General features: G+C 43.8%; 2 protein-coding genes, 1 non-coding gene and 1 pseudogene across 3 annotated transcripts in view; 2 read left to right on the top strand and 2 right to left on the bottom strand.

Annotated features, from left to right (window-relative positions):
* The window catches only part of LOC126277955 (uncharacterized), a 1,123,821-nt gene extending 1,069,484 nt beyond the window's left edge, over positions 1-54,337 (top strand). The window contains exons 4-6 of the mRNA XM_049977570.1: positions 13,548-13,708; positions 36,212-36,358; positions 52,159-54,337. Of these exons, the coding sequence (XP_049833527.1) occupies positions 13,548-13,708; positions 36,212-36,358; positions 52,159-52,294 (444 nt within the window). The 3' untranslated portion in view covers positions 52,295-54,337. The remainder of the gene's footprint in view (positions 1-13,547; positions 13,709-36,211; positions 36,359-52,158) is intronic.
* A 259,345-nt stretch (positions 54,338-313,682) lies between these two features.
* LOC126277956 (uncharacterized) lies at positions 313,683-877,945 on the bottom strand. Its single transcript, XM_049977571.1, has 6 exons — positions 876,292-877,945; positions 629,220-629,340; positions 547,797-548,026; positions 327,188-327,357; positions 323,134-323,280; positions 313,683-316,410 (listed from the first exon to the last, which is right to left on the bottom strand). The coding sequence occupies exons 1-6, from the start codon at positions 876,565-876,567 to the stop codon at positions 316,290-316,292; spliced, it is 1,065 nt and encodes a 354-aa protein (XP_049833528.1). The 5' UTR covers positions 876,568-877,945; the 3' UTR covers positions 313,683-316,289.
* LOC126279286 (5S ribosomal RNA) lies at positions 393,746-393,863 on the bottom strand (annotated as a pseudogene).
* Trnat-ugu (transfer RNA threonine (anticodon UGU)) lies at positions 671,536-671,610 on the top strand. Its single transcript has one exon. It is a non-coding gene; the product is annotated as a tRNA-Thr (tRNA).
* Positions 877,946-1,153,433: the final 275,488 nt, after the last annotated feature.

A 1,153,433-nucleotide genomic window follows, 5' to 3' on the forward strand; every position in this document is an offset into this window, starting at 1 on the left:
TGCACGTGATGAAAGCTCAAAAAGTAGTAAGACTCCTTCACATAGTGAAAGTATAATTATGTTCTACTACAATTTCAAAAGAACAATATCAAATACGTACTGAAACCTGTGAAAAAATATAATATAAACTAAACAGATCGGCACTCATTAGTGACATTTTGAAATCGATATACCACTGTATCGGAAGAGAATGATCGCCATTGCATTTCGATATTTTCTGGGAGAAATGATATATCGATATTTTTCCAGCAGCCCTAGTGGAATACGTATCTTGCTCCAAATAATCCATTTCCTGACTGAAGGTGCTTGACGTACGATCCTGGACGCCATTATGTATATCCTATCGGGTGCTAGGTGCGTGGAGTCATTTACAGGTAGATTCTGTACGGTGTTGAATATGGACAACCCGAACCCATCTTCCCCTACATGCAGAATGTAGATCTCGTTACTCCCATCCCCTTTGTGCAGTTCCACCAACACTAACCATTTGCATAGCCCGGAATGGAGTACAGTTAATGTCAATTTGACTTTTGTTGCATGTCTCCTTCATGATGTTTCAATATCCTGTGGTGACAAAAGCCATGGGTTACTTTCTAATATCGTGCCTGACCTCCTTTTTACCGTAATAATGCAGGAACTCGACGCGGCATAGACTCAACAAAGTGTTGGAACTCCCCTGCAGAAATACTGAGCCAGGCCGCTTCTATAGCCGTCCATATTTGCGAGAACGTTGCCGGTGCAAGATATTTTACACTAATTGACCTCTCAGTTGTGTCCCATAAATGTTCGATGGTATTCATGTCGGACGATCTGGGTGGCCAGACCATTCGGTTGAACTGTCCAGAACGTTCTTGAAGCCAGTCACGAACAATTTTGGCCCGGTGGCATGGCGCATAGTCAGATAAAATTCCATCATAGTTTGGGAACACGTCGTCCATGAATGGCTGCGAATGGTCTACAAGTAGCCGAACGTAACCATCTCTAGCCAACGCTCGTTCAAGTGTATCATTTCATTCCGCTTAAAGACAGCCCACACCATTATGGAGCCACCACCAGATTGCACAGTGCCTTGTTGACAACTTGGGATCATGGCTTCGCAGGGTCGGCACCGCACTAGAACCCTACCATCAGCTCTCACCAACTGAAGTCGGGACTCATCTGACCAGGCCACGGTGTTCCAGTCGTTTAGAGTCCAGCCGATATGGTCAGAAGCCCAGGAGAAGTGCTGCAAGTGCTGTCGTGCTGTTAGCTACGCGTCGGTGCTGCCACAGCCCATTGACGCCTAATTTGGACGCACTGTCCTAATGGATGTGTTCGTCATACATCCCGCAATGATAACTGCGGTTATTTCACGCTGTGTTGTATGATAGCACGCAAACGCCGCTGCTCTCAGACGTTAAGTGAAGACCATCAGCAACTGCGTTGGCCGTGGTGAAAGGTAACGCCTGAAGTTCCGTATTCTCAGCGCGCTCTTGATACTGTGGATCATGAAGTACTAATTTCCTAACAAGTTCCGAAATGGAATATGTGCCGTGCTCCAACTACCACTGCGCGTTCAAAGTCTGTTAACTCCCATCGTGTGTCCACAATCCCATTGGGAACCTCTGCATATGAATCACGTGAGTAAAAACGACAGCCCCACCAACGCACTGCCCTTTTATGCCTAGTGTACGCGATACTACCGTCATCTACCTATGTGCATATCCCTACACCATGGCCATTGTCTCCACTGAACGTTAATAGGTGGTAAGACGACGTGCGCCGCTGTGCGTAAAGAAATTTACTTTTTAAAAATGTGTCTCATATTCCTCCTGGTCAAATTTAGCAGATAAATTCCATATGTCCGGAAACCAATATCTGCTGGGATATGGACCACTCCGTCATCCCACGTAGAAGCAGACACTAGTATACACAGTGTTTCATGTAGTTACCATGTGTCGTGACACATTCTTCAGCCCTTCTTTGCAAGCAATAGCCGCGCAGGATCAGCCGAGCGGTCTAGGGCGCTGCAGTCATGGACTGTGCGGCTGGTCCCGGAGGAAGTTCGAGTCCTCCCTCGGGCATGGGTGTGTGTGTTTGTCCTTAGGATAATTTAGGTTAAGTAGTGTGTAAGCTTAGGGACTGATGACCTTAGCGGTTAAGTCCCATAAGATTTCATAAACATTTTAACTTTTTTTTTTTTTTTTTTTTTTTTTTTTTTTTTTTTTTTTTTTTGCAAGGAATGTCGCAAATACACGTAGACCTGGCTCTACTCAGATTCCGTCACTTGCATTGATCACACGCCCCTGTAATGTATGCACTTTGTCGGTAGGTTGAGCATACACCATTGGTTTTAAATGTGCCCGTCGCCAGAAATACAACGGTTTCAGGTTCGGTCAACGGGAAGGCCATGTTACCGTAGCTCCACGACCCGTCCGTCGCCTACAAAACGCTCTAGTGAGGTGGGTGATGCACAATGCGTCGAAAATTGTCATTTGCCCTATCGCACGTAAAACACTGTCTTCTTGCAAGGTCAACGTTTTCCAATATTGATGGAAATTCGTTGGTCAGAAATGACTGATACACAGCACCTGTTAATCTGTTTGGTATAGTGCACGGTCGTTACCAGTCTGTCACCAACTCTTCTTGCTCATACATCATTACTGAAGTGATCTTGAGGTTCCACCTTCATGGCTGCTCAATGGTGTGCGTATGCCTAAAGGTGCTACCTCTTGTAAATCATGGGATATCTGTAAATAAAAAGCAGCCAGTGAACTACGTGTCTTCAACGTCCCATAACTCGAAACATACTGGTTTCTGAACGTATACACACACATGAAAAAAGTTTTTTATCACCCGGTTCCCAAAACTCCTGAAGACAGACGTTGACTGTGGATATTGTATCACAGATACAATCCCTTTGACTGTTCAGAGATGTCACTAAATCCGCCCAAAGATGTAAACAACCATGCATGAGGAGCGCTTATTAGACGGAGGAGGTCCAACAGCCAATCAGTTCCAGCCATTACACCAGGAAAGAGATACATGGCTCGTTGTCTGTAGTTCAACCATGCCTAGTTGGTCAACACCGTGGATCAATCATGTCCTCATTGTTACTTGCCGGGAAGGGCTCTCAACAGGGGAAGTGTTCAGGCGTCTCAGAGTGAACCAAAGCAATGTTTTTCGGACATGTAGGTGATACAGAGGCAGAAATTGTGAATGACATGCCTCGCTCAGGCCGCCCAAGGGCTACTACTGCAGTCGATGACCGCTACCACGGATTATGGTCCGGAGGAAACATGACAGCAGCGGCATCGTGTTGAATAATGCTTTTCGTGCAGCCACAGGACGTCGTGTCACGATTCAAACTGTGTTCAATAAGCTGCATGATGTGCAACTTCACTACCGACGTCCCCATCTTTGCAACCAGGACACCATGCAGAGCGGTACAGATAAGTCCACCAACACGCACAAAGGACTGCTCAGGAATGGCATCTCGTTCTCTTCACCGATGAGTATTGCATATGCCATCAACCAGACAATCGTCGGAGACGTGTTTGGAGGCAACTCGGTCAGGCTGAACGCCTTAGACACACTGTCCAGCGAGTGTAGCAAGGTGGAGGGTCCCTGCTGTTTTGGGGTGGCGTTATGTGGGGCCGACGTACGCCGCTGGTGGTCTTGGAAGGCGCCGTAATGGCTGTACGATACATGACTGCCATCCTCCGACCGATAGTGCAACCATATCGGCAGCATATTGGAAAGACATCCGTCTTCATGGATGACAATTTGTGCCCCCATCGTGCCCATCATATGAATGACTTCCTTCAGGATAACGACGTCGCTCGACTAGAGTGGCCAGGATGTTCTCCAGACAAGAACCCTATCGAATATGCCTGGGATGGATTGAAAAGGGCTGTTTATGGACGACGTGACCCACAAACCGAATCGCCGTTGAGGAGTGGGACAATCTGTACCAACAGTGCCTTGATGAACTTGTGGATAGTATGCCACGACAAATACAGGCATGCACCAATGCAAGAGGACGTGCTACTGGTTACTAGAGGTACCGGTGCCAGCAATGTGGACCACCACCTCTGAAGCTCTCGCTGTGTGTTGGTACAACATGGAATGTGTGGTCTTCATTACCAATAAAAAAGGGTGGAAATGATGTTTATGTTGATCTCTATTCCAATGTCCGCGGCTCGTGGTCTTGCGGTAGCGTTCTCGCTCCCCGCGCACGGGGTCCCGGGTTCGATTTCCGTCGGGGTCAGGGATTTTCTCTACCTCGAGATGAGTGGGTGGTGTGTGTCTTTCAGCATCATTTCATCCTCATTTACTCGCAAGTCGCCGTAGTGGCGTTAAAGAATTTGTGGAGCGGCGGGCGAACCGCCCCACGAAGGGTCTCCCGGCCACCAATGCCCTACGCTCATTATTATTCTATTCCAATTTTCTTTACAGGTTCTGAACTCTTGGAAAAAAGGTGGTACAAAACTTTTTTTCGATGTGTGTAATTACCAGAACTTTTTTTTTCAAGTTTTCATAAGTACTACCAACTGCAGCAATATGTGACAATGGTTTCAGACACTGTATAGTATCGTAACTGTAGGAAATATTACAATGTGCTTATCAGCTCATTGCGGTACCAGTTACGAAATCTTTAAATAAACTTAGAAATGCACGGACGACCCCGGCCGCGGCTACGATCTGTAGCGTAGTGCTTAACAGCCTACACCGTGTCCTTACGCTGCACACAGGAGGTGTGGCGACGCAACAGTGTGTGGGGTCGGTGCTTCTCTTTTCAGCGTAGCCGTGGAGCACCGGTGTTTACGTCACTCTTGTTGCTGTTGGGGGTAATTGAGATGCGCCCGCTCGTGACTGGGTAATTGTTGCTGCTCTGTGGGGGCCCCGCGCCCCTTCCAAAACGTTGTTGTGAAAGGGAAGGGACTGGTGGAGGGGAGAGGTGGTGTGCTACCGGAGCTTCTACCGCCGAGGAGGTGAGTGGCAGATACACCGTGGCTATAAAGACCCCGAAACTAACTGGCTGCCCGGCTCGTTGTAGAAATCGTCCGCAGCCTTCTTCGGAACTTGTACAGCCGAACGTTACACAACATGCGGTAGGCTGGAAGTGACGATTGAAAACCTGTGCCGGCAACAAGACTCGAACCAGGATGTCCTTTCCGCGAGTAGGCAGCTGAAGTTTTTGGTTCAAATGGCTCTGAGCACTATGGAACTTAACTTCTCAGGTCATCAGTCACCTAGAACTTAGAATTACTTAAGCCTAACTACCTTGAGGACATCACACACATACATGCAGGATTCGAAGCTGCGACCGTAGCGGCCGCGCGGTTCCAGCCCGTAGCACCTAGAACCGCTCGGCCACACGGCCGGCTTGATGTTTTTACTGTAGGGTTAAAATATTTTCATGCCCCTATCTTAGAGACATTCTTATCAGTTGCAGATAAACTATAAAGCAGCAGCTGTAGTGCAGAATACAGACAACAATACCAACAGCAATATGATTATCATGTCCCATAAAAGGTGCTACAAAGCTGTGACAAATTGCAAGAATGGCGTTCTAACTAACACGTCCAGCTATTCGGTTAAACAGCTTCAGTCGGCGTCAGTCGACATGTTATATACGCAAGCGACTGTAGAATGTATGCCTGACGTTACACCGAACTAACGGAATCGCTTTTCTATCCTATTCTGTTCGCGTGCCGACCGAAGGAACAATTACTCTCCGTTTGCTTCTGTATGTGCCATAATTTCTCTTATTTTTATTCTCACGCCTCCACGCGAGATACACAATGGTGTTAGAGATTGCTTGCGCAGTTCCCTTCAAAGTGAGAATCTCTTCATTTTATCATTTGCCCCAGTAATATAACATGCCTGGCAGATAGCATAACAAGTTTTAAATTTTCCTGGACATTTACTTCTACTGCGTTGAGGAATTTATATTTTGAAATTGGTAACCTCTAAAACAAAACAAAAAAGAAAATGGTTTTTAAGTGTAGGTACATGAATAGCACTAAAAATGCATTCATTAATGTTAACATTCATCATGTATACATATCGTGTATCAGAATAAATGAGTAACTGCCCAAAGGCTTTCGCGAAAACTGCGTTGTCTTCCTTCCACGGTTTCTCATTTAATTTCCCGAACATTTTTGTTTGAACTTATACCTACCCCTTACAACCATAACATTGTATTTCGGAATTCTTTTGCTGTCTGTAGTGATATGTACTAAATAAGGGTTCCAGACACAGTCTACATGACCGTGCTAAGGTACTAAAGTAGAAATTCGTATTTGTGTGTCAGTAGTATATCATAGTCAAAGGCAGATTACAATATACTACTAAGTTTCACGTTTGCAATAGTAGTATACTAACTAAACTGCATTATATGGTTCTGTACAGTACATTCAGTGCATTATTATTGTACGTACTGAAGCTTACTAATTGATTACAACCAGCATGTAACAATGGTGTACAAATTATACACAGATATGGATTTCAAGTTTTGTATCTGAAGACGGTAACAGAGCAGTGGAGGATAAACCAGTACAGGATCGATTTAATTCAGTAGCTGAGACTCTTAGTTACCATATGATACCAAAATTATGTGTTACCAAGTATTATTTAATTATTTACTCAATATGTTCCGTTACATTGTAGTATTACATGTTAGGAGACTAACTTAAATCTGTACAACTTTCGATTATTACTAATCACACTCGTACATCATATTCCTTGATGTTTCAAATACAAAATTAGAATATATCATGACCTACCTACTACCTTATACTCTCACATTTATATCAGCATTTAAGTTATTTCAGTTTCATTTAGCATGGAATTTTCTTACGTGATACAGTGCAATAAATGACAGTGATTGTATGAATTGCAAATACACTCCTGGAAATTGAAATAAGAACACCGTGAATTCATTGTCCCAGGAAGGGGAAACTTTATTGACACATTCCTGGGGTCAGATACATCACATGATCACACTGACACAACCACAGGCACATAGACACAGGCAACAGAGCATGCACAATGTCGGCACTAGTACAGTGTATATCCACCTTTCGCAGCAATGCAGGCTGCTATCTCCCATGGAGACGATCGTAGAGATGCTGGATGTAGTCCTGTGGAACGGCTTGCCATGCCATTTCCACCTGGCGCCTCAGTTGGACCAGCGTTCGTGCTGGACGTGCAGACCGCGTGAGACGACGCTTCATCCAGTCCCAAACATGTTCAATGGGGGACAGATCCGGAGATCTTGCTGGCCAGGGTAGTTGACTTACACCTCCTAGAGCACGTTGGGTGGCACGGGATACATGCGGACGTGCATTGTCCTGTTGGAACAGCAAGTTCCCTTGCCGGTCTAGGAATGGTAGAACGATGGGTTCGATAACGGTTTGGATGTACCGTGCACTATTCAGTGTCCCCTCGACGATCACCAGAGGTGTACGGCCAGTGTAGGAGATCGCTCCCCACACCATGATGCCGGGTGTTGGCCCTGTGCGCCTCGGTCGTATGCAGTCCTGATTGTGGCGCTCACCTGCACGGCGCCAAACACGCATACGACCATCATTGGCACCAAGACAGAAGCGACTCTCATCGCTGAAGACGACACGTCTCCATTCGTCCCTCCATTCACGCCTGTCGCGACACCACTGGAGGCGGGCTACACGATGTTGGGGCGTGAGCGGAAGACGGCCCAGCGGTGTGCGGGACCATAGCCCAGCTTCATGGAGACGGTTGCGAATGGTCCTCGCCGATACCCCAGGAGCAACAGTGTCCCTAATTTGCTGGGAAGTGGCGGTGCGGTCCCCTACGGCACTGCGTAGGATCCTATGGTCTTGGCGTGCATCCGTGCGTCACTGCGGTCCGGTCCCAGGTCGACGGGCACGTGCACCTTCCGCCGACCACTGGCGACAACATCGATGTACTGTGGAGACCTCACGCCCCACGTGTTGAGCAATTCGGCGGTACGTCCACCCGGCCTCCCGCATGCCCACTATACGCCCTCGCTCAAAGTCCGTCAACTGCACATACGGTTCACGTCCACGCTGTCGCGGCATGCTACCAGTGTTAAAGACTGCGATGGAGCTCCGTATGCCACGGCAAACTGGCTGACACTGACGGCGGCGGTGCACAAATGCTGCGCAGCTATCGCCATTCGACGGCCAACACCGCGGTTCCTGGTGTGTCCGCTGTGCCGTGCGTGTGATCATTGCTTGTACAGCCCTCTCGCAGTGTCTGGAGCAAGTATGGTGGGTCTGACACACCGGTGTCAATGTGTTGTTTTTTCCATTTCCAGGAGTGTATGTTGGCATTCTTGCATGCGACCCAGTTATTCAAGATATGTATGAAGTTACCATTCCACCAGAGAACTGTCATACAACTGAGAATCTTATCGATTAGCAAAGGTTGTAAACATCAATTGTCGCTTTACGATTTATTAATGGGTCATTCTCCTCGTTTCCCTAAAGCGTCCTTCGCTTTCATTAAATTACCACAGGATACTAGGGGCTTGTCAATATTTTGGTCTCCTCCTTTACATGTGCACAAGATGGCATTTGTTCTCTTGATCCAGATTAGCATCGTTGTAAAGGTCAGTGACACTGGTAACTACATTGTTATTTTACTATGGTAGTTACTTTTTTGAACATTTTGAGTGTCATAAGCTCAATCCCAAACTATATATTTTCTCAGGTACCAATTATTGGTTGTTCGACAGGAAAGGAAAACTCACTGATGTTACTGACACACGGGTGAAGAAAAACAAAATTATATTCTGCTCAAGGCAGAGTATTTGTAAACATAGAAGCATTATCTAGAATGAAATTTTCACTCTACAGCGCAGTGTGTGCTGATATGAAACTTCCTGGCAGAAGAAAACTGTGTGCCGGACTGAGACTCTAACAGATCGGTTGCCACATTTTTGCGTGTTTCTCGCTGTTGTGGTGTGATATTATTGGGGACCATTTTTGCACAAATCTTTCTCATACCAAGCTCTTTAGTTATTATTGGACGAACCGTTTCTCGATTGATGTTCAGCTCTTCTTCAGTCATTTTCATGGATAATCTTTGATCAGATCGTACGAGTTCACGCGTCCTGGCCAAGTAGACCTCCGTCTGTGAGGTTGATGGTCGTCCACTGCGGTCTTCATCTTCAACATTCGTTCTGCCTTCACTAAACATTTTATGCCAACGAAAAACTTGAGCTCCTGCACAGCCTCGTCTCCAAAGGCCTTCTGAAGCTTACCGTAAGTTGTCGTCGCGTTTTCATCCAATATAACGCAAAAAGAAATGGCATACCGTTGCGCATTATTATGCGGTTCCATTTCTGTGAAGAGATACACAAACACATGTTAACGTATTACAGCACAACCCACGACTGAGCAGTTGCATCGATGTGTCGCGCTTGGACTATAAGCAGCTTATAGACCAAGGTCAAAGATATTGTGCCTACGCAAGCCTGCAGGGTTGCCACATCTTGCAAAGAAAATCAGTCTCATTACTTTATTGTCGCACCACGTATGCTCATAGTAGAGTATTGCTCATACCGACTGCAGCTGCTACAGAATCGCCCATTTGATGGGATTAGATTAGATAAGTTTTCCGTTCCATATATCCATGCTGAGGAGGTCCTCGTGGATGTGGAACATCTCATTTTTTTAAGCTGAAATAACAATACTAGTAGTGTGAATATATACAATACATCATTTGTTTCTATTAAAAAATTCGTCAATGGAGTAAAAGAAGTTGGCCACTAGTAAGTATTTCAGGCTCCTGTTAAACTGATCTCTATTTGTAACTAAATTTTTTATGTTTGCTGGCAAATTATTGAAGATGAGTGTTCCTGAGTAGTGGACCCCTTTTTGAACTAAAGTAAGTGCTTTTAAGTCCTTGTGCAGATCATTTTTGTTCCTGGTATTGTATGTAAGATTGGTTGGTTGGTTGTTTGGGGAAGGAGACCAGACAGCGTGGTCATCGGTCTCATCGGTGTACGGAAGGATGGGGAAGGAAGTCGGCTGTGGCCTTTCAGAGGAACCATCCCGGCATTTGCCTGCAGTGATTTAGGGAAATCACGGAAAACCTAAATCAGGATGGCCGGACGCGGGGATTGAACCGTCGTCCTCCCAATGCGAGTCCAGTGTTCTAACCACTGCGCCACCTCGCTCGGTGTATGTATGAGCTGAGCTGTTTGTTGCAAAAAGAGATATATTATTTAGGACAAATTTCATTAAGGAGTAAATATACTGAGAGGTTTCTATAGGACATCCGTAAATTTACTCCACAAATAATACGTATTACACGCTTTTGGTCTCTGAAAACCTTTGTTTGACTTGAAGAGTTACTCCAAAATATTATACCTTATGACATTATGGAATGAAAGAAGACAAAGTATGCAATATTTTTCATTTTTATGTCACCTATGTCTGCTAACACTCGAATTGCAAGTACATATTTCTTAAGGCGTTTCTGCAGTTCTATGGTGTGCTCCTCCGAACTGAATTTATTATCAAGTTGAAATCCCAGGAATTTAAGACTGTCAACCTCTTCATCATACTTTATGCATATGCTGGGTGGAAACCTCTTACAGGTTCTGAATTGCATATAGTGAGTCTTTTCGAAGTTTAATGTCAGTGAGTTGGCTTTAAACCACTTATTAATATCCATGAAAGTATTATTAGCAGATCTTTCTAGAACTACACTCGACATACTATTTATTGCAATACTTGTGCCATCTCCAAACAAAACGAACTCTGCTTCTGGCAGTGTAACTGATGAGAGATCATTAATGCACACAAGAAAAAGCAATGGCCCCAAGATGGATCCTTGTGGGACACCACATGTAATTTCTTCCCATTCTGATGATGACTGACTACGTAATTCACTAGTCGCTTGCACTTACACCCTTTGTTTCTGGTTAGCGAGGTACGACTAACCATTTTGCAGCACTGCCCGTGGCACCATAGAATCCTAATTTATTTAACCTTTTCATGGATAAAATTCATTTTTTACAGATTTTTAAAATATTCAGGTGACAACGTTTTCATTTCAGTCCCATAATTAAATTTTCACCACCAAAATATTTTTTAAGCTCTCCATTTTTTCATAACAGGAAGTGGGACACATATGTCCTACTAACCAATGCGAGATACCTTTTCTGCTGACTGACTGATTTTGTAATTTTTTTTTAGCCACAAACTGGAATTTGTGGAGAATAAAATAACTACAAATTATACATGCATGTAATCTTTTTATTTGTGTAGAGCCAGTGTAAAAAATATTCATTACATTTCAGCTTTCATGATACATGACCAATACTTACAAAACTTTACATTCCATGAACCTTGGAAAAACATGGAGTGGCACAATGTGGTACACCACAAGCCGTGCAAACAACTTTTGTTCTCAGACTGAGATTTTCACTCTGCAGCGGAGTGTGCGCTTATATGAAACTTCCTGGAAGATTAAAACTGTGTGCCGGACCGAGACTCTAACTCGGGACCTTTGCCTTTCGCAGGCAAGTGCTCTAACAACTGAGCTACCCAAGTACGACTCACGCCCCATCCTCACAGCGTTACTTCTGCCTGTATCTCGTCTACTACCTTCCAAACTTTACAGAAGCTCTTCTGCGAACCTTGCAGAACTAGCACTCCTGCCTTTGCAGTGCAATTCCGATTTTTTTCTCAGGTTCAGTACAGTCGTCCCTAGATGGCAGTACCGTGCATAGCTGGGTAACATGTATCCCGACACTCGAACTGGCGCTCAAAGTTAGTGGGACATGTATGACCCATCAACCACGAAAGGGTTAAAAGGATGTTGTGGTTCACACAATCGAATGCCTTTGACAAATCACAAAAAATACCTGCTGCTTGTAACTTGTTATTTAACGAATTAAGTGTATTTTCACTGTAGGTGTAAATAGCCTTTTCGATATAAGAACCTGTAAGGTGTCAGGCAAATTCAACACCTTCCATGAAAACCCTGACACATTAAGCAAATCCAGAAGTATGTCACATAGCTCCGAATAAATCGTGACATTAAATTAACCAAAGTAATACGAGTAACGAGTGAGCAAATGGAATACCACACACTAACATAAGAATGCCTAAATGCATGTCATAATCTTCCCACCGTGAGACAGACGTAGTTCCGAGGGGAGAAACGAGAACAAAAGCGAGAGCAGAACCGTGTTTAGCTTGAAGGCTCTACGATACGGGACGGACTCGACATCCACATCGCCAGCTAACCATTATGACGACACCACCCGCAAGTTTTAGCGGGAGACTTTTTCGCGACTCTGTTACGTAGCAAGCTATAAAAACATTGCCCCACCACGAAAAGTATAACGTTTCTCATTGGATAGACAGAATTTTTGTAGGCGGAGCTTAATGTTAACATTGAGGCCCTGATTGGTCTGATTAATACACAGCCAGATAGTTTTTCTTTTAAACCAACGTCGGTAAATTGTAGTAAGGAGAAGTTAGGAGAGGAGTTAGTTCCGAGATGGCGAGGTGAGCGGAGCTGTGCTGCCCGCCGCCCCCTGACGAACACCGACAAGGTAATGAACGCACGCGATGCCGCATTTTTGAACGCATAAAGCTTCACTCAGAACTGCAGAAGTCTCATCTGTTACACACTCTTTTTGCGTAATACTAGTGTCGATCGTCAATTAAAGCTCATGGTGTTCACATTTGCCACTTGAAGTAAAAGTCTGAAACGCGATGATTTTTCTGTTATATAGTTATTGAGAAGCCACATCAGCCACTGTCATTTACGACAAGTTAGATAAGTAATTAAAGATAATTGAGGGTCACTGTAGACCGTTTTGATAGTTTTCTCTTTTGTGAAACCTAATTTAAACCTATATTATAGATGTGATAGAGCATAGGTCATACTTCGATCGATTGTAGAACTTGGAAACCCATTTAGGGAATATTCGTTCACATTTTTGTTGAACGCAGTTGCTTTTTACCATCCTGTATTAAAACACTTCCTTTTATCAATAGTGCAATTTATAAACAATGTTTTGTGAGTAGAATAAAATTTCCAATGGTAAGCTTAACTGCTTTTTCGACGTTATTTTACCAGCTAACGAAAAATAGGAAAAGCCTTGAACCCCTTCTACTACATTTAGTTAGTATTAAGATTCTTTTACAGGGAGTGCAGTGGAGCTGACGCTGAGATCATTAAGTATTTGGTTATATCATCGCTAGTCTCATTGAACTCTTCTGAATTCTACATGTCATGTGTGGTCTGGCGTCTCCTTGCCAGCAACAGGTCTCAGGTTCAAAGTAGTCAATTCCCTTAAAAACACGCTCAGAGCGTCGTTGCGCGAAAGTGGTAGGGAGACACGATATAGAACAAACAGACACCACCATGAATGTTAGAAACCCTTCAGAAATCCAAACTGTTTCTTGATAATACGTTATTTGTGGTCAGATGATTGACAAGCTACCTGTACATTACTTTTTCTAAAATTTCTAAAAAAACGCTGGCTGTGTGAGCAGTGTGTTTTGACCCTCCTCTGTGTGGTGTGCTTGCAGTCGACGACGCTGGGCTCCGGCGCGGGCTACGTGGTGGAGAAGCTGACCTTCTACAACCACACCGAGTGCCGGTGCGAGGACAAGCTGGACGCCCAGATGCCGCGGGACATGGCGCTGCCGCTGCACACGTCGCGGCTGCAGCCGCCGGAGAACAGGCGCAGGTGTGTAGAGAGACCGGCCCCTTAGGCGCAATGTCCTCTTTAATTTTTTCTTCATCACCGTGTTCTGCACATACGAGGGCTATCCACAAAGTACCTTACGTTTTGGAATTTAAAATAAATAAAGTATTGGAATTTTTTTATTATATGCAGATGAAAGCCACACTTAAATACTACTTTTCTACATAGTTGCCATTTAAATTATGGCACTTATCGTAGCGATGGAGGAACTCCGAAATTCCTTCGTCGTAAAATTCGGCCGCCTGCGCCTTCAACCACGTGGTTACCTCTTCTTGAAGCTGTGCGTCGAAATCAAAACGCTGCACAGCCAACCACTTCTTCATTGCTGGGAATAAGTGGAAGTCGATCGGTGCCAGATCGAGACTGTACGGCGGATGAGGAAACAACTCCCACTTAAAAGATTCGAGAACTTCACGAGTGGCATTTGCCGTGTGCGCCCGGGCGTTGTCGTGAATCAGCAAGATCTTTGAGCCCAACTTTCCCCTGCGCTTGTTTTGTATTGCTCTTCTAAGGTTGTGCAGAGTTTGGCAATACCTTTGAGAGTTTATTGTATTGCCTCTTTCCAGGAAATCCACCTTTTCTGTCCCAAAAGACAGTCGCCATCACCTTCCTTGCCGACATTGTCTCCCTGTATTTCTTTGGTTTTGGGGGGGAATTTGTGTGCCCCCACTGCACTGACTGCAATTTTGTCTTGCAGTTCACATGCTTAACCCATGTTTCGTCACCAGTAACGATGCGATCCAGTAATGAGTCGCCATCTTTCTCGTAAGCGTCCAAAAACGTTAACGCTGTAGCCATTCGCAGATTTTTGTGAATCTCTGTCAAGATTTTTGGTGTCCATCTTGCACAAAACTTGTGGTAACCAAGCATTTCGGTAATGATTTCGTGCAACAAACTTCGTGAAATTTGTGGAAAATTCATAGAGAGTTTTCACGGACCGCGGCATCGACTTTTTTGACAAGTTCGGCAGTCACTATGCTGGGACTTCCACTTCGCTCATCGCTCGAACGCTGGTTCGGTCATTTTTAAATTTTATGGCCCATTGACGCACTCCACCTTCAGTGATTATGTTGTCCCCATACACTTCACAAAGCTGCCGATAGATTTCTATCGGTGTACAGTTTTTTGCAGTCAGAAACCTTATTCCAGGACGCACTTCACACTTCGCGGCATTTTCAATTAACGCTCACATTTCAAACTGTCACAGTAACTCAGCGGAGTACAGCACGAACCTCTCACTAGCACGGCAGGATGCCGACTGAGCGGCGGAATGCCATGACACCAAGATGGCCGCGCTAGCCCCGCCCCTAATGGACACAAACGAAAACGTAATGTACTTTGTGGATAGCCCTCATATTAGGCTTTGCCTGTTCTATGCGCTAATCGTACAACAACACACGTTAGCAAGAGATCTGGCAGAGAGCCCGAGAAAGTTCTGGGGGTTGGTTGGGGTTGTTTCGGGGAAGCAGACCAGACAGCGAAGTCATCGGTCTCATCAGATTATGGAAGGATGGGGAAGGATGTCGGCCGTGCCCTTTCAAAAGAACCATCCCAGCATTTGCCTGGAGCGATTTAGGGAAATCACGGAAAACCTAAATCAGGTTGGCCAGACGCGGGATTGAACGGTCGTCCTTCCGAATACGAGTCCAGTATGCTAACCACTGCGCCATCTCACTCGGTGAAAGTGCTGGTCATAGGTAAAATCGCTAAGCGGGTCTAAGGCTTCCATTCAGTCTTCTGTTGACCAATCTGGTGCGGCAGGTGAAGGTCACAAAATGAAGATAACAAAACGAAAGCTGGAGTTTTGGATTTCACGATCGAAAAACCGTTCACGCTGGAGAATGGTACAAACATACCAGCGTTTCAAGGTCGGACAGGCCCCTATTTGGACGACATAGGAAAAGCATCCGTGGCGTAGAGAAACAGCTGAAAGTTTTGAAAGCAACTAGATCACCAAGTCCGGATGGAATCCCCGTCCAGTTTTACGGCATTGGCACCTTGCATAGGTTGCATTTATCGTGAATCTCTCGCCGAGCACAAAGTCTCAAACGACTGGGAAAATAAACACGCAGGTGACTCCAGTAAATAGGAAGGGTAAAAATACAGACACGCGATATCCCTAGCTTCTTTTTGCTACAGAATCCTTGAACATATTGTCAGTTCGAATACAATAGACTTTGTTGAGACTGGGAAGCTTATGTCCACCAATTAGCATGGTTTTAGAGAGCATCGCTCGTGCAGAACTCAGCTTCCCGTTTTCTCCCATACGGAGGAATATGGATGAAAAATAATAGCCAGATTTCGTATTTCTAGATTCCGGAAAGCACTTTACACGGTGGCCCATTGCAGGCTGTTACCGAAGGTACGACAAGCGTATGTTCACAGATATGTGAGTGGCTCGAAGACTTATTAAATAATAGCACCCAGTATGTTGTTCTCGACAGCGAGTGTTCACCAGAGACGATACTTATTAAATAATAGCACCCAATATGTTGTTCTCGACGGCTCGTGTTCATCAGAGACCAGGGTATCGTCAGGAGTGCCTCAGGAAGTGTGGTAGGACTGTTGTTGTTTTCTATATACACAAATGATTTGGCGGACAGCGTGCGCAGCAATCTGCGGTTGTTTGCTGATGATGCCGCTGTGTACGGTAAGGTGTCGAAGTTGAGTGGCTCTAGGAAGATACAAGACGACTTAGACGAAATTTCCAGTCGGTCTGATGAATGACAGCTAGCCCTAAATGTGCAAAAATGTAAGTTAATGCGGATGAGTATGAAGATCAAGCCTGTAATGTTCGGATACAGTTTTACTAATGTCCTGCTTGACATAGTCATGTCGTTTAAATATCTGGGCGTGACGTTGCAGAGCGATATGAGGTGGACGAACGTATGAGAACTGTGGTCGATTTCGGTTATTTGGGAAAATTTTTAGGGAAGGGTGGTTCACCTGTACAGGAGACCGCATGTAGGATACTGGTGCGACCTATTCTTGAGTGTTACTAGGCTGGGATCCGCACCAGGTTGGACTGAAGGAAGACGTCGAAGAAATTCAGAGGCCCGCTGCTAGATTTGTTAGAGGTAGGTTCGAGGAACACGTAAGTGTTACAGAGATGCTTTATGAACTCAAATTGGAATCCATGAGGAAAGGAGATCATCTTTTCGAGAAACACTATTGAGAAATTTAGAGAAGGGGCATTTGAAGCTGAGTGCGAAACGATTCTACTGCCGCCAACATACACTGCGCGTAAGGGCGACGAAGATATGAGAAATTAGAGCTCATACAGATGTATATATACAGTCGTCTTCCCTCTCTCTATTTGTAAGTAGAACAGGAAAGGAAACAACAAGTAGTGGTACGGGGTACTCTTCGCCATGCACCATACGGTGGCGTGCCGAGTATCTATGCAGATGTAGATGTAGGTTATCAAAACATAATAACCTGGCCCTTATCTCCGCAGATGTCGCAGTGATGGTCAAGACAACGGTAATGATGGGGACCCCGTTGTAAACAGCCACCGCGAGACAGGGTAGATGTGTTTCGACAGCTGAAGCCTATACACCAAAGTCTACCTAGTGTAATTCTTACGTTACAGCTAGGAAGTCTATAAGCTATCAACGTCAATACCATCTCACTATAGGAAAACAAAATCAGCCACAGCAAAACAAATCTGACCACAGGCTGCCAGAATGAAACCTCACGAAACAAAAAAATGTTTAAAAAATGTGGATTAGCAGACAACGTCGGTGACTGTGATACTGCCACTGTAAAATAAAGAACATGCGTTAGTCTGGTCACAATTATGTGTCGATCCCCTGAGCACCTGTTCACCAATATTAACTACAATGAAATTTTCTTGCCGGTCGGGATGGCCGAGCGGTTCTAGGCGCTACAGTCTGGAATCGCGCGACCGCTACGGTCGCAGATTCGAATCCTGCCTGGGGCATGGATGCGTGTGATGTCCTTAGGTTAGTTAGATTTAACTAGTTCTAAGCTCTAGGGGACCTCAGAAGTCAAGTCCCATAGTGCTCAGAGCCATTTCAACCATTTGAAATTTTCTTGGCCTTTTTTTCTATTTCCAAAGCTCTTCGTAAAAGCAGAATAAGCTGATAGAATATGAACTTCAAGCAAGAAATTTACTGAGTGACTTACATCACCTCCTATCTCTCATATGCCCTGCAGGGACATAATTGTCATAAAGATACGAAGATCTCACAGAAAAATGTCATTCCTTACCTCTCTGCTGTTGAATCGACACTGTTGTGAAGCTTCTTGACAGGTAAAATGTTGTGCAGGCTTGACTCGAACCCGCACCCTTGTTTTTATCGGGCCATGACTGGGCTGTGTAGAGAAGATTTACGACGTAATTTCGCAGTTGCATTTCTTACAATGCATGTCTCCTACTGTCCACATGACTCAGAAGCCCTTCTCTATACCTTGCCGCTCTAAAGACTGCTCGGGAAAATGGCTTAATACCATCCTAAGCTTCCTATCCACAAAACTGAGCGCTCCATCATTATGGATGGAATTGTCGCTAAATGAAAGCACAATTACATTGAATTGAAATCAGTTGCATAGTCTATTCTGCAGGTCGTGCATAAATGTGTCTCAAATACGTCTAGAAAATCAAGGTTTATCTTCACTATTGTATTGTTATTGAACATCATCAGCAACAAGGGCTTCTTTAACACGGAATCTGTGAGGATGGACACATGACGTTCCGTCCCAATCTACGTTACGTCAAAAACACGATCTGGACACCGGAACGCAACACAAAAAGTTTAAACATTGATCAGAAGATCCATTGTCTTGGTAACGTAATAGTAATCAGCACCGAATCTGTGGAGACAATTGTTTATTGTTAACGTTCTGAACCACGACTACTAAGCCGATATTGTTGTCATAATTGGCATTGCCGCAACAACAGACAAACCCACAAGTTTGTACTTTGGAAGTGATGTCCCTAAATGACTGAAAAGATTACTAGGTCATCCAGTTCCAGTTCAGGTAGCCTATCTAACGGCTTCCATGGAGAAAAAACTGATTGTCAGTATTTGATAGAATTATTAACCGAATTTTAATGTTTCAGAAAGCTATCATAACCAATTTACTAAGAGGTGTCATCTTACTTTAAAGGTTTAACACTTACAGCGTTAAACCTTTAAAGTAAGATAAGTAAAGTATTTAAGTAAGAAACTGTGCATACACCTTGAGACAGTGTAAAACACACACACACACACACACACACACACACACACACACACACACACACACTGAGCACAGTTTGCTTATACTCCAGGATTTGAGAATGACAGCGCTTGGCGTCTTCGAACTAAATATACGTGTACATAATTTCACACCTCTATAAAACTTTCACTCCTCGATTTCCCCCACGAAATAATTGAAGGAAAAGAGTTCTTCCCTTAGCACATTTTCGCTGTTCACATAGTAAGATTTCAGCATCCCGTACAACGTTTTAATTTATTATTTTTTCTCTTCTAGCTCCATTTGATACACATTTTGCAGACGCTACCCGCATATACTACTAAATCTACTTGCAAAATTATATCATTGTACGATACGTAGTTCACGAAATACGCCATCCTAAAAATTGAACTGCGTCAAAAACTAGTTTCTTTATGCAAGGGAAATTGGTGCTTTTAGTAATCAGGGAGGGGGGATTTACTGGTACTGGTCTTCTGAACAACCTTTAAACACTGTGTATTGAGTTCTGTTGTCCAGTTCATGTTTTTGACGTTAATTAGGCTGAGACGGACGTCACACATGTTCTGTTATTGACAAACTACTTGTGGCTAATGATGTCATGTAACAGCCGAAACAGATAGCAATAGTAGAGGTTTTCGTAGCAGCTGACGGTGGTGCAACATGATTTCTGACAAATACCCGAAAGTGTGAGGTACCACCTGTTGTAAACATTTCAAACATTGCTCTTCTTATTGGAAAGTTAGGCTAGGCTGCGGCAAGCTGACACCTTTACCCGCCAGATCTATGATGCGTCCGTAGTAACCACACTGTAGAACGGACGCAAAATTCCAACCTTATTTCCTCTCGACGACGAGAACCTGCGGAGGTAGAACAAAGTGCCCTCTGACGCGCCTGACGAATGGGACATTCTATTCCGATCCTGAGTGAACACTAAGCGTTCCTCAGTCTACAGAGCCTCTCGTGTACTGGAATGCTGCATCGAAGGTTCTGCCACCCATCACAGTCAGCACGTACGTCCATTAAGGCTGCTTCACGGTCGTGAGTGGAGACGATTAACTAGGAGTGTTCGACGCATTCGGCAGGTTGGCCTATGCAATTCCAGAATATAATGCAGAGGCTACCAGCCGTGTTCCAAACAAGGCCATGAACAATTTATTCCGTTAAATAGAAGTGGACGGAGAAGGACATAGCATAGCGTAACCTCGCCAAAAGGAGAAGTTGCTGCCTATAGTATTGCTTTGTGTGAACCATTAGTCTTTTCGTAAACGTCCTCCCTGTTCCCACGAATTAGCTCTTTTCTTTTGCTGGATGCCTGTGATGAGTCATGGCATATTATCAGTAAATATAAATCCGCCAATAGGTAGGTTACAGCTAAACTTGTCCTGCTCTGTCTCCTAATCCCTAGTGTTGCCTTTAGTTCTTGATAAGATATTTCTTTCCCGGGAGATGGAAAGAATGTATAAAATGACTTTAAAAAACGAAAAAAAAATTAAAGCAATATTATGCAATGACAAGATGAAGTAGATGATGTGATGGTTGATATGCTAATGCGAAAAGTCGAAACGCGGCACTTCGAGTGGATATTTCCTCAGTATTATTGAGGTCTTACTTTCCCTAAGTAAGACATGGCAACAGTGCTCCAGCTGGAGTGCAAGATATATGAGACGCGGAAAGTACCCTTTGGCTTCAAGAAGAATGTAATTATTCCACTTCTAAAGAAGGCGGTCACTGACAGGTATGGTTGTTGCCGAACCGTAAGTTCAATAAGTTATTGCTTGCAAAACACCGACACAAACTACACTCCTGGAAATGGAAAAAAGAACACATTGACACCGGTGTGTCAGACCCACCATACTTGCTCCGGACAATGCGAGAGGGCTGTACAAGCAATGATCACACGCACGGCACAGCGGACACACCAGGAACCGCGGTGTTGGCCGTCGAATGGCGCTAGCTGCGCAGCATTTGTGCACCGCCGCCGTCAGTGTCAGCCAGTTTGCCGTGGCATACGGAGCTCCATCGCAGTCTTTAACACTGGTAGCATGCCGCGACAGCGTGGACGTGAACCGTATGTGCAGTTGACAGACTTTGAGCGAGGGCGTATAGTGGGCATGCGGGAGGCCGGGTGGACGTACCGCCGAATTGCTCAACACGTGGGGCTTGAGGTCTCTACAGTACATCGATGTTGTCGCCAGTGGTCGGCGGAAGGTGCACGTGCCCGTCGACCTGGGACCGCACCGCAGCGAAGCACGGATGCACGCCAAGACCGTAGGATCCTACGCAGTGCCGTAGGGGACCGCACCGCCACTTCCCAGCAAATTAGGGACACTGTTGCTCCTGGGGTATCGGCGAGGACCATTCGCAACCGTCTCCATGAAGCTGGGCTACGGTCCCGTACACCGTTAGGCCGTCTTCCGCTCACGCCCCAACATCGTGCAGCCCGCCTCCAGTGGTGTCGCGACAGGCGTGAATGGAGGGACGAATGGAGACGTGTCGTCTTCAGCGATGAGAGTCGCTTCTGCCTTGGTGCCAATGATGGTCGTATGCGTGTTTGGCGCCGTGCAGGTGAGCGCCACAATCAGGACTGCATACGACCGAGGCACACAGGGCCAACACCCGACATCATGATGTGGGGATCGATCTCCTACACTGACCGTACACCTCTGGTGATCGTCGAGGGGACACTGAATAGTGCACGGTACATCCAAACCGTCATCGAACCCATCGTTCTACCATTCCTAGACCGGCAAGGGAACTTGCTGTTCCCACAGGACAATGCACGTCCGCATGTATCCTGTGCCACCCAACGTGCTCTAGAATGTGTAAGTCAACTACCCTGGCCAGCAAGATCTCCGGATCTGTCCCCCATTGAGCATGTTTGGGACTGGATGAAGCGTCGTCTCACGCGGTCTGCACGTCCAGCACGAACGCTGGTCCAACTGAGGCGCCAGGTGGAAATGGCATGGCAAGCCGTTCCACAGGACTACATCCAGCATCTCTACGATCGTCTCCATGGGAGAATAGCAGCCTGCATTGCTGCGAAAGGTGGATATACACTGTGCATGCTCTGTTGCCTGTGTCTATGTGCCTGTGATTCTGTCAGTGTGATCATGTGACGTATCTGACCCCAGGAATGTGTCAATAAAGTTTCCCCTTCCTGGGACAATGAATTCACGGTGTTCTTATTTCAATTTCCAGGAGTGTATTTTCCAAAGGGTGGAGAAACTGATACAGGCCGACATAGGAGAATATATACTTATATGGAAATGTTGTCTGTTCTTTCGGACATGTCCGATAGAACACACATAATTGATGACCTGCAGCCGTCTAGAACGAAATTAGAATTACATATTAATACCTTTAGCTGCTGACGTAGTCTTTACGTAGAGGGACAAGTAAAGAAAATCAAGAAGAAATTTTGTGAAAGGGGTTAAACTTCAGGTAGAAGAAATAAAAACTTTGAGGTTTGCACATGACATTGTAGTAATGTGAGACACGGCATATACATCAACGCCCGTCTGCATCTGAAGGTATTAATATATTATTATAATATCGTTCTAGACGGCTGCAGGTCATCAGTGATGTCTGTTCTTTCGGACACGTCCGAAAGAACAGACACCATATTCATTTAAGTATATAGTTCTGGCAGTACCGGCCATGACCTTCTTCTACTGTGCACAGGCACACATATTCCCCGAACTCTTACGGGACTTGGTAAGAATGTCTTCCACGAGTAATGAGTGTGCTGGGTAGGGACACTACGAATATAGTGTGTCGACATATAAGGCGAGAATGTGCAAGGCAAAGCCACATTTATGTGTGTTGCGATGTGTGTGGACATACAAGGTGGGAATGTGGGTCTCGCGGGAGGCGTGCGCGAGATAGTCCCTGCAGTCGCACTATACTCTGTGCCCCCAGTGGCTCAGATGGATAGCCGGCACGGTAGCTCAGCGTGTTCGGCCAGAGGGTTACCTATCCTCTGTAATAAAAAACTGAGTGAACGTATCAACGAACAACCTGAACGAATGTCATCGGACGTCCGCCACGAACAAGGTCAACGAACAATATAGAACAAAATTAGATTTAAAAAAAAGTGTGGATGGAGCGTCTGCATGTAAGCAGGCGATCCCAGGTTCGAGTTCCTGTCGGGGCACACAGTTTCACCTGTTCCCGTTGATATACATCGACGCCCGTCAGCAGCTGAAGGTATTAATATATAATTTTAATTTTAATAGGAGAATATAAGTTTCCGTTCCGGAGAGAAATAGAAACACACTAAACAATAGTGATCTCAGGACTTATTTTAGAAAGGCAAAGCCACATTTATGGTAGCTATTCAGGGAACGAAGGACTGCAACTTTCAAAGGAACCAGAGTGTAGTCATAACGCCGAAGGACGTAAAATGAAGGCACTGGTTGAGAAGGCAGTGAAACAGGGCTGCTACTTATCCCTGCGTTACTCAGTCTGTACATAGGGCGAGTAGTAAAGGAAATCAAGGAGAAATTTTGAGAAAGGAGTTAAACTTCAGGTAGAAGAAACAGAAACTTTGAGGTTTGCATATGACATTGTAGTTATGTCAGACACGGCAAAATGCTTGGAGGATTATTTGAACGGAATGGATAGAGTTTCGGAAAGATTTCACAAAATAAACGCAGACAAAACGAAAAGAAGAATATTGGAGCGTAGTCGTATTATGTCAGACAATGCTGACCTAATTTGATTAGGAAAGGAGGCACTAAAATAAGTAGATTGCTGTTTGCACAGCGAAGAGAGAGCTGATTGCTGAAGCGTATTCGCTTGTTTTGTTCTTCGATAAGAGCACCTTTCCGCTGGTTCCATTCTTTTCCCTGGGCCCGCATCTCGTGGTCGTGCTGTAGCGTTCTCGCTTCCCACGCACGAGTTCCCGGGTTAGATTCCCGGCGGGGTCAGGGATTTTCTCTGCCTCATGATGGCTGGGTGTTGTGTGCTGTCATTAGGTTAGTTAGGTTTAAGTAGTTCTAAGTTCTAGAGGACTGATGACCATAGATGTTAAGTCCCATAGTGCTCAGAGCCATTTGAACCATTCTTTTCCCCGCTAAAGCATAGCTTCTCACGAATATGGAAAGAACTTTATGGGCCAATAAAATTTTGATTGTTTACTTAAGCGAAACTAAAATAACGCAAAACTAATTTTACACGTCAGACCAGATTTTACGCGAACAAAAATTGTTCATGCGCCTCAGTACTTCCGATGATAATGGTGATATTTTACAAAACATTTCTCGGTCACTTTGTAAGATACGTTATCGCCACACACTGAATCGTACGTACGAATTTTACGTGTGCAAGTTGGGTAATTTTGAGCCACTGTATATCGGAAACGGATAAAGGTATCAGCAAAAATCTCAGGGTTGTTCGAGATCGGGATCTTATGAATATGATACAAAAATTTCAGACTTTTGTTGTGCATAACCGTCTTGGGATCAGAGCCTCGGTTTTGGTACCCAAAATCCATGTTTTTGGAATGATTATCTATAATGGACAAAGATTTTTGATAACGGGAAGATGGCATTTATAGATGATTGCTTAGAGAATATATCGTTAAAAGTGATCAATTTGCTGCAGTTAGTCGTTTAGATAGCTGATACTGATGGCGAAAATATGGGGAAAAACGCTTTTTTCGGGTATCCTCAGCAACTGCTCATAAATGAAGTGGTGCCTCCGTGAGCCCCTTAAGGCGAACCGTAGCTCACATCAAATGCAAAAAGGACCGTTGCCTAAGCAACAGGAAGTGTGTAATATATATATATTGACACAAAGACTATACTTCTTTTGGGCATATAAGTGGTCCATAGCCCAAGGACTATCCACAACACTTCATCCTGCTATTCTATCACCAATAGGATCCGACTATTGAGTTTCGGAATCATATTGTTTTTATGCACGGTGTTTTGGAACACATTTGTAACGCATGCTGTCGCATGTATACCGATTGTCGGTAAATATTATTGTGGAATTGTAAATAAGAAGTTGCTGGCGTATGACCAGTTTCTGACTGCGTAGTGATACATTCGTGTACGCCAGTTAGCCAGTGTTATACATGGTAAATTACTTTCTTTATAGGCGACCGAGTTTGTATTACATATTTCGGAAGAATTTGTGATTTGTTTCGTGTGAAGTACAGCACGAACTAAATTTCATAGCGCTAATTTTTATTAAATGAATGTGGTTCCACCCAGTATTTTAGAGCAAAAATTGCCGTAGCGCTACGCTCCAAAGGGGTCTGATAACGTACAAAGAGATTACAGGCTCACAACGTCCTTAGATCAGGGTGAATTATAAGAACACAGTCCTGCTGTGTTCGAACACGAAATGTGTGTCACTCAAACCTGCAAGCCACCCTTAAGGCCACCTCTTGAAGGGTCGATTTTGATAGACCGTGTAAAATGTCGTCCTTGGCCACTCGTAAGAAAACCGCGTAATTGCCACACTACGTGGCGCGGTTATGACCTCCATGGCAAATGCGTTGAAAGATTAGGTGAAACGAGGGTAAGAGGGGGCCTAACAAATAGGTCTGAGCGCTATGGGACTTAATTTCTGAGGTCATCAGCCCCCTAGAACTTTGAACTACTTAAACCTAACTAACCTAAGGCGATCACACACATCCATGCCCGAGACAGGATTCGAACCTGCGACGTAGCGGTCGCGCGGTTTCAGACTGAAGCGCCTAGAACCGCTCGGCCACTCCGGCCGGCAAGGGGGCCTAACGACCTACCCATTGTGTGGTATGTCCACGATGGCGTTCGGTAGAATTGTGGTGAAATTTGGTGCCAATGTGACGTCATTAACACGTCTTGCACGTCACATGAACTTCTGAGCTGTGGTATTTCTTCCTCATTCGCAGACACGTTACTCTCTCAAGCTTCGCCGTGCCTGGGGGTGATATCGCAGGGTTCCACGCTTTTTCTTCCCAGTACAGAGGAAGGTTTCAGGCACCTTCGAGCCAAGTTTCAAACTTACATGTCGAAATGGGAGACAACTACAGGGTTTCGAAACCGTGTTCTTTTTTCGTACTGTACTTCGTTGTGACCATAGACCACTTTATTGCAGTCAGTTTGAGCCATAAAATTGTTTCCCAGTTAGATTTAGTACCTCCTCATTTGTTACTCAGTCCTCAGCTTTTTCTGTAGCACCACCTTTCAAAAGCATCTATTCTCTTCTTGTCTGCACTATCATTCCCATCAAACTTCTCGACTTAACCGCGCGGCATGGACGTAGATTGGCCGCCATATTCTCCGGGTCTGAACACAGGTGACTCCTTTTAGTGGGACTACATTAAAGACAAGGTGTACAGCAATAACCCCAAAACAATCGCTGAGCTAATAACAGCCATTTAGGAGGTCATCGCCAGCATTGATGTTCCGACACTTCAGCGGGTCATGTAGAATTTCGCTATTCGTCTGCGCCACATCGTCGCCAATGATGGCAGGCGCATAGAACATGTCATTACCTGAAATCCAATATCTGTAGTGACGTTTACATGTTTTTGTTGTGGTCTTCAGTCCAGAGACTGGTTTGATGCAGCTCTTCATGCTACTCTATCCTGTGAAAGCTGCTTCATCTCCCAGTACCTACTGCAACCTACATCCTTCTGAATCTGTTTAGTGTATTCATCTCTTGGTCTCCTTCTACGATTTCTACCCTCCACGCTGCCCTCCAATACTAAATTGGTGATACCTTGATGCCTCAGAATATGTCCTACCAAACAATCCTTTCTTCTAGTCAAGTTGTGCCACACATTTCTCTTCTCCCCAATTATGTTCAATACCTCCTCATTAGTTATGTGAACTACCCATCTAATCTTCAGAATTCTTCGGTAGCACCATATTTCGAAAGCTTCTATTCTCTTCTTGTCCAAACTAACTATTGTCCACGTTTCGGCCAATCGTGTGGCCGAGCGGTTCTAGGCGCTTCAGTCTGGAACAGCACGACCGCTACGGTCGCGGTTCGAATCCTGCCTTCGGCATGGATGTGTGTGATGTCCTTAGGTTTGTTAGGTTTATCTAGTTCTACGTTCTAGGGGACTGATGACCTAAGATGTTAAGTCCCATAGTGCTCAGACCCATTTTTTTGTCCACGTTTCACTTCCATACATGGCTACACTCCATACAAATATTTACAGAAACGACTTCCTGACACTTAAATCTGCAGTCCATGTTAACAAATTTCTCTTGTTCAGAAACGCTTTCCTTGCCATTGCCATTCGACATTTTATATCCTCACTATTTTGACCATCATCAGTAAATTTGTTCCCCAAATAGCGAAACTTATTTACTACTTTAGGGATCTCATTTCTTAATCTCATTCCTTCAGCATCACCCGATTTAATTCGACTACATTCCATATCCTCGTTTTGCTTTTGTTGATGTTCATCTTATATCTTCCTTTCAAGACACTGACAATCATGTTCATCTGCTCTTCCAGGTCCTTTGCTGTCTCTGACAGAATTACAGTGTCATCTGCGAACCTCAAAGTTTTCTTTTTTTTTCATATACACTACTGGCCATTAACATTGCTACACCAAGAAGAAATGCAGATGATAAACGGGTATTCATTGGACAAATATTATACTAAAACTGACATGTGATTACATTTTCACGAAATTTGGGTGCATAGATCCTGAGAAATTAGTACCCAGAACAGCCACCTCTGGCCGTAATAACGACCTTCATACGCCTGGGCATTGAGTGAAACAGACCTTGGATGGCGTGTACAGGTACAGCTGCTCATACAGCTTCAACACGATACCACAGTTCATCACGAGTAGTGACTGGCGTATTGTGACGAGCCAGTTGCTCGGCCACGATTGACCAGACGTTTTCAGTTGGTGAGACATCTGGAGAATGTGTTGGCCAGGTCAGCAGTCGAGCATTTTCTGTATCCAGGAGGCCCGTACAGGACCCTGCTGAAATGAAGGGTTTCGCTGGGATCGAATGAAGGGTAGAGCCACGGGTCGTAACACACCTGAAATGTAACGTCCACTGTTAAAAGTGCCGTCAATGCGAACAAGAGGTGACCGAAACGTTTAACCAGTGGCACGCCATACCATCACGCCGGGTGATACGCCAGTATGTCGATGACGAATACACTCTTCCAATGTGCGTTCACCGCAATGTCGGCAAACATGGATGCGACCATCATGATCCTGTAAACAGAACCTGGATTCATACGAAAACTTGACGTTTGGCCATTCGTGCACCCAGCTTCGTCGTTGAGTACATCATCGCAGGCGCTCCTGTCTGTTATGCAGCGTCAAGGGTAACCGCAGCCACGGTCTCCGAGCTGATAGTCCATGCTGCTGCAAACGTCGTCGAAGTGTTCGTGCACATGGTTGTTGTCTTGCTAACGTCCCCATCTGTTGATTCAGGGATCGAGTCGTGGCTGCACGATGCGTTACAGCCATGCGGATAATATGCCTGTCATCTCGACTGCTAGTGATACGAGGCCGTTGGGATCCAGCACGGCATTCCGTATTACCCTCCTGAACCCACCGATTCCATATTCTGCCAACAGTCATTGGATCTCGACCAGCGCGAGCAGCAATGTCGCGATACGATAAACTGCAATCGCGATAGGCTACAATCCGATCTTTATCAAAGTCGGGAACGCGATGGTACGCATTTCTCCTCATTACACGAGGCATCAGAACAACGTTTCACCAGGCAACGCCGGTCAACTGCTGTTTGTGTATGAGAAATCGGTTTGGAAACTTTCGTCATGTCAGCACGTTGTAGGTGTCGCCACCGGCGCCAACCTTGTGTGAATGCTCTGAAAAGCTAATCATTTACATATCACAGCATCTTCTTCCTGTCGGTTAAATTTCGCGTCTGTAGCACGTCATCTTCGTGGTGTAGCAATTTTAATGGCCAGTAGCGTATTTCAGTAATTGTCATCCTGTATCATAGTCGTGTTTTAGGAGCAAGGCAAAGATGGCGCTGGGTGTTGCACGAAACGGCTCCGCTGGCCGTGGTTTGCAGGTCACTGTCGCACACGGTAACGGGTGCGCCATAGTTGGCAATAGTGGGGCGGGCGCAGTGGGCAACGAGGGCGGCCAGAGTATTTCTGGGTCCTGGCCGCCGTTCGTCGCGTCGCGTCATCGCGCTCGGCGACCCCGCGAACTGGGTGCGCTTTATTTCCGACTGCGAGACACCGGCGGACACCTGTCGCGTGTTCATAACGTCTTCGCAGCGTTGCATTTAATTGCACCGCCGTTCCTCACACATGTTTCCTATTTCTAGAGCTCCGCCGACAGTGGGGTGTCTGCAGCACGGAGAAGCTCTATTTCTGCTTCTTAACGAGGTCAGGGTGTGACTTGTTTATGTCACGACGTTTCATATACTGCTGTTTAAAGAATTTTTAACTGTACTGTGTCGCCGCATAGCCGCAAGAAGCACGTTGTAACGTACTGGGTTCATGTGGATGGAGCTCAATTACACTGGTGTCAAAAAAGTAAAGCAACAAACGGTTATTTCCCCGTCCTAGTCTAATTCACGATATAATCGTACAAACTGTCAACAGATGCCCGTATGACCGTGTTCTGCACGGAAGATGGTATATGAATCGACGAACCATTTTTTTTCAAGGTGGTAATACGCCAACTGTGACGTGAGGGTAACTGTCGAACGGACAGGGTAGACCCACATCCACATTACATTTGCTGTGTGCGCAGACACAGACGGTGCAATACGGCACAGAGAAGATACATACCAGACTCTCTGAAGTGGAGGCCATGGGAAGAATAGAAGCAGGACAGTCGAAAACTCATGTGCTCCTATGGCTTAATGTGAACTGTTTTGTCATTTTTCGGATGTGGAGACTGTTTACATATACCGAAACTAAAGCCAAAGTCAGCGCGACGGCTACGGTCGTAGGTTCGAATCCTGCCTTGGGCATGGATGTGTGTGACGGCCTTAGGTTAGATAGGTTTAAGTAGTTCTAAGTTCTAGGGGACTAATGACCACCGATGTTAAGTCCCATAGTGCTCAGAGCCATTTGAACCATTTAATCCGAAAGTCCGGGGCAGGAACGATCACGCGAGACTTCAGAAAGAGAGGACCGTTATGTGACTGTAAGGGGACGACGGTACCGCCTTAGTACTGCACAGCAACTGGCATCTGATGCCGCAGCATCCGCTGAGCGTGTTTTATAGAGGCAAACGGTGTAGAGAAGGCTTCGACAGAGTGGCTTTTATTGTTGGATACTTGCTGTATGTGTGATTCAGACGCGTCTTCACAGAAGCGAGGGTCTGGAGTGGAGCCGTCAACATGCCACATGGACAGTGAAATAGTGGATCAATGTTCTTTTCACAGATGAGTCTCGAACTGCTCTGAAGAGTGGTTCTCGACGGATTCGGATCTGGGGGGAACGTGGAACACGATTTCGGAACCCAAACATTGTGGAAAGAGACCGATATCGAGGAGGATTGCTAATGTTATGGGCAGCGATTATGTTGATAGCTCGAAATTGTATGGGTGAATTGGCAAGGTTTAACTGCTGTCAGATAGCTTGAAGAGGTGTTGGGACCTCGTGTACGACTGTTGCGAAGTGCTGTGTGCTATGCGCCTACACTTCGTACTGATGGACGATAATGCACGATAGAAATGTTGAAATGTGTGTGAAATCTTATGGGACTTAACTGCTAAGGTTACCAGTTCCTAAGCTTACACACTAAGGAACCTAAATTATCTTAAGGACAAATACACACACACCCATGCCTGAGGGAGGACTCGAACCTCCGCCTAGACCAGCCGCACAGTCCATGACTGCAGCGCCTGAGACCGCATACAGGATAGAGCACGAGCGGCTGATGTTTTCTTGGAAAGGGAAGATACTGCACGCATGGCGTGGCCTGGACGCTCTCCCGATTTGAATCCCATACAGAATGTCTGGAACGCACTAGCCAGACGGATTGCGTCACGTCAACATCCACCAACCACTCTCCAAGATTTGCGAGCAGCCTCAGCATGTTGACGACGCTATTCACAGCATGCTCCGTTGTTGTCAGGCCTGTATTGCTGCGAGAGATGGCCACACACCATAGCGAGCGCATTAACCAGTTGTTGGAATGCGTGTGCAAATCTGTTGGAAAAAACGAAGAACATTTTCGTCTACTGCTATGCAAGTTGCAGTTGTTTAAGCCGTGTATTCTTTACATCGTTCATACTTTGCTATCACTCGTTTATACCACGTTGTGGCAAAATAAATGCAACGTTGCAAAATTTCTGTTTGTTGCTTGTATTTACATCATTTGTACACGTATTAGTATGGGTCACGGGTAATAAATTTCACACTTTACACGTAGCAATGCATGTTTTTTTCATTATGTGTACAGTATAGGAACGAACATTAATTTATAACTATTATGGAGAGAGAACACAAATTTTGGGACAAGAAGGAAAACATACTTTCCTTCATTTTTAACTTACGACATGTGTTAGTAACAAAAAAAGTTGGCGACGTTAGATAACTCATTTTTTCTTTCATTCACTGATGCCAAAAAAAATCGCAACACCTAGAAGGAGTTGTGCGACGTAAGCGAAAGTTGGTAAGCGTGTTCCTACACCTGATACTTGACGTCTGTTCCAAGTCGCGTAAGAGAGGCGGTAGTAGCGCCGCTAAGAGGATGAAAATCCGGTGTGCTTAAAATGCACATTGTAATGGTCGTGAGCGTTACTTATCTTTGAGATTGGACGTGGAGAGTTGATGGTAGTCAAGAGTGTCTTTAAGGTCACGCAGACGTCGTTATCAGAACACTACTGTGTTTGAACGAGGTAGAGTAACATGACTACGAGAAGCTTAATGTTCCTTCTGGCAAGAATGTAGCCATTGCATATTGCGCATCACGCAGCGGTAGACACGCGGACGTACGGTCGCAAGAACACCGGACGCAGCGCTGCCACCAGGCACAACCGAGAGGGAACACTATCGTGCTCAGCATATCGCTCTGCCGCACCGAAATGCATTTGCAGCAGCAATTTGATCAGCATTTGGTACCGCAGTGACACAACGAACTGTTACAAATCGCGGACAGCTCCGAGTCAATTGACCTGTTGCGTGCATTCCACTGACCCCAAATCGCGGCTATTTGTGACTTCACTGGTGTCAACGGGGAACTCATTGGAGGGTAGGGTAGAGGTCTGATGAAAGCTGGTTCTCCTTCGGTGCCACTGACAGCCGTGTGTTGGAAGGATGAGGCGAGTCGAGGCCCTGCTACCAACATGTCTGCATGCTACACACACTGGGCTTACACTTTATGGTCTGGAGTGCGATTTCGTATGAGTGCAGGTGCACTCCCGTGACTTTCCCACACACCCTGACTGAAAATTTGTACGCCAGTCTCTTGACTGGCTGCCATTCGTGGATATCATTCCAGGGTTTTTTTCCCCAACAGAATAACTGTTGTTATAACGCAACATGCTCTACAGAATGGTCGATCGTCAGATCTGTCTCCAGCCGAGCACACATGTGACATCATCGGACGACAACTCCGGAATCATCCGCATCCCTCATTAACCGCCTGTGTATTGCCCGACCAAGTGTAACAGGCATGGAACTCATCCCACAAGCTGACCTCAGGCACCCGTGCAACACGATGCACGCACGTCTGTTCAACATTCTCGCGGTTACACCTGTTATTTATGTATCAGCATTTCACACATATTCGATTAAAACAACAGTCGAGATCGCAATAACATTCCTTTATTACAACCGTTTTCGGCTAGTGCTAAAGCCATCTTCAGATTTCTTAGGCCCCCCTCTGGCTTCTGCTGGCGGCTATTCGGTTGCTCACGTGATACCGCGATCGTACACTGTCGTGCTATCACGTGAAGAACCGAGTAGCCACCAGCAGCAGCCACAGGGGGCCTAAGGAACCTGAAGATGGCTTTAACACAAGCCGAAACCGGCAATAATAAACGAATGTTTTGCGATGACTGGCGGTCAACGGCTTGAAGAAACCATTCCGAGGTATTCACCGTCAGTCACATTCGGTGGTGGCCCTAACAAATCTCTCCTCTATCCTATCTTTTTATATTCTTCTTAAAAAACAACAAAATCTTATTTATATTTCAACCTTAAATTATTGTTATTTTGAAAAGTATCAGTCTGTAAATGTTGTAGATTAAACAGTAGAAACGAAAACTGTAAAAGAGATGAAAAACGAAAATTGTAAGATGTACGACCTGTTTTAAACATCAGGTAACAGGTCTATAATTTGGCAATATATGGCCGCGCGGTTTGAGGTGCCATGTCACGGACTGTGCGGCCCCTCCCGTAGGAGGTTCGAGTCCTCCCTCGGGCATGGCTCTGTTTGTCTGTTTTGTTCTTAGCATAAGTTAGTATAAGTAGTGTGTAAGCCTAGAGACCGATGACCTTAGCAGTTCGTTCCCTTAGGAGTTAATACACACTTTTTTTTGCGATGTCAACTATTGTTCTATAGACAATGTTGTCTAAATTTATGATTTCACATTTCTGTCGCATACGTTAACCTGTGCTCTTGCAAACTTATTTGCTGAAATATGTTACCTAGACAAATGTATTCCAGAGATTTCGTTATACTACATTAATTATTTTTTAGTGCTGCGATTTTTTTTCCGTCACAGCAGTTACGCTGAGTGCCATGGTTATAATGGGTTAAAAAATCCTAATTTATCAATTTTAGTGGCTGTTGAGCTACGTGGCTGTAGGTTATAAAGTAATAAATAAACGGTTATAGGTTGCTAACTCTGAGTACGGCCACAGTCGCGAGCAGTCGAATTAGATGGTTGGTTGTTTGGGGGAAGAGACCAAACAGGGAGGTCATCGGTCTCATAGGATTAGGGAAGTACGGGGAAGGAAGTCGGCCGTGCCCTTTCAAAGGAACCATCCCGGCACTTGCCTAGAGCGATTTAGGGACATCACGGAAAACCTAAATCAGAATGGCCGGACGCGGGACTGAACCGTTGTCCCACGAATGCGAGTCCAGTGTGCTAAACACTGCGCCACCTCGCTCGGTGTCGAATTAAATGTAAAGCACTTGCTAGAGAGGAAGAACGGTCGGGTCGCCATACATAACACAATAATCTGAATGACCACAGTCTGTCCTGTCCTGTCCCCTCCCCCCCCCCCCCCCCCCCAACGGCTGTGATTAGTTTGGATTCTCCACTGCTGCAAAGTTCCGGCGAGTGTAGCGTAACCGTCAAACAGGCAGATGCGGGTTACATACAAAGCATTCGTCTAGTCGTACACTGGTAACTCCTCCATTTCCGATTCTTTAAAGAATGGAACTTCCATGTAATGTGAGGAGGGCCATGCGAGAGGCGTTCAATGAATTCGAAAGTAAAGTTCTATGTACTGACTTGGCAGAAAATCCTAAGAAATTTTGGTGTTATGTCAAAGCGGTAGGTGGATCAAAAGAAAATGTCCAGACGCTCTGTGACCAAAATGGTACTGAAACAGAGGATGACAGACTAAAGACCTGAATACTAAATGTCTTTTTCTAAAGCTGTTTCACAGAGGAAGACTGCACTGTGCTTCCTACTCTAGATTGTCGCACAGTTGTCAAAATGGTAGATATCGAAATAGACGACAGAGGGATAGAGAAACAATTAAAATCGCTCAAAAGAGGAAAGGCCGCTGGACCTAATGGGATACGAGTTCGATTTTACACAGATTACGCGAAGGAACTTGTCCCCCTTCTTGCAGCGGTGTACCGTAGGTCTCCAGAAGAGCGTAGCGTTCCAAAGGATTGGAAAAGGGCACAGCTCATCCCCATTTTCAAGAAGGGACGTAGAACAGATGTGCAGAACTGTAAACCTATATCTCTAACGTCGATCAGTTGTAGAATTTTGGAACACGTATTATGTTAGAGTATAATGACTTTTCTGGAAACTAGAAATCTACTCTGTAGGAATCACCATGGGTTTCGAAATAGACGATCGTGTGAAACACAGCTCGCTCTATTCGTCCACGAGACTCAGAGGGCCATTGACACGGGTTCCCAGGTAGATTCAGTGTTTCTTGACTTCCGCAAGGCGTTCGATACAGTTCTCCACAGTCGTTTAATGAACATAGTAAGAGCATATGGACTATCAGACCAATAGTGTGATTGGATTGAAGAGTTCCTAGATAACAGAACGCAGAACGTCATGCTCAATGGAGAGACGTCTTCCGAAAAAAGAGTGATTTCAGGTGTGTCACAGGGAAGTGTGATAGGACCGTTGCTATTCATAATATACGTAAATGACCTGGTGGATGACATCGTAAGTTCACTGAGGCTTTTTGCGGATGATACTGTGGTGTATCGAGAGGTTCTAACAATGGAAAATTGTACTGAAATGCAGGAGGATCTGCAGCGAATTGACGCATGGTGCACGGATTGGCAATGTAGACAAGTGTAATGTGATGCGAATACATAGAAAGATAGATACCTTATCATTTAGCTACAAAATAGCAGGCAGCAACTGGAAGCAGTTCATTCCATAAATGATCTGGGAGTACGCATTAGGAGTGATTTAAAATGGAATGACTATATAAACTTGATCGTCGGTAAAGCAGATGCCAGACTGAGATTCATTGGAAGTATCCTAAGGAAACGCAATCCGAAAACAAAGGAAGTAGGTTACAGTACACTTGTCCGCCTACTGCTTGAATACTGCTCAGCAGTGTGGGATCCGTACCAGATTGGGTTGATAGAAGAGATAGAGAAGATCCAACGGCGAGCAGCGCGCTTTGTTACAGGATCATTTAGTAATCGCGAAAGCGTTACGGAGATGACAGATAAACTCCAGTGGAAGTCTCTGCAAGAGAGACGCTCAGTAGCTCGGTACGGGCTTTTGTTGAAATTTCGAGAATGTAAATTCACCGAGGAGTCAAGCAGTATTTTGCTCCCTCCTACGTATATCTCGAGAAGAGACCATGAGGATAAAATCAGAGAGATTAGGGTCCACACACAAGCATACCGACAATCCTTATTTCCACGAACAATACGAGACTGGAATTGAAGGCAGAACCGATAGAGGTACTCAAGGTAGCTTCCGCCACACACAATGTCAGGTGGCCTGCGGAGTATGGATGTAGATGTAAAATGTATTGGGCGTCGCTAAGGGATCTCATTCTCAAACACTGGATGAGTATAGACTGATGTAGTTTTAAGGATAGCTACTTTTTCGTAAATCTCAATGTTTACCATGTGACTGTGTGTCATACAGTGTTATAATTTTGTTGTTGTTGTTGTTGTTGTTGCAGCGTGCTGGGCTCGTGCCGCTGCCCGTCTCACTTTGCGGCCCGCCGCCTGAGCGCCGGCGCCGTCTGCCTCTGCGAGTGCTTCGGCGGCCACCACTACTGTCTGCGCCAGCGTCGGGGCAAGGAGTACTTCTCGCAGGCCGACAAGCAGTCAGTACTCACACTGCCTCTCCTCTCTTCTTATACACTCTACTGGCCATTAAAATTGCTACACCAAGAAGAAATGCAGATGATAAACCGGTGTTCAGTCGACAAATATATTATACTACAACTGACACGAGATTACATTTTCACGCAATTTGGGTGCATAGATCCAGAGAAATCAGTACCCAGAACAACAACCTCTGGCCGTAATAACGGCCTTGATACGCCTGGGCATTGAGTCAAACAGAGCTTGGATGGCGTGTACAGGTACAGCTGCCCATGCAGCTTCAACACGATACCACAGTTCATCAAGAATAGCAACTGGCGTATTGTGACGAGCCAGTTGCTCAGCCACCATTGACGTTTTCAGTTGGTGAGAGATCTGGAGAATGTGCTGGCCAGGGCAGCAGTCGAACATTTTCTGTATCCAGAAAGAACCTGCAACATGAGGCCGTGCATTATCCTGCTAAAATGTAGGGTTTCGCAGGGATCGAATGAAGGGTAGAGCCACGGGTCGTAACACATGTGAAATGTAACGTCCGCTGTTCAAAGTGTCGTAAATGCGAACAGAAGTGACCGAGACGTGTAACCAATGGCACCACATATCATCACGCCGGGTGATACGCCAGTATGGCGATGACGAATACACGCTTCCAATGTGCGTTCACCGCGATTTCACCAAACACGGATGCGACGATTATGATGCTGTAAACAGAACCTGGATTCATCCGAAAAAATGACGTTTTGCCATTCGTGCACACAGGCTCGTTGTTGAGTACACCATCGCAGGCGCTCCTGTCTGTGATGCAGCGTCAAGGGTAACCGAAGCCACGGTCTCCTAGCTGATAGTCCACGCTCCTGCAAACATCGTCGAACTGTTTGCGCACATGGTTCTTCTCTTGCGAACGTCCCCATCTGTTGACTCAGGGATCGACACGAGGCTGCACGATCCGTTACAGACATGCGGATAAGATGCCTGTCATCTCGACTGCTAGTGATTCTAGGTCGTTGGGATCGAGCACAGCATTCCGTATTACCCTCCTGAACCCACCGATTCCATATTCTGCTAACAGTCATTGGATATCGACCAACGCGAGCAGCAATGTCGCGATTAGATAAACCGCAACCGCGATACGCTACAATCTGACCTTTATCAAAGTCGGAAACGTGATCGTAGGCATTTCTCCTCCTCACAAGAGGCATCACAACAACGTTTCACCAGGCAACGCCGATCAGTTGCTGTTTGTGTATGAGAAATCGGTTGGAAACTTTCCTCATGTCAGAACGCTGTAGGTGTCGCCAATGGCGCCAACCTTGTATGAATGCTCTGAAAAGCTAATCATTTGCATATCACAGCAACTTCTTCCTGTCGGTTAAATTTCGCGTCTGTAGCATGTCATCTTCGTGGTGTAGCATTTTTAATGGCCAGTAGTGTAGTTCCTCTGTGTGTTTCTTCTGTACTACTGGTATTGTGCCTGTGATCTACCCCACACACTGCCCACACATCTGAAACCGTATAGAGCCACTAGTTTTGCCGCAAAGGGAAATCGCCAGAGGTACACTTTCGAGCAACATTAATGTAACCTCTGGTCAATAACAACCATTCGTCGCGGGCACCATTGTGAGACGTGCAGTAAGGGTGTCAATGAGGTTGTGTAAGGTACACACAGTGCCTTGGGACATGGCAACCCCTGTGCCTTGGCCAGCTGAGAGAGGGTTTTCGGTTGAGAATCTGTCGTAAACATCCCAAAGATTTTCTACTGTATTTTAATTCGGGGAGTTTGATGGCCAGGGGAGTGTGAGTAGCACAGCTCCGCCCATCAGGATAGCGTTCCAGATAGTTAACAACATTCGGCTTTCCACCATCTGGCCGCCGCCTTAACAATAGGAGATAAAAGGATGGCCACCTCACGTGCAACTTGTCCGTCTAAAGCAGGGATCCCCAAACTATTTTGGACAAGTGACCCCTTTTCCAAAATGAACTGTTACCTCAGACCCCCATGGCCAAATTACCTACTTTTAAGATCAACCCCCTTATTCATAATGGTCCGTTAACTTAAAACAGCTGCTACAGAGTGTTATTTTTCATTCTGACTTAGGTCAATAGAAGAGGACAGAGGGAGAATTAGCAATGCTTTAAGTTAGCAGACAATTATGAATAAGGGGGCCTAGCTTTAGTTTTTTCTTATTGATAAAAATATCTAGGTACTAAGGTACAAATTGGAAATTTTGCATTTGGTTAAGTGAGTAAAGTTGATTTCATTTTCTCATCAAAATTTAACAAAATAAAAAACTTGTGTTAATTTAATAGTGGTCGATTTTTAGACCTCGTCGACCCCGAAAATCAGTTTCGTTTATGTCGACGTCTATGAAACCGATATCGACCCCAAGGGGTCGATATCTACCACTCTGGGAATCCTTGGTCTAAAGTATAGCGACACAGCCGCCAATAATGGTTAGGGAGAGTACATGCAGCGGTGATCTCATACAGACTAGGTAGCCCCCCAAAATCTCCTATACGTCTCTCTTTCTGTGATGGAAAACACTTTTATTTGACGTCAACGCGTCTGTAATCAAGCCTGTATTTTAAAAAAGGAGGACACAATTGCGACCACGAAAATAGGCTAACTCCATTTTCTTTTAGTTTTATGAGCAAAATCGGTACAGTTTTTACTTTAGAATGTAAGATACAATTCGCATATCATTATTTTGTAACATCCAATGAAGTGCACCACCACCAATCACGAATGATCAGCAGAGACATGTCCACCATGTGTGAAAATCAGGAAAAAAAACTTCGATTGTATTGCTGCGAAAATTACCGATCACCAAAGATTGTTTTAGTTGTCTCAAAACCATCATTGGACTAAAGAAAAAGCGGGAATATAAGCTCCAAAGAAAAAAATCTATATTTAGCAATTTATTTCAACTCGTTGAACAAATTACACGACCTCAGAGCGTGTCTCGCGTTGTGTTTGCAAATAAACTGTCATGCAAGTGTGTATTACAAACATTTCAGACAACCTTCTACACAATTGGCTCACATGTCAGAAGAAAAAACACATTCATTTTACGTCTGACAACAATAAGCTATAATTCAAGAGAACGTAGCTGTTTTGTACACTATGACAGGTCGCCTTTTACCAACGCAGCGCTATATCATACTAGCGTTTACGAAACAAATCGTGAGAGCCTGTCTCGCCCTGTGTAGGTGGGAGATTAAAATTTAGTTAAAAGTGGGCAGCCAATAACAATTTCCTGTGACATTCTTGTTGCTATGTTTCCCCTTTCCTTAGGTTTTACTTTTTTATGTAACATTTTCCTTCTTTTCCTGCTTTCTTTGAGTGTGTGCTTTAGTTTTCTTAGGTCTGTCCACGTTCGTTCCTTTTAATGTGTGTCAGGGCGCTGATGACCTCGATGTTGAGCGCCCATAAGCCCCAACACACCACCACCACCACGAAAAAAAAAGAAACACCTGTCAACAATCATTCCGCCGTGCCCTAGCCATCTCCTGCACACACTAGGCGGTACGTCATTGGTATCAGTATGATAGGCTAAGTAATTAAGTTGATCATGAAAGTCTGTTTGGATGGCGAATTTTATTTATTTATTTTACTTCGGATTACACTCACCAGGCAGGTCAAATGGGAATCTGTGGAGGGAATACGATGTTCCTTTCAAGGAACACTGTTGAGAAATGACATTTGAAGCTGACCGCAGAGGGATTCTACAGTCCACACCAAACATTTCGCATAAGAAATGCGTTATTAAATAATGATCATAGTGACTATGTTACCGTCACCGTGCACAAAAAGCGGTCTTGAGTCTACACGCACTCACATGAGTTGCTGACAGTGTTACGCTTTCGGGAAGAAATGCTGTCTGCGATTTGGAATGAAGTCTATCCATTCTACCACGTACTTGTATCTTGTAGAGACGCCTTTTAATGATTACAGCCACTGGTGAATCATATTCGTGCCACTCTCATATCTCGAAACGAGTCACCTTTTTCGAACCATGACTTAGAGATCCGTGTCAGCTGCTGCTAAACTGTCATTAACACGTTCAAATCCTCTGGCTCTAACACAAAGCTGAACATTACATGGCATTAACTGTACAGCTACCACAACACAGGCTGGTAGAAATAAAACACAGAGGAGACGTCTCTCATTGACAAAAATGTGGAAGACAACACAATATATGGAAACTGAAAGAGTTTGTGGTGTTGTAGTGCCCTTCCAACAGCTATTCGAAGGTGAAGACCTGTACAATTAATCTCATCTTCCCCATTGACAGGGTAGCGGATGTCTTTGTGTTCCATTTCGAAAAGCATTGTTCCTTCATTTTGTATTCATGTACATGATGTTGGGCCGAGGCGCTTCAGTCTGGAACCGCGCGACTGCTGCGGTCGCAGGTTCGAGTCCTCCCTCGGGCATGGATGTTTGTGATGTCCTTAGGTGAGTTCGGTTTAAGTAGTTCTAAATTCTAGGGGACTGATGACGTCAGATGTTAGGTCCCATAGCGCTCTGAGCCAATTGAACCATTTTTGTTATGTCGTTGACCATCAGCGGAAGGTGCTGTTCACAACACTCGTGGGGTAGTACAAATAAAGAGGTACTGTCACCTTATGGGTGAAAAAAAAGAACCAAGTGTAGGGCATAGCAGCATATGGAAATAGGACCAGTCTGTAGCACTGAGAAACGCTACCAAACAACTGTATGGAGGTGATGACCTCTACATTTATTCCATACTCCTCGGCGACGAGTAGCAGATATGCAGTGTTCTGCCAAGGTTCCTTCCATCTCAGTCGAGTGGCGTCAGTCAATCATAATGTGGTAATCATAAGGATACCCAATAGACGGTCGGGATGAGAAAGCCATGATTGATATGGAGTGATGTACTATAATACACAACCGCAGTTCATTGCGAGATCAATTATACCCAGAAGTCGGAGAGAGCTATATCTACCACATGCTGCAACCCTTGTAGAAACAGAGCGAGCTGAGTCAATGCCATAGGAACGTGTTTTTACCACTTGGTGGAATGGGAACATGTTTTCGTAGCTCCGCCACCCGTGTACCATGTGTAAGGTCAGTGTCAAACGAAGCCTCCTCCTGTAACGTAGTATAAAAGACAGTACGAACAGTTACGGTGGTGTCTCTTATTGGGAAAATCAGGAAGACTCAACATCATACAGATACTGCAGTCCGAAGCAGATCCACGTCCCTCAGGGTCCATTCACGCCCGTCAGCCAAACATTCTATCATCTTTTTAATGTACTATCCAACAGTGAAAATTTACGAACTATAAAAGCCCCGCTAACTTCATCCAGTAGATTTTTACTGTATCTCTTATTCCGATATATCGAAAACGAATACCGCCTGCATACGCGGCGGTCCTTTTAAATATACAGGTTTGACAGTGAACGACGTCGCTTGCACAGACTGGTGTAAGGTTTCATCACCTCAATTGCACGAGAACCACCTCCCACAGATTATCAGTTGCAGGGGAGGCTCCTTGTTTCGTTGTTTGATACACCACTTTCCCTGCTGTAAAACGCTTTTTACACTGCCATACACTTTTTTTCTGCCATGACTTCAACATCTGTGTCAGGTTCTAAACTGACACTAACACGTCTTAGTCCATTGGCTCCCCAGAAAACTAGACATCGCATGGTGTAAATCATGTTGGTGCTGCTGATCACGCAACACATCCACACATTGGGTGATTGAAATAAAAGACAGTCGCAACGTAAGGGAACTGGAGTGTTTCCAAACAGCTCTCCAAAGGTGACTGCCGACCTCTACCTTTAAACTCATCATTCACAGTGATGGGATAGCTGATGGCGCTGTGTTCAGTTTGATTGATTCCTCATATTGCTGCCATGCACGCGATCACTGTTTCAGTATTAACCACCCCTGGAAGGTGTTGCATCCTCCACCAAGACTCTTTATCCATCTCAAAAAAGCGATGTCAGTCAACAGCGTACCAGTGGACTGTTTGGATGGAAAGGACACCCTCGATGTACTGTAATAATGACCATCATAGTTGATGGTGCGATCAATTTTAGCAATTTTATTGTAATTCCAACATGCGGCAGCATGCGTACCAATTTCTGTATCATCGCTAAACAGCCTCTGCACTACTTTGCGAGTACCATCGCGAGTGGAAATAGATGACTGTGCGGTATGTTCATTCATTGTTAATTCTCAAACATACACACCTTAGTATACCAGACAGCGACCTAGATATCTCTAGCACCTCGATCATAGTGCATATTTACGATCTTTCTCTATATGGATGGGAGTCATAGGGCATTCTCGCATTCTTATGGTAAAGTTGGAGACCAAAAGATGTCTTCGCATTGTCTTTGACTATTGCTCCTTACAGCACTGGAACCGATTTGATATGCAGCTGACCAGAAGGAGACCGCTACATTCCACGTTTCGTGTAGGAACAGTGATTACCAAGGCTGTAACTGCTGTCCCACACCCATCCGGGAGCACAAGCTTTCTCCAAAAGTGCCGCCCGCGGTGGTCTCGCGGTTCTAGGCGCGCATTCCGGAACCGTGCGACTGCTACGGTGGCAGGTTTGAATCCTGCCTCGGGCATGGATGTGTGTGATGTCCTTAGGTTAGTTAGGTTTAAGTAGTTCTAGGTTGTAGGGGACTGATGACCACAGCCGTTGAGTCCCATAGTGCTCAGAGCCATTTGAACCATTTTTTTCTCCAAAAGCGCGAATGTCGAGGAGGTTAGCGCCCTTTATCAGTGTATGGTCGATATGAATCTGTTGTGATTATATAATTGACTGTTAGGAAAACGAAAGGGGTGGCTTTTATGCATGATGGGTCCCCAGACGAACGGAGTTTGTTGCATTTTACGTTAATCAATTGCCCTACCAATTCTAATGTATTGTTCTTCTGTCTGGGGTCATTACTAAGAAGGTATTGGAAAAAGAGAGAACGTAAACACATGCACTTCTAAGTCTGCAAGGTTATTCACTTAAAACACACTATAATGTTAGATCGTTGCGGTTTCTGACCTATTAGTCATATGGAATGCAACGCTATTGCTATCTCAATGTAAGAAATATATTTTCAGCGCATGACATGCATTCTCCTTGCAGGTTTCTCTACGATAAACTATGGTGATAAACTGCAAAATGAAAAACTACTTCCTTAAAACATCGGTTCCTTGTGATACATCTACAGTATAGCTTTCCAGAGGTGTACAGCCCCCACTACTCACATGCGATCATGGTTCAGAAATTTTACTTGTAGTACCGATTTATGTGACTTACTCCATCCCCCTGTACCTCACAATCACCTGTTGCTAACTTAGAATCACCGCAGTTATTCGGCGGGCAAGTCGCCGAAGTAGCGTCAAATCGAAAGACTTGCACTCGGCGAATGGTCTACCCGACGGGAGGCCCTAGTCACACATTTCCAAGCCACAGTTATGAAACTGAAGACCCGATTTTATGCCCAAGATACAACGCTATCAGCGACTTGTGTGTGTGCCTGTAGACTCAAGACCGCTTTTTATGCACGGTGACGGTAACATAGTCCCTACGATCGTGTTTTTAATAGCGCAGTTCTTAAACGAAATGTATGGTGTTGGTCATAGAAACCCTTTACGGTCAGCTTCAGATGTCGTTTTGTCGTATCTCAATAGTGCTCCTGGAGAGGAACATCGTCTTCCCTCCACGGATTCCTATTTGACCTAACTGATGAGTAATCGGACTACTGAAAAAAAAATCTTCATCGAAACTGTCTTTCATGATCGATTTAATTGCTTAGCCTATCAAATTGATATCAATGACGTGTCGCATACAGTGTGCAGGAGATGACTTGGGCACCACGGAATGATTATTGACAGATTTTTTTTTCTTTCATTGAGACGAAATCTTTTAAGGAAATTTCAATCTCCCATCTACACAGGGCGACACAGGCTCTCACAATTTGTTTCGTAAACGGTAGTATGATATAGCATTGCGCTGGTAAAAGGGGACCTGTCATAGTTTACAAAACACCTACGTTCTCTTGAATTATAGCTTGTTATTGTCAGATGTAAAATGAATGTGTTTCTATTTCTGCGACATGTGAGCCAATGGTGTGAAAGATTTAAGACAATGTCTGTATTACACACGTGCATGACAGTTTATTTACAGACACGGAATTCAAGAGACGCTCTCAGGCCACGTAATTTGTTCAACAAGCTGAAAGAAATTGCTTAGTGTGTCCCAGCTATCTTGTCCACCCAAAATATCTCTGGAACAATAACAGCTATTGGAAAACGACTTTCACCGGTATCAATGTAGAGCTGGGGCCCATGAAAGTACATATTTGGAAATATTCTAAAACGAAAGCATATGTGTTTTATAACACAAACTTATGTTTTTTTAAATAGACCTATATTTTTTCTTCAGCAATCCATAGCATCACAAATCACAAACACAATGGCGTTGATTGCATCGCAATATTCCCATTACATCCCGAGATATTAAGATGCGAAGTTGACGCTTGAAACATCCGACATGCGCTGCTAACGCACGTCTTGAGGCTCAGGCGTGAACCCCATGCTGCCCGTAATCGCGATATGATTGACATGCGTAATCACACTTCTATACTTATCAAGAGGTCCGAAACGAATAATACGGTCTGATGCCATCCTGCTGCGATTACGGGCACCCTATATATATTTATATTCTCGCCTATTCTTTACTCCGATGATGGTTTTGAGTAACAAAAAACGTTCTGCGGTGATGACCATTTTTGGCAGCAAAGTAGTCAAAGATCTTCTTTCTGATTTTACACATGATGGACACGACTCTGCTGATTATTTGTGATCGCTGGTGGTGTACTTCGTTGGACGTCACAAAATTATGAAGTGAGAATTGTATCCTGCAGCCGAACGTAAAAACCATACCCAATTTGCTCAAAAACTAAAAAAATGGACTTTGCCTGTTTTTGTGGAAAGAAGATATTTATTACTATTGCAATTTTGTCTTCCTTTTTTTTAATACTAGGGGCGCCTATGTCATTATACTTAAGATGAACGCCGAGCGGTTCTAGGCGCTAGAGTCTGGAACCGCGCGACCTCTACGGTCGCAGGTTCGAATCCTGCCTCGGACATGGATGTGTGTGATGTCCTTAGGTTAGTTAGGTTTAAGTAGTTCTAAGTTCTAGGGGACTGATGCCTCAGTAGTTAAGTCCCACAGTGCTCAGTGCCACAAGTTGCACTTGAGGCAGCTGTAATTCTAGCTACTGTTGTTTAGTTGACTATACACACTATTGTCTCAAGGCAGTTGTCATATGGTGGAAAGCTGTGTGCTGTAGACAATCTGGTGCATACTCCAGATGGTCGAAGTTGTGCTACTAAATTTCCCTTCTGTGTTGTCTAGGACCGTTACCTCAAGCCATGCTCATGCTCTGGCTGTTTGGAGAGACATGTGTCCTTCCCATAGATGGATGGATGAAAGGAGGCTGGGGAGAGGGAGGGAGGGAGGGGAGACGGCCTCAGTGTTCAGCAGTTTGTGTATCTACATCGAGGAGAACGCACGTTCAACTACCGCCCCCTCTGCAGTCTTTCAGGACGACGATTTTCCCCAGTACATGTGCTGTATTATGACACTTTCATTATGAGTGCTGTTTTTTTCACACAATTTTGAATTATAATTACAACAATGATGTATTTTTGTATCATCCTTTGTGGTAGCGTGTATTGGCTTTGATTAACTGGGCTGCAGGGTGGTTTTTGAGCTGGCATTTGTAGCGAAGTCTAATGTCAAACAGCGATAGATACTGTATGCTTACAGGTAACGCACTTTTTAAACTCCTCTCTGTCCAACACCAGCATCTCCTCAGTTGAATGCATCTCCCGCCAAAAAGTATAAAGGTAGTATCTTACACCCCTGCCTTTTTCCCACCAGCTTGTAGGTGAAGGGTAGAGCTAGAATGTGCCTGTCACTACTTTCAAGTGGTATTGCGGATAACACCAGTTGTATGGTGTCGTCAATTTTTGAGTTGTGTTGCGCTTCTATGCCGTTCTTGTGTAGCACTATGCATGTAGTTGAGTAATTAGGCCCAATTTTTGTGATTAATTACGTAATTCGGATCGACCTTTGTGTTAGTTTCCGTACCAAAATAAATGAAGTACTCTAACATAACCCTCCTCGCCCGCATCTGGACAGTTTCCAGATTCTCCCCGGTGGCTCCCGCGAGGAAAGTCTCTAGTTCGATCCCCAGAGGTAAGTGCTTCACCACGCCCTGCCCCACTTCACCCTGGACATGAAGAGTCTACATTAGCACTCAGGTGATGAATCCCAAAAACATTTCCTCTCATTACTTGGATCATGAATCTACGAGCCAGTCACCTGAAGCTACTACTAAGATTTTCTGGAGGTTTCCGTTTCCCCTCATACATCTTCAGCAATCCACCAATCAAATATGTGTCACTGCTTCGTGGCGGAAGGCATGGCCTGGTGCTTCCTATGAAAAGGTTTCTTGGAGGTCAGCTTGCAACCTTCGTTTGTGACACACACTATCCTTCCCACTAAATGGCTGTCTTTTCACCTTGTCCCACTCCAGACACCCTTTCTCCAGGCACACTGTTCTGAAATCTTTTCCGTTCCACCTGAGTCCCACTTGCATTGTTCATACTATAGGGCTTCTGTGGCCTCCAGCATTCTAGACTGCCGCCTACTCCCTCTGCTCTCTCTCAGGGCAGTAAATGTCCACACCTTTAGAACATGACAAGACTCTTGCCCTCTTTAACTGATAGCAGCTTCTGAGGAATGCATAACCAACATCACCCTTTCTGTCAGTTTCTTTGGAACCATCAGACTTCTGACTGATTTTATGCAACCCTCCACGAATTCCTCTCCTGTGCCAACCTTTTCATCTCAGAGTAGCACTTGCAACCTACGTCCTCAATTATTTGCTTGACGTATTCCAATCTCTGTCCTCCTCTACAGTTTTTGCCCTCTACAGCTCCCTTTAGTACCACGAAAGTCATTAGCTGATGCCTTAACAGATGTTCTGTCATCCTGTCCCGTTTCCTTGTCATTTTTTCCAGATATTCCTTTTTTCTCCGATTCTGCGCAGAACCTCCTTATTCCTTACCTTATCCGTCCACCTAATTTCCATGATTCATCTGTAACACCAGATTCGATTCTCTTCAGTCCCAGTTTTCCCACAGTCCATATTTCCCAACTGCTGTGCTTTTCAGAAATTTCATTCTGAAATTAAAGCCTATGTTTGATACTAGCAGACTTCTCCTAGCCCTGTTTTTCAGTGCTAGTCTGCTTTTGATGTCTATCTTGCTCCATACACCGTTGGTCATTTTGCTGCTAGGTAACAGAATCCCTTAATTTCATCTACTTCGTGACCATCAATCCTGATGTTAAGTATCTCGCTGTTTTCATTTCTGATAATTCTCGTTACTTTCATCTTTCTTCAATTTACTCTCAATCCATATTCTGTACATATTAGACTGTTCTTTCTATTCAGCAGATCATGTAATTCTTCTTCACTTTCACTCATGATAGCACTACGTCAGCACAGTGTCAGTACTGAGTTCTAATTAACTTCAGACATGCTGTTCTACATAAATTGTTGAAACGTGGTACTAACCATTATCAGCTAGTAAAATGATTAATAATCGGAGTGTGCATCATAAACAATGATCTGCTTCACAAGCTGAGACATGGTCGCGAATTGAACAGTAATAAGAAAATAAAATAAATTTCCTTTACTTCACGTCTTGGTCACAAATTTTTATGTCATCGGATTGCCGGTTCCGGTCAGTAATGACCCTCTTCAGATCTAAATTAGCTGACGGGTGATGATAAATATCAACGAGGTCAGGTGAAACTGTGTGCATCGACTGGGACCGGGATTCCTGCTTACATGGAAGACGCTCTATCCATCTGAGCTACCGAAAGCACAGAGGATAGTGCGACTGCAGGGAATATCCCGAGCACGCCTCCCGCGAGACCCACATTCTCACCTTATATGTCCACACACAACACTCGTAGTGTCCCTACCCAACACACTCATTACTCGTGGAAGACATTCTTACCAAGTCCCGTAAGAGTTCGGGTAATATGTGTGCATCCGCACAGGAGAGGAAGGTCATGGCCGGTATTGCCAGAACTACATACTTATATGGATATGGTGTCTGTTCTTTCGGACATGTCCCAAAGAACAGACACTATATCCATATAAGTATATACTCTTCAGATCTTTTTTATAAAAGCAATGATCTAATTTAAATATAAATCGAAATAATATAGAGAATATTAAATTATGGTGACAAAATGTTTCTGCCTTACAGGGGAATGCCGTGGCTCCATTTGGTAGAATATTTGCGTATTATACATATTTTTGGTAATCCAAATTACACACATCAAAAAAGGTTTTGCATCACCTCGGTTCCGACAATTCCGGAACCTGTACAGAAAATTGGAATAGAGATCAAAATAAACACAATTTCCGCCCTTTTTATTGCTCGTGAAAACCACACATGCATGTTGTACCACCATACAGCGAGACCTTCAGAGGTGGTGGTCCAGATTTCAGCGCATACCGGTACCTCTAATACCCAGTAGCATGTCCTCTTGCAATGATGCATGCCCGTATTCGTCGTGGCATACTATCCACAAGTTCATCAAGGCACTGTTGGTCCAGATTGTCCCACTCCTCAACGACGATTCTCCGCAGATCTCTGAGTGATTCGTGGGTTACGTCGTCCGTAAAGAGCCGTTTTCAATCCATCCCAGGCATATTCGATAGGTTTCATGTCTGGAGAACATGCTGGCCACTCTAGTCGAACGATGTCGTTATGCTGAAGGAAGTCATTCACAAGATACGCACGATGGGGGCGCGAATTGTCGCCCACGAAGACGAATGCCTCGCCAATATGCTGCCAATATGGTTGTACTATTGGTCGGAGGATGGCATTCACGTATCGTGCAGCCGTTACGGCGCCTACTGTGACCACCAGCGGCGTACGTCGGCTCCATGTAATGCCATCCGAAAACAGGAGGGAACCTCCACCTTGCTGCACTCGCTGGACAGTGTGTTTAAGGCGTTCAGCCTGACCGGGTTGCCTCCAAACACGTCTCCGGCAATTGCGACACTCATCGGTGAAGTGAATATGATGACAATCCTGAGCGGTCCGTTCGGCATGTTGTTGGGCCCGTCTGTACCGCGCTGCATGGTGTCGTAGTTGCAAAGATGGATCTCGCCATGGACGTTGGGAATGAAGTTGAGCATGATGCAGCCTATTGCGCACAGTTTGATTCGTAACACCATGTCCTGTGGCTGCACAAAAAGCATTATTCAACATGGTGGCGTTGCTGTCAGGGTTCCTCCGAGCCATAATCCATAGGTAGCCCTTAGGCGGCCTGAGCGAGGCATGTCATCGACAGTTCCTGTCTATCTCTTCCGTGTCCGACAACATCGCTTTGGTTCACTCTGAGACAGCTGGCCGTTGTGGCCAAGCGGTTGTAGGTGCATCAGTCCGGAACCGCTCTGCTGCTACGGCCGCAGGTTCGAATCCTGCCTCGGGCATGGATGTGTGTGATGTCCCTATGTGAGTTAGGTTTAAGTAGTTCCAAGTCTAGAGGACTGATGACGTCAAATGTTAAGCCCCATAGTGCTCAGAGACATTTGAACCATTTATCACTCCGAGACGCCTGGACACTTCCCTTGTTGAGAGCTGTTCCTGGCACAAAGGAACAATGCGGACTCGATCGAACCGCGGTATTGGCCGAGTAGGCATGGTTTAACTACAGACAACACGAGGCGTGTACCTCCTTCGTGGTGAAAGGACGGGAACTGATCGGCTGTCGGACACCCTCCGTCAAAGGGACTGTGTCTGTGATAACAATACCCACAGTCGACGTTTATCTTCAGGAGATCTGGGAACTGGGGTGACGCAAAAGTCCTTCTGATGTGTGTACATCAAGTCCCACCGAGTCCAGATAAGCGAGATTCTTGTGTAATTGTTTGCAGTGTAGTAAGATTTTTGGAGCGGTAACATTGGCTGCATGGATTTTGATTCCAGTTGGAGAGGTGTCTACAGGGTGTCACAAAAAGGTACGGCCAAACTTTCAGGAAACATTCCTCATACACAAATAAAGAAAAAATGTTATGTGGACACGCCCTGGAAACGCTTAATTTCCATGTTAGAGCTCATTTTACTTTCGTCAGTTATGTACTGTACTTCCTCGATTCACCGCGAGTTGGCCCGATTGAAGGAAGGTAATGTTGACTTCGGTGCTTGTGTTGACATGCGACTCATTGCTCTACAGTACTATCGTCAAGCACACCAGTACGTAGCATCAGCAGGTCAGTGTTAATCACGAACGTGGTTTTGCAGTCAGTGCAATGTTTACAAATGCGGAGTTGGCAGATGCCCATTTGATGTATGGATTAGCACGGGGCAATAGCCGTGGCGCGGTACGTTTGTATCGAGACAGATTTCTAGAACGAAGGTGTCCCGACAGGAAGAAGCAATTGATCGGCGTCTTAGGGAGCATGGAAGATTCCAGCCTATGACTCGCGACTGGAGAAGACCTAGAACGACGAGGACACCTGAATGGACGAGGCATTTCTTCGTGCAGTTGACGATAACCCTAATGACAGCGTCAGAGAAGTTGCTGCTGTACGAGGTAACGTTGACCACGTCACTGTATGGAGAGTGCTACGGGAGAACCAGTTGTTTCCGTACCATGTACAGCGTGTGCAGGCACTATCAGGAGCTGATTGGCCTCCACGGGTACACTTCTGCGAATGGTTCATCCAACAATGTGTCATTTCAGTGCAAATGTTCAGTGCAAGTGTTCAAATTGTAAATTTTCACAATCAACATGTGTGGGCTGACGAATATCCGCACGCAGGTGTGCAATCGCGTCATCAACACAGATTTTCTGTGAACGTTTGGGCAGGCAATGTTGGTGACGTCTTCATTGGGCCCTATGTTCTTCCACCTACGCTCAATGAAGCACGTTATCATCACTTCATACTGGATACTCTACCTGTGCTGCTAGAACATGTGCCTTTACAAATACGAGACGTTATTCATGCACGATGGAGCTCCTGCAGATTTCAGTCGAAGTGTTCGTGCGCTTCTCAACAACAGATTCGGTGACCGATGTATTGGTAGAGGCTGACCAGTTCCATGGCCTCCACTCTCTCCTGACCTCAACCCTCTTCACTTTCATTTATAGGGGCATTTGAAAGCTCTTGTCTACGCAACCCCGGTACCAAATGTGGAGATTCTTCGTGCTCGTACTGCGGACGGCTGTGATACAATACGCCATTCTCCAGGGCTGCATCAGCGCATCAGGGATTCCATGCGACGGAGGGTGGATGCATGTATCCTCATTAACGGAGTACATTTTGAACATTTCCTGTAACAAAGTGTTTGAAGTCACGCTGGTACGTTCTGTTGATGTGTGTTTCCATTCCATGATTAATGTGATTTGAAGAGAAGTAATAAAATGAGCTCTAACATGGAAAGTAAGGGTTTCCGGACACATGTCCACATAACATATTTTCTTTCTTTGTGTGTGAGGAACGTTTCCTGAAAGTTTGGCCCTACTTTTTTGTGACACCCTGTATAGTCACGTTGGTAGATGTCTTTCGTGATTATTGTGTGTGTGTGTGTGTGTGTGTGTGTGTGTGTGTGGTGTGTGTGTGTGTGTGTGTGTGTGTGTGGGCAACATGTGTCCGCCATTGTACGATGTACAGACTCGAATGGTCTGGTGTATGTTGAGTGGCTGTTGCGTTGTGCTTGCAGTTGTATCCAGAGTGGGGAGTGCGCGCTGCCCGGCTGTGAGTACGGCCAGTACCTGCGCAAGGCGGGGCGGTGTCCGCGCAAGAGGGAGCGCTTGACCGCCTGGAACGCGATGCACCACCGGCTGTATAACCACTAGGGGACGCCGTCGCCGGCTGACACCTCCGTCGAAGAGGTCCGCCGCCGTGGGACCAAACACTGCCCGAGCCGGAGACGCCGCCGTGCGCGTGAGGCTCTGCTCGGTGCTCTCATGGACATGAGAAGCTACCTAGCTGCGCATCTGCCTCACCTTCCCGCCTGTCTACTGCAAGATGACGCCACCTGCCACCGAGATACGCGGTGTAATAAGCGGGCAACGTCACAGAGCAAACGCCCATTTGCAAGTCAAAGACGACCACACAGTTTTTTAACCGTTTACAGAGACCATCAATATGTATTTTATTGATCTACAAATTTCTTAAATAGCGAGTAGAAATGAGGTGCTCAAGTGTATTGTTTCTCCTTGAAAAGAATCTGTCTCAGAGTCTGCAGCAAATCTGCATAATCCTTTATCGAGTGCTGTTTCAGTAACAACAGCACACCAGGAACATCAAAATACCTCTCGAAAGTAATTTAGTCTCTTCCTTGACAAAGAATTACAATTATTTTCCACCAACGACTATCCAATATCACTCCTTTTTAAACTGATAGCTTCATAATCCAACGTCCATTTCTACTTGCTGTACCAGAGACAAACGAGCTAAAAATATTCTATGTTTTGCGCAATTATTCTCGGTTATATATAGCCCATCAGAGAAGTGCTTTGACTAATAGTTCAAAGACTCCAGCTCACAATTTCCTGGAGCTCAGTTATAGTCATTTGTTACATTCGCGAAACGCTTAGCACTCTAGCAATGTCTTAGTGTGTGACTTAGAACGTAGAATGCAAATTGTGCGAGTGGAAAAGCTCAACGTAAAGTGCTTATGTGAGCGAAACTTTTTTTTACGAAAGTGCATTTTTTTAGGAGGAACGTAACGCTGTTCCATGAACAAGACACATTGTGATATAGTACTTAATTCTTAGTTTCTGCGTGTGTAAGTGTGCTTGTGAATGTGTGTGTAGTGGAAGAAGGAAGCTGTGTGAAATTAGCAAACCCACACGGCTTCTCAGTAATATTTACTAGTCTTTTATATGGTTTTTAGGCTTCAAGTTGTAGGTGATACAGCCATTTATTTAAATACCTCAGTTCTCTAGATTTGTAGCTTTTAGGAAAGCATACTTTTTCGTTTGTTGAAATACTAAAGCAGCTTACCGTAACCGCTAGTCTAACACAGTTTCACAAAGGTGCTGTAAACCATACGTTATTCGGCACTTGCAAAGAGCTTACCTAAATTATATCACTACCAAAAAACGATCGAGGAAAAAAAAATTGCTGCTGTGTGAAAATATGGTGCCATTATTGCAATAATCATAAATGTATTAACACTTTATATTACCATGTATGTAATTAACCCTTGTACAAAGCACAGTTTTGTATATCACTATGCATTTATAGAGGACAGATTAACAAGTCAATTCAACACATCGTAAGTTATAACAAAAAAAAATCTATGATACCTAACAATTAAGCTTACAATTATTAACGTATCACTATTTACAGAGAAAGAGAAAATTTCATGACGAAAATGTAAACAATAACACAGTAATACAAACGTAATACAGAACAGAAGTGGCCAGTGCCAGTAATGGAAAACTACCTCAAAAATATTTGCATAGATCCAGTTTCATAAGATTATTCAAACTCTCAGCTCGTGCAGATTTGTTTTTAATGCTACTCACCTTTAAGGTGAGGGGTAGAACCAGTTAGGTCTGGTATTGTTACAAAACATGTATGGAGATTAATACCATGTAGACTGCTGCAGGAAAGAGATCTATTATCATCTTAGATCTCATACTTCTTTTTATATTTGTAAAAACAAAAATTTACAAGTTTTTCTACATATTTATAGGCTTGGTTTATATATAGATAAAATCCGAACGAGATATGAAATCAAAATAAATGAACATTTAAAAATACCAAAACATTTTTATCGTCTGTAAGAAGTTTCAGTTTAAGCAATTACATTACTTTAAATTTGTACTGTTTGTTGTAATCAGTGAACTGTAAAACACAAAATATATTACAGCATTATGTAAAAAATGTTTTATCTGTCTTACTCTAGCTCGATAACTTCCTCACTTTGCAGCTTACAACAGACTTTTACTGTGTGTACTCTTTTTGGCAATACTTTAAAACACATTCGTTATAATTAAATTTTCCCTGGTATACTGAAGTCTCATCTTTATCTACGATAATGCTAAAAGCTGAATAAATTAATTAAAATTTATGCTCCAGCCGGGACCTCTTGCTTTAAGGCAGAAATGCTGACCATTATAAGACTGTAGCACTACCTCAATGATTGCTGCATAAACTAGCCAACTAAACTGCCCTCCCCAATACAAACTTCAATTCATATCTTCACCTTATTTTCCCCGTAAATTTCAATATTGCCAGGGCTCTCCGGCATTGGAATAGCACTCCAGCGTTAGAAAGTAATGGGGAAGTCCTGTACCACAGGTAATCATATGGATTGTATAATTAGAGAAGGAAAGTTGCTACTCACCATATAGTGGAGATGCTGTTTCGCGACAGGCACAACAAAAGAAGTCACACAACTATGGCTTTCGGTCATTAAGGCCTTTATCAGCAGTAGACACACACACACACACACACACACACACACACACACACACACACAAGCAAACGCAACTTGCACACACGTCTGCAGTCTCAGAGCTGTTGTGCCTATCGCGACTCAGCATCTCCCCTGTATGGTGAGCAGCAACTTTCCTTGTCTGGTATTGTTAGATACTATCCTGGAGTTTCCATTGTTGGATCATATGATTAAATTTTTCCCGAAGCGTTTAAGTCGTAGATGATGAGTCAGCGTTTCTGTCTAGTAAGCAAAAAAAGCCGGTATCGAGTCCCGGTCGTGGCACAAATTTTAATTCATTTCTTCAGCTTCCAGCATTATCGTAGATAAAGATGAGACTTAAATGTCTCGGGGAAAACTTAATTTCAAGATTTATACGATCGCCTGTGATAAAGGACTTCCTCATTCCGTCCAACGCTGGGGTGCTGTTCCAATGTCGGAGAGTCTTGGCAACAGTGACGATTTAGGAGCAAAATAAGCTCAAGATATGAAGTTTGTGTTCGGGAGGGCACTGGACTTGCATATTTCGCGCAGAAATATCGACCATAGTGCTGCGGTGGTGTAATGATCAGCATTTTTGTCCAGTCTACAAGGAGACCTCGGTTCGAGTCCTGGCCACGATACAAATATTAATTCATTTCTTCGTCTCTCAGCACTACCTTCATTAGTATTATGGATTATGTGAGTTTTCTTCAAAATACATTACAATTTTGTTTCCCAAACCTCCCATTAAGAGAAAACAATATTCAAACCGTCTTCCAGCTAAAAACATATTTAAAAAAAGTGAAATGGGTATACTTCATCAACTACCTCAACAATTACAGAATGCAACTGCAACAAATGGTGAAAGACACCTTGTTAAAACAAGTTCATTAAACAAAGTCATAAATCTTCAAAGTATCCATGCATGGAAAAATACTACTGTGACATGAATGGTCTTTAATCTCAATAAGGTAAGAAAATTAAAACATTCTTTCCACAAGCAACCATCTTCACAGAAAATAAAATTTTTAGCTGCCTATCCTCAAAATGAGCTCCAAGTAAATATAACACCCGATAAGGCTGGAGCCACAGCAGCCATAAACTTAAGACAGCCATCTTGCGTTTCCCCAGCCAGACCTACGGTGTCCTCAGTCACGACCAGAGCCTTTGTGGATAGCAAACAAATCACCCAGCACTTCTGGGCATGCAACGAGGTACGCCACGGTTCACGACCCCGGGATATGCGGCCATTAGCAAACTGGATTACTCGTTGCAAGACGACGCTGTTGACGGTACTGAGCCCTCAAAACAAACATATCCAGCGGGGACTCCTAGGTGCCCATTACGTGCCTAGTGTCGGAGCACCCAATTACCAGTAATCCCACCCACTGTGAATGCCCAGAACCTGCAGACCAAGAGGATTCCACTGGAACGAGGCGAGTGATTGCATCTGGACCAGGGACTTCGTCAGCCACAGGTAGTCCCTGAAACCTGTTTGCCAGACAAACCATGGAGGCCCTTTCATCGTCCCCTCGGGGAGTGTTTGACTGCCGGCCGCACCTTGGAACGACCTCCTCCTGGACCCTGGATGAGGGATCAAGCTTACGGTGGGCAGCAGCCACAGTAGTACAGCGATCGGGGGACACATGGGTCGTACTGGACGTACATCGAATCTCCATTTCCGCAACTATCCCCCCCCCCTCCTCCCGCAGCCCTCCAGCACAGGGAAGCCCATTGGAAGCAGCCTCAAGTTACGTGATCGAAGCCAACACAGTCTGAACCTGTGAGTGATGGAACCCGGGCTGGCTTTCTTATAGGTGATGGAGCTGGAGTCGGTAAGGGCAGGACAATAGCTGGAATAATCTTTGAGAACTACTTGAAGGGAAGAAAAAGGGCTATCTGGGTTTCTGTATCAAATGATCTGAAATATGATGCAGAGAGGGATCTGAGAGATATCGGAGCCAACAAAATAGAAGTGCACGCACTTAACAAAGTAAATATATTACAATATATTATTGTATGTTGTTATGTGTGTGTACAGAAAAATCTGTGAAGTTAAAATGTGCATGTAACAGTGAAACACAATTTATGATTAATCCAATATTTGGAACAGCTTATAAATAAGCACCAAGAAAATTAGAATAGTTGAGATTAACCCCTACAATACCTACTAGCTCCAAGCAGTGTGGGAAAGGAATCTCAGTACAGGTTTTTTTTTTTGACAAGTACTATCAACAATACAAACACTGCACTGGCAAAAGAGGTCATTGTAAAGGAGATTTATGGTTTTATAATATGACAACTCGTAATTCAGTTCATTGTAATATTGTTCTGTGTCTGTATTAGTTTATATATATCTCTCTTTTCAGTAGTTTCCTTCCATTGTTTTGCATTGTATATGTTTTCAGTAGACGAAGTTAGTAGATTAGCTGAAGGCCCTCACCAGCCACTTTACACTATGATAAAGTAAATGTGACAGCACCACTTTTTCAGCACCAAACAATAGCCAGAGTCCTGTTGTGGTTTGAAGATATTCCAGGAGTGAGAAGCATCTGAAGACCTCCAACACAATGTGGGGGCTATACTTTATCATAGCAAAATTTTACGAGTGGATTGAACAATTCAAAAGTGTTGGTTAAATGGGAAGGTTGATGGTGGTGATGTGTTTGCATGGGCTCAGAACGGCAAAGTTTTTAGTGCCCTTTTTAAAATTTTATGAGATGACTATGGGTTATAGAATATTAAAACCTTAATAACATTAAAATATAAAAGATAGTTATGGCTGGGCGATCACTGGAATAAAATATTTAAGCTAGCCACTCTGTAAAACACTAGCCACCAATCTAAAAATTTAGGCTGGGTTCCAGACACCACACACAATTTCAAAAGCCTTACTACTTAGGAGACTGCCTGTCCTCTTTTAGAATGCTGATGCGCAGTATGGGATCCTTAGCAGATAGGACTGACAGATTACATCGAAAAAGTTTATAGAAGGGCAAAATGTTTTGTATTATTGCCAAATATGGGAGATAGTGTCACTGAAATGATACGGGGTTGGGACTGGACATCATTAAAAGAAAAGCGTTTTTCTTTGCGACGGAATCTTCTCATGAAATTCCAATCACAAACTTTCTCCTCCAAATGCGAAAATATTTTTTTGGCACTGACCTACATAGGGAGAAATGATCACCACAATAAAATAACGGAAATCAGAGCTCGCACGGAAAGATATAGGTGTTTGTTCTTTCCACACGCTGTGCGAGATTGGAATAATAGAGAATTGTGAAGGTGGTTTGATGAACCCTCTGCCAGGCACTTAAATGTGATTTGCAGAGTATCCATGTAGATGAAGTGTCACCACCAACTCGACTCGCATCTGAACATACCAACAACAGTTCCTGTTCATACTAAAGATGGCCGGATAAATACGCAGACGCACGGAACATAGAAGTTGAAGCTAAAGATCGCCGACGAAATTTAAAGTAACTCGTTTCTTATGAGAAGCTGCGTCACCTCACAGTATTCTGTTGAGCTGCTACTGCTACTATGAGAGCTATCACTCCACTGGGGGATCTAGTTACTACAAGTGGCTCTTGTAAAACAATGACTGGGTGTTGTGTGATGTCCTTAGGTTAGTTAGGTTTAAGTAGTTCTAAGTTCTATGGGACTGATGACCATAGATGTTAAGTTCCATAGTGCTCAGAGCCATTTGAACCATTTGTTTTCCTTGTAAAACAAAACAAATGCCTGGCGCTACGAAAATACAGTCATGATCAGAAGAAACACAACACATTGAAACCCTAGAGATACGAGAGCTATCCACAAAGTACATTACGTTTTGGAATTAAAAATAAATAAAGTACTGAATTTTTTTAATTATATACAGATGAAAGCCACACTTAAATACTACTTTTCTACATAGCTGCCATTTAAATTAAGGCACTTATCGTAGCGATTGACGAGCTTGGAAATTCCTTCGTCGTAAAGTTCGGCCGCCAGCGCCTTCAACCAAGTGGTTACCTCTTTTGGGACAGAAAAGGTGTGATTTTTGTGGATTTCCTGGAAAGAGGCACTACAATAAACTCTCAAAGATATTGCCAAACTCTTCACAACCTGAGAAGAGCAATACAAAACAAGCGCAGGGGAAAGTTGGGCTCAAAGATCTTGTTGAGTCACGACAACGCCCGGGCCCACACGGTAAATGCCACTCGTGAAGTTCTCGAATCTTTTAAGTGGGAGTTGTTTCCTCATCCGCCGTACAGTCCCGACCTGGCACCGAGCGACTTCCACTTATTCCCAGCAATGAAGAAGTGGTTGGCTATGCAGCGTTTTGATGACGACGCACAGCTTCAAGAAGAGGTAACCACGCAGTTGAAGGCGCAGGCGGCCGAATTTTACGACGAAGGAATTTCAAGCTCGTCCATTGCTACGATAAGTGCCTTAATTTAAATGGCAACTACGTAGAAAAGTAGTATTTAAGTGTGGCTTTCATCTGTATATAATAAAAAAAAATTCCAATACTTTTTTATTTTTCATTCCAAAACGTAATGTAATTTGCGGATAGCCCTTGTATAACGATCACATTCACAGGACAAGTACATTACTATGTTCTGCAGAAATGATTAGCATTTCACTCACCTTTGTTGCACATGTGTCCTGTTACCTAGCAGGAACAGAGTTCGTCATCAGCCCTGATAGCTTATTCCATGCCTGATGGCATCGATGTGTATGATATGCGAATGGCATTCTGTGGTATAGGCATCCATGCTGCATTCACATGGTTCCGAAGGTCATTGGTGATGGTTGACGTTGCGTCACAGCGCTCCACCCATTATTTGACCATATCCAATACACTTTCGATTGGTGGCAGGTCTGGTAATCTGGCGGCCAGGGAAAAATTCTGACATCCTGTGACATCAAGAAGGCACGTGTTCGTGCAGCAGCATGTGGTCGTGTATTGTCTTGCTGAAAAATGTCGTCTGGGGTGTTGTGCAGTAAGGGTATGGCTACAAGACATTTACGTAGGTCACACTTGTGACAGTGCCATTAACACAGGCCAACTGTGATTTGTGATTGTACCCAACAGCAGACCCTCCGTACGTCCTTGAGTTGGCGCTGTATGTCTTCTGCCAAAGCAGTCACTTTGATGCAGCTTCCCTGCCTGCGAAGCAAATTGCGGCGTCTATTTCAAAGAAACAGAACCCGGATTCGTCAGAAAACGCTATCTAATGCCATTCCTGTTCCTAGTGACGTCTTTTCATACATCATTGCCGTCTAACATATTTCTGCACATAAGTCAAAGGTAGGCGGAGAAGTGGACGAAGCGCACCTAATCCATGCCGTAATAAACGACGACGCACTGTCACCCCTGACAGTCTACGATGTGTCACACTGTTCCATTGATGCGCCAGAGCCGAGGAGAGCGCAGGTATGTCCTGCAATACCATTCGGATGAGTTGTCGATCTTGTCGGGGGTGGTCTCGGTGGTGCGACCTGACCATCTCGTTGTGTTCTACGGCCTTCCTTGCACCGTTCTACACACACCCGTTGCACTGCCAAAACACTTCGTTCCACACGAACAGCGGATGGAAGCATCACCTTCTGTCATGCTAATAATGCGCGCACTTTCAAATTCATTGATTTGACGGTACGGTTCGCGCATTCGTCTGCGAGGCAGCCTGGACGTGTGCTCAAGTCACACTGATTCATTACCTTCGGTTTACAGCGAAAACGAGAGCAGCACACACATTTTACCGGTAGGCGGTGTTGGGCCGCGACATCGATGTTAACCTCGAATCGGAGGGCTGACATGTGACAAATGTGAATCATTTCTGCAGAAATCACTTAATAAAGGCAAGGCCTCCGGTCCAGATTGTATACCAGTCAGGTTCCTCTCAGAGTATGCTGCTAAAAAAGCTCCATATTTAGCAATTATATACAACCACTCGCTCACAGAAACATACATAACTAAAGACTGGAAAATTGCTCAAGACATACCAATACCCAAAAAGGGAAGTGCGAGTAATCCGCTGAATTACAGCCCTATATCACTAACATCGATTTGCAGTATGGTTTTAGAACATATACTGTATTCGAACATTATGAAGTAGCTCGAAGGAAACGATTTATTGACATTTAGTCAGCACGGATTCAGAACATATCGTTCTTGCGAAACACTACTAGCTCTTTATACTCATGAACTAATAAGTGCTACCGACAGGGGATGCCAAATTTATTCCATATTTTTAGATTTCCAGAATTCTTTCGACACCGTTCCTCATAAGCGTCTTCTAACCAAACTGCGTGCCTACGGAGTGGCCGAGCGGTGCTAGGGGCTTCAGTCTGGAACCGTGCCACCCCTGCGGTCGCAGGTTCGAGTCCTGCCTCGGGCACGGATGTGTGTGTTGTCCTTAGGTTAGTTAGGTTAAAGTAGTTCTAAGTTCTAGGGGACTGATGACCTCAGATGTTAAGTCCCATAGTGCTCAGAACCATTTTACGGAGTATCGCCTCAATTGTGCGACTGGTTTCTTGATTTCCTGTCAGAAAGGTCACAGTTCGTAGTGATAGACGGAAAGTCATCGAGAAAAACAGATGTAATATCCAGCGCTCCCCAAGGAAGTGTTAAACGCACTCTATTGTTCCTAATCTGTATTAACGACATAGGATACAATCTGAGTAGCCGTCTTAGATTGTTTGCAGATGATGCTGTCATTTACCGTCTTGTAAAGTTATCAGATGATCAAAACTACTTGCAAAATGATTTAGATAAGATATCTGTATGGTGCGAAAAGTGGCAATTGACCCTGAATAAAGAAAAGTGTGAAGTTATTCACATGAGTACTAAAAGAAAGCAGCTAAATTTCGATTACGCGATAAGTCACACAAATTTGAGGGCTGTGAATTCAACTAAATTCTTAGGGATTACAATTACAAATAACCTAAACTGGAACGATCACATCGATAATATTGTGGGTAGAGCAAACGAAAGACTGCGATGCACTGGCAGAGCACTTAGAAGGTGCAACAGGTTTACCAAAGAGAGTGCTTTCACTACACTTGCCCCCCCCCCCCCTATTCTGGAGTACTGCTGTGCGCTGTGGGATCCGCATCAAGTGGGACTGACGGATGACATCGAGAAAGTACAAAGAAGGGCAGCTTGTTTTGTATTATCGCGAAATAGGGGAGATAGTGTCACAGACTTGATACGTGAATTGGAGTGGCAATTATTAAAACAAAGGCGTTTTTCGTTGCGACGGGATCTTCTCATGAATTTTCAATCACCAGTTTTCTCCTCTGATTGCAAAAACATTCTGTTGGCACCCACCTACATAGGGAGAAATGATGATCACGATAAAATAAGAAAAATCAAGGCTCGCACTGAAAAATTCAAGTGCTCGTTTTTCCCGCGTCCCGTTCCATAGTGGAACGGTAGAGAGACAGCATGAAGGTGTTTCATTGAACCCTCTGCCAGGCAGTTTATTGTGAATAGAAGAGTAATCACGTAGATGTAGGTAGATGTAGATGTAGAACATACTAATGTACATGTTCTGAGAATATGAACGTCCTATCCCAAGTCGTTCAGGGTGTTCTGTTTTCTTACCGAACATGAGATCAGTTTTAATAACGCTCTGGGAGTCAGACACGATTAACATCCTTGAGAAGGGAGTTGAAGATACAAACTTGACGGCTTCCATAACAGCCACTGTCTCTACCGTAAAAACAGGAGCGCTTTTAAGCAATCTGAAGGGTGCGTCGACTTGGAGCTGAGGGCATCGACAAGCAGTACACTCCTCTTGCAGAATTTTGGACCTGTCGGTATCAATACATACATAATCAGGACACTGAGCTGCAACGAGACTAATAAGGCTGCAGTTGACATCAACACTGTCAGAGATGTTTTTATGTAAATAATTGACTGGAATCTGGTAGCTGAGCATGTCGAGATAACATTGTAATATAGGTAACGCGAACATCATCGGATAGAAGGTGTGACAGGAGTGCAGGTGTCAAAGCTGGTACAGACATTGGGAAGTATATTTCATCTGTAGAACGTAGTTCATATACGGGAAATGTACTCGATATTTATAGGCAGGACTGCCCACGAAGGCCATGTCCTGAATGCAAAATTTATCTGACAAAATTTGGCCTCTCTCCTGCCTCTACTACAAGGGAATTTGTGGTCGTCGATCGCATGGCTCCAAGACAATAAAAAATGGCTCTCTATTGAAGAGTATCTAATTTGGAGAGATAAACCTGAGCTACGGTAGACAGCTGCAGTCTATTCGAGACCAAATAATCCCTCGGTAGTACTGAGTAAGGTACTCTGATGCCCTCCCCATTACTCACGGGAGAGTTAGCGCATTACATCTACATCGGCATCTACGTTTATACTCAGCAAGCCACCCAACTGTGTGTGCTGGAGGACACTTTACATGCTACTGTCATTACCTCCCTTTCCTGTTCCAGTCGCGTATGGTTCGTGGGAAGAACGACTGCCGGAAAGCCTCCGTGTGCGCTCGAATCTCTCTAATTTTACATTCGTGATCTCCTCGAGAGGTATACGTAGGGGGAAGCAATATATTCTATTCCTCATCCAGAAACGCACCCTCTCGAAACCTGGACAGCAAGATACACCGCGATGCAGAGCAATTCTCTTGGTGTTAAACATCTCCGTAACACAATCACGGTTACCAAATAACCCTGTGACGAAACGCGCCGCTTCTTTTGACTTCTTAATGGTAGCTCGAATGAGAGGTGTCCACTTTAACTCGAGAATGCGATTCTGGCCAGAAAGCTTGCTTTCCTCACGTGGCACGACTATAAATGCGAAGAGCGTTCGATTTGTAGAAAAGGGACGATCACTGATTTCTCAGCCGAAAATTCCAGCTCGTTAGCAAACACTCATTTATCGATGTGCGCTGTGGAAGCGAGTAACGCCATGTTGGTCTTAAGATACGAGTAGGCAGTTGGATAAACATATACATAGTTCGCATACTGCAATATCTTAGTGGAGGGAGGTGACGTACATTCCAAATCGTGAGTATATATATTATACAAGAGAGGGCTTAAAACTGCATCTACACTCCTGGAAATGGAAAAAAGAACACATTGACACCGGTGTGTCAGACCCACCATACTTGCTCCGGACACTGCGAGAGGGCTGTACAAGCACTGATCACACGCACGGCACAGCGGACACACCAGGAACCGCGGTGTTGGCCGTCGAATGGCGCTAGCTGCGCAGCATTTGTGCACCGCCGTCGTCAGTGTCAGCCAGTTTGCCGTGGCATACGGAGCTCCATCGCAGTCTTTAACACTGGTAGCATGCCGCGACAGCGTGGACGTGAACCGTATGTGCAGTTGACGGACTTTGAGCGAGGGCGTATAGTGAGCATGCGGGAGGCTGGGTGGACGTATCGCCGAATTGCTCAACACGTGGGGCGTGAGGTCTCCACAGTACATCGATGTTGTCGCCAGTGGTCGGCGGAAGGTGCACGTGCCCGTCGACCTGGGACCGGACCGCAGCGACGCACGGATGCACGCCAAGACCGTAGGATCCTACGCAGTGCCGTAGGGGACCGCACCGCCACTTTCCAGCAAATTAGGGACACTGTTGCTCCTGGGGTATCGGCGAGGACCATTCGCAACCGTCTCCATGAAGCTGGGCTACGGTCCCGCACACCGTTAGGCCGTCTTCCGCTCACGCTCCCAACATCGTGCAGCCCGCCTCCAGTGGTGTCCCGACAGGCGTGAATGGAGGGACGAATGGAGACGTGTCGTCTTCAGCGATGAGAGTCGCTTCTGCCTTGGTGCCAATGATGGTCGTATGCGTGTTTGGCGCCGTGCAGGTGAGCGCCACAATCAGGACTGCATAAGACCGAGGCACACAGGGCCAACACCCGGCATCGTGGTGTGGGGAGCGATGTCCTACACTGGCCGTACACCTCTGGTGATCGTCGAGGGGACACTGGATAGTGCACGGTACATCCAAACCGTCATCGAACGCATCGTTCTACCATTCCTAGACCGGCAAGGGAACTTGCTGTTCCAACAGGACAATGCACGTCCGCATGTATCCCGTGCCACCCAACGTGCTCTAGAAGGTGTAAGTCAACTACCCTGGCCAGCAAGATCTCCGGATCTGTCGCCCATTGAGCATGTTTGGGACTGGATGAAGCGTCGTCTCACGCGGTCTGCACGTCCAGCACGAACGCTGGTCCAACTGAGGCGCCAGGTGGAAATGGCATGGCAAGCCGTTCCACAGGACTACATCCAGCATCTCTACGATCGTCTCCATGGGAGAATAGCAGCCTGCATTGCTGCGAAAGGTGGATATACAGTGTACTAGTGCCGACATTGTGCATGCTCTGTTGCCTGTGTCTATGTGCCTGTGGTTCTGTCAGTGTGATCATGTGATGTATCTGACCCCAGGAATGTGTCAATAAAGTTTCCCCTTCCTGGGACAATGAATTCACGGTGTTCTTATTTCAATTTCCAGGAGTGTATGTCAAGCCCTGGGTGACGAGAATAGATGTGAACAAGCTGCCTCTGAGCACAAGGGTACTGACAGCATTAAGCATCCTTCAAGAAATTCCGAATTCCACCAGCTTGTTTAAGAGAATCGGTATATGTTCGTGATCATAAGCTTCTCTAAGGTCAAGAAAAGTGGCGGCGACTCTGTTTCATTTAAAAGGCAGACACGATTGCATAGCACTCGAATTCAGATTATCCATAGTACCCTTGGCATTTCTGAATCAGCACTGACTGTGAATCATCAAATTACTGTATTCAAACCACCATTCTAATATCCTTTTATACCATTCGCTCTAGTATTTTTGCGACACATAACGACAACGCGATCGGTCGGTAGTTAGAGGCCGTATTTGGATCTTCGTTACTCGCTTATTCCACGTCAAGATCAGCGTCAGACCGAACCTAATTTGTTTTGTGCATTCCGAGCTTTCTTGTTTACTGCAGATGAGGGTGCAGTCTACGATCTAACAGAACCTGACTATATGTTGCTCCATAACATCAGCAACTTTATGTACAGTATGTAGCATTCACCCCTACATCTTCGAACGTTTCTAGCTCCGTAACTGATATTTGTAGAAATTTCATTTAAACTGATTCTGACGCAGTAATTTTAAATAAATCAGCTACATGATAGACAAAATAGTGTTTCATTTAAAGTATTTAAACGCTTTGCTGTAACTGGAAAATAATTACATGAACTGTGTTCACAACTCTGTACAAAGAGCAATATATATAATAAACATACTTCGTACTGCAACGTAACCTTCCAGTACTGGTGGTGGTAAAACTCTACCTGATAAGGAAGATTACCGTCGCTTTGTCGTGACCTACCGCTCCTGCAAGCTACCGTCTGTAGCAAGTGGTTTCTTAAATTCGTGTGGTCCACGAATTACGGACCCCTGCTGGTTATTGCCGGGTATTAATAATTTCTAGCGGAAGGTTTCAACTAACCGGTAAAAATTTGAACGCAACGGATAACGAAATATTTTTTTAACCACTACAGAAGGCACCTATGCATGGCTTAATAGACAGTATATAGGTTTTATTTGCTTTCATGACCCACGATTCGACTTAGGTACTGACTTCCACCTATTCTTTATAATTGAGGGAGGAAATAATGTCGAAGCTATAGATTAAATGTGTTTATTCAGTACCGATGGGATTTAAACAGCTAGCCGTGTTTCTCTTGCAATATGCATCATCACAACTTGTCTCTTTAGTTAAAATGGTTCAGTATTGCCACGTAATTATGGAATGGGACAGGGGAGCGCAGACCTGGCTCAATGTAATTTTATACAAACACACAATTATACCTAAACTCATTCTTATTAAATATAATGGCTATAGGTGACTCAGAACGAGTTCAAGAAACACAAACAAAGCAGGTCAGGGAGGAAGAGTATTTCACAATTCTTTATCAAATCAATGGGATTGGAAATCGAGCAGAAGGGTATGAAAAGGTTATGGGTAAACTTGGAGAGGATATGGAGGCCAACAGAAACGGGAAACAACTATTGGATTTCTGTGCCAGTATGGCCTTAGTAATCACAAACTCCTTTGAGAAGGCAGGGGAACCAGATCTGTCATTGACTATATAATAACAGATCAGGAATTTTTTTAGGAAGGCTGTGAGGGACACAGGGTATTCTTTGATGACACTGATCTTTATTTAATCTGCAGTGAAATTGGGATTGTGAGGCCGAAAGTGCAGGAGGTCAGGTCCATATGTAGGAGGATAAGAGTGGAGAAACTTCAGGATAAAGAAATCAGGTACAAGTACATAACAGCAATCTCAGAAAGGTACCAGTTAGTTGAATGTAGTCAATTACAGTCATTGGAAAAGGAATGGACAAGGTACAGGGACATAGTACTAGAAGTGGCTAAGGAATGTCTTGGAACAATAGTGTGTAAAAGTAGGATGAAGCAAACAGATTGGTGGAATGACACAGTCAAGGCGGCCTGTAAAAGGAAAAAGAAGGCGTATCAAAAATGGCTACGTACTAGAACTCAGGTAGACAGAGAAAGTTATGTTGAAGAAAGAAACAAAGCCAAACAGATAATTGCAGCATCCAAGAAGAAATCTTGGGAAGACTTTGGAAACAGGTTGGAGGCTATGAGTCAAGCTGCTGGAAAAACTTTCTGGAGTGTAATTAGCAGTCTTCGAAAGGGAGGTAAGAAGGAAATGACAAGTATTTTGGACAGGTCAAAAAAACTGCTGGTGAATCTTGTGGATGCCTTGGGCAGATGGAGGGAATATTTTGAAGAGTTGCTCAATGTAGGTGAAAAAAGGATAAGTAATGTTTCTGATTTCGTGGTAGAATGGGATAGGAATGATGATGGAAATAGGATCACATTTGAGAAAGTGGAGAAAATGGTCAATAGTTTGCAGTGCAATAAAGCAGCTAGGGTGGATGAAATTAAGTCGGAACTCATCAAATACGTTGTAATGTCAGGTCTTAAATGGCTGCACAGGATAATTGAAATGGCCTGGGTGTCGGGAGAGGTTCCATCAGACTGGACAAAAGAAGTAGTCACACCAATCTTTAAACATGGAAACAGAAAATATTGTAACATCTACAGAGGTACCTCTTTAATCAGCGTTGTGGGTAAAATCTTCTCAGGTATTGTTGAAAGGAAAGTGCGAGTATTAGTTAAGGACCAGTTGTATGAAAATCAGTGTGGGTTAGGGCTCTTGGAGGTTGTCAGGACCAGATCTTTAGCTTACGTCAAATAATGGAGAAGTGTTATGAGTGGAACAGGGAATTGTATCTATGCTTTATAGACCCAAAAAGGGCATATGACCGCGTTCCTAGGAGGAAGTTATTGTCTGTTCTACGAGATTATGGAATAGGAGGCAAACTTTTGCAAGCAATTAAAGGTCTTTACATGGATAGTCAGGCAGCAGTTAGAGTTGACGGTAAATTGAGTTCATAGTTCAGAGTAGTTTCAGGGGTAAGACAAGGCTGCAACCTGTCTCAACTGTTGTTCATATTATTTATGGATCATATGTTGAAAACAATAGACTGGCTGGGTGAGATTAAGATATGTGAACACAAAATAAGCAGTATTGCATATGCGGATGACTTAATTGTGATGGCAGATTCGATTGAAAGTTTGCAAAGTAATATTTCAGAGCTAGATCAGAAATGCAATGACTATGGTATGAAGATTAGCATCCCCAAAACGAAAGTAATGTCAGTGGGAAAGAAATATATACGGATTGAGTGCCAAAGAGGAGGAACAAAGTTAGAACAGGTGGACAGTTTCAAGTACTTAGGATGCATATTCTCACAGGATGGCAACATAGTGAAAGAACTGGAAGCGAGGTGTAGCAAAGCTAATGCAGTGAGCGCTCAGCTACGATCTACTCTCTTATGCAAGAAGGAAGTCAGTACCAAGACTAAGTTATCTGTGACCCGTTCAATCTTTCGACGAACTTTGTTGTTTGGAAGCGAAAGCTGGGTAGATTCAGGTTACCTTATCAACAAGGTCGAGGTTACGGATATGAAAGTGGCTAGAATGATTGCAGGTACTAGTAGATGGGAACAATGGCAGGAGGGTGTCCACAATGAGGAAATCAGAGAAAAACTGGGAATGAGCTCTATAGATGTAGCAGTCAGGGCGAACAGGCTCAGATGGTGGGCTCATGTTACACGCATGGGAGAAGCAAGGTTACCCAAGAGACTCATGGGTTCAGCAGTACAGGGTAGGAGGAGTCGGGGCAGACCAAGTAGAAGGTACCTGGATTCGGTTGAGAAAGATTTTGAAGTAATAGGTTATCAATGGAGAGACGTCAACAGACGTTAAAGTAACGTCTGGCGTGCCACAGGAGAGTGTTACGGGACCATTGCTCTTCACAATATATATAAATGACCTAGTAGATAGTGTCGGAAGTCCCATGCGGCTTTTCGCGGATGATTCTGTGGTATACAGAGAAGTTGCAGCATTAGAAAATTGCAGCGAAATGCAGGAAGATCTGCAGCGGAAAGGCACTTGGTGCAGGGAGTGGCAACTGACCCTTAACATAGACAAATGTAATGTATTGCGAATACATAGAAAGAAGGATCCTTTATTGTATGATTATATGATAGCGGAACAAACACTGGTAGCAGTTACTTCTGTAAAATATCTGGGAGTATGCGTGCGGAACGATTTGAAGTGGAATGATCATCTAAAATTAATTGTTAGTAATGCGGGTAACAGGTTGAGATTCATTGGGAGAGTCCTCAGAAAAAGTAGTCCATCAACAAAGGAGGTGGCTTACAAAACACTCGTTCGACCTGTATTTGGATATTGCTCATCAGTGTGAGATCTGTACCAGGTCGGGTTGACGGAGGAGATAGAGAAGATCCAAAGAAGAGCGGCGCGTTTCGTCACAGGATTATTTGGTAAGCGTGATAGCGTTACGGAGATGTTTAGCAAACACAAGTGGCAGACTCTCCAAGAAAGGCGCTCTGCATCGCGGTGTAGCTTGCTGTCCAGGTTTCGAGAGGGTGCGTTTCTGGATGAGGTATCGAATATATTGCTTCCCCCTACTTATACCTTCCGAGGAGATCACGAATGTAAAATTAGAGAGATTGGAGCGCGCACGGAGGCTTTCAGACAGTCGTTCTTCCCGCGAACCATACGCGACTGGAACAGAAAAGGGAGGTAATGACAGTGGCATGTGAAGTGCCCTCCGCCACACACCGTTGGGTGGCTTGCGGAGTATAAATGTAGATGTAGATGTAGCGTTGAGGCGACATATTCTGATACTTTTTTAGTAGTACAGCTCGGCCACCGGAGCAGTGTGAAGCCCGCCCTTCCATGGCGCTAGAGGACAATGGGAGGTCCTGAGGGCACAGCGGCCTCCGCGCCCTTTTCCTGCGCTGACCTCCCCAGCGCCTGACCACGGAGTGACGGCCGCTTTCAGCGCAGCCTGCGGGCCGAATCCCGGCCCTTTGAGGCCCTAATGAAGCGACACAGGCGTCGGCCAGCCCTGCCTGTGACGTCCAGCCGCCGTCTCCGCGCCTGACAACAAAAATAAACATGGACGCAGATGGGACCGTACCGTCTCTCTGTTCTGGGGTTGCTCAGGTTCGGTGGCCGACGTCGAGGTAAAGTACAGTGAGGGTGGTACTTGGGTGCCTTTCACCGTTGTCTACAACCTACGCCTCCGACGTTCCTTCATGACACCACGTGACTGCGCAGAGTTTACAGGTAGGTAAAGTAGTCCACATTCACTAAACAATCAGGGAAATCAATGGACGACACACGTTTGTACTAGGTTAGATATACCTTTCGCATAGATCCATGTTAGGAAATCCTCAAGTATGTACAGCATCTCAGATAGATGAACGCACAATACATATTTACAGAAAAACGATGAAATTGTCCTCATGGATGTAGAATCAGTCAAAAACATCTTATAAGTATATTCTTTCGTAACGTAACAAGCTTGTCATTAGGAATGTAAATTTAAAATACAGTGAAACACATGAGACAGTTTTCGGGCTACTGTAGCCACAAAGAATCCTACTTACATTCATCACATTACTGTACCAGAGGACCACAGGACACAAGTCACCTTTTACGTAATAATATGATTTTATTAATAGCGTATGTACACACTAGTCGGCTGCACTAACTAATTCGTCAATGAAGCAGAAATCAGGCACCAATAAATCCCTTAGGCTCCTCTTAAACTGAACTTTATTAGAAGTCATTGTTGTGTTGGTACTGTGGGAGTCATCACAGACACAAACAAGGAAGAAGAGAAACTGCGATGGCCGGTAGCAGGAATACAAAATGATCTGTACATTAAACTTGAATTTTAATATAACACTTTATTCCCTCATGAACCATGGACCTTGCCGTTGGTGGGGAGGCTTGCGTGTCTCAGCGGCACAGATAGCTGTGCTGTGGGTGCAATTACAACGGAGGGGTATCTGTTGAGGGCCCAGACAAACGTGTGGTTCCTGAAGAGGGGCAGCAGCCTTTTCAGTAGTTGCAGGGGCAACAGTCTGAATGATTGACTGATCTGGCCTTATACACAACCAAAACGGCCTTGCTGTGTTGGTACTGCGAACGGTTGAAAGCAACGGGAAACTACTGCCGTAATCTTTTCCGAGTGCATGCAGCTTTACTGTGTGGGTAAATGATGATGACGTCCTCTTGGGTAAATTATTCCGGAGGTAAAATAGTCCCCCATTCGGATCTCTGGGTGGGGACTACTCAGGAGGACGTCGTCAACAGGAGAAAGAAAACTGGCGTTCTACGGATCGGAGCGTGGAATGTTAGACCCCTTAATCGGGCAGGTAGGTTAGAAAATTTAAAATTGGAAATTGATAGGTTAAAGTTAGATATAGTGGGAATTAGTGAAGTTCGGTGGCAGTAGGAACAAGACTTTTGGTCAGGTGAATACAGGGTTATAAATACAGAATCAAATAGGGGCAATGCAGGGTGGGTTTGATAATGAACAAAAAATAGGATTGGGGGTAAGCTACTACAGACAGCATAGTGAACGCATTATTATGGTCAAGATATACACGAAGCTCACGCCTTCTACAGTAGTACAAGTTTATATGCGAACTAGCTCTGCAGGTGACGAAGAAATTGATGAAATGTATGATCAAATAAGAGAAATTATTCAGATAGTGAAGGAAGACGAATATTTAATAGTCATGGGTGACTGGAATTCGATAGTAGGAAAAGGGAGAGAAGGAATCGTAGTAGGTGAATATGGATTGGAGGTAAGAAATGAAAGAGGAAGCCGCTTGGTAGAATCCTAAATAGAAGATAACCATTGCTTGTTATGCCTGCTACATGCAAGTACAATGACAATCTACACTGAACAGCCAAAGAAACTGGTACACCTGCCTAAAATCATGTGGGGCCCCCGCGAGCACATAGAAGTGCCGCAAGAGGACGTGCCATGGACTGGATTAATGTCTGAAGTAGTGCTGGAGGGAACTGACACCATGAATCGTGCAGGGATGTCCATAAACCCGTAAGAGTACGACGGTGTGGAGATCTCTTCAGAACAGCGCGTTGCAAGGCATCCCAGATATGCTCAATAATGTTCATGTCTCGGGAGTTTGGTGTCTAGCGGAAGTGTTTAAAACCGGAAGAGTGTCCCTGGACCCACTGTGTAGCGATTATGAACATGTGGCGTCTCGCATTGTCTTGCTAGAATTTCTCAAGTCCGTCGGAATGCACAATGGACATGAATGGATGCAGGTGATCAGACAGGATGTATATGTACGTGTCACCTGTCAGAGTCGCATCTAGATGTATCAGTGGTCCCACATCACTTCAACTGCACACGCCCCACATCAACACAGAGCCTCCACCAATTTGCAGACTCCTGCTGACATGCAGGGCCCATAGATTCATGAGGTTCTCTCCATACCCGTGCACGTGCATCCCCTGAGGCTCGTCCCACCAGGCAACATGTTTCCAGTCATCAACAGTCCAATGTCGGTGTTGACGGGGCCAGGCCAGACGTACTGCTGCGTGTACACGAGTGGGCCTTCGGCTCCGAAAGCACATATCGATTATGTTTTGTTGAATGGTTCGCACGCTGATACTCGTTGATGGTCCAGCACAGAAATAGGTAGCAATTTGGGGAAGGACTGCACTTCTGTCTCGTTGAACGAGTCTCTTCCGTTGTTGTTGGTCCCGTTTCTGCAGGTTCTTTTTTCGGCCGTAGCTATGTCGGAGATTTGTTGTTTAACCGCATTCCTGATATTCAGGCTACACTCGTGAAATGGTCGTACGGGAATATCTCCACTTCATCACTATCTCGTTGATGCTGTGTCCCATAGCTCGTGCGCTGACTATAACACAATATTCAAACTCACATTTTTATAACCCGCCATTGTAACAGCAGTAACCGATCTAACAACTGCGCCAGACAGTTGTATTATACAGGGTGTTACAAAAAGGTACCGCCAAACTTTCAGGAAACATTCCTCACACACAAAGAAAGAAAATATGTGGACATGTGTCCGGAAACACTTACTTTCCATGTTAGAGCTCATTTTATAACTCCTCTTCAAATCACATTAATCATGGAATGGAAACACACATCAACAGAACGTACCAGCGTGACTTCAAACACTTTGTTGCAGGAAATGTTCAAAATGTCCTCGGTTAGCGAGTATTCATACATCCACCCGCCGTCGCATGGAATCCCTGATGCGCTGATGCAGCTCTGGAGAATGGCGTATTGTATCACAGCCGTCCACAATACGAGCATGAAGAGTCTCTACATTTGGTACCGAGGTTGCGTAGACAATAGCTTTCAAATGCCCCCATAAGTGAAAGTCAAGAGGGTTGAGGTCAGGAGAGCGTGGACCGCCTCTACCAATCCATCGGTCACCGACTCTGTTGTTGAGAAGCATACGAACACTTCGACTGAAATGTGCAGGAGCTCCATCGTGCATGAACCACATGTTGTGTCGTACTTGCAAAGGCACATGTTATAGCAGCACAGGTAGAGTATCCCGTATGAAATCATGGCGGTGAATCGATTAAGTACAGTACATACTGACGAAACTAAAAGGAGCTCTAACATGGAAATTAAGCGTTTCCGGGCACATGTCCACATAACATCTTTTCTTTATTTGTGTGTGGGGAATGTTTCCTGAAAGTTTGGCCGTACCTTTTGTAACACCCTGTATAGGCGTTGCCGACCGCAGCGCCGTATTGTCTGTCTGTTTACATACACTCCTGGAAATGGAAAAAAGAACACATTGACACCGGTGTGTCAGACCCACCATACTTGCTACGGACACTGCGAGAGGGCTGTACAAGCAATGATCACACGCACGGCACAGCGGACACACCAGAAACCGCGGTGTTGGCCGTCGAATGGCGCTAGCTGCGCAGCGTTTGTGCACCGCCGCCGTCAGTGTCAGCCAGTTTGCCGTGGCATACGGAGCTCCATCACAGTCTTTAACACTGGTAGCATGCCGCGACAGCGTGGACGTGAACCGTATGTGCAGTTGATGGACTTTGAGCGAGGGCGTATAGTGGGCATGCGGGAGGCCGGGTGGACGTACCACCGAATTGCTCAACACGTGGGGCGTGAGGTCTCCACAGTACATCGATGTTGTCGCCAGTGGTCGGCGGAAGGTGCACGTGCCTGTCGACCTGGGACCGGATCGCAGCGACGCACGGATTCACGCCAAGACCGTAGGATCCTACGCAGTGCCGTAGGGGACCGCACCGCCACTTCCCAGCAAATTAGGGTCACTGTTGCTCCTGGGGTATCGGCGAGGACCATTCGCAACCGTCTCCATGAAGCTGGGCTACGGTCCCGCACACCGTTAGGCCGTCTTCCGCTCACGCCCCAACATCGTGCAGCCCGCCTCCAGTGGTGTCACGACAGGCGTGAATGGAGGGACGAATGGAGACGTGTCGTCTTCAGCGATGAGAGTCGCTTATGCCTTGGTGCCAATGATGGTCGTATGCGTGTTTGGCGCCACAATCAGGACTGCATACGACCGAGGAACACAGGGCCAACACCCGGCATCATGGTGTGGGGAGCGATCTCCTATACTGGCCGTACACCTCTGGTGATCGTCGAGGGGACACTGAATAGTGCACGGTACATCCAAACCGTCATCGAACCCATCGTTCTACCATTCCTAGACCGGCAATGGAACTTGCGGTTCCAACAGGACAATGCACGTCCGCATGTATCCCGTGCCACCCAACGTGCTCTAGAAGGTGTAAGTCAACTACCCTGGCCAGCAAGATCTCCGGATCTGTCCCCCATTGAGCATGTTTGAGACTGGATGAAGCGTCGTCTCACGCGGTCTGCACGTCCAGCACGAACGCTGGTCCAACTGAGGCGCCAGGTGGAAATGGCATGGCAAGCCGTTCCACAGGACTACATCCAGCACCTCTACGATCGTCTCCATGGGAGAATAGCAGCCTGCATTGCTGCGAAAGGTGGATATACAGTGTAGTAGTGCCGACATTGTGCATGCTCTGTTGCCTGTGTCTATGTGCCTGTGGTTGAAAACGCTTGCCTATACCAGTTTCTTTGGCGCTTGAGTGTATTACTGCTTGCAGATGGTAGGCTGCGTAACGTCTTCCTATGACTCAGTACTGGTGCTGTCAGAAAGACTGCGACCGAACTGGCCGATAAGCGACAGGCGACTGGTTAAATCAGCGTTGGCAGCGACGCTGAACTCTGTCTTCCTGGAGCGGTAGCGCTGCCCGGTGTGTCCATTGGCGCGCGGGTCAGCTCCTTCTTGATGCCGTTTCAAGACACTGCGCTGGTCGGTGCGCAGTCGATGCCTTAGGACTGCACAGTTAAGCTTTTTACAGCTGCTGGCAAGTTATTGAAAATGTGTACCCCTGAATAATGGGCACCTTTCTCGATCAAAGTACATGGCTAAATCTTTGTGCAGATTGTTTCTAATATTGATTCCACGAGCTGTGCTGTAGGTTTGAGATTTCATCATGGAATAATATATTGGGAAGCAGTAGCTGGTGTCAGCCGCACGTTCTTGAGTTCGCAACGGTAGTAATTCGTAGTGAATGCCTTTAGAAAATGATTCAAATAGCTCTGAGCTCTATGGGACTTATCAGCTAAGGTCATCAGTTCGCTAGAACTTAGAACTACTTAAACCTAACTAACCATAGGACGTGACACACATCCATGCCCGAGGCAGGTTCGAACCTGCGACCGTAGCAGCAGCGCGGTTCCAGACTGAAGCGCCTAGAAGCGCTGAGCCACACCGGCCGGCCACGCCTGTAGACTCGGAAAATTTTACCCTGCACTGATGAGTTGCCCTAAAAAGCCCATATTAGATTGTAAAATTATATAAGTTGATCGAGGACTAACAAAGAAAAAACGGTTGATGTAATACTTCAAGGGTCATACTTCTTCTGTCTATGCATCTCTCCTGCACAGTCTGAGATACGGCACGCCAGACACTGACATAATAATCGGTAGTACACTCAGTTACGATCCTATTAGAAATGTAACCAGGTTTATAACAGGATTGATAATCAAACTAAATGAAGGACGCAGCGTGTTTCTCTGTATGTACTGTCATCTACAGGCACCGCCATAATTTCTGTATTGCTCCAGGTAAGTGTAATTACATTACTGTTCGAGTTTTTCATTAATGGCTTGGCGGACATAATCAATTGCATCCACGGACTTCTCGAAGATGATGCAGCTATGAACAAATTATACCCAGCATCCAACTAGACGTTAACGGAATATATGCTTAGTGCGAAGACTGCCAACTATACGGTATCTTTGAGCGGTAGCTGCCGTACAACGTTACGTACACGTGAGGTGGCTCAGTTGAACTGGAGGCTCACGTGTGGTGTAGGTATTAGATCTGGAGCGGGTTGTACAAAGTAAAACTGGCCCAGAAAATACACGGCGCCACAGATGTAAGGATCAGTTCTTCGAACCCCCGTTATTGCCTCCCACTTCGACGCCTAAGTCTGAAATTCGGTTCAAAGCTGTCTACAGCCTTCCTCCGTAGTGATGCAAAAGCGTGACACCCTGCAACGTCATGCTTGGGGTCGACGACACTTGAAACTACAAGGTTTTGACACATGCTAGAAAAACGCCACAGCTGAGAAGTTAGCGTGACGTGTAAAATCTGTAAATGACGCCACACTGGCACCAAATTTCAGCACAATTCTGCACAACGCCTTCGTGGAAGTGTCACACGACTGGAAGGTGGTCACAGCATCTTTGCCCACATTTCAGCCTCTGCAATGGAGGCCAGGACCGCGAAGTGCAGCTTTAAAGTCACGCGATTTTCTTACGAGTGGCTGAGGACACACAGTCACTTAGAATCTAAACAGCCTCGGGCGTCAGTGAAACCAGCCCTTTCTCTTGGACGTTGATTCCCAAACATTTCGATGTCGGAAACAATAGTTCGCAGTGCAATTAGCAATAGGACAACGTTAATGTCAGTCTTTGGCATTGTTGACTCTTCCTGGGTGATACAACGCTTCTCGACGAACAACACGGGGCTACAAACCCACTGAACACGATCTGTCCCCACTGGAGTGCGGTGCTACCACAATTGTTGCTCTGGGGTACAGGATAGAACCACTAGAGACTGTTCAAAACCATTCGTCGTAATTTGAGTGTGATCTGAAGCAGTAAAGGGTCCTCATGTTTTTTCAGTGCTCCTGTTCCGTACCCTACTATGACTCGACCATGGAGGGATATGATTTGACACATGCGTTCACAGAGAATACCTGCGTAGTAGTATGAGGCACCTGCAGATAAGCAACTTCTTGGCACACCTCTGAGGTCAGTTGCCTGCCTGCAGGTGTCTAGGTGTACTTCACAGGTTCTCTCTGCGAAGGCACATTTTTAAAATACTAAATAAACGTGTGCGGGTGCCACCGGGGATGTTAGCGAGAGACTTTGCTGTTTTAATCACGTATGTGTCAGTGTCGCATTGTGTTTCTAGCTAGGCACACATACCAAAGGCTGAAACGTTTTTATTTTATTTCTCGACTTGAGCATATTTGCACTAAATTCTGACCACTGCTTTCTCGCAATGCAATTTTAAGGTTACTCAAAATTTCAGAATGATGACGACATCCACAATGATGCCGAAATGTAGGTCAGTGTACCAAACATTGATTTGCACCCGGTTGGCTGTATAATCCTACGTCGATGTAGAGAAGTCAAAACAACCTTAAGAGAAATTAAAAGCAAGGGTTGTAACATTAAGGTTACAATAGGAATTACACTGTTAAATGCCGAGGAGAGAGCGGATGGGTGGAAACAGTACATCCACGTTCCCCACAAGAATAATATACAGAAGAATGGGCAAGAAAATAGATGATGTTTTAGATGACGATTAGTTTGTCTTTAATAGAGATAAAGACACCATAGAGGCCGTTCTGACGTTCTGGTTGATAATGGACGCAAGACTGACGAAACGTTCACAGGATTTGTAAAATTGGAAAAAGAGTTAGACGTTGTCAAATAGTGCAAGTTGTCTGAAATTCTGAGAAAAATAGGGGTAATCTACAACGAAGGACGGGTAATGTACAATAAGTACAAGAATCAAGAAGGAACAATAAGACTGGGAGACTAAGAACGAAGTACTCGGATTAAAAAGGGTATAAAACAGGGATATACACTTTCGCCCATACTGTCCAGTCTGTACATTGAAGAATCAATTACGAAAGTAAAAGAAAGGTTCAAGAGTGTAAGTTAAATTCTAAGTGATTCGATATGAATTATGGGATTCACTGATGACATTGTTATCGTCAGTGAAAGTGAGGAAGAATTACAAGATCTGACGAATGGGATGAACAGTCTAACGAGTACGCAGAAACGAGAACTGCGTGATCACCAAGTGTATGGAGCTACCTAGGCTGCAAAGTAACTAATGACGGACGTGGCAAGGAGGACAGAAAACGCTGACTAGCACTGGCAAAAAGTGCATTCCTGGCCAAAAGAAACGAAGTAATGTTACACAGCCCTTATTTTGAGGAAGAAATTTCTGAGAGTTTTCGTTTGGAGCCTACCATTGTGTGTATGGTAGTGAAACATGGAACGTGGGGGAAATCGGAAAAGATGAGAATAGACATCTGAAACGTGGTTCTACAGAAGAATGTTGAAAATTAAGTGGACTGATAAGGTAAGGAATGAGGAAGTTCTGCGAAGAATCGGCGAGGGAAGGAGTATATGGAACACGCTGACTAGAAGAAGGGACAGTATGGTGGAATAACTTCCAAGGTACTAGTGGGAGCTGTAAGGAGTAAAAACTGTAGAAGACAGAGATTAGAGTACATCCAAAAATAATAGAGGACGTAGGTTGCAAGGGCCAGTCCTTGATGAGGAGGTTGGCACAGGAGAGGTATTCGTGGCGGGGTGCATCAAACAGTCAGAAGACGGATAACAAAAAAACAGTATTTGATTTGCCAAAATGTATGTACCCCAGAGTCGGTAATTTAGTTCTCTGTACCACAGTTAGCGCCCAAATACAAATGTTGCATTCAATTCTAGTGCCAGATTCCACCCGTCGGCTTTGAGCAACGGCGTCATGGCAAAGACGATACACAGAGGCAAAGAGGCAATCTTTAACAAGCAATAGACCATATTCGTAAACAAACAAATGCAGTATACGAAAAAAATTACTGCCACAGTTCGCGTAATTACACTCATGCTCATAAATTAAGGATAATTGAAGAATGTGGTACCACACAACGTGGCACTACACAAAACTGGCTCTAATAGCATAGGCACACAGGGAACACACACGACAATATCAGTAAGTCCACGTTATTGGTGAAGTTGAGAAAACCGCCCCGAAACACATGTGCTACAAAACGACACTGTTTCCTGCACATGTACCCCGACATCAATAAGGGATATGATCACCATATGCACGTACACAGGCCACACAACGGGTTGGCATACTCTGGATCAGATGGTCGAGCAGCTGCACCAGCGCCTGTCGGAGATCCTGTAGTGCCATAGGGGTCTGAAGACGTGCAGCGGTAAGTCAACCGAGAGCGTCCCAGACGTGCTCGATGGGGTTTAGGTCTGGAGAACAGGCAGGCCACTCCATTCGCCTGATATCTCCGGTTTCAGTGTACTCCTCCACGACAGCAGTTCGATGGGGCCGTGCGTTATCATCCATCAGGATGAAGGTGGGACCCACTGCAACCCTGGAAGGCGGACATACTGGTGCAAAATGACGTCCCGATACACCTGACCTGTTAAAGTTCCTCTGTCAAAGACATGCAGGGGTGTACGCGCATCAATCATAATCCCACCCCACACCATCAAATCACGACCTCCACACAGGTCCCTTTGAGGGACACTAAGGGATTGGTATCTGGTTCCTGGTTCACGCCAGATGAAAACCCGGCGAGAATTACTGTTCAAACTATTCCTGGATTCGTCCGTGAACGTTGCCTGGGACCACCGTTCCAATGACCATGTAGTGTGTTCCTGAGACCAGGCTTTACGGGCTCTCGTGTGATCAGGGGTCAGTGGAATGCGCCTTGCAGGTCTCCGGCCGAATAAACCATGTCTGTTCAGTCGTCTGTAGACTGCGTGTCTGGAGACAACTGTTCCAGTGGCTGCGGTAAGGTCGCGAGCAAGGCTACCTGCAGTACTCCGTGGCCGTCTGCGGGCACTGATGGTGAGATATCAGTCTTCTTGTGGTGTTGTACACTGTGGACATCCAGTACTGTAGCGCCTGGACACGTTTCCGGTCTGCTGGAATCGTTGCCATAATCTTGAGATCATACTTTGTGGCACACGGGGGGCCCGTATTACGACCTGCTGTATTTGACCAGTCTCCAGTCGTCCTGGTATCCTACCCATCATAACGTCATCAATATGTGTTCTTTGAGCCATTTTCAACACACAGTCGTTATTAGCACGTCTGAAAACGGCTGCACACTTACTCGCTGCGCCGTACTCTGACATGCACCAACACGCCTCTGCGTATGTAGACTGCTCCCAGCGCCACCGTGCAACTACCGCAGGTCAAATGCACCGCACGGCCATACCCCAAGGTGATTTAAGCCCGCAAACAGCCCACCAGAGCGTTGTTTCACCATGTATCAGCATTGTCCTTAATTTATGAGCATGAGTGTAATTACTTATGCATGTATTATATCGAAAAAAGGAAGGTAACGAAAACATATAAGAACATAAAAAAGAAATATACGTGACTGAAATAAATTAGTACCTTAATTTATGCGAATAAGAAAGCACAGAGAGCCTCTAAATCCGTTACAGTATGGCACATGGTGAAGTCGTAATATTGTGAAATAGTGTTAATTTGTAACAATAATTACTGAATTAACGGGACTGCCGCAGGAAAGTGGGGGTTTTGGACAGGGAGAGACTAAAATGTAACACAACAACGGGAAAATGAAAGTGGAAGAATTAAATTAATAATAACGTATATGAAACAGTAACATGAAATGTGGAGATACCGGCAGAGAACCCTAAGAGAAACCCAGTACACAAGTAACGAAAATTCACGAAAAGTAACACATACTGGAATCAGTAACGAGAATTATTCTATGTACATCAACCCTAGTTATCGATTCCAATCAGTTCATAATTCATTATTCAGATCGTTTTTCCAGCTACTGTGTGTACTTCTGTGATTGTAACTGCTCTCTGAATTATCGCGAAAATGTGACAAAATATTGTAATCGGTAAATAGAATTGTATATAGGTTAATTCTAGTTACCGATTTCGGCTATTCGACAGTTTGTTATTCTTACCGTTTTTGCAACAGGTGTGTGCACTACATTGCTACAGGATTTCTCCATTTCATATTACTCTCTTCACTACTGTTGTTGTTGTGGTCTTCAGTCCTGAGACTCGTTTGATGCAGCTCTCCACGCTACTCTATCCTGTGCAAGCTTCTTCATCTCCCAGTACATACTGCAGCCTACATCCCTCTGAATCTGCTTAGTGTATTCATCCTATGGTCCCTTGGTCTCCAACTACCATGAAAAAGAGAAAACAATTGATGTTAGTACCTATAATATTTGTTACTTTTTCGCAGTAATTCACAGAGCAGCAGGAACTCTGGAAATCCTACAAAAACCCAGTTCACACACTTACTGCAAACATGTCCAAAATAATGAAGCATCGAATGGTTGGCATAGATAACTAGAATTGACCTCCTATATAGTTCAGTTCTATTTACTGATTCCAACGTTTCCATGATTCATTATTTAGATCGTTTTTCCGCCAGATCCGTATACTGAAATGTAATAGTATTTCTGCATTTATAACTCCTCTCTAAACTATTGGTAAAAATGACAACTATTGTGATCGGTAACTAAAATTAAGCCGTATAACAGGTCAATTCTAGTTACGGATTCCAACCATTGCACAGTTCATTATTCAGATCATTTTTACAATAGGTATGTGCGGTGAAATGAAATGAGATTTTTTTACTTGTAATTACTCTCTGAACTGCTGCGAAAAAGTAACTGATATTGGAATCGGTAACTAGAATTAACGTACATAGGTCAATTCTAGTTATAGATTCCAATATTTTTGGTTTTTGTTAATTTTCGTTATTTGTGTTCCGGCTTCTTTTAGGGTTTCTCTAAATTTCATGCTATTTTTTCATATACGTTATTATTTATATCATTTTCCCGTTGTCGTGTTACATTTTACTTTCTTTCCGGCTAAAACCCCCACTTTCCCGGGGTAGTCCCTTTAGATTCAATAATTATTATAATAATTTAACGCTATGTTATAATATTGCGAATTCGCCATGCGCTATACTGTTGTGATTTTACAGATTATCCATGCTTTCCTTCCTCTCATAGATTATGACAGTAATTTATTTCACGTGTTTATATTTCTGTTTTGTTTTGTTCTTATTTATTTCCATTATCTTCAATTAGTATTGGTGTAATTCGTGCCTAAGTAACTAATCGTGTGAATTGTGATCGTAATTTTATCTTATGCTACATTCCTTCGTTTAGGACTATCAAAGTTTGCCTCTATGTATCGTGTAGCGTCCTTGCTTCTGCTATGAGGTCACTGCTCAAAGCCGACCAGTGGAACAGACTCTAGAATTAATCCCAACTCTTCTTCGATCTTCGAGTCCCACTTAGTGCAAGGCAGAGTTGGACGATAAAATTAAACATCAAAATGTTATTTCCACGTCTGAAGTATCTATACTACTGTTATATAACAGTGAAAAATACATGTAGCTCCTTTATAAGGATTACTGATATAAGTTACATTTTACGGTACATTTGGCGATAACTACAGTTCGTCCTTTGTGCCAAAGTAAAACCGACTTTCATCATCTGATGATTTTTTTTTAGATATTTTGCGGTAATTATCTCACTAAACAAAATTTTAGAACAGGAAGAAAATAATGGATCTCGTTATACACTAGACAAATATGATTGACGTTATTTACTGGGTTTATGTTTAATGTACGTTGTGAAGCCTCTGACGAAGCTTTATGTTTGAACAGGTACGGGTCACTATTATATGTCCTTCTCATCTTCAACTACTAAGTAACGCCAAGACCAAATTAAAAAATATCTGTTACATATTTAGCCACCGACATCATATTTATCAACACGTTAGCGAAATACACTGCACTAAAAGCGACACATTTAGGACAGATGTTCAACATGGTACATCACATAACTGCATATTTTTCGTAATACACAAGTATAACTGCGAAAAGCACCAAATACGACATGTGAGCTTCTTACAAACCTAGATCCACGTTGTGGTCCCTCGGTTTGTGTGAAAGTATTGTTCTATTACTACGAGTCTCAAGATACCAATGTCTTTGAAAAAGATTCCACAAGGAGGAAAATTCAGTCTCTGATCGCAAACGAAAATTTGTTCTTTTCACCGATGTAAAATAACTTTTTAATGAAAATTTTCTGTGTTATTGATCAAATTACTGGTTAAGGTACGCTGCCCAACAACCGTAGTTCGATTTTATACCCAGTCTGTGCAACGCAGCAAGAACCCTCAAAATAAATGGGACAGTGATAAGCCCACATCTAAACTGTACTACTGTTCTATAACAGGATAAAACACATAAGGCCGACTTATTTGGTACTACTGGTGTAATTTACAGGATAACGTACCCTGGGTGACACCTAATATTCATAACTATTATCAAAGTAAGGCAGCACTTTTAAGATAACAAAAAAGTGGTTCTATTATTTGTCGAAACACGTAAATGTTTGTTTTATAATAGCACAAAATACACATGTTCCACTTAGCAGAACTGCTAAGGTAGCTAAGGTACACTTGGTTATAACTGACGTATGCTGTTGCACAGAGGAAACGACAAGACACTTAAAATGAAATAATGTACTGTAGAGTAGTTATAACATCTGAATTTAATACTCTTTCATGTAAATGAGAAACAAAGACTGCCATATTTTCAGCTGCCAAATGTCAGTTACTTTTTAGAGTCATTCAGACATTACAGTGACCCCACGCCAAGGTTTTAGATTTGTATTGTAGCAGATAACGTTTGTCAACTTCTGACGATAATACTAACTTCAGCTGTCGCACAGTAGAGGCTGTACGCTGTTTGAATCGCATTACATAGCGATCGGTTGATTTATTAACATTTTTAGCACACATTCGTGTAGTCAAGAAACGAGGGATGCAATGTTTTTAACTCCTGGCTTTTAAGTAATTTTCAGAGTCACCCAAGCATTATAATGAGCCCCATGCTAGGGTATTTTCTTTAACAAGCAGTTCAAACATTTTTGTCTTCTTCTGCTAACAAGTGCTATCAGACAGTGGAATTTGAGGTCTAACATACAGTATTTCATAGTTAGCCTCCTTGCACACACAAATAATGATTTGATGTTATCATACTTAACGATTTTTCAATATTCCCACTATAATCATGCGTTAAATCCTGATCCGTTAACATTTCAGACCATTCCTTAATTGTTCTTGGTAGTCTGGTAGGACACAGATGCCTACCTCTGAAAGCAGCTTCATACACGTGTAGCCCACATCACTGTGACGTGATAAATAAGCTATATGCAAGACTAACACACTATCCTTTCTGCAGTTACAAAATATGGCTTCCAGTCTGGTAATAGCATGTTCTTTACCCAAGGAAGAAGTAAAAGTTTCTCATTGGCGCATAGAAGGGAGACTATACTAATATCATTATTCACTCCTGCACTTGTGATTTGATGTATAAATTCGTTACACCTCCTTATTCGACAACTGGAGCTCACCCACATTAAACAGTTTATTCCAACTGCCTTGCCGTTGTTAACAATAATATTACTGTTTCATAGTTAGTCTACGTGCACACGCAAATGATGATTTGATGTTAAGTAACCACACTTAACGATTTTGAAAAAAATCCCAGTGTAATCTTACGTTAAATCTTGATCCGTTAACATTTCAGATCATTCCTTAATTGTTCTTGGTAGTCTGGTAGGACACACCTGTCTTCCTCTGACAGCGGCTTGATACACGTGTAGCCCACATTGGTGTAACGTGATTAACAAGCTATGTGCAAGACTGAATTCCTGACTAACCATATGTACACAGTTTAGCGGAGTACTCCTCACACCACATGCGAGCTGCTCCCTCCGACTCATCCCTCTCCCTCCTCACCATATGCATACGATGTCTGTGGGACTGTGATAAGGATTGTAAGTATGCTAATTCAGCAAGGTCTCAGACAAGCTGAGACATACTGACACATGTGCATGTGTCTTATTTCTCGTACTACAGAGATGTGGGCTGCACATTTGACTGGTTGCTGTCAGAGGTAAGTAGATGTGTACCAGTGGACTGCCAAGAACAAGTGACAAGATGATGGCCTCTAGTGTTAAAGAAGAAAACGTTAGTGTATTTAACAGTTATCTGCTGTGGTGACGTTTCTAAGATCAGCTACCTGGGATATTGTAACAATTCCATGTAGATGACTAGTAACTTAAGGATCTGGATGTAATGGAAGATATTGTTGGGATTTACAACAAAATTGAAATGTATGATTGTCTTACATTAAAGCATGATTTCTGTGTGAAGAAGACTGCCATGGAAACAGCAATGTGATCGTTAACAACGATAGGACACTTAGAACACACAGTTTAATGTGGATGAGCTAAAACTGTAGAATAAAGAAGTATAGCAAATATATGTGTCAAACCAAAACTCCAATTACAAACAATTACATTAGTAATTTTGCTATCAATTTGATAGAGTTTCCCTGATACACAATATGATACATAATACATGTGTCATTTTTGGCGTAGGAGCTGTCTGATTCATTTCCAAGGAGAAGATGTGACAAAAGATGAGAATCTGCTTGAGAGATCAAAATATGTTTCTCTCTCTGTCTATCTGCCCCCCCCCCTATCTCTCTCTCTCTCTCTCTCTCTCTCTCTCTCTCTCTCTCTCTCTGTCTGTGTGTGTGTGTGTGTGTGTGTGTGTGTGTGTGTGTGTGTGTTTGTGTGTGTGTGTGTATGTGACTTAGCAGGGAAATGACAGATGTGGTTGGGAGAGCAAAATATACGTGTGTGCACATGCACCAACTCCCCTCTCCCACTTCTGCCCTTACCTGCTAACCAGCCCCTGCATGTGGACAACCACGCCATGGGCTTTCACAAGGACAGTACTACGGATACTGCAGCAGTGAGAACATTTATTGTGGACAAGATGTCTCATAGATACACCACTGATGCGGTCAGTGGTAGTGACTGTCATTACTGTCTCTGATCTGTTATAAAAACCAGTCTACAGTAAATGGGCATAGAGCGGACGACTGCAATGACCACTTGTGGAGTAAGTGTTCTGTTATGTTTGTATGGGCAAGTATGGATTTTGTATTCCAGTCATAAGTATAGTTAAAGTTCTATACATAATTCTTAGCTGCGTTGCAGTAAAATAAGTTGAACAAATATCAGACGAGTGAGTGAGTGACAGAGAGAGAGAGAGAGAGAGAGAGAGAGAGAGAGAGAGAGAGAGAGAGGGAGAGAGGGAGAGAGACATACGCACAAGGAAATAAGATGGAATAATATGTAAACTTTTATAAGATCATTGGATTTAAATACTCAGGGACAAGCAAATAAATAGAGGCTTAAACAGAACCACTTTAAATTCCTCAGTGAATTACTATTCAACCGGCAATATGCTGTATCTACACTACTGGCCATTAAAATTGCTACACCACTAAAATGACGTGCTACAGAGGCGAAATTGAACCGACAGGAAGAAGATGCCGTGATATGCAAATGATTAGCTTTTCAGAGCATTCACACAAGGTTGGCGCCGGTGGCGACACCTACAACGTGCTGACACCAGGAAAGTTTCCACTCGATTTCTCATACACAAACAGCATTTGACCGGTGTTGCCTGGTGAAACGTTGTTGTGATGCCTCGTGTAAGGAGAAGAAATGCGTACCATTACGTTTCCGTCTTTGATAAAGGTCGGATTGTAGCCTATCGCTAATGCGGTTTATCGTATCGCTACATTGCTGCTCGCGTTGGTCGAGATCCAATGACTGTTAGCAGAATAAGGAATCGTTGGGTTGAGGAGGGTAATACGGAACGCCGTGTTGGATCCCAACGGCCTCGTATCATTAGCAGTCGAGATGACAGGCATCTTATCCGCATGGCTGTAACGGATGGTGCATCCAAATCTCGATCGCTGAGTCAACAAATGGGGACGTTTGCAGGACAACAAGCATCTGCAGGAACAGTTCGACGACGTTTCCAGAAACATGGACTAACAGCTCGGGAACCATGGCTGCGGTTACCCTTGACCCTACATCACAGACAGGAGCGCCTGCGATGGTGTACTCAACGACGAACCTGGGTGCACGAATGGCAAAACGCCATTTTTTCGGATGAATCCACGTTCTGTTTACAGCATCATGACGGTCGCATCCGTGTTTGGTGACATAGCGGTGAATGCACATTGGAAGCGTGTATTCCTCATCGCCATACTGGCGTATAACCCGGCGTGATGGTATGGGATGCCATTGGTTACACGTCTCGGTCACTCTTGTTCGCACTGACGGCACTTTGAACAGTGGATGTTACATTTCACATGTGTTACGACCCGTGGCTCTACCGTTCATTAGATCCCTGCGAAACCCTACATTTCAGCAGGATAATGCACGGCCGCATGTTGCAGGTCCTGTACGGTTCTTTCTGGATACAGAAAATGTTCGACTGCTGCCCTGGCCAGCACATTCTCCAGATCTCTCACCAATTGAAAACGTCCTGTCAATGGTGGCTGAGCAACTGGCTCGTCACAGTACGCCAGTCACTACTCTTGATGAACTGTAGTATCGTGTTGAAGCTGCGTGGGCACCTGTACCTGTACACGCCATCCAAGCTCTGTTTGACTCAATTCCCAGGCGTATGAAGGCCGTCAACGGGTTCTACACAACGCTGGTGACTACTTGGAAGGACCGTAACAGGTGCAAACATGTAACTCTTTTGTATCGGTTATGAATAAATAGTTGCCACTATTTAAGTTCCAACCCTCTTAGTTTCCGTTTGATATCGTGAGTGACAAGAAGAGCAAGGGAGCAAAGGTGTAATGGCTGCAGGCTGTAGGAAAAATGCTGTGAAATCTGGGGAAAAATTTGTTGTCGGTACGACACAGTCAGGATGAAGCAAAGTTAAAATAAATTTTCAGGGAATTAAAAAAAATGTTGTCAACACAAAAGGTGCAAAAAGTGATTTCAGCATTAAACAATATGGAGGAGAGAGAGAGGGAGAGAGAGAGAGAAGAGAGAAAGGGGGAGAATGGAGGAGGTTGATGGAAAAAAGATACATTGAGCAACTGTACTGGGAAGAAGACGTCATTGAAAAAGAAACATGTATCGGTTTCTAAGTAACATGTAATTCGGTTTTGGAGCAGAGCTTCACAGAGCTTTGAAAGACAAGGTAAAAGGCTGAATTCATAAAGTCATCGAGGTAAGTTGTACTCAAACAACTGTTTAAGTTAACCGGTGTAAAATCTAATAGACTGGAGACATCCAAACAGGCACTCGGAAAAAAGAAACAACACATTAATGTGATAACTAACTCACAGTCAGCTTAGCAGCACAGGAGTCCAAGGTCCTGAAAAGAATTGTACACAGGAGAATGGAAAGAGAAACTTGGGATTTGTTACATGATTACATTGGTTTTAGGAAGCGTAACGGCACCTGATACACCTTTCTGATGTTGCGCTTGATAATGTGAAACGTTTCCGTTTCCATGCCTGGGAACTTCGATGGCCTCATACTCGCGGCTGCGGCCGGAACTCGCGCACTCTCGGCAGTCTGTGGCATGAGCAACAAACTATGTGATGCATTGCTCCTCCACTGGAGGGGCATTACGTTCATTACTGGAAATAATGATTTATTTTTTTGAGGAGCCAACCTAGGAAAATGAGCTGTGGTATCGATAGCTACGATGCCACAACGTAGATGCGCTCTCGTAGGTTGGCACTACGAGAGAGGACGAACGAGGCCGACCACAGCGCCCTCTTGCCGACGCTTTGGAGCTCGGCGAACCCCGATCCACATTCAGCCCATCTGATCACGCGTAGACGACCAAGCAACATTGGTACTATTTCATGGTGGGCGAGGCTCTACAGATTTTGCCTTGGTTTCTTCCAGTAGCTGTTAGCTTTGATACCTGTACGGCTTCGCATCTACGTGCTCATCTCAGCCAAAGTTAAGTAACTATTTATGTACGCATATTTGTGCCTATAGTAAACTTGTAAAATGTACAAGTAGTACCGAAGTACTTCACCTTTTCCTGCTCCTACTCGCGTCCTTCACTTTCGGCCTATTTTTCAGAACGAGTTCACAGGAGCAGATGCACGCGCCGCCTATCCAGGCGGGATACAAAATGTGCAATATGTTTTCAATTATCGAAAAATTCTTATAGGTTATAGGGAAAAAACGTGTTGTATACAAAGTACACAATCTGTACAAGAACAGGTACGATAAAAAGAAGTTCTTAGATGGAAGTTTAAAAAGGTGTATGACAGACATGAACCTCACTGCTTTACTTTTCAATCTGTAGTGGAGAGTGTTCTGCTTAGACGCTAGTCTGCCAAGGAACTTCAGTGCAGTGTATGATTTTAAAGTTGTGTGAAGAAATGCGCACTACAGACTGCCACAAGCAGTCTCCGCCATTTCCTACAATTTTTATTGTTGCTGGACATCATGTTGTGTTTTGTGCAGCATTTGCAAATATTTCCCCGTCTACATATTTAACTGCTGTATAAGCTCGTTAATTCTTCAATTAAAGCAAAATATGTGGATGGTTAAGCCAAGCTCCATCAGTCGTGCACCAGCTTGCACCTTAAAACAAAAGGTCTTTTACCGTGAACATGTGATATTTGAGAATTAACTGAGTTCCTTTAATGATTAACAATTTCACGTATCTTGAAAATGGATATTTCTGTTCGTTTGGAATAGCTTCAATTCCAAAACGTTTTTAACTTATAATTGACTTTTGACAATCGTATGTCTTAGTTTGATTTCACTCATCGATTTCTGGCATGTAGTAGAGTAATCAAATTACAGACAGACAAATAAATACAGGACAAGCAAGAGCTTGTCGTTTGCAAGGATTTTAAATTGAAACAGAATATTTATTCCTAAGTTTATCACTGTGTTGTACTTTGGAATATGTTTTCATATTTAGAAAAACCACAATTTTCCAGAGTAATATTTGTAACCTACGAACGTAAAAAGTGAGCGCCATCATTTAAAAAGAGAATAAGTAAATATATCAAACTTCTGTTACAGGGTCGGCTATGGCGCAAGTTTCAAAAGTGTTCCACTCTCTGTGAAAATGAAGAGGAATAACGGGAACTAATGAATTGACTAAACAGCTCACTGAGCGCAGAATATGGATTGAGTGAACCCAAAGAGACCTTAAATTATTGACCAGTAGCAGAACTGCGTAAAAAATGTAACCTAAGACTTAGGTATCACGCTTAGACGAAGTGAAAGAATTTTTGCTAGCATATAAGTAAGGATAATTCCAAACAAGTGACAAAATATGTCATGAAAAATGTGCACAGTAATGATATACATCAATAAACCATTTTTAAACGACACATAAAAATATAGAAAGTTCTGAATCAGAAGAAAACTATACCTAAGGCATAACAACACCATCTAGTTTAGTATACACAAAATAAGTAGAACAGATTTTATGGGTAAGGAAGGCCAACGGCTGAAATTCACATGTTGTTGTTGTTGTAGTCTTTAGTCCTGAGACTGGTTTGATGCAGCTCTCCATGCTACTCTATCCTATGCAAGGTTCTTCAGCTCCCAGTACCTACTGCAACCTACATCCTTCTGAATCTGCTTAATGTATTCATCTCTTGGTCTCCCTCTACGATTTTTACCCTCCACGCTGCCCTCCAATACTAAATTGGTGATCCCTTGATGCCTCAGAACATATCCTACCAACCGATCCCTTTTGTTCTGGTGAAGTTGTGCCACAAACTTCTCTTCTCCCCAATCCTATTCAACACCTCCTCATTAGTTATGTGATCTACCCATCTAATCTTCAGCATTCTTCTGTAGCACCACATTTCGAAAGCTTATATTCTCTTCTTGTCCACTCTATTTATCGTCCATGTTTCACTTCCATACATGGCTACACTCCATACAAATACTTTCAGAAAAGACTTCCTAACACTTAAATCTATACTCGATGTTAACAAATTTCTCTTCTTCAGAAACGCTTTCCTTGCCATTGCCAGTCTACATTTTATTTCCTCTCTGCTTCGACCATAATCAGTTATTTTGCTCCCCACATAGCAAAACTCCTTTACTACTTTAAGTGTCTCATTTCCTAATCTAATTCCCTCACCATCACTCGACTTAATTCGACTACATTCCATTATTGAGGTTTTGCTTTTGTTGATGTTCGTCTTATATACTGCTCTCAAGACACTGTCCATTCCATTCAACTGCTCTTCCAAGTCCTTTGCTGTCTCTGACAGAATTACAATGTCATCGGTGAACCTCAAAGTTTTTATTTCTTCTCCATGGATTTTAATACCTATTCCGAATTTTTCTTTTGTTTCCTTCACTGCTTGCTCAATATACAGATTAAATAACATCGGGGAGAGGCTGCAACCCTGTCTTACTACCTTCCCAACCACTGCTTTCCTTTCATGTCCCTCGACTCTTGTAACTGCCATCTGGTTTCTGTACAAATTGTAAATAGCCTTTCGCTCCCTTTATTTTACCCCTGCCACCTTTAGAAATTGAAAAAGAGTATTCCAGTCAACTTTGTTAAAGAAATTCACATAACAGTAATTAATCTCCACAAACAACAGAATTATATCTGAAATTACAATTAAATGAATACCATTACCTGCAGATGTGAATCAATGGAGACAGTTGAAAATGTGGGCCCCGACTAGGACTTGAACCCGGGATCTGCTGCTTGTATGGCAGAAGCTCTATCCATCCGAACCACTGAGGGCACAGCAGACACCTCGACTGCAGGGGCTTATCTCTGGCACGCTCCCCGTGAGACCCACGTTTCCAACTTACAGGCCTGACACCACATTGGTAGTGCCCCTGCCACAATACCCATTACTTGCGGCAGACGATCCACCGAGTCCCGTAAGAGTTCAGGCAAGTCGTGTGCATCCGCGCTGAAGAAGGTTACTAGCCGGTTAGCCATAACTATATGGAGATGGCATCTCTTCTTTGGGACATGTCAGAAAGAACAGATGCCATTGGTGACCGTGCAGCTCTCTAGAATGAAATTACAGTTAAATCAATACCATTAGCTGCTGACAAGTGTTCATATACATCAACGGGGACAATTGAAAATGTGTGCCCCGATCGTTTAGCACACAGTTGGCCACACAATGGGCAGACACAAACGAACAGTCTCTCACAGCCCAAGACGCCATCTCTGACTGTGATCTCTAGCAACAGCAATGAACAGACTACTCGTACACCAAGACAAGACTGGTCAGTCAGTCTGGAACGTCTCCTTAGAAAAATTAATGAATTACTGTGCTGGTAAACACCTTACGTTATTTGATTCTGAAACAGCTGAGCAAAACTGAACGTACTCTGACATTTCTCTCCTTACTTACTCTGATCATCATTAAACTGACACAACATATTTTTAGCGCAGCGGAATCTGACTTTCAATAATCCCTACAAAAGAATGGCTCTGACTAACAGTAACCTATACCTTTCATGAATCACTTACCTCACAAAAATCTTCGTTACTCGAACTACTGCAATACAGCGAGCACCACTACTGCCAGCTAAATAAAAGATTCAAACTACTGAAGGCACTAATTACTGATAGGCATAGTTAGCAAATGAAAGATTATGATAGAGAACAAACAATGTATTTACCTTCATAGCGTTCAAAAGTCATAATATATATATATATATATATATATATATATATATATATATATATATATATATATATATATATCAGTTCATGACATCCAGTCTTACAACTTTACTGTCTCTGATGGGCACATGTCCAGATCATCCGCTCTCAAAACTCCGCCATCTCTCTCCTCACATCCGCCACTGCTGGCGGCTCACCTCCAACTGCGCAACGCTACGCGCAGTTCACATCAAACTGCCCAACACTATAATACAGAATATTTCAACAATGCCAACCAGCCACAGACTGCACACAGCACAGTCAGTGATTTTAATACAGAGCGCTACGTGGCGTTACCAATATAAAAACCTAAACAGCCTACTTAGATGTCCTCCTTAGCACCACTCACTCATGTCATCAGTCGCCAAATGCGTCTCAGCTGCACAAGTGTAAATATCAGGGTTCCACTGTTCCAGAGCAGACTCCAGCCATCACAGCCACTTCCTTGTTGATCACGGAAACACGGCGCACTATTGTGTGCTGTCAGTGAGAAACTGTCCACAGCCCCAGATCCAAGTACTATCTGTTCCACTGCTCCACTGCTCGCAGCAAGCCTCCAGGAGAAGACAACGTGGGAACCAAGAGAACACTGGACTGCCCCCCTCCCCCCCCCCCCCCCCCCCAGTGCATTCGAGGTCCCTATCACTGAACTGGCAGCCAGAGAGCGCCAGTTGCCTTACCCGGCGGTGGTTTCATGTTTCGACGAATTCTCTGCCCGATTCAAGACGCTGGATCCACCTACTCGGGAGCAGAGAAACATCGGTTGGCGCATCATATATTCGGTGGCGTTCTTGCTGTGTTCTCAACAAGCAGCGACACATCGGCTTCCTCCGTGCTGGCTCCTAGTTTGGGCTGTTCCGCTGCCGCACACAATCCTTGTTAACCACTGCCAGACTTGCTAGCAGCTGACACCTGTGGTGCTCTCCACAGCTGCTTTGATTCGCCCTCTAGCGCAGCGAGGTTGACGCCACATGAAGAGCGAGGCAGGATTTAAACTGTGCCACAAAATCATGGTACACCATCTGCGTCAAAATTTCTCGCATAAGAAATGTTACCAGGAACCCATAGAATCCTCATCCCTGTAGTTTTCAAAGCGACGCACATCCTGGTTGTTGATACTGAAGCGCATCTCCCAGCTCTGTGGATGACTCGTTTCATGTGATAACAATTTGCGTTAGTCAGGCAACAGGACAAAATATGGAAGTCGTGAAGGAACAGAGACATTTACTCTAGATCAACACCACTTCTTCCGACTGTAAGGCATGAGCAGTTTCATGAGTCGTTACGAAAGAAACATGTTTTCAACACTTTTGTCGACGATTGGCTTCAGCCGAACTGTGGACAGTTGGCGGCCGTTTGTATGGTTATGCCAAGGGTAACAATATGCACTACCCAGCAACGTGTGCTAATTCCACAAGCCCTGTGAAAAGACGATGGGAGAGAGCCACCGTCCAGCGGTGTCTCTGGGGGTACCTCTTACAATAGGTAGTTTGTTGCGTTTCCACATTCTTTGGAGTGAGGAGGTCCGTAAAACAAATACAAATGCTTCAGCCAGTGAGCTGTTCGGTGCCAGAGAGATGTGAATCAGATTACGGAAAGCCTCGTCGTTTCGTATGTAATAGGATTACAAATCTTGGAATTGTTTCCTCGATGACTGTTTCACATGTTACGACTTGGTCGTGGACTATAACAGTAATCCAGGAAGTTTAAAATTGATTTATTTTATTTCCGCCAATGATCACAAACCCTTTTGGTACTTAGTCTACCGGTTTCGGTCAGCAATGATCACCTTCAGATCTGGTTTATAACATTTCAGGACATTTTTTCAAAGCAAATTCCACACTGGCTGTATGAATGATTTTTATTTAATCTGCGACCGGTTTTGCACCACTTATCGCTGCTTCCTCAGGCAATATACGCTATTTATAACACAGACACTCCCCACCATTCACGTCCAATATACTGTCATCTGGTGAAAGCGGTAGTCAAAATTTAAAAATCTGTTTTAAAATTTTTTAAATGATGGGAGCAGCAATGATCGTGCAAAGTGAGAGGAGCCGCGCGGCAGCGGAAACGGCCCGTCAGACTAGCACTTTCACCAGATGACGGTATGTTGGAGGTCAATGGTGGGGAGTTGCTACAGGGCAATGTTCAACATTACTATGTTATAAGTAGTGTATATTGCCTGAGGATGCACCGATAAATGTGCGAAACCGGTCGCAGATTTAATAAAACTCATTCATACATCCAGTGCGGAATTATCTTTGAAAAAATGTCGAAGTTTGGCTGTGGTTTCCCGCCCTACAAAACAACATTTTAGGACATGTTTTAAAAACAGATCTGTACATGATTATTGGTGATCGAAACCGGCAGTCTAAGGACCAAACGTTTTGTGATCATTGTCGGGAATAAAAGAAATTTATTCTGGATGACAGTTTTAATCCGATAGCATAGCGCAGCTTGTGTTTACAAAGTGTAAGTAGGCTGTTTAGGTTTTTATGTTGGTAACGTCACGTAGTACTCTGTATGAAAATCACTGGCTGTGCTGTGTGCAGTCTGTGGCTGTTTGGCATTGTTGTAATATTCGCTATTGTAGTGTGGGGTAGTTGGTTGTTAACAGCGCACAGCGTTGCGCAGTTGGAGGTGAGCGGCCAGCAGTGGTGGATGTGGGGAGAGAAATGGCAGAGTTTTGAGAGCGGATGATCTGGACATGTGTCCATCAGAGACAGTAAATTTGTAAGACTGGATGTCATGAACTGATATATATATATATATATATATATATATATATATATATATATATATATATATATATATATATTACGACTTTTGAACACTATTAAGGTAAATACATTGCTTGTTCTCTATCAAAATCTTTCATTTGCTAACTATGCCTATCAGTAGTTAGTGCCTTCAGTAGTTAGAATCTTTTATTTAGCTGGCAGTATTGGCGCTCGCTTTATTGCAGTAGTTCGAGTAACGAAGATTTTGTGAGGTGAGTGATTCATGAAAGGTATAGGTTATTGTTAGTCAGTGCCATTCTTTTGTAGAGATTATTGAAAGTCAGATTGCGTTGCGCTAAAAATATTTTGTGTCAGTTTATTGATGATCTGAATAAGTAAAGGGAGAAATGTCTGAGTACATTCAGTACTGCTCAGCTGTTTGAAAGAGGAAATTAACCCTCTCTGATGGACACACGTCCAGATCATCCGCTCTCAAAACTCCGCCATCTCTCTCCTCACATCCACCCCTGCTGGCGGCTCACCTCCAACTGAGCAACGGTACACGCTGTTCGCATCCAACTGCCCAACACTACAATAGCAAATATTGCAACAATGCCAACCAGCCACAGACTGCACACAGCACAGCCAGTGATTTTCATACATAGTGCTACGTGACGTTACCAACATAAAAGCCTAAACAGCCTATTTACAAAAGTATTATGTCGAGACCGGCCGGGACCACAGTGTGTTAGCTAGTTTCTCCGTCTTTGTATGGACACGCCAAGGTATGGCTTTGAATAGCTAGAGTACTGGACACAACTCTCACCGAAACGAGAACTAATCTTTCATGTCAAGGTAGACGCGTTTCCTGGTGGTGGCGAGAAGTCAGCCGTGTCGGGGGTTTGAAAATCTTTTTCGTTTTAGCCAACACAAATGGATAATGGAATGTTAACGCTTTGGGTAGACCAGAAAGCCGAGGCATCCTGACACCATATCGGCTGTTAAAATAACTTTCTAGCTCTCTTTCCTTGCGTGGAAATTTCCACTGGGACATTTTTCTTAAAATTTAGCTAGAAGGATTAAAAGTCACGAGCTCTTCTCGTCATTGGCTTATCAGTTTCCGTTGTCTAAGGAAGTTTCTGGTGGTGCTACTGTTTCACGAAATGCCCAGAGCGATACAGGAGCAACTTTTTGTAGTGACTCTGTAGTAGTTTTCGAGGAGAGAAGAATTCCAGCCTTCAGAATAGTATCCAAGGAGGGAATACTTCCAACACTTAGGTACTTGATTCCGGTACTTGATTCTGGTACCAGACTCCGATGGGAGCGAACTTCGCCTCCAGCACGAGATCTTGATGAATGCAGACTTTGCCTTCAGACCGCTGAAGGCGTCTCATCATTGGTGAGCGCTCTCTGGATTACATAGACTTGTAGAAGAGTTATGAATCGCAGTTGGTACTGCACATTCCATGAGGGATTTTATAGGGGCACGTGATTGTTCGTAGTACCGCGATAATGTTTGCCTTTCCACTTTTAAATATCCAGTTATACTTCTCCTAGTCGATCTTTGTCTATGTATTTCTTGGTAAAGTTGCCCATACTTTGCCTAGCGCAAACAATCAACTCATTGGGTGATTGGTTAATTTTATCACATAGCATGACTGGTGAACTGTTCCATCAAAATCTGTAGAGGTGACCACTTTTTCATGTTTTCCCAGTTTCATGCGGCCTACACGGTATTTTTTAAAGTGTAATCAGGTAATTTCTCATTGTGTTTAGTAATCCTTTCTTTTTCCTGTCTGCTCTGTTCCACAGGTAAAAACTTTTTATGTTTCTTTCTCATCTGTGTGCTCATGAGAGCAAATAAAGTGGGCAACCTGGACCTATTGCGCCTGTTCATAGCTTAAAAAATCTCTACCTCTCTTCTTAATTAAATGGTTGTGCAACATTGGCAGCCATGTTACATTGACAGTCATGTTACATGCGTTGTTCATCGCAAAACATTTTCCTCACGTTACGTATCTGAACTCATGGGAAGCGATTTCCGGTAATGTCTGGACGGGATCAGGTACCAAGTTGGCTAGTTCAAGATAAGGGTCCACTACCGGCTTCTTGCAAAATTATTCCAGACTGGTGGAAGGCATGTTGGACCGCTGCCAGCGCGGCCTCTGTTGGGGAAATGTAGTTAAGAAATAAATAAAATGTGGATAAGAGTTCACCAGACGCTGCGTTCCTAGCCACTGATACTGGAATACACGGTAGGGGTCACACGGAGCCGGACTGTGAACTGTGACGTCACCGTGAACCCTCCCGCCACCCTGGACTGTACTGAAGCTTACTAGGCACTCGGCGCACACGTGTCTTAACTCAGATGCAGGTACGAGTGTAATGGAGGTTTCCCAGGTTTTACTACATTATTATCGAGCTTTATACTAGTCATACTATTTTTTTATGGTCAGTAAAAATGTTAATGTCAAGCCTTCGAACTACGTCTTTCTTAAATTTTGTTAACAATTGATTTTTGAAAACACTATAGCTTCTGTCAATAAAGCTAGTGGAACACTATACTGCCTGGGGCTTCTTATTAATAGTGACATCAGTAAGTAGAGAATACTTCAATATGTCTCTGACAGAAGATACTGCTTTATAATGTGGCAACGTAAACTTGCAGCCCTTTTCGGTATCTTCAGATGATCACTTAGCACAGCGTCCTTTCATAACTACTCGTTGTTAACAGGAAAAGAGCCCCGAATCACTTCTTGAACATGTTTTAATTTTATGTAACGCAGCACTACATCGAGAAGAGACGAACTCGTGAATCTGCATTCCTTTGTCGAAGATCTTTCACTTCTGTTACCATAATTTCTAATTGTTGATGTAAGCATACGTTGCCGCATTTACAGCAGAGTTTGTTTTCACAGTTAAGGTTTTGTCTAGTAGTAACTTCTTCATTAGTTGGTAATATCGTAGCAGAACCACTGTTTAGGATAGGGAAAGTTAGTTTTGTGTGATATTCTGAGCACAAGTTACAGCCAGGTGCTGCCGGATTGCAGTAAGTTACGCCTACCAGCGGTTGCGAAGTGGAATGGAGACCACAGGGCCTATTGAAAAGAGTAAACGCAGTGGTTTGCATGTCGCAAGTTACAGGAAGAAGGGGCCTACTAGTGTAACCATGGTGTGGGGCATATGTGACTCGGAGCGATGCGTTAGCGAAACAGAGGCACGCAGCTGAGTGTAAATAGGAGTTGTTTTCTAAGCAGAAAAGTGTGGCAGCTCTGCTGGACAGCGGCACGTGTCACACTGCTGGGCTATACGCAGCAACAGATGGGGCAACAGCATCCCAGTCCACGGCAGGTTGTTGGTTCGACCCTCTGAGGACGATGCGGTGTCCGCAGCCAGCCAGGGTGAGCCACTCTTTGGGGTTGCTACTGCGGGCAGTCGTCTCGTCTCCCGACACACGCCAGAGAGTTACAAGGCGAGAGCCACAGGTTTAGACGCCGAAATGGGGGCAGTCGCTGCCGCCGCATTCTCAGTTATGCCAACCAAGGAAGAAGCAGCAGTGGGGCCAGCCTACTGCTCCTGGCAGAGCAGCGGGGAGTCAATGGGGACGGTGGCCGCTGAGTCGGCTGCTGGCGAAGCCATCCCGTCGTAATCGGAACTCTACATCTGGCGAACAAGGCCGGCACGACACACCGTTGCATTGCACAGGCCACTGGGGGTGCTACCGCAGCATTGCGGGGCTTGTGACGCAGACCGAGGTGAACGGAGCCCTGTAGAGGAAACGAATAAATCATTTGAAAAGCTCGGACAAGTTTTAATACCCCACATTCTGACACCATACACTACATTTGGTGTCAGAATAGCGGACGTCATATGTCCAGGACGACGTTCGAGCTCACCGCCGATAGTACACTCACAAGATGTGGTGAGTGCTGTCAAAATTATTCTTTTGAGTGTAGGACGTTTTCTTTCTTGTTGGTGTTTTGAGTATGGCTTGCCAGAAGCCACATTTTAGATGTATTGCATTAGCATATTATTTATTTTGTCAGAATAAGTGTTAGTGCTTTTGGGACAGTAAGATGTTGTTTTTCGTGGCATTTAATTACTTTTGTATTGGTTTATGATGATACTACTATGATACGAAGTTGTAAGAAGTCAGAATACATTTAGCCGTAAAGTATCTTCTACTTCTTCACCGTACCTTTGTTTTTGTGCCCATATATTTCTTTCACTATTACGCTCATTACTATGCCCTCAAGCTGCAATAGATGATTGTAGATTTATCTTTGGTACAGCATCAGTTTTCAGCTTGCGTTTCGGAGGAATATTCAACAGTTCACTCTTCAAATGCCTTTCACAATCCGAATCAGTAAAATGTACTGAGCTAACAGGAGCATTTTCAACTGAAAATGAACCTGCACGTTTATAAGTATTTATCCATTATCTTTTCGTCTCATTGTTTTTAGAAAATATATTAAACTTAATTCATAAACTACTTAGTTGTCTGCTATGGGTAGTACAACTGGCGATTGCTCAACAAGCCATTATTTTTTACTTAAAAACTTATTATAAGAAATCCCTCAGTATATTCACGATTATGGCTTAACTCTGTTTTCAATCCCCAGTCACTAATAGAAATTCAAACTGCTGTAAACAGCCTCGTTTTTGCTCGTAAATGCAATTACAACGCAACACGTTATGGCAGTTGCGTGCTACTGAGCTCTGGGAGGGTGCACTCTGACGTCAGGGCCGCGTCTTGCTACTGCGCATGCGCCTCGTGATGGCTGTCGTATATTCCAGTATCTGTGCTGTTGCTGGCCAGTCAGCTCGCTATTGAGACACGCCCCGAGAGGCGACTGCCTAGCCGCCGGCCACTCCCTCGTCATTAGCAGCGGCTGGCGAGCCGATGGCAGCCATTAGTCTCCCACGCAGAGGTCGCGCGGATTCCATTAATCGCGCGGAACTGCTGGCGGAGGTCTCCCCTTCACTCGTGCTGCGAGGTGCGGCACGGAAAGGCGCGGACTGGACCGCGCTTAGCCGCTGACTTGTGGCGCTCGTTTCCCGTAATGCCGCCACAGTTCACTCTCACCGCACACGTCAAACCGGTGCAGGAACTATCGCACGATCAGCTCGACAGCTCAAGGAGGTGACAAGAAAACTGTACAGGAGAATGGATGAAATTACTGAAGACATACTTTCATCAGCCAAAACATTATGACCACCTGCTTGACAGCGTGTTGATCCAGTTTTGGAACGCAAGACACCTGCGATTTCGTGTTGCTTGGCTTTGACAAGTTCTTGGTACGTTTCCCGAGGCATGTGCCACCATATGTCAACATAAGTCACGCAGGTTCCTGAAACTAAGGTCGGTAGCTTGTGGACCGGAGTTGGCGTTCAGTAGCGTCAGCCCCGATGTTTTCCATCGGATGAAAATCAGGTGAGTTTGGTAATTTGGTAGTCATCAACATGCTTTCGACTGCACGTGGTCTCGGTGGAGAGTCTTTGAGCAGTAATCAAAACGTCTGGCATAAGAAGTCACCCTCACTGTGCCAATACTCATGTCAAGGAGAGCGGAGGAGCGGAAAGAGGTTCAGGACACTCTGTTGTCCTTGGTGTGGGAAACCGGCCCTAAAGTCGGAAGACACAACAGTGATGAACGGCATAAGGATGCAGAAGGCAATAGAAACCACTGCATCAAAGACACGCAACGTCTGTCCACAGGCCATGTGACCTGTAATTCTGAAAGCGTCACGATAATCTCTCCAATGGAAAAAGATTCCGGAATAGTCCGGTATCTTGATCGCTGGCAGAGAACTGCCAAGGAGGATATGACCATAAGAAAAAGATAGTGTAAAAAACGAAATGATAACGTTGTACAAGTCGGGGTGTGGAATGTCAGAGTTTTGAACGTGGTTTAGGTTCCCTCAGCTAGAATCTCTGAAAGGGGAAACGCTAAAGATGAGTCCAGATATAGTGGGGGAGAGTGAGGTGAAATGGAACTAAAAGACTTCTTGTCAGATGAGTGTAGGGTAATATCAACAGCAGCAAAACACGGTGTAAGAGGAGTAGGATTTGTTATGAATCGGACAGAGAGCGCAGGACTGAGATGTGAACGGTTTAGTGGCACGGCTGCTCTCATCAGAATCGACAGCCAGCCAGCACCGATAACGATAGTTCTGGTATATATGCTCTCACAAGCTGAAGATGAGGAGACAGAGAAAGTATGTGAGGACAATGAGCGGGTGCAACTGAACTTTTATTTGTGAAAGATTATTAGAACGATGATAACACTGACAATACACCACATATTTAACAACATTTTACGATGCAATATGTGTCGTACTCATCGGATCCTGTGGGACTCTCGCAGTCAAAATACTGCATTTTGACTACGACATGTACTCATGTCAGATACTCTTATATTCCGACAGAATGTAACTTTTGCGGTGTTACTTGAAAATGGCCCTAAGGCCAAAATTGCAGTCGGAATGATATATATTTCATACACTCAACGGCGACTATGATGTCTTTGAAGAAATATCGTATGACTGTGTATCCCAGCCATGAGAAGTTAATCCTTATTGTCTGGCTACAGCAAAAACAAGGTGTACAGCAATAACCCAAATCATTTCTGAGCTGAAAACAGCCATTCAGGACGTCACAGACCGATGCTCCGACACTTCAGCGGGTCATGCAGAATAAAGCTATTCGTCTGCGCCACATTATCGCCAATTCTGGCAGACACATCGAACATGTCATTACCCAAACCTGAATATATGTAGTGACGTGTTACATGTTGGATAAAGTGCGCGCACGCCGCATTTTGTAACTAATTTAGTTTCATTTCATATACACTCCTGGAAATTGAAATAAGAACACCGTGAATTCATTGTCCCAGGAAGGGGAAACTTTATTGACACATTCCTGGGGTCGGATACGTCACATGATCACACTGACAGAACCACAGGCACATAGACACAGGCAACAGAGCATGCACAATGTAGGCACTAGTACAGTGTATATCCACCTTTCGCAGCAATGCAGGCTCCTATTCTCCCATGGAGACGATCGTAGAGATGCTGGCTGTAGTCCTGTGGAACGGCTTGCCATGCCATTTCCACCTGGCGCCTCAGTTGGACCAGCGTTCATGCTGGACGTGCAGACCGCGTGAGACGACGCTTCATCCAGTCACAAACATGCACAGTGGGGGACAGATCCGGAGATCTTGCTGGCCAGGGTAGTTGACTTACACCTTCTAGAGCACGTTGGGTGGCACGGGATACATGCGGACGTGCATTGTCCTGTTGGAACAGCAAGTTCCCTTGCCGGTCTAGGAATGGTAGAACGATGGGTTCGATGACGGTTTGGATATACCGTGCACTATTCAGTGTCCCCTCGACGATCACCAGAGGTGTACGGCCAGTGTAGGAGATCGCTCCCCACACCATGATGCCGGGTGTTGGCCCTGTGTGCCTCGGTCGTATGCAGTCCTGATTGTGGCGCTCACCTGCACGGCGCCAAACACGCATACGACCATCATTGGCACCAAGGCAGAAGCGACTCTCATCGCTGAAGACGACACGTCTCCATTCGTCCCTCCATTCACGCCTGTCGCGACACCACTGGAGGCGGGCTGCACGATGTTGGGGCGTGAGCGGAAGACGGACTAACTGTGTGCGGGACCGTAGCCCAGCTTCATGGAGACGGTTGCGAATGGTCTTCGCCGATACCCCAGGAGCAACAGTGTCCCTAATTTGCTGGGAAGTGGCGGTGCGGTCCCCTACGGCACTGCGTAGGATCCTACGGTCTTGGCGTGCATCCTTGCGTTGCTGCGGTCCGGTCCCAGGTCGACGGGCACGTGCACCTTCCGCCGACCACTGGCGACAACATCGATGTACTGTGGAGACCTCACGCCCCATGTGTTGAGCAATTCGGCGATACGTCCACCCGGCCTCCCGCATGCTCACTATACGCCCTCGCTCAAAGTCCGTCAACTGCACATACGGTTCACATCCACGCTGTCGCGACATGCTACCAGTGTTAAAGACTGCGATGGAGCTCCGTATGCCACGGCAAACTGGCTGACACTGACGGCGGCGGTACACAAATGCTGCGCAGCTAGCGCCATTCGACGGCCAACACCGTGGTTCCTGATGTGTCCGCTGTGCCGTGCGTGTGATCATTGCTTGTACAGTCCTCTCGCAGTGTCCGGAGCAAGTATGGTGGGTCTGACACACCGGTGTCAATGTGTTCTTTTTTCCATTTCCAGGAGTGTAGATCATGAATAGTCGATCTATAGAAACATGTTGCAAATTAGATTTGTTAAGACATCATGGTGCTAGAGGAAGTTACGGGTGATAAAAACTGCAGACGGAGGCAGAGATTGAAATACATCCTGGAAATAATTGAGGAGTTTGGGTGCAAGTGATTCTTTGAGGTGAGGAGACCAGCGCAGGAGAGAGGAATTCGTGGCGGGCAGCATAAAACCAGTCAGATGAATGACAGCTCAAAACAAAAATCGGTACAGCGAGAGTTTACTCTGCACCTCCGTTGTGGTTGGACTACTCGAGTACTCATTCAACGACTGTCCATTTCGTGCAGTTAGTTGAACCGCTGGACAACTCAGATGCACCTGTACAGTAACTTTAGTCAATTTCTGGGGTATTCCCAAGCGACTCGTGTCGTGGTAATTGTTTTAAAACAAAGTTGTAAACGCAGAATGAATTTTCATTCCGCAGTGGAGCGTGCGTGGATTTGAAACGTCGTGGCGTATGAAACATGTCCTTGAATAGCTTAGGCGGTATCCACAAAAGGCGAAGGTCCCTGATTCGAGTCTCGGTCCGGCGCACAGTTTTAATCAGCTGCAAAACTGCGAAGTTTTGAGTAACAAAAAAAAGTAAGGTGAACAATGCTCAGCACAAGGTTGATTTGAACAACATAGTGCTTTAGTGGACAGGCTCCACTTAGAGAAAGTGTGCATGTGCACTTACAGGGTGTTTAAAAAATGGCCGGTATATTTGAAACGGCAATAAAAACTAAACGAGCATCGATAGAAATACACCGTTTGTTGCAATATGCTTGGGACAACAGTACATTTTCAGCCGGACAAACTTTCGAAATTACAGTAGTTACAATTTTCAACAACAGATGGCGCTGCAAGTTATGTGAAAGATATAGAAGACAACGCAGTCTGTGGGTGCGCCATTCTGTACGTCGTCTTTCTGCTGTAAGCGTGTGCTGTTCACAAGGTGCAAGTGTGCTGTGGACAACATGGTTTATTCCTTAGAACAGAGGATTTTTCTGGTGTTGGAATTCCACCGCCTAGAACACAGTGTTGTTGCAACAAGACGAAGTTTTCAACGGAGGTTTAATGTAACCAAAGGACCGAAAAGCGATACAATAAAGGATCTGTTTGAAAAATTTCAACGGACTGGGAATGTGACGGATGAACGTGCTGGAAAGGTAGGGCGACCGCGTACGGCAACCTCAGAGGGCAATACGCAGCTAGTGCAGCAGGTGATCCAACAGCGGCCTCGGGTTTCCGTTCGCTGTGTTGCAGCTGCGGTCCAAATGACGCCAACGTCCACGTATCGTCTCATGCGCCAGAGTTTACACCTCTATCCATACAAAATTCAAACCCGGCAACCCCTCAGCGCCGCTACCATTGCTGCACGAGAGACATTCGCTAACGATATAGTGCACAGGATTGATGACGGCGATATGCTTGTGGGCAGCATTTGGTTTACTGACGAAGCTTATTTTTACCTGGACGGCTTCGTCAATAAACAGAACTGGCGCATATGGGGAACCGAAAAGCCCCATGTTGCAGTCCCATCGTCCCTGCATCCTGAAAAAGTACTGGTCTGGGCCGCCATTTCTTCCAAAGTAATCATTGGCCCATTTTTTAGATCCGAAACGATTACTGCATCACGCTATCTGGACATTCTTCGTGAATTTGTGACGGTACAAACTGCCTTAGACGGCACTGCGAACACCTCGTGGTTTATGCAAGATGGTGCCGACCACATCGCACGGCCGACGTCTTTAATTTCCTGAATGAATATTTCGATGATCGTGTGATTGCTTTAGGCTATCCGAAACATACAGGAGGTGGCGTGGATTGGCCTCCCTATTCGCCAGACATAAACCCCTGTGACTTCTTTCTGTGGGGACACTTGAAAGACCAGATGTACCCCCAGAATCCAGAAACAATTGAACAGCTGAAGCAGTATATCTCATCTGCATGTGAAGCCATTCCGCCAGACACGTTCTCAAAGGTTTCGGGTAATTTCATTCAGAGACTACGCCATATTATTGCTACGCATGGTGGATATGTGGAAAATATCGTACTATAGAGTTTCCCAGACCGCACCGCCATCTGTTGTTGAAAATTGTAACTACTGTAATTTCGAAAGTTTGTCCGCCTGAAAATGTACTGTTGTCCCAAGCATATTGAAACAAACGGTGTATTTCTATCGCTGCTCATTTAGTTTGTATTGCCGTTTCAAATATACCGGTCATTTTTGAAACACCCTGTACCTAACCCGGTCTCTGTACTGACTTTTACAGCTACTTACCATGGAGTTTACAGTTACACGTGAACACGCAAACTGGGTGTATGTCGCCATTTTCAAATACACGAATCGTTCCCACAAGCGTAAGAAGCGGTAAGTGAAACCCTAGGACCTACTGTGTACCGAACTCCAAATATGTAAATCTGTTGTCCGTCACGTAGCCACCCAGCCACGCTGTGATTAAGCGTAATGGACAATCTTCCTAGGTGAACCGGAGATAATGACTTCTAGTTCACTCTGAATCCCACTGCCTGCTTGGAATGGTTACCGTAAGGCACGCAGCCAACTGGTTTACCTTGCGAAATCCGCCAAACTCGCCACTCTCTGTTATTTATCCTGCAGCTGCAACCTAATCTGAAAACCATAAAAAACTTTAATCGACCAATAAATGTAATATTGGGTAGTGGAAAACGTGTTTGAAAATTTTCATCGACTATAATACACAATGCATAATGGAATGTAGTCGAATTAAGTCGGCTGATGCTGAGGGTATTAGATTAGGAAATGAGACACTTAAAGTAGTAAAAGAGTTTTGCTATTTGGGGAGCAAAATAACTGATAGTGGTCGAAGTAGAGAGGATATAAAATGTAGACTGGTAATGGCAAGGAAAGCGTTTCTGAAGAAGAGACATTTGTTAACACCGAGTATAGATTTAAGTGTCAGGAAGTCATTTCTGAAAGTATTTGTGTGGAGTGTAGCCATGTATGGAAGTCAAACATGGACGATAAATAGTTTAGACAAGAAGAGAATAGAGGCTTTCGAAATGTGATGCTACAGAAGAATGCTGAAGATTAGATGGGTAGATCACATAACTAATGAGGAGGTGTTGAAGAGGATAGGGAAGAAGAGAAGTTTGTGGACATGTTCTGAGGCATCAAGGGATCACACATTTAGTATTGGAGGGCAGTGTGGAGGGTAAAAATCGTAGAGGGAGACCAAGAGGTTAATACACTAAGCAGATTCAGAAGGATGTAGGTTGCAGTAGTTACTGGGAGATGAAGAGGCTTGCACAGGGTAGAGTAGCATGGAGAGCTGCACCAAACCAGTCTCAGGACTGAAGACCACAACAAAAACATGATACACAAAATGAGCTTCCAAATTAAAATGGGGGATTAGAGTACCTAGAAACAAATGATGTTTCCTGCTCGGTTTTTCAAACTGGTAATCTATTGTAAAGTCACATGTGAAGGTCTTATTTCAATAGTGGTACAAAGCAATTTTCTTCATTCTGAGATACAGAGTCCTAAAGTTAAAAGAGCGCTGAAAAATCTGCAGTTGAGATGCCAGAAATATTCAAGTATATATATTTGAATAATTATGGTATCTCAACCCTGCCTATTGTGTAAGTAGGCTGTTTAGGTTTTTTTATTGGTAACGCCACGTACCGCTCTGTATGAAAATCACTGGCTGTGCTGTGTGCAGTCTGTGGCTAGTTTGCATTGTTGTTTGCCATTGTAGTATTGGGCAGTTCCCTGTTAACAGCGCGTAGCGTTACTCAGTTAGAGGTGAGCCGCCAGCAGTGGTGGATGTGGGGAGAGAGATTGCGGATTTGTGAGAGCGGATGATCTGGACAGAGACAGTAACTTTGTAAGACTGGATGTCATGAACTGATATACACTCCTGGAAATGGAAAAAAAACCATTGACACCGGTGTGTCAGACCCACCATACTTGCTCCGGACACTGCGAGAGGGCTGTACAAGCAATGATCACACGCACGGCACAGCGGACACACCAGGAACCGCGGTGTTGGCCGTCGAATGGCGCTAGCTGCACAGCATTTGTGCACCGCCGCCGTCAGTGTCAGCCAGTTTGCCGTGGCATACGGAGCTCCATCGCAGTCTTTAACACTGGTAGCATGCCGCGACAGCGTGGACGTGAACCGTATGTGCAGTTGACGGACTTTGAGCGAGGGCGTATAGTAGGCATGCGGGAGGCCGGGTGGACGTACCGCCGAATTGCTCAACACGTGGGGCGTGAGGTCTCCACAGTACATCGATGTGGTCGCCAGTGGTCGGCGGAGGGTGCACGTGCCCGTCGACTTGGGACCGGACCGCAGCGACGCACGGATGCACGCCAAGACCGAAGGATCCTACGCAGTGCCGTAGGGGACCGCACCGCCACTTCCCAGCAAATTAGGGACACTGTTACTCCTGGGGTATCGGTGAGGACCATTCGCAACCGTCTCCATGAAGCTGGGCTACGGTCCCGCACACCGTTAGACCGTCTTCCGCTCACGCCCCAACATCGTGCAGCCCGCCTCCAGTGGTGTCGCGACAGGCGTGAATGGAGGGACGTCTTCAGCGTCTTCAGCGATGAGAGTCGATTCTGCCTTGGTGCCAATGATGGTCGTATGCGTGTTTGGCGCCGTGCAGGTGAGCGCCACAATCAGGACTGCATACGACTGAGGCACACAGGGCCAACACCCGGCATCATGGTGTGGGGAGCGATCTCCTACACTGGCCGTACACCTCTGGTGATCGTCGAGGGGACACTGAATAGTGCACGGTACATCCAAACCGTCATCGAACCCATCGTTCTACCATTTCTAGACCGGCAAGGGAACTTGCTGTTCCAACAGGACAATGCACGTCCGCATGTATCCCGTGCCACCCAACGTGCTCTAGAAGGTGTAAGTCAACTACCCTGGCCAGCAAGATCTCCGGATCTGTGCCCCATTGAGCATGTTTGGGACTGGATGAAGCGTCGTCTCACGCGGTCTGCACGTCCAGCACGAACGCTGGTCCAACTGAGGCGCCAGGTGGAAATGGCATGGCAAGCCGTTCCACAGGACTACATCCAGCATCTCTACGATCGTCTCCATGGGAGAATAGCAGCCTGCATTGCTGCGAAAGGTGGATATACACTGTACTAGTGCCGACATTGTGCATGCTCTGTTGCCCGTGGTTCTGTCAGTGTGATCATGTGATGTATCTGACCCCAGGAATGTGTCAATAAAGTGTCCCCTTCCTGGGACAATGAATTCACGGTGTTCTTATTTCAATTTCCAGGAGTGTATAAAATATGACTTTTGAATATTAGTAAGGTAAATACATTTTTTGTTCTCTATTAAAATCTTTCGTTTGCTAACTATGCCTATCAGTAGTTAGTGCCTTCAGTAGTTAGAATCTTTTATTTAGCTGGCAGTAGTGGCGCTCGCTGTATTGCAGTAGTTCAAGTAATGACGATTTTTGTGAGGTATGTGATTTCTGAAACGTATAGGTTAATGTTAGTCAGGACCATTCTTTTGTAGGGATTTTTGAAAGTCAGATTGCGTTGCGCTAAAAATATTGTGTGTCAGTTTAAGCACAGTCATGTATAATTTTTCTAAGGGGACGTTTCAATCGATCTGAATGGAGAAAAATTGCGACGAAAGCTCTAGTGTACTCCAATGAACTGTGGCATTACCGTAGCTTTTCATGGTACGTACATGACCTGGAAGATAACATAGGAAGATCCATGAGACTGCTGAAGCCACAACGCCAAAAAAATTGTATTGAAATGCATGTAAACGTTCTGAGGGTCAACTATTACAGGAAGATTTTCGTCATAAAACGAGAATATATTGAACATAAACAGGTAGAAACATCCTTTAATGTTCTCTATTCCATTATCGATCATTCACTACAAAAATAACAGCAAATACAAACGAGCATCTTTTCGAGGAGGGTTAATATGGAACGACGACACAAAGTTGTTGTAAGAAAGGCATGTAATCAATTCCACCTGGTCATTAATGTTTATGTACTATTTTTTAGCAGATAGGTAAAAAGGTACAAAATGTGCAACGTCTCCGTGGAAAAGATCGTTCTGCAGCTGTAACTGGAAGAATAATAGGCCCTTGCAATCTAGCAGCACAGTGGAACCACCTGATATTTTTCTGGAGATTAATCCCTATACAGTCGCGGCAACCTGGTAAGTCTCATCCGCCTTATCGGATCTGTTCTTCGTCTAAAGTAGCGCTCCGAATTGCAGCACATATGCAGTTATTGAATAAAATGATGGGTCTGTGTAGAAGGTGGTTGGACAAAAAATAAGTACCCCACGCGTCTAGTCAAATCAGACTATATTGTCGAAGCACTATGTTCTCCAATTAAGGAGGTAACCTTCTCAGAATGCAAGACAGATGAGTGAGTTTCCTGAATTTTTTTCAATTAAAATGAAAATTAATGCCAAATCTGATGACATTCCTTACACTCCTGAGTTTAAGAAATCATTTTTCTGACCATATCATACGCTCCCTGTAACCGATGCACCAGGTGGAATGATAACTGAACTGTAGCCGGATCATTGATCATTGGTAGGAATTCCCAAAGCCCAACTACTGGACCCGTAACAAAATTGTTTTGTATAAGTCATTTTCAGTATATTTTCTATCAGCATACGTAGGACAACTGAATTGAGTTCTAACAAAATGGTGATTTGTTGAAACAAATGTCATTTTTTTCGCCCACAAAATCGAGACAAAAGCGTGCTCCGAAACTAGACTTTTGAAGAGATCGCCGAACGGCTACAAACGCTAACAGAGAATTCAATTTAGAATGTATGTATAGTTTACATGTCATGTTTCCCACCAATTCGAAAAATACGCCTTCGAGGAAAACACATTTAAAGCTTTGAGTTACACTTTAGTTATGCTAAACATACCTCTAGTTAGCAATCTCTGGACTACACAACAATTCGTCCAGATCCAAAAGTAGGTTTCTCTCCGTCTTCGTAGCCACGGTTGTCCCTTAGACCTTGTAGGACGCCCCTCGATAGATCAGGGGTGCTCTACACACTGGAAGCAGCTACACGGATAGCACAGTACTTTTTTTTTTGTAGATTAGGTTCCTCCCCACGGGAAACAAATTGTTGGCCTGAAAACTTGCCAGTTCATGACACTGATGTCGGTTTTCCAACTGTAAAAATTTTCAGCACACCTAGACAGATCATTCCAAAGAATTTAAATATGCAATATCTCATTTTAGTAAATTTTCGAAGTGTCTGTAGCAAGATCCCCGAGTTACTCTCCGAAATAGACAGTAGTAATGCGAATATTGTATTAGGTACAGAAAGCTGGTTGAAACCATACAAAAATAGCAGTGAAATTTTGAACTCGGGTTGGACAATGTTTCGGAAAAATAGGACATGCTATGGGAGGTGGTGAGTTCATTGCAATTAAATGCTGTTTAAACGCAGTTGAGATCGATACTGGGTCGGACTGTGAAATAGTCTGGCTAAAGCAGTCTATCAGACAAGCAGTGACCATTGTATCAGGATGTTTTCATATACCACCAGCATCCGCAACAAACGTCGCAGAACGTTTTAGGGAAAGTCTTGAGTACATAGGAAATAAATATCCAAATTATCCATTAGTTATCGGTGGAGACTTTAATCTGTCGTCCATTGGTTGCAAAAATTACGCGTTTATCACAGGGGTAGAAGCAAAGACTCGTGTGAAGTTATTCTAGGAGCGCTTCAACATACAACCTTGAGCAACTGGTTAGAAAACCATCTTGAGATGGGTACATATTAGATATCTTGGTGACAAACAGACCTGATCTTTTTGAGGAAGTTAATCTAGAAGAAGGTATTAGTGACCATAATATCGTTGTGGCTCCTATGTCAATGGAAGTTGCAAAAGAAAAAAAAAGAAAACAGCGTATAGTTTTCTTGTTAGGGAAAGCAAATAAAAGTGTCATTAATGAATATCTTCATAGTCAGCTCCAAACATTCACTCCGGTACGCAAAGACATTGAGCATCTACTGTCGGAATTAAAGGTATTGTCCAACACGTGCTAGATAAATATGTGCCTAGCAGAAATATAGGAGAAGGGAAATATCCACCTTGGTTCGACAAAGACATTAGGAAGTATTTGAGAATGCAGAGAATTTTGCACAGTCGTTTTAAACGTAGTCACTGCTCCGATGACAAACAGAAATTATGCGAAATGAAAGCAGCCGTCAAAAAGTCAATCAGAGATTCTTTTAACGAATTTGAAAGCAATATTTTAACTGCAGATTCTAAAAATAACCCCAAAAAATTTTGGTCGTTCGTGAAAGCTACAAATAATTCAATTCCTTACCGGGAAATGTAACGGATGATGATAAACAGAGGGCCGACATTCTAAACCTAGCTTTCAAAGACTACGGTAGAGCACCATTCCCCCTTTAAACTGTCGAACAAACGCAAGGAATACTGACATAGTGTTTAGTGTATCTGAGATTGTCAAACATTTAAGATCCTTAGACGCCGGGAAGGCATCTGGCCCAGACGGTATCCCCGTAAGATTTTATGTTGTCTATGCTACAGATATAGCACCATTCTTATCCATCCTATACCAGAGGTCCTTGGAACAGCGGAAAATTCCACGGGACTGGAAGAAGGCCCAGGTCAAAGCAGTCTATAAAAAGGGTAGAAAATCGGATGCACATAATTACCGGCAAATTTCACTGACATCGATTTGTTGTGGAACATATTTTGTGTTCAGACATAATGACCATTCTAGACTCTGAGAAGCTCATCTGCAGAAACCCTCACGGTTTTAGGAAGCAGCGGTCATGATAGACACAGCTGGCCCTCTTTGTGCATGATATACAACAGGCTCTAGATACCGGCTCCCAGGTATCTGGACTTCCTAAAGGCGTTTGACTCAGTTCCGCACTGTCGCTCGCTATGGTCGCAGGTTCGAATCCTGCCTCGGGCATAGATGTGTGTGATGTCCTTAGGTTAGTTGGGTTTAAGTAGTTCTAAGTTCTAGGGGACTGATGACCACAGATGTTAAGTCCCATAGTGCTCAGAGCCATTTGAACCATTTTTAAGTTTGTCTTTTCCTCAAAGAAAGTTAGATTCGCATGGCGCAGGCACTGATGTTCACCGAAAGAATCGTAAACGTCGGTTAATTCATCCACAAATGAAGCAGCACACAATTCCTAATGTGATTGATTGTCGAGTCTAGGACCCATACCAGTGTAACGAACTGCTGAGCAACGACCGCTATCGAGAAGTCCACCTGAGCATTGTGGGTTCGAAGGGTTGGCGAGGCTACAGCAGAGAGTCGGAGAAGTAAACATGCTGTAGAAAGACAGACTCAGTTAATGGAAAATCTTTACTATTCCAACAAGTTTAGAGCAGGTACAGACGCACGCCCATATCTGGTGGCACATTTTGCCGTTGGTCCATGGAATCTCCATTCTGGAGACGTAGTCATGCGTTGATCTCTGGCTCACAAGTGATCTGTGCGGATGCATGGTTTCTCTATGTGCTAACACATCGGAAGCAGAGATGGCGGCTGGTGTTCATTGGTCCACCACAATATTATTGCAGTGGACTGAGGTCGCTTCCGTCAACTTATCGCGAGCTTTTCATGGACCCGCCTAACTACTTTGTAGTATATGCATAACTGACCTGTTAACAATGTGATGCGTCTTCCTTAGTATCGTTGTGCTTGTTTACTGTAATGCCTGGTAAGGTCTGTTTCCGATAATGCCCACGGGAGGGCGAGTACCACAATAGCATGGTCTACTGAGGCTAGGCTACCATGGCCGCTGGGCTTAGCACAGTGACATGTGGACCTCGCTACGTCTGCGTACTTCGGGAAATGCGCTTTGCATGCAAGAATGTGGCTGGGGGAGGGGGGGGGGCGCAAGGTGGGTGGTACTGCTGGGCTTGATCGCAATGCAGGGATAACTAATTATAGGCCTTTGAGAGGTTGTGGGAGCATTTCAGGTACGAAGACTGGAACCGCATCTGGTTGGCGGCGACTGGTGCTGGCGGGCGCCTCACTGACTTGGAGGGTAGGAGCATCTCAGCTAGACTTCCCGTCCATCAGGTGGCAGCTGGATGTCCTTGGCGGGCGTTGCACTGTGCTTGACTGCAGACTGGCAGTGACACTCAGAGGAGGCCGACATAATGTAGGACTTTTATAAAGGAAGGCCAGGTAGTGACAGTGGGTGGACCAGGAAATAATCTTGATAGGGACAGGGAATATGATTGAGGTGGTGACCTGTTGAAGATAGCTTCTCAAACTGGTGGCAATAATGTGCATTTCGTTCAACTGTTTCAGCGTCATCTTAATGCGGCTGTTAGGCGCGTTAATGTGGGACTGGAGGAGGCACCGACGGCAGAGGGCGTGGGTCACATCCCAATGGTGCCAGTTGGGTCTATTAGTAGATCGGGATTCACTAGGTATGGCCTGCACCTCAATAGGTATTGGAAGGGGAGGCTGGCAAAGCTTATAGGTGACAGTGTGGTGGGTGGTGGTGGTATCACTCATGGAAAAAATTCCTGTATTTGTTGGTGTTAGAGCTGAACCTTTTCTAGATTGAAGTCAGCTGATATGTATAGCTGCTTAAAGGAAGTCCCTCGAACTAAAGGCTCATCTTCTGAGGATGTAATGTTTCCAAGTAGAGAAGGAATTAGCATATTTCATCAAAATATAAGAGATGTTAGAGATAAAGTTAGTGAACTCCTTACAGATGTTGACTCGAAAATTATTGGTACATCGGAACACCACTTGAATAATTTGACAATTGAGAGGCTTCCTCTACCAGGATTCAGATTAGCTGGCTTTTTTGAAGGAGTTCCTTGGAGAGTGGGGGAGTTGCCATGTACATAAAAAAATAGTTTTCCATCTGAGTCCATAGACGTATCACAGCACTGCTCTGAACAGATATTTGAATGTTGTGCAGGGGCAGCTGCATTTAGTGAAATTAAACTTCTAATTTTTGTTGTTTATAGGTCCCCTAACTCCGACTTCAGAGCATTTCTACTGAAGCTAGAGAGGGTTCTCGATTAACTTTATATTAAGTACCAGAAATTAGTTTTATGTGGTGACTTCAGTATTAATTTTGTATATGATTTTCCAAGAAAAAGAATGTTGGTAGATCTCATAAATTCATATGATCTGATGCAGACTGTGTTTTTTCCAACTACAGTGCATGGGAACAGTAGCACAGTCATACACAATATTTGCATTCATTCTTCATCACTAGATGGGCATTCTGTTAGTAATGGCCTTTCAGACCATGATGCACAAACTTTAACAAGCTTTTGTACTCAAACAAATGTCACATATGCAGGAAAGTTAATCCAAGGGCAATAGACAGTGTTTTAAACCTCGTCAAGGGACAAGAGTGGCAAGATGTTTATAGTACCGATAGTACAGATGACAAATATAATGCTTTCTTAACACATTTCTCTTGCTCTTTGAGAGTTGCTTTCCATTTTACGTTATAAACGGGGTATTAGCAGTAACAGGCAGCGTGGGATAAGGATATCAGGTAGAACAAAGCGGAAATTATATCAAAATGTTAGAAGTAGTCACAATCAATCTCAACAGCCCATTACGTTGGAAGGTACTTAAAAATGTTATTAGGAAGGCAAAGAGTATGAGGTACGCAAATAGAATAGCTAATTCACAAGATAATATTAAAACCATATCGTCAGGTGTGAAGGAAGTGTCTGGTCAGCAGCACAGAGGTGAGGATATAAAATAAGCTCGTATGTTAAAAAAATTTCTGTTTCTGATAAATGAGATATATGTACAGTATTTAACAATCATTGTCTGACCATTGCTGGTGAATTAAATAAAAATTTAGTTTCTACAGGGAATCATATAACTCTCTTGGAAAATTTCTTTCCTAGATAGGTGTCTGAAATACTCTTCTGTGATATTGACAACGAGTCAATAATTAAATCACTGAAGACTAAGGACTCTGGTGGATATGATGGAGTACCTAGAAGAATATTAAACGACTCTGCTGCACATTTTAGCCCAGTGCTTAGCTGTATTTGTAATTTTTCCTTTAGGTATAGTCAGTTTCCTGAAGGATTAAAGTACTCAGTGATAAAGCCACTTTATACAAAGGGAGAAAGGGGTAATGTAAACGATTTTAGACCTATTTCTATGCCATCAGTGTTTGTAAAGTTATTGAGAAGGCTCTGTATGTAAGGATAATTGATTATTTTATACCACACAATTTGCTATCAAACATACAGTTCGTCTTTAGAAGTCGTTTAAAAACTGTAAGTGCCATATTCTCTTTCCTCTACGAGGTACGGGATGAGTTAAATAAAAGGTTTCGAACGCTTGGCATTTTTTAAATTTTAGTTAAGACGTTTGATTGTGTTCATCCCAAAATATTGCTCCAGAAGTTAGACCATTAGTGAATATGGGGAGTAGCTCACAGTTGGTTCACCTCTTACCTTAACAACAGAGAGCAAAAGGTTATATTCACAGTGTTGAGAGTGGCAGTGATGTGGGGTCTGAGTGGTGTACAGTCAATTGGGGGTGCCCCAGGGATCAGTGTTGAGGCCACTCCTTTCCTTATTTATATAAATGATGCGCCCTCTAGTATTAAAGGTAACTCCAGTATTTCTGTTTGCTGATGACACTAGCTTGGAAGTAAAGATTGTTATGTACAATATTGGCTTGTTTCAAATAGTGCAGTTCATGACATACGTTCATGGCTTGTAGAAAATAAACTAACGCTAAATCACAGTAAGACCCAGTTTTACAGTTGCTAACACACAATTGAACAAAATCCGACGTTTTAATTTCACAGAATGGGCGTATGATTAGTGAAACAGAACAGTTCAAATTTGTAGATGTCGTGGAAAGCCCACGTTCAGGGTCTTGTTCAAAGACTGAGTGCTTCCATTTTTACTGTTCGTACGGTATCAGAAGAAAGTGATAGTTCAGCACGAAAATTTGTCTACTTTGGTTATTTTTATTCGCTTATGTAGTATGGAATTATATTTTGGTATAAGCCTTCACATTCTAAAAGGATATTTTTGGCCCAGAAACTGGCGGTTCGGACGAACCTTGTCGTCCCCTGTTCACGAGTATGGGTATCTTGACATTGGCATATATATCTATACACCAATGTCAATATATATATATATCGTATCTTGTTAACAATATCAGATTATTCCCAAGAATAAGTAGCTTTCACTCAGTTAACAGTCGGCAGAAATCCATTCTGCATTTGGATCGGACTTCCTTAACTCTTGTGGGGAAAGGTGTGCAGTATACTGCCGCGTCCATTTTCAGAAAGCTACCACAAGAATTCAAAAATCTTAGATGTAATCCTCGCGCTTCCAAATCGAAACTGAAGAAGAGTTTCCTTATGAGTCACTCCTTCTATTCTGTTAAGGAGTTCCTTGAAAATTTAAACTGATTCTTATGTTATATTGTTGACTGAGTTTACATAAACTTATAGCTTGAATTTTTTGGGTTTATAAACATTTTATTCTTATCTGTCATTACTTTTATGTTGTAATTTCATGTACTGACACGTTCCATGACCTTGGAGATTTGGCCGGCCGCGGTGGTCTCGCGGTTCTAGGCGCGCAGTCCGGAACCGTGCGACTGCTACGGTCGCAGGTTCGAATCCTGCCTCGGGCATGGATGTGTGTGATGTCCTTAGGTTAGTTAGGTTTAAGTAGTTCTAAGTTTTGGGGACTAATGACCACAGCAGTTGAGTCCCATAATGCTCAGAGCCATTTGAACCATTTGAACCTTGGAGATTTGCTCCTCAATTTGGTACTACGTAAGTCGACGTGTAAATAAAAGGAAGATAAATAAAAATGACAGTTGGCAACTGGATGACTGGCTGCCTCTACGACTGCACAGGCTGGGTTGACGGCCAGAAATTATTCGCTCCGAAACGGGTTTATTGTGGTTGTAGAAGTCCTGCATACCGTGGAAAACATTGTCCCTGATTACGGTAACTGTTCGCACGCTGAGTGCCATGCAAACAGCGATGGGGAGCAATTTTGGGTCTGCATATCGCCATAAGTGTATGCTTTACGGCATCAGGCCCACCTGCCAAGGCTCGAGTCATCACACCAGGTAGAATTTAGAGAGATGACCGTAAGAAGAACTGGGTGCGTCGTCATTGGTTCGTTTAATAAGCATGAGAGAATCACAAAGGTGCAGAGCTAATTCCATTGACAGACTCTACAAAAGAAACATCACTTGTTACGAATAATCTGACACTTAAGTTTTTAAAAGCGCACACCCATGTTAAAATATTATGTCTTCAAACATGTTATACCTCAAAGAAGGTAGGTGTTGACAGATGTGAAAATTACCGATCTATCAGTTTAATAAGCCACGGCCGCAAAACACTAACTCGAATTCTTTACACACGAATGGAAATCTGGTAGAAGCCGACCTCGGGGAAGATCAGTTTGGATTCCGTAGAAATGATCGAACACGTGAGGCAATACTGATCCTACGACTTATCTTAGAAAATAGATTAAGAAAAGGCAAAACCACGTTTCTAGCATTTGTAGACATAGAGAAAGCTGTTGACAACGTGAACTGGAATAACTCTCTTTCGAATTCTGAAGGTGGCAAGGGTTAAATACAGAGAGCGAAAGACTATTTACAATTTGTACAGAAACCAGATGGCAATTACAAGAGTCTAGGGGCATGAAAGGAAAGCGGTGGTTGGGAATTGAATGGGACAGGGTTGTAGCCTATCCCCAACGTTATTCAATCTGTATATTGAGCAGGCAGTAAAGGAAACGAAAGAAAAATTCGGAGTAGGTATTAAAATCCATGGAGAAGAAATAAAAACTTTGAGGTTCGTCGATGACATTGTAATTCTGTCAGACACAGAAAAGGACCTGGAAGAGCAGTTGAACGGAATGGACAGTGTCTTGAAAGGAGGATATAAGATGAACACCAACAAAAGCAAAACGAGGATAATGGAATTTCGTCGAATTAGATAGGGTGATGCTGCAGGAATTAGATTAGGAGCTGAGACGCTTAAAGTAGTAAATGAGTTTTGCTATTTGGGAAGCAAAATAACTGATGATCTTTGAAGTAGCGACGATATAAAATGTAGACTGGCAATAGCAAGGGAAGCGTTTCTGAAGAAGAGAATTTTGTTAACATCGAGTATAAATTTAAGGATCAGGAAGTCGTTTCTGAAAGTATTTGTATGGACTGTAGTCATGTATGGAAGTGAAACGCGGACGATAAACAGTTTAGACAACAAAAGAACAAAAGGTTTCGAAATGTGGTGCTAAGGAAGAATGCTGAAGATTAGATGGGTAGATCACATTACTGTTGTTGTTGTTGTTGTTGTCTTCAGTCCTGAGACTGGTTTGATGCAGCTCTCCATGCTACCTTATCCTGTGCAAGCTTCTTCATCTCTCAGTACCTACTGCAACCTACATCCTTCTGAATTTGCTTAGTGTAGTCATCTCTTGGTCTCCCTCTACGATTTTTACCCTCCACGCTGCCCTCCAATACCAAATTGGTGATCCCTTGATGCCTCATAACATGTCCTACTAACCGATCCCTTCTTCTAATCAAGTTGTGCCACAAAAGTCTCTTCTCCCCAATCCTATTCAATACTTCCTCATTAGTTATGTGATCTACCCATCTAATATTCAGCATTCTTCTGTAGCACCACATTTCGAAAGCTTCTATTCTCTTCATGTCCAAACTATTTATCGTCCATGTTTCACTTCCATACAAGGCTACACTCCACACAAATACTTTCAGAAAAGACTTCCTGACACTTAAATCTATACTCGATGTTAACAAATTTCTCTTCTTCAGAAACGCTTTCCTTGCCATTGCCAGTCTACATTTTATATAGAGTAGCATGCAGAGCTGCATCAAACCAGTCTCAGGACTGAAGACCACAACAACAACAACAACAACAACAACAACAGTAACCGTTTCATGCTACCTCTGATTGTTTTTGAGTTAGCCGCCAAGCAGAACTCTATCATTTTTTACTAAAATTCGTGCCTGCGTAGCAACCTTGATTATCGTCGGCGTATATATAAGCCGCATGTACGAGCGTGCAGAATATATGTGACGCCAGCAGCATATCAAATATCCTTTACCTTTTTTTTTTCAACAATGCCGAATACATTTTAAGTTAATAAATGGAAGAATACTCAAAAAAGGAAGAGAGAGAGAGAAAGAGCCGAGACGAAATATGCTGTAGAGGGTAGCAACTGTAAAGGAAGACAGAGATTGGAATACATCCAGCTAATAATTAAGGACGAAGGTTGCAAGTGCTGCTCTGAGGTGAAGATGTTGACGTGGGAGAGGAAGTCGTGGCAGGTCAAATCAAATCAGTCAGAAGACTGATGACTCAAGAAAAAGGAATTAATCAGTCCGGATGATAAACCAATTTCCATGGAGAAACTCTTACCCCAACAGATGAAGCCTATTTCCTTGAGTATCTTGTTTCTAGAGGCGAAACAACTTTGGTTCTGATTAGGCAAATTAGACCAATTTTGGATTCCTAAAACAAGAACGTTAATTCAGCATTCTCTTGCACCAGCCCGAAATTAAATTTTACGTGGTTCTTCCCTCACGACCAGTTAACCCTTCTCTACAGTGGTCATACAGTTACAGATCCTTGTTAATGAAGGGAAAAAATGACGTCGTACAACAAAGTCATGGCACTGATCCTATTTTGTCTACAACTGACATGGTAAGACCGTGGCTGCGTACAACTAATGTAGGTTGATTCTTACAAAGAAGAAGACAGCAACCAGCCTCTATTAATACTGCTATTATATAAGTAAATAGCGCTGTAACCGCTTTCGAACTGCCAAGTTCATCATCAGACTGCTGTTCACAAGATTCACAAGATGCACTTTACATAATTGTCAGTTTTCGATCTTTATTCTTCCACTGTAGCGAAATATTCTTGTTGTGTTGGTGCACTACGGTACAAAACAATGTTAGAAGCGCCCTATGTGATCACAACTAACCTCCAAACGATGCAATACAGAATAAAGAAGCATGTGAGGATAAGTGATTATAGTACTTACATCGAAAATTCTGCGAAATTTTGTTGCGAAGTCGCAGGATTGTATTTTTGAAGTATTGATAAGTATATGCAGCACTTACGTGATTTCCATATCACCATATTGTTCAAAGCACCACACACGCACGCACACACACACACACACACACACACACACACACACACACACACACACACACACACACACCAAAAAGTATTTGCCACATGTGAAGTGACACAAAGATTTCGGTTTCACAAATACAACAGTGTCAGAGATGTTCTCTCTCAGTGATATTACAATATACAGATTACTTTGATTTCACAGTATAAATGTTTATAAAGAAGAACAAATAAAACATAAAGATAAACCTTACATTATGAGTATATATTGCTACAGATCAAGTTGACAGACACAGTAACCAGTTTGTGTGAATGCTACTTCCCGTATTATGTAAATACTGTGCTATATATAGGGAACAACATAGAGATGAGATAAAATGAATAATGTGACAATAGCAATCATATTAACATCGTGTGGCGCACGGAAATTTTGAATCAGTTTTATAGTTGCAATAATGTGTGACTGAGCAGGCAGCTATATTTTGGTGTAAAGCAGTGCCAAAGGAGTTCATGTATTAAAATATATACATTGCTTTGATTTGACAGTGGAATTTCTTGCAAAGAATCAAGGTAACATTACAAGCATTTATATTACAAATTACAAAGAATAAACGTTACATTGTGAGCATACAATACTCAGTGAGCATTAATTACAAATAAATTCGGAAAATGTGCCACAAACAGACAATAACATAGAGACGGGAGAAAAAGAATAATATGACAGTAGAAATTATATTAATGTGGTATGGCTAACGAATTATTTTTCAGTTGCAGTAATGTGTGACTGAGCAGGCAGCCATATTATGATGTAATATTTTGTTTGGATTATTAATTGCATGTTGTTGTTAAAATAGGTAGTCTTTATTTATGTTTTAAACTGAAAAATATATGAATGAAATTTTGTAGAAAGGTTGAATTGGCTAGCTCTGTCTGTTCGTTGAGGATATGGTGTGGTGATTTACTTTTATGTGTATACATTTCTTTCTCTTCAAGCAGATCATGAGTCTACATTTCTCAGTATGATGCAATATTTGGGTGTGGTCTTCAGTGTCTTTACTCCATGTTTACTGAGAGTTGTGTGCATTGCAAATGCAGATTTTGAAGGATTGTTCAAACGGATGGCATCTAAATGTTCTTTGAATTGAATCTCAAAGTTTCTCCCAGTCTGTCCGATATAGAAGGAAGGGCAATTTTGGCATCAGCGTTTATATATACCTGATCTTTTGTATGGGGAGGGGGTGATTGTTATTCTGGGTGTTATGAATGGTTAGCTTCTGAAGTTTATGGTTTGTGTGGAAGCTTATATTTATGTTTGTGCTTTTGAAAAGATTTCTTAATTTATGGGGTATGCTCCCTAGAAAAGGAAGTGAGAGATGTTTCCTGCTGCTTTCTATTGTCTTTTGTGTTGACTGCATAAGTGTCTGGCGTGTGGCTTTGTTGTCTGCTGTTTTTTGGATTTTTGTGATAATTTGTCAATCATGTGAGGGTTGTATCCATTGTTTAGAGCTATGACTTTGATGATATTGGTTTCTTTATATTGTTCAATTGGTTGAAGTGGAATTTTAAGCATTCGATTCAGCATGTACCTGAAGCATGCCATCTTGTGTTGGTTTGGATGGTAAGATGAACTGTTGATACTTGGCTGTTTGCTTTCTGTAAATTTCAAAGTAATGTTTCTGCTGATTGCTGGAAATTTTTAAATCTTCATTATACTTCCAGTTTTCTGCTTTCTTTGTTGAAAGCTCATCTAATATTTCACTCTTTAAACTATACCTTATACGAAGCGTGCCACTTATTTATTCCAGTTGACCATGTCTACTATCTTCAATATATTACTTGAAAGCTAGTTTTTTTCCTTGATGAGGCATAATAATATTGCATTTCCATTTTTTCCTTAAGTTCTGATGCATCAAGCAGTTTATCTATAGTCTTAGTAAAGCATGGTAAATAATTTTTGCTGAATATTTGTTTCAGCTGAACTGACCAAACAGTTGACAATACATTATGTGAAGGTCGCATCCCAAGAGTTCGTAAATGTTTGAAAAACGACATAGTTCAACGTTCAATAACTGCTGCTAAGTATTCCTTTCTTACAACCAGTGTGAGCCCTCAGATAATCATCAGGAACTGTAAGACGTTTCAAACATCTTACGTGGCGATATAAAAGGTGTGGTGTCCAAAAGAAAAAAAATCCATCATACCTGACACCAATGACTTATGACGAATGTTATGCTATTTAACAACATAGGATTTATATGGCCATGTAAAATGTTTTAAATGTCTTAAAATATCTGATGATGTTACGGACATTGAAACCGGTTGCGATAAGGAAGCTCTTGACGCAGAACTTTTATGTTAATTAACTAATGTTGACACTCTAGACCAGTGATTCCCAACAGGTGGTCCGCGGACACCCAGGGGTCCGCGAGCTATGCCAGAGGGATCCGCAAGATGCTACTAGAATAAAAAATATATTAAATAAATTTCGTATTATAACAGGTTATTAGTTTTGGCCGCTTCCTGGATGAGCAGAGCTTTAACGAACGCTAACTTCTGCGTCTAGCGTCTTCCTAGAACCAAAACTAGAATTAGAGAGATGCAAATAGTTCTGCTGTATGCCGTTAGACTACGCCCGCTGCCACTTTGCAGCTGACAACTGACAGTCTCTTTACACAGAAACTCGCATTTCAGACGACAAGCTGCCATTGTTAATTTATTTCCAGCGCTTTCACAGACAGTATTGTTTACATATTCAATGCTCTGTATTAAAACAGTAGCGTTTGTAAAGCGTTGTTTCTGGGGGAAGTTACAGTTCGCGTAGTTAAAAATGGTGGTTCGTTAAAACGAGAAGGCCTACAGATGAAGAGGAAGATAATGCATTTGTTATACTAAACACCCAGATTTGAAGACAAAGATCTTGAGCAATAATCCAAAATTTAACCATAACAGTGATGGCTAAATTGAAAAAGTTTTAAGCTGAATATTTTTTCAATAATATGTCAATGTTTTTTCTAAATACCAAAACTAGATAACGTATAAAAAGACTCTTAATTTGGCTTTTGTAGGTACTTGATACTGTGATATGACAAGGTACCAATCATGCTCGATACAGGGGTCCTCGAGAAAATTTTGTTGGGAACCCCTGTTCTAGACTGTTCCAGATACTAAACGAGATCCCGGAATGAAATCCATTCGATTTTCTTCTAACGATAATCTTGTGGACCTTGCTTTCTAGAGAGGATCACTATACTAAACAGGCATTCCAATTTCATCCTAAAGGTGCCGATCCGATTCTTAACAAACTTCTACGAAATGATCTTCGCTCGGCGGACAGAGACATTACCATGCTGGTACATGGAAAAGACATCCATACGATGATACTACCTTCATCAAATATTCTCCATAACTGTCTCAAGTAACACCATTTTCTCTTATAGCAACGAAATATGCTTCTGTTGGTATGGAACATAACGGTTAAAAACGAAAGTTGTTATATTGAGAATGTAGAGTATTTTCAGACTTACAGATACCGACCAGCTGTTCCTGCGATTGTTTGACAAACTGCTGTGGCATTTCATTTCTGAAAGCATTCCTTGCTGAAACAGAATAACGCCTTTCAGATTCATATTTTACAACTCAATGACTTTTTCTGAATGTTGTTGTTGTCTTCAGTTCTGAGACTGGTTTGATGCAGCTCTCCATGCTACTCTATCTTGTGCAAGCTTTTTCATCTCCCAGTACCTACTGCAACCCACATCCTTATGAATCTGCTTAGTGTATTCATCTCTTGGTCTTCCTCTACGATTTTTACCCTCCACGCTGCCCTCCAATACTAAATTGGTGATCCGTTGATGCCTCATGACATGTTCTACCAACCGATCCCTTCTTCTGGTCAAGTTGTGCCACAAAGTTCTCTTCTCCCCAATCCTATTCAATACTTCCTCATTAGAGGTCTAATTTAAATGGCCAACTTCAACACTTTATTTAATTCTTAAATAGGTTCTGTCTTCATCTAGAGGAAAAAGTTAAGTGTCTTTAATCGAATAAAAATAAGCAAGTGATTTACTAAGCCTTTGTTAAGGAATATTAATGCTCCTTGTACAATAAAAAAAGAAACAGTTGAATTAACAACATCGTTCTCTTGTCAGAATAGCTTAGATAAGCTGGAGCATTTCAAGTACGTGCATGTAAACTGCTGCATTATTGATGAAACTAAGAGGCAAATTCGTATAAACGAAAATCTGAGAAAAATTGTTAAGTATGACAAATAGGAAAAGAAGTCAGATTCTCATTACGATAACTCTTCAGTAACCATGAAATTTTAATGGTGTCCGTGCTTTAATTTCATTATCTTTCCAGAAACATTTACGTAATTTCTAATTTCCTTGTGAACACATCAGTCCCCTGCAGCAAGATGTTAGTAACCAAAGAATTTACGGGGCAATAAAGGAAACGGCGAACGCAAGAAGTAATTACTGTTATACATGCACAAGAGTGCTTATTAAACACGTTCATAAACGAGAAACCGTCGGCAGTGTGATTAGGAGTTGAGAACTAGATGTTTGCTATAACAGATGATGTCTAAGTATAGTTCTACCTGTCAGAAAGTAGTTGATCAAGAACAAAAAATCTTGTAAATATGCATGTGATGACAAAGCTTTTGGTTTATGGTCAGATTATGCTACATTTATAAAATCTGGCGAAGAAACAAAACATCGCGTTAATTTTTTTTTAAATGAGAATCATATCATAATGCAGTCCCAAAATGAAAGAAAGTATTACAACACGAGTGTACGAGTGGTACAGATGCGCATTGTAACTTCGCACTCTAAAGATGTGCCAAGAAACTGACATAAGGTCAGGTAGAGCAGGAGTTCTACTAACATTTCTCTAATCGAAACTGTATTATCCACAGTATCTTCCATCATATTAGTTTAACAAAATTAAATGAACGACTTAGAGATATACAGGTATTACATGATGAACAGAATTCGACAACTGATTTATGCTATTGAAGAGCGCGAGGTTTTTCTGGTAGAGATGACCTGTAGGTCCCCTCTAGTAACTGTAACATCAAATGACACTGAAATTAGGCAAACTGTCCTGACAAACAAAATGTTTCTGTCTCTTTTTATCTCTGTCATAAAATTGTTTCACGTGAACATTATGTAAATTAATATCAGCAGAATTTTATAAAAAAATATCGTCTGTTGATAAAATCGAGTTTTTATTTTTTATTGTTAACACATATATCTGATGAATTTTCCAGGCTGAATTTTAAAAAGAGTGTACATTGGATACAAAAGTTTCCGTCCAGGCAATATTAATAGTTTTAATCTAGTATTTTAAGAATCCTTCATTAAACAGCCAATGAAAATTTTCTATTCGTTCCAAGATCCCAGTCTGGAAACACTAGAGTCCCATCTAATGTTAAATGTGAGAAGACGACTTTGATAAATCAATATGAACAGAGAATTCGCTTTTTAATGTGTTGAAACATTTCTGCCTTTGTCAATGTAAGCTGAAGAATATGTACAGTAAAGTGGATGAGTAAAGGATCAAATCCTGGTCTCAGTGAAAACATAATTCCAACGTACAAAGCTACAGTCACAATACGGTACCACACAAAATCAGTTAGACATAACATTTGATGTAGAATATGTAAGATTTTGTGTAAAAACGTTCAGAACGGTTTTACAATATTGTTTCAAAATTCAGGCTAGATATATTTGGCTGCAGCAGATGTGGAGTGTACGTACATGTTTCATATTAGCGTTTCAATTTTAAGGTCAATTCTGTGAGTAGGGAAACATCAAAGTTGGCATTCACATTCTAAAAGTTCTGGTCGTACCATTATTTAATTTTAATTGCTATGTCAGGTGTGAAATAGAGTAAGGAGAGGCAACCTTACAATATTTTCTACAGGTACGATGTAATGAAGTACTGAAAAATGTAACGTGAGAAATTTCATTCCAAATTAGCATCACAGAAGCTGGAAACGTTGTTTATAATGAAGTAATTAGAAGAGAAAAACCTTAAAATAGGTTTGTATATGTACAATGACGATTGTAGACTACATGATTTGATGAGGATGTGACCAGAGATTTTTATGCTGTACACATACCTCTGAAAACAATGTGCACTTATTCAGAAGAAGAGATTTGTTCTACAGCGTCGAAGATGAAGAAGTACTCATATCTCTTAATGTAAAAACACACAGGAAACGGCGGGCAGCGGTCGAACGATCTTCTCGATGGTTGGCGATATTTCTGGATCACATACAGAGCGCTGTCTATGTAAAAGGATGATTTGCAGTACTGATTTGCACAGTTAAAGTGTTTTGTAGGTTATTCTTGGAAAAAGAGTTGCCACTATTGTGTTCTGCCCACTCGTCTAATATAGGGTGCCTAGGACATTAATGGATTTATTACAGTAAGTTAAATTGACAGTACTTAACTTTGTATTTTCACAAAGGTGTGTCACAAACAAATGGCGATATGCAAATAACCAACGTCCTTCGGTATACAGGGTATTACAAAAACGTAAGGCCAAACTTTCAGGAAACATTCGTCACACACAAACAAAGAAAAGATGTTATGTGGACACGTGTCCGGAAACGCTTAATTTCCATGTTAGAGCTCATTTTAGAGTCATCAGTATGTAATGTACTTCTTTGATTACCCGCCAGTTGGCCCAATTGAAGGAAGGTAATGTTGACTTCGGTGCTTGTGTTGACATGTGACGCATTGCTCTACAGTACTAGCATCAAGCACATCAGTACGTAGCATCAACAGGTTAGTGTTCATCACGAACGTGGTTTTGCAGTCAGTGCAATGTTTACAAATGCGGAGTTGGCAGATGCCCATTTGATGTATGGATTAGCACGGGGCAATAGCCGTGCCGCGGTACGGTTGTATCGAGACAGATTTCCAGAACGAAGGTTTCCCGACAGGAATACATTCGAAGCACTTGATCGGCGTCTTAGGGAGCACGGAACATTCCAGCCTATGACTCGCGACTGGGGAAGACCTAGAACGACGAGGACACCTGCAATGGACGAAGCAATTCTTCGTGAGCTGACGATAATCCTAATGTTACAAGGTAACGTTGACCACGTCACTATATGGAGAGTGCTACGGGAGAACCAGTTGTTTCCGTACCATGTACAGCGTGTGCAGGCACTATCAGCAGCTGGTTGGCCTTCACGGGTACACTTCTGCGAATGGTTCGTCCAACAATGTGTCAATCCTCATTTCAGTGCAAATGTTCTCTTTACGGATGAGGCTTCATTCCAACGTGATCAAATTGTGAATTTTCACAGTCAACGTGTGTGGGCTGAAGAGAATCCGCACGCAATTGTGCAATCACGTCATCAACACAGATTTTCTGTGAACGTTTGGGCAGACATTGTTGGTTATGTATAGATTGGGCCCCATGTTCTTCCACCTAGGCTCAATGGAGCACGATATTATGATTTCATACGGAATACTCTACCTGTGCTGCTAAAACATGTCCCTTTACAAGTAGGACACAACATGTGGTTCATGCACGATGGAGCTCCTGCACATTTCAGTCGAAGTGTTCGTACGCTTCTCAACAACAGATTCGGTGACCGATGGATTGGTAGAGGCGGACCAATTCCATGTCCTCCATGCTCTCCTGACCTCAACCCTCTTGACTTTCATTTAGGGGGGCATTTGAAAGCTCTTGTCTACACAACTCCGGTACCAAATGTAGAGACTCTTCGTGCTCGTATTGTGGACGGCTGTGATAAAATACGCCATTCTCCTGGGCTGCATCGGTGCATCAGGGAGTCCATGCGACGGATGGTGGATGCATGTGTCCTCGCTAACGGAGGACATTTTGAACATTTCCTGTAACGAAGTGTTTGGAGTCACGCTGGTACTTTCTGTTGCTGTGTGCTTCCATTCTATGATTAATGTGATTTGAAGATAAGTAATAAAATGAGCTCTAACATGGAAATTAAGCGTTCCCGGACACATGTCCACACAAAATATTTCCTTTGTTTATGTGTGAGGAATGTTTCCTGAAAGTTTGGCCGTACCTTTTTGTAACATCCTGTATACAACTTCAGTGCAAGCAGAACAATATAGTTCATAAGTCACTGCTGTAGCGTTTGTATGACGGCTCGTCTTAGACTCCACCAGCGGCTAGGCGGCGCCGTGCTGATATTCTCTTCGTGTAGAGATCCTCTCTTGGTGTCATCCTATAGAGGGGTTCGTCGGCGTACTCTTTGCTGACGTCATCTCACAGCCCTCTCTGCTGTTCGGATCTTGATCGTCGGGCGGGTGCCTGTCGTTACGCTGGAACAGTTCTGACGAGAAGCAACCCATTCTTCTTTATCGCTACCGTACAGGTGCATTCAGTCGACGCAAAACAGAAGAACTTTGTGAATATCACAATCACTGAAAGAACCAAGACGGATTTTTTGTCTATTTCTGCATGTCAATATAAAGTTTTGAGGAACTACACAACCTACTGCGGAAGATCGTTCAGAAGATCGCTATGAAATGCAGAGGTCCTATTGTAACTAGGAAAACATTAGCCGTTTGTCTGAGGTAAGTTAATCAAAATGTACTCAGATCTGTATTATTTATTAACACACATCAAAACAGTTTTGTATCACCTCGGTTCCGAGAGTTTCGGAACATGTACAGAGAACTGCAGTAGAGATCAACATAAACATCATTTCCTCCCTCTTTATTGCTCAAGAAAACCACACACTGCATGTTGTACCACCATACAGCGAGACCGTGAGAGGTGATGATTCAGACTACTGTACACACCGGTACCTCTAATACCCAGTAGCACGTCCTCTTGCGTTGATGCATGCCTGTATTCGTCGTGCCATACTATACTCAAGTCCATCAAAGCACTGTTGGTCCAGATTGTCTCACTCCTCAACAGCGATTCGGCGTGGATCCTTCAGAGTGGATGGTACGTCATGTCGCCCATAAACAGCCCTTTCCAATCCATCCCAGGCGTGTTCGATAGGGTTCTTGTCTGGAGGACATGCTGGCCACTGTAGTCGAGCGATGTCGTTTTCCTGAAAGAAGCCGTTCACAAGAAGCGCGCGATGGGGCCGCTAATTGTCGTCCATGAATGCCTCGCCAGTGTCCTCCCAATATGGCTGCACTATCTGTCGGAGAATGGCATTTACGTATCGTACAGCCGTTACGAAGCCTTCCACGTCCACCAGCGGCGTACGTCGGCCCCACAGAATGCCACCGCGAAACAGCAGGGAACCTCCACCATGCTGCACTCGCTGGGCAGTGTGTCTAAGGCGTTAAGACTGACCGTGTTGCCTCCAAACACGTCTCCTACGATTGTCTGGCTGAAGGCATATGCAACACTGATCAGTGAAGTGAACATGATGCCAAACCTGATATGGTTGGGCCCATCTGTACCGCGCTGTACGGTGTCGTGGTTGCAAAGATGGACCTCGCCTTGAGCGACGGAAGTGAAGTTGCGCATCACGCAGCCAGTTGCTCTCAGTTTGAGTCGTAACACGGCGTCCTGCGGCTACACGAAAAGCATTATTCAACATGGTGGTGTTGCTGTCACGGTTCCTCCGAGCCATAATCCGTAGGTAGCGGTCATTCATTGCAGTAGTAGCCCTCCGGCGGCCTGAGAGAGGCATGTCATCGACAGTTCCTGTCTCGCATTATCTCCTCCATGTCCGAACCACGTCGCTTTGATTCACTCCGAGACGAGTGGACACTTACCTTGTAGAGAGCCCTTCCTGGCACAAAGTAACAATTTGAGTGCGATCGAACCGTGGTATTGACCGTCTAGGCGTGGTTGAATTACAGACAACACGAGCCGTGTACCTTCTTCCTGGTGGAATGACTGGAACTGATCTGCTGTTGGAACCCCTCCGTCTAATAGGCGCTGCTCATGCATGGTTGTTTACGTCTTTGTGAGGGTTTTGTGACATCTCTGAACAGTCAAAGGGACTGTGGGACTGTGTCTGTGATACAATACAAACAGTCAGCGTCCACCTTCAGGAGTTCTGGGAACCTGGGTGATACAAAACTTGTTTTGATGTGTGTATTTCAGTACGTCAGATAGCATTACAAATATAACTTACAAACATTATTTATTATAAACAAAAGCTTTTAACTAATCTGACTGAAACACTATTATAACAGCTGGTGTACAAAATCCATCTCACAATCAGCATACTATTAACACAGATGGTATACACAATTCATATCACAATAAGAACATTTCTCATCTCTTAAATCTATTTGTGTCATTATAAATTCTAATACAAGCGACGTGTGTTTTCATACGAATGGTTGGTTAATGAGCTATTAGGATTCATGCTCTGGTGAACTGTGGACGTGTCTCCTGAGCCAAATGCTGTCAGTAGTTGAGGAATGGGAAGAATTATTATTGGAGTGCAATGGAGAGTGTGGGTTGTCTAGGGCCGGCCGCAGTGGCCGAGCGGTTCTAGGCGCTTGAGTCCGGAACCGCGCGACTGCTACGGTCGCAGGTTCGAATCCTGTCTCGGGCATGGATGTGTGTGATGTCCTTAGGTTAGTTCGGTTTAAGTAGTTCTAAGTTCTATGGGACTGATGACCTCAGATGTTAAGTCCCATAGTGCTCAGAGCCGTGTGAACCATTTTTGATTGTCCAGGTGAGTGTAATGGTGTACCAGGCTCTCTCATTTCTGTTCTTGCAGAGAGTTTAACTAGTGACACTGCATTGCTTGTGGTGGCAGCTAGAATTTTTTGATCGTGTTAGCGTAACTAAAACACGTTATTTTTGTTATTAAACTCACATTTAGCAGGTCTGTTCTGGAAATGATCAATGACTTTGTTAACTGCAGGGTTTTGGGTTGGGTCATCTTGGGCTGTAGATCTAACTTTTGTTTTTTTTCATAGGACGCTGGAGCCACTTACGTTTCATACTCCTCAGTTTCATTTTGAGGTTCAGAAATTTCGTTATCAAGCGATGTGGAATCTTGAATTCCAAGATTCTGTATATTTCTGTTCGTGGAATGCGCTCAAAGTGAATCATCCATTAAAAAATTGCAAGTGTTAATTTCATAGCCACTTGTACTTTTTTACCTGTCCCTTTACACATTTTAAGCTTTTCCTGTACCTCAAATTAATGTCCCGTAAATTTTTATATTTTGTTTTAGTTACATCATCTAAAACAAATTTTAATCTAAATTCCATGATTATTATTATTAAACCATTTTATGGCTCAGGAATAAATAATAATGTAAAACATCAGTAACAATTAAATTTAAAAACAATGGATGAATGAGTGCGACTACACAGATTTTACAATTTATTGAAGTACATTTTCTTTCTTGATATGTACCTACGTATGTAGCTTTCATCTTCAACCATTTTGTCCTTTTTCTTTTATATGTATAGTAGATTGCATTTGTCTATATCTTTCCAGTATTTGGATGTATGCGTTAGTCACCAGACCACTTCTTTCCATCTGGGACGATGAACGTTTCCAAGACAGTGGGAGAAGTTTACGTAGAAACATGGAATACTTGAAGACCAATTTGTTTGCCTTCTCATGCGACACAAACATGAAAAAAAAAATCGGAGGATCGTTTTCAGCACTGTGGTGCTCTCTAAACTAGGCTGGAAGCGTAGATGGAAAACAAATCGAATTCTTAAATCGAAAGTATAGTGGATGTGAATAGTGTTGTTATCTCTAGCGTTTTTACCCTCTACAGCTCCCTCTGTTGCCATGGTGTCTATTTCCTAACATCGTAACACGTGTCTTATCATGCTGTCCCTTCTTCATGTTAGTGTTTCCCGTATGTTTCCGCCAATTTGGCGAAGAAGCTGCTCGTTCTTTATTTTATCAGTCTTTTCGCCAATTCTGCAGAGTGCCGGCCCAGTTTTTATTTTACCGGTCCACCTAATTCTCAACATTCTTCTGTATCACCAAATCTCAACGATTTCATTCTCTTCCGGTCCGGATATCCCATAGTCCATGTTTCACTACCATGCAATGCTGTGCCTCAAACGAAAATTCTCAGAAGTTTGTTCCTCAAATTAAGGCTTATGTTTGAATTAGCAAACTTCTCTTGGCCAAGAATACTCTTTTTTCCAGTGCTAGTCTGCTTTTTGTGCCCTCTCAGTTACGTCTGTCATGGATTATTTTGCTACCTAGGTAGCATAATACCTTAATTTGATCTACTCCGTGATCACCAATTCTGATATTAACCTTCCCGCTATTCTCATTTCTACTACTTCTCATTACTTTCGTCATTCTTCTATTTACTCTGAACAGCAGTTTCATCATTGAATCTGATTATTGATATATTTTCACCTTGAATTTTAGTTCCACTCTTAAACCTTTCTTTTATTTCCGTAATTCCGTCTTCGATGTATAGACTGGACCGTAAGGGCGAAAGCCTACATCCCTGTTTACACCCTTTTTAATGTGAGCATTTTGTTCTTGATATTCCAGTCTTATTCTCTTTTGGTTCTTGTACACATTGTGTAGTACCCGTCCCTCCCTATAGATTATCCCAATTTTTCTCATAATTTCGATCATCTTGCGCCGTTTTAAGTTGTCGAGAATTTTTCTATGTCGAGCGTATCTTGATAATCCTTTCGTCTTGCTTCCATTATGAAACGCCTCGTTAGAACGTCCTTTCTTAGGCCCTTAGCTTTCCGAAAGCCATACTGATCGTCATCTAACACATCCTCAATTTTCTTTTACATTTTAATTGAGGCATCTGTGGATTCTTGGTGAAACATTGTACATTAACTAAACAACTTTTACATTCTCGTGTTGTTATTGTTGTCAGTAGTGTAGATGCATAAGCTGTTAAGCTGAACGTGGAATAGTTTTCACACTTACCTGTCATCGCTATCTTCAACAACTGTGGGGTGATATTTTGCCGAAAGTCTGATGGTACGTGGCCATTCTCATAGATCCCACACATCAACTTGAATAATCATTTGGTTTCCACTTCCTCCAATAATTTCAGAAATTCTGATGGAATATTGTCTGTCCCTTCTGTCTTATTTGATCTCAAGTCTTACAGAGCTCTTCTAAATTATGACTCTAATACTAGATCCCCTATCGGGTCCCTATCCATTCGAATTTCTTCTTCATTCATACCGTCACCCAAGTCCTCCCCCTGACAGAGGCCTTCAGTGCACTCTTTCCACGTATCCGCTCTCTCTTCAGTGTTTACCAGTTGAATTCCACCTGTGCTCTTCATGATATCAATATTTTTTTTAATTTCACCGTATGTTGTTGAGACTTTTCTGTATGCTAAGTCCGTCGTCACGATCATTGTTTCCTTTTCGATTTCTAGTTGATATCGAAGCTTATACGTTATCGCTGGTGACGAAGGCTTTGTATTTCAGACGTACCTAATTAGACTACACCCAAAAGCCGGAATGATCTCCGATCCAAAAAAAAAAGCGATTCAATGTACAATTCTCTCGAGCACGTCGTGTCGTGGAGTACACGTTTGGTATGTTTGTTATGAAATAGCGTGTATTTTTGAGAGCCATAGAAACAGATGAGTTAAGACTTCAGATTGCATAGTTAAGGCAGCGTGCTGTTTGTATAACGTCGTTATAATAAAGAATTACAGGGACTGTTTAACAAATTATTAGAATCAAGAAGTTCAGAAAGGGTTCAAATGCACGGAGCACTATAGGACTTAACCTCTGAGCTCATCAATCCCATAGAACTTAGAGCTACTTAAACCTAACTAACCTAAGAACATCACACACATCCATGCCCGAGTCAGGATTCGAACCTGCGACCGCAGCGGTCGCACGGTGCCAGATTGTAGCGCCTAGAACCGCCCGGCCACCCCGGCCGGCAGAGTCAGGAAGTCATACAGCCTATGGGAGCGCTGTTGTCAAAGCATGCTACCAACCGAAGGTCAACAACTGCTGCAATACAAGTCAGCGAATAGTTTGATAATTTTTTTTTCACTGGGACATAACGTCAATATACATTATTAATAATGATTTTTGAACTACCTAACAATAAATGATAAACATCTAATAAAATCATTTTGTGAAATAAAAAGCTATTCGAATTATCTAGTAATGTTCAGACCTTCTGTTATTGCGATTCACTTTTTGCCTTTTTCACCGCATTCTTGTGGAACTGATAGGAAGTGTCATACAAATACAAGTCCCTTCTCAGGTTTTATATCGACGGTTCCATTTCTTCTTTAACTTCAAATTCAAAAAGGCTTTTCAACGAACTGATATGGATCGCCAGGGTCGCGCGATAATTTTGAGGTTTTGTGCAAGCCTGTCGCCTGTCGCCGCAGTCAAAAATTATCGCTTCGTGTGTGAAAGGGAGATGCGGTGTTGTCTCATACAACCATATCGCCTCTGATTGACAGAGATGATGCAGTTTTGCGTCATACAACAATATTTCCGGATTGTGGCAGACAGCTATCGCTACCCGCTGCGACAGACTGCATCCTGTGTGCCACAGCATTTTGGAGGTATGCATTTTAGAGGCAATGTTTACTGAGACTTTTTTGGTGGTTGGTTGATTTGGGAGAAGGTACATAACAGGGGCAGCGCGGGACTAGCCGAGCGGTCTGGGCGCTAAAGTCATGGACTGTGCGGCTGATTCCGGCGGAGGTTCGAGTCCTCCCTCGGGCGCGGGTGTGTGTGTTTGTCCTTAGGATAATTTAGGTTAAGTAGTGTGTAAGCTTAGGGACTGATGACCATAGCAGTTAAGTCCCATAAGATTCCACACACATTTGAACATTGAACCAAACAGGGAAGTCATCAGTCCCATCGGATTAGGGAAGCATGTGGAAGGAAGTCGGCTGTGCCCGTTCAAAGGGACCATCACGGCATTTGCCTGAAGCGATTTACGGAAACTACGGAAAATCTAAATCAGGATGGCCGCACGGGGTTTGAACCGTCGTCCTCCCGAATGCGAGTCCAGCGTGTTCATCACTGTGCCACCTCCCCGGTGGACTGTTTTGCTTCTAGTACTGCGGACGTACTTTTGATGTATGCGTTTGCTCCATTAACATTAATTACACTGAGGTGACAAAAGTTTTTTTTTTTTTTTTTTTTTTTTTTTTTTTTTTTTTTTTTTTTTTTTTTTTAAGGCATCAGTCTACTGACTGGTTTGATGCGGCCCGCCACGAATTCCTTTCCTGTGCTAACCTCTTCATCTCAGAGTAGTACTTGCAACCTACGTCCTCAATTATTTGCTTGACGTATTCCAATCTCTGTCTTCCTCTACAGTTTTTGCCCTCTACAGCTCCCTCTAGTACCATGGAAGTCATTCCCTCATGTCTTAGCAGACGTCCTATCATCCTGTCTCTTCTCCTTATCAGTGTTTTCCACATATTCCTTTCCTCTCCGATTCTGCGTAGAACCACCTCATTCTTTACCTTATCAGTCCACCTAATTTTCAACATTCGTCTATAGCACCACATCTTAAATGCTTCGATTCTCTTCTGCCTCTATAGCCGTTCATAACTGCGAAAGTGTTACGGTTGAGGGATGTTGTGCACGAACTGTAATTTCAGTCATGTCCTATGAATGTTCGATAGGATTCATGAAGGGCGATCTGTGTGGCCAAAACATTGTTCGACTTGTCCAGAACGTTCTTCAAACCAATCACCAACAACTGTGGCCCGGTGAGATGACATCATTTTTTGGAAACGTGAATCCCATGAACGGCTGCAAATGGTCTCCCAGTGGCCGAACATAGCCATTTCCAGTCAATGAAGTCAATGATCGGTTCGGTTCGACCATACGACCCAATCCATGCCATGTAAACACAGCCCTCGCCATTATAGAGCCACGACCAGCTTTCACAATCCGTTGTTGACAACTTGGGTCCATGGCTTCGTGGATGTGAACCCAACCATTAGCTCTTTCCAACTGAAATCTGGCCTCGTCTGACCAGACATCGGATTCCCAATAGTCTAGGGTTCAATCGACATCGTAACGTGCCTAGGAGAGCCGATGCAGGCCATGTCGTGTTGTTTTCAAAGGCACTCGCGTCGGTCGTCTGCCGCCATCGCCCATTGACGGCAAATTTCGCAGCATTGTTCTAACGGATACAGTCGCCAAACGTCCCACATTGATTTCTGTGGTTGTTTAATGCAGTGTTGCTTGTCTGTTAGCACCGACAACTCTACGCAAACGCCTCTGCCTTCGGTCATTAAGTGAAGGCCGTCGGCCCAGGCGTTTCCGTTTTGAGAGGTAATACCTGAAATTTTGCATAGTCCCAGCACACTCAAGACCCTGTGGCTCTCGGAATACTGAATTAACTAACGATTTCCGAAACGGAATGTCCCATGCATCTACACTCCTGGAAATGGAAAAAAGAACACATTGACACCGGTGTGTAAGACCCACCATACCTGCTCCGGACACTGCGAGAGAGCTGTACAAGCAATGATCACACGCACGGCACAGCGGACACACCAGGAACCGCGGTGTTGGCCGTCGAATGGCGCTCAGCTGCGCAGCATTTGTGCACCGCCGCCGTCAGTGTCAGCCAGTTTGCCGTGGCATACGGAGCTCCATCGCAGTCTTTAGCACTGGTAACATGCAGCGACAGCGTGGACGTGCACCGTATGTGCAGTTGACGGACTTTGAGCGAGGGCGTATAGTGGGCATGCGGGAGGCCGGGTGGACGTACCGCCGAATTGCTCAACACGTGGGGCATGAGGTCTCCACAGTACATCGATGTTGTCGCCAGTGGTCGGCGGAAGGTGCTCGTGCCCGTCGATCTGGGACCGGACCCCAGCGACGCACGGATGCACGCCAAGACCGTAGGATTCTACGCAGTGCCGTAGGGGACCGCACCGCCACTTCCGAGCAAATTAGGGACACTGTTGCTCCTGGGGTATCGGCGAGGACCATTCGCAACCGTCTCCATGAAGCTGGGCTACGGTCCCGCACACCGTTAGGCCGTCTTCCGCTCACGCCCCAACATCGTGCAGCCCGCCTCCAGTGGTGTCGCGACAGGCGTGAATGGGGGGACGAATGGAGACGTGTCGTCTTCAGCGATGAGAGTCGCTTCTGCTTTGGTGCCAATGATGGTCGTATGCGTGTTTGGCGCCGTGCAGGTGAGCGCCACAATCAGGACTGCATACGACCGAGGCACACAGGGCCAACACCCGGCATCATGGTGTGGGGAGCGATCTCCTACACTGGCCGTACACCACTGGTGGTCGTCGAGGGGACACTGAATAGTGCACGGTACATCCAAACCGTCATCGAACCCATCGTTCTACCATTCCTAGACCGGCAAGAGAACTTGCTGTTCCAACAGGACAATGCACGTCCGCATGTATCCCGTGCCACCCAACGTGCTCTAGAAGGTGTAAGTCAACTACCCTGGCCAGCAAGATCTCCGGATCTGTCCCCATTGAGCATGTTTGGGACTGGATGAAGCGTCGTCTCACGCGGTCTGCACGTCCAGCACGAACTCTGGTCCAACTGAGGCTCCAGGTGGAAATGGCATGGCAAGCCGTTCCACAGGACTACATCCAGCATCTCTACGATTGTCTCCATGGGAGAATAGCAGCCTGCATTGCTGCGAAAGGTGGATATACACTGTACTAGTGCCGACATTGTGCATGCTCTGTTGCCTGTGGTTCTATCAGTGTGATCATGTGATGTATCTGACCCCAGGAATGTGTCAATAAAGTTTCCCCTTCCTGGGACAATGAATTCACGGTGTTCTTATTTCAATTTCCAGGAGTGTAGCTTCAACTACCATTCCTCGTTCAAAATCTGTTAATTCCCATTGTGCGGCTATAATCACGACGGAAATCTTTTCACATGTATCACGTGAGTACAATGCACTCCGCCAATGCACTGTCTACTGCCATCAGTGTATGTGCACATCACTACCGATGACTTTTGTCACCTCAGTGTATGATACACCATATTTCTTAATGTTTTTTTAATCACTCTGCACCATCAAAGAAGTGTTTTGTGAACATCTTTCAGTGTGCACCTATTGGTAAAATAAATAGAGAATATAATTTATGAAGTTAAAATCTCCTGGGTTATTAGGCAGCGTCATGTTTCTTCTAAAATGATCGCCGTTTCTACCCCTTTGCTTGGATCTTCCTCAGGATCTTCTGATCTCCATTGCTGCTAGAGTGTTCTAGCAGTAGTGAACACCAGAAGATCCTGAGGAAGATCCCAGCAGAGGGGTCGAAACGCCGATCATTTTAGAAGAAACATGACGCGGCCTAATAACCCAGGAGATTTTAACTTCAGTGACAACGGCCACGAAAGCCTGCAGACTAACATAATACAGTTTATCATTATCTGCATACTCACTCTCCCATAAGCAAAAATGATAGAGAAGCTTTGCGTGGAAGCCGTAAGTTAGTTGAATAAAGTATTCTCGTTTACTGAGATTCTATGCTTTCTTAGAAACTTCACGGTTTTAAGCCATTACTAATGTTATGAGTGCGGTTGCAGGGAGTCACTAAAAGTCGAAAGCATTACTGTACATCCTCTCGTCGTCATCTTCCGGGAAGACGTCAACTGTCTTTCAAATAACATCCCAAATCGGTAATAACCGTTGTTATTATTATTATTGTTGTTGTTGTTGTTGTTGTTGTAGTTTTTGGTCTAATGATTGGTTCAAATGGCTCTGAGCACTATGGAACTTAACTTCTGAGGTCATCAGTCCCCTAGAACTTAGAACTGCTTAAATCTCACTAACGTAAGAACATCACACACATCCATTAGATTAGATTAGATTAGTACTTGTTCCATAGATCATGAATACGACACTTCGTAATGATGTGGAACGTGTCAAGTTAATAAAAGGTGTCTATACAAGATATTACGGCACACAAAATATTACATCACACACAATATTTTTAATTTTTTTATTTTAAATTTTTTGTAGGGTTGGGAAATTACCAACTTACTATATCCAAAAATTCATCTAATGAGTAGAAGCAGCCCGAGGCAGGATTCGAACCTCTGATCGTAGCGGTCGCGTGGCTCCAGACTACAGCGCCTAGAACCGCACGGCCACTCCGGCCGGCGCTGTCTGTATTCACTACGCTCTATATGTCCTAGAAGAATGTAAAGGGAATTTCCGACCACCCTGTATATTCGTAAGTGATTATTGCCTGATTTTTTATTAGAGTTGACTCTCCAGATGCGTGTATGTTAACAGTGTGCACTCACTGAATGAAAGAAAACATTGACAGGACAATATCACCTTGCACACATGATTCATAGATTGTCAACGAACTGACGCCATTCAGATCACCACTCACGCAAGCGACGTAAATGGTGACTTGTTTTCGTATCTGAATATCTTTTATTTTATGTATTTTTCAGCTGCAGTCCCCGGATGTGCATCACAGAGAGCGGTTATATACAGAGCGCTCGTGAGTCCCCGATCTGAAGCAGTATCGTCGGCGGCTGCATAAAGTGCTGCTGCCGGAAGACACGAATTGAGGCGCGGCGTGATTAAGCGGAAGGTGAAGCTCGCGCAGAGTTTGGCGTGCTCGCTGATTGCGGTTTACGACGCGGCCCCGCAGCCTGGCACCCCAGGGGCGGTGAACACGCCAGCGCTCACTCCCCTCTGTCAGCAGCCTCTGTGATTTACGCCCGCCCTGCAGCTGGCTGCGGGTGCTGACTGCCTGCGTAGGCAGCTGCGGGGGTGTTGGCAGCTTCGGGGGTGTTGGCAGGTGCGGGTGGGCGGCGGGGGAGGACAACACGGCGGAAGCAAGGAGGGAGAGAGAGTCTGGCAGCGCGAACTGTGCTGTGCCTCCGTTACGACGGGTTCTGCAAGGGCCTTGAAGTTACAGAGCTGAAGTGAGTGATTTTATTAACATGTAACTCTTCACACAAAGTTATTGGACACTGCCAAATGGAAATGGGGTTTTAAATAACCCAACATAAACACGTGAGGCAATACTGACCCTACAACGTACCTTAGAAGCTAGATTAAGGAAAGGCAAACCTACATTTCTACCATTTGTAGACTTAGAGTAGGCTTTTGGCAATGTTGACTGAAATACTCTCTTTCAAATTCTGAACATGGCAGGGGAAAAATACAGTGAGTGAAAGGCTATTTACAATTTCTACAGAAACCAAATGGCAGTTATAAGAGTCGAGGGGCATGAAAGAGAAGCAGTGGTCGGGAAGGGAGTAAGACAGGGTTGTAGCCTCTCCCCGATGTTATTCAATCTATAAATTGAGCAAGCAATAAAGGAAGCAAAAGAAAAGTTCAGAGTAAGCATTAAAATCCATGGAGAAGAAACAAAAACGTTGAGGTTCGCCGATGACATTGTAATTATGTCAGAGACAGCAAAGGACTTGGAAGAGTAGTTGAACGGAATGGATAGTGTCTTGAAAGGAGGGTATAAGATGGACATCAACAAAAGGAAAACGAGGATAACGGAATGTAGTCGAATTAAGTCGGGTGATGTTGAGGGAATTAAGTTAGGGAATGAGACACTTAAAGTAGTAAAGGAGTTTAGCTATTTGGGGAGCAAAATAACTAATGATGGTCGAAGTAGAGAGGATATAAAATGTAGACTGGCAATCGCAGAGAAAGTGTTTCTGAAGAAGAGAAATTTGTTAACATCGAGTATAGATTTAAGTGTCAGGAAGTCGTTTCTGAAAGTATTTGTATGGAGTGTAGCCATGTATGGAAGTGAAACATGGACGATAAATAGTTTGAACAAGAAGAGAATAGAAGCTTTCGAAATGTGGTGCTACAGAAGAATGCTGAAGATTAGATGGGTAGATCATATTACTAATGAGGAGGTATTGAATAGGATTGGGGAGAAGAGGAGTTTGTGGTACAGCTTGACTAGAAGAAGGGATCGATTGGTAGGACATTTTCTGAGGCATCAAGGGATCACCAATTTAGTATTGGAGGGCAGCGTGGAGGGTAAGAATCGTAATGATGTACGTTGGTACTGAGAGATGAAGCAGCTTGCACAGGATAGAGTAGCATGGAGAGCTGCATCAAACCAGTCTCAGGACTGAAGTCCGCAACAACAACAACATAAACGATGTAAGCGAACTGAAGTTGGCTAGTAACCGTGACGTTATTTTTACTGTCTTTAACCATGTAATTATACTGATGATCAAATAAAAATGACAACTAATTTCTCCATTTGTGTGGCCATAGTGTCCGTATTTCCTTTATAGTTCATGAGGCTATTTTTCATTCAGCTATAAAAGTGAGTAATTTTTCACCACACGCGTTTCGCTTTACTGACGTAAAGCATCATCAGTGGTCTGTAATTAAGTCTCTTTAAATGTTTATTTGCTTTTCAGATCGAAAAACCGTTCGTTAAGAATGGGTTGGTTTGTACTTACGGTGATTTTTTGCCTGATTTTTTGCTCTTACGTCGGGAAACGCCGTCTGCTTAGACACTATAGGACTTTGCAGTCCCATCAGTCAAACAAATCAGTAATAGCTTGCATCGTACGTGCTTTAGCATTGTCCTCCAAAATGATGGCAAGGACTTGCAGAAAGTGTCATCACTTCTGTCTCTAAGCTGGTCGTAGGTTGTGTTCCAAAAATGCATAGATCTGCAGAACATGTAAAAAGTAGACGAAAATTTGTGTCTAACACAGAAAAACGATGTGCTAAGGAGACGCCATTTCCCGATGTAAGCGAGAAATGAGCAGAATAACCACCGTAAGTACAAGCCAACACATTCTTAACGTTCGGTTTTTCGATCTAAAAAGCAAATCAAAATGTAAAAAGACTTAATTGCTGACCACTGATGATGCTTTACCTCAATGAAGCGAAACGCTTGTGGTGAAAAAAATCACGCATTTTTGTAGTTGCAACGACGGATGAAAAACACCCTCATGTATGAAAGAAATGACAACTACAACTATCTTTAACCAATACACTCAAAATTTACAAATATGTGCCATTTATAATAACCAATATTCTTGTCGCTCATATGACATGAGGTTATGCCAAGGTTACAGACCTAACGTTTCTACAATCTGCATTGAAATATTAACTTGAAAATAATTGGATGAGTAGAAAATGAGCTGAAAAAGTTCCGAAATTAGTCATTAGTTAATGAAACCAAACTTATGAGCACCTTCGGTGGTTTTTACAATTTTGTTGGAAAATAAAGATACACCTGCAAATGAAAAATAGAAGTGAAGTTTTAATGCGGAGAACGTAAGACTCATTTGGGCGCTCCATAAGTACAACATTATTAGCACTTTGTGAATGAAATCAGTGCCATTTAGAATGTACAGTTTATTATTCATATACTTCTCTACCACGATTTCGCCTGTAGTATAGTTGTCTAGCGATAGATGAAAACTAAAGCCAATGAAACGTATGCATCACAAAGTGCTAGGCATAATGCGATAATACATTAAATGTAGTGGCAACTGCGAATATGGACAACCGTCAGCTGTAAAATGAAATGACTATGAAAATTTGTTCTGGACAAGTACTCGAACCTGGATTTTCCGCTTGTCGCGAGCGTTCACGTTACATTTCATTACACGTGCATGACTCATGGCTAGACCCAAACTTCCATATGTCGTCAAACATGTGTCTTCAGCCCGTACTCGTACATCCATTATGTATATTCTCGCACAGGCGAGACATTTTACTTGAAAGTCGCATGCCCGGTGTTCGCTGATAAATACAATATTGCAGTGCTTGTTATGGAGCACAGGAAATGCATTCGCAATTGCGGATACGGACAACCATTAGCTATAAATGGAATGAAAATTTTGTGCTGGACCTGCACTCCACCCGGTTACCTCTCTTACCTTTAGGCTACTCGAGCACTACTTACGGCTCCACTCATTCTTCCACATACTGTCAACCACATGTCGCGCGATCACAGTCACTGCAGCATCATCTTAACATACAAGGTGTCCATCGAAACACTGTACAAAGAGAACCACTCCTCAGAATGACGTGCACGACTCATGACCATCCGTGCATGTCCAAAGGACCATGCATCGTTATTCGGAGTAACACTGCGCTGCAGTATCGTATTTCTCCGCCAACACCGGGCACGCGACTGTCAAGCAAAGTGTCCCGCCTGTACGGGAATATACGCAATGAATGAACGAATACAGTTTGTAGACATAGGTTTGACGACATATGGAATTTGTCAAATGGCAAGGCGACCGCTCACGACAAACGAGAAATCCGGGTTCAAGTGCCGTCCGGCACAAATTTTCATTGTCGTCGTTCCATTCTACAGCTGATGTTTGTCCACATTCGCAATTACGAATACGTTTAATGTATTTTATTATACATTAGTGTATTGTTATCCACGGTGGCAGTATGTGCACAAAATATTAATTGCCTCTTCCTTATACACTCCTGGAAATGGAAAAAAGAACACATTGACACCGGTGTGTCAGACCCACCATACTTGCTCCGGACACTGCGAGAGGGCTGTTCAAGCAATGATCACACGCACGGCACAGCGGACACACCAGGAACCGCGGTGTTGGCCGTCGAATGGCGCTCAGCTGCGCAGCATTTGTGCACCGCCGCCGTCAGTGTCAGCCAGTTTGCCGTGGCATACGGAGCTCCATCGCAGTCTTTAACACTGGTAACATGCCGCGACAGCGTGGACGCGAACCGTATGAGCAGTTGACGGACTTTGAGCGAGGGCGTATAGTGGGCATGCGGGAGGCCGGGTGGACGTACCGCAGAATTGCTCAACACGTGGGGCGTGAGGTCTCCACAGTACATCGATGTTGTCGCCAGTGGTCGGCGGAAGGTGCACGTGCCCGTCGACCTGGGACCGGACCGCAGCGACGCACAGATGCACGCCAAGACCGTAGGATCCTGCGCAGTGCTGTAGGGGACCGCATCGCCACTTCCCAGCAAATTAGTGACACTGTTGCTCCTGGGGTATCGGCGAGGACCATTCGCAACCGTCTCCATGAAGCTGGGCTACGGTCCCGCACACCGTTAGGCCGTCTTCCGCTCACGCCCCAACATCGTGCAGCCCGCCTCCAGTGGTGTCGCGACAGGCGTGAATGGAGGGACCAATGGAGACTTGTCGTCTTCAGCGATGAGAGTCGCTTCTGCCTTGGTGCCAATGATGGTCGTATGCGTGTTTGGCGCCGTGCAGGTGAGCGCCACAATCAGGACTGCATACGACCGAGGCACACAGGGCCAACACCCGGCATCATGGTGTGGGGAGCGATCTCCTACACTGGCCGTACACCTCTGGTGATCGTCGAGGGGACACTGAATAGTGCACGGTACATCCAAACCGTCATCGAACCCATCGTTCTACCATTCCTAGACGAGCAAGGGAACTTGCTGTTCCAACAGGACAATGCACGTCCGCATGTATCCCGTGCCACCCAACGTGCTCTAGAAGGTGTAAGTCAACTACGCTGGCCAGCAAGATCTCCGGATCTGTCCCCCATTGAGTATGTTTGGGACTGGATGAAGAGTCGTCTAACGCGGTCTGCACGTCCAGCACGAACGCTGGCCCAACTGAGGCGCCAGGTGGAAATGGCATGGCAAGCCGTTCCACAGGACTACATCCAGCATCTCTACGATCGTCTCCATGGGAGAATAGCAGCCTGCATTGCTGCGAAAGGTGGATATACACTGTACAAGTGCCGACATTGTGCATGCTCTGTTGCCTGTGTCTATGTGCCTGTGGTTCTGTCAGTGTGATCATGTGATGTATCTGACCCCAGGAATGTGTCAATAAAGTTTCCCCTTCCTGGGACAATGAATTCACGGTGTTCTTATTTCAATTTGCAGGAGTGTAGTTGTAGTGGCCACAGTGCCTTTTTCTTTGGATATGCATGCAGTTCTAAAGGAACACTTCGTCGAAATTCGGAATAACATAGACACTGCAGCATCGTATAATGCGATAACATTTGATAAAGACAGTTTTGATGGATATTACTTAAAAAGTCAGTAAACATCAAACATATCTAAATGTTAAAAATGTTCAAATGTGCGTGAAGTCCTAATAGACCAAACTGCTTAGGTCATCGGTCCCTAGACTTACAACTACTTAAACTAACTTAAACTACCTTATGCTAAGAACAACACACACGCTCATGCACGAGGGAGGACTCGAACCTCCGGATGGAGGGGCCGCGCAGTTCATGACATGACGCCTCAAACCGCGCGGCCACTACGCTTGGCCATATCTGAATGGTATGTCGTCGTCGAAATATTACAGAACGAATGTGGACATATTGTAAGATAAGCATGTCATTGTGATTTTTGTAAGTTATCGATCTTTACGTCAGTGAGCGAGCAAGTTGTGTTACTGTTAAAGAATCTTTGGTCTTTTCGGGCACAGTCTTCGCCTCTGCGCAGTCTGATAAATTCTTAGTTGAAGTGTCGTAGGTGATGGACGTATTCATTTGTGCTATGTTGACTTGTGTTTGTATCTGTTTGATGAAAAAAAATTTACTATAAATGACAGCAAGGATGAATATGATGTCTATACTGAAAGGTGAAAAGAATATTTATAATAACTTTAAAAAAACTTTTCTTTTGCTCAGAGCTGAGAGAGGAAACACCACAATTCCATGACTCATGTATTAACACATCAGTTGATTATGCCGTGTGGTTTTTATAGAAATTTTCGGTTAACATCGTACCCATTTTAAGCATTGGTGTGTACAGACCAAAGCTAGGGGTGAAAGTCACACGAAGTTGTTCTCTGTCCAATGGTTCTGAGCACCATGGGACTTAACATCTGAGGTCATCACTCCCCTAGAACTTAGAACTACTTAAACCTAACCAACCTAAGGACATCACACACATCCACGCCCGAAGCAGGATTCGAATCTGCGACCGTAGCAGTCCCGCGGATCCGGACTAAAGCGCCTAGAACCGCTCGGCCACCACGCCCAGCTGTTCTCTGTCTCTTTGAATAGATACTACATGCAAAAATCGTTGTCCTGGTATTTCTTTTCATAAGAGTAGTTACTTTCTCCATCCCACTGTTTAAAGAAGGTTTATAATCACCGATTACCACAATGCATCATACGGTATGCAACAGTTTGAATATAGTTTGGAAATTTTATTTAAAAATAAAATCTAGCTTAGCCGCTACTGCTCGCCATTTGCTGTTGTGATTTCGAGAAATCTGCAACAATGTTGCCAGTCGCTGTGGCCAAGCCGTTCTAGGCGCTTTAGTCCGGAACCGTGCTGCTGTTACGATCGCAGGTTCGAATCCTGCCTCGGGCATGGATGTGTGTGATGTCTTTAGGTTAGCTACGTTTAAGTAGTTCTAAGTCTAGGGGACTGATGACCTCAGATGTTAAGTCCTATAGGGCGTAGAACCATTTGAACCTTTTTTTTCAAAAATATTGTCAAGACGCGAGGTAAGTGGAAATTTTGATAACAGCCAGATAATTTTTTACTTTTGTTGCTCATTTAATATAAAGACAACTTCCATTCAGATTAGTTCAAATTAGGTTGTGTTTAGTCAAAGGTGAGCGTTGGAGCGTAAGTTGGATAACTGCTAGTGGGTACATAGTTCTGATAATACATAGACTTTGTTCGAGTGGAAGGTAAATTTGGGCTAAATTTCGTACAGAAACAGGTAGTGGGGAACTTATAATAAATACCAATCGCCTCGTCATAAGATAGGAGTGCGAATTAGCAACGGGAATTGCAGTTAATATTATACTTGACAGACACACTTCAACGTACTATGTTGTGATAATGCTAGCCAACACAGAGCTGTAGTAAGCATATATGAAATAAACAAATCTCAGTACCTAAACAGTATGCCCACATAAAATGCTGCCCTTGCAGTATCGGCGCCTGTTGCACTTCGTGCTGCTCTTCTTCTTCCGTTTATGGCAGCCAATCGGCTTATAGTATACAGTAACCAAAGAGAGTCGCCGAATCTAATGAGTTGTTTCTCCGGAACATACGAGTTGATTACTTTTGTTTTCGACAAAGATAGCGCCAGACTGAAATTACTGATATAGCCAATTTAGAGTATGCATTTCGTATGCATTTCTTGTGTTGTATGTTTCTAGAACTAGAACGATGACAAGATATCTTGTTCGATCAGTTGTAGAATTTTGGAACACGTATTATGTTCGAGTATGACTTTTCTGGAAACTAGAAATCTACTCTGTAGGAATCAGCATGGGTTTCGAAAAAGACGGTCGTGTGAAACCCAGATCGCGCTATTCGTCCACTAGACTCAGAGGGCCATAGACACGGGTTCCCAGGTAGATTCCGTGTTTCTTAACTTCCGCAAGGCGTTCGGTACAGTTCCCCACAGTCGTTTAATGAACAAAGTAAGAGCATATGGACTGTCAGACCAATTGTGTGATTGGATTGAAGAGTTCCTAGATAACAGAACGCAGCATGTCATTCTCAATGGAGAGAAGTCTTCCGAAGTAAGAGTGATTTCAGGTGTGCCGCAGGGGAGTGTCGTAGGACCGTTGTTATTCACAGTATACATAAATGACCTTGTGGATGACATCGGAAGTTCACTGAGGCTTTTGGCGGATGATGCTGTGGTATATCGAGAGGTTGTAATAATGGAAAATTGTATTGAAATGCTGGAGGATCTGCAGCGAATTGACCCATGGTGCAGAAAATTGCAACTGAATCACAATGTAGACAAGTGTAATGTGCTTCGAATACAAGGAAAGAAAGATCACTTATCATTTAGGTACAATATAGCAGGTTAGCAACTGGAAGCAGTTAATGCCATAAATTATCTGGGAGTACGCATTAGGAGTGATTGAAAATGGAATGATCATATAAAGTTGATCGTCGGTAAAGCAGATGCCAGACTGATATTCATTGGAAGAATCCTAAGGAAACGCAATCCGAAAACAAAGGAAGTAGGTTACAGTACGCTTGTTCGCCCACTGCTTGAATACTGCTCAGCAGTGTGGGATCCGTACAGATACGGTTGATAGAAGAGATAGAGAAGATCCAACGGAGAGCAGCGCACTACGTTACAGGATCATCTAGTAATCGGGAAAGCGCTACGGAGATGATAGATAAACTCCAGTGGAAGACTCTGCAGGAGAGACGCTCAGTAGCTCGGTACGGACTTTTGTTGAAGTTTCGTGAACATACCTTCACCGAAGAGTCAAGCAGTATATTGCTCGTTCCTACGTATATCTCGCGAAGAGACCATGAGGATAAAATCAGAGAGATTAGAGGACACACAGAGGCACACGGACAATACTTCTTTCCACGGACAATACGAGACTGGAATAGAAGGGAGAACCAATGGAGGTACTCAAGGTACCCTCCGTCACACACCGTCAGGTGGCTTGCGGTGAATGGATGTAGATGTAGATGTAGATACTGTTTCACATTCCAGTGTTTAAGTTTGGCTGCGAGTTGGTGAAACCGACGTGTGTGATTGGACAAAAAATGGCTGTTGTGACGGACTGATCCGTAGCGTAACCAAGCATCATTTTCGAAAACTCTTTTGTGTATTTTCGAAATGTCTCGATTTCCGTGCTTCTCGTTATGAGGGGAACTAAGAGTACAGTTTCAGTTTTACAAAATTCTTCGTTTTATCTGACATCGTTCTGCACAGTAAAGTGATCAGCCAGAACTTTATTACCAACGACCTACTGTCTATACAAACACGTCCAGGCGACAGCAGCATGCACTGTGCATGTACCGTAGTATCAATTGAGAGGCACCCATATGCCTTGCTCATACTGTGGCAGCAAGCAGTCAGGCCTGCAAGATGGGTGGTCTGCCAAGCGAGTGGATTCATTCTTATTTATCGCAAAAAAATCAATGACTGATTATGAGCTCTAGTACCCACAATTAAGCTATAAATTATTCTCTTTTTTGAATATTACGCAACGGAAACCGATAACGTTCATCTGACTATTAGGAATTTACACAACTCTGATCGTTCACTACGCTCTGGCAATACCACATATTCTTTCTTATCCAACGGCTTTGATCTACACGTGGCCATCGAATTGAATATGAATGGCGCACACATTATAAATTCTGGATATCATGACTACTCACTATTCGAAGAACAAGGCCACCAATCTTTTTCTTTTCACTATTTTTTTTATTCCGATAAATTCTATTATGATTCAAAGATAACCTAAACACACCATTACATTTTATACAACAATTACACATGAGAAACTCCGCCCAGTGGGTATGGCTTTACATTAGTGATTCTCTATCTTATGGTCACGTAATTATCTAACGCTATAGTGCACTTTCTGGATAGGATGGTGGCTCTTTTGCTGTATCTCAAACTTCGACTGTCACACCCATCATCTCGGAAATTTACTCCAGACCGAGCTGTACAAAAAGGGACATGCATAACCCACTGCCTCTGAACCTATCTTGCTACTCTCCCATGCCAACCACACACACTTAAATTACATGAAATACATCACACTGGCAACATAGAATACATCACAAAGAATAGTCACAACGTTAGAATCACTTCACTTTCAGCTTTCCCACTTCAATTAGTATTCATCCCAGTTCCACACGATACTGCACCACTTCGTAACTTTTCTTTCCTACTACGAACTCTGGAGGATATATGCACGTCTTCCTGTGCAATGCAAGCCATGTGGCGTTGCTTGATAGACTGCTGACTCATCTTGCTTCTCTCTCAGAGTATTAGAGTTTGAATCTAGCGTCGCACGGAAACATAACACGCAAAGTAATATTAAGAACGTATTCGTCACACACGCGAGTCCTCAACTGATACCTCTGACGAGTACTTCTCTTTATCCTTTGTCTCATACACAGATTGAGACTCACACAGTACTCACCACGTGGAAGTGCTCATTTCAAGTCCTCCACACGACATTTCTTAAATGTTTCCAACTTATGGTATACACGCCAGTAATTCAGCTTAACCTTAGCGCTAGCAAGTATTTCAACTTATTGCTTCACGTGGTTTCATTGTGACCGTTGGTCACTTCCGAAGATTACTACGATCCCGTTAAAATTACCTGCCTGTCATTTAATTATCCCCCCAAAAGTTCCTGAAATAGAGAAATAATTATTCCAAACTAGTCTTAAGTATTTCACATGCATACCATTCTCTCCACTCATTTGTCTTTACGGAGCACACCTAAGACAGGTCTTACCAACACAAGATCCAGCGCCAGAGTGCTGAAACATGGCCGTTCTTCAGGTCATCTCGCACCTTCGCCAAGGTGGGGGAGCACCATGCTACCGTATTGTTCAGTCACATTTCAGGCGCTCAAAGCTCAGGTAAAATTCATCTCCTTGGTTCCGCCAAAGGTGACCAAAGGACCGTCTCAAGGATGATCATATATTGCACATTCAGTATTTGCGGTTAGCAGATGACCTTACATTCATTCATTTCACAGATCTCACCAAACTGGATGTAGGGATTTATTTTGTGGGAGTGCACATGTGATCAATTAAATAAATAAATTGTCCTTCTTTCCTACAATGGTATCCGGCTTTGGTCTATTAAGTGAAATTTAGTTAATATCACAAAAAATATGTTGTTCTGACAAGAATAACGAAGAATGTTGTTCCTGTTTTCAATGTTGGGTGGTACTGTACCCTTTCACAGTGAGCGTGCCGTCCGTGTGTACAATGGGGAAGCCGCGTGATCTCTTAGATTTCGACCGAGGGCAGATTGTGGTGGCCCGCAGGTTCGGCACGAGCACCACGGAAACTCCACGACTTATTATGTATTCCCTGAGTGCTGTGGCGAGTGTCTTCAACACATGCTGAAAACAAGGTGACGGAAGCAAGCTTGCGGCAGCTCAGTTATGTTCTGGGGAACATTCACGTGGTCATCCATGGGTCCAGTGGAGCTCGTGCAAGGCACCACGACGGCCAAGGAGTATCGTACACAGGTTGCAGACCACCTAAGGCAGTGGCATTTTTCAGCAAGATAATGGGCTATGTCACAAGGCCAGGAGTGTGACGGAGTGGTTCGTGGAACACAGTGACGAGTTCCAATTGATGTGCTGGCCCCCAATCTCGCCACAACTGAACCCGATGGAACACATCTGCGATGTGATTGAACGTAGCGTCTGAGCTCAACTCTTCCCTCCCTGGCATTTACGGGACTTGTGCGTTCAGATGTGGTGCCAGCTCCCTCCAGCGACCTACCAAGCCTCATTGCTTCCATGCCACGCTGCGTCACCGCCGTTATCCGTGCTGAAGTTGAGCATACCGGTTCTTAGATAGGTGGTCATAATGTTCTGACTGATCAGTGCATATTGAATTATGCTGCCACGAAGTTTGATACTATCGACGGCCGGCCGGATTGGCCGAGCGGTTCTAGGCGTTACCGTCTGGAACTGTGAGACAGCTACGGTCTCAGGTTCGAATCCTGCCTCGGACATGGATGTGTGTGATGTCCTTAGGTTAGTTAGGTTTCAGTAGTTCCAAGTCCTACAGGACTGATGACCTCAGAAGTTAAGTCCCATAGTGCTCAGAGCCCTTTGAACCATTTGATACTATCGTTCCGCCATCTTTTCTAATCAACCGATTCATTTTGCGCTGACTTTCCATCATTCACAGCCAAACAATTACCAACTGTAACAGAAAATGCAAGTGCCGCCGACAAATCATGTGCACTTTCACTCGTAAAAGCGAGGACACGTGTACTACGCACACACGCACACACACACACACACACACACACCCACACACACACACACACACACACACACACACACACACACACACACACACACACACACACATGCACGTGCACGCGACGAAAACAACAGAATACACCGTACTGTTATCTATACGTTTTACTGGTTCAAGTTTCCATCTTTGCACTTGAAAATGGCTCGCCAACCGAAATGGCGACAGTAAATAAATAAGCAAAAACTAACAATGCAGTGGTGACAGTAACTCCATTATGACTGTGGTCGCTACCAAAGAGGAATTTAAAAAAAAAATTGATCAAATGGCTCTGAGGACTATGGGACTTAACTGTTGAGGTCATCAGTCTGCTAGGACTTAGAACTACTTAAACCTAACTAACCTAAGGAAATCACACACATCCATGCCCGATTCACGATTCGAACCTGCGACCGCAGCGGTCGCTCGGTTCCAGACTGTAGCGCCTATAACCGCTCGGCCACTCCTGCCTGCCAAACAGGACCCCAACAGTTATGGGCAGTATCGAAGCACTACCACACCAAGTGACTTTTGCTGGCACCAGGAAACGAAACCGACGGGCACTGTTGGTGTCCAGTCGGCTCCACGATCACTTTGCTGTCCTCCTCCCCCACCGGGCTGCCCCGTGCCCGCCCACCTGCAGGATGGGCCCCGAGGAGAGAAGCGTCCTCCACCGCGCTGACCCAGTCTTCACGCCTCGCTGCCACAGGTTTCTTGCTTCGCCCGGTGCCCCAGGCTTCAGTCGACTGGCCGCTAAGGTCGCTCCCTCGTTGACTTACGTAGACCAAACTGTGACCTCTACTCGAAAAGGTCTGAGTATGGGAAGGTTGGCCATCTTCTGCGATGACACTTGCCGCCTTCTGCTGTTCGTGATTGATTGAAACCGACTCACAATTCAGTAGGAAGATTGTGCTATACCTGCGTAAGGTATCTCAGCTCACATCTTTAATTTAGGAAAAAGCAGATAAATTCTAGCTCACGATTCCACCCGTCATCTTTGACCCTGTCACCTCATACCGGACCTAAAGTTCTTAAAATACACACACACACACACACACACACACACACACACACACAAGATTTCAAAACAACGAAGATTATTCGTAAACAAACGAATCCTCCACAGAAACGAAAGGTAATATACACTCCTGGAAATGGAAAAAAGAACACATTGACACCGGTGTGTCAGACCCACCATACTTGCTCCGGACACTGCGAGAGGGCTGTACAAGCAATGATCACACGCACGGCACAGCGGACACACCAGGAACCGCGGTGTTGGCCGTCGAATGGCGCTAGCTGCGCAGCATTTGTGCACCGCCGCCGTCGGTGTCAGCCAGTTTGCCGTGGCATACGGAGTTCCATCGCAGTCTTTAACACTGGTAGCATGCCGTGACAGCGTGGACGTGAACCGTATGTGCAGTTGACGGACTTTGAGCGAGGGCGTATAGTGGGCATGCGGGAGGCCGGGTGGACGTACCGCCGAATTGCTCAACACGTGGGGCGTGAGGTCTCCACAGTACATCGATGTTGTCGCCAGTGGTCGGCGGAAGGTGCACGTGCCCGTCGACCTGGGACCGGACCGCAGCGACGCACGTATGCACGCCAAGACCGTAGGATCCTACACAGTGCCGTAGGGGACCGCACCGCCACTTCCCAGCAAATTAGGGACGCTGTTGCTCCTGGCGTATCGGCGAGGACCATTCGCAACCGTCTCCATGAACCTGGGCTACGGTTCCGCACACCGTTAGGCCGTCTTCCGCTCATGCCCCAACATCGTGCAGCCCGCCTGCAGTTGTGTCGCGACAGGCGTGAATGGAGGGACGAATGGAGACGTGTCGTCTTCAGCGATGAGAGTCGCTTCTGCCTTGGTGCCAATGATGGTCGTATGCGTGTTTGGCGCCGTGCATGTGAGCGCCACAATCAGGACTGCATACGACCGAGGCACACAGGGCCAACACCCGGCATCATGGTGTGGGGAGCGATCTCCTACACTGGCCGTACACCTCTGGTGATCGTCGAGGGGACACTGAATAGTGCACGGTACATCCAAACCGTCATCGAACCCATCGTTCTACCATTCCTAGACGAGCAAGGGAACTTGCTGTTCCAACAGGACAATGCACGTCCGCATGTATCCCGTGCCACCCAACGTGCTCTAGAAGGTGTAAGTCAACTACCCTGGCCAGCAAGATCTCCGGATCTGTCCCCCATTGAGCATGTTTGCGACTGGATGGAGCGTCGTCTCACGCGGTCTGCATGTCCAGCACGAACGCTGGTCCAACTGAGGCGCCAGGTGGAAATGGCATGGCAAGCCGTTCCACAGGACAACATCCAGCATCTCTACGATCGTCTCCATGGGAGAATAGCAGCCTGCATTGCTGCGAAAGGTGGATATACACTGTACTAGTGCCGACATTGTGCATGCTCTGTTGCCTGTGTCTTTGTGCCTGTGGTTCTGTCAGTGTGATCATGTGATGTATCTGACCCCAGGAATGTGTCAATAAAGTTTCCCCTTCCTGGGACAATGAATTCTCGGTGTTCTTATTTCAATTTTCAGGAGTGTACATACATGCCATGAGTTACAATGTATTTCCAACAATACTACACGCGAATAACTATTTAACTATGAATTATACTGCAAACAAAATACGATAAACAGGAAAAGAGGTAAATTACCTCACAAAGAAAAGGAAATATACATTCGTCAAGTACATTATAATCATAGTTTATGTTAGTAACTGAAACAACCAGAGATAGACTTTAAATTCCAATACAATACTCCACATTATAAACTCATGACATTAAGGAATCGCTGCACTTCTTACTAACGAACAGGCTCTTGCTCTAACGGAATTTGCGCGGGAAAGGGGTTTTTTGGGTGGGCACAAACTAAAATCTAACAGAAGAAAATCCAAATCAAATGAAGCGTAATACACGCACAACGCAGAAACGTCAGAACAGGAAATAGCAGATAATCAACCCAGAAATCTTAAAAGAAATCGCACTAAATACGTAACGAAAAAACACGAAATATAACGGAACTTTGAGTGGATTTCTAGGATTCACATACATAAGTGTACTGTAGTGATGGATTTTCTTAGGCGTCAGGTTGGTCGTCACTTATCGAGTGATGGCCATGCATTTAGTCATGGTTATATCTTCTAATTAAGCTTCAACTGCAACTTAATTTGAACTTGCAGAACAGTGATAAGTAATTGGACTGCATGCGCCAGCTGCAGAAATTTGAATATATTCCGACAATATATTATTACAACGTTTATTTTCACTCAAGGTGTTTTGTACCTCTGCTATTTACATACAGGTAGTGTACTCGAATTTGTGAATATCGACGACCATCAGCTGTATAATATCATCCCGGATATCTTGCTTATCGCTCCACAAACAACGGCGGTTCACGCATGTTGAGGTACGGTCAGCAATGGCATTGTTGACGATTCCAGGCGACAGTTTGGGTACGCGCATGCGCCTGCTTTCCGCTTGAAGAAAGCGTATATCCTGCAAAGTATGTCTCTCGCTTGCTTATGCAGAATTTATCACTTACTACCACCGTCTGCAATGACAACTCGCAACATAGGAAATATAAATTCACTACACAACTCGCTACAATCACGTTTCATGCTCGCATCAGGTACGACATTCAGAGCAGAGCGCTCGGAACGCTACTGAACGGTCATTGGCTGTCAGAATATGCGTCACGTAGGTGCGCGAACAAGCATAAACTCAACCGCCATCGTTCGTGGCTTCAGCTATAGTGGTTTTTTTTGTGTAGATGGAGCAAGTGAAAAACGACTGTTTACATGCTTCCCTATGGAGGCTGCCCTTACGCGGAATATACATAGGAGGCAATAGGATCGTTATGCATTAGAATCGTTCAGCTGAAAATTCCAGTTCTCTAAATTTCCTCACTAGTGTTTCGCAAAATGGTCTTCGTCTTCCCTCCAGGGCTTCACATTTCAATTTACAAAGCATCTCCGAAGCACACGCGTGTTGATCGAATCTCCAGGTGACACATCTAGTACCTTGCTTCTGAATTGCATCCATGCCTTCCTTTAACCCTACCTGATGGCGATCCCAAACACTCGAGGAGTATTCAAAGGTGGATCACACAAGTGTTCTGTGCTCTGTCTCCTTAGCAGATGAGCTACACATTCCTAAAAGCCTCCCAATTAATTCCTTACCACAGTTCTCACATGCTCGTTTCATTTCATATCGCTTTGCAACGATACGCCCAGATATTTAATCGATGTGACTGTGTCAAGCAGGACACTACTAACGCTATATCACTGCTTTTCCTACTCATCTACATTAACTTACAAGTTCCTATGTCAGAGCAAGCTGCAATTCAACACCAAATAAAAACTTACTCTATGGCATTCCACACTACTGACCATTCAAATTGCTACACCACGAAGATGACGTTCTACAGACGAGAAACTTAACTGAAAGGAAGAACATGCGGTGATATGCAAATGATTAGCGTTTCAGAGCATTCATACAAGGTTGGCGCCAGTGGCGACACCTACAACGTGCTGACATGAGGGAAGTCTCCAACCGATTTCTCATACACAAAGAGCAGTTGACCGGCGTTGCCTGGTGAAACGTTGTTATGATGCCTCGTGTAAGGAGGAAAAATGCGTACCATCACGTTTCCGACTTTGATAAAGGTCGGATTGTAGCCTATCGCAATTGCGGTTTATCGTATCGCAGCATTGCTGCTCGCGTTGGTCGAGATCCAGTGACTGTTGATAGAATACGGAATCGGTGGGTTCAGGAGGGTAATACGGAACGCCGTGCTGGATCCCAACGGCCTCGTATCACTAGCAGTCGAGATGACAGTCATCTTATCCGCATGGCTGTAACGGATCGTGCAGCCACGTCTCGATCCCTGAGTCAACAAGTGAGGACGTTTGCAAGACAACAACCATCTGCACGAACAGTTCGACGACGTTTGCAGCAGTATGGATTATAAGCTCGGAGACCATGGCTGCGGTTACCCTTGACGCTGCGTCACAGACAGTTGCGCTTGCGACGGTGTACTCAAGACGAACCTGGCTGCACGAATGGCAAAACGTCATTTTTCGGATGAATCCAGGTTCTGTTTACGGCATCATGATGGTGGCATCCGTGTTTGGCGATATCAGGGTGAACGCACATTGGAAGCGTGTATTCGACATTGCCATACTGGCGTATCACCCGGGGTGATTGTATGGGGTGCCATTGGTTACACGTCTCGGTCACCTCTTGTTGGTATTAACGGAACTTTCAACAGTGGACGTTAAATTTCAGATGTGTTACGCCCCGTCGCTCTACCCTTTATTCGTTCCCCGCGAAACCCTACACTTCAGCAGGATAACGCACGACCGCATGCTGCAGGTCCTGTACGGGCCTTTCTGGATACAGAAAATGTTCGACTGCTGTCCTTGCCAGCACATTCTCCGGATCTCGCACCATATGAAAACGTCTTGTCGATGGTGGCCGGGCAACTGGCTCGTCACAATACGCCAGTCACTACTCTTGATGACCTGTGGTATCGTGTTGAAGGTGCATGGGCAGCTGTACCTGTACACGCCACTCAAGGTCTGTTTGACTCAATGCCCAGGCGTATGAAGGCCGTTATTACGGCAGAGGTGGTTGTTCTGGGTACTGATTTCTCAGGATCTATGCACCCCAACTGCGTAAAAATGTAATCACGTGTCAGTTGTAGTACAATATATTTATTTGTCCACTGAATACCCGTTTATGATTCGCATTTCTTCTTGGTGTAGCAGTTTTAATGGGCAGTAGTGTATATCTTCCTACAGTCAGTCCATAAAGACAGTTTTCAGTAAACCACAGCACCATCAGCGAACAGATGCAGACTGCTGCTCACCCTGTCCTCCAGATTATTTATGTATATAGTGAATAATGAAGTCTTGTGAAACTTCTCTGGAACACTCCTCACAACACCCTTGTGTATGGTAAACACCCCCCCCCCCCCCCCCCCCCCCCATCATGGACAGCTTACTGTGTTCTGAAACTTCCTGGCAGACTAACACTGTGTGCCCGACCGAGACTCGAACTCGGGACCTTTGCCTTTCGTGGGCAAGTGCTCTACCATCTGAGCTACCGAAGCACGACTCTCGCCCGGTACTCACAGCTTTACTTCTGCCAGTATCTCGTCTCCTACCTTCCAAACCGTACAAAAACTGTCCTGCGAACCATGCAGAACTAGCACTCCTGAAAGAAAGGATACTGTGGAGACATGGCTTAGCCACAGCCTGGGGGATGTTTCCAGAATGAGATTTTCACTCTGCAGTGCGCTGATATGACACTTCCTGGCAGATTAAAACTGTGTGCCCGACTGAGACTCGAACTCGGGGCCTTTACCTTTCGCGGGCAGGTGCTCTACCATCTTTTTTTATTTATTTTTTTATTGTTAAATTTGCAAACAGTTAAATCTCCGACCCAGCCGGGAATCGAACTCGGGCCCTTAGGATTGACAGTCTGTCGCGCTGACCCCCCCTTTTTTTTCTACTCACCACCACCGAGCCTGTGGTGCTTAGGGAAATTGGTGACACAGGAATCAACAGTAGTTGAAGGCGTTGTTATTTATTTATTGCATGTGTTTTTGTAAGATTCACTAATATCATGAAATTATGGGAATACGTCGGCGAAAGAGAAAAGAAATATAAATTCTGGTTAAAGAAAAATCAAGGAAAAAGGAAAAGCAAAAAGAAATAAAATCCGCGCAATCTGCGACGCGCTCTCCCATCCGCGGAGGTCAGAAGTAGAATAGACCGTAGGCGGTTGAAACTCAGACACCGCCGGGGGAGGAGGGATGCGTGCCCTCTGAGCCAGTCACCCCCCAACTCACTGGAGGTCTAACAAAGACCGCTCGAGAGCTGCATGGGCTGTTCGTAAATAGGTCCAGAAGTCGAGGCGGGATTTAGGTCCCTTATGAAAGAGATAAGCGACCGCCCACCCTTTGATCCACGTAACAGCGTGACATTTGGCGGCGGGAAAATTACGGTCCTCCGGGTATAGAAACATTCGAGGTTCGATTGTGTCTGGTGGCACCCGGATATAGCAGGTAATGATTTGCTGCACGAAGCGCCATACATCTTGCGATATGGCGCGTGTCAGACGTTGTTCATCAGTGTCCAGTTGCTGGCAAAGGAGACAAAGAGGGGATTCTGACAAGCCAATGTTGTGCAGGCGCTGCTTCGTGGCAAATTTCCTGTTGACTATGTGATACCACAGTGCCCGGACGTTCGTAGGGAGGAAGGGCTGGTGGACGGTAGTCCACACTATGGGTCACTGGATGGAGGGATGTTTGGTCTCCATCACATTCCGGGAAACACAACGCAGCAACAGGCTGTAAAAATCCTTAGTCCTAGGTGGGCGTGTATCTGGGAGACTTGTATGTATGTAACTGTAGTCGACGAAAAAGGTCGAAATATGGGACAAATAAGGCACGACGTGGCCGACAGACACCGGTGGTGAGGTGGAAGCAGGTAGGAGGACTCAAGCAAGCTGCGTGTTAGACTGTACCCTGGCCCATCCACTGTTTACTCATGGTACTCATGTACAAGGCTGCAGCTCGTATACGGACATTGACAAGCCCGACGCCACCATACCGTGAGGGCAGGGTAAGTGTCTCATAACGGACTTTAAACAATGAACCAGCCGTGAGATAATAGCCAAAAACCGCCTGAAGGTTGCGCCCAATTGCAGTTGGCAGAGGGAGAACTTACGCGATGTGAACCAATTTTGATGCCACATAAAGATTAAGAAACTCAACCTGTTGAAGTGTGTCCTGGCGGCGCAAGAGGTTCTGGCGGACGTCGTTGCGGACGACGTGTAACAGGCGACGGAAATTCGTTGCAGCTGTGCCTGTGACCTTGGGGGTAAAGGTAATGCCCAGGTACAGGAAAGTCCACACAAGCGGCAGGGGTGTCACTTCACCCTCCTGGAGGCCTCGTCCAATGTGCGTTGCAGAAGATTTGGCGACTTTCATGGCACTGCCAGCGGCAGCCCCATAACGGGTAATCAATTCGAGGACTTCACGAATCTCAGAGCCTGAGCGAATGAGGAGGAGGAGGTCATCAGCATATGCCCGACAGCGAATAGTGTGTTGGCGTAGGGTGAGGCCAGAGAGCTTGGTCGTCAAGCCACCAATAATAGGCTCAAGGGCAATGGCATACAGGAGGGTAGAGAGGGGGCACCCCTGCCGTATCGAACGGCAGATAGGTACCGGCCCTGCTAAACGTCCATTGACTTGGCCATCTGAGCTACCGAAGCACGACTCACGCCCAGTCCTCACAGCTTTACTTCTGTCAGTATCTCGTCTCCTACCTTCCAAACTTTACAGAAGCTCTCCTGTGTTCTGTTACATAAGGAGCATTCGAACCACTCACGTATCTCTTCCAGATGCTATCAACGGTCTGCATTGGGAGTCGTTTCAATCGATTTTCAGAAAGCTGGGAATATGGGATCTGCTGTTAACTTTCGTTTCCAGGATATCGTACTGGAAAAGAGCAACCTGAGTCACGCAAGAGCGATCCTCTCTAAATCCGTGCTGATTTGTGGACAGAAGATTTTCTGCCTCAAGGAAACTTATTACATTCGAACTTAGAACAAGGCCAAGAACAAAGGGTCTGTAATTTTGCAGGTCCATTGTTTTGTCCTTCTTACACACAGGAGTCATCTGCGCTTATTTACAGTATCTTGGGACATTGCGCTGGGCGATGTTCGCGATAAATACAATCTAAGTAAGGAGCCAGTGGCATAGAGTACTCTCCGTAAAAACGAACTCGGAATCCGTCCGGACCTGGCGACTTATCTGAAGAGGTTATCCTTATCAATTCAGTATTGGAAATAACAATCTCCAGCCATTTACGTGGAAGAGCCGCATTCCAGAGGTAAGTGTGGCGGGGAACTTTGGTATTTTCTCGAAGAGTGTCTCACGCTTGTAGCCGTAAGTGGGTGCGTTGGCGCAGATATGCTTGCTCCCTGCTGTGCTAGTCGAGTGGCCGTATCTTATGAACGGAGCGAAGCTGAAAGCATATCCGAACGGCACGGGAGGCCCCTGTCGCCTTTGTCGACGTACCAGTCGTCACATCTGCTTGGCGCCATTTACTTTTATACGACTTTCGTTATTTGTCGCTTTAGTTCATACGGGGTATTTCCGTTGTAAGGTGTCAGGCAAATCCAACACCTTCCATGAAAACCCTGACATGATAAGCAAATCCAGTAGTATGTCACATAGCTCCGAATAAATCGTGACATTAAATTAACCAAAGTAATACGAGTAACGAGTGAGCAAATGGAATACTACAGACTAACACAATAATGCCTAAATGCATATCATAACTTCCCACCGTGATACAGACGCAGTTCCGAGGGGAGAAACGAGAACAGAAGCCGAGAGCAGAACCGTGTTAAGCTAGAAGGCCCTACGATAACGGACGGACACCCACGTCGCCAGCTAACCACTAGGACCACCCCTCAGCCCATGTTAAAAGCTAGAGCCCTCCAGAAGAACAGTATAGTCTTACGATAACACTAAAAGTGACACACCAGCCGCAAGTTTTAGCGTGAGACCTTTTCGCGTCTCCGTTACGTTGCAAACGTTAAAAACATTGCCCCACCACGAAAAGTAACCGACAGGACCAGCCCCCAGCCCATGGTACAAGATAGAGCCCTCCAGAAGAACAGTATAGATCTTACGATAACACTAAAAGGGCCACACCAGCTGCAAGTTTTAGCGTGAGACTTTTACGCGTCTCTGTCACATTGCAAACTTTAAAAACATTGTCCCACCACGAAAAGTATAACGTTCTTCACTGGATAGACAGAATTTTTGTAGGCGGAGCTTAAGGTTAACATTGAGACCCTGATTAGTCAGATGAAAACACAGCCAGAATTTTATTTTCAAACAACTTCGGTATATTGTAGTAAGGAGAAGTTAGAAGAGAGTTACTTCCGAGACGGCGAGCTGTATGGAGCTGCGCCGGCCGCCGCCCCCTGATAAATACCGACAAGGTAATGAACGCACGCGATGCCACATAAGAGCGCATAAGGCTTCACTCAGAACTGCAGAAGTCTCATCTGTTACACCCCCTTTCTGCGTAATACTAGTGTCGATCGTCAATTGAAGCTCATGTTTTTCACATTTGCTACGCAAGTTAAAATCTGAAACGCGATGATTTCTCTGTTATATAATTATGGAGAACCCACATGAGCCACTGTAATTTACGACAAGTTAGATAAGTAATTAAAGATAATTGAGGGTCACTGTAGACTATTTTGATAGTTTTCTGTTTAGTGAAACTAAATTTAAACCTAGATTATAGATGATATATGGCATAGGTCAACTTCAATCCATTGGAGAACTTGGAAACCCACTCAGGGAATATTCGTTCACATTTTTGTTGAACGCAGTTGGTTTTTATCATCCTGTATTAAAATATTTCCTTTTATCAATAGTGCAATTTATAAGTAATGTTTTGTGAGTAGAATAAAATTTCCAGTGGTAAACTTAACTGCTTTTTTGACGTTATTTTACCAGCTACCTAAAAATAGGAAAACCTTGAACTCCTTCCACTCAATTTAGTTGGTATTAATATTCTTTTACAGGAAGTGCAGTGCAGCTGACGCTGAAATCATTAACTATTTGGTTATATCATCGCTAGTCTCTGAACTCTTCTGAACTCCACATTTCATGTGTGGTCTGGCGTCTCCGTACCAGCAACAGGTCTCAGGTTCAAACTAGTCAATTCCCTAAAAAACACGCTCAGAGTGTCGTTGCGCGAAAGTGGTAGGAAGACACGACTTAGAACAGACAGACACCACGCAGAATATTAGACTGTAAGAGCGTGAAAAAATTTAACAGGACATAGAGCATGCTCCACTGATCAACCCGGGCCGGAGAAGCCAGCTTAAGGAGGTAATAGAAATAAAATCAGATTACTGCGTACTTTTTCATTTAAATTAGTCAGTTGCAGTTAGCTGCCAATACCATTGTTGATACAGTGAACGTACCATTTGTACAGTATCTTACAAAATGTGCTGTAAGTGAGGGCTATCAACCTCAATGCAAGCATGACATCGGCGAACAAGATTCTGACTCACCCTGACAAATATCCTTGGTGTGTTTCAAATCACATCACTGGCAGCTACAATTGTGCCAACTAATTCCATCTCTGTATCCACTAGTGTCTCGTACAGGACTTTAGGTGTCCCCACAGGAAACAATCAAGAGGATTCAGGTCAGGTGACCTCGCACGTCATAGAATAGGACTTCCCCTTCTAATCCAGCGCCCAGGAAATACAGCACTGAGATGGTTGCGCTCACCCACACTGAAGTGAGACGGTGCACCGTCATGTCGCATCCACGTCTTCTCACGAACAGCCAAGGGAACGTTTTCCAACAACTCAGGTAGCACTCCTTGCATAAACCTCAAGTACAGATGACTATTCAGGCGGCTCGTTAGGATATATGGCCCAATGAGCCTGTGCTTTTTTCCTTACAGGAAATAATGTATGTCCATCCCAATCAACAGCACAGTACGTGTAAACTTGTACGGATTTTAGTTGTACGTAAGACAAAGCTAGGCAAAGCGGTAGACAAGTTTACTTTCATATCTCCTTAAGCTGGCTTCTCCAACCCCTGGTTCCCTACCTCAAATTGTTCACTGGAGCATCCTCTACGCCCTGTTAAATGTTTGCACGCTCTTACCGAAATACCCTGTATATCTTTGGCACCTTCTCATGAACTTAGCTGTTTAGCAGCAGTACTACAAAGGTCATTCAATGCATACGCCATCCAATTTTTTTCTTAGAACAATTTTATTCTTAAGAGTTAGAAATGGACGACCAGGTCAGTCACAATTCTAAGCGCTTATGACAGCATCGTGTAAGGGTATGTATTCCCAATTGATAATAAATCTCATCCTATGCTCGTAGCCACGTTTCCACTGCATGAATCATGCTGTCGTCTTCAAATTGCGTCCAACAAAGAGAATCCATAAGTCGTCCAGCAGATGGAAGTCACTCCAGAAATTTCATAATTTGTTTCTGGCTCAAAGCGATGCACCTACATTTCGTTGCCTATAACGATTCTTCACAGAGTGGCCTCTATGCTGTCCTCCAAGTGCTCCAGTAGTTCGGATGAACTGACTTATTTGAACCTTGCGGCATGTTACGAGCAGCCGTTGAACCCATCTTGAGCTCACCTTTGAATGTCTAAAAGTCTCAGTCATTACATACGTTCTTCAAATGTTCTTCGACACCTTTTGAGCCAATCCTCGAGTTCGCGAGCCTACTCGAATAACGGCATCCGTGCGACTCAGCCTGTGATGAGCAGTGGCTGCATAGGGCGTTACGAATGTGGCCCATCATGGAGATCACGTTCTGCCCTTCCTGATGCCTTAACTCTCCTTACCCATCGTCCATCAGTATTCCTACCAACAGCACCAGTAACATTCATTGCATACAAACGTTTATGGACGTTCACCAAGAATTCAACTACACATTCTTGAAACGAATGTCTTGCATAGGCGCCATTTTGATGATTCACTGTGTCTCAAACATCTGTCAGAATTGCTTGAAATTTCGCACAGGTGCAGAACAAACATCACTTTTTAAGTACGTAACTCAATGCTTTCCACGTATATTAACGGTCGTCATTCACTGAACTACCGTTGTATTTATGCTTGCATGATCCTCATGTTGTTTTATGGCTTTATTGTCCTGCAACTGATTTAATGGAATATTTCTTTAAAATTTGATGTAACTTGTACTTTAATGATTGGATTTACTTCTATCGTTAGCTATTTGTTGCATATTTCTGTAATAGTTGTTGTAATCTTCTCAACCCTGCACAGGACACTGCAGGTGCAAGAACTTGTATTAATATGTTGTTTTCAGAGAATTCAGAGTGACAATTTGTAGTTTACTATATTTGCTGAGCTAACAATTGTATAGTACATTGTGTAACTCTTATCTTATATGTTTTACTTACTGAATTTTTCCTGCTATTTTTCTTTATCTGGAATCATTATTCCAGAAGAAGACCGCAAATTTTCGTTCAAACTAGTCACCTTGAAAGTAGTTAAGAACTTTTAGCTATAGTAACAGAAAACTAAGTGTGACAAAACCTTTCGTCAGTAATGTGAAAGCAAGTACTTTTGAATTCTGGTTATAGTTTGTGATCTAGAATTGCCTTTGCTACCCTACATTTAAGTAGAAACTTAACCGTGCAAATAACTTTTGATGTGTGTCGTACCAGTTAAGCTAAACAGCATCTGACTATCTGTTAATGTATGTAAAGACTGTTAATCTACTATTCTTTCTTATGAAACATTTAAACACAATGGTTATCTGTTACCCAACGAAAACTGTGCCCTAATAGAGACACGCGTCTGTTGAACTTATACGAAATTTTGTTCATGACAGTAGCGTCTAAATTTCTCCCAAAGCTTCGTTTCGGTCCCAACAATTTTTTCTTACCTCTTAACGGAGTTGAATAAATTGGCTTTGTTTTTCCAGCACTGCAAGAATGATAAACCGAATCATGACCTGTAATAAATCACTGCGAGGAAATTCACCTTATGTTTTTAATTGTGCTGTTTAAGCAGAAGACATATTCTGGTTCTCATTCAAAAACACTAATAACTTTTCACACAATAGTGGAAGGCGTGGAAGTGCAGTTTTTACCAAACATATATTTCATTTAAACTGTGCGGCTTTCAGCTGTGGCCCAGCGGTTCTAGGCGCTTCAGTCCGGAACCACGCAACTGCTACGGTCGCAGGTACCAATACTGCCACGGGCATGGACGTGTGTGATGTCCTTAGATTAGTTAGGTTTAAGTAGTTCTGACTCTAGGGGGATGATGACCTCAGATGTAAAGTCCCATAGTGGTTAGAGCCATTTGAACCATAAACTGTGCGGATAAACTTCAGTGAAATGTTTTATAAATTGTATGAGGGTATTTTGCAATTAGACTGAAACCTTTTAATACCACAGAAAAAACTGGAACTAACATGAAATATTAATCTTTCTGGCCGCTGTTTTTCTCAGCATTATTGTACACCATATTGAACACTTCTAACATACACCCTTTTACATCTGGTAAAATTTTACACATTTAGATTCCTAATGAAAAATCTTTAAGTTAAACTTTATGGGGGTAACTAATTATAATACTCAAGACATGACTGATAATTCTGCCTGGATACGAACTCGTAGATAATTGCTAACCTAATGTTAGCAGCAAAATAAATTCAATGCAATTATCTGTTCCCAAATTAACTCCATCTCTACAAAACCCTTTCTAAAAGACATGATTTGCCCTTAATCCTGTGTTAAATCATCTCAAATAACAAATTCCTTCTCTGTGCGGCACATCCGTGATCCCGGGTCCTGACCCTGCCATGACGCAACTCTCTCACCCTGTCTCTCTCTCTCTCTCTCTCTCTCTCTCTCTCTCTCTCTCTCTCTCTGTCCTCGACTTCACTCCTTCGCACCAACCGCCGTTAGGCAAAGACTACGTATCACTCGTGTGTTTCATCTACATCTACATCCATACTCCTCAAGCCACCTGATGGTGTGTGGCGGAGGGCACTTTGAGTACCTCTATCGGTTCTCCCTTCTATACCAGTCTCGTATTGTTCGTGGAAAGAAAGATTTTCGGTATGCCTCTGTGTGAACTCTCTGATTTTATCCTCATGGTCTCTTCGCGAGATATACGTAGGAGGGAGCATTATACTGCTTGACTCTTCGGTGAAGGTATGTTCTCGAAACTTCAACAAAAGCCCGTACCGAGCTACTGAGCGTCTCTCCTGCAGAGTCTTCCACTGGAGTTTATCTAGCATCTCCGAAACGCTTTCGCGATTACTAAATGATCCTGTAACGAAGCGCGCTGCTCTCCGTTGGATTTCCTCAATCTCTTGTATCAACCCTATCTGGTACGGATCCCACACTGGTGAGCAATATTCAAGCAGTGGGCGAACAATTGTACTGTAACCTACTTCCATTTCCTTAGGATTCATCCAATGAATCTCAGTCTAGCATCTTCTTCACCGACGATCAACTTTATATGATCATTCCATTTTAAATCACTCCTAATGCGTACTCCCAAATAATTTATGGCATTAACTGCTTCCAGTTGCTGACCTGCTATATTGTAGCTAAATAATATTGATGTACAAAGAAAGTCAAATTGGTAAAAATTCTAAAAAAACTGTCAAATATATCAAAAAATTACATTTGTCACTACATACGCCTGTTTCATATCCATTCCTCCTGATATATATGCCTTTGATTACCATTTCTCTTTATGTGTAGACGCATTCAATAATTGTTTCTCTTAATCTATACACCTTGCGACCATATCTGATGAATGTGTAGCAATCTAGACATTTTAACAAGAACGATTGTATATATCATGAGATCGATAGTAAAGACAAAAGTCGCTTGTTGTTGAAATGATAACAACAATTACGGGGCAGGAAGAACAACTGCTCAAATGCGGCTTTGCATGGGAGAGACGAGTGCACGACGGAGTACAAATGGACTAAAAAGGTAGGGAGAGGGAAGGAAAAGAGAAGAAAGGCTGCGAGAGCTTTACAAAAGGACGAGTCATTTAAATCCAATTACAGCGCATCAGGTGCGAAATGAAGGGCGTCTCTTGAAGTACGTCGTAATGAAGAGACACGGCCCCCGAGTGACCAGTGAAAAGGAGCAGAACGACATGAGTCTCAATGAGTTGCCTGTATTCTACAGTCGAGTCGTGGCTCCCAAAACGAAGTGTTCTCCTCGAAAGCTGGGAGTAGCCCGAGGGAGAAGAGGCCGCAACAGTCGAAAGAAGTCGGTGCGGCGAAAGACAAACAAGAAGGATGGTGACAAGTGGAGAAGAGGGGGAGAGAGAGGAAGAGGGGAGCTTAGCAGACGACGTGTGGACGCGTAATGATGGCGGCTGCAATTAGGGCTGTGCAGTGCGTGTCGGCACCGCCCCGCCTTCGTGGCGCCACTGGAGTTAATTTGTGGCGTAATTAGGTCGCAGCTCCGAGCACGCGAAGACTCCTCCCAGCGGAGTGATGCGAGAGGTGGTAAAGGTCGTTCTCATCAGCACAGGCGTCGGAGGCCAGTGCAGAACAGACGGTCAACTGCTTGGTACCCGTGCGAATCGTCGCGCGAAGAATTATCTGCTAGAAAGGCTGCTGTTCAAGCGTACACTAATAAACTTTTGTCACTCAGCTCTTACTAATTCAGCAAAGAAACTAAGTGGGTTAAAACAGAGGTATTCATTTCTCCGGTGTAGTTCATCTGGGAAACTAACATCAGCTTCCGTTGGCGGAAACACAGGTCGACATCTACATATACGTGATTACTCTGCTATTCACAATATAGTGCCTGGCAGAGATTTCAATGAACCACCTTCAAGCTGTCTCTCTACCGCTCCACTCACGAACGGCGCGCGGGAAAAACGAGCACTTACATTTTTCTGTGCGAGCCCTAATTTCCCTTATTTTATCGTGATGATCATTTCTCCCTATGTAGGTGGGTGCCCACTGAATCTTTTCGCAATCGGAGGAGAAAACTGTTGATTGAAATTTCATAAGAAGATCCCGTCGCAACGGAAAACACTTTTGTTTTAATGACTGCCACTCCAATTCATCTATCATGCCTGTGACGCTATCTCCCTATTTCACGATAATACAAAGCGAGCTGCTCTTCTTTGTACTTTTTCGATGTTATCCGTCACTCCCACCTGATGAGAATCGCACAGTAAACTCCAGAATAAGGCGGACAAGCGTGGTGTAAGCAGTCTCTTTAGCACACCTGTTGCACCTTCTAAGTATTCTGCCAATGAACAGCAGTCTTTGATTTGCTCTACCCACAACATCATCTATGTGATCGTTCCAATTTAGGTTATTTGTAATTGTAACCCCTAAGTATTTACAGCCTTCAGATTTGTGTGACTTATCGCGTAATCGAAATTCAGCAGATTTCTTTTAGTACTAATGTGAATAACTTCACACTTTTCTCTATTCAGGGTCAACTGAAATTTTCGCACCACACAGATATCTTATCTAAATCATTTTGCAAGACGGCTTGATCATCTGATGACTTTACAAGACGGTAAATGGTTCAAATGGCTCTGAGCACTATGGGACTTAACATCTATGGTCATCAGTCCCCTAGAACTTAGAACTACTTAAACCTAACTAACTTAAGGACATCACACAACACCCAGCCATCACGAGGCAGAAAAAATCCCTGACCCCGCTGGGAATCGAACCCGGTAACCAGGGCGTGGGAAGCGAGAACGCTACGGCACGACCACGAGATGCGGGCCAAGACGGTAAATGACAATATCATCTGCAAACAATCTAAGACGGCTACTCAGATTGTCTCCCACGCCGTTAATATACACTCCTGGAAATTGAAATAAGAACACCGTGAATTCATTGTCCCAGGAAGGGGAAACTTTATTGACACATTCCTGGGGTCAGATACATCACATGATCACACTGACAGAACCACAGGCACATAGACACAGGCAACATAGCATGCACAATGTCGGCACTAGTACAGTGTATATCCACCTTTCGCAGCAATGCAGGCTGCTATTCGCCCATGGAGACGATCGTAGAGATGCTGGATGTAGTCCTGTGGAACGGCTTGCCATGCCATTTCCACCTGGCGCCTCAGTTGGACCAGCGTTCGTGCTGGACGTGCAGACCGCGTGAGACGACACTTCATCCAGTCCCAAACATGCTCAATGGGGGACAGATCCGGAGATCTTGCTGGCCAGGGTAGTTGACTTACAACTTCTAGAGCACGTTGGGTGGCACGGGATACATGCGGACGTGCATTGTCCTGTTGGAACAGCAAGTTCCCTTGCCGGTCTAGGAATGGTAGAACGATGGGTTCGATGGCGGTTTGGATGTACCGTGCACTATTCAGTGTCCCCTCGACGATCACCAGAGGTGTACGGCCAGTGTAGGAGATCGCTCCCCACACCTTGATGCCGGGTGTTGGCCCTGTGTGCCTTGGTCTTATGCAGTCCTGATTGTGGCGCTCACCTGCACGGCGCCAAACACGCATACGACCATCATTGGCACCAAGGCAGAAGCGACTCTCATCGCTGAAGACGACACGTCTCCATTCGTCCCTCCATTCACGCCTGTCGCGACACCACTGGAGGCGGGCTGCACGCTGTTGGGGCGTGAGCGGAAGACGGCCTAACGGTGTACGGGACCGTAGCCCAGCTTCATGGAGACGGTTGCGAATGGTCCTCGCCGATACCCCAGGAGCAACAGTGTCCCTAATTTGCTGGGAAGTGGCGGTGCGGTCCCCTACGGCACTGCATAGGATCCTACGGTCTTGGCGTGCATCTGTGCGCCGCTGCGGTCCGGTCCCAGGTCGACGGGCACGTGCACCTTCCGCCGACCACTGGCGACAACATCGATGTACTGTGGAGACCTCACGCCCCACGTGTTGAGCAATTCGGCGGTACGTCCACCCGGCCTCCCGCATGCCCACTATACGCCCTCGCTCAAAGTCCGTCAACTGCACATACGGTTCACGTCCACGCTGTCTCGGCATGCTACCAGTGTTAAAGACTGCGATGGAGCTCCGTATGCCACGGCAAACTGGCTGACACTGACGGCGGCGGTGCACAAATGCTGCGCAGCTAGCGCCATTCGACGGCCAACACCGCGGTTCCTGGTGTGTCCGCTGTGCCGTGCGTGTGATCATTGCTTGTACAGCCCTCTCGCAGTGTCCGGAGCAAGTATGGTGGGTCTGACACACCTGTGTCAGTGTGTTCTTTTTTCCATTTCCAGGAGTGTATCTAAAATAAAAGATATTTTTCTTGTTTGGGGAATTTGTGGGTGCAAAAATTTTGCTTCATTCGTATTCAAGAAGAAATATTCTAAGCTGTTGGCGGTACTACTATCCATGACTGCTCCCCATAATTCGCAGTTGTATTACTGTTGAATTCAAAGTAATTTTGTGCTGTAACTAAACGAAGTAGGGCCATTCTTACTTGTATGCCTGCTATTGAAATTTTTCTATATTTTGAGAGGTTATTCTGTATGATCAAAAATACTTCTTGGAGTGGTATATTTGTATACAGATTGGTTCAAATGGCTCTGAGCACTATGGGAGTTAACATCTGAGGTCAACAGTCCGCTTGAACTTATAACTACTTAAACCTAATTAACCTAAGGACATCACACACAACCATGTCCGAGGTAGCGGTCACGTGGCTCCGGACTGAGGGCATAGAACCGATCGGCCACCGCGGCCAGCGTATACAGATTGATAATATGAAAGTATACTAGTGCGCCATTAGGTGGAATTTTGATGTTCTTTATTTTTGTACCACTGTACTGGAGCCTTTATAGTGAATGTAAAGTAAGGTGAGAGAAGTCATGGAATCTTCGTGTGTCCATCTCGTCACACATGGTTCTGGGATCTTGGCTGTTCTGTATAGAACGCCAAATCAAATACGTTTCAGCCATCTAAATTGCCAAATTTTATTGGGCTACCTGTTTCAGCGACATATTACGCCATCTTCTTGTTCCAGTCGGCAGGTGATGTTTGAAATGATTGCTGTCTCAAAAATCTACAGATACCAGCCACTGAAAGCTGGTCCCTACTTTAACTGGACCAAAGGTGGAAATCTCCCTACAAGTCCGTCATTGGGCCTGAAGATGGCGTAACATATCGCTGAAACTGGTAGTCCAACAATTTGGAAATTTAGGCGGCTGGAAGGTGCTTGTTTTGACACTCGTAAGTCATGGAATAGAGATATGCACATACACAGACGGTGGCAGTATAGCGTAAGGTAACAAAGGGCAATGCATAGGCGGAGCTGTCGTTTGTACTTTACTGATTCACGTGAAAAGTTTTCCGACGTGATTATGTCCTCACGACGGATATTAACAGACTCTGAACGCGGAATGGTAGTTGGAGCTAGATGCATGGGGCATTCCATTTCGGAAATCGTTAGGAAAATCAACATTCCGAGATACACAATGTCAAAATTGATCGATGGCCCTCACTTAACGACTGAGAGCAGCGTCGTCTGTGTAGATCTGTAAGTGCTAATAGACAAGAAAAACTGCGTGAAGTAACGGCAGAAATCAATGTGGGACGTAATGCGAAAGTATCCATGAGGATAGTGAGGCAGAATTTGAGTATAATTGTCTATGGCAGCAGACAACCTACGCGAGTGCCTTAGCTAACAGCATGACATTGCCCTGCAACACTTCTTGTGGGCTCTTGTCGACTGGATGCTAGGAGGCTGATAAACAGTGGCCTGGTCAGATGAATTCCAATTTCAGTTGATAAGAATTGATGATAGGCATCTAGTGTGGTTCAGATGCCACGATGCCATGGAGTCAAGTTGTCAACAGGGTGCTAAGCAAGCTGTGTTTACACGGAATGGGCTAGGTCCTCTGTTTCAGCTGAACCGATCGTTGACCCAAGCTGTCGACAAGGCACTGTGCAAGCCGGTGCCGGCCCAAGTGCCCGAGCGGTTCTAGGCGCTACAGTCTGGAACCGCGCGACCGCTACGGTCGTAGGTTCGAATCCTGCCTCGGGCAGGGATGTGTGTGATGTCCTTAGGTTAGCTAGTTTTAAGTAGTTCTAAGTTTTAGGGGACAGGTGACCTCAGACGTTAAGTCCCGTAGTGCTCAGAGCCCTCTGAGTCATCATAGTAAATGCTTCATTAAACTACTATAGCAGCAATCTGGACTTTGTTGCACAATATGACAGTGAGTTTTTCTTCCTATCTATGCTCAGTAGTTTATATTTGTTTATGTGGAGATAGGTGAGTGGAGCCTTGTGTTAAACTTTTTAAATTACTTTTTCACGTTTTGACGTGCACCTTTTGTTGATATTTTCCTACTGACTGTTTCATTGTTTAACGGTGTCGCGAAACAGTCACTAGGCCGGCGCACGGCGACTCCCATTGACATTCGGTTGCAGGTCCAAACAGCAAGTAACAAATCTGATATCGACACCTCGACAAAAGCGACTAATGACGTCGTCGAGACATAGTGTTATGAGACAAGTAAAAATTTGGCTGCAAATCCAGAAACTAGTAAGCAATCCATTTCTCCGAGAAAGCCAGAAGGATGGTGCTGCCCGTACAGCACGTTAGCAGGAGCGAGCCCATTGTCTGCCGCTGTTCACCGCTGGCCAGACACCCCAGCGATTACGCCTCCCACCAAAGTACACGGCCTCGCGTTCCCGCCGGACATTATCTGCACACAGTAAAAACCGATGCTCCGCAGATTTACCGATACTTATTCTGGGGGGCGGAGTTTTGGGCGGCGGTTTTTACTGCGGCCGATTGAGCCGTAAAGCTGCGTTCTGCGGCCGAAGTTCCTCCCTCCGGCTCTGTCTCGGGGCCACGTCTAGGGCGTCGTCTTCAGCGCCGCTGTCTCTTCCTGGCAGACTACGGGGCGCTGAGTGTCTTGCACCGCCTTTGTCTGATTATCGAGGAGGATCCAGGGCGCCTGCTGAAGGCCGAGAAAGGTCTTCCAGATAAGGCATCAACTCTGTGTACTCAGGTGGTTTCGCCCTGTACTGTTTTTTATGCTTTGGTAAGATTCATTGAAGGTGTGGGTCGTAAATATTACGAACGATCTGAACCAGAACTTCTAAAACAAGTTCAGCATTTTACTACCGTCAGGTACAATGCGGTTTGTACGGTCTTTTGCACGTCGGTTGCTTGGATATATTTCAATGGAAGACTTGTGAGGAAGCAAATAATTCCTTCTTGTGCACCAAGGAGATGCTAATTGGTCTCGAGTACGTTGTGAGGAGGATGTTCCCAGACTCGATGCAGCATCCCGCTCTAGGGGTGGTGTACTACGTCGGTGTATAAATCAGAGTCCTATTTACGTTTAAAATTTTACAGCAGGGCGAGCCATTGTACAAGCCGTCACACTGCGTTTAACTATCTTCCTGTTGCGCTGCTACTCCAGTACATCTACTGTCCAGTATTACAGTGATTATAATACAAAATTCCTTAAATCGTTATGCCTAATTTTTCATGTTAGATTCAGGATTGCTGAGAGCCCTAACAGTTTCTTAATGAAAAGTGAAATAATACGCAAAACTCACTTTTAATGCCTGTGTATTTTGTTTGTTGTTATTGGTTGTGGTCTTCAGTCCAGAGACTGGTTTGATGCAACTCTCCATGCTACTCTATCCTGTGCAAGCTTCTTCATCTCCCACTACCTACTGCAACCTACATCCTTCTAAATCTGCTTAGTGTAATCATCTCTTGGGCTCCCCCTACGGTTTCTACCCTCCACACTGCCCTCCAATACTAAAATGGTGATAACTTGATGCCTCAGAAAATGTCCTACCAACCGATCCCTACTTCTGGTCAAGTTGTGCCACAAACTTCTCTTCTCCCCACTCCTATTCAATACTACCTCATAAGATTCTCGATCTACCCATCTAATCTTCAGCATTCTTCTGTAGCACACATTTCGAAAGCTTCTATTCTCTTCTTGTCCAAACTATTCATAGCCCATGTTTCACTTCCATACATGGCTAAACTCAATACAAATACTTTCAGAAAAGACTTCCTGACACTTAAATCTATACTCGATGTTAACAAATTTCTCTTCTTCAGAAACGCTTTCCTGGCCATTGCCATTCTACACTTTATATCCTCCCTACTTCGACAATCATCAGTTATTTTGCTCCCCAAATAGCAGTAGTGTCAGTGTCATCCTAACCGCCGTCTGCTTCACGCCTGCTGTGCAGCGAGCTACCTTAATTTAAGTATTAACTGTATTTTTCTTACTTCTACTTTGTGCTTTAGCTTTTAGGAAGCTTTAATTGTCTAGTGCTAGTAATAGTGTTCCATAGATCTCGTGTTTTGAATAGTCCCTTTAGTCATCCACAGTGCCAGTAGTGTCAGTGTCGCCCTAACCGCCGTCTGCTTCACGCCTGCTGTGCAGCGAGCTACCTTAATTTAAGTATTAACTGTATTTTTCTTACTTCTACTTTGTGCTTTAGCTTTTAGGAAGCTTTAATTGTCTAGTGCTAGTAATAGTGTTCCATAGATCTCGTGTTTTGAATAGTCCCTTTAGTCAGCCACAGTGCCAGTAGTGTCAGTGTCGCCCTAACCGCCGTCTGCTTCACGCCTGCTGTGCAGCGAGCTACCTTAATTTAAGTATTAACTGTATTTTTCTTACTTCTACTTTGTGCTTTAGCTTTTAGGAAGCTTTAATTGTCTAGTGCTAGTAATAGTGTTCCATAGATCTCGTGTTTTGAATAGTCCCTTTAGTCAGCCACAGTGCCAGTAGTGTCAGTGTCGCCCTAACCGCCGTCTGCTTCACGCCTGCTGTGCAGCGAGCTACCTTAATTTAAGTATTAACTGTATTTTTCTTAATTCTTCGGTGTGTTTTAGCCTTTAGGAAGCTTTAATTGTCGACTGCTAGTAATAGTGTTCCATAGATATCGTGTTCTGAATAGTCCCTTTAGTCAGCCATAGTGCCAGTAGTGTCAGTGTCGCCCTAACCGCTGTCTGCTTCACACCTGCTGTGCAGCGAGCTACCTTAATTTAAGTATTAACTGTATTTTTCTTACTTCTACTTTGTGCTTTAGCTTTTAGGAAGCTTTAATTGTCTAGTGCTAGTAATAGTGTTCCATAGATCTCGTGTTTTGAATAGTCCCTTTAGTCAGCCACAGTGCCAGTAGTGTCAGTGTCGCCCTAACCGCCGTCTGCTTCACGCCTGCTGTGCAGCGAGCTACCTTAATTTAAGTATTAACTGTATTTTTCTTACTTCTTCGGTGTGCTTTAGCTTTTAGGATGCTTTAATTGTCTAGTGCTAGTAATAGTGTTCCATAGATCTCGTGTTTTGAATAGTCCCTTTAGTCAGCCACAGTGCCAGTAGTGTCAGTGTCGCCCTAACCGCCGTCTGCTTCACGCCTGCTGTGCAGCGAGCTACCTTAATTTAAGTATTAACTGTATTTTTCTTACTTCTACTTTGTGCTTTAGCTTTTAGGAAGCTTTAATTGTCTAGTGCTAGTAATAGTGTTCCATAGATCTCGTGTTTTGAATAGTCCCTTTAGTCAGCCACAGTGCCAGTAGTGTCAGTGTCGCCCTAACCGCCGTCTGCTTCACGCCTGCTGTGCAGCGAGCTACCTTAATTTAAGTATTAACTGTATTTTTCTTACTTCTACTTTGTGCTTTAGCTTTTAGGAAGCTTTAATTGTCTAGTGCTAGTAATAGTGTTCCATAGATCTCGTGTTTTGAATAGTCCCTTTAGTCAGCCACAGTGCCAGTAGTGTCAGTGTCGCCCTAACGGCCGTCTGCTTCACGCCTGCTGTGCAGCGAGCTACCTTAATTTAAGTATTAACTGTATTTTTCTTACTTCTACTTTGTGCTTTAGCTTTTAGGAAGCTTTAATTGTCTAGTGCTAGTAATAGTGTTCCATAGATCTCGTGTTTTGAATAGTCCCTTTAGTCAGCCACAGTGCCAGTAGTGTCAGTGTAGCCCTAACCGCTGTCTGCTTCACGCCTGCTGTGCAGCGAGCTACCTTAATTTAAGTATTAACTGTATTTTTCTTACTTCTTCGGTGTGCTTTAGCTTTTAGGATGCTTTAATTGTCTAGTGCTAGTAATAGTGTTCCATAGATCTCGTGTTTTGAATAGTCCCTTTAGTCAGCCACAGTGCCAGTAGTGTCAGTGTCGCCCTAACGGCCGTCTGCTTCACGCCTGCTGTGCAGCGAGCTACCTTAATTTAAGTATTAACTGTATTTTTCTTACTTCTACTTTGTGCTTTAGCTTTTAGGAAGCTTTAATTGTCTAGTGCTAGTAATAGTGTTCCATAGGTCTCGTGTTTTGAATAGTCCCTTTAGTCAGCCACAGTGCCAGTAGTGTCAGTGTCGCCCTAACGGCCGTCTGCTTCACGCCTGCTGTGCAGCGAGCTACCTTAATTTAAGTATTAACTGTATTTTTCTTACTTCTTCGGTGTGCTTTAGCTTTTAGGAAGCTTTAATTGTCTAGTGCTAGTAATAGTGTTCCATAGATCTCGTGTTTTGAATAGTCCCTTTAGTCAGCCACAGTGCCAGTAGTGTCAGTGTCGCCCTAACGGCCGTCTGCTTCACGCCTGCTGTGCAGCGAGCTACCTTAATTTAAGTATTAACTGTATTTTTCTTACTTCTTCGGTGTGCTTTAGCTTTTAGGATGCTTTAATTGTCTAGTGCTAGTAATAGTGTTCCATAGATCTCGTGTTTTGAATAGTCCCTTTAGTCAGCCACAGTGCCAGTAGTGTCAGTGTCGCCCTAACGGCCGTCTGCTTCACGCCTGCTGTGCAGCGAGCTACCTTAATTTAAGTATTAACTGTATTTTTCTTACTTCTACTTTGTGCTTTAGCTTTTAGGATGCTTTAATTGTCTAGTGCTAGTAATAGTGTTCCATAGATCTCGTGTTTTGAATAGTCCCTTTAGTCAGCCACAGTGCCAGTAGTGTCAGTGTCGCCCTAACCGCCGTCTGCTTCACGCCTGCTGTGCAGCGAGCTACCTTAATTTAAGTATTAACTGTATTTTTCTTACTTCTTCGGTGTGCTTTAGCTTTTAGGAAGCTTTAATTGTCTAGTGCTAGTAATAGTGTTCCATAGATCTCGTGTTTTGAATAGTCCCTTTAGTCAGCCACAGTGCCAGTAGTGTCAGTGTCGCCCTAACCGCCGTCTGCTTCACGCCTGCTGTGCAGCGAGCTACCTTAATTTAACTATTAACTGTATTTTTCTTACTTCTTCGGTGTGCTTTAGCTTTTAGGATGCTTTAATTGTCTAGTGCTAGTAATAGTGTTCCATAGATCTCGTGTTTTGAATAGTCCCTTTAGTCAGCCACAGTGCCAGTAGTGTCAGTGTCGCCCTAACCGCCGTCTGCTTCACGCCTGCTGTGCAGCGAGCTACCTTAATTTAAGTATTAACTGTATTTTTCTTACTTCTTCGGTGTGCTTTAGCTTTTAGGAAGCTTTAATTGTCTAGTGCTAGTAATAGTGTTCCATAGATCTCGTGTTTTGAATAGTCCCTTTAGTCAGCCACAGTGCCAGTAGTGTCAGTGTCGCCCTAACCGCCGTCTGCTTCACGCCTGCTGTGCAGCGAGCTACCTTAATTTAACTATTAACTGTATTTTTCTTACTTCTACTTTGTGCTTTAGCTTTTAGGAAGCTTTAATTGTCTAGTGCTAGTAATAGTGTTCCATAGATCTCGTGTTTTGAATAGTCCCTTTAGTCAGCCACAGTGCCAGTAGTGTCAGTGTCGCCCTAACCGCCGTCTGCTTCACGCCTGCTGTGCAGCGAGCTACCTTAATTTAAGTATTAACTGTATTTTTCTTACTTCTACTTTGTGCTTTAGCTTTTAGGAAGCTTTAATTGTCTAGTGCTAGTAATAGTGTTCCATAGATCTCGTGTTTTGAATAGTCCCTTTAGTCAGCCACAGTGCCAGTAGTGTCAGTGTCGCCCTAACGGCCGTCTGCTTCACGCCTGCTGTGCAGCGAGCTACCTTAATTTAAGTATTAACTGTATTTTTCTTACTTCTACTTTGTGCTTTAGCTTTTAGGAAGCTTTAATTGTCTAGTGCTAGTAATAGTGTTCCATAGATCTCGTGTTTTGAATAGTCCCTTTAGTCAGCCACAGTGCCAGTAGTGTCAGTGTAGCCCTAACCGCTGTCTGCTTCACGCCTGCTGTGCAGCGAGCTACCTTAATTTAAGTATTAACTGTATTTTTCTTACTTCTTCGGTGTGCTTTAGCTTTTAGGATGCTTTAATTGTCTAGTGCTAGTAATAGTGTTCCATAGATCTCGTGTTTTGAATAGTCCCTTTAGTCAGCCACAGTGCCAGTAGTGTCAGTGTCGCCCTAACCGCCGTCTGCTTCACGCCTGCTGTGCAGCGAGCTACCTTAATTTAAGTATTAACTGTATTTTTCTTACTTCTTCGGTGTGCTTTAGCTTTTAGGAAGCTTTAATTGTCTAGTGCTAGTAATAGTGTTCCATAGATCTCGTGTTTTGAATAGTCCCTTTAGTCAGCCACAGTGCCAGTAGTGCTAGTGCTTGTTTTCAATGCAGGCCAGTGATGGGTAGTGCTATTTTCCTTGTTTTCTACAAGAAGTTATCGGTCACAGTTTCATCAATCAGCCGTCTTTAGTGAATTAGCAGTCTAGTTAAGTCTAAGTAAAATGATTCCTTTTGATGGATAGGATGTGACTGCTGTGTACAGACGCAGGAGCTGGCCACTGTTTGCGAACAGCTGAAGGTGTTGATGGCAGTCTTCAGGCTGCCGTCTCGGAGTGTGGCGGCAGTGGGGAGTCTGGTGCGTCGCATGGTACACCCCAGGTGTTACATGGTTTACCCACTGTCGCTGCTGTCGAGACATCTTCGCGGGTACTGGGCGCGGTTGGGCCACCCTCTCCCCAAGGGGAGTGGCGGGTTCAGCGGCGTTCGCGGCGCACGAGGCGGAGGGTCAATGTGGAGGCTGGCCGTGTGGCATCGCCCGCTCTGCCTGTGAGTGGACATGTGGCTGCTCCTTCAGCAAGGTCCGAGCAGGCACACGGGGGGGGAGAGGGGTTTATTAGTTATTGGGAGCTCCAACGTTAGGCGGATGATGGAGCCCCCTTAGGGAAATAGCGGAAATGTCGGGGAAGAATGCCAGTGTTCACTGTCTGCTTGCCCGGGGGTCTCATCCGAGATGTAGAGGCCCTACCGGCGGCGATAAAGACCACTGGGTGCACCTGACTGCAAATCGTTGATCATGTCAGCACCAATGACTCCTGCCGTCGGGGTTCAGAGGTCATCCTCAGTTCGTACAGGCGGTTGGCGGAGTTGAAGGCGGAAAGCCTCGCTCGCAGGGTTGAATCAGAGCTAACTATTTGTAGTATCGTTCCCAGAACCGATCCTCTGGTGTGGAGCCGAGTGGAAGGCTTAAACCAGAGGCTCTGACAGATTCTGCGGAGAGATGGGGTGCAAATTTCTCGACCTCCGCTATCGGGTGGAGAAATGTACGGTCCCCCTGAATAGGTCATGTGTGCACTACACGACGGAAGCGGCTACGAGGGTAGCGGAGTACGTGTGGAGTGCACATGGTTTTTTTTAGGTTAGAGAATTTTCTCCCCATGCCCGACAAGACGTCTCCTGAGACGACGCAAGGCAGGAGTAGGCAAAATGCAACAGGGACTAACAATATTAATGTAATAGTAAACTGCAGGAGCGTCAATAGAAAGGCCCCAGAACTGCTCCCATTAATAAAGTGTGATAACGCCCATACAGTACTAGGGACAGAAAGTTGGCTGAAACCACATGTAAACAGTAATGAAATTCTAAACTCAGGTTGGAATGTATACCGCAGACACAGGCTGGACAGTGAAGGGGGATGCGTGTTTATAGCGATAAGTGCAATACTATCGAAGTAAATTGACGGAGATTCGAATTGTGAAATGATTTGGGTGAAGGTCACGGTTAAAGCAGGCTCAGACATGGTAATTGGATGTCTCTATAGGCCCCTGGGTTCAGCAGCTATTGTGGCTCAGCACCTGAAGAATAATTTGGAAAATATTTCGAGTAGATTTCCCCACCATGTTATAGTTCTGGGTGGAGATTTTAATTTGCTGGATATAGACTGGGAGACTCAAACGTTCATAACGGGTGGCAGGGACAAAGAATCTAGTGAAATATTTTTAAGTGCTTTATCTGAAAACTACCTTGAGCAGTTAAACAGAGAACCGACTCGTGGCGATAACATATTAGACCTTCTGGTGACAGACCCGAACTATTTGAATCAGTTAATGCAGAACAGGGAATCGACAATCATAAAGCGGTTACTGCATCGATGATTTCAGCCGTAAATAGAAATATTAAAAAAAGGTTGAAAGATTTTTCTGTTTAGGAAAAGTGACAAAACAGATTAGAGTACCTGACGGCTCAACACAAAAGTTTTGTCTCAAGTACAGATAGTGTTGAGGATCAGTGGACAAAGTTCAAAACCATCGTACAATATGCGATAGATGAGTATGTGCCAAGCAAGATCGTAAGAGATGGGAAAGAGCCACCGTGGTACAACAACCGAGTTAGAAAACTGCTGCGGAAGCAAAGGGAACTTCACAGCAAACATAAACATAGCCAAAGCCTTGCAGACAAATAAAAATTACGCGAAGCGAAATGTAGTGTGAGGAGGGCTATGCGAGAGGCGTTCAATGAATTCGAAAGTAAAGTTCTATGTACTGACTTGGCAGAAAATCGTAAGAAATTTTGGTCCTATGTTAAAGCGGTAGGTGGATCAAAACAAAATGTCCAGACACTCTGTGACCAAAATGGTACTGAAACAGAGGATGACACACTAAAGGCCGAAATACTAAATGTCTTCTTCCAAAGCTGTTTCACAGAGGAAGACTTCACTGTGCTTCCTTCTCTAGATTGTCGCACAGTTGACAAAATGGTAGATATCGAAATAGACGATAGAGGGATAGAGAAACAATTAAAATCGCTCAAAAGAGGAAAGGCCGCTGGTCCTGATGGGATACAAGTTCGATTTTACACAGAGTACGCGAAGGAACTTGGCCCCCTCTTGCAGCGGTGTACCGGAGGTCTCTAGAAGAGCGAAGCGTTCCAAAGGACTGGAAAAGGGCACAGGTCATCCCCGTTTTCAAGAAGGGACGTCGAACAGATGTGCAGAACTATAGACCTATATCTCTAACGTCGATCAGTTGTAGAATTTTGGAACACGTATTATGTTCGAGTATAATGTCTTTTCTGGAGACTAGAAATACTCTGTAGGAATCGGCATGGGTTTCGAAAAAGACGGTCGTGTGAAACCCCGCTCGCGCTATTCGTCCACGAGACTCCGAGGGCCTTAGACACGGGTTCACAGGTAGATGCCGTGTTTCTTGACTTCCGCAAGGCGTTTGACACAGTTCCCCACAGTCGTTTAATGAACAAAGAGCATACGGACTATCAGATCAATTGTGTGATTGGATTGAGGAGTCCCTAGATAACAGAACGCAGCATGTCATTCTCAATGGAGAGAAGTCTTGCGAAGTAAGAGTGCTTTCAGGTGTGCCGCAGGGGAGTGTGATAGCAACGGTCCTATTCACAATATACATGAATGACCTGGTGGATGACATCCGAAGTTCACTGAGGCTTTTTGCAGATGTTGTGGTGTATCGAGAGGTTGCAATAATGGAAAATTGTACTGAAATACAGGAGGATCTGCAGCGAATTGACGCATGGTGCACGGAATGGCAATTAATCTCAATGTAGACAAGTGTAATGTGCTGCGAATACATAGAAAGATAGGTCCCTTATCATTTAGCTACAAAATAGGTCAGCAACTGGAAGCAGTTAATTCCATAAATTATCTGGGAGTACGCATTAGGAGTGATTTAAAATGGAATGATCATATTAAGTTGAACGTCGATAAAGCAGATGCCAGACTGATATTCATTGGAAGAATCCTAAGGAAATGCAACCCGAAAACAAAGGAAGTAGGTTACAGTAAGCTTGTTTGCCCACGGCTTGAATACGGCTCAGCAGTGTGGGATCCGCACCAGATAGGGTCGATGGAAGAGAGAGAACATCCAACGGAGAGCAGTGCGCTTCGTTACAGGATCATTTAGTAATCGCGAAAACGTTACGTAGATGATAGATAAACTCCAGTGGAAGACTCTGCAGGAGAGACGCTCAGTAGCTCGGTACGGGCTCTTGTTAAAGTTTCGAGAACATACCTTCACCGAAGAGTCAAGCAGAATATTGCTCCCTCCTACGTATATCTCGCGAAGAGTCCATGAGGATAAAATCAGATTAGAGCCCACACAGCATACCGACAATCCTTTCCATGTACAATACGAGACTGGAATAGAAGGGAGAACCGATAGAGGTACTCAGGGTACCCTCCGCCACACACCATCAGGTGGCTTGCGGAGTATGGATGTAGATATAGAAAACTCCTTTACTACTTCAAGCGTCTCATTTCATAATCTTATTCCCGTATTTTGTTTATATATATACACGCTGTACCTTTCAATATTCAAGGCAGCCTTAAACGACTTACATCAACTCAGTTACCGCAGGTCCTAATCGAGACTAACAAACAACTAACAAATCGGCTCAGTTCAGACTAATATTAACAGGAAACACATTTATTAGCAAACATTTACTTACCAGCAAAAAACTTCGATAACAATCTTCAAAAATGTTACTTAAATGGCTCTGAGAACGATGTGACTTAAAATCGGTCATCAGTCCCCTAGAACTTAGAACTACTTAAAGCTAATTAACGTAAGGACATCACACACATCCATGCCCGAGGCAGGATTCGAACCTGCGGCCGTAGCAGTCGCGCCGTTCCTACTGAAGCGCCTAGAACCGCTCGGTCACTGCGGCCGACTAAAAATCTTCCAACAAAACATGTAAAATGGCTGTCTCTCTTGTATATAGAGATATTCAATTACGGCAAATAAATTATATACCAAAATTCATTCTGGCCACATCCCCTAGGACGTGGCTTAGCCTGGTCTTCGCAATGTCTTTTCTTCCAGTAGTGCTAGTTCTGCTAGTTTCGCAGAAGAGCTTCTGTGAAGTTTGAAAAGTAGGAGACGAGGTACTGCCACAACTGAAGCTGTGAAGACGGGCCGTGTGTAGTACTTGGGTAGCTCTGATGGTGGCGGCTCGCTAACTCAGCATGTTCGGTCAGAGGGTTTGCTGTCCTCTGTTATAAAAAAAAAAACCTGGGTTAATACATCAACGACGAACTGAAACGGATGTCTTGCGACGTCCGTAGACGAACAAAATGAGATTAAAAAAATATATGGTAGAGCACTTGCCCGCGAAAGGCAAAGGTCCCGAGTTCGTCTCGATTCGGCACACAATTTAAATCTATCAAGAAGTTTAATAAATTATATATTTGGGCCTTTGGTCTCGGATAATTCTCATCTGCCACAGAGTTTGGGCAGTATTCCCACAAGTATTCGATAATAGCTCATACTTGTATAAACATGAATGTGTGCACCATGTAAAGCATAGAATAACTAATAGAAAAGTAAATCATTTTGAAGTCAAAATGTCGACGACCGCATGATCGGCTATCGAATTTCGTTAGCATTCGATAAGGACCTCTCAAAAGATTTCATGCGCACGTGCTGGAGATTTACAAAAACATTCTTGGAATGATTTATCATAGTTATTGTCATAACACAGACAGTGTAATGATTTATCGACGGTTAATGCCTTCGCATAACAGTGCTCTCTTAGGCGTGAGTTATTGTCAATTTATAATCTAAGAATGAAACTTACTTGTATTATAATATGCAGTAAGCTGTTTCAGTGTAACGGAACATTGAAAATTTATCATAAACGCACCACCATTATAATAAAATGTCACTTAATAACGCATCAACGGTGCAAGCCTTCAAGATAGAATATTATAACCAAGGCCGGAATTAGACATAGCTTGGTTAAGCCGTGTTTTCTGGAGTCGAAAGATGTTGGTACGCATCCAGTAACATCTTTTTCATGTTAGCATTCTTGACGCTTTGTGTTACTTGATTATGAACGAAATAAAAGTATGTTCTGCAATACTGGATGTTGTTCACACTGTCTGAGAACGAAGGATGAAATAAATATTTGGAGATATCCGGGTGTGTGGTTAGGCAGGAACCTAAAAAAAGTTTAAATGGATACGACTGAAACGAGTAGCATTAACACTTATATTCATCATTATGACAAACATTTCGCTGTTTACGAATGTGTGGCGTTTTCGGAGGGTGTGATTGGGCAGGAACCTAAGAGCACAGGTTTAATTGTTGCGACTGAAAGGATAAGCTGTAGAATTTATATTCTACTTTTTCACTGATATCTAGGTCTGTGTTTCCGAACATGAGGCGGTTTCTGAGTGTTGTTTTCTTAATTTATAAATTATTAACAATAATAGCTAACTTTTAAGAGAGCTCTCTGATATAAAGGCATTCACCATCGATAAATCAATGCATTGTCGTTGTCATGGCAATTATAAAAATCATTCCAATTATGAATTTTTGTAAATCTACGGTACGCGCACAGTAAATCTTGAAAGAGGTCCGTATCGAATGCTAACGTAAGTTGATAGCCGATCGTGCTGTCGTCGATACTGTGTGACGCCAAAATGACGTCACGTTTGCGCGAATTGTTGTGAAACGAGTGTTATTCTTGAAACTGCCACTGCGCGAAAGGTTTGCGCTACTGTACATCTGCAAGGACAAAAAGCCAAAACAGGTCAGTACAGGAGTATTGGCGATTTATTCGATGAGACTTGTTTTTCTCTTAATACTGGTGTGGGAAATTGATTTCTTTCTTTATCATACAATATAACTAAGATCGTACGGAAATATTTTCTTTTGTTGGAAAAATGTCTATCCTTAATTCGGAATACCTATGAATTTGTTAGCTGGTCGGAACGTATCCCCGTGTGGGATAGCGTGGCGGTAAGACGAAGGTTCAAACGCGCGTCCCTCCATCCTGATTTAGCTTTACCGTGATTTCCCTAAATCGCTTAAGGCAAATGCCAGGACGGTTCCTTCGAAAGGGCGCAGCCGCTTTCCTTCCCTGATCCGAGCTTGTGGTCCATCTCTAGTGACATCGTAGTCGACGGACGTAAAACATCAATCTCCTCCTCCTCCTTTTAACGCATCGCAGCGATAACGCAGCCCCTGAATACTCTAACTTCTTTTCAATAATCACGGAAAAGAATTACGTGAACAAATATTTGTTTTCTAAAAGAAAACTCAAATGATTTCAGTTTTTTCCTTCAACTTTATTCTTTTTCAGTTAATAATTAACAATCTTTTCTCCCCTGCTTTAATTAAAATAGTCGCAAATACACTACCAAGTGACCTTTCCCCCTCAAAATGTATGAATACCTTTCCCTTGGCATCAAGCATTTATTTTCCATATAGGTTTTCTCCACTGTTAACGAAATTACCTCATCAGTAATAGCCATATCAAAACATTTCGATCAGAGACCAGAAATGTCACTGTCTACTCAAGTGAGCACTTAATACAAATTCTTTATTTTAGTTTACTTTCCTTTGAACTTCTGATTTCATTGAAATAGATGAAGTTAAAAGTAGCTAGTATGCGACTGCCAGCAATAAAACTAGAAATTCCCTCCACAAACGGTAAGGAAACACAAAAGAAACAAGTTGTCTACATCTACATCTAAGTGATGTGCCTCGCAGGGGGTTAATGAACCACCTTCATGCTGTCTCTCTACCGTTCCACTCTAGAACGGCACGCAGCAAAAACGAGCACTTAAATTTTTCTTTGCGAGCCCTGATTTCTCTTTTATTATCGTGATCATTTCTCCCTATGTAGGCGGGTGCCAACAGAATGTTTTCGTAATCGGAGGAGAAAACGTGACTGAAATTTCATAAGATCCCGTCATTTTAATGATTGCCAGTCCAATTTACGTGTAATGACTGTCGCATTATCTCCCCTATTTCTGGATAATACATATCTGCTCTTCTTTGTACTTTTTCGATGTCATCCGTCAGTCCCACCTGATATGAATCACACCGCTCAGCAATACTCAACAATACGGTGGACAAGTGTAGTGTAAGCAGTCTCTGCACTTTGTAAATGTTCTGCCAATGAATCGCAGTCTTTCGTGGCTCTACACACAACATTATCTAAGTGATCGTTCCGATTTAGGTTATTTGTAATTGTAATCCCTAAGTATTTAGTTGAATTTACAGCGCTCAGATTGGTTTGACTTATCGCGTAATTGAAATTTAGCTGGTTTCTTTCAGTACTCATGTGAATAACTTCATACTTTTCTTTATCCAGAGTCAATTTCCACTTTTCGCACCATACAGATATCTTACGTAAATCATTCTGCAAGTCGTTTTGATAATCTGATGACTTTACAAGACGGTAAGTGACAGCATCATTTGCAAACAATCTAAGACGGCTGCTCAGATTGTCTCATGTCGTTAATATAGATCAGGAACAATAGAGGGTCTATAACACTTCCTTGGGGAACCCCGGATATTACTTCTGTTTTATTCGATGACTTTCCGTCTATTGCTACGAACTGTGACCTTTATGACAGGAAGTCACGAATCCAGTGGCACAAGAAATTCTGGTCGTATGTAAAGTACACAAGCGGCAAGACGCAGTCAATACCTTCTCTGCGCAGTGCCGATGGTACTGTTATCGACGACTGTGCCGCTAAAGCGGAGTTATTGAACGCAGTTTACCGAAATTCCTTCACCAGGGAAGACGAATGGAATATTCCAGAATTTGAAACACGAACATCTGCTAGCATGAGTTTCTTAGAAGTAGATACCTTAGGGGTTGCGAAGCAACTCAAATCGCTTGATACGGGCAAGTCTTCAGGTCCAGATTGTATACCGATTAGGTTCCTTTCAGATTACGCTGATAATATAGCTCCCTACTTAGCACTCATATACAACCGCTCGCTCACCGATAGATCTGTACCTACAGATTGGAAAATTGCGCAGGTGGCACCAGTGTTCAAGAAGGGTAGTAGGAGTAATCCATCTAACTACAGACCTATATCATTGACGTCGGTTTTCAGTAGGGTTTTGTAGCATATACTGTATTCAAACATTATGAACCACCTCGAAGGGAACGATCTATTGACACGTAATCAGCATGGCTTCAGAAAACATCGCTCTTGTGCAACGCAGCCAGCTCTTTATTCGCACGAAGTAATGGCCGCTATCGACAGGGGATCTCAAGTTGATTCCGTATTTCTAGATTTCCGGAAAGCTTTTGACACCGTTCCTCACAAGCGACTTCTAATCAAGCTGCGGAGCTATGGGGTATCGTCTCAGTTGTTCGACTGGGTTCGTGATTTCCTGTCAGGAAGGTCGCAGTTCGTAGTAATAGACGGCAAATCATCGAGTAAAACTGAAGTGATATCAGGTGTCCCCCAGGGAAGCGTCCTGGGACCTCTGCTGTTCCTGATCTATATCAATGACCTGGGTGACAATCTGAGCAGTTCTCTTAGACTGTTCGCAGATGATGCTGTAATTTACCGTCTAGTAAGGTCATCCGAAGACCAGTATCAGCTGCAAAGCGATTTAGAAAAGATTGCTGTATGGTGTGTCAGGTGGCAGTTGACGATAAATAACGAAAAGTGTGAGATGATCCACATGAGTTCCAAAAGAAATCCGTTGGAATTCGATTACTCGATAAATAGTACAATTCTCAAGGCTGTCAATTCAACTAAGTACCTGGGTGTTAAAATTACGAACAACTTCAGTTGGAAGGATCACATATATAATATTGTGGGGAAGGCGAGTCAAAGGTTGCGTTTCATTGGCAGGACACTTAGAAGATGCAACAAGTCCACTAAAGAGACAGCTTACACTACACTCGTTCGTCCTCTGTTAGAATATTGCTGCGCGGTGTGGGGTCCTTAGCAGGTGGGATTGACGGTGGACATCGAACGGGTGCAAAAAAGGGCAGCTCGTTTTGTATTATCGCGTTATAGGGGAGAGAGTGTGGCAGATATGATACACGAGTTGGGATGGAAGTCATTACAGCATAGACGTTTTTCGTCGCGGCGAGACCTTTTTACGAAATTTGTCACCAACTTTCTCTTCCGAATGCGAAAATATTTTGTTGAGCCCAACCTACATAGGTAGGAATGATCATCAAAATAAAACAGAAATCAGAGCTCGAACAGAAAGGTTTAGGTGTTCGTTTTTCCCGCTCGCTGTTCGGGAGTGGAATAGTAGAGAGATAGTATGATTGTGGTTCAATGAACCCTCTGCCAAGCACTTAAATGTGAATTGCAGAGTAGTCATGTAGATGTAGATGTAGACAACTAAGACGATTCTCGGTAGGCACGCAGTTTGGTTAGAAGATGCCTACGGGGAACGATGTCGAAAGCCTTCTGGAAATCTAAAAATATGGAATGAATTTGACATTGCCTGTATATAGGACTTATTACTTAATGAGTATAAAGAGTTGTTTCACAAGAACGATGTTCTTAATCCGTGCTGACTGTCACTAAATAGTTTTCTTCCAGGTACGTCATAATGTTCGAATACAGTATATATATGTTCTAAAACCCTACTGCAAATCGACGTTAGTAATACAGGCCTGTAATTCAGCGGATTACTCCTACTTCGCTTTTTGGGCATTGGTGTGACTTGAGCAATTTCCTTGTCTTTAGGTACGGATCTTTCTGTGAGCTAGTGGTTGTATATAGTTCCTAAATATGGAGCTATTTCATCAGCATACTCTGAGAGGAACCTGACTGGTATACAATCTAGACCGGAGGCCTTGCCTCTATTAAGTGATTTCAGCTGCTTTGTTACACTGATGATATATACTTCTATGTTTCTCATCTTGGCAGTTGTTGATTGGAATTCAGGAATATTTACTTAATCTTCTTTGGTGAAAGTTTCGAAAACCCATGTTTAATAACTCTGCTTTAGTGGAACTGTCATCGGTGACTTCACCGTTGTTATCGCACAGTGAAGGTACTGACTGCGTCTTGCCGCTGGTGTGCTTTATGTATGACCAGGGTTTGCTGCCAACGCCTCTTTGGTCCCTGAAACTTACTCAATTAATGAAATTTCTGTCTTTCTAGGCGTTGGCGATTTGCGACCTGCCACAGTTCCTTAAATGAAATTTGGCGACTAGTCTTTAATAGCTAATCTAGTCTGAGTAGTTCTGGTTAGAAAGTCTGACCCCCACACGACCGCAAATCAGACCTCAACCAAAACGGACTATGATCTGCCGTCTTTTGACGAAGTGACGCCCACGAATCTCATCGTGGACTGCCTGACTTTCTCAAGTCAGTCATTTGGAACCAGCATTGTGAACAAACGCGTAGAGCCATCTCCACTTTTGTCATTGATTTCATCATCATCATCATCATCATCATCATCATCATCGTCAGTCTTCGGCGAGCTCGAGCGGTGACCAGCTACTCCGCAGTGTTGTTGCAGCTCTGGTTTCTGAGGCGACCTGTGGCTACCTCGGTGCTATTTCGTGAGTCATTCTCCGTTTGGCCACAAACGAACTGTGTATGTAGAATGTTGTTACAACAAACATACACAATACATAATACACACATTTTTGCAAATACAAACCTTGTTTCCAGACTCATATGCACACGAATGCCGAGCAAGTGTAAAGGCGAACCTGCCCTGTGCCCAAGGCACATGAAGTGACGTGTTGTCTTTGGGAGGTTTGTGAAATAATACAGCAACAAAAAATGGCGCTGACCACTATGGGACTTAACATCTGAGGTCATCAGTCCCCTAGAACTTAGAACTACTTAAACCTAACTAACCTAAGGACATCACACACATCCATGCCCGATGCAGGGTTCAAACCTGCGACCGTAGCCGTCGCGCGGTTCCAGACTGAAGAGCCTAGAACCGCTCGGCAACACAGCAACAGAATGATTAATATAAACCCAAATAAATTTTATGACATTTGATTCAGGTGTGAATGTCAATAACACACAATTACATTTTACTTGCTACGTAAAGTTTAGGGGTGCTGTAAACGAGTTCGCCATATTTTCATTGTTTTTCATTTATTGAGAAAATTGGGACTATAAAATATAAAAGCATGGTAGTTCAACTACCCTTTGGAATTGGAACTTAAAAGTTTCAGCGCAATTTTCAGTTGGCGAATTCGTAAAATTTCACCAATTGTCGTATCTGTATATACTATATTTTGGGGCTCGGTGAATGTTTATTGAAGCGCAGGATTGACAATTCTTTCCGCTTCACTGTGAAACAGCTCTCTATGAGAATCAAATACATTTAGCATAACGGAGTTGAGATGTAGCTTGAACAGTTATATGAAAAACTAGAATTTCATAGCCGTGGCTTTGCACCGAGCTTCTGATGTGTGCCCATTATCCCTTCCGCGCTTCGGTAAGTCCGTAAGAGAGTATGTAAACATTATAAATGTCAGTGCTGGAAAACCTCTACGGTATTTGATTTTCAAACAGTTGAGCAAAACTGAACGTACTAAGACATTTACATTTTACTTATTCTGATCACCACTAAACTGACACGATATTTTTAGCGCAACGCAGTCTGACTTCCAATAATCCATACAAAATAATGGCCCTGACTAACAATAACCTATACCTTTCATGAATCACTTATCTCACAAAAATCTTCGTTACTCGAACTACTGCAATACAGTGAGCGCCAGTTCTGCCAGCTAAATAAAAGATTCAAACTACGGAAGGCACTAACTACTGATAGGCATAGTTATCAAATGAAAGATTTTAATGGAGAACAAACGATGTATTTGTCTTAACAATGTTCAAAACTCATGATATATATTAATTCATGATATCCAGTGTTACAAATTTACTCTTTCTGGTAGACACTCGTCCAGATAGTTCGCTCTCAAAATTCTGCCATTTTTCTCCCCACATCCACCACTGCTCGGGATCACCTCCAACTGCGCAACGCTACGCGCTGTTCACATCCAACTGCCCAACGCTACAATAGCAAATATTCCAACCATGCAAACCAGCCATAGACTGCACACAGCACAGCCAGTTATTTTCATACAGAGCGCTACGTGGCATTACCAACACAAAAACCTAAACAGCCTACTTACAGTGTAAGTAGGCTGTTTAGGTTTTCTTATTGGTGACGCCACATAGCGCTCTGTATGAAAAATCACTGGCTGTGCTGTGCGCCATCTGTGGCTAGTTTGCATTGTTGTCTGCCATTGTAGTGTCGGGCAGTGGCGGTTTGATGCTAACAGCGCGTAGCGTTGCGCAGTTGGAGGTGAGCCGCCAGCAGTGGTGGACGTGGGGAGAGAGACGGCGGAGTTTTGAGATTCGTAAGAATTGATATCAACTGATATATGACTATAAACGTAAATACATTGTTCGTTCTGTATTAAAATCTTTCATTTGCTAACTATGCCTATCAGTAATTAGTGCCTTCAGTAGTTTGAATCTTTTATTTAGCTGGCAGTAGTGGCGCTCGCTGTATTGCAGTAGCTTGAGTAACGAAGATTTTTGTGAGCTAAGTGATTTGTGAAACGTATAAGCTAATGTTAGGCAGGGCCATTCTATCGTAGGGATTTTTGGAAGTCAGATTGCGTTGCGCTAAAAATATTGTCAGAAAAATTATACAGGACTGTGCTTAAACTAAGGGGATGTTTCATATGTCGACCCTTAGCCAAGGATACCTCACTGGAATCTTCTGATTTTTTGTGTAGTTTGTGTAGTTTGTGTAGTTTGTGTAGTTTGTGTAGTTTGTGTAGTTTGTGTAGTTTGTGTAGTTTGTGTAGTTTGTGTAGTTTGTGTAGTTTGTGTAGTTTGTGTAGTTTGTGTAGTTTGTGTAGTAATCATAGAATTTCCTTTGTAGTTGCAGTCTTTCATTGTTGTACAGTAAAACAGTTGTGGCATGCATGTAGACTTACACCAAGTATTTCGCAGCTTCGCTTGCAAGTAACTAGATGTTATTTTCAGTGCTATGTAAATGTGTTCCATTATTTTTGCTCTTCAAATTGTGCTTTCATGTGTTACCGTGTGAAATGTTGTGACAATAATGGTGTGTGAAAAACGTAACACTGGGCTCCAAAGTAAACTGAGAAATAATAGTGACGACGAGCGTCGCTTATCAGCACCACTGTGTAGTGAATTAAGACATTCGAAGTAGTAATTTGGTAATTGAGCATAGGGAAATGCAGCGGGCGGCAAATAATAGTGTAGGCAATGAAACAAGTAGTGAACAGGGAACAATAATCGATCGATCAGTCGGCAACAGCTCGCCTCAGGAATCCAAAATGACAGAACACAACATTGCAAATACTGTAGACTTAGGTTATGGGTCCTCACCGTTTTCTCAAATGAGTCAAGACAAATTTTCTGCCTGTCAAAATGTAAATGTTGCCGGTGAAAATGAACTGCCAAAAAGCATAGAAAAACAGATTCCAGACACTAATACATTATTATTGCAATTAATCCAACAAATGGAACAAAATCAGACACACTGCAAAAGCTTCAAAAGTTAGACACAATGGAACAAAAGCTTCAAATCTTAGACACCACAATTGAACAAACACGTGAAGATTTAACTAATAAGTTACATAACATAAAATCTAAATGTCTAAAAGTCTGTAATGACGTAAAAATAAATTTGTGAGCATTTCCAACCTATTTTTTCGCGGCATGAAAATGCATTACAGAATCACGAAGCAGCCATAAAAGAACTGCAAACTATTGTTCATTAAAATTTTTGGTTCCCATGTTGTCTATCAAGGGAGACAGAAGCAATGGTCTAGCTCGCAGATACGATTCAGAGAAATTCTCCACCACGTGACCGACAAGAAAGAAACTATGGAATCTACCGACATTACGACAGACGATATGATCGTAACGACAGACCTGAATTGCAGCAGAACTGGCGGGAATCAAACAGAGCAGGGCCCTCTCGACAAGGTGAATTTGTAGAAGTTAAGTCTCCAAATCCCAATAACGACGTGCGCTAACAAAGACACAATAGGCAATGACTCATACAGCTGGCAGCCACAAAACGTACTCATGAAACTGACGACGCAGCTGTCGTAGATTTTAATTATGTTAAAGTGGAAGACATTAGGGACATATTACTCCAGGAACACGACGTAAAACATAACATTGCATATCCTGTGATTCACATTACTGTAAATGACGTAAAATTTACTGCAGTACTTGACTCAGGTAGTCCCATTTCAGTAATTAGTGAAACAGCTTGGAGCAAATGCAACAAATCGAAAGATTGCCCCCCCCCCCCCCCACACACACACACACTTCCGTTACGCAAGATTAAATTAAAAGGTGCAGTCATTGGAAAAAGTGTAGATGTACGCCAACAAACCAACTTAGAATTCTTTTGTCAAAGCCACAGCTTCTCTATGAACTCTTATTGTTCCATTATTGTCGACGGAAATTATACTGGGAGTAGACTTTCTGAATGAATACAAAGCAATCTTAAACTTTCACGATGCTGAAATAAGTTAATAGAAAGAAGGTAATTCAATAGCTTTGAAATTTGAAGATTGGCTCTCAAACCATGACGAGGAAATTAATCGGCCTTAGCTTCTGTTAGACAACAGTTCGGAATTTTCTACGGAACTAGACACTAACAGTAGCTCTGCAAGTACTGACAGGGATGATATCAACGGCACATTTGAAACTAATGAGTTAATTCACAATAAAATTCAAACAATTGAGAATTGTAATGACACTGATAGGAAGGACCTTTTTGAGATTTTACAAGCACATTCCACAGTTTTTATTCACAAAACAGGAACAATCAAGGGATTTCAATACCAATTTTATGTTCTTGAGCATACTAAATTTTTAGACCATACGTAATTCCAGCACATTATAGGGACCGTGTTAGAACAGAAATACAATCTATGCTTGACGCAGGCATTATTGAGCCTGCAGTAAGCTCATACAACAATCCATTATATGTTGTTGAGAAGAAAAATGGATCGATCAGGCTTGTCTTTGATTCGAGACAAATCAATACTATCATTATTCCTGAAACAGACAGGCCGCAAACGTTGGAAGAACTTCTTCAAAATTTTAATGGTGTAAAAGTGTTCCATTGATCTCAGATCCAGCTTTTTATGAGATCGAACATTTATCCAGAATGTAGAAAATACACACCTTTCCTTTGTTTCGGCGTTTATCAGATTCGGAAACTTCCTTTTGGTTTGAACATTTGCTCGGCAGCGTTCATTCGTGGGCTACATTCCATATTACCTGTGGTCTTAAAACGTCACATCACCTTATATGTGGACGATATTCTGACAGCAGGAGCCTCATGGAACAACATACACGCATCCTTAACAGTGTGTTACATATTTTTTGCAGAATCTGGAATTACAGTTAACTTGAAAAGTCTGAATTTGGTAGGACAAAAGTGAAGTTTTTGGGACATATTTCTTCTGAAGGCATTCAGCCGGATCCTGAAAAAGTTAGAAGCAACCAGAGCCTTTCCAGTTCCTTGCACAAAAAAAGTCCGCAGTTTTCTAGGTCTCGTAAATTATTACTGCCGTTTTCTGAATATGCAAATTCTAGTTCCACCAAAACTGTTCTCACAAACACACAACTTGGAATTCAATTCTTTGAAAGAATCGCTACTTAACGCGCCAATACTACCTCATCCAGATCTGTCACAAGATTTCTGCCTTAGCACGGATTCTTCTAAAGTCGGTCTTGGTGCCCATTTATTTCAAGAAGCCATAGAAAATGACACCGTTCAGGAAACCATTGCTTTTGCTAGCCGAGTGCTAACAAAATCTGAAAAAAAATTATTCCGTTACTGAATTAGAAGCTTTAGCTATCGTTTGGGCATTAACAAATTCCGTTTCTTTCCTTATGGTAAGCATGTAAAAGTATACAGTAATCATCGTGCATTACAATTTCTTATCTCTTCAAAATTAAATCATGACAGGTTAAAACGTTGGGCATTGTTTCTGCAAGAATTCCACTTCACAATAGTCTACATTCCCGGCAAGGAGAACATCGTTGCGGACGCACTGTCACGCGCGCCGGCTGGGCTTGAGAAAAGTAACACAGAAAGCAACCTCGAGAAAAATTTGTCCTTACATTCAGAAAGTCGCCTTTGAAAACTTCATCACCACATCTTTAAAGGACATTGCTCATGATAAAGATCTGATTTGGAAAGACATCAAAAGTAAATGGCGTGGAAACACACACAGACAGAGAGAGAGAGAGAGAGAGAGAGAGAGAGAGAGAGAGAGAGAGAGAGAGAGAGACGGCATTATCTGGTTAGAAACAACATACTGTTCAAACGATGCACTGTTGACAAGCTATGGGTACTTTGCATTCCAAACGATTTTCTTAATAAGCTCATTTGGTACATTCATTTCAGCTATGCACATTTTGGCGGAAATGTTATATTTTTCGAACGACTTGTTATTTTAACAATATGGAAAAGAGAATCCGAAGAGTCTTGCTTATTTGTAAACTTTGTCAAAAGGCGAAACCATCTACTGTCTCTCATCGTGCTCCATTGTTTCCTAACATTCCTTCGAAATTAAAAGAATTTGCTGCTGCTGCTGATATCTTGGGACCGCTTGTCAGAATATCTAATGGATTTTTGTACGTTCTAGTTGCTGTTGAACTTACTTCAAAATTTATTTCTTTCACTCTGTTACGTAAAGCCACTGGACGGTCTGTATCCATCGCCTTTGTTAAAAATTTCTTACGTGAAGTTGGACACGTTAGTAAAGTCAATTCAGATAACGGACCGCAATACAGATCTGCTGTTTGGTCACGCATGCTTCGTAACCATAAAATCAAATCTGTTTTTATGTCATTGTACTCACCACATTGTAACCCGTCTGAACGGATTATGAAAGAAATCAATAAGCTTTGCAGACTTTATTGTCACAGAAAACATCAGCATTGGGACAGATATTTACACTTATTTCAAAACGTGCTGAATGGAATGCCTCATGACTCCACTGCTTTGCCACCTGTTCTTGGACTGAAGAATAAAGAACCACCGAACAGAATCAGAGAGCTTGTACTTTTTCCGAATACGCGTAAACTTCGACACAGACACAGACATTGACTTGGCTATTAAAAATTTAAATTCTGCTGCAGACAAAAGGAGAAAATTACACGGTATAGCAAATGCAAAGAAATTATATATTGGTCAGAAAGTTGCCATTAAAGCTCATTCATTGTCACATAAGAAGAAACACTTGAGTCACAAATTCTTTCTAGTTTACAATGGACCTTACCGAATTCGACGTATACCACATAATTGCGTTGAAGTTGAAGCTCTGCGTACTAAGAAGAGTAAAGGTTTACACTACATTTCACGTGTAAAACCGTTTATTGAAATATAATCTGCTTTTTAACTTAGTCCTTGCTATAAAACTTTTCACTTTACATTACTAGTACGCTTTGTCAGACTTAAAAACTATTAACATGCAACAATGTTGTGAGGTTAAGTATCTAGTCTAGAACCTGGGAACATTTTTTAAACACATACTACGAATGCATTGTTGTAGTGAACAGACGACACAGTGTTGTTATTTGTACATTCTTGCTTGTTAGTTACACGATTACGTAACGACTATTAGGCTTACATACTTAGAACATATATTGTTAACGAGGTTTTAATGCAACATTTTGCTTTAGTCGAAGAGACATTCTTTATTTGAAGTACTTTCTGTGAGATTAAAGATGACTTAGCATTTGGTTTCTTAGATAGCTACACGATTATATCGCGACGCTACTGTGACACTATTTACATTGTGCTTTTGCGGTGTGTATCTGTTTTATATCTGCACAGTTTTTCTGAATTCTTCTGGAAAGGAAAACATGTTTTAGTAGTAACGTTTGTGGTATAGCTACAATGAGACAGCCTTTCCTGTAGCACAACAATACGTTACAGTACTTACTTCATCACAGCAATAAGCGTAGTAACTACGATATCTATAAGCAAAGCATTTCACTTTCGTTTATCATCAGGTAAGTACATTGACTTCTGCAGAACTTAGCTTTCAGAGGACGATAACTACAATTCCACAGCACAGAGATTATCTTACAAGACGCAGAGTTTAGCGCTACAGTACATGTATTTGACTGATTAATTTTGTACTTTAAACATTTATTTTTAAAGATACTTGAAGTACAATGATACAAAGGTTTTCCGTCATACAGATTACAGCAATGGAATGAAATGTAACACCTGAGGATATAATTACATTAATCCTCAGGGTGTACAAGCTTACTTTGTGTTCCATGTGTTTGGCAAGCACAAGGAGCCCTAGCTAATATGGTATTTGCCTATACAACTTTACACATCGGTACCATATTTCTCTAACACACAAATTACACAGCTATCTGATCATTTAACTGAGAGACAAACATTTTTTTTTTTTACTACGTCAGTGACAGATATTTACGTAATTACACAGCTGAATAACTTCAGACTAATGAAATTGTATTTTGTCTGTACTTTGTGAAATGTTCATATTTTTCAGAACCATTGTGATACTATGAGAGCTTTGAATGATGTGTTTGGTATGGGATCATGATTGTTAAAGTACGTTTGAGGTAGATGATACTTTTGAAATGAACTGAGAATTTATTTTTAGGTTTTGAAATTATTGCAGAAAGCTACGACGATTTTGAGATGAGGCTGAGATTTCATGATAGGATGACGATGTGTATTGCGCTGTTGCGGTATGTTTATGATCAATAAGCTGATGCTATGAGTTATTTGATTATGCTATGCATCTGCCATGATGAAATATTGAAGTGTCGACGAATATGTATATATGTATATATGTAATAAGGTAAGGAATAATGAGTAGTGGTTAGGGACTCTGGTTTGTGAAAAAGGATGTTGGAAACAGAGAGTCGTACTTCAAAAGTTAGAAATGTGTGTGTGTGTGTGTGTGTGTGTGTGTGTGTGTGTGTGTGTATGCGTGAATGTATCACTATGCTGGCGAAAATTTTTTGGACACTATTATATTTAAAGGATTTTGTTTCTACAGATTAGTAACGCAAATTCTTGACCTGTGAAAATATTTTTACATGAGACTGTCACTGTAGCGGAAACTGCTGTCTTAAATATTTCGATAAGAAAGGTAGGTGACCGTGACGTAATGCGTTGCGAGCGGCCAGGTGTGCCAGCCGCCTTGACAAAGTCATTAGTGTGTACCTTACAGAGGCACAGGTGGAGAAAAAAAAGGCCATTAACCTCGCTATTGACATTCCTTTGTAGAAAGCATCGCAAATACAACACGTCCATACTTGAAAACAAATGATTACACTGTGAAGCTCTTAATTTGATATTTACTGAAATGAGAAACATTTTCTATTGTCTTTCTAGCTGAGAGAGATTGCTTATTTTGTTTAATATCCAGTTTCTATCTGCACTGCAGTATTGGTTAAAATAAAATTTAATAGATGTACTAATATCACTATTTTGTCTGCAGACCCAGTAAGGAATAATTTTATGATGTACTTTCATAGGAAAGAGAGCACGAAAAGAAATTTCTCTTCACAAGAATTGCAATTTTTTTTTTTTTCCGATTTGGTAACTTATCTGCTAGCATTTGTTGTGATGCATCACTCCAGTGTTAAGATGTGACATAGGTATTAAACATTTTTACTGTAATATTTTTTCTGCTTCAGCTTTGTTTAGGTGTAAGTTATTAGTTATTACATTTATTGCTGCTGCATTGCGTCGTCCCTTAGTTGAGCATCTGAGCTCAGTAGATTTTAAGTTAGCTTAAGAGGGGGTAGACTATATAAGAAACTATGAGGAGTTGGAAGAAATGCATTGAGAAGCTATAAGAAAATTATGTGAACATAATAAGCATGCTTGGATAGGATATTTTTGGTGGAAACAAATGTTGAGATAAGACGAAAGACCTACAGAATGACGTTTTGGATTGGACTGCAGTACCAAATGTTACACTGATCCCACTGTGTGTTTGTGTACCCTTGTGTATTTATGTTCTACCGGTGTTTATATGTTTATCTGATAAGACTTATGTTGCAGAATTTTTCTAATACTAAGCTACATTCACTATGATGAGGAATACTGTTATTCTCAAACATAATTTGCATTAATAACATGTTATTTACTTTGTAAAGATGTCTACACATTTATTCTACTGCTCATGTGTGAGGTTGATGTTTCAAGTTTGTTCTGATCTTGTATGTATGTATGTATGTACCTACAATTTTTGTAACACTGATGTATTTGCTATTTCGATTCTCTTGTAAAGCCTGTACTACTGCAAATGTTATCTGTATTGTTATGTTCTTTAAAGATGTATTTTGTACCTTTGTTATTATGTTATAAAATTGTAATTGACACCAGTTCATCAAATTAAGTAACTTGTAAATTACATTTCACTGCACACGTTTCTGTTTGTCATAGTATATGGACAATATGTGAGAAGTAGGGACTGATAGTGTTTGCACGTGTGTTACTAATTCAGTAAGGGACTCGATAACAGCATTGCTGGTTCTAAGGACATTACAAAAACAATTTTTGTGAGTGCACAAGTGGTGGTTATGGACTTGCTATATTATCCGCAAGATCCTTCAATGGTGATTGTGCGCCTGCACAGTCAAACAGATGGCTGCTGGCCATCTCTACAAGGACTACAGTGGGTCTGCTCTGTGATGACCTACCTACCGATAGTCTTCACCGTTGACTGACTCTGCTGTGGCCCATTACCTGTCTGCATGTCAAGAGTCAGCACTGTCTTTCGTTGGAAGGACAACACTACTTCTTCAAGACTGCTTAGAAATCCAATACTTCCAAGTGCAATTTCTTTTATTGCTCAGACTTTTAAAAAAAAAAAACAGTCACGACACCACTGGAGGCGGGCTGCACGATCAGGACTGTCTTTATGGACTGTAAGAAAATTTTATCTTTTGACCAAGATTGTATCAATAAGTGTGTGCATTTGATATCTTTGTTATAGTTATTATGAAAAACTTTACCAAATCATAATTGGCCACTGCCCACAACAACCAAAAAATTTTTTTGTGGTGAGAATGGGGGCTATGTAAGTAGGCTGTTTAGGTTTTCTTATCGGTAACGCCACGTAGCGCTCTGTATGAAAAATCACTGGCTGTGCTGTGTGCAGGCTGTGGCTAGTTCGCATTGTTGTCTGCCATTGTAATGTCGGGCAGCGGCAGCTGGATGCTAACAGCGCGTAGCGTTGCGCAATTGCAGGTGAGCCACCAGCAGTGGTGGACGTGGGGAGAGAGATGACGGAGTTTTGAAATTTGTAAGAATTGGTGCCACGAACTGATATATACACTCCTGGCAATTGAAATAAGAACACCGTGAATTCATTGTCCCAGGAAGGGGAAACTTTATACATCACATGATCACACTAACAGAACCACAGGCACATAGACACAGGCAACAGAGCATGTACAATGTCGGCACTAGTACAGTGTATATCCACCTTTCGCAACAATGCAGGCTGCTATTCTCCCGTGGAGACGATCGTAGAGATGCTGGATGTAGTCCTGTGGAATGGCTTGCCATGCCATTTCCTCCTGGTGCCTCAGTTGGAGCAGCGTTCGTGCTGGACGTACAGACCGCGTGAGACGACGCTTCATCCAGTCCCAAACATGCTCAATGGGGGACAGATCCGGAGATCTTGCTGGCCAGGGTAGTTGACTTACACCTTCTAGAGCACGTTGAGTGGCACGGGATACATGCGGACGTGCATTGTCCTGTTGGAACAGCAAGTTCCCTTGCCGGTCTAGGAATGGTAGAACGATGGGTTCGATGACGGTTTGGATGTATCGTGCACTATTCAGTGTCCTCTCGACGATCACCAGAGGTGTACGGCCAGTGTAGGAGATCGCTCCCCACACCATGATGCCGGGTGTTGGCCCTGTGTGCCTCGCTCGTATGCAGTCCTGATTGTGATGCTCACCTGCACGGTGCCAAACACGCATACGACCATCCTTGACACCAAGGCAGAAGCGACTCTCATCGCTGAAGACGACACGTCTCCATTAGTCCCTCCATTCACGCCTGTCACGACACCACTGGAGGCGGGCTGCACGATGTTGGAGCGTGAGCGGAAGACGGCCTAACGGTGTGCGGGACCGTAGCCCAGCTTCATGGAGACGGTTGCGAATGGTCCTCGCCGATACCCCAGGAGCAACAGTGTCCCTAATTTGCTGGGAAGTGGCGGTTCGGTCCCCTACGGCACTGCGTAGGATCCTACGGTCTTGGCGTGCATCCGTGCGTCGCTGCGGTCCGGGCCCAGGTCGACAGGCACGTGCACCTTCCGCCGACCACTGGCGACAACATCGATGTACTGTGGAGACCTCACGCCCCATGTGTTGAGCAATTCGGCGGTACGTCCACCCGGCCTCCCGCATGCCCACTATACGCCCTCGCTCAAAGTCCGTCAACTGCATATACGGTTCACGTCCACGCTGTTGCGGCATGCTACCAGTGTTAAAGACTGCGATGGAGCTCCGTATGCCACGGCAAACTGGCTGACACTGACGGCGGCGGTGCACAAATGCTGCGCAGCTAGCGCCATTCGACGGCCAACACCGCGGTTCCTGGTGTGTCCGCAGTGCCATGCGTGTGATCATTGCTTGTACAGCCCTCTCGCAGTGTCCGGAGCAAGTATGGTGGGTCTGACACACCGGTGTCAATGTGTTCTTTTTCCATTTCCAGGAGTGTATATTATGACTATAAAGGTAAATACGTTGTTTGTTCTCCATTAAAATCTTTCATTTGTTAACTGTGCCTATCAGTAGTGGCGCTCGCTGTATTGCAGTAGCTAGAGTAACGAAGATTTTTGTGAGGTAAGTGGTTTGTGAAACGTATAGGTTAATGTTAGTCAGGGCCATTCTTTCGTAGGGATTTTTGGGAAGTCAGATTGCGTTGCGCTAAAAATGTTGTCAGTTTAAGCACAGTCGTGTAGAATTTTTCTAAGGGAGCGTTTCAACACTATTTTGTCTGAATAAACTCTCAATCACTGCTTCTTCCTGCCCCGTTCATCCTGTACATAATATTGGATTCGACGTTGTGATATCGTCCTCCGAATTTTATGTCTGTGTCTGGTCTATGGCTTTCTCGTGTAACATATTTTAGGCTCAAAGAATTTCTCTTCGCTGGGGAGAACCATTGCCAATGTGTGTCCAGTCAGGCTGCTGTAATCCGAAGCTGAGAGCCGCTAAGCGACTTATCGCGAAGTCTTAACACGCGAAAGTCCATACAAATTACATACACTGCCCAGAGGAGTACAGACTTCTCTCTGCGATATGAAGCTACTGTTGCAGAAAATGGTGAATTAAATAATTCTTATTCGCGGTTTGCATTATTTCATGGCTTTCTTGCTGATACTAGTTATGTTTGTAGTTTGTATCAGAACTGCAGCCTACAAGGAAGTCACGTCTTAACTGGGTTAGTTCTACATGTGTAACTTCAGTTCTCTGGCGTATCTTCTCACTCATGACAAACTCTCCTGAGGGAAGAGAGCCTTAGTAACGTATTTAAACTTGTCGATTTATATTTTTGTAACGTTTTTTAACATAGATGAAAAGCATGAAAACATCAAATGTCTCTATGGAAACGAACCACCTTTAGCCTTAGCTTGAAGGAATAACAGGTGCACGTGACCTTGCTGTACAGATACTTATATGGATGTGGTATCTGTTCTTTTGGACATGTTCGAAAGAACAGACACCATATCCATATAAGTATATAGTTCTGGCAGTACCAGCCCTGGCCCTCTGCTGCGCGGGTGCAGACATATTCACCGAACTCTCACGGGACTTGGTAAGAATGTCTTCCACCAGTAATGAGTGTGTTGGGGTGGGACACTACGAATGTAATGTGTGGACATACAAGGTAAGACTATGGGTCTCACGGGGGCGTGCGCGAGATAGTCCGTGCAGTCGCACTATCCTCTGTGCCCTCGGTGGCTCAGATGGGCGTCTGCTTTCGGCTGCGGTGGGGCGAGGACGTTCGCTGCGCCCCGCCGTGCGCGACCGTGAGCGCTTGTTTGTTTACCTTCTCGCGGCGCGAGTTGTATTAGTTCCATGTTCAGTGCAACTATGGCACACACATGGAGCCACGATACGATCAAAATTACTTTCCACCCAGATCACGCGCGTTCTCGAGCCTATGAAATAGAACAGTTCATACGCGACGATCTACGTTTAGATCCGGCGACTGTCGCCGGAATACATTTTTCTGTAACGGCGAGCGTGTTTTATGTTAAAATGACCAGTGCAGAGGTCTGCGCGACGGTGGTGTCTCAATCTGAGAGAGTTCTAGTATTTAAACATTCTGACGGACATATCGGTGCAGTGACGGTGGATCATGCAGGCATGGGCCTAAGGACTGTAAGGGTTTTTGAGCTCCCCTTCGAGGTCCCAGACGAAGTTCTCAAGGGCGCCTTCCGACCATATGGCCATGTTATCAGCCACGTTGCCGAAAGGTTGCAAACTTTCTCGACGTATAAGGTCTACAATGGTGTGCGCCAAATTAAAATTGAGCTCAAGAAACATGTGCCGTCCTATTTGAACATCGGTGGCTGTCGTGCAATCATGTAAGACGGTCAACCGCGTACCTGTTCCGGATGTGGGCAGGAAGGCCACGTTCGATCGAGCTGCTTACAACGTCGAATTACGCAGATGCCAGTGGGAGACTCAGTTTGCCCGACGGGGACGACAATCCTGCCCCCCCCCCCCCCCCCTCACGTACGCCCAGACGACGATGCGCACCATAGTTGAGGATGAAACGGGCGATCAGACAGACCCATCGACGTCAGAAGTACCAAGGGAGGAAGAGGAAGGACCCCCGATGCCAACCCATGTCACCTCCTCCACAGCAGCAACAGTCCCACGGACTCGAGATGCAACGTAAAATTCAGAATGACATGAACATTGTCACGACCGCGGCTTTCCTAGCGGAAGGTGATACGACGTTGGATTGCCTCCCACATTCGGATACGGATGTCCACGTTCGAAAGCAACGGTCGCCTCGACGACGGAAGCGACGTCAGCGGACCCCTTCTGACAACTTATTCTTACACACGGCCGGTCAGGAAGGTGACATCTTATCAGACGGCATGGATGCTGCGCCTGCTGAGGATCTAAGTGGTGTAGACGGTTCACTTGCCCATACCACGAGTGCCAAGTTACTTCTTGCACCACGGATTCAGCAGATCGTGTCGATTGATGGCGCTCCGTCTACCTGTACCAAAGACGACGTCCGTACGGGAGATTTAGGTGCTGATCAGCTACACAGTATCGTGTTGCACCCACTGTAGTCGGACGATGTTGAACTTCCTGAAGAGGGCACGGGTGACAGGGGAGGAGGTGGCATTGGAGATGCCACACCTAGCGTGAAAGACTCATAATTTGTAACGGGTTTGCTGAGTGCGACATATCTGGCGGTTAGCTTTGATTGCCATGGCGTCTACCCTAGGTGAAGAGGCTAGGCAGCACACCTTTCGCCTTGTCACAATCAATATCAACGCGATGAGGCACCACACATACTGACGATACAACACATGCTTGATGCGGCGGTCGTCGACGTGGCCCTCTTACAGGAAGTATGTGTCGCTAGATTCCCTGACTTCTACGGATATACCGCCCACATCTCCCTCGCCTCTTCTACCGATTGTGGTGTGGATGTTCTGCTACGGGACGGTTTGGCGGCCACGCACGTACTGTACTTACCGAGTGCAAGAGCCATGGCAGTAACTGTCAACGGTGTAAGATTCATCAATGTATATGCCCCTTCAGGATCAGGGAGACGGAGAGATCGGGCCCGCTTTTTTTATTTTTCGGAAGATATTACGCGTCTATTTATGCGCCGCATAGACGATATGGTGATCGGAGGAGATTTAAACTGTAGATCTCCGTCTGATCAGCAGCCACATCACGTCCCGTGTGCGGAATTGGAAATGCTAGTGCGTGACCTCCACCTGATTGACATGTGGCGCCATATCCGTGGCCCAGCTCCTGGATACACCCACTATATAAGTCATTTATCAAGTCGGTTAGACAGGATTTACGTCACAAGCACCCTTTCGTCGGCGACGAGAGGAGCAGAGCTCTGGCCCACTGCATTCACCGACCACACAGCCTATATTTGCACCATTGCCCTCCAACCTGCACGTGTGTGGCGCAGTAGGCCCCCCTGGAAACTGAACGTCGCCCATCTGGACGAGCCGGCATGTAAAGGTGCTATCGAAGAGTCGTGGAACGCGTCCTTACAGCGTCGTGTTCGTTAACGAGCGACCCACAGTTGGTAGATTGAATGTGCGAAGCCTGCTCTTAGGCGCACCTTCATGGCTTACGGCCGGGAAGCGGCGGCATGGAGGAGAAGCACGGAAAACTTTTATTACACCGCCCTATGGGAATGTATTGCTATGGAGTCCTCAACTGACCGCCAGATCAGTCAATCACGCGAAAGCGCAGCTCATCTCCTTAGCACGCCATCATGTGCAAGGCGCTGTTATATGGTCGCGTGCTCCAGACATAATACAATCAGAAAGGCCATCTATGCACCACGTGCTCCTAGAACGCAGGAGGCGCCGTAGGGCAATGGTAACCGACATAACGGACGACGGAACACGTCGCAGAACAAGCAGAAGCCTTCTATGGGCATTACGCTCAACTTTATTCAGCAGTGCTCCCTGATATGGCGACGGTAGACACCGTTTCAGCACGTGTCCACGGTACAGTTCCACCAGACATGGTACCGACTTTACTGGGAGAAGTGACAGAAGAGGAAGTGCTCGACCCCATTGGTAAAGGTGGTCTCCATAAGTCACCAGGAATCGATGGATTACCATTAGAGTTCTATCGAGCATTTAAACAACTGTTGGTACCGTGTTGGGTTCAAATTGGTCAGGAATTGATGTCCCCGGATATACCGTTGCCTGCACCGTTCTTGGAAGGACTTAACGTTATTGAACAGCGACTTCAAGATCTTTTCGAGGCTGCTATTATAACGTCTTCGCGGCACACTATTGCACGCCCTGTCCAGCGATCAGATGTCCTTGGGGGACCCAATAACATCAGAACTGCGTTATGTCGTCACAGAGATCTTATCTCCCTTGCACGGGTGAGACTTTTCCTGCACCCCTGGCGTCTATTGACTTTAGCCAGGCTTTTGACCGTGTGTTCCACACTTCCCTCTCGGCCGTTCTACGGCGCATGGAATATCCCGACCCCTTTATCACAGTGTTGACACGTATTCTGCATGGGGCTACTTCTCGAGTTCTTGTTCATGGAAGACTGACGGCACCCATGCCGATCCGCCGATCAGTACGACAGGGATGTCCATTATCAACATTGTTATTTGCATTGGCCTTAGCACCTTTGTTGTGTGGCCTCCGAGACAGGCTCACTGGGATACAGTTCGGCGGCTCCATCTATAGCTGCACCGCATATGCGGATGATTTGATGATCGTCATACGAGGAGCTGACGATATGGCCGCGGCGTTGGACTGGATTGCAACCTACGGTACAGCTTCTGGTAGCCAAATCAAGTCTGTCGCCTTGAGCATCGGGATTCGGCTACCGCAGGAACACATTGCCCCTTTACGCTTCAGTGATACTGTCCGCTGCTTGGGCTTAAATTTCATGAACGACGCTCAATTATCGACGCTTTCTTCACCAACTTAGGGCCGAAACTGCAAATCAGCGCTTGCGATCCCTCAACATCGTTCAGCGGGCGTATTATGCCAATGTATACCTTGCGTCCCGCATACCGCATGTCTCCCAAACGCTACCCATTCCGAAACCCTTGGCTCGTAGCATTATGGCAGCGCTGGGACACTTCGTCTCCGCTGGTATGTTACTGAAGATCAGATACGTATCTCTTAACCTCCCCAAGGAAAAAAAAAGTGGTCTCGGCCTAGTCAACGTCCATGATAGGGCCATTGCCCTCTATGTTATCTCACATTTGTCTGCTGCGCCGTTGTCCTACGAGCCTCACGAGTCTGCTTCTGACGGCGCTACGACCTGCTTCACTAAGAGCGCCGGTGCCACTACAGGACATCCCAGCGCCCCTCTTTTATATAGGACGTTTCTATTTAGAACAAAGTTATTGCAGTGTAGCGCTCACGACACGACAAATGGCCACGACTCGAGGCCTATATCACGACATGCTGCAACGCCGCCCCCTAAATGTGGTCGAACTAAAATATCCTGACGTACGGTGGCGCGTGTTGTGGAAGACTGTACACGATGCCATGCTCGATTCCGATGTTGTTTCCCAATGGTACGTAGTCGTTCATGGGAAGCTGGTGACGCAAGAACGTCTCTACAATATCCACATGGCAGAATCTCCCAATTGTGTGGGTTGTATCACAGATTCTGACGAGCACCGCCTCAGCTGTGGAGAGGACGAACCTGTTTGGCACCTAGTGCGGCAGATGCTGGCTTATCTCGTGCGAGTTAGGCCGGAGCACATATCTGCAAGCACGTTATTGTTTCTGGATTAGACAGTTTACCCCAAGACTCTAACCAACTCAGTCACCTGGACACCTGGACATGCGGTCCATTACGGACACAAGAATTTCCTTGACTTCTGGCTCTATTTGCAAGCAAGACATCATGCTATTTCCGGGCATACCAGATAGCGACAATGCTTCGCAAACTACCTATGGAATGCCTTTCACAGCCCGCCGTGCAGCTGGAATGTTCCAGGCAGTGGCAGTGGCAGATGCAGTCAGAACGAACTGCAAACGAGCATGTATTGAAAAATCTTTATCAGTGGACGCAGTCGCTGGGAAGCCTAACTACGACATGGTATCTTTCTTTTCATGTTATTTATGTTTAATATCTTCGATGGTGTCTTCATTCTGTTTTAGTTTTCCAGGCTTGATTAACTATGACTGTTCGCACATTGATAAACAAAAAAATAAAAAAAGGATGGATAGACCGTCTGCCGTACAAGCAGGAGATATCAGGTTCGAGTCCTGGTCGGGACACACATTTTCACCTCTCCCCGTTGATATACATCAACGCCAGTCAGCAGCTGAAGGTATTAATATAATTCTAATTTTGCTGTGCAGGGTACCTATCTGCCTGAGGCTTCTTGGAACTCGATCCAGGTCATTACCGCTGGAACCTCTCAAAATCCTACCTACCTTTCTTGGTCTCCACACGTCATGACGTTTCACTTCAACTGCTGGCGCAAGTTTGAGTAAAAACAGCGATTGACTGGCCAGCAAATAAGTAACCAACGTGTGTTGTAAAAACAGACTATGTCATCGAGGACCTGTGTCCTCTAAGTTGGTACACACAAATCAAGGACAAATGTGCAGCGCACCAAATTCACTGAAGCCACTTCTTCCTAGTACTCGTTCATTCGACGCAACTTTGACGAACTAACGACCCCAGAGGAAAAACAAAATACATGTATGCTTGCTCATATGCAAAACACTGCGATACTTCTGTTATTGCTTAGCACTTAGGCACAATGACTCTCACTTCTATTAAAATTCAGCACCCAAAAGGTACCAGCATACCGTCTGTTAGGTCATCAATTTTGTCCTACTGGAAATACGACATGTATGCTGATGACCTCCACTAAATCTAAGTGCAAAACCAATGAACCTGTAGATATCTATCAAGAATCTCAATACCGACTAGTGTGCACTATCAAAATGGGTGCCGAATGTAGAGTTAAAGCTCGACACATTCAAAACCCAAGCGGTACTGGCTGGTCATTGTAGCTTATGAGGCCGAAATATCTGGAATCCCTTCACTATTTAACGCTAAATAGGACAAATATCAACTTCTCTCCTTCAGGAAAGCGTCTAGGAGCAATAACAGAGGAAAATCAGTATTGGACTCATCACTTAACCGAAACGTGCAAGAAAGCATCAGTATGCCTATCCAGGCCCTACCAAAATGCTCTTCCCTTTTGACCTGGAATGAAACTTCTACAAACGCTTATACTTCCAATTCTTGATTACAGTGATGTTACGCTGCAAGGCCTTCCTTCAGGAAAGCTTACGTCGCCTGTAAATGGTAACGTATGCCTGTGTTCGTTACATCTTTGATGTTCGACTCCTTGATTATGTTTTTCCGTCATATGCACAGCCATCGTAGTTGCGTGCATACAAGCCCAGAGTTTTCCATACAATCGAACACTGTCCCTCATTTCTCTTTTCGACCTTAACGCGCTTCTCTGAACAACCTGAGAAAAAAAACGCGTTCCCAGCACAGAATAGTCCTTCCTGTTCCACTCCATCGTTCAGCCACTTTTTCGAAGTCCTTCTCTGTAACAGTACCTGGCGCACTACATTAGAGAACTTAATAACATCTCCAGCTTCAAAACAGAGTTAATGACATAACTATTAAAGAACCAATATTAATTATTATTGTCTCTGAATGCACACGTTACCCTTGTACATCCTTCTTTTCAAGCAGAACATTCCTCTGTTACCACTATTCTCAGCTGTTGCAGTATCCTTAACTTCTGTTTTCCCAGAACTCACTATATCAGAGAACACACCTTCCCGTACACGTAGAAATTCTTTTATATATGCCACTGTCATTACTGTTATCATTATTACGATTACCATCATTAGTGGCAGCAGCTGCAGTAGTACAGGTACTGCCAATATTAACTTTATTGCTTCATAGTCAGCATTATTTACTCACACTGCCACTTCAGACACTCAAATCATCTAAATACTAGTTGCCATATTAAAATTATTTTTTTAGGAAATTACGATGTAAAAAATACTGTATCTGTGAAACACTGATCCGATGTAAGAGAAGAGGTTAAATAAATAAAACAAAGAAATAAATCGGCGATTACCTTACACAACACTGACTATACAAAGATAACAACCGTAATTCTACTTACCTGTACTAATGTCAGAGATGACATAATTGCATGATATGAGCTTTGTTCATCTCGTCTAACCACGTCCAAAGCTGTAGTTTATCTTACAGTAAAAAAATGTAACTTTAAAACACCATTAAAAGTCACGTCTCTTTATACTTCTACTTCTCTAGCATCAAGTGGACTAACAAAAAGTTTATTGTGTAGCTCACGTTTAGTTGGCATCAGCTACAGGTATGTCCTCAGCCAACACGTGTCGCAATGTGCCGGAAACTTGGAGATGTGGTCCCTGTTTGTAACTTTTTAGCAGACTGTGGTATCAGACATGTCACTTTCCGTAATACGCCTAATTCTGATGCTGCGTACTTCACGCGTAGACTCATTTGTGACCTTTCTTTGTAACAATTTAGTGATTGCTCTGTCTAATGCAAAACGTGTTTTTATGGAAGCACTGACCACTCTGTTCCTGTCCCCCTTCACGGCCACCCGAATCCATCCAGCTATTAACGGAAGTACACCTATGCCAAACTTTCTGAATATTCGAGACGCCTCACTTGTTCCTCTCCTCGGGAACTAGCTTCAGTCCACCTGGATGACTCATGTCTTTAGCAGTTGAACCTCTCAGACCGGTGTGACAAAGGTCGATTATTTTTGTATGTCCAGCCTTTTAACTGGAGGTCTTGGGGACCACGGCCGTTCATTACTGTAAGAAAATGAGACACGTGAAGTCGTCCTTTTGATCTGATGTATCGTGCAGCCACCAGTTTCGGAGCTTCAATGAGCCATTTCAGGTCTTTGTTGATGCGGAAGGGGTTAACACTATCCGTATATACACCGCATCAGTGGCCAACATAAATGGTTTACGCAGACCACTTGTAAACTTTGGAGTCAACACTCCAACCGTCACCTCGCAGTTGATGGTTGGAGCGGTGACACCAAAGTTTACAGATAAGCTGCCTAAACCAATTATGTTGGCCACTGATGCCTTATACAGGGTGTTTCAAAAATGACCGGTATATTTGAAACGGAAATACAAACTATACGAGCAGAGATAGAAATACACCGTTTGTTGCAATATGCTTGGGACAACAGTACATTTTCAGGCAGACAAACTTTCGAAATTACAGTAGTTACAATTGTCAACAACAGATGGCGCTGCGGTCTGGGAAACTCTATAGTACGATATTTTCCACATATCCACCATGCGTAACAATAATATGGCGTAGTCTCTGAATGAAATTACCCGAAACCTTTGACAACGTGTCTGGCGGAATGGCTTCACATGCAGATGAGATGTACTGCTTCAGCTGTTCAATTGTTTCTGGATTCTGGCGGTACACCTGGTCTTTCAAGTGTCCCCACAGAAAGAAGTCACAGGGGTTCATGTCTGGCGAATAGGGAGGCCAATCCACGCCGCCTCCTGTATGTTTCGGATAGCCCAAAGCAATCACACGATCATCGAAATAGTCATTCAGGAAATTAAAGACGTCAGCCGTGCGATGTGGCCGGGCACCATCTTGCATAAACCACGAGGTGTTCGCAGTGTCGTCTAAGGCAGTTTGTACCGCCACAAATTCACGAAGAATGTCCGGATAGCGTGATGCAGTAATCGTTTCGGATCTGAAAAATGGGCCAATGAGTCCTTTGGAAGAAATGGCGGCCCAGACCAGTACTTTTTGAGGATGCAGGGACGATGGGACTGCAACATGGGGCTTTTCGGTTCCCCATATGCGCCAGTTCTGTTTATTGACGAAGCCGTCCAGGTAAAAATAAGCTTCGTCAGTAAACCAAATGTGCCCACATGCATATCGCCCTCATCAATCCTGTGCACTATATCGTTAGCGAATGTCTCTCGTGCAGCAATGGTAGCGGCGCTGAGGGGTTGCCGCGTTTGGATTTTGTATGGATGGAGGTGTAAACTCTGGCGCATGAGACGATACGTGGACGTTGGCGTCATTTGAACGGCAGCTGCAACACGGCTATCGGAAACCCGAGGCCGCTGTTGGATCACCTGCTGCACTAGCTGCGCGTTGCCCTCTGTGGTTGCAGTACGTGGTCGCCCTACCTTTCCAGCACGTTCATCCGTCACGTTCCCAGTCCGTTGAAATTTTTCAAACAGATCCTTTATTGTATCGCTTTTCGGTCCTTTGGTTACATTAAACCTCCATTGAAAACTTTGTCTTCTTGCAACAACACTGTGTTCTAGGCGGTGGAATTCCAACACCAGAAAAATCCTCTGTTCTAAGGAATAAACCATGTTGTCCACAGCACACTTGCACGTTGTGAAGAGCACACGCTTACAGCAGAAAGACGACGAACAGAATGGCGCACCCACAGACTGCGTTGTCTTCTATATCTTTCACATCACTTGCAGCGCCATCTGTTGTTGAAAATTGTAACTACTGTAATTTCGAAAGTTTGTCCGCCTGAAAATGTACTCTTGTCCCAAGCATACTGCAGCAAACGGTGTATTTCTATCGCTGCTCGTTTAGTTTTTATTGCCGTTTCAAATATACCGGTCATTTTTGAAACACCCTGTATATATGGATCGTGTTAAATCGTGTTAACTCCTTCAGCATCAAGTACGGGCTGCATTTGGCGCATTGAAGCACTGAATCTGGTAGCTGCACAATAAATAAGATCAAAAGGACGACTTTAGGTGTCTCATTTTCTTACAGAAGATCGAATATGGCTGCTATGCACCGTCCCGAATTCTGATGCTCTCTTCGATCAAAATTCACATGGAAGAAATACGTAACTTAACCTGTAGTCGCTATGTTTTATGTTGCCAATTGACTACCGGTTTCGATACACAGATCAATCCTCAGATACACAGAAGGTAATACGCAAAATTCACATAACAAGTGAGCGGAACGGCATATTTTAAACCGATCTTCAGCAGTCGGTTGTAAAATACATATATTTAAAATGTGTTGTACCACAATTTATTCTTTTCCTCAACCTAACAGATAACGTAACATCACCTTAGTGAAATGAGCATGCTCTGCTAAATTGCATATCACTGTCACCTTTCACCATGATAAATTTTGTCTTATTTTATCCGTAGAACGTAAGGTTTTTTTACTCTTATTATTAAAGTCTGAAAGTCGTTAAAATAATTTATCATATTTCTGCTTTCAGATATGTGGTTTCAATCACATCAAATAGCCATCTTCATTTAAATATGCTAATTACTTGCACCATGTGTGAAAATGTCAATCAGAAAACTCAAATGTGGTGTGTCTGAGAGCAAAAATTAAAGGAACATGACAATGATGGTCATTTCCAAATCATAATAAAAGCTACTTAAAATTGGTAGTGTCAGTATTGCTATTAATATTTGTTTCAATAAGAATTGTTATTCCAGTCGTTCATATCGTCCTTACACTTCCATTGTTGGAGTTATTATCAATGATAATACAATCTTTTTTTATTTTATAAAGCCATAATGAAAACTTTTACGTATATAAATCATGATCTGTGTAAGACAGCCTAGTGTGATAAGGTTAAATTAATAAACATAAATAAAAGACTTTTGTAAAGCCGTCCATGCTGTTGCCGATCATACTGTGTTACTTCATGCTTGCATGTTTGTAACTGTCAGTCTTGCACCTGATTACTTGTTCTTTAGAGTTATCTCAATGATTGTTTCCTTCTTCATTTACTGAAAACATTCCTCATTCTGCTCATTCATCATTCCTGTTCTCATCTTACCATGCTCTGTGTACTGGGTATCAGAGCTCATCAAAACGCAACTTGGCACTGTGCGTTTGTGACACTTGAGATTTTTTATACTCTTACTTATTCGAATACTGACATCGACATTGTTTCGTAAAATTTTGGTTTGACTTATTTTCTAATTTTTATTCGCAAAATTATTTTTATTTTTTTATGAAAGATATTTTAGTAAAAATAGTAGAAAACGTTATATTTTACAATGAAGTTTATCAGGACAGCAACAAGTCCTCATAAACTAAATTTCAACAGTCACTGTTCCCCTGCAGGCAATGCTTTCTCTTGCCAGACTAACTTTCTCTGTACGAGGAACGAAAAAGAAATTGAGTCGTGTTAAATGACGATCGGTTTGGCTTCAGAAGTAAAAGCACCAGAGAGGCAGTTCTTCGTTGCGGTTTATAACGGAGACAAGACTGAAGAAAAATAAAGACACGCTGATAGGGTCTGTCGACCTAGAAAAAGCGTTCGACATTTCTGACGAATCTATGGGTAAACTGTAGATGATGTGCAAGAAACAAGAGGGGAAAACTAAAACTCGAAAGTCAAGAACGAAGTGCTCGAATTAGAAAGGGTGTAAGAAAGAGATGTACTCTTTCGCCCATGCTATTCACTGTATAACTTGGAGCAATTATGGAAATAAAAGAAAGGTTCAAGGGTGAAATTAAACTTCAACGTGAAAGGATATCAATGACAAGATTCACTGATGACGTTTCTATCTCTAGTGAAAGTGAAGAAGTACTGCAGGATCTACTGAATGGAACGACCAGTCTAATTAGCACAGAATAATCTTTGAGAGTAAATCGAAGACAGAAACTAATGATAAGTAGCAGAAATGAAAACAGCGAGAAACGTATAATAAAAATTGGGGATCACGAAGTAGATGAAGTTAATGAATTCTGCTACCTACACAGCAAAATACCTCGTGACAAATGGAGCAAAGAGGACATGAAAAAGCTTATCAGCACTGGTAAACATGGCATACCCGGCCAAGAGAAGTCTACTGGTATCAAATATAGGCCTTAATTTGGTGAAATAATTTCTGAGAATGTACGTTTGGAGCACAGTTGTTTGTGTTTGAGAAATGGGTTGGAAACATTCCTCATGTCAGCACGTTGTAGGTGTCGCCACCGGCGCCAACCTTGTGGGAATGCTCTGAAAAACTAATCATTTGCATATCACAGCATCTTCTTTATGTCGGTTTAATTTCGCGTCTGTATCACGTGATCTTCGTTATGTAGCAATTGTAATGACCAGTAGTGTATTTTCGGAATACTGTAATTAAGTCATGGAGACCCAGAGTCCAGAGTATCTCAGGAACCCCGTTACCAAATACTCTGCAACGCTACATTCCCTCAAAGAGCGTGTGTAACAGAGATATGGAAACAGCAAGACATCACACGTCTAGTCAACACTCCTTGAGTGACTCACCGACACGCGGGAGGAGTCTTCTGGGAAGGTGATCGCCAGACAAGACGACAGACAAGCCGCAGGCAGCGCTCTACAACCCACACCACACTGAAACCCCACGCTGCCATCAAAGCGCGCCACGCGGCCCCCAGCTGCCGCGGTTGTCGATCTGGAGGCAGATCAGCTTTGCGCCAGACGTCAAAGTGTCGGCCGGGAGCACCGAATCAACACGTGTCTCCCGTCCAGCTGCCTACTCCGGAGCACGTGCGCGCCGTGCGAGAACAACAGTTCTCTCTCTCTCTCTCTCTCTCTCTCTCTCTCTCTCTCTCTCTCTCTCTCTCTCTCTCTCTCTCACACACACACACACACACACACACACACACACACACACACACACAAAGGATAATTGTATTCAAATGTGGCGGCTGACCGAGGCACACGACGGCTTAAGACACCGCCGCCTCCCATGTATATTCATTTACGTGACCTAGATACCTTCGTATAACTGTCATCACACCGCTACGGTGTTACATGGCCTTGAAAATTACTTGTTGTGGTGGTACAAAATCACGAGTATCGAAAATATCACACAGGAGCTATATGTTTTGCCTTCCTACAACGGAAACTCTCCATCGCATCCCCGTGAGATGTAGTGGTAAAATGGCACAGTGAGTGGCAATAAAATGTCCAAGCTCAAGATGTGCCGCATGGAGTGAACTTCAAAAATCAGTGTTGTGGTTATGGGGTCACGGTGTTGAACTACGAAGTAGGAGATCTGTGTTCAAATCTCCCTCGTTAACCTTGTTTTTTTTTCGGAAAATTAAGTCTTCTGGTCGAGACAATATACCAGTTAGGTTGCTTTCGGAGAATGTTTACGCATTAGCTCCATACTTAACAATCATATACAACCGTTCGCTCGACGAAGGATCCGTATCCAAAGACCGTTCAAAAAATGGTTCAGATGGCTCTGAGCACTATGGGACTTAACATCTATGGTCATCAGGCCCCTAGAACTTAAAACTACTTAAACCTAACGAACCTAAGGACATCACACACATCCATGCCCGAGGCAGTATTCGAACCTGCGACGGTAGCAGTCACGCGGTTCCGGACTGAGCGCCTAGAACCGGGAGACCACCGCGGCTTTGACGGCGTCATTAGCCTGGATGAAACATGGTTGTTTTTGTCCGAACCTGAGAGCAAAACCTAATCCATGGAGTGACGTCATCCGGGTTCCCCTCTGAAGAATAAACCAGCAGGCTGGAAAATAATGGCCTTCTTCTTCTGAGATCAGTGTGGTGTCATTTTCATTGACGTTTTGGAGCCTGTCTCCACAATTAACAGGGACCGTCACGGTTTGCAGCCGGAGAAGCTGCGACGTGCCACCAAGACCCACAGACCACAGCTATGCCAAACCCCATACAGCCCTTATTACGCAGGAACTTAGAACTATTTAAACCTAACTAACCTAAGGACATCACACACATCCATGCCCGAGGCAGAATTCGAACCTGTGACCGTAGCGGTCGCGTGGTTCCAGACTAACGCCTAGAACCGATCGGCCATGTCAAGAACGTCCAAGAAATGATAGATAAAGATTCGACCTTAAGTTTTGGCCGTGTAAGTGCCACTGTAGCGGTTCCTCAATTAAAGTTATGGCGACTGCTTCAGAGACAATAATTCCATCCATTTCAGAAGGTAATGCAACTGACAGCTGTAGACTATCGTAGAGGTGAAAATTTCTGTCAGTCGTTGATGGAGCGCCATGTTGCACATCCACTGTTCAGTCGTCGAGTACTGTCTACAGCTGAGAGTCTCTTTGCCAGTGAGAGAATTGCGAATGCTCAAACCATGCATATGTTGGCGTAAGAGAATTCTCGCATTAATACATTTCGAAGATATCAACATCGTTTTGCAACGAGTATTTGGTGTGGTATAGTGGACAATCAGTTACTCGGACCGTCTGTTATTCCACAGCACCTGACGGCGGAGTGTATTGACAGTTGGAACAAGAACTGGGTGGCTTCCTTCACGATGTCCCACCCTCTACACGAACCAATTTATAGTTTAAGCATGACGGTGCCCATGCACATTTGAAGCAGGAGGAAATGGGTTATCTCATTGTTACTCATCTCAATAAATGGATAGGTCGCGCAGGACCAGTTGCTTGGCCCGCCACATCTTAACTCCCTGGACTTCTTCATTAGCCGTCTTTACAAGGAGCTAGTGAATGTTGTTGCAATTGAGAATGTAGCACAACTACAAAAGGGAATTTGAAAATGGCTGTGTAGCTGTGCATAAAATGTGCATTCTTATAGGACAACTGTCCAAGGAGTTCCACCCAAAATATCCAAACAGTAGACTCTGTACACAAGTTATTAAATTACCAATAATAAACTCATTTAAATAACAACAAATTCATTTAACTTATAAAACGTAACAACTGGTTAAAGAGTGAGCTTTAAAAAAACAATAACGGCTGCTTGCCACCAGAAATCGCGAACCTTTTACAATTGTGCTTTTACAGTTTATCCAAAAGACAAAATGCAATAATAAATTAACTTGGCATTACAATTTAAAATCATTTATATAAAAAACTTTAAGATAATGGTGCTTGGCACCATAAAATGAAAGAAACGCAACACACAACCAATAAATATACTAACAAAATAATTTGATACAACCAAAGAGCGCGGGCAACACCCAACGCAATCACAGCAGAGCGAGCTCTCAACACTTCGGAGCCTTCCCACTAGAAGCGGTCCCAGAAATAAACCGCTGAGAGATCCCCGGCATGCCTCCCACAACTGCCCATCACTTACGCACCTTAGTTATGTTCTGTAACACACGACAGATAATATAAACACAAGATAAAATACAGTATAAAATCCCGGCAGCACATGATAACCACAGCCCCGTTAACTCGGGCGCTCTTAAGTACCAGAAGCCAACACACACATCTCAAACAATCCTCGCTTCCTAAAACGAAACAATAAAAGCCAAGCGCACATGAATAGTCAAACCACAGTCTTATAAGTGCCTTAACGACACCAAACGCGACTATTTCACCAAGTTAATAATAACACAACAAAAAATACAGAACATACCAGGAACTTGCGACATTCCGAGAGTGGTGAGCCATCGAGTACGTCACTGCCTTTGTCTACGTGGATAGTACACTACTGGCTATTAAAATTGCTACACCCAGAAGAAATGCAGATGATAAACGGGTTTTCATTGGACAAATATATTGTACTAGAACTGAGCTGTGATTACATTTTCACGCAATTTGGGTGCATAGATACTGAGAAATCACTACACAGAACAACCACCTCTGGCCGCAATAACGGCCGTGATCCGCCTGGGCATTGAGTCAAACAGAGCTTGGATGGCGTGTACAGGTACAGCTGCCCATGCAGCTTCCACACGATACCACAGTTCATCAAGAGTAGCGACTGGCGTATTGTGACGAGCCAGTTGCTCGGCCACCATTGACCAGACCTTTTCAATTGGTGAGAGATCTGGAGACTGTGCTGGGTGGTGCAGCAGTCGATCATTTTCTGTATCCAGAAAGGCCCGTACAGGACCTACAACATGCGGTCGTGCATTATCCTCCTGAAATGTAGGGTTTCGCAGGGATCGAATAAAGGGTAGAGCCACGGGTCGTAACACATGTGAAATGTAACGTCCACTGTTCAAAGTGCTGTCAATGCCAACAAGAGGTGACCGAGATGTGTAACCAATGGCACCCCATACCATCACGCCGGGTGATACGCCAGTGTGGCGATGACGAATACACGCTTCCAATGCGGATGCGACCATCATGATGCTGTAAACAGAACCTAGATTCACCCGAAAAAAATTCCTTTTGTCATTCGTGCACCCAGGTTTGTCGTTGAGTACACCACCGCAGGCGGTCCTGTCTGTGATACAGCGTCAAAGATAACGGCAGCCATGGTCTCCGAGCTGATACTCCACGCTGCTACAAACGTCGTCGAACTCTTCGTGCAGATGGTTGTTGTCTGTGAAACGTCCCCATCTGTTCACTCAGGGATGGAGACGTAGCTGCAGTATCCGTTACAGCCATGCGGATAAGATGCCTGTCATCTTCACTGCTAGTGATACGAGGCCGTTGGTATCAAGCACGGCGTTCCATATTACCCTCCTGAAGCCACTGAGTCCATATTCTGCTAACAATCATTGGATCTCGAGCAACGCGGGCAGCAATGTCGCGATGCGATAAACTGCAGTCTTGATAGGCTACAATCCAACCTTTATCAAAGTCGGAAACGTGATGGGACGTATTTCTCCTCCTTACACGAGGCATCACAAAAACGTGTCACCAGGCAACGCCGGTCAACTGCTGTTTTTGTATGAGAAATCGGTTGGAAACTTTCCTCGTGTCAGCACGTCGTAGGTGTCGCCACCGTCGCCAACCTTGTGTGAACGCTCTGAAAAGCTAATCGTTTGCATATCACAGCATCTTCTTCCTGTCTGCTAAATTTCGCGTCTGTAACACGTCATCTTCGTGGTGCAGTAATTTTAATGGCCGGTAGTGCATTTTGAACATGTCATGGGGTAATTGGACAGTAAGTAATTATTTTGAATTTTGGGTCTATTCATGTAGTTGCTTTCTGGGAGGAATTAATTTTGTATATATGCAAACTGAAGCGACGAATGAAAACTTGTACCAAAGCTGGGATTCGAATCTGGGTCTCCTGAGCAGTAGGAAGATACGCCAATCACTACGCCATCCTGGCACAGTCACTTTGCACAACTCTACGAACTACCTTAGCACACCTCGTTCCTCAATGCAGATTCCAGCACAACCTAGCATTCCTCATTCCTCAATCCAAATCCCAGTTCACATTTCAGCCCTCTCGTATTCCATTAACTAGAACAGAACTGCAGAGGCTCTATCTGTATTGAATGAGCACCTCATCTTCAAACAAAACAGGGGATTCTGCCTGTAACCCAGATGAGTGCCTTAATGAAATGAAACTATGTGTTTCCGGGGGACACGCAGACTAAAGCAACGAATGACAATTTGTAGCAAGACAGCGGGCAGGGATTCGAACCCAGGTCTCCTGGTAACTAGGCAGATGCGCTAACCACTATTCCACCCTGTCACAGTGATTTTACATAATTACAAGGGTTACCCTAGCATGAAACCCTCCTCAATCCAAATTCCTATTCATGCCTGAGCCCACTTGATATTTCCTTAACTCGAACAGTATTGCAGAGGCTCCCCAAATGTGTTCGAATAGCATCTCAGCATCGAACGAAATGGAAGATCCTGCCTGAAACCCAGAAATGAGTGCTTTAACCAAATGAAATCTCGTATATGGTTCCAGAGACCTTTCCAAGTCTCAACCGTGTATCATGTATATACGCAGGCCGAAGCAAAGAATGAAAATTTGTGCCAATGCTGGGACTCAAATTCGGGTCTCCTGCTGAATAGGCAGTCAGGATAACCATTACGCAACCCTTGCACAGTGGGTTTGCGCTACTGTATTGCCTGCTTTAGCAGCCTTGTCAAAAAGCTTAATTACTGATGAAGCAGCACTCTACACATTTTATTCATATTTTTATGCTCTAATAGTTGTTCCTTCCATAATTTGTATTACTACTTGCAAAAGGCATATGTAACTCCACATATGACTGACACACACAGTGGTTACGGTTACTACAAGCCAAACCACAAGTTGAGAAACGGGTCCCCTTAGAACAATTATACATGACTGTGCTCAAACTGACACACAATATTTTTAGCGCAACGCAATCTGACTTTCAAAAATCCCTACAAAAGGATAGCCCTGACTAACTTTAACCTATACGTTTCACAAATCACCTCACAAAAATCTTCCTTAATCGAACTACTGCAATACAGCGAGCGCCACTACTGCCAGCTAAATAAAAGATTCAAACTACTGAAGGCACTAACTACTGATAGGCACAGTTAGCAAATGCAAGGTTTTGATAGAGAACAAACAATGTATTTACCTTAATAGTGTTTACAGGTCATAATATATATAGCAGTTCATGACATCCATTCTTACAAATTTACTGTCTCTGTCCAGACCATCCGCTCTCAAAAACCCGCCATCTCACTCCCCACATCCACCACTTCTGGCGGCTCACCTCAAACTGCGCAACGCTACGCGCTGTTAACAGCCAACTGCCCAACACTGCAATAGCCAACAACAATTCAATCCAGCCTCAGACTGCACACCGCACAGTCAGTGATTTTCATACAGAGCGCTACGTGGCATTACCAATAAAAAAACCTAAACAACCTACTTACATAGCCCCCACGCTCCCCACAAAAAATTTTACCAATTGTTTTGGGCACTGGCCAATACATATTTGTTAAATTTTTTTTTACAATTACAATTACAATAACAAAGAAATCAAATGCACACACTTATTGATACAATCTTGGTCAAAACAAAATTTTCTCACAGTCCATAAAGACAGTCCTGATCGTTCATCACAGTAAAATAGCAGTCTTTTTCTCAAAGTCTGAGCAGTAAAAGAAAATGCACACAGAAGTAGCGGATTTCCATGCAGTCTTGAAGAAGTAGTGTTGTCCTTCCAACGGAAAGACGGTGCTGACTCTCGACATGCAGATAGGTAATGGGCCACAACAGAGCAAACCCACAGCAGAGTCAGTCGAAGTTTTGAAGAATATTGGTAGGTAGGTCATCACAGAGTAGATCCACTGCAGTCCTTGTAGAGACGGCCAGCAGCCATCTGTTGCGACTGTGCAGGTGCACAATCACCATCGAAGAGTCTTGTGGAGAATGTAGCAAGTCCATAAACCACCACCTGTGCACTCACGAAGTTTTTGGAATTGTCCTTAGAACCAGCAATGCTGTTAACCAGTCCCTTGCTGAATTATCAACAAATGTGGGAGCACTAACAGTCCTCTTTTTTCACATATTGTGGATATACTATGACCAACAGATACATGTGCAGTGAAATGATACTTAATTTGAAGAACTGGTGTCTATACAATTATAAATTTACAACATAAGAATGCAATTACAAATGTACAAAATACATCATTAAAGAACATAACAGAATAGGTAACATTTGTAGTAATAGGGGCTTTACAAAAGAATATAAATAAACAGATACATCAATGTTACAGGAATTATAAGTAAATACATAAAAGATCAGAATGACTTTAGAAACATCAACTTCACACATGAGCATTAAAACAGAACAGAATAAATAATGTCTAAACATCTTTACAAAGAAAATAACATATTATTAGAAAAATTCCACAACATAAATTTTATCAGCTAAACACATAAAGACAGGAAAAACACAAATATACAAGAGTACACAAAACATAGCATAATACCACAAGAGGAAAGGGAAGGGTTTGTTTTCATTGTAACATTTGGTACTGCAGTCCAACCCAAAACTTCATTCCATGGATCTTTCATCTTATTTCAACATTTGTTTCCACCAAATAAATCCAATCCAAGCATGCTTTCTCTGTTTATATGTTCACATATTTCTTACATCATTATTTATTTTCCGTTATTTTACCTCATCATTTATTTCCAAGAAAATCCTACTTATACCTGCTTTCTGTACTTTTTTCGTATAACTTCTCAATGCATTTCTTCGAATTCGACGCAACTCATTCTCTTATATAGTCTACCCCCTCTTAAGCTAACTTAAATCTACTGAGCTCAGATGCTAAACTAAGGGACGAGGCAATGCAGCAGCACAAAAACATAACCCAAACAGCAATGAAAAAATGCAAATTGGCAAAGCTAGCAGCAGTAAATGTAATAACTTATTCCTAAACATGACAAACCCACAAGCTGAAAAAAAAAGTACACTAAAGACAAGAACGCAGATACGGGAAATGTATATTCACATCTTAATGTCTATGTAATTAAAGTGGTGCACCACAAGAAGTTATTGTACCAAAAAAATTACCAAGTAGTTGAAAAGAAAATTATGTATGCAGTAACTGTTTTTAATCCCTTCTTATTGTTATTTCCTTTCCAAGTGCTCCTTTTTCGATGAATGTGGATCATAAAATTATTTAATAGATCTGTTGACAGAAAGTGTTCACATTAGCAAATGCATTTAATTTTATTTTATAAAACCAATGATGCAACACAGCTGGAAACCAGATATTAAATGAAATGAGCAATCCCTCAACTAGAAAGACAACAGATGTAAAATGTTTCTCATCATTTCATTAGGAATTTTAGGAAATATCATAAATTAAGAGCTCCACAGTATAATCATATTTTTTCAAGTTTGAGCGTGTCGTATTTGCGATGCTTTCTACAAAGAAATGTCACTAGCGAGGATAATGGCCTCTTTTTTTCTCTCCACCTAATGGCTTTCTTTTGTCAGACGACAATCTCTCAGCTGGGCGCCCAAAACTCATTACGTCAAGGTCACTTACCTTTCTTAAGGAAATATTTACGTCAGCAGTTTCCGCTACAGTGACAGTCTCATAAAAATTTCACAGGTCGCGAATTAGCGTTACAAATGTGTAGAAACAAAATTCTATAAATATAACAGTGTCCAAAAAATTTTCGTCAGCATTGTGGTACATTCACGCATTTACACATTTAATAACTCTTAAAGTACGATTCTTGGTTTCCAACATCCTTTTTACAAGTCAGAGTCCCTAACCATTATTCCTTACCTTGTTAAACATATAAATATTCGTCGACACTTCTTCAATATTTCATCATAGTAAATAAGTAGCATAATCAAATTCCTCATATAGCACCAGCTTATTGATCATAAAGATACGTCAACAGCATAATACACATTGTCATCGTAATAACAACATCATAACATATCAATCACATCTCAGAATCGTCACAGCTTCTTTCAATAATTTCAAGACCTTCAATAAAGTCATCTACCTCAAACGTACTTCAAAAATCATGATCCCTTACCAAATACATCATTCAAAGCTCTCATAGTATCACAATGGTTCCGAAAAAATATGAACTGTTTACAAAGTACAGACAAAATACAATTTCATAATTGTGAAGTTATCCAACTGTGTAATTACGTAAACATCTGTCACTGATTTAGTAAAATTAATGTTTGTCTCTCCCAGTTAAATGATCAGATAGCTGTGTAAGTTATGTGTCAGAGAAATATGGTACCGATGTGTAAAGTTGTATAAGCAAATACCATATTAGCTAGGGCTCCTTGTGCTTGCTGCAGTCCGGAACCGCGGGACTGCTACGGTCGCAGGTTCGAATCCTGCCTCGGGCATGGATGTGTGTGATGTCCTTAGGCTAGTTAGGTTTAAGTAGTTCTAAGTTCTAGGGGACTGATGACCTAAGATGTTAAGTCCCATAGTGCTCAGAGCCATTTGAACCATTTTTTCTTTGTGCTTGAAACACATGGTACACAAAGTAGGCGTGTTCCCACAGAGGGTTAATGTAATTATACCCTCAGGTGTTACAGATTACAGCAATGCAATGAAATGTATCATGTAAAACTTTCTTTGTATGTCAAAAATTTTGAAAAATAAATGATTTAAGTACAAAATTAATCACTCAAATGCGTGTCCTGTAGCGCTAAGTTGTGACTCTTGTTGTAACATAATCTCTGTCATTACTTAATGGTAAAAAATGTGCCAAGTGTCGTAATTATCGTCGTCCGTAAGCAAAGTTCTGTGGAAGTCAATGCACTTACCTCGTAATAAACAAAAGCGAAATGCTATGCGTATAGATATCGTAGTTATTACGTACAGTACTGTGATCAAGAAAGTACTACACTGTAACGTATTGTTGTGCTACAAAAAAGGCTGTCTTATTGTAGCTATACCACAAAGTTACCACTAAAACATGTTTTACTTTCCAGGTGAATTCAGAAAAAATCTGTGTAGATATAAAGCGGATACAGCACAAAAACAACAATGTAAATTGTGTCACACATTAGTAGCGTCATGATATAATCGTGTAGCTGTCAAAGAAACCAAATGCTAAGTCATCTTTAATCATACAGAAAGTACTTCAAATAAAGAATGTCTTTTCAAGTAAACCAAAATATTGCATGAAAATCTCATTAGCAGTGCTGGTATATGTTCTAAGTATGTGATCCTTATAGTCGTTACGTGATCGTGCAACTAGCAAGCAAGAATGTACAAATAACACTGTGTCGTCTGTTCACTATAACAATGCATTCGTAATTTCTGTTAAAATAAGTTCTCTTGGTTCTTGACTGGATATTTAACTTCAAACATTGCAGATTATCTTTCAATAAACGGTTTTACATGTGAAATGTGGTGCAAACTTTTACCCTTTCTAGTGCGCTGAGTTTCAAATTAAAGCAATTATGTTGTAAACGTCGGTAAGGAATGCTGGAATTGTTCTCAAGGTTAGTGCCTATGTTATTTCTCTGAGCGAGCCGGCGCACGTGGCTGCCTGTGGTGCGAATCAGTGTCTGTTTCTTTGTTGGCGCGCGCCGTTATTGGGATTTGGAGACGTAACTTCTACAAATTCACCTTGTCGAGAGGACCCTGCCCTGTTTGAATCCCGCCAGTTCTGATGCAATTCAGGTCTGTCGTTACGCTCATGTCGTCTGTCGTTATGTCGGTTTCCATAGTTTCTTTCTTCTCGGTCAAATGGTGGAGAATTTCTCCCTGAATCGTAACTGCGCGCTGGACCGTTGCGTCTAAAGTTATTCTGTCTCCCTTGATAATAATTATTTTGGTTCCCATATTGTCTGTTTCTCTGATTGTCTCTGTGATAGTCAGTACCGCGGAGAGGTGATCTCTCCCTGTAATTATTACTACTCTGCCAACGGTTGTCATACGAGTGGTGTCTGTTTTGGTCACGAATTGTGTTGTGAGAATAGCTTTGTCGTGTCCAGTTATTATTTCTTTCATGGCGGAATTGTGACGGATGTGACCTGTAATTGTTGTGTTCCTGTTTTCGCGTTCCGTGAATGTCAGTGTCAATTTCCAATTCTTGTAACAGTCCCTGAAAAGCGTCAATGTCGTCTTTGCAACGTCCTGCCAAAATAATATGTCGTAAATGTCCAGGTAGTTTGATTAGGCAAATGTGAGTTCTGAGTGGCTGTATGGGTTTGACAGGTACTGATTCCTGTGCAACACGTCTTCAAAATATTTCAAAAGACTAGAAAATTCAGATTGTTCGAAATGTTTCATCATGATGATGCTATGTTTTACTCGGTCTTGTGTAGCTTGAGACCAATATGCTGAGAGGAAGGCATGATAAAATTCTCCTTCACTGTGACAATCGTGAATGACCGATCGCATTCTTTCAGCTGGTCCATTCTCTAAGTAGCCACAAATAAATTCTAATCTGTGTTCTAATGACCAGTTGGGAGGAAAGCAATGAGAGAATCGATGGAGCCACGCTTGTGGATGAATGTCGCTGCAGGAATTCTGAAATGTTTTGAGTTTACGTATAGTAATGAACAGCTTATAGTCAAAATCATCGTGTCGGCGAGTAGCATATCGGTCATTGTTACGTCGTGTCAACGGTTCCATCTCAAAATTCGGTGCACCTTGCCAATTCTTTTCGTAATTTCCGAAATGCCCTGTTTTGTTACTTTGTGGCTTTTCCGTATTTCTAAGTCTCTCTTCCCGTGTTGGAGGGCGAGTGTTCTCGGAAATATGTAATTTTTGTATTACTTGTGCCAACTGATCTTGTACTTCCCAGATTTATCTTTTGTGTATGGGTATTAATTTGATTGTGATTTTGTTTGAATTTCTTAATTTGTTCATACTCTTCTGTGTCAGTGATGGCCACAGGTCTTGTGTCATTCCGATCATCATCTACGTTTGCAGATAAGTTAGTGAACTGATCCGAAAGTTCGGCTACTTTCTCTGATAGTGTACTTATTTCCTCAGTATGTTTTTCTGAACCACGTTTCAGAGTATCCATTTGTGTTGAAATCGTGTCTACTGTGTCCTTTAAGTTTTCCTGAGTTTTTGCAAGTTGCGTAACCGAATCGGTAGATGCAATTGAGTCAGTTTTAGCTTGCAAGGTCTCATGATTTTGATGAACAACAGTTTGCAGTTTTCTTATGGCTGCTTCGTAATGTGTTTCCATGCCGCGAAAAAATAGGTTGGAAATGCTCACAAATGTCTGTTTTTACATCATTATAAACTTTTTGACATTTCGTTTCGATTTCATGTAACTCAGTAGTTAAATCTTCATGAGTTTGTTCAAGCATATGTTCCACTGAGTCTAACTTTTGAAGCTTTTGTTCCGTTGCGTCTAACTGTTGCTGTGTTTGTCTCTGGCGTTTTTCCATTGGGTCTAACTTTTGAAGATTTTGTTCCGTTTGTTTCTGATTTTGTTCAAGGGTTGTGTCTAAATTTTGTAGCCTTTGTCCCATTTGTTGCATTAACCTGAATCTACAGTATTTGCAAGATTGTGTCCTGTCATTTCGCATTCCTGAGGCAAGCTGTTGCCGACCGATCGATCGATAATGCTTCCCTGTTCACTAATTGTTTCACTGTCTACACCATTGTTTGCCGCCGGCTCCATTTCCCTATGCACAGTTACCAAATTACTATGTTGAACATTAGTTAATTCATTACTCGGTGGCGCTAACACACTGCTTTCGTATTCACTGTCATTTCTCAGTTTCTTTTGGAGCCTAGTATTACGCTTTTCACACGCCATAATTGTCACAATATTTAACACGATAACACAGAAAACCACAATTTGAAGTGCAAAAATAAGAGAACACATAACATAGCACTGAAAATAATATCTAGTTAATCGTAAGCGCAGCTGCAAAATACTTGGTGCAAATCTACATGCATGCCACAACTGTTTTACTGTACAACAATGAAAGACTGCAACTACAAAGGAGATTCTCTCTACAATTGCGCGCTAGCAATAAACAAAAGCTACACTAATTACTCAAACTACAAGAAAAATCAGAAGATTCCAGTGAGGTATCCTCGGCTAAGGGTCGACATATGAAACATCCCCTTTGAAAAATTATTGAATTACTGTGCTGATAAATATCTTACATTATTTGATTTTCAAACAGCTGAGCAATACTGAACGTATTCAGACATTTCGCTCTTTACCTATTCTGATCAACACTAAACTGACACACAATATTTTTTAGCGCAACGCAATCTGACTTTCAAAAAACCCTACAAAAGAATGGCCCTGACTAACATTAACCTATACCTTTCACAAATCACTTACCTCACTAAAATCTTCGTTACTCGAACTACTGCAACACAGCGGGCGCCATTACTGCCAGCTAAATAAAAGATTCAAACTACTGAAGGCACTAACTACTGATAGGCATAGTTAGCAAATGAAAGATTTTAATGGAGAACAAAGGATGTATTTACCTTAATAGTGTTTACAGGTCATAATATATATAGCAGTTCATGACATCCATTCTTACAAATTTACTGTCTCTGTCCAGATCATCCGCTCTCAAAAATCCGCCATCTCACTTCCCCCATCAACCACTGCTGGCGGCTCACCTCCAACTGTGCAACGCTACGCACTGTTAACAGCCAACTGGCCAACACTACAACAGCGACTATTGCAACAATACCGACCAGCCTCAGACTGCACACAGCACAGTCAGTGATTTTCACATACAGAGCGCTACGTGGCGTTACCAACATAAAAACCTAAACAGCCTACTTACAAGTTTACGGGCGAGTTGAGATTTTCATACACAAATGTTTTATTAATATCTTACAGAAACTAGCAGTACGGCGATAAACAGCCTTTTAAACACGCCGCTAACGGCAATCAAGTAATTTATAACAATACAACAGTTTAAAAATGTAAAGGACATTAGTAGCCTGTTTACTAAAGTAAATACAGAACTTTGTTAATAAAGTACAATGAGGTATTGAAGCTACCAACACCGCTCTTTAAAAAAAAAAATCAAAGATCTCAGCAACCACACGATTAATGGCAATAAAGAAATGGAGGAATTTAAAAAACGTTTTTGAACAAAAGTGTCCTGGAATATCATTAGAACGTAAATTTGTAGTAAGATGGCTTAACTTGCTGACAGAATTAGAGCTAACATGATGCAAGGAAACATTACACCACACAGTCCTGAATGAGCGACCACATGATCAACCAACAAGAAGCGTGAATTTACTCATAACACACGACAGAATAGCGAAACAAACTGCCAAAACTACACCTCCCATCGGACAGTATCGAGAGGAAGAGGAAAGATCACTGTCTTCAATTACACCGGTTCCAGGGACAGGAAACCCCGTTCGTCGGAGGCCACAAGACAGAAGAGGCGCTGGTTACACAAAATTACTATTTAATGATTAGACTTTCCACGAACTCAACTTGAAGTTATGCTCGAACAGGCAGTACACGACCTCCGATGGCAAGGATCCACACATCCGACCGCGTACGCGTCGCCAGCGTACCCAACACGCCACGGTCACGCAACAACACGCTCTGTCACCGGAGTTCACGTCTTCTCTGCAACGTTGACGGATAGTGACCGCTCCTTCACGTTAGGTGTCTCCTTTTTAAACTCCTGTGTTGAAACGGAGGACTTAAAGAATCTTGTTAACGTCCCAACAAGGTGAAATGAACAGCAACTACTCGTGGAGCGATTCTGCACACAGTCAACACGCGGGGAGTTCTTCCGTCAACTTCACCCGCTCGTTACACACAACCGACATACATCACGTGGCGACTCGGTACAACCGACCACGCCTGGTCCGATCTGGCAAGCCACATTGCCCTTGCGTGTCCACCAGACACGCCCCTACTCCAAAGCCACCACACGAAGTTAACCACCGGTCAAACATATGAGTTCCTCCATAGCAGTTTCCCGGAAGCAAGAACGCAGATATCGATAGCCGAGGGAAAAGACAAACAAGCAGCCACTTAATGACAGACAACATATCAAACAAACATCCCAGGGGAAGAAAAAGGAAAACCAATGCAATCTAAACACAAGCTGTAGCACGAGTCTATACACGGCTCAGTTACTTACAGTCAAAGCAGGTACTGGAACTTGCTGTTCTCTTAGGTTTGTGAGAAGCTGCATTTTTCCGTTTGTTCGGCACAACAGCGTAGCAGAGAGAGACGGCGTAGGGACGGAAGCATCCGACCTTTGCCCTAGCCATAAAAGTGTAGCTTTAAGGGAACTTCAAGGGACGATGGTGCCTCCATCCTTACTGGTTCCCCGGAGTCGAGGCTAGCCATGTTAATGCAAAGGAAGGTGAAGCGCTGGGCGGCTATGAAGTGCTCAATGAAAGGCACGATATCTACGTGGAGGAATGTCTCCTTTACTTTCAGAAAGTAGCAGGTGGAAGTTTTCCTTGGGAACCGCAAGACAGAGTGTCAATGTCTGCACTGGAACATGGTTAGAAAGGTGGTTAGCTTCTGCCAGTTTCCCTGTGCATAAAGTAAACAGAGTCTCACTCTTGATGGCACTTGTCGAAATCTTGAAATTTCATTGGGGCAGTGGTCGCGGTCTCGGCAAAACTTGGCTAGGGATTAGACGGTGCTCAGAATCATTACCGTCATTCGTGGAGACTTGAAGCTTTTCCAAAACTTGAGAGAGAATTTAGAATTTCTGTTTTGACTCGCTCTGCTTTCTGCCACCACGAATGACGGTCTTGCACCACCTCAAAGGCCGCATACGCGAAGATGCCGCAAGTACGCTATTAACTGGCGCTCACAAGCAAAGTACTGGAAGTTTATTTGGTGAGATTCGTCCAGCAATGCTTTTCTGTGCTATAGCTAAGGAGGCGCGGTAGTTGTCAGCCTCGTAGAGCTAGTAGTTCCGGTAACTGATGAACGCTCTTAGTTGTCTGATTTGCAGGATACAATTTGCATTGTGGACCATGTTTGTTCTTCCGAGTTCAGTTTTCGTTAGCCTTTTTCTGATATGCTTTTCGTTTGACCATTGGAAATATTCATTAATCAATCCTTAAATTGGTACCGAGATTGTAATTAAACATAATTGTTTCCTATCTTTGCGTTCATTGCTATATTGTTGAAGGTTTTCCCACCTGAATGATCGTTAAGGGAAATAAATAGCATCGTTTATAAGCGAGCATTTTCTATTAATAGTTAGATACCTCACTAACTAAACCGTGCTGTCGTTTGGTGGTTGACCTCTCTCTTTCACGCATTACTATTAACTTTTAAAGGTGGGCCCTACCCCTGTTCAATTCAGACTTGATAAGACACTATATGTCGTGCAATATGTTTCATTTGCTTTTAAAAGTAAATTCGCGTGATTCCATAGGGAGCTTTACTCAGATTCCAGTAACGGGGACTTCAATTGTGCATCTCAGGGGTGTGCACTACTACAAACATAACCACCCCACTTCACAGTCTCCCTTCTCAATCGAGATTTGCATTCACACGTCAGCCCAGCTCGAACGGCGATTTTTCATTCGTCGCTTCAGTCTTCTCATATACATAATCGATTGTTGGGACCTATAAAGGCTTCTGGAGCCATGTAGTTTCATGTAATTAAGTCTGTGTTGTTCGTGTCGCACTTGTAACCCCCACTCTTATGAATCACGCTGAAATGCAGCATTTTAAGGCAACACTTTATTTAACATTTTATGCTTATTTTGATTCCTACATTACACCCACGAAGTGTGTACAGTTACTTCTGAATTACCAAGAATTAATTTTGTGTTTGTGGTGCACTTTTGATCCCTGCTCTACCCCAACTTCAGTCAAAACTTTGTTTAACATTTTACTCTTATTTTCAAGCACCCATTAAGAGTGGTACACCGAGCGAGGTGGCGCAGTGCTTAGCACACTGGACTCGCATTCGGGAGGACGACGGTTCAATCCCGTCTACAGCCATCCTGATTCAGGTTTTCCGTGATTTCCCTAAATCGTTTCAGGCAAATGCCGGGATGGTTCCTTTGAAAGGGCATGGCCGATTTCCTTCCCAATCCTTCCCTAACCCGCGCTTGCGCTTCATCTCTAGTGACCTCGTTGTCGACGGGACATTAAACACTAACAACCACCACCACCACCAAGTGTGGTACAGCGTTACTATATAAAGCATATCAAATTTTATTGTGAATGAATCTCTTTTGTGTAATATTAATATATTATATTTTATGGCTTATCCAGTGAAGTACTATGCTGATTGATTTGTAATTATTATCTATGTTCTGCAAATAAAAGAGAAGATAATTGAGAGTGGATAGATAGTGTGAGATCGTGACAGTACGATAATGGAGGAGCAGTTTGTTTAATGGGGAAGTAGAAGTGGTTTGGGTCAAGGTTTAGTTTCTGATGTGTGGAGAAGAATGTTGGAGAGAATAATGTACCAAGAACAAGTTGCAGTGGAGCTGTTATGGTAACACTGAAGACGTAATGAATAATGTTGTGCGGATAGAAAAGGCATCATGTTAGTACGAGTGACGAGGTGTGAGCTGAGACACTACATATGTATAACTTATTCCAGTACTCTTTAGTCGTATAAAGAAAAGGGAGCAGCCGATTGCAATACAGAAGAAGGGGCAGAATTAATTGTCTGATGAAGATTGAGAAGAGGAGAAGAGATCCGGAACAGCTAAGTCGCGTTCCAACATTCAGAGTGCCTACTTGAACTCTGATTAAAAACTAGTTAGCATATGAAGAAAAAAACAATGTAAACGCAAGTGCAGGCACAAAGAGAACGTCATTTATCGGGAAAGTAGAGATGGTGTGTGGGCTGTGTCGTGCAGATGTACTGTATCAAATGAACGAATTGTTTATAGGATTCAATGACAGTTGTTTGGACTGTAGTAAACGGACACTTTAGGGGTGTTTGGTTGTTTGTGAGGGCATAGTGCATGTTCTGCAAATATGAAATTTTGGAACAAAAATTCATTTCATCTCACAATTATATAGACTGTGAGAGTGAGCTGTTGCCATTAAAGAGTGTGTATTTCCCACACATATACCTCATCTGCAACCCATCCTGAAATTTTCAGTGGACTGATTACAACAGTTCATGTCGTTGAGTTTGCCTCCCGTAGCTTTATTTTGGAGAAAATGATTTTTAGAAGATTTGTTAAATTCCAAGTGCACCTAGAACTACCGCTGTTTTGCAGCAGTCTGAGCAGTGACTGAGCGGTTCAGTGGCGCTCTACTAAAACAGCTAGCTGTATGCAACCAGAGGTAGGACTTCTCGGAATACATCTTGGACGGCATCAATAACTATAATACGAAAATATTCACGACGACCCAGAAAGCCAACCGCCATTGAATCAGTGCAAATCTTGTTTCAATCCTATATTATTTTAAACGAGTCAGAGAGTTCTTTCTTCATTGCACTTCTTCATGAAATATATACCGTGTATAAAGATGAGCACGGAAGGATAAGGACTGCTGTGAGGGCGGGTTGGTCCCTCACTGTCCTTTAAAGTATAAGTCCACCTACATGGAGATGTTTCAGATTGTCTACCCTTCACTCGGCTGTGGTAAATGCAGAGCAGGAGAAAACTAGGCTAAATACCTACCAGTCCGCTGACAGTAGCTGAGAGATAAAATACTGAGCGTTTGAAAAAAGGTCTAAAATTTCCTTTAAGTCGGTTTATTCTCTTTAAAACACGATTTTGGATGTCAAGTCCGTATTTAATATCCCGACATCAACTCTGCAATGTTACTGCCTGTCTTTGTTACAAGTTCACACCCGGAAGCAGCCAGAAGATATTTAGTTCGACCCGATATTTTCAAAGTCCTAAACAGTCACTGAGCCACGACTCCTTGCGAGTTAACACAGTCAATCGTTCAGTAGGCTTCTTGTGAAGAAGTGCTCGCCATAATGTCTCGTAATCTGCGTGACACACGCCCGTTTAACATAGGTGTTTACCGAAAGACTGCTCCCGAACGACTCTCTCGACTGATTGATCTGAGGCACAAAGCCCCAGATCACAGCTGCTGGTAGTCGGGTCACTTGGCGAGTGACACTGAGGTTGGTACCACACCGCTGTACGGACGGAGAGGAGGGTCTCGAGACACGTGTTCGACCTGGAGTCTCACTGAGTAGAATTGTCTTCAGTGAAGAGCCCCGATGATCAGCGAAGATGTGTCTGGAGACATCCTGGACACCGGTGGGACACCAACCTGGTCGCGCGAGGTAGCCGCGCAGTCTTAGGCGCCTTGTGACGGTTCGCGCGACTCCCTCTGTCGGAGGTTCGAGTCCTCCGTCGGGCATGGGTGTGTGTGTGTTGTCCTTAGCTGTAGTCAGTTTAAGTTGCATTAAGTAGTGTGTGAGCTTAGGGACTGATAACTTCAGCAGTTTGGCCCCATAGGATCTTACCGCAAATTTCCTAAACACGAACCTGAGTGTTGACCGCCAAACGGCCCGACAACCAAAAGTGATGGTCTGGGGTGCCACTCCGTTTCGTAGCAGAAGCCCTTTGGTTGCTATCCTCGGCATTCTTACAGCAACTCTGTACATCGACGATATTCTGCGCCCCCTTTTGTTGCCCTTCACGGCAAGACATCCTGGGCTCAGATTTCAGCAAGAGAGTGCCCGCAGACTGTGAGTTTCTACTGATTGTTCGCCAAACACAAACATAAACAGTTGTAATCGGAGCAATATATTTATGTTTATCTTTTTACATAATACTTATATATTTGGCATGTCGATATGTACTGATTTTCACTGTAGTGGAAAGTGCATATGCAGTATCAAGTGACTTGCAACACTGATGGACAATATCGTGTAAAAGTTTTAACGTATAATATCCGATGATGACAGCATAGTTCTGTCGACACCGGTTATCGAATAAAATGGGTTTTCAGCGATCTTGGATTATAAAGTATTCTTGAGATTTGTTTTGGATAAAATAATTCTACATTAAAACAGTTAAACTACCGACATTTCGAACGACTTACTAAGGTCCTCTTCAGGGCCTTTCACTGCCTATTATTTGTTTGTCTGTACATGAATATTACATCGAACGACTTCCGACGCGAGCTGGAAACCTGTGAATGACATCCTGCCTGGTTAAATAGGGCTCCACAGCCGGGGCAACACACCACAAAATCGCTTGCAAAGCGTTACCAAGAAGCCAGCGATTCGATTTTCGCATTGGCAAGAGATCTGAGCTGCGTCGTGTCCTCGACTATAGCTCTTACTCGTTTAATTCGTAAATGAACTAGCAAATTGTGAACATTAGCTTTGTACAGGTAGGGGAAAGAACATCACATCTTATACAAAATTCCAAAGTACTGTATGAGGCATTTGACAGAGAAAGCCTAGTTTAAAGTGTGAAAAGATGTTTGTATGACAAGTACTATCGTTTAAAGTGGAAGGAAATGTACGAAAAAAAAGTACATCACACCGAGAGTGTTCTTTTGTGTGACAAACAGCGCATGTGTCGTTCTGTAAAATTACATTTTCGTATGCAAATGGAAAGTGAGAACGGAATGAAAACGATAAAGAAGCCACGAATCTCCAATAGCGGTACGCGCAAGGAAAATGATTTAAGCTGCACAAACCAGCATCACATTTCCGTTTGTATAAATCTCACGAGATCGGGGGTTTCAAAAGAAATCAATGGTTCAGATGGCTCTAAGCATTATGGGACTTAACATTTGAGATGATCAGTCCCCTAGACTTAGAACCTAACTAACCTAAGCACATCACACACATCCATGCCCGTGGCAGGATTCGAACCTGCGACTGTATCAGCAGCGCGGTTCCGGACTGAAGCGCCTAGAACCGCTCGGCCACAGCGGCCGGCCAGGATGAAATCAGCTGTTCCAAGTCATTGTAACACTGTTTATTCTTCCTATAAGAAGCTATTAACTTCGGAACTGTGTGTTAAAGTTCATTGGTTCTTGCAGCCTGCAATTTATGTTTCTCTGGATGTACGGATGAATCCAGTACTTTTTCTTTTTGTTTTCTCATCTTCCTCTGAGCTTCAGTCTGTACCGGCAAGCCAAGAGTAAAATACACGGGTGAAACAAACAATACTTCTCCCACACGTTCGCACACGGCAACTGCAGTTTCTAATTTCATGCGGCGGCGCGGTTCTTTCTTTCCCTTTACGACGAACCTGCACCTACCTGTAAACATTATCTCAGGAGATTATCAGAAGGGAAGCCGAGCGAAACCTACTGTATTTCGACGTGAACCAGGCTGCAATTAAAGTCACTAATCTACGTTTTGGGAGAAAGTTTTCATACGAAATGAAAGGTTGGAAATTTTGTCCTCAATTAATATATTCTGAAACTTAGGTGAACAAGTATCACTGCCAAACCTGTGCTAGTCTTAACGTAGTCACTCACTATCCCTTTCACTCACGTTAGCAAGCTTATAGTGTTGCATTGCCCGAAAACGTAACAGCCACAAGAATACGTATTGTTTTTGGTTGAGAATGCTCGCCAAATATTAAGTCTGTCGGTACGTAATGCAGTCACAGTTTTTAGCCACCGACCTGCCCAATACGCCACGCGAAATTTATGTCTTTTCTCGTCACAAAAATTTACTTAAAAATTCCGAAATTTGAACACTTTTGATGTATGAAACACTGCTGGATCCGGCAACTTATAATTTCCATCGGAACTACTACTACACACGTCCGAACTGTTTCATGGCTAGGTTCCGACTCCTCTCTAGAATACTTTAAGTCTTCTCTACCAGCAGAGAAAGGCGCGCGAAGAATATTGCTCTACCATTGGTCAGTTTACTCAACAGCCAATAGCAAAACAACATTCTCCTCCCGCATCAGTAACCAATCGCAAAATAGTGAACCCAACTACTGCACTTTTTACCGACGTAATTATCTAACATGTTGAAGCTTTGTTTATGCATAAGTTATTTACAATTGTTATTTACACGTGAATTAACGTTCCCTTTACCATAAACTTACTTTACAAATCTATTCTACAGAAATCTTCTTTGTCCATATCCATACTTCTCCGAAATGTTCCCACACTAAATCCTACTACAGAACTCGTTAAACAGTTATCTTCATATTAACCTTAAACCACACTCACGCATCATTCATACTGCTAAAACACATTTATAACATTTTACATACACAAAAAGACACAATAACACTTTATAGAAATACTAGAACAGTTTATGAAAAACATTCTATTACTTTAGTGCACCCTAGTGGGCACAATCGCAACTAAAATCACAGTCCCCCTATCCCATACTGTCCTCTGTCGGCTGATACATAAACTACGTGGGCGTCCAGTCTCGCGTCGCCATCTGTCACTATCCAGCTCTGAGACACATCTCCCACTTAACCGCCTCCAAGGCAGGATCGGTATACGGCGCTATGCCTCAAGAACTGTGCAGTGTGCGTCACAGCGCTGCAAGCCGGTCAATTAAGATCACCTACCTGCTGCGTTCCTTTTCAGTCGTTCGTGTGTGGACGGCCTGAGTGTCCATGACCTATGCATTTCATATTCACAATGGACCATTTTAATATTTCCCCATTTGCTGCCGGATCTTCAAGTCGATATGATATTTCGCAGTGCACTTCACCATAATCTTCTGGTAAGACGAGGCGAAATTTGTGACTGGACAGGACTTTGTTTTCATTTTTGTAGGGAGCACGCAGCATATGGTTTTGGATGGATCGTCGTCGTCGTCAGATGTAGAAGTAACTTCGGATGTGCCCCAGGGATGTGTGTTGGAACCCTTGCTGTTCATGTTGTATATCAATGACCTTGCGGATAATATTGATAACAAACTCCGACTTTTTTTGCAGATGACGCGGTTATCTACAGTATTGTCGGAAAGAAGCTCCTTAAATGTTTACTCAGATCTCGGTAAGATTCTAAAACGGTGCAAAGGTTGGCAACTTGCTTTAAATGTTCAGAAATGTAAAACAGCGCACTTCGCAATGTTGAAAAATAATGTACCCCATGATTTTAATATCAACGAGCCGCAGTTGGAATCTACCAACTGTTACAGACACTGTGTGTAACACTTAGTGGGGACGTGAAGTGGTGACGATCATCTACTGTAGTGGGTAAAGCAGGTAGCAAATTTCTGTTTATCGGTAGAATACTTGGGAAATGCAATCAGTCTACAAGGAGACTGCCCACAAATCACTCGTGCGACCCATCTTGGAATACTACTCAAGTGCGTGAGACCTGCACCATACAGGACTAAGAGATGTTCAACATACACAGAGAAGTGCAGCACAAACGGTCACGTGTTTGTTTCATCCGAGGAATAGTTCGCAGAGATGCAGAAGAAACTGAAATGGCATTCCATTGACTGGTTGGTTGGTTGATATGGGGCAGGGGTCCAGCCGGAGGGAGTGGCCGTGCGGTTCTAGGCGCTCCATTCTGGAACCGAGCGACCGCTACGGTCGCAGGTTCGAATCCTGCCTCGGGCATGGATGTGTGTGATGTCCTTAGGTTAGTTAGGTTTCAGTAGTTCTAAGTTCTAGGGGATTGATGACCTCAGAAGTTAAGTCGCATAGTGCTCAGAACCATTTGAACCATTTTGATGTGTCCAAACAGCGAGGTCACCAGTTCCATCGGGTTAGGGAAGGGTGAGGAAGAAAGCGGGCTGTGCCCTTTCAAAGGAACCATCCCGGCATCTGCCTGAAGCGATTTAGGTTGTTTAGTTAGGGACCAAAATACAGGGTAATGAGCCTCAGCGATTTCGGGAAATCACGGAAAACCTAAATCAATATTGTCGGACGGGGTTTGAAGCGCCGTCCTCCCGAATGCGAGTCCAATGTGCAAACTATTGCGCCACCTCGTTCGGTAGCATATCAATGAAGACAGCCACAAACTATACCAAGAACTACATACAAAGTTTCAACAATAGGCTTTAAATGGTGATTCTAGAAATATACTACAACCCCCTGTTCATCGCTCACATACGGATCATGAGGACAATATCAAATTAATTATAGCACACAGAAAGCCAGTTAAGCAATCAATCTTCCCGCCCTCTACACGTGAATGGAATGGGAAGAAACCCTAACAACTGCTACGATGGAACGAAGTATCCTCTGCCATGCACTTCACACTGATTTGCAGATTGATGTAGATGTAGAGCTGCTTCTGTTGAGTTCCATCGAAATGCTACTACTGAGACGTCCCGTATAGCACAGTAGAGAGCACACAGCGCACAGACCTCAATACATCAAACATTTCCTAATATGTATTTGGAACACTCGAATTGTCTGGACAGAGCGTCCACAACCACTGCCTAATCGGAAGTTAGCGCCTGTCAAACAGTCGGTAGTTCGAATTGTTTCATCAGTTGCTTCCGTACTTCTTTCGTCATTACCTTCCGCGATACTCCTTCTTTTGCTCAAAAATGCAGAATACATAAATCAGTCGTGAATATTGAAACGTCCTATTTGAACAATTATATACGAATGTGCTTAAACTGACACACAATATTTTTAGCGCAACGCAATCTGACTTTCAAAAATCCCTACAAAAGAGTGGCCCTGACTAATATTAACCTATACGTTTCACAAATCACCTCACAAAAATCTTCGTTACTCGAGCTACTGCAGTACAGCGAGCGCCACTACTGCCAGCTAAATAAAAGATTCTAACTACTGAAGGCATTAACTACTGATAGGCATAGTTAGCAAATGAAAGATTTTGATACAGAACAAACAATGTATTTACCTCAATAGTGTTCAAAAGTCATAATGTATATAGCAGTTCATGACATCCAGTCTTACAAAGTTTCAAAACTCCGCCATCTCTCTCCCCACACCCACCACTGCTGGCGGCTCACCTCCAACTGCGCAACGCTACGCGCTGTTCCCATCCAGCTGCCCAACACTACAATGGCGAGTATTACAATAATGCCAACCAGCCACTGACTGCACACAGCACAGCCAGTGATTTTTTTATACAGAGCACTATGTGGCGTTACCAATAAAAAAACCTAAACAGCCTACTTACAATATGACTTCAAGGAAGGCTTTGACTCTCGCAGAAAACAAGCAGGTTACTGAGACTGTAGAACTTTTCGTGAAAAAATGTATGAAGAGATAACTTTAGGAACTCTTCCGCCGACGCTGAGCCAACCCCGAAGCAGTATGGCAGACAGGACTGCTAAAAGCGTTTCATGCAGAGGAGAGGAGGGATTTGGCGAGGCGAGTTCCCACCCTTGAAGAATATTTATTGAAATAGCATAGTCAATTTAAAGGACTAAATATACCTATCGGACGTTATGTGCTTTAAGGAAAAGATATCATTCGCTGTTAATCTCGGCGTAGGAGGGTTCGCCTCTCATTATGATGACTCGCTCAAAGAAAGTCATAAGAGTGTGTTTAAGAGAGTTTGCAGAAAAAATGCCATCGTTAATAATACAAGTTGTTTGGTATGAAAAATGAACTACCTATCCCGCTAATTCTTAATTCCTCCTTCACCTGTCAAACATTTTTAAATCGATCTCACAGTTATCCTAAGTACAGTTTCGTTATAATTTCGCTACTTGAGCCAGCGTACATTCAAATATGCAGTTGTGTGTGAAATCTTATGGGACTTAACAGCTAAGGTCATCAGTTCCTAAGCGTACACATTACGTAACCTAAATTATCCTAAGAACAAACACACACACCCATGCCCGAGGGAGGAATCGATCCTCCGCCAGGACCAGCCGCACAATCCAGGACTGCAGCGCCTTAGAGTGCTCGGCTTATCCCGCGCGGTAGCGTAGATTAAAACCTGTTTACCGTACAGGTAACCAACGTACTAGGAATAGTATTCACTCTGTTCGTTGCAGGATTCGTGTTGTTAGTAGTGTTAGTGATACGACTTGCTGTTAGGCGCCGGTAGTGGTTCGACGATGTAGGGTTGTAACACAAGCATCAGTCTGTACAACAGTTTCAGATAGTCAACATGGGTCTGGAGCAGGTCTCATGTTGGTTGTAACACATAAGCACTTGTCTCCCCTCTCTCGACCTGGACAACACACTCAAGTTATGCAATTCTGGGACTTGTCTAGTGTATCTGATACGGGTGCTTACGACATATAAACTTCAACATAAAAGTTAGATCGCAGAGAGCTGCAAGCATTTGGCGTTATTCACATGGTTAGAATCAGCGAGAGCGCTGAAATTTAAAATTGTGTTTTTTTCCGTGACAGTTCGCATTTGGACTTGCCGTAGATAGTGTTGTGAATTTTTTCTAGTTTTATGTTGTGTCAGAAAATGTGAAGGTCGGTATCTGTCTGTAAGTTAACTATCTGTAAAATCCAGTGACTTACAAAGAGATTCCATCACTCGCAGCCGGCCCGGGTGGCCGAGCGCTTCTAGGCACTGCAGTCTGCAACCACGCGACCGCTACGGTCGCAGGTTCGAATCCTGTCTCGGGCATGGATGTGTGTGATGTCCTTAGATTAGTTAGGTTTAAGTAGTTCTAAGTTCTAGGGGACTGATGACCTCAGAAGTTAAGTTTCATAATGCTCAGAGCCATTTGAACCATTTGGAGGGGTCCAAACAGCGATGTCACCAGTTCCATCGAGTTAGGGAAGGATGGGGAAGAAAACGGGCTGTGCCCTTTCAAAGGAACCATCCCGGCATCTGCCGAAGCGATTTAGGTTGTTTAGTTAGGGACCAAAATACAGGGTCATCAGTCTCAGCGATTTAGGGAGATCACGGAAAACCTAAATCAGTATTGTTGGACGGGTCTGAAGCGTCGTCCTCCCGGATGACCCATAGTGCTCAGAGGCATCACTCCCAAGGCTGTTTTCAACAAATGGTTCAAATGGCTCTGAACACTATGGGTCTTACCTTCTGAGGTCCTCCGTTCCCTAGAACTTAGAACTACTTAAACCTAACTAGCCTAAGGACAACACACATATCCATGCCCGAGGCAGGATTCGAACCTGCGACCGTAGCGGTCTCGCGGTTCCAGACTGTAGCGTCTACAACCGCTCGGCCACTCCGGCCGGCCTATTTTTCAACAGATTCTAAACGATTCGATACTCTGTATATCAGATTTATTCAGCATTATACTGGACGTTTCGTATATTTGGTCCGCGAATTCGTAGCCCTACACTTATCTTTTCTTCAAAAATTCTACCGCGTGTACATTACCTCTATGTTTGAATGTTTAATTTTTGTTTCATACTTCATTCACCCTGAACTCGCATGCGACAGGACGACGTTTCAAACCCACGGCCGGCATCCTCATTTAGGTTTTCCGTGATTTCCCTAAATCGCTTCGGGCCAATGCCGGGATGCTTCCTTTGAAAGAGCACAGTCGACTTAATTCCCCATCCTTCCCTAATCCGATAGGACCGATGACCTCGCTGTCTGGTCCCCTCCTCAAGTCAACCAACCAACATTACTCGACGGCTGTGCTGCACATGTTTGCAATATCTGCATTCATCTCCCTCAAGAAATTTTCGACAAGGTGGATAAAGCATTGCTAATACAGTTCTTCGAGCTGTGTGGCAATGGAGACGCCGGTATCGCAAATTATTGCGTACACCACATAAGTTCTGTATTTGCATAACGAATTAAAGAGTGCCTGCCCTTTTGAAAGTACACAATTACAGTTTCGCTTTAGTACCCAAACATGCTTCTTCAGTAATTTTTTTTCTTGAAATGCATACAAAACAATAATAGTGTGCTCGTAAAAACTTGGATCTTCTTTAATTCATTAACATTTTTCTGGAAGCACGGGAACAGAGCTTGAAACTCAAATATGTGTTTTCAGTTTATTAAAGTCTAGACAGCTGTTGACAAAAACATTTGTCCCGCACAAATCGAGAGTATAAGGCCTTATTTTAATACGGTTTGAGGCCTTCTTTTATGAGGCCTCCAGTTGGTGTTCTAGTTCAATACTAAATTCTATTACTGTATTTCCAAATAACCTCCCTTATATGGCACTCTGCGTAAGCTTTGCCATCTCGGGAACACAGATATCGAATTCAGACTGCGATTTTAATGAGTCACATTCAATGTGTGAAGGTATATTTCAGGGCAGGCTTAGGACATCTACCCCCGTTCTCTTCAAACAACTGAAGTGCATGGCAGGTGCACGTCCTGTTGCGCCACATATTTAGAATTTACTTCCACTCTATACGGAGCTTGAGAAGAGTGATTGTTTAAATACCGTCCCGACTTGAGCGATACATCTGTGATACGTTTCTCGATTCTTCACTTAAATACAGATTCTTGAAACTTTATAAGTAGGTTTTTGTGGGAAAATCGGTATCTCTAATTCAGATTTTTCAGCATCTACGTGACTTTCTCTCTTGAGTCAAACAAACCAGTGAACATTTGAGCTGCCCTTCTTCGTATACATTCAGTATCCCCCGTTAATCTATTTGGTATGAGCCCACACCCACACATCTAGGACCTGCAGGCCTGAACCGCGCTGGTGCTACGGTCGCAGGTTCGAATCCTCCGTCAGGCATGGATGTGTGTGATGTCCTTAGGTTAGTTAGGTTTAAGTAGTTCTACGTCTAGGGGACTGATGACCTCTGATGTTAAGTCCCATAATGCTCAGAGCCATTTGAACCATTTGTTTGTTGAGTGTTTCATAAACGGTGTCCCTTGTAGGCTGACTGCATTTTCCCAGTATCCTAACAATGACCCGAAGTGCGCCATCTCCCTTACGATTCAGCCTTTATGACCGTTCTATTTTATATCTCCGGAAATTGTTATAATCGTATATTTTTACGAAATTATTGCTTCAAACTGTGACTCATTCACGTTGTAGTCATACGCTGCTACTCTTCTACGTTTTGTGAAGAGAACAGATTTGCGTTTCTGAAAATTTAAAACAAGTGCCAGTCTCTGTACCACTTTGAAATCTTATGAGGATCTGACCGGGCATTTGTGCATTCCCTTACGGGTTACATGTCAGTGTGGAAATACGTCTAACACAAAGTAACGCCACATTTAAAACCCAGCCCACTTCCCATATCGGTCTCCTTCACCTCCCCTTCCTAGTTAGCAACGATACCTCGAAAAACACTGAGAACGACTTCATGAAATCTGGTCTCACGTAGAGAAAGTCGGCACCTTCAATGGCTTCCCAGAGCTGGGAGCAGCTGGCGCAGACCGCGAGTGACCTCACACAGGCGCTTCCAGTGCCAGCAAGTCTCCGCCGTACATGGAATTGTAATTAGCTGCAACTGATCAGCCATGCCTCACATACTCATTCCGAGAAACCCACAGCTACTTGATTTCACGGCAAATAATACTTCGTCGAAAGTCCGACAAACAAGTACAACCTAAATGTGACGTCATCATCCGTTCGAGGAACTTTTTTCTGGAAAAAAAAAAAAAAACGTATTACTTGCACCCTTCGGCCATACAGAGCTTCTTAGCTGCCTCTGAAAATAACATTTGAGCATTAACTTCTGTATCTATCTGTTCATGAAATGTAATTTACGAGATTAATTACCTCGTTCGTAAATCATCTCCAGTATCGCAACCTATGTTTCATCGAAAAATCTCATCTATTAATGTCTCTTTCAACAACGTTGCTCAATTCATTGATACTGTTACAGTTGTATCTTTAGATTTAATTTGGAAACGGTAGATTAGTTAGATTTTAACAACAAGACCACACTGTTTGCGTCAGATACGACTCGTCGAGTACGAGACAGAGCGATCCGTAACGCCCCCTCCCCCTCACCTCCCCCGGAGATTCTAACAGCGTGGGGTAGCGACAAACAAACGATTATTTAGATTAGTGTATACAATCTGGAAACACACAGTCACTAACAGAAGGTGATTATTGGGAGAATTATCGCACAATCAGCCTTACAGCTGATGCATCCAAGTTACAGACGAGTTTAATACATAGAAGAAAAATTTTTAAAAATGGACGGTGTGTTAGGTGGCCTTCAGTTTGCTTTAGCAAAGTCTAACACGATGCATATCGCATAGCATATCGTGTAGCACTGTTCGCTGGGATATCCCAAGGAGTGGGTTCAGCCGTCTGTCAGAAATTATGTTGTTATGGCCCCTTTCCTTGCGGGAATACCTACAGCATTAGTAAGTCTGCAGGCTTTCGTGGCCGTTGTCACTGAAGTTAAAATCTTCCGGGTTGTTAGGCCGCTTCATGTTTCTTCTAAAATGATCGACGTTTATACCCCTCTGCTGGGAGCTTCCTCTGGATCTTCTAGTGTCCACTACTGCTAGAACACTGTCAGAGACGAGTGTCGCTTCCTCTTATAAAGGGGGAGTTTTCACGCGTTCGTGGTGGGCCATAGTCATAGACTAATATTCCCGTTCTGATGCAGAAGAAGGGGCGTTGGTAGCTCATCTCCTGTGGATACCATTGGCGGCCCATCGTCATTGGATAGAAAGGCACTATTCTACACGTATGCTCGAGAAGATCCCAGCAGAGGGGTCGAACCGTCGACCATTTTAGAAGAAACATGACGCGGCCTAATAACCCAGAAGATTCAGTGCAACGGCCACGAAACCCTCCAGCCTTACATAAAACTTGTATGGGCAAGAGGTTTATACCACCATCAGAAGACTGGAGAACCTTCGCAGAAGAAGAGGTAAACTACCAAGCGATTTGGCCTGTTTATCCCGGTGCCGTGATAATGATGTTATTCCCAGATTTGCCAGAATTAGCCCCCATGTGCAGACAGTGAAAGCCAGGAGAATCTACCAAACGGCCAGCCAAGCACTTCTCCGTGAAAGAATCCAGCAAATACGCCGAGACTTGAATAATGTTAGCTCCGTGTTAATTGATGTGCATTTCTCACTGGCGGCAACTCTCTGTAGTTTCCAAACAGTTGCGCTCTTCCAAAGCACGTGAGCTCGATGATATGCTGTTGTCACGGTACACCTGACAGGCTCTCTGGGTATATTCTCTTCAAAGAAGAACGAACTGAGAATAAAAGTGCTTGTGAACCCACACCGTGCAGCCACATACGGCGAGTGCAAGGGCTGTTCGAGCACAACAAGACCTCAAATTCGGCAGTTCTGTGTATTCACAACACCATGTAATGTAAAATGCGCGCTGTCGCTCCATAGAATTGCCGGGCCACGTGTCATCAACTTCGATCTGTGCGAGAAACCAAAGAGCAATTTCAGAACATTACTACGTGCCATTGGATTTCAGTTTGCTGCACCAGTTGCTGAACCTGGTCTATTTCGTGATTCCCAGTTCTGGTGTTTAGTTACTCGCTGTTCTCATTTCTGCTGATTCTCATTACCTCCATCTTTCTTCGGCGTACACTCGGTGCATATCCTGTACTCGTTAGACTTTTTACAGGTCCTGTAACTCTCTTACACCTCCACTCAGTATAGTAAGTAGTGTCATGCAAGAATTTCATTTATCTTCGTTCAGCATAAATTTTAATCCTGCTGCCGAACCTTTCTTTTATTTCCGTCATTACTTCAATTACTGACTGAACAGTACAGGAGAAAGACAGCACCGTGTTTAAAACGTGTTGTTCGTTGTTGGTCTCACATTCTTATTTCTCCCTCTTCGTTCTCACACACTTGAATTTCCGTATACCTTGTTCCTATTCTTTATGAGAATAATTGAGGGAGTGCGCCATTTTATACTGTTCAGCATTTTTCTTACATCAACATAAAAATGTGTCGATTCTTGTTTAGTCTGTCCTCCATTATCAAGAAAGAAGAGTAGCGATACAAAAACCAGTATTTAACTTCACTATTGTGTGCAGTGAATGAGATATTTTGTGCGCGGCAAAGAATGAAAGCCTGAGCTAAACTTCATTCGGTCTTCGTTCCATCTGGAGTTTTCCCGACGGAATAATTACCTGTAGGGTTCGGGGGTGCGATCCGGGTAACGTGGAATCTGCACAATATTTTCACGATAGATTCGGTTCAAAACCGCGTCTGCCCATCCAAATTTAGGTTTTCCGTGAGTTCCCTAAATCGCTCCAGGCAAATGCCGGGATGGTTCCTTTGAAAGGGCACGCCCGATTTCCCTCCCCACTTCCCCGTCATTGCTATCATTGCTACCATCAGAGTATATGCCCCGTCTCTAATGACACCATTGTCGACAGCACGTTGAATCCAGCCTCCCTCGCTTCCTTTCTACGAGGTAGCAGCATCTTCGGATGCGACTATGGGAAGTTGAAGTGACTCGCCAGTTTATTTATTGATTCGCTACGGAAGTACAGGAATCAAAAGGCGGGGCTCTAATGTTACCGCAGCCAGATCTAAGACTACTAGGAGTATACAAAATCCCGTGTCAGTGCGGGAAACCATACATTAGCCACACGTGGTGCACTCTTAACGACAGGTGCGTTGAATAGGCTATGTCAAACGGAAAATCCTGCTGGTTCTGGCCGTTATCTTAGATACAGTTTGAACATATGAAGGACCAAGATCATCTTGTCCTCCCACTGGGATTCCATCATCAGAGAAGCAAACGAGTCACTCAACAGACATATAGGTTTTCAGCGTAGTAAAGTGCGCACATGCGCTTTTCCTCACAAAAGCATCGTCGGTCGCAGAGAAAAGAATTCAACGGGATCACACTGATAGGGGTCGAAACCAGCCAGCAAGGCCGAATACTAACAGGTTGCCTCCACGCATACGCTGGGTTCGAGGGTTTGCAGCGGCGATTTCCTGCTGCGCACTTGCGGTGGGCCGCTAGTTTTTCCGGCAGCGGATTCTGGATATTGACGTGCACCAAGGCTCATGGGAAATATGTGACGTCACATTAGTTGCCTCACCAGACATTTACTGTGTACGCCTGGTTACATCCATAGCCAGAGGGGAATCAGTATGTGGATGAAAAGGTAACCACTGAAGTCCCTAACTTCATCATGTGCTACAGAGAACTTGAATGATTTAAAAAAAAATAGTTAAACCATCAGCAACGGCGGTCGAAGAGTCGCAGCAGAATAAGTCACCCTTGATATGCCAACGGCCTTGTCAATGAGAATGGAGTGGACAAAGGCACTCTCTTGCCCTTCGGTTGGGAGATTGTTTTTTAAAGGCAGAAGATTCAACAGTGATCATCTGCTTGAGGATGCAGAAGGCAATGGAAAACACTGCATTAGAGAAAGATAAGTGCTCCCATGGGCATAGGGCGAGTAGTTGGAAAGGTATCAGGATGATCTCTCCATTGCCAAAAATTTCGAGAATAGTCCCCCATTCGGATCTTTTGGAGGGGACTGCCAAGGGGGAGGTGACTGTGAGAAAAAGATTGAATAACCAACTAAAGGATAACGTTCTACTAGTCGGGGTGTGGGATGTCAGAAGCTTGGATGTGGTAGGGAAGCTAGAAAATCTGAAAAAGAAAATGCAAAGCCTCAATCTAGATATTGTAGGTGTCAGTGAAGCGAAATGGAAAGCAGACAAGGGTTTCTGTGCAGACTAGTATAAGGTAATATCAACAGCAGCAGAAAATAGTGTAATGGCAACAGGATTCGTTACGAATAGGAAGGTAGGCCGGATAGTGAGTTACTGGTGAACAGTTCAGTACAGGGTTGTTCTCATCAGAATCGACAGCAAACCAACGCAGACAACGATAATTCAGATATACATGCTGATGTCGCCAGCCGATGATGAAGAGATGGAGAAAGCATATAATGGTTTTGAACAGGGAATTCAGTACCTGAAGGGAGATAAAAACTGAAATGTCATGTGGGATTGCATTCGGTTGTCGGTGAAGGAGTAGAAGAAAGGGTTACGGGAGAATGTAGGCTTGGTACTAGGAATGAGAGAGGAGAAAGATTGAGTTCTGCAATAAATTTCAGCTAATAACAGGTAATACTCTGTTCAAGACTCGCAAGAGGAGAAGGTTCACATGGCTCTGAGCACTAGGGGACTTAACATCTATGGCCATCAGTCCCTTAGAACTTACAACTACTTAAACCTAACTAACCGAAGGACATCACACAACACCCAGTCATCACGAGGCAGAGAAAATCCCTGACCCCGAGAGGAGAAAGTATACTTGGAAAAGGCCGAGTGGTGGAGGAAGATTTCATTTAGATTACATCATTGTCACACAGAGATACCATAAGCAGATACGGGATTGTATGGCATACCCAAGAACAAATATAGACTCAGATCACAATTTAGTAGTAATGAAGAGTAGGCTGAGACTAGTCAGGAAGAAATAGGATAAGAAAGTACTAAGGGATGAAGACATACGTATGAGGTGCTCTAAGGGTATAGATACTGCTGTAACGAAAGGCTCAGTGGGCATATTATTTGAAAATGAATTGGCACATTTATAAAAGCCAGTCACAGAAGTTGGGAAGAAGAACATAGGTGCAAATAAGATAACTGCGAAGAAACCCAGGATATCAGAAGAAATAATTCATCTCACTGACAAAAGAGTAACAAAGACGTGGAGGGAAATTCAAGAATTCAGAAATGCAACTCACTTAGGAACGAAAAAAATAAAAAGTGCAGCGAAGCTAAAGCAAAAAGACTGCATAAAAAATGTGAAGAAACGGGAAAAAATTGAAAGCGAGAAGGACTGCCTCCGCATTCAGAAAAGTCAAAACAACCTTTGGTGAGATTAAAAGTAAGGTCGGTAGTATTAAGCGTACAATCGGAATTCCTCGGTTAAATGCAGAGGAGAGAGAGGATAGGTGGAAAGGGTACACTGAAGGCCTCCATCAGGGAGTGGACTTGACGTGATGGAAGAAGATGCGGCGTTCGGTATTAGTGATGCGACACTCCTCTGCTTCCGTTTCCGCAACAGCAGAAGTTCCGCACATGTTTTCACATTCGCTTCAGCATCCGGTTCCGCATTTATACGTCATAAGTTTATCGGAACTTTCAACAATGGCGAAATCGACGTTGCGCTCGTTGATTGGTTCAACGCGCCGGCTGCTCGCAGTCAGGAGTTCATTGGGTGGGGCTTGTAGCAAGCCGACACGTGCGCTTAGAGATTGTAGCGTTTATTGGATTATTATGCAAGAGCGCAATAATAAAACAAAAAGAAGTCTTATCTGGAACTATTTCGTTGATATTAATGATTTGAGTGACGAATGCAAAATCTGTGACGAAGTATGTTCGCGTAAAACGGCGCACGACCACCGATCTGAAGAGTCATCTTAAATCATTACATGCTGAGAATTTTGCAGATTTTGAGAAGTTAGATGAAACTGCCAAACTTACAGTGGAGTCGAAAAAACAGAAGGTTAGTCATTATTTATATAATAATGTAGTCTGTACTAATAATATACTTCTGTTATTACAGGGTGAGCTCTGTACACTTCTTGTGCAAAGCTGTTTTCTGCTTTTTCTGAATGATTCACAATACGATAACATTTTAAAGCGATCACCTCACACTTAGTTGTGGTCGGGTCGTGTTGGTACAAGCCGATAGATTATGTGCCTTTTCTCGTTGTTGCCAGCACTCAACGGTATAAGCTTACAGTCTGTGGCACGGAATAAATACACCACTGTAGTACGTAATCTGCACACGAATGTATGTTGCAAGCACTGCTCGAAATTTAAACTGGTTTTACGTCCCTGCCCCTCATCCAATCTGAGGTGATCACTTTAAAAAGTTATCACACTATATAAAAACGTTTCTAAGAATCTGATCTTCCATATATCTATAGAAGAGTGATTGTACTCACGTAACAGTTCTACAGTCTGGAACCGCGTGACCGCTACGGTCGCAGGTTCGAATCCTGCCTCGGGCATGGATGTGTGTGATGTCCTTAGGTTAGTTAGGTTTAAGTAGTTCTAAGTTATAGGGGACTGATGATCACAGCAGTTAAGTCCCATAGTGCTCAGAGCCATCTGAACCATTTGAACGTAACAGTTTATAATTTGAACCAATACCAATCACGCTGCAATTGCTCAATAGAATGTTAATTTATTTATTGCATTTTATTCTCGATAATGCATACCAGATGTCGATAACTTCTTTACCGTCATCAGTTTTAAAATAAACACTAGTGATGGTAAATAAGTTAGCAACACCTTGTATGGAATATGAAGAACAAAATCCAATATTTATAAATTATCACCCTATTGAGAAACTGCAGCGTGATTTATAAACTGGTTCAAAAGGTTTATTTTACAATTGCTGCTTTAGGTGGGCACGCAGCAAATTACTGACTTGTACTACTTAACAAGTTGGAATTTCGTTTTTGTATTACTTCCTACGTATTTAATTTCTTCGGGTATTTTAGTATTTTTATTGTATCGTTGTTATAGGTTTCTTTTACTGTGGCCACAGGTGCTAAACAGATGGTTCAAATGGCTCTGAGCACTATGGGACTTAACATGTATGGTCATCAGTCCCCTAGAACTTAGAACTAATTAAACCTAAATAACCTAAGGACATCACACACATCCATGCGTGAGGCAGGATTCGAACCTGCGACCGTAGTAATCACGCGGTACCGAACTGAGCGCCTTAACCACGAGACCATCGCGGCCGGCTTGAAACATTGTAATTGTCTGTCTTTGATGATGTGAATTGTTAGACAAGTTTGTATTCGATCTGCTATGGAATCACAGGAGTGGCTCCTACAGCTTACTGCTAAATTGAAAAAAATTCCTATACACTTCAATCAGTCCTTTTTCGCACAAAGTGTAGCGCTACGAGTGTAGTTGCAGCTACCAAGCTGAGAGGACGCGCAGCAGCACTTGTGTTATAAGCTGTAAATTAATTTAGTCTCTGTTTTTGTTCACATGCTTCTGCAAAGAAGTGAACTGTACGTCTGTATTTTACTGTGTAGACTAGTGGTTAGAAAAGTAATCGTAGTTTTCGTTTTTGCATAAGTCTTGTGAATATACTTGTATAGGGTGGCTTCTTAGTGTAAATTTTTTGTGTAGAGAAATTTATTTCGCTTAAGGGGGGTAGGACGTCAAACGAGCCGACTTCGAGAAGGGTACCACAGGACATTTTAATTTTCGCTGTCTATACTTTTACAAATAAATTCAAAAAACTTTGTCAGCATGACCACGAAAGATTCAGGATTCACACTCATAGCAGTGGAAGTTCAAAAACACGAAAAAATATTTTTTATATGTGAAATTTCATGATTTTTTCACTTACTGATGGCTGCATTTGTTGCTATAGGTACACCTTTCTTCATAAGTAAGAGAGGTTCTTCGATGGATTTTGCACCGCTTAGAAACCATACTTGCAGGTGTATGAAACTCTAGAATTTATTTAATCAATGGGGAAATGAATGGGCTGCTACGTTTTAAACATCGTGTTTAGAAAAAACTCGAATTTTATAGTTAAGTATCTCAATTTTTACTGCAGTTTTTAACAGATGTGGGATATTCTAGAGTTTCATACACCTGTAAGTATGGTTTGTATGCTGTGCAAAATTCATCGAAGAATGTCTCTTACTTATGAAGAAAAGTGTACCTACAGAAACAAATGCAGCCAATACCAAGTGAAAAAATGATAAAATTTCGCATCTAAAAAAAATGTTTTGTTATGTTTTTGAACTTCCTCTGCTATGAGTGTGAATCCTGAATCCTTCCTGGTCATGCTAACAAAGTTTTCTGAATTTATTTGTAAAAGTATAGACAGTGTAAATTAAAATGTACTGTGGTGCCTCTCCTGCTCCAAGTTGGCCTGTTTCACGTCCTACCCCCCTTAATAGCTTGCGCTCTCATGGTACAGTGAGAAATCTGCACACCCACTTTTAGTGTTACTTTACCCTCCTTTGGTATATTTTCAAACTCGGTAGCGCCGTTTGAGACCTTCTACCTATTTTATACACAGTACGTTATGGCTAGGGACTGTGCTTTTTGTGACCGGACACAAGGAGAGTTGGCTGCTGTCCGTAAACAGCTGGAAGCTGCGTTGGGTACCGTCGACAAGCTTCTGGCCAATGTTCGAAGTTGCGGTGACGTCGGGGCGCCAGTGACGAGACCTTCGACACCTTTGGTGGCACTGGAATCCCTGGTGACACGGATGTCACTGCGGCTTCCGATACTCAACGTCTAGTTGGTCCTTCCTCACTCCAGAGTGGGAGACAGACAGTGGTGGGTTTGCGTGTCACTGGGCGTAAAGCGAAAGAGGGAGCAGGGCGTGCGGCTGACTCCATACGTCTTAGCAATGGGTACGAGGTGCTTCCCAGTGTTGATGGTAACTCGGACAGCACTGGATACCACTCCTATTTGGTCAGTGGTCGATTTTCCTGCCCAATCCGGAAAAGTACAGAGGGTGGGTATGCTAGGCATTGGGAGGTCCAGTTTTATGCGGGTGATGGAGCCCCTCAAGGAGATAGCAGGCAAGGTGGGAAAGAATTCCAGTGTGCATTTGGTGTGTTTTCCGGGATGTCTCATCCATGATGTGGAGGAGGCCGTGCCGGCGGCTATCGAGCGCACTGGGTGCAACTGGCTGCATGTAATGGCACATTTCGGCACGAATGACGCCTGCCGCTTGGGTTCTGAGGCCATCCTCGGCTCCTTTCGGCGGCTGGCTGGGTGAAGGAGACTAGCAACGCACTCGGAGTGCAGGATAAGCTGTCTATTTGTAACATGGTGCCCAGAGTTGATCGCGGTCTTCTGTTTTGGAGCAGAGTGGAAGGTCTAAACCAGAGGCTCAGTCAGCTCTGCGACGGTATCAGATGCGAATTTCTCGACCTCTGTTACGGGGGCTGAATTGTAGGATTCCACTTAATGGGTCAGGCGTGCGCTACTTTGGTAGCGGAGTACGTCTTTTTTTTTAGGTTAGAGGACACCCCCCACCCCCCACCCCCTCTTGGGAGCAAAGACGATTTTCCTGTTAAATCAGCCATACCGACCTCAGAGGATCTTGGTCCTCGCAGGTCAGAGATAGAAAAGATTAATATGATTTTAGTACACTGCAGAAGCATCCAAGGAAAGCTCCCAGAATTAGTATCGCTTACTGAAGGTTACAATGCACAGATAGTACTGGAAACAGAAAGCTGGTTGAAGCCAGACGTCAATGACAACGAAATCCTAAGTTCAGACTCAAATGCTTATCGTAGGGATAGGTTAGTCGCCAATGGTGGTAGCGTGTATATTGCAGTAAAAAATTCGATCAAATCTAGGGAGGTGATCAGGGATTCCGAATGTGAATTAATCTGTGTGAAGTTGAGTATCAAAGGACGGTCAAAAAGGTGATCGGATGCTTTTAAAGACCACCTGAGTCAGGAGTCACCTGGTTCTGTAGTTGCCGAGCGCTTCAGACAGAACTGGCATAATATCGTTAGTCTCGTTGTAATAGGGGGTGACTTAAACTTGCCAGGTATAGATTGGGAGTATTATGCCATGAAAACTGGCGCCAGAGACAGGGAATCGTCTGGATGTCTTGTCTGAAAATTACCTTGAGCAGGTAGTTATAGAACCAACTCGTGAGGGTAACGTCTTAGTCCTTTCGGCAACAAACAGACCTGAACTTATCGAATCGGTTAACGTGGAGGAAGGTATCAGCGTTCATAAGGCTGTGGCAGGATCTATGACGACGGATCCTGCAAGGAATGTTATGAAAAGTAGGAAGATATGTTTGCTCGGCAAGGGTGAGAGGATGCAAATTTCAGAATATCTCAGCAGTGAGCATTAAAGATTCGGTGATGTGGAGAACAAATGGAAAAATTCAGAGGCATCGTTCAATATGCCATGGGCAAGAATGTTCCGAGTAAGCTGTGCGGTCAGCGAAGTGGATTGCTAATCGAAGGAACCGGGTTCGGTTCCTGGCGGGGTAGGAGACTTTCTCCGTCTTTGGATTGGGTGTTACGTTGTTCTCATATTCGTATCGTCAGAACTGACACTCCACTACTGAGATGGCTGTAACGGTACGTCCCGGAAGCCATTAAATTGAAAAAAAAAAAAAAAGTTCCATCTGGTAGATACAGGTTCTGACATTGTCCCGAAGGTACGTTACCGAGAAGCACCTAGTGTGAAACCGTTGCAACAGTCATTTCCAGCATTTCACGGAAGTTAATGTTGGGCTTCTCTTGACCGAATTCATTTCTTAATTAACTTCTGTTGACCATCGTAATGATGCTTAATCGTACCTAAGTTAGCCTACGAAGGACTTGCTTGGGTACTATTTGACAGTACATGTGCGTACTGTCAGCTGTCCCAAGTGTCACCGAAGATTGGTTCTGTGTCTGAAATCAGGTGCCAAGCATTGTGCTGCAATATGTTAGACTCGATGTGTTCCTTTTACTTTAAGATTCAAAGGGAGTGGTAATAATAATTTGCGTGCTCCTGTCAGATAATTTACACTGTGAACACCGCTGCCTGGGTGGGATCTTGAAGCAGACTTCATCTTCATTTGCTAATTTGGTGTATGCTGTTGAGATGTGGAAAATTTGCTACTATGATGCTACCGTAGCTCGACGAATGTGAGCAGTCTGTAGTGGTTTGCGTTTTATGTATTCCGTTTAACAAATTTTGTGACCGAAGCTTTATCGCTTGATTTATTATTATTATTATTATTATTATTATATTTTTTTTAATACGTGACACGCCAACTTTTAGAGTTTAATTTCTGATGCAGGCACTCATAGCAATGCCGAAACCTGGGTCAAAAGACTTCTCTTTTGCGACCGAGGGCTGATATTGCTGTTAATTTTACTTTGTAAATGGTCGCTGACCACGGAGCCATGTTCAAAACTTTGAAACTCCCGTATTTTCCCTTGTTTCATATGTGGAGTAAAATTGGGCTGAGTTGGGTTGTTTTTGGGGAGGAGACCAGACAGCGAGGTCATCGGTCTCATCGGATTAGGGAAGGAATTCGGCTGTGCCCTTTCAAAGGAACCATCCTGGCATTTTCCTGGAACTATTCAGGGAAATCACCGAAAACCTAAATCAGGATGGCCAGACGCGGGATTGAACCGTCGTCTTCCCGAATGCGAGTCCAGTGTACTAGCCACTGCGCCACCTCGCTCGGTAAAACTGGGCTGATTTAGGGCTCTGAAACTTAATGTTTTATTATACCTGTTTATGTCTTGTGGGAGCTGTGTCTAATATATAATGCCTCTGTCAGTTTCCTTGACGGCCTTTAACGGCTATTACATTCAACTTTTGGAACTGTAAATGAGTTGTGGGTTGTAATTTAACTTTTTTTATTGGAATTCTGTCAGTTATGTTTAAGCCACAGATACCCTTTTTTTAAAGGAACGTTTTAGGATGTTTATATTGTCTGTTTAACTCGCTGGCAACTTTAAGACTATTTTGATGATCACAGTAACTTATTTATTGCTGTTTTTAAACAATTCAGTAAGCACTTGCATGTGATTAACTTAACAATCAAGAATGCTAAAGTCATCAGCGTATGCCTTGTGACTTGATGGTGTTAAATAATTGTAAAAATTTTCTGGTAAATGTAGGCTCAATCACTTGCCACCCTCGGCTCTCCGAATCCTTACCATTTCAAACTGATTATTACGAGGCGATCCAGATTATTCTGCGGTGAAGTGTAACCTCGTGAGGCCAAATGGAAAACTCCTTGAGAGAATAAATAGCACCAGTGACATGACAGCGGCCAACTGTGCTCCAAATCGATACTGAAGCCACACGACACACATAATGACGTCCTGCTACAATTAGGTTCCGATACAAAGACTGAGATGTGTCCTGGCCCCGATCGCCGGCAGATGAGGTGGCGCCAGCCTTCGCAGGCAGAGTTGTAATAGAAGCCCACGTGTCCGGAGACACGTGCCTGTGCTACCTGCTGTGGGATGGCGGACTGCTTTCCAAGTGAGGAGGCGGACAGACGCCTGCAGAGAACACGGAGCCCACGTGGAGATGGCGGCTGGATATTGTTTCTAGGACTGCAGCTGAACTCGCCGCCCACAGGACGTCACCATCAGAGGAAGGGCGTCTCCCCACAGGGAACAGTGCACCTCTCTTCAGACGCCGGACAACCCCCGCAACTGTCTGGAGAGAAGTTTATTTAGGAGGATGCTCCGATGACCATATACGATTCGTGAGGAAGCGCGAGACAAAGAGTGTTGGCGCCTACTTCAGTGGAGTACTCCATCTGTCTTTCCTTTGTTGCATAAAGAAGCACAATTGACTGAATTCGTAGTCTGAAATACTCCCACTATCATAAAAAAATGTGACTAGGGCCTCCCGTCGGGTAGACCGTTCGTCTGGTGCAAGTCTTACGATTTGACGCCACTTCGGCGACTTGCGGGTCTATGGAGATGAAATGATAATGATTAGGACAACACAACACCCAGTCCCTGAGTGGCGAAAATTTCTGACCCAGCCGGGAATCGAATCCGGGCCATTAGGATCGACATTCTGTCGCGGTGACCACTCAGCTACCGGGGGCACACTATCATAAAAAGTACTGAACCAGCAAAAAGAGTAAAGCGAGAAATTTAGCATCAGTAGGCGAAGTTAAAGAATTCTGCTGCCTAGACACTATACTAACCCACGATGGAAGGAGCAAGGAGGACATAAGAAGAGTAGTACTGGCAAAAAGCCCATTCCTGGCTCTAGACAAGTATACTAGTCTCAAATATAGGCCTTAATTTCGCCGGCCGCTGTGGCCCAGCGGTTCTAGGCTCTTCAGTCTAGAACCGCGCGACCGCTACGGTCACAATTTCGAATCCTGCCTCGGGCATGGATGTGTGTGATGTCCTTAGGTTTAAGTAGTTCTAAGTTCTAGGGGCTGATGACCCCAGATGTTAAGCCCCACAGTTTGCACCATTTTGAAGGCCTTAATTTGAAGAAGACATTTCTAGGAATTTTCACTTGAAGCACAGAATTGTATGGTAGTGAAACATGGACCCCGGGGAAACTGGAACAGGAGAGCATCGAAGCGTTTGAGCTGTGGCGCTGCAGAAGAATGTTGAATGTCAGGTGGGCTGATAACGTAATGAATAAGGATGCTCTCGGCAGAATCGGCGAGGAAGGAATATATGAAAAACAAGGCTGGCACTGGATGGGAAAAAGACCGGTTGAAGTAATGTTAAAAAAAGAACTGTGAAGACGAAATTAGCCACAGTGGTCAAACCTAAAGGAGACGGGAAGCTGCGTGTTTGAAATGTTGTGCACTTTAAACTACACTATACAACGCAACGACCTAGGAAATTTCAGCATTAGCCCACTTATTAAAATATCACTACTGCGATAATATGATTTTCTTCGCAGGAACTTAACACTTCAAACCACGTAACCGGAATATGCACATAACAATGGAGAAATTCACACTGTTAAATCCAGCCAATGTGTGGTGTCTAGGAAACCTGCTTTCTCGGATCGCTAGACAACTTTCAAACAATTCGTATTGTTGTTGTTGTGGTCTTCAGTCCTGAGACTGGTTTGATGCAGCTCTCCATGCTACTCTATCCTGTGCAAGCTTCTTCATCTCCCAGTACCTACTGCAGCCTACATCTTTCTGAATCTGTTTAGTGCATTCATCTCTTGGTCTCCCTCTACGATTTTTACCCTCCACGCTGCCCTCCAATACTAAACTGGTGATCCCTTGGTGCCTCAGAATATGCCTTACCAACCGATCCTTTCATCTAGTCAAGTTGTGCCACAAATTTCTCTTCTAATTCTATTCAGTGCCTCCTCATTATTTATGTGATCTACCCATCTAATCTTCAGCATTCTTCTGTAGAACCACATTTCAAAAGCTTCTATTCTCTTCTTGTCTAAACTATTTATCGTCCACGTTTCACTTCCATACATGGCTACACTACATACAAATAATTCCTGACACTTAAATCTATACTCGCTTCTTCAGAAACGCTTTCCTTGCCATTGCCAGTCTACGGTTTATGTCCTCTCTACTTCAACCATCATCAGTTATTTTGCTCCCCAAATAGCAAAACTCCTTTACTACTTTAAGTGTCTCATTTCCTAATCTAATTCCCCTAGCTTCACCCGACTTAATTCGACTACATTCCATGATTCTCGTTTTGCTTTTGTTGATCGTCTTATACCCTCCTTTTAAGACACTATCCATTCCGTTCAACTTCTCTTCCAAGTCCTTTGCTGTCTCTGACAGAATTACAATGTCATCGGCGAACCTCAACGTTTTTCTTTCTTCTCCATAGATTTTAATACCTACCCCGAATTTTTCATTTGTTTCCTTTACTGCTTGCTCAATATACAGATTGAATAACATCGGGGATAGGCTACAACCCAGTCTTACTCCCTTCCCAACCACTGCTTCCCTTTCATGTCCCTCGTCTCTTATAACTGCCATCTGGTTTCTGTACAAATTGTAAATAGCCTTTCGCTCCCTGTATTAATAAATTTTATTACAAAATGAAAGAAGACAATACTTAACTTCGTGTTACACAGATTTGTCGCAAGTAAAGGGTGACAAACAAAATGAGAAATCTCTTCAGTCTAACAGTTCCTAAGTCCGTGTTACGCAGACAGTGCAAGCAACTGATTGCAATTGACACTTCTATCCAAGTTGCTAGTCTTAAAGCTGCTCTTCAACTGGGACTTCGCCAGTCGGTCGCCACGCTATGTCCCCTTCACATAGGGGCCCCTACTGTCGCGTTGTCGTCCTGGAGATGGTTCGGTCAGCGTGCGATTGGCTGAAGTCTGCTCACAGCCATCTCTGCTCTATCGCTCCCGACTGACGTGCTGACGGTCGACTTTACGCAGTAACACACACTGACTTGGAGTATAACCCTGTCATAAATGATTGAAGTTTACCGTCCATGTTTAATGAAACGATTATTTCCTCCACAGCAGGATGATTTCTGTGACGCTGTGACATGCAATTTCACTTTACGAAGCATTCACGTACTCGTCAAGTCAAATGTCGGGAAAGTCAACGAATACAATACAACGTCGTCTTGTAAAGAGACATCCTCCTCTAGCATTACTTTTCCTCAACAGTAGTACTCGATACCAGAAATATTTTTCGAATTTTGGACACATCAATATTATCCCAGCCGTTTTTCTGAAAAAAATTGCATGTAAGTTTATACACAATATGTTACACTACTGGCTAATAAACATGCTTCACCAAGAAGAAATGCAGATGATAAACGGGTATTCATTAGACAAATAAATTATACTAGAACTGACGTGTGATTCCATTTTCACGACCCAATGTGGGTACATAGATCCTGAGAAGTAAGTACCCAGAGCAACCACCTCTGGATCTAATAACGGCCTTGATACGCCTGGGCATTGAGTCAAACAGAGCTTCGATGGCGTGTACAGTTACAGCTGCCCATGCAGCTTCAACACTATACCACAGTTCATCAAGAGTAGTGACTGGCGTATTGTGAGGAGCCAGTTGCTCGGCCACCATTGACCACACGTTTTCTATTGGTGAGAGATCTGGAAAATGTGCTACCAGGGCAGCAGTCTAACACTCTCTGTATCCAGAAAGGCCCGTAAAGGACCTACAACATGCGGTCGTGCATTATCTGCTGAAATGTAGGGTTCCGCAGGGATCGAATGAAGGGTAGAGCCACGGGTCGGAACACACCTGCAATGTAACGTCCACTATTCAAAGTGCCGTCAATGCGAACAAGAGGTGACCGATACGTGTAACCAATAGCACTCCATACCATCACGCCGCGTGATACGCCAGTATGGCGATGACGAATACACGCTTCCAATGTGCGTTCACCGCGATGACGCCAAACACGGATGGGACCATCATGATGCTGTAAACATAACTTGGATTCATCCGAAAAAATGACGTTTTGCCATTCGTGCACCCAGGTTCGTCGTTGAGTACACCACCGCAGGTACTCGTGTCTGTGATGCAGCGTCAAGGGTAACCGCAGCCATGGTCTCCGAGCTGATAATCCATGTTGCAGCAAACGTCGTCGAACTGTTCGTGGAGATGTTTGTTGTCTTGCAAAAGTACCTATCTGTTGACTCAGGGATCGAGACGTGGCTGCACGATCCGTTACAGCCATGAGGTTAAGATGGCTGTCATCTCGACAGCTAATGTTATGTGGCCGTTGGGATCCAGCACGGCATTCCATATTACCCTCCTGAACCCACCGATTCCATATTCTGCTAAAAGTCATTGGATCTCGACCAACGCGAGCAGCAATGTCGCGATACGATAAACCGCAATCGCGATAGGCCACAATCCGACCTTTATCAAAGTCGGAAACGTGATGGTATGCATTTCTCCTCCTTACACGAGGCATCACAACAACGTTTCACCATGCAACGCCGGTCAACTACTGTTTGTGTATGAGAAATCGGTTGGAAACTTTCCTCATGTCAGCACGTTGTAGGTGTCGCCACCGGCGCCAACGTTGTGTGAATGCTCCGAAAAGCTAATCATTTGAATATCACAGCATCTTCTTACTGTCGGTTAAATTTCGCGTCTATAGCACGTCATCTTCGTGCTGTAGCAATTTTAGTGGCCATTAGTGTGAATATAATTTATTATCAGCAAGTTTAATTCGAGTATGTGGTTTTGACAACAAATTAAAGAAACTAGAGAACGATTGGTAGCTGGTGTTATATGGTTTTGGTCCATAAAACTTTGTCTGTGCCGACGTATCGTTCAGACACCTTTAGAGGTGTTCCAGGTTCCACTAAATCTTGTCGGCTGACGTGTCACACGTTGAAGAGCGACATAAGTACTGTGAATAGGGATCGCCGTAGAAGTTTACAGGTGATCAGCAGAGAGTTCTTGTCAAAGAAACAACTATCGTCTACCAAAGACCTTATCTATCAACAACATATCACTACGTTTCATGCCTTCTTTTCTGTTAAGACTGTCGCCGTGTTTATATGGAGAGTATTTTTTGAGTAATCTCCGTTTGTGAATGAGAGGAGAATGACGAGCCATCGCCGAAGTGCTTACGTGCGTCTGCTCGCAGCATGCTTTATGCGCCGTTAGACGCTACTGGAGCCATTCCGTCTGCTGTTGTTAACCAAATTGGAAATTTTTCTGCCCAAAAGTGAAATCATATATTCAAATTGTAATCATTTACTAATGGAGTGACATTCACCTGTAATTTCGCTGAGCTTGAAATATTATACAGCGTCGTGTTGTATACGTTAAATTGCTTGCCTGTACTTGCCCTTTACTGGCGTGAAATTTTTTATAATTTAATAATTTAAAATTCCTTCCCTACCGTAAATTGTGACATTTGTTAAATGATTGTTGGTTTTTTTAAATATCGTAAAGTCTTGCACCAGATTTGAATAAAGAGTTTTACTGAAAATTGAATGTAATTCCACTAGTTATTCCTTGGCACCTACTTCCACTTTACATTTTGTGTATTAATTGAGATTTATAACCTTTGGTGAACTTGCAACGATTATTTCGCGTTCTCGTCAATACGGTACCAGAACGTTTAAGCTCCACCATTGTAAAGACGGAAGATCGGCGATTCGGAATGTTAGAACGGTGTAGTAGGTAGGAACACCACCACAAAATTACGCAGCACTAACACTCCAAAACCGTCGACTCTCTGAGAGAGATTTTAACCGTATTCAACCTAATGGTAAAGTATCAAAGCATTTTTCTCCGAATCATACAGTTTTGGGGGAAAAGCAGTGAGAATAATTACTTTTGGAAACCATTTATCAGACAAAGCCTGTTACAACAATAAACTGTTTCGCTCAATAAAACGGCCGCCAGCCCAAATGGGGATCAGTGTCTACACAAAAAGATGAAGTCAGTTTTCGACCCTGAATAAATAACTACTTTCACTTGCTACGGTCACTTGGCAGTAAATACTATTAATCCCACTTTCTGTTACTTATGGGATTTATCACTATACTTCAGTAATTATTTAAAGAAGACACATAATGTGCAACAAGGATACAAAAATATATTAAACTTATAGCTGTCATTCATATGACCAAAACTATTATGTAACACGGCTAAATTTCATTTCTTTAGGACCGTTATTTGTTAACGTTTTACTAACACCAATATTTGTCTGGCTTTCTTTGACACACGAAAAATTACTGTTAACATTGTTGCAGTTAAACAATTATATTACTTTACTTTCGGAAATACTGTTGAAAACCTATCCTCATGGTCACGCGAAGCGGTGGCCCTAAAACTGATACATGCAAACTTTAGTATTTAATAATGATTTTCAGAATTTACTTCCAAAACAGTACTCTTGCCAGTAATTTACTATTATTCAAGCTTCAATAAACATCAGGATACTCGGAATAAATTCGTTTAGGTAATGACCCTACTGAGGAACATGACGTAGGAAAATCACGGATAAACACAAAGGTGCATTTAACACTTATATTCCACTGATTCAAGATGGATGGTTCACACTGTGACACACCTCTAAATAAACTAATTTGCCTGTTACTGATGTCGAAGGTGGCGTTAGGCGGTGCTGCGTAGTAACATTGCGGAGGTACGGCTCTTGATGTACGTAGCTCTGTCTTCCTCATGGTGGCGACGATAAAATTACAAATTTCGGAGCTATTATTTTATGCCTTACAGCGCCAATCATGTAGAACACGTCAGAGGCCAAAGCCCAGTCTAGCAGGTAAATTCGGGGCCTCCAGTACTTGACCAACGTAATGCGTGTTCACCACTTGCAGGGCAGCTACCCACTGTCTGAGCCACTTGCGTGCCGAATCTCACTCGCGCGCGCCTCATTACCCTATCCATTCCACTACACAACGGAGTTCCGTTCTACCTATGATCACTACATCTTTTCAATTTACACTTCTGCTTGCAAAAACCCTAAGTATGAACCATCTACAATTGCATGACAGGATGTACATACAAAATTGACATAATTACAGTTGTACTTAAAATATTACATAATTATTTACAAAATATGTTTTAATGCCCTTATTCCACATACGTGAAAGAGGTTATTTTAAACAGATAAACTATACTTAACAAAAGCTTGCTCTCGTTATAGTATTTTCTTAATTTTCGAAAATTATAATTTATTTATTTAACGTGGCAAGATTAGGGCCATCAGGCCCTTTCTTACATCTAACCAGGCATTCTACTTATTTTACATCCATATGTTTCAGTAGGCATGTTAAACTACATCTAGTACAAAAAGTGAAATAAACAATTAGAAAGGTACACTGAAACGTCCCCTTAGAACAATTATATACACGACTGTGCTTGAACTGACACAATATTTTTAGCGCAACGCAATCTGACTTCCAAAAATCCTTACGAAAGAATGCTCCTGACTAACATTAACCTATACGTTTCACAAATCACTTACCTCACAAAAATCTTCGTTACTCAAGCTACTGCAATACCGCGAGCGCCACTACTGCCAGCTAAATAAAAGATTCAAACTACTGAAGGCACTAACTACTGATAGGCATAGTTAGCAAATGAAAGATTTTAATACAGAACAAACAATGTATTTACCTTGATAGTCATATCAGTTGATGATATCAATTCTTACGAATCTCAAAACTCCGCCGTCTCTCTCCCCACGTCCACCACTGCTGGCGGCTCACCTCCAACTTCGCAACGCTACGCGCTGTTAGCATCCAGCTGCCGCTGCCCGACACTACAATGGCAGACAACAATGCAAACTAAACAGACTGCGCACAGCACAGCCAGTGATTTTTCATACCGAGCACTAAGCGGCGTTACCAATAAGAAAACCTAAACAGCCCCATGCTCCTCACAAAAAATTTTTACAAATTGTTTTGGGCAGTGGCCAATAATGATTTGATAAAATTTTTCATAATTACTATGACAAAGAAATGAAATGCACACACTTATCGATACAATGTTGGTCAAAAGTTAAAATTTTCTCACAGTCCATAAAGACAGTCCTGATCATTCATCAAAGTAAAATTGCAGTGTTTTTCTCAAAGTCTGAGTAGTAAAAGAAAATGCACACGGAAGTAAAGGATTTCCATGCAGTCTTGAAGAAGTAGTGTTGTCCTTCCAACAGAAAGACAGTGCTGACTCGTGACATGCTGACAGGTAATGGGCCACAACAGAGCAAACCCACAGCAGAGTCAGTCCAAGTTTTGAAGAATATTGGTAGGTAGGTCGTCACAGAATAGGCCCATTGTAGTCCTGGTAGAGATTACGGTATTGGTGGGCCACCAGAGGTGCAGACCCATTGCAGTCCTTGTAGAAATAATGGTATTGGTGGTTCGTCAAAGGTGTAGACCCACTGTAGTCCTTGTAGAGATGGCCAGCAGCCATCTGTTTGACTGTGCAGGTGCACAATCACCATTGAAGAATCTTGCGGATAATATAGCAAGTCCATAACCACCACTTGTGCACTCACAAAAATTGTTTTTGAAATGTCCTTAGAACCAGCAATGCTGTTATCCAGTCCCTTACTGAATTATTAACACACGTGCAAACACTATCAGTCCCTACTTCTCACATATTGTCCATATACTATGACCAACAGAAACGTGTGCAGTTAAATGTAATTTACAAGTTACTCAATTTGAGGAACTGGTGTCAATTACAATTTTATAACATAAGAATACAATAACAAAGGTACAAAATACATCATTAAAGAATATAACAATACAGATAAAATTAGCGGTAGTACAGGCTTTACAGAAGAATCGGAATAGCAAATACATCAGTGTTACAAAAATTACGACATAAGTACATACATAAAGATCAGAATAACTTTTGAAACATCAACTTCACACAGAGCATTAAAACAAAACACAATAAATAATGTCTGAATATATTTACAAAGAAAATAACATAGTATTTGAAAAATTCTACAACATAAATCTTATTAGCTAAACACATAAAGACAGGAAAAAGACAAATACACAAGGGTACATAAACACATAGAGGGATAATACGAAAGGAAAGGACAGGGTTTGTTTTACTGCAGTATTTTGCATAGAGATCTCCCTTAGTTCATCATTATTCCTAAAAAGTCCTATCTAAACCTGCTTTCTGTATTCTGTTCACATCCTCTTTCAAAAATAGTTTTTCTCCACTGTACACTGCTTTTTTGGCCAAACCATTTTCTTATAGCTTCTCAATGCTTTTCTTTCAATTCATCATAGTTAGTTTCTTATATAGTCTACCCCCTCTTAAGCTAACTTAAATCTACTGAGCTCAGATGCTAAACTAAGGGACGAGGCAATGCAGCAATGATAAAAAAATGGACATTGGCAAAAAAAGGCAGCAATATTACAACTAATATAAGGCAATGCGCAGCAAACAAGAAAAATAAATCAGTAATAAAATTGGCTTAACCTAGTAATACAAAGTGACATTCAGTAGCACTATGAATGGCAAACAGCCACAGCAAATGCTATAACTTATACCTAAACATAACAAAGCTCAATCAGAAAAAATGTTATACTAAAGACAACAATGCAGATAAGGACAATGTCTATTCACATCTTAATGTCTATGCAATTAAAATGGTGCACCAAAAAAATTTATTGTAAAAAAAATATTACCATGTACTTGAAAAGACAATTCTGTATGCAATTTATGTGAAGGGAAATGTCTTTTTGTGCTACTTCGTTTTTTTTAAGTACATCATAAAGTTATTATTTACTGGATCTGTAGGCATAAAATATTTATATTAGTACATCCATAAAATTTATTTTAACCAATGCTTCAGTGCAGTTAGAAACTAGATATTAAACAAAATGAGTAAATAAGTGCATAAAGCAAGCCACATGGCATTTCTCTCAACTAGCAGGACAATAGCCATGAAATGTTTCTCGTCGTTTCATTAGGCATTTTAGTAAATATCATAAATTAAGAGCTCCACAGTGTAATCATGTGTTTTCAAGTTTGGGCGTGTAGTATTTGCGATGCTTTCCACAAAGGAATCTCAATAGCGGGGATAATGGCCTCTTTTTTTTTCTCCACCTGTGCCTCTGTCAGGCACACACTAATGGCTTTCTTTTGTCAGGTGGTTGTCGCGCAGCTGGGTGCCCACGACGCATTACATGCAGGTGGTCACTTAACTGTCTTATCGAAATATTTACGACACCAGTTTCCGGTACAGTGGCAGTCTCATATAAAAAAAAATTCACAGGTCAAGAATTTGCGTTACAAATCTGTAGAAATAAAAATCATTAAAATATAATTGTGTCCAAAAAATTTTCGCCAGCATAGTGATACATTCACGCATATACACTCATTTCATAACTCAAAGTACGATTCTCGGTTTCCAACATCCTTTTTCACAAATCAGAGTCCCTCACCACTACTCATTATTTCTTACCTTATTACACATATATATATTCGTCGACACTTCTTCAATATTTCATCATAACAGACACATAGCATAACCAAATAACTCATATAGCATCAGCTTAAACATACCTCAGCAGCATAATTCACATCGTCGTCGTAATAATAACATCATAACACCTCAGTCAAATCTCAAAAACGTCATAGCTTCCTTCAATAATTTCAAAACGTAAAAAAACTCTGCTCATATCAAAAGTGTCATCTGCCTCAAACGTACTTAAAAAATCATGATCCCATACCAAATATGTCATTCGAAGCTCTCATAGTATCACAATGGTTCTGATAAAAATATGAACAGTTCACAAAGTACAGACAAAATACAACTTTGTAAGTGTGAAGTTATCCAATGGTGTAATTACGTAAACATCTGTCACTGATGTAGTAAAGTAAATGTTTGTCTCTCTCTCAGTTAAATTATCAGATAGCTGTGTAATTTATGTGTTAGAGAAATATGGTACCGATGTGTAAAGTTGTATAAACAAATACCATATTAGCTAGGGCTCCTTGTGCTTGCCAAACACATGGTACACAAAGTAAGCGTGTACCCCCCTGAGGATTAATGTAATTATATCCTCAGATGTTACAGATTACAGCAATGGAATGAAATGTTTCACGGAAAATCTTTGTATCATTGTATTTCAAATATCTTTAAAAATAAATGCTTTAAGTACAAAATTAGTCAAATACGCGTACTGTAGCGCTAAACTGTGCGTCGTGTTGTAAGAATCTCTGTGGAAGTGTCGTAGTTATCGTCCTCCGAAAGCTAAGTTCTACAGAAGTCAATATACTTACCTCATGATAAACAAAAGTGAAATGCTTTGCGTATAGATATCGTAGTTACTACGCTTATTGCCGTGATGAAGTAAGTACTGTACTGTAACGTATTGTTGTGCTACAGAAAAGCCTGTCTCATTGTAGCTATACCACAAAGTTACTACTAAAACAGGTTTTACTTTCCAGAAAAATTCAGAAAAACTGTGCAGATATAAAACAGATGAACTGCAAAAGCAACATTGTAAATTGTCTCATTAGTAGCGTCGTGATAAAATCGTGTAGCTGTCACATAAACTAACCACTGTGTCATCTGGTATCTCACAGAAAGTACTTTAAATCCAGAATTTATTTTCAAGTAAACCAAAATGTTGCATTAAAATCTCATTAGCAGTACTGGTAACTGTTCTAAATATGTCAGCCTTATAGTCGTTACGTAATCGTGCAACTAACAAGCAAGAATGTACATGCACAATAACACTGTGACGTCTGTTCACTATAACACTGCATTCGTAATTTCTGTTTAAATAAGTTCTCTTGGTTCTTGACTGGATATTTAGCTTCAAACATGGTTGCATGTTAATAGATTCTAAGTCTGACAAATTGTACTAGTAGCGAGAAGTGAAAAATTTTATGGCAAAGACAAAGTTAAAAAGCAGATTATCTTTCAATAAACGGTTTTACATGTGAAATCTGGTGTAAACCTTTACTCTTCCTAGTACGCAGACTGTCAACTGAAAAGCAATTATGTGATTACGTCGGTAAGGAACACTGGTATTTTGCTCAAGGTTAGCTTATGTTATTTTTCTCTGAGCCAGCCGGCGCACGCGGCTGCCTGCGGTGCGAGTCATTGTCTGTTTCTTTGTTGGCGCGCGTCGTAATTGGGATTAGGAGACCTAACTTCTACAAATTCACTTTGTCGAGAGGGCCCTGCTCTGTTTGAATCCCGCCAGTTCTGCTGCAATTCAGGTCTGTCGTTACGATCATACCGTGTGTCGTCATGTCGGTAGATTCCATAGTTTCTTTCTTGTCGGTCACGTGGTGGAGAATTTCTCCCTGAATCGTAACTGCGCGCTGGACCGTTGCGTCTTAAGTTATTCCATCTCCCTTGATAATAATTATTTTGGTTTCCATATTGTCTGTTTCTCTGATTGCTCTGTGATAGTCATTACCGTGGAGAGGTGACCTTTCCCTGTAATAATTACTACTCTGCCAACGATTGTCATACGGGTGGTGTCTGCTTTGGTCACGATTTACGTTGAACTAATAGCCTTGTCGTGTATTATTTCTGTCATCGCGGAATTGTGACAGGTGTGACCTGTAATTGTTGTGCTCCTGTTTTCGCGTTCCGCGATTGTCAGTGTCAATTTCCAGTTCTTGTAACAGTCCCTGAAAAGCTTCAATGTTGTCTTTGCATCGTCCTGCTAAAATAATCTGTCGTAAATGTTCAGGTAATTTGATTAAGCAAATGCGGATGAGTTCTGAGGGGCTGTATGGGTTTGAAAGATACTGATTCTTATGTAACATGTCTTCAAAATATTTGACAAGACTGGAAAATTCAGATTGTTCGAAATGTTTCATCATTATGATGCTATGTTTTACTCAGTCTTGTGTAGCTTAAGACCAATATGCTGAGAGGAAGGCATGATAAAATTCTCCTTCACTATGACAATCGTGAATGACCGATCGCATTCTTACAGCTGGTTCATTCTCCAAGTAGCCACACATAAATTCTAATCTGTGCTCTAATGACCAGTTGGGAGGAAAACAATGAGAGAATTGATGGAGCCACGCTTGTGGATGAATGTCGTTGCCAGAATTCTTAAATGTTTTGAATTTACGTGCAGTAATGAACAGCTTATAGTCAAAATCATCGTGTCGGCGGGTAGCATATCGTTCATTGTTACGTCGTGTCGGCAGTTCCATCTCAAAATTCGGTGCACGTTGCCAATTTCTTTCACAATTTCCGAAATGCCCTGTGTTATTATTTTGTGGCTTTTCCGTATTTATAAGTCCCTCTTCCCGTGTTGGAGCGCGACTGTCCTCTGAAATACGTAATTCTTGTATTTCCTGTGTCAGCTGATCTTGCACTTCCCGGATTTCTCTTTGGTGTTGTGTATTAATTTGATTCTGATTTTGTTTGAATTTCCTAATTTGTACGCACTCTTCTGTATCATTCAGATCATCATTTACCTTTGTAGATAAGTTAGTGAACTGATCCGAAAGTTCGGCTACTTTCTCCGATAGTGAACACATTTCCTCAATGTGTTTTTCTGAACCAAGTTTCAGAGTGTCCATTTGTGTTGAAATCGAATCTACTGTGACCTTTAAGTTTTCCTGAGTTCTTGCAAGTTGCGTAACCGAATCGGTGGATGCAACTGAGTCCATTTTAGCTTGCAAGGTGTCGTGATTTTCACGAACAACAGTTTGCAATTCTTTTATGGCTGCTTCGTGATTCTGTAATGAGTTTTCAAGCCGCGAAAAAATAGGTTGAAAATGCTCACAAATTTGTGTTTTTACGTCATTACGGATTTGACATTTCGATTCAATGTTATGTAACTCAGTAGTTAAATCTTCACGTGTTTGTTCAAGTGTGGTGTCTAACTTCCGAAGATTTTGTTCCATTGTGTCTAACATTTGTAGCCTTTGTCCCATTTGTTGCATTAACTTTAATAACAGTGCACTGGTGTCTGAAACATGTTCCTCAGTGCTTTTCGGCAGTGCATTTGAACCGGCAATATTCGCATTTTGAAAAGCAGAAAATGTGTCTTGATTTATTTGAGAAAACGGTGAGGACGCAAAATCTGAATCTACAGTATTTGCAAGATTGTGTCCTGTCATTTCGGAATCCTGAGGCGAGCTGTTGCCGACCGATCGGTCGATAATGCTTCCCTGTTCACTAATTGTTTCACTGCCTACACCATTATTTGCAGCCCGCTCCATTTCCCTATGCGCTATTACCAAATTACTACTTTGAACGTTAGTGAATTCATTACATGGTGACGCTAACACATTGCTTTCGTCTTCACTGTCATTTCTCAGTTTACTTTGGAGCCTAGTGTTACGTTTTTCACATGCTATTATTGTCACAATTTTTCACACGACAACACAGAAAAACACAATTTGAAGAACAAAATAAGAGAACACATTAACATAGCACTGAAAATAATATCTAGTTAATTGCAAGCACAGCTGCAAAATACTTGGTACAAATCTACATGCATGCCACAACTGTTTTACTGTACAACAATGAAAGACTGCAACTACAAAGGAAATTCTCTCCACGATTACGCGCTAGCAATAAACAAAGGCTACACTAACTACACAAATACAAGAAAAAATCAGATGATTCCAGTGAGGTATCCTGGCAGGGTCGCCATATGAAATGTCCCCTTAGAACAATTATATACACGACTGTGCTTAAACTGACACAATATTTTTAGCGCAACGCAATCTGACTTCCAAAAATCCCTACGAAAGAATGCTCCTGACTAACATTAACCTATACGTTGCACAAATCTCTTACCTCACAAAAATCTTTGTTACTGAAGCTACTGCAATACCGCGAGCGCCACTACTGCCAGCTAAATAAAAGATTCAAACTACTGAAGGCACTAACTACTGATAGGCATAGTTAGCAAATGAAAGATTTTAATACAGAACAAACAATGTATTTACCTCACTAGTCATAATATATATAGCAGTTCGTGACACCAATTCTTACAAATTTCAAAACTCCGTCATCTCTCTCCCCACGTCCACCACTGCTGGCGGCTCACCTCCAACTGCGCAACGCTACACGCTGTTAGCATCCAGCTGCCGCTGCCCGACACTACAATGGCAGACAACAATGCAAACTAAACACAGACTCCGCACAGCACAGCCAGTGATTTTTCATACCGAGCGCTAAGCGGCGTTACCAATAAGAAAACCTAAACAGCCTACTTACAACACCTGGAAAAATACATACATATAGTGTTTATATTCTTAGATCATAAGTACTGTTATAATTAGACATTACTGAAGACACAGATTATAGACAGGCGTGCTGGCAGCAGGGAGTATGAGGGAAACTCATGGTGAAAGGAGGAGAAGAATAGAGAGACATGATGAAACATAATTAAGGAAATATAAAGTAAAAGAAGATTGCGTCGCTAATATAGATGAGGAGGAATGCATCTCAGGAGCAAGATAGGAGACTCTAGCTTTGCTGTATGAGCGATGAGAGGGTTGGCCTTGTACATTAATTTTGTGGAGAACTTTATGAGGATGATAGTAGGAAATGCTTCAACTTCTTCTTAAAAGCAGCAGGAGATTGAATTTTGCGCAAGGTAAGGGGCAGTTTGTTCCATAGGCGGACAGCGGCAACTGAGAATGAGTTTACAAAAGTTTTTGTTTTGTGAGTGGGCACAATTAGGATGCCAAATAAGAGTGACCTAGTGTTTCGATTATGATGGAATGACAGGTTTTTAATCTCGGAAGCTAGGTACTGGGGTGCTTGCGCGACGAGGAGTCGGTGAAGTAGACAGACTGTGGTAGTCACGCAATTTGTCCGGTTTCAGCCACCCTAGCTCGGAGTATGAAGCACTAACATGATCATATCGGCGAATGTTGCAGGTGTAACGCACACAGGTATTCATGGTTAGCTCTAGCTGTCTTTTGTTTTCACTACTCATGCCTTGTTGAATCACATCACAATAGTCGAGGTTCGGTAGGACTAGTGCTTGCACGAGCTGGCGTTTCAAGTCCTGTGGAAATATGTTCCGAAACTTTTTGAGAGCATAGAGACAAGCAGACGTCTTTCGGCACACTGCGACTGTATTCTCCGTCCAGTTGAGATGCTCATCCAAAGTTACACCCAAGTTCTTCGCTGTTTTCTGATATGGTATTGGAGTACCGTCGAGCAGAATAGGAGGTAGCCGTTCGCGGAAATCTGAACTTATTAATTTTTGATGGGCTATTAAGATTACGTGCGTCTTTTTGCATTTAGTTTACGCCCCAGGTTTTTCGCCCATGTCACTACTGAAGACAGATCATCATTCATCTGAGCGATTGCAGTGTTTATATCTTCAGGTCTGACGCTTAGGTAGAGCTGAAGGTCGTCGGCATAGAAATGACATTTACAGGAGGACAGAACCGACGAAATATCGTTGACAAATAAAGAAAACAAAAGTGCTCCTAAGACTGATCCTTGTGGCACTCCGAGGAAACATGTTTCCAGGAAGATTTTTCATTTACGCAGACAACACATTGCTGTCTGTATTATAAGTAGCTTTCAAACCATCTCATTGCACTATCAGAGAAATTAAGCTGTTGCATTTTCTGAGCAATATTTGCTGAACTTCAGTAGCGTCAATATTGTTGCCTTTACATTGTAGATGGCATATTTCAGGTCATCAGTTATTTTAATTAGAACAGTGTTTGGGCTGTGATGTTTACGGAAACCGGATTGAAATTTGTCATATAGGCTGAATTCATGCAAGTGTTCAGTGATTTGGTCATGAACAATATATTATTACGGAACAAAAAAATTTTAATATACAGATTAATCGCAGTATAATATTTAGAATAGCATTACAAACTGATGGTTTACCTGCAGAGCGCAGTACGCTACACGCTCCACGCGAGACAGAACGCAGGCGGCTCTGCATCGCCTGCCGGTGACGCGTCGCTCTGGCCGGTGTAGGCAGTACATGGTCGAAGCGGCTGGCTCCGAGGAACGCAGCGGTGACGTCATGACGTCACGCTGTGGGAGCACGGCGCTACAAGTGCAACGCCTCTTGCATCCCGCAGGGGGGCGGCTGAGGGCCAAGGACACGTGCCAGCCACCCAGCAGCACGTGCGGTCGTCTGCCGCACTGTCTGTGCTCTTGCCGGCAAGTAGCCAGTTAGCTTGCCGTAAATCATCGCCACGACACATCGTATTCCTGAGGAATACTGGCTACCTGCTTTCCATGAGTGCGTGCTGCACATTCACAGATGACTATGTACGAGGGCGTGCTGAAAAGTAACAGCTCTGAACTTTGTATTCTGTTGCCGGTATCAGTTAAGATATTACATGTCATGCACATTACTCGATCAATGTTGGCGTTTCGTTGACGCAAGATGCAACCCTTTGCGGCTAAAGCTGTCGGCACACGGACCGTGCTGCCGAACGTTAACGTTGAGCGTTCAACGTGCTGCTGAACGCTCAGGAGCGGTGCGACATGTGCATACGGTACGCGGGCCCCAACGTTGTACACGCGATCGCAACGCACTCTAGCGGCAGTTGAGGGATGTTTCTAGTTTGTAAATTCCCACGTTGGCTGTGTTAAAATGCACATTTCCTCCATCGTCCATGAAAAAGAAAGTACCATGTCCAATCAATAAGGACACAGTCTTATAAAAGTTCCATGACAAACAGTGCGGTACAAATTTGAAATACTTCTTCGCATAAGGTAAACATTATTTCATCATTTCCACATTTTAGTAAAACCCCAAGGTCAGTCTTACTTGATCACTGTTCCTACCCAGTAGCAGAATTTTTGCAACATGTGAATTACGAAGCGTAAAAGGAAAGGAGCAAATTATCTTTATACAAGTAGCGCAAGCTGCACTGTAGATTAAGCCAATCGAACAGTCACCCCTCAAAAAAAAGCTGAGTTATATTTACATAACATCAAATATTATCGCATATACTTATATTAAACTAATAATAAAGTATCAGAACCTAATAAAAACGCAAATGTTAGGAATAAAATTGGAAGTGTTACGACGCGAACCACAGCCCCAGCTAAAACACTTTACTGGATAGGTCGGCCAGTGTGGCCGAGTGGTTCTAGGCGCTTCAGTCTGGAACCGCGCGACCGCTACGGTCGCAGGTTGGAATCCTGCCTTGGGCATGGATGTGAGTGATGTCCTTAGGTTAGTTAGGTTCTAAGTTCTAGGGGACTGATGACCTCAGCAGTTAAGTCCCATACCGCTGAGAGCCATTTTTTCTTTACTTGGTAGCCACGCTACTCCTTACGCTAAACCAAAAACAGGCTCCCTGTGCTCAATCATATTGTGTTATCCATAGCTAAAAACGTTAATCGTAGATATTTATGTTACTAATTGAAATTTAACTATAACAATTTCTACCAAGAACAATGCGTTTTGGGTGGATCTTCAGTGAGTCGAGCCTAATCTGATAATACGCAAGTTACAATAATTCTTTTGTCATGAATATGATGCTTCTCATTATTCTATTGGAACGAATCACACAACTAACAACGGGTTTTCCAGTGATTCTCAGTTTGTTGCTGCTCAGAAACGGCATATCCACATATAAGCTTGAAATGAATGCCAATATGGCGCCTCGCAACTCTGCACTGTAGGGAGACGGCGTGCGTGTGACGTAGGTGGCGACACATCTCATTGGTCAACGCTCAGACGCACGCTCATAATATCTGACTTGCCAGACATTGCTCTGCACGTTCGGAAAGACTCCCGAACGCGCTATTCCATGCTATGACGTCGGGAACTCGGCACCCTCAACGCTCAACGTTCGGATACACGGTCCGTGTGCCGACGGCTTAAGGGCTGCGAATTGGCGGTGTGTAACGTAACTTTGTAGGTGCGTCACAAGAGCGTGCTGTAATCGAGTTTTTAACCGCAGAAAACGCGCAACTAATTACAATTCGTAGAATAATGTATGGTGCTGATTGTATCGACATTAATAATGTGCGACGTTGGCACGTTCATGCTCGTAATGAAGGAAACTGTAGTGCCAATCTGAATGTGTGTGACGGAGATCGATGGAGACGACCCCGTACGGCAAATGACGAGACTCATCGGAATCGGGGTGATGAATTCATAAGAGGATTTTTTTTTTTTTTTTGGAAATTTGTGGTAAGATCTTATAGGATGAAACTGCTTAGGTCATCGGTCCCTGAACTTATACACTACTTAACCTAACCAACTTACGCTAAGGATAACACACCCACACCCATCCCCGAGGAAGGACTCGAACCTCCGACCTCCGACAGGGGGGGGGGGGGGGGGGGAGCTGCGCGAGCCGTGACAAGACGCCTAAGACCACACAGCTACGTCACGCGGCTCATGAGAGGAAATCGTCGGATAACACAGACACAATTGTCAGGTAAGTGTGACATATCACGACAGAGTGTAGAGGCTTTCACTTCAGAACTCGAAACTCAGGAGATTGGACATATGTTGACAAATTACTTTACGTTTTGAGCATGAGGGTGATGGTTTCCTGAACAACACTACGACCGGTGATGAAACCTGGGTTCACATTTTGGCCCCAAAAACGAGAGAGCATCAGTGGAGTTCCGCCACAAAGGATCTGACCATGACATCAGCAAGCAAACTCACCCTCACGTCATTCTCGGATGTTCGTGATGTGCTGCATTTTGGATTCATGACTAAAGGCGCATCAATGAAATCTGCAAGATTCTGTGAAATCCCCAGAAAACTGGTAGCACGGATCTAAGAGTTCCTCCAGACATGGATCACCTCCTCCTTCAGCATGGTTCAAATAGCTCTAAGAGCATTGGGAGATCATCAGTCCCCTAGAACTTGGAACTACTTAAACCTAACTAACTTAAGGACATCACACACATCCATGCCCGAGACAGGATTCGAACCTGCGACCGTAGCGGTCACGCGGTTCCAGACTGTAGCGCCTTCAGCACGACAATGCCGTGCCACACACACACGCGCGCTGCGAAATCTGTAACAATCCAATTTTTTGGATTCACTGTGGTCGACCATTCTCCAAATTGTCGCGACTCCGACCACTACGATTTTCATCTGCTCCGTCAAGATGGTCAAACATTCTACCTGACGGTATGAACAAACTGGTCTCTCCTTGAGAGAAATATGTTAGTCACCGGGGTCACCATGTTGAGAAATAAATATGTAGATGTGAGGAATGAAGATGTAGCATGTTAAAATGTATGTTTTGCGAGGGCTGTTCAATAAAGAATGATCATAATTTTTTTGACAATATACCTTTACGCATCCTCACAATTCTGATGGCCCTTCTCAAAGTAGTCTTCCATTAATGCGATACACTTGTCCCAGAGTTTCTCCCACTCTTCAAATACATGGTGGAAACCATTTTTTGGGAAGTCCTTCAAAATCGCCTCCGCAGCCTTCACCACTGTTTCTGATGATTGATAATGGCTCCCACGAAGGCGTTTCTTCATGTTACGGAATAGAAAAAAGTCACATGGAACTAAATCGGGATTATAGGGAGAGCAAGGGATGCACTTCACGTTGATTTTTGAAAGATATTCAGCAACAACACTGACAAAATGCGGCCGCGCTTTATCTTTATGCAGTATCCAGCCTGCTCCACGGAAATGTGATCTTTTGCGCCAGATATGGACTTGCAATGTTTTCAGGACATCCCTGTAGTATTGTCCAGTTACTGATGTGTGTGAAAATACAACATGCTGATAAACCATTCCATGAATATCAAAGATTGTGATGACCATAACTTTCACAGCAAAAGCAACCACATTTGCTTTTGCAGGGGTTGGTGATGAAGGAGATTTCCACACTGTGTTTTGCTGTTTGCTCTCATGATCAAAATTATGCAACCAGGTTTCACCAGCAGTTATTACATTTGAAAGGTACTCCGGATCCTCCCATAACACGAATTTTAACTACATACAGACTTGCACGCGGATGTCCTTTTGTTCGGGAATCAACAGTGTTGGAATCCGTCGCACACAAGCACGTGTCGAGTGTACCCAACGAAATGTTCAGTATTACAGTAACTGATCTTAATTCGTCGATCCTCTCTCACAATTACAGCAGCAGTGTTGATGTTTTCTTCCGTAAGAGCAGTAACTGGAGCACTGGGTCCACCTTCCTTTGAAATTGATTGTCTCCCCTATCTAAACATTTTAAACAACCTTCGAGCTGTGCTGTAGGGAAGTACAGCCTCTAAATGGACCTCCTGTAACATAGTATAGGCCTCAGCTGAAGATTTCTTGAAACGAAAGCAGAATTTCAAAGCCGCATATTGTTCCTCGTGTGTTACCTCCATCGCTGTAGGCCATACTGAACATGTCTGACCTTGCCTGCCTCTCACAGGTGGGAGCCAGAAATCCCAACAATGAAACCACTACGGCGTGTTTGTTGCACATTAAGCTAACAGAATATCATAAGATTAAATTTTAAAGAGAGAAATTATGAGCATAAAGAGTATGATCATTCTTTATTGAACAGCTGTAAGGTGTCAGGCAAATCCAACACCTTCCATGAAAACCCTGACATGATAAGCAAATCCAGTAGTATGTCACATAGCTCCGAATAAATCGTGTCATTAAATTAACCAAAGAAATACGAGTAACGAGTGAGCAAATGGAATACCACAGACTAACACACGAATGCCTAAATGCATGTCGTACCTTCCCACCGTGAGACCGACGCAGTTCCGAGGGGAGGAACGAGAACAGAAGCCGGGAGCAGAACCGTGTTAAGCTAGAAGGCCCTACGATAAGGGACGGACTGGACACTCACGTCGCCAGCCTACCGCTAAGACCACACCACTTGCACGTTTTAGAGTGATACTTTTTCGCATCTCTGTTACATCAAGCACCCCCCACCCCCCACCCCCAAGCACATGTTAAAAGCTAGAGCCCTCCAGAAGAACAGTATAGATCTTACGATAAAGCTAAAAGGACCATACCAGCTGCAGGTTTTAGCGTGAGACTTTTTCGCATCTCTGTTACGTTGCAAACTTTAAAAACATTGCCCCACCACGAAAAGTATAACGTTTCTCATTGGATACACAGAATTTTTGTAGGCGGAGCTTAAGGTTAACATTGAGATCGTGATTAGTCAGTTTAAAACACAGCCATATAGTTTTTTTTAAACCAACTTCGGTAAATTGTAGTAAGGAGAAAAAAAAGTTGTTCCGAGACGGCGAGCTGGATGGCTGCTGCTCTGGCCGCCGACGCCCTGACGAACACCGACAAGGTAATGAACGCACGCGATGCCGCATAACAGCGCATAAAGCTTCACTCAGAACTGCAGAAGTCTCATCTGTTACGCACTCTTTTTGCGTAATACTAGTGCCGATCGTCAATTAAAGCTCATGGTGTTCACATTTGCCACTTGAAGTAAAAATCTGAAACGCGATGATTTTTCTGTTATATAGTTATTGAGAAGCCACATCAGCCACTGTAATTTACGACAAGTTAGATAAGAAATTAAAGATAATTGGGGGTCACTGTAGACCATTTTGATAGTTTTCTGTTTAGTGAAACTAAATTTAAACCTAGATTATAGATGATATATGGCATAGGTCACCTTCAATCCATTGTAGAACTTGGAAAACCACTCAGGAAATATTCGTTCACATTTTTGTTGAACGCAGTTGGTTTTTATCATCCTGTATTAAAGTATTTCCTTTTATCAATAGTGCAATTTATAAACAATGTTTTGTGAGTAGAATAAAATTTTCAACGGTAAACTTAACTGCTTTTTCGACGTTATTTTACCAGCTAACTAAAAATAGGAAAGCCTTGAACCCCTTCCACTAAATTTAGTTAGTATTAAGATTGTTTTACAGGGAGTGGAGCTGACGCTGAGATCATTAAGTATTTGGTTATATCATTGCTAGTCTCACTGAACTCTTCTGAATTCTACATGTCATGTGTGTTCTGGCGTCTCCTTACCAGCAACTGGTCCCAGGTTCAAACTAGTCAATTCCGTAAAAAACACGCACAGAGTGTCATTGCGCGAAAGTGGTAGGGAGACACGATATACAACAATCAGACACACCATGAATGTTTAGACATCCCTCTATTTAAAAAGCTTTAAGAGGTTTCGCATTATAAATTTGGAGGAATTACTTTGCAACACGCCCTCCTACAGGGGTGAAAATACGAATAATGTAGTTGAAAATGGCAAGGCTCTGTAATAATTATGTTTAGTGTAGTATGACAACGAGCATATGAATACCGCATGATTGTGCTGACACCATTGCTATTGTGAGTGTATTTGTATTGTCTTGATCTTACAGGTAAGTTTCATCAGCTGTGATATTGCTGCGTTGTGAGTAAATCAGCGTTTCAAGGACTTATGCTCAATTACATTTTTATAAAAGATGCTCCCCAAAATTTGTTTTCTTTGTTTTATACGTTTTGTGTGCAATATTTTTTTGGAAAGTATATTTTTATATGGGTAGTGACAAAAGTGAGCGCCACAACCAGACTAGGATGCTTGATTGTATTCAACAATTAAATTTTTAGGTAAGACATGGAATCAAATATGACTCATTGCACTCCAATATTCGTCGTTCTAGGAATTTCTCCCTATGTATACGTTGAGCGCCACGACCGCTGCCATTTGTAAATCCGTATAGGAAATGGGACTATGGCAACTCCGCATTTGAGTATACTTGCATTGCAATATGTTGTTGTTGTTGTGGTCTTCAGTCCTGAGACTGGTTTGATGCAGCTCTCCATGCTACTCTATCCTGTGCAAGCTTCATCTCCTAGTACCTACTGCAACCTACATCCTTCTGAATCTGCTTAGTGTATTCATCTCTTGGTCTCCCTCTACGATTTTTACCCTCCACCTGCCCTCCAACACTAAACTGGTGATCCCTTGATGCTTGATGCCTTAGAACATGTCCTACCAACCGATCCCTTCTTCTAGTCAAGTTGTGCCACAAACTCCTCCCCAATTCTGTTCCATACCTCCTCGTTAGTTATGTGATCTGCCCATCTAATCTTCAGCATTCTTCTGTAGCACCCCATGTCGAAAGCTTCTATTCTGTTCCTGTCCAAACTATTTAACGTCCATGTTTCACTTCCATACACGGCTACACTCCATACAAACACTTTCAGAAACGACTTCCTGACGCTTAAATCTATACTAGATGTTAACAAATTCCTCTTCAGAAACGCCTTCCTTGCCATTGCCAGTCTACGAAGACCATCCAGACTGCTGCCCCTCTTCAGGAACCACACGTTTTTCTGGCCTCTCAACAGATACCCCTCCATTGTGGTTGCACCTACGGTACGGCTATCTGTATCGCTGAGGCACGCAAGCCTCCCCACCAACGGCAAGGTCCATGGTTCATGGGGGGGCATTGCAATATACACGAAGTTAAGTCTGCGACGCAGACCAAACGACTGATTTTGCGTTCTTGCACGCTAAACAGTTGATGCTACGTGCTTGATGGCAGTAGAGCAATGAAGTGCCGGGCGGTGTGGCCGTGCGGTTCTAGGCGCTTCAGTCCGGAATCGCGCTACTGCTACGGTCGCAGGTTCGAATCCTGTATCGGGCATGGATGTATGTGATGTCCTTAGGTTAGTTAGGTTTAAGTAGTTCTACGTTCTAGGGGGCTGATGACCGCATATGTTAAGTCCCATAGTGCTCAGAGCCACTTGAACCATTGGAACCAGATTCTTTGGATCTTCGGCGTATTTACGTAATGAGTTGGAGGTTAGGACACTCGTGGAAATCGTATTCTTCTCTATTGAAGAAAATCTTTGCAGAGCTCTTAAAATTTTGGTTGTTTTCAACACTGTAATAAAATAATGTTTCATATTTTAAGCCATTTCATTCTACTTGTGGCGGAACCGGTCTATAGAATTTCGTGATTTTAATTACTTATATATGATATTTCAGGTAGATCCAAAAAAATATATAAAACCAGTTACCTATTGTCAGCGTAACAATTCTTTTGATTTCAAAAATTATCATCCCGGCTAATATTTGTCACTCTGCTAAAGAAATCTCCACTTGACGTTGTGTAGAAATGTTGTCAGTAAAGTCGTGTGAGTGGCACTAAATTGCATATCATTTATCAGATTTTACCCAACTGTTACTTAAGATGGAGGCACTTTTCTCTAGCAAAGGGAACATTTAGTCACAAAATACTACCCGCGCACAACACTGACGTATGGCTACTATTAAAAAATTTCATGTAAATCGTCCGAAATAATTAGGCTTCATACATCAACAAATAAGAAATTGATATTACGTAACGTGCTGTGAGCACTATTTTTAAAGATTCAATATCAGGTGAATTCTGTCTTTTAAAGTAGATTCGGGACCACCGGTGCACATTTATTTCCATTCATTTATTTCTAACAACATTTATGTTTGTTAAAATTCTCGATTCGAAACTGCCGCTGAGATATTTTTGCTAAGATGGCGGCAGACAGAAGATAGTCAATTCGTCTATTGTTATTCTAAAATTTATGTTATCAAGGTAATACATTTAGATAAAACTCTTTAAGCCTTTTACCTCTATTCTTTAGCATTTAAAATCGTTTTCAATAATAAATACCGACATATTTTTTATACCAGCTACTAGTAAACTCCACTGTAAGTCACTAGCGCTAATGGCTGCGCTCCTAATTGCGGAACTGAAAATTGACACTTAAAAACATTAATTAGATTGGATTACGATTGAAGTAAATACAAATCTACGTCTAGACAATGGCGACTGTATTTTTCAAATAACAATTAACAATATATAATTACAGGTTTTCTCTTTACAGACCTCACACGTCTCATGTCCGAGCAGTTCATCGGTTAGCCACAGGAAGAACAAATGAAGCACAATTATGACAGATAATAAAAAGATTAAAATTGTCGTTGTCAGTAAGTGTAGTTCTCTGATAATAGTTTTAATTCACACAGAAATTAAATTATTACAGTAAAAATGAAATAATTATTTATTACACGCTACAGTCCTTTTATACGTAGTATCGATAATATTTGTTCAAGTTTGTGCCCTTAGTTCATTTTAATATCTTGTGGCTACAACATAGTGTCGTGGATATTACATACTGAATTTCAACATAAAGTACTATCTCGATTTCTTTCTACTTGCCAAAGACCACTTTCGACAGGATCCGTGCTACGTAACCCAAATATCAGTACGTAAAATGCGTTGCTAATGAACTCTTCCTGTTCGTTTAGCGTTCTCTCACATCGATCCTTCAAGAAGATGTGAACTTTGATCACTGCAGGGACGTTCAGGATCATGCCTTCTTGATCTGTACTAGTCATATGATGTTTACATGGTAGAAGATGATTGCCAAAAATGGAATTTGTGGCCTTAGTGTTCTTTGAACCCTACTGATAACGTTCTGCCAGGATATCTGAACCGTGACTTTACTTTCAAAATCTTTTCTTAAAGTATTTACTTTATTTACTAGCGATTCATCAAGAACATTAACACATTTAAGCGTGGAAGTAGTTGCCAGGAAATAGTAACTGATGAAAATGAAATTACCTTTAACAAATGGGAATTTTTTCATAAAAGCCTTTTCAAAAACAGATTTAAAATTTACAAGCAGAAAAGCACCCTCGAAATATCGAATTACAATTTTATTTAGAGGCAGAAAGAACAATACTGACAGTATAGTCACGACCGCTCACAACAACCTCTGAAAGACTACACTGGTGCAAATCTGCAACACACCAGATTACTTTAAACTAAAAATTTTAACAACTCACACAAACATATGCATTCCGTAAGAGGGATGGAAGTGGTACAAACACTCACATTAAGAAATTATTTGCCACCGAAAGCGCAATTTGTTTTTCAAAGGACGCTTACGATGGAAGGGTGGCAACTTTATGAAAATGACTATGTAAATAAAACCCATGAAATTCAGATTTACATAAAATGTACACCATGCTCTACATTACACACATACCGCCTCGCAAGATGATAGGTAAGATAAAAACATATTCCAGGAATTCGGCCTTTACACCTTAATTCTATAAATTAGTTAACACCGAATCCGAAAAACATGACAGAGGCAGTCACTAACGTACAGCAGACCGACAGACAGACACTAATTGCCTAAAAAATGCGGACGAGAGACAGACGAGCAAGCTGGGGACGAGAGATTGACCAAGAAAACAAGTAAATGAACAGCGTATCCAAAGTCACTTAACTTCTAATAAACTGCGATTTCAGGCGAAGAACTGGCGCAGCGCCACCAAAACGCTCTCCCGGATCGTCCGCTGCCAGACGCTTCAACGGACGCAGGAAGGCGTCGCAGCTCGCACCGGCCAGACCGATGTCTTGGTTCGACTCCTGTTGCTCTCGTGTCGGCCGCGAAGCCACTACGCCTCGCTGTACAGCGCGGCCCACTGGACTCACGTGGCGACCTCACATGCGCCGACACTTCAGGCGGACCAGTCGTCTTGTGTCTCAGTGCGCGACCGACCAACTGATCTATCTATCCGCCAATGACCATTGCCTGAACAATCTCGAGCACTCCGGACGACCGACAGACACATTGCCCCACACTGACCCGGCTGACTAACAGACTCCACCCCATACCGAGCTCACAGCCCCCCTTAAATGCACGTGAACAGGTAACGTTTGCCATTGCCCACCAAAGGAGACACCAGAGCTGCGATTGCCACAGCGGCGCCACCACCAGAAACTGAAGGTGACTGCTTCACACTACGCGCTGCGGCGCGCTCTTCAAAACAGCAAATTTTACCACGGCTCAATATCCATTGCATTTCTTTGGACAAGTTGAACGGTTGACAGAGAAAGGTTCCACGGTCATGAACTTACCGGGACCCATTTCCTTTATGTCTTAATTATCGTCGTTTGGGTTCGGATACAGGTTTCCTGGAGAGTGTGGGTAAGAGACGCCGCCGGCCGGACGTGGGCGGTTGCTGGATGCCCTCTCTCGCCCCCGCCGCCGCCCACGCAGCCGCTGCCGCTTCCTGGAGGTCACCCGAGGCGGCCTCCGCCCCCGCCAGGTGGTCGGTCCTCCTGCGACCGCAGCCGGGCTCAGCTTACGCACAGCCACCGCCTCCAGCTATTGCCGCAGCTTCCTAAGCCACGCCAGGAGTGTAGCCGTGGACCTTAACCTCCGGAATGTACCCACTATCCTTCAAAGTACTGCAACTCCTTCACCAAGAAGACGAAGTAAATAGTCCTGAATTCCAATCAAGAACAAATGCCAAGATGAGAAACAGAGAAGTAGATATCCTCGGTGTATGCTGATTAAATAGCTCCATATTTAGCAATTATATACAACCACTCGCTCACAGAATGATCCGTACCTAAAGACTGGAAAACAGCTCAAGTAACACCAATACCCAAAAAGGGAATTAGAAGCAATCCGTTGAATTACAGGCCTATATCACTGACGTCTACCATCTGGTGAACAAGATGTATGAAACAGGCGAAATACCCTCAAACTTCAAGAAGAATATAGTAATTCCAATCCCAAAGAAAGCACGTGTTGACAGATGTGAAAAGTACCGAACTATCAGTTTAATACGTCACGGCTGCAAAATACTATCGCGAATTCTTTACAGACGAATGGAAAAAACTAATAGAAGCCGACCTCGGGGAAGATTCCGTACAAATATCGGAACACGTGAGGCAATACTGACCCTACGACGTATCTTAGAAGCTAGATTAAGGAAAGGCAAACCTACGATTCTAGCATTTATAGACTTGGAGAAAGCTTTTGACAATGTTGACTGGAATACTCTCTTTCAAATTCTGAAGGTGGCAGGGGCAAAATACAGGGAGCGAAAAGCTATTTACAATTTGTACAGAAACCAGATGGCAGTTATTAGAGTCGAGGGGCATGAAAGGGAAGCAGTGGTTGGGAAAGGAGTGAGACAGGGTTGTAGAGCCTCCCCGATGTTATTCAATCTCTATATTCAGCAATCAGTGAAGGAATCAAAAGAAAAATTCGGAGTAGGTATTAAAATCCATGGAGAAGAAATAAAACTTTGAGGTTCGCCGATGACATGGTAATTCTGTCAGAGACAGCAAAGGACTTGGAAGAGCAGTTGAATGGAATGGACAGTGTCTTGAAAGGAGGGTATAAGATGAATATCAACAAAAGCGAAACGAGGATAATGGAATGTAGTCGAATTAAGTCGGGTGATGCTGAGGGAATTACATAAGGAAATGAGACACTTAAAATAGTAAAGGAGTTTTGCTATTTGGGGAGTAAAATAACTGATTATGGTCGAAGTAGACAGGATATAAGATGTAGACTGGGAATGACAAGGAAAGCATTTCTGAAGAAGAGAAATTTGTTTACATCGAATATAGATTTAAGTGTCAGGAAGTCGTTTCTGAAAGTATTTGTATGGAGTGTAGCCATGTATGTAATTGAAACATGGACGATAAATTGTTTGGACAAGAAGAGAATAGAAGCTTTCGAAATGTGGTGCTACAGAAGAATGCTGAAGATTAGATGGGTAGATCACATAACTAATGAGGAAGTACTGAATATGATTGGGGAGAAGAGAAGTTTGTGGCACAACTTGACTAGAAGAAGGGATCGGTTAGTAGTACATGTTCTGAGGCATCAAGGGATCACCAATTTGGTATTGGAGGGCAGCATGGAGGGTAAAAATCGTAGAGGGAGACCAAGACATGAATACACAAAACAGATACAGAAGGAATTAGGTTGCAGTAGGTACTGGGAGATCAAGCAGCTTGCACAGGATAGAGCAGCATGGAGAGCTGCATCAAACCAGTCTCAGGACTGAAGACCACAACAACAACAACAACAACATCACTGACGTCGATTTGCAGTAGGGTTGGTAACATATATTGTATTCGCACATTATGAAGTACCTCGAAGAAAAACGATTTATTGACACATAGTCAGCATGGATCCAGAAAACATCGTTCTTATGAAACACAACTAGCTCTTTATACTCATGAAGTAATAAGTGCTATCGACAGGGGATGTCAAATTAATTCCATATTTTTAGATTTCCAAAAGGCATTCGACACCGTTCCTCACAAGCATCTTCTAACCAAACTGTGCCTACGGAGTATCGCCTCAGTTGTGCGAATGGATTCGTGATTTCCTGTCAGAAAAGTCACAGTTCGTAGTAACAGACGGAAAGTCATAGAGTGAAACAGAAGTAATATCCGGCGTTCCCCAAGGCCCTCTATTGTTCCTGATCTATATTAACGACATAGGAGACAATCTGAGTAGCCGTCTTAGATTGTTTGCAGATGATGCTGTCATTTACCGTCTTGTAAAGTCACCAGATGATCAAAACAACTTGCAAAATGATTTAGAAAAGATATCTGTATAGTTCCGAAAAGTGTCAATTGGCCCTGAATAAAAAAAAGTGTGAAGTTATTCACATGAGTACTAAAAGAACTCAGCTAAATTTTGATTACGCGATAAATCTCACAAATCTGAGGGCTGTAAATTCAACTAAATACTTAGGGATTACAATTACAAATAACCTAAATTGTTACCGTAGCATAGAGAATATTGTGGGTAGAGCAAATCAAAGATTGCGATTCAATGGCAGAACATTTAGAAGGTGCAACAGGTCTCCCAAAGAGACTGCTTACACCACGCTTGTCCGCCCTTTTTTGTAGTATTGCTGTGCGGTGTGGGATCCGCATCAGATGGGACTGACGGATGACATCGAAAAAGTACAAAGAAAAGCAGCTTGTTTTGTATTATCGTGAAATAGGGGATAGTGTCACAGACATGATACGTGAATTGGAGCGGCAATCATTAAAACAAAGGCGATTTTTGTTGCGACGGGATCTTCTCATGAAATTTCAATCATCAGTTTTCTCCTCCGATTGCGAAAACATTCTGTTGCTACCCACCTACATAGGAAGAAATGATCATCACGATAAAATAAGAGAAAACAGGGCTCGCACAGAAAAATTTAAGCGCTCGTTTTTCCCGCGTGCCGTTCGAGAGTGGAACGGTAGAGAGACAGCATGATGGTGGTTCATAGAACCCGCTGCCAGGCACTTTATTGTGAATAGCAGAGTAATCACGTAGATGTAGATGTAGAAAAGAGCTCAAATGTTTCACTTCCCACATATAATAAAGACTGTGGACTTCTTATCCAACCAACTTTCAAGTAGCGGGTCTGCCACCTGTATGTTAACACGCCACTAGCGTGCAGCCGCATAAATTCAACTTCTTCATCTAATGTTTCGGTTGTATACCGTCCAACCATCTTCTGAGTAAGCCGAGTTGACTGACGCTCCAGCGCTTGCTCCGTCCTTTTCAACCCGCGGACCGCACTGCTGAGCAAGCTGCCACAGATACACGAGGCGCCAGAGACGTTGATCGGCGGCAAAGAGGTACAACATATACATGGAAATAGATCTATGGCTGCGCGGTCAATCCACACAGTGATATCGACGTATCACTGCGAGCTGCGCCGTCTCCACGTCTTCGTGAGTTTATTACAGAAATTGCTGGATACCATGATCTCATATATCGGACAGACGATACAAACAGCCCAAGAGAGATGCACAGAACATTAATTAAATACGTCGCCATTTCAACAGCTTCTTTCATTGCTGAATCCAAGAAAGGTGAAGTCGAGGCTAAAATTTCGACGTTATCGTTCACCATAGAGAGCCCAGTGTCAATGAAATGCTCTGCAATTGCAGATTTATTAGGTTGTAAGAGCCGGGTGTACCAGCGGTGCTCTGTGCATCTCTCTTGGACTGTGCGTGTCGTCTGTCCGATGTATGAAACCATGGAATCCGACAATTTCTGTAATAAACTCACAAAGACTTCAGGACGTCGCAGCTCGCAGTAATACACCGATATCATTGTGTGGATCGACCGCGCAGCCATACATCTAATTCCATGCATATGTCATACCTCTTTGCCACCGCCTTGTGAATCTGTGGCCGGTTGCGCAGTGGTGTGGTCCGCGTGTTTAAGAGGACGGAGCAAGTGCTGGGTTCACTCTGACGATGTCTGAACGGTATACAGCCGGAATATTAGAAGAAGAATTCGAATTTATGCGGCAGAACGCCCGAAATTTTGTGAGAATCATGTTCGCTACCGACATGCGTGGACGATACAAGGATTTCATCATCTGTGTGCATTTTATTTTGTGTATGTATTTTATGAACTGTGTGCACCTTATCAACTTGACTTTTATCAAGACATGTATACGTGGGGAGTGCCTTTTAAGCTATTCGTTCATGTACGTTTTTTAACGAGTTCCCTAAGGTACGTGGACTTTTGTAAATTTTATGTAATCAGTGATACGAGTTTTAGTCCCCCCCCACCTTATTATCTCTATGTCTTCTCCTTAGATCAGATAATGGGAGCATAAGATTTGCTGGAACGAGTTGCCTTGGAACAATAAAAGTGCCTACACTGCGATAATGGAGTACGAAGTGTGTTCTTCTTCAACCACATCGATCGTCCCACGGCACAGAATGTGCACCTTAAAATCATCCCGGATACCTTTCCGACTAACAGTTCGACAGAAAGCCTACGATACGTAATTACTGAAACAAACAACCGGCCGAAAAGCAGGCGTGAACCTTCCATCATCTTCTGCATAGCCCTGATCGCCAATGGATATGGATATTCGGAAAACCCAGTTTCTGTGTGTTATGTTCTACTTTGGACACTCATATAACTAATCATGCGACCAGTCAATGAACAGAACACTTCGTTAATACAGAAACCATCACTTAACTTTCGAGTCTCACTGCTATGGCAGTGAAAGCACACGTGGTTCAAATGGCTCTGAGCACTATGGAACTTGAATTCTGAGAACTTAGAACTACTTAAACCTAACTAACCTAAGAACATAACACACATCCATGCCCGAGGCAGGATTCGAACCTGCGACCGTAGCGGTCGAGCAGTTCCAGAATTTACCGCCTAGAACCGCTCGGCCACGTCGGCCGGCGAGCACACGTGCAATCAATGAAGTTCAGATACACAAGAGTAGTAGAAGTCACTCACCTGCATACGTTACAATTCTGCAGTTGAGGAACACAAACATTTTGCTGCAATCGTGACAAATACGTGTTCGTTGGTGGGACTCAATACTGCACCGATGTAAGCAAGGCCAATATTTGACTGAGTTATGTATGCCCACATTTTCTTCTGCAGAGAGATATGAAACGACACGGCCGAAAAAAGAGCGGCTGTACTGTTTCTCCTGGGTGGACATGAATGTGAAATGTATAGATTACATGTTTTTACGATAAGTATTGTATGAGTAACTTGTGAACTTTACCAAGGAACAATATATTATAGTACAATGTATGCCTCTTCCATGGAACTGTGTTCGAACTCCGACCTCTTTTGTCATTACTATTCTTCTTCTTGGCTTATGATCTGAACGCGAACCGTAAGGAGCGTTTAACGAAGATTCATCTTGCTGTATCAGCCAATGTAAGTTATTAACAAACCTGAAAATATAGTTGTTTGTGACTTAAAAATTGTGTCCGTGTTGAAATCATTTGTAATCCTAAACCTTGCTTGTCTAGAGTACACATGGGCCTTAACAGAAATTCTTCATTGTTAGGCTCCATCTTAATAATTAAGAACTTTCTTTTAGCTCATCGTAGAGACGTGCCGTCGGTTAGAAAACTAAACCTTTCTTTCAGATTCTACGAGCCTGGCGGTCGCTGCAAATAATTTAATTATATTCACTTTCATATTTTCTCAACGTTGCGAGAAAACATACCAGGCGGGAAGGCCTGTTCACAGGATTCTAGTCCTGGTATAAGATTTTATTTGCAAAAGCTACGCTTGTTATCTTATATTGGGACTCAAGACGAAACCACTATTTTGAGTTATTATTTATTGTTGTACAGTGAACGGATTGGTAAAATATTCTCTGGTGCTATAGGCACACGACTTTTAACTTGACGTCGCCTAGGCATATATTGAGGAATATCTGTAGTTAAACAAATGAGTATTTACAATTTCGTAACCCCTGAGAACTGAGCTAGTTTACTGAGTGCTTATACGCGTCGGGCTAAATTAAACAACATATTACACGGTTAATAATATTCCTACATTAGTTATTTCTCTTTTATGCTGAGCCATTGCATTAAAGTGTTTTTCTCTTTTATACAAGTTAAGGCTTATATGCATTCTATTACATTACACTCATAGTAAAATCACAACTATTTTTACTTTATGACATTACACGGTTCTAATTCACTCCAAATTTATTATTTTAACAGTGAATATGGAATACATGAAAGGATCACATTTACGGATCAATAGCACAGACTGTTCTGGGTATCAGATGCCGAACCATGTCGAAACATCCGTATTATTTTCAAATCAACACACCGTCATTTGACAGTATTGTTGTTTATTTCATTACGACCCAGGTTTCGACCTCTTATGCCATTTTCAAGTGATGTCATTAACAAATATTTCAGGACATCAATCTCAAAGTTGGTCGTAAATTAAGAAAAATATTCGCTATTCCATGATATCAGTAAGTGGCTCGAAACAGCATATCAAGACACTCCGGGATGATGATGGCATTGAAACAGAGGATGACACGCGTAGAGCTGAAATACTAAACACCTTGTCCCAAATCTGTTTCACAGAGGAAGACTGCACTGCAGTTCCTTCTCTAAATCCTCGCACAAACGAAAAAATGGCTTACGTCGAAATAAGTATCCAAGGAATAGAAAAGCAACTGAAATCACTCAACAGAGGAAAGTCCACTGGACCTGACGGGATACCAATTCGATTCTACACAGAGTACGCAAGTCTCTAGAGGAACGGAAGTTTCCAAATTATTGGAAAAGGGCACAGGTAGTTCCAGTCTACAAGAAGGGTCGTCGAGAAGATGCCCAAAACTATAGACCTATATCTCTGACGTCGATCTGTTGTAGAATTTTAGAACATGTTTTTTGCTCGCGTATCATGTCGTTTCTGGAAACCCAGAATGTACTCTGTAGGAATCAACATGGATTCCGGAAACAGCGATCGTGTGAGACCCAGCTCGCTTTATTTGTTCATTAGATCCAGAAAATATTAGATACAGGCTCTCAGGTAGATGCTATTTACCTTGACTTCCGGAAGGCGTTCGATACAGTTCCGCACTGTCGCCTGATAAACAAAGTAACAGCCTACGGAATATAAGACCAGCTGTGTGGCGGGATTGAAGAGTTCTTAGCAAACAGAACACAGCATGTTGTTCTGAATGGAGAGACGTCTACAGACGTTAAAGTAACCTCTGGCGTGCCACAGGGGAGTGTTATGGGACCATTGCTTTTCACAATACTTATAAGTGACCTAGTAGATAGTGCCGGAAGGTCCATGCGGCATTTCGCCGATGATGCTGTAGTATGCAGAGAAGTTTCAGCATTAGAAAATTGTAGCGAAATGCAGGAAGATCTGCAGCGGATAAGCACTTGGTGCAGCGAGTGGCAACTGACACTTAACATAGACAAATGTAATGTATTGCGGATACATAGAAAGAAGGATCCTTTATTGTATGATTATATGACAGCGGAACAAACACTAGCAGCAGTTACTTCTGTAAAATATGTGGGAGTATGCGTGCGGAACGATTTGAAGTGGAATGATCATGTAAAATTAATTGTTGGTAAGGCGGGTACCAGGTTGAGATTCATTGGCAGAGTCATTAGAAAATGTTGTCCATCAACAAAGGAGGTGGCTTACAAAACACTCGTTCGACCTATACTTGAGTATTGCTCATCAGTGTGGGATCCGTACCAGAGCGGGTTGACGGAGGAGATAGAGAAGATCCAAAGAAGAGCGGCGCGTTTCGTCACAGGGTTATTTGGTAACCGTGATAGCGTTACGGAGATGTTTAGGAAACTCAAGTGGCAGACTCTGCAAGAGAGGCGCTCTGCACCGCGATGTAGGTTGCTGTTCAGGTTTCGAGAGGGTGCGTTTATGGATGAGGAATCGAATATATTGCTTCCCCCCTACTTATACCTCCCGAGGAGACCACGAATGTAAAATTAGAGAGATTCGAGCGCGTACGGAGGCTTTCCGGCAGTCGTTCTTCCAGCGAACCATAAACAACTGGAACAGGAAAGGGAGGTAATGACAGTGTCACATTAAGTGCCCTCCGCCACACACCGTTGGGTGGCTTGCGGAGTATAAATGTAGATGGAGATGTAGATATCTTGTTAAAAGATCCATATAACTACGTAGTGTTCGTTCGACGGGAGGGAATGCCGGAACTGACTCTGCTATCCAGTCAATCATACAGTTGGCGAATACTGTTCTGGGATCCTACACGTACTCGATTGGAAACAAGTCCGGAGATGGTGCTGGCTACGTGAAATTTTGCACGTCTTGCAGAACCCATTGAGTTTCACGGGCAGTGTATCGGCGAGCATTACTCTGTTGGGACAACACGTCACCTTCCTGTTGCAAGAATTCATACTTTGATGCTGTCACGACCCGGCTGCCTCCTGCAGGCATCTAGCTCCCATTCGAAACACGTCTGCTGCCTCTGCGCATCTCCTCACCACTACTCAAACGTTTACCGCGTGCACCTAGCTCTGTTATATGTCAAAGATCTTACTACTCGAAGATGTACTACTCGTCCAACCTAGCGCTTGGCAACTATCGACATTTTTCACTGGTCCTATCCTGATCGAATCTCAGCACATACCTTTCAATTTGAGGTAATTTTAGAAAAACGTAACCTCAGTAACTTTTATCACTGTTTTGGCTGGCTCTATTAGTATCTGGGGATTATAATGTATGTCAAATTACTCACCTAACTATACTCTTTAAAAAAGACAAAGAAACTTTTCATATGTGTTCAGCTATGTTTTAAAAATAGTGTTTATACTTCCTGAAACTAACATTTATCGATCTATACTGTTTCTAAAATGACTGGTTCAATTGGTACAGTGATCATCGCACACACAGGAAAAGACGAAATTATCAAGTTGATGTAAGGATGTAGTTTCAGATAAACAAGAATGCAATGAAGTCTATGACTGTAAACTAATCATCAAGGACAGTAAACCTTTCTTTAAAGATCCTATCCTATTCCATTGCTAGTTAGTCAGGTGCTAATCATACATTGGAATTTGAAAGAACGATAGAACATGGAAAACTCCAAGACCGATATACTAATTCTCTTTTGATAATGAAAAAACCCTCTGTTGAAGTATCTAAACATTCATGGTGGTTCTGTTTGTACTATATCCTGTCTCCCTACCACTTCCGTGCAACGACGCTCTGAGTGAGTTTTTTAGGGAATTGACTAGTTTGAACCTGGGAACTGTTGCTGGTAACGAGACGCCAGACCACACATGACATGTAGAATTCAGAAGAGTTCAGTGAGACTAGCGATGATATAACCAAATACTAAATGATCTCAGCGTCAGCTCCACTGCACTCCCTGTAAAAGAATCTTAATACTAACTAAATTTAGTGGAAAGGGTTCAAGGCTTTCCTAATTTTAGTTAGCTGGTAAAATAACGTCGAAAAAGCAGTTAAGTGTACCACTGGAAATTTTATTCTACTCACAAAACATTGTTTATAAATTCCACTATTGATAACAGGAAGTTTTTTTAATACAGGATGGTAAAAACAAACTGCGTTCAACAAAAATGTGAACGAATATTCCCTGAATGGGTTTCCAAGTTCTACAATGGATCGAAGGATGACCTATGCCATATCACATCTATAATCTAGGTTTAAATTAAGTTTCACAAAAGAGAAAACTATCAAAATGGTCTACAGTGACCCTCAATTATCTATAGGGTTTTCATGGAAAGTGTTGGATTTGCCTGACACCTTACAAGTATACTTATTTTTATATTCTAGAACTTTAATGCTAGGAATACAATGCCATTTTCTATAATGCCCATTACCAAAGGGTGGGAGAATTTTATGCCTGTCCTAAAGAAAATTCAAAAAATTGTTTAATTGTTGTTTGCTTATACTAACAGCATATTTCCTAAAGAGGTACTGTCCTGTAAATAGGATTCACAATGCGAAAATAATGCCTAACACACTCACAGCAATATCAGTGAACTTTCAGTAACTACTACCAACTTTATGACTGCCACAAAAAATATTTAAAAATGCAAATTTCGTTCATTGTCCTTGACTTTTGCTGTAAAAATATTTTTAAAAATATATTGATGTGGAAGTAAGATCCCAAACTTGGCGGTATTGAATATGACATTCAAAGGGAAAAGTAACGTATGTTATAGTGACTTAAATTTTTGGCTTAAATTTAAATGAAAATTTTAAACAGATGTGGAATCTAGTAGAAGAATTCATTAAAAATAGTAATTTTTCAAAATTTTAATGTGGTAAGATATGAATTACATATCATTATTTTGAAAATGTCAGCATAAAATACTCTCCCCTATCCTAAATTTTATGGCAGTGGTTAACTCAAACAATCATATAAATGGAAATAAATAGTCCTTTAATAACAGATGATGTGTTAGCTAGATTAAATGTTGCCGGATATATTAACAGCATTGATCTTATGAGTGGATACCAGTAGGTGTGCCTTCATGAACAGTTAGAGCCTTTTACAGACAGCATTTGTCTTTGAAGCTTGGTCTATGAAATGCAAAATTTTGCCATTTGGTCTTAATGTGCTGGTACAAGTATCTATGATTATACAAGATCACTCTTTGGGTAATGAATTATTACAAAAGGTTGTAGCATTTGTTAATGATTTCATGTTGTTTCAACAATTTGGGTTGAACACAAAAAGTTGTTGTAAGTGCATGCAATACATGAAAACTTGTCCATCAAATGTTGTCCATAGCATCTGAAGACGGCCTTTCAAACCTGAAAATGGCTATGATTGTATTATAAAAATTTACTATATCAAAAACAGAAAAAATATTTCGCAATAAGGCCATTACCATCATCACAAACAAAAAAAGGTGAGTATCGCTCCTTCAATAAAGTGATTTTGAAATGAGATACATTGAAGGACCAAAAAATATACCACTAGATACATTATCAAGATTTCCCATAAGGCTTGAAGAGAATCAGGGAGTATGAGAGCCAAATATCAGGTCCTGAATTCATTTTATGAAAAGAGTTTATAAAAGTGTGAGAAAGTTAGTGTAAATGACAAAGCTGGAACACGATTTAGATATTGTGTTAAATAAAATTATTAAAGATATGTGGTTGGGTATTCCTAACCAAGATAGAAAAGGAAATTGGTCAATACAGAGTGGAATACCATACTGGAGTAATGAAGCGAACAGTATACCTGCTCATGTACCTATGTCATTAACTTAATATATACACCAAAGTCATCGTCATTCTGGAGTTTAAAAATGCTTAAATCACATGGTTAAGAACTGTTATTCTAGGAATATGAGAATAACAATAAGAAATGTAATTTTTGCATGCCAGTTATATAAAAGGTGAAAGGGACTGGTGGTTTGGGTAAATATAAGATGTGGCCTAAAATAACTAAGAAGCTTTGGGATCTCATGGCAGTCCACCTATGTGGTCAACTACCCAAAGGAAGGGGTGAATGTTAGTACATATTTCTAGAGGTAGAATATTGGTTCGAATATGTACGATTATACCCACTAAAGTAAGAAAATGCTCAAAGAATGAGACTAATTAATGTTGCCAATCCAAGATGCCTGTTGTCATACAACATAGCGTTTTCATTACTAAATAATTTAACAATGTACTAACTTAGGATAATATTCAGCAGATACTAATTTAGAAATACTGAAATATTGCCCTCAAAGTATCCCCATTGAGGGGACAATGAAAGAGTTGGGCCACTTTTATCACACTTATTGTTTTGAAAAAAAAAAAAGCAACAGAAAATGGATAGACATGCTCTTTGAATTGATACCCTCATAAACGAATTACTTCATACTGACACGAGTACAGGTATGTTACCATGGGAAGATATAAGTAAAATAATTTTAAGGGAATCTGTATTAGCATTACTGAAATGACCAGAAGACGATAAACAACCTGTGAATATTAATCCAGATGAGGTTGAGGTTAAGCTGAACGATGGTGGCCAACAAAGACTTAAAATATGCAATGATACAGCTATGATTTCTATGTTTCACACTGTATATTAGGTCATGGTACAAATGCATGCTACGACCTACAAACTTCATGAAGAAGTATTCAAAGGACCTTGGGAGGTGATAGGTATAGTCCACCGAAAATCATTACTTTTATATGACCCTATGAGTCAGTCAGAACAAAAGAAAAATTCAGAGTAGGTATTAAACTCCATTGAGAAGAAATAAAACCGTTGAGGTCCGCCGATGACATTGTAATTCTGTCAGAGACAGCAAAGGACTTGGAAGAGCAGTTGAACGGAATAGACAGTGTCATGAAAGGAGGATATAAGATGAACATCAACAAAAGCAAAACGAGGGTAATGGAATGTAGTCCAAGTAAGTCGGGTGATGCTGAGGGGATTAGATTAGGAAATGAGACACTTAAAGTAGTACAGGAGTTTTGCTATATGGGGAGCAAAATGACTGATGATGGTCGAAGTAGTGAAGATATAAAATGCAGACTGGCAATGGCAAGGAAAGCGTTCTGAAGAAGAGAAATTTGTTAACATCGAATATAGATTTAAGTGTCAGGAAGTCTTTTCTGAAAGTGTTTGTATAGAGTGTAGCCATCTATGGAAGTGAAACATGGACAATAAATAGTTTAGACAAGAAGAGAATAGAAGCTTTCGAAATGTGGTGCTACAGAAGAATGCTGAAGATTAGATGGGTAGATCACATAACTAATGAGGGAGTACTGAATAGGATTGGGGAGAAGTTTGTGGCACAACTTGACTAGAAGATGGGATCGGTTGGTAGGACATGTTCTGAGGCATCAAGGGATCACCAATTTAGTGTTGGAGGGCAGCGCTGAGGGTAAAAATCGTAGAGGGAGACCAAGAGATGAATACACCAAGCAGATTCAGAAGGATGTAGGTTGCAGTAGATACTGGGAGATGAAGAAGCTTGCACAGGATAGAGTAGCATGGAGGGCTGCATCAAACCAGTCTCAGGACTGAAGACAACAACAACAATAGAGAAATACAGTCACTGCAAATACATTCAGCCCCTTAGGTACTGAATGCTCTGGCCCTGTTTAGAAGTGATAACTTTGGTCCCTGTGCACATAATAAATAAATAAAATTGTCTTACCTCTAAATCACCAACGGTGGATCGCGATACATTCTGGTCTGTCATCAAAATAAATAAAATGCACTAGCTACAGGCTCAGCGGTCTGCAATACTGAAATGTATATGAAATTCTTTTGGCTCATAAATGAAAACATTTAAGAAAAATAAAATGTCTTTGAAAAACATATGATGTTGCACAGGTAGGCGCTACTGCTTTCGGTGAATTACTAACACTGACCTTTTCAATAATGAAATTGTATTCGAAGTTAAGTTTGGAGTTCCAAAACATGTGACATTTGAAATTACGTTACTCAGAAAAATTATGTTCTTTGTCCTAATGGAGTCACAGACAGTGAAATTTATACAGTAAGTATTATCTAAGCTCACTAAGAAAGTATGAAGACTAATTCATCATATTACATACACCTGTGTTAACAAATGTCTGATACATTCAAAAGGGAAATACCTACCTTTTAAATGAAATCTGTTCACGTACATTTTGGAGTTACTCAACAACTGGCAGTTATCAACCAACTCACCTACACTAACGTGCTGGCAAAACTAGTCTATATAAGGCAAAAACTGTAGAGAAAGACAGAGACTGGAATACATCCAGCAAATAATTGAGAATGTGGGTTGCAGATGCTACTCTGAGATGAAGAGGTTGTTACAGGAGAGGAACTCGTGGCGGGCCGCATCAAACCGGTGAGAAACATGATGACTCAAAAAAAAAAATAAGAATTTAATTTATGTCTATGATTTTGGTACTGAAATTTTGGTGTTCTGTTTGTTTCATGTTTCACAGAGGAGGTCCTCATAAGTGCTTCATTCATGTTCAACTGAAGCACCAAATCAGCTATGCGAGTCAGTACCATGAGAAAACTGACGGTCCGCAGTGGCGTCAACTTCGAGGAATCATTGTCAGCATCATCTCTGCACGTTGTTCAAAACTGCTGTTTGAAATGAATGTATAAGAATGTATCAGTTCTATATAAGGTCTTAAAGTTGTATGGTGATTGCAAATTATTCAAATTTATAAAATATACCGAATGATAACGTTACTGAAGTTAGATATTTTACAATAAAATATTAAAACGTGTCTGTCTTATATACAGTGAAGGGTTTTCCCAATCGCAAAAAGTTCCAGAATTAGGTTTAGGATTTGTTATATCACTGAAAAACATTAACTTTCTCTGAATCAACGAACTTTTATGGACATGTACGAAAGAACGGACACCACAAATCTAATTAAGGCGCTGACGGCCAATGATCCCTTCAGTCTCTTCAGCGCAGATGCACACCAAGCTCCAGCTGTTACGGGAATGGGCGAGATGCCGCTCGTACTGAGGCTGATGTGCATAAACACTACATCACTAGTGTGTGGTAGAAGTTGCGAATTTGGCTCCGACAGGAGGCGTGCTAGGGTAGCAGCTGCGATTGTGACCACTCTGCCAAGATGGTGTAGTGGTCAGCACATCCGCCTAATAAGCAGGGGACCTAGGTTCGAATGCCAGTCTGCTACAAATTTTCAACTTGCCCGATAGACATAAATCAATGGCTACTGGAAACTCATGTCCGCATTCGCGCCGATCCGGACTGAAGCGCCTAGAACCGCTCGGTCACAGCGGCCGGCCTGATAATTAGGAAATGAGGATAAATCATTTGAGTTTATCGATGCCTTATCGGGAGACGCACACAGCTTGCCACGTTTTCTGCATCAAACAGAATGTGAAAAAAGACACAATATACTGCATGTGAGATTTGCACACGAAAGCTCACGAAAACGGTACGATATAGTTCGCTATTGATTGACAGGAAATGATAGGTGAACAACAGTCTTCCGTCTTAACGAACTTCCAATGCTTAGGAGAAGAGCTTCTTAGGCGAGATCACTATAAAATCTTTATTGCTAAGAAGTTCTTCTCCTCCTAAGTGATCACTACAGATCGCCCCCTCGAGCTCATCATCAGTGAGCTTACGTTCCAAAGCTTGCTGGTCAAATTCCCTCGTATTAACGCTACAGTGTTTGCAACACTACCTGTTAGATACCGAACTCCAGCGCAGACAGCACTCACGAGAGAAGTAAGCTTCCTTTCGCGAGACGAGCCGGGAACAGAATGAATCTGCACACTCACTGATCGAGATCGGTCAAAGTCCATCATACATCGCGCTAAAATAGCTCAAAATTTCTGCACTTTACAGCGGCGATACATTGTGCTAAAAGAAAGAGGCGTCTCGCGACTGAATGTCTATGATCATCAGAAAACCAAACTTAATGTATTATTACAGTAATGGCCTTTAAAATTGCTACACCCAGAAGAAATACAGAAGATAAACGGTTATTCATGGGACAAATATGTTATACTAGAACTGACATGTGATTACATTTTCACGCAATTTGTGTGCATAGATCCTGAGAAATGAGTACCCAGAACAACCACCTCTGGCCGTGATAACGGCCTTGATACGCCTGGGCATTGAGTCAAACAGAGCTTGGATGGCGTGTACAGGTACAGCTGCCCATGCAGCTTCAACACGATACCACAGTTCATCAAGAGTAGTGACTGGTGTATGGTGACGAGCCAGTTGCTCGGCCACCATTGACCAGACGTTTTCAGTTGGTGAGAGATCTGAAGAATGTGGTGGCCAGGGCAGCAGTCGAACATTTTCTGAAACCAGAAGGCCCGCACAGGACCTGCAACATGCGGTCGTGCATTATCCTGCTGAAATGTAGGGTTTCGCAGGGATCGAATTAAGGGTAGCGCCATGGGTCGTAACACATCCGAAATGTAGCGTCCACTGTTGAGAGTGCCGTCGTGCGAACAAGAGGTGACCGAGACGTGTAACACAGTGCAGCCCATACCATCACGCCGGGTGATACGCCAGTACGGCGATGACGAATACACGCTTCCAATGTGCATTCACCGCGATGTCGCCAAACACGGATGCGTCCATCTTGGTGTGCACCCAGGTTCGTCGTTGAGTACACCATCGCAGGGGCTCCTGCCTGTGATGCTGCGTCAAGGGTAACCGCAGCCATGGTCTCCGAGCTGATAGTCCACGCTGCTGCAAACGTCGTCGAACTGTTCGTGCAGATGGTTGTTGTCTTGCAAACGTCCCCATCTGTTGACTCAGGGATCGAGACGTGGCTGCACGATCCGTTACAGCCATGCGGATAAGATGCCTGTCATCTCGACTGCTTGTTATACGAGGCCGTTGGGGTCCAGCACGGCGTTCCGTATTACCCTCCTGAACCCGCCAATTCCATATTCTGCTAACAGTCATTGGATCCCGAGCAACGCGAGCAGCAATGTAACGATACGATAAGCCGCAATCGTGATAGGCTACAATCCGACCTTTATCAAAGTCGAAAACGTGATTGTACGCATTTCTCCTCCTTACACGAGGCATCACAACAACGTTTCACCAGGCAACGCCGGTCAACTGCTGTTTGAGTACGAGAAATCGGTTGGAAACTTTCCTCATGTTAGCACGTTGTAGGTGTCGCTACCGGCGCCAACCCTGTGTGAATGCTCTGAAAAGCTAATCTTTTGCATATCACAGCATCTTATTCCTGTCGGTTAGATTTCGCCTCTGTAGCAGTTTTAATGGCCAGCAGTGTAGTTATTCGCGATGGGCTTGGAGCTCTGCAGCATACATGAAAGGTGACCTTTTTGAACGACCGACTGTCGCGCTTAAAGAATAAAACTTTCGTGAGGGTAAAAAGGAAAGCCACGACAGGTAAGTAACGAGAACACATTCGTGACGTGAGAGAGTGTTTACTTGGGGCTCGGGTTGCTTCCGGCGGTTGTTGCTGCTGAGGTGTGCGGTATGGGAGAGTCGAGGACTGCTGCGGTCTTTGCGGTCTCAGGACCGGACCTGTCCCAAGCCTGGAGCCGCTCGCTGTTTCAAGGTGACCGCCCACAGCCGAGGACCTCACCACCGTCCAGCGGCCTCCACGCCAGCCGAGCCGGCCTCAAGGACCTCCGGGCACGGGCAGCTCTTTGTCCATGACACCGTCCCACCACCGATGAATGGGTATCGTAATGAAGAGGAACTTGTGCTGCGTCCAAACTTCGAGACAGTCCGCCTGAGTCATGCTTGGCTGGCACAACTGGAAGCGCACTGTCTGCAAATTGAAGGAGGGGGAAGGGGGGGGGCGGAGGGCGGCAAGGTAGGGCCTGTGAGAAAGGGTCAGTTTGTACGCAACAAATCGCTGGTGGGAAAGTTTTCAAGCCGAAGGGTTTCAGATGTAGCCACGCCTTGTAATTTATGGGACAGTTCAATAGTTCATGCACATAGGAATGGAGAAATTAATTGAGGCGCTGAGAGTACAGGTGATACATTTGACATTTCATAATAAAACTATCTAAGCGCACATTTGTTAAGATGAAGTGTGGATCTCTTCACAGTAAAAGAAATGTGAGTGATTTCCTGCACGGTTCTGCGCCTTGTGATGACAAAGTTTAGGCTCTTAGCCAGTGTCTGGAATGCATTTAGAATACTAGTAGTGCAAGTGAAATGGCGGATGAAGGAAGAATTGCTGCTATATTCAATGAAGCTTCAGGTACGCATCTCTGAAAGTAGTGTAATAGCCTGACGTGTATGGTTTTAAGACTACTTAAACTGATATTTAATGCATGTTTAAACAGTCCCTGTTTCGAAATAGTGAATGTTCATCTTCAGGCAGAAATCACGATATTGACACAACAGACCACAGGTTCCTTGAGCAAGACCATATATACATCGATTGTGGTAATACATAAAAACACTTGAAATATGTATTTGCTCTGTAAGCCAGGATCAAAGGAAGTTACTTCAAATGGTTCAAATGGCTCTGAGCACTATGGGACTTAACATATGAGGTCAGCAGTCCCCTAGAACTCAGGACTACTGAAACCTAACTAACCTAAGGAGGCAGGATTCGAACCTGCGAACATAGTAGTCGCGCCGTTCCGGACTAAAGCGCCTTGAATCGCCCGGCCACCGCGGCCGGCCAAGACAGTTACTATGGGTGTAAGAGGAGAGAGTACAGAAAGAAAAGTACGTAATAAACCACAGGACAAGGAAGGGTCAAAATGGACCACCCAATGCTACAGCATGGGTGTTGCCCCAGGAGGAATATTTTCTATAGTTGGAATGAAAACAGGAAATATTTATTCAGTTAAAGCCATCGATGCCATAGCAAAGGACTAAGTTACTAAAGACACTCAAGGAAATAAAGTACGACGGAGTAATATTAGTAGAATCGAAATCAGCAAAGAAAATTCTCTAATTTGGAGTTCAAGTATTCGGTAAAATGTGATCTTGGGTTTATTGAAGAAGATTTCAGGAGGAACAATATGGGTCACCCATCAACACCTCTTATGGTTCTTCTGCATCAACATGAGTATGACATAAAATTTGAGAAGTTTAACTCCAATTTATCATGAGTTTTTTAACAGCACATATCCAATCCCTGACAGCAGTGTAAAGAGAAAGAGGTCAGGTGTAAAGAGAAAGAGTGAAGGAAGAAAAGAACGTGGTCAACGAAGGGAAGAATGAAAGCTGAAAATGCACAATGCTACAGCATGAGTTGCCCCAGGAAGGACTGTTTTCAAGAGAAACCACAGCAGGAAATGATTCACATTCTATAGAAGGGCACTGACTGTAAGTTACCATGAACAATTTCTCATACTGTATATTTTGGAATCACACCAAAATACTTTTGGTATTTTTATTTTATTTGCTATTTACGTATTGTTTATAGCTCGTTACATTAATTTTGCATTAATTACGCCCATATTCTAGGTTTATAATAAACATGTATTGCACATTGAGTATTATGCGTGGTGTACAAAAAAAATTCAGAATAAACCACAGTTTTTGCGTTTGTAACTGTTTTATCTAAAAAATTCTAACGTTCAAGGAGTATAAGCAATTTTGATATACAGGAGTGTAAAACATAATGCAGCGGCACTACAATCTCGAATCATATCTACAGTTATACACAGACTAACTGATCCTTAGAAAAAAATCCTCTTGTGTTTCCGATAGTTAGACGCACAATTTATAAATATCCATTCAGGTTTGGCAGCCATTTATTGAGTTTGCTTCAGCAAGGACTTAACCGACTTGTACTCCCAACCCCTCAATTACATGTCTATTTCCTCAATGAACTGGATCAGTCGTCATTACTGGGTCAGCTGCTGTGCTGATCAGAGTGGTGTGTGGAAAAGTCTGGAAGAGGACTTTATTCAACATGCGCTGTAAATAACATGATGAGATCCTGAGAATAATTATTTAGGCAAACGAAAGGAAGCTATATGAGCGGAAAATAACCCGAATTTTAAACGACGGCCAGATCTGGAGAGTACAACTCTTTTTCTTTCTGGTTCAGATGGCTCTGAGCACTATGGGACTTAACATCTGAGGTCATCACTCCCCTAGAACTTAGAACTACTTAAACCTAACTAACCTAAGGACATCACACACATCCATGCCTGAGCCAGGATTCGAACCTGCGACCGTAGCGTTCCCGCGGTTCCAGACTGAAGCGCCCAGAACCGCTCGGCCACACCGGCCGGCTTTTTATTCTGGTGCTATACTCTGCAATGTATATATTTCGTTATTAAGTTTTATACTTGCACGCTCTTTCCCACAGTTACAATAAACGACAATTCTGGAAACAGATTCTCTACTAAGACCGTTAAGAAATAAGGAAACGGTCTTTAACACTGCTGGTCTCAGTTGCAACTTGAGTACCTAATGGGTTTCAGGGACAACAAAAGTTTTACTTTCGATATTTTATATAATTATTGTCCAGATTTAAAATACTGTTATAATCCAATAATTAAGACGTGTAACTTACGCTATCGAAGTTGAGAACTATATATTCGTCTTACTGCAGTGTAACACACGGCGAGCAGATTATGTTCATCAAGTATTTGAGAATGAGTACACGTAGAGACTTCCAAAAACCTTCACATGTAATTTTAAGCCTATTCGAAATTTTTGTCTTGCTAAGAACCACACGAAATAAATGTAAGAATGTTATCATTTACTACTCTAATCATGCACTAATACCTTGTAACGTTTCTAGCTTATTTTTGGTATACAATGAAAATGTTGTGAGCTGTATTTTTGTTTGGAAATTTTTGTAAGTTCCTATGGGACCAAACTGCTGAAGTTATCGGTCCCTACGCTTACACACTACTTAATCTAACTTAAACTAACTTACGCTAAAGACAACATACACACCCATGCCCGAGAGAGGACTCGAACCTCCGACGGGGAAAGCCACGCGAATCATGGCAAGGCGCCTAGACCGAGCGGCTACCCCGAGCGGCCTAGTTTTATTCAATGTGTTATACGTAATATTTGCACACTCGATAGTTTTCAAAGATAAGTCTTTAATAGTTGGTATGTTACGCCACAGATGTTCCGAGTACAAGGAATGTGATCTTTGGTTGTCATTGGTACTATCGTTGCCAGTAGCATCCCGTGAGAAGTGAGTGTGAGAATCGGTATTGGTTACACTGCTGAGCTATCTGGAAATAGCTAACAGAGCACAGACATATACATGCAGAGGAAGTCTGTGATCTGAAAATATGATGAGTAAAACTTGATTTGAGAAGTGCGAAGACTCTAGGATAATGTCGTTGCTACAAGTGCAGTTTACGAGTTTCTTAAAGGTAGATTTTCGGCTATTTTTCTTGGTTGGTTAAGATCAGATACTCTGACTGTTGAGACGAGATCAAGTGAAATAATTTGTTCACGTGCCTTGCACTCAGAGTTGTAGGCACACCCATTCTTTACCATTTCAGCAGCTAACTCGTGGCAGAATAATATATAATTTTTGTGCAAGCGATTTTTGTCAGAATGATGGTAATTGTTAAGCAGTCAGAGATTCAGCATACCCTTAGAATGCTAGTCTCTTTTCAATGATTCAACAAGTTTAAATCCTCCTACAGTCTCCTCATAAAAATTTTGTTCGAGTTGTGTGTTGCCACACTGCACTAGGCGGAAAACAGCTGTTCAAAAGTAAAACTAAAGCTCAATGTGTCGAGAATAGTGGCATGTACTTGCATGGCACTGTGGAAGGCTTTCTTCCCTTTAGATGGTTTGTTTCTGCCTCGTATTTCAACGTTCATCACTTTAGAACAGCACTGAGATTCCGTTGCCACAAGCAACCATATAATTTGTTACGGCCAGTTTTACATCACCGGCAAAACAGTAAGGTTTTGGCTGAATATCGGTTCAGATGTCACGTCTTATGCACACAGTCTCATTCTTACAGTGTAGTATCACATTCACGTGTGCATCATTTAGTGTTTGTTATTTTATTCAGTCAGTCGCCATAAGAAAATTTACAGGGCATTTTATCAGTAATAGAAGCAGTTTGGGCAGTTTTATTCTCTCAAAACTTGTTTTGTAGTTTTATAAAGAATTTTTTCTGTTAGTTGGAGCTATAAGTCACGTACTGTGACCTCAAACACTACGGTACTGTTCACTGCACTGCCCAATTCAGAATTTCATAGGACAATGTCTTTAGTTTATAGTTGCATGGTTTCTAATTATTTTGGTAAAGGTTAATTAAAACACAACTATGCAGTTTCAGATTGCTTAGCGTCTATTTTTATCAGATAGCTGTTTCAGAGTTACATAGGAGCACACACAAATCTTAAGAATAGGAAACCAGTTCAGCTCAATTTAGCTTATAATAAACTATAACAACCTTTTTAAAACAAGTCACAACCTCTGCATTACGCATGACATGTCAGATTATTACGTCTTTACTACCAACTCTACCCGCAATACATTTGCAACAGTATTCCTGTATACCACAGAATACACCTGAAAATTTATCACTGTACGGCAAGTACTACAGGATATTATACCGTCGTAAACACTGAGATGCGTGGAAACCTAGGTTCTCTTAAAACGAAACGTAAATTACCCAAACTATACTAATCCACACTTCTTTAATACTACGGTCGTGTGGGGGTGGGAAGGGGGATGGGAGAGGCTGCGATTAACGGTTTCCTAATCTACAGTCTTCTGTGATTTTGCACATTGGCAGTTGCAGCTTAATACGCCATTGTAGTTGCATATTTAAGAATAGCTTATGGGTAAATATATGGTAGATATAACAGAGATTTGTTTATCAATATTCAAAGACAGGATGAGTGAAGGTGGTGTTAATACGAAAGAAATGTTGTTGTTCTATTTTTAAATGTTGTGCCGCTAGTCAAGGATGAACTTGACAGTTTTGGTTACACAACTCCACGTAGTGTGTGTGTTTCTCATACATATGGATGAACTTGTATACCACGCTGTCTTAAAATTCCACAGTGATAGTGTTTGTGCTCATTCTTCCTCAGCTGCTAAATTAATGGTGTTCATGTTATACATATCAGTAACTACTGCTAGTGTCTTCCAACAGTAATTTAAATTCTCTCTTGATAAAAATTTTTACGCAGCTGCAACATAAACGATTACTAGGATTATTTGCTTATTTGTTTTGAGTTGGTATAGATTATTTAGGTAGCAATCCATAGCTTTAATTAGATGAGAACACTCAATATTTACTCTCCTTTCGCATAAGGTGTACTTACTTTTATCGCTCGTATCCTCCACACATGTCCAATGGGGGTACTGTTTGCTCTTCTGGACTCTAAGTGATGATAATTTTGTTTGCAGTATACTTTTTCACTGTGGTATATTGCGCTACACTTTACTTCAACCTTGTTGCTATGGTAAAAGATGGAATTTTGGGTATTTATGTTTATGGGGTGGTGGAGGAATGGAGACGTCGGGGTGAAGAGAAGTTTTGTGTTAGTGCTCCCACTCTTGTAATGTTCACCTACGTGTTTTTTTATGCTTTACGGTACATTGTGTGTGTGTGGAAATATTTTACTTTTTGTTAGTATTTTCTAAGTAGTTGGCATATTCCTTTTTTCCCTTTATGCCGCTCATATTAAATGGTCTTCCTGGAAAGTGCATATATCTTTTCCTTCTATTGTTGAAGATAACCCCCTGTCTACAGAGCAGACTGATTCAATTGCAATAACATTCTCTTCCTTTTTTATACAGTCACATAATATAATAAAAATCATAAGCGGTTTCAGCAGTGCTTTGGCTATCTTCAATAGTATACGTCATAAGCAGCATTTGGCGACATGGCTGTATCCGGCTATGATTTTGTGTATTGTGTGATTGTGTGCAAAACAAAAATAAGTGTATTTTTTTTAGAACAGTAGTAGTAGTAGTAGTAGTAGTAGTAGTAGTAGAGGGGTTTTGGGCTCACGACAGCAAGGTCTTCAGCGCCCGTTCAGTAACATAGTGAGACGGGTGTCAAGAAAAATCCCAGAACAGGAATATAAAATGGAACAGTAAACATGGGTAACAATCGTTGAAAAACATGTGCTCACCCGTACCAAAGCGTGGGATGAAGCTGAGCGTCAGCAGTAAAACATGGACAACACAGGAAGAAAATGATAGAGAGAGCTAAAACAATGTAGCAGATGGAAGTGGCTGGCTGACCGCAAGGAAAATAGGGGAGGAGTCAGCCACTCTGCAATACACTAAAACCTCCAGCCTAAAAGTTTAGGCCAGAGTCCAGACACATCACAAAACTTAAAAACCCTAGACACACACGTCTCATCATTAGCTAAAACAGAAGGCAGATTCCCATCAACTTGTGCTTCTGCCCGTGCATCAAGGTATAAAATGCAGTCTGTTAAAATGTGCCGGACAGAGATGTGCACACCACAGGCATCAGAAAACGGACGATCCTCCCGCCGTAATAAAAAGCTGTGTGTGAGAGGACAGTGCCCGATCCGAAGACGTGTGAGGGCCACCTCCTCCCGCCTGAGCAACCGGCAGGAGGAACGCCACGGCCGAGTGGTTGGCTTCGTCAACCGCAGTTTATTGGCCGTCACCGACAGCCATTCGTCCTCCCACAACTCCATGCACTTCCTGTGGAGTGCAGCGACGACTGACTGCAAGGGCCATCACAGTTTTCCTTGCGTGGGTCGGTCATGCTCTTTGAATCTGATGTTGACATTTTTGGTTATCCTTCCAGTATCTCCAGGTAAAGGTAATTGGCACAAGTGCTCGAAACTTTGGCTCATTTCACAACACGGCGCGGTCTGCAACAGAAGAGCTTTATAGGAACTGACTTGGGCCGCAACGAATAGCTACATCCTGAGCACGTTGGTGTGATTGCTGTGTCGCACACGTACAAACTTGCCAAGCCCACGTAACACCACTGCAACGGCTGGGTGGTAATTGAATTCTCCATTGTGACCTTACTATTCCGAACGAAACTGCAAACTACAATGAAATCGTTGGTGTCTCTCTTTTTCATGTATGTTATAAATTGTTGGAGATCATGTGTAAATATAAGTGAGAAGAAAGGTACCAATAAGACATTCGTATCCTATTTCTGCCAGATTTAGTTTCTGCCTAGCATTAAACTCCACATAATGTCAAATGTTTAAAGAGGAGATTTTTATACGAACTCTTTGGCTCTAAATGTCCACGTCACCAGATTCCGAGATAATTGCTAATGATGGTTTGCCATTGCCTTCCTCCGACCGTAATGGTGATGAATGATGATGATGAAGACGAGACAATAACACCCAGTCATCTCGAGGCAGGAAAAATCCCTGACCCCGCCGGGAATCGAGCCCGGGAGCCCGTGCTCGGGAAGCGAGAACGCTACCGCGAGACCACGAGTCAATTACAGCCCTGAAAATACGCACGATCACGATAGGTATAGGGCATTACTCTTTTATCTTCAGGTAAAACTGTTGCTACGTTACACAAACATAATATTGACAGTAGTTTACTTCATTCCACCTTGTTTTGTTTTCACTAAACCAAATGTGAGTGATCTCGAAAATTAATACAAGGTATTGTCACAAATTTGTCTCTTTATACGGATTCCAAAACGTCTAAGTAACCAACAAAATGGTTAGACACTATTGTGATAGCGACTAAAAGTGAAATGGAGAGAGAAAAATAGTATTTGTTAACAACTGTTCGTAACTCACTGTAAATGATTGCTTAATGTAAACAATGGTTGCGTATGTAAAAAAAAAAAAAAAAGTACAAGATTTCCCAGGTCTCATTGCCCTGGACACTAAACATAAGTTTATTGTGAGCGGAAGTCACACAACAAAGCGCAATCAGTCTAATGGCGGAGAGCACACGCCGATGAAACAAATCATACATTTGAGGAACGCAAGCGTCGAATGACTATCTCTATGAAAACAAGGACACGTAACTTGTTACAGTCAATGTAGAAAGTGAATTCTGCGCTATGTTTCATTGACAATTGGTCAACAGTAGGAGTTGAAAGGGCTCCATGTTTTTTCCTAGAAAACTGATGATTTCCTTTCTTCTGGCTCTTAAAGTAATATAACAGTACTATTTTGATGAGGGTAGATGGAATAATATCGTGAGCTGAAGCAGACATAGGTTAAATAATCAGGGACAAGTATACAGATAGTTAATAGTTGTCGATGTGTAGGGTATACATATTGCATTACATATCCAAGATACACTATTGGATCAAAAGTATCCGGACACCCCTAGAAACATACGTTTTTCATATTAGGTGTATTGTGCTGCCTCCTACTGCCAGATATTCCATATCAGTGACCTCAGCAGTCAGACTTCGGGAGAAAGCAGAATAGGGCGCTCTGCTGAACTCACGGACTTCGAACGTGGTCAGGTGATTCGGTGTTACTTGTGCCATACGTCTGTACGCAATATTTCCACACTCCTAAGCATCCCTATGTACCCTGTTTCCGATATGATAGTGAACTGGAAACGTGAAGGGACACGTACAGCAGAAAAGCGTACAGGCTGACCTCGTCTGTTGACTAACAGAGATCGCCGACACTTGAAGAGGATCGTAATGTGTAATAGGCAGATATCTATGCAGAGCACCACACACGAATTGCAAACTGCATCAGGATCAACTGCAAGTACTATGGCAGTTACGCGGAAGGTGAGAAAACTTGGATTTCATGGTCGAGCGGTTGCTGATAAGCCACACATCACGCCTGTAAATGCCAAACGACGCCTCTCTTGGTGTAAGGATCGTAAACACTGGACGATTGAGCGGTGGAAAAACGTTGTGTGGAGTGACGAATCACGGCACACAATGTGGCGATCCGATGGCAGGGTGTGAACGTCATCTGAGCGTGTGTAGTGCCAACAGTAGGATTCGGAAGCGGTGGCGTTATGGTGTGGTCGTGTTTTTCATGGAGGGGGCTTGCACCCCTTGTTGTTTTGCGTGGCACTGTCACAGCACAGGCCTATATTAATGTTTAAAGCACATTCTTGCTTTCCACTGTTGAAGAGCAGTTCGAGGATGGGAAACTGCATCTTTCAACACGATCGAGGACCTGTTCATAATGCACGGCCTGTGGCGGAGTGGTAACACAACAGTATTATCCCTATAATGAACTGGCCTGCACAGAGTCCTGACCTGAATCCTATAGAACACCTTTGTGATGTTTTCGAACGCCGACTTCGTGTCTGCCTCACCGACCAACATCGATACCTCTCCTCAGTGCAGCACTCCGTGAAGAATGGGCTGCCATTCCCCAACAAACCTTCCGGCACCTGATTGAACGTATGCCTGCGAGAGTGGAAGCTGGGCCGACATCATATTGTATTCGAGCATTGCCGATGGAGGACGCCACGAACTTCTCACTTTCAGCCAGGTGTCCGGATATTTTTGATCACATAGTGTAGTAACGGAGCGTGAGGTGAAATGCCGTACTAACACAGGAAACGGGTTATAGACGAAGGAGAAAGAGAAAATAAAACAAGAACTGTATACTGCAAATTATAAAAATTGTCTGATCACTAAAACCTCCTTTTATCAGTTCAGGGAAGAGTCTTCTCATGCATTTCCCTCGTCTCCCAGTCAGCCCAATGCCGGAAAACGTTGTTCCCTACTTATAAAGCACAGTAAGCTAAAAAGCCCCACTCCAGCTTAGTGTCTGCAGAGGCATGTGTAGGACGTGATCCGGCGAGTCCTACACGAAGGAATATCAGTGACCAAAAAGAGGTGATAAAAGGAGAAGGAAAGAGATGGTCTACGGTTCTCCAAACTTTGGACAGTTTCGGTAGGTGGGCAGTGTACTCTGAACTGGTTACAAAGAGTGTTCCATTTAGTACAGTTGTATCAAGTTTATAGTCAAATATTTATTTGCGGAACGATATGCCTTAAGATTAATGTGGAAGACACATAAATATGGATGATACAAGAAAAATATGGGCACGCCAACTTCACAGTTTTGCGAATTCTTGAACTTTGACACCATATGAAGAAAAATAATTGTTCACATAGTGTGTCTTAAAACTACAGTTTTTTTAATGTCATGTTCACCATCCAAGAGCATTATAAAACTTTACATTTGATACTATAAAGTCTACTCATACACAGCACACATGATCATTTACTCTTATATACATTGGCTTAATTTCGTTATAACCTACACACTTTTCTTAGAAACTATGTTAATGAATGAAAATTGTTCTCAGTAAAATGGCAGTGTTGGCTGGAGGAGGTGACGTCAAATATTGCTTTATTGACATCTTATAACGGCACCCTTTGTTGAGGCTTTGGATGACACGTTAATCGTCTCCCTCAGGGAAGTCGAACTCCCTGAAGGAGGGTGTTGTCAACATTCTCACATCGGCTGCGGAAAAAGTAAAAGAAAAGCAATTGCTGTACACGAGTGACGAGGAACACATCTTGCTGTTTACGACGCCATCACAGCATTGAACGACGTGTAGCATGTCAGAAAACATCGACTTAACAACGTCTACTTTTATGGTACTGTTCTTCGGTCATCACTTTGCGGCGAGCGTAACATTACAGAAAAGAAATAACTGAATTTTCCCTCCCTGCTAGCAAAACAAGCAAAACTTTCGTTTCACTCGGGGAACTTTAATTTTCTAACATGAAGAATCTTTTGGCTATGAAACATGGCTTCACGTTCCCTGTCTACGTTATTCACAGTTTTATTGGATTTCTCAAAAACTCTGAATACATTTCTTTCTTACGTCACTGATTCGTCCAATATAAATGTATGAACAACTGTGACGTCTCCCGGTAGAGCTGAACTAGACATTTAGGAGACACTTGTTGATCGTAGTTCCCTTCTGGCGCAATTATTGTATTTCCAAACAATTTTGTATGTAGAGAAAGCTGTCCATCAACAGTCTCACAAGAATAGGCACCACGGGATGTCAGTTGGGAGATGGGCTTGAGGCATGGTAGGAGGAAAGTGCCTTGACGCCACGCGCGATAAGAGTAGCGACGATACTGTGACAGACAAGTCTTCACACTGATAAGTGAGGGGCAATATCGGTAGCTTAGACTGTAACGTCGCAACCAGCTGATGCGCTTACTAGCTGCTGGCACGGGTACAGTAAGATGGAAGTGGAAACAAGAAGACATCACTCTAAAACATACTGACAACGGAACATCCCCATCGCACCCCCCTCAGATTTAGTTATAAGTTAGCACAGTGTATAGGCCTTGAAAAACTGAACACAGATCAATTGAGAAAACAGGAAGAAGCTGTATGGAACTATGAAAAGAATAAGCAAAATATACAAACTGAGTAGCCCTTGCGCAAGATAGGCAATATCAAGGATAGGCTGAAGTCAGGAGCGCCGTGATCCCGTGCTAAGCGTGAGTAGCTGCGGAACGAGAGGTCCTTGGTTCAAGTCTTCCCTCGAGTGAAAAGTCTATTTTTTTTTTTTATTTTCAGACAATTATTATCTGTCCGTCCGCCCGTCCGATGCGAGGTAACTGCGCCGTAGTATGACGACGCTGCACCTAAACAAACATCGAAACACACGACGACAGTCGACTACAGCGCTCGGAAGAGAGAGTATTCCTGCTAACGAGGCTCCCTGGCTGGCAGTTGGCTGTTCGCTAGTTTGGACGAGAGTGCATTAAATACGTGAGATACATTCCGTGGGCAATATGAATCCAGAAAATATAGCTCGTGACTTCAATAACAATGTCAACGAATATTTTCCGAACTGTAAGGCAGATCGAACGATTGTCGAACAAATGTATGATTATTTCCTACATTTGTTGATAAACAGTACGTGTGGTGATGATTGTCTGAAAATAAAAAAATTAAACTACTCACTCGAGGGAAGACTTGAACCAAGGACGTCTCGTTCCGCAGCTGCTCACGCTAACCACGCGACCACGGCGCTCCCGAGCTCACACTCTCCCTGATGTTGCTTGTCTTTCACATGGACTACTCAGTTTGTATATTTTGATTACTTTTTTCATAGTTCCACACAACTTCTTCCTGTTTTCTCGATTGATCTGTGTTCAGTTTTCCAAGGCCTATCCACTGTGCCAAGTTATAACTAAATCTGAGGAAGGTGCAATGGGGAGGTTCCCTTGTCAGTGAAGACAGTAAGATGATTTGTGAGTTTCCTTTATGACGTGATGAGTACATTGCTCACCACGAACATACTTTTTGATTACTCACAGCTATTTACGTAATTTCCTACCAGGAATCTGTCACTGAATCGTTCGATATCATCGTTATTGTCATTTACTGGTGGCATACATCCCGATAAATACATCTACTCCCTAAAACGCTCGACTGTTCCCTCAGAACACACTGACCAACTGTGACAGCAACTCATCGACCGTAATAGGACACAATCTGCACAGAGTCGGAATTGCAATTACGCGACCCTTATGACGAGAGTGAGCGGCAGGCTAAAGACGGGAGGAAGCGGTATGGCGTGATTAGTGTAGTTTTGGAGAGTGGCTGTTGACAGCTTGGTACTTCTAGCTCTCGTGGACCACCGCTGGCCGGCAACAGCTGAGCTGAGAGGTGACCACCGCCGGTGTCGCGTCGTGAGTGCGATGCTGCGTTTCGGTGCCTCCGCCTGGACCCCTCTTCAGCAGGGCGCTCAGTGCCTCGTCTTGTCCCATGCAGACAGCCGCTCCCTCTTGCGCGGACACCGGCCCGCCTTGCGGATGTAAGGTCCGTACTCGCAGTCCGGGTGAGTGCACTCTCCGCTCTGGATACAGCTGAAACAACGCAAGCGCCTCTTTAGATCTTTAATTATTACTTACTTACTCCACCAGGATCCAGAAATATACAGGATGGTCCATCCGAAGTTTCGGATGAGATTACTATACATCGGGTAAAAAAAGTGGGTAAGAGAAGTTTCTCTTTCAAATTCTGAAGGTGGCAGGGGTAAAATATAGGGAGCGAAAGGCTATTTACAATTTGTATAGAAACCAAATGGCAGTTATAAGAGTTGAGGGACATGAAAGGGAAGCAGTGGTTGGGAAGGGAGTGAGGCAGGGTTGTAGCCTCTCCCCGATGTTATTCAATCTGTATATTGAGCAAGCAGTAAAGGAAACAAAAGAAAAATTCGGAGTAGGTATTAAAATCCATGGAGAAGAAATTAAAACTTTGAGGTTCGCCGATGACATTTTAATTCTGTTAGAGACAGCAAGGGACTTGGAAGAGAAGTTGAACGGAATGGACAGTGTCTTGAAACGAGGGTATAAGATGAACATCAACAAAAGCAAAACGAGGATAATGGAATGTAGTCGAATTAAGTAGGGTGATGCTGAGGAAATTAGATTAGGAAATGAGACACTTAAAGTAGTGAAGGAGTTTTGTTATTTGGGGAGCAAAATGACTGATGATGGTCGAAGTAGTGAAGATATAAAATGTAGACTGGCAATGGCAAGGAAAGCGTTTCTGAAGATGAGGAATTTGTTAACATCGAGTATAGATTTAAGTGTCAGGAAGTCTTCTCTGAAAGTATTTGTATGGAGTGTAGCCATGTATGGAAGTGAAACGTGGCCGATAAATAGTTTAGACAAGAAGAGAATAGAAGCTTTTGAAATGTAGTGCTACAGAAGAATGCTGAAGATTAGATGGGTAGATCACATAACTAATGAGGAAGTACTGAACAGGATTGGGGAGAAGAGAAGTTTGTGGCAGAACTGGACTAGAAGAAGGGATCGGTTGGTAGGACATGTTCTGAGGCAACAAGGGATCACCAATTTGGTATTGGAGGGCAGCGTGGAGGGTAAAAATCGTAGAGGGAGACGAAGAGATGAATACACTAAGCAGATTCAGAAGAATGTAGGTTGCAGTAGATACTGGGAGGTGAAGAATCTTGCACAGGATAGAGTAGCATGGAGGGCTGCATCAAACCAGTCTCAGGAAGACCACAACAACAACAGAGAAGTTCGTAAGCTCAGAGGGGGACATCAAATTATACTACACGTGACCTCCAGCCCCCGCCCTCTTGGGTGGGGCGGGTGGCAACTTTTAAGTCTTAACTGGAAACACCCATTTTTTTATTGTAGATTCGGTTCTCCATAAAAAAGTAATCTAGTTTTCTCTGAAACATTTTTTAAACCACTGGCAGACGGTATATATATATTTTGTATATATATATATATATATATATATATATATATATATATATATATATATATATATATATATATACACAAAATATATCCTACCTGCCACAGTGCCACAGTCTTTCATGGAAGGAGGCGGAATGGTATTAAAATCTAGTCAGGGAACTCTTCACAATTGCATTACTCACCCGACTGTGGCACTACTGTGGCCAAACTGCGAACTATGGCTCATTATAAAGGTCGGTGCAATGCGATCAGACGTCAGTTCACTTTCAGATTGTGAACCATAAACATCAACTGACGAAAGTAAATTATTCTTCAGCGAAATATGCATGACTATCCTACTCCAGAGACAGAAGGCGCTAAAATCGAAAAATAGTGAAATTGGGTACGAACTCTCAAAAATGATTCAAATGGCTCTAGGCACGATGGGACTTAACATCTGAGGTGATCAGTCCCCTAGACACACATCCATGCTCGAGGCAGGAATCGAACCTGCGAGCGTAGCAGCAGCGCGGTTCCGGACTGAAGCGCCTAGAACCGCTCAGCCACATCGGCTGGCTGGGAAGAACTCTGGTTTCTCTAGAATTATGCGAGAAAGACGCATCAAATCGATAAAAAAATTTGCACCAATTCCTTCGCTACGCCAAATTAAACTATTTTTGTACAGAATATACTGAATCCTACTTTTAGCGTTACCCAGGAGCAACGACATGGACGCAGTAGAATGATGTTGCCATGGGATGCTTCATTAGTGTGAATCCCCTTGCTTGTCACATGTTGGAGTGCTTCATTAGTGTGAATCTCCTTGCCTCTCACAATTTGGGTTTGTTCATTAATGAAATTAGCCACGAAGAAATTGTTCAAAATTATCCCCATTTCCTTCAATGCATAAAGTCAATCGTCTGCGAAAGTTGTGCACAGTTTTGAGCAGCACATCCCGTGGTATGGCTGCACAAGCTCTTCGAATGCGTTGCTCCATATCGTTTCGGGTTATGGGCTGCCTTTCATAAACAATATTTCTTACGGTGGACGGTGCATGTAGCCATTTCGAGCTCGTTGAGTGCAATTTCGATTAATGTTTTCGCTTGTATGTAGTCTGTTTGGGAAACGATCCACATGCAATTGCGCAGCTGCAGCGTAATTGTTATGGCATTCACCTAAAATTAACATCGTATCAACAATCTCTGTAGCAGGATAGTGAGCCATGTTTCGTTAAAGAATAATTTGCTTTCGTCATGTGATGTTTATGGTTCACAATCTGAAAGTGAAGTGACGTCTGATTGCATTGCACCGACCTTTATACTGAGCCACTGTGCGCAGTTTGGCAACGGTCGGGTGAGTAACGCAATTGTGAAGAGTTCCCTAACGAGATTTTAACACCATTCCACCTCCATCCATCAAAAACTGTGGCGGGTAGGATACACTTTGTAAGAAAATAGCTTAATTTCGCGTAATGAAAGAACTGGTGCACATTTTGTATCGATTTGATGCGTCCTTCTCGGATCTTTGTAAATAAATGGGAGTTCTTCCCCAATTTCAATTTTTCTCGATTTCAGCGCCATCTGTCAGTGGTTTTAAAAAATGTTTCAGACAAAACTTGATTATTTTTTTATGGACAATCCGAATCTGCAATACAAAATGGAGGTTTCCATTTAAGATTAAAAGTTGCCCCCTTCCCCCACCCAAGGGGGCAGGAGCTGGGAATCTCGTGTAGTATCGTTTGATGTCCCCCTTTGAGCTTACGAACTTGTATTACCCACGTTTTTTACCCGATGTATTGTTTTCGAGATAATCTCATACGATACTTCAGATGGACCACCGTGTATAGAGCGAGTAACAGGCACAAGTGCAGGTTTTTTTATATACGGTACCTTGACATGTACACACATCAGTGTTTGCTTGCTTTTTCTCTGTGTCGAACACTCTTCCCACCGACGCATTACAAACTTCACAACTTTAACTGGACCGCGACGTGAACGACGCAGTATAATCCTTTTTGCACCTACCCGTTTCCACTTCAGTACCTGACTTCCTGCCCAAGGGAAAATAAGCATTAACAGTTTTCTGTTGTCAGTCATAGTTATTGGGCTGCAAAAGAAGTAAACACTGATGTCACGGTGTTCAGTACACGGTCATCCATCACCAATAGACCTGCCTGCAATTACACCCATTACTCGCAGTATAAGGGAGAGTATTGTTCAGTGAAACACTTTTTCAGGCTTTCGTCTGTAGCCAGCCAGCACTCTAATACAAGTTTAAAACATATTTCTAATCATTGCTTTTACTTTATGTCTTGTAGTTTTTTTCTGAAATTACAAAATTTACTCCCGAAAAGTAAGGTTTTTCCGAATGTGAAAAAGTGTTCCAAGGTTCGCAATGATCACGAACCTAGTATCAAATATTGTATTCAAATGTAAAGGTTTTTCAGTCGAGTAAAACTTGTCTATAATGTATTTAATAGTCTTTGCACATTATTACTTTGTTACATTTGAAGAATCGGTAACAAAAATCAAATTAACGAGAAGAATTATAAAAAAAAAACATTTACACGCTAAAAACCTTCCGAAATCGAAGCTATTGGCAAATTACACAAATTTCCACTTTCAAGGCAGGGAAAATTGTGAAGGCATTAAATAAATTCAACGCCAGATACTCTACGCCAGATAGTACTTGTCCATGTTATTGAGTAAGTCGTGGCCTAATAAGATGAGTCCGAAATCGAGACCCGAAACTCGAACATTAGCTTTCGAAGTAGGATAGGGGTACCGCCGAGGACGGTTCACATATCGTGGCTGGATGACTCAGTCGGAAAAAGAGCTGCCCCCGAACGGCAAGGTTGTGGATTCGAGACTCGATCCCGTGAGTGGTTTTAATCAGTGAGGCAGTTTCAAAACATGTTACACTCTCCTGTACGCTCTTTCTAGGTCCCAGAGCTGATCCTTAATGACTGTCTACTTAAGGGTGCCTATTCTGTATCGTCATTGTGACGATGGTTTCGGTACTCAAGAGCACCGAACAGTCTAGTACTCGAATTAGAGCCATTTCATTATTCAGTATGCATTTCGGTAGCGATACCGTTCGGGTCTAGAGAACCGAAGCGCTGTTGTCCGTTCGCCTCGCGCAAGCCAATGAAAAGCAAGCGGCCGCAGATCCGCGCATGCGCACTGCAGCGAGCACAGCATCACCAACACGACACAGGCACGCTATTCTTCCAAGTACCGAAAACTGCGTTTACGTTGCCATAACGCATGACACCGCATTCCATCGAGCTGACGTGCCCGCCTTCATCGCTCTTGCCTCCTCCTTAACAGTATCGGACGCAGTATATCCATTTCCATGATTATCAGCTGAAATGCATTGAAATTTTTACAGTTTCCCTGACCGCATGTATCCATACATGCGTAATAACGACAGCGTATTTGACTGTATTCTGCACATTGTTGTAAATGTCGCTTTACGTCATCTTATTCTCATTCATACTAAGATCGGGTTTTGGATTTTGCGTTTCGGAAAATGAGTTAGGAATAGTGTGTAGTACCAAATTGTACTACAACATCTATAAAAACACCCGAAAAATTGATTCTGAGAGTTTCAGAGAATAAGAAGATAAACAGAATGTAATAACTCGCTCCTAGATGGTTCAAATGGTTCAAATGGCTCTGAGCACTATGGGACTTACCATCTGTTGACATCAGTCCCCTAGAACTTAGAACTAATTAAATCTAACTAACTTAAGAACATCACACACATCCATGCCCGAGGCTGGATTCGAACCTGCACCCTAGCAGTCGCGCGGTTCCGCTCGCTCCTAGAGATCCCAATGATTAAGTAGCCCACTTCCCTATACGATACGTCAACGATTTGGGTCTGGAAAACAAAATTGAAAAAAAAAACGCATTTTCGTGAGCCCCTGCAGTTTGTCGAAGTTCATAAAATACATCTCATGAATGAAAATGTTTCTTATATAGTGCTACAGTCTAAAAATATTACGGCCTACTGTTGTTGAGGATTCGATCGCAGATAAATAGTTGTGACTAGCAAGATTGTGCAGATGACTGCTGCTAGTTACATTTAAGTTGTGCTCTTAGATTCCTGTCTAACCGCAACTAGAAAATCACTACATATTCGGTAAAGATGGAGAATTATTTCTGACAAGAAAAAATGTAAAGGTCACTGTCGGTTGTTTCACACACAGCAATTTCATATTTCTCGTTTTAAACACACATAAATCACGAAATAATTACCGAGGAAGTGCGCTCTTACATGTAAGTAATAACGAACATTGCAGAAAAATCTTACCTTACACGAATAACAATGTCTCAGAACGTTTGCATGTATGAAGAGGAAAAAAAAAATTTTGTCATCCACACATTCGAACTCCTGCGAGCTAACCACTTGGCCACGACAAACAACAGGAACTCAGCCCTCAATTCTTATTCTATTGTGCAGAGGAACGTAGGATGACTTCGTTGCCAAAGGGTTTTGCGTAAGTTCAAATGGCTCTGAGCACTATGAGACTTAACATCTTAGGTCATCAGTCCCCTAGGACTACTTAAACCTAACTAACCTAAGAACATCACACACATCCATGCCCGAGGCAGGATTCGAACCTGCGACCGTAGCAGTCCTGCGGTTCCGGACTGCAGCGCCTAGAACCGCACGGCCACCGCAGCCGGCGCTGCGTAAGTCATAAATGCTTGATAGTTTAGAAGGTTTCCAATATCAGGGTTCAAATAATTGCTTTCCATTGTTACTTGTAAACACGATTCGATAATTACTAACTAAACCATTTGTGGGAAGAAGTATACAAAGTCACTAGTAACGTCAGTTCACACTCATATAATATACGTATGCAGAGTTGATGTCTTGATATTTAATTATCTTTAAACTCTCATTTGCATAAAAATAACACGTATTTTGGGAGAATACAGACCGAAACCTTTTTTTTATGTGGTCATTCACAGTAACAAGCTAACCTAACCATATTTGTAACAAAGAAAAATAGTCTATTAGGAACTCAGTTTCCAGACGGATGCGTCCTCCGGTGATTCTTTAGTAGCACAACCACAAAATCCAAAGCAAAAGTCGCTAAACATGTTTAAAATAACAAATTATAGGTGTACATAAACCACAGCTCACCGATCGACAGGACCACACCGAAATACAAAACCTCTCGGTACAATTGTCGTAAAATCGGTGGGAGGACCGTTCGGTAACAGGTCTCAGAAGCTTACTGAATACGATATTTCGATAAAGAAGCGTAAATGACGACACTACCGAGCCTAACCTACTACACCGATCGGTGTGAACGATATAGAATAGGGCCCCAGGTCGGAGTCACTGGTGGCGGGTACTCACTACTTGTCCCTGGTGGAGAAGTAGTCCTTGCCGCGGCGCAGGCGCGCGCAGCCGGCGTGGTGGCCGAAGCACTCGCAGCGGCAGCTGGAGCCGCCGTGGAGACGGCGCGCCGCGAAGGCGCTGGGGCAGCGGCAGCCGCCCGCGTGGCTGCAACACGGCGCCACACCGGCCGCAAGTCACACAGGAGCATACACTTTTGGACAACGTAGTTCTGGAGATGAAGCAGCCATTAGTGTGATTAATCAGTTATTCAAAAACAGTCTTAATGGCATTTATTATTCCTGTCAGGACGGTCGCAGTTCGTAGTAATAGACGGCAAATCATAAGTAAAACTGAAGTGATATCAGGTGTTCCCCAGGGAAGCGTCTTGGGACCTCTGCTGTTCCTAATCTATATAAATGACTTGGGTGACAATCTGAGCAGTTCTCTTAGGTTGTTCGCAGATGATGCTGTAATTTACCGTCTACTAAGGTCATCCGAAGACCAGTATCATTTGCTAAGCGATTTAGGAAAGATTGCTGTATGGTGTGGCAGGTGGCAGTTGACGCTAAATAACGAAAAGTGGAGGTGATCCACATGCGTTCCAAAAGAAATCCGTTGGAATTCGATTACTCGATAAACAGTACAATTCTCAAGGCTGTCAATTCAACTAAGTACCTGGGTGTTAAAATTACGAACAACTTCAATTGGAAAGACTACATAGATAATATTGTCGGGAAGGCGAGCCAAAGGTTGCGTTTCGTTGGCAGGGCACTTAGAAGATGCAACAAGTCCACTAAAGAGACAGCTTACACTACACTCGTTCGTCCTCTGTTAGAATATTGCTGCGCAGTGTGGGATCCTTACCAGGTGGGATTGACGGAGGACATCGAAAGGGTGGAAAAAAAGGGCAGCTCGTTTTGTATTATCGCGTTATAGGGGAGAGAGTGTGGCAGATATAATACGCGAGTTGGGATGAAAGTCATTAAAGCAAAGATGTTCTTCGTCGTGGCGAGATCTATTTACGAAATTTCAGTCACCAACTTTCTCTTCCGAATGCGAAAATATTTTGTTGAGCCCAACCTACATAGGCAGGAATGATCATCAAAATAAAATAAGACATATCAGAGCTCGAACAGAAAGGTTTAGGTGTTTTCCCGCGCGCTGTTCAGGAGTGGAATGGCAGAGAGATAGTATGATTGTGGTTCGATGAACCCTCTGCCAAGCACTTAAATGTGAATTGCAGAGTAATCATGTAGATGTAGATACCGCCAACCCGTTTCAACCCAACGTAGGGATCATCTTCTGGGCGTTTACACTGTGAAATTATAGATATCCGTCAGATAGACTCCATTATACAACAGCTAAAAATAACGTAAATTTAAAATATGTTACCCATTGGTCGACTGCTGGTGGTGTCACTCCTGTCTACATAACGGCAGGAAACTATGAGAGAATAACTCTTTGTATGGGCTTAAACAGCGTGCTGAGATCACGTGCATAGACGGCAACGCCCCCAGCGGCGATCAACGGCATTTAATATAGTTTATTATATGTAATTACTAGTCACCTTGGTTTAACGTAAATTTAAGTGACAGTAAATAACAAAAAAACGGTACCATTCCATTTAAAAAGAGTTACAATTATAGTATTAATTATAAAATAATAAATGTTCCGTTGTAAATTTCGTAAAATTCGTAAAAGTATATTACATTATGTGCAATAATATAAAGTAGAACAATACGTGACACACAAAAACTGCTGTCGTCTTGTATTATAATATATCTATTCGTACATTTACGTAGAAAACATTTGAGTCAATTTACTAAAATGGGTAATATGGAAGAACTAAAACGTCCTCTACTCCTTGCGGTGAGGACACCGTTGCCATGGATTTTCACTTTTCGTGAAAAAATCACTTTGGTTGAAATATAGCAAATTACCCAGACTACACTCATCCACTGTTTGTGAATGACAGCCTTTAGAGACTTTCAACAAACTTTAAACACAACTTCATATAATTCGTGAAAATTTTCTAGCTTCAAATACTAAACACATCAATCAGAAGTTTGGAGCTGTTTCATGTATGGAAGGTCGATTCTTCCGAAGAATCGGCTTTTTTGTGTGTTTGTATAGTGTTTGCAAAAAATATGGAAACATCGCGCGAACTGCATGCTGGTACATAAATGCAGATGCTAACCCTGCTTGGAGGTTGCACTGTTGTATTTCACCACGAAATGGGTTCAATATAGTGCATGTGTCATTCGTGGTCACAACGGTGTTCTGTGTAGTTGTGAATACATGACATCGGAGCTAAGAAAATTCTAGCTTGACCAAATTGTTGGTGCTCCTATGGTGAGTGCTTCCGTCTCCAAGATGGCCGAAATGTTGTGTGTTTCAGGAGGCACCCTACCAAAGATTTATACCACGTACAGAGAAAGAGGAAATACATCGTCAACCAAGTCACAACGCGAACGAAAGTGTGTGCTGAGTAAACGTGACAGACGGTCACTGAAGAGGAGTGTGGCGAAAAATAAAAAGACGTCAACTGCAAAGTGACTGAATGGGACAGCGCTCAAAAGGTTTAAATCATACCTAGCAGAAGGTTGAACTAAGCAGTTCACATAATATGCAAAAAACTGGTGATTTATCAGACTGGGGAACAATCAAGAATGGGGTGCCGCAAGGTTCGATCTTGGGTCCTCTGCTGTTCTTAATGTATATTAATGACTCGCCACTCTATATTCACGGAGGTGCAAAGCTGATACTTTCTGCCGTTGACTCAAGTATAGCTATCACACCCAGCAGACTAGAATTAACTGGTGAAATTGTAAACAATGTTTTTTCAGAAAATCATTAAGTGTTTCTCTGCAAATGGGCTTTCATTAAACTTTGACAAAACACAGTACATACAGTTCCACACAGTACATACAGTTCCACACAGTAAATGGAATAACAAAATTAATAAATATAGACTTCGATCATAAATCGGTAGATAAGGTAGAATATTGAATGTTTATAAGTATATGCATTGATTAAGGGTTGAACTGGAAAAAACACACTGATGATCTGCTGAAACGTTTGAGTTCAGCTACTTATGCTATTAGGGTCATTGCAAATTTTGGCGATATGCATCTCAATAAATTAGCTAACCACGCCTATTTTTATTCTCTCCTTTCGTAAAGCATCATATTCTGGGGTAACTCATCATTGAGTACAAGAGTGTTAATTGCAAATAAGCGTGTAATCAGAATAATTGATGGAGCTCATCTAAAATCATCCTGCAGCCACTTATTTAAAAAGCTAGAATCTTCACTGTAGCCTCATAATATATATACTCACTTATGAAATTTGTTATTAACAATCCAAACGATTTCAAAAGTAATAGCAGTGTACATCGCTACAACACTAGGAGAAAGGATGATCTTCACTATTCAAGGTTAAATGTAACAGTGGCTCAGAAGGGGGTAAATTATGCTGCCAAAAAAACTTTGGTCACTTACCTTATAGCATCAAAAGTCTGACACATAGACATGTAGCATTTAAAAGGAAATTAAAAGAATTTCTTAATGGCAACTCCTACTCATTAGATGAATTTTTGGATATAGTAAGTGGGTAATTTCCCCAACGCCCCCTCCCCAAAAAAATTATTATTAAGTGTCATGTAATATTTTGTGTAATGTAATTTCTTGTGTAGACACCTTTTATTAACTTGACACGTTCAACATCATTACGAAGTGTCGCATTCATGATCTATGGAACAAGAACTAATCTAATCTAAACTGCAGAAATCAATGTCTCATTCGCAGCAGGCTAATCACGTCTCTTTATTTAATTTCGGTTGCAATACCGGAGAGTATAATTAATTATAATGGAAACTGGTGCTCAGCATGTGCCAGTGACCACGTGAATGGGAACAATTCTGATCAGTCCCGTTTCCGTGAGAGAAAGAGTCGAATAAGGCGCTGCGAATGGAAGCCAGGGCCTCCGCTTGAGGAGCCAGTCACGCTCAGCGTGGCACCACGGAGTGGACCATTGTACCGGCGGCTTCGCCAGGCGTGGCGCTGGTGCTCACCTGCTGTGGTGCTGATGCGGCTCGTGGTGGTGGTGGGGCTCCGTCGGAGGCCGCTGGGTGTCTGGCATATCTCGCGGCATCACGGCGTCCAGCTTGTCCTCGCAGCGGCACTCCGTGTGGTTCTCAAACGTCAGCTTCTCCACCACGGCGCGCGACCCCGCCGTCGTCGTCTGCAAACACCGCAAAACACCGACATCAGCCAGAACGTCGCACGACTTCTAGATACGATCAAACTCTTCCTCTGCCACCAGAAGATGAAGCGAGAAAAATAAAATTACAAAGCAGCAGGTGAGAACCAACTAGTGGCAGAACATTGCAAATATGCAAATGTATAAATTATTTTGAACTTACACAAACATATTACGGACATTTGGAATACTGAGAAGTTACCAGAGAAATGGAATGTTGCAATAATCCATCCACTACACAAAATAAGGAGATCGATCGGATCCAAATAATTATAGGGGTATATACCAGCTGGACAATACTTATAAACATTTTTCGAAGGTTCTATATTTCAGAATTCATGAACAGCTTGATGGTGAACTAGGCGAATATCAAGGAGGCTTTCGTCTACACAAAAAAGGAGATCGATTGGATCCAAATAATTATAGGGGTATATACCAGCTGGATATAACTTATAAATTTTTTTCCAAGGTTCTGTATTTCAGAATTCATGAAGAGCCTGATGGTGAACTAGGCGAATATCAACGAGGCTTTCATCCAGGACGAAGCTGTTCTGATCAAATTATTAGTCTCAAATGGATAATGAAACATCAATGGGTAAGGGACAAGAAACTAGTGATCACGTTTGTCGATTTTAAAAAAAGCCTACGATAGTATCCATCGTGAATCTCTACTGTCAATTCTTAAAGAATTTGGTTTACAACCTAGCTGCAGTCACCCTTCGAAATACTAAACCTACCGTAAGGTTCATAAATGAATTCTCTCAACCTTCTGACATTCATACTGCCCTTCGACAAGGCGATGGATTTTCTCCATTATTGTTCAATTGTGTGCTGGACAAAATCATGCGTGAATGGAACAAGAAATGCCCACCGTCTGTTAAGATTGGAAGAAAGATTTATCTTAACGTCCTTGCATTTGTAGATGATTTGGTGCTGTTAACAACAATACTTATGAAGCAAAGGTTCAGATAGAACAACTAGAACCATTAGCGGCACAGGTCGGATTGCAAATTTCGTTTGAGAAAAAAGAAATGATGCCCAGCTTCCCAGTTGACACATCCCATATAATACTCAATAATGATCAAAAAATCAAAGTAGTAAAAAAGGTTCAATATCTTGGTGAGATTATTACTTGGAATGTTCATGGAAGAGCATCAATAGAGAGAAGAATATTAAAACTACAGCGAGCGCAGAGAACCACTTGACCAACCTACAAAAGACGATCTCTCTCGATAAATACTAAATTTCGAAATTACTTCTCCGTCGTTAAACTGGAAGCAACATATGGAAGTGAAACACTATTCAGGCTAAATATTCAAGCAACAACTGACAAATTGCACAAAGTTGATAGAAGAAAACACTGAACATTAATAAGTAAGAAACACCAAGTTCATGGGCAGTGGAGACTTTTGCCCAACTCAGTAGTGTATAAAGAAACTAAATCCATTACTGATATAATGCGGAAAAGAAGGATTGCATTTTTCCGCCACATATCTCGCCTACCAAACACTAGAATCCTGAAGCAACTTTTTGACTACTTCTGGAACAGTAAAACCAAAAACATCTGGTTTAAAGAAGTACAAAGTGATCTGGATGAACTGAACATAACCACACACCAAATTCCACACAGAGAAGAGAAACTGTATCTGAAGAACAAATAAACACGGCTGACATTCAAACCATCAGAACGGAAGAAGTACACGACTGGCCATTAAAATTGCTACACCAAGAAGAAATGCAGATGATAAATGGGTATTCATTGGACAAATATATTATACTAGAACTGACATGTGATTATATTTTCATGCAATTTAAGTGCATATATCCTAGAAGAACCATCTCTGGCCGTAATAACGGCCTTGATAAGCCTGGGCATTGAGTCAAATAGAGATTAGATGGCGTGTACAGGTACAGCTGCCCAAGCAGCTTCAACACGATGCCACAGTTCATCAGGAGTAGTGAATGGCGTGTTGTGAGGAGCCAGTTGCTCGGCCACCATTGACCAGACGTTTTAATTGGTGAGAGATCTGGAGAATGTGTTGGCCAGGGCAGCAGTCGAACATTTTCTGTATCCAGATAGGCTCGTACAGGACTTGCCACGTGCGGTCGTGCATTATCCTGCTGAAATGTAGGGTTTCGCAGGGATCGAATGAAGGGTAGAGGCACGGGTCGTAACACATCTGAAATGTAACGTCCACAGTTCAAAGTGCTTCCAACGTGCGTTCACCGCGATGTCACCAAACACGGATGCGACCATCACGATGCTGTAAACAGAACCTGGATTCATCCGAAAAAAATGAGGTTTTCCCATTCGTGCACCTAGGTTCGTCGTTGAGTACACCATCGCAGGTGCTATTGTCTGTGATGCAGCGTCAAGGGTAGCCGTAGACATGGTCTCCGAGCTGATAGTCCATTCTGCTGCAAACTTCAAAGTGTTCGTGCAGATGGTTGTTGTCTTGCAAACGTCCCCATCTGTTGACTCAGGGATCGAGACGTTGCTGCACGATCCGTTACAGCTATGCGGATAAGATGCCTGTCATCTCGACTGCTAGTGATACGAGGCCGCTGGGATCTAGCACGGCGTTCCGCATTACCCACCTGAACCCACCGATTCCATATTCTGCTAACAGTGATTGGATCTCGACCAAGGCGAGCAGCAAAGTCGCGATACGATAAACCGCAATCGCGATAGGCTACAATCCGACCTTTATCAAAGTCGGAAACGTGATGGTACGCATTTCTCATACTTACACGAGGCATCACAACGTTTCACCAGGCAACGCCGGTCAACTGCTGTTTGTGTATAAGATATCGGTTGTAAACTTTCCTCATGTCAGCACGTTGTACGTGTCGCCACCGGCGCCAACCTTATGAATGCTCTGAAAAGCTAATCATCTGCATATCACAGCATCTTCTTCCTGTCGGTTAAATTTTGCGTCTGTAGCACGTCATGTTCGTGATGTAGCAATTTTAATGGCCAGTAGCGTATGTCATATCTGCAAAAGAACGAGTAGCCAGATCACAGCGAATGAAGTTTTGGGAAACGAAGAAATTACTGACTGCTAAGACCTAAACTTAATCATTGTAGAATCTGTTGTGCTATGTTTGATTTTAGTGCTCCAATGTGGGCGTAAACTATGTAAATAAATAAATTAGAGAGTTTTGGTTCGCCTGAACAAGTAAGAGCGACCATCAGAAATTGACGTGGTGGGACAGCCACAATTTGCATACAGCTTTAATTTATTCTTAAGTTTCACGCCAGCATCTTCAGAAATTTAGTAGCCACTAGTCACTTCTTACACACTAACGGAAAAAAGCTTCGCCAAAGTAAGGAGCTGTTTGGCATAAACGACAATTGGTAGACGTGTGTCTACATCTGAAGGATGGCGCCTGTTCAGATTTCGTGCCATTCGCGCTAGTAGCGCCACAGTGAGGATGCAAACCTAGTTTAGTTTAAACATACGCCGTACCGGTTGTGAGCGTCAGTACCTTTGAGATTCGGCATACAGAGTTAACGTTAGTCAAAACTGCATTTAAAGCAAGAATGACGCCATTATCAAGAACTCACTGTGTTCGAACGAGGTCGTGTAATAGGGCTAAGAGAAGCTGGATGTTCCTTCTGGGATATTGCAGAACTACTTGGAAGGAAGGTAGCCACTGTACATGAGTGCCGGCAGCGGTGGCCACGAAAATGTGCGGTCGCAGGAAGACCGGGCTCCGGAAGGCCACAAGGTACTACCGAGAGGGAAGACCATCGTGTTCGGCCTATGGCTCTGACGCACCGTACTGCATCTGCAGCAGCAGTTGGCACCACTGTGACCGAATGAACTGTTACAAATCGGTAACTTCAAGAACAGCGCAAAGTCCTTCAGCGCGCATTCAACTGACCCCAAACTAACGCCCGCATCTCCTGGTCGTGCGGTAGCGTTCTCGCTTCCCACGTCCGGGTTCCCGGGTTCGTTTCCCGGCGGGGTCACGGATTTTCTCTGCCTGGGGATGGCTGGGCGTTGTGTGATGTCCTTAGGTTACTTAGGTTTAAGTAGTTCTAAGTTCTAGGGGAGTGATGACCATAGATGTTAAGTCCCATAGTGCTCAAGCCATTTGAAACATTTTTGAACCCAAACTACCGTCATCTGCGACTTCAATGTTTTCAAGCGACAGCTCATTAGAGGATAAAGTGGATGTCTGTTGTGTTTTCTGATGAAAACTGTTTCTGCCTCGGTGGCAGTGAGGGCCATGAGTTGATTAGAAGGAGGTCAGCAGAGAGCCTGCAGCCAGCCTACCTGCGTGCTACACACATTGGACCTACATCTGGCGTACGATTTCGTGTGATAGCAGGAGAACTGCCGTGGTCATCCCATGCTCCCTGACGCAAATTTATACATCAGTCTGGTGATTCGACATGTTGTGCTGCCATTCATGAAGAGAATTCGAGGGGGTGTTTTGCAACTGGATAACTCTCTCCCACATACCGCTGTTGTAACCAGATATGATCTACAGAGTGTCGACATGTTGCCTTGGTCTGCTCGATCACCAGATGCGTGTCTAGTGGAGCACATATTAGACATCATCGGACGACAACTCCAGCGTCCTTTCCTCTCTTTCGGGAGTGCTAGTTCTGCAAGGTTCGATAGAGAGCTTCTGTAAAGTTTGGAAGGTAGGAGGCGAGGTACTGGCAGAAGTAAAGGTGTGAGGACCGGGCGTGAGTCGTGCTTGGGTAGCTCAGTTGTTAGAGCACTTGCCCGCGAAAGGCAAAGGTACCGAGTTCGAGTCTTGCTCTGGCACACAGTTTTAATCTGCCAGGAAGTTTCATATCAGCGCATACTCCGATGCAGAGTGAAAACCTCATTCTGGAAACTCCAGCGTCATCCACAAACAGCATTAATGACCGACAATGTGCAACAGACTGGAACTCCATCCCATAAACTGACATCTGATACCTGTAAAACACAATGTATGCACTTTTGCATGCTTGCATTCAACGTTCTAGCGGTTACACCAGTTACTAGTGTACCAATATTTCACATTTGCAATGGCTTATTTTAACTTGTGATCTTGCAATGTTAATCACTAAAATATGTTTCCTAGACAAATGTATTCTCGAAATATCACTAAGCACTCCGTCTTCAGGCCACAAGTGGTCCATCGGGACCATCCGACCGCCATGTCATCCTCAGTTGAGGATGCGGTAGGAGGGGCGTATGGTCAGCACACCGCTCTCCCGGTCATTATGATGGTTTTCTGAGACCGGAGCCGCTACTATTCGGTCGAGTAGCTCCTCAATTGGCATCACGAGGCTGAGTGCACCCCGAAAATGGAAACAGCGTATGGGGGCTCGGATGGTCACCCATCCAAGTGCCAGCCACGCCCGACAGCGCTTAACTTCGGTGATCTGAAGGGAACCGGTGTATCCAGAATGGCAAGGCCGTTGCCTGAAATATCATTATACTAAATAATTTTTGGTGTTGCGATTTTATTTTCGATCAGTGTATAATCATATATCTGGCGGGTACGTATAGCGTCTGCGTCACCGCTGTTCAGAGCCGGATATATTTAACACGTGGCGGGTGGCTACTAATTTCTGAAGATGGTCGCGTCTGACGAGTGAAACATATTAACAAAAGAATACAACTTATGGCTGTTATTCAATTTTAAGAGTAATTTTTGTGCAAAAAGTCTGACGTTATTGCGGCCTCAACATAGTACGCAACTAACCAAAACAAAGGCACTAGTTTTAAGCTAACTTTGCGAGGTATTCAGGGTGAACGCTAGACAGCATTATGAAACATCTGTTAACCTGCTACTAAACTAGTGCGAAGCAGCACATTAAAAAAGACAATGTTAACAAAGGGAAATGACAACAAATAGACAAAATATTAGGATACAGCTATGTGAACTTTGCGTGACGCTGTTTTTGTTCATTACTTTTTCAAGCTAATTATTAGCATCGCGGAATTTTGTATTGTTAAAAATGTACATCTAAGTCATAGAGTTTTAACACATACAGTACCATAAAGAAGCAACACTGTGTCAACATTGATGCAAGTTTACCCACCCTCTGCGATATATTATGTTGCCAAAACAAATGGAAATGATACAGCACATTGATAGATAATCTGTCACGTAATTACGAAGTAACATTCAGTTGTTTCTCAGCAGGAAACCAGAGGCGAAGTTACCCCTGATTATCACGGATGAACACTTGGAATACATCGTCTTTCCGCAACGACTGTAACAGATACCTATAATGACTCTAAGGCCAGACGATCTATTAATGTCATTCAGAATAAGAAGACACGGTCTGGAAAATTCAATTGATGATTAGTTTTCATGCGGCATAACACGTCCTTTAAGGGCAGGCTCTCATTCAAAATGGTCGAAAATTCGATTGTTTGGTTACTGCGATTTTTGGAAGACGAACGTGTCCAGAATTTGGGCACGAAAAGTTTTCATTCCGTACATTACAAAAGTTTCTACGGCTCATTGTTCGAAGCAATGTCACGGCCGCCGTGGTACGCTCTCAGCCGAAGATTCCCGGCTCATGTATAAAACTTGTCGTACCGTGACTGACGTTCACAAAGTGATTTATGGCGCAGTATGCATGCGAACATATTCGCCAAAACTTCTGACGAGCAATGTGTGCAGGTTGCGGAACCCGGCATACCCAGATCACCGCTTTTCTCACCAAGAAGAACGAGTGAACTGCTCTCCAGGATCAATATTCGAGTTAGAGGAAGCTGTGACATACAGTCCTGGAACTGCAGACTAAACGTAAGTAATGAAAACACTTTTATGTCAAATTTTGGTGAAAATTGGTCAAAACACAATTTTTTGGTCGGCAGTATTGGATTAACTGTTTTGAATTTTTTAAAATCTAACTCCAGTTTTGTGTTCAGCGGCATCAAAAATATACATTAAAATCTAGTTTTATGCAAATTGAGCCAATTTCACTATCCATTAAACTGGTTTTTCACAAGAAACGATTTTTCACAACTACGTGCAGCATAAAATAAAAACGGTTTAACCCATTATCTGCTATCTTTGACCCCTGAAAAGTAAACACTTTTCTTGGGAGCTTACACCTATCATATCTGAAATTTGTTAATATTAACTGTTTTTTGTAAAGCCATATACAGTGTAACAAACGCCCAAGAATAGACGTCAAAGTTCGAATTAGCACCATATCGTTATTTTATTGTGGTTAGTTATAAACTCCAACAAATTTACTGTAGTTTTGACTGATGTTATTCATCACTGATTTCAAATAACTCCTGAGGGGCTACATCGCATAAAGTCTGCGTACTTCAAACTCGCAGGCCCTTGATCAAACCATAATTACGGGCGCCATTTATTTTGTATTGAAAATGTAAAATAAAGTTTGAAGTGTGATCAGTCATAAACCCAAACAGATAACTTTGTGTGTCTTCTCACTGTCTAAAAAAAAAAAAAAAAAAATCCAAACTTTGCCTATTTTTTTGCTCATGTGAATGAGAACCTGGCCTTAGGTAGGACATAAGGGCGGGTTCTGGCTGCCTCTTGACTTATTGTCACTCTTGCCCCTGACCCCTGATAACAACACCTGTTAATTGGGCTCTTATGTAGTTGTGTTCTCTCTCTCACCATCAAGTGCCTCTCGGCCAACAGCGCTTTGGGCTTCTCGGCTAATGAGTTGAGCACACTAAGGATCGACATGGAGTGGCTGTTCCTACTATCAATTGTGCGAGCAATTCCAGTGGCACTTGCTTCCAGTACTTCATAAAGGTAAGAAAAAGGGATCACTACCTAGTTTCGGCTATCTTTCAAGGTAATTCAACTACCCACTTCCATCATCCGGAATAACACACGCGTAAACGATCATAAACAGAAAACCAGTTAGGACTTTTCTCAGCAAATATATTCGTGCAAGATGTTTATTAATTTCTGCATATACAAATACATTTACACACTAAAAACAACTCTTTCACTACGTTTGTTTGCTGTCGTTTTGATAACATCCAGATTAATTTTTAACTTATAACTTAAGTCCACATTGGATTCTTCTGATTCTTTTTCTAAGCAGTAATTTGATAAATACAAATAAGATATCTTGTCGATTTCCAAAACGTATCTAATTTTCCCCGTAAATTATCTGTTTTATGGCTTTAATAATTAGTCCCTTTCCTTCCTGCAAATCTTCTACCCGACAGCATTTGGGGAGTCTACTTTTTCCTCTTATTTCCTATATGACACTATAGGTACAGCGCTCCACATCTTTCTCAGTGTAAGATACTGGCTCTTCTGCTGCACATTCTTACGAAATTTCTGTATAGAAACTAAGGAATAACTACTATTGCCAACGAGTGACTATTAAATGTAGTTACTCCATAGGTTTCAAGCTCCACAAATGATTGCTCTGTTTATATGTGAACAACATTCAGTCCGCTACAGTTACACAGACTGTAACATTCTTTTTAAACATATACAAATGGGAAAGGAGTTTTATAAGAAATTTTTTCGTGTATCCTTGAATGCAGTAAATGTTCTCGATTCCATTGATTTTGGCCATTGTGCCCAATCTCCATTGCTGATTATTGTAAATGTATCTATTTTATATTCCCCATTCGTAGCCAGACTTCTCCATACGCTGTATTTAAAACAATATGTATACCTTGCCTACACATCTACAATAGCCTCTTCTTTTCATAAGAGCTGTTTATGTTTTTCCTTCATGCCATTTGTTTCTTCAGATTCTCTAGTTTTTTTTTTTTTTTTTTTTTTTTTTTTTTTTTTTTTTTTTTTTTTTTTACTCTGATCTCTTCTTCCAGTTTTCTTTTGATAGTGCGTAACACATTAAGTGCACTTAGGGTGTAATTTCTTTAATGGGGAATGGTTTAAGGCTGTTCAATATATTTACTCTCTTTCTTAAGACTGGAGGACAACATTATTTGTAGGTATCAGTTCTCATTCGGAAATATCTATATTAATTTTGATAGTATTGTAGAGACTGAGAAGAACATGTTTCTCTATTGTTTAATATAACACTTCTGTGTAATACTTACATTGTCTTTGGTGGAGTCAATGTTAAGAATCCCAAGGCAAAAGATTAAAATTGTATAGACACAAAACATGGTTTATAAACTTTTCTCGGTCTTCTGTATCTGGAAGATTAGCTTGCACGCAAATTTTTGTGTGTTAATGCACTATTAGACAAACTGCAGACCGCTGTTAAACACCACACAGCAACTGTTGTGTACGTTACTCTTTAATTGAGACCACATGGATGTAAGTGACACAGAGTACAGTAGATAACTTCGTAAAAATTGTTTTTTGTTTCTAGTACACTTAAACAGTCTTGCACAAATCAAAAGATCCATTATGTCGTTGTATATTATAGTCTCCTGGGAATATCAAGTTGTTTAGCCAAGAATAACAAAGAAGTTTCGCGCAGTAACATATCAGAGCACTTGATGAAATTGACAATCTGGTTACAGGTAACTTTATTCATTCCTAGGCTTGTGATTTGCTTCGTAAATTTGTAATGTATCCGTAGTCTATAGCTGGAGTCCATCTATGTTATACAGTCAATCCAAACTCTCTTCTTATTGTCCACAGTTACACTGCTATTTTCCTGTCAGTCTCCTTTCGTGCATAAGTCGTGGTCTGATATTAGATATTGGCATATCTTTATTTTATTAAAAAAAAGGCATGAAGACCTTCAGTTATGTTCGAATCTAAAAGGTAACAGTCTTATATACAAACCTGTTGCAATAATCAGGGTAGCTCTTCTATTAGAACATCCGTTTTGACATCGGGTAATTTGACTTTGTATGGTAGAGCCATAGAATTTCTATTTCTTAGATATGGTTTCCAGTGCTTCTTTGCCCATGTTTTCCCAGTATTCTTACTGTCACAAACTCGTTCCTTTTGTAGAAGAAAGGGTAACCTTCACATCATGTCTCACAATGACGAAATTGGAAAATTTACTATGTAGATGATAGTTACATGATCAGCACATCTCTTCCTTTAACATTATAGACCCTCCCTCTCTAATTGTTCCTTACTGGCCACTTTATCACAGATTTTAACAACCATAATGTTATCATACAACGGTTCTGTAATGGATGTAACCACATTTTAATTATCTTTGCTGACGAGGTGGCTATTGGGCGTAATTCATACTAACAATATCAGTAAAACAATTGGTCACGTTCTTCAGTAATAACCACAAATGAAAAAGTTCGTTGGTTTGCCTCGTCTTCCTCCCTAACAACTGAGGGATGTTTGGCAGTGCCACAAAAGACTAACTGGTTGTGGCTCCTAAAATTCCTTTTCTACTCTAAGGATCCAAGATAGTGGCAGTTCCGGTCGCACCTTCTAAATATGATAGTACTCGCAATCCAGTTGTAAACTACTAGCCTAATTGCATTATTTTGAGCGTCAGTTACCTGTACCCCCCTCCCAAATCTCTACACCTCACTCCTGAGCTTACTGTGGTGGATCCATTTCCGGACTGTGGAGGTGAATCGACTTCCGGATCTGGACCTATGATGGAGTGGATCCACATTCAGATGTTACCCACAATTAACTACGTTGAAGGACACACGAAAAAAAAATTATAAAGCTCCATTCCCATTTGGAGCAGCTTAAAAAGGATGGTTACAGGATATTTAATTGTTGCGTACTGGATGTTGTTCACCTAGCAACAGAATTGCCTTTTGCGGGACTTGAAACCAAAGGAATACATTTCATGGAGACTCGTTTGCGAAAGTTGTAAACCATAAGTTCTGCATGGAAATCCGCAAGAATGTGTAGCACAAGAGCTGGTAGCATACACCCAGGAAGATGTGGAGTGCTCTAACTATAGTGTCATGCTGAAAATAAGAGGACAAAATAGACTCTCCGAATGTTCTCGGTTAGAAGATTTGCAGGAAGGAAGGGAACTATTTATTAAAGCCATAAAACAGATATTTCAGAGGGAAGAATTCGAGAATATACCTGCCTTTTATTTGCTAAATATGTGGTTGAATAAAGAATTAGAAGTTTATAGTGCAGATTTAAGTTGTATGTTAAAAATTAAGATGGATGTTATTAAAACGACAGCAAGCCAAATAAAGAAAGAGTTGTTTTCTGTGTGCAAATGAACATGCACAAATTAATAAAAAAAATTGTAAGAGAATAATTGCTTGTCTTGTTCCCTAACCTGCCAAAAATCCTAACAAGTTTGCTAATTATAATAATTTACGTGCATGTATTTCGGATTGTTGAACTGGGTATTAGGTGGCTGAAACTGAAGCCACCCCCTTTTCTTAGATATATTAAACTCTGGAAGCAAGTGCCAGTAGCACTGCTTGCACAACCGGCAGTGCGAAAAGGAACTCAATGTGGAGTCTTCAAGCATTCAACCCATTGATTGAAAAGCACAAGGCACCATTGGTCACTAAGTACTCGATTGCGGGAGAGTGTGACAGATCGCAATTACATAAGAGCCCAGTTACCACATGTTGTTATCAGGGGTAAGGGGTCAAGACTGCAGTAGGTCAAGACTCCTTTACTATACACAAGAAGCATCCAAAATGGATAAGGTTCTAAATCACTTTGAGACACTTGTAACCGAAACGTTTAATAGAAACGTTGCAGAAAATGTTTGCTTTTATGGAAACTGTATGCAGCATATGTTCAACGTCGTATTTGAATTTCGAATAAGTGAAATAAGCTTAATGTTATGTGGGAAACTTTGAATCGGGGGAGAGATACATTATGAGCTAGCCCACCCAGCCTGTCGAATATACAACGAAGTTGTTGGATGATAAGTTCACGAAATTAATCTAGCTAAATTATCTTTATACAGAATTTGGTGTATCACTGCTTATTATCAAGATTAAAATTTTGCCGAATGACTGCCCATGTGCAAAAATATACCAAGACTGTTCCACTGAATAATTTCCACTTTTTAATTTACATGTAAACTACTCTTTATTATTATTTGAATTTATAATTTAAAACAAGTAAATATCTGCTCACAGGAAGTTTAAGGCCTTTGTGTCTGTAATCCATAGTTCCTAACATTGAAACATAGTATATTTAAAATGGGCCAGAAAACAACAAAAACAATTATTACAAACAGTAAAAAAGTCTATATCAGTTACTTCAGTTATTTTATAGTCCTCATTCAATAAAGATATAATTCACCATACCTTCCATCCCGTAACTAAGTTTTCAGTCATAAGAAAACTCAAAAAATGGTTCAAATGGCTCTGAGCACTATGGGACTTAACATCTGTGGTCATCAGTCCCCTAGAACTTACAACTACTTAAATCTAACTAACCTAAGGACATCACCCACATCCATGCCCGAGGGAGCATTCGAAACTGCAACCGTAGCAGTCGCGCGGTTCCGGACTGTGGCCTAGAACCGCTAGACCACGGCGGCCGGCTAAGAAAACTCACAATCCTATGCTACCGAGACTACGGAAAACCTACAAACTATGATGCAAGTCTTTTTCGAGATACTCCATCGCCAAAAATTCTCGGAATATCATATGGTTTCATGTATAAGGCAAGGAAGAAATTAGATGAAGAAAGCTAAATTACACAAGTCAACAAATACATAAATGTACAAAAAATACAGCACAATTACAGAACATAATATTACAGAAACTTATGTGCATCAATCTTAAACGTTTTACCTACAGAGCAAGCAACAGGGATGATTCAGAACAGAATTTCTGAAATTATAATATAGCATACAAAACCATACACCACCGCTCTCACTTTAAGAACAACCACAGAATGCTCGCATAAAAGATGGCGGCTAACTGTGCCCCCAGGTGAGAAAGCCTCTTTATATATTATCTATCGCTTTGTCTTCAGTGCATGAATAGGCATCTCAGGAGGGAGCGCCTCCAAGTTGAGGAGTATCGATTATGGTCAATGGTTCTTTTGCTCGCAGGAGTGGTGTTAGAATGTGTGGGGCTTGAGCGGCTCAAGACCCAGTTAAAATGTGGCCACATGGACACTACCCTGTGAGCAGTATGAACGTGTGCAGCTGGAGACATCAGTATGGACACTGATTAATGGCTAACAATTGATGAGCAGTGATGGTTAAGGCATTCTTAGTAGAAGACATCACGATTGTTGTGGGACCCAAGCGCTGACTCGCGTTGGATACAATGCGTGCACGACATGAATAGGAACTATTCGAGACCTGTGAATAAACAGTATGTGACTGCAAAGTAATACCAGACAAACGATTAGGATATTGCTAAATGTTCAGATTCTAGGAGTGGACGCCATTCTGCAAAGTCAAGCGTCAGCCCGCCAGGCGGGAACGTTAAAGCAGAGAAGGCTTTGAGACGACGTCAGCCAATAGCACGCTGACCGACCCATCTCCAGGACGACAATGCCGACTACACGAAGACGACATAAGCCCCGCGCCGCGTGGCTGCGGCCAGTCCTGCAAGTTCAAGAATAGCATCTAGACTAGCCATTTCGATTCTACTATATAGCATTGTCTATACTGAAGTGATTATTTTATTTTGTCTGTCGCCTTTTGCCTGCGACACATTTGTATTTGTCAAAGAATTGTCATTTATTTTCTATAAATAAAATCCATTACTACAATTTGCTCGAATTGTTGTGTAGCGATTCGAGAAAGCAGATTTCCTGGGGACCCCCTATTTGACGGGTATGCAGGATACAACACATTCTATGCTGAGAGGGCATCTACTGTACGTGGCACGCATTCATGATATGTACAGCTGGGCTGGATGCTGGGACGTTTCGAAAATAATTAAAACAACAGAATCTTAGTCGGGTCACTTCCGGCTGGAAATTACCAGCTTCATTTTAAGCACAAGCAACCCAGAGGTTCATACGAAAAGCAACTCTCATAGGTGCGCCGGCCGCTGTGGCCGAGCGGTTCTAGGCGCTTCAGTCTGGAACCACGCGGCCGCTACGGTCGTAGGTTCGAATCCTGGCTAGGGCACGGATGTGTGTGATATCTGTAGGTTAGCTAGGTTTAAGTAGTTGTAAGTCTAGGGGACTGATGACCTCAGATGTTAAGTTCCATAGTGTTCAGAACCATTTTTTTTTCTCATAGTGCAGATTATGTATCTTTCAATTTTAAGTTGACGGTTAACCTATTTTTTAATAAATCTGAAGTTATATGTATAACCATTATTCACTCCACTTCCAAATCCATTTCACACTCTCTTTATCCGTCGTTTCAGTCTTCCTGGTACATTTTACAACAACATGTAGTCCAAAGTATTTTAAAACTTTCCAAAATTATTTCACTATAACTTTCTACATTCTAATTATTTCTAAATTTGTAGCGATGTAATCTGATGTCGGTGACTAGTCGGCATACGCAAGAAACTTACTTATTTATGACAGGCGAAGATGTGATACTAGTATTGTTAAGAAACTTGACAACTGACTTGTTTTTGTTCTGCCATTTCTTTGGTTTTACATCAAGAATGAGAAGTCACATACTATTGAAGTTTTGGGTGTTTGAAATCATTTTATCTGAATGGGTAACCAAATTTAACGGCAATGAAGTATAACTTTCTAAATTTAGAATTGGCTTAATTCATAATTAGCGAAATTTTTTGGCTTTCGTAAAGAACGGAGCGCCAGTATAGGAGCCTAACAGTGAATTAAATTCACTTTTTCTGTTATGTTACATCGAAAAGTTACACAATTCCTTAATTAAAGGATTTAAAAAACATTGCATGCGAGTTAAAGTCAATGCACAAGTACACGGGTAATTCAGCTTTAAAATATAAGTTGACTAACGTATTTGGCTACAAGAAGGAGACGTAACGTATTACTACAGTTGGGCGTTGTGGCAGTTGCTTTGTTCGCTAAACTGAAGTTTATTTTGTATTTTTCTTTATATCGATAGAACTTTAAAACTCTTCAAATGAATGCTGTTACTGCAAGCGTCTGAAGTCGTCACATTCATTATGTTTCTTCTTCTCCAAAAGAGCGCCTATGGCTTCGGCCAAGCGACGCTGCCGTCTGCTTCAGAATTACAATACAGATGGCGTCCCTATCGTATTCACAGCTCCCGGCATACAACAACTGAATGCACCCCGGAATGACAAGCGGGAAATAGAAAGAGAACTCACAAGGCTCGACAGATGGGCCGCCAATTGGCTCCCATCGGCACCGACGTGGGGCGTGGCAGCTTCGATTACACAACGAGCGCCTCTTACAACGCTGGCATGGCCTGCTTAGGGCCTGAGAGAACTCGTACAGAGGGACCTGCTGGCCTGTTGGCCACTCCGGAAATCTTAGCCGACTGAGGAGTGCCTTCGACAATAAAACGGCCTACAGAATGCTTGTTTCAAACACACTTCAGACCAATTTGAGTGAAAGACGAAGCGGACACAGTGAGATTCCTGAACATACTAGAAGCAATACAAATGTACTGAATAAAATTATGAAGTTACTAACCAGCGAACTTGGGATAAGGAAGTTTAACTTCCTGTCCGTGACGAGGCCACTGCAACACGAGCACAGACTGGGAGAGGATGGAGACGGTAATGGATCGCGTAATTTTCAAAACACACGGCGAATCATTTTCCTTATGTGGTTCAGGAATAGCTATCAGTGTAAACGTTAATATAAGTGGATGGATCAGGATCCAAACCGCCACTGCACCGCTTCATGAGTAGATCAGCAAATAATTGCAGCGTTCGCTATGTTGTTTTAGGTACAAAAAATGGCTCTGAGCACTATGCGACTTAACTTCTGCGGTCATCAGTCGCCTAGAACTTAGAACTAATTAAACCTAACTAACCTAAGGATATCGAACCTGCGACCGGAGAGGTCGCTCGGCTCCAGACTGTAGCACCTAGAACCGCAAGGCCACTACGGCCGCCTTTTAAGTACAAGTTGTAGGGATTTGTAAGAAAGTTGCCGTGCAGCATTGCGTTAGTACCACTGACCGTTGAGCGCTGTGTGGCGACATATTGGCTATAGCAGCATGTGCGAAAACGGATTGTGAGACGGGAGAGCTCTTCTCGGCCAAACCTGTACTGCGTGGTAGTAATAGCCGGAGCAGGGCAAGAACGATCCTATGAGCTACGCGACCATGGGCCGGGTAATAGTGCAAAAAATGCATGCCAGACATAAAGAACAATTTGAGATTGGGAACCTGGGGTCGGAGATGCGGGCTTAAGGAGATACGGAAGTAAACTGATCTACCACTTTGTTTAGCTTTACTGTCTTTCAGCTTACTTACAACCAACATGCGAGCGAGTTTGTGTTGTTTATTTACACGTACATACCTTATGCCCTGCAAGGAAATCGTAGGCTCAATCTCATTGTGCCGTATCTTCTATCTGGCCTTCTGAATGTCCTCCTGTACTTGAGGTTCGTGTAAAGAGTTCTACCTGAGTAGTTGGAGAGCATAACCTTGGCTACTCGTGGTAGGATGTAGATACAGCATGAAGGTGCACCGATGTCAGCAATCATCTCAATGCTGCATTGGTTGGTCGCTGGAGTGGAAGGAGGGGTCCTATTCCGTAGCCTGCGAGGTCTCCTACCCTGAATTCCTTTATTTCCTATGGGGATATCGAAAGTCACTTATATACGACACCCTAGATGGAATTAGTTACCAGAATTGTGGCTGCCTGTGATGTGAATCGAAACATACTACGGATATTTTGTCAGTGTGCGCCAGAAGCCGATGTCATGCTTGCAGTCAGGTTGATGGCCGTTTCACTACTTTTGTCAGATACAGTACACTTTCGTTGTGTCAGTGATGGTATTTGCAGTTAACTAACGTACGAAGATCGCCCAGAAAGTAATGTACCGCTTTTTTTCTCAGCCAAAAACAATGCCAGGAATGCGAAACGTCACGTATGTATTATATGAAGTCTCGGAAGTGAGTGCGCCAAGTTTCTGTCACTTCGGACGATTGCGTAGCTGCAGGGGTCTGTAGGTGATGTACGTTACAAGCAACGTAACGTCATTGAATTTCCCACTGCAGAGAAATAAATTGTGAAGGATGTTCACGAACGCATGTGAAAAGTCTATGGAGCATCTGCTGTGGCGGGAAGTACAGTTGGTCACTGGGCAAGGAGGGTGACACCATCCACGGTTGTCACACCTGACATGTTGCAGCGAGCTGGTCATTCGCGAGGACAGATGCACTGCGACTCGGCAGTTGGAAAGTACACTACTGGCCATTAAAATTGCTACACCAAGAAGAAATGCAGATGATAAACTGGTATTCACTGGACAAATTGTGGTGTGCGTACTGTAAGACCTTCGGTACACACACCATCAGATTACTTGACTTGTCGCTCTAACGAAGTAGGCGAGTGTTAGCAATATGTCTCGTGGTCTTATCGTGGCGTGTTTATCTTCTGCCGTTAGCTCAGACGGTAGAAATGCCACTTGCACGCTTAGAGTAGCAGATTGACGGTGACCAACTTTAAACAGAACTTGATTTTGGATGCTGTTTACAATTGACAATCTGAAGTTCCTTTGGTCTTGGTACGTTAATCTTATTCTGACATATCTCTGATACTTGACAAAGTGTCTATACATTTCTCTTCATGGCTATGTACAGGAATATGATAATCTTATTAGGCGCAGACTGAAACTTGACTATAGACTGGTAAAGACATATGTACAACTCGTACAGAATGTTGCAGACAAATGCAGACTCATTAATAGGAGGTCTGTACAGTCGTTATAATACCTCGCGCGTTCAGGTATCACTGCGCGAGTGTGATCCGCGAGGAGAAAAGGTTCTACGTTAGCAGCAATACATTGGATTCTTTACATATTAATACGCGGATCGGCGGAAGCAGAATTTGGTCCGCCTCTAAGGCAGCGCCATCTCGTAGTGCACAGACCGACGACCGCTGCGCCTGCGCTGTTGTGCTTAGTGGGGCGCGCTCTAGTAGGAAAGTTGTGTACGCGCTCACTACGCGGAACTATGTACACAACACAAATATCCTATACTAGAACTGACATGTGATTACATTGTTGCGCAATTTGGGTTCATAGATCCGGAGAATCAGTACCCAGAACGACCATCTCTGGCCGTAATAATGGCCTTGAGGCGCCTGGGCATTGAGTCAAACAGAGCTTGGATGGCGTGAACAGGTACAGCTGCCCATGCACCTTCAACACGATACCACACTTCATCAAGAGTAGAGACTGGCGTATGTGACGAGCCAGTTGCTCGGCCACCATTGACCAGACTTTTTAATTGCTGAGAGATCTGGAGAATGTGCTGGCCAGGGCAGCAGTCGAACATTTTCTGTATCCAGAAAGGCCCGTACAGGACCTGCCACATGCGGTCGTGCATTATCCTGTTGAAATGTAGGGTTTCGCAGGGATCGAATGAAGGCTAGAGCCACGGGTCGTAACACATCTAAAATGTAACGTCTACTGTTCAAGGTGCCATCAATGCGAACAAGAGGTGACGGAGACGTGTAACCAATGACACCTCATACCATCACGCCGGGTGATACGCCAGTATGGCGATGACGAATACACGCTTACAATGTGCCTTCACCGAGATGTTGCCAAACACGGATGCGACCATCATGATGCTGAAAACAGAACCTGGATTCATCCGAAAAAATTACGATTTGCCATTCGTGCACTCAGGTTCGTCGTTGAGTACACCTCGCAGGCGCTCCTGTCTGTGATGCAGCGTCATGGGCAACCGCAGCCATGGTCTCCGAGCTGACAGTCCATGCTGCTGCAAACGTCGTCGAACTGTTCGTGCAGATGGTTGTTGTCTTGCAAACGTCTCTATCTGTTGACTCAGGGATCGAGACGTGGCTGCACGATCCGTTACAGCCATGCGGATAAGATGCCTGTCATCTGGATTGCTAGTGATACGAGGCCGTTGGGATCCAGCACGGCGTTCCGTATTACCCTCCCGAACCCACCGACTCCATATTCCGCTAACAGTCATTGGATCTCGACCAACGTGAGCAGCAATGTCGCGATACGATAAAACGCAATCGCGACAGGCTACAATCCGACCTTTATCAAAGTCGGAAACGCGATGGTACGCATTTCTCCTCCTTACAAGAGGCAACGCCGGTCAACTGCTGTTTGTGTATGAGAAATCGGTTGGAAACATTCCTCATGTCAGCACGTTGAAGGTGTTGTCACAGCGCCAACCTTGTGGGAATGCTCTGAAAAGCTAATCATTTTGATATCTCAGCATCTTCTTCCTGTCTGCTAAATTTCGCATCTGTAGCACGCCATCTTCGTGGTGTGGCAATTTTAATGGCCAGTAGTGTATTTTGAGGGCGATGAGGAGGTGATTCACACAGTGAGGCACTGCTCCGCCTCAGGACAAGGATTGGTACTGGAGGAAGGTCATAGAACGGAATGGAGGTTACTTGGAAAATAGGTTGCGTGTGTATAAATCACCATTCTTTCGTGTGTGTAATTCTCATAATGTGCTATAAAGAACTGTTGAAGAAAAAAATGCGGTGCATTACTTTCTGGGAAACTCTCGCAAATAAAAAAGAATTCAGTAATGTTATTTTGTACCTATTATCTCCTTAACCTGGCTTGTTCTATCCCAGGTTCCCTGCCTCAAATTATTCAGTGGAGCACTCTCTAAGTCATGTTAAATTTTTGCACGCTCTTACGGAAACATCCTACATGCACACACACACACACACACACACACACACAAACACACACACACACACACACACACACACACACACATATATATATATATATATATATATATATATATATATATATATATATATATATATATACTCCTGGAAATTGAAATAAGAACACCGTGAATTCGTTGTCCCAGGAGCGGGAAACTTTATTGACACATTCCTGGGGTCAGATACATCATATGATCACACTGACAGAACCACAGGCATATAGACACAGGCAACAGAGCATGCACAATGTCGGCACTAGTACAGTCTATATCCACCTTTCGCAGCAATGCAGGCTGCTATTCTCCCATGGAGACGATCGTAGAGATGCTGGATGTAGTCCTGTGGAACGGCTTGCCATGCCATTTCCACCTGGCGCCTCAGTTGGACCAGCGTTCGTGCTGGACGTGCAGACCGCGTGAGACGACACTTCATCCAGTCCCAAACATGCTCAATGGGGGACAGATCCGGAGATCTTGCTGGCCAGGGTAGTTGACTTACACCTTCTAGAGCACGATGGGTGGCACGGGATACATGTGGACGTGCATTGTCCTGTTGGAACAGCAAGTTCCCTTGCCGGTCTAGGAATGGTAGAACGATGGGTTCGATGACGGTTTGGATGTACCGTACACTATTCAGTGTCCCCTCGACGATCACCAGAGGTGTACGGCCAGTGTAGGAGGTCGCTCCCCACACCATGATGCCGGGAGTTGGCCCTGTGCGCCTTGGTCGTATGCAGGCCTGATTGTGGCGCTCACCTGCACGGCGCCAAACACGCATACGACCATCATTGGCACCAAGGCAGAAGCGACTCTCATCGCTCAAGACGACACGTCTCCATTCATCCCTCCATTTACGCCTGTCGCGACACCACTGGAGGCGGGCTGCACGATGTTGGGGCGTGAGCGGAAGACGGGCTAATGGTGTGCAGGACCGTAGCCCAGCTTCATGGAGACGGTTGCGAATGGTCCTCGCCGATACCCCAGGAGCAACAGTGTCCCTAATTTGCTGGGAAGTGGCGGTGCGGTCCCCTACGGCACTGCGTAGGATCCTACGGTCTTGGCGTGCATCCGTGCGTCGCTGCGGTCCGGTGCCAGGTCGACGGGAACGTGCACCTTCCGCCGACCACTGGCGACAACATAGATGTACTGTGGAGACCTCACGCCCCACGTGTTGAGCAATTCGGCGGTACGTCCACCCGGCCTCCCGCATGCCCACTATACGCCCTCGCTCAAAGTCCGTCAACTGCACATACGGTTCACGTCCACGCTGTCACGGCATGCTACCAGTGTTAAAGACTGCGATGGAGCTCCGTATGCCACGGCAAACTGGCTGACACTGACGGCGGCGGTGCACAAATGCTGCGCAGCTAGCGCCATTCGACGGCCAACACCGCGGTTCCTGGTGTGTCCGCTGTGCCGTGCGTGTGATCATTGCTTGTACAGCCCTCTCGCAGTGTCCGGAGCAAGTATGGTGGGTCTGACACACCGGTGTCAATGTGTTATTTTTTCCATTTCCAGGAGTGTATATATATCGGACTGGGGCAACGTTGTCTGGCACTAAGTCCACCCTAGGGGAACTTGTAGTACAATGCTGCCTACGTGCCATCCGCCACTGTTGTAAGTAGGCTGTTTAGGTTTTTATGTTGGTAACATCACTAGCGCTCTGTATGAGAATCACTGTCTGTGCTGTTGAAATAGTCGCTATTGTAGTGTTGGGCATTTGGCTGTTAACAGCGCGCAGCGTTGAGCAGTTGGAGGTGAGTCGCCAGAAGTGGTGGATGTGGCGAGAGAGATGGCGGAGTTATTGAGAGCGGATGATCTGGACGTGGGTCCGCCAGAGACAGTAAATTTGTAAGACTGGATGTCATGAACTGATATAATGACTTTTGAACACTATTAAGGCAATTACATTGTTTGTTCTTTATCAAAATCTTTCATTTGCTAACTATGCCTATCAGTAGTTAGTGCCTTGAGTAGATAGAATCTTTTATTTAGCTGGCAGTATTGGAGATCGCTGTATTGCAGTAGCTCGAGTAACGAAGATTTTTTTGAGGTAAGTGATCCACGAAAGGTATAGGTTAGTCAGGGCCATTCTTTTGTATGCATTACTGAAAATCAGACTGCGTTGCGCTAAAAATATTGTGTGTCAGTTTAGTGGTGATCAGAATAAGTAAAGAGAGAAATGTCTGAGTACGTTCAGTTTTGCTCAGGTGTTTGAAATTCAAATAATGTAAGGGGTTTGCCAGCACAGTAATTCACTAATTTTTCTAAGGGGACGTTTCACTGCCGCCGCCAGACACTTGCCACGTCATGTTCCCTACACGGCAGCCTTCCGTTGTCACCGCAGTGGACGGGAGCCGAGGATGAGTTACCTGGATGTGCTCATTCAACAGCGGAGCGCCATCGCAGCGCAGTTGATGTCAGGGTCTTGGCCAGCTGGGGAGCCACTGGATTACTGCCAGCCTGACGTCATCACCACAGGGTGTCATCGCGTGTGCCTCTTTACTGGGGTGGAAGCCACCCATCCACTGGCCGCTGCCGGCCCACGACGGGAAGTGTAATAAACCGTTTCTCTGGACCACAAGTCTGTCACTGGGCTCTACCGGTTCATCACTCCACCGCTCATCCTACAAAACTGTCGGAAACTAATATTACGAATACCTTAAAGCAAAACACATGCCTCTGTAGCCGAGGTCGCTGACACACACTTGTGCCGTGGTGCTCGACTAGAAGTATTTGGCCGACAAGGAAAGAGCAGGAAAGAGCAGTCTCTGCCCTAATATCCCGAATTACATACCAGATCTGTCCACAGTGTAAAGCGAGGAAATATGACAGTGTTCGTGCTGATCCATCCGTAGGATGGGGAAGTTAAGCTCGGTGGCCCACTTGGTGCTATTCAAGGGCACCAGCTTTCACCCTGTCCCTTCTCTCGTTATGAACGTACAGTACAAATGTAACACTACACTACAAACGGATCCGTTAGTCTGAACTAAGCTGTACAGGTACACATTCGACACAACTCTCGTCAATACACAAAGAAAAATGGCACACTGGACTCGCATTCGGGAGGACGACGGTTCAATCCCGTCTCCAGCCATCCTGATATAGGTTTTCCGTGATTTCCCTAAATCGTTTCAGGCAAATGCCGGGATGGTTCCTTTGAAAGGACACGGCCGATTTCCTTCCCAATCCTTCCCTAACCCGAGCTTGCGCTCCGTCTCTAATGACCTCGTTGTCGACGGGACGTTAAACACTAACCACCACCACCACCACAAAGAAAAATGGCTCTGAGCACTATGGGACTTAACATCAGAGGTCATCAGTCCCCTAGATCTTAGAACTACTAACCTAAGGACATCACACACATCCATGCCCGAGGCAGGATTCGAACCTGCGACCGTAGCGGTCGGGTGGTTCCAGAATGAAGCGCCTAGAACCGCTCGGCCACTCCGGCCGGCACATCAACAATGAAAGGGGTCAATGTTCTGCTGAGGAGGAACACCCTTCCCAAAAAGCGTCTGAACCGTCTGTGGAGTACCACATCCAACAGTACCACACGATATTTAAATTTATACCTTTCCAGAAGACTGGAGTTTCCAAGGAATCTACCAATGAGCCACTTTGTGTCATTCACTGTACTAACATTTGAGCCTTTGCAGTCGATCTAAATTATAACTCTACAGCTTTTGAGAGATTAGTTCATGTTCCATAGAATTGTAGGATGACGAGAGGCAAAATTTAACCTATGACTTTTCTTAGAAACTAGACTGAAAAAAGACAGGTCTACGTTTACGGAATTTGTTGATTTATTGATAGTTTTAGGCAGTTTAATTATAATACACTCTTTGAAATCCTGAAGGTAGGAGGAACAAAATACTCGTTTAAGGAGTGTGATGCTACTGCAATATGTGCAGAAAAGACACTGTGGTTGACAGAGTGTGGGGACATGAAATGTGTGTGTGTTGGGGATTGTGGGCGCTCAACGTCGAGGTCATCAGCGCAATGACACACATAAAAAAGAACGAAAGAGGACAGACTTAATGAAACTGAAGCACACACGCAAAGAACGCAGGAAAAGAAGGAAAATGCTAGAGAATAAAGTAAAACGTAAGGAAAGGGAAAACGTAGCAACAAAAATGCCACAGGAAATTGTCATTGGCAAGCCACTTAAATAAAATATGAGCGAGCTTGTCACACAGTGAGCAACCTAAGATCCTCTCCCTAAAATCTGTGTATTTGACATATCACAGAACTTTAAAACTTAACCACATTCGTCCGAGTGTTGCCTAAAAGAGATGACAGGTCCGCTGGCAAGGCAGCCGCGGTCCGCTGGTCAGAAAATAAAACGCAGTCCAATAAAACGTGGAGACAGTACATGGGACAGTACACTGAGCAAGCAATAAAGGAGCCAAAGACAAATGCAGAAAGGGATTAATGTTATGGGAGAAGAAATATCAACTTTGGAAATCACCGATATGTTTTCAATTCTCTCAGAGGCGCAAAGAATTAGGAAGATAAGCTGAAAGGAACAAGTGTTTCCAGACACAGCTGTAAGTACAAGTAAGTAAAAAAAGGTTATCGAATTACGCCAAGCCGGCGGGGGAAATTAGGAAATGAGGAACTACAAGCAGTAGATGAATTTTTTTATTTGGTGAGCGAAATAAGTGACGATGGCGGAAGAAGGGAGAGGACAGAGAATGTCGACTGGTAATATCAAGAAGAACATTTCTGAAGAAGGGAAAGTTGTTAACGTCCAATGTAGATTTAAATGTTACCTCGAAAATCACCCGCACTATTTGACATGGGATAAAAATAGACGTTAACATCGAATATAGGTTTAAATGTTACCTTGAAAAGCATTCGCACTGTTTCATATGTAATAACACTAGACGTAAACATGGGATATACATCCTCTGTCCAGGAGATGTATAGGGGGGAGAGGGGCGGCGACAGCAAGGGCAGCGTCAGGGAGCCGTTTAAGTGGAGATTTGCGTGGAGTTCAGAGAAACATGGACGGTAAACAATGGAGATAAGAAGTGAATTATTAAGATGACAACATTTTCTGCTTGGACTTTTATACGTGTAACAGCCCTGGAACAAAATTTCGTCGCTAGAATGTTTGGCACTGAGCACTATGGGACTTAACATCTGAGTTCATCAGTCCCCTAGAACACAGAACTACTTAAGCCTAGCTACCCTAAGAACATCACACACATCCATGCCCGAAGCAGGATTCGAACCTGCGACCGTAGTAGTCGCGCGGTTCCGGACTGAAGCGCCTAGAACCGCTCGGCCACCGCAGCCGGTGCTAAAATATTTCAGGACTGTGGACGCAAATAAAGAGGAAGAAGTGAATGAATGCTTTGGACAGTGTGCAACAGGAGAATGCTTAAGATTAGATGGATACATTGGACAACTGATGACGAGAGATTGAATCGCGCTGGAGAGGAAAGGCATTTATTGCACAAGAAAGCATTGGTTGATAGGACATATCTTGAGGCACTAAGGAAGTACCTGTTTGGTAATGAAGAGAAGTGGTGGCTGGGATGAGACGGGGGTATAATTTGTAGAGGGATACCGAGGTTTGAATGCAGTAAGTGGTTTAAAATGGATGTGAGTTTTAGTAATTATGCATTGATTTACTTTTGAATACATTACTGGAAAGGCAGTGATCAATGTCTTTCAAATATTTACTATTAAAAACAGTCTTGACCACGATTTATTTATCAAGGTGACCGGTTTCGACCACTACTGTGGTCGTCTTCAGACCATTGAGTAGGAACCTCTTTCTCCAACAGAAAGAGGTTCCTACTCTATGGTCTGAAGACGACCATAGTAGTGGTCGAAACCGGTCACCTTGATAAATAAACCGTGATCAAGACTGTTTTAATAGTAAATATTTCTCGCTGACGAAGGGAGGCGTGTTAGTCAGTCCCACGCCACGTGGCCGCCGCCGCCGCCGCTGCTGTGAATCAGTGCACGTGCTGAGGCGGCTGGAAGCACCGCGTCACGGCGCAGCGCGGCCCTTGAACCGCTGGCCCCTCGATTTCGGCCAATCACGCGCCGAGCCGGCTGACACACGTGTGTCTCCACCCGCGACCAGCGGCCGCGCGCGGATCACGCTGCGAGCGCCGTCATGCAAATGCAGCCGCGTCTTACACCCTCGAGAAATATGCAGGGTGTTTCGCGCAGGTCCCAAGCTCCCATGTTTGCGTTGGATGCGCACCGACCTTAGCCACTGGGGTGACAGATCCTCTGAAATTGGACTAACATATCGCATGTCGTCAGGAGGATGGGTTCGAGCCAGGACCTGTGAAACGTGAAAGCCTTTAAGTTATGGCCGAGTTATAATTCTATAGACTACAGTTGTGTTCTTCATGCTTTCAGTAAACATTTAATGTTGGTGGGAGGACCCTCCTTCTCGTGAAACACTGTCGGCTCCTCTATCGCTCGAAATAATGAGTTCTACCGGCAGGGAATGTCAAATTGATTCCATATATCTAGATCTCCAGAAAGCTTTCGATACTGTTCCTAAGAAGTGGCTTCTAACCATATTGAGGACCTGTGGAGCATCCTTGCAGTTTGTAACACCTCCGTTTATTGTCCCGACCTGATCTGATCGAATAGCAGTCCAATATTTATTATTAACATGACGGTGAACCTAATGGGGCTGGTAATCGGAATTGACTGCTACGGAAGTTGTTACTTCCCAGTTCGTTCTGCTCGATACTATAATACTGAATGTCTGGTAATGAGGAACACCAACACAGTTTTACTAATTACGAACTTATATTCTTCTCAAAATACAAAAAAAGGAGACAGCCACTGCCTTCGTCAAACATATTTAATCACGGCTAATCTCAGCACAGGCTTTCCTTATTTTCCATTATCGTCACACACTAATCCAACACTGCATCCAACACTGCAATCCAAGGCGAGGCCGGCGCGGTAGACGCGAAACCAAATATCGACACTAGTAACGTCACTGGTCACTTTCGTAATGATACCTCTTCACTTTCCCGGTATTAATCTATTATATAGGGGTCTAACCAAGGCGAAGGCGACACCCTTCTCCGTTAAAGACCCTATTTCAACAATAGCCTTCACACACACATATACCTGCCAACCACACTGGGGCATCTCCACTTGCTCTCGCAACATGTCACAATCGATTGTTCGCCCTATCGACCTGTGTCGAGTGCAAAGTTATAGTAAGGGCCTATGGACCCCTTACAAGTTGCGCGATTATATTTGTGAATTTGTGTCAGAAAGGTCACAGTTTGCAGTAATTTACGGGAAGTCATCCAGTGAAACAGAAATATCTGGCGTTCCCCAAGGAAGTGTTACAGGCCCGCTGCTCTTCCTAGTCTACACGGGGTAGAAGTAAATGAAACCGACAAACTGCACGGACTGATTCCTGACTGGAAATAGAATGGATGACGAATGAATGTTCCTCTCACAATGTGCCGTGTGTTCCTTGTGTGTTGCACGCTGTGTGATTGACACTGCCCACTGTAATCAGCAGAATTATTCGGTATTCATGTTAGCCGAGAGCTCTAATGTTTTGCTTCCTGGATTCGGGTAGGCGCGCCGGCCCCGGGTCGAAACCGCCCGGCGAAATGCCGACGTCGGCCGGTGTGCTGGCCAGCCTGGATGAGGTTTTTAGGCAGTTTTCCACATCCCGCTAGGTGAATACCTGGATGGTCTCCACGTTCCTCCTCAGTGTCACAATTCGCAGACATCTGGACACGTTCACTATGGGTTACACTGGATGCAAACAGCTGGGGTCCTAATTCCGTCCTGGGGGGTAGGGGGTGGCGGCAGGAAGGGCATCCTGCCACCCCTTAAAATCAACATGGCCCGCTCCGTCCTAACCATGCCGACCCTGCGATACCACGGGACAAGGAGCAGTGAAAGAAAGATCCGGTATTTATGTCAGGCAGAAGCTAAGATGGTGTTTGTGATGGTCAAGCACATGGAAACATTCGAGAAGCAGCACTGCTATACCAAAACAAGTACCCTCACAGACAACAACCACATCATACAACGTTTCAGCCCCGATTTTGGGCATTTGTCTGCTTATGGGTTCTTTCAGACAGACGAAAGCGCAGGGAGGCGGCAGATTGTGCGCACACAAGATTTGGAGGACTGGGTTCTACAGTGTATTGAGACTAACCCTAGCATAAGGTCCGAGCACCACCCTCTTCAAGGACGAAGCAACCTTTACCAGATCTGGCGTCATCAATCTCCATTATCGTCATATGTTGGCTACAGACAATCCTCGGGAATGGTAGAGATGTCTCCATCACAATCGATTCAGCATCAATGCATGGGCAGGTATTCTTGGCGACCACATACAACTACATCTACATCTACATGACTACTCTGCAATTCACATTTAAATGCTTGGCAGAGAGTTCATCGAACCACAATCATACTATCTCTCTATTATTCCACTCCCGAACAGCGAGCGGGAAAAACGAACACCTAAACCTTTCTGTTCGAGCTCTGATTTCTCTTATTTTATTTTGATGATCATTCCTACCTATGTAGGTTGGGCTCAACAAAATATTTTCGCATTCGGAAGAGAAAGTTGGTGACTGAAATTTCGTAAATAGGTCTCGCCGCGACGAAAAACGTCTATGCTGTAATGACTTCCATCACAAATCGTGTATAATATCTGCCACACTCTCTCCCCTATAACGTGATAATACAAAACGAGCTTCCCTTTTTTGCACCCTTTCGATGTCCTCCGTCAATCCCACCTGGTAAGGATCCCACACCGCGCAGCAATATTCTAACAGAGGACGATCGAGTGTAGTGTAAGCTGTCTCTTTAGTGGACTTGTTGCATCTTCTAAGTGTCTTGCCAATGAAACGCAACCTTTGGCTCGCCTTCCCGACAATATTATCTATGTGGTCCTTCCAACTGAAGTTGTTCGGAATTTTAACACCCAGGTACTTAGTTGAATTGACAGCCTTGAGAATTGTACTATTTATCGAGTAATCAAATTCCAACGGATTTCTTTTGGAACTCATGTGGATCATACTTGGACAGATTCCTATTCCACAACGCCTCGACGGAGGAATGTATCTGGACTTTCTACCGAATACTTTGTCTGTGCTGCGTGAGAATGTACCTTTGGCAGATCGACAAGTTTTTTGATTTTTGCCTGACGGAGCATCGCTCCATTTCCGCATTTCAGTTCGCAGACACTTCAACAGCGTCTTCCCCGAATGTAGGATAGGACGCGGAGGTCCTGTAGTGTGGTCTGCTAGGTCATGGGACTTAAACCCGGAACCAGTTTGTATGTGCAGACCCTACAACAGCATGTTCACGTGGCCTGTGACGCTATTCAGACAGAGGCCGGAAAGTGTGAAAAAGTGCGGCAACACATGACACGATGTGTGCCGTGTGCACTGCGTCCCATGAAGGCCACTTCGAACACCTGTTGTGACGTGGATGCAAAGCAGCTCTATACTGTATTCCGGGACGATTTGTGGTTGTTGGACGCACACCGCCATTACCACACACATGTTCATAGGACATTTTCTTCTCCATTTCCAGTCAGGAATCCGTCCCTGCAGTTTGTCGGTTTTTTAATGTTCAACCTGTATAGACGACTTAGGACACACCCATAGATTCCAGAATGAGATTTTCACTCTGCAGCGGAGTGTGCGCTGATATAAAACTTCCTGGCAGATTAAAACTGTGTGCCCGACCGAGACTCGAACTCGGGACCTTTGCCTTTCGCGGGCAAGTGCTCTACCAACTGAGCTACCGAAGCACGACTCACGCCCGGTACTCACAGTTTTTAAAACTAAGCCATGTCTCCACAATATCCTTTCTTTCAGGAGTGCTAGTTCTGCAAGGTTCGCAGAAGAGCTTCTGTAAAGTTTGGAAGGTAGGAGACGGGGTACTGGCAGAAGTAAAGCTGTGAGTACCGGGCGTGAGTCGTGCTTCGGTAGCTCAGTTGGTAGAGCACTTTCCCGCGAAAGGCAAAGGTCCCGAGTTCGAGTCTCGGTTGGGCACACAGTTTTAATCTGCCAGGAAGTTTCACACCCTTAGATTGTTTGCAGATGGTTCTGTCGTTTACTTTCTAGTAAAGTCATCAGAATATCAAAATCAATTGCAAAATGATTTAGATGAGATACCTATGTGATGCGAAAAGTAGCAATAAGAAACTAGCTCCTCGCTAGGCGTTGGAGGCCCAAGGAATGTCTACACAAAATGGCTGCAGTGCCATCCTCCGCGCTGCGGCGCCGTGTCGATAGTGTATGGACGGGCATGTGTTCAGCACAACGCTCTATTGGCCGTTTTGCAGACTTTCCGGGCCGTGTGGCCGCCTCTACTCGTGAAAGCAGCTCCTCGAATGGCGTCACGAGGCTGAATGCACGCAGTGCCAGTCGTCCTACCTAGGTCAAATCCTTGGCAGCACTGGGGATTGCACATCAACCATCTATGTTGATCACTTTGCTACGAGGGCGGACATGAGTATCAGTTGGCTCTAAACAATAGAAACCGCGAGGTGTACTAAAATCCGTTAACGTTCGAATGTTAAAAGCCATTCAAAAGCCAAGATCGCACAAAATATTTTTTTATTCAAGTCAACCGATTTCAACAGTCAGCTGTCTTCTTCAGATCTTAAACATTTTTTTTTAATATAACGTGTTCCTTATACACTAACCTCATGTAGAAGATGTCAAGTAAAAGAGTAAACTGAACATGTTTAAGACCTGAAGAAGACAGTGAAATCGGTTGGAACCGGTAGTCTTGAGTAGAAAAATACGTTGTGCGCTCTTGACTTTAATGGTTTTTATCAATTAAAACACAACGCTCAGTTTCTCATAATGAGAAAATTCCGTTAATTTCCGGTTGCACGCAAAATCACACAAATTTGAAGGTTGTCGATTAAATTAAATCGCTAGGGATTACAGTTATAAACAACTTGAACCGGACCATCACAAAAGAATTTTGTGGAGAAGACTACCCAGACACTGTCTTTTATTGGAAGAACACTTAGAAGATGCGACTAATCTTCTTAAGAGACTACATACACTAAGCTATCCTCATCTAGAGTACCCCTGCGCGGTACCGGGTCCTTACCAGATAGGACTGAGGAAGAACATCGAAAAAATTTAAAGAAGGGCAACTCGTTTTGTACAATGGAGAAATACGAACGAGAGTGTCACTGGTATAAAACAAGAGCTGAGGACATCATTGAAACAAAGGCGTTTTCATTCTAGCGAGATGTTTTCACGAGATTTCAATATCTAACTTTCTCCTTGGACAATAATTTGGTTCTAGATTTGCGTGTCTACTTATGAGAAAGCTGTCGACTTTATGACGAAAACACTGCGTGCCGTCACTAGTCGCCACGCAGCCGCCATAAGCCAAAACCCGCGCCTTTGCGCGGCATACACGGTTGAGCAGCCCGGTAGCTGCGCTGTGCCGCTTACATAGCGACACAGGCTCCACGCAGCGAACCTTCACAGAGTAGATGAAGGGCCGGCCGCGGTGGTCTCGCGGTTCTAGGCGCGCAGTCCGGAACCGTGCGACTGCTACGGTCGCAGGTTCGAATCCTGCCTCGGGCATGGATGCGTGTGATGTCCTTAGGTTAGTTAGGTTTAAGTAGTTCTAAGTTCTAGGGGACTGATGACCACAGCTGTTGTCCCATAGTGCTCAGAGCCATTTGAACCAGTAGCTGAAGGTACGAGGAGTCTGGTTCCAGACGGCGGGCGAGTATCTACCAGTGCCAGAGGTCACAAGGGAAACTCCCTATCGCAAACCACTCAGATTCAGTGTTAACCCATTAAGCACCAGTGTCCTATTTTGAGGGCAGAGCACATATTTATGTATAAATAAACAATAAATTATTAATTTGCAAATATTACTGCTCTGTGTTATTTGTTGATCCTTTTTATAACAAATGTATGCTTACAGGAAATTGAAAGCAATAAATCCTACCATTAATTGATTAGTGAATACTAAGGCATACTTTTCGTGATTACAGGTATTTACTTTACCGACAATTTAGTAATATTTGAAATATGTGGCAAAGATATTTTTGTGATTATTTATAGTCAACAATGTGTCTTTTAAACTACTTGCATTGTTAGCTCAATTGGAGTTATATTCATTGTTTTCCATAGTTATAAAATTTGGTGTACTCGAAATAGGACACTGGGACTTGGTGTTATCATTTCAGTTATTTGTATTGCTGCACGTTTGAATATGAAACTCTGCTACTGCTGATGTATTTTCTTTTTAGAACATGGTAATTTTACCAGATTTTGTTGCTGAGATAAGTAACGACCCCTCGTTTATGTTACCCATTAGTAAATAACACAGTTCCAGATAGAAGGAGGTATTTACACATTCCCTTTTCTGTAGTTTGTGCTAATGTATTATTCTTTCATTTCACTTTATTTTATTTCATTTCATTTTATATAGGTTATAATGGCCTTGAGACGAGATAGATACCTCACTAACAAAGAAATAGAATAAAAAAGAAATGCGGTGTCAGATGATCAGGACCATATTGTTATCACCGTGTGTCCTCCTGAAGTAGACTGTATGACCAACAAAGAAGAAGGTCCAGATGACGTTACTGGAACCGAGTAGTCCTAAACATGCTGGACTGCATTGAAAAACCCGAGAATCATTGTGTATACTTTGACAATTTTTTCACTAGTAGAGATCTTCTGATTCATCTGAGAAATTTGGGTTTTCGAGCAACTGGGACTGTCACGAGAGAATCGAGTTGGTGACTCTCCACTACTGAGCAGCAACGAACTGAAAAAGACAGTTCGAGGAAACTATGACTACCAGTTAGACAGGAACGGTGAAGTCTTATTTGTTCGATGGCACGACAACAGATGCGTTACAGTTGGTGCAAATTTTGACAAAGTTGAAGCTTTGGAAGCAGCTACGTGGTACAGTAGACAAGCAAGTAAGACGACACAAGTGCAACAACCTGCCGTTTTGAAGTCGTATAACGCGTACATGGCAGGTGTTCACTACCATGACTGGTTAGTTGGAAAATATGCGATGGTAATTAGAGGGAGAAAATGGTACTGGGTACTATTTACACGCATGCTGGAAATGGCCCTCGTAAATACCTGGCTCTTCTACAGACTAGTATATGGGGAAAATGCACTGGATTTACTGGAATTCAGACGTGCTGTTACAGTTACATACCTGAAATTGGACACTGGAAGACCGAATATTGGACGTCGAATGGAATACCCATCAAGTCAGTTGAGGGTGATACCAGACATCAGGTTTGATGGAATTGGTCATATAATTGACAAAAGAAGCACGCAAAGAAGATGTGTCAGAGCTAAATGCAACGGGAAGCCAAAAACATATTGTGTTAAATGCCGTGTAACACTGTGTATGAAGTACCATTTTACAAGAAATAAATAGTAAAGACTTGAATACAGTTTAGTGTGCTATACGATATTGTTAGATCCCAGCGTCCTATTTTGAGGACGGGCATTATTCCAGCATGTATAAATATTCTTTGGCTATTTTTGAACTTATTGCGGTTAATACAGTAGGTTCATTATAATTTAGGAATAAAAAATTCAATTAAAAAAAAAGTTAATTTGGGACTTAATCGGTTAAGATAGTCCACTGGATAGCCCGTCAAAAACTGAACCCCCATAGAGCATGAAAACAGGAAAAAGGTGAAATAAAATATGAAAAAGAAGCAAAATAGTGAACAGTCAAAACACAAGAAGTGAAACATAGAGTCGTTTGCAAGCACCACAGCGTCATGGAGATGTGGTCATGCTGTTGGTGTGCTACGCGAGCGAGCCATGGTCAAAGCTCCCTCATGCCAATTTTTTTTTTTTTTTTCGCTGTTCCGATGCTCTATTCTATTTGTGTCTGTGTCGGGGTGTAACACCCGTTTGCAACAGAGAGGAACAGATAGGAAAGTACGTATAATACAAGTTGATTCTACATCTACATGGATTCTCTGCAAATCACATTTAAGGGCCTCGCGTGGCAGAGGGTTCATCGAACCACCTTCACAATTCTCTATTATTCCAATCTCGTATAGCGCGCGGGAAGAATGAACACCTACATCTTTCCGTACGAGCTCTGATTTCCCATCTTTTATCGTTGTGTTCGTTCCTCCCTATGTAGGTCGGTGTCAACAAAACATTTTCGCATTCGGAGGAGAAAACTTGTGATTGGAATTTCGTGAGGATATTCCATCGCAACGAAAAACGTCTTTCTTTTAACGATTTCCAGCCCAAGTCCTGTATCATTTCTGTGACACTCTCACCCATATTTCGCAATAATACAAAACGTCCTGCCTTTCTTTGAACTTTTTCGAAGTTCTCCGTCAGTCCTATCTCGTAAGGATCCCACACCGCGCAGCAGTATTCTAAAAGAAGACGGACAAGCGAGATGTAGGCAGTCTCCTTAGTAGTTCTGTTACTTTTTCTAACTCTCCTGCCAATAAAACGTAGTCTTTGGCTAGCCTTCCCCACAACGTTTTCTATGTGTTCCTTCCAATTTAAGTTGTTCGTAATTGTAATACCTAAGTATTTAGTTGAACTTACGGCTTTTAGATTAGACTGATTTATCGTGTATGCGAAGTTTAACGAGTTCCTTTTAGCACTCATGTGGATGACCTCACACTTTTCGTTATTCAGGGTCAACTGCCACTTTTCACACCATTCAGATATCTTTTCTAAATCGTTTTCCAGTTTGTTTTGATCTTCTGATGACTTTATTAGTCGATAAACGGCACAGTCATCTGCAAACAACTGAAGACGGCTGTTCAGATTGACTCCCAAATCGTTTATACAGGGTGTTACAAAAAGGTACGGCCAAACTTTCAGGAAACATTCCTTACACACAAAGAAAGAAAATATGTTATGTGGACATGTGTCCGGAAACGCTTACTTTCCATGATGAGCTCATTTCATTACTTCTCTTCAAATCACATTAATCATGGAATGGAAACACGCAGCAACAGAACGTACCAGCGTGACTTCAAACACTTTGTTACAGGAAATGTTCAAAATGTCCTCCGTTAGCGAGGATACATGCATCCACCCGCCGTCGCATGGAATCCCTGATGCGCTGATGCAGCCCTAGAGAATGGCGTATTGTATCACAGCCATCCACAATACGAGCACGAAGAGTCTCTACATTTGGTACCGGGGTTGCGTAGACAAGAGCTTTCAAATGCCCCCATAAATGGAAGTGAAGAGGGTTGAGGTCAGGAGAGCATGGAGGCCATGGGATTGATCCGCCTCTACCAAACCATCGGTCACCGAATCTGTAGTTGAGAAGTGTACAAACACTTCGACTGAAATGTGCAGGAGCTCCATCGTGCATGAACCACATGTTGTGTCGTACTTGTAAAGGCACATGTTCTAGCAGCACAGGTAGAGTATCCTGTATGAAATCATGAAAACGTGCTCCATTGAGCGTAGATGGAAGAAACTAAAATGAGCTCCAACATGGAAATTAAGCGTTTCCGGGCACATGTCCACTTAACATCTTTTCTTTATTTGTGTGGGAGGAATATTTCCTGAAAGTTTGGCCGTAACTTTTTGTAACACCCTGTATACATAAGGAACAGCAAAGGGCCTTTAACACTACCTAGGGGAACGCTAGAAATCACTTCTGTCTTACTCGATGACTTTCCGTCAATTTCTACGAACTGTGACCTCTCTGACAGGAAATCACAAATCCAGTCACGTAACTGAGACGATATTCCGTAAGCACGCAATTCCACTACTAGCCACTTGTGTGGTACAGTGTCAAAAGCCTTTTGGAAACCCATAAATACGGAATCGATCTGAAATCCCTTGGCAATAGCACTCAACACTTCATGCGAAGAAAGAGATAGTTGTGTTTCACAGGAACGATCTTTTCTAAACCCATGTTGACTCTGACAATAGACCGTTTTCTTCAAGATAATTCATAATGTTCGAACACAATATATGTTCTAAAATCCTGCTACATATCGACGTTAAGGATATGGCCTGTACTTTAGTGGATTACTCATACTACCTTTCTTGAATATTGGTGTGACCTGTGCAACTTTCCAATCTTTGGGTACGGATCTTTCGTCGAGCTAACGGTTGTATATGATTGTTAAATATGGAACTAATGCATCAGCATACTCCGAAAGGAACCTAATTGGTGTACAGTCTGGACCAGAAGACTTGCTTTTATTAAGTGAGTTGAGTTGCTTCACTACTCCGAGGATATTTACTTCTACGTTACTCATGTTGGCAGCTGTTCTTGATTCGAATTCTGGAATGTTTACTTCGTCTTCTTTTGTGAAGGCATTTTGGAAGGCTGTGTTTAGTAACTCTGCTTTGGCAGCACAGCTGCTCTATTAGCAGTGGAAACTAAGTGGCTTTCGAATAGGAAGGGTAAACGTTTGATAACAAGCCGACAAGTCAACCGAATCCTCCACCGGAAAACACGTCTGGTGTGTCATACACGGCATTAGTGACAGTGCGTGAGTCACATGATAGGAATCTCTGACCGACGCACCTAATTTGTGAGTGAGTGAGATATTCCTCCTTGCCTGATCTAGGCGTCCGTGTGAATGCGAATGTGCTCACTCCGAAGTACATGATGAAAGCATAATAGTTTGTCACATAAGCTGCAACAAATGAACACAACAGTTTCACAATCACACAGTTTCTCTGAGTGCTGTCGCGACACATGTTTTTTTTTAACCTTTTTGAAGTTGCGTTCTGTTTTGAAAGTTTTGACTCTTGAATTCCTTTTTTGTAACATAGTTCACATCCATTTATTTGTTCTTTGCATTTCTGTGAGTCGTCTATGTGGTATCTCGCCTGCTCTCACTTTTACTTGCAACGGTAATCTATTCTTACTACATGACTTATATTCTAAGAACAGTGCACAGTATGACAACTGCGAAGACTACAGCACGTCAACAAACATCTCAGTGACCGGACAGACAGTTCATAATGTTGTGAAAAAAAAAGAAAAATAAATGGCACAAGGGAGTTCTGAACACAGCTCGTCCGCTTAGCAAGCCAATCACGTGACTGCTTCACTTCTTGTGCCTGCACCGTTAAATGTTTCTATTTTACTTTTTTCACTGTTTAATACATCTTGTTCTGTTTCCATACTTCATCTGTGTTCAGTTTTTGACTGGCTATTCACTGGACCATCTTACCAATAAATCTCCAGAGGGTGCCATAGGGGGGTTTCAGTTGTCAGTTGTGGAAGTGGCCGTTGAATTTAACTGTACTCCGTGGCTGCCGTGGCGGACGGCAACAACAGGAAGATGTTGTCCGGAGACTTGCAGTACGATGAGACTGGGCGCAGTTTGTTTCAGGGCTATCTGGCTGGCTGTTGGCGAAGCGGAACCTTAAGACAGCGGAATTGACTGTGTGGGTGAGTGTGTTACTAGACAGGGCTGTTCTCTTGTGCTGGAGGTCTGCAGATGTTATTAAGTGGTGTGCGCTGCTGTGTGTACTGATTGAATTCAGCCTGATAAGAACACATTATATAACCAGTAGCCGCGCGGGATTAGCCAAGCGGTCAAAAGGCGCTGCAGTCATGGACTGTGCGGCTGGTACCAGCGGAGGTTCGAGTCCTCCCTCAGGCATGGGTGTTTGTGTTTGTTCTTACGATAATTTAGGTTATGTAGCATGTAAGCTTAGGCACTGATGACCTTAGCAGTTAAGTCCCTTAAGATTTGACACACATCTGAACTTTTTTTTAAACCAGTACTGGCCTTCTAACTGTGCTTCATATCTTTCAATTCTCGATCCCCTAAGTTGTTCAGGTGCGTGTTCTTTTGGCACTGGATTAGATGTCATTTGATTTTTCGTTGTGTACTACGCAATAAATCTGCTCACTACTGAATTGTCACCTTGCAGGTGATGCTTAGCTGGATTGTACTTTTAATATCCAAGTTGTCTTAAAGATATGAAGTGGAGTTTGCTCCTTGCATAATGGTTTTTCGTGTTAAATTTAATATGTTTGTATTTTAAATCGGTTTTTCACTACGAAGCAGCATTGATACTTCATGAGTTTTATTGTGGTGGAATTTCATAGTGTTACGTGAGAAGCTTGAAAGGGAAGCAGTGGTTCAGAAGGGAACGAGACAGGGTTGTAGCCTATCCCCGATGTTATTGAACTTGTATACTGAGCAAACAGTAAAGAAAACAAAATAAAAATTTGGAGCAGGAATTAAAATCCATGGAGAAGAAACAAAAACTCTTACGCTTGTCGATGACACTGTAATTCTGTCAAAGACAGCAAAGGGCCTGGTAGAGCAGCTGAACAGAATGGACAGTATCTTGAAAGGATGATATAAAATGAACATCAACAAAAGCAAAACGATAATAATGGAATGTAGTCGAATTAAATCACGGAGTTGGATTAGGAAACGAGACAGTTAAAGTAGTAGTTCAGTTTTGCTATTTGGTAGCAAAATAATTGACGATGTTCGAAGTAGAGAGGATATAAAATGTAGACTGGCAATGGCAAGAAAAGCGTTTCTGAAGCAGAGAAATTCAATAACAGGGTCAGGAAGTCCTTTCTGAAAGTATTTGTATGAAGTGTAGCCATATATGGAAGTGAAACATGGACGATAAACAGTTTGGACAAGAAGAGAATAAAAGCTGCTGAAATGTGGTGATACAGAAGAATGCTGAAGATTAGATGGGTAGATCACATAACTAATCTATAGTTTGCAGTAGTTACTAGCAGATGATGAGCATAGAGTAGCATGGAGAGGTGCATTAAACCAGTCTTTGGACTGAAGACCACAACAATAACAACAACAACAACTTGAGGATTTTGGTGTTGAGTAACTTCTTCTTGTTGAGAAGCTTCAAACCCGCTTTGTTTACCCATACTGTGACAGCTTTGGTCTCGAAAAAGCAATTGTCTTTTAAATTTCTAAATTGTGGTGCTTTTTTATGATAAAGTAAACATTTTGTTGTTTACGTAAAATAAAAATGATTTTAGCAATGAGCAAGAATCACTCACAGCTCAAACCAGTCCTGTCACTCACTCTTTCTAACGGCTTGCGTCAGGTCCCACAACTTCCTATTTTTTCATAATGTTAAAGTAGTCCTTGCTTAATCGTATGCAGCATTGTTATCTTGATTGCGAAAAGGATGTATCGGTCTTTTACATGTTCTAGCTGTTTGAAAGGGAGATCGTGCTGTAAATTACAGGACAAACATGGGACAAATATTTCTACAATTTCATTTCCAAAAGATGAAAACAATCGCGCTAAGTGGTTACAAGCACTTCGGCGTACTTATTCCTCGTGTGCAAAGAATTTTGGCCAGAACGCACTGCTACTCGAGACAAAATCAGGAGAGCTCACATATCACATTGTTCAGTAAATTTCATAAATTAGGTGCTGCAAATGTAGAACACTCGTTGCCACTGGTGATGACTTCATTCCAAGAGGGACTAACGATGAAACTAACTCATATTTTCTCAACCTATACATCAGCGCCTAAGGCAACCATGTGATTAAATATTTCAGATTTTCAGTTTTTCACACACACATATTAGATGACTATGAAAGTTCGCACCCGAGCAGCGTAAATAATAGAGATGTGTTTAAACATCATCTACGAATGACGGTCACTTATATTCGCTCTCTTGCGACATTTACGTTACTTGATGGAAAGAAATCACCTCACAAGCATGTCATAATTATGGATACACATATTCTAAACCAAGGAATACCCGCCTTGTTATTATAATTAGATGGGCGTTACTAATATTTATAAATAAATACAGGACCTGGAAGAGCAGTTGAACGGAATGGACAGTGTCTTGAAAGGAGGATACAAGATGAACATCAACAAAAGCAAAACGACGATAATGGAATGTAGTCGATTTAACTTGGGTGATGCTGAGGGAATTACATTACGAAATGAGACACTTAAAGTAGTAAATGAGTTTTGCTATTTGGGGAGCAAAATAATTGATGATGGTCGAAGTAGAGAGAATATAAAATTTAGATTGGCAATGGCAAGGAAAGCGTTTCTGAAGAAGATAAATTTGTTAGCATCGAGTATAGATTTAAGTGTCAGCAAGTCATTTCCGAAAGTATTTGTATGGAGTGTAGCCATCTATGGAAGTGAAACATGGACGATAAATAGTTTGGACGAGAAGAGAATAGAAGCTTTCGAAATGTAGTGCTACAGAAGAATGATGAAGATTAGATGGGTAGATCACATAACTAATGAGGAGGTATTGGATAGAGTTGGGGAGAAGAGAAATTTGTGGCACAATTTGACAAGAAGAAGCGATCGATTGGTAGGACATGTTCTGAGGCATCAAGGGATCACCAATTTAGTATTGGAGGGCAGCGAGGAGGGTAAAAATCTTAGACGGAGACCAAGAGAAGAACCACTAAGCAGATTCAGAAATATGTAGGTTGCAGTAGGTACTGGGAGATGAAGAAGCTTGCACAGGATAGCGTAACAAGGAGAGCTACATCAAACCAGTCTCTGGACTGAAGACAACAACAACAACAACAACAGGTTATTAAACAGTGCTGTGTCTTTTCATTTCTAGATTTTGCTCCTGAATCTTTGGTTCTCCGTACCAAGTGATACGAGACCTGTATTTTTTCAAGGTCCAAGGGTAAAAAATTCCACACGGGTTCACATTTCACACAAACTCCAAAGTGACTTAAGTAATCACCTTTAAGGTGAATTTGGTTAAAAATGAGGTTGCTGAAGATTGCTTATCGGCTTTTTTAGGCTCAGGTCCTCAGTATTTAAGTCGAATCAACGTGTAATGAACAATATACTGTACGATTGCTTAGATGGTTGCTTAAAATTTACATGATGGAAAACTGCTGGCGCCGTAGCATGCTGTTACGTCACTAGAGGGTGTCGGCGGCGTCCTCCGTAGGCCTCGGGCATATGCCAGTTCCCGGCAGCTGTCCGTGCCGCTTCGGTGAGTCTTAAATTTAATCCTGGTTTACGCCGGAGCGAACACTTGCGAACGAAGGGGACACCAAGCATTCTTACTGGTGTACGCGGTAGGCGAGCGCAAGTAACTCAGCGCGGAGTGGCGGCGGGGTTTGAGGCGCCATGTCACGGGTTGGGTATGTATGTCGCTCTTACAGGGTGTTTCAAAAATGACCGGTATATTTGAAACGTCAATAAAAACTAAACGAGCAGCGATAGAAATACACCGTTTGTTGCAATATGTTTGGGACAACAGTACATTTTCAGGCGGACAAACTTTCGAAATTACAGTAGTTACAATTTTCAACAACAGATGGAGCTGCAAGTGATGTGAAAGATATAGAAGACAACGAAGCCTGTGGGTGCGCCATTCTGTACGTCGTCTTTCTGCTTTAAGCGTGTGCTGTTCACAACGTGCAAGTGTGCTGTGGACAACATGGTTTATTCCCTAGAACAGAGGATTTTTCTGCTGTTGGAATTCCACCGCTTAGAACACAGTGTTATTGCAACAAGACGAAGTTCTCAACGGAGGTTTAATGTAACCAAAGGACCGAAAAGCGATACAATAAAGGATCTGTTTGAAAAATTTCAACGGACTGGGAACGTGACGGATGAACGTGTTGGAAAGGTAGGGCGACCGCGTACGGCAACCACAGAGGGCAACGCGCAGGTAGTGCAGCAGGTGATCCAACAGCGGCCTCGGGTTTCCGTTCGCTGTGTTACAGCTGCGGTCCAAATGACGCCAACGTCCACGTATCGTCTCATGCGCCAGAGTTTACACCTCTATCCATACAAAATTCAAACGCGGCAACCCCTCAGCGCCGCTACCATTGCTGCACGAGAGACATTCGCTAACGATATAGTGCACAGGATTGATGACGGCGATATGCATGTGGGCAGCATTTGGTTTACTGACGAAGCTTATTTTTACCTGGACCGCTTCGTCAATAAACAGAACTGGCGCATATGGGGAACCGAAAAGCCCCATGTTGCAGTCCCATCGTCCCTGCATCCTCAAAAAGTACTGGTCTGGGCCACCATTTCTTCCAAAGGAATCATTGGCCCATTTTTCAGATCCGAAACGATTACTGCATCACGCTATCTGGACATTCTTCGTGAATTTGTGGCGGTACAAACTGCCTTAGACGACACTGAGAACACCTCGTGGTTTATGCAAGATGGTGCCCGGCCACATCGCTCGGCCGACGTCTTTAATTTCCTGAATGAATATTTCGATGATCGTGTGATTGCTTTGGGCTATCCGAAACATACAGGAGGCGGCGTGGATTGGCCTCCCTATTCGCCAGACATGAACCCCTGTGACTTCTTTCTGTGGGGACACTTGAAAGACCAGGTGTACCGCCAGAATCCAGAAACAATTGAACAGCTGAAGCAGTACATCTCATCTGCATGTGAAGCCATTCCGCCAGACACGTTGTCAAAGGTTTCGGGTAATTTCATTCAGAGACTACGCCATATTATTGCTACGCATGGTGGATATGTGGAAAATATCGTACTATAGAGTTTCCCAGACCGCAGCGCCATCTGTTGTTGACAATTGTAACTACTGTAATTTCGAAAGTTTGTCTGCCTGAAAATGTACTGTTGTCCCAAGCGTATTGCAACAAACGGTGTATTTTTATCGCTGCTCGTTTAGTATGTATTGGCGTTTCAAATATACCGGTCATTTTTGAAACACCCCGTAGCATAAGTTAACTTAAGTAGTGTGTAAGTATGGAGACCGATGACCACAGCAGTTTGGTCCCTTAGGAATTCACACACCTTTGAACATCTCGCAAGCAAACAGCATTCGGTCGTGCTCTCCCCTGTTTCGCTGGTTGAGGTCCTTCTTTTTTCCTCAATTCTTTGCTGGATGTATTCTTCCACTATTGCTCATAGAGAAATACAAAAATAATATATGTTTGTGAGGTCCGAGATATCTACAACACACGGTGTCGAACAAAAAGCAAGAAACATGTCTGGTAGAAAACTGTCGAAGCCCCGAATGGCCCCACTGGGGACGTGAGAAAGACGGTTTATTCATTGCTTGCTTTCATCACGCGCGAACGGAGTCAAGAAGCACAAGTGTTTGTATTTCTGTTTATTAAAAAGAGATGGTACAATAAAATTCAGAGAAAGTAAACGAAAACCAATATGTAATTATTACGCTAAAGTGAAATTTAGAAGCTTTAGATGTACCAGCCGAATAGACAAAAATCATTTCACTGTATCTACCTTCCGACAAACTATGTAGCAAATTTTATCAAGCAGCCAATATGACAAGTGATATGTATCACATTAATCATATTTTATTGACATTACCTTTCTTATACGTACTCAAACAAGATCCTTGAATGCTTCGCATATATAAAGTCATAAACTATCTGAGGTATAGCAGCTGTTAATATGGTAGAAGGTTGCCAAGATAACTATCTCCATTTGCTAAAAACAAGAGCGTGAGTAACATTTCTTCGTGTTATGTTTCTCATCGATATTTAGTATCGTGCACTTGAACTTAATCCTAAATTGCAATGGGAAGCTAGCGTAAAGCGTCAACAGAAATAAGTGCAAGGTTTTGGAACAATGCTGAGATGTCCCTCTATACCGTACCCGTATGTCGCCACATGGCAAACATTATACAGCGACCATCGTCATCTCGTGGACCTGTGGGCGTCATGGAGTTACTTCAGTGCTTAACATATAGCGATCTTAAAATTTTACTTTTTACTTTGAAGGAAGCATGTGGGCACACAAATTTCGCAAATGGCATCTATCAAAGTCATGCATAGAATTGTGGAAGAGCACTTCCGATGCCCATTGATGTCTAAAAAACAACTGCTATAGCCCACTAGTGGTGTTCGGTATTTAGTCAACAAATGTACAAACAAGGAAACGATGCGCAACCTACTCTCTCCTAAGGAAAACATGCAAAAAGTATACATTAACATAGCGAAGCTCTGACCATTATCTATACATACACAGAAAACTGCTCAGTTACAAGCAATCAGCGTTTAATCTCTGCCCCCACACGTAACTACAAAGGAGGTGCTAGACCCAGGAAACGATCTGCCCTACGCTGCTCATTCAATTGTCTTACGATGGGCGTCCCGCACTGAATAACTATCATGTAAGAAATGGACCGTCCTTAAAGCCGATGGGTACGTGACCTGCGAGTGCAAAAGAACACAAGGTCCTGGCCAAGTCATATGCTCTCCTCTAGAACAACTTTGTACAACACTGATTTCATCAGCGCAAATAACAAGACCACCATACACTGAAGCGCCAAAGAAACTGGTGTAGGAGTGCGTATTCAATTACAGAGATATGTAAACAGGTAGAAAACGGTGCTGCAGTCGGCAATGCCAGTATAAGACAAGTGACTGGCGCAGTTGTTACATCGGTCACTGCTGCTACAATGGCAGGTTATCAAGATGGGACACAGCATCTCCGAGGTAGCGATGAAGTGGGGATTTTCCAGTACGATCATTTCACTAGTGTACCGCGAATATTAGGAAACGTCAAAACTCCGACATCACTGATGCCGGAAAAGGATCCTGCAAGAAGGGGTCCAATCCTTTGAAGAGAGTCGTCCAACGTGACAGAAGTGCAATCCTTCCGCATATTGCTGCAGATTTCAATGCTGGGCCCTCAACAAGTGTCAACGTGCGAACCATTCAACGAGTCATCAGCGGTGTGGGCTACTCGTGTACCCTTGATGACGACTCCTGGCCTGGGCCCGTCAACACATACATTGGACTGTTGCGGCTGGAAACGTGTTGCCTGGTCGAACGAGTCTCGTTCCAAATTGTATCGAGCGGATGGACGCGTTTGGGTATGGAGACAATCTCATGAATCCTTGGATCCTGCATGTCAGCAGGGGACTGTTCAAGCTGGTGGAGGCTCTGTAATGGTGTGTAGCGTGGGCAGTTGGAGTGATATGGGACCCATGATACACCTATATACGAGTCTGATAGGTGACTGATCACCCGCATCTGTTCGCCTCCATTGTGCATTCTGAAGGACTTGGGCAGCTCCAACACAATGCGACACCACAGACGTGCACAAATGCTACAGAAGGGCTTCTGAGTTTAAACACTTCCGCTGGCTACCAAACTCTCCTGACCTGAACATTATTGAGTATATCTGGGATGTCTTGCGACGAGCTGCTCAGAAGAGATCTCCAACCCCCTCTTACTCTCGCGGATTTATAGATAGACCTGCCGGATTCGTGGTGTCAATTCCCTCCAGTACTACTTCAGACGTCAGTCGAGTCCATGCCATATCGTGTTGCCGCCTTGCGGCAGTTTTGCGTGCTCGTGGTGGCCCTACACGGTATTAGGCGGGTATACCAGCTTCTTTGCCTCTTCAGTGTTGTTGCTTCTTTCTGCAAATGCTGAATGAACACGGAAATGAATGATTACCAGAAATCATTACATTATGGATCTACTCCAGTTCATGCTAATTATTAACTGTCATAGGCTAATGAGATTTACGTAGAAAATAATGCATCTTACAGTGTGTTCTTGTACACTTTCTGACATTAAAACTGTCTGGAGCAGTACGTTGTACCAAAGAGTTACTGAAAAATAATGTGGATGAAGAAAACTTGAGTAGTTTTGTAAATTTCGTGCTAGATTCGCAGACCTCAGCCAGTTCCGTTATAATAGGTATAAATTTCAGAGTGCGTGTATCGTGAGTTGAATTGGGGACCTAGAAACGACGGAGAGGCTGCGTTCCCACAACAGGCCACAGCAGTCCACCAACCCCACCGCCGCCCCACACCGCAACCAGTGTTATTATGCGGTTCGGCCCCCAGTGGACCCCCTACAAGGACGTCTCATACCAGACGAGTGTGTCCCCAATGCTTGCGTGGTAGAGTAATTATGGTGTACGCGTACGTGGAGACAGTGTTTGCGCAGCAATCGGCGACATAGCGTAACTGAAGCGGAATAAGGGGAACCAGCCCGCATTCGGCGCGGCAGATGGAAAACCGCCTAAAAACCATCCACAGGCTGGCCGGCACACCGGACCTCGACACTAATCCGCCCGGCGGGTTCGTGCCGGGGACCGGCACGCCTTTCCGCTCGGGAAGCAGCGCGTTAGACCGCGCGGTAAACCGGGCGGGCAATTTCAGAGTAGATCTGTCAAATTACGATTACACTGCATGTCCCTGCCTCATTCTGGTATCCAATTTACTTTCATTCTCGTGATCAGGAAATGTAACATCATTTTCTTACTATTTAATTTGTACATTTATTCACTGCAGAAGCTATACATCAATACCAGGGAAACAGAAAACTGAAAGAAAGCAAAGGCTTAATAGCGGAATATAAATTACAAACTCCGTCTCGCCAGAGAGTCAAAGAGCCAAACGCGTCAGTTCACTTCTGAGATAGAGCCTGCAGTCGGCAGAGTACTTGAGGGCCCCTGGAATGGCATGCAGCAGGTATGTCGGGCCCGCAGGAATAGCTGGTTACAGATCGTTTCGAACGCCGCCGGGCGTCATCGGGAGCGGTCTCGCGTGATCGCTGTTTGCGTAACTGGCATGCGCGCCGCCGCCAGCGTTTGCGGAGTCCCTCTGTCGTTCGTCCATTAATCAAGTTAATTAAGCCTTGTCTGTGATATCATTTTCTCAATTAGATACTCCTGACATGTTCTCCGCTGTCTTGTCAGGCGCGTCGTCGTATCTGCTGCGACTAGTGGACACAATTAAAGGGGCAAAAAGCGTGGCAGCAACGACGTGTCCTGTTCCCTAAATAGCATACGCTTGTATCCGTAACGATCCGAACGCTTCGGTCTGCGCTGCTTACGAGTTACATGCCAGAAAAATTTCGCTTGCATATTAGACATGTAAGTGGCAAATACTAGCCTATAATAGCAAATTTGTATCTGTTTTTACTTTTCCTTTCAGGTTACTAATCGGTGGCAAACTATATTTTTATACCAGTCAGAAGTGCAAGTAATTGTAAACTGTCACAGTTTCTATACAGTACAATCACTATGTGGTACTTCCATCATTAGGTCCATTTATTTATGTTAATAAGGCAAGAATATTTGACGCTCTCTGTCAGTAGACGCAAAAAATAATAAATAAATAAAGATAAAGAACCTATTTTGGAACAAAGTTTTATGGATATTTTGTTTACGAAGATGAACAAAAAAAAAACCACCTTTTTGAGAGTCTTCAGTCTTCTGCCTGATTTGATACGACGCACCATGAATTTCTCTCCTGTGCCAACCTCTTCGTCTCAGAATAACACTTACAACCTACGTCCTCAATTATTTGCTGGATGTATCCCACTCTCTGTTTTCCTCTACAGTTTTTACCCTCTACATGCCCCTCTAGTATCAACCAATTTACTCCGTGACGCCTTAGCAGATGTCCTGTCACCCCATCCCTTCTCCTTGTCAGCAGTGCCTTCCGTATATTCCTTTCCTCAACGATTCTGCAAGAGAACTTCCTCATGCCTTACCTAATCAGTCTACTTAATTTTAAACATCCTTCTGTAGCACCACATCTCTAATGCGTCGATATTATTCTCTTCACGTTTCCCAACAGTCCATGTCACATTACCATACAATGCTGTGTTACAAACTTACATTCTCAGAAATTTCTTCCTCGAATTAAGTCATATGTTTGATAGTAGTAGACCTCCCTTGGCCAGTGCTGGTCTGCTTTTCATATCCTCTTTGCTGCTTCCGCCATGGGTTATTTTGCTGCCTAAGCAGCAGATTTCCTTATCTTTATCTGCTTCGTGACCACCAATCTGGATATTACGTTTCTACTGATCTCGTCTCTGATACTTGTCGTTGCTGTCGTCTTCCTTCGATTTACTCTCAATCCATATTTTGTACTCATTAGACTGTTCACTCCATTCAGTAGATCCTGTACCTCTTCCTCATTTTCACCGTGGATAGCTGACCCTTATCTAACACGTCATCAGTTTTCTTGACCATTCTTTTGTATATTGTTCTTTCAGCAACTTGGGTACGTGAGCTGTTAAGCTGATTGTGCGATGACTCTCGTACTTGTTGGCTCTTGCAGTCTTCAGCATGTTGTAGATGGTATTTTTCAGAAAGTAAAAAGGTATGTCGCCAAACTCATACATTTTACACACCTTGTGAATCGTCGTTTTGTTACGACGTCCCCCAATGATTTTAGAAATTTTGATGGAATGTTATCTCTCCCTTATGCCTTATTTGATCTTAAATCTTCCAGAGTTTCTCCAACTTCTGATTTTAATACTAGGTTCCCTGTCTCTTCTATATCGACTTCCTGTTCTTCTTCTGTCACGTTATCAGCCAAGTCCTCCCCTAACAGAGGTCTTTAAAGTACTCTTTCCACCTATCCGCTCTCTCCTCTGCATTTAACAGAGAAATTACTATTGCACTTTTAATGTTGCCACTCTTGCTTTTAATGTCACAGATCGCTGTTTTGACTTTCCTATGTGCTGTGTCAGTCTTCCCGTCAGTCATTTCTTTTTCAGTTTCTTCGCGCTTTTGCGTGGAGTCACTTCGCCTTAGCTTCCCTGCCCTGCACACGCTGTTTATTTCATTCCTAAGGGACTTATTTCTGTATTTCTTAATTTCTCCTGTACATGATTGCAATTCCTTCTTTTATCGATCAGCTGAAGTATATCTTCTGTTACTCATGGTATCTTCGAAGTTACCTTCTTTGTACCTATGTTTTTCTCTCCAACTTCAGAGATTTCCCTTTTCAGAAATTTCCTTTTCCCTGAAACCGCCAGCTGAGCTATTCCTTATAGCAGTGTCTATAGCCAAAGAGAACTTGAAGCGAATCTCTTCATGCCTTAGTACTTCGCAACCCACTTCTTCGTGCACTGATTCTTCGTAACTAGTCTGTTAAACTTCAGCCAGATCTTTATCACTACTAAGTTGTGATCCGAGCCTATACCTGCTCCTGAATACTCCCTGCAATCCAGTATCTGATTTCGTAATCTCTACCAGGACGATGATTTAATCTAGCTGAAATCTTCCAGTTTCTCCCGGCCTTTCCAAACGTACCTCCTCCTCCTGAACAGAGTATTCGCTATTACTAACTGAAATTTACTACAGAATTCAGTTTTTCTCCTCTCTCATTCCTAGTACCGAGTCCGTATTCTCTCGTAACCCTTTTCCCCTGATCTTTCACCTACAATAGTATTCCAATCCCCCATGACTAATAGATTTTCATCTCCATTTACGTTCTGAATTAAAGCAGAAATAGTCTATCCCCCCCCCCCCCCCCCCCCGTTTAAGAAGTAATGACGATGACGGAACTGAAAGGAAGGTTCAGGAGTGAAATTAAAACTGAGGGTGTAAGGATATTATTGGTAAGATTCGCAAATGAAATTGCTTCCACACAGAAAGTGTTCTTCAGGAGGTACAGCATAGAGTCATACTTAAAGGAATGGGGAGTTGCCTAGTACTCGGGTGCAACTGAGTGAAGGGTGGCCACCAACAGATGGCACTCCATTTTATGCCTCTGCCTTATGTCACGCAATTAGTCCCAACATATCCACATAAGCATTCGCACGACACCACTCTGACAGTACCCGCACAACATCAACAAGGAAACGCACTATCTCAACAGTACCTAAGCATCAGGAACCTGTCTACAGTCGCCACCAAAAAGACCCAAACTGGACGTTCTGTAAAAGATCATAGTAATCGTGCACTGGATTCAGTACTAGATTAAAGACAGTTCAGTTCAATGGAAAACTTAACTAATACCATGCGTAATCCTCATACTACAGTTTAATACTAAAAAATTTCTGTTAATAAATTATTAAAAGTTGTTGCTGATCTGCACTACCAACATTTTGCCAAACACAACAGACAGAATTACAGGACCTGTTGAATGGATACTCTAACAAGTGTGCACTACGGACTGAAAGTAAACCGGAGGAATACAAAAGCAATGAGGAATTGTGGAAATGAGATTAGCAATAAACAAAATCAAAATTCTTCTGCCTTGAAAGCAAAATAACATGTGACGAAGCACGGACATAAAAAAGGCAAACAATACAGTCAAATAGGAAATTTCTTCCAAAAACAAGAATACTTGTATCAAACATCAGCCTTAATAGGAAAAGTGGCAAACTGTTTGGCCAGTCTGTTTTCGTTCATATTTCAGCTAAACAGCATCTAATGCGATTACAGCGGCTGTACATGCTGATTTCAACTCCTTTCTTAGCATTTTGAAACTTAACGTGGCGCTAGCTATTTCGGCAGCTATTTTCGATTAGCTTCATAAGCAGGATAGACTGAAGATACGGGACAGGAAAAAAGCAAGAATGGCTCCCTGAAACAGACCTATTGTGGGCCAAGGAATGACAGCGTTCGCAGAATTGCTAGCGGAGGGATCAACAGGTAGAAGCTGCCCTCACGTTGTCGTGGGGAACGCCGCCTCTGCTTGCATCACACTGGCACATGGCCTATTGTGCATATCCACTTTGGACAGCCGATCCGAAAGCATTCCTTTCAGATGACGGATCTCTGTCTGGCAGACGTGGGCGTTAGGGGCGTGCTAAGAAAAACACATTCAGCTGATAAACAACTCTCAGTCGTCCAAATTACGTGGCGGAACAGCTCTGAAGTGTTGCAGTTTCAGAAGATGTCGCAGAGGTGACGTAAAACCTCGAGCACAGTTTTTAAGCTTTTCGCAGACCTTGTGATGTGAGACCGGCTGCTGCTTGAGAGAACACTGATTGAGGACACTGCTGTGACATCATGAGGACGTAACACACAGTGTGAAGTTTTTGGCAATAGTTGGGAGGAAATCGAGATTGTTGGTTTTTACGTTTCACCTATGCTGGTGGGGATTTTGTTGCAAGAAGAAGAGGACTGTTTGACGAGATCGTTGGAGCATGAGTACTCGACTAGATTATTGAAGGAACTCACTCTGAATGCATTAGTACTCGTATATTGTCAGAGTGGAGGCTGATTTTCAAGTCCTCGGCAGTACTTGACGACACCTAGAAATGGAGTCACCGTTCTTTTATCGGATCGACGATACCTTGCTGCATACCTTGCAGCTTCGGCATGTTAGGACCATCACGAACTGGAGAATCGTATTAGAATGCCCTTTCCCAAATTCGTCTGCACATTGTCAGTTGCAAGAGCTTCTTCGTTTTTCCAGCCAGACAAACAATTACTGTAATTGATGCGGGGAGTAGATAAAGTTAAATTTCACAAAATCAGACTGTGAGCTAATTCCGATTACCACCAAGTAACTTTGCCAACCGATAGTTCACTTACCTGCTTCTCACTGTTAGTACTCTATGGTTGTAATTTTCGAGATTCAATTACTTATTTACAAGCTTGTTCATGAAACTTCCCGGCAGATTAAAACTGTGTGCCAGACCGAGAATCGAACTCGGGACGTTTGCCTTTCGCGGGCAAGTGCTCTACCGAGCTAACCAAGCACGACTCACGCCCCGTCCTTACAGCTTTACTTGTGCCAGTAGAGCACTTGCCCGCGAAAGGCAAACGTCCCGAGTTCGGGTCTCGGTGCGGCACACAGTTTTAATCTGCCAGGAACTTTCATATCAGCGCACACTCCACTGCAGAGTGAAAATTTTATTCTGGAAGCTTGTTCATTCTCATGCGTTTTTGTAATGGAGAGAATACTTAAATCATATCTGGGATTCGAGAAGGTGTTTCCACCATGACTTAAATCCATATTTATCAATGATAAATGTCTATTCCTCCCGTTAAGTGGGCAATGGTCTTGCTGCAGTGGATACACCGGTTCCCGTCAGCTCACCGAAGTTTAGCGCTGCTGCTGGTGGCTGGCACTTGGATAAGTGACTGTCCGGACCTCCATGCGCTGTTGCCATTTTTCGGGGTGCACTCAACCTCGTGATGCCAATTAAGGAGCTACTCGACAGAACAGTAGCGGCTCCGGTCAAAGAAAACCATCATAACGACAGGGGGAGCGGTGTGCTGACCACACGCTCCTCCTATCCGCATCCTCAGCTGAGGATGACACGGCGGTCGGATGGTCCAGATGGGCCACTTATGGCCTGAAGACAGAGTGCTACTGCTTCTCATTAAGTATCACGGCTAGGGTCATGATCTTTTATAGCGTTTATCATTCTGTTGCGTACATTCATTCCAACACTGGCGTAAACGGTGTGCTCACATCGCGAATAATTCTGATTCATTTAACTCCGCTCACACATGCGAGTCGTTTCTTACAATACTGTATCACAGTATTGTTTGGAAGTGACTAATGAATGACTCATGGACTGAGTGAATGGGAAAGAAGAGAATCGAAGAATCTGAGTGATAGCGCTATAGGAAATATGTGACAAGAAAATGGGCCATGTTGGTGGGACGTATTAAGCAGTGGCGGATACATATGGGGGGAGTGCCCTCCCCCGCCCCCTTACGGGGTCGTCTGCATTGCCACCCACGCCGCCCCTATTAGTCAGCCCGCACGCAATTCGTTCGTTTCTTTCGTCAGTCGACTCGACTGAATCGAGTAATCGAGTAGTTGTGTTTTCTATGTAGCATCGTTTTTTATACGTTTCTGTCGGGCAAATAGGTAGCTAACACACCCATGAGAAAAGTCGCGGCCATTCTGGTGATCTCGATAAGTTATTCTGCCTGGCATTTGTTCGAGAAAAGTCGTGGATATTCTACTGTTTTCTTGTACAGAGAACCTTCGATACACAGCGTTATAAATACGGACTATTCACTTAATAGAAAGCTAGTTTACATTCAGAAATAGAAATATTAAGACTGAGGAATGAATAAGTAAAAAGTCCTAGTTGTAGCAAGAGCAAGTGTGAAGATTAGTCAAGCCTGAGAGTGATCAGCTGATTGTGAAGTATTAATAACAATAATTCGTAGTAAGTTCTCAGTAAAAGTAAAGATAGTTCAAGATATCTCTAGCGCCCCCTCCTTGAGGTTTTTCTGTACCCGCCTCTGGTGTTAAGACAGCAGAGAATAACTTTCATAGTACTAGAGGCAGTCAACTTAGGTTGGGTGTCGTTTCTATTTTGAGAGTGAGTCTGATACAGGAGAGAATGGTATGGGGGCTGCATCAAACCAGTAACAAAGCGAGAAAACAGTTTGAGAAACCTCAAAAAGAGATGGTGATTTCCATGTCATCTCTCGTCAGTCCTGTTGAGGTTAAGAGGATATCTGCAGCAGAATGGCGTAATATGTACGTGTCTTGTACCAAACTCCGACTAGTTTCCGCGAGTTGTGGGCGGCGGTAGAGTTGTCGAGGACTACAGTAATGGCCCCTCTCTACCTTCAGCGCTTCGCGGAATCTACCCCGTGATGAATAGACATCGTCTTCAGGAGACATGGGCACTGAGCGTTACTAAACTGACGTGTCTAACTCCGCTAGTCATGATTTTATATGTCTCCATCTGTGGTTGGAAGAAATAAGGCGTACAGTCCATTATTCTAACAGCATCCTCGTGAATGTCAACTGCTTTAACTCTGGCTTGATGGCCACAAAAGGAACCTCGCGAAAGGTAAAAGGAAATAAATGATTTAGCAGTCTATACGGTGTCGTCTGCCACCTGGAACCACAATTACGACCCGTTCTCTGCCTACCTCCGCTTTATGAAGAGTAATGATATACTTCTGTTGGAACTCTGCTGTAAACACTCCTGTAAACACTAAAGCACTTCTCAAGATTTCACGGCCGCCTCTAACCGAAACCCAAGGCGCAACAGCGGAGGAGGTAATGACGCAGTGCTGCAGACAGCATACGCGGCAGCTGCGATAAAGTGAAACCGAAGCACGTCTCGTTCCATCGAACGCATTAACGATCGACACGGAAACAACCGGTCATTTTCGCCCATGAAGAACTGCGAGTTTACTACGACGGCGGCAGTACCTGCGCGCCGGCCGTAACTCGTCCTTCCGTCAAGGTAATGGATTACGAGCGGAAGCAGCGAAACTGATCGGTGTTCTGCGTTGCCTCAGCAGTAACGTCATGGAGCGCCGTGTGCCTTCCCAACAACACACTGAAAATTGTCCAAGGTCAGTAATAAAAAGCTGAGTTAAGACAACATTCTACGAATTATCTACACCTATATCTGTGCTCCCCAAGACAGTGTTCTGTGGTATACCAGGATCATTCTGCCTCCCTCTTGCATTCGAGGCTGGTTGTCACTATGAAATTATACGCTTCATGAACAGAATTGAAGTGTGTGAGGTCACGGAATGTGTACATCAATGCCGTTCATTAATTACTACTACTACTACGTGATCAGGCCCAGTGCACCGCACGCATCTACAAGTTTCCTCCTCCACTGTATTCTGTCCATTGCTGCTATCCGCCATTCGTCCACATCTATTGATATTTGTTTTAAATCTTCATGGAGTCCGTCCCTCCAACGCTTCTTGGGTCTCCCTGGTGGTCTCTTCCCTGTAGGTGTGAAATCCAGCAGCTTCCGAGGCCATCTGTGATCCTCCATCCGGGCCACATGGCCGGCCCACTGCATTCGTTTAGCTTTCACAGCTCCTGCTATGTTGGGCTGCTGGTATAGTTCCTCAAGCTCTTGGTTGTATCTGATCCTCCATTCCCCTGTTTCTGCATCCAGAACTGGACCGAAGATCTTCCGGAGCACTTTTCTCTCAAAGACAAGAAGCTTGTGGAAGTCCTGTTTCCGGATACTCCATGTCTCACAGCCATATAGAACAACAGGCTGGATCAGGGTTTTGTACAGTCGTATCTTGAACTGTGTGGAGATAGATTTGGACCGAAGCAGTTGTGCTAGGCTGTGGTAAGATCGGTTTCCTGCTTGTATACTGGCATTGATCTCTGCTTCACATGACGAGTTCTCAGTGAAAAGTGCCCCTAGGTATTTAAATTCTTGCACTCTCTTGTAGGAATGGTCCCCAACCTGCAGTGATTGTAGATGATCAGCAGTCTGACAATGACCACGCATCATAACGAGGTACTCTGTCTTGGCTTCGTTTATGTTTCGCCCAAATTTGCTGGCAGCCTCCTTTAGTGCTTTGGTCATTCACTCCAACTCCTCTTCCGACCTAGAGAGTAAACAGATGTCGTCTGCATAGGCTAAGTATGCCAGTCTCTTTCCTTCGATTTCAATCCCTTCGTTCTCTTGGAAGGTCTCGCGTACTATCTTCTCGAGAGCAAAGTTGAACAGGATAGGGGACAACCCATCTCCTTACCTGAGTCCTGTCACAATTTCAAATTCCTCAGTTATGCGATTTCCCATCTTCACCTTTGTACGTGTTTCGTTCAGACAGATCTTTATCAGATTAATTACGACTTTTTTTCTGCTGTCTTCCAGTGGAGTTCCTGGTTTTATTTATTTACTTCAATATGGCCATCGGACATTATCCATTCCTCCCATACATGATGTGCTGAAATTTAAAATGTACATCCAATCATATCCATCACACATATATACAGTCAAGACTCATATTTAATACTTTACACTGGTTTTTGCAGAATAATTAAATCATAGTGCGTTCAGCTTGCAAAACGTGATATGTAAGTCTACAAAATGACGCAGGGTGCCAATTATTGAAATACACGAAATAGAATCGTCATAACTAGTGCACGGTTTGCGTTAGGACGTTCAAACTGGACGGCTGCCCGCTGGACATGGTGGGAATTAGTAAGCGCATGCGTGCTTTGGTTTAGTGACGAAGCCCTCTTTCATTTGGAGGGGTTCGTCAGTAAGCAAAATTGGCGCATTTTGATGGCCGAAAATTCGCATTCGCGATCAAATGGTTCAAATGGCTCTGAGCACTATGGGGCTTAACATCTGAGGTCATCAGTCCCCTAGAACTTAGAACTGCTTGAACCTAACTAACCCAAGGACATTACACACATCCATGCCCGAGGCATGATTCGAACCTCCGACCGTAGCAGTCGCGCGGTTCCAGACTGACGCGCCTAGAACCGCTCGGCCATACCGGCCGGCATTCGCGATCGAGAAGTCTCTTCACCCTCAGTGGGTTACTGTGTGGTGTGCAATATCCAGTCACAGAATAATCGGTGCTACATTTCTCGGGCACGGTGACTATCGAACGGTACGTGAAGGTTCTGGAAGATGATTTCATCCCCTTTATCCAAAGTGACCCCGATTTCGACAAGGTATGGCTCATGCAAGGCGGGCCTTGAACCCATCGAAGCAGGAGAGTGTTTTATGAGCTGGAGGCACACTTTGGAGATCGCATTCTGGCTCTGGGGTACCCAGAGATCACTGGCATGACTCTCTATTGGTCGCCATCTGAACAAGTGCGACTCCTTTTTGTGGGGCTGTATTAAATACGAAGTCCACAGGAAAAAAACCCTACCACTGATGTGCTGAAAAGAGCCATTCAGGAGGTCATCGACAGCGTCGATGTTCCGACACTTCAGTGAGTCACGCAGAATTTCGCTATTCGTCTGCGCCACATCATCGCCAATGATGGCAGGCATATCGAACATGTCACAACCTTAATCCGAATATCTGTAGTGACGTTTACATGTTGAATAAAGTGTGTTCACGCCATACTTTGTAACTAATTTACGTTTATTGCATATAGTTCTATAATTGTTACCCTGTACATCATGTTGCGAGTAGTGACATCACACTGGTAGGAAGATGTTGTCCACTAAGTAAGTGCCAAGCAATGCAGCAATTCGGTTGTCGCGTGGTGTAGCAGTGGGCAGCCGAAATTGATGTGGTCGATGTTCTCCTTTGCACTTTCCTTTGATCAGCTTTAGTCGCAAGACATTTAACCGCAATAAATATCTCACTTCTTTTCTTCTCTGCTACTCTTATGACATACTATTTCATTCGTCATTCTGTCAGTTCATTTTATTTTAAGTTTTTTTCCCCTCGTCCTCTTTCTTTTTGACTGTCCACAATTCGGTGCCTTATAATACCACACTCCAGACAAATTATTTGGCGAATTTATTCCTTAGACCTATCAGCATTCTTTTTCCTGACAACAAAGCTTTCTCATTTTCAAAGGCTATTTTACCTAAAGGCACTCTAAACCATATTTCTTCTGCAGCCGCTCAGTTTTCTTAACGAACATCTTATCTAAAATTTATTTTTGTCTCAAGTTTACTCCTCTCGACCGTATTTCATGTTGGCTGTGTCTTCTCACTTTGATCTTTCCAACATTTAACGACACACAGTATACTCTTCCCTTAGTTTCACGACCCTGGCCACCTCAAATACTAGTCCTTCCTGTGACCCAGCCATCTCAGCTTGATTAACTGCACACTTAACTGTCGTTATTCTTTTTCCTCTTCCTGTTCTGATTTAGTCTATACTAACGCCTTGTCTGATACTTTTTCAGAATACATATTGAAGATCATTGGGGACAAATTATATACTTTTTCAACGTTATGAAATATATGCATTTTATTCTCATTCACTATGCACACCTTTCATATTTAATTCTTTTCGCAATTCTTTCATCATTTTACAACTGCAGTGTGATGCCTGTACGGGTTGACAATTTTCTACGGAAATAATACGCTGGTCAGTGAGAGAGGATGGGCGCAGGATATTTTATGTTATTTATGAATCCAGTTTAGAAGTCTTCCTGTAGTAGTGGCCATGATGGCTTCCCTTTTCCTTCGCTGGTCCATGCCGTAGGGAGCATGTGAGACCAGCTTGTATGCTGTGTAGTGCCCGAAGTTTCCCTCTCCATAGTCTCACAACTTTTAATACCAACCGTGAAGCTTAACTTCTCGCTCTATCGCTGCAAAGTAGACTCGGTGACTGTGACCGTCTTCTGACGAATCACGAACCTTTTTCCGGTCTTCGGGAGGCTAGCCAGAACGGCATCGTGTTCCGCGGCGGTCACGTGTCCCCGGACTTGACGGGTTAGGGGCGAAACATTTCTCGCGATTCAACGATCCCGGATACCCTCTGGAGACATGGAACCCGGTCAGTTCATTTCGGTTCCTGCTTGCTGGTGGAGGTGTTAGCTCGCGATGCTGATATCGGTAAGCGTGTGTGGACTCAGTGAATGCCAACTTAGTTGGTTATAATGCACTTCCAGCGCTAGAGATTCGTTAGTGAGAGAGCATTATGTTTTTTTCGTTTCTCATAAATTTTGCTTCGTAAATTCGATGATTCGTGAGTAATGTTTTACTTGGGGTCCGACCTTCTTTCGTCACTAGCGCGAGTACAGCTAGGGTTCTATCGGAGGAAAGATTCTTGTCCTCAAATCTGCAGTATCGCCTTCAGCTTCTCTTCTTTACACTTTTTCTTGAGATACGCGTGTGGAGGTAAGTTTCTAGATTGTAACTTCGCAAAACGGGCTCATGTCCGCTGTGCCAGAACACGCGAGCAGGTTGCGTATTCCATAGCAACTTCTCAGCCTTGCAGTGATTTTATTTTCTTCGCTTAGACGAGTGTTGCTACGATTGATATTCACGTGAGTTACTTGATGTTCGTTGAGGAGGCGACTTAGACTCTTTCTTATTTTGACATTTACCCCTTACTCTGTCTTCTCTACGGTAGTGGCAAGAGCATGACGGTATTTCCATTCTCTCCGAAAAATGTTAACGTAACTATTTAGCAACAACGATCCGACTTCTTAGTCCTCTTCCCGCTACTTGTTTTGTTCTTCGCCATTGTGGAGAGGGCAGACTACTGAATCAATGTTTCCATCCCCCCCCCCCCTAAAGTTATGTTCAATAATAACTGAAAAAGTGCAAATAACGACCTTCTTTTCTTCGTACACTACTGGCCATTAAAATTGCTACACCACGCAGATGACGTGCTACAGACACGAAATTTAACCGACAGGAAGAAGATCCTGTGATATGCAAATGATTAGCTTTTCAGAGCATTCACACAAGGTTGGCGCCGGTTGCCACACCTACAACGTGCTGACATGAGGAAAGTTTACAACCGATTTCTCATACACAAACAGCAGTTGACCGGCGTTGGTGAAAAGTTGTTGTGATGCCCCGTGACAGGAAGAGAAATGCGTACCATCACGTTTCCGACTTTGATAAAGGTCGGATTGTAGCCTATCGCGACTGCGGTTTATCCCATCGCGACGTTGCTGCTCGCCTTGGTCGAGATCCAATGACTGTTAGCAGAATATGGAATCGGTGGGTTCAGGAGCGTAATACAGAACGTCGTGCTGGATCCCAACGGCCTCGTATCACTAGCAGTCGAGATGACAGGCATCTTATCCGCATGGCTGTAACGGATCGTGCAGCCACGTCTCGATCCCTGAGTCAACAGATGGGGACGTCTGCAAGACAACAATCATCTGCACGAACAGTTCGACGACCTTTGTAGCAGCATGGACTATCACCTCGGAGACCATGGCTACGGTTACCCTTGACGCTGCATCACAGACAGGAGCGCCTGCGGTGGTGTACTCAACGATGAACCTGGGTGCACTAATGGCAAAACGTAATTTTTTCGGATGAATCCAGGTTCTGTTTACAGCATCATGATGGTCGCATCCATGTTTGGCGACATCGCGCTCAACGCACATTGGAAGCGTGTATTCGTCATCGCCATACTGGCGTATTACCTGGCGTGATGGTATGGGGTGCCATTGGTTACACGTCTCGATCACTTCTTGTTCGCATTGACGGCACTTTGAACAGTGCACGTTACATTTCAGATGTGTTACTACCCGTGGCTCTACCCTTTATTCGATCTCTGCGAAACGCCACATTTCAGCAGATAATGCGCGACCGCATATTGCAGGTCCTGTACGGGCCTTTCTGGATACAGAAAATGTTCGACTGCTGCCCTGGCCAACACATTCTCCAGATCTCTCACCAATTGAAAACGTCTGGCCAATGGTGGCCGAGCAACTGGCTCGTCACAATACGCCAGTCACTACTCTGGATGAACTGTGGTATCGTGTTGAAGCTGCATGGACAGCTACATGTACACGCCATCCAAGCTCTGTTTGACTCAATGCCCAGGCGTATCAAGGCCGTTATTATGGCCAGAGGTAGTTGTTCTTGGTACTGATTTCTCAGGATCTTTGCACCCAAATTGCGTGAAAATGTAATGATATGTCGGTTTTAGTATAATATATCTGTCCAATGAATACCCGTTTATCATCTGCATTTCTCCTTGGTGTAGAAATTTTAATGGCCAGTAGTGTGTTTATGCAAGATCTGGTTTACGCTCTTTTTGTAATAAAGAGGTCATACTAATGTCTAGCTGCATTCATCAGCTCAATAAAACTCCCTTCCCACGTAAGTACAGCTTCTAAGCAGCCATTAACCATTACGACTAGCAAATTAATGAATTGCTGAATAATTGCGTTGCTTAGTCCGTCTCCAAGAGGTCGTTCGGATCTCGCGCTTTCTTTGTTGGGACCGAATCTGTTTTCGTACAACCGCTGGGACAATTGTACTTACGGAACCGCTTACAATTAAATCAAATTCTTCCCTTCCGAATTCCAGTTGATGTGGTGAAAGTTGGTTGTCTTATCCTGAATAGGTGATGTAAAGTTTGGATTAAATAACTATCGCCTATTCACTAAATTTATTAGTTCAGGAATTTTTCCCAGTTCCCATAGAAAAATGCTTAAAAGAAACAAAACACCGCTTCATCCAACGCCCGTGTAATCGGTTCCCTCACCGCCAGTTTCTTTCTGCTTTAAGTGTGACGTCGGAAGAGAAATAGTATTAATAGAATCAACAGTGTCGAGTTAATAAACGTTGTCACCGATTTAACATTACATTATTGGTACATAAAAATTATTTTAAATGCCTACAATTAATTCCACTGTAGAAAGTAACCTAATGCTATTTTCTTGTACCCGGCACTGGCTAAGAAGTCTGACCCCATAGCGCCAGACAATTAAGAACCATCGAACACTCACGTGCAGTGGTATCCCAACTAGGGACAAGAGCCGAACGAGTCACGATTAGCACTTAAGCGAGGCCCAGAGCACGCCGCTGGGCACGGAGAGATGTCGATACAACGGGACACGCCAGAAATTGCTGCGCACTGATGAGAAGTTGATTTTTCGTGACCTGCGCTTGATGTTGCTGCTGCTTTCAGTTGACTATTAAGGCCTAAGAAAAAGGAGTGTCTCCAGCAGAAGTGATGTCGTTAAAGATTTGAAATAGATAACAACCTCCGATAATGTTTCATTCGAAGTGCTGAGAGACACATGTTACGCGGGGAAAGTGTGCTACTGCGATTTAATTTTACACCCGCCACATTAGGCGTATTAGTACGCTGTTTGACAGGTTGCTAAGGACACATTTAGTGTCAGAGTTATAAAGGGGGATAGCAGCTCATGAACAACAACGCAGCGCCAAAGAAACTGGTACACCTTCCTAATATCGTGTAGGGCCCCCGGGAGCACGCAAAAGTGGCGCACATTGACGTGGCATGGCATCGACTAACACCTGTTAGGGAACTCACCCCATGAATCCTACAGGGCTGTCCATAAATCGCTGATAGTACGACAGGGTGGAGATCTCTCCTGAACAGCACGTTGCAAGACCTCCCAGATATGCTGAATAACGTTCACGTCTGGCGAGTTTGGCAGCTAGCGGAAGTATTTAAACTCAGTATTCCTGGAGCCACTCTAGCAATTCTGGACTTGTGTGGTGTCGTATTGTATTGCTGTAATTGCCCACGTCCGTCGGAATGCACAATGGACATGAATGGATGCAGAACATCAGACGGGATGCTTACGTCTACATCTACATCTACATGACTACTCTGCAATTCACATTTAAGTGCTTGGCAGAGGGTTCATCGAACCACAATCATACTATCTCTCTACAATTCCACTCCCGAACAGCGAGCGGGAAAAACGAACACCTAAACCTTTCTGTTCGAGCTCTGATTTCTCTTATTTTATTTTGATGATCATTCCTACCTATGTAGGTTGGGCTCAACAAAATATTTTCGCATTCGGAAGAGAAAGTTGGTGACTGAAATTTCGTAAAAAGGTCTCGCCGCGACGAAAAACGTCTATGCTGTAATGACTTCCATCCCAACTCGTGTATCATATCTGCCACACTCTCTCCCCTATAACGCGATAATACAAAACGAGCTGCCCTTTTTTGCACCCTCTCGATGTCCTCCGTCAATCCCACCTGGTAAGGATCCCACACCGCGCAGCAATATTCTAACAGAGGACGAACGAGTGTAGTGTAAGCTGTCTCTTTAGTGGACTTGTTGCATCTTCTAAGTGTCCTGCCAATGAAACGCAACCTTTGGCTCGCCTTCCCGACAATATTATCTATGTGGTCCTTCCAACTGAAGTTGTTCGTAATTTTAACACCCAGGTACTTAGTTGAATTGACATCCTTGAGAATTGTACTATTTATCGAGTAATCGAATTCCAACGGATTTCTTTTGGAACTCATGTGGATCATCTCACACTTTTCGTTATTTAGCGTCAACTGCCACCTGACACACCATACAGCAATCTTTTCTAAATCGCTTTGCAACTGATACTGGTCTTCGGATGACCTTACTAGACGGTAAATTACAGCATCATCTGCGAACAGTCTAAGAGAACTGCTCAGATTGTCACCCAGGTCATTTATATAGATCAGGAACAGCAGAGGTCCCAGGACGCTTCCCTGGGGAACACCTGATATCACTTCAGTTTTACTCGATGATTTGCCGCCTATTACTACGAACTGCGACCTTCCTGACAGGAAATCACGAATCCAGTCGCACAACTGAGATGATACCCCATAGCTCCGCAGCTTTATTAGAAGTCGCTTATGAGGAACGGTGTCAAAAGCTTTCCGGAAATCTAGAAATACGGAATCAACTTGAGATCCCCTGTCGATAGCGGCCATTACTTCGTGCGAATAAAGAGCTAGCTGCGTTGCACAAGAGCGATGTTTTCTGAAGCCATACTGATTACGTGTCAATAGATCGTTCCCTTCGAGGTGATTCATAATGTTTGAATACAGTATATGCTCCAAAACCCTACTGCAAACCGACGTCAATGATATAGGTCTGTAGTTAAATGGATTACTCCTACTACCCTTCTTGGTGCGACCTGCGCAATTTTCCAATCTGTAGGTACAGATCTATCGGTGAGCGAGCGGTTGTATATGAGTGCTAAGTAGGGAGCTATAGTATCAGCGTAATCTGAAAGGAACCTAATCGGTATACAATCTGGACCTGAAGACTTGCCCGTATCAAGCGATTTGAGTTGCTTCGCAACCCCTAAGGTATCTACTTCTAAGAAACTCATGCTAGCAGATGTTCGTGTTTCAAATTCTGGAATATTCCATTCGTCTTCCCTGGTGAAGGAATTTCGGAAAACTGCGTTCAATAACTCCGCTTTAGCGGCACAGTCGTCGATAACAGTACCATCGGCACTGCGATTTTCTACCAAATTTCGAGACAATGTTTCTGCGGTGTGTCTAAGTTAATGTTTGCCAATGTTTACGTCTTATGGCTTTGTTTGCTGCGAACCGTCTGATCACAATGTGTTTTCTCCCTCTACAGACACTGGCCCCTTATATGCATTGTGTGAGAGTTCTGCATTAGGCGTGTCTGTTGGGTCTACGTTGCTGCAATGGATGCGTGTGTGGTGACTTGTGGTGCATGAAGATGAAAGGAAAGGCTGAAACTCGATGCACGCAACACGACCTGCTCCGCCCGAATACCGCCGTACTTGACGTCCAAAGTACCCGCGTCAGGCACTCCAGACATAGGTTTTGCGGCACGGTAGCTCAGCGTGTTCGGTCAGTGAGCTGCTTCGCCTCGGTAATAAAAAAAAAAAAAAAAAAGAAAGAAACAGGATGGAAGGATCAACGAATGAACAATGAACTTTAACGGTTGTCATGTGACGTCGGCAACGACCAAAAAATAGCCGACGGTCGGATGACCAGCAACAGTGTGACACGCTTTCACTCCACTGTTCACTGTGGAGAGGGCGGGATATTAGCATAATAGGACACTGACGCTAAGTCTGGAGGTCACGAGCTGCACGCCACTAGCTCTTCTCCCCTTGCCGGCAAAATACTTCTTCACTCACCATCATTCAACCCGGCTACTGCCTGTCAGCTGTCAGTAGTATTTAGGCAAACTGTCTGTGTGATTCATGACATCTGCCAAATCTTGCTTTCTTTCATACCATTCGTATCCTAATAAGTCCTGTGTGAATAGTATGTATTTTTGACCCACTATTGTTCTACTTGTCTTCCAGCAGTGATGCAAACACTGTCGGAGGAACATCCGCAACTGAACATTATAGCAGTGGTTGAAAATACCGCTTCAGTAGTGTGGTTCTTTTTATTCAAAGTACGACAGGATTCGAGCTCTTATATACCCATCATCAGGTGTTATAACTTTATGCTGTGTTCCCGAGTACTGCGGTGGGGCTGGTGATACATCGCGTCCTGTACTCGTCCACCGTGGCGCTTGGGGTCACAGCACAAAGTTATAACGCCTGATGATGGGCATATACGAGCCCGAAACGGTCGTGTTTTGGATAAAAAGAACCTAACAACTGAACCGATATTTTCAACCTCTGTCAGCGATGATTGTTAAGAATAAACTTGAATGTGTTCACATCATGACTATAAAAATGTTTTCCTTTTAAATTTCCTTTCGGCGACTAGAAACTAATCTAGCATGTACTTTCCGAACACGCATTGCGCAGTCGGGTGGTTAGATTCTTATACACGCACTGCAGTCAATGTGATTTATTTGTCAGTCACTCCATGGCGGCCCATTGCTAAGAAAATGCAGAGTGATTTATTTCAGGTTAATATGTAGCAGAATGATACATTACAGGTACTACTGCAAAGCAGATCTTCGTTGCGCAGAGTAGCTTTTAATATCAGGGCCATGACAAATTATTGTTTGGAATGTTTAGGACACAGTCAACACTTACATGTTTCTATAAAATTGGAAAGCAGTATCAGTAACAGCAGATGGTTGTTCCATTCAATAGGTAGCGTTACGAAGTCTTGATCGTTGTAGGACAAGTTGTTGAGAACTGTGTCAAAGATAATTACTTCTCTTGTTCAAATCACTCATTACTGATATCGGGGAACAGATTCCATATTGCGGTTTCCAGTCCATGATTCAGTATTGTGTACTGAGTTGTGCAGTATTAATTTCAGCAGAGAGTAGCATTGCCAAGTTCTGTTTCAGAACGCTGCAGTATAGAGCATTTCACAGAAGTTACAGTCTAAACATTACGTTACAAACATATTTATAATATTACAATCACAATTTCAAGCACAAATGTAAATGTTTCACATTTAGAAGCACAAACCTGGAAGGTTACAACGGTTGTCGCTAAAACGACTCGTTGGTTGATTCGGGGAGGAGACCAAACAGCGAGGTCATGTGTCTCACCGGACTGGGGAAGGATGTCGGCCATGGCCTTTCAAAGGCACCACCCCGGCATTTACCTGAAGCGATTAACGGAAATCACGGGAAACCTAAATTAGGACGGCCATACGCGAGTTTGAACCGTCGTTCTCCCGAATACGCGTCCAGTCTGCAAACCACTGCGCCATCTCGCTCGGTCGCTAAAATGGTTTATGCTCTCACAGCTGTCGCCTGTACAACTCACTCATGTTCAACAATAGGTTTCTCGCTGCCATTTTGCTATAGCGGGCTTTCCCAAACAGTGTTCCGTGGGAGGTGAATAAATGCTCCAAGATATTTTGAAAATACTATTTTTTTAATTTTATTATGATTTCTGTGTTACTACGAGTTCTGATTTGGAATTGAAGTAATCACTCGATAAAACAAGTTTTCTTATTAAATAAACGAGGTGTTGTATCATAGTACCGGGATTGTCCAAGTGTTCCGTCAGAGAAAAAGTTTGGGAACCCCCGCGTTACCGTACTGCAACATTTCAAAAGTCGGTGTGATAGTGCTAAAACAAGTATGCTGTCTGACCGACACCTTCCGATATTCACCAACTTCTGCCGACTGTGTACTGAACTGAGACAACTAGAGAGTTTCAGGGTATTTGATAGAATGCCAACGGAAAAAGGGAACGGTTCTAATATACCATTTCACCTGACTAATTTTCTGGCAAGAAAAGACTTAAAAGAAAGCTCTTTAGTCTTGAGCAGTTAATTTTGATATAAAATACAGCAGAGGCAAGCGATACAGCGGAGCTAGTTACACTTCCAGACCAAAGAGCTGATGAAAAACATTGACATGGCTTTCCGTTTATGCTCAGTAATTTTTTCTTCAACGTGTGGGTTAAGAGATTCTTAACGAAACACTGAAATAGCTTTGAAGGTATTTATTACAACGCCAATGTCAACAGCATCGTGTGATCTTAGTTTCACGAACTTAAAGATGGTATTATTGTTATTATTATTATTATTATTATTATTATTATTATTACGACAGCACAGCTGTGTCGAAACAGGTCATCCAACAAAATGTTTTTTTAGCGATCTTGCCTTGTGAAGTTTCCTTCACTTACCATATTGTTATTATTACTATTATTACGATTTGAATTCGGATGCGTATGAAAGGAGACTGCAGAATTCAGTCACCTTCTCGATAGCATACGACAAAGCTGCTAAACTGAGACTGCAATGGGTCAATGAATTTGCTTCATAGAAAGTAATAGAATATAAGCACTCCGTCTTCAGGCTACGAGTGGCCTACCGGAACCATCCGACCGCCGTGTCATCCTCAGTGGAGGATGCGGATAGGAGGGGCGTGGGGTCGGCACACCGCTCTCCCGGTCGTTAAGATGGTATTCTTGACCGAAGCCGCTGCTATTCGGTCGAGTAGCTCCTCAATTGGCATCACGAGGTTGAGTGCACCCCGAAAAATGGCAACAGCACATGGCACCCTAGATGGTCACCCATCCAAGTGCCGACCACGCCCGACAGCAGTTAACTTCGGTGATCTCACGGGAACCGGTGTATCCACTGCAGCAAAGCCGTTGCAGAAAGTAATAGAATGCTGAGTATAATTATAGTAAATCACAATTCCTGGTCAGCGATATTTTCTCAGCTATAAGTACATACCTGTTTGTTTTAATTACATTTGATAAATTATGCACTGCTAACAATTTTGACGAGCAAATAAAAATTAAGCTAATGCCAATGCACAGCAGCTCCCATTAACAATAAGATACACATTTGATTTACTGCCAGTCTATTTTAGAAATGCTTTTACAGTAATACATTTAATTTGTTGTGTGCGATATTTCGGCTCTAAAGTTCATTTAAGTAGTATTTCTTTTAATTGTTTTAAGCCTAGTTACAAAATCATAAAATCTGTTACAGCTGCGAGGGGAAAATTGCAAGTTTTGCTGAGAAGAGGGGAGTGGGGAGAGGGAGGGGTAGTGGAGGAGGAGGAGGAGAGGTAGAGATGCAGGCAGCTCCGGCAATCCTGCGACTGGCGCGGGAACACTTCGTCAGGCCTGTGGTCTTGGGTTTCTCCACTGCGCTGCAAGGATGCATTCACACAGAATGTCGTACGAGCACTCTTTGTGGTTCTGCCTGACAGACCGCCTTGAGACACATACTGGCAAACTTGGCATTACTCCTTGAAGTAAAGAAACTTTGCGTCAGACTGCAACTATGCGATCCTCCAGTCTCAGGCGAAGTTTCATTTCTGCATCTAGATGCATACTCCGCAATCCACCATACGGTGCGTGGCGGAGGGTACCTCGTACCACAACTAGCATCTCCTCTCCCTGTTCCACTCCCAAACAGAACGAGGGAAAAATGACTGCCTATATGCCTCTGTACGAGCCCTAATCTCTCTTATCTTATCTTTGTGGTCTTTCCGTGAAATGTGTCGGCGGCAGTAAAATTGTACTGTAGTCAGCCTCAAATGCTAGTTCTCTAAATTTCCTCAGTAGCGATTCGCGAAAAGAACGCCTCCTTACCTCTAGAGCCTCCCACCCGAGTTTCTGAAGCATTTTCGTAACACTCGCGTGATGATCAAACCTACCAGTAACAAATCTAGCAGCCCGCCTCTGAATTGCTTCTATGTCCTCCCTCAATCCGACCTGATAGGGATCCCAAACGCTCGAGCAGTACTCAAGAATAGGTCGTATTACTTTTTTATAAGCGGTTTCCTTTACAGATGAACCACATCTCAAAATTCTACCAATGAACCGAAGACGACTATCCGCCTTCCCCACAACTACCATTACATGCTTGTCCCACTTCACATCGCTCTGTAATGTTACGCTCAAATATTTAATCGACGTGACTGTGTCAAGCGCTACACTACTAAAGGAGTATTCAAACATTACCGGATTCTTTTTCCTATTCATCTGCTTTAATTTACACTTATCTATATTTAGAGATAGCTGCTATTCTTTACACCAATCACACATCCTGTCTAAGTCATCTTGTATCCTCCTACAGTCTCTCAACGACGACACCTTCCCGTACACCACAGCATCATCAGCTAACAGCCGCACATTGCTATCCACCCTATCCAAAAGATCATTTATGTAGATAGAAAACAACAGCGGACCTACCACACTTCCCTGGGGCACTCCAGATGATACCCTCACCACAAGTGATGAACACTCACCATCGAGGACAACGTACTGGGTTCTATTACTCAAGAAGTCTTCGAGCCACTCACATATTCGGGAACCAATCCCATATGCTCGTACCTTACTTAGGAGTCTGCAGTGGGGCACCGAGTCAAACGCTTTCCGGAAGTCAAGGAATATGGCATCTGTCTGATAACCTTCATCCATGGTTCGCATGATATCATGTGAAAAAAGGGCAAGTTGCGTTTCGCAGGAGCGATGCTTTCTGAAGCCATGCTGATGCATGGACAGCAACTTCTCTGTCTCAAGTGGATTTCCCTAACTATCCGAGCGCCTGCGCCCCCTACAGCACCATCGACGACGGCATTCTGTAATGCGTCTACTACGACCTTCGCTGGCGGTAACAGCAGTGACGTCACTGTTTGGCGGTGGTACCGCTAGCGGGTTCCCGGGTGACGCTCGCACACGCCCGGGCCCGCGTGCTGTCCCCCTAGCGGCTGCTGGTGCCACTGCGGCATCAGCATTCGGCAGGCGGCGCTCATTGTTCCGCGAGGCTGGTCTGTTCGCGCGTCGGCGTGTGCGTGAGTGCGGCTGCCAATGGGTGCCGAGACAATGGCGGCGATCTGCGGCACACCTGTCGCTAACGAACCGGGCCTGTACTGTCGTCGTGTCGCGCTAATTACCGTCGCTTCTGGCGGACCACCGCGCCACTGGGCGGGGTCAGCGACCTCGCACTAACTGCCGCAATAACTTCAGCAAGCACGGACGTGATGGCCCAGAACGCTATAATCGCTGCCCGCCGCGAGACGGAGACCCGTTTATTCTGAATCTGGGGAACTACGGCCACAATCATAGATGGAAACATAAAAGACCAAAAGACATACTTGTAAGGACATAACATCTATGGCCAAGCACACGCAAACATAACGGCACAGGCGAGCCCCTGTTAATCAGACGCCATTACTGGATATCCAGCTGGAATACACTGCCGAATAACTGGCAACACACAGGGAAGCCGTACCGTACACTGCATGCAAACAAGCTCCACACATCCCCCACACAGTGAGATGCTCTATGGCCCATCTCCCACTACTGTATAACGATCTTGATTGTTCCAGGAATGTAGCAGCTGCAGCAACTGGGACACATCGCCATCGCTTGTCACGGTAATGATGCATCATATCTATACTAACAAATCCAACCTTGCATGAACTATCGCAGCTAGTAAGCCACTACTACTCTTACTACCCATCCCACTATCGCAGAGTTTTTTTTTCCCCACGGCACGAGCCATGGCACTTTTTTCCCTCTGCTCTTCAAATCGCTACCATCACTCTCGTTTCGTCCACTATCTATCACCTGATGGACCGTGTTAATGCGTAGTCTTACCCAGATGCACGGACAACATCACACCCAGCATCTTGTGGTCCACTTACTAGATAACTAACATGTACGGAGGTGACAGTAGAACTTTTGGTCTGGTCACCAGGTTGGTGCGGGCGTGGAGGGGCCCCATCTCTTTAAAAGGAGCTCCCTCTGGTGGCGCTGTGGACGCGAGACGAGGGAAGGAAAGTGTGTGGCCGAGCTCTTCTAGGCGCTTTAGTCTGGAACCGCGCGACCACTACGGTCGCAGGTTCGAATCCTGCCTCAGGCGTGGATGTGTGTGATGTCCTTAGGTTAGTCAGATCACCTCAGATGTTGAGTTTCATAGTGCTTAGAGCCATGTGAACCATTTGATTTGTTAAGTCCCATAGTGCTCGGAGCCATGTGAACCATTTGAAGGAAAGTGAGCAAGCTGTAAGGGGTCCGTAGGCCCTCACTATAACTTTGCACTCGGCACAAGTCGATAGGGCGAACAATCGATTGTGACGTGTTGAGAGAGCGATTGTCGAGCTGCGCCAGTGTGGTTGACGGGAATGGTGTGTGTGTGGAGGCCATTGTTGAAATACAGGGTCTTTAACCGAGAAGGGTGTCGCCTTCGCCTTGGTTAGACCCCTGTATAATAGATTAATACCGAGAAAGTGAAGAAGTATCATTATGAAAGTGATCAGTGACGTTACTAGTGCCGATATTTGGCTTCGCGTCTACCGCGACGGCCTAACCTTGGATTGCAGTGTTGGATGCAGTGATGGATTAGTGTGTGACGATAATGGCAAATGAAGAAAGCCTGTGCTGAGATTTGCCGTAATTAGATATGTATGATGAAGGCAGTGGCTGTCTCCTTTTTGTGTTTTGAGGAGAATATAAGTTCGTAATCAGTAAAACTGTGTTGGTGTTCCTTATAACCAGACATTCAGTATTATAGTATTGAACAGAACGAACTGGAAAGTAACAACTTCCGTAGCAGTCAATTCCGATTACCAGCCCCATTAGGTGCACGGTCATGTTAATAATAAATGTGCTGCTCCAAACAATTTTTTCTGACTGTGTTGCTCGCTTCTTCAACCGACGGTATGCCGGGAATAGGTGATTGCGAAAAGGAGTGCTTCATATGTATGTCGCAGTCATGGATGTTTAGGAGCTACAGCAGTTATAACTCTACCTGTCATCCATAGATAAATATAATAGTCTGAAAGAGCCAAAATTGCGTAGAATTTATCGAAATTAATAACTTTTAGTATCATTAATTGTTGCTGCAAGGAACGTATGATCACAGTTTTGTATAAAGTCTTTCACTGTGTCAGGTCCTCGGATTAATAATTCTGTTTTCGTGTCTTAAGAGGATGCGCTAAACTGTTGATAACTGGAGTGTGATGCGACTTCTTCATGTATCATTATCTGGGAAATAGTTTCATGCTAAGAACAAACAACACAAAGTGGTGCGCCTGTCTGAGACAACTTGTCTCGTTGCTGAAACACTAGATGTCTAGCCAGTCTTAATGAGGCTAACACGGATACCGCTTTCGTCGGGCGAGAGTCACGACTTCTCGCGGTAGTCAGATTTCAGCTCCAACACAACCGCAAGACCCGAAGTCCTGTGTTACGCCAAAAGCGGCGCTTCTCATTACAGATTCGATGCACGAGGTGTCACCATAATCGCTATAATGGCGCAGTTTTGCTCGAAACGATCTTGCCAGTGGTTTTTTTCCCCTCCTTTTGTCGTATCGTGGAGGGGACGAAGAAGTGATTAACTTGTAGGAAGATTACGGTTTACGACCGTTTTTCGACCAGGTCATTAATATCGGTGCTCAATCTCGGAATGGGCAAGGACCGAAAAGGAAACCTGTGGTGCTCTTTTGCAAGGAAACACTCAAGCATTCACCTTGAGTGATTTAAAGGATGTGGATAGCCATATAGGCATACGCGGATTTGAACATCCCCCCCCCCCCCCCCCCCCGTCCCAGCCCCCATGCTCTAGAACGACTCTGTCTCGCTCTGTACTTATTTGTAACGATGTAACAACGAGAGTGTTACTTTATCACTTCGAATGCTAAGATGAACTGTTTAAGAAACGCTACTGCCTGCACAATAAACGGGAAGACGAAAACTAAACGCAGGCGCGTACGTGTTCGGAATAGCCGGCTAAAAGCTACTGGAATCGTGTCTGCGGGTTGCAGAAATGGAAGGCGCTTGCTCCTCTGTTTGAGCTAATCGTAACTACACTAACAACGTCATCAGGGATCCAACATCGTTAGTTGCAACGACTATGACTCGAGCCTTTGTTTATTTCCCCTTTTTTTCATTGCTTCGCTGAAATTATACTCGGTCACTGTTACATGTGTAAAATTAATTATGGCCGTTAATAGGAACCGCGCGTTACTGATGTGTTCTTATTTCACCGAATATGTTTCAATCGACCGTGACAGTTTTTGTTTCACAGTGATCACCTGTTTCGTTCACTTACGGCACATTTTCAGGTCGACCACAGCTGCAGAGCAACAATTTAGAGGTGTACCGGGCATCCGTAAGTCAGCGACATTGAACCTCACGGGGTGTTCTGCAACTACGATTGACCTGAACATGTTCCGTAACTGAACGATACGGGTGTCATAGTCAAACTAAAGACGGCTGTATACTGCAATAACAAACATTTTAATAATGTTGTTGACACTAAGGATTCGATTATCACTCTCCCCACTGACAAGACGTCGCTCTCGTCTCTTGGCCCTGTTAGTTAGGGTGTTTCTACGACTACTGTCCTTACACCTTTGTACACGGCTGCGAGTGGAACACTATAATGCTTGTAGACACAATGGGCCTACAAATCGAGTAATTATCAGGGGCGTTCAATATGTAATGCGACACATTCCTTTTTCTCGGCCAGTTTCAGTTGAAAAAAAAAAAAAAAACGCGGAATTTGTTATGGGGCATCATGGAATATTTCCGATTCAGTCCCTATAAATTCATGAAGATCTAATGGGTGGCGCCTCTAAATACAGACTTCAAAATCGCATCTGTCACGGAGGTTCTTTCCAAGCACAGTGGGGAAAACCAGGCCATCGTGCATATTGCAGAATTTCTACGGAGAGATGGCAGTGAACAAAAGCGCGGTGAGTCGTTGGGCAAAGCGTCTGTCATCGTCGCAAAAACATGGCGCAAACGTGTCCAGTCTCCCGCAATGACGGCCGGCCACACATAGCTGTGATTCCTACAATGTTGGAAGGTGCACACACTCCCGTTCGAGGCGACTGACGGAACACATTGAAACAGTTCGCTGCACAACTGGACGTCTCCGCTGGTAGCGCCGACATCTTCGTCCACCATTTGGGGTGCTCAAAATTGTGCGCCCGCAGAGTTCCTCGCCGCCTAACAGACGAACATAAAGAGGAATAACGGACCATGTGTGGAGAATTGCTTGCCTGTTATGTGGCTGATCATGACAATTTTTCGTCGAACGTCGCCACAGGCGATGAAACACGGGTTAATCACTTTGAACGGGAAACGAAACGGCAATCCATGGAGCGGAGCCTCGCCACCCCTCCTCCGAAGAAAAAGTTCAGAGCTGCACACTCATCCATTAAAGTCATGGCGATGGTCATTTAGGACTCTGAAGGGGTTATTCTGTTCGGCATCCTGCCTCGTGGTGCAACGATCAACTCAGCAATATAATGTACTACCATCACGAAATGGAAGAGACGACCTCTGCTTGTTCGTCACCACAAAAATACAAACTAACTTATTCTCCATGACGATACAAGGCCTCATGATAGTCTGAGAATCCGAGAGGAGCTCACGAAACTTCTTTGGACTCTATATCCTTCTTCCCTTCCTCTTTCCACTCTATATCCTGGATCTCGCATCTTCTGATTTCCATCTGTCTGGACCAAAGGCGGTGTGGTATCACGTACTGGCGTCTTTAGTTTGCAGTGAAATTGCATGTTTCGTCAGACGCCGATAACGGTCGTGAGGGATCCAGTGGACCCAATGGTGCGTGTCTGCTGAGCCACGCCTTCAGCAGTTCCTTACCACGAGTTTGCCGTTGCCAGCGGCAACCATTCAGCCTACTTGCATTGGAGTCTCTTCACAATGACACCATCATTCGTGCATAGTAAAACTAGCATCTTCCTTTTTGACATTGATAACTGGACTCTATTCAATGTTGCAATATTTATAATGAGTCTTTTTACGATTGGGGAGTCACAAATTAAGTAAATCTTCTGTTTCTGGTGTTAACTTGTTCGCTAATCATTTCTGCTGGTGCCCAGTTTCCCTGTGACAATGGTTCCCACATCACTCTGTAGCCACCTCTTCTTTCCATTGTGTACAAAGTCGTACACAACAGAAGGATGCACTCCACAGGAACCAGAACGTGGATGATGCTGAGGATATTCACCCAGCAAGACGTTGACTCTGACGTCGACCAGCAGAGTGATACTAGGCGGGCTCTAAGCATTTCCAAACAAAGCGGCATAAGGCTGTCGCATTGAACGGAGATTGTGTTGAAAAATAGTTCTTTGTAGCCAAAAGGATAGGGTATATTATGGTGTATCGTAATCCTGAATGAAACCAACTTGCTTTCAGAAGAAACGTGTTGCAATACTCCCCTCGTACGTTTACTGTGTGGACATGGGAAGTCCAAACCGGGTAGCTCCGTTTTAAAATGCTACCACACCTCCCCACGTCGAAACATCTTACCGCGTTGGTTCCATATACCTGACTGGCACATACACAATGTCATACTGCCAAAACGTACTTCAGCAGCAGAGCGTTACGCGATTGCCAGGTACCAGTTCTACACTGAGGAGTGATTCTGAAAGAACTAAAAAGTAACCATGTACACCGCGGCGGCAGAAGTCATGAGATAGCCATATGCCCAAATACAGATAGCATTAGTATCGTGTACACAAGGTAGGCCTATGTGTAAGGGCAGTGCCTTGGCCGAGCTGTCATTTGTACTCATTTGATTCTTGAGTAATGGTTTCCGACTTGGCTGAGGCCGCACGACGGAAATTAACAGACTCTGAACCTGGAGTGGTGATTGGAGCTAGACACATGGGATAATCCATTTTGGAAATCGTTAGGGAATTCAGTATTCCGAAGTCCACAGTATCAAGGGTGGGCCGAGAATAGCAAATTTCAGGCATTCCATCTCACCATGGACAACTCAGTGCCCGACCACCTCCACTCAAAGACCGAGAGCGGCAGCGTTTGCGTAATCTGTTAGTGCTAACAGACAAGCAACACTACTTGAGATAACCGCAGAAACCAGTGTTTGATGAACGACGGACGTGTCTGTTAGGACAGAGCGGCGAAATTTGGCCTTAATGGGCTATGACAGCAGACGACCGGCGCGAATGCTAACAGCACGAGAACGCCTGCAGCGCCTCTCCTGGTCTCGTGACCGATATGGTTGAATATGGTTGGACCTTAGAGGACTGGAAACCCGTGGCCTTGTGAGGTGAGTCCCGATTTCAGTTGTTAAGAGGTGATGGTAGTGTTCGAGTGTGGTGCAGACTCCATGAAGCCATGGACCCAAATTATCAACAAGGCTCTTTGCAAGCTGGTGGTGGCCCCAGAATGGTTTGGCCTGTGTTTACATGAAATGGACTGGGTGCTCTGGTGCAGTGGAACGATTAGTTACTGCAGATTGTTGTATTCAGCCTTGGAGACCATTTGCTGCCATTTATGGACTTCATGTTCCAGTACGGAAATGTCGTGTCACCAGGCCACAGTCTGGACAATTCGAGCGAATGATTTAGTCACCCAGTTTGCACGATATGAATCTCATCGAAGAGTTATGCGACATGATCTAGTGGTCAGTTCGTACTGAACTTACTGCACCGGTAACACTTTCGCAATTGTGGACGGCTATAGGGGCAACACTTCTCAAAATTTCTGCGGGATTTCCAACGACTTGTGTCGACGTCACATCTTGCTGTTGCACTATGCCTGGCAAAATGAGGTCAGAAACGATATTGGGTGTTCCACGACTTTGTCACCTCGTATATTTATTGTGTGGTCACGGGCAAGTCCAAACAGGATAGCTCGTTTCTACAATGCTACCAGACCTACCGTGCTTTCTGACTCCATATACCTGACTGGCACATAAACAGTACTGTGCTGTTGGTGATGTGCGACAGCGGTGGATGGTTACGCGACTGCCTAATACGAGGGGAAATCAAATGAAAACCTTAAATTTGCAATAACGAATCGAAATTTCTGACCGTTATCCTGTAAGTCGGTAAGCGTGCTACAAACAGGGTGCAGAATGGCCTGTAGGTGGCAGCATAGTGCAGATGCACACATCCTGTCGCAGTATCAGTATAAAGATGGCCGCCCCACTTGTGACTTGCACAAGGGAAGAACAGCGTTCTGTTATTCGAATTTCGCGGATCGAAGGTGTGAAACCCATTGAAATTCATCGACGAATGAATGTTCAGTACGTTCATGCATGTTTGTCACAGCAGCAAGTCTACGAATGCAGCAGGAAGTTGGCAAATGGTGTGACTTCAGTGGAAGATGCTCCTCGTCCAGGTCAGACACAACGAGTTGTGATTCCACAAAAACATTGCAGCAGTTGAAGCCATAGTGAAGGAAACCTACTGAGTGACACTGAATGACATTGCAGCATGTTTACAGATTAGTCATGGGTCAGCACACCACATTGTTCATGATGTGCTCCAGTTTCACAAAGTGCCTGCAAGATGGGTGCCACGGCAGCTGGCTCCTGAAATGAGAGAACGACGTGTTGATGCTTCTGAAGAACTTCTTCGGCGCTTTGAACGACAACGTGATGGCTTCCTTGCAAGAATCGTTACTGGGGAGGAGACCTGGGTTCACTTCCACAAACCGGAAACGAAGAGAGCGAGCAAGGAATGGCGCCATTCTTCATCACCAAAACCAAAGAAGTTTCGAACAGAACCATCCGCAGGTAAGGACGAAAAAGGCGTCCTTTTGGAACATAATATGCCTAGAGGGAGCACTGTCACCAGTGTATTATTCACAGATCTCCTAAAATATTATCTGCGGCCTGCAATCAAATCAAAGCGACCTGAACTGCTGTCAGCAGGTGTTCTTTTGCAACATGACAACGCAAGGCCCCACACTGACTGTACAACAGTTGCAACAATCACACACCTGCATTTTGAGTATCTTCCTCATCCACCATACTCACCACACCTTGCCCCAAGTGATTTTCATTTGTCTGGACCACTCAAAGACGCAATAGGACTAACCAAGTTCCGTTCTGATGAAGAGGTACACCACGTGGTACATGAGTGGTTGCGCGGACTACCAAATATTTTTTTTTCTATAGGAATTTATGCACTTTATAAGCGCTGGAGGACTTGCTCTGAAAGTGGGGAAGATATGTGATACATCTTTGTACCACTTCTGCACAATAAATAATATTTTAAAAAATACACTCCTGGAAATGGAAAAAAGAACACATTGACACCGGTGTGTCAGACCCACCATACTTGCTCCGTACACTGCGAGAGGGCTGTACAAGCAATGATCACACGCACGGCACAGCGGACACACCAGGAACCGCGGTGTTGGCCGTCGAATGGCGCTAGCTGCGCAGCATTTGTGCACCGCCGCAGTCAGTGTCAGCCAGTTTGCCGTGGCATACGGAGCTCCATCGCATTCCTTAACACTGGTAGCATGCTGCGACAGCGTGGACGTGAACCGTATGTGCAGTTGACGGAGGGTGTATAGTGGGCATGCGGGAGACCAGGTGGACGTACCGCCGAATTGCTCAACACGTGGGGCGTGAGGTCTCCACAGTACATCGATGTTGTCGCCAGTGGTCGGCGGAAGGTGCACGTGCCCGTCGACCTGGGACCGGACCGCAGCGACGCACGGATGCACGCCAAGACCGTAGGATCCTACGCAGTGCCGTAGGGGACCGCACCGCCACTTCCCAGCAAATTAGGGACACTGTTGCTCCTGGGGTATCGGCGAGGACCATTCGCAACCGTCTCCATGAAGCTGGGCTACGGTCCCGCACACCGTTAGGTTGTCTTCCGCTCACGCCCCAACATAGTGCAGCCCGCCTCCAGTGGTGTCGCGACAGGCGTGAATGGAGGGACGAATGGAGACGTGTCGTCTTCAGCGATGAGAGTCGCTTCTGCCTTGGTGCCAATGATGGTCGTATGCGTGTTTGGCGCCGTGCAGGTGAGCGCCACAATCAGGACTGCATACGACCGAGGCACACAGGGCCAACACCCGGCATCATGGTGTGGGGAGCGATCTCCTACACTGGCCGTACACCTCTGGTGATCGTCGAGGGGACACTGAATAGTGCACGGTACATCCAAACCGTCATCGAACCCATCGTTCTACCATTCCTAGACCGGCAAGGGAACTTGTTGTTCCAACAGGACAATGCACGTCCGCATGTATCCCGTGCCACCCAACGTGCTCTAGAAGGTGTAAGTCAACTACCCTGGCCAGCAGGATCTCCGGATCTGTCCCCCATTGAGCATGTTTGGGACTGGATGAAGCGTCGTCTCACGCGGTCTGCACGTCCAACATGAACGCTGGTCCAACTGAGGCGCCAGGTGGAAATGGCATGGCAAGCCGTTCCACAGGACTACATCCAGCATCTCTACGATCGTCTCCATGGGAGAATAGCAGCCTGCATTGCTGCGAAAGGTGGATATACACTGTACTAGTGCCGACATTGTGCATGCTCTGTTGCCTGTGTCTATGTGCCTGTGGTTCTGTCAGTGTGATCATGTGATGTATCTGACCCCAGGAATGTGTCAATAAAGTTTCCCCTTCCTGGGACAATGAATTCACGGTGTTCTTATTTCAATTTCCAGGAGTGTATTTAAGGTTTTCTTTTGACTCATGCTCGTCCAGACTGACAGCATCTGCGGTATCCAGTGCGACAAGTGTCATTAATATTTTATTCAGTGGCTTTCGATGTGGAAACCTAGGAAGAAAAGAGAGCAAAGGAGGACGTACAAGCGTAGTTGCACCAGCGTCCAAGCCTCTCGTAGCCGGCATAACCGCGAGGGGACGTTGGGCGCGCTGCGGCTTTACCACGCCGCGAGTGTACCTTGTTTGTTTTCCCCGGCGCCGTGCCGTTATTAGAGCGGCTTGCCGGCCTAATCTCTGCCCGCTCCAATTTGTGGGAGGGTGCCTGCAGCGCCGTCCCGTAATGAGCTGCCATTAGCCGAAATGCGAGCTCCGGCACGCGCTGCTCGCCCATCTCACAGGCAGAGCCTCGCAGCCCGCCATCAGATACTCTCCCGCTCCTCATCCGTGGCGTTCACCGGGATCGGCGGGCGGCTCTGGTTCCGAGCGGCACGAGCCACGTGCCGTGAACTGCAGCTCCGCACGGCGTTCCCCTCTCACAAAGGAATGAGCCGCAAGCTGCATTGTTTTACGTGACACATAATTCGTGCAAGAACGCTTCGCGTATCGCGTCGTGCATCAACTGCTCCAATGCAAGAAAGCTTTTTCATTCCGTTGACTCATCTCAGGCAGGCGGAATAACCAATCAGGAGACAAGGCTAACACACATACAGTCGCAATACTAATCTCTACGCAGATTATCTCCGCCAGCAGTGCTGATTCAAAGCCGGACGTCCTCAACAGCGGCAGAGAAAGAGCCAACTACACTACTGGCCATTAAAATTGCTACACCACGAAGATGTTGTGCTACAGACGCGATATTTAACAGACAGGAAGAAAATACTGTGATGTGCAAATGATTAGCTTTTCAGAGCATTCACACAAGGTTGGTGCCGGCGGCGACACCTTCAACGTGCTGACATGAGGAAAGTTTCCAACCGATTTCTCATACACAAACAGCAGTTGACCGGCGTTGCCTGGTGAAACGTTGTGATGCCTCGTGTAAAGAGGAGAAATGCGTACCATCACGTTTCCGACTTTGATAAAGGCGGGGTTGTAGCCTATCGCGATTGCGGTTTATCGTATCGCGACATTGCTACTCGCGTTGGTCTAGACCCAATGACTGTTAGCAAAATATGGAATCGGTGGGTTCACGAGGGTAATACGGAACGCCGTGCTGGATCCCAACGGCCTCGTATCACTCGAGATGACAGGCATCTTATCCGCATGGCTGTAACAGATCGTGCAGCCACGTCTCGATCCCTGAGTCAACAGATGGGGACGTTTGCAAGACGACAACCATCTGCACGAACAGTTCGACGACGTTTGCAGCAGCATGGACTATCAGCTCGGAGACGCAGCAGCATGGACTATCAGCTCGGAGACGCAGAATCACAGACACGAGCGCCTGCGATGGTGTGCTCGACGTCGAACCTGGGTGCACGAATGGCGAAACGTCATTTTCTCGGACGCATCCAGGTTCTGTTTATAGCATCATGATGGTCGAATCCGTCTCTGGTGACATCACTGTGAACGCACATTGGAAGCGTGTATTCGTCATCACCATACTGGCGTATCACCCGGCGTGATGGTATGGGGTGCCATTGGTTACACGTCTCGGTCACCTCTTGCTCGCATTGACGGCACTCTGAACAGTGGACGTTACATTTCAAATGTATTACGACCCGTGCTCTATCCTTTATTCAATCACTGCTAAATCCTACATTTCAGCAGGATAATGAACGACCGCATGTTGCAGGTCCTGTACAGGCCTTTGTAGATACAGAAAATGTTCAATTTCTGCCCTGGCCAGCACATTCTCCAGATTTCTCACCAGACGTCAATGGTGGCCGAGCAACTTGCTCGTCACAATACGCCAGTCACTACTCTTGATGAACTGTTGTATCGTGTTGAAGCTGCATGGGCAGCTGTACCTGTACACGCCATCCAAGCTCTGTTTTAGTATAATATATTTGTCCAATGAATACCCGTTTATCATCTGCATTTCTTCTTGGTGTCGCAATTTTAATGGCCAGTAGTTTTTTCTCACCTTTCTTATAGTCCATATTTAGTTGAATTTTGTACGCCACTCTTTCCATTGATGATCTTAGTAACCTGACAAAAGTAGTCAGTCACTTGAAACAACACACTGCTCACACTGCAGCGACTGTTCACACCGCAGTCACGTCTATTAAAAATCTAGGCGTAACGTTGCAAAGCATTATGAAGTGGAATTGTAGTAAGGAAAACGAATGGTCGGCTGTGGTTTATTGGGAGAATTTTAGGTAAGAGTGCTTCATCTGTAAAGGAGACCGCGGATAGGATACTAGTGTGACCCATTGTCGAGTACTGTTCCAGGGTTTGGGATCCGCACCAGATCGGATTAAAGGAAGGCATCGAAGCAATTCAGATTTGTTACAGGTAGGTTCCCACGACAGGCAGGTATTACTAATGTTTCGATAACTGAACTGGAGGGACGTTTGCCCATTTTTGAAACGCTTATACCAGTCATACGTCTGATCTAAAGAGTTGTTTTCCAAAGCTTGTTTATATATTTGGCAGCGCTTTTAGGAAATTTAAAGCAGTGCTTTATACAGACACGCTATTCTTTGAAATTTCCTGGCAGATTGAAACTGCGTGCCAGAACGAGACTCGAACCCGGGAGCTTTGCCATTCACGGGCAAGTGCTGTACCAGCTGAGCTACCCAGGCACGACACACGACCCGCCCTCACAGCGTCACCTCAGCCAGTACCTCGTCTTCTTGCAGAATTGCTAGTCTTGCAAGGTTCGCAGGAGATCTTCTGCGAAGTTTGGAAGGTAGGAGAAGAGGTACTGGCGGAAGTGAAGCTGTTAAAAGGGGGGGGGGGGGGGGTGGTCGGTCTTGCTTGGGTGGCTCAGTTGGTAGAGTACTTGTCCGCGGAAGGCAAAGGTCCCGAGTTCGATTCTTGGCCTGGCACACAGTTTTAATCTGCCAGGAAGTTTCGTGTCAGCGCACACTCCCCTGCAGAGTGAAAATTTCATACTGGACGCTATTCTTTGATTAGCCAAAGCAAAACCAAAGTATTCAGCTCGCAGCCACTCCCACACTGATTCAAGAAGGATGTATGGGGAGAATTTAGTGGTATTTCCGTGCACTCGTAATGACTGTGATTTCGAGAATTTTTGGTCACCACCTCGTAGCGGCAAATAATTGTAGGTAGCTGGCACACAGAGAGGTTCGAAATAATTGGAAGTATGTGAGAATCATTCACATTTCCATGAAGGGTTGTCGGACAATATATTATTACAGACCTACAGCCAAGACGTACTATGGAACACCTTTTATGCTCGAGCATTATGGCGTTTTTAGAAAACTAAGAACTCCCCAACATGCGCTCCTAACTCATAGATCTGAAACATCGCACTGCGTTCGTCAACAGCGTGCCGAAGACCTTAGATATGGCGCCCAGTTTTCCGACTTCGTTAACTTTCGGAAGGCATGAATAGGGGAAAACGCCAATTACTGTTCGATTGCCCTATTGGCAATAAGCCACTTCACACAGTAACAAACCTATAATGCCTGGGAAGAGCCGTCCGGAGCGAGCTGACGTGGAATTAACACATGAATGTAAAGGTAAGAGAAACAGAGTCCAAGCTGAGATTCATTGGAATAATTTTAAGGAAATGTAATGGATCCTCTAAAAAAGAGGGTTTCATTGTGTATTGCTTATCAGTCTTTGACTCTTATTCAGTAGCAAAAATAGAAGAAAGGAATTCCGACGAAGAGGGGCGCAATTCGTCACGCGGTCGTTTAGTAAGCGGCAGAGTGCTAGAAAAATTCCAAACTAACCGATGTGACGGACGCTATAAGAGAGGTGATTACTTAGACGTTTTCTGTTTACATTTTGAAAGCGTACCTTACAGGAAGTCAGAAAATATTTCACTTGCTCCACATACGTCATGCCAAGCGACCACGACAAGAAAATCATAGAAATTAAAGCTCACACGTATATTGGCCAGTCGCAAATGGAAGAGTAAAAGAGTGAAGTGATGTTAGTACCCTGCGGCACTCATTGTATTGTGGTTTGTGAAGTACAGATCTGGTAGAATATTTGTCAATAGCTTTTTCAACTGCGTTTCTAAATGCATTTTTAATTCTGTTCCTGAAAGAGAGGTTGCAGAGATTGTACATGTGCGTGCATCCAACGTCAATGTAAAACTATGTCTTTTTACTCATTTTACACAAAATGTTGTTAAATGAGTCCGATCGACAAATTAGCTTCAGATTAGTCAGACTTGATATTCAGTTCAAGGATATTAATTTATTTGCTGATTGTAGTTCTAGGGGTAGCGCGAGATATTGGACGTCCAGCCCATCATACAGCGTGTCTGACTAATATACGTAGGTACAAACGAAGGGGACGAGTCGGGGACAATGGATCAAGCAAATAACCTTGATAAAACAGAAACCAATGCGTTCCCGGATACGACGTACTACGAGTGAGTACAACAGACTCGCCGAGGATCCAAACTGCAGACATGCACTTGGGGAGAAACACGTTATAACAAGTGTTCATCGTAGTCAACGCTGCTATGAACATCTGTGATGCACGTACAGATTCCAAAATTTCACGCATGTTCCGAATACATTGACAACTGTCTACAACATCTTCCCAGAGTTCGTTGCCACTCTCAACAGGACTTAAATACACTGAAGATGCACACACACACACAAAAATACAACAGCAGCTTCAATTTGGGGGACCCTGGAGGCTTTGATATTTGCGATCCATGACTGATAAATCCACGATTCACATACTTGTCAAAGATTCGTGCTTTGTTACATATTCTCGATTAGCCACATGAAAGTGTTCCGGTACACCATCATCCATGTACCATGTATGCATCCTTTCACCAAGATAAACATCATTTTATAAGGATTTCATGTATTAAATCGTAATAAGTCGTACTGGAGAAAACATCGGTTTCCAGACCTATGTCTAATAGTCCTTACGTTTCAACCTATAATAGTGAACAAACACCCTATAGGCAGCAGGCGATCGAGCAGGTAGTGGGGGATACAAAGGGGTGGATTACCAGGAACAGTATTTTCCTTAAAGAGAGCGCAAAACAACCGGTAACCCTGCTCGGAAACGGGGGAATTGAGCTACTTTTATTGTATTTCTGCAATAAGTTGTCCATTGTACAGCCAATAACCAAAAATGTGTGCCTGTGTCATACAGATATTTCTTTATTTATTTTCCTCTTTTGATTCTCCACTCCAAAGAGCACAGCGGGTTGTTTCAGATCTGGTCCATTACGGAGTGGCAGTTCTGTTCAGTCAATTACCAGGCAAGGTGGTAGTGGGTCAGAAGATTTCCAGCTAGCAATAGATGGTAGGGCTTTACCAGTTCCGGTCTTTACTTGGCAGCCGAGTAAACTATTCCAAAACCGAGAACCAGGGGATTGAACTATTTGTAACATAATCTGGGATGATACGTGCCACAATAAAAAGAATGTGTTGAGACTAATCGATGTGAATCTGTATTTGGTCATGTGCACACTGAATTAATTGGATGACATTTTCGGCGTGTAAAGTGTACCTGACGAGGGTTATCCTTAGCAACTGAAACATAATCAGTGAGAGAGTACGTCTGCTCTGCCAGACCGCGTTGACCTAATAGGTCTATAACATAATAGGACGACGGAGACACAAAGACCCCTGTTACGTTGCGATATGTAGAGTGTCGTGGGTGGCCGTAATTTTAACTTATTATCTTCCACCTCCTCCAAGTTTCTAGAAGACCTCGTAACCCTCCGACAACAAACAGTTTCACTCAGAGCCCTGTATTTCCTGTTGTGTACTACAATTCTTCATTGACTGATAGCATTAATTTCCAGTTTCAGCTTTATAGAGCGCGAGAAGGGATACATAATAGGGTACATACAAACGAAGATTGTAATATCTATTGCATCTGTCTCAACAGCATTCATCGCCGCTGAGCAACACAGAACTTCTATATAGGCTCAAAAATAATAAGAAAATTTATCCTATCTTAAAGTTGTCATCAAATCCCTAAATAACTCTCTAAATATTCGTTGTACAAGCCAAAAATACCTCTCCAGACTACATCGTACAATGAAAATCATAATTTGTTCTTCAGAAAAACTGATTGCCGTCTCCTTCACAAAATTCAGTGTAGACCAGTCCTGAGCACTTTGTTCTTTAGCTTTTCGGCTTCTATAAATGTCAATTGTTCTTATAAGCTTTGTACACTAGCATGTACGAGTCTAGCTGAAAAAAGGCACTGCACTCCAAACTAATTCCATTTACCTCAAGTTACAACAGTTACCACAGAAGTCTTCCCGCAAACGAATATGTTATATATAATCCTCTGAGGGACGATGGCCTTCGGCACGTTACGGCTTGTGATCAGATATCCAGTTACTAGGAAACAGAAAAATATAATTTCTGTTGTCAAGTAACAGAGACCTGTTTTAACATACAAAACAACTTGTAAAACGGTTGTAATGGAAGATCGGGTAAAGTGTCCATTCTAATGGAAATTTAATTTTCACCGAACCACGGTTACAGATATTAGTTGACGCTTACACACCTCGAATCTACATATTGTATCGGATTACACCAAATATTTTTAAGTGTGAAAGAAAATAATGTATAAGAACTATGTACGCTATATTGAAGTTTATATAGTTACCACTTCTGCGTACGAAAGGGGGTAATGTGGCCAGTGGGTTTAGAACAGGAACGCATTTCTGTTGCCATGATTTCTGGACATATTTTTTAAGCGTCTCGATGTCTGAAACAATATTACTCAGCCGCAGGTGTCCGATTACAATCAGACAGAATATAACAGAACAGAGGCAACTGTAAATAATATAAATCAATTAATTCAAAATCGTCAGAGAGAGATAGAGTGATGGATGATAGTTTTGCAAATAAAAGGGTTTACATCTCTATCTGATCTCTGGTATTATCGATGATATCTGGAATAACTTTTGGGGTAAACACATTAGCCACGTTTCCTGACGAGTAGAGAGTACAGAGACCACTTTTCCCAATCGGATGCCATATCGGCATTAGTGACGCACAGGTGAAACTATAAAACCGAAAAAAAAGGAACAACTACATTTGTAGGCCAAACGACGTTATTTGAACATTGATATTGTGAGAAACTATTACATTACATACAGGGTGTCTCCGTAAGAGCGTGCAAAAATGTAACAGGACGTAGAGAATGCTCCACTGAACAGTTTCGAGTAGAAAACCTGGGGTCGGAAAAGCCAATTTATGGAAATATGGAAGTAAACTTGTCTATCGCTTTGTGTAGCATTGCTGTTTTCCAGCTTATTTACAATTAACATGCGTACAAGTTTACACGTACTGTGCTGTTTATTTACAAGTACAGTCTTTATTTTCTGCAAGTAAACAAGCCCGATTAGTAGGAAGTCATGATGGAGGCTTTGTTTACTTTTATTGTGCATGAAGTAGCTCTGTTGTATTTACATTTCCCCATGACAGAACGGCAGACCCATTCATTACTCAATACTATTCAGACACGTAGGCGACAATCTCATTGGACCATGTCTTCTAACTGTCCGTCTGAATGTCTGCCTGTACTTGAGATTTGTGTAAAGAGTTCTGAGTTCCCGGAGAACTTACCCTTGGCTGTCCGCGAGAGGATGTGGGTGCACCGCCTCACTTCCGCAACAATTTATATGCTGTATTCTTAGTTTAAGTTAGATTAAGTAGTTTGTAAGCCTATGGACCGATGACCTCAGTAGTTTGGTGCCACAGGAGCTTACCACAAATTTTCAAATTACTATGCTGTATTTCCTGGTCGCTGGATAGGAAGGGGAGGTCCTATTCAATGGCGTGCGAGGTCACGTGACTTGAATCCCCTTGATTATTTCCTGTTGCGATATCTGAAGTCACTTGTGTATGAAACACTAGTGGATACGGAGATGTTATTAACTGCCAGAACTGTAGATACCTGTGATGTGATTCGAAACACACCATGGATATTTATTAGGGTGCATCAGAATCTTGTTCGCTGGTGTCATACTGACGATGACAGCCGCCAGTTTCAGCACAATTTGTACGATATAATACAAACGGTACTCAGAAAACTGTTACTTCAGCATTCCACCTACGGAACAGACACTCTGACTATAAACCAGAAGCTAAACTCCGAGGACAAACCTTGAAGTACAGTAACACACCGAAGTACCTCGGAATAACACTCCATAGGTCCCTAACTTTCGAACAAAGTGGTCGCAAAAGTGAAGACCCGTAAGAATACCATTCAGAAGCATGCTGGTACCTCCTGCGGTTGCAGCGCTCAAACCCTAAGATCAACTGCTTTGGCACTATCATACTGTGTCGCTGAATACTGTTGTCCGACTTGGATGAACAGTGCTTACTGTAGCAACTCAACCAGGCAATGCGACTTATCACAGGCTGCATACGTAGCACTCAAACTGCATGGCTATCAGTTTCAAGTAACATCCAACCTCCAGCTCTACGAAGATCAGATGCTCTCCTGAAGACCTCGAGAAACATTCAGAAGAACCTCCACCTACCCCTAAACAGCGATATATTAATAGCAGAAGATCAGCGTCTGAAGTCAAGAATACCACGTTGGCGAATTGCACAACACCTTGAAGCCTCCGACTTTAACATCAATGAAGTATGGAGAAGTCAGTGGGAAGAATCGTCAGTGTTCAACGGTCATCTGGTTGAAAAGCCTTCCATGCGAGTTCCAGGTTTCACCCTCCCCAGACACCAGTGGAGGACCATAAACTGCATGCGAACAGGACACGGGAACTGCGGATATTTAAAGCACAAATGGGGCTGGGCGACAGCTCCAGATTGTGGCTGTGGAGCTGCCCTGCAAACAATTAATCACATTGTTGGTGAATGCCCGAAACGAGCTTTTGGGGGATCAATAAATGACATCCACCATGCATCACCTGAAGGGCTCATCTGGATCAACAGATTGGGCATAGAAATCTAGGAACTTGTGTCATGTGTAGAAAATTTAGCATAATACACTCCTGGAAATGGAAAAAAGAACACATTCACACCGGTGTGTCAGACCCACCATACTTGCTCCGGACACTGCGAGACAAGCAATGATCACACGCACGGCATAGCGGACACACCAGGAACCGCGGTATTGGCCGTCGAATGGCGCTAGCTGCGCAGCATTTGAGCACCGCCGCCGTCAGTGTCAGCCAGTTTGCCGTGGCATATGGAGCTCCATCGCAGTCTTTAACACTGGTAGCATGCCGCGACAGCGTGGACGTGAACCGTATGTGCAGCTGACGGACTTTGAGCGAGGGCGTATAGTGGGCATGCGGGAGGCCGGGTGGACGTACCGCCGAATTGCTCAACACGTGGGGCGTGAGGTCTCCACAGTACATCGATGTTGTCGCCAGTGGTCGGCGGAAGGTGCACGTGCCCGTCGACCTGGGATCGGACCGCAGCGACGCACGGATGCACGGCAAGACCGTAGGATCCTACGCAGTGCCGTAGGGGACCGCACCGCCACTTCCCAGCAAATTAGGGACACTGTTGCTCCTGGGGTATCGGCGAGGACCATTCGCAACCGTCTCCATGAAGCTGGGCTACGGTCCCGCACACCATTACGCCGTCTTCCGCTCACGCCCCAACACCGTGCAGCCCGCCTCCAGTGGTGTCGCGACAGGCGTGAATGGAGGGACAAATGGAGACGTGTCGTCTTCAGCGATGAGAGTCGCTTCTGCCTTGGTGCCAATGATGGTCGAATGCATGTTTGGCGCCGTGCAGGTGAGCGCCACAATCAGGACTGCATACGACTGAGGCACACAGGGCCAACACCCGGCATCATGGTGTGGGGAGCGATCTCCTACACTGGCCGTACACCTCTGGTGATCGTCGAGGGGACACTGAATAGTGTACGGTACATCCAAACCGTCATCGAACCCATCGTTCTACCATTCCTAGTCCGGCAAGGGAACTTGCTGTTCCAACAGGACAATGCACGTCCGCATGTATCCCGTGCCACCCAACGTGCTCTAGAAGGTGTAAGTCTACTACCCTGGCCAGCAAGATCTCCGGATCTGTCCCCCATTGAGCATGTTTGGGACCGGATGAAGCGTCGTCTCACGCGGTCTGCACGTCCAGCACGAACGCTGGTCCAACAGAGGCGCCAGGTGGAAATGGCATGGCAAGCCGTTCCACAGGACTACATCCAGCATCTCTACGATCGTCTCCATGGGAGAATAGCAGCCTGCATTGCTGCGAAAGGTGGATATGCACTGTACTAGTGCCGACATTGTGCATGCTCTGTTGCCTGTGTCTATGTGCCTGTGGTTCTGTCAGTGTGATCATGTGATGTATCTGACCCCAGGAATGTGTCAATAAAGTTTCCCCTTCCTGGGACAATGAATTCACGGTGTTCTTATTTCAATTTCCAGGAGTGTACTTTGAACATTTGATTCTGTACATGTATTTTGCTTGTCATTACTTACACGGTATACTCTTAAAATTATGTATTTGATCCAAGCTCTGTATCATCATACGACAAATAAATAAATAACGGTACTTTCCTTGTGTCGGTGATGTTGCAGTTAACTATAACCAACATAAATAAAAAAGTACACAGTAATGTGGCTTTATTCCTGTTATATCCTTAAGCTGACTTCTCCGACACCTCAAATTGCTGAGTGGAGCATCCTCATGTCCTGGTAAATTTTTGCACTCCCTTAGTGAAACACCCTGTAGAAGCAGGGTAGCAAAAACTACATAAATGACTTACTTTAGATCAGACGAATGAAAATCAGAAAAATTTTAACTAAACAATGACGGAACAAGGTTCCCCTGTCATACTCATTCACAAAAATGATGGCTTTTATCAGAACCAGTTGGGCTACCTTTTGACAGGCAGCGGCACAGTGCAAGAAAACAATGCGCAGTTTTCAGTTTTCCCGCCCTGATCACTTTACCCCACCTTCCTTTGTATACACTCTATCCGCGATTACGGGTAGGGAGTGTAACCGAAAATTTCGTAGCACTACAGTCAATAGAGCACATACAGGGTGTTCGGAAATTCCCGTTATAAACTTCTAGGAGTTGTAGAGGGTAGGTGTGCGTAATATTTTTAATAGGAACCCATGTCCAGAAAATCTACCTTTTCCGTTTTATGACGGTTTCATTTCATTTGTGTAATGCGTCCATGTCTGCTGAGGGACAGAGAAAAGTCTCAGAGTTCTTTGTCGTGGTATGCAATTGGGTAGACAGGATGACGTGTACTATGTGTTGTGGGGTCGTATGCAAAGTTTAATTTACAAGACTCCTGTAGAGAGAAAGGAAGATCTAGACAACATGCTTCCTAAGGACAATGTCTGAAACAACATTGGTGGTCACCACATCTAGCGGATGTCGTAATGCATCAGTACTGTTCTGTACGTACAGTATGCTGGATTCTATTTTGCTTTGGAATAATGTAAATACGTAATGTTTAAGTATTAATCCAAACGAATGTGCTTAACTGATAAGTGTATGTTTCGCTAGGTTTCCTTTCGAACTGTTGACTAATAACTGTGCTTCACCGACCGGAGTGGCCGAGTGGTTCTAGGCGCTACAGTCTGGAACCGCGCGATCGCTACGGTCGCAGGTTCGAATCCTGCCTCGGGCACGGATGTGTGTGATGTCCTTAGGTTAGTTAGGTTTAAGTAGTTCTATGTTCTAGGGGACTGATGACTTCATAAGTTAAGTCCCATAGTGCTCAGATCCATTTGAACCATTTTTGAACTTTGCTTCCTCAAGCCCAGTTCAGTTCATCACGCAGAAGTGGATAAGTTTAACATCTGAACTGAAACCACCGTAGAACAGAAATGGCACGTTTCCAGATATAGGTTCATATTCAAAATATTATGTACGCACTCCCCTCTAAATGTCCCAGAAGTTTGCAACGGAAATTTCCGAACACCCAGCATATGATAATTTCTCTCACTGCTTCGCTACCTAATGGGTACAGCTGCACAGTAACGTTTTAAATCCCACACACGTGTCCGGAATAGTGGTCGACCTCACGACCTCCATTTTACGGGTCACGGCCGCCGGCGTGGTTCTTGGTTTGCTGCGGTACGCGGTGCTCCAGTTACATTTAGGCCCCTGCGACCCCGCTCCCTGTGAAGCGGTAGGTACTTGCCTAGTGCCGAAATGCGTGGCGCCCGCTGGCGACCACGCCCGCCTTCCAGCGGCGGTCATTGCCGTCGCGACCACAGGGAATTCCGCCCACGCCCGCGAGCTGCGCTGAGCTGTTCCCGAACGGCGCGGTCTCGCGGAGCCGCGCTAATGCCCCAGACAGGCGTGTATAATCGCGCGGCGATTTATCTCCTCACCGGCGCGCCCGTGGCTTCTGAAGCAAATCACTTCTGCCAGGGCGCGAGCCGCGCAGATTAATGCGCTCCTGGATCATTGCGGATGGCTCGCTCAAAGCCAACGGTACCTCCTGATGCCGTGACCTCGCACTCTGTATGGCGCTACGGAGAAGAACTGGACGTACTGGACGAGACCAAGTTCAGATGGCCTCTAGTTCTGTTCTTGACCCTGTCCCCCTTCCGGGTAGCTCAATAAAGTTGTCGAGGCGCGACTTTCGCGATTCACACAAAAACCGCGATTTCTAGGTCCGACTTCCGCATATATATACAGGGTGAGTCAGCTAACGTTACCACTGGATATATTTGGTAAACCACATCAAATACTGACCCACCGATTCCACACAACGAACGTGAGGAGAGGGGCTAGTGTAATTGTTTAATACAAACCATACAAAAATGCACGGAAGTATGTTTTTTAACACAAACCTACGTTTTTTTTTAATGGAACCACGTTAGTTTTGTAAGCACATCGGAACATATAAACAAACACGTAATCAGTGCCGTTTGTTACATTGTAAAATGTTTATTACATCCGGAGATATTGTAACCTAAAGTTGACGCTTGAGTACCACTCCTCCGCTGTTCGATATTTGTTTACAAATGTGGCAGTATACATGTGATGTGTTACGACAGCAAGAGGAACCTGTGACGACTGGAGGTACTCTAGTTTACTTATTTAATGTTTACCATTAGATATCCTAAACCATATTCTGAAAAAGTGTCTTGTCTCCCCACTAGGCAAAACTGTTTCCAGAATGAGATTTTCACTCTTCAGCCGAGTGTGCGCTGATATGAAATTTCCTGGCAGATTAAAACTGTGTGCCCGATAGAGACTCGAACTCTGGACCTTTGCCTTTCACGGGCAAGTGCTCTACCATCTGAGCTACCGAAGCACGACTCACGGCCGTCACTCACAGCTTTACTTCTGCCAGTATCTCGTCTCCTATCTTGGTAGAGCACTTGCCCGCGAAAGGCAAAGGTCCCGAGTTCGAGTCTCGGTCGGGCACACATTTTTAATCTACCAGGAAGTTTCATATCAGCGCACACTCCGCTGCAGAGTGAAAATCTCATTCTGGAAACATCCCCCAGGCTGTGGCTAAGCCATGTCTCCGCAACACCCTTTCTTTCAGGAGTGCTAGTTCTGATAGGTTCGCAGGAGAGCTTCTGTAAAGTTTGGAAGGTAGGGGACGAGATACTGGCGGAAGTAAAGCTGTGAGTCCCGGGCGTGAGTCCTGCTTCGGTAGCTCAGTTGGTAGAGCACTTGCTCGCGAAAGGTAAAGGTCCCGAGTTCGAGTCTCGGTCGAGTACACGGTTTAGTCTGCCAGGAAGTTTAAACAAAACGGTGACTGGTAAGAGTAAACTTGTTGTTTATTTAATGTCAGTATCAGTCACGGTAAAGCCTAACCTTAAAATGTTCGCATTTATAGCGTATACCAGTTTTTCCATTTTCTGTAAATAACTCGTTTCAGAAATCTGAATTCACGGCTTACTAAACTGATGGTGCGGTAATATTCACAACTATCATCAAACGCCTTTTTTTTTTATCGGAGTTGGTCGATCGGTTGCTGTTATGAAAACTGGCGTACGTAACTATCGTTGGACCGGAATAGCTATCAAACAAATACGAAGCCCCCATCCGGCCTTCGGTATACACACACGTGGACGGACTTGTCTCGCGCGTCGGCGTTCATATTTCTGAGAAGCCTCCTCAGCGATTCCTCGCCGGACAATCAGAGAGATACTGGATCTTATCTGGCCGGAGAAAGCGCGCCAGCGACACGCCCCGCAGCAGGAGCAAAGACAATGGCAGCCGGCGCGGGGTTGGGCTTATATCTGCTGCATCTCGCGCACGCGGCCGGCAAACAGAGCTTGTGGCGCCCGCGGCCCGCATAACAAAGGATGTGGCCATCGCCGCGTGTTAATTTGTCACGCGGGCCGCAATTACAGGGCATCGTAATCGTCCCCTTAGCGAGCATTAGCACGCACCATTAGCATGTAAGCCTCCACATTAGTCGACGAATGTTCCCGAGAGTTACGCGTCCGACGCCTGTGGCAGCACACTCGCAGCCAAGGCCATTAAATGAGTGCCGAATTACCGACAGTTTAATAGAATGGCGTCTAAAGTGATGTTCAGGAAAAAAAAAAGTTTCGGAGGTCATTCAATGGGTGAAGTAGACTCCTGCGACCACAAAGTTATATATAGGCCCTACTGAGGACCACATGACACAACTAAAAAGTTTCTTTCATTCCTCCTTTCTTTCTTTCCAGCAGTTTTTCTTTCTTTCCCTGTGTTTTTCCCCCTCTTTCTTCGGCCCATACTGCGCCTGTCTTTTCCTTTATTTTCTCCCTGAAGCCCATGAAACTTTTTCCTTTTGCTCTGAACTTTTTCGTCCGCAGCTCGTGGCCAGCAAGATCTCCGGATCTGTCCCCCATTGAGCATGTTTGGGACCGGATGAAGCGTCGTCTCACGCGGTCTGCACGTCCAGCACGAACGCTGGTCCAACTGAGGCGCCAGGTGGAAATGGCATGGCAAGCCGTTCCACAGGACTACATCCAGCATCTCTACGATCGTCTCCTTGGGAGAATAGCAGCCTGCATTGCTGCGAAAGGTGGATATACACTGTACTAGTGCCGACATTGTGCATGCTCTGTTGCCTGTGTCTATGTGCCTGTGGTTCTGTCAGTGTGATCATGTGATGTATCTGACCCCAAGAATGTGTCAATAAAGTTTCCCCTTCCTGGGACAATGAATTCACGGTGTTCTTATTTCAATTTCCAGGAGTGTACTTTGAACATTTGATGCGGTAGCGTTCTTGCTTCCCACGTCCGGGGTCCCGGGTTCGATTCCCGGCGGAGGGAGGGATTTTCTCTGCCTCGTGATGACTGAGTGTTGTGTGCTGTCCTTAGGTTAGTTAAGTCCCATAGTGCTCAGAGCCATTTGAACCATTTTTTTTCTGAACTTTTCTCTTTCTCCTATTTCTTCCTCCGTTATTTCTATTTTTCACTGGTCAGTTTTAACTTCTTTCATGGACGTCATTGTTTTGTAAGTATGCTGTTTAGGTTTTTATATTGGTAACGCCGAGTAGCGCTCTGTATGAAAATCACTGGCAGTGCTGTGTGCAGTCTGTGGCTCGTTGGCATTGTTGAAATATTCTCCATTCTGGTGTTGGGCAGTTGACTCTTAACAGCGCGTATGCGCAGTTGGAGGTGAGCTGCTAGCAGTGGTGGATATGGGGAGAGAGATGGCGGAGTTTTGAGAGCGGATGATCTGGACGTGTGTCCATCAGATACAGTAAATTTGTAAGACTGGGTGTCATGAACTGCTACATATATTAAGGCTATTAAGGTAAATACATTGTTTGTTCTGTATTAAAATCTTTCATTTGCTAACTATGCCTATCAGTAGTTAGTGACTTCCGTAGTTTGAATCTTTTATTTAGCTGGCAGTAGTGGCACTCGCTGTATTGCAGTAGTTCGAGTAACGAAAATTTTTGTGATGTGAGGTAAGGGATTCGTGAAAGGCATATGTTATTATTAGTCAGGGTTATTCTTTTGTAGGGATTTTTGTGTGTCAGTTTGAGCACAGTCATTTATAATTTTTCTAAGGGGAAGTTTCAGTTTTAGGGTTTCTGTCAAGAAAGTTAAAATTCATTTCTGTCATGAAAGTAAACAATTCTTTTCTTTATTTTTTTTTTCATCTAGCATTTCTGTGTGTCCTTATTGTGTCTAACATCGGTTGCGTTCTGCCCTAAGCTGTTTTATTACTTCTTCATTTCCATTTCTCACTATCATATTTTTGTCCCAAGATTTACCTTATGATTTTTTTTTCTTTCCCTTCAATTTCACCTCATTCTTTGGCTGTATTTAACAGTGGGCGTTCTGAAGGATAAAGGAATTCTGGCTTAATGACAGTGTTGGGGTGTTAGAGTTTTGAATTTATGGAAATTGATTTCCTGTTGTACAGGATTTTTGTTACTAGAAAATCCAGTTCCCATTTCCTTGACCTGGCTCAGTTTGATTTTTTGTTCAAGGTAGTTGGTTGTATTATTTCACCTATATATTTAAATTTTGTGTCTTTTTTTCCGTAATCTATACCGATATTTTTCTCTGCCTCCTTCACTTTAACCTATTTTTCAAAAACTGTACTTACGCCTGCTTTTGAAGCTGTCTCTCGTTGCAGTATTATGTACATTGTTCGCTCTTCTATAGGCCCTACAACTACGATGACAAAATCGTATGCAAAAGCCAAACAATAAATTTTCAAAGTATCCCCTTTTAAAGCTGCCTCTTATAGAAGTATTATCTGTACTGTTGCACCTTCTATACAATTCAGCTAAGATGACAAAGGCGTTTGCGAAAGGCAAACAATCTAATCTCAGATTATCCGATTTTCTTCCACTTATGATTGTTTTAAACTCCATCTTCTTTTCTTTTCTTCCATTCCCTAATTATCTTTTCTGGTACACAACTGAACAGCAGTGGGGACAATCCATATCGTAATCCTCCAACAGTTTTGATCTCAAAAGCCTTGGAGGTTTTACCTAAAAATTTATTTTCCATTTCGTATATGTTAAAGTGTTTTTTATTATTTCAGTGGTTTCTTGTGAGCTCCAAACTCCTTTAAGGTGTTGAATAATCATTCTTTGTCGGCTGTATCATTCTTTTTTGCAACCTATATAAACGTTTTTCGCTCTGATTCTTCCGTACCCGATTTCAGATTTGAAGATAAATGTTTATTTAACGTTCTCCATTACATTAGTAAAGGTTAACTTAAAACGTTATTTGTATAATTTCAAATTAACATAACTAGTACAGTTACATCAAGTAAGCGTTAACGATGTATTGATGTATCAGCGTTATACCTAAAAGCAGGCCTACAGATCGTTGTCTTGAGTTACGATTGCAAATCTGTTAGACTGTTAACCGCTGAAACGAAACTGGACAGGACATATGCTATTAAGAATAATTATAAAAACATTCTTAGAATGTCATATTATTCTCGAAGACTCAACTTAGCCAGTATCGCCAGCATTTCTTTTTATTACTATGACTCTTGATCCTTCAAGAATAATATAACCTTCAGATCGCTCTCAGACTGACGCATTATCAAACATCTACAGCCTTACAAGGAGAGGTCCCCTGCGGTGAGACTGACTGTTTGACACTATCTATACGGGAGTAAGCTTAAGGTGCCAGCTATCACCCACTGCAGCCATTTACCTGGTGGGCCCTCCTTTGCAAGTAATTGGCGGAAAAGAATTCGGAATTTTGTGTGACAATAGCGTTAAGAAAGTTCCGTATATAGTCTGTTTGTGTGGTGAAATGGACAGAATAATGGCTTTATGTGTAAGAGATTGTGAGTTTGAATCTTGTCAGGTGTTATAAGTCTTAAATCTTTCTAAATGACTTTGATCATCGTTTCTATTAGATTAATTGATTTAAATATATTTTTTTAGTTCCATTCCCTTGTCACATAATTTGAATCGTAATATCTGCTTCTTCATTTGCTCTCATTTTGCTTCCTATCATTCTATCTCCACTTGAAATCTTTGTTCATGTGTTTTAATTAATTTTATGTATTAGTTTCGATTTTATTTCCGTTTTATCACCCAGTTGTTTCGTCCACATTATTCCGTTCATTATGTCTATTTCTCATTTTGCTTGAATTTTGTTTTACTTATAAATCCGTCTTTCATTTAAATTTACATCTGCGTTATTTTGTCCATAGCGCAATTATTTAGGTTATGATTTAAATGTTATTATGACGATTACCGTGAAAAAAAACTGCACATCTGATAACAAAAATATATTTTTACACTATTGCCAAATATAAATAGATTATTTCGTTTTTGGTTTTTTAATTGATAGATTCAAATAACTGAATATTGTAATGGATAAATATGACTAAATTCATATTCACAAAAGTTCCAATTGGGAAAAGAATTGATACCTGGTAGTAAAGGAAGGCAGGATTGTGGACGGGGCCTGAATCAATTACTGTTGGTTTGGTTTCGCAATTTCACCCATTTCTTTTAAATAAATAATGTTTGAAAACAAACCAACGTGGTCGCAATGAGAATTTTGGAGCAAGTAACCACAATCACAGCTGAAGGCTCTTCACGCCAAGGACGGCAATTGTTGAAAAATTTAACAAACGTAGATAAAATACAGGCAGTGAATAATTTTGGGAAACGAGTCAATGTGGTTGGAATCAGAATTTTAAAGCAAATAACCATGGCTGAAGGCCCTTAACACCAAAAATTGCAATTATTAGATAATTTAACCAGCATACTCTCAAACGGCGGATGGAATGGGAAAATAAATTTAGAAGACAATCAACAAATCACCAAAGGGGTGAGACAAATGATGATAACTTGATAATACAGTAATAAAATAATAACAGAATAATAAACACAAGGTCCAGTCCCAGACGGTGCTCCAGGAATCGACCTCTGAGTAGGTCACGCCAACAGTTGCATTCAGATCACCAGATTGTAGCTCGGACTAGTGGCAGACTAACGAGTGACTGATGATTATCTTGGTGAGGCTACCTGACGTCCAGTAAAACAAATTCAAAGATGTAAAACCACGTAAAAGCCGGAACCGGTGGTCTGGACTCCGCACACAGAATACTGTGCTTAGGGTGACCGGAACAAGAAGGAATGACTGTCACCGAGGTGGGAGGATCGCCAACCAACCTACAATCAAGAAAGCTGTCAAACTTACGCGCCTCACCGAACAGCGGCGGCCGTTACGTGCACCAAACCGCAGGGCAGGTAACTACAGTGCTAGCGGCCACAAGGCAGAAAAATACCGCTGGTTGAGCTTAACAATGTAACAACCTGAAGATAGTAAATAGCAATAAGAATCTGAGGAAGGTTAATCAGACCCGCCTTCCCCAAGTATTCCACTCGCAGCCTTTCGCCTCGGCGACGCTACAAGCAGCAACTCCGACCCCATTCACTACAGAATCGCGAGATTTCACAATGCTGGAGTTTTCTCTACCCAATTGCAAATCACTCAACTCAAACTTGCAGGATCCGTGACCACTGCCCTTCGATCCGGCAGTCTACACACGCCGCCAGCGGTCACTGCGTGTTGTCGCTCTGCGTGAATCTCGCTGCTCCTGCGTCCCCTACCGAACTGCTACACTCACCACACGGAAGTAGCACAACGACGCCCCAAAGATAGGGCAGCAGTTACTACATATCGATAAGCGCCGCTGCTGCCACTAGCGGACAGTCAACAATTACGAAAACGAGTGGCACCAGTGAGCACGAGAAGTAGACCAACAACGCAAACATGCCAAACAAACGATACGGTCAGGCAGACACCTACACACAGCACCAATGCGAGCCGCAGCGCGGCTCAAGAATGTATAAAGAAAAAATGAAAGAAATGAAATGGCTCATACGGTGATTAAAATGATGTGACAAAGGAACGGAAACATTACAATGAAACCGGTTAACTGAATAGAGATGATCAAAGTCAATTCGATAACGATTTCCAAAGAAGAAACAAATTTACTGCACTTATTGATATTCGAACTCACAACCACCCGCATATGGAGCTCTTCCCTACCCATTATACGCCACAGCCAAATCAACCTGTTTGAACGCTGCTCGATGTCTCACAAAATTCCGAATTGTTTTTTCGTCAGTGACTCGCAAACGAGTGGCCACTAGGATAAATGTATGCGGTGCGTGATACCTGGTTTTATAACGTACATCACCGTATACATACACTACTGGCCATTAAAATTGCTACACCAATAAGAAATGCAAATGATAAACGGGTATTCATTGGACAAATACATTATACTAGAATGGATATGTGATTACGCTCTCAAGCAATTTGGGTGCATAGATCCTGAGAAATCAGTACCCAGAACAACTACCTCTCGCCGTAATAACGACATTGATACGCCTGGGCATTGAGTCCAACAGAATTTGGATTGCGTGTACAGGTACAGTTCCCCATGCAGCTTCAACACAATTCCACAGTTGATCAAGAGTAGTGATTGGCGTATTGTGACAAGCCAGTTGCTCGGCCACCATTGACCAGACGTTTTCAGTTGTTGAGACATCTGGAGAATGTGCTGGCCAGGGCAGTAGTCGCACATTTTCTGTATCCAGAAAGGCCCGTACAGTACCTGCGGTTCTAGGCGCTTCAATCTGGAACCGCGTGAGCGCTACGGTCCCAGGCCTGGGGCATGGCTGTGTGTGATGTCCTTAGGTTCTAAGTTCCAGGGGACTGATGACCTCAGATGTTAAGTCCCATAGCGCTCAGAGCCATTTGAATCATTTTGAACAGGACCTGCAACATGCGGTCCTGCATTATCGTGCTGAAATGTAGGGTTTCGCAGGGATCGAATGAAGGGTAAAGCCACGGGTCGTAATACATCTGAAATTTAACGTCCACTGTTCAAAGTGCCGTCAATGCGAACAAGAGGTGACAGAGACGGTAACCAATGGCACCCCATACCATCACTCCGGGTAAAATGCCAGTATGGCGATGTCGAATACACGCTTCCAAAATACGTTCACCGCGATGACGCCAAACACGGAAGCGACCATCATGATGCTGTAAACAGAACCTTGATTCATCCGAAATAATGACGTTTTGCCATTCGTGCACCCAGGTTCGTCGTTGAGTACACCATCGCAGGCGCTCCTGTCTGTGATGCAGCGTCAAGGGTAACCGTAGCCATGGTCTCCGAACTGATTGTCCATGCTGCTGCAAACGTGGTCGATCTGTTCGTGCAGATGCTTGTTGTCTTGCAAACGTCCCCATCTGTTCACTCAGGGATCTAGACGTGGCTGCACGATCCGTTACAGCCATGAGAATAAGATGCCTGTCATCTCGACTGTTAGTGATACGAGGCCGTTGGGATCCAGCACGGCGTTCTGTATTACCCTCCTGAACCCACCGATTCCATGTTCTGCTAACAGTCATTGGATCTCGACCAACGCTAGCAGCAATGACGCGATACGATAAACCCCAATCGCAATAGGCTACGATCCGACCTTTATCAAAGTCGGAAATGTGATGGTACACATTTCTCCTCCTTACACGAGACATCACAACAACGTTTCACCAGGCAACGGTGGTCAACTGCTGTTTGTGTATGAGAAATATGTTGGAAACGTTCCGCATATCAGGAAGTTGCAGGTGTCGCCACCGTTGCCAACCTTGTGTGGATGCTCTGAAAAGCTAATCACTTGCATATCACAGGATCTTCTTCCTGTCGGTTAAATGTCGCGTCTGCATCACGTCATCTTCGTGGTGTATTAATTTTAATGGCTAGTACTGTAATTTCAAAGAGTTCGTAACACCGCTGGGGACTTCTCCTTGTTAGTAGGGTTCATGTAAGAGAGGAGGAGGTGGGGGTGGGGGAGTGTTCATTCCCGGACGATTTTCTGTACGGTATCACGTAAAGTATTATTAAGGAGAAATCAAAGAATGTCGGAAAGGACTTGCTAATATGGCAGAGAACTGGAGATGATGATGATGCTGATGAATTTCCATGTGATACTGTAAGTGTTGTTAAAAAATGAACGTGAGATTACTGAGGGAGTGATCGCTGGCAGATACACACACAGCGCACCTTCCAGAAGGGGGGGGGGGGGGGGGGGTAGGACGTCAAACGGGGCGACTTGGAGCAGGAGGGGCATCACTGTCTATACCTTTACAAGTTAATTCATAAAACTTTGTCATCATGACCAGGAAGGATTTAGAATTCACACTAGTAGCAGCGGAATTTCAAAAACATAACAAAATAATTTTTTTACATGTGAAATTTCCTCATTTTTTCACTTACTATTGGCTACATTTGTTGCTATAGCTACACTTTTCTTCATAAGTAAGAGAGACTGTTCGATGAATTTTGCACATCATACAAACCACACTTACAGGTGTCTGAAACTCTAGAATCTATTTAATTTATGAGAAAATGAATCAGCTGTTACGTTTTAAACTTTATGTTTAGAAAAAAAACCACTTTTGTAGTTAATTATCTCAGTTGTTGCCAGAGTTGTAAAAGATTTGGAAAATTCTTGCCCGCGAAAGGCAAAGGTCCCGAGTTCGAGTCTCGGATCGGCACACAGTTTTAATCTGCCAGGAAGTTTCATATCAGCGCACACTCCGCTGTAGAGTGAAAATTTCATTCTATAATCATCCCCCAGGCTGTGGCTTAGCCATGTCTCCGCAATATCCTTTCTTTCAGGAGTGCTAGTTCTGTCGGGTTCGCAGGTGAGGTTCTGTAAAGTTTGGAAGGTAGGAGACGAGGTACTGGCAGAAGTAAAGCTGTGAGTACGGGGCGTGAGTTGTGCTTGGGTAACTCAGTTGGTAGAGCACTTGCCCGCGAAAGGCAAAGGTCCCGAGTTCGTGTCTCGGTCGGGCACACAGTTTTAATCTACCAGGTTGTTTCATAACAGCGTACACTCCGCTGCAGAGTGAAAATCTCATTCTGATTACATTAAAACCAGTTTACTAAATAGAAATGATCAAAGTCATTTCAATAAAGATTTCTAAATAAAGAAACAAATTTACTTCATCTGATGAGATTCGAACTCAAAACCTCCCGCATATGGAGCTCCTCACTACTCATTATTCCACACAAACAATTCCACCTATTTTAAAGCTACTCGGTGTCACACAAAATTCCAAATTTTTTTTCGTCAATTGCTCGCAAAGGATTGCCCACCAGGGTACATGCATGCGGTGCGTGATACTTGGTTTTTTAACGTACATCACCGTACACATAATTTCAAAAAGTCCATCGCATCGCTGGCGACTTCTCCTTGTTAGAAGGGTAGATGGCAGAAAATAGGAGGTGGGGAAGGAAGAGAGTTCATTCCCGGATGATTTTCTGTACGGCTCAAATGGTTCAAAAGGCTCTAAGCACTATGGGACTTAAAATCTGAGGTCATCAGTCAGAACTTAGAACTACTTAAACACACCTAAGGACATCACACACAGCCATGCCTGAGGCGACCGTAGTAGTCGCCCGGTTCCGGACTGAAGCACCTAGAACCGCATGGCCACACCGGCATCAAGTACAGTATCATTAAGGAGGAATCAAAGAATGGCAGGAAATGGAGTCGAAAAGGACCTGCTAATACAGCAGAGTACAGGAGATAGTGATGATTTTCCATGTGAAACTGTAAGTGTTGTTAAAAAATGAACGTGACATTACTCAGGGAGTGATCGCTGGCAGATACACACGCAGCTCACCTTCCTTGATCCGCGCACAGCCCTGTAGCATCTGATGAGAGTCTCTCCATCAGCGTGGCGGCCAGCTTCGTGGTAGAGTCACAAGTATATATACTAAGATGGTATCTGTTCTTTCGGACCATAGGTGACCATGCAGCTCGTTAGAATGAAATTACAATGAAATGAACACCCTTAGCTGCTTACAGGCGATGACATACGTCAACGTGGACAGATGAAAATGTGTGCCCCGACCGGGACTCGAACCCGGGATCTCCTGCTTACATGGCAGACGCTCTATCAGTCTGAGCCACCGAGGACACAGATAATAGCGCGACTGCAGGGATGTGTCTCTGGCACGCTTCCCGCGAAAGCCACATTCTCAACGTATTCGCCCGCACTACATTCGTAGAGCCCCCGCCCATTATACCCATTATTCGCGGCGCGTTGCCGATTCCCGTAAGAGTTCGGGCACTGTTTGTGCATTCGCACAGAAGAAGAAGATGATCAAGTGGCCGGTGAGCCTTAACTATATATATACTAACATGTCCGAAAGAACAGGACCATGCAGCTCGTTATAATGAAATTACAATTAAACGAACACCCTTAGCTGCCTACAGGCGTTGACATACGTCAACGGGGACAGATGAAAATGTGTGCCCCGACCTACCATGTAAGCAGGAGATCCCGGGTTCCAGTCCCGATCGGGTCACACATTTTCATCTGTCCCCGTTGACGTATGTCAACGACTGTAAGCAGCTAAGGGTGTTCATTTCATTGTAATGGAGTCACAAGTGTTTGGCAATAGCCCGGGGTGGCCGAGCGGTTCTAGGCGCTTCAGTCTGGAACCGTGCGACTGCTAGGGTCGCAGGTTCGAATCCTGCCTCGGGCATCGATGTGTGCGATGTCCTTAGGTTAGTTAGATTTAATTAGTTCTAAGTTCTAGGGGACCGATGACCTCAGAAGTTAAGTCCCATAGTGCTCAGAGGCATTTGAACAATTCTATTTAATTTATGAGAAAATGAATGAGCTGTTAGGTTTTAAACTTTATGTTTAGAAAAAAAAATTAAATTTTGTGGTTTATTATCTCAATTTTTACCACAGTTTTTAATAGATTTGGAAAATTCTAGAGTTTCATACACCTGTAATTATGGTTTGGATGTTGTGCAAATTTCATCAAATAATGTCTCTTACATGCGAAGAAAAATGTACATATAGCAACAAATGCAGCAAACAGTGAGTGAAAAAATGATGGATTTTCATATCTAAAAAAATTATTTTGTTGTGTTTTTGCATTTCCACTGCCACGAGTGTGAATTATGAATCCTTCCTGGTCATGCTAACGAAGTTTTATTAATTTATTTGTAAAAGTATAGACAGTAGAAAATAAAATGTCCTGTGGTGCCTCTCCTGCCCGTTTGACGTCCTACCCCCCTTAATCTGCACACAGCCCTGTAGCATCTGATGACAGTCTCTCCATCAGCGTGACAGCCAGCTCCGTGGTGCAGTCGTGACACATAGTGTTCGGCAATAGCACGACAAGCTGAGCAAGCGAGCGTAAGAAGTCGACAGCTGGACAGAGAGAAAGAGAAGAGGCCGGCGGCAGACCGCAGGGCAGAGTCGAGAACTGGGCTCGAGGTGAGCGCGGCAACGTGTGCGCCGAGCGCGGCGCAGCGGCGGTTTCTTATTTTTACGGCGCCGTAACTGTCCGGGCGAGACACGCGAGTCGGCGCCGGCTGCCCGCTGTCCGAATTATTTGCAGCGTCAGCGGCGCCGCCGGCCGCCGCCCGCCGCTTTAATTGGTACGGCCTTATTTGGCGGCGCTGTTTCCATGTGGGGAGCCCGACGCCGCAACCCGATCCGGACGTGCTCCAGCGCTGCGCGTAACTCCAGGCGCCGCCGTGATTCACGCTCCGCTGTTGTTGCTGCTGCTACTGCTGTTGTTGTCGTTGTTGCAGTGTGGTAATAATGATGACCCGGAGGGTCCCTGTCACCCCAGAAGCAGACCGAAAATAGCGCTCTGGCGGTACTGCCACTTGTTGTACAGGATGAGATGCACAATTTTTCTGAAGCGACAGAGCGTTTAACGTACTACGCAAGCGCTGTGTTGGCGTCGAGCGGAAACAGTTTCTAGCACGATATACAGCGAACCACGAATGAAGGGAAATAAGTAGATTCCATGTTCCTCGATTTTTGAAAGGCGTTGTGTTATCACTAGACGATACTACATAACTATGAGTTCTTGGAGATGGCCCACTGGAATTATAACATGTTGTTGTTGTTGTTGTTGTGATCTTCAGTCCAGAGACTGGTTTGATGCAGCTCTCCATGCTACTTTACCTGTGCAAGCCTCTTCATCTCCGAGTACCTACTGCAACCTACATCCTCCCCAATCCGCTCAGTGTTTCATCTCTTGGTCTCCCTCTACGACTTTTACCCTCCACTCTTCCCTCCAATACTCAGTTGGTGACTGGTTGATATATCAGAACGTGTCCTACCAACCGATCCTTTGTGCCACAAATTCCTCTTGTCACTAATTCTTTAAAGTACATCTTCCTTAGTTACATGAGCTACCCATCTAATACTCATCATTCTTCTGTAGCACCACATTCCGAGAGCTTATACCCTCTTCTTGTCTAACCTACACTACTGGCCATTAAAATTGCTATACCACGAAGATGACGTCCTACAGACGCGAAATTTAACAGACAGGAAGAAGATGGTGTGATATGCAAATGATTAGCTTTTCAGAGCACCCACACAAGGTTGGCGCCGCTGGCGACACCTACAACGTGCTGACATGGGGAAAGTTTCCAACAGATTTCTCATACACAAATAGCAGTTGACCGACTAACTGGAAACATGTACTTCCCCGAAATTGTCGTTTCAATTCTACAGAGTTTAGTAGTACACTACTGGCCATTAAAATTGATACCCCACGAACATGACGTGCTACAGACGCGAAATTTAGCCGACAGGAAAAACATGCTGTGATACGCAAATGATTAGCTTTTCAGAGCCGGTGGCGACGCCTACAACCTGCTGACGATAGGTAGGTTTCCAACCGATTTCTCGTACACAGACAGCAGTTGACCGACGTTGCCTGGTGTAACCTTGTTGTGGTGCCTCGTGTAAGGAGGAGAAATGCGTACAGTCACGTTTCCGACTTTGCTGAAGGTCGGACTGTAGCCTATCGCGATTGCGGGCTGCATCAGCGCATCAGATATTCCATGCGACGGAGGGTGGATGCATGTATCCTCGCTAACGGAGGACATTTTGAACATTTCCTGTAACAGAGTGTTTGAAGTCACGCTGGTACGTCCTGTTGCTGTGTGTTTCCATTCCATGATTAATGTGATTTGAAGAGAAGTAATAAATTGAGCTCTAACATGGAAAGTAAGCGTTTCCGGACACATGTCCACATAACGTATTTTCTTTCTTTGTGTGTGAGGAATGTTTCCTGAAAGTCTGGCCGCACCTTTTTGTAACACCTTGTAGATTGCCTCACGCTTTTCATTATTTAGGGTCAGTTGCTAATTTTGCCACCGTAAAGATATCCTTTCGTTTTGCAATTTGTTTTGATCTTCTGATAACTTTACTAGATGATAAACCACAGCATCATCTGCAAACAACCTACGACGACTGATCAGATTCTCTTCTAAATTGGTTATATATGTAATGAACAGCAGAGGACCTATAGCACTACTGTAGGGAATGCTAGAAATCACTTCTGTTTCTCGACGGCTTTCCGTCAGTTACAACCAGTCTCGAATCTCTTTAAGTTTATCACCCGTTAAGTCACAACGCGGACGAAAGTGTGTGTTGACTGGCCGTCACAGACAGTCATTGAAGAGGATTGTGACAAGAAATATGACGACCGTTGTAAAAGTCACTCCAGAAGTGAATGTCGCTTGTACGAACCCAGTGAGCGCCGAAACAACAACGATGGCGGGAGGGGGGGGGGGGTGAAGGAATTGCTGGATGAGCTATAATTCCAAAACAATTCATCAGTGATGTAAATGTCCGTAATAGGAAAACGTTGAGTCGAAGCCACAAAGCCTCGTCTTTGTAGCAACAAAAGAATTTCATTAGGTGAGATGAGTCTTGTTTCACACTTTTTCCAACTTCTTGCTGAGTTTACGTCCCAAGAGTAAAATATGGCGGGTTTGGCAATTATTTTGGTAGCCACTTTGTGGCATTCCAAGATCGAATTATTGCACTGTACAATGACTGTTCTCAAATGGTGCTGTTTTCCAACACGACAACGCTCCTGTTCACACAGCTCGCACCGTGCAGTGGTGGTTTCATTAGCACGTGGATAAATTGTTACCTCTCCCCTGGACACCACAGTCACCAGATTTCAATATTATTGAGCTCTTGCAGTCCAGTTTGGAGAGAAGAGCGCTTATCGCTATCCATCTCCACGATTGTTACCTAAACTTGCCACTATTTTGCGGGAATAGTGGTATACGATTCCTTGAAAACGATACAAGACCTGTATTTCTCCATCCCGAGATGACTGGAAGCTGTTTTCAACGCCAACGGGTTTCCTACACCGTTAAAGGCACGGTAATGGTTGTGTTTACATGTTTTTGTCGGACCTCTATAGGTTGTATTAGTTATAGCTTAGTTATACACTCCTGGAAATTGAAATAAGAACACCGTGAATTCATTGTCCCAGGAAGGGGAAACATTATTGGCACATTCCTGGGGTCAGATACATCACATGATCACACTGACAGAACCACAGGCACATAGACACAGGCAACAGAGCATGCACAATGTCGGCACTAGTACAGTGTATATCCACCTTTCGCAGCAATGCAGGCTGCTATTCTCCCATGGAGACGATCGTAGAGATGCTGGATGTAGTCCTGTGGAACGGCTTGCCATGCCATTTCCACCTGGCGCCTCAGTTGGACCAGCGTTCGTGCTGGACGTGCAGACCGCGTGAGACGACGCTTCATTCAGTCCCAAACATGCTCAATGGGGGACAGATCCGGAGATCTTGCTGGCCAGGGTAGTTGACTTACACCTTCTAGAGCACGTTGGGTGGCACGGGATACATGCGGACGTTCATAGTCCTGTTGGAACAGCAAGTTACCTTGCCGGTCTAGGAATGGTAGAACGATGGGTTCGATGACGGTTTGGATGTACCGTGCACTATTCAGTGTCCCCTCGACGATCACCAGAGGTGTACGGCCAGTGTAGGAGATCGCTCCCCACACCATGATGCCGGGTGTTGGCCCTGTGTGCCTCGGTCGTATGCAGTCCTGATTGTGGCGCTCACCTGCACGGCGCCAAACACGCATACGACCATCATTGGCACCAAGGCAGAAGCGACTCTCATCGCTGAAGACGACACGTCTCCATTCGTTCCTCCATTCACGCCTGTCGCCACACCACTGGAGGCGGGCTGCACGATGTTGGGGCGTTAGCGGAAGACGGCCTAACGGTGTGCTGGACCGTAGCCCAGCTTCATGGAGACAGTTGCGAATGGTCCTCGCCGATACCCCAGGAGCAACAGTGTCCCTAATTTGCTGGGAAGTGGCGGTGCGGTCCCCTACGGCACTGCGTAGGATCCTACGGTCTTGGCGTGCATCCGTGCGTCGCTGCGGTCCGGTCCCAGGTCGACGGGCACGTGCACCTTCCGCCGACCACTGGCGACAACATCGATGTACTGTGGAGACCTCACGCCGCACGTGTTGAGCAATTCGGCGGTACGTCCACCCGGCCTCCCGCATGCCCACTATACGCCCTCGCTCAAAGTCCGTCAACTGCACATACGGTTCACGTCCACGCTGTCGCGGCATGCTACCAGTGTTAAAGACTGCGATGGAGCTCCGTATGCCACGGCACACTGGCTGACACTGACGGCGGCGGTGCACAAATGCTGCGCAGCTAGCGCCATTCGACGGCCAAACCCGCGGTTCCTGGTGTGTCCGCTGTGCCGTGCGTGTGATCATTGCTTGTACAGCCCTCTCGCAGTGTCCGGAGCAAGTATGGTGGGTCTGACACACCGGTGTCGATGTGTTCTTTTTTCCATTTCCAGGAGTGTAGACTAATGTGGATAGTCGCAGCAAGTCAGTCTTCCTATTGAAGACCACTTCAACAACAACAATAACGTAAATGCATTGTTTAGTTAAGCGCTTGCGTAAAAAATAGCCGTGGAAAGTTGAAGAATCGCTGTTTTTCAGAAAGAGGTTGTAGAAATGGTTATTAGATGAAACAAGTACCAGATGGTGAGACAAACTACCGTGAGTTAGACTTTTTTGTTTTCTGTCCGGGGCAGAGTAACGACTATGGCACTACACGCTCTGAAGTCCTTGCGTCACACCGTGGCCAATAGCAGGCCGCGAGCACGAGAAGTCGCGTGGACAAATCAGATGACCACGATGAGGCCAGCTCACGACACAGCGCACGTTCGCCACGCCACAACGGCGGCAAGCCTGGGTTACAGCAGTGCGTTTTGCCTCTGCACATTCGGTTCACTGTTTGGATGGTTTTCTGTTCTTTTTACAGCGCCCATGGCCACGCTTTACTGTCTCTGTCGTGATCAGGACTGGCTTTTACATTGCATCTAAAAACTCTCCCTTACAAAACTCTGAGCAGTGATATTTCTTTTCTGTTAGCTAGATTTTGTCAAGGTTCAATAAATACAGTGTACTGGAGTTTTTAACAGCGACATTGCTGCATACGCCAGGATTCGTCACGCACCAGTGACCAACACTGCCGCAAGTGACCAATTCATTTCCGGCGTACTGTTATTTTGTATGACTGTTCCGTACACTGCACGGGGAGACAACCCAGCACAAACTTCAGATGTACATGTTTGAATTGAGGGACACCAATGATATCAGCTGCATTCTGACTCTGAAATAAATCCAAAGATAACAGGTAAATATTTGTGTCGAACCGGGGAACGGAGCCGGATTTTCTGCTTGCCGCCAACGGTCGCCTTGACCACTACTCCAGAATAGGGCGGACAACCGTGGTGTAAGCAGTCTGTTTAGTGGACTTGTTGCACCTTCTGAGTGTTCTGCCATTGAATCGCAGTCTTTGGTTTACTCTACTCACAATATTATATATGTGATCGTTCCAATTTAGGTTATTTATAATTGTAATCCCTAGGTATTTAGCTGAATTTACAGCCTTCAGATTTGTGTGACTTATCGCGTAATCGAAATTTAGCGGATTTCTTTTAGTATTCATGTCAATAACCTCACACTTTTCTTTATTCAGGGTCCAATGCCACTTTTCGCACCTTACAGATAGCTTATCTAAATCAGTTTGCAAGTCGTTTTGATCATCTGACGACTGTACAAGACGGTAAATGAGAGCATCATCTGCAAACAATTTAAGATGGCTACTCAGATTGTCTCCTATATCGTTAATATAGATCAGAAACAATAGAGGGCCTATAACACTTTCTTGGGAACGCCGGATATTACTTCTGTTTTACTCGATGACTTTCTGTCTATTATTACGAACTGTGACTTTTCTGACAGGAAATCACGAATCCAGTCGCATGCACGCAGTTTGGTTAAAAGACGCTTCTGAGGAACTGTGTCGAAAGCCTTCTGGAAATCTAAAAATGTGGAATCAATTCGACATCCCCTGTCGATAGCACTTTTTACTTCATGAGTATAAAGAGCTATTTGTGTAGCACAAGAACAATATTTTATGAATCCGTGCTGACTACGTGTCAATAAATCGTTTTCTTCGAGGTACTTCATAATGTTCGAATACAGTATATGTTCCAAAACCCTACTGCAAATCGACGTTAGTGATATAGGGCTGTAATTCAGCGGATTACTCCTACTTCCCTTTTTGGGTATTGGTGTGACTTGAGCAATTTTCCTATCTTTAGCTGATGTAAATGATCTAGTAGAAAGCGTTGGATGCTCTTTCAGGCTATTCGTGGATTATGAAGTTGTCTGTACCAAAGTAGTAAGGCCAGGAGATAGTAACAATTTGCAGAACGACCTGCAGAGAATTTATGAATGGTGAAGGCTCTAGCAGTTGACACTGAACGTAAATAAATTTGACATATTGCGCATAGAAATCCACTACTCTAGAGCTACACTACTGGTGACAAACAGCTGGAGTTAGCATCTGCCGTAAAATATCTAGGAGTATCAAGAGCGATCCTAAGTGGAATGACCATATAAAACAGATAGCAGACACCAGATTCATCAGAAGAATCTTATGTAACTCATTAACGAAAGAAGTGGCTTATAAGGCGCTTGTTCGGCCGATTCTTGAGTAGTGTTCATCTGTATGGGATGCCTATCAGGTAGGACTCATAGAGGATATAAAGAAGATCCAACGAAGAGCGTCGCGTTTTGTCAGGGGATCTTTTAGCTGAAAACAAAAAAAAAAAAAACACCTCCACTGGTAGACGTAACAAGACCGGAGTTGTGCATCACGGAGAGAGTTACTATTGAAATTTCGGGACAGCACTTTTCAGGAGGAGTCGGACAGCATATTACTTCCCCCCACCAACGTCTCGTGTTTGACTACGAGGAGAAAATTCGGGGCAATGTCTTACAGCGGGGTAATACCGTGCACTGCTGTATCCAGTTTCAAAGAAATGGTTCAAATGTCTCTGAGCACTACGGGACTTAACATCTGTGGTCATCAGTCCTCTAGAACTTGGAACTACTTAAACCTAACTAACCGAAGGACATCACACACATCCATGCCCGAGGCAGGATTCGAACCTGCGACCGTAGCGGTCACGCGGTTCCAGACTGAAGCGCCTAGAACCGCACGGCCACGACGGTCGGATATCCAGTTTCCCAGAGAGTGCAAAGAGCATGATGTTGCCACATAGCGGAAGTAACTATAATCAGATACAAACTGGTGCGTCCGCGGCTCGTGGTCGTGCGGTAGCGTTCTCGCTTCCCGCGCCCGGGTTCCCGGGTTCGATTCCCGGCAGCGTCAGGGATTTTCTCTACCTCGTGATGACTGGGTGTTGTGTGACGTCCTTAGGTTCTAAGTTCTAGGGGACTGATGACCATAGATGTTAAGTCCACAGTACTCAGAGAGATTTGAACCATTTTTTTTTAATTTTTTTTTTTTATCAGATTGGTCTATACCGTTCAACGGCGCAGACGTCTTCGACAATCGGTTTCAACTGATTTCGACTGTTTTCTTCTAAACTCTGAAGATAATATGTCTAGTATGTCTAGATGTGAGCGAAATATGTTAATAGAAACAATATTTAAAGTAGCTCTATTTAATTACGCATTTCTGGATCTTCTTTTAAACATCAAATGTTAGACGTTAAATTTCGTGATTGTTGGGTTAGAATTTACAATGGCGAGTCATGTTGTCTCGGGGTAATACCGTGCCCGATGCAAGGTATTGCGCTGTGGTGAACGGTATTGCCCCATATGGTAATTTCTTTTGGTATTTTCGTGAACTATATATCTGGAAGTGTGTGTGTATGTGTGTCATCTTACAAGTTTTCTTTCCTTTTTTTAATCACAGATGATGAGAAACTGAGCCAGAACCACAGAAATGGGCAAAGAGTGGACGGAACATGAAATGAATTGCGCACTCCACGATGTTATAGAAAATCATCGAATGATGATTTGGACCTACCACTGCACAAACTTTGTAGTGACGATGAATTGGATGACGTTGACCCTTTCGGAGAAACTAGTGTTAGGCTTACTAGCAAGAATGGAACTTTTAGGGGCGACGACTCTGTTTGCATGCTTTGCGGAGAGTTTGGGAAAAACAGGGAGCTGTGGTTTCGATGTGTGATTTTCAGTGGATGGGTTCATTCAGAGTGTAGTGCATGTGACACAGCTGCAAACTATATTTGCGACTACTGCCATTGAAGCAGAGACAAGTTGACACCATAATCCAATAATTTTGTTTTATCAGTAAAAGGATTTCCTGCCTTTACAAACTTTAATAAGTTGTAAAATTTATGTTTTTCAATTCTAAATAAATTTTGAATTTCGAATTTCTTAATTTCATTTATTTTTACAGTGTTTTTGTCATTTTATGTGCTATGCTGTATCATAAGATACCCCTCGGGGTAATACCGTGCAACGTAACACTTTTGTAAAACAGCTGTAGGAACGTAAATCGATTTAATATAGCAAATATGAAGTCACAAACGTGTGGTATATTGATTTCTTGCCCAGAAAAAGGTGTTCAGCGTTTCAATTGAGTTCGAAAAACACGAAATATTTGAAAAATGGCTTATGTGCACAGTATTTCCCCACTCTCCCCTAATTAGAGCCAATACAGAGGCTTACCGACGATCATTCTTCCCATGCACTATTCGAGGGTGGAACAGGGTTGTAGGGATCAGATAGGGGTACAGAAAGTACCCTTCGCCACACACCATTAGGAGGCTCGCAGAGTATGATGTAGATGTGGACTACAATTGAAGGAGAAGCTTTCTCCATCGATCCATTAGATAAGATGGAACGGAGATGGATACAATGATGATGATGATGATCAAGACTGGAATAAAGCGCAAGTGACACCTGTATATAAGAAGGGTAGAAGGACGGATCCTCAAAATACCCTTAACATCGGTTTGTTGCAGGATTATCGAACATATTCTCAGTTCGAATTTAATGAATTTCCTTGAGACAGAGAATTTGCTGTCCATGCATCAGCACGGCTTTAGAAAGCATCGCTCCTGCGTAACGCAACATGATATCTTGCTAACCATGGATGGAGGGCATCGGACGGATGCCATTTTCCTTGACTTCCGGAAAACGTTTGACTCGGTGCACTAAAACAGACTCCTAAGGTACGAGCATATGGGATTGGTTCCTAAATATGTGAGTGGCTCGAAGACTTCTTAGGTAATAGAACCCAGTACATTGTCCTCGATGGTGAGTGTTCATCGGAGGTGAGGGTATCATCTGGAGTGCCCCGGGGAAGAGTGGTAGGTCCGCTGTTGTTTTCTATCTACATAAATGATCTTTTGGATAGTGTGGATAGTAATGTGCGGCTGTTTGCTGATGATGCTGTGGTGTACGGTAAGGTGTCGTCGTTGAGTGACTGTAGGAGGATGCAAGATGACTTGGACATGATTTGTGATTGGTGTAAAGAATGATAGCTAACTCTAAATATAGATAAATGTAAATCAATGCAGATGAATAGGGAAAAGAATCCTGTAATGTTTGAATACTCCATCAGTAGTGTAGTGCTTGACACAGTATCATCGATTAAATATTTGGGCGTAACGCTGCAGAGCGATATGGAGTGGGACAAGCATGTAATGGCAGTCGTCTTCGGTTCATAGGTAGAATTTTGGGATGATGTGGGTCACCTGTAAAAGAGACCAGTTATAAAACACTAATACGACCTATTCTTGAGTACTGCTCGAGCGTTTGGGATCCCTATCAGGTCGGATCGAGGGAGGTCATAGAAGCAATTCAGAGGCGGGCTGTTAGATTTGTTACTGGTAGGTTTGATCATCACGCGAGTGTTACGGAAATGCTTCAGGAACTCGGGTGGGAGTCTCTAGAGGAAAGGAGGCGTTCTTTTCGTGAATCGCTACTGAGGAAATTTAGAGAACCAGCATTTGAGGCTGACTGCAGTACAATTTTACTGCCGCCGACTCACATTTCGCGGAAAGACCACAAAGATAAGATAAGAGAGATTAGGGCTCGTACAGAGGCATATAGGCAGTCATTTTCCCCTCGTTCTGTTTGAGAGTGGAACAGGGAGAGGAGATGCTAGTTGTGGTACGAGGTACCCTCCGCCACGCACCGTATGGTGGATTGCGGAGTATGTATGTAGATGTAGAAGATAATGACATGTTTCGTTGTGTTGAGGGTCAGCTGGTAGCCTTTGATCATATCCTTCAGACACTGCATGATCCCCATCCAGCCTGTTGGAGCGGTACCTCCTCGGAGGCTGACGCAGCAGGGTCGCCATTACCAACGTCAGAGCTGAATTAAACTCCCCTGAACGTTTTTCCGCGGCGAGGCCGGAGGGCCACGTATCGGAAAAGCGCGCCGTCACTTCCCGCCAAAGCCGACTGCCGAGAGAGCGCGTGACGGCGAATATTTTTAGGATGCGGAAGCGTTTCAGCGGCTCGCTCTGCGTGACCCACGCCTCGTCAGGCTCCTCTAGCTGCGGCCCTTTGTCGCCGCGTCCTGTTCTCGCTGCCCGGGGCGTTGACAGCTGCGCGCAATGGCACCGAAATAGCACCGCGGCAGGGTGGCTTGCTCGTGCAAAGTGTCTAGTGTTGTGGCCCAGAAACGGAATCGGAGAGGAATGGGTAGCAATCAGGCACTTCGTATGACACGGGGTAAGAGAAGGAACCGGAAAAGACAGAAATGGTGAGAAAAAAGGCTCAACAGTCATGGGGTTATTTTAAAGTCCATGAAATATATTTAAAAAATCAGTACCGATAAATGGTCAACATCAGCGTAACAATAGGTACAGTAAGTGAAATGCAAAGTTTTTTTTACAATACTTATAAACACTTTTATTTTCTTTATTGATTTTCGATTCCCCCCAAAGGGGGCGGGCTGGCGGCAGCTTAGTACGCTGCTCGACAGCCTACAAACTTTTTTTAAAAAAAAGGAAGAAGAAAGAAACAAGAAAATCAGGAGATAAAACGGTGACTTAAACTGTAAAATGGTGGAAAAATGCGGAAAGTTAAAACAGAAAGCAAAAGGGGTTGGCAATGTTGATAAAATGCACAGGAATCATACAAGAAACATAGTAGACACACAATTTAAAAATATGGCGACAGTCTAGTTTCTGTCCGCGAGAGATAAAAAATCACACCCAGCGACAGTATGATGGCTGTTCGCTACACTTACCAAAAGACACAACACGGAACACTCACTGTAAAAACACTCACTGTAAAACACTGCGCGAAAATGGCGGCACAAATATGACACTCCTGAGCCAAAGGAGGGTGGTGAGGAAAAAACGAAAAGGGTGGGGGGGGGGGGGAAACCAAGGAGGGAGAGGACTCATAAGAGGGGCAGGGCAGACGCGAGAGGGAATGAGAAGAGGCAGAGGAGGGAAATGCAAAAGGACTCAGGGGAGAAAAGAGGGTAGAGACAGGGGAGGTGGGGAAAAAAGAGTATGGAAGGGGGGAGAGGGAGCCCGGGAAAAGGACAGAGGAAAGGAGTGGGAGTGAGAATAAGAGGGATAAATGGAGGGAGAGAGGGCATCATCTGTGAGAGGGAGTTGATGGAATTATAAATACCTACAGTCTTATCAATATGTAGCAACCATTTGCAGTATACTATAGAGTACGACGAGTATAATTCTGAACCAATAGAACTTCTTCCATGATATGTTAGGTCAGATGCATAAACAGTATAATTAACAGCAATTTCATATATTGGTTGTTTTAAATTTAAGGAAGAAAGAGGTTAGTACCCTCTAAATATATAGCGGAATAACCAAACTGCAATAACCATGTATCTGACTGGTGTTTGGCGCCATCTATGAACTATTTAGTAAATACGACGAACAATACACTTATTAGGTTTTAATAAAGGGAGATATAATATAAAAACAAATATATCTGAGCCATATCAACCAACAGATGTATACAGCGCGTGTCCTCTAGTGCTTTTATAAATTTAAAAAAAAGTTTTTTTTATTTAAAAAAGTTTCACCCACCAGACGTAATTTAAATGTTTTAATAATAATAACGGACTCACAAGGAGTGAACATGAAAATTTTATTACTTGACGATAAAGATGAAATAAGTCGGACGACAATGTAAGAATGTTACTTATGTTCCATTTCATGTAATTAAATTTGAAGTAGTTTACGTCCATTGAGGTTTATATGTAGTTCACATACATGGCGCCATATAACCAACCGATGTGTTCCCCACACAGCCCGCCTTCCGCAAAAATTAGTATTCCATGAACTGTGTACAAAGCGAGACCAACAGGCATTACATTCATTGACCAAAAAAAGGATAGTGGTGTGTAATATACAAACCATATGAGTTAAGCCATTAAGTGCAACTTTTTTATGACATCACCTAACTATGTACCTGTTGTATTCTTAGCATTGAGAATGGCAACTTGCTAGCTGAAATCTAGATCTACCAATAAAAATTCCACAAGACGACTGATAGCTGAAATCTACTATTTACAAATTTATAAAAGTTCTCTGTGTCCAGCTTTCTTCACACGTCACACATCTAATCTGTAATCCAATTCTGCCTATAACTGATCTAGCATATCAATAATGAATGTAAGAAGAGCTGCTGCGAGGCCGTGTCACAAGTCACAGAGGTTGACAGGTAGATGTGGAACATGAACGCTGTCCTTGAAATCCCACAAGACGAAATTGCAGAGCGTCAGGTGCGGCTACTGTGTTGGCCACTAAATTAGCGATAGGTCAATTAATCGCAACAAAACCCGTCCAGCGGCGTCGCAATGTCTCGTTCAGGTAATCAGCATCTCGTTCAGGTAGTCTCGTACACAACTGTGAAAAATGTGGTGGAACATCATCTAACTGAAAGGCAAAATCCCCCTTATTAGTTTCAAGTTGTGACATGAGGCCTAGTTGCTATGTTCGATTATAATTACTTTTCTGGACACTAGAAATCTACTCTGAAGGAATCAGCAAGGGTTTCGGAAAAGACGATCGTGTGAATCCCAACTTACGCTATTCGTCCATGACAATCAGAGGTCCATAGACACGGGTTCCCAGGTGGATGCCGGGTTTCTTGACTTCCGCAAGGCGTTTGATACAGTTCCCCACAGCCGTTTAATGAACAAAGTAAGAGCATATGGACTGTCAGACAAATTGTGTGATAGATAACAGAACGCAGCATTTCATTCTCAGTGGAAAGAAGTCTTCCAAAGTAAGAGTGGTTTCAGGGGTGCCGCAGGGGAATGTCGTAGGACCGTTGCTATTCCCAATATACATAAATGAACTTGTGGATAGTATCGGAAGTTCACTGAGGTTTTTGCGGATGATGCTGTAGTATATTGAGAGGTTGTAACAATGGAAAATTGTACTGAAATGCAGGAGGATCTGCAGCGAATTGACGCATGGTGCAGGGAATTGCAATTAAATCTCAATGTAGACAAGTGTAATGTGCTGAGAATACATAGAAAGAAAGATCCTTTATCATTTAGCTACAATATAGCAGATCAGCAACTGGAAGCGGTTAATTCCATAAATTATCTGGGAGTAGGCATTAGGAGTGATTTAAAATGGAATGATCATACAAAATTAATCGTCGGTAAAGCAGATACCAGACTAAGATTCATTGGAAGAATGCAGTCCGAAAACAAAGGAAGTAAGTTACAGTACACTTGTTCGCCCACTGCTTGAATACTGCTCAGCAGTGTGGGATCCGTACCAGATAGGGTTGATAGAAGAGATAGAGAAGATCCAACGGACAGCAGCGCGCTTCGTAACAGGATCATTTAGTGATCACGAAAGCTTTACGGAGATGATAGATAAACTCCAGTGAAAGACTGTGCACGAGAGACGCTCAGTAGCTCTGTACGGGCTTTTGTTGAAGTTTCGAGAACATACCTTCACCGAGGATTCAAGCAGTATATTGCTCCCTTCTACGTATATCTCGCGAAGAGACCATGAGGATAAAATCAGAGAGACTAGAGCCCACACAGAGGTAGCCTGACAATCTTTAGTTCCACGAACAACACGAGACTGGAATAGAAGGGAGAACCGATAGAGGTACTCAAGGTACCCTCCGCCACACACTGTAGATGTAGATGCCGATGATGTTTGGTTTGTGTACAAATTCCAATTTTGTCACAGCCCAATTTTTTTCACAGTCCAATCTAGCCACTGTCACGAATGATGATGATGATGATTGAATGATGTGGACAACACAAATACCCAGTCCCCGGGCAGAGAAAATGTTCAACCCCTTCGGGAATCGAGCCCGGGACCCGTGATCCAGAGTTAGCAACACTTGCCACTAGACCATGAGATGCGGACACAGCTTGCCGAGATAGGTGATACAGTTGACATTTCTCTCAGCGAACAACAAGGTTCCATACACCGTCTTGTTGAATACGGCACAGAATGCGTTAATTTTTTCGGAATGTCGGCCGTGTTCGACAGTTGCTTGAGCATTCTCTGTCGCCCATTGCGTGTGTAGTGTCAGTTGACTTTTTCCGAAAGATGAAAAGTGCGTTCGCCACTGAAGATTAATTGGTCGGCAAAGTTGTAGTTTTCAGTGTGTTTTACATGTCAATGCACTGCAAACTCCGAAGTTTATTGGAATGTCTTATGGCTCACAAGAGGTACAATTTAGAAGGCTTCTCTCCTGATTGCTTACGAAGGATTTTCCACACTGTTGGCTGAGGGGGACTCAGTTATTGAACTTCGCAAAATCTCGTACTTCATACGGTCCATTGTCTGGACCAGCATGTTTTTCGGCCCGAACGTTTTGCATCGTACAGACGGCCAACTCGTCGTATTTCTTCTATCATTTCACTGGGCTGCTTCAAACTAGTGGTGTATTGTGCAATTTTTCACGGTAAGTTCTTTGCACACTCTCCACCGAACGATAATGGACCAACTCTAACACAGAAAATGCTTTCTCTGCCGTTTTCAGCAAGTAGGGTAGGTGGCGCCCCTGTCGGCGGATTTTAGAACTATGTTCACAGCACCACATAAAATCAAAGCTTTGAGAGTTTAAAATATTACTAGTGACCTCAGATCTTTTAACACATGATCGTGTTACTTATAATTAAGCAGTACCTGAAAATAGTTCCCTATCAAATATTGATAAGATGGTGCAAAGACTGGCAACATGGTTCAGATTCTCAGATACATAAAACTGCGCACTTAACAAAAGGCAAAAACTTTGCACCTTACGCCTAAAATAGCAATGACTCACATATTCCTAGACTCCATAATTAGTGGTGATATGAAATGAAACTATGTCGTAGTCTGAAACGTAGGTAAAGTACGTGGCAGTCTTCCTTCATTGTTGAGAAACTGGTCAGATGAAGTCAGTCAACAAAGGCGACTGATTACGTCTTAAAATACTGCTGCAGTTGCGGAAGCCATACTAGATAGGAATAACAGGAGATACAGAACGTATACACGGAAGCACGACGGCTCACAGGTTTGTGTGGCTCATGGGAGAGTCTCAGGCAAATACTGAAAATCCTGACCAAGTAGACTTTTGAATATAGGCGTCACGTATACCACGGAAATCAATATATAGGGATTGCGCATTATATTTTTGCTATGTGTATCTGTCTTGTGGCTGGTTTCATACAGCCTGCCACCAGCTTCTTTCAATTCCGTAACACACAATGCTGTGGATTATTTGTTCAGTCTTCCTGCACAGCCATCTACGGTTGTGTATAGTAAGGAACACATGCAATATCCAACAGCTCTCATTGCCACGTGAGGTACCCGGTATTCCTACCCATATCAATGTGTTAAACAGCAAAATGACGTCTTAGTTTCACGTGTCCTACACTGAGATATCAAAAGTAATGGGACACCCAGTGTCGTGTCCGATCTCCTTTAAGTGCTCCCGGTGCAGGATTTTGTGCACGAACGTACCTCTCGATTACGTCCCATTAATTTTCTGTAGGATTCATGTCGGACGCTCCAATTATCCAAAATGTTCTTCAGACCAATGGCAAACAATTGTGGCCCGATGAACTGGCGCATTGTCATCCATAAAAATTCCGTCGTTGTTGGGGGAATATGAGGTCCATTGATGGATGCAAATGGTCTCCAAGTAGCCGAACCCATTTCCAGTGAATGATCGGTTCAGTTGGACCAGTGAACCCATCCAATTCCACGTAAACAGAGCCCACACCATTACAGAGCCACCACCAGCTTGCACAGTGCCCTGTTGGCAACCTGGGCCCACCGGTTCGAGTAGTTTGCGACGTACTCTAAACCTACCATCAGGTCTTACCAACTGAAATCGGGTCGCATCCGACCAGGCCACGGTTTTCCAGTCGTCTGGGTTCCAACCAACATGGACTCGAGCCCAGTAGAGGCGCTGCAGACGGTGTCGTGCTGTTATCAATGGGACTCGCGTTGGTCGTCTACTCCCATAGCCCGTTAACGCCAAATTACGCCGCAGTGTCCTAACGGATAAGTTCGTCGTACGCCCGAGGTTGTTTCCGCGGTTGTTGTGGTATCGATAGCTACGATACCACAACGTAGGCGCCCGTTCTTAGGTTGGCACTACGAGAACGGAAGATCTTCGCCGACGACGGCGCCCTCTAGCCCACGCTGTGCAGCTCTACGAACGCCGCTCGACTTCCTTCATTCGGCCAACCTTTTTCAGGAGCAGACCCACGCACCGCCTTCCAGTTATTTCACGCAGTATCGCATGTCTGTTGGCACTGACTACGCAAACGCCGCTACTCTTGGTCATTAAGTGAAAGCCGTCGGCCATGATAAGAGGTAATTCTTGAAATTCGGTATTCTTAGTACACTCTTGACACTGTGCCATCCTAACGGTATCGGAAATTTAATGTCCCATGTGTCTAGCTCCAACTGCCATTCCGGGTTCAAAGTCTTAATTCTCATCGTGCGGGCACAATCACATTGGAAACGTTTTCACATCAATCATCTGAGTAGAAATGACAGCCCCGCCAATGCACTTCCCTTTCATACCTTGTGCACACGAAACTACCGCCATCTGTATACGTGCATACAGCATGACTACCGTTACCTCAGTATATTACTTGTGGGACACCGTTGGCTCACACATTAGCGCGATACCTCATTGTGTTTCGCCTGTCTGTGTGACTTCTTAATTCATGAACAAGAGTGTCTAATGTAACCGATACTATACACATATAGTAGTCACACATCAGTGAGAGATTATTCATTTCTGGTTGTCCTAGTTACGAATGGAAACAATTATTACAATTTTCGTGAACTTGGGGCAATTTTTGAATACTTTTTATTTCTTGTCATGCTACTTGCATTGAAAGATCTACGCTCCATTTCTGTGTTATGGTGATATTAACGTACTTCTTTTATTTCTACATATACTGGTATCGCCTTTTGGATTTTTTTCTCATGCTGTCGGCTTCTAAGTTTTTGTGTTGGTATCAGCATTTAAGATAAGCTATACAAGCCAAGTGATTAGTTTCATATCGCGTATAGTTAATTGCCGTGATTTTTTTCTATCTCTATTGCTTTTGTATTCCTGTCGGGTTGCGGCCGTTTGTATGGGTAATGTTTTCGATGCCCATGAAAACTGGTTTGCGCTTATTGTGTGTTTTTGGGTCTTTGAAACAAAACATTGCATCGTGTTTCTCTGGTTGTTTCGTTCTATACATTTTACTGTCGTCGTGATTTTGTGGTTGTTCCTCCAGTTTGTCTCCGCCTGTTGTTGTTGTTGTTGTTGTGGTCTTCAGTCCAGAGACTGGTTTGATGCAGCTCTCCATGCTACTCTATCCTGTGCAAGCTTCTTCATCTCCCAGTACCTACTGCAACCTACATCCTTCTGAATCTGCTTAGAGTATTCATCTCTTGGTCTCCCTCTACGATTTTTACCCTCCACGCTGTCATCCAATACTAAATTGGTGATCCCTCGATGTCTCAGAACATGTCCTACCAACCGATCCCTTCTTCTAGTCAACTTGTGCCACAAGCTCCTCTTCTCACCAATTCTATTCAGTACCTCCTCATTAGTTATGTGATCTACCCATCTAATCTTCAGCATTCTTCTGTAGCACCACATTTCGACAGCTTTTATTCTCTTCTTGTCCAAACTATTTATCGTCCACGTTTCACTTCCATACATGGCTACATTCCATACAAATAGTTTCAGAACGACTTCCTGACACTTTAGTCTACACTCGATGTTAACAAATTTCTCTTCATCAGAAACGCTTCCCTTGCAATTGCTGTCCGCCTAAGGTTCCTAATTTGTCACTATTGTCTTGTTAGCTTCAACATTCCTTATTAATAATTCGTAAAATTCTGTATTTGATGTTTATATTTCGACAGCATCGGAGCAGGTAATACCATTTGTCACCATTTTCAAAAAAATGTTGTGTTGCGTTTTAGGACTTGTTATGACGTAATTAGTCAAACTCAACCGATGGTATCGAAGGATCTGATCTAATTGAATAATTCTGGTAAGTTCATGTCGTGCACTGTGGTAAGACACTCGAGAGCGATGTAGTTCGGTGTGGCAGAAAGCACACAGAATGAAAACGGGACGGGGAGTCTCCAGCGACCGGCACATACGGGGCACACGCAGTTTGCTCGCGCAGGCAGCATCCGCTAATGTAAATCAGGGACGCCGACCGCCCTGTTAGCGCATGCGCAAAGCGGCCGCCGGTCTGCGAACAGGTTCCGCCCCACAAAGGAAGCACCACTCATAAAGTAAGTGAATGCGGGCACCTTGTTACAGGCACGCAACGCGCGATGCACTGCGTAAATCAGAATGAAATGTGGTGCGTGCCGAGATATTCTTTCCGTTACTCCACGGTTAGCGGTGTAATTTTGCCAGAGGCTCTAGATAAAAAAAAAAAAAAAAAAAAAAAAAGACACTAAAACGCCTCCAACTCACCCGGTATAAATGAAAAAAGTGATAGCATGATGCAGTAGTCCGAATACATTTTTGAAAGGAGCAAGTAATTTCCCGTGAATGTTCTGACATGAGGGGTGTTCAAAAGAAAAGGTACCAACACCACTGTGTGTATAATTGAACTCTTTATTCAAAAGTAATCACAAGAGGCCTCGACACAAAAGTTTCTGGAGCCGAAGGATTCCCTGATCCCATAATTTCTGTGACTGACAGGAGCCTGTCATCCACTGTCTCCTTCAGTTCGTAGTCCGAGTTGACGCAATTCCCTCTGATATGATTTCTTAGCAGACCAAGCACGTGGAAGTCGCAGGGAGACATTTCTATGCTCTAGAGCACATGCTAAAGTTGCTGCTACTTGAACTACGTCATTACAGAACGAGATTTTTACTATGCAGCGGAGTGTGCGCTGATATGGAATGTCCTGGCAGATTAAAACTGTATGCCGGACCGAGACTCGAACTCGGGACCTTTGCCTATCGCGGGCAAGTGCTCTACCAACTGAGCTACCCAAGCACGACTCACAACTTTACTTCTGCCAGTACCTCGTTTCCAACTTCCAGACTTTACAGAAGCTCTCCTGCGAACATTGCAGAACTAACACTCTTGAAAGAAAGGATATTGCGGAGACATGGCTTAGCCACAGCCTGGGGGAGTCTTTCCAGAATGAGATTTTCACTCTGCAGCGGTGTGTGCGCTGATATGAAGCTTCCTGGTAGATTAAAACTGTATGCCGGACCGAGGCTCGAATTCGGGACCTTTGCCTTTGGCGGGCAAGTGCTCTACCACATTACACGTAGTGTGAACTCGGTAACGTGTGAACTTTCTGAACGGCCCAGGCAGTTCTGTGGTTCCCAACTTTTCTTACACCATTACCCCTGAGTGCAGTCAGACATTAAGCCCACCATCCCCTCCCCCCGACCACGCCCCCCCCCCCCCCCACCACGTCCTTGCCATTTGTCCTCTCCACACTTCCTCACATTATCACCTACGCAGCTAACTAAACTGTAGAATGAAAGACTTTTCGTGGAACGCTTCTATTTTTAAAATAATGTAAAATGAATGATATTTAGTTTGTGTGGGGGGGGGGGGAGGGGAAGGGGAGAGGGGATATTATAATGAATGGTGCATCGCTAGCGCTACCCACATCCTTCTTGGAAACGAACGCTAACTATACACCGTGAGGGCAGACGCTTCTTACAAAACATACTTCCCCTGCATTACTCCTCTCTGTTGCGGAATTTTCTTGAGCTGCACACCGCAACCCCATTTAAAATCAAACAAGTTAAGATGTATGCACTTAGTGTTTGTGAATCACTTGATTGCTCTACTCCTTCCTTACTTTTGAACTGACACAAATTGGACGACTTCTGGCTGTTAATTCTTTGTGTCTAATCAGTCTAATAATAATAATAATAATAATAATAATAATAATAATAATAAATATAAATACATCGGCTACACCACTGCAATTTCATAACCACTTCTACAACCCTTTAGATCACATAACATCAACAGAAATAAAGAAAGTAAATTGGAAAAAAAACTCTACATGGCAAGCACCCGTATCATCTAACACAGCCACACATCAACCAAGACGCATCCAACACATGGCTAAGAAAAGGCAATATATACAGTGAGACGGAAGGATTCAAGATTGCAATACAGGATCAAACAATAAACACCAGATATTACAGCAAGGATATTATTAAAGATCCCAATACCACAACAATAAATGCAGACTTTGCAAACAACAAATAGAAACAGTAGATCACATCACAAGCGGATGTACAATACTAGCAAATACAGAATACCCCAGAAGACATGACAATGTAGCAAAAGTAACACACCAACAGCTTGCCTTACAACATAAACTTATAAAACAACACGTTCCCACATACAAGTATGCACCACAAAATGTGCTGGAGAATAATGAATACAAATTATACTGGAACAGAACCATTATAACAGGTAAAACAACGCCACATCACAAACCTGACATCATACTCACCAATAAAAAGGAGAAATTAACACAACTAATAGAAATATCCATACCCAATACAACAAATATACAAAAGAAAACAGGAGAAAAAATTGAAAAATGCATCCAACTGGCTGAGGAAGTCAAGCATATGTGGCATCAGGATAAAGTTGACATTATACCAATTATACTATCAACTACAGGAGTCATACCACACAATATCCACCAGAACATCAATGCAATACAGCTACATCCAAACTTATATATACAACTACAGAAATCCGTAATTATTGATACATGTTCAATTAACCGAAAGTTCCTAAATGCAATATAACATATACCGTACAGTTAAAAGGAAGTCACGATTGATCAAGGTCCGCGTCACTTTCTACTTCTGACCAGACATAACGTCTGAGATAAGAAAGAAATAATAATAATAATTTCCAGAATGAGATTTTCACTCTGCAGCGGAGTGTGCGCTCATATGAAACTTCCTAGCAGATTACAACTGTGTGCCCGACCGAGAATCGAACTCGGGACCTTTGCCTTTCGCGGGCAAGAGCTCTACCATCAGCACACACTCGGCTGCAGAGTGAAAACGTCATTCTGGAAACATCCCCCAGGCTTTGGCTAAGCCATGTCTCCGTAATATCCTTTCTTTCAGGAGTGCTAGTTCTGCAAGGTTCTCAGGAGAGCTTCTGTAAAGATTAGAATGTAGGAGACGAGATACTGGCAGAAGTAAAGCTGTGAGTACCGGGCGTGAGTCGTTCTTCGGTACCTCAGATGATAGAGCACTTGGCCGCGAAAGGCAAAGGTCCCGAGTTCGAGTCTCGGTCGGGCACACAGTTTTAATCTGCCAGGAAGTTTCATAATAATAATTGATACGGCCGAAACACCCGCTGGGCAGAGCAGGTGATTAGGATTATGGAAACGGCCAAATAAGGTGTCGGTCAGGTTCGCTCAAAATTGTAATTTATTGCAATTTAATAACACCACTAAACCAAAACGGCACATACCCGAACCTTTAGAACTACGCGATTCAAAAAGGCAAATTATTTCACGGCTGAAGGCCTCCAAACAAGAAATCTTAAAGCAACAAGATAAATCTCAAGTGGTAAAAACATGCAGTTAAAATTGCAAATAAAATAATTAACATGTATATATACACAGCGAAGCTGAGAACCTCAAGGCAAGGGTGAATAGAGAAGCATAATCAAGATGCAATACTAGTGGCTGAAGGCCCACAGTTGATTTTCCAAAATTTAAAATATACATAAAACCCAGTAAAAGAAGGAGTTTTTTTAAATAATTGGCTATGATAGATTATAAATAGACAATTAAACACCGGTGAGAAGGACGATAAAGAAAACGGCACTCAGAAGCTGCCAGGGAGGTCGGTCTGCCCTCGTTCACTTAGGTGAGACAAGTGGTGAGCCCAATTACACTTGATCCGTCGGAACCCAACCAGGGGACAGCCACGGACCGACCCACATAACGACTTGCTTGACACCAATCGGTACATTAGAACTCAAACACCAAAAGTTACGAACGTAATTATCCACAATGAAATATGTATTAAGCTGTCAAAACTACACACCATCTTGGACACCCACAACAGGTGAGGAAAGGACAGAAGTTACGTTAATGGCCAGGGCAGGTAACCAGAACACTAACGGCCACAAGGCAGAAAATTCGGCTGGTGCACTTGAATTGTAGTCAATCAATGTAGTTAATTTCACCGCATGGTGGCTAAATTTCACCAATAGAAACACTCGGTGTTGCTCTCAGGAAAACCTCCCCAGCAGCGAACCACCGAAACGAACCACACAACAGGAATGGACGTGGCTTGGGTAGTTCAAACCACTATTCAATTTGACGTCCTGGGTCGGTGAACCACGAAGCTCGTAGCGATCGGACAACTCCACACAAACTCCGACACTGAACAGGGCCCGCCAGCGGGCCCAGCCGACTGGACCGCGCGGAGGTAACTTCCCTGGTCCGCAGCAACCGACCAACTCCCCTCAGAATGCCGACATCTAAAATAGTCGTCAGTGAAAATAACGCTAACGACACACACAACCTGACAAACAGTGCACGAAGACCTGAACGATATCCAAAAGTAACTAAACACGCAGCCAGCCAGTGACGCCGAGCAGTTCTAGGCGCTACAGTCTGGAACCGCGCGACCGCTCCGGTCACAGGTTCGAATCCTGCCTCGGGCATGGATGTGTGTGATGTCCTTAGGTTTCAGTAGTTCTAAGTTCTAGGGAACTGATGACCTCAGATGTTAAGTCCCATAGTGCTCAGAGCCATTTGAACCATTTTTGATTGACGGGGGATTATGGGACTAAACGGCGAGGTCATCAGTCCCGCGATTGCACAGTTACTCGAGCAAGAGAGAGGATCCGCTAAAAGTGGTCGGATGGAGTAAGAGGAGTCAAACTATAAAACGGGGAAGTTAAAACACACACGCTTAATCATGTGTCAGGAACTTCATGACGCCTAAAATGTCGACGTTGGCTGCATGGTGGGATTTGTTTAAATTTTAAAACTTGTCGTGCCGGAACGCAGCCAGGCCAGAAACGCAAAGTCGGCGACAGACTACAGAAGAGAAGTCAAAATCTTAAAACCCTACGTAACGGCGAACTAACTGTCACAGGATGGGGGCCCTGCAGTACTAAAGGAGGCAAGGAGTATTGTATCGTCAGCATAGAAGCTGGAACGGCAGACTGGGTCGGTCAGGAGAGTTCACTGACTTCGAAGTTGGATTAATCACTGGAACTCACCTGAGTAACAAATCCGTCAGGGACATTTCAACCCTTCTGAGACTGCCCAAGCCGACTGTTCCTGGTGTAACTGTGATGTATAAGTAACAACCACAGTAGGAGCAAGACCTCTTGTACTTACAGACACTGATCAACAAGCGCTGCGGTTGTAAACAATCTCATGAAATAAGCGGAAACATCCCTTGTGAGTTCCAAAGTACTATCAGCTTGCACAATCGTTGTGTGTAGCGAGTTAAAGAGAGGTGTGTACAATGGTGGAGCTATTTCTCATAAGCCACAAATTTCTGTTGGTAGTGCTGAGAAACGTTTTGGCTGGTTTAAAGAGCGATGCTAGTGGTCAGTGGAGGACTGAAAGCAAATGATTTACAATGACAAGCAGTGCTTTACCCTGTGGCAATCCGATGGAAGGGTTGTAAAGGATGAGCCAGTCGGTAGGAAAATTTTAATTTATTTCATTAGCTCCCAAAGGTAACTTCATTTTTCCATTACAGCCACGCCACGGCTGGCAGTGTTGGCTGCCTGTAAATTCTTTTGTCCCACGGTCTAGCAACAGGAAGTCAGCACCGAGGAAGAGTTCGAGACTGGTGAGCATCCGCAACGACGAGATCGTTGGCCGTCTTCTCCTGAATGATATATATCCGAAAGAACAGACTCTCACTTATTTCTTCTAAAGAGTTTATTGCAAGTTCTTCCCATGTTTTTATATTTGCAATTTTATCTGAGAGAGTACATTCTTTCATCGTCTGCCAGAATCTCAAATAGGGAGCTTACATCTTTGTATCTTGTTTGTATCAACTTTTCTCAACGTCGATGTTTCAGATCCATCAAGAAAATCAGGCACAGCCATCTCTTTGTAGTACTTCATTCGTGTTTATTTTCTAGTTTTAGAGTTTAGGCTACTGTTTTTTGTGCTACGTGTTTTCTGCAACACTCTAAATTTGTTTTTACAATCCTTTTTCATATTTATAACTGGCATATATTACTCAGTTATTTAAACCCGTAATTTGTTATAAAAGAGTGTCAATGATAACAATTTTGATTTTAATGGTATATTTACCTTTGAAGGCCGTTGTTTTCGTGTCGTTTATGAAAAAGTCCAAAATTACGATTTTCACGTAATTTCTGTAACATCTATAATGATCTTTGCAGATCGTTTTCTCTTTTACTTCACCAACAGCATACAGCGTTGCCTTAAGCGTAAAATCTGATCCAATACAAATGCTTGTTAACTTTACACATCCATTCTGTAATCAGATCGTCTAAATAGACTGTAAACAGATTAGACGACAAGCTATAGTCCTGTTTTATATCTTGGTTTATATTTATCTTTTTACTATACCTTCTGATTCAGACACGCTCGCTGATTTTTGTGCCTTTATATTTTAATATTTTAAATAGGTGATTCGGATATTCTCTTTGAGTAATGATTTCCCATAATTTTTCTCCGCTTACCAGGTCAAATGCTTTTTCGTAATTTATAAAAGCTGTAGGAGTTTCGAAGCTATATTCCTTTCCATTTTGTGTTGTCTGCTTAACTGTGTAACTGGGATCTTATACAGAATCGTCCCTTTCTAAAACGGTTTCGTTCTTCTAATAAGAAAAATCTGTGATGGCTCGCATACTTCTACTTAATATTATTGCATGTCTTCTGTAGTGTTGGCAGAAGAGCCAACACCGTGTTACTAGAGGAGGCCGAAATGCACGTGATTTAGCTCACGCAGGCTGGTGTGAGGAGGGAAGAACTATACTGACGTGAGGTCTGCAACATGACAAAGAATTACAATTCAGAAAGCGGACGTAATTAGTTTTATACTTAACTTTAATCCATTAATGATGAACGTCGCTCTTGGCGGTACATGATTCACAATATTATCTGTTCAGGATACATAGCAGTCGTAGCAAATGACGTAGCTGAGGGCTATGCTAAACTGTCGTCTCGGCAAATGAGAGGGTATGTAGTCAGTGAACCATCGCTAGCAAAGTCGGCTCTCCAACTGGAGCGAGTGCTAGGGAGTGTCTCTAGACTATATCTGCCGTGTGGCGGCGCTCGGTCTTCAATCACTGATAGTGGCGACACGCGGGTCCGACGTATACTAACGGACCGCGGCCGATTTAAAGGCTACCACCTAGCAAGTGTGGTGTCTGGCGGTGACACCACATCTTCTATACCCTGTATTCAAAGCACTGACTCCCCTAAAATTTTCAAATCTGTTTCTAGCGACGTTTTTAAAAATATGCGCATTCCTTAGGCATGCGACCAGGATCTCTAAATGTGGCGTCCACGTTATTAATTTTTTCAATAAATTCGATGGTTGAGCCGGGTGAAACCAGCCCGACCAACAACATGCAGAAGGTGCGGGAAGCAGTCCTTCCTGAAGCAGGATTGCCTCCACCTTAGCACAGCTGTGCGTTCTCAAAGCTGACGGCCCAGACGAAGAGGAAAGTAGGAGCGCGGCAGAGTTACAATGCGACCTCTCGCCGCGCCCCCTACTGGCTGGGCCGGGCAGAGCCAGCGAGTAATTAGCGGGCATTAGCTCCGTCCATTCAGTGAGGGAGCACACCTCACGTAGCAAGCCATTAGCGTGCCGCAGTGCACGAGGCGCAAAGCTGAAACAGATCACCGTAACTAATGCACCACACGTGCCACAAATCTCCTGTGTTGCATTCGCGTTAGAGCGTCACTTGACAAATCGGCGATTTCTTCGTATATATACACTGAACCGCCAAAGAAACTGGTAGAGGCATGCGTATTCAAATACAGAGATATGTAAACTGGTAGAATACGCCGCTGCGGTCGGCTACGCCTATACAGGGTGTTTCAAAAAGGTTTGGCCAAACTTTCAGGAAGCATTCCTCACGCACAAATAAAGAAAAGATGTTACGTGGAAATGTGTCCGGAAACGCTTAATTTCCATGTTAGAGCTCATTTTAGTTTCGTCAGTATGTACTGTGCTTCCTCGATTCACTGCCAGTTGGCCCAATTGAAGGAAGTTAATCACTCCGGTGCTTGTGTTGACATGCGACTCATTGCTCTACAGTACTAGCATCAAGCACATCAGTACGTAGCATCAACAGGTTAGTGTTCATCACGAACGTGGTTTTGCAGTCAGTACAATGTTTACAAATGCGCAGTTTGCAGATGGCCATTTGATGTATGAGTTAGCACGGGGCAATAACCATGGCGCGGTACGTTTGTATCGAGACAGATTTCCAGAACGAAGATGTCCCGACAGGAAGACGTTCGAAGCAATGGATATGCGTCTTAGGGAGCACAGAACATTCCAGCCTCTGACTCGCGACTGGGGAAGACCTAGAACGACGAGGACGCCTGCAATGGACGAGGCAATTCTTCGCGCAGTTGACGATAACCCTAATATCAGCGTCAGAGAAGCTGCTGCTGTACAAGGAAACGTTGACCACGTCACTCTATGGAGAGTGCTATGGGAGAACCAGTTGTTTACGTACCATGTACAGCGTGTGCAGGCACTATCAGCAGATGATTGGCCTCCACGGGTACACTCTGCGAATGGTTCATCCAACAATGTGTCAATCCTCATTTCAGTGCAAATGTTCTCTTTACGGATGAGGCTTCATTCCGACGTGATCAAATTGTAAATTTTCACTATCAACATGTATGGGCTGACAAGAATCCGCACGCAATTGTACAATCACGTCGTCAACACAGATTTTCTGTGAACGTTTGGGCAGGCATTGTTGGTGATGTCTTGATTGGGCCCCATGATCTTCCACCTACGCTCAATGGAGCACGTTATCATGATTTAATACGAGATACTCTACCTGTGCTGCTAGAACATGTGCCTTTACAAGTACGACACAACATGTGGTTCATGCACGATGGAGCTCCTGCACGTTTCAGTCGAAGTGTTCGTACGCTTCTCAACAACAGATTCGGTGACCGATGGATTGGTAGAGGCGGACCAATTCCATGGCCTCCACGGTCTCCTGACCTCAACCCTCTTCACTTTCATTTAAGGGGGCATTTGACAGCTCTTGTCTTCGCAACCCCGGTACCAAATGTAGAGACTCTTCGTGCTCGTATTGTGGACGGCTGTGATACAATACGCCTTTCTCCAGGTCTGCATCAGCGCATCAGGGATCCCATGCGACGGCGGGTGGATGCATGTATCCTCACTAACGGAGGACATTTTGAACATTTCCTGTAACAAAGTGTTTGAAGTCACGCCTGTACGTTCCGTTGCTGCGTGTTTCCATTCCATGATTAATGTGATTTGAAGAGAAGTAATAAAATGAGCTCTAACATGGAAAGCAAGCGTTTCCGGACACATGTCCACATAATATATATTTTCTTTCTTTGTGTGTGAGGAATGTTCCCTGAATGTTTGGCAGTACCTTTTTGTAACACCCTGTATAAGACAACAAGCGTCTGGCGCAGCTATTAGATCGATTACTGCTGCTACAATGGCAGGTTATCAATATTTAAGTGAGTTTGAACGTGGTGTTATAGTCGGCGCACGAGCGATGATACACAACATCTCGGCGGTAGCAATGAAGTGGGGATTTTACCGTACGACCATTTCACGAGTTCAGATACTTTTGATTACATAGTGTAGTGTCATTTCGAATCTTGGAGTTGATTTTGTAGATTTTTATTAATTAAACAAAAAAGACAAACAGGGCCACAAAAATTAATAAAAATCTCTATCAATACACCTGCAAAGGGGCTATGACAGGGTCATGCCGAAAATACCACGAGGACCAGTTAACTCAACGAAAAGGTGACAGCAATGAAACAGGCTTACAGAAAAGGGATTCTGCATTTCATTCAGATACCAGATGCTGCATATTCACAAAAAGCTCGCGGATGTGTGGCATCCTTTGTCAAGTCCTCTGGGCCGTAACCACATACTGGTGAAAAGCACAAGGGTCCGGGTCATATCCGCTTCCCACCAGGCAAAGAACATATCGCCATACAAGCCAAATAATCGTATTGTTCTTCGTTCTGGAAAAGAAGGCAAAATAGTGACGCAGTAGAATCTCGCCGGAGATTACCGCCTCCGTCATCCTGGCAAGGAAGACCAATTGGCCAGCCGCTCAGGCCGAGCGGTTCTAGTCGATTTTGTCCGGAACTGCGTGACCGCTACGGTCGCAGGTTCGAATCCTGCCTCGGGCATGGATGTGTGTGGTGTCCTTAGGTTAGTTAGGTTTAAGTAGTGCTAAGTCTAGGGGACTGATGACCTCAGATGTTATGTCCCATAGTGCTCAGAGCCATTTGAAGCATTTTGAAGACCAACTGTCGGCGAAGCTAACTCCAGCGTGTCCGCAGGTGCCCAACCGATAACGTAACGTATCAATTTCATGGCGACGACTGCATCGGTCTATCTCAGTAAGGTCAAAGCGAAAAAGCCAAACGTTGGTGTCGAGAAGGTTATGAACGGCTTTGTACCACGAGTACGGCACTTCAGTCGGAAAAACAGGTAGGCTGACGCTGAACCAAACAATCTTCCACTTTCTCTCTGGCGCTAGGGACTCCACAGAGGAAGCGTGATTTGGAAACGTTCAGCGACATAACAGCATTCTGAGAGAGAGATGTTACTGGGAAAGAATATCAATCCCCAAATAACTGACATCAAGAAAACAGTCACAAATATGCCTTAAATTATTATTTATCCTACCAACATCTATTGGATGGGTTTAGCTTACTGGTCGGAGACAGGCAAAAAAATGAGCTGTAAGTGACTGGGGAACGCAAACGCACATTAAAACAGTGCGTAGAGGAAATAAAGCAGAAGCTTTGACCCGAAAATGAAAGAGGTCCTAATTGCCCATCAGCCGGGATCTCCACATAGCCTGAGACATAGAGTTGCGCCAGATAAACTTTCCCCGATAATCGTTGTAGCTTCATCACAGGAAGGGGAAAATTTTGGCAACACAACAGGCTTCGCTCAACACATAAGTTTCCAAGGTACGAACCTTATGAAGTAACGAAAGGGAGCTAGCTTGCGTTGAAGGATCACTCCTTGAATCCTGTCAGTCACACACTCCCAACTTAACGCAGCCATCTTTATCGGACAGCGATCAATTATAACGCCCAACGATCGATGGCGGGCGACCGCCACAGCCGGTGGAATCTCAACCGGACATTTCTGATCGTTAATCTTTCCTCCCGTAAGACGACAAAATGCGTCCAACTCGTCCCTGAGCATAGGTATATCGTCATGGGTACGAGGAAGCAACGTAACATTGTCGGCATACGCGCACGGCTGATACGGTGGTGTGGGGTGATAAACGTTCCTCTGAATATCCCGATGCGCTGCGCGATGAGACACTGTCCCCAGATGCTTATTTTCATACATGTGTTTTCAATATGCTCACGACATAATTTTGCTAATAATTGGCAACCAGTGCTGTACAATCGCAATAAAGTCATGAGACGTTCAATTGACTCTTTTATTAGAACATGTTACCCGTTTCGGGATTACACCCATCTTCTGCTAGTTGACTTATTTAGCGTCAGTATAAGCTCTGCTTCAAGACTGCTTGTGTCGCAGTCATATGTTATTCGACACTTTCTTTGAGTTATCACGGCTGTACGCCTGGTTGCTTAGGAAGGAGTTGAAGTTTACGGTATGTAACTCATATAACCAGACCTCATTTTCTGTAACGTTGAGTGTGTTGTTCACTTATATTTTGTATTTTTTTGCAACAGATATCTGAAGATGGGCGTAATCCCGAAACACTTAACATGTTGTAATAGAAGAGTCAATTGAACATCTCATGACTTTATTGCTATTGTACAGCACTGGGTGCCAATTATTAACATAAAACTGATCGCAGGCCCCATACGGGATTTTATGTCCTGTAAATCATAATTTTGCTAGTTGAACTTACGTCTTGAATCTGGATGAGGAATCGCATGCCTACCGCCAAGTGCGGCAGTTTTCCTTCAGCGTGTATATTGTCACCAAAACGATAGAGATACATATAAACTTCTATATGGATTATTTTCCTTTATACCAATTCAAGTACCATGCTGCTACACCGCTGTAACTCGTTAATTATAATCACGGCTCATGAATATTCTTATACATCAGAGGCCACTCACTGTATTAATTTTTCAAGTAGAAAACATGAGAAATAAGTATTCTCTCTTAGCAAGATCTTTTTTTAATGCAGGAAGGTAAGTTGACGACTGCAGTTACAGCGATCGGTGTTTAATAAATGTGGTGTGGAGTGGTTTGCCACGTTACTGATACGTTACATGGAAACGGTATTCATTAGTTATGTGTTGATTTTGATGGTTCAGTTTATACTTCCACGCTCATATTGATGAACTACGTGCTTAATGGGACATCCTCATGAGCACTAAGTGGACACTATACGCAGAAAGCAAACACTTATTTAATTTTTGATAAGTTTCTTAATGACTCGTTACTTATTGCTCAATGTTCAAATGATAGCTATGCAAACCCCGTTTCCATTTGAGCTCAAATTATGTAAGTGTGTGTGTGTGTGTGTGTTTGAGTTTGCTTATTCTGTTAACTCAAATGTTGAAATGTGTGTCAATTCCTAAGGGACCAGACTGCTGAGGTCATCGGTCCCTTGACTTATATGCTACTTAAATTAACTTTAACTTATGCTAAGAACAGCACACACCCATGCCCGAGGGAGTACTCGAAACTCCGGCGGGAGAGGCCGCTTCTGTTAACTATTGCAGGTCATATTGTGTTTTCAGTTTCGTTCTGGGGTTAGAAGTTTCATATTTAATGCTTTGATATTCACTCCTTATTGGATTACTTCATTCTTTATCACAATACGCGACATACGAGATCGACTGATTTCGTAATTCTGCAAGTTAGGAACTACTCACGTCAGTTTATGTTTGTTGGAACCTTTTTTTTTTCTTTTTGCTTATATTATATGGTCTATTACCGCATACTTTCTCCCTGGTTACTTTTCGCTGTTAATTGCGATAAACCCATTCGTGGATTAGCTAGGTAATTTGATGAGTTTGTTTTTGTAGCCATCCTTCGCAGCAAGCGCAGCAATATTTGCTTTGTAGTAAAAAACGACTTCTCTTGATGGACTCTATTTTATTTTCCCATGTGCGCTTTGCCTTTTTTCGCTTTAAGGCATCATTAGTGGTATCTATAATGATACAGTTATGATACACTTTTTTTTCGATATTTATTATTAATAGATTATAAAATAGTGACAGAAGATTGATAGTGCATCACAACAACAAGGCAAACGAAGTCAAAAGTGGGAAGAAAAATGTTCTAAACACCAAAATATGCTTATGTTCCTTAAACAGAGCAATAGTGCGACTTCCGTGTGACCAGATGAGATGAAACACAGACGCCAACTTAATGTGGAGTACTGTAAACAATCACTTATTCACATAAAAAGCGAAAGAGAATATAATAAGAGCGCAGCGAGAGGAGGTGTTTTTCATTTACAAAACATCCATAGTTACGTAATTTGCTGCGCGGAAAATCGTGTGGAAGCAAACTCCTCTCTCCTTAGTCCCCCGATTCCTCCTTGTCCGCTAAACTGTTGAGGCCTACTGTGCTACCGTTTCTTGTTACCAAAGCTAGAATACGTGCTCTGAATGCGGTGTCACGGATTTGCGGCAGCACCGCAGAAATCTGCTTGAGTTCGGACGGCGAGCTCGGCAAAGGTTCGTAGGAATTCGCGCGTGACTCGGGAAATATTTTACAGATTTGGGGAACACAGGAACTCCGCATTAGAATGAATCAGTTTACCAATAGGAGGGTCCGGCATTTTCTAGTAGAAACGCTTAAAATATCAGCGGTAACCGTCCCAGGGCAAACCGAACCATTGCGCGAGGCACGCACAGCCATCACTGTCTGGTCATAATACACAGCAGTAAACTACCGGATATTTTTGTGCGAGCAAATACATTTCAGAACAACCACTTGGAAATAGGAGTCAGAGGTCCCAATTAGGTATGTGCGATGAAGAAGGATATTTATAAAATAAGCTCGAAACTAAACTAAACTCTGTCCGACAGGTCTCGGAAGACCCAACGGTACTGACCGACCGCCGTGTCATCCTCACCCTACAGACATCACTGGATGCTGATATGGAGGGGCGTGAGGCAGCACTAAACTGTCCAGGCCGTTCTCAGTTTTCGTGGCCAGAGTAGCTACTTCTAAAGAAATAGCGCCTCAAATTGCCTCACAAGGGATGAGTGGACTCCGCTTCCAACACCGCTGTGTGAACCGGACGGTTACCCATCCACATGCTAACCAAGCTCGACAGCGCTTAACTTCAGCGATCTGACGCGAACCGGTGTTACCACTACGGCAACGCCGTTGGCATAAAACAAGTTCTACATCTACATCTACATTTGATGGATACTCTGCAAATCACATTTAAGTGCCTGGCAGAGGGTTCATCGAACCACCTTCAGAATTCTCTATTATTCCACTCTCGTATAGCGCGAGTAGAGAACGAACACCTATATCTTTCCGTACGAGCTCTGATTTCCCTTAATTTATCCTGGTGATCGTTCCTCCCTATGTAGGTCGGTGTCTACAAAATATTTCCGCATTCGGAGGAGAAACTTGGTGACTGGAATTTCGCCAGAAGATTGCGTCGCAACGAAAAACGCCTTTCTTTTAATGATGTCCAGCCCAAATCCTGTATCATTTCTGTGACACTCTCTCCAATATTTCGCGATAATACAAAACGTGCTGCATTTCTTTGAACTTTTTCGATGTACTCCGTCAGTGTTGTCTGGTAAGGATACTACACCGCGCAGCAGTGTTTTAAAAGAGGCAGTCTCCGTAGTATGTCTGCTACATTTTCTAAGTGTGCTGCCAAGAAAACACAGTCTTTGGTTAGCCTTTCCCAAAAAATTTTCTGTGTGTTCCTTCCAATTTAAGTTGTTCGTAAATGTAATACCTAGTTATTTAGTTGAATTTACGGCTTTTAGATTAGACTGATTTAGTGTGTAACCGAAGTTTAACGAGTCCCTTTTAGCACTCATGTGGATGACCTCACACTCTTCGTTATTCAGGGTCAACTGCCACTTTTCTAACCATTCCTATATTTCTTCTAAAACGTTTTGAAGTTTTTTCTGGTCTTCTGATGACTTTATTATTCGATAAACGACAGCGTCATATGAAAACAATCGAAGACGGCTGCTCAGATTGTCTCCAAAGTCGTTAATATAGATAAGGAACCGAAAGGGCCTATAACAATACCTTGGGGAACGGCAGAAATCACTTCTGTTGTACGCGATGACTTTCCGTCAGTTACTACGAACCGTGACCTCTCTGACAGGAAATCACAAATCCAGTCACATAACTGAGACGATATTCCATAAGCACGCAATTTCACTACGAGCCGCTTGTGTGGTACAGTCTCAAAAGCCTTCCGGAAATCCAGAAATACGGAATCGATCTGAAATCTCCTGTCAATAGCACTCAACACTTCATGTGAATAAACAGCTAGTTGTGTTTCACAGCAACGGTGTTTTCTAAAACCATGTTCACCAGACAAAAGAATTAGTCATTCCAATGTGTATGCACAGATGGATCGTAAAGCTTGAATATTTTTAACTTGGTGCAGCAGAGTCAGCAACTGTAAAATGTAATTATATTACATTTAAGCCTCCAGTTGCATAAGCAAAGAAATTGTACCCAGGTTTCGGCTATAATAATGTAGCCTTCTTCAGAAATGTCACAATATAGAATTAAATTAAAACATGCCAGATACTGGCCTTGTCAAGCTTAAAATGTTAGTGCTACAGTACACAGTCATAAGACTGCGTCACTTCTACTAATGTTTTGCCGTTAGGCCACATCAGCGGGCCAGACTCGTGGGCCGCGGGCGCTGAGTCTAACTTGGCACTGCGGGCAGCTCAGCTGGTGGTTGCGCGCATGCGTTTGCGGAGTAATACAAACGTAAAACCAGTAAATCTTAACTGAGATTATTATGGAAAATAGTTTATTACAATAGTTCGGACTATTCATGGCATTAAAACCGTGAGTCACTAAAGTTACCATTCCACAAAAGGCAAACGACTTATAAAAAGAATGAATAAACGTTGATAGCTTTGTTACAACCGCTAGAAATGTTACTGGCACATAAACCATGGTAACTGAAGTTACAGTTCTGTGGGAGGCAAATGACATTATATAGCGTAAAGGAACCTTTTAAAAAGAAAAGGCCATACGTTAAGGTTAACAGTGCCTAAAATGTGTGGAACTTAGGTAATAATTAACGCCTGTGAATGATAATAACGGCAATTGTCTCATACAAAGTGGTGCAAATGGCTCTGATCACTATGAGACTTAACATCTGGCGTCATCAGTCCCCTCTATCCTGCGAGGGGAGTTCAGTAAGTAACTCAATATATTTCTTTTCTCGGCCAATTTAGAAAATGTGGAATTTGCCGGGGGGCATGGTGGTGTATTCCCACTTCGGCCTCTACACTTTCATGAAGTTCGGACAGCCTTCTGTAGCCTTCAAAATGACGCCTGTAATGGAGGATGCGTTCCAGACATAGAGCTGTGACTGAGTTTGTTTTGGCGGAAAACCAGAGGATCGCAGATAACCATAGGCTTGCAGAATGGCTACAGAGACCTGGCAGTGAACAAAAGCACGGTGAATCGTTGGCCGAGGCTTCAGTCAACAACACAACAAGGCCCTGCAAACCTGTCGAATCTCCCGCGTGCTTGCCGGCCACACTCAGCTGTGAGTCCTGCAATGCTGGAACGTGAGTACTCTCTCATGCAAGGAGATCGACGGATCGCAATGCAACTCCTCACTGCTCAACGCACGATTCTGTTGGTAATGCTGACACACTCGTCCACCAGGTGGGAGTGCTCTGTGCCTGCTGGACTCATCGCGCCTAATAGAAGACCACAAAGAGCAACGAAGGATCATCAGTGCCGAGCTGCTTGCGTCTTACGAGGACGATCGTGACAATTTTTGACGAACATCATCACAGGCGATGTAACATAGGCTCACTTCGAGTGTAACGTGGCGTCAAATCGGAAGTCCATGGAGTAATGCCACACCATCCCTCCTCTGAAGAAAAAGTCATGGTGACGGACTCCTCCGACACTGAAAGGGTTATTCTCCTTGATGCTTTCTCTCATGGTGCAATTATCACCATATAGTGTATTGTGCAACACTCCAGAAATTGAAGAAACGACTGCAGTGTGTTCGTCGCCACAAAAATGCAGACGAACTTCTCCTTCTCCGTGACACAAGTCTGCGCACCAGATAGGACTCATACTCTACACACAGTAGGCGAAAGAACTTGTCCCCCTTCTAACAGCCGCGTACCGCAAGTTTCTAGAGAGACGGAAGGTTCCAAATGATAGGAAAAGAGCACAGGTAGTTCCAGTCTTAAAGAAGGGTCGTCGAGCAGATGCGCAAAACTATAGACCTATATCTCTGACATCGATCTGTTGTAGAATTTTAGAACACGTTTTTTGCTCGCGTATGATGTCATTTCTGGAAACCCAGAATGTACTCGTAAAATGCGTTTTAGACAGGTACGTTCGAGTAAAACTATGAGGGACGGAAAAAACCCACCGTGGTACAACAACAAAGTTAGGAAACTACTGCGAAAGCAAAGAGAGCTTCACTCCAAGTTTAAACGCAGCCAAAACCTCTCAGACAAACAGAAGCTAAACGATGTCAAAGTTAGCCTAAGGAGGGCTATGCGTGAAGAGTACAATGAATTCGAAAGTAAAATTCTATGTACCGACTTGACAGAAAATCCTAGGAAGTTCAGGTCTTACGTTAAATCCGTAAGTGGATCGAAACAGCATATCCAGAGACTCTGGGATGATGGCATTGAAACAGAGGATGACAAGCGTAAAGCTGAAATACTAAACACCTTTTTCCAAAGCTGTTTCACAGAGGAAGACCGCACTGCAGTTCCTTCTCTAAATCCTCGCACAAATGAAAAAATGCCTGACATCGAAATAAGTGTCCAAGAAATAGAAAAGCAACTGAAATCACTCAACAGAGGAAAGTCCACTGGACCTGACGGAATACCAGTTCGATTCTACACAGAGTACGCGAAAGAACTTGCCCCCCTTCTAACAGCCGTGTACCGCAAGTCCCTAGAGGAACGGAAAGTCCCAAATGATTGGAAAAGAGCACAGGTAGTCCCAGTCTTCAAAAAGGGTCGTCGAGCAGATGCGCAAAACTATAGACCTATATCTCTGACGTCGATCTGTTGTAGAATTTGACGTCGATCTGTTGTAGAATTTTAGAACATGTTTTTTGCTCGAGTATCATGTCACTTCTGGAAACCCAGAATGTACTCTGTAGGAATCAACATGGATTCCGGAAACAGCGATCGTGTGAGACCAAACTCGCTTTATTTGTTCATGAGACCCAGAAAATATTAGATACAGGCTCCCAGGTAGATGCCATTTTCCTTGACTTCCGGAAGGGGTTCGATACAGTTCCGCACTGTCGCCTGATAAAGTAAGAGCCTACAGAATATCAGTCCAGATGTGTGGCTGGATTGAAGAGTCTTTAGCAAACAGAACACAGCATGTTGTTCTCAATGGAGAGACGTCTACAGACGTTAAAGTAACCTCTGGCGTGGCACAGCGGAGTGTTACGGGACCATTGCTGTTCACAATACATATAAATGACCTTGTAGATAGTGTCGGAAGTTCCATGCGGCATTTCGCCGATGATGCTGTAGTATACAGAGAAGTTGCAGCATTAGAAAATTGCAGCGAAATACAGGAAGATCTGCAGCGGATAGGCACATGGCGCAGGGAGTGGCAACTGACCCTTAACACAGAAAAAGTAAAGTATTACGAATACAAAAGAAGGATCCTTTACTGTATGATTATATGATAGCGGAACAAACACTGGTAGCAGTTACTTCTGTAAAATATCTGGGAGTACGTGTGCGGAACGATTTGAAGTGGAATGATTGTATAAAATTAATTGTTGGTAAGTCGGGTACCAGGTTGAGATTCATTGCGAGAGTCATTAGAAAATGTTGTCCATCAACTAAGGAAGTGGCTTACAAAACACTCGTTCGACCTATACTTGGGTATTGCTCATCAGTGTGGGATCCGTACTAGGTCGGGTTGACAGAGGAGATAGAGAAGATCCAAAGAAGAGCGGCGCGTTTCGTGACAGGGTTATTTGGTAAGCGTGATAGCGTTACGGAGATTTTTAGCAAACTCAAGTGGCAGACTCTGCGAGAGAGGCGCTCTGCATCGCGGTGTAGCTTGCTGTCCAGGTCTCGAGAGCGTGCGTTTCTGGATGAGGTATGGAATATATTGCTTCCCCCTACTTATACCTCCCGAGGAGATCACGAATGTAAAATTAGATTCGAGCGCGCACGGAGGCGTTCCGGCAGTCGTTCTCACCGCGAACAGGAAAGGGGGCAATGACATTGGTACGTATGGTGCCCTCCACCATACAGCGTTATGTGCCTTGCGGAGTATAAATGTAGATGTAAAACTTACTTGTACTGTTCTTCCTCATCGACACTACAGCCCCGATATTGCACCTTCCGGCTTCCGTCTGTGTAGCCCATTACACGGGAAGCAGTAAGCGGATAATGGGGAGGTTATTGATGCAGAAAGACATTGGCTCCGACATCGACCAGTAAACTGGTACGTTGCCTGCATAGAGGCCCTTCCAGTACGTCCATCACATTGAACGGAGATTGCATTGGAAAATTGGGTTTTGTAGCTAAAAGAGTGGAGAATAATTTGGAGTGTTGGGATCGTGAATAAAACCAGTCTGCTTCCATAAAAGGTAAGTTATTGTCACGGACGTGGTACTTCAGTTGGGGGTGGGGTGGGGGAGGGGGAAGCAATCATTAAAGAAAGGCGTCTTTCGTCGTGGCAGGATCTTCCCGTGAAATTTCAGCCACTCACTTTCTCGTACATCCCATTGGCCCTCAAAATGCAAAGATTTCGGGTTCGAATTCCAGTCCGGCAGACAGTTTTAATCTCCCGTGTCATTCTGATAATGAGATTAGCAGACACGTCATACATCTATTATAGCGCCTAGAAACGACGACGCCGAAAGCACATTCCACCGTGCCTGTCCGTATCTGGAGAGTATCACGTTAGGCAAAACTTTTTCCCTATGTCTAACAACTCCGCGTGTGATACAGTGGGAGGAGCGGTTCGGAGACCGCCTAGTGTTCTTCAGGCTTGAGTGCGAGACAGAGCGCCTTAACCGCAGGCAGGAGGGTCATGTTTCTGAAAAACTAGACAGGCGGCAACCTCCCTCGCGCGTCCTGCCTCTTCTCGCACAACATTGTGAATACCGTTAAGCAGAAACGAGTAACTTTACTCTGCCCAACCATGAAATAACAAAGCAATCAAAACTAACCAACAAATAGACTGATTGTTAGGCAGGGTGATTTCTTCCACCGTCTTCAAACTCTAGGGATTGATAACTGAGACGATACAGATTGCATGGTTTCCATGCTAGAGACCACTTATTTAATCAACGTTGTTACAGAGACTGCAGTCTAATACGCACTGTACCAAGCAGCCACCGTTACAGAATGTGCTAAAGATGGTTTCCATGTGCTGCAACGCATGCGTGTATGCGCCATGGCATTTCCTGTCTCACGCGCTCACTTCGTCCAGGCTGCATCAAATGGTTCAGATGGCTCTGAGCACTATGGGACATAACATCTGAGGTCATCAGTCCCCTAGAATTTAGACCTACTCAAACCTAACTAACCTGACATCACACACATCCATGCCCGAGGTAGGATTCGAACCTGCGACCGCAGCAGTCGCGCGCTTCCGGACTGAAGCGCCTACAACCGCTCTGCCAGCCTGCATCCCAACGGCGTCAAAACGGAGCACAAATACGTTGCTCTAGTGTCCCCACATCTGTAATGGGCTCTGTACACACGATACGTTTGAGATGGCTCCACAAACAGGAATCACCGAGTTGATATCCGGTGAACGAGCAAGCCATGCAACTGGATCCCCTCGGCCGATCCATCGACTGAGATGCGTCCGCACTTTCATGGCGAAGTGTGCTGGAACACCATCACATAGCAGCCACATAACCATTCGAATCATCAGTGGCACTTCTTCCAACAGGAGAGGAAAAGTCACCTGCAAGAAACGCCGATAGTTCCGCCCTGTTAGGCGAAGCGGTTGGAAGATTGGTCCCAAAATGTCGCCAGTTATCTCGGCCCACACGTTCCGGCTACATCGATGCTGATGATTCGCGCCGTCCATGGTCACCGTACCATGGGGGTTCTGCATGCTATCACACAGATGACTGTTAAGAAAGTTGAAGATGGCACTCCACGTAAAGATGGCCTCATCTGTGAATAAGATGGGTGACACAAACCCTGCAATAGTGGTTGCCTGGTGAAGAAAGCACTGACAAAATTTCTGCCGATGTGGGAAGTCTGTCGCTAGTAAGCCCGGCACACGCTGAAACTGATAAGGGCAGTAACAATTGAAGGCATTGGCGCAGTAACCACATATATATAGTTTTGGCCGAAAATGAGACTTTACACTCATTCCATAGTTTGAAAATTGCTCTGTTGTGTGGTGGAAGAACGAGGCCTGTCCATGGGACCAATTGGGAATAATGTAGGAAATCGGCTTGAAGAAGTAGGGTGTTTTGCGAAAGAACCAGACATGTCCAGAGCTTGCTTTGTCATTGCACCAAACAGTTGTCACTTTCTGGAATGTGAAATACATCCAACAAATTCGGTATGGTTGATGTTAGACAAGATCTATTTCTAGATTACTCGTTCCACCAAAAAACTGTTTCGTTTAACATTAACATTTCTCAGGAGTTAACTGTTTCAAAGTACAATTTCTCTGAGTACTCCACAGCTCACAAATATGTTGTTCACTCAAGTGAATCGTTATTACAACTTATCGATCATGAGGTCGTCATTCAGAAAGCGTGATTTACATTGATTTCACCTGAGGGGAAAAAACTTTATGAAGAGCCTCCACAAATGAAACCTGAGAATTATAAAGATGTTATTAAACTTACCAAGAATTGTGTGCCAGTCTCAGACATGGAATTTTATAGTAAGATGTTCTGTTACCGTTACAGACTGCTACAGATGCTCCAGACAGTTCATCAGAAGGAGAAGAACAACGAACGTCTTATTAATTTTCCACACATAATTTTTGTTAGAGTATTACTTTGTTTTACTTCTTTGACTCCAAATCATATTCAGTAACCTGTAAACGGCTAATTTATTGTTGAGTCTTTAGTTACCTGTTTATTTTTTACGTCATTTTCAACAAATACTGGCCGAGCGGTTCTAGGCGCTACAGTCTGGAAACGCGTGACCGCCACGGTCGCAGGTTCAAATCCTGCCTCGGGCATGGATGTGTGTGATGTCCTTAGGTTAGTTAGGTTTAAGTAGTTCTAAGTTCTAGGGGACTGATGACCTCAGAAGTTAAGTCCCAAAGTGGTCAGAGCCATTTGAACCATTTTTCAACAAATACAGTTGTTTGATGTAAGGGCGAGACAAGTCCAATGTTTTAAAATTTAGTAAAGATCATAATAAATCCTACAATAGTTTGGTTATGTAATGAGCTATTACGGTGTTTTGGTGACCTAAATGAAAGTTAGGAAAAGACTAGACCGATTATTAGCGTTTTCAAATTTCTGGACAGTGTTTTTGCGTTTTACTCGAAAGTATGTAAACGTGAGTTATCTTGTTCTTGCAGCAGTGCCTTCAGTTGTCACGGGGAATGTTCCACACGGCCGTCTGGCTTATCCGGTACTGGCTGGGCAACTCCCTGGTACTGAGACGGCGGTCGCCTTCCACAGTGTTAATCACATTTTCCTCCAGGTCAGATGTTCGAACATTTCGGGTACGTCCTTCGTGATTTCCTGGTTACTGAAACGAACCTGTCTCAGGCAAACGCCGCAACACTGTTGCAAAAACATTGAATGCTGTGATTGTCGTCGGCGGCGACAGGTCCCCTGATACAAGCTTGCTGCTCGCCGCCCGTTGCCATTTGCCTTTCCGTAAGTAAACACCGTTTCGGCATGGTCTCCACTCGAATACGGAACCATTGTGAGCAAAGCTGTATCACGTCCACTAGAAGGCTAGTCAGCAAGAGAACTGAATCGCTGAAAACATTACCAATTACTATGACAAGAGAGAGTGATAGGGCATGACGCATGGCGAAAAGTACCACGCTCCCAGAGGAAACCATGTGTACTGTAACTGTGGCAGATGGTACAGCGCGTATTTCACCGCAGTCTCTGTAAGAATGTATAATTGAATAGATGGTCTCTAGCATGGAGACATGCATTTGCGGACATAAGTTCATTAGATCTGTTTTGTTCCGTATCCTCTCATCGCCGGCCGCTGTGGCCGAGCGGTTCTACGCACTTCAGTCGAGAACCGCGCGACCGTTACGGTCGCAGGTTCGAATCCTGCCTCGGGAATGGATGTGTGTCATGTCCTCAGGTTAGTTAGGTTTAAGTAGGGGACTGATGACCTCAGATGTTAAGTCCCATAGTGCTCAGAGCCATTTGAACCACTTTATCCTCTCATCAATCAATCTCTGCAGTTTGTACACGGTAGAAAAAATCACCCTGTATGAAGTGAATCTTTAATTCGGGAGGAAATATTATTACGAACGATACAAAAACGTTCTCAGTCCTCTCCATGTGAGTGACACATTCCGACCGCTCCGGAAGTCCTCTGAAAACAACGGCTGCCTACAAGTAAATCGTTCGTTCTCAAGTGTGTGGAGCCAGTACCAAACAGGACTAACAGGGGACACGGAGCGATACAGAGAGGACAGGCAGAAATGGTCATAGGTTTATGTAAGCGTAGACTTCTGCGGTCGTTGTCCATGTGAATAAAATTCTTCTGGGGATGTGAGCACACTGTCGATTTATACAACTCCACGACGTTTCGGCTGCTGCTGCAAATGCCCTTCCATACGGCATTTTGCTTATTGAGTACAGATGAAAGCTATTCCTAGAAAGTCTACTCACCAAACCTCCTGAAGATTAAAACTGTATGCCGGACCGAGACACGAACTCGGGACCTTTGCCTTTCACGGGCAAGTGATCTACCAACTGAACTACCCAAGCACGCCCCGTCTTCACAGCTTCACTTCCGCCAGAACCTCGTCTCCTACCTTCCAAACTTCACAGAAGCTCTACTCACGAAATTTCAAGAACCGGCTTTAAATGATGGCTCTACGAATATACTACAATCGCTCCCCCTCCCCCCCCCCCCTTCACCTCCTACGTATCGTTCCTGTAGCGTTCGTGAGGCCAAGATTAGAATAATAACAGCACGCGCAGGTGCATTTGAACAGTCATTTTCCCCACACTCCATATTTGAATGGAACGGGAAGAAGCCCTAATAAATGTTACAACAGGAAATATGGTCTTCCCTCTGAGCTGCCGGAGTTGGTGGTCATGTGTGCGAGAGGTGTGCTTGCTTGCGTGTATGAATGGTGTGTGTTTCTCTGTTTCCCTTTGTTGATCAAGGTTGTGGCCGAAAGCTTTGAGTAGCTGTCATTTAATTGTGCCTGTATGCAACTTAATCCTGTCCTCTTTACGGTAAGTATTGCATTGAGGATAGGCTGTCGCACCCGTAAGGAAAAAAGCTGGCTAAATCGTAGTCCTCACAGCAATTTATACTGTACATTGACTTGCAGAGGCCGGCCGCGGTGGTCTACCGGTTCTAGGCGCGTAGTCCGGAACCGCGCAACTGCTACGGTCGCAGGTTCGAATCCTGCCTCGGGCATCGATGTGTGTGATGTCCTTAGGTTAGTTAGGTTTAAGTAGTTCTAAGTTCTAGGGGACTTACGATCACAGATGTTAAGTCCCATAGTGCTCAGAGCCATTTGACTTGCACTGTATAAACATACAAGAACAAATTTAATCTTTCATGTTACGACCCTCCTTTAAAATTTCCTCGTATTCGAAAGGCACTTTCAGTTTGTTCCTATTTCAAGTAGTTGTAGGCACTGACTGTACAAAGAACTGAACCACAATTTGAAGCCAGTCAAGGTACAGGGCTTGGCCAAGAGTGTGGAAATACGTTTTTGAACATAAACGCAGATGCGAGCCAAACATGCAGGTTGTGGTGTTGTATTTGACCACGACCGCAAATGTGTAGTGTCCTCAAAACTATGGAGGTCAGAACAGTGTTCTGTGTTGTTGTAAGTGCATTCTGTCGGAGATGAGTGAATTCCGACTGGGCAGATTGTTGGTGCTCGTATGGTGGGTGCTTCCGTAACCAAGGGAGCCAAAGTGTTTTGAGACTCAAAAGGCTCTGTATCGAAGATTTGCACAGCATACAGCGAAAGCGGAAAGATATCTTCTGCTATTTCACAACGCGAACGAAAGGGTATGCTGAATAATCGCGACAGACGGTCATTGAAGAGGATTATGATGAAAAATACACTGAAGAGCCAAAGAAATTATTACACCTGCCTGTTATTGTGTAGGGCCCCCGCCAATACGCAGAAGTGCCGCAACACGACGTGGCATGGCCTCGACTAATGCCTGAAGTAGTGCTGGAGGGAAATGGCACCATGAATCCTGCTTGGCTGTCCATAAATCCGTAAGAGTAAAAGGTGGTGGAGATCTCTTCTGAACAGCACGTTGCACGGTATCTCAGATATACTCAATAATGTTCATGTCTGGGGCGTTTGGTGGCCAGTGGAAGTGTTTGAACTCAGAAGAGCGTTCCTGGAGTTAGTAGCAAATTCTGGACGTGTGAGGTGTCGCAGTGTCCTGCAGGAATTGCCCAAGTCCATCGGAGTGCACAATGCACATGAATGGATGCAGGTGGTTAGACAGGTTTCTCACGTGCGTGTCACCTGTCAGAGTCGTGTCTAGACGTATCAGCGGGCCCATATTACTGCAACTGTACACTCCCCACACCATTACGGAGCTTCCACCAGCTTGAACTGTGCCCTGCTGACATGCAGGGTCCATGGTTTATGCTACTGTCTCCATATCCGTACACGTCCATCCGCTCGACGCTCCAGTCACCAACAGTACAATGTCAGTGTTGACGGGCCAAGGCGAAGCGTAAAGTTTTGTGTCGTGCAGTCATCAAGGGTACACGGGTGGGACTTCGGCTCGGAAAGCCCATATCGATGATGCTTCGTTGAATGGTTCGCACGCTTACACTTGCTGAAGGCCCCACATTGAAATGTGCAGCAATTTACGGAAGGGTTGCACTTCCGTCACACTGAACGATTCTAGTCAGTTGTCGTTGGTCCCATTCTTGCTGTATCTTCTTCCGGCCGCAGCGATGTCGGAGAATCGATATTTTACCGGATTTCTGATATTCACGGTACACTCTTAAAATGGGCGGCCGTACGGGAAAATGACTTCATCGCTTTCTCGCAGGTGTCTCATCGCTCGTGCGCAGACTATAACACCAAGTTCAAACTCACTCAAATCTTGATAATCTGCCATTGCAACAGTAGCTGGTCTAAAATCTGCACCGGATACTTGTCTTATATAGGCGCTGCCGACAGCAGCGCCGTATTCTGCCTGTCTACGTATCTCTGCATTTGAATACGCATGCGTATTCCAGTTTCTTTGGCGCTTCAGTGTAAGTGGACGACAGCTGCAAAAGTCATTGCAGACCTGAATGTCACACTCACGAAACGTGTCAGCACGGAAACAACTCGAAGGGAATTCCACGATCAGGAAATTGCAGGGCGATCTGAAATTCATTGATATAAATGACCGTAACGGAAAATCGTGGTGTGGTGGCCCTAAAACCATGGAAGCGGAAGAACGTCATTTGGTAGGATCAGTCTTGTTTCACACTGTTTCCAAACTCTGACCGACTTAACATCTCGGGAGTGAAACATGGCGGGAGTTCGATGATGATTTTGGCTGCCATATCATGGTAGTCCATCGATTCCATGTTGCTCCTCAAAGTCGCTTTACTGATAACGATTATGTGACCATTTTGACTCTTCAGGTCCATCCCATAGTACAATGTCCGTTCTTGAATGGTGGTGATGTGTTCGAAGAAGATACGGCCTCTGTTCACAGAGCTCGCGTCGTCCAAGACAGCTTTTTAGATAACGAGGATGCCAGATATCAATATTTTGAGCTTTTGTGGTCTACTTTGGAGAGATTCTTATCCAAGTGAACTTGCCTCTATTTGCAGGAACAATCGTGCAAGAGTCTCTTGGAAACCAAACAGGAACTGTATTTATTTATGCTGAGACGACTAGAAGGCGTTTTGAAGGCCAACGGGTTTCTTACACCGTCCTACATAATGATTGTTTGGTGTCTACATATTTTTTTCCAACACTTTATCTATTTCTGACGTAAGGAGTGCGAGGTCGAATCACAAACCATCTGGCATGAGTCAGTACAAGATGTCAGCACGTGGCAGGGACATGTTAATGTTCATACATTATCCACGTGAAATACGCGGTACTTACCGCGCTTCAAGTGGTATGATATGTCACACATTAGCATACGCGTTAAAACATCACTGCCATTTTATGTGTTTGCCTAATTTATCGATGGGCTAGGCATTTAACGAGTCAGCCTTGGCCGTAAGGGCAATGTTATTTACGCCCATTGCGCTGTTGTGCCTGGTAGGCTTGCACCCGTGCGGTGATCACGGCATGAAGCTGAGCAGAAGCGATCTGTCTCGTATAAAACTGCACCAGCGTATCCGGTGTCGCCCTGAAAGTGGCCACCAATAGCGCTTATCGCTCAAGCGGTAATGGCTGCGTCTGCATGTGTGGCTCCAGGCGGAACACTTCTGATGTGAGCGGCGCGCTCTTTAGCTGGCCAAGGACTGCATCAACTGAAGTTCGGCTTGTGTCACACTTAACACAGCTGACAGATAATAGCGTGGTGAAATAAGGCAGTCCGCGTCGCGAAACTCGCAATGAGAACACAGACCCATAGGCGCTGCGTAACTGACGTGGTTCGAGTGGAACAATGGTAATCGGCCAAGTGAAGAAGACAGAAATGTGAGAGCAAGTACGAAACAACATCTAATAAACGTCACTAATATACCTCTGTCTCAGTAAACTCACCTTACTTCCCAATACCGTGGTTTTTTTATGACTTTGTCACTCTTCCGAGCCGGCCGGCGTGGCAGAGCGGTTCTAGGTGCTTCAGACCGGAACCGGGCTGCTGCTACGGTCGCAGGTTCGAATCCTGCATCGGGCTTGGATGTGTGTGATGTCCTTTGGTTAGTTAGATTTAAGTAGTTCTACGTCTAGGGGACTGATGACCTCAGCTGTTGAGGCCCATAGCGCTTAGAGCCATTCGAACCAGTTTTTAACTCTTGGTTTGATGCGCCTCGCCACAAATTGCTCTCCTGTGCCAACCTCTTCATGTCAAGAGTAGCACTTGTACCCCTATGCTCTCAATTATTTGTTGGATGTATTCCAGTCTCTGTCTTTCTCTACACTGTATACCGTCTACAGTTACCTCTACTGAAGTGGACGCTGTTCCCTGATGTCTTAACGCATTTCCTATCGACCTGTCTCTTCCTCATCTCAGTGTTTTCCATGTGTTCCTTGCTTCACCGATTCTGGAGAGAATCTCTTCCTTCCGTAGTGTATCAGTCCATTTACTTCCCAAGATTCTTCTGTATCAGAAAGCTCCGAATGCATCGAGTCTCTTCTGTTCTCGTTTTCCCGCTGTCCGTGTTTCAGTATCATACAGTTCTGTACTCCAAATGAACATTCTCATTTCCTCAAATTAAGGCCTATGTTTAATATTAGTAGACTTCTCTTCGCTAGGAATGCCCTTTTTGCCAGTGCTGATTTGCTTTTTATGTCCTCCTTGCTACGTCCGTCATCAGTTTTTTGTATCTTTACCTTTGTTTACTTCGTGATATCAAACAATGATGCCATATTTCAGAACGTAATGCATCCATTCACACAGCCAGGACAGTACAATCGTGGTATGAGGAGAATGCAACTGAACTGCAGCGTCTTCCCTGGGCAGCACAATTCCCGGATTTGCACATTATCAAACCCTCGTAGTCGGTATTGGAGCGCAGACTCCAGAGCAGATTTCCGCCTCCCTCGTCACTACAGGAGTTAGAGGTGGTAATGATCGAAGAGTGGCGTAACATTCCGCTGGAGACTATACAAGCATTATATGCCAATATTCCAAGAAAAATCACAGCTATTACGTTCAAATGGGGGTCAAACCCCTTATTAATAAACAATTGCCAAGTAAGTACACGTGTTCACATTATTTTGCATATTGTCTTCATGTGGCAATGTTGTTGTTGTTGTCTTCAGTCCTGAGACTGGTTTGATGCAGATCTCCATGCTACTCTATCCTGTGCAAACTGCTTCATCTCCCAGTACGCACTGCAGCCTACATCCTTCTGAATCTGCTTAGTGTATTCATCTCTTGGTGTCCCTCTACGGTTTTTACCCTCCATGCTGCCCTCCAATACCAAATTGGTGATCCCTTGATGCCTCAGAACATGTCCTACCAACCGGTCCCTTCTTCTTGTCAAGTTGAGCCAAAAACTCCTCTTCTCCCCAATTCTATTCAATACCTCCTCATTAGTTATGTGGTCTACCTATCTAATCTTCAGCATTCTTCTGTTGCACCTTATTTCGAAAGCTTGTATTCTCTTCTTGTCTAAACTATTTATCGTCCATGCTTCACTTCCATACAAGGCTACACTCCATACAAATACTGTCAGAAACGACTTCCTGGCACTTAAACCTATACTCGATGATAACAAATTTCTCTTCTTCAGAAATGCTTTCCGTGCCATTGCCAGTCTACATTTTATGTTCTCTCTACTTCGTGCATCATCAGTTATTCTGCTCCCCAAATAGCAAAACTCCTTTACTACTTTAGATGTCACATTTACTGATCTAATTCTCTCAGCGTCATTCGATTATCCTCGTTTTGCTTTTCTTGATGTTCATCTTGTACCCTCCTTTCAAGACGCTCCCCATTCCGTTCAACTGCTCTTCCAAGTCCTTTGTTGTCTCTGACAGAATTACAATGCCAATATAGCAATGTGGCAATGTTGACTGCAGATACAATTTAATTACAGTTATGCTGTAAGTGGTACATTGAATTTATTCCAATAAAATTATCAAAATATAACAATAATCAGTGTTTAATCTTACAGTTTTTCCACTTGATGAAAAATATTTAGGATTTTATTGTAATATTTATAATTTTTACAGCAGACGATATTTAAAACAGAAAATTATCATTCTTCTTTATATGTTCTTTCAAAACAGGACAGAATCAAATAAAAATACAGGCTTAGTGACCTGAATTAAAAAGACAATGTGCTTCCTTTTACTTATTTTGCGAGTGAGTGTTGAGTCATGAAAGAGAACTACTGTAGTTGGTTCCGGTGAGTGACCAGTACTGATACGATCTCTGAAGATGACAGTTTTACCCATCTCTATCTAGATATAGTAGGGGTCAGTGAAGCGAAGTGGAAGGAAGACAAGGATTTCTGGTCAGATGAGTATCGGGTAATATCAACAGCAGCAGAAAATGGTATAACGGGTGTAGGATTCGTTATGAATAGGAACGTAGGGCAGAGAGTGTGTTACTGTGAACAGTTCAGTGATAGGGTTGTTCTTATCAGAATCGACAGCAGACCAACACCGACAACGATAGTTCAGGTATACATGCCGTCGTCGCAAGCTGAAGATGAACAGATAGAGAAAGTGTATGAGGATATTGAAAGGGTAATGCAGTATGTAAAGGGGGACGAAATCTAATAGTCATGGGCGACTGGAATGCAGTTGTAGGGGAAGGAGTAGAAGAAAAGGTTACAGGAGAATATGGGCTTGGGACAAGGAATGAAAGAGGACAAAGACTAATTGAGTTCTGTAACAAGTTTCAGCTAGTAATAGCGAATACCCTGTTCAAGAATCACAAGAGGAGGAGGTATACTTGGAAAAGGCCGTGAGATACGGGAAGATTTCAATTAGATTACATCATGGTCAGACAGAGATTCCGAAATCAGATACTGGATTGTGAGGCGTACCCAGGAGCAGATATAGACTCAGACCACAATATAGTAGCGATGAAGAGTAGGCTGAAGTTCAAGACATTAGTCAGGAAGAATCAATACGCTAAGAAGTGGGATACGGAAGTTCTATAGAATGACGAGATACGTTTGAAGTTCTCTAACGCTATAGATACAGCAATAAGGAATAGCGCAGTAGGCAGCACAGTTGAAGAGGAATGGACGTCTCTAAAAAGGGCCATCACAGAAGTTGGGAAGGAAAACATAGGTACAAAGAAGGTAGCTGCGAAGAAACCATGGGTAACAGAAGAAACACTTCAGTTGATTGATGAAAGGAGGAAGTACAAACATGTTGCGGAAAAATCAGGAATACAGAAATACAAGTCGCTGGGGAATGAAATAAATAGGAAGTGCAGGGAAGCTAAGACGAAATGGCTGCAGGAAAAATGTGAAGACATCGAAAAAGATATGATTGTCAGAAGGACAGACTCAGCATAGAGGAAAGTCAAAACAACCTTTGGTGACATTAAAAGCAACTGTGGTAACATTAAGCGTGCAACGGAAATTCCACTGTTAAATGCAACGGAGAGAGCAGATAGGTGGAAAGAATACACTGAAAGCCTCTATGAGGGTGAATATTTGTCTGATGTGATAGAAGAAGAAACAGGAGTCGATTTAGAAGAGATAGGGGATCCAGTATTAGAATCGGAATTTAAAAGAGTTTTGGAGGACTTACGGTCAAATAAGGCAGAAGGGATAGATAACATTCCATCAGAATTTCTAAAATCATTAGGGGAAGTGGCAACAAAACGACTATTCACGTTGGTGTGTAGAATATATGAGTATGGCGACGTACCATCTGACTTTCGGAAAAGCATCATCCACCCAATTCCGAAGACGGCAAGAGCTGACAAGCGCGAGAATTATCGCACAATCAGCTTAACAGCTCATGCATCGAAGCTGCCTACAAGAATAATATACAGAAGAATGGAAAAGAAAATTGAGAATGCGGTAGGTGACGATCAGTTTGGATTTAGGAAAAGTAAAGGCATGAGAGAGGCAGTTCTGACATTACGGCTAATAATGGAAACAAGGCTAAAGAAAAATCAAGACACGTTCATTGGATTTGTCGACCTGGAAAAAGCGTTCGACAATATAAAATGGTGCAAGCTGTTCATGATTCTGAAAAAAGTAGGGGCAAGCTATAGGGAGAGGCGGGTCATATACAATATGTACAACAACAAAGAGGGAATAATAAGAGTGGACGAACAAGAACGAAGTGCTCGTATTAAGAAGGGAGTAAGACAAGGCTGTAACCTTTCGCCCCTACTCTTCAATCTGTACATCGAGGAAGCAATGATGGAACTAAAAGAAAGGTTCAGGAGTGGAATTAAAATACAAGGTGAAAGGATATCATGATACGATTCGCTGATGACATTGCTATCCTGAGTGAAAGTGAAGAAGAATTAAATGATCTGCAAAACGGAATGAACAGTCTAATGAGTACACAGTATGGTTTGAGAGTAAATCGGAGAAAGACGAAGGTAATGAGAAGTAGTAGAAATGAGAACAGCGAGAAACTTAACATCAGGATTGATGGTCACGAAGTCAATGAATTTAAGGAATTCTGCTACCTAGGCAGTAAAATAACCAGTGACGGACGGAGCAAGGAGGACATCAAAAGCAGACTCGCTATGGCAAAAAAGGCATTTCTGGCCAAGAGAAGTCTACTAGTATCAAATACCGGCCTTAATTTGAGGAAGAAATTTCTGAGGATGTACGTCTGGAGTACAGCATTGTATGGTAGTGAAACATGGACTGTGGGAAAACCGGAACAGAAGAGAATCGAAGCATTTGAGATGTGGTGCTATAGACGAATGTTGAAAATTAGGTGGACTGATAAGGTAAGGAATGAGGAAGTTGTACGCAGAATCGGAGGGGAAAGGAATATGTGGAAAACACTGATAAGGAGAAGGGACAGGATGATAGAACATCTGCTAAGACATGAGGGAATGACTTCCATGGTACTAGAGGGAGCTGTAGAGGGCAAAAACTGTAGAGGATGACAGAAATTGGAATACGTCAAGCAAATAATTGAGGACGTAGGTTGCAAGTGCTACTCTGAGATGAAGAGGTTAGCACAGGAAAGGAATTCGTGGCGGGCCGCATCAAACCAGTCAGTAGACGGAAAAAAAATGGAGGCAGGTGATAAAGTTTCAGCGACGACACCTCAGCGGAATGACGAGTATTACGGGTATGAAAGGACGCCTTGCTCAGGCACGACGTTCTCGTCACACGGTGTGTGACGCAACACCGTCTCTCCAGCCTGTGTTTGCCGCAGCACTCGACTCTTCTACAGCAGAGTGGCGAGCAGATTGCCATGAGGAGGCGATCCAGAGGACCACCACAGACGCGGCACCAGCAGCCACTTGCCGACGCGTGGCAGGCGGCGGCTGGGCTAATTGGGTGCTCAGCAGTAATGGCCGGCCTGATTGTTTGTTTGTGTACCCAGCCGTCGGTCGAATGCGGCCACCGGGTCACACTCAGCTGTTGCCCCGCTGGCCAAATGCTGTCCGCCAGAGCGCTCGCCAACCAGAGAGGCGGCTGAGCGGTGTGTTCTGTCCACAGGGGCAAGGAGGGAGGACTCTAGTCGCTGATGGTTTGGTCTCTCTCTCTCTCTCTCTCTCTCTTTCTCTCTCTCTCTCTCTCTCTCTCTTTCTCTCTCAGACCACAACTGTTCCACACAGCTGCCAACATTGGGACACAGTGTGACAATTTCTGCTTCTGACCTTTCTCTCGTTAAACTGACTGAAAACGCCACATTTTCTTTCCTCGGAGACGAACTGTACATATTAAACAAAAATTTCGATCGCTAGATATCTTCTATGATTTAACTAAGGCCTTTTGATTGTATGGATAACAAAATAACACTGCAAAACTTGCGCAGCTGTGGAATAAGAGGAGTAGCTCCAAATTGCTTCCTCTCATACGTTAAGAGGAGGCAGCAGAAGTAATGAGTACCAGTAATGAGAACAGCTGTGAGGTGGCGTCTGATTAGGGGACGTTTAAGTGGGGAGTGCCTTAGGGGTCAGTGCTGGGACCACAACTGTTTTCTTATACGGGATGATTCAAAAGTCAATTCCCATAGGAGCAAATATGGTGAACCAAAGCTCCACCGACCAACTTTCAGAGATGGTCGAATGGACCAAAACAAAAAAAAAAAAGGTCTAGCAAATATGGGCTCCAAAGCGGATACCTTAAAACCTACGGGAACTTGTTCTTTTTCGCTACTATGAATCATATCTGATCTACTAAACAAGTGCTCACAGCTTGCATGTATTTTAGAGCCATTATTTAATGTTTTGGTCCAAACAACCACCTCTCAAAATATACGAGGGTCACTCCAAAAGAAATGCACACTATTTTTGTAAAAATACAGTTTTCATTCTACATGTGCGAAAGTTTTACAGTGTGTAGATACATCCTTCCCGCTTGTTTTCAAACTTAGTTTAACCTGTTCCCGTGAGTGGCGTCGTCACAGCATGACTGCAAGATGGCTGCTACACTTGGCTTTGGTCAGAAGCAACGTGCTGTCATAGAATTTCTGTGCTGTGAAAAAGAGGCAGTAGGAAACATCCACAAGAGATTGAAAAACGTGTATGGAGATGCTGCTGTCGATCTCAGTGCAGTTAGTCGGTGGGCAAGCAGGTTACGTCATGAAAGCGGGCACATGACAGTCAAAATACCACGGAAGCGATCACAAAACTCGGATGGACAACACTGAAACACCCACCCTACAGTCCTGAGCTGGCTCCATGTGAAATCATCTCTTTGGGAAACTGAAAGACTCTCTTCGTTGAACAAGGTTTGAAGATGATGACTCCCTTGTGAACGCTGCCAAACAGTGGCTCCAGCCGGTTGGTCCAAAATTTTACCGTGCTGGTATACAGGCGCTGGTTCCAAGTTGGGGTAAGGCAGTTGAGAGGGATGTAAATTATGTGAAGAAATGAAAATATTGTTCCTAAAGGCTGTATCTACATATTGTAAAACTTCCAAACATATAGAAAAAATATGGATTTAAAAAAAAATAGTGTGCATTTCTTTTGCAGTGATCCTCGCATAAAACAAAGAGACTGAAGTAGAAGAACTTTGTTTCACAGTGTCGAAGATGAATTGTTTGTAGCTCATAAAATTTGCATTTTAGAGCCCATTTTACTACGCCCTTTTTCTTATTTTGGCCCATATTTACACCTCTGAATGTTTGTGGTTGTAAATTTGGTTCGCCCCAATTGTGACTTTACTTTTGAATCTCCCTATATACATAAGTGTTGTGTCTCATAATACGACAGATGATTCTAAAATATTTCAGTTTGATAATGACATCAGTCTAAAATATTTATGTTTGCAGATGACACTACCCTGGTAGCAAATGATGAGTGCAACAAAGGCAATGTATCAGATAGTGTAGACCAACACTAATTCGTGCCTTGTGGAAAATTAATCGATGCTACATCACAATAAGACTCAGTTTTTACAGTTTCTAACACTCAGGTCCACACGTGGTCTGGCGGTAGCATCTTTGAGTTCTAATCAAAGCCCGCTCGGTCCCAGTTTCGAAACCCACAACTGCTTAAATTCTGAATAAAAATCACTGCAACGGCAGCCTGAGACTTGCGGCGCAAGAAGTCACCCTCATTCTGCCGACGGCTTTTTCGAAGAGGGCAGAGGAGCAGACGAAGGTTCAGGGCACTCTCTTGCCCTTGGGGTGTGAACCTGCCCCTAAAAGGCGGAAGAATCAGCACTGATCAACGGCATGAGGATGCACAAGGCAATGGAAACCACTGCATTAAAGACACGATGTGTATGCACAGGACATGTGGCCTGTAGTTGAAGAAGTGTCATAATGATCTCTCCATTGGCAAAGGATTTCGGATTAGTCCCCCATTCGTATCTCAGAGAGGGGACTGCCAAGGGAGAGGTGACGCTGAGAAAAAGGTTGAATAATCCACCAAAAGATAAAGTCATACGAGTCGGGCGTTGAATATCAGAAATTTGAACGTCATAGGGGAGCTAGAACATCTGAAAAGGGAAATCGTAAGGCTCATTCTAGCTAAAGAGTGGTAAGTGGAGTAAAATGGGAAGAAGACAAGGATTTCTGGTCCGATCAGTATAGGGAAATATCAACAGCAGCAGAAAACGGTATAAAGAGAGTGGTAGTCGTTGTGAACACAAAGGTAGTGCGAAGAATGAGACCAGTGATAGGATTGTTCTCATCAGAATCGACAGTAAACCAACACCAACAACAGTAATTCAGGTACACGTGTCGACGTCACAAACATGAAGAGACAGGGCAAGTATATGAGGATAGTGAACAGGTAATTCTGTAGATAAAAGGATATGAAAATCTAAAAGTCATGGGGGACTGGAATGCAGTTGTAGGGGAAGGATTAGAAGAATGGGTTACCGTATAAAAAGGGTTTGGTACTAGGAATGAGAAAGGCGAAATGAATTTTGTGATAAATTTCAGCAAATAACAGCGAATAATCTGTTCAAGAATCACAAGAGGAGGGGGTATAATAAGCACAGGCTATGAGGTGCCGGAATATTTCAGTTAGATTACATCATGGGCAGGCAGAGACTCCAAAATCAGATCTGGATAGCGGATACAGACAGATCACAATTTAGTAACGATGAAGAGTAGGCTGAAGTTTAAAAGAGTAGTCGGGAAAAATCAATGCGCAATGAAGAGATACACTTGAATTCCTCTGAGGCGGTTGTGAGCAGATCAGCAGACCTTTCAGTTGAAGAGGAATGGACATCTCTAACAGCGTCAGTCACTGAAGTTGGAAAAAAAAAAAAAACTCACAGCTACAATGAAGGTAACTGCGAAGAAACCATGGGTAACAAAAGAAATACTTCAACTGATCGACGAAAAAAGGAGGTACAAAAATGTTAATTGAGATTCAGGAATGCAGAAATACAAGTCACTTAGAAATTAAATAACTAGAAAATGCAGACAAGCTAAGGTGAAATGGTTACATGAAAAATATGAGGAAATGGAAAAATTAAATGATTGTCGAAAGAAATGACTCAGCATATACGTAGAAAAGTCAGAACGGCCTTCGGTGAAATTAACAGTGACGGTGACATTTAAGAGGGCAATGGGAATTTCACTGCTAAATGTAGATGAGAGAGCGGATAGGTGTAAAGAGTACATTGAAAGCCTGTATGAGGGGGAGGAGTTGTCTGACGACCTGATAAAAGGAGAAACACGAGTCGATGTAAGAGACACGCGATCCAATATTAGAATCAGAATTTAAAAGAGCCTCTGATAAGGAAGAGATTGAGTGATCCAGTGTTATAATTTCAAAGGGTTTTGGAAGACTGAAGATCAAATAAGACAGAAGGGATAGATAACATTCCACCGGAATTTCTAAAATCATTTAGGGATGTGGCAACAAAACGATTATTCACGTCTGTGTGTAGCATGTATGCGCCTGGCGATTGACTTTTGGAAAACCATCGTCCACACAATTCCCAAGATTGCAAAAGCTGACAAGTGTGAGAATTTTTGCACAATCAGCTTACCAGCTCATGTATCCACGTTATTGGCAAGAATAATGGAAAAGAAAATAGCGGATCTGTTAGATGACCAAAGTTTTAGGGGAAGTAAAGGCATAAGAGAGGCAGTTCTGTCGCTCTTGATAATGGAAGGAGACTGAAGAAAAATCAGGACACTTTCATAGGATTTGTAGACCTGGAGAAAGTGTTTGACAATGTAAAATGGTGCAAAATGTGCGAAATTCTGAGAATAATAGGAGTACGCCATAGCGAAAGACGGGTAATATACAATAGGGTCTATGTACAAGAACCACGGTGGGACAATAAGACTGAAGACCAAGAATGACGTGCACGAATTAAAAATGGTGTGAGACAGGGATGTAGTTATTCGACTGAACTGCTCAATCTATACATCGATGATGCAATGACGAAAACAAAAGAGTGGTTCAAGAGTGGGATTAAAATTCATGGTGAAAGGATATCAATGATAACGATTAATATGGACTGAGAGTAAACCGAAGAAGGACGAAAGTAATGACAAGTAGCAGATATGAGAAGAGCGAGAACTAAAAATTTCTACAACCTGAAAACCGCAGGAAAATACATGGACTTCCTGAACGTGGCCGGTCGCTGAATTCCGCTCGGGTGTGTTCATCTGAGGAAGCGAGATTGCCGGTTCTGCGAATTAGAGGTAACGGCTTTCACATCATGCCTCTACCAACGCATGGTTAGAGTCTGCAGATTTTTCAGATTCCGTCGGAAATACCCGTGGCCCGTCATTAAAATTAGCTCGAGTGCAGCCAGCTATTATGCAGATTAATGCGGACCCGAGACTACGCCATAATACAAATACACAAGTTTTTAGCGGAATATGTTATTGTATTTACAAAGAATGCTACATGCCACATTTGAAATCTCACTGCATGATTCACACCGTACTCACCGGGACCTGATACCTTACCTACAAAGTTACACTTAAAACACACTGTATTCCGTACCACCTACTTCCAATTATTTACGGGATATAATCGTCCAATTTTTTTGTCGGTTAGTGTTTTTCATTCAGTTTTCTTCCCGACGGCGTTTCCGGGGAGTCGAAACATCGGTACAGCCTGACGAATTGCGCCCTGCTTACTCTAAGAAAAGAACAACGCATTTCAGCGCCTCGCCTTTGCTCCCTTCCTATACCGAACACACTTTGTTCATTTCCGTGTCACTGCAAACTCCGACTCGAAGGCATCGCTATTTAATTATTGACGGATATTTACGTAGCCGCCCGGAGTGGCCGAGCGGTTCTAGGCGCTTCAGTCTGGAACCGCGCGACCGCTACGGTCGCAGGTTCGAATCCTGCCGTGGGCATGGATGAGTGTGATGTCCTTAGGTTAGTTAGGTTTAAGTAGTTCTAAGTTGTAGGGGACTGATGACCATAGATGTTAAGTCCCATAGTGCTCAGAGCCATTTGAAAGGATTATAGGGAAAACAATGACAAAGAGGAGGGACAGAATGATAGGATACCTATTAAAACATCAGGGAATGATTTCCATGGTATTAGAGGGAGCTGCAGAAGGCAAAAACTGTACAGGAAGACAGAGGTTGGACTATATCCAGCAGATAATTGAGGACGTTAAGTTGCAAGTGCTTCTCTGAGATGAAGAGGTTGGCAGGCCGAATCAAACCAGTCAAATGGCTGATGACTCAAAGAAATAAAATAAAATAAAAAATAAAGTATCAGCTCTGCGTGCAATTTTTCCCACTGTGAGTAGTGTGTACCAGTTCTGAGATGTCACAAAAGCGTTTAACATATTCACTGTAGCTCTTTCATTATCTCACGATTGCTTGAACACGCATGATATTTCAGCGTACTCCGGCGCTGAAAACCGTAATGAGAGAGCTTAGGCGATCTTAGGAGCCGGGAGATTTTTACTGCGTTTGTTAACTGCCCCTCGCCGAACAGATTTTTGCCGAGGTTGAACGTGTGGTAAGTGATGGAGCTCTCCTTGACTTTTCCCGATTTCTAATATCACTTCGCTGTCTCAATTACTGCTGTGTCCTATAGAAGACACGGAACACGGCCATACATAGAAGAGTGCCGAGTTGCCTAATAGTCAGGCGCAACTAAGTTAAGGCTATCCTCCAGCAGAAGGCACTTACGGCAACACCTATTTTATGCGTCCGCCAAATAATTACCAAGGAATATATGTCCACCGAATGCGGGTATAAGTTAACACTTGGCTACACTCAGACATTATCGCACTTCACAGACAGTTCAAGACAGCATCAGGACTCAGGTACAGTCGCCGCCAAGAACAGTCCAATTAGTCTTTCTACTGTGATCACTACTAAAGACAGACCAGTGCAAGGGAACTTTCAACCTTTGGCACATATTGTCTACATACTGCAGTTGAGTCTCTGTTGAAATGATCGTATGGCATTGTTGACCCGGATGTTCCATTCGGGTTCGGTCGCCAAATACTAGTCTTCTTTCACTCAACGCCACATTGGGTGGTCTGCGGCTGTTGATGAGGATGAAATGGTGCTGAAGACAACACCAGTCCCCAAGCGGAGAAAATCTCCAACGCGGCCGGGAATGGAACCCGGGCCCAGTGCATGGGAGGCAAGCACGTTACCACCCAACTAAGCAGGCGGAAAGTATCTGTTAATAAGTTATTGTAATTTGTTGATAATGTGTGTTGCCACCATTGTACGAGGATCACTCCAAAAGAAATGCACACTCTGTTATTCTTTTTTTAAACCCATTTAATATTCTACATGTTTGAAAGTTTTACAGTGTCTAGATACATCCTTTAGGAACAATATTTTCATTTATCCATATAATTTCCATCCCTCTCAACTGCCTTACTCCATCTTGGAACCAGCGCCTGTATACCCGCACGCTAAAACTCTGAACCAACCTGTTAGAGCCACTGTTTGGCAGCGTGCACAAGGGAGTCATCATCTTCAAACCTTGTTCCACGAAGAGAGTCTTTCAGTTTCCCAAAGAGATGATAGTCATATGGAGCCAGGTCAGGACTGTAAGGCGGGTCTTTCAGTGTTGTCCATCCGAGTTTTGTGGTCGCTTCCATGGTGTTTTGACTGACATGTGGCCGTACATTGTCGTGCAACAGCAAAACATCCTGCTTTTGCCGATGTGGTCGAACACGACTCAGTCGAGCTTGAAGTTTCTTCAATGTCGTCACATATACATCAGAATTTATGGTGGTTCCACTTGGCATGATGTCCACAAGTAAGAGTCCTTCGGAATCGAAAAACACCGTAGCCATAACTTTTCCAGCAGAAAGTGTGGTTTTGATTTTTTTTCTTGGATGAATTTGCATGATGCCACTGCAATGATTGCCTCTTCGTCTCAGGTGAAAAATGATGGAGCTACGTTTCATCACCTGTCACAATTCTTCCAAGAAATTCATCTCCACCATTCTCGTACTGTTACAAAAGTTCGCTGCATACCGTTTTTCTTGTTTCTATGTGAGTCACTGTCAACCTCCTGGGAACCCACCTGGCACAAACCTTTTTTAACGCCAACACTTTCAGTATTCTGCAAACACTTTCTCCCCCTATCCCACCGTAGCGTGACAATTCGTTCACTGTGATGCGCCGGTCTGCAGTCACCAATTGGTTTACTCTCTGCACATTGTCTGAAGTGTGTGCAGTACGAGGCCTGCCGCTGCGAGGACAATCCTCAATATTGCCGTGTCCGCTTTCATCAAGTAACCTTCTTGACCATCCACTAACTGTACTGCGATCGACAGCAGCATCTCCCTAAACCTTTTTCAACCTCTTGTGGATATTTCCCACTGTCTAGTTTTCACAGCACAGGAATTCTATAACAGCACGTCGCTTCTGACGATCGTCAAGTGTATCAGCCATCTTGAAGACATGCTGTGACGGCGCCACTCACGGGAACGAGTTGAAATAAGTTTGAAAACAAGCGGGAAGGATGTATCTACACACTGTAGGACTCTCCCACATGCAGAATGAAAACTGTATTTTTACAAAAATAGTGTGCATTTCTTGTGGAGTGACCCTCGTACCTTTAGAGCTGCCTAACCCTATTTGGCCCTATGAGGAGGCTGTACACTTACTAGACTCAAGTAGCCACGTCGTAACAGAAACATCCTGCAAGATTTTAGTGTTTGACGCCAAGTCAATTTGATGACTATAAGAATTACGTTGCCACAAAATGCGGGAACGGGTCAGACAAGTTTTATTGTGGACGCAGTTTACTAGGCTCTCTGATGAAGATTTATATAGCACAGAAGAGGATCTCGCTAGTTTTCTTATTAATTATTGACAGTAACACGACAGTCGCTCATTCACACAATAATAACAAGGAATGCGGCTTTCCATTCAATGAGTCAGAGTGTGAATCTTTCCGGTTGAAGAGAATGATCAGTATCTATAGTGATTAACCGAAATGAAATCGCTCGCGGGCAGTGAATTTGCGGTGTTCACATTCGAAACATTATCCTACACACAGACGATCTGTCTCAGAAGAAACGATGTACTGAATCACAAGGCACTGAAGTCACTAATGATCCCAGAAAGACATGCAGAGTGTTGAGGTAATACTCGTAAATCCACAGTTCATGATATTCTACACAAATTTTTGCGTGTAATGTGGTATGTACACTGAATGCTAGCTGATCTTGTCGGAAACATTCGGTTGAGATTACGCTGCAACGTTCCAAAAATAATTTTGAGACTGTCTAATAGTATTAACAAGCGATAATCTTATTAATGGAGTGCATAACTACAGAACCAATAATTGGAGAATATCAAGCAAGTCTTAGGTCAATACGGACACACTCAGCCCAAATTATGAAGATGAAACTAAAGTTCAGGCACCGAAAGCTTGTAATAAAAATCTACTCTGAACATTCGTTAGCTTTACAATGCAAACCTAACAAAGCTTATACCTGGAAATCCTTGGAGGCTTCAAAACAAACACTTACAAAAAAAATTATTAATTTAGGCAGACACGAGTGTTGAATCACGAGGTCATTAGGCACAAGTGACCTGCGAATGATGACGAAACTGGGTAGCACGTTTCATGATATCCCGTGCCATACGATCTTTTCTTTTCATCGTATAACTGCAGCATTTTTAAAACATGTTAAACTCGGTTGACTACAGAGGCAAAGCTGTCACCACACCCTTGTCCTTCTGAGGCGAAACAGTGAGACTAGAAATCGATACGTATCAGGCGTTTATACTTTGTCATTTTGAATGGTGGTTGGTCTGTGAGTGTGTGTGCCGGTAGGTATTACCTCGTGTCTTCGCTCAGAGTATTCTATAAACTCACTCGCCGGCCGAGATAGGGGGTGGCCGGGGAAGGCGACTTAAGCTTGGCCGGTGACTGTGTGTCAGGCTGCGCGGCGGACTTGGATCTGCATTGATGTTTGTTTTCAAGCGGCACTGGTTGTATGGAACTGTCTCTTACAAAGGAAGACAGCCTGGACTTACGAATGCTAGTCAGCTTCTGTAACTAATATTAACTGGTTGTCGTCAAGAAACCATTGCATGGTGAGCAATTTGTGGACCTTCTACATCCTGAGTCTGGAACCGCGCGACCGCTACGGTAGCAGGTTCGAATCCTGCCTCGGCCATGGATGTGTGTGATGTCCTTAGGTTAGTTAGGTTTAAGTAGTTCTAAGTTCTAGGTGACTGATGACCTCAGAAGTTAAGTCCCATAGTGCTCAGAGCCATTTGAACCATTTTTCTACTCCCTGCCTTATCGAAGATGATTTATAATGTCACCGGAATAATAGATGACTCACATTCAATATCGTATGGATAAGCTGTTAAAGCAAAAATTAATACTGCAGTTCGACTACCGAGACAGTACTGTTTTTTTCTGGGTCGAGTTAGTAAGACTTGTACTAACTGGATATATGTACTTCCCCGAATTTGTCGTTTCAATTCTAAAGAGTTTAGTAGTACACTACTGGCCATTAAAACAGAAACACCACGAACACGACGTGCTACAGCCGCGAAACTTAGCCGACAGGAAGACGATGCTGTGATATGCAAATGATTAGCTTTTCAGAGAATTCACACAAGGTTGGCGCCGGTGGAGATACGTAGAACGTGCTTACGTGAGGTAAGTTTCCAACCGATTTCTCGTACACAAACAGCAGTTGACTGGCGTTGTCTCGTGAAACGTTGTTGTGATGCTTCGTGTAAGGAGGAGAAATGCGTACCATCACGATAGCCTATCGCGATTGTGGTTTATCGTATCCCGACATTGCTAATCGCGTTGGTCGAGATCCAATGACTGTTAGCAGAATATGGAATCTATGGGTTCAGGCGGGTAATACGGAACGCCGTGCTGAATTTCAAAGGCCTCGTATCGGTAGCAGTCTACAGGCACCTTATCCACATGGCTGTAACGGATCATGCAGCCACGTCTCGATCCCTGAGTCAACAGATGGTGACATTTGCAAGATAACAACCATCTGCACGAACAGTTCAACGACGATTGCAGCAGCATGGACAATCAGCTCTGAGACCTTGGCTGCGGTTACCCTTGACGCTGCATCACAGACAGGAGCGCCTGCGATGATGTACTCAACGACGAACCTAGGGGCACGGATGACAAAACGACAATTTTTTCGGATGAATCCATATTCTGTTTACAGTAGCACGATGCTCGCATCCGTGTGAGGCGACATCACGGTTAACACACATTGGAAGCGTGTATTCGTTATCGCCATACTGGCGTATCACCCAGCGTGATGATATGAGATGCTATTGATTACACGTCTCGGTCGCCTCTTGTTCGCATTGACGGCACTTTGAACAGTGGACGTTAAATTTCAGATATGTTACGACCCGTGGCTCTACCCTTCATTCGATCCCTGCGAAACCCTACATTTCAGCAGGATAATGCAAGACGCCATGTTGCAGTTCCTGTGTGGGCCTTTCTGGATACAGAAAAGTTCGATCGCTGCCCTGGCCAGCACATTCTCCAGATCTCTCACCCGTTGAGTACATCTGGTCAATGGTGGCCGAGCACCTGACTCGTCACAATACGCCAGTCACTACTCCTGATGAACTATAGTATCGTGTTGAAGCTGCATGGGCAGCTGCACCTGTACACGCCATCCAAGCTCTGTTTGACTCAATGCCCAGGCGTATCAAGGCCGTTATACGGCCAGAGGTGGTTGATCTGGGTACTGATTTCGCAAGATCTATGCACCCAAATTGCCTGAAAATTTAACCACAGACAGTTCAAGTATAATATACACTCTTGGAAATGGAAAAAAGAACACATTGACACCGGTGTGTCAGATCCACCATACTTGCTCCGGACACTGCGAGAGGGCTGTACAAGCAATGATCACACGCACGGCACAGCGGACACAACAGGAACCGCGGTGTTGGCCGTCGAATGGCGCTAGCTGCGCAGCATTTGTGCACCGCCGCCGTCAGTGTCAGCCAGTTTGCCGTGGCATACGGAGCTCCATCGCAGTCTTTAACACTCGTAGCATGCCGCGACAGCGTGGACGTGAGCCGTATGTGCAGTTGACGGACTTTGAGCGAGGGCGTATAGTGGGCATGCGGGAGGCCGGGTGGACGTACCGCCGAATTGCTCAACACGTGGGGCGTGAGGTCTCCACAGTACATCGATGTTGTCGCCAGTGGTCGGCGGAAGGTGCACGTGCCCGTCGACCTGGGACCGGACCGCAGCGACGCAGGATGCACGCCAAGACCGTAGGATCCTACGCAGTGCCGTAGGGGACCGCACCGCCACTTCCCAGAAAATTAGGGACACTGTTGCTCCTGGAGTATCGGCGAGGACCATTCGCAACCGTCTCCATGAAGCTGGGCTACGGTCCCGCACACCGTTAGGCCGTCCTCCGCTCACGCCCCAACATCGTGCAGCCCGCCTCCAGTGGTGTCGCGACAGGCGTGAATGGAGGGATGAATGGAGACGTGTCGTCTTCAGCGATGAGAGTCGCTTCTGCCTTGGTGCCAATGATGGTCATATGCGTGTTTGGCGCCGTGCAGGTGAGCGCCACAATCAGGACTACATACGACCGAGGCACACAGGGCCAACACCCGGCATCATGGTGTGGGGTCATACACCTACATACCCTACAGTGGTCATACACCTCTGGTGATCGTCGAGGGGACACTGAATAGTGCACGGTACATCCAAACCGTCATCGAACCCATCGTTCTACCATTCCTAGACCGGCAAGGGAACTTGCTGTTCCAACAGGACAATGCACGTCCGCATGTATCCCGTGCCACCCAACGTGCTCTAGAAGGTGTAAGTCAACTACCCTGGCCAGCAAGATCTCCGGATCTGTCCCCCATTGAGCATGTTTGGGACTGGATGAAGCGTCGTCTCACGCGGTCTGCACGTCCAGCACGAACGCTGGTCCAACTGAGGCGCCAGGTGGAAATGGCATGGCAAGCCGTTCCACAGGACTACATCCAGCATCTCTACGATCGTCTCCATGGGAGAATAGCAGCCTGCATTGCTGCGAAAGGTGGATATACACTGTACTAGTGCCGACATTGTGCATGCTCTGTTGCCTGTGTCTATGTGCCTGTGGTTCTGTCAGTGTGATCATGTGATGTATCTGACCCCAGGAATGTGTCAATAAAGTTTCCCCTTCCTGGGACAATGAATTCACGGTGTTCTTATTTCAATTTCCAGGAGTGTATTTGATTTATGAATACTCGTTTATCATCTGCATTTCGTCTTGGTGTAGTAATTTTAATGGCCAGTAGTGTATATATCGTAAGCCTGCGTTTAAATGCATGCTTTATCTGTTAAATACTGGTCACTGTTGTCTGGCGTGTAATTATTGTGGTTTTGAGGGTTTTACTGGTCGGCTTTTCAACCGCAGTTAACCTGATGGTACTAGAGCCGATGAGCGCGTGAAAGGCTACTGGATGGGAGTTAGGAAGATCACTGTAATCTTTGCATTGTCACCAACAAGCGAAAGCAATCTATGTTGACTAACTTTAGAAAGGACTTGCAGGTAAAATAAAATTAATTTTTTCTGGTTGCCCTTGTCCATGTAACGCATTTAACATTCAGTTCCCTAACACTTGATGTTTCACTAGCTATGGCATTTCTCTTTTATTACTTGTGTTTATGATGTAAGTCGAGTTATGTCACATTTCAGCGAAACACCTTTGCATACATATTTATTTTTAAAAAAAGGGTACACTGCGTAACTGAAACTGAATAACAGTGCCTTCCATTTAATTAAAAGCCTTCCGAGGATCAGTCATTGTATTTTCTTTTAACCTGGTTGCGTGTTTGTTAAACTGTTTTGTTATTATGGATGCACTGGCGCTATAAATTTTATGAATGCATCATTGTCTAAATTCAATACGTCGCCTTTTTCGCAAACGTGCCAGATAGTGATAGCATTGCACTGCCCCCTGGTTCCTGAACGCCTTCTGCGAATGCAGTCATCCCCTGCTGAATTTTCTTCAGTAATTTTTAAAGATTGTCTCACGACCTTTTATGCAAAATTTTTTGTAACTGTGTTTTGAAAAGCATTCTGCGTTTCCTCTTATCATTTTGGAATTTCCTTCATTAATTTTAAAAGGGTTATCTGTTATCTTATGACTAACAATTCGGTAACTGTGTGTTAAACAATTATCAGAAAAATCTTGTGCAATATTTCTGACAATTTCCACTCCTTTTCTTCCCATCCCCACCCCCTCTCCTCCTCTTCCTTAGCAATGACTGCATGCCCAAAATTTAATGGATTGATATTTCGAATATTTATAAATTTATGGAGTCCGCACTGATATGTCAAAAGCGTTCCGCAAGTCGACCACGGCGAATCATTTCGGGAACGTAAGTGCAGTAATCCACATTCAGAATATTCCTGGTATGTATGCTTTCTCACACGTATGCAGTGCCAAAGCGATAACTACACTGACAATTTCGCAACCCCAAAAGCATGATTAATGTAGGGCACTGAGATATTGGGAATACATTCGTCTACATAATATGTCAGAATGATGGACAATCGTGGTTTACAGGTGAACGGTTGCTACTCCAATTTTCGCGCCTTTGCTACCAGAATTAATAACCGAACATAAGGGGTTGAACTGCGAGAAGAAGAGACCTAAGCTGTTTCTCACAGCACGAAAGACATCTCTCCGTTTCTGTGCTGCATGCGCATCCGTTTAACAAACGTGCGTGCGATGTGCTAGCTTTTCGGAAACTAAGAGAATCTTTGTAGGTGCCAGTACATCACAGGTTGATGTAAGAGCGAGATAATCCATTACAAATTCGATCTGCTGGTACATTAATAAAGGGTGTAAGTTCCAGAGTGTACCCAGAATGAAATTTACACTCTGCGGCGGAGTGTGCGCTGATATGAAACTTCGTGGCATATTAGACAGCAAAGGACTTGGAAGAGCAGTTGAACGGAATGGACAGTGTCTTGAAACGAGGATATAAGATGAACATCAACAAAATCAAAACGAGGATAATGGAATGTAGTCGAATTAACTTTGGTGATGCTAAAAGAATTAGATTAGGAAATGAGACACTTAAAGTAGTAAAGGAGTTTTGCTATTTGGGGAGCAAAATAACTCATGATGGTCGAAGTAGAGAGGATATAAAATGTAGACTGGCAATGGCAAGGAAAGCGTTTCTGAATAAGAGAAATTTGTTAACATCGAGTATAGATTTAAGTATCAGGAAGTCGTTTCTGAAAGTATTTGTATGGAGTGTAGCCATGTATGGAAGTGAAACATGGACGATAAATAGTTTGGACAAGAAGAGAATAGAAGCTTTCGAAATGTGGTGCTACAGAAGAATGCTGAAGATTATATGGGTAGATCACATAACTAGTGGGGAGGTATTGAATAGAATTGGGGAAAAGAGGAGTTTGTGGCACAACTTGACAAGAAGAAGGGACCAGTTGGTAGGACATGTACAGGTACTTAAAGCGTCAAGGGATCACCAATTTAGTATTGGAGGGCAGCGTGGAGGATAAAAATCGTAGAGGGAGACCAAGAGATGAATACACTAAGCAGATTCAGAAGGATGTACGTTGCAGTAGGTAATGGGAGATGAAGAAGCTTGCACAGGATAGAGTAGCATGGAGAGCTCCATCAAACCAGTCTCAGGACTGAAGACCACAACAACAACAACTTTCAGAATGTTCCCAGAATGAAATTTTCACCTTGCAGTGGAGTGTGCGCTGATATGGAACTTAGTGGCAGATTAAAACTGTGTGCCAGGTCAAGATTCGAACTCGGGACGTTTTCCTTTCGTGGGCAAGTGCTCTACAGACTGAGCTACCCAAGCACGACTCGAGACCCCTCCTCACAGCTTCAGTTCTGCCAGTACCTCATCTCCTACCCCAAACGTCACAGGAGCTCTTCTGCGAACCTTGTAGAACAAGCGCTCTTCGAAAGGAGAATGTTGAATGCAAGCATACAAACGTGACCAAACAGACCGAGGCAACATGTCGACAGTAGAGCATGTTGGCTTACAATAACGATATGTGATCGGGCGTAATCCTGTTGGGAAACATACGCTGTAGTGCTCTTTAGGAATCGTTGGATGTGAGGTCCGCCAGTTATGCAAAACACCGTTTTTCTCAGTACCCAAACATGTTTCGGCACCACTGTGTCATCATCAGTGGGTTTTCGTTTTTATTTATTCTGCAATGTGAACATTTTTGTTAAATGATTATAAAATTGTGTGCATTTTTAGTTCAAACAACAGATCGTTTCTTTTTGTAAATACCTTTACATTTGGTGTGTATGAATTTTCTATATCACTTGTGTGAACCATTTTGCAGCATACGCGCACTACGCAAAATTTTCAATTTCCTTTTTTCCTTTTATGCTATCGTCTTAGTCGTGCACTTACAAATTGTGAAACTGACGTTTGTGTAAATTTTACCTCTCAGTTTTGCGAATTATAACAGCGTGAAGAGAGAACTCTGCTTGTAAGGGTTCAGTTTATACTGAATTAGACACGTAATTTTGCATAACCTGTTCATTACCCCCACAGGAAAAGTCAGCTTAAAAATGTTAAAGAAAGCCGGCGGCATAAGAGGGCTAGAAGATATTAAAAATGTCATGTGGTGCGCATGCGCTGCAGGTTGTCTGTTTCTTGTATGTCAGTTTGAGTTGCCAGTTTGAGCTTGATGGACCAAAAGTATCTTGCGTAAAGTTATTCGTCCCCGGTTTCCCTACACCCCTGCGTTACAAATTATTGTTTACACCCTTTATATGCAGTTACGTATGTATGTATATTAGTGAAACATCTGCATCTACATCTACATCTACATCTACATGGATACTCTGCAAACCACATTTAAGTGCCTGGCAGAGGGTTCATCGAACCACCTTCATAATTCTCTATTATTCCTATCTCGTGTAGCGCGCGGAAAGAATGAACACCTATATCTTTCCGTACGAGATCTGATTTCCCTTATTTAATCGTGGTGATCGTTCCTCCCTATGTAGGTCTGTGTGAACAAAATATTTTCGCATTCGGAGGAGAAAGCTGGTGATTGGAATTTCGTGAGAAGGTTCCATTGCAACGAAAAACGCCTTTCTTTTAATGATTTCCAGCCCAAATCCTGTATCATTTCTGTGACACTCTCTCCCATATTTCGCTATAATGCAAAACGTGCTGCATTTCTTTGAACTTTTTCGATGTACTCCGTCAGTCCTATCTGGTAAGGATACCACGGCGCGCAGCAGCATTCCGAAAGAGAACGGACAAGCGTAGTGTAGGCAGTCTCCTTAGTAGGTCTGTTACATTTTCCTTGTCCTGCCAATAAAAGGCAGTCTTTAATTAGCCTTCCCCACATTTTCTATGTGTTTTTTTTTCAGTTTAAGTTGTTCGTAATTGTAATACCTAGGTATTTAGTTGAATTTACGGCTTTTAGATTAGACTGATTTATCGTGTAATCGAAGTTTAACGGATTCCTTTTAGCACTCATGTGGATGACCATTTCCGATAGAAGCCCATGAACAGAATAGGGGTACGTCGTCAAAAGATTTGTACTTTCACAAAACATCTCCTCATTCAAAGTAAAAAAAAGAGCCGAATACCACATCCACGCTCACCAGCGTGTCAGTAAATTAATTACAATAATATTCTGCTTGACCAGAGAAGTAGCCTAGGATCTGATCGTTTCTGAACCATATCATCCTCATCTTTGCCTAGGTGTGGTGTGTCGTCTTCCGGAGCCTTGGCTTTGCTCTGCCGCTATTGGTCCGATTGATTTTAAATTTCGGATGGCGCTGCGCTCTGTGGAGAGACCTGCTGACGACGAGAGTATCGAGTGCTGCTGCCGGAGTGAGACGGGGAATTTAGTTTCCGGTTGTGCGGCAGCGCAATGTTGCGGGAAAGGTGGTATAACTTCCTGTGAACGCAGGTGATTGCTACGAGCGTGTGTACTCGGGACGGCGGCAGTCGTTCTGGACGGGTTGTGTGATAAGCAAGCTCGGCGTGGCAGCTGTTGCCGCGTCGTGTCCGCGTTGCTATGGCGGAACTGGGGCGACTGACCTAACTCGAGTTGGCGCTGGTTGCAACCTGTCGCCGAATGCTTGTCTGCCTTTTGGACTAACGGAGAGAATTTCTTGACTTGATGGGTCTCACTCAATTTCTGCCCGTGTCGTCGGGTGTGTTTTGCTCTAAGGTCGTGCGCCCTGGTGTTCCACAATTTTAGTAGGCTCAGGCGTGCTCGAAATCCCGATTCAGTGATCTGCTGTTATACTGTCAAGTGTAAGTAACACTAGAAAAGAGTGTTAACTCTCTCTGCCTTAATAACTGAACCTAAAATATTATCTGTGGTTGAAATTTTATTCTGAAGCAAGTGCAATAACGATCTTGTATTGTACAATTTATTAAGTGGTATTATTATTTAGCATTGGCCGTCACATTTACTAAGTCGAAGATTTACGGAGGCCAGTGGGCGTCATTAATAGTTCCTCCCTAGATAGGTGTTGCATTTTGAACCATGTGTTTCAGTGTTTAGTAATTTTAATTTTATGTGTTATAGAGATATGCTGTCATACCCTATGTGGACGATTCGCCACGTTGGTGAAGTTTCTAGTTGTTCTGCTGGTCAGTGCCATATTGCTGAAGCAGGCAGTCCTAGCACAGCTGATTGTAAATGTTTCCTAGTGGTGAGGTCCACGGGCTGGTTTTAAGTGCTAACTTACTAACTTCAACCATTCTCAAATATTTATTACTACTGATATTCAGGCCCTTCAGGCCGAGTGGCGACGTCACTACCCCTTTTTGGTTATTAATTTTATTTTGTTAGCTTGTTTCATTAAAAAAAAACTTTGGTATATGAATTTGTCTTTTGGTCTTTACTGCTCCTTTGGACGAAATAAATTAACTGTTAGTTTTGCATTTTTGTAGCATTATCAAAACAGCATTTGTGGTTATATGTGATTGGCCCCTGTGGCCGAATGATTAAGGTAATTCCTTTCAGTAACTTATTGTATTGGTCAATAATTAATCAAAAGTGTTGGGTCCTTCAGACCGTGATTATCTCCTTGTCTTGAATCTTAAGATTGTCATTCTGACATTGCAGTTGTGAATGTTCAGCGGCCCTTCAGTAATGGAGTTAAATTTTTTTACTGTGGTTTGTGGTGTGTATATGAACTAGTGTTTTTTAATGTATAATAAAATTAAATTTTGTTTGAAACTGTAACCTCATTTGGGTCTACGCTTTGACTCCCTGCAGCCTTTGAGCTCTGCTTACCTTACGTTTCGGTTAAGTTTGCCCATACCACGACGTATCAGTTTCTGCGGGTGCTTGTCTTTGTGTACGAGTAAAGCGATAAGTGGTCCCCCCCCCCCCCCCCCCCCCAGCCGCCTCCCAAAGTACCGTTAAAGCCCACTACTTCCCCCGACTGACACGCGTGGCCGGATGCCCGAAAAAAATGCCGAATTTTCAGCTTCCTTGTTACGCGCTGAAAGGATACTGATTACGGACGAAAGGGGAGGGCTCGTCTGCCGATAAAAACAGACGAGCAGGCGCCGTACATTGTTGCTGGCGGGGTCTTAAACGGGGCGTTATGCCGGCAGAGCCTCCTGCGAGGCATTAGCTCGGCATTATATTCAATTTCCCCGCGGAGCGGAACACAGCCACGGCTGGGACGCCGAGCGCTGTGTTTACAGTGCGACCACAAAAAGCTGGACCGTTCCGTTCCGCGCCGGCTCGCCCGATGAATTTTAAGAGGACCTGCTGCGTAATTCCCGGTGATTGGATACCCCGTCGGCCGGCGCGCGTCCGCTCCTAATTTGACCGACCGACCGACCGACCGGAGACGGCTTATCGGTCGCTGTCGGCAGAACATGGTACGGCCTCTTATCAGGACCAGCCAAGTCATTTGGTGACGGACAGGTCGCCCGGTCGGGGGGATTAAATGTCATCGTCGTCCTCGTCACAGCGTCGTGGGCAAGGTGGGTCGTCGACCCCTGTTGCGACTTGAGGTATTATTACCGTATTAGAGGAAGTTCCCACTACGGTCCAGGTGGTATGTTCGGCAGGAACCTTGTAATATTTCCGGCTTAGTCAGCCAACATATTACGCTCCAAGAAGCTGTTCTCAGAGCAGTGGAGATCCAAGAAGTATATACGTAACGAAATGTGGTGTGAGGTACCTGTGACAGATGTTAGATTCGGTACCATTCCCGTGAGAAAGACGGCCTGCATAATGGTACTGCTCTGTGATTGGCTGCTGTGTTCGGAGCAAGGGCGCCAAAACGTTGAAGTGTAGTTATTATTATTAGCTAAACTACTCATTGGAATGACTTCACTTTTTAATATAAACATCTCTCAACAGCTGACGATCAATGAGTCATTTTAGAATTATTAAAACAATTTAATTAAAAAACAAAAGACTGACTAAATTGCAGACGAAGCACTTCGGAAGCGTTCGGGTCACGCCTTTTCTGGTATTTGCGCGCGAAGTGTTTCGGGCTGTTGGTCACTCTGCATTAGGCAGTTGAGAAGAACAGACATGTTGTCTGTCGTAGGTCGTGTTTCCAATTTTTGTTTACGTTCCTGTTCGTCACTCTGGATTAGGCAGTCGAGAAGAACAAACATGTTGTCTGTCGTAGGATGTTTCTCCAATTTGTATTTAAGTTCCTGTTCGTCACTCTGCATTCGGCAGTCGAGATGTACAGTCATGTTGTCTGTGGCAGGATGTGTTTGCCAGTATTCAGTATTAAAAGATTCACTCCGGTAGTCATGAGGCACAGAGACGTGCCACAAATAGTGTAAAGATACATTTTCGAAAACATTGTGTTTGATCAAGTACTTTGCTATATCATAAGGTGTTGTATTAAGATCATTTAGTCTTCTCTTGTGGCTATATTAAAATACGCGAGTGGCATCTTAAAGAAGTGATACATTATTTCAGTAAAGAACGTCGCTAAAAGTCCGTTTTAGCCTCAAGATATCTACGACCTGCGTGCTGTTTTCTGCGCTGGGGACATCAACTTGAAGAGTGCAGGTTAGTGAACTATAACAGAACCTTCGTATTCCACACAGTGCAGTGGAAACAACTAGGCGCCTCACGTGTACTGCATGCACAGAACAAATGTGCGCAGTGACACGTCATCTGCAGTAATGCAGAGCAGGTAAAGGAGGATGATCGTTATTAACACCAACAATCAATTCATTCCACCTTTCTTGCCGTAACCTGTCTCCCCAAACGTAGGCTTCAGTGGTATGACATTCTCAATATTCGTATGGGATAACCTCGTAATACAGCCAGCAGTACGTACAACGGGTGGACAAGAAAATATGAACATCTGACGTATACACATTATTCATTTATTTATAAGGGCTTTGAGAACAGCTGCAATTCTTCGGAGTAGAGTCTTCCCATATCTGAATAGTACCCAGCAGAATGTTCTCCGATTCTTGTGCCAGAAACATCCGCCAATTGCTTCGACGATGTTCGAGCTGTAAATCTTCTCCTCACTCTCTTGCTCTACAACACCTCACAACGGTCCAGTTATGTTGAGGTCTGGCGGTTGTGCTGGCCAGGGAAGATGTTTGATGATATTCTGATTCTCCCCAAATCACACCTAATCCTTTCTGGCTCTGTTTATGGGTGCATTATTATCTAGGAACATGGCAGTGTTTGCCAGCAACATTGCAGTCGTAGTAAGCAGTTCGCTACCGAAGATGTCGATACATTCATTCGTAGTAATGCGTCTGGTGAGGGTAATGATAGGACCAGCTGGATACCAGAAGTAAGCCGCCCAAACCACAACGAAACCTTCCTCTTGCTTGACTGCAGGAAACAGGTATGCTATATCATAGGACTCTCTTGGGTTTCTCCATACGTAAACCCGTCCGTTTGTAGGAAACAATGTAAACGATGATTCATCGGACCGTACCAGATTCTTCCAATCATCGAGTGTGAAGGTTTTACGAGGGTAATCCCAAAAGTAAGGTCTCCTACTTTTTTATAAGTACATAAACCAGTTTATTTCTACAATGGTTTACATCAGTCTGCAGCTTCAACATTTAGCTATTTTCCGACATAATCACCATTTCTGTCGATGAATTTTTGTAGACCCTGTGGCAGTTTTTGTACGCCCATGTCATACCAGCTCGCCGTCATGCTGTTCAGAGAGTTATGAACCTCTTCTTTCACCTCGTCGTCGGAGCTGAATCGCTTTCCGGCCAAATGTTCTTTTAACCTAGGGAACATCTGATAGTCACTGGGCACCAAGTCAGCACTGCAGGGTGGATGGGTGATTGTGTACCACTGAAACTGTCGCAGGAGAGCAACGGTTTGCCGAGCGATGTGTGGACGAGCGTTGTCATGGATAATATGTACGCCCTTGCTCAACATTCCTCTTTTCCGGTTCTGAATTGCCCGTTTGAGTTTTTTTCAGGGTCTCACAGTACCTGTCAGCGTTAATCGTGGTCCCAACGATTCAGATCCGACGCCGAGGTGAAAGAAGAGGTTCATAACCTTCTGAACAGCATGGCGACGAGCTGGTATGACATGGGCATACAAAAACTGCCACAGCGTCTACATAAGTGCATCGACAGAAATGGTGATTATGTCGAAAAATAGCTTAATGTTGATGTAAACCATTGCAGAAATAAACAGGTCTATGTACTTATAAAAAAAATTGGAGATCTTAGTTTTGGGATTACCCTCGTATTACAATAGCATCGCGTCTTTTGCAGATTTGCTTTGGTTTCCATTATTAACGGTTTCGAAATTATAGCTCTTCCATAACTGTTAGCCTTGTGAAGATCCCGCCGTAGTGTTTTTGTCGATACAACATTATTCACCAGAGTGTTGAGTTCTACAGTCACTTTTACCGCGATAGTTTTTTGTTGACAGACCACAATATTTTTTTAATTGTCGTTTATCTCTGGCAGTTAACTTCGGCTCTCGCCCACTATTCCCGTTCGGCGACGATGTTGAACCACGTTTTGCGTATACTGTCATTACCGTGGAGACTTGCGCACGTTAAACAGTTCATCCGCTTTCAACATAGATGCTCCCGCTAACCGCGCAGCAACGAACTGAATTTTTGGAAGTCTGAGAGATCACACATTTCCCATCGCTTGCGTTAACCCTTGCAGAACAAAGCCTGTATCTAAGGCGAAATACCTATTCTTCAGCAGCCCGAAAGCTACAACCACAGAGATCGTTCTCACATACATCCGAAGATAATTTCTTTTAAACAGGTTGTTGTACACATTCACTTCCCCAACGTGGGCATAAATCTGTAACATACCAATCAAATACTGTTATTTCCACAAACCAATTCTGAAATCAGTTATAACCAGATTAGTTGACTTTCCTGTAGCCATACCGATTGCCATACCGACCCATAGATTACGTTTAACTGCTGCGATTTTCACGACCCGTTAGTTCGAATAGTTGCAATATCTTTGTTCTTTGGATACACTCAGTTAGCATACCGTTCGTTTCTTTGTAAATATTGACACTAGAATGTTAAATATTCGTCACTCATATGTGACAGATATAGCCTCATAAATTTCATGCATTTACACTTTTTAGTTATAATTTGCGCTTTTTTTTTGTCAGAGATTGTCCTCAAATTTCGTAGAGCCGAAAGAAATGCTCTCTGGTTCGAAATATCTTTTTTTCAAAGAAAATACAGATGTAGTTAAATTCCAATATTCACTGTATTGACCTACCTATAACTTTCTAATTAACGAATGTTTCTGTATTAATGAAGACTTTGAACTACTTTAATATCACCGAACAGATTAAAAAAGTCCACTTGCAAAGTTTGTAAACTGTTTGAATCCAAAGATAGCTTTTATCTCTGTGAAAGCCTATCTTTTATTTAATTATCGACTTCTGTAAGGACGCAGTAACTTTTTCCATTACCACTTCTTCAAAAAAATACTTTTCACAACATTTCCAAAATAAATCAAGACACAATTTCATTAAAATATGAATTCGACTTACCACGTATTGTTGCCACTGAGAAGATCGGTATTGGTACGACTGAATTGTTTGTATCACTGCAGGGTACCGCCCTGGCGCGTGGCAGCTTGAAATCTGGTTGCTGTTTCAGCATCCCTCGTTTCAGAACTCCACAGCTGTTTGTCGCGTATACCCAATGTGGCAGACGAGGTCAAAGGTGGTACGGTTATCTTTGAACCACCGCAGAGGCGGGCGACAGATTAGTCTTCGTATGGCAGTAGCATCTTTGAATTCCCGCGATCACGTGGAAGAAATTCGAATAACGTTGAAGTACACTTCCGCCGTCGGCACTATTTATGTGATGTGCAACTGTTGGCAAAGGCGCAACGAATCGCGACAAATAAAGGCGACCAATCATGAGTAAATTGTAAATAGTGAGAATGTCTTTCATCATTTCTTTCGCTTCATACACAAAGTTAGCTGATATTTCCGCTAACGTGGTTAGGCAGGAACCTCAGCGCTCAGCTTATGCTGGGAGTGAAGCGAGTAGCAATAGTTACGTGAAAGGGCACTTGCTGTGTCGCAAATTATCATGCCGCGCGAAATGCTCTCACACTGGAAGTGTAATTTCACGACTGCCGATAACTGAACCATGATTCCTCGTCTTTAGATTGTTGTTTATCACGTATGAGATATATCTATCATTTTCAAGCACGTCACCATTTTGCAGATTTTCATTATCATGCATACTAATAATACCAAACTTTAAATTTTAAATTCCTGCGAGAGAAACAAAACTATCTTTACGAAGTGAAAGAAATGAAGAACGTCGTTCCCCTTGACTGTCAACGTCTAACTCACGATTGGTTTATTTCATATCCTGTGATTCATCGGGCTGTTATCATCTGCTGCACGTTACAGAATTGCTGTCGATACCGTAAGTTCACTTTCACGTTCGAGTAAGAGCAGGGTGGAATCGAAGAAATATCTCATTATGACGATTCTAGAGAACCGGGTTTTATGTCCATATCTCTGCAAAATTCCTATTTAATTTCTTCAAAATCCAGATTTAATGTCTTTCTTTAAACTTCTGTGTTTTTTTGCGTTTATTTCGTTTGTGAAGATTAGAAGCTGATTTTGCAAATTACTCTCAAACGTGGTATCCTAGTGTAATCTTTCTTCAGCAATTTCCGAATACACCACCACTGTCACGATTGTAATATGGAGTAAATAAACGACTTACATGTAACCTAAACCTTGCATGTAATAATGTGTTTCCTCTCCCATCTTTCGTTAACATCCACCGAATAGAGGTCAAAGTAGTTGCTGATCAAGTTATCTGCCCTGTTTTGGTCGTGTCTGTTAATCTCCTGAATGGCAGCAAGCAGTAGTTCTTTCTACTAACATACAGACACGCATGAATCTTCAGTCACGAAAGGTGTTTGTTCAGCATCAGTATCCGGCAACCATGTGAATCTCGACTAGAATCTCTATTAAACCAGATGAAGCTATCACATACTGTTATTATGTATATTATCAACCAGCATGTCAATTTTTCTCCCTCTTTTACGTTGTTTACTGTTGTTGGACTCTGTAGATAAATTAGACCCACACAAGTAGTCACTAAGTTAAATTCCATCTATAATTCAATAAATCATTCTTAGTTATAACCCCACCCCCCCACCCACGCCCCATGAACCATAGACTTTGCCGTTGGTGGGGAGGCCTGCGTGCCTCAGCGATACAGATAGCCGTACCGTAGGTGCAACCACAAGGGAAGGATATCTATTGAGAGGCCAGACAAACGTGTGGTTCCTGAAGAGGGGCAGCAGCCTTTTCAGTAGTTGCAGGAGCAACAGTCTAGATGATTGACTTATCTGGCCCTGTAACACACACTAACCAAAACGGTCTTGCTATGCTGGTACTGCGAACGGCTGAAAGCAAGGGGAAACTACAGCCGTAATTTTTTCCGAGGGCATGCAGCTTTACTGTATGGTTAAATGATGATGGCGTCCTCTTGGGTAAAATATTACGGAGGTAAAATAGTCCCCCATTCGGATCTTCTGGCGGGGACTACTCAAGAGGACGTCGTTATCAGGAGAAAGAAAACTGGCGTTCTACCGATGTGGAATGTCAGATCCCTTAATCGGGCAGGTAGGTTAGAAAATTTAGAAAGGGAAACGGATAGGTTAAAGTTAGATATAGTGGGAATTAGCGAAGCTCGGTGGCAGGAGGAACAAGACTTCTGGTCAGGTGAACACAGAGTTATAAATACAAAATCAAATAGAGGTAATGTAGCAATAGGTTTAATAATGAATAAAAAATAGGAGTGCGGGTAAGATACTAGAAACAGCATAGTGAACGCCTTATTGTGGCCACGATAGACACGAAGCCCACGCCTACTACAGCAGTACAAGTTTATATAGAAATGTATGATGAGATAAAAGACGAACATTTAATAGTCATGGGTGACTGGAATTCGATAGTAGGAAAAGGAAGAGAAGAAAACGCAATAGGTGAATATGGATTGGGGCTAAGAAATGAAAGAGAAAGCCGCCTGGTAGAATTTTGCATAGGGCATAACTTAATCATAACTAACAATTGGTTCAAGAATCATAAAAGAAGGTTGTATACATGTAGGAAGCCTGGAGATACTGACAGGTTTCAGACAGATTATATAATGGTAAGACAGAGATTTAGGAACCAGATTTTAAATTGTAAGACATTTACAGGGGCAGATGGGGACTCTGACCGAAATCTATTGGTTATGAACTGTAGATTAAAACTGAAGAAACTGCAAAGAGGAGGATATTTATGGAGATGGGACCTGGATAAACTGACTAAACCAGAGATTGCACAAAGTATCAGGGAGAGGTAAGACAATAATTGAAAAGAATGGGCTAAAAAAATACAGTAGCAGAAGAATGGGTAGCTCTGAGGGATGAAGTGGAGAAGGTAGCAGAGGATCAAGTAGGTAAAAAGACGAGGGCTCATGGAAATCCTTGTATGACAGAGGAAATATTAAATTTAATTGATGAAAGGAGAAAATATAAAACTGCAGTAAATGAAGCAGGCAAAAAGGAATACAGACGTCTCAAAAATGAGATCGACATAAAATGCAAAATGGCTAAACAGGCATGGCTAGAGGAAAAATGAAAGGATGTAGAGGCTTATCTCACTAGGGGGTAAGATAGATACTGCCCACAGGAAAATTAAAGAGATCTTTAGAGAAAAGAGAACTACTTGTATGAATATCAAGAGCTCAGGTGGAAACCCAGTTCTAAGCAAAGAAGGGAAAGCAGAAAGGTGGAAGTAATATATAGGTTGTCTATACAAGGGCGAGGTTCTCGAGGGCAATATTATGGAAATGGAAGAGGATGTAGATGAAGATGAAATAGGAGATATGATACTGCGTGAAGCGTTTGACAGAGCACTGAAAGACCTAAGTCGAAACAAGGCCAAGGGAGTAGACAACATTCCATTAGAACTACTGACAACCTTGGGAGAGCCATTCCTGATAAAACTCTGCCATCTGGTAAGCGAAATGTATGAGACAGGCGAAATACCCTCAAGCGTCAAGAAGAATATAATAATTCCAATCCAAAAGAAAGCAGGTGTTGACGTATGTGAAAATTACCGAACTATCAGTTTAATAAGTCACAGCCGTAAAATACTGGCACGAATTCTTTACAGACGAATGGAAAAACTGGTAGAAGCCGACCTCGGGGAAGATCAGTTTGGATTCCGTAGAAATATTGGGACACGTGAGGCAATAATGATCCGACGACTTATCGTAGAAGCTAGATTAAGAAAAGGCAAGCCTACGTTTCTAGCATTTGTAGACTTAGAGAAAGCTTTTGACAACGTTGACTGCAATACTCTCTTTCAAATTCTATAGGTGGCAGGGGTAAAATACAGGGAGCGAAAGGCTATTTACAATTTGTACAGAAACCAGTTGGCGGTTATAAGAGTGGAGGGACAGGAAAGGGAAGCAGTGGTGAGAAAGGGAGTGAGACAGGTTTGTAGCCTCTCCCCGATGTTACTCAATCTGTATATTGAGCAGTTGTAGGGGAAGGAGTAGAAGAAAAGGTTTCAGGAGAATATGGGCTTGGGACAAGGAATGAAAGAGGAGAAAGACTAATTGAGTTCTGTAACAAGTTTCAGCTAGTAATAGCGAATACCCTGTTCAAGAATCACAAGAGGAGGAGGTATACTTGGAAAAGGCCGGGAGATATGGGAAGATTTCAATTAGATTACATCATGGTCAGACAGAGATTCCGAAATCAGATACTGGATTGTAAGGCGTACCAGGGAGCAGACATAGACTCAGATCACAATATAGTAGTGATGAAGAGTAGGCTGAAGTTCAAGACATTAGTCAGGAAGCATCAATACGCGACGAAGTGGGATACGGAAGTTCTAAGGAATGACGAGATACGTTGGAAGTTCTCTAACGCTATAGATACAGCAATAAGGAATAGCGCAGAAGGCAACACAGTTGAAGAGGAATGGACATCTCTAAAAAGGGCCATCACAGAAGTTGAGAAGGGAAACATAGGTACAAAGAAGGTAGCTGCGAAGAAACCATGGGTAACAGAAGAAATACTTCACTTGTTTGATGAAAGGAGGAAGTACAAACATGTTCCGGGAAAATCAGGAATACAGAAATACAAGTCGCTGAGGAATGAAATAAATCGGAAGTGCAGGGAAGCTAAGACGAAATGGCTGCAGGAAAAATGTGAAGACATCGAAAAAGATATGATTGTCGAAAGGACAGACTCAGCATACAGGAAAGTCAAAACAACCTTTGGTGACATTAAAAGCAACGGTGGTAACATTAAGAGTGCAACGGGAATTCCACTGTTAAATGCAGAGGAGAGAGCACATAGGTGGAAAGAATACATTGAAAGCCTATATGAGGGTGAAGATTTGTATGATGTGATAGAAGAAGAAACAGGAGTCAATTTGGAAGAGATAGGGGATCCAGTATTAGAATCGGAATTTAAAAGAGCTTTGGAGGACTTACGGTCAAATAAGGCAGAAGGGATAGATAACATTCCATCAGAATTTCTAAAATCATTAGGGGAAGTGGCAACAAAACGACTATTCACGTTGGTGTGTAGAATATATGAGTCTGGCGACATACCATCTGACTTTCGGAAATGCATCATCCACACAATTCCGAAGACGGCAAGAGCTGACAAGTACGAGAATTATCGCACAATCAGCTTAACAGCTCATGCATCGAAGCTGCTTACAAGAATAATATACGGAAGAATGGAATAGAAAATTGAGAATGCGGTAGGTGACGATCAGTTGGGCTTTAGGAAAAGTAAAGGCACGAGAGAGGCAATTCTGACGTTAAGGCTAATAATGGAAGCAAGGCTAAAGAAAAATCAAGACACGTTCATAGGATTTGTCGACCTGGAAAAAGCGTTCGACAATATAAAATGGTGCAAGCTGTTCAAGATTCTGAAAAAAGTAGGGGTAAGCTACAGGGAGAGACGGGTCATATACAATATGTACAACAACCAAGAGGGAATAATAAGAGTGGACGAACAAGAACGAAGTGCTCGTATTAAGAAGGGAGTAAGACAAGGCTGTAGCCTTTCGCCCCTACTCTTCAATTTGTACATCGAGGAAGCAATGATGGAAATAAAAGAAAGGTTTAGGAGTGGAATTAAAATACAAGGTGAAAGGATATCAATGATACGATTCGCTGATGACATTGCTATCCTGAGTGAAAGTGATCTGCTGAACGGAATGAACAGTCTAATGAGTACACAGTATGGTTTGAGAGTAAATCGGAGAAAGACGAAGGTAATGAGAGTAGTACAAATGAGAACAGCGAGAAACTTAACATGAGGATTGATGGTCACGAAGTCAATGAAGTTAAGGAATTCTGCTACCTAGGCTGTAAAATAACCAATGACGGACGGAGGAAGGAGGACATCAAAAGCTGACTCGGTATGGCAAAAAAGGCATTTCTGGCCAAGAGAAGTCTACTAGTATCAAATACCGGCCTTAATTTGAGGAAGAAATTTCTGAGGATGTACGTCTGGAGTACAGCATTGTATGGTAGTGAAACATGGACTGTGGGAAAACCGGAACAGTAGAGAATTGAAGTATTTGAGATGTGGTGCTATAGACGAATGTTGAAAATTAGGTGGACTGATAAGGTAAGGAATGAGGAGGTTCTACGCAGAATCGGAGAGGAGAGGAATATGTGGGAAACACTGATAAGGAGAAGGGATTGGATGATAGGACATCTGCTAAGATATGAGGGAATGACTTCCATGGTACTAGAGGGAGCTGTAGAGGGCAGAAACTGTAGAGGAGGACAGACATTGGAATACGTCAAGCAAATAATTGAGGACGTAGGTTGCAAGTGCTACTCTGACATGAAGAGGTTAGCACAGGAAAGGAATTCGTGGCGGGCCGCATCAAACCAGTCAGTAGACTGATAACAAAAAAAAAGGGGGGGGGGGGCAAGCAGTGAAGGAAACAAAAGAAAAATTCGGAGTAGGTATTAAAATATAAACTTTGAGGTTCGCCGATGACATTATAATTCTGTCAGAGACAGCGAAGGACTTGGAAGGGCAGTTGAACGGAATGGACAGTGTGTTGAAAGGAGGATATAAGATGAACATAACAAAAGCAAAAAGAGAATATTGGAATGTAGTCAAGGTACCTCGGGTGATGCTGAGGGAATTAGATTAGGGATTGAGACACTTAAAGTAGTAAAGGAGTTTTGCTATTTGGGAAGCAAAATAACTGATTATGGTCGAAGTAGAGAGGATATAAAATGTAGACTGGCAATGGCAAGGAAAACGTTTCTGAAGAAGAGAAATTTGTTAACATCGAGTATAAATTTAAGTATCAGGAAGTCGTTTCTGAGAGTATTTGTATGGAGTATTGCCATGTATGAAAGTGAAACATGGACGATAAATAGTTTGGACAAGAAGAGAATAGAAGCTTTCGAAGTGTGCTGTTACAGAAGAATGCTGAATCAAATTCCGAATGATGTAGACTACAGTACGTACTGGGAGATAAAGAAGTTTTGCACAGCATAGAGTAGTATGGAGACCTGCATCAAACGAGTCTCAGGACTGAAGACCACAACAACAACAGTTATGCAAATGGTATAATTAGCCTGAACTTAAGTAGTCGGGTGCATTTATCCAAATATATTGGTATTAGAGGTACAGCTTGTGCATTACTCAGCTTATTCCTATATCGAAATTTTCACTCATCATATTACGCAGGAGGGCCTCAAATTCTCGTAAAGTGTTCAGCTAGACAATAGGCAGTTGAGCAGAAAAGGAATGACCCCTAAAAAGGACAGTCACAGAGACTGGACAGACAAATACACTGAGGCGACAAAACTCAAGGGACACCACCTAATGTAGTGTCAGTCCTCCTTCGTCCGGCGTAGCGCAGCACCTTGACGCGTCTTGGATTCAACAAGTCGTTGAAAGCCCCCCGCAGGCATACTGAGACATGCTGCCTCTCTAGGCATCAACAACTGCGAAAGTGTTGCCAGTTCAGTATTTTGTGCCCGAACTGATCTCTACAGTAAGTCCCATAAATGTTCGCTGGGATTCATGTCAGTTGATCTGAGTGGCCAAATCATTCGCTTGAATTGTCCAAAATGTTCTGACGTGGCGCATTGTCATCCATAAAAATTCCATCGTTTTGGTACATGAAGCCCATGAGTGGTTGCAAATAGTCTCTCAAGTAGCCGAATATAGCCCGTTCCAGTCCATTACAGGTTCAGTTGGTCACGAGGACCCAGTCCATAAACACGGCCCACATCACCATGGGGCCACCACCAGCTTGCACAGTGCCTTGTTGACAACTTGGGTCCATGGCTTCATGGGGTCTGCGCCACATTCGAACCACGTAACACCAACTCTTACCAACTGAAATATGGACTCATCTGACAGGGCCATGGTTCTACAGTCCAGTAGAGACCAACCAATATGGTCAGAGCCCAGGAGAGGCGCTGCAGGTGATGTCGTGCTGTTAGCAAAAGGTACTCACGACAGTCGTCTGGTGCCATAGCCCATTAACACCAAATTTAGCCTCATTGTCCTAACGAATGCGTTCGTCGTACGTCCCACACTGATTCCTGCAGGTTATTTCACGCAGTGCTGCTTGTCTTTTAGCACTGACAGCTACTCTACAGAAACGGCGCTGGTGTCAGTCGTTAAGCGAAGCTCGTTGGCAACTGATTTGTCTGTGGTGAGACGTAATGCCTGAAATTTGGTATTCTCGGCACACTCTTGACACTGTGGCCATCGGAATACTCAATTTTCCAACGATTTCCGAGGTGGAATATCCCATGGGTCTAGCTACAGCTACCATTCCGCATTCAAAGTCTGTTAATTCCCGCCATACTGCCATAATCGCGTTGGAAAGCCTTTCACATGAATCACCTGAATGCAAATGACAGCTCCGCATTGAGCTCCCCTTGCACACCTTGTGTATGCGATAGTACTGCCATTTGTAAACATTTCAAAACAATTTCTTATTCCACTTTTGAATGATGGCATTCAGTCTTAATAAGCTACAGTCTTTTTCTCAAATTAGAAAATTCACTCCGGAAAATTAACGTTTTTCCAAATGAAAAGAATGTTCCAAGGTACAAAATGATCATACGTAGTCATACACATAGAAACAAATAGTTTATTGAGTTTTAAAAGCGTTGCGATCGAGAAAATCTTGTCATTACTTTGTTCTGTCTTCTGTCTATTACATTATTACTCTAGTGCACACCAACAATCAGAAAGTGAAATCAATTAAAGTTGACTTATAATCAAAAACCATCCAGAAGTTAAACATATTTTGAAGTTGAAGCTATCGGAAACTAATAGAAATGTCTATTTTCAAGACAGGTAAAATTATTAAGATGCTAACTAAACTCAATTAACTTGCTAGTATCCCACATTCCATGGTAAAACAACGTCTTCTTTTTCAAAGCACTCGGACACTGAGTTTTTGTGTTGTCCTGATCATTTCATCATCATTCGAAAAAAGTTGCGTGACTGGACTGCGAAAACATTGGGGATTTGTGCGGGCGCTGATAACCACGCATTTGAGCGCCGCACAAACCAAATATCATCACCATCATCATCACCATTTTCAAGCTACAAAATGGTGGATGATTGATGAAATATTACTTTACAATCCACACTTTACATAGCTAGTTTTAGAAATATATAAAGTTTTATTTGCTATAAAATTAATTGACTGGAGATTTAGGACCATATTCCAAATAGTTACTGTACAACACTGAAATGTGTAGCACTCCAAATATTTCCAAAGGTTGCACAAAGCACAACGTCATGTCCAGTACCAACAAAAACAGCAGAAAATGGCCGGAACTCCGTACGGATGTCTCTAGTGCGCATTCCTTCATGCGATTCTAAAACCAATCGCTAGACTGATGTCCAGACCAAAATGTATAATCTGTTCGTAGATACGTTATGTTCTAGGTACACACGTTCGGGACCTTTACAAGGGGGTGGAAGCCACTGCTGACGTGATATATGACGAAGTGGCTCTAATTCTGGAGGGCATAAAAGACATAGTATTAGGGTCACATAGTCAGAAAGGTAAATGAAGACCTACAATGATAATGCTGTCTTACATATGAGAGTACATGGCATCTCCGCATCATTCACGGCTGATAAGAATACCAACACGAACAACACTAAGTCACTCTCATGACCGTTCCACGTGCCTCAGAGAATCGCAGTTCGAATCATTTACATATCCACCATGTGTACCTCTTCAAAGTGACACTATCTTCAAACTGTGTCTTCTGAGTGCTTAACTTTTTATGTCGGGCAATATAACTCAGCAGTGGTGTACCTCACTAAACCCAAAATAATTCTCTCGTTTGCAAGACAGCTGCAGAATGATTGCACAGACTACGGCAGCTAGAAAAGGCGCAGCAGCACAATGAACACTAAACAATGTATTCTCTCTCTCTCTCATTCTCTCTTTGAGTCATGCGTATCCACGCCTGTCGCACTAACGACTTGCCAGCGTGCCAACCTCCGTTTGCTTTACAATGGGTGGTTTAGAGGTAGGCATTGTCCACTGTAGTACCTTATACCTATGTTACAATGCTTTGGCAGACATGCAAATCACTGCAACGCAGATGCAAGTGATTTGGTAGGACTGTGGGCGTGTGAAATGGGGTGTGCTGGTGGTTTTACTGGATTTAAATTTCAAGTCACCATTTATTGATAAATAATCAACATACTACACACCACCCTAAGATCAATTACACAATAGCTGATCACAATACAGTTTAAAATCCGTCTACATATAGTCACAATCGCCATGTATAAAGAAAGGAAAACAAATCCTTCGGCTTGCAGGTCACTAAAAACAGTTAAAAGTTAGATCTAGATTTCTATTAAAACCACTCTCTGACATACAACTCTAAAGAGATACATAGGAAACATATGTCAAGTGACTCCACATACGAGGGCTATTCGGAAAGTAAGGTACGACTGGGGGCGAAATGCGGCTATAGTGAAAATCAGATGAAGTTTCGCACAGCTGTGTTGGGCAGCGGATCCAGTACGCTCGTCGATCGTGTCACGTCGCTCTTTCCGTGTCTGAATGCACAGTGGGCAAGTGAAGATGCCCAGAAACAGTGTCTCCCGCCAAGTATGAATGCCTGCCGCGAGATTTCGCCTGATTTCATGCAACCCACATAAATAACGTGTCATGCAGGGGCTATGGGGACCCTGCTGCCACATTTTCGATGGGAAGGCTTGGGTCACCCACCATATAGTCCGGACTTGGGTCTGCTCACATGCACCTCTGGCCGTGAAGATAAGATTTTGGCACAGACAACGATCTGCACATTAGCTCAGAGGTTTGGGGGAAAGCATTCGCAGTTGTCTTCTATGACGAGAGTATTCGAAGGTTGGTACAGCGCTACGATATTTGTCCAAGTCCGAGCAGCGACTATGTATAGAAGTATCTGGAATGAGTAGGTATATGTTGCAAATTTTTGATTTTCATAGTGGTTTATATATCGAGACCAATCGGACCTTACTTTCTGAATAGCCCCTGTATGATGAAACCTTCACGTGGCCTTAGCGACACTAGTGTACTAAACCTTACATGGATACGACCCCGCATTAGAAGCCAACCTGGCCGAGCGGTTCTAGGTGCTTTAGTCTGGAACCACGTGACCGATGCGGTCGCAGGTTCAAATCAAATGGTTCAAATGACAGTCCCCTAGAACATAGAACTACTGAAACCTAACTAACCTAAGGACATCAGAACATCCATACCCCAGGCAGGATTCGAACCTACGACCGTTGCGGTCGCGCGGTTCCGTAATGAAGCGCCTAGAACCGCTCGGTCACAACGGCCGGTACAGGTTCGAGTCATGCCTCGGGCATGGATGTGTGTGATGTCCTTAGGTTAGTTAGGTTTAAGTAGTTTTGAGTTCTAGGGGACTGATGACCTCAGATGTTCAGTCCCATAGTGCTCAGAGCCATTTGAACCATACCACTAACTGCCGTACAATCCTGGCACTATCAGCACTGTAAGTATTAGAAACCAGAAAATGGTAGCAACCTTCGTAAATTAAACTTTTAATCGAACACGAAATTGCTCAAAAGACCACAGCTACAACATATGTAGTCAATAACAGGCAAACTTAACGGACGAAGGAGAAAAATCTTGGCACCCAACACTTGTATACAGACCAATATACAAACATACACAGCTGAGGAAAACCTTAGGGATGCAAAACAAAGCCTTGTCCAACACTACAGATCAGTACACTAACATACACAGTTTAACAAGGCATGAGATCGTGCTAGTAGGCAAGAGTACACTCTCGCAATGTACAACTCAGCATAAGGGAAAAGACACAATTAAACGACAAAGCCGTAATAAACCACAATGAAAACTTAAAATAACATAGCTGATATGCTGATGATCCACAATGTTTGCAAGAACCGCACTCAATAACTAATCAGTGAAAATGCCTGCAAAACAACGTCACTCGAATACTGGTGAACCACACATGCATGCCATACTGCAGTAGCAGCACACAGCAGGAAAGAGGAAAACAGACTAAACAGCTCCGACCAGAACAAAAAACATAGTGAATTCCAGCGATTCCTGATGTTGCAGCTGCCCATCCTCTTGGAACCATAGCTGACCACACCATGCCAACATGATCCCATCACTCGAGAATGCACACTTACCGGAATCTGACAGGCACAGCAATTGGCCGGGCCCTGTACTCCATACACCGTAGTGTGAAGATGGCAGATGAACAGCCTGCACCCGTTGCCCGTAGTAGCAGGTATCTGGGCTACGCTCGGTTTTGTTGCCCTTCGTGGCAAGCCATCCTGGGCTTACATCTCAGAAAGATAATGTCAGCCCGCACAACGGGGAGATGGTCTATTGCTCGTTTTCGTTCTTTCCAAACCCTGCATTGGCCAGCAAGGTCGCCAGATCTCTTCCCAACTGAGAACATTTGGAATCTCCAAGCAGCTCGGGATCTTGACGATCTAACGCGCCAATTGTACAGAATATAGCACGGTATCCGTCACGAGGACATACAACAACTCTGTCGGTCAATGCCTAGCCGATAAATGCTCGCATAAGGAACACAGATGGATCAACGCTAAATCTGTGAAGCTCTTTCTCTTGAATAAATCACCTAAGTCTTCTGAAATTGTCATCATATCTTTGTCCGTACGTGTACGTCATGTACGTTACGCCTACCGATTTCCTTCCCATTCAGATAATTCAATCACAGTGCGAAGGATTTTTTTTTAAATTGCTTCATGGTAATGGTCCTGTTTCTGCTGCCGTATTCGACGGTCAAGCTATAAATAAATAATTGGCAACCAACTGTTTGCTGATGACACCAGCTTGGTAGTGAAGGATCTTTTGTGTAATATTGAAACATTATCAAATAATGTAGTTCATGAAATAAGTTCGTGGCTTGTGGAAAATAATTTGATGCTAGATCACAGTAAGACTCAGTTTTTACAGTTTCTAACTCACAATATTTTGATCAGACAGCATGGGCATATTATAAGCGAGACGGAACAGCTCAAGTTCCTAGGCGTTCGGATAGATAGTAAGCTGTAGTGGAAAGCCTATGTCCAGGACCTTGTTCAGAAACTAAATGCTGCTTTATTTACCATTAGAACAGTATCTGAAATAAGTGACAGTTCAACACGAAAAGTAGTCTACTTCGCATATGTAATATGGTATTATTTTTTGGGGTAATTCTTCTGATTCAAAAGGGGTATTTTTGGCTCAAAAACGGGCTGTTCCACAATCTCTTGTCGACCCCTATTCAATAGTCTGGGAATTCTAACATTGCCCTCACAGTATATATTTTCTTTAATGTCGTTTGTTGTTAGTAATATTAGCTTATTCCCAAGAGTTAGCAGCTTTCACTCAGTTAATACTAGGCAGAAATCAAATCTGCATGTGGAATGTACTTCCTTGACTTGTGCAGAAAGGAGTGCACTATTCCGATGCATCCATTTTCAATAAGCTAGTACAAGAACTCAAAAATCTTAGCAGTAGCCCAAACGCTTTTAAGTCCAAACTGAAGAGTTTCCTCTTGGCTCACTCCTTCTATTCTGTCGAGGAGCTCCTGGAAGAGCTGAAAAATTAAGCAAATTCCATTGTTACATTGTTGATTTTCTTTATTTAAACTTACCAACTGTCGCCTGAATACGTTTCTTGTATTTCATTTTATCTGTTTCTACTATCGTCTTATAATTTCATGTATCGACTCGTTCCATGACCATGGATACTTCTCCTTAATTTGCACCCACGGAACAATAAATAAATAAATAAATACTTGACAATCGCAGTAAAGTCATGAGATGTTCAATTGACTCTTTTATTAGAACATGTTGCGCGTTTCGGAATTACACCCATCTTCAGACTTCACAAACTTCAACTCCTTCCTAACCAACCAGTATATGCTCTGCTTCAAGACTGCTTGTGTCGCAACTACAGTCATGTGTTACTGGACACTTTCTTTGTGTTGTCAAGGCTGTGTGCCTGGTTGGCTAGGAAGGAGTTGAAGTTTGTGATGCCTGAAGATGGGTGTAATCCTGAAACGCGTTAACATATTATAATAAAAGAGTCAATTGAACATCCCGAAACGTGTAACATTTTCTAATAAAAGTCAATTGAGTTCATGGTTCAGAGTAGTTTCAGGGGTAAGACAAGGCTGCAACCTGTCTCCACTGTTATTATTTATGGATCATATGTTGAAAACAATAGACTGGCTGGGTGAGATTAAGATATGTGAACACAAAATAAGCAGTCTTGCATATGGGGATGACTTAGTTGTGATGGCAGATTTGATTGAAAGTTTGCAAAGTAACATTTCAGAGCTAGATCAGAAATGTAAGGACTATGGTATGAAGATTAGCATCTCCAAAACGAAAGTAATGTCAGTGGGAAATAAATAGAAACGGATTGAGTGCCAAATAGGAGGATCAAAGTTAGAACAGGTGGACAGTTTCAAGTACTTAGGTTGCATATTCTCACAGGATGGCAACATAGAGAAAGAACTGGAAGCGAGGTGTAGCAAAGCTAATGCAGTGAGCGCTCAGCTACGATCTACTCTCTTGTGCAAGAAGGAAGTCAGTACCAATACTAAGTTATCTGTGCGCCGTTCAATCTTTCGACCAACTTTGTTGTATGGGAGCGAAAGCTGGGTGGATTCAGGTTACCTTATCAACAAGGTTGAGGTTACGGATATGAAACTAACTAGGATGATTGCAGGTACTAGTAGATGGGAACAATGGCAGGAGGGTGTCCACAATGAGGAAATCAAAGAAAAACTGGGAAATGAACTCTATCGATGTAGCAGTCAGGGCGAACAGGCTTAGATGGTGGGGTCATGTTACACGCATGGGAGAATCAAGGTTACCCAAGAGACTCATGGGTTCAGCAGTAGAGGGTAGGAAGAGTCGGGGCAGACCAAGGAGAAGGTACCCGGATTCGGTTAAGAATGATTTTGAAGTAATAGGTTTAACATCAGAAGAGGCACCAATGTTAGCACTGAATAGGGGATCGTGGAGGAATTTTATAAGGGGGACTATGCTCCAGACTGAACGCTGAAAGGCATAATCAGTCTTAAACGACGATGATGATGATGATGTCAATTGAGCATCTCATGACTTTATTGCAGTTGTACAGCATTGGTTGCCAATTATTAACATAAAAATGATCGCAAGCCTCAGACGGGATTTTATGCCCTGTATATCATTATAAATAAATGCACGAAGTAACCGATGAATTTAAACATACTGATGTGCAATGGTAGCTATTGTGATCCGCAAATAACGTGTTTCGTTTACGTGTGTAAAGTAACAGGTAGCAATAAGGCGACGACAAATAACTTACGAAAATAGCTGACAATTAATTTAGAAACATAAGCAAAGGACACTAATGAAAACCGTTTATTTCGAGCGTTGTTCATACAGTGTAAATGTTGACAATACGAACTTGCATCTGAACAGTGTTCCTCGTGCAGCGATAACGACTGTAAAGCCTGGCAGACCCCCTCGGGGAAGTGGACGTACGAGCCAGAAATGCTGGTTATAACCGGACTTCTGAAGAGGTAACGAGTTCCCTCGGCCCCCCTATGGCGAGGGACAGCACAGTACGGGCGCTGCACTCACGTGGTTAAATCATGGATCAGATGTGTAGAAAGTGAGTAACTCTAGAAAAAGAAGAGAGAGAGAGAGAGAGAGAGAGAGAGAGAGAAAGAAAGAAATGTCTCACTGTTGAGAATGCCGCTCTCGACGTTAATGGGCAGACAAAATTTACGACACAGAGCTTACACCGGAAGTGTACGGATTCTTACCACCATTACGACTTCGTTAATTACTTTAGATATGGAAATGAACACCGTTGTAAGTGAAGTTATCTTAATGTCCCAGCAGCCGAGGGACACGTCAATGAAACAGAGCCAAAGGCTGTAACATCTCCTGCTGACACAGCTGGCATTTATAATGGGTTAGTAGGTTACGTCTAGTGCAGTAGGTAGGGCTTGCGGCTGTGTACGTCAATCTGTGTGTAAACACAGAATGTACAAAAACTGGTGTTAGAAACTTTAGAGATTTATTCTTGACGTGAAACAATTACAAAAAATTCATATGAAGATGGATCCGAAAACCTTTCTTTAGGGAGGTGTAAAAGGGTTCATTCACTATTGATGATATAAAAATGATACATTTACCAAAAGGAGGGAGGCGGCGCAGAGGTTAGCAAAAATGGTTCAAATGGCTCTGAGCACTATGGGACTTAACATCTGTGGTCATCAGTCCCCTAGAACTTTACCGAGCGAGGTGGGGCAGTGGTTAGCACACTGGACTCGCATTCGGGAGGACGACGGTTCAATCCCGCGTCCGGCCATCCTGATTTAGGTTTCCCGTGATTTCCCTAAATCACTCCAGGCAAATGCCGGAATGGTTCCTTTGAAAGGGCACGGCCGACTTCCTTCCCTAATCCGATGAGACCGATGACCTCGCTGTTTGGTCTCTTCCTCCAAACAATCCAATCCAATCCACTATAACTTAGAACTACTTATACCTAACTAACCTAAGGACAACACACACATCCATACCCGAGGCAGGATTCGAACCTGCGACCGTAGCGGAGAAGTTAGCACGCTGCACTTCTATTCGGCAGGATCTACATGTATATGGATACTCCGCAAATCACACTTAAGTGCCTCACAGAGGGTTCTTCGAACCATCTTCACACTAATTCTCTATTATTCCAATCTCGAACATAGCGCGGAAAAACGAACACCTATATATTCCCGCGCGAGTTCAGATTTTTCCCTAATTTATTATGAGGATCGTTTCTTCCTATGTAGGTCGACGTCAACAAAATACTTTCGGGTTCGTTGAGAAAGTTGGTGACCGAAATGTCGTGAGAAAATCCCGCGGCAACGAAAAACGCCTTTGTTTTAATTATGTCCGTCCCATATCCTGAACCTTGTCAGTGATATTATCTCCCCTGCCCTTCTTTGAACTTTCTCGATGTACGCCATTAATCCTTTGGGGTAAGAATCCCAGATATCGCAGCAGTACTCCAAAAGGGGACTGACAAGCGCAGTAGATCTCTTACATTTTATAAGTGTTCTGCCGATAAAAAGCAGTCTTTGGTTTGCCTTCCCCACAACATTTTCTATGTGTTCTTTTCAGTATTAGTTGATCGTAATTGTAATTCCTAGGTATTTAGTTGAATTTACGGCCTCTGGATCTCACTACCGATTTATCATATAACCGAAGTTTAACAGATTCCTTTTAGCACTCATGAGGATGACCTCACATTTTTCATTATTTAGGGTCAATTGCCAATTTTCTCACCATAGAGGTATCTTTTCTAAATCGGTTTACAATTTTCTGATGGCTTTAGCGGACGATAAACGACATCATTTGCAAACATATGATAAGGAACAGCAGAAGATCTATAACACTATTTTGAGGAACGCCAGAAGTCACTTCACTTTTACTCGATGACTTTCCGTCAGTCGTTACGAACTGTGGCCTCTCTGACAGGAAAGCAGAAATCCAGTCACATAACTGAGACGATATTCCATAAGCACTCATTTTCACTTCTAGCCGTTTCTGTGGTGCAGTGTCTAAAGCCTTCTGGAAATCTAGAAATACAAAATCAATTTTAAATCCCTTGTCAATAGCACTCAACACACTGTGTCTGTAAAGAGCTGGTTGTGTCCCACAAGAACGATATTTTCTAAATCTGTGTTGACTGTGCGTCAGTAGACTGTTCCCTTCGAGGTAATCCATAATGTTCCTTCTACCTTTCTTCAAAGTTGGTGTGACTTGTGCAACTTTCCAATCTTTGGGTACGGATAAGTTGTATATGATTTTTAAGTACGGAGCTATTGCATCAGCGGAACCTATTTGGTGTACAGTTTGGACTGGAAGACTTGTTTTTATTAAGTGATTTCAGTTGTTTCACTACACCGAGGATATTTGCTTCTAATTTACTCATGTTGGTAGCTGTACTTGATTCGAATTCTGGAATTTTTACTTCGTCTTCTTTGATGAAGAAACTTCGGAAGGCTGTGTTAAGTAACTCTGCTTTGGCAGCACTGTCATCGATATTATTTCAGTTGCTATCGCGCAGAGGAGGCATTGATTGTCTCTTGCCGCTTGCATACTTCCCATACCACTAGAAGCTCTTTGGAATTTCTGCCAGCTTGCGAGACAAAATTTCGTTGTAGAAACATTACACATCAAAAAAAGTTTTGCATCATCCCGGTTCCCAGAACTCCTGAAGATAGACATTGACTGTGGGTATTGTACCACAGACACAGTCCCTTTGACTGTTCAGAGATGTCACTAAACCCGCCAAAAGATCTAAACAACCATACATAAGCAGCGCCTATTAGACGGAGGGGGTCTGACAGCTCATCAGTTCCAGTCATTCCACCAGGAAGGAGGTACACGGCTCGTGTTGTCCGTAGTTCAACCATGCCTAGACCGTCAACACCGCGGTTCTATCGCGTCCGCATTGTTATTTTGTGTCAGGAAGGGCTGTCAACAAGAGAAGTGTACAGGCGTCTCGAAGTGAACCAAAGCGATGTTGTAGAGACATGGAGGAGAAATTCAGAGACAGAAACAGCCGATGATATGTCTTGCTCAGGCCGCGCAAGGGCTGCTACTGCAGTGTATGACCGCTACCTACGGATTATGGCTCGGAGGAACCCTGACAGCATCACCACCATGTTGAATAATGCTTTTCGTGCAGCCACAGGACGCCGTTTTACGACTCAAACTGTGCGAAAGAGGCTCCATGATGCGCAACTTTACCCCCGCGTCCATGGCGAGGTCCATGTAGCGCGGTACAGATGGGCCCAACAACATGCCGAATGGACCGCTCAGGATTGGCATCACGATCTATTCACGGATGAGTGTCGTATATACCTTCAACCACACAATCGTCGGAGACGTGTTTGGAGGCAACCCGGTCAGGTTGTATGCCTTAGACACACTGTACAGCGAATGCAGCACGGTGGAGGTTCCCTTCTGTTTTGGGGTGGCATTATGTGGGGCCGACGTACGCCACTGGTGGACGTTGAAGGCGCCGTATCGGCTGTACGATACGTGAATGCCATCCTCTGACCGATAGTAAAACTATATTGGCAGCATATTGGTGAAGCATTCGTCTTCATGGACGACAATTCGTGCCCCCATCATCCACATCTTCTGAATGACTTCCTTCAGGATGACGACATCGCTCGACTAGAGTGGCCAGCACTTTCTCCAGACCTGAACCCTATCGAACGTGCATGGGATAGATTTAAAAGGGCTGTTTATGAACGACGTGATCCACCAATCCCTCTGAGGGATCTACGCCGAATAGCCTTTGAGGAGTGGAACAATCTGGACCAACATTGCCTTGATGAACTTGTGGATAGTATGCCACGACGAACACAGGCATGCATCAATGTAAGAGGAGGTGCTACTGGGTATTAGAGGTACCGGTGTGCACAGCAATCTGGACCACTACCTCTGAAGGTCTCTCTGTATGGTAGCACAACATGCAATATGTGGTTTTCATGAGGAATAAAAAGGGCAGAAATAATGTTTATGTTGATCTCTATTCCAGTTTTCTGTACAGGTTCCGGAACCCTCGGAACCGAGGTGGCGCAAGACATTTCTTGATGTGTGTACTATAAGCATCTCACGTTGAAGTCCGCGTTAAATTTCGAGCTTCTGTAACTGATCGCCAGTCTTGGAGATTTTGTATTAGTTTACATTTGCTATTCTTTTTTCGTTGTTTCTGCGACTGTGTTCTGACCTATTTTGTGTTCGATGGGGGATCAGTTTCTTCGTGTGCTAATTTATTTGGTACAAATAACTAAATTGCCGTCGATATTATTTCTCTGAATTCGAGATCTGGTCTACACTTACAGTGTTAATCTGAAAGGAATGGAGATTATGTCTCAGGAGAGTGTGTATTGAATTTTTATCTGCTTTTCTGAATAGGAGTATTTTTGTTTATTTCTGGAGGATTTGAGGTTGTAATATTCACCCTTGCTACAACAACCCTGTGTCCACTAATCCCGTATCCATTTTGATGTTAGTTATTAGCTCAGGATTATTTGTTGCTAATAGGTCAAGTATATTTTCACAACCGTTTACTATTCGCCTGGGCTCATGAACTAACTGCTCGAAATAATTTTCAGAGAATGCATTTAGCACAATTTCGGATGATGTTTTATGCATATCTCCGGATTTAAACATCTATTTTCGCCACATATCGAGGGTAAATTAAAGTCACCACCAACTATAACTGTATGCGTTGGGTACCTGTTAGAAATTAGTAAAATTTTTTTGGAGCTTTCAGCATTTGGGTCATCTGAGATGTAAGGTCGGTAAAAGGATCCAATTATTTTTTTATTCCGGTTTCCAAGAATGAACTCTGCCCATACTAATTCATAGGAACTATGTACTTTAATATCGACATAAGATATATCGATAGAAGATAAACTACTTCTAACAGCAACAAACACTTCACCGCTACCTGTGTTTATCCTGTCCCTTCGGAACACTTTTAGAATCTTCGGAAAACTTTCGTCTGAATTTATCTCCTGCTTTAGCCAGCTTTCAGTGTCTATAATGATTTGAGCATCGGCGCTTCTTATTAGCGCTTGGAGCTCTGGTACTCTCGCAACACTGCTTCAATTTACAACTGTTACACCGATGGCTCCTGCATCTACGTTCTTCCTGCGTTCGACCTGCTCTCTACCAGATTGAAGCCCTTTTTTCATTTCCCCGTTACTCTCTTACCTAATAAACCGCCCAGTCTACGCCACACAGGTCCTGCAATCCGTATAGCCGTCTCCTGCGTGTGATGGACTTCTGACATACTCAGAGGAACCCGAAACCCACCCTATGGCGCAAATCGAGGAATGTGCAGCCTACACCGTCGCAGAAGCATCTGAGCCTCTGATTCAGACCCTCCACTTGACTGCAATCGGTCCTGTCTGCTACGCTGCAAATTGTGAGCTTTGCTTTTATCTCGTAAGAGAGATTGGGAGCTTTACTACTTCTGTTAACCGCTCGAAACCAGAGAGAATCTCTTCCGATCCAACGGACACACACGTTTGGTACTGACGTGAGCCACCACACTGCAGTTGATTGGACACTGTGCTCCTGTGCTCCTCATGGCATCCTGAAGAACCTGGAATCTCCCCCCCCCCCCCCCCCCCCCCGTATGCACGTGGAGTGCACATTGGCTTTCTTCCCCTACTTGACAGCCATGTCCCTAGGGGACCTCATATTGAGCCTTAAATTAGAGATCCCAAGTACCAATAACCCATCCTTCTGTAACTGTCACGATCTTGCAGTTAGAGAGGTGTCCTCTGTAACAGGGCAAGGGCCTGCATCTGGCTGAGGGACAGTGTCAGCCACAGACAGCACCTGGTACCTTTTTGTCAGATTAACTGGGGATACCTTACCTGCAGCCCTCTGGGAAGTCTTTTGCCTTCTGCCACGCCCTCAGTCCTTAATTTGGAGATCCCAAGTACCAATAATCCATCCTTCTGTAACTGTCACGATCTTGCAGTTAGAGAGGTGTCCCCTGTAACAGGGCAAGGGCCTGCATCTGGCTGAGGGACAGTGTCAGCCACAGACAGCACCTGGTACCTTTTTGTCAGATTAACCGGGGAGGCCTTACCTGCGACCCTCTGGGAAGTCTTTCGCCTCCTGCCACGCCCTCAGGCGACCTCCCACTCGTCCACGGGTGAGTGTTCAACCTCAGTGCGAGCACTAACTGGCTGGACACCAGTGCGAACCGATGGGCGGACTCAGACGTGTTGGACGTTCGTTGTATCCACACGGTCGGCCCACAACAGTGATGCCAGTCCACTGCAGTTTCAAGATTTGTAGGCGAACTGCCACCAATTTGGCTCGCATCCGCACACAGAAGTCACGGCACCAATCCATACTAAAGATCGCGGGAAACTACACTACACAGACAAGGCCTATCGACACGCGCTACGGAACTCTACGGAGCCACAGATGAGAACCCAAGAACTGTATCTAATAAAATAGATTAACATGCTGCCATTCAAAACCTGAACCACCAAAGCACTCAGGTGAGACTAAATAATTTGCACTTGATTAGTAACTTGTAATATTTCTGAAGGTGGCAGGGGTAAAATACAGGGAGCGAAAGGCTATTTACAATTTGTACAGAAACCAGATGGCAGTTATCAGAGTCGAGGGGCATGAAAGGGAAGCAGTGGTTGGGAAGGGAGTGAGACAGGGTTGTAGCCTCTCCCCGATGTTATTCAATCTGTATATTGAGCAAGCAGTAAAGGAAACAAAAGAAAAATTTGGAGTAGGTATTAAAATTCATGGAGAAGAAGTAAAAACTTTGAGGTTCGCCGGTGACATTGTGGTTCTGTCGGAGACGGCGAAGGGCTTGGAAGAGCAGTTGAACGGAATGGACAGTGTCTTCAAAGGAGGATATAAGATGAACATCAACAAAAGAAAAACGAGGATAATGGAATTTAGTCGAATTAAATCGGGTGATGCTGAGGGAATTAGATTAGGAAATGAGACACTTAAAGTAGTAAAGGAGTTTTGCTATTTGGGGAGCAAAATAACTGATGATGGTCGAAGTAGAGAAGATATAAAATGTAGACTGGCAATGGGAAGGAAAGCGTTTCTGAAGAAGAGAAATTTGTTAACATCGAATATAGATTTATGTATCAGGAAGTCGTTTCTGAAAATATTTGTTTGGAGTGTAGCCATGTATGGAAGTGAAACATGGACGATAACTAGTTGGACAAGAAGAGAATAGAAGCTTTCGAATTAGATGGGTAGATCACGTAACTAATGAGGAGGTATTGAATAGGATTGGAGAGAAGAGAGGTTTGTGGCACAACTTGACTAGAAGAAGGGATCGGTTGGTAGGACATGTTTTAAGGCATCAAGGGATCACAAATTTAGCATTGGAGGGCAGCGTGGAGGGTAAAAATCGTAGAGGGAGACCAAGAGATGAATACACTAAGCAGATTCAGAAGGATGTAGGTTGCAGTAGGTACTGGGAGATGAAGCAGCTTGCACAGGATAGAGTAGCATGGAGAACTGCATCAAACCAGTCTCAGGACTGAAGACAACAACAACAACAATATTTCCTAACACCGGTTTACTTTCCGACGCAAACTAAAACGCAAAAACTGGTGTTAAATATTAAATTACACGCAGAAACTAAAAAAACTAATCTACCAAAGCACACAGATGAAATACACGATTTGTTCCTGGTTTGGCTTTCGTAAAATGTCACAAAAACCGTCACTTCCCTGCTGCTGCCTGACTGATGACGGTTCAAATCCGCGTCCGACCAGCCGGTTTGAGATTTTCCGTGATTTTCGTAAATCGCTTAAGGCAGATGGTGGGATGTTTCCTTTGACAACGACACTGCCGATTTTTTCTCTGTCCTCCTCTAATCGAAGGTTGTGTTCCGTCACTACTGACCTCATTGTTGACAGGACGTGAAACAATAAATTTTCCTTCCTTCGTCCTTCGAGTATGAAACCATTTATTATTGATGGCAAAAAAAAGTTTTAAAATATCCTGTGCAGGGAAGAAAAATCATAGAAAACATGTAAGCAGTATCCAGATACCATTCACCATGTCTTGATACACCCTGAAGCACCAAAGAAACTTGTGTAGCATGCGTATTCAAATACAGAGGTAATGTATGTAAACAGGCAGAAAACGGCTCTGCATTCAGCAACGGCTATATAAGACAACAAGTGTCTGGCGCAGTTGTTACTTCGGTTACTGCAGCTACAATGGCAGGTTATTAAAAATGGTTCAAATGGCTCTAAGCACTATGGGACTCAACTGCTGCGGTCATCAGTCCCCTAGAACTTAGAACTACTTAAACCTAACTAACCTAAGGACATCCCACACACCCATGCCCGAGGCAGTATTCGAACCTGCGACCGTAGCAGCAGCGTGGCTCCGGACTGGAGCGCCTAGAACCGCACAGCCACCGCGGCCAGCGCAGATTATTATCAAGATTTAAGTGAGTTGTAGTCGGTGTACGAGCGATGGGACACAGCATCTCCGAGGCAGCGGTGAAGTGGTGGTTTTCCCTTACGACCATTTCACGAGTGTACCATGAGTATCAGTAGTCCCGTAAAACACTTCAAATCTCCGATATCGCTGCGACCGGAAAAAGATCCTGCAAGAACGTGACCAACATCGACTGAAGAGAATCTTTCAACGTGACAGAAGTGCAACCCTTCCGCAAATTGCTGCAGATTTCAGAGCAGGGCCATCAACAAGTGTCAGTGTGCGAACTATTCAACGAAACATCGTCGATATGGTCTTTTGGAACCAAAGACCCACTCGTGTACCCTTCATGACAGCACGAGACAAAGCTTTACGCCTCGCCTGGTCCCTTCAACACCGAAATTGGACTGTTGATGACTGGAAATATTTTGCCTGATCTGACTAGTCTCGTTTCAAATTGTATCGAGCGGATGGACGTGCACGGATATGGAGACAATCTCTAGAATCCATGGACCCTGCATGTCAGCAGGGGACTGTTCAAGCTGACGGAGGCTCTATAACGATCTGGGGCGTGTGCATTTGGAGTGATAGGGAACCCTGATACATCTAGATACGACTCTGACGAGTGACTCGTACGTAAGATTCCTGTATGATCACCTGCATCCATTCAGTTCCATTGTGCATTCCGACGGATTTGGGTAGTTCCAGTAGGACAATGCGACATCCCACGTATCCAGAAATGCCACAGACGGGCTCCAGGAACACTCTTCTGAGTTTAAGCACTTCCGCTCTCCAAACTCCCCTGCAGGATTCATGGTGTCTTTTCCCCTCCAGCACTAGTGCAGACATTAGTCGAGTCCATGCCACGTCGTGTTGCGGCACTTCTCCGTCTCGCGGGGCCCTACATGACGTTAGGTAGGTGTGCCAGTTTCTTTGGCTCCTCAGTGTATAATTCATGCAGACGAGGCTATTACATTACTCGTTTTCGAGACAAGCTGTGTTCAAATCTCTTTACGGTGAAAATCATTTAGCTTTGCCACGATGTCCTATTTATCACAGGGAACTATTACGATGGTTTCTTCGAATGGAACATGGCCAGCATCTTGATGAAGGAATAATATCCATATACAAATCAAATGGGTGCCCGAATGTACTTATTATCCAACGAATGCTGACATTCAAAAACTTTTGACTGACTTCTCTGTATTTCTCGCGCATGCACTTTATCAAGCGTAGGCAACCTTTCTCGCCTACTGCCCATTTTTCCATGTCAGTTAGTAGTAAAATTTTCAAACCACCCAATGATGATTCACAAAGTAGGGAAGTAACTTGTTTTATAAAATGTATAAAGCAAATTTGCTGTAAGTTAACACCATAGTTACTTACCAAACACTTTATGTCAAAAATTTATGAAATTCTAATATAATGCCTTTAAAACCCCTCACCAAGAAAGCAGGAAGGCCCCCTACTGGGCGGTAAGAACCATGCTGGCTGCCACTGCTCGATGCCAACAACTACAATCAACACCCACACTCCTACTATATTCGAGAGGTTCCCAGAATGGGACTAATACTTACTAGGCTCTTATTGTTAGGTCGTAGCGGAATGGATTGTCCGGCTAGCGCAGCCTCGCAGTGCACGCGTGTTATGTGTTTCGGCCTCGCTGTTGTTTACTTTCAGAGGCCTTCTTCACTTACGTGTGCTACAGCCATGGTCAACCGTTTTCGAAAATCCGCACTACGATTCGTCTTTTGTAATGATTACACCCGAAAAAAGGCTTTGGAAGTGCAACGTTTCCTATGCGACGAAGCCAAGATCCCGGCTTCCGACATTTTGGGCCTCTGTTCGTCCATATTAAGCAGCGCTGTGTACAGCTGCCTTTCGATTACTGCAACACGACCCGTGGAATCTGACGTGAACGTTACCGACAGCACAATACCGCTCGTAGCGGGCTGCATGCGCAGCGCGATTCGTCTAAATGGCTGCGTATCGAGACTCAGCCATCGACTTCGTGTGGCACGAAACGAGTTCCATCTGATCAGGCGAACTTTCAAATCACCCGCTTCATGGTACGAACAAAAGAGGCACTGACTCAAATGCTGTCACTCCGCCTGCAAACCTAATTGTCTTAAAGGAGAAACAACACAGCCAACTGGTTGCAATTAATTGTTTAATACATTGACCGACGTTTCGACACCTCTACGGATGTCTTCATCAGAATGAAAATTTAAAAGCCCTATACAATAATACACAGAAAAGTAAGTTTGACCGAAATATTAAACAAGACGACAACAGTCATAACATAGTAAGGTTACTTGTGTAAGGTTACGTTGGAAGAAAAAGAAAAGAACTCTGCCTTCAGGCCACAAGTGGCCCATCGGGACCATCCGACCGCCGTGTCTTCCTCATGTTGAGGATGCAGATAGGAGGGGCGTGTGGTCGACACACCGCACCCCCGGTCGTTATGATGGTTTTCTTTGACCGGAGCCGCTACTATTCGGTCGAGTAGCTCCTCAATTGGTATCACGAGGCTGAGTGCACCCCGAAAAATGGCAACAGTGCATGGCGGCTGGATGGTCACCCCTCCAAGTGCCGGTCACGCCCGACAGCGCTTAATTTCGGTGATCTCACGGGAACCGGTGTATCCACTGCGGCAAGGCCGTTGCCACGTCGGAAGAAGGCAATAGTCAAAGGTCACAGCAGACATGCTCAGGTTAAAAATTAAAAGTTAAAAACGTTCCAGTCTTTGGTACGTACACCTTGCAAGGAACAACATCAGACTGAGGGGCAAGTGGCTTACACGGTGCTAGAAATTACGACCCAAGTTGCGCCTCCTATCGGGCGCGCACAGTATGTCCATTTGAAACGTTACAACAAATAATCGAATTAAACAACACTTAATTATAAAGAAAAAAAGATGAGAGCTTAATGTGTTTTTGAAAATACAAGGTGGTCAAGTAAGTGAGGTACAACTAAGAACTGAAATGCTCACTACGTAAAGTGTAGAATATTATACAATATTTACACAAACAGCTGCACAGTTCAAAAACATCTGCATGAATGAAACTAATAGTACACATCTAGGTACAGGAGATTTGAAGAAAGAGATATTTCGGAATTAGAGGTGGTAAAGCAGAGTAAAAAATAAAGTTATCAAAAATAGGTGAGTAGTCGATTGAAGCCATCGAAAAAAAATTTTGTTACGTAAGTATAAATGTTCGATAAGGACGAGGCCACCGGTCGTAGCATGTGCTTGAAAAATCTTCAGTTCTTCACATATGTCTAGCCTGTGACCTTTCTTTTCCCTGTGCAAAATGGAAATTTCTTCAACATTTTTCGGTTCGTGTCCGGAAATGAACAGATGATCACCAAAAGTGGGATTATGTACATTAGTGCCTCTTTTTCCAATAAATGCTCCTCATACATGACACCGAAAGATCTTCCAGCTTGTCCTATATAATAATCAGGACACGTACGACAAGTGATTTCAGAAACTCCTGATTGTGTGTAGGAACAACTGCGGAATTGAGGGTTATTAACAGCAATAGTTTTCATTAAAACCATAAGAAATAACACTGAAGTGTAATGGCGCACCCATGCATCTCGCACGTGCTGTGCACAAACAAGCTCACGGTGAAAGGTATATAGGTCGAGGTGGATCAACTCCTTGGAGATATCCGATCTTCAAACTTACTTTATTTCCGATCGGTACATTTCCGGACATGGGTTCCTTATCAAGATTTTACCTGCTAGACCCCTCTACAACCGCTAGAAGCCCGTAACAATAATTGTGAAGCATCCTGCATAACAACTCTTATTCTGCCGTGGCTTTGATCTTAATTACGTAATCTCATGACAGTTGCCAAATATGTAAAAAGTGAGAATACATTGAGATATCTAGGTGGTATTATTCGCAAAATATCACAATGTTTGAGTCTCATTTAAGAAGTTTATTAGCCGGCCGCTGTGACCGAGCGGTTCTAGGAGCTTCAGTCCGGAACCGCGCTGCTGCTACGGTCGCAGGTTCGAATCCTGCCTCGGGAATGGATGTGTGTGATGTTCTTAGGTTAGTTAGGTTTAAGTAGTTGTAAGTCTAGGGGACTGATGACCTCAGATGTTAAGTCCCATAGTGATCAGAGCTATTTGAACCATTTTAAGAAAGTTATTGCCTTTATTAACAATCTGCTATACGTCCCTGTGCTAGATAAAAAGGAACAATAAATAATAAATTGAACCCACACTCGTGAGTTACGTGGTCATTGAAGAAAGATAGAACGTGTATAGGTGTTCGATCCCTAATGTATATTAAATAATATAAAAGGGAAGAAAAATATGTTTTCATATGAGATATCCTCCAAGACCTAAACACGGTCGCCAGTACAAGGAAGCCATTCGTGAGATGTAACAACTGCATGTGTGACACTTAAGTTCGTCTGTACAAAAATGAAAAATTAGCGCGTATTGTTCAATGCAGAGAACCTTTCGTTACAGAACAAAGATTTCTGTGAAAGGCATGTACCAATGAAAATCACTTATTACCACTCCAAAGTTTCTTTCCTAATGGCTCGGAGGAATCGACGAAACATCTGCACCGGTTGCCGGCGTGACCAGACGAGGCCGCTGATATGAATTGTCGGTTTGAGTTAGAAATGCGCTTTCACGTGCCACTGTCTGGGTCCGCGCACCTTCTTTGTTCATTCAGGTCAACAAGCCTGGCCGAAAAATTCTTAGTTGTGTGTGTGTGTAAAATCCATTATCTCTGGGAGAAAGTAACTCAACGAGCCTATGACTTAAGACGCCGGCTCTTTCTGGAGATGAAAGTCTTTAGAGTTTCTTGCAGCTGTTACCCTACGAGCGAAGTTAAGTGTGTTGACAGACTGTACTGGTGTCTGGGGAAGGGGAAAGGGGGGGGGGGGAGGGACAGGTAATACACGACAAATGGAACCTTAGCGTAGAGGCTCCCGTGGCGGTGACTGATTTGGTCACATGATTATGCAGATACGGCGGCGATCCCCTACTGGCGAACATTGTTATCTCGCAGTGTAAACACGGATGTTGATCGTGGAAAATGGCCTTCTCGGGAATGTGCGTCTGCGTGCTATTAACGTCATTAAATTAAATTGCGACGGGAAGAATATAGAAGAGATTGTGCTGGCGGAGATGAAAACAGGACGCACAAGCAAAATGTTAGAGCTCTGTAAGCGGATGGCAGCCAAATTGCGGAAGTTAGGGCACGATTCCTTGCTGAGTGGGATCCGCGTGTCTGTTCCTAAAGGGGAAGAAACAAAGTACACGCGGTAAATATTCCATTGACGATGTGGATGAATGTCTTCGTAAGCAATAATTGCTGCCGAATTGTGAACAACTAGAGGAAATACTAACATTCCAAAACCTTCGCCAAAATTGGACTGTAAAGGGAACATGGAATCTAGGTTATAAAGGTGTCACAATGAGTTATCTTGTGGTTGTAAAAGGACATAGTTTTCACAAGTAAATTCACACAAAATATAAAAACGGATATAAACATATACAGGGTGGTCCATTGATCGTGACCGGGCCAAATATCTCACGAAATAAGCGTCAAACGAAAAAACTACAAAGAAAGAAACTTGTCTAGCTTGAAGGGGGAAACCAGATGGCGCTATGGTTGTCCCGCTAGGTGGTGCTGCCATAGGTCAAACGGATATCAACTGAGTTTTTTAAATAGGAAGCCCCATTTTTTTATTACATATTCGTGTAGTACGTAAAAAAATATGAATGTTTTAGTTGGATCACTTTTTTCGCTTTGTGATAGATGGCGCTGTAATAGTCACAAACATATGGCTCACAATTTTAGACGAACAGTTGGTAATAGGTAGGTTTTTAAATTTAAATACAGAACATACGTACGTTTGAACATATTATTTCGGTTGTTTCAATGTGATACATGTACCTTTGTCAACTTACCGTTTCTGAGAAGTCATGCTGTTACAGCGTGATTACCTGTAAATACCACATTAATGCAATAAATGCTCATAATGATGTCCGACAACATAAATGCATTTTGCAATACGTGTAACGACATTCCCCTCAGCAGCGAGTAGTTCGCCTTCCGTAATGTTCGCACATGCATTGGCAATGCGCTGACGCATGTTGTCAGGCGTTGTCGGTGGATCACGATAGCAAATATCCTTCACCTTTCCCCACAGAAAGAAATCCGAGGACGGCAGATCAGGTGAAAGTGCGAGCCATGGTATGGTGCTTCGACGACCACTCCAACTGTCCGGAAATATGCTATTAAATACCGCTTCAACCACACGTACATTTTCCGTTGCCCAATAGTGCATATTATGCCGGTTTACGTTACCACTGTTGGTGAATGACTCTTCTTCGCTAAATAGAACGCGTGCAAAAAATCTTTCATCGTCCCGTAATTTCTTTTGTGCCCAGTGGCAGAACTGAACACGACGTTCATTCTCAACACCGACGTTTTCGAGATTCCCGATTCTCGCGCAATTTGTCTGTTACTGATGTGGGGGTTAGGCGCGACAGCATCTAGAACACCTACTTGGGCATCATCATTTGTTGCAGGTCGTGGTTGACGTTTCACACGTGGCTGAACACTACCTGTTTCTTTAAATAACGTTAACTATCCGGTAAACGGTCCGGACACTTGGATGATGTCGTCCAGGATCCCGAGCAGCACACATGGCACACGCCCGTTGGGCATTTTGATCATAATAGCTATATATCAACACGATATCGGTGTTTTCCGCAATTGGTAAAGGGTCCATTTTAACACGGGTAATGTATAACGAAGCAAATACTGTCCGCACTGGCGGAATGTTACGTGATACCACACACTTATACGTTTGTGACTATTACAGCGCCATCTATCACAAGGCGAAAAAAGTGGTCCAAATAAAACATTCTGATTTCTTTACGCACTTCAAAATGGTTCAAATGGCTCTGAGCACTATGCGACTTAACATCTGTGGTCATCAGTCGCCTAGAACTTAGAACTAATTAAACCTAATTAACCTAAGGACAACACACATCACACACATTCATGCCCGAGGCAGGATTCGAACCTGCGACCGTAGCAGTCGCGCGGTTCCGGACTGAGTGCCTAGAACCGCGAGACCACCGCGGCCAGCCTTTACGTACTTCACGATTATGCAATAAAAATGGGTGCCCCTATTTAAAAACACGCAGTTGATGTCCGTTTGACCTATGGCAGCGCCATATGGCAGGCCAACGATATCGCAATCTGGTTTCCCCCTTCAAGCTAGACAAGTTTCGTTCTTTGTAGTTTTTTCGTTTGATGCTTATTTCGTGAGATATTTGGCCCAGTCACTATCAATGGATTACCCTATATATCTTCCACACCTGTTCCTACATCGTTTGATGAACTTCGAACAAACTTGGTATACATAAGACTTACTGTCCGGAAAGAATCATCGTGCAGTTAAGAGGCACCTACCTGTCTAAAGGCTGGGAATGTAAAGGAAGAGTAGCCCACGACGCGCGAACACCAGAATTTATTCACCCAATATTTGACAAGGGGAGCAGTTAAGGGTCTTCCAACAAATTTTACACATAATTTCAAACATTTAGGAGACATTTTCCCGCTGACAACCCACACAAAATGACGAAAGGTAAAAAGTTTATCTGAAACTAAAAAACTAGACTCCACCCGAACAGGCCATGAAGGCTCAACGGTACCGACCGGCCGCCGTGTCATCCTTAGCCCACAAGCGTCACTGGATACGGATATAGATGGGAATGTAGTCAGCACACCGTGTAAGTTTAGGATACCGGAACCGCTACTTTTCAATGGAGTAGCTCCACAGTTTGCCTCCCAAGGACTGAGAGTACACTGCTTGCCAACAGCTCTTCGCCAGCAACTATACTCAACGCCACAGTTAACGCACAACTAACACACTTGAAGAACAAAACCCTAGGCAAAAATAGCTCTGAGCACTATGGGACTTAACATCTATGGTCATCAGTCCCCTAGAACTTAGAACTACTTAAACCTAACTAACCTAAGGACATCACACAACACCCAGTCATCACGAGACAGAGAAAATCCCCGACCCCGCCGGGAATCGAAGCCCTAGGCAGAACCGAGAGGTACAGAGTTCCAATTTGAGAGCAGCGAGTTAAAGAGGACCATGACCGAATGGAAACAAGACACGCAGCGGATACCGTCGACGTTTGAATTGTTGTGTACTATTTTCAGCGTTATACACCTACAAAGCTAATTGATACAAGAATCCAAACGAAATGAGTTTAAACGCAACGAGCAACGAGCTACCGGACACGGTGGATCCCTTAGACTAATATACTAAGAACTAAACTCCGTTCGAACAGGTCATTAAGGCACAATGGTATCGACTTACTGCCGTGTCATCTTCAGCCCACAAGCTTCACTTGGTGAGGATACGGTTAGGCATGTGGTCAGCAGACAGCTCTCCAGGCCGTTGTCAATTTTCGTGACCGGAGCCGCTACTTCCCAACCAAGCAGTTCCTCAATTGGCCCTACAAGGGCTGACGGTACCCCGCTTGCCAACAGCGCTCGGCAGACGCTATGGTCACCCATCCATGTGCTATTCCAGCCCAACAGCGCTTAGCTTCGGTGATCTAACGGGAACTGTGAAACCACTGTGTCAAGGCCGTTGGCAAACAGTATATCGCGTACTAGATTTGCGCTGTTCATGCAGTAAAACTGCCGCATCTTGCATTATGTTTTCATTACTTCTTTACTGCTAACTGTATTCGCGACGCATTCTCCAGACATTATTCACATACACCACTAAACATGAATGCAAAAGTACATCATTGTACAACTCATAGTTCAGGAAATACGATGTCATAAACACTGAGATACGTGGAATACTGCCCATCATACATGTTGTTGTTGTTGTTGTGGTCTTCAGTCGTGAGACTGGTTTGGTGCAGCTATCCATGCTACTCTATTCTGTGGAAGCTGCTTCATCTCCCAGTACGTACTGCAGTCTACATCCTTCTGAATCTGTTTAGTGTATTCATCTCTTGGTCTTCCTCTACGATTTTTACCCTCCACGCTGCCCTCCAATGCTAAATTGGTGATCGCTTGATGCCTCAGAACATGTCCTACCAACCGATCCCTTCTTCTGGTCAACTTGTGCCACAAACTACTCTTCTCCACAATTATATTCAGTAACTCCTCATTAGTTATGTGATCTACCCATCTAATCATCAGCATTCTTCTGTAGCACCACATTTCGAAAGCTTCTATTCTCTTCTTGTCCAAATTATTTATTGTCCGTGTTTCACTTCCACACATGGCTACACTCCATACAAATACTTTCAGAAACAACATCCTTACCCTTAAATCTATAATCGATGTTAACAAATTTCTCTTCTCCAGAAACACTTTCCTTCCCATTGCCAGTCTACATTTTATATCCTCTCTACTTCGACCATCATCAGTTATTTTGCTCCCCAAATAGCAAAACTCCTTTACTACTTTAAGTGTCTCATTTTCTAATCTAATTCCGTCACCATCACCCGACTTGACCTCATTCCATTATCCTCGTTTTGCTTTTGTTGGTGTTCATACATGATGTTTAAATTTATTACTTCTTTGCTACTGAGTCTGTTGGTTACACATTTCGCAGACGATATCCACATATGGCGCTGAATGTACCTACAACATTATACCATTGTACGGCACGTAGTTCAGGAGATGACGTCGTAAACATTGAACCGGGGCTAGCGAGATATGCTGACCCTGCAGCGACCAGAGATCGGTACTTGGCTTCTTTCTCTGGAACAATACCAACAATACCAAAGGCCCCCTGCACCTCGTGCAGTAGCTCTTTAGATGATTGTATGACCGTGATATTTCTCCCTTCCCGACAAAGTGAAAGGACTTTAATGATTAACAACTGTAAATGAGTATGTCAAATCAGGTTTTTACTGTCACGATTCAGTTTTCAGCATTTAATGTTCCAGAAGTGCTACAAATAAACCTTTTAAACTAATTTCTACTGCCATAAAGTAACGCATCGCATTTTTTTCTCATCCGAAAACAATGCTATGAATGCGAAACGTTACGTACGTATTATTTGATGTCTTCTGAGTGAGCGCTCCACGTTACCGTCACTTGCGACAGATGGCGTAGCTGCTGGACAGATTCTAAACGCCGTCTGTAGGTGATGTACGTTACAAACAACGTGTCGTCATTGAATTTCTCACTGCGGAGAAAGAAACTTTAGGGAATATTCAGAAACGCTTGTGCAAAGTCTATGGGGCGTCTGTTGTCGACAGAAGTACAGTTAGCCGCTGGGCACGAAGGGTATGGTCATCAGAAGGCAGTTCAGCGGAGCTCCACGATTTGCAACGGTCTGGGAGACCATCCATGGCTGTCACACCTGGTAGCCCTGAACTAGCCCCCTCGGACTTCAACTGCTGTCGGCCATTAAAGGATGCCATTCGTGGATGACATTTTTGAGGACGATGAGGAAATGATTCACACAGTGAAGCACTGGTTCCGCCAACATTACAAGGATTGGTACCTTCGGGCATAACGCTCCTGTTTCACGCTGGGGGGAGGCCATAGAACGGAATGCAGATTACGTGGAAAAATAGAGTGTGTAGATAAAACACCATTCTTTTGTGTGTGTAGTTCTCTTTATGATCAATACAGAACTGTTGATGAAAAATTGCGGTGCATTACTTTCTGGGCAACCCTCGTAGAAAACTAAAACCCACGAATGACTTTAATGTATGCTTACAGCTCCAACCAAATCCACGGTCGTAATTATTTTACTAAGTCTACAACTTTCTTCCGACAGACGGGACAGACACAGTACGAAACATTCTGCCGTGTTAACAGGGCCCGAGACAAAGAGAATCAGATAAGACGGGGCGACAAGCCCGGAAACGTATTTACCCTCCGATCGGTGTGACTTACAAACCACTGCAAAGCACGCGCTCTCTGCATGCCGGCTCATAAAATCTGTTTTCAGTTAACGGGTCTGAGGCGCTTCACAAATTGGTGTCGGGCGGAGGAAGTTGGCGCGATAAGATCTAATTAATGGTGTGTTTGGCCGGACGTCAGTCCGTCGGCATGCTGATCAGGTACCGAGCCGACCGTAAAGATGTCAGATATCCGTCGAGGGCACACAAGCCCCAGGGCTTGTCACCCACAGCGACAGGTCAATCCGAGGGCAACTTTACATAAATTATTCTCTGTGCTGCTTCCTCTCTGAAATACTGCTGACGTCTGTGTGCGTATGTAAGCAGTGTGTGTGTGTGTGTGTGTGTGTGTGTGTGTGTGTGTGTGTGAGGACACTGGCGAAGGAGAAGGTGCTTAAAGTACATCTTGCATTGTTTTTGAAAGATGCGAAACTAGTAAAGTATTTGTGCATTTGTAACTGTCTAGAGCGAAAGTCTGTATAGGACCTGCTTGCGTTAGCTAAACACCCCTACGAATCATTTACTCTGTCATACAGCTTGCTTATAACAATAAAGTTTATTGCAGGCAAATACTCGCATAACACAATCCGTATTTGACCGGATTCCACTTACCGTATTCAATACCCCATGAATACCTCTTAGTCTAAGGGTGCATCAAAACATGCTCAGAGCATGTTTTTTTTATGACTGGGTTAGATGAGTTAAACAATATGGTCATGGCTGTTGTTGTGGTCTTCAGTCCGAAGACCGGTTTCATGCAGCTAACAACGCTACTCTACCTTGTTCAAGTCCCTTCGTCTCAACACAGCTACCGCAAAAGAAATTTATGCTACTTTCCTGCTGTCCTAAAACTGGTCTCTCTCTCTGCTTCCCCCCCCCCTCCCCCTCAGAACTAAACCAATCTTTCCTTAATACCTCAGGAAACGTACTATCAACTGATCACTTACTTCAGTCAACTTGTACCGAAAAGTGCTCACCATCTGAATTCAGTGCCACCTTATTAATTATTCCACCTCTTTAACAATCTCCTTTAATACGACATTTCGAAATCTTTTTTTCTTGTCTGTACTGGCCACATTTTACATCTGTGCAAGACTATACTGTAGACAAATATCTTCAGAAACAGCCGGCCGCGGTGGTCTCGCGGTTCTACGCGCGCAGTCCGGAACCGTGCGACTGTTACGGTCGCAGGTTCGAATCCTGCCTCGGGCATGGATGTGTGTGATGTCCTTAGGTTAGTTAGGTTTCAGTAGTTCTAAGTTCTAGGGGACTGATGACCACAGCAGTTTAGTCCCATAGTGCTCAGAGCCATTCTTCAGAAACGAATTCCTCACATTTAAAATTTGCTATTTCTTGGTATGGCCGGTCTACAATGAATATCCTCCCTGCTTTTGCTATCGTCCGTTGTTTTGCTGTCCAAGTAGGTAAGCATATACTGCTTTTAGTATCTTGTTTACTGATCTAATTAACTGAGCATCAACTGATTTAATTCACATGTATCATAATACCTGTGTTTTATATTTGTTGACGTTCATCTTACAACATAATTTTGAGGGTACTATATATTCCCTTTAATTATCCTTCCTAGTGCTGTTTCATCAGAAAACAACAAAAGTTTTTGTTTCTCCTCTCGAAATTTTAATTGTCTTTCCGAATTTTCCGTGGTTTCCTTTACTGCTTGCTCTGTGTACAGACTGAATAACATGGATGTTACGCACTAACAACCTGTGGCTGTTCACTAGTTTTGCCTTTATACAGCCACTTGTAAAGAGGTGTTTATTTTTTATTCAAAAGGATGCACTTTAAGAAATACAGCATTTTTATTGCACAGAGGTGGGGGAAAATATAGTTTCATTCTACAGTGATATGAATTTTTGTTAATGGTTTCATCTATCATTTAACCAGTATTCATTCTGTGTACTTCGTGATAGGTTTGTCGCTTGATGAGTTATGGTAAAAACTTTATGCTTTGAAGGTTATGTTACCTGTGCAGGCAGGTTCCCTCTCGATGACCAATCTCATATAAAAATATCTGAATAATCTCTCTTTCTACCGTGCCTATAGAAGAAACGGGGTTAAGGGTTATTCAGTTTGTGTTTGTATGTTTATAATAAGATGTACAAATACACAAAAAAAATTCCTCACCACTTTTCCAATAGCAAAAATATCTCAAGAATCGAAACATTTTGAGACGAACTGCTTCAATACAGATCTCGACTAGGAACAAACGTAATTGCATACAACTGTTTGTAACTTCTTTTATTAATGTATGTTTCCAAAACACAACTGAGAGCCGGGTAATTCCCAAATGTCTCTCTGCCAGTCAATGGCCCAATTCTTTCTTCATTTAGGGTCTCTAGTCAAAACATGCGAAAACCATTTTCGCAATAGTTAGTGTAGTTCACAGCTGAGCAGCCACCAATATTTACGACGATTTCTTGAATAAATTTAACAAGAAATCTCCAATCGTATCGTGACTCGTATGTAAACAAGTATGGATATTAATATCCTGTACTTTGGGGAAAACATGGAGGACAGTTCATCTCAGGTTACAGCAGTCTTAATCTGGAGGTTTGCGTGTCAGGCTTTAATCGTAATAGTTCGTTGAGCTCTCCCTCCATCTTTGGATGGAGCAAGTATATGTTCTGTAACAATATTCTGGTATACCTGCCCACGCCTCACACACACACACACACACACACACACACACACACACACACACACACACACACAAATATGACACCACCACCAAGAGACAAACCAAACAACATGCTAGAAGACAAATAACCAATAACGAATCGTAAGCAAAACTGCACGGATGCTCAGTGGTTGGCAAGAACACGATCCAAAAACTATTTCTGAACTTTACTGCCGCTGCTGCAAGTTTTACAATACCGTCTACCAGCGTGCTGGCTCCATTGATACTGTTGGGGCGACGACTGCAGCTGCGCAGTCGCTGAATTAGGATAAGTCTCTCAAATATCATGAGCAGAATATGCTACTCAGAAACTGCTAATACCACAAGCCCTATATTTCCTCTAAACGGTGTACAACGCATTCAAGACTGGCTCAACAACTTTAAGGTGCAGCCCAGTGTGTCTTGTACTAACGTGCAATACCAGTATGATAGCTCTGTGCACTGGTTGACTACGTTCAGTGGTGACTGACACCCTACAAGGCGGAATCAACTGCAATTATACTAGTTGTCAATGCAATGCCTATCGTGGACGCTGATGTCCTACTGTAGCTGCAGACTCTAGATCATACACAACACAGTATTCACAATCTAAGTCCCTATCTCAGAGCTAGCGAACTTTGCGACTGTCCGCTTTCACGGCACAAGACGCTCTAACCTGTCGCTCTCTGCACGATGCTCTTGCAACAATCTTGCCGCCAAACTCTAATCAGCCAATCCCGGCGCTGCAAAGGCCTCCCACATCTCCCTTGCGGAGTGATACAGTTTCTCCACTTATCCAAAAATTTCTCTGTCCAAACAGCGGGCGCTGACCCTCAGCGTTTCCCGCACTTTCTTATGAACTGCCCAACCACAGCTCAGCCCATTTGCCGCTAAAACAGCGACCGGGAGGCGCCAGCGCGTACTTTGGACGCTCTGTGTCTGCTCGACATTTCCCCTCTCTCTCTCACCTGGCACTCGGCGGCGTTCCTTTGATGCTTGCCGGTCACTGGCCGCATCCCCTGGGACACCCGGGCCCTGCACAATGCTCTTCCGGCGCTCACCGGCCTTCGCCTCCTCGCCTCCACTGCCAAATCCACTTTGCTTACACCTACAGCATGCAACTAAATATTATTATTATCAAAGCCCATATTATTTCAGACATGTGTCTGATCATCACGTATCTCTCTTTCTAATCCACCTAATAAGACTAATTAACCATTATATGGGTTTATTTACTCCGAATATGCAGAATAATCTGCGAAATGAATGTCACAAATGAAAGCCACCTTCCACATAATAAACCGGATTGTTCCTTCATGAGAGTTATGCTGGTGGCGAACTTCCTAGAGTGAAGCCAGTAATTTTTCAGTCGTTTCATACTGTTAATAGAGTTCCCAGTGTTCTTCAGGCTTACAGAAACCAGTTATAATAAATCACCCTTTATTTTTTCCACTGTGTACAAACTCTAGAGAATGACCTATGAGAAGATAGGGAACAAAATAGTTCTAATGAACTTACGTCCGGAAATGCTTGGTTTCCATGCTAGAGACCACTTATTGAAACACACATTTTTATAGAGAATGGAGTCTAATAAGTGCTGTAGCATGCTGCCACAGTTGCAGTATGTGTTGGAAATGGTTTCCATGTGCCTCAATGCATGCATGTACGCAGAGTAGCAGGTTCTGTGTCACTCGTTCAAATCGGCGAGGCTGCATCCAAACAGCATCAAAGGCAGCATGAATATGCTGCTCCAGTGTCTGCACATTCGGAATGGGCTCTGCATGCACGATACTTCTGAGACGGCCCCATAACCAGAAGCCACAAAGGTTGGGTTTCGGCGAAGGAACGAGCACGCAACTGGATCCCCTCATCCAATCCGATGAACAAGGAAGACACGATTGAGATGCGTCAACGGCGAAGAGGTCTGGAGCAGCGACATAACCCTTCTAATCGTCAATGGCACTTGTTCCAGCAGGGGAGGTGAAGTCACCCGCAAGAAACTCCGAGGCCACGCGGGATTAGCCGAACATTCCAGAGGCTGCAGTCGTGGACTGTGCGGCTGGTCCCGGTGGAGGTTCGAGTCCTCCCTCGGGCATGGGTGTGTGTGTGTTTGTCCTTAGGATAATTTAGGTTAAGTAGTGTGTAAGGTTAGGGACTGAAGACCTTAGCAGTAAGTCCCATAAGATTTCACACACTTTTGAACATTTTTGAAACGCCGATAGTTCCAGCTTGTTAGGCGACGTGGAAGGTAGACTGCTCTCAATATAGGTCGCGAGTTATCCAGGATCACAAATTCCGGCAGTACCGATGCTGATGAACTGATGTCAGCATACTATGGGGATTCTGCATACACCGGTTGTCTGGCGGGTCAACTGCCTGGTCGCTGTATCACATCCACTACAAGGTGAGTCAGCAAGAGAATCGGACACAACATTACCAAATACATGGTAGGTGGGGGCGCTAGGGCATGATGTATGAGGAACAGTATCACCCTCTAAGAGGAAACCATGTGTACTGTAAATGTGCTGTATGGTACAGCGTGTATTAGACCGCAATGGTTCAAATGGCTCTATGGGACTTAACATCTGAGGTCATCAGTCCCCTAGGCATAGAACAACTTAAACCTGACGAACCTAAGGACATCACACATATCCATGCCCGAGGCAGTATTTGAATCTGCGACCGTAACAGCAGCGCGGATCCGGACTGAAGCGCCTAGAACCGCTCGGCCACGACCGGCTAGACCGCAATGTCTGCAGCAATGTATGACTGAATACATGGTCTATAGCGTGCAAACCATATATGGAGATGAGTTCATTAGACCTTTGTTCTTCCGTTTCCTCTCATCCATCAATCCACAGAGTTTGTATTTGGTGGAAAAATCACCGTGTATGTTACTCTACAATGAGACCTACTGCAGGACCGTACTGACAGACCGCTATGCTATGGCCCCTCCCCCCCCCCCCCCCCTCCTCCACACAAACACACCCAGCATCAGCATGGAGTGGCATGTGGTTAGTACAGGCTCTCCCAACTGTTCATGTCAACTTTCTCAAGGGAGAGGCGCTACTTGTTCTTCAACTGGATACTCTATTGTCCTCACCTGCATACACATTCTTCGATACCTTCCAGTGAGGTACCGCGAGGAGTACGTGCGGCCTCTAGGCTGTACTCGAGACTTGCTGTCCTCTGATCCGCTGGCGTCATTGTTGTGTTCAAATGTGTGTTAAATCTTATGGGACTTAACTGCTAAGTCATCAGTCACAAAGCTTACACACTACTTAACCTAAAATATCCTGAGGGCAAACACATACAACCATGCCCGAGGGAGGACACGAACCTCCGCCGGGACCAGCCGCACAGTCCATGACTGCAGCGCCCTAGACCGCTCCGCTAATCCCGCTCGGCTGGCGTCACTGAATGACGTGGATGGCCCACCAAGAAGGAGGGGCGAGTGCTTGGTGGCCAGGCCGCGGTACTCACGTAGAAGTAGAGGGTGACGGGGTGCGCCTTGGCGGCGACGCAGGTGAGCGTGTCGGAGTGGCAGCAGCCCGCGTCGTCCCCGCAGCGGTGCAGCGTGGCGCAGTGCGGGATGTAGCGCTTGTTGGGGTGAGGGTACTCGTCCTTGACGCGCACCAGACGCGCCGCCGGCCACCGGCACTCGTGCTCGCGGTTCACCCGCAGCGCGTTCTCCACCGCCAGCTGCACCTCGTCTGCAACACAGCGCGGAGCCACGTCACACGCCGGATGCGCGCATTGTGGGGCGCACCAAATACACACTACTGGCCATTAAAGTTACTACACCAAGAAGAAATGCAGATGATAAACGGGTCTCCATTGGACAATTATATTATAATGGAACTGACATGTGATTACATTTTCTCGCAATTTGGGTGCGTCGATTATGAGTAATCAGTACCCAGATCAACCACCTCTGTCCGTAATAACAGCCTTGATACCCCTGGGCATTGAGTCAAACAGAGCTTGGATGGTGTGTACAGGTACAGCTGCCCATGCAGCTTCAACACGATACCAAAGTTCATCAAGAGTTGTGACTGGCGTATTGTAACGAGCCAGTTGCTCGGCCACCATTGACCAGACGTTTTCAATTGGTGAGAGATCTGGAGAATTTGCTGGCCAGGGCAGCGGTCAAACATTTTCTGTATCCAGAAAGGCGCGTACAGGACCTGCAACATGCGGTCGTGCATTATCCTGCTGAGATGTAAGGTTTCGCAAGGATCGAATGAAGGGTAGAGCCACGGGTCGTAACACATATCAAACTTAACGTCCACTGTTCTGAGTGCCGTCAGTGCGAACAAGAGGTGACCGCGACGTGTAACCAATGGCACCCCTAACCAGCACGCCGGGTGATACGCCAATATGGCGATGACGAATACACGCTTCCAATGTGCGTTCAGCGCGATGTCGCCAAAAACGGATGCGACCATCGTGATACTGTAAACAGAACCTGGATTCACACGAAAAAATGACGTTTTGCCATTCGTGCACCGAGGTTCGTCGTTGAGTACACCATCGCAGGCGCTCCTGTCTGTGATGCAGCGTCAAAGGTAACCGCAGCCATGGTCTCCGAGCTGATAGTCCATGCTGCTTCAAACGTCGTCGAAATGTTCGTGCAGATGGTTGCTCTCTTGCAAATGTCCCCATCTGTTGACTCAGGGATCGAGACGTGGCTGCACGATCCGTTACAGCCATGCGGAAAAGATGCCTATCTCGACTGCTAGTGATACGAGGCCGTTGGGATCCAGCACGGCGTTCCGTATTACCCTCCTGAACGCACCAATTCCATGTTCTGCCAACAGTCATTGGATCTCGACGCGCGAGAAGAGCAATCTCGTGGTGCGATAAACCGCAGTCCGCCGCTCTTGGTCGTGCGGTAGCGTTCTCGTTTCCCGCGCCCGGGTTCCCGGGTTCGATTCCCGGCGGGATCAGGGATTTTCTCTGCCTCGTGATGACTGAGTGTTATGTGCTGTCCTTAGGTTAGTTGGGTTTCACGCAGTCCGCCTTTAGCCGCGGAGCAGCTCGGGCTTGTTTACGTCCCGGCTGCGAACTTTCGCGGAAGAAGCGGTGTTTACACCGTCGTCACTCGCGTGTGTTACTGTTTGAATCGAACGCCATGGCACATAATTTCCGAAAAACCACGATAAAGTTCACGTTCTGTAACGAGTATGCACGACCAATGACTTTCGAAATCGAACGTTTCTTGAGGGACGAAGTGCAACTTAATTACACGGAGATTATTGGATTTCATTTATCAATCGTGAGCAGCACTCTTTACGTAAAGATGATTGACGACGCAGCATGCGATAGGATCATTGAAGCCGCCAAACGAGGGTTCCAGTTCCGACACTCCGATGGTCATATTGGCGAAGTTTTAGTCGCTCATTCGGGCCTGGGCGTGCGTACGATTCGAGTCTTCGAGCTACCTTTCGAGGTACCAGAATCATTGGTCACTGAATCGCTCCAGTCATATGGCAGAGTTATCAGTCATACGGCCGAACGCTGGGCAAGTTTTAGCACGTATCCAGTGCTCAATGGTGTCCGACAGGTGCGAATTGCCCTTACGAAACATGTGCCATTGTACATTAACATCAGCGGCTGTCGAGCTATTGTCATCTATGATGGACAGCCTCGGACATGCTCCGGGTGTGGTGGTGAAGGACATCTTCGATCTGCGTGTATGCAGAGGAGACTCGTGCAACTCCCCAGCGGAGACCTCCAGAATCCGACTACACCAACGTCACTACCGATGACTTACGTGGCTGCGCGTCGCGGAGAGGTGACGCCGAGGTCGGAACGCACTATCGAACCGACGCCGCAGTTGATTGAGGCGCCTTCGGACCATATGAATTCGGACAGTGAAAAGATGTCATGTCGCTCAGACGACTCATCCGCTCACGGGCCTGCTACCCCTTCTGCGGTGGAGTCTACAGCTGCGAAAGAACAACAGCTGTCACTCATCAATGCTGCACAGGAAAATTTGGAGCACCACAATGATATCAGCTGGTATGTGCAGGACGATGAAATCACCGATGGGGACCATTCTACTGGTGGGGACTCGCATCCGTCTGCATCTCAAGAAACCTAATACCGCAGAGACACGTCCGTCGGGCGGCCCTCTGCGGATGTGCAAAGGGACTGTCGATACGGTGAAACTTTTAACATCATGTGGAGATGACAGCTACTCGACCCCAGGCATACAGAATAGGGACAGTGAATGTAAATACCATTAGATCGCCCGTGAAACAACAGTTGTTTAGGGACATGATATACGCGTCGGATGTGGATATACTGATGGTGCAGGAAATCTACATTCCTGAGTTCCAGGAAGACCATGGCTACATCTCCTACACCTCGCCGCACTCGAACAACGACAGTGGAACGGCGATATTGGTCCGGGACGGGATTCCGGTTCGCGACCTGGCTTATATACCTTCGGCACGAGGACTGGCGATAACTGTTAATGGAATTCGCATTCTCAATGTTTCTGCCCCTTCTGGCACCGGCAACAGACGGGCGCGTGCGAGATATTATTCGGAAGAGATTGTGCCCTTATTTACCGGCAGATTCGATCATTTCATTATAGGTGGTGACTTCAATTGTGTTTTAGCCCAAAAAGACCAGACTCCACATTACAACACCTCTCGTGAATTGCATGTGATATGCCGGGATCTGAAGTTAAGCGACACCTGGCACATGATTCATAGGAACCGTGAGGGATATACTTTTTATACCAGTCACTCGGCGAGCAGACTCGATCGAATGTATGTTTCGGTTGGCCTACAGGCTAAGGTGATCGACGCGGAACGATGGCCTGCGGCATTTACTGATCATCTGGCTTACATTTGTACCATATCACTCCCTAGGCAAAGTGTGTGGAGAAGCCGCGGGACATGGAAGCACAATTCGTCACTTTTGGCAGCACCGAATGTCGTCAGAGAGTCGAGGAGGTATGGGCCACATGTCAACGCCGTCTACCAACATATACCTTCGTGCTTCAATGGTAGCTCGAGTGTACTAAGCCGGCAATAGGAAGAGCGCTCATACAGTATGGTCGGAATGAGACGAGATGGCAAAGAGACACTCTTGATTATTATTACACCATGCTTCGTGAGCTGTCAGGTGCCGTCTCCAGAACATCAAGCGGAAGTTCATCGTGTCAAGGCACAAATCCTATCGATCACGCGACGAAGACTGGGTGGCATCCCAATACGGGCACGATGTCTCGACACCATCACTGGGAAACGTACCTCGATGCACCATGTGTCGCGGGAACATAAACGTTACCGCCGGGCATTGGTAACAGTGCTCCACGGTTTAGATGGCCGTCAACTGACAACACAACAGGACATTGCAAATGAATTTTTAGAGCATTTCCGCCACCTCTATGCCGGTACACCGACGGACCATCCGGTGGGGGAAGAGATACTGCAACATCTGCAAACGACACTGACAGAGACGGATAAGGCAGCGCTTATGGAGCCACTCACAGAAGACGATATAAAGGTGGCACTCAAAAAAAGGAGCGGCCCATAAATCACCAGGGCCAGACGGGATTACGCTAGAGTTTTATCGAGAATTCGTGGACATGATGATGCCACAGTTGGTGTCGATGTACAATGAGGCGATGCGTCCGGACATGCGCCTACCGTCGGATTTTGTGACGGGCTTTCTTCTTCCCATCCCGAAGATGGCGGGGAGTCGCAATGTTAATCAGTATCGGCCTCTCACTATGCTAAACACCGATTATAAAATCTTTGCAAGACTACTAGCGTCTCGTCTGAAGCTGGCGATATCCAGGACAATATCCCCTGATCAGGCTTGCCTAGGGGTGCGAAGCAACATCTCCTCGGCGTTAAGTGAATACCGTGACGTTATCGCCCTTGCGGAAACGTGTAAAATGCGAGCAACGATGATATCTGTGGACTTCGATCGTGCGTTCGATAGGATAAACCATGACTTCTTGGCGTCAGTCATGAGCCGAATGGCGATTCCACCTGTTTTCATCTCCATCGTTATGAGGCTAGTACGAGGGGCTACATCGAAGGTGATTGTAAACGGCCGGGAAGCGGGCTCGATTCCCATTAACAGCTCAGTCCGACAAGGGTGCCCACTCTCCATGATGCTGTTTGCGATAGCGCTTGAGCCGCTGATGTGTGTTATGAGGCGCTCACTTATTGGGATAGCGCTTAATGAGAACTCTTTCGTTTGTCTCGCATATGCGGACGACATGATCCTCCTTGTCAGATCAGGACATGAAGTGCTCCAGGCTGTTGAACATCTAGACTCTTACGGGACGGCAGCAGGCAGTGTCGTTAACATGACGAAATCCAAAATTATGCACATTGGACGGGGTCTGGAAGACGTACCGGGACCGTTTCAGACGGTGGAATCGCTGAGATGTCTGGGGATTACATTTACCCGTTCACTACGGCGGTCAGCGGCGGCGAGATCTCGGCGTCTTCTGCATAATGTTCGTCTGACGATACGCAACAACTCACTGAGAGCCTTTGACATGATCCAAGGTGTGGCATACACCAACGTTCACATAGCGTCACGACTGTCACATTTAGCGCAGATCCTACCAATACCGAAGGGTACTGCAGATCGCCTCATGTCTGCCTTTGGTTACTATGTTAGTACTGGGATGTTATTTAAGATCAAGTATGATACGTTAACGCTACAGTTCCGGAACGGTGGCCTCAACCTCACAAACGTGGGAAACAAAGCTCTGGTGCTTTACATGCGAGCGATGATACGCAATTGGCAACAAAGAAGGCATACCATAACGTCAGCTCTGATAGAAGTACTTGTTCCGCCTTCGTACGAACCTCCTATTGCGATGGGCAATATTTCACCTTCTCTTGCACACATTGCCTCATTTCTTGTTGATTACAGTTATGTTCGTCTGAAAGTACCTTCGACGAGAATACCCACGACTCGGGAGATCTATAGATGCTTGATGGATCACTATGGCCACAATATAATGGAATTCAAATACCCGTGGAACCACATTTGGTGTGCAGTGCATACTCCATTACTGTCAACAGCAGCGCGATCGATGTGGTATATTCTTATAAACCGTAAACTTGTGACCAGGAGTCGATTACATACAATTCACATGGTCGATTCTCCTCTTTGCACCAACTGTGGACTGTTAGCAACGGAAGAACATGGTTTAGTGTGTGGCGCAGCGAGGGACGTCTGGATGCTGACGCGTCGAATACTGGCCTTCCTTCAGCGCACTAACTACACAGAAATCACATCGGATGTACTTTTTCTACCGGACAAGACCTTTTTTCCCAAACAAAAGACATATGCGGTCAATTGGATCGCTGGACATGCGACGAAATATTTGTTTTCGTACGATATTAAGTACGTGATGGATTATTGGATGTATTTACAAGAACAACACGAGCTCATACGGAGTCATACGAAATAAAGGACTTACTTTTCCAATTTTTTAGGAAGTGTTTCTCACAATCCTCCCGATAGCTGGGGTGTCCGCCCGTGACTAGGATTGTCATTTACTTTATTGCTGTTACAAGAAAAAAAAAAAGAGGGCGGCCTTTGTGTTGATTTTTTGGTTTCCAAATTGTTTTTGCTGTCTCGATTCTTTTCTTGTCCCTAGGACAGCACGATTGTACGAATAAAGATTGTTTGTTTACCGTGCCATTCTGTAAAAAAAAAAAAAAAAAAAAAAAAGATGGTGCAGTGGTTAACGTTACAGCTTAGTAAGCAACAGGTTCTGGGTTCAAGTCCCAGGTCGGCATACGTTTTCACTCGTCGCCTCTGATTCCGCATAAAGTCCCGATCCCGATGCAGCTGGTATCATCACTTCCTTCTCTCCCCCTCTCCCTTCCCCTTTCCCTTACATCTCCAATTAAAAAAAAAGGGGGGGACTGATGACCATCGATGTTAAGTCCCATAGTGCTCAGAGCCATTTGAACCATTTTTGATAAACCGCAATCGCGAAAGGCTACAACCCGACCTATATCGAACTCGGAAACGTGATGGTACGCTAGTGATACGAGGCCGTTGAGATCCAGCACGCCATTCCGTATTACCCTTCTGAACCCACCGATTCCATTTTTTGCTAACATTTATTGGATCTCGATCAACGCGAACAGCAGTGTCGCGATACGATAAACCGCAATCGCGATAGGCTACAATCCGACCTTTATCAAAGTCGGAAACGGTACGCATTTCTCCTCCTTACACGAGGCATCACAACAACGTTTCACCAGGCAACGCCAGTCAACTGCTGTTTCTGTATGAGAAATCGGTTGGAAAGTTTCCTCATGTCAGCTCGTTGTAGGTGTCGCCACCGGCGCCAACCTTGTGTGAATGCTCTGAAAAGCTAATCATTTGTATATCACAGCATCTTCTTCCTGTCGGTTAAATTTCGCGTCTGTAGCACGTCATATTCGTGGGGTAGCAATTGTAATGGGCAGTAGTGTATTTTGTTACTCTGTAACATACGGATGATGATGGAAATAGAGGGGATACAAAATGTAGACTGGCAATGGCAAGGAAGCCGTTTCTGAAGAGAACTTTGTTAATGTCGGGTATAGATTTAAGTGTTAGTAAGTCTCTTCTTAAAGTATTTGTATGGCGTGTAGCCGTGTATGGAACTCAAACATGGACGATAAATAGTTTAGACAAGGAAAGAATAGACACATTCGAAATGTGGTGCTAGAGAACAATGCTGAAGACTAGATGGGTAGATCACGTAACTAATGAGGAGATACTGATTAGCATTGGGGGGAAGAGCAATTTGTGGCACAACTTGACTAGTTAAATGGATCGGTTGCTAGGACACGTTCTGAGGCAACAAGGGATCACCAATTTAGTATTGGAGGGAAGCGCTGAGGGTAGAAACCGTAGATGGAGACCAAGAGATGAATATACTAAGCAGATTCAGAAGCATATAGGTCGCAGTAGGTACTTTGAGATGAATACGCTTGAACAGGATAGAGCAGCATGGAGAGCTGCATCAAACCAGTCTCTGGACTGAATACCACAACAATAAACAACATCCCGTAACGTTGTTGCGAGCGCCGAGCACTCCATGCAGCTATTCTACCGAATACGATGTTATGGGAAAAACCACGGATACATGGACTTCAACTGTAGCACTATCGAAGTTGGTTAATGTGTAAAATATCATCTGTAAAATTGTCACTGAAGTTACTATAAAAGTAGGCCTACAAGGCACCTGTTATACTATTCTCAGGAATACAATTTGTAAAATGTGTCTTCATCATGTAATCAATATACTGCTTTAGATATATCAGCTCGTGGTGAAGTCGCAAAGGCCGACGATTAGCTGGATGACAGATAGGAACTTGAATCGCTTTCGCATTTGAAGGCCTTCAGTCACTTAAGCATTTCACGTGAAAGACAATGATATCTGCTTTGAACTTTCATTTAATTACAACACAGTTTTTGACAGCTGTTATCCACAACTCGACGAACTGCGTACACGCACCGTACATAATCTTTGTCGTCTTACAGCGGACTGAGAAGTGCTCGTATCCGATTCAGAGTCGAATATGCTGAATTTTACATCAGCTCTCTCAGAGCCGAGAAGATCCCAAAAGATCCAAGTCAATATTTGCACGAATATGTATGGACATTAAACGCGCGTCTACATGTACATATACAATTGCAGATGAACTTCCTCATGCTTGGTGCGTAGTGCTAAGTACAGGGTGTTTCAAAAATGACCGGTATATTTGAAACGGTAATACAATCTAAACGAGCAGCGATAGAAATACACCTTTTGTTGCAATATGCTTGGGACAACAGTACTTTTTCAGGCAGACAAACTTTCGAAATTACAGTAGTTACAATTGTCAACAACAGATGGCGCTGCGGTCTGGGAAACTCTATAGTACGATATTTTCCACATATCCACCATGCGTAGCAATAATATGGCGTAGTATCTGAATGAAATTACCCGAAACCTTTGAGAACGTGTCTGGCGGAATAGCTTCACATGCAGATGAGATGTACTGCTTCAGCTGTTCAATTGTTTCTGGATTCTGGCGGTACACCTGGTCTTTCAAGTGTCCCCACAGAAAGAAGTCACAGGGGTTCATGTCTGGCGAATAGGGAGGCCAATCCACGCCGCCTCCTGTATGTTTCGGATAGCCCAAAGCAATCACACGATAATCGAAATATTCAATCAGGAAATTAAAGACGTCGGCCGTGCGATGTGGACGGGCACCATCTTGAATAAACCACGAGGTGTTCGCTGTGTCGTCTAAGGCAGTTTGTACCGCCACATAATCACGAAGAATGTCCAGATAGCGTGATGCAGTAATCGTTTCGGATCTGAAAAATGGGCCAATGATTCCTTTGGAAGAAATGGCGGCCCAGACCAGTACTTTTTGAGGATGCAGGGACGATGGGACTGCAACATGGGGCTTTTTGGTTCCCCATATGCGCCAGTTCTGTTTATTGACGAAGCCGTCCAGGTAAAAATAAGCTTCGTAAGTAAACCCAATGCTGCCCACATGCATATCGCCGTCATCAATCCTGTGCACTATATCGTTAGCGAATGTCTCTCGTGCAGCAATGGTAGCGGCGCTGAGGGCTTGCCGGGTTTGAATTTTGTATGGATAGAGGTGTAAACTCTGGCGCATGAGACGATACGTGGACGTTGGCGCCATTTGGACCGTAGCTGCAACACGGCGAACGGAAACCCGAGGCCGCTGTTGGAACACCTACTGCACTAGCTGCCCGTTGCCCTCTGTGGTTGCCGTACGCGGTCGCCCTACCTTTCCAGCACGTTCATCCGTCACGTTCCCAGTCCGTTGAAATTTTTCAAACAGATCCTTTATTGTATCGCTTTTCGGTCCTTTGGTTACATTAAACCTTCGTAGTAAACTTTGTCTTGTTGCAACAACACTGTGTTCTAGGCGGTGGAATTCCAACACCAGAAAAATCCTCTGTTCTAAGGAATAAACCATGTTGTCCACAGCACACTTGCACGTTGTGAACAGCACACGCTTACAGCAGAAAGACGACGTACAGAATGGCGCACTCACAGACTGCGTTGTCTGCTATATCTTTCACATCACTTGCAGCGCCGTCTGTTGTTGAAAATTGTAACTACTGTAATTTCGAAAGTTTGTACGCCTGAAAATGTACCGTTGTCCCAAGCATATTGCAACAAACGGTGTATTTCTATCGCTGCTCGTTTAGTTTTTATTGCCGTTTCAAATATACCGGTCATTTTTGAAACACCCTGTAGGATTCCCTTGGTAACGCGCGAACATGACAGTTGTTGAACAACCTTGTGATTTTCATTATTTGCTAGTGGGAGCCCATTTACCACACACTGAATACAGTATCAGTATCTAATCAAATATTTACACACACTAACTCTGAGACTGACGTTCTCAGCTACTGTGCGGCACGATCTCCATTGTCAGCTCGACATAGTTTCCAGCACATCTCAAATGTGACATGCAGTGCTGTATGTTGTGCATATTGGTTCGCGAGTAACACAATCCATTTCGTCGGCAACCTTAGTCATTTATCTTGTTACAGACGAAGCTCGTTGTCCACGACGAGAGGTCATGGAGCAAAAGTTCACAGAAAAAAATCTCAACCAGAGTCAAGTGTGTAAAACTGAATGTCTGACCACCGTAAGTTCATCAGTAAAGAAACGTTTGATTCAATGTCTCAACCCAAAGAGAATCATTGTCATCTGCGATTCACATTATTCTGATTGGCTAGCTTGTGGAATTCATTCTGCCAACCTGAACATCCATAGCAAAATTAACTTCAGTTGGCAACTTGGGCCGTCCGTTGTGGCCGAGCGGTTCTAGGCGCTTCAGTCCGGAACCGCGCGACTGCTACGGTCGCAGGTTCGAATCCTGCCTTGGGCATGGATGTGTGTGCTGTCCTTAGGTTAGTTAGGTTTAACTAGTTCTAAGTTCTAGGCGACTGATGACTTCAGATGTTAAGTCCCATATTGTTCAGCGCCATTTCAACCATTTTGGCAACTTGTAATCTCGGCGGGCACAATAAAATACCTCCTTAAAAAGGCAGACTTGTCTCTTTGCAGGACTGTAGATGGCACAGAATTATTGGCAGGTAGTCATGTGACTCTCTATCGCTATCCAAGCCATGGCAGTGACGTGGTTTGTGTCATCTGCTAGTATAGAATTAGTACAGTAAGACGGGATGACATCGGTGAGACACAATTGCAAAAATGAGCTACGGTGTGTGGACGTGTTCATGTCCACACCATGATGGAAGTAGCCCAACTTACTGGTGTACCTACGCAGACTGCACAACGTTTCTGCAACTGACGGTGTAACAGTCGCAGCCATGTACACTGCTTCGCTCGTTGGTGTAGGAAGCACATTGGTTGGGATAAACAGACTGATTTTCTCCAACGAATCCTCCTTCCCTGTGGCAAGTGATTTTGGCCACCAGTTAGTGTGAAAACCGAGGGGAACACGTCACACTTCACAGAATGTTTATGAACGTCATCCGTAAGGCTTAGTCGTTATGGTGTGGGCAGGCATTATGCACAATAGCCGCACGTCTCCAGTAGGCCAAACAGTAAAGTAAGTGTGGTCGGGCGGTTGTGATTTTCAATCTTTCCAAAATGATGCGAAGCGTCTAACCAGACTGCGGGCCAATGAAGCGTTTAACGCGTAGCGTGTTGGGGCTGTAGTTCAGGCCAGATGTGGTTCTTTGGCATTTTGAGAGTGTACTCCAAGCCACGGCTTGGGCTCACTCATTCAGGCGCATTCCTTAAACACCAGTATACCATACAGGGATTGCTCGTTACAAATTACTGTAGCAATTTGTTTCATCTCTTGCGCTTGTTTCAACCTAGCGCTTGTGTTCCGTCTCCAATGACACATACGGCGACAGAGATGTCTAATTTCATCCTTCCTTCCTTTCAGGTTTTGCAGCTGTGGCAACGCTTGTTCGAGAAAAGTTACCCTCAGTCAAATTGTGTTCCTGAATAAATTAAGGGATCGAATTTTCGAACGTAGGAGGCAAACCAACTTTTCTCTCATTTTGTTAAATCATCTACGTAATCAGTACATTCAGCCTAGGAAGAACGTACGAATCGCTAGATCAGAAGAGATGATGATGATGATGATGATGATGTTTGATCTGTGGGGCGCTCACCTACGCAGCTATCAGTACCATGTCCAAACCTTTACACAGTCCAATCTCGCCACGTCCACGAATGATGATGAAATGATGAGGACAACACAAGCCCCCAGTTCCCGGGCAGAAAAAATTCCTGACCCGGCAGGGAATCGAACCCAGGACCTCGTGATCCTGACACGGCAACGCTAGCCACGTATTTTTTTTTGTATTTTGTTCGTTATTGTTTGTTGTATTTCGTCGTAGCGGATGTTACATGACATCGGTTGAAGTTCGTTGTTGATCCCTTCACTCAGTTTTTTTTAATTACAGAGACCAGACAGCTCTCTGACCGAACACGCTGAGCTACCGTGCCGGTAGCAACTAGACCAGGAGCTGCGGACAAATCGGAAGAGACTAATACGGTCATTCCCAGCCTAGCAGCCTAAATCCAACAGTTTACGCGTACGAAGAATATTACTAAAAATTTGAAAAAAATATGGTCATTTTTCGTGTCACGACCGTGCCTAGTACAATGCACCAGAATTTCAAAGCTATATTAGTGTTTTGAAATAATGATAGCCATTCACTCATAGCAGACTGACATTGGCTTTATTATACACTGATTTTAGCTGTACTACTTTTCAATACCGTGACGGAGGAAGCTGTATCTAAACATAAATATGTGGAAAGAAGTTCGCGTAATCAGTTAAGATTGTCACTGTTGTCAGTGTTGTCAGAGAAGGATAGCGCTGCGTGATGTAATCCACATGAAGCAATTCAGGGCATTCTTCGAGTGCTACCCCAATTGACCCTTGCATTGCGCGTGCTGAGCTTTAAACAGCAGGCAAGTGCCGCAACTGTAGCTTTACCGTTGTCTACGTCCGCCTTGACCCTGGACCAGCCTCGTTCAAGCGCTGTGTGACGTGAAATGTGCTTCGTTAGAAAGCACCGTAACCTCTAACCAAGCGGACAGTAAGCTAGAACAAAATACAGTCTCGCCAGATGGGAATGTATGAGACTGGGTCGCCAACTGCCGGGATCAGGAATCCTGACCTACTTTCTGTTGATGACAAGTCGTAAGGCACACGCTGCCGCCAGCAGGGAGGAAGGAAAACACTAAACACTCGCAGATGGTATCTAAATTCATTGCGTAGGCACGTTTCAATTGAGCTCATAATGTGGTTGCCCTCATTCTTCGATGTTGCTGAGAACAACGTTCGTACAATTGTACTGCCTAATATGGGAATGGTATATTAAACAATGAAATGTTTTTAGCCATCACGTACAATACGTATGCTACGTCGCACATTCGTCAACGTTACCTGGTTTTAAATATTTTACGTTAGAGATTACAATGTGACGGAGGATACAGCCTGCCCGCTAGTGCTGTTGATAAAATATCGACATATCAATATTTTCTCACAAAAATATAAATATATTTCGGTGATATTTCTTTACCAGAGATATTGATATAGAAATGGCATTAACAACTGACGATATTTTTATTTTATACTATACTTTGTTCGCAATTTTCGATACATATTTCAGGTTGTTACTTTGAAATTATAGTAAAACATAATTTTATTTTCATTGTGTGAAGAAATCTTACTACTTATTGAGCTTTCATCACGTCCTGTCTTTATCTTTGATTTTGAAGTAAGTATAGATGACACAAAGAAATAGTGCTATTGCACTTAGGGGCGGGGGGTGAATGGAAGATATCCGACTTGAGGTATTAGCACACCAGTTGTGTGCTATTTCTTCACTTCGGCATTCTTCAAAAACAGTTTCTGAAATTGACGAGCACAAATCTAAATGACAAGATCGGTCTTTGCGGTGGGCAAACGCGAGTGAGGGGAAATGCTGACGTAATCGGGGCTTGGCGCTACCAACAGAAACAGCGACGTTTAAGTTTACCACGCAATTTTGACCTACAACTGCTAGGTGGCTGGCGTTTGCAGAAATAAAAAAATTAATAAATAAAAAATTAAAAAAAATAAAACAGGGAAGTCGACATGAAGTGTTCCAGACAAATCCGATATGTGACGAATTCGAACGACTGAGCCATCGGATACCTTTTATTGTGCTACTCACCTCCAGTTACCATTGTTAGCAAAATGGTTATCGCCAAGCGTGATCGTGCATCATTTCTCTTTCAATTGTTGCTCTGAGGGAGATAAGCAGGCTGCTAGCTTGTTGATGTACAGAATATCTAACAATAAATTAATACTTAAACGTACAGCTATAAAACTGGCAGTATATCTACAACGTGCAGCCGATATTCTTTTGGCTGGCACGTTGATATCTTTTCCGTCGATAGATCGTTAAATCGATAATTTTTCTCGTGGTATCGAGTGCTGATAATAATTTTTAAATATTGATTTATCAGGTTCCCGATATTTTTAAAAATATCAACAGTTCATTTTGTTGTGTCGAGCTGGCTCGTCGATTTCGTTGCATGTGTGCATATTTCAATTTTAGAACTAACACTGAAATAAATAACTCTTTGGTCAAAGGAAGAACGTGGCTTCCTTTGCTTAGTCGAATAACTGTAATGTTGCTGTGGAAACAGCTGAGTGTTTCTCTGTGCAATCGACAGCTCTTGCCCTGATCTTTCAGAAACGTTTCTCTTCAGAAAATTAGCCAAATGGAAGGAAGATTAGTATTTAACGTCCCAGCGGCGACGTGGTAATTACAGACGGAGGGAAGAACACACACGAAGTGAGAAAGAAAGCTGGCTGTTTCCCTCCCAAGGGAACTACCCTCACGTTTTCTTTAAGCAACCTTAGGAAAATAAGGAAAACCTAATTTTAGATGTCCGGGCCAAGAATACAACACAGTTCCTCGCAAACGCGAGTCCAATGCCGTAACCAACACCACGCCTGGTCCCTGAGACACGACATACTGCTGAAAGGTTCGGGGGAAATGGCAAGCTTGGTACAAGTGGGTTCCTTAGTAGGATGAGGTAACAACAAGCTTCAGTTCACTTTTACATGAGCAGGGGACTAACTAATTCTGCCAAATAAATCAAATAGGGACTGACCACTTTCACTGCAACGGAGTAATTGGTATAGAAATATGAATTAATTTCGTATTGGACGAATCAAGGACGGCAAAAGGGGCAGAGTAGTGCAAGCAAACAAGACATTCTCCGCTACAAGAAGTCCGCTAGAAATGTACAGAGGCCTTAGTTTGAAGAAGATATTTATGAGAACGTTCGTTTGGAGCAAGCAAAGCGTTATATGGAAATTAATCATGGGCTGTGAGACAATCGGAAAAGAAGAAAATCGAATTGTCATCAATGTGGTGGTAAAGTAGGCTGCAGAAAACGGGGTTTATGACCTCAGATGTTAAGTCCCATAGTACTCAGAGCCGTTTTTTTGTTTTTGAGAAGCGTATCTCTTCTTACAGTTTCGATATTCAGTACCAGAAATGACGTTTTAATTTATTACTTCTTTGCTATTACCTCTATTTGCAATAAATTTTGCACACAGTATTCATGTTTGTTACTTAATGTACTTGTAAAATTATATCACTTTACGACACATAATTCAGGAGATATTCTATCGTAAACATCGAGAGGTATGAAAAATTTGCTTGTCTTAAAAACGGAGCGATTCTGTTGTTTAGAGAATCGGACATGGTATGCGTTTCTTGTAATATAAGAAATGAGTGACTTCACCGTATAATCCGTGAGTGAAGGAAAATATGTGATCCATATTACTGCGTGGAATCGAAATGTTTGTGTGGCCATATCTTTGCTAGACCAGGGGCACGTGTTTGCCTGCCATGTCCAGAGAGAGTAACCGGCGTATGCCAACTTCAGCGGAGCTTTCGGGTCTCCCGAGGCAGACCTTTGTTGGAGGAGGTGAGGACACTGTCTCCGCTCAAGGGCTAGGTGTGAAACTTGGCCATGTCGCTCCCTGTTGTGGCCGAGAAGAGACTTCTGCTTAGGTCTTCGTTTCTGGTGCGTTACCCGTAGGTTCTTGCTGGACTGCGCCTTAAGAAGGAAGTGAGTCCGAATGCATAAACACTAGTACATGACACCGACGGCTATGAAACCGTTGTTCCAGAACGATCACAGAGGAAAGTTATTTTCGTGAAGACCTTAAGTTAAATATTGTTCTTTCGGATCCCACCGGAGATTGACGTCGAACTTCAACTATTTCTTTCTGCCGTGGTGCACATTTCGTGTTTCTGTTCACTAGTGTCATTTATTCAGTGTTATAACACGAACTGACATTCCTCTGAATTGCATGACAACGGTTGAATGCTGTATATCCCTTTTATTATTATTATTTGAACAGTTACTGTCTATTGTTTTTCAGGTATGTTTACTTTGGAAGTCCCAATACAGAACGCAGTTCACAATTATTAACCGTAACTATCTTCTTTAAACTTTTGAAGGTCTACACAAGTATGTTTGGGCATCTTCCAAGCTTTGAGTGGCCTACTCTGATTTGGGTTTAAATTGATTTTTTAGCGGTCTAAATACTGTTTTTAATTCTGTTGCGTTCCTGCTGTTACAGTAATCCATTACTTGTTACTCTAGCCGGCCGGTGTGGCCGTGAGGTTCTAGACGCTTCAGTCTGGAACCGCGTGACCGCTATGGTCGCAGTTTCGAATCCTGCCTCGGGCATGGATGTGTCTGATGTCCTTAGGTTAGTTAGGTTTAAGTAGTTCTAAGTTCTAGGTGACTGATGACCACAGACGTTAAGTCCCATTTTTGAACTTGTTACTCTGACCATTTGTTGTTACCAATCAAAGGGGCCAATCGACTGGTTATGCCAACACCAATCAAACAAAAGTAAACTCCATTCACAGTTCTGAAATAAAACTGATTGATTATACAGCTAGTTAACGTTTTCGTTGTCCAACTTCACTGATATTTTGAAATAACGGTTGTTAACCAATTCAGCTAGTTGAAAGATGTATTGGTTGTTAAATACACGGATATGGGAAGCGCTAACTATAAGGTAGGCTATGATGATTGGACATCAGAGAGTAGCTTCAGTAGTAGTAGTAGAGGGAGCTATAGAGACCATAAGTTGAAGGGGAAAATTGAAATTGTAATATATGCAACAAATGGTTTAGGTAAGTGGTTCATCTGAGATGAACAGCTTGACATGGTGGCACAGGTGAGTCACGTTCAGCTAGTCAGACGACTGATGGGGACGGGAAAAATAAATGAAAGGGAGAGATCATGATATACCAGTAAAGTATTTCCTTGACTTTTGTGTTGAAATTACGTGGACGATGACAGCGGTTCTTCTTACTCTTCGAGTACGCGAAGATAAGAAACAATTTACACTGCAACGTTGGCGAATTTTTCGACGTGATTTATAATTTGTAATGAAAATGCCACAATTTGGCAAGGCTTGATTTGTCTTTGTTCTGTTTTACTATAAAAATAGTCATTCAGCTGCTGTTACTGCTGGAATTATTCTCTATTGATATGTTTCTTACAATACGGATATTAAAATGACTAGAGACGCTTTATAATTGGTCCTCTACTCTCATTAGTTTCCATTTACCTCCTCCCTCGTACACACGGCTTCATTTTTCCGAAACGATGACAACAAGAACTCACTTAAAAGGTATCTTTAACTTCTTTTTAACTTCCATTTCTGTACGGAGACTTCGTAGACACAAATTGGAAAGCCACACTCATGCCTAAGCAGATTTCGACCTAGCGGCATCGGCTTTGCAAGCTGCAACCCTATCCCAATACGACAGTGATCGTCAAATCCCCACTAAATGTCTCCGGCTTGTTGTGGTAAGCAAAACGAAAAGCAGGCTTTGTTCGTAAGTAGAAACTGACCACAGCGATTTGTTTTTCAAAGCACTTAAGAACGACCTTGGATATCCTCATAGAAATTGGCCATTCCGTAAGATATTTCACAGATGGACTGACGGCAGATATCCTTCCATACGCATATGGGCGCTGTCAATGTAGCGTCTGCAAAGTGTCGCGTCTGGTGAATATGTAAAGCTATCGACGATATTCGGCTTTTCGAAAAAAAAAAACAACTGAGACGTTTTAACAACACTAAAGCATCGTATACTTTCTAAGAAAACACGCTCGGTATAGTCCATCGACAAATGGAAAGCGTTTCGTAACCGTAGACCCAAGAACTCAGTATTGTTCGAATACAAAATTGACTATTAGTTACTGTAAATAACAACAACCGTAAAGAACATCGAGGAGTCTGGAGGAAATCAGTCTTTTGACTGGTTTTATGCGGCCCACCACAAATTCCTCTCTTGTGCCAAACTATTCATCTCAGAGTAGCACTTGCAACCTACGTCCTCAATTATTTGCTTGACGTATTCCAATCTCTGTCATCCTCTACAGTTTTTGCCCTCTACAGCTCCCACTAGTACCATGGGAGTCATTCCCTCATGTCTTAGCAGATGTCCTATCATCCTGTCCCTTCTCCTTATCAGTGTTTTCCACATATTCCTTTCCTCTCCGATTCTGCGTAGAACCTCCTCATTCCTTACCTTATCAGTCCACCTAATTTTCAACATTCGTCTATAGCACCACATCTCAAATGCTTCGATTCTCTTCTGTTCCGGGTTTCCCACAGTCCATGTTTCACTACCATACAATGCTGTACTCCAGACGTATATCCTCAGAAATTTCTTCCTCAAATTAAGGCCTGTGTTTGCCACTAGTAGACTCCTGTTGGCTAGGAATGCCCCTTTTGCTACTGCTAGTCTTATTTTGATGTCCTCCTTGTTTCTTCCGTCATTGGTTATTTTGTTGCCTAGGTAGCAGATTTCCTTAACTTCAACTACCTCTTGAGCATCAATCCTGATGTTAAGTTTCTCGCTGTTCTCATTTGCGCTATTTATCATTACCTGCGTCTTTCTTCGATTTACTCTGAATCCGTATTCTTTACTGATCACACTGTTCATTCCATTCAGCAGATCATGTAATTCTTCTTCATTTCACTCAGGTTAGTAAGGATATCAGCGAACCGAATCATTGCTTCTTCGATGTACAGATTGTAAAGTACGGGTTTTACACCCTTTTTAATATGACAACTTATTTCTTGGTCGTCCGTTCTTATTATACCCTCTTGGACCTCGTACATATTGTATGTTACCCATCTCTCCCTATAGCTTACCCCCGTTTTTCTCAGAATTTCGAACATCTTGCACCATTTTACGTTGTCACAGAAGATCTACAAGATAACTAAAGATAGTGATTTCATCAAACTTTTTGGAAGTTTACCTTAAAACATTATATCTTATGTATATTTCCAGTGTAAGTACAGACGATGGAGATGTTAAAGAAATTAATTACCACAAGGAGATGTACTTTCACCAATGTGGTGTGACATTTATACCAATGGTCAAATACGAGGGTAATTCCAAAAGTAAGGCCTTCTTTTTTTTATAAGTACACAGAACTGTTTATTTCTACAATAGTTTACATCAGTTTACAGCTTGAACATTTAGCTATTTATCGACATAATCACCATTTCTGTCGATGCATTTTTGTAGACGCTGTGGCAGTTTTTGTATGCCCATGTCATACCATCTCGCCGCCATGCTGTTCAGAAAGTTATGAACCTCTTCTTTCACCTCGTCGTCGGAGCTGACTCGCTGGGACCTCAGTTAACGCTGACAAGTACTGTGAGACTCTGAAAAAACTCAAACGGGCAATTCAAAACCGGAGAAGGGGAATGTTGAGCAATGGCGCACACATTCTCCATGACAATGCTCGCCCACACATCGCTTTCTGGCCAAATGTTCTATTAACCAAGGGAACAGGTGGCAGTCACTGGGCGCCTAGTCAGGACTATAGGGTGGGTGGGTGATTGTGTTCCACTGAAACTGTTCCAGGAGAGCAACGGTTTGCCGAGCGATGTGAGGCGAGAGTTGTCATGAAGAATACGTACGCCCTTGCTCAACATTCCTCTTCTCCGGTTCTAAATTACCCGTTCGAGTTTTTTCAGAGTCTCACAGTAGCTGTCAACGTTAACTATGGTCCCAGCGATTCAGTTCCGACGACGAGGTGAGAGAAGAGGTTCATAACTTTCTGAACAGCACGGCTGCGTGCTGGTATGACATCGGCATACAAAAACTGCCACACCGTCTACAAAAATGCATCGACAGAAATGGTGATTATATCGAAAAATAGCTACATGTTCAAGCTGTAAATTGATGAAAACCATTGTAGAAATAAACAGGTCTATGTGCTTATAAAAAAATAGGAGGCCTTACTTTTGGGATTGCTCTCGTACTTTCGGAAGACACCAGGAGTTTCCTTTACGGCAATGACCTGGAAAGTCAAAGAACATCTTCCTAAGCTATTGAAGCACCTGATGGATGCATCGAGGAAGCTGATTGTCTATTACACTAAGATTTTCTTCGTGAAATAGCTGCAAAAGTGGAGAGAACAAATGAGGCTCTTCGGGATCTTTTAACTGGACACTTTGCAGCAGTTTCCAGGGTTGAGGTACAGAAACAGTTTGCTCAAGACCAGTCCAGTAACAGCAGATATAGCAAGAAAACGTGGATTTCTCGGCTTGAATACCTCTACCTGCAGGGGTAAAATACAGGGAGCGAAGGGCTATTTACAATTTGTACAGAAACCAGACGGCAGTTATAAGAGTCGAGGGGCATGAAAGGGAAGAAGCGGTGGGGAAGAGAGTAAGAGAGGGTTGTAGCCTCTCCCCGATGTTATTCAATCTGTATATTGAGCAAGCAGGAAAGCAAACAAAAGAAAAATTCGGAGTTGATATTAAAATCCATGGAGAAGAAATAAGAACTTTGAGGTTCGCCGATAACCTTGTAATTCTGTCAGAGACAGCAAACGACTTGGAAGGTCAGCTGAACGGAATTTACAGTGTCTTGAAAGGAGGATATAAGATGAACATCAACAAAAGCAAAACGAGGATAATGGAATGTGGTCGAATTATGTCGGGTTATGCCGAGACAATTAGATTAGGAAATGAGACTCTTAAAATACACTCCTGGAAATGGAAAAAAGAACACATCGACACAGGTGTGTCAGACCCACCATACTTGCTCCGGACACTGGGAGAGGGCTGTACAAGCAATGATCACACGCACGGCACAGCGGACACACCAGGAACCGCGGTGTTGGCCGTCGAATGGCGCTAGCTGCGCAGCATTTACGCACCGCCGCCGTCAGTGTCAGCCAGTTTGCCGTGGCATACGGAGCTCCATCGCAGTCTTTAACACTGGTAGCATGCCGCGACAGCGTGGTTGTGAACCGTATGTGCAGTTGACGGACTTTGAGCGAGGGCGTATAGTGGGCATGCGGGAGGCCGGGTGGACGTACCGCCGAATTGCTCAACACGTGGGGCGTAAGGTCTCCACAGTACATCGATGTTGTCGCCAGTGGTCGGCGGAAGGTGCACGTGCCCGTCGACCTGGGACCGGACCGCAGCGACGCACGGATGCACGCCAAGACCGTAGGATCCTACGCAGTGCCGTAGGGGACCGCACCGCCACTTCCCAGCAAATTAGGGACAATGTTGCTACTGGGGTATCGGCGAGGACCATTCGCAACCGTCTCCATGAAGCTGGGCTACGGTCCCGCACACCGTTAGGCCGTCTTCCGCTCACGCCCCAACATCGTGCAGCCCGCCTCCAGTGGTGTCGCGACAGGCGTGAATGGAGGGACGAATGGAGACGTGTCGTCTTCAGCGATGAGAGTCGCTTCTGCCTTGGTGCCAATGATGGTCGTATTCGTGTTTGGCGCCGTGCAGGTGAGCGCCACAATCAGGACTGCATACGACCGAGGCACACAGGGCCAACATCCGGCATCATGGTGTGGGGAGCGATCTCCTACACTGGCCGTACACGTCTGTTGATCGTCGAGGGGACACTGAATAGTGCACGGTACATCCAAACCGTCATCGAAACCATCGTTCTACCATTCCGAGACCGGCAAGGGAACTTGCTGTTCCAACAGGACAATGCACGTCCGCATGTATCCCGTGCCACCCAACGTGCTCTAGAAGGTGTAAGTCAACTACCCTGGCCAGCAAGATCTCCGGATCTGTCCCCCATTGAGCATGTTTGGGACTGCATGAAGCGTCGTCTCACGCGGTCTGCACGTCCAGCACGAACGCTGGTCCAAATGAGGCGCCAGGTGGAAATGGCATGGCAAGCCGTTCCACAGGACTACATCCAGCATCTCTACGATCGTCTCCATGGGAGAATAGCAGCCTGCATTGCTGCGAAAGGTGGATATACACTGTACTAGTGCCGACATTGTGCATGCTCTGTTGCCTGTGTCTATGTGCCTGTGGTTCTGTCATTGTGATCGTGTGATGTATCTGACCCCAGGAATGTGTCAATAAAGTTTCCCCTTCCTGGGACAATGAATTCACGGTGTTCTTATTTCAATTTCCAGGAGTGTAGTAAAGGAATTATGCTATTTGGGGAGCAAAATAACTGATGATGGTCAAAGTAGAGAGGATATAAAATGTAGACTGGCAATGGCAAGGAAAGCGTTTCTGAAGAAGAGAAATTTGTTAACATCGAGTATAGATTTAAGTGTCAGGAAGTCGTTTCTGAAGGTATTTGTATGAAGTGTAGCCATGTATGGAAGTGAAACATGGACGATAAATAGTATGGACAAGAAGAGAACTGAAGCTTTCGAAATGTGGTGCTACAGAAGAATTCTGAAGATTAGACGGATAGATCATATAACTAATGAGGAGGTATTGAATAGAATTGGGGAGAAGAGGAGTTTATGGCACAACTTGACAAGAAGAAGGTAAGAAGGGAGCGGTTGGTTGGACATGTTCAGAGGCATCAAGGGATCACAAATTTACCATTGGAGGGCAGCGTGGAGCGTAAAAATCATAGAGGGAGACCAAGAGATGAAGACACTAAGCAGATTCAGAAGTATGTAGGTTGCAGTAAGTACTGGGAGACGAAGAAGCTTGCACAGTATAGAGTAGCATGGAGAGCTGCATCAAGCAAGTCTCAGCACTGAAGACCACAACAACAACATCAATAATCATGCACTATATTTGTTTATGACTCGAGGAAATAAATAGGAAACCAGAAAGGTTTGAGTAGGGTTCGCATTCTGAGCGTTCCGCACAAACCTCTCACGTATGTTGATACCTCATTCATAGGTCTTCATGAATATCAAAATACGTTACATAAATGGTCGTACGTTTACACTGCATTGACTTGGAAGCTTAATTTTTTTACACCGCCAAAGGCCCCCATTTGACATAAATTTGAAGTTTATATCTCTACCCATTCCTGAGAAAATGGAATCTTAACAATCGGACAACACGCAGACAGCGAACTCGTCCTATACGGGATTCGTTTTTAGCGATCGAGAGATGGAACCCCAAAAAGCGATTTAAAGTAATTTCGGTACAAAAAAGAGCAACACATGCCGGGGAAATGCTGAATCACGATTGACGGAAAAGGTGAATTCCCGACAGTCACCGGGCAAGGTGATGCTGGGCGTTTTTTGGGACTGCCACGGTGTGGCGCTAACAGGTTAATGCTCGTACGGGGCAAATCTAGGAGCACACTACCGGAATCTACCGACAAGGTTACGGCTAGCTATCGAAACGCAAGCGTTGCCGTACCTTCTGCACAGTACTGTTGTTTCTTCGGAGTAAACGTTGCCTCACCTCCGCATTCTCATCACTTGTCACCCACCGATATGGAGAAACCATCCTGTGGCATTCATCTGCCGCATAACGACTGATTGACTCTGGAGCCGCAACATTTCCTGAACGACCGAAACGGAGACTTTTACAACCGAGAACTGTGACAGATCATCCATCGTTGCGTAAAGTGTGTCGCTTCGAATGGTCAATACCAGGACCAGCATCAAGTTTCACGGTCGCACCTTTACTTTTTTTCCGAAGTGATGTTGTTGTTGCTGTTGTTGTTGTGGTCTTCAGTCCTGAGGCTGGCTTGATGCAGCTCTCCATGCCACTCTATTCTGTGCAAGCTTCATCACCCATCTCCCAGTACTGCAACCTACATCCTTCTGAATCTGCTTAGTGTATTCATTCTTGGTCTCCCTCTTCAATTTTTACCCTCCACGCTGCCCTCCAGTGCTAAATTCTCGATCCCTTGATGCCTCGGAACATGTCCTACCAACCGGTCCCTTCTTCTTGTCAAGTTGTGCCACAAACTCCTCTTGTCCCCAATTCTATTCAATACCTGCTCATTAGTTATGTGATCTACCCATCTAATCTTCAGCATTCTTCTGTAGCACCACATGTCGAAAGCTTCTATTCTCTTCTTGTCCAAACTATTTATCGTCCATGTTTCACTTCCATACATGGCTACACTCCATACAAATACCTTCAGATTCGACTTCCTGACAATTAAATCTAAACTCAATGTTAACAGATTTCTGGTCTTCAGAAACGCTTTCCTTCCCATTGCCAGTCTACATTTTATATCCTCTCTACTTCGACCATCATCAGTTATTTTGCTCCCCAAATAGCAAAACTCCTTTACTACTTTACGTGTCTCATTTCCTGATCTATTTCCCTTAGCATCACCCGACTTAATTCATCTACATTCCATTATCCTCGTTTTGTTTTGTTGATGTTCATCTTATATCTGCCTTTCAAGACACTGTCCATTTCGTTCAACTGCTCTTCCAAGTCCTTTGCTGTCTTTGACAGAATTACAATGTCATCGGCGAACCTCAAAGTTTTTATTTCTTCTCCATGGATTTTAATACCTATTCCGAATTTTTCTTTTGTTTGCTTTACTGCTTGCTCAAGATACAGATTCAATAACATAGGGGAGAGGCTACAACCCTGTCTCACTCCCTTCCCAACCACTGCCTCCCTTTCATGCACCTCGACTCTTATAACTGCCATCTGGTTTCTGTACAAATTCTAAATAGCCCTTCGCTCCCTGTATTTTACCCCCGCCACCTTTATAATTTGAAAGTGAGTATTCCAGTCAACATTGTCAAAATCTTTCTGTAAGTCTACAAATGCTGGAAACGCCGGTTTGCCTTTTCTTAATCTATTTTCTATGGTAAGTTGTAGGGTCAGTATTGCCTCAAGTTTTCCAACATTTTCATGGAATCCAAACTGATCTTTCCCGAGGTCGGCTTCTACCAGTTTTTCCATTCGTCTGTAAAGAATTCGAGTTAGTATTTTGCAGCTGTGACTTATTAAACTTATTAAACTGATAGTTCGGTAATTTTCACATCTGTCAACACCTGCTTTCTTTGGGATTGGGATTATTACATTCTTCTCTTAAGTCTGAGGGTATTTCGGCTGTCTCATACATCTTGCTCACCAGATGGTAGAGTTTTGTCAGGACTAGCTCTCCCAAGGCCGTCAGATGTCTACTCCCAGGGCCTTGTTTCGACAGGTCTTTCAGTTCTGTCAAACTCTTCACGCAGTATCGTATCTCCCATTTCATCTTCATCTACATTCTCTTCCATTTCCATAATACTCTCCTCAAGTACATCGCCCTTGTATAGACCCTCTATATACTCCTTCCACTTTCTGCTTTCCCTTCGTTGCTTAAAACTAGGTTTTCTATCTGAGCTCATGATATTCATATCAGTGACTCTCTTTTCTCCAAAGGCCTCTTTAATTTTCCTGTAGACAGTATCTATCTTACCCCTAGTGAGATAAGCCTCTGCATCCTTACGCTTGTCCTCTAGCCATCCCTGCTTAGCCATTATGAACTTCCTGTCGATCTCATTTTTCAGACGTTTGTATTTCTTTCTGCCTGCTTCATTTACTGGGTTTTTAAATTTTCTCCTTTCATCAATTAAATTCAGTATATCTTCTGTCACCCAAGGATTTCTACTAGTCTTCGTCTTTTTACCTACTTCATCCTCTGCTGCCTTCACTTCTTGATCCCTTAGTGCTATACTTAACCATTTATGAATATCCCTCGTTTGCAACTGGCACTTGGGTCGGAACGTTCCACCACCCGCCCATCGCTGGGTGGCGGCAGAGGCTGCTGCGGTCTTCGCCAGTGAGCGCCTCACACCGCTAGGGCCGCCCGCAGAGCGCTGCCCGGTCATAAAGACGTGCACAGATTTATGGCGGCCGCCTTGGCGCCCCGCATCGCAGCCGACTGCACACAGCGGGTGCCGGCGCTGGCGCATGCGCGCTGAGCACGCGCCGCCATCTCGCAGTCTGGCGCGCAGCCGGTCCTCCTGAACTGGGTTAGTGTTGCCAACTTAGTGGCTTTTCCGCTAAAACTGATGGTCTGTACCCTCCTTTTAGTGGCGAAATACTGCTTCTAGTGGCTGGTGGATTTTATATTGGTTTAGAAGAATTTAGTTTCAGCTACTGAAAATGCCAGCTCTGAACCACTAAGCTATTTATGCTGTTTCGAAATATGTTACTTCTAGTCTTGTGTAGTTCGCGAACGAACTAGTTCGGAAGAGCATTCCCACAGGCGAACTACGCGAACTAGTTCACGGATGACCTCGCTACTTAGTTCGTTCGCTCTTTTCCGAAGACCGACGGGCAATAGAAGACGGAGCGAGAGCCCGCAGTAGGCTTTAAAAACTACAAACTTCCATCAAGAAAAACGTTATCGGAAAACTTAATATCAAGGGTTCACAATGACATTGTGGATGAAGTACAAAAGAAGGTGCAAGCTGTAACTGCGTTATCTCTCAGTGCTGATGGTTGGATGTGGAGGAATAGTGAAAGCTATATAGCCATTGTAGCCCACTTTATAGATGAAGAGCCTTAACTTCAGTCGGCATTACTTGGTTGTGATAATTATAAAGAGCGGCATACCAACCAAATTTGTGCAATTTCATGAAAGACCTTATGACGGACTGGCATATTTCCCACAAAGTTGTTGCTATTGTTAGCGATAATGCAGCAAATATCCTATCTTCTGTCAGACTTGGTGAGTGGCGATCAGTCTCATGTTTCGCCCACTCTCTAAATCTTGTTGTGCAAGAAGCTTCTAAAGAAATATCTGACGTTTTGGCGCAAGTTAAAAATATTATCGAGTTTTTCAATCGTAGTACACAGGGCAAAAAAAAAAAAAAAATCCTGGTTGCTACACAACAGCAAATGAATCTGCCTGTCCTCAAGTTCAAACAGGACGTCCAGACCCGCTGGAATTCTCTGACCAAACAATAAAAGAAAGTGACTGGCAAATAACAGAAGGAGTTTTGCCCTTACTTAGTCCATTCTATGAAATTATGGTAGAAATAAGTACCGAAAGAAATGTGACTTTATCAAAAGTTATTGTGTTTTGTAACCTGCTCAACAGTTTTCTGCAGAGACATGCTTCTAGCAAAAAAAAAATTTGTCGCTGAGCAATCAGTGCTCAAGAAAGACATGGAAGGCCGTTTTAAAGTTTTAGAGAATAACATTCGATACGCTGAGTGTACTATTCTGGACCCCGCGTTAGACAGAGGATTTAGAAATCAAAAACCTTGTGAAGTTGCAATACAACGGCTCAAAAATAAAGTTGGCGGAGTGCAGTCACTTCAGAGGGAGAATAGAGATACTTAAGTGGCTAACCCTAGTGCTAGCGACCCTTCGGCCTCTTGTTCTAGTAGCAGCAGTAATGAAAATAAAAAGAGTCTCTATGGGAAGAGTATGAGCCAGAAATAAGAAAAATCACTAGACAAGATACCCAACTTGCTGCCGGTATTCGTGAACTCGATAAATACCACAAAGAAGAGTATTTAGATCGAAAAAAAGATCCGCTTGACTGGTGCCACGAGCGTTATATCCTCATGTATATGCATGTGTGTTAAAGAGATGTTGCATAGTAGCGACGTCAATGCCCTGCGAACGCGTTTTTTCGGCGACGGAACAAATCCTTAATGAATGAAGAACACTGTTACCAACGAACAAAGTTTTCAAATTAATGTTTTCACATAATAATATGTACATTTTAGTAATATTTCACTTGAAAATTAGAAGACTGATTATTTAAAGAATGATAATGCAAAGCACAAATAGTATACTTTTGAATACGATCTCACTCAGGAGTCTTAGTTATTTTTTCTATGTCTGTTTTGAAAAAAATTATAAGTGTTAATGTTTCTTCTGTTAATGATAAAGATATTATTGTTTGTGCCATATAGTACTTAACCTGTACCTAAAGCAGAAATATTTTATGTTGGTTATTTCCAAAACTTTAAAAAAGTCGATTATTTATGAAAGTGTATTTTTATTCACAAAAAAATACATTTAGCATATTCTGTAAGTAATATTCCTACAATGAACTAATCAATAAATATATTTTAAAATTAAAATACTACGAGTGCACTGTATGTAAAGTAATGTAGTTCACTACCCCATGTTGGCCGGGGTGGTCACGCGGTTCTAGGTGCGCAGTCCGGAAGCGCGGGACTGCTGCGGTCGCAGGTTCGAGTCCTGCCTCGGGCATGGATGTGTGTGATGTCCTTAGGTTAGTTAGGTTTAAGTAGTACTAAGTTCTAGGGGACTGATGACCACAGTAGTTAAGTCCCATAGTGCTCAGAGCCATTTGAACCACTTTTTTTTTTGACTACCCCATTTTACCCATTTGTGTAAATAGCTGGTTTATCTGCCCTTTCGATGTCTAATTACTCGACACAAAACTGTAATAATACAGACATTGGCAACACTGGTCATTATTTAAAAGACTAGCTTAACGAATAAAAGAGCGTGTGCAGTAGCAGTAGCAAAGCGAACGAACTGTCTTTATGGAAATCGAGATGGGACCTAACGAACTAAAAGAGCGACCTAGTTCGCGGCGGAACCGCGAACTAAACTGAACGTTCCCAGTCGCGAACTATTGTGCGCAAGACTTGTTACTTCTACTTTATTAGATTTCAGGAGTGTTTAACTTTCACTGCGAAGGCAACACTGATACATTACAACGTGACATTAAACGATCTCACTCGACAGACTTAATGCCGGGATTCCCCGTAGAATGAACAGTACTTAATAGCACGTACTTACGGTTCATTTCACGAGCGAAGGCGACTTGCGGAGGTGCTGGGAGTGCAGCAAACGGTTTCAAACAATGGGTGCCCACTTATCTCATTGTCTCTTGGAATAACAACTGAGCGCTTGTTGGCTCACGCAGGGTGCGCCACGTCAGATGTGCACAAAAAGGAAGTCGACTGTCGTTGTTCGAGGTGTGCACTACACAATTGTGATTCTCAGTCTATGACATTATTTCACGAATTCATACGAGTACAACTATGCCGAAACCACAATATACGCAGAAGTTTTGGGTTTCTTGGCTTCAAGACACACGTTTAAAGGATGGGCTTCAAGTTATTGAAAGTACTACTGATCAGGTAGTGAAGTGCAGATTTTCTGGTACAGTTTTAAGGAGTCGCTATGGAGATTTGAAGTCTCATGGGATATCAGAGAAGCATCTAAAATATAGAAAGGTATGCAACCTTTTTTTAAAAAAATTGATTAATCATTCATTGATCAATTTACATCTTTGACCACTCTTTGACTAAGTAAATTGCTGCAGGTTGTAACTATGCAGCCTAAAATTGTTTTTAAATCGGAGCCCATTGGGAATAAAAAAGGAAAAAGCAAGACTTGAGTTACTTACAGTCACGTGTGCTAGTATAGGTGTAGTCTAACATTTTGAGAGGTAATTAATCACAGTCATGAAAAAGATATCGAAAAAGTTCAGCTGCACCGAACTAAGTGCACCTCAATTACATAAAAAAAGTGTTAGCTCCGCATTTCACTGGCGTTCTAAAATAAGATTGTAAAGACCAACTATTTAGCTTATTAATCGATTCATCTACTGATATTGCTGTACATAAATACTATGGACTGATTCTAGTTTATTACAGTAAATTACACCAAAAAAGTGTCCATATACCATGGCCATGCTGAACTGCAGGAGTGTAATGCTGAAACGATAGTCTCTACTATAAAGAAGACACTTCAACGGTTCGATCTGCGATTTGAAAATGTAATGGGCATTGGTACAGGTAATGCCTCTGTCTTGGTTGAGTAGTTACGAAACTGAAAGAAGAGGTAGTACACCTTATTTCAATATATTGGTTGTGCCATTCCTTGCAACTGGCTGTTTCAGCTACTGCAAAAGAATTTTTACCGAGAAATTTGGAGTTTCTAATTAAAAAGAGACATATGAAGGATTTAGTCGCTCCTCTTCCAGACAATCCCTTTAAAAGGAGCTATACAGAATCATCAACGATGGACATAAACCGTTAAAAATAGTCAAAGCGTGTCAGACAAGGTGGTTATCAGTAGCATCCGTTGTATCAAGAATGGTCAGAGCTGAAAACACATTTTTCCGTACCTAAAGCGCTCAAAAGGTGTTGCATAGCAGAATTATTGCACACTGTGTATGCGAACGAGAATAAGTACGCTATATGTCATTTTTATATCCATTATTAAATGAAATAAGCAGTGTCAATAAAATGTTTGCGTTGAAAGATACAGATCACACCAAACTCCTTGATGAATTGACCAACCTGATAGGTATGCTTGTCAGCAAAGTTACGTTATCTGCAAATAAAGTCCATATTTTTACTAAAAATGTTCGTGATTTCTTCCATCGAAGATGTTAGCTAAGGATTCCGCTTTGAAAAGCACTCGCCTGAAATGAGAGAAAAAGGATTACCACGGTAAGGCAAAACATTGTTGCATAATCGGTGCATAACATTTATAGTAAGTCTGACTGAAGAAATAAAAAATAGGTTATAGGAAAATTTGCTGTTGACGAAAAAAATTTCCAGAATAAATGTTGAACAAGCAATCACAACAAAGAAAATCTAATTGATATAATGGCTCAGTTCAATAAAATTGTAGAATTTATAGCAAGAGTGGATAATCAGTGGCGACAAATTCATTTGTTGAACTGGAATGAGACCAAAGCCACAAAAATATTTTGGAATGATGTATTGCATAATGATGTTTTGCATTTCAAAGATGCTCAAGGGGAATCCAGATTTGAGGATTTGAGGAATTAGCTACGTTTGCGAATACGGTGCTAATACTGCCTCATTCCAATACCGATGCTGAGAGACCATTTAGAGGCATGAATGTAATAAAAAAAAAACAAGCAGAGGTACAAATTGCTCTGAGCACTATGGGACAACTTCTGAAGTCGTAAGTCCCCTCGCACTTAGAACTACTTAAACCTAACTAACCTAAGGACATCACACACATCCATGTCCGAGGCAGGATTCGAACCTACGACCGTAGCGGTCACGTGGTTCCAGACTGTAGCGCCTAGAACCACTCGGCCACTCCGGCAGCCACAAGCAGAGGAATACAATAAAGTTAAATCATGTAACTGCTATATTAAGAATGCGCTGTGGTTTGAGGTAGGAAGGAAAATGCTGCAACTAATATGAAATTCCAATTAACGTTGTAAAACAAATCGGTGCCAAAGAATCGTATCAATCTGAAACCGACGATAATGATGATCCAGGCAAAAATGATTCAGCTGAAGAAGACGAATTCATTTAAATAATGAGATGTCGCTACAAAACTATTTGTGTCCCTGACCTTGATTTGCTGGTTTATTAATTGTACTGGCCATTAAAATTACTACACCAAGAAGAAATGCAGCTGATAAACGGGTATCCATTGGACAAATATATTATACTAGAACTGACATGTGATTGCATTTTCACGCAATTTGGATGCATAGATCCTGAGAAATCAGTACCCAGAACAACCACCTCTGGCCGTAATAACGGCCTTGATACGCCTGGGCATTGAGTCAAACAGAGCTTGGATGGCGTGTACAGGTACAGCTGCCCATGCAGCTTCAACACGATACCACAATTTATCAAGAGTAGTGACTGGCGTATTGTGACGAGCCAGCTGCTCGGCCTCCATTGACCAGACGTATTCAATTGGTGAGAGATCTGGAGAATGTGCTGGCCAGGGCAGCAGTCGAACATTTTCTGTATCCAGAAAGGCCCGTACAGGACCTGCAACATGCGGTCGTGCATTATACCGCTGATATGTAGGGTTTCGCAGGGATCGAATGAAGGGTAGAGCCACGGGTCGGAACACATCTGAAATGTAACGTCCACTGTTCAAAGTGCCGTCAATGCGAACAAGAGGAGACCGAGACGTGCAACCAATGGCACCCCATACCATTACGCCGGGTGATACGCGAGTATGGCGATGACGAATACACGCTTCCAATGTGCGTTCACCGCGATGTCGCCAAACACGGATGCGACCATCATGATGCTGTAAACAGAACCTGGATTCATCCAAAAAAATGACGTTTTGCCATTCGTGTACCCAGGTTCGTCGTTGAGTACAGCAGCGCAGACGCTCCTGTCTGTGATGCAGCGTCAAGGGTAACCGCAGCCACGGTCTCCGAGCTTATAGTCCATGCTGCTGCAAACGTCGTCTAACTGTTCGTGCAGATGATTGTTGTCTTGCAAACGTCCCCATATGTTGACTGAGGGATCGAGACGTGTCTGCAATCGTAACACATCAGAAACGTAACATCCGCTGCTGACAGTGCCGTCAATGCGAACAAGAGGTGACCGAGACGTGTAACCAATGGCACCCCATACCATCAACCCGGATGATACGCCACTTTAGCGATAACGAATACACGCTTCCAAAGTGCGTTCACCGCGATGTCACCAACACGCATGCGACCATCATGATGCTGTAAACAGAACCTTGATTCATCCGAAAAAATGAGGTTTTGCCATTCGTGCACCCAGGTTCGTCGTTGAGTAAACCATCGCAAGCGCTCCTGTCTGTGATGCAGCACCAAGGGTAACCGCAGCCATGGTCTACGAGCTGATAGTCCATGCTGCTGCTAACTTCGTCTAACTGTTCGTGCAGATGGTTGTTGTCTTGCAAACGTCCCCATCTGTTGACTCGGGGATAGAGACGTGGCTGCACGATCCGTTACAGCCATGCGGATAAGATGCCTGTCGTCTCGACAGCTAGTGATACGAGGCCGTTGGGATCCAGCACGCCGTTCCGTATTACCCTTCTGAACCCACCGATTCCATTTTCTGCTAACATTCATTGGATCTCGATCAACGCGAACAGCAGTGTCGCGATACGATAAACCGCAATCGCGATAGGCTACAATCCGACCTTTATCAAAGTCGGAAACGTGATGGTACGCATTTCTCTTCCTTACATGAGTGATCACAGGAACGGTTCACCAGGTAACGTCGGTCAACTGCTATTTTTGTATGAGAAATCGGTTGGAAACTTTCCTCATGTCAGCACGTTGTAGGTGTCGCCACCGGCGTCTACATTGTGTGAATGCTCTGAAAAGCTAATCATTTGCATATCACAGAATCTTCCTCCTGTCAGTTAAATTTCGAGTCTGTAGCACGTCATCTTCGTGGTGTAGCAATTTTAATGGCGAGTAGTGTATTAATGCAGTGTGGCTTCTGACATAATAGTCATGTGGAATGAAATATTGTTAATACTGCAATGCACGAAATATATTTCCTACACCTGATATACAGTCACCCTGTACTATGGTGAGATATTCTAATATGATAAAATTATTACCTTCTACATCAAAGAAAAAAAAAGAAAACTGATTCTTTGTGATTTGTGCACTATAAAACTTTTCCGATTTGTATAGCGCCCGCTGTAACATCCGATTATGGTTTGTAAGTTATGTTGTGACCACATCAGTGCTATAAAATGATCACCAACAACGGAAAATGCATGAAACAACGATATCTTATGAGGAAACAGACAAATGCTTAGCAACAGGGTTTGACAGACGACATTACACGCCTCTGGCTGTCACACATCCGTTGCCATGTACAATAATTTCAGACATGTGTTCCCTCAATGTCCCTCGATTTCCCGACATTTTGGATTATCTTCCCTGAATTGCGTCAATTTTCTTAATTTTGCCGATTTTATGTCAGTTCTGCTCATGTGATCATGACATCACTTATGGCCACGTATTACTTGTAAACGTAGTACAGTTTTCAACATCTAGCGCAACTTCGCTGCCAGTAGGCCAGCTGAGGATCAGGGACCAACCTGTCTGCGTGCTTCACACACTGGACCTACATCTGAAGTTATCGCCTGGGATGTGATTTCGTATGACAGCAGGAACACACAAGTGGTTATCCCAGGCACCCTGACTGCAAATTTGTATGTTAATCTGGTGATTCGACCTGTTGGGGTGACATTCCAGGGGGTGTTTTACAACAGTATAACCTCTCCCACATGCCGCTGTTGTAACCCAACGTGCTCTACGTAGAGTCGACTTGTTACCTTGGCCTGTTCGATCACCAGATCTGTCTCCAATAGAGCACATATGGGACACCATCGGACGACAATTCCAACGTCACCTTCACCTAGCAAAAACTGTCCCTTTATTGACAGACCAAGTGCAACAGGCACGGAACTCCATCCCACAAAGAGACATCTTGCAACTGTACAACACAATATTGGCACAATTGCGTGCTTGCATTCTGCCGATTACAGGACGTAGCAGCATTTCGCGTTTGCAATGGCCTATCTCATACTTACATTAACCTGTGATTTGGCATTTATATATGTTACCTATACAAATGCATTCCCAGAATTTCGTTACCCTACGTTAGTTACCGGAGGATGAAAATACCGCTTCAGTTGTAAAGTTCTTTCATTATCACACGACCAGTTTCGGGCTCTCGTAAGCCGGTCTTCCGGTGTCGTAACTTGGTGTTGTTACCCCCGAGCACCGCGGTTGCCGTGTACTAGGCGTGGTGTGCTGCTACCTATGAACTCAGAACAGGGGTACAGTACGTTAGTTAATTTTTGGTGTTCCGATTTCTATTCCTTCACTGTATTTATAGGGTTATTATAGTTTTGACCACCGCTGTCTATTCATTGCACGTTCTATGGCCCTTGATGAAAGTACCGACGTTACTGATGCACCACAGCTGGGTATTTTCGTCCGAGAAGTGAATAGAGACTTGAACATCACGGAAGGGCTTCTGGATTTAATCGCTATGAGAGATACATGAACCGGTGAAGATATATTTCGTGCTGTTGAACACGCTTCTGAGAGTATGAATTTGCCCCGGAATAATCTGGTTTACGTCGCCACTGACGGAGCCCAAGTATGGTCGGCTGTAGTGCGGGATTTGGGCGACTTATAAAAACTAGGTTGAACCCAGGACCGAAATTTTAGTCACTCCGTTGTGTGATTCACCAAGAGATACTCTGTGCCAAGACTGTGAAATTTGGCATAGCTGTGAATGTTTTTGTTGAGACTGTAAATAACATACAATCTTCAGGACTGAATCACAGTTTCGAGAGATAACGGATTCACTGGAATCTGAATTCAGTGATATACGCTATTTTTGTCAGGTAAGATGGCTAAGCACGAGTAAACACCTTGAACATTCCTTACTCTTGTTTCACCAGATAAATCTTTTTATGGAGACAGAAAGAACGTCTGTTCCCTAACAATTGTTACTCGCGCAATAAGTTATTTAAATACTCCTAAAACTTATTTGCCAGGAAAAGATCAGTTAACTACATCTCTGTTTTCTGAAATTCATGCAAGGCAAATGAAATTTTACATATGGAGAAATCTGTTTCAGGACCGTAATTTCACGCATTTTCCGATTGTGATGAATACCCAGCCAACATTAATAACGACCTTCTTGCGTCATTCGTTCAGCCTCTCGTTAATTTATGGGTAGCATTCACGAAAAGATTCCAGGATTTGATATCACTTGAGCGGAATTTCGATATTTCATGTCATCATGTTCGGCTGATGCTAGAACTGTGATCGCAAGGTATAATTAGTATTCATAGCTCTGTAATGTGACCGTTTTATTAAGAAGAAGCTTAGAATGGCGAATGACAACATTCAGGTTTATCTTGGGTTCCGCGGTCTAGATTCCCTTAACTACATGCGAAAGCGAGGGCTATAATGCGCATGTTTAGCTCTACCTATTTATGTGAACAACTTTTCTCAGAATGAGATTTTCACTCTGCAGCGGAGTGTGCGCTGATATGAAACTTCCTGGCAGATTAAAACTGTGTGCCCGTCCGAGACTCGAACTCGGGACCTAGGCCTTTCGCGGGCAAGTGCTCTACCATCTGAGCTAGCGAAACACGACTCACGCCCGGTACTCACAGCTTTACTTCTGCCAGTATCTCGTCTCCTAACTTCCAAACTGTACAGAAGCTCTCCTGTTTTAATCTGCCAGGAAGTTTCATATCAGCGCAGACTCCGCTGCAGAGTGAAAATCTCATTCTGGAAAAATCCCCCAGCCTGTGACTAAGCCATGTCTCCGCAGTATCTTTTTTTGTTTCAGGAGTGCTAGTTCTGCAAGGAGTCGAGATACTGGCAGAAGTAAAGCTGTGAGTACCGGGCGTGAGTCGTGCTTCGGTAGCTCAGATGGTAGAGCACTTGCCCGCGAAAGGCAAAGGTCCCGAGTTCGAGTCTCGGTCGGGCACACAGTTTTAATCTGTCACGAAGTTTCACCTTTTCTCAGTCTTAATGCTTTGCAAATCGAAACATCGATCACAAATAACAGCCGTCTGGGGATCGTTCTTCGACTGCACACCACTAGCAGCATTCGTCCAGGCATTCGCTTACAGCAAAACATGGGAAGTACATGTGGATCTTAAGATTAACTTATGTGGTAGTAAAGTGGGATTTGATGTTTACAAAAAGGAAGCCCCTACTGATACAGTGATTCATAGTTCTTCCAACCCACGCTATCAGATACGTCACCTTTCAGGTCGTTTCCATACATGCCTCCATAGTGTCCAATGATCAAGAGAAGCCATCACACAGAGAATTTCAAATTATACAATACATATCCTACAAAAATGGCCGAGGCACTTGAGTTCGTCAGTGATATTAATCAGCATATCCTCAAAAAGATAATAACGATGGCTAACCGAATGGATAACACCTTTATCAATGCCGATAGTTGGACAGCCGCTGGCACTACGTATTGTTTAACAAAATAATTCAGCAATATTCCCGGAAAGATCAGCAGACAATTACAGTCTAAAAATACTAAACCGACTTTCTTAATTCCCATTAACGTTGGCGCAAAGTGCAGGCACAGAGAACATTCCACTTGTTCCAAATATAGTTCATTCGAGGTGTATTGGATCACATACAATGGTTGCCCCGGGTGGTACACTGGACAAACCGGCAGGAGCTTTATTACCACATTAATTTTAATGGACAACTTAGGGTTTCTAGCTCGACCGGAGAAGCGGTAAGTCTGCTTTTCAGGTTCTACTTTTCCGCCAGTACCTAGTTAATTGACGTGTTTGGTCCAGGTAGAACACCCCCCCCCCCCCCCACACCGTTTTGTTGCAACTACTTCTTGGTTTTCCATGCTGGTGGCAAATTAAGTCTTAATAGTTTCTCAATTATTTTCACCTTACTATTGGGTCACTTTGCTGTAGTTTGCTTATGCCCCATCCCCCATATCGCATTGGAATTCAAGCATACGGCTGTTTTATTCAATGACATACCGAATTTTAGCGATGTTTTGTTCCTATGGACTACCGAATTTTAGCGATGTTTTGTTCCTACGGACTACACATGTCTCGCACAAAGTTCCGAGGTTTTCAGCTCTAATGTGTTAGATATGTGAATATAAATATTTTAATACTCTCATGTCAAAGTTAATAATAGCTGTTTAAAAAAATTAAAAATCTTAAAATTAAAAAAAAAATCAACCATGAGTTTGTTATTTCTTCTTGATTTATTGTTGGAAAAATTTGGAGATTTGTGGTATGTACTATGGAACCGAACTGCTGAGGTCATCGGTCCCTAAGCATACACACTATTTAATCTAACTTAAACTAACTTACGCTAAAGACAACACACACACACCCATGCCCGAGGGAGGACTCGAACCTCCAACGGGGAAAGCCGCGCGATCCTTGTCAAAGCGTCCTAGACCGCGCGGCTACACCACGCAGCGATGTATTGCTATGCAGATGCTCACCTGAGGATGTGGCTTTTAGTGCCATTAAAAGAGTACTAATCTAAAAATGAGAGACTAAATATAGATGAAGCTGTTTACTAATATACTAGATGATTAGTCACAGATGTGGTTGCCCTACCTATGACGCAGTGGCTAGCACACTGGACTCGTATTCGGGCGTTCGACGGTTCAGTTCCGCGTTCGGCCATCCTGATTTAGGTTTACCGTGATTTCCCTAAATTCCTCCAGGCAAATGCCGGGATAGTTCCCTTGGCAATTCCGACTTCCTTCCTCGCCCTTCCCTAATCCGATGAGACCGATGACCTTCCTGTTTGGTCTATTCCCCCAAACATCCCAACCAACCTATGAGATTGTCTGCAGATACATTAATGAAGATTAACAATGCCTGCATTTATGTAGGTAACGTAAACACATTGTAAAAATACAACAGTATTATATTTAAACCGCCGTCACTAAATACCTATCACTTGTGGGTACGACGCGTCTCGCAATGCCTCCTGCACTGTGACGTATATTTGGATGTGCGTGATGTCCTTAGGTAAGTTAGGTTTAAGTAGTTCTAAGTCTAGGGGACTGATGACCTCAGATGTTAAGTCCCGTAGAGCTGACAGCCAATTGAACCAATCCGGTTGCACTGGGCCAGGAAAAACGGGCGCTGAGCTGGCCTCCTCTGACGTATATGAATAGCGTAGCGCGCTTCGAAACTGACTGGACATCAGTGCACACGTCGCGCATTATAGGCTCCAGAATGCTTCCTAGTGGAAAGCCACAATTCTGCATGTTCCGCCTACTGTACAGCGGTAGCCACACGCTCCGTTTTGTGTGCCACCGTGCTCAGGTAACGGTACCGGTCGCGGGACTCCCGACGTGTTTTTCTTCGCGGACAGGCGCCGGAGACTACAGTGGCTGCTGTTCTTCGCGGCGCGCCTTTCATCTCGGCAAACTGGAGCGGCGGCCCGAGCCATGGGCACTGTCTCAGCAGCACCTGCCGCCGAGAGCCCAATTAGCGCGGCAGCACCCTCCATCACTCACCGCTAATTCCCTCCGAGGCACCTCGCCACTACTGTCTCGCCGGCGTCTCGCTCAGCTGACTGACGGCTCCAGTGTTAAATGGACTCATCTCCGCCAGCGAAACAAACTGCGCCCTCGTGCTAAATGTGTCGGGTTTTCTGTCTGTGGTATTTTAAAAAGGGGCGGTAAAACACACTGTTTGTCTTCGGGCTTTCTCCACACGTGGGAAGACGCTAGAGGTATATCTACAAGCAAGTGAAAGATGAGAGACCTTACTCTCTGCAACTGTGTGCAAAAGATCCATTAAATATGTAATAAAAGAAACAAACGTTGCCAAATTTTACTGAAATAAATCATAATAAGCATAGCCCTTAAATCTGTGGTTGTGAAACTGTAGCCCGCCGGTTGCTTGCGGATCGAATCAAGTATTAGAGGATGTCAAATTAAACATCTCTCAGCCGTCAATTTTCAGCCTTATTTTATTGGGCAACCAGTTTCAGCGTATTACTACGCCATCATCAGGCCCTTGACAGACGTGTAGAAATAATCTACCTCATCTGTCATCAAAACAGGGGCCAGCAATACTGGTATTAGTACACTACTGGCCATTAAAATTGCTACACCAACAAGAAATGCAGATGATAAACAGGTATTCATTGGACAAATATATTTCACTAGAACTGACAAGTGATTACATTTTCACGCAATTTGGGTGCATAGACCCTGAGAAATCAGTACCCAGAACAACCACCTCTGGCCGTAATAACGGCCTTGATACCCCTGGGAATTCAGTCAAACAGAGCTTGGATGGCGTGTACAAGTACAGCTGCCCATGCAGCTTCAACACGTTGGCACAGTTCATCAAGAGTAGTGACTGGCGTATTGTGACGAGCTTGTTGCTCGGACACAGTTGACCAGACGTTTTCAATTGGTGATACATTTGGAGAATGTGCTGGCCAGGGCGGCAATCGAACAGGCCCTGCAACATGCGGTCGTGCATTATCCTGCTGAAATTTAGGGTTTCGCAGGAATCGAATTAAGGGTAGAGCCACGGGTCGGAACACATCTGAAATGTAACGTCCACTGTTCAAAGTGCTGTGCATGCGAACAAGAGGTTACTGAGACGTGTAACCAATGGTATCCCATACTATCATGTCGGGTGATACGCCAGTATGGCGATGACGAATACACGCTTCCAGTGTGCGTTCACCGAGATTTCGCCAAACGCGGATGCGACCATCATGATGCTATAAACAGAACCTGGATTCATCCGAAAAAATGACGTTTTGCCATTGGTGTACCCAGGTTCGTAGTTGAGTACAGCAGCGCAGTCGCTCCTGTCTGTGATGCAGCCTCAAGAGCAACCGCAGCCATGGTCTCCGAGCTGATAGTCCATGTTGCTGCAAACGTCGTCGAACTGTTCGTGCAGATGGTTGTTGTCTTGCAAACGTCCCCATCTGTTGACTCAGGGATCGAGACGTGGCTGCACGATGCGTTACACTCATGCGGATAAGATGCGTGTCATCTCGACTGCTAGTGATACGAGGTCGTTAGGATCCAGCACGGCGTTCCGTATTACCCTCCTGAACTCACCGATTCCATATTCTGCTAACAGTTATTGGATCTCGACCAACGCGAGCAGCAATGTCGCTATACGATAAACCGCAGTTGTCATAGGCTACAAACTAACCTTTATCAAAGGCATCACAACAACGTTTCACCAGGGAACGCCGATCAACTGTTGTTTGTGTATGAGAAATCGGTTGGAAGTTTTCCTCAAGTCAGCTCGTTGTAGGTATCGCCACCGGTGCCAACCTTGTGTGATTGCTCTGAAAAGCTAATCATTTGCATACCACAGCATATTCTGCCTGTCGGTTAAATTTCGCGTCTGTAGCACGTCACCTTCGTGGTGTTGCAATTTTAATGGCCAGTAGTGTACATATTTGTTGCAGTGACCTCTTCAACCATCTTCTGCTGACTGTTCACAGCCCGCATCTCGTGGTCGTGCGGTAGCGTTCTCGCTTTCCACGCCCGGGTTCCCGGGTTCGATTCCCGGCGGGGTCAGGGATTTTCTCTGCCTCGTGAGAGCTGGGTATTGTGTGATGTCCTTAGGTTAGTTAGGTGTAAGTAGTTCTAAGTTCTAGGGGACTGCTGACGATAGATATTAAGTCCCATAGTTCTCTGAGCTATTTGAACCATTTGACTGTTCACAAGCGAGGCTGATTATTCCTACACGTCTGTCAGGGGCCTGAAGATGGCCTATTAAAACGCTGAAACTGGTTGCCCAGTAAAATAAGGTTGTAAACTGACGGCTGAAATGTGTTTAATTTGACATCCTCTACCAAACAGCCGAGTCCCGCAACCATTTCTAAAAAGATGGGCGTACAGAAAATCAAGTATTAGTGTTGCCCGCGCTTGTCAGGCCAAATTTATAAATCGTGGTATGCATCTGGCAACTAACAGCCAATCAAAGAAGTCAATAAAGTTAATAGCTTCTTAAGAATGTAGTTTTTCTACTCAGTAGTAAACGTAAGATTTGTTTAGTTTTAAACCGACGCTGGCAAATTCGACCGTGAGCCAACTAAAGTTGGACGCTTAGCTAAGAAGGGAAACACCCCATAGCAGCCCCCTCAGATTTAGTGGTAAATTGGCCCAGGGGATAGCCCTTCAAAACCTGAACACAGATCAAACTTGAAAACCGGAAGAAGTTGTTCTGAACTGTGGAAAAAGAAGCAAAATAAAAACAGTGAAAGATCCAAGCTAAAGATGTGCAACACCGAGTGAACTGCAAGAATCGCGGCGTCGTGTTTGTGTGGACTGCAAAGTGGGAGGTCCGTGTTCAAACGTATCTTCTGCCTCTTTTTTTTTAATGAACTTCCCGTCATTTGATTATCTATTCTCCTTCTGCAGTCTTGACAAATATCATACTACTGGTGTACATTGATTATAGGCACGTGGTAAGTATACAGTCCCGTCGCAAGTAAATGTGATGAATTGTGAGAACAGGCGAGATGCTGCATAGACCTCTCACGGAAATGAAAATGACAAATAAACAAGCGCGAACTATGTTACAAGAAAGGAATTCAAGTGCCAAAACATTCAAAACGGAACAAGAGTCTGAAAACGCGGTACTTGTGTAGAATAAATAGGATCTGGAAGACTCTTACTTGCACCTCGCTGTTGCAATCTAATATTACACTACGATACAGAAACAGATTTGAATACAACGAACAGACACGTCGGAGACCGAAATGACAGTTCATAATTTTGTATATATGAGAGCTATTCGGGAAGTAAGGAACGATAGGTAGCGAAATGGAAGCCACAGTGAAAATCAAAACTGTTTTATTTGGAACGTTTAGCTACACCTACCAGCTACTTGTCTACACAGTCGCCATTCAGCCTTTGACATCTGTCGTAGAGTTGTGCCAACATTTCATTTCCGTCGTTATAGAAGACAGTCGCCAGTGCTTTTCGACCATTTTCTACTCTGGGCTGCAGCTCGTTTTCTGTGTCAAAATATTATCTTCATAGCCCGAGGTTCATTTCAGCAAAGATGAACATCAGGGGCAGCCAATTACGGGCTGTATTGTGGGTGATCAAACACTTCCCAACGAAAACGCTGCAGGAGCATCTCCATTGCCCCTGCAGAGTGCGGCAAATACTTGTCGTGTAGAACGTACCGCAAGATAGTTATGTTACGTGGATTGCATAGCTTCAGGCGAAATCTTTCGCCAGGCCCTCATACTTGGCAAGAGATGCTAATTTCTAGCCATCTTTACGTTCTCACTGTGAGCTCAGAACTGAAAAGAGCAACATGATGCGATCGACGGGCGTACTAGACACAGTGTCCAATGCATCCTTGCAAATTTTCATCAGATTTTCATTGTATTTTCCATTTCGCGACCGATCATTCCTTACTAACCCTCTTATATGTGGGTCAAGGGGAGTTTTGAACACAGTTTTTCCCCTGCGCAGCCCAACATCGTGACCACATAACCACAACTGCATTGCCATTCAACTTTGCTCATTGCAGCACATCTTGAGTTTAGACCGGTCACTGTGTATTTTTCTTCTCTTTTCACAGTTCAGTGCATCTTCTTCCTGTTTTCATGCTTGAGCTGTGTTCAGTTTTTGACAGGTTATCCACAGGGAAACCTTACCACTAAATCCGAGGGGTTTGCAATGGGGAGTTTCCCTTATAAGGGACGAAGAGGGGTGCAGAGGCATATACATTTGTCGTTGCGGGATGAGGGGACATGATGGCGAAACGTTTTCTTGTTTGTCATCCAGTGCTGTCAACTCACGAGCTTGTATGTCTCGAACCATTCAGCTACTATGCATACATATCTGTCGGAAGTGACATATATTCGTGACTGAGCATTATAGAGAGAATCATCTTGAAATGTGGTACATATTTGCAGCAAGGAACATGAAAGTAAATTAAGACTGTTGTAAGAAAACATCAGGTATACATTTGCTACTCTGTCTCATACTGCATAACCCATTTAAATATAAGTACACATACTGTTATTAATTAATCAGTCACCCGCTCACTCGGACAACACAACAACACTTCGTCACAAAACTACAGTGCCACTACACTGAAGTAATTGAGGGTGGTATCAACCTGAAACAGAGAACACGAAGTGTTCCGAAATGATGCCGATGGTCAGTACTTGGATGTCGGCGGCCAACTTACCGCGCCTTACTGCCGCTAGTCTACTAAGAGCCTGTAACATACTAATTTATATAGGTTATCAATTGATAATAACGTCGGCACATGTGCGATCCGACGTGCCATCCTACAACGTCAGTACTGGCTTTTCAGCAAAGAAAGTTGGACGACCACAGCCTTAACCCGCGAATACTCGCGCTATGAGAATTTTGCTCACAGCAATTTTAAAACTCTCGGCATTTTATCAATATTGCCTTAACATCTGAGGTCATCAGTCCCCTAGGCTTAGAACTACTTAAACCTAACTAAACTAAGGACATCACACACATCCATGCCCGAGGCCGGATTCGAACCTGCGACCATAGCAGCAGCGCGGTTCCGGACTGAAGCGCCTAGAACCGCTCGGCCACAACGGCCGGCGGAGAAAATGTAACACTCGAAGAAATGTTGGAAGCATTTCGAGGTCGCTGTGAAATACATATGAACTTAGCAACTAAACCGGCCAAGCACGGAATCAAGATGTACGCTTTACGTGATTCAGATTATTTTTACACAAGTAACCATATAGCCCACCTTACAAACTTGATAACACGGCATCTGCTTTCGTGAATCGTTTGTCGCAGTATGTACTATATATAGGTAGAATTACAAAGGCTGACAATTATTTAACTTCGACTCCAGTGGCTAAGTAAACGAACAAGTTTTGGTGCTCTCAGTACGCTGATCTTCTAACAGTGAAAGGCCAAAAATCAGTATTATCTTCGGTTTTCATGCGAAAGAGGTTCTGATTTCCCACGAACCAAAGAAAAAAAAAGATAAAAACATGTGCTTATGATTAATACAACCCATGATAATAACAAAATTGATCCGACTGAGAGGAAATACTTACAACCATTAATCATCGCTTGTTATGATCTGGCAAAAGCAGGTGTTGATGTGGTGAATCGTCTGGCTATTGAGATTATTTTTTTCCATTTTAAATATCATGGCATACAAAATCAAATACTGCATAAAGAAAATACAAATGTGACAATTATTAGGAGCCAATACATGGAAACGCTGGCTCTGAAGATAAGACGACCACAAACTATGGATAGAAATCAATGAAAAACCTGTCGTATTCCCTACAGTAAGTAACAATGGAACTGAAGTTTCAGACGCTGAAAAACCAAGAGGTATATTTCGTGTCTGTACAAGATGCAAAAATCGGAAGACAAAACAGGCATGTATTCATTGTCAAAAATGTTTGTGTAATAAAAATACTGCAACAAGATGTGATATGTACAAAGCTCATATGTATGTCGCAGATTGATTCACAAAAGTTAAATAACAATAAATACTCTTTTTTTTTTAATTTTTTGTAAGTGTCTTAGATTTTTTGTAAGTGTCTTAGAAGACTGGCCGTTTTAACCGTCCTAATATTATTAGCGATAATATAGATACATTGATTATTTTGAACTGCTAATAAATATTTTAAACAGTAAAATACGAGTGTTTTATTATAAAATAACAAAACACACACTAATTTATAACTATTAAATAAATATCAGATTGCTTGTTAAATGTGAGCAAAATGCGCGACGCGCGACCGATCGCATAAATTTTAAGGAGCGAGATCTCGCTGGTTAAATATGCAGCCATTCATATGTCTGAAACGTACATTACGTCAGCAGCTATGTACGTGCAAATCACGCCCGTGCACACGAACCTGTTTGCATTTCGCAGCCTTCACAAAACGAACAGGTATAGCAGTTGACGGATGTGAAGAGCTGCTGTTCACATTCATACATTGGTACTTGAATTTCGCAGTTCAACCTGTTTGTAGCCAACACTGTCATCACTCCGTTACCGAGTTCACAGGCTTCTGGATCGCTGGGAAAGACATTTCGACTCACCTCACCCCCACCGCATCAAATTGGGAGCGTAAACAATCGATAGTTCTGGTGTTGTTACATCATTATTGTTGATTGCACTCTTGCAGTCGCCTGTCGTCACTCTTATTGTTGGTCGGTCGAGCGGTTATAGGCGCTACAGTCTGGAACCGCGTGACGGCTGCGGTAGCAGGTTCGAATCCTGCCGCGGGCATGGATGTGTGTGATGTCCTTAGGTTAGTTAGGTTTAAGTAGTTCTAAGTTCTAGGGGACTGATGACCTCAGAAGATAAGTCCAATAGTGCTCAGATCCATTTTTAAACTCTTATTGTAGCTCCGATATTAGGTGCTATTTTCGTTCTATTTAGTGCCAGTAAATAGATTTTTTTATTCAGGATTTCGCCCATGTTTGTGAAGAACTCGTTTACTTAACAGTGATCTTTGTTTCGGGATCAAAAAACCGACAGATTCAGTAGATTAGGAATGGGAGAAATCAGATGAATCCATAAAAAATGTCCTCAAAATAAATTCAGTGTGTTATACAGTATACACAATGACGATTCATATCCTGGAATTTATTAATTAAGGAAATTCCAATGATGAGAAAATACTTCTCGTGAAATATGCTGTCCGCAAGTGGCCGTGTACGCTCAAAATCAAGTGATTAAGTTACCAAACTATAAGAAAAAAGTATCCCATATGCTTACTGCTAACAAAAATTCAGCATTTGCCGAAAGAGAATTATCGGTGATGGATGTAAACCACCGGGAACAGAGAGATGAAAGCCCGCTAAATTTAAATGAAAAAGCAATTGTCCATTGATTTAAACATAAATTTACAATATAGCACCAGTTACCTAATTTTTTTTTGGCTCATCAGTCTTCTGACTGGTTTCATGCAGCCCGCCACGAATTCCTATACTTTAAAATCTACTAAAAAGGATGTAGGTTGCAGTAGGTACTGGGAGATGAAGAAGCTTGCACAGGATAGAGTAGCATGGAGAGCTGCATCAAACCAGTTTCAGGACTGAAGACCACAACAATAACAACAACAACAAAAATCTATATTTAATTACAGAAGCGCGACAGATTCGTATTTAAGTAAATAAATACATAAATTTGAAAAATGACTTATGTCCTTGATATAATAAGTGATATTTGCGTCTAAGAGGTCCGCAACGCTTGTCACTGTTCATGAAAACGTATGCAGACTAAGTACTGGTCGGACCCGGAGGTTGATTGAAGACGTGTCAGTCGCCTGCGTCACCTTGAGCGACACCACTCAAGTTTGGGGAATGAGTGAAGAATATTCATACAATGTAACAGACGTGGCGAAAGAGAGCAATTTCATTCGATTGTTTTATTCGACTGAAAAGAAGGGGATGAACGTAAACACGACTTACCAGTAGACTGTTAAAAATAAGTCGGTTGTCGAGTCTCTACCGCGAGCTGGTTGTTCGAGATTCGTTTTCAGTCAAATACCAGGCGAATTGATACTAAGGTTCAACGGTTCCCAAATGGGAATGATTCAGTGGGAGGGGATCATCAGTACTGGCTTTTGCATTAGAACCAAGAAAAACGCACCGAAAAGCTAGCTCAGAACCAAGAAATTGGAAATATCGTTAATTTATATCTTTGACAGTTTATTTCTTTCACGCACTCTGATATGAGTTCCTAATTGCTCATGATTGAGGTACTCGGCACAGGGTTGTTTTCTGCTCATCGCAGTATATTTTCGTCTCGAATTACATGTACCACGTGTAATTCGAAGTCAACGTAGTTAATGAGTTACACTGCAATACATACGTTGTATCCACAAAGAAAACCTTCAGTTATGTCAGTGGGACGTCAAGCCGCAGCCTCGTTTTTTGAGGAAACGAACAATTTGCCACGGAGCGCCCTGTACTCTCGGCATCAAGTACTGAAATGAGAGAAAATAAACAGTGCCGACCAGAACAGGAAATGCAGTCGTGTAGCTGGAATATTCCACTATAGAATAACATAATGAAGGACTTTCGATGCAACGCTTGCGGGTTACATTTTACAACCTGACCATGGTCTCAATCTAACAGTTGTTGAAAAAATGTGATTTCCTTGCTAGTTGGTATTCAGATACTGAAGACATCCTTGTAGGTGCGTAATACTTCATGCGGAACATCTGCTGTCAGAGAAATATGTTCGCTGATACTTCTTGGGGGCGCTAGGCATACTTTAGTATACGACGGCCCGGGAACGACGAGATTTCATCGAACTAGCAGGAGCTACTAACCAGGTGCGCTTTGTAATACAAAAAAAAGTAACATGTTTTAGAACCTAATCATAATTTTAATTTTATGGGCCTACCCCCTTTCCATTCACAGTAGAAGATACACAGCAGAAGACTGGATTACAGGCAACACACATTGCAGATGAGCATCACAGTTTGCCTAAGCTCTGTCGACTCTCACGGACATAACCAGTCCTTGGCAAGCCTCAGCGAACATACTGTCTGTAACAAATGTCGTTCACCATGCCGATATTTATCTCCGCAAGAAGTTTGATGCAGAGATAAAATCCTCAGTAAACATCATGAATATAATACGTCAACAAGGTGACCCCATCTCTCTCTCTCTCTCTCTCTCTGCTCTCCTGGAAATGACAGTGTCAGAACAGAACGGGGATTTCTAGAAATTATGTGTCTGTTGCGGTCTCTGTAAAGGTACAACCCACATTTAATTTAACAGTATAAGTTTCCCTTTTGAACCTTAAATTCATGAAAACCTTCGGAGAGAAGGGCAGTTGGCGTTTCGCTCTTATTGCCGCCCGATAGAGAACCTTCCAGTATTCTTAGATACGCAACATATCAGCCGTGTAAGGAAGAGCGACTGTTTTGTGTTTACAAAATAAATACATAATGTCTTCATTTCTTTCTTATTTTTAAATTAGTCGCCATCAAAGCGAACCAGTATTTATAGACAGTCACCCGAGACTTGCATATAGCTACATCGTGGGGACAATCAGTTCATCGGCGAATTTACGCTTTCATTTACATATGAAGAATTTTAATCATCTGAGCACTAATAAAAATGTGAGGTGACATCTGAGCTCTCCGAGGATGTGGTCACCTTACATAACACTTAATTTGATGAAAGCGTACGTGGGGAATAATTTAGTGAGGTGACTCTGCCGATTTACTAGTATTACGTTTAAATGATGGTTCACATGGCTCTGAGCACTATGGGATTCAACATCTAGAACTTAGAACTAATTAAACCTAACTAACCTAAGGCCATCACACACATCCATGCCCGAGGCAGGATTCGAACCTGCGACCGTAGGAGTCCCGCGTTTCCGAACTGAGCGCCTAGAACCGCAAGACCACCGCGGCCGGCCGTTTAAATGACCTATTAAAGGTTGTCACTACAAATATAAGCTTTGCAAAAACAGTCATAATGTCTGATAGGATAGCCGCAATCAGTGATTTTACAATGTTCCTTATAATCTGTCTTGTTTGTAAAATGTTTATTCGTATGACCGGTTTCGGTTCCACTAGGACCATCTTCAGATCTGATATTTCGGTTATAGGAGTACCCGTCCAAAAACAGCAAGTTTCACGTGTGACGCAGAGGAACCGAAACCGTCATATGAATAAAAATTTTGCAATCAAGACAGATTATAAGTAACAAAATATAAGCTATTTAAAATCATTTTTCTCATGAAGGGACTCGCCATACGACATCTATTCGTTTCTCCAGGTGGCAATCTCCTACTAATTTCAATATTCACCCAGCATCTTTTCAAACAGTGGATGGCCGCTACAGCCTCTAGCACCCGTTTTGAGAACGAAGCGTACAACGTTTTCTTTTCTCCAAATTGTGCCACTCATTCGATCACTGACTGATGATACTTTTAAAATTATCGTAATCCGATTTATCGATATTTGTAAAAATATCATTGTAGGCACTGGATGAAACGAAGAAAAGTATCCATACATCGGTGGAAAAATATCGAGGTAACTGTCTACAAGAATATGGGCCGGTGATTGTAAATATACCACCGCTTTTAGAGCTGTATATTTAAGTTTTGATTTATTATTAGATATTCTGTAAATTAACAAGCTAGCAGCCTGTGTATCCCGCTTAGAGTTAGGATTGAAAGGAAAACGACGCACGTTCAAGCTTGGCGATTCCACTTTGCTAAAAAGGTTTCTGATGGGTCCCTCGTTCGGTTTTGTCACACATCGCATTTGCCCGGAACGCTTCATGTCGACTTCCTTGTTTTCTTCATTTCTGCCAACGGCAGCGACCTTACACTTGTAGTGTCAAAATTGCGCGGTGAAGCTAAACTTGCAGTTTCTGTTGGCAGCACCGAGCTTCGATTACGTCATCATTCCCCCTCAAACGTCTCTGCCCACTTCAAAGAACAATCTTGTCGTTTGGATTTTTGTTCACCAGTTCCAGCAACTGTTTTTCAAGAATGTCGATGTGAAGAAATACCACACTAAGTGCGTTAAAAAAACGGTTTTTTGACGCAGCTGGTGTGTTGTTTCTTCGCATCGGAAATCTTGTTACTCCATTGACGCCGCCGCCCCCCACAGTGCAGTCGGAGTTCTCCTTTTGTGCCACATGTAACTGCTCCGTACGGTCAAAGAGAAAGATTGGGCATGATGAAAGCTCAATAAGTAGTAAGACTCCTTCACTCAGTGAAAGTAAAGTTATGTCGTACTAGAATTTCAAAAGATCAATTTCAAATGTTTTCCGAAAACTGTGAAAAAATACAGCATAAAGTAAAAATGCCGATACTCGATATTTCTTTTCTGATATAGACATATTGGGAAAAAATATCGCCGAAATTTATACGAGAGTGAGGTCAAATGAAAACCTTATATTTTTTTTTAAATGTTATTTATTGTGCAGAAGTGGTACAGAGCTGTATCACCTTTGAACATAATCTCCCCCACGCTCAATGCAAGTCCTCCAGCGCTTACAAAGTGCATAAATTCCTTTAGGAAAAAAATTATTTTGGTAGTCCGCGCAACCACTCATCCAGCGCGTGGCGTACCTCTTCATCAGAACGGAGTTCTTTCCTCCCATTGCGCCTGTGAGTGGTTCAAACATATGGAAATCACTTGGGGCAAGGTCTGGTGAGAATAGTGGATGAGGAAGACACTCAAAATACAGGTCTGCGATTGTTGCAGCTGTTGTACAGGCAGTGTGGGGCCTTGCATTGTCATGTTGCAAAAGGACACCTGCTGACAGCGATCCACGTCGCTTTGATTTGATTGCAGGCCGCAGATGATTTTTTTAGGAGATCTGTGTATGATTCACTGGTGGCAGTGGTCCCTCTAGGCATGTAATGGTCCAAAATAACGCCTTTTTCGTCCCAAAAGAGAGTCAGCATAACCTTCCATGCTGATGGTTGTGTTCGAAACTTCTTTGGTTTTGGTGATGAGGAATGGCGCCATTCCTTGCTCGCTCTCTTCGTTTCCGATTGGTGGAGGTGAACCCAGGTTTCGTCCCCAGTAACGATTCTTGCAAGGAAGCCATCAAATTCTCGTTCAAAGCGCCGAAGAAGTTCTTCACAAGCATCAATACGTCGTTCTCTCATTTCAAGAGTCAGCTGCCGCGGCACCCATCTTGCAGAGACTTAGTGAAACTGGAGCACATCATGCACAATGTGGTGTACTCACCCATGATGATCTGTAAACATGCTGCAATGTTATTGTGTCACTCGGTGGTTTTCCTTCACGATGGCTTCAACTGCTGCAATGTTCTGTGGAGTCACAACTAGTTGTGCTGACCTGGACGAGGAGCATCTTCCACTGAAGTCACACCATTTGCCAACTTCCTACTCCATTCGTAGACTTGCTCCTGTGACAAACATGCGTCACCGTACTGAACGTCCATTCGTCAATGAATTTCAATAGGTGTCACACCTTCACTAAGCAAAACCTGAATGCTGTTCTTCCCCGGTGCAAGTCGCATGTGGGGCGGCCGTCTTTATACTGATACTGCGACGGTATGTGTGCATCTGCACAATGCTGCCATCTACAGGCCATTCTGCACGCTGTTTGTAGCACGCTTACCAACTTACAGGATAACGGCGCGGAATTTCGATTTGTTATTACGAATTTCAAGTTTTGATTTGACTCACCCTCGTAGATATCCTTTCGTAAAAATGTCGATACATCGATATTTTATCAACAGCAATAGTGCATAACCGTCCTGTTACGCTGGCTCGAGCTGGTTGGAAGGAAGCGAACCACGTCACTTGAGCTGTTCAGTTGGAAACGCTGGCACCACTTAGCCTCGCCCGATAACTCCCACTTCCTGTACTCCTGATTCCGGCCATCAGCAGCTGAGGTTCTCTACTTCTTTTCTGTTAATTAACTCCAATTGTAATACCAAACGAGGCGCTTCTGCCTCGGCGTCGCCTCTGGTTTTAGACTGTCGATATTTACTCTGGATAACGAGACGTGTAAATAAGCAATTAGCCGGGCGCCAGTGGGACGTTGCGTGCAATTAAGGGAGAGTGGACCCCGTGGTTCCTCGCCACGGTCCTGGTGTACGCAACGGCGCGTACGGCCAGGAATGTGGCGCCGGCACTCGTCAGCGCAGTTACGTCGGCACAGGTGGCTCGTTACGACCTGCCACGCAATTACCCCCAGTTAACACTCGCTCGGGCCGCCGTAGCTGAGGCGAGCGTCTTCTCTCCAGCTGCGGCCGCTGCGAGATGCTGAAGCCGATGCGAGGCTCCCGGTCGGCGTGACGGCGAAATACACGGAATGAAGTGCAGTCCCGAGCGCACCGCCTTTCCGTATGAGAGAATAAACGTCGCCTGCGCCACCACACAGCAGGCGCTTTACCTCTCGAACTTCCCACACTGCCACCTGTTTCTGCATTGCTCTGCCCAGCCAAGGTTACTCGCACTGGGCTACTTTACGAAGGAAGATGCAGAATTAAGGAAGACTGGGTTTAACGTCCCGTCGACGTCGACGTCATTAGAGATGGAGCCCACGGATGAGGAAGGATATCGGCCGTGCCCTTTCAAACGAACCACATCGGCATTTACCTAGAGTGATTTAGGGAAATCAAGGAAAACCTGAATCTGGATGGCGGGTTGCGGTCTTCCCGAGCACGAGTCCAGTGTGCTAACCAATGCGCCACCTCTCTCGTTACTACTGCACGTGCCAGCCGCTGTGTCTATCAATTATTGAATTTCCACTTTGCATACGAGTGTACCCTGCTTCGATACGTGCTGGAAGGTTAAAATTGTGTGCCGATCCCCGACTCGAACCTGGAACTTCAGTTTCTCATGCAAAGCTCTTAACGAGTCGCACCTAACGAACCACCCACACAGCTACACCTCTATCAGTATTTTTCTTCTGCCACACAATCTCCACAGACACTTCACGATATTGTGCCGAAATGGCTTAAGTACAGTGCTGAAGATTCTTTCCACCCTGAATCACTGTGCCAGACCGAGGTTAGGTATTACTTTCTTTTATTTTTGTTTTTGATAGAATCCCATGTTTGTGATGCAATCACTACCGGTTTCGGCTTTCAAAGATCATCTTCAGGTTCTACAACAAAGAAGCTTAAATTAACACCAGAGGTAAGTGCAATTATTTTCAATACATCTATGTGTGACTTTAGTTCAAAAATGGCTCAAATGGCTTTAAGCACTATGGGACTTAACATCTGAGGTTATCTTTCACCTAGACTGAGAACTACTTAAACCTAACTAACCTAAGGACAGCAGACACATCCATGCTCGAGGCAGGATTCGAACCTACGACCGTAGCAGCCGCGTAGTTCCCGACTGAAGTGCCTAGAACCGCTCGACCACATGTGACTTTAGTGTTCTGTTAACATGCATATGGTTCATAGCTATGGGTGGCATTTGATTAACAAGTGTTCACGCGTTGTCATAAAATCATAAATCAGGGAATTGTATGCAAATATAACGAAGTGTGCTACTCCTTGCCTATTCTTTGCACCAGTTGCTCGCGTCCTCTGTAAGACAATCATCAATGGTAAAAACCGTAAAGTATTAGAATTGTTACAATAGTATTTCAATCAGTTATTGATCAAATATGAATGTAAATACAGGTCGTGAAAACAGTAAACATATCTAGAACGAAATGAGGCCTTTACAATAAAAGAGAGGAAGGACCAATCTTCATGGTATATTCTTCGTTGCACGGTGGCGTTTCACTTCAGGCTGCTGGATGTCTACACCACTTCAGAAAAGCTTAGGACAGATGACACAGAATGGACGACCAAGGGAGCTCCCCGCTGGACGTCCGCAGCTCGCGGTCTAGTGGTAGCGTTGCTGCCTCTGATCTTGAGGCCCGGTTCGATTCCCGGCCGGGTTGGGGATTCTGTCTGCCAGGGGACTGGGTGTTTGTGTTGTTCTCATTATCTCATCATCATCATCACCATTCGTGACAGCGGCTCGCTTGGACTGTGTAAAGAATTTGGACTGTATAAAAATTGGGACTTCGTACGGGCGCTAATGATCGCGCATTTGTGCGCCCCACAAACCAAACAGCATCATCATCATCCTCGCTGCAGCTTCGGGCTGCGAGGTATTTGTGTTATCTGGGTAGATGTTAGTAAGAACAGACACGGCCCGGACAGCACAGTGCGGCACTCGTTCATAAGGCGGCCAATGATCTGTTGGAGCATATATGCAGGAAGCAGTGACAAACTCAGCAAGGTAAATCCTCGTAAATATTAAAACATACTTTATTTCTACATTTACTTTATTTATTTAGGAGCTTATTCGATTTTTTCCGTTTCGTGACACTAATCTCCATTCTTCTATGCACTTGACTGAGCTCGCAAATAGACCTAGGAACAATAATTACACTTGTTCCAGATCTTAATATGAGATTTTTTCTTCTCTGTTGTGGAATATTAAGATGACCTTCGAAGGTCGAAACTGTTAATGATTGTGTCTTACTGAACTGATTGTGTCAAAAATCTTACAATAAGTCAGTCACCATCTCCGCAAATAGAATGTCGTTTTTTTCCAGAAGACCGAGGTTATTTACGCCGTGTTATCGTACGCTCGTATTTTGTTCGTTAGGCTTATGCGATACGCCCTGTGTGAAGTCAAGAAACACCGCTACATCAAACTAGACGCCGATGTCCGTATTTCAAATGATCGTTGTTTGTGGTTTCCATGTTGATACCTACAAAGGAGGTTCCTGGTCGCTAGGAATGTCATAAAACGAGAGCTTATAACTTGTTCCTCCAGCGACATAAGGTTGACCGCTACTAGAAGAAGAGCAAGTTTTTCGCAAACCCTACTTAGAAAAAAAATGTACAAATGGCTCTAAGCACTATGGGACTTAACTTCTGAGGTCATCAGTCCCCTAGAACTTAGAACTACTTAAACCTAACTAACCTAAGGACATCACACACATCCATGCCAGAGACAGGATTCGAACCTGCGACCGTAGCGGTCGCGCGGCTCCAGACTGTAGCACCTAGAACCGGTCGGTCACTGTGGCCGGCCCTACTTAGAATCTTATATGTATCCCATCAGTTGCAGTTGCCTTTGTTGAGCGATTTCAATTGAATCTCTATTCCGTGGTCACTCTCTTTCGAATCTCTCATTCAGAAAATCTTCTGGTGGTTTCACTGACGATCTTTGTCAGTGAAATAGCTTTGGGAAAATAGTATTTATACTTCGTCTCTACCCGTGTCGATGCCATCGTGGTCACGGAGCGTCTGGACAGATGATTTTGATCCGTTTACTGATCTGACATAAGCCCAAAACTTCTTAGAATTTTCTCTCCGATCGGAAGACAGAATTTTAATTTCGCATTCCTTGAATGTTTTATGTCTGGTCCTTCTTAAACCTATTTCGGTTTTTGTTCAGTTTTTGTATGTCTGCGAGAATTTGGTTATGTTTAAATTCGCAGTGAAGCTCTCTTTACTTTCGGATCAAGTTTCTAATTAAAACACCGAGTGTAGTTAGCACACTGGACTCGCATTCGGGAATACCGCAGTTCAAACGCACGACCAAGGAGCGAGAGTTAGGTTTTCCGTGGGTTTCTTAAATCTCTCCAGGAAATGCCGGTATGGTTCCTTTGAAAGAGCACGGTCGATTTCTTTCCACATTCTTACCACAATCAGAGCTTGTGCACCGTCTCTATTGACCTCAATGTCGACGGGATGATAACATCTATATCTACATCCATACTCCGTAAGCCACCTGACGGTGTGTGGCGGAAGGTACCTTGAGTACCTCTATCGGTTCTCCCTTCTATTCTAGTCTCGTATTGTTCGTGGAAAGAAGGATTGTCGGTATGCCTCTGTGTGGGCTCTAATCTCTCTGATTTTATCCTCATGGTCTCTTCGCGAGATATAAATAGGAGGGAGCAATATACTGCTTGACTCCTCGGTGAAGGTATGTTCTCGGAAACTTCAACAAAAGCCCGAACCGAGCTACTGAGCGTCTCTCCTGCAGAGTCTTCCACCGGAGTTTATCTATCATCTTCGTAACGCTTTCGCGATTACAAAATGATCGTGTAACGAAGCGCGCTGCTTTCCGTTGGATCTTCTCTATCTCTTCTATCAACACTATCTGGCACGGATCCCACACTGCTGAGCAGTATTCAAGCACTGGACGCACAAGCGTACTGTAACCTACTTCCTTTGTTTTCGGATTGCATTTCCTTAGGATTCTTCCAATGAATCTCGGTCTGGCATCTGTTTTACCGACAATCAACTTTATATGATCATTCCATTTTAAATCACTCCTGCTATATTGTAGCTAAATGATAAGGGATCTTTCTTTCTATGCATTCGCAGCACATTACATTTGTCTACATTGAGATTCAATTACCATTTCCTGCACCATGCGTCCATTCGCTGCATATCCTCCTGCATTTCAGTACAATTTTCAGTTGTTACAACCTCTCGATATGTCACAGCATCATCCGCAAAAAGCCTCAGCGAACTTCCGATGTCATCCACCAGGTCATTTATGTATATTGTGAATCAACCCGATCTTCCTTCCTTCCTTTCTATCTAAAACCTGTGTCTAACCACAGAGCGTCTTCCGCATAGCTCACAGCATGGCTGATACTCGTCAAGACACAGAAACAATTTGTCAGATAAGGTAGCCGGTATAGAAAAACAAAACAGCGCACAAAGATACACGTAGTATACAGACTTGGTATGTTTGGTGTGGTTAATGATGATTTACCGTTAATGTGACCGTCCACGATAATAAAGAACACACACAAAAAAAAAAAAAAACGACTGCTCACATTACAGCATTGGTAGATAACCAACGCAGAAGTAGCCACGGGGCAGATAGACATGTTTGTAACCGACGTCTCAAACGTGGTGGCTGCGTTCTCACCACCAGCCTGTCAGATGCTGAGACTCGTAAACTGCACATGGAAAAGCTTGTTCAGCCGCACGTCGGCGAGAGACAGATTTGTATGAGATTCCTATCTGAGCATACAACCTAAGCGTGAGACGCGAAAGACAAGACATTAAAGAGGTGTGTAGAGCACCTGCTTTACGTTTTTGTCCTGCTCGTAATAGACTTGTAAATCGGTAAAAACATCGGTTTATTTAGTCAGCTGGCTTATCTTGGAATTCGATGCACCTGCACTTTGAGAACCAGTTTCTCGACTCCATCCTCGCAAAAGTTAGCCTCGGCGGTAGAAACCAGTAAGTTGGCGAAAGATACGACTCTGGAAAAGATGACAGGACGAATAAGAAGTCGGCACTGGCTGACGCGAATCCAGTACTCGGTTCTAGGAAGGGTGTGAGAGCGGCAGGGGGGGGGGGGGGGGAGGGGCACTTGGCGAGGTGTTCAAGGTTGTTGCTGCTTCTTTCACCCAACCATCAGAAAATGTAAACAAACCTTATGTCGTCTATGTTGAACCGTTATAAGGATCTGAGACTGTTTATGACAACGAAAGTTCAAATAAAACAATTACCTGCGTCACTCACTTTTTATTTCATTTGATTTTCATCGCACGAAGCGTTTCGAGGGCTTACACTCTCATCTCCAGGCGGAACAATGATATTATATTACGGTTTTGCTAGCTGGATGCACCCAGTTGTTTGTTGTGGTTCCATTTCGCTACAAGAACATGTAACAGGCAGCAGTCAGTGTAATATGGCATTAAGATTATAAATTTTAAACGATGATTGAGTTATTTAGAATCTGTTCCAGTGCACACAACCCTGAGGTTCGTGATTAATATTCATTTTTAACTTAATTTGTGTCACAGAAAACGAAATAGTAACATACACAAATCAAAGATTATAATTATTTAAATATATAGTGCTTTGCCTAGCTTATACTGTGAACCACAAATACATATAACATTTATGAAACTATTTCACTCTTTACAACAATTTGTTAACAGTACTACTATTGCCAATACAAGACAGTAAAGACACAAAAATAAAATAAAAAGCATAAAAAATACTAAACTCTCAACATAATCTAATTGTGTTTCTGTACAGTGTTTTGGGAATTATTTTTTAATAAGGTCACTCATTAAGTAGAAAGAGGAAAGAGTTACAGTGTATTATCCAGTATGTCCTCCCCCCATGAACCATGGACCCTGCCGTTGGTGGAGAGGCTTGCGTGTCTCAGCGATACAGACAGCCGTACCGTAGATACAACCACAACGGAGGGGTATCTGTTGAGAGGCCAGACAAACGTGTGGTTCCTGAAGAGGGGCAGCAGCCTTTTCAGTAGTTGCAGGGGCAACAGTCTGGATGATTGACTGATCTGACCTTGTAACAATTACCAAAACGGCCTTGCTGTGCTGGTACTGCGAACGGCTGAAAGCAAGGGGAAACTACGGCCGTAATCTTTCCCGAGGGCATGCAGATTTACTGTATGATTAAATGATGATGTCGTCCTCTTGGGTAAAATATTCCGGAGGTAAAATAGTCCCCCATTCGGATCTCCGGGCGGGGACTACTCAAGAGGAAGTCGTTATCAGGAGAAAGAAAACTGGTATTCTACGGATCGGAGCGTAGAATGTCAGATCCCTTAATCGGACAGGTAGGTTAGAAAATTTAAAAAGGGAAATGGATAGGTTAAAGTTAGATATAGTGGGAATTAGTGAAGTTCGGTGGCAGGAGGAACAAGACTTCTGGTCAGGTGACTACAGGGTTATAAACACAAAATCAAATAGGGATAATGCAGGAGTAGCTTTAATAATGAATAGGAAAATAGGAATGCGGGTAAGCTACTACAAACAGCATAGTGAACGCATTGTTGTGGCCAAGATAGATACGAAGCCCACACCTACTACAGTAGTACAAGTTTATATGCCAACTAGCTCTGCAGATGACGAAGAAATTGAAGAAATGTATGATGAGATAAAAGAAATTATACAGATAGTGAAGGGAGACGAAAATTTAATAGTCATGGGTGACTGGAATTCGAGTGTAGGAAAAGCGAGAAAAGGAAACGTAGTAGGTGAATATGGATTGGGGCTAAGAAATGAAAGAGGAAGCCGTCTGGTAGAATTTTGCACAGAGCACAACTTAGTCATACTTAACACTTGGTTTAAGAATCATGAAAGAAGGTTGTATACATGGAAGAACCCTGGTGATACTAAAAGGTATCAGATAGATTATATAATGGTAAGACAGAGATTTAGGAACCAGGTTTTAAATTGTAAGACATTTCCAGGGGCAGATGTGGACTCTGACCACAATCTGTTGGTTATGTATGACCTGTAGATTAAAACTGAAGAAACTGCAAAAAGGTGAAAATTTAAGGAGATGGGACATGGATAAACTAAAAGAACCAGAGGTTGTACAGAGTTTCAGGGAGAGCATAAAGGAGCAATTGACAGGAATGGGGAAAAGAAATACAGTAGAAGAAGAATGGGTAGCTTTGAGGGATGAAGTAGTGACGGCAGCAGAGGATCAAGTAGGTAAAAAGACAAGGGCTAGTAGAAATCCGTGGGTAACAGAAGAAATATTGAATTTAATTGATGAAAGGAGAAAATATAAAAATCCAGTAAATGAAGCAGGTAAAAGGAATACAGACGTCTCAAAAATGAGATCGACAGGAAGTGCAAAATTGCTAAGCAGGGATGGTTACAGGACAAATGTAAGGATGTAGAGACTCATCTCACTGGGGGTAAGATAGATACTGCCTACAGGAAAATTAAAGAGACCTTTGGAGATAAGAGAACCACTTGTATGAACATCAAGAGCTCAGATGGAAACACAGTTCTAAGCAAAGAAGAGAAAGCAGAAAGGTGGAAGGAGTATGTAGAGGGTCTATACAAGGGCGATGTACTTGAGGACAATATTATGGAATTGGAAGAGGATGTAGATGAAGATGAAATGGGAGATACGATACTGCGTGTAGAGTTTGACAGAGCACTGAAAGACCTGAGTCGAAACAAGGCCCCCGGAGTAGACAACATTCCATTGGAACTACTGACGGCCTCGGGAGAGCCAGTCCTGACAAAACTCTACCATCTGGTGAGCAAGATCTATGAGACAGGCGAAATACCCTAACACTTCAAGAAGAATATAATAATTCCAATCCCAAAGAAAGCAGGTGTTGACAGATGTGAAAATTACCGAACTATCAGTTTAATAAGTCACAGCTGCAAAATACTAACACGAATTCTTTACAGACGAATGGAAAAACTAGTAGAAGCCGACCTCGGGGAAGATCAGTTTGGCTTCCGTAGAAATGTTGAACACGTGAGGCAATACTGACCCTACGACTTATCTTAGAAGAAAGATTAAGGAAAGGCAAACCTACGTTTCTAGCATTTGTAGACTTAGAGAAAGCTTTTTACAATGTTGACTGGAATACTCTCTTTCAAATTCTGAAGGTGGCAGGGGTAAAATACAGGGATCTAAAGGCTATTTACAATTTGCACAGAAACCAGATGGTAGTTATAAGAGTCGAGGGACATGAAAGGGAAGCAGTGGTTGGGAAGGGAGTGAGACAGGGTTGTAGTTTCTCCCCGATGTTATTCAATCTGTATATTGAGCAAGCAGTAAAGGAAACAAAATAAAAATTCGGAGTAGGTATTAAAGTCCATGGAGAAGAAATAAAAACTTTGAGGTTCTCCGATGACATCGTAATTCTGTTAGAGACAGCAAAGGACTTGGAAGAGCAGTTGAACGGAATGGATAGTGTCTTGAAAGGAGGATATAAAATTAACATCAACAAAAGCAAAACGAGGATAATGGACTGTAGTCGAATTAAGTCGGGTGACGCTGAAGGAATTAGATTAGGAAATGAGACACTTAAAGTAGTAAAGGAGTTTTCCTATTTGGGGAGTAAAATAACTGATGATGGTCGAAGTAGACAGGATATAAAATGTAGACTGGCAATGGCAAGGAAAGCGTTTCTGAAGAAGAGAAATTTGTTAACATCGAGTTTGGATTTAAGTGTCGGGAAGTCATTTCTGAAAGTATTTGTACGGAGTGTAGCAATGTATGGAAGTGAAACATGGACGATAAATACTTTTTACAAGAAGAGAATAGAAGCTTTCGAAATGTGGTGCTACAGAAGAATGCTGAAGATTAAATGGGTAGATCACATAACTAATGAGGAAGTATTGAATAGGATTGGGGAGAAGAGAAGTTTGTGGCACAACTTGACCAGAAGAAGGGATCGGTTGGTAGGACATGTTCTGAGACATCGAGGGATCACCAATTTAGTATTGGAGGGCAGCGTGGAGGGTAAAAATCGTAGAGGGAGACCAAGTGATGAATACACTAAGCAGATTCAGAAGGATGTAGGTTGCAGTAGGTACTGGAAGATGAAGAAGCTTGCACAGGATAGAGTAGCATGGAGAGCTGCATCAAACCAGTCTCAGGACTGAAGACCACAACAACAACATCCAGTATGTCTGCAAAGCTCTTAATGAAGCTCAATGCCACTGCCTCACCTTCTACATTTAGTGTCTTCTGTCCATGTTTTCTATCGTAAATGAAAATTTCCAGTTTATTATCCTTTGCTTATTTTGTGAAGTATTATTAGATTATCCTCTATGTTATGAAAGTAGTGTCCTGTGTCCTGAATGTGTGTAGCTACTGCAGATTTATGGAGTGTATTGTTTCTGAATGCATTAATGGGTTCTTTGAAACTAGTTTGGGATCTTAGTCCGGACTGACCAACATATTGTATGTGGCATTGATTGCATTTTATTTTGTATGCACCTGAGTTGGAGAAAATATCTGTACTGGTTTGTATTGTGTGGTAGTCTGTCTTATTTGTTGTTGATGGAGAAGGGGACTCCGACACTGCATAAAAAATTCCACCCAAACAAACTACGAACGCCCAACAATACCGATCGGCCACCGCGTCACCCTCAGCGCACAGGCGCCACTGGTTGCGCATATGGAGGGTCATGTGATCAGCACACCGCTCTTCCGGCCGTATATCAGTTTAAGACTGGATCCGCTTCTTCTCAAACAAATCGCTCCTGGCGTGTGTCTGTTTGTTGTTCTTATTTATGTTTCCGACTGTTCGTTTCCTAACTTTCTTAGACCATTGCTGTCTGTTTGATGACCTCAAATTGATTTTGTTCGATTTCATTGCTTGATGTCCTTTTCCGAACTAGTTTCAAAGAATACATTAATGCATTTAGCTACAGCACACCCAATAAATCTCGAATAGCTACACATATTCAGGACACTGGATATTCTAATCACACTTCACAAAATAAACAAAGGCTACAAACTCAAGCTTTCTGAAGCACTAGAAATTTTCATTCACAATAGGAAACGTTGACAGAAGCCACTAAATGAAGAAGCTGAGACAGTCACAATGAATTTCTTTAAGTGCTCTGCAGATATTCTAGTTGATGCACTGTAACGTTTTCCACTTTCTACTTCCTGAGTGACCTCAATAAAAGGTAATTCCCAAACTGCTGCACAGAAACAGTAAGAATTACATTATGTTGAAGCTAAGTCGGAAGTTTTATATTTTTTTACGTTTTTAATTTTATTTTTATTTGTGTGTTTACTGGCATGTATTTGCAGTAGTAATAATTTTAACAAGTTGTTGTAAAGAATGAAACAATTTTCTAAATGTTATATGTATTTGTGGTTCACTGTGTAAGTTAGGCTAGGCACTATATCTTTAAATCTTTATAATCTTGGTTTTGTTTATATTACTGTTTCATGTTCTGTGAGTCAAATTAAGTTAAAAAAGTATATTTATCACGAACCGCAGCGTTCTGTGCACTGGAACAGAAAGTGAGTATCTCCATCACCGTTTAAAGTTTATAATCTTAGTGCCATATTAAATAACAAGTGCCTGTTGTACGTTTTTCTTGAAAAATGAAACCACAACAAACAACTAACTGCATCCAGCTACCCAAAATGTAATACAATATCATTGTTCCACCTGAAGATGAGAGTGTAAGCTCTCGAAACGCTTCGTGGGATGAAATGAAAGGAGTACAGACGTAGATAATTGTTTCATTCCAACTTGTAGTAAAATATAACCTGTTGTCATATACACTTTTAACATAACAGAAACAACAGATACATTAAAATTTTAAATTTAATTTATTTTCGTTATCCATTACCATAGATCCGAATAAACAGAAACTCAGATCTTGCATTATTTGAATTTCACTCGTCCGATAATTTGAGAACATGTATCATGCAATGTTTTCAGAACAATAGCAGCACACTCTCACAACTTTGACAAATTTATAAGTTACAAAATCGAAGTGTGCGCGCTCATAATTATCAGTATTTAACATACACTCCTGGAAATGGAAAAAAGAACACATTGACACCGGTGTGTCAGACCCAACATACTTGCTCCGGACACTGCGAGAGGGCTGTACAAGCAATGATCACACGCACGGCACAGCGGACACACCAGGAACCGCGGTGTTGGCCGTCGAATGGCTCTAGCTGCGCAGCATTTGTGCACCGCCGCCGTCAGTGTCAGCCAGTTTGCCGTGGCATACGGAGCTCCATCGCAGTCTTTAACACTGGTAGCATGCCGCGACAGCGTGGACGTGAACCGTATGTGCAGTTGACGGACTTTGAGCGAGGGCGTATAGTGGGCATGCGGGAGGTCGGGTGGACGTACCGCCAAATTGCTCAACACGTGGGGCGTGAGGTCTCCACAGTACATCGATGTTGTCGCCAGTGGTCGGCAGAAGGTGCACATGCCCGTCGACCTGGGACCGGACCGCAGCGACGCACGGATGCACGCCAAGACCGTAGGATCCTACGCAGTGCCGTAGGGGACCGCACCGCCACTTCCCAGCAAATTAGGGACACTGTTGCTCCTGGGGTATTGGCGAGGACTATTCGCAACCGTCTCCATGAAGCTGGGCTACGGTCCCGCACACCGTTAGGCCGTCTTCCGCTCACGCCCCAACATCGTGCAGCCCGCCTCCATTGGTGTCGCGACAGGCGTGAAGGGAGGGACGAATGGAGACGAGTCGTCTTCAGCGATGAGAGTCGCTTCTGCCTTGGTGCCAATGATGGTCGTATGCGTGTTTGGCGCCGTGCAGGTGAGCGCCACAATCAGGACTGCATACGACCGAGGCACACAGGGCCAACACCCGGCATCATGGTGTGGGGATCGATCTCCTACACTGGCCGTACACCTCTGGTGATCGTCGAGGAGACACTGAATAGTGCACGGTACATCCAAACCGTCATCGAACCCATCGTTCTACCATTCCTAGACCGGCAAGGGAACTTGCTGTTCCAACAGGACAATGCACGTCCGCATGTATCCCGTGCCACCCAACGTGCTCTAGAAGGTGTAACTCAACTACCCTGGCCAGCAAGATCTCCGGATCTGTCCCCCATTGAGCATGTTTGGGACTATATGAAGCGTCGTCTCACGCGGTCTGCACGTCCAGCACGAACGCTGGCCCAACTGAGGCGCCAGGTGGAAATGGCATGGCAAGCCGTTCCACAGGACTACATCCAGCATCTCTACGATCGTCTCCATGGGAGAATAGCAGCCTGCATTGCTGCGAAAGGTGGATATACACTGTACTAGTGCCGACATTATGCATGCTCTGTTGCCTGTGTCTATGTGCCTGTGGTTCTGTCAGTGTGATCATGTGATGTATCTGACCCCAGGAATGTGTCACTAAAGTTTCCCCTTCCTGGGACAATGAATTCACGGTGTTCTTATTTCAATTTCCAGGAGTGTAATTCAGTAATTCTGAAGGAGGGTGTTTTGGCTGTGGTTATGCGAGTGTCTCTTCCCCTTTTATGCCTTGCCTTCGTCAGTTGTATCTCTGGGCTACTTACCAGGGGACAGCACCACCGGTTTCGTCCAAATTTGTGGTACCTGCAGGACTTGGCCGGAAATGACAGTGACAGAAGCGAGAGCACCCCGCGGCGAAGCGTTTCGAAAAAATACCATTTCTGGAGCGGGTCGGAGGAAGCATCACCCGTATATGCTAGCGTAGTTTCCAACCACTCTTTGGCATAGCGGAAATTGTACAAAACGGTAATCCGACGGTCCTGCAGTCGACTCCCTTTCTAGAAACATTTTTTTTTAAATTTCTTTCTTATTTGCAGTTTTTACATTACCTACTTTGGATGTGAACCAAAATGATGATCAGTGTATTGTATTTATTAAAATAAAGGCAAAGGAGAACTTGGCATTGCGTTTAAATGTTCAGAAAGTGATCGTAATTGAAGCAAACAGGAATTTGTTACGCGTGGTTTGCTTTCAGACAGTCCGGTGAGAAAGAACCTTTTGTGAATGTAACTCATATTTGATTTTCAATCGAAACTTTACAACAATACTGTAATTGTAAATATGCGACGTTTGTGACATGTACGAGACGACTGCTTCCCCCGCTTTTGCGATGAATATCACTCTAGCACGGGTAATGCATCGACCGCAAAATAACAAAAATGTCTAATATTATATATAATGTTCTCGTGCCCGGCTTACAATCCCTTCCTGGAAATATGTTACATGCCTGGGCATGCAAATGGTCAGCTTTCCAGCGTAACCAGACAAAAAAGATGAGAGTATCGTCTTATACATTATGTATGTAAGAAAATACTACACAGAAACAGCTTTTGAATGAAACATGTTTGTGGGGGGGGGATAGAATCATATCTCGAGTAAGAAAGGGAAACGTCTACTGGAATAGGGCAGAAATCGATAGCGGCAGGATCACAGCTTGTTTATCGTTATGTGATATTGCTGCGAGCACTCGTACGGATGGTACGACTGTGTCTCGTGCACGGGAATATGGAACTGGTTTCAAGGGAGCCATAGTCAATGCCAATAAACATCTCTGATATCCCACCTGACTAGCACCTGAGAGGATAAATATATTGTTCACTTGGCTCACAAAGCCCCGCCATGTACATTGAGTCAGCAAATGATCTTGTCTGCACCAGGACGAGAAACTGTTGTGATCAAACAAAACTACTCGCGCCCAGCGATAACTATGGCTTCTTTGATTGCTCAGTGAAGTGGCACACATGAGCGGAACACACGAAATGTTAGTACACCTTATTGCATAAAACAACAAAAGATTTATTTAATTTTGACATAGTTCATTGCCACAGGACTGCTTGATAGTTTACGACTGCCACTGACTATGATAGCATCACTTATGGAACATATTAACAAACTGTTTTCTTGCTGTACGAAATGCAACATTTAAGGAAGTACAACTGGAACTTTGAATCACTCGTTGGTACCTACACTACAAAACTGACTCGTTCAGATGAGATCACGAACTCGTGGCAGAGCCTGTGCATGCTCGACACTAGTTGACCTCAGTGCGATTGCACTGCAATACTGAGAGGGAGGCGTGGTCCTCTGGGGTGCCTCCCACACGATTGCAGCGAGCCTTCGCTAACGTCTGTGGCATCTATAAGCATTGCGGGCCGCGGTGCGGCACCGCGATCTCTGGACGATACCACAGTAGCCTTAAAAGCAGTGCGACGACTCCTGAAGCCCTGAAAACCGTGAGCACTGCGATCGTTGTTGCGCCTTTCCTTGACGCGCCAGCATTGAGAGGCGACCACCGAGAACACAGGACACACGAGCAGAGTCACCTTTTCAGGCGATTCCCAGTTCTGCGTACTGCATCACAATGGGTGTATCCATGTGTGAAGGCTCCAAGGAGAACGAACTTCAGAGAGCATTCGTTGCAGTCGTACAGAACTGGCAGCTGCCGTGATGATACAGTGTGCCATTGGCTACACAGATGACCAGCTCTGATTCGCACAACCGTTCATTTAGTCAGTAGGCGTTACTTTTCTGATTTTTTTTAAGGCCGACGATAGTCATCCTACCTTCGAGCACTCCGTGACATTGTCTTTCAAAACGATAAGGCGAGATCACATCGCTCGTGCTGTACAGATCCAACTGTATGCCGAGGACGTTGGACTGTTCACCTAGGCAGCAGGTTCTCCGCATTTCTCACCAATCGAAAACATTCTATCATTATGGTAAGAACTGTCTAAACCAGGATCGCATAAATATTTCTTTGTTTAAAACCAACGGTTTCGACAGACTTTGTTGTCATCTTCAGGTGCTCGAAAAATTTTGATTTAAAACGTGTTCAGTCTGAGTTGGAACTTGATCCAATGATCAGAAAAGATCCAGCTAGCGTAAGCAGATGTGCTACTGTGCATTTTCTGGTGCTGTGTTATTAATGACGTAACAATCATCTGTGAGCGCTATTTAAGCTACTGGCCATTAAAACTGCTACACCAAAAAGAAATGCAGATGATAAACGGGTATTTATTGGACAAATATATTATACTAGAACTGACATGTGACTATATTTTCACGCAATTTGGGTGCATAGATCCTGAGAAATCAGTACCCAGAACAACCACCTCTGGCCATAATAACGGCCTTGATACCCCTGGGCATTGGGTCAAACAGAGATTGGATGGCGTGTACAGGTACAGCTGCCCATGCAGCTTGAACACGATACCACAGTTCTTCAAGAGTAGTGACTGGCGTATTGTGACGATCCAGTTGCTCGGCCACCATTGACCAGACGTTTTCAGTTAGTGAGAAATCTGGAGAATGTGCTGGCCAGGGCAGCAGTAGAACATTTTCTGTATCCAGAAAGACCCGTACAGGACCTGCAATATTCGTCCGCTTATAGTAACTTCTCAAAACTCTGGCATTTGTCTCTCCACATCCACCACTCTGGCGGCTCACCTCCAACTGAGCAACGCTACGTGCTGTTCACATCCTACTGCCCAACACTACACTAGCGAATAATTCAACAGTGAGTCCAACCAGCCACAGACTGCACACAGCGCTGTCAGCGATTTTCATACAGAGTACTACGTGGCGTTATCAACATAAAACCCAAACAGCCTACTTACAATTTTCAAGAGCAAAACATTACCAAAACATTCTGAAATACCGCCAGGTATTGTATTTCACTTACATGACAAGGGCTCGATGGACGAGGCTGATATGAAATTATGGATTAACAGAGTACGGGAGGGATGGAAAGGCGCTTTTTGATGAAGAATTATCTTTTTATGGTAGATCAGTTCAGCAGTCATTTGAAAAACTCTGTGGAAAAGAACTTGAGACAGGGAAATACAGAGTTTGCTGTTATTGCAGGAGGACTTACTTCACAATTGCAACCTCTTGATGTCTCAATAAATAAACTATTTAATGCGTATATGAGAGAGGAACGGAACAAATGGATGATGGGCGAAACCCAACTTGAACTCACGACGAAGGTAGCTCTAAACCGACTGCAATCAAACAAGTGTGTCAGTAGATAAAACAGTCGTGGTGTAGAGTGCGAGAAGACATTATTGTTAAATATTTCAAGAAGTGTGACGTAAGTAACGCTCTCGATGACAGTGAAGATCATCTTTCATATGTAGAAGACGACGATCACGAGGAAGAGGAAGAAGGAGGAGAAGGAAAAGAAGAAGAAAGTTCAGACGATGATTTTCAGGTATTTTAAAGGTGAGTTTGGTGTTTAAAACTAAGAAATTTTTTAGCCTGAGTTTGCAGTCTAATAATAAAAATGGAAAAAATGTAATTATTTTAAAAAAATTGCTAAAAATTAAGGTGCGTCTTATAATGCATAGCGTCTTATAGTTTGTTAAGCACTTAACCCTTATTTGGGTAAACATCTTGGCCACTTTTTCCGACGAGTAGTGTGGCTACTGTTCCCGACTGGATTTCTTGTCGGCATTAGTGATACATAGGAAATAAAAAGAAAATACATTTTTAGGCAAAAAGACATAATTTAAACATTGACTTAAGAAGTTAGGTGTCTCCCTCAAAGGTAACAAAAACGATATAAATTGCTTACCTTACATCGGTTCAAAATCTTAAGGATCTTTACTAAGACATAACGGGTGAAGCTTCCTTTGTCAGTCTCACTGACAACAATGACAATGTTTGTTAGAACTAGTCTAACCACTTCTCGACAGGCACAATAGTGTTCACAGCCAAAAAAAAAAAAAAAAAAAAAAAAAAGCAGTGCCCACTTCTCTCGTCCTGGCGGCTTTACCACACCTTCCCCTAATCTTACTATTAATTGGTGACCTACATAAATTACTAAGTTACATTAATTAATAATAGTAATTGCAATATGCAACACGATCACAAATGTTTAATAATGTCACTTTTTTCTACTCTACAACAGCTTTAATTTCATTTCATATTGTTTGCTACAAACAGGTACCGACGTAACACATTTGAAGAGGAGTATCTCTATAACGGGCATTCACAAACCCATGTTACTTTTGTTTGACGTCCATGCCATAACTAATTCGGTACGAGTTGTGCACGCTAATGACTTGTCAAAAGTGGAAGACAAACGATAAAGTATCCCTCCTCTCTGCTATTAACCTCTTGCAGGGGCCCGCTACTTAACACTGTCCCTGAGGTAAGAAGGAAAACTACCTAACTCACGGCCGAATTTCCCAACGCCGATAAACATTGATGATGATGATGATGATGAAGTCCCATACTCCTTGACAGAGCGTATGGGATGATGCGGGACACCCGCACCGCTGTACTAGGTAAGGTCCTAGCGGAGGTGGTTTGCCATTGCCTTCCTCCGACCGTAATGGGGATGAATGATGATGATGAAGACGACACAGCAACACCCAGTTATCTCGAGGCAGTCGAAAATCCCTGACCCTGTCGGGAATCGAACCCGGGATCCCGTGAAACATTAAGCACGTACTAAACTATCACTCTCTCTGTAAGTGTATTTGTCTGTTATTCAGCAGGAAAAATGAGCTTTTAAGAAGCTTCTGATGTTAGCTGAAGTTTTTTCTGAATCTGCTGTTAGTTGCGAGAAACAAATTACTGTAAAATACATCTGAGACGCCCGGGCCGTACGACTACTGAAGTCAGGCTGCAGTTTAACGACCCCTGCTGCAGAAGGCACAGCTCGCGCAGGGTAAGGTGGCCGATGCCCAGTAACCATTTTTCGTCCAATGCACTGGGCGAGTTCATTCGTTAGTTCGGAAGAGGAGGCGGATAAATGTTTTCCACCTTTTTGCCTATCAGTGATGACAGAATCGAGGTGTGCTCCTTGCGATATTTCTCAAACGATTTTACAGAAACTATTCGATAAAAAAATCATTTTTGCTTTACTTATAGCCTTACATGCCAGGTTCATGATTTGTGCGTCTTTTCGTTAATGGTCATAGTTACTGTGATGCTTAAGCGCAAGTAAGGTACTGCGCGAATATCGGAAACTGTTCACTAAAAATTAGAGGTTCCTATTACCTTGCGTTTGGTGCGTATTACGCAATATTTTGGGGTTTAGCAAATTTAGCTACACTCCTGGAAATTGAAATAAGAACACCGTGAATTCATTGTCCCAGGAAGGGGAAACTTTATTGACACATTCCTGGGGTCAGATACATCACATGATCACACTGACAGAACCACAGGCACATAGACACAGGCAACAGAGCATGCACAATGTCGGCACTAATACAGTGTATATCCACATTTCGCAGCAATGCAGGCTGCTATTCTCCCGTGGAGACGATCGTAGAGATGCTGGATGTAGTCCTGTGGAACGGCTTGAATTGCCATTTCCACCTGGCGCCTCAGTTGGACCAGCGTTCGTGCTGGACATGCAGACTGCGTGAGACGACGCTTCATCCAGTCCCAAACATGCACAATGGGGGACAGATCCGGAGATCTTGCTGGCCAGGGTAGTTGACTTACACCTTCTAGAGCACGTTGGGTGGCACGGGATACATGCGGACGTGCATTGTCCTGTTGGAACAGCAAGTTCGCTTGCCGGTCTAGGAATGGTAGAACGATGGGTTCGATGACGGTTTGGATGTACCGTGCACTATTCAGTGTCCCCTCGACGATCACCAGAGGTGTACGGCCAGTGTAGGAGATCGCTCCCCACACCATGATGCCGGGTATTGGCCCTGTGTGCCTCGGTCGTATGCAGTCCTGATTGTGGCGTTCACCTGCACGGCGCCAAGCACGCATACGACCATCATTGGCACCAAGGCAGAAGCGACTCTCATCGCTGAAGACGACACATCTCCATTCGTCCCTCCATTCACGCCTGTCGCGACACCACTGGAGGCGGGCTGCACGATGTTGGGGAGTGAGCGGAAGACGGCCTAACGGTGTGCGGGACCGTAGCCCAGCTTCATGGAGACGGTTGCGAATGGTCCTCGCCGATACCCCAGGAGCAACAGTGTCCCTAATTTGCTGGGAAGTGGCGGTGCGGTCCCCTACGGCACTGCGTAGGATCCTACGGTCTTGGCGTGCATCCGTGCGTCGCTGCGGTCCGGTCCCAGGTCGACGGGCACGTGCACCTTCCGCCGACCACTGGCGACAACATCGATGTACTGTGGAGACCTCCTGCCCCACGTGTTGAGCAATTCGGCGGTACGTCCACCCGGCCTCCCGCATGCCCACTATACGCCCTCGCTCAGAGTCCGTCAACTGCACATACGGTTCACGTCCACGCTGTCGCGGCATGCTACTAGTGTTAAAGACTGCGATGGCGCTCCGTATGCCACGGCAAACTGGCTGACACTGACGGCGGCGGTGCACAAATGCTGCGCAGCTAGCGCCATTCGACGGCCAACACCGCGGTTCCTGGTGTGTCCGCTGTGCCGTGCGTGTGATCATTGCTTGTACAGCCCTCTCGCAGTGTCCGGAGCAAGTATGGTGGGTCTGACACACCGGTGTCAATGTGTTCTTTTTTCCATTTCCAGGAGTGTAGCATACTGAATTTTTTCTTTAGACTTGGATAGAGATATCTGTCACCAATTCCGAGATAATTCATCTGATGTAGGACATTCATTAGCAATCGCGCCACGCCAGCGATAAAGCCACAACATTCCTCATATTTCATAAACGGTTTCAGATATCGAAGTGAGATTCTGGAAAATGATAGCACGCAAACATGAGAGTACAGAGGAACATGCTGTTAAGATCTGTGGGGTCTTGCAGGACATTTCCTGGGGGTGCCCTATTAGTGATAACGGGGCTCTGTCTTCTGGACATCAAAATTAGAGAGCAAGCAGCATTGTACTGGGCTAAGAAAGGAAATTATATGAAAATAGAAAATATTCTGGGAGTTCGGGCTAGGGGCAAGGGTGAGATAAGGAAAAGGGGCGAGGATCTATGGCAGGAATTATGGGAAATGGATGAATCTGGCACAATAACCTTCAGACTCAAAATGGTTCAAATGGCTCTGAGCACTACGGGACTTAACTGCTGTGGTCATCAGTTCCCTAGAACTTAGAACTACTTAAACCTAACTAACCTAAGGACATCACACTCATCCATGCCCGAGGCAGGATTCGAACCTGCGACCATAGCGGTCGCACGGTTCCGGACTGTAGCGCCTAGAACCGCTCGGCCACATCGGCCGGCGTACCGAGGATGTGCATTTTCATAAGGAACTGTCTTTCCCTCAGTTTCTCACTGACACTTAATAAACTTAATAAACCTCTGTTTCAGAATTGTCTCACAATTTTGTCTGTAGAACATGTTTGTGAGGTGAGACTCTGTGCTTCGGCAAAATAAGCAAACTTTGACGAGGCAACCAGAGAAATGTGTAATTTTTACTCAAAATTCACCACTCGTGGCGCTTCTCTGGAAGTTGGAAATGGTTAACAAACCAGGAGAGAATAAATCGCTAAATTTTTGGCGGATCTCTTTTAGAAACTAACGAAAGCAGAGGTAACAGTAGATCTATTTGAAAGGCCACCATGCAAGTGTGGGCATGGAGGGGTCCCACTTAATATTTACGAAAAATTGGAGTGTCGGCTTCACTTCAGACGGGCACTTCCCCTCCAGCTCTCAGCGTTCTGAGCGATCCCCCACCACTGACGTTCTCCCCACGCTTCCGCAGCCGACCACGTATCTAGCGGCGACGGCATTCTGCGCGCACTGTAAGTCATGTGCTTTCTACACTGTATTCTGTGCCGTGGCCCCACACTGCTGTACGACGGCTACTGCAGAGTGATTGCCTTTTGCGTTGTGGGATCGCGGGAACGTTTTGAACGCACAGCGCGTGGCTGTGAGCCAGTGTGTGGCCAGCTGGCGAACGCAGCCGGCTCCCCCCTCCCCCCTCCCCCGGCAGAGGGTGCTGGTCTCGTTTCGTAACACAGGCCGGCGGGTCCGGGCTACGCGAGGCGCGCGGAAGCGATCGGGCGGCGCGCTAGCGTGACCTGCGCGGAATTCGAACCGCGGTCCTTCACCCCACCGCTCGCACGCGACGCCTCCGCCCGCCCACCGCGTGCCCCTAGAGTGCTTTGTCTGCCAGCGCCGCCCTCAACCACTCTGCAGGCCGTCTGACCTCTTCGCATAACATCCACCTAAGTGTGTATAATGAAACGGTGCGGTTCAAGTTCAAAAGTTGTCTCCTTTAAGCCACGTACACACGTGAGAGCTTTTTACTCTCAGAGAGCTTTCCCGAGTAATAGGCATCGTGTAAACAGCGCCGAGACGCAGCTCGCCGGAATTGCACGAGATTGGGGCACTATCTCATACACAGGGTATTACAAAAAGGTACGGCCAAACTTTCAGGAAACATTCCTCGCACATATGTTATGTGGACATGTGTCCGGAAACGCTTACTTTCCATGTTAGAGCTCATTTTATTACTTGTCTTCAAATCACATTAATCATGGAATGGAAACACACAGCAACAGAACGTACCAGCGTGACTTCAAACACTTTGTTACAGGTAATGTTCAAAATATCCTCCGTTAGCGAGGATACATGCATCCACCCTCCGTCGCATGGAATCCCTGATGCAGCCCTGGAGAATGGCGTATTGTATCACAGCCGTCCACAATATGAGCACAAGGAGTCTCTACATTTGGTACCGGGGTTGCGTAAACAAGAGCTTTCAAATGCCCCTATAAATGAAAGTCCAGAGGGTTGAGGTCAGGACCGTGGAGGCCATGGAATTGGTCCGCCTCTACCAATCCACCGGTCACCAAATCTGTTGTTGAGAAGCGTACGAACACTTCCACTGAAATGTGCAGGAGCTCCATCGTGCATCAACCACATGTTGTGTCGTACTTGCAAAGGCACATGTTCTAGCAGCACAGGTAGAGTATCCCGTATGAAATCATGGCGGTGAATCGAGGAAGTACAGTACATACTGACGAAACTAAAATGAGCTCTAACATGGAAATTAAGCGTTTCCGGACACATGTCCACATAACATCTTTTCTTTATTTGTGTGTGAGGAATGTTTCCTGAAAGTTTGGCCGTACCTTTTTGTAACACCCACTGCCAGTTTAGACCTGTCGTGAAAATGACAACTTCTATCTCTCGAGAGCTGCTCGCCGTAGCTCGTGCATATAATAGCCCAAGAACGGCGTCCTGAAGCTCATACGTGTTCCAAAAGTCCCTCGCCCTTGCAGCACGTAACAGCGTCTTTGTAAATATTAAGTGGGGCCCCTGCATGCGCACACTTGCATGGAGGCCATTCAAATAGATCTAGTTTCACCTCTGCTTTCGTTAGAATCTAAAAAGAACTCCGGCGAATTGCAGCGATTTGTTTTCGCCTGGTTTGTTAACCGTATCTTTCAGAGAAGCGTCATGAGTGGCGAATTTTGAGTAATCGCTACGCATTTCTCTTGTTGCCGTGTCAAAATTTGCTTCTTTTGTCAAAACATACCAGAGTTTACACTGTTTCACCTCTCCAAGATGTTGTGCAGAAAAAATTGCTAGAGCATTGTGAAACAGTGGTTTATTAAGTTATTAAGTGAGGAGCTGAGCAGAAGTAAAGTCAGTAGCTTGTAAAAAGCACATCCTCGGTAGAAAAAAACGTGTAATGACTTCACAAATGTGGTTCCAAGACCCACAGCGTTTTTCTGATTCGTGGCTTTGCAAACTCAAACCATCATCCCAATAAGGATGAGTAACACTTTACCTACAGAAGGCAAAACTCCCACTCAACACCAATAACGGCAGCCGGACGGTGTGGCCGTGCGGTTCTAGGCGCTTCAGTCTGGAACCGCGCGACCGCTACGGTTGCAGGTTCGAATCCTGCCTCTGTCATGGATGTGTGTGATGTACTTAGGTTAGTTAGGTTTAAGTAGTTCTAAGTTCTAGGGGACTGATGACCTCAGATGTTAAGTCCCATAGTGCTCAGAGCCATTTGAACCATTTCTTGATAGGTATTAGTTATAACAAACTTATTTTCCTGATAGAGCCGAATCAGTCGGTCTCCACGATCATTTCCTTTGTCTAATGCATGACTGCCCCGTACTTCATTTGATGAGTCCCACTTCCCAACCTTGGCATTAAAATCTCCTTGCACTATGGTAACTTCCTTCTTAGGCACTGAATGTAGGCAACTGGAAACAGACTAATAAAATTGGTGCGTGTGCCTGTATTACATTTAGCTTGCAAGCTGTAGTGTTGAATTTCACTAGTATTATTCGATCACTGACAGTCTTGTACTCAATCACTCCGGCATTCCATATTTAGTAAACTAACAAGGTAACACAATTGATGAAGTTATCTACCAGAAAAATGTATTGTATTGCTGTTAGTTGTTTTGAAGTGTCCAGTACCTTTCCAATCAGTCTCTGCTAATCTTAATATCCCGATCTTAGTTCACTGTTATTCGCTTTCCGCAATGCGTAGGACTCCTTCTCGTAATCTAGAAAAAAATCCACCTTCGCATTAATATTTTGCGAGGTTACCTCTATACCACTCAGCTGTAATTGCCTCTGTGTACAAAGAACGTGTTCCTATAACATTCCGGCACACCACATAAGTTCCTCATGTCTTACTAGTTTGACGTAAACAACTTGGCCGGTAATACCCAATACGTAGGCTTGTTTTAATCCGAGATTATCCCGGAGATTCCTGGTGTTTTACTAATGTCCTGGATGAGCTCCAGGGTTGCAAAAGTGTTTGATTGGCGAGTATCTTTTTTTTCATTTTAGACCTACATTGTTCTATATCGCGTTTTAAAACATTCCCTTACTGGTGTGGCTCTCTTAGCCAACCTTGGTACAAGCACTGACTTCGATGCAGAGACGTGTCTTTTCATTGTTAGTCATTTTGCAATACAACGAGGCAATGTGTTCATATTATTCTCGTGTGTGAAGTACATCGTCTACACGTTTCTGATCATTTTATCTCTATTACTGTTCTGTCTAGTCGTTTAGCAATGGACAACATTCCTCTCAGCGCATATGGGCGGAAGGTGGGCTCTCAGCAGTACCATCAGCCCCTCTTCGGTAAAAATCTTTTAAAAATATTAGTAATCATGGAACAAAAGCAAATGTGATTAAAAGATGAATAGTTTACAGATGACTTATACAACCTAGAAAAAAGAGAGAAGTTTGTTGGCAGTTATATAAAACATTGTGGTTCCTTGATTGGATATACATTTAGAAGAATGTTATGGAACAGAAAAAGGGACATGTGAGTCCATCTGTCAGCCAGTAGTTAAGGCTACACAAAGTGCATTGGACAGCGTTCACACCTTCAATTGCTGCCAACTGGCGAGCAGTCGGACACATGGCGACATCTCTTAGTGCTTCCTTCAACTACTCACAGCTAGTCGGACGCGCAAGCTATTCCTACCAGCAGTCTGGTAGCTGTCATTTCAGATTTCAGTATCATTTATCTATACGATTGACAGAAGTTCTGCTTACATGCATACTAAATATGCACTTTAAGATTAAAGTGCTTTGTGTCATGACTTACTTCTCACGAGAACGAGAACTCGTACTTCCTCAAGGTTTCAGAACGCTTACTTTCGGAAGTTTGTTTTGCCAAACTTCACAATTACACGACTGTTCTATCAAATGCAATTAATCTCTCTCTCCACTTCTTTTCCTCCCCACACCCTACCCCACTCTGTCTAATTTTTCGCCGCTACCTACATCTACACCTGCGTCTATACTCTGCAAATCACTGTGAAGTGTATGGCAGAGGATACTTACCATTCTGCCAGTCATTACCGTTTCCTCCTGTTCCATTCACTGATGAGCACGGGAAGAATGATTCCTTAAGCGCCTGTGCCTGTGCTGTAGACAGTCTAATCTTGTCTTTGCGATTTGTGTGAGAGCAATACGTAGGCTTGCAGCATATTCTTAAATTCATCACTTAAAACTGTTTGAAACTTCGCAGGGAGGCGATGTCTTTTCGCTTCGAGAGGTGCCAAATTTTACATTTCTCAACATTTAAAGCAAGTTGCCAATCTTTCCACCACTTTGAGATCTTATCAAAATCCGACTGAGTGTTTGTGCAGCTTTTTCGGACTGTACATCATTACAGATAACGAAATCAACTGAGAAAAGTCTGATTTTACTATTAATATTGTCTGCTAGGTCATTAATAGAAACGAATAGCGAGGATCCTAACACACTTCACTTCGGCACGCCCGAATTTGTTTGTACATTAGTCCACGCAACATGAGATGCTACGTCCTCCCTACCACGAAATCGTCATTCCAATCATAGGCTTCGCATTATACCCCCTCCCGCCCATACGATCGTACTTTCGACAATAAGCTTAGGTGTTTAAACAGGAAGGAAGTCAACAATCAGTCGCGATTTAATCTGTATTTTATTGCAGATCTTGATTTCATTTACAGTATGGCAATCATCACTGCACATGAAGTGAGTCACATAAGCCGAGTAGATCTCTCAACTCCCATTTTATTACACGAGCTTAGCGTGTACATAGCTAACACTTAGCTATGCTAAGGTTGTGTACTAACATGTGCATTTAGACGCCTCTTGCTGACTTCCTTCCCGTTTGGATTACATCTCAGTCAGTGGTCACAACGGTTTCAATAGAGTACAGCTTGAAGTGATGGTGTGGTACTGAAACAAATACTTTCCTGAAATCGTGAAGTACTGCCTGTACGTGGCGTGATCCACGGCTTTCAGCATGTCATGCGAGAAAGTGCGAAGTGAGTTACATACGCTCGATGTTTCCGGAATCCATGCTGGCTGGCATGGAGAAGGTCATTCTGTTCGAGATACCTCATTACGTTTGAGCTCAGAATATGTTCTGTTATTCTACAACAAATAGATTTCTAGGACATTGTAGAGTAATTTGTGGATCACTTATGCTACCCTTTTAGTACAGAGGGGAGACTTGTGCTACCTTCCATTGTATTGGGCACGAATTTTACTAGAGAGATCTATGGTAGAACATTGTTAAGAGGTGCTAACTCAGCCACAAATTCGATATAGAATCTGACAGGAATTTCATCGCGCCATCGAGTTTTCTTCAGTTTTAGCGACTCCAACTGTTTTCAACATCACTGGGGCAACTCTCTTGTGTTTTTATCTCTCTCTCTCTCCCTTTTCTCCTTTTTGTTTCTATTTTGTGTTTCAGGCAACGAAGTGCCTCAGTGGGGAAACACTGAAGTTCTATTGCTTTTCTGGCAATGCTTATTATATGTTGCCATTTGTTTAATCACACGACAGCAGTCTGATAGCAAGGTGCTGCTTCTTTCAGCTGCATCTGAGTATTCACATTGTCCTAATGATAAATACTAAATCCTGTTTCCGTTTTGATAACAAACACTCGTGTTTGTTTTAGTGGTTGTTTATTTGCAACGAATTTCACACTGATTTTCGCCTTGTTAATCAAAGTACGGCAACGGACTAGGATCAAACAAAACCAAATCTCGATAGCCAAAGTTTTTTTCTGTCAACAGTCTTTAATCATAGCATTGTCTGGAAATGTAGAATAGATTCCTTATTAAAATGTTGCGCGTCAAATATTTAACAAGGAATCTGATCAATAATGAGTTTCGTCTCTATAGAAACGTTTGGCACAAACACGTAGATATGAAGAAGGTTGGATTTAAATAATATGTTAATTCTTCTGTTGTGGCAGAATAACTCTATACTTCTGTAATATAATATAGAACACCCACATTTCTGTGCTTTTCGTTTTTAAATGTAAATAACAGTTCCTGTCTGAGAGACAAATAGATACAAGTTTACAATGAGAAAAATATCACATGAGCTCTAAATTTAATACAAAGCATATATGGATACAAAACAAGAGAGATACACTTAACACACAATTACGCAGACTGTGGGTGACCGAAAGACAGTGTAAGGGTCTACGGGTATCAATCTACAATTTACATTCTCAGCGACACTAAAAGAGTGGTTCAAATGGCTCTGAGCACTATGGGACTTAACATCTGTGGTCATCAGTCCCCTAGAACGTAGAACTACTTAAACCTAACTAACCTAAGGACATCATACACATCCATGCCCGAGGCAGGATTCGAACCTGCGACCGTGGCGGTCACGCGGTTACAGACAGAAGCGCCTAGAACCGCACGGCACACCGGCCGGCCAAAAGAGTGTCAAGACTAGTTTTACACTGGGCTACAGTATATGCCACTGTACTGTTTGCCTCTGCAAAATATAAACAACACAACTGAAGAACTTGATACAGGAAGTATGAAAGAATGACTGAAAATCATGACTCAGTTACTGCAGAAATTAATGTAGAACCAACACATCGAAAACGAAATTGTATACGAAGGCGCAGCAGCAGTTTATTTATTCTGGTATTTATATTACCTTGCGTTCTTCATTCTACAATTTAGTGTACTTAGATTCTAAGAATTTTATTACTGTATCTATTCATTATTGTGCTACTTTTATACCCATTGGATTACCATCATTCTCTGTTACCAAACTATTACCTGTGCGCCATTTGGGATCAAAGTTTTTACCCATATATCGTTTGTGACGTATTTCGGAGCTCATGCCCTTCGTGTACTGAACATTTTAGCTCATGTTTCCCTCGTGAAATATTGTTTATATGCACTCGAAACATCTTGCATTTTCATACTTACCAAATTGCAGTAAGAAAACGCCTCTAAGAGTTTAAGAAAGTTAGTTGTAGCATGTCAGACACATGGTTTGAAGTTTACCTGCCTGTTCTGTGAATACGACAAGCAGTTAATATCTGCAGCTTTCTAGGTTTGATTTTCTTTAACAGTAGCAACCTCGAGGATGCTAGTCACGCGTTATCTGCAGATGAACTAATAAGCCCAAAAACACTTTTTAATGAATAAGTACCGAAGCAGAAACACGTAAATCATGAGATATTAGATCTTAATCTCGATACTGTTCTATAATAACTATCTAGTGTGTTGTGAGTTTTATGTTGAGAACCAGATATTTTGGTGACAATTCTATGTCAAAGTAAGACTCGCATGTTTGAAGTACTTATAATATGTGATCAAAAGTATCCGGACACCTCCAAAAACATACGTTTTTCATATTAGGTGCATTGTGCTGTCACCTACTGCCAGGTACTCCATATCACCGATCTCAGTAGTCATTAGACATCGCTAGAGAGCAGAATGGGGCGCTCCGCGGAACTCACGGACTTCGATCGTAGTCAAGTGACTGGGTTCAAAATGGCTCCGAGCTGTATGGGACTTAACTTCTGAGGTCATCAGTCCCCTAGAACTTTGAACTACTTCAATCTAACTAACCTAAGGACATCACACACATCCATGAGCCGGCCGACCAAGTGACTGGATTTTACTTGTGTCATACGTCTGCACGCGAGATTTCCACACTCCTAAAACTTTCCTAGGTCCATTGTTTCCGATGTGATAGTGAAGTGGAAACGTGATGGGAAACGTACAGCACAAAATCGTACAGGCCGACCTCGTCTGCTGACTGACAGAGACCGCCGACAGCTGAAGAGGGTTGTAATGCGTATAGGTGGACGTCTACCCAGACTATCGCACAGGAATTCCACACTGCCTCCGGATCCACTGAAAGTACTATGACAGTTAGGCGGGAGGTGAGAAAACTTGGATTACATGGTCGAGCGGCTGCTCATAAGCCACACATCACGCCGGTAAATGCCAAACGACGCCTAGCCTGGTGTAAGGAGCGTAAACATTGGACGACTGAACAGTGGAAAAACGTTGTGTGGAGTGACGAATCACGGTACAAAATGTGGTGATCCGATGGCAGGGTGTGGCTATGCCGAATGCCCAGTTAACGTCATTTGCCAGCGTGCGTAAAATTCGGAGATGGTGGTATTATGGTCGTGTTTTTCATGGAGGGGGCTTGCACCCCTTGCTGTTTTGCGTGGCACTATCACAGCACATGTCTACATTGATATTTTAAGTACCCTCTTGCTTTGGGAAACTGCTGAAGAGCGATTCGGGGATGGCGATTGCATCTTTCAACAAGATAGCACCTGTTCATAATACACGACCTGTGGCGGAGTGGTTACACGACAGTAACATCCGTCTAATGGACTGGTCTGCACAGATCTTGGCCTGAATTCTATAGAACACCTTTTGGATGTTTTGGAACGCCGACTTCGTGCCAGGCCTCACCAACGACATAAATACCTCTTCTCAGTGCAGCACTCCGTGGAGAACCGGATGCCATTCCCCAAGTAATCTTCCAGCACCTGATTGGACGTATGCCTGCGAGAGTGGAAGCTGTCATCAAGGCAAGGGTGGGCCAACACTAATTTGAATTCCAGCATTACCGATGGAGGGCGCCACGAATTGTCAGTCATTTTCAGTCAGGTGTCCGGGTACTTTTGATCACATAGTGTATTATACAGTTTATTGCTGTGTGATGCACCTACTCGCTATTAGACAGTAAATGAATTAATGACATTGATCTCTCCGAATAATGACAAAATGTAAATTGCATTGATTGAACTGCACACGACGGTAATCTAAAAACAACGTACATAACATTAACAGATGCTTGGAGTTAAAATTAGCGTAGAAAAATAAATGTTGCAAGGGAAGAGTGGGCTTGTTTTTGGAGTGAGTGTGGGGAGCACTTACTCTCCGCAGAGGTCCTGGAGCCGGTGCCGGTGAGCTTGAGCCGCGAGTGCCGGAAGGCGTCGACGGCCGACCGTGATCCCATGAGCGACCACTTCTGCTGGCTGTGCGCCGACATCGGCTCCTGCGACAACACAAAGATGGCCGCTCTCAGCTGTGTGTTTACTACGACAACAGTATCAAACTCAAAATTTTGCCATTAAATGCGGAAGCTGTACTAAAAAATCAACTAATCGAGACAGATAGGATGGATGGAGTGCAGATTTATTATTGGGTCCACAAGGTTCCATTTTCGGTCCACCAATATTTCCTAGATATTTGTCCTAGGACAACTAGTGCGTTTTATAAGTTACACAAATACTAGAATCAACAAAAACGGAGTAAATGTTCAATAATCTCCTAAAGGAATTTTTTTTCAAATAGTCTCTTAATGCTACTATATATTCAATTCCGTGCGTCACTGAATTGGACAGGTGGACGGAAATTTAAACTGAAAACATCTTCTGGAGGTAAAGAAATTCACGTTCAGCAGCCGCTGCACTTGCTGTACGTACAAGAATCCAGAAAATAATAATAATAGAAATAACAATAATTTTGTGTAGGTCAATAGCCTGGCTGAAGTTTTTCTAATGGATGCCACTTCGGTGACTTGTGTGTCCCTAATCTACGCAGTTATCCAACAGGAGAAATCGGTTCGACAGTTTGACTTAGAATGCGAACTACTTGCTGTTTCTGGCGCCTCCTCGCAACGTTGAGAGATTGACGCTAAGTTAAATTGAAATTTGAAATTTGTGGTAAGGTCTTATGGGACCAAACTGCTGATATCATCGGTCCCTAGCCTTACAGACTTCTTACTCTAGCTTAAACTAACTTATGCTAAGAACAAACCACACACCCATGCCCGAGGGAGGACTCGAACCTGCGACGAAGGGAGCCGCGCGAACCGTGGCAAGATGCCCCGGACCGCGAGGCTACCCCACGCGACCGTATGCTTTCAGTTATCTTCTGCACTCGAGCAGTTATTTCTGTGTATGATCCAAGGTTCATCGATCTGTGTTAGTTGACAGTGACACATCATGCTAAAGCTATTTTCACCCTCAAGTAAAGTCGTCTACAGTGCTACTTAGTACTATCCATGCCTAACTCGGGCGAGTCATTGCACACCAGGAGACAAAAATCACAGAATAGCGATATGCACATATACATATGGCGGTAGTAACGCTTACTCTAGTTATAAAAGGGCAGGGGAAGCGCTTTGTCATTCCTACTTAAGTGATTCATGTGAAATGGTATCCGGCCGGCCGGGGTCACCGAGCGGTTCTAGGCGCTACAGTCTGGAACTGCGCGACCGCTATGAACGCAGGTTCGAATCCTGCGTCGGGCATGGATGTGTGTGATGTCCTTAGGTTAGCTAGGCTTAAGTAGTTCTAATTTCTAGGGCACTGATGATCTTAGTCATAGTTAAGTAAAGTCCCGTAGCGCCCACACATGGGACAATCCATTTCGAAAATCGTTAGTGAATTCAATGTTCCGAGATTTACAGTGCCGAGACTACCAATTTTCATGCGTAACCCCTCACTACGGACAACGAAGTGGCCGACGGCCTTCACTTAAAGACCGAGAGCAGCGACGTTTGCGTAATCAGTGCTAACAGGCAAGCAGAACTGCGATAAATAACCGCAGAAATCAATGTGAGACCTCCGATGAACGTATCCTTTAGGACAGTGCGGCGAAATGTGGCGTTAATGTGCTATGGCAGCAGAAGATCGACGCGAGTGCCTTTGGTAACAGCACGACAGCACCTGCAGCGTCTCTCCTGGGCTCGTGACCATATAGGCTGGACTCTAGGCTACTGGAAAATCGCGGCCAGGTCAAGTCAAGATTTCAGCTGATGCTGATGCCAGGGCACGAGTGTGGCGCAGACCCCAGGAAATCATGGACTCTAGTTGTCAACAGCGCACTGTGCAAGCTGGTGGTGGCTCCATAATGGCGTGGGTTTTGTTTACATGGAGTAGACTGGGTCTTCTGGTCCAAATGAAGTGATTATCGACTGGAAATGGCTATGTTCGGCTACTTGGAGACCACTTCCAGCGAACAAACATGGAATATTTGCGGATGACAGTGCTCTGTGACACCTGGCCACAACTGTTTGCGATTGGTTTGAAGAACAATCTGGACTGTTCCAGCGAATGGTTTGCCCATCCAGACAGCCCGACGTGAATCCGATCGAACATTTATGCAACTTAATCGAGAGGCCGGTTCGTGCCCAACACTCTACACTGGTAATGATTTCGGATTGCGGACGGCTGTAGAAGCAGCATGTCTCAATATATCTGCATGGGACTTCTAGCGACTTCCTGAGACCATGCCAAGTCGAGTTGGTGCACTTAACCGGGTAAAATGAGGTCCGACACGACATTTTGAGATATGGCTTCTGTCACCACAATACCTACACTACTGGCCAATAAAATTGCTAACATCACGAAGATGACATGCTACAAACGCGAAATTTAACCGACAGGAAGAAGATGCTCTGACATGCAAATGATTATCTTTCCAGAGCATTCACACAAGGGCGCCGGTGGCGACACCTACAACGTGCTCACATGAGGAAAGTTTCCAACCGATTTCTCATACACAAATAGCAGTTGACCGGCGTTGCCTGGTGAAACGTTGTTGTGATGCCTCGTGTAGGGAGGAGAATTGGGTACCATCACGTTTCCGACTTTCATTAAGGTCGGATTGTGGCCTATCGCGATTGCGCTTTATACTATCGCGACATTGCTGCTCGCGTTGGTCGTGATCCAATGACTGTTAGCAGAATATGGAACCGGTGGGTTCAGGAGGGTAATACCGAACGCCGTGCTGGATCCCAACGGCCTCGTATCACTAGCAGTCGAGATGACGGGCATCTTATCCGCATGGCTGTAACGGCTCATGCAGCTACGTCTCGATCCGTGAGTCAACAGATGGCGACTTTTCCAAGACAATAACCATCAGCACGAACCGTTCGACGGCGTTTGCAGCAGCATGGAGTATCAGCTCGGAGACCATGGCTGCGGTTACCCTTGACGCTGCATCATAGACAGGAGCGCTTGCGATGGTGTGCTGAACGACGAAATTGGGTGCATGGATGGCAAAACGTCAGTTCTTCGGATGAATCTAGGTTCTGTTTACAGCATCATGATGGTCGGATCCTTTTTGGCGACATCGCGGAGAACGCACATTGGAAACGTGTGTTCGTCATTGCCATACCGGTGAATCACCCGGCGTGATGGTATGGGATGCCATTCGTTACACGTCTCGGTCACCTCTTGCTCGCGCTTACGGCACTTTGAACAGTGGGCGTTACATTTCAGGTGTGTTACGACCCGTGACTCTACCCTTCATTCGATCCCTGCGAAACCCAACATTTCAGCAGGATAATGCACGACCGCGTGTTGCAGATCCTGTACGGGCCTTGATGAATACAGGAAATGTTCGGCTGCTGCCCTGTTCAGCACATCCTCCAAATCTCTCACCAACTGAAAACGTCTGGTAAATGGTGGCCGACCAATTGGCTCGTCACAATACGCCAGTCACTACTCTTGATGAACTGTGGTATCGTGATGAAGCTGCATGGGCAGCTGTACCTGTACACGCCATCCAAGCTCTGTTTGAGTCAATGCCCATGCGTATCAAGGCCGTTATTATGGCGAGAGGTGGTTGTGCTGGGTACTGATTTCTCAGGATCTGTGCACCCAAATTGCGTGAAAATGTTATCACATATCAGTTCTAGTATAATATATTTGTCCAATGAATAACCGTTTATCATGTGCATTTCTTCTTGGTGTAGCAATTTTAAAGGCCAGTAGTGTAGTTGCTGAGTATGGAACCCTACTAGTGCATTTTGATCGACGCAGCCTCTAGGAACCGAGATAAGCCTGAGAACTTTGTGTCGGCTCCTGGTGAGGTCTCCACACGTGCTCAGAGGAGCCGCGTCCGGCCGAGCCTGGGACACAAGGAAGGAAGAGGTCGACGGGGTTAATAGAAGGCGCTGGGCTCCAACGTCACCTGCTCTGCGTCGCCACGGAGCAGCCGCCTCCTAATTTGCAGGAAATTGATTCCCACCGCGTCGCACTCATGCACCAGCCTGCCTGCCGATCCCAGGAAACTACAGGGTCCAATTGTAGCTCTGTGTTTCCCCTGCACGCGAAACAACGCGCCGGGCGATTGACACCCATATCAACAACACAACTTCGGCAGTCGGGTGCCGTAGTGCGACAACCAGCGTAATACAAGCGTAAAAAAGTCATGACACATTCATACGATTTCTCGATCTAGAAAACGCATACGGCAATGAAAAGAGCCCTGGCTACAGAGATGAGGGCTGGTATACAATACGTACAAGACGGATTGGACGGCAAACAAGAAAGTGCTCGAAGTAGTCCTTAGCTCCTGCTCTTCAAACCTACTTCGCAGAAGACATGACGGAAATGAAGGCTTCAGCAGTGGGATTGAAATTCTGGGACAAAAGACGTCGGTGATTAGATTTGCTGCTGATATTTCTATCCTCAGCGAAAGCGGGGGAAATTTTAACGAGATACTTTCCAGCTCAGAGTAGCACTTTCTACCTACGTCCTCTATTATTTGCTGGATGTATTCCAATATCTGTCTTCCTCTACAGTTTTTGCCCTCTACAGCTCCCTCTAATACCATGGCAGTTACTCCCCGATGTCTTAACAGTTGTCCTACCATCCTGTCCCTTCTCCCTGTCAGTGTATTCCATATATTCCTTCCCTCACCGATTATTCGGAGAACCTTCACATCCCTTACCTTATTAATCCACATAATTTTCAACATTCTTCTGTAAAATCACATCTCAAGGGCTTCGATTCTTTCCTGTACCGGTTTTCTCACAGCCCATGTCCCACTGCTTTACAACGCTGTGCTCCAACCATACATTCTCACAAATTTGTTCTTAAAATTAAGGCCTATGTTGATACTAGTACACTTCCCTTGACCAGAAGTGCCATTTTTGTCAGTGTTAGTTTGCTATAGATGTCCTCCTTGCTCCATCCGTCACTGGTTATTTTGCTGCCTAGGTAGAAGAATTCCTTAACTTCATCTACTTCGTGATGATAAATTCTGATGTCAAGCTTCTCACTTTTCTTATCTCTGCTACGTCTCACTACTTTCATCTATCTTCGATTTACTTTGAATTCGTATTCTTTGTTCATTAGGCTGTTCATTCCATTCAGCAAATTCTTTAATTCTTCTTCACTTTCACTCAAGATAGCAATGTCATCAGCGAATCGTATGATTGATATCCTTTCACCTTGAATTTTAATTCCACTCCTGAACCTTTCCTTTGTTTCCATCATTGCTTCTTCGATGTATAGATTGAACAGTAAGGGAGAAAGACTACATCCCTTTCTTATAACCTTCTTATTCCGAGCAATTTGACCTCTTGATTCTTGTACATATTGTATATTACGTCTTTCCCTACGGGTTACCCCTATTTTTCTCAGGCTTTCCAACATCTTGAATCATTTTACGTTGTGGAACGCTTATCTTAGGTTGACAAAACCTATGAACGCGCCTTGATTTTCATTCAGTCTTCCATTATCAACCGGAACGTCAGAATTGCCTCTCTGGCGCCTTCACCTTTCCTACAGCCAAACTGTTCGTCATCTGACAGATCCTCAATTGTCTTTCTCATTCTTCTGTGTGTTATTCTTGTCAGTAACTTGGATGTATGAATTGTTAATCTGCTTGTGTTGTAATTCTCACACTTGTCGGCTCTTGCGGTCTTGGGAATTGTGTGGATAATGTTTTTCCGTAAGTCTAGTAGCGTATCGCCGGTCTAATACAATCTATAAGCAAACGTCAATATCGGTTATTTTTCTAGCTTGCCCCCAATGATTTTATAAATTCCGATGGAATATTATCCATCCCACCTGCCTTATCTTAGTTTAAGATTCCCAAAGCACTTCTAAATTCTGGTTCTAATAATGGATCTCCTGTCTTTCCTCTATCGACTTCTGTTTCTTCTTCTGCCACGTCATCAGACAAGATAATGCCACTTGAAAATGATAAACTTTCAGGGAACAGATAGGAATCGATGTAATTAGTGACAAAGTATAGTGTCCCATTCGAGAAGATTAAACAAATCGGCCGTGCAATTTTTGAATTATCTTGTTGCAGATCCCCTCTGTTTCCTGAGCTTAATTAATTGTAAGCGGATCATTGATTAATTAGGCCAAATGCGCCTAGCTGGATAGTTCAAATAACTGAATCAAACGTCGGAGCCAGATCAGTGTCACTCAACCCACTGCTCTAAAACAGCAGTTACGCACATTAATCGCACAAATGATGTAGATCAAATGGCACTGGATCGATCACATCTGTAGGATTGAACAGCAATATTGTCACTGTTTATCAATTCCAGAATTTCAAATTGGATGGCAACAGCAACATGATCTTTTATTTGGGATGGTCAAGCTAAAGACTATATAAAAAGAAAAATAGCATATATTATTGCACTACAGGCCATTAAAATTGCAACACCAAGATGAAATGCAGATGATAAACGGGTATTCATTTGACAAATATATTGTACTAGAACTGACATATGATTACATTTTCACACAATTTGGGTGCATAGATCCTGAGAAATGAGTGCCCAGAACAACCACCTCTGGCAGTAATAACGGCCTTGATACGCCTGGGCATTGAGTCAAACAGAGTTTCATTCTCTCGTGTTATCTATTTATGCTGTTTTTTTTTCTTTTTTGCAGTTACAATGCAGGGAGCGTTTGTATAGTACATCATGAAGGCTGTGGAATAACATTTCTGCTGCCGATGTTGTATTCTTTGGTTTATAGCGTTTGTTTATGAGTGTAGTTTCGTATAAACTTTTACGAAAGTGGTGAATAGACCTGTTGTTATATTTTGCAGCATGGCTCGTTCTAGTAAGGTGTTTGGAAAGGTCAGTAAGTGTCGTGCTTCTTGATGTAAAGGTAAAGCCAGCCCTGTACTAACAAATGAATACTTGACTTCAGCCAAAAAAGCGAGTGCTTTGAAAAGGAAAATTGATGAGTGTGGCTAGACGCTCAAGCTACTAGTGGTTTTAGGCTTATTGATTTGAATATTTTGTCTGATATTATATCATCTACTTGTGTATGTGCTAACTGCGTTGCAAAATGTTTGAGATTATATGACGAAGAAAACAGAACTGGAACATTGTGTAACTCTCATCTCACTTGTGAAAGCTGCCATTCAGATATTGCTTTCAGGACTTCAGCATCAAGTAACCGCATATATTTAAAAAATATGGGTTTAATATATGGCATGAGAGGTTTGGGCATAGGCAGTGAAGGTACCAGACTATCTTGTGGGATCATGAACATGTCACAACCAAGTGCTTTGTACACCACTGGAAATAAAGCACATCTAAGTGCTCTTGAAGAGGAAGTGGAAGAAAACTTGAAATCGTCTGCAAAGGAAGCTGTGAAGATGAATAGTGAACTAACGACAGAAGCAGATAAAACGCCAGACACAGATTTGTGTGTGTCATGTGATGGAACATGGATGAAGCGAGGACACATCTTCTGTAATTAGTGTTGATACGGGAAAAATTCTTGATATTCAGATAATGAGCAAACATTGTTATAGCTGTGGATGCTGGTGAAGTGGAAGAAACTAAGTGGCAGTATAAATGATTTTGGTTCAAGTAGTGGAATGGTACCTGCAGCTATGAAACTTATGTTCAATCGAAGTGTAGAAAAGTATGATGTTAGATACACAAAATACCTTGGAGATGGTGACTCTAGCTCTTTCAAAATTGTTTTGGAAAGTAAACCTTATGGTCCTAGTTGTGCTATAGAAAAGTTGTAATGTGTTGGCTATGTGCAAAACAAATGGGAGGCAGACTTTTAAAATTGAAACGTGAGTTGAAAGGCAGATGATGACAAGAAGCTTCTGTCAAAACCGGCCGTATGAAATAAATAATATTTAGCGTGCTTGGCTTCAGAAGAAATTTCCTTCCGTAGTTCTTCCTTAATATAAAGTGCCAAAGAACTGCCTGGATTTCCTGCACGACCGGCGTGTTGTGTGGGTAGTATTAGACTGCTTTGCAGGTGGTATACCAACGGATAGCCACGGCTGACAGGGGGAGGAGGATATGGATATTGAGAGGGAGGAGAAAGACAGAGAGGAGGGCAGAGGGAATCGACAGAGAAAGGATGAGAGCAATATAACGACAGAGACAAAGGGATGGACAGAGTGGAGAGGGACAGGGAGAGAAAGGGAAGGAGGAGGAGATAGAGGAGGAGCAGGTGGGCAGATGGGGAGGGGGGAGCGGCGAGGAGGAGACAGACAGAGGGGAGATGAAGGAGGGAGGAGGTAATGGCCTAATAGCAGTGTGGAATAAATAAATACCGAGACAACGCAGTGTTTCTCAGCTAAGCTTTTGTACAAGTGCAGTTCTTGCTTTTATAGCCGGCCGGAGTGGCCGTTCGATTCTAGGCGCTGAAGTCTGGAGCCGAGCGACCGCTATGGTCGCAGGTTCAAATCCTGCTTCGGGCATGGATGTGCGTGATGTCCTTAGGTTAGTTAGGTTTAAGTGGTTCTAAGTTCTAGGCGACTGATGACCTCAGAAGTTGGGTCGCATAGTGCTCAGAGCCATTTGAGCCTGTTTTTATAAATATCTTTGACAGTTGAATAAGAGACTAAGGTTGCTTTTGTATGAGGCCTTTGGCTGACATTGTTTTCATCTTCCTCCACAAGAAGAAGCCTGTGTACAAACTTCCCCCATCCCCCGCCCCCCGACAAGCCGCCAAGATGGGTGTGTAGGAAAATTTATACCACGCTTCCTCGCTCATGTCGCTATCTTCAAAAGATCTGTGTGGTGACGAATCAAAATATTCCTTTAACTCTCCAAAGTATCCTAGCATTGTATTAATGAAAGGAATCATTTGGTGAAATGAGTCCGCCTTCATGAAGAAAATTTGTGAATATTGCTTTCTGTATCTTCTAATGGACTGTTTACGTGATACATGCCATAACGTCGTAAATAGCTGAATAATTCATTCATTAACCGAAGAGGACGATATTATTCGCAATATAGATTCCGGCATTGGTCTTATGCGATTTAGGGAAACCGCGGAAAACTCGAATCTGGATGGCCAGAGATAAATGCGAATACAGTGTCCAAATCAGTGTCCTCACGTGATGCAGTAAGTAGTGACATTATGTCGGTTTCACTGATCACCCAGAAAATTATGAGCACCGACCTACGATCGACATAAACCCGTCCAGGCGACAGCGGCGTCACCGGCTGCGGAGTGCCTGCTAGTCAGACACCGCACTATGCATGCAGAGTCAGTAAGCGTGCTGTCCGTATGTAGAACGAGGAAGCGCGCGATCTGTCTGAGCTTGACAGAGGGCAGACAGTGATGACCCAGAGACTCGGCAGAGCATTTCGGAAACTGCACGGCTTGTCGAGTGTTCCAGTGGTGAGTGTCTTCAACACGTGGCGAAACCAAGATGAAACCAGCTCCAGATGTCGTGGAATTGGGCTGTCACCCCTCATTACGGATGTCCGACGTCATAGGCTGGGCAGACTGGTGAAAGAGGACAGGCGGGGCACTGTGGCGGAACTAACATCACACTTTAATGCTGGGCAGAGTAGCCTCCACAGCCGACGATCCATGAACGTGCCAATGTTAAAACCACGACACAGCCAGCTGCGATTGAAATGGTCACGATATCATCGACACTGGACGTTGGCGCAAAGGCAGGCGTTGAAGAACTTATGAATTCCGATACATTCTTCATCATGTCGTCTCCAGTGCAACAGCTCCTACACTGCGGGATGGAGACAAACTGGTGGCGACTCCGTTATACTCTGGGAGCATTCACGTGGATACTCATGGCTCCAGTGGAGCTCGTGCAAGGAACCATGACGGCCAAGCAGCAGCGTACGCTAGTTGCAGACCACGTACACATCTTCATGACGGCAGTGGTATTCTTCAACAAGATAACGCGCCGTGTCACAAGGCCAAGAGTGTGATGGACTGGTTTGAGGAACACAATGACGAGTTCCAAGTGATATGCCGGCCCCCATCTCGCCATATCTGAACCCAATCGAACACATCTGGGAAGTGATTAACGTGGCGTCAAATCTCATCGCCGCCTTCCCCGGAATTAACAAGACTTAAAAGGTATCAGATAGATTATATAATGGTAAGACAGAGATTTAGGAACCAAGTTTTAAATTGTAAGACATTTCCAGGGGCAGATGCGGAATCTGACCACAATCTATTGGTTATGACCAGTAGATTAAAACTGAAGAAACTGCAAAAAGGTGGGAATTTAAGGAGATGGGACCTGGATAAACTGAAAGAACAAGAGGTTGTACAGAGTTTCAGGGAGAGCATAAGGGAACAATTGACAGTAATGGGGGAAAGAAATACAGTAGAAGAAGAATGGTTAGCTTTGAGGGATGAAGTAGTGAAGGCAGCGGAGGATCAAGTAGGTAGAAAGACGATGGCTAGTAGAAATCCTTGGGTAACAGAAGAAATATTAAATTTAATTGATGAAAGGAGAAAATATAAAAATCCAGTAAATGAAGCAGGGAAAAAGGAATACAAACGTCTCAAAAATGAGATCGAAAGGAAGTGCTAAATGGCTAAGCAGGGATGGCTAGAGGACAAATGTAAGGATGTAGAGGCTTATCACATTAGGGGTAAGATACATACTGCCTACAGGAAAATTAAAGAGACCTTTGGAGCTAAGAGAACGACTTGTATTAACATCAAGAGCTCAGATGAAAACCCAGTTCTAAGCAAAGAAAAGAAAGCAGAAAGGTGGAAGGAGTACATAGAGGGTCTATACAAGGGCGATGTACTTGAGGACAATATTATGGAAATGGAAGAAGATGTAGATGAAGATGAAATGGGAGATATGATACAGTGTGAAGAGTTTGACACAGCATTGAAAGACCTGAGTCGAAACAAGGTCCCCGGAGTAGACAACATTCCATTGGAACTACTGACGGCCTTGGGAGAGCCAGTCCTGACAAAACTCTACCGCCTGGTGAGCAAGGTGTATGAAACAGGCGAAACACCCTCAGACTTCAAGAAGAACATAATAATTCCAATCCCAAAAAAGCAGGTGTTGACAGATGTGAAAATTACCGAACAATCAGTCTAATAAGCCACAGCTGCAAAATACTAACACGAATTCTTTACAGACGAATGGAAAAGCTAGTAGAAGCTGACCTCGGGGAAGATCAGTTTGGATTCCGTAGAAATACTGGAACACGTGAGGCAATACTGACCTTACGACTTATCTTAGAAGAAAGATTAAGGAAAGGCAAACCTACGTTTCTAGCATTTGTAGACTTAGAGAAAGCTTTTTACCATGGTGACTGGAATACTCTCTTTCAAATTCTAAAGGTGGCGGGGGTAAAATACAGGGAGCGAAAGGCTACTTACAATTTGTACAGAATCCAGATGGCAGTTATAAGAGTCGAGGGACATGAAAGGGAAGCAGTTGTTGGGAAAGGAGTAAGACAGGGTTGTAGCCTCTCCCCGATGTTATTCAATCTGTATATTGAGCAAGCGGTAAAGGAAACAAAAGAAAAATTCGGAGTATGTATTAAAATCCAGGGAGAAGAAATAAAAACTTTGAGGTTTGCCCATGACATTGTAATTCTGTCAGACAGCAAAGGACTTGGAAGAGCAGTTGAACGGAATGGACAGTGTGTTGAAAGGAGAGTATAAGATGAACATCAACAAAAGCAAAACGAGGATAATGAAATGTAGTCAAATTAAGTCGGGTGATGCTGAGGGAATTAGATTAGGAAGTGAGACTTAAAGTAGTAAAGGAGTTTTGCTATTTGGGGGAAAAATAACTGATGATGGTCGAAGTAGAGAGGATATAAAATGTAGACTGGCAATGGCAAGGAAAGCGTTTCTGAAGAAGAGAAATTTGTTAACATCGAGTATAGATTTAAGTGTCAGGAAGTCGTTTCTGAAAGTATTTGTATGGAGTGTAGTCATGTATGGAAGTGAAACATGGACAATAAATAGTTTGGACAAGAAGAGAATAAAAGCTTTCGAAATGTGGTGCTATAGAAGAATGCTGAAGATTAGATGGGTAAATCATGTAACTAACGAGGAGGTATTGAATAGGATTGGGGAGAAGAGAAGTTTGTGGCACAACGTGACGAGAAGAAGGGATGTGTTGGTAGGACATGTTCTGAGGCATCAAGGCATTACCAATTTAGTTTTAGAGGGCAGCGTGGAGGGTGAAAATCGTAGAGGTAGACCAAGAGATAAATACACTAAGCAGATTCAGAAGTACGTAGATTGTAGTAAGTACTGGGAGATGAGGAAGCTTGCACAGGATAGAGTAGCATGGAGAGCTGCATCAAACCAGTTTCAGAACTGAAGACCACAACAACAACAACAAAAATCTATATTTAATTACAGAAGTGCGACAGATTCGTATTTAAGTAAATAAATACATAAATTCGCTTGAGTAAATTAATGAAAGTTGCTTTGATGCTTTTATCAGTGGTAAAGCTTTTATTTATTTATTTTTCGTTTCAAAGAAACAATTTCGTGTAAAGGTGGTACTCGGTGGATATTTAAGGGTTGTCTCGCAATTTTTAGATCTTTCCACCTCGTACAGGAACCGATGAATTTAACTCCCTCTCCGCCAGTCTTGAGGCTTTAGCTCTGTCGTGTAGACATTCCAGTATTTATCGACTATCAGCAATCAAACAAGAACATGACCTAGAAGAAACCTTTTTTTTATTTTTGCGACCTGTCAATCACCTATTACTAGTAATACTACACTAATGATTTTCAGGTTATGTTAATGTTTAACCAAATAAAATCAGATAATGTCATACGTGTTACTCCTCATTTTATTTTTAGTGTCTCCCCTACGTACTGTGCCTGAATGGTATTCCTGAAAAAAAAAAAAAACAGAGTGGTTACCCAGCAGTAGTTCTGTAACGGAGAGGTACTAACGCTGTGACCCGTGCCTGATTAGCCCATTTAGTAAATGAACTGCCCGCGAAAGGCAAGTTCTAAATACCTTTTACGTTCCCGAAGATAGTCCTAATCCTTCAGGAAGCTTCAGTGTTCAGTATAGATATTAATTAAACATTTAGTCACTATATTCTGTATAAATAGTGTATACGATAAATACTACTGCCTCCTTGTCTGAATTAGAAAATCCAGTATTCTGAGAGATATTTAGCGTCTCCTTTATTTTCCCATGCATCACTTTCTGGTCCTCTTAAACAAAAAGAACTGTCTCAGTTCGATTTGTAGGCAGCCTACCATATCGTTCTAGGTCCTTCATTGTCTCCCGACGTTAAAACGGTTGACCGACTCAGTGCTGACTCATCACACGGCGTCTGAATCACTTCAGATATCTCTGACGCTGTATAATCAGCTTTGCAGGAAAATTCAATAATTATCCGTCGACCCTCTATCTCACCCTTGTCCAGATTTGGAGACCCAAGACCGAAATATATCACAAGCACAGTCATTTCAACAACACCCGCTTCATTGCTGCCTGTTATCACGGCTAGCAAAAGAAGTTCAAGTTACATAGCCGAACTATCGTAAAATAGATGTTGTCAACAGGAATATCGCAAAAAAACATCCCCTAAATGACTAACATATCGTACAACAATACATCATCAACGAGGACCACATGAACGATGAAACACCAAATTATTAAAACTCACAGTAACTTCACAATATATTGTACGCTCTTTTTCTTTCTTTCTCTCTTCAATTACATTACTAGCTATTAAAATTAAAATTGCTACACCAAGAGAAAATGCAGATGATAAATGGGTATTCATTGGACAAATATATTATACAAGAACTGAAATGTGATTACATTTCCAGGCAATTTGGGTTCATAGATCCTCAGAAATCAGTACCCAGATCAACCACCTCTGGCCTTAATAACGGGCTTGATACGCCTGGGCATTGAGTCAAACAGAGCTTGGATGGCGTGTACAGGTAGAGCTGCCCATGCAGCTTCAACGCTATACCACAGTTCATCAAGAGTAGTGACTGGCGTATTGGGACGAGCCAGTTGCTCGGCCACCATTGACCAGACGTTTTCAGTTGGTGAGAGATCTGGAGAATGTGCTGGCCAGGGCAGCAGCCGAACATTTCCTGTATTAATCAAGGCCCGTACAGGACCTGCAACATGATGTCGTGCATTATCCTGCTGAAGTGTAGGGTTTCGCAGGGATCGAATGAAGGGTGGAGCCACGGGTCGTAACACATCTGAAATTTAACGCCCACTGTTCAAAGCGGCGTCAAGAGGTGACCGAGACGTGAAGCCAATGGCACTCTATACCATCACGCCGGGTGATACGCCAGTATGGCAATGACGAATACACGCTTCCAACCTGCGTTCACCGCGATGTCGCTAAACACGGATGTGACCGTCATGATGCCGTAAACAGAACCTGGATTCATCCGAAAAAATGACATTTTGCCATTTGTGCACCCAGGTTCGTCGTTGAGTACACCATCGCAGTCGCTCCTGTCTGTGATGGAGCGTCAAGGGTAACCGCAGCCATGGTCTCCGAGCTGATAGTCCCTGCTGCTGCAAACGTCGTCGAACTGTTCGTGCAGATGGTTGTTGTCTTGCAAACATCCCCGTCTGTTGACTCGGGGATCGAGACGTGGCTGCACGATCCGTTACATCCATGCGGATAAGATGCCTTTCATCTCGACTGCTAGTGATACGAGGCCGTTGGGATCCAGCACGGCGTTCCGTATTACCCTCCTGAACCCACCGATTCCATATTCTGCTAACAGTCATTGGATCTCAACCAAGGCGAGCAGCAATGTCGTGATAAGATAAACCGCAATCGCGATAGGCTACAATCCGACCTTTATCAAAGTCGGAAACTTGATGGTACGCATTTCTCCTCCTTACACGAGGCATCACAACAACGTCTCACCAGACAACGGTGGTCAACTGCTGTTTGTGTGTGAGAAGTCGGTTGGAAACTTTCCTCATGTCAGCACGTCACAGGTCGCCACCGACGCCAACCTTGTGTGAATGCTCTGAAAAGCTAATCATTTGCCTATCACAGCATCTTCTTCCTGTCGGTTAAATTTCGCATCTGTAGCACGTCATATTTGTGGTGTAGCAATTTTAATGGCCAGTAGTGTATATTCATAGTCCTTATGCGCAATGTACGTTGTCGATAGTAGAATCAATCTACAGTCAGCTTCAGCTGCCGGTTCCTAAATTTTCTCAATAGTGTTCCTCGAAAAGAACGTCGCCTTTCTTCTCCAGGGACTCCCATTAGACTTCCCGAAGCAGCTCCGTGTCACCTGCGTGTTCTTCGAATCTACCGGTAACAAATGTAGCAGCCCGCCTCTGAATTTCTTCGTTCCTTTAATCCCACCTGCTGCGGATACCAAACACTCGAGCATTAGCGTCCCATACAATTTCCAAAATTCTCCAAATCTGAAGAAGACCATTCGTCTTGCCTACCACAATCCTCACATGCTTGTTTCATTTCATATCGCCTTGTAACCTTACGTTCAGATATTTAAAAAATTTTACTGTGTCAAGCGCGACAGTACTAATGCTGTATCCGAACATGACATATTCGTTTTTACAACTCACCGTAATTAACTTACTTTTTTCTACATTTACAACCACCTGCCATTCGTCACAAAGTCTAGAAATCTTGTCTATGTCATTTTGTATCATCTGACATTCACTTATCTTCGACATCTTCCCGTACGCCACAGCATCATGAGGAAAAACAACCTCACAACCTCACATTGCTGCCTACCCTGTCCGCCAGATCGTTATGTTCATAGAAAATATGAGCGGTCCTTCACGCTTCCCTGGGTCAGTCCTGACGACGCTCTTGTCTCTGACAGAAAACACGCCGTCGAGGACAACATACTGGGTCCTGTAACTTAGGAAATCTTCGAGCCACTTATATCTGGGAACCTACTCCACAGGCTTGGATCTTCGTTAGCAGTGTGCAGTGGTGCACCGTGTCAAATGCGCATCGGAACTCTATGAATATGGTATCGACCTGCTGCCCCTCATCCATAGTTCGCAGTGTGTAGTGTCAGAAAAGGACGACCTGAGTTTCACAGGAGCGATGCTTTCTAAAACCGTGCTGATTCGTGGGCATAAGCTTTTCAGTTGCCAGAAAAATTATTGTATTCGAACTCAGACTACATTCTAAAATTCTGCAACAAATCGATATTAAAGATATTGGTCAGTAATTTTGCGGGTCCGTTCCTTTACCCTTCTTACATAGAGGAGTGACGTGCGCTTTTTTCCAGTCGCTTCAGACGTTGTGCTAGGCGCAAGGTTCACTTAATGGGTTCCGTAAAAGGTCAAATTAGAACGAATCGCTAAATATTATCGCGTAATAGGGGAGAGGGAGTATCACGGTTGTTATAAGCGAGTTTGGGTGGCAGTCATCAAATCAAGGCCGTTTTTCGTTTGTGCGAGATATTTTTACTAAAGTGTGGTCGCCAATATTCTCCTGTCAGAGCGAGAATAGTTTGTCCGCTCCCACCTACTTAGGGCGAAATGATTGTCGGAAAAAAACTAAGCTTCCCACACCCGGGTTCCCGGGTTCGATTCCCGGCGGGGTCAGGGATTTTCTCTGCCTCGTGATGGCTCGGTGTTGTGTGATGTCCTTAGGTTAGTTAGGTTTAAGTAGTTCTAAGTTCTAGGGGACTGATGACCATAGATGTTAAGTCCCATAGTGCTCAGAGCCATTTTGAAAAACTAAGACATATTAGAGTACGATCAGGAAGATCCAGGTGTTCATCTTTCCCATGTGCTATTCGATAGGAGAACGGAAGAGAAACAGTCTAACAGTGGTACCACGGCGCTCCCGCCGAACGCGTGAGTGTCAGCTGCAGAGTAATGATTAGCGCCCGGATTTTAGTTACCTAAAAAACAGTGAAATACGCAAGCATTTATGACCTAAAACTTACATAAATATGACCTTAAAAATAAAATATGATTTAATAGAAGTTTATTTATGTTTGTGTATTTAATTTTTTATTCACCATAAAGTAATACAAAATTCATTTCTCAAAATATTGTAAGTATAGTTCTTTCTTTCTGTAGGGTTTGTGGCTAATTTGCACCTATTTTTTGAATGTCTGAATGTTTTATTTTGTAAAGACAAAGTACAGTGAAAAGATCATCTATCGAAACAGTAAGACAATGTTTTTAGTTCTACATAGTATTTAAAGCGTTTCACATTATTTAATATCGTATGTCAATCTTCAGTATCTGCAAAGTTGCACAGGATCACAAGGTGCATTTTCAGGTTTTCCACTGTCAAAGATCTACGGTTGTCGCTGAGGATAGTTTTGTACCTCGAAAAGCTCCTCTCCACTTCACAAGACGTCACTGGAGCGTATTTGAAGGCAGCCAGGTCACTGGAGTTCAGCTTTGTTTCAGTATCTTCAAATGTTGCGGCATTCCCTGAAAGACTGTCACTAATTTTGCACTGTGTAGAATATCCAGGATTCCGTTGGAGAATACTTTGCAATTTGGTTTTCAATTTGTCAGCCACATGACCACGAGATCGACCCAACTCACTCTGCACATGTTGCACAATACTCAGGGCCTCACATAGCTGAGTGCCAACAGCTTCCAGTTGTTTGATGGCTTTTGATGTCGCGTTGGTGTATGCCAAGTTTCGAGACAATGTATCTGTAAAAACTTCCTTCACAATTTTGAGAGCATTTGATTCATCGCTCTCAAGCTATCAGAAGTTTGTCTTTATTTAGGTGTAGTTGGTGCACTAAGCCAAGAACCCCATCGTGTAAGAACAGGTTTAGGTGTGAGTGGCGTTGAAGGAGTCTTCACATAGATTTTCTTGCCACAGGAAATTAATTTGTCCACGTCAGGGTAATTTGATCGCACCTCTTCGGCAACTCTGTGCAACGCACGTGCAAGGCAAGTGGCGTACACCATACTGGGATAGAGAATCTGAAGCCCTTTGGCTGTTTTAGCCATATATGAAGCACCAACTGTTACAAGCAGCAAAACGTTGTCTCTTTTCACACCATCCGGCCATAGTAGCTTCAGAGATTTGTCAAACAAAACAGCAATCGTCGAATTGTTTATTCTATCTAGAGCTTCACACGTTAGTAGGAACATAACTCCAGGGCCATCAACTTTTAGAACACCACTAATAACATTTGCAATATATCGCCCACTAATATCCGTAATTTCATCGATCGACAGCCAGATATTGTGCTCAGCAATAGTAATTCGTATTTTGTTGAGCACATCATTGTAGCATACGGATAAATAGTTCTTTCTCAGTGCTGATTCATTTGGAACTGGATGTGTTGTGTACTTATCCAAGAACCGTCTGAAACGTAGATTCTTCAGCTTTTCCAATGGGATGTTGCAGGACTCCATCACTCACACAAATCCTTGCAGAATGATTGCACGGTTCATTGACCTGTCTGTTCAAATAGCAGCGTTTGGCTGCTGTTATTTTCAGCACTTCGTTTCACACAGTTGCTGTGTTTAGTGGTGTTACAGTGTTGTTGCACATTAAAGCGCTTTTCTGCACTAACTTTAACTTCACATAGTGTACAAAATAATATTTTCCCATCAGTACTAAAGAACTCCTCTGCAAATTCTCGAACATATCCTCGCAACTTCACGCTGTCGGAGCACTGCTTTAGGCATGTTGAACAAGGCAAAGCCTGTATTCAAACTGGTTACTGGGAACACCTGTGCGACTGCGATGATTATTACCGCAGAAGCCGCCTTTGTTGGCTCTGAGAGCGTATTGCCGACTCTGCGCGTCAATGTTTTATGTTCGCGAAACGACTGTTGTAATACACCGATTTTCTGCTACAGTCCTGATAAATAAAGCTGTGTACTAATTTATCTGTTTATCTTTCATAACACCACGTTAAATATTGTCTCGTGAGCAATTCTCTTCTTCGTGTGTCCCCGAAGATACGAGAAAAACGGTATATGCATTTTTGTCAAAAGTTAACGGAAATATGACCTATTATATTAAAAGTTAGCCGCAATATGACCTATTACTAAAATTTGTTGAAATATGACTTTATATGCCGGCCAGACTGGTCGTGCGGTTCTAAGCGCTACAGTTTGGAACCGAGCGACCGATACGGTCGCAGGTTCGAATACTGCCCCGGGCATGGATGTGTGTGATGTCCTTAGGTTATTTAGGTTTAATTAATTCTAAGTTCTAGGCGACTGATGACCTCAGAAGTTAAGTCGCATAGTGCTCAGAGCCATTTGAATCATTTTTTTGACTTTATATGCTCAATCAAAATATATTTTTCGACACTAAAATGCCTAGATTTGTGTATAAAAGTAGTTCAGAAAAGAATATGACTTGTCATTAAAACCCGGGCCCTAGTAATGACGTAAGTGAAGGCACATCTATCACACCAAAGCTGCCTCGAGGCAGAGACTAATTAGTAATGACGAAGTACTAGAGTTACATTGGCCAAGTAGAAAAAGGAATTTTGTTATCCTTTGCCATTTTCCTTTTTTCTTCTCCAATTTTCTCGTCAAACGAACTCTTCATTTCTTCTACAGTGTAAATAGGCTACTGCTCAGCCGCTACGCCACGCATTTTGTCGCCACACTTCCGCGTTGACTCAGCCTGAATGAGTTACCCAACGGCAGGACTTCAGGAACGATACAGAAGTGAGTTATCTTTCCGCTCCTTGGTCCGATGCCCGTAAATGGTACAGCAGAACACATGTTACAAAAAGATGGCGTTGTCTTTTTCACTGTTATTACAGATGGCTGTGTTTCAGAACGTAATCCTCGGCCAGGAGGTAAAACACGTGGGCAGGTGCGCTCTGGACAGGTAGCGGCTGAATAGCGCGGACAGCTGGAGGCGAGAGGCACGGGCTAACCTCTCCCACCTCCCTTGTCCGGGTCGCGAGCGCCCGTGCGACACAAACACGCCGCCGCTCCATCTCTCAAGAGGCCGCTAACGGCCGCTGGTCGCACTTTGTCTCTGGGCCCAATTTAAGGGAGCCGGCGGGCAGATGTTGCCCAAACTTCTGAGCGGGAGAAAGAGTTTTATGGCCGCCAAGAGGTTCCGAGTTGGCTACCGCCGCGACGGAATTTTCCGCCCTGACACCGGCGACAGAGAAGGTGGCGAGGAATGTCCCACAACACGGCGTATTTCTCACCGCAGACGTAAATTACGCGGCGCACAAAAAAGAAATACTCGTCTTTCCCGCCGGTCGTTTCCTTACTCGTTTACAGCAGCTATGGAAGCTGTGAAAAATTAGGAAAAGAGCAGAGTGAGACAACGTAAGGTATCGCAATCGCACATGTGTAACCGTGGGACATATATGGTTTCCGATTTCGAAAGATCTTTGTGAAATCCAGAATGAGATTTTTATCTGCAGCAGAGTGTGCGATGATTGAAACTTTCTGGCAGATAAAAACTGTGTGCCGGACAGAGACTCGAACTCGGGACCTATGCCTTTCGCGGGCAAGTGCTCAACTGACTGAGCTATCCAAGCACGACTCATGCCCCCTCCTCACAGCTTTACTTCTACCAGTACCTCGTCTCCTACCTACCAGACTTTACAGAAGCTCTTCTGCGGACCTTGCAGAACTAGTACTCCTGAAAGAAAGGATATTTCGGAGACAAGGCTTAGCCATGGAAACATCCCCCAGGCTGTGGCTAAGCAGGTTTTACGAGTTGTAGCGACTGTCTCTGGGCGGGGAACGAGTTACTATTTCAGACGAATTTAATAATTTTCAACTGCTCATTTAAATACATGCAAGCTCCTGTGATGACACATGACAGACGACAAGGCTATAACCTGCAGTAGGTACGTTCTAGTGGGCTTACTGATTTCCCGTGGGCCCCGGACGGAGCCGATTGTTCGCGGTGTACAAAGGATAGGTAAAATAGTGTGAACACATGTACTTAGTTGGCAATGGTTTATTAATAAGTAGTTGGACCCTCATGTGCCCACAGTTCAGCTGTGATTCTTCTTGAATGCTTGTATAAAACGATTGTATAGTCTCCAATGGAATTTTATGCCACTCTTCGATGAGAACCTCTTCGAACTCCTGTAGTGACGAGGGAGGCGGAAATCCGCTCCGGAGTCTGCGCTCCAATACCGCCCACAAAGGTTCGATAATGTTCAAGTCCTGGAACTGTGCTGGCCAGGGAAAACGGTGCAGTTCACTTTCATGCTCCTCAAACCACGATTGTACTCTCCTGGCTGTGTGAATGGGTGCGTTATCATCCTGAAATAAGGTAGTATTGTTGGGGAACAACATTTGAATCATGGGGTGCACCTGATCACCTAAAATGTTTACATAATCGTGGGTTGTAACACGGCCTCTGACAGTAATGATGGGACCAGCAGAATGCCATGATGTAGCTGCCCACACCATCATACTTCCACCTCCAACCGCTGGAATGGAGCAGTCAGGATTGTAGGCTTCTTTTGGAGTTCTCCAGACGTAAACCCGGCCCGATGTTGGAAATAACAAAAGCGTTCACTCGTCGGACCATATGACGTGTTTCCACCAATAATCCAGGATTTATGCTCCTGACGACATGTTGTACGCTTCTTTGCGTTGGTTGTCGTCACTAATGGTTTCGGTACAGCAGCTCGTCCATGAATATTCGCTTTATGGAGTTCTCGGCGGACAGTGTCGACAGATACGGGGTCTCGAAGATGGCTATTCAGCTCTGTAGTCACTTTAGCCGCCGTAGTTTTGTGTTGTTTTGACACAAGTCATACAACGATCTCAGTCATTAGTTTTGATTTGCGCCCACTACTACGTTTACACTATGATGTCTTTCCATGATTTGTGTAGGCTGTCATAACTGTTGAAACAGTTGCTCTTGAAACGTTCAACAAGTTGGCAGTCTTGGTTACTGAAGCTCCAGCTAATCGGGCCCCCACAATCTGCTCTCTTTGGAACTTCGTTGGGTCTTTCATTGCACGTCGACTTCAGCCTCTGAATGCAAATACGAGGTGTGCGATACTCGTAAACAGCCTGCACTGATGCCTAGTCCATACTGAAGATCCAAAGAAGAGCGGCTCGTTTCGTCACAGGGTTATTTGGTAAGCGTGACAGCGTTACGGAGATGTTTAGCAAACTCGAGTGGCAGACTCTGCAAGAGAGGCGCTCTGCATCGCGATGTAGCTTGCTGTCCAAGTTTCGAGGGGGTGCGTTTCTGGATGAGGTATCAAATATATTGCTTCCCCCTACTTATACCTCCCGAGGAGATCACGAATGTAAAATTAGAGAGATTCGAGCGCGCACGGAGGCTTTCGGCAGTCGTTCTTCCCGCGAACCATACGCGACTGGAACAGGAAAGGGAGGTAATGACAGTGGCACGTAAAGTGCCCTCCGCCACACACCGTTGGGTGGCTTGCGGAGTATAAATGTAGATGTAGATGTAGAACAACGCACAGTCCAGCGCGACACGTGCATTACCTGCCTTGTTGACCGTCACACACAACCATCCCATTACTATCACTGTTCACATTATTTTTCCTCGCCCATGTATGTCGGGCAAGGCCGGTAATGTGACGTCGGAAGTTCCTAGCGCCGCACCTATTACTCGCGGATCCGTGCGCATCTACATGCTGTCGATAACCTGGTAAGTGCTACGGTGAATGCCGGCCCTTGCAACGAATCTTCATAACTCTCATCATCTATCTGTAGGCTTTTCCCGCGAATACATTTGAAACTCGAACATGTCACGGACTGGACTATGCGAGCTTCGGTCGCTTTCACACCTTTTCAGTTCAGATATCTTGCCATGTGTTAACTGTGCTATTTCCACTAATAATCTGGCCTTGTGGATTACTGTTTCCCGTAATGGAACGGCTTCCTCAACTTTCACTTGTGTTAAATGACTTATTAATAAATGGAATGAATTTCCGCGATCATTGTGAGTGCCTTGTGGATGAAACCGTTTAGATGCTTAACATATTTCTCTATTTATACCGCGCTTCGGATGGTGCAGTCAAGAGAATTGTAATTAAGACCAAAGGAACACACAGCGGCAGGCATTTGTACACTGCGTTTAGCTACAATAGATGTAAAATTAAAAATTTAAAAAGTTGTCATAGTACTCTCACCAAAACTTAGATCTTACTAAACAAGGTTTAGTGTCGCCACAAACAACTGTAGAACGATGGGAAATCCCACGATTCCACGGTCATGATGGCAGGAGAACTTCTCTGGACGCAAAAAGTTGTTTATCTAAGAATAGGGAAGGAAGTGACAGTTTGGGAAAGATTAACCCCAATATTTACAGTGCCCAAGAATATTCATAGTTGCGTTACCGCCAAACCTGTTATGGTCATCTCATTAAGAATACTTCAAAGTGTACGATTAGCTGCTACCATTTCAGTCTTTCAGCACATTTATCGCAGTTACACACAGTATAATAATAGCATCGTGGCCGTGGTTGGCGGCAGTTACGGTAGCAACAAAAGTCCTGAAGAACTAGTAGCTAATTTAAATTATAAAACTGTCAGTAGTTTTCATAGTTTCGTCGGTATTTTCTCACTCCTACCAATCTGCGATGTACTTGGGTCGAATAAACTGAAGTTTAAATTGTGTACCCCAAATAGTACGCGTCAGTTTATTCTGAACCATGCACAACTGTCGGGTTAAAAACGGAGCTACCGGAATAATAACTAATTTATATTTCTCTCTCTTTCTTTCCAAATTGAGATATGTGGACAATTAACATGCAAGAATCTATTAGAGCCAATAAACATACAATGTGTGATCCAAAGTATCCGGACACCACCAAAAACATACTTCTTCATATTAAGTGCATTCTGCTGCCACTTACTGCCAGGTACTCCATATCAGCGGCCTCAGTAGTCATTAGACACCGTGAGAGAGCAGAGCATGATGACTGCTACCGTCGCAGGTTCGAATCCTGCCTCGGGCATGGATGTCCTTAGGTTAGTTACGTTTAAGTAGTTCTAAGTTATAGGGGACTCATGACCACAGATGTTAAGTCCCATAGTGCTCAGAGCCATTTGAGCCATTTTTGGGAGAGGAGAATGAGGCGATGCGTGGAACTCACGGATTTCGAACGTAGTCAGGTGATTAGGTGTCACTTGCATCATACGTCTACACGCGATATTTCCACACTCCTATACATCCACAGATCCACTGTTTCTGATGTGATAGTGAAGTGTAAACGTCAAGGGAAACGAACAGCACAAAAGTGTACAAGCCGACCTAGTCTGTTGACTGACAGAGGCCGCAGACAGTTGAAGAGGGTCATAATGTGTATTACATCTACATCTACATCCGTACTCCGCAAGCCACCTGACGGTGTGTGGCGGAGGGTACCTTGAGTACCTCTATCGGTTATCCCTTCTATTCCAGCCTCGTATTGTTCGTGGAAAGAAGGATTGTCGGTATGCTTCTGTGTGGGCTCTACTCTCTCTGATTTTATCCTCATGGTCTATTCGCGAGATATATGTAGGAGGGAGCAATATACTGCTTGACTCTTCGGTGAAGGTATGTTCTCGAAACATTAACAAAAGCCCGTACCGAGCTACTGAGCGTCTCTCCTGCAGTCTTCCACTGGAGTTTATCTATCATCTCCGTAACGCTTTCGCGATTACTAAATGATCCTGTAACGAAGCACGTTGCTCTCCGTTGAATCTTTTCTATCAACCCTATGTGGTACGGATCCCACACTGCTGAGCAGTATTCAAGCAGTGGGCGAACAAGCGTACTGTAACCTACTTCCTTTGTTTTCGGATTGCATTTCCTTAGGATTCTTCCAATGAATCTCAGTCTGGCATCTGCATTACCGACGATTTATTTTATATGGTCAGTCCATTTTAAATCACTCCTAATGCGTACTCCCAGATAATTTATGGAATTAACTGCTTCCAGGTGCTGACCTGCTATTTTGTAGCTAAATGATAAGGGATCTATCGTTCTATGTATTCGTAGCACATTAAACTTGTCTACATTGAGATTCAATTGCCATTCCCTGCACCATGCGTCAATTTGCTATAGATCCTCCTGCATTTCAGTACATTTTTCCATTGCTCAACCTCTCGATATACTACAGTACCATCCGCAAAAAGTCTCAGTGAACTTCCGATGTCATCCACAAGGTCATTAATGTATATTGTGAATAGCAACGGCCCTATGACACTCCCCTGCGGCACACCTGAAATCACTCTTACTTTGGAAGACTTCTCTCCATTGAGAATGACATGCTGCGTTCTGTTATCTAGAAACTCTTCTATTCAATCACACAATTGGTCTGATAGTTCATATGCTCTTACTCTGGTCATTAAACGACTGTGGGGAACTGTCTCAAACGCCTTGCGGAAGTCAAGAAACACGACATCTACCTGGGAACCCGTGTCTATGGCCCTCTGAGTCTCGTTGACGAATAGCGCGAGCTGGGTTTCACACGACCGTCTTTTTCGAAACCCATGCTGATTCCTACAGAGTATATTTCTAGTCTCCAGAAAAGTCATTATACTCGAACATAATACGTGTTCCAAAATTCTTCAACTAATCGACGTTAGAGATATTAGGCAGGAAATCCAAACTGCATCAGAATCCACTGCAAGTACTATGACAGTTAGGCGGGAGGTCAGAAAACTTGGATTTCGTGATTGAGCGGCTGCTCATAAGCCACACATCACGCCAGTAAATGCCAAACGATGCCTCGCTTGGTGAAGCGTAAACATTGGACGACTGAACAGTGGAAAAACGTTGTGTGGGGTGACGAATCATGGTGCACCTGATTGAACGTATGCCTGAGAGAGTGGAAGCTGTCATCAACGCTAAGGATGGGCCGATACCATACTGAATTACAGCATTACCGATGGAGGTTGCCACAAACTTGTAAGTCATTTTCATCCAGCTGTCCCGATACTATCAATCACATAGTGTGTATGTCTGAAGTAGACGAACAAGAAATTTAATTCTAACCTATGTAATTTACACTCACTGTTGCCCTGGTCGTCATTGATCCATATCCACAAAAAACAATATTAACTTATAATACGATTAGACAGCATTTTCGTCGACTTTAATTTACTTATTCACACTAAATCTCGTCATTTTCCATTATCAGTGGTTTACTTTGATTCTTTTCTTACAAGATAGCATTTCAGTTTCTCTTTCGATGGCTCAGCAGTGCATGTGACTTGTTTCTGTTGTCTGGTGATCATCGCATTAGCGAAATATCAGAAACATACTTGTACTGTCAACCGTTATCACCTTTTGCCTTGCTACACCTGTGGTCTGTCAGTATTAAAAGCTATTGCATGCCACAAACACGCAATCTTTGCATTCATCGTCAACCTCACAGAGCTAACAGTTCTAGAGTCCTGCAGACTTCATCATTCTTGGTCGATAAACTTTGTTAAACATTTGGGAAATAAGTAAGTGCTTTTTTGTCGTTACTTACAGCTATTCAAAAGTCACTACAACATCAAATATATATTTAGATTCATCGCAATGTGTTTGTCTACTTCGTCTCGCATGTGTTCGATACCCAGATCAACACCTTTGAAGAATCCGATCATCTGAGTGCAGTATCCCGCCTGTGAAACCCTTTTCACTGAGACAAGGGCTCTTATTGTCAGCAGAGACAGAAGACTTTGTTCAACGATAAACACTAGCTGTAGGATTGGACTTCTGAGAGGATTTTAACACTAGCGGCCTGTGTCACGCAATGCTCCTGTCGCTAAAAGCGTAGAACACGTGGCCCCCAGCCAGAAACTTCACAAACACACGGTGCAGACTTCGGCCGCGTCGGTCTGTGACCCAAGAACTCCATTAAGTTGTCGTCTAACAGGAAGACGAGAGAATGAAACGGAAAGCAGTGTCGCACTCGGCAAGACTGGACTTGAAGTCTACGGCAATCAAGGTAGGAGTTTCCTGGGATATGATCTCCGGACAGCCAGATAGGGGTTTCCCGTGGTTTCTCTAAATCGATTAGGAGCAGTGACTGTTTCTCAGAGACAAAAAGATCATAAATGTAATACATGCAACAGAGTTGTACGCAAAGACTCTTGCTCGTTCCTGCCAAAAATATGCAACCGACTGCAGAGGGCGAAAAAAGGAGATAACGAAAATTATGGTAAACTATTTTTGGGAGAAATATCTGAAGCTTCCGGTGATCTATCGTCTATTTTGTTTAATTGTTTTGTTGAAAATATCCGAGAATGGAAAGAACTCAGAAACAATGGACTAAATGGCCTTATGCAGATCAGTTGTAGAAAAAGAATTCAGTTTTTAGCTTTACCGACAATCTTGCAGTACTGTCCATAGACGTAGCAGTGGCAACAAGAAGGAAAATTTTGGCTGTCTAAAGCGCGTTTCGGTGTTTGAGACTTGACGGTGTTGTGAGGTGGAGTCTGGCTGTCTGCAGGATAAACATACTTGAAATACGAGTTTATCATCATTCACGTAGATCATGTAGATCACGCGTAATTATTTTCTTGTTTCGCATAGTGAAACTTAAGGCACAGAATTTCTCTGAAACTTCCGCAACTTTAAGACCTGTCTTCCACGTGGTATCTGTTCTTTGTGCCTTTGTGAAGAGGTACAGAATATGTTTGCTCTTAATTCATCCAAATCGTGGAACTTTAAGGGTCGTCAAACTCCCTCCCAATGAGCTTTATTCAGTGTTTGTGTTTTCCACTATACATACGAAGGCTATCCAGAAACTAATCTCCGTTTATTAAAAAAAAAATATTGAAATTAAAGAACTTGTTTGTAACCTCCCCACAAAAAAATAATATGAATAATATTCACATTTAGTGTAACCTCCTCACGGATAAAAAATATAATCTATAATAACCTCCCAACAGTAAAAAAATATGAGTATATAATTCACAGCCGGCCGCGGTGGCCGTGCGGTTCCGCGGGGCTGCTACGGTCGCAGGTTCGAATCCTGCCTCGGGCATGGGTGTGTGTGATGTCCTTAGGTTAGTTAGGTTTAAATAGTTCTACGTTCTAGGGGACTTATGACCTAAGATGTTGAGTCCCATAGTGCTCAGAGCCATTTGAACCATATAATTCACATTCAGCGTAACCTTCAAACAGATGCACTCCAAAACTTCCCAACAGTAAAATTTCGTAACCTACCAGTAATACAATGTGACTAACCTCTCAATTAAATTGCGACTAACTTATAACCTTTTAATAATGAGTGTGAATTTAAATTGGTGAATTTTGGACGTCAGCAGCACTGCGTCATGACCCTGAAGATTCATTCTGAATAAATTGAAAAATCTTACCTCAATTAGGTCGCCGTATAACGCGTATATATCTACAAGAAATTTTTCTGGCGCAGCTCAGTGGAATGCTGGCCGGTAGATTTGTCATGTATAAAAAGAAACAACTGATTTTTCTTTACAATAATCAAGATGACCAAGGATTGGAGAAATTAGTAAAATCTTTAAATTGAGTTGAATGATTGTCAAAAGTTAATTTTTATAAGATAGATTATTATTAAGAGATTTCTTTTTAAAAGCATTTACATGGGACTTGATATAACAATACTACATATGCGAGAGGCTGGTTTTGACCTTATACTACAACGCTCAGGCTCCGCCATCGCTCCCCCACGACCGACCCAGCCAACACGATACACCAGACTGCTAGCTACTACTTACTGCTACTAACAAACAGTTCCTACTGCAGTCAACACTGCTCTCTGGTCTGAGATTCTGTTACAGCTTACATATCGCAGGCAGCGCGTGAGCAATCCATCGAAATTGCATCTGCTCGAGTGCGCTAGCAACAAATTCTTTAATCATGGACCTCTTACATGTTTTATAATGCAGTGAAAGTAAATTTTTCCGCATTGTTTGTAGCCATACTGAGACATTTGCTGTAGCGTCTGACGAGCTCAGAAATTCCACAATGGCAGAATTCTGCCGCCTGAAGCCATCTGGCATTAAATTTATTACTTACTTACAGTGTTGACCACACAAACCGCAGCCAGTCTTTGGCCTCACCAATCAGCCTCCTCCAACGTTCTCGGTCCATGTATTCTTCTTCAGACAGCCACAGCGTACTCATATCCTCTCTGACCTGACCGATCCATCGGGGTCGTGGTCTTACCCGTGGTCCTTTGCCTCTAATATCTTCCTCCACTACCTGTCCGATGACCTGGCCTTCTCGACGCATTACGTGTCCATACCACTTCAGCCTTCTTCCTTTAATCACTGCCACGATGTCCATCGACTTGTATAGCACCTGCAGTTCACAGTTCTTACTTTTCTTCCATTCATCTCCATCCTTCAATGGCCCAAAAATCTGTATGAGGATGGCATTCTCAAATGTCAGAAGTTTTCTTTCCATCCTTTGGGTGATGGTCCAAGTCTCTGCTCCATATAAGACTACAGACTGTATTATTGTCTTGTAGATTTTGGTCTTTGTGGATCTCGAAAGAAGCTGGGACTTTAACAGCTTTCCCAGAGCAAACCTTGACCTGTTCCCTGCTTGTACTCGTGCGGTAATTTCCTGATCTATCTCGTTCCTTTCAATGAGTATAGCACCAAGATATTTAAAGTCTTTTACTCTTTCAAAGACTTTGTCCTCCACCTTCAGGGGTCTTTCATCTTTTTCTCTGCTAACTATTATGTATTTTGTCTTATCCATATTCAGCTTCAGGCCTGCACTCATTGCCTCTTCCATTAATGTTCCTGTCATCTGAGCTAGGTCTTGCTCCTTCTCTGCTATTAAAACGACATCATCCATATAGGCTAGGGTAATGATCCTTCTTCTTAGGTGTATTCCTGTCTCTAGGCTTGCTACCTTTCTCAGGGCTCTGTCCAGTACCAGGTTAAACGGAAGAGGAGAGAGGCAGTCTCCTTGTCGCACTCCAGTCCCCACGTTGAACTACTTTGATATGTTTCCATTTACTTTCACCATGCATGTTGTCCTCTTGATGCAGATCTGTGTCAGTTTTATGAGTTTTCTGGGAACTTGAGCCCTTTCGAGATCTTTCCATATTGCTTGTGTATTCACACTTGAAAATCCACAAAAAGACAGTGAACATTTTTGCGGAATTGCCATCTCTGCTAGCACTTACCGTATCGTATGTAGATGGTCTACAGTTCACTTTCCCTTTCTGAAACCTGCTTGTTGGAATCCTAGTACTTTCCTGACATGTGGTGTTAGTCGCTTCAGTAACAACATGCTCGAGATCTTTTAAGCTGTACATTCCTCTTATAGTTGCTACATCTCATTGGGTGTTCTTTCTTTGGTATACGGCAGATGACAGACTCCTTCCATTCTTCTGGGATCCTTTCCTTCTTCCAAATTAAGCAGATTAAGTGATACAGTCTCGTTTGTAGAGTAGCTCTTCCCTCTTTCAGCATGTCTGCAGGTATGCCATCTATTCCTGGTGCCATCCCCCTCTTCAGCAGTCCTATGGTCACTCTTACCTCTCCCATGGGCAACGGCCTTGCCGCAGTTGATACACTGGTTCCCGTGCGATCACCGAAGTTAAGTGCTGTCGGGCGTGGCCGGCGCTTGGATGGGTGACCATCCAGCCGCCATCCGCTGTTGCCATTTTTCGGGGTGCACTCAGCCTCGTGATGCCATTTGAGGAGCTACTCGATCGAATAGTAGCGGCTCCGGTCAAAGAAAACCATCATAACGACCGGGAGAGCGGTGTGCTGACCACATGCCCCTCCTATCCGCATCCTCATCTGAGGATGACACGGCGGTCGGATGGTCCCGATGGGCCACTTGTGGCCTGAAGACGGAGTGCTTTTACCTCTTCCATGATTGGTAGTTCATATTCCACCAATGGCCCAGTAATATTAAATTTTCGGTAGCCAAAATCTTGGTTAATGAGTGAAAATATTGCAAGACAGATTAAAAATGGGCGAACCAATGTCCATGACGAAGCGGGAAGCGTCCACCGACTCTCTTGAACGCAGATTTGATTTGTTTGACTGAGGAAACGGTTAGAGAAAACCGCAGATTCACTATCAAGGGGCTTTTTGTTCATTTACCACAGATCAGTGGTACTCTTCTGTACAAAGGAATTACTGTAAATTTCGGCTTCCGTAAATATAATGGTAGATGAGTGAAAGTGGCAGAATTCTAAGATTGACAAATTTCAAAGATCATCAAACGTTACGTCAAATGTCTCAATGTGGCTGGAAATTATATGCAAAAATACATTAGAGAGAGCACTTTCACAGTATTGTAAAATGAATTCTGTCATTTCTCTCACATTAAAAAAATAAACGTAGGTTATTTTATTAATAACCCTCGTATATTTCCATTTGTTTCACTACGTCAGCGGCCTTCCGGCAGTGGCAACACCGGTTCCCCTCAAATCACAGAAGTTTAGCGCTATTGGTCTTGGCTAATACGTGGATGGTGTGATCGTCCGGGTCTTCCTAGCGCTGTTGGCAAGTGGGATGTACTCAGCCCTTGTGAGACCAACCGAGGCGCTACTGATCTGAAGTAGCGACTTGGATCTCGTAAACCGAGAACGGCCGGGAGAGTGGTGTTCTGACCACGTGCCCTTCCGGCCCCCAATATCCGCATCCAGTGACGCCGATAGCGTGAGGAAGACAATGCAGTCAGTCGGTGCCGTTGAGCCTTCAAGGCCTATTCGGGAGAAGCCTGAGTTGTCTATTCTTCTGTGTGTTGAACCTTTGAGTACCATGTACTTTTGAGCACCAATAATACACATGTTCACTCCCCTTAACTACTTCGTGGAGACAATTACATGGTTTTATATTGAGATACTTTTCATAACAATTAATTTTCCTTGACACAACTTTCCTGTTCACATGAGTTGCCCTGAGCTGTCATCACAATAACGCTCGGTGCAGATGTAGCATCTATAAACAGAATTGTACGCAAGAGACTATTGCTGGCGCCTCTCCAATGTTTTTACGGATTTCAGAGGGCGAAGAAAGGAAAGAAGAAAAATTGCACCTTGCCATCAGCAGTGGTAGTAATTTTCTAGGATGTCCGCAGCTCGTGGTCTTGCGGTAGCGTTCTCGCTTCCCGTGCACGGGGTGCCGGGTTCGATTCCTAGCGGGGTCAGGGATTTGCTCTGCCTCGAGATGACTGCGTGTTGTGTGTCTTTTATCGTTATTGACTCGCAAGTCGCCGAAGTGGCGTCAGCTAAACAGGACTTGCAATACGGCGGCCGAACAACCCCGCATGTGGTCTCCCGGCGATCAATGCCATACGATCATTTCATTTCATTTTTTTTCTAGAATTCTTACTTCGATTAGTCTCAAAACTGCAATGAGTCACGAGGAACATTGTACTTCGCTTTTCTATGCATGAATTTTGAGTACAAGATGAAGAATACGGTGTTCGTACTATGGCAGAGTTCTTCGTTCTACAAAGTGTGGTTTTTTGATGTCTTGTATTTGTGAGCTACTGTATAACAGCAATGTGGTCCACATACCCCACTGAACGCGGTGGAGCTATAAGTACCGTTGCTTACTTGTTTCCCGTGCGAAGTCAGATGTTCTATAGACTAAATCAGGTTCCCGTAATTCAATTTTCTTTTTCAGTGCTCGTTAATAATCGTTGCGTAAATTGTTCCTTTCCTGTCCAGGTAATATTCTACAATTTTTGCACTCGGATCAACTTACTGATTAAATTTCTACATCTACATCTACATTTATACTCCGCAAGCCACCCAACGATGTGTGGCGGAGGGCACTTTACGTGCCACTGTCATTACCTCCCTTTTCTGTTCCTGTCACGTATGGTTCGTGGGAAGAACGACTGCCGGAAAGCCTCCGTGCGCGCTCGAATCTCTCTAATTTTACATTCGTGATCTCCTCGGGAGGTATAAGTAGGGGGAAGCAATATATTCGATACCTCATCCAGAAACGCACTCTCTCGAAACCTGGACAGCAAGCTACACCGCCATACAGAGTTCCTCTCTTACAGAGTCTGCCACTTGAGTTTGCTAAACATCTCTTACCAAATAACCCTGTGACGAAACGCGCCGCTCTTCTTTGGATCTTCTCTATCTCCTCCATCAACCCGATCTGGTACGGATCCCACACTGATGACCAATACTCAAGTATAGGTCGAACGAGTGTTTTGGAAGCCACCTCCTTTGTTGATGGACTACATTTTCTAAGTACTCTCCCAATGAATCTCAACCTGGTACCCGCCTTACCAACAATTAACTTTATATGATCATTCCACTTCAAATCGTTCCGCACGCATACTCCCAGATATTTTACAGAAGTAACTGCTACCAGTGTTTGTTCCGCTATCATATAATCATACAATAAAGGATCCATCTTTCTATGTGTTTATGGGTCTAAACATTGTATTTAATAGGGAATTTATAATTGAGGGCATATTTCGTACTTATTTTTATAGATAATCCGTCTTCAAAGCATATCAGGAAACCTAGAATTATATGAATGATTCTCATCAGAAACTCAGGCCCAATATTTTCCATCTTGCTAATGGGATATAAGGTAAACTAACGATTTTAATCAGATGAAGTTTAACAACGACTCAATGCTGATGGACTTATTAGTACTTGTTGCCATCAATTTAGAGTTGGTTAGAGATTGAGGACCAGTCCGGAACGGACACGAGAGCTGAATCAGACTGTGATCTCGTTGAAGGGAATGTACTCTGGAAGATGTCCTTGGAACTCTGTCGGCGTAACAGCAGCGTAATAGCGCTCTCGTCCCACAATGATAGCATCAACGCGAGAACACCTCTGTGCTCTGACAAATGGTCCAGCCGCCTTGTTCTCCGTCCCTGCTATGGACGGATATACTGCTGTGTCGGTGTCGGGATGAATGCTGCCATACTTTTTTTGTGCCACCGTTATAATAACTCGCATCGTTCATATGGCAGCTGCCCTGTTGTCCATGGATGTTCTGAGCCCAGAGTATAGCACTTAGATAGCACTTAGACACTTTCCCCGGCGCTGTGTTCCAATCTCTTGGCAGACTCCTTTCTACAATAAAGCACAAATTATGCGGATTTCAAAAAAATGGCTCTGAGCACTATGGGACTCAACTGCTGTGGTCATTAGTCCCCTAGAACTTAGAACTACTTAAACCGAACTAACCTAAGGACATCACACACATCCATGCCCGAGGCAGGATTCGAACCTGCGACCGTGCGGATTTCATATAGTATGTATGTTAATTATGTGATTCGCGATCTGTCTTCCTAGACCTCTACTAAAGATGCCACATCCTCCTCACCTGTCCCTAAACTGCGTGCCACAACACAGTTACAAACAACACAACAACCATAAAATAAATAAACACCCGCACCACATACTAAGACCGTAGTAACAAGGTAATGTCGCTTGGGAGGAGAAGGCTCGAAGAACTTTTATTCCGAGGCGCCTCCTCCACAATGACATACTGCATAGTGTTTAAAACATACTGCACACAAGCAGTAATGTATTGTTCGTCTTATTGTGTGCAAACAGAAGTTCTACTCAAAGCTACAATCAATGAATTTCACATATCAGAAATGAATTAAGTTATTTAAGGAATAATGCATTCAAGTAGCAATGAACTATATTCTATTTCAACTAACAAGTTACAAACATAAGTGTGTTTCTCTTGTGAAGCGAAAATTCGTGTATTCCATGTATGAAGTTCTCAATCAGCATTTAGTCAGTATAATCTATGCAAACATACAGTAGCGCAAACCGTTTCAGATGAGAATAGTTCGAGGTTGTACCGAGACCTTCTCATCTCAAATAGATACAAATAGGCCATTATTAATCAACACGCTACTTAGACTGTATTACTCATCCAAATACAGCATATCACTTCTCTCCAGATATTACAAATTATTCTTAACCACGCTCATTGTGTTACTTTTTTTTTCTTTGACATTTGCAATGTATAAATTATATTCTCATCAACTAGGTAGTATCAAATTATATGGAACCATTTTAACAGTTGTTAAGCATTCAATTCGCTGTCACCTCAGAGAAATCTTCATATATTACGTTCTTTATATTATTTAAAAAGAAGCATTAACAACTGTATATCAATAAGATTGTAACAACGATAATTCTTTGCTATTAGATTCAGAAGCATACGACCCACCTTACATTTCAAGGCGGTGGGTTACTATGTACTGTTAATGAAACAAATAAATAGATGTCCTTAAACAACCAAAACTGCAAAATCGTTTCACCAGACAAACCTTCGAAAGAGTCCATGGACACACTGGCAGGGTTATAGATCCACACATTAAAAAACAAGAATTAATAACTTTACTTGTAGTAATTACTCACAACATTGCCTGTGAAAAATATCTAAACAAACTATAATAGAGCACAAACAATGTATAAAAGAGCACAGATGTGCAGGTAGGGTCAACAGTCTACCCATGTCAGTATTCGCCACTCATCTAACCAATAATAAACACGCATTGGACATCACTGAAAATGACACGCATTTTGCATTATTCTTACAAAGCCAATAAGATGAACCTCCTTGAGGAACTATGAACATCCGTCCCTACAGTCTGAACAAGGAAGTGTATTTTCTTCTCGAAAATTTCGAAGATGTTGTAAATACACTTCAATGCAAACCTTTAATTACAGAAGATTAGCGCGAGCTTAGAAATAATATTACATAATTAGAACTTCATTCTTCTCGACCAGTAACTCACCCAACCTTCTTGAAAGTATTCAACTTCAAACTCAACGTTAACGAGGTCGTATCGCCACAAGTACTCATTAATGCTGTACGATGGTATAATTTTTCACATACATTCAGCGGTGTATGTGGATATTTTCTCCAAAGTGTGTTGAAAAATTAGGTAGTAGTAAAGAAGTAATAGATTAGAGCGTCCATGACAGATGCAGAAATTTTACTGCACGAATAGTGAAAACGTAGTAAGATAAACTTTTTTCCTTTCATTATTGTGTGGGGGAACGGGAGAGGGGCGTACCTCGTACGACTACTAGCCATTTTGTTTTCTATTCCACTCGCATATGAGGCGATGTAAAAACGATTATGTGCCACTCTATGAGCCGTAATATCCCTTATCTTCGTGGTACTTAAGCGAAATGTGCGTTGGCGGCAGTAGAATCTTTCTGCAGTCGGCTTCAGATGAATGGCAGTTCCCTACATTTTCTCAATAGCGTCTCGTGAAACGGAAGTGTCTTCGCTCCAGGAATTCTCATTTTAGTTCACGAAAGTATGTTGGAAGTTGTCGAGTGTTCTCATTCTCTAATAACGGTCGATATAGCATGGGTAATGTCCGTCCCATGTGTTACGCTGCCACCGGACACATAAATAGTTTCTAGCTTTGCTATTTGACTTATTGTGTAAAACTACTACTTACGATTACTCTTCTTAATGAACAGGTTATGACAGCATCTCGATTGTGACTCTTCAAGCTTTACTGGTGGATGGTTCAAATTGCTCTGAGCACTATGGGACTTAACATCTGAGGTCATCAGTCCCCTAGAACTTAGAACTACTTAAACCTAACTAACCTATGGACATCACACACATCCATTCCCGAGGCAGGATTCGAACCTGCGACTGAAGCGCCTAGAAACGCTCGGCCACAGTTCCCCGGTCGATATGTTGTAAATAGTCTTCACGGGTTTGCCGCCGAATGTGCAAATTCCACGTTATTTCCTAGGAGCAACTGTCCGACATCTTCAGGTGGTTCAAACTTTCTGCCGTATTTTGGTACCATGTCGTCAAGAATCGGAAGAGTCTTTGGAAGATATGACAGTGAGTGAACGTTTCGACGTTTAGACCGCACGGCCAATCGGGCGGGCCTACTTAACATTACTTAACTGGTAGAGTTTCCCAACTGGACTAATTTCAGAGCGGAACTACTGCCGAAGATCTTGTTAACATGCGACTGCCGACGATTTATGAGAGTCTGGACTTCCAGCGGCATCTTGTTCTGGAGAGGACACGCCCTCCACTTCCAGCCGGTGGAGCGCGGAGGGCGCCGGCGTGTGACGTATCACCGCCGGTCACACGTGGCCGCTCCAGCACAACGCCCCTCCTGGAAACTCTATGATGCAGCTGCTATCAGTTCTTCCAGGTGGGGCGCCAACGTGCGGCGTGCAGCCCCACCAGCGCCTAACCAATTCACGGGACTGAGAGGTGGCGTAAGTCTTATTAACAGCTGTTGTTATCCAGTCGAATAATGCAAAGTATGATATTTGATATGACGATTTTAATGGTGTAAAATGTACTCGAGCGTTCTTTAATGTTGAAGTATTATGGTTGTTGTAAAAGGAAAAGATCTCGAAATGTGTATTGGGCGGATCTGATGCGCCAGGGTTTTGCTGGATAGAATGGAGTGTTACTTGTTGGGTATATGGCGCCGCTGTTACATGCAATTTATCAACTCTGTTACATGTCTGCTTCATAAGTGCTTACCACTTGACACGTCTCGAAAGCTTCGTGTTCAGATATCGCATTTAGGACGTCATAATAAGGACTTAGCATTAGAGTGTCTTCCTGTGCACACATCTGTTTTCATCTACATCTACATACATACTCCGCAATTCACCATACGGTGCGTGGCGGAGGATACCTCGTACCACAACTAGCATCTTCTCTTCCCGTTCCACTCCAAAACGGAAAGAGGGAAAAATGACTGCCTATATCTCTCCGTACGAGCCCTAATCTCTCTTATCTTATCTTTGTGGTCTTTCCGCGAGATATAAGCTGGCGGCAGTAAAACTGTACTGCAGTCAGGCCCAAATGCTAGTTCTCTAAATTTCCTCAGTAGCGATTCACGAAAAGATCGCCTCCTTTCCTCTAGAGACTCCCACCCGAGTTCCTGAAGCATTTCCGTAACACTCGCGTGATGATCAAACCTACCAGTTACAAATCTAGCAGCCCGTCTCTGAATTGCTTCTATGTCCTCCCTCAATCCGACCTGATAGGGATCCCAAACGCTCGAGCAGTACTCAAGAATAGGGCGTATTAGTTTTTTATAAGCGGTCTCCTATACAGATGAACCACACCTTCCCAATAATTCTAACAATGAACCGATGACGACTATCCGCCTTCCCCACAACTGCCATTACATGATTGTCCCACTTCATATCGCTCTGCAGTGTTACGCCCAAATATGTAATCGACGTGACTGTGTCAAACTTTACACTACTAATGGAGTATTCAAACATTACAGGATTCTTTTTCCTATTCATCTGCATTAATTTACATTTATCTATATTTAGAGTTAGCTGCCCTTCTTTACACAAATCACAAATCCTGTCCAAGTCATCTTGTATTCTCCCACAGTCACTCAACGACGACACCTTACCGTACACCATAGCATCATCAGCAAACAGCCGCACATTGCTATCCACCCTATCCAAAAGATCATTTATGTAGATAGAAAACAACAGCGGACCTACCACACTTCCCTGGTGCACTCCAGATGATACCTTCACCTCCGATGAACACTCACCATCGAGGACAACGTACTGGGTTCTATTACTTAAAAAATCTTTTCCGACACCTGTCTAGAAATGTCATCCGGTGACCAGTTTACAGTTGTAGGGTGCCTATATGAACAATAATTTTATCTTGGAATTCTTCCATTTGGTCCGTGTTTGAATATAAAAGCAGTAATATCAGAAACTGATTTCGTCTTCATGCAAAACATCTTGTTATGCGTTTATTTCTTTATTCTCCCAAAGTACTTTCGGTGACAAATATCACCATAATCAGTGGTTTTTTAACCTAAAACATGCAGAAAATAGAATGGTTATACAAACATAGTAGCACATTATTACATTTTTATTATTCGCTTTTTGAAATATAGTTTTCTATGGATACTTTCATAACTACCTTATTTAGTGTATGTTGCAGCATGTTTTAAGAATTATTGTTATGGTTTGCGACACATTTTCTGTGCGGTTTTGTTCTGTTGCCGTTTATTACTCAGCGAACACATTTGTCACCGAAACTAGCTTGGGAGAATAAAGAAATAAACGAATAATAAGGTGTTTTGCATTAAGGCGGACTCAGATTCTGATATTACTGTTTTTGCCCATATCAAGCGTTAGAGGGACAACAAAAATTTGATTTTCAGTATGGATACCGAAGTCAGAAACTATGTATGTGCTTTGAAGCAGCGTAATGCATGGCGCGGTAATAATCCAGACTTCTTGGTTTTTCATTCTGGCCCAATATTATTAGTCCTTAATAGTTTTCATTTATTTTCTCCTTATCGATGGATCACTATGCTATGATTCGTGTATCCACTAATCCACTATATCGGAATCCGGCTGTTTTATTCTATGACATACCGCCTTTTAGCGGTTTCTTTTTTCTGACGGACAACGAATGTTGGGTAAAAAGTTTCCGAGCTTTCCGCCTCTAATGTTTTAGTCATGTCAGTACTAACATTCTGATACCCTCATATAAAAGTTCTTAATACTTTTCAAAAATTTTAAAATCTTAAACTAATTTACCATACCAGTGTATATCTCAGGGCTGTTATTCTTCAGGATGTATTTTTATACAGACGTTCACCTGAAGATGTGGCTTTCGAGGCCCCGAAGCCAGTGGTTATCCAATAATAAAGGACTCAATACATCTGAAGCGGTTTATTAACACCCAATATGACTGCTGAGGACTGTTGTTATCCTACCTACAACGCTCTTTGCGCACCCAGACTGTATTCGTTCAGTATCTGATGACGAGAGAACTTAGCGGCCTCCAACAAACTTTACACATATTCTCAGATCTTTTCAAAACATTTTTTCGCTGACATCCCTCATAAAAATAATGAAAGAGACGACGATTTTACACATCTTCTAGAAACGCCAGAAGTTTATCGCTTACTACGTATTAGCTGTTAATGCAGTAAAACTTCAACATCAGTCATGGCGTTTTAATTTACTACTTCTCTACCACTAACTCTATTCACAAAGTATTTTGGAGATAGTAATCACATATTCCACTGAATGTATCTCTAATAATAATAATGTCGTGTGACAAGGGCCTCCCGTCGGGTAGACCGCTCGCCTGGTGCAAGTCTTTCGATTTGACGCCACGTCGGCGACTTGCGCGTCGATAGGAATGAAATTAAGATGATTAGGACATCACAACATCCATTCCCTGAGCGGAGAAGATATCCGACCCAGCCGCGATTCGAACCCGGGCCCTTAGGAAAAAGGTCTGTCGCGCTGACCACTCAGCTACCGTGGGCGGACGAATGTATCTCTAAAACTGTATCACTGTACGACACATAGTCGTAGTGCACGAAAAACTAGATATTTTGTACTGTTTACAGAATCGCGAGGGGGGCCGGGCTTAATTTTCTTTTCCTATGAGCAAGTGTTCAAATGGTTCAAATGGCTCTGAGCACTATGAAACTCAACTTCTGAGGTCATCAGTCCCCTAGAACTTAGAATTATTTAAACATAACTAACTTAAGGACATCACACACATCCATGCCCGAGGCAAGATTCGAACCTGCGACCGTAGTGCCTAGAACCACACGGCCACTCCGGCCGGCTACTAGCAAGTGTTTTCAGATAGTTTTTTTTCTAACAGTTGAATTCTTTTCCTTTTCTTATGGAATGTTTCTCATGTAAAATACTGAAAATTAGAGTCAAGCATTTCTTCTAGGACACACACACACACAAACACACACAAACAGAGGGACGTGTTAATATACTGGGTGCCTGCAAAAATGTAACAGAACGTAGAGAACGCTGCACCGAACAAGTTGAGGTGGGAACCTGGGGTCAGATAAGCCAGCTCAAGGAGATGTGGAAGTTAACTTGTCTACCACTTTGTCTAGAATTACTACTTTCAAGCTTATTTAGAGCTAACATGCGTACAAGTTTACATGCACTGTACGAGAACGAGCCTAATTACCACGAAGTCATGATGCAGGTTTCGTTTAGTTTACTTGTGCCTCTGTTGTATTTATATTGTCCCATGACAGAATGTGCTATGAATCAACGACAGCTCTATTCATTACTCAGTGCTATTCAGTGACGCACAGTACACTACGGTGGACCAGTACCGGTACGGTATTTCGTGGTCGCTGGATTGAAAAGGGAGGTCCTATTCCATGGTCTGCGAGGTGACCTGACCTTGTCTGATTATTTCCTTTGAGGGTATCTACAGTCACTTCTGTATGAGACCCCAGTAGATACGGACATGGAATTAGTTGCCAGAATTGAGGCTGCCTGTGATGAGATTCGAAACACACCATAGCTATTTGTCACGGTGCGACAGAATCTTGTTCGACAAAGGCATGCTTGCATTGAAGTTGATGGTCATCAGTTTCAACACATTTTTCAAGATACAGCGAAATGGTACCTTCATTGTGTCAGTGATGATATTTGTAGCTAACTAATGCAAATAAAAAAGTATACGGTAACCTGATTTTATTCGTTTTATCTCCTTAGGCTGGTTTCTCTGGCTCCAGGTTCCCTACCTCTAATTGTTCACTGGAGCCCTATGTCCTGTTAAATTTTTGCACGTTCCTACTGAAACATCCTGTATAAGGTGTGCCCAGATGTAAAGGAGACTGCAGTAGTACGTAAATAAATTTTAATAATAGTTTTATATTTATAGAGCATGTGGAGCAATAGAGCTACTCATATCTGGGCCTCGATTTTAGTCATACGTCTCTGTTCCTGTAAGAGACTCACAGTATACAGGCGAGTACAGGAAGCAGACGACAGCGGTGACGTATGGAAGTGTGGATGGGACCGGGGTGCGTGCCCGGGCGACCGTAGCGATCAACGCGACCAATCGCGTCAAGCAGCCCGGCACAAATTTACATTGTCACCAATGAAAATGAGAATGATTCTCGTATGTATGTAACACGTAGTTTCCCACTGACACACCGATCCCGGCGCACATGAAGGGAGTGGATCGCTTAAGTGTAAAAACGACGGGTCTGAACACGGATCCAGTTTTCCACTTTCCTATTGAAGGTGAACCTCTGACCTCAGAGATTGCGGAAGGGCCGGAAGGTAAGCGAGTCAGATGGGGAGCTGTAGGGGCTGTAAGGAGGACGTTCGAGGACCTCCCATCGACATTCTCGAACAGTATACCTATGTGGATAGGATTGATGACCTGCAGCCGTCTAGAACGAAATTAGAATGGTATTAATACCTTCAGCCGCTGACGGGCGTTGATATATATAGCAATGGGGACAGGTTGTGTGCCCCAACTGGAACTGGAACCCGGAATGTCTTGCTTACATGGCAGGAAGGCGTGCGCGAGATAGACCCTGCAGTAGTACTATGCTCTGTGCCCTCGGTGGCTCAGATGGATAGAGCGTCTGCCATGTAAGCAGGAGATCCCGGGTTCGAGTCCCGGTCGGGGCACACATTTTCACCTTTCCCCGTTGATATATATTAACGCCCGTCAGCAGCTGAAGGTATTAATATAACTCTAATTTCATTCTCGAGCGGGGTCGAGGGCATTCTTGACCACACATCCAGCCTACCACGCCCGGGTTCCCGGGTTCGATTCCCGGCGGGGTCAGGGATTTTCTCTGCCTCGTGATGACTGGGTGTTGTGTGATGTACCTAGGTTAGTTAGGTGTAAGTAGTTCTAAGTTCTAGGGGACTGATGACACCATAGATGTTAAGTCCCATAGTGCTCAGAGCCAATAGCAATCCCGCCTAATAACGTTGGCACCAATGGAATATTGTGCACCGTGCGAGACAATGCTCTCCCTACACCTCTTTCGTCTTGCGATAAATGCGTGAAGCAAACTCCCCCTTATGCGCAACGAAACTGGATACTCGTTCTTTGTGCTGACAAGGAGGGTCCATCATGCAACGAACTGCGGAAACAACTCTCCAGAAGTGGGCAAATTTCTGAGAGGCTGTTAACACCGCTTGTGCTACTGGGAATACTACCACACCATCTCCTACATCTCCTACGGTAAACACGTTCACCCACTTGGTATACATACAAAGTCGCTAAAGTCAAGGTCTGCTTATACTATACCACCTAACAAAAAGAGTGAAGCACACAGAAGGGAGTGATGGAGGGAAATTAAATTCCACGTATTCAGTCATTACAAAGCCGAGACAATTTTACAAACAACTTGGCAGTATAGCCCATATATCAGCTTAACAGTGTACTTCTTAGAGTTTGGATGCACTCACAGTTGCGGTTGGGAAGGGTGTGTCCTCTCCTGAGGCAAGCTGTCACATAACGTTTGTAACTGGTCCTTTACCAGTCTAAAATAATTTACAATTTTTTCATGGCAAAACTTTCAATATTCTGGATACTGGGCAGAGTTGACATCCGAGCTGACACATGGTAGCAGGGACAGATCTGGGGGGAGTTGCTGGTCACGAGAGTATCTCACCATCACGGAGACATTTCGAACAGACACGTTCCACGTTTGGACAAGCGTTGTCCTGTTGAAAAATGAGACCAGGGTACTGTCGCGTGAGAGATAACACACTAGGACGCATGATGTCCGTGACACACCGTTGTACAGTCAGAGTTCCCTCATTCGCTACCAGCTGTTACCGGAAGTTATACCAGGATGGCTCACCACAACGTGATGTAGGAGTAACACCGTTTTGCCTCTCCAAAACATTGGAAGAGTGGGACCTCTTCTCACGTAGCCGCCACAATGAGCGACTATGGTTATCCAGGGGAGTGCAGAACCACAAAAAAGTAGTTCAAATGGCTCTGAGCACTATGGGGCTTAACTTCTGAGGTCATCAGTCCCCTAGAACTTAGAACTATTTAAACCTAACTAACCTACACATCCATTCCCGAGGCAGGATTCCAACCTGCGACCGCAGCGGTCGCGCGGCTCCAGACTGTAGCGCCTAGAACCGCTAGGCGCAGAACCACAGTCCATAATTCAGCAGAATGCAACGCGATCGATCAGCAGTCAGTTTCCCCAGTCAGGGTAGCGATCAAGATGCAGGCTTCTGTGTTGTAGTATTAACAGCAGCTGCCCATGGGGCGGTAACGCCCTAGTCCGACTGCTTTTAGTCTCCGACCGATAGTGCAGGATGACACAGAATGTTTCACAGAGTTCCATTGCTTGTTCTCGGATAGCAGGCATAGATGCGAAGGGCTATTGCCAGCTTGTTGCACAATACAGTGACCCTTCGTTGTGGTCATGAGACGGGGTCGATCGGTGACTTCACAACTGGTATGCCCGCCCTCCCGTAACCGCACAGTCCAGCACTGGGCCACTGTCACACCGAACGCCCACAAATCTGGATATTGTACGATTCAACCAGCTGTTCAAATGGTGGCCCACAATGAGCCCACTTTCAAGCTCTGCCGGTTGCTGTACCGTAGAGTGACACATTTGTGATTGCCAGCGTCTTTGACACTTGATGGTGGCGCCATCCTGGGTCGGAAACTGGGGCTAGAGGTGCAGCCTGTCTGTCAGTGTGAGTCGACACGAGGAGACGTCTGGCTGCTTCTGGGCACTCTCAGTATAGACTGCGTGCTAATGTTTCTAGCTAAAGAGACTCAGCAGACTTTTGGACACATCAATGGTTCAAATGGCTCTTAGCACCATGGAACTTAACACCTATGGTCACCAGTCCCCTAGAACTCAGAACTACTTAAACATAACTAACCTAAGGACATCACACAACACCCAGTCATCACGAGGCAGAGAAAATCCCTGACCCCGCCGGGAATCGAACCCGGGAACCGGACACATCAGTGTTTATCCAGATTTCACGATCCTGTACGCATATGGACTAAACTAAACTAAACTCCTCCCGAACAGGCCATGTAGGCCCAACGGTACCGACCGGCCGCCGAGTCATCCTCAGCCCAAAAGTGTCAGTGGATGCGGATATGGAGGGGCATGTGGTCAGCTCACCGCTCTCCCGGCCGTATGTCAGTTTCCGAGACCGAAGCCGCTACTTCTCAATCAAGTAGTTCCTCTGTTTGCCTCACAAGGGCTGAGTGCACCCTGCTTGCCAACAGCGCTCGGCAGACCGGATGGTCATCCATCCGAGTGCTAAGCCAGCCCGACACCTCTAAACATCGGTGATCTGACGGGAACCGGTGTTACCATTGCGACAAGGCCGTTGGCGTATGCATGTGGAGGTGTTGTGCAACTGTGGTCTGAGGCGGAGATTTTTGGATCCTGTATGGCAGTTGTATGCTGGGTGATCGGAGAACAGCAAAAAATTGAGGAGATAGTCGTGTCTTCTACGCCTGTATTTCTGCTGTATAATGCGTTCTTACACTACTAGTTGCACAGCCTGTTGCGTATACTAGTGGTGGCAAATCAGTACTCTGCCATCATTTTGCTGCTAACGGTTGTAATTACATCACATAATTGTCTCTCTTAGAAGTAGTAGTAATTTGTAAGTTAGAGCTGGCCGCTGGAGCAGCGGTTCTAGGTGCTTAAGTCCGGAACTGGGCTGCTGCTACGGTCGCAGGTTCGAATACTGCTTCGGGCATGGATATGTGTGATGTCCTTAAGTTAGTTAGGTTTAACTAAAAGGTTCGCAGGAGAGCTTCTGTAAAGTTTGGAAGGTAGGACGCGAGTTACTGGCAGAAGTAGAGCTGTGAGGACGGGCGTGAGTCGTGCTTGGGTAGCTCAGTCGGTAAAGCACTTACCCGCGAAAGACAGAGGTCCCGAATTCGAGTCTCGGTCCGGCACACAGTTTTAATCTGCCAGGAAGTTTCATATCAGCGCACACTCCGTTGCAGAGTGAAAATCTCATTCTAGGTTTAAGTAGTTCTAAGTCTAGGGGACTGATGACCTCAGATGTTGAGTCCCATAGTGCTTAGAGCCATTTGAACCATTTGTACGTTAGATCGACCTCTTTCTCATTTCGCCTTAACCTTTCTGATTATGCCAGCCGCGGTGGTCTAGCGGTTAAGGCGCTCAGTCCGGAACAGCGTGACCGCTACGGTCGCAGGTTCGAATCCTGCCTCGGGCATGGATGTGTGTGATGTCCTTAGGTTAGTTAGGTTTAAGTAGTTCTAAGTTCTAGGGGACTAATGATCACAGCAGTTGAGTCCCATAGTGCTCAGAGCCATTTGAACCATTTGAACCTTTTCTATTATATGTATGTCGTATGCCACGCCTGGACAGACGTATCTGGAACGAGATATTTCTGTGTGATATAAGCCGTGTGATTTTGAAGGTTCGCATTAGAATAACAGGCACAGAAATGTATTTAGAAACTAGTTTTAAGTATGCTGAAGAAGAATCCTTCCATTATGTGATAATAAAAAAAATTAAAAAAGCTGGGGTGGGGGGGGGGGGGTTGCGTTGTTGGATGTTTGAACTAGTTTTGTGTCCAAAGGTATATGAGACTTGTATAAAGTTCTACGGTTACATATCTGAATAAATTATAACGTGTGACCCCTCTCTTATTGATTTAAAAAGTTATCTGGAGGGCACTAGTTTCTCAATACATATTTGTTCCAAGAAAATAAGTATGACTTTTTTTTTAAGATTACTTGATCGAATGTCTGACATAATATAACGTTCGTGGATCTCCAGGGAATATTGTCAGTAATGCTAGTCCTCGCGGCGTTTGCCTCTGTACGAGGATGTTGCGTGGTGTTTGGGTACATAGAAGGTCTGAAACTACTGGAGCACCTGGGACGTCAACGAAGCGGCAGGCATGGACATAAACAGTAAAAAAAAATTTTTTTCTAGTCAAGCAATTTCAAGTAAATTTTAATTGTGTAAATGGTACCCAAAAAGGCAGATTGTGATTAACGGTTTTATAATTTCTAATCACTGACGAAAGTTTCGTTTCAATAAAACTTTGAAAGTGTAGTTCGCCTTTCTAACACCCAGTCCTCGCTCCATATTACCTTCTGGAATAACACTGGTACACGGCGTTTCCATGTCCTTCAAAGTCATTACTCAACACGTGACGTTGTTTACGCCTCCTGTATATATTACTACGCCTGATATCACGAAACGAATAGCTCCGTTAAGACTGGTATTCTGTAACTGCAAAAGATGAACGACACTGCTCGAAACCGATAAGTACTAAATACTAAAAACCGCTATTGACATACAGAAAATGTTTATTTCTCTAAATAAGGGTCATGGGTAACGCCCTATGACAAGTACATCCAGTTATGTTAAACATTTGTTGTGATTTAAATTTATTTATTGAACGGTGATATGAAATATTCACTCTATGAATTTTGTGATGACATACATGTCACATTTTGTTTTGTGGCAAAGCAAAAAATGTTCGATTTAATCCACTTGAAAATGACTAAACAGAAGAAACTGCAGTAGGCGACTTCATGAATGCACGGTTTTTTAACTCAATGGTGGCGATGATGTGTTTCACAAACACCCCAGAAATTTTTAGAATCACCCTCCTCTTATGCCTGTTCTCTGCTCAGCTCTGTACGCATTTTACAGTGCGAGGTAGTGCGGTGTTTGAGCCATTGGACCGCCTTCTGACGGATTGCAGTTCAAATCCCTGTTCGGACGCTCAGATTTAGCTTCATCAGTCGTTTCGCTAAATCGCTTAAGCCGAATGTCACGACCAACCGACGTAGCGAAGTGGTCAGCACAATGGAATGGCATTCGGGAGGACAACGGTTCAAATTCGCGTCCGGCCATCCAGATTTAGGTTTTCCGTGATTTATCTAAAGCACTTCAGCAAAATGCCGGGATGGTTTCTTTGAAAGCGCACAGCCGATTTCCTTTCCATCCTTGGAACTTTCCATGCTTGTGTTCCGACTTTAATGACATAGTTGTCTGTGAGTCGTTAAATTCTTTCCGAATGCCAGGATCATTTCTCTAAAAGAGGACAGCCTATTACCTTCCCCATCCTTTCCCAGTCAGAGTTTGTGTTCTGCTTCAAATGACTCGTCATCGACGGCTCATTCTCACTCTTATCCTACTTTTATATTGTCGTCAACTACCGTAGTACCTTACTTCGATCTTCTGTGATATAAGTGTGATGTAGTTCCCGATCCCGTTTATCACTTATCCCACTATACCCTATAATGTCTGTGCAAGAATTCTGTTTCAGTCGTTACGCTGCAACACGTACGGGAATTATCGACCTCTTGTGGAAGTGAGTTATTTGGTCGCCAGATGACGTTGCGAATGCTCCTAGAGCGTTTCTCCCGAGTTTAGACCATTCTCTGAACAGTCAATTCCATTTCATGAGGGCCATTTGGTCACATCTCCGGCTTCCGACTTTCGCTTGCTAAACTGTAAATGGCTATTACATTCTTTTTTTTGCGGGAACGAAGTCCAAATAATAAGTATGGAAGGCGCGAAGGGTTGATCCCTGCGTTCAAAACAACTCAAAATCTTCCTGTCCAGTTGTATGGAGCACTAACTGCATCGTTACGGTAGGGGAGACGTTCAGACACTCCACCTCGTCGTGCGCTGGTGAATCTGTTTGCCCGGATCCTGACGAACAGGTTCGGCCTTTTTTTAAACTGTCCTACGCAAACATAGAAATTTCCGCCGTCCATACAATTTTCACCACACTGTACAATCATTAGAGAAAACATTTTAGCCGTTTTTTTTCACCTGCAAAAATAAAAAAACGGATCAATGAATATTGTTCAACTAATGTGAAAACTTCAAGCGGATATGCCATCATTAAATGCAATATTGAGGTTATATACAAAATAGTTTCCATCCGTCAGCTGTTTCGAGCTCATCCCAGTGGTGTCAATCTGAAGTCATGAGATTACTAACTGCTGCATTTCTACATCCATTTCACTCCTTAACTATTTCATGTGCCTGGTACAAATAACAATACAGCCACACTGCTTTTTTATTTCAGCACCCTCTCTCTCGTTCTGTTTCACCTGTTCTTCTGGTTGCCTCCCACGAGGAGTGATCGATTGAGGCTCCTGGAGCTTTGACAGTGAAGCTGATTAAATGCTTTGAACTGGTCCGACCAGTAAGTCGCGAGTCCCCGCCCAACTTGGCGTCGTGCGGCGCTGGGGTCCCGGACCAGGCACCGTGTGCTGTCAGGTCTTATCCTCCTAAAACTGTTCTTGAGGCTGCAAAACAAAGGGGTCTTGTCCAAAGACCCCACAAGGAGTCCGTGGTGAGCATAGGGAGCATCCGAGTGCGTCTCTGTCCGTCCATGTAAGCGTAATAACCGAGAGCTATTTTGGTTCTGTACACCTACTGGTAATCCAAAGAAAACTTAATCTCTAGAAAAGCTTTTTCGAAATAGAAAACGTTATTGATACACTGACTGGAGATGCAATGGTGTTTCATGCAGTTACGCAGATAATCGCGATAGTGTTTTCGACTCCCGAACACCGGGCTGCCATGTATGATGTCTGCCTCAGCACACCGTCACAGTAGACAATCTATACTGGCGTAGAAAAAAGTCGAAACACCAAGACGTAGTTGTGCGACATAAACGAAAGTTTATCTCAAGGATGACGTCTGTTCAGATTTCGCACCAGTCGCATAAGAGGATGGTAATCAGGTTTGCTTTAAATACACCTTGTAATGGTCGTGAGCGTTAGCTAACTGTGGGATTGGATGTGGTGAGATGATATCAGTGAAGAACGTCTTTACGGTGAAAAATACGTCATTACCAACTCCTCACTTAGTTTGGACGAAATCGTGTAATAGGGTTACTACAGGCTGGACGTTCCTTCTGTGATATTTCAGATAGATTAGATAGGAATGTAGCCAGCCACTGTACACGATTTCTGGTAGAGGTGTCATCAGAATGTACGTTCGGAAGAAGACCGCGCTCTGGACGGGCATCTGGCACTACCGAGAGGGAAGACCATCGTGTTCGGCGTGTGGCTCTGTCGCATGGAACTGCATCTGCAGCAGCAATTTGAGCAACTGTTGGCATCACATTGACACAACGTACTGTTAAAATCTGTTACTTCAAGCACAGCTCTGAACGAGAGGCCCTGGAGTGTGCGTTCCACTGACCCAAAACCACCGCCATCTGTGACTTCAGTGATGTCAAACGATACCTCATTACAAGGCAGAGTGGAGGTCTGTTGTCTTTTCCGGCCGCGGTGGTCTCGCGGTTAAGGCGCTCAGTCCGGAACCGCGTGACTGCTACGGTCGCAGGTTCGAATCCTGCCTCGGGCATGGATGTGTGTGATGTCCTTAGGTTAGTTAGGTTTAAGTAGTTCTAAGTTCTAGGGGACTGATGACCACAGATGTTCAGTCCCATAGTGCTCAGAGCCATTTTTGTTTGTTGTCTTTTCCGATGAAAGCTGGTTCTACCTCGGTGCCAGTGATGGCCGAGTGTTGGTTAGGAGGCAACTAACCTGCGTACAGTTATGGTCTGGGGTTCGATTTCCAATGACAGCAGTAGTACTCTCGTGGCTATCCCACTCACCCTGCAGGAAATTTGTACTTCAGTCGAGTGATTCGCCCTGTTGTGCAGCATTCCAAGGGGTGTTTTCTAACAGGATAACAGTCCCCCAAAACTTCTGTTGTAACCCAACATGCTCTACGGAGTTCAACATGACGGCTTTGTTCAAATCCAAATGACTCTGAGAACTATGGGACTTAACTTCTGAGGTCATCAGTCCCCCTAGAAATTAGAACTACTTAAACCTAACTAACCTAACGACATCATCCACATCCATGCCCGAGGTAGGATTCGAACCTGCGACCGTAACGGTCGCGTGGCTCCACACTGTAGCGCATAGAGCCGCTCGGCCACTCCGGCCGGCACGGCTTTGTCTGTCTCCAGTGGAGCACATATGGGTCATCATCGCAAGACAACTCCAGTTTCACCCACAAACAGCATTAAACCGCCCTGTACGAGTATTGACCGACCAAGTGCAATGGGCTGAAATTCCATTCCACATACTGAAATCCGGCACCTGTACAACACAATGCATGCATGTTTACATGTTAGATTTAAGATTCTGTATGATACACCCGTTATTAATTTGCTAGCATTCCGCATTTGCAATGGTTTATCTCGCGCTTACATTAACCTGTATCTCACAATGTTAAAAACTTAAATATGTCACCTAGACAAATGTATTCCCGAAAATCCATTGTTCTGAATTAATTATTTTTTGATGTTGCTATGTCTTTACCGTCAGTTTAGATTACTAAACTGATAACAAGCTTCTTAGTTCTCGGATCTACTTGCAAATTGACTGGCTAACGGCTTCCAGGTGAAAAAAAATTGATTTCAAGTGTTTCATGTAACTATTAACCGAATTTAAAGATATAAACTGCAGTCATACTTTAATCATTAAGAACTGTAATACGTAAACACAGTAAGACAATATTACAGTTAACTGCGTATATTTCTTCAAGCAGAGTAGCACACCGCGCGCAAATAGCTAGACTATATTCGTTTAATATCTGAGCATGAGAGCACTTACTCACTTGCAACAATTTTTGCGGATAATTTTAAACCTTTTGGAAGCTTTTCCTCCGTCACAGCTCCACAAAATGATGACCGGAAAAAAATGTATCGCTTACTACATTACTGGCCATTAAAATTGCTACACTAAGAAGAAATGCAGATGATAAACGGGTATTCATTGGACAAATATATTATACTAGAACTGACATGTAATTACATTTTCACGCAATTTGGGTGTAGATCCTGAGAAACCAGTACCTAGAACAACTACCTCTGGCCGTAATAGCGGCCTTGATACGCCTGGGCGTTGAGTCAAACAGAGCTTGGATGGCATGTACAGGTACAGCTGTCCATGCAGCTTCAACACGATACCACAGTTCATCAAGAGTAGTGAATGGCGTATTGTGATGAGCCAGTTGCTCGGCCACCATCGACCAGACGTTTTCAATTGGTGAGAGATCTGGAGAATGTGCTGGCCAGGGCAGCAGTCGAACATTTTCTGTGCCCAGAAAGGCCCGTACAGGACCTGCAACATTGCATTATCCTGCTGAAATGTAAGGTTTCGTAGGGATCGAATGAAGGGTAGAGCCACGGGTCGTAACATATCTGAAATGTAACGTCCACTGTTCAAAGTGCCGTCAATGCGAACACGAGGTGACCGAGACGTGTAACCAACGGTACCTCATACCACCACGCCGGGTGATACCCCAGTATGGCGATGACAAATACACGCATCCAATGTGCGTTCACCGCGATGTCGCCAAACACGGATGCGACTATCATGATTTGTAAACAGAACTTGGATTCATCCGAAAATATGAAGTTTTGCCATTCGTACACCCAGGGTCGTCATTGAGTACACCATCGCAGGCGCTTCTGTCTGTGATGCAGCGTCAACGGTAACCGCGGCCATGATCTCCGAGGTGATAGTCCATGCTGCTGCAAACGTCGTCGAACTGTTCGTGCAGATGGTTGTTGTCTCGCAAACGTCCCCATCTGTTGGCACAGGGAACGAGACGTGGCTGCCTGATCCCTTACAGCCATGCGGATAAGATGCCTGTCATCTCGACTGCTAGTGATACGAGGCCCTTGGGATCCAGCATGGCGTTCCGTATTACCCTCCTGAACCCACCGATTCCATATTCTGCTAACAGTCATTGGATCTCGACCAGCGCGAGCAGCAATGTCGCGATACGATAGACCGCAATCGCGATAGGCTACAATCCGGCCTTTATCAAAGTCGAAAACGTGATGGTACCCATTTCTCCTCCTCACACGAGGCATCACAACACCGTTTGACCAGGCAACGCCGGTCAGCTGCTGTTTGTGTATGAGAAATCGGTTGGAAACTTTCCTCATGTCAGCAAGTTGTAGGTGTCGCCACCGGCGTCAACCTTGTGTGAATGCCCTGAAAGGATAATCATTTGATATCACAGCATCTTCTTCCTGTCGGTTAAATTTCGCGTCTGTAGCACGTCATTTTCAGGTGTATCAATTTTAATGGCCAGTAGTGTATGTTCCAAGAGGACAGGGCCTATGTTCACACAGCTAGCAACGTGTAAGAATGGTATTGTGAGCACGAGGATGAACTGTCCCGTCTCCCATACCCAGTCATCAGATCTGTTATTGAGCCTTTGTGATCTACTCTGGAGAGAAATGTGTTTGGCCGGCACCCACCTCTGTCATCGCTACTTCAAATGGTACTGTGTGAACTTACATGACGTCACTGTAATTCACCGCCGACGATCAGTTTCGCGAATCATGGATTAGAATCTGTAGCTCGCACGCTGGAAACCACGTGCAAAAATCTTGCCATAGATTATTATACCCACAGTGTCAGACTCTGAACTGAAAGTTCTACAATTCGATCCCTGGTTGCTCCTAGGATACTTGTGACGATTAACGTGACGTTTCTGCGTGGCAGTTGTTTATATGGATGAAAAAAATTGAGCATGTATACTTGGTCCTCAGCTCGGACAAAGTAAATGCCAATCCTCGGGTCGGACAAAGTAAAGGAAAGAGTACGGTGAAGCATGAATATTCGCACCTATCGGTATCCAACCTGAGCCGATAAAAGTATGAGCACCTAGGCGCTCGACAATTGCGTGTATGAGTGAGATCGGTGCTTGTGTTGCTAAATAGACTGTTCTACGGGGGGAGGGGGGGGGGGGGGTCGGGGAACCGAGACTAGCTTCCCATCTGATGGACTGATCACCATCAATAGCGCCTCGTGTCCTCACATCAGGGATCACTGTGGAGATGTTTGGGACTCGTCTAATGAAACTATAATCCACCATTTATTTTTCACATGTCAGCAAACTACTAGTGATGAAAAAACTATCACTAACTTCTACATTCGAATTCTCTAAATAAGTGCCGGCCGCGGTGGTCTCGCGGTTCTAGGCGCGCAGTCCGGAACCGTGCGACTGCTACGGTCGCAGGTTCGAATCCTGCCTCGGGCATGGATGTGTGTGATGTCCTTAGGTTAGTTAGGTTTAAGTAGTTCTAAGTTCTAGGGGACTAATGACCACAGCAGTTGAGTCCCATAGTGGTCAGAGCCATTTGACCATTTTTTTTTTTGCAAATAAGTGTTTATCAGCATCCTCCTCTATGATGACATATAAGGCGTCTGGACAGTTGTAGTTCGAACACTGACGAAAAAAATATCGCAGCATCAGAATCTAATTAATGTAGAGCAATGATATTTTTCAAATAAATTTGTCTGGGTAACATATTTAAGCGATTAATATTGCGTCATCACAGGTTAACGTAAGTCCGAGGTACGCCATTGCAAATCTGAAATTCTGACACATTAATAACCGTTGTAACCGCCACAATGTTGAATTTAAGCATTGTGTTTTACAGGTGCCGGATGTCAGTTTTTGCGTGGACACCTATGCCTACTGCATTTAGCCAAGACAGGGAAGAGTAATATTGTTTGTGGATGATGCTGGAGTTGTCGTCCGATGATATCCCATATGTGCTCGATTGGAGACAGATCTGGTGATCGAGCAGGCCAGGGCAACTTGCCGAAACTCTGTAGAGCATGTTGGATTACAACAGTGTATGTGGGTGAGGGTTATCCTATTGGAGGATACACCTTGGAATGCTGTTCATGAATGACATTACAACAGATAGAATCACCAGACTAACTGCTATGGTTGAAATTTTCAGCATTAGAATTGGGAGGAGGGAAAGCGATGATGTCTGGTTCATGATCACGAAGCTGCATTTCAGTGTGAAGGGTTTCTGCAAAGTGTAACGCATTCATAATAACGAACAGAGACTCCGCACACAGTAGCATGCCTAGAGCTTAAACAACTGACGAAAACAATCGTAACACCAAGAAGATGATTTGTGACATAAACAAAAGTTGGCAAGCGTACTTATACACTCCTGGAAATAGAAAAAAGAACACATTGACACCGGTGTGTCAGACCCACCATACTTGCTCCGGACACTGCGAGAGGGCTGTACAAGCAATGATCACACGCACGGGACAGCGGACACACCAGGAACCGCGGTGTTGGCCGTCGAATGGCGCTAGCTGCGCAGCATTTGTGCACCGCCGCCGTCAGTGTCAGCCAGTTTGCCGTGGCATACGGAGCTCCATCGCAGTCTTTAACACTGGTAGCATGCCGCGACAGCGTGGACGTGAACCGTATGTGCAGTTGACGGACTTTGAGCGAGGGCGTATAGTGGGCATGCGGGAGGCCGCGTGGACGTACCGCCGAATTGCTCAACACGTGGGGCGTGAGGTCTCCACAGTACATCGATGTTGTCGCCAGTGGTCGGCGGAAGGTGCACGTGCCCGTCGACCTGGGACCGGACCGCAGCGACGCACGGATGCACGCCAAGAGCGTAGGATCCTACGCAGTGCCGTAGGGGACCGCACCGCCACTTCCCAGCAAATTAGGGACACTGTTGCTCCTGGGGTATCGGCGAGGACCATTCGCAACCGTCTCCATGAAGCTGGGCTACGGTCCCGCACACCGTTAGGCCGTCTTCCGCTCACGCCCCAACATCGTGCAGCCCGCCTCCAGTGGTGTCGCGACAAGCGTGAATGGAGGGACGAATGGAGACGTGTCGTCTTCAGCGATGAGAGTCTCTTCTGCGTTGGTGCCAATGATGGTCGTATGCGTGTTTGGCGCCGTGCAGGTGAGCGCCACAATCAGGACTCATACGACCGAGGCACACAGGGACAACACCCAGCATCATGGTGTGGGGAGCGATCTCCTACACTGGCCGTACACCTCTGGTGATCGTCGAGGGGACACTGAATAGTGCACGGTACAACCAAACCGTCTTCGAACCCATCGTTCTACCATTCCTAGACCGGCAAGGGAACTTGCTGTTCCAACAGGACAATGCACGTCCGCATGTATCCCGTGCCACCCAACGTGCTCTAGAAGGTGTAAGTCAACTACCCTGGCCAGCAAGATCTCCGGATCTGTCCCCCATTGTGCATGTTTGGGACTGGATGAAGCGTCGTCTCACGCGGTCTGCACGTCCAGCACGAACGCTGGTCCAACTGAGGCGCCAGGTGGAAATGGCATGGCAAGCCGTTCCACAGGACTACATCCAGCATCTCAACGATTGTCTCCATGGGAGAATAGCAGCCTGCATTGCTGCGAAAGGTGGATATACACTGTACTAGTGCCGACATTGTGCATGCTCTGTTGCCTGTGTCTATGTGCCTGTGGTTCTGTCAGTGTGATCATGTGATGTATCTGAACCCAGGAATGTGTCAATAAAGTTTCCCCTTCCTGGGACAATGAATTCACGGTGTTCTTACTTTAATTTCCAGGAGTGTACATCTGAAAGACGAAATTTATTCCAATTTCACGCCGGTCGTTTAAGAGCGGTGCCAGTAGCACTGCTATGAGGATGCTGATCACATTTCTCTTAAATACACGCTGTAACGGTCGTGAGCTTTAGTTAACTTTGAGATTGGATGTTGAGCTGGTGTTAGTCAAGAAGACCTTTAAGGAGTTAAAGAAACCGATATCAACACCGGACCCAGTTAGAACGACATCGTGTAATAGGGCTACGAGAAGCTGGATGTTGCTTGTGCAATACTGCAGACAGACTTTGCAGGAAAGTAGCCGCTATACATTACTGCTGGCGGCGGAGCCAAGAGAATGGTTCAAATGGCTCTGAGCACTATGGGACTCAACTGCTGTGGTCATTAGTCCCCTAGAACTTAGAACTACTTAAACCTAACTAACCTAAGGACATCACACACATCCATGCCCGAGGCAGGATTCGAACCTGCGACCGTAGCAGTCGCACGGTTCCGGACTGCGCGCCTAGAACCGCGAGACCACCGCGGCCGGCAGCCAAGAGAATGTACTGCCACAAAAAGACTGCGCTCGGGATGACCACATGGCACTACCACAACAGAGGACTATCGTGTTTGGCCTACGGTACAGCATACTGCATCTGCAGCATCAATTTGAGTAGTAGTTGACACCGCAGTGACACAACGAACAGTTACAGATAGGTTACTTCGTGGACAGCTCCGAGCCGGCCGCCCAGTAGTTTGCATTCCACTGACCCCAAACTACCGCCGGTTGCGACATCGCTGATGTCAAGCGAGAGCTCTTTGGAGGGCAGGGTTGCTGGTTCTGCCTCGATGCTTCTGATGGCCATGTGTTGGTTAGGAGGAGGCCAGGTGAGGCCGTGAAATCAACCTGTCTGCATGCGAGACACACTGGACCTCCACCTGGAGCTATGGTCTGGGGTGAGGGGTGGGGGGGGGGGGGGCTGGGGCGGGGGGGGGGGGGGGAGGGAGGGAGCGTGGGGGTGGGGGCGATTTCAGCGGAAGCACTCTCATAGTTATCCCACACACCCCAACTGCAAGTTTCTAGGTCAATCTGGCGATTCGATCTTTTCTGCTGCCGTTCATGAACAGAATTCCTGGGCGTACCTTCCACTAGGATAACGCTCTCCCACATACCGCTGTTGTAACCCAACATGCTCTACAGAGTGTTGGCAAGTTGGCAAGTTGCCTTGTCCTGCTGGATAACTACATCTGTCTCCGATCAAGCATATATAGGACGTCATCGGAAGGCAACTCCATCATCATGCACAAACAGCATTAACGGTCCTTGCATTGACTAAGTGCAGCAGGCGTGGAACTCCACACACAAACTCATATCTGGGCACCTGTAGAGCACAATGCACGCCCTCCTGCGTGTTTGAATTCAAAATTGTGGCGGTTACATCGCGCATTAATGTACCACCATTTCATATTTGCAATGGATTATCTCGCTCTTACATTCACCTGTGATGATGCTGTGTTAACCACTTAAATATGTTACCGAGGCAAATTCATTCCAAAAATGTCATAAGTCTACATTAATTACGTGTGGTACTACGAATTTTCCCGTCAGTGTACGAACGACGACTGTCCACACTCTGTGTGTGTCATCGTAGCGGAGGTTGCTAATGCACACTTGTGTCGCGAATTCGAATTAGAAATTTTCTGATAGCTCTTTGATCACTAGTGCTTTGCACACGTAGGAAAAATAAATTGTGGATTACAGTTGCATGAGTCCCAAACATCTCCACAGAAACCTGTTGTGAGGACATGTCACGCTATTGACGCTGATCCGTCCATCAGATGGGCAAAAACATTTCGTTTGCCTCCATTAGATAGTTCGACTGCAACAGTCTGTTTAGCAACAGAAGCACCCACCTCAGTCATCCACGCAGTGTAGGAAGTCATTTAAAACAGTGTGCTGATTAACGAAGAGTACTTTAGCTGGTTTCAAGAATCATAAAAAAATCTGCTCATAGTCCCCCTTTAAGCTGACTACTGTTTAAGTCCAGACCTATCGTGAGTGAGAAAAGGCATATGTTCAATGAGTATACAGCAGTAAGCTTCTAGCGTTTTATGGAAAAGGAGCTGACAGAGATCATAACTATCTGTTTACTGTACTTTGATTCTTTCCAGAAAGATTAATAAAACGATATCACTTCACTTAAGTAAATTGACATAAATCCTAAAACTAATGGGAAGTACATAGCACATATAACCATCTAATCTTAGAGACCTAGATTAAGTTTTTGAGCAAAACAGTTCTGCTTGTGATCGAACGGAACTGATGGGGATGTTCTGAAACAGTACATTTGGAGCACAGTAGAGAACAGGACCGAAGGAAGATTAGAGCTTAACGTCCCGTCGAAGACTAGGTCATTAGAGGCAGACCACAAACTCATTTGGGTTAGGAATGCAACGGAAATCAAATGCACAGCACTGAATGGTGACAATTGGTTAACAGAAACAGAAAACACACAAAGCTCCCAATTATCCGGGGTAATGCGGGCTAGATGCTGCACGGATCCGGGTATACAAAATATCGGAGATCGTTATTTAAAGTATTTGCTAAACATGCTTTATGTTTAATTTGAAAACTTGCACCATTAGTTACGCATTGCTCACCGAACACTGACAACTTATTTGCAAATTAACACTAGACACACTATATTTCGAATCACTTCTTTTCATTTCATTTTCACCCAACAGTCGTGTATTTTTTATGCTTCTGCTTCTCATTCACTTTTTTCCTGAAGATGTTTCTCATTTTCTGAAAAGTCAAAAAATAGATACACCGAACGAATTATGTCCTGTATACTCATCCACCAGATGAATGCATTTAATTACCTCGGTTTGCATGATAACAGGATACTCAATCGACTCCTCTGGAGTCTCTTCCTCTACCGAAGACGGTATCACTTATCGCACCCCCATGAACCATGGTCCTTGCCGTTGGTGGGGAGGCTTGCGTGCCTCAGCGATACAGATAGCCGTACCGTAGGTACAACAACAACCGAGGGGTATCTGTTGAGAGGCCAGACAAACGTGTGGTTCCTGAAGAGGGGCAGCAGCCTCTTCAGTAGTTGCAAGGGCAACAGTCTGGATGATTGACTGATCTTGTAACAATAACCAAAACGGCCTTGCTGTGCTGGTACTGCGAACGGCTGAAAGCAAGTGGAAACTACAGCCGTAATTTTTCCCGAGGGCATGCAGCTTTACTGTATGATTAAATGATGATGGCGTCCTCTTGGGTAAAATATTCCGGATGTAAAATAGTCCCCCATTCGGATATCCGGGCGGGGATTACTCAAGAGGATGTCGTTATCAGGAGAAAGAAAACTGGCGTTCTACGGATCGGAGCGTGGAATGTCAGATCCCTTAATCGGGCAGGTAGGTTAGAAAATTTAGAAAGGGAATTGGACAGGTTAAAGTTAGATATAGAGGGAATTAGTGAAGTTCGGTGGCAGGAGGAACAAGACCTCTGGTCAGGTGACTACAGGGTTATAAACACAAAATCAAATAGGGGTAATGCAGGAGTAGGTTTAATAATGAATAGGAAAATAGGAATGCGGGTGAGCTACTACAAACAGCATAGTGAACGCATTATTGTGGCCAAGATAGATACGAAGCCCACACCTACTACAGTAGTACAAGTTTATATGCCAACTAGCTCTGCAGATGACGAAGAAATTGAAGAAATGTATGATGAGATAAAAGAAATTATTCAGGTAGTGAAGGGAGACGAAAATTTAATAGTCATGGGTGACTGGAATTCGAGTGTAGGAAAAGCGAGAAAAGGAAACGTAGTAGGTGAATATGGATTGGGGCTAAGAAATGAAAGAGGAAGCCGCCTGGTAGAATTTTGCACAGAGCACAACTTAGTCATAGGTAACACTTGGTTTAAGAATTATGAAAGAAGGTTGTATACATGGAAGAACCCTGGAGATACTAAAAGGAATCAGATAGATTATATAATGGTAAGACAGAGATTTAGGAACCAGGTTTTAAATTGTAAGACATTTCCAGGGGCAGATGTGGACTCTGACCACAATCTGTTGGTTATGACCTGCAGATTAAAACTGAAGAAACTGCAAAAAGGTGGGAATTTAAGGAGATGGGACCTGGATAAACTGAAAGAACCAGAGGTTGTACAGAGTTTCAGGGAGATCGTAATCGAACAATTGTCAGGAATGGGGGAAAGAAATACAGTAGAAGAAGAATGGGTAGCTTTAAGGGATGAAGTAGTGAAGGCAGCAGAGGATCAGGTAGGTAAAAAGACGAGGGCTAGTAGAAATCCTTGGGTAACAGAAGAAATATTGAATTTAATTGATGAAAGGAGAAAATATAAAAATGACGTAAATGAAGCAGGCAAAAAGGAATACAAACGTCTCAAAAATGAGATCGACAGGAAGTGCAAAATGGCTAAGCAGGGATGGCTAGAGGACAAATGTAAGGATGTAGAGGCACATCTCGCTAGGGGTAAGATAGATACTGTCTACAGGAAAATTAAAGAGACCTTTCGAGATAAGAGAACCACTTGTATGAACACCAAGAGCTCAGATGGAAACCCAGTTCTAAGCACAGAAGTGAAAGCATAAAGGTGGAAGGAGTATATAGAGGGTCTATACAAGGGCGATGTAGTTGAGGACAATATTATGGAAATGGAAGAGGATGTAGATGCAGATGAAATGGGAGACACGATGCTGCGTGAAGAGTTTGACAGAGCACTGAAAGACCTGAGTCGAAACAAGGCCCCTGGAGTAGACAACATTCCATTGGAACTACTGACGCCCTTGGGAGAGCCAGTCCTGACAAAACTCTACCATCTGGTGAGCAAGATGTATGAGACAGGTGAAATACCCTCAGACTTCACGAAGAATATAATAATTCCAATCCCAAAGAAAGCAGGTGTTGACAGATGTGAAAATTACCGAACTATCAGTTTAATAAGTCACAGCTGCAAATTACTAACGCGAATTCTTTACAGTCGAATGGAAAAACTAGTAGAAGCCGACCTCGGGGAAGATCAGTTTGGATTCCGTAGAAATACTGGTACACGTGAGGCAATACTGACCTTACGACTTATCTTAGAAGAAAGATTAAGGAAAGGCAAACCTACATTTCTAGCACTTGTAGACTTAGAGAAAGCTTTTGACCATGTTGACTGGAATATTCTCTTTCAAATTCTAAAGGTGGCAGGGGTAAAATACAGGGAGCGAAAGGCTATTTACTATTTGTACAGAAACCAGATGGCAGTTATAAGAGTCGAGGGGCATGAAAGGGAAGCAGTGGTTGGGAAGGGAGTGAGACAGGGTTGTAGCCTCTCCCCTATGTTATTCAATCTGTATATTGAGCAAGCAGTAAAGGATACAAAAGAAAAATTCGGAGTAGGTATTAAAATCCATGGAGAAGAAATAAAAACTTTGAGGTTCGCCGATGACATTGTAATTCTGTCAGAGACAGCAAGGGACTTGGAAGAGCAGTTGAGTGGAATGTACAGTGTCTTGAGAGGAGTATATAAGATGAACATCAACAAAAGCAAAACGAGGATAATGGAATGTAGTCGAATTAAGTCGGGTGATACTGAGGGAATTGGATTAGGAAAGTATTTGTATGGAGTGTAGCCATGTATGGAAGTGAAACACGGAAGATAAATAGTTTAGACAAGAAGAGAATAGAAGCTTTCGAAATGTGGTGCTACAGAAGAATGCTGAAGATTAGATGGGTAGATCACATAACTAATGAGGAAGTATTGAGTTGGATTGCGAAGAAGAGAAGTTTGTGGCACAACTTGACCAGAAGAAGGGATCGGTTGGTAGGACATGTTCTGAGGCATCAAGGAATCACCAATTTAGTACTGGAGGGCAGCGTGGAGGGTGAAAATCGTAGAGGGAGACCAAGAAATAAATACACTAAGGAGATTCAGAAGGATGTAGGTTGCAGTAGGTACTGGGAGATGAAGAAGCTTGCACGGGATAGAGTAGCATGGAGAGCTGCATCAAACCAGTCTCGGGAATGAAGACCACAACAACAACAACATCACTTATCGGCTCAAATCCCATAACGTAGTCGTAACTATTTCATTACTCGCGGAAGGCCGGCCGCTGTGGCCGAGCGATTCTAGGCCCTTCAGTCCGGAACCACGCTGCTGCTGCGGTTCACAGTTTGGAATTCTGTCTCGGGCATGGCTGTGTGTGATGTCCTTAGGTTAGTTAGGTTTTAGTTGTTGTAAGTCTGGTGGACTGATGACCTCAGATGTTAAGTCCAATTGTGTTTAGAGCCATTTAAACCATTTACTCGCGGAAATTTTCGTCGTCTACGTCTTCACAATTGGTAATTTTCATTCCAAATAAAGATATTTGGTCTGATTATAAGAGAATATTTCAGCCTTCGCTTTTTTTATTTTTTAAAAAAAAATCCAGGAACTGTGCACGGATAGTATGCAAACCTGAAAATCTGCTCCCAGGTTTATGTGAAACGTTGTTTTTTGACATTGATTTAAAACAGTCGTGAAACAAATTCTGTGTCATGATCGCAATATTTCTTTATTGATTGCCGGTTTCTGTTCTGTGGCGATCCATTCAGAAATGTTTTTCTATGTGTGACAATCATTACACAATTTCGTGATTTTTTTAGAGCGACTTACATATATTTAATGACTGTCACACACACACACTATCAAGAATATTTTAGATTTGTCTGAGAATGGTTCGACAATGAGACGAAACCGGTAATAAAAAAAAATGTGTTCTTGACGTAGAATTTTTATCCACAGACGTCTTATTTGAAACGAATTGACACGAAATTATTGTAAAATTAAGTGTGACTTAGATTACGAATTGAAGAGCTACAGGAAGGGCGAGTCAAAGACTGAAATTTACGAGAATAAGGTCGAGGTTTCTGGGATGTGCTAATTAAACAAGTGTCGTGTAACTAGTGCTTCCCGTCGGGCACACCGTTCGCCGGGTGAAAGTCTTTCGATTTGACGCCACTTCGGCGACTTGCGCGTCGAAGGCGATGAAATGATGGTGATTAGGACAACACCAAGCCCAGTTTCTGAGCGGAGAAAATCTCCGACCCAGCCGGGAATCGAACCAGTGCCCTTAGGACTGACTGTCGCGTTAACCACTCAGCTCCTGGGGGCGGACACTGGTATGTGCTAGAAGACACTCACGGCACAGATGGTCTTATGGACTGGGTGTAATAGATATGAAGAAGAGAGAAAAATATTTAGCCAGGGTAGGATGAGGTCGAGAATGGTATCAAACCAGCCAAAATTTAAGATTTTCAGGTACCCGTCCAAGAGAGAACTGTTTATAGCAGTTTCTGAATGAGAGCTACCTCTACATCTACATCTACATCTACATCCATACTCCGCAAACCACCTGACGGTGTGTGGCGGGGGGCACCTTGAGTACCTCTATTGGTTGTCCCTTCTATTCCAGTCTCGTATTGTTCGTGGAAAGAAGGATTGTCGGTATGCTTCTGTGTGGGCTCTAATCTCTCTGATTTTATCCTCAGGGTCTCTTAGCGAGATGTAAGTAAGAGAGAGCAATATACTGCTTGACTCTTCAGTGAAGGTATGTTCTCGAAACTTTAACAAAAGCCCGTACAGAGCTACTGAGTGTCTCTCCTGCAGAGTCTTCCACTGGAGTTTATCTATCACCTCAGCAACGCTTTCACGATTACTAAATGATCCTGTAACGAATCGCGCTGCTCCCCGTTGCATTTTCTCTATCTCTTCTATCAACCCTATCTGGTACGGATCCCACACTGCTGAGCAGTATTCAAGCAGTGGGCGAACAAGGGTACTGTAACCTACTTCCTTTGTTTTCGAATTGCATTTCCTTAGGATTTTTCCAATAAATCTCAGTCTGGCATCTGCTTTACCGACGATCAACTTTATATGATCACTCCTAAAGCGAACTCTCAGATAATTTATGGAATTAATGCTTCCAGTTGCTGACCTGCTATTTTGTAGCTAATTGATAAGGGATCTATCTTTCTATGTATTCGACGCACATTACACTTGTCTACATTGAGATTCAATTGCCATTCCCTGCACCATGCGTCAATTTGCTATAGATCCTCCTGCATTACAGTAAAATTTTCCATTGTTACAACCTCTTGATACACCACACCATCATCTGCAAAAAGCCTCAGTGAACTTCCGATGTCATCCACAAGGTCATTTATGTATATTGTGAATAGCAACGGTCCTATGACACTCCCCTGCGGCACACCTGAAATCACTCTTACTTCGGAAGACTTCTCTCCATTGAGAATGACATGCTGCGTTCTGTTATCTAGAAACTCTTCAATCCAATCACACAATTGGTCTGATAGTTCATATGCTCTTACTCTGTTCATTAAACGACTGCGGGGAACTGTGTCAAACGCCTTGCGGAAGTCAAGGAAAACGGCATCTACCTGGGAAACAGTGTCTATGGCCATCTGAGTCTCGTGGGCGAATAGGGCGAGCTGGGTTTCACACGACCGTCTTTTTCGAAACCCATGCTGATTCCTACAGAGTAGATTTCTAGCCTCCAGAAAACACATTATACTCGAACATATATGTGTTCCAAAATTCTACAACTGATGGACGTTAGAGATATAGGTCTGTAGTTCTGCACATCTGTTCGACGTCCCTTCTTGAAAACGGGGATGACCTGTGCCCTTTTCCGATCCTTTGGAACGCTACGCTCTTCTAGAGACCTACAGTACACCGCTGCAAGAAGGGGGACAAGTTCCTTCGCGTACTCTGTGTAAAATCGAACTGGTATCCCATCAGGTCCAGCGGCCTTTCCTCTTTTGAGCGATTTAGGTTCCTACCTGGTTTATTCTCGGTGGCAAGTGATGTTGGCTGCGCCAGTGGCCTCGTCCGGTCTGCAGCAGACAATGGCGGAGACCAGCGCCAGTTTGTCTAACCCGCAGGCAGCGTGTTTTCCGACCTGGGCGACCCCCGCCGCGGCTCTGAATGGCTCTGGCTGGCCACGCGCCAACCCAGTTTCCCGGACTGAATACCTGTCGCCGCTGCTATGACGCCAGACAGGCGCCGAAGCCTCAGCACGACATCCTACCCGCCAGCCTGCTGTCAAAGGCGGACTTCTCCAAGAAAGAAAAGCATTCTGACGTCTGACGTAACGTCCGGGCGTCTGACGTGGCATACAGTTCGAGTAAAACACGAGTCTCCAAACATTTTTAGTCCCCGGGCCACATTGACTCCTCCACGAAGTCATAAGTGCCAAGATCTACCTAGTGGGATTAAAGCACCCTAGCACTCCACGATCACCGTAATGTAAGGCTGAAGGAAAGGTGAAATCGCAAAAATCTAAGGTTGTGGGAATAGCTAGCACTGACACGAACTACGATTTTTATTTAATTACATAATTTTGATTGATGGACGTACCTGACCGAAATTCTGGCGTATTTTATTCTGGCGAATTTCACCGACAAAAAAGTATGTCACTCCACATTCTTTACGAAAGCGTCCAGCAAAGTTGACAAAATCTCAAAATCATTGTTAGCAACCCTATTACTGCAAGACGTAACAGACGTAGAGTATGTCAACGCATTGTTATTTCAAGCGGCCCAACAATTAGTTATGTAGTCTTGTAGCGAGTAGCAGAGCCAATGTCGCGGTGTATTGGTCGTGACAGGCCTCGAAGCTCCATTGTTGGCAGTTTCGGTTCGCGGGCTGTAGTTTGGAGACCCCTGGAGTAAAACATCGTTTCTGTTTCGCGGTCGCTAGCACAAGTGTGGCAAGGATGCTTATTTTCACACTGGCGTTGCACTCAGCAGGATCTCGAAGAATCTACTGCGTACCTCGCCACAATGTAAATCAAGTTCTCACCTCCTCACGAGATGAAACAAAGCCAAAAAGAGCAGAATCCACATTTATGGTGCACTCTGTCTTACACTGAAGGGCAGGATACCCGCGAGCACGCAGAAGTGCAGCAATACGACGTGGAATGGACTCGGCTGACGTCTGAATTAGGACAGGAGGGAACTGACGCCATGAACCCTGCAGGGCTGTCCATAAATCCGTAAGAGTACGAGGGGATGCAGATCTCTTCTGAACAGCACGTTACAGTGAATCCCTGATACGCTCGACGATGTTCATGTCTGGGGACTTTGGTGGTCAGCAGAAATTTTTAAACTCAGAAGTGTTCCTGTAGCCATTCTGTGGCAATTCTGGACGTGTGCGGTGTCACACACTTCTACTGGAATTGCCCAACTCTGTACGAACGCACAGTGGACACGAATAGATGCAGGTGATCCGACAGGATGCTTACGTACGTGTCACCTGTCAGAGTCGTATCTATATCACTCCAACTGCACATGCCCCACACCATTATAAAGGCTCCACCGGCTTGGACAGTCCCCTGCTGACATGCAGGGTCCATGGATTCATGAGGTTGTCTCCATACCCTTACACGTCCATCCGCTCGACATAATTTGAAACGAGACTCGTTCGACCAGGCAACATATTTTCAGTCATCAACAGTCGACTGTCGGTGTTCACGGGCCCAGGGAATGCGTGAAGCTTTGTGTGGTCTAGTCCCACAGTGCTCAGAGCCATTTGAACCTTTTTTTTTTTTTTTTGAATCGAAAAAGTGCAACGAAGGGCAGATCGTTTCGCGTTATCGCTCAATAGGGGTGAGAGTGTCACTGATACGATACGCGAGTTGGGATGGCTGTCACTGAAAAAAAAGACGGTTTTCTTTGCGGAGAGATCTACACTCCTGGAAATGGAAAAAAGAACACATTGACACCGGTGTGTCAGACCCACCATACTTGCTCCGGACACTGCGAGAGGGCTGTACAAGCAATGATCACACGCACGGCACAGCGGACACACCAGGAACCGCGGTGTTGGCCGTCGAATGGCGCTAGCTGCGCAGCATTTGTGCACCGCCGCCGACAGTGTCAGCCAGTTTGCCGTGGCATACGGAGCTCCATCGCAGTCTTTAACACTGGTAGCATGCCGCGACAGCGTGGACGTGAACCGTATGTGCAGTTGACGGACTTTGAGCGAGGGCGTATAGTGGGTATGCGGGAGGCCGAGTCGACGTACCACCGAATTGCTCAACACGTGGGGCGTGAGGTCTCCACAGTACATCGATGTTGTCGCCAGTGGTCGGCGGAAGGTGCACGTGCCCGTCGACCTGGGACCGGACCGCAGCGACGCACGGATGCACGCCAAGACCGTAGGATCCTACGCAGTGCCGTAGGGGACCGCACCGCCATTTCCCAGCAAATTAGGGACACTGTTGCTCCTGGGGTATTGGAGAGGACCATTCACAACCGTCTCCATGAAGCTGGGCTACGGTCCCGCACACCGTTAGGCCGTCTTCCGCTCACGCCCCAACATCGTGCAGCCCGCCTCCAGTGGTGTCGCGACAGGCGTGAATGGAAGGACGAATGGAGACGTGTCGTCTTCAGCGATGAGAGTCGCTTCTGCCTTGGTGCCAATGATGGTCGTATTCGTGTTTGGCGCCGTGCAGGTGAGCGCCACAATCAGGACTGCATACGACCGAGGCACACAGGGCCAACACCCGGCATCATGGTGTGGGGAGCGATCTCCTACACTGGCCGTACACCTCTGGTGATCGTCGAGGGGACACTGAATAGTGCACGGTACATCCAAACCGTCATCGAACCCATTGTTCTACCATTCCTAGACCGGCAAGGGAACTTGCTGTTCCAACAGGACAATGCACGTCCGCATGTATCCCGTGCCACCTAACGTGCTCTAGAAGCTGTAAGTCAACTACCCTGGACAGCAAGATCTCCGGATCTGTCCCCCATTGAGCATGTTTGGGACTGGATGAAGCGTCGTCTCACGCGGTCTGCACGTCTAGCACGAACGCTGGTCCAACTGAGGCGCCAGGTGGAAATGGCATGGCAAGCCGTTCCACAGGACTACATCCAGCATCTCTACGATCGTCTCCATGGGAGAATAGCAGCTGCATTGCTGCGAAAGGTGGATATACACTGTACTAGTGCCGACATTGTGCATGCTCTGTTGCCTGTGTCTATGTGCCTGTGGTTCTGTCAGGGTGATCATGTGATGTATCTGACCCCAGGAATGTGTCAATAAAGTTTCGCCTTCCTGGGACAATGAATTCACGGTGTTCTTATTTCAATTTCCAGGAGTGTATTTAAGTGATCAACATTGCAAGATATGTGTTAGTGTAAGCACCAGATAACCAATTCAAACGTGCAAACCTGGTACATTAATAACAGATGCGACCGCCAGTATCTTGAATACAAGCATGCAAAAGTACACTTAGGTCGGTGACTACAGGGATAGTTAATGCTGTTTGTGGATGACTATAGAGTTGTCGTCCGAAGATGAACCGTATGTGCCTCATTGGATACAGATGAGGTTAACGGGTAGGCCATGCAACATGTCGGTCCACAGTAAAGCATGTTGGATTACAGCAGCGGTATGTAGTCCAGCGTTATCCTGTTGGAAAACATCCGTAAGAGCGCTCTTCATGAATTGCAGCACAACTGGTCCAGTCACCAGACTGACGTAAAAGACCTGAACCGAAACAAGGCCCCGGGAGTAGACAACATTCCATTAGAAATACTGACAACCTTGGGAGAGCCAGTCCTGACAAACCTCAACAATCTGGTGAGCAAAATGTATGAGACAGGCCAAATACCCTCAGACTTCAAGAAGAATGTAATAATTCCAATTCCAAAGAAAGCAGGTGTTGACAGATGTGAAAATTACCGAAGTATCAGTTTAATAAGTCAGAGCTGCAAAATACTAATGCGAATTCTTTACAGGCGAATGGAAAAACTAGTAGAAGCCGATCTCGGGGAAGATCAGTTTGGCTTCCGTAGAAATGTTGGAACACGAGAGGCAATACTGATGGTACGACTTATCTTAGAAGCTAGATTAAGGAAAGACAAACCTACGTTTCTAGTATTTGTAGAGAAAGCTTTTGACAATGTTGACTGGAATACTCTTTCAAATTCTGAAGATGGCAGGAGTAAAATACAGGGAGCGAATGGCTATTTATAAATTGTAAAGAAACCAGCTGTCAGTTATAAGGGTCGAGGGACATGAAAGGGAAGCAATGGTTGGGAAGGGAGTGAGACAGGGTTGTAGCCTCTTCCCAATGTTATTCAATCTGTATATTGAGCAAGCAGTGAAGGAAACAAAAGAAAAATTCGGAGTAGGTATTAACGTCCATGGAGAAGAAATAAAAACTTTGAGGTTCGCCGATGACAATGTAATTCTGTCAGAGACAGACTTGGAAGAGCAGTTGAACGGAATTGACAGTGTCTTGAAAGGAGGATATAAGATGAACATCAACAAAAGCAAAACGAGAATAATGGAATGTAGTCGAATTAAGTCTGGTGATGCTGAGGGAAATAGATTAGAAATGAGACACTTAAAGTTGTAAAGGAGTTTTGCTATTTGGGGAGCAAAATAACTGATGATGGTCGAAGTAGAGAGGATATAAAATGTAGACTGGCAATGACAAGGAAAGCGTTTCTGAAGAAGAGAAATTTGTTAACATCGAATATAGATTTAAGTGTGAGGAAGTCATTTCTGAAAGTATTTGTATGGAGTGTAGCCATGTATGGAAGTGAAACATGGACGATAAATGGTTTGGACAAGAAGAGAATACAAGCTTTCGAAATATGGTGCTACAGAAGAATGTTGAAGATTAGATGGGTAGATCACATAACTAATGAGGAGGTATTGAATAGAATTGGGGAGAAGAGGAGTTTGTGGCACAACTTGACTAGAAGAAGGGATCGGTTGGTAGGACATGTTCTGAGGCATCAAGGGATCACCAATTTAGTACTGGAGGGCAGCGTGGAGGGTAAAAATCGTAGAGGGAGACCAAGAGATGAATACACTCAGCAGATTCAGAAGGATGTAGGTGGCAGTACGTACTGGGAGATGAAGAAGCTTGCACAGGATAGAGCAACAGGGAGAGCTGCATCAAACCAGTCTCAGGACTGAAGACCACAACTTCACCAACAACGAAGACGACGTAGAAGATCGCAGTGAGGGTGCGTGAGACAACCACGAGACTGCTCCTGCTCTCATACGAAATTGCACCGCAGACCACCCCAGCCCCTCAGCTGGCTCCTTTCTAACAGCCACATGGCTATAACTGGAACCGTGGCAGAACCAGATCTCATCTAAAAACACAACAGATCTTCATCCTGCCGTCCAATGAGATCTCGGTAGACGCTGCTGAAGTCGCAAATGGAGATTGTTTGGGGGTGCTCAAAAGCACGCTACAGGGCTTTTGTTTCGCACCCATCCTCGAAATAACCCATTTGTAACAGTGGTGCCAACAGCTGTTCAGATTACTGCTGTAGAGACAGTATGATGCGGCAGAGCCATACACTGAGCACGATGGTCTTCTCTCCTAGAAGCGCCACGTAGGCCGCCCGGGGCTCAGTCTTCTTGCGACCGTACATTCTCGTCACCAAGGCTGCCAGGAATCACGTACAGTGGCTACATTTCTGCCAATCTTTCTGTAATATCGCGGAAGGAATATCTAGTTTCTCGTATCCCTATGACACAACATCGTTGAAATTCAGTGAGATGTTGATAATGGCGTATTGCTCGCCGTGACGGTATTCCTGACAAGCATCAACTTAACTAGAGAGATAACTAACGCTCACGATCGTTACTGTGTGTATTTAAAGCGAACGTGAGTTGCATCCTCTTAGTGGCGATACTAGCGCAATTCTAATATGACTTGCGCGAAATTTGAGGAGACATTATCTTCAGATGCAGAGACACGGCTACCAAATTTCATTTATGTCACACAACTCCTTGATGGCGATGCAATTTTTTCCATCAATGTATAATGGCATGTACGATCGTTTCACGTTTTTTTATATAGGCATTGCCGATAACAGCGGCGTATTCTGCCCTGTTTACACTACTGGCCATTAAAATTGCTACACTACGAAGATGACGTGCGACAAACGCGAAATTTAACCGACAGGAAGAAGATGCTGTGATATGCAAATGATTAGCTTTTCAGAGCATTCACACAAGGGTGGCGCCCGTGGCGACACCTACAACCAGAGGCTCTACCCTTTATTCGATCTCTGCGAAACCCTACATTTCAGCAGGATAATGCACGACCGCATGTTGCAGGTCCTGTATGGGCCTTTCTGAATACCGAAAATGTTCGACTTCTGCCCTGGCCAGCACATTCACCAGATCTCTCACCATTTGAAAACGTGATGTCATTGGTGGCCGAGCAACTGGCTCGTCAGAAAACGTCAGTCACTACTCTTGATGACCTGTGTTGAACCTGCTTGGGCAGTTGTACCTGTACACGCCATCCAAGCTCTGTTTGACTCAATGCCCAGGCGTATCAAGGCCTTTTATTACGGCCAAAGGTGGTTGTTCTGGGTACTGATTTCTCAGGATCTATGCACCCAAATTGCGTGAAAATGTAATTACATGTTAGTTCTAGTATAATATATTTGTCCAATGAATACCCGTTTATCATCTGCATTTCTTCTTGGTGTAGCAATTTTAATGGTCAGTAGTGTATATTTCTGTATTTGAATACGCGTACGTGTACCAGTTTTTTTGGCTCTTCAGTGTAGTTCGTAATACAACGACGGAAACCTCACAATCTCGGTTACTGACAAAGCTACTCTTCATTATAAAAGTTTCTGTTTTCAAATGTGAATTAAGGATGGTGTGTGTGTGTGTGTGTGTGTGTGTGTGTGTGTGTGCGTGTGTGTGTGTGTGTGTGTGTACTAGAGGCCATACAGCGTGTTGTCAGACAAATGCGGAGCCTGTCATTTAGTCGCAGATACTAAGAAGATAGTCGCAATCACATTTTTAAAAAAACGTGTTGAGGGATGGGTAATGATGCAGGTGTTGCGCCTGCGGCGTTCCCCGGCCACAGCAGAGGATAAGAAGCGCTGTGTTGGCTGTGGGAAGCCCGCCCACTGCACTTCCCGTGCCACACCCTGGCGGTAACCGGTTCCAGTTGCGGTTTGCGTGTGCCACTTGTTGGGGTAGGCGCGCTGTGTGTGTTTGTGTGCACCTGGCAGCCGGGAGCTCTCGCCTCTCGCCTCCCACCTCCGCTGAAGCAGCGACAGACAGCCTACCCACGATTCGCGCCAAGGAGCGTCTCTGCATGCAAACTGCCAGCGGTGGCTGTTGACACCGCACTTCGCCACAACAACCGCGCTGTACGCGGAGGACGGCGGGGTCCCGCTGTCTGTGACACGGCGGCTATGTAAACTCCGAGACTCTGAAAGCAATAATTCTTCTCTCGTCGCATCACTTAACGGGGCCCTTCCGTGTGGGGCGTCGCCAAGCGCCACACAGCATTTAGCCTTTGACTTTTTAACGGCGTTGTTGGTAGCCGATACAGAATGTCTGTAAGCTCAAGAGCAAGAAGCGCTCGTGGTGGGATAGTGAGCTTTCGTGGAAGAACGCCGCAACTACCACACGGGAACACTAATAATCGGTTATCCGTCCAGTGGCACAATGCAGTGGAACTATGATTAACGTACGCGGGCGTGCTGAAAAGTAATGCCTCTGAATTTCTTATGTAAAAGCTCATCATACTTTTTTATAATAAAACATATGCTATTAACATTCTACATCTTTATTCTTCATGTATACCCATAAATTTCTCAACATAGTCATCCTGGCGAAACACATTCCTCCCAACGAGAGCCAGTTTCTTTATACCGTCATGTAGAGTGTTTGACTTTGTTGACGGAGCCACAAATCGCTCTCAGCACTTTGGGACTTAACATCTGAGGTCATCAGTCGCCTGTAACATAGAACTTCTTAAACCTAACTAACCTAACGACATCACACACATCCATGCCCGAGGCAGGATTCCAACCTGCGACCGTAGCGGTCGCGCTGTTCAAGATTGAAGCGTCTTGAACCGCTCGACCACACCGGCCGACGGAGCCACAATCTCACCTCCCCTTGCAGAGATTCGTCTCTATCAAAGTGAAGCGCTCGAAGATGTTCTTTAAGTTTCGGCAACAGATGCATATCGGATGGGGCTCGTCGGGACAGTATGGAGGATGGCCGATGACAATGAACGGAAGGCGTCGGTCTGTTGCAGATGTCGCAGCGTTCGTGTGTCATCAGGCATTGTCATGCTGAAGGAGCGGGTCATCCATGTGTGGTAGAACACTTCGAATTCGAAACATGACCACACCGCGTCTCATGCACAGACATACACTATGTGATAAAAAGTATCCGGACACCTGGCTGAAAATCACAAGATCGTGGCGCCCTCCATCGGTAATGCTGGAATTCATTATGGTGTGAGCCCATCCTCAGCTTTGATGACGGCTTCCACTCTCCCACGCATACGTCCAATCAGGTGCTGGAAGGTTTCTTGCGGAATGACAACCCATTCTTTACGGGCTGCTGCACTGAGGAGAGGCATTGATCTCTGTCGGTGAGGCCTGGCACGAAATCGGCATTCCAACATCCCAAAGGTGTTCTGTAGGATTCAGGTCAGGACTCTGTTCAGGCCAGTCCATTAAAGGGATGTTATTGTCATGTAATCACTCCGCCACAGGCCGTGCATTATGAACAGGTGCTGAATCGTGTTGAAAGATGCTATCGCCATCCCCTAATTGCTCTTCGACAGTGGGAAGCAAGTAGGTCCTTAAAACATCAATGTAGGCCTGTGCTGTGATAGTGCCACGCAAAACAATAAGGGGTGCTAGCCCCCTGCATGAAAAACACGAACACACGATATATTTTACTGTTGGCACTACACACGCTGGCAGATGACCTATATTAGCCATAATACCAATTAGCGTCACGCAATGTCTACGCCTCCACGCGTCGAGTAACAGTTATTGCTGTTGTTTATCAATGTAACAGTTACAGCTGCTACTGGTTACAGGCTCTGGCAGGTATGTCTCGTGAACTGAGACATGATGTTACATAGTAAGCACAGCCCTAGAAAACAATCCTCGAGTTATTTACTGCCTTCATTTGCAGTCAGATATTCCATAGCAGAGCAATGATTAGATAGTCACATACAGTTTTAATTTATTACCTAAAGGACTGTAGCAAGTAACAGCGTATAACTAAGCCCTTCAAAATTCAGGTGAGATAAAAGTTCATTAACATTAACAGTCATTCTAATTATGTACTATGTAAGAACGTACAATATCCCGATGATATGACACGTACCAAAACGCGTGAGTGCGCACTGGTTCCATTAACTTATATCTATTTGCAGTAATCACTGGCAGTCACTTACATTCACCCTACTGGGGGCGATCTTCGAGCAACCAAATTGCATTTTCAACTGTAGCCTTATAAAACTTAACATTTTCAGTATAAAAAAGTTTTAGAAGGCAAAGTAGGTGATGATGTGTATGACAAGATTATGATGGTCTGATGTACAGTCACTTAGTTTTGAGCAAGGTATGACGGAGGCTTCTAGTAATTGTGGGTAGTTATTGATAGAAAATACGAAATGCAATCTAATGAAAATGAGACAAACGGAACATAAGCAAACTTTTCATTATTTCACAGATAATCACCATGACTATTAATACATTTATCGCACCGTTAGACAAGACAGTCAATGCTTAATGGAAAAATGATTGTACCCTGGCGTTCACTTCTTCTTCCGAAGCAAATTGACAACCATGAATTTCTTTCCTTGGGGCTCCAAAAATATGGAATAGCATTGCTTGCGAAATCATCATTATATCCAGGCATGCACCTCTTTGTACCGAGGCAAATCGATGGTCATGAATTTCCATCTTCAGGGCTCCAAAAAGGTATAGGCACCCCAACTCCGGGAAAGTCATGATGACATTTTTCATAACGCTGCAAGGGACCGCTGTTCATTGACTGTCGAAACCACGGCATCACATTTAAAGCATAGCGATACGTGAACCCTTTGCAAAATGTGAAGCGCGCAGGCAGGAGATGTTTCACTTCGAAGCCCTCACACATCCTCCATGCAGTTCTGATCTCTTCTCACACTATTTCCACAGTTTTTGGAGCCCTGAAGATGGAAATTCGTGGCCATCGATTTGCCTCGGACGTGCATGCCTGGACATAATCATGGATCCGCAGACCATCTTGTCTCACAGCGAGATAAATATAGTAACTGTTATGCCGATTAGTTTTAAATAATAAGCAGGTTACATACTTTTGCTCCATCACTCTCATTTTCATTTGACCTTTACGGTTCATGTACCTAAATACAGGCAACCGAACTAATACCATCTGTCCCATGTGCTGACAACGTTTAAGTTGGTTTTCTTTCCTTAAGGGACGTTGATGAAATTGACCAAAATGTCAATTTTCGATTTATTTTGTATTTGTTAGTACAACTCATGGGCAGTACGTTCCCAAAGATTCAACGTTGAAATCGCATCCGAAGTGCGTGAAAATTAATTAAAACTGTGACGCGGCCTCCCTGCCACGCCCACGTTTTGAAGCAGCACTTCAGTACCAGCTCAGTGAACAATGATTCTGTGTAATACTTTCAACCAAACGCGTGCGGGATGCATCTAGAAGGCCGTGATAAATACTCATTTGTTTTATAGATCTTTTTTGACTCTGTTCCGTATCTTATAAACTCATATGGAAACGATGCCCTAAAAACACATTTGCATCTGCTACAGTTGTCAGAGGTGCAACTTATGATGCAGTTATTGTATTTAATGATGGGAACGTCAGGAGGATGAAGGTATTAGAAAAAAGGGACTTAAAGATGGGAAATTTTACTCAAGACATCTTGAGAAATATAGATTTACAGCGCGTCTCTGCAGCTGAAAAGTCAGTTGAAGACCTGGTAAAGGAAAGAAGACAGACAACAAGAAACCAGAGGAGAAGCCTTGAAGGGAATGAAGACCCAGAGAACAAATATGGTGCCTTCTGAAGAAGTGACATAAGGAAAACAGGTTGAACTTTAAATTGCGGTCCTTAAAAGTTTTTTTTAAGTTTAAGTACATTTTCCTCTTATTCTATGAATGCTATAATTATGAAATTTTGTACACATATTTCTGTTAACCTAATTAACGTTGTCTTAAGAGCAAATTTTGAAATTCTTATTGTAAGCTGAGTTATAGGGCAAAGTGGCTGGAATTTTGCATGAATTTAAAATTGTACTCGTGAAATTATAATTTAAAAATTATGAAAATTCTCCTATTTGACCTATTCCAAAAACCTCATAAGAGCAGCTTACAACATATAAAGAGACAAAACAGGGAAATTTTTGTAGAAATCTCTTGAATATTTTCTGAGAAAAAGGAACATATACTATTTTTTGAAAATAAGACTTCAAATTTCATTTTAAAAAGTTGAATATATATAATCGAAGAATTTATATGTAAATGTGTTACTTTCATGTAAAGCGTGTTACAAAATTTCATTGCCATATCTCCAAAACTGTGGAGTTGGTGCATTTTTGAAATAGTGTGTGTAACCTGATTTTGTGAAACCAAGTAATAGTATGACGAACATCAACAAAACATCACAGTGTAAACTACATCCTCCATACACTGCTAGTGAAATGCCTCATTGAACCATGGGTGAACTTGACTCCTTGCATCATTTGAAAAAAGGCAAATTCGCCATTCGGTGGACCAAAGTATTCGCATCCAATCATCTACTGCCCAGTTTCTTTTGTTTGGCTCACTGAGATCACGCAGATTTATGTGTCACTATAAGCAATGATCTGCTGCCGGGTATCCGGTTCCCAATATCCATTAAATGCAATTCCATTCACAGCGTTCTGTCAGAACCGTTTAAATGGATGCTCAGGCATTAACGGCAGCGATTCTTTTAGTGACAGAAGCTGAAGAAATGAGTTAATATTTGTGCCAAAGCCAAGAGTTTGGAAAGGGACACCCTCCTCTGGCAGTACTTTTCCTCAGCAGAAGTAGGCAATAAAAAAAATAATAAAAAAAACGAATTTTTAAACAGGTTTATATTCTCTCAAAAGTTTTTCTTAAAGAATTGTATATGATTTTGTACATCATGCATTATATTTCAGGCTAAAACGTATAAAAAATTACTGTATTTTCGTTGTTACAGTCGATATGTACTATCTCTGTATGTACAGCTAAAATTACTTTCTTTTCGAAATATTTGAAACTACGAAATATCGGACACACTTAAAATTCCTATTATTAATTGCGCAATCTGACGATATTTCTGATGTTTACCTCTGGATTCATTTATTAAATAATGATATAGGTTGGTGGAGATTCATTTGTCAAGAAAATTTGTAAACTCTTTGGAATATTGTTAGTACCGCAGAATGGACTAGTAGTGGACATGCCTCTGATGTGATCGGACGTGGTTTTATTTCTGGCAATGACAATGTACTTTCCGGGTTTGAAGTGGAAACTGTAAAGACATTGTGATATAGAAAAATGTGAGGGAATAAAATTAACTATTCAGGCGATTCTTCAGAAGTCATTACGCCAATTGGAAGCATGAGAACCTATGATATCAAATTTACAGGTTCAAGAATCAACCCCTAGACGTGAAGAGCTGGAGCCAACTATGAGAAAGAAGATAAGTATAAAAGTCTATTGTCAATCTTACTCCTCTCGAAGCTTATTAAAAGAGTTTATTACAAGTCAGTGACACTCAACAGATGAGGGATGGGTAGATTACAACTTCAGCCCAGGTCTCGTTGCTTATTAGGCAGTAATGCTATCCATTAAGCCACCATAGCACCATATCTAATATTTCTGCACAGGCTATCGAATTCCAGTGAGCTCCCCAACACGAACTTCATTTCATATCTTCTGCTTGCGTTCCCCTTCTTAGATCATCACTGTTCCTGAGGCTCTTCAACATTAGACATAATGGGGAGATCCTATACCTATGGTGTAGGTGATGTATAGGTCTTGTAATTAAATTTACATTGAGACATTTGTGTCTCGTCTTTATCTGTGATAATGATAGAAGTTAAAGGAATGAATCAAAATTCGTGCCACGGTCAGGACTTGAACCCGCGTCCCCTTGCTTACAAGGCAAGAATGTTAACCATGACATCACGGCAGCAGGATATGTGAACTGAACTTTGTCTTGCGGATACCATTGGATCTGTGTCTTCTGCGCATCATGCAGTGTTGCGTTGGTTAATGCCTCGCATTCCTGCCTGTAAGCAACGCGACCAAGGTTCAAGTCCCGGTTGTGGCTCAAGTTTTGAATCTTTTCTTCGGCTCCGACCATTATTGTAGATAAAGATGAGACTCAAATCTCTTGAGAAAAATTTAATTATAAGATCTACAACTCCTTTTAGGTTTCAAACCGACAGTCTCTGAGAAGTGTGAAACTCATCTCTGGTCCCTGTCGGTTATAATCTTTTTACGACTATTGTTCTTAGGTCGCGTTACGGGGATGCACGTGATACACCATTACTTGCCGTCACGCTGAAGGTCCGCATTGGTACATCAAGACTGAGTGGTCGTGGACACGTCCTTACTCGACAGCACAAACCCGCCATTCTCTCACGGCTCCATGTCTAACTTTCTTACCGCACTGACTCCATACAGCCGACTGGCACATGCACATCACTTCTCTGTTACGATTTACCTCAGCGCTGGAAGGTTTTGTATTTTCCCCAGAGGGTGGCTACGACAACACTGCGGCAAATGTATTACTCGCTGTGGTAATTACTCTGGAAACAAGCAGCACATGATTTTAGTATCTATACAGGGTGGTCCACTGATATTGACCGGGCCAAATATCTCACGAAATAAGCGTCAAACGAATAAACTACAAAGAACGAAACTCTTCTAGCTTGAAGGGGGAAACCAGATGGCGCTGTAGTTGGCCCGCTAGATGGGCATTGCCACAGGTCAAACGGGTATCAACTGTATTTTTTTTTTAATAGGAACCTCCATTTTTATTAAATATTCGTGTAGTACGTAAAGAAATATGAATGTTTTAGTTGGACCACTTTTTACGCTTTGTGACAGATGGCGCTGTAATAGTGACAAACATATAAGTACGTGGTATCACGTAACATTCCACCAGTGCGGACGGTATTTGCTTCGTGATACATTACCCGTGTAAAAATTGACCGTTTACCAATTGCGGTAAAGGTCGATATCGTGTTGATGTATGGCTGTTGTGATCAAAATGCCCAACGGGCGTGTGCTATGTATGCTGCTCGGTATCCTGGACGACATTATCCAACTGCCCGGACCGTTCGCCGGATAGTTACGTTATTTAAGGGAACAGCAAGCCACGTGTGAAACATCAACCACGACCTGCAATAAATGATGATGCCGAAGTAGGTGTTTTAGCTGCTGTCGCGGCTAATCCGTACATCAGTAATAGACAAATTGAGTGGGAATCTGGAATCTCAAAAACGTCGGAGTCGAGAATGCTACATCAACATCGTTTGCATCCATACCATATTTCTCTACACAGGGAATTGCATGGCTACGACCTTGAACGTCGTGTACAAAATTAAGGGGCGATGACAGATTTTTCTGCACGCGTTCTATTTAGCGACGAAGCGTCATTCACCAATAGCGATAACGTAAACCGGCATAATATGCACTACTGGGCAACTGAAAATCCACGATGGCTGCGACATGTGGAACATCAGCGAGCTTGGCGGGTTAATGTATGGTGCGGAATTATAGGATGAAGGATAATTGGCCCTCATTCTATCGTAGCAATCTAAATGGTGCAATGTATGCTTATTTCCTCCGTAATGTTCTACCGATGTTACTACAAGATGTTTCACTACATGACAGAATGACGATGTACTTCCAACATGATGGATGTCCGGCACATAGCTCGCGTGCAGTTGAAGCGGTATTGAATAGAATATTTTGTGGCAGGTATATTGGTCGTCGAAACACAATACGATGGCTCGCACGTTCACGGGATCTGAAGTACCCGGATTTCTTTCTGTGGGGAAAGTTGAAGGATATTTGCTATCGTGATCCACCGACAACGCCTCACAACATGCGTCAGCGCATTGTCAATGCATGTGCGAACATTACGGAAGGCGGACTACTCGCTATTGAGAGGAATGACGTTACACGTATTGCCAAATGCATTGAGGTAGACGGACATCATTTTGAGCACTTACTGCATTTATGTGGTATTTACAAGTAATCACGCTGTAACAGCATGCGTTCTCAGAGATGATAAGTTCACAAAGGTATATGTATCACATTGGAACAACCGAAATAAAATGTTCAAACGTACCTACGTTCTGTATTTTAATTTTAAAAACCTACCTGTTACCAACTGTCCGTATATAAACTCTTTCTGATAATTAAATTTTCTTTTAATTTCTGAATTTTCGAATTTTGCAGTACACGGGACGACACCACATTCAAACAACATGGTCGTGTATTGTAAGAATAGTTGGCGTGGAAATGTGATTTCACTCAGTCAGTTGGAACGATTTCACGTCTGTTCGGTTCAGGAAATTCTTGCAACCAGTAGCCCATTCAGTAGCCTCTTCCAGTGGCATCGACCTCTTACTGTTTTATGATGCCCTGTTTAGTGTTCTCCTGATGTACCAAATACTGCAGAGGCTCTTGGACGTAACACGAGACTGCGTCGCGGAAACTTCTCTATGTTTTGACAGAGCACCTTTTCTAAACTGGTGCTGAAGGCCCTGTTGATGTCGCGTCGAAAGAAGCGGCGCGCAGGTACCGACCGACAAAAGACGCGAATCCACGGAAGTAGGTAAGAATCTGTCAACACGGGCATCTGGATAACACACCGCCCTGGTGTGAGGCGTCGAAACTATGCCGTCAGGTAGGGCTATGAACTTTGTGTTTGTCCACGGTATAGTTAGAGCCCTCCTAAAGCATTCTGCATACACGAAAATAAACTAAGGTAACTTTAGACTACAAACTACCCTGACGCCACGATGACTACCCAACGGGAAGCTTACAGCAGATTAAAACTAATAACGCCGACTTCGTGCTGCACGTTGTGTCTAGGCAATGCGTGCTGCAGCGTAATCTGGTGGATTGTCATTTCCTGTGAAAGAGCTTCTCTCACATAAAGCCTGTTTTAGAGCCAGAACTCTCAGTAGTTGCAACAACGATACACAGACTACCGAGAAGCCATACGACACAGTTGTGGAGAGCAGCAACCACTGATTTCCAGTGAACTTGTCGGTTCAAAAAGTGGTTCGAATGGCTCTGAGCACTATGGGACTTAACACCTGAGGTCATCAGTTCCCTAGAAGTTAGAACTACTTAAACCTAACTAGCCTAAGGACAGCACACACATCCATGCTCGAGGCAGGATTCGAACCTGCGACCGTAGCGGCCGCGTGGTTCCAGACTGTACGTCTTCCACATCACCTGCGTCAGATGTTCGCTCTAAGGCGAACAGAAAAAGATCCTGTTTCGAGGACAATTTGCTTAACTGGTTTAACTCTCTGGTTCCTTATACTGTCGTATGAAACATCTTGTGTACTAAACCTCGAAAGGACCTTTCAGCAAGGATGTCGCTGTCAGTAACTTCCTTGGAACAGCGCTGGCGAATTGTTCGAACAAGCACAACAGGACTTTTTGTGAAATATGATGCCTACATATAAAATTAGGGTGAGGAAGGGAAGAAACTCTGGAAGAGGGCATTTTTAACAGTTGTTTTGAATCTAGAATTTCGTTCAAGTTGCAAGTGGTTAGCGTTAAAGCCCGGTAATCGCTGGATCTCTGGATCGAGTCCCGTCCGTCAGTTTTTTTTTTCTAACACAGTCATTTTCGAAAAATACGTGTCATCTGATGAACTTTAATGAAATTTACAATGTTATTTGGCGGTCTACAAATTTTTATTATCACAAATAATAGAATATTCATAACCATCGACTAGTAAACGACCAAACGCATAAAGTGATAATGAAAATGTATGCTTTTGCGTGTCTTCAAAATTGTTCGTATTTAATCGAAAGACAAACAGAAATTTCTTCTCGTGAAGACGCTATTCAAATACACGCGATACTGCATGAAACAAATATCATCGCCGATATTTAAGGAAATGCTGCGTTATGCATGGTTTGCTTCCAAATTATCGGCGGAAAGAGAGGTTTTTGAAAATGTTAACGAGGTTTGTTTTTCGACGGAACACCTCAAAAGATTTTGCGTATGCGGAAACATAGCATTTGTTCAACGCAGCTGGTGCCGTTTTCCATGGTTTTCACGAAAAATACCATTCTGCAACTTGTACTGGTTATGTCGAAAGTGACGATTAATTGTACATCTTTCGAAAGCCGTCTGTGCCGATCGAAAGTTGGCTCTGAGCACTGTGTGACTTAACTTGTATGGTCATCAGTCCCCTAGAACTACTTAAACCTAACTAACCTAAGGACATCACACAACAGCCAGTCATCACGAGACAGAGAAAATCCCTGACCCCGCCGGGAATCGAACCCGGGAACCCGGGCGTGGGAAACGAGAACGCTACCGCACGACCACGAGCTGCGGACAAAAAACTTCGAGATAACAAGTCGTTTCGGCGTCCTTCAGGTATAAGAAATTTCTCAAATCACGGACAAGCATACATTTTCAGTATCACTTTATGCGTTTGGTCGTTTACTAGTAGATAGTTACGAATATTATATTATTTGTGATGATAAAAATTTGTAGACCGCCAAATAACATTGTAAATTTGATAAAAGTTCATCTGGTTACACGGATTTTCCCGTTATATCAATTGTAATATAAATAGTAAAGAAAATGACTGTTTTAAAAATTAAAAAAAAACTGACAAACGGGACTAGATCCATCGATTATGGTGCTTGAACGCTAACCACTTTTTTTTTTCTTGAACACACGGAGAGTACATATGTATATATACACAAAGCAACAGTAACTAAAAGTACATATATATTCACTGCAAGAGTTCTTCAAGGTACCATACCATTTAAACAAATACAAATGACTGTTAGTTAAGCAAAAAAATAAATGAATTAAAAAGAAAAACTTTAAATACAACAAAATATTCTGTCTTCGTCGTTTTTTTTTTTTTTTCGATGAATGGGAACGTGGATAAGGCTGGTGCATCATGTGACAGGTAGGCATGGTACACCCCAACTTGGAGGGGGGTCAAGCAAGATACTGCGGAGATAACGGGCACAAGTTTGTCGGTAAGATGGTTTTCGGGTGAGGGTGCTATGCGCAGTCACAACTTTGTACCAGAAGCCAAGGACTGTATGCGGACCACTTTGAAAGAGGTATTCTAAAGCCTGTCCTCGAAACCAGATGAGGGTATGGTGCTTAGCAAGAGGGTAGTGAGATGTCTGGGGCAACAACAGGAAATCCGGGGTTACCGTCGTTGGCGGGGCATGGAGGTAAAAGCCCACGATTCGTTGGATGAGGAGCCATACGTTTTGTTTCAGGGGACACGTAAGACGGCTCTCGTTGGTGTCTTCGAGCTGACAGTCAGGGCAGAGTGGGGAGATGGCCGGTCCTATGCGATAAAGTCGACTATTAGTCGGGAATTTTCCATAGACTAAAACATACCAGAGTGCAGACACAGACGACGGTAAAAAGGGTGCATGCACATTCCCCCAAACCGTGCGCCAGTTTATGTCAGGATGCTGTAGCACTAAGGGGTTGCAAGGGTTGGACAGCATAAACAAACGATAATAATCTTTTGTACGGAGAGGAAGGGTGACTGTAAGATCGGCCCGAACGTAGCTGAGTTCTGTGAAACAATTGGCGACATGGTACAATAATGGAGAAATAGGTGCCACATTGATCGGTGGATCGAGAGAAGCTGGTCGGAGGATATCTAAGAGACTGCGTGTTAAGGACGGAACCGTCCCCTGCCAGTGCCTCAACAGAGTGTGGACAAGGAGTGCAGAAGATCGTGCCCGCACGTCGACGAGTCCGAGGCCACCTTTTGCAGGAGGCAATGTTAGAGTGTTGTAGCGGACTTTGAAAAGTGCCCCTGCTGACACGAAATATCCAAAGGCTGATTGGATGCGGCGGCCAAGGAGTAACGGCATTGGAAGGATCTGGGCGACGTGTACCAGTTTAGGGGCTAAATACATATTGACGTAGGACACACGTTGGAGTTGGTTTAAGTTACGGTGCACTTGACCGCGGACATGGTGCCTAATCGACTGCAAAAACCGCCGGTATGCCAGGGCCACTGTGCGGTGTGTGGAGCTCGTAAATTCGATACCCAAGTAACGAAGAGTGGTACTGACTGGGAGTGGGTTCGGCACCATAGCCGTGAGGCCGCGCCCAATGTGCATCATAGTCGATTTACGGACATTAAGAATGCTACCAGAAAGACGTCCATACTGGTGGATCCATTGGATGGCGTCATTGAGTTCCGTGGAGGAGCAGGTGAGAAAGAGGAGATCGTCCGCATAAGCCCTACAGTGAAAAGTGTAGTCACGCAAATTGAGGCCCTGCAGTCTAGAGGTACGTCCAGTGATGAGGGGCTCAATTGCATTGGCATATAGGAAAGTAGACATAGGGCATCCTTGACGTACAGAGCGGCGTATAGGAATCGGTCCTACAAGCCTCCCATTGACTTGTACCATCGAAACGGCGGGAAGTACTAACCGGCGAATGGCATCGACAAAAAGTAATGGGAACCCCACACGTGTCGCCACCATGAGGAGGAATGGGTGTCGAACGCGATAAAAGGCACTCGTGAAATCGACGGATACCAGTGCTGCACGAAGGCGACAAACCGACGCCAGTGCAATGAGGTCACTGCATTCTCCTAGGGCTGTTTGTAAGGTGGCCCCACAACCACGTGCAGTCTGCTCAGGTGAAAGGACCGTAGGTAAGACGGTGCACATGCGCGCTGCTAAGAGGCGTGCATAGATTTTATAGTCTGCATTCAGTAGTGTAAGGGGGCGATATGCAGAGACATGAGGCCCTCCCTTCGGTTTAGGCACAGGTGGAAGAATGCCAGTGACGAATTCAGGTGGAATTGGGAAGGATGGAGTAAAGAGTTCCTGAATCATTTCCGTCCAGCGAGGAAGCATCAACGTGATGAACGCCCGGTAAAACTCCACTGGGAGACCATCTAGTCCTGGTGATTTGTTCTTGGCCCTTTGTTTATCGCATCTACCACCTCTTCTGCGGTGATTGCAGACATCATGGACGTTGACTCCGCTACGGTGAGGGTCCGATCAGGGGAAATACGGAGATCTTCAGGAATGAGCGTCGCCATCGGTTCATCATCATAAAATTGGCGATAATGTTCAGCAAAGGCAAACACCACCGCCGCCTGTGTTGTGTGGTGAACACCATCGGAGGTCGTGATGTTGGGGACGAAAAGTCGACGTCGACGAGTATGGTCGGATGCGGCATGGATTGTGGATGGGGTTTCGTCGTGGAGGAGGTCTTGTCGTCTGGAACGTACCACGACACCATGCAGTCGTGCACGTTGAAGAGAGAGGAGACGGGCTTTAGTACGTTGACGTTCCCTATGGGTGTCAGGTGATGGAGAAAGCGCATCGAGCTCACGGAGAATGGCCTAGTGAAAATTTGTGGTGACTCAATGCTAGGGTGCTGCTTTCTTGCCACATTGTGTGAAGGCCTTTCTGATCGCAGGTTTGGCACATTTGAACCACCAATGGAACGTGGGTATGTAGTGCGGAAGGCGTCTTTCGCAAGACGCCCATGTAGTGGCAATACATTGTCGGCAGTGTGGATCATTACGGATGGAGGTATTAAGCTTCCAATAACCTCTGCTGCGCCACACTGACTGAGGTGGCAGAGCCAGGGAGCAAATGACGGGGCAGTGGTCTGAAAATGGAAGGGGCCACCGTTCAGCTTGGGCGACGTCATTGCCAAGGTGGGCAGAGACATAAAACCGGTCCAGTCTGCTCGCAGAATGTGTTGTATAATGGGTAAAACCGGGGGTATTTCCATGAATTTTCTCCCAAACGTACACTAGATGAAAATCTTCGATTAAGGTGAGAAGCGCCGGGCATGGCGAATAACTAGGCATTTGGTCCTGCGGATGGAGGACACAGTTGAAATCGCCTCCCATGATAAGGCGATCATAGCGTCCAGAAAACAGGGACGCCACGTCATGTCCGAAGAAAATGGACCGCTGCCGACGGTTCGTGGAGCCAGACGGAGCGTAGATATTGATGACGCGCGTGTCGAAGATGGTAACAGCCATGCCTCTTCCACAGGGAAGGATTGTCGTGTCCTTGAGTGGGATTCCTTCGCGTATGTAGAAAGCCACTCCACGCCCTGATTGATCACATGTGGACGTATATGAGTCGTAGCCGTAGACTTGAGGTAGTGTGGCAACGCGTACTTCCTGAAGAAGAGCGACGTCGACGTCAGAGGCCCGAAGCATGTCACATAGGAGTTGCAGCTTGGGTGCAGTGCCGATCATGTTCATGTTCAGTGTGGCAAACCGGTACGTTTGTTTCAGCGATGGTGGACGCGCATCTACCATCACCAAGGGAAGTAAGAGGAGGGCACCGACAGGAAGTCCCGTCCCATCAGCTGCAGTGCCTTGCTTTTGATGTTAATAGGCAGCCTTGTCCGGCGGAGGCAACTCATCCGGAGGAGGTGGCGTATCTTCCTCAATCTCGTCGGCCCATGCTCCTGTGCCATCGGTCTGTCCAATGTCCATGGGAATTGCGTCGTGGTGAGAGAGATCTGGAGTTGTCGGCGGGGAGACAGGCATCTCAACCGGCGCACCGATCGTTACACTGTGCGTGGCGACCTCCATAGTGATCCCGTCCTGCGAAACGTCTTGTTCATCGTCAAAGTTGTCCGCCGACCTCTGCGTGGAAATGTCGGCTGGTTGGGTGTCGTCTTCGTCGTCGCGGGTGGCGACGCTTTGAGAGCCCGTGGGTGAACGGCGACGGCGTTTGCGCCTACGTGGCGAGCGTTGCTTGAACACGTCTTCCTCAGTGTCGGACGACGGCAAGGAAGAGCGTCGACCTGGTTCGAAGGCGTCGGTGGGAAGAATGAAATTGTCAAACAGGTGTTGTGAAGAAGTACTGTTCTTCTCAGCGTCCGGTGCGGGATCCTGTTCGGCGGCAAGGTCGTCAGGTGGGACGTCCGCACCGCCCATAGGTGACTGGGGCGGTGGGACGTGCCGATCGAAAGGACCGGGCGACGGACTGGAAGAAACTGTAGACGTGGCAAGAGCCGCTGCGTAAGTGGCCGGTAGGGCGGTCATAGTGGGTGTGACGGACGCTTCCGACAACGGGAGCTGCGCGACACGTCGTTGAATGCATTCAGACCGTAGGTGACCTTCTTTCCCGCAACCGGAACAGGTTCGAGGTTGGCCGTCGTACATTATAATGGCACGGCAGCCTCCGATACGTAGATAGGAAGGCACGTGTTTCTGCAAACTCGATGCGGACTTGTCGAACACCGTTTAAAACGGGATAGGTCTGAAAATGTACCCATCGTTCGGCAACATGTTCCAGAACGTTGCCATAGGGACGGAGCGCCTCGATGACGACGTCTGCAGGTAGTTCGAACGGCAGTTCGAAGATCCTTATCGTCCGTGTGCCGAGGCCTGCGTGATCGACGCTAACGGGTCCGACGTTGCCGTCGCAATGACAGAAGCGCAGTCCACGTTTTGCCTCTTGAAGCACCTTGTCACACGCCGCATCGTTGATCATTTTGACATAGACGGTACTGCTAACTATCGACAAGTGGATACCAATTAGATCCGTTGGTGGTATTTTAACTTCATCGCGAATAAATCGTTCTACCTCCAGGGCCTTGGGTCGGGCGAAGTCGGAACAAAAGTTAAAACGTAATGGCTTCTTCCGATAGTTGTGCGCCATGGTGGTCTAGAAGGGAAAACGGCACTTACAGCGGCCGAAGTAAACACAAACACACCGTGCGCGCCTCGCCAGCAGCGCTCTGGCGCGTGACCGCCTCGCAGCACTGCCGGCGGCAGACTCACCACTCGGCTGCCGCCGCTTCGTGGTAAAAATGGCCACTCCCAGGTATATATTTGATGACCGAAATTGTCTTGCGATTTTCTCAGTAAGGCTTGATAAGTACGAGCTACTGCTTACACATTTTGTTGTTCAAATAGCTCTGAGCACTATGGGACTTAACGTCTATGGTCATCAGTCCCCTAGAACTTAGAACTACTGAAACCTAACTAACCTAAGGACATCACACAACACCCAGTCATCACGAGGCAGAGAAAATCTCTGACCCCGCCGGGAATCGAACCCGGGACATTTTGTTGTCCTGATGGAGAACTACTAGTGGACGAAGCTTACAGTAAATCCACGTTCCAAACGTCATGGCCTACCCTTGTGACTTCTATATACAGAAACATATGAACTCGTTGGAGCACCTGACAACCATGAAAATTCCCCGGATAGATCGTCCATCTGAACACAGCCATTTACTATGGCAAAAGTTTGAACTAAAATTGATTTAAATTGACTTGCACGCAGTTTTCTGAAACCCTTCAGTTACATTATAGGAACAAAATAACGTTCTATTTAAGAAATTATAACTTGTTGCTGTAACTCTCTGGAAGAACTCTAAATAAAATACACTCCTGGAAATTGAAATAAGAACAGCGTGAATTCATTGTCCCAGGAAGGGGAAACTTTATTGACACATTCCGGGGGTCAGATACGTCACATGATCACACTGACAGAACCACAGGCACATAGACACAGGCAACAGAGCATGCACAATGTCGGCACTAGTACAGTGTATATCCACCTTTCGCAGCAATGCAGGCTGCTATTCTCCCATGGAGACGATCGTAGAGATGCTGGATGTAGTCCTGTGGAACCGCTTGCCATGCCATTTCCACCTGGCGCCTCAGGTGGACCAGCGTTCGTGCTGGACGTGCAGACCGCGTGAGACGACGCTTCATCCAGTCCCAAACATGCTCAATGGGGGACAGATCCGGAGATCTTGCTGTCCAGGGTAGTTGACTTACACCTTCTAGAGCACGTTGGGTGGCACGGGATTCATGCGGACGTGCATTGTCCTGTTGGAACAGCAAGTTCCCTTGCCGGTCTAGGAATGGTAGAACGATGGGTTCGATGACGGTTTGGATGTACCGTGCACTATTCAGTGTCCCCTCGACGATCACCAGAGGTGTACGGCCAGTGTAGGAGATCGCTCCCCACACCATGATGCCGGGTGTTGGCCCTGTGTGCCTCGGTCGTATGCAGTCCTGATTGTGGCGCTCACCTGCACGGCGCCAAACACGCATACGACCATCATTGGCACCAAGGCAGAAGCGACTCTCATCGCTGAAGACGACACGTCTCCATTCGTCCCTCCATTCACGCCTGTCGCGACACCACTGGAGGCGGGCTGCACGATGTTGGGGCTTGAGCGGAAGACGGCCTAACGGTGTGCGGGACCGTAGCCCAGCTTCATGGAGACGGTTGCGAATGGTCCTCGCCGATACCCCAGGAGCAACAGTGTCCCTAATTTGCTGGGAAGTGGCGGTGCGGTCCCCTAAGGCACTGCGTAGGGTCCTACGGTCTTGGCGTGCATCCGTGCGTCGCTGCGGTCCGGTCCCAGGTCGACGGGCACGTGCACCTTCCACCGACCACTGGCGACAACATCGATGTACTGTGGAGACCTCACGCCCCACGTGTTGAGCAATTCGGCGGTACGTCAACCCGACCTCCCGCATGCCCACTATACGCCCTCCCTCAAAGTCCGTCAACTGCACATACGGTTCACGTCCACGCTGTCGCGGCATGCTACCAGTGTTAAAGACTGCGATGGAGCTCCGTATGCCACGGCAAACTGGCTGACACTGACGGCGGCGGTGCACAAATGCTGCGCAGCTAGCGTCATTCGACGGCCAACACCGCGGTTCCTGGTGTGTCCGCTGTGCCGTTCGTGTGATCATTGCTTGTACAGCCCTCTCGCAGTGTCCGGAGCAAGTATGGTGGGTCTGACACACCGGTGTCAATGTGTTCTTTTTTCCATTTCCAGGAGTGTATGTTCTTAACGCCACAGAAAGCATATAGTTTCCATAATGAGATTTTCACTCTGCAGCGGAGTGTGCGCTGATATGAAACATCCTGGCCGGACCTAGAGTCGAAGTCGGGACCTTTGCCTTTCGCTGGCAAGTGCTGTACCACCCTTTCTTTGTTTTCCATAGTGGATCGTTGTGTTTGGTCGTTGCGGAACTCACCTGACATCCGTTCAAGTTTTGTTGACCCTTCGTTTTTTTATTGCAGAGGCCAACCAACCATCTGAGCTAGTTCTAAGGAGTGCTAGTTCTGCAAGGTTCGCAGGAGAGCTTCTGTGAAGTTTGGAAGGTAGGAGACGAAGGACTGGCAGAAGTAAAGCTATGAGTACTGGGCGTGAGTCGTGCTTGGGTGGCTCAGCTGGTGCCGGCACAGTAGCTCAGCTTGTTCGGTCAGAGGCTGGTTAGTCTCTGTAATAAAAAAAAAAAAAATAAAAATAAAAAAACTGCATGAAAGGATCAACAACGAATTTGAACGGACGTCAAGTGACATCCGCAACGGCCAAACACAACGATCAACAACGAAAAAAATGCAAAAAAAGATGGTAGAGCACTTGCCCGCGAAAGGCAAAGGTCCTGAGTTCGAGTCTGGGTCCGGCACACAGTTTTAATCTGCCAGGAATGTTTCTTTTCAGCATATAGTTTCTTATGTTCATAATGTGTTTTATTATTATACATACAAAGGTAATGGACGAGTAGACGACATGTGTTGTAGCCTTGTTGCCAACGTCGGTGAGCTCAGGGAACGGGCTGAGGATGGTTGTCAATACATTGGGAAAACGCGTGGTATTTTGAACGTGTACTGGCATTGCTGAGGAAACGCGTTGAAGCCTGCGGGACGGTGGCGATGCGGAACACTTGTAATGTATTTGTCCCCAAGTGTGTATCTGGAGCCTGGATCCTCAAAAATAAGTTTTCAGATACTTTCAGTCACAATACGTCGTATTGGAGAAACCATTGATTTCTGGACACTTTTTTTTTTTTAATGGATTGTTTGTTCACTGTCCTGTACTCGCCCATATACGTCCAGAATTGTCCAAAATGTCGATTTGGTGGTTTGGGTATGATGGTGTGGGAAGGCATTATACAGGGTGACACACGGGAGACGGACGGTTTTGAACTGCGTAGTAGTGGTGGGAGGTACTCGTGGTGGTGATAGTTGGGATCCACACAAGACGCCATTTCATTTACTCAGTCACTATGGAGCAGTGGGACTTGCAAAGTCGAGTGTTTGTCTACGAAAGTTGCGTGAAAAGTGGAGAGTCTATTATTGCTACGCTGTGATTGTTTCCTGCGCGGTTTAATGTCGGTCGACATGGAGCTGTTCCGAGCCGTAACACAATCCTCAGATGGGTGGAAAACTTCAGATCAACTGCAAACATACTGGATAAGAAGCAGCCTGGCCCGAGACGCAGAGTAACGACACCAGAAAATGTTGAAAGGGTAAGGCAAGCGGCAGTCAGAAGCCCAGAACGGTCAGCTAGACGTCATGCTAGTGAGTTACGAATCACTCGTGAACCGGTTAGACGAATTTTGCATAAAGAATTAAAATCCCATCCCTACATAATGCTCATTGTCCAACAACTTAGGGAAACTGATTTTGCTGTACGAGAAGACTTCGCTTACAGAATGCTAGTGATTTTGGGATCGAATGAAAATGAAATTTTATTGATGAGTGATGAAGCTCATTTTCATTTAAACGGGACCATGAATAAGCAAAACCTGCGTTACTGGGGTGCAGAGCATCCACATCTTATCCACCAGCGTCCTCTACACTCAGAAAAAGTAACAGTCTGGTGTGCTCTGGGCTCTGTTGGTATTATTGGACCCTATTTTTTTTTTAAGAGAACGGGACCACAGTTACTGTTAATTCGGTTCGTTACATTCGTATGCTTGAAACATTCTTGAAACAAGAACTAAGAAGACGACGAATCCCTTTGAAACGCGTTTGGTTCCAGCAGGATGGGGCAACATCGCACACCGCAAACACTTCAATGACAGTTCTTAGATGCATGTTTCCTGGCCGGATTATCTCACGTTTTGGCAATGTTCCTCGTCCTGCCAGGTCTTCCGACTTGTCAGTATGTGACTTTTTTCTGTGGGGGTACCTTAAGAACTTTGTCTATAACCACAAACCACGAAATTTGGACGAGTTGAAGAATGCAATGATTCAATAAATTGCTGCCATCCTTGCAGAGATTTTAGTCCATGTGATGGAGGATTTTGAAAAATTCGAAATGATGGACATCACCTTGACGATATTATTTTTCACAAATAACTTTGTTAACTGAAATGGCAGGTAATGAGCTTCGATTTTGTGTAAATAAATATGCATTAATTTTAAAATTGGCTGAGTATTATTTCATTAAAAACCTGCAAAGCTTTGAACACGGCAGAGCCACAGGTCAAGGTTATTGTAGCGCTGTACTCCCTTCCTCGTGTGCATCTTCCCAGGTGTGCAGTTGGCGCTGACTTCATTTTTATGGATGACAGTACGCTAGCACATGCGACAGCGCAACTGGAGGGCCGCTCGGAACGAGACGATTTCGGCAAATGGACTGGCCTGCCCGTTCCCCCAGATTTTAATGCCACCTGGCACATGTGAGTGAGATACGGTGGGGAGACGTACAGCAGCACATCCACATCCACGGCCATGCGGCAGTCTTCAACCGCGCTAGTGAAAGAATGGGGCGCTCTACCGCAAGAAGTCTTTACCAACTTTGTGGAGCATGGGATCACGCTGTAGAGCATCTATTTCCGTCCGTGTTAAATGACTTACTGTGCTGCCATATGCTGGCGCCAGCACATTATGCGGCATTGAGGTTACGAGAGTGTCGATAGAGGCCAGTGACAAGACTCGCTGGAAACACGCTACCAACGCCCTCTCAGCCGCTAGTATTTAGGATCGCTGCCACGGACCGAAGGAGCAGTTTAGTCAGTCATTTTAGTCAGTTAATTCGAGCCTGTAACGCGGCTGTCGCGGCTAATCCGCACATCAGTAGCAAACAAATTGCGCGAGATTCGGGAATCTCAAAATCGTCGGTGTTGTGCTACATTAACATCAATTGCACCCGTACATATTTCTATGCACCAGGAATTGCATGGTGACAACTTTGAACGTCGTGTACAGTTCTGCTACTGGGCATAAGAGAAATTACGGGACGATGACAGATTTTTTGGACGCGTTGTATTTAGCGACGAAGCGTCATTCACCAACAGCGGTAACGTAAATCGAAATAATATGCACTATTGGGCTACGGAACATCCACGATGGCTGCGACGAGTGGAACATCAGCGACCTTGGCGGGTTAATGTGTGGTGCGGCATTATGGGAGGAAGGATAATTGGCCTCCATTTTATCGATGGCAATCTAAATGGTGTAATGTATGCTGATTTCCTACGTAATGTTCTACCGATGTCACTAGAAGATGTTTCACTGCATGACAGAATGGCGATGAACATTCAACATGATGGATGTGCGGCACATAGCTCGCATGCGGTTTAAGCGGTATTGAATTGCATATTTCATGACAGGTGGATTGTTCGTCGGAGCACCGTACCATGGCCCGCACGTTTACCGGATCTGACGTCACCGGATTTCTTTCTGTGGGGAAAGTTGAAGGACATTTGATGTCGTGATCCACCGACAACGTCTCACAACATGCGTCAGCACATTGTCAATTCATGTGCGAACATTACGGCTGGCGTACTACTAGCTGTTGACAAGAATGTCGTTACACGTGTTGCCAAAAGCATTGTGGTTAACGGACATCATTTTGAGCATTTATTGCGTTAATGTGTTATTTACAGGTAATGACGCTGTAACAGCATACGTTCTCAGAAATGATAAGTACACAGAGGTACGTGTATCACATTGGAGCAACCGAAATAAAATGTTTAAACGTACCAACGTTCTGTATTTTATTTAAAAAACCTACCTGTTACCAAATGTTCGTCTAAAATTGCGAGCCATATGTTTGTGACTATTACCGCGCCATCTATCACAAAGAGAAAAATGTGGTCCAACTAAAACATTCACATTTTTTTAAGTACTACACGAATAAGTAATATAAAATGGGTGTTCCTATTTAAAAAAACGCAGGCCAAAACGCGGGCCAACCATAGTGCCATCTGGTTTCCCTCTTCAAGCTAGATAAGTTTCGTTCTTTGTAGTTTATCGTTTGACGCTTATTTCGCGAGATATTAGGGTCGGTCACGATCAATGGACCACCCCGTATAGTCTACGACCCGTTCTGTTGACCTTCGTGGCAAGCCATCCTGGTCCTACATTTCAGCAAGTTAATGCCCGCCTGCACAAGGCGAGAGTTTCTACTGATTATCTTTGCGCTTGCCAAACCCTATGTTGGCCTTCAACGTCGCCGTATCTCACCCCATCTGAGAACGTTTGGAGCATTATGGGCAGGACTCTCCAAGGAGCTCGGGATTTTTAACGATCTAAAGCGCCATTTAGACAGAATTCGGCACTATATTCCTCAGGAGGGAGTCTCACAACTACATCAATGTGAAGCCGAGTAACTGCTTGCATAAGGGTCAGAGGTCAACGAACCCGTTACTGACTTGCTGAATTTGTGTAGCTTTTTCCCTCCAACAGCTTATATAACTTTTCTGAAATTGAAACCATTTGTTTGTCTGTACATGTATATCACATCTACCGATTTCCGCCCCAGTTCGATAATTCCTTCGCGATGTTTTTTTTTTTCTTTTTTTTCGTTAGAGTGTACTAGGTTTGGCCGGAAAATACGTATAAAAGTTGAATAATGTCTTTATGTTACAGGTTGCAGTCACAGCCAGGTGCGACTACTGGTCTAATCAATCCCATCAACTCTCAGTTCGAGTCAGAGCACTCAGCCTGAAGGTGGGAGTGTGCCGCAGCTTGGTGGCAGTTACCCTTTTTCAGCTGCCGTCGGCATGGAACTTTCTCTGATTGAGGAACAGCGCGTCAACATCAAGTTTCTTGCAAAGCTAGGCAAGAATGGCCGTGAGGTTTTTGAGTGTTTGAAACAGGTTTACGGAGACAAATCAAATGGTTCAAATCGCTCTGAGCACTATGGGACTTAACATCTGTGGTCATCAGTCCCCTAGAACTTAGAACTACTTAAACTTAACTGACCTAAGGACATCACATACATCCTTGCCCGAGGCAGGATTCGAACCTGCGACCGTAGCAGTCGCGCGATTCCGGACTGAGCGCCTAGAACCGCTCGGCCACCGCGGCCGGCATTTACGGAGACAATTCTCTGAAGGAACCAACCGTGAACAAGTGGTTAAAAAGGTTCCGGGATGGCTGAGAAGAAGTGAACGATGACCATCGCCCAGGACGCCCGTCGATATCGAGTTGCAATGCAAATGTTGAACGAATTCGGGCTTGTGTTCTTTAAGACCGTAGATTGACAGAATGATTGCTGACGAACTGTCTATCCCCAAAACAATCGTTCACGAAATCCTAACACAAAAACTTGAAATAAAGAAATTGTGTGTTAAAATCGTACCGAAGCTCTGGACGCCAGAACAGAAAGCAAAGAGGGTTGAGTACTGTGAGGATTGGTTGGATTGGTTGGAAACAGAGGAACGAAGGGACTTTCTCAACCGTGTCATCACTGGAGACGAGTCCTGGTTTTACGAATTCGATGTGGAGCTCAAATCTCAAAGCAAGGAATGGAAACTAGCAGGAGAACCGAGAACAAAAAAATCGTGAAAATCGAGGTCCAATGTGAAGACAATATTGATTGTTTTCTTTGTTTCTAGGGGCATTGTTCACAAGGAATTTGTCAAAAAAAAAAATGGTGAAATGGGTCTGAGCTCTATGGGACTTAACATCTATGGTCATCAGTCCCCTAGAACTTAGAACTACTTAAACCTAACTAACCTAAGGACAACACACAACACCCAGGCATCACGAGGCAGAGAAAATCCCTGAACCCGCCGGGAATCGAACCCGGGTGTGGGAAGCGAGACCGCTACCGCACGACCACTAGATGCGGGCAGGAATTTGTCCCTCCTGGTCAGAGAGTGAACGCAAATTTTTACGTTGAAGTTCTGGCACGTCTCAGACCTCGTGTGGCCCGAGTTCGACCGGAGTTGGCAAAAGGTGGCAGGTGGATCCTTCACCACAACAATGCGCCCGCTCACCCGTCTCTCCTTGTGCGCGAGTTTTTGGCCCGAAGCTCAATCACCGTGACAGATCACCCGCCTTATTCACCCGATTCAGCCCCGTGTGAATTCTTCATGTTCCCGAAATGCAAAATGGTGCTTCGGGCGCGGCACTTGGGAGATGTGGAAGCCATCAAGGCGGAAACGACACGGCAACTGAACAACATCACAACTGAAGACTTTCAGCAATGTTATCAACAGTGGACACGGCGTTGGCAGAAGTGTATCGCGTCTCAGGGCGAGTACTTTGAAGGAGACCATATTGTAATAACTGAATAATTGTGAAATAAAGTTATTATTCAACTTCTATAAGCATTTTCCGGACAAACATCGTAAATCGGCAGAGGTCTACACAGTCATTACATCCGTGATGCTGTAGTTAACTTAGCACTTGAATGTCCAGGACATAGTGCGCTGGAAATATAATGCTGCTACACTCTTCTGTGTCCATCGAAAGCGGTTTGTAAGTGCCGGAGAAATGTCGGTGGAGCTTTCTACTGCACACCACACCGCGTGAAGACTCCAGAGGCGTGAGGCGAGCGCGCCTCCCTGGCGCAGCTGGAGCCGTCTTTCACAGACGGACGCCAGCGTCTGGAGTGACGTCGGCAACTTTGTAGGGAGAGACGCGTAAAGGCGGGATCAGGAGCGATTAGTGTCGGCGCCCTCGCAGACACCAAAGCGCGGCGCGTCCCGCCGTGGAAACCCGAGACGGGGCAGGGCGGGCTGCCAGACACCTGCCGCTTTACGACGGTCGCCGTCAGCGCCGCAGCCGAGTCCCGCTGGCCGGACAGAGCGCGGCTCAATCTACCTCTGACAAGGAAACCGTAGGGTGAGAGGTGGCGAGTTCAATGCAGTGAGACCCATTTCGAAGCGTTTTGTTAACAATTACGACCGGGAAAATATTAGAAGCTAATGACTCACCACGTGCATCAGGAGGGCGACAAACATGACTGCCCGGGAAGTGCAGAGATCAGCCTACTACGTATGTATTACGCTTCACAAAATGGACATCGTCGACATTCAAGGCGTCTTCAGAATAAATCATTAACTTGCACCATGAACACCGAATGAAGAATGGCGCGCCACAGTGATCACAATGGTCGCACCATTGAGATCAAAGACAGACTCATTAGGAGTTACAAGCCTCGCAGGACGTTCAGCTAGGTACCTATTCCAAAGAATGCATACACACTGAAGAACCAAAGAAACTGGTACAGCTGCCTAATATCGTGTAGAGCCCCCGCGAGAACGCAGAAGTGCCGCAACCTGACATGGCATGCTCTCAACTAAGTAGTACTGGAGGGAACTGACACCATGAATCCTGCAGGACTCTCGCAAGGTCCGTAAGAGCACAAGGGAGTGGAGTTCTCTTCTGAACAACACGTTGCTAGGCATCTCACATATGCTCAATAATGTTCTTGTCTGGGGTGTTTCCTGGAGATACTCTGCAGCAATTTTGGGCGTGTGGGTGTCGCATTGTCCTGCTGGAATTGCCCAAGTCCGTCGGAATGCCCAATGGACGTGAATGGGTGCAGGTTATCAGACAGGATGCTTACGCACGTGTCACCCGTCAGAATCTATCTAGACGTATCAAGAGTCCCATACCAGTCCAACTGTACGCGCCTCATACTATTACAGAGTCTCCACCAGCTTGAACAGTCTCCTGCCGACATGCAGGCTCCATGGATTCATGATACTGTCTCCATACCAGTACACGTTCACCCGCTCGGTACAATTTGAAAAAGAGACTCGTCCGACCAGGCAACATGTTTGCTGTCATCAACAGTCCAATGTCGGTGTTGACGGGCCAGGCGAGGCGTAAAGCTTTGTGTCGTGCAGTCATCATGGGTACACGAGTGGGCCTACGGCTCCGAAAGCCCATAGCGATGATGGTTCGTTGAATTGTTCGCAGGGTGACACGTGTTCATGACCCAGCACTGAAACTGCAGCAGTTTGCGGGAGGGTTGCATTCCTGTCACGTTGAACGATACTCTTCAGTCGTCGTCGGTCTCGTTCTTGCAGGATCTTTTTCCGGCCGCAGCGATGTCGGCTTTTTGATGTTCTACCGGATTCCTGATATTCGAGGTACACTAGCGAAATGATCGTCCGGAAAATCCCCACTTCATCGCAAGCTAGGAGATGCTAAGTCTCATCGCTCGGCGCCGCTGTAACACCAAACTCAGACTTGCTTAAATCTTGATACCCTGCCATTATAGCAGCAGTAACAGACTTATCAACTGCGCCATACACCTGTTGTCTAATATACGCGTTTTCGACCGCAGCCTGTTTACATATCTCTCAATACGCATGCCTATACCGGTTTCACGGCGCTTCAGTGCAGTATCATATTGGTGCAACGGGTTGATGAGAACTGATAGAATGCGAAACAGTCTCTCGCGGAACTTATTCTGAAACTGGTTATCTTTTAACGCGTAGTTACAAATAGTGCGGTGATATGTTTTATAGCCACGGGAAAGAAAAACATCCAGAGGCTGATATTGTTCAATTGTTCCAGATGGTATGCTGCAAAGGAATCAAGAACAATTAAGTTGGCCGTGCTGTTCTAGGCACTACAGTTTGGAACCGAGCGACCGCTACGGTCGCAGGTTCGAATCCTACCTCGGGCATGGATTCGTGTGATGTCCTTAGGTTAGTTAGGTTTAATTAGTTCTACGTTCTAGGCGACTGGTGGCCTCAGAAGTTAAGTCGCATAGTGCTCAGAGCCATTTGAACCATTTTTTTGAACAATCAAGTTATTTTGAGCATCAGCTGGCCAAAATTAGTGCTCACATCATAATTGTAGTCTCTTACGTCCATTTTCCTTCCCTCGCTGGCTGTCATGTAAATATTCCCTAATGGCCTTGTTAAGCTCAGTCACACGAAAAAGTTTCGTAGGTGGCAGAGGTAGAAATAACTTACCAGCCAATTCACCATCCAGATTCAGTCGGCACAATTGTATTACGAATGTGTTAAGGCATTGATGTTAGTTGATCCTGATACTGGTCTCTTGATACCTCTAATTTTAGAGTTTTCTTTCATATGCATTGCCTCTTCAAATCCCAATTGATTGGAGTTGCAAACAAATTCCTTACTGAATGATGGGATAAGTTTTATTATCTCATCTACAAATTTTCTGGCCGTTTCTGCATCTTACTATGCATTGTCATGTTGACGCTTCGTTTGAAGTTTCGTTACCTTAAGTCTTTCAATTCTGTGCCATTGTTTGAAGCTATGCAACCGTCCACTGCAGCCACTGAGATCACTGTAATTTGAGGCGTATAATGTAGTTGGTCACTATCATGCGTCCTGTAAATTCGGCACGCCTGCAACTCTCAAACACTAGTTTTTGTTGTAACAAGTGCGGCTTTTCCTGCCTTGAATACCCGTAGTTTTTCTCATGCACCACACGGTCATATTGCTGCGGAGTTATTCACAGTCTGTTCATAATCGTTTTTTACTATGCGGCTGATGATCTTCCATGTACGTAATTATGTTTAGTACTCACTCCTTGGGCAGCGATTGACCTTTACTACGTCTGGCCGGAGACAGGATTTGTGCCTCCCTGTTCGACGAGGATGAGGAACTACATAGCTAAACACCTGTTTCATTATCACGTTTACTTGTTAAGCACGTATCGTCATCAGTGTAATCCTCATGTAAATTTTTCGCTCAGTCGAGCGTATATGACACCACACATTCCACTAACTCATCTAGCACAGACGCAAATTTTTCAGCTCCCACATCATTTTCACTGTGCGAAATTCCTTGGGTGCCTTTCTGACGAAATGGCAAGTTCAGCAACTGTTGTTGTAGATATAACGCAATGTTTGCTTTATCATTGCTTTTGCTCTGCTACGTATCGACACCAATAGCAGTGCAGCATTGTCGTGAGTTACTCGTCGAATAAGAAGTTAAGCTACGCTCCATAGTCCCCCCCCCCCCCCCCCCCAGCTGTTGCCATTAACAGCCAATGTTTTGGCTGACTGTTAACAATGTGTGAGGCGTCGAATTCCGTAAACATCACTAGCCTTTTGCACGTGCCATTCAAGGAGTTCCTCGTGAGTAGCTGCTCTTCACGGCAAGCAACTATGAAGACACTTACCCGAAAAAGCAGATGTCTGCGTTTCGAGTACACATTCAATCGAAACACAGAGGAATAGCAACCAAATTTTGTAAAGACCTTCCTCAACTCAGTGGAAATGGTGTTCCATGTGGCAGAATAAGGAATTGGAATACTTGCACGGAGTGAACCTTCTTTGGAGACACATTATACTGATCTCACGGCTCTCGCCGGCATAAGAGGTTTTTCGCAGGTAATACACAGACACCCTAAGAATTTGTTTCCAGTATAGGCGGGCAGTGCTGCTTGCCATTGTCTATGGCACTAATTAGTTTTAATACATGTAAGACGGAAAAAGGGACCTCTTGTCAGACAAGTAAAATTTTCAGTAGAAGCAAACACTTTCGATAGCACCTAAAACATCCATTTTTGTTTTTTGTGTATTATTATAATTTAATTCATTTTGTACATGCTCATGTTGGTTTTGTTGTGATCTTCAATCCGAAGATTGGTTTGGTGCAGCTCTCCATGCTACCCTGTTCTGTGTAAGCCTCTTTATCTCCGAATAAATACTGTAACCTACGTTCTTCTGAATTTGCTTACTGTATTCATCTCTTGAACTCCCTCTACGTTTTTTACACCCTCACCTCTCATCCTCACAGACTCACTTCCCTCCCATACCTAACTGTTAACCTCTTGATATCTCAGAAAGTGTCCCATCAGACGATCCCTTGTTCTAGTCACGTTGTGCCACAAACTTCTTTTCTATCCCAATTCTATGCCGTTACGTGATGTACCCACCTAATCTTCGGAATTATTCTGTAGCACCACATTTCAAAAGCTTCTATTCTGTTCTTGTCTGAACAGTTTATTGCCCGTGTTTCACTTTCATACATCACTACACTCCACACAAATATAAGTTCGGAAAAGACTTACTAACACTTAAATCTATGATCGGTCCTAACAAACTTCTCTTCTTCAGAAACGCTTTTCTTGCCATTGCCAGTCTACATTTTATATCCTCTCTACTTCGGCTATAATTATTTATTTTTCTGTCCAAATTACGAAACTCGTCGACTTCATTAGTCTCTCGTTTCCTAATCTAATTCCTTCATCATCACCTGATTAAATACGATTACATTCCATTACCGTTGTTTTGCTTTAGTCGGTTTTCATCTTATATCCTCCTTTCAAGACACTGTCCATTCTGTTTAACTGCAGTTCCAAATCCTTTGCTCTCTGCGTTAAGAGTTACAATGCCGTTCGCAAACATAAGAGTTTTTATTCCTGCTCCAAATTTTTCTGTAGTATTCTTTACTGCTTGCACAGTGTGCGTATTGAAAAATATCGGTGACAGGCTACAACCCTGTCTCACTTCCTTCTCAACCACTGCTTCCCTTTCATGGCCTTCGACTCATATATGTCCATGCTCATTACCGTTTAGAAGTTGTATGAATCCAAAAGGAGTGAATAATATCGTTAAAAGTAATCGATGTCAGTTTTCAGAAAACGAATCTCTTGTCGTTATAGAGAAATAACCTTGCTTCGGAAACAGGTCCCTATTCAAAATTTCGCATCTGTGTATGGAATGTTTCACAAAATAACACCTCCAAAATTTTAGAGGAATTTTAAGGGGCTCAGAGTAGTTTTGTATAAAAGAAGCAAATTTTGTAATTACAATAGTGCGAATCAAGAGAACTGGTCCCCTTTTATGCTAGAGTTCTAAATGCTTGTTTTTCCAATAGGAATCAGTACAGCATTCACTAATTTCTCTCACTCCGGAGCCAATTTATTTGTTGTTTGAAATTTATGTACACTAGAATGAGCTGTCGAACTGAAGCGATTAAACATATATTATGTAACGCTAACTTAAAAAGGACATTTTAATGGTAATATATACGCAGAATTTATTTATTAAAATGTCCAGTTAAACAATGGCAATAAAGGAAACATTAAAACGCATTATCTCGTAACACCTCGTTTACATTTTATTATGGATGACAGTCACGACAACCGTATAAAGGTACTGTAAACAACGAAACAGAAATAGTTCAGTTTTGGACTTTTAGTTTGTATACTTTACGATGCAATTAAAAAAAATTCCTATCTTGGTTCTTTTTCATACATTGTCTAGACAATAGGTAAATATTCCATATCCGTTTGTCTTAATGTTACAATTCAATTAGTAGTCGGTTTTCGCAAGGATGACGTCTGACTGCATATATTTCGCGATATGTTCCAATGAACTATTTCTATTTCATTGCTTAGGGTATATGTATGCATTGTGGTGTCTGTCATGCGTAATAAGGTTTTGTTTGTTTTATCTGTGGCATAGCCCATTTATACATATAATTATGAAATGATCACAATTTTCTTGCAATTTGGTTTCCTCTAGAACGTTTGTCTTCAATATAAATTACGATATTTCATTGAGTATTTTGTTGACATGCTCACAGTAATTTTACGCGTTATGGTGCCTGTGCCATAACACGGTATATTCACGACGCATGTTCCGATGTTTGTAAAAAAACTGGTGTAATTGTATCAATTCGTGGTGTCTGTTCATCGGACATGTCCAAAAAACAGTCGCTATGCATTCATAAAATTGATTCGCTTGGATGGGCAATGGATCCACCTTTTTCACTGTGGATGCAGAAGGACGTCCTACCTCATGCGGGGATCTCACAGTAGCGAGCATGGAGGAAATGGACAAAGACTGCAAATAGGTGGCGCTCAGTGGGTTGTAGATCAGCCGTGAGGTGTGTCGAGATAGTTCGCGCAGGTGCCCCAGCACTGTGGCCCACATGGCGCAGTGGTTAACGCCCCTCCCTATTAAGCAGTCGATCATGGGTTCGATTCCCGGTCCAGTACACACCTTTACTCAGGGCCGCAGATTCCGCATAATGTCCACACGGAGCTGACGTCAGTAATCTCTTTTCTTCCCCCCCCCCCCCCCCTTCTCCCCGTCTTATATAACGGTAAATACTCCTGTAGCATTGCTTTTCCTCAACAGTAGTTGTCGATACCAGTAATATTTTTCGAATTTAAACAGGTCAGAATTACCTCAGATGCTTTTCTCAAAACTTTCATATAATTTTATACACATTATGTTTTATTTCAAGCTAAAATTTATGAAAAGGAATTAATTTTATAAAATATTTTATTTTCAGTGTTATAATCGAAAAGTAGCAGTTCTGAAACTACTGTTATTTTTTTTAGAAACGTATTTTGATGTTGTGAATTATTTGCACAATTAAAATTTCTGTTATTAATTACGCTATCCTGTAATGGTTACTATGTTTACTTCTGGATTCATTTCTGAAATAATAATCGAAAATCATAATGTGACGTCGGTCGGAGTGGCCGAGCGTTTCTAGGCGCTACTGTCTGGAACCGCGCGACCGCTACGGTCACAGGTTCGAATCCTGCCTCGAGCAGGGATGTGTGTGTTGTACTTAGGTTAGTTAGGTTTAAGTAGTTCTAAGTTCAGGGGGAGTGATGACCTCAGATGTTAAGTGGCATATTGCACAGAGCCATTTGAACCAACTTGGGGAGCAAAATAACTGATGATGATCGAAGTAGAGAGGATATAAAATGTAGACTGGCAATGGCAATGAAAGCGTTTCTGAAGCAGAGAAATTTGTTAACATCGAGTATTTATTTAAGTGTTAGGAAGTCGTTTCTGAAAGTATTTGTGTGGAGTGTAGCCATGTATGGAAGTGAAACATGGACGATAAATAGTTTGCACAAGAAGAGAATAGAAGCTTTCGAATCGTGGTGCTACAGAAGAATGCTGAAGATTAGATGGGTAGATCACATAACTAATGAGGAAGTATTGAATAGGATTGGGGAGAAGAGAAGTTTGTGGCACAACTTGACCAGAAGAAGGGTAGGTCACGTTCTGAGGCATCAAGGGATCACTAATTTAGTATTGGAGGGCAGCGTGGAGGGTAAAAATCGTAGAGGGAGACAAAGAGATGAATACACTAAACAGATTCAGAAGGATGTAGGTTGCAGTACGTACTGGGAGATGAAGAAGCTTGCAGAGGATAGAGTAGCATGGAGAGCTGCATCAAACCAGCCTCCGGACTGAAGACGACAAAACAACAACATATCCTAGCATGTTATATTTATTTATTTTTTACTGCCTATTATTGCCACAGTTTTCTGAAGAATAAATAAATTTGTCTCTGACCAAGACGTCTCCAGGAATTTATTACACGCCATATACTGCACAGCGGCTTGTGGTGTACGATGTATACACAGACAGTTCTCTTGTGATTCAGTCTTTCCAACAAGCAGCTTGTACTCGCAGCACTCCTCCACTAGCGACAGCATTGAGAGTTGAGACAAGCAGTAATTGAACATTTAAAGGATTTGCCAAACATAGCACTACTTTGAAATATCATCAAGATGCGACTAAATATTTGTGTAGATTTTTTTAGATTTTACTTGATCGTAGATAACTGCATCAGCTAAGGAATTCTGAGGTTAATATTGATGTTGTTCGTAAGATCATTACTATACAACGTGAACAGCAAGGCACCCAACACACTGCCCTGGGGGACACCTGAAGTTATGTCTACGTCTGGCGATGTCTCTTCATCCAAGAAAACTCACAGCGTCCTCCCTACCAAGAAATCCTAAATGCAGTCACCAATTTCGCTTGGTTCCCCATAGGACCGTAGTTTTGATAGTAAGCGTGGTACTATATCAAGTGCTTTTTCGAAAATCGAGGAATACTGCACCATCTGCCGGCCTTGGTCCATGGATTTCAGGATGTCAAGTGGGTTGGGTTTTACATGACCGATGTTTTCGAAATTCGTTTTGGTTGGCATGGAGGAGGTTATTCTGTTCGAAATACTTCGTTATATTTCAGCTTAGAATATGTTCTACGATTCTAGAACAAATTTATGTCAAGGATACTGGACTGTAGTTTTGCGGATCACTTGGGTTCTTATAGACGGGTGTGACCTGTGCTTTTTTCGAACTGCTATCCAACGTTAAATTGGTTCAAATGGCTCTGAGCACTATGCGACTTAACTTCTGAGGTCATCAGTCCCCTGGAACATACAAGGGAACCTCCCCATCCCAACCCCCCCTCCCCCCACCCTCAGATTTAGTTATAGGTTCGCACAGTGGATAGGCCTTCAAAAACTGAACACAGATGAATCGAGGAAACAGGAAGAAGTTGTGCGGAACTATGAAAAAAATAAGCAAAATATGCAAACTGAGTAGTCGATGGGCAACATAGGCAACATCAATGATAGTGTAGGCTCCGTAGTGCCATGGTCCCGTGGTCAGCGTGAGCAGCTGCGGAACGGAAAGTTCTTGGTTCAAGTCTTCCGTCGAGTCAAAAGTTTAATTTTTTATTTTCAGGCAATTATGAATGTGCAGGCACTCATACATAATCAACTTCGCTCTCCAAAATTCCAGGACATGTTCAGATTTGCTTGGACATAGGCAGGATTTGACGATCTACACACGGAAAAATTTGAAGACGTTGAAACATATGCTTTGACAGAGCACAGGGAAAACTGTGCGGCTGTGAAACTGTTGCATTCATTTTTTGCAGTTTATGTGACAAACTCTTATGTTTTCATCACTTTTTCGGGGGTGATTATCACATCCACAAGAAAACCTAGATCGGGCAAGATAGAAGAATCTTTTTACCCATTCGCCAAGTGCACAAGTTAGGTGGGTCGACAGCATATTCCTGTCATGTGACGCATATGGCGTCACCACTGTCGTATAGAATATATGAGACGTGTTTTCCTGTGGAGGAATCGGTTGAGCTATGACCTTGCGATCAAATGTTCTCGGTTCCCATTGGAGAGGCACGTCCTTTCGTCTACTAATCGCACGGTTTTGCGGTGCGGTTTGCAAAACACAGACACTAAACTTATTACAGTGAACAGAGACGTCAATGAACGAACGGACAGATCATAACGTTGCGAAAATAAACTTTTCCCTCGAGGGAAGACTTGAACCAAGGACCTCTCGTTCCGCAGCTGCTCACGCTAACCACGGGACCACGGCGCTCCTATGCTTACCTTGTCGTCGATGTTGGCTATCTTGCACATCGACTACTCAGTTTGTATATTTTGCTTATTTTTGTCATAGTTCCACACAATTTCTTCCTGTTTTCTCGATTGATTTGTGTTTAGTTTTTCAAGGCCTATCCACTGTGCCAAATCTATATATAACTAAATCTGAGGGGGGTGCGATGGGGAGGTTCCCTTGTTACAACTGCTTAAACCTAACTAACCTAAGGACATCACACACATCCATGCCCGAGGCAAGGAGGAAACAGGAGTCAAGACGGGAGCGGCGTGGTCCCCTGTTGGCCTACACGACGGCGGCCACCGCTCTTCCAGGGGACGTGCGTGCTGCGAAGTGACGGAGACACGAGCTGCCAGCGCCGGAAACACGAGCCGCTGCTGTAGGCGTCAGGGCGTAACACGAAGGCCGTCCCACTGCATCACTTGTCGCCCTGTTGCCTCCGCACCTCAGGTCAACACCTGGAGGCGCTGAGCGCAGGAGACGCCGGCGCGTACTTGTCGGTAGCTGCTGGACAGCTGAGGGCAGCGTGCGACTGGGCGGCAACAGGTGAATCCTGGCAGGGAAACACTAGATGCGTTGTGTACATAGTTCCGCGTAGTCAGCGCGTACTCAACTTTCCCACTAGAGCGCGCCCCGCTAAGCACAACAGTGCAGGTGCAGCGCTCGTCCCTCCCCGCACTACGAGATGGCGCTGCCTTAGAGACGGACCGAATTCTGCTCCCGCCGATCCGCGTATTAATATGTAACGCAGCCAATGAGATTGCTGCTAACGTAGAACCTTTTCTCCTCGCGGATCACACTCGCGCAGTGATACATGAACGCGCGAGGTATTAAAAGGAGTGTACAGACCTCCGATTAGTCAGTCTACCATTGTCTGCACCACTCTGTACTAGTCTGCATTTGTCTGCAACCGTCTGTACGAGTTCTAAATTTGCCTGTACCAGTCTATAGTCAAGTTTCAGTCTGCGCCCGTTAAGATTACCATGTTCCTGTACAAAGCCATGAAGATAAATGTATAGACACCTTCATCAAGTATCAGAGATATATGTGAGAATAAGATTAACGTACCAATCTACATCTACATCTACATCTACATCCATACTCCGCAAGCCACCTGACGGTGTGTGGCGGAGGGTACCCTGAGTACCTCTATCGGTTCTCCCTTCTATTCCAGTCTCGTATTGTACGTGGAAAGAAGGATTGTCGGTATGCTTCTGTGTGGGCTCTAATCTCTCTGATTTTATCCTCATGGTCTCTTCGCGAGATATACGTAGGAGGGAGCAATATACTGCTTGACTCTTAAATGAAGGTATGTTCTCGAAACTTTAACAAAAGCCCGTACCGAGCTACTGAGCGTCTCTCCTGCAGAGTCTTCCACTGCAGTTTATCTATCATCTCCGTAACGCTTTCGCGATTACTAAATGATCCTGTAACGAAGCGCGCTGCTCTCCGTTGGATCTTCTCCATCTCTTCTATCAAAGCCTATCTGGTGCGAATCCCACACTGCTGAGCAGTATTCAAGCAGTGGGCGAACGAGCGTACTGTAACCTACTTCCTTTGTTGTCGGATTGCATTTCCTTAGGATTCTTCCAATGAATCTCAATCTGGCATCTGCTTTACCGACGATCAACTTTATATGATCATTCCATTTTAAATCAATCCTAATCCGTACTCCCAGATAATTTATGGAATTAACTGCTTCCAGTTGCTGACCTGCTATTTGGTAGATAAATGATAAGGGACCTATCTTTCTATGTATTCGCATCACATTACACTTGTCTACATTGAGATTCAATTGCCATTCCGTGCACCATGCGTCAATTCGCTGCAGATCCTTCTGCATTTCAGTACAATTTTTCATTGTTGCAACCTCTCGATACACCACAACATCATCTGCAAAAAGCCTCAGTGAACTTCCGATGTCATCCACCAGGTCATTTATGTATATTGTGAAAGGCAACGGTCCTATGACACTCCCCTGCGGCACACCTGAAATCACTCTTACTTCGGAAGACTTCTCTCCATTGAGAATGACATGCTGCGTTCCAAAGGAACTTCAGGAACCGCTAATAGCAGAAAGCAGCGATTCGCATCGCAAGTAACACAGGTCATTCTGTAAAGAAAGTGGTGAAATTCATAAATGAATCGTTGGATACTACCAGTCCTGGTCTATAAGCAGATCAGATCTGAAATTTAGGCTTAAATATAATGATGATGAATTACAATAACCAGAGTGCTACAAATCGCTTTGCTAAAAGTGATTTTAAATTGGTATAAAACTAATTATAGGAATGCTAGGCGTCAGACTGAGGTTCACGGAAGAATCGTAAGGCTAGATAATTTACCCAAGACGGATGTAATTCACAAAACCGATCGTTTGATCTATTCGTGAGATAGTCATAAATTCTTAAGGCAGGATTAATATAAGAGATGCAATTAAGTGCACTGCATTTCATCTCACAGTCCTTTAGTAAATGCAAGAATGTCGGAAATGATCAACAAATTCCAGTGGTAAAGGCTATGAGAAGCATTGTGCGATAAAAGTGAACAAAGCCCAAACGCACAATGGAATCCTTATCAGATTTTATACCCCTCTGTTAACTATAATATATCGTAAATTAACCTTGCCAAGCCACCCGCTGTCGCCGAGCGGTTCTAAGCGCTTGTCAGGAACCGCACTTCTGCTACGGTCGCAGGTTCGAATCCTACCTCGGACATGGATGTGCGTGATGTCCTTAGGTTAGTTAGGTTTAAGTAGTTGTAAGTCTAGGGGACTGATGACCTCAGATGTTAAATCCCATAGTGCTTAGAGCCATTTGAACGAATTTAACCCTGGCTTTCAGTTGGAAGCACAGGTCACACCCATCTAAAAGAACCCAAGTGATCCACAAGACTACAGTCCAGTATCCTTGACATAAATTTGTTGTAGAATAGTAGAACATATTACAAGCCGACACATAACGAAGTATTTCGAACAGAATGACCTCCTCCATGCCAACCAAAACGAATTTCTAAAACATCGGTCATGTTAAACCCAACCCACTTGACATCCTGAAAGCCATGGACCAAGGCAGGCAGGTAGGTGCAGTATTCCACGTTTTCCGGAAAAAGCACTTGATATAGTACCACGCTTGCTATCAAAAGTACCGATCCTATGGGGCACCAAGCGAAATATGTGACTGCATTTAGGATTTCTTGGTAGGGAGGACGCTGTGAGTTTTCTTGGATGAAGAGACATCGCCAGACGTAGACATAACTTCAGGTGTCCCCCAGGGCAGTGTGTTACGTCCCTTGCTGTTCACGTTGTATAGTAAAGATCTTAGGAACAACATTAATATTAACCTCAGAATTCCTTAGGTGATGCAGTTATCTACGATGAAGTAAAATCTGAAAGAATCTGCACAAATATTTAGTCGAATCTTGATGATATTTCAATGTAGTGCTATGATTGGCAAATCCTTTAAATGTTCAAAAGGTAAAATTGAACCCTTCGCGAAACGGAAAAACCTAGTATGACTGTAGTATCAACGAGTAACAACTGGAATCGGTAATGCCAAAGAAATACCCGTGTGTAACACTTTGCAGGGACATGAGTTGGAACGATTACATAGTCTCACTTGTAGATAAAGCAGGCGGTTGACTTTGCTTTACTGGTAGAATATTAGGGAAATGCAATCAGTCTACGAAGGAGATCGCTTACAAATCGCTTGTGGGATCCATCCTAGACTATGTCTCGAGGACCCTACGAAATAGGCCTGTGGCCGAGAGGCTCTAGGCGCTTCAGTCTGGAACCGCGCGACCGCTACGGTCGCTGGTTCGAATCCTCCCTCGGCCATGGATGTGTGTGATGTCCTTAGCTTAGTTAGGTTTAATTACTTCTAAGTCCTATGGGACTGATGACCTCAGATATTAAGTCCCATAGTGCTCAGAGCCATTTGAACCATTTTTGAAATAGGCCTATCAGGAGATACTGAACGTATAGAGAGATGAGCTACACGAATGATCACAGATTACTCTGACCCGTAGGAAAATGTCACAGAGCTTTTGAACAGACTGATCTGCCAGACAGATGAATATGGATATAATCGATCCCGTGAAAGCCTAGTTACAAAGTTTCGAGAACAAGTTTTAAGTTATGATTCTAGGAACAAAAAAAAAAAAAAAGCTCTACATATCGTTCCCATAGGGATCGTGAGGACAAGATTAGATTAATTACAAGACGCACACAAGCAGAAAGGGTCCTTTTTCCTACACTCCGCCGTTGAATAGAACGGGAAAATAACTCTTATAGCTGGTGTAGTGGGAAGTACCCTTTGCGACAGTAGTTTGCAGAGTATAGATGTAAAACTTCGACAGCATACGGTCCAGTATGGAAAGAGGAACACATTGTTTTTTCTTACAAGGAGAGAAAAAAAAAAAGACGAAGAAGTAAGATGACTTGGCGCTCGGAAGGGATCTTCCTGGCACTCACTCCGTACATTACTTGCGACAGCACAGATCTTCGAAACTGTAACTTATTTTCGTTTGTGTTTTCTTCACTCTCTCTGCACTTCGGCTTTATAAAACAATTCAGATCTACTTACGTACGAAGGCAGAGGAAGAAATCAAGCGAAAGTTTCGCCAATCCGTGTGGCCTCTTACCTGTAAAGAAAAAAATTACTTTATTAAATACTACTCTCAGAAGCAATTAACAAATGAAAGAAACATCGAAATCCAGTAGTGCAAAGAAAATAAACTAACCTACTACAGTGTTTTTTGCATGTAAACAGAGTTACTCGGTTGTCTTCTAGAAAGCTGTTACAGTGATAGCACTTCCTCTGAAGATTTATCTGTGCATTAGGCGCTTAATCTCATTTTCCAGATATATTTAAAACAATGTCTTTGTGTTAAACGAAGAAGGTATGCTAATTCTAAATACCAAATTAATACACTACAGGCCATTAAAATTGCTACACCACGGCGATGACGTGCTACAGACGCGAAATTTAACCGACAGGAAGAAGATGCTATGATATGCAAATGATTAGCTTTTCAGAGCATTCACACAAGGATGGCGGCGGTGGCGACACCTACACGGTGCTGACATGAGGAAAGTTTCCAACCGATTTCTCATACACAAACAGCAGTTGACCGGCGTTGCCTGGTGAAACATTGTTGTGATGCCTCGTGTAAGGAGGAGAAATGCGTACCATCACGTTTCCGACTTTCATAAAGGTTGGATTTTAGCATGTCGCGATTGCGGTTTATCGCATCACGACATTGCTGCTCGCATTGGTCGAGATCCAATGACTGTTAGCAGAATATGGAAACGGTGGGTTCAGGAGGGTAATGCGGAACGCCGTACTGGATCCCAACGGCCTCGTATCTCTAGCAGTCGAGATGACAGCATCTTATCCGCATTGCTGTAACGGATCGTGCAGCCACGTCTCTATCCCTGAGTCAACAGATGGGGACGTTTGGAAGACAACAACCATCTGCACGAACAGATCGGCGACGTTTGGAGCAGCAAGGACTATTAGCTCGGAGACCGTGGCTGCGGTTACCCTTGACGCTGCATCACAGACAAGAGCGCCTGCGATGGTGCACTCAACGACGAACCTGGGTGCAAAACGTCATTTTTTCGGATGAACCCAGGTTCTGTTTACAGCATCATGATGGTCGCATCCGTGTTTAGCGACATCTCCGTGAACGCACATTGGAAGCGTATATTCGTCATCGCCATACTGGCGTATCACCCGGCGTGATGGTAAGAGGTGCCATTGTTTACACGCCTCGGTCACCTCTTGTTCGCATTGACGGCACTTTGAACAGTGGACGTTACATTTCAGATGTGTTCCGGCCCGTGGCTCTACCCTTAATTCGATCCCTGCCAAACCCTACATTTCAGTAGGATAATGCACGACAGGTACTGTACAGGCCCTTCTGGATACAGAAAATATTTCATTGCTGCCCTGGCCAGCACATTCTCCAAATCTCTCACCAACTGAAAACGTCTGGTCAATGGTGGCCGAGCAACTGGCTCGTCACAATACGCAAGTCACTACTCTTGATGAACTGTGGTATCGTGTTGAAGCTGCATGGGCAGCTGTACCTGTTCACGCCATCCAAGCTCTGTTTGACTCAATGCCCAGGTGTATGAAGGCCGTTATTACGGCCAGAGGTGGTTCTGATTTCTCAGGATCAATGCACCCAAATTGCGTGAAAATGAATCACATGTCAGTTCTAGTAAAATATATTTGTCCAATGGATACCCGTTTATTATCTGCACTTGGTGTAGCTATTTTAATAGCCAGTAGTGTAATAATATACTAAGTTTGATTTTATGATGCACCAGGTAATGGTACACCGAGTACCCTCCGCCATACACCCCAAAAGAGCGGTGCAGGGTACAGAGGCAAATGGAGAGCCAGCCGTCACTCCCTGGTACTTGTTCCAGTTACTGCAGACAACTGACACCTCTTACATCCATAAATTTGTGCAGTTCTTGCCAGACCGAATCGCAGCTTCCAAACTGGCTCGTGAAGGTGTTACACGTTATTAGGGGAAAGTTCGCATTTATGTTTTCCTCCTTAAAGATTTTTGACCGGGCTTTTCATTAAACTTCGTTGGTATCAGCTGTGAAATCACAAAGGCCGATATTCCAGTTCGTTTGTCACGTGACTTGGCGATCAGGCCGTGTTGGGCGAAAGCAGGCACTGCCAACAACCTCCGTCATAAGGACAGCGGTAGCGCGGAACCGGTCCTCTACTTCTGCACCAGTGGGCCTTCTAACTCACACGGCAAACTCCGCTGTTGCCTGGAACTGAAAAAAAAAAATGTCGAGTTGTCCAGCTAACCAGCTCTCAATATTGGCCCGTGACCGCATGGCTCCATGGCTCGACTGCAGAGATCTCTTCAGAAAAACACGAAAACCTCGAACGCACGGTGACGTTTGTGACACGATATGTGCGCTAGAGCTTTCTTCTCTACCATTTATTTTTCCGAAACTTATGAAATGAGCAGCAACAAGTCACCTCTTTACCATTTATTTAGGTCAACAACACCATAGCGGTTTCGAACTACGGTTATCATACTCTGTGACAATATACAGGGTGGGCCATTGATAGTTTACGGGCCTAATATCTCACGAAATAAGCTTCATACGAAAAAACTACAAAGAACGAAACTCGTCTAGCTTGAAAGGGGAAACCAGACGGCGCTATGGTTGGCCCGCTAGATGGCGCTGCCATAGGTCAAACGAATATCAACTGCGTCTTTTTTAAATAGGAACCCCATTTTTATTACGTATTCGTGTAGTACGTAAAGAAATATGGACCCCTTTTTTCGTTTGTATAATAGTCACAAACGTATAAGTACATGGTATCACGTAACATTCCGCTAGTACGGACGGTATTTGCTTCGTGATGCATTACCCGTGTTAAAATGGACCGTTTACCAATTGCGGTAAAGGTCGATATCGTGTTAATGTACGGCTGTTGTGATCCAAACGCCCAACGGGCGTGTGCTATGTATGCTGCTCGCTGTATTTGGACGACATCATCCAAGTGTCCGGACCGTTCGCCGGATAGTTACGTTTTTTAAGGAAACAGGAAGTGTTCAGCCACATGTGAAACGTCAACCACGACCTGCAACAAATGATGATGCCCAAGTAGGTGTGTTAGCTGCTATCGCGGCTAATCCGCACAGTAGTAGCAGACAAACTGTGCGAGAATGGGGAATCTCAAAAAGTGTTGAAATGCTACATCAACATCGATTGCAGCCACACCATATTTCTAAGCACCAGAAATTCCATGTCGACGACTTTGAATGTCGTGTACAGGTCTGCCACTGGGGACAAGAGAAATTACGGTACGATGACAGATTTTTTACACGCTTTCTATTTAGCGACGAAGCGTCAATCACCAACAGTGGTAACGTAAACCGGCATAATATGTACTATTAGGCAACGGAAAATCCACGATGGCTGCGACCAGTGGAACGTCCGCTACCTTGGCGGGTTAAACAATGGTGCTGCATTATGGGAGGAATGATAATTGGCCCCCTTTTATCGATGGTAGCCTAAATGGTGTAGTGTGTGCTGATTTCCTACGTAATGTTCAAGCGATGTTACTACAAGATTTTTCACTGCATGACATAATGGCGATGTACTTGCAACATGATGGATGTCCGGCACATAGCTCGCGTGTGGGTGAAGTGGTATTGAATAGCATATTTCATAACAGGTGGATTGGTCGTCGAAGCACCTTACCATGGCCCGCACGTTCACCGGATCTGACGCCCCTGGATTTCTTTCTGTGGGGTAACTTGAAGGATATTCGCCATCGTGATACACCGACAACGCCTCACAACATGCGTTAGCACATTGTCAATGCATGTGCGAACATTACGAAGGCGAACTACGCGCTATTCTGAGGAATGTCGTTACACGTATTACCAAATGCATTAAGGTTGATGGACATCATTTTGAGCACTTATTGAATTAATGTGGTATTTACAGGTAATCATTCTGTAACAGCATGCGTTCTCAGTAATGATAAGTTCACAAAGGTACATGTATCACATTGGAACAACCGAAATAAAATGTACAAACGTACTTACATTACGAATTTTAATTTAAAAAACCTACCTGTTACCAACTGTTCGTCTAAAATTATTTGCCATATGTTTGTGACTATTACAGCGCCATCTATCACAAAGCGAAAAAAGTGGTCCAACTTAAACATTCATATTTCTTTACGTACTACACGAATATGTAATAAAAATGGAGGATCCTATTTTAAAAAAAACCCAGTTGATATCGGTTTGACATATGGCAGCGCCATCTAGCGGGCCAACCATAGCGCCTTCTGGTTTCCCCCTTCAAGCTAGACAAGTTTCGTGTTTGTAGTTTTTTCGTTTGACGCTTATTTCGTGAGATATTTGGCCCGGCCACGGTAAGTGGACCACCCTGTATACACGGCGAGGACAGAAATAAGAAAACACCAAAAGGAGAACGCGTTACCATTTCCTACATCAGTGTGGGAAAACTATTGGTATTCAAATCAACTTCCGATCATTTCGGAATGGATAAAATACAGGTCCTGTATAGTCTTCAATGGAGTCTTGTACCATCTTCCTACAAAGTAGTGACATGTTCATTAACCATTATGGAGGTGGATAGCGATCACGCAGTCATTCAGAATATCCAGAATATCCAACCATATTGCTAATTATATCTCAGGATCGCCTTACTGGACATATGCATAGAATTGGCATGTATCCGAGGTTCAACTGCAAATTTTGTAGTAAAGAAGATGTTGTGGTTGTGGTCTTCAGCCCTGAGACTGGTTTGATGCAGCTCTCCATGCTACTCTATTCTGTGCAAGCTTCTTCATCGCCCAGTACTTACTGCACACTACATCTTTCTGAATCTACTTAGTGTATTCATCTCTTGGTCTCCCTCTACGATTTTTACCCTCCACGCTGCTCTCCAATATTAAATTGGTAATCCCTTGATGCCTCAGATCAAGTCCTACCAACCGGTCTCTTCTTCTTGTCAAGTTGTGCCAAAAACTCCTCCCCAATCCTGTTCAATATCTCCTCAATGGTTGTGTGATTTAACATCTAATCTTCAGCATTCTTCTGTACCACCACATTTCGAAAACTTCTATTCTCTTCTTGTTCATACTATTTATCGTCCATATTTTACTTCCATACATGGCTACACTCTATACAAATACTTTCAGAAACGACTTCCAGACACTTAAATCTATACTAGATGTTAACAAATTTTTCTTCTTCAGAAACGCTTTCCTTGCCATTGCCAGTCTACATTTTATTGGCTCTCTACTTCGACCATCATCAGTTATTTTGCTCCCCAAATAGTAAAACTCCTTTACTACTTTAAGTGTCTCATTTCCTAATCTAATTCCCTCAGCATCACCCGACTTATTTCGACTATATTCCATTATCCTCGTTTTGCTTCTATTGATGTTCATCTTATATCCTCCTTTCAAGACACTATCCATTCTGTTCAACTGCTCTTCCAAGTCCTTTGCTGTCTCTGGCAGAATTACAAAGTCATCGGCGAACCTCAAAGTTTTCATTCCTTCTCCATGGATTTTAGTACCTACTCCGAATTTTTCTTTTGTTTCCTTTACTGCTTGTTCAATATACAGATTGAACAACATCGGGGAGAGGCTACACCCCTGTCTCACTCCCTTCCCAACCACTGCTTCCCTTTCATGCCCCTTGACTCTTAGAACTCCCATCTGCTTTCTGTACAAATTGTAAATAGCCTTTCTATCCCTGTATTTTACCCCTGCCACCTTTAAAATTTGAAAGAGAGTTTTCCACTCAACATTGCCAAAAGAAAATACAAGTTTTAAAAAGCTATAGCAGTATAAAATGCTACCAAAGTAACATGTCGAGTACATTAATAAACAAAAATGTTCAGAGAGTCCATATTAATCAGCCGGTCACTAAAGGCCAGTTTTCTCTCCCCTGCTAAATTGAAAACCTAACTAACAGATGTGCTGTACCTTATGTTCTATTAGTAGACGCAATTGAAGCCATTTTTTGCTTAATCACAGTTAACATGGTTAAAGCTACTATTACAAATAGACGCGTGTGGAGCTTCCAACACTACACATGTAAGAGTCCTACGCAGATTAAAAAAAAAAAAAAAAAGATGTATAGGAATCTCTTATTACTGACAGTAGGTTCAAATGGCTCTGAGCACTATGGGACTTAACAGCTGAGGTCATCAGTCCCCTACAACTTAGAACTACTTAAACCTAACTGACCTAAGGACATCACACAGCACCCAGGCATCACGAGGCAGAGAAAATACCTGTCCCCGTCGGGAATCGAACCCGGGAACCCGGGCGTGAGAAGCGAGAACGCTACCGCACGACCACGAGATGTGAGCCTGACAGAAGGAAGCTGATAGTTTCACAAATATAATCACACTGAAATAGTTAGCAAGATGCCTCATGTAAAGAGGAGAAATGCGTACCATCACATTTCCGACTTTGATAAAAGTCGGATTGTAGCCTATCGCGATTGCTGTTTATCGTATCGCGACATCGCTGCTTGCATTGGTCGAGATCCAATTACTGTCAGCAGAATATTGAATCGGTGGGCTCAGGAGGGTAATACGGAACGCCGTGCTGGATTCCAACGGCCTCGTACCACTAGCAGTCGAGATGACAGGCATCTTATCCGCATGGATGTAACGGATCGTGCAGCCACGTCTCGATCCCTGAGTCAACAGATGGGGACGTTTGCATGACAACATCCATCTGCACGAATAGTTCTACGACGTTTGCAGCAGCACGGACTATTAGCTCGGAGACCATGGTTTCGGTTAACCTTGACTCTGCATCACAGACAGGAGCACCTGCGATGGTATACTCAACTATGAACCTGGGTGCACGAATGGCAAAACGTCATTTATTCGGATGAATCCAGGTCCTGTTTACACTATCGTGATGGTCGCATCCGTGATTGGCGACATCACTTGAACGCACGTTGGAAGCGTGTATTTTTCATCATTATATTGGCGTATCACCCGGCGTGATGGTATCGGATGCCATTTGCTACACGTCTCGGTCACCTCTTGTTCGCATTGACGGCACTTTGAACCGTGGACGTTACATTTCTGATGTTTTATGACCCGTGGCTCTACCCTTCATTCGATCCCTTCGAAACCCTACATTTCAGCAGGATAATGCACGACCGCATGTTACAGGTCCTGTACGGGCCTTTCTGGATACAGAAAATGTTCGACTGCTGACCTGGCCAGCACATTCAGCAGATCTCTTACGAATTGTAAACGTCTGGTCAATGGTGGCCGAGCAACTGGCTCGTCACAATACGCCAGTCACTACTCTTGATGAGCTGTGATAGCGTGTTGAAGCTGTATGGGCAGCTGTACTTGTACAGGCCATGCAAGCCTTGTTTGACTCAATGCAGAGGTGTATGAAGGCCGTTATTACGGCCTGAGGTGGTTGTTCTGGGTACTGATTCCTCAGGATCTATGCACGCAAAATTGCATGAAAATGTAACCACATGTCAGTTCTAGTATAATGTATTTGTCCAATGAATGCCCGTTTATCATCAGCATTTCTTCTTGTGGTAGCAATTTTAATGGCCAGTAGTGTAACATCGTATCGGGCCTCCTTTTACCTGGCGTATTGCAACAACTCGACGTGGCATGGACCCAACAAGTCTTTGAAAGTCTACTACAGCAATATTGAGCCATTCTGCCTCTTTAGCCGTCCGTAATTGCGAAAGTGTTGACGGAGCAGGATTTTGTGCATGAGCTAACCTCCCGCGTACGTCCCGTAAATATTGGATGGGATTTGTGTTGGTGGGTGGTCTGGGTGGCCAAACAAGTAGCTCGAATTATCCAGAAAGTTTCTCAAATAAATCGCGAACAATAGTTGCCAGGTGACATGGCGCAATGTCATGGGATCATGAAGTCCGTTCATGGATGAAGTGGTCTCCAAGTAGCCCCACATAATCATTTCCAGTTAATGGTCTGTTCAGTTGGACCAGAGGGCCCAGTCCATTCCTTGTACACACGTTCCACGCCGTTATGGAGCCACCGCCAGCTTACACAACGTCTCGTTAACAATTTGTTTCTATGGCTTGGTGGGGTCTGCGCTACACTCGGACGGTTCAATCAGTTCTTACTGAGTGTAATCATGACTCATCTGACCACGCCACGCTTCCCAGTCGTCTAGCGTGCAATCGATATAATCACGGGCGCAGGAGAGGCGCTGCAGGTGATGTCATACTGTTAACAAATGCACTTGGCGTCGGTCGTGTGCTGCGTGGCACATTATCTCCAAAATTCGGCGCACTGTCCTATCGAATTTGTTCGTCGTACATCCCACACTGATTTCTACCTTTATTTGAAACAGTGTTGTTTGCATCTTAGTACTGACAACTCTACGCAATGCCGCTGCGATGTCCATAATGTCGCGCGATTTCCGACTGTAGCGCCTAGAACCGCTCGGCCACCCCGGACGACGACCTTTGGTATTGCGGCACACTCTTGACACTGTTGATCTTGGAATATCGAATTCTCCAACGATTTTCGAAATGGAAGGTGCCATGCGTCTGGCTCCAACTACTTTCCGGTTTCAAAGTCTGTTAATTCCCGTCGTGCAGCCATAATCACATAGAGAGTCTTTTCACATAACTCACCTGAGTAGTAATGACAGCTCCGACAACACTGCTCCTTTATACCTTGTGTACGACGTACTACTGCCATCTGTATATGCACACATCATTGTCCCGTGACTTTCGTCATCACGGCTAAAAAAAATGTCGGGTAACTAGGGCCTCCAGTCGGATAGACCGTTCGCCTGGCGCAAGTCTTTCGATTTGACGGCACTTTTTTTTTTTAGATCTAATTTTGCTCGATATTGGTCGATGAATTTGTTCGTGGCGGACGTCCGATGACATCCGTTCAGGATGTTTGTTGCTCCGTTCAAAGTGATTTATTTTTATTTTTTTATTACAGAGGGTAGCTAACCCTTTGACTGAGCACGCTGAGCTACCGTGCCACCTTCACTTCGGCCACTTGCGCGTCGATGAGGATGAAATGATGATGATTAGGACAACACAACACCCAGTTCCTGAGCGACCCAGCCGGAAACTGAAATCGGGCCCTTAGGGTTGACATTCTGTCACGCTGACCACGCAGCTACCGGGGTCGGACTGCATCCGTGCTCAATCGACGTGCTGACACCGAAAACATACGTTTCGAGGTTTTCTTAGCAAATGCACGCCGTAAAACACATGCTAAATATGAACAATTAGTGCACAAGTCCATCTTTCTTCCATTACTTGCATGAAAGAAGAAGAAATGCAGTAGGTAGAGTTCGCATAAACGGGAAATGTATGCCAAAACGTGAAGTGAAACTGCAGATTGGAGAGAGAGAATTTAGGTCAAAAGTGTACTATTATGGCTTTGAATTGGCACTACGGTAGAGATGTATGTTTGTTGACAACATGACACACAGCTGCAATGAAACCATCTGTGAAAATGGACCACCAAACTAATACGGATAAAATTAAAGCAAAATATGTGTCACGAGTCTATGGCTCCAGGGGAGAAATACATGCTACTTAGCTCAAGGGAAACACTTCAGTAGCACAAAAAACTTTTTTCACTCTCTAGACGTATGCGTGCCAAATTTCCACGTGATTTACAAGGCTCGCCTTAGAAAGAATACTTCAGTCACGGAATTACACCTCAGCCACATTCGTGAGAGCCCACATCTCGTGGTCGTGCGGTAGCGTTCTCGCTTCCCACGCCCGGGTTCCCGGGTTCGATTCCCGGCGGGGTCAGGGATTTTCTCTGCCTCGTGATGGCTGGGTGTTGTGTGACGTCCTTAGGATAGTTAGGTTTAAGTAGTTCTAAATTCTAGGGGACTCATGACCATAGATGTCAAGTCCCATAGTGCTCAGAGCCATTTGAACCATTTGAGCCAGCCATTCGTGAGAGCTAATATAGATATACTACCAAGAAAGGAAAGCATGAGGAGGTCGTCGATCAGACGAAGAAACTCAATTACGATTTGAAGAGAAAAGGATTTTGCGAGTACTGTTGAATCGACCGTAAATCAACACGGACCTGAAAGGTTATTCTGTAAGCAATGTGATGTGTTTTGTGCCTTGTTTCGAAATACTGGATATGACACAAATAATTTTCTGGTATGTGCTTCTTTGTGACATTATCTCATTTTGGGAAGTACAAATTATTTGAAGAACTTACTGGTGAGAAAAGACTGCGATGAGAATAACAGTGCTACGTTAGGCGCCCCATCGCGCCCACCAGAACGGACACTGCGCACCCAACAATAACAGGGTGTCGTAGGCCATGGAAGGATACAGTCAGTAGTGCCCCAGGCAAGTGTGGCAACACCACTGTTGTTCTCTATATACACTCCTGGAAATGGAAAAAAGAACACATTGACACCGGTGTGTCAGACCCACCATACTTGCTCCGGACACTGCGAGAGGGCTGTACAAGCAATGATAACACGCACGGCACAGAGGACACACCAGGAACCGCGGTGTTGGCCGTCGAATGGCGCTAGCTGCGCAGCATTTGTGCACCGCCGCCGTCAGTGAACCGTATGTGCTGTCCGTGAACCGTATGTGCAGTTGACGGACTTTGAGCGAGGGCGTATAGTGGGCATGCGAGAGGCCGGGTGGACGTACCGCCGAATTGCTCAACACGTGGGGCGTGGGGTCTCCACAGTACATCGATGTTGTCGCCAGTGGTCGGCGGAAGGTGCACGTGCCCGTCTACCTAGGACCGGACCGCAGCGACGCACGGATGCACGCCAAGACCGTACGATCCTACGCAGTGCCGTAGGGGACCGCACCACCACTTCCCAGCAAATTAGGGACACTGTTGCTCCTGGGGTATCGGCGAGGACCATTCGCAACCGTCTCCATGAAGCTGGGCTACGGTCCAGCACACCGTTAGGCCGTCTTCCGCTCACGCCCCAACATCGTGCAGCCCGCTTCCAGTGGTGTCGCGACAGGCGTGAATGGAGGGACGAATGGAGACGTGTCGTCTTCAGCGATGAGAGTCGCTTCTGCCTTGGTGCCAATGATGGTCGTATACGTGTTTGGCGCCGAACCCATCGTTCTACCATTCCTAGACCGGCAAGGGAACTTGCTGTTCCAACAAGACAATGCACGTGCGCATGTATCCTGTGCCACCCAACGTGCTCTAGAAGGTGTAAGTCAACTACCCTGGCCAGCAAGATCTCCGGATCTGTCCCCCATTGTGCATGTTTGGGACTGGATGAAGCGTCGTCTCACGCGGTCTGCACGTCCAGCACGAACGCTGGTCCAACTGAGGCGCCAGGTGGAAATGGCATGGCAAGCCGTTCCACAGGACTACATCCAGCATCTCTACGATCGTCTCCATGGGAGAATAGCAGCCTGCATTGCTGCGAAAGGTGAATATACACTGTACTAGTGCCGACATTGTGCATGCTCTGTTGCCTGTGTCTATGTGCCTGTGGTTCTGTCAGTGTGATCATGTGATGTATCTGACCCCAGGAATGTGTCAATAAAGTTTCCCCTTCCTGGGACAATGAATTCACGGTGTTCTTATTTCAATTTCCAGGAGTGTACATCAACGATATGGCTGACAGGGTGGGCAGCAATGCGCGATTGTCTGCTGACGACGCCGTGGTGTACGGTAAGGTGTCGAAGTTGAGTAACTGCAGGTTGGTGTGATGTGATGTGTGTGGTGTGATGTGATGTGATGTGAAAAAAATGTAAGTTAATGCAGATGAGTACGAAGGTCAAACCTGTAGCCTTCGGATACAATACTACAAGTGTCCTGCTTGACACAGCCAAGTCGTTTAAATATCTGGGCGTGACGTTGCAAAGCGATATGAGGTGAAACGAGCATGTAGGAACTGTGGTAGGGAAGGCGAACGGACGACTTCGGTTTACTGGGAGAATTTTAGGAAACAGTGGTTCACCTGTAAAGGAGAGCGCGTATAGGACTCTGGCACGACCTATTCTTGAGTACTGCTGGAGTGTTTAGGATCCGTAGCACGTCGGATTGAAGGAAGGCTACAAGCAGTTCAGAGGTGGGCGGCTAGATTTGTTACCGGTAAGTTCTAACAACAGGTAAGTGTTACGGAGATGTTTCGGGAACTCAAATAGGAATCACTGGAGGGAAGAAGACCTTCTTTCCGAGTAACTCTAGTGAGAAAATCTAGAGAACTGGGATATGAAGCTGGCTGCCGGAAGATTCTGGTGCCGCCAACATACATTGCGAGTAAGGATCACGAAGATAAGATACGAGAAATTAGGGTTCATACAGAGGCATACAGACAGTCGTTTTCCCCTCGCTCTATTTGCGAGTTGAGCAGATGGCACCCTCCGCCAGGCACCGTACTGTGGATTGCGGAGTACCAGTGTGGATGCAGATATAGACGTAGATGTAGAGTCTCGTCGCTGATGTTTCTCAGAATGTTGGAGCATGTGAACCATGGCAGTGAGGTGCCTTTAGGACTTGGCGCAAGTGAGAGCAGGATCGGCCCGTATGTACGAGGAAGATTCGCGTATTGATGACCCGGAAACAACACAGTGTTCTGTGACAAGTCAGGTCGGTGGTGAGCGACTCCCGCGATGTAAGTGTTGGTTCAAGAATGAAAGAAGGATGAGGGACGGCCGGTGACGGATGGTGGCTGCCTGGTGGCGCGACATTAGCCACTGGTGCGTGGCGCATCGCTCATCGGCGGACGACACAAGCGGAGGACCGCTCCCTTGGGACCCAGCCGTGTTCCCGCGACCGCCGCCCCCCCCCCCCCCCCCCCCCCGTCATTCCGACAGCCGTCCCCTTCACGTTCACGTTTCACGTGGGACATAAATTCTGGAGGACGAAAACCGAATTCTGGAAACCGTTTCTCGCTGTCGTGTTTACATGTTAAGCAGAGTATCAGTTTCGCTAGATCGATGAAACATCAGTGTTCAAATGTTCAAATGTGTGTGAAATCTTATGTGACTTAACTGCTAAGGTCATCAGTACCTAAGCTTACACACTACTTAACCTAAATTATCCTAAGGACAAACACACACACCCATGCCCGAGGGAGGACTCGAAACCTCCGCCGGGACCAGCCGCACTGTCCATGGCTGCAGTGCCTCAGACCGCTCGGCTAATCCCGCGCGGCATCGGTGTTTCAGCCGTCAGTTGTTGTACGCAAATATCGTCTGCAAGTCAGCTGTTCCGATTAACGTTAGAGGTAGGCTGTCTAAGTACTTCTCCCACACTGCACTTAAATCACTCTACACGTATTAGCTGAAAATGTTTGTAAATACACGGCATCCACCAACCCAAGTCCGTTTCAGAAACGCTTGTCCGGTTACATGATGCATATTTTGTCCTTTTAAAGTATGGCGTGTGACATACAATTTTATAACTCTCATATATTTTTTCCAGTTCGCAGCAATGACAATGACACACAGAACTATATTTATAAAGAAAATTATTTTCATGTTTTGAAGTCAGATACAGGGGAAGCGTGCGTGTAGTACTAGATGTGCGAGGAGAAGATATGTACAGCTTATGTCATCTATACGGTAAGAGCAATATCCTGGCCTTTTGAGTAGGATGACAATGCACCATGTACATTGCATGAATCATATGCTGATCTACTGGTATAGCCGGCCGGTGTGGCCGAGCGGTTCTAGGCGCTACAGTCTGGTACCGCGCGACCGCTACGGTCGCAGGTTCGAATCCTGCCTCGGATGCGTGTGATGTTAGGTTAGTTAGGTTTAAGTAGTTCTAATTTCTGGGGGACTGATGACCTTAGAAGTTTAGTCCCATAGTGCTCAGAGCCATTTGGACAATCCACTGGTATAGACGACATTTTATTTGAAAGTAACCCTTTTTTTCAAGAAGAGATATGATTTTCACATTCCATTTTTGTAATTTCGTTTATTTGTTTTCCATTGTAATTTCTGCAGATCCATTCATAAATAAAAATATTGTGACTGAGTCCGACAGAGGGTTGATTCTAATAACCAAAAATTTTGGCATTGAACTACTTTTCCCTTTTATACTCCGTCCTAATACGAAAAGACGTTACACATTTCATCTTAAATAATTCTTACTACGCTGTTTTTTTATTATGTCGCTTGGATTCAAAGAAATAGCGTTCAGGGCAATTGAGAATTTTCCGTAAGTTAACCTTTATACAGGTTTGTTGCAGGACCTGAGCCGTCCAATATAAAATCTCAAATCAAAACACTTTCAGCTATCCACATTTCCAATTTCATTTTATTTTTGTTGTTTTGAACAGTCTGCAAGCTATAATCGAAACGATCGCGTTGTTAAGAGGTCTACGGATATCAGTGACGGCACGCTGGCATCTTTACTGTACAAGAGGTGGGGTTCTTCGTACATGTCAGTCAAGGGGCCTGAAGATGGTGGATTGTAACGCCGAAACTCGCAGCAACAATAAAATGAAACTGGACGTATAGATTGCAAAAGATGATTTGATTTGACGTTTTATTGAGACTTTCATATGATGTAAATTAATAAAAGACGTAACAGACCCCCCCCCCCCCCAGCCCCCAGGTACATAAAAGTGTCAGGATGACCCCCCCCCAGCCCCCAGGTACATAAACGTGTCAGGATACTGTTGCAGAAACGACAAAAAGAGCATGCTAAATTTAAAAGACCGACAAACCTCCATGATTGGCGCAAATCTGGCAGAAAATTTGCATAGAATCTGGTAATATGCACCGACAAGACGCAATCAGTCCTTTCACTGGTAATGTTACCGACGACAGCGCCATAGAAGCAAACCTACTAAACACATTTTTGCGAAACTCCTTCACCAAAGACGATTCAATAAATATTTCAGAATTCTAGTTCAAATGGTTCAAATGGCTCTGAGCACTATGGGACATCTGTGGTCATCAGTCCCCTAGAACTTAGAACAAATTAAACCTAACTAACCTAAGGACATCACACACATCCATGCCCGAGGCACGATTCGAACCTGCGACCGGAGCGGTCTCGCGATTCCAGACTGAAGTGCCTAGAACCGCTCGGCCACACTGGCCGGCCAGAATTCTAGTAACGGCAAAGTAATATCTGGGGTTTTCCCAAGTCTCTCTGCAGTTCCTAAATTTTTTTGAGTCATCAGTCTTCTGAAGCACTTGCACCCTACATTGTCAATTATTCGCTGGATGTATTCCAGTCTGTCTTCCTCTACAGCCTTTTCCGTCTATAACCCCCTTTCGTACCATGGAGTCATTCCCTGATGTACTAATAGATGTCGTATCATCCTGTCCGTTCTTCCTGTCAGTGTTTTCCACATATTCCTTCCGTCTACAGTTCTGCACGGAAACTCCTCATTCCCTACCTTCTCAGTCCACTTACTTTTCAACTTTTCACTGTAGCACCACATCTTAAATGCTTCGATTATTCCCTGTTCCGTTTCCCACAGTCCATATTTCACTACCCTACAAAGCTGTGCTCCAAAACTCAAATTGTCAGAAATTTTTTCCTCAAATTAAGGCCTATATTTGATACTAGTAGACTTCTCTTGGCCAGGAATTCCGACTCCGCCAGTGCTAGTCTGCGTTTTATGTCCTCCTTGCCCTGTCCGTCACTTGTTATTTTGCATTCTTACTTCATCTAGTTCGTGACCATCAATACTGATGGTAAGTTTCTCGCTCTTCTCACTTCTGCTACTTCTACTCCTAGTCGATATAAACGATTTAAGAGAATATCACAGACAGCCTTGTAGATAGGGCAAGCATAGCTTTGAGTAATCCTACTGGGTGTTAAAAAAACCGCTTCAGGTGTATATAGTTGGTTGGTTAGTTGGCTGGGGGGAGAAGACCAAACAGAGAGGTCATCTATCCCATCGAATTACGGAAGGATAGAGAAGGAAGTCACTCGTGCCCTTTCAAAGGAGCCATCTTGATCTTTGCCTGATGTGATTTCGGGAAGTCACGGAAAACATAAATCATGTTGGCCGGACGCGAAGTTTAAATCGGCGTCCTCCACAATGCGAGTCCATTGTGCTAACCATTGCGCCATCTCACTTGATCTGTACTTAGTCCTTTAGTTTTAGATCACTACCGGTTCCATATCAATGAGAGCAACATCTCCGCATAACAATAAATCAAGAAGGAGTAACAACGCTGAGGCATTCACTGATATGATTGTTTTTTTATAAAATTATTTTAATTTGTTTTTAAGAGAAATTAATAGCTCTTACGCAAGGTTATTAAAATATTTGTACTCGCGTAACTAAAATATTAGAAGTAAAAAGCTCTAAATTTGGTTCCCAAAACTCGTTGTCCGACAAAACAAAACACCGCTAAAGGGCAGTACGTCATTGAATAAAACAACCGACTGTATGGCTTCTAATCCGTTGCGGTAGATGGGGCCTAAACAAATTATACCATAGTGATTCACTGGTAAGGAGAAAATATATGAAAAACTATTAACACCTATTACGCAGCAAGGTTGGAATATCAGGGGTGGATGCAGCAAAATTGAGGGATATTTCAAGTAACGTGGGCAAAATACGTCAAGTAGATAGCTTACGACGGAAAAATAGAACATGAAAAACCGCTTATCCGGTCTACACGGGACAGCGTGCTTTCTATTACTGATGGCATGAAAGTTAACAGATTACCTGTATACGGCTTGCGTATGCGCTGATGACGCGCGGGCACAACCGAATGATCGGTGCTCCTTTCGGAAAAAGCGCGAATGGTAAATGAGAATGCCGAATATTGGGATAGGCAAGTACAAAAAGTTCATATTTATTTTCATTAATATTGCCTGTAATTTACGCTACCTTTAAAGAAATTCATGGACTAAGGACGTTTAATAACATAAAAGATGACCACCGGATAGATACATTATGGCCAAGGAACAGATCTGCCCCTCAATAAACCTTAAAAATTTTAAAATTAATGATTTCTAAAAACGTTTTTAAAAAAAAATTTATTTAAAAACTTCATATAATAAAAAAAAACTCAAAGTTTGTGGTAAATATTGATACTTCCTTAAATATAGTTAAAACGAGAAATTTTTTAGAACCAAACTTGAAAGAAAGCTGTACAAGAAACCTAAGACAATAAGGGGGAAGATGGGGTAGGGGGTGGCGTGTTGTGAAGTGTGGGTCCACTGTCCTAACGTCATTTATCCTTTGAACGATCACATTTATTTACTTTTTTTAAGATGAACACACCTCCATTTGACTGTATTGTTGTTTATTTAATTACGACCCAAGTTTCGGCCTTTTATGCCATTTTCATGTTATTAAGTGTATGTCATTAACGCACATTGCATACATATGACAGTGCATCGGACATGGGTGTTTGTGTTGTCCTTAGCTTAAGTTAGTTTCGGTTAGATTAAGTAGTGTGTAAGCCTAGGGGCCGATGACTCAGCAGTTTTGTATCATAGGAACTTACCACAAAGTTCCAATATGGAATTGAACATATAAGACTTAAACTCAATTACTTGAAAATGGCATAAAAGGCCGAAACCTGGGTCGTAATTAAATAAACAACAACACATTCAAATGGCGCTGTGTTCATTTAAAACTTATTGTATGACTGTTGCTCAGCAACCAAAAATCGCTGAACATAAGAGGCTGTTAAATGAAAATAAGCCCTTTTAAATTTTAACCACAGATTGACATGACAAAACTTTCAGTTCATGTTACTACAAGAAATGAGTGCAGAAACAAATTAAAAATAAATCATAATAAAACTTCTCTTAAACAATAAGTAAGTAAAGATAACTCTCTCACAATCTTCTTAAACAGTCAGAGTCCAGAATGAAATTTTCACTCTGCAGCGGAGTGTGCGCTGATATGAAACTTCCTGGCAGATTAAAACTGTGTGCCCGACCGAGACTCGAACTCGGGACCTTCGCCTTTCGCGGGCAAGTGCTCTACCATCTGAGCTACTGAATCACGACTCACGCCCGGTACTCACAGCTTTACTTCTGCCAGTATCCGTCTCCTACCTTCCAAACTTTACAGAAGCTCTCCTGCGAAACTTGTAGAGCACTTGCCCGCGAAAGGCAAAGGTCCCGAGTTCGAGTCTCGGTCGGGCACACAGTTTTAATCTGCCAGTCAGAGTCATTAAGTTAAGAACTGGTAATTTAGAATAAACACCCAAGCATCGCACAGCTGACAAATTTTCTTACGTCAATAGAACGGATACAATGACAAGTTAAGCTCAAGCAAAGTAGCGAATTGTAATTAAAAATTTAAATCTAGGAAGATAGTGATCGGAACGGAAATTATATTGGCACACTCCATTCAGAATTCGTTCAGATATTTCTGCGTCGAAAGAATTACCCAAGAACTTCTGAAGGTCACATCTGACAGGAAGAAATTTCCGTGAAGTACAGATTTTAATACATGGCTGGTAGATCCAGCTTCGGAATCAGCTACGGTGGTTTAGGCCGCGGCTGCGCTTCCTGGACAAAAAGTGGCTCCTGGTGGATGTACGATATCGACAAAGAAGACATTACTCCGCTACTAACAACGCATGCGCACCTTACCCTTAAGACCCACCAATCCACCTGGTTCTGAGCGTTAATCCTGCTCAAACTTACTGTGGACAGCAGCACTGTTCGATACGGTAACGGCTGCACCTGGTTAACTGACGTCAGCGACATATTCACTCAGGGTACGGGAACAGTACAAAGCAGAGATGCCCACACAGTGCCTGAAGGTCGTTAAGTTGTTCGCATTCCATTCTCTCCGTAGTGCGTAGAATGAGAAAGGCGCGCGGCCCCCGCAGTCTCTGAACAGGTAGCACCAAGGCCACGGGCATCAGTGCAAAACACAATGAACAAACATGCAAATAACAGAGGTGTGCCATAAAGGCACCCAGGAGGGAGGCGACCATGGTGAGTAATTACGGTATTTTGCAGTTTGCTGAATTGGTCTCAGATGAAGGAATTGTAATGTAGATAATGTTTAAAAGCAGTATTACTTCATTTCTTAACCCTTCCTTACGTGTTTCGGCGTTAGCCGTTATCATAATCCTGGTTCAGATAATAACATAGTTACATTGTTGACTTGAAACCAACATGGACGGACTGACAACAGACACTGTGAACCGCGCGTGGCTCATGTTCTCACCATTATGTATTTTCCACCCGGTTTTTAACGTGCTTCCACCTCACTAAGTTAATTTCAATTACTGGTGCCACTGAGTTGCTGCTTTGCCTGACCGTGAGCGGCGCTAGCAGCGAGTATCAATATATATCCCCCCCCCCTCTCGTAGTATCTTTGCTCGACTGCTATTACTTCCCGGTCGTTGTCTGTCGTAAGCGAGGTCGGGTCGCGAGTTCGGGCTGCCAGTCAGTTGGAACGCGTCTGGAGCGCAGTCCGCACCTTCCAGTCGGGGAGTTGCAATGCGGCACTGGTGCAGTCGGGTTGGAGTAGCAGTGAGGTCGGCGTCGACATGGCTCGCCCGACCATTGCTTCCACGCATCGCTTGAGCCGAGCCACGGTCTTGCTGGATCGTCGGTCGGTCGTCCTACCGGACGACGCATTTTGGCTCGCCAATACTCCATGAGTCGGCTGTGTGTGTGTGTGTGTGTGTGTGTGTGTGTGTGTGTGTGCACGCGCATCGACTCCCGCTCGTGCTTAGTTACTGTTGGGTATTGTTCAGGTCTTCGTTCAAGTTTTTGTCAGGTTGTGTGTGTAGTTGGCGTTATTTCCACTGTTGTCGGCATTCTGAGGGGAGTCGGTCGGTTGGTGCGGACCAGGGAGGATATCTCCGTGCGGCGCGGTCGGCTGGGTCCGCTGGCGGTCCCTGCGCAGTGCCGGAGCGTGTGTCGAGCTGTCCGGTCGCTACGAGCTTCGTGGCTCACCGACACGGGACGTCAAAGTTGAGTGGTGTCTTAAGTACCCAAGCCAGTCCGTTCATGTTGTGTCGTTCGTTTCGGTGGTTCGCTGATGGGGAGCTTTTCCTGTGAGCAACACCGAGTGTTTCTGTTGCTGAAATTTAGCAACAATGCGGTGCAATTAACTATATTGGTTCACTACAATTCAAATGCACCAGCGGAATTTTCTGCCTTGTGGCCGTCACTGTTCCGGTTAACTGCCCTGGCCACTAACGTAATTTCAGGCAGTGTCGATTCCTCATCTGTTATCGCTGTCCAACACGGTGTGTAGTTTTGACAGCTTAATAAATATTTCATTGTGGATAATCACGTCGGTAACAGTTTGGTTCTTGCGTTCATGTACCGATTGGTGGCTAGCAAGTCGTTGGTCCGTAACTGTCGCTTGGTTGTGTTACCGACGGCTCAAGTGTAGTTGGGCCCACCACCTGTTTCACCTAAGTGAACGTTAATGTTTCGAGGACAGCCTCCCCCCCTCCCCCTGGAGGCGTCTGAGTGCCGTTGTCTCTTTTTCATGGGTGTTTAATGGTCTGTTGGTAATCTCTTATAGCCAATGCTTTAAAAGAATTTTTTTATTGTGTTTTATGTAAATCAAGGTCCATCAGCCCGTAAAAGTTTGAATTCTAGCAAGTGGATGTTTTGCTGAAAGTTACTGTTGTTTTGCTACCTTTTCATTTAGTGCGCTGTTAACCGGTTAAAACTTAAAGGTTTAAGGTATTTTGACTTTTTTGGAAATAAATTGTGTGCCTCCGGCAGTTTAAAGCCTTCCTTATTCTTAAATTTAGTTATTGTCGTTGCATTGCTTTTTCATTTAGTGCGCTTTCGGCCACTTAAAACTTAAAGGAATTCCTGGAAAATCAGCTGTGGGCCTTCAGCCGCTTAAAGCCTTATTCTCAAAATTTCCGCTTAAGTGAAAACTTTGCGGCCTTCTGCCTTAGAAGATTTTGGTAATTTCATTTGCCATTTTAACTACGTGTCTTCAGTCACTTGAAATTTATATTGTTGATTTTTAAGATTTATTGTTTGGAGGCCTTCAGCCGTGAAAGAATTGGCTTTTGAAACTAGTAGCTGTAAAATGTGCCGTTTTGGTTTAACTGTGTTATTAAATTACAATAAATTACAATTTTGAAGAGAAACTGACCGCCACCTTATTTCGCCCTTTCCACAATCCTAATCACCTGTTCTGCCCAGTGGGTTTGGCGGGCGTTTCGCACTGAAGAACCAAAGACGCTGGTACACCTGCCTAATGTCGTATAAGGCCCCCCGAGCACGCAGAAGTGCCGCATTTCGACTCTGTATGGACTCGACTAATGTCTGAAGTAGTGCTGGAGGGAATTTCAAATATGCTCAATAACGTTCACGTCTGCGAGGTCTGGCAGCCAGCGGAAGTGTTTAAACTCAGAAGAGTGCTCCTGGAGCCGCTCTGGACGGGTGGGGTGTCGCATTGTCCTGCTGGAATTGCCCAAATCCGTCGGAATGCACAATTGACATGAATGGATCAGGTCATCAGACAGGATGCTTACGTAAGTGTTACCTGTCAGAGTCGTATTTAGGCGTACCAGGGCGCCCATATCACTCCAACTGCACACACCCCACACCATTACAGAGCCTCCATCAGCTTGAAAAGTCCCCTGCTGACATGCACGGTCCATGGATTCAAACCCGTACACGTCAATCCACTCGATACAATTTGAAACGAGACTCGTCCGACCAGACAACATGTTCCCACTCATCAACAGTCCAATGACGGTATTGACAGGCCCCCAGGCAGCGTAAACCTTTGTGCCGTGCAGTCATGAAGGGCATACGAGTGGGCCTTCGGCTTCGAAAGCCCATTTTGATGATGTTTCGTTAAATGATAGGCACGCTGACACTTGTTGATGCCCCAGCATTGAAATCTGCAATAGTCTGCTGAGGGGTTGCACTTCTGTCGCGTTGGTTCTCTTCAGTAGTCGTTGGTACCGTTCTTGCAGCATCTTTTACCGGCGTTGCGATATCGGAGATTTGATGTTTTCTCGGATTCCTGATATTCACGGCACACTCGTGGAATGGTCGTACGGGAAAATCCTCATTTCATCGCTACCTCGCAGATACTGTGTCCTATCGCTATCGCTCATACGCCGACTGTAGCACCTCGTTAAAACTCACTTAAACCTTGATAACCTGCCACTGTAGCAGCAGTAATCAATCTAACAACTGCGCCAGACATTTGTTGTCTTATATAGGCGTTGCTGATTGCAGCGCAGTATTCTTCCTGTTTACATATTTTTGTATTTGAATATGGATTCCTATACCAGTTCGTTTGGCGCTTTAGTGTTTAATCAGATTTCATGATATAAAGCCAGAAAAATTTGATACGGTCTCTCTTCTATAATGACTGGGCAGTAAGGTATATATACAGTGTGTTCCAAAATGATCTTTTCGATCTCCTCTCTTCCACGCCCCCCCCCCCCCCCGCCCCCTCTCCCCGAAGCCCACCTTAGCAGATTTTGGAATGGTTGAGATGATAGGGAAAAAATCTGACACACAGGTGCAACGGAACTTCCACATAAGTTACAGAAGCTCACCACCATAACGTCCTGTCTATGTTCAAGTAATCCGCAAGTATTGAGAAGAGGACGAGTGCTTGGCGATAATGCACGAGGGAAGCAGATATCGAACGGGTGCAACAGGCAATTACCTGTAGCCCAACTGAATCAATCCGCCAGGCATCTTGACAGTTGGAGCTACCACCAGCACAACAACAATCGTGCACGGGGTGTCGCACAAGAAGCTGAAGTTTCAGCTCTAGAAGGTGCAGCCTGACTATACGCCAAAAGCGCAAAGCGTTAGCATTTAAGACGATGACCTAGACTACCTGAAAAAGGTGAATATCACGGACAATTTGAGGATCTGGGGTCTGAGAACCCATAGCTTAGCACAGAAATTGTGCGCGACAGTTCCAAAGGTAAAGGTATGGTGTGGTATGCCTCACTAACGTGTAGTGGGACAGTTTTTCTTTGTAGAGGCTGTTTCTCTCGACATTCTGGAATTGTTTGCGTTTCGACAGCTCCAAAAACTGCAACCTGACTTGCTGCAGCAGGCTGGTCCCATCCTCACTGGGCCTCGATCGTCAGGAAGGCTTCCCACGACACATTTCCAGGTCGCTGGTTGGGCATAGGTGAGCCCATTTCCTGGTCCCAAGGGCTTCAGACGTAATCCTGCCAGGTTTTTTACTTTGGGGCTTTGTTGAAGATGCTACCAACCAAACGTCGGTGTGGACCTGATGGAACTGCAAGCTCGCACAAGAGCAGCAATTGCATCATTAGTGCCGGCCGGTGTGGCCGAGCGGTTCTAGCCGCTTTAGTCCGGAACCACGCTGCTGCTACGGTCGCAGGTTCGAATCCTGTCTCGGGCATGGTTGTGTGTGATGTCCTTAGGTTAGTTAGGTTTAAGTAGTTCTAAGTCTAGGGGACTGATGACCTCAGATGTTAAGTCCCATAGTGCTTAGAGCCATTTGAACCACTTTTGCACCATTAGAGAGGATTTACTATGACGGACAGTGTCGTTTAGATATCCCGCGTAGTTATGTCCTGCGTGTTAGAGATGGAGCACACACTGACCTCTGTTAAACAGTTATTAAAACTTTCTACTTATCTCTATTTCTATTCATTTTGGAACACTCTTCACTTACTATAAGGTGAGTTGAAGACACCTGCATAGTAACGCGTAGCCTCTACTTACCACCAGATATTGGAGACGGCGCATCTTATCATGTACTCCACGAGTCGTCGAATGCGTTCGGAAACCATCTTGATTAAAATAAGAGCACACTTAGATGGAGAATGTTGTAAGAGAAATCCAAACTCGACAGAGGTCTCAGATGTAGCTGCTGGTTTGGCGCATGCGTCACATCGCCAGTTTTTGTTAAAACGTTAGCTATGTGAACTGGCAATCTGTTACAGCGTAAGGTGGTGGTGGTGGTGGTAAGTTCCTGTGGGACCAAACTGCAGAGGTCATCGGTCCTTAGGCTTACACATTACTTAATCCAACTTAAACTAATTTATTCTGAGGACAACAGACACACCCATTCGCGATTCCACGAGGGAGGACAGGAATCTCCGACGGGGGTGGGAAAGGGGGGGGGGGGGGAGCAGCGCGAACTATAGCAAGGCGCATTAGACCGAGCGGCTACGCTGCCCGGCGTAAAGTCAATCGCTGGCACTGCAGACGGGAACGATAGAGCAGAGATGGCTGTGAGAATACGTCAGCCAATCGCACGCTGATCAGACCTCTCTCCAGGACGACAACGCGACAGCAGCGGCCTCTATGTGAAGAGGACATAAGCGCTTCGACTGACTGGCGACAGCCAGTTCAATAGCAGCTCCGAGATTAGGCACTTGTATAGCAGCATGAACATTAGTTAGTTCGCTTGTACCGTCCATGTAGCACAGACTTGTGAATGTTTATTCTGAAGAAGATTGCCTACGTCGCCCTTTGCTTGCGACACATCTGTGTAATTGCAAGAATTAAGTATTATAAATTCATTTTTTTTGTAAAACGACTGTTTGATTGTTGTCTAGCGAACCAAGTTTGCAGATTCCTGGACACTACATACTCTTCAGCGCAAAACACTCACCTGAAGATGGCTGAAGTGCATGTAATCCGGCTGCAATCCTGAAATTTCATTGTACTGGTTGAGAGGTTCCATGCCCTCTTTTGCATGTTGCCTCTAACGTTCTATGTCATTGCACGGCGGTAACAGACCGAACAAGGTTATTTTAATGAGAGCATTTGTACTGAGAGCTCAAAAATACTTCTCACTTGATTCCTATGCATGTTGGGTTACTTCCCAGTGTGGCCTCTGCGAGGCGAGCATCGGAGAATGCGGCATGCACACTGCACTTCTGGTTGTGGGCTGCACTTCCCCAAATTCTGAAGGGTTCGTTCAATGGGCTTAAGCGCCTAGCGGAACGACTGATGTCGGTCGAGTTCTGCGTATTGTATGCAGGGCGAAACGTCCTGTGAGACGTCTGAGTGTCGCCGCAGTTTACGTGTTTACCGTTAAGGCTCGTCCGGAACGAAGACTCCTGGCACCGACTGACTGCATTGTCCTCTTGATTCTGAGAATACTTGTGGACTGTGCCCTGCTGGATGCGACTGTCTGGTGCCGGATGGCCGGTGGTCTAGGCAGGTTGTTTTCGTAGCCGGTCAAACGGCAAGTTGAGTGCCCTCAGCTAAATAGCAGAGGCGTGATTGGTCAACCTAAACTGAGGCTACTTGAAGTCATAGAGCCCTGCTCGAAATTGGAGGAAACTGTCGCTATTGGCGCGAATGATGTTCTGAGACAGTGTGGGGGTACTTTGGAATGCTGATTCGAGATTTTCGAGGATAGCAGGGAGTTGAGCAATGTTGGCTTCGCTCATGTGTTGCGCGGGCGCATGGGTTTTCGGGACCCGATATTCGTCAGAGTCGGACGGTCTTGCAACTTAGTCGCACTCCTTTCGGCAGAACTTAGAATTCTCTGACAGCCTTCGTGGCCACGGTTTGAAACACAGTTGGTGCACACCAGAAGTCGGCGCCTGCATCATCAGAAAGACGCCTACCGACGACCTGCTACAAATTTCAGGATTGGCAAAGTATTTCGCGGCTCCTGAATTGTACGACCTATCAATTTTATACTGAAGTCCTCAGCAGCACACGTGCTCGTTTAGCTACAAGTCCACCTTGCTTGTTTCTCCATGTGATCCCACGTGAGCACTCACTACTAATCGCGATACTGCAACATCATAGAGAGTAGGAGCGCTTGTTCTCAAGCCAACATTTATTCGCATAATAGTTCAGAATGCCCTATCCTTTAACATGCTGTTTGTGTCGATAATCAGGTGCCTTTATGTTCTTATGTATAATACATCTAATTGTAATATTTAAGCTGCATATCATTTCGTAGATATATGCAGAATCCCATTTCTTGTTGTTTATTATGGTAGAATAGCTAAAATGGCTCTGAGCACTATGGGACTTAACTGATAAGGTCATCAGTGCCCTAGAACTTAGCGCTACTTAAACCTAATTAACCTAAGGAAATGACCCGCCCGAGGCAGGATTCGAACCTGCGACCGTAGCGGTCACGCGGTTCCAGACTGTAGCGCCTAGAACCGTACTGCCACCCCAGCCAGCTATTATGATAGAGTTATCTTTTTTTCTCTGTGAGTAGATTACGATTTTTACTAAATTATTGTGGGTGTGCACTCCTTATTTTACCAACTAGCAGGGTCCACCATGATTTCCCCTCACCGTCGTGCGCATAATTAATTAGGTGATAGGTAAGGAGGGGGTCGAGTGAATGTCTCGTTCTCATGCAAAATTCGTCAGAATTAAAGAAGAACAAACTCTTCTCCACCCCGGCACCTCTCGAGGTAAGGAGTAAACTGAAAAGCTTACATTCAAAACAATTTGTACTAATTAGGACGCTATCAAATATAGACTTCACAGCCAGCTCGTAACCTCACATTTGCACGACTCGTTTGCGTCTCCGTGATTACTAAGATGTTTCCTCTTCTAGTACTGCATGATTTTACCCTTGTCAGTATTAATAACAGTTATGGTACATCCTTCCGAAGTTACTACTCGCCTGGTGGCATACTTTTGTCTGGTGAGCTCACCCACTGTCTGAACAAGCATCAGCGACGAGGAGCACCAGTGTTGTGTACACAGTTCCGCGTAGTCAGCGCGTACACAACTTTCCCACTAGAGCGCGCCCCGCTAAGCACAACAGCGCAGGCGCAGTGCTCGCCCATCTCCACACTACGAGATGGCGCTGCCTTAGAGACGGACCAAATTCTGCTTCCGCTGATCCGCGTATTAATATGTAACGCAGCCAATGAGATTGCTGCTCATGTAGAACCTTTTCTCCTCGCGTATCACACTCGCGCAGTGATACCTGAACGCACGAGGTATTATAACGAGTGTACAGACTTCCGATCAGCCAGTCTGTATTAGTCTGTAGTCAAGTTTCAGTCTGTGCCTAATAAGATTACCATATTGCTATACACAGCCATGAAGATAAATGTATAGACACTTTGTCAAGTATCAGAGATATGTGAGAATAACATTAACGTACCAAGACCAAACGAATTTCAGATTGTCAATTGTAAACAGCATCCAGAATCGAGATACGTAATGTCTTTGCCTTTATATTATTTTACTAAACGTGTGTGAAAATTAATCAAGTTATGTTTAAAGTTGGTCACCGTCAATCTGCTACTGTAAGCGTGCATACTGCTGACACTCGCCTACTTCGTTAGAGCGACAAGTCAAACAATCTGATGGTGTGTGTACTGAAGGTCTTACAGTACGCACACCACAACTAGAGTTCTTCTTTGTGGTGGAGATACAAATCTCCTATTCGACTGAAACGTCTGCTGTGCTCAGACACAGGGGCCTCCGTCAGAAGCACTGCATCCAAGACGAATCTGCGCTGTCCTGCCTGACGGGTGGAGGTTGCCCACGCGGAGACCTTGGATGGCATCAGGGACGCCAAGAGGTACACGACCAGTGTCCCTGCGCACTTACCCGGACGCCGTGTCGGCCCCTTTTCTTTTGTGGCAGATAGCATCAGGACGAGTGCACGCACACTGCGGCCAGTAAAGTCACTCCTGGCGTCGCTTCCATCTGCACACGCCAGCGATCTGTCAGCCAAGTGGTGGGGGGGGGGGGGGGGGGGGCCGTAAGTACACGAGTTTAAAAGGGCCCTTAGCTAGAGGCGCAGCTGCGCTTCGGTGAAGGCGAGATCTGTCCGGGAGACACGCGAGATCACACTCTTCTACAGGCCAAATTAGTCTTGGAAGGAAGAAAGGAAATGTAGAATGTAATGTTCCTGTCGTTTGCTCAAGATTCGCTGGCCTCAAGACTTCACTGTGTTCGGTGCCGAATCATACGCAATCTCGACGGGCTGGAACAGATGCGATGTGTCGCTCCTGCTAAAATCTTCGTGGGTTTCGACTCCCTGAGTGCCCTTTAGTCTCTATAGTATTTCTATCCAGCAGAGAAAGTAGTACAGAACATCCAGGAGGAGATGAAAATAGACTAGCCCGGGCAAAAAGGGCATTCCTGGCCAAGAGAAGTCTATTACCATCAAACATAGGCCTTAATTTGAGCAAAAAATTTCTGAGACTGTGCGTTTAGTGCATATCGTCTCTGGGAAAACCGGGGCAGAAGAGAATCGAAGCATTTGAGATGTGGTGCTAGAGACGAATATTGAAAAGCAGGTGGACTGATAGGATAAGGAATGAGGAGGTTCTCCGCAGAAGCGTCGAGGAAAAGAATGTATGGAAAAGACTGACAAGGAGAAGTGACAGGATGGTAGGACAACTGTTAAAACATCAGGGAATAACTTCCATGGTACTAGAGGGAGTAGTAAAAGGTAAAACTGTAGAGGAAGACAGAGATCGGAACTCACCCAGGAAGACGACGTAGGTTGCATGTGCTACTCTGAGAAGGGGACCGTCCATACTGTAAATCACGGATTTTGATGCACTTCTAATATGTTGTAGAAGCACTTACTCTGAGTACCTGGCTATCCGGTTTTTTAGCGACGGGCTTTGTTTTTTGAGAAAATCGGTTTTGAAGTTCGTTGCGCGCTTTGTATACCTGTAACATTATGTTTATTCCGAGCAAGTCAGCGTAGCGCAGCGGTAAAGTTCTACTGCTACCGCGTAGGAGGTACCGTGTTCAAACCCTGCTTTTTTATGTTTTTATGTATGCAGGAACCGTCAGGAAAATTTGGTCTTAAAGTTCAAAAGCGAGTAGATGAATTAAATGGGAAATACAGAAATGAAGTCGTGTTCTGCACGAAATCCTGGAAGTTCACGAAACTGGTGTAAGAAGACTTTTTGCATTCTGTAATTCTTTGGTGCATGGGACAGAAATTTTTTTTCTGCATTATCGATTCATGGGGAGGGCAATCCGATTCCACTTTATACGATCGTCTGTTCACTGATGAAAGAAAGCGAACACCTGCACCCTAAAAGTTGTCCCACCTAATTGCACTCCTTACTGTCAGCACTGCGATGTTTATTTTTACCGACAGGTGAAAATCTTCACAAAAATTACTCCGAATGCTCCCAACTCGATGAAAGACAATAGAGAGATCGCTTCTAGGGAAGACTCTATAAAATTACATTCGCTAATCCTACATCAATTCAGCGCACCTAATTTTGAAAGCACGTTTAGATACGCATGGTTCGCATAGATATTAGTGGACGAAGGATCAATCTTTTTGAATGCGAAAGATCACTCACAAGAATATACGCAAAATAATTGAGAACATTGCACGTAAGTGATACAGTGAAGGTTAGAGAGTGACGCAGCAGAGGGAGGAAATTGTGGCGGGCGACATCAAACCAGCCAAAAGTCTTAAAACGCGCGTTTTAGTTGATCCTGCCTGCGTCACTTAGGTTCTGAATGTTCCCCCGTGATCTTTTCAGAGATATAAGACATGCAGATACCTCTTTGGTGGAGGCACGCACGTACGCCGCTGCCTGCCTGCACTCGACATGCTTCCATAACCAGAGCGGACCGCCCGCCATGCAAAGCTACTTGAGATAGGCCGGCGCCAGAGAGTGTGGGCGTCTCTTGTGATAGCGGGGGCGGCGCGACGCAGCACGCAGGACAAGTGGTCCACAACACGGGGTGGTCCGCACTGTAGCCCTGCACAGCGAAATCGTGGCTGCCATTCTCCACCCATCGCATTTCAGCGTATGTAGTAGTTTCTATTGAAGGAATGTGCTCCACGGCCTCACGCACTCTTTAGGAAGAGCAGTAGCTTCAAAAGTAATCCCCGTATCCTAAAGGTAGTTAAAAAAGAAAAAGAAAACGAGATAGAAACATATGCCATATAGTATGTGTTTGTGTCGAGGATAAACACTAGTTTGCGCGTTGCTATCATTTATTAAAAGTGATGGCGACACAGTCATCAGTCTTCTGACTGGTTTGATGCGGCCCAACACGAATTCCTCTCCTTTACCAGCCTTTTCATCTCACAAGGCGATCCTCCATACTGTAAATCACGGATTTTGATGCGCTTCAAATATGTTGTAGAGGCACTTACTCTGAGTAACTGGCTATCCGGTTTTTTAGCGACGGGCCTTGGTTTATGAGAAAATCGATTTTGATGTTCATTATGCGTTTTGTATACCCGTAACATTATGTTTATTCCCAGCAAGTCAGGGTAGCGCGTGACCTTGTGGATGACATCGGAAGTTCACTGAGGCTTTTTGCAGATGATGCTGTGGTATATCGAGAGGTTGTAACAATGGATAATTGTGCTGAAATGCAGGAGGATCTGCAGCGAATTAACGCATGGTGCAGGGAATGGAAATTGAATCTCTATGTAGACAAGTGTACTGTGCTGCGAATACATAGAAAGAGAGATCATTTATCATTTAGCTACTATATAGCAGGTCAGCAACTGGAAGCAATTAATTCCATAAATTATCTGGGAATAGGCATCAGAAGTGATTTAGAATGAAATGACCATATAAAATTAATCGTCGCTAAAGCAGATGCCAGACAGATTCATTGAAGGAATCCCAAGGGAATGCAGTCCGAAAACAAAGGAAGTAGGTTATAGTACACTTGTTCGCCCACTGCTTCAATACTGCACACCAGTGTGGGAGCCGTACCAGATAGGGCTGATAGAAGAGATAAGATCCAACGGAGAGCAGCGCGCTCAGCTACAGGATCATTTAGTAATAGCGAAAGCGTTACGGAGTTGATAGAAAAACTCCAGTGGAAGACTCTGCAAGAGAGACGCTCAGTAGCTCGGTACGGGCTTTTGTTGAAGTTTCAAGAACATACCTTCACTGAGGAGTCAAGCAGTATATTGGTCCCTCCTACGTATATCTCGCGAATAGACCATGAGGATAAAATCAGAGAGATTAGAGCCCACACAGAGGCATACCGACAATCCTTTTTTCCACGAACAATACGAGACTGGAATAGAAGGGAGAACCGATAGAGGTACTCAGAGTGCCCTCCGCCACACACCGTCAGGTGGCTTGCAGAGTATGGATGTAGGTACAAGTTCACGGCTACCAAGCTGCAGGTACCGTGTTCGAGTCCTTTTTTCAAAATCGACCGAATTTTTCAGTTTTATTTCAACAAACAGTGTAAGGTGAGCGAAATTATAAAGCTATACTCAGTGATTAATTTTTTCTGTCGTACAATACTACGAAATCGTATTTTTCATCGTCCACATTGCTTGATGTGCCAGAACAATATTGTCGGTTATACTTACCATAGAAAAAACCGAAGCACAAATTTTCGCAGCACCACGCACGTTTTATGAAATCAACCATCTTGCAGGCGCAGGGTTTCTTCATGAACGATACCGCGATACACAATTCTTTTGCATTCAAAAAGATTGCTCTTTCATCCACTAATATCTATGCGAACCATGCGTATCTAATCGTGCTTTCAAAACTGATGTAGGATTAGCGACTGTAATTTTATCGAATCTTCCCTAGAAGCGATCTTTCTATTGTCTTTCATCGAGTTGGGAGCATTATGACTAATTTTCGTGAAAATTTTCACCTGTCGGTAAAAATAAACATCGCAGGGCTGGCAATAAGGAGTGAACTTTGGTGGGACCATTTTTAGGGTGCAGGTGCTCGCTTTCCTTTCATCAGTGAACAGACGATCGTATAAAGTGGAATCGGATTGCCCTCCCCATGAATCGATAATGCAGAAAAAAAATTCTGTCCGACGTGCGAAAGAATTACAGAATCCAAAAATTCTTCGTACACCAAATTCCTGAAATTCTAGGATTTCGTGCAGAACACGACTTCATTTCTGTATTTCCCATTTAATTCATCTACTCGTTTTTGAACGTTAGGACCAAATTTTCCGGACGGTTCTTGCATACATAAAAAAGCATAGACGAGCAGGGTTCGAACACGGTACCTCCTACGCGGTAGCAGTGAACCTTTACCGCTGCGCTACGCTGACTTGCTCGGAATAAACATAATGTCACGGGTATACAAAGCGCCCAATGAACTTCAGAATCGATTTTCTCAAAAACCAAGGCCCGTCGCTAAAAAACCGGATAGCCAGGTACTAAGAGTTAGTGCCTCTACAACATGTTCGAAGCGCATCAAAATTCGTGATTTACAGTATGGAGGGTCCCCTTGTCAGAGTAGCACATGCAACCTACGTCCTCTTCCTGGGTGAGTTCCGATCACTGTTTTCCGCTACAAAAAAACTTAACTGCTGAGGTCATCAGTCCCCTAGAACTTTGAACTACTTAAACCTAACCTAACCTAAGAACATCACACATATCCATGCTCGAGGCAGGATTCGAGCCTGCCACCGTGGCGGTCGCGCGGTTCCAGACTGTACCGCTCTTCCGCTACAGTTTTTACCTTTTGCTACTCCCTCTAGTATCATGGAAGTTATTCCCTGATGTTTTAACAGTTGTCCTACCATCCTGTCACTTCTTCTTGTCAGTCTTTTCCATACATTCTTTTCCTCGCCGCTTCTGCGGAGAACCTCCTCATTCCTTATCCTATCAGTCCACCTAATTTTCAACAATCGTCTGTAGCACCACATCTCAAATACTTCGATTCTCTTCTGTCTCGGTTTTCCCAGAGACCGTGTGCTTCAAAGGCACAGTCTCAGAAATTTTCTCCTCAAGTTAAGGCCTATGTTTGATAATAGTAGACTTCTCTTGGCCAGGAATGCCCTTTTTGCCAGTGTTAGTCTGCTTTTTATGTCCTCCTTGCTACGGCCGTCATGTGTTATTTTGCTGAATAGGTAGCAGAATTTCTTAACTTCATCTACTTCGTGATCAACAATACAGATGTTAAGCTTATCGCTGTTCTCAATTCTGCTACTTCTCATTATTTTCGCGATTCTTCGATTTACTCTTAATCCATATTCTGTATTCATTAGATTGTTCATTCCAGTCAACAACACTTGCATCCTTTCACATTGAATTTTAATCGCTCTCCTGAACCTTCCTTGTATTTCTTTCATTGCATCTTCGATGTATACAATGAATAGTAGGGTCGGAAGACTACATCTCTGTTATATCCCTTTTAAGGCGAGCAGTTTGTTCTTGTCTCCCACTATTATTATTCACTCTTGGTTCTTGTATATATTGTTTATTAACCACCTTTCCCTGTAAGCATATATCATGTCAGAAAAGTAGCTTTTAGTAGGAAAAATCAAAGCTTCAGGGCCAACATCTGTTTCTGAGGACATTTCGTCATCGAAATCTAGAACAGACTAGCTAAACCAGACCATTTATTAGTACATAAACCTAACTACTCAAGCAGCAAGGTTTATTTCAAACGTCAAGTTAAAAGTTCTTCACCTAGAAGATATCTAATGTTTTTGTAAACTGCCAGTTATTATTAAGAGAGCATCGCTATATATTACGTACGCTGTGAGTCGTAATACTGCTGCACTTCTGTCAAACAAATTTTACTGAAGCAAACTACTGTACAAACCATAAATGCCTTAGGTTAATGGTCGCAGGATCGTCAGTATTTTCCGTTCCGATGCATCACTCTAGCATGAAACACAATATCGTTTACTCATAATCAACGGACAAGAAATGCTTATCTTGACATAACTAGTTTTAGCTTAGGCATCTTTGCCTGTTCTAATTTCAAGCAGATTGCAGCTGATCTTGCCATGTCTTCATAGGACGCCCAACATTCCTTTTCCTCCTGAGGTGTATATTTGTATATTATTTTAGGTATTCGTTCTTCTGGCATTCTTTTTTGAACGTGTTCATCTCATTTCTTTCTGTAGTCCTATATTTCCTGAGGTATGATTTTGTTATTCCTCATTTCATGAGCCATAAGTTTGTAACCAGCTAGAGGTCTTAGGAGTCTCATCTTTGCTGCCTCAGTGCTCCTTCTTTGACTGGCGGTTAGAGTCGAAGTCTCTGACCCTTAAATTAGAACTGTGTGGCTTCACTTTATAAGATTTTAGTACTGTCTTTTTTCTAACGTTTTTGAGAAGATTGCGATTTATAGTCTTTTTGCAGTTTGTATCATTAATCATTGTGTGTGATATATGAGACTTCACACCCAGATATTTAAAAGTATTTATTTGTTCCAATGGCGTATTATCAATTATTATTTTTGCTCGTCAGTGCTCCCTATCATGGAATGCCATTATCTTAGTTTTACTTTTAGATACTGTCATACTATAATTCATACTATAACCATTTGATACCTTGTGCAAGAACCAAACTGCTCTCTGTAATTTATCTTCTAAGTCCACTAAGATTATTTGATCATTTTCAAACAGAATGTATTAGTAACTTTATTATTAAGCTGATAATGTTGCACTAATTTATTCTGCGATTTCTTCACAACGTTGTCTGTGTATATATATATGGGAGATGAAGGTCACTCTGGTCTCACTCCTTAATAGATGTTTCTCACAAACGGAGATCCTTTTTGTACTTTGATTTTAGTATGTGTATACATACTTTGAATTACGCTTATTAGTTGCTGGGGAATATCATTCTCTTCTAAAATTTCGTATAACTTAATCAAAAGCTCTTTCATATCAATATAGGCTATGTACGTGAGAAGATAGTATACGTCTTCCAATAATTTGGCAGACTGGAAAACACTGTTTGAGGAAGATTGTTCCATCCGAAATTGATTCCGTTCTTCAGCAAGAAACGTTTCAGAAAGTATATTAAGTCTATTTGTTATTAGTTTGGCATATATCTTGTACCCAGAGTTCAGGAGACTAATACGTTGATCACTGCCACATTTTCTGCGATCTCATTTTGTAAATAATTCGATAACAACCGCCGTTTGCCAATCCTCTAGTATGTTGCTGCATTTCCAACAAGTATAGTTTTGTGAGTAGTGATTCAAAAAATACCACATTAACGGTGTCTTCCTCTGATGATTTTCTGTTTTTAGATGTTTTAAAAAGTGCTAGTCACTAATTGCAGTTTTCACCTTCTCCTCATCACCTGTTCACAGATTTTGGAAACAGTCGAACCACTCATTTTCTGAACCATTTTTTGAACCGTATCTCTTTCATCTTTATTAAGTTGTTTCAGCAACCTATAGGCTTCAGTTTCTTTTCCATGTTGAACGTACTGCAGCAGTATGCAACAAACATTGGTAAGTTTATTGTAGCTAGTATTTGTGTTTGAGATTCATTAATTTACCATAGAAATATCGAGAATATAATACACTGCCTGTACTGTTCCGATTACAATTGCATGTCGTTTTTGTTCTTCTTCTTTTATTTATTTGTTTCAAGTAATTATAGATTAAACGCAAGTGAGTAAATGAGAAGCGACTACATCAGTCTCCAAGAATGTAACTTTAACTACGAAAATAAATGAAACACAGTCAGATGTTCAGATTCAGTCGTATTACATTTTTACTTGAGAGTTTCGTCCATCTGCAGACAAATGAAAAGGTTGATACGTCCGGGGTTTAGCTTCATATCTACATAGAAATTCTTTCAAGTTAAAACACTGCAGACCTTTATCACATGAAGTATCCGTCGACGAATCTTAAATCTTAAGATGATTTCATTAATGCATAAAAACTCTCCTTGTCACATCTCTTCCTTCAATAAGAACACTTTTAAAATTTCCTACCCTTATACTATTTCACCGGGAACATTCCAAAACATATATCACGTCCTATACGACACCCAGCCCAGTATAGATAGACATGTCATGTGAAGTGACTTCACCCAATCACAGACTGCAGACGGCGTTATGTATGGGAGAAGAGGGTGACCGTATTTTCCCTGTACAGAGAGAGAGCTTCAGTATGTAAAGCGCGCAGTTGTGTCACAGGACTGCGTGGGACCTCTAGGTAGTGGGCGAGGTCTCAGGAGGCAGCCGTTGAGCTGAATGGGGCAGTGGTCAAGGCAATGGAGCCCCTTTTTGGAGATCTGAACTTCATATAGCTGTCCAATACACAGACTTGGGTTTCCATAGTTCCACCACCACTTCAGGCGAATGCAGGAATTTTTCATTTTGCTTTCAGACGTGGCGCTCGAGACGTACCCTTTCTGGAACTTATTCTTCAATTAGACGTCAGTATAAAAGGTAACAGAATTTTATTTATATTGCGCCATTCACTTCCCTATACCTTTCTGTCAACAATCATCTGGAGTAATCCTGCTACCTGGGCAGAAGTCTTATTTGTCCTGCATACTTTACGGTAAACTAGTCTCTATTCTCTTCACTTCATCGCACCTTTGTTCTCTTAGCTTTGTTTCTTCTTTGCTCTGTCTCTAGTCGATGTAGCCGTCAACCAGGCGTTTAAACTTTCCTGCCCCCTTTTTCAAATTACGCAGAGAATCGTCTACGAGCTCATTGCAATGCTTGTCACAGTTTTCGACTCCATCAACAAACGTACAAAGAATGGACTTACAAATTCACTGCACAATCTGTCACTTACCGCAGCACACTGACTAGACGGGGAAAGAACTGTCCATCTGGTTGAATCTGTTAGTGCACCACTGGGTCACGGAAGAGACCACTCACTCTCTCAAGCCCGTGACAAGCAAAGCAAGATTTACTGTAAATACGTTTACTCGACGGCTCTCTTCCAAATATGTTCCGTCAACTGTTAGTCTCTCTGTTGCGGGGAAGGCTCTTCGCACGTTTTGGGGTGGTCCCGTCAGACCTTCGCAAAAGTATTATCCACACAAAGATAGCAAAAGCAGGTAAGCAGATAAGGCCGTCACAGCATCACTGTATAAGGCTGTAAACAGCAATACAAAGAAACGCAGGAAGCTCATTCTTTTTAGCAAGAGCAGGAAAATTTCGTCTCCGTCACCAACAACGTTGAGTATTACGACAGGCATCTCCCAATCTCTACACCTTGCGTGGCACAGCAGTACAGCCCATGTGAATCCTAAGTTGCACCTCAGTGCACCGCGGGCTAACCATTGAAATGAGAGGTCCAGCTTCTTTCTGATACCAAGTGTAGTAGTAGAAAGTGTAATGCTGCGTAGTATAGTGTTGTAGTAGTACAGTCCAGAATTATAAATTACAAAATTTGTGATGTTCCAATGTCGCATAGCGTAATGCAACAGTAGCGTGTGCCTTCTGGATTCCAGGTGATCAAATGGCAGTATGCAGACTTTTTGTTATTATTGTTATTATTATTATTGTTTTAATGTAGTTATTGTATGTAGATTTTCCCCCTTAAATAGCATAATGCTTAGTTATTGCTATACATTTGAAATTATGTTAAAATATTATGTGCTTTATTCATGCCAATTCATGTGCAACATTCGCTCTGTTGTTTTATGTACACGACAGACTCTTTTAGTCTTTTAGTAGAAAACAGCAAATAAATAAATAAAGTATCAATGGACAAAGTTCAAGAGAATTTTACAGTGGCTTAGTCTTTATACACCGCACAAAGTTTACCGCATTTGGCTGCACAGTGGAGTAAAGAGAGCATCATTACTTGCATTGATGCATACAGGCAGGAGTTGTGTGTATATTCTGTGAAAACTCCAAATTATTACAGCAGGCATTTGCGTTAACTCTAATTCGACTACTGACTGTGTATGTAAGTATGTACTACGCTGACTATTCAGAAAGTGAGGAACGATCGGTCACGAAATGGAAACCACTGTGAAAATACGACGAGGCTTTTCACAGACGTTTTGGACAGAGTCTCTACTATGTCCGTCGATCGCATCAAGACTCTTTTCTCAGTTGTGAGCGCACTGTGAGCGAGCAGAGGTGCCTAGAACAACGATGTCTCCCGCCGAGTAGGAGGGCCTGCTGAGAGGCTTCGCCTTAAAGGATGCAGCCCACCTAACACAACTGCCACCCACTTCCTTCTTCATGGCAATTCTCAGCCGCACTCTGCAGGGGCAGTGAAGACGCTCCTGCAGCATTTTCTATGGGAAGTGTTCGACCACCCACGACACAGCCCTAATTGGCTCGTCCTGAGTATCGTCTGTGTCCACATGAAACGCTGGATACCAAGACAACACTTGGGCGCAGGCTACGCGCTATAGACCAGCGTAGAGAATTATCGGAAAGTACGGGCGGGCTTGCTATAACGATGGTGTTGGAAATTTGGTATAACACTCCAACAAATGTCTAAGTCGGTGCGGCGACTATGTAGAGAAGTACCAGGAAGGTGTGGCTAAATGTGCAAAGGAAACAGTTTTGATTTTCACTGTGGTTTCCATTTCCGAACAACCGTCGTGGTTACCTGGAAGATGTGTGCAGTGCTCCAATTAAGAACGTAGCTGAACTGAAGACACGCATTGCGCTGTTGTCGAACATGCTGTTCCTCGATTTCACCCTGTGGCAGAAAACGGTGGACAGCGTGTTGAACATGTCTTGCGTCAGTCTCAAGGCAGTTACAAACCGATGTCATTTTCGTTTTTTATGCGGTATTTGGCCCCAAGACAATTAAAAACTGATGTGATTTTTATTTTTATACGGTTTTTGACAATTAAAAATCTATTTATCCCGTTCGATGTGGTGCCACCTTGTAGTGGTGAAAGGCTTATCTAACTAACATTGTCACAGCTGTTGACAGCCGATCTTGTGCATTTAAGCACATTGAACAGTACGGATGGTATGATGTGCAACTCAAACCATAGCCGTCGCATTGCGATGCGCGTATCATTTGTAGCCGACTCCATTCACATTAAGACGCTTATAGCGCTATCTATTGGCAAAATTTTCGTTAGTTCTTTTTCCCGTGACGTTTCCCCTGCGTCGATAATAAGTTGTTCAAATTTGACGTCATTACTAGTTCTCCTTCCGCAGCATTTTGAAAATGGAACTTAAATTATGGCACCCTGCGTTCAACTGAAACGGTGAAATAAAGTTAAATTTAAATTTGGGGGCGAAAGCTCTAGTAACGAAAATGACGGCAATGGTGTAACTTGCGAGGTCCGACTTCAGCAGACGAAAACTCAGGCTAGGCGTAAGTGAATCGTCAGAACACTGGCGTACAGAACGGATCAAAGTGTGGATACGGAAAAATTACTTGCGGTTGCGGATAAAGGGTTTACGGAAGCGGATAGCATTCTCTTATCCGTGCAGACTTTTGCGTACGGTGAATCCCAGTCTCAGAAACGGCCAACTGTTTCTACCGAAGGTTGATCCAATGTGGCATTTATTTGTGAACCGCTCGCCGAGGCAACCGGGCTGTAAAAGTACCACGTTGTTCGGATGAAGTATTTTTGTTCTCCGAAATCACACCGATTTATTTTAATGGAGACTATTCCAGGAGGTATATACTTAATTACGAGCACTTACTTCATTATGTAATCATTAACAGCTTGTTTTGGTTAATTAACTTCTTACCGGAATGCAAGGAAGAAAACTGTAAAACGCCAGCAATAAAGCAGACAAGCTTTAGATGCCACGACATTCGGCAATGGAAAGGGGAATGGGGATGAGATAGTAGCGCCAGAAGTACCTTGCGCCACACAATGTCAGATAGCTTGAAGGGTAATAAAGTAGATGTAGATGTGGTTCCGCTGGTACATGCATTTGTAGCTAATGGAAAGTAGATGTCCCAGCGTGAAACGTAAAAAAGAAAATCATTGATGTGTCATACGTCAAAGGCTCCTTAAAATTTTTTGTTGGACGTTTTATGCTATATTTCACGTTTATTCACTGACACGGGAATAAATATGTTTTGGTACCTACTTATTAAACTTTTCTCATATTTACGAACCTGATAAGGTCTCCCTCCAGACAAAAACTTAACTTTGGAAGCCCTAGTTTCCAAAGAGAACACTAACCTAATTAGGTTCGTGGGACACATTGATCATCAACGGAGACAGATTTTGACAATTTATTTTCGGAATATTTGTGAAATTAACTTAATCTAAGACAGAGCTGACTTACAGAAAATATTATCCCGTGTGGCACGGGTTTGAGGACGTAGTTGACGAATGTCTGTTTCGATGTGTAACCAAAAGCGCGATGTAACATATCCGCATGTAGCTAAGCAACCGCCTGCTTCACGTCTCGTCAGGGAGCAAGTGCTCTCTCTGCCATGCTCACTTAATGGCGCCCACAATCAGGTCGCCATCAGTCGTTTATCACCGACAGCTGGAGTATGGCCGTCCAATGGCAACTGCCGGCAGTTACGTAGGACATGGACGCTGTGAGCAACAGGTATGTTTCGAGCTAGCGGGTGGCGCTATTCTATCAACGTATCCGCCAGAGAAGCGTGGAGGTCAGATTTGATGGGTGACGGTACTGGAACTTAATTCTTTCTTTTTTTATGGCTACGGAATGCACGGGCAAAGTGCAATTATTGGCGCCCGATGGGCTGGATTTGTGACAACAGTAGTGTCCCTGCCATATCAAGAATCCGACAGTTTTTTGGTAGCTTTGTGGCATTAGATGTCTACGCACGGGTCATGTAATTCGCTTAAACAACGGGCGGGGTACCGATGGCGCCTGAAAGCGACCCAGGTGAGTTCCATAAGATTTACATTACGCAAATGTGGTCGCCGAGACATCAACGAGAGTTCACTATGATGCTCCCCAAATCACTGTAGCACGGTTCTGGCTCCGAGACACTGCTGAAAGATGGCGTCACCGTCGGGAAGACACGTGCATGCATGCAGGTGGTTCTCAGTATCTTCGATTACTGCCACAGGTGCCACGCAAGCGCAGGAGAATGTCTCCCATAGCATAATACTGCTCCCACCAGCCTGCGTCCGTTGTGCTCTGCGTGTTTCGAGCCCCATTCACCTCGATGACGGCGATTGTGGAGACGACCAGCGACCTAGTGTAGCAAAAATGTGATTCACCCGAAGAGCCGGCGCGTTTCCATTGATCGAGTTGATCCCATGCTCACTGCAATCGTAACTGACGATGTCGTTGGGTCAACATGTGAACATAGAGGTAGTCTGCTACAGACTCCCGTTCGATGAACAGTGGGCTCCGAAATACTTGTGAGTGCACCTGCATTGTGCTCTTTCTCCAGAGATGCCATAGATCACCATTTATACTACTTTACGGAGCAGACAAGCCTCCGAACCCCACGTTCTCTGAAGAGTCGTGAGCGTCCGGCCGTGGTCGTAATGTTTAGGCTTATCGATGTACGTCAGGCAGAACACGCAGCACACATCTGTGACCGACCGAGATGAGGAAGGGATTAGCACACTGAACTCGCATTCGGGAGGACGACGGTTCAGACCCGCGTCCGGCCGTCCTGGTTAACGTTTTCAATTATTTCCCTTAATCGCTTCAGTTAAATGCCGGGACGGTTTCTGTGAAAGGGCACTGCCAGTTTCCTTCCCCATCCTTCCCTAACCCAATGGGACCAAAGACCTCGCTGTTTGGTGCCCTCTCCCAAATCAACCAACAGACCGACCAATCAAGCACACACATACGTATACAGGGTAGTCCATTGATTGTGACCGGGCCAAATATCTCACGAAATAAGCGTCAAACGAAGAAACTACAAAGAACGAAACTTGTTTAGATTGAAGGGGGAAACCAGATGACGCTATGGTTGGCCCGCAACATGGCGCTGTCATAGGTCAAACGGATATCAGCAGCGTTTTTTTAAAAAAGGGAAACCCCATTATTATTACATATTCGATGTAGTACGTAAAGAAATATGAATGCTTTAGTTGGACCACTTTTTTCTCTTTGTGATAGATGGCGCTGTCATAGTCACAAACATATGGCTCACAATTATACATGAACAGTTGGTAACAGGTAGGTTTTTTAAATTAAACGTTTGAACATTTTATTTCGGTTGTTCCAATGTGATACATTTACCTTTGCGAACTTATCATTTATGAGAACACATGTTGTTACAGCGTGATTACCTGTAAATATCACATTAATGCAATTAATGCTCAAAATTATGTCCTTCAACCTCAACGCATTTGGCAATACGTGTAACGACATTCCTCTCAACAGCGAGTAGTCCGCCTTCCGCAATATTCGCACATGCATTGACAATGCCCTGATGCATGTTGTCAGACGATGTCGTTGGATCACGATAGCAGATATCCTTCAACTTTCACCACAGAAGGAAATCCGCGGACTTCAGATCCGGCGAACGTCCTGGTCATGCTATGGTGCTTCGACGACCCATCCACCTGTCTTGAAATATGCTATTCAATACCGCATCAACCGCACGCGAGCTATGTGCCGGACATCTATCATCTTGGAAGAAAATCGCCATTCTGTCATACAGTGATACATCTTGTAGTAACATCGGTAGAACATTACGTAGGAAATCAGCATACAGTGCAACATTTAGATTGCCATCGATAAAATGGGGGCCAATTATCCTTCCTCCCATAATGCCGCACCATACATTAACTCGCTACGGTCGCTGATATTCCACTTGTCACAGCCATCGTGGATTTTCCGTTGCTCAGTAGCGCATATTTTATGCAGGTTTACGTTACAGATGTTGGTGGAATGACGCTTCGTCGCTAAATAGAACGCGTGCAAAATATCTGTCATCGTCCCGTAATTGCTCTTGTGCCCAGTGGCAGAACTGTACACGACGTTCAAAGTCGTCGCCATGCAATTCCTGGTGCACAGAAATATAGTATGGGTGCAATCGATGTTGATGTAGCATTCTCAACACCGACGTTTTTGAGATTCCCAATTCTCGCGCTATTTGTCTGCTACTGATGTGCGGATTAGCTACGACAGCAGCTAAAACACCTACTTGGGCATCATCATTTGTTGCAGGTCGTGGTTGACGTTTCACACGTGGCTGAACACTTCCTGTTCCCTTAAATAACGTAACTATCCGGCGAACGGTTCGGACCACTTGGAGGATATCGAGCAGCATACATAGCACACGCCCGTTCGGCATTTGGATCACAATAGCCATACATCAACACGATATCGACCTTTTTCGCAATTGTTAAACGGTCTATTTTAACACGGGTAATATATCACGAAGCAAATACCGTCCGCACCGGCGGAATGTTACGTGGTACCAAGTACTTATACGTTTGTGACTATTACAGCGCCGTCTATCACAAAGCGAAAAAGTGCTCCAAATACAAATTTCATGTTTCTTTACGTACTACAAGAATATGTAACAAATATGGGGGTTTATATTTTAAAAAACGCAGTTGATATCCGTTTGACCTATGGCAGCGCTATCTAGCGGGCCAACATCTGGTTTCCCCCTTCAAGCTAGACCAGCTTCGTTCTTTGTTGTTGTTTCGTTTGATGCTTATTTCGTGAGATATTTGGCCGGGTCACTATCAATGGACCACCTTGTATAGTATAATCTCTGTACGTTTTGGTTGCCCATTGATTGTCTGAACTGCTGGTCTTACAAGTCTCAGTTGCATTGGCTACTGAAGTACTTTTCTTTGCCCCATGCATTACCTGGAAATGTTCTGCATGTTCTAGTAATCGTTGAATTTTGGGACATTGCCTTTCATAAATAACTTTGGCAGTAGTATGACGCAACTCAGTGCTTTCAAACTTCAACTGCAAATTATTTAACGTTCAAATGTTAATGATTCATCGGCAGTTTTCTTGCATTCACTTGAATTTGTCCCATTTCACGCCTCAAAAAGAAATTCATAGGACATAAATTATCTTTCTTACCGTTCAAGTGCTATGTTGTTGTGGCCTGCCCACTTGTCACACCCAGCTGATCGGAAATGGGTCTGAGCACTATGGGACTTAACTTCTGAGGTCATCAGTCCCCTAGAACTTAGAAATACTTAAACCAAGGTAACCTAAGGACATCACACTCGTCCATGCCCGAAGCAGGATTCGAACCTGCGACCGTAGTGGTCGCGCGGCTCCAGACTGTAGCGCCTAGAACCGCTCGGCCACTCCGGCCGGCTACGCCCAGCTGATCGCTAGCTGCTGTGCTCTCCTCGTGGCGTGGCCTCGACACTTCCTACACAAGTTTCCTTGCACTCCGTTTCGGGAGCGCTCTGTCTGAGAACGTATCTGGACATCGGCGTCTCCTGACGGGCTGTTTATCAGACGGGCGTTTGCGCCCTGCTGAGTGAGTGGGGAAGAGACGCAGACAGACAGAGAGCGACTGCACAGTGTAACGTAGTGGCCGCTGCTGCTGCCGCTTTCGCGCCGCCGTGTCCGCCTTCGGCACCGCCGCACTAACAGAGCCGTGTCCCGGTTTCCAACCTCACCCACGCGAGACCGCGCTGCCTGGGCACTCACGCCTCGCACACACGCCGCACGCTGCCCTCTATCCTCAAACGGCTGCACGACGCTGTTACCACAGAGCTAGCCAGCCCCCTGCCTCAGGCGTCGACAGAGCGGAGCTAGGGCTGGATACAGTAGTGCTCCCCAACCTTTCTTCGACCGTAATGAGTGCAATCGGGCATTAGCTAATACCCCCGTCCCCCCTCATGCTGTCATCAGTTGCTCCCCCCTCCCCATATTAGCACCAATTTTAATACCTAACTAAACTGTAGATCGAAAGACTTTTCTAGTAACATTTTCACTTTCAAAATGATGAAATACACTCCTGGAAATTGAAATAAGAACACCGTGAATTCATTGTCCCAGGAAGGGGAAACTTTATTGACACATTCCTGGGGTCAGATACATCACATGATCACACTGACAGAACCACAGGCACATAGACACAGGCAACAGAGCATGCACAATGTCGGCACTAGTACAGTGTATATCCACCTTTCGCAGCAATGCAGCCTGCTATTCTCCCATGGAGACGATCGTAGAGATGCTGGATGTAGTCCTGTGGAACGGCTTGCCATGCCATTTCCACCTGGCGCCTCAGTTGGACCAGTGTTCGTGCTGGACGTGCAGACCGCGTGAGACGACGCTTCATCCAGTCCCAAACATACTCAATGGGGGACAGATCCGGAGATCTTGCTGGCCAGGATAGTTGACTTACACCTTCTAGAGCACGTTGGGTGGACGGGATACATGCGGACGTGCATTGTCCTGTTGGAACAGCAAGTTCCCTTGCCGGTCTAGGAATGGTAGAACGATGGATTCGATGACGGTTTGGATGTACCGTGCACTATTCAGTGTCCCCTCGACGATCAACAGACGTGTACGGCCAGTGTAGGAGATCGCTCTCTACACCATGATGCCGGGTGTTGGCCCTGTGTGCCTCGGTCGTATGCAGTCCTGATTGTGGCGCTCACCTGCACGGCGCCAAACACGCATACGACCATCATTGGCACCAAGGCAGAAGCGACTCTCATCGCTGAAGACGACACGTCTCCATTCCTCCCTCCATTCACGCCTGTCGCGACACCACTGGAGGCGGGCTGCACGATGTTGGGGCGTGAGCGGAAGACGGCGTAACGGTGTGCGGGACCGTAGCCCAGCTTCATGGAGACGGTTGCGAATGGTCCTCGCCGATACCCCAGGAGCAACAGTGTCCCTAATTTGCTGGGAAGTGGCGGTGCGGTCCCCTACGGCACTGCGTAGGATCCTACGGTCTTGGCGTGCATCCGTGCGTCGCTGTGGTCCGGTCCCAGGTCGACGGGCACGTGCACCTTCCGCCGACCACTGGCGACAACATCGATGTACTGTGGAGACGTCACGTCCCACGTGTTGAGCAATTCGGCGGTACGTCCACCCGGCCTCCCGCATGCAAAGACTGCGATGGAGCTCCGTATGGCACGGCAAACTGGGTGACACTGACGGCGGCGGTGCACAAATGCTGCGCGGTTCCTGGTGTGTCCGCTGTGCCGTGCGTGTGATCATTGCTTGTACAGCCCTCTCGCAGTGTCCGGAGCAAGTATGGTGGGTCTGACACACCGGTGTCAATGTGTTCTTTTTTCCATTTCCAGGAGTGTATGAACGATACTTAGTTTGTGAATGCGCGTGTGTGTGTGAGGGTTTGTGTTAGAAAGAATTACGAAGGAATTAGTGGTGCATCGGCAGTGTTGCCCACAAAAAAATGGTTCAAATGGCTCTGAGCACTATGGGACTTAACTGCTGTGGTCATCAGTCCACTAGAACTTAGAACTACTTAAACCTAACTAACCTAAGGACATCACACACATCCATGCCCGAGGGAGCATTCGAACCTGCGACCATAGCAGTCACGCGGTTCCGGACTGAGCGCCTTAACCGCTAGACCACCGCGGCCGGCTGTTGCCCACAACTCCTTCTCAGAAGACAAAGCTAATTATCCAGAGGGAGGCTACACACTTGTAACAATGCATGCTTCCCCTGCGTTGTCTCCGGCCAGGATGGCCGAGCGGTTCTAGGCGCTACAGTCTGGAACAGCGTGGCCGCTACGGTCGCAGGTCCGAATCCTGCCTTCGGCATGGATGTGTGTGATGTCCTTAGGTTAGTTAGGTTTAAGTAGTTCTAAGTTCTAGGGGACTGATGACCTCAGATGTTTAGTCCCATAGTGCTCAGAGCCATTTGAACCATTTGAACCTGCGTTGTCGCCGGCCGTGATGGCCGAGCGGTTCTAGGCGCTACAGTCTGGAACCGTGCGACCGCTTCGGTCGCAGGTTCGAATCCTGCCTCGGGCATGGATGTGTGTAATGTCTATAGGTTAGTTAGGTTTAAGTAGTTCTAAGCTCTAGGGGACTGATGACCTCAGATGTTAAGTCCCATAGTGCTCAGAGCCATTTTTTAACCGTGCGTTGTCTCTGTCCATTGCGTCACTTGCATGACGTACACACTGCAACACCATTTAAAGTCAAGCAAGTACAGTTGCGTGCTCTACACTTTCCGTTTGTTAATCATTTCATTGCTGCGCTTCCTATTTCTGAACTAGCACAAATTGGATGACTTCCGGCTCTTGATGCTTTCTTACTAACCACTCTACATCTACATTCATACTCCGTAAGCCACCCGACGGTGTGTGGTGGAGGGCACGCCACACGCCACTGTCATTACCTCCCTTTCCTGTTCCAGTCGCGTATGGTTCGCGGGAAGAACGACTGCCGGAAAGCCTCCGCGCGCGCTCGAATCTCTCTAATTTTACATTAGTGATCTCCTCGGGAGGTATAAGTAGGTGGAAGCAATATATTCGGTACCTCATCCAGAAACGCACCCTTTCGAAACCTGGACAGCAAGGTAAACCGCGATGCAGAGCGCACCAAGTGCCTATCCGCTGCAGATCTTCCTGCATTTCGCTGCAGTTTTATAATGCTGCAACTTCTCTGTATACAACAGCATCATCCGCGAAAAGTCGCATGGAACTTCCGACACTGTCTACTAGGTCATTTATATATATTATGAATAGCAATGGTCCCTTAACACTCCCCTGTGGCACGCAAGAGGTTACTTTAACGTCTGTAGACGTCTCTCCATTGAGAACAACATGCTGTGTTGTGTTTTCTAAAAACTCTTCAATCCAGCCACACAGCTAGTCTGATATTCCGTAGTCTCTTACTTTGTTTATCAAGCGACAGTGCGGAACTGTATCGAACGCCTTTCGGAAGTCAAGGAAAATGGCATCAACCTGGCAGCCTGTATCTAATATTTTATGAATCTCATGAACAAATAAAGCGAGTTGGGTCTCACACGATCACTGTTCCCGGAATCCATGTTGATTCCTACAGAGTAGATTCTGGGTTTCCAGAAATGACATGATACGCGAGCAAAAAATATGTTCTAAAATTCCACAACAGATCGATGTCAGAGATATAGGCCTATAGTTTTGCGCATCTGCTCGACGACCCTTCTTGAAAACTGGAACTACCTGTGCTCTTTTCCAGTCATTTGGAACCTTCCATTCCTCTAGAAACTTGCGGCACACGGCTATTAGAAGGGGGCAAGTTCTTTCGCGTACTCTGTGTAGAGTATGATCGAATTGGTATGCCATCAGGTGCAGTGGACTTTCCTCTGTTGAGTGATTTCAGTTGCTTTTCTATTCCTTGGATACTAATAATAATAACATTAATAAAACTGTTTACAGTACTATAATACCCCTTATATAGTTACTGCTGTGTCGTACTGCCAATTATCTCATTTATCTGTTCCGAAGCGAGTAATGAAACAATTTCTGGACTACTGCAGGTACTATTTACAAATGAAAAGGACATATTTAGCATTCGTTTCGTATATATCTCACTTTTATCACGAGCTACGTACGGACCAAAGCACAACATACGTGTGTAGTGGTTGGGCTATGTGAGGAACCTATAACCTTGATCACGTTAATGCTAGTAATTGAGAAAAATAATTATGGATAACTTACACTACTGGCCATTAAAATTGCTACACCTAGAAAAAATGCAGATGGTAAACAGGTATCCATTGGACAAATATATTATACTATAACTGACTTGTCATTACATTTTAACGTAATTTGGGTGAAGAGATACTGAGAAATCAGTACCCAGAACAACCACCCCTGGCCGTGATAACGACCTTGATACGCCTGGGCGTTGAGTCAAAGAGAGCTTGGATGGCGTGTACATGTACAGCTGCCCATGCAGCTCCAACACAATGCCACAGTTCATCAAGAGTTGTGACTGGTGTATTGTGACGAGCCAGTTTGCTCGGCCACCATTGACCAAACGTTTTCAATTGGTGAGACATCTGGAGAATGTGCTGGCCAGGGCAGCAGTCGAACATTTGCTGTATCCAGAAAGGCCCGTACAGGACCTGCAACATACGGTCGTGCATTATCCTGCTGAAATGTAGGGTTTCGCATGGATGGAATGAAGGTTAGAACCACGGGTCGTAACACACCCGAAATCTAACGTCCACTGTTCAAAGTGCCGTCAATGCGAACAAGAGGTGACCGAGACGTGTAATGAATGGCACCCCATACCATCACGCCGGGTGATACGCCATTTTGGCGATGACTAATACACACTTCCAATGTGTGTGCACCGCTATGTCGCCATACACGGATGTGACCGTCGTGATGCTGTAAACAGAACCTGGATTCATCCGAAAAAAATGTCGTTTTGCCATTTGTGCACCCAGGTTCGTCGTTGAGTACACCATCGCAGGCGCACCTATCTGTGATGCACCGCCAAGGGTAATCGCAGCCATGGTCTCCGAGCTGATAGTCCATGCTGCTGCAAACGTCGTCGAACTGTTCGTGCAGATGGTTGTTGTCTTGCAAACGTCAACATCCCAGGGATCGAGACGTGGCTACACGATCCGTTACAGCCTTGCGTTTAAGATGTCTTTCATCTCGACTGATAGTGATACGAGGCCGTTGTGATCCAGCAAGGCGTTAAGTATTACCCTCCTGAACCCACCGATTCCATATTCTGCTACCAGTCATTGGATCTCGACCAACGCGAGCAGCAATGTCGCGATACGATAAACCGCAATCGCTGTAGGCTACAATCCAACCTTTATCAAAGTCGGAAACGTGATGGTACGCATTTCTGCTCCTTACACGACTCATCATAACAACGTTTCACCAGGCAACGCCGGTCAACTTCTGTTTGTGTATGAGAAATCGGTTGGAAACTTTCCTCATGTCAGCACGTTGTAGGTGTCGCCATCGGCGCCAGCCTTGTGTGAATGCTCTGAAAAGCTAATCATTTGCATATCACAGCATCGTCTTCCTGTCGGTTAAATTTCGCGTCTGTAGCACGTCATCTCCGTGGTGTAATAGTTCTAATGGTCAGTAGTGTAAATAATCAGTATTAGACTCTTATAAAATTGTGATAATAGTATTGCTCTTCTGAAAATAATTTAGTTTTACGACTGAAACAGAATCGAATCGTTTGGTTCTTATCCCTGAGAAAATTTCGTTTTACCAGGTTGGGAACCACTGAACCACAGTCATTCAGCAAGGACAGCCTTCTGACGCACCGCTGAACGTAAGCAGCATCACATTCTTATACCCGTAACGCACGCGACAGTTTAGTCAGGGATTTAGTAGCTTAAAAAAGTAGCTTCGACCAAATAACTATGCTAATTTCAGTCCGACTTTAGGTAAGCAGAAAGGCGGTATGGGGCAGTGCAAGGCAAGAGAAGGAAGAGTTACTAACAGATAAGATGCTTTGGGGGATTTCTTGAAGAAAGATCGTTCGATAACGTGAAACGCTGCAGCATATTTGACATCCTCAGTAAAATATGTATACGCTGTAGAGAAACGCAATACATATACATGTCCAAGAGGGAAGAGGAAACAATAAAAAAAATGGAAAGCCGACAGAGAAGTATTTGGATTGAAACACTCCTTACGCACTCTTTCTTGTCTGCTTTTCGATCCCTACACCAAATAATAAAAAAAAGTAAAAATAAAACTGCTGTGTTTTAGTCAGACTGCATGCGTATTTCAGGACACTGACAATATCTCAATAAATTATGGCGAACCGCTTCTGGCAATACAAAAGCTTCATTTGTAGTTCACATACCCAGTTATACTCTAAATAGTATTAATTTAACAGAAACTGAGAGAGACTGGACTGACCAACAACATTAAACTGATATTCCATACAACAGGGTATGTTCAGTTTTTTGCTACTGAGGTGACTACGCTGGAAACTGTCGGTATGTCTGAACACTCATGTATAGCGTAGTTATTTAATAAATACAACTCACATAACTGCTGTAAAACGTTTCGTAAGATGCACAAGGCAGGGGTAGTGAAGTAACCAAATTTATCCTGAAATAAATTAACGAGATTTGCGTGGCGCACACTTTTAAGACCTATTATAATACCTCAAAGTACGTATAAAGGCTCATACACGCACGCACACACACATAAACACACACAATCACACATGTACTTACAAACGACGCGCACCACTTAATGATGATGATAGGTTCCATTCTCTGAGCATAATTCTCTGACGAAAATTCTCTGAGTGTAATTTTCTCGAAGCAGATCATTAGAATAATAAATATACGATCCAGTAGTATCTAGCGGTCTAGCGGTTCTAGGCGCTCAGTCCGGAACCACGCGACTGCTACGGTCGCGGGTTCGAATCCTGCCTCGGGCATGGATGTGTGTGATGTCCTTAGGTTAGTTAGGTTTAAGTAGTTCTAACTTCTAGCGGACTGATGACCACAGATGTTAAGTCCCATAGTGCTCAGAGCCATTTGAACCATTTGAAAACATGGTAATTTGTTGGCTGTATACCAACGTTCACTATTTAATTTGTGCGATTACCTAATTTCAACTTCTTATTATTTTCAAGCACATGCACGACATCAACTTATGTACAGTGTGTAAGTAAATTTTTCACACTGAGTAAGTATCGGATCCATCTTGCGCATATATACGGGCACATGTCATAAATCATAAATACATGTCGACAGACTGCAGATCACAATGGTTCACTCGCACTTACAGTTGCTATTATATGCCATGTGATTGTCTACCTTTATGCTCTGGAGTTCGTCCACATGTATTTATGGGTTATGCTGAGTGGCCATACATGGGGTGATTCAGCTGCCCTTAACGCCGTAGTTTTATGCAACCCGCAACGTTACACCTGGCCTTCAGTAATCACGGGCGATATTTCCACATTTTCTCTCCCGCTGAGTTAACATTAGTGATGTGTATAAGATACTATAGGAGTTGTACGTCGCTTAAGTTATTTGGACCATAGGAAAGAAAATGGCTTCAATTTTTTTTAAAAAAATAGGGTTTTTTCATTGATTTTTCGACTTCGTCGGTAAAGTAAAAATATTTATAGTTGATAGATCGGATAAAAATGGTACAACTCCTAGGCAATTTAGTTAGCTTCGTCAGAAACAAAGAATCATGCCAGTCGGTTCAGTCGATTTGAAGTTACCATACCGTGCGATAAAAAAAAGCCATTTCGAGAAAAACGCGTTTGAAGTTTTGATTACATATAAATGCAATATTATGCAACGTACGTTCCCTCTGCTATTCCGGGTCCATAAACTAGTCCTTCCTCTTCCTCACAGAGGACGTTCTGCTCGATCTGGGCCATCCGGCGCTGCTCCAGAGCCGCTCGTACGGCCGGTGACAAGCTGTTTCCGGCCGCTTGAATCCGGTGGTCGTCCGAATGCTTGGCGAACTGCGTCGAATAGAGTCCCAGGGTGACGTCCATCGTTGTCATGGTCTTCAGAATTGCTGAATACCCTTCGTTGAAGCTGATCACTGCCAGGAAAGTCGCAATCTCCACAGTCTCCGCACCAGAATGCAAATGCTTGGGGGCTAACTTCCACACACACGCGTTCAGACTTTCATTTGAATTTTGTACAATAACTCGTCCTCGGAATGAAAAAAAAAAAAAACTGGTGCGTGTTCAACGGTGAATAACAAAACATTTCCATTCCGTATTCGGAAAACCGTTTCAGAGATGGATTCTAAACACTTTTATGGATCCAAAAACGCAATTTCTTTAAAAATTGATTTTTTCAACCAAAATATAGTAAATCTTCCATTAAGTAGCCACGACATCGAACGAATTCACCGAGCGAGTTTGCGCAATGGTAAGAAACTGAACACGAATTTGGCCAAAACAGATTAAGTCTACATCTACATACAATTCACCATATGGTGCTTGGCGGAGAGTACCTCGTACCACAACTAGCATCTACTCTCCCTGTCCCACTCCCAAACAGAACGAGGGAAAAATGACTGCCTATATGCCTCTGTACGAGCCTTAATCTCTCTTATCTTATCTTTGTGGTCTTTCTGCGAAATGTAAGTTGGCGGCAGTAAAATTGTACTGCAGTCAGCGTCAAATGTTGGTTCTCTAAATTTCCTCAGTAGCGATCCACGAAAAGAACGCCTCCTTTCCTCTAGAGATTCCCACCCGCGTTCCTGAAGCATTTCCGTAACACTCGCGTGATGATCAAACCTACAAGTTACAAATATAGCAGCCCGACTCTGAATTGCTTCTGAGTCCTCCCTCAACCCGATCTGATAGGGATCCCAAACGCTCGAGCGGTACTCAAGAATAGGTCGTATTAGTGTTTTATTAGCGGTCTCCTTTACAGATGAACCACATCTTCCCAAAATTCTACCAATGAACCGAAGACGACCATCCGCCTTCCCCACAACTGCCATTACATGCTTGTCCCACTCTGCAAATACTTAATCGACGTGACTGTGTCAAGCGCTACACTACTAATGGAGTATTCAAACATTACAGGATTCTTTTTCCTATTCATCTGCATTAATTTACATTTATCTATATTTAGAGTTAGCTGCCATTCATTACAGCAATCACAAATCCTGTCCAAGTCATCTTGTGTCCTCCTACAGTCAATCAACGGCGACACCTTCCAGTACACCACAGCATCATCAGCAAACAACGGCTCATTGCTATCCACCCTATCCAAAAGATCATTTATGTAGATAGAAAACAACAGCGGACCTACCACACTTCCGTGGGGCACTCCAGATGATACCCTCACCTCCGATGAATACTCACCCCAGTAACTTTCCTAAATAGCTTAGGCGATATTCGAGATTGATACAGCTGCTTCTCTTCTGCATCCTTTCCCCATACTAGTTTGCCCTCGGTCTATAAAGACTTCATTGCCGAAGGTACGTGAAAACCTAATCACCATTTCTTTGAAGGAATTCAGAGACGTTTGATGTAGCACTTACGGAAGTGTAAAAGTAATACCAGGGCACTTGAAAAGGGTTTTCAGATAAAAGGCGCCGTTGTCTTTGTGAAGACCGGTTCCGTAAGTTTTCAAGAAACAGTTGTCGAGGAAGATTCTCCGAAAATTGTGTTGCCACCACAGCATATTCAGGTTGTGGGTAAGGAGAGTAAAGTAAGAGATTTAGCATTCTGGCGTAACCACAAGAGCCGGAAGGGAGATGCGGGACGCAAGAGGAGAGAAGGCTGTGAGAAGACGTCGGCCAACGGTGCGCGGAATTGGACCGCGCCGCGACAGGAGTGACACCTGGAAGAAGGGAATATAACTGTCGCTCGCCGGCTGCGGTGGCCGAGCGGTTCTAGGAGCTTCAGTCAGGAACCGTGCGACTGCTACGGTCGCAGGTTCGAATCCTGCATGGATGTGTGTGATGTCCTTAGGTTAGTTACGTGTAAGTAGTTCTACGTTCTAGGGGACATGACTTCAGGAGTTGTCCCATAGTGCTCAGAGCCATAACTGTCGCCTTTTCTAGCCTCGGCCGCTCAGATCGGCCCAGTCTGCAACGGGATTAGTGCTGCGCTATCAGACTGGCGTGATGCGTATAAAATACTTACTTGGACTTCTGTATAGCAAACACTTTACTGTTTTCATGTCACCCCTCGCTTACGACTACTACTTGTAAATCTCCAAAATAAAGGCAGTTGCTTATTAGAAATAAAACTACTAATGTTATTTGTTGAATTGTGGTATAGCATTCCGAAAACGCAACATCCTCTAGGTACCCTATAAGCAACGAATGGGCAAGACCCCACAGCCTCTTATTCTTTATTCGGCTCACCTGAAGACACGGCACTATGTAAAAGAAATTACTGTACTGCATCAGTTATGAGAAGTGTTCAATAGCTAATGGAACACATTTCTTTTCTGAAAACAGGTACGTTTGCAAAACAGACACATCGTCTGCAGGGATACCCCAATCACTTTCTTATGCAATGTTACTTATAATCCGTCTTGATTGCAAACTGTTTATTCACATGACCGGTTTCGGTTCCTCTAGAACCATCTTCAGATGTGTAATCAAAAGCGCGATGTAACATATCCGCATGTAGCTATGCAACCGCCTGCTTTCCGTCTCGTCAGGGAGCAAGTGCTCTCTCTGCCATGCTCACTTAATGGCTTCCAGGATCAGGTCGCCATCAGTCGTTTATCACCGACAGGTGGAGGATGGCCGTATTAGCGTTTTTGTGGCGACGACCACGCTGAAATCGTTTCTTCAGTTTCCTGAGAGTAGCTCACTACACTTCAGAGTTGATCACTACATCATGAGGGAGAAGCGTCGAACATAAAAATCCCTTCAGAGTACCGAAAGACAACCGCATTGACTTTATCGACTGAGGGTGCACCTTTGAACTTTTTCTTTGGAGGACAGGTGGTATGGGGCACCCCATGGATTGCCGCTTTGTTTCCGGTTGGAAGTGATGAACCCACGTTTCATAGAAGATATTCAACAAAAAATTGTCACGACGAGCAACAATTCCGCCCAGATGTTCCTTCGTTTTATGGTCTTCATTTAGGTGGCGAGGAACCCAGCGGAACCGGTCGAAGTGGCCGTGCGGTTCTAGGCGCTACAGTCTGGAGCCGCATGACCACTACGGTTGCAGGTTCGAATCCTGCCTCGGGCATGGATGTGTGTGATGTTCTTAGGTCAGTTATGTTTAAGTAGTTCTAAGTTCTAGACAACCACAGCAGTTAAGTCCCATAGTGCTCAGAGCCATTTGAACTATTTGAACCCAGCGGGCACACGCCTTTGTGAACCCCAACTGGTGGACGAGTATGTCAACACTATCACCAGAGACGTCCAGTTGAGCAACGAGGTGTTTGACTGTGATCAGTGCATCACCTCGAATGAGAGTGTCCGCACGTTCTGACACTGCAGGAGTCAAAGCCGTGCGCAGCAGGCCGGCACACAGGATATGGGACAGCTTTGCGCGACCTCGTTGCGATCTACACCTACATATATATTCCGCTAGCCAGCAAGCGGTGTGTGGCAGAGGTCACAATTCTCGCCAAAGTCATATCTCCCCCCCCCCCCCCCTCTGCCCTCTGTTCCATGTTCCACTCGCGGATCGCACGAGGGAGAATCGACTGTCTGAACGCCTCAGTACGAGCTCTTATTTCCCTCATCTTTGAATCGTGATCATTGCGCGATTTGAAAGTTGGTGGTAACAAAATATGCTCTACATCCTCAGTGAAGATTAGATTTCGGGATTTAGAGAGCAACCCCTTCTGTTCAGCGCGTCGTCTATCTACAAGTTTTCCCACTTCAAACTTTCTATCAGATACGTAACGCTCTCGCGATGGCTAAATGTACGGGTCACGAATCTTGCCGCTTTTCTTTGGACCTTCTCAATTTCTTGAATCAGGCCCAACTGGTAAGGGTCCCATACACACGAACAATACTCTACAACTGAACGAACTAACGTATTGTAAGCTATTTCCTTGGTTGAAGGACTGCACCGCTTCAGGATTCTATCAATAAACCACAATCTACAGTTCGCCTTACCCGTTACTTGTGTAATCTGATCATTCTGATTGAGATCATTTCGAATTGCCACACCCAGATACTTGACTGATGTTACCGCTTGATCTTTCTTTTTTTTTTTTTTTTTTTTTACTCATACATTAATGGGGATTTTCGCCTTGGTAGACGCTGTAGGTTACACTTACTAATGTTGAAAGATAACTGCCAGTCATTACACCACGTATTTATTTTCTGCAAATCCTCATTGATTTGTTCACAACTTTCGTGTGATACTACTTTCCTGTAGACTACAGCATCATCGGCCAACAGTCTAAGGACGCTGTCAGTACCATCAACCAGATCACTTATGTAAATCGTAAAAAGCAGAGGACCTATTGAGCTGCCCTGGGGCACACCTAAAGTTACTTTTGTTTTTGTTGAGGTTACCCCGTTCGGGACGACATACTGCTCCCTGTCTGTTAGAAAAGTTTCCATCCAACTGTATATGTCACTGGATGATGACAGACGCCTCGCCCAACGACTCACCGTGCTTTTGTCCACTGCCAGGTTTCCGTAGACATTCTGCAAGCGGCTATGAGTATCTGCGATGTTCTGGTTTTCCGCCAAACAAAAACTCAATGACAGCTCTCCGCCTGGGACGCACGTCCGTTACAGACGCTATTTTCTACATGTACGTGATTACTCTGCTATTCACAATAAAGTGCCTGGCAGAGGGTTCAATGAACCACCTTCAAGCTGTCTCTCTACCGTTCCACTCTCGAACGGCACGCGGGAAAAATGATCACTTCAGTTTTTCTGTGCGAGCCATGATTACTCTTATTTTATCGTGATGGTCATTTCTCCCTATGTAGGTGGGTGCCAACAGAATGTTTTCGCAACAGGAGGAGAAAACTGGTGATTGAAATTTCGTGAGAAGCTTCCGTCGCAACGAAAAACGCCTTTGTTTTAATGATTGCCACTCCAATTCACATATCATGTCTGTGACACTATCTCCGCTATTTCGCAATAATACAAAACGAGCTGCCCTTCTCTGTACTTTTGCGATGTCATCCTTGAGTCCCACCTGATGCGGATCCCAAACCGCACAGCAGTACTCCAGAATAGAGCGGACAAGCGTGGTGTAAGCAGTCTCTTTAGTAGACCTGTTGCACCTTCTAAGTAATCTGCCAATGAATCGCAGTCTTTGGTTTGCTCTACCCACAATATTATCCATGTGATCGTTCCAATTTAGCTTATTTTTAATCGTAATCCCTAAGTATTTAGTTGAATTTACAGCCTTTATATTTGTGTGACTTATCGCGTAATCAAAATTTAGCTGATTTCTTTTAGTACTCATGTGAATAACTTCACACTTTTCCTTATTCAGGGTCAATTACCACTTTTCGTACCATACAGATATCTTATCTAAATCAATCTGCAAGTCGTTTTGATCATCTGATGACTTTACAAGACGGTAAATGACAAAATCATCTGCAAACAATCTAAGACGGCTACTCAGATTGTCTCCTATGTCGTTAATATAGATCAGGAACAATAGAGGGCCTATAACACTGCCTTGGGGAACGCCGGATATTACTTCTGTTTTACTCGATGACTTTCCGTCTATTACTACGAACTGTCACCGTTCTCACAGGAAATCACGAATCTAGTCGCACAACTGATGCGATATTCCGTAGACACGCAGTTTGATGAGAAGACGCTTGTGAGGAACGGTGTCGAAAGCCTTCTGGAAATTTAGAAATATGGAATCAGTTTGACATCCCCAGTTGATAGCACTTATTACTTTATGAGTATAAATAGCTAGTTGTGTTTCACAAGAACGATATTTTCTGAAACCGTGCAATGTGTCAATAAATCGTTTTCTTCGAGGCACTTCATAATGTTCGAATACAGTATATGTTCCAAAAACCTAAGCATATCGACGTTAGTGACATAGGCCAGTAATTCAGCGGATTACTCGTACTTCCCTTTTTGGGTATTGGTGTGCTTGAACAATTTTCCAGTCTTCAGGTACGGATCTATCTGTGAGCTAGCGGTCGTATATAATTGCTAAATATGGAGCTATTTTATCATAATACTCTGAGAGGAACCTGACTGGTATACAATCTGGGCCGGAGGCCTTGCCTTTATTAAGTGATCTAAGCTGCTTTGTTACACCAAGGATATCTGCTTCTATGATTCTCATCTTGGCAGTTGTTCTTGATTGGAATTAACGAATATTTACTTCGTCTTCTTTGGTGAAGGAGTTTCGGAAAACCGTGTTTAATAATTGAGCTTTAGTGACTTCACCGTTGTTATCGCGCAGTGAAGGTATTGATTACATGTTGCCTCTGGTGTGCTTTATGGTCGGCCGGAGTAGCCGAGAGGTTCCTAGGCGCTACAGCTTGGAACCGCGCGACCGCTACGGTCGCAGATTCGATTCCTGCCTCGGGAATGGATGTGTGTGATGTCCTTAGGTTAGTTAGGTTTAAGTAGCTCTAACTTCTAGGGGACTGATGACCTCAGAAGTTAAGTCCCATAGTGCTCAGAGCCATTTGAACCATTGTGCTTTATGTATGACCAGAATCTCTTTGGGTTTTCTGTCAGATTTCGAGACAGAATTTCGTTGTGAAGGCTACCTACAGCACCGCCGCCTTTATGAACTTCATGAAACTATAGGGGCTGAAGCAGCCATATTCCACGATGTCCCATAACAAATCGACCGAAAAAAAAACACATTGTTGCATTATATGTGCCCCTCGTACATTTCTTAATGATCGAAAACATTTTAAGGAGTATTTCGTGATACTGAAAGCCTGCTCGTGGCTTTGCTCCAGAGCGTCTTTACCACTCGATTTACGAACGAAGCAACGGTGCTGATCTCATGACGTTGACAAAGAGCAACAGAATAAAGCTTTGCTCGGCGGAACGGCGGGGTCGCACACGCCGCCTCAGAAGATCGCAGTTTATGGCATCACCTGACTGAGGCCAGGCGGGCGAAATGAAAGGAAATGTAAGCCTCATAAAGGAATAAATTTATAGCCTCCGGCGGGCGGCTCAGCGTTAATGTAAGCCGGTCATTGTGATGTGGCCAATACGTTCCGGGAGTTTACTGCCCCAAATGAGGGGGCGCCACGGCCGGCCCACTTGTTTCACAAATTTCCGGCCGTTAAGAGGGCGTTTAGCCCGCCTGCCGACAAAAGCGGCCGCCCGGGGTCTGCTACTTGCTGGGGGTTACGTCGGCGCCCGGAAAAAGGCGAAAAAGGTAAACAGGCGCGGGAGGGGCAGGTGCGTTATTTGTCAGGCGTAGCAGAATGCTTTCCTTCTTCCTTCCCTTCTAGAGGCAGCAGCAGCAGCAGCCGGCAGCCTCAAACGTCCTGCAAGTTAAGCCCTCCTCATGAGGGACATGTTTCTCACGCCAGACTTGGTGTCCCCCGCGGTCGTAGAACTCTCTGAAACTACCTGCTACATCTCACGGAACGTATTATTCGCGCCAACAAAATTGACATTCGGCGCGGTGGTCGATGGGAGCGACTGCATATGGGGAATGCATTTACAAGCGCTGCCAGCGACTATCGCGCAGAGTCTCAACGCACAGGGAATAAGGAAAATAATGTGAACAGTGGTAGTAATGGGATGGTTGTGTGACGATCAACAACGCAGATAAGGCCGGTATTACACTATCACATTTCTTTGTCAAAGATTTGATCAAATATGTGATCAAATACTCCGTCAAATATATTTGACAAAGATCTTTAACGCAGCGCTAGAAGGGGTATTACACTAAAACTTCCTGGCAGATTAAAACTGTGTGCCCGACCGAGACTCGAACTCGGGACCTTTGCCTTTCGCGGGCAAGTGCTCTACCAACTGAGCTACCGAAGGACGACTCACGTCCAGTACTCACAGCTTTACTTCTGCCAGTATCCGTCTCCTACCTTCCAAACTTTACAGAAGCTCTTCTGCGAACCTTGCAGAACTAGCACTCCTGAAAGAAAGGACACTGCGGAGACATGGCTTAGCCACAGCCTGGGGGAAGGTTTGGAAGGTAGGAGACGGATACTGGCGGAAGTAAAGCTCTGTGTAGCGGTCGTGAGTCGTGCTTTGGTAGCTCAGTTGGTAGAGCACTTGCCCGCGAAAGGCAAAGGTCCCGAGTTCGAGTCTCGATCGGGCATAAAGTTTTAATCTGCCAGGAAGTTTCATATCAGCGCACACTCCGCTGCAGAGTGAAAATCTCATTCTGGGTATTATACTGTCATCACATTTTTCGTCAAAGTTCAGGATGGCTGACAACAACAACTTGTTATTAACCGCAGCAGTTACATGTACCACAACTGCACTGTGTGCACATGTGGAAGAGAAGCGCGGGAAAAAAAGGAAACGTACCTGGGTGAAGCAGTGGGTTTTACGACGACACGGTAAAAGCATTAAACAAAACTTGTTACGTGAGCTTATAGTGGAAGACGTCAAGTCGCACATCAACTACTTAATAATGGATGAACATACATTTCTGTATGTGCTCAGTGAAGTGTGTCCTCATATCACAAAGCACCACATTCACTTAAAAACTGCTACATATGCAGAAGACAGGCTCACTGTAACACTCCGATTCCTTGCTACAGGAGAGGGTTAGGTTAGGTTAGGTCAGGTCAGGTCAGGTCAGATCTTCTAAATCTAGTATTTTTGGATTCAGCGTGCCTCACGTTGTAAAGCGCCTCATCAGCTCCATACATCTCTATTAATTTTGTAGTTGTCGGCACACACCAATTGTATTTACCGGCAAAGTTTATAAAAACACTACAGACGACAGATTGCTGCAACTATGCTAGCGCTCCATGTGGTAACATGTCACAGTGCAGTGAACAGAAGACAAGCGACTTCTTTGACCAAATCTACAGCGAAGCCCTAGATTTGATCAAATATTGGACGACATTTCACAAAGTTCCCTATTACACCATCAAATATATTTGATAAAGATATTTGACAAAGAAATTTGATAGTGTAATACCGGCCTAAGGTATGTGTCGCGCTGGACTTTGCGTGTTCAGTGCGGACTAGGCATCAGTGCAGGTTGTTTACGAGTAGTACACACTTCGTATTCGTATTCTGAAGTCGAGGTCGGCGTTCAGAGAAAGGCCTAACAGAGTTCCAAAGAGGGTAGATTGTGGGTGTGCGATTAGCTGGAGCATCAGCAACCAAGACAGTCAACTTGCTGAATGTTTCAAGAGCAGCTGCTTCAACAGTGATGACAGCCTACAAAAAAACACGGAAAGAAATCATCGTGTAAACGTAATAGTGGGCGCAAATCAAAACTAAATGACAGAAGTTGTCGTACGCTACCACGAATTGTGTGAACACAACACAAAACAACGGCGGCTATAGTGAACTGCTGAGCTCAATAACCGTCTTTGAGACCACGTATCAATCAACTCCATGAAGCGAATATTCATGGACGAGCTGCTGTACCGAAACTATTAGTGACGACGAACTACGCAAAGAAGCGTAAAACATGGTGTAAGGAGCATAAGTCCAGCACGGCTGATCAGTGGAAACACGCGATATGGTCCGACGAGTCAACGTTTTCGTTATTTCCAACATCGGACTGGATTTACATCTGGAGAACGCCAAAAGAAGCCTACAAACCTGACTGCTTCATTGGAACGGTTAAGCATGGAGGTGGAAGTGTGATGGTGTGGGCAGCCATATAATGGTATTCTGCTGGTCCCACATTATTCTCAAAGACCGTGTTACGACCAACAACTATGTGAACATTTTAGGTGATCAGATGCACCCCGTGACTCAAATGTTGTACCCCAACAATGATGCCATATTTCAGGACGATAATGCACTCAGTCACACAGTCAGGAACGTACAATCGTGATATGAGGTGCATGCAACTGAACTGCAGCGTCTTCCCCGGCCAGCACAGTCCCCGAACATTATCGAACTTTTGTGGGCGGTATTGGAGTGTAGACTCCGTAGCAGATTTCCGCCTCCCTCGTCACAAAAGCAGTTGGAAAAGGTTCTGATCGAAGAGTGGCATAACATTCCACTGGAGACTATATAATCATTATATGGAGTATTCCAAGAAGAATCGAGGCTGTATTACGGACAAATGGGTGTCCAAACCCTATTTAATAAACCATTCCCGGGTAAGTACAGGTGCTGACATTATTTTGTCTATCCCTTGTAGTCTGCTCGTATAGTAACGCCATCCTCATCGTGATTTGCGACAGCAGCGCTTTCTAGTGGCAGTTCTCTGCTGCATCTGGCACGCAAATCACGCAATTTGTTTACGAAAATGGACACGCGTAAAATGGCTACGTTAACTATGTTAACGATTGTCGAGAAAGGTTCTGACTCTTCGATGGCTTGAACAACGAATTGGTGGTAGAGGAACACTAAGTAATGCTGTACGACGATTGTGATACATACTAGTGTAAGTTAGTTAACTCAACTGAATCCCCACCTCACTTTCGGTTTTAAACTGAATGAAGATAAAATACAGTGTCTAACTTCAATTTGGGCATGCATAATATTCATATCCTTGATGTCCCATTGACTGTCATCACTATAAAGTAACGAATTTCATCACACAGCTTTCAAGATCGGGATTCATTTAGTAATTTCATTCGAATGGAGGAGGAGATTTTTTCTAAGCTGATGACCATCACTGAAGAGTTTGTATTCTGCAAGATAAAAACATAACTAGCTCTTTACTCGCACGAAGTGTTGAGTGCTATTGACAAGGGATTTCAGATTGATTCCGTATTTCTAGATTTCCGGAAGGCTTTTTCCACTACCACACAAGCAGCTTGTAATGAAATTGCGTGCTTATGGAATATCGTCTCAGTCACGTGACTGGGTTCGCAATTTCCTGCCCGCCGGTGTGGCCGAGCGGTTCTAGGCGCTACAGCCTGAGACCGCGCGACCGCTACGGTCGCAGGTTCGAATCCTGCCTCGGGCATGGATGTGTGTGATGTCTTTAGGTTGATTAGGTTTAAGTAGTTCTAAGTTATAGGGGACTGATGACGATAGATGTTAAGTCCCATAGTGCCCAGAGCCATTTGAACCATTTCGCAATTTCTAGTCAGAGAGGTAACAGATCATAGTATTTGACGGAAAGTCATCGAGTAAGACAGAGGTGATTTCTGGCGTTCCCCAAGGCCCTCTGCTGTTTCGTATCTATATAAACGATTTGGAAGACAATCTGAGAAGCCATCTTAGGTTGTTTGCAGACAATGTTGTCGTTTATCGTCTAGTGAAGTCATCAGAAGATCAAAAAAAGTTGCGAAACGATTTAGAAAAGATATCTGTATGATGCGAAATATGACAATTGACTCTAAGCAACGAAAAGTGTGAGGTCATCCATATGAGTGCTAGAAGGAATCCGTTAAACTTCGGTTACACGATAAATCACCAAATCTAAAGGCCGTAAATTCAACTAAATACCTAGGAATTACAATTACGAACAACTTAAATTGGAAGGAACACGTAAAAAATGTTGTGGGAAAGCCAAACCAAAGACAGCGTTTTATCGGTACAACACTAAGAAAATGTAACAGATCTACTACGCTTGTCCGTCCTCTTTTAGAATACTGCTGCGCGGTGTGGGATCCTTGCCAGATTGGCTTGACGGAGTACATCGAAAAAGTTCTAAGAAGAGCAGTTTTGTATTATCGTGAAATAGGGGAGAGAGTGTCACTGAAATGATACAGGATTTGGGATGGACATCATTAAAACAAAGGCGTTTGTCGTTGCTGAGTAATCTTCTCACGAAATTACAACCACCAAGTTTCTCCTCCGAATGCGAAAATGTTTTGTTGACGCCGACCAACAAAGGGAGAAACGATCACAGTGATAAAACAAGGGAAATCAGAGCTCGTACGGAAAGATATAAGTGTTCGTTCTTGCTGCACGCTGTTCAAGATAGGAATAATAGAAAATTCGATGAACCCTCTGCCAAACACTTAAATTTGATTTGAATGGTATCCATGTAGATGTAGATGTAGATGTATTGAAACAAGATATACACCTGTATTTTTACACAATTTGATAACTGCATAAACTTCCAATATGTAACAATTATTTAGTTTCTGACATAAACTGGCAGTCACATTAAGATTTTTAACAATGGGGAAACATTCCAATTGTTGACCTATGCAACAAGAATTGCAGAAAACGCATTATTTATAGCAACAAACATCGAGTTCTATTAAATTAACGAGAAAGACCCAGAATCTTTTGCAAAACAAAAGACAAAAAAATTTGGAAGTAGCTATACACAAAACTGATAGCTTTTTTTTATAATTAATGATAATATGAACTACGCTTCCGGCTCGACATGGTAACAGCGCCTCAGTTATTCGGTATACACTGCTTAACGCATGTATTAAGAAATGTCATTTTTTGACATTTGACTACGACAAATTGCACTAAAAACGACGCGCTTTTGATACATGATCATTGCGCCATTCCATTGAAACGGTGTACTTTCATAGCAATTAAGTTATGGTATTAAAAGCTTCAACCACAGAAAGCCTTTAACTACCGATATGTAATTTCCTGTCATTTTATTGTGGCAATCTGTACCTAAACCAAACAAAAAAACACCAAGTAAGAATTCCATACAATATGGAAGCCCCTAAATTCTGCCTCTGACGTAAAACCAATGCCGCATCTCATTAGCCACGATCCTCTCCACGAGGAAAAATCTGACACGCCAGATTGTCCATTCCACGCTTCGAAATGTGGTGGAACGAGGAATTCCACGCTGTGACGATACCAGCGTCCCATGAGAGGACGGCTTGAGAAAACTATCCACCGTTGAGCGGGGCCTTCATTCCACACGAAGTGAAGCGAATGTGAGACGATTAATATGTGTACGCGCAGTATCGAACGCGGCAGGCGCCGTGTATCTGATCGTTCGAGACCCTAAACTGCGGTAGCCATTCTAGCAGAGAATTTAAAAGAGCAGCTCATTTTATCTTCAATTCGTACATTCATTGCAGTGCTGGAACCTACTGATGCCGTTTCTTTCCTTGAACGTGAGAATGTGCCAGCTTTACGAAAATTACACAACAGTAAGCACCCTCAGTGGAAAGTAGTGGCGAGTTTTGTTACGATACTGTGGTTCAGTCGATACCAACTCATCTTCGTGGAATTTCAAATTATAATGTCAGTAACAGAAACTAGCGATTATAAGGAAAGAAGTAAATCATTTTAATTGAATCAACTGTGGGTTCTTGGTGAAACATTGTAAATTAACTAAACAAACACTGTTTTTAGCCTGGTTTCACAATTTATTATTAATGTTATTCCACAACCTAGGTTTCGGGTTATAAGCCCATTTTCAAGTACATTACTGATTTCCAAAGATGATAATGCACAGATAAACATGATGACCAGGCAAAGACAATCATTTCAACTTCTTCAGGTATCGATCCATAGCTTAATGTAAAATTACGTCAATGACCACTTTTTAACAAATTACATAGATTATTTCACGTTAACCAATTATACTACAATGACCGGACTAAAGTTATGCATCAGCCAAGATATTTTTAACTGCGATGGACTGAGGCCCAAAGTTTTGTTTTTGTCCTGGGACTGTGATCTCATCTGAAAGAGGTGAATAATTGAATTGGGTTTGCTCGTTTAATAATAGGTGTGGGGATATGCGCATCTGTTTTTTAATTACTAAAATTTCTAATCGGTTGAGTTTGGCCCACTTTCCTACTATGTGTAGGACTTGTGCATCTATTATGTATTTGTAGTTATTGTCCGGGCAATGTTCTGCAAAGGCTGAATCGGGTTTCCTCAACCTCCAGCTTCTGTGGTGTTCTTTAAGCCTGGTACAGATTGACCTCCCGGAAGGAAAGATATGGGACAGTAATAGTAAGACGAGATTTATTATCGTAATGGAAGAAGCCGACGCAGAAGAGTGCAAAGCTGAGAGCATTAGGAGGAGCTGTGGGGGATGATGGAGGTCCTAAAACAGAGATCGGTACTTCCGCTTCAACAATATTAGTGTCCCTGTGTTCCATCCTGCTGTGATCCTATTTTTTTTTCTTTATGCAAAAAATGCCAAAGTGCACTGCGGTATCCAATGCCCGTTACACTCTATGAATTCGTACCAAGATCGGAAGAAGAAGGCAAGGTACTGCAATCCTTCATTGTGGTAATAATCAAGATAGTATTACGTAAGCAAGTGTTGAAAGAGTCTGCAAGTTTTCGACCAAGCGCATAATGAAGCGTTGCATATTTTCGATGCATTAGAAGGCCAGCGTCATTAAATGGTGCTCATTTTATAAATACAAATTCGACAATAAAAAGCTTCAAAACATTTCCTATAACGCTTGATTAGGAGAGTAAGAAAACTAAATGCCTACAGCAGTGCTTATGATCTTATTCATTGTGTAGCTACCAGTTTCGTCATTTCAGTACACCATCTTCAGGCTTTAATTGATGCTGAAGGGGTTATCACGATGCATATATACACTGCATCAGTGGCCAATATAACTGTTCGACGCAGACTACCCACAGAACAGTGACAGTCATGTCAGCACTCGAACCAACTGGTTTGGCAGTTGATGGTTCGAGTACTGACATGACAGTTACAGTAGGCTGCATAAACCAGTTATGTTGGCCACTGATGCAGTGTATATATAGATCGTCATAACTCCTAGACCGCGGTGGTCTAGCGGTTCTAGGCGCGCAGTCCGGAACCGCGGGACTGCTGCAGTCGCAGGTTCGAATCCTGCCTCGGGCATGGATGTGTGTGATGTCCTTAGGTTAGTTAGGTTTAAATAGTTCTAAGTTCTAGGGGACTGATGACCACAGTGGTTAAGTCCCACAGCGCTCAGAGCCATTTGACCCATTTGAACCATCAATTAAGGTTTGAAGATGGCGCATTGAAGCAACGGAAGTGGTAGCTACACAGTGAATAAGATCATAAGGGCGACTATAGGCATCTCGTTTTCTTACAATAGTGAATGCCCGTGGTCCCCAAGACCTCCAGTCGAAAGGACGGACACACAAAAACTTGATTAGGAAAGAGTTGGCCGTATTGTGCCGGTTCTAAAGTTGTACCACGACTATAAATTTCGTACCTCGTGTACAGTTCAACATTTAGCGAGGTCAGACTCAACTACGAGCTTCTTGGAGCGATATTGTCAGCAACGAGCTCTGTATATTGAAGGAAAGATCGTCTGATCACAACATTGATTTTGCTGTTGTTTTCATCCCACTTTTTGTGTACACGGCGAAGCGAATTAGGTAAGTGGCAACATAATGTTTTATTTTTGTGTGAATATACATGAAATGGTTCAAATGGTTCTGAGCACTATGGGACTTAACATCTGAGGTCATCAGTCCCCTAGAACTTAGAACTACTTAAACTTAACTAACTTAAGGACATCACATACATCCATGCCGAGGCAGGATTCGAACCTGCGACCGTAGCGGTCGCGCGGTTCCAGACTGAAGCGCCTAGAACCGCTCGGCCACACCGGCCGGCAATATACATTAAATAACTTCAGTTTACAGACGGCCATTACGCTGCCTGTAATAAATCCCTGTAAGTTTCCGATATACACCGGTACAATTTAGGACCTGTAAAATATGTTTTTAGTTTATTAATGCAGCGTAATGGTTAAAAGTGATGAGGTAAATTTTGTAATGCATTCCTTACACCAAGTAATTAATTAAACAACTATTTTGTATTTCAAGGGTAAGGGAAGGGCGTTACGGGAAGCAGGCCGCAGATGAATAGCATTCAGCTGTAATAATATATCTAAATGGGGATCATGGATTACATACTCGTGGACACATTCAATATGCTGCAAAAATCCCATTACAAAATTCTGGGACTCGTAAACGGGACTGAGTAGACAATATTTTGAATTGTAACGCTTGTCCGGAAACGAACCGTTTCCGTGCTACAGCCTTTTGAAAACGTATTTGCTAGCTAGGTTCGCAACAGGGTAGTCATTGTGTGAGGTGCTTACTTCGGATCGGCTGATGTCGTTTAACGTCTCTCCTACCTGTCTGACTTGATTGCGCCTGTCACGTGTGTGAGAGCGTCACAGCAACATGATTTAGTACATATTTGCAGAATACATGATCCTTCTGTATGTCAAAGCCGAGCTGTTCGTCGCTTTTATCAGGATCGTTATCCATGACGTCTGACTCCATCGCATAACTTTTCCTCCACAATTACGCAACAGCTTCGAGAAAGGGGTGCTTCACCGTTAGCAAGGCATTTTGAAATAAAAACAAAATTTAAAATGGGGATATAAAAATTTTTGGGCGCAATAAAGTTCTTTCTAAAGTAGTAGAAAACTAATTGGATGAGTGTATTTTCGCAAAAAATTGTTCAAATGGCACTGAGCACTATGGGACTTAACTTCTGAGGTCATCAGTCCCCCAGAACGTAGAACTACTTCAACGTAACTAACCTAAGGACATCACACACATCCATGCCCGAGGCAGGATTCGAACCTGCGACCGTAGCGGTCGCGCGGTTCCAGACTGTAGCGCCTAGAACCGCTCGGCCACTCCGGCCGCCATATTTTTACATTTGAAGAGATGATGTTCCTACAACAAGTTTGTTTGTGTGGCCATATTCCGCAGCAAGCATATATATACTGCATTTTCCAGCTGCTAGTTACTTTATTTATTGTATCCCATACGCGTTTCGCCTTCTCCTGTTCTAAGTCATAATCAGTGGGATCTAAAACGACACAGGTCTGTTAATTTTGGATTATTAAACAGTTCACTTCGCGATTTTTTGTAAAAAAAAAAAAGTAATTACTTACGATTTGCTGATATGCGTTTCCTCACATCTGGTTTGGAAGTCGCAATACCACTTTTATCACTGCCATATAATCACATCTTTATGTTCTCGCCTTCCACACACTGTTCACCATGTTTCTCGCTCTTTTTTTTGTGGTGGGCTATTGTTCTTTTGTCAGTCGATACAACTATTTTGTCGTACACTGTTTTTCACAACGTAAATATTGCGACCGCATTACGTGTTTCATCTTCTTTTGTATGTTTACCTATTTGCTGCCAACCTAACAAAGTATATGTTCGAGACGAACATTTGCTGCCTAGGTAGTAGAATTCCTTAACTTCATCGATGCTGGTAAGTTTCTCGCGGTACTCATTTCTGCTACATCTCATTACTTCCGCCTACCTTCGATTTAGTCTCAATCCATATTCTGTACTCATTAGACTGTTCGTTCAATTCAGCAGATCATGTAATTCTTCATTTTCACGTTCACATTCGTAAAGTAAGTAATTCTCACCCTCTTGAAGGATTTTCCTATTGGCGCGTCCCGACTCTTCGGAGATGCTCTTCATCTTTTCAGCCAAGCTGAAAACAGTCGGAGCGCCCCCTTTCGCCACCTGCTCGCAAAAGGCAGGGTACGTCTGCAAGGCCGGAAGGGTTGACCTTTAAAAAATATAGCGACTTTCCGCTGCGTGCGTGGCGATTCAACGCCATGATGGGGAGAGACGCTACGTCGAGACCCGGCTTCCCGTTTTGTCTGCCTGGGAACAAGTCGGTTACAAAACTAGAAGCTGATTTCGTAATAAAGCTGGCGTGACGTGCTCGCTTGGTCACGCGCTAATCAGAAAAGAGGAGAACGAGGCTTTTGTTCTCAGGTAAGCGTGGCACCGCTAAATTACACGGTAGGCCCGAGTCGAGTTTGTGAAGCCTGACGGAAATTATGGAAGCGAGAGTTTCAGTTAGCTTCATTCCATTAAATCAACAAGCCCACTTCTCTTTAATACATGAGCGGACCACGAAATGTTATTTCACCTCATGCTACCCCATGTAACAATGTGATCAAACCTTTTTTTTTGTCTTGTCAGCTCGCGTAGATTTCGACTGAATTCATTACAAGTGACATCTTTCGTTCTGTCTTGCTAGCCTTCCTTGCGGCACAACCACCAATGAGCCATGTCCATTTCTTATGTTCTTTGAAGATGTTAATTAATATTCAGGCGTCCTTACTGCTTTCTTGATAGTTAAATAAATATTAAACAATCTGATATACTTATTGTTTCCTTTAAGTAGTTAAATGTTTAAAATTTATTGAGAAATTTTACACACAAGAGTAAAAAAGGAGAAAATAATTATTCTAAAAAAGTAAATTTTTGATGTGACGCGTTTTTAAATCGAAATAAAAAGTGTAAAATATTTTCTCCTTTCCCTATACAGATAGTCCTCAAAATTTGTGCTTTTGAATTTTTTAAGTATTATTATAAAACTTGTAAAGTTTTTAACGAAAAACGTAGAACAGACGCCATACATAATAGGTGAACCCACCATGAACTGATTATGTATTGCATGCCTCCCAGGTTTTTCGTTATAAATCTTACAAGTACTGTCATAGCCATTAAAAATGCACAAACACAAGTTTTTAGGTCTGTCTGTATGGGGTTAGGAAAAGTGCCAGGCATTGTAACTGACACCAAATGGGATGCTATAAATGCTAGTAAAACACCGGAGGTATAAAACATAATATGCGCAGAGTTTAAAAGTGTTATTTTGGAACATGTCGTTGGTAGAGTATATTGAAGATGTGGACTGCCAAGCATCCGAAATGATCGCAAGAGGTGATGCACTTACGAACAGGGCAGCGCTGAATCATTGTGCCGGTAGGCCACATAACGTGATAAAAATGATATAGAACGACTTCGCAAATATACTAAAACTGACGTCATAAAGAAATAAAGATTATCACAGAAAAATCACAAAGACTCTTTAATCAATTAATATGATCTGCGAACGTAACTGCAATCGCTGTTCTTTTGCAAAAGAATCACTTTCTTCCCTTTTGTTTCTTCGTAGTGTAAGAAGCCATTTTGTGATGAGGCACGAAAACGTGTAAGTTTCATGTAATATTTAGCCAAAATATAATCAAATATTATTTAAAAGTGTTGTAAAATTTTATATGTGTTGTTGTGGTCTTCAGTCCAGAGACTGGTTTGATGCAGCTCTCCATTCCACTCTATCCTGTGTAAGCATCTTCATCTCCCAGTACCTACTGCAACCTACATCCTTCTGAATCTGCTTAGTGTATTCATCTCTTGGTCTCCCTCTACGATTTTTACCATCCACGCTGCCCTCCATTACTAAATTGGTGATCCCTTGATGCCTCAGAACATGTCCTACCAACCGATCCCTTCTTCTAGTCAAGTTGTGCCAAAAACTTCTCTTCTCCCCAATCCTATTCAATACCTCCTCGTTAGTTGTGTGATCTACCCATCTAATCTTAAGCATTCTTCTGTAGCACCACATTTCGAAACCTTCTATTCTCTTCTTGTCCAAACTATTTCTTGTCCATGTTTCACTTCCATACATGGCTACACTCCATACAAATACTTTCAGAAATGACTTCCTGACACTTAAATCTATACTCGATGCTAACAAATTTCTCTTCTTCAGAAACGCTTTCCTTGCCATTGCCAATCTACATTCTATATCCTCTCTACTTCTACCATCATCAGTTATTTTGCTCCCCAAACAGCAAAACTCCTTTACTACTTTAAGTGTCTCATTTCCTAATCTAATTCCCTCAGCATCACCCGACTTAATTCGACTACATTCCATTATCCTCGTTTTGCTTTTGTTGATGTTCATATTATACCCTCCTTTCAAGACACTGTCCATTCCGTTCAACTGCTCTTCCAGGTCCTTTGCTGTCTCTGACAGAATTACAATGTCATCGCCGAACCTCAAAGTTTTTATTTCTTCTCCCTGAATTTTAATACCTACTCCGAATTTTTCTTTTGTTTCCTTTACTGCTTGCTCAATATACAGATTGAATAACATCGGGGAGAGGCTACAACCCTGTCTTATTCCCTTCCCAACAACTGCTTCCCTTTCATGTCCCTCGGCTCTTGTAACTGCCATCTGGTTTCTGTACAAATTGTAAATAGCCTTTCGCTCCCTGTATTTTACCCCTGCCACCTTTAGAATTTGAAAGAGAGTATTCCAGTCAACATTGTCAAATGCTTTCTCTAAGTCTACAAATGCTTGAATCTTGCTAGAATATTTCTTCTAAGATAAGTCGTAAGGTCAGTATTGCCTCACGTGTTCCAACATTTCTGCGGAATCCAAACTGATCTTCCCCGAGGTCTACCAGCTCCTATATTCATGAAGCGGCAAAATCAATGTTTTTAATGCAGATTTCATAGGGAAACATTGGTGTAGAGGTCAGCGCCATTGTTCTAAATGATAACGGCCTAGAGTCGTAATAAATATCTTAATATTATCTGATTTTGAGAAAATAAAAATAAATGTTAATATAGGAGAAACGGTTCTTCCTTTGAAACAGTAAAGGTAATTAGTTTTTCCAATATTGAATCATATTTCAATAAAGTAACTTCAATAAATTTTTAGATCCACTTAACGAAATTGCAAGACTTTCGTTAACGATGTATTTTCATAGATGTAAAGGAAATCAGTTACAAAAATGTATTAATAAATACAGCCATATAAACGGAATCTCGTATGTTGGAGGTGTCTTGTAACATAAAAACATCGTGTCGGGCAAACTAAATGCGAGATGTACCACAACTGAGTCACTGACGTAAATAATTTTCCAGTTGTGAAGCAGTGAGAATAACACTAACTCCAACTTTCCATAACATATAAATACCATTACATAAAAGAACCACCACAGAATGTGGAGGTGTCCTCTCGCGATGGTGGTCTACACGATGTAAAATGAAGCCCCTCACACGTCTGTCATCGTCTCTCTACGATTAACAGTACTGAATCTTATTGGCCCATTATGTGCGTCGGTTTGTTCGCTAACGTCCCACAGGAGATTAGAAGCTTCAGGAAGACAATGCAACTCCGTATAATTTTCGAATTATATCATAATGAACGGGTAGCTGCTTCTCATTGTGAATACATCTGGGGCGCTCTTCTGCGAGATTTTCGAGCCTTGGATTAGGTTGAGCGAGAAGATGCGACGGTAAGCATCTCTGCTAGCATCCGAGAGGACAACTTTCTTCATTTGGGTCCTGTTCCCACAGATCGACTTGAGATGTAGGTTGAACTGTCATGAATCAGGATGATATCATGCCACTACATCAGGGTAAAAGTGCTACACACTACTAGAGAGGTGCCTCCGATTCAGTCTGCTCATCTTCAAGTCTACTTCAGGCAGCGGTTTAAACAGCAAGACATAATAACTGTTTTACTGGGCATTTAGCCCCTTACGAAGCGATCAGGAATTGCAAACAATAGTAGAGTTCTGAAATATAATACCAATAATAATAATTATTTAAAAAACAATGAACGTTTGGTATAACACGGTTTTTTAATCGGACTGAAAAGCATAAAATAATTTCTCCTAGCCCCATTCAGATCCACATTCTTATACATACAGTCCTTAGAACTTGTGATTGTGAATTTTCGACAGCTATTAAAATACTTGTAAGATTTAAAATGGAAAACGCGGGGCGTATACAATAAGTAATGGGAAGGAGGCATCAATTAGTAGACCTAAGTAGTGTAATAGGAGGTGAACGATTCATGCATCAATCATGTGTGCGTCAAGGCGGGAGAAAAATAACTTCTTTTAGAGAACGAATACTCGTTTCGAAATAATTGAGGATGAGCAAGGATAGTAAGCGATTCCTACCGCAGCTTGTGAATCAGAAATTAACGTAGCAGGACACTCTGATGAGAAAAGCATTTTCTCGTTTCGAGAAGTTTTTGGCTACTCTAAGGTTCCATGCCAGTGGTGAATCGAAGGTTGTTAAAGAGCTGAACTGTCAATTATATCCTCACTGCCATCATCATTTCTTTCAGAAGCGTCAGTCATGTGTCTTTCTAAAAGAAACGTGCAAATGGGCACATGAGGCATGAAGGAGAGTGGGAGAAGTTGTGAGAAGGTTGCCGGAAGCTCCTTGCGACAAAGTACTGCACTCACGTGAAATGTTTACGTATCAAATGTAGCTAGGGTCATTTAAAGCACGCCGCTACAGGAAGCGAGCAGTGTTTGTGGATATAGGGCGCGCAACAACTATGTTCTTAGTGCCGAAGCTATCACACAAGACAAAATCGAAGTCTAAGGAAGCTGTTTATAAGAAACAGATGGGGATTGAGACATTCAAGAGCACTTAATTTGCGTATGGAGGCAGGGCGACGACAAAGGCTGAACATTCAGTGTGGACGTTGCAGTTGTGCGCAGATAAAGAGATCAGCACGAGATAAAAAGAAAAAAAAAAAAAAAAACATTATACGATAGGATCAAAGCATTCGAAAGACAGTCGACTATAAACAAAAAGTTTATTTCTGCAGTGGACACTGAAACAATGGACGCATAAATCTAGGAGATTCAGTATAATGAAAAAGTCAACGTCAAAGCACCTGAACAGAACTATAAAGAATTCCACGCATTGCTACGCTAGCATTAGACACGTGCGCTTGTAATTTACTATGGACTCATCGTACAGGAACCATAATGATAATAACAATTCAGTTCCTCATCTTGGAAAACAACTTGTGACTAATCCACATTAGGATTAGTGGTGTATACGCAGTGTTCATCATCTCCAAGTAGGGAATTAACTGGAATGTTTCAGTCACTTGGCCGCTACGTTGGTGAGGCAGAGGTCTAGAATGCAATTAGCTCTCATTATGTCTATCAGCCATTATATATACTGTCCGAATAAGAAGACAATGCTTCTCCATACATCTGGAAAGTCAATACACACAAGATATAAATAAAAGGCCTCAACTATTTTGTTGAAGTTTAAAATGTTGCTAAGCACATCTTCCTGTATACTGCCTCCTTTAAGAATTATGAACCGACTAACCACTACTTCAACAACACGACGTGGCGTTAAGTATAATTTTAAAGACGATTACTACACTGTACGATAATAAGACCATTTGCCACATAGTCAATAGTAAACTAGAACTACTTCAAATTACGAACGTGTGAGGGACAAGAAGACCAACAGTAACAGAATATTTCAGTGAATATCAGTGCATATACTCGTAAACTATAGGAAAATACGCAACTTTAAGATAGCCGCTGGCAGCAGTTACTTCTATAGTAACACAAGACAGACCCGTAGTTTACTACGTTAGTTTGTAGCAACATTACGGTGATGTTCGAGTGAGACACAGAAAACTTAAACAATATACCGTACCGCTTCATAATGCAAAAAAATTAATCTTACAGCAAAAGAAATATTTAGTATCTGGATAACGTGAGGAATCAAATATTAACTGAATATGAGGGACTGTTTCAGAAAACGGTAGATTGCATTCTATCAGGGTGGACCTCAGCCGGTGAGCTCTACAGTGAGAGCAACGGCTGTTTGTTCCAGGATACGGACTAAGGAAGGTGGCCGCTTTCATGTTTACAACAGCAGGTACTGTAGCGCACGTGAGCTTCACAACCCCCGAGCAAGGTCAGCAAGGATGGAACACGAGAGCTGCCATTGACCCCCAGACCCCGTCTTTCTGTATTAAGCTACTATCGGGAACATAATCATTAATAAATAGAGACGACGATGGACGAAAGACTCAGTGCGGTACTCGCATGCTGATTTCGGAAGTACCTCGATTTATGAATGAAAACGGCAGCGGGATCCTAATTAGCTATTTAGACCGCCTTTGTTGGGAGGAGGAGAAGGAAGCTGTCGAACGGTAGGCTTACTGATCCGTTTGGAGAAGGACGTACCTCAGAATGACGACAAAACATCAAGTACAGGCTCTAATTTAATCATTTTGGTAGTCGAAGCTGATGGTCTGCCACGCTGATCTGTGTTTTCATTAAATCACTCATTGTACTACACAGAAGAGCCAAAGAAAGTGGTATATCTGCCTAATATCGTGTAAGGCCCCGGAGAGCACGCAGAAGTGTCGCAGCACGACGTGGCATTGACTCGACTAATGTCTGAAGTAGTGCTGGAGGGAATTGACACCATGACTCCTGCAGGCTGTCCATGAATCCGTATGAGTACGAGGTGGTCGAGATGTCTTCTGAGCAGCACGTTGAAAAGCATCCCAGATATGCTCAATATGTTCATGTCTAGAGAGTTTGGTCGGCAGTGGAAGTGCTTAAACTCAGAAGAGCGTTCCTGGACCCACTCTGTAGCAATTCCGGACGTCTGGAGTGTCGCATTGTCCTGCTGGAATGCACAACAGACATGAATGGATGCGGGTGATCAGATAAGATTCTTACGCACATGTCATCTGTCAGAGTCGTATCTAGTCGTATCAGGGTCCCATTTCATTCCAACTGCACATGCCTACACCATCGCAGAGCCTCCACCAGCTTGAACAGTCCCCTACTGGCATGCAGGCTCCATGGATTCACGAGGTTGTCTCCACACCCGTACACACCTTTCCGCTCGATACAATCTGAAACGACACTCGACTGACCAGGCAACAAGTTTCCAGTCATGTACAGTCCAGTGCCGATGTTGATACGCCCAGGCGAGGCGTAAAGCTTTGTGTCATGCAGTCATCGAGGGTACACCAGTGGGTCTTCGGCTCCGAAAACCCATATCGATGATATTTCTTTGAATGGTTAGCTCGCTGACACTTGTTGATCGCCAAGCACTGAAACCTGTAGCAATTTGCGGAAGGGTTGCACCTCTGTCACGTTGGACGAATCTCTTCAGTCGTCGTTGGTCCTGTTCTTGTAGGATCTTTTTCCATTCGCAGCGATGTCGGAGATTTTATGTTTTACCGGATTCCTGATATTTACGGTACACTCGTGAAATGGTCGTACGAGAAAATCCCCACTTCATCGCTGCCTAGGACATGCTGTATCCCATCACTCGTGCGCCGATTATAACACCATGTTCAGACTCACTTAAATCCTGATAACCTGCAATTGGAGCAGCAGTAACCGATCTGACAACAGCGCAAGACACTTGTTGTCTTGTATAGGGGTTGCCGACCGCAGCGTCGTATTCTGCCTGTTTAAATTATTTGAATACCTACAGGGATGCCGACCCTAGTTTCTTTCGCGCTCCAGTGTAATAACTATTACCTTTAGGATGTTTAATACATCGTTTATTATGGTTCCGTGTTGCAATCGATAAAAAAACGTAACTCTTACAGGATCACATTTTTGGGCGTTTGTTAAGACCGCTTTTTCTCAGAAATGGGAAGGGATATCAAGTTGAAATTTATCTCTAATGTGAAGGTCTGCGGTCCCTTGGCGGAGTATAAATTTAAGCTTGTAAGTCAATGCAGTCAAAAGATACTCACAAACTCACTCACAAAATCTGTAGATGAACTTCCTATGTACATAATTAAGTTGGTTCGGAACCCTCAGAGTGTGTCCTCGCACCTGTCTGGTTCTTTTGTTTTACTTTTAGTATAAGAGTAATGTAGCTGCATCTAAAGATAAACTCCACTTGCTATTGAGCATTGCATGACAGAGGGTAGCTCGTACCTGTATTATCGATTTTCTTTCCTATCTGATTCGCCTACTAGGCAAGGGAAAACTGTCTGTACTCCTCTATATGGGAACTATTATTTCTTTGTCTTTTTCTCATGATCTTTACGCGAGATATGTGACCTCACAGTGTTATTCAAATACAGTTTCTCTAAATTTTTCCAACAGAGTTTCGGGAGCAATATGTCGTCTTTGTTACTATGACCTCCTTTGACTCTCTGTTCCAGAAAATTACATCAATCCGTTTCGAAAGTGTGACTTATTTAGGGGCGGCATTATATCCTGAAATAGATGATCCTGTCAGACTGAACTGAAACAACCTTAATTTGTAATTTATTTCAGTCATCTGCGAGTAGATATATGTAATTATTGAGATTGAGGCAGGTTTCGACAACTACGTAAAGATGAACATAAACACATACAACAGTAAGTTGTTCCTATGTTGATTGGTTACAGTGGAGCACGTCACTAGAAGTCTGTGAAAGCGACGTCGAAAGTAAAAATGCGAGGAGAACTGAAACCAGAGACGCCCGAACCCCAGCACTAATTAACTGCCTCAATCAGCGTGTTGTTCGTGAACTGAAGAAGACTGCGAGCTGAAAATTGTCATCCAGTATAAAAAATTTTACTTCTGTCAACCCCCCCCCCCCCCCCCCCGCCACTGCCTCCCCCCCCCCCCCCCAGCCGTTTAGGGACTCAAGCTGGATTTCAAATCGCCTGCAACAAGACAGAGTATATCACAAATATCAGAGATGCACACGACACGGTTCCACTAGACCATACAGAAAATTAAGACCTTAAAATACCTCGGGCAATAGATATCCCCAATAACCAAAGAACAGTTGGCCATGAACAGTAAGTGCATCAAACTACAAAAAGATGTTTGTTAGAATATTTAGAGATCTAAATACTTTTCCCTCGCCTAAAACTTCCACACTAACCGATTACAGCGACACCTTCAATACCGTATGCACCAGTATGCATCATCGTGATCAACAAGGGGATTAGCGGAGCGGTCTAAGGTGCTGCAGTCGGCTGTGCGACTGGTCCCGGCGGAGGTTCGAGTCCTCCCTCGGGCATCGGTGTGTATGTTTGTCTTTAGGATTATTTAGGTTAAGTAGTGTGTAAGCTTAGGGACTGATGACCTTAGCAGTTAAGCCCCATAAGGAGAAAAAAAGGAAACTAGGGGCAACTCGGGAATGTAGAACTAAAGGAACATTCTGAGAATCATCATGGGCCCATCAAAGAAGATAGTGTGCGCAAAATCAGACACAAAGAGAGCGAACAACATTTACAGTGCTATATATCGACGACAAGAATTATTTACGGCGGTTTTGTCTGATATGTGAACTAGATACTTATGTCAAGAATTTTCAGTACTGTCTCAAGAGTCGTTACCTATAAACTGACTACACAAAACTTCATGACAAAAACCAACAAACAATTCTTATCAAATTCTTTCCAGTCACTCACAGCAGTAAAAGTGCGTCCAGAAACTGGATTGAAAAGAAAAAAAAATAGCGTCAGGATTGAAGAATACTGGGCTAACAACTTACGGTTATTTCTTCCAAACATTAACAGTTTTGTAGATCTAAGTATTGGCAGCTACTACTGCTACTGGATAAAGAACGAGAGACAACTTTTTGACTGTTGTTGCATCTCGAAGGCAGTACGTCTGTCCTTACCAATCAGCTAACCTCTAAATTCCGTGACGGAAGTTGGTTGAAGTCTGCAAGCTGTTCATCTTGTCGTCTCCGCAGCTCAGTCTTTGGCTGAGCGCTGCTCCAGACCCTGGCTTTGAGCGCCACATGTTCCCATTCCCGGCCCCTCTGGAATGTGAGGACAAACAGCAGGCCCTCCAGTGGCTGAGGGATGTGGTTTACCGTCCGCGTTGTTTATCACACGCTGTGCCCTCGTTGCAAGCTGCGGTCCATACTTTCATTCTGAATGCTAAAGACCTCTGCGTAACGCATCCAGAGCGCCGTTCCTTGTAACAAGAGTTCCTTGCCACTCAGTCTGCATAATTATTTCCAAGGAGGATCAACGCCATTACGTTTCTTATACCGTCGTGGAAGTGACGTAAGAACTTACGTTTCAATTTTTAATTTTTTTAGGACTAGCGTACGGTACATTTGTAATTCCCTGTAGATGGATTTGCTCGGCTACCCACGCTGTGATATGCAAAAATGTTAAATTATAATACTCCAGAATGAGATTTTCACTCTGCAGCGGAGTGTGTGCTGATATGAAACTTCCTGTCAGATTAAAACTGTGTGCCGGACCGAGTCTCGAACTCGGGACCATTGCCTTTCGCGGGAAAGTGCTCTACCATCTGAGCTATCCAAGCACGACTCACGCCCCGTCCTCACAGCTTTACTTCTGCCAGTACCTCGTCTCCTACGTTCCAAACTTTACAGAAGCTCTCCTGCGAACCTTGCGGAACTAGCACCCCTGAAAGAAAGGATATTGCGGAGGCATGGCTTGGCCACCGCCTGGGAGATGTTTACAGAATGAGATTTTCACTCTGCAGCGGAGTGTGTGCTGATGGTAGAGCACTTGCCCGCGAAAGGCAAAGGTCCCGAGTTCGAGTCTCGGTCCGGCACAGTTTTAATCTGCCAGGACGTTTCTACTATAATACTATTCCCTAACTACCACATAAAACCTATGAACACAAAAAGTGTGCTAAAAACACTGGCATGATTATGCAAAACTCCTGATCTTGTTAATGGACGTTCCAGAAATCTGTGCTTCCTGATAACATATTATACATAATTTTAGCTAAGATGGCAACAGCCGTCGTGACCTGCTAATACCTTAACAGTTGGTCTGGTACAGCGGCCAGCTTGGAAGTGGTTTTTAGTCGATTTTACCCATTCGTTTACGCAAATTTTGGGATACTCCTTTATCTCTTCCTCAGAAAATACGACGAAGAAACAGTTAAAATTCGATAGCACACAGAACAAACTTTCCACTATTCACAGGTGGAGAATACCATTTTGCGCCACTAGGTTAACTCAGGTGTGCGACGATACGAACGACTTCCAACGAAAATGTTAAAGAAACATAAAAATCAATCGATTATGGAAGCAGCAGACCTAGAAACAAAGGAAACATGCCAGAAATTATTCACACAGCCAAAGAAGGCAGAACAGCAAAATGTCTATCTTCAGTTTAACTTTGGTGATAATTATACCCAACTGTTTACACTTAACAGGAACAACAGTTGCTCAGAGTACGATGGCGGCCTCTGTCAAGAGCCGGCCGGGGTGACTGAGCGGTTCTAGGCGCTACAGTCTGGAACCGGACGGCCGCCAAGGTCGCAGGTTTGAATCCTGCCTCGGGCATGGGTGTGTGCAATGTCCTTATACGTAGTTCTACGTTCTAGCTGACTGATGACCTCAGAAGTTAAGTCCCACAGTGCTCAGAGCCATTTGAACCATTTTGAACCTCTGTCAAGATACACTGCCCAGCAAAAGAACTGACACACAACATGAAACTTTATGAGTTGAGATGGTAACTGCCATTATTTCAGTGATTACAAAATCGACTCAAATTTATAAAGAACTTGGTAATCTGAGGCCACATATCAGTATGACGTTGGAGCCCCTTTGTCCTGGATGCACGCACTAATTTGGTTGAGATGGGTGTCAATAAAGTCGCCGTGTCCTCTCCTGAGCCAAGCTGGCCCACTGCTGCTGTAACCTATGTAAGAAAATGAACCACCTACAGCTGTCCTCATGACCTCATTTATTGTATGGCTACCAGCTTCGGTGCCTCAGTGCATCCTCAGGCCTTGGCAGGTGGTATGGGGTTAACACCCACAATATACGTGGTCATCAGTGGCCAGGTGGCCAGCATCTATGACTCGTTCTCGCAGGCTACCTGTAACAGCAATGTTGTCTCTCCAACCATCAACTGCCAGCTGTCCACCTGCTGAGCTGGGTGGTAAGGCGCTCGCCCCCCATGCAAGCGGACCCGGTTTCGATTCCCGGCCGGGTTGGACATTTTCTCAGCTCGGAGACTGGGTGTTGTGTTGTCCTCATCATCATTTCATTCTCATCACCGGTGCGCAAGTCGCCCAGTGTGGCGTCGAATGAAATAAGACTTGCACTTGGCGGCCGAGCTTCCCCGAATAGGGACCTCCTGGCCAACGGTGCCATATGCTCCTTTCATTTCGACTGTCAGCTGATAGTTGGTGGTTGGAGAGATAACTTTCAGTTGATAGTTGAGGTTGAAGAGACAACTATCAGTTGTTAGTTGATGGTTGGAGAGACAGCTGTCAGTTGATAGTTGATGGTTGGAGAGACAACTATCAGTAGATAGTGGGTGGTTGGAGAGACAACGTGCAGTTACTGGTAGTCTGAGGAAACCTGTTGTAGATGTTGGCCACTGATGCATCATGTATACCGAGAGCGTTAACCCCATACCATCTGCTGAGGTCTGAAGATGGTGCACTGAAGCACCGAAGCTGGTAGCCATAGAATAAATGGCATCACATGGACAGTTGTGGTTGTTTCAATTTCTTAAATAAGTGAACAGAGGAAGTTCCCAACATGTCCAATCACAAGGATGGACATAAAAACTTCTGGAAATCCTTGATGTACTGGGACGATGCTGACGACCGAGCTGGTCCCATACACGTTCTGTCGCGGACAGATCTGGAGCTCTTCCTGGTCACTGGGGTAACTCAACATTACGCGCCCAATACATAGAGACATGCACCGTCTGCGGACAAGTACTGTCCCGCTGCAAAATGGCACCACGGTACTGTCGCAGGAGACGTGACACATTAGGACGCAGGATGACCGTGACCTGCCATTATGCCGTCAAAACAGCATTTCCCGATACAGCTCAGAAATCAAGTGCAAATCACCGTAAGTAAAAACCAACGTGTTATTAACGAACTGTTTTTGATCTTAAATCAAATCAAAAGGTTTATAACTTAATTATAGACCACTGATGATGCTTTATCTCAATAAAGCGAAACGTGTCTGGCGAAAAAAAAAGAAAAATCACACACTTATTGTAGTTACAAAGGCAGAACGAAAATACCGTCGAGAACTGTAAAGCAACTACGGACAATATGACCACACAAATGAAGAAATGTTTTGTATCCCGCCTGGAAGTATGAGCATGAGCAGGAAAATTACGTCTGTACTGCAGTGAGTAAAAGTGGTTTACTGGTGCAAGAAGATTACGTAACTTTGTCTAGATGCGAAGTCTTAGACCCGTCATATGTAGAGCAAAGCTGAAGCGAAGTTTCCTGGCTGGCTGCACCTGACCAAATGGGGTGAAATTGTAGGGAGCTCGTGGATCTGCACAGCAGCAGCTAGAGAGCACTGTCGTCGGTGTCTCGTGGTAGTGCCAAGCTTTGAAATTATGCCGTGCCATCGTTGCTATCGATACCACAAAATTAAATCCTACCTTGTTTGTGTTCTTTCGAACTTGGACATAACCTAAAAGTTTACGTTCCAATAAGGTTAAAAAACTTCAAAGATTCCGAAGTACACAGTGCATACTACGCAGATCGTGCTACGAAATGTAACGTGGGTCTTCAATAAAGACACTACTATGCGACGGCTTTTTGTTTACATGTGCAGCGAAATTACGTCGCTACTGCAGTGAGTAAAAGCGGTTTACTGGTGCAAGAAGATTACGTAACTTTGTCTAGATGCGAAGTCTTAGACCCGTCATATGTAGAGCAAAGCTGAAGCGAAGTTTCCTGGCTGGCTGCACCTGACCAAATGGGGTGAAATTGTAGGGAGCTCGTGGATCTGCACAGCAGCAGCTAGAGAGCACTGTCGTCGGTGTCTCGTGGTAGTGCCAAGCTTTGAAATTATGCCGTGCCATCGTTGCTATCGATACCACAAAATTAAATCCTACCTTGTTTGTGTTCTTTCGAACTTGGACATAACCTAAAAGTTTACGTTCCAATAAGGTTAAAAAACTTCAAAGATTCCGAAGTACACAGTGCATACTACGCAGATCGTGCTACGAATTGTAACGTGGGTCTTCAATAAAGACACTACTATGCGACGGCTTTTTGTTTACATGTGCAGCGAAATTACGTCGCTACTGCAGTGAGTAAAAGCGGTTTACTGGTGCAAGAAGATTACGTAACTTTGTCTAGATGCGAAGTCTTAGACCCGTCATATGTAGAGCAAAGCTGAAGCGAAGTTTCCTGGCTGGCTGCACCTGACGAAATGGGGTGAAATTGTAGCGGAGCTCGTGGAGCTGCACAGCAGCAGCTAGAGAGCGCTGTCGTCGGTGTCTCGTGGTAGTGCCAAGCTTTGAAATTATGCCGTGCCATCGTTGCTATCGATACCACAAAATTAAATCCTACCTTGTTTGTGTTCTTTCGAACTTGGACAAAACCTAAAAGTTTACGTTCCAATAAGGTTAAAAAACTTCAAAGATTCCGAAGTACACAGTGCACACTACGCAGATCGTGCTACGAATTGTAACGTGGGTCTTCAATAAAGACACTACTATGCGACGGCTTTTTGTTTTACGTCACATCTAGACTGTTTTACGTCCTCGGTGCTTCCTACTTCGGCATTTTTGAAGTGCGCTAGACGCCTGTGTAGGTGCGTATACCAGCTCAGCCCCCTCCGCGTGTTGGGAGGAGGCAGCCCCTAGAAGCACAAGCGTTCGACTGGCGCCGGCTTCGCCCCGGGGCTTCGCGCCGAATAGCTGCGAGCCAGCCTCTACCTGCGCGCGGCCGTCTGCCAAGGTCGACCGGCGGTGCAATCCTGCGGTCGCCTCATGCGCTGTTAAGGCGGCGGGGTTGACAGTGCGCGACTGCCTTCAGTCGATATCCCACCGCTGCCTGGTGGTGGACGGTTAAACTCTACATGTATATCTGTACCTATCCGTATCAGTTGTACACTACTGGTCATTAAAATTGCTACACTAAGAAGAAACGCAGATGATAAACGGGTATTCGTTGGACAAATATATTAAACTAGAACTGACATGTGATTACATTTTCACGCAATTTGGGTGCATAGATCCTGAGAAATCAGTAGCCAGAAAAACCACTTCTGGGCGTAATAACGGCCTTCATACACCTGGGCATTGAGTCAAACACACCATGGATGGAGTGTACAGGTACAGCTGCCCATGCAGCTTCAACACGACGCCACCGTTCATCAACAGCAGTGGCTGGCGTGTTGTGACGAGCCAGTTGCTCGGCCACCATTGACCAGACATTTTCAGTTGGTGAGAGATCTGGAGAATGTGCTGGCCTAGGCAGCAGTCGAACATTTTCTGTATCCAGAAAGGTCCGTACAGGACCTGCAACATGTGGTCGTGCATTATTCTGCTAAAATGTAGGGTTTCGCAGGGATGGAATGAAGGGTAGAGCCGCGGGTCGTAACACTTCTGAAATGTAACGTCCACTGTTCAAAGTGCCGTCAATGCGAACAAGAGGTGACCGAGACGTGTAACCAATGGCACCCCGTACCATCACGCCGGGTGATACGCCAGTATGACGACGACAAATACACGCCTCCAATGTGCGTTCACCGCGATGTCGCCAAGCACGGATGCGACCATCATGATGGTGTAAACAGAATCTGGATACATCCGAAAAAAGGCGTTTTGCCATTCGTGCACCCAGGTTCGTCGCTCAGTACACTATCGCAGGCGCTCCAGTCTGTGATGCAGCATCAAGGGTAACCGCAGCCACGGTCTCCGAACTGATAGTGCATGGTGCTGCAAACGTCGTCGAACTGCTCGTGCAGAATGGTTGTTGTCTCAGGGATCGATCCGCTACAGCCATGCGGATAAGATGCCTGTCATCTGGATTGCTAGTGATACGAGGCCGTTGGGATCCAGCACGGCGTTCCGTATTACCCTCCTGAACCCACCGATTCCATATTCTATTAACAGTCATTGGATCTCGACCAACGCGAGCAGCAATGTCGCGATACGATAAACTGTAATTGCGATTGGCTACGATCCGACCTTTATCAAAGTCGGAGACGTGATGGTACGCATTTCTCTTCCTTACACTAGGCAACACAGCAACACCAGGCAAAGCCAGTCAACTGCTGTTTGTATCTGAGAAATCGGTTGGACACTTTCCTCATGTCAGCATGTTGTAGGTGTCGCCACCGGAGCCAACCTTGTGTGAATGCTCTGAAAAGTTAATCATTTACATATCAGAGCATCTTCTTCCTGTCGGTTAAATTTCTCGTCTTTAGTACGTCATCTTGGTGTAGCAATTTTAATGGCCATTAGTGTAATATCTTTGATTTCTCGTCGAACTCATTTCGAGAGTCGTACTGGGTGACAGTTACTGAACTGTATGAAATAAAGTCGTCATAACTTGGGGACGGGTGGTCGCTAAGCGTTAGTATGCGCGTGCGTGGTTTGGTTTAGCGAAGAAGCCCACTTTCATTTGGATGGGTTCATCAATAAGCAAAATGGGCGCATTTGAGAGACCGAGAATCCGCATTTCACGATTGACAAGTGTCTTCACCCTCAACGGGTGACTGTGTGGTGTGCAGTGTCCAGTTACGGAAAAATCGGTGTGATATTCCTTGATAGCACGATGACTACCGGACCGTACGTGAAGGTTATGGAAGACGATTTCATCCCCGTTATTCAAAGTGATCCTAAATTCGAAAAGGTGTGGTTCATGCAAGATGGAGCCATCGATGCAGGAGAGTTTTTGATGTCCTGGAAGAGCACTTTAGGGGCCGCAGTCTCGTTCTGGGGTACCCAGAGGCCACTTGCATATGGCCGCGATATTCTCCGGATCTGAACACATCCGACTCCTCTTTGTGAGACTGTATTACAGACAAAGTGTACAGCAATAATCCCAAAACCACTGCTGAGTTGACAACAGCCACTGAGGAGGTCATCGGCAGCATCACTGCATTACACACTACATGGAGTTCAGAACTTGTAAGGGATGTCCCACGAGTATATGCCTAACATACGATGACAAGCAGATAGAAAAAGTGGACAGTATTAAATTATTCGGATTACAGCTTGATAATAAATTCAACTGGGAGGAACACACCTAAGAATTGCTGAAGCGTCTTAACACATCCCTATTTGCAATGCGAATTGTGTCAGACATAGGGGATATAAAAATGAAAAAGCTAGCATACAATGCTTACTTTCATTCCATAATATCATACGGGATTATTTTTTGGGGCAATTCATCAAGCCAAGCTAAAGTTTCCCGGACACATATGTGGTGTGAACTCAAGAACATCCTGCAGAAGCCTGTTAAGGTAACTAGGGATACTAACCACTGCTTCCCAATATATTTATTCCTTAATGAAATTTGTCATTAAAAATATATCACTTTTTCAAACCAATAGGTCATTTGATGGACTCAATACTAGAAATAAGAATAATCTTCACAAGGATTTAAACTCACTTAGTCTTATACAAAAAGGTGTGCATCATTCAGGAAAACACATTTTCAATAACTTGCCAGCATCCATAAAAAGCATAACAACGAATGAAATTCATTTTAAGAGAAGCCTAAAGGATTTATTGGTGGCCAAGTCCTTCTACTCCATTGATGACTTTCTCAGTAGAACCAACTGATTTGTGTGTGTATATCGATAATAACAACATAATTTCTGCACCAGTTCATTGCAGTAATGTGTTCATTGTAAGTAAGAATTTAGTAGTTATATTACACGTTTATTGCCTTATAAATAAATAAAAAACTTTTTTATTCTAAATTCAGTGGATTAGCATTTGTAAAATGATTCTTTCATATAGCATTCATTAAAAAATGACGACCATGCCACTTGGGAGCTGTGGAATGGTACATTAGCTTATTTGTTTGAGTTGTAAATACACTCCTAGAAATTGAAATAAGAACACCGTGAATTTATTGTCCCAGGAAGGGGAAACTTTATTGACACATTCCTGGGGTCAGATACATCACATGATCACACTGACAGAACCACAGGCACATAGACACAGGCAACAGAGCATGCACAATGTCGGCACTAGTACAGTGTATATGCACCTTTCGCAGCAATGCAGGCTGCTATTCTCCCATGGAGACGATCGTAGAGATGCTGGATGTAGTCCTGTGGAATGGCTTGCCATACCATTTCCACCTGGCGCCTCAGTTGGACCAGCGATCGTGCTGGACGTGCAGACCGCGTGAGACGACGCTTCATCCAGTCCCAAACATGCTCAATGTGGGACAGATCCGGAGATCTTGCTGGCCAGGGTTGTTTTTTACACCTTCTAAGCACGTTGGGTGGCACGGGATACATGCGGACGTGCATTGTCCTGTTGGAACAGCAAGTTCCCTTGCCGGTCTAGGAACGGTAGAACGATGGGTTCGATGACGGTTTGGATGTACCGTGCACTATTCAGTGTCCCCTCGACGATCAACAGACGTGTACGGCCAGTGTAGGAGATCGCTCTCCACACCATGATGCCGGGTGTTGGCCCTGTGTGCCTCGGTCGTATGCAGTCCTGATTGTGGCGCTCACTTGCACGGCGCCAAACGCGCATACGACCATCATTGGCACCAAGGCAGAAGCGACTCTCATCGCTGAAGACGACACGTCTCCATTCGTCCCTCCATTCACGCCTGTCGCGACACCACTGGAGGCGGGATGCACGATGTTGGGGCGTGAGCGGAAGACGGCCTAACGGTGTGCGGGACCGTAGCCCAGCTTCATGGAGACGGTTGCCGATACCCCAGGAGCAACAGTGTCCCTAATTTGCTGGGAAGTGGCGGTGCGGTCCCCTATGGCACTGCGTAGGATCCTACGCTCTTGGCGTGCATCCGTGCGTCGCTGCGTTCCGGTCCCAGGTCGACGGGCACGTGCACCTTCCGCCGACCACTGGCGACAACATCGATGTACTGTGGAGACCTCACGCCCCACGTGTTGAGCAATTCGGCGGTACGTCCACCCGGGCTCCCGCATGCCCACCATACGCCCTCGCTCAAAGTCCGTCAACTGCACATACGGTTCACGTCCACGCTGTCGCGGCATGCTACCAGTGTTAAAGATTGCGATGGAGCTCCGTATGCCACGGCAAACTGGCTGATACTGACGGCGGCGGTGCACAAATGCTGGGCAGCTAGCGCCATTCGACGGCCAACACCGCGGTTCCTGGTGTGTCCGCTGTGCCGTGCGTGTGATCATTGCTTGTACAGCCCTCTCGCAGTGTCCGGAGCAAGTATGGTGGGTCTGACACACCGGTGTCAATGTGTTCTTTTTTCCATTTCCAGGAGTGTATTTGTCATGTATTGTTGTTTTATGACATGTTCTGCATCCTGGAGGATCAATTGGAATAAAAGTGAATCTAATCTCTAATCTAATCTAATAGATGTTCCGACATTTTATAGGGTCATGCAGAATTCAGCTATTCGTCTGCGCCACATTATCGCCAATGATTGCAGGCACAACGAACATGTTAAAAACTAAATCCGAATTTCTGTACTGACATTTTCATGTTCGATAAAGTGTGTGCACGTCGTATTTTGTAACTAATTTACTTTTTCTTTCATATAGTTCAATAATTGTCGCCCTGTATGTGGTTGCAAGTAATGTGTTGCCCGACTCCTCTTGGAACATATGCAATCGAAATTCCAGCAGTTAATCTCTCTGTGATACACTAACCTGTCTAATAATCACACTTGTCTTGGTCGCCAAAAAATTAACTTCCTTTATTTTTCACTTTTCATGACCTATTTCGCCATCTCCATCATCGGATCTTACTTTGACACATTTTTTTTTTTTTTTTTTTTTTTTTTTTTTTATTTAGTCCGCCTCTGTTGCGTAAATGTACAATTTTTGCTGCAGTGGTAACCGATTTGGGGCTACCTCGCCTATTCGTGCATTTTAGCACAATATTGCACAATACTGCATGACTAGTTACGGATAACAACAAGGTATGTGGTTTTAGAATGGTCGTTTCAGTCCGAAACCGGCAACCACTGGAGCAAAAATTGAATATTCATGCAACTAACAAAAAAAAAAAAAAAGGTTCCTCTATACTATACAGTTGCGGGCCTACAATGCTAAAGCAGCATGCCTGGAATTTGTAAACATAGTATACCACCATTTTATAAACATTCGTTCACAACGTTACAAGACAGACTGAATGATACATCTCTTATAACTGATGGGTAAGTAGGAAAGCACGAGTCCAAGATTTACACGTTCTCTTGACCTCAAGTTTTTTGGTTATGCTCTTTGGGGTTTCATAAAACGACAGATCTGTTTATCGGATATTTGTAATGGACAAGCGCTTTTGCCGCGCGGTTTAGCCGCGCTGTCTAGGCGCCTTGCCACGGTCGGAGCGGCTCTCCCCGTCGTAGGTTCGAGTCCTCCCACGGGTATGGGTGCATGTGTCGTCCTTAGGGTAAGTTAGCTTAAGCTGGATTAAGTAGTGTGTAAGTCTAGAGACCGCTGACCACAGCAGTTTGGTCCCTCAGGAACTTACCACTACCACAGGTACTTTATCAGTGTGTCCTAGAAGCATATGATACCGTTCGACTCATTCGGAATAGACCCAGCAGTCCCGAAGCCCCCTTTACACAACCTATTTTCTCGGTTCAATCGCCTAAATTGAGTCTACTGTAGTGTCCATGGCGTATCATTCCTGTACCGGGTCTCGCCTAACAAGAATGGTAGTTTGTGCTTATACGTCAGCGCCAAATTTGTGTGTGTTCAGGTGTTGTGAGAGCTGTCTGCTATGCAGTTTAGTACCTGAACGTGCAGGTGGGGCTGTGTGGAACTGTTTTTCTTATAAAAAGTTGGAATGTAGTAGCAGCATTAAGAAACTAGCAATATTTATGAACAGTTTATGAACGTAAGTAGAGATGCAAAGTGGTTCAAATGGCTCTGAGCACTATGGGACTTAACATCTGAGGTCATCTGTCCCCTAGAACTTAGAACTACGTAAACCTAACTAACCTAAGGACATCACACACATCCACGCCCGAGGCAGGATTCGAACCTGCGACCGTAGCGGTCGCGCGGTGAGAGATGCAAGCGGTATATTTGAACAACACGGTGTTTTACTTGGCATCATTCGACTAGAGGTAAACTGCCGTTTATTTTCTTTGAACGGACTTTTCCAACCATTTACAGAGGGGCCAAGAGTTTCAGGTGGCTTCCGAACGACGGCCAGACTGGGCATTTTTCACACCAACAAACATCGCCAGAGGTTAAATAAGTGGAAAGAGAGACAAGGAGGATTGCTTGGGATCGAGAACCAGACCACTAGATCAGTAGACACGTTACCACTGAACCTACCGTTTTTTAACATCCAAGCCAAAATTCGTAGTTGATGTCGTTGGTGAAGGTTGCATCGTTAATTCTCCACACTCCCGAGTAGCGGCAGAGGAGGGCAACTGTCGCTCAAACATTTCAAGACATCGAAAATCTTTGGGTCGAGAAAACATTTGTAAGCCAAAATTAACACCTAAAACTAATTTCTCCTACTATAAAGCTGACATCCTCACTGTTGAAACAATTTTATTAAAAAAATATCGTCTAATTACATTCTTATCCATGCAAAAGTAGGGTTTTCTCTCTGTGGAGGTATTGTAAAACGTACATCATTGTTTATTCGCAGCCTGTATCCTCTAATGGACTGCCGGTCGCAGTGGCCGGACGGTTCTAGGCGCTTCAGTCGGGAGTCGCGGTACTGCTGCGGTCGCAGGTTCGAATCCTGCCTCGGGCATGGATGTGTGTGATGTCCTTGGGTTAGTTAGGTTCAAGTAGTTCTAAGTCTAGGGGACTGAGGATGACCTCAGATGTTTATTCCCATAGTGCTTAGATCCATTTTTGTTTATTCGCAGATACACGGTATGCCAAATAAGTAATGAAACTGTTTTCTTTTTTCTAGAAGCTCTATCAAGGAACACGCTGAATGTGGTTACCATTTCACCCACTAGATTGTGCTGCACATGTAACCAATACATGCACAGCTGCCGTGAAAGCAGTGTTGAGCAAGCAGCGGCGGTCAAAAGGAGCGTCATGAATCAAAGAGATGTCATAAAATTTTATTGCAAATTAGGAAATACATCAGAAATTACGAGAGACATGCAGTTTGTTTACGGGGATGAGTGTATTAGTCGTGCACAAGCGTTGGAGAATAGAAGAGAAACATTAGACAATTACCTGTTGGAAGTTCTGTGTCTACTCGGGAGGAAGAAAATGTGGAAAAAGTCAACGAAATTGTTACCAGTGATGGTCGAATTGCCACCAGAATGTTGGAAGAGGAACGTGGTGTCAATAAGGAAACGGCCAGATCCACTTCAGAGAAATATTTGCGCAAGAGAAAGGTTTGTTCCCGCTTAGTTCCATAGTAACCGACAGAAAACCATCAAGCTGCATTTTGACCAAATTCACTGCCATAATTGATGGGGGCCCTGATGTTTTCAAAAGATCTGTAACTGGGGAGGACCCAGAGGTAAACCGTCTCAGTGTGGAATGGCGTGCAAACTGGTGTAAATGTCCAGATCATACAGTACTAGCTGGAGACGACTTTAACCTACCGAATGTAGACTGGGAGGTCTAAAGATTCATCGCAGCGTTGTTCAGACAGACAGTTATGCGAAATACTTTCGAATACGCTTACTGAAAACTCGCTTGAGCAACTAGCTCGGCAGCCCACACACAAAGTCAATATCTTAGACCTTGTAGCCACAAATAGGCCGGGCCTTATCGACAATGTCCGTAGAGAAACGGGGATTAGCGATCATGATGTCACTATAGCAACTACGGCTACGAAAGTTAATAGATCAGTCAAGAAGGCTAGGAGAGTGTTTCTGCTAGGCAGAGCAAATAAGCAGTTGTTAGCATCTCATTGAGATTGTGAACTGACTTCACTTAGTTCCAATAAGATGGACGTAAAAGAATTATGGGCAAAGCTTAAGCAGATTGTAAGTCGTGGTCTGGTGAGATATGTGCCCAGCTCAAGTGGAGAAATGACGGAAAACAACCGCTATGGTTTAATAACGAAATTCGGAGGAAGCTGAGAAAGCAAAGGCTTTTGCGCTCTCGGTTCAAAAGAGGATGCTCCAATGACGACAAGCAAAGGTTAGTAGAGATTCGTGCGTCTGTGAAAAGAACTGTGCGTGAAGCGTACAACTACCACCACCACACCTTAGCATAGATCTGGCAGCGAACCCGAGAAAATCCTAGTCTTATATAAGAAGCTAAGCGGGTCCAAGGCTTCCACTTAGTCCCTTATTGACCAGTCTGGCGTGGCTCTTGAAGATAGTAAAACTAAAGCCGAAGTTTTAAATTTCATGTGCAAGACATTGTTATACACTGGAGCCAACTATGCTTTTTTCCAGTCGCTTGAGACTTTGGGCTGGGCGACAGATTCACGATGAATGCACTTTAAGTAAGGGGCCAATGCCGCAGAGTAATCTTTATAAAACCGAATTGGGATCACACCCGGACGTGGTGACTTATTTCCTTAAATCTTTAAGTTTCTTCTCTACGCCTTGAATGCTTATTAGGGGAGTGTATCCAATGGTCGAATGAAAGTATGTTTGTACGATTCTCCTTTGTGAAGAAAGCTAAAAGAGCAGACCCACAAAATTACAGACCAATATCCCGAACTTCTGTTTCCTGCAGAATCCTTGAACATATTATCAGTTCGAATATATCAAACTTTCTTGAGAATTAGAAACTTATGTGTACGAATCAGCACGGTTTTAGAAAACATCGCTCATGAGAAAACCCATCTTGCCTTTTTCTCACATGATATACTGCAAACTATGGAGGAACAGGCAGATTCCATATTTCTAGATTTCCGGAAAGCATTTGACACGTTGCCCCATTGCATGCTGTGAATGAAGGCACGAGCAATGGAATAAGTTGTTTGACAGACTCGAAGACTTCTTAAGTAACATAAGCCATTATGTAGATAGTGCCGATGTTCCATACGGCTTTTCGCTGATGATGCTGTAGTACACAGAGAAGTTGCAGCATTAGAAAAGTGCAGCGAAATACAGGAAGATCTGCAGCGGATAGGCACTTGGTGCAGGGAGTGGCAACTGACCCTTAACACAGACAAATGTAATGTTTTGCGAATACATAGAAAGAAGGATCCTTTATTATATGATAGCGGAACAAACACTGGTAGCAGTTACTTCTGTAAAATATCTGAGATTATGCGTACGGAACTATCTGAAGTGGAATGATCATATAAAATTAATTGTTGGTAAGACGGGTGCCAGGTTGAGATTCATTGGGAGAGTTCTTAGAAAATGTAGTCCATCAACAAAGGGGATGGCTTACAAAACACTCGCTCGACCTATACTTGAGTATTGCTCATCATTGTGGGATCCGTACTAGGTCGGGTTGACAGAGGAAATACAGATCAAAAGAAGAGCGGCGCGTTTCGTCACAGGGTTATTTGGTAAGCGTGATAGCGTTACGGAGATGCTTAGCAAACTCAATTGGCAGAATCTCCAAGAGAGACTCTGCATCGCAGTGTAGCTTGCTTTCGAGGTTTCGAGAGAGTGCGTTTCTGGATGACGTATCGAATATATTGCTTCCCTCTACTTATACCTCCCGAGGAGATCACGAATGTAAAATTAGAGAGATTCGAGGGCGCACGGAGGCTTTCCGGCAGTCGTTCTTCCCGCGAACCATACGTGACTGGAACAGGAAAGGGAGGTAAATACAGGGGCACGTAAATTGCCCTCCACCACACACCGTTGGGTGGCTTGCGGAGTATAAATGTAGATGCTACCCTCGACGGCGAGTGTCCATCAGAGACAAGAGAATCGTCAGGAGTGCCCCAGGGAAGTGTGACAGGACCGCTGTTGTTCTTTGTATACACGAGTGATTTAACGGACAGGGTGGGCAGCAATCTGCTGTTGTTTTCTGACGATGCTCTTGGTCTACGGTAAGGTATCGAAGTTGAATGACTGTGGGAAGATTCAAAACGACTTAGACAAAATTTTCAGGTGGTGTGATAAATGGCAGGTAGCCCTAAATGTCGAAAAATGTAAGTTAATGCGGATGAGTTTGAAGAACTAACTTGCAAAGTTCGAATACAGTATTACCAGTGTCCTGCTTGACACAGCAAATCGTTTCAATATCCGGGGGTGTAACGCTGCAAAGCGATATGAGGTGGAACGAGCTTGTGACAACTGTGGCAGGGAAGGCAAATGGTCGACTTAGGTTTATTGGGAGACTTTTAGGAAAGAGTAGTTCACTTGTAAAGGAGGCCGCATATAGGACGCTGGTGTGACCTATTCTTGAGTACTGATCAAATGTTTGGGATCAGTACCAGGTCGGATTGAAGCAAGCCATTGAAGCAGTTGAGGTTCGAACAACACGTAAGCGTTACGGAGATGCTTCGGGTACTCTTATGAGAATCCCTGGAGGGAAGGCGACGTTCTTTTCGAGAAAATTTACCACTACCACCGTCATATCTTAGCAAAAGATCTGCTGAAAACCCAAGGAAATTCTGGTCTTACGTAAAATCGGTAAGCGGGTCGAAGACTTCCATCCAGTCACACACTGATCAGTCTGGCCTGGCAACGGAAGACAGCAAAACGAAAGCTGAAATTTTAAGTTTAGCATTTGAGAAATCTTTCAGGCTGGAGGATCGTACAAACATACTGCCGTTTGAGTCTCGTGCAGATTCCAATATGGAGGACATAGTGATAGACATCCCTAGGGTTGTGAAGCAGCTGAATCTGTTGAAAATAAATAAATCGCCAGGTCCTGATGGGATTCCAATTCGGTTTTACAGAAAGTACTCTACTGCATTGGTTCTTTACTTAGCCTGCGTTTTACGCGGATCTGTTGCCCAAGGTAAAGTCCCGAGCGAGTGGAAAAAAGCGCAGGTGACGCCTGTATATAAGAAGGGTAGAAGGACGAATCCTCAGAATTACAGATCAATATCATTAAAATGCTGAATGCTGAAGATTAGATGGGTAGATCACATAACTAATGAGGAAGTATTGAATAGGATTGGGGAGAAGAGAAGTTTGTGTCACAACTTGACCAGAAGAAGGGATCGGTTGGTAGGACATGTTCTGAGGCATCAAGGGATCACAAATTTAGTATTGGAGGGCAGCGTAGAGGGTAAAAATCGTAGAGGGAGACCAAGAGATGAATGCACTAAGCAGATTCAGAAGGATGTAGGTTGCAGTAGGTGCTGGGAGATGAAGAAGCTTGCACAAGACAGAGTAGCATGGAGAGCTGCATCAAATCAGTCTCAGGACTGAAGACAACAACAACCTTAACATCGATTCTCGAACATATTCTCAGTTCGAATATAATGAATTTCCTTGAGACAGAGAAGTTGCTGTCCATGCATCAGCACGGCTTTAGAAAGCATCGCTCCTGCGAAACGGTACTCGCCCTTTTTTCACATGATATCTTGCGAACCATGGATGAAGGGTATCAGACGGATGCCAAATTCCTTGACTTCCGGAAAGCGTTTCATTCAGTGCCCCAGTGCAGACTCCTAACGAAGGTACGAGCATATGGGCTGGTTCCCAAGTATGTAAGTGGTTCGAAGACTTCTTAAGTAATAGAACCTAGTATGTTGTCCTCGATGGTGAGTGTTCATCGGGGGCGAGGGTATCATCTGGAGTGCCCCAGGGAAGTGTGGTAGGTCCGCTGTTGTTTTCTATCTACATAAATGATCTTTTGGATAGGGTGGATAGCAATGTGCGGCTGTTTGCTGCTGTGGTGTACGGGAAGGTGTCGTCGTTGAGTGACTGAAGGAGGATACAAGATGACTTGCACAGGATTTGTGATTGGTGTAAAGAATGGCAGCTAACTCTAAATATAGATAAATGTAAATAAATGCAGATGAAAAGCAAAAAGAATCCTGTAAAGTTTGAATACTCCATTAGTAGTGTAGCGCGTGACACAGTCACGTCGATTAAATATTTGGGCGTAACATTGCAGAGCGATATGAAGTGGGACAAGCATGTAATGGCAGTTGTGGGGAAGGCGGATGGTCGCTTCGGTTCATTGGTAGAATTTTGGGAAGATATGGTTCATCTGCAAAGGAGACCTCTTGTAGAACACTGGTGCGACCTATTCTTGAGTACTGCTCGAGCGTTTGGATCCCTATCAGGTCGGATTGAGGGAGGACTCAGAAGCAATTCAGAGGCGGGCTGCTAGATTTGTTACTGGTAGGTTTGATCATCACGCGAGTGTTACGGAAATGCTTCAGGAACTCGGGTGGGAATCTCTAGAGGAAAGGAGGCGTTCTTTTCGTGAATCGCTACTGAGGAAATTTAGAGAACCAGCATTTGAGGCTGACTGCAATACAATTTTACTGCCACCAACTTACATTTCGCGGAAAGACCACAAAGATAAGATAAGAGAGATTAGGGCTCGTACAGAGGCATATAGGCAGTCATTTTTCCCTCGTTCTGTTTGGGAGTGGAACAGGGAGAGAAGATGCTAGTTGTGGTACGAGGTGCCCTCCGCCACGCACCATATGGTGGATTGCGGAGTATGTATGCAGATGTAGATGTAAAAGCGGCATTTGATGCCGACTGCCGAACGATTCTATTGCCGCCAACATACATCGCGCGTAAGGACCATGAAAATAAGATACGGAGACATAGATAGTCGTTTTTCCCTCTCTCTATTGGCGAATGGAACAGGATAGGAAATGACCTGTAGTGGTACAGGGTACCCTCCGCCAGGCACCGTGAGGTGGCTTGCAGAGTATGTATATGGATGTAAATGTGGACTGTCAACGAGGTCGAAGAAACGTTGCGGAAATCACGCATCGAGACAATGGGAATAGTTTTTCTTTCGATGCTTCTGGAGTGACCGAAGAGTACTACTTAGAAGTCCAGCAACGCCTCTTTATTCGCATGCGTCGTGCCAAGTCGCATCTGTTCCATGGCAAGAGCTACGTTCTTCCGCATGACAACGCACCGGCTCACTGCGCCCTGCCCCTGGAACGGTCGCTCGAAGACGCTCTCCATTCGCCGGATTTGGCAACTGCAGATGTTTTTCTATTTACGAAAATTAAATGTACTTTAAAAGGAGAACACTACAGCGTCAATGAGGAGATCCAACGTGGTGTGACCGACAGAGTCCCGCAGCGTTCTTTCAACAACTTGTACGATCGATTTACACGTTGTCTGCAGGATCAAGGTGATTATTTCTAATCCATGTGCGAGGCGTGATCAAAAAATAAGGCGAATAATTACATCAAAAACAAAGGAATAAGCTTACATGGAATTTGGTGTAATCCCGTTCAAGTTATTATGATAGGCTGGCAATTGTAGTGTAATAAATATGTAATGTACCGAATCGACAGTGAGAAAGCTAAGCGGCAAAGACGTTATCTGAGAGACTCTATGATAATTATATCGTTGACTCGGAATATTACTCTCTCTGTGGTTTACTCGTAACTAAGGGTAACTAGAGTCTTCTGTTCGCTTCTTTTGTTGTTATGTGGAGAATTGTACAAGAGCCACAATAAACCGTTATTATTTCATGTGAACAAAGGTGAGCGTCACGACCTTTATTATTTCATGTATGAATAGTTGCTAAAAATATCCTTCCGTCCCTCCCAAGACTCTTAATACGCGCAGCAAACAGTAATTCTTACAACAGCACTGTCAGAGACAATTTTATCACGTTCTTACGACCTTTTACTGCGAGCATAATACATCGACAACAGACAAACAAAAAACAGACAAACACATAAAAGAATCTACCACACAATGCAGTTATCCCAACGTTAAATCGATGACTGGAAACACTTCTGGAGAGCTTCCTTTGGCAGGGCATTCAATTGCTCTGTCGTGGCCACCTCAGTGTCAGAAATAGTGTCAAAACGTTTTTAGTTAAGCACGGTTTTAATTTTTGGGGAGTCGCATGCTACTACATCTGGTCAATAAGGAGGACTTGTACAGAGAGGAACACAATCAATCAAAATTGAGGTGTGGCACGGTGCGTTGTCGTGGTGAATGACGAAGCCACTGGCCCATTTTTCTGCTCTCTTTCTTCGTGTATCGTTTCGCAAACGTTACAGAACGCGCTAGTAAAATTCGGCGTTTGCAGTTGTTGGAGACTTTGGGTCAAGCTGCTGGAAAACCAGTCGGAAGTGTAATTAGCAGTCTTCGAAAGGGAGGCAAGAAGGAAACGACAAGTATTTTGGTTACGTCAGGAAAACTGCTGGTGAATCCTGTGGATTACTTGGGCAGATGGAATATTTTGAAGAGTTGCTCAATGTAGGTGAAAATACGATCAGTAATGTTTCAGATTTCGAGGTACAATGGGATAGGAATGATGATGGAAATAGCATCACATTTGATGAAGTGGAGAAAATGGTCAATAGATTGCAGTACAATAAAGCAAGCGGGGGTGGATGAAAATAAGTCGGAACTCATCAAATACAGTGGAATGTCAGGTCATAAATGACTACACAGGATAATTGAAATGGCCTGGGAGTAGGGACAGGTCCCATCATACTGGACAAAAGCAGTAACCACACCAATCTTTAAACATGGAAACAGAAAAGATTGTAACAACTACAGAGGTATCTCTTTAATCAGCGTTGTGGGCAAAATCTTCTCAGGTATCGTTGAAAGGAAAGTGCGAGTATTAGTTGAGGACCAATTGGATGAAAATCAGTGTGGGTTTAGGCCTCTTAGAGGTTATCAGGACCAGATCTTTAGCTTACGGCAAATAATGGAGAAGTGTTATGAGTGGAAAAGGGAATTGTATCCTCTATAGATCTAGAAAAGGCATATGATCGGGTTCCTAGGAGGAAGTTATTGTCTGTTCTACGAGATTATGGAATTGGAGGCAAACTTTTGCAAGCAATTAAAGGTCTTTACATGGATAGTCAGGCAGCAGTTAGAGTTGACGGTAAATTGAGTTCATGGTTCAGAGTAGTTTCAGGAGTAAGACAAGGCTGCAACCTGTCTCCACTGTTGTTCATATTATTTATGGATCATATGTTCAAAAAATAGACTGGCTGGGTGAACAAAAAATAAGCAGTCTTGCATATGCGGGTGACTTAGTTGTGATGGCAGATTCGATTGAAAGTTTGCAAAGCAGTATTTCAGAGTTAGATCAGAAATGTGAGGACTATGTTATGAAAATTAACATCTCCAAACGAAAGTTATGTCAGTGGGAAAGAGATATAAACGGATTGAGTGCCAAATAGGACGATCAAAGTTAGAACAGGTGGACGGTTTCAAATACTAAGGATGCATATTCTCACAGTATGGCAACATAGTGAAAGAACTGGAAGCGAGGTGTAGCAAAGCTAATGCAGTGAGCGCTCAACTACGATCTACTCTCTTCTGCAAGAAGGAAGTCAGTGCTAAGACTAAGTTATCTGTGCATCGTTCAATTTTTCGACCAACTTTGTTGTATGGGAGCGAAAGCTGGGTGGATATAGGTTACCTTATCAACAAGGTTGAGGTTACGGATATGAAAGTAGCTAGGATGATTGCAGGTACTAGTTGATGGGAACAATGGCAGGAGGGTGTCGACAGTTAGGAAATCAAAGAAAAACTGGGAATGAACTCTATAGCAGTCAGGGCGAACAGGCTTAGATGGTGGGGTCATGTTACACGCATGGGAGAAGCAAGGTTACCCAAAAGACTCATGGGTTCAGCAGTAGAGGGTAGGAGGAGTCGGGGCAGACCAAGGAGAAGGTACCTGGATTCGGTTAAGAATGATTTTGAAGTAATAGGTTTAACATCAGAAGAGGCACCAATGTTAGCACTGAATAGGGAATCATGGAGGAATTTTATAAGGGGGAATATGCTCCAGACTGAACGCTGAAAGGCATAATCAGTCTTAAATGATGGTGATGATGATGATGATGATGATGATGATGATGATGATGATGATGATGATACAGTTGTTTCTAACTAACTCCGATCTCATAATGTCTTCAATATCGAAAAAACCATGAGCATGACTTTGATATTCGATTTTCACTGACGTGCCTTCTTAGGGCCAGGAGATTCACCGGTTTTCTGCTGAGAACTCTGAATTTTCGTCTCACGGTCATACCCACAGGCCCAAGTTTCGTCTCCAATTACAGTTTTGGACATTCCGTACAAACTCACACACCATTTTCCTTCTGTCCATCGCTCGAAAGTCTGGTAACTATTTGTGCTTTGTGTGGCCCAGTACAAGATGCTAAGTTCTTCGGTAAGCTCTCGAACAGTTCTTCACTTGTTTAACGAACAATTTTTGCCACTTTCTTCTAAGCAAGCTTAGTCCGGAAGTTCACGCTAATGTTCGTTTGAGCTAGACACCGTACAATCTTTGATCTAAAGCAGTCCTCAGAGAGAATTTATTTCTTTTTTGGACAACGCCAAATCACAGTCCTACTTTGGTTGTGTTTATGACGTACCAGAAGCCTTCGTAGTGGTTACATGGCTTATTGCGGATGATCGTTGAAACTTCCATATCGAACCTATAAGCATACAAATGCACAAGGTGCACAAACTGAATACTGTTGTTGTTGTGGTCTTCAGTCCTAAGACTGGTTTGATGCAGCTCTCCATGAGACTCTATCTTGTGCAAGCCTTTTCATCTCCCAGTACCTACTGCAGCCTACATACTTCTGAATCTGCTTAGTGTATTCATCTCTTGGTCTCCCTCTACGATTTTTACCCTCCACACGGCCCTCCAATGCTAAATTTGTGATCCCTTGATGCCTCAGGACATGTCCTACCAACCGAACCCTTCTTCTAGTCAAGTTGTGCCACAGACTCATCTTCTCCCCAACCCTATTCAGTACCTCCTCATTAGTTACGTGATCTACCCACCTAATCTTCAACATACTTCTGTAGCACCACATTTCAAAATCTTCTATTCTCTTCTTATCCAAATTATTTATTGTCCATGTTTCACTTCCATACATGGCTACACTCCATACAAATACTTTCTGAAATGACTTCCTGACACTTAAATCTATACTCGATGTTAACAAATTTCTCTTCTGCAGAAACGCTTTCCTTGCCATTGCCAGTCTACATTTTATATCCTCTCTGCTTCGACCACCGTAAGTTATTTTGCTCCCCAAATAGCAAAACTCCTTTACTACTTTAAGTATCTCATTTCCTAATCTAATTCCCTCAGCATCACCCGACTTAATTCAACGACATTCCATTATCCTCGTTTTCCTTTTGTTGATGTTCATCTTATATCCTCCTTTCAGAGAGTTAAAAGTTGTACGCGTGGTGATTGTTCAAACGACCACCCACTGGGGTGCAGGCAAAACGAGATTCAAGGGGAGTGTTTGCGGTGGAGGAAAGGGCTCTCGTTGTGCAGGTAGGCCGTGACTTTGTGAGTAGGTAATTTCCGGGAACAATGGGCGCAAATTCAACAGATTTTTGCATGAACGCAAATTTCAGTTTTGATACATCTAAATGTGACTGGCGGCTACCTTAAGGCCATCATAATCGACATCATGTCACGTCAAGACATTTCACAGGGCATTTCAAATGACGGCATTCACACAGGTCATCAACGTCACGTCACGACGCGTCGGCGTTCAGAAAGTTTCGACGACGTCTTCGTCTCTTAACATTTCTGGACTTCCGGCTTTTGACACTGTACCACACAAGCGGCTCGTAGTGAAATTGCGTGCTTATGGAATATCGTGTCAGTTATGTGACTGGATTTGCGATTTCCTGTCAGAGAGGTCACAGTTCGTAGTAATTGATGGAAAGTCATAGAGCAAAACAGAAGTGATTTCAGGCGTTCCCCAAGGTAGTGTTATAGGCCCTTTGCTGTTCCTTATCTATATGAACGATTTGGGAGACAACCTGAGCAGCCGTCTTGATCAGAAGATCAAAACAAACTGCAAAACGATTTGGGAAAATATGTGAATGGTGCGAAAATTGACAATTCACTCTAAATATAGTGTGAGGTCACCGACATGAGTGCTAAAAGGAATCCGTTTAACTTCGGTTACACGGTAAATCAATCTAATCTAAAGCCTGCAAATTCAACTAAATACCTAGAAATCACAATTACAAACTACTTAAATTGGAAGGAACACATAGAAAATGCTGTGGAAAGGCTAACTAGAGACTGCGTTTTATTGGCAGGACACTTAGAAAATGTAACAGATCTACTAAGGAGACAGCCAACACTACGCTTGTCCGTCCTCTTTTAGACTACTGCTGCGCGATGTGGGATCCTTACCGGAGAGGACTGACGAAGTACATCGAAAAAGTTCAAAGAAAGGCAACACGCTTTGTATTATCGCGAAATATGGGAGAGATTTTAACAGAAATGATACAGGATTTGGGCTGGAAATCATTAAAAGAAAGGCGTTTTTCGTTGCGACTGAATCTTCTCACGGAATTCCAGTCACCAACTTTCTCCTCTGAGTGCGAAAATATTTTGTCGGCACCGACCTACATAGGGAGGGACGATCACCACCATAAAATAAGGGAAGTCAGAGCTCGTACGTAAAGATATAGGTGTTCATTCTTTCCGCGCGCTATACGAGATTGGAATAATAGAAAATTGTGAAGGTGGTTCGATGAACAATCTGCCAGGCACTTAAATGTGATTTGCAGAGTATCCGTGTAGATGTAGATGTAGATCAGAAGTTAACCTATTTTCGCCAAGTTCACGTGTGTTATAGTAGTCTGTTTCGTGCTTCGTGACTTCTTACTCTCTATTTCACTATTTTCCTTTGTTTTCGTTACACATTGCAAATGTTCCGTGGCGATTTCGTTATTTCTTCCATCGAGTGTTCTTCTGTAAGCCAGGTCAGATATGGTTTATGTTTCACATTAACAGAACAGAGCTGACACGTATACTGCATGTAAATCAGAACTCAAATTTATAAAACAACTTCTATTGAAAAGCCTTTTATTAAGTGAAAATGGCAGCTGTATTGAAGCAGAAAAGTACAGTTGTTCACGACCTTATTTGCTACGCAGGAAATAAGAACATAATGGATAAGGTAAGTAGGCTGTATGTATTTCATCTACATCTACATGGATACTCTGCAAATCACATTTAAGTGCCTGGCAGAGGGTTCATCGAACCACCTTCACAATTCTCTATTATTCCAATCTCGTATAGCGCACGGAAAGAATGAACACCTGTATCTTTCCGTACGAGCTCTGATTTCCCTTATTTTATCGTGGTGATCGTTCTGCCCTGTGTAGATCGGTGTTAACAAAATATTTTCGCATTCGGAGGAGAAAGTTGGTGATTGGAATTTCGTGAGAAGATTCCGTCGCAACGAGAAACGCCTTTCTTTTAATGATTTCCAGCCCAAATCCTGTATCATTTCTGTGACACTCTCTCCCATATTTCGCGATAATACAAAATATACTGCGTTTCTTTGAACTTTTTCGATGTACTCCCTCAGTCCTACCTGGTAAGGATCCCACACCGCGCAACAGTATTCTAAAAGAGGACGGACAAGCGTAGTGTTGGCTGTCTCCTTAGTAGGTTTGTTACATTTTCTAAGTGTCCTGCCAATAAAACGCAGCCTTTGGTTAGCCTCCCGCACAACATTTGCTATGTGTTCTTTCTAATTTAGGTTGTTCGTAATTGTAACATCTAGGTATGTAGTTGAATTTACGGCTTTGAGATTAGACTGATTTATCGTGTAACCGAAGTTTAACGAGTTCCTTTTCGCACTCATATGGATGACCTCACACTTTTCGTTATTTAGGGTCAAATGCCACTTTTCGCATCATTCAGATATTTTTTCTAAATCGTTTTGCAGTTTGTTTTGATCTTCTGATGACTTTATTAGTCGATAAACGACAGCGTCATCTGCAAACAACCCGAAGACGGCTGCTCAGATTGTCTTCCAAATCGTTTATATAGATAAGCAACAGCAAAGGGCCTATAACACTACATTGAGGATTGCCAGAAATCACTTCTGTTTTACTCGATTACTTTCTGTCAGTTACTACGAACTGTGACCTCTCTGAAAGTAAATCGCAAATTGTCACTTAACTGAGACGATATTCCATAAGCACGTAATTTTACTACGAGCCGCTTGTGTGGTACAGTGTCAAAAGCCTGCCGGAAATCCAGAAATACGGAATCGATCTGAAATGCCTTGCTAATAGCACTCAGCACTTCATTTGAATAAAGAGCTAGCTGTGTTTGACAGGAACGATGTTTTCTAAACCCATGATGACTGTGTGTCAATAGACCGTTTCCTTCGAGGTAATTCATAATGTTCGAACACAATATATGGTCTAAAATCCAGCTACATATCGACGTTAACGATGTGGGCCTGTAATTTAGTGGATTGCTCCACTACCTTTCTTGAATATTGGTGTGACCCTTGCAACTTTCAGGAAATACTCCTCACACACAAAGAAAGAAAATATGTTATGTGGACATGTGTCCAGAAACGCTTACTTTCCATGTTAGAGCTCATGTTATTACTTCTCTTCAAATCACATTAATCATGGAGGAAACAAACAGCAACAGAACGTACCAGCGTAACTTCAAACACTTTGTTACAGGAAATGTTCAAAATGTCCTCCGTTAGCGAGGATACATGCATATATATATACTCCTGGAAATTGAAATAAGAACACCGTGAATTCATTATCCCAGGAAGGGGAAACTTAATTGACACATTCCTGGGGTCAAATACATCACATGATCACACTGACAGAACCACAGGCACATAGACACAGGCAACAGAGCATGCACAATGTCGGCACTAGTACAGTGTATATCCACCTTTCGCAGCAATGCAGGCTGCTATTCTCCCATGGAGACGATCGTAGAGATGCTGGATGTAGTCCTGTGGAACGGCTTGCCATGCCATTTCCACCTGGCGCCTCAGTTGGACCAGCGTTCGTGCTGGACGTGCAGACCGCGTGAGACGACGCTTCATCCAGTCCCAAACATGCTCAATGGGGGACAGATCCGGAGATCTTACTGGCCAGGGTAGTTGTCTTACACCTTCTAGAGCACGTTGGGTGGCACGGGATACATGCCGACGTGCATTGTCCTGTTGGGAGAGCAAGTTCCCTTGCCGGTCTAGGAATGGTAGAACGATGGGTTCGATGACGGTTTGGATGTACCGTGCACTATTCAGTGTCCCCTCGACGATCACCACAGGTGTACGGCCAGTGTAGGAGATCGCTCCCCACAGCATGATGCCGGGTGTTGACCCTGTGTGCCTCGGTCGTATGCAGTCCTGATTGTGGCGCTCACCTGCACGGCGCAAAACACGCATACGACCATCATTGGCACCAAGGCAGAAGCGACTGTCATCGCTGAAGACGACACGTCTCCATTCGTCCCTTCATTCACGCCTGTCGCGACACCACTGGAGGCAGGCTGCACGATGTTGGGGCGTGAGCGGAAGACGGCCTAACGGTGTGCGGGACCGTAGCCCAGCTTCATGGAGACGGTTGCGAATGGTCCTCGCCGATACCCCAAGAGCAACAGTGTCCCTAATTTGCTGGGAAGTGGCGGTGCGGTCCCCTACGGCACTGCGTAGGATCCTACGGTCTTGGCGTGCATCCGTGCGTCGCTGAGGTCCGGTCCCAGGTCGACGGGCACGTGCACCTTCCGCCGACCACTGGCGACAACATTGATTGGAGACCTCACGCCCCACGTGTTGAGCAATTCGGCGGTACGTCCACCCGGCCTCCCGCATGCCCACTATACGCCCTCGCTCAAAGTCCGTCAACTGCACATACGGTTCACGTCCACGCTGTCGCGGCATGCTACCAGTGTTAAAGACTGCGATGGAGCTCCGTATGCCACGGCAAACTGGCTGACACTGACGGCGGCGGTGCACAAATGCTGTGCAGCTAGCGCCATTCGACGGCCAACACCGCGGTTCCTGGTGTGTCCGCTGTGCCGTGCGTGTGATCATTGCTTGTACAGCCCTCTCGCAGTGTCCGGAGCAAGTATGGTGGGTCTGACACACCGGTGTCAATGTGTTCTTTTTTCCATTTCCAGGAGTGTATATATATATATTAGCAAATAAATGTCGATGTGAAATCTCGTTTCACTTCTCAGCAATTTATCATAAATATTGGTGAAAAATATTTCATATGAAGTTTACTTTAGCCATTAATAAACTTCCAATACTGTTCTCTTTTCCTTCACGGATGGTATCTCTTAAACTCAGTTTCACTGTTCACTGCTGGGTGAATTGACGTGAAGTGACGTGACTGGACGTCCAGTATAAGTACTGCCCGACGTTGACGTTGACGTGGCGTGACGTGACGTGACGCTCCGTTGACGTCTAGTGTGAATCGGCCTTTATTACACGCTAGCACGTGACTCGCAGCAACCACTAGTTGAGTCCGACCAGAAAGACGCTCGTGCTGAAGGCGCTGGGTAACCGCCAGACAGCTGAGGTCCGCTCCTCTGCGCCTCGTTTAGCAGGCTCTGAATCCTAAACCCCACCCGAAGAGTCCGGGCCGTCAGCTGATCGGCCTTGAACCTGCGCGCTGCCTAGCGGCTCGTAACTAACGTCGGGGAGTGCAGCGCAGAGCTGCGCGGGCAGCGTAGCGTGTTAACGCCCCGGGCACCGCCTGCTGTCGGCTCCGCTGCAAGCGCAACGACTCCAGCATTACTCACGAGAAGAGGCCGTAGAAAGCACTTCCTATGTCGCTCGACGAACAAAAAATCCCGCCCTGGTGGCTGAGCTACCTAAAAGCCCGGGTTACCAGAGGTACTTCCTGGTCAAAGTCGGTTACTCGTCACATGCCAGCGTGTAAATAGGCAGCCTGCCACATCATATGCGAGATGGTGACATCAGTAAGCGGCAAATCACATCGCGAGTGGGTCAGTTACGTCTACAACATAATTTCGATGAATAAAATCACCTAAAAGGAGGCAGGGGTAAGATACAGGGAGCGAAAGGCTATTTACAATTTGAACAGAAACCAGATGGCGGTCATAAGAGTTGAGGGGCATCATAGGGAAGCAGTGGTTGGGAAAGGAGTGAGACAGGGTTGTAGTCTCTCACCGATGTTATTCAATCTGTATATTGAGCAAGCAGTAAAGGAAACAAAAGAAAAATTTGGAGTAGGTATTAAAATTCATGGAGAAGAAGTGAAAACTTTGAGGTTAGCCGATGACATTGTAATTCTGTCAGAGACGGCAAAGGACTTGGAAGAGCAGTTGAACGGAATGGACAGTGTCTTGAAAGAAGGATATCAGATGAACATCAACAAAAGCATAACGAGGATAATGGAGTGTAGTCAAATTAAATCGGGTGACGCTGAGGGAATTAGATTAGGAAATGAGACACTTAAAGTAGTAAAGGAGTTTTGCTATTTAGGAAGTAAAATAACTGATGATGGTCGAAGTAGAGAGGATATAAAATGTAGGCTGGCAATGGCAAGGAAAGCGTTTCTGAAGAAGAGAAATTTGTTAACATCGAATATAGATTTATGTATCAGGAAGTCGTTTCTGAAAGTATTTGTTTGGAGTGTAGCCATGTATGGAAGTGAAACATGGACGATAACTAGTTTAGACAAGAAGAGAATAGAAGCTTTCGAAATGTGGTGCTACAGAAGAATGTTGAAGATTAGGTGGGTAGATCACGTAACTAATGAGGAGGTACTGAATAGGATTGGGGAGAAGAGAAGTTTGTGGCTCAACTTAACTAGAAGAAGGGATCGGTTGGTAGGACATGTTTTGAGGCATCAAGGGATCACAAATTTAGCATTGGAGGTCAGCGTGGAGGGTAAAAATCGTAGAGGGAGACCGAGAGATGAGTACACTAAGCAGATTCAGAAGGATGTACGTTGCAGTAGGTCCTGGGAGATGAAGAAGCTTGCACAGGATAGAGTAGCATGGAGAGCTGCATCAAATCAGTCTCAGGACTGAAGACAACAACAACAAAATCACCTGTAGTTGTAGTTTCAAAGTTCTTTTATTTGGATAAAGTCACTCATGTGTACTGCCAAGGAATCTAGACACTGATCCCATCTTCAGGTGCGACATAACTGCACATTGTAATAGTTCTGGCTTTGCAGCCATTATTCTGATATAAGAAGCTGAAACGTCCCCTTTGAACAATTATACATGACTGTGCTTAAACTGACACACAATTTTTTATCGCAACGCAATCTGACTTTCAAAAATACCTACAAAAGAATGGCCCTGACTAACATTAACCTATACCTTTCACAAATCAGTTACCTCACAAAAATCTTTGTTACTCGAACTACTGCAATACAGCGAGCGCCACTACTGCCAGCTAAATAAAAGATACAAACTACTGAAGGCACTAACTACTGATAGGCACAGTTAGCAAAAGAAAGATTTTGATGGAGAACAAACAATGTATTTACCTTAATATTGTTAAAAAGTCATATTATGTATATAAGTTCATGACATCCAGTCTTACAAATGTACTGTCTCTGATGGACACACGTCCAGATCATCCGCTCTCAAAAATCCACCATCTCACTTCCCCACATCCACACTGCTGGCGCTCACCTCCAACTGCGCAACGCTACGCGCTGTTAACATTCACCTGCCCAACACTACAATGGCAGACAACAATGCAAACTAGCCACAGACTGCACACAGCTCAGCCAGTGATTTTCATACAGAGCGCTACGTGTCGTGGTCGAATGGACCTCACATCACAACCCAGCGTTTCGCCCATCCGCAGATGACATTTACAAGGGGGGTCGTAGCTTCTTTGACTATCTGATTCACATCCTGGCTCGCTTCTGACTGCAGAAAAATTGCGTTTAAGCATGGTTTTGTGCCGTGGCGTGACGTCACATGTTTTGAACACCCGAGTACAGTTAGCCTTTGGTAAACTGTTGCTATTGGAGGCATTACTTTTCATTCTACATCTCTATCTACATTTATACTCCTCAAGCCACACAACGGTGTGTGGGGGAGGGCACTTTACGTGCCGCTGTCATTACCTCCCTTTCCTGTTCCAGTCGCGTATGGTTCGCAGGAAGAACGACTGCTGGAAAGCCTCCGTGCGCCCTCGCATCTCTCTGATTTTACATTCGTGATCTCCTCGGGAGGTATAAGTAGGGGGAAGCAATATATTCGATACCTCATCCAGAAACGCTCCCTCTCGAAATCTGGACAGCAAGCTACACCGCGATGCAGAGCGCCTCTCTTGCAGAGTCTGCCACTTTAGTTTGCTAAACATCTCCATAACGCTATCACGCTTACCAGATAACGCTGCGACGAAACGCGCCGCTCTTCTTTGGATCTTCTCTACCTCCTCCGTCAAGTGTGTTTTGTAAGCCACTTCCTTTGTTGATGGACTACATTTTCTAAGGACTCTCCCAATGAACCTCAACATGGCACCCGCCTTACCAACAATTAATTTTATATGATCATGCTACTTCAAATCGTTCCGTACGCATACTCCCAGATATTTTACAGAAGTAACTGCTACGAGTGTTTGTTCCGCTATCATGTAATCATACAATAAAGGATCCTTCTTTCTATGTATTCGCAAAACATTACATTTGTCTATGTTAAGGGTCAGTTGCCACTCCCTGCACCAAGTGCCTATTCGCTGCAGATCTTCCTGCATTTCCCTACAATTTTCTAATGCTCCAACTTCTCTCTATACTAAAGCATCATCCGCGAAAAGCCGCATGGAACTTCCGACACTATCTACTAGGTCATTTATATATATTGTGAAAAGCAATGGTCCCACAACACTTCGCTGTGGCACGCCAGAGGTTACTTTAACGTCTGTTGACGTTTCTCCATTGATAACAACATGCTGTGTTCTGTTTGCTAAAAACTCTTCAATCCAGCCACACAGCTGGTCTGATATTCCGTAGGCTCTTACTTTCTTTATCAGGTGACAGTGCAGAACTATATCGAACGCCTTCCGGAAGTCAAGGAAAATGGCATCTACCTGGGTTCTGCATCTAACATTTTCTGGGTCTCATGAACAAAAAAAGCGAGTTGGGTCTCACACGATCGCTGTTTCCGGAATCCATGTTGTTTCCTACAGAGTAGATTCTGGGTTTCCAGAAATGACATGATACGCGAGCAAACAACATGTTCTAGGTGTCCGAACGTCATTGTAGGCGCGGTTGTCCTTTGAACGGAATGCCATCTCCTGTTCAGAAGACGATCGTATGAACATCTGTTGACACGGGACGGGAAAATAGCGACTTTTTTTGTACACCAGTGTATGTGACGTCACGCCACTGTGCGGAAGCACGCGTAAACGGAATTTTGCTGCAGTCAGTAGCGAGCCAGTGGTTGAGTCGCACACTCAAAGAAGCTACGATCTCCCTTGAAAATGTCCTCTGTAGATGGGGACGAAACGGTGGATGTTGATGTGAAATCCATTCGACCACGATGTAAAAGCCTGGAAGTTCTTATTAACTGTGAACTACAGCAATGCACTCTGTTGATAATGCCAAACATTAATGCACTCTGTTGATCATGCCACATGGCACAGAGAAATGCAACTCTAATCGTGTATATACCGCTGATGGTGTGTACGTTCACAAGCTACACTACTGGCCATTAAAATTGCTACACGACGAAGATAACGTGCTACAGATTTAACCGACAGGAAGAAGATGCTGTGATATGCAAACGATTAACTCTTCAGAGCATTCACACAAGGTTGGCGCCGGTGGCGACACCTACAACGTGCTGATATGAGGAAAGTGTCCAACCGGTTTCTCATACACAAACAGCACTTGACCGGCGTTGCCTGGTGAAACGTTGTTGTGTTGCCTCGTGTAAGGAGGAAAAATGCATGCCATCACGTTTCCGAATTTGATCAAGGTCGGATTGTAGCCTATCCCGATTGCGGTTTATCGTATCGCGATATTGCTGCTCGCGTTGGTCGAGATCCAATGACTGTTAGCAGAATATGGAATCGGTGGGTTCAGGAGTGTAATACGGACCGCCGTACTTGATCCCAACGGACTCGTATCACTAGCAGTCAAGATGACAGGCATCTTATGCGCTTCGCTGTAACGGATCGTGCAGCCACGTCTCGATCCCTGAGTCAACAGATGGGGACGTTTGCAAGACAACAACCATCTGCACGAACAGTTAGACGACGTTTGCAGCAGCGTGGACTATCAGCTCGGAGACCATGGCTGCGGTTACCCTTGACACTGCATTACAGACAGGAGCGCCTGCGATGGTATACTCAATGACGAACCTGGGTGCACGAACGTCAAAACGTCATATTTTCGGATGAATCCATGTTCTGTTTACAGCATCATGATGGTCGAATCAGTGTTTGGCGACATCGTGGTGAACGCACATTGGAAGCGTGTATTCTTCATCGCCATACGGGCGTATCACCCGGCGTGATGGTATGGGGAGCCATTGGTTACACGTCTCGGTCATCTCTTGCTCGCATTGACAGCACTTTGAACAGTGGACGTTACATTTCAGATGTGGTCCGACCCGTGGCTCTACCCTTCATTCTATCCCTGCCAAACCCTACATTTCAGCAGGATAATGCACGACCGCATGTTCCAATGTTCGACTGGTGCCCTGGCCAGCACATTCTACAGTGCAGATCTCTTACCAATTGAAAACGTCTGGTCAATGTTGGCCGAGCAGCAGGCTCTTCAGAATACGCCAGTCACTACTCTTGATGAACTGTGGTATCGTGTTGAAGCTGCATGGGGCAGCATTACCTGTACACGCCATCCAAGCTCTGTTTGACTCAATGCCCAGGCGTATGAAGGCCGTTATTACGGCCAGAGGCGGTTGTTCTGGGTACTGATTTATCAGGATCTATGCACCCAAACTGGGTGAAAATGTGATCATATGTCAGTTCTGGTATAATATATTTGTCCAATGAATACCTGTTTATCATCGGCATTTCTTTATCGTGTAGCAATTTTTACGGCAAGTAGTGTACATTGTCATCAGACCTGTCTTCTGGGTTCTTTGTCAGCAATATATGTAACTGATTTACTGGCTTGTAGCTGTTACACAAATACGTCCCAGCCTTACTTTAAGCTATCCAGTAAAACTGAATTTTCATGGAATGGCCTGTCTCCCTCAAAACTTATGACCAAACGACTCGACTACGGGCGGCTGTCACCTGACGGCGAGAAGAAAGGCTCCTCAATGAGCGAGCCAGGGCCAAGGCGAGCAGACGTAGCCGCCGGGACCTGCCAGCTCACAGTGGCTGGCATTCACTCGCAGGACAGGAGACGGGCAGTCTAGTCTGGCGGTGCGGCGTTTATTCTGGCCGCCGGCGGAATCCGTCGCGACTGTGTCGGAGCCCGCCGGACACGAATAGCCCCCTGACTAAGCCGAGCGCCAAACAAAGGACGGTGAACACTGTGCTTCTGTCAAGTACTCTCGCCACTGCCGCCGACGCCGCCACGCTCACTGGCCACCAGACGCTGCAGCCAGCGAAAGCGGGCCACTTCTTTCTCGCTCTGAATCACCTATACCACCCTCCGTCGCATGGAATCCCTGATGCACTGATGCAGCCCTGGAGAATGACGTATTGTATCACAGCCGTCCACAATACGAGCACGAAGAGTCTCTACATTTGGTACCGGGGTTGCGTAGACAAGAGCTTTCAAATGCCCCCATAAATGAAAGTCTAGAGGGTTGAGGTCAGGAGAGGGTGGAGGCCATGGAATTGGTCCGCCTCTACCAATCCACCGGTCACCAAATCTGTTGTTGAGAAGCGTACGGTCACTTCGACTGAAATGTGCAGGAGCTCCATCTCGCATGAACCACACGTCGTGTCGTACTTGTAAAGGCACATGTTCTAGCAGCACAGGTAGAGTATCCCGTATGAAATCTTGGCGGTGAATGGAGGAAGTACAGTATATACTGACGAAACAAAAATGAGCTCTAACATGGAAATTAAGCGTTTCTGGACACATGTCCACATAACATTTTTTCTTTATTTGTGTGTGAGGAATGTTGGTCGTACCTTTTTGTAACACTCTGTAATAAAATTATTGTGAGTCAGTAGAGCCTTTACTTTCAGTAGTTGATACTGAATTCACCCTTTGCTTTATTTTATTTTTCTGTATGTGTTTGATCTCATTGAACACCCAAAGTGTTCGTGATCGTTCATGTTTGGAAGTAAAAATAGGTGTGATTTATCGTCAACACTACGACCGCAGAATAATTAGGGGTGACAGGCCCACATTTAAATCTAGCGTTATCCATTTTTGCGTACAGTTCCATTCCCAATTCCTCAGTAAGTTCTTTGTCAGGGGCGAACACACGCAAAAATCGGACAAGCAACGGGTGGGGTGTTACACATTTGTCACACCGATGCATCCACTGTTTGGAATATTTTTGTAGTCACCTTTAGAAATGACTGACAGCTCCTCCTCCATCGTCTTTTTTTCCTTGACTTCTTCGATGTTGTCAAACTGGTGTCCTCTCATGCCCCTCTTCATGCGTGGAAATAAATAAAAGTCGCACGGAGTCATGTTAGGCGAGTAAGCTACGTGGGCACTGGATTTTTAGCCAAGGAAAATCTAATAGAGACGGCTTTGTGTTGGTTGCGTTGTCATGGTGGAAGATCCAGTCTCCTGTCTGCCACAAATCGCGTCTTTTTGGACGAACACTGTTGTGCAATCTTCTTAAAACTTCCAAATAAATGGTTTGATTGATGGTCTGACCTCGGGGGAACAAACAATGAATTCGCTACGCCTTTGGCATCAGCATTATTTTGATGTTTTATTTCACTTGACATAACTTTTTTTTGGGGGGGGGGGGGAGGGGGGGCGATGTGACGCTGAGGCATTCCATTGGCTTGACTGTTGCTTTGTTTCTGTGTCGCAACCATAGCTCCATCACTCATCACCTGTAATGACCTTAGATAGAAAACGCATCATATAAATTAATCGTCGATAAAGCAGATGCCAGACTGATCCTACGAAAATGCAATCCGAAAACAAAGGAAGTAGGTTACAGTCCACATGTTCGCCCACTGCTTGAATACTGCTCAGCAGTGTGGGATCCGTACCTGGTAGGGTTGATAGAAGAGATAGAGAAGATCCAACGAAGAGCAGCGCGCTTCGTTACACGATCATTTAGTAATCGCGAAAGCGTTACGGAGATGATAGATAAACTCCAGTGGAAGACTCTGCAGGAGGGACGCTCAGTAGCTCGGTACGGGCTTTTCTTGAAGTTTCGAGAACATACCTTCACCGAGGACTCAAGCAGTATATTGCTCCGTCCAACATATATCTCGCGAAGAGACCATGGGGATAAAATCAGATAGATCAGAGCCCACGTAGAGGAATACCGACAATGTTTCTTTCCACAAACACTACGAGACTGGAATAGAAGGGTGAACCGATAGAGGTACTCAAAGTGCCCTCCGCCACACATCGTCAGGTGACTTGCAGAGCATGGATGTAGATGCAGATGTAGATCAGTTTCAAGCTGTTGCTTCAAAGCATGACATGTTTCAACTCGACGTTCCTTTTGATTGTCAGACGGAACCGGAGGAACAAACTTGTGAACAACCGTTTCCATTCCCAAATCTTCCGTTAAAATTCGCTGAACCGAGCTCCAAGGTAACCCACCAGCCCCTGACAGTTGATCAGTTGTCTGTCTACCGTCTGAGAGCACAAACTCTCGAATTTTATTCAATATTTTCGTCGATTCGGGCAGCTGATCGACGTCCAGAACGTGGTTTGTCATCAACAGACGTGCTGCCATTTTTAAATCGAGCGCACAACTCGTACACTTGAGTTTCTCCCCTGGCGTTGTCTTGGTAAGTTATTTTCAACATTAAAACAGTTTCTGCAGTATTTTTACTGTGTAGAAAACAAAATTTCACAGCTGTCCATTGTGCAATTAAACTTGTCATCACAAAAAACGAAACAGCAACCGAACTGCGCTAGCAAAAGCAGTCACTGCAGATGAATAGAACAAGTCAGGTCGACAACACAGGTGGCACTGAACAGACAATGAGTTGGTCTACACATGCCCAGTAGCAGAATCTCCGACGACGCCAATGTTTTTTTTTTTTTTTCTTAAACTGTGTTCGGGAGTGTTCGAATGAATGGCCTTGCATTCGCTGCATGATCTTCTCGCGGCGTAGCGGTTTCATCAACCGAGGAGGTTTACTTGCTCTCATCTAATCAAAAGTACCTGGTCGCTTCTGTGTCACGTTTTTAGCCGAGCGGCTCTAGGCGCTCCAGTCCGGAACCGCGCTGCTGCTGCGGTCGCAGGTTCGAATCCTGCCTCGGGCATGGATATGTGTGTTGTCCTTAGGTTAGTTAGGTTTAAGCAATTCTAAGTCTAGGGGACTGTGGCCTCAGATGTTAAGTCCCTTAGTGCTCAGAGCCATTTGAGCCATTTTTTCTGTCACGCGGAATTAAACACTAAGTGTCACGAGTGGTGGACCTGCAAGTGTAAAACGAGGTAGAATCTATTACGTTGTCAGTAGAGAGACAGTAGCAGCAGCATACGTGGGTCACGAAATTCAGTGACTTCGAATGGGGAGCAGTCAATCGATTAGTTATCCGAGTAGCAGATCGACCAGGAACATTTCAACCCAGCTAAAACTATACGAGTCGATTGTCGTGATATGAGTGTTAAATGGAGACGCGGTGGAACAACCATAGCTAAAGCAAGACCAGGCGAACGTCACGTACTGACGAGCAGGGACCACTGAGTACTGCGAAGCGCGGTCGTGAAAAACTCGCCTGAAATTAGCGGCAGGAATCACTCGTGACTTCCAGTGTGCTACCAGCAGTCCAGTTAACACCATGACTGTGCTGTCCGCCTGCTTAGCTGGGTGGTAACGTGCTTGCCTCCCACGCACTGGGCCCGGGTTCGATTCCCGGACGGGTCGGAGATTTTCTCCGCTCGTGGAATGGGTGTTGTGTTGTCATCATCATTTGATCCTCACCATCGGCCGCAAGTCGCCCAATGTACCGCCGAGTGAAATAAGACTGGCGGCCGAACCTGAATGGGACATCCCGGCCAACGATGGCCATGCGATCATTTCATTCTCAATGACTGTGCGCAAGGATATGACAAAAATGGGTAGAATAGTCTAACAGCTCCTCATCGCCACACATTTCTATATTAAATGATAAGCGACACTTGATATGGTGTAAATAGCGAAGCCAATAGACAGTGGATCACTGCAAGCGAGTAACCTCGAGTGATGAAGCGCGCTGTATCCTGTAACAATTCGAGAGAAGGATTTGGGTTTGGCGAATGTCTGGAGAAGGTTACCAGTCATCATGTCTAGTGCCAACAGCGAAGAGCGGAGGAGGTGGTGTTACAGAATGATGGTAACAATCGTGGGTAGGGTGTCGCCCTCTTATTCGGCTGAAGAAAACGCTAAATGGTAAAGGATATGAAGACATTTTACATCATTGTGCATGTCATACAACAGAGGAACAGTTTGAAGACGATGACTATACCAGCACCTGAGTGCACACTGTCGTAGCAGCACCTGTGGCACAATGGTCTGTGGACGACAACATTCCTGGAATAGACTGCCCTGGCCAGAGTTGCGACGTGAACCCAATGAAACACCTTTGGCCGGTCGGAGTGGACGTTCTAGGCGCTACAGTCTGGAACTGCGCGACCGCTACGGTCGCAGGTTCGAATACTGCCTCGGGCCTGGATGTGTGTGATGTCCTTAGGTTGGTTAGCTTTAAGTAGTTCTAAGTTATAGGGGACTGATGACCTCAGAAGTTAAGTCTCATAGTGCTCAGAGCCATTTGAACCATTTGAAACACTTTTGGCATCAGTTAGAACGTTGACTTCACTCCAGACCTTAGCGCCCAGCGTTATTATTATCTGATTTCGACTCTGCCATTCTTACACACACATCCAGACACTTCGTTGAAAGTGTCGCCAATGGAGCTCCGGCCGTCATAAAAACGAAGGGTGGACACATTCCATATTGATGTCCACTGATAGGTGTCCGGATACTTTTGATAAAATATTCTGCTAATCTGGCGTTTCTCCACGTTGAAGATCGTGGTAAACCTCACAATGTGCCTCCAGTGATTGCGCTCTCGAGCTGTTTCCAGCCAGTTTGATTCAGCTCCCAGCTGAAGCATTTCGTCATCCGTCATTTCTTGGTTCTACCAAGCGTCTGTATTCCCTCCAGTCTTCCCACAAGTACTGGTCTGGCTCTAGGGCGTTCATGCATAGGAGCCATTTATACTGTCCACCAATGTCGTCTAGTCTTTGTTTTCCTCATAATGGTTACTTGCTACATAGTTTCATACAGTTTCTGATCCTTCCTTTCCTACAGACTTCAGCATTCTATACTACGCTAAAATTTTTCCAAAACTGAATATCACACAGCCCCCGCCAGGGACAGAAGTCCTTTTGTTATAGAAAAAAAAAAAAGAAAAAGAAAGAGAGAGAGAACGAAACTCTACAGTTTGTCCACATGAGAATTCTGGCATCAGATGCCGGTGATAAAGCAGGGTACCCCTTTGCTGGTTCCCCTCTTTTGTCACATGCATCACTGACAGAAGGAAAGAAACAAAGAAGCATAAACCAAATAATATACAATGATTTGCATCTTACACAAAGAAGGCATAGTCTGGCTTGAAGCAGATGGAATGTCTAGCTTGAAATTTGACAGGAAACAGGCATTTCCTGGAATGGCGATTTTTAATTTTACTAATTGGTTGCATTATTTATTTTTATTTTTAGTGCGATTACTGTTCTAGACCTTTACGTTAGCCTGCGTCGGATATTATAATGCCACGAACCTATCAAACTGGAAAATAAATTTTTCGGTAACAAAGGAAAAATTATATGTCCTCACTCTTCCAAATTGTTTCAAATTTTGAAACTACAACTCGAAATGGCTGGAGTGCACACTATTTCTGTGTAGCTACCGGCTTTAAGCCGGCATAAAAGATGAAACAGTTATTAATTTCGGAAGTGACCTCAACTCGCCCTCTAGTGGTCTGTAGATTGTCGGGTTCCGCGTTCGATTCAGGGCCGGGTTCGAAATTTTCTTCACTCTAGGACTGGGTATTTGCATTGTCCTAGACATTTCATCTCGTCTTCATCACGAAGACGCAAAAGTCTTCAAGGTGGCGCCAAACGGAACCGTCTACAGCAGGCGGGCGTGCAGTTCCAGACGGGGTCTCTTGGTGAATAATTCCGTACGATCATTTCATTTAGACAGTGGTGATGACGAAGAGATTATTTATACTGACAGTGAGTAACAAATCGATTTTTCGAGCGGAATATGTTATACTTATGTTGAACCTTTGCAGCCTATGAAACATGGAACATTATATTAAAATTCGAGGAAAATACTACAAACGGTTTGAGGAAGGTTACTTTTACAAGCATTTGTCAGTAACTCTTCACTTAATATGATTTTTAGAAATTTGTTTGTGTCAATTCAACTGGAAGACCTTTACAACATTTATTGGTTGGTTGGTTGCGTTGGAGGAGGTGAGCAAACAGCGAGGACATCGGTCCTGGCAGATTAGGGAAGGATGGGAAAGGAAGTCGGTCTTTTGTATGTATTCGGCAGTTCGTGCAGTACGGTGTTTGATGCAGGTTATTGTGCAACAGATAAGTATGACATTGCGTGTAGTACGGCAACACGTCGGGAAGACATCGTTTGAGTGATTACGATCGTGGACGAGCAGTTAGCTCGAAGCCGGTCGAAATGTCACTATTGTGGCCACATAACTGGTGTGTACAAAAGTGTCTTCTCGCAATCAAGAAAAGGTCGCTGAAATTGGAAATGCTATTCGAAAGCTTGTTGGTGGTCGTAGACCGACCAGAACACCGTGAGAGGATCGATACGTAAGCCGTAGTGGAGAAAAAGAACAGACATCTCACTCCTGGGCAGATCGCTGCACGCCTTGTAATCGATACTAATACAAGTGTCTCCTGCCAGGACAATTTCGCGGTAATTAAATCACGTTGGCTTTGTGTGATCGGAAGACTGTTAAATGTGTCCCGCTTCAAAAACGCCATCGTCGAGAAAGGATTAGCTGGTGTAGGTAGCATGTTGGATGGTGGTCAGCAACAGTGGTCCCGGGTGATGTTCTCCGACGAATTCCACTTCGCTGTGGCAAGTGATTTTAGCCACCTGTTACCGCAGAGGCGGAGGTAGTCCATTAACAAAGGAAGGAGCATGCCATCGTTCGACCAATACTTGAATATTGCTCGTCAGTCTGGGATCGGTACCAGAATGAATCCATAAACAGAGAAGAGCAGCACGTTTCGTTGTAGGTTCATTTAGTTAGTGTGCAAGCGTCAGGGAGATGTTCAGCTAGCTCCAGTGGCAGATTCTGGAGGGGAGGCGTTCCGCGAACGTCCCTAGAAGAGTCAGCCAACACACTGCATCATCCTACGTACATCACGAGAAAAAAAAAAGAAACAGGAAGATAATATTAGTGAGATTCGAGCCCACACAGTTGCTCACCAGCAACAATTTTTTTTGGAAAATTGTGGTAAGAACTGTGGGACCAAACTGCTGAGGTCATCGGTCCATGGGCTTACGCACTACTTAACCTAACTTAAACAAACTGTAAGTAGGCTGTTTAGGTTTTTCTTATTGGTAACGCCACGTAGCGCTCTGTATGAAGATCACTGGGTGTGCTGTGTGCAGTCAGTGGCTGTTTTTCATTGTTGTAATACTCGCCATTGCACCGTTGGGCAGATGGATGTGAACAGCGCGTAGCGTTGCGCAGTTGGAGGTGAGCCGCCAGCAGTGGAGGATGTGGGAAGAGAGATGGCGGAGTTTTCAAATTTGTAAGACTGGATGTCATGAATTGCTATATACACTCCTGGAAATTGAAATAAGAACACCGTGAATTCATTGTTCCAGGAAGGAGAAACTTTATTGACACATTCCTGGGGTCAGATACATCACATGATCACACTGACAGAACCACAGGCACATAGACACAGGCAACAGAGCATGCACAATGTCGGCACTAGTACAGTGTATATCCACCTTTCGCAGCAATGCAGGCTGCTATTCTCCCATGGAGACGATCGTAGAGATGCTGGATGTAGTCCTGTGGAACGGCTTGCCATGCCATTTCCACCTGGCGCCTCAGTTGGATCGGCGTTCGTGCTGGACGTGCAGACCGCGTGAGACGACGCTTCATCCAGTCCCAAACATGCTCAATGGGGGACAGATCCGGAGATCTTGCTGGCCAGGGTAGCTGACTTACACCTTCTAGAGCACGTTGGGTGGCACGGGATACATGCGGACGTGCATTGTCCTGTTGGAACAGCAAGTTCCCTTGCCGGTCTAGGAATGGTAGAACGATGGGTTCGATAACGGTTTCGATGTACTGTGCACTATTCAGTGTCCCCTCGACGATCACCAGAGGTGTACGGCCAGTGTAGGAGATCTCTCCCCACACCATGATGCCGGGTGTTGGCCCTGTGTGCCTCGGTCGTATGCAGTCCTGATTGTGGCGCTCACCTGCACGGCGCCAAACACGCATACGACCATCATTGGCACCAAGGCAGAAGCGATTCTCATCGCTGAAGACGACACGTCTCCATTCGTCCCTCCATTCACGCCTGTCGCGACACCACTGGAGGCGGGCTGCACGATGTTGGGGCGTGAGCGGAAGACGGCCTAACGGTGTGCGGGACCGTAGCCCAGCGTCATGGAGACGGTTGCGAATGGTCCTCGTCGATACCCCAGGAGCAACAGTGTCCCTAATTTGCTGGGAAGTGGCGGTGCGGTCCCCTACGGCACTGCGTAGGATCCTACGGTCTTGGCGTGCATCCGTGCGTCGCTGCGGTCCGGTCCCAGGTCGACGGGCACGTGCACCTTCCGTCGACCACTGGCGACAACATCGATGTACTGTGGAGACCTCACGCCCCACGTGTTGAGCAATTCGGCGGTACGTCCAGCCGGCCTCCCGCATGCCCACTATACGCCCTCGCTCAAAGTCCGTCAACTGCACATACGGTTCACGTCCACGCTGTCGCGGCATGCTACCAGTGTTAAAGATTGCGATGGAGCTCCGTATGCCACGGCAAACTGGCTGACACTGACGGCGGCGGTGCACAAATGCTGCGCAGCTATCGCCATTCGACGGCCAACACCGCGGTTCCTGGTGTGTCCGCTGTGCCGTGCGTGTGATCATTGCTTGTACAGCCCTCTCGCAGTGTCCGAAGCAAGTATGGTGGGTCTGACACACCGGTGTCAATGTGTTCTTTTTTCCATTTCCAGGAACACTTATGAACACTATTGAGGTAAATACATTGTTTGTTCTCCATCAAAATCTTTCACTTGCTAACTATGCCTATCAGTAGTTAGTGCCTTCAGTAGTTTGAGTCTTTTATTTAGCTGGCAGTAGTGGTGCTCGCTGTATTGCAGTAGTTCGAGTAACCAAGATTTTTGTGAGGTAAGTGATTTGTGCAAGGTATAGGTTAATGTTAGTCAGGGCCATTCTTTTGTAGGGATTATTGAAAGTCAGATTGCGTTGCGCTAAAAATATTGTGAGTCAGTTTAAGTTTAGTCCTGTATAATTGTTCAAAGGGGACGTTTCAAAACTTATGCTAAGGAGAATACACACACCCGTGCCCGAGGGAGGACTCGAACCTCCGACGGGGGCAGCCGCGCAACCGCGACAAGACGCCTCAGACCGCACAGCTACCCCGCGCGGCTTTGCCAGCAACAGTTTTTCCCGCGAACCATTTGGGACTGGAACAGGAAAATGGAGAAATGACACAGCTACACAAAGTATCCTCCAACACAACCCGTAAAATCACTTGGCGGCGTATAGATGTAAACTTAGACGGAGGCGTTATTGCTCCACAATAGCCGGCGGGTGTGGCCGAGCGGTTCTAGGCACTTCAGTATGGAAGCGCGCGTCCGCTCCCTTCCAAGGTTCGAATCCTGCCTCGGACATAGATGATTCTTTTTCTCCACAACAACTCCTGCTCCTCCACATGATTCTGCATAGGACACAGTGGCACATGCAACTTCGCCCCCTTTCCCCCCCCCCCCCCCTTCTGACATAGCACGTCCTCCATCGGATGAAGATCCATTGCGTCGGAGACACTTTCAGAACGAGTTGAGGTGGTTTTGGAACTGGAACGTTTTTAGAAATATGAGAATCTAGGCGTCTAGAACAAGGTACCCGCTAAGTAGCCCATAGTTGGAAAAAATACGTCGCACTGAAGAATGAACAAAGTGACACAGTCACAGCTTGACTCTGTCGATGCCGGCCGCGGTGGTCTCGCGGTTCTAGGCGCGCAGTCCGGAGCCGTGCGGCTGCTACGGTCGCAGGTTCGAATCCTGCCTCGGGCATGGATGTGTGTGATGTCCTTAGGTTAGTTAGGTTTAAGTAGTTCTAAGTTCTAGGGGACTAATGACCACAGCAGTTGAGTCCCATAGTGCTCAGAGCCATTTGAACCATTTGACTCTGTCGAGGTGATAATTAAAACTTAATGACGTCACCTCGTATTACTGTTATCTCTGCAGAAACGTATCTACAATGTACAGTATTTGCTCTTTCCGATACGAGCACAGAATTCTTCCCAAGAAACAGATATGTAATCAATCGACGTTCGCGAGCTTGGAGCGGACAAACCGGTCACGAACGCAAGCTGCACGATCTATCCGCCGCTACAGGGGTCTCCTTCCTCGTATAATGAATGATTTGCCCTCTAGTGCGGAAGAGCCTTTGCCTTCAAGCTCAGTCGGAAAACACGACCCGCGACTTTCACTCCCGACTGCAGCAATTTTTTGTTCTTAGATTCTTGCCGAGCGAGATACAGACATTTCCTATGCAAAGGTGTCAGCAGAAGGTAAGGAGTGACATCTTACGCAACGAACGTCAGTGACAGTCGCGAAAGATTTATAACATATTAGCTTTCGGAACAATAGCTAGCTGTCACGCAGAGACCTAAAAGTAGCCATAATTCTGACGTTTACTGCTCTCTCGGTTTTTATTGGCTGACAAGGTGTATCGACGAAGGAACCATTTTCTACAAGGTTGTGCTTCCGAAAATAATAACAACGAGGCAGAACCTCAGCAGAAATGGAACAAGCTAGCGCAGCGATCGTGGAAGCGATTCTGTTCCTGGACGAATTATGTAGATAACAAATTATAACAGCATCCTTGCTCATAACAATAGGTGGCCCATTTCTAAGCTCCATAGAAAGGTATATACTTCTGACATTAATCGAAAGTTAAGTAAACAAGGCATATCTCTCTGTTTTAATAGTTAAGGAAGCCGGTTAAGGCTACATTTACGTCGTGTTGCACTCTAACAGATCAGTGCAGATCTGACGATACCCTCTAACGACCAAAACCGGCCAACTCCAGCTGTACCATTCTGAAGATTTCACGGAAGTCAATCAGTTTTAACTTATGTAAGTTCGTAGTCTTGTGTCGATTTGAATAAAATCATTGTGGGTATTAGGTAGCGTCATTATAAAACACTAAAACGTCTAAAATGTCGATGTTTTCTACAGACGTTGCAGCCGTCCACTTTAGGGTGATTAACTGATGGACTCTCGTTACGTCTTCTCCTTGTATACTGCCCATTTGGTTTGCTAGGTGCCTAGTGAGGTCACATTCTGAGACGCTACTGGACGATTTGAAGTAAGAAATTGCTATGGGTGGATGGCTGCACTGTGGGCTATTGCTTGTAATTCTCTCGCATGTGATTGGTAGATAGCAGGATCCGAGAAATGTTGAGACCCACGAAGGATACGGTAGACGCTCGCCACGCCCTACTGGGACGTAAGCCGTGCTTAGGTACTTTAGTTGGTAGACTACTTGCTCGCGGGAGGCAGAGGTCCGGGGTTCGACTGCCAATCTTGCACACAGCTTTAATGCCCAAGGACGTTTCATGCTGCAAGGAATTGTCTGTAACTAAAAGTAACTGAAGGAAAGAGAGACGTCGAAGAAGACCTGGGACGCTAAATGGCATTAAAAACGATTGATATTGTCATTAGGTTAGGAAAGAAACACAGGACAGAAGAAAGTAGTATCTAGTGGAGACCTATTTTAAGGTAGGAACACGAAAGGACACAGGTAGAATCAATATAGGCCACTACATACATACATACAGGGTGACCAGAAGGTATGGTCAATATTCGGGGATGTGATACGAACGCTCATTTGAAGCAAAAAAAAAGTCTTCTTATGGACATATGCCCTATTTCGAATCGTTTCTGAGATAGAACACATTTAATTTACATTGTTATTTACTTCCTGTATTATTGAATACATTGCCAGGTTTACACATGCACCCATGTACAACAGTTAGTAAACATTACAACTTTGGTTTTATAAATTGTCAGTTGAAAAACAGATATTCGTAAGACATTAACCTCAAAGCATTACCGCACACGTAGCGTCACAGCTGTTGTACAGTTCACAATAGATATTCGAATATACCACCGTCGAAGTTAGTGCAATTGTGCACTCTTTAGAGAACATGTTGTGTTAATTAATGAGGGCAGCAGCGGCCACGATGTGGCAAGACAGACCACCTCGCATATGCTTTCGTTCCTACGCATCAGACTTCATCCAACCCCATAAACAAAAATCGAACGGCGTAATACTTTACAGACGAATGGAAAAACTGATAGAAGCCGACCTCGGGGAAGATCAGTTTGGATTCCGTAGAAATGTTGGAACACGTGAGGCAATACTGACCCTACGACTTAGCTTAGAAGAAAGATTAAGGAAAGGCAAACCTACGTTTATAGCATTTGTAGACTCAGAGGAAGCTTTTGACAATGTTGATTGGAATATTCTCTTTCAAATTCTCAAGGTGGAAGGGGTAAAATACAGAGAGGGAAAGGCTATTTAAAATTTGTACAGAAACTAGGTGGCGGTTATAAGAGTCGAGGGGCATGAAAGGGAAGCAGCGGTTGGGAAAGGAGTGAGACAGGGTTGTAGCCTATACCCGATGTTATTCAATCTGTATATTGAGCAAGCAGTAAAGGAAACAAAAGAAAAATTCAGAGTAGGAATTAAAATCCATGGAGAAGAAATAAAAACTTTGAGGCCCACCGATGACATTGTAATTCTGTCAGAGACAGCAAATGACCTGGAAGAAAAAAATGGTTCAAATGGCTCTGAGCACTATGGGACTTAACTACTGAGTCATCAGTTCTCTAGAACTTAGAACTACTTAAATCTAACTAACCTAAGAACATCACACATAACCAAGCCCGAGGTAGGATTCGAACCTGCGACCGTAGCGGGCGCGCAGTTCCAGATTGTAGCGCCTAGAACCGCTCGGCCACCCCGACCGGCTGACCTGGAAGAGCAGTTGAACGGAATGGACAGTGTCTTGAAAGGAGGATATAAGATGAACATCAACAAAAGCAAAACGAGGATAATGGAAAGTAGACGAATTAAGTCGGGCGATGCTTTGGAAATTAGATTAGGAAATGAGACGCTTAAGGTAGTAAAGGAGTTTTGCTATTTGGGGAGCAAAATAACTGATGATGGTCAAAGTAGAGAGGATATAAAAAGTAGACTGGCAATGGCAAGGAAGGCGTTTCTAAAGAAGAGAAATTTGTTAACATCGAGTATAGATTTAAACGTCAGGAAGTTGTTTCTGAAAGTATTTGTATGGAGTGTAGCCATGTATGGAAGTGAAACGTGGACGATAAATCGTTTAGACAAGAAGAGAATAGAAGCTTTCGAAATGTGGTGCTACAGAAGAATGCTGAAGATTATATGGGTAGATCACATAACTAATGAGGAGGTATTGAATAGAATTGGGGAGAAGAGGAGCTTGTGGCACAACTTGACTAGAAGAAGCTATCGGTTGGTAGGACATGTTCTGAGACATCGAGGGATCATCAATTTAGTATTGGAGGGCAGCGTGGAGGGTAAAAATCGTAGAGGGAGACCAAGAGATGAATACACTAAGCAGATTAAGAAGGATGTAGGTTGCAGTAGGTACTGGGAGATGAAGAAGCTTGCACAGGATAGAATAGCATGGAGAGCTGCATCAAACCAGTCTCAGGACTGAAGACCACAACAACAACAGCGTAAAGTCTGGCGACGTTGGTGGCCAGTCGATTGTACTGGGGAGAAATCGCGGGGGTGGGGGTGGGGGGGGTGAGGGGGGATTAAATTTCATGTCTACTGCTATACCTTATGAATAAATGTGTTCCATGTCGCATACTATTCGGAATAGAGAATACGTGCATAGGAAGCTTTTTCTTTCATTTGAACGTTCCTGTCGTAGCCCAGAATATTCATAACTCCTTCTACGACACCACGCAGAAAAAAATTTTGAGCAGAAAATTCACGAGTGTACAGTTGGCCTGGCAGGAAAACCCAAGTAGACCAGAACCGCATGGTCTGATAAGCGGAAAAGTGCCGATTCTGAGAGAGTGACGATAATATGGCCTCAAAGGAAAGCTAAAACAACAGTCTGAAAAAACGCATGGTGTACATAAGTGTGGTCCAGTGGGACCCAAACATGAATTAGGTATTTGAAAGTGTTGGCAACGAGACGGTAGCGACGGCCAGGACGCCAAGTGCTGCCCCCCAAGTGCGGCCCTCCAGATCTAGGCCAACGAGAACTTCAGCGGGCTTCCAGCGGCCTCTGGAGTAGCGGCCTCCATTAGGCAACACAGTGGCCGCTTTCATGGAATGCGGAATGCGTCAGCCGGGTGTTGTCCCGCCACAGGAGAGGGCTTCTCAGGCCTTAAGCTGTTTGTCCACAAGAGAAACCCCGAGAGGGTACGCGTGCGAAGCGGATCACAACATTAGTTGACTTTCATTTGTTCGGTCAAGGAACGAAGCGCTGAACGCCGTATGTGCCGAAATCAGTGATCTCTATACTACCTGCATGTTGAACTTCAGCTATCTGATCGCGGCAATCATAGGTGCTGACATTTCGTTTCTTGCCAAACTACAACATGGTTGCTATGAAATGTCACTAGAACACGAAAAGAAAATGCTTTTCGACTCCGCTCCCACATCAGCCTATTACATCACATGTTGACATAAAGTTCAAAACAAGAAATCAGCCTCCAATTTTTTGTCACGTCCAGACCGATGGAAACTTGTTTGCCAAACTATAACATGACGGACGATGCAAACCACATGAGTCTGCAGACACGCTGTGGTTCAGACTTCTACATCCAGGTTGTATAGAGATCACTGACCGAAACACATCCACTCTGGGTCGCCTTGTTAAATGCACTACACTGCGATAATTCTGCCGAGAAGTGTCGTAACAAACCACTCGTTAGACTGGTCCCTGAGTGCTGCTGATCACTCTTTGACTCTTAGGAGAGGGGCACTGAGCCTCACGAAGACATTTACCGTTGACATTCCGAGAGCGAACTTTCCAAGTACAGTCGAGTAACAAATTACTCGCACTTCTTGTCATACACATCTCGCAAAATGACCATGACGAAAATCACGACGAAAAAACCGCAGAAATTGGAGTTCGTGTGTGGACTTACCGACTGTACTTCATCCCGCGCACCATTCGCGAATGGATCAGAGGTGGTGGGGTGGGGGAGGGGAGGGGGAGGAGGGGGACGTTAGGAGGGATGGTAGTGGTGACAGAAGAACCCTCCGTTGGAGAGGGAACGAAAAACAGAATTTAATCCCTGATTCCTTATCTCGCAAAGGCCGTACCACAGCAGTTACAACAGCGTCCGCACGAACTGAAACACGACTGTAATCTGCCGTCCATCGCTATCCTAAGCGATGCGAATTGTTGTCTCTCCCGTCTTAATGCTTCTAGGACTGATCGCGGGGCTACGCTAAGGGATAAACCCTTACCTCGATTAACAAAATTTTGTCGACACTCGTATTTCGATTGCTTCCTTAATAAGATGTCCGAGAAATAACTGAATGAGGAGATAACTGACGTCTATTCGAAACCACGCATGTGCTTTCCCGTTAAGCTGTGCTCTGCCAGACCAGACTTATTTTCCTGCCCATGTGAAACACAATCAAAAGAATGTTTCAGCGTACTTTAAAGTTTCGCTGAGAACCTCTCAACGAGTCGGTGTAAATTCTTTTGTCAAAATAGAATGTAAATTTAACAACTGTAAGCTTCTCGTTTTCTAGGACAGAAAGTAGTGTAGAATAATCTAGTTTTAAACTCAAAAAATAAGGACTAAAAGATTGTGTTAACAAAGAGCTAAGTATATTTTATTGTACAACATGATTCTAATTAAATTATTTGCCATTTTCACAAAGAAAAGTCAAGCTGTGTCCCTCATCTCCTGTACAGAGTTTGTGGGCCTAGAAGAAGCACAATTAGCAGTAAATCTACGGCTCTTCTGGCCTTAAATTTGAAAATTTTTCCTCGCACTACATGCACTCTCTATCGTCATCGTTGCCGTCGAAAATAGCTTTTCTAGTACTGGATTTTCCGCTCTTTTCATTCTTCTTTTCCCTGTCTTTTTCTCTTCGGTTGCTTTCTGTTTTTAATTTGTTTTGTTTTCATTCTTTATTTGCCGTTTCGAGGTCACTCTTATGAGCACTTGCTGTAAGTATCGTACCAGAGCGCTTCTTTTGGACGTTGCTATTACATTTTTCCCCTTAAGGAAACTGGCCAGAGGCCACATCGAGATGGCCACGTTGCTCGCATTGACGCTATTACACAAAATCTGTACACGCTCTAATAGCATAACAGAAATTTCATGTCGGATTATGGAGTCAAGATATGGAACTTTCAACAGAATTTCCGTAAAACGACGTAAGTCACATTCCCTTTCCACAATCAGTGCATAAACTGAGCACTTAACTTAAATCAGGATAACTAAAATCCACAAAAAATTTTAACTCTGAGTAGCGGCACAGTAAACAAGTTAGCCGTGGTGGGGTGACTAGGCCCTCCATCGAGAATAAGTTAAAGCATTCCTCGCGTCATGTCAGCATCTTCTTGGCCCCAGAACCCCAACGGCTACTTTGCAGCCAGCGCCAGTTTTCCAACCTCTCTTCTGCTGAATAAAATATCATCACTTTTATTTAAGTGCATTAAATGAAATATATGCATAACTTTGTAGATCTGAGTCTTTTCTAGTAATGTCTATCAGTCGAAGATCACTGAATAGTACGAGGGCCGTTCCAAAAGTACCGCCTCTTTATCTTTTTGTGGCGCCAGATTTCGTTGGTGTATTGCTAATGCTTGAAGCTTCCTCTTTCGTTTACAGGTGATTCCGCTGTTCTGTGGTGGTTGACACCAACGGAGAAGTATTCGAAAATGGAGTATGATGCACACTGCTTATATAATAGCAATGTGATTGAATTCCTCACTGCTGGAGAAACTGCGCCGATTGAAATCCATCGACCTTTCTGAAGGTGTGCAGAGACATTATAATAGACGTTAGCAAAGTGAGGAAATGGATACGGCATTTTCTTGGTGGATGACTTAGTTGTGGCGGCAGATTCGACTGAAAGTTTGCAAAAGTAATATTTCAGAGCTAGATCAGAAATGTAAGGACTGTGGTATGAAGATTAGTATCTCCAAAACGAAAGCGATGTCAGTGGGAAAGAGATATAAACGGATTGAGTGTCAAATAATAGGAACAAAGTTAGAACAGGTGGACGGTTTCAAGTACTTAGGATGCATACTCTCACAGGATGGCAACATAGTAAAATAACTGGAAGCGAGGTGTAGCAAAGCTAATGCAGTGAGCTCTCAGCTACGATCTGCTCTCTTCTGCAAGAAGGAAGTCAGTACCAACACTAAGTTATCTGTGCACCGTGCAACCTTTCGACCAACTTTGTTGTATGGGAGCGGAAGCTGGGTGGATTCAGGTTACCTTATCAATAAGGTTGAGGTTACGGATACGAAAGTAGCTAGGATGATTGCAGGTACTAGTAGATGGGAACAATGGCAGGAGGGTGTCCACAATGAGGAAATCAAAGAAAAACTGGGAATGAACTCTATAGATGCAGCAGTCACGGCGAACAGGCTTAGATGATAGGGTCATGTTACACGCATGGGATAAGAAAGGTTACCCAAGAGACTCATGGGTTCAGCAGTAGAGGGTAGGAGGAGTCGGGTATACCAAGGAGAAGGTACCTGGGTCGGGGTAAGAATGATTTTGAAGTAATAGGCTTAAGATCAGAAGAGGCACCAGTGTTAGCACTAAATAGGGGATCATAGAGGAATTTTATAAGGGGGACTATGCCCGAGACTGAACGCTGTAAGGCATAAACAGTCTTATATGATGATGATGATGATCTCTTGTCAGAAACATACACAGGTTCTCAGTTAACATGTCATATACTCTTGGACTAAAAGTTTGTCACTTCCTGTTCATTTTCAGTCATTCTGCAATACAGGAGGCTGGACACAGCCGACACTGGAGCACGTGCTGGACTGTCTGGACTTCCCCACAATCACAATTAGTATTGTTTTCTGTACTGTAGCCCCATCTTGCCAGGTTAAACCTTGACCTATCCACTCCTGATCTCCGTTCTAAGATTTCCAAGCCATCCATTCCTCGTCATGTCGTGGAGGCAGAGTTCCAGAAACTCTTTTCCAACCAGAGGGAAGGGAAGTCTTATCCCTCCAAAGCTGCACCCAGGCATTTTCAACAGTGTTAGTAAGCACCTTTGATGTTCTAAGGAAACTCTTCTTTGACCTCAGTTGCTGCGAATGTGCTTAATGTCCATACAGGAGGTGATGGCTTTGTTCTTGTTCCAGTTCCTTTCGTTCCTTATTCGCCGCAATTACTCGTCGAATGGGAGATGGTACTATTTTTGCAGGGTGGTAAATCCATTCGATAGGAGTAGATTTCAAACAACCTGTTATAATTCAGCAGGTGTCTTTGAGAGCTACGTCTACCTGTTTGGCATGCGATCAACTAGAGCAAACAGTACAAGAGTACTCTGCTCCAGAACAGGCTAATGCAACTGCAGAGGTTCGGATGGTTTCACGTTGACTGCACCACTGTGATCCGGTCAGTTTTCTTATCAGATTAAAATTGTGTGCCGGACCGAGACTCGAACTCGGGACCTTTCCCTTTCGCCGGGAAGTGCTCTACACAGTTTTAATCTGCCAGGAAGTTTCATATCAGCACACACTCCGCTGCAGGGTGAAAATCTCATTCTAGAAACATCCCCCAGGCTGTGGCTAAGCCATGTCTCCGCAATATCCTTTCTTCCAGGAGTGCTAGTTCTGCTAGGCTCGCAGGAGAGCTTCTGTGAAGTTTGGAAAGTAGGAGAAGAGGTACTGGCGTATGTAAGGTTGTGAGGACGGGGCGTGAGTCGTACTTGGGTACCTCAGTTGGTAGAGCACTTGCCCGCAAAAGGCAAAGGTCCCGAGTTCGAGTCTCGGTGCGCATACAGTTTTAATCTGCCAGGAAGTTTCATAACAGCGCACACTCCGCTGTAGAGTGGAAATCCCATTCTGGAGTTTTCTTAACAGATTGTTCCTGGCGGAAACTTTCAACTTCGAATTCAAGCAGTGTCTCTTGAAAGTAAGAGATTTATCCAGATATTCTGGAGTGTAGCAATGTCTGTAACTCCACAGCAACTATCAACTCGTTACGGGTTGAACCCACGGTTTCGAAGGAGCAAAAACTAGAATTTATTTCCTCACAACGACTGTCGAGTTTCGCCCTCATACGACAATGTCAAGTGAAACATGGAGCAACCAACACGATTCATAGAGTAAACTGCAGGTGAAGGCATGTACTATTCTGAACTCCAGTTCTCAACAGTTAATGCCAATATAACGACAGAATGCAGTATGCTGAACTCGTACCATTATGCTTATGATATTATGCTACATGTTCTGGGGAGCGCCCTCCTTCCCATTCACGCACAAACAGACGCACACACACATACACACATGCGCGCGCGCGCGCGCCCACACACACACACTCACACACACACACACACACACACACAGCCATGTTTTCATATACCGAATACTTTTACAGTAACATTAAAGTTTACTTTGTCAACTAATTTACCAAGCAAGAGAGCACAGTGATTGAGACACTTGTATTCTATGAGGTGACAAAAGTCATGGGAAAGTCACAAGGTATAAAACGGAAGTGCATTCGCGGAGCTGTCGTTTGTGCTCCAGTGATTCATGTGAAACAATTTCTAACGTGATTATGGCCACATGACGTGTGTGAACAGACTTTGAACGGAGAATGGTGGTTGGAGCTGGACGTATGGGACATTCTACTAAGGAAATCGTTAGGGAATTCAACATTCCCATATCCACAGCGTCAACAATGCCCCGAGAATACCAAAGTTCAGGTCTTCGCTTAACGACCTAGAGCAGTGGCATTCGTGTAAAGTCGTCAGTGCTAACAGACCAGCAACACTGCTTGGAATAACTGCATACATTAATGTGGGACGTACGACGAATGTATTCATTTGCACAGTGCGGGGAAATTTGGCGTTAATGGGATATGGCAGCAAACGACTGAAACGAGTGTCTTTGCCAAGAGCATGACTTTGCCTGCAGCTCCTCTCCTGGGGTCGTGACTCTATCGATTGGACTCTACACGACTGAAAAACCGTGGCCTGTTCAAATGAGTCTCGATTTCACTTGGTAAGGGCTAATGGTTGCGTTCAAGCGCGGCGCAGACCCCACGAAGCAATGACTCAACTTGCCAACAAGGCACTGTGCAAGCTGGTGGTGCTCCCATAATAGTCTGGGCGGCCCTTACATGGGATGGATTTGGTCCTCTGGCCCAACTAAACTGATCATTTACTGGAAATATTTATGTCGGCTACTTGTAGATCATTTGCAGTCATTCATGGATTCATGTTCCCAACGAACGATGTAACTTTTATGCATGAAAATGTGCCCTGTCACCGAGCTACAGTTGTTCGCGATTGGTTTTAAGAACGTTCTGGACATTTCGAGCGAATGATTTGGCCACCCAGATCGCCCGCATGATTCCCATTCAACATTTATGGTACATAATCGTTAGATTGGTTCGAGCACAACATCATTCACCGGCGACACTTTCGCAATGATGGATGTCTATACTGGCAGCATGGGTCAATGTTTATGCAGGGGACTTGCAAACGACTTCTGGAGTCCACGCCATGTCGAACTGTTACACTACGTCGGCAAAAAGAAGGTCCATCACGATATGTTTCAAATGGCTCTGAGCTCTATGGAACTTAACATCTGAGGTCATCAGTCCCCTAGAACTTAGAACTACTTAAACCTAACTAACCTAAGGACATCACATACATCCATGCCCGAGGCAGGATTAAAACCTGCGACTGCAGCGGTCGCGCGGTTCCAGACTGAAGGGCCTAGAACGGCTCGGCCACAGCGGTCGGCTCCAACACAAATATTAAGGAGATATACAATGATTTTTGTTACCTCAGTGTAGACTCACATTGATAGCAAATCGATTAAGCCAAATACCGGCGTAGTACCTTTGTAAAAGACGAGAGAGATTTCATTCCCCATTCGAGCTTTGGTTCGTCTCTGGCGATCTTGTCTCCAACAGGACGTCGTATGCTAGTCTTCAATCCCTATGTCTTTTAAACATATATGTTTTTCCAAAGTTAGTCACTGTTGTTTGTCATCTGTAAGTATGGTAAGTTCACTGTCTTTGTCATCTATAAGTTAACTACGCAGTTCATTTTCTAGCTATGTAGATTTGTTACTTATGTCAGAGGAAACAGGAAGTTTCTGATTGAGTTTTAAACCTACAGTGCATTATTCTGGTGATACGTTTCTGACGCGACCTTGCATATGTAAGATTATAATATCTGTCAGCAACAGAACCGCGTAGTTCCAAGCAAATGTAATGTAATTATTGTTAATGAGTGCAACAGAAAACCAGACAAAGTTGCAAATGTCATTTTTTTTTATTTATCTGATAACTAGTTTCGGGTTGGGACCCATTTTCGAATCATCCAGATAGTCAAAATAGTATATCCAAAACGATAAGATCCATTTCAAAAATATATACGAATTACAAAGTGCAAACGAAAAATTTGAGCGATATATGTACTTCATAATACGTACATACTTTGACATGGTTCTTATACTATTGGGTATATCATATTTGACTATCTGGATGATTTGAGAATGAATCCCAGCTCGAGACAAGACATTCCGTAAATTAAAAAAAAGTGAAAATTGCAACTCTGGCTGGTTTTCCGTTGTACTGATGAACAAAAGTTGCTGACCTGCGGTTATTTCAGCGTACCGGAAGTTCGTAATCATTGTTAATGTTCATTTGGAGTGTATGCTTGCATGTGCGCAAATGGACGACGATAGGAGACCGAAAGGCGTAATAATTAACAATGACTATTGGATGATGGATATGACATCACGGAAAAATGACATATAGGAGTGTTAGGCCGACAGGGTATGGAAGAGAGCTTCTGTAAAGTTAGAAAACTTGTGGAGAAGTGGTTGCAGAAGTGAAGCTATGACGGTGAGTCGCGAGTCATGTCCAGGTAGCTCTTATCATTAAAACCATTATCCACGAAAGGCAGCTTTCCCGGTTTTAGGCCTAATCCGAAATACAGTTTTAATCCGTCTGGGGGTTTCAAAACAGTGCACATTCCGCTGCAGACTGAAAGTTACATTCTTGAGACATACACTAATATTTATAAATTAGTATCGATTGTAAAGTACCCAGAGTCGGATATCGACAGGCAACAATTTATATGATACTAATAGACAGTCTCTTGAAAGGAGGGTATAAGACGAACATCAACAAAAGCAAAACGAGGATAATGGAATGTAGTCGAATTAAGTCGGGTGCTGCTGGGGGAATTAGATTAGGAAATGAGACACTTATTGTAGTAAAGGAGTTTTGCTATTTGGGGAGCAAAATAACTGATGATGGTCGAAGTAGAGAGGATATCAAATGTAGACTGACAATGGCAAGGAAAGCATTTCTGAAGAAGAGAAATTTGTTAACATAGAGTATAGATGTAAGTGTCAGGAAGTCGTTTCTGAAAGTATTTGTATGGAGTGTAGCCATGTATGGCAGTGAAACGTGGACGATAAATAGCTTAGACAAGAAGAGAATAGAAGCTTTCGAAATGTGGTGCTACAGAAGAATGCTGAAGATTAGATGGGTTGATCACGTAACTAATGAGGAGGTTTTGAGTAGAATTGGGGAGAAGAGGAGCTTGTGGCACAACTTGAGTAGAAGAAGGGATCGGTTGTTAGGACATGTTCTGAGACATCAAGGGATCACCAATTTAGTACTGGAGGGCAGCGTGGAGGGGAAAAATCGTAGAGGGAGACCAAGAGATGAATACACTAAGCAGATTCAGAAGGATGTAGGCTGCAGTAGGTACTGGGAGATGAAAAAGCTTGCACAGGATAGAATAGCATGGAGAGCTGCATCAAACCAGTCCCAGGACTGAAGACCACAACAATAACAATTATACTGTGACAGGCTGAGAAAGAGCAAATGCAGTGTTCCATAGGGACTAATGCTGTTGCAGTTACTCTTCTTCCACTAGTTGCGCAGCGTCCACATTCGACAGGCGATTGTGATATGTAAAGGGTGTTCTAGCAGCATCTATGGCGTTCCATGGGGACTCGTGCTGAGATCTGTGTCGTTAAGTCAAGACTGCGTTTCTGGATCGATTTGATGATTATTCGAGCAAAGTTGACAATGCGTATGTCATTAGATTGCTGTCTTTAAGCGAGAGAATCACAAATTCCGTTATTTTATCGCTCTAAGACGAGAAAGCCCGCATGTGCCTTCTGTCGGTATTGTCTGAAATATGTCGTCGGCCCGTTTACAGGACAACGCGTAATCCATTGCACCCAGGCAGTAGCCACAGAGTAAACTGTTTTTACGTGACGCCTCTTATCGTGGAGGCACGCCCTGTGTTTACGGAGAGACGGAGAAGCGATTTACCGTCTGTGTGTCCAATAAATAGCGGAGCGGGCGCTCCCGGAACGAGGCGTTAATTACAGTGTTTAGCGGCTGTACTCACCGAGGGAGCGTGCTGTCTGGGGGGCGGCGGCGGCGCCGTGCTGCTGGTGCTGTCCTGGTAGTCGCCGAGGTCGTCGTCGTCGAAGCTGTCAGAGTCGTAATCGTCACCGGCCCAGTCACGCTGCAGCGGCGACTCCGTCGTGGGCGGGAAGCGCGCGTGCATGAAGCGCTCCAGGGGCGACGGCTGGCGTGCGTGGGCGGCGGGCAGTCGCACCACAAGGGACAGCACCACCACCACCAGAGGTGTCAACACCAGCAACGATGCTCTCTGCGCCATGGCCTCAGGCGGTGCTGGACACGAGCATTACACGGTTATCACTTGGTCTGTACGTCGACGCTGGCGGGCCACGCCGGGTGCCGTCAGGTGGCCGAAGAACTGTGATGTTCCACAGGGATCAGTGTAGGGCCCTCAGTTGTTGACTGAAGATTGGTGACACGGCAGTATCGCCAGTCGTGTAGTTACTCTAGACAGTGGACTGACAACAATCGATGCCAGGACACCAATTTTATACTGGCTGCGTGGGAGGGCAATTGCGATGTCCTGTCGGGATGGACGCTACGGCCAGAGCTGTTAGCCAAAGATAATTATTACAATAATGTCACCAATTTTGCAGTCAGTGTCCACAACCGACTGATAACAGCTAACATATGACACCAGTTTTGTAATGACAGGCTGAGAAAGAGCACATATAGTGTGCCACAGGACTGATGCTGGGGCCTCAGTTATTGACTAAATGTTGCGGTTACGCTGCTTCCACTAGTACTGCAGTGTCCCCAGTCGATTGGGAATTCTTGTTGTATGACGCTTGCAGCGGGCCTAGAATTTATATATGGTGTTCCTCAGGGACTGATGCTGAGACCCGAGTTGTTAGCTACACACTGATCAGGTGCAGCTTCCACTACGTCTTCAGTAAGTGTCCACACGTAATTTGCAATAATGAAAGTGCGATGCTAATTTTCATCCGCTCAGCATGATTGCATCTAATTAATGCACCAGCTGCTATATGAAGCACGACCTAGTACCTGTAAGCACAGTCTTTTCCACTTACGTCGGCTTGTGACAAGATGTTGAAAAGGTTCGACGTAAGACTAAATATATACGATGTATAAATAATCCTCACTGAAGCCAGTTTATGTACACTATTGATATCTTTCCTCACTCTCAGTTACCAAGAAACTTCCATTATGACAGTCGTTATCCGTTGTTTCCTTTCAGATACAGATATTTACAACGAAATCACTTCACTGTTAGTTGGTCTAATAGTTAATTACCTCAACTAAATCGCCACATTTTACTTTGAGTGAAAGGAGTGCACAGGCCTCTGCAAAATTGTGAAAAGGGCACGAAATACCAAATGTCCGAACTATCAAAAGTTGTACGAGAATGTCGTATCTATCACGATAACCTAATGGTTCTACGCGGATTCGCAGAAACGCGATGTGCGAATTTGGACTGAATAAAAGAAACCGGTACCCTTGTCAAAAGTCCTCAAGCGACGTTTCCGAGGCGTGACACGTCAGTTGCAGAGCGCTAGCGGACTCGTCAGGTGCAGACAGCACAGCTGGCGGCGTGACGCGTGCCTGCAGGTGCAGCAGCGGTGGTCGCGGCGCCAGCGCAGCTGCAGGTGGCGGGAGAAGGTGCGCGGTGGAGCAGCGCGCGGGCCAGACTGCGGGGCTGTGTGTGCAGAGCCGGCCCGCGGCAGCTCGCGCCACCCGCCGCCGCCTCCCATTGGCTGCCGCGGGGACACTCTGCTCCCGCCGCCGCCGCCGCCGCTGCCCCCAGCAGGTGACCGCCACCTCACGCTGCCGCCTGATCGCATTAATCTCTCGTCTCTCTCACACACACACACCTCCCTTCCTGCTACCAGTCCTCCGCTACTTTCTTTTTGCTTCTCGGTTCCATTTTCCTAAAGACGACTTCTGACAAATTATACGTCAGCCAGCCTCGACATATTTTTGTTTTCCTCATTTAATGCCACCTTTCACCGGACGCTGACGAAATGTTACGTCACGGGACGGTAACGCGCCACCAAGTAGCGGGTGTGAAGCGCTGTTGTTATTATCTCAAGCCCGAACACTGGTTTGAAGTAGAGAGCCTCTATAGGGAGAGAGTGGCCATAGATGAAGTTGCACGTGATTAGCTTTGGCAGAAAAATGGCGCAAAACGTCCCTCGCGCTTCCTATGTTTGCCGTGCTTTTGAGTTGAAGTTCAGAGGACTTTTGGAAACGATTGAAAGGTATTTGAATTATTGAGAAACTTGTTATGCGTTGTGCATGCATGCTCGGTTTTGTTGTATATAGTTTTTAGTACGTAATTGGCGTTTGCGATCTTAAATACTAGTTGAAATAATGAAGCGTTCTGTGATGAAGTCGGTAGACCTACATGTTTGAAGTAAACACGTTAGTAATTGTACAGTATTGTTTTTGGCATCTGTATTTAGTTCTGCAGACGTTCGTAAACGATGCCAGGTTGCGCTGCATTTGGTTGATCCAATAGAGGCGAAGGTGGGTTTCGCATGTTAGCATTTCCACGCAGTGAAGAAAGACGAAAGCAGTGGGCAGTCGCAGTCAACAGGACTGACGTAAATCAAACAGGATGCGAAGTAAGTCGTTTTTGCTTTTTACTACATATAAAACAACTTGCAATATACATAGTTAAATTTGAAAACAGACCTGTAAAATGGCTGTGTGAAAATTATTATAACACATTACTCTTATAAACAAAGGCATTTAACGAATGATTTCGCCATATTGTCTTGTGCTTTTGATTCGGTGAGTGTGTACTCCACTACTCCACTACTGGCCATTCAAAAGTCCGGCCCCCAGTTTGGCAGAAAAATGGCCGCCGTATCGTCCGGTTGGCCACTCTCTCCCTATACAGGCTCTCTAGTTTGAAGCAGTTCCGCAGCCTGTGAAAGCAGTTTCATCTCTTGGTATTTCTCCACAAATTTTATCCCCGCTCTACCCCCCACCTAACACACTGCTGCCTGGGGACTGACTGGGTGTTTGTGTTGTCCTCATCGTTTCATCATCATAATCATTCGTGAAAGTGGATAGATTGGACTGTGTAAAGGTTGGGAGTTTGTACTGGCGCTGATGACCGCGTCACACAAACCAAACACCATCGTCATCGTCGTCCATTACCAAAGTGAAGACCCCAGGATGCCTTGATCTCTTGATGTTCTACAGCGATCCTTTACTGGAGGCGGAAGTTATGCCATGAAATTCTTTTTCAGCTCATTCGAGTCAGCATCTCCTCCTCAGTTACTCGCGCTACCCATCTGCTAATATAATCTTCATCATTTTTCTGTAGCACCACATTTCAAAAATTTCTGTTCCTTTCTTGTCGTAACTGCTTTTCGTTCACTTTTCACTCCCGAACAAGGCTACACTTCAGACTAATACCTTCACAATACAATTTTCTAACACTTTAATTTATGTTAGATGTAAACAAATCCCTTTTTTTCATAAATACATTTCTCAATTTTTAAGAACTGACATCCTGTCAGCCGTCCGCTGTGTCCGAGCGGTTCTAGGAGCTTCAGTCCGGAACCGCGCTGCTGCTACGGTCGCAGGTTCGAATCGTGCCTCGGACATGGTTGTGTGATGTCCTTAGGTTAGTTAGGTTTAATTAGTTCCAAGTCTAGGGGAGTGATGACCTCAAATGTTAAGTCCCATCGTGGTTACAGCCATTTGAACCATTTGACATACTGCCAGATGGAAGCAAGCGACGTTATGAATGCTCATACAGTAACTTGTTATGCCAAGATTGTCACTAATTACTAGAAACATTTACAACAGCGATTTAAGCACATTAACTGCCATTTTCAGCCGACCAGTGTGGCCGAGCGGCTCTAAGCGCTATAGTCTGGAACAGCGTGACCGCTACGGTCGAGGGTTCGAATCCGGCCTCGGGCATGGATGTCTGTGATGTCCTTAGGTTAGTTCGGTATAAGTAGTTCTAAGTTCTAGGGGACTGATGACCTCAGAAATTACGTCCCATAGTGCTCAGAGCCATTTGAACCATTTTTTGCCATTTTCACAGTTGCAAATAATCGACATATTTTACAACACTTTTCATGATGTTCGGTATGGTTGTAACTAATTTTTATAGATTATGACAGAAGTATTTGCGGTTTATTGTTACATCTGAAGAACGCATTTAATGTGCTAATCCCAAAAATTTGAATTTTTGTACAAATTAGTGTGCGATTTTGGCATATTAATTTATTATATGAGCTTTTCTCTGCGTTGGAAGTTTCAATCCTCAGTACCTCCGTATTTTCAGTATTCTGCTGCCCAGGTTCTAACACCTATTCAGTAAGTGTATTTTTGGTGCCTCATTTCCTAATGTAATTCTTTCAGCATCAACTGATTTAATTCAACTACGTTCCATTACCTGCGTGTTGCTTTTGTTGATAATCGCACCATAACACCACATTTGCCAGTGCTTAACAATGGATGTGCACCAGCCATCTAGTAAGCAGGAGTGTTTTAACTTTTTTATTTCATTTATTTATATATTCGGACAAGCTGGGAGCAACCAGTCGGTCACTTACATCGAACCAAGTGTGCTACATATTACACATAACTGTTACGTGAAGATCTTTCTAGAAGCAGTCACATAACCTATGCAAAATCATAATGTAAGACCTGTTTGATCGGAAGATTTAATCGATGCTGAGGAACTAGTACTAATGATTGTCGCAAATCGATTAACATCACCAGACTCTTCAATTACACTTGATTCAGATTTCCACTCTTCATATAAATGAGCGGGCGTTGAAGGCGTCCAGGATGGCGCAGAAGTACACGGGCTGCCAGAGGAATGAACTTAGGCGGCTTCGCTCAGAGCGATTTGGAGCAAGCACACAGAGGCGGGCGCAGGTCAATGGCCCATGGGCCAGACAGCTCTGTGTATTTGCACACCGGGCGTGCATGCATCATTGATGTGAACACAGATAAGATCTCCTGTGGTGCCGGAGTCCCTTGCCTCGAACAACTCTGGAGGGTGGGAAGAGGAGAAACCTTTAGCAGAAGACATTTTTGTGCACAAAAGTAGAAAGCTAAGATTTTTTTCTCTGAACAAGCGCCGGATGCCGCAAATAAACATCTCGGAAATGGATTGAGGACCTGTAATTTTGGGCCTCTGAAAATGTGAGACGCCACTGGATGTGCCCACATAAACTCGGTATAAGAATGACAGGAATTGGCTCATGTAAATAAACAAAAGGTAAGACAGAGAAGTTCAGCTGTGCTGACAAGGACCACATCTTTGGTCAAAGAGGGGGACGGAAAGAGAGAGTAAGATGACTTTTTGCAACGTAAAAAGTTACAACACAGATCACTGGTTAACCGAAGAGAGGATAGCCCAGGGAAGGGGACTAACATTTTGTAAGGAGGAATTTGATCAGTCAGCACTCGGCAGTTCCTTAGCCCAGCCAGTCTGAATGCAATAAGAGATGCAAAACACGACAGTGCTAGATTTCATTGTAAAATAAATAGATAAATAAATAAAAATAAAAATTCGATCAGAAGTCACTTCACCTCCAATCATTTCACCTTCAACTTTCTGACTGGAGTCTTCTCCAGCGATTACTTCATCTGGCGAGGGATGCCTCTGGTCTGACGCTGCTAGAACCCACGTAGGGACTTAAAGAAAATTCTGGATAATTTGCACTTTGCCATTGGTGAGGGTTGTTGGTACCGTCAGTGACGGATTCTCCAACCTTTTCGACGTCCACATGCGACACTACGGTGAGATCAAGCCGGGACCATGAGACAATGTGTAGGGAAGCTAAAGACACTTTATAACATTTCGACCACTTTAAGCTTTAGTTTGAGGACATGCATTTTTAATTCAGTGAACAGTCTGCTTTCAACTCCAACCATAGGTATGGTGTATTCCATTCTGTCTTTCAATTAACATCACGACTATCACTAGACATTTCACATTCGGAATTTACTTGCGCGAATATTCGTGCCTTTCCTTCTAACTTCTTTGTCAGATATGTCAAGAGGTTTTTATGTTAGTATCATCATTATTTGTCAACTTTTTAACAAACTTAATCAGAGAAATCAAAGTAAACGTAATTCTTTGACTGCTACGGTCGCAGGTTCGAATCCTGCCTCGGGCTTGGATGTGTGTGATGTCCTTAGGTTAGATAGGTTTACGTAGTTCTAGGTTCTAGGGGACTGATGACCTCAGATGTCAAGTCCCAAAGCGCTCAGAGCCATTTTTTGTAATTATTTTCTCATTTAGTAGGCATAGGACACCTAATTCATTATTTTGGATTAAAGTTCATCAGAAGCAGTGCCCACGTTCATATTTTTATATAAATTAACAGTTTTCCATCTAAGCATCATCTGGCATTATTTACATTACGACACTCTCGTTGAAAAAAGTCTTACATTTAATGTGCGAGAAAGCACTTAGAAACAACTTTAGCGTAACCAGTAAGTAGCATCAGAAATAATATTACCGGTAAACTTAATATTAAAATTGGTGCCTATGAAATAGACGAAGTGAAGGAATTTTATCACCTTTGTAATGGACGAAACAAGGAGAACGTAAAAAGCAATCTAGTACCGGGAAAGAGAGATTTCCTGGACAAAAGAAGTCTGCTAGTGTCAAGCATCGTCCTTAATTTGAAGAAGAAATCTCTGATATTGTACCCTTGCGCTGAATCGAATGAATCAGAGACTATGGGAAAATAGCTAAATACGTGAATCTAAGCGTTTCAAATGTATTACTGTAGGAAACTATAAGGTAAGGAGTGAGGAGGTTCTCTGTAGAATCGGCTAAGAGAGGAATACGGGGGCAAAACTTTGATAAGAAGGAAGGACAGGACGACAGGACACGTGTTACGAAATCAAGGTTTTTCCATGGCGCTAGAGGGTACTGTACGGGGTATAAACCGAGAGCAAGAGAGAGACTGGAATACAACGAGCAAATAATTCCGGAGGTAGTTAAATTTCACTCTGAGCTGATGAGGTTGGCACAGATAGGGGGGATACGTGACGGGCCGCATCAAACCAGTCAGAAGACTGATGACAACATAGGTATGAATTACTATTTTCCTGATATTCGCAGATTTTGAAAACATTGTTGACTCAGTTGGAGTAAAATCTGTAGGAACAATGCAACAACAACAATAACAACACCATACATCAAACAACAAACAACGTACGAAGGAAAGGCAACACAAATTGAGACTGAATACATAAACTCAGTTAATAATTTTTTGTGTTTGGCGTCGTTGGAGATATCTTCTAGATAGGCAGCAAAAAACATGAAAAGAAATATAACAATGAGCTATAGCTTTTGTGAAGTCATTACTGATGTTGAACGCAAGCTTCTGATTTTACAGTCATTGTGTTATACAATGTTTCACGTTGAGGCAAGAGGCATAGACTTTTATTGTGGAAAACAACTCAAAAACTCAGGTCTTCCCAGCAAATAGGGAGTGAAGCATGATGTGAATTAGTAACAGAAAAACCAAGAAGTGATTCCGACAACACACTGGTATGGAATACGTAGCTTCATATGCAAACGAAGGAAAATAATAATTCCGAACTGCCGCTGAGTGGTGGGAGAACGGCGGAAAGTTGAGAAAAATCCTTTTATTGATATACGTTGAAGAAAATTCTGTTGCGTATTGTCGTCAGTCAAGAACATAAAGCGCCGCTGCCCAGCTTAGGGTTCCATAGAACGCTGTGTAATGTTATGTGAGCCTCACTACCCTTTTTTTAAACTAATTTGTGCCTGATTTTATTCTGAGAAGCTCAGTAATGTATGCAAATACCGTAAATGTAAATGTGATTCAAAAAGCACTTGAAGTGAAATGCAGCTGGACAGCAAGAAACTCTTTAGCGCACAATCCCCGCAACGATAGTAGTTGTGAATCTTTGAGTATGCACTCTAAAAAAAAGACAATTGATTTATTAAAACAAAAGAGGCTTGTTAATCTGTATCTTGTGGAAAAAGGACGTGTAGCTAGGCCGTCGCTAAGAACGTATTGTTACATTTAATGAAAATTGATATTTTAGTGATATAACCGAGTAAAGTATGTGTAGGAGTTGCCAAACATTTATGTATAGAAATTTTCTAGAGGTGAAGAATAGAAATATCTTGTTTTTGGAAAAAGAGGTGAACTTCATTGTCGTCGCCCTCTATCAATCGACAGAATTGTACGTGTACAAAGTTCACTAAAATACAGGAAAAGAAATGCATTCTCTATAGTTTTCATTCAATAAGTAACAATATCTTGTAACAATATCTCATAATTTTATAATTACAGTACTTGGATTATATTCTTGTACAATAGTATGGTGCTGAACTCCACTGACAAATTCTGATGTTGCAGGTCGTGTAGTTTGAAGGAAGTTTGTGTGCCAAGCAATCTCCTTTTCTCACGAAAAGCAGATTGCATTTTGATCTGATTTACTTACAACAGTGGTCCCTTAGGTATGAAAAACTACGAAAACTTGAGCTCAAAGCTATCCGCAATACGGCCAAGTAACTAACAGAGTCATATTTTAAATCTTAAAGAACAATAACTCCCTCCAAATTGCAATACGTCACCAACTGGTGCAGAAGCTGCTCATTCGAGGAGGCAGCAACCAAAATTCATGTACCAGTTACGGCTTAAAGTAAAAATCTCAATCAAAAATCAATCTCTCTCTCTCTCTCTCTCTCTCTCTCCAAACACATATATAAATATCCATATTATTAAGATAGAAGTCATTTTATAGCTATACTTAGTGGACATATGTCTATATGGTGGAGGCACAGAACAGCGGTCAAATTCTACGGAATATTGCAACTATCATTAATTAATTTCTGTTTAAAGACAGTTAGCAAACAATACTTCAAAGGATACATCACTTTATTTATTACCAGTTGTAGGTCGTTTTTGTGAAAAACCAAATAAAGTGAAAGTGGGATTACTTTATTTTCAATTGAATGTGGTATGCAGTTTCTATTAGTAATTTCTGTGCCGGCCGCTGTGGCCGTGCGCTTCTAGGCGCTTCAGTCCGGAATCGCGCGAGCGCTACAGTCGCAGGTTCGAATCCTGCCTCGGGTAGGGATGTGTGTGATGTCCTTAGGTTAGTTAGGTTTAAGTAGTTCTAAGTTCTAGGGGACTGATGACCTCAGGTGTTAAGTCCCATAGTGCTCAGAGCCATTTGAACCATTTGAGTAAATTCTGTGTACTATTATGATATTTATTTATTCTATCTTTCAAAAGCTAATATTCTTTGAACTGCAGTCACACCCGGGGCGGCGGCAAATAATTCGCGTATTGTGGTGTTTATGATATTTCGTGATAAGCACTGACAGGTTCAGCTGAGTGACGTCAGGTAAGTAGGAATATATGTTACAGTTTTGTATTACAGATTTTATATGAGTTAATGTACTGGAAATGCTTGTTTTGTATTTGCTTCAAAACCTACAATCGAGATCGGCAAGGTGTCTCAGTGCTGTTCTGACGTTGCGGCAGGGAAGTACCGGACGCTATTGACATCCCACCGACGGCCAGCAGGCGCATACGGCCAGGAAGACATTGTCGAGACTAAATTTAATTATGAAAAATGTCTTGCTAGGGAATGAACTTAAAGCAGTATTCACTTCTGTATTTGGTGTCCGACTGTTAACATTACAAAGTTGTGAATATCAGAGCTGTAAGTGTTGTTGGTGACTGATTCGTACGTAATAAGTGCTGAGATGACATATTAAGATACTTCAGTTGCGAGAGTTGGTTCATACGACAATCTTCGATTTGAGACCTTCTATCTGTATGAAGATTATCGATATAGCTTTCAATGAACATTCTTACAGCTGAGTGAAAGTTATTGGAAGCTTAAATTGACAATTAAATGACAGAGAGTATTATTACACACAGAATAGGATCGGAAGTGTAGCAATATCTCTGACCGTAAATATTATCACGACGTTGATTATTTCGCACTTCAGTATTCAACGCGTACTGAACTCTAATCAAGCTTTACGAACTATTAACGTTCGTTTAACTAACTTGATAATGATTTAATGGTTGAAGGAAAATCGATGAAAGAGATTACGACGGTTCGTAATTCAGTGCACGTGAATTACACCGAGTAAACCGAATATAATTATTAACGGCACTCAGGCGTTGTTGAAGAACTCATGCGATCTAATTGTGACTTTGATAGAGATGTTGGTGACTTGAAAGACATTTAGCATTAATATCAGAGTGCTATCTGAACGAGCGTTATTCCGATTATCAACAAGAATATTATCTTTGACTGCGATTGATAGCTGACGTGAACAGTGATATTTAAACTGTATTGACGAGTTGCAGTTAATGGCACCGTCTGAAGTGAGTTATTTAAAAGCTTATGTACCCTAGAAAAGGCATAATGTTAAATACTGTCATTATAAAATAAGATGAAGAGGACACTGACACCAGAGATGAACGTGTTGTTGGATCAACGATATGTAGAGTCTTCCCCTGTTTCACAATATCGCAGACTTTTCCCACTAACGTAATTCAACATTATGCGTCCAGATTGTCCATGAGCCTACTCCTTGTTGGTGAGAAGGATCTGCTATAGAAGAATCGGATTTAAATAGAAGAAGATTTGACTGTTATGAATGTTACTGCCGGTTCGTCCTGGTTACACTACGATTTGCTCCTGTGGCGTGGTGACACATGATCACACCAGCAACTACACGAGAAATAAAAGTCCTTATCCACTAAATAATTCGTCGCAGGCAACCTGTTGTTGATCTACATCTCCATCCATACTCCACAAGCCACCTGACAGTGTGTAGCGAAGGGTACCTTGAGTACCTCTATCGCTTCTCCCTTCTATTCCAGTCTCGTGTGGGCTCTAATCTCTCTGATTTTATCCTCAATGTCTCTTTGTGAGACATGCGTAGGAGGGAGCAATATACTGCTTGACTCCTCGGTGAAGATATGTTCTCGAAACTTTAACAAAAGCCTGTACCGAGCTACTGAGCGTCTCTCTTGCACAGTCTTCCACTGGAGTTTATCTATCATCTCCGTAACGCTTTCGCGATTACTAAATGTTGCTGTAACGAAGCGCGCTGCTCTCCGTTGGATCTTCCCTATCTCTTCTATCAACCCTATCTGGTACGGATCCCACACTGGTGAACAGTATTCAAGCAGTGGGCGAACAAATGTACTGTAACCTACTTCCTTTGTTATCGTACTGCGTTTCCTTAGGATTCTTCCAATGAATCCCAGTGTGGTATCTTCAATCCCAGTGTGGTATTCAATTTTAAATCACTCCTAGTGCCTACTCCCAGATAATTTATGGAATTAACTGAGCTGCTATATTGTAGCTAAATGATAAGGGACCTTTCTTTCTATGTATTCACAACATATTACACTTCTCTACATTGAGATTCAATTGCCATTCCCTGCACCATGCGTCAATTCGTTGCAGGTCCTCCTGCATTTCAGTACAATTTTCCATTGTTGCAACCTCTAGATATACTACAGCAACATCCACAAAAAGCCTCAGTGAACATCGGATGTTATCCACAAGGTGAATAGCCACGGTCCTACGACACTCCCTTGTGGCACACCTGAAATCACTCTTACTTCGGAAGACTTCTCTCCACTGAGAATGACATGCTGCGTTCTGTTATCTAGGAACTCTTCAATCCAATCACACAATTGGTCTGATAGTCCATATGCTCTCACTTTGTTCATTAAACGACTGTGGGGAACTGTATCAAACGCCTTGCGGAAGTCAAGAAACACGGCGTCTACCTGGGAACCCGTGTCTATGGCCCTCTGAGTCTCGTGGACGAATAGCGCCAGCTGGGTTTCACACGATCGTCTTTTTCGAAACCCGTGTTGATTCCTACAGAGTAGATTTCTACTCTCCAGAAAAGTCATTATACTCGAACATAATACGTGTTCCAAAATTCTGCAACTGATCGACGTTAGACAGCGCAATAGTCAAAGGCGTGTTCTAAGTCACTATTCACGAATATTATACTGGCAAATTAATGTTACTTTAGACCCTTAATATTGAACCGAGAGAAATTGTTTTAAAAACTCGAACTTAGCTCTCGGGTTGCGATTCTTACTCCAACTTTCCTGAGAAAAGTGAGCCTCTACAACGTTTATATCGGTGTATATCCTTGAATATGAGTTGACAAGGTAGTAGTAGAACTTGTGGCAGCTCGCCGCGTCGCAATTTAATAAAGAAATAATCCTTATACAAACTCAGGCACTCATTCTACAAAAGTCTGTCTTTGTGCTCACTTACTTATAATTACTACTCTGGCAAATGCGGTGGACATCCAAACCATGTCCGCTTCCCTCTTCACGCAGAGGTAAGAGGGCCGAGTTTTGGACCAGGATGAACAGGTGCTGGAGTGCAACTCGGACAGACTTGGTTGTGGGAGACGCAGCAGCAGCCGCGGCGCTGTATGGAGTTGCCGACCTGCGCGGCCACGACCATTAAGCTGTCAGCGGGCGACCCGGATTCCTCTTCCGCCGCCAACAAAGCGGCGCTCCGAATTCTGGGAATGCCGCTTGGGTGGTGCGAGCCAGGCTTAGTTCAGGAGGATCACCAGTACTTCAAGTTGTAAATTGCTAGTTTTCCCCCCTCTGTGGCCACTAGCATCAGCGCGAGGAGCTAATATTTCGACCCAGGTGGACGAAGAGCTTCCAGGACTGCGCTGAAATACAGATTCCACTGAAATGCTGGCACTCATGCGTCTTCAATTAATTCCATTTCGTTAAAATACGACCACTCCCCAGCATTTACTAAACTTACTCGTTACACTTCACACGGTGTACTCTTACGCTATGCGGCGCAGCTCATACTCAATTACAGGGTAGCAAGTACGAGGGTGAGTCAAATGAAAACCTTAAATTTGTAATAACAAATCGAAATTTCGCACCGTCATCCTGTAAGTTGGTAAGTCTGCTACAAACAGCGTGTAGAATGGCCTGTAGATGGCAGCATAGTGCAGGTGCACGCATACCGTCGCAGTATCAGTATAAAGATGGCCGCCCCACTTGCGTCATGCACAAGGGAAGAACAGCGTTCTGTTATTCGGTTTTTGCGTAGTGAAGGTGTAAAACCTATTGAAATGCATCGAAGAATCAAGGTTCAGTACGGTGATGCATGTTTGTCACAGCAGCAAGTCTACGAATGGAGCAGGAAGTTCGCAAATGGTGTGACTTCAGTGGCAGATGCTCCCCGTCCAGGTCAGGCACAACGAGTTGTGACTCCACAGAACATTGCAGCAGTTGAAACTATACTGAAGGAAAACCACCGAGTGACACCGAATGACATTGCAGCATGTTTACAGATCTTCAGCAAAGAATGTATGAGTAATTATAGATGAAAATCTAAATTGTACTGAGCACTGAACTACAATGTGCAAGAAGGCATCAGCATCTCTCCATGTCCTAGAAAAATATAAGAAGGTCTTCTCTCTGGATCTGAAAAAGAAATTTGTACAAACACTTATATTTAAAAAAAATGGTTCAAATGGCTCTGAGCACTATGGGACTCAACATCTTAGGTCATAAGTCCCCTAGAACTTAGAACTACTTAAACCTAACTAACCTAAGGACATCACACACATCCATGCAAGAAGGCATCAGCATCTCTCCATGTCCTAGAAAAATATAAGAAGGTCTTCTCTCTGGATCTGAAAAAGAAATTTGTACAAACACTTATATTTTAAAAAAATGGTTCAAATGGCACTGAGCACTATGGGACTCAACATCTTAGGTCATAAGTCCCCTAGAACTTAGAACTACTTAAACCTAACTAACCTAAGGACATCACACACATCCATGCCCGAGGCAGGATTCGAACCTGCGACCGCAGCAGTCCCGCGGTTCCGGACTTTAGCGCCAGAACCGGGCGGCAACCGCGGCCGGCACTAATATTTCCAGTTACTGATTACAGAGATGTTGTCCTGCACGGCCTTTCTCGAGAAAGCGCATTGTGACCGGAACTAGTTATGAATGCCTGTGTTCGTTATATCTGTGAGGTTCGGCTCTTCGATTATATTTCACAATCATATGCACAGGTATCCTGGCTGCGTGCACAGACCTCTGCACCCTCAGTCTTCTCTACTTCCTTATAAACGTACGTACCCATATCTCTCCTCGACCTTAGCGCCCTTTCCCGTCCAATTCATCGTTCAGCCACTTTCTCGACGTGCTTCTTAGTTGCAGAGACCCGACTCCGGAATAACTTCCCGCATTATATTAGAAAACTGAATAACATCTCCAGCTTCAGAAGACAATTAATGACATAGTTACTAAAGCAACAATAAGAATTACCATTGTCCCTTTACGCAGTCGTTACCCTTGTACATCGTTCTTTCCTACCAGTCTTCCTCTGTTCTCATTATTCTTAGTTGGTTCAGTCTCCTTAAATTTCCTTTCCTCAGAACTCTCTATATCGGAAAACATCTCTCTTGTACACCTACAAATTGTTTTTATATGTGCTACTACCATTATTGTTTTTATTGTCACTATTATTATTATTATTATTATTATTATTATTTTCGATTATTCCCATTTAAGAGAGCGTTTGGACTTGAATTCCTTTATGATGATTGTTTATGTTTTTTCTGAGCCCAAATTTTCTTCATGTGTTCACTGTGTTGTTTCTTTCGCACCGCTGTCCATTTGCATCCTGGTCTCTTCTGTGTTGTGGTGTCAAATTTATGTTTTTTGATGATGTTCCTGAATTCAGTTCAATTTTCTGCATCGTTTACTGTTATGTGTGCTTGTCTGAGGTCTTCTTCAACTTCTTTTATCCATTTTGTTTTTCCCCTGCCTGAGTTGATGACTTTAAGAATTCGCTTTGAAATTCTGTTTTCATTCATCCTGTGGATATGTCCGTAGAACTGCATTCTTCTTTTCCTTATTGTATCCGTAATCTTGTCTGTGTGTTTATATAATTCTGATGTTGGTCTCTTCTTCCAGATTCCTTGCTCTTGTATCGGGCCAAAAAATTTTCTGAGAATTTTCCTTTCTTGGTTATCTATTTCTTTGATTACAGTTTGCCCACCTATTTGTGTTGTTTGAGATGCATACAGTGCCTCCGGAAGTAAGACAGTGTTGTAGTGCCTCAGTTTTGCGTTAATGGATATGGACTTTTTGTTATAATAGTTCCACGTGAGTTTATATGCTTTCTGTAGTTTTTTTATTCTTTCCTCATTGGCCTTTAGGTTGATCCCTGATTATTATTATTATTATTATTATTATTATTATTAGTGGCAGCAGCTGTAGCAACAATAGTAGAAGTACTGGCAGTATTTGCTTTAGTTGTTCATAGAATTATTTACTCACAACGTCACCATGGGCACTCGCATTATTTTAATATTATCTGTCATTTTAAAATTGTTTTTCTTAGCTAAACATGATGTAGAAAGGTACTGTATGAGTGAAACCCTGGTCGGATGTAAGAGAGGGCCTGATGACAAGTCAGGTTACACAAATAAATACAGTGGTTTGCGTAGTAGCATGGACATGTCGATGTAGATACTAATGTGCCATCACATTGGAAACAAGTCGCATGCTGAGTTAAGCTAGCGTGTACTGTAACCAGTGTCTGCTTTATCCTCATTAGATTACGGAAATAAGGGAAAACCAGTCTTGTATAACGAAATAAAGTTCATACACGGCATATGACTAGTTGCTGACATTTCTATTGAGAAAATACACGCTGTTACTAGGATTATTTCAGCACTGGAAATTAGTACTGGCCAAATACTCCTTTGCCTTTTAGTATATTTTCAGCAGCTGTTACTCCATAAAACAATCGCTTAAAACCATAGTGACCGTAACCGTATTTCATCCACTACCACATGGTTGTTGACTGCCGGCGACTCTAAAAAAAATTATGATTTGGTTTCTAACATCAAAATGACATTCACTGATATTCACACACCACGTTTTAGATGTCAAAATGTAATAAATACATAATTTACGATGGAAAAAATTTTCAGAAATAGAATCAATTAAATAAACAGAAATGGTGACTGCCAGCAGCCCATCTTTATTTATGCTAAACCAATGTAACTTCACTCCAAGTGCATCTCACATTGTTATAATTCGCAGTGTAAGTCCCTATCAGATACGAGCAGTACACAATAATTGCCCGTTTGCCACTCTGTCTTATGTACTGAATATAAGCCACTGTGAACAAGAAGTAAACAAGTATCCCTCGTTAGAAAAAAGTAATAATAATAACACAGTGTCTGGAGACAGGATTGAGGACACAGCTCTAGTGATTCAACACTGTCATTGCTCGTGAAGTGCTTGAAGTCAAGTTTGATCGTACTTTAAATAATTCCTGAAATACACATTTATAACACATCTTATATGCAGATAACATTCGTGTTGCACATATGGCCTTTTTCAGGCTAGAATACGCAACTCACCCCGCATGCATATCCGATCATATTATGCTCGTAGTTCTTACTGTAATGTTCTGCTACGGCCGACTTCACATCTTGCTATCCTTCCGTCTATCTTTCTGTTGCCTTTATTTTCTCAAAATCTGAAAGCTGAAGCAGATTGCTTGATCGAAACCTTTTATCCCTGTTCGAACTACAGAAGCCTTTTGTGATTCGCTGTGTCGTACAGCAAAACCGACCTGGAAAGAGTTGAAATGTGACTGACAGCATTCGTTACTTATATTTATTTAAATTTTGTTTAGATGTCATTAAAATTGTGAAACGCAAAATGGCTCTGAGCACTATGCGGTTTAACTTCTGAGGTCATCAGTCGCTTAGAACTTAGAAGTAATTAAACCTAACTAACCTAAGGACATCACACACATCCATGCCCGAGGCAGGATTCGAACCTGCGACCGTAGCGGTCGTCCGGTTCCGGACTGTAGCGCCTAGAACCGCACGGCCACTCCGGCCGGCGTGTGAAACGCATTTGAATGAATTAAACACTAGTACCGAGCGACAATTTGCCAAAACCCCGAAAGGCTTCATAATCAGAATCCAACCTTTAAAAAAAAATAGAAATCTAATATTATAATAACACTAACAAAACAGTTTGATACACACAAATTTCGTAGTTAAAGTTGGATAGTTGCGGTCGGTTTGGTCCTTACGAAAGCAATATTTACTCGGGAACGCGGCTAATTCGCCCAGTTAGCAAAGTCAATTGAATCGACTCATGGTATGGGTCGATACAACGTTTTTCCATTCTGCACGTTGATCACAATACAATCAAATGAAAACGGACAGATGCTTTAGTTTGGTTTCCCGTTGACACGAAGCATCAGATTACTTTGAGAGGAACGCAGGAATACTGCCGTGTTGAAGGTACCATCCTACGATTCTCCTCACGTGTTTCACGGAAACGGAAGAAATTTAAATGGTGATTTGCAGAGGAGAGGGAGAGGGGGCGTTGAACTTCATGTCTTCCGACCTTGAGTTCACTGTCTGAACCACTTCCACATCTCTGTCGGTTATATTCGTTTGTATGTTCACTTGTTTGTTAATGAGCAGATGTTTCTGCGCTATTAGTTTAGGTTTATTAGATTTCTGTCAGGGCGTTATGGGTGGTCTTCTTACCACAAGTTATACGCTCATGTACACAGCAATTGTGTTATTTCAGAAAGGAGATCCTGTCTATATCAAGAACGTTAAAGTTGTTACATTAATTTGATTTTGCGGCTGAGCCCAACTAAGGAAATGCAATTCATGTTTTGGAGTAAGCAGATTCCCTCAGTTTATTACAATCATCATCAGTGACTTGAAATATGCACACATTTTCACGTGAATCAGTAATTATGTAAACACGCTTATGTATTTCAGGCCACTGAGAAATTTTCAAATAAATTGTGACGAAAGACTCATGGTAAAACATAAGTTACGTTCATCTAGGTGCGCACACACACACGCACAATCTCAGAATCATTAATATAGTTATTATGATGTGTTATTTTTCCTTTACTGTAATTAGCACACAAAAGTAATAATAACAATATTAACGCAAAAGACTGATAACATTACATTCTTTCCAGATCATTGTATAAGTACACGAACTTCATATTTAAAAATGGATGGTTTCCGTTGCTTTTGTCTTTATGAAAGCACTATTTATTCAGGAAATACCTCATGAATGCGCTTAAAGTCCAAATTACATTTACTTTTGAACACAGATATATCAACCCGGTCTGTTCCAAAATTGATTTAGCAATAAACAGTTCATTTCCGTACTGAATTAATTACACACACACACACACACACACACACACACACACACACACACAAAATTTCAGTGAGGCAATGTCCATATAACGACATAGTATGTGTACCTAGGATTCACTTCAAAATCGCTGTAGAGGACGCAAACAGCTACTGTGCTGCATGCATAAAACCTAGTTTGATTAATTACAGCCAAGGAAATGGAAAATGACGTCAACTAATAACTTTATACAGCGAGCGGTTCACAGTTAAAAGAAATCATAAACATGACATTAATCATGAAGACTGTCTGGCGATGAATATGTAAGTAGGCTGTTTACGTTTTTATGTTGGTAACGCCACGTAGCGCTCTGTATGAAAATCACTGACTGTTCTGTGTGCAGTCTGTGGCTGATTGCTTGAATATTCGCTTGTGTTGTGTTGGGCAGTTGGATGTGAACAGCGCGTAGCATTGCGCAATTGAAGGTGAGCCGCCAGCAGTGGTGCATGTGGAGAGAGAGAGATGCCAGAGTTTTGAGAGCGTACAATATGGATGTGTGTCCGTCAGAAAGATGAAATTTGTAAGACTGGATATGATGAATATATATATATATATATATATATATATATATATATATATATATAATGACTTTTGAACATTATGAAGGTAAATACATTGTTTGTTCTTTATCTAAATCTTTCATTTGCTAACTATATGCCTATCAGTAGTTAGTGCCTTCCGTAGTTCAGTTTTACTCAGCTGTCTCTGTATCAAATAACATAGAAGTTAACCAGCACAGTAATTTATAATTCTTCTGAGGGGATGTTTCAAGTATAAAAATACTAAATTTGTTTTCCAGTAAGATTCGATGCGTCTCCCGGTCTCCTGGTTATTAGAAAACAACCAGCCCCCACAGCCTGGTTCGTCAACACACGATTGTAAGGTGTCGCTCGACACGGGGAGTGTGTGGGGCGGCGAAGAAGTTGTCGAATGAGTTGTTTGAATGTTCATTTCACGTAACAGACTATTGCCGATGCAACATATGTGGGACGGCGAAGAAGTCGTTGTTTAATGTTGAATGAAAGTTGAACATTGCCACCTTAAATCACGCGAGCCTGGCAACTAATTTGGTGGCCAGTCAGAAAGCGAAGGGAAACTTACTGACCTTAGTTCCCAGTCTGCACGGCCACATTCCTGTACAGCCCAGCTAAACGAAAAATATCCATAGTTCTTCACGGGATTAGGGCTGCTTCAATAAAATTTAAAGTTCCAAACAAGATTTTATTATCTTAAAGGCTCACACAAATTACTCGAAACTTCTGAAAATGCTAAAGACATTAAATATTTGTTAATTCAGCCAATCGTTTAATAGTTCAGAGGCGACTTCTACAGCAAGTTCCTCCCGAATAGTTCATTACTCTAACTAACGGTGCTCTATTAATAGTTCGCAATAATGTTAAAAAAAAAGATTAATGCTCGCCTTAAAAGTGGAGTTAGTCACCACTTGCCACGCGGAATTATACTTCACACGGACGGCACAATAACAGTTTGTTACCGAAGTCTAAACGATCCAGGACGGTGTACAGTCCTCGCGATTTTCAATGTCCGTTTACATTGCTAAGTACGCGCATGTCACAGCCCGCTATGACGTCACCCGAGGCGAGGCGCGATCGGACGTTAAGCTCGCGTGGACTAGGCGTTGGTCTAATGCGGAGTGAGCTTACTACTGCCTCTGCCGCTCTTTTTATATAGCTCCGGCGCGTACCGCCAAGAGAGCATCTGTTCTTTTCGTTCCTATGTAGATGCCTGCAGCCTCCAAATGATCGCTATCTCAGGCACATAATCTTAAATATCACATTTAATAATAGCTTTACAAACTTCTCAATTTTTGTATACATACATCTGAGCAGTACAGAAGCACGTAGAAAATCTCAGCCCGCTAAAATTAAAACTTTACTCTCTAGAATTTTTACAATGGAACTAACGGTAGATTGTTACCTCTGAACCATAGCTTTATCAAGACTTGTATCAGCTGTTAATTATGCTACAAGACTAAAACTTGGTGTAGCTTTGTTAATTGTCCTATCTGATCATTGGTCTTAAAGAATTTGTTTTATCATTAAAATTTAAAGTACTTAATCTATAATGCTTATGTACATTTTACTCACAAAAGTAGTTTTTACTAAATTACTAAAAAACTAGAAGAGGTAACTGATTGTGGTATTTCCATTATTATTATTAGGGTGAACTGAAGCATCCTACCAATTTTCAATATTGTAGCTCTATTATTTCGCGCCTCTGATTTTTCCGAAAAACGCGGATTCTGGAGTCAATTTTAGTTTTATGGTTTTGGAATCCAGCACCACTCATTAATGACTTCTTACTGCACCTTCTCACCAAATTTTGGCTTCCTAGCGTCATTATTTAGCGCCTCCTATTTTTCTTTCAAAACGTGAATTTTACGTAAACTACTAATTTTATAACATTAAGATTTGTTACCTGAAACATTATTACATAGAACTATACTTTAACAAAGTTTTACACACAAATCTTAATTTTTACTTTTATGTTAAATGTGGTGCAATACTATATGCAGGCGCGTTACGATGACGTGACGCTACTAGCAGTGAACTAGGGTAAGTCCCGTGCACTCGCTCGCCTCTGTATCTTATACATGATACAGCGCTTGCTTTACTTCATCACCCCCTTTTTCATTTTCGTGAAAATCTATTTTTGAACAAAATTAAATTTCTAAAAGAACAAACAAGCGATGGATTACTTTAGTATACCTCTTTCAACTTAAGTTGCTTCTTCTTAGGAAATTCCTTATTACTACATACACAAAATAACCATACTCATATACACATAGAAAACCTAGTACAGAAGACATTCACAAATTATTTACATACATTTACATGGAAATATAAATTTTTCAATGGTTACAAAATAGTTATTTTTTTTTCTTTAAAATCAGTCTCTTCCTGAAAAAGAAAATACACACGACTTTTATCACTGCAACGCACTCACATTTTTCTTTTACTATAATACTCGGCACTGTGGTGGGTGTCCTATTGTAACACTCATTTAATTTCACTGATTGACAAAATTGTGGGAGGAAATTGTATTCACTGTGGTTTGCGTCTCTACTTCCAATCTCCCTACCGCTTGTTGTCAGTCATTCATGCAGCCTGCATGTCCCTGAGAAACAGACAATACAGTCTAAGTTTCTGTTTTCAACTTATATCTAAGGTAGGACAAAGTACATTTTATAGTTTATATTCTGGCACTATTTTACTAATTGTGAAGTTGTCAGAAAGACATTTAGCACTAAGTCGTATCTGATACAATAGCTCCTACTTTCTTCTTTCATAAATAATCTTTTAGGTTCCTAAATAGTGAAAATTCTTTTAGCAAATTAATATATTAAGATCTTGCTTCAACTTAGAAAATTGAGTAACCTTTTAGTTTTAATGTACTCTGGCTTAATTATCGTATGGATTAGTTCATCAAAGAAGTCATTTGCTGACCAGCACTTTGCTTTATTGTATGAATTACTAAAGAAATTAGTTATTTTCAGTATACCGATTCCAAATTTCTGCATTTTCCCATATTTGTGTGTTTCTGTTGTCTGTTTAACTATTTATTTGCCTCAAGCAAGATTTAGCGTTTTTCACCATTTCACGAGACGTGAGGGAATTATTCTTTAATCCTACATCATTTACTTCAATTTACTTACTTCACTTCTTCACCTTATTCATTTTCTCCCTTTTCTTCCAGATTCAAAAATACTTCATTTCTCCACTTCTTTCTCCCTTTTCCTTTTGTCAGCCTATTGACGTCCTGTTTCTATATATTTGGTGCGATCCTCACACCACTTCCACACATCTCCATTTATTTAATTCTAAAACGCCATTGCTTGCCTCTATGAGCATTACCTTCTTACGCTGTTTTCCTTCAGACAACCTTATTTCTAGCAACATACTACCTTCTGCATAATCTCATGGATTATTCATATTCATACCGTACTTCGTATACTGCAAAGTGTCTCTCTTAGTTGTAGTTTCTAACCCTTTACAATTACATGAAATATTTTAATTTATTTATTTTAGCCATGTTTGCCTCTTATTGGAACTCAGACTTTTGTTTTGCCATTCACTAGGTAGATCCTTACTAAGAATACTTAAAACCTAATAGCATATATACAACATGAAGACATATGTGATTCTTACCTGTTATGATAGACCAGAAGAAGGGAATGAAACTTGAAAAGGAAATAAAGTTTCACCCAGCTGGGACTGCACGGTACGCCAAACCGTGTATCCGCCAAAGAGTGGCAGACTCCCTACAGTAATTAATTACTGTTAATTTTAAATTCCTTTAGATCCACAATATTTCTTAGACCTAGTTCTCTCTTACTCTTTGGATATTCCAAACGATAGGCATTTGCATGAGGTTTACTTACTATTCTAAATGGTCCATGATATACATGCATAAACTTTTTAGTTTCTGCAGAAATTTTCTTTGATTTTTCTTTTGTTTTGACCAGCACTAGCTCACCAATTTTAAAACTAGTGGGGGAAGCCCTTGCATCATGTATTGGATAAGGCTTCTTAAAAAATACCTTCCCAGGCTTGATATTCAAATGGCATTCATAACCTTTAACTTCACCAGGTGCGTTTGAGAATACATTACTATGCTTAGTTAACACACTCTTTCACTCTGATCTTTGTTCGTCAGCAATTTGCTTTGTTGATTGTACCTTTTCCTCTATTTCCTTTAGGATGTGTCTCTCTTCAACCTTAGCACTTTCCTCATTCTCACTGAAAACCAAATTTTCCTGCAAGTATCCTTTATTCTTTATTACTCTAATAGGCAATTCCCAAGTTTCATTACTACCGCCTATATGACTTCCTATAAAAGACTCTCTTATCACTTCAGAGTCAGGTAAAGTTAAAATTAAGTTGTTCTGATCAAAATTGATCTTTCCCTGGTACTTTGATAAGAAATCAGTACCAATCAACATATCAACACTTAAGCCTAGCACAATCAAACAAGGATGATCTATTACTACGTCATTTATACCAATGGGTATCAAAGCTTCGTGTTGAACTGGTCTAGAGACTTTTCCAGTAGCACCTATAATCTTTAAGCCACTTACTTTCATAACTGTTAACTTCTCTTTATTGGGTATGGTGTCAAAAAATGTTTGTGATAAAGCACTTGCTTCACTGCCACTGTCAAGCAGACAACGCACAGTGACTCCTGATATGTTTACTTTGATAACAGGGTGAGTCATTTTACATTGAACAGGTTGCTCACACACCTCGTCTAATAAATCTCGTTCTATGTTCTTCCAGCTAAAGTAATTCTGATCAGTTGCAATTACATTTACATTTACATCCTGGGGCTCATCATGCTCTATAATCTTAGCTGCTTTCTCTAATCTGTCCACTAACTTTAAATCGAAGCATCTGACGACTTTTTCTACTTTTGTTTGCTGCACATCAGCCAAACTATCCTCTACCTCTGAGCAACTGCGTCCCTGCGCAATATTGCTGTTCATAAGAATGTCGTCACCTTCAACCATTTGTGGCACGTTTACACAGCTACTAGATTCTTTCACCTCGTTACTATTTCTACCCCCTTCATTCATCATTTCCTCCTCTCTAAAGTTTTGCAGTACTGATTCTACTTCTGCTACTTCTACTTCAGCTTTTAGATTGCCATTTTCATCGAAGATGTAAGCTTTTACTTCATCATTATTCCCATCAGACTCAAACCCATTATCTATTTCTTCCCCATTATCTACCTTGAGTTCCTGTTCTTCCTTGACCCATTTTTCTAGTGTATCCAAAATACTATCCACTATTTTGTGAGAGTGGCTTAACACATCACTGGTATTATCTGTATTTATTTCGTCATCCATGTTGTCTGTCTGTGTATGTTGGCTGATTGTCTGTGTTTCCGTTACTGGCTGTGTTACTGTTACCGCCTGGTGAGCGCCAGTTTCCTCATAGACGGGATTTAGTTTCCCACACGCGGCCTGTTGTGTTCATTTGTGACACCACTAGATATAGTAGCATCATGACTCCCTTCTTGTCTTAATGGCATAGTATTTACTTCTCCACTTTCGTCATAGTAGTTGTTACGAAAGCGTGGTGAGTATCTACCCCCTCTTCCTCTGCCACGGCTTTGGTTTCGATAGTTTGTTTTGGTGTGCCTAACTTCCATATTTCTAACGTTCACGTTTCCATTATTTTGTACGTGATTGTTAGAAGATTTGTTATTCTGCTGCACCTGCTCCTCAGCAGCAGCTACTCTTTCCACTCTTTCCAGATATTCAATAAATTTGTCTATATTATCTCTAGGGGCGGAAATGATCCTCTTCTGCCAGTACCACGGCAGCTTACCTTCTAAACCCATAATGATCATATCTGGCTTCATCTTTTCTGTCAAATGTGACAGTCTTGAAACCCACTTCCTAGCGAAATCCTTTACTGATTCACGCCCTGGGAAAAACTTCTTACCACTCCAGAATTCCCTTAACACATCATTTTGTTTGTTATGTGACCAGTATTCGTTGAGAAATGCAGACTTAAATTCAGATAAAGTTTTACATTTGATCATTACATCCGCTGACCATCGCAAAGCATCACCTGACAAATGACTTCTTATAAATGAAATTTTTTCTCTTTCTGACCAAGTGTTGGGGAGAACATCCTCAAAGTCATTCCAAAATTCAAGAGGGTGAATGTACTTATCAGGATCAAAGCGCAAAAACTGTCGACACCCTATAAAAGCGGCGTCAACTGAAGTCACATGCTGTACAGTAGAATGACTAGAATTAATAGAGGTTACTCTATTTTCTAGGTTAGCAATGTTAGTATTTAATTCCTCTACTTGTGACTCTACTGCTTCTATCCTGGCAGAACATCTTTGTTCCACTGCACCACGAATTTCGGTACAGGTTTCTTTTACTTTCTCAATGTTTTTCTGACAAGTATCTACTTTAATTTGTACCTCTTCAACTTTGTCAGAGCAAAGTTTGGACTCGTTGCTCAATCTTTCGGACAACCTCACTTCCAAAAGTTCATCTGCCTCTTGATAATTTTTTTGAATTTGATCTATTTCACATTTGAAAGTACTATGCATTTTAGTTAACTGTTGCCCTACTTTTACTTGAATGTCATGATGAATAGCATCTACCTTATAATTCAAACTATTCCATTTTGATTGCAGTTCTTCTTTTAGTTCTTTATTACTAACCTCAATTTTATTCTCCAACTTTTTATTACTATTTTCAATTTTAGCCTCAATTTTATTTTGGTTTGATTCGAGTTTGGCAAACAGTATTTGCATCCAATCCGGAGCTTCTACCTTGATACTTTGTATCTCTTGACTTGACTGAGCTGGAGATATATTGAGCTCAGTTTCACTACCTGACAAAGTTAGCAACTCTACTGGCTCCCTTTTGACTTCTATTTCACTTATTGATTGCATCCCTGCACTCTCATTTAAATTAAAGTCATAATTTACTGGTGACAAATTACGTTCTAGTTCAATATTTGAGGGATTAATGGAACCATCCTCATTAAACTCAATTCCTGATCCTGAGGATTCTTGGTCAGAGACCGGTTCCCTTCTGAAATGTACACTACTTTCCATATCTTTTAGTTTGTTAGCAGCAGTTAATAAATATTTTAAAAGTCTTTGACTTAACTTAAATGCTTGATTTCGACGAATGATGTCGTCGCGGTGTACCAGCAATCGTGATGCGACGCGTCGCGACGTATTGAAGGCAGCAGCAGCAGCTGTAGCGTCGAGTACCGCCACAGGAATCGCCTACTGCAATAGCTCCAGGGGGGGGGGGGGGGGCAGCAAGGCACCGTTGACCGCTCGGCGCAGCCGGCAGCTGTCTCGCAGATCAGCGCAGCTCCGCGATGACGCACCGTCTTCCTTTAGTCTCAGCTCCGTCGGCAGCCGCGATCCAGCATCGTCGCCTTCCTCACCATCGTCACTAACCAACGTACAGCGGTAGACACTTATTGTTATACACTACACCCGCATTTACTGGTAACACTGTTCCCACACTAGTTCAATTCAGTGTCCTGTTATTGCCTACCGAGTTCGTTAATTTATAACAATCGCTTTCACACATCGAGCACTTTTATTTGCTTTTAATTCAGTTTTCCCGGCCGATGCACCATATGTGGGGCGGCGAAGAAGTTGTCGAATGAGTTGCCTCTGCCGCTCTTTTTATATAGCTCCGGCGCGTACCGCCAAGAGAGCATCTGTTCTTTTCGTTCCTATGTAGATGCCTGCAGCCTCCAAATGATCGCTATCTCAGGCACATAATCTTAAATATCACATTTAATAATAGCTTTACAAACTTCTCAATTTTTGTATACATACATCTGAGCAGTACAGAAGCACGTAGAAAATCTCAGCCCGCTAAAATTAAAACTTTACTCTCTAGAATTTTTACAATGGAACTAACGGTAGATTGTTACCTCTGAACCATAGCTTTATCAAGACTTGTATCAGCTGTTAATTATGCTACAAGACTAAAACTTGGTGTAGCTTTGTTAATTGTCCTATCTGATCATTGGTCTTAAAGAATTTGTTTTATCATTAAAATTTAAAGTACTTAATCTATAATGCTTATGTACATTTTACTCACAAAAGTAGTTTTTACTAAATTACTAAAAAACTAGAAGAGGTAACTGATTGTGGTATTTCCATTATTATTATTAGGGTGAACTGAAGCATCCTACCAATTTTCAATATTGTAGCTCTATTATTTCGCGCCTCTGATTTTTCCGAAAAACGCGGATTCTGGAGTCAATTTTAGTTTTATGGTTTTGGAATCCAGCACCACTCATTAATGACTTCTTACTGCACCTTCTCACCAAATTTTGGCTTCCTAGCGTCATTATTTAGCGCCTCCTATTTTTCTTTCAAAACGTGAATTTTACGTAAACTACTAATTTTATAACATTAAGATTTGTTACCTGAAACATTATTACATAGAACTATACTTTAACAAAGTTTTACACACAAATCTTAATTTTTACTTTTATGTTAAATGTGGTGCAATACTATATGCAGGCGCGTTACGATGACGTGACGCTACTAGCAGTGAACTAGGGTAAGTCCCGTGCACTCGCTCGCCTCTGTATCTTATACATGATACAGCGCTTGCTTTACTTCAAGTGTGTATGAAATCTTCATATCCAGTATTTGGCCACTATGGGGAGCAGTCGTATTGACGTACAGTTCCTGATCACCTGAGTTCGCACTAACATCCTGGGTTAACGAAGGAGGGACGGAAGATTACTATTAAACGGCCAGCGTCAACGAGGTCGTTAGAGACGGAGCACAAGCTCGGATTGTGTCAAGGGTGGGGAAGCAAGTCGGCCGTGCCCTTTCAAAGGAATCAATCGGGCATTTGCCTCGAGCGATTTAGGGAAATCATGGAAAAGCTAAATCTGGATGGGTGCAATCGCATCCTTCTTCCCCCAGCATGGGAGACCAGTGTGCTAACCACTGCACCATCTCGCTCGGTTCCAGTGCTGATATTCTCCGCAGTCTCTCATGAAGCGAGGCCATGTAACAACGTCGATGTTTATCTGTCCGCCGGATGAAGGTCTTAAGGGAGTGTCCACGAGTCGAGGTTCCAGAAATTCTTTTTTCCACGTTTTGACTCCTTGTAGTCTTGAGAATATGTGATCAAAAGGATTTTGTTGGGAAGCTATTCGTCACATCTGAAAACCACGTTTCAGTGGAAGAGCACGTACGTCCAGTCTAGCCGCTCTAGGCATTTGAGCCGTTTGCGTCTCCCAACGATTTATCTTTCACTGTAAAGGTAGTGTGCATTCTAGGTCAATGAAAATATTCATGCAGGTGTCGTACCTGCCCATCAGGTGTCTTAGGTATATGCTTTCGACACAATTGCAATGAAAAATACTGCTTATGATGACATTTTAATCACAGGAGTTCAACGACTGACACATTTTATTTAAAATAAAAAGAAGAAAAATATCATTCGTTGAACTCAGGTGATAAAATGTCATCGTAACCGGCTTTTTCATCGCATTTTAGCCAAAAGCATGTACTTAAGGACTTTGGTGGGCAAGTACAGTAACTATATCAAAGGAGTGATAGTCCGCAGGACTATTACTGTTGTGAAAGTCGCTGTAGATTGAAGCGATCTGAGATGAAAGTAAGCGTGGATGCTTTTGATCGTACGCCATCACTGAGGATTAAGGTTAGCGATGCTATTGTTGATATGTACAGTTATATCTGACATCTTGCCCATCCGCAAAACACAATGAAACATTGAACTCATTAATATGATCTTACGCCCCGAAACTGGTGTTTTAAGCGTCTAACTCTAAAAAATTGATAATAATCTGGTGTGCGTCATTTTAACGATAGAATTAAGTGTGTCCATATGGTGAAAGTCATGGGAGTCATCGGCACCGCGACTTGCTCATTCGGCACGAAAAGGGACGAGAAACGCCTCAGGCTTACGGAGGGCCGCACGTTGTACAGCAACGTCGAGGCTGGAACTGCGGCCTGAGGGACTCTAGTTTTAGAAAATGAGATCTTCGATGAAGTGGAAAGTTTATTATATGGCTCAGGAATAGCAGATTAGCGGTAAGTTGTAAAATTTTAACTTTGTTGTTGTCTTCAGTCCTAAGATTGGTTTGATGCAGCTTTCTGTGCAACTCTATCTCGTTCTAGCCTCTTCATCTTCGAATAACTACTGCAGCCTACATCCTTCTGAATCTGCTTACCATATTCATCTCTTGGTCTCCCTCTACAATTTTTACCTCCCATGCTTCCCTCCAGCACTAAATTGGTGATCCCTTGATGTCTCAGAACATGTCCTATCAACCGATCCCATCTTCTAGTCAGTTTACACCACAGATTTTTTGTCTCCACAGTTCCGTTCAGTACCTCCTCATTACTTAAACAAACTACCCACCAAATCTTTAGAAATTTTCTGTAGCACCACATTTCAAAAGCTTCTATTCTCCTTCTGTCTAAGCTGTTTATCGACCATGTTTCACTTCCATACCGAGCGAGGTGGCGCAGTGGTTAGCACACTGGACTCGCATTCGGGAGGACGACGGTTCAATCCCGCGTCCGGCTATCCTGATTTAGGTTTTCCGTGATTTCCCTAAATCGCTCCAGGCAAATGACGGGATGGTTCCTTTCAAAGGGCACGGCCGACTTCCTTCCCCGTCCTTCCCTAATCCAATGAGACCGATGACCTCGCTGTTTGATCTCTTCCCCCAAACAACACAACCATCACTTCAATACATGGCTACATTTCGTACCAATACTTTCAGAAAAGGCTTCCTGACACTTAAATGTATACCGATGTTAACAAATTTCTCTTCTTCAGAAACTTTTTTTGTTGTCATTACCAGTCTACATTTTATATCCTCTCTACTCTGTCCATCATCAGTTTTTAGCTTTCCAAATATCAGAACTCATCTACTAATTGAAGTGTTTCGTTTCCTAATTCCCTCAGCATTACCTGATTTAATTCGACAACATTCGATTATGCTTGTTTTACATTTGTTGATGTTCATCCTATAGCCTCCTCCCTTCTTAACCACTGCCTTCCGTTCATCCTCCTCGACTCTGTTGTAATTGCCATCTACTCTTAGTTTTTGTTCAACTTGTAAACAGCCTTTTTCTCCCTATATTTTAACCCTACTACATTCATAATTTCGAAGACGGTATTCCAGTCAACCTCGTCAAAAGCTTTTAAAGTTATATATACAAACATCGATCTCCAAACTTTAAAAGTGTATTTCTCGCGACAACGTTTTTTAACTGATTTGGATGATTAAAAAACTATTCGGTCAAACTGAATGCCGTTTTAGATTTAATGAAATAGATGCTTGTAATTTTGAGGTGAATTTCACGAAACAATACATTTTTATTAATATTTGTCATTTATTTATATTTAAAGGCGACAAAAAAGGTTGATTTCAAATATCCACATATTCAAGTGACTGCCATTCTGAAATGTACTTCAGGAAATTTGATTTTCGTGGATCACGCCATCGAGAATTATTTCTTATAACGAACATATGCTTAACTTTGATTGCAGACCTATACTTCGTCGTCAGTGGTGCGAACCGTTTGGTTGCGCAAACCGCAGACGTAGTTTTGCCGCCATTTTGTGTTGCATAGGCTCATCAGTTTACCGAACAAAATTATTTACACAGTTTTTAAGATATGTGCATTTAATTGTTTTAAAGATTTGTATGGGAAAATACTGTTTTTACAGAAAAATTGAAATGATCGAATGGTATTGTTGGCTCGCAGGCCCCCATGCAGGGGAGTTCGGCCGCCGTATTGTATGTCCTTTCATTAGCTGACGCCACTTCGGCGACTCGCGAGTCAATGATGATGATGGGAACACAACACCCAATCCCCTGCCGGGAATCGAACACGGGCCCGTTGCGTGGTAGGTGGGTACGCTACGGAGGCGGACGTTTTTACAGAAACAAATGTTGGACATGTGCATAATATAAAGCTCCTGGACCGGAAAAGCCCCTTAAGTCTGGGAGCCACTTTTGTGCTACTGAAGTGGAGTTGTCTATGTGCTGAGACTTTCTCCCTTTTCTGATCCTAACACAGCACAAATATGGCATCGGAATAAACATATGCCTATTATAGTCACCTGTGCTCAAAGCAAATGCTTAAAAGAAACAATTATTGTATAACGCAGGGCAGAGGCCATGGGTGTCAGCAGAAATGTATCCAGGAGGGAGCAAGATTCTAGACTTGCCGTATTTGATATGACTTATTCCGTGAATTCCAAAACGTGTCGTACCCCAAGAACTTAATTGACAGGAACCACACAATGCATACTGTGCTTCAGAGGAGTGGTAGTTGTCAACTCAATTTCTTTTGAAAGCACAGTTCCTTTGAAAGGGTACCGCTGATTTTCTTCATTGTGCTCTGTCTCTAATGACTCGTTGCCGACAGAACGCCAAACTCTAATCTTCCTTTCTTTCTTTCTTCCTTTTCTGAAGGTACTTACAGAGGAAAAGTTACTCTCTCCCTTGAGTGTCGCATACAGAAAATTATTAAAGATTTTATTGCAGCTTGATGCATCTTTCAAGAGCCTCTCTTGAAGGTTAACGGCATGAGCAGATGCTGATGGAGCCTGGTATGGCGTTAAAAGCATGAGGTATTTTTATGGTTCTTAGCTCATAGAAACGGCATGTTGGGAATTGGAAGCTATTGATGGCGAGCCCATCCCTCAGTAAATCTTTCCGGACAGGTCCACAGCCGTACAGGGCACCCCCTCGTCAAGACAGGTCTCCAGTAGAACAATACCGAACTACCTGTCGTGGAGCTGAGAGCGATGGTTTGAAGAATTGCGACTACACAGTAGACAAGTAAACCGGGCATTGTGTGCAGCGCCACGCGTAATAAAAATTCACAACTTTCGTGTTCGATGAAAGTGCAAATAGGCAGTGAACCACTTTGCCTGGCCACCTCGGTTGCATAAGAAAAATCCAGTGTCTGAGAAACGTTTAGAGATAGAATCTTTATTACACCTCATAGCTAGGACTAACAAGCTCCAACTCACACGTGATTTAGATAAAGATATTTAATATTGTATCTGTTCATTTGTTGCCATTGGAAGCGACACGATTTCGGAGAAAATGATCTCTTCCCCTCCCTCCCCGTCCCCCTGAAAAAACTTAAAAAATCAGTAATTGGCGTTTTTCTTTTTTTTTCAGAGACGCAGGTTTCTTAACTCTTGCTGTGGTTCGACATGTGTTTGTGCTGTTGTTTGGGAGGGGGGATTTAGCGACTCTAGAGCCCTCTGATTGGCTCAAGATGGGGTGAATGCAGTGTCGTTTGTGCACTTTGCGGGAAAACGAAATGTTTTTTTTCTGGAGAGGTGCGAAGCACTCAGGTGCACGACTTTGCTCTGGTAAGCACTTCTGATCGAGACTCTGGCATGTGTGGTTGCTACTTGGGACCTGTGCTGAGACTGAGTTCACTTGCGAGTAGTTTAGACTGGGGAGCCAGTGGTGAAGTTCTTAATGTACCAACAGTGTGACTTCAAACATCTTGGACTACTCGTTTGACGAGGGCACACTTATTCGTTTTTGGTTTACGAGTATTGACATTTGGTATCCCTGTGCGCTGTGTCGTATAAGTGAGCCAAATTGATCCTTGGTACGACCTGCGAATGGGTGTGTCACATGCCGAAATCTACCGTGATTTCGGGGCTCTGGTAGAGGCTAAATTGCGATCCGTCTGCCTGATAGCTAGGCTGTGAGATTTTTGCATTTCTTTCGTGGCCGTGATCGATTCTGGGGTGCCGCCTCCACGTCTCACCTCCGCCGCACACATCTCGCCAGCGGCAATTTGCATCGCTGCACGAAGCAAACAGGGTAACGTACTGCCGCTCCAGCATTGTCAGTGTGTCCAGATCTCAATCGGCGCTTGCTCTCAGCTGCACCTACATAGTGAAACTTCAGTAGACTTGATCAATAAAAGTCTGCTTAGCGCCAGATCAGTTCAGACTGCGTTATCCACATTTTTAGGGCAAGAGTTAAACTGTCTTTTCCAACCCAGGATCCTTGTCCAGTGTAGTCTTACAGCACCCGTTATTTGTTTACGGTATACTACCAATAACTTGTTTAGCATAATTTATGTCTGTCTTTTTTTTAGAAAAAAATAAATGTTGTTTGAACACAAAAATTATGCCAACACAATAAATCAATTTAAACAGTCTCCACCAGCGTCTACTTTCAAACTGTTGTGCAAAGCGACCGTAGACTATAAGGAAGGGGAGACAGTCACTGTTAAATTAGTTTTTATTACTATTGCATATCTAGATTTAGGCTATAAACAGTCATCTTTAGTATATTTGAGTTAGAATCCCACAAACTCGCGGTGTTACATATCACCACACAATCTTACTAATGTATAGTAGCCGGTCGGGGTGGTCGAGCGGTTCTAGGCGCTACAGTCTGGAACCGCGCGACCGCTACGGACACAGGTTCGAATCCTGCCTCGGGCATGGATGTGTGTGATGTCCTTAGGTTAGGTTTAAGTAGTTCCAAGTTCTAGGGGACTGATGACTTCAGAAGTTAAGTCCCATAGTGCTCAGAGCCATTTGAACGATTTTAATGTATAGTCAGAAGAAAACTGAGGGGATTGTTCCTTCTGCCTATATATCTGTAAGATCGTGTGATATGCTGCCGCGAGTTTGTTGGATGTTAACTCAAATGCACTGAAGATAGCTATTTGCAACCGAAATCTAGATACGGAAGAGTAATAAAAACTAATGGGATGGCAACTGATTACTGCGTGCCTCTCATTCCTTCATACTTTGTTTTTTTCTCTTCAAAAGAAAAGCTTACCGAGAATTGACCACGCATTCCGTGCCAGGATGTTGGATCGGTACATTTGTTGTCGCTCGTTAAGGGCTATCCAAGGAAACGACAGAGAAAAAGAAGTGGGTATTTTGTTTCTACACTGTTCTTTTAAGATTCACATCGGCTCTGACTGTAAGACAGTGTCAAATTCGAAACTGCACCAAGGAAACGACATAATTTCCCGTCAGCGTGGAAGACCTAAGTTACGTAGCAGTCGCTAAACCCAAAACTATTCTTGTCACTCGCAAAATCTGCGGATTACTTCCATCACGTACAGTAATTTCGAGAAATGTGTTACAGTTCTACAGAGAATAAAAAGTCTGTACGTCAGATTCCAGGAGGGGGCAGTGGTGCCTATGACAGGGCCCATTGTGCACGGAGGAAGAAACCACTTTTGCTTTAGCCGACTCAACAATCTCTCAAGGTCTCCCAGCAACAGAGCCATACGATTCTTTTCCTTTACTAGGGCCGGCCGCTGTGGCTGAGCGGTTCTAGACGCTTCAGTGCGGAACCGCGCTGCTGCTATGGTCGCAGGCTCGAATCCTGGGTCGGACATGGATGTATGTGATGTCCTTAGGTTAGTTAGGTTTAAGTACGAGGGTGAGTCAAATGATAACCTTAAATATTTATTTAAATATTATTTATTGTGGAGAAGTGCTACAAAGCTGTATTCTTTTGGTAGTCCACGCAACCACTCATGCACTCTTCATCAGATCGGAACATCTTTCCTCATGTTGCGTCTTTGAGTGCTCCAAACATACGGAAATCACTTGGTGATGAGGAAAGGCGCCATTCCTTGCTCGCTCTCTTCGTTTCCGGTTGGTGGAAGTGAACCCAGGTTTCGTCCCCAGTAACGATTCTTACAACGAAGCCATCAAATTCTCGTTCAAAGCGCCGAAGAATTTCTTCACAAGAATCAACACGTCGTTCTCTCATTTCAGGAGTCAGTTGCCGTGGCACCCATCTTGCATTTTGTGAAACTGGAGCACTTCAAGCACAATGTGGTGTGCTGACTCATGACTAACCTGTAAACATGCTGCAGTGTCATTCAGTGTCACTCGGCGGTTTTCCTTCTCTATGGCATCAACTGCTGCAATGTTCTGTGGAGTCACAACTCGTTGTGCCTGACCTGGACGACGAGCATCTTCCACTGAAGTCACACCATTTGTGAACTTCCTGCTCCATTCGTAGACTTGCTGCTGTGACAAACGTGCATCACCGTACTGAACCTTCATTCATCGATGAATTTCAATACGTTTCACACATTCTCTACGCAAAAACTGAATAAGAGAACGCTGTTCTTCCCTGGTTCAAAAATGGCTCTGAGCACTATGGAACTTAACTTCTGAGGTCATCAGTCGTGTAGAACTTACAACTACTCAAACGTAACGAACCTAAGGACATCACACACATCCATGCCCGAGGCAGGATTCGAACTTGTGACCGTAGCGGTCGCTACTGTGGTTCCAAACTGAAGCGCCTAGAACTGCTCGGCCACGCCGGCCGGCTCCTCTCTGGTGCAATTCGCAAGTGGAGCGGCCATCTTTATACTGACACTGCAACGGTATGTGTGCATCTCACTATGCTGCCACCTACAGGCCATTCTGCACGCTGTTTGTAGCACGCTTTCGAACTTACAGGATAAAAGGGCGAAATTTCGATTTATTATTACAAGTTTAAGGTTTAATAATTCCAATCCCAAAGAAAGCCGGTGTTGACAGATGTGAAAATTACCGAACAATCAGTTTAATAAGCCACAGCCGCAAAATACTAACACGAATTCTTTACAGACGAATGGAAAAACTAATAGAAGCCGTCCTCGGGGAAGATCAGTTTGGATTCCGTAGAAATGTTGGAACACGTGAGGCAATACTGACCTTACGACTTATCTTAGAAGAAAGATTAAGGAAAGGCAAACCTACGTTTCTAGCATTCGTAGACTTAGAGAAAGCTTTTGACAATGTGGACTGGAATACTCTCTTCCAAATTCTAATGGTGGCAGGGGTAAAATACAGGGAGCGAAAGGCTATTTACAATTTGTACAGAAACCAGATGGCAGTTATAAGAGTCGAGGGACATGAAAGGGAAGCAGTTGTTAGGAAGGGAGTAAGACAGGGTTGTAGCCTCTCCCCGATGTTATTCAATCTCTATATAGAGCAAGCAGTAAAGGAAACAAAAGAAAAATTCGGGGTAGGCATTAAAATCCATGGAGAAGAAATAAAAACTTTGAGGTTCGCCGATGACATCGTAATTCTACCAGAGACAGCAAAGGACTTGGAAGAGCAGTTGAATGGAATGGATAGTGTCTTGAAAGGAGGATATAAGATGAACATCAACAAAAGCAAAACGAGGATAATGGAATGTAGTCGAATTAAGTCGGGTGCTGCTGAGGGAATTACATTAGGAAATGAGACACTAAAAATAGTAAAGGAGTTTTGCTATTTGGGGAGCAAAATAACTGATGATGGTCGAAGTAGAGAGGATATAAAATGTAGACTGGCAATGGAAAGGAAAGCGTTTCTGAAGGAGAGAAATTTGTTAACATCGAGTATAGATTTAAATGTCAGGAAGTCATTTCTGAAAGTATTTGTATGGAGTGTAGCCATGTATGGAAGTGAAACATGGACGATAAATAGATTGGACAAGAAGAGAATAGAAGCTTTCGAAATGTGGTGCTACAGAAGAATGCTGAAGATTAGATGGGTAGATCACATAACTAACGAGGAAGTATTGAGTTGGATTGGGAAGAAGAGAAGTTTGTGGCACAAATTGACCAGAAGAAGGGATCGGTTGGTAGGACATGTTCTGAGGCATCAAGGGATCACCAATTTAGTATTGTAGGGCAGCGTGGAGGGTAAAAATCGTAGAGGGAGACCAAGAGATGAATAGACTAAGCAGATTCAGAAGGATGTAGGTTGCACTAGGTACTGGAAGATGAAGAAGCTTGCACAGGATAGAGTAGCATGGAACCACAACAACAACAAGGTTTCCATTTGACTCACCCATAGTGCTTAAGGCCATTTGAACCATTTTTTCTGTACTATGAAACGGGAATGAAGCAATTCGGCCCCTAGTATCTCTCAATCAGAAGAAGTATTCAGCTCCTCTCTCCAGCTTTTATACAGCGCTTCAAGCGAATACTGTGACAATCGCTTGCAAACCCCCCCCCTACTGCTCTAATGACTGTAACGTAGAAAAGAATTTTAATCGAGATAAAGCTTCGTTTCACATCACACAGACGGGTGTTTGTCTTTGCACCTTACCTGCCTTCGGCAGCTCTTTCAGCTGTCGCTTCGATCAATATCGTTCTGTTCCCAATGATTCTCGACCGCTGTCCTCTATAACGTTTGACTGTACTGCAATGTACCCCTGATCTTTAGCTCAATAGCAAAAAAGAATAGCCCCGTAATTATACATTCTGATCGGCAATATTTGCGATATGTGCCTCCTTTATATGGAAATTTGAAAAACGAGTAGCGGCGGCCCGGTTGAGGCCGCAGCCGAAAAACAGTTAATAAAGCAGGGGGTCCGCCCGTTTTGGGAATCTGGCCATTCCAGAAAATGACCCACGGCGGCTGCAGTCTGCCCGGAGCGAAAAAACGCCGGCCGCGCTGTATAAGGGCAAGTTTGCGCAGGCGCGGCTCTCGAGAGCCGTGACCCCGACCGCCCGACCGACCGCCGCCCAGTCCGTGTACGGAGACGGAGGTGTGGGCCGCGCTCTGCTGGTCCCCGAGCTTCTGGGAACGCCAGCAGCCAGCAGGAGGCGCAGGAATGCGGGAGGAGGCCAGCCGGAATGCGGCGATGCAGACAGCGCGGTGCCAGCCCGGGAACGACCGCTGTGGAAGCCCGCGCATTCAGCTCTGGCGCCCTGCCGGCGATAGCAGGCAGTGCTGTGTGTGTGAGACCTGGCCGTGTTGCCTGTACGTGCGACTGTAACTACACTACTGGCCATCAAAAGTGCTACACCAAGAAGAACTGCACATGATAAACGCGTATTCATTGGACAAATATATTATACTAGGACTGACATGTTTGGGTGCATAGATCCTGAGAAATCAGTACCCTTAACAACCACCTCTGGCCGTAATAACGGCCTTGATACGCCTGGGCATTGAGTCAAACAGACCTTGGATGGTGTGTACAAGTACAGCTGCGCACGCAGCTTCAACACGATACTACAGTTCATCAAGAGTAGTGACTGGCGTATTGTGACGAGCCAGTTACACGGCCACCATTGACCAGGCGTTTTCAATTGGTGAGAGATCTGGAGAATGTGCTGGCCAGTCGAACATTTTCTGCATCCAGAAAGGCCCTAACAGGACCTGCAACATGCGGTCGTGCATTATCCTGCTGAAATGTAGGGTTTCACAGGGTTGGAATGAAGGGTAGAGCCACGGGTCTTAACACATCTGTAATGTAACGTCCACTGTTCAGAGTGCCGTCAGTGCGAACAAGAGGTGACCGATACGTGTAACCAATGGACCCCATACCATCACGCCGGGTGATACGCCAGTATGGTGATGATGAATACACGCTTCCAATGTGCGTTCACCGGGATGTCGCCAAACACGGATTCGACCATCGTGATGCTGTAAACAGAACCTGGAGTCAACCGAAAAAATGACGTTTTCCCATTCGTGCTCCCAGGTTCGTCGTTGAGTACACCATCGCAGGCGCTCCTGTCTGTGATGCAGCGTCAAGGGTAACCGGAGCCACGGTCTCTGAGCTGATAGTCCGTGCTGCTGCAAATGTCATCGAACTGTTCGTGCAGATGGTTGTTGTCTTGCAAACGTCCCCATCTGTTGACTCAGGGATCGAGACGTGGCTGCACGATCGTCACAGCCATGCGGATAAGATGCCTCTCATCTCGACTGCAAGTGATACGAGGCCGTTGGGATCCAACACGGCGTTCCGTATTACCCTCCTGAACCCACCGATTCCATATTCTGCTAAGAGTCATTAGATCTCGACCAACGCGAGTAGCAGTGTCGCGATACGGTAAACCGCAATCGCGATAGCCTACAACCCGACCTTTATCGAAGTCGGAAACGTGATGGTACGCATTTCTCCTCCTTACACGAGGCATCACAACAACGTTTCACCAGGCAACGCCGTTCAACTGCTGTTTGTGTATGAGAAATCGGTTGGAAACTTTCCTCGTGTCAGCACGTTGTAGGTGCCGCCACAGGCACCAACCTTGTGTGAATCCTATGAAAAGCTAATCATTTGCATATCACAGAATCTTCTTCCTGCTGGTTAAATTTCTCGTCTGTAGCACATGATCTTCGTGGTGTAGCAATTTTTAAGGCCAGTAGTGGAATCACCAGATAACTTTCGTGACGCTCCGAATACACCTGTCCGTGTCTTTCTGTGTGTGTGTGTGTGTGTGTGTGTGTGTGTGTGTGTGTGTGTCCACGCGAAATTTAAGGACGAAAGTAACCTTCGCAATATGTGTCACGGACAAGCAACATACCTGGATGAAACGTGGACCACATATAGGGTGACAATTATTAAACTTTTTTTTTACTTTTTTTTGAGTCGTTTGTCTTCTGGCTGGTTTGATGGCGCCCGCCACGAATTCCTCTCCTGTGCCAACCTCTTCAACTCAGAGTAGCACTTGGAACCCACATCCTCAATTACTTGCTGGATGTATTCCACCCTTTGCCATCCTCTACAGTTATTGCCATAAACAGCTTCCTCTAGTATGAGCCATGACGTCTTAACAGGTGTCCTGTCATCCTTTCTCTTCTTCTTGTCAGTGTTTTACAATATACTTCTCCTCTTCAATTCAACGCAGAACCTCCTCATTCCTTACCTTATGAGTCCACCTAATTCTCAACATTCGCCTGTAGCAGTACACCTCAAATGATTCGATTCTCTTCTTTTCTAGTTTTCCCGCAGTCCGTGTTTCACTACCATTCAATGCTGTCCTCAAAACGTACATTCTCAGATATTTGTTTCTTAAATTAAGGCCTCTGTTTGATACTAGTGGACTTCTCTTGGCCAGGAATGCCATTTTCACCAGTGCTAGTCTGCTTTTGATGTCCTCCTTGCTCCGTCCATCATTGGTTATTTTGCTATCTAGCTAGCGCAATTCCTTAACATCCTCTACTTCGTGACCGTCAATCCTGTTGTTAAATTTCTAGCTATTCTCATTTCTGCCACTTCTCATTACTTTCGTTTTTCTTCGATTTACTCTGTCCATATTCCTTATTCATTAGACTGTTCATTCCATTCAGCAGATTACGTAATTCTTTTTCACTTTAACTGAGGATAGCAATGTCATCAGCGAATCTTATCACAGAATTTTAATTCCTCTCCTGAACCTTTCCTATATTTCCATTATTGCTCCCTCGATGTACAGACTGAACTGCAGGGGCGAAAGACTGCATCCTGTCTTATACCCTTTTTAATCCGAGCACTTCGTTCTTGGTCGTCCAGTTTTATAATTCCCTCTTGACTCTTGTAGATATTGTATATTACCCGTCTCTCCCTGTAGTTTACTCCTATTTTCTCAAAATTTCGAACATCTTGCACCATTTTACTTTGTCGAGTACTTTTTCCAAATCGACAAATCCTATGAACGTATCTTGATTTTTTTTTTCTTCGTGCTTCCATTATCAGCTGCAACGTCAGAATTGCCTCTCTGTTGCCTTTACCTTTCCTAAAGGCAAACTGATCGTCGTCTAAAACATCCTCAATTTTGTTTTCCATTCTTCTGTTTATTATTCATGTCAGCTACTTGGGTGCATGAGCTATTTAGCTGATTACGCGATAATTCTTGCACTTGTCAGCTCTTTCAGTCTTCACAATTGTGTGGATGATATTTTTCCGAAAGTCTGTTGGAATGTCGCCAGTCTCACACCTTCTACACACGAACGTGAATAGTCCTTTTTTTTCACACTTCCCCAAAGACTTTGAAATTCTGATGGAATGTTATCTTTTCCTTCTGCCTATTTGATATTAAGTCCTCCAAAGATTTCTTCTAATACTGGATCCCCTATCGCTTGGACTATCCCCTATCTCTTAAACTATACGAAAAAAAACGAAATTAGTTTCAAAGTGCACAGACTTTAATCAACATGTAAACATCACTACAGATACTCGGATTTAGCTTAGGACATGTTCGATATGCCTGCCGTCATTGACGGTGATGCGACGCAGACGAATAGCGAAATTCTGCATGACCAGCTGAAGTGTCGGAACATGACCTCCTGAATGGCTGTTTTCAGCTCCGCAATCGTTTTGGTGTTATTTCTGTACAGCTTATCCTAGAGTCAGAATGCGCTCTCCAAAGTGCTACTCCGTGATATCTAACACTCTCCTGGTTCGATGGGGTCGAGCTCCGTCTTGCATGAACCACATCTTGTCGAAATTAGTGACCTGTTGGATAATGGGGATAAGATAATCTTCCAAAATCTTCACGTACCGTTCGGTAGTCGCCGTGCCATCGAGGAATATCGCACCGATTATTTCGTGGCTGGACATTGCACACCACACAGTCTCCTATTGAGGGTGAAGAGAGTTCTCGATCACAAAATGCGGATTCTCACTCCTCCAAAAGCGCCAATTTTGCTTATTGACGAACTCATTCAAACGAAATTAGGCTTTGTCACCAAACTGAACCGTATTCACATCAGAGTACTGTTCGTCAATTCTGTGAACAATAGTGTTGGCGAAAACTGCTATGCCATGGGCCTAGGGCTTAATGGCTGAACCGCGCCAGGTTAGCAGCGCAGTCGGAGGCGCCTTGCCGCAGTTCGCACGGCTGTCCCCGTCACAGGTTCCAGTCCTCCCTCGGGCATGGTTGTGTGTGTTGTCCTTTGCGTGAGTTATTTTAAGTTAGATTAAGTAGTGTGTAAGCCTAGGGACTGATGACCTCAGCAGTTTGGTCCCACAGGAACTTACGACAAATTTCGAAAATTTCCCTTGATGGCTGATGGGTCTGAATTTTGTACGGGAAGAGATGCATGTCTTCAACAACAATTAATCGCGAGTGTCTCATGGTTGAGTCCCACCTGTTGTGCAGCTCATCTGATCTATTTCTGGAGCTGGTTTAAAAGACAGCGCGTGCCTTCTCCATGTTTTCAGTCGTTTTCACCGGTTTTGGATAACCGACATTGCCAACACTGTCATCACGAACACTACCTGTTCTCTCAAACTTGCGAATCACGTTCTTGAGTGTTACCATACATGGAGCGGTCGTTTTCAGCTAGAACTCGGTAGCAAATTTCCTCTGAGGCGCAGTTGGGCTGTTAGTGCTCGCATAGTAGGCCTTCAGAAGGGCTATACGCTCAGGCACGCTGTGCCCTGACATGTTCACATGCAACTGGCCAACAACAATAAGGCGCTTGCGGACGCGCATTCCAGGTCCCAATATGCCCCGCTGCAAACCGTGCAGTTTAAACGTGTAACACAAACCGTTCAGAAGTTACGACGTTTTTGTTTCATATGGTTCAATAATTGTCACCTTGTATATTTAAAGAACTGCTGGAACATAGTACGGAAGTTAACTGAACGAAATACGCAATGGGCCGCTCAGAAATGAATTCAAAGACAATAATTACTGTGAAGTCACCGCGATTTATGACGGTGCCTTGGCTATATCAAAAGGCAGCGTGTACTTTCATACGGCGAGACATACGAACACGTAACGCACTCGTGAAAATTGTGATAGCTTTGATGGCCCAATGTTACAGTATGGGTAGGCATAACGTTGCATCGGCGTACTGACCTCCAAAACCTTGAATGCTGTACACGCACCAGCTGACTTCATTGTGACACTGTACTCCTTCCCAGTGTGCATCACTTCACTGGAGCACTCTGCTCTGACTTCCTTTTATGGGTGAGAATACTGGGCCACATCCACAGCGCAAGTGGAAGAGCTCTTAAGAGAGAGGATATTTGGCGAATGGACAGGCCTGCTCCTTCCATCGACTTTAATGCCATCGAGCGCGTGTGGGATGCTTTGCGAAGACTTACCCTACTACTGCTCTTCTACATGCACCAGCGATCATCCGCTGGTGGAGGAACAGAACTCCCTACTGCATCATCTCATTACCAACCTCGTGGCCGGCACGGGAGCACGTTCCAGACCATGTATCACATTCCATCTTTCGTTATGTCCGTGGGAACATCATAAATCGCAGTTACTTCAGTTTAATTATTGTCTCTAAATAAAACTGTAATTTCTGCTAGTCTCACTGCGCATTTCTTTCAGTTACCTTCTTTACTGTAATGTAGCTGTTCTTTCTAAGTACACTTCAAGTTTTATTGAGCTATGTTACTCTGCAGTGGCATATCATGCGAATGTTGTTTTCGTCCCTTAATAACGACCAGTGCAGAGGCTAAGTACCATCACCAATAAACTAACATGAAAATGAAGTGCTGGATGGGTTTCCTATCCCATCCCACTACCTCTCGGTCGCTGTGTATTTCCTCCCACCCTTCCCAACCCCACCACCGAACACCACTCCGTGTGCTTATTAAATATAGAGCCGACGTTCCCAGTGTGATTATCAGTATGGATGTGCAACTTGTCAATTGTAGAGTGCAGCGAGTATTAGAACAAAGCGGGTTCGGGGACACTCTGCACTGTTGCCAGATGTATCCAAGGTGGCAGCGATGACGTCTGTAGACTTGGCAACAGCGCTTGACGTCGTCAGGGATGGCGACCATGACGTCAGCTGATGACGCAAGTGGGAAAGTGCCACGCTCCCTTCACTATAGAAAAATGAAGGAAAGTTCAAATTCCAACAGGATAATGAACCACACCACGATTATCTCCACTACGCAATTAAAATCGCGGGAAGATGGGCCACTTGGACTATCTCCACTAACCTAAGTCACCCGACCGCCACTTCCTCCTATGAACTGGCGCCAAGTTAGAATTTTGGCGGTAAGCAAAGGTCACTTGGGGTTTTGCAACCAATCTAAGAAAACTGTGCGAAACAAAGATCACCTCTACCAACCTAAGTCGCCCAACCCCCACCTTTTCCTAGGGATTGGTGGGAAAAGAACTCAGCCTGCACTGGGCTGGTGGAGAGAGGAAGGAGTGTACTTCATTTATTTTGGAGCAGTTTGATTAGTGACGGAGTATATTTGTCACAGTGATACAGATCACACGCTCTGACATGTCCCACAGCATACAGATGTGCAAACTTCTGCTGAATAACTCATGTATAATGCTTTACACACACGCTTGCTAATTGCAAACAGTCAAAATAACGCATTGCGCAGCCTACAGACATGCAAACCACTTGTAAATAATACAGAGAGCGAAACAACTCCTAAATTGTCAAAATAATAATTCATCTAAATCACTCTGCAAACATGCTTGCAAATCGTAAATTGTCGAAATCATGCACCAGTCTTTATTTAAATAATTAGAGGCAGCACCACCATCCAGAGTGCTCGCCATAAGGTCGACACTCCAACTGACCTAGTTCACAGCAAATGCACCAGAGGGCACTGTCGTCCAAGATGGGGGCCATGCCATCAGGTGTGATGCAAGTACAGTTATCCATGATGGCTGCAAACAGTGTACTTACCACGAGGTCTAGTACTCAGTACCACCAGCAGAGGGCGCTGTTATCAGTTTCGTAATGTAATCCAAGATTGGAGGGGGGGGGGGATGGTGGGTAAACGACCCTGGACACAAGTTATTATTCAGTGTCTCGACAAAGAGATCTAGACTCCAACTGACCTAGTGCAAAATACTGCCACCAGAGGGTGCAGTCATCCCTCCTGTGACGTAATCCAAGTTCAGGGGGAGGCGGGGGTTGGGATGGCGGGAAAACGACTCTGGACAAAAGCTTTTATTTTGCAGGCAGTCCCTCCACGTGATTTAGTCCGACAGACCTAATATACAGTAGTACCACCTGATGGTGCTGTCATCCCTCATGTTACATAATAAAAAAAAATGGTTCAAATGGCTCTGAGCACTATGGGACTCAACTGCTGTGGTCATTAGCCCCTAGAACTTAGAACTACTTAAACCTAACTAACCTAAGGACATCACACACATCCATGCCCGAGGCAGGATTCGAACCTGCGACTGTAGCAGTATGACTTATTCCAAGAGGGTGGTCTGTAGGGGGAAAATGGCGCGAAAATGACTCAGCCTGCTCTGGGCTGCTGGGGAGAGTAAGGAATCATATAAAGTTGATTGTCGGTAAAACAGATGCCAGACTGAGATTCATTGGAAGAATCCTAAGGAAATGCAATCCGACAACAAAGGAAGTAGGTTACAGTACGCTTGTTCACCCAATGCTTGAATACTGCTCAGCAGTGTGGGATCCGCACCAGGTAGGGTTGATAGAAGAGATAGAGAAGATCCAACGGAGAGCAGCTCGCTTCGTTACAGGATCATTTAGTAATTGCGAAAGCGTTACGGAGATGATAGATAAACTCCAGTGGAAGACTCTGCAGGAGAGACGCTCAATAGCTCGGTACGGGCTTTTGTTAAAGTTTCGAGAACATACCTTCACCGAAGAGTCAAGCAGTATATTGCTCCCTCCTACGTATATCTCGCGAAGAGACCATGAGGATAAAATCAGAGAGATTAGAGCCCACACAGAAGCATACCGACAATCCTTCTTTCCACGTACAATACGAGACTGGAATAGAAGGGAGAACCGATAGAGGTACTCAGGGTACCCTCCGCCACACACCGTCAGGTGGCTTGCGGAGTACGGATGTAGATGTAGATGTAGCAGGAGCGCACTCTATTTATTTTGGAACAATTTATTTAGGGTTGGAGTATATTTATCACTCTGATACAAAACACATGCTCTGACATGCTTGGGGCCATCTCACACAGCACACAGACTTGTAAACTACTTCTAAATAATGCTCTCCAGACACGCAAACAATTCTTAAATTAACGAAATAATTCCAGTACACACTTGCAGACTCCTCCTAAATAATGCAGGACAGTGATATGTAGACACGCTCAGTAGTTGTAAACTTTCAAAATAACACATAGAACAGACTACAGACCTGCTTGCAAATTAATGCAATTAACACACACAAGCACCATCCGCCACCCCCTGTCCAGTAGAGTGCACAGGAGGTAGCGGAAGCCCCCGCAAAGTGACGTGGCCGTCAGCTGTCAAACCACACACAGGCCCCCGCTCGGGTCACGCAAGCATGAGGCAGCGACATCCCATTCACACTTGGTACCTGAGAAATTCCTATCTAAATACGTGTTCACCTAGACACCGCAGCTGAAATGAACGCGAAGGAGTGCACACGCTCCAGGGGAAGCACACAGCCTTGAGCCACTGTAGGATGGATGTGGAAGTTTACTCTATTTCCGACTATAGGGTCACGGTTATACTGACATCACAGAATTCCAAGGTGCGATCACGCCGGTCTCACACACAGACACCTCAATGAATTGTGAATTTAAGGTTAGAGATAGGGGGTGAAATTCTTTACAAAAATATTTCTTTACACTGAAACATTTTTAAAGCTAAATCTATGAAAATTGGTATTTGACTTCTAATGAAGTATGTGTTAGGTGATGGAAATTTCTATGGAAATATCACCACAATAACTCAAAAGACAGAATTAACAGACACCTCCGACTCCAGCCATCAAAATCGCGTTTTGGTCAGAGGTTCATTCGGAAAGTACCAAACTTCTACCATCTTAACTAGTGTGAAAAGTTTAGAAGATGTTGCAGTTTGTGATCAAAATACAAATTCGATTAAAGAAAAAAAATCTGCGTAAACCGTGCCATATCTAGTGTAAAATAAAGAACATGGAAATTACGTGTCAGGTCCTCGGAAATCTCATTGGCAAAATTATCTAAAAATAAAATTTTCTTCTCTTGGTTGACATTTTTCTGGAGAATGATGGCTTGGGAACTACTGCACTGTGTTTTCCTGTTCTTTCCCTATTCTCTTTTTTGAAATTACTATGGGGTTCCTGCAATAATCGTCTCAAGTCGACTTTTTAACGAGATCTTTGCTTCCTCGTTTGCCTCTTCTGAGATAACTACACTGAAGCGCCAAAGAAACTCGTCTAGGCATGCCTATTGAAATACAGTCATGTAAAAAGGCCGAATACGGGACTGAGATCGACAACGCCTACGTCAGAGAACAAGTGTCTAGCGCAGTTGTTAGACCGGTTAATACTGCTAAAATGGCGGGTTATCAAGATCTAAGTGAGTTTGAACGTGCTGCTATAGTCGGTGCACGAGCAATGGGACACAGCATCTTCGAGGTAGCGATGAAGCGGATATTTTCCCGTACGGCCATTTCCCGACTCTACCGTGAATATCGGGAATCCGGTAAAAAAACATCATATCTCCGACATTACTGAGGCCGGAAAAAGCCTGTAAGAACGGGACCGACAACGACTGAAGAGAATCATTCAACGTGACAAAAGTGCAACACTTCCGCAAATTGCTGCAGATTTCAATGATGGACCACCAGCAAGTGTCAGTATGCGAACCATTCAACGAAACATCATCGATATGGGCTTGCGGAACCAAAGGCCCACTTGTATACCTTTGATAACTGCACGACACAAAGATTTACGCCCCGTCAACACCGACATTCGGCTGTTTATGACTGGAAACATGTTACCTGGTCGGACGGGTCTCATTTCAAATTGCATTGAGCGAATGACCGTGTACGAGTATGGATACAACCTTATGAATACATGGACCCTACAAGTCAGGAAAGGATTGTTCAACCTGGTGAGGCTCTGTAATGGTGTGGGGCATATGCACTTGGAGTGACATGGGACCCCTGATACATCTAGATGCGACTCTGATAGGTGACCCGTACGCGAGCATCGTGTCTCTTCAACAGCAGCCACACATGTCCATTGTTCATTCCGATGGACTTGGAAAATCCAGCAGGACAATGCGACACCTCATACGCCCAGAATTGCTGGAGAGTGTCTCCAGAAACACTCTCCTGAGTTTAAATACTTCTTCTGGCCACCAGACTCCCCAGACATGAATGTTATATCTGAGCATATCTGGGATGCCTTGCAACGTGCTGTTCAGAAGAGATCTTCACCCTCGCTTATTCTTACGGATTTATAGAGAGCCCTGCAGGATTCATGGTGTCAGTTCCCTCCAGCACCGCTTCAGACATGGACTCCATCGTGTTGCGGCACTTCTGCATGCTCGTTGCGGCCCTACACGATATGAGTCAAGTGTACGAGTTTCTTTTCCTCTTCAATGTATAACGTGATTGCATAGAATGACATGTGCTTATTTATGAAGTACCACTCTTCACCTAATTTGTGTGGTGACTATGGCGCCGTGTCATGTATTGAAGATTGTGGTGCGCGTACTGTAAGACCTTCGGTACACACACCATCAGTTTTTTGACTTGTCACTCTAACGAAGTAATCGAGTGTCAGCAATATGTCTCGTGGTCTTATCGTGGAGTGTTTATCTTCTGCCGTTAGGTCAGACGATAGAAATGTCACTTGCACGCTTAGAGTAGCAGACTGACAGTGACCAACTTTAAACATAACTTGATTAATTTTCACACTCATTTATTAAAATAATAACAAGCATAAACATTACGTAACTTGATTCTGGATGCTATTTACAATTGATAATCTGAAGTTCCTTTGGTCTTGGTACGTGAATCTTATTCTCACATATCTCTGATACTTGACAAAGTGTCTATACATTTATCTTCATGGCTACGTACAGGAATATGATAATATCCTTAGGTGCAGACTGAAACGTGACTATAGACTGGTACAGACTAATGCAGACTGGTACAGACTGGTGCAGACAAATGCAGACTGACTAATCGGAGGTCTGTACACTCTTTATAATATCTCGTGCATTCAGGTATCACTGCGCTAGTGTGATCCGCGAGGAGAAAAAGTTCTATGTTAGCAGCAATCTCATTGGCTGCGTTACATATTAATACGCCGATCGGCGGTAGCAAAATTTGGTCCGTCTCTAAGGCAGCGCCATCTCGTAGTGCAGAGACAGACGAGCGCTGCCCTGCGCTGTTGTGCTTAGTGGGGCGCGCTCTAGTGGGAAAGTTGTGTATGCGCTGACTACGTGAAACTATGTACACAACAAAGGTACAGCAGTGGGAACGCTCGACGTGCGTTGGTTGGCGGGCTGACCCTTCAGAACCATGGAGTGGACTGACCCAGCACTCAGAACAAAGCCGGTCGGAGTGGCCGAGCGGTTCTAGGCGCTACCGTCTGGAACCGCGCGACCGCTACGATCGTAGGTTCGAATCCTGCCTCGTACATGGTTGTGTATGGTGTCCTTAGGTTAGTTAGGTTTAAGTAATTCTAAGTTCTAGGGGACTGATGACCTCAGATGTTAAGTCCCATAGTGCTCAGAGCCATTTTGAACTCGGAGCAAATACGTACTTCTGCAGGTGCCTTGTTATTTTGGGCGAGCAGTACTTCTTGCGTCCGAGTATGTGGCACCGTCCGTAGTGGGAGCGAATACGTAGCTAGTATATACGCTGGCTACAGCCATCTGCTTACCCGCACCGAGTTGCCCCCGTCGCTTCCCCAGCCCACGCAAAGCGCAGGTGAGCGTGCCGGCGGCTGCTTTGAAGTGTCGGCCAGCAGCGCGTCGTAAGTCGGCTGTGGAGCAGCGCGAGCCGACGCGGCGCCGGAGAAAGCCGAAAGCCGCCAGCGAGGGTCTCATCGCTCATCGCGACCTGCCACGCCGCCACTCTAGAGGCGGTAGCTGCGGACCTGCCGGCCCCTAATTGATATCGCGCCCGTACTTGGGCAAGCCTGATGTATGGCGTAGTCCCGCGTCTCCATCCAGCCAACCGCGGCTCCGGCCTTTCTCATCGAAGCAGCGGGTGTGGCACACGATGGGGGCAGGTGCAACCTGACGTTCACTTCTCACGATGTCTAATAGACGCACTTGTTGCCATCCGTAAGTGCAAACGACAATACAGCAACGAGAGAAATAGAATTTAGCAAACACCCCGAAATATCTTGTCCGCCTTATTTTACCCATTCGCCGATGACACTGTAATTCTGTCAGAGACAGCAAAAGACTTGGAAGAGCAGTTGAACGGAATGGACAGTGTTTTGAAAGGAGGATATAAGATGAACATCAACAAAAGCAAAACGAGGAAAATAGAATGTAGTCGAAATAAGTCGGGTGCTGCTCAGGGAATTAGATTAGGAAATGACACTTAAAGTAGTAAAGGAGCTTTGCTGTTTGTGGAGCAAAATAACTGATGGTCGAAGTAGAGAGGATATAAAATGTACACTGGCAGTGGAAAGGAAAGGGTTTCTGAAGAAGAAACATTCGTTAACATCGAGTATAGATTTACGTGTCAGGAAGTCATTTCTGAAAGTATTTGTATGGAGTGTAGCCATGTATTGAAGTGAAACATGGACGATAAATAGTTTGGACAAGAAGAGAATAGAAGCTTTCGAAATGTGGTGCTACAGAAGAATGCTGAAGATTAGATGGGTAGATCACATAACTAATGAGGAAGTATTGAATAGGATTGGGGAGAAGAGAAGTTTGTGGCACAACTTGACCAGAAGAATGGATCGGTTGGTAGGACATGTTCTGAGACATCAACGGAGCACCAATTTAGTATTGGAGGGCAGCGTGGAGGGTAAAAATCGTAGAGGGAGACCAAGAGATGAATACACTAAGCAGATTCAGAAGGATGTAGGCTGCAGTAGGTACCAGGAGATGAAGAAGCTTGCACAGGATAGAGTAGCATGGAGAGCTGCATCAAACCAGTCTCAGGACTGGAAAACATAACAACAGCAACATTTTACCGATGCTGGATCTTGTTAAATGTCATGGTTTCCACTTAAGAAATGTGGGAGCAGACAACAACCAGTGACAAATAATATCTAAAATTTACTTCATGCCATCACTGATTTCGGGCCATTATCCCCATCTTCAGGTGGCTACACTTTTTTCAGTACAGTATTAGTATCGGCAGTAGCACTTCGTCTCCTCCTGTAATTTGTCTTTTTTTGGTCATCAGTCTACTGACTGGTTTGATGCAGCCCGCCACCAATTTTCCTGTGCTAACCTCTTCATCTCAGAATAGCACTTGCAACCTACGTCCTCAATTATTTGCTTGACGTATTCCAATCTCTGTCTTCCTCTACAGTTTTTGTCCTCTACAGCTCCCTCTAGTACCATGGAAATCATTCCCTCATGTCTTAGCAGATGTCCTATCATCCTGTCCCTTCTCCTTATCAGTGTTTTCCACATATTCCTTTCCTCTCAGATTCTGCGTAGAACCTCCTCATTCCTTACCTTATCAGTCCACCTACTTTTCAACATTCGTCTATAGCACCACATCTCAAATGCTTCGATTCTCTTCTGTTCCGGTTTTCCCACAGTCCATGTTTCACTACCATACAATGCTGTACTCCAGACGTACATACTCAGAAATTTCTTCCTCAAATTAAGGCCGGTATTTGATATTAGTAGACTTCTCTTGGCCAGAAATGCCTTTTTTGCCATGGCGAGTCTGCTTTTGATCTCTTCTCTGCTCCGTCCGTCTTTGGTTATTTTACTGCCTAGGTAGCAGAATTCCTTAACTTCATTGACTTCGTGACCATCAATCCTGATGTTAAGTTTCTCGCTGTTCTCATTTCTACTACTTCTCATTACCTTCGTTTCCTACCGTTCACTAGAACCAAATTCCGTAGCCGACTACATCCTGTTGCGATCCAGACAGCAAACTAAAACGAATGCAGATACCTTAAGATGGACATAGTGGACCGAAATCAGTAACTGCAACTAAATAAACCATTTTTCACAGTATTACTTACTGGTTGCGGCTTCATTCACAATCTTTTTTAGTCCATTAATTATAAGGCCTCCCACGAGTTGCGTCAGTTGTGTTCTACTGGTGGTGCTTAGTTAAAATGATGCATTTTCACCTGTCTTGTATGCGAGTCTCTGTGTTCTCTGTTGAAACATTATCCGTTTAACTTTACTTGAACTGGTGTCTCATCAAAAGGAGGGGATAATATTTGTGTAAGGACAAAATTAATTGTAGCTTCAGACTTTTTGCAGATGATGCCGTTGTCTATAGTGAAACAAAAACTCCAATTCCACATACCCACCGGCCTTAACACCATGTGAGGGTGACTAGACGATGTGACATCCTTTGCAAATGACTTCATGCAGATGCAACATGGAAAAGAATGAAGTCACCAAACGTCCTCCTGGCTATTGTCAGTTTAGAAGACGTTGGAGCCGCTACTTCTCATTCAAGTGTTTCCTCAATTAGGATCAGAGGTTTATTGTACCTCATACCAGTCCTCCCCCCATGAACCATGGACCTTGCCGTTGGTGAGGAGGCTTGCGTGCCTCAGCGATACAGATAGCCGTACCGTAGGTGCAACCACAACGGAGGGGTATCTGTTGAGAGGCCAGACAAACGTGTGGTTCCTGAAGAGGGGCAGCAGCTTTTTCAGTAGTTGCAGGGGCAACAGTCTGGCTGATTGACTGATCTGGCCTTGCAACATTAACCAAAACGGCCTTGCTGTGCTGGTACTGCGAACGGCTGAAAGCAAGGGGAAACTACAGCCGTAATTTTTCCCGAGGACATGCAGCTTTACTGTATGATTAAATGATGATGGCATCCTCTTGGGTAAAATATTCCGGAGGTAAAATAGTCCCCCATTCGGATCTCCGGGCGGGGACTACTCAGGAGGATGTCGTTATCAGGAGAAAGAAAATTGGCGTTCTACGGATCGGAGCGTGGAATGTCAGATCCCTTAATCGGGCAGGTAGGTTAGAAAATTTAAAAAGGGAAATAGATAGGTTGAAGTTAGATATAGTGGGAATTAGTGAAGTTCGGTGGCAGGAGGAACAGGACTTCTGGTCAGGTGACTGCAGGGTTATAAACACAAGATCAAATAGGGGTAATGCAGGAGTAGGTTTAATAATGAATAGGAAAATAGGAATGCGGGTAAGCTACTACAAACAGCATAGTGAACGCATTGTTGTGGCCAAGATAGATACGAAGCCCACACCTACTACAGTAGTACAAGTTTATATGCCAACTAGCTCTGCAGATGATGAAGAAATTGAAGAAATGTACGATGAAATAAAAGAAATTATTCAGATAGTGAAGGGAGACGAAAATTTAATAGTAATGGGTGACTGGAATTCGAGTGTAGGAAAAGGGAGAGAAGGAAACATAGTAGGTGAGTATGGATTGGAGCTAAGAAATGAAAGAGGAAGCCGCCTAGTAGAATTTTGCACAGAGCTCAACTTAATCATAGCTAACACTTGGTTTAAGAATCATGAAAGAAGGTTGTATACGTGGAAGAACCCTGGAGATACTAAAAGGTATCAGATAGATTATATAATGGTAAGACAGAGATTTAGGAACCAGGTTTTAAGTTGTAAGACATTTCCAGGGGCAGATGTGGACTCTGACCACAATCTATTGGTTCTGACCTGTAGATTAAAACTGAAAAAACTGCAAAAATGTGGGAAATTAAGGAGATGGGACCTGGATAAACTGAAAGAACCAAAGGTTGTACAGAGTTTCAGGGAGAGCATAAGGGAACAATTGACAGGAATAGGGGAAAGAAATACAGTAGATGAAGAATGGGTAGCTCTGAGGGATGAAGTAGTGAAGGCAGCAGAGGATAAATTAGGTACAAAGACAAGGCTGCTAGAAATCCTTGGGTAACAGAAGAAATATTGAATTTAATTGATGAAAGGAGAAAATATAAAAATGCAGTAAATGAAGCAGGCAAAAAGGAATACAAACGTCTCAAAAATGAGATCGACAGGAAGTGCAAAATGGCTAAACAGGGATGGCTAGAGGACAAATGTAAGGATGTAGATGCTTATCTCACTAGGGGTAAGATAGATACTGCCTACAGGAAAATTAAAGAGACCTTTGGAGAGAAGAGAACCATGTGTATGAATATCAAGAGCTCAGATGGCAGCCCAGTTCTAAGCAAAGAAGGGAAGGCAGAAAGGTGGAAGGAGTATATAGAAGGTTTATACAAGGGCGATGTACTTGAGGACAATATTATGGAAATGGAAGAAGATGTAGATGAAGACGAAATGGGAGATACGATACTGCGTGAAGAATTTGACAGAGCACTGAAAGACCTGAGTCGAAACAAGGCCCCCGGAGTAGACAACATTCCATTAGAACTACTGACGGCCTTGGGAGAACCAGTCCTGACAAAACACTACCAGCTAGTGAGCAAGATGTATGAGACAGGCGAAATACCCTCAGACTTCAAGAAGAATATAATAATTCCAATCCCAAAAAAAGCAGGTGCTGACAGATGTGAAAATTACCGAACTATCAGTTTAATAAGCCACGGCTGCAAAATACTAACGCGAATTCTTTACAGACGAATGGAAAAACTGGTAGATGCAGACCTCGGGGAGGATCAGTTTGGATTCCGTCGAAATGTTGGAACACGTGAGGCAATACTGACCTTACGACTTATCTTAGAAGAAAGATTAAGAAAAGGCAAACCTACGTTTCTAGCATTTGTAGACTTAGAGAAAGCTTTTGACAATGTTGACTGGAATACTCTCTTTCAAATTCTAAAGGTGGCAGGGGTAAAATATAGGGAGCGAAAGGCTATTTACAATTTGTACAGAAACCAGATGGCAGTTATAAAAGTCGAGGGGCATGAAAGGGAAGCAGTGGTTGGGAAAAGAGTGAGACAGGGTTGTAGTCTCTCCCCGATGGTATTCAATCTGTATATTGAGCAAGCAGTAAAGGAAACAAAAGAAAAATTTGGAGGAGGTTTTAAAATTCATGGAGAAGAAGTAAAAACTTTGAGGTTCGCCGATGACATTGTAATTCTGTCAGAGACAGCAAAGGATTTGGAAGAGCAGTTGAACGGAATGGACAGTGTCTTGAAAAGAGGATATAAGATGAACATCAACAAAAGCAAAACTAGGATAATGGAATGTAGTCAAATTAATTCGGGTGATGCTGAGGGAATTAGATTAGGAAATGAGACACTTAAAGTAGTGAATGAGTTTTGCTATTTAGGAAGTAAAATAACTGATGATGGTCGAAGTCGGGAGGATATAAAATGTAGACTGGCAATGGCAAGGAAAACGTTTCTGAAGAAGAGAAATTTGTTAACATCGAATATAGATTTATATATCAGGAAGTCGTTTCTGAAAGTATTTGTTTGGAGTGTAGCCATGTATGGAAGTGAAACATGGACGATAACTAGTTTGGACAAGAAGAGAATAGAAGCTTTTGAAATGTGGTGCTACAGAAGAATGCTGAAGATTAAGTGGGTAGATCAGATAAGTAATGAGGAGGTATTGAATAGGGTTGGAGAGAAGAGAAGTTTGTGGCACAACTTGACTAGAAGAAGGGATCGGTTGGTAGGACATGTTTTGAGGCATCAAGGGATCACAAATTTAGCATTGGAGGGCAGCGTGGAGGGTAAAATCGTAGAGGGAGACCGAGAGATGAGTACACTAAGCAGATTCAGAAGGATGTGGGTTGCAGTAGGTACTGGGAGATGAAGCAGCTTGCACAGGATAGAGTAGCATGGAGAGCTGCATCAAACCAGTCTCAGGACTGAAGACAACAACAACAACAACATGTATGTGTTTCCTCAATTAGGATCAGAGGTTTATTGTACCTCATACCAGTCCTCCCCTCCCCCTCCCCCGCCTGGTGATAAGAGGCCGATGGGATCCAGCACGGCGTTCCGTACTACCCTCCTCAACCCACCGATTCCATATTCTGCTAACAGTCATTGGATCTCGACCAACTCGAGCAGCAATGTCGCGATGCGGTAAACCGCAATCGCGGTAGGCTATAATCCGACCTTTATCAAAGTCGGAAACGTAATGGTACGCAGTTCTCCTCCTTACACGAGGCATCATAGCAACATTTCACCAGGAAACGCCGGTCAACTGCTGTTTGTGTATGAGAAATCGGTCGGAAACTTTCCTCAAGTCAGCACGTTGTAGGGGTCGCCACCCGCGCCAACCTTGTGTGAATCCTCTGAAAAGCTAATCATTTGCATATCACAGTATCTTCTTCTTGTCGGTTAAATTTCGCGTCTGTATCACGACATCTTCGAGGTGTAGTAATTTTAATGGCCAGTAGAGTACATATGTATATAATACCTCTCGCCCCTTGGCTTCGTACATGTAAGTGTATGTCACATATATATTGCAGACATCTCCTCCTCCTGCTCTCTCTGCCCATCTGCTCTTCCCTATCCGCAACTCTCTGTAGCTGCTCAGGCGTGCCTGGCCACACGCATCCAACCTGGAACGGATTCCAGTGCCACTTGCACAACACGCCAGTTCTCCAGGGCAGCTGAGATGTCAGGTGTTATCTAAATGTTCACCCTCACCCCTACCTATATTGAATAGACCGTCAAGATAGCGAGTGCATATTGTATTGTCATCCAGTTCTGAGTTACGTTTAAAGTGCCAAGCCTCTAGTTCATTGCAAATTTAGTTTAAATCAATTACAAAATTTGTACACAACAAACAGTCAAGAAAACTCCTATTAAAAGCGTAAAAAGGAAGTAAGATAAGGGTTTAGTGTTTCGTCAATAGTGGGGTCATCAGAGACGGGAAACAAGAAAAAATGGAAGAAAACCAGTAGGGCCTTTTCGAATGAACTATCCCCGCGTTCTGTTTAAGCATTTTAAGGTAATCACGGAGAATCGAGATCTGGATAGGCCGGACAGGAATGCGAATCGCCGCCCTACCGAATGCAAGTTCAATGTACCATGTACAATGCACCACCTCGATCGGTAGAAATGTGTAAAACACTGCTCAGCGCTGTATGTAATGCTGCTGTTTTTTCTCTAGTACAAGACGGATCGCAACCTCCTTGCAACATCACTTTCTTTCACATATACGTCACATGCGTGTGCTCCAAATACGTGCCTGGTTGGAAGAAGAGCGGGGGTCCACCTGATCCTGAGGCCATGACAATGAAACGAGATGTGCAATTAGTCATCTAGCTTGTATACCATCCAACTTATTCAAAGTATGTTCTTATACACTTCATTTCGTATTTTGTTTTCATGTGCAAGGGCGAATAAGTTTCGTGTTTCAACATGCTAGTACGCTATGTGTGTAAGGAACACGAATCTATTAAATACACTTCTCAACATAGAAATGTTTGTCATTGTTCTTTAATTATAGTCAGGCATTACGCTACACCTACCGGAAACTGAGGCTTTTTAAAACTGAATGGTATGTTAATTTAAATTAGTGAAACTCATAGTATGAATACTGACTTGCATTTTCTTTCCCATTTGTTTTTCTCTGTTTTTCTGTGTTTTTTTGCAGTGGCATACCGGAAAACTGACCGAATTTTTCTGCTGCAAAGTTTCTGCGTGCGTCTTTGTTCATAACTGTATCGGTGAACTTAAGATATTTTTGCAATCTGTGGTATCACATTCTGTACTCGCCGATTTGTTTATTGACCTATCTTAGTTTTTTTTATACACACACCCAAAAAAGTTTTGCATCATCCCGGTTCCCAGAACTCCTGAAGAATGACGTTGCCTGTTGGTTTTGTATAACAGACACAGTCCCTTTGACTGTTCAGAGATGTCACTAAACCGCCCAAAGATGTAAACAACCATGCATGAGCAGCGCCTATTAGACGGAGAGGGGCCTACAGCCGATCAGTTCCAATCAATCCACCAGGAAGGAGGTAAACGAATCTTGTTGTCGGTAGTTCAACAATGGCTAGATGGTCAATACAGCGGTTGGATCGCGCCCGCATTGTTACTTTTTGCCAGGAAGGGTTCTCAACAACACAAGTGTGCAAGCGTCTCGGAGTGAATCAAAGTGATGTTGTTCGGACATGGAGGAGATACAGGGAGACAGGAAGTATAGATGACATGCCTCGCTAAGGCCGCCCAAGGTGTACTACTGCAGTGGATGACCGCTACTTACGGACTGTGGCCCGGAGGAACCCTGACAGCAACGCCGTCATGTTGAATAATCCTTTTCGTGCAGCCACAGTACGTCCTATTACCACTCAAACTATGTGATATAGACTGCATGATGCGCTGCTTCACTCCCGACGTCGATGGCGAGGTCCATCTTTGCAACCACACCATGCAACGCGGTACAGATGGACCCAACAACATGCAGAACGGACCGCTCAGGATTGACATCAAGTTCGCTTCACCGATGAGTGTCGCATATACCTGCAACCAGACAATCGTCGGAGGCGTGTTTGGAGGCAACCCAGTCAGTCTGAACGCTTTAGACACACTGTCCAGCGAGTGCAGCAAGGTGGAAGTTCCCTGATGTTTTTGGTTGGCATTATGTGGGGCCGATGTACGCCGCTGCTCTCACGGAAGGCGTCGTAACGGCTGTACGATACGCGAATGCCATCCTCCGACCGGTAGTCCAACCATAACGGCAGCGTATTGGCGAGGCATTCGTCTTCATGGACGACAAATGGCGCCCTCATCGTGCACATCTTGTGAATGACTTCCTTCAGGATAGCGACATCGCTCGACAAGAGTGGCCAGAATGTTCTCCAGAGATGAACCCTATCGAACATGCCTTGGAGAGATTGAAAAGGGTTGTTTATGGACGGCGTGACCCACCGACCACTCAGAGGGTTCCTCGCCGAATCGCCGTTGAGGAGTGGGGCAATCTGGACCAGCAGTGTCGATGAACTTGTGGACAGTATGCCACGACGAATGCAGGCATGCATCAATGTAAGAGGACGCGCTACTGGGTATTAGAGGTAGGGTTTGTACAGCAATCTGGATCACCACCTCTGACGGTCTCGCTGTATTGTGGTACAACATGCAATGCGTGGTTTTCATGAGCAATAAAAAGGGCGGAAATGACGTTTACGTTGATCTTTGCCAATTTTCTGTACAGTTTCCGGAACTCTCGGAACCGAGGTGATGCAAAACTTCTATTGATGTGTGTACAATGTTCGTTCATCTTACCATTCTTTGTATATGTAGTTTCTGTACGTGGATGCACTTTTACGATGCGTTGTTCCTTTCCACGAGGTTTCTGGATTGTAGCCGGATGACGTCGAGATTTTGTCACGATATTTCGGCTGACAATCATTCAGCCATCATCAGGTAAGTGTTTAACGCTGGAGGCTGCTGCCGCACGTCGCTAACTTATTCTTAAAAATTGGCGTACATGTGCACGTATATAGACTGCCGCAGTGTGACCGCCCTTTTCCGAGTTAAGCGTCCTATCAAGAATATTGCTCTGAGGTCCGCAGACGCATGCGTTATGTCCGTAATACGTAGGTTGGAACGTAAATAGTGGCAACTAGTATTTCACATCCGATACAAAAGACTTACATGCTTGCACCTGTTACTGTCCTTCAGAATAGTCACCAGCGTTGCGTAGAACCCGTTGCCAGCAATGTGGAAGGCGTAGTATACCGTTAGCAGAGCCCGTTCTGTTGTTGGTGCGAATGGAGCAGTCTACTGCCTGTCGAATCTCTGGAACAGTTCTGAAGCGAATGTCACAAAGTGGTTCCTTCATCTTCGGAATCAAATCAAAGTCACAGGGACTTAAATCCGGTGAGTATGGTGGATGGTACAGTACTTCCCAATCCCATCGACCGAACAGAGCAGCCACAGCTTGCGCTGTATGCGCCCGCGCATAGTCGTGCAAAATGGTGGGTCGGTTGCGCAGAAAGTGTCGCCACTTCTCTCGCAAAGCTGGTCGTTTTTGGAGCATCACCTATACATACAGTACTAGGAAGTACTGTACCATCCACCATACTCCCCGGACTTAAGTCCTTGTGACTTTGATTTGATTCTGAAGACGAAGGAACCACTTCATGGAATTCGCTTCAGAACTGTTCCAGAGATTCGACAAATAGACCGCTTCTTTCGCAAAGCATTATCAAGTTCAAAGCCGCCATCAGAATTAATAATGTCTATCGCCAACGCCAAACAAAGTTCCAAAGATTCGTTAATAACTACATCCCAGAACAGTCGCATCGTGTCAAAGAGTTTCGTGCCAGAATGATACACAGAATGTCTAATGAAAATAAGATACTAGGGTACGGCTGACTTACCGGGCTGCGAAAGGCGAATGTGGCCATCGTGTTCCACTCACTTTCCACGTACTAAGCGTATGGTCTAACTAATGTAGGCTTTGCCACACTGGCATGGTATTCTGTCGTCTCGAACCTTCCGGAAACCTAGGTCATATTTTATTGAACTGGGAAGACCATTTTAACACAATATTTCTTTAGGGTTCTGTCTAAGTACGACGAAATATTGCCGACAAATGGGAGTATTGCCCTAGACTTGAAAATTTCTTTTCTCCTCCCGATCTTACGAGTTGTCATATTTCTTCCTCGTTAAAAACTGTGCATACCTGAGGCACAGAATATGGATCTTGGTTGAAGACAAATTGAAGTGTTGCAACTCTTTTGCGAAACTATCTGTTAGACACGACATGCACCCAGAGTACTAATCTTCAAAGCACATAATTTGAGAAGGACAGCATATATATGGAGGTCATTAAGTGTGCGCTTACAGTAAACCCAATGCCCAGGTATGACTGGCAGTCGCCTTTTTCCACTTGCATAGTAAATTGATTATTGTAATGGACTGAATTTAGAAACCGTACCAGCTCTTCTTCACCGTGGGGCCATACTACGAAAGTATAATTTACGTATCGCCAGAAGACATGTAATTTAAGTTCCGTTCTCATCGAGTACACCATTCTCAAAGGATTACGTAAAAAATGGTGTCTCGCAGAGGCGAGAGAAGACAATCCGCAGAAATAACGTGAATTTATTCAAAATATTTTCTGTTGAATAAAGGGTAAATTGAGGAAAGGACATGCTGTGACAGAAGCGATGACATCGGGTTTGAACTTACTAACGATGAGTGACAATGAATCCATGACGCAGACCCAGGTGAAGAGACAAATGACATCAAATCCTCAGATAAGTTAGATTCAGTGAGTCGCAGTGACCTCAGTATAATAATAAAAGAAGCAGAATTGCAAAAATGATGCAAGAATTTTCACACAAGAGGTGTTAGTAACGAAGTAAGATATCTAGCTGTCATATGTCAGTGTGTCAATATTGTACGCAACGGAACATAATGGAAGAATTTCTTTGTGAATTTTTGAAAGAGTACACAACGTGACTGGAACAGAGTTGTGAGGTCTTACTCATTTCACAACATCTTATAGAAAACAAGAATAATGGGACAAGGGTATCGTTTTTCTTTCCATTCTGCCTGTATGCTCTTTATTAATCTTCCGGCATGATGGTTCACTGAACGGACTCTAAACCTTCTGCTCACGGACTACGTGTGGCATCAAAACAGTGCCATTTCACTTATCCGCCGGAAGGACCACGGGGTGAGGATCTTCTCAAAGCTTGCATAGCGCGGCCCTTTCCACGGAGGAAATATTACTCTTCTGAGGAGGAACTCCAGTAAGCGAGAGGCACTTTTCACACCTTAAATCTTCTGCTACATCACTGGGAACAGGTCTAACAGCTTCCCCAATAACACTAATAAAATTAATTAAAGGCAAGAGTGTAGGCGTAGCTGAGAAGTTCAGTCCTTCCCCAAACACCGACAATGTCACGTTGTCCAAAATCTTATCCGTGAAATTGACCACGGCGCGTGGAAAAGTAACTTCTTCAGTGACATTGCTGGCAAGCGAGTGAACTTCAATGATTTTCTTGCAGACTTCTCATGGGCTCATCTCGACCTGATCCAGGTTACACTGTGACCCATTCGCAGGAGACGGGCAAGAGACTGGATGACACCCCAAGTGGAAATAAAACAGCTGTTTTGGAGTTGCGCCATTTGGCTGTGAGTAAAGCGAATCCTTTCCTTCGTCTGTACTAGGCATGATAAACGTAGGAAGGTTGGTCTTGATAAAATGTCACTCGGGAAAACTTCGGAATGGGGCCATTGTCGCGGCACTTCAGTAAGGTACTATCAGCATCACTCACAAATCCCAAACATTTCCGTACTGGGCCACAAATTCCGATAGAGCGTAGAGTTATTTTGCAGGATTGTTATTACAGTATATCGGAACTCTTTTTTTGTACTTCATTTATGGGTGAAACGGAACTGTACCCAACAGCAACCGTGATAAAGATATTGTCGGATCAGCCAATAAGGAGTGCTTCGAATCGTATCAGAGTCATCACAAACGACGGGTCCGTTGCACGTTAAAGAAGACTGGAGGGAGGTCAGGTGTCCTCGAAATGTCTACAGATATACGGGGTGGTCCGCTGATCGTGACCGGGCCATCTCACGAAATATGCGTCAAACGAAAAAACTACTTCCCCTTGAAGGGGAAAACCAAATGGCGCTGCCATAGATCAAATAGATATCAACCTCGTTTTGTTAAATAGGAACCCCTATTTTTGGTCGCATATTCGTGTAGTACGTAAATAAATATGAATGTTTTAGTTGGACCACTTTTTCGCTTTGTGATAGGTGGCGATGTAATAGTCACAAACATACGGCTCACAATTTTAGACGAACAGCTGGTGACAGGTAGGCTTTTTAAATTAAAATACAGAACGTAGGTACGTTTGAACATTTTATTTCGCTTATCCCAATGTCATACTTGTACCTTTGTGAACTTATCATTTCTGATAACGCATGCTGTTACAGCGTGATTACCTGTAAATACCATATTAATACAATAAATGCTCAAAATGATGTCCGTCAACCTTAACGCATTTGGCAATACGTGTAACGACATTCCTCTCAACAGCGAGTCGTTCGCCTTCCATAATGTTCGCACATGCATTGACAATGCGCTGACGCATGTTGTCAGACGTTGTCGTTGGATCACGATAACAACTATCCTTTAACTTTCTCCACAGAAATAAATCCGCGGACTTCAGATCCGGCGGACGTCCTGATCATGGTATGGTGCTTCGACGACCCATCCACCTGTCTTGAAATATGCTATTCAATACCGCTTCAGCCGCACGCGAGCTATGTGCCGGACATCCATCACGTTGGAAGTACAACGCCATTCTGTCACGCAGTGAAACATCTTGTAGTAACATCGGTAGAACATTACGTAGGAAATCAGCATACAATGCAACATTTAGATTGCCATCGATAAAATTGGGGCCAATTATCCTTCCTCCCATAATGCCGCACCATACATCAACTCGCCAAGGTCGCTGATATTCCACTTGTCACAGCCATCGTGGAATTTCCGTTGCTCAGTAGCACATATTATGCCGGTTTACGTTACCGCTGTTGGTGGAATGACGCTTCGTCGCTAAATAGAACGCGTGCAAAATATCTGTCATCGTCCCGTAATTGCTCTTGTGTCCAGTGGCAGAACTGTACACGACGTTCAGAGCCGTCGCCATGCAATTCCTGGTGCACAGAAATATAGTATGGGTGCAATCGATGTTGATGTAGCATTCTCAACACCGACGTTTTTGAGATTCCCAATTCTCGCGCAATTTGTCTGTTACTGATGTACGGATTAGCCGCGACAGCAGCTAAAACACATTCTTGGGCATCATCATTTGTTGCAGGTAGTGGTTGGCGTTTCACACGTGGCTGAACACTTCCTGTTTCCTTAAATAACGTAACTATCCAGCGAACGGTCCGGACACTTGGATGATGTCGTCCAGGATACCGAGCAGCATACATAACACACGTCCGTTGGGCATTTTGATCACAATAGCCATACATCAACACGATATCGACCTTTTCCGCATTTGGTAAACGGTCCATTTTAACACGGATAATGTATCACGAAGCAAATACCGTCCGCACTGGCGGAATGTTACGTAATACCACGTGCTTATAGCCTACGTTTGTGACTATTACAGAACCATCTATAAAAAAGCGAAAAAAGTGGTCCAACTAATACATTCATATTTCTTTACGTACTACACGAGTATGTAATAAAAATGGAGTTTCATATTTTTAAAAAACGCAGTTAATATCCGTTTGACCTATGGCAGCGCCATCCAGCGGGCCAACCATAGCGCCATCTGGTTTCCCCCTTCAAGCTAGACATGTTTTGTTCTTTGTGGTTTTTTCGTTTGATGCTTATTTCGTGAGATATTTGGCCCACTCACTATCAATGGACCACCCTGTATATCGTAATAAAAGCAACATTAAAAGTAAAGTGTCGTGTGCGAATGGGAGATAATAGATCATTCGCCTTGCCGCTGTGAGAACAGCCGCAGTGTTACTGGGGCATTCGGGCCAGACTAGACCAGACAGCTGCCCCATTGAGGACGCAGACGATCTCTGAGGCTCACAGGCGCTATTTTAGGCCACAGCAGAGCAGAGGGCACAGCCTGTCCTGCTGGACCTGTCAAATTTATTCTTACATGTTGCACTTCGTTAACCTGAGTGTCACTGGCACGAAGTCATGGCGCCATGTCACTTGTGATTGAACTCTAACTGGGGTTAACTCTGCCGAGAAATGTATGAGCTCCCTTTAGTTTCTAATGGAACAAGGAAAAACGGAATAAAACAAAAGCACTAAGTTACCAGTAACGAATACACCGTCTTTCTCTGGGTACTAACCATTTCACTGGCCTACAGTTTTCTTGCTTTTCTTCTCCTTTGGGTTGATATTGTTGTCTTGAATCGGAGGACTGACTTGATGCACCTATTGTAGCCTACATTCATTTGAACCTGCATTCTTGCGTTTTCCTCTTTCTGCAATTTTTAGCCCACGCCTTGCCTCAGGATACGTCATATAACTGATCCCTTTTTTTTAGTCAAGTTCTGCCACAACTTCTCTTGTTCACTACTTGATGCAGTAGCTCCTCACTGGTTACTCGATCTACACATCAAATCTTCAGCTTTCCTCTACAGCAACACGTGTCAAAAGCTGCTATTCTCTTGTTGCCCTTATCGTCAACGTTTAACTTTTCTGTAACGCTACATCCCACACTGACACCTATAGAAAACACTTCCTGACAAATTAGTTCTCATCTGTGCCTGCGGCGTCTTGTATGTCCAAGATGCTACCCCAAGTGGGTGTAAAGCTGAATGTACGCAATGGAAAATACTGAACTAGAAATTGAAGATTGGACTGTCTGACTACCACCTGAAGCAGATTTTAGGATCTCTGAATAGTGATATTATTTCCTCCTTCTTACTCTTTAACATATAATTTACAACGCAAAAGGTATATGAATGATTAAGGGAACTAGTAACTACAAAATCATAAATGTTTTTTGTGCTTATATATTTCTTGTAGATTGAAACCCCTTTATATATCCCAAATGTTCATACGTCTGTGTCCAGTTGACATAAAGAGATACAAATTAATTTCCTTACTAATATTACTCATAAATTGCCCAAATCTGCCCTTTTATGGGTACACGGTCTAATATAAATACCGCGAGATGACTGACATCATCTACTTACCAAACACTTGATGACACTACTCTCAAAGTTGCTTTACAGTGGTGTGCAACCTCAGTGGAAATAAAACAACTTACGGCTGCCTGATAGTAGCCCCAGTAAGCCGAATCAGTCAGCAATATCACCGTATGTACTGTGTCCGGTGCGTCGGAGTGATGCTTCTCGTACACATCTGTGGTGACGGAAGACCTCCAGGAAAAAAAATAAAAAAAAATAAAAAAAAATAAAAAAAATAAAAAAAACCTTATTCTAACACTAGGACGGCAGAAGGCGTCCCTCAGACTGGTATAATCTAATACTGTCTTTTGCTCTCTGCGTTCTAGAGACGAGAAACGCGAACTCCCAGCCACACGGATGGAATTCAGATAACATCTCTACATCAGTATAAACACAAGAAGTGCTCTCCATCACTGAATGCTGCGTGCTTAACGACAACACCTTACCGGAGGAGAAGTGCAGAATCGTATAAGATCGCAACCCTACAGCGCCTAACCGTTGACTAACTTTAAAATCTCCTGACAGTAAAGACAGCAAGTCCGTCTGTACCAACAAAAGCTGATACTGAGTGACCGTCAAACTCGGGTGCTCAAAACGGGAGACCTCTTCTCTCTACCGCTGGCTTCCCAGCAAAGCTCGGTTCCCCTCCCTCGTAACTCAGAAGGCGAATCATATTCTCGAAACCACGGAATATTCTGCCTCTCTACAGATTCCTCGGAATGCCGACCAACCATGTTTTAGTCTTTTGTCGTCCAGCGCGGAAAGTTTGAGAGGAAATACGTATTCCCGTGTAATTAGGAATTCATACAATGGTAGGCTTCTCAGAGTAGAAATCCTTGGAAATAACCGAGCCTGCGTGATTTCCGAGGTAACCCCTCCTCATTCCTCTCTGTCGCGTTCAAGATTTTCAAGAGTTTCTGAAGTATTACGCGGTTATCCTTCTGGCCTCGTTGCAAAACTGTCCGGCCGCCACTCTACTGTGCTTCAGCGCTCAGGTGCCCCGACTGTCTGTCTTGGGCTACTTCCAATGTTAAGCAGGACCAACACATCTGTGCAGGCTTTTCCACCCAGGGTCTGAGTTACGCCTGTTATTCCGTTTCCACTCGCATTCCAGCCTCTGCCAGTATAGGCAGTCATTCATGAAACCGCTTTGATAATAAAGACAATCCATCATCTTTCATGCAAGAGGTGTTAACAACTATTTACAAGGTGTACTTGGCAAGTCACTCTCCTTTAAATATTCATAAACACGATGTACAACCTATCAAATCATACCTAATTTCGATTGTAAATCACAGCAAAGTATAGATGAGACCTTCTAAGGTGCGAAATTATAGCCACCTTACAATGCCATATAAGGACATTATATACTGTGCTATGAGACCAAGACGCTGCAGTGTTCGATAATACAGGGTGACAATTATTGGACTATGTTCAGAAGTTATGATGATTTTCTTTCACAATTTGCGTTAAGACGTTCAAACTGCACGAGTAGCGGCAGTGCATGATAGGAATTAGTATGTGCACGCACACGCACTTTGTGGCAGTTGGCCACTTGCACGTGAAAATGTAACGGAACAACGCGCCTGGCATATAGCGGTTGTGAAGGGCCACTAAGCGATCAATGTCACCGCAACTGCGGTTTAAAGGCAGTTTGCGACCGAGTGCAAGCTGAAGACAACCGGTCCAAGTGTACTAACAAGCAAGAATTTGATTCTTTAGTTTGAGAGAACAGCTAATGTTTGTGATGATAGTTTTGGCAATGTCTGTCGTCCTAAAAGGATGGAAACGCCTGAAAACATCGAGAAGACACGTCCTGCGACGCAAACCAGTCCCAGGGAATCTATCGGATGAGCTGCACAACAGGTGGGAATCAACCAGGAAACACTGTGGCGGATTATTGTTGAAGACCTGCATCTCTTCCCATACAAAATTCAAACCCATCACCAGCTAAGCCGCAGTGAAAAGGAACAGCGATTGTGTTTTGCCAACACTCTTGTTCGCGGAACTAATAAACAGGACTTTGATGTGAATATGTTTCGGTTGAGCGACGAAGCCTACTTTCCTTTGGATGGGTTCATCAATAAGCAAAACTGGCGCATTTGGAAGACTAAGAATCAGCATTTCGCGTACCAGAAGTCTCTTCGCCCTCAACGTGTGACTGCGTGGTGTGCAATGTCCAGTCACGGAGTAGTCGGTGCGATATTCCTCGATGGCACGGTCGCAGGTTCGTATCCCGCCACGGGCATGGATGTGTGTGATGTCCTTAGGTAAGTTAGGTTTAAGTAGTTCTCAGTTCTAGGCTACTGATGACCTCACATGTTAAGTCCCATAGTCCTCAGAGCCATTTGGACCATTTGCACCAGGGGAGAGTGGATTCCCATAACATGAAAACGAAAATTTTGTTTTCGTGTCAGTGAAGTGCAGTATACAAAAATCGAACCCCCGTGTGCATAAAAACATTAGGAATGAGGTAGGAAAGTAAAAACCCGAATAATAATAGTAATTTATCACTGTTTAGTTGTTGTTGTTGTTGTGGTCTTCAGTACTGAGACTGGTTTGATGCAGGTCTCCATGCTACTCCATCCTGTGCAAGCTTCTTCATCAAAAATGGTTCAAATGGCTCTGAGCACTATGGGACTTAGCATCTATGTTAATCAGTCCCCTAGAACTTAGAACTACTTAAACATAACTAACCGAAGAACAACACACAACACCCAGCCATCATCAGGCAGAGAAAATCCCTGACCCCGCCGGGAATCGAACCCGGGAACCCGGGCGTGGGAAGCGAGAACGCTACCGCACGACCACGAGATGCGGGCCTTCTTCATCTCCCAGTACCTACTGCAACCTACATCCTTCTGAATCTGCTTAGTGTAGTTATCTCTTGGTCTCCCTCTACGATTTTTACCCTCCACGCTGCCCTCCAATACTAAATTGGTGATCCCTTGATGCCTCAGAACATGTCCTACCAACTGATCCCTTCTTCTGGTCAAGTTATGCCACAAACTTCCCTTCTCTCCAATCCTATTCAGTACTTCCTCATTAGTTATGTGATCCACCCATCTAATCTTCAGCATTCTTCTGTAGCACCACATTTCGAAAGCTTCTTTTCTCTTCTTGTCTAAACTATTTATCGTCCATGTTTCACTTCCATACATGGCTACACTCCATACAAATACTTTCAGAAACGACTTCCTGACACTTATATCTATACTCGATGTTAACAAATTTCTCTTCTTCAGAAACGCTTTCCTTGCCATTGCCAGTCTACATTTTATATCCTCCCTACTTTGAACATCATCAGTTATTTTGCTCCCCAAATAGCAAAACTCCTTTACCACTTTAAGTGTCTCATTTCCTAATCTAATTCCCTCAGCATCACCCGACTTAATTCAACTACATTCCATTATCTTCGTTTTGCTTTTGTTGATATTTCATCTTATACCCTACTTTCAAGACACTGTCCATTCCGTTCAACTGCTCTTCCAAGTCCTTTGCTGTCTCTGACAGAATTACAATGTCGTCGGCGAACCTCAAAGTTTATATTTCTTCTCCATGGATTTTAATACCTACTCTGAATTTTTCTTTTGTTTCCTTTACTGCTTGTTCAATACACAGATTGAACAACATCGGGGAGAGACTACACCCCTGTCTCACTCCCTTTCCAACCACTGCTTCCCTTTCATCCCCCTTGACTCTTAGAACTGCCATCTGCTTTCTGTACAAATTGTAAATAGCCTTTCGCTCCCTGTATTTTACCCCTGCCACCAATGGAATTTGAAAGAGAGTATTCCAGTCAACATTGTCAAAAGCTTTCTCTAAGTCCACAAATGCTAGAAACGTAGGTTTGCCTTTCCTTAATCTTTCTTCTAAGATAAGTCGTAAGGTCAGTATTGCCTCACGTGTTCCACTATTTCTACGGAATCCAAACTGACCTTCCCCGAGGTCGGCTTCTACTAGTTTCTCCATTCGTCTGTAAAGAATTCGTGTTAGTATTTTGCAGCTGTGGGTTATTAAACTGATTGTTCGGTAATTTTCACATCTGTCAACGCCTGCTTTCTTTTGGATTGGAATTATTATATTCTTCTTGAAGTCTGAGGGTATTTCGCCTGTCTCATACATTTTTCTCAGCAGATGGTAGATTTTTGTCAGGACTGGCTCTCCCAAGGCTGTCAGTAGTTCTAATGGAATGTTGTCTACTCCCGGGGCTTTGATTCGACTTAGGTCTTTCAGTGCCCTATCAAATTCTTCATGCAGTACCGTATCTCATATTTCATCTTCATCTACATCCTCTTCCCTTTCTATAACATTGCCCTCAAGTACATCGCTCTTGTATAGACCCTCTATATACTCCTTCCACCTTTCCGCTTTCCCTTCTTTGCTTAGAACTGGGTTTCCATCTGAGCTCTTGATGTTCTTACAAGTGGTTATCTTATCTGCAAAGGTCTCTTTAATTTCCCTGTAACCAGTATCTTACCCTAGTGAGATAAGCCTCTACATCCTTACATTTGTCCTCTAGCCATCCCTGCTTAGCATTTTGGCACTTCCTGTCGATCTCATTTTTGAGGCGTTTGTATTCCTTTTTGCCTGCTTCATTTACTGCATTTTTATATTTTCACCTTTCATCAATTAAATTCAATATTTCTTCTGCTACCCAAGGATTTCTACTAGCCCTCGTCTTTTTACCTACTTGATCCGCTGCTGCCTTCACTACTTCATCCCTCAAAGCTACCCATTCTTCTTCTACTGTATTTCTTTCCCCCATTCCTGTCAATTGTTCCCTTATGCTCTCCCTGAAACTCTGTACAACCTCTGGTTTAGTCAGTTTATCCAGGTCCCATCTCCTGAAATTCCCACCTTTTTGCAGTTTCTTCAGTTTTAATCTACAGGTCATAACCAATAGATTGTGGTCAGAGTCCACATCTGCCCCTGGAAATGTCTTACAATTTAAAACCTGGTTCCTAAATCTCTGTTTTACCATTATATAATCTGATACCTATTAGTATCTCCAGGGTTCTTCCATGTATACAACCTTCTTTCATGGTTCTTAAACCAAGTGTTAGCTATGATTAAGTTGTGGTCTGTGCAAAATTCTACCAGGCGGCTTCCTCTTTCATTTCTTAGCCCCAATCCATATTCACCTACTACGTTTCCTTCTCTCCCTTTTCCTACACTCGAATTCCAGTCACCCACGACTATTAAATTTTCGTCTCCCTTCACTATCTGAATAATTTCTTTTATTTCATCATACATTTCTTCAATATCTTCGTCATCTGCAGAGCTAGTTGGCATATAAACTGGTACTACTATAGTAGGTGTGGGCTTCGTATCTATCTTGGCCACAATAATGCATTCACTATGCTGTTTGTAGTAGCTTACCCGCATTCCTTTTTTCCTATTCATAATTAAACCTACTCCTGCATTACTCCTATTTGGTTTTTGTGTTTATAACCCTGTAGTCACCTGACCAGAAGTCTTGGTCCTCCTGCCACCGAACTGTTTAGTAGTAATTATTTAAAACATGAGAACTGCTTACGACACATTTGCAAAGTACATTACGTTTTGGAATTAAAAATAAATAAAGTGTTGCAAATTTTTTTATTATATACAGATGAAAGCCACACTTCAATACTATTTTTATACATAGTTGCCATTTAAATTAATGCACTTATAGTAGCGATGAACGAGCTTGGAAATGCCTTCGTCGTAAAATTCGGTCGCCTGCGCCTTCAACCACGTGGTTATCTCTTCCTGAAGCTGTGCGTCGTCATCAAAACGCTGCATAGCGAACCTCTTCTTCATTGCTGGGAATAAGTGGAAGTCGCTCGGCGCCAGGTCGGGACTGTACGGCGGATGAGGAAACAACTCCCATTTAAAAGATTTGAGAACTTCACGAGTGGCATTTGCCGTGTGGGCCCGGGCGTTGTCGTGAATCAGCAAGATGTTTGAGCCCAACTTTCCCCTGCGCTTGTTTTGTATTGCTCTTCTGAGGTTGTGCAGAGTTTGGCAATACCTTTGATAGTTTATTGTAGTGCCTCTTTCCAGGAAATTAACAAAAATCGTATTTCTTCCAGGTTATTGATTAACCACGTGGTTGAATTTTATGATGAAGGAATTTCCAAGCTTGTCCATCGCTACGATAAGTGCCTTAATTTAAATGGCAACTATGTAGAAAAGTAGTATTTAAGTGTGGCTTTCATCTGTACATAATAAAAAAAATTCCTATACTTTATTTATTTTTAATTTCAAAACGTAATGTACTTAATGGATAGCCCTCGTATTTAATTTAACTAAAACTCACTTACGCTAAAGACGACATACACACCGATGCCCGAGGGAGGACTCGAACCTCCGACGGGGGGATCCGCGTGGACCGTGACAAGGCGCCCTAGACAGCGCGGCTACCCAGCGAGGCCCCCGAATTTTTTGTCTGATGACAGGTAAACATCTAGAGCACCCATCGAAGACTATAAGCTAACTAGGAACTATGAAAAGGATTTAACGTCATTTTGAGTCTGTTAGCAACAGGCGAAGAGATACCATCATGATCTCACTCACCGTTTTCGTTTTTTGAGATTCGTTATAACGCAGTGGACATTTAAATTCGGATATTGCTTCTGGTATTTTGAAGGCTTCTTTGTCATAGTTTGTGGCTGTAATTAAAGTCTGATTGTTTCTACATCTACATGCACATGCATACTCAGCAAGCCACCATTCAGCGCACGGTGGTGGGTACCTTATACTACTCCAAGCCATTCCTTTTTCTGAGCCACTCGCAAATGGAGCGAGGGAGAAGCTATTGTCTATATGCCTCCGTACGAGCCCTGTTTTCTTGTCTTTTGTTCTCGCAGCCCCTCAGCGAAAAGTACTTTGGTGGTCGTAGAACCGTCCAGCATTGTTTCGCAAATGCTGGTTCTCTAAACTTTCTCAACAGAGTTTCACGAAAAGAACGTTTTCTTCCTGCTACTGATTACCGTTTAAGTTCAAGAAACGTTGCAGCAGTACGTGCTTGCTGAAGGAACGTGCCGGTGTAAAATCTAGCAGTACGCCCCTGAATTTCTTCGTTTTCGTGGTAACCGTCCCAAACATTCGAGTAGCGCCCAAGAATGCGTCTCGGGAGTGTTCTGTACACGACCTCCTACACTTGCCTATAATCCTCTCAGTTAACCGACGGCGACAACTCGCATTTTCTACACCCGCCTTCCCGTGCTCCTTCCATGTCACGTCGCTTTATAACTTCACGCGTAGATATTTAATCGAAGTGGATGTGTCAGGCAGCACACCATTAATACTGTATTCCAATATTACTGGACTACTTTCCTTTCTCATCTGCTTTAGCTAACATTCTTCCATGTCTAGAGGAGGCTGCTATTCACGATATCAACCAGGTATTTTATCCGGGTCATTCTGTATACTTCCACAGCCACCCAACGATGGCACTATCTCATACTTCAGAACGTCATCAGCAAACAGTCTCAGTTTGATGCTCACCCTGTCAGACAGTTTGTTTATGTATTTAGACAAGTAGAGCGGTCCTGTCACAGTCCTCTTGGGCACTCCTCACAATGCCCTTGGCAGCATGTTTCCCAGCCAAAGCGTTTGCTCCTCGCGGACTTCCAGTACAACACTGCGGCAGAAGTAAGTGCCTCTTTGACTTAGCAGCCTTCACACATGGTACTGAACACCTTTGAGATATGCTCGTAAGTGTGAATGGAGTGAGCTAACCAAGTCAAGGAAGACATTTAACGTAGATTTTATCTGCCTTGCAAAGAAGATGAACTGCTAAGGCAGCAAGAGGCTACCATTTATCTCCGCCTCGTGCAACTCTGAGATTGAATACGTGACTTCAGCACTTCCTCTGGTCGTGTGGCATGTACTGCTAACGAAACATGGGCTACCATATGATAACTTCTAACGAGGGGGGGAGGGGGGGGGGGGGAGGGATCAAGCCAGGTGTGCAGTTTAACTCCGTCAAGGCTGCATTGTACAAAATGTTGAGACTTACTAAACAGTATATAATATCTTATAATCGCTATTAAATAAGTACGACAACATTTTAAAATATTCGACTTTTATACGAAAATGATATTTCCGGTTCACCACACTGATTCACGGGTATGGATGTGTGTGATGTCCTTAGGTTAGTTAGGTTTAAGTGGTTCTAAGTTCTAGATGACTAATGATCTTAGAAGTTAAGTCCCATAGTGCGCAGAGCCATTTGAACACACATGCACATCAAACACAAAAGAGGACAAACGGTGTAAATATCATGAGAACTGTCATTGAAATTTAGATCTGTTCGGTAGTCCACACAAACTACATTAGCAATTCATTAATAGTTTCTACCAATACTGTCTGGTGGTGTAGACGCTACACATAAACTACAAAAATGAAGTTACAATCAAATTTTGGAGAATTTTTGATGGGAGACGATAATTACACCGAGATATCGGCTAGCTTCTAAAAAATAGATTTCACTTGTTTCTAGAAAAACAACTTGTTCGATTCTGGACTGCGTGAATCATCACATACATTTCCATGCTCCTCTCTCAATGGTGAAATGTTTCTCCATGATAGTTGATACGCTGTTTTGGCTTCTGGTATAATATGACCTGCCCCCTCCCCCTCCCCCCCCCCCCTTCCTGTGTCCATCTGGAACAATGGCAACTAACAGAATCCACAAGATATAACAAATTGCTAAGTTACTACTAATTGCAATTGGGAGATACGTGTTGAACAACACCAATAAACACATAAATAACTATGGAGGAAGAAAACCCAATCATCAAGCCTCCCAAATTGACCCTAAGTCCTTTTTTCATGTTTACTGACGTGTTCCTTACACAGAATAGAGTTTCGATTCTCGTCGAAAAATTGCTGTGGAAATATGCTCAACCCGTTCGATAAACTTTTTGCGTGTAGTAAACGGTTGTATCAAGCACTTGACGGGTCTGATAATAATGACGTCGAGATGACTCAAAGAAGTACACGAATTGTAAATACTTATTTCAACTCCGCGACGCTTCTCGTAGCCCACGACCGAACGAGGTGATGCTGTGGTAAAGCAAACGACTCGTCTTCGTCAGGAATGGGGTTCAGTTTCCCGTATGGGCATTCAGATTTTATTTTTCTACGATTTTGATAAATCGCTTAGGGTGTGCGTCTGCATGGCCCCTTTCAAAAGGAGATGCCCGATTTCCTTCCCTATCCTTCCGGAGACTGAACTTCTGCCTTGTTTTCCACGACCTGATAGTGGATGAGACATTAACCCTTAATCTTCCTAAATTTCTTCAGTTCTCTTATCGCAAATAATTTATCACAAATTTAATAAAAGTACACCTACAGACACAATTCCTGAGCTTATTCGAAACAATCGTTTTTGTAGAGCTCTGGAGGCTCAAATTTTGAACGCAGCAACTATCGCTGGTATATAAATAAGATAGTTACAAGACGATTTATTAACAGCTAATATCAAAGTTCTTTTCATTGCCTCTAGTAGTCGTTGCCCGGAGCTAAGATACGCGCAACTCACAGAGCGTGATAATGTCTTTGTAAATTGGAACATTGTGTTAGCAACAATAATTGTAATTTATATAAAGCAAACATAAAGGTACCAAAGTAGTTGTAAACAAAGTTAGTCATTTATTTCTCCACAATGACGCTATCAGAGTTTCTAACAGAATGCTGTCCAATAGTATATTTTGGTGAATCACTGTTTATTTCACTTTGCTGACGCTCACTTACTTATGAAGGCCATCAACTCCTCCCCCCCCTCCCCCCCCCCCTAACTCAGGGCTTGATATCAATCATTCGTTAATCCAACTTGCTCCATTCGCCATGTTTACAGCATACCGTCATATACATAGACTCCTCCCCCGCCCCCCCCCCCCCAAAAAAAATTGAGATGTAGCGTCTTTGATTAGTAACCAAAAAGTCCTCAGTCACGGGTTCGTACCCTGTCACTGCTTATACTGTGAATAAAACTCATTGACTTTGGCATCCGAAGACTTCATGCATAAGAAATGACCCCATTCTGCCAATGGCCAAGTCAAAGAGGGGAGAGGAGTGGACTGACGTTCAGGGCAGTTCTCTTGCCCTTGGGGTGAGAAACGGTCCCTAAAAGGCGGAATGCCCGAAGGAATGACGATGCAGAAGGTAATGAAAATCATTGCCGTAAAGAAACATGACGCATATCCGCAGAACATATGGCTTGTGATGTTTGAAGTGTCATGATGGTCTCTCAATGGCAAAAGATTCCTGACTAGTCTCCCATTTGGATCTTCAGGAGTGGACTGCCAAGGGGGAGGTGATCATGAAGAAAAGATGGAACAACCAGCAACGGGATAACATTCTACCAGTTGATGCTTGGAATGTCAGAAATTTGACCATAGTTGGAAAGTTAGAAAATCTGAGAAGGGAAAAGCAAACACTCAGTATAGACATGTAGTTAGGGCTAGTGAAGTGAAATGGAAAGACAATAAGACTCACTGGTCACACGAAAATGGGATAATATCAAATACAGCAGTAAATGCTATGGCGGGAGTAGGATTCGTTATGAACAGTGAGTGAGCTACTGTGAACAGTTCAGTGACAGGGTTGTTCTCATCAGATATAACAGTAGACCAACATTGACAGCAATAGTTAATGTATCCATGAGGATACTGCGCGCGTAATTCAGTTCGTAAAGGAAGATGAAAATCTAATACTCACTAGGGACCAGAATGCGGTTGTAGGATAGAAGAAAGGGATGCAGGAGAGCATGGTCTTGGCAGTCGGTAGAAAGAGAAAAGACGAATTGAGTTCCGCAATAAATTTCAGATGGTAATAGTGAATACTCCGTTCAAGAAGCACAAAAAGAGGAGGTATACTTGGAAAAAAAAACCCGGAGACACAGGAAGATTCCAGCTGAATTACTTCTTGGTCAGAAGAAGATTCAGAAAATGCGTCCCAAGGTGCAGATATTGACTAAGATCACAATTTAGTAATGATGAAGAGTAGATTGAAGCTTAAGAAAATGTCCCGGAAGAATCAGTGCGGAAGGAAGGGGATACTGAAGACTGAGGAGTAACAGCTTTCGAAGTTCGCTAAGGATGTGGATACTGCAACAAGGAATACCGCAGTTCAGTTGAAGAGGAGTGAGCACCTCTAAAAATAGCAGTCATAGGTGTCGATCAGACAAACGTAAGTGCAAGGGAGGTAACTGCGAAGAAAGCTTGGGCTACAGAAGAAATACGTCAATTGATCTATGAAGCAGGAGATAGATTACTTAGGAACTAAATGATTGGAAGTGCAGAAAAGATATGGCAAAATGCAGGAAAAGTGTGAAGAAATCGAAAAAGAAATTAGCATGTAAAAAATTCAAAACGACATGTGGTAAAATTAAAAGCAAGGGTGATAACATTAACAGTGCATGAGGAATGCCACTGTTACACGCAGAGGATAGAGCGGATAGGTGGAAAGAATACGTTGAAGGTATCGTAACATAATGGAAGAAGAAACTGGAGTCGAGAGGGAAGGCATAGTGGATCCACTATTAGAGACAAATTTGAGTGATGTCTAAAAGTCTTAATATCAAATAAGGCAGAAAGGACTGTTAACATTCCGTCAGAATTTCTATAATCGTGGGGGGAAGTGACAGCCAGACGTCTGTTCAACGGGAACAGAAAAGAATAGAAGCATTTGAGATGTCGGGCGACAGAAGTGAGTTGGAAATTAAGTGGAATGATGAGACAAGGAATGAGGAGGATCTCCAAAGTATCGGTGAAGAAAGGAATATCCGGAAAAAAACCTCGCAAGAAAAGGGACAAGATGATAGGAAAAGTGTTAAGTCATCGGGGAATAACTTCGTTGGAACTGAAGGGAGCTGCAGCGGGTAAAAATTGTAGGGGAAGACAGAGTTTGGAATATATCCAAGAAATAAGTGAGGACATAAGCATATCTGGGAAAATGGTCCAAAAACGATAAAAAAAAAGCCTTTAGATTTGCTGTTCCTGTGATATGGAGGGAACCAAGAAATCATTTCAATGATTGCTGCTTTTGGAGTGTTGATATTACTCGTCATAATTCGAAAAACAAGAAGGTAATAAGCTACCCTAACCTTCTGTCCGCCATCCGACTAGTAAGGCATGGTGTAGATTTACCAGTTCCTGAACTACCAGATGATTTAAATTCTATTCCAAAAGAAGTATTTTCTGAGGTACAGTGTGATTTAGATGAACCAGATGACGATGAATTCCATTGTCATACAGAAAGTCTAGAGCCCAAATTGTTTACTCAGACCTAGCTTAAAGATTTGGTTAGGGATCTGGGCTTAACGAAAGAAAAGGCTGAATTGCTTGGCTCTAGATTAAGAGAAAAGAACTTATTGGCAGTAGGAACCAGCATATACATGTTTAGAAAGAGACAGCAGCAATTTCCAAGTTTTTTCGACAAGAAGGTGATTTAGTGTACTGCTCAGACATTCCCAGGCTGATGAATGAGTTTGATATTGAATACAAAAAGGAAGACTGGAGGCTGTGTATCGATTCATCCAAAACTAGTTTAAAGGCTGTTTTATTACACAATGGTAACATGTTTGCATCTATACCTATTGGACATTCTGTACTTATGAAAGAAAGCTATGAAAACCTAGAAATAGCGCTAAATAAAATAGGCTATTCTACTCATGTGGCCATCTAAAAGTAACATGCATGCTCCTTGGTCAACAAGGTTGCTTTCCTAAATTTCCACGTTTTTTTTTTTTTTTGTTTTTTTTTTTTTTGTGAATGGGACAGTAGGGCTAGGGATCAACACTGGTGCAGACAGAACTGGTCTGTGAGGGAGTCTTTAAAACCTGGTGAGAAGAACACTCTGCGCAAAAGCCTGGTAGATCCAAAAACGTACTCCTGCCACCTCTACATGTAAAGTTAGGCCTAATGAAACAGTTTGTAAATGTTTTGCCTAAGGATGGACCATGTTTTAAGTATCTCTGCCAAAAGTTTCCACATCTTTCAGAAGCTAAACTGAAAGAAAGCGTCTTTGTAGGACCTGACATTAGAAAATTGGTGTTTGATGTTAACTTTGAATCCACAGTGACCTTAAACGAGAGAGAAACATGGGTATCACTCAAGCAAGTCGTTAAAAAATTCTTAGGACATGAAAAAGACCCACTATATGTTTCTATTATACCTACAATGTTAAAGAAGTTTAAAACTTTGAGATGTTTAATGAGCCTGAAAGTTCACTTTTTGAACAGTCACCTTGATGACTTCCCGTACAATATGGGAGGTGTTAGTGAGGAGCAAGGAGAGCGTTTTCACCAGGACATTCAAGTGATAAAAAAAATAGGAGACCCTACTTTATGGATTATCCTCGTAATAATTACAAAAAAATTAATAGTTTTTTCTGAAACAAACAACTATCAAGGTATTTTGGTTCTTTAACAACAAAACAAATATACTAAAAAATATTAAAGAGTTGCCATTGTCTGCGAAAACAGTAAAAGGTGGAGCAGTAAAAATGTTTTAAAAGATAACCAACCAGTAAGTCGAGAAGTTATAATAGTTTCAGCTCTATAAATAACATTTGACGAGTCTTGTGACATAAATAGATACAGTGCAAGTTTCACTTTTTGATTGATTTATTTCACCTCATGTCATATAGATGAACTTTTAGGATTATTTTCATTCAGAAGGTAAACATATGTTGAGGATATAGCAAATATTTCAATTGAGTGCACTGAAAAATATGATATCCCACTCGACAAAACTGTCCCAGTTTTAAAAACGGGTTTGCTGTGGTTTTGAAACAAAAATTAACCAATAAATGCTTACTTACTATTGGATCATTCATCGAAAAGCATTTTCTGCGCTGAAATTTCAAGAAGAAATTCGCAAAGTTATGGAATTCGTGATTAAAAGTATCAACTCCATTACATCTGAAGCTCTTTATCATCGCCAGTGTCAGGAAATTTTTAATTGAAAGGGAAAATGAGCATTCAGATCTTCCGTTGCATAACGAAATGCGTTAGTTATGAAGAAGAAAAGTTTTTAAACGTTTCTCTTCATTCTTAATAGAAATAAAATCATTTCAGGTGATCACTGTCCAGAAGTAACGAACGATCAGTGGAGCCTATTTTTAATTGCACCAAACACCTTACATTTCATCTAAATCCTACAGTGGAAAGGAAACAATTTCTGCGATAGTTGAACAAGTCCTGTTTCATAACAAGACTTTTAAACATGAGGACTGTTTTCTCAATATATATGTCACAAATTAATAAACAGCAAAGCGACGTTAGCTTTTGTTAAAGATACACTCCTGGAAATGGAAAAAAGAACACACTGACACCGGTGTGTCAGACCCACCATACTTGCTCTGGACACTGCGAGAGGGCTGTACAAGCAATGCTCACACGCACGGCACAGCGGACACACCAGGAACCGCGGTGTTGGCCGTCCAATGGCGCTAGCTGCGCAGCATTTGTGCACCGCCGCCGTCAGTGTCAGCCAGTTTGCTGTGGCATAAGGAACTCCATCGCAGTCTTTAACACTGGTAGCATGCCGCGACAGCATGGACGTGAACCGTATGTGCAGTTGACGAACGTTGAGCGAGGGCGTATAGTGGGCATGCGGGAGGCCGGGTGGACGTACCGCCGAATTGCTCAACACGTGGGGCCTGAGGTCTCCACAGTACATCGATGTTGTCGCCAGTGGTCGGCGGAAGGTGCACGTGCCCGTCGACCTGGGACCGGACGGCAGACGGACGGATGCACGCCAAGATCGTAGTATCCTACGCAGTGCCGTAGGGGACCGCACCGCCACTTCCCAGCAAATTAGGGACACTGTTGCTCCTGGGGTATCGGCGAGGACCATTCGCAACCGTCTCCATGAAGCTGGGCTACGGTCCCGCACACCGTTACGCCGTCTTCCGCTCACGCCCCAACATCGTGCAGCCCGCCTCCAGTGGTGTCGCGACAGGCGTGAATGGAGGGACGAATGGAGACGTGTCGTCTTCAGCGATGAGAGTCGCTTCTGCCTTGGTGCCAATGATGGTCGTATGCGTGTTTGGCGCCGTGCAGGTGAGCTCCACAATCAGGACTGCATACGACCGAGGCACACAGGGCCAACACCCGGCATCATGGCGTGGGGAGCGATCTCCTACACTGGCCGTACACCTCTGGTGATCGTCGAGGGGACACTGAATAGTGCACGGTACATCCAAACCGTCATCGAACCCATCGTTCTACCATTCCTAGACCGGCAAGGGAACTTGCTGTTCCAACAGGACAATGCACGTCCGCATGTATCCCGTGCCACCCAACGTGCTCTAGAAGTCAACTACCCTGGCCAGCAACATCTCCGGATCTGTCCCCCATTGAGCTTGTTTGGGACTGGATGAAGCGTCGTCTCACGCGGTCTGCACGTCCAGCACGAACGCTGGTCCAACTGAGGCGCCAGGTGGAAATGGCATGGCAAGCCGTTCCACAGGACTACATCCAGCATCTCTACGGTCGTCTCCATGGGAGAATAGCAGCCTGCATTGCTGCGAAAGGTGGATATACACTGTACTAGTGCCGACATTGTGCATGCTCTGTTGCTGTGTCTATGTGCCTGTGGTTCTGTCAGTGTGATCATGTGATGTATCTGACTCCAGGAATGTCTCAATAAAGTTTCCCCTTCCTGGGACAATGAATTCACGGTGTTCTTATTTCAATTTCCAGGAGTGTACTTCTTAATGATACAGTAACAGAATCAAATTTTTCTCATTTTAATATTGACTCTGTCAAATTTAAATTGCAGGTGTTGGATTTAAAAGCAAATAATTGTGGAGCTTGAAATATGAAAGTTTTTGTGTTTATACAGAAACAATAGATAAAACAAGTGTGAATGTAGTCCACAGCTAAAGTGATCTTCTTTGAGAGACGTAAAGAAGGAAGACATGTTGATTTAAACACGTAGCATAGTATTCTTATCTGAATAAGCTGAAAAAAAACTATTTTTTGCTGTTCTTTCACTATGCAGGTCTAGATAAACATGCGAACAATCGTTTACATGTATGAACCTTATGAAGAATAAATTGAGAAGTCGTGTTATTGATGACAACTATGTATCTATTAAAAATAGGTACTGGACATACTCAGAGTTTCTAAGGAGATGCAGCGCTGTTATTGACGTGTTTGTTAGTCATTTTCATGATCAAATTTTATGGATGCCTTATGGCTTAACTTTATCTATAATTTACATCGTTATTAAGTATGGTATCAAGTTCATCTAAACATAGCTACAATTTCACTAAGACTTAAAACTTTACTTAAGGGCTATTAAGTTAATTTTAGGGAACATTTTGGAGAGAATGAAGCTGTAATGTCGCCTACTGAGCAAGATATGTTGATATCGTTTGAGCCTATAAAGAGGATGAACGAAAGGAAATTAAAGTAAATAAAGTTTTGGTTTGTCCATTTATTCTTTACAGCTACAGCGTATTATCTGGGAAAATAATATAAGCCATACAACTCACATTTTTGTGACTAATGAAATGTATATATTGATGATTTATTTCTGGAACTTAGAAACATTACGAAAAAACTGGTATATGAGTTGGGAGGGGTCGACCTAAGCGAAAGTTTGTGCATCATACTGGGGACGTTTCTAGCAAAGGCCTGTTTAAGAGCACACTAAGTTAATAACAACCTTCCTATTTTGTTCAAGTTTAAAAAGTTTGGCTCAGAAAAGAAATTTAATTCCTTCCACTATTGATATTTGGCTCTTTTGACTAATGGTTTTGCTGACTACTGCCTTAGACATTAATGGACCGTCTGTGAATTATTTGCAGAGGCAGGTCTCAGTCATCGAACGGCGCGGTACATACTCACGAAATATCTTAGCGAGAGGAAAATTACGTCCCGTAATTTTTCCATTGATTCACCAAGGTAAAGAAATGGCACCAGTATGTACTGTCAGGACAGATACCGCAACTAATTACACGCGGGTCTGCAGAATATTGTCACCACTGATGAGGAGTGGTCAGGAGCCTGCCAGCGTACAGTAAAGCATCAGTCGAACAAATGACATCAACCAGTTTCGCCACGTCCAAAATATTTCGACAGCAGCCCAATCGGGTGGAGCTTATGCTGTCTGTTGCAAAGTACTAAGCGGATGTTGTTATTGGGTTGGGTTGTTTTTGGGGGGAGGAGAGCAGACAGCGAGGTCATGGGTCTCATCTGATTAGGGAAGGAAGAGGAAGGAAGTCGGAACCATCCCGGCATTTGCCTGGAGCGATTTAGGGAACTCGCGGAAAACCTAAATCAATCAACCGAGCGAGGTGGCGCAGTGGTTAGCACACTGGACTCGCATTCGGGAGGGCGACGGTTCAATCCCGTCTCCGGCCATCATGATTTAGGTTTTCCGTGATTTCCCTAAATCGTTTCAGGCAAATGCCGGGATGGTTCCTTTGAAAGGGCACGGCCGATTTCCTTCCCAATCCTTCCCTAACCCGAGCTTCCGCTCCGTCTCTAATGATCTCGTTGTCGACGGTACGTTAAACACTAACCACCACCACCACCTAAATCAATCAGGATGGCCGGATGCGAGATTGAACCGTCGTCCTCCCGAATGTGAGTCCAGTGTGCTAGACACTGGGATGTTGTTCTTCTTACGCGTTCTGTGCTGAGGGACAAATTTTGAACAGTGACCACTATTCTCGAGTTCTGGAGCAACATTTACCTCTGGTTACGTGGCACATACGTCTACGTTTATTGTGAAACGATAGCTCTATCGTGCGGCACGACAGCGCAAGTTGTCAAGTCGCAAATAATGTGAAACTGTTATGGCAACGGTGGTTATTAGAACATCCTCCATACTCACCAGACGGGGGTGCTTGTGACTTCGGCATGTTTCCGAAATTGAAGATCCCCCCCTCCCCCCCCCCCCCCCCCCAGAGCCCACCGATATCCTGACGTGGCATGTGTATTCCAATCATCACTCTGCAGCTGTAATCAACAGGAAACATCTTGCCAATGCTACCAAGCGTCTTCGCAACATTAAGCAAAAGGCAATAGACTTTGGGGAAGACTACAATGAAGGATGTACACCAAGATGAGTAAAAGTCATGGGATACCTCTTTTGTACGGCGTAATGCAGCAGCTCAGCGTCACACTGACTCAACAAGCCGATAGACGTCTCCTGCTGAAATATTCTACCATACTGCTTCTACAACAGTCCATAATTGCGAAAGTGTTGCCGGCGCAGAAATTTGCGCTACGAGCAAACATTTCGATTATGTCCTATAAATGCCCGCCAAGGTTCGAGTCGGGTGACCTAGATGGACCGGTGACATAGCCCATCTTCATCCATAGAAAATCCACCTTTGTTTGTGAAGTCCATGTATGGCTGCAAATGGTCACTAAGTAGCCGAGTAAAACCATTTCCAGTAAATGATCGGTTCAGATGGTCCAGAAGACCAAGTCCATTCCATCTAAATACAGCCCACACCATTATGGAGCCACCACCAGCTCGCACAGTCCCTTCCTGACAACTTGAATACATGGCTTCGTGGGGTGTGCGCCACACTCGAACCTCAAAATCGGGCTTCTGCCAACTTAAATGGGAACTCATTTCACCAGGTCATCGTTTTTCAGTACTCTAGGGTCCAACATGGTATGGTCAAGAGCCCAGGAGAGGCGCTGCAGTCCATGACTTGCTGCGATGGCCCATTAATGTCCAGTTTCGTAGCATTGCTGTAACGGATACTTTCATCGTACGTTATTTCAGTGTCGCTCGTCTGATATCATTGACAGCTCGATGAAAACGCCGCTGCTCTCGGTCGTTAAATGACCACCATCGGAAACTGCGTTTTCCGTGGTGAGAGGTAATGTCTGAAAATTTTGTATTCTCGGCACGTTCTTGACACTGTGGATCTCGGACTATTGAACTCCGTAACGATTTCCGAAATGGAATGTCCCATGCGTGTATCTCCAACTTTCACTCCGAGTTCAGAGTCAGTTAATTCCTGTCGTGCGTGCATAAACAACTTGGAAACCATTTCACATGAATCATCTGTTTAAAATGCACTGCCCTTTTACACCCGTGTATTCGATATCGCTATTTCATGACTTTAGTCATCTCAGAGTAATTCAGTTGTACTGGTTAGTGATAACCCCTTTACACTGGCTGGAAGGATAAGGAAGCGTGAGGAGGCAACCCAGAGTAGTAATGCCATTTGTCGTTTGATTACATTTATTCAAATAACAACAAATAATCTTAAACACGGTAATGATCAGACTCCTTGGTAACAAACAACAACCAAGGGTCAAATATGTCGAAATGTATAACAGAGATATACAAACAATAAACAGCAGTAGCATTTCACATAAACAAAATGGTAAAAAAGGACCTCGGGGCCTATACTCACAATCTTTCAGCATTCGACCAAGCTATGTTGCTAAACGAAGAAACTACTACAATTTATAGTACAATCAGTAATTTCATATAAGACAATAAGTTATTTCACAGTAACATTAACAGTTCCTTATACCAAGAAAAGAAGCGAATATACTGTTAAAGTGTAATCTTTCCACCCGCCCTTTTTTATAAAAAGAATTGTTCTAAATAAATAACACCAAAGTGTGACTTTTCATGCTTTCCCGACGGATCTGCTGCAAATACTCTTCTCGCGTTTGCCGCCGGATGGTATTGTGTAACTCGCACAATATTTCGTCGATGCAACTGCTCGACATCATCAGGTGGTGGTAGCTGCTGTTATCACTGCTGCAAGGTGCTACTGATGATAATCGCACGGCGGCGACGGAATTTATCGCCGGGAGCAGGCAATACGCGTGCGCGGGAAGACGCTCGTAGTTGGAGGCAAGCGGCGCTCCTGGTGCCCCCTGCTGGGAGCCCCAGAAAGGCCATCCGCGCGTGCGCTGTGGGCAATGACTGTGCTGCCGGACGCTCCTGTGGTTAAAGTATGAACTAAACCTCAGTTGCGCGTTTCGTCGCTTGACGGATCGGAAGTTCTTGTTTCCCTTTTTTTCGATTTAATGGCAGCCAGTGCTGGATTCCAGGCGGCGCTTAGCTGGAACCCTGCATCCCTGTTGATAAGATTGTCAGCTGTACGGATATGTATGGCCTCCTTAACAACACAGTCCCAGAAAGATGACGCTGGGGATAAAATTTCCGTCTGTTCGTACAGCATACGATGTCCCGTGTCCAGGCAATGCTCCGCTACCGCTGATTTATCAGGTTGCCCCAGGCTTGTGTGACGATGGTGTTCGACGCAACGTTCTTGCACGGTTCGGCATGTCTGTCCAATGTAAGATTTTCCACATTGGCATGGGATTTTATACACACCACGTTTCCTAAGGCCAAGATCGTCTTTGACCGAGCACAATAAATTCCTCAATTTTGCCGGTGGCCGAAATACACACTTGATATCGTGCTTTTTGAGGATTCTTTCTATTCTCGAAGACATGCCGCCAAAATAGGGCTAGAACGCTGTTGCAGTGGGTGCCTCCTCATCTTCATTTACATCCCTGCTTCGAATTTGCTTGGAACGGAATGCATGGCGTACCTGCCTATTGGAATAGCCATTCTGTTGGAATACCGTTCTCAGGTGTTGTAGCTCACCAGGTAGACTGTCGGCATCTGAGACTACATGTGCTCTATGGATCAAAGAGCGTAGGACACTACCGCGTTGCGCAGGGTGATGGCAACTTGTCGCCTGCAAATATAGCTCCGTATGAGTTGATTTGCGGTAGACGCTGTGTCCCAGTGTACCATCCGCTTTTCTCCTGAGTAAAACATCGAGGAATGGTAAGGTGCCATCCCTTTCCACTTCCATGGTGAACTGAATGTTGGGATGGAGCGAATTCAGATGCCGGAGAAACACAGGTAATGTTTCCATTCCGTGGGGCCACACCACAAAGGTATCGACTACATACCGCCAGAAACAAGAAGGTTTGAGACTTGCCGACTGTAGTGCTTTTTCCTCAAAGTCTTCCATAAAATAGTTGGCCACCATGGGAGATAGAGGACTTCCCATGGCAACACCGTCCACTTGTTCAAAATACTGGTCATTGAATAATAAATAAGTTGAGGTAAGCACATGATGATGTCGAGCAGTTGCATCGACGAAATATTGTGCGAGTTACACAATACAATCCGGCGGCAAACCCGAGAAGAGTATTTGCAACACCGAAGTGCTTGTGGAGGGTACAAGGTGAAAGCAGTACACTGGCACCTCAGGCTAAATACAGTTAAAAGAAACATCTTCTAATAAACTATGAATGGTTGAGAGAACGCTTGTACAGTACAGATACTTAAATCTAAAACTCTAATAAGCGAAATACAGAAGAGAACCTAAGTGAGGTTACTCATTCCAACAGACAGCCAGAATTACTGTGTTTACACCAGTCCCCGCGCCACGAGACAAGTTAACAAACAGCAAGGCGGCGCATAACTTTAACAGGTCTCTGTACCCGTGAGGCATAGAGAGTCGGCCGCAGGCTGAGACAAGTTAGGGCTCTTAACAAAAGACACTAAATATGTGAGGGCCGAAGAAGCGGTTGAAAAATTATAAATGAAGCCCTTACAAGAACATCTTATCTTTAACTCTCGTAACAACGATCTGCATTCAAGAGAATGCTAGGACTGGAGGCAGCATTAAGCTTTAATCAACTGGAGAGTCACAATTATAATCAGAGGCTCAGAGACAAATACAGCCGATAACTGTCCAGCCATCAAGACATTTGTTGGCGTATATTGTAATAAGACAAGAAGGAACGAGCCTACCTCTATAGAACTGGAATCAAACAGATATTCAAACTCATTAGGTGCTTACGCACACTTTAAGCAAGGAAATGTATAACACAATCTGCATACATGTTATATAAACGAGGTTAGATCCACACCCCCACAAAATCAAAAAAAAAAAAAAAATAGAAAGGAAACTGGTAAAATAACCAGCAACTGAAAACGCAACTAGTCAATTTAATTGACTTTTGACTCAGGTGTTCAAATGGCTAATTAAACATATCATTTCAATGAGAATTTGATGTAGGCGTCCATCAGAAAACTCTGAGCCAGTCACAACACAAAAACTTTCAAGGAATACGAAACGAGTAAACTTTATTTAACAACACTCTTATAAAAGGGTAGCAACCAACATTTAAATAAAACATGGTAACCCTCAAAGTAACCACCAGTATGACAAAAGGGATAAATAACATTAGTTAAATAACTGCCGACGGCCACTGTAACTGGTCTTAAGCAACAACCAAATCACACATGCAATAAATAACTCGGAAAACGAACTTTAGAGAGGCACTGAAAGGCACAAATACACAAGTAATAAAAAAATACCAATAAATAAAAAAGGTCTCTCAATCAGTAATCACATTAAATTCAGCCCTTCAGCAGACCACCGAGACAGGCCAAAGCTAGAAGCTCTCGTATTACAATCACATGAAAGGTGCAAAAGGCGAAGGCAAGTTGAATATTGTCAGGGCGCATTAATAACCCAGTCATACATGGCAATGAATCGTCTGAATCACAAACCAACGGAAATCAAGGCGAATGGAATTCATACAATAGGGCGTCGTCTCCTAAAAAATTGCAGCAGGTGAGAACGTCGTCACCAAAAGTATCCGGACATCCCCAAAAACATATTTTTTTCATATTAGTTGCATTGTGTTGCCACGTACTGGCAGGTACTCCATATCAGCGACCTCAGGAGTCATTAGACATAGTGAGAGAGCAGAATGGGGCGCTCCGCGGAACTCACGGACTTCCAACGTGGTCACGTGATCGGGTGTCATTTGTGCCATACGTCTGTACGCCAGATTTCCACACTCCTAAACATTCCTAGGTCCACTGTTTCCGGTGTGACAGTGAAGTGGAAACGTGAAGTGACACGTACAGAACAAAACCGTATAGGTCGACCTCGTCTGTTGGTGTAATGAGCTGTTCATAATGCACGACCTGTGGCGGTGTGGTTACACGACAATAACATCCCTTTAATGGACCGACCTGCACAGAGGCCTGACCAGAACCCTACAGAACATCTCTGGGATGTTTCGGAACGCCGACTACGTGCCAGGCCTCACCGACCGACATCGATACCTCTCGTCATTGCAGCACTCCGTGAAGAGTGGGCTGCCATTCCCCAAGAAAACTTCCAGCACCTTATTGAACGTATGCCTGAGAGAGTGGAAGCTGTCGTCAAGACAAAGCGTGGGCCAACACCATATTGAATTCCAGCATTACCGATGGAGGGCGCCATGAACTTGTAAGCCATTTTCAGCCAGGTGCTCGTTTACTTTTGATCACATAGTGTAGCTGCCGCTGGCAGTGCGGGCCGGTTGCCTTCCTGGTCCGCCTGTTCGTTTGCCCTTGCCATACTGGCTCCCTCAGCGTTCCGACGCCTCCTCCTTGCAACGCCAGAGAGGTTGCTTCACAATGAGAATCGATACCCAGAGAAAAATGTGGCGCCATGGAAACATACGGCTACGGAAGGCAGGGAAGAATCGATAAGGTACCGTCGACACAGTTCATTTAATTCGTTAAGTATTGCATTCTACCAATACTGTCCTTACTGTATTTAGAGTCCTCGTATAGTGCTCGCCTCCGAACTTTCTGGAGCATCTTCCTCAATAGCATGTCAACATCTGATATCAACAGAGCTGTTTTACTAAAGAATGCTTCCTACACCTAAGCACTATTTCTAATGACTTCCTTGTTTCATCCAACCTCTTTCATCTTACTTCCTAGGTACAAGTATTGTTCTCGCACTTCTCTCGATGCTGCTGCTCTAATCCGTTTTTTCCCGACGAAGACAGACACCTAGGAGACATGAATGGATATCACACACTGTCAGCAAATAATTTGAGTTACTGCTCTCTCTTACAAATAAAACGGCATTAAGGTTATTCGTGATTAGTGTCACTACCATGCCTGGTAGGATATATAGGGATGTGAACAGATGTTGCGGACATGGAGAATCCACAGACTTGTTTGATATGACCTTATCTGATAGTCATGGTTCCGGTCGAGAATGTCCGACCATCACAAGGGAAGGCTGCCGAATTTTGCACTAGCTACAGTATAAGTCTTTCACATATGGACTTGCCATCAGACAACAAGTAATGGAGTGTCTGCAACACCTTCTGTCGTCCCACACCATTGGTCAGAGACAAGCTAGAGCAAGACTAGGTCATTTCCGTCTCACGCATACGCTGCCGCTAACATCCCAATACAAATGGTTACGTTTGGGGCGGTGCCTGGACTGAGAAGAATGGACTACTGAGGAATGATGTCGCATTGTGTGCAGCAATGAATCCTGGCTCTGGAGAAGCGCGGATGACGTTCGTTAAAGGGTATAACAGCAACCTGGTGAGTGGACCCAGTCTTGCGTTAGTTCGGAGAGGGACAACGCTGTTACTCCTTGGGTCACGGTGTGGTTAGCTGCCCTATATGACTTCACATTACTGCCGGCAGTGAACTCCGACGCACATCCATAGATCGCTGTCATGATGCGTCCTCATGTTCTACCTCCGGATGCGATGGTATTGTGGCGAAGTTTTCGAAGGACAATGCTCGTCCACCCACTGCACATGTGATTTTGGACTGCCTGCCTGATACTGAGGTGCTCCCATCGCCTGTAAGATCCTCAGATCGCACAGTATAAAGAAACTTCAAAAACACAGTGCTGAAGGTGGCCCCATCAGTCCTTAGATCCCCAGATCCGTCACCGATAGGACACGGGCGGGAACAGCTCGGTGGTCAACTCTGACCTAGTGACAGTATCCACAATATCAAGGACTTTACTCCACTCCCAAACGAATGGGTGTATACACCTAGGCCTGAGACGGGTGCAACATCACACTGATAAGTGGGTCGATACTGCAAAGTTCTTTCTACACCAAAGCGCCAAAGAAACTAGTATGTGCATACGTATTCAAATACAGAGATATGTAAACAGGCAGAGTATAGCGCTGCAGTCCTATGTAAGACAACAAGTGTCGCGCAGTTGTTAGATCGGTTATTGCTGCTACAATGGCAGGTTATCAAGATTTAAATCAGTTTGAAAGTGGTGTTATCGTCGGCGCACGAGCGATGGGATACAGCGTCTCCGAGGTAGCGATGAAGTGGGGAATTTCCCGTACGACTATTTCACGAATATCAGAAATCAAGTAAAACATCAAATCTCCTACATCGCTGCAACCGGAAAAAGATCCTCCGAGAACGGGACCAACGACGACTGAAGTGAATCGTTGTTCAACCTGGTAGAAGTGCAACACTTCCCATAATTGTTGCAGACTTCACTGCTGGGCCATCAACCCATGTTAGTGTGCGAACCATTCAACGAAACAACATCGATACGGGCTTTCGGAGCCGGAGGTCCTCTTGTGCACCATTGACGACTGCACGCCTCGATTGGGCCCATTCAACACTGACATTGGACTGTTGATGACTGGAAACATGTTGCCTGGTCGGACGAGTATCGTATCAAATTCTATCGAGCGGATGGCTGTGTACGGGCAAGGAGACAACGTCATGAATCCATGGAACCCGAATGTCAGCATGGGGCTGTTCAAGCTGGAGGAGGCTCTGTAAAGGTGTGAGGCGTGTGCAATTGGAGTCATATAGGACCCCTGACACACATAGATACGACTTTGACAGGTGCACGTACAGAAGCATCCTGTCTGATCACCTGCATCCATTCATGTCCACTATACATTCCGACGGACGTGGCAATTCCAGCAGGACAATGAGACGCCGCACACGTCCAGAACGGCTACAGAGTGGCTCCAGGAACACTCTTCTGAGTTTAAACAGTTCCACTAGCCACCAAACTCCCCAGACATGAACATTATTGAGCATATCTGGGATGCCTTGTAACGCGCTGTTCAGAAGAGGCCTCCACCCACTCGTTGTCTTACGGATTTATGGACAGACCTGCAGGGTTCATGGTGTCAGTTCCCTCCAGTACTACTTCAGACATTAGCCGCGTCCATGCCACGTCGTGTTGCGGCACTTCTGCGTGCTCTCGGGGGCCCTACACGATATTAGGCAGGTGTACCAGTTTCTTTGGCTATTCAGTGTAATTTTTACTCGATATCGTAATCACTGAAACAAACCCTCCAGGGTAGCCGAGAACGCTAATGCGCTGCTTCCTGGACTCGGGTAGGCGCCTCGGTCCTTGATCGAATCCCCCCTGCGGATTAACGACGAGGGCCCGTATGTTGGCCAGCCTGGATGTGGTTTTTAGGCGGTTTTCCACATCCCGCTAGGTGAATACCGGGCTGGTCCCCAAGTTCCGCCTCAGTTACACGACTCACAGACATTTGTAAACGTTCGCACTATTTCATGCCTTACACTAGACGCAGACAGCTGGAGTACACTACTTCCGTCCCAGGGGGTTCTGTGTGGCGTCATTAAGGGCATCCAGCCATCGTCTGCAATTTACATTGCCAAATCCGTAATAACAAAAGTCGACCCCGCGTTGGAGCGGGACAACGGCCCGACAAAGAAAGAAAGAAAGAATTGTAATCACTGAAACAACATTGCGTACCCTCTCAACCTGTGAAGTTTCATTTTTTTTTCTCTCCCTTATGGCTGTATTGCGTATTTTGCCAGGCAGTGTAGCGGAGGCGATCCCGAGTGCATTTGTTGTGACAGGACCTTCCAGGAAATGCGGCCAGCGGAACACAACTTTCTCTCAGCGAGGCGTCGGCCGCCTACGCACCGCCTCGGCGGTACGCACCCCACCGCTTGCGACAGCAGTGCGTGCGGTCAGGCACGCAACGCGTCGGCCGGCCGACCTGCGTTTTACGAGCCGCTCGGCGCGCCGCCGCAGACTGCATGGCGCCTCGCCTCGCCCCTCGTGGCCACTTGTCGCAACGCGCCTCCTTCCGACACAGGCGGCCCTGGGAAACGCAACCAGGACGCGTACGGCGGGCGCCGACAGCGCCGAGCCACGGGGAGACCGCCAGCCGCGCGTATGACGAGAATTCGCAGCCTTTGCGGAAGGTGAGCTCAGACCCCGCAAGGTTCTCGGTGACACATCGGCAACGGTGTTCACTGGTGAAAATGGAAAGGCTGGCGGCAGAAAGAAACGTTTCAGTCTTTCACAGCCGTAGATTTTGTGAGGGCGAGTCCGAAAGTAAAAACAGTTTTTTAAATCATCGATATTTCCGCTGTATGATCTATTCTGGTATGTAATGCTGAATTGCCCACCACATGTCACGAGAAGCAGACCTGTAGGACTTCCCCTTGTGGTAGGTGCCGTTATTAAACAAGAATAACATACATTATGTGACAGTGACGGCTAACTACCACCTACTATTGAATCAAAAGCGATATTGTAAATAACTTGTATTTATTGTAAATCATCTCACGATATAAATTAGAACATATTGGACAAATCATGAATGAAAAGAAACAAATAGTACACTGATCTTAGATACACACTGGTAAGATTGCTTCTCAGCTCTTAATGTTAAGATGATGCGAAGTTTGATTTAATTATGCCCCTGGATAAGCAAATGGTAAATGCGATCTGACTGCCTTCAAAAAATGGTTCAAATGGCTCTGAGCAGTGTGGGACTCAACTTCTTCAGGTCATTAGTTCCCTAGAACTTAGAATTAGTTAAACTTAACTAACCTAAGGACATCACACACATCCATGCCCGAGGCAGGATTCGAACCTGCGACCGTAGCGGTCTCGCGGTTCCAGACTGCAGCGCCTAGAACCGCTCGGCCACTTCGGCCGGCGACTGCGTTCCTATAATCTCTTTTGTGTCTGAAATAATACGTACTTCGGACACCACCACCAAGAGACAAACCAAACAACATGCAAGAAGACAAATAACCAATAACGAATCGTAAGCAAAACTGCACGGATGCTCAGTGGATGGCAAGATCCAACAAATATTTCTGAACTTGACTGCCGCCGCTGCAAGTTTTACAATACCGTCTTCCAGCGTGCTGGCTCCGTCGATACTGCTGGGGCGACGACTGCAGCTGCGCAGTCGCTGGATTAAGATAAGTCTCTCAAATATCTTGAGCAGAATAAGCTACTCAGAAACTGCTAATACCACAAGCCCTATATTTCCTCTAAATGGTATACAACGCTTTCAAGACTGGCTCAACAACCGTTAAGGTGCAGCCCAGTGTGTTTTGTACTAACGTTCAATATCAGTATGATAGCTCTGTGCACTGGTTCACTACGTTCAGTGGTGACTGACAGCCTACAAGGCGGAATCAACTGCAATTATACTAGTTGTCAATGCAATGCCTATCGTGGACGCTGATGTCCTACTGTAGCTGCAGACTCTAGATCATACACAACACAGTATTCAGAATCTAAGTCCCTATCTCAGAGCTACCGAACTTTGCGACTGTCCGCTTTCACGGCACAAGACGCTCTAACCTGTCGCTCTCTGCACGATGCTCTTGCAACAATCTTGCCGCCAAACTCAAATCAGCCAATCCCGGCGCTGCAAAGGCCTCCCACATCTCCCTTGTGGAGTGATACAGCTTCTCCACTTATCCAAAAATTTCTCTGTCCAAACAGCGGGCGTTGACCCTCTACGTTTCCCCCACTTTCTTATGAACTGCCCAACCACAGCTCAGCCCATTTGCCGCTAAAACAGCGACCGGGCGGCGCCTGCGCGTACGTTGGACGCTCTCTGTCTGCTCGACATTTCCCCTCTCTCTCTCACCTGACACTCGGCGGCGTTCCTTTTGATGCTTGCAGGTCACTGGCCGCATCCCCTGGGACACCCGGGCCCTGCACAATGCTCTTCCGGCGCTCACCGGGCTTCGCCTCCCCGCCTCCACTGGCAAATCCACTTTGCTTACACCTACAACATGCAACTAAATATTATTATTATCAAAGCCCATATTATTTCAGACATGTGTCTGATCATCACGTATCTCTCTTTCTAATCCACCTAACAAGACTAATTAACCATTATATGGGTTTATGTACTCCAAATATACAGAATAATCTGCGAAATAAATGTCACAAATGAAAGCCACCTTTCAGACCCATCAATATAAAAGTATTGGTTTCTCAGTATAGGAACACTAACAGCAAAATGGGCCGATCAGGAAAACTCAGTGACTTCGAACGTGGACGTGTCATTTAAAATTACGTAACAAATGTAGAACTACTGACGGCCTTGGGAGAGCAAGTCCTGACAAAACTCTACCATCTGGTGATCAAGATGTATGAGACAGGCGAAATACCCTCACACTTCAAGAATAATATAATAATTCGAATCCCAAAGAAAGCCGGTGTTGACAGATATGAAAATTACCGAACTATCAGTTTAATAAGCCACAGCTGCAAAATACTAACGCAAATTCTTTACAGACGAATGGAAAAACTGGTAGAAGCCGACCTCGGGGAAGATCAGTTGGGATTCCGTAGAAATATTGGAACACGTGAGGCAATAATTACCTTACGACTTATCGCAGAAGAAAGATTAAGGAAAGGCAAATCTACGTTTCTAGCATTTGTAGACTTAGAGAAAACTTTTGACAATGTTGACTGGAATACTCTCTTTCAAATTCCAATGGTGGCAGGAGTAAAATACAGGGAGCGAAAGGCTATTTACAATTTGTACAGAAAGCAGATGGCAGTTATAAGAGTTGAGTGGCATGAAAGGGAAGCAGTGGTTACGAAGGGTGTGAGACAGGGTTGTAGCCTCTCCCCGATGTTATTCAATCTGTATATTGAGCAAGCAGTGAAGGAAACAAAAGAAAATTTCGGAGTAGGTATTAAAATCCATGGAGAAGAAATGAAAACTTTGAGGTTCGCCGATGACTTTGTAATTCTGCCAGAAACAGCAAAGGACTTGGAAGAGCAGTTGAACAGAATGGATAGTGTCATGAAAGGAGGATATAAGATGAACATCAACAGAAGCAAAACGGGGATAATGGAATATAGTCGAAATAAGTCGGGTGATGCTGAGGGAATTAGATTAGGAAATGAGACACTTAAAGTAGTAAAGGAGTTTTGCTGTTTGGGAAGCAAAATAACAGATGATGGTCGAAGTATGGAGGATGTAAAATGAAGCCTGGCAATGGCAAGGAAAGCGTTTCTTAAAAAGAGAAATTTGTTAACATCGAGTATAGATTTAAGTGTCAGGAAGTCGTTTCTGAAAGTATTTGTTTGGAGTGTAGCCATGTACGGAAGTGAAACATGGACGATAAATAGTTTGGACAAGAAGAGAATAGAAGCTTTCGAAATGTGGTGCTACAGAAGAATGCTGAAGATTAAATGGGTAGATTACATAACTAATGAGGAGGTATTGAATAGAATTGGGGGAGAAAAGGAGTTTGTGGCACAACTTTATAAGAAGAAGGGACCGGTTGGTAGGACATGTTCTGAGGCATCCATGGATCACAAATTTAGAATTGGAGTGCAGCGTGGAGGGTAAAAATCGTAGAGGGAGACCAAGAGATGAATACACTAAGCAGATTCAGAAGGATGTAGGCTGCAGTAGTACTGGCAGATGAAGAAGCTTGCACAGGATAGAGTACCATTATAGAGCTGCATCAAAACAGTCTGAGGACTGAAGACCACAACAACATTAACAAATCCATCAGGGACATTTCAACCGGTCTTAAACTGCCAAGTTGACTGGAGGTGGCGTAACTGTAAAGTGGAACGCGTGGGAACAGCCATAGCTCAGTCGACAACACGCAGGCCTCATGTACCGACAGACAGGCAGCGAAAGCGGAAATGATATGGTGACTCATCAAAAGTATCTGGACAACTATTACTGCGCCCACCCCCGGTAGCTGAGTGGTCAGTGCGACAGACTGTCAATCCTAAGGGCCCAGCTTCAATTCCCAGCTGGGCTGGAGATTTTCTCCGCTCAGGGACTGGGTGTTGTGTTGTCCTGATCATTATCACACATATCATCCCCATCGAGGGGCAAGTAGCCGAAGTGGCGTCAAATCGAAAGACTTGCACTCAGCGAACGGTCTACACGACGGGAGGCTCTAGTCTTACGGCATTTATTTTATTTGACTATTGTTGTTGTTGTCTTCAGTCCTGAGACTGGTTTGATGCAGCTCTCCAAGCTACTCTATCCTGTGCAAGCTGCTTCATCTCCCGGTACCTACTGCAACCTACATCCTTCTGAATCTGCTTAGTGTACTCATCTCTCGGTCTCCCTCTACGATTTTTACCCTCCACGCTGCCCTCCAATGCTAAATTTGTGATCCCTTGATGCCTCAAAACATGTCCTACCAACCGATCCCTTCTTCTAGTCAAGTTGTGCCACAAACTTCTCTTCTCCCCAATCCTATTCAATACCTCCTCATTAGTTACGTGATCTATCCACCTTATCTTCAGTATTCTTCTGTAGCACCACATTTCGAAAGCTTCTATTCTCTTCTTGTCCAAACTAGTTATCGTCCATGTTTCACTTCCGTACATGGCTACACTCCAAACAAATACTTTCAGAAACGACTTCCTGATACATAAATCTATATTCGATGTTAACAAATTTCTCTTCTTCAGAAACGCTTTCCTTGCCATTGCCAGTCTACATTTTATATCCTCTCTACTTCGACCATCATCAGTTATTTTACTTCCTAAATAGCAAAACTCCTTTACTACTTTAAGTGTCTCATTTCCTAATCTAATTCCCTCAGCATCACCCGATTTAATTTGACTACATTCCATTATCCTCGCTTTGCTTTTGTTGATGTTCATCTTATATCCTCCTTTCAAGACACTGTCCATTCCGTTCAACTGCTCTTCCAAGTCCTTTGCCGTCTCTGACAGAATTACAATGTCATCGGCGAACCTCAATGTTTTTACTTCTTCTCCATGAATTTTAATACCTACTCCAAATTTTTCCTTTGTTTCCTTTACAGCTTGCTCAATATACAGATTGAATAACATCGGGGAGAGGCTACAACCCTGTCTCACTCCTTTCCCAACCACTGCTTCCCTTTCATGCCCCTCGACTCTTATGACTGCCATCTGGTTTCTGTACAAATTGTAAATAGCCTTTCGCTCCCTGTATTTTACCCCTGCCACCTTTAGAATTTGAAAAAGAGTATTCCAGTCAACATTGTCAAAAGCTTTCTCTATGTCTACAAATGCTAGAAACGTAGGTTTGCCTTTTCTTAATCTTTCTTCTAAGATAAGTCGTAAGGTCAGTATTGCCTTACGTGTTCCAACATTTCTACGAAATCCAAACTGATCCTCCCCAAGGTCCGCATCTACCAGTTTTTCCATTCGTCTGTAAAGAATTTGCGTTAGTATTTTGCAGCTGTGACTTATTAAACTGATAGTTCGGTAATTTTCACATCTGTCAGCACCTGCTTTCTTTGGGATTGGAATTATTATATTCTTCTTGAAGTCTGAGGGTATTTCGCCTGTCTCATACATCTTGCTCACCAGCTGGTAGAGTTTTGTCATGACTGGCTCTCCCAAGGCCGTCAGTAGTTCCAAGGGAATGTTGTCTACTCCGGGGGCCTTGATTCGACTCAGGTCTTTCAGTGCTCTGTCAAACTCTTCACGCAGTATCGTATCTCCCATTTCGTCTTCATCTACATCCTCTTCCATTTCCATAATATTGTCCTGAAGTACATCGCCCTTGTATAAACCTTCTATATACTCCTTCCACCTTTCTGCCTTCCCTTCTTTGCTTAGAACTGGGTTGCCATCTGAGCTCTTGATATTCATACACGTGGTTCTCTTCTCTCCAAAGGTGTCTTTAATTTTCCTGTAGGCAGTATCTATATTACCCCTAGTGAGATAAGCTTCTACATCCTTACATTTGTCCTCTATCCATCCCTGTTTAGCCATTTTGCACTTCCTGTCGATCTCATTTTTGAGGCGTTTGTATTCCTTTTTGCCTGCTTCATTTACTGCATTTTTATATTTTCTCCTTTCATCAATGAAATTCAATATTTCTTCTGTTACCCAAGGATTTCTAGCAGCCATGGTCTTTTTACCTACTTTATCCTCTGCTGCCTTCACTACTTTATCCCTCAGAGCTACCCATTCTTCTTCTACTGTATTTCTTTCCGCCATTCCTGTCAATTGTTCCCTTATGCTCTCCCTGAAACTCTGTACAACCTCTGGTTCTTTCAGTTTATCCAGGTCCCATCTCCTTAATTTCCCACATTTTTGCAGTTTCTTCAGTTTTAATCTACAGGTCATAACCAATAGATTGTGGTCCGAGTCCACATCTGCCCCTGGAAATGTCTTACAACTTAAAACCTGGTTCCTATATCTCTGTCTTACCATTATATAATCTATCTGATACCTTTTAGTATCTCCAGGGTTCTTCCATGTATACAACCTTCTTTCATGATTCCAGTTTGGCGTGGCATACGGAGCTCCATCGCAGTCTTTAACACTGGTAGCATGCCGCGACAGCGTGGACGTGAACCGTATGTGCAACTGACGGACTTTGAGCGAGGGCGTATAGTGGGCATGCGGGAGGCCGGGTGGACGTACCGCCGAATTGCTCAACACGTGGGGCGTGAGGTCTCCACAGTACATCGATGTTGTCGCCAGTGGTCGGCGGAAGGTGCACGTGCCCGTCGACCTGGGACCGGACCGCAGCGACGCACGGATGCACGCCAAGGCCGTAGGATCCTACGCAGTGCCGTAGGGGACTGCACCCCCCACTTCCCAGCAAATTAGGGACGCTGTTGCTCCTGGGGTATCGGCGAGGACCATTCGCAACCGTCTCCATGAAGCTGGGCTACGGTCCCGCACACCGTTAGGCCGTCTTCCGCTCACGCCCCAACATCGTGCAGCCCACCTCCAGTGGTGTCGCGACAGGCGTGAATGGAGGGACGAATGGAGACGTGTCGTCTTCAGCGATGAGAGTCGCTTCTGCCTTGGTGCCAATGATGGTCGTATGCGTGTTTGGCGCCGTGCAGGTGAGCGCCACAATCAGGACTGCAGACGACCGAGGCACACAGGGCCAACACCCGGCATCATGGTGTGGGGAGCGATCTCCTACACTGGCCGTACACCTCTGGTGATCGTCGAGGGGACACTGAATAGTGCACGGTACATCCAAACCGTCATCGAACCCATCGTTCTACCATTCCTAGCCCGGCAAGGGAACTTGCTGTTCCAACAGGACAATGCACGTCCGCATGTATCCCGTGCCACCCAACGTGCTCTAGAAGGTGTAAGTCAACTACCCTGGCCAGCAAGATCTCCGGATCTGTCCCCCATTGAGCATGTTTGGGACTGGATGAAGCGTCGTCTCACGCGGTCTGCACGTCCATCACGAACGCTGGTCCAACTGAGGCGCTAGGTGGAAATGGCATGGCAAGCCGTTCCACAGGACTACATCCAGCATCTCTACGATCGTCTCCATGGGAGAATAGCAGCCTGCATTGCTGCGAAAGGTGGATATACACTGTACTAGTGCCGACACTGTGCATGCTCTGTTGCCTGTGTCTATGTGCCTGTGGTTCTGTCAGTGTGATCATGTGATGTATCTGACCCCAGGAATGTGTCAATAAAGTTTCCCCTTCCTGGGACAATGAATTCACGGTGTTCTTATTTCAATTTCCAGGAGTGTATAATTGTTTGGCTCGTCAGTCTATATACACTGAAGACCCAAAGAAGCTGGTACACCTGCCTAACATCGTGCAGCGCTCCTGCGAGCACGCAGAAGTGCCGCAGCACGACGTGGCATGGACTCGACTAATGTCTGAAGTGATGCTAGAGGGAACTGACACCTTAAATCTTAGAGGGCTGTCCATAAATCCGTAAGAGTACGAGAGGGTGTAGTTGCAAGTTAACTCTCAGGAGTTTGGTGGGCAGCGGAAGTGTTTAAACTCAGAAGAGTTTTCCTCGAGCCACTCTGTAGCACTTCTGGACGTGTGGGGTGTCGCATTATCCTGCTGCAATTGCTCAAGTGCGTCGGAATCCTCGATGGACATGAATGGATGCAAGTGATCAGACAGTATGCTTACAACGTGTCACCTGTCAGAGTCGTATCTACAGGTAGACATATCAGTGATCCGCTATCAGTCCAATTGCACAAGGTGCACACCATTACAGAGCCTCCACAGCCTGAACAGTCCCCTGCTCACACGCAGGCTCCATGGATTGATGAGGTTGTCTCCATACCCGCACACGTCCATCCGCTCGCGACAATTTGAAACGAGAGTCGTTCACCCAGTGTCGGTGTTGACGAGACCAGGCGAGGCGTAAATCTTTGCGTCGTGCAGTCATCAAAGGTACACGAATGGGCCTTCGGCTCCGAAGGCCCATATCGTGGTTGTTTCGTTGAATGGTTCGCACGCTGACACTTGGTGATGACCCATCACTGAAATCTACAGCAATTTTCGGAAGGGTTGCACTTCTGTCACGTTGAATGATTCTCCTCTGTCACCGTTGGTCCATTTCTTGCAGGATATTTTTGCGGCCATAGCGATGTCGGAGATTTGATGATTTACCGGATGCCAGATATTCACGGTACATTCGTGTAATGGTCGTACGGGAAAATCCCACCGCTTCCTTGGAAACGCTGTGTCCCATCTCTCGTGCGCCGTCTATAATACCACGTTCAAACACATTTAAATCTCAATAACTTGCCATTGTAGCAGCAGTAACAGATCTAACAACTGCGCCAGACACTGGTTGTCTTATTTAGACGTTGCCGACCGCAGCGCCGTATTCTGTCTGTTTACAAATCTCTGTATTTGAATATCCAAGCCAATACCAGTTTCTTAGGCGCTTCGATATATAACAAATCTCAACGAAGAATTCAACAAGTAAGGGCTCTTTGTTATGGTCTGCTGTTGAGAATAAGAAAAACCTGCCACGCTTCTCAGTTTTTTGATGTAAGATAAAGTCTACAGATTACAAGGATAAACTTAAGGGTATTTAGTTACCTAAAGCCGTAATCTCCGGACTCAACGCAATCGGTACCAGTACCGTTTTAAATACTGAAGTTTCCGACGGCATGGGCCCCGTTTTTTTCTAAAATGGAATGAAGATAAAATAACAGAAAAATAGGTTTTAAGCAAAAATGCTTCGAAAAATACGGCACAGTACTACAACAAATTACATCCAAATGATGCACTGAGATTAAAGCTTATTTTCGGCTCGGTAGCCATTGATCAGTAAAATTCAAAAATTGTTTATCAGGTAATAGCAATGTACAAACTTTTAGAAAGATACGCCACCATGACCAACTAAATAGTTACCAAAAAAAACTGATTAGCATTTGATACTAAACCCGCCCTAACCGCGGCTTCAGGCAATTTCGAGATAATAAATTTTAACCAAGTTTTTTTAAACAAAGGATCAGTTAGAGAAATGCCAAACTCGTGACCAAATGTCGGCTATATTCTTCAAGTGGTAATGTTTCATGGGTACGGTGCAGTCGAGCAATAATTGGAAATAAGTGAAACCTCCTAAAGGCTAAGGGCAAGTCACCCTTGAATTACAAATAGAGAAAGAGTTCTAATTTTTAAGTTACACTCAGTACATTTTTAAGCAAGTAACCATTCTAATTTACTCGCAGTGAACTTGAATTTTCAGTTTTAGCCCGGCTCTCCAGCTGAATGATAGACTCCAAGAAAACAGTAGATTCGGATTATATTTTAATAATACACAACTGTCAGAGCCGCACAGCTGCTCTGCGGAGGGATCCCGCATCGGTATAGCATTCAAAACGCCTTAGGTCAGCTGTTGGCTCGAATAAGACCAAAACGATCACGTTAGCCGCCACACTCGCGACAATGAAACACAATAAAAGCGCATTTATAGTAACACAATCTCGCACTCACTTAATCCACAGTAAGATACTCGTAGACTAAAACTACAGGTACAAAGCGCAGTATAATCTAGAACAATAATCAAAGAAGACGCCAGGGAAAACACAGGCTCATTAAAATTCTACAAACACTGCTGCGCAAAGGCCGAAAGGTGGGGAGCAGTTAACAAACGTCTTCACCCAAGATCGCCAAAACACGAAGTTTGGAGGACAAGAAGGCAGATAATACGTAGGTCACACTCTTACAGACCGAATAAGGTTGTTTCCGCTACTAAGAGAAATCAACCGACTCTTCTAGGAAACAAATTGTTCCGAATAGACAATCCGAAACGGTCCGCCACTACTGAGGCCTCATATTCGCATACTTACATGTTTGTTGCCGAGCCAGAAACGACCACTAATGAAAAGCAATAACTTAATCAGCAAGAGGAAATCGTACGCTCAAGCGCACACACATCGTACCGGTGGAAAATACACTCCAAGACGCGTCGCGATTACGTCCCCATTTCCCGCCCGGACCTCACAAGGCCTCTATCCAAAATGCCGGCGTTTCTGGCACCCCTCCCCTCAGACTCCCACATGGCTGCAGCGCCCCCTAACCTGGCGAGCCCTCTACGAAACTCTAGGTCAAGCCGTCAACTCGGTATAACAATTCAAACACGAACGAGCTGGCACGGCTCAGCCTCCCTCATCGAAACTGTAAAATACCGGGTCTCCCTTACGCTCGACGTTCTCTTCCCAAGCAGTGACTAACCCCGCTACACCTGATTGACTTCAAGAGGGGAGGGTTTTCCCGTGCTAAGGTTATGCACAAGAAAATTCACTAGGCTCAAAATTCGCAGGAAAAGTGAAGCCAACTACACTAAAACAACCCGCCTTTACCTTTAATGCTGCAATGAGGTTCCACACGAAACTCCGATGCCCCGCTTCAGCCTTAAACGGTGCATGACCTTCATTGTAATGCTCGAATACCTTTTGGTGTGCTCGTTGGATATTTGGAAGGAGACCATTAATTGACCACAAGTTAACCAGGGGCGAACTGACTTGGTACCTCAAAATAAGTCCTAAGTGACTCGTGCTGAGTGGTGTTGAATGCAAATCTTAGCCACTGAACCGACAGATCCCACTTTGTTCGATGAGGTTTCGGGACTGCGGCTGGATCATGTTGACTTCTTGCCACAACATTTCGGCAGGACGATTGACACCCGAAAGCTCATCGTACATTCAGTACGCCGGAAAAACTTCGATAATCACCTCAGATCTTACTTCCTTTGGGACCTACCATGGAAAAAGACGAGTGCTGCCCTCAAACTGCGATTAAATAGCTCCACGATCGAAGGTTGACGGTAGTGTGGAATGGTGGTGATATGTGCAACTCCATTCTCAAAACAGAACCTTTTAAAAACTGTGGAAGTAAACGCCGGAGAGTTGTCACTCGCCAGTGACCTAGGAGATCCAAAGCAGGAGAAAATGGTCAATGGATGGTGAAAGGTCAGTAGAGCCATTACACCTCTGCTCGGGATTAACCATCAGAAACGCTAGAAAAGCACCAGTCACCACCGAAACATACCTATTGCCGGCAGCAGTCCAAGGAAGGGGTCTTATGTAGTCAATGAAAATCTTATCCCTCGGACAATCCAGCATGGTGGATTGCAAAAGCCCTTATGTGAATGGGGTTTGGTTTAGCGTGTTTACAATACTCGCACTCCCTCACCATTCTCCGGACATGCTTATGTAGCGTGGACCAGATAAGATGGTCCATAATTTTGTCGACAGTCTTATGAACCCCCAATTGAACACCCACTAGAGTGTCGTGGGGGTAACGAAAAATAGAACGACAAGCACCTTGGCTAAGCAGGTCTTAGGCTTCCATACACCACGTCGCCAATGGCAAAGAAGACCCTTTGAAGACTGTAGTCAACGACTTTTGCTCTTGTAAGACTTCAGTTTAACGGGGGCGATTCAGTTCAATTCATTTCTATTTATTGCTATGAATTTTAGACCTGTTATCTAACATGTCGTCTGTAGTAGTGAATCATGTTAACAGCAACCATTGGTTGGTTGTTTGGGGAAGGAGACCGGACAGCGTAGTCATCGGTCTCATCGGTGTACGGAAGGAAAGGGAAGTAGGTCGGCCGTGCCCTTTCAGAGGAACCATCCCGGCATTTGCCTGCAGTGCTTTAGGGAAATCACGGAAAACCTAACTCAGGATGGCCGGACGCGGATTGAACCGTCGCCCTCCCGAATGCGAGTCCAGTGTCTTACCATTGCGCCACCTCGCTCGGTCAGCAACCATTGGTGATATTGATGTAGAAATAAAACAGAACACTTGAAAAATAAGAATCAATTAAAAATTATTTAAAATAAAGGGGATTAACTCAAGTTACGAGAGAAAAATTCCATCTTACATTACTAGATATGTGACTGCGCCTCGGAAGAACTCGAGGTTTACCGACAAACTACATCTACTTCTAAACCTATTGTTGCTGCACTATTCTACATCACCCACACTGGTATGTACGTGCCTGAGCAATCCTCGAGTCTACGCATACACTTGAGAGGGGCCACAGCATTCTTTCTTTTCTTTTCTTAAAGTTCCTGTTAATTAAATTTATGTTCCTCTATCATTATCTATAACTGAGGAAACGCTTCTTGTGACCTGTTGACATTATTTCGACATTCAGAGCGTTCACCTGATCTTATAGACTGAAAGTTAAGCAGTTGCCTTTTAGATAACCGATTTGCTATCATACTGACTTCAGTTCACAAGTTTTGGTCACTTAAGTTGTTTGTAGATTGCAGTCTAATAGTCTCTTGTCTCTCTCTGCCTGAAAAAGGGGGCATCTGAGAACGACATGATCAGCGGTCAGCGGTACCTTCCTCCCAGTTCACAGATTGGAGTGTTAATACACTCATGCTCATAAATTAAGGATAATGCTGATACATGGTGAAACACCGCTCTGGTGGGCTGTTTGCGGGTTTAAAACACCTCGGGGTATGACCAAGCGGTGCATCTGACGTGTGGTCGGCGCACGATGGTGCTGCCAGCAGTCCACATACGCAGAGGTGTGTTGGTGCATGTCAGAGTACGGTGCAGCGAGTAAGTGTGCAGACGTTTTCAGACGTGCTAATGGAGACTGCGTATTGAAAATGACTCAAAGAACACATATTGATGACGTTATGAGGGGTAGGATACTAGGGCGACTGGAGGCTGGCCAAACACAGAAGGTCGTAGCACGGGCCCTTCGTGTGCCACAAAGTGTGATCTCAAGATTATGGCAACGATTCCAGCAAACAAGAGACGTCTCCAGGAGCTACAGTACGGGACGTCCACAGTGTATAACACCACAATAAGACCGATACCTCACCATCTGTGCCCACAGACGGCCATGGAATACTGCAGGTAGCCTTCCTCGGGACCTAACCTCAGCCACTGGAACAGTTGTCTCCAAACACACAGTGTACAGACGACTGAACAGACATGGTTTATTCGCCCGGAGACCTGCAAGGTTCATTCCACTGACCCCTGGTCACAGGAGAGCCCGTAAAGCCTGAAGTCAAGAACACAGTACCTGGTCATTGGAGCAGTGGTCCCAGGATATGTACAAGGATGAGTCCAAATATAATATGAACAGTGATACTTGTCGGTTTTTCATCTGGCTTGAACCAGAAACCAGATACCAACCCCTTAATGTCCTTGAAAGGGACCTGTATGGAGGTTGTGGTTTGATGGTGTAGGGTGGGATTATGATCGCTGCACGTACAACCCTGCGTGTCTCTGAGAGAGGAACTGTAACAGGCCAGGTGTATCGGGACGTCATTTTGCACCAGTATGTCTGCCTTTTCAGGGATGCAATGGGTCCCACCTTCCTCCTGATGGATGATCACGTACAGCCCCACCTAGCTGCCATCATGGAGGATTGCCTTGAAACAGAAGATACCAGGCGAATGGAGTGGCCTGCCTGTTCTTCAGACCTAAACACCATCGAGAACGTCTGGGATGCTCTCGGTCGACGTACCGCTGCACGTCTTCAAACCCCTATGACACTTCAGGAGGTGTGACGGGCATTGGTGCAAGAATGGGAGGCTATACCACAGCAGCTGCTCGACCACCTGATTCAGAGTATGCCAACCCGTTGTGCGGCTTGTGTACGTGTGCATGGTGATAATATCCCATACTGATGGTGGGGTACATTAGCAGGAAAAAGTGGCGTTTTGTAGCACATGTTTCGGGGTTCATGGTGTGGGTTCCTGTAGTCATGTCCTAGTTCATGAACGACAGGCAACGTATGAGTTGGCCAAGTAAGTGGTCCTGACAGTCGGGATACCAGTTACTTTGGAATAAGGCTGGGCATCTCGGACATATTCTGAGTCGTGGTCACCTTTGTGCTCATACGGCAAAGACTACCAAATCCACCGGTTAGTCCCTCAACCGTGAGGGGTAAAACCCAATGGGACTCGGGGCAAGTAAGGCTAGCAACCTGCTTCGCTGGTTCTTTAAATATGATGCTGGCAACAATCAGAGCAAAATGCCTCGGACCTTTGGAGGTGACGGAGTCCCACCTCTAACTGACAAACCAGGAAATCCTAAGATAAGACTTGGCAAACAAATGGTAATGAGATGGGGAGCTATTAATATCAATGGGGGCTATTCTGGGAAGAAGGTAGAGCTGGCAGAGGCTGCAAGTAAGATGGGGCTGGACGTTTTAGCTGTTAGTGACATTTGGGTAAGGGGTGAGAAAGAAGAGGAAGTGGGAGAATACAAGGTCTACCTGTCAGGAGTCAAAGCAGGAATACACAATGGGGTGTAGGGCTTTACATCAGGAAAGAAATGGAACCCATCGTAGTTGCAATAAAGTATTAAACAAACGACTGATGTGGATAGATTTGACAGTGTCTAGCAAGAAAATTAGGGTTGTGTCAGTATATTCGCATTGTGAAGGGACAGATCAAGATAAGATGGATAGTTTTTATGAGGCACTCAGTGATGTTAGAGTAAAGGACAAGGACAGTGTTCTGCTCATGGGTGATTTTAACGCCAGGATTGGAAATCGAACAGAAGGGTATGAAAAGGTTATGGGTAAATTTGGAGAGGATATCGAGGCCAACAGGAATGGGAAACAACTCTTGGATTTCTGTGCCAGTATGGGCTTAGTAATCACAAACTCCTTTTTTAAACATAAGAACATTCACCGGTATATTTGGGAAGACAGGGGAACCAGATTTGTCATTGACTATGTAATAACAGATCAGGAATGCAGGAAGGCTGTGAGGGACACACGTGTATTCAGGGGATTCTCTGATGACACTGATCATTATTTAATCTGCAGTGAAATTGGGATTGTGAGGCCGAAAGTGCGGGTGGTCAGGTCCATATGTAGTAGGATAAGAGTGGAGAAACTTCAGGATAAATAAATCAGGCACAAGTACATAACAACGATCTCAGAAAGGTACCAGTTAGTTGAATGTAGTGAATTACAGTCATTGGAAAAGGAATGGACAAGGTACAGGGACACAGTACAAGAAGTGGCTAAAGAATGTCTTGAAACAGTAGCGTTTAAAAATAGGATGAAGCAAACAGCCTGGTGGAATGACACAGTCAAGGCTGCTTGTAAAACGAAAAAGTGGGCGTATCAAAAATGGCTACTTACTAGAACTCAGGTAGACAGAGAAAGTTATGTTGAAGAAAGAAACAAAGCCAAACGCATAATTGCAGCACCCAAGAAGAAATCTTGGGAAGACTTTGGAAACAGGTTAGAGACTATGGGTCAAGCTGCTGGAAAACCATTCTGGAGTGTAATTAGCTGTCTTCGAAAGGGAGGTAAGAAGGAAATGACAAGTATTTTGGATAGGTCAGGAAAACTGCTGGTGAAGCCTGTGGAGGCCTTGGGCAGATGTAGGGAATATTTTGAAGAGTACCTAATGTAGGTGAAAATACGATCAGTAATGTTTCGGATTTCGAGGTAGAATGGGATAGGAATGATGATGGAAATAGAATCACATTTGAGGAAGTGGAGAAAATGGTCAATAGATTGCAGTGCAATAAAGCAGCTAGGGTGGATGAAATTAAGTCGGAACTAATCAAATACAGTGGAATGTCAGGTCTTAAATGGCTACACAGGATAATTGCAGGTATTGTTGAAAGGAAAGTGCGAGTATTAGTTGAGGACCAATTGGATGAAAATCAGTGTGGGTTTAGGCCTCTTGGAGGTTGTCAGGACCAGATCTTTAGCTTACGGCAAATAATGGAGAAGTGTTATGAGTGGAACAGGGAATTGTATCTACGCTTTATAGATCTAGAAAAGGCATATGACCGGGTTCCTAGGAGGAAGTTATTGTCTGTTCTGCGAGATTATGGAATAGGAGGCAAACTTTTGCAAGCAATTAAAGGCCTTTACGTGGATAGTCAGGCAGCAGTTAGAGTTGACGGTAAATTGAGTTCATGGTTCAGAGTAGTTTCAGGGGTAAGACAAGGCTGCAATCTGTCTCCATTGTTGTTCATATTATTTATGGATCATATGTTGAAAACAATAGACTGACGGGGTGAGATTAAGATATGTGAACACAAAATAAGCAGTCTTACAAATGCGGATGACTTAGTTGTGATGGCAGATTCGATTGTAAGTTTGAAAAGTAATATTTCAGAGCTAGATCAGAAATGTAAGGACTATGGTATGAAGATTAGCATCTTCAAAACGAAAGTAATGTCAGTGGGAAAGAAATATAAAAGGATTGAGTGCCAAATAGGAGGAACAAAGTTAGAACAGGTGGACGGTTTCAAGTACTTAGGATGCATATTCTCACAGGATGGCAACATAGTGAAAGAACTGGAAGCGAGGTGTAGCAAAGCTAATGCAGGGAGCGCAGGGCTACGATCTACTCTCTTCTGCAAGAAGGAAGTCAGTACCAATACTAAGTTATCTGGGCACCGTTCATTCTTTCGACCAACTTTGTCGTATGGGAGCGAAAGCTGGGTGGATTCAGGTTACCTTATCAACAAGGTTGAGGTTACGGATATGAAAGTAGCTAGTAGATGGGAACAATGACAGGAGAATGTCCACAATGAGGAAATCAGAGAAAAACTGGGAATGAACTCTACAGATGCAGCAGTCACGGCGAACAGGCTTAGATGGTGGGGTCATGTTACACGCATGGGATAAGCAAGGTTACCCAAGAGAGTCATGGGTTCAGCAGTAGAGGGTAGGAGGAGTCGGGGCAGACCAAGGAGAAGGTGCCTGGATTCGGTTGAGAAAGATTTTGAAGTAATAGGTTTAACATCAGAAGAGGCGCCAATGTTAGCATTGAATAAGGGATCATGGAGGAATTTTATAAGGGGGCTATGCTCCAGACTGAACGCTTAAAGGCATAATCAGTCTTAAATGATGATGATGATGATGATGATGGTGGTGGTATTTCGGGACGATTTTCTCAACTTATCACCAATACGGTGGACGTACAGATCTGTGTCGTGCATGTTCCCTATGTGAATATGCTATTGGCGCCTGTTTTCTGTAGAGCCACGTTATGTGGCACCACATTCTGCAAATTATCGTTAATTTATGAGCATGAGTGTACATCCCACTCGATGCAGACTTATGGGATGTGGATCGTGACCTTTTAACAGGTGCACCATACCTCTAGTATGGTCACTGTCGCTAGTGTTACCAACAGTTAAAGTGAGCTCCCCACCAGTTTCAAGTGCAAAAACCACCAGAAAACCACGAACAAAAATGCCCCTTCTCTCATAATCGCTAAAATTTCCACTAACTTTTTTTAAAAAATTATTGAGAATGAAAACAATAAGTTTATTATTAATTAGTTTCGTTTATTATTAAGTTCAAAATTGGTTAAAATGGCTCTGAGCACTATGGGACTTAACATCTGTGGTCATCAGTCCCCTAGAACTTCGAACAACTTAAACCTAACTAACCTGAGGATATCACACACATCCATGCCCGAGGTAGGATCCGAACCTGTGACCGTAGCGGTCACGCGGTTCCAGACTGAAGCGCCTAGAACCGCACGGCGACACCGGCCGTCTATTATTAAGTAATAAAATACCCACAATCATTAAATGAACATACAATAAATAAATCAGCAAGTTAAAGTCTGGAACCTACAAAACGTTCTATAACAACAGTTAATTATTTAAGTGAATTCCCCTTCTTCGGATGAATCATATTGTTCTGCATCATCATCATCGTCGGCTTCAGATTGATACCGTTATTTGGCACTGATTTGTTTTACAACCATTATTGGAATTTCATATTACACTCCTGGAAATTGAAATAAGAACACCGTGAATTCATTGTCCCAGGAAGGGGAAACTTTATTGACACATTCCTGGGGTCAGATACATCACATGATCACACTGACAGAACCACAGGCACATAGACACAGGCAACAGAGCATGCACAATGTCGGCACTAGTACAGTGTATATCCACCTTTCGCAGCAATGCAGGCTGCTATTCTCCCATGGAGACGATCGTAGAGATGCTGGATGTAGTCCTGTGGAACGGCTTGCCATGCCATTTCCACCTGGTGCCTCAGTTGGACCAGCGTTCGTGCTGGACGTGCAGACCGCGTGAGACGACGCTTCATATAGTCCCAAACATGCTCAATGGGGGACAGATCCGGAGATCTTGCTGGCCAGGGTTGTTTTTTACACCTTCTAAGCACGTTGGGTGGCACGGGATACATGCGGACGTGCATTGCCCTGTTGGAACAGCAAGTTCCCTTGCCGGTCTAGGAATGGTAGAACGATGGGTTCGATGACGGTTTGGATGTACCGTGCACTATTCAGTATCCCCTCGACGATCAGCAGAGGTGTACGGCCAGTGTAGGAGATCGCTCCCCACACCATGATGCCGGGTGTTGGCCCTGTGTGCCTCGGTCGTATGCAGTCCTGATTGTGGCGCTTACCTGCACGGCGCCAAACACGCATACGACCATCATTGGCACCAAGGCAGAAGCGACTCTCATCGCTGAAGACGACACGTCTCCATTCGTCCCTCCATTCACGCCTGTCGCGACACCACTGGAGGCGGGCTGCACGATGTTGGGGCGTGAGCGGAAGACGGCCTAACGGTGTGCGGGACCGTAGCCCAGCTTCATGAAGACGATTGCGAATGGTCCTCGCCGATACCCCAGGAGCAACAGTGTCCCTAATTTGCTGGGAAGTGGCGGTGCGGTCCCCTACGGCACTGCGTAGGATCTTACGGTCTTGGCGTGCATCCGTGCGTCGCTGCGGTCCGGTCCCAGGTCGACGGGCACGTTCACCTTCCGCCGACCACTGGCGACAACATCGATGTACTGTGGAGACCTCACGCCCCACGTGTTGAGCAATTCGGCGGTACGTCCACCCGGCCTCCCGCATGCCCACTATACGCCCTCGCTCAGAGTCCGTCAACTGCACATACGGTTCACGTCCACGCTGTCGCGGCATGCTACCAGTGTTAAAGACTGCGATGGAGCTCCGTATGCCAGGTCAAAGTGGCTGACAGTGACGGCGGCGATGCACAAATGCTGCGCAGCTAGCGCCATTCGACGGCCAACACCGCGGTTCCTGGTGTGTCCGCTGTGCCGTGCGTGTGATCATTGCTTGCACAGCCCTCTCGCAGTGTCCGGAGCAAGTATGGTGGGTCTGACACACCGGTGTCAATGTGTTCTTTTTTCCATTTCCAGGAGTGTAGTTCCATCATTTTCCTTCCAACCACAAACCACAGCGTATTTTCAATATAGCAGTTAAGAGATTTAATTCATTCTGTTCCTCTGTTTCTTTTTTACTACTTTGATACTGCTAAATAGTCTCTCAACATCGGCGTTGGAATAAGACAGTGTTTGGAGAGTAATCGCAAAAGTCGCTAATTGCTCAAATCTAGATTCCCCTTGAGCATCTTAGAAGTAGAATACTTCATTCCAATTTTTTTTTATCTTTCGTCTCGTTCCAGTTCAATAAAAAAGAAATTGTTGCCACTGATCATCCACTCTTGCTATAAATTCTACACTTTTATTGAAATGAGCCATTGTATCAATTAGATTGTCTTTGATGTGATTGATTGCTCAACACAACTGATGAAATTTTTTTCATCAGCGTCAAATTTTCCTGTAACCTGTTTCCTATTTCTTCGGACTTAATTTAAATGTTATGCACCGAATACGCAATATTTCTTTGTCTGCCTGTGGTAATCCTTGTTCTCTCATTTCAAGCAAATGCTTTTCATAGCGGAATCCCAAATAACATCTTCAATGGAAGAAATCACGAATATTTTGAGTAAAAATATTAACTTTATTTGCAGGTAACGTAACTTTACTGAAAAGCATATCTATCAGGTTGGTCAACTCATCAAAGAGTTTGGTGTGATCTGCATCTTTCGACTCGAAAATTTTACTGACACTGTTTATTTCAACTAATATTGGATATAAAAATTAAATATTTTCGTAATTAATCTCCTTCGCATACGTAGCGTGCAGTAACTCTGCCGTGTTACACCTTTCGCGCACTTTAGTTAGGGAAAAATGTGTATTTAGCTCTGACAGTTGCGTATATTTTGTTGATACAGCGAATTATGTTGATAACCACCTTATCTGCTACGCTTACACTATTTTTAACGGTTTCTGTCCATCGTTGATGGTTTTGTAAACCTCCTTATAAAGAGATTGTCTGGAAGAGGAGCGACTAAAATAAACATATGTCTCTTTAATTAAAAACTCCAAATTTCTCGGTAAAAGTTCTTTTGCAGCAGCTGAAACAGCGAGTTGCAAGGAATGGCACTAGCAACGTACTAAAATCAGGTGTGATACCTCTTCTTTCCATTTCGTAAGAGCTCCGTTATTTACTCCAGCACTGACAGAGGCATTAAATTTTCAAGTCGTAAATCGAATCGTTGAAGTATCTTCCTTATAGCAGAGTCAATAGCTGTAGCATTACACTAGTGAAAAATCAAGGTATATAGATACTATTTCCTGGTCAAGGTAACCTCTTTGATTACCTAGCTCTGCCCCGCAATCCAATGGACGCTACGTCCACTAGAGTAATCTGCAAAGTTCTTGTACAGACGTTTTGGGACGCTGTGATCTCGAAGGCCTGCGAACATCGCAGGCCACCAAAGATTGTTGATTACATTATAATGAAATAAACACCCTTAGCTGCTTACAGGCGTTGACATACGTCAACGGGGACAGATGAAAATGTGTGCCCTGACCGGGACTCGAACCCGGGATCTCGTGCTTACATGGCAGACGCTCCATCTGAGCCACCGAGGACACAGAGGTTAGAGCGACTGCAGGGATTTATCTCTGGCACGCCTTCCGCGAAATCCACATTCTCAACGTATTGTCCCGAACTACATTCGTAGTGCCCCAGGCCATTATACTCACTACTCGCGGCGCGTTGCCGATTCCCGTAAGAAGATGGTCAAGTGTCCTAAAGAACAGATACCATCTTAGTAAATATATTGTTGAATACGCCTGCAATGTCAGTCATGAGCGCGACTGCATACTTCGCTTTCGAATTTTCTACAAATTGAAAAGCCCTATTAACTGCATAGCTATAGACTTCTGAATCTACACATATCAAAAAAAAGTTTTGCATCACCTAGGTTCTGAGAGTTCCGGAACCTGTACAGATGATTGGAATGGAGATCAATATAAACATCATTTCCGCCCTTATCATTGCTCATGGAAACCACACATGCAGAAGTGTTTACATGATTAAGAGCCGTGTATATCAGCCATGCATACCATAAAATATTCTGATGTAGTATCAACGTCAAAATATGTAGGTATATAGTAACTGTTGGTGATGAACAGAAGGCGTCTGGTATTTATACAAGGAAACTGAGGACAGCAGAGTGCACTATAGCAAGGATAGATGATTAACCAGTATCGCAAATGTAATGGTTAAATTGTGGTATGCGTAGTCTTTAATTAAAATTACTTTACATAGCAAAACGAGCGTCTGACAATAAACATGTACTGTCATACTAAACGTGGTATTGGATCCATAAGATCCACACAAAAAGTGCAGATACTAATAATGTGAAGCTCCTACCCTGGTAAGCTAAAACATAGTATTGTATAAATGCCAGTATAAATAGTAATATTGAAACATCTACAAAAAAATTAAATCTTCCTGCCTGACAGATCAATTACCGTAAACGTATTTGTAAGGTAATTAACGAAGCAATAATTATTAATTAAGTAATAAATCGATAGTCGATAATACACCCATAGTGTGGTCTCAATGGCGGCACGCTGGGGCTTCTCTGTATGACGTCCCTGTTTACCTGCAGTGGAACTTTCGGATGAAGGCCCAGTCTCTTCGTCGCCGGCGGCGGGCGCACACGATCGCACGCCAGTCCGCTGCGGCCCTCAACGCTGCTCAAACTAGCAGGTTTCTGGATACATCAAAATAAGCAAAAAAATATTCAAATGTGTATGCAATCTAATGGGACTTGACTGCTAAGGTCATCAGTCCCTAAGTTTACGCACTACTTAACCGAAGCCGGCCGTTGGTGTACGAGCGGTTCTAGGCGCTTCAGTCTGGAACCGCGCGACCGCGACGGTCGCAGGTTCGAATCCTGCCTCGGGAATGGATGTGTGTGATCTCCTTAGGTTAGTTAGGTTGAAGTAGTTCTAAGTTCTAGGTGACTGATGACCTGAGATGTTAAGTCCCATAGTGCTCAGAGCCATTTGAACCATTTGAAATTAACCTAAATTATCCTAAGGACAAACACACACAACCATGCCCGAGGGGGGACTCGAATCTGTTCATTCAGCAGTAATTCCGGTTGCCGTTTTCTGTGCACATAAATCTCCATTTCTCCGAGTAGCTTCCGTAACTGTCCGTTTGGCGCCGTATGCAACACTTTCATATTATTCTCTATTTTTTCTACCGAATGTTTTTCTCTGACTAAATGTGTACTGAAAGCGCTCTTAATTTGGTTATAATTATGCTCTCTGCAACGAGTCCTGAAATTTCTTCGTGTCTGACTGATACAAAACCTGTCACAGTCTTGGCAGTTGATCTTATAGACACCAGATTCCAAATATTTGTAGCTATTGTTGCCAACTTTGTGGCGTGGCCTACAACCAATTGTACTTTTCGTTTGAAATCCAATTTTTATTTTCGTTTTTCTGAAATTCTGCGCAATTTTGTCGGAAAATGCACCATTGTAGGACATAGCAACAAACTTCTTTCTACTGTCTCCTTCTTGTAACATATTGTTGATTTTAGTTTATTATAAAGTTTCATTACATCACTATCCTTATATCCGTTTGCCTTGGTTACTTGTCTAATCACACGTAATTATTCCACCTTGTCATTCTGGGTGCGACGCAGTTCTACCGTCCTGTTGATCATAGCTCTGAAGTATGCCCATTTATGCTTCTTAGGATAACAGGATATCGAATTTATAATCGAGTCAGTGGCCGTCGTCTTCCTAAAAATGCTAATCTTATGCCTTCCATCCCTTTTAGTTGACCTGAGATCCAAAAAACTTATACTCTCTTCTACTCGCTGTTCCACTGTGTACTTCATTTTTTCGTGCACCCAACCCAGTCTCTCTGCTACCTCGCGTATTTCAATTTCGTCACCTTTGTACAGTAGTATAATGTCGTCTAAGTAACGTCTGTAATAGACAGTTTTTTCGCAGATATCAGGATTTTGTTCAAAAACTTATTTTCTAGCTCATTTACAAATAGCTCAGCTAAAGTACCAGACAAACTGTTGCCCATTGCTAGTCCGTCCTTCTGATAAAAAATCCTATCGTTAAACTTAAAATAATTAAAAAACAACACAAGTTCTAAAATTTCCAAAAGTTCTACTATTTTACCCTGCCTAATCTTGTTATACGTTAGCAAGTTCTTCCTTATAATCTCCAATGTATCGTTTACCGGGACGTTGGTATACAGGTTAACAATGTAAAAAGAAGCCAATGTAGCTCCAGCCGGGATTGATACATCCTTAATCTCATTCGCAAATTCATAACTATTCTTGACATTGAATGATAATTTATATGTATATACTCCTCTAAGTTTCTTGTTGCATTCCCGGTTCAATTTGTAATTCGGACATGACATATTGTTAATAATCGGCCGAATCGGTTCCCCTCTGTTGTGTAATTTAATTTGCGAACGAAGTACAGGAATGGACGGATTCATCATTTTTAATCTACGTTTCTCTTTTTCATCTGGAAACAAAAAGATACTGTTCTCAATTCTTTTCTTTATGTCTGAGTGAATTCACAGGATTTTCCTTGGCTCCAACTACGTTATTACCTGCAAGAAATTTTTCAGTGTTTTGGATGTAATCGCCGTCATAAATTACGACAACCGAATTTCCTTTGTCAGTCCTCGTAACTAACGTCCTTTCCATTTGCAATTTCTGGTTTAGGATTTTAAGTGCATTTTTACGTTCGTAGCGACCTACTTTGGATGTACATTTCTTAGTTTTTGCTGCTATGTCCATTTGTTCAAATTTACTGAGTTTAGCCACGTCACAAGCAACTTTTACTTCCTCAGTAGTATTTTTGATTACGCCTGGGCTCAATTTCGGATTAATACTAAAATGTAAACCCTTATTCAGAAGATCCATTTCATTATCCGTCATTTTTATGTTCGTGAGATTAACCATCGTGTCCGCAAATTGATGTTTGTCTTCCCACCTTTCGTCTAATCTTACATTATTCTCCGTCTGTACATTGGAGATTTTCTTCGTAAGACTAACTGCGGTCGTTTTCTGTTCATTGTCCACCACATTAACACCTTTGAGCATAGGTGATAAGAGTAATGGCGAGAATAACGTGCATAAAAGTAGCGGAAGTCTGAATGCTTCCAAATTACATTTTTTTTTATTCTTCTATGATCTCAGTCCTTACATAGAACTTCACTTTTGCGTTTCACACGTACTACTGTACTGAACACTTCTTCTTCCTCTAAAATTATTACCCCACAGGCTTCCCTCCACTGCCAAATTAATTACCCTTGGAGCATCAGTATGTGCTCCTCCCATGCCTTTAAGTTTGTTTCTCCCCAAATCGATTCAACACCTCTTCAGCAGTTAGCTCACCTACCCATATAATAGCAGTCTTCCGTAGCACCACATTTAATAAGTTTCAAATGGGTCTGAGCACTATGGGACTTAACTGCTGAGGCCATCAGTCCCCTAGAACTTAGAACTACTTAAACCTAACTAACCTAAGGACATCACACACATCCATGCCCGAGGCAGGATTTGAACCTGCGACCGTAGCGGTAGCGCGGTTCAAGACTGCAGCGCCTAGAACCGCTCTGCCACCCCGGCTGGCTTAATAAGTTTCCATCCTCTTCTTATCTGTAATGTTAATCGCACGCATTTCACTATCCTGCCAGATTACGACTCAGAGAAACACTTCCAGGAAAAATTTCCTAAAACAGAAATTTGTATTCTGTGTCAAAACATTTGTCTTTTTCGAAAAAGCTTTTACCGCTAGTGCCAGTCTCCATTTTGTCTTCTCCTTATTTTTTCCATCGTCAGCAATTTTGGCATCCAAACAACAAAACTCGTTCACTACTCTCATTATCTCTTTTCCTAGCTCTACGAGCCTCGCAAGAGTTAAAACTATTATTTTTTAACTCATTTGACATTTGTTTTATTTTTAACTCATTTGACAGACACAGTCGTGATTGCAAAGTTATTTTATCTTTAAAGGAGCAGTTTCGATCTACGAGGAGGTCGTCATCAGATATGAATTCTGTGAAGAGGAATAAAACATTACGCTTCCGTTATAATTGTAGGTATTAATACAAAATAATATAATATAAAAGTTCAGCATGATATATCCTTGATGACAGTAGGAATTTCTGGCGCCGCGCGGGATTAGTCGAGCGGTCTCAGGCGCTGCAGTCGTGGACTATGCGGCCGGTCCCGGCGGAGGTTCGAGTCCTCCCTCGGGCATGGGTGTGTGTGTTTGTCCTTACGATAATTTAAGTTAAGTAGTGTGTAAGTCCCATAAGATTTCAAACAAAATATCGTTGGCGTGCGGCGAGTCCGTGTGTGCAGTGGTGGAGAACAATTCTGAATACGGCTCGCCTGGCGGTAGTTAATTAGCGGAAGCACGGCCCTTTGTCTCTTTGGAAGCCAATGGGCGTGAGAAGAGAACAGATCGTGCGAAGGACATGTATTTGAGGTATAATTATTAGGAGTACGGTCCTTGAGAATATAACGAAGGACATTTTGATGTTATTAAGAAGAACATACGTCATAAAAAGCGATGAAGTAAAAGAACTGTCACTATCCAGTGACAGGGTTCATTTGAACATTGGCTGTCCTCTACAGGGCTTTCTAGTAAACGTAAACGTAATAAAGTTTGGCAGGACGCCAGATTGGTAATCAGGGAGATGAGATACGTTCCACCATTAATCAAACATATTACGGATTTCCACTGTCAACAGCAGTAACCATGGAAACGACGTGTAATCGTTAAGTACTGTCATTTGCCAATAGATATATAGGTAACTAACTATCTGCAGCTAGTGTAATGCGTATTTTACGTAAATTAGCTGCTTCTTATGCCGTTTAGTAATTGATCTTTCCATCTGTCGGGGATAACAAACTTGAGAACATGAATGGGGAAAGTTGATTACCTAGCTATAAATGCAAATTTCAGGTTTTTTGATTTAAGCCCTGCTTTTCTATGTAAGCATTCCCCATTTCGGCTTTCATATAAAATATCCCGCTCTTCCGTTTTACAAATAGATAGGAAAAAAACTCATTTTGACATATTTAAGGGTGACGTTTTTGTAGTAAACGAAGTTTACTGGAATCTATTTTTGTATTCAGTTTCATGATTTTTGTTGTTATTCCTCTAAACTTTTTTCTATTTTCCTGTACCTTACTAGCTACTACATTTAAAATTTATGGAACATTGTTCCATGGAAAAACAGCGGTCTATTAAACTTATAATTAATTGAATGAACACAGTCGTGATCGCATTTAAGTTGATAATTTTTGTTTGAAAATGACCAGTTACGATCTTCTAAGAGATTATCAGCAGATCTACATTCTGTGAAGAGGTATAAAACGTAATGCCTCAGTTTCAGTCGAAGTGGACACTAACAAAAAAATAATGAATTAAAAAAAGCGCAGTGTGATGTACCCTTGATGAGACTGGGAATCGCTGGAGTGGAGCTACGTTTACGTTTACCAGAGGGCCCTACAGAGGGCATCCCAAGTATAAATGAGACCTGTCATTAGGTAGTGACTGTTTTTCTATTTAGTCTCTTTTTATAACCCATGTTCTTCTCTACAACATCAAAATATCCTTCGTTGATCTCTCAAGGACCAAACTTGTAAAATTATCGTGTACTACATGTCCTCCGCACAATGTAATCAAGTCTCATGGCCACTGGCTATCAATGATGCTATGCCCAAGACAATAGGCGCAGTGTTCCCCACGCCAGCACAGACGGAGCCGCTCCACGCCTGCGACTTCCACTGTCATCAAGGGTATGCCATGCTGCTCTTTTTTACTACATTGTTTTATATTCATTTATATTCATTTCGGATCTAACTGAAGCATCGTTTTATTCACAGAACGTATACCTGATGATGATCCCTTAGAAGATCGAAACCGGTCATCTAAAAATAAAAAGTAACAACTTAGATGCAATCACGACTTGGTGTATTAAATAAGTTATACTATTAATAAACTGCTGTTTCTCCTGGAATAAAGCACTCCGTCTTCAGGCCACAAGTGGCCCTTCGGGACCATCCGAGCGCCGTGTCGTCCTCAGTTGAGGATGAGGTTAGGACCGGCGTGTGGTCAGCACACCGCTTTCCTGGTCGTTATGATGGTTTTATTTGACCGGAGCCGCCACTATTCGGTCGAGTAGCTCCTCAGTTGGCATCACGAGGCTGGGTGCACCCCGAAAAATGAAAACAGGGCATCGCGGCCCGGATGGTCACCCATCCAAGTGCCGGCCACATCCGACAGCGCTTAACTTCGGTGATCTCACGGAAACCGGTGTGTCCACTGCGGCAAGGCCGTTGCCTCTCTTGGAATAGTGTTCCAAAATTGTTTTACTTTTCTTGGTGTTCATCTTATAACTTCTTTCTATGTTACTTTGAATTCCATCCTCCTGGTCTCAGCCAGAATAATGATTTGAATGGAAAACCTCAACATTTTTGTTTTTCTATCGTAACTACAAAATATCCTTTCCAGTTACATTCTTGATATTCTTTACTGCTTGCTATGTGTAGCTGAATGACTTGGGGGATAAGTTAGAATCATGTGTCACTCCCTGGTGAATTAAAACCTTTTTTTTTCTCATTCCTTCGACAGTTTTCTGCAGATTTCTGTCAAATTCAACATCATATGTGGAAATAAAGCCAACAGTTCTCCAAATCCTGATTCATTGACTAAGTCAACCGCACATGACCAGATCACTCAGTGATTGTGTGATCCAGGGATGATTTACAGAATTTTGTAAAACCTCAGAAAATAATTTAAAAAATGGAACATCTCGAATTCATCTAATGGTTCTTACCTTCGTGCGTAATAAATGTACCGAATTTCCCCTCAATATCCTACATACTCTCTACGTCTCCTCGTCTTCTGCTTGTTACATCAGCATGTATACCTGAAATATTGTTGCTAGCGTTAGTTTGCTCCGATTGCAATGAGAACAATCCTTTTGCAGAATTGTTTACAGTACCTCCCTCTTTGCCCTAACTTTCTATTCATAAAAAATCCTACTCCTGTATATCATTTTCTGCAGCTGTATGTTTTATTCTATATTCGTACGACCAGAAATCCTTATCGTCTCTCTACTTCACCTGTCTCCACTGTATCTTAATTAGGCCTTTCGATTTCCCTTTTCATGTTTTATAGCCTCTCTTTCACGCTCAAGCGTCTGACGACTTGTGGAAAGTTACCTTTCCGTTGGATATGTAATTTTTTCCCAATGGTTATTTTATTCTTGGCCGACGCCTACTGGAGATCCGAATGGAGAACTAATTTGGAATCTTTTACCAATGGAGACGCAGTCACGACAATTTTTCAGTTACAGGCCACATGTCTTGTGGATACTAACCGTGCATCCTTGATGCCTTGGTTCCCATTACTTTCCACATTAGTTGGTCACTGCTGTTTCTTCCAGCTTTTAGGGCCAGTTTCCCACCCTAATTGCGTGAGGTTGTCCTGAAACACTTTCCACTCCTCTGTCCCCTTTGACAAAGTTTGTGGATCGGGTGATCCCTTATACTGGAATTCTTCGGTCGCCATTGCTAGTGACTGTTATTCTAAATTCAAGTGGTGGCTGGGTTCGATCCTCGGAACCAGGACGTTATGATTATTAGTCAAAGACGTTACCCCGACACTACTTGTCCATTAACATCAAAGCACATCTACACTGAAGCGCCAAAGAAACTGGTATAGGGATGCGTATTCAAATACAGAGATCTGCAAACACGTAGGATATGACACTGCGGTCGGCAACGCCTATATAAGACCACAAGTGTCTGGCGCAGTTCTAAGATCGGTTACTGGTGCTACAATCGCAGGTTATCAAGATCTAAATGAGTTTGAAAGTCGTGTATAGTCGGCGCATGAGCGATGGATCACAGCACCTCAGAGGCAGCGATGAAGTTGGGGTTTTCCCGTACGACCATTTCACGACTATTTCGAAAATATAAGGAATCCGGTAAAACATCAAACCTCCGAAATCGCTGCTGTAGGAAAAAGATCCTGCAATAACGGGACCAACGACAACTGAAGAGAATCGTTGAACGTGAGAGAAGTGCAACCCTTCCGCAAATTGCTCCAGATTTCAATGCTGAGCCATCAGCAAGTGTCAGCGTGCGAACATTCAACGAAAAATTATCGATATGGGCTTTCCGATCCGAAGGCCCACTCGTGTGCCCTTGACGACTGCACGACACGAAGATTTACGTCTCGCCTGCGTCCGTTAACAGCGACATTGGACTGCTGAGGACTGGAAACATTTTGCCTGGTTGGACGAGTCACGTTTCAAATTGTATAGAGCGGATGGACGTGCTCGGATATGGAGACAACCTCATGAATCCATGGACCCTGCATGTCAGCTGGAGACTGTTCAAGCTTGTGGAGGCTCTATAATGGTGTAGGGCGTGTGCAGTTGGAGTGATATGGCACCCATGATACGTCTAGATACGACTCTGACACGTGACACGTACGTAAGCATCCTGTCTGATCACCTGCATCCATTCCTGTCCATTGTGCATTCCGACAGACTTGGGCAAGTCATGCAGGACAATGCGGCACCCAACATGTCCTGAATTGCTACAGAGTGGCTCCAGGAACACTTTTCTGAGTTTCAACACTTCCGATGGCTCCAAACTCCCCTTACGTGAACATTATTGAAAATATCTGGGATGCCTTGCAACGTGCTGTTCAGAAGAGATCTTCATCCTCTTACTATTACGAATTTATGGACATCACTGCAGGATTCGTGGTGTTAATTCCCTCCAGCACTACTTCAGACATTAGTCGAGTCCCTGCCACGTCGTGTTGCGGCAATTCTGCGTGCTGGCTGGGCCCTACACGATATTAGGCAGGTGTACCATCTTCTTTGGCTCTTCAGAGTATATGCAGGTTATAAGTTTATGTACAGATATCATTACAGCTTCTCTACGTGCACAGTGATAGCAGATTACGTTAACGTCTCTGCTAAATCTATAAACAGTCTGTTACAATAAATTTTCATAATACGCCTACTGATAGTAGGTTACAACCTCTAGGTAACTGTTCAAGTAATTCTAAACAGGCTCCTGTTTTGCACACAGCTGCTGACTAGTCCTGTCTTCTCCAAATACACGATACAGCACTCACTTCACTACCAGATCTGAAGCGTTTATCGTCTTTTGCTGACATTGTGAGTTTATACTGCTGTATGACATGTCGCCTGGATCAAATTACGCACCAAACATCTGTTATCAACATCATTTAATACATTTTCTAGGTAATCACCAATATTTAATTCCATACCTGATGAGTTTTCACACCTTTTTCTCTACACTTTAAGCACTGTGAATCATTTGCGAAATCATTAGTCTGTGCTCTCCCTTGCATGAGTTCTGCAATTATATCTACCCAATAATTCATCCATCATTAAATCTCTCTTTTTATTCACCAATGAGCTGGTAATATGATTTTATTGGAATATGGGGAAGTGCCAGACCACGTCTGCATATCACGTCATAAATACTGACAAAGGTATAAGCAGCGTTATCCATGTCTGTGTAACACGTTTTAACATTTTTTGTCTCCGCATATACCCAAAACGGAAATCTACAGGAAGTGCTTTGGGAACATTTAACACAGCCATTGCTATAGCAGTGAGCTTAGCAGTGTAATTAATTCAACACCAACCGAACTTTTTTTTAAAAACCGCATTGTTCTTGAATGTTGGTCTGTCAGTCAGAGAGGCAGCTCCATATCTACGTTCCCAATGTGTTATTAACTTTTCATCAATAATTTTTCAAACTTTTCCATAGATTTTGCCAAAAATATTGTTAGTCATATGTTTCAAAAGTTTCTTTTCGAAGTCACTTTTTGCATTCACACATTACTTAGCATTAACTTTGGATAATGAATTATAGTTTGTGAACTAGAAATTTTTTATGACTTTTAGCTCTGAAGCCATAAATGTAAGTTCATGAAATGCTTAGATTAGATTAGATTCAATTTGGGTTCCATAGACCCAAAAAATGAGATGATTCTCGTGGGTGTGGAACATGTCAGAAAGTATAACATAAAAGCATAAAACATTTGAATACAATACTTACTACCCAGATCATTTGTCAGGAGATTTTCGAAATAGCTGAATACAATGTGGTAAACTGGAACAGTTAATATTTACAGAATTAACACGCCATCACAATGAAACATTGTTATGCACTATTTATAAATTTGTCGCTGTTGTGACCAAGTGCAGTCAGAACTGAAATCTTTGAAACATTTTTACATAAGCTGGGTTAACGGTCTCTGTTAAGATATTCATCTATAGAGTAGAAGGTCTTTCAAACTCTGTTTAAATCGTGCTTTATCTGAAACCAAGTTTTTAATGGTTTATTGAAAATTTGTGTTCCTGAATATTGGCTCCCTTTTGGACTGAAGCAAGTGATTTTAGGTTTTTATGTAGATTGTTCTTATTACTAGTATTGGTACTATGTATTGAGCTATTGGTTGGTAACGGAGATGTATTACTTGCAACAAATTTCATTAAGGAATAAATATACTGAGAAGCAGAGGTTAGAATACAAAGTTCCTTGAACAGGTTTCTACATAATGTTCTTGAATTTGCAACACAAATTACTCTTATCACACGCTTTTGTACCCTAAAAATTTTTGCTCGGTTTGATGAGTTGCCCCAGAATATGATCCCATACGACATAATAGAATGAAAGTAAGCAATGTATGCAAATTGTTTATATTTATATCTACCACATCTGACATCATTCTCACTGCTAATACAGACTTGTTTAGGCGCTTAAGCAGTTCTGTGGTATGCCCTTCCCAACTGAATTTATTATCGAGTTGTAATCCCTGAAATTTAACACTGTCAATCTCTTTAGGCTGCATGTCTTCATATGTTATACACAAGCTGGAAGGAAATCTCTTACAGGTTCTGAAGTGCATATAATGGGTCATCTCAAAGTTTAATGGCAGTGAATTAGCTGTAAACCATTTATTAATGTCAGTAAAAATTTGAATAGCAGCTATCTCTAAATCTGTACTTGACTTGCTACTTATAGCATTGTTTGTATCATCTGCAAACAAAACAAACTTAGCATCTGGCAACGTAACAGATGAGAGGTCATTAATGTACACAAGAAAAAGCAGTGGACTCAAGATGGAACCTTGAGGAACACCACTTTTAATTCCCAGTCAGATGAAGACTGACTGCTTACTGCACAGCTTTTTCTCAACGACACCCTTTGTTTCCTGTTAGATAGATAAGACTCAAGTCATTTTGTAACATTCTCGGTGACACTATAATATTCTAATTTACTTGCAAGAATTCTGTGGTTCACACAGTCAAAGGCTTATGACAGGTCACAGAAAATGCCAGTAGCCTCTAATTTATTAACAAATGAATTAAGTACATTCTCACTGTAAGTGTAAATAGCGTTCTCTGTATCAGAACCCTTATTGTCCAAGTCACAGTTTGGATTTCTCATTTGCATGCAGATGCTTAAGGAGACCCTTCAACACAACCTTTTCAAATATTTTTTAGAAAGCCGGCAAAAGTGAAACTGGTGGATAGCTTGATGGTATCTCTTTATCCCCCTTCTTGTAAAGAGGCTTAACTTCAGCATATTTTAGCCAGTCTGGAAATGTTCCGCTGGTAAGAGATTCATTACACAAATAACTTAAGATACAACTCAGCTCACATGAACACTCTTTGATTGAGTTCGTTGATGTGTTAGATTTTAAGGATTTTATGTGGACGCTACTTCTTTGGGTGACATGAGTGTCATTTCCATTTTACTGAAGTTAATTTTAAGGTCTGGACTCAGATACTCCATTCCACTGGTCACCGAACAGACTCCATCAAACATACCTGAAATAAACTTTATAGGAAATCTGGTATTAAACGTTCTTAGCTGTATTTTTTTCTCAGTGGGAAACTTAACCTCATCTTTCTGCTTCGATGGCCGTCTCGAATGCAGCCGCCGTAGCAGCCGTAGGAGTTCCTAATTGTTGAACGTGTCGCCCAATGAAAGAAACTCCTATTTCTATGCGGTGAGATGAACGATTTCTCAAATAGAGAGGCACAGTAATTCACATCACTTTCTTTATATAAACCCAAAACACAATCTTACTAACAAAACTGTTACGATACGAACACATTTTCACAGTTCTGGAGTCGTTCAAAGAATGTCTATAGTCAGTAGCTCGGAATACCCAGATCATGCAATATTAGTTAGACGCGACTAACCTACCGAGTATAGACTGGGATGTCTACAGATTCATTGTGGTGGTTGCAGACAGACAGTCATGCGAAATCCTTTGGAACACGTTTTCTGAAAATATTTCTTGAGCAGCTAGCTCGGCAGCCCACACGTAATAGAAATATCTTAGACCTTGTAGCTACAAACAGGCAGGATCTCATCGACCGTGTCAGTATAGAAACAGAGATTAGCGATGATGATGTCATTATAGCCACTATGATTACGAAAGTCAATAAATCATTCAAGAAGGCTAGGAGAATGTTTCTGCTAGATAGAGCAGATAAGTAGTTATTAGCGTCTCACTTAGTCAGTGAACTAGGATCACCTAACCTCAGTAAGATGGGTGTAGAAGTGTTATTGGCAAAGCTTAAGCAGATTTTAAATCGTGGTCTGAAGAGTTATTTGCCTAGTAAGTGGATAAAAGATGGAAAAGACCCACCATGATTTAATAACGAAATTTAGGGGATGCAGAAGAAGCAGAAGCTGTTGTACTTTCGGTTCAGAAGGAAACGCACAAACGACAAGCGGAAGTTGGTAGAGATAAGGGCGTCTGTCAAAAGATCTATGCTCGAAGCACACAACTACCAGCGTCACACCTTAACAAAAGATTTGGGAGAGAACCCGAGAAAATTCTGGTCTTACTTAAAATCGATAAGCGGGTCTAGGACTTCCATTCAGTTCCTTGTTGACGAGTCTGATGTGACAGTTAAAGGTAGCAAAACGAAAGCCGGAGCTCGAAATTTTACGTTCAAGGAATTGTTCACACAGATATTCTACAAACATAATGTCATTTGAACATCGGACAGAGTCCCATATGGACAACATAGTAATAAGCACACCCATCGTAGAGAAACAACTGAAAGATTTAAAAGCAAGTAAATCATCAGGTCTGGACGGAATACCAGTGCGATTTTACAGAGTAATCTACGGCATTGGCCCCTTACATAGCTTGCATTTATCGTGAATCTTTCACCCAGCACAAAATCCCAAGTGACTGGAAAAAAGCGCAGGTGACTCCAGTATATAAGAAGGGGAAAAGAACGGACCCGCAAAATTATGGACCAATATCCCTGACTTCGGTTTGCTGCAGAATTCGTGAAAATTTTCTCAGTTCGAATATAATAAACTTTCTTGAGACTGAGAAGCTTACGTCCACGAATCAGCATGGTTTCGGAAAGCATCGCTCGTGCGAAACTCAGCTTGACCCTTTGTCACTTGATGTACTGCGAACTGTGGATGAAGGACAACAGGCAGATTTCATATTTGTAGGTTCTGGAAAGCATTTGACACAGTGCGTCACTGCAGGCTGATAATGGAGGTACGAGCATATGGAGTAACTTCACAGAGTGCCTGGAAGACTTCAAAATGGTTTAAATGGCTCTGAGCACTATGCGACTTAACTTCTGAGGTCATCAGTCGCCTAGAACTTAGAACTAATTAAACCTAACTAACCTAAGGACATCACACACATCCATGCTTGAGGCAGAATTCGAACCTGCGACCGTAGCGGTCGTTCGGTTTGAGACTGTAACGCCACGAACCGCACGGCCACTCCGGCCGGCGGCTCGAAGACTTCTAGTGTGTTGTTCTCGACGGTGAGTGTTCATCAGAGACAAGGGTATCATCAGGAGTGCCTCAGGGAAGTGTGACAGGATTGTTGTTGTTATATGTATGTTGTTGTTGTTGTGGTCTTCAGTCCTGACACTGGTTTGATGCAACTCTCCATGCTGCTCTATCCTGTGCAAGCGTCTATATCTCCCAGTACCTAATGCAGCCTACATCCTTCTGAATCTGCTTAGTGTATTAATCTCTTGGTCTCCATCTACGATTTTTACCCTCCACGTTGCCCTCCAGTACTAAATTGGTGTTTCCTTGATGCCTCAGAACATGTCCTTCCAACCGATCCCTTCTTTTAGTCAAGTCAGACTCCTCCCCAATTCTATTCCATACCTCCTCATTAGTTATGTCATCTACCCATCTAAATTCAGTATTCTTCTGTAGCACACCATTTGGAAAGCTTATATTCTCTTCTTGTCTTAACTATTTATCGTACATGTTTCACTTCCATACATGGGTATACTCCATACAAATATTTTCAGAAATGACTTCCTGACATTTAAATCTACACTCGATGTTAACAAATTTCTCTTCTTCAGAAACGCTCTCTTTGCTATTGCCAGTCTACATTTTATATCCTCTCTACTTCGACCATCAGCAGTTATTTTGCTCCCCAAATAGCAAAACTCCTTTACTACTTTAAGTGTCTCATTTCCTAATCTAATTCCCTCAGCATCACCAGACTTAATTCAACTACATTCCATTATCCTCGTTTTGCTTTTGTTGCTGTTCATCTTATATCCTCCTTTCAAGACACTGTCCATTCCGTTCAGCTGCTCTTCCAAGTCCTTTGCTGTCTGTGATAGAATTACAATGTCATCGGCGAACCTCAAAGTTTTTATTTCTTCTCCATGGATTTAATACCTACTCCGAATTTTTCTTTTGTTTCCTTTACTGCTTGCTCAATATACAGAATGAATAACATCGGGGAGAGGCTACAACCCTGTATCACTCCCTTCCCAAGCACTGTTTCCCTTTCATGTCCCTCGACTCTTATAACTGCCATCTGGTTTCTGTACAAATTGTAAATAGCCTTTCGATCCCTGTATTTTACTCGTCCCATCTTCAGAATTTGAAAGAGAGTATTCCAGTCAACAATGTCAAAAGCTTTATCTAAGTCTACAAATGCTAGAAACATCGGTTTCCCTTTCCTTAATCTTTCTTCTAAGATAAGTCGTAGGATCAGTATTGCCTCACGTGTTCCAACATTTGTAAAGAATCTAAACTGATCTTCCCCGAAGTCGGCTTCTACCAGTTTTTCCATTCGTCTGTAAAGAATTCGCGTAAGTATTTTGCAGCCGCGACCTATTAAACTGATAGTTCGGTAATTTTCACATCCGTCAACACCTGCTTTCTGTGGGATTGGAATTATTATATTCTTCTTGAATTCTGAGGGAATTTCGCCTGTCGATCTCTCTATACCAACATACAAATGATTTGGCGGACGGGGTGGTCAGCAATCTGTGGTTGTTTGCTGATGATGCTGTGGTGTACGGAGAGGTATCGAAGTTCAGTGACTGTAGGAAGGTACAAGACGAATTACACGAAATTTCCAGTTGTGATGAATGGCAGCTTGCCCTAATTGTGGAAAAAATTTAATTTTCTGCGAATGAGTAGAATGAGCAAACCTGTAATGTTCGGATACACTGTTACTAGTATCCTGCTTGCCAAAGGCAAGTTGTTTAAATATCTGACCGAGACGTTGCAAAGCGATATGAGATGGAACGAACATGTGAGAACCATGGTGGGGAAGACGAGTGGTCGACTTCTGTTTATTGGGGAAATTTTAGGAAAGACTGGTTCACCTGTATAGCAGGCAGTTGGTCCGACCTTTTCATGAGTACTGATTTAGTGCTTGGGATCCGTACCACGTCTGAGGGAAGATATCGAAGCAATTCAGAGGAGGCTTCTAGATTTGTTACCGGTATCTAATATTGGTCACTGACATTGCATTAAGGGGGGGGGGGGGGCGTTGATGAAAAACACACACTATTTGAAAAATGCACCAAATCCACAGTTTTGGAAATATGGTAATGAAATTTTGTACCACGCTTTACATGAAACTAACACATTTATGTATAAAATCCCTTAATTATGTTCACTAAAAAAAGTTGAAAAGTTTTCTTTTCAGAAAGTAATGTATGTTCCTTTTTCTCAGAAAGTATTAAAGAGATTTCTAAAAAAAATTCTTTGTTCCACCTCTTTATATGTTCTAACATTCTCTCATGAGGTTTTTGGAATAGTTCAAAAAGGAGAATTTTCATAATTTTTAATTGTAATTCCACAAGTACTATTTTAAATTCATGCAAAATTTCAAGCACTGTGCCCCATATCTCAGCTTCTAATCGGAATTTCAATTCTTGAGATAACGTTTATTAGGTTTACAGAAATATGTGTGCAAAATTTCATAATTCTAGTATACATAGAATCTAAGGTAAAGGTACATAAACTTTATAAAACAAACTTTTCAGGAAACGCAATTTAAAGTTCAACCTAACCTTTTCGTAATCTCACTTCTTCAGAAGGCACCACATTTGTACTCTGGGTCGTACTTCCCTTCAAGGCTTCTCTTCTGGTTTCTTGTTGTCTGTCCTCTTTCATTTACCAGGTCTTCAACTGACTTTTCAGCTGCAGAGACGCGCAGGACTTCTTGAGTAAAATTTCCTTTCTTGAAGCCCATTATTTCTAATACCGTCATCCTCGCATCATTAAATACAATAACTGCATCATAACTTGCAATTCTGACGACTGTAGCAGATGCAAAGGTCTTTTTAGGGCATCGTTTCCAAATGCGTGAATTTAGAGACTCATTTGGATTTTGGGTTTTGCTATGAACACACTTTTTGAGAAGTGCAGGATAGGCCAAAGATGATCTATATAACCAAAGAGTGTGTATCACGGACTTCTAGATTAATACCACACAAGTTTGGTTGAAAGTAATACACAGAATGGTCGTTCACTGAGGTGGTATTGAGGTGCTACTTCAAAACGTGAACGTGGCAGGGAGGCCGCGTCACACTTTTAATTAATTTTCAGGCATTGAAACTTTGGGAACTTATTGTCCACGAGTTGTACTAACAAATAAAAAATAAATCGAAAATTGACATTTTTTGGTCAATTCCATCTCGGTATTCTCCTGATATTAAAATTCAAGGCCGAAGAATATGTGATAATATTCTGTGACGGCATTGCTATCCTCAGTGAAAGTGAAGAAGAATTACAGGATCTGCTGAATAGAATGAACTGTCTAATGAATGTAGAATATGAACTGAGAGTTAATAGAAGAAAGACGAAAGTAATGAAAAGTAGTAGAAACTGAGAAACTAAACTTAAAAAATGGCGATCATGAAATAGGCTAAGTCAAGGGATCCTGCTACTTCGGAAGCATATTCCATGGTGGACGGAACAAGACATGCACAAGCAAAGAGGGCTTTTCTGGCTAAGAGAAGTCAACTGGTGTCAAACGTAGGCCTTTGTTTGAAGATCAAATTTCTGAAAATGTACGTTTGGAACACAGAATCGTATGGTAGTGAAACACGGACTGTGGGAAAACAGGAGCAGAAGAGAAGCGAAGCATTTGAAGTGTGGCGCCGCAGAAGAATGCTGAAAATTAGTTTGACCGATAAGGTTCTCTGGAGGATTGGCGGGGAAAGGAAAGTATGGAAAACACTGACAACAAGAAGGGAGAGGATGATAGGACATCTGTTAAGACATCAGGGAATAACTTTCGTGGTACTACAAGGATCTGTAGAGGGTAAAAACTGTAGAGGAAGACAGAGATTGTAATAAATCCAGCAAATAATTGAGGACGTAGGTTGGAAGTGCTACCCTCAGATGAAGAGATTGGCAAACGAGAGGAATTCCTGACAGGTCGCATCAAACCAGTCACAAGACTGATGACTATAAAAAAAAAAGAAGCGTGTAGTTGCAGAATGTTGTAGATGCATGATGCGGCACCCGTACAGTTTGCTGCTGATGAGACATGCAAAGCGCCAATCTCGTCCAACATATATCACTCGTATAGCTTGCACATTTGCCTCCGAGATCACCTGACTTCAGTTTTCTGGATTTTTCTGTGCTGGGTCATTTCAAAAGCGTACAATGTACAATACTGGGGCAGCAAACTGTACAGTAGTGTCTATCTTTATGGAATGGTCCTTGTATTGCATCCAAATGCAAGGACGACTCATGGAACACCCATTTTAACAAACACTTACGTACACTGAATTGTAACACGTAACGAACTGAAATAACATTGAATTGCTGGTTAAAGTAGGTCCTGAATGTAGTTCAAGCTTAGTTAGATGGGAACTTAGTCAAAAAGTTTACAGTTCAAAAGCGTTTCTACTAGTTGGGGAATTACTTCATACTGAAGGCAATGGTGTACCGTAATTCTCAATTATCGCCGAAACGGCTCAATTGCAGCGCCATGTCCGCTGGACCGTGTAACTGTTTATGTCTTATATTGTTCTCGTATGTTGTTGTATACTAAACTAATTTTCTAACCTTAAACTTTCGCCTATGTCAAGTGGTGTGATTAGGTAAAAGCTATCTGATAAAAATGTTGCCAGATTAATTTGAAACTGTATAACTGTACTGCAATTACTTTTAACAAAAATGATTAGAAAACGTGAAACTGTATCCTAATGAAGCTATTCTGTACTTAGATTAGATTAGTACTTGTTCCATAGATCATGAATACGACACTTCGTAATGGTGTGAAACGTGTCAGGTTAATAAAAGGTGTCTATACAAGATATCACATTAGACAAAATATTACATAACTTTTTTTTGAGATTGTGGAATTATCCACTTACTATATCCAAAAATTCATCTAATGAGTAGAAGGAGTTGCCATTAAGAAATTCTTTTAATTTCCTTTTAAATCCTACACAGCTATCTGTCAGACTTTTGATGCTATTAGGTAAGTGACCAAAGACTTTTGTGGCAGCATAATTTACCCCCTTCTGAGCCAAAGTTAGATTTAACCTTGAGTAGGGAAGATCATCCTTTCTCCTAGTGTTGTAGCCATGTACAGTGCTATTACTTTTGAATTCGTTCGGATTGTTATTAACAAATTTCATAAGTGAATATATATATATTGTGAGGCAACAGTGAAGATTTCTAACTCTTTAAATAAGTTTCTGCAGGATGATTTTGGATGGGCTCCAGCAATTATTCTGATTACGCGCTTTTGTGCAATGAACTCTCTTTTACTCAATGATGAGTTACCACAGAATAGGATACCATACGAAATCAGAGAATGAAAATAGGCATGGTAAGCCAATTTACTCCGATGTATATCGCCAAAATTTTTAATGACCCTAATAGCATAAGTAGCTGAACTCAAACGTTTCAGCAGATCCTCAAGATGTTTTTTCCAGTTCAACCCCTCAGCAATGCATACACCTAGAAAATTTGAATATTCTACCTTAGCTACCGATTTCTGATCGAAGTCTATATTTATCAATGGGGTCATTCCATTTACTGTGGGGAACTGTATATACTGTGTTTTGTCAAAGTTTAATGAGAGCCCATTTGCGGAAAACCACTTAATGATTTTCTGAAAAACATCGTTTACAAATTCACCAGTTGATTCTTGTCTGTCGGATGTGATAGCTATACTTGTATCATCGGCAAAAAGTACCAGCTTTGCATCTTCGTGGATATAGAATGGCAATTCATTAATATACACTCCTGGAAATTGAAATAAGAACACCGTGAATTCATTGTCCCAGGAAGGGGAAACTTTATTGACACATTCCTTGGGTCAGATACATCACATGATCACACTGACAGAACCACAGGCACATACACACAGGCAACAGAGCATGCACAATGTCGGCACTAGTACAGTGTATATCCACCTTTCGCAGCAATGCAGGCTTCTATTCTCCCATGGAGACGATCGTAGAGATGCTGGACGTAGTCCTGTGGAACCGCTTGCCATGCCATTTCCACCTGGCGCCTCAGTTGGACCAGCGTTCGTGCTGGACGTCCAGACCGCGTGAGACGACGCTTCATCCAGTCCCAAACATGCTCAATGGTGGACAGATCCGGAGATCTTGCTGGCCAGGGTAGTTGACTTACAGCTTCTAGAGCACGTTGGGTGGCACGGGATACATGCGGACGTGCATTGTCCTGTTGGAACAGCAAGTTCCCTTGCCGGTCTAGGAATGGTAGAACGATGGGTTCGATGACGGTTTGGATGTACCGTGCACTATTCAGTGTCCCCTCGACGATCACCAGAGGTGTACGGCCAGTGTAGGAGATCGCTCCCCACACCATGATGCCGGGTGTTGGCCCTGTGTGCCTCTGTCGTATGCAGTCCTGATTGTGGCGCTCACCTGCACGGCGCCAAACACGCATACGACCATCATTGGCACCAAGGCAGAAGCGACTCTCATCGCTGAAGACGACACGTCTCCATTCGTCCCTCCATTCACGCCTGTCGCGACACCACTGGAGGTGGGCTGCACGATGTTGGGGCGTGAGCGGAAGACGGCCTAACGGTGTGCGGGACCGTAGCCCAGCTTCATGGAGACGGTTGCGAATGGTCCTCGCCGATACCCCAGGAGCAACAGTGTCCCTAATTTGCTGGGAAGTGGTGGTGCGGTCCCCTACGGCACTGAGTAGGATCCTACGGTCTTGGCGTGCATCCGTGCGTCGCTGAGGTCCGGTCCCAGGTCGACGGGCACGTGCACCTTCCGCCGACCACTGGCGACAACATCGATGTACTGTGGAGACCTCACGCCCCACGTGTTGAGCAATTCGACGGTACGTCCACCCGGCTTCCCGCATGCCCACTATACACCCTCGCTCAAAGTCCGTCAACTGCACATACGGTTCACGTCCACGCTGTCGCGGCATGCTACCAGTGTTAAAGACTGCGATGGAGCTCCTTATGCCACGGCAAACTGGCTGACACTGACGGCGGCGGTGCACAAATGCTGCGCAGCTAGCGCCATTTGACGGCCAACACCGCGGTTCCTGGTGTGTCCGCTGTGCCGTGTGGGTGATCATTGCTTGTACAGCCCTCTCGCAGTGACCGGAGCAAGTATGGTGGGTCTGACACACCGGTGTCAATGTGTTCTTTTTTCCATTTCCAGGAGTGTATATGTTGCTCTGGCCAAAACTTTTTTGTATCTAAGCTTTCTACACAGTGATTACTTTTGACATATGTGGCAACTCCTCCTCCCACCTCATTCTCTCTACTCATATGTGCAGCTAGTTTATACCCACTGATATTTACCTTTCCCATATCAGACACAATGTGATGCTCAGACAGGCATAGTATATCTATTACATTATCAGATTCAATGTCATCTAAACAAACCAGGAGCTCATCTACTTTATTTTTCAATCCCGGAATATTTTGGTGAAACATGGTAACATTATTTTTTACTTTACTTTTCTGTGAATCTACTTTTTTCTTTAATCCACCAATATTTTGGTAAAATATGGCAACATTATTATTTACTTTCCTGTCGTGAGAATTTTGTGAGTTTTGGACATCTTTAGCACCTGCCTGCCTGAACATCTCATTGGACACTGATATTAGCCTAAAAAAGAGGTATATCCATGAGTACTAGTGTCCCCCCTTAAAGATTTCGCTAACAACCCTGCCAGTTTACCCTTCCCTTCCCTACTGAGATGTCAGCCATGCCTTGTGAAATCCCCCCTATCAATAGCCTCGACAGGAACCAATCCAATGTCTGACAGAGTGGCCGCCCTACACAACTGATCCAACTCCGTATTTACCCTCCTGACAGAGTGGTTCAAGTGGGACTGATCATGCCGCACGAAAGCAGGCACCAGCCCAACATTGGTATGGGTCGTTGCTGAGGCTATTTTCACCAGGTCACACTCAATGCTGTAGCCCTGATTCCTATCAATACTGTTTCCCACTTCACCCACCACCATCACATGATCCTGCTTTGTGAATCCCTTGCACAAGGAACCTATATCCTCTACCACCTGGCTAAGACTTGCACTTGGCTTGAAAAAGTTTGTGACCTGCTACCTGTCACCTAATTTTTCCTGCACAATCTGGCCCACACCTCTTCCATGGCTGCTACCTAGCAACAGAACTTTCCTCTTACTTTCTACTTTTCTTGAAACAGTTGGTTTCCTAGTGAAATTCTGTTGGATCTTAACTGCATCTACTTCTACTGGAGCCTCTTCCTTACTTAACTGTGGTAGCAAGGCAAATCTATTGGTTGTACCAATTGGGAAACTGTCAGTGTACTGCAGCGTAGCGAAAACGGCTACAGTTTGTGACACTGGAGTAAGTGAGTTGTAGTTCCAACACAAAAACTAATAAGACTAAAAGTGTTACATAAAATTACAGATCAAATTTTGAAGAAAATGTCCTGCAAATTAACGTACGCAAGCTGACTAAATAACGTACCCGATATTAAATAATGCACACGCTAACATGTTGAGGAGTTAAAGAAACTGATACACCTACCTAATATAGTGTAGCACCCCTGAGAGCAGGCAGAAGCAACACGATATTGCGTAAACTTGACTACTGTCTGAAGTAGTGTTGGAGGGAACTGACACCATGAATGCTGTCCATAAATTCGTAAGAGTACGAGGGGTGTGGGGATCTCTTCAGAAAAGCACGCTGCAAGGCATCACAGATATGTTCAGTAATGTTCATGTCTGGGGAGTTTGGTGGCCAGCGGAAGTGATTCAACCGGCCGGTGTGACCGAGCGGTTCTCGGCGCTTCAGTCTGGAACAGCGCCACCGGTACGGTCGCAGGTTCGAATCCTCCCTCGGGCATGGGTGTGTGTGCTGTCCTTAGGTTAGTTAGGTTTAAGTAGTTCTAAGTTCTAGGGGACTGATGACCTCAGATGTTAAGTCCCATAGTGCTCAGAGCCATTTTGAAGTGGTTCAACTCAGAAGAGTGTTTCTGGCGCCACTCTGTAGCAATTTTGGACGTGTGGGGCCGCACATTGTCGTGCTGGAATTGTCCAGGTACGTCGGAATGCATAATAGACATTAGTGGACGTAGGCGATCAGACAGGATGCTTACGTACGTGTCACCTGTCAGAGTTGTATCTAAACGTATCAGGGCTCCCATATCACTCCAACTGCACATGCCCCACACGATTACAGAGCCTCTACCAGCTTCAACAGCCCCTGTTGACATGCAGGGTCCATGGATTCATGAGGTTGTCTCCATACTCGTATTCGTCTATCCGCAGGAATTTGCGGATGGGTTGGATTTCTGCACGATCTTTTTCCGGCCACAGCGAAGTCGCAGATTTGATGTTTTACTGGATTCCTGATATTCATGGCACACCCGTGAAACGGTTCTACGGGAAAATCCTCACTTCATCGCTACCTCGGAGGTGCTTAGTCACAACGCTGGCGCGCCGACAATAACTCCGTGTTCCATCTGACACAGGTCTTGATAACCTGCCATTGTAGCAGCAGTAACCGATCTAACAACGGCGCCAGACACTTGTAGTCTTATATAGGCGCTGCCAACCGCAGTGCCGTATTCTGCCTGTTTATATACCTCTGCTTTTGAATATGCACGCCTATATCAGTTTCCTTGGTGCTTCAGTGCTGGTGAGATAGCAGTAGCGCACGATACATATGTAAAGGTATTCACAGTCCCACGTGTTTCCCATCATGGAACGAATTATATTCCGAGCGCTTCCTAAATTATCTTTAATATGAATTTGTGGTGGGGCCATCGAAGTTTCCTGTTTATGTGAAAGCCTAGATATTTAACACATTACCTTCAAGGAAGTCTGGAAGTCACATAGTAGTATGGTTTCAGTGGTATGAACAAGTGTCCAAAGTGTATACCGACTGCTCACTAACTACACTCATGGAAATTGAAATAAGAACACCGTGAATTCATTGTCCCAGGAAGGGGAAACTTTATTGACACATTCCTGGGGTCAGATACATCACATGATCAGACTGACAGAACCACAGGCACATAGACACAGGCAACAGAGCATGCACAATGTCGGCACTAGTACAGTGTATATCCACCTTTCGCAGCAATGCAGGCTTCTATTCTCCCATGGAGACGATCGTAGAGATGCTGGATGTAGTCCTGTGGAACCGCTTGCCATGCCATTTCCACCTGGCGCCTCAGATGGACCAGGGTTCGTGCTGGACGTCCAGACCGCGTGAGACGACGCTTCAGCCAGTCCCAAACATGCTCAATGGTGGACAGATCCGGAGATCTTGCTGTCCAGGGTAGTTGACTTACAGCTTCTAGAGCACGTTGGGTGGCACGGGATACATGCGGACGTGCATTGTCCTGTTGGAACAGCAAGTTCCCTTGCCGGTCTAGGAATGATAGAACGATGGGTTCGATGACGGTTTGGATGTACCGTGCACTATTCAGTGTCCCCTCGACGATCACCAGATGTGTACGGCCAGTGTAGGACATCTATCGCCGCACCATGTTGCCGGGTGTTGGTCCTGTGTGCCTCGGTCGTATGCAGTCCTGATTGTGGCGCTCACCTGCACGGCGCCAAACACGCATACGACCATCATTGGCACCAAGGCAGAAGCGACTCTCATCGCTGAAGACGACACGTCTCCATTCGTCCCTCCATTCACGCCTGTCGCGACACCACTGGAGGCGGGCTGCACGATGTTGGGGCGTGAGCGGAAGACGGCCTAACGGTGTGCAGGACCGTAGCCCAGCTTCATGGAGACGGTTGCGAATGGTCCTCACCCATAGCCCAGGAGCAACAGTGTCCCTAATTTGCTGGGAAGTGGCGGTGCGGTCCCCTACGGCACTCAGTAGGATCCTACGGTCTTGGCGTGCATCCGTGCGTCGCTGCAGTCCGGTCCCAGGTCGACGGGCACGTGCACCTTCCGCCGACCACTGGCGACAACATCGATGTACTGTGGAGACCTCACGCCCCACGTGTTGAGCAATTCGGCGGTACGTCCACCCGGCCTCCCGCATGCCCACTATACGCCCTCGCTCAAAGTCCGTCAACTGCACATACGGTTCACGTCCACGCTGTCGCGGCAAGCTACCAGTGTTAAAGACTGCGATGGAGCTCCGTATGCCACGGCAAACTGGCTGACACTGACGGCGGCGGTGCACAAGTGCTGCGCAGCTAGCGCCATTCGACGGCCAACACCGCTGTTCCTGGTGTGTCCGCTGTGCCGTGCGTGTGATCATTGCTTGTACAGCCCTCTCGCAGTGTCCGGAGCAAGTATGGTGGGTCTGACACACCGGTGTCAATGTGTTCTTTTTTCCATTTCCAGGAGTGTAGGTGTAATGATAAATCCGTTCTCCTGTAACCGATAGCCAAAGTGGTACGTGGTTTTATTAGAGTCACATTTACGAACAATAATAGGCAAACCAGATAAATATCAAGGAGCAGGTATACACCACTCCGAATTCAAGAATGTGAATCAGTGTATTTGGGAATGACAGTCAGGAATACCAAAACTACATATGAAGAACACACTAGAAGCTGGACGTATCAAGAAAGCCATCCTACCTTTGCTGAACACCTGACAAAACGTGGACGTGAGCCATACAACATGCAAAAGACACGAAAATTATTAGTGGCCAATTGATATACAAAAGTAATGGGATTACAGTAAAACATTCATCTACAAAGAACCGTTTCAATGAAAAAAAGTAATTGATGATCAAACCAACATAACCAATGACTCACTGACCATCGTAGCCACTAAAATTTCGACAGTAATATAAAACAGTATAGAAAAGAACCAGACTAAATAAGTAATTATACCTACCCTCTCCTTGCCGGCAGTGGTGGTCTAGCGGTTCTAGGCGCTCAGTTCGAAACCGCGAGACTGCTACGGTCGCAGGTTCGAATCCTGCCTCGGGCATGGATGTGTGTGATGTCCTTAGCTTAGTTAGGTTTAAGTAGTTCTAAGTTCTAGTGGACTGATGACCACAGATGTTAAGTCCCATAGTGCTCAGAGCCATTTGAACCATTTTGAGCCTACCCTCTCCCTTCCCCCCCCCTCTCTCTCCCCCCTCTATCTCTCTCTCTCTCTCTCTCTCTCTCTCTCTCTCTCTCTCTCTCTCTCTCTCTCTCTCTCACACACACACACACGCACACACACACACACACACACACACAAGTGAATAAATATAAAACCACACTTACACAACACAAGCAAAAGATGAAATACAAACAGACAGCGACAGATAGTCACACTGTAAACACACAGTGAAAAATGCAGGGCCGCGCGGGATTGGCCGAGCGATCTCAGGCGCTGCAGTCGTGGACTGTGCGGCTGGTCCTAGCGGAGGTTCGTGTCCTCCCCCGGGCATGGGTGTGTGTGTTTGTCATTAGGATGATTTAGGTTATGTAGTGTGTAAGCTTAGGGACTGTTGACCTGAGCAGTTAAGTCCCATTAGATTTCACACACATTTGAACTACTTTTTTTTTTTTTTTTTTTGGAAAATGCAGGTGTAGTGTTGTAATAAATGTGGGTGAATAAACATCGAAAATCTGCCATCCAGAGTATCGAAATCGAATAAATACATGGGTCAACAACATCGTAAATGTTAACTAACACCAAACGATAATTTAACCTAATGTGTAAAAATTATTTTTAACCTGAGAAACAAAAGAATAACACGAAAAAACGTAACATAGTAACGGCTACATAATGTGTGTATGTGTGTGTGTAAACATACATGTATTACAGGTCACTGTACGAGGAGAGTACTTTGTAATCCACCGTCGCCCCCCCCCCCCCCCGTCACACTCTCTTGTTTCAGTCGCAAAATCCCAAAATTGTAAGTGAGAGAAACAATTGTTTGCATGCCTTCGTGTGAGCTCGAGTCTCTATAATTTTAGCTTCATGTGCATTACTACTAAAACACAACACACATACCCATGCAAAGCCTACATTTGCGCATACATTTCCCGTACATACTATAATCACTATAAACTACGTCAATTACAAAGTAAAAGCATCTGACGCACAGGCATTATCCATTAGCGCCTTACAAAACTATATATTGTAATTTACCTTCATTCATATAACTACATATTATAATTTACCTTCATTCATATAAGGACGTCCTTATATGAATATTCGTAAATTATAATATGTAGTTTTGTAAGGCGCTAATGGATAATATCTGTGCCTCAGATGCTTTTACTTTGTAATTGACGTAGTTTATAGTGATTTTGATGAAATGTATGATGAGATAAAAGAAATCATTCAGGTAGTGAAGGGAGACGAAAATTTAATAGTCATGGGTGACTGGAATTCGTCAGTAGGAAAAGGGAGAGAAGGAAACATAGTAGGTGATTATGGATTGGGGCTAAGAAATGAAAGAGGAAGCCGTCTGGTAGAATTTTGCACAGAGCATAACTTAATCATAGCTAACACTTGGTTTAAGAACCATGAAAGAAGGTTGTATACATGGAACAATCCTGGAGATACTAAAAGGTATCAGATAGATTATATAATGGTAAGACAGAGATTTAGGAAACAGGTTTTAAATTGTAGGACATTTCCAGGGGCAGATGTGGACTCTGACCACAATCTATTGGTTATGACCTGTAGGTTAAAACTGAAGAAACTGCAAAAAGGTGGGAATTTAAGGACATGGGATCTGGATAAGCTGAAAGTACCAGACGTTGTACAGAGTGTCAAGGAGAGCATAAGGGAACAATTGACAGCAATGGGGGAAAGAAATACAGTAGAAGAAGAATGGGTAGCTCTGAGGGATGAAGTAGTGAAGGCAGCAGAGGATAAAGTATGTAAAAAGACGAGGGCGGCTAGAAATCCTTGGGTAACAGAAGAAATATTGAATTTAATTGATGAAAGGAGAAAATATAAAAATGCAGTAAATGAAGCAGGCAAAAAGGAATACAAACGTCTCAAAAATGAGATCGACAGGAAGTGCAAAATGGCTAAGCAGGGATGGCTAGAGGACAAATGTAAGGATGTAGAGGCTTATCTCACTAGGGGTAAGATAGATACTGCCTACAGGAAAATTAAAGAGACCTTTGGAGAGAAGAGAACCACGTGTATGAGTATCAAGAGCTCAGATGGCAACCCAGTTCTAAGCAAAGAAGGGAAGGCAGAAAGGTGGAAGGAGTATATAGAAGGTTTATACAAGGGCGATGTACTTGAGGACAATATTATGGAAATGGAAGAGGATGTAGATGAAGACGAAATGGGAGGTAAGATACTGCGTGAAGAGTTTGACAGAGCACTGAAAGACCTGAGTCGAAACAAGGCCCCCGGAGTAGACAACATTCCATTAGAACTACTGACAGCCTTGGGAGAGCCAGTCATGACAAAACTCTACCAGCTGGTGAGCAAGATGTATGAGACAGGTGAAACACCCTCAGACTTCAAGAAGAATATAATAATTCCAATCCCAAAGAAAGCAGACGCTGACAGATGTGAAAATTACCGAACTATCAGTTTAATAAGTCACAGCTGCAAAATACTAACGCAAATTCTTTACAGACGAATGGAAAAACTGGTAGAAGCCGACCTCGGGGAAGATCAGTTTGGATTCCATAGAAATATTGGAACACGTGAGGCAATAATTACCTTACGACTTATCGCAGAAGAAAGATTAAGGAAAGGCAAATCTACGTTTCTATCATTTGTACACTTAGAGAAAGCTTTTGACAATGTTGACTGGAATACTCTCTTTCAAATTCCAATGGTGGCAGGGGTAAAATACAGGGAGCGAAAGGCTATTTACAATTTGTACAGAAACCAGATGGCAGTTATTAGAGTCGAGGGGCATGAAAGGGAAGCAGTGGTTGGGAAAGGAGTGAGACAGGGTTGTAGCCTCTCCCCGATGTTATTCAATCTGTATATTAAGCAAGCAGTAAAGGAAACAAAAGAAAAATTTGGAGCAGGTATTAAAATTCATGGAGAAGAAGTAAAAACTTTGAGGTTCGCTGATGACATTCTAATTCTGTCAGAGACAGCAAAGGACTTGGAAGAGCAGTTGAATGGAATGGAAAGTGTCTTGAAAAGAGGATATAAGATGAACATCAACAAAAGCAAGACGAGGATAATGGAATGTAGTCAAATTAAATCGGGTGATGCTGAGGGAATTAGATTAGGAAATGAGACACTTAAAGTAGTAAAGGAGTTTTGCTATTTAGGAAGTAAAATAACTGATGATGGTCGAAGTAGAGAGGATATAAAATGTAGACTGGCAGTGGCAAGAAAAGCGTTCCTGAAGAAGAGAAATTTGTTAACATCCAGTATAGATTTAAGTGTCAGGAAGTCGTTTCTGAAAGTATTTGTTTGGAGTGTAGCCATGTATGGAAGTGAAACATGGACGATAATTAGTTTGGACAAGAAGAGAATAGAAGCTTTCGAAATGTGGTGCTACAGAAGAATGCTGAAGATTAGATGGGTAGATCACGTAACTAATGAGGAGGTATTGAATAGGATTGGGGAGAAGAGAAGTTTGTGGCACAACTTGACTAGAACAAGGGATCGGTTGGTAGGACATGTTTTGAGGCATCAAGAGATCACAAATTTAGCATTGGAGGGCAGCGTGGAGGGTAAAAATCGTAGAGGGAGACCAAGAGATGAATACAATAAGCAGATTCAGAAGGATGTAGGTTGCAGTAGGTACTGGGAGATGAAGAAGCTTGCACAGGATAGAGTAGCATGGAGAGCTGCATCAAACCAGTCTCAGGACTGAAGACAACAACAACAACATAGTATTACGGGAAATACACTCCTGGAAATGGAAAAGAGAACACATTGACACCGGTGTGTCAGATCCACCATACTTGCTCCGGACACTTCGAGAGGGCTGTACAAGCAATGATCACACGCACGGCACAGCGGACACAACAGGAACCGCGGTGTTAGCAGTCGAATGGCGCTAGCTGCGCAGCATTTGTGCACCGCCGCCGTCAGTGTTAGCCAGTTTGCCGTGGCATACGGAGCTCCATCAAAGTCTTTAACACTGGTAGCATGCCGCGACAGCGTGGACGTGAACCGTATGTGCAGTTGACGGACTTTGAGCGAGGGCGTATAGTGGGCATGCGGGAGGCCGGGTGGACATACTGCCGAATTGCTCAACACGTGGGGCGTGAGGTCTCCACAGTACATCGATGTTGTCGCCAGTGGTCGGCGGAAGGTGCACGTGCCCGTCGACCTGGGACCGGACCGCAGCGATGCACGGATGCACGCCAAGACCGTAGGATCCTACGTAGTGCCGTAGGGGACCGCACCGCCACTTCCCAGCAAATTAGGGACACTGTTGCTCCTGGGTATCGGCGAGGACCATTCGCAACTGTCTCCATGAAGCTGGGCTACGGTCCCGCACACCGTTAGGCCGTCTTCCGCTCACGCCCCAACATCGTGCAGCCCGCCTCCAGTGGTGTCGCGACATGCGTGAATGGAGGGACGAATGGAGACGTGTCGTCTTCAGCGATGAGAGTCGCTTCTGCCTTGGTGCCAATGATGGTCGTATGAGTGTTTGGCGCCGTGCAGGTGAGCGCCACAATCAGGACTGCATACGACCGAGGCACACAGGACCAACACCCGGCATCATGGTGCGGCGATAGATGTCCTACACTGGCCGTACACATCTGGTGATCGTCGAGGGGACACTGAATAGTGCACGGTACATCCAAACCGTCATCGAACCCATCGTTCTACCATTCCTAGACCGGCAAGGGAACTTGCTGTTCCAACAGGACAATGCACGTCCGCATGTATCCCGTGCCACCCAACGTGCTCTAGAAGGTGTAAGTCAACTACTCTGGCCAGCAAGATCTCTGGATGTGTCCCCCATTGAGCATGTTTGGGACTGGATGAAGCGTCGTCTCACGCGGTCTGCACGTCCAACACGAACGCTGGTCCAACTGACGCTCCAGGTGGAAATGGCATGGCAAGCCGTTCCACAGGACTACATCCAGCGTCTCTACGATCGTCTCCATGGGAGAATAGCAGCTTGCATTGCTGCGAAAGGTGGATGTACTCTGTACTAGTGCCGACATTGTGCATGCTCTGTTGCCTGTGTGTATGTGCCTGTGGTTCTGTCAGTGTGATCATGTGATGTATCTGACCCCAGGAATGTGTCAATAAAGTTTCCCCTTCCTGGGACAATGAATTCACGGTGTTCTTATTGCAATTTCCAGGAGTGTATATGCGCAAATGTGGGCTTTGCATGGGTGTGTGTGTTGTGGTTTAGTAGTAATGAGTGGTAATACTGTGGGACTATGTGTGAGCTGCTTGGACAGCGATAGCTGGTGGCTGGTTGTGAACCGCTAGAATCACAGCAGGTAAGCCTGCGCGGAATAAGGCAGTGGTGGTGCCGACCGGTGTTAGGCGAGCAGTGGTAGTTTCATCTGGTGACTTTAGTTTTATATTTTATGGAAAAAAACGACCATGAGAGCAGTTTTTTTATTATTTTTTTTATAGGTAAAGACAATGATTTTTATCAGATGGTCTGCCTCATATGCCATGATGTCCATATGGTTTTATAAATGTTAACCCACGTTTCAGGTATGTGGTTCTGAAATAATTGTAGTATATTATATAGTAAACCAATGGAAGCCCTCCCTCAAACCTGTTATGTTATACCTTCAGAGATCCGATGGTGGCACCTTCAGAGTGCTGAAACCGGTCATCTAATAAACGATATTGAGGCGATCGTGGCTTTTAGAATTAATTTAAAAAAAGTGTTCGCCCCACGACGCACCATGTGTCCACAACAACCAATATTTGTTGGCTCCTACGAATATCTCGCAGAAAAAGAATATGTAGCCAAAATTATAGACTCGAGCTCACACGAAGGCATACAAACAATTGCTTCTCGCACTTGCCATTTTGCGACTGAAACAAGACATCGAGACGGGAGGGGGGGGGGGGGGGAGGGGGGAATGACGTAGAGTAAAAAGTACTCTCCTCGTAAATGAAGATGTAGATGAACTGTCACCACCGTTGTTTGCCTCGTCAGTCTTCCGGGACTCTTTATCCGGTCAGTGAACCCGTTCTTCCGGACACAGGATTCCTTCTCCAGGGCCGATTCTAATACATAGCCGTTATCTCTTCCCTTGAGAAGGAACAAATTCCCTGCCATATGTTACAACTGGCAGCAAGAAATATGTTATATCCCCAGTCTCCCGGGCACGCCGCTGCTACGGGATACCACCAGTGACTTATGTACGAAAATTCGTCTGAAACGCCGTGCATTCCACACTCGCTACCCAACAATGGCGTGTACATGTACTGGAGGAATGCCTGTAGTTCGTAACAGCCATCGTACGTCCAGCTCTACCTGCGTTTATTACTTCACACGTAGCGCTGCGCGCGCAACTAATGTTTTTGTCGGCCGTTGCACGGCGCACCGTAATGGACCCATTGCTCTCCTCCCATCACGGAGATAATCTGGACAGAGCGGTCGCGGGACCGCGGCAGCGTCGGCGCCCTTCTGGAAGACTTCAGGTAGGCCGGTCACGTCGCCGGCTCTCGATATTACGTCCGTGCGCTGCGCAAGGTAACAGGGCGTGGCTGCGGGCTTTGTGGAAGCGGCGCGCCGCCGCGGAATAAACTGTGGAGAGGACGGTAGGCGTACCGGCACTGCCCACGGCCGTATCTTGTCGCCCTTCCACGTGCAACACAGATAATGCTTCAGAAATCTGCTTTTGCAGCCTAGACAGACACTGTGCCAGTTTCTTAGATGCCTCAAGTCAAACACCGAAAGACATGTTACGAGCTCTACGATATAAGAAAACTACACTCCTGGAAATTGAAATAAGAACACCGTGAATTCATTGTCCCAGGAAGGGGAAACTTTATTGACACATTCCTGGGGTCAGATACATCACATGATCACACTGACAGAACCACAGGCAACAGAGCATGCACAATGTCGGCACTAGTACAGTGTATATCCACCTTTCGCGGCAATGCAGGCTGCTATTCTCCTATGGAGACGATAGTAGAGATGCTGGATGTAGTCCTGTGGAACCGCTTGCCATGCCATTTCTACCTGGCGCCTCAGTTGGACCAGCGTTCGTGCTGGACGTGCAGACCGCGTGAGACGACGCTTCATCCAGTCCCAAACATGCTCAATGGGGGACAGATCCGGAGATCTTGCTGGCCAGGGTAGTTGACTTACACCTTCTAGAGCACGTTGGGTGGCACGGGATACATGCGGACGTGCATTGTTCTGTTGGAACAGCAAGTTCCCTTGCCAGTCTAGGAATGGTAGAACGATGGGTTCGATGACGGTTTGGATGTACCGTGCACTATTCAGTGTCCCCTCGACGATCACCAGAGGTGTACGGCCAGTGTAGGAGATCGCTCCCCACACCATGATGCCGGGTGTTGGCCCTCTGTGCCCTGGTCGTATGCAGTCATGATTGTTGCGCTCACCTGCACGGCGCCAAACACGCATACGACCATCATTGGCACCAAGGCAGAAGCGACTCTCATCGCTGAAGACGACACGTCTCCATTCGTCCCTCCATTCACGTCTGTCGCGACACCACTGGAGGCGGGCTGCACGATGTTTCGGCGCTTGAGCGGAAGACGGCCTAACGGTGTGCGGGACCGTAGCCCAGCTTCATGGAGACTGTTGCGAATGGTCCTCGCCGATACCCCAGGAGCAACAGTGTCCCCAATTTGCTGGGAAGTGGCGGTGCAGTCCCCTACGGCACTGCGTAGGATCCTACGGTCTTGGCGTGCATCCGTGCGTCGCTGCGGTCCGGTCCCAGGTCGACGGGCACGTGCACCTTCCGCCGACCACTGGCGACAACATCGATGTACTGTGGAGACCTCACGCCCCACGTGTTGAGCAATTCGGCGGTACGTCCACCCGGCCTCCCGCATGCCCACCATACGCCCTCGCTCAAAGTCCGTCAACTACACATACGGTTCACGTCCACGCTGTCGCGGCATGCTACCAGTGTTAAAGACTGCGATGGAGCTCCGTATGCCACGGCAAACTGACTGCGGCGGTGCACAAATGCTGCGCAGCTAGCGCCATTCGACGGCCAACACCGCTGTTCCTGGTGTGTCCGCTGTGCCGTGCGTGTGATCATTGCTTGTACAGCCCTCTCGCAGTGTCCGGAGCAAGTATGGTGGGTCTGACACACCGGTGTCAATGTGTTCTTTTTTCCATTTCCAGGAGTGTATAAAGCTGCAGAGAAGCGGCAGTAGAAGCTATCAAAATAAACTAGTATGATTTCTAGAATGAAATTTTCACTGTACAGCGGAGTGTGCGCTGATATGAAACTTCCTGGCAGATGAAAACGGTGTGCCGGACCGAGACTCGAACTTTTCAGGAGAGCTTCTGTGAAGTTTGGAAGTTAGGAAACGAGGTACTGGCGGAATTAAAGCTGTGAGGACGGGGCCTGAGTCGTGCTTGGGTAGCTCAGTTGGTCAGTGGACACTGATGAACATCGTTTAGCATGTAGTGGGACGGCTCCAGTGTGGCACTTGGCCCAACAGATATTGGCGTTCCTGTTACGCTCCGCCCCTCACACAATTTCATCAGACACACTTTTTTTCCCCCAAGAATCATATTTTCCGGTCCAAAAAACCAATGCAGTGTCATGGGTACGGGGAATGGTGGTGGGCTACGTGTTTAACGAATCGGAAAAGAACAAAATTGATTTTTGACATTTTTTCCTGGATGGACACACGAAGCTGCAACAGCATAAGAAATATGGGCAAGACTTCGCTAATTACTTGCGGCCGGATGGGGTGTGACGGGTGAGAGATGAGATAGACGAAGAAGCCGAGATAGACATCGATCACACTTACGGACCCTTAGTTAATTTCGAGAAGACGACCCAGTCTTACACCAACGTCTGGAGAACGGGTCGATAGATGGCTCTCTTGCTCTAGCGAACGTCGGGTCGTGAGCAGGTATCGCCCCCGACAGGAATTTCCTTTCATTGCTACAGGAGCATGTTTCTTTTGTATTTGTACTATCCGCAATGTCTTCATGTCTTTCATTTGGGCATTTTAGTTTTATTCATTTCCTTAATTAATTAACTTTCTAATTAGTCACTATTTGTCAACATATGGACATTGTAGACACTATTTATGCGGTAGTACAACAAAATGTATGTCAGCAAATGTGCTAAGCCTGACATTGGAAAAAAAAGTTGGTAGAACACTTGCCCGCGAAAGGCAAAGGTTCCGAGTTCGAGTCTCGGTCCGGCACACCGTTTTAATCTGCTAGGAAGTTTTAGTATGATTTCTGCTGACCGAGACAGACTAGGTTGCCGTAATAACCCAGCTACGCAGCATTTCCAGGAACGGTGAACCTACTGATGCTGAACGTCCACTTTGGCCAGTGATATAGGGATGCTGCGGTGTGCGATATCAATCCTGCGCAGACTGAGGTAGAACAAAGTACTGACGATATTTCTTTCTCATCCATACTATTGTTTTGGATGGGTACACACGAAGTCTGCAATTCAGAAAAAGATTCAGAAAATGTCTAGCAAGTGTCCTATCCGAATTGCACAACTCGTCCATTCGTCCATCAGGTGGAAGAATGTCTCCATACGAGGTGTTTCAGATAGCGTTTTTCTCTGTAACTTACAATATACGAGGGTCGTTCAATAAGTAATGTCCCACATTTTTTTCTCAAAACATATTTATTGTTAAGAATTAGAATTTAGTGACAATATACCGGGTGATCAAAAAGTCAGTATAAGTTTGAAAACTTAATAAACCTCGGAATAATGTAGATAGAGAGGCAAAAATTGACACACATGCTTGGAATGACATGGGGTTTTATTAGAATCAAAAAAAAAATCACCCCATATTGCTAGACGCGTGAAAGATCTCTTGTGCTCGTCGTTTGGTGATTATTGTGTGCTCAGCCGCCACTTTCACCATGCTTGGCCTCTCAGGTCCCCAGCCCTCAGTCCGTGCGATTATTGGCTTTGGGGTTACCTGAAGTCGCAAGTGTATCGTGATCGACCGACATCTCTAGGGATGCTGAAAGGAAACATCCGACGCGAATGCCTCACCTTAACTCCAGACATGGTTTAAAGTGCTGTTCACAGCATTATTCCTCGACTACAGCTATTGTTGAGGAATGATGGTGGACATATTGAACATTTCCTGTAAAGAACATCATCTTTGCTTTGTCTTACTTTGTTTTTGAACTTTTGTATTTTTTTGGTTCTAATAAAACCCCATGTCATTCCATACCTACATTATTCCGTGATTTATTCAGTTTTCAAATTTATACTGACTTTTTGATCACCCGGTACATCAACATTTCTTATCCAGGTCCTACTTCTCTGCGTACTCTCCATCACGTTTTATGGCCGTACGCCAACGTTGTGGAAGAGGATGTATTCCCTACTGGTAATAGGTCTTGCCCTGTAGGCGTGGCCATGTTTCCACTGCATGACTGACACTCTCGCCATCTTCAAAGTCTGTTCCCCGTAAAGAATCTTTAATCAGCCCAAAGAGATGGAAATCCGAGGGTGCCAGGTCTGGACCGTAGGTTGAAAGAGGCAGTGATGTTCAACCCAATTTGGCGACATGGTCCCGGGTTCTCAGACTTAAGGGTTGGCGTGAATTATCGTGTTGGAGCACAATTTTTTGCAGAATTCTTGTCCGGTCGAACACGTCGGAAACGGTTCTTGAGTTTAGTCAGAGTCCTCACGTATGCTTTTGAATTGATGCTTGACCCTCTTGGCATTACATCCATGAGAATGATGCCATCGCAATCCCAGAAGACTGTCACTATGACCTTTACCGCAGAGGAGGTTTCCTTGAATTTCTTCTTTTGTGGTGAACGAGGATGATGCCACTCCATGGACTGCCTTTTTGTTTGCGGCGCAAAGTGATGCACCAAGGTTTTGTCCCCCTTGACAGAAAGGCCTCTCCGTCGGTCTCAAAACGCTCCAACAACTCAGATGAAATGGCGTTTCTTTGAAGCTGTGAGCTGTGAGCATTCGTGGAATCCGTCTTGAGCACCTCTTTGAATATGCAAGAGTCTCAGTCACTGCAGACGCACTTCATATGCTGACTGAGAACTATAGAGCTAGTTGTCGAGTTGTGATGCGCCGGTCGGCACGAATAATTGCATCCGAACGATTCAGCACGTCTGGAGCAGTGGCTGTGACAGGATGTCCCGAGCTTGGCTGATCGTGGAGCTCTGTTTCTGCATTTCCTCCGGCTGTAACATTCTTTACCCATCGCCCAACTTAACTATCAACTGCAGCATCCCATAAACTGCACACAAACGCTTATTGATGTTCACCACTGTTTCTTTACCTCCACACAATATTTCAATAATCCCACGCTGCTTGTAACGTGAGTCGTATGTAGACACAGCTTTGATGCTGTAGTACGGGTCTACCATTTGCCAAAACGGTTCGAAGCTTCACCGGCGCACGGAACAAACATCAGATGTAAAGCTTCAACAACGATATTTGTCTATGTATATTAAAGGCTTTAAAATGTGGGCCATTACTTATTGAACCACCCTCGTAATATTTATTAACCCATTAAGTACCAGTGTCCTATTTTGAGGACAGACCACATTTTTATGTATAAATACACAATAAATTATTAATTTGCAACTATTACTGTTCTATGTCATTTGTTGATGCTTTTTATAACAAATGTATGCTTACAGGAAATTGAAAGCAATAAATCCTACCATTAATTGATTATTGAATACTAAGGCACACTTTTCGTGATTACAGGTATTTACTTTATCAACAATTTAGTAATATTTGAAATATGTGGCAAAGATCTTTTTGTGATTATTTATAGTCAACAATGTGTCCTTTAACTACTTGCATTGTTAGCTCAATTGGAGTTATATTCATTGTTTTCCATTGTTATAAAATTTGGTGTACTCGAAATAGGACACTGGAACTCGTTGTTATCTTTTCAGTTATTTGTATTGTTGCACGTTTGAATATGAAACTCTGCTATTGCTGATGTATTTTCTTTTTAGAACAAGGTAATTTTACCAGATTTTGTTGCTGAGGTAGGTAACGACCCCTCGTTTATGTTACCCATTAGTAAATAATACAGTTCCAGATAGACAGAGGTATTTACACATTCCCTTTTCTGTAGTTTGTGATAATGTATTATTCTTTCATTTCGCTTTATTTTATTTCATTTCATTTTATATAGATTATAATGGCCTTCAGACGAGATAGATACCTCACTAACAAAGAAATAGAATAAAAAAGAAATGCGGTGTCAGATGATCAGGACCCTATTAATATCACTGTATGTCCTCCTGAAGCAGACTGTATGACCAACGAAGAAGAAGGTCCAGATGACGTTACTGGAACCTAGTAGTCCTAAATATGCTGGACTCCATTGAAAAACCCGAGAATCACTGTGTAAACTTTGACAATTTCTTCACTAGTAGAGATCTTCTCATTCATCTGAGAAATTTGGGTTTTCGAGCAACTGGGACTGTCATGAGAGAATCGAGTTGGTGACTGTCCACTGCTGAGCAGCAATGAACTGAAAAAGACAGTTCGAGGAAACTATGACTACCAGTTCGACAGGAATGGTGAAGTCTTATTTGTTGGATGACACGACAACAGGTGCGTTACAATTGGTACAAATTTTGACCACGTTGAACCTTTGGGAGGAGCTACGCAGTACAGCAGACAAGCAAGTAAGAAGACATAAGTGCAACAACCTGCCGTTTTGAAGTCGTACAACACGTACGTGGCAGGTGTTGACCACCATGACTGGTTAGCTGGAAAATATGCGATGGTAATTAGAGGGAAAAAATGGTGCTGGGTCCAATTTACACGTATGCTGGAAATGGCCCTCATAAATACCTGGCTCTTCTACAGACTCGTATATGGAGAATATGCACTGGATTTACTGGAATTCAGACGTGCTGTTACAGTTACATACCTGCAATTGGACACTGGAAGACCGAATATTGGACGTCCAATGGAATACCCATCAAGTCAGTTGAGGGTAATACCAGACATCAGGTTTGATGGAATTTGTAATATGATTGACAAAAGAAGCACGCAAAGAAGATGTGTAAGAGCTAAATGCAATAGGAAGCCAAAAACATATTGTGTTAAATGCCGTGTAACACTGTGTATGAAGTGTTCTGTACCATTTCACAAGAAATAAATACACTCCTGGAAATGGAAAAAAGAACACATTGACACCGGTGTGTCAGACCCACCATACTTGCTCCGGACACTGCGAGAGGGCTGTACAAGCAATGATCACACGCATGGCACAGCGCACACACCAGGAACCGCGGTGTTGACCGTCGAATGGCGCTAGCTGCGCAGAATTTGTGCACCGCCGCCTAGGGTGTCAGCCAGTTTGCCGTGGCATACGGAGCTCCATCGCAGTCTTTAACACTGGTAGCATGCCGCGACAGCGTGGACGGGAACCGTATGTGCAGTTGACGGACTTTGAGCGAGGGCGTATAGTGGGCATGCGGGAGGCCGGGTGGACGTACCGCCGAATTGCTCAACACGTGGGGCGTGAGGTCTCCACAGTACATCGATGTTGTCGCCAGTGGTCGGCGGAAAGTGCACGTGCCCGTCGACCTGGGACCGGACCGCAGCGACGCGCGGATGCACGCCAAGACCGTAGGATCCTACGCAGTGCCGTAGGGGACCGCACCGCCACTTCCCCGCAAATTAGGGACACTGTTGCTCCTGGGGTATCGGCGAGGACCATTCGCAACCGTCTCCATGAAGCTAGGCTACGGTCCCGCACACCGTTAGGCCGTCTTCCGATCACGCCCCAACATCGTGCAGCCCGCCTCCAGTGGTGTCGCGACAGGCGTGAATGGCGGGACGAATGGAGACGTGTCGCTTCTGCCTTGGTGCCAATGATGGTCGTATGCGTGTTTGGCGCCGTGGAGGTGAGCGCCACAATCAGGACAGCATACGAGCGAGGCACACAGGGCCAACACCCGGCATCATGGTGTGGGGAGCGATCTCCTACACTGGCCGTACACCTCTGGTGATCGTCGAGGGAACACTGAATAGTGCACGGTACATCCAAACCGTCATCGAACCCATCGTTCTACCATTCCTAGACTGGCAAGGGAACTTGCTGTTCCAACAGGACAATGCACCTCCGCATGTATCCCGTGCCACCCAACGTGCTCTAGAAGGTGTAAGTCAACTACCCTGGCCAGCAAGATCTCCGGATCTGTCCCCCATTGAGCATGTTTGGGACTGGATGAAGCGTCGTCTCACGCGGTCTGCACGTCCAGCACGAACGCTGGTCCAACTGAGGCGCCAGGTGGAAATGGCATGGCAAGCCGTTCCACAGGACTACATCCAGCATCTCTACGATCGTCTCCATGGGAGAATAGCAGCCTGTATTGCTGCGAAAGGTGGATATACACTGTACTAGTGCCGACATTGTGCATGCTCTGTTGCCTGTGTCTATGTGCCTGTGGTTCTGTCAGTGTGATCATGTGATGTATCTGACCCCAGGAATGTGTCAATAAAGTTTCCCCTTCCTGGGACAATGAATTCACGGTGTTCTTATTTCAATTCCAGGAGTGTAGTTAAGGCTTGTATCAGTTTAGTGTGCTATACGATACTGTTAGATCCCAGCGTCCTATTTTGAGGACGGCCATTATATCAGCATGTATAAGTATTCTTTGGCTATTTTTGTACTTATTGTGGTTCATACAGCATGTACATTAGAATTAAGAAATAAAAAATTCAATTTAAAAAAAACTTAATTTGGGATTTAATGGGTTAAGGTAGGTAAACTTAAGGAAAGTTACTCTCTCTACTGCATTATGAGCATTGTTTATTTAGTTATCTCTTCAGCAAGTCGTTTACAAGGCGTACTGAATTGTGGTTTCAGGAAAATGGGCGCTAATTTTAATACCACACTTAAAAGAACATTCCACCACCTCAACATCCCTGTGAACGCGGCCTAATACCTTCAGCATGTTCCATCCACTAAATTTGTTGTAAACTGATTTGCGCACGGTCACACCGTTCATTAAAATATATCAGCTATACGACAGATGATCTCTCAATTGGCAAAAGATTCCGGAATAGTCCCCCATTCGGATCTCCTGGAGGGGACTGCCAAGGGGAAGGCTACCATGAGAAAAAGATTGAATAATCAACGAAAGGATAATGTTCTACTAGTCGGGGCGTGGAATGTCAGAAGCTTGAACGTGGTAGGGAAACTAGAAAATCTGAAAAGGGAAATGCAAAGGCTCAATCTAGATATAGCAGGGGTCAGTGAAGTGAAGTGGAAGAAAGACAAGGATTTCTGGTCAGATGAGTATCGGGTAATATCAACAGCAGCAGAAAATGGTATAACAGGTGTAGGATTCGTTATGAATAGGAAGGTAGGGCAGAGGGTCTGTTACTGTGAACAGTTCAGTGACCGGGTTGTTCTAATCAGAATCGACAGCAGACCAACACCGACAACGATAGTTCAGGTATACATGCCGATGTCGACAGCTGAAGATGAACAGGTAGAGAAAGTGTATGAGGATATTGAAAAGGTAATGCAGTACGTAAAGGGGGACGAAAATCAAATAGTCATTGGCGACTGGAATGCAGTTGTAGGGGAAGGAGTAGAAGAAAAGGTTACAGGAGAATATGGGCTTGGGACAAGGAATGAAAGAGGAGAAAGACTAATTGAGTTCTGTAACAAGTTTCAGCTAGTAATAGCGAATACCCTGTTCAAGAATCACAAGAGGAGGAGGTATACTTGGAAAAGGCTGGGGGATACGGGAAGATTACAAATAGATTACATCATGGTCAGACAGAGATTCCGAAATCAGATACTGGATATTAAGGCGTACCCAGGAGCATATATAGACTCAGATCACAATACAGTAGTGATGAAGAGTAGGCTGGAGTTCAAGACATTAGTCAGGAAGAATCAATACGCTAAGAAGTGGGATACGGAAGTTCTAAGGAATGACGAGATACGTTTGAAGTTCTCTAACGCTATAGATACAGCAATAAGGAATAGCGCAGTAGGCAGCACAGTTGAAGAGGAATGGACATCTCTAAAAAGGGCCATCACAGAAGTTGGGAAGGAAAACATAGGTACAAAGAAGGTAGCTGCGAAGAAACCATGGATAACGGAAGAAATACTTCAGTTGATTGATGAAAGGAGGAAGTACAAACATGTTCCGGAAAAATCAGGAATACAGAAATACAAGTCTCTGAGAAATGAAATAAATAGGAAGTGCAGGGAAGCTAAGACTAAATGGCTGCAGCAAAAATGTGAAGACATCGAAAAAGATATGATTGTCGGAAGGATAGACTCAGCATACAGGAAAGTCAAAACAACCGTTGGTGACATTAAAAGCAACGGTGGTAACATTAAGAGTGCAACGGGAATTCCACTGTTAAATGTAGAGGAGAGAACAGATAGGTGGAAAGAATACATTGAAAGCCTCTATGAGGGTGAAGATTTCTCTGATGTGATAGAAGAAGAAACAGGAGTCGATTTAGAAGAGATAGGGAATCCAGTATTAGAATCGGAATTTAAAAGAGCTTTGGAGGACTTACGGTCAAATAAGGCAGAAGGGATACATAACATTCCATCAGAATTTATAAAATAATTAGGGGAGGTGGCAACAAAACGACTATTCTCGTTGGTGTGTAGAATATATGAGTCTGGCGACATACCATCTGACTTTCGGAAAAGCATCATCCACACAATTCCCAAGACGGCAAGAGCTGACAAGTGCGAGAATTATCGCACAATCAGCTTAACAGCTCATGCATAGAAGCTGTTTACAAGAATAATATACAGAAGAATGGAAAAGAAAATTGAGAATGCGCTAGTTGACGATCAGTTTGGCTTAAGAAAAAGTAAAGGCACGAAAGAGGCAATTCTGACGTTACGGCTAATAATGGAAGCAAGGCTAAAGAAAAATCAAGACACGTTCATAGGATTTGTGGACCTGTAAAAAGCGTTCGACAATATAAAATGGTGCAAGCTGTTCGAGATTCTGAAAAAAAGTAGGGGTAAGCTATAGGGAGAGACGGGTCATATACAATATGTACAACAACCAAGAGGGAATAATAAGAGTGGACGATCAAGAACGAAGTGCTCGTATTAAGAAGGGTGTTAGACAAGGCTGTAGCCTTTTGCCCCTACTCTTCAATCTGTACGTCGAGGAAACAATAATGGAAATAAAAGAAAGGTTCAGGAGTGGAATTAAAATACAAGGTGAAAGGATATCAATGATACGATTCGCTGATGACATTCCTATCCTGAGTGAAAGTGAAGAAGAATTAAATGATCTGCTGAACGGAATGAACAGTCTAATGAGTACGCAGTATGGTTTGAGAGTAAATCGGAGAAAGACGAAGGTAATGAGAAGTAGTAGAAATGAGAACAGCGAGAAACTTAACATCAGGATTGATGGTCACGAAGTCAATTAAGATAAGGAATTCTGCTACCTAGGCAGTAAAATAGCCAATGACGGAGGGAGCAAGGATGACATCAAAAGCATACTCGCTATGTCAAAAAAGGCATTTCTGGCCATGAGAAGTCTACCAATATCAAATACCGGCCTTAATTTGAGGAAGAAATTTCTGAGGATGTACGTCTGGAGTACAGCATTGTATGGTAGTGAAACATGGACTGTGGGAAAACCGGAACAGAAGAGAATCGAAGCATTTGAGATGTGGTGCTATAGACGAATGTTGAAAATTAGGTGGACTGATAAGGTAAGGAATGAGGAGGTTCTACGTAGAATCGGAGAGGAAAGGAATATGTGGAAAACACTGATAAGGAGAAGGGACAGGATGATAGGACATCTGCTAAGACATGAGGGAATGACTTCCATGGTACTAGAGGGAGCTGTAGAGGGCGAAAACTGTAGAGGAAGACAGAGATTGGAATACGTCAAGCAAATAATTGAGGACGTAGGTTGCAAGTGCTACTCTGAGATGAAGAGGTTAGCACAGGGGAGGAATTCGTGGCGGGCCGCATCAAACCAGTCAGTAGACTGATGACAAAAAATAAATAAATAAATAAATAAATAAATAAATTGAAACGTCCCCTAAGAAGAATTATAAATTACTGTGCTGGTAAACGTCTATGTTATTTGATACAGAGACAGATGAGTAAAGAGTAAGTTAAATATTCCGTTCCCTTTTTATGTTGTAAGTTACGGAGAAAAACATCTATGCGTATTTGGCCAACGATTCCTTTACCCTTTAGAGAACGACATACACTTAAGAGGGATTTTCATTCTCGTTTTAACCCAGTTCACGCAGACTATTACTTTCGTGTCAATAAGCTGGGAAGAGTAGAAACAGACTCTTAAATTCGGCTAAATAGCGTCGGCTCTGGTTCCGCACGAAAATCATACATTCACTCGGAACAAAACTGTGCAATAGTAAAATGGTGACTTGGACAGAATACACTTATAAAGTCTATATCTGTACTACGCTTACGGAAGGGGCTTCGTACCCTTGCCACTTTCCCTCTTTCCTGTTACAATGCCAATGAGTCGCGGAAAGGATAATTTTGGTACGCTTCCGCGTGAGCTCCAATCTTTCTGATTTTGTTTTCGTGGGCTTTTTACGAGATATACGTAGGACGAAGCAATATATAGACGGAATCTCCATGAGCGTACGCTCTCGGAATTGTAACGGTAAAACATATCGTGAAGCACAACGCCTCCCTTGTTGCTTCTGCCACTTAACCTGGATGAACATTTCTGTGACGCTTTCGCATTTATTTAACAAACCTTTAACGGAACGTGCTGCTATTCTTTGTATCTTCTCTATTTCTGCTATCGCCGAGCTTATTAGAGAAACCGGCAACGAAGAGAGCTGTCCTTCTTTACATCTCTTGTTTTCTCTATCGGTGCCGTCTGACCTGTCTGAGAACGGGTCCCCGACTGACGAGTGATTTTCAAGTGTCGGTCGAGAGAGAGTTTTTTAAGCTACATCTTTCGTGGATGGAATACACTTCCTGAGGTTTCTTCCAATGACTGTCGGTCTGGCACCTGCCTCTCCTGACTTTTTTTTCATGTAGTCGATCCACTTTCAATTACTCCATACATATATAACAGATATATTGCCGGGAAACAAGTAGTACACGCTTTTAGATGTTTCCAATTCACTCAAGTTTTATTGTTGCAACAGTGCTAATGGAATGCATGAAATGATTACATTTACAAATCACAAACGGTTCTCAAGTACCAGGTACCGACCCATTCTGAAACACATACCCTAGTATATGGCATAGCGTCCACAGCTAGCAATGCGATGCTGACTCTGGCACCCAGTCGATCGTACAGATGGCGGATACTGTCCTGAGACACGTTATACCACGACTACAAAGTCTTTCGCGACGGAGTCCTTGCCTAAAAAGTTCTCGGTTTACTTGCAGCGTTAAATTTGAATAAAACCCCAAGCTTTCCATGACTACCTCCGTCATCTTCGTCAGGGGTAAAAAAGACTGTCGTGGACCGTTGCAGTTGCCGTTGCCGTTCTCATGACTGGACTCCAGTCCATGTATTCTGAAGGGCTGGTGGACTTTGCCTAATGCCTTCTGTCAGACTTTTGGGAATGTTAACATGATGGGTATGTTTGTGCATGTATAGTTGTAAGTGTGTTGTGTGAGGGGATCATGATTTATACCCTAAAGTGTCGGGATTTTGTGGTTTTAGGTTGTTTGTAGTTGATGTGGAATGGGTCTGAGCCCAGTGTTGATATCCGTTGGTAAGGTGATATTTCGGCATTTTCGTAAAATGTTTGCGTTCTCAGCTGTATTATAGACGACACAGTGGGCATGTTTGATCTCTGTGTATAGTGGCGTTTGAGACGAACCATGGCGCGTCTGTAATGATACGAAGTTCTTTGTTCTGAAGGACTTGCAATTTGCGTATGTAGGTGTCAGCAGCCATGCCCCATATCTCGCAGCCATAGAGTAGAGCTGGGAGGACCACCATCTTCCAGATTTTTAGCTTTGTTTGGGTGGTCAGCCCGTTTCCTTTCAGGAGCAGGTAAAGCTGCAAAAGTCGTCCTGAGCCTTTTTGACTGGCGTCTGTGATGCGCTCGCTCCAGAGGAGTTTGCTATCAAACTTTAGCCCAAGGTATTTGATGGTGTTACACCACGGAAGGTCGTTGTCTTCAATCGTGATCTGCCGGCTTATTTTTCACATTGCATGGTTCATCTTGAGGGACCATTGGTTACACCAGGAGGTAAAGTGACTGAAATGAATTTCGACGGATCATTGAGATTTCTGGATCATAGGGAAGAGGGCTAAGAAAGTGGTGTCATCAGTATGCTGAAAGAGGTGGACTGGTGGAAGTGTTTTGCGCTTTTTGGCACTGTAGAAGAGACAAATGAGAACAGAAAGGCTGGATCCTCAGGGGACACCTGCAGTAGGATGGAAGGGTTTGGTGTTTCCATTGTTAATAGTGACCAATTATGGGTGATTAGACAGGAAGAAGGTAAAGAAAGCAGACATAGGCAACTGGAAGTGCACCAATATAGAGTTTATGTGTGTTTGTGGCCAAGGGGCACTCAATGACTGGGTTATCAGCGCCATACATCTAGAGTTTGAAAATGAGACTGGAATGACATACACAATTAGGCTTTCTCCAGGTCGAGGGAGAAAAAAGGTGCTGATTTTTGGGTGTCGAGTTGGTGGGACAGGAAATGAGTGAGATACAGGAGTTGATTATCAGAAGAGAATCTGGGTCACTAACCAGTCTGGTTAATACTAAGGAGGTGGTGCTTATGAATGTATTGGGAGAGGGTAGATTTGAATATCCTGGTGGTACTGAGATGACGTGGATGGGGTGGTAAGAGGTGGCATTAGTGGGTAATTTGTGCAGTTTGAAGGAATGTTGGGTTTTTTAAGTTGTCCACATTTCAGGATGCTAACTTGTGGATGATTCTGTATCATAAAGGACTGCAAAGAGGACAAGAAAGGAGAGAGGACGTTCTTTTAGTTGTTGATAGGTAATACGATCATGAGCATTGATAGCATTGCATTTTTTGTGAAGTATCTGTTTCATGTTGTGTGTTGTGATACGTGCACTTAATTCTGTTTGTAGTACTCCTATGATGTTGAAGTAGTGGAAGGTGAGGGCTGGGGATGGGACAGTGGATTTGTGTATTCGAGAATGGTAGAGAACAAGGTGTAAAGGAATGAGGGTTGTAAGGGATGGAGAAGATAACAGAGAATTAGGATGCAAAATGATCAGCAATGCTCTGTTCTTTACATTGTGTATTGCAGCCCTCAAAATGATTATTATTGTGAGGGAAGATGATTAAAATTTAGTCCTCCAACGTTACTGAAATGACAGGGACATTACACAGGGACATTACACGACATTAAAAGTAGATGCTGGCACTTTTTCTAAAAAAATAAATCTCAACTGAATTAATTTTGTTATTATTCTATTATTATAGAGAGCAAGAAAAATGACATGCTTACATGATGCAAGATGCAAGAAGAAAGGTGAAGATTGTGTTATGTTTTCTGGCTCAATTAAAAAAAAATGAAGAGTGAAATAGGATACAATTCAGTCTCTGATTCTGAGAGAGTAAATCCAGTGTCAGTACATAGCAGTAATAGTTCCATAGCTGCATTTAATCATTTAGGAAGTGGCTTTATCAACATGTGTTTGGGATGTTTTATGAATAGTATTTTACAATTAATCCAAATGATGTGATGTTTTTACTGTGACATTCAGTTGACAGGATAATTTTACATACTATTTAGCCCTTTGGTATTAAAGTATGAGGTGTTATGGCTTAGTGTGAATGGCTGGAATTTTGATTGAACTCAGGACTATTTAGATCACCATTTGCACCTACCCCCCCCCCCCCCGCCCCCCACCCCATTTGGGCATAATTGACAGGAAACCTAAGAACACCACGATGCGACCTTCAAATGTTAACTTTAAAAGTAACAGAAGTGATTTTACTCTGCAAGAATGAAGTAACACTTGCTGTCCAGTGTATAGAGAAGAACCATCTTGTATAAAAGTGGTCCCCACACATCCATGCTGTTGAAGGGCTGAAGTGAAGTTAGTGCTCAATGGACTCTCATAGCATTTACCATGGATGGTATAGGTAACAGAAGCCGCAGGACCCATCTCCTCGAAAAAAAATGTGGCTATATGGTACACTATGCTGTCAACCACACCACACAGTTACCTTTGCAGAATGAAGTGGTACCAATTGATGTGCGGGTGTATTTTCAGCTGTCCATATTCTACAATTCTGTATATTGACATGTCTTTGGAAATCTAAAATTCCATGCAAGCAAGAAATTCTAGAGCAAACATTTATCTTACTGGAAGGTCAGTATTAAGCAACTCCTGAGCAAATGTATGGAGAGCAACACAGGAAATTATGCACTGTGCTAACAGGTATGCCCAAAGTTCAGCCAATTCCCTGTGTACTGATTGTTTGTACACCATAAGTCAACCCTTCCTTCAAAGCTGTAGCCAAATCCTCTACTGACATCAGATCAGTTGTTTTCCTCCCTCTGCCTCACTGCACCTGTCTTTCTGTGCTTCATTACCATTACCTCAAGACCCTTGAAAAGCACTGTAACAACAACTTTTCTCATACTCCTGTGTGTCTGGAACTTCTTCAGATGTAGTGGTACTGACTGACCATCCTTGTGAAAGAGCTTTGCCAGCAGCACGTGATCCTGCATTGAGATGGTCATGCCAAGCATCACAGATGCAAGTGGAGAAACAGCCATCTACATCTACATCCATACTCCGCAAGCCACTTGACGGTGTGTGGCGGAGGGTACCCTGAGTACCTCTCTCGGTTCTCCCTTGTATTCCAGTCTCGTATTGTGCGTGGAAAGAAGGATTGTCGGTATGGTTCTGTGTGGGCTCTAATCTCTCTGATTTTATCCTCATGGTCTCTTCGCGAGATATACGTGGGAGGGAGTAATATACTCCTTGACTCTTCGGTGAAGGTATGTTCTCGAAACTTTAACAAAAGCCCGTACCGAGCTACTGAGCGTCTCTCCTGCAGAGTCTTCCACTGGAGTTTATCTATCATCTCCATAACGCTTTCGCGATTACTAAATGATCCTGTAACGAAGCGCGCTGCTCTCCGTTGGATCTTCTCTATCTCTTCTATGAACCCTATCTGGTACCGATCCCACACTGTTGACCACTATTCAATCAGTGTGCGAACAAGCGTACTGTAACCTACTTCCTTTGTTTTCGGATTACATTTCCTTAGGATTCTTCCAAGAATCTCAGTCTGGCATCTCCTTTACCGACGATCAACTTTATATGATCATTCCATTTTAAATCACTCCTAATGCGTACTCCCAGATAATTTATGGAATTAACTGCTTCCAGTTGCTGACCTTCTATTTTGTAGCTAAATGATAAGGGATCTATCTTTCTATATATTCGCAGCACATTACACTTGTCTACATTGAGATTCAGTTGCCATTCCCTGCACCATGCGTCAATTCGCTGCAGATCCTCCTGCGTTTCAGTACAATTTTTCATTGCTGCAACCTCTCGATACACCACAGCATCATCTGCAAAAAGCCTCAGTGAACTTCCGATGTCATCCACCAGGTCATTTATGTATATTGTGAATAGCAACGGTCCTATGACACTCCTCTGCGGCACACCTGAAATCACTCTTACTTCGGAAGACTTCTCTCCATTGAGAATGACATGCTGCGTTCTGTTACTAGGAACTCCTCAATCCAATCACACAATTGGTCTGTTAGTCCGTATGCTCTTACTTTGTTCATTAAACGACTGCGGGGAACTGTGTCAAACGCCTTGCGGAAGTCAAGGAACACGGCATTTACCTGTGAACCCGTGTCTATGGCCCTCTGAGTCTCGTGGACGAATAGCGCGACCTGGGTTTCACACGACCGTCTTTTTCGAAACCCATGCTGATTCCTACAGAGTAGATTTCTAGTCTCCAGAAAATTCATTATACTCGAACATAATACGTGTTCCAAAATTCTACAACTGATCGACGTTAGAGATGTAGGTCTATAGTTCTGCACATCTGTTCGACGTCCCTTCTTGAAAACGGGGATGACCTGTGCCCTTTTCCAATCCTTTGAAACGCTTCGCTCTTCTAGAGACCTACGGTACACCGCTGCAAGAAGGAGGCAAGTTCCTTCGCGTACTCTGTGTATAATCGAATAGGTATCCCATCAGGTCCAGCGGCCTTTCCTCTTTTGAGCGATTTTAATTGTTTCTCTATCCCTCTGTCGTCTATTTCGGTATCTACCATTTCGTCATCTGTGCGACGATCTAGAGAAGTAACTACAGTGCAGTCTTCCTCTGTGAAACAGCTTTGGAAGAAGACATTTAGTATTTCGGCCTTTAGTCTGTCATCCTCTGTTTCAGTACCATTTTGGTCACAGAGTGTCTGGACATTTTGTTTTGATCCACCTACCGCTTTGACATAGGACCAAAATTTCTTAGGATTTTCTGCCAAGTCAGTACATAGAACTTTACTTTCGAATTCATTGAACGCCTCTCGTATAGCCCTCCTCACACTACATTTCGCTTCGCGTAATTTGTTTGTCTGCAAGGCTTTGGCTATGTTTATGTTTGCTGTGAAGTTCCCTTTGCTCCCGCAGCAGTTTTCTAACTCGGTTGTTGTACCACGGTGTATCTTTTCCATCTCTTACGATCTTGCTTGGCATATACTCATCTAACGCATATTGTACGATGGTTTTGAACTTTGTCCACTGATCCTCAACACTATCTGTACTTGAGACAAAACTTTTGTGTTGAGCCATCAAGTACTCTGAAACCTTCTTTTTGTCACTTTTGCTAAGCAGAAAAATCTTCCTACCTTTTTTAATATTTCTATTTACTGCTGAAATCATCGATGCAGTAACCGCTTTATGATCGCTGATTGCCGGTTCTGCATTAACTGATTCAAATAGTTCGGGTCTGTTTGTCACCAGAAGGTCTAATATGTTATCGCCACGAGTCGATTCTCTGTTTAACTGCTCAAGGTAGTTTTCAGATAAAGCACTTAAAAAAATTTCACTGGATTCTTTTTCCATGCCGTCCGTTATGAACGTTTGAGTCTTCCAGTCTATATACGGCAAATTAAAATCTCCACCCAGAACTATAACATTGTGGGGAAATCTACTCGAAATATTTTCCAAATTATTCTTCAGGTGCTGAGCCACAACAGCTGCTGAGCCCGGGGGCCTATAGAGACATCGAATTACCATGTCTGAGCCTGCTTTAACAGTGACCTTCACGCAAATCATTTCACAACTCGGATCTCCGTGAATTTCCTTCGATAATATTGCACTTCTTATCGCTATACACACGCCTCCCCCTTCACTGTCCAGCCTGTGATGTACACATCATCATTAATTTAGCATATTCTGCTGCTTACAATGCCATCTAGTGATTGAGTTTTAGTTAAATTTTTCCGTAACACTTCCCCCTTCTTTGATAATATTCCATTGTAGTTTGGCGACATTCTGAGCAATAGTTCAATTTTTAAAGTTTTATGAAACTGGAACTTTAATCGCAATCATCCTGTGTAATAAAAAAATGTATAGCCTATATCCCTTTGAATGTTTATTTGAACATCATGTAAAAATCTGAAGTAAATCAGTCAATAATTTTCTGATACTTTGGTAACAGCATAAACAATCTCTTATGTTTGTAAAGTATTTTAGATGATAACGTTGGAAGTTCCATGAGGCTTTTTGCAGATGGCACTGTTATTCACTGAGAAGTTGGAATGCTAAAAAAATCATAGCAAAATGCACAGAGACCTTAAGGGGATTGACACCTGGCACAGGGAATGGCAGTTTACCCTCAACAAAGAAAATGTAATGTATTGTGAATATATAGACAGAAATACCCTTTATTCTATGATTAAATAGTTGCAGAACAATCATTGGAAGCAATTACTTCCATAAAGGAGTATCCATATGGAGTAATTTGTATTGGATATACGCAGTTGGCAGACTGAGATTTACTTGAAGAATGCTTGGGACATGTAGTCCAACAATAAAGAAGCTAGCTTACAAAACAATCATTCAACCAATACTTGAATATTGCTAGTCAGTTTGGGGTCCATACCAGACAGGATTGACAAAGGAAATGGAGAAGGTCCATGTATTGTTACAAATTCATTTAGTAACCATTAAGGTGTCATGGAAATGCTCAGCCAACTACTGTGACAGATGCTATAAGAAACGCATTCTGTATTAGTGTTTGCATTACTCTTCAAGTTCCATTAGAGTACATTCCTAGAAGACTCAGCCAATATTTGGCTTCCTCTATATACCACATAACTCACAAAAAGACCATTGAGATAACACCACACAGAGGCTTAGCAGCTATCGTTCTTCTCTAGAACCATAGCTGTTTGGAACAGGTAAAGGAAGGAAGAGACAGGGTACACGAAGTACCCTTCACCACACACCATAAGGTGACTTGCAGAATACAGATGTAGATGAAGATGTAAATCACTTTTTTATTTCAGCTAGGTCTTTAAAACAGGTATTTTTTGAAATATAATTTTTTGAAGGTTTTTATTCATTCAACTCACTGAAAACACACTTTTAAAATGGCACAATAAAACATTCTTAAGTGGTTGCACAACTTACTTGCAATTTTTCCCTATTGTCATTCATGTTTTGAAATGTGCCTTTCAATTCCTCGATGCATAGTTCCATGCAGTTTTCTATAAATCTTGTCCTTATAATTTTCCTGAGTATTGCGCTACAAAACTGGATGTTCTTCCACTAAAAAAATGAATGACTCAATGTTTATTTCCCAAACCATGTGCAGGTCTACATGAAGAAGTTACAAAAATAAGAACATTGGCAGATAACTGTAGGATGAATGTACAGATACTGTACAATGTTGCAGTGCCTGTTTTGTTCAGAAGTACAATTCAATATGTCTTTAGACCTGGATGCATGTCTAAAGGAACAGGCACTGCAGTGACTACAGCTGTTATGGAATACATATGGACAGGAATGAGCTGAATAATGGAATGATGACAATGAAAATTTGAGCCAGATCAGGATTTGAACCTGGATTTCTTGCTTATTGCAAGTGATCACCTTCCATTCAGCTATCCAAGCACAACTTATGGCCAGACCCTAACTTCCATATGTCATCAACCATGTGTGTACAAGTTGCACTCAGTACGTTCATTATGTATATTCTTGTATAGAAGAGACATTTCCATTTAAACTGACTTGCCTGGTGCTGATGGATAGTTATGATATTTCAGTGCCTGTGTTGTTCAGAAGTATTATGCAATGTTCCTTCAGACATGTATGCACTGCAGAAAATACAGTCATTGTGAAAAACGTTAAATATATTCCTAGTTGTGAATATGGACAATGGAATCACAATGAAAATTTGTGCCAGACTGAGACTCTAACTTGGAATTCCCACCTGTTTGTTGCAAGAAATTACAACATACTTTTAACATGTCCTTTGAAACTAGCAAATAATCCAGATTTATACATAATATCTAGGATTAAGTTTAAAAGAGGTACCTTGCAGATAAACATGATTGCTTAAAGTGGGTTCCATACAGCATCAGACTATAACTATCATATCTCTTCTGCTTTCACTCCTGAATTTTGCTGCCTGTAAGCCAGGTGTCTTTCCTTCAGGAATCAGGTCTCCACAGTTGTAGGTCCTATTAGTTTCATGAATATCAAGTTGGCAACAGCCTTCAGGTGCAGTGATGCTCATAATATTGCTGTTCCATTGTCGAACAGTCTGGAAGATCACAAGAAACGCTATTTACAGTCATAGGCCAACACACGAATGGCACATTTTCAGCAAATGTGATTCCATTTCCAGTCATTTCCTTACTTTCATACCTCTGCCATTTTCATCATCACCTTCAAACAACTTATCTTTTTAATCATTGTGGATGAAAAATATGGGGTAATCTTACAATTCATTTCCTCTATGAAATACTAATAGAATTCCACACTTTGCCGTAACCTCTTCAACACATAAGTCAACAAACAACATTACATCATCACCACATGACAGTGGAAGCAGTGCTCCTAGAACATATTTTGAAATCTGAACACATAAGAATATTATTTATTTCTGTGGCTCGTAACACTCACATATGTAATAAATTCAATAATATTGTACGCATCATTGTTCTAGTCATATTCTGGAAAGGTTGTGTGGATGGCTCTCATGACATCTAAAATGAATAACAACATCTCAATTACAAATGACCCAGATATGGAGAAAATCTAATATCATTACCTGATTTTGCTAATACTGTCATTTATGTATGATTTTTTCTACCTTTTGATACAAAAGAAATGTAGTTTTTTCCCTTCGGAGGATTCAGATAGTAAAAGTGGTGCATCTCAAGTGTAACTCAGGAAACTCAGCACTGGTTTATACAATTTCTTTGATGAATTACATTTTTGCAGTTTTAGCCACTTTGTCAGGTATGGATATGCAGAGTGGTTGTTTACATACACATCCTTTAGGCTTTAACAATGATTACAAATACAATGTCCTGAGTGTGGAGTGTCAGGATGCACAGCATGCCACCACTGCTGACACTGCTCATGCTGTACCCAAACAATCTTCAAAGCTCTCGTCACAATCGTCACCAAAGATTTCTTCTTCATCTTCTTTCCTCTGTTTCTTCATGTTGCACTTGGTGTATAAATTTTGTTTGATAGATATTGAGCTTTTCTTGTCTCTATTGAAGCTTCCTTTCCACAGATTCTGACTTAAGCGTCTTATCATCTGCTTTTTTCCCTTCTATCTTTTTTAAATTTCTTGTTCCTTTTTTGATATTTTCTCTTCCAGCATAATTGTAAATGGCAGGATTGTTACTACACATTAAGAAGAAACAAGTCCCACCATGAAGGAATTACCCAAACAGGACAGAAATTGACAGTTGTGACATGCATGTACAGTTGTGCTCAAAAGTATCCGAACGACCTGAACTGCATTTCACCTAATTTGCATGCAACCGGCATAACGCACCTGTCTAGCAGGTCCTCTAATCGCTCCTTGGTACAGTCGTTTGACTATTGAAAATGGTTCCAACAAGTCACCACTAGAAAACACCGCTCTGTATCGCAATAACTCAAGATGTAAAGTAATAACACGATACTACACATATCAGGGAACACCTTATCACAGATAAGACTGTCCTTAAGGCTTGTAAGCTCACATTTTTTACAATAAATGACATTCCTGAAATGTTACTACACTCATTATTACGTTCAAATGGTTCAAATTGCTCTGAGCACTATGGGACTCAACTGCTGTGGTCATTAGTCCCCTAGAACTTAGAACTACTTATACCTAGCTAACCTAAGGACATCACACACATCCATGCCCAAGGCAGGATTCGAACCTGCGACCGTAGCAGTCGCACGGTTCCGGACTGCGCGCCTAGAACCGCGAGGCCACCGCGGCCGGTCATTATTACGTCAGATAGGTGATGCACGTAGTAAGTTCGTCGTATTCATGATCTACTGTTGGAAGTAACATAGGGGTACTTATTATTTAACACAAAATGACATTAAAAATTTAAGTTATTCACAATCAGCTAGTTGAGAATATGTATGAACTTCAAATGACACGACGAACCGTCTCGTTCTGCATATGGATTCAAACCCAGGTCATGCAGATTAAGCTAAGATTTCGTGGCTGACGTAAACTAACAGTCATTCCTGATTACGCATACAGAGAGTGATATATCTCGATTTTAGACAGTATCAGTTAACAAATTTCAACTTTAAATTACATAACGCAGACATTTTTAACGGACGCGAATTCCTACCCAGCATCTACTGTCCCTGTTAACGAACTATGAGAGATCTTAAATATTGCTTCTTCACTAGTAACGTACTTGAAATGCCGTGAGGTAAAGCTTTGTGTTAGATAGGGATTCGAACACAGAACCTAATCGGATTGATATCGAAGCACAATCAACTGTGACATATCGGATTTTCTCGGCAGTAGCTAAATGTTTTAACTGAAATGACAAGACGAAACACGACTGCAATCCGGCTCCTATCGCTGTTATATTCTAGAGAAAACGAACGTTAAATATGGGTTTGTTGCAACAGTAGCTACATGTGAGCATGTTTGAATTAGAAATAATATGACGAAGAATTCAGTGCTGACTGGGAACAGAGCCCCACAAATATCGTTGTTGACTACACACAAAGAGACTTCAGCTACCAAATTGTTCTCCCCCAGCAGCTCGGAATAACATCTTGAACTTAAAGTGATCTCGCAAATAGGTCTGTGTTTCACTGGGAGTCAAAAACGTCAAATATCGTTAGTGTTGACAACGAATGAAAATACATTAAACATCAAAATTATTATCCACCAGCAGATATGTGTTCTCATGCTAGAGCTTGATAATACACAATGAAATCTTTAGTGCCGGACCAGGATTCGAACCCATTTACGCGCAACATGTGGAGATGTTAAGGAATCTGCAGTTTTGCACAAATAACAAATTGCAGCCGACCTGTATTGTCACGAAGGGATCAAATTCCGCGTTAAGGGCGGTCTGAGTTGCATTCCCAGTTCAGAACCAATTTTAACGACATACAGAAGCTCAAATAAAAGATGGAATAAGTGTCCTGTGACCCTACATAACGTTCGTTTCTTCACTATACATAAATAACTAGTATAAGAAAGGTTACTGGTGATAGAGTTTCTACATGTAGCCACTCCAGACTTTATTGTGGTTCAAACTAACGTCTACTTGGTAGAGAAGGAATATCATTTTTAATGTGAATTTCAGGTCACAGTGCCATTATATCTTCTTCACTTGGTGTAGCCAGAAGAGAAAGGAATCTGTCTCTTCCTATATAAAATCATTGACAGGAGTTGGAATCGAACCCAGACCGTAGGTATACGAACCTATCATTTTTTTTTTTACCTGACCTCTTCCACTTCAGGCGTTGGCTCCTATCACCCTTATCATCCCCAAAATCCTATCTAATATAAAAAAATCTGTTGCCACCGCCACTTTCACCCTAACTTGACCTACTCTTTTTTTGTAATTCTTTTTAAATATGTAAAGAAACTGAATAAATCTTCTTTCCGTGACAAACTGTCCAATACCCGTAAAACAGAAGAAAACGAAATCAAGTAAGCACTTCTGATTTCTTTTATGTTACAGCTTCTGGAAAAATTAGTTTTTCTGAGACGCTTTGATTGCCATACTACAAAAATAAATAAATAAATACCAACTTAATTATAATGAAGCAAAATTAGTATCGACTCGCTGTAGTGTTGTGCATCAACCAAAATTGCCGCTTCATTATGGCAAAGTGGGAAGTAAGAAATTTTGAAACAAAACTTTGTATTTTCGACTCCTGTTAAGGTTGTGGTGCTCTTCCATTATATACTGTATGTAGTCGTCTATACTCGTATGCGTATTCGTAACTGCAAAATATGCAAACTGGCCGATGATCCAAGTGTAGCTATTGTGCTTTGTTGCAGGAAAGAAATGCCGTTCTGGCAATGAGAATGTATGCCAAGGTATCTACAGTATGGCAATGATCGCAGTATGGACTCTGCTTCATTTTGATATTGTGCAGCTTTTCACCTGTGGGGACCTTCTCGTTTACTTTGGAGTGGAGGATGGGATTGTTAATGTTTTTCCAGACGTTACTCCAGTTGACCGCTGGATATTTCGCTTCCATTGAGTTTTACCTATGGTGTCTCGTCAGGTGTTAATAGGTCCTTCTGGTGTTAAGCAGCTGTGAAGTATCTTGAATATAGCTCATTTCCAGATGGTAAGTCGGACGTGATCGAGTTGAGCGCAGATGCGACCAACATCGACTGGGGCCTTTTTGCTCGTTAGGGCTAACCTGTTGAATAACGTTTTCGTAATTGTCGGGTGGGGTGTCTGCAGTATTTTGCGGATTCGGTCCTATATATGGCAATGCATTGTTTCTTGATGTCTTTGACACCCAAACCGCCAGCGGCGCGGGTTAACAACATGGTTGGCATGGTGACTTTAAAGATGTTTCCGCTCCATATGAACCAATACGCTGCAGCTAAAAGCTTTTGCGCTGTATCCTGGGATACTGGTAACATTGCTGCGATGTGATAGAGTTTGCTTAGTGCATAGCTGTTAATCAAGAGAGCTCTCTGTATCCGATTGAGCGTTCACGGAGAGTAGCCCTGAATATATTTAGTTTATGGTCCCAGTTGGCTACTGTCATCTCTCGTGGGTTGGCCATTAGAATCAGACCTAAGTGGTTCGTCTTCTCTGTCCTTTCTAGCCATGTTCTTTGAATTGTCTCCATATGGGGTCCGACAGGTAAAATTTTCGATTTGTGTTCATTGAGTTTGGCTCCGGGAGAAGTGGCGTAAGCGTGGATGATTAGTTGAACGACTTCCATTTCTGAGTGCGTGTTAACTACTACACTGATGTCATCAGCATAAGCGTCACACACGGTTTTTGTACCCAAGACCTGTAGACCTTGTAACCTGTGATGCAGAGTTAACAGTAACGGTTCTACGGCGATGGCGTATAGTGCCATAGAAAGGGGACAGCCTTGTCTCACAGATTGCTTGATCGGGACTGGTGAACTTAGCTGACCATTAATTTTGATTCGAGAGGAAGTTCCGACTATACATTTGCGTATGATCTGAATAAAATGCGCACTGAATCCCATCCGTTGCATTACAGTTAGTAGAAAATGGTGGCTGATGCGGTCAAAAGCCTTGTCGAAGTCTAAAAACATGAGACCAACATTGCATTTACATAACCACGACAAATGTATTATGTCCCTATACTAACATAACGCATTCGACATTGATCTCCCTGGGACAGCACTCATTTGATAAGGGCCAAGTACTTTCGGCAGTACCGTCTTCAGTGTACAGTTGATGAGGCGGGTGAAGATTTTACAGTCGGAATTAAGCAGTGTTAGTGGTCGAAAATCCTTCAGCGTAGTGCTACTTGGTTTTCTGGGTATCAGGACAATCAGTCCTTCGGTAAACTGAGATGGCATCTGCACGTCTCCTAATAATTCATTGCAGATTTTAGTAAATTCCGGTCCTATGATGTGCCAAAAACAAGCATAAAATTCTATGGGTAGGCCATCTAAATGAGCAGATTTCTTTGTAGGCGAATCTTTGATTATGGCACATACTTCGTCCTCAGTTATGTGGGCTACAAGGTCGGCGATGTCAGTCGGATGGACCGTGGATTGAATGTTGGATAAAAACGGCTCACATGCCGTCGCATCAGTCGCCGACACGGAGTAAAACTCTGTATAACGCTGCACCACGTAGTTTTTTACTGCGACTTGTTGATCCTATTCGTTCCCCTGTTGATCACTGAGAGTGTGGATTAACTTTTGTTTACCTCTCTTGGCTTCCCGTATCACGTCATATACGGACGTATTCTGCTGCGTCAGATCAATCGGAGGACGTGATCGAACTTTTTTCCCCTCCAGTGATTGTCGTACCAACGCCGTTATTCTTGCTTTAGTTCGTTTTATTATAGAGTTGTTTGCTACTAATCCCATGGGGTCATCATATAGTTCGCGGAGGCAAAGAAAGTGATACCCCAAGGTGAGTTTTCGCCAGTACGCTTTCATGCGACCATATCGTGCGATGCATTTTATTATCTGTGGTTTCGCAGACGGTAGCCACCACATGATGCGTGTTTTTTATCTGAATTGCGTCCGGAGACAACGCTGCCATATATCATGGATCTCCTGTTGCTGTACTGCGTCCTCCAAAAGTGACACGTTTAGCTGCCATACGCCCCTTCCCAGGAATGTTTTTTGTTTAGTGTGCTGAGCAGTTATATGAAATGCGCAGTGATCCGAAAAGTTAAGAGGTCAAATTTCGCAGTCAGTTACATTATGAATAAAACCTTTCGTTACATACAGCATGTCCAGTCTGCTTGCCGAAGTACTGGATACGTACGTATATCCTCGGGTGTGCGGGCGAAGGTGGCACCAAGCATCTATCATATCTAGTCCGTTAATTAACATCAACAGCTCCTCACAAAAGTTGAAGTTCGGGACTTGATCTTCTGGACGCAATACGCAGTTAAAATCTGCACCCAAAATTATGTGCAGTCGAGGATCCGTTATTAATGGGACAATTTCGTCCCGGAACAGGTTGCCCCTTGCTCTTTTTCCGCTGGATCCAGAGGGAGCATATATATTAACAAGAAGCACGTCATATATTTGTGCAGTGATACCTCGTCCAGATTCAAGAAACCGCTATTTTGGTCGTAACTACCTCTTGTAACATCGCTATGTCAATGTCGGCGTAATATAAGTAGTCCTTCACAGATTGTAACTTTACTTCCGAAGCTATTCTGTTTACATTGAGCGTGGCGATTTTATACGCTTGCATCATTCGGGGTACCAACTAAGCGCATTCAGTGTCGTCAGACCATGCTGTAACCGTATCAGGTCCACAGCGGTCAACAGTGTCCACTGGTTCTTCTATTGGAGGAGCGAGGTTCATCTGTACGTCTTTATTCGGGTTGGGGATGTCTGGTTTTCCGATGTCTACCACGCCTTGCTTTTCGCTTCGACCTGTTTTAAAATTTTTTTTGCTACGGGAGAGTTTTTTCTCCAGTTCTTGAATCTCTTCAGGGCTTTGTTTTCGTGTTTGCCGTTAGGTTTCACTGGCTGCTGTCTGATGTTGTCTTCCTCAGCATTCTTCAAATCTTCTAAGCAGGTGGTGTTTAGAGCCAAATTGTCGACCGTGCTCTTGGTGGATGATGGTGTTAATGGAGAAATCGGTTCACTATGAGGTTGCTCATTCCGGGATGGTTCTTGCATGTCATTCTCAACGGCGGAGGATTCGGAGAATTTGCTGTGGCCCCCAATATCTTTCGGTGTCTGTTGTGTTGAAACCGTTACAGTTTTCACGATTTCCTTAGGTTCGGATGGTCTAGCTTCTGTTGTGTCAGTGGTGGTAATCTGGGCTTCTTCTCGGGTTGGATGGTTCTCCGAATTCACATCCGGGCTTGGGGTCAGCGTAAGTCGCTGGCAGCGCAGTCATAGCCGGCGGTCGCGGCGCCTCGCCAGCCGACAGCTGCGCCACTCGCCGCTGTAAACATTCAGCGCGGACGTGGCCGGGAGAGTTGCACGCCGCGCACGTCGCCGTCGTATATAACGATACCTCGCTATCCACAGACGCTGATGTATGACGGTACGTGTTTGTGCAAATCGACCTTTAATTGCCTCACTCAATTGAGAACTTGGAATTTGCGTGCGTTGGACCACCGTTCGGCAACATTGCTGAGAACTTTACCGTACGGGGTTATCACTGCGTTTATTTGTTCCGCAGGTACTTCGAATGGTAGTTAGAATATCCGAATCGTTAGTATTCCAAACCTTGCATGTGTTACGATGACTTCGCCTACATTTCCGTCACCATGTTTAAACTTCATAATTCCTCCGCAAGACTCAACTATTTTGTCACATAAGTTAGCATTCCTCAATTTCACAAATACAACGCTGCTCACTATCGAAAGATACATCCCAATAACATCCTCTGAATCAACTTTCACTTCGTATTCCAACCAATCTTCGATTTCGTATAGTTTAGGAGTTTAGGTCGGGCGTAATTGCAATCAAACGAGAATTTCAAAGTATCTTGTCTGTTCATGAATTCATATTTCAAATTTCAATATGCGTAGAATTTCTGCAACAATGCAAGAAGCACTGCGACTTACCACGCCGAAGCACAGCACACCGCGGCGCACGAAACTCAGCACACGTCCGCACTGCACGGCTGACGCGGCGAGACTGTGGGGTCTGTGTTTAGTTGGCATGCTGTGTCATACTCAAGATGTATGCAAATGTGGCATTCCATAAATAAAGTTATGTATTCCTAGAAACCCAAATTTTTCTTGACAGCAGCGGAAAGAGGCTTTACCTGTTGTGCAGCATTGTAAATTTTTCACCATGAGCCGAAAGCATTTTCTTGATATTTCCTTAGCGATGTCTGATCTGACTGCTTGTAGCTCTTTCACAAAAGGGATAAGAACGCCACACTCAATGTGACAGCAACTGCGAACCATAACAGAGGCTTTCTCTCAGGCCAGCACGTTACCACAGAGCTGGCGAAGAAGTATGTGTCTTAGCTTCCTCTTACGAGACCAATAGTGGCTAGAACTCGTAAACCGCTACATGAAGGACGAGATTAGCTGCAATTTCTACGTGCAACGACTTTCCTGGGCTGAAAACCGTAAATTTACAATTTTTTGTTACACCTCAATCGATAATAACTCAGATTATTCAATGGAAATGACAGGTAAAATGAAGTGAACTTTGAGGCTTAATTCCGTGCACAACAGGAAGTTACTCGTCGATCACAGAGTTGCCAAACATACATTGCCTTGTTGCCAAATCTCAGTTATAATACGAGCAGGAATAAGACGAACCGATGTGATCTTACAGCGGGCTGTGAAGTGACCATAGCTGGTGTCTCCAAGTCGCGGCTCCTACGGCCTGGAATACGTAATGCCTCTGATTCGTGTTTCAGTAACTAGGTTTAGGGACTGGAGCGTAGTAACTAATAATACTCAGAACTGACTGCAAACTAAGCTTCATAAAGCAGTAACTCTCATAGTTGTTTTTATATTTCTTTCGTAAGTGTACTCCAAACTAAGAAACTCATTCACAGACGTTTTGGTGCCTCGCCGATAGTCGAGCACAACAAACAAATAAAAATAAAATTAGAATGTGTGTGTGTGTGTGTGTGTGAGAGAGAGAGAGAGAGAGAGAGAGAGAGAGAGAGAGAGAGAGGAGAGAGAGAGAGATAAAGTGACAGAGAGAGAGAGAGAAAGAGAAAGAGAGAGAGAGATAAAAATCAAAAAGAGTGAGAGAGAGAGTAAAAAATTGTAAAGTAATTGAAGCATAGTATGTAAAGAAATCTTTCATTAAAATAATACGTTCCACATCATTACGAAATATCGTATTCATGATCTATGAAACAAGAATTAATCTAATGTAATCTAAGCTAATCATATCAAATTGATGACTAGCCATGAAGAGTCATGAGTTACCGAAGTTTTTGCCAATACCAGTAACTAAGTCTAAACTTGAAAATAAAAGACGACAATTTTTGTAATAAAGCGGGACTTCTGTCAAGACCCTGTTAATTGACCACGAAAGGTGTCTGATAAACCTCTATTCTGAAGTAACAAATTGTGCATGCATTTAAAGATGAAGTGTATGATGTGACGTTCTGTGACGGAGATACGAACCCAACTTGGTTGTTTCCCTGTCTATGAAATCCTTTTCATGTGAATATCAAACATGAGCAATTACTCGTAGATTACATTAAAACTAAAGTAATTGATGATGTTACTTCATAGCAAAAACGCGCTGCCATTCTTCATTTACTTGCGCCTAGAAATGGCTATCGAATATTGCCAAACCAAAAGGCAAGAGATCTTACTGACTTCCAATATGGGCCGCTGTCAGTTCTTCCATATGATTTGGTCGACATGACCTGTTTCAAGTTGTGTATGACAGGCAATGTTTTAGAAAATCAATTGTTCTCCTTTGCGATAAACAGAAAGATTTTCATTCTAAGCTATCCAAGTACAAAATTTTCGCAATATTAGTTCAAATTTAATATTCGCTTCTATAATGTAGGAAAGTATTTCACAGTTGCAAAACTCGCATCCGACTCATGGTCTTACACTTAGTCGCTGACCATAAATTCTAGCTCAGAGTGACACCAGATAAAGTAACCTAATGTAGCGAAGACTGTTTGCCAGTGCTCTTTCTCACCGAAAAATACGCAATTCACACATTGGGTTCCATAAGTACACTGCAACAGTAATTTCTGTGTGTATGTAATCCATACGGATTATAATTTAGCGGTGCTCTCTCTTCCACTTCTGTATACAATATGCCTGACCTAAACGGACCCTTTATCATTACAGGCTCTGGGCAGTGCAACATCATACTAACAACAGTAATATGCTTCTACTGACAACCTGACTGTTCGTTTTACGTGATTTTGTAATCATTTAAATAAAACAACATGACCTTCCAAATGGAGACATTTCGTCCCCCTTTTCCTTCTGTGAAATTTGTCAGTAAGCTTTTTGCCTTCGAACCAGTGAAATGCGGCAGAGTACAGCCGGTAAATAATCCACAAACCACGATTTAGAGCCGTTAAGACGATTTATTTAAACATTGTTGTAGCTGAAGGAATTTAGTTTCGTCTTAAATTGTCTCAAGCAGCAATGTTCACAGACATCTCAAATAGAAAAAAACTCATTATCCAGGTACGAAGGCTGTAAAACAAACTTCCCACAGTTTGTGTCAGGTTGATCTTTTCGTCTAATAGCACTGCGTAAGTATTTTGTGTATGAGGTATCACAAGTAGTGTTCCTGTAGCTGTGGGAATCATTGGTTGAAAACGAGTTTAACACTAATGTGTACAGTACTGCTAAATATTCGAAAAGATTATCAACCTAAGTCTGAGTTCATCCGCAAACGGAGGCAAATTTATAATATTGAAGCTAGACTGTGTATCCTTGTCTCCCTTGAGTGGTCGTTGGAAGGCGTTTACACATACGTATACAATACTATGTATACTTCGAACGCTATAGTTAACGTTGCTCTCATAAACTACTTTTGTTTTTTTTAATTCCTCTGGGTCTTCAGCGCGCAGTATGTGTTGTAGCTACAGTCTTAGAGCAAAACATTGACCGCCGAGTCGTTCACGTAAGGTGGGCAATACAGCCGTGCTCCTCTCAGAATCGTATGTCCGGCAGTATGCTCGATCTGGCAACATTGTAGACTGCGGCACTTCCCAGAGGAAGCCTTGACTTCAGTCTTAGTACTTTATTCTTGACTACGACCGTAGTCTTGAGGTAAAACCGAGACTAGCTGATATGACGTCTGGTAACTAAAAGCACACGTCGACAAAGTTTTTATCGCTCCTTTCCTCTCGGTGCTGAAGCGAATTACAATAGATTTCTCTTTCTGTCACACTGGTAATAATAGTTTGGTCCAACAATGTTTTAGCTAAAGACTTTTTTGCCGACCATCTGCCCCTGAACACCGCATACGTCTGAGTTCTCTGGGACCCGTTTACTGCCTACCGGCGGGGGCTGAGGCACTGCATTGCCTCGCCTTCTGCCGACCACATCTGCTCCACTCCGCACTCTCGACCATATAAAATGCTTTAATGTTGTTGAGTGGTGACCTATAAAATCTGTCCACGGTTTGTGTTTCACTCTTGATAGCAAAGGAGGCACAAAACCGTTTTTATTTGATGATTATTTTATTACACTAGAATGCAATACATCAGTGTGGCACAGACTTAATTTCATTGTTTCTGATCCAGTGAACTACAATTAAAGCGTCACATTCTGTTCTTTTTCCTTTCACGGGAGGTTCATCAAATAATTTATTATTGTCATGGATTCATATGTGTTAGTCAAGGCACAGAGAGTAAATTCAATGTAATGTGTTTGATTTCTTTCTTTGATTCTCTATGGTAAATGGATGCAAAAGATTGTGTCAATACCTATCAGAACCCGCTCTATAGCTAAGAAGGCAAATTGCTTCTTTTGAAGTCCATCCATTAATTAATGGAGAAGTGAACGCTGTTCACAAGTGATATTTAAAATATTCAATTGGATTTAAGGCGACAAAATTGCCCATATTTTAAGCTACCCAGAGAAGAAGTAAGTTGCTAGAGCCGCTGTTAGCAAATGTCTGCAGGGAGATCCTAATTTCTACTTTGGAAATTTAGCATAGAGGCCCTATAGTAATCAAGAGGTTCATTTCCTTCATACTTATCACCCTGGAATGTGAGTCTTAAGTGAAAACAATATTGAAATTCGTATCGCTGATGGTGGATTCGAATTTCTTCAGAGACGCTGGTATTACGAAGCAGCTTGGAAGTCAGAAAGCCAAGATCTATGACCATTAACAAAAGTTACTGAGTCGAGATACCAAGACGATTTGATGTGTAAAGGTTTTATTCCGATTTCTATACAGAATTTTTTCTGGAAATTCGCAGCTCCATAAAATATATCAGAAAAAACGCTCGCATGCGCTGGCCCCTACCACGGTTAGATGTTACAACTGATGGGTGATTGAGCCGTTCTAACACGAGACACGGGCGGTACCACCAGCCTACGGACACACTGCTGCCTGCACACCACTCTCATCATGGTATTTGTCGCTCAGTCTCATAACGCATCGTAAAAGACAATAAAAGTTGTCACTTATGTGAAGAATAGCATTTCTTTAGGCAAAAAATTGAATTTTCCGTCTCAGTGTCTTAGTTTACATGAGGATTATATAGCACGACTCATTCAAATGGAAAGGGAATATCAAGTGAATTTAGCGAGTCAATTCAGTACCATACGCGGAAGTGATTGCACTGTCACAGTGTTGCCTAATGTTTGTGACGATGTTGCCAATTCTCAGCTGTGCTAGGAACAGCTCTGTAGCGGTATGCGAGGAGAATCCCGTGCTCGTGTCATAGGAGGAGATGGAGAGGAGGCGCGGGGTTTGGTTAATATGCAGCGTTTTCTCTTACCAGTTGTGTCAACGTTCAGGTGTATAATCTTCCATCACGATTACAGTTTCCTACAAAATATATATGAGTAAAAAACTTACCTTGTTACTTTGTGACAAAATATTATTTCAGTACAATAAAAATTCTTTGGAAATCACTTATGCCCACCTGTCACAAAAGTAAGATAACAAACACTTTGCACCTCGAAATCGATTGCACCTATGTGCAGTCTTGTGACGTTTAAATAAATCGTCTTGTCGGCACTAAATCGTGGTTTGTGAATCATTTACCGGCCGTACTCTACCGCATTTCACTGGTTGGAAGGCAAAAAGCTTACTGACATATTTCACAGAAGGAAAAGGGGGACGAAATGTCTCCATCTGGAAGATCATGTTGTTTTATTTAAATGATTACAAAATCAGGTAAAACGAACAGCCAGGTTGTCAGTATAAGCACATTACTGTTGTCAGTATGATGTTGCACTGCCCAGGGCCTGTAATGATAAAGGGCCCGTTTAGGTCAGGTATATTGTATACAGAAGTGGAAGAGAGAGCACCACTAAATTCTAATCCGTATGCATTGCATACACACAGAAATTACTGTTACAGTGTACCTTTGGAGCCCAATGAGTGAATTGCGTATTATCCGGTGAGAAAGAGCACTGGCAAACAGTCTTCACTACATTAGGTTACTTAATCTGGTGTCACTCTGAACTAGAATTTATGGTCAGCGACTAAGTGTAAGACCATGTGTCGGATGCGAGTTTTGCATCTGTGAAATACTTTCCTACATTATACAAGCGAATATTAAATTTGAACTAATACTGCGAAAATTTTGTACTTGGATAGCTTAGAATGAAAAACTTTCTGTTTATTGCAAAGGAAAACAATTGACCTTCTAAAACATTGTCTGTCATACACAACTTGAAACAGGTCATGTCGACCAAATAATATGAAAGAACTGACAGGAAGGCAGCAAGATCTCTTGCCTTTTGGTTTGTCAGTACTCGATAGCCATTTCTAGGCGCAAATAAATGAAGAAAGGCAGCGCGTTTTTGTTATCAAGTAACGTCTTCATCAATTACTTTAGTTTTAATGTAATCTACGAGTAATTACTGATGTTTCATATTAACATGAACAGGGAAAGAACCCGTTCTTGGGAAACTACTTCTATAGTGACCAAAATCATCAAATGATCTTCAAGTACAGTGTTCCAGCAACGATATGAAGAAAATTGTAGTAATAATGACGGTAACAATCGAATTATCCGGTAACTTCACATTTCCCAGTGGATTTTCTCTAAGAAATTTGCTGAATTTGTCAAAATTTCAAAATGGTTTCACATCGAGCCTATGATGCCTAGAAGAGTCTTTACATCCTGCCGACATGAGAATAGCATAATCTCCGCTTCAGAAGCTTGCTTCTACTTAACCATTTAGTAGACTCGCGTTTTTTCCACCGTGGCTAACTTTGTAAGCTAAGCACATCATCTGTTACAGTACACTCCTGGAGCTGGGAAATGTGGCCACAATGGTCTGGCGGAACGAACTATCACAGGTGCAATGCGTGGGTTCAGTCATTTACTTTTAAGAAGCTCAAACAGATTTACTTTATCCCTGCTAACATCAACAGAAAGACGTTATAATCCAGAATCTCCATTAAACATCACGTTCCTTCATTACCAACTGGGCAGAGGCGGTTTACATTGGGAAATGACATAGCGGAAGTCGTGGTAAACAGAAATACAGTCGCCAGTATACTTACTTACATTAGATAATTTTATTTTATTTGATGAACCGATAGAAATGTAAAGGAACTTACGTTACTTGTACTGGATAGAACTACAGACGTTGAACAATTTGATGCTGGACTGTGGTTCGAATTCGTATCTCCTTTTTCGGGCATCTGAATCCCTCGGAACAGTATAGTTCAATCATTTCGTTCCTTTTCTCAAGACTGCAGTCTTCTCTAGGTCTCCTCCAAAGGTAGGAATGTGGGTCTGAATCCTTATCCAATACAAAAATATTCATAATTTCATTTCTAGCCCTATCAAGCTATATTCGTGGATGCACGGTAAGTGTGCAGTTCGATTGTCGCTTAGGCACAAAAGTTTGTATACTTATTTAGGTTCAAAGGCCTAGCAGCTGGAAAGAAAAACCGATACGAAACATTTGATTTTACTTAGTTAACAATCCGGTTAGGTGTTGGGATCGTATCTCCGTCACAGAACTTCACATCATGCACTTCATCTTTAAATGCATGCACACTTCGTTACTTCAGAATAGAGGTATATCAGACACCTTTCGTGGTTAATTAACAGGGTCTTGACAGAAGTCCTGGATTATTACAAAATTTGTCGTCTTTTATTTTCAAGTTTAGATACCTTACACACGAACAGAATCTCTTCGGATTTTCTGCGAGGTTTCGAGACAAAGTTCCGTTGTTGGAACTATTATAAGCATGTCGCATTGAAGTCCTCGATAAATTTAGAGCTTCTGTAAAAGATAGCCCATCTTGGAGATTTTGCATCCGTTTAAATTTGTCGCCCTTTTTTCGTTGCCAAATTTAAACGAACGCAATATATACACTATGATGTCACACATACAAACACACACACACACACACACACACACACTTATTAGTAATCGAATGGTGACTTAGCTATCAGCTATCAAACTGTGTTATGACCACGAACATAACTCGCACAATTGCCTAATGCCTGTGTGGGATTCCCGGAGGAACACTTGATCGATTCCCATTGGTTCCCCCATTGAGAGGGATGTCAGTGACCTTGAGATAAGATCGTTATCTCCTCCTGTTCTCTCCTTGATAGCCTACTGCTCGTTATTAAAGTATGTATGATTTTCTGTGAAAAGAACTGACAGCCAAGTGTTATAACTACACCCATGCACGGCTTTGTGGCAGCAGGAATGAACTCATCGACACATGTGTGACAATAATTGTTTTTTATTGATCTAATCCACCACGAAATTGGGGTACATCCGATTATAGTCTACAAATAGGAGGTGTTACGGGGTGACAAGTCATTGTACTTTGAGACCTCCTGGCACCACATCAACATCATAAATGGCATCAGCTGGGATCAAGAGGTGTAATGTAAATGGTTGATATTATTGCTTGTGAGGGACTAGTAAACCTCTCCCATTGAACTATAGTCACCTCACAGGAACGTATTTTATATTTTTTTCCTTTACTTGTGTTTGTTCCTTTTACATGCAATCTGATGGTTAACTTCTTTTTCTTCTTCTGTAGCAGATGTGATGAACGTGTATGAGCTTGATCTTGCACCTGCAACAACAACTCCGCAATCTGATATCATAATGACACATTCGTCACTCCAGCCCTGTCCGTCGATGATGTATTCACCTTGTCTACGAACCCCCGCCTGATTCGTCATATTTCGTGTGGTAGAGGCTGATGCCACCAACTCATTTGCCAACACAGCCACGCCTTCAGCATCTTCGACCACCTGATAATCCTCATGGACCTTTCTCACTCCGTGCTCTTGATGATGATATCGTGTCGGAAGTTGAGGTGCAGGGAAAGATATTTCAAGTCATCATTGAAAATAATGACGTGGTGAGAGGCTTGTGGACTTATTGGAACACTGCTAATTTTGAAAGTAAATAGAACTATTACAGACATCTGGATATTATTTTCTTTACACGTGGTACATTTCAGTATTTTTTCTTTCTTTACAGGTCACTTGGATGTCATATGCAGACATGAGCTTCCACCTCCAATTACTCTGCCACGTTAACTCCTGATGATGAGTATGTCTGCACAGCCTCAAACACCGCCACAGCCAGGTCCATCACAACCAGTGTGGTACAGGCTGATGACACGAGCTTGTTTGCCAAGACGCCACAGCCTCCACGGTCTGGTCCATCTCACAATCATCATGGACCGTCATGGCATCAGGCATTGCCTCGACACCACTCTGGGCCTAGCAGCAGCTGCACCCCTGCCCGGTCTGTTACGGATCTCCAAGTAAGTCCTGCAGCTGTACTGTACTACACTATGGTCCATGATGGTTTCAGGGTGAGGGTCTCACAAGCTCGTATTGACAACACGAATTCTCGATACCGAGCTCCTACACATCTCCGCGATGCCTGTGAATGCGTTTTGGAAATGGGGCTCCCTGAAATCTTCAATGACCCACAGTATCCTGCCACTCCAGTATTTAGGAGTAACTATCAAAGGGTCCTTAAGTGGAATGACCAAATAAAACAAATAGTAGGAAAAGCAGATGTCGCACAGAGTTTTGTGGGAAGAATTTTAAGGAAATGTAACTCATCCAAGAAGGGAGTGGCTTGTAAGGTGTTTATTCCACCGATTCTTGCGCATTGTTCACCAATATGGGATCCCTTCCAGGTAGGACTGACAGAGGAGATACAATGAGAGCTGCGCATTTCGTCACGCTATCGATTACTCGACGTGAGAGTATTACTGAGATGCTCAGAAAATCTCACTGGCGGGCGCTACAAGACCAGCGTTGTGCCTTACAGAGAAGTTAAGTAGTGAAATTACCAGAGACTACTCTGGAAAGAGATCATGGTACTTCCTCCCACATACATCTCACGTAATGACTACGACGAGAGAATTCGAGAAACTAGAGCCAATACAGAGGCTTAGCGACAACTGTTCTTGAAACGCGTCATTCGTCAGTGGAACAAGGTAGGAGAGATCAGTTAGTGCTGCCAGAGGTACCCTGCGCCACACATCATTAGGTGACTTGCAGAGTATGATGTCGATGTAGATTAAGTGAAAAGCAGTCCTTTACTGTGAGCTGATCCTGCAGCGGAAAGAGGACAGAAATGCTGGTGACGTGAAAAGCATCGCTCAAATCTGTGGGAGAACTGGTTGATATCCTGGGGTAATTCAATGACAGAGTGTCTGGAACTTTGTGGAAGTGTCGTATTTCGCTGTCTTTCTGAAACACAGGAAAGAGGGTCTGGTAAAGGACTAAGGTGTATATTACACCTTGACGAGTACTGACATGCCTATGATCCATTTAGTGGCGGGTCCAGTTTCGTCCCTCTTCCGAAAGATATTGTTGCTATAAAAAAAGCATGTGTTAATGCCCAGAATCTAGGTCACAGTGATGAATATTGCATCAAATGGCTGGCCACTTCTGGCTAGTGACAGAAATTTCCCTACAAGGTCAGCCCTTCCTGGTACCCACAAAATTCCAGTGCCTGTGGGCATTGTGATTTCAGAAACATCTCCTTCCCCATAAAACTCCAGGACGTACCAAAATTCGAGAGGCAGAGCTGAGATGGTTCAGTTCATGTTCTCAACTTCGATGTTGATAATAGTAGACCTAAGGCAGAAGAAGAAGAAGATGACCATGAGAACACTGTGCAGAACAGAGAAGTCAAGCATAAGTTAGTTGGCTCGCTCTAAATTACGCAATTTAGCCGCTGAGCGCCCCAAATATCTAGATTTGTTACTTTTCTCCAATGGTGAGAAGCAACACTACATATGGATCAGAAATACTTCCTGCTTACTTTCCTCTCTGTTGAGTAAAGACTGACGAAAACGACTTTTTTGCCATACATGTCTCAACTCCGTTACAACGACTGATTATCTTGAAAGGCGCCTGACTGATTTCTCGATTTACAAACTGGTATGTGCAGAAATGCCTACCGAGGATAAAGATTTCTTAAAGTTTAAAAAGACTCACCACCAGGAACAACATTCATTCGTAATGTATGCAGACTTTAAGTGTTTCTTAGTTTCTGCGGTGTGTCTTGAAGGTGATCCTAATGCCTGTCACATATAGGATGACACATACTGTTTGTGGGTGTATATAACGTTGTTGCTCGTATGACAACAGTCACAAAAAATTCTAATCAGTATTCATGGATCATCGTGAGAGAAGGTTGCTCTTTGAGCTCAAAAAAGTTACGCTGGAGGCCGATGGAATTTATTGTGAGAACACTACTATGACTAATTCGGAGGAGAATGATGCCTTATATGAAAAGGCAGTTATTGTGGGCTGAAATTCGAAAGAAAGGCAGAAACTCCACGTAGAGGCAGTTGTCATCTTACGTGCAAGTTCCATGGCACAGTCCACAATGCATGTAGCTTGAACTACCAACTTCCACAGCACATACAATTTACTGAAAGGACGCATTGTGAGGATATGCATATCACCAGAGCTCCATTTTTTCATGATGGAAAGTTTCATCTTGTGATGGCTCAAATGGTTCAAATGGCTCTGGGCACTATGGGACTTAACACCTATGGTCATCAGTCCCCTAGAACTTAGAACTACTTAAATCTAACTAACCTAAGGACATCACACAACACCCAGCCATCACGAGGCAGAGAAAATCCCTGACCCCGCCGGGAATCGAACCCGGGAACCCGGGCGTGGGAAGCGAGAACGCTACCGCACGACCACGAGATGCGGGCATCTTGTGATGAAGAAGGGGGGGTCTTCCCCTACAAATGCCTAGATTTCTAGGAGGGAATCCGTGAAACCACGTTGCCAGCGTAAACACTTTCTCCAACAAACTTATAGGCACTGCCATGATGGATGTGGTGTATGAGTATGCAGTGAATGTTTTGCCGGAGTTCAACATACACAAACACCGATGTATGTCGTCTCATGCACATCTTTGAGGAGTTTCAGACTGGACACATAATTTATGGATCCTCCCTTTTTATTACACTGTGTCAGGACATTGTGGGACACAATATTAACGAAGATGTGTGTCGAGATTGGACTGCAACCAATTTTGACATGCTCCACGTCTTCGAATTGTGGGCTACATTGGGGGCTTTGCCAGTACATGCACAGATATGCCAAGGCCCATAAAGTGTGAATGAACGAGTAAGATTCCAAATCATATGATGATTTAAGTTTTATGTGGATGTAAAGGCAAGCCATGCAACAATGGAGAACCTAGTCCCATTGAAAGATTCCATCCCCAAGCTGATGACAACACTGGGAAACAAGCAGAGATACATTATACACGACAAAAATCTCCAGCAATGCCTCAAGTTGGGGATGAAACTAGTTATAAACACCCGTGGCATCTTATTCGTTCAGTTGCAGTGGTCGAAGGAATATACTGATTTAGACATTGAAATAACGGCACCTGTGATGTACGATTTGGAAAATGATTTTTATAAGTTAATGAACAATTCGATTTCCTGAAAACAATGCAAAAATTAATTAATACCGTGAAATTTTTTTAGTCTATCGCTGGAATGGAGGTTTTGGTGTAAGAGATGACATCGACAGGGCAAATTTAAGTGCTTTATATGGAGACAGACAGCATCATTTACTAGGTGAAATTCTGTGATCCATATAAAGTAATTAGGTACTATCCTGAAACCTTTGACGCATCTGGATATGTTGTTAATAATTCTCATGGAATATGTTAGGAATTCTTGGATAGGTGTTTGTGAGTAAGCAAAAATTATTGCACACTACCTGCTGCATATCATATATATATATATATATATATATATATATATATATATATATATATATATATATATATATATATATCAATAAAATGTAATCAGAAAGAAACGATTCAAATATAAATATGACATTTAGAGACTGAAAAAATTGTAAAATAGCATCGTAAAAAATATTGTTAACGAATTGTACTGCAGAAGAATTGTTAATGAAGCACAAGTTAATTTGCTGCAATATTGTTAGTATTTGGTGACCTTTTCTCTAAAAAGAGAGAGTGGTTATTTACAACAAAAAAAAACGATCTCCCCTCTACAATGTCCATCGTTAGAGTGTCGTCGCTCATTCACAAATGTTCTTGTTATAAAAGCAGTAGAGGAGAATGAGGAGGAGCCTGAATCCCATTGGACCAGATGGTGACCATTTTTTCACACGGAGATGAAAGGTGACAGACCCGTTTGGAAAGGATAATGAACAGATCTGTTACACTACTCTCAGTTCATTTAGGACAAGTCATCTCCCAGAGTCCGATTAACAAGATAGTTCCAATGACAGAACGAATAATCTCTACCTTGTTAATGATGTAATATGTAAATGATAAAGAAATACTAACACAACAAACCTATGGAACTCAATCAGTTGGAAGAACATCAGAAATGGTCGTATTCTGGTTCTACTTAACATACAATGAATTTGTGTTATACCATATTGCTCATTTTCGCTTTGTTGTCCAATATACTTCAAGCAGTGTTAGGAATACTATCAGAACAATATTGTACAAAAGCTCTAATCAAAAGCATATCGGAAGCAAGGTATCATCACTGTGCTTGATCTTATTGTATTCAAGTCTCGCAATTGCCTCAGCTGTAACATGATACCCCCTCTTAAGGTCAAGTGTAATCTGACACCAGAAGCCCTTATTAAGAGGGAGGGCAGGCCTGGGAGTGAGGAGAAAGAAGGTGACCTTCAATGTAAGCCATGCAATCGCCTCAGGTGTAACAGGTCACCCCGTCTTGAGGTGAAGTGTAACCTGACACTAGAAGTCATTATTAGGTGTGTTGGCAGGTTTGACGGAGAGGGGAGGGAGATCTCAAAACCTTTTATTCCCAAAGTCACACAGTTGTGTAACATGCCACTGGTAGTTCTCATCAATTTCAAGGGTAGGATGGAGATTTCTCTGGATGACCTTGAACACAACTCGCCTAGTTGTGTAACCTGAGTGTGGGAGTGATGTCATCAAGTGCGTTATAAACAGTTCTGCACTCATACCAGCACTGAATAACTCCTGATCCCATCAGTCTGTTTACTGTCCCTTTAAATGCTGTTACCTTACAAGTAATGCTTCTGGTTATAGCGACAGCAACTATCAACAGTCTGTCAACTGAATTGCAGTGGCTGCTGATCTCTAAGTGAGCTACGTAGAGATTGCTAATGGTAGAGGCTATGATGAATCGGCTAACGAAGTGGCTAATGTTGAAGCTGCTATCGAAGTTGGCCGCCAGCAGTCGGGTGCGGCGCTTATGTCGTCTGCACCTAGGAGTCGCTGCTGTCGCATTGTCGTCCTGGAGGGAGTTTCGTCAGCGTGAGATTGATCACCTATTCTCACAGCCGTCTCTTCTCTGCAGTTCCCGATTGCCGTGGCGGTGCTGCCTTTACGCCATAACATTCCTCTTCCAAAAAGCAACGGAATGTCGTCGAATATGGAGTGCGACAATGGGCTGCCCGGGGGGAGAGGGGGGGGGGAGGGGAGGCAGGAGCTTGAAAGCTCTGATGGACCGGAAGCTGTGGCTGCAGCAGGCTTCAAACTTCCGCTCGTACCCCGCCATCCGACCTTCCCTCTGGTGGAAATGTTCCCTGGGAAAAGTCCAGAAGGGTATGCGTCCACCTCCTGAGGTCCACAGCAAAATGTAGGCGTCGCCTGCTGTGGGGTGGCGTGTCCGGCTGCATCGGTAGGCTGAGAGGAGGCGGAGGAGGCGAAGCCTCTGGCGGCGACTGTGGCCGCGCTGTCCTTGGGATCCGTGAATGTGAGGGAAGAGACACAGAAGGATCAACGTGCACATGACAGTGGCGAAGCTGATTGTGATGCCGGCGCTGCAATCCATCTGGACCTGTAATGAGATACATGCAAGCGGGCGGACGACGGACGAATTCGCCCACCGTCTGCTGCTACTAAAAAACCTGTAACAAAAAAAAAAAAAAAACCATATCATGCGGTGCAAAGCGATACTCGCGGCCTTCCTTCGGCTCCGAATTCTGAGGAGGGTGGAGCAGGTGGAGCAGTGTCCGATGGCGGCGGCCGCGAAGAAATACCGTCAGCGATGATCCATCTCGTTGGTGCGAACGATAGGAGGCAAAAACAGTTCCAATGGTTGATCCATAGTGTGTGCAGAGTGAAGTTTGGCCATCTGCTGCTTGAAGCTTTGGACAAAACTTCCCTCTTTGCCGTTTGACTGTGGATGGAACGGTGCACTAGATGGATGCTGTATGCCATTGTGTTCAGAGAATGTTTCAGATTCATTTGACATGAACTGAGGGTCGTCGTCCGACACTACGACTTCAGGCAAGTCTTCGAGGCAAAGAATAGCGGAAAACGCCTGATCTGTGGTACGTGACATTGTCGAATTCATTGTCACAGTAAAAAGAAACTTGGTGTGAGAGTCTACCACAATCAACCAACAAATATTACAAAACGACCCGCAAAGTCTATGTGCACACGTTGCCGTGGTGATTGCGACTTAGGCCAACCAGATAATTTTTGTGGCGGAGCCGACTGATTTTTCGTACATGCGAGAAACTTGGACGTCATATGTTCTATTTGGGAGTCCATACCCAGCAAAGTACAGTGTCGACGCACTAATTGTTGCGTACGAACAATTCCCCAGTGTCCTTGGTAAAGCAGCTAAATCACTTCTTTTTTGCAAAGCTTTAGGGATCGACACACGTGACTGTCCACTATCATTTACTACAAAATCACACGTTGCTGTATAGCGAGTTTATGCCGATGTGCAAATTATCGGCACACTACAGAGTTCTTTATGCTATGCAATGAGCGAGGCCAAGATCGGCGACTGTATTTTATCAACATGTTCAAATATGAATCAGTTTCCGTGGCTTGTGCAATTTTCCTATAGTTCACAGGGAAGGATTTTGTAATTCAGAATCGTGAGCATCGATGTGACAACAAGATGCAGCAGAAGCATCAAAGTCTGTACCAGGGCCAATCGGAAGACGTGAAAGTGCGTCCACATTATCACGTTGAGCCATTGGACGATACAAAATGTTAGACTAGTGTTGAGACAACAAAAAAGCTAATCTTTGCAATTTTTGGGCTTTTCATACAGGAACCGGCTTCATCGGATGAAATAAGGAATGCAGTGGCTTGTGATCCGTTACTAAGTAGACTTCACTGCCTTATAAACATTGGTAAATTTCGGTGAAACCATACACAATAGCAATGCCTCTTTCTCTATTTGTGAATAGTTACACTGAGCTTGAGACAACACTTTTGGTGTGAAAGCAATAGGCCCGTCTTTATCACCAAACCTGTGCGAAAGCACTGCACCGATTCCGTAAGAGAAAGCATAAACATTTAACACAACTGATTTGTCTGGATCAAAGTGAACCAAGCATCGATGACTGACCAATGTGTCTTTAAGTTTTTGAAAAGCCTCTTGCCACTCATACGTCCAAACAAAGGGGACGTTCTTGCAGCGCAAGCGATGCAATGGAGCTGTGATTTGTGCAGCACTCATTATGAACCGAATATAATAGTTCATTTTCCCTAAGTCTGAGTGCACTTCTGTGACATTGCTAGCAACTGGCAAATCTCGTACGGCTAACAAATGGGAATGAAAAGAATGCGCAACTTGAGTGTGAATGACATGACCAAGATAGTGCCACTTAAGTTTACACTTGTCCAGTCTACTCTTCAGTCCTGCATCAGGTAACACGCGAAACAAAGCACACAAATTTGCAGTGTGTTCTTCAGATGTACGACCTGTACGACAATATCGTCGAAATAGTTTCAACAGTTTGGTACTTGAGCAGTCAGCGGTTCCAAATACCGTTGGAAAATGGTGGGTGTTGAAGCACTGCCAAAAGGCAAACGCAAATATTTGAGCAAGCCGAAATGAATATTCACAAGACATACTGTTTGAGATTCTTCATCTAGTGGTACCTCAAAAGATGCGTCGCGCAAATCAATTTTCGAAAAGTAGTGACCAGCGCCTAATCTGTCCATGAGATCCTTTGAACATGGCAATGGGTGAGTATCAATCACACTTTGTGGGTTTACTGTAGACATAAAGTCAACACAGAGGCGAATGCTACCTGAAGGTTTGAGGAGCAAAACCAGTGGACTTGGCCGTTGAGTGGATTGTATGAGCGCACTCGAGCCATTCCTCTTTTTTCTGTTAAACTGGCGAAAAGGCGGTATGGCACTTGGAGCTACAGTTGTTGCATGTTGATGGGTGGTTGCGCTGCATTTGTTGCTTCGTTGTCCATTAACTGCTCCACCGTGTTTATAAGGGTTGCTATCTGCTGCATCTGAAAGTGAAACGTATGTGTGAACTGCGTTGCATCTATTTCTTGCAGCTGAGGCACCTTATCAGGGGGTGCGAGAGGTGGGTTGCTCATTCAGGAACTGGCAAGTGCAATAAACAGACAATGCAAGCAATAAAAATAAGCACACGAGCAATGAAAATTTCTGCAACCCCCACCTGAGAACACTGAATAGAAAAACACTATAAGAGACACAGTTAAAACATGTAAACACACCCCTGATATGAAAAGACAAGGTAGAATTATGACGCCAGCGAAACACGAAAGCCCACGACACAACAAAACAGAGACGATCTGTTGCAGATTGTGGCTGTGGGTTCGAAGTGTTAACAGGTTGTCGCTCCTATATCGTCGGCACCACGCTATTCGTACATCTCGTCGCCTATCAGGTCGCCATCTGTGTCCACCTTTTAACAGGGAACACTCACAGCTAGAAGGCCCAGTGCGGTGTAAACGAGGGAAGCAAGCAGCCAACCATGCCACGGAGATACAGTCGTGCATCCTACAGCCAACTGAGCTGGTCTGAAAGAAATTGTAGCCTTCCAAGAGGCTGGATGGTCCTTTCGGAGAATAACAACACAGGCTGGGCGTGCTGCATCGGTTGTGCAACGATACTGGTGTGAGTGACTGTGTGAACAAACTCGCGCCTGTAGGCAAGGTTCTGGACATCCACGCAGCACAGATACACGCCAGGATCGTCGTATTGTAAGGCCAGCAGCGGCAGACTGAAGAGCTACCGCAGCATAACGAACTGTTGCGAACCAGTTATTAGCAGTGAGACTATGGGTTTGCAGACCTCTAGCCCCTATTCCACTCACATTACAGCATCAACGTGCGAGGCTCGTCTGCTGCTGTCAGAGCCTCACTTGGAAGATGGGATGGCGCACAGTGGTCTTCAGCGACGAAGGCAGATTATGGTGGAATGCAAGTGATGGTAGTTTGCGCATACGAAGTGGACCTGGTGAATGCTGCCTCACAAAGTGCATTCGTCCAACACACACTGACCCCACCCCATGTCTTATGGTCTCTATGGGGTGTGATAAACTACAGTTCTCGTTCATCTTTGGTGTTTCTGGCAGGGACGCCAACCAGTACTCAGTACATGCATACTACCTGTAAACTCATTCTTATCCTGTTCTTGCAACGGAAGGTGATGCGTTGTTCCAACAGAGCAATGCTCGCCCTCACACTGACCGTGAAACTCAACAACGTGCTCTGCAAGACAGGCAACTCGACGTCTGGACTTGTTCCCCAGTGGGCACATGTAGGATATGATAGAACGAGAAGTGATTCGTGCGATTGATCAACCAACAACTCTAACAGAACTACGTGAATCGGTCGAGCATGCTTGGCATAACGTGTTCCAGGACAGTATTCCCTATCTGTACGATCGACTGAATGCCAGAATCAGCGCCTGTGCTGCCCCTAGTGGAGGTGTTTCAGCATGGGTTGACAGCCGGTATCTGAGAACCACTTGTGCTGTTCATTTATAAATGTAATCATTTCATGTACTCCATACGCGCTTTTGCAACAAAAATACTAAGTGAATTGGAAACCTCTAAAAGGGTTACTATTTTTTCCAGCAGTGTATACAAATATTTTTAGGGAACAACTTACGACGATTTGTCTGTATATAACAGTATAGATGATCATAAGCACCCTGAAAGGTTGCAGGGGTGTTGCAGGGTAGTTTGTGCCGAAAAATAATTGTCTAGAATAAAATACACTCCTGGAAATTGAAATAAGAACACCGTGAATTCATTGTCCCAGGAATGGGAAACTTTATTGACACATTCCTGGGATGAGATACATCACATGATCACACTGACAGAACCACAGGCACATAGACACAGGCAACAGAGCATGCACAATGTCGGCACTAGTACAGTGTATATCCAACTTTCGCAGCAATGCAGGCTGCTATTCTCCCATGGAGACGATCGTAGAGATGCTGGATGTAGTCCTGTGGAACGGCTTGCCATGCCATTTCCACCTGGCGCCTCAGTTGGACCAGCGTTCGTGCTGGACGTGCAGACCGCGTGAGACGACGCTTCATCCAGTCCCAAACATGCTCAATGGGGGACAGATCCGGAGATCTTGTTGGCCAGGGTATTTGACTTACACCTTCTAGAGCACGTTGGGTGGCACGGGATACATGCAGACGTGCATTGTCCTGTTGGAACAGCAAGTTCACTTGCCGGTCTAGGAATGGTAGAACGATGGGTTCGCTGACGGTTTGGATGTACCGTGCACTATTCAGTTTCACCTCGACGATCACCAGAGTTGTACGGCCAGTGTAGGAGATCGCTCCCCACACCATGATGTCGGGTGTTGGCCCTGTGTGCCTCGGTCGTATGCAGTCCTGATTGTGGCGCTCACCTGCACGGCGCCAAACACGCATACGACCATCATTGGCACCAAGGCAGAAGCGACTCTCATCGCTGAAGACGACACGTCTCCATTCGTCCCTCCATTCACGCCTGTCGCGACACCACTGGAGGCGGGCTGCACGATGTTGGGGCGTGAGCGGAAGACGGCCTAACGGTGTGCGGGACCGTAGCCCAGCTTAATGGAGACGGTTGCGAATGGTCCTCGCCGATACCCCAGGAGCAACAGTGTCCCTAATTTGCTGGGAAGTGGCGGTGCGGTCCCCTACGGCACTGCGTAGGATCCTACGGTCTTGGCGTGCATCTGTGCGTCGCTGCGGTCCGGTCCCAGGTCGACGGGCACGTGCACCTTCCGCCGACCACTGGCGACAACATCGATGTACTGTGGAGACCTCACGCCCCACGTGTTGAGCAATTCGGCGGTACGTCCACCCGGCCTCCCGCATGCCCACTATACGCCCTCGCTCAAAGTCCGTCAACTACACATACGGTTCACGTCCACGCTGTCGCGGCATGCTACCAGTGTTAAAGACTGCGATGGAGCTCCGTATGCCACGGCAAACTGGCTGACACTGACGGCGGCGGTGCACAAAGGCTGCGCAGCTAGCGCCATTCGACGGCCAACACCGCGGTTCCTGGTGTGTCCGCTGTGCCGTGCGTGTGATCATTGCTTGTACAGCCCTCTCGCAGTGTCCGGAGCAAGTATGGTGGGTCTGACACACCGGTGTCAATGTGTTCTTTTTCCATTTCCATGAGTGTATGATACGATGCGCCTTATCCGAGTTATTTGGCATTGAAGTTGCCAGAGGCGGTGTCACCAAACGCGTCCTTCGAAGTTTTCTTAAAACTGAAGGAGGGAGCAATACAAAATCTTGACACGGGCCGACACTAACGATCGAAGCCACGGCAACGGTTGAGCAGTCTAGTGCACTACCATCAACGCTATCAGAACAATTGAGACTTATTCCAACTGATTGTGCCGCTTAAATTTGCGAGCGTTACGTCCTGATTGGCTAACTTCAATGCTGATTAACTCGGAAGCGGCGCAACGTATCGAATGCGTTTCTAAATAATTATTACGCAGCCTAACCTACCATGCAACAACCTTACAAACTTTTCAAGTTGTTTCTGACTACCGGATGTTGTAGTAAATATCTCTCGTCCGGCACAAAGTACCAATCGACGGGAAAAGTTGGACGTTACTCCTAGGCTTAGAAAGTGCAAAAGGAGGGACTTTCAAAATTACAGAGCAACATCCTTAACATCAGTAACTTTTGAACATATTTTGAGTTCAAATAAAATAAATTTCCTTGAGTCAGAAAAGCCTCTGTCCACAGAGCAGCACGGATTTATGAAGCATCGCTTGTGCGAAACTCAGCTTGGCCTTTCCTCACACCAAACCCTGCGAACCAAGGATGAAGTGCAACAGGCAGAGCCCATCTTCCCGTAACTGCGGGAACCGTTTGACGCAGTCACCCACTACAGCCTGTTAACGAAGGTTCCATCATAAGGAGTAGCTTCCCAGATATATGAGTGGCTCGAAGATTTCTTAAGTAATAGAACCGAGTTGTCTTGGACGGCGATTATTTATCAGACAACGACTATCGTCAGGAGTGCCCCGGGATAGTGTGATAGTACCGCCTTTGACCTCTATGACCATAAACAATATGACGGATGGGGTGAGCAGCAGCCTGTTGCAGTCTGGTGGTGAATTTATACTATCCAGGGAAATGTCGCCTTTGAGTGACTGTATGACGTTACAGGATGAGTTAGAAAAGTATTTCTGTTTGGAGTGATGAATATCAGCTTTCTCTAAATGTGAAAAAATACATGTTAATGTAGATGAGTAGGAACAACAGGGCTGTTTAGTGGTGTACTGCTTGACATCGACTGAATATGTAAGCGTAACGTTACAACGAGTTATGAAGTGGAATAAGTACGTAAGGTCAGTTGTAGAGAAGGCGAATGGCCGACTTCGGTTTACTGGGGCAATTTTAGGAAAGAATTCTTACTGGTGCGACCCATTCTTGCCTACTGCTCGAATGTTTGAGATCACCATTCAATAGGATTAAGGGGAGATATCGAAGCAGTTCAGATGCCTACTCCTAGATTTGTTAACAGGAGCCGGGTGGTGTGGTCGAGCGGTTCTAGGCGCTTCAGTCTGGAACCGTGCGACCGCTACGGTCGCAGGTTCGAATCCTGCCTCGAGCATGCATGTGTGTGATGCCGTTAGGTTAGTTAGCTTTAAGTAGTTCTAAGTTCTAGGTGACTGATGACCTCAGAACCATTTGAACCTTTTTTTTGTTGTTTGTTAACAGAAGGCTCCATCAAAACGCGAGAGTTACGAAGATGCTTTATAGATCCAGATGGTAAGCGCTGGAGGTCACACGACGTTCTTTTTGCAAAACACTAGTGAGAAAATTTAGAGAACCTACATTTGGCGCTGACTGCGAAACGATGCTACTGCCGCCAACGTACATTGCGAGTAAGGACCGCGAACGAGATAAGAGGCATTAGGGCTTGTACGGGAACGTGTAGAGAGTCGTTTTTCGCTCGCTCTGTATGCGAGTGGAACATAAAGAGAAGGCCTAGCTGTGGTACAAGGAAGGTATCCTTCGCGATGCACCTTACTATGCTTAGCTGATGATGAATGTAGATATAGATGCAGGCATACCAGCCTTGTCACTCGGACAGGATAACAAATGCAACCAGTAATATCAAACAAACAAAAATAATGTTTGAAACTAAAAACATTTTACAGCTTATAGTCTTTTGAATAAAATATTAATTAATTAATTAATTAGCAACTAAGTGTTTCGTTTCAGCCTTTCTCTGATGCATTCAAGAAAACGTATTGCGTCGGGACACTGCTTGTAAGGGAAATTACAAAATTTAGTTTTGAGGTAATTTTAAATACCTCAGAAAATTACTTAGCGTATAGGACAGAAACTCGTACAGCAGTTAGCTGCTGTAATCTTGAAAGGCTACATAAAACTTCATGCCCATTGATGTGCGTGAAATGACTTTATTTCACAGGTTACTGTGTCACTTTTACAAGTAGCATTGCGTGGATATGCGACTGGGCTTGATGCCTGTGAATACAGAGATAACTGGTGGCAACGTCTTTAGTGAGCGAACGCGTTCTTTGCGGCAAATAGCCATTGGGAGCAAGCAGAAGAATTTACACCGGTGTAATCGTCACTGAATATCGCAATGGAACATCTTCAGTGCCCTGGGTTTCAAATGGTTCAAATGGCTCTGAGCTCTGTGGGACTTAACATCTGAGGTCATCACTCCCCTAGAACTTAGAACTACTTAAACCTGACTAACATAAGGACATCACACACACCCATGCCCGAGGCAGGATTAGAACCTGCGAACGTAGCGGTCGCACGGTTCCAGACTGAAGCGCGTAGAACCGCTCGGCCACCACGGCCGGCCGCTGAGTTTCCTCTTTGGAAAATTAATTCCGAGTAACATCAAGTACAATAATTTTTTCTATGTCCATCCTTGTAGCTGAAGATCGTTGTAGTCAAAGACAAATACAGAAACAGCATCATAGCTCTGCTGAAGCTGATCGTTGCTATTAATATTGTATTCCATGCAGGAATCCCTGATTAACTGAAAGTAATTATTATAGATTATTGGCGTATCTATTTCTGATGTAGACAAATGTAACTGCTTCTCAGGATACAGATGTTTCGTTAGCTAATACGTTGGAAAATCATAGAATTATCGATAAAAGTTTAAATTTCACAAAGACTTGTTCACAGCGCCAAGTAATATGGGTATAGCTTTCCCCGTTTGTATCATTATTTTAAATAGATGCGTTTGTTGAGTCACATTCCTTTATGAATTGTGAGTCATTGAGGAATGGTCTCAAGCGCATTGGCTTAACATCGGTCTCGAGGCATTCCTTCAACAATACAACATCGCTCCAAACGGCTGATTCTGTTGCCTAGCATTACTTCGACGTTGATTCGATTTCGAGGTGAACCGCGAACTATAATCTAGCGCTTTATTTTACGTAATAAACTTCACAGTCCCATCGAAAAGCGAACAGCCGCTTCGTTTCGAACCTTGAAGAGTATCTGCACACAGTCTCTCAAGGCGGGGCTGCAAGTCAGCTGAATAAGGTACGTCACCAATCATCATTACCGTCCCTGCTCACTGCGGAAAGGCACGCTCTGCTAACACAAGGGATCGCCAACGAAACTCTTCAGTTGTGCACGTTAACGTTAATAGTAGACAGTTCCAGCCATTTAAAACGCGTGAAATGATGATTGTCAGATCCGTAACTTACTTTCAGCAATGTGTACCTACACCATCCTCGCGTTTGTGATTTTAAATTTTAGTTGCTGTAAGCGCATAAATTGGTATAAGACGTACGATACAGGCTCAACCATGTTGCTGAACTCTCTACGTCTTCGGCAAATTTAGCGAATGTTTTTACTCTTTTTGAGATTCTACTAATTGTGTAGTAAGCACGTTTAATTTACAAATTTTACGCTACGAGAAGTTTCGTAATTTTTTCTAATTTAACTGCAATTACGTTTGGTTCTAAGTAAAATAGTTTTCATCTGTTCGGTTTTCAAAAGGGTTAGAATACAGTGTGCTTCATACGTAGATAAATGCTTATTTTGATGAAAAACTGTCAGTTTATTTTGTGTTATTTGCACAGCCGCTGCAGTTACAGTAGTTTATTTTACACAACTCCGAGTCACCCAGTTCTCCTGTGACTTGGCCGTGTTAACGATCTGTACCTACGACCGGTTGACTTGTCTGGCCGAGAAATAATTTTGTTTATAGGTCACTGCGTAGAGTTATCACTGTAATTCAGAGCAAAAGTTGGGTAACAAATTATTAACTTCAAATTCTTACATGACTCAAAATGATTTAAGGTAGCGCATGCCAGGAAATTTCTCAGGAGGCATGACTTAATCGAGAAACAGCGTCTTTGTTCGGGCAATTTTCATGAAATATTTAATAATTAACTACACAAACCGTACTCGCGAGTCACCCTATCTGTCAGTGAAAACTGTATTAAAATCCCCACAGTGTTTCCTGAGAATAGCCGTCCGATACAGATAGAAAAACGCGATGGAGATTTAAATTTCTAATACGGCTAGATTGAATCCATGATATATGAGGGTCGTTCAATAAGTAACGTTCCACACTTTTTTTAAGGCATTAATATATGTAGACAAACGTCCTTCTTGGTGCTTCCACATTTCATGATTGTTCTGTGCGCCGTTGAAGTTTCTAATCGTTCTGTCAGATGGCATAGCCGTAGTACAGCGTCAAAATGGCGTCTACACACGATTCATGTTACAAGCAGCATGCTGTTATTGAATTCCTGTGTGCAGAAAAAAAACCGTGGTGAACATCCGTAAACGTTTGTGTGCAATGTATGGCGACGCTGCAGTTCATAGGAGTACACCTGGGCGATGAGTGAAGAAATTTACAGACTCAGGAAACGCAGAAACAGAGCTCCATGATCAGCTACGTTGGGGATGTCGTATCACAGCCACTGCTCTAGACATGCTGAATCGTGGGGATGCCATTATTCGTGCCGACCGACGCATCACAACTCGACAGTTAAGTGTACAGTTGTCGGTCAGCAGTGAAAGTGTGTCTGCAATGATAGAGACTCTCGGATATTCAAGGAGGTGCTCACGATGGGTTCCACGAATGCTCATTGCCTCACCCACCCTACAGTCCAGACGTGGCACCCTAGACTTCCCTCTCTTTGAACCGCTTAAAGATTCTCTACGAGGAACACACTTTCAAGATGACGAGAGTGTCAGCCATGTAATTAAAACATAGCTACGCCTAAAGGACAAGAGATTTTATCAGAAGGGAGGCATATGACGACAGAACGTAATGGAGAGATGGACAAGACATGTTGATGTACATTACACCAAATTCTGATTCTTAACAATAAATATGTTCTGAGAATAAAAAATGTGCAGCGTTACTTATTGAACGTCGCCTCGTACAATTTTGTTTCGATGGAGTAAACTTATGGTATACAACTAACATTTTGTTTCTAGAATTAGTTTTCCGCTCAACACCCAGTATTCTTTGTAATGAAACCTCATACATTTTAAAACCGTTTGCCGATCCGGAAACTGTGTCCAGAGATACTCTTTCACGAAGCGCAAACACCGCATCACGAATAAAATCTTCAATACAAAGAACCTTGTTTGCGCCTTTCGTAGGATACTGAGTTATTACCTCTTCTAGGCAGTATCCTTTATTGCTCCTTTTTCCATGGATGTTAAGTCATGAGTGTGATGTCAGAAGGTGTCTTTGTAGTATGGAAGAGATGGTTAGATTTACTGAGAGACTGAACCTTTGGGGCGACCCGTGACCCTCGTCCAAACACTTAGCAGACTTGTGTTACGGGGACACTTCATCAAAAAAATTTAACTTTTCCTACGTTTTTCTAAGTTTTAATAAAAAATCGATGCTATATTGGTGACACGCCTATTGAAATTCACCAGCATCATAAATTTTCCCCTCCAGTTCCTGTAACGCTTATTATTGTAATTTCAATACCAAGGTAGACTTTTTGTGAACTTTTCCTTTTCCGGGCAGAATTTTGTGGACTGCTTGAACGGTTTTCTATGTGTACCTAAGGAGCTCTTCTTTTGCAATGATAAGGGAGTGCTAGGATTCATGCACACCAGTTAGTAAAACAGCCCATAGGGAATTGGGAAATAGCTTGTACAAGACTCAAAAGTATCTCCTTTTTTAGACACAAATTTCTTTGGCACACTAAAATCAAATGGCAATGTGAAAAGTGCACTTGCCATCATCGCCTGTTGCCAGTAGTGTTAACAAGCAAGTCTCTGACAGACACGAACGATCTTCACCTAAACATCTGTACTAAAAGGAGTGTGTTATCTCTGTGAGACCCTGGTACTGTACCTAGTGCAGCCTATGATTTATAAGGAGCCAACACTGGAACGCTAAAAACTATCCCATCGATGTGAAAATGGCTCTGTTCGATGGCGACAGAAATAAAAAAATTATCTTTGGCAGCTGTTACTGTGCGATGCCCCTATGCAAGGTCTGTATTTCAAATATTTCTTAGATGCCCTTGTAATCTGAATACAGCTAAATCGTTTTTGAGAAAACTTCAAAGACGTGAAATAGCCACTAAAATGTTTTTGAAAAGAAATTGAAGTTTTAGCGAAAACTCTCAGCCTCTTCTGTGGTTTCAGTTTCAGCCGGAAATGCAGACATTGACTATCGCATGAGTATGTGACGATGAATGTACATTGAAATAGTGCATTAATAAACCACTCTATCGTTGGCGACAACTGGAACAACAAGAAGCATAAATAAAACTGAAATGAACTTATACATCTAAGCTTTGTTACGCAGACCGGAGAGGAGTGTGTGGCGATGTGTACTTCCGGTGCCATAATGGTGAACCCCTGTCTAAAAGCGCCTCCATTGTTTGGCCCTTCTCATTCATAGGCCACAAACTACTGTGAAACGTCTGGCAGAGGGTAATTCTCATTATACCACGTATTAAAGCTTCTCATTCCACCCGCGTGTGGGACGTACGTATAACGACTTCTTAAATGCTTTGCGCAAGCCATAATTAGTTTAATCTTGTCTTTGCGATCACTGCAGGAGTGGCGTAAAGGAGGATGTAGTGTATTCATAGACACTTCACTTGACGCAGGTAATTGAAACTTTGTAAGTACTGTAGCCTTACAAGAAACGGTTTGCGTCTACTTCAGGGTTCTGCCAACTCAGGTTTTTCTGTATTTCCTTGATGCTGTCTCAAGTACGAAACAGAATGAAACTGTTTATGCCACCCTTTCTTTTATACGTTTAGCCCTGTTTCATATGCACGCCAGACACTTGAGCAATATTCTAATATGGAGTTTTGTTAGCAATGTCCTTTGTAGACAGACAGTATATTCGCAGCATCCTACCAATGACACCATCATATACAGATGGAAGTGTTCGCTGTGAGATTATGAGATAATTTCAAGAACGAGAACTAAAAGTGAAGATTTTAAACAGGTACTTATTTCTGACTTTTTTTTTTGACGGAAAGCTGTCTTGGATTCTTGGCATACAGGACATCACAACCTCTTAATAATGGATGATATTAGATGTAATCATTCTTGGAAATTAGTTCCTCAATATCATTTAATTTATCATTTTCCTTTTTCGATAGAGAATCAGCATGAAAATCTGCAAGTGGCAGTAGATGCAGTAGCTGTAGACATAAGCTGACGAAATATTACTTCAGAGGTAGTAGGTCTACAAATCACTCTTAAGCAGGAGTTCGTTAAGGTCGAATCTTCAGATCTTTAATTATTTTGGTCTAGTGATACTTAAAAGTAATTGTAAATAGTTGTCGTCACATTTGTTTCTCTCTGGAAAAGTGCTCTGGATAATTTTTAGCTATTGATTGAATAGGTCAAAGTATCTACAATGTGAATGGAACTTTCGTCAGATTGATTTCAGATTGACTTAACGTTTCAAGCATTGTTCCCTTAACGCTCGCTGTATCACATTCAGTTTAATATGCCCATCTGTTACACGTGAACATCACAGTTGTAGCATCATGCCCTTTACGTGCCGAAATGCCACTGCATGAAGAACCCGCAGCAGGAAATCTGTCATGTTATCCGTTCTAACTCATTCGGACACTGATGTCGCGTCATTTGACATAGACTTGTTGGATCTTCTCAGAACACCGTCACTTTCCAGGAATAACTTTTTGACATTACGATACGCTATGCGTTATAAGAGCTCCGTTGCATTCATGCCACTCTTACAAGCTGTTACAATTTTTTGAAACGTTGGAGAGTTTCTATAGTATTAAAGAATTATGATATATCTCATGTCATAGCGACCTCAGAAAGAAGACTACAGCACATCACACACACACATAAACACACACGCACACAGACACACAGACACAGACACACACACACACACACACACACACCACATGCACTGTAAACGCCAGCTCAGCACACAACCAATGATGACCAACGTCGGAACTTACTGACAGTGAATAGTAATTAGCAACGGGTGATACCGCATTACATTTTCTCCCTGTGTCGATCGACCTGGGAGGAGAGCTGGATTCCAAGCATCCATCTCTGTTTGATAGGTAATTACTTAATTTAAAGTCAACTGTTTCCTTAATGACGCTACGTCAACAATTGAAGCGCATGCCAGACTCTTCATGTTGTTGTATTTGAAACACACTAATAGTTTAGAAAGTTTTGATATGATCTCTCTCTACTCGTGTGTACAACTGTCTGATTCGTTACAGTTAATTGAGGCTATGTTTGCTATAAAATTAACCATCTTACTTCGACATGTGTTGACTTTCTCTTACCTTTTATTCTATGGGGATTCCGTGAATAAACAGATGTAGTTGCGATGAGGTGCCATTTGTCAGCTATTATGATCAATCTTCTTCAGGGTGATTTCTAGGAACGGACCCTGAAGTCGGTATCATGAAACATACACGTTTTTCACATGTTTACACCCTCTTTCGTTATGTTACCATATCAAAGCGACAAATTAAACGACCTTTCAGAGCACCTGAATTCAGTCCATCTGAATATTCCCTTCACGATGGAAGTGGGAAAGGATTGCTTCCTTCCCCTGCTTGATGCTTTGGTTAGCAGGGTTGTTGGTGGTACGTTGGGACATGCCGTACAGAGGACAGAGCCTGAATATTTGTGAGTAGATTTAGCCTACGTGGAAGTGACACTTCGTAATAATGATTTCAGTGGAAGACAGACCTGATGCCCAGTACGCCATCGACCAACCTGGAATTTAGTGAGTGATGAAAATAAAGATGTGATGCTAAAGTGCACGGCTTCTTTCCTTTACGGAAGTAGAGATCCAACAGAATTGGTCGTATTCTGTGTAAACACGATGTGAAATGTGTTTTTGGACCACCACCAATGGTAGGTGGCGCAACGGTTAGCACATTGGACTCCAACTCGGGAGGACGACGGCTGAAACCCGCGTACGGCCATCCTGATTTAGGTTTTCCATGATTTCCCTAAATCGTTTCAGGCAAATGCCGGGATGGTTCCTGTGAAAGCGCACAGCTGATTTCCTTCCCTAATCGGAGCTTGTGCTCCTTTTCTAATGACCTCGTCGTCGATGAGACGTTAGTTGGTTGGTTGGTTGGTTTGTTTTGGGGGAAGAGACCAAACAGCGAGGTCATCGGTCTCATCGGATTAGGGAAGGACAGGGAAGGGAGTCGGCCGTGCCCTTTCAGAGGAACCATCCCGGCATTTGTCTGGAGCGATTTAGGGAAATCACGGAAAACCTAAATCAGGATGGCCGGACGCGGGATTGGACCGTCGTCCTCCCGAATGCGAGTCCAGTGTGCTAACCACTGCGCCACCTCGCTCGGTATGACGAGACGTTAAACAGTAATTTCCTCCCTTTTACGTTCCGCGAGGGATGGCCTTTGCTTTGCCTAACGGTGGTATCTACATCTACATCTACATGACTACTCTGCAATTCACATTTAAGTGCTTGGCAGAGGGTTCATCGAACCACAATCATACTATCTCTCTACTATTCCACTCCCTAACAGCGCGCGGGAAAAACGAACACCTAAACCTTTCTCTTCGAGCTCTGATTTCTCTTATTTTATTTTGATGATCATTCCTACCTATGTAGGTTGGGCTCAACAAAATATTTTCGCATTCGGAAGAGAAAGTTGGTGACTGAAATCTCGTAAAAAGATCTCGCCGCGAAGAAAAACGTCTTTGCTGTAATGACTTCCATCCCAATTCGCGTATCATATCTGCCACACTCTCTCCCCTATTACGTGATAATACAAAACGAGCTGCCCTTCCATCGTATCCCTTGCAGTTGTGGTACGTCGTACATGGCCACGCCATAAGGATCGTGGAGGACCAGTATACTGTGAACGAGCATTCCACAGACTTACAACAGCTGAGATAATCTGCTATTGCAGAACTTTACGATGCCATCAGTCATCACCAACACTGAGTTTCCGGCATGCTCTTGAAACTATTGGGATAGTCTTATTAAGGAAGCAGTTGAGATTAAGTTAACGAGTGATATTATAAAAAGGGATTGAGGTTTTTGATTAAAATCTGCTTGGAATTCAGCTCTACTCACTAGTCAAACAACTGAGGGATAGAATTAATACTACCTCACTGTGTGTATATATGTGTGCGTGTGTGTTCATGTGAGTGTGCGTCTTGCTTTCAGCATATCTCCCCCTCCCCCCCCCCACCCCCCCCCACCCCCCCCCCCCCCACCCCCTCAGTACAGATGTTTTACATTTCCTGTAACACCGCTCTCTCGCTGCATTTCTGCGTCGAAAATGACGAGTTTGCACCTGAAAGACGTCGCCCGACTGCATTCCCGTAAATTGTTTGAATCCCATAGTTGAACTGGGAATGCATTCGAACTATGACAATCTGGGAAACTAATTTCGATGTGCCGCCGTGATCAGATGGCACTGTGCAAAGTGCACTTGCCATCATCGCCTGTTGCCAGTAGTGTTAAGATGCAAGTCTCTGACAGACAGGAACTATCTTCACCTAAAATGGTTCAAATGGCTCTGAGCACATCTGTGGTCATCAGTCCCCTACAACTTAGAACTACGTAAACCTAACTAACCTAAGGACATCACACACACACATGCCCGAGGCAGGATTCTAACCTGCAACCGTAGCGATCGTGCGGTTCCAGACTGAAGCGCCTAGAACCGCTCGGCCACTTCGGCCGGCTATCGATGGTTTACTTGTGGCTTTCCTCATCTTCCAAGACTCCCAGAGTGGCTATTATTGGGTCCTTCGACAGGGACACCTCCCCTCTGCAGAAATTATGCACACTAGTTCGTGTCATCTGTTTCTCATTAGTGTCGTCCACATGCGCTAAAGTCCTGTGGATAAAACAATGCGAACTATTCAATTCTTCAGTGCTTAAGAGAGGTTCAACCGCAAGTAACGTTTTCCTCTGCAAATCGGTATTCAGTGAAACCCACACTATCTTTTCCGCACCTGCTGGTATTGTATTCTGTCGATCGATCTTTATTGAAAATGTACGCAGTTTAGTTGGTCTCACCTCAATGGTAGGTGAACCTTGCGCCATTGTCTCAGATAAGACTGTTCCCCCAGTTGAAACAAAGTGCAACTAAGGTCCACTGTGCGTTGCAACGATCAGTCTTAGTATGATGTTTGTCGAGAAAGTCTACCGGGGAATCACTGAATAACCTCTGCCTAAGCATGCATCACCTCTATGCGTTCGCTGGACCTTTCCCAGCTGAAAACTCCAGTATTGCCGTATCCAATGTTTCCACCCTACTATCGGCACCCCTCGTCATCTGTTTCGTGGTGGCCGCAGTCTCCTCTTTCCCACGTGGTACCAATGGATAACGGGCACATTCGCACCAGTGTTCACCAAAAATCCCTGTTTCCTGCCACCCAGTAAGACCACCGAGCTACATTCCATATGTGCACTAATTTGTGCCGTTTTACAGTGTATCAGGACTGCCTTCTGACAGGTGAAGCAATTCTGTTTGTGTTTAACGGCTGCTTACCTTGCCGGTGCTTGCCACTTTTCCTACCTCTACAATGAAACAACTGGTGGGCCACTATGCCACACGGATAGCACTGTGATCGCTTATACTGCTTTCTTACGTGCACCTCCCGACCACATCTACAACACCCGACTTCAGATGCAAACACGCAATGTTCCATTCTCTGCCTTGTGGCCATGTCCACGCCCTATATAAGTGTTGCGATCCTAAGAATTGACCAACCCCTCTGGTTTCTCCATCCATACTCTCTGTGACATTTCAGCGGATATACCACGCAAAAAACGTCCACCACTCTATTTTATACTCTCGTAACAGTCCCCTGTTAGCTTCTGCCTTCTGAGTCTGTACAAACGCATTTGCTTTTAGCTTGTGGATTTTTTCCGAGAATGCTTCCACAGACTCAATGCACTACATCGGCAACGCACTTAATTTATCCCGAAAAAATCGCTCATTGTCCTGCTTTTGGTACCGCTGGCATGATGCCGCAGCCCAGTCCTGGAAGTATGTCTCGTGGTAGGCAACATACTCTTTGGCATCCACCGCCAAACACATGTTAGCAGCATCCAGGGTTACTTCATCTGATCAGCCATGTGCTTCTATAGCGTCCCTAACATCCTTAACGAAATTTGTCGCATCCTCCGTTGCCTTTCCGAAATGGATTGATCAGTGCGACCACTGCTGGGACATTTGGAACAGAAGACACTCTCAATTCTGACCTACTTTCCCGAGACTGATCGTGACTGTCCTTACGAGCCTCTAGCTCATGTTTAAGTTCGAAATTTCTCTCCTTGATGCTCTCAAACTGCACCATTAACGCTTGCACTTGCTGAGTTAAAGCAGCAATGGCGTCTGTGGTAGTAGCACGTCTTTCCATCATTTTGCGTACGCTACTTCCACCTTACCGCAACTGATTTTTTCAAAACAAGACAAAACACCAACTTCCATTCAACTCCACACAAAAAATGTAAACACAAGTTAATTCCTGCGGCCAATCATCGCCCATCTACGCTCACTAAAACTACTAGACAGATGACCAGTATGCCTACAGACAGAACAAACAGCTGCTACCGCTCTGGTGGACAGCAACTGGTGCCCAGACAAGCTGCAAAATGGACACATCACTGGCCTTAAATTATTCCATCCACCATTACCTCTAAACAGAAATAAGTTCACGGGAACCGCTGGTTTCATGACAATAACTCTGAACATCTTGTACCCCAGCTCACACGACTAACCCTGACAAGAAGAGCAAACATAAAAGATAATATAAATAAAACTTAGACTCACCACACCACATTGTGCTGAGTTGTACCTATGTCAAGTGTCACTGCCTCACTCACCACTCACCAAAATCAACTCTTCACCAAAACATAGTGTTTGATACGTAAGGACATTTACCGAAGCAATATAGTGTTTTGGAAAGCGAAACGACCACCTTCTAACACCAAATTATTACAACCCCCCCGAGGTAAGGTTTTGTAATATGTCAAAACGACCAAGAGGTATGGTTTGGGAGAGACGGATGACCCCCACCAAAGGGTGCAGAGAAATACAGGCAAGTGTGTCATTGACTTTATTACATTCAAGGTTCACAGCCATTGTTGCTCTGAACTCAGCGATGGAGCTGTACAGTGTGCATGGGTCAGTATTTACCAGAATGCCGGAATCTGCAGCATCGGGGTCCACTGTCCAGCCTTGCGGATGTACCGATACTACTTACTCCACAGCTACGTGGCTGCCGCATGCATTAACTATGCCGTTGGCACTGAACGTGACTGACCGCTCCCTCAAGCGCAACTCATGGACACCAAGTAGAGTGCTGAATGGAAGCAGCTGAACACTGCCGTCGTAGTGAGTCTTAGCAGCGCCAAAAATCTCCCCAGGGCAGCTCGTTCAGTGCCTGCAAACAGCTCTGCACCTGGAAGGCCGCGAGTTCTTGCCCTGGCACCGCCCCTGCAGATGGCAGCTAGCAGTCTGCTGGAGAGAATCACCCAGAGAGCGAAGGCCAGCAGTACTCTCGCTCCTCACGCCGGTGTAGCTCCAAGGTGCTACACACCCTGACACAGCAATGATGACCGAGCGAGGCGGCGCAGTGGTTAGCACACTGGACTCGCATTCGGGAGGACGACGGTTCAATCCCGTCTCCAGCCATCCTGATTTAGGTTTTCCGTGATTTCCCTAAATCGTTTCAGGCAAATGCGGGGATGGTTCCTTTGAAAGGGCACGGCCGATTTCCTTCCCAACCCTTCCCTAACCTGAGCTTTCGCTCCGTCTCTAATGACCTCGTTGTCGACGGGACGTTAAACACTAACCACCACCACCACCACCACAGCAATGATGCGTCCGTGACGTGGAGGCTGGGGGTAGCTTTAGCAGTCCAGTAGGCTGCCAGTATCCCCCTACATGTCCTCAACTCGCTGCTGATGTATAAAGTCCTGTGTCGCTGGGAACGTGAGTCGCTAGAAGTGACCGACAGCAAGCTCTCTGTCGTCAAGCCCACAACTCGGCCGTGGCGAACTTCCTTCCAGCCACATCGACGGGACGAAGCCCTCCTCACTCGTCGTCGCATCGGCCACAGCCCTATGACGCGTGGCTTTCCACTCCAGTGAGAGGACCCTCCGAGGTGTGGTGCTTGTGGCGTGCAGATCACGGTGCACCACGTTTTACTGGACTGCATTTTGTTTGCTGTCCAGCGGACTGCAGCGGATTTGCCGGCGGATCTGCAGTCAATTTTATGAAATGATCAAACGAATGTTGTTCGCGTTTTAAAGTTTTGTGAATTGTCCCACGATTTTAACAAGACTTTGGGGAGATGATTTTAATGTGTCAACAGGGTGGCTGGATAACACAGTTTTTTTTTTAAAGGTTATAAGCCAGCCACATTTCCTTCTGTTGTCCTTTTAACGCTTCTGTGTTTTGTTTTCCCTCTGTTTTAATTTCTTGATTAGCTGTCTTGCCTCCTCATTGGTTTTAGTGAATGTGGGACCACCCGTGCGATAGAGTGATTGTGTGGCCATTTCGTGCACATGCGTGTGCCACAGTTTTCGTCCTTGTCCACATTCATTTGTTTTAATCAATGTCAGCGTGCTGATAACCTCGCCTTTGGACGCCCATAAGATCCCAAACCACACACACACACACACACACACACACACCAAAAGGTTGTCATGGTTGGAGCGCTCTTTGGTAATTAGAAGTCAGCTTTCCTCAGCCCACTTCAGATCCTACACACAGGTCAGTAGGTGCTATTGCAACTGCAACGTATGGGTACTTCACAACACGTTGGTGCCCCATGCTGCCCTGATTACTTCACATATGCATACAGTGCCCGTCGGGGCAATCCTTCTAACCTGTGAATGATGTTATAAACCTCCCTCACAGAATCATATGAAAAACATCAACATCCGATGCGCCAGTCGGTCCCTTTACTACTGCCTTCCAGCAATAGCAGCACGAGATTTACACGAATTCCAAAATCTTTGCCTGTATTTATTTGTGGCGCAGAAGCACAATCAACTGTGGTGCTTATTACAGAACATTGGCCCATATTGACGGTATCTTGTCCATCCTGTCCGTCCACTGGTACACTGTTGATTACCACATAATGTGTGACTGGCACCACTTGTTTGAACTGGAGTGAGTCTTTTCCGGAGCAACAACTACCAGGGCTGGCCAACACCAAAACAGTGATTGCGTACATGCCTGCAACATAAGGAATCAATGCTCTTGGTCCCTACAAAACAGAGCACCTAGGCATCTGATACCCTGTCACTGTGAAAGATGAGATTAAAAACAGAGGTCAGCAACTTTTTGGGAACACCCAACAACGCTGCAAACTCTTCCAGATTCAAAGTGCTTAGATTTTTCTATATGTTAGTCAGTAACAATCACTGCCTTTGTCCGTTATTTCAAACATCATAGTTTGCGCCATGTAATGTGCAGGTTTTTGAGAGAATCAATCGATCGAATCATGTTGATGTTGGTTCACCGCCTGACACAAACATTGATATCGTGTTGGAAGGAAAGGTACGACAGTGTACAAAACGGTAGTCATTCACTACTTGAATGTTTTACATCAAGAAAAACGATGTACCAAACTGAATATGAAACAACGACACTAGAAACCTCTCTTGCGATTGATAGTCTGTGGAATATGGTCTTCGTAAAGTATGGGTGACGAAACTTTACACTGGTCTGTGTACACAACTTCCATTATGGGAAACCTGCTCCAATGAACCAATAGCTGTATATTTAATGGGGTCGCCACATATGCTCGCTGTCAACATGCAGATAGTATTTTTTCTGATATTTTCGAGGAGAGAGATGTGGCAAAAACTTATTTAGTTCTCCACCAGGGAAAGTTAGTGAAGTTTTTATAGTTAAAAGTTTTACTCCGTTGGATGTTACAAAAATAACGAGGGTAGAGAGAGAAAGGAGAGAGAGAGAGAGAGAGAGAGAGAGAGAGAGAGAGAGACGCGGTGCTGTCTATGAAGGCTTGGGCATGATTACGCTGTCGTATTTCTGGCGTGGTAATCTTAGGAACATGATAAAGGAGATTAGGATATACACAGAGTAATATTTGTAGACCGTCATTGAATATCGATGAATTGCAGGTGTTATGCTTCTGAATTTCTTACTGCAATCCACGTGTACTCTGCTTGGTTGCTGGTTTCCTCTTTGTGATGACACTCTACCTATCAGTCTTCTAACTAATGGAACTGTGTTGTCGGAACGTGATGGCATTTCGAGGGAATTAGAAGGGGTCTGTAAAATGGTGGGGGGCTTCTCTTAGCCATCGATATCGTGTGGATCGAAGTGTAGAAAATTCTTGGGAATACAGGAGGTAAGCGATACTGTGACGAAAGGGGAGTGGAGGTGTGAGCTCTATACCGTTTCTTTTACGTTTTGTTGGAAAACATATTACAACCTCATACATACCTCTTACAAAGCGACTGCAATGGGAAAATCAGGGACTAATATGAAGTTTTCTGTAGGCAGAAAATCAGCAGCAAAAGTTATGTCTCTTGTTTTCTCAATAAATAAGACTCATCATTCTTCTATTAGCGTTGTGTGCCTACAAATGCGTTGACTGACATCTTAATAGGTAGACCATATGCTTACTCTGCAAGCCATTGGATGGTGTGTGGTGGAGGGTATACTGTACCACTACTAGCCATTCCCTTTCGTATTACACTCGCAAATACAGTGAGGGAAAAAGACATCCTATATGTCTTACTGTGAGCGCTAACTTCTCTTATCTTCTCTTCGTGGTTCTTATGCAAAATGAGTCGTGGCATTAGTCAACTCCAAATGTGTTTTCTTAACTGAGTTCCTCGAAAAGAACATCAGCTATCCTTCAGGGATTCTCATTCGATTTGTCACTAATTTGGCGGGAGTCAATAAGAATGCTTCTATAGTGCTGCATTCTGAAGGAAAAATAGGTCTGCAGACTCGTACAAGTTGGGGATGTGGTAGTCAGTAGAGCGGTATTTCGTTATTGCCCAATGGGTCAGTCTTTCTGGGATATTTCGAAAACATCTCGGAATGTTGCTATTTACAGGGTGGATGGGACGAAGCATATTTTCCAACATCCTCGTAGTTACTCCCAGGCACATTTTAAGCGCCCAGTCCTACTGAGAAGGACAGAATAACTTTTGTGAGTCTGGAATCATTAACAGCTGTCCATTACGGCGAGCAGTGGGTTGTCGGCCAGGAGCGGTACAGCCCTTATGGATGTGTGGAGGTTCGTAACGCAGTGACAGCTATTCACATATCACCCAGTGGTGGAGGCAATTCGGGGATGGAGAAGATAGTGAAACAACCTGCTGCTCCTATAGACTGACAGATCCCAGCAGGATTAGTTCGGGAGTACTACATGTTACAGCAAGTTGAAACAGGGAGTGAGAGAGGGATATATATTCACGCGTGTAATAAACACCTTCCCTCATAAATTTCTCTCCTTCATTCCTCCGCTATTTTACCACAGCTGATGTGTCACTCATCTCATTTCCACTAAGATTGCAGTACACGCTAATTGCCTATTTACTTCCACTTCCCCGAGTGGAATGCATAAGTTCTAATTAATGTTCACCAACCTGCAGTCCTCTATAGTGGTGGTCCCCTGTGCAGAAAACAGCACGTACGTCGGGGATCCGTTACCCTGAAGATGTAATAAACTCTTAGATAGGAACTGATATTGCACGAATAGTAAAATTTTCAATTGTTTTGTTTATGCGACTCACTTTTTTATTAACAGAATATGAGAAACAGTACAATTATTGAATTTTAAATCACTTAAATTCTTCACGTGTTCATAAAAATAAATAATACAATTAATGCCTCTTTTCGAAGTTACCATCAAATTAATTTCAGTTACATGTACAAACAACCAGAGATTGCTAATTCTCGATCCATACCGACCAAGGCAGACAACATATCTGAGATGGACGAACCAGCGCTGATATTACATCCAAACCACTTCACCCTTTTATTAACACCTTTGAAATGCTGAAATGGTATACTGCTATCGAGAAATGCTTTTATCTGAAATGCAAGTAAATTTACTGTTCGGTTTTCCTAATACACTACTGGCCATTAAAATTGCTACACCAAGAAGAAATGTAGATGATAAAGGGGTATTCATTGGACAAATATATTGTACTATGACTGACATGTGATTACATTTTCACGCAGTTTGGGTGCATAGATCCTGAGAATTCAGTAGCCAGAACAACCACCTCTGGCCGTAATAACGGCTTTGATACGCCTGGGCATTGAGTCAAACAGAGCTTGGGTGGCGTGTACAGGTACAGTGACTGGCGTATTGTGACAGTCCAACATTTTCAATTGGTGAGAGATCTGGAGAATGTGCTGGCCAGGGCAGTAGACGAACATTTTCTGCATCCAGAAAGGTCCGTACTGGATCTGCAACATGCGGTCTTGCATTATCCTGCTGAAATGTAGGGTTTGGCAGGGATCGAATGACGGGTAGAGACACGGGTCGTAACACATCTGAAATGTAACGTCCACTGTTCAAAGTGCCGTCAAAGCAAACAAGAGGTGACCGAGACGTGTAACCAATGGCACCCCATACCACCACGCCGGGTGATACGCCAGTATGGCCATGACGAATACACGCTTCCAATGTGCGTTCATCGCGATGTCGCCAAACACGGATGCGACCATCATGATGCTGTAAACAGAACCTGGATTCATCCGAAAAAATGACGTTTTGCCATTCGTGCACCCAGGTTCGTCGTTGAGTACAGCGTCGCAAGCGCTCCTGTCTGTGATGCAGCGTCAAGGATAACCGCAGCCTTAGTCTCCGAGCTTATAGTCCGTGCTGCTGCAAACGCCGTCGAACTGTTAGTGCAGATGGTTATTGTCTTGCAAAGGTCCCCATCTGATACTCAGGGATCGAGATGTGGCTGCACCAAGCGTTACAGCCATGCGGATAAGATGCCTGCCATCTCGACTGCTAGTGATACGAGGCCGTTGGGATCCAGTACGGCGTTCCGTATTTCCCTCCTGAACCCACAGATTCCATATTCTGCTAACAGTCATTGGATCTCGACCAACGCGAGCAGAAATGTCGCGATACGATAAATCGCAATCGAGATAGGCTACAATCCGACCTTCATCAAAGTCAGAAACGTGATGGAACGCATTTCTCCTCGTTACACCAGGCATATAACGTTTCACCAGGCAACGCCGCTCAACTGCTGTTTGTGTATGACAAATCGGTTGGAAACTTTCCTCATGTCAGCACGTTGTAGGTGTCGCCTAATCATTTGTATATGACAGCATCTTCTTCCTGTCGGTTAAATTTCGCGACTGTAGCATATTATCTTCATGGTGTAGCAATTTTAATGGCCAGTAGTGTATTAATAACATAATTTCGTCATTTTGGCGCGCAACTTGGGAATGCAGCAGCCAGTCATAGAGGAGGAACACAGTTTAAGCTTTCTTATGATTCCCGTACTCAAGAAACTGTCAGTCATCGGAACCTCCCACCACATTACGTCATCTTCACACTATTGCTTTATCAACCGCTCTAAGACGAGTTTCTTGTAGCTGAATGTGATGACTGTAAAGATAGAAATATTACAATCTGAATTCAAAGTGACTTACTTCCACCAGCATGACAGGACAACCGAAAAACAGAATGCAATTACCGTTGAATGTCTTCAGCTATTTGAAGATGGTTACCATCCATTTGGGTATTGGAGGAAGTGACTAGCCTGTGAGAAGCCTTCAGAGACGTTATGGAAGCATCAGTAGTAGTTACCTGGCGAGTGTAATCCGACTGCAGGAAAAAATTATTCACCATGCAAAGGGATTCCCATGCTCAAATTAATTAATTCGTCTATCAATTTGATATCAATGACGTGTTGCTGGGCAGGTGGATGCGAGGGCGAGAATATCGCAGATATGATGCGAGAGTTGTAGCGTTAATCAGGCTTTTTCATTGAAGGAATATCTTTTAATGGAATTTCAGTTCCCCACCTACTCAACGAGAGATGATCATCGTAAAAAAATCAGCTATATTACCGAATTTGTAAAGTGATATGTAGTATAAACCTGTTATTTAAAACTTCTCTGTGCTGTTGCCTTGATAGACTTTGTATGTGAGGAGACATTTCTTTACTTTACTTGAAGAGAGAGTTCGAAAGTGAGGAGACATCCAGTGACAGAGGGAGAGCATTCTCTTAGCGTTCCTTCATGAGCCAAAAATGAATTTAATATTCTAGTCGTATGATACAGGACGTAACAGATAATAACAATAAAAGATATTTTTCTACGAGACGAGCAAATTCTTAGAGAAAAAATAGTATTTGCCATAGTGTTGTACAGGATTTTCACAGATAGTGAGATTACTTTGGCAATGTGAATACGCGTGCATCGTCTATTTCTTCTATCTTCAAAAATAATTCGTATAAAACGGGAAAATGTACTTTTTGCATGAGAAATTCTGGGTGTATTAACAAAAGAACATCCCAGTACTAGATTTCGTAAACTGGGGTGCCTATGTCAGAGGTGGGACTGTAGTTAGTCCGAGTTGGGCCGCATTGAGCCGTGGCTGGCGGTGGGAGTGGTTGGACGGCTGTAAGTAGAGGCCAAGCCTGGCCTCTGGTGACTTGTCAGCTGACTGGCTCTTCAGGTACACAATACACTGGGTAAATGACGCTGGACTAGGCAGGAGGCGACTGGACAGTTTCCTTTTTTGTCCTGAGACAACGTGTTCAGGTAAGATAATGGGTACTACGATCATAAACAATATTCTTCTTCCCAAATGAAGTGGCTAGAGGCGTTCTGTATATGGGGCAGGCCGTTGCAGGCGCAGTGGGACGGTGGGTCGCTGTTCTAATATTGTTATTACCCATTCTTACGTTTCTTCCAACATCAGCTACTCACATGCAGATCAGCAGGAGGCCTAGCCCCCTGTACTCCACTGGTACTTCGCTGTCCTCTTATTATTACCATCTATCCTTCCCCTACAGGGCTATTGGCTAGACTGGCTGGAACAACTCTCCAGTGCTAGACTAACAGCGAAAATATCTACTCCATATCTAGCAGTTATTGATGAAACTGGATGGAGTTGCCGTCTAGTGACCGATCAGTAGTGACTCTAGTTGTTTAAATAAACAATCTACTGCACTACTTACAAAATAAAGACTTACATCCATCCTAACCAGCAGCCTAGAACAAACTGAAACCCTTTCCCATCAATTTCCATATGGGGAGGAAAGGGAAGGAGGTGGAAGGGAGATGGGCTGGCGATGGGAGTGGAGGACGACCAACAGCCCTCTGGCGATGATGCTGTGAACTAACTCAGCTGGTCTCTGGATCTCAAAGTAAACATACAATATTTGATATTCCTACTAATAAATTTGAATTTCCTGCAATTTCTCCTGGACTGGTGCCTTGGATTACGTTATGGGAGGGGAGGGGTAGCGGAATGGCTGGGAGTTCTCTGAGGGTGACTCATGTGATGTCAGGGAGTACTCGTGATGTTCATCAGAGGGTAGGGTTCGTACTTGATCAATAAATTAATTAATAAAATTTAATTTGATATCAAAATTGGACCAGAACAGCCTTTATCCCATTACTTAGATTTCTCAGTGTAGTATCATCTGTCATTCCTACCTCACTCCACTTCATGATGTCATGCATCACCTACTGCAAATTAGCTCGACTAAGATGTAAAATTCGCAGTGATGGATGTTAATGCTATTTCAGTTGCTTAAAGTTTTGTGGAATGACATTTTTTAGTATATTTCCTTGCTTCTTCGACTGAACCATTAATCCCATGTTTGCTGGTGCATTTAGAATGTTATTGTTAAAAGTACTTTCAGCTCGTGAATTATCAGTTACAACATTGCTATTAAGATTAAATGTTGTTGTATATTGTACACTGGCTGGCTGACCTTTCTGAAATACGACAGTATCTCATATAGTTTTATTAATCTTATAATCCGCACTTTTTATTTATGTCAGAAAATGCATACTTCTCGACATTTTAATGTCTTTCCTTGAAGTACTACAGTATTTTTGTAGTATTCAAGTAATGTCAGAGCTTGACTTATTCTGGCATTGATTTAAATCTCCCTCTTCCTCTTACATGATATTGTAATTCGCTAAGTTATCTGTGGCTTTCTTATTTTTAATACATTTTCCAGAGTACTTTTTAGAAAAGCTATCTTGAAATATTGACACAAATTCACTGTTAAATCACTTGAATATGAGATTAGCATCTCTTTATATATAAACCTCGTCGCATTCCACCACTTTTAACTTGGTCTTAAAACATTCTATCCTGCGCCCATTAATTTGCATGTTTGTGTCTCAGGTTTATAAGGTTTCTTAATGAATGCCCAGTATAAACAGTTCTACAAATCTTATCAGCAGATTCTGAATGTTAATTTAGTAATAATGCAAAAACGGAAATATGAGTTCTGGTGCGCAGGGCAGAGGTGACCCCTCCATATTTTTTACCAACAGAAAATGTGAACAGAAGTCGATTCATTTGGCTCAGTTACCCGCAATTGCTGTATCTGAGTCGGTTGTTCCTACCTTACTCCATTTCGTGATGTCATGAGCAGCTAATGCATCTTTACTCAACCGAGATGTAAATATCCAAATGAAATATGGCTCCTAGAGCTGGAAATTTTACCCCAGTGGGACACTGCTGAGGGACCAGTTGAACAAACATGTTAGTCTAGTGTGAAGAACGAAATCAATACCTGCTACTAGCCCGCTCTTCGTGAGTGCTCTTCACAAGCAGATAAAGCTTCTAGTAATGCAAAACAAAGTTACCGCCATACACACGTTGAGGTCAAAAATGCTGTAGTGTTGCCCTGTTTATATGAATGTGTGGTGTCTGCTCTTTCGGACCTGATGTAGTTCTCGTCTGCGCAGATGTGGCGGAGGGTCCGCCGGTGGTTGTGCTGCTGCGGCAGCACTGAGGAGGAGGAAGAGGACAACTTTCAGCTGGAGGCGGAGGAGAAGAACGTTCAGATCGAGGCGGAGGAGAAGAACGTTCAGCTGGAGGCGGAGGGCGCCCCTCCAGACCCAGAGGTGGTCATGCAGCAGGTGAGGGTCGCCGTTGGACGCCGCTCTAGAATGTTGCCAGTGTTTGGGGGCAGCCAGACTTGACAGAAGTTTTGCCAATGTGCGGAGGCACCGAAAACACGTCGCACTCCCATGGCTAGTACGACGTAGGAAACCCTTTCGCATTCAAAACAGCATCCAGTCGTCAAGGAATGGATAAATGCACCTCCTGTACGGTTTCAAGGGAAACTCATACAATTTTTCCAGCAAAATAGTGGCAACTTCAGGTAACAATGATGCTTGTGAATAGCGCTCATGGAAACGTTTCTCCAAAGAAGTCCACAAAGGCTCAGTAATATGGAGATCTGGTGACTGTGGTGGCCATTGAAGATGAGACGGTTCATCCTGGGGCTCACAAAAACAGTCCTGAGCGCTGTGGGCTGAGTGTTCAGGGGCCCATGGAATATCACTATATGGGTACCATGTTTCACTCTTGGGACATGTGCTCGGATAGAAGATGTGAAACAAAGCTCATCCAATCAAATGAGTTTCTTCCTTTGCTCTATAGTCCAGGTTGTTTACATTTGGCACCATGTTGCAGGAATTTGCGAAATTCAAACACTTCCATTAGATCAATACAGGGTATAGCGTGATCCACCGAATCAGAGCACTCGTTTCCAGTCGTCCACTGTTCTTTGGCGTCGATCTATACACCACATCAACCATCGCTTAGCACTGATTACAGAAATATGAGGCTTATGAGGAGTTGTTTGACCATTGTATCCCATTCCTTTTAAACTCTCTACCCACAGCCGTTGTGCTAGCTGGGCCACTGATAGCAGTCTGGAGTGCAGGAGTGATTCCTTCTGCTGATTTCAGGCGATTATTTACAACCACCTTCCACAGAGCCCGTCCGTCAGTACACGAAGTCTGCCCTGTGCTGGTTTTGCTGTAGATATTCCTTCACGTTTCCACTTGACGACCACTTCACCAACTCTCGACTTGGGCAGCTTTAGAAGGCTTGAAACGTCGCTAATGGATTTGACTCTGGTGGCGAGCGGAAGTGGGTAGAACTGGGGTCTCCGTGCTACTGGGTAGCATAGTCAACACTGTTTTGACTTGAGAAGTCCCAATGACAATTGAGATGAAAGTGCAAACACGTATTCTTAATAGTGATATAGTCAAGTTTTGAAAAGGCACATAACTTTTACAATTTTCTCATGTTATATCTATTAACAGAGGTAATGTTCGCTACTATGAGGCTAATAAACCCTTTTGTCTACAGGAGTGGGAGGAGTTCGTGCAAGAGTTCTATGTAGCATATAGCAAACTGGCTGACGAACTGTCTCTAACTTCCTCAGAGGTGAGTACCACTAAATCTCTAGACTTCTGTCATAATTGATGGCCAAAGATTCTAACTGCATTTACAATTCATCCATAGCAAATAAGAGTGCCATAAAATCTGTTAATGTTAAATCCAAAAGCAAAGTTAGATGTTATTTACTACGTAGCTGATAAAGTCTTTTGTCCGCAGGAACGAGAGCTGTTTCTAGACGAATGCTTTGGCATGTACTGTAGAATTATGGAGGAGCAGCTGCTGGAATCAATAAGGGTGAGTATTACACACTCTGTATACTTTAGTCTTAACTGAAGGTTGAATATTCTAGATAGATGCGCACTTCTTAGCTATCGTCCACAGAAAATCACAGTGGTGTCGGAATTCATTTCTTCAGTCACTAGCCCCGCACTTAACCAAAAACGTTACGTGACCTGCCACTGTGGATGGTTACTTTTGAGACCTTTTCATGTTTGTGAGGCTGTTGGGTATATACATTTCCTGATGCAACAGCTAGTAAACTTTATTAGGCTAGAGACACAGTTGTCTGGGACTATAGCCATTTGTGCTTCAGAAAGTTAGCAGGAGAGGTTGGGGAGACAAAGACACTTTGTAATACAGCAGTGTATCACGACTCAGTGCAAGCGGTTGAAGAGTTACACATGGGGTCATGGTTTTAAAAACTGTCGAAAGATAGTGCTATGGGAGGAGGCTGTGGTCTAACACATTCGCTGTGTGCAGAACATGTGACTAATGCTCGGCACCAGTGAATCTTACATTTTGGACACACAGTTCCGCCAAAAACTGAGCCTTATCAGGTGTCACGAGTGTTGACGTTGTCTTGCAGGCTACGGCGGGCGCACCCCTCGCCACCACGCCCCCAGCCGCCAACACTTTGGAGCCGCCGCACCAGAGGGGGAAGCGACGCCAGCGTCGTCGCGGCTGGCCCTCTCCTGCCCCCAGCAGCTCTTCCTCCAGCAGCGGGGAGGCTCCGCGCACCAGGTGGAGGCCGAGTCGGCGCTGCCGCAGGCGGAAGCTGCGCGTGCGTCACTGCGGCCGGCCCACTGCCGCCCCCAGCAGCTCCTCGTCCGCCTCCGGCAGCAGCGAGGAGTTGCGGCGCGAGAGGCGGAGGCCCAGCCGCCAGTGTCGCGCCTGCGTCCGCACCAGGGGGGCCGCGCAGCCGTCGGGAATACACGGGGGCGCTCTGCGCCGTAGCTACAGGCTGTGTTCTCGAAGACCTTTTAAATAAACGACTCTTTGTGGTCTTTCTGGGCACTCTGTTGTTGTTCTTGTAGTTTCAAACATTGGTACACGTCACAACGACGATCGATATTACGAATCTGTCAAGAATCCTTTCGTGAGAGTCCACTGTATTAAGGCCAGATTCTGCTGGAGTATTACATGAGGAAATGTTAGCATCAGCAACATGTTTGTAACTGAGACACACTCTGTTGGAGTATGCCTCTTGCATTGTGGCACGGTTCACTCATGTCCAACTTTCCCAGTTGACGCTTGATGGTCGGTTCGCTTGTAGGTCGGTTTCAAAAGGAACATTCTACATTTGAAAATTAATAGGAACACTAGGGCTGTATTATATCTCTTAAAAAATAATGTAACTATTTATTTAGAGGAAACACTCTCCTAGTAAATTTGTTTGTCCTTTGATTTATCGTGATCTGTTACTGATTTTTAGTGAAGTTAGTTTTTACGTTTAGCTTTCAAAAGAATACAAAAGAGATATAATAAGCAAAATAATGAGTTTCGTAGGTTGCCAATTACGTATTGTATCTGGTTTAACCGAGCGCCAGGTTCCCTACAAATTACTTTAAATGCAATAGCGTATTATTACTCAGCTCTGAAATTATCACTGTCACAGAAAATAGACAAGTTTTAATAAAATTATTTCACTGGATTCCTTCAATTAATCTCACTGAATATTTTAACATAATTTCTTTCGCTCCGGCTATCAGACATTGTGCTGTGAAAAAATATTATTAAATGTACCGCGTAATGGCGGTTAATTGTTAACAGTCAGAAATCACTGTTACTCACCCCGCAGCAGCTGAAAACATGCTAAATAATTTTCATTAAATATTCTTTTCATAAGACAAATGTGGCGTAGGTTCTCGAAATAACACGCGAAGATCACTTTATACTAATATATTCTTACTAGGACACAGTTTACACCATTAAATATTTGCAATTACGTTACGACAGAAGCAAATGCTATCGCAGCACAATAGCTTGCGTACCTTATTCCAGCTAACACCAGAACGAACAGAACAAAACAGACTAGACAGAAGAACGAGCACTGCATTGTATTTTATACTCTTACAAAGATAATCGCATTATAATCTCATACAGTAAAAACAAAGTCTTTTCTGCATTTATCGATCTATATTGTATATTTTTACAGTTAGTGTTATTACCTTTCGCAGATAAATCAATGTTTGTAATTCATTTTGAGTCACATTCAGTCATTTTTATTTATCTTTCACCTCGATAATGGTGAATATTGCAAAAGGGACACTAGAGCTGCCATGGAAACACCCCTGTGGCAGTTCATGTCAAGCATCAGGTCACGGTCTCTCGACATCAAACCTTCCCGCAGTGATTGCCGCTCCAAGTGTTAGTGCAGCTGATTTCAGGGCGTACCGAGTGTGGTTCAAAATGGCTCCGAGCACTATGGGACTTAACTTCTGAGATCATCAGTCCCCTAGAACTTAGAACTACTTAAACCTAACTAACCTAAGGACATCACACACATTCATGCCCGAGGCAGGATTCGAACCTGCGACCTTAGCGGTCGCCCGGTTCCAGACTGTAGCGCCTAGAACGGCTCGAATTGCAGGTAAAGCAGTAGAACGGACGTGCTGGCCACCATCAAATACTTCTCATTTGACTTCAAGAAAACCTAATTTGGCAAAACAAAAAAAAACAAAAAAACTCAAGCCTTAGAATCACATAGCTGCGCTCGGCGATAGACTGTAATTCTCTACACCATTCATCACAATTAGTGTCATGCATCAAAATTACTTAGCCCATTGCGCGAAATTTTACGAGTTTACCTGCAGTAAAAACGTTCTGTTTGGTTCATTTTAGGTCATACATTGCTGTGTATGGAATTTAGCTAACATATGGAAATTGTATTAACAATGAAGGCAGAAAGATAGCTGCCTCCATTCTCAAGATAATGGTTTGAATGTCTATGGGAGGATTGTCCATTTCGCCCCGTTCTGTAATATTAATAACCTGCATGTAACGCCCTTGGTATTTCATAAATTTTTCAAGATATCATAATGATGTTTTTTTTTACAAATTATAGAATCAAAAGAACACATTTTGTCACATAACTAACACTCAAAACTTTTCTTTATAGAGATATGGAACTAACTCTAGGTTTTTTCCATTGGAACAATGTACTTTTTTCAGTAACGTTTAATATCTCATCGAAGAAGAATACAGTGGCGTAGCACATGTTAGCAAGTTCTATGTGGGCTGCTGAACTCTAAATTAGAACCTGTTACTTGTTATGTCTCAAGATGTAATCGCTACGTACCTACATGTTATAACTCTGAGTTTGCATCGAGGCCTTCTGTTTCTTCACAACTTTATAGCTATAGGCAAAGAAGCAGCTTGGCAGGTAGTCTTTCTAGCATCACTGCTGGAATGGTCTTTAGACCAGGCACCTGATACTTTACTCCACTTTCTTTTACTGAAGAACCACACATCTAGGATGGCATCATCCTGTGATGACAAGTACGAGATAAAACAACCTGTCATCATCTTCAGCGTCCACTAGTCCTGGACAAGAAAACAGCATAAAAGATGAGCATTGCCACTGATCGAAGTCTCATTAATACACTCCTGGAAATTGAAATAAGAACACCGTGAATTCATTGTCCCAGGAAGGGGAAACTTTATTGACACATTCCTGGGGTCAGATACATCACATCATCACACTGACAGAACCACAGGCACATAGACACAGGCAACAGAGCATGCACAATGTCGGCACTAGTACAGTGTATATCCACCTTTCGCAGCAATGCAGGCTGCTATTCCCCCATGGAGACGATCGTAGAGATGCTGGATGTAGTGTGGAACGGCTTGCCATGCCATTTCCACCTGGCGCCTCAATTGGACCAGCGTTCGTGCTGGACGTGCAGACCGCGTGAGACGACGCTTCATCCAGTCCCAAACATGCTCAATGGGCGACAGATCCGGAGATCTTGCTGGCCAGGGTAGTTGACTTACACCTTCTAGAGCACGTTGGGTGGCACGGGATACATGCGGACGTGCATTGTCCTGTTGGAACAGCAAGTTCCCTTGCCGGTCTAGGAATGGTAGAACGATGGGTTCGATGACGGTTTGGATGTACCGTGCACTATTCAGTGTCCCCTCGACGATCAACAGAGGTGTACGGCCAGTGTAGGAGATCGCTCCCCACACCATGATGCCGGGTGTTGGCCCTGTGTGCCTCGGTCGTATGCAGTCCTGATTGTGGCGCTCACCTGCACGGCGCCAAACACGCATACGACCATCATTGGCACCAAGGCAGAAGCGACTCTCTTCGCTGAAGACGACACGTCTCCATTCGTCCCTCCATTCACGCCTGTCGCGACACCACTGGAGGCGGGCTGCACGATGTTGCGGCGTGAGCGGAAGACGGCGTTACGGTGTGCGGGACCGTAGCCCAGCTTCATGGAGACGGTTGCGAATAGTCCTCGCCGATACCCCAGGAGCAACAGTGTCCCTAATTTGTTGGGAAGTGGCGGTGCGGTCCCCTACGGCACTGCGTAGGATCCTACGCTCTTGGCGTGCATCCGTGAGTCGCTGCGGCCCGGTCCCAGGTCGACGGGCACGTGCACCTTCCGCCGACCACTGGCGACAACATCGATGTACTGTGGAGACCTCACGCCCCACGTGTTGAGCAATTCGGCGGTACGTCCACCCGGCCTCCCGCATGCCCACTATACGCCCTCGCTCAAAGTCCGTCAACTGCACATACGGTTCACGTCCACACTATATCAATATTAAAGTTATCTTTCAACTTCGTTAGACCTTCGTTATTCATTTACTGGTTCACAAACGAAACATTTCTTTAAACTCCATTCTAACATAGCTAGGTCTGCAAATAATTATTATTAACACAAATTTTAAATTTTCATTTCGGGACACTCGGATTGCACAATATTTGGAAATGACCGTGTCTATGTTAGTTGTGAGGATAATTAAATGATGGGAAAGTTCTAGTAAAATTTAGGTTATTATTGCACAGTTCACTCTCTGATCCACACGAATACAGTACTAAAAGTTTCAACCTGCTAGTAACGATACGGCGATTGGCGGGCGGCGAGATGGCGAGGCACAGAGCACACATACAACCACTGCCATGGCTCTTGACGTATCGGCACTTTAATTCTTCTTAGCGTCGCAATACTTTTCCATTTAGTGCCTATGGAATTTTGCCATGCTGTGTGGGCGTTGGAACGGCATACCCGAGGCTCAGTGAAGCTACGTCTTCCAGGAGAGCCTCCTCGCTCCAGAAGGTGTTGCTCAAACCAGTGCCAAACTCCAACTACTACTGCTGAGCCCGTTGTGCAGTGCAGTGCCCGCGTGCTTTTTCCCGCGCTCGCCTGCCATCCACCTTTTACCGCTCCCTCACAGACCAGGTATTCACCCGAGGTTTTGCATACTACATATCCTAACACATTGCCTACGTATGGACCAGACGCACAGTTACAATTTTAAACATCTTACAACAGTTTCAAAATATGTCACATTTCCATTCTATTACAATATTACTTGACATTTGACACAAACATTAATATTCACATTGGAACTCATTTACAGTTTTCTTAACACAGTGGCATGAAACAAAAGAGAAATGAAATCAGAACATCAGTTACACAAGTTTATCAAAAAAACAGAAGAAAAAAATTACTTATATGTCCAATAGTACAGCATCGTTGTTGTTACAAACGCACACCATGTTTCAGCCATATTGGTGAATTTCTTTGTGTTTGGCATTCGTGTGAATCATTGAAGTCAAGTGATTGTCAAAAAATGGGCGAAAAATAATTTCCTTTGGCGATCAAACATTACTTTATGAAAAGCAGAACACCTCCGGAGACTAAAGAGAAGCTTGATAAACATTACGGTGACCTTCGATTACAACAGTTTCTAAGTGGTTTCAAAATTTTAGAAGTGGCCATATGCATATAAAAAAAAAATCACTCCGTCTTCAGACCACAAGTGGCCCATCGGGACCATCCGACCGCCCTGTAATCCTCGGCTGAGGATTCTGATAGGAGGGGCGTGTGGTCAGCACACCGCTCTCCCTGTCGTTTCGATGGTTTTCTGTGACCGGATCCACTACTATTCGGTCGAGTAGCTCCTCAGTTGGCATCACGAGGGTGAGTGCACCCCAAAAATGGCAACAGCTCATGGCGGCCCGGATGGTCACCCATCCAAGTGCCAGCCACCCATATGGGTACAAGTGATGCTGTAAGTTCTGGACGCCCTGTGGAGGTTATGACTCCAGAAATCATTGATAAAATCCACGATATGGTGCTGGATGACAGAAGAGTTAAGGTGCGTGAGATTGCTAGTGCTGTGGGCATCTCTAATGAACGGGTACGTAATACTTTGCACAAACATTTGGAGATGAGAAAGCTATCCGCAAGATGGGTTTCACGATTGCTCACGCTTGACCAAACACGGAATCGTGTGAAGTGTTGCAAGGATGGTTTGCAGCTATTCAGGAAGAATCTACAGGACTTTGACCGTCGTTTCGTCACTGTGGATGAAATATGGATACATTACTATACTCCTCAGACCAAAAAAACAATCTAAACAATGGGTTACCAAGGGAGAATCTGCACCAAAAAAGACGAAGACCATTCCTTCAGCCGGAAAGGTTATGGCAATTGTCTTTTGGGATTCGCAAGGGATAATCCTCATCGACTATCTGGAAAAGGGTAAAACTATCAAAGGGGAATATTATTCATCGTTATTGCACCGCTTGAAAACCGAGCTACGAGAAAAACGCCGGCGACTAGACCGCAAAAGAGTCCTTTTCCAACATGACAATGCACCAGCACAAACCTCAGCCGTTGTGGTCGCAAAATTAATGGATATAGGATTCCAACTCGCTTCACATCCCCCCTGTTCTCCAGACTTGGCTTCCTCGGAATACCATTTGTTCCCAATTTGAATAAATGGCTGGCGAAACAAAGATTTTATTCAACGAGGACATGATTGCAGCAACTAATAGCTATTTTGCAGACTTGGACAATTCCTAATATTCGGAAGGGATCAACAAATTAGAACAGCGTTGGACGAAGCGTGTAAGTCTAAAAGTAGACTATGTCGAAAAATAAAAAAATGGTTTACCCCAAACACGTATGTAGTTTTCATTTTTGCACGGACATTTCAAACGCCCCACGTAGCTGTACGATCTGCCACTGCTGCCGTTACAGCACGACAATCCTGGCAAGCGTCTGAGATGCGCAGGCGTCCAGAACCGCGTCTAGGGGTGAGTAAATGTTCACGTGACCACCGATACCAGCATCGCGCCACACCCATCGCAGCACCTCCAACTCGTATTGCAATTCTCCGAAGAGACCATCACGCCACTCGGAAGGTCACAGTTTGATCCCATTCAAACTCGCTCAGTTGGCTGTAGGACGCACGAGTGCGTCTCCGTGGCAGGGTTTCCTGCTTGCTTCACACGTTTGCGCCACTCTGATGCTTCTGGCTTACAGACTTCTCCATTAAAGGGTAGACACACATGGTACTTGTGACGGTACGTCACATAAATGGACATTTGGAGAAAGGGAAAGGAAGTTTTTGTTATGAGACGTGTGAATTATCAATTATTTCAAGACTGTGTACGTGTACGCGATGTATAACAAATAGTAAAGAACGTAAGTTATTATTATCAAAACACAAATATCGATGTGATTAACAAAACACAGTTTTTTGTGGTATAATCTCTGTGTAACACAGGCCTTGAAGATCAGAGACAATGCTTTGATTGGACTACCTCTCCTGTTTTGTTTCGTCTAGTGGTAGACCACCAGTGTAGTGCTGTCTGATAATTAACGTAAGTTTTATCTGTATTTTTGAAAAACATAATAGAAATTGTTATTAGAAAGTGTGTATTATTGACTTAATTGTCACCTCTCATTATCGCAACCATTAATTCTCATTAACCAAGTTTTTACAGAACTTGAAATGTCGCCTTAGAAAAATTACACAAGACTGTGCTTAAACTGACACACAATAATTTTAGCGCAACGCAATCTGACTTTCAAAAAATCCCTACAAAAGAATGGCCCTGACTAACATTAACCTATACGTTTCACAAATCACTTACCTCGCAAAATTCTTCGTTACTCGAACTATTGCAATACAGCGAGCGCCACTACTGCCAGCTAAATAAAAGGTTCAAACTGCTAAAGGCACTAACTACTGATAGGCATAGTTAGCAAATGAAATATTTTAATAGAGAACAAACAATGTATTTACCTTAATAGTCATAATATATATAGCAGTTCATGACATCCAGTCTTACAAATTTCAAAACTCCGCCATCTCTCTCCTCACATCCACCACTGCTCGCGGCTCACCTCCAACTGCGCAACGCTACGCGCCGCTAACAGCCAACTGCCCAACGCTACAATGGCGAGTTTTACAACAATGCCAACCATCCACAGACTGCACACAGCACAGCCAGTGATTTTCATACAGAGGTGGTGTTACAAATAAAAAAAAACCTAAACAGCCTACTTACAAACGTCGTAGTGAAGGGAGCTCATCTCCCCTAGCAGGATTTAGTCAGCCATTACGCTGACTGTATTATACAGTTGAAATTTCAAGTCACAATATTTCATATAAATGTGAGAGATGTGTCAATTTTGATCTTTCATTAATTTCAAAGTTAAAAAGACAGTAGTGATAAATTTCATTTATCAAAATTTACAGCACTGAATGAGTTCAGTATGTTTCATTTTGGACGCCCAACGGCAGACGAGATTCTCTCTAGTTTCGCCTTGCAAATAATGAACAAGAAATATTGAAAATCATTCAATTCCGCAATATCTCAGTTACTCTTAACGTAATTTGGTACATAAATAACCAGTTGTCCCTGAGACCCACATTAATAATTACAGTTTGCGTAAGAATACGCATATTTTCTTTTCTAAATAGCAGCGCTCACGCAAACTATTTATTACAAGGCGTTGAGTCGCGCGCTGTATTTAAAAAATACATTGTACGTTCTTCGGGGCAGCCGATGTCCATACGAGTGTTATCGCGGTATAAGTTAATTAAAAGTCTCATGCGAGCCCACAGTATTTAAAGCCACCCCAAACCAAAAACATAAAATATATAATTATAAAAATAAAAATATACAATTATACTGTGATATACTCTGGCAGCTATGCCACTACACTGTCTGCTGGTGGACGACGATGAAACCATTATGAGTACATCTGCTACCCCCCTGGTGCCATATGCCGTCATCAGATCAAAATCGACGTCGTTTTTCCAGGTACACTAATTTTTTTACGGTAGTGTATTTAATGGATACAACAGCTTCCAGTGTTTGTTCAGCAATTGTGTGATCATACAAAATAGCTTAAATGTTGTCGCTGAACCTAAAATATTTTCTGGATAAAAGCTCTTGCAAATGAAACACGGTATTACTTTCTTTATTATCCTTACACACTTCTTTGTTATCCTTTTAGCATTTTAAGATAATTTACTTTTTTTGAAATTTTGTAGCAAAACTGAAGAAGTACTCTTTCCCATATACCCCCCTACCCCCCCTCAAAAAGTGGGTTACTGACGCATCGTGAGTAAGGGCCAAGATAAAATCACTGGTCTATTGCTAGTTGCCGAGTTCCTGTACTGGCAGTAAGATCAGTTTTGGGCAAGTTGGAGTTGTGGTGTCGAGAAGACGTAGGTTGAGAAGTTCCTGTGAACGTTTTCACTGTACGCTCTAATGACAGACTCGTCTACAACGTGGCCAAAGGTCAAGGCTAGTTACAGACTTTCAAGCTCTCTACAAACGAGATTCTAGAATTAGTGATTAAAATTCTTCTGGGTATTATACCGCATCATTGCTAAAAACTAACAACAATAATAAACTAAAACCGACGTTTCGGCAGAATTGAAACGGCCCTCCTCAGAGCACGACTGGTTTTGCATGGGGATAGGTGCTTCTATTTATTACAGACTCTCGATGTCTGACGTCACTGTTGTAAAACTTTTAATTGGCTCTCTGATTGGCTAGTCATGACGTAAGGGAAGATGGAAGGGAAGAGGCTATTCGTGGATGTCCATGTCGTCAACGATTGGTAGCTGTCCGCCAATCAGCGTTCGGCTTCTGGTCGGCAAGTTTTCCTCCTGGTGTGCGCGGAAGTGGACTGAGAGTTGCTCTACAGCTGTTTGTGAAGACACGCCCGTGTCCCGTGTAGCTTCTGCCCCGCGACCGCTCGCGGCCCGTTGGACTGGGATGTCCGGCAGCCAAGACGCCGGGAGTTTGTAGCCATCTTCTCTGTTGATGTTGTCACGATGCTTAATAATTTCGATCGCTTCCCGTATTTTGCGTTCTCGCATCCACGATTGTTTCGCCAGTACTCGGGCGGAACCTCATAGGTTGTCCACAGTCACGGTGGTGTTCCGCTGTCGCCGATTTGTTATGTTGTTGTAATCGTACATAGCGCTCCTGTTCTGCTATTCGTAAGCTTACAGGCCTCCCTGTTTCTCCTATGTAGGTAGCTCCGAACTCACACCGTAGTTCGTAAACACCTGCAGTGTTAAGATGGTTGACTGCATCCTTGGTGGAACCTATCATTTCGTGGATCCTGTGACTGCTTCGAAATCGGTTTGAAACCTCGTTGGCGGATGACGTTGCTTACCCGTTCACTGATGCCTTTTACAATGGTAAGTGTACCAGTGGAAGCTTCTCTTCTTTGCCTTCTTCTCGTGTTCTGCTCCCTTTGGTTTTAGCTACCTTTCTTATGATGTTGTCATCATAGCCGTTGGCACGAAACGTGTGTTATAGCTCCTTTAATTCTTCTTTGATGTTATTTTCATCTCTTAACCGATAGGGTCTGACAGTTTATTGTTGTTAGTTTTTAGCAATGACAAGGCATAATACCCGGAAGAATCTTAATCACTATGACACCGGCCGCGGAAGCCTACGTTCCTATATCGAGATCCTAGAATATTGCTGAAGTGTGTGGAACCCATGCCATATAGGAATAACAGAGAAGAAGGACAGCACGAATGGCCACAGGCTTGTTTCAGCTGTAGGAGGACGTAAGGGAGGTGCTGAAAAAACTGAAGTGGCGTACGCGAACTATTCCGTGAAAGTCTACTTACGAAGTTTCGAGAACCAACTCTAAGTAACGATTGTAGGGGTATACTGCAGGACCACACCCATCGCTGCCGTAGGGATCTTGAACACAAGATTAGACTAACAACAGGGCGCACAGAGGCGCTTGAGCAGTCACTATTCCCGGGCTCCATACTTAAATGGAACAAGAAGAAGCCCTAACAACTGGAACGAGCATAAATACTCCTGTCATTCAATTCACAGTGAGTCACATAGAATAGATGTCAATGTACAGTAGAAGATTCTGTGTATGACCCTGAACGCATGTCAGTCTCTTCTTTCTTATTGTCATGATCGACGCGCATCCATAAGGAGTTGGCCAGAAAACTGGAAACATCGCGAATATGCATGCTCGAATATAAATGTAGATGCTAGCCAAACCTGCAGAGCCGTCCGGTGTGGCCGAGCGGTTCTAGGCGCTTCAGTTTGGAACCGTGCGACCGCTACGGTCGCAGGCTCGAATCCTGCCTCGGGTATGGATGTGTGTCATGTCCTTAGGTTAGTCAGGTTCAAGTAGTTCTAAGTTCTAGGGGACTGATGACCTCAGATGTTAAGTCCCGTAGTGCTCAGAGCCTTTTGAACCATTTGAACCAAACCTGCAGGTTGCGCCGTTATGTCTGACGACGGACGGCACCTGTCCAGTACAGCCAATGCACTGCAAGCATCAGTCGCGTGTAGAACAGGGTTCTGTGTAGTTGTGAGAGCATTATGTTGGACCAAAGTGAATCCGAAAGCGGGAAAATTGTTGGTACTTGTTTGGTGGATACTTCCGTAACCAAGGGAGCCGCATTGTTCGGTGTTCAGATGATCCTTTTCAATTTTAGGATCGTTTGGATTACATAAAAGATAGTATCACTGGGGATACGCGCAGAATATTATTTAGTACATCTTATAACGGAGCACGGAAGAGGCAAACAACATTCATTTAATAATCTTTTTACCATAAACGCTCCCTCTTCTTATACTTTGATATCGAACCACTGAGCAAATTGGGTGACGGGCTTGTCTTACGAAAAATATTGCGTAAGCTATTAAAAGCCGTTGGATATGATAGTTTCCTTATTGAAGAGGAGTGTGATGAAAAATAAGAGGACGACAGCTCCACAGCTCCAAATGTCATTGCTGAACTCTGTCAGCACTAAAAAAGACACGAAGCGAGTTCCATAAGCTGGGAAATGCGGGGCGAACTGGAATCCAAAATATATATATATATATATATATATATATATATATATATATATATATATATATATATATATATATATATATATACTGAAGAGCCAAAGAAACTGGTACACCCGCCTAATATCGTGTAGGGGCCCCGCGAGCACGAATAAGTACCGTAACATGCCGTGGCATGGACTAGAATAACATCTAAACCAGTGCTGGAGGGAACTGACGCTATAAACCCTGCAGGGCTGTCCATAAATACCTAAGAGTACGAGGGGGTCGAGGTCTCTTCTGAGCAGCACCTTGCATAGCATCCCGGATATGCTCAACATTGTTCATGTCTGGGAAGTTTGGTGGCCAGCGGAAGTGTTTAAACTCAGAAGAGTGCTCCTGGAGCCGCTATGCAGCAATTCTGGACGTATGGGGTGTCGCATTGTCCTGTCATCCACAGTTCGACGGATTGGTGTTGACGGACCCAGGCGAGACGAAAGCCCATATCGATGATGTTTCGAAGAGTGGTTCGCACGTTGACACGAGATGATGGCCCAGCATTGAAATCTGCAGCAACTTGCGGACGGGTTGTACTTCTGTCACGTTGAACGATTCTCTTCAGTCGTTGGTCCCGTTCTTGCAGGATCTCTTTCCGGCCGAAGCGATGTCAGAGATTTGGTTCCTGATATTCACGGTACACACGTGAAATGGTCGTACGGGAAAATCCCCACTCCATCCCTACCTCGGAGATGCTGTGTCCCTTCGCTCGCGCACCGACTATAACAACACGTTCAAAATCACTTAAATCTTGATAACGTGTCATTGTAGCAGCAGTAGCCGATCTAATAACTGCGCCAGATACTTGTTGCCTTATACAGGGTGAAAAGTATTTATACCGACAAACTCTGGGAGATTGTAAGGGACATCAAAACAAATATTTTTCCTTAATGTCATTTTTTCCTATGAGGAGTATTTAAACCGGTAGAGAAAGATTTCTCTGGCGGCAAATTAGTTAAACCAACAAACACTTTTCCATTTTTTATGACCAAGAGACAACACATTAACACAACCCAATTTCAATTACAGTAAATCTTCAAAAACGCCTCCATTGACACGTAAACAAAGGTTACACCATCGGATCATGGTCCGTCTGACACGGGCAAAAACCCCAGGATATCCTGAAATGTTCCTGCTGCTGCTACTACCCGACCAACCAGATCCTCTTCTGATGCAACAGGAGTTGCGTAAACAAGGTTGCGCAGCTCTCCCCACACAAAAAAATCCAGAGGGGACGTATCTGGGGATCGAGCAGGCCATGGTACAGGACCGCCTCAGCTAATTCACGTTTCTGGGAACCGTCGATCCAGGAATCGACACACAGGACGACTGAAATGTGCCGGCGTCCCGTCATGTTGTCTTGTAGGGAGCGAGACGTCTTCCAGCAATTCTGGCAATGCTCTGGAGAGAAAATTGTAATGGTGCACGCCATTTAATGGACTACGTAGCAGGTATGGCCCTATTAAACAGTCCCCAACAACACCGACCAACACGTTAACAAAGAACCGCACTTGATGAGCGCTAGTAACTGTAGCATGTGGGTTATCCTCACTCCAAACATGCTAATTGTGCATGTTGAATACTCCATCACGCCCAAACGTTGCTTCATCGGTAAACAACACAGAGGATGGAAATGTAGGATGCATTTCACACTGTTCCTGGTACCACTGCGAAAACTGCTCTGGGTGGACAATCAACAGGTTCCAGGTTGTGGACACGCTGTAAGAGAAATGGACTGCTCTCGAAGGACGGTTCTTACATTCGTCTGATTCGTCCCCATGTTACGCGCAATTGCACGAGTGCTGATTGAAGGATCCCGCTCCACATGCTGCAACACAGCTTCCTCAAATTGCAGCCTTCTTACCGTGTGACGGCGTCCCTGTCCAGGTAATCTGCTAAATGACCCGGACTCACCAAGACGTTGGTACACAGCAGCAAAGGTCGTATGATGCGGGATTCGGTGATTAGGATATTGTTGTTGATAAACCCGCTGTGCAGCTCGTCCGTTGTGGTGCGCTACGTAGTACGCACCAATCATATCAATGTACTCACTCCAGGTGTATCGCTCCATTAGTAAACATAGACAATGCACTACTAAACTGGTGGACGGCAGTTGCCGACAACTGAAGAGCGCAATACGGCCTCCACGGGTTTAAATAGTGCTCATAGGAAAAAATGACGTTAGGGAAAATGATTTGTTTTGATGTCCCCTACAATCGCCCAGAGTTTGTCGGTTTAAATACTATTCACCCTGTATAGGCGTTGCCGACCGCACCGCGTATTCCCCGTTCACGTATCTCTGTATCTGGGCCTGCACGCCAATACCAGTTTCTTTGGCGCTTCAATGTACACGCCCGTTTAACACGGAAACGTGGTGCCGAAGTCATAAAACCTGGATTATGGAGAAATGGAAGACAGTGCTTTTTGGTCGGACGATTCTTGTTGTTTCCAGCTTCTGAGAGGGTGGGGTTTCGGTGATCAATGAGACAGCCATATGGTGCTACTTCGTGGACCCTATGGTTACTCTGCAAGATCCCACTACTGCAATGGAATATGTGACCATTCTGGATGATCAGAACAATCCCATGGCGCGATGTTTCCCCCCCACCTAGTGGTGATGGTGTGTTCAAAGACTTACACTACTCGCGTCCTCGAGGACTGGTTTCGCAAAGACGAGTATGAAGTGTCGCATCCCCTGTGGCCACCACAGTCATCAAATCTCAATGTTATTCAGCCTTTGTGGTCTACTTTGGAGAAAAGGATGCGTGGCCGCTACCCACCTCTACCAACTATCACGGTATAAGTGTATATTTTTTTTATTTTTATATTTATCTGTTTTATGATTTTGGTTGGGGTGGCTTTAAATATTGTGGGCTAGCATGAGACTTTTAATTAACTTACACCGCGATAACACAGCGCGCTACTCACCGCCTACTAATAAATAGTTTGCGTGAGCGCTGCTATTTAGAAAAGAAAATATGCATATTCTTACGGAAACTGTAATTAGTAATGTGGGTCTCAGGGGCTACTGGTTATTTATGTACCACATTACACAAAGATTAACTCAGATATTGAGGAATGTAATGATTTTGAATATTTCTTCTTCATTATTTGCAAGGCAAAACTGGAGAGGATCTCGTCTGCCGTTAGGCGGCCAAAATGAAACATACTGAACTTACTCAGTATTCTAAATATTAATAAACTAAATCTATTTTGACTCTTTTTAACTTTGAAATTAATGAAGGATCAAAACTGAGAAGTCTCTCGCACTTACATTTAATATTATGACATGATATTTTAATTAAATAATACAGTCAGCGTAATGGCCGACTAAATTCTGCTAGGGGAGATGAGCTCCCTGTACTGCGAAGTTCTGTAAAAACTTTGTTAAATATAATTAATGGTTGCGATCATGACAGGTGACAACTACGTCAATAATACACACTTTCTAATAACAATTTCTATTATATTTTTTTCAAAATACAGATAAAACTTACGTTAATTATCAGACAGCACTACAATGGCGGCCTACCGCTAGACGAAACAAAACAGGAGAGCTAGTTCAATCAAAGCATTGTCTCTGATCTTCATGGCCTATGTTGCACATAGATTATACCAAAAAAATTGTTTCGTTAATTACTTCGGTATTTGTGTTTTGATCATAATAACTTACGTTCTTTACTATTTGTTATACATCGCGCACACGTACACAGTCTCGAAATAATTTGTAATTCACATGTCTCATAACAAAAACTTCCTTTCCCTTTCTCCAAATGTCCATTTATGTGAAGTACCGTCACACAACGTTAACCGAACTTGCCACTATTTTGTAGGAAAAAATGCTGAAAGGTTGTCTTTAAAACCTTACATAACATGTATTTACCCATTCCGAGGCGACTGGAAGCGGTTTTCAACACCAACTGTTTCCGTACACAATATTAGTCGTGGTAATGCGTTGTGCTGTTGATGTTTCAGTATTTGTGTCCACCCCTGTATTCCTTGGTAGCAGCAGAATGATCGCACAGTCTGAGGCGTAGCGCCGTTTAACGATCCTGCCTTGGAGACGGTTAAGTGGGAGATGGTCTCAGAGCTGGATAGTGACAGATGGTGACGCGAGACTGGACGCGCACGTAGTTTATGTATCAGCCGATAGAGGACAGTATTGGATAGGCGACTGATTTAGTTTTGATTGTGCCCACTAGAGTGCACTAAAGTAATAGAATGTTTTTCATAAACTGTTCTAGTATTTTAATAAAGTGTTATTGTGCCTTTTTGTGTATGTAAGAAGTTATAAACGTGTTTTAGCAGTATGAATGAGACGTGAGTGTGGTTTAAGATTAATATGAAGATAATTGTTTAACGAATTATGTAGTGGGATTTAGTGGGGGAACAGTTCGAAGAAGTAGGGATATGGACAAAGTGGATTTTTTGTAGAATAGATTCGTAAAGTAAGTTTATGGTAAAGGGAAAGTTAAGTCAGGTATAAATAACAATAGTAAATAACTTTATGCATAAACAAAACTTCAGCATATTAGATAATTACGTCGGTAATAAGTGCAGTCGTTAGATTAACTATTTTGCGATTGGTTATAGATGAAAAGTGCGGATTGACGCGGGAGAATGTTGTTTTGTTATTGGCTGTTGAGTAAACTGACAAATTGTAAAGCAATATTCTTCGCGCGCCTTTCTCTGCTGGTAGAGAAGACTTAGAGTATTCAAGTGAAGAGTCGAAGCCTAGTCATGAAAGAGATCGGACGTGTGCAGTAGTAGTTCCGATGGAAATGATAAGTTGCCGAATCTAGCAGTGTTTCATACATCTACAGTGTTGGAAAGTGACGGCATAATTATTCCGATGTGTGTGTAGAAATTTCGGAATTGTTAGTGAATTTTGTTACGAGAAAAGACATATATTCCGTGTAGCGTATTGAGCAGGTCGGTGGCTAAAAACTGACTGCATTTGGTACCGACAGACTTAATATTTGGCGAGCATTATCAATCAAAAACAATCACCATAAACTTGCTAATGTGAGTGAAAGGGATTGTGAGTGAGTGTGTTAAGACTAGCACGGGCTTGACAGTGATACTTGTTCACCTATGTTTCAGAATATATTAACTGAGGACAAAATTTCCAAACTTTCATTTCGTGTTTCTCCCGAAACGTAGATTAGTGACTTAAATTACAGCCTGGTTCGTCGTAAAGGGACGGAAAGAACCGCGTTGCCTCAAGTATTCCTCAAATACAGATGATTTGAATATACCCGAGATGGTTTCGCAAGAACTACGTCGCTCTTCTTCCATTTATAACGTGCCACGAGCCTTTGTACCTCAGTGATACCAAATAAAAGCCGGTGGCACAAATAGGCCATCTCAAATGGGTGAAAGCGGCCACCGTGCAGGAAAGCTGTCGTGTTCCATGTGTTGGATGGTTCCAATAACGCCAGGGAGCTCACGTGAGGGGAACGGCAGCGACTGCAGGGCTGGCCGGCCTACCCAACGAACCACTTTCACCGACACCTGCAGTGTCTGCGGCCGCGCATTCGAGTTCGCTTTCGTCTCGGTACTCTGGTGCGTTGCGCAGGGATTGCTAGTACCATTCATACAGGGTGTTACAAAAAGGTACCGCCAAACTTTCAGGAAACATTCCTCATACACAAATAAAGAAAATATGTTATGTGGACGTGTGTCCGGAAACGCTGAATTTCCATGTTAGAGCTCATTTTATTACTTCTCTTCAGATCACATTAATCATGGAGTGGAAACACACAGCAACAGAACGTACCAGCATGACTTCAAACACTTTGTTACAGGAAATGTTCAAAATGTCCCCCGTTAGTGAGGATACATGCATCCACCCTCCGTCGCATGGAATCCATGATGCGCTGATCTGTTGTTGAGAAGCGTACGAACACTTGGACAGAAATGTGCAGGAGCTCCATCGTCCATGAACCACATGTTGTGTCGTACTTGTAAAGGCACATGTTCTAGCAGCACAGGTAGAGTATCTCGTATGAAATCATGATAACGTGCTCCATTGAGCCTAGGTGGAAGAACATGGGGCCCAATCAAGACATCACCAACAATGTCTGCCCAAACGTACACAGAAAATCTGTGTTGATGACGTGATTGCACAATTGCGTGCGGATTCTCGTCAGCCCACACATGCCGATTGTGAAAATTTACAATTTGATCACATTGGAATGAAGCCTCATCCGCGAGTCATAGGCTGGAATCTTCCGTGCTGCCTAAGACGCCAATCAATTCCTTCCTAAGTCTTCCTGTCGGGACACCTTCGTTCTGGAAATCTGTCTCGATACAAACGTACCGCGTCACGGCTATTGCCCCGTGCTAATCCATACATTAAATGGGCATCTGCCAACTCCACATTTGTAAAGACTGCACTGACTGCAAAACCACGTTCGTGATGAACACTAACCTGTTGATGATACGTACTGATGTGCTTGATGCTAATACTGTAGAGCAATGAGTTGCATGTCAACACAAGCACCGAAGTCAACATTACCTTCCTTCAATTGGGCCAACTGGCGGTGAATCGAGGAAGTACAGTACATACTGACGAAACTAAAATAAGCTCTAACATGGAAATTAAGCTTTTCCGGACACATGTCCACATAACATATTTTCTTTATTTGTGTGTGAGGAATGTTTCCTGAAAGTTTGGCCGTACCTTTTTGTAACACACCGTATGTTATAGCCCCACTGCTGGAAGGAAGCTATTTAGCGTTCTGTTTTAATCAACTTCTTCGCTCGAATAATCATAGCGTGAAGAGTGTCCGCAACTCAGTAAATGATGAGGAAGGGTCCAGTGCCCAGCCGTACGCCAGTCATATAATTTTCACATCTGGCGGAAGAGCGCGTTTTCCGCCAGATAATGGTTCAAATGGCTCTGAACACTACGGGACTTAACCTCTGAGGTCGTCAGTCCCCTAGAACTTAGAACTACTTAAACCTAACTAACCTAAGGACGTCACACACATCCACGCCGAGGCAGGATCTGATCCTGCGACCGTAGCGGTCGCGCGGTTCCAGACTGTAGCGCCTAGAACCGCTTGGCCACCCCGGCCGGCGCTTTCTGCCAGACAGATGCGTCTGGCAACGCCACCTTAAACTATCCTTACACAGGGCGTGAAACTAGAATTATAGTAGTTCTGTGACGTCAGGACGAGAAATTTCAGGTTGCGCAACATTCTCAATTGTGAAAGACAGAATCAGACACGTCAGATGTTAGGTTCGCGAGGAAAATTTGTCCGTTGAGGTTTAAGAACGCAATCCGCGTCACAAACACAGCTTAGAAGACGTTTTACTTGTTTACGTCGTTTGCAGCTAAAGTTCGTATTTGGTGGCTTACGAGGCCTGAATCAGTAAGCGGATCGAAACAGCACATGCAGACACTCTGGGATGATAATGGTATTGAAACAGGGGATGACACGCGTAAAGCTGAAATACTAAACAGCTTTTTCCAAAGCTGTTTTACAGAGGAAGACCGCACTGCAGTTCCTTCTGTAAACCCTCGTACGAACGAAAAAATGGCCGACATCGAAATAAGTGTCCAAGGGATAGAAAAGCAACTGAAATCACTCAACAGAGGAAAGTCCACTGGACATAACGGGATGCCAATTCGATTCTACACAGAGTACGGGAAGGAACTTGCCCCCCCCCCCCCCCCCCCCTTCTAACAACCGCGTACCGCAAGTCTCTAGAGGAATGGAAGGTTCCAAATAATTCTAAAAGAGCACAGGTAGTTCCAGTTTTCAAGAAGGGTCGTCGAGCAGATGCGCAAAACTATAAGCCTATATCTCTGACATAGATCTGTGTAGAATTTTAGAACATGTTTTCTACTCGCGTATCATGTCATTTCTGGAAACCCAGAATCTACTCTGTAGGAATCAACATGGATTCTGGAAACAGCGATCGTGTGAGACCAAACTCGCTTTATTTGTGCATGAGACCCAGAAAATATAAGGTACAGGCTCCCAGGTAGATGCCATTTTCCGGAAGGCGTTCGATACAGTTCCGCATTGTCGCCTGATAAACAAAGTAAGAGCCTACGCGGAATATCAGAACAGCTGTGTGGCTAGATTGAAGAGTTTTTAGCAAACAGAACACAGCAAGTTATTCTCAATGGAGAGACGTCTGCAGACGTTAAAGTAACCTCTGGCGTGCCACAGGGAGTGTTATGGGATCATTGCTTTTCACGATATATATGTAAATGACCTAGTAGACAGTGTCGCAAGTTCCATGCGGCTTTTCGCGGATGATGCTGTAGTATACAGAGAAGTTGTAGCATTAGAAAATTGCAGCGAAATGCAGGAAGATCTGCTGCGGATAGACGCTTGGTGCAGGGAGTGCCAACTGACCCTTAACATAGACAAATGTAATTGTATTACGAATACATAGAAAGAAGGTCCTTTATTGTATGATTATATGATAGCGGAACAAACACTCGTAGCAGTTACTTCTGTAAAATATCTGGGAGTATGCGTACGGAAAGATTTGAAGTGGCATGATCATATAAAATTAATTGTTGGTAAGGCGGGTGCCATGTTGAGATTCATTGGGAGAGTCCTTAGAAAATGTAGTCCATCAACAAAGGAGGTGGCTTACAAAACACACGTTCGACCTATACTTGCGTATTGCTCATCAGTGTGGGATCCGTACCATGTCGTTGACAGAGGAGGTAGAGAAGATCCAAAGAAGAGTGGCGCGTTTCGTCACAGGGTTATCTGGTAAGCGTGATAGCGTTACGGAGATGTTTAGCAAACTCAAGTGGCAGACTCTGCAAGAGAGGCGCTCTGCATCGCGGTGTAGCTTGCTGTCCAGGTTTCCAGAGGGAGCGTTTCTGGATGAGGTATCGAATATATTTCTTCCCCCTACTTATACCTCCCGAGGAGATCACGAATGTACAATTAGAGAGGTTCGAGAGCGCACGGAGGCTTTCCGGCAGTTGTTCTTCCCGCGAACCATACGCGACTGGAACAGGAAAGGGAGGTAATGACAGTGGCACGTAAAGTGCCCTCCGCCACACACCGTTGTGTGGCTTGCGGAGTATAAATGTAGATGTAGATGTAGAATTAAAAGTAATGCCTCCACCTTAGGTAATTGGGTTTGGATGGGAATATTTTAGTAAATCAAACACAGAAATAATCCTTAGAATGTGATCTTTAATTACCAATATTCACTTTTCCATATAACCACCAGCCAATTGGATAAATTTCTGCCAACGATGAAAATTTTGCTGAAGCTGTCACAGAAGATGTCGACACTCTGTTTCCGCAACCACAGTCTCACAGTTCTCTCAACGTCTTCATCGGGAGCATAATGATGTCCCCGCAGAGCGTCTTTCACTATCGGGAACAGATGGAAGTCAGACGGTGCTAAATGTGCACTGTATGGACGATGCCGTACGGTGGTGAGATTCAGTCTCTGAAGTACTGCTGTGGTGGCACGTGAAGTGTGCGGTTTGGCATTGTCATGCTGCAGGATAACATTTCCCTTTTCCTTTCGGACCCTTGTTAGCCGTCGTTTCAAAGTTCGCAGCGTTGTGATGTAACGCTCTGAATTTATTGTTGTTCCACGATCAAGGAAACTAACATGGATAACACCATCTGCGTCCCAGAACACTGTGGCCACGATTTTTCCAGCAGAGGGCTGCGTCTTGAATTTCTTTTCCTGGGGCGAGTCTTTGTGTCATTATTCCGTAGACTGGCGTTTCGGCATCGTGTCGTAATGGTGTACCCACGATTCGTCTCCTGCCACAATTGAATGGAGAAAGGCGTTACCTTCATTCTCATAACGCGAGAGGAGTTCCTGGCAAATTTTAAGACTGTGCGCTTTCATTTCACTAGACAGCATCCGGGGTACCCATCATGCAGCCAAGAAAAGCAATAATGTGACCCAAACGTTCTTGTGAAAAGCCGATTATGCTTGCATTTTCTCTCTGAATGATACGATGATCGCGCTGAATCAATCTGTCAACATTTTGCTTGTGAAACTCGGTGGTTGCTGTCACAGGTCGTGCAACTGTTTGTCTGACCCGCAGGTCAGATGCTCGCGCCTCAGCATCTCTAAACATACTTGCCAACGACGCACAGTACTCACGTCAACAAAATCACCATAAACTGCTTTCATTCTCTGATGAATCTCCTTTGGGGTGACACCTTCTGCTCTCAAGCATTGACCGACCGTATGCGCAGGGTTCCATACTTTACATAGTAACAACATAACCATTCAATGCTAAGGCTTCCCGCCAACTTGAGCTGTAGAGCAGAGACTACGCAACAAGCCAGTACCTGCCGCATACCAATGCTGCCAACTGTTGAAGAGTTACGAAAGTAGAGGCATTACATATCAGTCAACCCTCGTATATTCTAACTTAAGATCTGCTGCTGCAAAGCATCAACACTTTAACGCTCTCTCGAAAATGAGTGGTTTTTGGGACGATTTATTATAACCAAAGCAAAGGAAACCACGTATTGGTGACTAAAGGTTTTTCGTGATGATGCATATTTGAAATACAGTGGTAGGGCAAAACTATACGCTGAAGCGCCGAAGGAACTGGTATAGACATGCGTATTCAAATACAGAGATATGTAAACTGGCAGAATAAGGCGCTGCGATCGGCTACGCCTATGTAAGACAAGTATCTGGCGCAGTCGTTAGATCGGTTACTGATGCTACAATGGCTGGTTATCAAGATTTAAGTGAGTTTGAATGTGGCGTTATAGTCGGCGCACAAGCAATGGGACACAGCACCTCCGAGGTAGCGATGAAGTGCGGATTTTCATGTTCGACCATTTCACGAGTTTTCCGTGAATATCAGAAATCCGGTAAAATATCAAATCTCCGAAATCGCCGCGGCCGGAAAAAGATCCTGCAAGAAAAGGAGAAACGACGACTGAAAAGAATCGTTCAACGTGACAGAAGTGCAAACCTTTCCCAAATTGCTGAAGATTTCAATGCTGGGCTATCAACGAAACATCATCGATATGGGCTTTCGGAGCCGAAGGCCCACTCGTGTACCCTTGGTGACTGCTTGAGACAAAGCTTTACGCCTCACCTGGGCCCGTCAACACCGACTGTTTATGACTGGAAAAATGTTGACTGGTCGCACGAGCCTCGTTTCAAATTGCATTGAGCGGATGGACGTGTACAAGTATGGAGACAACCTCATGAATTCATGGACCCTACATGTAAACAGGGGACTGTTCAAGCTTGTGGAGGCTCTGTAATGGTGTGGGGCGCGTGCAGTTGGAGTGATATGCGACCCCTCATACGTCTAGATTCGACTGTGACAGGTGACACTTAGGTAAGCATCTTGTCAGATCACATGCATCCATCCATGCCCACTGTGCATTCCAACGGACGTGGGCAATTCCAGCAGGACAATGAGGGACCCCACACGTCCAGAAATGCTACAGAGTGGTTCGAGGAACACACTTCTGAGTTTAAACACTTCCGCTGGCCAGCAAACTCCCCAGACAAGAACATTATTGAGCATATCTGGGATGCCTTGCAACGTGCTGTTCAGAAGAGATCTCCACCCCCCTCGTATTCTTACGAATTTATAGACAGCCCTGCAGGATTCATGTTGTCATTTCCCCCACCACTACTTCACACAGTGGTCGAGTCTATGCCACGTCGTGCTGCGGCACTTCTGCGTGCTCGCTTGTGCCCTACACGTTGTTAGGCAGGTGTACCAGATTCTTTGGCTCTTCAGCGCAGAAACATGGCGAGATATTCAACCTTGGACGTAAATGCACATGCTAGCCGGGCGCGCAGATTCGAGTATTGTAGTTTCTTATTTATCTCCCATCGCTAACTTATACACAAATACAGCAATTAAAATACGTATATAAATTATAGGGGCAAATTTATTGCCGCATAAGAAGACTGGTACAAGCTAAGTTATCTGTCTGGTAGAGCTCTAGAGCTAACATTTAACTATTTCGAGGAAATCGAGGTGCAGAGACATTACGACTATTGCGCGTTCGTATTATCGAAAAAAGTATAAGGAAACATTTTCTTTTAGGACTGTGTTCCATCGTCTTTTGTAGCTACCTTTACAGTTATACGAAATGAACAAAGAGACAGAAATTTAACAAAGGGGTGCAGAAGCTAATGGATACAAAATAACCAATATATCTTATATTTAAAACAAACTTAGAAAAAGATTGCTTTTGCAAAGTGCTAATAACAACACTTTGTCCAAGAACGACGAAGGAAAGCTGAAAATAAAACATGTTTCCACGGTATGTGAAGATCAAGTTTCACGGAAAGTTGTGCAATGCTCTCGGAAAACTAACGTAAAGATAGGCTTCCAAACCACAAACACTTCAAAATCACGTCTCCGGCGTAAAATTCGTCACAAAAACGTCAGATTTCTCAGTTCAGGAGAGTTAAATGCGATGATACTGAACAATATTACACTAGAGAAGAACAGTTCATTCGAAATATGTTTTAAGGAACACACACAATCTCATAATAAGACAGCTTTCGATGTGCACCTCGCTGCAGAGGGTTACTGGGTGTAAGATATTAACCGTACTATGGAATTGCTGCACTTTGCATCCAAGGGAAGTTCGTTCGATTTCCTAGAAAAAATTCCAGATTTATAGTAAAAAGAAAAACTCTCCCAACTAACACCCAATGTGCAACGCGAGTTCAGTCACCATTATTAATTTAATGTTTTCGGCGACCTGCTTGAAATGGCGCAAGCTTGGTGTTTTAAAATTACTGGTGCACTGTTGAGCGAATCTTGAGCGTGTTTTGCACGGAGGAGTATCCCGGCTTCCCCACAGCCCACCGTGTGCACGCTTTGATATCGTCCCTGTTACACATGCCTTCTGGAGGCATTTCAACTTCTATGTCATTATATCTCCTGAATAATGTGTCGTACAATCACGTAATTTTGCAGGTACATTCATTGATATATGTAAACATTCTCTACAAATTGTGTTACAAATAGAATTAGTAGCAAAGAAACAATAAATTAAAACGTCAAGCTTTGTGCTGAAATTGTACTGCGTACCATTTTAAACAAAAGCTTGTCTTTCATGCATCTCAATGTTTATGACGTCATATCTCCTGAAATAAATGTTGTACAATGATATAATTTCGCCTGTACATTCAGTGGTACATTTGCATATTGTTCGCAACCTACGTTTCGAATGCATTCGGTAGTAAAGAAGTAATAAATTAAAACGTCGTGTCTGATGCTGAAGTTCTATTGCATAATCAGCGAAAATGTAGCAAGTCATAAACTTTCTTCCTTTCATCATTTTGCGGTGGTGCCCCTGTAACTTATAGACGGTTCCTGGATATATCTTTAGTAAGCATGACAGATTTTTACTTGTTTTGTAAATAAAACCGCCTTTTCTTGGTGCTATTTTCCCAGACGCGTTTCACCTTTTTCTTGCTCTAAGGCTCACAGTAAACTACCCCACTCAAGATACCTTAGAGCAGGAAATAGGCGAAACGCGTCTGGGAAAAGTAAATTAAGTTATAGCAAGAAAAGGCGATTTTATTTACAAAACAAGTATTTGTGTGCTTGCTGTGGATGATGGCCACGCAAACAAAACATTATTATGACATTTTATACTTATTTTTTGTTTTTCTTTAAGTAATGTACATTTCTAAAAGTTTGTTTAGTTCACATTAACTGATAGCCAATTTTCTGCTTATTTTCATTGATTTGAAGATGGGTAATAATCAGCCGAAACCTGTAATCAGGAACTTGCAATTTTCTTTTTAATTGCGGCCAAGACAAAATTGCTTGAGAAGAATATTTGTTTTTTTAGTCATAAATGGTTTCGGATCCATATCACAGATTTGCAGCGACAGGGTAACTCTCTTAGAAACTCACTGCCGTTCTTTCGGCTTTCTACCTTTTTGAGACATCAGTCTTCTGACTGGTTTGATGAGGTCTGCCACGAATTCCTCTCCTGTGACAAACGTTTCACCTCAGTGTAACACTTGCAATCTGCGTCTTTAATAATTTGCTGGATGTACTCCAATCTTTGTCTTCCTCAACAGTTTTTACCCTGTACAGCTCCCATCTAGTACTATGGAAGTTATTCCGTGAAGTGCTACAAATATACACATGGTGTAAGATGGCAAGAACTATGCCCCTTACATAAAGTCATTAAAGATCACCAAACTCATGTTGAGCGAACAGTAGGGCGGAACAAAAATGACTGACAAGGCACAATGCATCTTGTAGAGGGTATAGTATGGACGTATTGGAATAATTAATGTCGGGTGATTGTTTTAAAGTAATTCACACGACATGAAAAGTTTGTGGAAATGCGTCGATTTACTGGAGGCTAGTTTACCCAAGGGAAGTACTCAGAATTGACCGTGGCCTCCGGGGTAGCGGCTAAGGGAAGCGACAATAGGCAGCTTAGGGCGGCTCAAACTCTGAAAAAGCGGTAGCGGTGAGCGGCCTCCAGCCGCCTTAAGATGAGTGGCAGTGAGTGGGTGGTTGACCCTGACTCCATGCTGGTGTACCGGGAAATAGACGGAGAACTTGTACGCCTGTTGATAAATGTCCGTTGTCCCGTTTTCTGTGAAACATGTGAGAATACCCGCGCAAAGCTACGGTGGAGCGGTCAATAGAGGTCAAAATATGCGTGTTCATGACTATAGCAACTTCACGCTGAATTCACAGTCTGCAGAGTCTGAAGCAAACCAGTTGAAGAGCGACAGAATGAAATACGCCGGTCTCCGATGGGAACGTAGCACCGAGGAATTTGAAGTACTCTCCTGGGAGTCAGACTTCCGGAAAACTTGGTGTTTGTGCAGACGCTATCCTTGATGGTTGGCCTGGGAGGAGCAAAATAGAAGTTGAGAGGAAGGGAAATTTTGTGGGAATTTGTTTACTTCCCAGAGCAGGCATTGGTCGGCGCTGGGAAGCGACGCATAATTAACGCGACTTGCACTGCAATTGGCGTAAGTGATTTTGCTGGAGGGGAAATCGAGGCGAAGAGCGGACTGTGGGAAGTCTCCGTAGAGGTCTTCCGTTCCCAGATTGCCTAGAGTGCGGATATGGCGTTCTTTACTCAGCTTGCCTGAGAAAGAGTGAGTATCTCTGCAGATTAGGACTTAGCAAACGGAACGATTGACCTTGGAGATAGAAAGTTTTGGTTCAGCTATGTACTGAGCAAGATAGCTGGGAGCCTTGCAGCACCACGAGGTTGGCCGACGTCTACACAAGGACGCCGCTCCACCACGCTGTATTCGGTGATATTGCGCCCGCTCTGGCCACTGATTAATTTGTTGGATCACGTCGGCAAAGTTTCCAAGAGGGTTTCATGGGCCGTGTATTGTAGAATTCTTCTCGCACTTCACATTACGACTGGGTCAGTCAATAGGAATTGCTTTGAGTTATGACGCTTTACTCCACGCAAACGCAATTTATTACCGCTGCCTGATAGGAGAGTCTTGTAATGTGATGATTGAAGGTCAGGGGTTTAAAATAAATTTGTGGTAATCTATTGCATCTGTTTTCAATCAAGTAGTAGAAATCCCAAGTCACCTTCTTAACTAATTTTATGTTCAGCATTTGCATCTGGTGTTCAATAGCTGAATATAACATCAATGTGCACCCCATTTTAATTAAAAGTGATCAATTCTGAATAAATTAATATCACCACTGCCACCGCAGTTCAATCAGGAGTCACAGGGCCATATTACTTTTTTGCGTTATCCGATATTACGGCAGTTTTGTACTCTCTGTTGATCTGTTAGTCAATTAGTTAGGGTGAACACACGCCAAAACCAGCTAAGTGTTACAATGGAACAGTGGTCCCCAACCTGGGGGTAATTATCCCCTGAGGGGTTAAATGAAATTTTCTGAGGGATGAAAAGTAACCCATTCGATTCAGTTTCAGTCACGAAACTAGATTATTTTCAAAAGATTACTACTATTGTCACGATTTTGCAAGACTCTAATGTTAATTATATAAGTTATCAAGAATAACTATTTCTCAATTAGAAGCATTAGTGAAGTGAAGGTTACAAGTTGCTCACATAGTCCACCCACTACACACATATCTTGTGCTCTGTCCGTACATGGCTGATGATAAAAGTGAGACATATAAGTAACGAATGCTAAATATTTCAAGAAAATGTGTTCTCCAAGTTGTGGATAGTACCTGTAGTAATCCTATCATCTATTAGCTTCTTAAATTTTTAAATTGTTTCTCTTTTCATTTTATTCCAGTACTACCTCACTCTTGTTACTCTTGTTTTATTGCTCAAGAAGAAAAATGTTAGAAATATGGAACAAAGTATTGTAACATGCAAAATTCTAAAATGTATGACCTGCTTTTGAAAATAGGTAGCAGGTACTCCAGTATGCAGTAAATGAAAGGAAATGGCCAAGCGCATATTACCCTAAAATTCAACAGAACAGCGTAACAGGATTCAGCAAAATTGCTCTGAGCACTATGGGACTCAACATCTGAGGTCATAAGTCCCCTAGAACGTACAACTACTTAAACCCAACTAACCTAAGGACATCATACACATCCATGCCCGAGGCAGGATTCGAGCCTGCGACCGTAGCGGTCGCGCGGTTCCAGCCAGACTGAAGCGCCTAGAATCGCTCGGCCACACCGGACGGCACAGGACTTAGCAACAAGGCTTTTAAAACTTACTACACCACAGTTACCACTGGTCAAGCTCAATGACCACCAGATATAAACATTAAGCTGCTGTCACCCAGACCCGCTATACGCTCACAGGGTCACAACAGCAATGCTATAGCTTAACCTTAACGGGGCGTAGACGCTCAACCGAGTCCGAATATTGGCCAGGCTGTAACCTTGCGGACTTTAAGGCGCTGCGCAAAACAATGTTAAATAAGCTCGTGCGACCGGTCCTAGCTCATCAGTTGCGGTCAAGCACTCTTACTTAAAATTTACTAACTGCGATGACGCACTACTTTGCTGTCCCACAGAAGCGAAGCGCGCTGCTTCAGGGACACACTCCGCAATACAAACGTCCCAAAGGGCAACACACGCTTTATAATTAAAAGCCTTAGAGCCAATTCAGAGGAACAATACGGTAAAAGCCCTGACCAGAAAACTCCCTGCACTGCCACGACATTATGACCACACAACACAGCACTGGGACGACTCAACTTTCCACAGTCCTAGCTTCAGATTTTCAAAAAACACAATCTACCCACGCGACAGATGACAAGTATCTCCCCCTTTCGGGTTACATCCATAGCAACAACCAGATACAGACGATCCAGAACCGCCACAGCCAAGAATGGTATCACTGCTTAGTAACGATCCTTCCGTCAGCCTACTACGGGGTCGATGTGCTAACTCTCCGTTGCCGCCGGAGGCAATCCTTACAACATTTCGCAACGGCCTCACTATATTACAACAGGACAAGGAGAATCAAACGCAGCATCTCTAGAATGGTAGCAGCTACTCCGTTACGGTCGTTTCCATTACTTGATCACAGTGGACATACTCTTGTATTTATCCTGAGCAACAAGAAGATTACGAAGAACAGCTGACGTCGGAGCCAGTCCTCGCAGTAACTCACAACAAATGCACCACAAGACAAGACAAGGAAATCAAAACGTAAGACTCAGTTGAAGAATAACGGTGACAATTTGCAGTCGTTACCGGAGCTTTAATACGATAGAAACTCCACCGAGAAGCTAAGGCAGATCTCGTAGTCAAGCACCGCGGCAACACCACACAGCTTCTCATAGTCGCAGTGGTTGTAACGTATTACAATCTTTAAGACGTTTCTCATCGAGCCATATACGTTATCTCGAATTTCTAGCTGCTTATCTCACACAAATAATGATGAAAATTCAGAAATTCAGGATCGCCACGAGACCAAGTCCTTCCTAACCATATAGGAAAAAACAGCTGGAAAATTATTAGTTTAATTACTTCAATAATTTAATTACAAATATGCAAATTTCTTTTAGTAGCCAGATAAATAGCACTCCATGTCGTTCATCAAGCAATTTGATTAATACAGGATTGGAAATAGGAGTAAGTGGGTAAGACCGACACTACAGAATTAATCTTTCACGTACTTTATTTATTTTATCTAAGTATTTGGTTGCACATCCGAACTACACATAACTGGTGCCTGACTAGAAATATTTAAGTAAGAATTACGTGAGAATGGAACAGAGCACAGTTTTAACTACAGCAAGAAGAAACATAGAAAATGGGGGTGGGAGACAATTATACTATCATCTCCTTTGCATTTATATCATAAAATATCTCAGTGAGATTTGCATTACGATTCTACTCATGCACTATTCTGGACAGAGGTTTAACCCATACACGAGGCTGTGCGATAATTATTTAACGTACTAACTGTGTCTGCTGCTTGCAAACGGTCGATCTAGAACAAGTGGTGCATTCCGAATCAAACTGTTGTGCTGCTTTGTAGAAAGTGCACGAAAGAACAGATATTCTTGCAGAAATTATAGCTCATTAAACAAGCAAACTGTTAAAATAAAGCCTATTGCGGTGCCGTATTGCACGAGAAGGATCACTGACTACCAAATATGTGGCAGAAAATCGACACACAAAGACAAAAGCAACTTCCACAAAATATAAGATTAAAAATCATACTCGCTTCGACACAGTATTGCACTCCCGTTCGGCTGAAGTGATCCTAACCAGCTTTTCCTAATCAGATTTACCGTTTGAAATTCTACTTCATCTTTGTTCAAAATGAACAAAGTAACTTCCACACTTTTAACTCAAACACCCAAAAATCGCCTGTATAATGCAATATAATTATAGCACATTCGGAAAAATAGTTAAGCTGAAGTTCTTAAGTATTTCAACAGTTAAACATAACAACGTCCTAACTCAACCTGCTTCATATCACCTGAAACTCCCCTTAAGAACTACGATCTGTACTCACCAAGCGTTCACCGAAGAGAGCTCCTTTCTCTTTCGTGATTACCTAGCTCCCCGTGCAGCGGAAGTTACCAGAGGCCGGGTTCCCGGGTTCGATTCCCAGCGGGGTCAGGGATTTTCTCTGCCCCGTGATGGCTGGGTGTTGTGTGTTGTCCTTAGGTTAGTTAGGTTTAAGTAGTTCTAAGTTCTAGGGAACTGATGACTATAGATGTTAAGTCCCATAGTGCTCAGAGCCATTTGAACCATTTGTTACCAGAGGGGTAGCCCTCCGTCACCAACCTCACACGCAACAACAGCCTTCGACTAAGATGGGTAAACCTCTCTGTTTAGGTATTCGAAACCTAAGTTGGTCATGCTAGGCTCTCCTTCGAACGAGAAGCAACATCGTATGCTCGCAGCAGACGATGACCAACTCAGTGTTTCCCAGAAAACAAAACCGAAACCCACATTAAAACACTTATTTGAGTGCTCAGTCTTTCTGGAAGAGTTCATGAATTGAGCTAAAATCAGGTAGTAAAGTGCATAAGTTGTACCCAATTCGTCTAGCATCTTATGAAGAAGACTTCACAGAGACGTTTGATGGTCTATCGGCGTTGTCTTCTTACAGCAGAAACGAACGTCACGACGCCATTCGCAACGTAACCGAACTCGGCAGGCAACATTGAAGAAAGACAACGGGGACGATTTGCCGAGCCAAACCACAAATCTTGCCTACATATTACTCTCTCCAGTGTCCTGACTGAATCCTACTAATAACCAAAACGATGAACAGCAACGTGGTACTAAAACACTACAGACGGTATTTCAACTTTATCGCACAGCTTAACGCCAGCGGGCACCCTTGCTATCGACAGCGACAACCCTGGCCAACACACCTCTGCCTGGCCGCTGCACTGCTGCGGCCGTAAACACAGCCAGTCAAGAACTGAGTCCCCGGCCTACCTTGCACCACACCAATCTGTCGCCTTTGTGGTCGCTAGCGCCAACGCACCGTCACTAGCGCAACTAGGCATAACCAACACTCCGTTGAATACAAATGAACTGTGGTAGAACCGCTACGGTGCGAAATCCAAATTGCCGGAATAGGAAACCAAGGTGTACGTGCTTTTTATGGTCTCTTACTCCGTCCTTACTGGCTTACCTACCTGCCTAGGTAGCATAACTTCATCTACTTCGTGAACACCGACCCTGATTATAGTTTCTCGCTGTTCTCATTTCTGCTACTTCTTATTACATCGTCTTTCTTCGATTTACTCTTTTCACTCATTAGACTGTTCATTCCAATCAGCAGTCCAGTAATTATTCTTCACTCTCACTGAGGACAGAAATGTCATAAGCCAATCTTATCACTGATGTCTTTTCACTTTGAATATAGACCCCACTCTTGAGCCTTTCTTTTACTTGCGCCATTGCTTCTTCCATATATAGACTGAACAGTAGGGGTGAAAGACTACATCTCTAACTTGGATCCCTTTTAATCCGAGCACTTCGTTCTTGGTCTCCTACTCTTATTATCCCCTCTTATCTCTTGTGCGTATTGTATATTACCCGTCTCTCCCTATAGTTTACCTTGCCCCATGTGACATTGTCGAACGTTTTTTGCGGGTCGACAAATCCTATGAACGTGTCTTCGTTTTTATTTACTCTTGCTTCCATTAGCAATCGCAGCATCAGAACTGCCTTTTTGGTGTCTTTACCTTTCCTAAAGCCAAAGTGGTCGTGACCTAATACATCCTCAATTTTCTTTTCCATTCTGTATCTTATTCTTGCTAACAACTTGGATGAACTGTTAACCCTTTCGTCAGCCGTGGGAAACATGCTTCCCAATGCAATGTACTCGCTCCTAGTCCCGTGGGATTCACGGTTCACCTAGTGAACATTATAGGGTACTACTTCCAATACGAAGTTACCGCCGGTTTTGCTGTAACTTCGAACAGACTCATTGTATTGCTGAGTGTTGCTCTGTAGAGGAGCCTTTCAGTGCTGTTTGCGTGACATTTTGTGATTTTTCCTCAAAGCTACAGTATAAGTTAAATACTTTTGATTTAGCCAAATTTATGAAGGAAAAAAAAGTAAAATTGGAACGAGGAGAATTGCAGTTTGAAACAAAAGGAGCCACTTCTGTAGTAAAATGGGTGGATAAACGTCCAGTCATTTTCCTGTCCTCAATTTATGACCCATGAGAAACAGCCACAGTGAAAAGGAAAAGCAAGGATGGTACTAGTACAGAGATTCCTTGTCCTGAAGTTGTGGCAGAATACAACAAAATAACGGGTGGTGTCGATAAGTTTGATCAATTACGAGAAAGGTATGCTATTGGCAGACGTTCTGTAAAATGGTGGCACAGAATATTTTATTTCCTGGTGGACGTTGCTGCAGTGAACAGTTTTATCCTGTGAAAATTAAGTAAAAGAGAAAGTGGAGAGCATGATCAGCTCACATACAGGATCCACTAGCCAGACAATTGATCGCTGGCTTCTCATCCCAAAAAAGGAGTGGAGAAAAACCTTTCTGGCAAAAAGGGGTAAAGTACCTGAAGATTTTCGTCATGTGGCTGTAGGGGAGCATCAACCCATTTTAGAAGAAACCTACTGGACATGCCGTCATTGTAGTACCAAATCTGCGGAAAAGAGCACTCGCTGTGTTTGTACATACTGTCAAATACCACTTTGCATAGACCCATGTTTCAGAAAATTTCATGTCAAGTAATTTTGAACAATCATCGTAACATGAGAAGGAAATTTATCAAATAAATATGACATTTATTGAAAAAGTTGTTCTGTCATTTAACTTCAAGGAAGGGCAGTGGGAAGAATACTTCCCACCTTGTTGTGTGACGTCACCTCCACAGTTGGAGCAAATTTGATATTCTGTATGATAAATATACCTACGTGTTAACTACTATCTGCTCTCCATTCATTAAAAAAACTGCTCAATAATTTTGTCCACGAAAGGATGAAGCTAACTGAGCGATAATTCCAGCACTTATGTGCACTTGAAATCGTGAGAATTTGGTGGATGATGTTTTCTCCGAAAATTAGATGGTATATCACCACTCTCATACATTCTACAGATGAACGTGAATAATCGTTTTCTTGTCACTTCCCCCAATGATTTTATAAATTCTGATGGAATGTTATCTACCCCTTCAGCCTCATTCGATCTTAAATCTTCTAAAGCTGTTTTAAATCCTGATTCCGATACTCGTTCCCCCATCTCTTCTGTATCAACTTCTATCACGTCATCACATTTACCAAAGAGTTGTATTTATGTGTGTGATTGTTGATCACCAGTTTGTTTCTAGGCATAACTTTCTGCATGGGGTAGTTTTCCTACATTGAGGTAAGGCGTTTGTTGTGGTTGTTCGTCCTGATGGTTTTCCTACCTGTTTCTTTGTTGATGGATAATGGTTGTGGTGCTTAGTGGTCTGTGAATGTGGAATGATTTTTTTCGTGCTTCCAACAAATGACATGTTCTTTGTCAAGTGTTTTAAAATACTTATACCTCATTCCTACATCTACCGCATGACAATTTTGTCATTCAGTTTCGTGTACCCCCACTCCTTGGAATTTCTTCCACCTGTTCCTGCTTACAGTCACAGAAATAGGTAGGAAACGGCTGTGGCAGACATATACTACACGAACTTAATCAAAATTAATTAAAATTCAGCTACAAAACAAACACAGAATTTCCAGAATGTAGGAAACGTGACAAGCCCACAGCCAACAAATGTACACAAGATACAAACACGATTACAACATCACAGAGAAGAAAAGCACATGATATTCTATGACTTACACACACAACTTAACACACATAGTGGAAAACATACTAAAGAAATTGAACCTCTAAACAGCAAATGAAAGGGTGCAAACTCATCAAACAAACTTCAGGCAACCAACGACCAAGAGTTACAAGTTCCCGGGAGAAGGAATATACAAACTTGAATGCCAAAGTTGTGATGCAGTATGCATACGAATGACATGTAAATCGTTTTGCAAAGCACACCTTAGCTATTGGAAGTATAACAAATTATTACACATTCGCAGAGCACTTAAGTAACACAACCATCATCCCGCTATCATAGAAAAAGATATGAAAATCAACTGGAAAATAACCACAACAAATGCCTCATACCAATTCAGGAAAGCTACCACATTTTAAAAGCTATTGCTAAGCCGAACAAGTGGCAAACGACCAGACACATATAAAAACAAGACATATAAATCAAATTATTTTGCATCTCATAGAAACAGAAAAAAATCCTAACTTTATAGAAAAATATAGCAAGTTACGCACACATCACACACATGCACCCACCCACACACACACACACACACACACACACACACACACACTACATATATAACAAATTCAAATTCGACAGTTGGCAACAACATTCAATAGCGGGCAACAACATTAGGAACAAAAAATGTCCCGATATTATCAGTGCTGTGTGAGTAATAATAATTATAAAACGCTATAAGCAGAACACCGTCTTTCCAACCAGCAAAGTGAGAACTTGGAGTAATGGTTACACACCGTGTAAGTAAAAATATGGACTGTTATCGCGTTATAGTACTTCAAGTATCAGGAAATTTCTAAAACGAAAATACAGTCTTCGTTACGTAAAATAAAACTGTATACGTATGCTTGTATTTCAGATCACTTATGACGGGGTTGCAAAAATAAAGGCAAACTGCATAAAAAATTGCTTTTATTATTTTCATGTAGACGAACATAACAGGATAGTTATCAGCATAATGTTTCATTGAACTGAGAACGACAGGTGCAAAAAAAAAAAAGTTAGTACAAAAAGTAACTGTCACGTACGTTCCTAGATGTAGGAGACTTGTGAGGAATTATCATTTCGGAAGCTATTTTTTTTTAACGAAACTGCTTGTGTTTGTAATAAATGATTTAAAATTATTTTTATTGTTTTCAGAATTTAAAGTAATGAAGATCTGCAGGATGGCGGAGCAGTAACCCATAAAATAGCTAACAACTTTTATAAAACTCTTTGAACATACACTATGTGATCAAAAGTATCCGGACACATGGCTAGAAATGACTTAAAAGTTCGTGGCTCCCTGCATCGGTAATGCTGAAATTCAATATGGTGTTGTCCACGATTAGCCTTAATGATAGCTTCCTCTCTCGTAGGCATACGTTCAATCAGGTGCTGGAAAGTTTCTTGGGGAATGGCAGCCCATTCCTCATGGAGTGCTGCACTGAGGAGAGGTATCGATGTCGGTCGGTGAGGCCCAGCACGAAGTCGGCGTTCCAAAACGTCCCAAAGGTGTTCTGTAGGAGTCAGGTCAGGACTCTGTGCAGGCCAGTCCATTACAGGGTTATTATTGTCGTGTAACCACTCCGCCACAGGCCGTCCATTATGAACAGGTGCTCGATCGGGTTGAAAGATGCAATCGCCATCCGCGAATTGTTCTTCTGCAGTTGGAAGCAAGAAGGTGCTTAAAACATCAGTGCAGTGCTGTGATACGGGCAAGCAAAACAACAAGAGGTGCTAGCCCCCTTCAATAAACAACACTACCACACTATAACACCACGGCCTCCGAATTTTACTGCTGGCCCTACACACGCTGGCAGATGACGTTCACCGGCCATTTGCCATACCCACAACTTGCCATCGGATCGCCACATTGTGTACCGTAATTCGTCACTCCACACAACTTTTTTCACTGTTCGGTCATCCAATATTTACGCTCCTTACACCAACCTAGACGTATTCTGGCATTCACCGGCGTGATGTATGGCTTATGAGCAGACGCTCCACGATGAAATCCAAGTTTCCTCAAATAGCTCTGAGCACTACGGGACTTAACTCCTGGGGTCATCACTCCCCTAGAACTTAGAACAACTTAAACCTAACTAACCTAAGGACATCACACACATCCATGCCCGAGGCAGGATTCGAACCTGCGACCGTAGCGGTCACGCGATTCCAGGCTGAAGCGCCTAGAACCGCAAGGTCACAACGGCCGGCCAAGTTTTCTCACCTCCGACCTAACTGTCATAGTAGTTCCAGTGGATCGTGATGGAGTTTGGAATTCCTGTGTGATGGTCTGGATAAATATCTGTCTATTACACCACACGACCCTCTTCAACTGTAGGCGGTCTCTGTCAGTCAACAGACGAGGTCGGCCTGTACGCTTTTGTTCTGTACGTTTCTACTTCATTTTCATATCGGATACAGTGAACGTATGGGTGTTTAGGAGTGTGGTAAACTCGCGTAGAGACGTATGGCACAAGTAACACCCAGTCACCTGACCACGTTCGAAGTCCATGAGTTCCGTAGAGAGCCCCATTCTGCTCTCTCACGATGTCTAATGACTACTGAGGTCGCTGATATGGGGTACCTGGCAGTAGGTGGCAACACAATGTACCTAATATGAGAAACGTACGTTTTTCGGGTTGTCCGGATACTTTTGATCACTTAGTGTAGGTAAAAGATTGATTTAAGGTCTGGAAGAGGCCACATTGTCCGCTACAGCTTAACAAACACGGCACTATTATGTCTTTACTCGTTCTGGAAGTATTTTGGGGCCGGCTGCTGTGGCCGATCGGTTCTAGGCGCTTCAGTCTGGAACCGCGCTGCTGCTACGGTCGAAGGTTCGAATCCTGCCTCGGGCATGGATGTGTGTGATGTCCTTAGGTTAGTTAGGTTTAAATAGTTCTAAGTGTAGGGGACTGATGACCTCAGAAGTTAAGTCCCATAGTGTTCAGAGCCATTTGAACGATTTTTGTATTTTGGGAGGCCTGTCTTATCTGTGTCACTGTGTGAAGGACCACAACATGTGTTGCAGATTATCATAGCCCCGCAAGTTCGTTTTATAATGGAAGCAGCATAGTGGACCGCAGCTCTGAAGAGGATTGAGGATTCAAAGAGAAGTAGAGCGGTGGCAAGTACCAACCTCGGAAATTGATGTAGTATTTTCTTTGAAATGCGCTCTGCAGACAGTGTTAATGTTTCCTTTAATGTTACTAACAATGTCTGTAGGTCAGACCTTAGGCTACCGCTCCCTTCTGAAAAGTACTGGATAACTGTGAAACTTCTGTATTTATATTTTACTTAAATTGCTGAGTGAAATTGAATGCAAGTGAACCTATTTTCTCTTTATCTTTTTTACCATGTCAACACTGACCCACAATATTCTAGCGCAACGCAATCGGACTGCTCAAAAAATTAATATCTGACTTGAAATAATTAATTCAAATGAATGGCCCTGACTAAAGAGAAATCTTAACAATAACCTATGCATTTCATTAAGCACTTACCTCACAAAAATCTTCATTACGCAAACTACTGCAATACAGAGAGCGTCAATACTGCCAGCTAAATAAAAGATTCTAACTACTAATAGGCATGTGGTTAGCAAAGGAAAGATTTTGTTGCAAACCAAATAATGTATTTTTTTACCTTAATAATGTGACTTCCACTTCAGACACGACTATAAATCGTCATTGACATCTAGTGCAAAGGTATATAATCATGAATAATAATCAATCTCCAAGTCGAAAATGTACAGATCGTTAGCCTACGGTAAAACTTCAGACCTCTACCCCTCATTAACGTAATTTCTCACATCTGACATCCATCACTGCTGGCTGTTCACCTCCAACTGCCCAACAGTACTTTCATCACTGCTGGCGACTAACTTCTGGCAATTAACTTCCAACAACGAGTCCAACCAGCCACAGAGTCTCTTACGAAGAAAGCGCAGTCAGAGATCCAATGCAAAGCGCTACACAAGGCTGCTAACACAGAAGCAGCCCACTTACAACTTTAACGGAACCTCTATGCAGCGTATAAAAATGTGCAAACTCGCCAAACAAACTTTAGCCAACCAACGACCAAGAGGTACAAGGAGAAGAAATATACAAACTTCAATGCAAAAGGTATTGCAAAGACGAGTAATAGACGCTACCTAATCAACGCGCTACGTTGAATAAGAACTGGTATGGGCGTATTGCGCTATAGCTCAGGACCCTATGCACCGTCCGATCCAAGCTGAAGTGGTATTTGTACAGGAAACGGAGAAATGTGAGCAGTAGCAAGAAGAATTCTACCACGTGGTAGAACTTGTGTAACAATTCTCGCAATTATCTGCCCTTGCTAACTTTGGAACTGCGTGTATGATGTTTCTGTGAAAGTCTCTAGGACGTTGCGACGTAGTCCGTTCGCAAACCTTCCTCGCTTCCCCAGTTACCTTGTCGAAGTCGATGCACTTACTTCGAGAGCATCTGGAAGACGAACGAGCTCTACCGGACTCTTCTAAAGCACGCCATGTTACAAGCCAGCAGTGCGAGTGACGGGTGCATTCCACGTACAGCGCTGGTCCATTACGCGATGAGATGCTATCGGCGACGACAAACTTGTTGTAACTGGAGATGGGACGAATGCTTCGGGCGAAGGGAAACGATTTCATTCGGAGCTAACGGACGGCAGCGGCGTAAGGACTGAAATCAGAGGTCGGGGGTTATTAATGAAGGCGGTGGCTGGCCTTAATGAGATCGTGAGCGGGCTGCCTCACATACAAAATGAAGTCGTAAGCCGCCACGCACGCAACACGCCGACCAGCTCCGTGCTCGGTGCGTACACAGATCGCCGCCTCGTAAATGGACATTAGGTGAACATCGATAAAATTAAAACCAGCTTAATGGTGCTGAGGAAAAGTGAGGCACTAAATCAGTTGAAGGGTTTTGGTGTGTGAACAAAATCTGCCGATGGCGGAAGTATAGCGTATTCCAGATCTGCAATATCAAAAGCACCTATTCTGAAAAACTAAACTATGTTCACACTTTGCCGTCCGGAGACACTGCAGTGGTGTCGTCTGCATAGTATCGCTCAGTGGCTGGCAACAACATGGTGGTGTCGCACTAGGACGAAACTACACCACACTAGCGCCGACCGAACCGACGCACATTCCCTACCGGAGGGGACACAGGCCAGACGTGTTAAACATGGCCCTCATCAAGGGCATAACAACGACACTCAACGTTGCTGTTGAAAACGATCTGCCCTCAAATCACCAACCCATTGTACTGTACATTGAAGAAACACTACAGCACATGGAACAACGCAGGATGTTAGACTACAGGCGGACGAATTGGACCCAGTTCAAGGAAACGCTTGACAGTCGCATCCCACCCACCCACGCGATCAACGAGACAGCCCAAATTGACGAGGCAGTTGAAACCCTCACCGGCGCCGTCCAGGACGCAATAGGCGACACCATACCAATCCGCACGCCACAACAACACAGTGCAGCCCTGCCCCAGGAAATCCTGGGCCTAATCTCAATGAGGAACCGCCTCAGGAGACATTGGCAGCGTTCCAGGCGCCAGCACTTCAAACAGCACATTAACAGGCTCCAGGGTATAATACGGGAAAAAATACAAACATTCAAAACGCAAAAGTGGGACCAGAAACTCGAAGGGCCCGACACTTCACCAGGGAGAAACTGTACACCCCCACGCTACAAGGGCCCGACGGACCAGCATATTCTGCGGAAGAAAAAGCGGAACTGATGGCCCTCACACTCGCAGCGTCATTCACACCGAACCTTGATCCCTCAGACCCAGCGTTCACACTTGCTACGGACCAGGAGGTCACACGCATCTTGGCCCAACCAGCGCCCAACAACATCCGACAAGCTAGTACAGCAGAGATCAAATGGGCCATCATGCACGCCACCGCTAGGAAGGCCCCTGGTCACGATGACATTCAAAACCGTGTCCTCCAGGAGTTCACGGACAAAGCTGTAGAATACTTAACACACATAACGAATGCCATACTCAAGCACCAACACTTCCCCACCTTTTGGAAGAAGGCGAAGGTCCTGATGTTCAGGACGCCGGGGAAAGACCACTCCCTCCCACAAAATTACCGACCCATCAGTCTGCTGAGCGCGCTCAGCAAGATCGACTCACCAGGCACTGCATCACAAATAACACCCTGAGACCGGAGCAATTCGGTTTCAGGAATCGCCACTCAACAACACAACAACTCCTCCGCGTCGTTGAATACATAACACACGGATACAACACAACAAGGCAACTGGGGCGGTGTTCCTGGACATCGTAAAGGCTTTCGATCGTCTATGGCACAACAGGCTAATACGCAAACTTAGTTCCCCGACGGGCTCGTACGTCTCATACACTCATATCTCACGGACAGGAGTTTCAACACCGACGTGCAGGGCAAACAATGGACACGACATGGTATACAGGCGGGAGTACCCCAAGGAAGTATCCTAGGGGCCTTACTGTTTAACCTCTACATTAACGACCTCCCAGCTACACATAACACGACGGTAGCAATCTACGCGGATGACACTGCCATCCTCGCGCAAGATTGGAAGCCGACTAACATTAACTCACGACTACAGACTGCACTCAGAACGGCGGAGCCTTGGCTGGTGAAATGGCGTGTTAGAGTAAACGTCGACAAGTGCGAGGCCGTTCTGTTCACTAGAAGACCGAAGCAACGGCGCAAACACCAGTACTGCAACCCAATAACACTACACACACGCCCAATACGTTTCCGCGAGAAGGTCAAATACCTCGGTGTCTGGCTGGACAAGAAACTACTCTGGGGGGACCACATCCAACACGTGACCAACAAAGCTAACGAGTAGCTCAAACAACTCTACCCTATGCTTAACAGGCGTAGCACACTGGAGGGTGTCTAGGTCCATGTACATGACACTTATTAGACCCCTGATGACGTACGCAGCCCCTGTCTGGGGATACGCTGCGCCAACTCGCCTGCGCCGTCTGCAGCTTATACAGAACAAAGTGCTCAAAATCATAAGCAACGCTCCGCGCTACACACGCATCGCGGACCTTCACCGGGAATACCGGCTAGATACCATCTTGCAGGTCTTCCAAAAACTCTCCACACGACTGTACAATAACACCAGACACTCGCGCAACGCGTTTATTCTTTCTCTGGGTAACTACGACCACAACCATAGATGGAAGCATAACAGACCAAATACATTACTGGCTAGGAACTAAACATCTGTGGTCCATAGAACGCTAACACGATAGTACTGGCGACCCCCTGCAACACAGTTATTACTGGGAACCCAGATGTGCAACCAGCCGAAAATCAGGCAACCACAGGGAAACCGTACTGTACACAGCACGCAAACCAGCCACACACACCCCCTACACCGCCTGTGAGCCGATCTATGACCGATCGCCCACTAATGTATGACGACCTTGAACTGTTGCAGGGACGCAGCAACCGCAGTAAGCGCCGCAACAAGCTCCAACAACGACAAAGGTAACGATGCACGATACCTCGAACTAACACAACCACACCTTGCATGCACTGTCGCAGATAGCAAGCCTCTACTGCCCTTACTACCCGTCCTACTGTCGCAGAGATTTTTTTTCTCTTGGCTCTTGCCTAGGCACTTTTTTTCCTCTGCCCTTACAACCGCTACCCTTCAATCGTTTCCGACCACTTCTATCTCCCGATGGACCCTGTTAATGAGTAATCTTACCCAGACGCATGGACAACATCACAGCCCACATCCTGTGACGCCTGATTCAAAAAAACTAACATGTTTACGGAGGTGACAGTAGAACTTTTGGTTTGGTCACCACGTTGGTGTGGGCGTGGAGGGGCCCCATCCTTTGTAAAAAAAAAAAAAAAAAAAAAAAAAAAGTGTCGTGAGCATAGTATTGTGCAGTGGCCGGTGACAGCACTTTAGCATCTTTTCCATTCTGTTGGTGTTTTGTTTAGGTAATGTTATGTACATAGTTCAGCGTAGTCAGCGCATACACAACTTTCCCACTAGAGCGCACCCAGCTAAGCACAACAGCGCAGGCGCAGCGCTCATCCGCCTCCGCACTACGAGATGGCGCTGCCATAGAGACGGACCAAATTCTGCTTCCGCTGATCTGCGTATTAATATGTAACACAGACAATGAGATTGCTGCTAACAAGAACCTTTTTCTCCTCATGGATTACACTCGCGCAGTGATACATGAACGCGCGAGGTACTATAACGAGTGTACAGACCTCCGATTAGTCAGTCTGCATTTGTCTGCACCAGTCTTTACCTGTCTACATCAGTCTGTACCAGTCTGCGTTAGTCTGTACCTGTCTGTACGAGTTCTACATTTGTGTGTACCAGTCTGTAGTCCAGTTTCAGTCTGCGCATAATAAGATTACCATATTCCTGTACACAGCCATGAAGATAAATGTATAGACACTTTTGTCAAGTACCAGAGATATATGTGAGAATAAGATTAACGTACCAATACCAAAGGAACTTCAGATTGTCAATTGTGAATAGCATCCAGAACCAAGTTAAGCAATTTTTATGCTTGTTATTATTTTAATAAATGTGTGTAAAAATTAATCAATTTCTGTTTAAAGTTTGTCACCATCAATCTGCTACTCTAAGCGTGCAAGTGGTATTTCTATCGTCTGATCTAACGGCAGAAGATAAACACGCCATGATAAGACCACGAGACATGTTGCTGACACTCGCCTACTTCGTTAGAGCGACAAGTCAAATAATCTAATGGTGTGTGTACTGAAGTTCTTACAGTATGCACACTACAGGTAACAATACGTTACACACGTCAACAAGCTTTACGTTCTTATACGTACCTGTGCACTTTCATCATGGCAGACGAAAGGGATGATAAGATTATTTACGATGAATCCGAGGACGTCTTATCTGACGTTCCGGACGACTTGGCCGAATGGGAAGAAAACATTGGATATAAAAAAAAAATGAAAGTGAAGTAGAATCGTCGGAAGATAGTGAAATACGTCCCAGAAGAATACGGCGAACGCTTCGGATGAGTCAGACGAAGAAGACAGACTATATGATTTACTAGGACCAATAGTAAATTTGAAGGATCTCCGGGTCCACACATATTTCCGAAAGATGCACAAAGCGTCATGGATATCGTAGAATTATGTATTGTGGACGATCTACTTGAATATATTAGCAACGAAACCAAGAAGTATTTCAGTCAAAATTGCAATAGAAGGAAACTGGATAAAAAAATGACAAATTTGTCGACGTTACGAAACCCGAACTTAAAAAATGGTTTGGGCTTGGTATCCTTATGGGAACTGTAAAAAAAAGCGAGGATCGATGATTACTGGTCAACGAATCCGTTGACAGACACATCGATATTTCGCAAAACGATGTCCCTCAACCGATTCAGACAAATATTATCATTTTTACATTTTTCCGACAACAACAATAAACCGGATAACGCCGACTGGCTTTTCAAAGTGCAATTCGTTATTGATTATTTTTCCAAAAAGTTTAAAGAAACGTTTAATCTAAGTCAAAACATCTCAACTGATGAAGGAATGATACCGTGGCGTGGACAGTTAATTTTAAAGTTTACAATCCGTCGAAAGTTACAAAATATGGCATACTCATTTGGATGCTGTGTGATTCGAGTACGGGATAAATTTCCTCAATCAAGATATATTCCGGCCCTGGACAACCTTTAACAAAAATAGTGATGGAACTATTGACACCTTCTTATGGAAAGTAGCATTACCTCTATATGGATAATTATTATAACGATGTAGAACTTGTAGAGAAGTTATTTGAAAATAAAATTCGAATTTGTGGAACGAAACGGCGAAATAGACGATTTCCGGAAAAATTAAAGCCGCAAAAGTCAATGTGTTTGAAGCTTGTCATCAACGGAAAGGTGACAAGCGGCCGGCGACAAGACAAGTAATCCGAATTAACGCTGCCGGCGACACGCGAATAAGTTTCTATGAGACGTGCGGACGGCAAAGTGTTAACATATAATATAAATCTAAGTAATATTTATGGAATATTCAGTCGCTTCTAGGAGGACCATAGACATATTGATAACTTGAATACTTCAATCAAGTAGCACCTTAGTTTGCCTCACAAGGGCTGAGTGCACTTCGCATGCCAACAGCGCTCAGTAGACTGGATGGTCACCCATCCAAGTGCCAACCCAGCACGACACCGCTTAATTTCCGTCATCTGACAGGAACCGATGTTACCACTGCAGAAAGGCCGTTGTCACACTATACTAATGTTCCACAATTATTTATTTAATAGTTCGTTCCGAACCGGCTTTCTGCTTCTTAGACCGTCTCAGATATCTTAATATTAAGCAGATAGTATCGGGAGAGAGTTGAAAATTGTGTGGCAGACCGAATGTTGACTACAGTGAGCAGATTCAAATTGTTGTAGGTTGCACTAATCGTGCAGTAATGAAGATATCCTAAAGTAGCTAGTCCAACTTCTAGGTCATTTACATCCATCAAAATTGAATCTAATTTATTGCTATTCGGCATTCCCTGCACTATCCACTGAATAGTTGACTTCTGTGTAAATAAAAAAAATCTTTTATGCCCCTTTGCAACTGTTTTTCTTCATATGCTCCCATTACGACCCACCTCATGATGAATATTTGTGTATTATTTGTGTATTATTTCCACTCTGTGTGAGTCACTCTTTTTGTGGTGTGCTTGTATGTTAAAGAAGTTTTTCGGGTGACAAGTGGTTAAAGCTGCCGTTATCTCTCCCATTTCCACCAGATTTAAAGGTCATAAATGATTTGTAAACTTCAGATATGCCATCTAATGTTTTAGAATGCTCTGGATCTTTCGAGAAATTCCTCAAGCGGTCCAGAAATTTCAGAAGTATTCTCTATTATTTCGAATTGTATTCGAATTTTCTCCAGGAGTCTGGAAGTATCCAAAATTTTCTCGAAAGCTATGGAATCCGAAAAGAATATGTTTTAGAATGATCTCGAATATACGCGAATAACGCTACGTATTCTACAGCTCTAAAAACGAGTACTTAATTCTTTGTTCTGGAAGTTTCGTCTGACATTAAGTAAACCCGGGTTCGAATTCATAAGGTTAACAGTAAGAGAAACCACGAAGTGAATGTTTGAGCACGTCAGTGACATATGTAAGCGAGTAAATGGCTTCAGGGTCCAGTCCCTAAACGTAGGAAAGTACATATCCAATCAGGGATGAAGCATAGGTAGCACGAAGAAATGAATGGTTCAAAAGGCTCTGAGCACTATGGGACTTAACATCTGAGGTCATCAGTCCCCTAGAACCTAGAACTACTTTAAACCTAACTAACCTAAGCCATGATCGAGGCAGGGTTCGAACCTGCGACCGTATCGGTCGCGCGGTTCCAGACTGAAGCGCCTAGAACCGCTCGACCACACCGGCCCGCGAAGAAATGAAACTTAACTTGTTTCAGATAGGAAATATTACTAAAAAGAAAGACTGAGTCAAAGTTCGAAAATATATTTTGCAACATTGTCAGGTAACGCATAAAAAAATTTTTTTGCAACTCCACAAGGAAAATTTGTGTGGGTCAATGTAATTTCGCTCCCCGTACAAAACAAAAAGTTACTCGCTTAGTACCCAAATAAATTTCTGTTTGAAAGAAAAATCAAAAGTCATGTTTTGTAACAAGTAATGAACTCTTGTAGTGTATGTAGTGTCAAACCTAAGGTATACTGCACCTACCAGGAGTAACAGGCCATGTAAAATATTTGCGACAACAGACAATTGGGAAACTGAACACATACGACTTTCCTTTAACGTTTTGGTTACACGTTGACAGGATTTGCATGATTAAAAATGAAAAACATATGGTGCCATGCATTTTCAATAATTATGTTAAACAATATGGCGTTATTCGTCAAATTCTCGGAAACAGTTTATTCTCTTGTTTAGCTACATATGAACATTAAACTTACTACACATGAATACTGTCTGTCCTTTGCAATTTGGTCTCTTACATCTTGGCTTTGTGTCTGTAACCTGAGGCCAGTGACGAACTGTACCATTTAGAGTAGACTTACGGTATCTGGGACCGGTTTTGTTGGAGCCCGATGCTTCTTGCATAGTAGTTCTGCCTCTAAACTGGCGGAACGCCCGGCTCACTTTTTTTTTTTTTTTTTTTTTTTTGTAACGTCTTTTGCCCTGGTTGCAGAGCGCAGCTGCTATTCTGGATTTGAATTATAGTAGATAATTTTGTTTATGACGGTGAATAATGAAACTTCCTGTCTCCGTATGTGGTACACGTATTCTGAAAAGTCTATTTGCGTTCATGGAGCATAAAACCTCGGGGTCCACTGCTAAAAAAAATAAAAGCTTCAGAGTATTAGCAGTTCATTAGAATTCCCACATAACAATAACACTGAAATGTTATCAGTAAAACACTGTTGAGGTCTGACATTTATATGAAACATTGGAAACTTTTAATCAGTTGAAGTTACGAGTGCATACGTAAATAATGAACACAGTTGGTCTCTGAAGTATTCCGCTGCTACAAATCAACGCAAATATTGGCTTTCACCTCACTTGATTTCATCTCTTGCATGTGCTTATAAAGATACACATTACAGTTAATGATGCACGTTTTACACAAACAGCATTTTAAAATTCACTGGCACTTGCAACTTGTCTATTACGTCAAAATGTGACTTTCATCACGTCATAGATATTAGTTTCAAGCCCGAACTTATTTACCACCTTTAACTCTCCAAACAATGACGATAGCTTCTCGTGTGTGTGTGTGTGTGTGTGTGTGAGTGTATGAGTGAATGTGTGTGTCGTGAACAAATGTGCAAGAAGTAAGTTGTTCTAGAGGTACGCGAAACATTCAGGAAATGGCAGCACATGTCCAATGCTTTCGTGCATTCGTGCAGAATCTTCACTTTTCGCCACTGATACTCAAACCAATTAACTTTTCAGTTATTGGCGTCGCTTGCGTATGATGCAAACTCGTGACTCACGGTATTACGAGGTTGAGAGAGATTCGAAAAACCTAAGTGAGCGAAGTAACAACATGTAGAAGTAAGTGAAGGGATGTGTGAGAACGTGATGGATGGGGGTAATCTAAAAATGAACAAAGAGATACCCTTAAAACCAAGGTCACCTTGAATTTTTGTGCCCATTTCCTGACCATTGAAAGTGGAGGAATAGACTGCTTAAAAAAATCTTTGTCAGTAGAGGTTAAATGCTTGACTGGTTACGTTCTTTTATTTTCACTGTTATAGCTCGTTACTAATTTTTGACGAAATTCCGTTAGCTGATAAATCGTGGGAAGCAATTTCTTGGCGGTGGAAGATTTCTTTTCACCAATCTGGGCGAACCACGACCAGCGACACTAAAGAGTATTCCAAACTAAGCTGTACTACAAATCAAACTCACGCTTGATTTACGTTCAGTATCTTCACCATCAGCATCATCATCATGAAGATCATCACTACCGCTGTTGTTGTCGTTGTCGTTGTTGTTGTTGTTGTGATCTTCAGTCCAGAGACTAGTTTGATGCAGCTCTCAATACTACTCTGACCTGTGAAAGCCTCTTCATCTCCGAATAACTGCTGTAATTTACATCCTTCTGAATCTGCTTACTGCATTTATCTCTTGGTCCGCCTCTACGATTTTTATTCCCCTCGCTTCCCTCCAGTGCTGAATGAGTGATCCATTGATGCCTCAGAATGTGCCACCAACCGATACCTTCTTCTAGTCAGGTTGCCCCACAAATTTCATTCCGAGTCTGTTCCGTATCTCGTCATTAGTTGCGTTATCTACTAGCCATTCTAAATCCACAGTTGGATCATGACGTACGTATGTGAGACTTCTCCATGAATTACGGTCTTCTACTAGATGCAACGATGGTGCTCCTTCGTGTTGCTCCAAAGTCAGGAGAACGAATAAGAATGAAGGTGTTTTCTAACATTTTACAAAAGACATGACTTTCGACTATATCTAGGGATAAGAAGGACTTCTTGAACGGATGTGTCGATAAGGATTACAGTAAGCCTTTTCTGCAATTAACTACCCTTTTTGTCCAAACAGTAATGGATACGCAGGAGTAGCAGACAAAGCATATAAACTCCTTTTTATTTCCCGAGAACCTACAAAGAGTGCATATATTTCCTCATCTCTTGTCATTATTATGGGTAAATGTGGAAACAACAGTTTTAGTCGCACTTGAGTCAGAACATCTACAGACTTTTGCTTTTGCCCAATAAGAATGCAACAACATACAGTGTCATTCTAGATGTGAGTTCAGCGATGCATAAGTAACTTAGCAGGTGTCTGTCCCGTAGTTGTAAAGGTATCGACCTCTGCCTGGATTTTTGACCTCGAATTAGAATAGAGGTATTCAGAGGTGTTAAGTTCCTCTGGCAGACTTCTGCCCCACTACCTTTTCATTGCTACCCCCCCATCGAGTGAGGTGGCCTAATGGTTAGCACACTGGTCTCGCATTCAGGAGGACGGTGGTTCGAATTCCCGTGCAGTTATCCAGATTGAGTTTTTCCCACGCTTTCCTTAATTCTTTTAAGCTGAAAGCCTTGGTGCTTCCTTCGAAAGAAACAGCCTATTTCCTTCCCTATCCTTTCTTTGTTCAAGCTTGTGCACTATCACTAATGACCTATTCATCGACGCGATGTTAAACCCGAATCTTCCTCCTTCTTCTCTGAGCTACACGCATTCATGCTGCTCCTCCATATTTCAATTGTGAGTTATCCACTTCATGTGGTGATGTCGCCTCGGTCTTCTCTATTCGAATCCGACAAATAACTTCTTAGTTCGTAAACTCTAGTTTTCGACAGTCTTGGATGTAAGGCTAGTAGGCGTCCGTAGTAGAATACTACACGTGCACTCCGGATAGCGTCTAATTATAGACGTGAAATAAATGAACTAGCGCTAACTGGCACCAAGACAATCATGAAAGTCTCTTGGCGTTTGCTGCCGGATCCTAAAATCAACTTGACTCGATATATCGGCGATCCAACTGGTCCCCATCTTCAGGAGAATGCTGCTTCTGCTGAGGAGTCCCGCTGAGAACTGACGACAGGCTGCAAATCGACGTCCTATATAGGCCACCGTTCAGTACACGGCGCATGCGCCGCCCATCACGGTTGCTGCCCTCCGAGACAGGGAGGTGCCGCCGTCCTTAGTAGCACACTGCATTTTTCTGATAGCAACAGACGCCGCAAAAGACTTCATACAAAATCTTGATGTTTGTATTTAATTTAATTGACCATATTGAAAGGGTACAGTACCACCCGACATTGAAAATACACTCCTGGAAATTGAAATAAGAACACCGTGAATTCCTTGTCCCAGGAAGGGGAAACTTTATTGACACATTCCTGGGGTCAGATACATAACATGATCACACTGACAGAACCACAGGTACATAGACACAGGCAACAGAGCATGCACAATGTCGGCACTAGTACAGTGTATATCCACCTTTCGCAGCAATGCAGGTTGCTATTCTCCCATGGAGACGATCGTAGAGATGCTGGATGTAGTCCTGTGGAACGGCTTGCCATGCCATTTCCACCTGGCGCCTCAGTTGGACCAGCGTTCGTGCTGGACGTGCAGACCGCGTGAGACGAAGCTTCATCCAGTCCCAAACATGCTCAATGGGGGACAGATCCAAAGATCTTGCTGGCCAGGGTAGTTGACTTACACCTTCTAGAGCACGTTGGGTGGCACGGGATACATGCGGACATACATTGTCCTGTTGGAACAGCAAGTTCCCTTGCCGGTCTAGGAATGACAGAACGATGGGTTCGATGACGGTTTGGATGTACCGTGCAGTATTCAGTGTCCCCTCGACGATCACCAGAGCTGTACGGCCAGTGTAGGAGATCGCTCCCCACACCATAATGCCGGGTGTTGGCCCTGTGTGCCTCGGTCGTATGCAGTCCTGATTGTGGCGCTCACCTGCACGGCGCCAAACACGCATACGACCATCATTGGCACCAAGGCAGAAGCGACTCTCTTCGCTGAAGACGACACGTCTCCATTCGTCCCTCCATTCACGTCTGTCGCGACACCACTGGAGGCGGGCTGCACGATGATGGGGCGTGAGCGGAAGACGGCCTAACGGTGTGCGGGACCGTAGCCCAGCTTCATGGAGACGTTTGCGAATGGTCCTCGCCGATACCCCAGGAGAAACAGTGTCCCTAATTTGCTGGGAAGTGGCGGTGCGCTCCCCTACGGCACTGCGTAGGATCCTACGGTCTTGGCGTGCATCCGTGCGTGGCTGCGGTCCGGTCCCAGGACGACGGGCACGGGCACCTTCCGCCGACCACTGGCGACAACATCGATGTACTGTGGAGACCTCACGCCCCACGTGTTGAGCAATTCGGCGGTACGTCCACCCGGCCTCCCGCATGCCCACTATACGCCCTCGCTCAAAGTCCGTCAACTGCACATACGGTTCACGTCCACGCTGTCGCGGCATGCTACCAGTGTTAAAGACTGCGATGGAGCTCCGTATGCCACGGGAAAATGGCTGACACTGACGGCGGCGGTGCACAAATGCTGCGCAGCTAGCGCCATTCGACGGCCAACACCGCGGTTCCTGGTGTGTCCGCTGTGCCGTGCGTGTGATCATTGCTTGTACAGCCCTCTCGCAGTGTCCGGAGCAAGTATGGTGGGTCTGACACACCGGTTTCAATGTGTTCTTTTTTCCATTTCCAGGAGTGTAGGTACAACATTCTTCGTTATTCTTGCCAGTACAACATATTTTTTCTAATAATAACTCAATTTCAATTAATATAGCGAAGCCTTATACCAATGTAGGAAAGAAGGACAATTTATTTATTTAATTGATCACATGTGCACTCCCACAAAATAAATCCCTACATCCAGTTTGGTGAGATCTGTGAAATGAATGAATGTATGGTCGTCTGCTAACTGCAGATAGTGAATGTGAATATATGATCATCTTTGAGACGATCTTTTGGCCACCTTTGGTGGAACCAAAGAGATGAAATTTACCGGAGCTTTGAGCGCCTGAAACGTGGCTGACCAATGGGTAGCATGGTCTTTCCCCACTTCGGCAGAGGTGCGAGAGGACCTGAAGAACGGCCATGTTTCAGTACTCTGCCGCTGGATCTAGTGTTGGTAAGACCTGTCTTAGGTGTGCTCCGTATAGACAAAAGAGTGTAGACATGGTATGCATGTGAAATACTTAAGAGAAGTTTGAATAAACTGAGGTATCACATAGTTATTAGTAACTTGAATGGATAAACACCACCTATACTTTGTCACACGCGAGTGCAGTGAACTCTTGACACATACATATGTGTACGGTAAGATTGAAACTAACAGTAGACCAGCACAAACTATTTACAAAATTATAACGGGTACCGAAACTCACTATTACTTTCAGGGTTTACACAAACTGAATGGTTTTTTTATAACGTTATTATTACTATTAACTGCAGAATCATTAATTGGATATAGGTTAAGTCTCTCTCAGTTAAATACGTTACTATTTAAAATGAAAGTTAATTTGAATCCACTTACAGGTTGCTCCTCACTATCATTTGACTAAAGAAATTAAGGTTTCCTAATTAGTGGTCTTTCTGTTACTTGTTACCGAGCATTAACCCAATAGACAAACTGTGGATCCTGTTATATTATTAATAAGGACTTCTAATACACAGGAAAGACAAACACTTAGCAAACTTGAGTATATAACGTTCCACACTGCAGTTTTCTACTTTTACTACATTGAGACACAAAATTAACATATATGTAAGATACTGACTCACCTTCTGCGATTTACAACAGCCAGTAATGTGATCATTTACTAAGGAAAACTTTATAAGCCTCAGTCTTTAGAACTTTTAATTTGAAGTTGACAACAACACATTAATAAGCAGTTTTAATAGAAAAATTATTTTCTGCAAGCATCAGTTACTATAGTTCACTTTCTCGCCACTTTAACTTTCTTTTTACTATGTTCAAGAAACATCAATTAGCAAAACACAGGGCTTTAATGTTCTTTCAGTAAGGACACTCGGAAATCACTTTAGTTCAAACGGAGAGGAACCTGAGAGGTGTTATGATAATGAGAAAAATCAAGGTAGGTACATAAATGCAGTTATAAATTACCTTATATTTGAGCACACTAACACATCCATTTAGCTGATCCTTCACTGTACATTATTATAGTACTCCTTTACAGTGATTGCGCAATGTGGTGGCGATTGCATGTCGGTAGGTGGAGTTGCAGGTAGAATTGCTGGACTCTGTCATTTCCTGGTGGCGATGATAGATACAAATTCCAGAATAGTTCCAGCTATTTATCCATCCATCCGAGGCATTGGAAAGTAGCAGAAAAAACCTCTCTCGGAACCAGCACAGTATGCAACATTTACAGGGCAGTGCACAGTTTGGTAGCTCGTCCCCGACTGGTGGCTCGTCCACGACTGACTCTTGTTCCACCTTTTCTACATGGGTCAACCACAATTTGCGCGCGCTACACAGTTCCGTTCCCGAGGGGAACCACTACACCTTTTATATACTAAAGAACTAAGAACCCTAAGTGAGGATCAGCAGTTTACATAACAATAATCAAATACATTAAATAAAACAAAACATTTGCACATATTGACATTTCTACCAAAAATTATTCACTCAAAATTACAATCAAATACAGGAAGTTTTGTTCCCTCCAAATGAGACAAAGAATTCAAATGACAGATACACTACATTGCATAGAATCAAATCATGACATCAAAGTTTTAAACAAAGAAAAGAGTATACAATTTTGTGACATCCGTTCAATCAAAAACATTTACAGAAGCTTAACGATGTAATCTTAAATGAAACAAAACCCAAAATAAATCATTGGAGTATTAGAGCTATGGTGTTACATGATGTGCGTTTCCGTTGCGTAATATTCATACAGGAGAATAATTTGTAACTTAATTGTGGGTACTAGAGTTCATGTTACTCGATAAATACGAATGAATCCACTCGCTTGGCAGACCACTCATCTATCTTGCAGGCCTGACTGCTTGATGCCACAATATGAGCAAGGCATGTGGGTGCCTCTCAATATATAATCTTGATGTTTGTATTTAATTGTATTGCCCATTATCTGTATGTTTTATACTTCTTATATAGAATATTTTATTGTGTTTTTTCCGTATCTCTGTTTAAACATTTGTAAGAAGCATAAAATGACGTGGATTACCATATGCTAAATAAATAAAAAAATAATTCCACAGTCTTCCTCGCCAATCTGGTCCATGATGCGTTTGTCTTCCTTCCCTTCTCTGACAGCCCATAAGGAGACCATATTTAAACATCACCTGCAGTTTTTACTGTAGACCTAGTTCTCCTATTTGCTGATTGACAAATAAGGATAAATGTTTAGATAATGGCAGGTTATCAAGATTTATGTGTCTTGGAACATAGTGCTATAGTCGGTGCACGAGCAATGCGTCACCGCATCTCCGAGGTAGCGATGAAGTGGTGATTTTTCCGCACGATCATTTCACGAGTGTGCCGTGAAAATCAGGAATCCGATAAAACATCAGATCTCCGAAATCGCTACGGTCGGAAAAAGATCCTGCAAGAACGGGACCAACGATAACTGAAAAAAATCGTTCAACGTGACAGTAGTGCAACCCTTTCGCAAATTGCTGCAGATTTCAATGCTAGGCCGTCAGTAAGTGTCAGCGTGCGAACCATTCAACGAAACATTATCGATATTGGCTTTCGTAGCCGAAGGCCCACTCGTGTACAGTTGATGACTGCACGACACAAAACTTTAAGCCTCGGCGAGGCCCGTCAACACCGACATTGGACTATTGCTGACTGGAAACATGTTGCCTGGACGGACGAATCTCGTTTCAAATAGTATCGACTAGATGGACATGTACGGGTATGGAGACAATCCCATGAGTCCGTGGATCCTGAATGTCAGCAGGGGACCGTTCAAGCTGGTGGAAGCTCTGTAATGATATGCAGCGTGTGGAGTTGGAGTGATACGGGATCCCTGATATGTTTAGATACGACTCTGACAGGGGATACTTAAGCGTCCTGTCGAACACCTCTATCCATTTATGTCCATTGTGCATTCCGACTTGGGGACAATTCCAGCAGGACAGTGCGACACCCACACGTCCAGTATCGCTACATAGCTGCTCCAGGAACATCCTTTTGATTTTAAACACTTCCGCTGGCCACCAAACTTTCCAGACGTGAGGATTATTGAGCGTATCAACGACCTCTTTGTGCGGATTTATGGCCAGCTCTGCAGGATTCATGGTGTCAGTTCCTCCCAGCACTACTTCAGACATCAGTCGACTCCATGCCACGTCGTGTTGCTTCGCTTCTGCGTGCTCGCAGGGGCCTTACACGATATTAGACTGTTGTACCAGTTTCTTTGGCTCTTCAGTGTACATGGGAACTACAGAAGGTCGCATCGATTCTGGAGAAATATTCTTCGAGGAAAATAATTTACAGGTGAACTAGAGTAGCAATTATTTACTTGCAGATGATAACAGGGGACCGGATGACAGAATACCGGTGTTTGTCAGAGAAAAGGAAAATGCATGTTTATAAAACTGTGAATCATTAATTCTGGACGGAACGTTCAAGAGTTGTAACAAGCAGTTTGGACAGTTGTTTGTACTTCTCGCCGACCTTAATAATTCTTGGGAGGAAAACGAACACCATTCCAGTTGTTTAAACTTTGCTGCCAAGTAAAAAGCGGAAAACATTTTTTAAAGCTATTAAAGCTAGCGTGCCTGCATCTCTTATATGGACTTCGAAATTGCCATCGTCGCCGTTAACTGTTTGTTTCCTGGAACATAGGTATCATTTTAACCAACACTTATGGAAACAAGTTCAGTGTTGTGGCCTCTTTCCAGCCCATTAAGGAAAACGAGGAAATACGCTGTCACATAAGAATGTGTGCTGCTCTTGTATATCTTCCATGGAAGTTCTGGACGATTGTTGGCTGTGTATTCAGAAAAGCACGCCTGAAAACCAGAAACTACAGGACTTTTATGATTATTTATTGGACCAGTGGCTCGATAACGAACTTATGCTGGCGAGATGTGAAATTGCAATGGAAGGCACCATTGCACTAATAACGACTCAGAAGGATGGAACAGAAGAATAAACTCGTTAATATCAAAAGTTCATCGAAATGTTTACTCATTAGTGAAAAATCTTCGAGAAGAAGTAGAGTACGACGGCCACCAGTTTGACAGACTAATTTGAAACTTTGATGGGGAAAGGGAAAAAAAAAGAACGGTGAAGACTGACGAAATGGTTGCAAAGGCTTTAAGGATACTCGAAACTGATGGAAACTTAAAATTATTTCTGACTTTGGCCTACACACAGAAGTTTCAGTGACGAAGAAAACGTCAGATTCATTGAAATATTTATAACTTATGGAAAGTAGTTTAATGTAATCATTGGCAGTTTTGTAAATATTGTAAATAAATTTAATGGGGAACTGAAAGAGCCTACCTCTTTGTGCTCTTCCCTGGTGCCGGCACAAAGTTGGCTAAATTTCTCTTGTAATTTGTAAAATATTCCCTAATGCAGACTAACAGGACTATCTCAAAGGCTAAGCCTTTTTCAGGGAACATTCGTAGCAGTAGTCGCCCTGAGAGTTTCTTGGACTCAAAACCTGTATAGGCGGATACCGAAAACAAAATATTTGCAGTGGAAACGCACGCAAATGACGTGCAATTAAATCCATACTTTCTCCCTCCGTTATAAGATAGCAAACCTGCATGGAAACGCTAAAGACAAAATAAGTTACCATAAAAAAGTTACTGATAGCGGTTCCGCAGCCCTTCAGCGTATGTTACAACTACGAGGGCAAGTCAATTATTATCTGCAATTTAGTTATATTTTTGTTTATTTTGGTAGAACTCATTTTACGTTGATGATGCATGTTTCGTTTATTTGTTGTTATATCTTTTCAATTTTCAAGCTGCTAGGTTAGTTTCGTTATCACTGTCATGCTGTTAACCACGGATGCTCCGCTGTCTATTTGCACCAAA

Source organism: Schistocerca gregaria, chromosome 6, assembly GCF_023897955.1.
Source record: "Schistocerca gregaria isolate iqSchGreg1 chromosome 6, iqSchGreg1.2, whole genome shotgun sequence".
Classification (NCBI taxonomy): Eukaryota; Metazoa; Arthropoda; class Insecta; order Orthoptera; family Acrididae; genus Schistocerca; species Schistocerca gregaria.

What these genes read in the sequence shown, in the direction of transcription:
- LOC126277956 (XM_049977571.1), bottom strand. Translation starts at nt 876,567, where the DNA reads ATGGCGCAGAGAGCATCGTTGCTGGTGTTGACACCTCTGGTGGTGGTG. An exon ending in CCAGACAGCACGCTCCCTCG is followed by an intron (nt 629,341 to 876,291) that starts GTGAGTACAGCC and finishes GTGTTGTCGCAG; the next exon opens with GAGCCGATGTCGGCGCACAG. An exon ending in CCGCATCAGCACCACAGCAG is followed by an intron (nt 323,281 to 327,187) that starts GTGAGCACCAGC and finishes GCCGTGTTGCAG; the next exon opens with CCACGCGGGCGGCTGCCGCT.